Below are 1090674 nucleotides of genomic sequence, written 5' to 3' on the forward strand. Positions count from 1 at the left end.
CCTATACCTTTCATGAATCACTTACCTCACAAAAATCATCGTTACTCGAACTACTGCAATACAGCGAGCGCCAATACTGCCAGCTAAATAAAACATTCTAACTGCTAAAGGCACTAACGACTGATAGGCATAGTTAGCAAATGAAAGATTTTGGTAGAGAACAAACAATGTATTTACCTTAATAGTGTTCAAAAGTTCAAGACATCCAGTCTTATAAATTTCCTTTGTTTGACGGACACATGTCCAGATCGTCCTCCCTCAAAACTCTGCCATTTCTCTCCCTACATCCACCACTGCTGGCGGCTCACCTCCAACTGCACAACGCTACCAGTGTTGCCAACTCTAAAAAACCCGAGTCGCTATATTCAATATCAAAAGTTGCTAGAAAGTCGCTAAAACTGATTTTACTAGGGGTGTACTGAAAATTTCGTGCTGTGAATGGTGAAATAAGCCAGTGGTGGTGGGGGTAATAAAATATTAATAAAAATTGTCTTATACGTAATTGCTATATTGTCTTAATTAAATGACGCATCGCTTGCTACAACATACGTATAAAATACGCTAACGTTTAATTAAACATGTTATCATAATTGACGCAACATATAAATTGTTGTTTCAATCACAGTAGTCAAATATACTAGAAATATACAACTATACTTGTAACAAAAGAAAGCACTTACTCAAACTAGGTTAAAAAATATATACATACCGGTATGTGAGCTATTCATCGTCGTCACTCAGAAGATCGAATAACTCTTCTGTTTCATGCTCTGACAGAACTGTAGTTGATGTAGAGGGTTGAATGTCGCTCAAAAGATGATGTTGCAGTTGGACTGGTTTTGTCGCAAAAGAGTAACTTTTGTTCGTTCCAATAAGCTCCAATACGTCTGACGGTACGTCAAAAGTTGCACAATCTTTATTTTGTTTCTTCAGCTGGTCTCTCAATATGATCAAAGCATTAATTGTCTTTAACGATAATCTGTAACGTTGTTTAGTTTTTATAATGTTTATAGAACTGAATATTCTTTCCACTTCTGCATTTGAATGCGGTAGGCATAGAACAGTCATTGCTAGCTGTGAAATCAAAGAAAAAGTATTCTCCCCTGCGGCATTTTTATACTGCAAAACCTCACTCCAAAATCGAACAGTGTTAGTAGTGTTATTCCACCTAATGAAGTGGATATTATGCCATTCTTGCAGCATACCGTCTATGAAATCGCCACTAAAACCCAATTCTTTGGCTATATCCGCTACAGCATTATTTTTGTTCACTTTTAGTGTTTCTTCAACATTCAACATTGACATTTTTTTCGGGATCGTAACGTTACTTGGCAGTCTTTGTTGAATTTCTTTTATGAGTTTCAGACTAAAATGAATGCATCGCTTCTAAAAATAAACTTCATTTTCTTGAGACAAACTTGACTCAGACAATTTCTGTTAAAACATGAAGCCAAGGTTCGGAATTGCGTACATACATTCGCTTGGAACTGGTGTTGTCAACAAATCAACAGTTAGAAAAAACTATGTTTTGTTGAGAAATACAAGTGTATCTAGTAATTTAGTGGGGTCATAGTCCTCTCCTTCAAAGGCTTTTATTGCTATTTGTACGTCTTTTAAAGCATGTTTAAGGTAAAACATGTAAAGATGATTTTGAGTCGTTACAATAAATCTTATACAAAATGTAGCTTTAGTTCTTCCCACTGCTCCAGAATTCTTCGTATTGCTGGTTCAACTGAAAGCCAACGTGTTGCACAGACCTTCAAAATTTTTAGTGGCTGTTTTCCACAATTTACTGTCTCATAAACCTTTTTATATTCCTCTTGTCTTTTGGGTGAAATGGAGAACCAATTGTAGGTTTCCCGTACAAGAAACTCTATGTTTCTAGGTATGGTATTCACGGAGGCGTGCGAAACTGCAAGCTGAAGAGAGTGACAAATGCAACGGATCAATACCAAATGCTTCAAACAATATTCTCTCTTTAGTTGTTCGAAAAGCCCATTGTTTATTCCAACCATTGCAGAAGCTTTATCTGTGCCAATTCCTACCATATTAGCGACAGGAAGTTTGAGATTTTTCGAAGAATTCACAAGAACAGCAGCCAGATTCCTTGCATCTGCAGTTCCTACTACTGCGAGTTTGAGAAATGCTGATCTAATGGTTTGGTTGTTTACGTTGTAGTACCGTATAACGATACCTAGCATTTTAGATATTGATACATCTGTGGATTCATCTATTAGTACACTGTATTTTTGGTTCCTTATATCTTCAACCAATGATTGTGTAAAGTATGAAGCCAAAACTTCAGTTATAATCTTAGTGCACTTTGTACGATGTAATTGCATGTTTTTAGCGCCCTCGTCAACGGAAAACACCTTCTTGCACAGTATTCCTAAATGATCTACAGCTAAAATAGAACAATGTTCAGCAATAAATAAAGCAAGGGCGCCTTCCGCTCTGCTTGCTATTCTAACTGTAGTTTTCGGAACAATTTTCACAGGTAAGGCGGTTTGTGTTTTTTTTTTAAATCAATTTTTTGTTTATGCTTAATAGTTTTCGAATGCTTCCTAATATCACACAATTTAGCATAAAACTCTGTTGCAAATACTTGACATCTTGCCTTAGATAAGTCTCCAACGACTGGTTTCAGCCACCCATAGAATTCAGGTTCTGCTTTCCACGCATCCCGATATTTTTGAGCGTTCTGCTTCTTCTTCTGCGGTAAATCCATTATGTAAGCCACCACAACATAAGTTTCACCAATTTATAATCACTGAAAATACATTAAAACTCAGGCGAACTAGAGGTTATGAAACAATCTACTCAGTCGGTAACTCGATATCAGTCCTATTGTTCATTGTTTAAAACGTAGTAATGTCTGAGATACCCCCACCGAATTGTTCTTGCGTTGCCACTGTGCATGTGGTAATAGTTTGACTGCGAGTTAACATTTCGAAAAATTAGAGGTTGCTGGACAGAAATGTATTTTATTATACTTAATATTACGTGTGTTTTTTGTCAATTCGAAAAATAAAGGGAGTTCAAAAGTTGAAGAATTATAGATCGAAACGCTATCGACGATAACAGGCTGGTGGGTAATGAATAATGAATTGTTCTATAGTCAAGGTTTTCTTACTCTGTAGGGAATTCCCGCATTCAGGTTTACTAAATGCTGAACAATGCTACATGATGTGCTAAGAACTTAATTTAACTTAGTAAATCTAGAACAAAGTCAGTGTAGTACCCATTCTATTGTTAAAATCTTAGTTTTGTTAATGAAAATACTGGCCCAAAACAGTTTTGATTTGTACTTCAAAAGTCGTCAATACTCCAAAAGTCGCCAGATAAGTCGCTTAATAATTTTTGTCGCTAAAAAGTTTTTTTTTGTCGCTAAGACGAAGGCAAAAGTCGCCATTTCTAGCGACAAAGTCGCTAAATTGGCAACACTAAACGCTACGCACTGTTCATATCCAACTGCCCAACACTACAATAGCGAATATTCCAACAATGCCAACCAGCCACAGATTGCGCACAGCACAGTCATTGTTTTTCATACAGAGCGCTACGTGGTGTTACCAACATAAAAACCTAAACAGCCTACTTACAAGCTGGATGACACCATCGGCTCAGTTTCACGTTTTGAGACAGATGTAGTTGAAAAATAATCCTCAACGACAGCAGAACATCCGTAAATATTCAGAATGTTGAAATCCTGCACACTGACTGCATCATTTCAGGGCGCTTATTCCACTGTGCCGCTACCCTACACATATCACTTCTGGCCTGCAGTACCACTTGGATACAGGACTGTGGTATCACCAAATTCTCCCATTTACATGCCAGTTGTGGTGCGACGTGTTTCAGAGTTAAGTATCGCAATCATAGATCAAGACGAAAATCTTGTAATTTCGACGGTGAAGAAATAATTGTTCTATTACACTCAAGGAGGAGGAGGAGGAGGAGATTAGTGTTTAACGTCCCGTCGACAACGAGGTCATTAGAGACTGAGCGCAAGCTCGGATTAGGGAAGGATGGGGAAGGAAATCGGCCGTGCCCTTTCAAAGGAACTATCCCGGCATTTGCCTGAAGCGAAATCACGGAAAACCGAAATCAGGAGGGCCGGAGACGGGATTGAACCGTCGTCCTCCCGAATGCGAGTCCAGTGTGCTAACCACTGCGCCATCTCGCTCGGTCTACACTCAAGGAAACGTAATGGGCACAGTAATCAGCCAGCATGTTGTGTCTTTTGATAAACCTTTTGCATTTCCTTTATGTTTTCGTCTTCTTTAAAGGCAAAGAGAGAAGATGAAGCGCTAGCCCATCATAGAGCCTATGCCTACCGTCATGTATTTTTTGACTTTCAGTTGTTAAAAAACAGAGGATTTTTTCTGGTACCAGTAGGAGGAAGGAAGGATTCGCGCTCAGCTAGTGAACGAGTGAGAAGCACGCCATTTTTAGCGAGTAATTGTAGCCGCCATTTTGGGGTCGCTATGAATAAGTGAGGAGTATGTATTTCATATGTGCACCGTTTAGAAAAATACAGTATTGTTTTATTAACAGAAAGGTCGTGTGAGTTGTTATTTCATAGTATAATAATTACAAGAACTGAAGCCCACCTGTGTACTTCGGAAAATTACGAAGATCCGATAAGCTTAATGAGAACACGGTCAAGACTTCAAAGGTGAACACGGCGACCAAACGTAGCTTTATAAATAATGGTAAGCACAAATCTACAGCGGAGAAAGAAACTACTTCGCCCTGCAAAATAATATGAACTAATACGAACTTATTTCCAGGCATAGCTCAGCTTATTGTGCTTGTCATTCATGCCGAAAAATTAATCTCATTAATTCAATACATTTTAAAAAGCCACGCATTTTATTATCATCTATTCCATTATTTTATTATATTATAGTCTGAAGAGAAAAAACTGATTCGAAGAGGAAGAAGAACAGGAAACACAGTTCTGTAAAATATACTAGCGTTATTCTCTGTCTGTTCTCATTCGATATTGTGCTGGGTGAAGGAGAAGAAGAAGAAGAAAAAGATGATGATGATGACAATGAGTTACATACTGAGTGCGAGAGAAAAAATTCTCATTGCCCACTCTACAGCTCGCTTCAGATATTATAAGTATAAAGCATTTGGTCAGTTCACAGGATTCCATATCGAGTCCGACACAAAATGGAATCATTTACCTTCTGCCATGCGATAGTCGTCTGTGTACTGAACGAAGACTTGCCGCTGAATCAAGGCAGCAGATAGCTAATGACATCGGTTTAAATAAAAATTGCGCACTTCTTTTGAAAATTTCAGTATCGTTTGAATAACCAAAACTACTGACCATGTGCGCAATTAGGGAACTGCAACGCTAATGAAGGTATATGAATGTCTTGCACTGGTTGGGGAACGACAAATGAACTAAACGATTGAGTTGCTGATGATGAAAGTTCGTTTTCTGCATTCTGCTCTGCACGGTACTTGGATTGACAGAGGATGACTCGAAGATTATTTGAAACGCTCGTCATGCAGTTGTACTTATCCGCAGCAGAGAAGATACTAAATATATTAGCTCGGATAATGCGGACACCAAGTCTAAAATTGCGATCAAAACAATTTATTGGGAAATGCCAAATATACAAGTATTTGAGAAAGACCAAATATCATGAAGGAACATCTTAACAAATGATCTAAGGCTGAGTGTAGCATTGTGTCATTGCGATTTAATTGAACGTGTTGCACCAGAAGTTAGTACACGGACAAGGCAGGATAAACGGAAATGCAACGCTCGAAACAGCATAATTTCAGGTATTCAGACTAACAGGAAATGTGATCGTCAGTAATTGCAGTATGTTTTATACAGTAGACATAGAGTTGAAGGTATCTCTGAATTCACCTAAATATTCAGAAGAGAACTATTCCGTTCGATTTTAGCACAGTGCGTGCTGTGCAAGTGTGTGAAATATAGAGCGAACGCTAAGGAGAAATCCGCTCATGCGTCATACAGAGTTCCAGATATGTCACATACATTTCAACGATTGTTCACAGCGAGATGAAGAAAAAATGTAATCGTGTGTCACTGATATGAGAATTGAAATGCAAACAAAAACACCCTCCCAAAACGTACGGTAGCGTAGTGCCTGGTTATTCATGATTCTGTTATAGATATGATACCCTCAACCAGTTTGGAAACAACACATACCCAAATACTGCAGATTTAATGCTATACGTTTGAAAGGAGTCTCGCTGTTTCTCGGCTGGAAGTGATGTCATGATCATGTGATGGGAAGTGCCGCCATCTTGGATCTTTAGAGATTTTTTTTTTTTTTTAAGAAACATCTTTCAATGTCGAGAGTTCGCTGATAACAACTTCTCGACTCTGGTGGCTGCAGTACCTACTAGTGGCAGAAACCTGAACGACGTTCTGGAGGCCGCATAGATATACTATTACAATGTCACTTGAGGCCAGTCCTCATATTGTGATTTGCCTACATAGACAAAGATAGCAGCAAATTTTTTAAGTAGGAGTATCTGGGTGCGAAATTTAGTGCACAGAGCCGCCATCTGTAGTAGCAACAATGACTGTAATCATTCCGGGTATCAAGTCGAACTGAACTTGGACGACAGATGCGGGTATGTCATTCCACGCTGCCTCAACTTTATGATATTATTCATCAGTTGTAGTGGCTGTGATTGGTGGTATATCAATCTCTGAGCATCAAATGATCAAATGTTTTAAGTGAGAACTTATGTTATAAGCCATTATTTTGATGTTATTTAATTATATTGGAACCAGTTTCGATGACTCAATAGCTCATCTTCAGGCCCTACCTGATTCATTTGGTAGTTGATGGTTGCAGACAGAAGATCGCTTTTACAGTATTCCATAGAAGTCAGTTCATAGATATAGGCCGCTGATGGGACTGTGTATACAATTGTAGTTCACCCCCACAGCGTCAGTTAAGGCCTGAAGATGGTGCAATGAGACACCAAAACTGGTTGCAAATATAATAAAATAACATCAAAATTACGGCTGTAGGTATTTAATTTTTTATGTAAGTGAACGGCTAGAGTCCCTCAGACCATCAACCATAAGGATGGACATACAAAAACTATACAGAGGACTTTCTGGCTAGAGCAAAGTTCAAATCGAGAGATCTCAGAACATCATGGGCACCATGTAGTTCTGCCTTACCTTGTTAGAAGATAATATCATAGAAACCTCAAAAAAAGGATACAGTCACTGGCCAGAAATGCTATGTGAATCAGAGATGATCATTTTGTTTACCGGGTGGACACTCCCCATATCATAGTGGTACGTATTGGACCCATATGAAGACGAAGAATGAAATCTGGCAATCTTCGTTCTCCTCAGAGCCTCCAGTCACCAATACATCTACTGTGATGCTGTATGTGGAACTGGGACTCGTCTAAAAAGACTACATGGAGCACCTCATGTGCCCTGTGTTACTGATGCACCAGTGTGTCTCTCTCTCTGTCACCGCTTCAAGGGAAACAGTATCAATCGTCGCCATTCTGACAGACCATGGTGCACCAGATGTTGTCGCGATGTCCGCTAGGTACTTGTCTTGCTGCAGATCAGCCCATTTCTTGATTCGATATACAGGGTGTTACAAAAAGGTACCGCCAAACTTTCAGGAAACATTCCTCACACACAAATAAAGAACAGATGTTATGTGGACATGTGCCCGTAAACGCTTAATTTCCATGTTAGAGCTCATTTTAGTTTTGTCAGTATGTACTGTACTTTCTCGATTCAACGCCAGTTGGCCCAATTGATGGAAGGTAATGTTGACTTCGGTGCTTGTGCTGAGCATCAAGCACATCAGTACGTAGCATCAACAGGTTAGCGTTCATCACGAACGTGGATTTGCAGTCAGTGTAATGTTTACAAATGCGGAGTTGGCAGATGCCCATTTGATGTATGGATTAACACGGGGCAATAGCCGTGGCGCGGTACGTTTGTATCGAGACAGATTTCCAGAACGAAGGTGTCCCGACAGGAAGACGTTCGAAGCAATTGATCGGCGTCTTAGGGAGCACGGAACATTCCAGCCTATGACTGGCGACTGGGGAAAACCTAGAGCGACGAGGACACCTGCAATGGACGAGGCAATTCTTCGTGCAGTTGACGATAACCCTAATGTCAGTGTCAGAGACGTTGCTGCTGTACAAAGTAACGTTGACCACATCACTGTATGGAGAGTGCTACGGGAGAACCAGTTGCTTCTGCACCATGTACAGCGTGTGCAGGCACTATCAACAGCTGATTGGCCTCCACGAGTACACTTCTGCGAATGGTTCATCCAACAATGTGTCAATCCTCATTTCAGTGCAAATGTTCTCTTTACGGATGAGGCTTCATTCCAACGTGATCAAATTGTACATTTTCACAATCAACATGTGTGGGCTCCTATCCCCATTAACCATGGACCTTGCCGTTGGTGAGGAGGCTTGCGTGCTTCAGCGATACAGATAGCCGTACTTTAGGTACAACCACAACGGAGGGGTATCTGTTGAGAGGCCAGACAAACGTGTGGTTAGTGAAGAGGGGCAGCAGCCTTTTCAGTAGTTGCAAGGGCAACAGTCTGGATGATTGACTGATCTGGCCTTGTAACAATAACCAAAACGGCCTTGCTGTGCTGGTACTGCGAACGGCTGAAAGCAAGCGGGAACTACGGCCGTAATTTTTCCCGAGGACATGCAGCTTTACTGTATGATTAAATGATGATGGCGTCCTCGTGGGTAAAATATTCCGGAGGTAAAATAGTCCCCCATTCGGATCTCCGGGCGGGGACTGCTCAAGAGGATGTCGTTATCAAGAGGAAGAAAACTGGCGTTCTACGGATCGAAGCGTGGAATGTCAGATCCCTTAATCGGGCAGGTAGGTTAGAAAATTTAAAAAGGGAAATGGATAGGTTAAAGTTAGATATAGTGGGAATTAGCGAAGTTCGGTGGCAGGAGGAACAAGGCTTCTGGTCAGGTGACTACAGGGTTATAAACACAAAATCAAATAGTTGTAATGCAGGAGTGGGTTTAATAATGAATAGGAAAATAGGACTGCGGGTAAGCTACTACAAACTGCATAGTGAACGCATTATTGTGGCCAAGATATATACGAAGCCCACACCTACTACAGTATTACAAGTTTATATGCCAACTAGCTCTGCAGATGACGAAGAAATTGAAGAAATGTATGATGAAATATAAGAAATTATTCAGCTAGTGAAGGGTGACGAAAATTTAATAGTCATGGATGACTGGAATTCGGTAGTAGGAAAAGGGAGAGAAGGAAACGTAGTAGGTGAATATGGATTGGGGCTAAGAAATGAAAGAGGAAGCCGTGTGGTAGAATTTTGCACAGAGCACAACTTAATCATAGCTAAGACTTGGTAAACCAAGAATCATGAAAGAAGGTTGTATACATGGAAGAACCCTGGAGATACTAGAAGATATCAGATAGATTATATAATGGTAAGACAGAGATTTAGGAACCAGGTTTTAAATTGTAAGACATTTCCACAGACAGATGTGGACTCTGACCACAATCTATTGGTTATGACCTGTAGATTAAAACTGAAGAAACTGCAAAAAGGTGGGAACTTAAGGAGATGGGACCTGGATAAACCGAAAGAACCAGAGATTGTACAGAGTTTCAGGGAGAGCATAAGGGAACAATTGACAGGAATGGGGGAAAAATACAGTAGAAGAAGAATGGGTAGCTTTGAGGGATGAAGTAGTGAAGGCAGCAGAGGATCAAATAGGTAAAAATACGAGGGCTAGTAGAAATCCTTGGGTAACAGAAGAAATATTGAATTTAATTGATGAAAGGAGAAAATATAAACATGCAGTAAATGAAGCAGGCAAAAAGGAATACAAACGTCTCAAAAATGAGATCGACAGGAAGTGCAAAATCGCCAAGCAGGGATGGCTAGAGGACAAATGTAAGGATGTAGAGGCTTATCTCACTAGAGGTATAATAGATACAGCCTACAGGAAAATTAAAGAGTCCTTTGGAGAAAAGAGAACCACTTGTATGAATATCAAGAGCTCAGATGGAAACCCAGTTCTAAGCAAAGAAGGGAAAGCAGAAAGATGGAAGGAGTATATAGAGGGACTATACAAGGGCGATGTGTTTGAGGACAATATAATGGAAATGGAAGAGGATGTAGATGAAGATGAAATGGTAGATACGATACTGCGTGAAGAGTTTGACAGAGCACTGAAAGACCTGAGTCAAAACAAGGCCCCGGGAGTAGACAACATTCCATTGGAACTACTGGCGGCCTTGGGAGAGCCAGTCCTGACAAAACTCTACCATCTGGTGAGCAAGACGTATGAAACAGGCGAAATACCCTCAGACTTCAAGAAGAATATAATTATTCAAATCCCAAAGAAAGCAGGTGTTGACAGATGTGAAAATTACCGAACAATCAGTTTAATAAGCCACAGCTGCAAAATACTAACACGAATTCTTTACAGACGAATGGAAAAACTAGTAGTAGCTCGTGGATGATCAGTTTGGATTCCGTAGAGATACTGGAACACGAGAGGCAATACTGACCTTACGACTTATCTTAGAAGAAAGATTAAGGAAAGGCAAACCTACGTTTCTAGCATTTGTAGACTTAGAGAAAGCTTTTGACAACGTTAACTGGAATAATTTCTTTCAAATTCTAAAGGTGGCAGGGGTAAAATACAGGGAGTGAAAGGCTATTTACAATTTGTACAGAAACCAGTTGGCAGTTATAAGAGTCGAGGGACATGAAAGGGAAGCAGTTGCTGGGAAGGGAGTAAGACAGGGTTGTAGCCTGTCCCCGATGTTATTCAATCTGTATATTGAGCAAGCAGTAAAGGAAACAAAAGAAGAAATCGGAGTAGGTATTAAAATCCATGGAGAAGAAATAAAAACTTTGAGGTTCGCCGATGACATTGTAATTCTGTCAGAGACAGCAAAGGACTTGGAAGAGCAGTTGAATGGAATGGATAGCGTCTTGAAAGGAGGATATAAGATGAACATCAACAAAAGCAAAACGAGGATAATGGAATGTAGTCGAATCAAGTCGGGTGATGCGGAGGGAATTAGATTAGGAATTGAGACACTTAAAGTAGCAAAGGAGTTTTGCTATTTGGGGAGCAAAATAACTGATGATGGTCGAAGTAGAGAGGATATAAAATGTAGACTGGCAATGGCAAGGAAAGCGTTTCTGAAGAAGAGAAATTTGTTAACATCGAGTATAGATTTAAGTGTCAGGCAGTCATTTCTGAAAGTATTTGTATGGAATGTAGACATGTATGGAAGTGAAACATGGACGGTAAATAGTTTGGACAAGAAGAGAATAGAAGCTTTCGAAATGTGGTGCTACAGAAGAATGCTGAAGATTAGATGGGCAGATCACATAACTAATGAGGAAGTATTGAATAGGACTGGGGAGAAGAGAAATTTGAGGCACAACTTGACCAGAAGACGGGATCGGTTGGTAGGACATGTTCTGAGGCATCAAGGGATCACCAATTTAGTATTGGAGGGCAGCGCGGAGAGTAAAAATCGTAGAGGGGGACCAAGAGATGAATACACTAAGCAGATTCAGAAGGATGTAGGCCGCAGTAGGTACTGGGAGATGAAGAAGCTTGCACAGGATAGAGTAGCATGGAGAGCTGCATCAAACCAGTCTCAGGACTGAAGACCACAAGAACAACATGTGTGGCCTGACGAGAATCCGCACGCAATTGTGCAATCACGTCATCAACACAGATTTTCTGTGAACGTTTGGGCAGGCATTGTTGGTGATGTCTTGATTGGGCCCCATGTTCTTCCACCTACGCTCAATGGAGCACGTTGTCATGATTCCATACGGGATACTCTACCTGTGCTGCTAGAACATGTGCCAACACGTACGACACAACATGTGGTTCATGCACGATGCAGCTCCTGCACATTTCAGTCGAAGCGTTCGTACGCTCCTCAACAACAGATTCGGTGACCGATGGATTGGTAGAGGCGGACCAATTCCATGGCCTCCATGTTCTCCTGACCTCAACCCTCTTGACTTTCATTTATGGGGGGATTTGAAAGCTCTTGTCTACGCAACCCTGGTACCAAATGTAGAGACTCTTCGTGCTCGTATTGTGGACGGCTGTGATACAATACGCCATTCTCCAGGGCTGCATCAGCGCATCAGGGATTCCATGCGACGGAGGGTGGATGCATGTATCCTCGCTAACGGAGGACATTTTGAACATTTCCTGTAACAAAGTGTTTGAAGTCACGCTGGTACGTTCTGGTGCTGTCTGTTTCCATTCCATGATTAATGTGATTTGAAGAGAAGTAATAAAATGAGCTCTAACATGGAAAGTAAGCGTTTCCGGACACGTGTCCACATAACATATTTTCTTTCTTTGTGTGTGAGGAATGTTTCCTGAAAGTTTGACCGTACCTTTTTGTAACACCCTGTATGTGACGTGACTGTAGGATCCCGCACATCTGATTGAACAATATGTCTATCTTCTCAGGCACTAATGGTGTGGAGTCATTAAGATATGCTTTGGCGTGGGCTATAGCACTCCTGAACCCACCAATTCTACACTCCTGGAAATGGAAAAAAGAACACATTGACACCGGTGTGTCAGACCCACCATACTTGCTCCGGACACTGCGAGAGGGCTGTACAAGCAATGATCACACGCACGGCACAGCGGACACACCAGGAACCGCGGTGTTGGCCGTCGAATGGCGCTAGCTGCGCAGCATTTGTGCACCGCCGCCGTCAATGTCAGCCAGTTTGCCGTGGCATACGGAGCTCCATCGCAGTCTTTAACACTGGTAGCATGCCGCGACAGCGTGGACGTGAACCGTATGTGCAGTTGACGGACTTTGAGCGAGGGCGTATAGTGGGCATGCGGGAGGCCGGGTGGACGTACCGCCGAATTGCTCAACACGTGGGGCGTGAGGTCTCCACAGTACATCGATGTTGTCGCCAGTGGTCGGCGGAAGGTGCACGTGCCCGTCGACCTGGGACCGGACCGCAGCGACGCACGGATGCACGCCAAGACCGTAGGATCCTACGCAGTGCCGTAGGGGACCGCACCGCCACTTCCCAGCAAATTAGGGACACTGTTGCTCCTGGGGTATCGGCGAGGACCATTCGCAACCGTCTCCATGAAGCTGGGCTACGGTCCCGCACACCGTTAGGCCGTCTTCCGCTCACGCCCGAACATCGTGCGGCCCGCCTCCAGCGGTGTCGCGACAGGCGTGAATGGAGGGACGAATGGAGACGTGTCGTCTTCAGCGATGAGAGTCGCTTCTGCCTTGGTGCCAATGATGGTCGTATGCGTGTTTGGCGCCGTGCAGGTGAGCGCCACAATCAGGACTGCATACGACCGAGGCACACAGGGCCAACACCCGGCATCATGGTGTGGGGAGCGATCTCCTACACTGGCCGTACACCACTGGTGAACGTCGAGGGGACACTGAATAGTGCACGGTACATCCAAACCGTCATCGAACCCATCGTTCTACCATTCCTAGACCGGCAAGGGAACTTGCTGTTCCAACAGGACAATGCACGTCCGCATGTATCCCGTGCCACCCAACGTGCTCTAGAAGGTGTAAGTCAACTACCCTGGCCAGCAAGATCTCCGGATCTGTCCCCCATTGAGCATGTTTGGGACTGGATGAAGCGTCGTCTCACGCGGTCTGCACGTCCAGCACGAACGCTGGTCCAACTGAGGCGCCAGGTGGAAATGGCATGGCAAGCCGTTCCACAGGACTACATCCAGCATCTCTACGATCGTCTCCATGGGAGAATAGCAGCCTGCATTGCTGCGAAGGGTGGATATACACTGTACTAGTGCCGACATTGTGCATGCTCTGTTGCCTGTGTCTATGTGCCTGTGGTTCTGTCAGTGTGATCATGTGATGTATCTGACCCCAGGAATGTGTCAATAAAGTTTCCCCTTCCTGGGACAATGAATTCACGGTGTTCTTATTTCAATTTCCAGGAGTGTATATTCATATGATAGTCGTGGAAGCTTGACCAATGCGAGCAGCAGTATTGTGCAATGATAAACCACAGTCTCGTTACTCCACAATCCTGCCACTGTCATACTCTGACATGCACAGGTAGATGTTTCTCCTTGTTACATGAGACATGACATTGAACAACAAACATTCAAATGCACAGCGTAATCTTTCCTTACAAATACAATGTCGACGTTGCCGTTCCTACATACTTTGTGAGGGTGCACAGGAATGCGAATCATCTGCATATACAGGCACGTAGTACATTTCACGTCCATTTGACGCTTGTTGGAAGTTGTCTTCATGGTCTTGTAATCTGAATGGATAGCAGTCTGGAACAGTATGTTTCTCTGCAGACAATCTAACGTTAAATTAACGTTACATTAATTCAAAGACATAAAAGGCGGTGCATCATGCAGGAATTATCCTAATGGGACGAAAATTATGGTACAAAAATGAGTCACAGAGAAGAGGGATTGGTGGTCCGTTGGGCTGATGATAGGTTCGTATACTTACGGTTTGGGTTCGATTCCAACTTCTGCCGATGATTTTTGACAGGGAGAGGTCCATTCTATTCTCTTCTGGCTATGCCAAGTGAAGAAGGTATAATGGCATTATGGTCTGAAATTCACATTAAACATGATATTCCTTCTCTACCAAGTAGACGTTAGGTTGAACCACACAATAAAGTCAGGAGTAGCGACATGTAGAAACCCTATCACCAGTCATCTTTCTTAAACTAGCGATTTATTTCTAGTGACGAAGCGAAGGGTATGTAGGGTCACAGGACACTTATTCCATCTTTTATCTGAGCTTCTGTATGTCGATAAAATTGGTTCTGAACTGGAAATACAACTCACACCGCCCTTAACGCGGACTGTGATCCCTTCGTGACAATACAGCTCGACTTCAACTTGTTGCTTGTTCAAAACTGCAGATCCCTCAACATCTCCACATATTGCGCGTGAATGGGTTCGAATCCTGGCCCGGCACTAAAGTTTTCATTACGTGCTATCAATCTCTAGCATGAGAACACCTATCTGCTGGATGATAATAATTTTGATTTTTAATGTATTTTCATTCGTTGTCAACGCTAACGATATCTGACGTTTTTGACTCCCAGTGACACACAGAACTATTTGCGAGCTTACTGTAAGTTCAAGGATGTTATTCCGAGCTGCTGGTGGAGAAAAATTAGGTAGCTGACGTCTCTTTGTGTGTAGTCAACAACGATATGTGTGGGGTTCGATTACCAGTCAGCACTGAACTCTTCGTCATATTATTTCTACTTCAAACATGCTCACATGTCGCTGCTGGTGTAACAAACCCATATTTAACGTTTGTTTTCTCTAGAATATAACAGCGATAGGTGCCATGTTGGCGTCCTGGGAAGGAAAAAAAATTTATGTTTCGTCTCGTCATTTCAGTTAAAACATCTTGTTACTACCGAGAAAATCCGATATGTCACAATTGATTGTGCTTCGATAACAATCCTATTAGGTTCTGGGTTCGAATCCCTGTCCAACACAAAGCCTTGCCTCACGGCATTTCAAGTAAGTTACTTGAGAAGAAGCAATATTTAACATTTCTCGTAGTTCGTTAACAGGGACAATAGATGCTGGGTAGGAATTCGCGTCCGTTAAAAATGTTTACGTTATGAAATTTAAAGTTGATATTTGCTAACTTATACTGCCTAAAATCGAGGTATATCACTCTCTGTATGCCTAGTCAAGAATGACTGTTAGTTCCTGTCAGTCACGAAATCTTTGCTTAGTCTGCATGTCCTGAGTTTGAATCCATATGCAGAACGAGACGGTTCGTCGTGTCATTTGAAGTTCATTCATATTCTCAACTAGTTGCTCGTGAATAACTTCAACTTTTAATGTCATTTTGTGTTGAATAATAAGTACGGTATGTTACTTTGAAGAGGAAATCCTGAATACAACGAATTTACTACGTCCATTACTTATCTGACGTAATAATGAAAGTGGTAACATTTCAGGTATGTCATTTGTTGTAATAAACGTGAGCTGACAAGCCTTAAAGACAGTCTTATCTGTGATGACTTGTTTCCTGATATTTGTAGTATCGTGGTATTACTTTACATCTTGAGTTATTGCGATACGGAACAGTGTTTCCTAGTGGTGACTTCTTGGAACCATTTTCAACAGTCAAGTGACTGTACTGAGGAGCGATTAGAAGACCTGCTAGACAGCTGCGTTATGCGGGTTGCATGCGAATCAGGCGAAATGCAATTCTGGTCGTTCGGATACTTTTGAGCAGGACTGCACATGTACAGACAAGCAATTGACTACAACTTCAAAAAAATTGATGATTTATTCAAGAGAAAGAGCTTCACAAATTGAACATTGGCCGACCTCTGGCCTTTATGCAAGCAGTTATTCGGCTTGATAGAGATGTTGGATATCCTCCTGAGAGACATCGTGCCAAATTCTGTCCAAATGAGATTAGATCGTCAGAAGCCCGAGATGGTTGGATGGCCCTGCCCATTCTCAATTGAGTAGAAATACGGCAACGTTTCTGGACAAAGTAGGGCTTTGCAAGCAAAAAGAGAACCAGCAGAAGCACTCGTCTCGTGTGGGTGGGCATTATCTTGCTCAAATGTAAGCTCACAGTGGCTCACCATGAAGGAGAACAAAACGGGGAGTAGAATATCGCCGATATACCACTGTGCTGTAAGGGTGCCTCAGATCAAATGGGTCCTGCTATGAAATGAAGTGGCACTCTAGACCATCACTCCTGGTTGTTGGGCCATATGGCGGGCGACAGTCAGACTGATATCTCATCACTGCCTGCGGTGTCTCCAGGCTCGTCTTCACTGGTCATCGGGGCTCAGTTCGAAGTGGGTCTCATCACTGGAGACAACTCTACCGCACTCAATGAGATTCCAGGCTGAACAGCCATCGTGGGCTTACATTTCAGCGAAACAATGCCCGCCCACACTCGACGAGAGTTTTTACTGGTTGTCTTTGTGCTTGCCAAACCCAGTCTTGGCCAGCAAGATCGCCAGATCTCTGCTCAGCTGAGAAGATTTGGATCATTAGGCGCACAGCCCTCCAACCATCTTGGAATTTTGACGATCTAATGCTCCAGTTGGACAGAACCTGGCACGATATCCCTCAGGAGGACATCCAACAATTCTATCAAACAATGCCAAGTCAAATAACTGCTTGCAGAATGGCCAGAGGTAGTAAAGGCTCTACTGACTTGCTTAATTTGTGAAGTTCTTTCTCTTGAATAAATCGCCCAGTTTCCTTAAATTATAATCATATGTTTGTCTGTACGCATGCGTCACATCCACCGATTTCGTCCGCATTCAGGTAATTCCTTCCTGATCCGTCTTTCTTTCCTTTTTTTTCTTAGAGTGTAATTACCGCGAAGATTGTAGTCCCACTCAAATAATAAAATCGTTAGCTTACTTAGTTATAATGGCTGATTTCGATACTTTTCCAGGGGTAATGCGCAGGGGGGCTTAAAATCGTTGTCCACCGTCTGCTTTCTCACGGATTTCTTCACAGCCCGTGGCCTAGTCGATGCCAGCATGTTAGCTCATTGTGTTAGGTGTTGGGAGTGGCCACCCTCTGCGTTAACAAAACTGACTCCAGTCGTCATCGACGGAATCTGAAACATTTCATGCGATATTGCACAGGACCTCAGATGACGAACGACGAAGAAAGAAAACGAAAGAAAGAAAAAAAGTGGTTAGCGTTACTGCCACTAGATCACGGGGTCCCGGGTTCGATTCCGAGCCGTGTCAAAGATTTTCTTTGCTCGCGGCGTCCGCAGCCCGTGGTCTTGCGGTAGCGTTCCCTCTTCCTGCGCACGGGGTCCCAGGTTCGATTCCCGGCGGGGTCAACGATTTTCTCTGCCTCGTGATGACTGGGTGTTGTGTGTTCTTCATCATCATTTCATCGTCATTGACTCGCAAGTCGCTGAATTGGCGTCAACTAAAAAGGACTTGCAATACGGCGGCCTCTCGGCCAACAATGCCATACGATCATTTCATTTCATTTGCGCTCGGGGTGAGAGCGTTTGTGTTGTTCCCATCACGCCATCTCATTTTCATCGATTCGCAAGGCGCCAAAGCGGCATCAAATAGAACGACGTTCTTTAACTGGCTAAATAACTCGCAATCATAATGCCCTACCATCACTTTATTTTTTGTCGCGGCTTTAGAATAAATCATGAAAGGAGTTGAATTATTCACCAATATTCATTCTCACCATCTCTTTTACCCAGTCTGGCGCTGACGCTGGTCGATGTGTGTATAAAACAGGCACACTACCAGTATATTGTGTGGAGTGTTGAGATTATTTAACAAATAATGTCGTGAATTTAATTTACATTTGACTTCACACTTCTTACTGAGATCAACCCTCTCACTAAAATGAGCAAAAAAGTTACATTTTGGTGCAGTGTGAATTGGTCGACCTCTGTTTTCGGGTGGCAATATGAAATGAGTTCACAGCGACGCAGTGTTATTTGTATTATCTTGTTTACCAATTCTCACTTATACAGTTTGAGAACCTAAGGGGCACACTCTGAAGCCCAGATAAAAATTTACGATTAACCCATTTCTGCCTAGCGGAACAGATACGTCACGTAACATACTGTTATTGTTTCATACATTTCAGGCACTTCGAATGCCTATTGTTGCCTGGCTCTCAGGTAAGATCAATCCATTGTTGATATTTAGGTGGGTTTCTGGCGGTGGAACACAGAAGAGGACGGTGCCTGGTGCTTCAGTTCCTAAAATCTCTTTCTGTATAAGATGATATTTTGGAGTAATAAGTAAATACTATTTTCTGTCGCAATGTATCACAATTTTTAAAACTTTTGCTTGATTATAATGTTAAAGATGCTGAAATTTATGACACAGGCTAGCCACAAAATTCAGTTCGTTGCTACGGTCCCTACTCCAGTTTTTAATTGTGTGTTGCACACAGACTGAGTTGATAAAAGTCATGGGACAGCGATAGGGACATATACAGATCGTAGTATTTGTACACAAGGTATAAAAAGGCAGTACATTGGCGGAGCTGTCATTTATACTCAGATAATTCATGTGAAAAGGTTTCGATGTGGTTATGGCCGCACAAGGAGAATTAACGGACTCTGAATGTGGAATAGTAGTTGGAGCTAGACACATTCCATTTCGGAAATCATTAGGTAATTCTCTGTTCCGAGACTCACTGTATCAAGAGCGTGCCTGAGAATACTAAATTTCCGTCACCACTTCTCACCAAGGACAAAGCAGTGGAAGAAGGCCTTCACTTAACGACCGAGAGCAGCAGCGTTTGCGTAGGTTGTCAATGCTAACAGACAAGCAAGGCAATGTGATATAACCGTAGATATCAATGTGGGACGTACGAAGAACGCATCCGTTAGGATAGTGCGCCGAAATTTTATGTTAATGGGCTATGGCAGCAGACGAGCGACGCGAGTGCCTGACTATGTCGGTAGGGTCCTAGACGACTGGAAAACCGTAGCCTGGTAAGATAAGTCCCGATTACAGCTGATAAGAGCTGATGGCAGGGTTCGAGTGTGGCTCAGCCCCACAAAGCAATGGGTCCAAGTTGTCAACAAGTCTCTGTGCAAGCTGATGGTGGTCCCATAATGGAATGGACTGGGTCCTCTGGTCCAACTTAACTGTCTATTGACTGGTAAAGATTATGTATTTTCACAGGGGACTTCCAATGACTTGTTGAGTCCATGCCACGCCGAGATGCTGCGCTGCACAGGGTAAAAGAAGGTCCGACATGATATTAGGAGATATACCATCACTTATATCACTTCAGGCAGAACCGTCAATATAATGATTCCTTCTGTCTCAGAACTGATGGTAGGGTTCGAGTGTCACTCAGACCCCACAAAGCCATGGACCCAAGTTTTCAACAAGGCTCTGTTTAGTCGTCCTGGCTGTTCTTAAGAAGGAGGAAGAAGATGCAACACATCTATTTATTGATCCTCCTGAAGCTAATGTGGAGTCGGATGAAGATTCTGGTGAAGAGTGTGGGGGTGGAAAGATAGATAATCTTGGACCAAGGCAATTTCATGCTGGTGCAGAAGCGGTTTTGACCAACAAAGTCATGTTAGGTGATGAACTGCAGACGGACTGCTTTCAGCGTGATACACTAGATGAACCAAAAAAGCTACAGATCTTAAAAATTGTGGTCAGAGTTTGTTGAAGAAAGGATCTGTAAAGTGATGACTATATTTCCTGAGAGTGGTAGTACTAAATACAGAAGCTTGTCTCCAGTTCAGTGCTTTGAACTGTTTTGCAATGATGAACTAATTCAATTTCTCATAATTGAATCAACAGAATATGCTTTGTTCACAAACTGCACAGATCCCAAAATAACACACGAAGAGATACAAGGTTTGCTAGGAATTCTGATTCTATCGGTCAAACATCTTCTGCTTAGCAGAAGATATTACAGGGATTCAGGGTTGGACATGAGAAAAAAATGGTGCACAACACGATGAGAAGAGACAGATTTGAAATAATTCTGACATTCATTCACTCATGTGATAACACAAATCAATGTAAATGATGAACTGTGGAAACTTCGTCCATAAATAGATATGATAAGAAAAGTGTTAACCTTTCAGCCTTAGCAAGATTTGGATTATGATGAGGCATGATAAAGTATTTTGGCGGGCATGGATGCAAACAATTTCTGGAAGGTAAACACATTAGATTTGGGTACAAAGCATGGTAACTAAACACAAACATGGGCTGTCTAGTGGCTGCCAAGTAACTGGTGCACAAAGGAACGAAGTGTACGAGTAAGTACGCGGAAAATGTACTATACCTCTGGTTCAAATGATCAGTTCACTTCCAGAGAAAAGTAAAAATCTTCTCTACAGGTTTCATTTTGATAACCTGTTTACATCACCAACTTCTCACCTAAAAGAACGAGGTTATGGTTCAACTGGGGATATTCGTGAGATTCGTCTGGCAAAAGAATGTCAACTTGTACCCTCTAATACAGTATATAATGTCCAAAAGGAATAAAAGGGAAGACTTTGATTACAAGAGCAGCAAGGAAATTGGAATGATTATCACCAGATGGCTAGATAATCCTGCAGTAACAGTTGCTTAGACCAGCAGTGCCATCAATTCAGTAAGCTCTGTGGGCTGATACTCCAGACAAGAGAAGAAAAGAATCCTTGCATGCCGAGCACATATTATTGGAGAATGCAACAAAATATTGAGAAACCGACCGAACTGATGAAAATATACCGTTATACAGAATGAGTATAATAGGAAAGAATGGCTGTGAGCAATTTCTACGTGGCTACTGGAAGTGTTTGTGCATAAAACTTGGCTTGTTTACAGGAAGATGGGTGTGAATATGCTACTACTGCAGTTTCAGTGTTACATTGTGAAATGTTACCTGACTTCTAGTGCAAAATCTGAGGTCCTGGTCGCCATGCAGGTAATTCATGTCAAGACAGATGGCTGCATGATATTGGATATGACGAGAAAAATCATCTGGTAGCAACGGTGCCACAAGATAAAAGAAAACGGTGCACTACAGAAAACTGCAAAGGAACTCCAAGAACAATGTGCTGCAAATGTGATAATGGTTTGTGCATAGAATGTTTTGTACCGTATCTCAGAAAATGACTGCTATTGCCTAAACGTAATGTAATTGACATGCACTGCATTATTTTATTTATTGCCATTTATTTCACATAAAATGCATGTTCTGCCTCGCGTGACATACACTAGCGGAAAAAATCGCAATACAAAAATTTAGCTAATGTAGGGTAATGAAATTTTGGGAATACCTTTGCCTAGATGACTTATTTAAGTGATAAACATTGCAAGATCACACGATAAAATGTCAAGTGGTGGTGCATGAATAACCGGTATAACTGAGAGAATGTTGAATAGAAGCACTCAAACTTGCGTGCATTGTGTTGACAAGGTGGCGGATGTCAGTTTAAGGGATGGCGTTCCATGCCTGTTGCACTTGGCCAGTCAATAGAGGGAGTGTTAATGCTGTGATTCTTCAGGTTTTGGAGGCGCAAAGACTGTTCCATTAAGTTTCGGGTGTGCAGCCGCAAGAGATCTCCTTCTTCTTCTAATATTTCGGCTGTATAACGTTCATCCATCTTCAGAGTGAGCTGCAAGACTGCCGTCCCTTTATACTCGTGTACCGCGCGACTGCGCATGCGACCACAGATGCAAATGCGCCAGAGAAGTTGGTCGGCGGCAGAGACGTGCATAATGCGCGAGTTGTATCTATGACTCCGCAGTTGATCTGTGCTGGCATATCGATATATCATTGTGAGCTGCACGGTGACTACGTCTTTGCGAGTTTATTACAGCAAGTGCCGGATTCCACGATTTATCAAGACTGAAACCGCTATTACTACTAATTAAATTCGTCGTCAAGCGAATTTCAGTTGCCTCCTCCACTATCAAGTCCCAAAAGGATGATGTAGTTGCCAAAGAAACTCGGCTGATTTCATTAGTAAACTGAAATCATTGAAAATGAACCCGTCTGATATATTAGTTAGTTTTAATGTGGTGGCTATATTTACAAATGTTCCCCTTCCAGAATCTCTACAACTTATTGAAAGAAGTTTTGACAAAGAGATTTCAGCTTTATTTAAACATGTTCTGACCTCCACATATTTCTTATTTAACAACGAATTTTTTGAACAGACGGACGGAGTCGCCGTGGGTAGTCCCTTATCCCCTCTGGTGGCCAATTTATTTATGGAGGACTTCGAGGAGAAGGCGCTTGAATCTGCTGACTTGAAACCCACGGTATTCTGGAGGTATGTTGACGACACCTTTGTAGTTTGGCCCATTGTGAAGACAACTTGCAAGACTTCTTAAGACATCTGAGCTCCCTCCACGATCAAATAAAGTTCACAATGGAAATTGAAAAGGAGGGATGCCTTCCATTCTTGGATGTTTTGGTTCGGCGCAGAGAGGATGGCACTTTAGGACATGAAGTGTATAGGAAGCCGACGCACACCGATCTGTATTTACGTGCAAATTGCTGCCACCATCCTGCCCAGACAATGAGTGTTCTCCGAACTTTGACTCACAGAGCGCATATTGTTTCTGACGAAAGCAGTCTGCAAGATGAACTTTCCCACTTAAAAAGAGTGCTTGAAGACAATGGGTACTCTCCACAACAAATACAGAGGGCACTGAAAATGAAACCGAAAGAGGCCACAAAGAAAGCAGAAGAAGATGAAGAAACCTTTAAATCGATGGCCTTCCTGCCATATGTGGGTAGCCTCTCATTAAAAACAGGACGCATTCTCGGCAGACACAAAGTAAAAGTGATTTTTCGTCCTCCACCCAAGACAGCTGTACTCGTGGGCTCCGTCAAAGATAATTTGCTGCTCCGAAAATCTGGAGTTTACAAAATTCCATGTGAATGTGGCCTTTCTTACATCGGACAAACAACTCGTACTGTCCAAGAAAGATGTACAGAACACCAGAGGTACACACGACTTTTACAACCTAACAAGTCGGCAGCGGCAGAGCACTGTATTGATAATGGTCACAGTATGTTGTATGACAACGTCGAAATTTTGGCAACTACATCATCATAGTATGAAGGCTTTCACGACCGGATGACATATTGTAACGCCGGAAATGCATATACTCCTATTTCCATCTATTGTACTATTATTTTTTTTCCTTATTTTTGTTACCTCAAGATATGACATTTCTGTCTCTTTATATATTGTAATTGTTTTACTGTTTGTATATATATATTTATGCACTCATGTCGATGTATAATTGGTTTGTTTCGTAAATATTATTTGTATTTTTACGCTGGGTCTTGCCTAGGGAAAACTGCTATCGAACGATTACGTCGATAGGTCGTGTGACGAATCAAAGTGTGTAGGATCTTTGGTAGTGTTAACTCTGCCGCGTGGAGCGCGGGCAGAACAGTGAGAGTCTGGCTGGAGTAGCGAGTGGAGCAGGTGTGTTGTGTGACGCTCCCGCGAGTTGCCGCGCTTTCGGGGTTTGGCAGCATGTAATTGCGCTCGACTCGCGATGATAGTTTCTGACATGGTGTCGCGGACGGGAAGCATTAGCTGGCGCACATCAAGAGCCCGTTTCGCCTAGTGACCGTGTCGAGAAGAAGGCGCGCCAACATCCAGCTTCTGCAACAGCGACGGCCGACAATGAGTGACTGTCGCCACCTCCTCGATCGACGGCTTCAAACCTTCAATCAACCAACAAGGAAGACTAAAAGCACGTAAAGTTTCAGAACTGTATGGCAGACCTCAGCTTTTCAAATTGTTCCATTTGCCTCGCAAAATTACAGCAACTTAGCATGAACCTTTGTTGCTCATTGTCCCAATTGCATTGCCAAGCAGGGTCCCTTCCTTTTCCGAAATGAACCCGAGTGTCGTTGAAATTCAAACGCCAGCATTAAAATAATATAATTAGATTTCACTGCTTTAATTTCAAAGTTCTGTAGCTGGCTACAATATTTAGGTTACAAGAGCACAAATTTAGAGTGCGAGTTTTGTTAGCATATTTTAGCTTACCTGTGACTGCAGCTCAGCTTGGTACGTACTAAATTTTACTATTGTTAATAGTTCAGAATCATTTAATTCAAGTTCAAAGTTAAATATCTTGTTTCTAAATTGCGTAGAGTCAAGTTGCTTTTGAAATGATTCTTGAGGTAGTCCAAGACTAACCGTATTTTACTGGATTTCGATGTGCTTCAGAAAGAAAGCTCGCTATTAACTTCAGTCACTAAATTAATTTTCGATTTTCCGGTTTTATTAATTCTTTTGCTAAATTAAGTCAGAGTGTAGCGAAATTTATTACTTCTGACAAACTTTCAGTTTTCACACTACACGTGTCAACCTTCAGTTGCCACGCTTCTAGTGCTAATTATATGTGTAATAACCTTTCTTTTTCAGTTACTATAGTAATTGTCCTTAGGACTGGCGACCGTGATTTCCCCCAAATCTCAAATATCTAATTACCGCTAGTTAATTGTTAACGTAACGGCCGCACATTTACTTTCTTTATTAACTTTACCCCTTTTCAAAATTGATTTCCACCAGTTTCATTTGCATTTTTCCTTTCATTTAGATGTAACCCTTTCCTCCCTCTTTACCGATAGATTAACTTCGGTGACGATTGCTTTTCCCAAATTTCCATTAGGTACACGCGGTTTAATTTCTCACTGTCATTAAGGTCGATAAGTGAGGGGGGAGGTTACACGTGGCGACCTCGTGACAGGACAATCTTCAAATTTGAGGTTGTTCTGGACACGAATTTTGCATTGTGCAAATCTTGTAACAAAGTACTGGTTACGAAATGGTCGATACGTCAGCGAGAATATTAGTGTGAGGAATCCTAATTAGATTTGAGATTTGTTATTTATATTGAAAATTATTAAAATGAGTGAAGGCAACAATTACCAAAATTTGGTAGACTTGGATAAGGAACAATCGGTCGAACAGTGGGGAACGCGCACCGCGGTACCCATTGTTCAGAGGCAGGCGGCTAGCATGAAAGACGCGACCGCCGAAACGCAACAAAGAGCAGAAATGGAATTCCAAACTTTAGAAAATGTTTCGGAATCGGAAGTGAAAATCAAATCTGAATCCCTTGATGACGAATACGGGGGGACAATTAAAGAGGAAGCCTCTACGGAAGTAAAACCGGTAGTTTCCGGGAATTTAACTGATTTATTGAATGTTTTGATTAACGAAATCAAGAGTCAATCGGCCAAGCAAGAAGCTCAGTCTGAAAAAATTGAACGAAAGCTAGACAGTCACAACAAAGCTATTAATGTTGTTAACAACAATGTTGGAGTTGTTAACACAAAAGTTGATAAAATCAAAGAAGATATTGTTGTAATTAATACCGAAATCGGTAATCTTAAACAGGAAATGATAGGCGTTCAGGCTGAAGTTGCGAGCATAAATACTCGTTTTGATTCCGAAATTAGCAGAATCGAGAAAAGTGTAGGAGACGCAGTTGCTCCGATCATCGAGAATAAGGTGACGGAACAAATTCAATTAGTGAGAAAAGAGGATCAACAGAAGGTGGAAACTTTAAAGGCTTTAGTATCCGAAGTAGATACCAAAGTGACGAAGCAGGCTAACACCTGCGAAGAGAAAAAGAGGGAAGTGGAAACGCTTGCGACAACCACTTGCCAAGTGATTACGAGGGTGTCGGAATTAGAAAGGAAACTTGACGAAAAACAGAGCTATGTGCCAATCTGTGCACATAGTTCGGAGTTGTTGACGAAAGAGGAGCGGTTCGACCCCTTGAAAAAAGGCGGTATACACCCGACGGATTTCATTAAAAATTGTGAAAGAGTTTTACCCAGATCATGGACTGATGAGAGAAAAATTAATGCGATTATTGATGTGTTGGCTGGTGATGCCAAGCGTTGGGGCTTAAACCTCAACATTACGAACCTGACTTTTGACGAGTTTAAAAATTTGTTTCTGGCTGAATACTGGTCAGAGCAAAAACAGCAAAGTGTCTGGCGCGAATTTGTCGTATCGAGGCCTTTCGATGCGAATTCGCGCGGTTCGATGAAGGAGTTTTGTGAGGGCTGGATACGCAAGTTGGAATATTTGCGTGATCGCCGCACGGAATCCGAAATAGTCTGGGAACTCTACAGGAAGCTTCCAGATGACACAAAACGCTATGTAGGAAGCAATCACAGGACAATCAATGATTTCCTGGGAAGAGTTGAGGACGAGGACAATTGGCGCAATAATCGCGACAGTGGTAGAGGCCGTGGTAACAACAACGGGTACCACAGCAACCACAACGATAACCATGGGAATAATGCATACCGCAACCATGGCAGCAATAACAATAATGGTTCGGACCGTAATAACAATCGGTACAATGCAAATAATAACAGGACTGACGGAAACCAGTATCACACTAACGTGATACGGGCTTCACAAAATAGTAATAACGCCAGAGGGTGTGATCAGCCGCCTCAGCAGCATCCGGGGAGCGTATCTGCTGGGACGAGACAGGGAAACCATTAGCCGCGCCGGTGAGGGGCCGACCGGGCGTGGAGAAATTTTGGCGGCCCAATAGCAGGAGAAAACCCAGGTGTCGTCGGTATGAAAATTCCGTGTGGAATAATCAACGGCGGGAGAGTGTGCCAGTGTTAAGAGAAAGGAGTGCGCCCACAAGTAGTAGATCAGCTGTATACACGGCAGTAGAAGGTACATTCACTGTCAGTGAGAACAATTTAAGTAGTGTTCTGGAAATCGATTATAAGGTGCCAGCTGTAATACCCACAGCGGAACTGGAGATTGAGTTTAAGAATGATTCGCAATTGTTGAGAGAAGATCAGATGTCGGATAAAACGTCCGTCATCGAGCGAGGGGATGCAGAGAGGGATGAGGTCTGGTTAAGGCAGTTCGGTCGCTTATACGACGAACTAAGAGATTATAGGGGTCTGTATGGGAGAAGTGTTTATGGGGAGCGCGTGCAGTATTTGCCGCGTCTCGTCCCACAGGAAGATAGTATTTGTGAAGTGATTGAAAGTTCTGGCCCTAACCGGCAGACTTTACCAGAAATAGTTGATGTTAATGGGCAGCACGAGCAAGATTCGTCGTGTTTCGTCCCGCAGGAGTTGAATGTTGAAGTAGTAACGGAAAGTTCTGGCCCTAACCGGCAGACTTTACCGAAAGTTGTAATGGTAGAAGTAGCCGACCCATCCGACGCGAACATCCAGTTTAAACATTGCGAGAGTATTAAGGAGAAAGATTACGAAAATTTTAGTGATAGCCGGACACGATTGGTAGAAAACCACGTAGATTACAGTGTGTATGAGGTTAGAGCTGACGTTATACGGTCAGACGATAGCAGTGTGGGTTGCGCAGATCCAGAGGAAGTAATTGCAGATACTACTGGGCACATGTCTCCAGGTAGATTGGCAGATGAGATCAATCTGATTAAAGAGGAATCAACGAAGGTGACAATTAGTGAATTGATAGCAAAGCTACACTCACTAGTTGACGAGTTACAGGAAAAGGTTTCGGTATTGGATGCGAAGCTACAGACTAAGCCTCAGGACAAACGTGTTGAAATTAAGACTGTATGTGAACAGAGGCTGAAAAAGCCGCCAGATAAACCGGATTTAGGATCAAAGCCGGATGGTTTTTTCTGGAATGACCTGGATATAGACGAGGATTTACTGTGGGAAAATAAAGAAACCGTCGAGGACAAGTGTAGACAGATAGTAGTGTCTGTTAATATGCACGACCTACAACTTAACGTGTTGATTGACACCGGTGCAGAATTGAGTGCTGTATCTGGGAAAATATTTGAGTTACTGAAAGACAGACCTGGCATCGTAGTTATGCCAGTAACAGGAGTGAAAATTATCGGTGCTACTGGGAAGGCCAGTAAACCGGTCACAAAACAGATTTTGTCAACTTCGAGATATGTGGGGCACGATTTGAACAAGAGTTTGTCGTCGTGCCAGACTTAACTACGGAAGTAATTATCGGGTTAGATTGGCTATTAAAGTACCGTGCAGTGATTAACTGCGAAAGCAAAACTTTGACATGTGTGTCACTAGATAAAACAATGGTAGTTGGTTTTAATGAGGCAGGAGACGGTGTGCATAGGCAATACCAGCCTATACACATTGTTAACTGGCCGGATGACATTCACGTAGGAATGAGTTTAAACTGCCGTAACATGAGGAATTTCGGCATTGACAAAAGTGTAGAAAGTGAATTGGAAGAGATAATCAAATTTTCTCCACGGATTAACATTAGTATTGGTGTGAAAAAAGATCGTTTGCGAGAAGTAATGAAGCTTAAAGCCGATGCTCGCATACGTCGTCATGACGCTAAAGCGCGTTTTGCTAAGTTTGCAATCGGAGACTTAGTACTTGTAAAAGCTCATGAGAAATCGAGCGAGTTAGAAGATTTAAGGATGTGCCATGTTGCGATGCTTTTGCCTGACCTAGAGATCATTAAAGAACTTGTAATTAACAAGTAATTAATTTTGATTAGACGTTTATCAATTGAAAAATCCAAGCTGCTAATTTAAGTTTTCAGCTGAGTCACAGTAGATTAAGCAACGTAAATATGATTTTGTAACTAGCTGTAAGATTTCATGAATATGTGTTTTACTAGTCATTGCCGATGTACTTAGACGCTGTTTTAAGTTTCAGGCTAGTACATGCGTGTGATGATGGACAGTGTTGAGTTATCCACTGTGATAGTATTAAGGGACTCCTTGAGATTACTCGGGAGTGAGTTTTTCCTAAAGAATTCAGTGAAACGGACGTTCTGGAAACGCCGTCACAAGGGCGAGTGAGATCAAGCGTGCCGCACACGCGGGCGCAACAATACTGGCGAGGCGAGCCGCTGTCGGCTCTTGTGCCGCTGTTGGCTCTTGTGCCGCTGTCGGCATTCTTTGTACTTGCGAGTACGAAAGGCGGAATAGTTTTTCTTCCCGGACAGCTGATGTGAAAGAATTCTGCTGTCAATATTTATGTTTTTTTCGATCTACTGAATATTATTTTCTTGTTTAGCGTTAAGTGGAATCTCATGACGAGATATTAATTATGAAAAGGTTATGTAAAAATGTGTATTCTATGTAATTAATTATTAATTTGCGTATTTTGATCTACCTGTTTTTATGACCATGTACTCTGATTAATTTTGCAAATAGTATTCCATTTCTCATAGTGTTACGAATTTTAATGAATTTGGAATAGCTAAACCATTTTCTATATCTTCTATGAATTTTAATATGTTGTCAACCTGTTTTATTTTGTGCAAGATGACAGAGTGGAATAAGATTAGGAGTGTCCCCACTCAATTATTATGGTCTAAAAATTGATTTATGATTAATTAGACGAATGCCAAATTTTGTTGATGTTTTGAGCACATGCATTTCCGCTGTTTCTTTTTTGGGACATTTTCTGAGTCTGTTTACGTTACACGAACATCCTCAGACAATGTGGGGCACGTGTAACGCCGGAAATGCATATACTCCTATTTCCATCTATTGTACTATTATTTTTTTTCCTTATTTTTGTTACCTCAAGATATGACATTTCTGTCTCTTTATATATTGTAATTGTTTTACTGTTTGTATATATATATTTATGCACTCATGTCGATGTATAATTGGTTTGTTTCGTAAATATTATTTGTATTTTTACGCTGGGTCTTGCCTAGGGAAAACTGCTATCGAACGATTACGTCGATAGGTCGTGTGACGAATCAAAGTGTGTAGGATCTTTGGTAGTGTTAACTCTGCCGCGTGGAGCGCGGGCAGAACAGTGAGAGTCTGGCTGGAGTAGCGAGTGGAGCAGGTGTGTTGTGTGACGCTCCCGCGAGTTGCCGCGCTTTCGGGGTTTGGCAGCATGTAATTGCGCTCGACTCGCGATGATAGTTTCTGACATGGTGTCGCGGACGGGAAGCATTAGCTGGCGCACATCAAGAGCCCGTTTCGCCTAGTGACCGTGTCGAGAAGAAGGCGCGCCAACATCCAGCTTCTGCAACAGCGACGGCCGACAATGAGTGACTGTCGCCACCTCCTCGATCGACGGCTTCAAACCTTCAATCAACCAACAAGGAAGACTAAAAGCACGTAAAGTTTCAGAACTGTATGGCAGACCTCAGCTTTTCAAATTGTTCCATTTGCCTCGCAAAATTACAGCAACTTAGCATGAACCTTTGTTGCTCATTGTCCCAATTGCATTGCCAAGCAGGGTCCCTTCCTTTTCCGAAATGAACCCGAGTGTCGTTGAAATTCAAACGCCAGCATTAAAATAATATAATTAGATTTCACTGCTTTAATTTCAAAGTTCTGTAGCTGGCTACAATATTTAGGTTACACGAGCACAAATTTAGAGTGCGAGTTTTGTTAGCATATTTTAGCTTACCTGTGACTGCAGCTCAGCTTGGTACGTACTAAATTTTACTATTGTTAATAGTTCAGAATCATTTAATTCAAGTTCAAAGTTAAATATCTTGTTTCTAAATTGCGTAGAGTCAAGTTGCTTTTGAAATGATTCTTGAGGTAGTCCAAGACTAACCGTATTTTACTGGATTTCGATGTGCTTCAGAAAGAAAGCTCACTATTAACTTCAGTCACTAAATTAATTTTCGATTTTCCGGTTTTATTAATTCTTTTGCTAAATTAAGTCAGAGTGTAGCGAAATTTATTACTTCTGACAAACTTTCAGTTTTCACACTACACGTGTCAACCTTCAGTTGCCACGCTTCTAGTGCTAATTATATGTGTAATAACCTTTCTTTTTCAGTTACTATAGTAATTGTCCTTAGGACTGGCGACCGTGATTTCCCCCAAATCTCAAATATCTAATTACCGCTAGTTAATTGTTAACGTAACGGCCGCACATTTACTTTCTTTATTAACTTTACCCCTTTTCAAAATTGATTTCCACCAGTTTCATTTGCATTTTTCCTTTCATTTAGATGTAACCCTTTCCTCCCTCTTTACCGATAGATTAACTTCGGTGACGATTGCTTTTCCCAAATTTCCATTAGGTACACGCGGTTTAATTTCTCACTGTCATTAAGGTCGATAAGTGAGGGGGGAGGTTACAATATCTTCTGGTGAACCTTCCGGGATGTAAGGTCGTGGTCCATGAAACTCTTCAGCTCCTAACGTTTCGTCCAGAGCTGCGCTGGACATCTTCAGAGGGGTGTTTCTCCTCCGGTGAGTCTTGCCGACTGACGGGTCGGACGTCTGAGAGCGACTTATGTATCGTAGAAAGTGGGCGTGACCAGAGTCACTTTCTACGATACATAAGTCGCTTTCAGACGTCCGACCCGTCAGTCGGCAAGACTCACCGGAGGAGAAACACCCCTCTGAAGATGTCCAGCGCAGCTCTGGACGAAACGTTAGGAGCTGAAGAGTTTCATGGACCACGACCTTACATCCCGGAAGGTTCACCAGAAGAAACTACATCATCCTTTTGGGACTCAATAGTGAAGGAGGCAATTGAAATTCGCTTGACGACGAATTTAATTAATAGAGATAGTGGTTTCAAACTTGATATATCGTGGAATCCGGCACTTGCTGTAATAAACTCGCAAAGACGTAGTCACAGTGCAGCTCACAATGATACATCGATATGCCAACACAGATCAACTGCGGAGTCATAGATACAACTCGCGCATTATGCACGTCTCTGCCGCCGACCAACGTCTCTGCCGCATTTGCATTTGTGGCCGCATGCGCAGTCGCGCGGTACACGAGTATAAAGGGACGGCAGTCTTGCAGCTCACTCTGAAGATGGATGAACGTTATACAGCCGAAATATTAGAAGAAGAAGGAGATCTCTTGCGACTGCACACCCTAAACTTAATGGAACAGGGTTAATGCTGTTTGCGGATGTCGCTGGACTATGATGGTGTCCCATATGTGCTCCATTCGAGACACATTTGACAAGCGAGCAGGCCAAGGCAACGTGTCGACACTCCGTAGAGCATGTTGGGTTACAACGGCGGTATAAGTGCGAGCGTTATCCTGCCTGAAAACACCCCCTTGAATTTTGTTCGTGAATGGCAGAACAACAGGTCGAATCACCTGATAGACGTACAAATCTGCGGTCAGGATGCGTGGTATAACAACAAGAGTACTACTGCTGTCATACGAAATCGCACCCCAGACCATAACTCCAGGCGTAGGTCCAGGTTGGAGGCCGCCAATTGGCCCCCTTCTAACCGATACACGGCCATCTCTGGCACTGGGACAGACCTTCACCATGCCCTCCAGTCAACTCTCGCTTGACACCACTGAAGTGCAAATGGCGGTGGTTTAGGGCCAGTGGAATGCACGCTACAGGTCTTTTGGCTGTGACCTGCCTTGTAACCGACTTGTAACAGTTCGTTGTGTCACTCTGGTGCCAACTGTCGCTCAAACTGCTGCTGCAGATGCAGTACGATGCTCCAGAGCCGAACACAACGGTCTTCCCTCTTCGTAATGCCGCGTGGCCGTCCGGAGCCCGATTTTCTTGCGGCAACCAACATTCTTTCACAGTGCCTGCATTCCTGCCAAGTCTCTCTGCAATATCGCAGAAGGAACATCCAGCTTCTGGTAGCCCGTTTACACGACGTCGTTCAAACTCAATAATGTGTTGATAATGACGTCTTTGTTGCCTTAACCGTGCAGTAGGCATGTGCGGTATCGTTACGGGGTTAGGCCCGTGGGGACTCCTGTCCCCCCATTTGTGTTTCTTAATTACTCATTGAAATGATTATCAAATGTTCTTTAGTTGCTTTTTCTGTGTTTTAAATGTATAGGGATGAAATTAAAACACAAATTTCAAAAAAAAAAATATTTCAATAATTTATTTCAGAGACAGTTAAAAAATACGGTATCCAAATGAAACAAACACATCCACCTTTTACATTTATGACAGCATTTTCTAGTTGATTTGTCTTCCTGCCTTCCACACTCGCAGTAAGGTCCTTTAGAACCTTCTCTGGAATTCTCTTGTGGCGTAACTGTTGAATTTATGCCAAGTAGAACACGCACACGCCGTCGTAATTCAATGGGAATTTGAGGGACAGCAGATCTGTACTGAATTTGAGGTTTCATTATTTCCTAGGCCAACCTCTGCAGAAACTCCGTTCTTTTCAATGATGTAGATGTTCTAGAGTTTGCTACGTATATGCATAGTGCGTTCATGACAGAAACATTAAGTAAATTATAGAAAACAACCATAGGCCACCTATGAGTGGTTCGCGACACATAATTTTTTTGAATTAGCTGATCAAGTAAATCAACTCCAATCTTTGTCATATTGTAAAAAATTACAATTTCTGGTTTCAGTGAATCTCTTGTATCTTTATCAGTGGTATCATCATGATGTAATGTAGATATAAAGAGAACAGCTTGATTAACTTCAGGACAGTATGAAACTAGAGTGTTATTCTCTTAGAAGCCAAACAACGAAGAATATTGAGGTCTTTGCTTATTAGGTAAAAACTGCTTGGGGATTTCCTTCTTGTTTTTCTGGAGCGTTCCAACGTACATCAGTCCCTTGTCTTCTTATAGCTTCGTAGCCAGTGGTGTACTGCTGAACCAGTTGTCGCCAGTAATGTTACGGTGAGTCCCGCAGACAGGTTCCACTAATCTCATTACTACATCTGTAGGAGAATTACTGTGCTTGAAAGGACCCTCTGGCTGAGTGCTAGCGTAAGTTATATAAGTTGAAAGTATAGGCAGTTTTAGCATCTACCAAAGCAAATGTCTTAATTGCCATATTTGGCGGGCTTTTTAGGAAAATACTGTCTAAATTGGCATTTTCCTCGAAAAGAAAGTAACTGTTTGTCGACAGTCAAATACTCACTTGGAACAAAGTGTTTTGAAAAATTATGAACAACAGTCTCAAAAATGTCTCTAATTGGGGTTGATTTATCAATTTCGTTATGAAGGCTCCTGTCCCTTACGTCAACAAAACGTTAAAATCCCAGAAGAAATTTAAATCTTTTTCCACTCATAGTTAGGTATCAGGATTCTAAGCTGTTTCCTCTAGAGTAATCCCAGAGCATGCTAGTGTTTTTTCTAGAATTTCTTAGGGTTCTTATTAGGTAGAATATACCGAAAAGTGCTCTTATTTCAGTCTCCTCAGTAAGTCTAGCATCTCTGTGTCTCTGAAATTTGCTTTTCAAATTTCTTACACAAATATTTGTGCAGTTAATTACAATTTTGTAAACACTGATGTCTAAGAAAAGATCTAATAACTTATCTTCAGCAAGTATTGCTGATGCTTGCATCTTGTGGCCAGGTAGATGAGTTATTATATTCTATGACCTTGTTCTCACGTTTCCTTTAGGGAAAGACTTAGACCATTTTGTTTTACTGTCTTTCCCAAGATAATAGGAGATACAAGACTTACCGTTCTCATTATCGTATTAATCTGCAAAATTGTTCAGTTTCAGTATCATGATCGCTTTCCATCAGTTGATCAACCTCATTTGAATCAGATTCTTCAGGGTCAAATATGTCATTTTCATCACTCTCCGCATCTTCTTCGAGCCACCTCATTCACACTTCAGTGTCGGAAGACACACCCACTCTTCTTCGGATCTGACATCACTAAACTAATAACATGTTTATGAGTATCAGTTTCTGAAATTACAGAACATGTTGAAAACTGCGTAAGAATCACTTCAGTTAACACAGCTATTTTATTCAGATTAATTAAAATTTTAAATATTGTACTTACAGCGAATTTAGTATGAAAGATGTTAAAAAAAAGGAAAACACCTACCTTAAGAAATTGTTATGTACATAGGAGCGTGGTGGGCGGTTGTACCCCAACTCACTTCAACTTCCTGCTGCTCTCTGTTTAGCTGTCCGACTGACGTTAGCTGTAAACGGATCTTCAACAACGCACTCATTTGAAAGGTACTGAGCGTGGGAACGCTGCAACTTTAAACGTAACGGAAATAATCACAATGGAAAACCGCTGGGAGACAAATATACCCCGCGCGCCCACTCCAGGCATTCTTGCGAACATCAACTCACCACGTCCAATCTTAAAGGAAACTAACGTTCACGACTGTTACAGCATGAATTTGAAGTAAATCTGATTTGCATCCTCATAGTGGCGCAACTAGCGCCGTTCTTATGCGACTGCCGCCGAATTTGAATAGACATCATCTTTCAGATGTAGAAACATGCCTACCAACTTTCGTTTATGTCGCACCTCCTTCTTGGTGCTATGATTTTTTTCCATTAGTGTGTATGTCATGCCTTCTTTTGCTTGAATTATTACTTTTTCGTTTATCTTATTGTGTTATGTTTCTTTGATGACAATAAACAAATAAATATTTATTTGTAAAATTTAGAAGTGAAAATTAATTCAGGCAGAAATGAGTTAACTGGTATTTGAATCTTGGTTTAAGAAGTCAGTATTCTGTTGCATTGTTACATTTCGTATTCAGTCTTAGCTTGCACTCTTCAATGAAAAGAGTTACTTATTATCTTTGCCTGTGTTCTATGACGTTTAAGCGAGCAACCAAAAGAAAAAATATTGTTAAGTGGCTTATTGGTGGTAAGACGATTAACAATATAAGCGAAATAATAGAGTTTTAATTAATTTACATTGTTGTAATTCTAACTGTTGTTTTTTCGGTTTCATGCTAGAACAAATTTGTGTGGATAGTGATTGCTAAGAAATCTGTTTCTGAGGAACTATCCGATACAAAATACGCGCTTGGAGGAGGCGTCTTCTGTCAGAGCTGAACCCATGTTGGAACCAAGTGAATCTTGTTTATTTCCTTAGCTTCTACTTGCTCCCAAAAGCTACTCTTCGAAACTAATTCAAAATTCAGCTTGTAGATTAAGTGAAAATGTCTTGTAGTTAAATACTGTAATCAAAAAAATTTGTTTATTCAATATGAATGTCTGTACATGGTGTTTGAACAAGATGGGCAGGCGAAGCTAGATCATATTTTCCTTTTTTTAGTCCAGTTTATTACCCTAAAATTAATATTCTTTTAGTGACAGATTAAAAAAGGAAGTGATAATTATTAATTTCATGGTGATGTTAGGGATAGTAATTTTTTGCGTCAAATTGTGTTTGTTATAGTGAAGACTGCTAACTAGACAAAGGTGGATTACTTCCATAACAGAGACTTTATATCTAGCCTGCAAGTAGTAGCTGATTGACCTACTTGGGAGCTAGATCCAACGTCTCTGTTATGGAAGTCTGTAGAGCTAATCCGCGTAGGCGAAATTTCAGCAATGTAAATAGCCACAATCAGAGAAATCACAGATAAGCAAGTGGTCTTGTGACAGAAGTAAGACCTGATGGTCAACGAAATTTGCGAGAAGCAGGGCGCATTGGCGTCCTCCAATCAATAATTTGGCAAAATGTGGCCATGCTTAGCGTGAGAAAGGCGCCTCCCTTGTCTAAAATCGTCTTTTTTCAGACAAGAGAGTTTTGGGAGGCCCTGATTGGCTCCTCTGAAGATATGCAAAGTGGCTTCTTGCTCCCCTTGTGTGGGAACCCCGGTCCTGTAACTGGATTGGTTACCAGGCCAACAGAACAGCCAAGAGGAGAGATTCAGTGAGTAGAGAACTGTTCGATAAGTTTGTGCGATCTCCGGGAGGTTTCGTTTTTGCTAATTCAGCTCCGATACTGAGGCTTGGTGGAAAGTGATTGTGATTCTTTCGTCCTCTGTTCCTCTCCTGGTGGAGTACTTCCGGTCTTTCCCTAGTGGGTGAGAGTTGTGGTCTGTGTATTGTGGTGGACTAAGAGCCAGTGGCAGTTTCCAACTGTACTGACAATGGAACTGCATCTCAGACATATCGTGTGTCACGAGGGTGAAATTTGTCATCTAGTGTCGACCGTCTGGTGTTTGACAATTCCAGCAGGCACCGTCGTTCCTGTGAGTCAAATTGGTCTTGGCAGACCAGCGAATGGGTGCACCTGACACTGAAATCTCACGGGATTTCAGGGCTCTGATAGGGAAGTTTCCCGCGCTCTGATAATCAGGACGCCAGACCACGTAGTTTGAAAATTTTCGTGGACGTGTCAGGACATTACAGCTGCTGCTGTGTACCGCTTCTCGCCCACAGTGCGCCGTTTTCTGCTGCCGCCTGAATCGGGGTGAAAGAGTAAAATATTGTTGCACCGGAGTGGAGTTGTTAAATGATATTCACAACTCCTTGTACTCAGGTGAACCGTAGTTTGTGGTATACTTGCTCATAGTTGATTCCATTTGAAAGGAGTTGGGCCTCATAGTGGGTTCATGTAAACAAAGTCACATAGCGTTGTAAAAGAGATTAATTCAGGGGAGAATTTGTATAGCTTCCATCCCAGTGCACGCTTTTCCAACCAAACATCATTCCTTTTCTGATCGTTGTTTGTCATTGTAAGACTTATTAGCTAGTTGTAGTTACAAAGGGGTTAATAAAACTTATCATTATTTTGTAAACTTAAATACGCCACTGTTCTTACTCATACTCCCGCAACTATTCGCTGTTTTTATTTTATTTTGGTGGCCTACGGATACATCAGCAATTCAAGGTTCAATCTTATTAAATAAATTAAATTGTTAATTAATGTGAGTTCTGAAAGTGGCCACAGGCATAGACAGTAAAAGTTCTTTGAGTAAATTCAGTAATTCATACATAAAAATGAAGGGTGTAGCTCACGATTTGAAGCTTATTAAGAACATTATACATTTCTTATGTAAAAATTATAACATTTAGCATCACTCGGACAAATATTTACGATTAAAGGAAGCAACGGCTTGCAAAGCTGCCTATAAAAGTCCATGAAAAATTAATAAACTTTCTGAAACCAGCTTGGTGGAGTTTACAGTAGTCCTTAGTTCATTTAATTTGATGAACTAGAATGCCAAAGCCACCATGAATCAGTTCGTAAATCAATAAACTATGAATGGAAATGTACAGCATAGCAATAGTAACAGAAGCAAGAACAGATGTACTCATTGTTCTGGCAGTGACAATCAAACTTGTCGTACTGAAAGCACAGAAAATACGCAAAACGAGCAGAGGACGCATAATAACACCAATTCATCTGCTAGACATTGACAGGGGTGCCCAGAACACAGGTACAGCATTGGATGCTGAAGAAACAACAGCAAAAACTATCTACATCTACATCTACATACATACTCCGCAATCCACCATACGGTGCGTGGCGGAGGGTACCTCGTACTATAACTAGCATCTTCTCTCCCTATTCCACTCCCAAACAGAACGAGGGAAAAATGACTGCCTATATGCCTCTGTACGAACCCTAATCTCTCTTATCTTATCTTTGTGGACGTTCCGCGAAATGTAAGTTGGCGGCAGTAAAATTGTACTGCAGTCAGCCTCAAACGCTGGTTCTCTGAATTTCCTCAGTAGCGATTCACGAAAAGAACGCCTCCTCTCCTCTAGAGACTCCCACCTGAGTTCCTGAAGCATTTCCGAACACTCTCGTAATGATCAAACCTACCAGTAACAAACTCTCGAGCAGTACTCAAGAATAGGTCGTATTAGTGTGTTATAAGCGGTCTCCTTTACAGATGAACCACATCTTCCCAAAATTCTACCAATGAACCGAAGACGACTATCCGCCTTCCCCACAACTGCCATTACATGCTTGTCCCACTTCATATCGCTCTGCAGTGTTACGCCCAAATATTTAAAACGACACCTTCCTGTACACCACAGCATCATCAGCAAACAGCCGCACATTGCTATCCACCCTATCCAAAGGATCATTTATGTAGATAGAAAACAACAGCGGACCTACCACCCTTCCCTGGGGCACTCCAGATGATACCCTCACCTCTGATGAACACCCACCATCGAGGACAACGTACTGGGTTCTATTACTTAAGAAGTCTTCGAGCCACTCACATACTTGGGAACCAATCCCATATGCTCGTACCTTAGTTAGGAGCTTGCAGTCGGGCACCGTGTCAAACGCTTTCCTGAAGTCAAGGAATATGGCATCCGTCTGATACCCTTCATCCATGCTGATGCATGGATATCGGCCAGTGAATATGTTACTAAAACGCTACTTTATAACAATATCAAAATGGGAGGAACCTCGACAAGTTATCAGAGCCAACTGCGATTCCACATGGACGAATCCCTTGGCCCCAAGCCCCTAAGTGCGGCTTGTGGTTATTACTGAAAAACTTAATTTAAACAGTGGCTGTTTCCCCTGCAGGCAGTGCCTGCTCTCACTAATTGTGTGTATTTGTTGTGTTTAAAAATACTTGAGTATAGAGAGGATTACAGAGAGAGCATTAAATCTGATAGAGTTTTATCGTGAATGGGAATGTTAGTGGGTCCCTACGAACTGCAGTTATAAAAACGAACTGGAAAGATAAACAGCCACTGTTTAAATTAAGTTTTTCAGTAATAACCACAAGCCGCACTTAGTATGTTTTATCGGCTGGTTTCGCTCTTTAATCTAACAGCCAACTTTTGTACTTTAAGCTTTAAATTCCAGAGTTACAGATGATGCTCTTGTTAAATTAAAAAGCGAAACCGGTCAATAAAACGTACTAGTGCGATTTGTGGCTCTCCTGAAACACTTAAATACACACCGTTCTACAGACACAATAAATTGCCCTTGAACCAACGAGAACATTCGACCTGGCTTCTACACTAGGAGAGGGGTCCCAACGCCAACCAACCGCCAACACTTTGATGTTACCGCCAGCAGAACGATTCACAACCAAGGCCAACCGCTTCGTTGGCTCCGATTTGCCGCCCGTAGACACTAAGCAAAAGTCGGTCAACGACGGCTGTCTCTCGTTGGCCTAATATGTACGCGCCTTAAAAGGTGTGGACCAACGGCAGGCGTTTCCACTGTAACACCGACACTCTGCAGCGACGTCGGATGGCTTTCTCGAGCATCGGTTCCTTTCCACAATTTGTTCCTCAAGGCACCCTCTGCAACCCTTCGAAGTCTGTCGGAATATTTTTGTTATACCCCGTATGTAATGTTATTATTGGCTATGTATCGTACACCTTGAATTCTTCTTGTCGTGGGTGTACTACAGCTATCGCCGCATCGCTCATCTCTGTCGCCAGATGCCTCGAACTCACCATTATTCCTCATCCTCTTTTATTCCTCTTCTATGCATCGTTTCCTTTATACACTGTTCTTCCAGGAAGATGTCATGAAAGTGCTCTCTTTGGCCATCTGTTTTCTTACATTCATTTGACATGATCTAACCACCCTAGCTGTCTTTCTTCCATTTTTGCCGTAATACTATAATAGGTCTGCGTCAATTCTCGTATTTCCTCATTTTCTACGTGGTCAAGTCGGGAACTTCGACACGTTCTTCTCAAGTGGTCCATTTCCAAAGCTTTCAGTCTCTTTTTATTTCGTCTTGTGAGTTCCAAACACTCACTTCCATAGCTTGTTACCGGTTCCACGGCGGTTTTGTACAGCTGCATTATAACTTTTAAACTCATTTTTGATTACCTAAGCACGGATTTAATTTTGGATAGCCACCCTTCCTGCCTGATCCGTTGTTGGATATCTCTGTCGCATCTTCCATGACGTGATAGCATATGATCAATGTACTTACACTCTTTACACACTTTAATTTCACGTCTGCCAATGTCCAAGTTACTTCCCCCCACTCAGCAACATCGACAATTAGTCTTCTCAAAATTAATTTTCGGGCTTCACTTTTTTTACTTTTCCAACAACTTCCTAAGCAAGTAAGATATATCCTCTTCATCGTTTGCTGCGACCACCTGATCATTAGCATTTAAAAATGTGTACATACAGTGATTCCCTACTTCGATCCCCATGCACATGCACTTTCTACACCAGAGATCCAGTACCTTCTGTACATACTTCTTAAAGGGCGTGGGAGACAGACAGCACCCTTGTTCCAGTACTTTAGTTACTCTGTAGGTCTCTCTAGAAATTTATGCCCCCCTTTAATGACACATTATGCTGACCTGTAGAGATTTGTGATATTTCTTACATAAAGTTTTGGCAATAAGATCAGATGACTGCTAGGATTCCTTTCGAATCCCTTCTCCATGATCTGTGTTAGGGTAAAGGTGTTTCTACACGCGACCCGCTTCTTCAAAAGCCACATCGTTCCTCCATTTCAGTTATGATCTTCTCTATTCCTGAGTCTAAAATCTTCCTGTACAGCCTGGTAATTGAAGTTGTGACGCTTATGCCATGGCAGTTACTACAAACTTTCTTGCTTCCTTTTCTATGTATGGGGCTTGGACACGCTAAGTTCTAGTCTTGAGGAATTTCCACCCCGTATCACACACAATTATAAAATAACTTGAATTACAACTTGACAATTTCATGTAGTTTGTGCAGTAACGGAGGAAGGCAACGGCAAACAACCTCCATTAGGACCTTCCCTAATACGGCGGTGTGGTACTTCCGCATCGTTCCCCTACGCTCTGTCAAGAAGCATGGGACTTCATCATTACGTGCAGTAAGATCATTTAAACGATTAATTTTAGATGCATACTTCACACTAGACTACCTTCAGGTATTAATGCCTGCTGGCATGCTACAACACCGAAGACCAAATAAAGTAAAATGAAATAAAACATAAGTTTTGAGGAGGAAACAAAAATATTTCAATAAACTGTCTCGCATTTGCAGGTAACTTTGCTATGTTTACTGAAAATATGATATCTGCTGTAAACAAATTAATTTTTAGAAGAAACACTCAGTAAAACTGGTTTAAGAATTTCTGCAGAAAATAGGAAGTTTTAACAAACATTACAAATCCACCGAAATTTCTTAAAATACCTATTCACCAAAAAAAAAAAAACTACTTCACAGATTAAAAAATGTAAATATCTTTGGGAGATAATTCAAGGAGATGGTTTGGAAAAAGCTGCTGTAAAAGAAATGATATGTCAAATGGGAAGAGCCTTTGGTATAACTAAATACATTTACAATAAAAAATGCAAATAGCACTGAAGCCAGACTTTCTGTAAGCATGCGAGCATCTAGGATTAAGCTACGATTTAGATACATTAGGAATACTGTAAAGGCGACTCATTAGGAAAATATTAGGCCCACGAGAATGCTGTGGAAGGTTGGAAACTATGAATGATGAAATTTATCGAAACAGAGAAAACGTATCAGAAGCCACGAGGAAACGAAAACTAGTATTTTTTGGATATTTATATCGAATGCAAGCCAATAGATTGACCAAAAACATGTTAAAATATTTTTGGGACTAAAAGTCAACAACAAATTGGATCCACGTAGTATTAAAGGATTTAGAAAAAAATTACATAAAAGCTGAAGAAACAAATGTCAGAAAAGTGTTTAGGGGAAAAGAACTTAACGTGGAAGGGTTCGAAGGTAAGAGACTGAAATAAACTGGTCTGAGTGGTCAGTAGACAGGAAGAGAAATATAGTGAACAGATGAATGAGAACTTGAAGAAAAGAAAAGAATAACGAATAAGGAATTGAAATTGGTCCTTAGTCCTTAGCTGTCCCGTGCGAGATGAAGAGAAATATGACTATCGTGCCGCGACTAACAGCACAACGAAATAATGGGGACCGTACTAACACTTTTTAGCAAACAGCTTATCGAATATTCGTACAAAGCAGCATCCACAGCAGACGATTCATAGGTAAGTCATTCTTAATCCAGCGAAACAATGCCAGTACTACGCAAGGGAGAGGAACACCACTACTGTACCATGGAAGAACGAAAGGGAGATTAGGGTTTAAAGTCCCGTCGACGACGGGATCTCTAAAGACATGGGGAAAGGATGGGGAAGGGAACTGGCCGTGTCTTTTTTAAACGAGCCCTTGAATTATTAACCTGTTCTGACATCTTTTTTTTAATTATTGCGTCACCTCGCTCGGCGAGAACATCAGAAACAAATCACCTTGTTAGATAAAACACGATTCCAACTACGTTAATAGTGGTATCAAAATGTCCAGCCGTTAGCTCCAACTGTCCTTCCAACAAAAGAGGAATCGCACTAGAGCGGCTTGAGGTACATGACAACTTCCAGTTGTCCTGGCTTCGAAATTCACCCGGATACCGGCGCTGTCGAACATATCAAGGATATAATTTAGGTGTCAGCTCAGAGGTCACAATCTATACCACCTATCACCGGCCATGTGTCAAGACCTCGTATAATTCATAGCACAACGAATTCCAGCTTATTTGATTCTGCAGGCTTAGCATTGTTCACCATAATATACAACTGATCTATACACAGCCCTTAGATTCTACACTTTTTTCCTCGTGTATATTATTCATACAACTACATGGGTTTTTGCCTGCGAAGTTATCCTTCATTACTCTGTTCTCGTAAACATAAGAAACCGATGCAAGTGTTGCGTATGAATGTGGCCTGTCAGCCTTTGACTGTTCGTCAACGGAGGGCGCTGCGGGAGTTGTAGTCCGTGTCTGTGCGTCAGTTATCGCTGTAGTACTATCTGGTTCTCACATATTTGTCTTTCCTGCAGACAAACAGTCTCTGCCCCTACACAAGTGAACTGGCATGGTCCTATATACCGATCCTGCTGAGCAATATAATGGCTCATTGCTTTTTAGAAATACAGTACCAAAAAGAACTTTTTAATGTTCTATATCTATCGCCGAGTAAGTTCTTTATTCTAGAAAAAAGTATTGCCTTTATACACGCTGAAATAATAGTATTTCCGTATTTATGACAAATTGTCGTGTAGGGCGAAGAAGCAAATTTCGGTAAGCCTTTTTTAGTGTAAATGTTTCCGAAAGCTAGATTTGCCGAATAACTGTAAACACAGTTGGAATAACAAATGGAGAAACAAAAAACGGCAGCTTGGACAGCGCGAAGGTTAACAACGGTAATAAAATTGAAGTTTTCCAGCAAAATGTAACAAGGTTGTTCAATAAAAACTGAGCTTCTTATCTCAGTAGTAAGGGCAATGACAAATCTGAAAGTATTTCTACAGATCTACCACGCATACGAGAACATCTTCTAGAAGTCACAGAAACCGTATGGTCAGTCGTGAAGGAAATGTCTCGTCAGCAGCACAAGGTCGAGGATATAATGTTAGCACGTAGTAAAACTGTTCCTCTTACTGATAAATCAGACGTCATTTTCTGAACATAGCTGGTGAATTAAATGAAAACTTAGTTTCTACCGGGAGTCATACAACTCTATTGGAAAATGCCTTTCAGAGACTGATACTTGAAACACTCCTCTGTTATAATGACAAGGGGGAGATGTAGTCAATCTCTAAATCACTGAAGACCAGGAATTGTCATGGATATGACGGAGTACCTAGCAGAGTACTAAAGTACTATCTACATCTACATTTATACTCCGCAAGCCACCCAACGGTGCGTGGCGGAGGGCACTTTACGTGCCACTGTCATTATCTCCCTTTCCTGTTCCAGTCGCGTATGGTTCGCGGGAAGAACGACTGCCGGAAAGCCTCCGTGCGCCCTCGAATCTCTCTAATTTTACATTCGTGATCCGCTCGGGATGTATAAGTAGGGGGAAGCAATATATTCGATACCTCATCCAGAAACGCACCCTCTCGAAACCTGGACAGCAAGCTACACCGCGATGCAGAGCGCCTCTCTTGCAGACTCTGCCACTTGAGTTTGCTAAACATCTCCGTAACGCTATCACGCTTACCAAATAACCCTGCGACGAAACGCGCCGCTCTTCTTTGGATCTTCTCTATCTCCTCTGTCAACCCGACCTGGTACAGATCCCACACTGATGAGCAATACTCAAGTATAGGTCATACTGCACATGTTAGCCTTGTACTTAGCCGTTCTTGTAATTTTTCCTTTAGGAATGGTCAGTTTCCTGGAATAGGCAGTAGTAAAGTCAATTTATGAAAAGGGAAAAAGAGATATTGTAGACAGTTTTAGAACTATTCCTCCCCCATTAGTGTTTGCTTAAGTCAATGGAAAGGCTGTGGATGTAAGCATAATTCATCATTTCACTTCACATAACTTACTGTCAAATGCACAGTTTAGTTTTAGATGTGGTATAACAACTGAAAATTCTACATTATCCTTTCTTTGTGAGGTACTGGATGAATTAAACATAGGTTTAGAACGCTAGGCATCTTTTTTGATTTAACTAAGTCGTTTGATTGTGTTGATCACAAAATATTGCTCCAGAAGTTGGACCATTCTGGAATACAGGGAGTAGTTCACAATTGATTCACCTCTTATTTTAAGGACAGCAAAAGATCATTCTCCATAGCACTCAGAATGGCTATGATGTGGGATCCGAGTGGGGCATGGTTAAAACGGGGGCTGTAAGGTGATTCTAAAATATTTCTGTTTGCTGATGACACCAACTTGGTAGCCATCTTGTTTTGCCATCTGCCTCCTTAAATTCATTTTTTTCTATTTTGACTAAGTACCATCAACGTATATGAGTATAATTTGCATTTCAATAAAAGAGAAAGGTTGGCCTTCGGTCTAAATAATTAGCACCAGATCTAATTTTATGCTTCATTTCCTAATTCATTTTGACCATTCCTAGTTAATACTTTTGTTACAGGGTGAAATCAGTAATTGTTTCGTGACTTAGATTCTATTGTTGACTTATAAACAAATATAAATTCTGTAATAATTATAAACATTTGGAAGAACTGCTACTAGCGTTCTGAAAGTATTTATTTGGCTCTATTCGAAAATATATTAGCAAAGCCAGCCTTTAATTAATTCCAAAGTAATTACCAATTTTGTAAAAAGTACTGCTTGTATAACTACATCTGTTAATTTCATTATTTAAACAAATAATTCGGCCTAATCTTTGTGGTTGAAGGAAATGTTAAAAAGGGGGAATACTTCTATATATTCAGTTAACTGAATGAAGTATGTTTCAATTGTATTTTCTGTAACTTAAACATCGAACAATGTATAGTTTCAGTACCTATAACTGTGAGGCTACAATTATAAAGGCCTAATTTTTGATCCCGAGACAGTCAGTCCACGGCCGATTTTCGGACGAGAAACCTGTTGTATTGGTTAGATCAACAACAATGCATCAACTTAACCGCGAAAGAAGCGTATTACAAATAGGCCGTGTGTTAAAACAATGACAGTGTCTCTTCAATTGTGTCACGCGTACCGTATTATTCTGCAAGAACTGAGAGGTTACATTTTTACTGCTCATAGGTGTTCAATAGTAAACTATTGTAGCAGTATGCTGACGTTTGCCTGCAAACTATTAATGAGTCTTATCAAAAGTTAACCAATAGTGAGCTGGCCATATTAACTGTGTAATATTTGGTGGTTGTGAACAGTGAAAGTAATGAACTATGAAACGCAACTGTGCAACTGTCGGCTACATCATTTACAATGACAGTGTCTCTTCAATTGTGTCACGCGTACCGTATTATTCTGCAAGAACTGAGAGGTTACATTTTTACTGCTCATAGGTGTTCAACAGTAAACTATTGTAACGTTCACCCGCCCCGCCCCCCCCCCCCCCCATTTTTCAGCCAGTATAACAACGCAGAATGTCGATACCGAGGACAATCAACGAAGAACTAAAGCAGGCGAACATCACAGTAGTAAAGGAAGTTGTATGCAACATACACTACCGCTAAATCACAGTAAGACTCAGTTTTTAAAGTTTCTAACACACGATTCAACAAAACCTGATGTTTTAGTTACATAGAATGGGCATATGAGTAGTGAGATTGAACAGTTAAAATTTCTAGGTTTTCAGAGTTAGTAAACTGCAGTGGAAAGCCCATGCTCAGGATCTTGTTCAAAGACTTAATGCTGTCATTTTTCCTTAAATAAGAGACAGTTCGACACGTAAAGTAGTCTACTTTGCTTATTTTCATTCGCTTATGACGTATGGTATTGTATTTTAGGGTAAGTCTTCTCATTCTCAAGGGATATTTTTGACTCAGAAATGGGCGGTTCGGGCAATAAGCCGTATAAGTTCCAAAACCTCTTGTCGACCCCTGTTCATTAGTCTGGGTATTCTGACACTGGCCTCTCAATACATGTATTCTTTAATGTCGTTTTTTGTTAATTAGCAGCATTCACTCAGTTAATACTAGGGAGAAAGCCAATCTAAATTTGGATAGTACTTCCTTGGGTCTTGTGCTGAAAGACGTGCAGTATTCTGCTGCATCCATTTTCAAGAAGCTACCTCAAGAATTCAAAAACCTTAGCAGTAATCCACGCACCTTCAAATACAAACTGAAGAGTTTCTTCATGAGTAACTCCTTCTATTCTGTCGAGGAGTTTCTTGAACAATTAGGCTGACTGCTGTGTTATATTGTGATTGCGTTAATATTAACTTACAGCTTGTCGGGTTTTTAGGATTCATAAACATTTTATTTTTTCTATTATTACTTTTCTGTTGTAATTTCATGTACTGACACGTTCCATGACCATGGAGATTTGCTCCTCAATTTGATCCTAAAGAACAGTGTAAAATAAAAATAAAAATAGAGAGATGCACCAAGACGCATACAAGTTAGTATCACATCACAGTAAGCGTAAGGTGAGAAAAGGGGGAGTGGCCATATGCCCAAAGAGTGGAATAAAGGCCTGCGTCGTCGGCCTCAGTGAACACCGGACTGAACCGATATATTTCAGCTAACCTCAGTAATAGACTTCGATCCATACTACCAGTCCTGACAGTCTGTAGGCCCTAGCAGGAAAAGTGTTAAACTTCATTAAGCGATAAGACTTAGCAGCAATAATTGGAGAGTGATCATGTGAGAATTCCAATATAGTTTTCAACTCCATTCGAGGGTGACTAGAGTTACTAACGTCCAGCTCTTGTTTGACCCCCACAGTAAGATTCCTAACAAGAATAAGACATAGTGCAACAGCAACTGACAACTTATTTCTAAAGCCATATGTCTTTAATGAAATTAATGTGAGCTGCTAATTGAAGGTTTATCCGACAATGATGGTCAAATGGCAGTAATAAAGATTTAACAAAGAAATGTTTAACTATGAAAGAAAAAGAAAAATTTCACAAAATTGTAAATGTTGTAGTCACATTATTCAGAGAGAATTTATAGCATGAAAAATGAGACGATATTTACCAATAACACACAACAGACAGGAAATCCAATTCTTTCTTAAAAATATTCTTATCCATTATGAATCCTATTTTGCTTCACAATGGATCAGAGGCAGGCAACGAAAAAAGCATGCCAAATTCAGAATAACGCAAAATCCCCAAGACTGGCTCAGATTCACGGAAGCTCGAAATTTAGTGCGAACGTCAATGTGAGATGCTTTTAATAGATTCTACAATGAAACATTGTCTCAAAATATGGTAGAAATCCCAAAGAGATTCTGGTCGTATGTAAAGTACACCAGTGGCAAAAAACAGTCAATACCGTCACTGCGCGATAGCGATGGAAATGTTACCGATGATGGTGTCACTAAAGCGGAATTACTAAATACAGTTTTCCTTAATTCCTTCACGATAGAAGACGAAGTAAATATTCCAGAATTCGAAACCAGAACAGCTGTTAGCATGAGTGACATAAAAGTAGATATCTTTTAGGTGTTGCGAAAGAACTCAAATCACTTAAGAAAGGCAAGTCTTCCGGTCTACATGGTATACCAATCAGGTTCCTTTAAAAAATAGCGCCTTTTTTAGCAATCATATTCAACCGCTCACTTGACGAAAGGTCTGTTCCTAAAGACTGGAAAGTAGCACAGGTCACACCAATATTCAAGAAAGGAAATAGGAGTAACCCATTGAATTACAGTCCCATATCACTGACCTCAATTTGCAGTAGGATTCTGGAGCATATACTGTACTCGAACTTATGAATCACCTTGTAGAAAATTACTTACTGATACACAACCAACACGGATTCAGAAGACATCGTTCTTGTGCAACACAGCTAGCTCTTTATTCCCATGAAATGATGAGTGCTGTCGATGAGGGATTTAAGATCGATTCCATATTCCTGGATTTCCGGAAGGCTTTTGATACCATTCCTCACAAGCGACTATTAATGAAGTTGCGTGCATATGGAGTATCGTCTCAGTTGTGTGACTGGATTCGTGATTTCCTCTCAGAGATGTCACAGTTCGTAGTGATAGACGGTAAATCATCGAGTAGAACAGAAGTGATATCTGGCATTCCGCAAGGTAGTGTTATAGGCCCTCTGCTGTTCCTGATTTACATAAATGATCTAGGTGATAATCTGAGCAGCCCTCTTAGATTGTTTGCAGATAACGCTGTATTTTACTGTCCAGTAAAGTCATCATACGATCAATTCCAATTACAAAATGATCTAGAGAGAATTTCTGTATGGTGCGAAAAGTGGCAATTGGCACTAAACAAAGAAAAGTGAGAGGTCATCCACATGGGTACTAAAAGAAATCCGATAAATTTTGGGTATACGATAAATCGCACAAATCTAAAGGCTGTCAATTCGACTAAATACCTAGGAATTACAATTACGAGTAACTTAAATTGGAAAGACCACATGGATAATATTGTGGGGAAGGCGAAACAAAGACTGCGGTTTTTTGGCAAAACACTTAGAAGAGGCGACAAACCCACTAGAAAGACAGCCTACATTACACTTGTCCGTCCTCTTCTGGAATATTGCTGCGCAGAATGGGATTCTTACCAGGTAGGATTGACGGAGGACATCGAAAAAGTGCAAAGAAGGGCAACTCGTGTCGTGTTATCGCGCAATAGGGGTGAGAGTGTCACTGATATAATAACGCGAGTTGAGGTGGCAGTCACTGAAACAAGGGCGGTTTTCCTTGCGGCGAGATCTCTTTACGAAACTTCAATCACCAACTTTCTCTTCCGAATGCGAAAATACTTTGTTGACACCCACTTACGTAGGGAGAAATGATCATCATAAAAAAAGAGAGATCAGAGCTCGAACGGAAAGATTTAGATGTTCCTTTTTCCCACGCGCCATTCGAGACTGGAATGGTAGAGAAGTAGTATGAAAATGGTTCGGTGAACTATCTGCCAGGCATTCATGTGCGAATTGCAGAGTAGCCATGTAGATGTAGATGTAGATTTGACCAAAATATCCTATACTAGGAAGAGAGGGCTTTATTTAAGCCAAAGGACCAGCCCTAATCAAGATCTAAACATGCACTATAAACAGTACTGCAAAATTCTTCAAATTCATCAAAAAGGCAAAAACTATATAATATGCACGACAAATTAAAAATTCCGAAAACAAGACAAAGAGAATCTGGAACATTATCAAGCATGAAATGAAAAAACGTGGCGAGACAAATGATAGTGAACGCATAGGTGACGGTAGCACAAAGATGGGTGATACGAAATTCGAATCATTGGATACTAAATTCTATGAATTCTTCCTGGGAACAAAAAATATCCCTTCGAAAACAGATCCAGTAAACCCAATTACATAGGTAATGCATGCCCCGCCACCCAATATCAATTTTGCCAACTCATAGAGAGATCACTAAAATCATTAAGTCACTAAAAAGTACTAACTCTTCTGACTGTGAACGTATCTCAGAGCACGATAATCATTTTCCGACTTGGTAGCCCCACCCTTGAGTTACCTTTGTGATCAGACGCCGAGAATTTCATGAAAGACTTGAAGTATGCAATAGTACAGCGATATACAAAAGAGGAGATAGCCTACTGAGTTTTAATTATGGACCGATCTCACTCCTTCTTGTGTTTCCAAAATTTATTTAGAAAATAAATTACAACATACTAGTGTCCCATCTTTCTCAAATAACCTGTTAACAACAGCTCGCCTTGTATTCTGCAAAGTATTCTCTTCTGAGAATGCGGAATATGATCTCAAGGACTCATTTATAGCAGAACTTCACAACAAAAATTACACTGTTGGCATTTTCTGTTGTCAAGGTCTTTGACTGAGTATATCATAAAATTCCGCTTGGAAAACTAAAAGGTATGGTATTAAAAGTCTTCCCGTTGCAAGGAAGAAGTCATACCCTAACAAAAGGAAACAGAAGGTCGAATTAGCAAGTGACAGGACAAGAATAAGATTAAATTTAGAGCAGGAAAAAATGAATACAGTGCAACATAGGGCTTGGTACTTAGCCCACGTCTGTTCTATGTATACACAAATAATTTTCTGGGGTTATTGGAAACTTTTATGTTTGTCAATGACACTAGTATGTTGACAAAAGGTCCAAACACATCAACATTCGACACTGTTGTTATGTTTGGCGATGACACAAGTATATTGACGAAAGTTCCAAACTCGTATTTTGCAATTCCAAACAAATAAAATTGACTTCCGTGGCCCAGAAGTAGGGATGAGTAGCTGCACTGGGTGAGGCTCTATATGTGTGGTTCCTGGGCATACAGATGGATAGTAAACTGAGTTGGCATCAACATGTGGATCAGCTAACCAGGAAACCCAGTTCAGATATTTTACACTCAGAAATCTGTCTCGTTGTGTAGGCCTCCAGACGAGATTGCTAGCATACTTCCGCCCAATTCTGTCATATGGCACACTCTTCTGAGGGACAGCTGCTAAGGTGAACAAGCGTTTATTCTACACAAGTGTGGAATAAGAATATTATGTAAGGTTGATCACTGAACATCTTGCAGAAGTCTCTTCAGGGACCTAAGGATAGTTGTACTTACATACCAATAAATACGTGGTGTGTGAGAAAAGTAATGGGACTGCTTTTTTTGTCTACCGAAGTTTTCATTTTTTTGAATCAACAATATTGTCCCCTTCAGAGTGGTTTCCTTTGGTAGCTGTACACCGACGCATTCGTTGTTCCCAGTCTTGGTAGCAGCGTTGAAACGCTTCTGCCGGTAGGGTCTTCAATTTGTTGGCCACATTATTTTGAATGTTCTATAGAGTCCCCAAATGACGTCCTTTTAAGAAATTTTTCAATTTTGGGAAAAGAAAAAAGTCACAAGGCCTCTGATCAGATGAATAGGTGGACTGCAGAACAATAGGAACGCCTTTTGAGGAAAAAAATTCTGTGACAGAAGTGGCCCTGTGACATGGGCCGTTGTCACGATGCAGCATTAACTTGTCTACAATGTTCAACAACAAATTATTTATGGGTGGTACATGTACTGTCAAAAAAGCGAATCGGCATTGTTTTGATCTTTACTTTGTTCGTTCGAGCCTTCTTCGGTCAAGGAGGTCTCATTTTACTGCTTTGTCTCAGTTTGTACTAAAAAATCCAGGCCTCATCACCTATAATCACACGACTGCACCATTTCCAATCCTCTCAAGAAGATCAAGGCATACGTTTCTTCCATTGTCCTTCTGCTCAGTTGTAAGGTTTTTCGGCACCATTTTGGTACAAACCATTTACATGTGCAAAACTTCGATCAAAATTTGAAGTACAGTGGAAGTATTTTAAGTTTAGCACGTCATACATTATCCTTATTGTTGAACGTCGGTCTGATCTCACAAGAGCAAGCACACGTCCGACTTTATCGTTGGCTTTTAAAGTTGAAGGTCTCCCTGAGCGAGGTTCATCTTCAACGTGTTCTCGGCCTTCCAAAAATGATTTGTGCCCGCAAGAAACTTGTGTGCTCCTGCTAAGGAATGGTCCCTATAAATTTGTTTCAACCTTTCAAACTTGATGCCATAGTGTTGCTCTAAATTCCGCTGTCCTATTTTAGTAACACACAACAAAACACAACTTCATTGACGGTGCTCTCACAAATCACGTGATCACTCGCACTGTGCTTCCAGAAGGGATGCACACACCAGTCTCCACATGCAGAACAACACAGCGTTGCCAGATCGCTCACAATGTTGTCAGTCTCATTACTTTTCTCACACACATCGTATACTCACTATTGGTATTTGTGGTTAATAACAAGAGTGAATTTAGGATGAGCTCAACAGTTCAGTACCATAATAGCCGAAGTAATAGTAAAAGGAGTAGTAGCAGTAGTTTATTTATGTGTAGATCTCTTTTATGTGGATATTGGACATGCTTGGTATTGCAATCTGAGAACAACAAAAATAAAGTAATTCACGTACGCTCGTAGTTATAGACTTAAAGACCTAGAATGACGAGGATGGGACAACTAGTCGCCTGTGGGATTATAATAGGAACCATCCCGACATATACCTGAAATAATTTTCGGGAACTGCAGGAAACCTAAATCAAGATGGCTGGATGAAGTCGAAGTAGAAATAATTTCCCTCTGTAGTGTTCAGAATGGAGTTCATATTCTGGTACAAAAGTCTGTAGAAGGTTGCCAGTGGTCATCAAGCAAAAACTGAGCATTCTCAAGTATTTAAAAACAAAATGAACAACTCCTTCTTCAGTTTTTCAGAATACATGGATTCAAGACTGTAAGTCACTTGAAACTCTAATATTTTTTAAAAAATAGATGCCGACCTGGCTGTATACAGACAGGTGTTAGAGGTCTACATAAAGTTACATAAAAGCTTTGTTTGAAGTACGGTATCAGATAATAACAGCAGCTGAACCGTATAGAAGAAGGAACAGTGGCTCTTTCTAAGAACCTGATTTTCTCCTAACTTATGTATAATATATCATATATTTATATTATCGTTGGCTTCTTGTACCGGGTTCTTCGGCCGACGTTTGTTTGATGACGTCAGAAAAATAATCAAACAAACGTCGGCCGAAGAACCCGGAACAAGAAGCCAACACGCAGTTTCTCACAAACTGGTTGGTTCGCGATAGGCGTCCGCTAAAGGGGGCTCGTATACCCCTCCCCGCCCCTGTCTGGAATCTGGAGTACAGAGTTTTTATTCGTATACTGAGTGGATAATCATCTATTCTTGTGTCTGGAGTCCCTCCTTCATGACGGTATTTATGAAACATGATGTGTGAATGCATGGATGGATCAAAGTATCTAATTAGCTTAGGGGATCTTTAAAAATATTTATTATGTGTGGGTACTGCTCCTTACTTACAAATGGAAGTGTACAAAACACTGTAAAATATTTTAATTTAATAACAAAAGATGGTTTGAAAAAAATTCATATTTATGAACCTCCAAGAGAAGCTGATAAAATAAATCCTTATACTCCATGACATTCGACTAAAACGATTATCAGAGGTAATGTTTTGATTGATAGTGAAAAGATGTTGATGGTTCATACATACGACTTTTTTTAAATATTTGCAAACTGTGGGGCATCTCCTTCACAATAACATTTAACACTTTATCCACTTTCAACGATACATGCTACAAACTGATAACAATATCCGACTGCGAAATGAAAGAAACTGTCAAGATGAAATTTCTTGAGTTTATTTTAAAAATTATCTCTGATATTTCCCTAATTCTTACGTCTTTGGATAAATAAGTGACTCTTTCTTACCGTTGTGTGATTCACTTCTATTTGGGCCACAGAGAAGTTATCCGGACAACAATGAATGTAATTTTTTTTTTGCAATGTTACAATTGTAGAGACTATTGTTTTTAGAGCAATACTCATTACGGAAAAATTTTAGTTGAAATGCGTAATTCCTGAGACAGGTGTCTACCAGAACCACAAGTGTGAGCCCCACAATATTCCTACTGCGCAGCTTCGTGGAACGACAACTTTATTTCAACATAATGACTTATTATTCCCTGATGGCGAGAAAATATGTTAACTCGCAAATTTGTTTATCGTCAGATCTATTCATTGACGCGAAGTCCAAAAGTTACTGAACTAGAAGGTATTTATTTTGGCTCATGTTCTCTTTCAGTATTGGGTTACAATCCCCGTATGGTCATCCTGGTCTCGTAAACTGGCATACGGCCGGGAGAGCGGTGTGCTGACTACATGCCCCTCCATATCCGCATCCAGTGACGCCTGTGGGCTGAGGATGAAACGGTGGCCGGTCGGTACGGTTGGGCCTTAATGGCCTGTTCGGGAGGAGTTTCGTTTCGTCTGGTCATCCAGAACCAGATATTTTGTGGTTTCTCTAAACCACATACGGCAAATACTGGGTTGACTCTTTTGTACCGGTAAAGGGCATGTTAATTTCCTTCCCTATCTTCATACCTTCCGAAATTGTGCTCGGTCATAATGACCTCCTCATTGACGAGATGTTGAACTCTACTCTCACTATTCCTTTGTCATTACAGAAAAAATGTGATAAACGCCGAGCTCTTCCGATTTCCAAAAGAAAATGGGAAAATCATACAATCAGGAAAAATTAAATGCATTTCTAAATTTAGATTCAGTCTGTGAATGCCGTTAAAAACAGTCTGTTGCAGAAGTAATAACGAAATACATTTTATAATCAGACTGGTTACATTCTCTCACTTCTGGCGGATAGATTGTGTGTTTCCTCTTAAAGAAATAATTATAACGAAAGACTGTGATTTCGTCTTCTGTGTGGAACAGAAATTATCTAGCTGCGCTCCACCTATTCCAGTTTGTTTTTGAGAAAGTGAGGTGAGCCACCAAAGAGACGAGAACAAATAGGGCATGAGGTACTGACAACGAACTTACTTTCTCTGACTATGCACAAAGTTAGTGTAACTATCCGATTGCATGGGGATTCGATAAGGTACAATGTATTTAGTCCCTGCTGCTTTCCTTCAAGTTGAAGAAATATCTGTCTCCCTGTGCACGAAAAAAGTGTTCGCATGCTTAGGACTTCCGTGCTCGAATTGCATGTAGAGGCAAATTGCAAGGTAAGAAGGCACAAGTTGTATCCACAGCAATTTATGGCTTGTCGCTTCCCACAAGAAAAGTATGGATGTATACAGCTCAAACACGTCGGCTGCTGACTCTGTTCCTAATGTGCTGTCTTTTATGGAGGTAGACTACGCTCTTAGTATGGTACGCTAGTTAGTTAGTCATTTGCATCTTCTGTGGAACATAATTGTGATCATGGTTTCTTTAATTAAGATTTCTATTTTCATGTACTTGCAATGGTTTATACATAAATATTTTCAGTCTCTCTCTCTCTCTCTCTCCCCTTTTCTTAGATCCCTGCTCGCCCCCCCCCCCCCCAATTACGGACAAAAACACAATACTAAAACTTCTTGCCCAATTAAAACTTTGTGCCAGACCGGGTCTCGAATCCGGAACCTTTGCCTTTTGCAGTCGATTGCTCTACCGAATTTCTTTTTAAATCTCATTTTGTTCGGGGTGGACGCCCTGTGACACCCATTCAAGTTCATCGTTGATCCATTCACCCAGTTTTTTTTATTATTATTACAGAGAGCAGCTAACCCTCTGGCCAGACACGCTGAGCTACCGTGTCGGCACCGACTGAGCTACCCAAGCACGACTCGCGACCCCTCCTCACAGTTTTGCTTCGGTCCGTGCTGCCTGCTTACTTGCAGAAGTGATCAATGTATGCAGCAGAACTTCAATGAAGTTTCGTAGGTGGGGAGGAGATACTCGACTCAAATGGCTCTGAACACTATGGGACTTAACATCTGAGGTCATCAGTCCCCTAGAACTTAGAATTACTTAAACCTAACTAACCTAAGGACATCACATACATCCATGCCCGAGGCAGGATTCGAACCTGCGACCGTAGCAGTCGCGCGGTTCCAGTTTCGTAGGTGGGGAGGAGATACTCGACTCAAATGGCTCTGAGCACTATGGGACTTAACATCTGAGGTCATCAGTCCCCTTGAACTTAGAACTACTTAAACCTAACTAACCTAAGGACATCACATACATCCATGCCCGAGGCAGGATTCGAACCTGCGACCGTAGCAGTCGCGCGGTTCCAGACCGAAGCGCCTAGAACCACTCGGCCACCGCGGCCGGCTGGAGGAGATGCTACTCGAAATTTGGGGGAGGGGGCAATGGGTACAAAGTCGTACCTGGATAGCTGAGTCGGTCGAGTATTTGCCCACGAAAGGTAACAGTTCGGAGTTCGATTTCTGGTCCGGCACACAGTTTTAATTTACCAGGGAGATACAAATCAGAGCACACTAAGCTGCAGAGTGAAAATTCATTCTGGGATCTATTAAATTCCTTAAATCACTGGTTTGATGGTAAAAGAATTCTGTTGCTGAATATTTCTCACCTTTCCGAGCCACGAGGCTGAGTGAAGCGTAATGTAAATAAAATCTCCTTCTTGTATTATATTTATGAATGTTACTGTCGCTTTCGAACTATGATTGATGATTGACAGCAGACTTCGTAAACTTGGATGCATGGAGGAGGGGTCAGTTAGTTGCCCATTGTGTGCTGTCATCAGAGTCCTGTGTTTGATAGTGTGTGCTTGGTTTCTCAGATTTATCGCACTTTTTTAACTGAATACTGTACAATACAAGTGTGAATGTTACTATACAGTTAGTTTCTAATGGTATATAGGATATTTCTGTGAATCATCAGCTGATGCCTAATTTTCACCTAAAGGGCCACTTAACAAACATAACAAGTGCACGGACGTCAGCAGTGAAAGACGCATTCGGATGAGGTGCAGCAAGAGCAGGTTGCAAAATAAGAAACTATCCTGTTTCGCAGGATGATTAAGAAAGTCGTGACGATGATGCCTAAGCCGAGAAGATGGAGCCGTGATTCAGACAGTGACCTTGCTCAGCACGAGTGCCGGCCATCACGGGATGTACCGCGTGCCCCATGAGTCGTCGTGTTGCTGCTCTTACAGTACGGCCTATCGCATCGCTGTGCTAATCGCTCTCACAGGGCACGACTGCTTCGTGAGCTCGATGACCGTTTGTCGGAAAGTCACTGGCTGGCACAGTGGGTGGCCAGTGCCCGCCACAAAGAGTGTCTGACGTACTGTTAGTTAAACTGACCAATCAGCCTCGCCTGGAATCGCTATGCACACTTGCTTCAGGTGTCCCACTTTGTTCTGATTCATACGACCTCAGTTAACGACTCACGAGTTGCTGACGCCGTAGTGGGGAAATCAGTCGCTCCGGATGCTAAACCACTGTCTTCCTGTTTCACAAGCCTGCTTTATTTATTCATTTTTGTGCATGCTCTGCCAGCGAAAGAGTTTCAGGTTAAGATAACGTCCTCCTTCAGGCAGCATCTATCGACAGTCGCTGGAAACGAGGACAAGTGAAGGCAGAAATCCACATGTCCAATGGTTGGGAAATTTCACCTTAAAATGGAAGACTGAGCAATTATCGAAATAACAGAAAAGTACCGTCCTAGAGCATAAAATCATTAACTGTAATTGCATAATGACTTGGACAAAATTTTCACTTGGTGTAAAGACTGACAGGCTGTGGAAAGGTGAACCATGTTCCCAGCTGTGAGGCTCGAGAATGTATACCCACTACACTGCTTCCTGAACTGGCCACGTCTAAAGCATCTAAATCGTCTCCTATTAAAGCCGCGATTCGTTACTTTCTGCACATAGATTAAGGGCGGAAGTGGATAGCAGAACTCCGCTTAAATAAGAGTCGACTACAGACTCGATTAAGTACGTATATTTTCATAACGACCCACAAACACCTAGGGAAGAAGCTCACAAATCGAAAAGAGTAAAAAGGCACTGAAATAGTTGACAAAAGTGCCCGTACACAGTTCTCGGTAACTTCAGAAAAACCACACATAAGTATCCAGAGGACACACGAAATAAAACACGTAAATGAGGACTAGAAAGGGAGACGTGGTTTAATGGCGACACACGCAGTAGGACGCGGCAGATTACTTAATCGGTGGCATGGAGGCATGGGCGTACCCAGCGAGGGACAAGGGGGGGGGGGGGGCAGCTGCCCCCCCCCCCCCTAGAAGATATTCGAACTCGTTCGTGTAGACAGCTGCCGTTTTTCTGGACTTGCAAAACGCCTACGACAAGATCTGGCAAGACAACCTCGTACACAAGATGCTTACACAGACCCCTATACCGGATATTTATGTCAAGATCGTGGATGACTTCCTCCGTGGTAGGACTTTCCTAGTGGCTCAACGGGGAATGCGTTCTGGCATTCGCCAGTTGTCGGCAGGCACTCCGCAAGGATCGGTGCTATCTCCCATCCTATTTAATATCTATGTCAATGATATGCCGGTCATCCCCGAGTGCCACCTTGCACAATACGCTGACGACACAGCGCTATACACTACTGGCCGCATTACTGACGCCGTCGTCGCCCGCCTCCAGCGACAGGTGGACGCCACTATCACCTGGTGCCGGACAAACAAAATAGCTCTCAATGCCGCCAAAACTACGGCAGTTTACTTCACGAAACGGCGCCCAGTCCTCCGCCGCAATATCTCGATTGCAGGTGTGCAGGTGCCCTGGTCCCCGACAACCACGTATCTCGGGGTCCAGATGGACCACAAGTTGCTCTTCCACTGTCATGCGGAGTATGTTACCAACAAGGGGCAAAAGCTAACCAGGGCTTTGTACCCGCTATTTCGCAGTAGGGAACTTAACCTGCATACCAAGCTCCGCATTTACCGAACAGTTATCCTGCCTGCCCTCACGTATGGATCTGCTGCATGGGCCACGATTAGTGTCGCCAGGATCCGGACATTGCAGCGCCTGCAGAACAAGGTGCTCAGGTGGAGCCTGCACGCCCCGCCACTCACGAGAATTATCACTCTCCACGAGGAAGCGGATATCGTTCCCCTAAAGACGACCATACGCAACAACGTGCGGCGGCTCTATGAGAAAGTGGATGCCTTTCGAGACACTGTCCATGGGTTACGCCACGTTGGGACCACACTTCCACGCCGCTGGCATCGACATCCGGTTCCCCTAACCATCCTAGAGGAAACGGATTCCGACCATGGCTAACGATAGGTCTGGCACGCCCACCACGAACGCATCCTTTGGCGGGACTAGCCCCCATTCTACGTCCAATACTTTCCAATCATACCTGCCCATGTTAGGCTAAATTTTTCTGCCTGACTCATGTAGTACTGTCACCGTCAGAGGGTGGTACGGGACCTGCTGAATTGCAGTGACGCAGTCACTGCCCTGTGGAAATTTACTGCCTCACCAACACAGTTAGACCGCAATAGACCGGTGATGCTGTATTGTAACATATCACAAAAAAAAGTAGATCCGGGAGTAATTTTTTCGTCTTCGGCACGTTACTGTCGGCAGGAAAGTTTATAGAAATAATAAATTTAGCGATAAGCAATCCGCTCTGCTATTCGCAGGCATGTTACGTCGCCAAGAAACAGCGTACTCACTTGTAGGCAGCAAGGGATCATGACTATGTGAAGTTTCTAACGAACAACATCGTTTCGCCTACCATATTTAAATGTAAAATGCTTTTCTGCTCCTAAACTATTAATTTTTTAGTTACAGCTGACGTTAAGTACAGATTAATAGCAGTTGACGTGCAGGTTATGACAAGCAGTAGATGGCGAGACATTTAGTGCAAGTGATTTATAAAATAATTTTTAGAACGTTCCACAAAACTGGCCATCACCGAAAAAACTATCGGGCACTTCAGTAAAAGCCCCATTAGGGCTGCCTGAAGCCCTTGATCATTTGCATAATTTAATGAGTCCATTTTCTGGATTGTTACTAAGTGACGAAGAAAGATTATTTACCAAGAAATTATCGGCGGCTAGAGTGCTAGTGGAACACACGTTCGGATTTTTGACGAGCAAGTTGCATATTTTCCCAAAGCAAAAGAACTCCTTTAGAACACGAAGACATTGTTATTCAGTGCATCTCCTTCTTTCACAACATATTAATCGATAAAGGTAGACCCAAAATCTCCCTTCAGTTGAGTTTTTACCAGGACATAATCGAAAACAGCGCTTTGAAGCATGCTTTCAGAAGCAAACAGTGGAGCTTCAAGAAGGATGAGGAGCGGAGGAGAGGTGTTCAAAACCTGTCAACTGTCATTATTGCAAATTTACCTCATGAATCGTTTATTGAATACTGTAACTACTGGGGCTATCATTTATTTATTAAAATGATAAAATTTGTACGTAACTCAAATATGATAATATACCAAAGTTTATGCATTTCTTGTCTGTAGTATTTTTGGTAGTTACTTATTTTAATTTTTTGTACTTATACAGTTCATTCCAAGCTCGGCATACCAGACTTCTGTCGTGGCAGTGTTTGTTTTTCTGATCCCACAGCACGGGATGTTGACGTACATATGGGACTTTCGATGTCCATCGCAAGAAATCGCATCCAACGATCGCACGAAACAAAACTCGGAGCTACCGTGCAGCACTGTTCTATATCGCTCTGCTCAGCCCGCAGTCTAAACGGGCACCTCGCTATGCTACTGTTCTTATATTTAAAATGTTTATTGAAAGCAGTTTTTCACTAGTTTACTGTTTTATTTAATAAGAAATGCTGCATGTTTTCTCGGATTGTACAAGTGCATTCTTGTATTTAAAATGTTTATTAAAAGCAGTTTTTCACTGGTTTACTGTTTTATTTAATAAGAAGTGCTGTATGTTGTCTCGAGTCCTTGTTTCCTGAGACTAGTATGACCTGCCCCCCCCCCCCCCAGTTCAGATCCTGGGTACGCCCTTGCATGGAGGTGTCGTTGTCTGCTTGCGACCGTAATTACGAGTTACCATCGTAATTCTGGATATATGATCTTCGCAAGCAGCGAGCAATAAAATCATTAACTGTTTGTTTGACTAACCAGTAAGCTATTATTGGCCCCTCCGGTGGCTGTACCACTCAGTTATGCTGCCTCAATGTGGAGCGTAAACGATAGGACCATGTTGCAAAACGCCACTGGGGATATGGAAATACACTGCTGGCCACCGTAAATGCAACACCAAGAAAGACAAGAGATAGCACAACAAAATTTATCATATATCCAGATAACATGTTGACCAAGTATCAAATGATTACGTTTACAGACGTCTGTGACATGTGGTTCCTGCCAGAATCAGTAGCCAGAGTAGCCGCCATTGTTGGAGATCACCGCTGCCACACGTCTCGGCATTGAGTCAAAGAGACGTTGGATGTGTTCCTGGGGTACAGCAGCCCAAGCAGCTTCCACACGTTGCCAAAGATCATCTGGTGTGGCATCTGGGGATGTAATCTGGGTCACTCGTTGAGCAACCATGGACCACATGTTTTCTATTGGCGAAAGATCCGGAGAGCGAGCCGGCCAGGGAAGCAATTCAATCTAGTTATTGACGAAGAACCTTTGGACAATGCGTGCCACGTGTGGTCGCGCATTATCCTGTTGAAATGTGGCTGTGGCCGAGCCCTGAAGGTAAGGAAGGACAACTGGCTCCAGCGCCTCGGATATGTAGCGCCGGCTATTTAAAGTACCGGCAATGCGTACTAGAGGCGTGCGAGAGTAATATCCAATACCGCCCCATACCATAATACCCGGTGCAAGACCAGTGTGGCGGTGCATAATGCAGCTGTCCAGCATCCTCTCTCCACGGTGTCTCCACACTCGAATCCGACCATCGTGGTGCTGCAGACAGAAGCGTGCCTCGTCAGTAAAGACAACGTCATTCCATTCTGCCGTCCACATCCGTCTGTCATCACACCATTGGCGACGGAGACGTCTGTGGTTCTGCGTCAATGGTAGACGAAGCAATGGACGTCTTGCGGACAGACCACTCTGCTGTAAACGGCGTCGAAAGGTACGCGCAGACACTGGATGATGCGTTACAGACGCAATGTGCTGTGCTATGGTTCGGGATGTCACTGAGCGATCCGTCACTGCCATGCGCACAATTTGCCTATCAGCACGTGCAGTGGTGCACCGAGGTGAATGCGATCGACCACGTCGGTCCGTCGTACCCTCCTGCATCCAACGGTCACATAACCGCATTACAGTGGTTTGGTTTCGTCCAACACGACTAGCGATTTCTCTGTATGATCATCCACAATCTCGGTAAGCCACTATCCTTCCTCTGTCGAACTCGGATACTTGATCAAAAGATGTTCGCTGTTGTCTACGAGGCATAACTGATCGTCTTGTGAAACAACCACAAGGTAAATACACGTGCCGAACGTACACTCGTCGAAATCGCCAAGCGTTAAATGGCGCTATGAGGTGACGCTACAGGCGCGCGTGATGTGCGTCTGCGCTGAAATTCTAATCAGTTGAATATCTCATCGCTGCAAACCCATGGTGTAAATTTCACTTGATTCGAATGCTTCCTTCAGGGTGTTGCATTTACGGTGGCCAGCAGTGTACATATGTATCGAGAATCCCCTCTCGATATGCAGATCGCCCCACTAGAACTCACATGTGTGACAATGAAGTATGCGCAAGGAACCGGAACAGGCGAGTAGCCCTGACAAATAAATTATAGCTCCGGGTCTTGTATCACATTAATAATTGTGGGTGTGAGGGAGAGGACGTACATCAACTGAAATTAAAGTGGAAGTCATTAAAATTATTATTTATTGATTAAGTCTGACTGCATGTAAAACAGGGCAGGACATGAAAATACAGGGTATTTCAAGAAGAATGACCTGATTTGAAAACTCCATATTTTTTTATAAAAACGTACTACAAACGTGGGATGAATTGCAAAATACCCAAAAAATTTTAAAGTTTTAGCTATACTATTATAAATTCTCTGTGTGTCCAACAGCAGCTGCAAGAAAAACATCTATACGACAGCTAAATTCGTCATAAACATTACACGATGTATTTGTTTTTACAAATGTTGTGGAGGGTGTTATACTGTTCTTCACTTCTTCTGTCACGAGGTAAAGGGGAGATGAACACATTTTCCTTCACATATGCACACAAGAAACAATCGCATGGGTTCGTGTCTGGCGATCTTAGAGACCAAGAATGCAGGGCAGTGTCTCGGGGTCAGCGTTGAGGCAGAGTGTCATTGAGAGACTGACGTATGTTGTTGTGCCACTGTGGGGGAGCTCCATGCAGTCAGAAAATGAAGTCGCCGGAGTCCTAGCGAAGTTGTGGAAAAAGCCAATTCTGCAACATTTGAAGATAGCTCACTCCAGTTACTGTGCTTTCCTTAAAAAAGAAGAGACCGCACAATTTTTTACGAGAAACTGCACAAGGAACGTTCACTTTAGATGAGTCTCTTCCATGTTAGGTAATCTGGTGAGGGTCCTGGAGTCCCTATATGCGCATGTTTTGTCGGTTTACTTTATCGCTAACATGAAATGTTGCTTCATCACTGAAAATTAAAGGTGGTAAAAATCTATCGTCTTCTACGTACCATAGCAGAGCATTGAGGAAATCAACCCGTTTCCATTTTTCACCAACCAGAAGAACTTGCACCTATACAAATCTGATTATCTCACAGGCTAGAAATTAGTGTAGGACGAAATCTGAAACCATGCCAGCTAGTTCCCTAATGATACTGCATCGGAAAGGATACCCCATGGAAGAAACACTGCCAATAAACTCGTGAGGTACCTAATTGAATGGAAAATGCTCAAGTGCATAGATCTACATCTAGATCTACATCCGCTAACCACCAAGCGGTGTGTGGCGCAGGGCACAATTCGCCCCAAAGTCATATTCCCCCCCCCCCCCCCCCATTCTGTTCCACTCGTGGACCGCGAGAGGGAAAAACGACTGTCTGAACGCCTCAGTACGAGCTCTTATTTCCCTTGAATAATGATCATTACGCGATTTGAAAGTTGGTGGTAACAATATATGCTCTACATCCTCGGTGAAGATTGGATTTCGATTCCGGAATTTAGTGAGCAGCCCCTTCTGTTTAGAGCGTGTAACCTCCCCACAAAATTTTTAAATGATATTATTATATAGAAATGCTAATGGACATTGCGCTAAGTGTAACCTCTCCACTGAAATTTTTAAAACAGAAATAATAAATGAATGGGAGCCAAGTGTAACCTCCCTAGCAATTAAATTTAATGACAATAAAAGTGAGAATCGCGATCTGACTCAAATATAAATTCTTCACACAAAAAAAATTAAAGTCTACTCAGTGATAAGAAAATCTCAGTGATAACGATAATTCGATTTTACCGAAATATTGGTCTTTGGCCCTGTGCAAAAATCAGAATTAAATTCTTACCTCATTGTAACTGCTAGTCAAATTTCTGCTCTTATTCTTGTGCACGGCTTGGAGGAACTGCATTGCAAATAATAATAATCCTTTTTTTTTTATTATTTAACTGAAAACTGAAACTTTTCTTTAAGGGAAGTGGAACGAAATAGTTACTTCAATTAAATAAAATTTTTACGTAAAATTGCTTTTGAAATCAAAATTATTATTGGGGGCACTTGTTGAAAATTAATTACAATAAATAAACTTTACATTATCCGATGATTATCTTAATTAACAGTATACCTCATTCAGCATCTTGACCAGTGTTGCCGACAGACTACATCACACAACCGCACTGGGCTGCTACTACTGACCGACCGCTCTGCATGACGACCACTAGCGTACTCGACGCAACTGAACAGAGCTACAGACTCGCAACGACTACTGACAGAGTACTCAACTACTGCAACTCGCGTACAGCTCGCAACACTCGCGCGGTCAAGCGCATACTCTCTGGTCAGAGACGCTGCAATGCCTCGCCATCGCTGCTACGTTACATACGTGTTTCATAACACTCCACTGGGGGGGCAAAAATTTGGCAGCGATGGTGAGTCATTTGGACTTGCCAAGCGCGGCAAAATTTTTTTTAAATTAACAAACTTCTACAATTTACAGAATATTTAGATGTAGTACATGAGTTAAATGTTGTGCACACGCACTAAGTACAAAATATATCAGACAAAGACAAAATGTGAGTACAAAACATAGTAACAAATCAGAAAAATGTATATACAAATTATTTGACAGATAACAGAGTGCACACGCACTGAAAAAATTCTTTAGCATATTCAGAACTAATAAACAGACTGGCAGAAAATCGTGTTGATAAGTGACATGAGTGTACTCGCACTGGAGTTGAGAACATATTAGCAATTGACGAAATGTATATACAATTAGTAACAAATGACGTAAGTGCATACGCATTGAAGTATTGAATATACAGAATACTACAAATCATATTGAAAAATGAGAAAAGTGCACAGGCACTGAAGTTCAGTAGAAAACATATTAACACCTAACAGAAGTGCACATGCACTGTATTTCAGAATATATCATTAAAATAAAAAATTTATATACAATATAAAAGACAAGAGTGTACATATACTGTACTTCAGAACAAATCAAAAAAATTTCTTTAGCATTTTCGCAATAAATAAACATAATGGTAAAAATCATGTCGACCAGTGACATAAGTGTATTCGCACTGGAGTTCAGCAAATCTAAAAAAATGTATAACCCATGAACATAAATGATGTTAACCAAAAAAAAAATTATTTTCCTTATGTGACAAGAATTAGGATAGGAAAGGGAAGGATTGCATCATGGTTGTAACACTTTAGATTGCACACAGCTGTTCTGAAAGTCCATATCTTTCCACAGAAGTACAACACCAAGTGACACAACTTGAAGTTCTTTTCCCATCAGAATTTATCAGCGTAGCCAAGACACTGAATTGTCGTAGTAATATTCCATGTTTTCATTTTGGCAGTACATTAGGTACACCAAACAGTGGGACCATAATAACGTCTTCATTGCTCACGGTGGTGGACAGCATGTCGTGTCAACACCACGCTCTTACAAGGCACACCAACGTAGAATTAGTGCAAAACCAAAGATAGTGCTCCATGATCACTAGGATAAACAGGACAAATGGACATTGCAGTAATTCAGGGTAGTTAGCTCATGAGGTGAAGGACATTAAGTCACATAATATTGACAATTACAGTCTTCATTAGTAGTTTGTGGCATTCACAGCCCAGTTATTGAACATTTCTGTACCAAGTATGTAGTATTACAGAAAAATGTTCATGAATTGTTTTACATAGAATCAGTAACCTTCTTTTCCTAGTTACAAAGTATAGCATGGTTAATTAATCATTTGTCATTCCAATAGTATTAATCACTAGCCTTTTCCTAATTACAAAGCATTATTAAACAGTCACATTCCTTTCCAGTTACAAAGTATGGCATCGTTAATTAATTATTTGTCATTCCAATATAGTAAGACTCATTAGCCTTCTTCTAATTACAAAGCATTATTAAACAGTCACATTCATTTCCAATTACAAAGTATGAACATTGAAAACAAGAGCTAATTAATGGCATAATTAATAACAATTCATTGGGTGACATTAATTATTGGCACTCAGTGGCCAGCAAGTATTGAATAGAATAAAACATTGTTCATCATTCAGTATTATTCAGATCATTACGAAGTCATTATTAAAATCAGTTAATTACAGTCATAGCATTAATAATCATGTGCATTATAAGTAGTCTCATTACAATAAACAGTGTTCCTCATTCAGTAGTATTCAGATCATTACAAAGTCATTATTAAAATCAGTTAATTACAGTCATAGCATTAATAATCATGGGCATTATAAGTAGTCCAATTACAATAAACAGTGGCAGTTATTAGCCAGTTACAAAGCATTATTTTATACATATATATTTTTTTTGTCTCATTAAGAAGTCATTACTCAAGTGACATACTATTCAGAGCTAATCAGTATTACTCAGAACTTTCTCAAACTGGTATCACTACTTGGGACTGGTAATACATTTTTTTTTGTTAGCAATGCATTGCGTTGGGATCGATAATTAATTGCTGAGGCATAACACTATTTGTTTTTGACCTATTGCTGCAAATGAGGATAGGTAACGTCATTCGTCATGAGTCAGCTGTAGCTAGATTATGTAACAAGGCAGTATATGTGATCACATTTATAAATGATAAACACAAATGGGTAAAAAAATAAAAATGCAAGTACTAGAACAGGTATAATAAGTAACAGGTTTAGTAAGTATCATGAAAAGCTTCTCCTGAAAAAAAATACAAAATGGATTATTGACCTGAAAGAAGAAACGCATACTATGCTGAAAAGTAGTGAACTTCGAATTAACAGGTAGTGAAATGTGTATAAAAAATGTGTTCCATAGCTGTCCTTTCCAAAACTTTCCGTCATCCTACTATGCAATATAACACCTGCTGTCAAAACAAACTGCAACAAATACTTAAACAACTACATAGCCTAAATACATAACTTCAACATTATCCTCATCTGTAAAGAAAAAAAAAATTCATTATCAATCACTTCATTATCCATATTATCATAACTTCATTATTATCATCACCTGTAAAGAAAAACTTCATTATTCATAATACCATATCCTTCATCATTATTCATCAGCATTCATTATCATCTGCAAAAAAATCTCTTCATTATTCATAACATAACTATTCCTTATCTCTAGCATATTTCATCACTAAAACTAAGATGTGTAGCTCTCTCTGACAGCCTGCATCAATCACCTTGTATTCTGAAAGAAAAAATTAGTTAAGACTGCTATTCTGCGATGAGTATAGTATATTCTTGTTAATGCTTGTTAATCCTGATCCATTTACTCTTCCTCATAAAGTTATTGCATCTTCTTTCGTTTATTCCGTAGGTGAAATTCCCATTTCTGTTGAATTTATTTCTTACACGCATTATTTCTTTCTGAAATTGATGAACAAAGATTAATGTCTTGCATTTAAATCATATACCCACTAAATAATGACTAATTTATGGTGACATAATTAACCCTACAGCATAACATGACAGAAAACGTAATATGTCAAAGACATTGACAGTGTTCAAAGCCAAAATGTGCAGAGAACATCACAATGCAGCAGCAAAATGTAAAACAGTCACGATCTTGAGGTGTCATAGGGCAACAAATGTCAAAGTCAACTGGTGTGTATTATATCTTAACTATCTCACAGTACATACAAACAAAACTGGAGTACAATCATATACACAAAAAACGTGGAAAATGTGCACGGTCTGATGTGTAACGACAAGAAAAGCGACCTGCTAACCTTACCTTGTCGGGCACTTGCCAAGAAAAAATACGATAATCATCAGTAACTAGTCAGGTGAATATAATTGCATTAGTAAATGGCATCATAGTGTGTTGAATCATAAAGTGGTTTCATTCAATAAACGGTTTAATGTTTGAGATATGGTGATTGCCTTTCGATTTTCTGGTTCTCAAAGTTTCGACGTGTACAACATTGGGGTGAGGGATGCTGCGAATCCGATATGGACCTGCGTATAGAAGTTCAAATTTACTGCACTTACCTTTTAATTTGCTGGATAAATAGTGTGTACGTACTAATATTTTCTGTCCAACGTGAAAGTCTCGGCGTCTACAAACCTGTTTTTGCTGTCTTCTCCGGCGCTCTGCGGCACGTTTGATGTTGTTCAGCGCAATGTCAATTATTTCGTGGTGTCTTAGTCGACGACATTTAGGAAAGTTTACTAATTCTTTAATTTTGTTTGGTGGTTCAACGTTTTTCAGTTTAACAGACGGAGATAGCATAGTGGATTCATTTGGAATGGAATTAATTACATCTTGGAATGAGAGTATGTGTGTATCCCAATCAATATGTCTTTTGTGGCAGTATATTCGGCACAGCTTACCAATTTCTTTCATTAACCGTTCACAAGGGTTCGAAGAAGCATGGTACTTGGATATATAGATCGGAGAAATGTTTCTGGCTCGTAACATACGTGTCCATACGCCACATCGAAATTGTGATCCATTATCAGAAATTACTTTCATCACATGCCCTACATGAAATAGAAAATGTTTTACAAATGCTTTCGAAACAGTTTTAGCAGTAGCTTTGCGTAATGGAGTGAAAGTAACAAATTTTGAAGTGAGCTCAACAGCGACAAAGATGTAGCAAAAACCTCTGTTAGTTCTCGGAATTGGACCAAAAATATCTACTGCGGCCATATGTCTTAATTTAACAGGTACAATGGGATATAATGGAGGAATATGTGAAGTGGTGTCTGATTTAGCTTTCTGGCAAATTTTACAAGACGCTAAAACTCGTCGTATACGTTTCTCCATGTTGGTAAAATAACAGTTCTGTCTCAGTATAAGAAAACATTTTCGTGCTCCGTAATGTGCGTAACTTAAATGAGTGTACCAGATTAATTTGTTAACCAGTTCGTCAGGAATGCATAATAACCAATTGTTGCTGTCAGGATGAGAGCGGCGAAACAGAATGTCATTGCGTACAGTGTAATGGTTTCTAATCGTAACATTATTCCTATCCTGCCAAAGGTGTTTAATTTCTTTCCACACATTGTCTTTATTTAGCTCTTGTGCTATGTCCTGTAATGACGATGAAATAAAATTTTCAAATGCTACTTGCTGAATGTACATGACACTGAAATTTGCTTTGCAGAAGTTGGTTGCTACGTCTTGCTGATTGTTGCCCAGAGAACGCGATAGTGCGTCTGCTATAACATTTTGTGTGCCGGGAATGTGGACAATCGTAAAATTAAATTCTTGTAAATATAGTTTCCATCTACTTAACCTGTCGTGAGTGAATTTAGCCGAAAGTAAAAATTGTATCGCTCTGTGGTCTGTGTAGACGGTGGTATGTCTGCTATAAAGAAAGTGCCTAAATCTCGTAAAAGCCCATACAACACATAATGTTTCAAGTTCTGTAACAGAATAATTTCGTTCAGCAGGTGACAGAATGCGGCTTGCAAATGCGATGTTTTTAATTACTGTAGAACCATCTTCTTCAATTTCCTGGAAAATGTGTACGCCTAAAGCGGTGTTGGAACTGTCGGTGGCAATGGAAAAATTTCTGGTAAGATCTGGGTGCGATAACAGTGGAGCATTCAACAAAGCATGCTTCAGGTTCACGAATTCAGAATGTGCTTGCTTATTCCATGACCAAATAGTGTTTTTACCTGTTAATTGGCATAATCTGGGTGTGTCTAAAGCAGAGTGATGAATAAATTTACGAAAAAAGTTAATTAAGCCCAAAAAGCTGCGTAATTGCTTCTTCGTCGTAGGAACAGTAATGTCACGTAGAGCTTGAAGTTTTTCCGGATCGGGTGCAATGCCTTCTGCTGAAATTACGTGTCCAAGAAATTTTATAGAAGTTTTGCCAAAGTGCGATTTACTAAGATTAACTGTAAGTCCTTGTGCACGAAAAGTTTGTAACAGTTGTTCAAGAATCAGATTGTGTTCAGACCAGTTAGCTTCTGCGATAAGAATGTCGTCTACATACGTCGTAATTCTGTCCTTAAGTTCTGTCGGAAGTATTGTGTTCAAACCGCGAATAAAGGCTGCTGAAGAAATAGTTAAGCCGAACGGTAATTTGCAAAATTGATAACAGTCGCCAAAACAAAGAAATGCTGTGTATTTTCTACAATTCGGATGAAGTTGAATTTGCCAAAATCCCGATTTCAAATCTAATGTGGAATAAATAGCTGTACCATGAAATTTCTGTAAAAGTTCCTCTAGTGTCTGTGGTCGATCTGTTTCATTAATAATAATGTCATTAATGTGACGTGAATCAAGTACAATGCGAAGTGAGCCATCTTTTTTCTTAACAATATGTAGCGGGTTTATGTACGGACTAACTGCTGGTTCTATAATTCCTTGATCAAGCATATCCTGCAATTCTTTTTTAACTTGTTCTCTGTGAATATACGGAATAGGATAATGCTTAGCTTTAAATGTATCGTGCTGCTTGACTTGAAATTCATACATAAATCCGGACATAGTACCAGGAACATTGTCAAAAACTGGAGCTTGCTGTAAAAGAACTTCGTGTAATTGCGTTCGTTCGTTGTGTGTAGTTGCACTGCTCTCTTTAACCTTATCAGAAATCATTTGCATTACGTCGTAGTCAACTTCGTCTGGAGTATTATAGTTGTGTACGTACGTATCCGTGAACAATGTGGGATTACAGTCTATGTTACGTGACGCGGAAATGACCTCCGTGCGATTAATTGTTTGCTCTTCCGCAGATAGTGAGTGCTGAAATTCTATAGCAAATTGTATATTTTCATCCTTTAACATTAAATAAGAATTCTGAAAATCAATGACTGCGTCGTGTTGTACCAGAAAATTCGTACCTAAGATAACGTCTGTTGTCAATAAAGGAACAATCCAAAAATTTGAGTGGAAAGTGTGACCTCCAATACAAAATGATAAATGCGTCTGTAATTTAACGTCTACACCTTTACTCGATACTGCTCCTTTCACTTTCGTCTTGCCTAAAGGTAATGTGGGATAAGTATTCTCTTTGTTGCACTCCTTGAAAGTCTCCTCATTTATTACTGATATAGGTGATCCGGAATCGATTACTGCTGAAAGTTACGATGAACCAATTTTAATTTCGATAATAGGATGAGAAATAGTTTTCTGAACAAATGGTCTTTCCTGCAAAAGAGTGTCTCTGATGTCGTCAAAAGTAATTACATTTTCGTGAACAACATTTTGCGTGTCTGAAGTAGTGCTTGTATTATTGGAAGATGCGACTTGTACAGTATCTAGTCAGATTCTATCTGACTTGTTATTATTATTAGGAGGATGTTGTGGCATTTCGACTATTTGAACTGTCCTATTACTTCTTCCAGACGTATTACGCTCTGGATGATACCTACTGTCGGGTTCATTCATGAGAATAGGTTCTTGTGTATAATTTTGCTGTTGGTATGTCCGACTGTTGTTAGATGTACGCTGAAAATTGTTCTCATTATTTTTACGTCTGTCGTAATAGTCATTCCTATACGGTGTATTGCGATAGGAATTGAAATACTGTCTTCTTTGTACGTAGTTGTTTCCTTGCTGCCGTGCGTTACTATTTGTTGGATCTTGGACTATATGCGCACGCGGCGGAACATTAAAGCCTGGTTGACCTTGTGCATTACATTGTTGGTTATGTATTCCAACCGGCTGACTTTCATGCTGTTGTGGTGGAAAATGTCTATTGTTACCAAAATGTGTTTCCTGTTGCTGAAAATTTTGACGATATTGATAATCTGAATTTTGTCTGTGATTTAAGTTCTGGTAGTTGCCGTTCCTAAGGCGTCTGTTACTTTTCCTATTGAAATTACGTCCCTGATCATAATTACCGTAAGTTTGTTGACCTTGGTTATTATACGAAAAGTTTTTGTTTACAAAAGAATAATCAGATTGCTGTACTTCCAAGAGCTGTAAAAGATCTCTGCATGCTGAAATGTTTTCTTTTTGCTGTCCCGTTAGAAGTGACACTCGTAATGACCGTGGTAATTTGGAAATGCATAATTGTATAAGTGCAGATTCACTGTACGGTTCACTTAGGTACTGGTTTTGTTGCACCATGTGCTCAAAAAATTGCGTCACACTGGGAAAATTTGAGTTCTCGTAATTCGGCAAACTAATTAACTGATCTTTAATTCCGCGCTGTGTCGTCTTCGACCAGTACGCTGACAGAAAAGCATTCTGAAATTCCTCTACTGAATAGCATTGCCTCGCGATCGGTCTCATACGAGTTGCCGGGTTCGCCTTCCAAAAAACTGCAAATAAATTCAAGTTTATGTGTTACAGGCCAAGTCGGTGGAAGAGCAAAGCAAAATTGTTGAATCCAATCCAGTGGGTGAATCTGCGTTCTATCGTTTTTAAAAACTTTAAACTTTCTCACTGACAGAAAATGTTTGTAATCGAAATTATCATCTCTGTGTGATGGAACAGGTTCAGGATCGTAAGAGAATCTATTGAACTGTGGTTGATCGGAATCTAAGTCCCGTACTCTCTGTAGATTACCCAAATTATACGCGCTGCGTGAGCCTGACACATGTTCATAAAGTGGCGTCTGTTGTGGTATGTTATTAACTGAAATGTTTTTCATCTCTGTTACTTCTTGTTGTAAATTTGACAACTTCCTACGTAACGTGTTGTTAGATGAATCGATCTCATTAATTGTCTGCTGTAAATTTTGAAATTCAGGTGTTTGGTTAAATGAAACCGGTGCAGTATCGTCTGATTTATTGTCATTAGTATTTTCGATAACATCCATACGACTGGCCAATTCATCACATTTTTCAGTCAGTACTTTAACCTGATCATCGGTTTTAGAATCAGATGCATTAATCTGTTTTTGCAACTTACGCGTAGTTTCGCTCAGTTTTTTAACATCAGCTTTGATGACATCGCAATCCTGTGTTAGTTCTAATTGTTCGAATCTGTCTGTCACTGTTTGAATATTTACTGAGTGTGTATCTGTTTTTGATTTAAGATCAGAAATTTCATGCCGTAATTCCGCGTTCAATTGTTCTATGGTATTAATTTTGTCGGACACTGTAGTAATATTATTGTCTACATACGTCTTCGCCTTCGCGAACATTTTACGTTTGTCCTCTTGTCTTTGTGCAGTGATTGTTTCCATGACTTGTCGTTTTACTTTGTTTTGATCTTGCATAAATTTGCGGAAACGCGTATCACTGTTTTGTATGTGCTGATTAAAGCGCTCGTTAATCTGAGTGTTCTGCTATTCGAATTTCGCGTCTATCTTTGCGTCCATTGTGCGCGAAAGTTCTACCGTCATTGCTTTAAACTCATCCCGTAATTGTGTAGCTTTTTCAGAGCATTGTTTAGCGACTCCGCTGATTTCGTCTCTGAGTGTTTCTGTTGCGGCTGTCTGCATTTCCCTTAATTCTTGCGCAACAGACTTAATTTCTTCGCTATTTTTTTGTGAACAAGCCTCAATTTCCACGCGCAACTGTTCCTTAGTGTCATGGCACTGCGCGGCAACGGCTCTAATTTGTTCACTAAGCTGTCTGGAATTGTCGTCTAATTTTTCATTTTGTTGTCTGAGCTGTTCACTAAGTTGTTTGAAATTCTCTTTAAATTGTTTGTTATCTACACTCTGTTGTTTGACTTGTTCATTAAGTTGTTTGAGATCTTTACTACTGTTGTCTTGTTTTTCGTTCTGTTCGTTCCTAAACTGTAGCATTATTGCTATAAATTGATCCAAAGTAACATTACCTACTCCATTATCTGTGCTGTTTGATTGTGTACCTGGAATTGTCGCGCTTTGTATGACCATTTGGTCATTCTGCAATTTACAAAAAGGATTATCAGTCGGACCTACACTGTCACTCACTATTTCGGAATTAAATAAATCCGTCGTACTTTGTGTATCCTGTTCATTTTCATTAGACAAATTTGTCTGTACGTTACTTGAGTTTTCCAAATCGGCTGTGTTAAGCTCGGCAGCGCTCATTACTATAGACCGCTCCGCGTCATCAATTGTCGTCAAGTTAACAGACGAGACAATTGAGTTCGTTTGTTCCTCATTAAGATAAAAGCCATCATTAGTGGTTGTAATGCACTGATTGTTAGTGAACGCAGGATTGTCATCATTACACTGCGTGTCACATGTTCTATCGGTAAAGTCGTTTGAGCCGGTAATTTCGTTCGTAATACCTCGCGATACACTATTCACAGTCTTTCGCGGCATTTTTACTATAGTCACAATTATTCACAAAACAAATAAGCACAAATCCAAAAAGGCAACAAACAAATACAACAGAGCAACGAATTGCCGTTGACCTGTAGAAAGAAAGTCACAAGTTAATAAAAGCGTTGCGCCAAATCCTAATTATATCTAAGCAAATAAGAGCAGATATCTGACTGTCGCTCAAAAGACTCTCAACGAAATTCGATCCTGGACTGGGTGTCGCCAAGTGTAACCTCCCCACAAAATTTAAAAAAATAATATTATATAGAAATGCTAATGGACATTGAGCTAAGCGTAACCTCTCCACTGAAATTTTAAAGACAGTATTTAATAGAAATGGAGCCAAGAAGCATAACCTCCCTGCAATGAAATATGCTAACAAAGGCAACAAAAATGTGAAATTCGCAATCTGACTCTGGTGTAAGCTCTTCACAAAAAAATTAAAGTCAATTCAGTGACAACATAATCTCACCGATAATGTTAATTCAATTACACCGAAATATCGGTCTTTGGCCCTGTGCAAAAATCAGAATTAAATTCTTACCTCATTGTAACAGCTAGTCAAATTTCTGCTCTTATTCTTGCGCACGGCTTGGAGGAACTGCATTGCAAATAATAATATTCCTTTTTTTTTATTATTTAACTGAAAACTGAAACTTTTCTTTAAGGGAAGTGGAACGAAATAGTTACTTCAATTAAATAAAATTTTTACGTAAAATTGCTTTTGAAATCAAAATTATTATTGGGGGCACTTGTTGAAAATTAATTACAATAAATAAACTTTACATTATCCGATGATTATCTTAATTAACAGTATACCTCATTCAGCATCTTGACCAGTGTTGCCGACAGACTACATCACACAACCGCACTGGGCTGCTACTACTGACCGACCGCTCTGCATGACGACCACTAGCGTACTCGACGCAACTGAACAGAGCTACAGACTCGCAACGACTACTGACAGAGTACTCAACTACTGCAACTCGCGTACAGCTCGCAACACTCGCGCGGTCAAGCGCATACTCTCTGGTCAGAGACGCTGCAATGCCTCGCCATCGCTGCTACGTTACATACGTGTTTCAAGCGTCGTCTATCTGCAAGTGTGTCCCACTTCAACTTTCTATGAGATTTGTAACGCTCTCACGATGGCTAAATGTACCAGTCACGAATCTTGCCGCTCTTCTTTGGACCTTCTCAATCTCTTTAATCGGACCGAACAGGTAAGGGTCCCATACAGACTAACAATACTCTAAGACTGGACGAACTAACGTATTGTAAGCTATTTCCTTTGTTGAAGGACTGCATCGCTTCAGGATTCTACCAATAAATCGCAATCGAGAGTTCGCCTTACACGTTACTTGTGTAATCTGATCATTCCATTTGAGATCATTTCGAATAGGCACACCCAGATACTTGACTGATGTTACCGCTTCCAAAGACGATCATTTATTTTGTACTCATACATTAATGGGGATTTCCACCTTGTTATACGCAGTAGGTTACACTTACTAATATTGAGAGATAACTGCCAGTCATTACACCACGCATTTATTTTCTGCAAATCCTCATTGATTTGTTCACAACTCTCGTGTGATACTTTCCTGTAGACTACAGCATCATCGGCAAACAATCTAAGGCCGCTGTCAATACCATCACCCAGATCGTTTATGTAAATCGTAAAAAGCAGCGGACCTATTACGCTGCCCTGGGGCACACCTGAAGTTACGCCTGTTTCTGTTGAAGTTACCCCGTTCAGGACGACATATTGCTCCCTGTCTGTTAGAAAAATTTCTATCCAACCGCATATGTCATTGGATAGACCGTAAGATCATAATGATTGCATCGATTACGAAATGTGAAGGGGACAAGCAGGCACGAAGGCTAAACAGCAAAGCCATGACCAAGGTACCAAGTCACAATGAGTATTCGATCTAGGTCCGTAGTTATGTGAAGCATAAAAACGGCCTATTCCCACATCAGTGCTACTGACTCGCCTCATTGCTGCGTCAACTTGCACTTGTTATGATGAGTTGGATGGGAGCTGGCGCTGCAGCAGTTGGTGGACTGCAGAAGGTCGTCGCGCATCTCTCGAAAGCCGAATCTACAATGTCCAATCTCGGATGTCGAATGTGGAAGTCATACCAAGCTCCATGTCTGAATGACGCTAAAACTTGCTCTCTACCGCACCTTCGCTCGTGATGTTGCCAGAATTACACTTATTCCAACCTCAAGGACTGTCTCAAACTCGGTCAATGAGAGTTTGTGTCTCTAACGTTTCTCCCCATTACGCAGCATTTTGTTATTGCTCTAGCCAGTGGTATTATTTTTCTTAGGTCAGGCAACTGGTGTAAGACCGATGCTTCAGAAAGTTGCGTGGCGCAGTGGTTAGCACACAGGACTCGCATTCGGGAGGACGACGGTTCAATCCCGCGTCCGGCCATCCTGATTTAGGTTTTCCGTGATTTCCCTAAATCGCTCCAGGCAAATGCCGGGATGGTTCCTTTGAAAGGGCACGGCCGAATTCCTTCCCCGTCCTTCCCTAATCCGATGAGACCGATGACCTCGCTGTTTGGTCTCTTTTCCCAAACAGTCCAATCCAATCAGAAAGTTCCGAGTTCCGATGAATGCCAGAACGCTGTGAAGTTTGCGAACGCTGACCAAACAAAACACGGCCTCATTTTCATGTCAGAACTCCGTAGCCCCAGCAAGGCGTCATCAGACTACAAAGTTGCCCCTTAAGGGGGTAGATACAGTAATCATGGCCAAAAAATCACATTTTTCAAAAATAAACCCATAATATTCGTCATTTCTTTACCTTTACATATGTGAAAATTTCATGAAAATATCTTGATTGGTTGCAGTGTTATTGATTAATATGTATAGAGATGTGCGGGCGACATTGGTAATTTTATGCCCACCTCAGTTGTTTGTGACTTCTAATTTTATGTTCGATACAACTTTCTCATACTTCTGTGACATAGAATGGCACTCTAAATTTCTCATACTTGTTAAGTGATATTTTATCATTGGTTTGGGCCAAAGGAATGACAGTCGACAGTTTTTGTTTCGCATTATTGTATGTGTGGATCGATTTCAAGTATTTTCTACAGAGTGATTTCTGACGTAATTCTTTTTCACTGCCAAATGGGAAAGCGCAAGGCGGTATAGTTCACTATGTAAGGTTTCGAGATAAATTGTGTTACAGAGTATATTTTACTAGAAAAACGTTTTCAGGTATAAATAACAGCGAATGTTTGACAAACAATGGCATCGAAGTCCACATGTAGGCCTATGTAATATACACACATATCGTTGTATCGTCTTTACAGTTCAGCAGTTGGTTGAGGACATAGCAGTATCTAAGAGCAGAATAAATTTTTGCTCATTGTGAGGATGTACGTTTCATTAGCTTAAGACTGACACAGTAAAAAGGGTACTTCCGGTACAAATTAATGTAAGTGCGGTTATAGTATATCATAGGAACATTACCAAAAAAAAAAATTGTTATTTGGCTACTCCAAGCGCCTGTGGCGAGCGAGTTGATTTTCGTCTCGGTTCCGTTTCTTCTCTGGTGGCTCTCTATATGTTGATTAGCGCAGCTGCTGCACGCTCCGCGTTTTCTACTAAAGATTGAGCATTCTTGCCCATAGTTCAGAGCGGTAACGATCCATGTTTCGTTTAACTTGTGTGAAACAAAGTATGGACCCTCAAAAGCTAGAACTCTGATTAAGAATAGCCTTATTTTAATAGAAAACGTGGACTTTGTAACATCTGCACTAACTAATATCCCAACAGTTTCATGGTCTCTTTCACACTGACTACTTTGCCCGCCTTAATTACTTGATTGTCCTCCAGTATTCGCTAAATCCTATTGTGAAATACAACAGAAAGAACACCGTATCCTTTCCGCCTCTTAAGCTGATTACCTAAAACAGAAATAAAGTATCTTAGTGAGGTCTGGACAAACAGTTTTAGATGACAAACTTGGCCAAGGGTTACGCTTTCTCAGCAAGACCAATATGTCGCTACTGACCTTCCAGTGTCTGCCATGGGTTTCGATACGTTTTAAACATCCTCATTTTCAAAATAGCATCTCTAATCCCCTAGCTGTTGGCAAGCTTTCTTACACGAGTGAAATCTGTTCATAACAGCATGGTAGTGTTACACTGTAATCTATGTAATCATCAGTTCTCCAAAATGCACAATAGGAAAAACCAGAACATTCAAATACCAATAGTCATTATCACAGACATATACAAAATACAATCCTCGGAACTTACTGCACTCCAAACTGGGTTCTGGAATTTTGGTGTCACTTGCAGTCTCTCAACGAGATATTCGCGGGGAGGTTTCTCAAAGTACAATCCTCGGAACTTACTGGACTCCAAACTGGGTTCAGGAATTTTGGCGTCACTTGCAGTCTCTCAACGAGATATTCGCTGGGGAGGTTTCTCAAAGCGGTGATATTAATTGTTGGCTAACAAGATATAGTGATTTTGCATACGCAACAGTCGCAACATGGAGGAAACCCCTGTGATAATGGACAGTATCCGTAAATAGCACCATGCAATGCAGCTCATTGGAACTGCTCTTGATTTAACTGAAACGTCACCTTATTGTGGTCAGTCATCAGAACGTTTTCTTTTAATTGGGACTGCATCGGGCCACTGAGCAGCCTGCTCGACGTTGTTGTTCGAAAGTGCTCACCGATCAGACCCAAGCGATCCTCACAACAAAATGTTACGTACAGCAGGAGAAATGATCGTATGAAATATCTCAGAGGGTTTCTGAAATTCTATTGAACAGCAGTTAACGAAGGAAATCGGATAGTATTCGGTCATCCGCCTCCGAACAATCCGCTGTCGGCCTCTCCCATTTTTTCGCTGAAAAACATTTAAAAATACAATATAAATCGAGTTAATGATATGAAGGCAAGATGGTTGTGCTAGTGAAATAATGAACTCGACTGTGTTGAAATAGATAATTATGAATCCAGCAAGATTGCAGTAACTCAACTTACACCTGCTCCGTACAAGCCACCATCAAGGAAAGACAAAATGAAAGACGGAAGACATCTGGAATCGCCTCTTTTTTTTCAGCGGCGTTGCTTTAACTTACGTTATTGATCTGGAAAACTCTTCCAGTGTAAATGTTTATTGGAATTACAGAAGTGTTCACTACTTTACAGATAATAACACATTTTATCAGTGGTTGTATACATGGAAGAAGCCTGGAGGTACTCACAGGTTTCAGATAGATTATATAATGGTAAGACAGAGATTTAGGAACCAGGTTTTAACTTGTACGACATTTCCAGGGGCAAATGTGGTCTCTGACCACAATCTATTGGTTATGAACTGTAGATTAAAACTGAAGAAACTGCAAAACGTTGGGATTTTAAGGAGATGGGACCTGGATAAACTGAAAGAGCCAGAGGGTGTACAGAGTTTCAGGGAGAGCATAAGGGAACAATGGACAGTAGTGGGGGAAAGAAATACAGTGGAAGAAGAATGGGTAGCTTTGAGAGATGAAGTAGTGAAGGCAGCAGAAGATCAAGTAGGTAAAAAGACAAGGGCTAGTAGAAATCCTTGGGTAACAGAAGAAATATTGAATTTAATAGACTAAAGGAGAAAATATAAAAATTTAGTAAATGAAGCAGGCAAAAAGGAATACAAATGTCTCAAAAATGAGATCGACAGGAAGTCCAAAATGGTTAAGCATGGATGACTAGAGGACAAATGTAATGATGCAGAGGCTTATCTCACTAGGGGTAAGATAGATACTGCCTACAGGAAAATTAAAGAGGCCATTGGAGAAAAGAGAACCACTTGTATGAATATCAAGAGCTCAGATGGAAACCCAGTTCTAAGCAAAGAAGGGAAAGCAGAAAGGTGGAAGGAGCATATAGAGGGTCTATACAAAGGCGATGTACTTGAGGGCAATATTATGGAAATGGAAGAGGAAGTAGATGAAGATGAAATGGGAGATACGATACTGCGTGAAGAGTTTGAAACAGCATTGAAAGACCTGAGTCGAAACAAGGCCCCGGGAGTAGACAACACTCCGTTAGAACTACTGACAGCCTTGGGAGAGCCAGTCCTGACAAAACTCTACCATCTGGTGAGCACGATGTATGAGACAGGCGAAATACCCTCAGACTTCAAGAAGAATATAATAATTCCAATCCCAAAGAAAGCAGGTGTTGACAGATGTAAAAATTACCGAACTATCAGTTTAATAACATCTACATCTACATCTACATCTATACTCCGCGAGCCACCTTACGGTGTGTGGCGGAGGGTACTTATTGTACCACTATCTGATCCCCCCTTCCCTGTTCCATTCACGAATTGTGCGTGGGAAGAACGACTGCTTGTAAGTCTCCGTATTTGCTCTAATTTCTCGGATCTTTTCGTTGTGATCATTACGCGAGATATATGTGGGCGGTAGTAATATGTTGCCCATCTCTTCCCGGAATGTGCTCTCTCGCAATTTCGATAATAAACCTCTCCGTATTGCGTAACGCCTTTCTTGAAGTGTCCGCCACTGGAGCTTGTTCAGCATCTCCGTAACACTCTCGCGCTGACTAAATGTCCCCATGACGAATCGCGCTGCTTTTCGCTGCATCATGTCTATCTCTTCTATTAATCCAACCTGGTAAGGGTCCCATACTGATGAGCAATACTCAAGAATCGGACGAACAAGCGTTTTGTAAGCTACTTCTTTCGTCGATGAGTCACATTTTCTTAGAATTCTTCCTATGAATCTCAACCTGGCGCCTGCTTTTCCCACTATTTGTTTTATGTGATCATTCCACTTCAGATCGCTCCGGATAGTAACTCCTAAGTATTTTACGGTCGTTACCGCTTCCAATGATTTACCACCTATGGCATAATCGTACTGGAATGGATTTCTGCCCCTATGTATGCGCATTATATTACATTTATCTACGTTTAGGGAAAGCTGCCAGCTGTCGCACCATGCATTAATCCTCTGCAGGTCCTCCTGGAGTACGTACGAGTCTTCTGATGTTGCTACTTTCTTGTAGACAACCGTGTCATCTGCAAATAGCCTCACGGAGCTACCGATGTTGTCAACTAAGTCATTTATGTATATTGTAAACAATAAAGGTCCTATCACGCTTCCCTGCGGTACTCCCGAAATTACCTCTACATCTGCAGATTTTGAACCGTTAAGAATGACATGTTGTGTTCTTTCTTCTAGGAAATCCTGAATCCAATCACAAACCTGGTCCGATATTCCGTAAGCTCGTATTTTTTTCACTAAACGTAAGTGCGGAACCGTATCAAATGCCTTCCTGAAGTCCAGGAATACGGCATCAATCTGCTCGCCAGTGTCTATGGCACTGTGAATTTCTTGGGCAAATAGGGCGAGCTGAGTTTCACATGATCTCTGTTTGCGGAATCCATGTTGGTTATGATGAAGGAGATTTGTATTATCTAAGAACGTCATAATACGAGAACACAAAACATGTTCCATTATTCTACAACAGATTGACGTAAGCGAAATAGGCCTATAATTATTCGCATCTGATTTATGACCCTTCTTGAAAATGGGAACGACCTGCGCTTTCTTCCAGTCGCTAGGTACTTTACGTTCTTCCAGCGATCTACGATAAATTGCTGATAGAAAGGGGGCAAGTTCTTTAGCATAATCACTGTAGAATCTTAAGGGTATCTCGTCTGGTCCGGATGCTTTTCCGCTACTAAGTGATAGCAGTTGTTTTTCAATTCCGATATCGTTTATTTCAATATTTTCCATTTTGGCGTCCGTGCGACGGCTGAAGTCAGGGACCGTGTTACGATTTTCTGCAGTGAAACAGTTTCGGAACACTGAATTCAGTATTTCTGCCTTTCTTCGGTCGTCCTCTGTTTCGGTGCCATCGTGGTCAACGAGTGACTGAATAGGGGATTTAGATCCGCCTACCGATTTTACATATGACCAAAACTTTTTAGGGTTCTTGTTTAGATTGTTTGCCAATGTTTTATGTTCGAATTCGTTGAATGCTTCTCTCATTGCTCTCTTTACGCTCTTTTTCGCTTCGTTCAGCTTTTCCTTATCAGCTATGATTCGACTACTCTTAAACCTATGATGAAGCTTTCTTTGTTTCCGTAGTACCTTTCGTACATGATTGTTATACCACGGTGGATCTTTCCCCTCGCTTTGGACCTTAGTCGGTACGAACTTATCTAAGGCGTACTGGACGATGTTTCTGAATTTGTTCCATTTTTGTTCCACATCCTCTTCCTCAGAAATGAACGTTTGATGGTGGTCACTCAGATATTCTGCGATTTGTGCCCTATCACTCTTGTTAAGCAAATATATTTTCCTTCCTTTCTTGGCATTTCTTATTACACTTGTAGTCATTGATGCAACCACTGACTTATGATCACTGATACCCTCTTCTACATTCACGGAGTCGAAAAGTTCCGGTCTATTTGTTGCTATGAGGTCTAAAACGTTAGCTTCACGAGTTGGTTCTCTAACTATCTGCTCGAAGTAATTCTCGGACAAGGCAGTCAGGATAATGTCACAAGAGTCTCTGTCCCTGGCTCCAGTTCTGATTGTGTGACTATCCCATTCTATACCTGGTAGATTGAAGTCTCCCCCTATTACAATAGTATGATCACGAAACTTCTTCACGACGTTCTGCAGGTTCTCTCTGAGGCGCTCAACTACTACGGTTGCTGATGCAGGTGGTCTATAGAAGCATCCGACTATCATATCTGACCCACCTTTGATACTTAACTTAACCCAGATTATTTCACATTCGCATTCGCTAATAACTTCACTGGATATTATTGAATTCTTTACTGCTATAAATACTCCTCCACCATTGGCGTTTATCCTATCCTTGCGGTATATATTCCATTCTGTGTCTAGGATTTCGTTACTGTTCATTTCCGGTTTTAACCAACTTTCCGTTCCTAATACTATATGCGCACTATTTCCTTCAATAAGAGATACTAATTCAGGAACCTTGCCCTGGATACTCCTGCAGTTTACCAATATTACGTTAACTTTTCCTGTTTTTGGTCTCTGAGGACGGACGTTCTTTATCAACGATGATAATGTCCTCTCTGGTAAGCCGTCAGGTATTTTATCGTTTCGCCCAAGGGGGGGGGGGGGGTCCCTCTAACCTAAAAAACCCCCGTGTGCACGCCACACGTACTCTGCTACCCTAGTAGCTGCTTCCGGTGTGTAGTGCACGCCTGACCTGTCTAGGGGGGCCCTACAGTTCTCCACCCAATAACGGAGGTCGATGAATTTGCAACCATTATAGTCGCAGAGTCGTCTGAGCCTCTGGTTTAGACCCTCCACACGGCTCCAAACCAGAGGACCGCGATCGACTCTGGGCACTATGCTGCAGATATTAAGCTCAGCTTGCACTCCGCGTGCGATGCTGGTTGTCTTCACCAAATCAGCCAGCCGCCGGAAGGAACCAAGGATGGCCTCAGAACCCAAGCGGCAGGCGTCATTCGTTCCGACATGTGCTACTATCTGCAGCCGGTCACACCCAGTGCGTTCAATAGCTGCCGGAAGGGCCTCCTCCACATTACGGACGAGACCCCCCGGCAAGCACACCGAGTGCACACTGGCATTCTTCCCCGACCTACCCGCTATTTTCCTGAGGGGCTCCATAACCCGCCTAACGTTGGAGCTCCCTATAACTAATAGGCCCGCCCTCTGTGACTGTCGGGACCTTGCCGGAGAATCGGCCACTGGCCCAACAGGCGAGGCATCCTGTGGTGGCTCGGAAACGATGTCATCACCACTAGGAAGCACCCCGTACCTGTTGGAAAGGGGTAAGGCAGCTGCCACGCGGCCAGATCCCACCTTTGCCTTTCGGCCAGGCACGCGCGAGCCCACCACTGTCCGCCATTCACCCTGGAGTGATGGCTGACCGGTAAGATGCTCACTGCCGGAAGACGCAGCGACATCAGGGGTTCCATGTGATTCCAAGGCCACCGAAGTAGGCATAGGTCTCACCACAGTTGCCCCAACGCCACTACGAGCCGACGCCTGCGCCTCGAGCTCGATGAGCCAAACAGACAAAGCCTCCACCTGCCCCCAAAGAGTGGCCAATTCTCCTTGCGTCCGCTCACAACAACCACAGTCCCTACACATGACTATGTTTACCCTACTCTATACGGTGACAAATTCCCAAGATAATCTTCTGATGAGCTACTCTGATAATCAAGAAACACTCACTGAAATACGAGACGCGAAAACTACGCTAGGTTTTCCCAGAAAAACTATTTAAAAGCTAAGCGCAGCAAATAAGTACAAAAACGCTTTATACAAACAGTACTCGCTGCTGCTGGTGCTCTCGCTCTGGCTGTCACAAGACAACTGCTGATTCAAGTGACTAGTGGCTAATGGCCGCGAAACAAACAAAAGACGGTTTTAGGGCGCTTTCTGTTCTAAACGATCAAGAAAACACTAAGAAATCTAACACGAAAACTACGTAAAGTTTTATCAAGAACTGTTAGTTACTATGCAGAGCAGATAAACACAAATAGAATCCCTTCCTTAGTGGATGGTCGTAAACAAAATGCAAAATAAACGCTTTATACAAACAGTACTCGCTGCTGCTGGTGCTCTCGCTCTGGCTGTCACAAGACAACTGCTGATTCAAGTGACTAGTGGCTAACGGCCGCGAAACAAACAAAAGACGGTTTTAGGGCGCTTTCTGTTCTAAACGATCAAGAAAACACTAAGAAATCTAACACGAAAACTACGTATAGTTTTATCAAGAACTGTTAGTTACTATGCAGAGCAGATAAACACAAATAGAATCCCTTCCTTAGTGGAAGGTCGTAAACAAAATGCAAAATAAACGCTTTATACAAACAGTACTCGCTGCTGCTGGTGCTCTCGCTCTGGCTGTCACAAGACAACTGTCACGGATGCAAAATAATAAAGCGAATTCTTTACAGACGAATGGAAAAACTGGTAGAAACCGACCTCGGGGAAGATCAGTTTGGATTCCGTAGAAATGTTGGAACACGTGAGGCAATACTGACCCTACGACTTACCTTAGAATAAAGATTAAGGAAAGGCAAACCTACGTTTCTAGCATTTGTAGACTTAGAGAAAGCTTTTGACAATGTTGACTGGAATACTCTCTTTCAAATTCTGAAGGTGGCAGGGGTAAAACACAGGAAGCGAAAGGCTATTTACAATTTGTACAGAAACCAGATGGCAGTTATAAGAATCGAGGGACATGAAAGGGTAGCAGTGGTTGGGAAGGGAGTGAGACAGGGTTGTAGCCTCTCCCCGATGCTATTCAATCTGTATATTGAGCAATCAATAAAGGAAACAAAAGAAAAGTTCGGAGTAGGTATTAAAATCCATGGAGAGGAAATAAAAACTTTGAGGTTCGCCGATGACATTGTAATTCTGTCAGAGACAGCAAAGGACTTGGAAGAGCAGTTGAACGGAATGGACAGTGTCTTGAAAGGGGAGTATAAGATGAACATCAATAAAAGCAAAACGAGGATAACGAAATGTAGTCGAATTAAGTCGGGTGATGCTGAGGGAATTAGATTAAGAAATTAGACACTTAAAGTAGTAAAGGAGTTTTGATATTTGGGGAGCAAAATAACTGATGATGGTCGAAGTAGAGAGGATATAAAATGTAGACTGGCAATGTCAAGGAAACCGTTTCTGAAGAAGAGAAATTTGTTAACATCGAGTATAGATTTAAGTGTCAGGAAGTCGTTTCTGAAAGTATTTGTATGGTGCGTAGCCATGTATGGAAGTGAAACATGGACGATAAATAGTTTGGACAAGAAGCGGATAGAAGCTTTCGAAATGTGGTGCTACAGAAGAATGCTGAAGATTAGATGGGTGGATCATATAACTAATGAGGAGGTATTGAATAGGATTGGGGAGAAGAGAAATTTGTGGTACAACTTGACTAGAAGAAGGGATCGGTTGGTAGGACATGTTCTGAGGCATCAAGGGCTCTCCAATTTAGTATTGGAGGGCAGAGTGGAGGGTAAAAATCGTAGAGGGAGACCAAGAGATGAATACACTAAGGAGATTCAGAAGGATGTAGGGTGCAGTAGGTACTGGGAGATGGAGAAGCTTGCACAGGATAGAGTAACATGGAGAGCTGCATCAAACCAGTCTCAGGACTGAAGACCACAACAACAACAACATCAGTGGTACTTTACCTGTCAAAAATTTATCACTACGGACATCAATTATATAATAAGAAGATGCTGCAGAATGCGTCGATAAGTAACTGCTATGGTGTCAATTCAGTGCAGCTAACGCTTTAGGAAAGATGAGGTCCAACCGAGAGGGGCGCGTTTACTCACTGGTGCGTTTAATAAATGCGAGAGCGTTACGAAAATACACACTAGACTCCACTGGCAGGGACTGCAAAGAGAAGCTTGTGGTTAAAATTCTGACTACGTATGTTCCCAGAAGAGCCAGACAACATGTTACTTGCTGCCAAATACATCTTGCGGAATGACCAAGGCGAGAAAGCAGATAAATTAGTTTTTTAAACGACATCAAGCACATAGATCACAGAAAGGGAGAGGGACTCTGCCGGGATCAGCCGCACAGTCCTAATAATTAAATGAAAATGAACCAAGCGTAAACTCCCCGCAAAACCCCAATGAGTGTAAATTTCTTGTTGTTTCTTGCCACATTACTTTTCACCTCGGCCTGTTTACTCTGTTGGCTATACATGAGCTTGATACGGAGGACCCTTGATTAAACCAGTTAACTCTAGAATGCCCGAGGCATTCCAGACTGAGGCCACAGCGGCCAGCAAGTAGATTCAGAAGGATGTAGGTTGCAGTAGTTACTCGGAGACGAAGAGACTTGCACAGGATAGGATAGCATGGAGAGATGCATCAAAGCAGCCTTTGGACTGAAAACCTCAACAACAACAACAACGAGTCGTAAAATGTTTTAAATTATTATTTGCACAACAGCAAGGTATATAGTTCATTTACACAGTAAGGTGGAATCAAAGTTTGAATAATGAGTCATAAATTTTTTAAACTGTTCAGTACTTGCTAGTAAACTATAGTTCATTTTAACAGTTTTATCGTTGTTATGTTTTTTTTTTTTTACGTTAGAGAAACGTTCAAGTCGCTACACAATATAATTCGTTGCACTAAGTGCGTGATATACAAGTTTTCAGATCTCGATGTTGGCGCGTGTCGTCGATGATCTGGCAGTAGTCATCTGGCCCCGTCGAATGTTGAGTCCGCAGTCCGCCTGGACAGCGGACGCGCAGTGTGTAGTCTGTTGCGGTGAGTGTGAAGTCAGGAACACAGCATCCGGACCAACTGTAGAAGCTTATCACTGCATCCTGCTGACCTTGGCAGCAGCTCATCCGGAACTGCAAATACGAAAATTTACAAAGCGGCATCAGAATTTCTTTGACATAATGTCCGCTGGAGAGGTTGCACAGATTACATATGGAAGTTAGGACTTTAGACAGTTCAGTACGGAAAGAGGGGAGGGAAGCATAGATGTCAACGTGTGCTGCGCGCGTCAGCCGGTGACAAATGGTTCAAATGGCTCTGAGCACTATGGGACTTAACTGCTCAGGTCATCAGTCCCCTAGAACTTAGAACTACTTAGACCTAACTAACCTAAGGACATCACACACATCCATGCCCGGGGCAGGATTCGAACCTGCGACCGTAGCGGTCGCGCCGTTCCAGACTGTAGCGTCTAGAACCGCTCGGCCACTCCGGCCTCAGCCGGTGACAATGGGGACTCCCGGCCAACAATGCCACAAGATCACTCGGCGCGTAACCCGTCGCCTCTATTGCATGAACAGCAAACCGTGCAAGTCCGTCGATCTGCGATCATTCTCAAACGATTTTAAAGAAACTATTCGGTAATAATTTTCATTCTTGCACATCTTGTAGTTTAATTCGTCAGCTTGTTGCTGAACCGCCTATCATTTCGTTAATGGCCGTAGTTATTGTGATATTTCGATAGTCGGTAAACTACTGCTAGAAAGTCTTAGTTTGCAATGACAAACAGGTATCGCTATGAATTTGTGTTTTGTACGTATTAGGTTACATGTCGCTGCGTATTAAACGTATATAGTATACTGAATTATTCTTTAAACTTGGAAGGATATCGCTGTCTGTTTCCAATCTCGAGAAACTGGAATGCATTTAAAGCGCTCCGCCACAAACTCGCGCATCTGTGAAAAAAAAGTGAAAAATTCATAAATTTTTCGCATCTCACAAATATTCTGAGACATCGAAACAAGATTTCGGCAAATGATATCGCCGAACGACGAGAATGTTTTGCCTTATGTTTAATAGGCGGAACTTTAATATCTAACGCGATATTCAAGCAACTACAGATTTTTTTTCAATGAAATAATGTAATTATTGAGGGCCATCGACTGCTAGTCGGATTTGTAACGACATAAGTGAAGAAGTTAAAAGTTTATTTTTACACTGAGAATTGGCTGTTTTATAAACTATTGGCCTGACTTGCACTCAGTTGTTAGTTTAATAGTACACTATTTCAGGATTCTGTCGCAATTTCAACTGCATTCGAATGTTACTGAGATGAATATTTCTAAAGTGCTGTGTTTTGACAAAAGAAACAGATTTTAACATGGCAACTAGAGAAGTTACTAATTCTTCAATATTTGTCACAGTCTTTCATGAATCAATGTCTCCTCAACTACTTTCTCGCTATGATTCACAACTCATGACCAGTCTTGTCGTGTAACATTAGGGATGGTTTCTTTTGTCAACGTTTCAACCTCAATGAGTGTAAATTTCTTGTTGTTTCTTGCCACATTACTTTTCACCTGGGCCTGTTTACTCTGTTGGCTATACATGAGCTTGATACGGAGGACCCTTGATTAAACCATTCTCTTTACTGTTAGCCAGTTTGTACAGCCCTATAAGTCCCATTAACATCGCATTATACGTGCGACGTTAAAGCATATAACACGAACATTTCTTTGTGACCAGAGCAAAAATATCGGTTTTCCTCTATTGCATTCTTGGAGCTTTATGCATCACAACACTGTGGTATGGCGTTTTTTCCGTTACTGATATCGAATTCCGAGGAATGTTTTGCAGCAGAACATTATCTTCCCAGCCGGTGAACTTGTTCTCGGACGACACTTTTATTGACAATCTTGAATTCAGACGTACTACACTGTTGTTAGTAATGCAGTGCCAACACAAAAACACTGTTTCGCAGTACCTGACGACTACAGACAGCTTCATCGCCAGAAAATACGACTTTCCAACGAGAGCTGACGAACGTTGATGCATCTTATGAGCGGTACTGTTTATTCATGGCGTGGCAACAGGGACGCTTTAGCAGCAGAACCGCTGGTAGCGTAGTAGGGAAAGCCGGCTCGCCATTGGTGTTACCTGGGCAACGGCGTCACGTCGCCCTCCGGTCAGCCAAACCTCAAAAGTTGCAACGGATTTTAAACGCACTATAGTACACTATTAGTGTCACACAAAAATGGTTATCACATCTGTTTGTGGAGTTTTGATGTTGTTGTGGAAGTTCTTTGTAGAAATATCGCACCAGTTGGATCAAGTTCTTGGAATCCCTCACATATTTAAAATTAGTTGCAGCTTTGAACGCGCTGTACATTAGTTTCACTGTTCTGACTGTCTCTATGAAATTATTGACATTATCACTACACAATGGCGGCTGCAAATGTCTGCATTGTCTTGTTGGCCGCAGAAGCGTTTATTTTGCTTTCAAGTTTTCATAACTTTATTTTTAGCAACACCAGACGCAGTTACCCACAGAGGTTTACCAAGCACCGTTGTGTTGTCACTGCGACAGTCTGTCCCGTAAGTCTCGACACATTCGCTGCGCTGCAGCTTTTAATGCATCACACTCGCCGGAAAATTACACTGTCACTTTCGAGTTTGTTCACAAGTCATTGACGTCAGCACTGTTAGATCTTTATATATAGAACACACAGTTTTTCTTAAGACATTTATGACATCTTTTTACATATTAATTCAATTAATTATTGAAAACTAGTGTATGCCGACATTAGCGACATCTGGTGAACTTACAACACAAACATCTTGTGGCTACTGTACGGCAGCTTGTTTTAAACAGTAGTATTACTGACAACAAGACGATGCTGATGCTGATTCCGCATTTAACATTTGACGATGCCACTATGGCTGCAGTACATTAGGACTTTGTCTTTATGAAACAGGTATGCCTCTTCATATTTAAAGCGCACAAATGTAAATTTTGTCAGTACCACTTTTCAGTATGGTCTGTGTATTGTTCTTAAGCTGTATACAGTTTGCGAGTGTATTTATATTTTTCCCATTTTTGCTGCAAATCTGATGATGGTTATTAAAGACCGAAACCGGTAATCTGTTAAACAAAAAGATTGTGCCCATAGACGTAAATGAAAGGAAACTTATTGTATATACGGGCTACTGTGTTTTTTCGCGACGAAGTCCCAGCTTGCGACAATCCGAGCTATTGATCTTGATGTCGATGGGATGTTAAGCACAATCTTCCTTCCTTTCCTTTTATAACAAAAGGAATTAATGTTTCTCCCGTCTAGCTACTTGTGCTGATATTAGGGAAAGAATTAGTGTAAATCTAATCGCACATTTCATAGTACGACCTTGCGCACCGTTACAAGCCCACGCATCAACATGAATACGTTAAATTCCACAACTCCATTAAACTTCACACATGAAAGTTAATGCAAATATAGTAGTAGTCTACCAGCCCCTACTCCTGATGGTGCTGACACCAACAGGTTTAAACACGACGTAACTTATAAATCTCAGTCCCACTTAACATCTATTCGGGTGCGCTGAAAAGTAATGCCTCCGAATTTTTATGTGAAAACTCTTAAATCTTTGTATATAACACAAAGATTATTCACATTCTCCATATTTATTCTTCATGTCTACATACTTGTTTCTCAATATTGTCACCCTGGCGACGAACACACTTCTTCCAGCGAGAGACAAGTTTGTTGACGGAGAAACAACCTCACCTCTGCTTGAACCGCTTCATCATTACCAAAGTGAAGTCTTCGAAGTTTTGGAAACAAATGCAAATCGGGTGTGGCCAAGTCGGGACCCTATGGAAGATGATCGATGACAGTGAAGCCAAGGCGTCGGACTGTTGCAGATGTCACAACAAAAAATGGCTCTGAGCACTATGGGACTCAACTGCTGTGGTCATCAGTCCCCTAGAACTTAGAACTACTTAAACCTAACTAACCTAAGGATATCACACACACCCATGCCCGAGGCAGGATTCGAACCTGCGACCGTAGCAGCAGCGCGGCTCCGGACTGGAGCGCCTAGAACCGCACGGCCACCGCGGCCGGGGCAGATGTCACAGCACTAGTGTGTAGTTGGGCATTGTCATGCTGAAGAAGAGGGTTTCTTTATTTGGACAGACTTTTCGAATTCGAAACTCGACTACAGCACGTCGTTTCTCACGCACCGAAATGCACTGACGGGAAAAAAATTGGACCGCAAAAAGTAATTAATGCAGAGTAATGAAATTTCGGGAATACATTTGTCTAGGTAACAAATTTAAGTGTTTAACATTGCAAGATCACAGGTTAACATAAGAGCGAGATAAGCCATTGCAAAAGTGAAATCCTGGTACATCGATTACCTGTGTAACCACCAAAATGTTGAATGCAAGCATTCAAACGTGCCGCATGTCAGTTGGGGCTTGGAGTTCGGTGCCTGTTGCTCTTGGTCTGTCAATACAGGGACTGTTAATGCTATTTGTGGATGACGCTGTTGTTGTAGTCCGATGATGTTCCATATGCGCTCGACTGGAGACGGATCTGGTAATCGAGCAGCCCAAACCAACACGTCGACACTCTGTAGAGTATACTGGGTTACAATAGCGGTATTTAGGTGAGTGTTATCCTTTTGGAAGACACCCCATGGCATGCTGTTCATGAATGACATCACTACAGGTCGAATCACGAGACTGACGTACAAAGCCGGCCTTTTTGGCCGAGCGGTTCTAGGTGCTTCAGTCCGGAACCGCGCTGCTACTACGATCGCAGGTTCGAATCCTGCCTCGGGCATGGATGTGTGTGATGTCCTTAGGTTAGTTAGGTGTAAGTAGTTCTAAGTTCTAGGGAATTCATGACCTCAGATGTTAAGTCCCATAGAGCTCAGAGCCATTTGAACCGTTTCGAACGTACAAATTTGCAGCCAGGGTGCAGGATAACCACCAGAATGTTCCTGCTTTCATACGAAATCGCACCCCAGATCACGATTCCAGGTGTAGATCCAGTGTGTCTAGCACGCAGACAGGTTGGCTGCAGCCCTCAACTGGCCTATGTCGCCTTAAAGGCGTCTTTGACTAACATCAACATACCACGTCTAATCTCAAAGATAATAACGCTCACGACTATTACAGCGTGTATTATTTAAAACAAACCTCAGTAGCATTCTCATAGTGGAGTTGTTAGCGCCACTCTTATGCGACAGACGTAAAATTCGAACAGACATCATCTAGAAACAACCAACTTTCGTTTACGCCGCACAACTCCTTCTTGGTGTTCAATTTTTTTTCCGTTAGTGTAATTACGTTACACACCGCCGTGTTACACGCTACAATTCGCAGCCCTCTAGCGCCAGACGACTGCAACTATGTAGACACGAAAAATGAAGATGTAGAATGTTAATACGGTTTGCTTAATTTAACGAGATTTAAGACTTGTCGCATTACAAATTCGGTGCCATTACTTTTCAGCACGTCCTCGTAACGCCACATTCCGTCAGAACGAATATACTCACATGCTCATTAGGTTCGAGCGTCTCTCTCGAAAAAATCACATGCTTCCAACTGAGGCTGTGTCCAAAGTTAATTGTTTATAGAGGAGCGGAAAGTGATCAATCCCCTGCGTGTGCTAAAAAGCGTGAACCGCAAAGCCAACCAGAAGGCTCGGGTGGCCGTTGCTCCCGTTTCTTTCTGAACAGAGAGAAGTTTCAGAATGTTCTGCACGGGATTCGACACAGCTAATCAAATGACTCGAGTTTTAAAACCAGCGGGAAGGTTCGCTTATGACATTGAGACTCGCACTCGCCAGCCAGGTTTAAAGAAAACCAAGCCTCCCAGGTAAAGAAAGAAAGGAACTGCCTTAATTTCAGGCTACATCGCTATGTTCCCATTGCATGCAGGTGACTATACTGAGGCATGGTGTATGAAAAGGAATGAGCCTGCTGATTCCAATAAATAAATGGAAAATAAAATATAGTCAAATGCCCAGCAGAATTCCTCCTCCAAGCATCGGCGTGCGACAGAAGAAATAAGAGCGTAAATAGAACTATTAAATAAAACAGTAGTAAGTCAGAAAAATATAAAAGTTATGAAGGGGGTACGAAAACGACGTGTCCCTTTCATCAGCTATTCTTAGCGATATATCGCTCTTACCAACAACGTAACTGTCCAAGGTGATAGCGTGACTTAATTCCTGCCGATTCTTCACGAACCGTCTGTGGGAACAGACACTTTGTAAGAAATTATAATTATACTGCCACCGATGATACATTTGCAGTGCATGTTTAAAATAAAATAATTAACAAATTAGTTATTTATCTTTATACCAACAATGAGTATATTAGACATGTTTCCCGGTATCCAACCTTCGATGAATTGCACCGAGAATACTTCAAAAATCATATCGTTGCGAATGCAAATATGTAATCTGCCTTGCCCTTACTTGCACCTTTTTTAAAAGATGTCACTGTTGGATACCATCATAATTGGAATTGAATTAGACTTTTTGCAAAAATGGGTCAGAAGAAGGAAGCGTAGTTTAAATTGTTCACATGTGTGTGAAATCTTATGGGACTGCTAAGATCATCAGTCCCTAAGCTTACACACTACTTAACCTAAATTATCGTAAGGACAAACGCCCATGCCCGTGGGAGGACTCGAACCTCCAACGGGACCAGCCGCATAGTCCATGACTGCAGCGCCCTAAACCGCTTTTTTTTTTAATCTCATTTTGTTCACTTTTGTTCGTTGCATCTGCTCGGGGCGGACGTCGTAAGACATCCGCTTAAGTTCGTTGTTGATCGATTAGCTCAGTTTTTTTTTTTTTATTACAAAGGGCTGCTAACCCTCTGACCGAACACGCTGAGCTACCGTGCCGGCTAGACCGCTCGGCTAATCCCGCGCGGCAAGGAAGCATGGTTTTCCAGTTGCCTAGGGTCCAACCGATATGGTCAGGAGCCGCCATTAACGACAAATTTCGCTGCACTGTCCTAACGCATATGTTCGTTGTACATCACATATTGATTTCTGCGGTCGTTTCACGCAGTGTTGCCTGTCTGTTAGCACTGACAACTCTAAGCAAACGCCGCCGCTCTCGATCGTCAAGCAGAGACCATCGACCACTGCGTTGTCCATGGTGAGAGGTAAAGCCTGAAATTTATTATTCTCGGCATACTCCTTGACACTGTGAATATCGGGATATTGAATTCCCTAACGATTTCCGAAATGGAATGTCTCTTGCGTCACGCTCCAGTTATCATTTCGCCTTCAGTGTCCGTAAATTCACGCCGTGCCCCCAAAATCAAGTCGGAAACGTTTCCACACGAATCTCCTGAATACAAACGACAGCTCTGCCAAAGCACTGCCCTTCTGTACCTTGTGTACTACCGCCATCTTTATAAGTGTATATCGCTGTACATGACTTTAGTCACCTCAGTGCCTAACAGCAATTGTGAAGTGACTCAGTGTGTTCCTGTGTCGCCTATAACCGAACATGTAGCCTACATGTAGCAACAGTGTAGCGACAAGCGACAGACGTCAATTGTCAAATAATTTTACGCGGACTATAGTGTGAAACGTGTTGTATAGAAATCTCATAGTTGTGTCGCCTCAAGCGGCGCCTTGTGCCTTAAACCGGCCCTGGATGTAAATGTCAACAAGAAGAGAAATTAAGGAGTTTCTCAAATCTACATCTACATCTACATCTACAGTGTGTAAACTTTTAGATGGCAGACCTCTCCCTAGTCCTGAATCGGCAGAAGTCGGTAAACGTCGGGAGGCTTCGGCAGGCACGCAGTTTCGACTGCTGCCAACATTACGTAGCTGACTGTGTTGTACAAGGTAGCCATTGTCGTCTGCTTCGTTATTGTTTTACGCTGTACTGTTCTGCGTGTTTTTATTGTGGAGTTGTGCTAAACATTATCAAAATGAGTGAAGAGGCAGTTGCTGGCCCATCTCGGGAGTCGTCAACAACCCCTACCGGTAGGCGTACGATTAGAAGGAAACCAGTATTACGCAGCGATGCTCGCAAAATTATATTGCGTGTGATTGAACGCTGCGAAAGGGAAAGGGAGCAGAAAAAATTGCTTCACCCCATTTACAAATCTTCAGTGAGAGCTGCTACATACACAGGACAAAGCATGCGTAGCATTGGAAGATTCAAACAGTTTTCCAAGAATCATCCTGACGTATCACCACAAACGCCTGGCAAGAAAAGGTGGGTTTCCATTTCAGATATTTTGTTCGCGATCACTTTGAAGGAGCCCCCTATTTCGTCCGAATTATCTTATATTTCATTTTTCCTTGCTACCGTATTGCTTTGTATGGAAAAACCACTGGTTACTGTATTATTTCCAAACACATTCATATTACTGTACTTTGCAGTAGGATGAATGGTTTGTGAGCGCATAGTAGACATACATACATTCATATATATATATATATATATATATATATATATATATATATATATATATAGATTTTAATGTACATGACGATTTCAGTTACGTTTACGAACAACATTTAAAGCGAGTTTTACTTCCAAGCCTTTCGTCTGCTTTCGTGTAAGCATGACGCGCAATTTGTAGTGCCAGCACTGCAACTGGTAGGCGTGCCTTGTCCCCCCCAACGGCTCCTCTCCCCACGCCAGCCAATGCTTGCTTCCTCCTCTCCCCGCACTGCCCACTCAACTTGGCCGTCTTACAGTAAACACACTGTACGTATATACTCCGTTAGCCACCAAGCGGTGTGTGGCGGAGAGCACTATTCGCTTCAAAGTCATGTTCCCCCCCCCCCCCCCCCCCCCGCCCAACTGTTCCAATCGCGCGAGAGAAAAACGCTGTCTGAACGCCTCAGTACGATCTCTAACTTCCCTTATCTTTGAACGGTGATCATTGCGCGATTTGAAAGTTGATGGTAATAATATGTGCTCTATATCCTCGGCGAAGATCGGATTTTGGAATTTAGTGAGCAGCCCCTTCCGCTTAGCGCGTCGTCTATCTGCAAGTCTATATCTACATCTACATGGTTACTCTGCAATTCACACTTTAAGTGCCTGGGAAGGGGTTCATCGAACCATTTTCATACTACTTCTCTCGAATGGCGTGTCGGAAAAAGGAACACCTAAATGTTTCCATTCGAGCTCTGATTTCTCTTATTACGTAGGTGGGTGTCAACAGAATATTTTCGCATTCGGAAGAGAAAGTTGGTGATTAAAATTTCGTAAATAGATCTCGACGCAAAGAAAACCGCCTTTGTTTCAGTGACTGCCACGCCAACACGCGTATCATATCAGTGACACTCTCACCCCTATTGCGCGATAACACGAAACGAGCTGCCCTTCTTTGAACTTTTTCGATGTCCTCCGTCAATCCTGCCTGGTAAGGATCCCACACCGCGCAGCAATCAGCAGAGGACGGACAAGTGTAATGTAGGCTGTCTCTTTAGTGGGTTTGTCGCATCTTCTAAGTGTTCTGCCAACAAAGCGCAGTCTTTGTTTTGCCTTCCCCCCAATATTATCAATGTGGTCATTCCAATTTAAGTTGCTCGTAATTGTAATTCCTACGTATTTAGTCGAATTGACTGCCCTTAGATCTGTGCGATTTATCGTATACCCAAAATTTATCGGCTTTCTTTTAGTACCCAAGTGGATGACCTCGCACTTTTCTTTGTTTAGTGCCAATTGCCACTTATCCCACCATACAGAAATTCTCTCTAGATCATTTTGTAATTGGAATTGATCTTCTGATGACTTTACTAGACGGTAAATTACAGCGTCATCTGCAAACAATCTACGGGGGCTGCTCAGATTATCACCTAGATCATTTAAGTAAATCAAACTTTCTATGAGATTTGTAACGCTCTCGCGATGGCTAAATGTACCAGTTACGAATCTTGCCGCTCTTCTTCGGACCTTCTCAATCTCTTGAATCAGTCCCTACTGGTAAGGGTCCCATACAGACTAACAGTACTCTAAGACTGGACGAACTAAAGTATTGTAAGCAATTTCCTATGTTGAAGGACTGCATCGTTTCAGGATGCTACCAATAAACCGCAGTCCAGAGTTCGCCTTACCTGTTACTTGTGTAATCTGATCGTTGCATTTGAGATCATTTCGAATTGTCACACCCAGATACTTGTCGGATGTTACCGCTTCCCAAGACTGGGCATTTATTTTGCACTCTTACATGAATGGAGATTTTCGCGTTGTTATACGCAGTAGGTTACACTTACTAATATTGAGAGATAACTGCCAGTCATTACACCACGCACTTATTTTGTGCAAATCCTCATTGACTTGTACACAACTGTCGTGTGATACTACTTTCCTGAAGACTACAGCATCATCGGGAAACAGTCTGATGCCTCTGTCTGAACCATCAACCAGATCGTTTATGTAAATCGTAAAAAGCAGCAGACCTATTACGCTGCCCTGGGGCATACCTGATGTGACGCTTGTTTCTGTTGAAGTCTCCCCATTCAGGACGACATACTGCTCTCTCTCTGTTAGAAAAATTTCTATCCAACCGCATATGTCATCGGATAGACAGTAAGCGCGCATTTTTTGGACCAAGCGACAGTGCGGAACTGAATCGAACGCCTTTCGAAAGTCGAGGAATATGGCATCAACCTGGGAGCCGGTATCTAGAGCCTGTTGCATATCATGCACAAAGAGGGCCAGCTGTGTCTCGCATGACCGCTGTTTCCTAAAACCGTGTTGGTTTCTGCAGATGCGCTTCTCAGAGTCTAGAAAGGTCATTAAGTCTGAACACAAAATATGTTCCATGATTCTACAACAAACCGATGTAATGAAGCACGTTATTTTAGAATGTTGGAGATCAATGCAACTTCGAGAATATGGATATTATGCATGCGCAAACTGACATTTGACACTATATCTTAACTATATCCAATATAAAACAGCGAATGTGATGAAAATTCAGCTGAATTAACAAATAATAACTTCTGCTAATATGTATCTCAGATCGTTGTTCAGATTTATGCAGGCTAGTGTTTCACTACCAGCGAATCGCTGTTCCAACCATTCCATCGACGAATCCAGAATCAGCTTCGCGATTTTCTCCACTCTTCTTCAACAATAGCTAACAGAGGTAATGCAGCCATTTTACGCGCCTCTGTTTTTGTAAAGCAACTGTGTGCTTTGAGAGCCAAATAAATCCGACAACGGTCGCTGTAGAGCGCTGAGGGCGCAAGTCACGTAACCCCTAACTCACGAGGTAACTTCTCGGTAAGGTATACCACAAGGCGGGGTCTGTGGGACCTCTATGTTTAAAACGAGATATGAGGGGCAAATCATGTGAAATGTTTAATTAAAGATATTTAGCATTTATTTCAACGATTATTTAAGTGTTATTGAAATACCTATCGTTGATTTTATTAGACTAAATAAAGCCTGTTATCACACAAAATCACATATTTCTGTGTAGTTTTTAAATAGATCCTAGTACAGATAGACGAAGTTTAAGAGAGCTGAATTATACATTGTGAAACATTATAGTGTCTCTTTAGGAAGTACATTTTCATATAAAACAGAATTCCAGGGATTAAACTTGCACATAAAAATTACCATCGATAGGCACAAAAAGAAAACCTGCAAATTTGACATTCATTGCTGCTATCTATATTTTTCTTTTATCACCATCCAGAAGCCACTTTTTTTCACTAACTCTTTACGTATTTCATTGGAGAAACATGAAGCCTCCCCCCCCCCCCCCCACACACACACAATCGTCTTGCAGTTTTTCTTCTAAATGATCCTCCACTAGCACGACGTCTTTTTGTATATTTCATGATATGTATCGCTGATATCTTCCTCCATCCACCGACTAACGATTTCATCAAACTCAGAATCGTTAAAACTGACAAGTTCCTGCGATTCCATTGTGTGCGGTGCTGAAAAAAACATGTACGTATTTCATGAGGCGCAGTCTAGGAGGCCCCGACACGTGTCAGTAACACATGTCAACAACGAACAAAGAAGACGGTAAGGTAATCCACAACAAAACATCGTAGCTTTGGCAATTTAAGGAGGGTAGTGGGGTTATAGAAGCATTCCGCCAGAACTGACCTTGGAGAGCGACCAATAAAATTAACGCACTGTCAGAAAGTTCTATTCCCGTCATATCACTTGGATGGGTGGCCATCTGGTCTGCCGAGCGCTGTTGGCAGGTGGAGTGCAGCCGTTCTGAGGCAAGCTGAGGAGCTACTTGGTTGAGAAGTAGCGGCTCCGGTCTCGTAAACTGACATAGGCTGGGAGAGCAGTGTGATGACCACATTCTCGTCCGTATCCGCATCCAGTAACGCCTTGGAGGTGAGGATAATACGGTGGCCGTTCGGTACCGTTGGGTCTTCATGGCACATTCGGACGGAGTTCAGTTTCTTACCAGCAGTATCACACATGGCGAGAAGAAAATGGCGCGTCGGCAGCCGCAGTACTATGGGCCACGAAAATGATCTGAGCAGCTCACACGGGCGGTGCTGCAGCGTGAGAAGATGGGGCCAACTGACTCAAGCGCTGGTAGCGGAGTGGCCAGTCGAGAAAGTTGTATTACGTTGTCCGTTCTGTGTCTGTGTCTTCCGCGGAATATCTCCAGATACTGAGAAAATCGACGCAGAATTTTTAATAACGGAGGACAGAAAGGACCCTGCATTTGGGGGAAATAACGACCACCGTTGACCACAGCGACAGAACCAAGAAATACAAGGCATGGCATGGCATTTGCTGCCAATTATTTCTATATTTCGCAGAGCATTCAAGTAGAGAGAAAGAAAATCTGTAGGTATTTCTTTTTAGCTCTTCATTATTATAATAATAATAATACCCTGATACTTAGGATCAGTCGGAATTACGACAGACTTAGTGATTTAGTTTCCCCAAACGTGTTACGCGTTTTTATTTGGATCTTCTTGAGTAAGTTAACCTAGAAGAAGGTATTAGCGACCATAATGTCGTTGTGGCTTCTATGTCAGTGGAAGTTGCAAAAAAAACCAAAGAAATAGCGTAGAGTTTTCTTGTTTGGGAAAGCAAATGAAAGTGTCATTAATGAATATCTTCATAGTTAACTCCAAGCATTCACGACGAGACACAAAGATATTGAGCATCTTTGGTCGGAATTTAAAGGTATTGCCGGCCGCGGTGGTCTAGCGGTTCTAGGCGCTCAGTCCGGAACCGCGCGACTGCTACGGTCGCAGGTTCGAATCCTGCCTCGGGCATGGATGCGTGTGATGTCCTTAGGTTAGTTAGGTTTAAGTAGTTCTAAGTTCTAGGGGACTGATGACCACAGATGTTAAGTCCCATAGTGCTCAGAGCCATTTGAACCATTTTTTAAAGGTATTGTCTACCACGTGCTAGAGAAATATGTGCCTAGCAAAAATATAGGGGAGGGAAAGGGTCCACTTTGGTTCAACAAACATGTTAGGAAGTTACTGAGAAAGCAGAGAATTTTGTAGTCGTTTTAACCGTAGTCATTGCCCCGCTGACCAACAGAAATTATGCGAAATGAAAGCAGCTGTCAAAAGATCAATGAGAGATTCTTTTAACGAATTTGAAAGCAATATTTTACCTGCAGATTCCAAAAATAACCCCAAAAAATTTTCGTCGTGCGTAAAATCTATGAACGCTACAAATAATTCAATACCTTCTCTTGCTGACAGTACGGGTAATGCAACGGACGATGATAAACAGAAGGCCGAAATTCTAAACCTAGCTTTCAAAAACTCTACGGTAGAGGACTGCAGCACCACTCCCCCTTTCAATTATGGAATTAACGCAAGGATGGCTGACATAGTGTTTAATGTACCTGGGATTGTAAAACAGTTAAGATCCTTCATACGCCAGGAAGGCATCTGGCCCGGACGGTATCCCCGTAAGATCTTATGTTGACTATGCTATAAATATAGCACCATTCTTATTCGTTTCGTAATTTCATTGGAATGGAAGACGAGTTTTTTGCGATGCTGTCCACCATCACTGAAAAAGATATTTACCGGCAATTTACGTAATGTCATGGGCCAGTTCATAAATCTAGGGACAGGTATATACGAGTATATTTTAAAGAAACCTTCATAATAGCAAAAACTTCTAGAGCTATACTTGTGTTTACTTTCATAGATTCTGCCCAAAACAAAACAAAAAAAAAAAATGGTTCAAATGGCTCTGAGCACTATGGGACTTAACGTCTGAGGTCATCAGTCGCCTAGAACTTAGAACTAATTAAACCTAACTAGCCTAAGGACATCACACACATCCATGACCGAGGCAGGATTCGAACCTGCGACCGTAGCGGTCGCTCGGCTCCAGACTGTAGCGCCTAGAACCGCACGGCCACTCCGGCCGGCGATTCTGCGCATTTCGGAAACATTCCAGTCATTGGCCTTTGCAACAAGAATTGCAGCAAATCCATTATTTATAAAAAAAAACATCAACTTTTAAGATAATACTTCCATGAAATGAATAAGAAACACCCAGAATCCTTTAGAAAACAAAACGTAAAAAAGTAATTTGAAACATAGAAGTGGCTTGATTAAAAAATAAACTCACAAGAGACGTTTTTTTTTCCACTTAAATCCGAATGAAGCTAGGATTTTGAAAGCGAATTTCCAATTTGATTGTAAGGATGGATGTTTCATTTGTGTCCGCGCATTCAATTCACGTAAAAACGAATTGCACGTGTTACATTTAGCTCGACTTTATACCATCGTATCTCGACAACGGATAAAGATTACCGGATAAAAAAAATTTTGACTTCATCGATTATCTATCTTCGTGCAATATTTTAACCGATTCGTAAAAGCGAAAGAACAGAAGTGGCGCACTTGAAAAACTTCCAGAAAAACGTGTTTTTCGCGCGTAAGATGTAACCAAACATAGATTTTTTTTAAACAGTAAAAACTTAAGTTACACCAAGCCCCGATACACCGGTGGACCAAGTGTGAGCTATTAGTCTCACTCGAGTTCGGAGTTATTTAACGGTGACTTGTTTTTGCACGTAAAATCCGAACGGTTCACATACAAATAGTGCCATTATCTGAGCATTAATTTCAACCCAATTAAAATGTTTTGCAAAAAGGAATTAATCGATTCGCTCAATTTGACTGGGCGTCAGCTCCGGTTCGTCTTTCAAACCTTGCTTAATATACTGCATTATAGCTACAGTAAAACAGATGTTCGAATGGCTGTACAAATGGCCACTTGAACGGGCTAAACCAACAACTTTTCACTACATATTCCTTGCTCAAATACGAACCCAACATCGAGACCCCCACAAACCGCGATTCTATGCGCGGCGTTTCCTTACGTAGGCCTATTTCCTACAGCACTTCCGCGCTGTGACCACACTTGCAAACTCATTCATCAAAACCTATAAACGAACTATTTATGTACCTAATTCAGAGCTGGTACAGCTAGCCAGCAGTGGCTTGGCCAGCTGCAGTTCACACGTAAAAAGAGACGAGCAGAGCAGCAATACAGTTTCGAAAGTCACTTAATTTTGAAGCAGAATGAAGTTAATGCACTGCAAATCTCCCATATTACGCTCCTTAGATGACTAGACGAAAACCGCAACACGTTACCGTTTTTAGCTAACGTACTATTGTAATTAAAAACAAGAATGATGAAAATTCCTGACTTAACAACAGGGCAATTTTTCTGCATAAGCTGTGTGTAACGTAAGAGAGTATTGAAGGATTTCACCGTATTGATGACACTTTGCTCCTTTCTTATCTAAATCCGAGAAATACATTTCAGGAAGTGTCACCTGCTACCGGTACGTTGGTACCAAGCCTATCAGCTGTTGTAGTTTATGCAGGTTAACACAGCTAAATGACAGGTACCAAGATTTAAGGGACAAAATAAACTTGTGCTTTATTCGCACAGCACGTATTAATACATCTGACTACCAAATTATACAGGGCTATTACAAATGATTGAAGCGATTTCGTAAATTCACTGTAGCTCCATTCATTGACATATGGTCACGACACGCTACAGATACGTAGAAAAACTCATAAAGTTTTGTTCGGATGAAGCCGCACTTCAGGTTTCTGCCGCCAGAGCGCTCGAGAGCGCAGTGAGACATAATGGCGACAGGAGCCGAGAAAGCGTATGTCGTGCTTGAAATGCACTCACATCAGTCAGTCATAACAGTGCAACGACACTTCAGGACGACGTTCAACAAAGATCCACCAACTGCTAACTCCATTCGGCGATGGTATGCGCAGTTTAAAGCTTCTGGATGCCTCTGTAAGGGGAAATCAACGGGTCGGCCTGCAGTGAGCGAAGGAACGGTTGAACGCGTGCGGGCAAGTTTCACGCGTAGCCCGCAGAAGTCGACGAATAAAGCAAGCAGGGAGCTATTTTCATCTTTCAACAGGATGGTGCTCCACCGCACTTCCATCATGATGTTCGGCATTTCTTAAACAGGAGATTGGAAAACCGATGGATCGGTCGTGGTGGAGATCATGATCAGCAATTCATGTCATGGCCTCCACGGTCTCCCGACTTAACCCCATGTGATTTCTTTCTGTGGGGTTACGTGTAAGATCCAGTGTTTAAACCTCCTCTACCAAGAAACGTGCCAGAACTGCGAGCTCACATCAACGATGCTTTCAAACTCATTGATGGGGACATGCTGTGCTGAGTGTGGGAGGAACTTGATTATCGGCTTGATGTCCGCCGAATCACTAAAGGGGCACATATCGAACATTTGTGAATCCCTAAAAAAACTTTTTGAGTTTTTGTATGTGTGTGCAAAGCATTGTGAAAATATCACAAATAATAAAGTTATTGTAGAGCTGTGAAATCACTTCAATCATTTGTAGTAACCTTGTATTACGTTGCCCCAACAACAAACACGGAACATGTATATTCCATAGAGTCTAATGCACTCTGCACATCGTATCTTGTGCGCCACTCTGCATGCTGAAAATGTTTGTTCACATATCCACATATCCACTCCCCCTTGAACAAATATTTTTCAGCTGCTCCACGCTATACACACCAGGTTAAACCATAATGTTTCACCAGCTTCTGAAATTTGTCCTTTCTGAGAGGCTTGGTTAGGAGATGAGATAACATTTCTTCCGTGCATAGATAACTGAGAATTATATTCCCCTGTTCCACATGATGTCTTATAAAGTGATGCCTTATGTCAATATGATTGGATCTTACACTGGTGACATTAGTTTTTGCTAGTTTAATAGCTCCCATATTGTCACAAAATACCACAGTTGGCTTCAATGTAGGAGGAGATTCTATTTCACTCATCAGTGTACGGATCCAAAGAGCTTCTTGGATAGTGGAGGACAAGGCCATATATTCAGCTTCTACAGTACTCAAAGCAACAGTTCTTTGTCTCTTACAAGACCATTATATCAATCCTCCCATTAGTCTAAAACAACTTCCAGTGATGGAGTGTCTGCTTTCCATCTCATTTCCCCAGTCTGCATCACTGTATCCTTCCAAATTTATGTTTCCAGTTTTAGAATATTTTAACTTATAATCAGCAGTTCCATTTAAATATCTGAATATTCTCTTTACTGCCATCCAGTGCTTTTCTCTCGGGTCACTACAAAACTTGCTTACTGCATTTGTGGCAAATGCAATGTCTGGTCTGGAAGTGTGTGCTAAGTACAGTAGACTTCCTACAGCTTCCAAATAGGGTACACTTTCCTTACATTTCTTGTCGTCATCAGTTATTAGCAGTTTTGCATTGTTTTCCATAGGAGTAGAAATAGGTTTACAATTTTCCATATTGAACTTTTCTAATATCTTCCTTGTGTACAGAGACTGATCAATCCATAATTCTTCTCTGTTGGTACTTCTTAGAATCTTCATGCCTAAGTATTCATTTCCCCTAAATCATGCATATTAAATCCTGACCATAACTGTTCTTTAAAAAAGTCCATCTGGCTTTCACTTTTGGTTGGAATAGAAAAATCATCTACCCATATGGCCATGATTGCAATTTCTTCATTGCTCCTTTTATGATATATTCTGGGATCTGCCTGTGACTGTAACATGCCTAGTTTTATCAAAACTTTCATGCAAACATTTATTCCAGCAATGGCCACTCTTCTTTAATCCATATATGCCTTTCTTCAAACGCCAAATTCTCCTTTTCCCTTGATAAGGTTGAACGGAATGGACAGTGTCTTGAAAGGAGGATATAAGATGAACATCAACAAAAGCAAAACGAGGATAATGGAATGTAGTCAAATTAAATCGGGTGATGCTGAGGGGATTAGATTAGGAAATGAAACACTTAAAGTAGTAAAGGAGTTTTGCTATTTAGGGAGTAAAATAACTGATCATGGTCGAAGTAGAGAGGATATAAAATGTAGACTGGCAATGGCAAGGAAATCGTTTCTGAAGAAGAGAAATTTGTTAACATCGAGTATAGATTTAAGTGTCAGGAAGTCATTTCTGAAAGTATTTGTATGGAGTGTAGCCATGTATGGAAGTGAAACATGGACGATAACCAGTTTGGACAAGAAGAGAATAGAAGCTTTCGAAATGTGGTGCTACAGAAGAATGCTGAAGGTAAGGTGGGTAGATCACGTAACTAATGAGGAGGTATTGAATAGGATTGAGGAGAAGAGAAGTTTGTGGCACAACTTGACTAGAAGAAGGGATCGGTTGGTAGGACATGTTTTGAGGCATCAAGGGATCACAAATTTAGCATTGGAGGGCAGCGTGGAGGGTAAAAATCGTAGAGGGAGACCAAGAGATCAATACACTAAGCAGATTCAGAAGGATGTAGGTTGCAGTAGGTACTGGGAGATGAAGAAGCTTGCACGGGATAGAGTAGCATGGAGAGCTGCATCAAACCAGTCTCAGGACTGAAGACCACAACAACAAGGTCGCTTAACTTCATCAGGTGGAATCACATATATTTCCTCTTCCAGTCTTCTATTCAGGTAGGCTGTTTTCACATCCATTTGATGAATTAATAAGTCTTCCTTTACAGCCAGAGCTAAAAGGTATCTTAATGATGAATACTTCACCACTGGTGAGAAAGTTTCATTGTAATCTATTCCTTCTTTCTGGGAACATCCTTTAACTACCAATCTGGCTTTGAATTTTGGTATTGTACTCTCAGAAGTTTTCATACTAAACACCCATTTTGTTCTTAGTGGCTTTTTATTTTCAGGCATTCAACCCATTCATATGTATCATTATCCACAAAAGATTGCAGTTCCTTTTCAATAACTTTTTTCCAGTCTTGAGCATTTGAACTTGCTAAAGCTTCATCAACTGTGATTGGTTCATTGTTGATTGTTTGGGCAGCGTACATTTCATACTCTGGATGATCTTTTGGTTTTGCTATACGTGAAGACCGCCTTAAACTGACTTCCTCTGTTGAATTTTCTTCCTCAATTTGATTCTCGGGTAGCACATCAGCTTCCTCTTTATTCTCGTCTTCCTCTGTTTCAGTTTCCATCTCTGTTTCAGCACTATCACACATTATGCTTGGCTGCATTAATGTGTCATTTTGACTACTTTCCTTTATTTTAGGTCTATAATCCTCCAAAAATACTACATCTTTACTGCTCATTATCTTCTTATTCACAGGTTTATAAAATCTGTAGCCTTTTGAATCCTCACAGTAACCAACAAAAATATATTTTTGAGATTTTGCATCCCACTTTCCTCTTAATGGTTTTGGAATCTGAGCCATGGTTTTACATCCAAAGACTTTTAAGTGCTTTAGATCCGGTTTCTTCCCAGTCCATACTTCATAAGGTGTCTTGTGTCTCACAGCTTTGGTAGGTGATCTGTTAATTAAATACACTGCTGGTGACACAGCCTCTGCCCAAAAACACTTAGGTAGTTCAGCTTCGCTTAACATACTTCTTGCCTTTTCTACAATGGTTCTGTTGGCTCGTTCTGCAACTCCATTCTGAGAAGGACTGTAGCGAATGGTAGTCTCATGCCTAATACCCATTCCATTCAACTGTTCCTTAAACCGTCTGTTTACGTATTCTGATCCATTGTCTGATCTAATGATTTTAATTTTCTTCCCAGTCTGTCTTTCGACCATTTTGCAATAAACAACAAACACATCATTCACTTGATCCTTGCTACTTATAAAATAAACATGCATGTATCTAGAAAAATCATCTATGAACGTCAGGAAATAGAAGCTACCTCCTAAGGATTCATTCTCCATAGGTCCACAGAGATCTGAATGTATGAGTGGCAAGACTTCAGTAGATCGGCTCTGACTCGATTTAAATGGCAATCTAGCCTGCTTCCCTTGCAAACACACCTCACATTGAACATTATTCATTCCATAATTTTCCACCCCAGTTACCATATTCTTCAGTAAAGTCATTCTTTTCCTATTCGAATGTTCAAGTCTCCTATGCTATAAGAAACCTTTTGCAGCATAAACAGAGCGATTTCCTGTTTCAACAGTATTTTCAACTGTATACCTCTAACATTACTTGCAGTAGCTACAATGTCACCACAAGAGTCTATCACTTTGGCTGCCTCTATATCTAAGATAACTTTATTACCCTTCTTTACTATTTCGCTTACTGACAACAAATTAGTTGCGATATTCTTTACATAATGTACATCATGAGCAGTAACAATTTCCTTTTCCCCATTCACAAGCAAATTAAGATCCACTTTTCCTGCGAGTTCGCACCTTAACTTAGATCAACTGTGGAAATTCCAATGTCAGTGCTTGACTGAACATCGTACAAACCTGACGGAGCTTTGGTAACGTGCACAGATGCTCCTGAATCTAGAAACCATTCTGTGTGATCGTCACTCGCTTCCTTAAGAGAGTAAAAAACAGAAAATGCCTTACCTTTATCGGTAGTCTTTCTCTCAGGGCTACTAGAATTAACATGCTTCTTTTCTTTTATACTTAACTTTTTGTTACACTTTGAAGCAATATGTCCAATTTTCTGGCATCTGAAACATCTTATTGGCTTCTTCTTCTTGTACTTAGAGTATAAAGCCTACGCTGTTTCTTTTTATGAAGCATCAGAATCTGGTTCATTTTTCACGTCCTGTAGAATCTTTACGTTAACACTATCCGCTGTAATGGATATTCCCGAACTTTCCAAACCCATAATCATTGGCGAATATTTCTCAGGTAGTCCAGCTAACAATAAAGTTCCAATCCATTCATCCGCAATTTCAAAACCAATATTCCTCAGACGATTGGAGACTAAAATTATTTTATTCACATATTCATCGACGCTTTTACACTTATTCAATCTTGTGGTTATCAGCTCACGTAGTAATCCTACTTTTCTGGTTAAACCACCATCTTCACAAGTGTTTTTTAGTTTGTCCCATACCTCCTTTGCTGACGTAGCCTTTTCTATGTGAACATAATTCACTGGATCAATCGATCAAAAGGATTAGTTTTGATTTCGCCTTCCGATCCTTAGTAGCAAAACTTGATTCCGTAGGTGCCAATTTACCGTTTACGACGTCCCATAAGTCATCCAGGTGCAAATCCGCCTCAACGGCAAATTTCCAGGTCGCGTAATTTTCACGCCCTACAAGCCGCTCTATTTGCGGTATTTGTGTTGTACCCATTTTACAGTTATTTTCTTCTTCGTATAGCGTACACCATCCAAGTTTATACGAACTTCCGCACACCTTTTGCGCAAATACACGTCACCTTAAAGCTTATTATTTATTTAATCCTGTACCTGGGCCCATAAACTGTTGTAGTTTATGCAGGTTAACGCAGCTAAATGACAGGTAACACGAATTAAGGTCACAATAAACTTATGCTTTATTCGCACAACACATATTAATACATCTGACTACGAAATTATATTACGTTTCCCCAACAACAAACACGGAACATGTATATTCCATAGAGTCTAATGCACTCTGCACATCATATCTTGTGCGCCACTATGCACGCTGAAAATGTTTGTTCACATACCCCAACATCAACAACAGAATCAACGAACGTTCAGTGAGGGTTTTTTCTCGGCACTTTTAACCGTGTTCCACGCGCGTGTTTCAATACGGAACAGAAAGCAGCTTCAGTCATTTTCATACTGCGCATTAACAGCGCGACAATCAGAGCACAACGCTGTAGAGGCTGTGACTACACGATTTTTGAAACAAAAACTACGTAGCTAAAACGAGAAGAGAAACAGTTATGGCTGTTAATACATTTGAATGTCTTAAAGTTCATTTAACATAACGTAGTAATAAGATATCTAACACATAAGTGGGACCTACTTCCAAGAGCGTAACAACACTTGTGTACGTGTCCTAAGGCTTCAGACTAATCATCACGTTTGTGTTTGTTTATATCAGGTTTATTCTTACGATGAACGGATTATAGTTTTTTTTTTTTTTTTTTTTTTTTTTTTTTATTTTTTTTTTTTTATACCGGCGGCTACGATAGCAGCGCGCCAAGCGGCCAGCAAGTGAAACTTCTGACTACGATATAGTATGAGTGCGAGTACTATTGTTTATACAGAGTATTAACACAGTGGGAAGCGTAGTATGTAGCGCCATAAAAATCTCAAATAACTAAAAAATGACATCACGTTTGTCACTCTCTATTCTCTAAAGACCCTGAGACGTATGAAACGGTAGAATACAAAATGATTTATTTGCGATTCTCTTGTAACGAAGAGATACTTACTCAAGAAAGTCATTTGCCTTTAATAACAAAAAAAATTGCCAGTAAACAATAGAAGGCCCTGAGGCTTGGCAGACAGACGTCCTGTACTATCCAACGACGCGAAGTTTTGTTCGCTACACTTCAACCGAAATCAGTGAATGTAGAACGTAGGAAACCTGTGTTGAATGTAATACCTACGTTATTGAACGTACCAATAACCCATCAAACATGTAGCTGTAGGGGAAACCGCGCTGACGTCATAATAAAGTGCATCGAACGCAAAAATATAACAATTATTTCGTTCATTACACTTAAAACATAAATTATCCTTACGACTCAAGTCACTGTTTTCTCAGTGCTTGGAGCGCTAGTGTCACTCCAGTTCTCAAACGGTAACAACTTTATAGAGTTTCGCGGCACTGTGGCTGTAGCTTACAAGTTAAGCGAGACAGGCCCTTAGGTGTAGGCTTGAGCTGTTGAACTGCAGGTCCCCATTGTGTGGTGGCCGTACACAGTGGCCGGCCGCGGTGGTCTAGTGGTTCTAGGCGCGCAGTCCGGAACCGCGGGACTGCTACGGTCGCAGGTTCGAATCCTGCCTCGGGCATGGATGTGTGTGATGTCCTTAGGTTAGTTAGGTTTAAGTAGTTCTAAGTTCTAGGGGACTGATGACTACAGAAGTTAAGTCCCATAGTGCTCAGAGCCATTTGAACACAGTGGAGCCCACACCACTGTCGACGTCCACTGTATTACCGCGCCATCTGTACAGGAACGGACCTACACTACTGGCCATTAAAATTGCTACACCACGAAGATGACGTGCTACAGACGCGAAATTTAACCGACAGGAAGAAGATGCTGTGATATGCAAATGATTAGCTTTTCAGAGCATTCACACAAGATTGGCGTCGGTGGCGACACCTACAACGTGCTGACGTGAGGAAAGTTTCCAACCGATTTCTCATACACAAACAGCAGTTGACTGCGTTGCCTGGTGAAACATTGTTGTGATGCCTCGTGGAATCAGTGGGTTCAGGATCAGGATGGTAATACGGCCTCGCATCACTAGCAGTCGAGATGACAGGCATCTTATCCGCATGGCTGTAACGAATCGTGCAGCTACGTCTCGATCTCTGAGTCAACAGATGGGGACGTTTGCAAGACAACAACCATCTGCACCAACAGTTCGACGACGTTTGCAGCAGCATGGGCTGTCAGCTCGGGGACTTTGGCTGCGGTTACCCTTGACGCTGCATCACAGACAGGAGCGCCTTCGATGGTGTACTCAACGACGAACCCGGGTGCACGGCCGGCCGCGGTGGCCGTGCGGTTCTAGGCGCTCCAGTCCGGAGCCGCGCTGCTGCTACGGTCGCAGGTTCGAATCCTGCATCGGGCATGGGTGTGTGTGATGTCCTAAGGCTAGTTAGGTTTAAGTAGTTGTAAATTCTAGGGGACTAATGACCACAGCAGTTGAGTCCCATAGTGCTCAGAGCCATTTGAACCATTTGTACCTGGGTGCACGAATGACAAAATGTCATTTTTTCGGATGAATCCAGGTTCTGTTTACAGCATCAGTGTTTGGCGACATCGCGGTGAACGCACATTGGAAGCGTGTATTCGTCATCGCCATATTGGCGTATAACCCGGCGTGATGGTATGGGGTGCCATTGGTTACACGTCTCCGTCACCTCTTGTTCACATTGACGGCACTTTGAACAGTGGACGTTACATTTCAGATGTGTTACGACCCGTGGCTCTACCCTTTATTCGATCCCTGCGAAACCCTACATTTCAGCAGGATAATGCACGACCGCATGTTGCGGGTCCTTTCTGGATACAGAAAATGTTCGGCTGCTGCACTGGCCAGCACATTCTCCAGATCTGTCACCAACTGAAAACGTCTGGTTAATGGTGGCCGAGCAACTGGCTCGTCACAATACGCCAGTCACTACTCTTGATGAACTGTGGTATCGTGTTGAAGCTGCATGGGCAGCTGTACCTGTACACGTCATCCAAGCTCTGTTTGACTAAATGCCCAGGCGTGTCAAGGCTGTTATTGCGGCCAGAGGTGGTTGTTCTGGGTACTGATTTCTCAGGATCTATGCACCCAAATTGCGTGAAAATGTAATCACATGTCAGTTCTAGTATAATATATTTGTCCAATGAATACCCGTTTATCATTTGCGTTTCTTCTTAATGGCCAGTAGTGTAGTTATTTTGTACGTACTATGTCTGCCCTAAAGCATGGGCACCGTGCATACAGGGTGCCACATTGTGACAGACGTCCACAGAATGTTGGGAGCGTTGTGACGAGGTCTCGGGCGTAGCGCTGACCTGCGGCAAGCGGTGAGCAAGCGGCCGTGACACTGGGCGGTGGGCCGCGAGCGCTCTCACGCGTCATCAGCGCTCAAGTAGACCCTGCCGGTAATTGCCGCCGCCCGGCCCGCAGGCTGGGATGCTCTGGGGCGCACTGGCCCGGCCGCCGGCGAGGCTTCATTCACAACAAAACACAAACAGGACGCTGGTTTGATAAGCCCGGTAGAAACAGCAACCAAAATAGTTTTTCCGTATACAACTCACTTTACTTCTCGACAAAGTCTCCTTTGAGTGATATACTGTGTGGTCCTCCAGCACTTTCATCCCATCAGAAGAATAGGTTCTGTCAAACTGCAAGATACTCGTTGACTAACGAAAGTTTCTTCCCAGCAAGTCAAAGTTTCGAGTTAGGGAACAGCTCAAAAATGGTCCAAAAGGCTCCGAGCACGATGGGACTTAACTTCTGAGGTCATCAGTCCCGTAGAACTTAGAACTACTTAAATCTAACTAACCTAAGGACATCACACACATCCATGCCCGAAGCAGGATTCTAAACTGCGATCGTAGCAGTCACGCGGTTACAGACTGAAGAGCCTAAAACCGCTCGGCCACCGCGGCCGGCTGGGGAACAGCAAGAAGTCACTTGGGGCTAAGCCCAATTCGTACACTTTCGCCACTGTCAGCGCTGACGTGTATTATCATGGCATAGAATACTTTCATGCGGGCCAAGCTTGATTCTTTTTTCAGTCAACGTAGGTTTCAAACCATCCGACAATGAAGCATAATAGGCTCCGGTTACGGTTCTGCATTTTTCCAAGGACTCTGCGAGAGTCATTCCTTGGGAATCCCAAAAAACAGTGCCCTTCACCTTACCAGCAGATAAAATGGTCATTGACTTCTAGGGTGCACTTTCACCTGCTTTTGTCCATAGTTTTGATTGCAGTGCGTAATTATGGAACCAGGTTTCATCAACGGTCACAAATCGGCGCAAAAAGTCTTGCAGATTGCAAGTAAACATCGCCAGACATTGTGCTGAAATGTTGTGACGGATGCGCTTTTGGTCGACTGTGAGCAATCGTGGCTCCCACTTCGGACATAGGTTCTTCATAGCCAGTTCTCCCCGCAGGATATTATGCACCCACTCAGTTGAGATGCCTACAGGTGCAGTAGTCTCACCAGTTTTTATTCGGCTGTCTTATGTTACCGTGTCGTGGATTTTGTCAGTGTCTTTCTTTGTGGTGTTCTCTACTGGCTGGCCGGAGTGCGCTTCGTCTTCGATGCTTGTCCGATGACGTTTAAATTCGTTAATCCAAAAGTAAATTGTCTCGAATGATAGTGCAGAGTCCGCGAGTAGTTCATCGAGTTTTGATTTTCAAATGATAATGTTTTAAACAGCACAAAACTCGGGTTTCGCCATTTTCAGTACCACCCGACACACAGACCAATTCAGACGACTGTCAACAATGAATTGTGCACTGTACGTCATTGAAATTCTTTGCAGGAAACTTGGAACAATCAAGCTTACCTACCAGGGAGGCGCAACAAAGATGTTCCATCCTTCCATGGAAATTGGTAGGCGCCGCGTCGCGAACACCACTCAGCGTTAACTCCACTCGCCGCCTAACACGCCCATAGTACACTAGCATATCGAAGATATAGTAACTTGGAGCAAATGCATCTTTATATATGCAGACATATTTCTCAAGGTCACATAAGGAAAGGACAGGTGCTTTATTTCAGATTCTACAATAATGCGTGACATCGCCAACAACTTTAATCTTTGCACAGTTCAGTGCATCTTTAACCCAAACGGACACAGACTCTGATTCATTTACTTTACGACGATTCCCTGTCTTTAAATGCGCGACCGCGTTATTACAGGAGGAAAAGGCGTTCGCTCCTGACAGTTAAAGCTGTTGATAATATTGCTATTAGTACGAGGAACAGTGTAGGTGCACAAGTGATTTTGCATGGCCCTTCAGTGTTTTGTGGATGTGTACTGAATTTTACGTTTACTAACGCAGTCGCTAGTGGACTTTTTAATGGTTGGGTTACTGTCGCTGTAGTACGTGGGGGTAAAGTAGAGAAAAATCAAATGGCTCTAAGCACTATGGGACTTAACATCTGAGGTCATCAGTCCCCTACACTTAGAACTACTTAAACCTAACTAACCTAAGGACATCACACACATCCATGCCCGAGGCAGGATTCGAACCTGCGACCGTAGCAGTCGCGCGGTTCCGGACTGAAGCGCCTAGAGCCGCTCGGTCACAGAAGCCGGCCAAAGTAGAGACTGTAGCAGGCCGGAGACTTTTAACAGTCGAGCAATGCACGTGTAGCAGCTTTGACACAGACTGGTTATGCCGCGTTATTTTAGGAGGAGAAGGCGTTCGCGCCTTGCAGTGTATAAAGCTATTGATAATATAGCTATTACTACGAAGAGCGGAGTAGGTGCGCAAGTTACTCTGCATGGTTCTTCAGTGTTTTGTGGATGCGTACTGAATTTTACACTTACTAATGCCGATGCTAGTGCACATGGTAATGGTCGGGTTACTGCGACTCTAGTACCTGGTGGTAAAGTGGAGACTGTATCAGGGCTGGAGACTTTTAACAGCCGAGAAGTTATTGCTTATAGTGCATTTCAGATATTTGAGGTGTATAAGAGAGATCGTGGAACATCTTACTATGTCTACAATGCCGTTGGTTCTTAGGACAAGGAATCATCGTAAAGTAAATGAATCAGAGCCTGTGTCCGTATGGGTTAAAGGTGCACTGAATTGTGCAAAGATTAAAGTTGTTGGTGACGTCACGCATTATTACAGAAACTGAAATAAAGCACCTGTCATTTCCCTATTTGACCTTGAGAAAATAAAAATATATCACGACAGGTCCTTACGACCTAGGGCGCTGAGAGACAGCGATCTGCGCTTGTTCAGAGTCCCACGTGGGCTTGCCGACCGTTCTGTTTGAGACCCTTCTGCAGGTGCCATAGGTACCGAAGATCTTCCGAAAAAGCAATTTTGCACCTTGGGTTTACCAACTAGAAGCTCCCCTACTGCTGATTTACGCTAGTCGTTCCCCATTAGCAGATGTGTTGGCACTAGGGATGGGCTAAACTGTGACTTCCCGATATAAATGATTTCTGCGAATGCTTTTTTTCGGTAACTGCGATTTTAGTTGCGATTTGTCACAGTTTAAAATCGCAATTCGCGAATTTACAGCTTGTATCCTTCTTCTGTCAACGTTAAAATGCGATGTCTGCGACTTCTGCGATTTATCGCTGTAAACGTTACAAGTTTTACTGTGATTAGCTGCAAACAACAACTAAGCAATATCTGCTAACTGGTATTTCTGGCCAGGTGCACTGCGTCATTGCAACGGCAGTGAAATGTTCTCGCCTGTAAAGAGTGCAAAAAGAATATTTCAACAGTGTGTCATTGAAGTTCAAATGGTTCTGAGCACTATGGGACTTAACATCTGAGGTCATCAGTTCCCTAGAACTTAGAACCACTTAAACCTAACTAACCTAAGGACATCATACACATCCATGCCCGAGGCAGGATTCGAACCTGCGACCGTAGCGGTCGCGCGGTTCCAGACTGTAACGCCTAGAACCGCTCGGCCACCTCGGCCGGCGCCGTCATTGAAGTCATAAGGCAATTTGAAAGGGATGTGAAATATCCTCTGGCTGAATGACGCAAATTCCACTCTCCCCTTGTCAAAGCCGTCTCACATCCCCAAAATTTTCTACCAAGTAGCTATTGATAAACGCTTGCTTCTGTGTTTTGAGGCTGATGATATACAAGTGAAAAGAGCTGGAAGTACGTACCTTCCAGTTAAAAGTTGAGATGGGGAATAGTGTAAGAGCTCTACTTGAAGATACACACAAAATTTATCTATGTATTGCAGTATGGGAAAAAATATCTGTCATGTGAATGCACTACTGTTGAACATTCGCTAAAAGTTTCGTAGTGCCCTTCCCCCTTGCATTTTTCGTAGTTTGTATCCGATATGTGTGTATAACACACATCCCCCGTTAGATCCTTGTCCATTATCTAATACACGTTTTCTGTATTTACCTTGCAGTTTTATTTTTTATGATGAAAAGTGCATTTAAACACTGCGTGCTACGCTCTAGATCAGTCTCTTACCACAACCTTTGTGGTATCGTCCAGATATCGCGGTGCCACACCAACGTCGGCAACGCATATTGATACCACAGACGTTAGCGAGAGGTCACTGCAATCTGCAGCAACGAATGGGAGGCACTCCACAAGACCACGCCTCCATCTCAGCATACCAGCGGCCACACGCTGAAAGTGTAGTGTCAAGCATGAAAGAGGTCAGCCCAGTTTGAGCTACAGCAGTCATCATCATTGTGTAGGACAGTGACAGTTAAAGTTTCTGATGAAATGTGTTGTTGTAAATGGTGCTTTTTCTACTGAAAGGGAACAGCTTGTTAATATGTGTATCAAGTGATGCTTTCACGGTGACTGTTGTGAATTATCAAGCAATCCTTTGGCAAAGAACTGTGTAAAAGTTAAGTAAATCTTTTATTCATTATTGTAATAAAGTGAATAAATATGTCGTGTGTTGTAGTTTGATGAACCTTCTTCCAGAACAAGCAAAGAAACCACAGTTACGGCAGGACGAAAGAAAATATTAACAGGGCTTCTCTATCTGCCACAGCAGCACGCGCTTTGCGTTTCCCTCAGGACCCTATCTGCTTTGTCCCCATTGTTTTCACTGCTACTATTGTTAGACTGTTTGCCCGGAATTCAGGAGCATATCCAAACTGTTTGCTGTGTGTAAACAATTATATAAAAGAAGTTAGTCAGGAAAAGGTTGGGAATGCTACACATTTCAAGAAATTTAAAACTTTTTGTCTAAAATGAAATACGTGTTTGCAATTGTTTGATATTTTTAAGTATCAAAACAGCTTAAAACAGCAGTTTTTGAAGGTTTTTTTCTTAATTTTCAAGAGGAGGACCCCTGGGTTTTCTTTCTCTTCTAGGCAACCGACCACACCCACAAAACTTCATTAATTCGCCCTTGGTCACTACAACCTTTATTTGGCATTCACCAACTCTCGGCCGAATTATCACTTTTCAACCTAACCTAGACGTGGGGCTGTACTACACAACCAAGATTTGAGGGGGGAAAGGGAGGGTTGGGGGGATGTTCAGTATCACACTCTTGCCAAATGTATCAGTGCTACTTCCAGGTAAAACATCAACTGTAAAATTTTTGTCAGAGCAAAGTAACTTCTTGGTTTATTTCTTCATTTCTACATTCATAATGTGAGACACAAGGTTACTTTAACGAAGGGTGAACGTCGATCAACAGGTGGTGTATGGCAGAATCTTAAACGCTACTTTTGGTTGCTACTTGCGACTTCTAATCGTGATTGGAATAGCAGTCAGATTCTGAAAAAAATGCGACTTCTCAAGCATTGTGATTTGTGGCATATGCGGTTTCTGGCCCGCCCCTCTTTGTCAGTCAGTCAGCCAGTGCCCTTACCGACAGCCTACGATTCCATATAGTGTAGTAGCCCTAAGCTACTTGAGAACTATGCACCGTTGACAAATGGAAATAACTACAACAAAGAAAGGGAAGCCGTCTTCTCAAGGGTGATCGTTGCTAACCGGTGCATAGAAAATGTGATGAGTACGGTATACGAACTATAAGTGCGTTAATTACGAATGCAGTAAGTGCCGAGGCAGTTCAAAAATTGCAAATGGCAAAATCATGGCTGAACAGCAACATTACTGGCCGCCAGACGAAGCAGACCTGCAGGTTAAGAAACCAGTGCGTAACTGCAGGAAACGAGTCCACGAAGAAAGGACAGTGCCTGTTTCCCAGGCAGGATCCGGAAGATACAGTTTTAGATTTCGTAGTAAATACTCCAAGTAGTGAGAACTCCAATATTGCACTGTGTAAAACAAGAATGGAAGCTACTGGGATGATCCATATTTATGGTACTAGTTCGGAGATTCAACTGACAATGAGCGAAGATACTTTGCAATTAAAAGAAGGTAACAGTTTTTTTTTCAAAATTGTTGATAGGTCTGTTCCTGACAAAAAAATCATGGTGTTCGGTTGTGAGAAAGCAGAGAAACTCCTGTGTCAAAAAGGAACTGTTCTTGCGGACGTAACATTTGACAGTTCTTCGAAACAATTCAAAAAACTGTACACTATACACGTCGACGTCAGAAGCACAAAAGAAGAGACGAAAGCATTTTCTGTTTTAATTGCGTTGCTCCCAGACAAAATTCAAAATACATATGAAAGACTTTTTTTCTGGATTCAAAAATGAGATGCCTGGGTGGTAACCGAAAACAACAGTTCTAGACTTTGGAATGGCCACATCTAATATTACGAAGGCAGCTTTTCCCGAAAACAACCCTTTCCTGTTGCAGTTTTCACTTCATCCAATGTCTGTGGAAGAAAGAACACGACGTGGGATTAATGGACGAATACAAGGATAGGGAAGAAGTCTGATTCTTTGGCAGCCTGTGTGCTGCAGCGGCAAATATTCGGCCAGACAGTGTTGATGAAGCTGGATGATAATAATGGAGGAAATGTACAATAGAGAAAAGGTAATGAAATTCGCAGACTAATGGTCAATCAATGGTCTGAAAATCATAGTACATCGAACGTATCAACCAGTCACGCACCGCGATTTTGTATACGTGTCTAAAGCAACGCTCCAGTGTTATCGTAGCTCCGTAGACGATTATTGTTTTCGCATGCAGCCGTTTGCACTTCGCAGTTGAAAGTTGCCAACAGCGCTGCCTGCTGTCAGGGAGCTTCTACCGCCAACTCTGCTGGTCACGTGACCCAGTTAGTTCCCTCTAGGGTTGGGATATACGACAATGAGATATCGGAATCAGTTACACGATAGTTATAATCGATATTTTCCCAGACAACATATGGGAATATCGCAATTTTGTAGCGATATAATCGGATAGTATTATAATTATCATCTAACTCATAACAGAGAAAACTCAACTCCAATTTCTTCTTGCTACTGAACACAAGAACGCTACTGACAATATTTTCTTTCAGGTTCTTAGAGAAATTTTAACTCTTGTCTAGTGTGCATTTTTGTAACCTCCTCTCACTCTAAAGTAAGATCGATAGAAATATTTGAAAAGTAATTCTCGGAATTTATTCCGTTTGTGCTGTACGTGGCGTGTAATTAAAGGAAGTGCAGTTATTGTGCGAAGGTAGTCTGAAACTCCGGTAACACTTCAAACATAAAAGCTCTTTATAAGTCTCAACATCCAAAAACTTTGGATCAGGAAAAGGCAGGTGCAGGCCATTGAGCAAACGGAATTGCCCTGTGGAGAGGCCATCAAAATATTGTTCAATAATGTGGAAGTTAAAAAGAGAGAGGAGCTGTAGACACTTAAGACACTTTCCAGAATTATCGATCTATTTATGAATGCTACCCCTGGACGGTTAGGACATAACCCACGCACAATGTGGCAGGAGACATATCTACACAGTTCCAGCCCGTATCAAGATAGTTTGGCATATTTATCTGTTCCAGCAGGAAGACTATTTTCAAAAGGTGATGAAGTGATATCTGCACAAATAAGTAGATGTAGATGTAAATTAAAAGCAGAACATACCAACAAATTAATTCTTTTAAGTTGCTTAGAAAATAAAAGTTTTGGAATTGACAATTTTTTCATTTATTTTATCCGTATTTTTAGTGATTTTGGTTATTTATTTTTTCTGTCTATTTCTTCGTATGCTGTAGTATAACTTTTTCCTGAGATTTCTCTAGTTTTATATAAAAATATGTAATTAAATTTAGTTTTTCCTTAACTTTTTATTGCTTCATAAGACCCACTCCTCACAGTTTTAAATAACACATGCAAACACACATTATAATCTGAATTTGAAAACTAAATTTTTGCCACCGATATACCTAAATATAGATATTTTTCATACTGTTGCTCATCGACATCGATTATTACTAGGCAGTATTCGATTATATTGAATGTCGATAATAATCTTCCATCATCTCGTACCTAGTTCCTTCTGCCGCAGGCTCTGTGATTCGTTTTGTCGAGTAAGCTTTCCCACATTAAAACAGAAAAAGACGAAACAGTAAGACATTGGCCCATCTGCGTACTGATAAGGATCACGCGAATGAAGACAGTCGCTGGATGCGCATGGCAGCTGAGGCCTCCGGCGGACAGGGAGGTGGTGTGCCTGCGAGCGGTTGAGCTGCAGGTTCCAGTGGGGCCGTAGCGACCGTTATTAGGATCGGCAAGGCTCTGGCTGGCTGCCAGACTGAGGAAACCGCGGCAGCCGCTGGTCGTCACCGAAACCAGGCGCCTCACTCAGCGGCGTTGTTTTGTATACACTGATGAGCCAAAACATTATGACTACTGCCTATCTACATCTACATACATACTCCGCAAGCCACCTGACGGTGTGTGGCGGAGGGTACCTTGAGTACCTCTATAGGTTTCCCCTTCTATACCAGTCTCGTATTGTTCGCGGAAAGAAAGATTGTCGGTATGCCTCTGTGTGCGCTCTAATCTCTCTGATTTTATCCTCGTGGTCTCTTCGCGAGATATACGTAGGAGGGAGCAATATACATACTGCCTGACTCTTCGGTGAAGGTATGTTCTCGAAACTTCCAACTCTTGCAGAGTCTTCCACTATCAACTCCGTAACGCTTTCGCGATTACTAAATGCCGGCCGTAGTGGCCGTGCGGTTCTGGGCGCTACAGTCTGGAGTCGAGCGACCGCTACGGTCGCAGGTTCGAATCCTGCCTCGGGCATGGATGTGTGTGATGTCCTTAGGTTAGTTAGGTTTAATTAGTTCCAAGTTCTAGGCGACTGATGACCTCAGACGTTAAGTTGCATAGTGCTCAGAGCCATTTGAACCATTTGATTACTAAATGATCCTGTAACGAAGCGTGCTGCTCTCCGTTGCATCTTCTCTTTTCCTTTGTTTTCGGACTGCATTTCCTTAGGATTCTTCCAATGAATCTCAGTCTGGCATCTGCTTTACCGACGATTAATTTTATATGGTCATTACATTTTAAATCACTCTTAATGCCTACTCCCAGATAATTTATGAAATTAACTGCTTCCAGTTGCTGACTTGCTATATTGTAGCTAAATGATAAAGGATCTTTCTTTCTACGTATTCGCAACACATTACACTTGTCTACATTGAGATTCAATTGCCATTCCCTGCACCATGCGCCAATTCGTTGCAGATCCTCCTGCATTTCATTACAATTTTCCGTTGTTACAACCTCTCGATATACTACAGCATCATCCGCAAAAGCCTCAGTGAACTTCCGATCTTATCCACAAGGTCATTTATATATATTGTGAATAGCAACGGTCCTACGATACTCCTCTCCGGCACACCTGAAATCACTCTTACTTCGGAAGACTTCTCTCCATTGATAATGACATGCTTCGTTCTGTTATCTAGGAACTCTTCCATCCAATCACACAATTGGTCTGATAGTCAATATGCTCTTACTTTGTGCATTAAACGGCTGTGGGGAACTGTATCGAACGCCTTGCGGAAGTCAAGAAACACGGCATCTACCTGGGAACCCGTGTCTGTGGCTCTCTGAGTCTCGTGGACGAATAGCGCGAGCTGGGTTTCACACGACAGTCTACATCTACATCTACATCGATACTCCGCAAGCCACCCAACGGTGTGTGGCGGAGGGCACTTTACGTGCCACTGTCATTACCTCCCTTTCCTGTTCCAGTCGCGTATGGTTCGCGGGAAGAACGACTGTCTGAAAGCCTCCGTGCGCGCTCTAATCTCTCTAATTTTACATTCGTGATCTCCTCGGGAAGTATAAGTAGGGGGAAGCAATATATTCGATACCTCATCCAGAAACGCACCCTCTCGAAACCTGGCGAGCAAGCTACACCGCGATGCAGAGCGCCTCTCTTGCAGAGTCTGCCACTTGAGTTTATTAAACATCTCCGTAACGCTATCACGGTTACCAAATAACCCAGTGACGAAACGCGCCGCTCTTCTTTGGATCTTCTCTATCTCCTCCGTCAACCCGACTTGGTACGGATCCCACACTGATGAGCAATACTCAAGTATAGGTCGAACGAGTGTTTTGTAAGCCACCTCCTTTGTTGATGGACTACATTTTCTAAGCACTCTCCCAATGAATCTCAACCTGGTACCCGCCTTACCAACAATTAGTTTTATATGATCATTCCACTTCAAATCGTTCCGTACGCATACTCCCAGATATTTTACAGAAGTAACTGCTACCAGTGTTTGTTCCGCTATCATATAATCATACAATAAGGGATCCTTCTTTCTATGTATTCGCAATACATTACATTTGTCTATGTTAAGGGTCAGTTGCCACTCCCTGCACCAAGTGCCTATCCGCTGCAGATCTTCCTGTATTTCGCTACAATTTTCTAATGCAGCAACTTCTCTGTATACTACAGCATCATCCGCGAAAAGCCGCATGGAACTTCCGACACTATCTACTAAGTCATTTATATATATTGTGAAAAGCAATGGTCCCATAACACTCCCCTGTGGCACGCCAGAGGTTACTTTAACGTCTGTAGACGTCTCTCCATTGATAACAACATGCTGTGTTCTGTTTGCTAAAAACTCTTCAATCCAGCCACACAGCTGGTCTGATATTCCGTAGGCTCTTACTTTGTTTATCAGGCGACAGTGCGGAACTGTATCGAACGCCTTCCGGAAGTCAAGAAAAATAGCATCTACCTGGGAGCCTGTATCTAATATTTTCTGGGTCTCATGAACAAATAAGGCGAGTTGGGTCTCACACGATCGCTGTTTCCGGAATCCATGTTGATTCCTACATAGTAGATTCTGGGTTTCCAGAAATGACATGATACGCGAGCAAAAAACATGTTCTAAAATTCTACAAGAGATCGACGTAAGAGATATAGGTCTATAGTTTTGCGCATCTGCTCGACGACCCTTCTTGAAGACTGGGACTATCTGTGCTCTTTTCCAATCATTTGGAACCCTCCGTTCCTCTAGAGACTTGCGGTACACGGCTGTTAGAAGGGGGGCAAGTTCTTTCGCGTACTCTGTGTAGAATCGAATTGGTATCCCGTCAGGTCCAGTGGACTTTCCTCTATTGAGTGAGTCCAGTTGCTTTTCTATTCCTTGGACACTTATTTCGATGTCAGCCATTTTTTCGTTTGTGCGAGGATTTAGAGAAGGAACTGCAGTGCGGTCTTCCTCTGTGAAACAGCTTTGGAAAAAGGTGTTTAGTATTTCAGCTTTACGCGTGTCATCCTCTGTTTCAATGCCATCATCATCCCGTAGTGTCTGGATATGCTGTTTCGAGCCACTTACTGATTTAACGTAAGACCAGAACTTCCTAGGATTTTCTGTCAAGTCGACACATAGAATTTTACTTTCGAATTCAATGAACGCTTCACGCATAGCCCTCCTTACGCTAACTTTGACATCGTTTAGCTTCTGTTTGTCTGAGAGGTTTTGGCTGCGTTTAAACTTGGAGTGGAGCTCTCTTTGCTTTCGCAGTAGTTTCCTAACTTTGTTGTTGTACCACGGTGGGTTTTTCCCGTCCCTCACAGTTTTACTCGGCACGTACCTGTCTAAAACGCATTTTACGATTGCCTTGAACTTTTTCCATAAACACTCAACATTGTCATTGTCGGAACAGAAATTTTCGTTTTGATCTGTTAGGTAGTCTGAAATCTGCCTTCTATTACTCTTGCTAAACAGATAAACCTTCCTCCCTTTTTTTATATTCCTATTAACTTCCATATTCAGGGATGCTGCAACGGCCTTATGATCACTGATTCCCTGTTCTGTACATACAGAGTCGAAAAGTTCGGGTCTGTTTGTTATCAGTAGGTCCAATATGTTATCTCCACGAGTCGGTTCTCTGTTTAATTGCTCGAGGTAATTTTCGGATAGTGCACTCAGTATAATGTCACTCGATGCTCTGTCCCTACCACCCGTCCTAAACATCTGAGTGTCCCAGTCTATATCTGGTAAATTGAAATCTCCACCTAAGACTATAACATGCTGAGAAAATTTGTGTGAAATGTATTCCAAATTTTCTCTCAGTTGTTCTGCCACTAATGCTGCTGAGTCGGGAGGTCGGTAAAAGGAGCCAATTATTAACCTAGTTCGGTTGTTTAGTGTAACCTCCACCCATAATAATTCACAGGAACTATCCACTTCTACTTCACTACAGGATAAACTACTACTAACAGCGATGAACACTCCACCACCGGTTGCATGCAATCTATCCTTTCTAAACACCGTCTGTACCTCTGTAAAAATTTCGGCAGAATTTATCTCTGGCTTAAGCCAGCTTTCCGTGCCTATAACGATTTCAGCTTCGGTGCTTTCTATCAGCGCTTGAAGTTCCGGTACTTTACCAACGCAGCTTCGACAGTTGACAATTACAATACCGATTGCTGCTTGGTCCCCGCATGTCCTGACTTTGCCCCGCACCCGTTGAGGCTGTTGCCCTTTCTGTACTTGCCCAAGGCCATCTAACCTAAAAAACCGCCCAGCCCACGCCACACAACCCCTGCTACCCGTGTAGCCGCTTGTTGCGTGTAGTGGACTCCTGACCTATCCAGCGGAACCCGAAACCCCACCACCCTATGGCGCAAGTCGAGGAATCTGCAGCCCACACGGTCGCAGAACCGCCTCAGCCTCTGATTCAGACCCTCCACTCGGCTCTGTACCAAAGGTCCGCAGTCAGTCCTGTCGACGATGCTGCAGATGGTGAGCTCTGCTTTCATCCCGCTAGCGAGACTGGCAGTCTTCACCAAATCAGATAGCCGCCGGAAGCCAGTCTTTTTCGAAACCCATGCTGATTCCTACAGAGTCATCATACTCGAATATAATACCTGTTCCAAAATTCTACAACTGATCGACATTAGAGATATACGTCTATAGTTCTGAACATCTGTTCGACGTCCCATATTGAAAACGGGAATGACCTGTGCCCTTTTCCAATCTTTTGGAACGCTACGCTCTTCTAGAGACCTACGGTACACCGCTGCAAGAAGGGGGGCAAGTTCTTTCGCGTACTCTGTGTAAAATCGAACTGGTATCCCATCAGGTCGCGAGATTGAATGCGCCTTGGTGACGTTGCGGGCTTGTCACACAGTAAGGAAAGAATGTAAGCGGAAGAGAGAAGAATGGTCAGTCATTGTAGTGAAGATACGCTCCACAAATACGGAAATCCACTGATATAAGCGGTTTTGACAGAGGGCATTTTGTGGCGCTCCTGTTGGAAAAGAGAATCTCTGAAACGGCGAAGTCGGTCGTCTGTGTACGTACTACTGTCGAGAGCAACTACGGAAAGCGGTTGGAGGATGGTGGAGTAACGCGTAGGCCTTATGTTACTGGACGTCCACGTCTCATCACAAAACGTAAGAGGTCAGAGGACCCCCACTGTATAATCCAAGATAGGCTGCAACCTGTGGCGGATCTGACATCAGACTACAATGCTGGTGCAGGTACAAGTATTTCGGAGCAGACCGTTCAAAGGCCATTGTTGAACGTGGAGCCCCACATCTCACGACCCATACAGGAAAATTAAAGAGACCTTTGGAGAAAAGAGAACCACTTGTATGAATATCAAGAGCTCAGATGGAAACCCAGTTCTAAACAAAGAAGGGAAAGCAGAAAGGTGGAAGGAGTATATAGAGGGTCTATACAAGGGCGATGTACTTGAGGATAGTAATTTGGAAATGGAAGAGAATGTAGATGAAGATGAAATGGGAGATATGATACTGCGTGAAGAGTTTGACAGAGCACTGAAAGACCTGAGTCGAAACAAGGCCCCGGGAGTAGACAACATTCCATTAGAACTACTGACAGCCTTGGGAGAGCCAGGCCGACAAAAACTCTACCATCTGGTGATGTATAAGACAGGCGAAATACCCTCAGACTTCAAGAGGAATATAAGAATTCCAATCCCAAAGAAAGCAGGCGTTGACATGTGTGAAAATTACCGAACTATCAGTTTAATAAGTCACGGCTGCAAAATAACTAACGCGAATTCTTTACAGACGAATGGAAAAACTGGTAGAAGCCGACCTCGGGGAAGATTAGTTTGGATTCCGTAGAAATATTGGAACACATGAGGCAATACTGACCTTACGACTCACCTTAGAAGAAAAATTAAGGAAAGGCAAACCTACGTTTCTAGCATTTGTAGACTTAGAGAAAGCTTTTGACAATGTTGACTGGAATACTCTCTTTCAAATTCTAAAGGTGGCAGGGGTAAAATACAGGGAGCGAAAGGCTATTTACAATTTGTACAGAAACCAGATGGCAGTGGTTGGGAAGGGAGTGAGACAGGGTTGTAGCCTCTCCCCTATGTTATTCAATCTGTGTATTGAGCAAGCAGTAAAGGAAACAAGAAAAATTCGGAGTAGGTATTAAAATCCATGGAGAAGAAATAAAAACTTTGAGGCTCGCTGATGACATTGTAATTCTGTCAGACACAGCAAAGGACTTGGAAGAGCAGTTGAACGGAATGGACAGTGTCTTGAAAGGAGGATATAAGATGAACATCAACAAAGGCAAAACGAGGGTAATGGAATGTTGTCGGATTAAGTCGGGTGATGCTGAGGGAATTAGATTAGGAAATGAGACACTTAAAGTAGTAAAGGAGTTTCGCTATTTGGGGAGCAAAATAACTGATGATGGTAGAAGCAGAGAGGATATAAAATGTAGACTGGCAATGGCAAGGAAAGCGTTTCTGAAGAAGAGGAATTTGTTAACATCGAGTATAGATTTAAGTGCCAGGAAGTCGTTTCTGAAAGTATTTGTATGGAGTGTAGCCATGTATGGAAGTGAAACATGGACGATAACCAGTTTGGACAGGAAGAGAATAGAAGCTTTCGAAATGTGGTGCTACAGAAGAATGCTGAAGATTAGATGGGTAGATCACATAACTAATGAGGAGGTACTGAATAGGATTGGGGAGAAGAGGAATTTGTGGCACAACTTGACTAGAAGAAGGGATCGGTTGGTAGGACATGTTCTAAGGCATCAAGGGCTCACCACTTTAGTAATGGAGGGCAGAGTGGAGGGTAAAAATCGTAGAGGGAGACCTAGATATGAATACACTAAACAGATACAGAAGGATGTAGGTTGCAGTAGGTACTGGGAGATGAAGAAGCTTGCACAGGATAGAGTAGCATGGAGAGTTGCATCAAACCAGTCTCAGGACTGAAGACCACAACAACAACAACAACAACATCCCTCAGGAGGACAGATGAACAGCAACAAAAGCAAAACGAAGAAAATGGAATGTAGTCGAATTAAATCGGGTGATGCTGAGGGAATTAGATTAGAAAATGAGACAATTAAAGGGATCGGTTGGTAGGACATGTTCTGAGGTATCAAGGGCTCACCAATTTAGTATTGGAGGGCAGCGTGGAGGTTAAAAATCGTATAGGGAGACCAAGAGATGAATACACTAAGCAGATTCAGAAGGATGTAGGTTGCAGTAGGTACTGGGAGATGAAGAAGCTTGCACAGGATAGAGTAGCATGGAGAGCTGCATCAAGCCAGTCTCAGGACTGAAGACCACAACGACATCAACAACGTATTCCTCTGTTGACCAAACGGCATCGTCAGGTACGATTGTAGTGGCACAGCATCACTGAGTTTTTACCGTGGATCAATAGAAACGTATCGGCTGTGGAATGAATCACATTACTTGTTACACCAGGTCGGTGGTTGGATCCTTGCACCAAGTCATCCAGGCGAATGCCTGCACGAAACATGAACTGCGCCACGCTGAGAGCAGAATTATGCAATGGGGTACATTGAGTTGGGCTTCTATGGGACCTATGGTAGTACTCAAAGAGACCATGACAGCAGTAAATCAAGTGAATATTATTGCGGACCATCTGCTTCCCTTCATGGTTGAAGCCTTCTGTAATGGCGGTGACATCTTCCAGCAGGATACCTCTCAGCGACACAAGGTCAGATTCGTGCTGCAGTGGTTTGAGGAGCGTGATAGTGAGCTCATATTGATGTCTTAGTCAACAAATGCACCTGATCTGTACCCGTTGGAACACACATGGGGCGCCAACTGTGTGCCCATAAACCACCGTCCCGTAATTTGCCGTAATTTAGTGACCTGTGAGTGGACGTCTCTTGCTACGAACTTCTGGAAACCTATCGAGGACTTGTAGAATCCATGCCAAGCAGAATCTCTGCTGACTGTGTTTGAAAAGTGGACCAACGAGCTGTTTAACAGGTGGTCATAATGTTTTGGCTCATTGGTGTACGTTTCTGCACACTTGAGGTTTAGTAACAGCTATGGTGCAGTGTTATTGTTACAGATGTAAACAGAATCATGTGAAAGGAGGGCCAGTTACTTTTCATAGGTATGTACAACAAATCTACAATTGTAAATGTTATATTGATATGAGGCACTTTATATGTTGATAAACGTCGAGAAATCGTATTATACAGGGTGTACATAAATTCCGGAACGCTTTCAATTATTTATTGCACAAGAACTAAACATTGTACAAATGTCATACATATTACATTTTGAAGAGAAACTCTGAAAGTTCTTTTGTCACCAAACATTCGATATGCGAACCATGAATGACCCGGGAGACATCAGTACGGTAATCGAATTCTTGCCATACCCGTCCCAGCATGGCATCGTCGACTGTGGCAGTCGCTTCCCGTATTCTCTCCGGGAGCTCTGCTACATTACGTGGTAGAGGCGGTACAAACACCAGATCTTTAATGAAATGATAAGTAAACAAGACCCTACCCTGTCGGCATGCGTTGATATACATCAACGGGGACAGTTGAAAATGTGTGCCCCGACCGGGACTCGAAACCAGGATCTCCTGCTTACATGGCAGACGCTCTATCCATATGAGCCACCGAAGGCACAGAGGACAGTGCGATTGCAGGGATTTATCCCTTGCACGCTCCCCGTGAGACCCACATTCCCAACTTAATGTCCACACACTACATTCGTAGTGCCCCTGCCCATTACACTCATTACTCGCGGCAGACTATCTTACCGAGTCGCGTAAGAGCTCAGGCAATACGTGTGCATCGGCACAGAAGAAGAAGGTCAATGGCCGGTTAGCCTTAACTATATGAAGATGGTATCTGTTCTTTCCGACATGTTGGAAAGAACAGATACCATGCAGCGCTCTAGAATGAAATGTTAATTAAATCAAGAACCTACGCTGCCGACAGAAGATACCATCTTCTTATACATGAAGATCTTTAATGTGTCCCCACCGAAAAAAGTCACACGGAGTGACATCTGGTGATCGGGGTGACCATTTCATGAAACAGCTGTCCCCTTCTGTAGCACGGCCGATCCATCAATGCGGTACCTAACTATCGGCAATTACCAAACTACGTTCTGTCGGCATACATGAAAAAGCTTTCAGGATTTCTCTTCAAAATGGCGTATGTATGATATCTGTACAATGTTTGGTTCTTGTGCAATAAATAATTGAAATTGTTCCCTGACTTTATGTGCATCCTGTAGAGCCTTCTATTATAGAGACAGTCGGCCGCTATGACCGAGCGGTTCTTCGCGCTTCAGTCCGGAACCGCGCTGTTGCTACGGCCACAGGTTCGAATCCTGCCTCAGGCATTGACGTGTGATGTCCTTAGGTTAGTTAGGTTTAAGTAGTTTTTAAGTCTAGGAGACTGATGACCTCAGATGTTAAGTCCCATAGTGCTTAGAGCCATTTGAATCATTATAGATATTGTAAGTATGCTGTTTAGGTTTTCTTATTGGTAACGCCACGTAGCGCTCTGTATGAAAATCACTGGCTGTGCTGTGTGCAGTCTGTGGCTGGTTTGCATTGTTGTCTGCCATTGTAGTGTTGGGCAGCTGGATGTTAATAGCGCGTAGCGTTGCGCAGTTGGAGGCGAGCCGCCAGCATTGGTGGATGTGGGGAAGTGAGATGGCGGATTTTTGTGAATGGATAATCTGGAAGTATGTCCATCAGAACAGTACATTTGTAAGAATGGATGTCATGAACTGCTATATATATTATGATTATTAAGGTAAATACATTGTTTGTTCTCTATTAAAATCTTTCACTTGATAACTATGCCTATCAGTAGTTAGTGCTTTCAGTATTTGAATCTTGTATTTAGCTGGCAGTGGTTCGAGTAACTAAGATTTTTGTGAGGTAAGTGATTTGTGAAACGTATAGGTTAATGTTAGTCAGGGCCATTCTTTTGTAGGGATTATTGCAAGTCAGATTGCGTTGCGCTAAAAATATTGTGTGTCAGTTTAAGCACAGTCATGTATAATTGTTCAAAGGGGACGTTACTAGATAATCTCTGCTATTTTGTGGCCATGTGTTTATGAGAAAAACGCTAAACAAATTTGCGAGTGTGTTTCTGTAAAATGTCAGTCAGTGTATACATACTGGTGCTATGTTCCTGCAGATAAAATTTACACATGACAGTCTGATTAAATCCAATTTATGCAGGTTCTCAAACTCTTTTGTGTGTGTGTGTGTGTGTGTGTGTGTGTGTGTGTGTGTGTGTAAGTATTTCTGCATGAGACAATATCCTTCTCAGTGTCATTGTAACGTAATTAATTAGAATAGATTCGACAGTATGAATCAGCGCAACAGAAAAGTAAAAAAAAAAAATTTTTTTTTGGGTGTCACTTCTTCTATTACTCCAAAATTCGACCACTGATCTCGTATTTTTATTATTTATTTGTTTTATGCGTAGTGTGCAGTTTTACTTTTCTGATGAGATGGTAAAAAGATGTTATAGATATTTTACTTATCTGTAAAAAGCAGAAGGGCAAATAAAAAAAACTGAAAATGATAATGGACAAGCAGGTCGTGCAAATTGCTTACCGTATTTACTGCAAAAATTTCGTAACTGAAAATGCATCGCTTTTTGTGACACTCCGGCTTCGTCTACAGTGCCATTGTAATGTAACTAATTAGAACGCAGTTTCGACAATATGAATAAGTGCAGTAGAAAACGTAAAAAAAATTGTTAGCTATCACTTCTTATCCCGTTATCGAAAAAGCGGAATGTGAGGTAAGTTACTGTGTAGGAAAAGCAGAATACCATTGTTCTTTACATTTTTAAGCCACCTTCAGTTCCTGCCATCAAACTGTTACGAAGTATGTAAAATGCGTATTCACAGTTCCACGGTATTTCTGTAGGCGATCTATCTGTAGCAGCGAAATAATAACAATCAAAATGCGCTAAGCGCTATACGGGCTAAAATGCGCCGTCCCAAAATCACGTGACTTGAGCTGCAGGAGATGTTGCGTACAAAGTTCTTGTACTGCGCATCCGAATGCTCGCTCCGTATAAATTTGTAAGCTATGCTCCAAACTTGTGTGGTAACAGGCAGGCACTCATGAGCAGTGTTTGGTTCTTGTTGTGCCACATGAAAATACACTCGCCAGCGCAGCGATGGGTTCTTTGGTTTGCTCCGGGAGTAGACAGAGCGGAACTTTACTGGGACGAGCATTCCTCTACTCAGCCGTAAGCAGACCATTGATTGCGGCTGCGTGGCGAAGCCCTAGGAGGCGTGGCTACGCGGCCGTTTTTGTTTCGTAGGTGCGGCGTGCAGCAACTATACTCTGTTGCGGCTTCGGAGCGAGGTACCATCCTTGCACTTCTGTTGAAACTTCCAGGTCGAGAAGCCATTGTCGAGTTATAAAACCATTCTACTTCTATGCTCGGCCAACATCTTTGAAGTACATCACAGGACGTACCTCCCACTGTAGATGTTTGTGGTTTCTTCTGTTTCATTTGCGAATGAAGCACAGGAAAATTGACTGTTCAAATGTCTCCGTGCACGCTGTAATTAGTCTAGTCTTGTCTTCGCTATCTCCGCGAGAGGGACATGAAGGGGGATGTAATAGTAGAGAATGAGTAAGACAAGGAAACATGATAAGATGGGGTCCTTGACCATATGGTTCAGTTAGTACCGTGATCTATGGGAAAACCCCCATGCTACTGGAAGGGGTGGAGAGAAGGATCACATGTAAGTGACAGCTAATCTGAGCCCTTAGTTTTGCTTGTCTACATGCAATGAAAGTGAAAATACAAAAATATGCAGTGAAGTAAAGATATACAAGTCACTTAGATACGAAATAAATAGAGAACGCTGGGAAGCTAAAGCAAAATGGCTGCATGAAAAAGTGAAGAAATCGAAAAATAAATGATTGTCGGAACGACTGACTCTGCATACAGGAAAGCTAGAACAACCTCCGATGCATTAAAAGCAAGGGCAGTAACATTGCCAACCGGAGTGGCCGAGCGGTTCTAGGCGCTACAGTTTGGAGTCGCGCGACCGCTACGGTCGCAGGTTCGAATCCTGCCTCGGGCATGGATGTGTGTGATGTCCTTAGGTTAGTTAGGTTTAAGTAGTTCTAAGTTCTAGGGGACTGATGACCTCAGCAGTTAAATCCCATGGTGCTCAGAGCCATTTGAACCATTTGACAGTAACATTAAGGGTGCAATGGGAATTCCACTGCTAAGTGCAGAGAAGAGAGTGGATAGGTGGATGGAGTATGTAAAGCCTCTGGCAGGTAGAGACGAAGAAACAGGAGTCGACAGGGAGGAGATAGGAGATGCAGCATTACAATCAAAATTTAAAAGGGCTTTGAACAACTTAAGATTAAATGAGGCAGAAGGGATAAATAACATTCCATCAGAATGTTTAAAATCACTGGTGGAAGTGGAGACTAAACGACTACTCACATCGATGAGTAGAATATAGGGTATAAGAGTCTGGCGATGAACCATCTGACTTTCGGAAAAACATCATCAACGCAATTCAAAAGATCGTAAGAGACAACCATTGCGAAAATTATCACACAATCGGTGTAACAGCTCATGTATCCAAGCTGCTGACAAGACTAATACACAGAAGAATGGAAAAGAAAACTGAGAATTTGTTAGATAACGATCGGTTTGGTTTTAGGAAAGGTAAAGGCACCATAGAGGCAGTTCTGTCGTTGTAGTTGATTGATAATGGAAGTAAGAATAAAGAAAAATCAAGACGCGTTCATAGGATTTTTCGACCTTGGAAAAGCGTTTGACAATGACAGATGGTGCAAGATGTTCGAAATTCTGAGAAAAGTAGGGGTAATCTCTAGCCAAAGACATAATGTACAATATTTACAAGAACCAAGAGGAACGGTAAGAGTGGAAGACCATGAACGAAGTGCTCGGATTGAAAAGGGTGTAAGACAGAGATGTAGTCTTTCTCCCTTACTGTTCAATCTATACATCGAAGAAGCAATGACGGAAATAAATGAAAGATTCAAGACTGGGATTAAAATTCAGAATGAAAGAATATCTAAGTTGAGATTTGCCGATGACATTACTATCCTGAATAAAAATGTAGATGAATTACAAGATCTGTTGAAAAGAATGAAAGATCTAGTCAGTACAATGTCTGCACTGAGAGTAAACCAGAAAAAGATGAAAGTAATGAAAAGTAGCAGAAATGAGAACAGCAAGAAACTTAACACCAGAATTGTGGATCACGAAGTTGAGGAATTCTACTACCTAAGCAGCAAAATAACAGTTCATGGGCAGAGCAAGGAGGACATAAAAAGCAGACTAGTACTGGCAAAAGGTGCATTCCTGGCTAAGAAAAGTCTACAAGTGTCAAACACACGCCTTAATTCGAGGAAGAAATTTCTGAGAATGTACGTTTGGAGCACAGTACTCTATGGTAGTGAAACATGGACTGTGGGAAAACCGGAACAGAACTGAAGCATTTGAGATTGGTGCTACAGACGAATGTTGAAAATTAGCTGGACTGATAAAGGCAAGGAATGAGGAGATTCTCCGCAGAATCGGCGAGGAAAGGAATATATGGGAAACACAGAAAAGAAGAAAGGACAGGATGACAGGTCATCTTTTAAGCTATCAGGGAATAATTTCCTTGGTACTAGAGGGAGCTGTAGAGGGTAAAAGTTGTAGAGATAGACAGAGATTGGAATACATCTGGTAAATAACTGAGGACGTAGATTGCAATTGCTACTCAGGGCCGAAATGGTTGGCACATGGGAGGTATTCGTGGCGGACCGCATCAAATCAGACTGATGACTTAAAAAAAAGCATCCTTTTCCTGCTGGAAACTTGCTGCTAAATACAGGAAACGTACACTTGTTAACTAAAGCACTGTGTGTATTGCTGAAAATTGTACTTTTTAGAAGTTATTTTACATAGGTTATAAATATTGTTAATCGAAACCTAACCCTAGAACGAACAATAAATGCTCCACAAAATATCAGTGGACATGACAGGGGTTCAATGTCGGCCGTGATGAGATAATACCCCATCTTACCCCACGGTTCTTACAATTTCCTTTTGCTTTTTACAGATTGTCTAAGATGGTACAGCCGTACAAGAGGAAGACTGTTAGAAGCGAATGGAATCCGGAGACAATGAAAAAGGTTATTAAAGCCCTTATTACAAGTGAAATGGGCTGTAACAGAGCAGCTGACTCTTTTCATCTTCCACAAACAGCTCTAGAAAGAAGAGTTAAACTAACTTGTAGGCAAGCCGAAAATCCTGAAAATTTACTGTGCCGAGGCGTGGGACTGTGTATCCAGCTGGAATACCTCCAATTTCAGTCAAGAGCATAGGCCATGTTACAACCGTTTGACCCTGGAGGAAGAGGATTTATAGTTCGAGTGCGTATTAAAAATCGAGGAGAGGTTATTCGGTTTGACATCATATGACCTCAGAAAACATGCCCTTTAGTTGGCAGAGAAGCTGTGTAAAAAGCACACATTTTCTCAAAAGAAAAAAAAAAACAATAACTGCCACAGATTGGTTGATTGAATTCAAACCGAGACACAGATAACTCTCGGATATACAGAGCCCACAGGTGTGCCACGAGCAGCACCGTTCAGTAAGCCGAATGTGACTACACTTCTTCGGTTTGTTAATTCTATTTATTCAAAATGAAATAATTAATTAATAACCAGGCTAAACAACCGGGTGCTGCTCGGCCGCCGGCTGTACGTCTTTCTCTTTCACGTCACTTCGGCAACTTGCGCGTCGGTGAAGATTAGATGAAATGATGAGGACGGCACAAACAGTCAGTTCCCTAGCGAAGAAAATCTCCGATCCAGCCGGGAATAATACCTGGGACCCCGCTATCTAGAAACAGTAACACTGACCACCAGCCCACAAGCTGCAGACTTCTCAAGTTGTTGATACACCCAAATACACTCCTGACAGAATTAATGTGATTAGACTCGTGTAACCATAGCAGCAAAGTATAGGTCAAAAATCCTGTTCCTGAAAGGAGGAAACATGTTGGGATGTTCTTATCTGCTGAAAGAGGCAGCACTATAGCTATAGAAGTATGTATCGTACTGCCATCTGTTATATGCAACATGTAGTTATTTTTCCTCTTTCCCAGTTAATGAATTACAGTCCTGGAGTCAATGAATGACTGTACTGCCGCCTGAGCATTACGTGAATCCCATGTTCTTTTCAGCGACCTAAGGAATTTGTTGATTAGAGCCGAGCAGCTAAGGACAGACCATTTCTTCTGCTTCACGATGAGCATTTTACCCACACCAAAAACGTGGATTTTATCGAGTTTATCAGGGAAAAAGGTGAAGTAACAGTACCAACTATGTCCATTGCGATTAATGGATTTTGAAAGGCTGCAGTTTGGCCTGTCAACCAAGAAGTTTTCAGTGACCATGACTATGCTCTATTTGTGACTACAGACAGACCATTAGCTGTTACAGGTAATGAACCCCAAAGCTGAGGCCGATGCTTTTAACTCATATCTAGCCTGGTGCTGTCTCATATTCACCTCGGCCAGCTCGCTTCAGACTGCTGCTGAATCTAGCTCTTCCCACCAGCATTGTTCAGGCCGATGTTGCATACAAAATACTTCAGACTGCTGCTCCGATCGAGAATCTTCAGCTTATTTCTACACAAATTAATTTCACTCTAGTCGCCGGAAAGAATGTAACATCTTCCAAATGAACAACACCTGAAGACATTCTACCGGCTCCTTTTTTCAGTGGTCTCTATTTGGAAAACAAGAGCAGAAAGCGTGATGAGACAGCAGTCGTGACTCAGTATCCCCACAAACATGATTTGTAAGCAAAAATAAATTTAAAAAGAGGAAAGGAAATGAAGAAAATGGAACAAGATAAAAAACTTGACGAAGGGATTTGTCCAAAATAGGAAACATGAAGACTAAACAAGCGCTGCAAAAGAAGTTGAGTAATAAGAAAATGCAAAGAAACTAACAAAACCGATAGAAAATGTAAGCGTGCAGATTCTTCACCTTCATCAGTATCTTCTGACAAGGCGTATCTTTATTGGAGATACTTATATGGAAAAGACGAGTTCATTACTCTTGTGAAGAAGAAGAAGTTGAAGAAAATGAAGCAGTCCATGTTTGTGGGCTATGCAAAGACTGGCCCCATCATACCCCACTAGCAGCTCGTCTTGCCGGGGTTTCATTAAAAAAGACACTTTTGTACATAACTGAACATATCTAACAGATCTGTTTGTACTTTACTCTAAACTGTAATACTGTACAATTATATCTTAATTTTTCCAAAAACTTCTATGATAATTAATTTTATTATCCCAAACATATGAAGTATCCCGTCTTGTGTCAATTTTCCCCATATTTCGCCACTTAATATTGTTTCTTGTAATTCTGCAAGAAGCCTTTTGTGAGACAGTTGTCAACTATCCTCAAGTGTCTGTCAGGTCAGGTTTCTCAGCATCTCAAAAATCTTCTTCCGTGGGCAAAGCAAATCTGTGCTACTCACTAACATTTCGACCCCATCTGCGTGAGTCATCTTCTGAGATGAAACACAGGTAACCGAGTAGAAAGCTTTGCGTTTGTAAGGGTATTATCAGCTGCATGGGGAGCGGAACTATTCCTCAAGCGCTGCTAAATGCTTATGCGTTTCTCTGATAGGTGACATTCTTCATTCCAAGTAAGCGGCTAACATGTTCCTCTCTTCGTGCAAAGTTTGCATTTACACATCATTTTATTTAACCGTCTGAAAAAAATATTATAGCGCTTTTAATTTCTGTTGAAGCGAATTGGGTAATGCGTCGTGTTGATGAGAACGATAGTCTCATGAAATGTTATGTGGGACCTACACTACGTTCCACACTATAATTTAGCAGTTTATAATTTCTCATAAATTGTAACATATGACATACTACAGTACAGTGTCGTAAACGAGTGTAATATATCCATCGAAGAGCGAAGTTGGCTTCTTTCATCTTAACAATATAGTGGCCAATGCAAATCTGTCACCTTTAGTGGTCAAGTCCAAGACTTCCCAAAATATTTGGAAGTGACTGCTGACAGAACCTTGTCCTACAAGAAACACCTAAAAAACACGGCTGACAGAACCTTGTCCTACAAGAAACACCTAAAAAACACGGCAGCCAAGCTCAGATCTCACAGAAGCTGCGAGGTACCTCGTGGGGAGCAAGAGCTGCTACACTGCGAAGTTCTTCCTTAGGATTGATTCATCCACTCGGCTACCGAATACTGTGCTCCAATGCGGCTTAATAGTTTTCATGCGAGAAAAATCTGTGTTCAGCTAAATTCAGTAACGAGGACAACAAACGGTTGCAACAGATATACTCCTTTTCACTTGTTACCACTTCTAAACCAAATTGCGCCACCAGGTCTTTGAAATCAGAATGCCCTTCTCTAGCTCCCAATTCACTCTGGTGTGCCTGCATCTGAAGTGTGCCGATTAAAATGCAGACAGTCACTTATCACATTGGCAGAACCGCGGCAAGCAGTGGATTTCAACACGGGCAGGAACTGGTCAGAAACTAAGAATGGCATTGGCGCTTATCGACGCCTCTGTTCGTTTGGGATATGTTAAGAATTACACGTTTCGTGTTATTTCGTTTTATGCTTTTCATCTGTACCCCATATTTACTTTTGTAGCTAGTTATTTCCATTCTATCTGTTTATTACTTTTTAAAAAAAAAAAATCATATGTAATTCATAGTATGGCGCTGCATACCGCCGTGCTCGCCTCATCAACGCCGTCTGGTGTTGAAAATTTGTAATCTTGTATAGCAACCAGCAACCTCACATCGGTGTGCTTATGATCGTTATCACTACAACATGTAACTTTTATGTCCATGTGCAACGTGACATTCCAAGGTAAGTGTCTTTTAGCGATTTGTAATAATTTTGATTGCCCAATTATGTTAGTCTTGTAACCCATTTTTATTATATATGTAGCTATGTGTTTTTATTTTATTTTCAACATATAACTGATGATGGTATGGTTCGAAACGCGTAAGATTAGAAAAATAAAGTCAGCTTGCTTCCAGTCAATGACTTATTCCTCAGCGACCTATTCAGCATTTTGCACTTTACACATATGTACAACAGAGGATGACACGCGTAAAAACACTTTTTCCCAAAGCTCTTTCACAGAGGAAGACCGCACTGCAGTTCCTTCTCTAAACCCTCCCACGAACGAAAAAATGGCTGACATCGAAATAAGTGTCCAAGGAACAGAAAAGCAACTGAAATCACTCAACAGAGGGAAGTCCACTGCACCTGACAGGATACCAATTCGATTCTACACAGAGTACGCGAAAGAACTTGCCCCCCTTCTAACAGCCGTGTACGGCAAGTCTCTAGAGGAACGGAAGGTTCCAAATGATTCGAAAAGAGCACAGGTAGTCCTAGTTTTCAAGAAGGGTCGTCGAGCAGATGCACAAAACTATAGGCCTGTATCTCTGACATCGATCTGTTGTAGAATTTTAGAACATGTTTTTCGCTCGCGTATCATGTCATTTCTGGAAACCCAGAATCTACTCTGTAGGAATCAACATGGATTGCGGAAACAGCGATCGTGTGAGACCCAACTCGCTTTATTTGTTCATGAGACCCAGAAAATATTAGATACAGGCTCCCAGGTAGATGCCATTTTCCTTGACTTCCGGAAGGAGTTCGATACAGTTCCGCACTATCGCCTGACAAACAAAGTAAGAGCTTACGGAATATCAGACCAGCTGTGTGGCTGGATTGAAGAGTTTTTAGCAAACAGAACACAACATGTTGTTATCAATGGAGAGACGTCTACAGACGTTAAGCTAACCTCTGGCGTGCCACAGGAGAGTGTTAATGGGACCATTGCTTTTCACAATATATATAAATGACCTAGTAGATAGAGTCGGAAGTTCCATGCGGCTTTTCGCGGATGATGCTGTAGTATACAGAGAAGTTGCAGCATTAGAAAATTGCAGCAAAATGCAGGAAGATCTGCAGCGGATAGGCACTTGGTGCAGGGAGTGGCAACTGACCCTTAACACAGACAAATGTAATGTATTGCGAATACATAGAAAGAAGGATCCTTTATTGTATGATTATATGATAGCGGAACAAACACTGGTAGCAGTTACTTCTGTAAATTATCTGGGAGTAGACTATGTGTACGAAACGATTTGAAGTGGAATGATCATATAAAATTAATTGTTGGTAAGGCGGGTGCCAGGTTGAGAATCATTGGGAGAGTCCTTAGAAAATGTAGTCCATCAACAAAGGAGGTGGCTTACAAAACACTCGTTCGACCTATACTTGAGTTTTGCTCATCAGTGTGGGATCCGTACCAAGTCGGGTTGACAGAGGAGATAGAGAAGATCCAAAGAAGAGCGGCGCGTTTCGTCACAGGGTTATTTGGTAAGCGTGATAGCGTTACGGAGATGTTTAGCAAACTCAAGTGGCAGACTCTGCAAGAGAGGCGCTCTGCATCGCAGTCTAGCTTGCTGTCCAGGTTTCGAGAGGGTGCGTTTCTGGATGAGGTATCCAATATATTGCTTCCCCCTACTTATACTTCCCGAGGAGATCAGGAATGTAAAATTAGAGAGATTCGAGCGCGCACGGAGGCTTTCCGGCAGTCGTTCTTCCCGCGAACCATACGCGACTGGAACAGGAAAGGGAGGTAATGACAGTGGCACGTAAAGTGCCCTCCGCCACACACTGTTGGATGGCTTGCGGAGTATAAATGTAGATGTAGATGTACATGATTGCTCCGCAATTCACAACAAATTGCCTGCCAGAGGGTTCATCAAACCAACTTCAACCTTGTTCTCTACAGTTCCACTCTCGAACAGCGCGCGGGAAAAACAAACACGTAAATCTTTCAATGCGAGTTTTGATTTACTCCATTTTATTATGATATAATTTCTTCCTATGTGGGTGGACGACAACAAAATATTTTCACGCTCTGATGAGGAAGTTGGTGATTGAAATTTCACGAGGAAATCCTGCCGCAAAGAGAAACGCCTTTGTTTTAATGATTGCCACCCCCATTTGCATATCACATGCGTGGCACCCTCTCCATCCTATCTGATATGAATCCCACACCGTACAGCAGTACTCCAGAACAGAGCGGACAACCATAGTGTCAGCAGCCTCTTAGTGGACCTGTTTCATTTTGAAGTCTTCAGCCAATAAATCGCAGTCTGTCGTTTGCTTGTATGATATATCGTATAATCGACATTTAGCGGATTCCTTTTAGTATTTATGTAGATATGACTTCACGGTTTCCATTATTTACAGTCAGTATATATTTAGTTCTATTTATTTTGTAAAATTATACAACTTATGGAACGCAGAATGGAGTCATTTTTTTTTTTTTCAGAGTAACCACAGGTCGGAAATGCACCGTTTTGGACCTACCTACGCCTATAAAACGATAGCCAATCAGCGACAAGCGCGAGGAAGTTTTTGCTCTAGGCGGACATATTTCGCTGTCTCTGCAGTACAGCGTAATGTGGTCCAGCCTAATGTCTTAACAAACTAATGGCACCACAGTGCTTTCACCGAATTTATTTGATAGAATAGTTTTACCCAGTAAATAAAACAGCAAATTCGTATCTAACGCGACCAGCCACAAACAGCTAATTTAATTAGTAACTGATCTCTTTAACATAGCGTGTGTTAGCTGGGGTAAGCCAGGCTAGATACATGCACTTCTGACTTCTGCGCACTATTTGCTAATTAGCTGTTGTTTTATGAACATAAGCCCACAACGGCGCATTTTCGAGCTATGGTTATTTGTAAACTTTTGGTCGATTCGACGCCCCCTATCCTGTTCTGACCTTATTGTCAGGTTGTTTTTTCCACCCTGTACACAATAGATCGTTAAGCACATAAAACAGCTTTCCTGCTATTCTTAGACAAAAGTGCCAGGTCTAAGTATAGTCATAGTGTAATTGACGATCCATAGTAGATCCAACTGCAAGTACTCCTAAATCTAGTAATCTAAATTTGTAGAGCGCTTTTGGCCTTTGGACAACATCCATTTAATTGGCTTCTAATGCCAAGTGGAAAACATTCTTCAATCTTTCCAGTGTGTGATAAGCGTCGTAGCCAAGTTTGGAACTATATGTGAAAGAAGGGAGTCAGAAGTGGCGCTTCGTTTTCCCCCTTTGTTCCGCAGTACAACAGCGAGCCCTGTAACAAGGAAGGTAGAGCACCTCTAAAATGAAGCGAACCTATGCTCCACAATCAACTTCTGGTGGACCTCATTGTCACTGCTTCTAACAGAGATGGTGGTATTTCCTCGTCATTAAGGTGACCATAGTTCTGCTGGAAAAAAATGGGGTTTTCATACCTTTTCTTGGCCAAAGGGTGGGACAACTTTTAATTTCTCGTTAAATATTGCTCTTAATTCTAACTTTTCCTCTTCCTCTGGAAATGTGGCCTTTACTGGTATGAGTAATGGTAATCAAGCTTGTAAACAAAATATACACTGTAAAGAAGAACATTTTAAGCTGTCAGAAGTGTAAGATTCGTAATAAAGTACACTCCTGGAAATTGAAATAAGAACACCGTGAATTCATTGTCCCAGGAAGGGGAAACTTTATTGACACATTCCTGGGGTCAGATACATCACATGATCACACTGACAGAACCACAGGCACATAGACACAGGCAACAGAGCATGCACAATGTCGGCACTAGTACAGTGTATATCCACCTTTCGCAGCAATGCAGGCTGCTATTCTCCCATGGAGACGATCGTAGAGATGCTGGATGTAGTCCTGTGGAACGGCTTGCCATGCCATTTCCACCTGGCGCCTCAGTTGGACCAGCGTTCGTGCTGGACGTGCAGACCGCGTGAGACGACGCTTCATCCAGTCCCAAACATGCTCAATGGGGAACAGATCCGGAGATCTTGCTGGCCAGGGTAGTTGACTTACACCTTCTAGAGCACGTTGGGTGGCACGGGATACATGCGGACGTGCATTGTCCTGTTGGAACAGCAAGTTCCCTTGCCGGTCTAGGAATGGTAGAACGATGGGTTCGATGACGGTTTGGATGTACCGTGCACTATTCAGTGTCCCCTCGACGATCACCAGTGGTGTACGGCCAGTGTAGGAGATCGCTCCCCACACCATGATGCCGGGTGTTGGCCCTGTGTGCCTCGGTCGTATGCAGTCCTGATTGTGGCGCTCACCTGCACGGCGCCAAACACGCATACGACCATCATTGGCACCAAGGCAGAGGCGACTCTCATCGCTGAAGACGACACGTCTCCATTCGTCCCTCCATTCACGCCTGTCGCGACACCACTGGAGGCGGGCTGCACGATGTTGGGGCGTGAGCGGAAGACGGCCTAACGGTGTGCGGGACCGTAGCCCAGCTTCATGGAGACGGTTGCGAATGGTCCTCGCCGATACCCCAGGAGCAACAGTGTCCCTAATTTGCTGGGAAGTGGCGGTGCGGTCCCCTACGGCACTGCGTAGGATCCTACGGTCTTGGCGTGCATCCGTGCGTCGCTGCGGTCCGGTCCCAGGTCGACGGGCACGTGCACCTTCCGCCGACCACTGGCGACAACATCGATGTACTGTGGAGACCTCACGCCCCACGTGTTGAGCAATTCGGCGGTACGTCCACCCGGCCTCCCGCATGCCCACTATACGCCCTCGCTCAAAGTCCGTCAACTGCACATACGGTTCACGTCCACGCTGTCGCGGCATGCTACCAGTGTTAAAGACTGCGATGGAGCTCAGTATGCCACGGCAAACTGGCTGACACTGACGGCGGCGGCGCACAAATGCTGCGCAGCTAGCGCCATTCGACGGCCAACACCGCGGTTCCTGGTGTGTCCACTGTGCCGTGCGTGTGATCATTGCTTGTACAGCCCTCTCGCGGTGTCCGGAGCAAGTATGGTGGGTCTGACACACCGGTGTCAATGTGTTCTTTTTTCCATTTCCAGGAGTGTATGTAGAAAGAAGTAAAAATCATGACAGAAAAAAACACATGGAATTTATGTTCTTGGTAATTCTGTACTGCAGTCACATCTCTTTGAAGATGAAATTCCATTCTGCAGCTCAGGTTAGCCTAATAGGTGTGAACAGTAATCAGTGCAACTGTACTCGAACTTACTGAAGTTGAAACAGCCAGTAAAATACAGCAAACCCTCCTCACAATAACTCTATTCTTCTCATCTGTCCACTGCGACGATAGTAAGCTGAAAACTCTTTGCACTTCACGAAATTGATGCTGATGCCAATGTCAAGCAAAAGCAAAGAAAATCTACTACGAAACGATTATAGCGCTTAATACATTTACGTATCAGGGAGTATACCAACACAAGGTATGTCAATTTCGATAGTTAGTTTATAAAATCTACAGTCAGAAAATGTTTTAACCGGTTTGTAAATTTATGAATGACTGTGCTGATAAACCTCTTACATCATTTGATTTTCAAACAGCTGAGCAGAGCTGAACGTACTCAGACATTTCGCCCTTTACCTATTCTGATCAACACTCAACTGACACACAATATTTTTAGCGCAACGCAATCTGACTTTCAATAGTTCCTACAAAAGAATGGCCCTGACTAACAAGAACCTATACCTTTCATGAATCACTTACCCCACAAAAATCTTCGTTACTCGAACTACTGCAATACAGCGAGCGCCAATACTGCCAGCTAAATAATAGATTCTAACTACTGAAGCCACTAACTAATGATAGGCATAGTTAGCAAATGAAAGATTTTGATAAAGAACAAACAATGTATTTACCTTAATAGTGTTCAAAAGTCATAATATATATATCACTTCATGACATCCAGTCTTACAAATTTACTGTCTCTGATGGACACACGTCCAGATCGTCCGCTCTCAAAACTCCGCCATCTCTCTCCCCACATCCATCACTGCTGGCGGCTCACCTCCAACTGCGCAACGCTACGCGCTGTTCCCATCCAACTGCCCAACACTACAATAGCGAATATGCCAACAATGCCAACCAGCCACAGACTGCACACAGCACAGTCAGTGATTTTCATACAGAGCGCTACGTGGCGTTATCACTATAAAAACCTAAACATCCTACTTACAATTGATACGTATTTTTTTAGTCGGGGTCAATTTTTGAGGCTCAAAATGGGAAAAATCTCGATCAATAGGGACGTATCGTCACCTTACTCGCTATAGACTGAAACCTCGACAAATTAAACTTACCTTCCTTACCTTCACACTTTTTAATAAGTATGTCATCGGGCACTTTGCGTGATATCCGAGTCCCCTGGAGCAGTCCGCACCCCGAGGTAAGACTTAGGTTGGATTGTGTTGACAGTTGCGTAGGCCGAGGTACAGCTTAGGCTGGAAGTTGATAAGTCTAGTTGCTACTTGGTGTAGCCAACTATTGTATTGTCATGAGAGCACGTGTAATCCTTGTTACTGCGCGTGTTGTAGGCATACTGGTTCGATGAGATCATAGGTCAAAGCAAAATCGCGGTATTGGCAAGTTCAAAATCTTCGAAAATTCGTATGAGACTCTAACTGCTAGTGGTCAACGCAGAACAGTTCAGGATACGATGAGCCGTTGTTGGCTTTGGCCCGCAAGCGCTGGGATCATATCGGGGCAGAGGAACTGGGGCGCGGCGGCAGCAGACAGCGGGAGAGATAAGTTCTCGCTGGAGAGGCAGTGAGTACTGCGTGTGTCGACGCAGCTGCTATCGCCCGCTGACTGCAGATAAAATGGGGCCCCGCTTCACGCGGCAGGCAGACACAGCCTTGCAGGGATAAGCCACAGGCGGGGCAGCGTGCTGGTCCCACTTCGCGATTATTTTCCGCCTCGATAGGTCACAAATCCGAATGAGATAACGACTACTCACATCTGCATTGCAAGTAGGATATATCATAGTCAGTATCATTTTTCACTTTCAGGGATTAGTCGTCACGCCTATTCGTCTACATGGTCAGCCATGTTCATGTCGTCTTTTCATGGGTATTCCAAGACTTCTTTTTCCATGGGGTACAAATTTTATGGCTTGTAGAGGTAATCGCCATTCTGATATTTTTTCCGCGTTCTGCTTCCGTTTAACTCTTTATTGATCTCACACCGTTTACTGTCTCAACTTAAGAGTGTTTTCTGATATCTTCAAGGAGCAAGAACACCATAAGGGGAGTAGGACGTCAAACGGGCCGACTTGGAGCAGGAGAGGCACCACAGGACATTTTATTTTCTGCTGTCTATACTTTTACAAATAAATTCATAAAACTTTGTCAGCATGACCAGAAAGGATTCAGGATTCACACTAATAGCAGTGGAAGTGCAAAAACATAACAAAATAAATTTTTTTAGATATGAAATTTCATCATTTTTTTCACTTCCTGTTGGCTGCATTTGTTGCTATAGGTACATTTTTCTTCACAAGTAAGAGAGATTCTTTGATGAATTTTGCACAGAATACAAACCATACTTACAGGTGTATGAAACTCTAAAATTTTCTAAATCTATTAAAAACTGTGGTAAAATATGAGATAATTAACTACAACATTTAATTTTTTTCTAAACATAAAGTTTAAAACGTAACAGCTCATTCATTTTTTCACAAATTAAATAGATTCTAGAGTTCCAGACACCTGTAAATATGGTTTGTATGCTGTGCAAAATTCATGGAACAGTCTCTCTTACTTATGAAGAAAAGTGTACCTATAGCAACAAATGCAGCCAATAGTAAGTGAAAAAATGATGAAATTTCACGTGTAAAAGAAAATTATTTTGTTATGTTTTTGAACTTCCGCTGCTACGAGTGTGAACCCTAAATCCTTCCTGGTCATGCTGACAAAGTTTTATGAATTTACTTGTAATAGTATAGACAGTGGAAATTAAAATGTCCTGTGGTGCCTCTGCTGCTCTAAGTCGGCCCGTTTGAGGTCCTACCCCCGTTAAGTAAACTGTACGCTAATTTTATAAGGAAATAGTGTTTTTAATTTATAAATTCCAGCTGCAATAGTTTTATAAAATCTAAAACTTCTCACATACTTTTTAAAACGTATATTTACAGTGCCACATCTACAAAGGAAATGTTCAAATGTTCTGTCTACTTCTCGATCTTCTACATAACTTAATTGATTTCCGAGATAGTAAAAACAGTTTTTTGTTCTATCATCTTTTTCGCCATAAGGCCCCATTACATTTCTGCATCTACATAGATACACTGCAAGACGTCGTATGATTTATGGTGGAGGGCACCTTTTACCACTACTATTCGTTTCCTTTATTGTTAGACTCGCATATAAAGCGAGGGAAAACGTCTATCCATATGCCTCCGTAAGAGTCCTAACTCCTCTTATCTCGTCTTCGCGTTCCTTTCGCGAAATGTATGTTGACGACACTAGATCCGGTCTGCAATCAGCTGCAAATGGCTGTTCTCTAAATTTTCTCAATATTGTTTCGTGAAAATGGATTTCCAGTTGAGTTGACTAAGGATTTATCGAAGAGACAGTTACTGATCGAACCTACCGATATCAAATTTAGCATCACGCCACTGAATTACTTCAGCTCTTCCTTCAATCGGTCCTCGTGTGGATCCCAAACACTCGAGCAGTGCCCTAGAATGGATGGCACAAGTGTTCTAGATGCGATCTTTTTTTTTTAGATGTGCTGCACTTTCAGAAAATTCTCCCAATAAACCATTCGCCTTCTCCACTACCTTCCTTACGGTCCTTCCATTAAAAAAAAAAAAAAGTATCGCTTTAATATCGTAGTTTATTGGAAAATTATAGGACTGTTTTTCCTACTCATCTCCATTATCTCACATTTTTCTACTTTTACAGCAAGCTGAAATTCGCTACACCAAACAGAAATTCTGTCAAAGTCATCTTGTATCCTTTTACAGTCACTCAACGACGATACATTTTCAAATACTACAGCGCCATCTGCAAATAGTAGCAGATTGCTGCTCACCCTGTCAGATCGTTTACGTATAAAGGGTGGTCCATTGATAGTGACCGGGTCAAATATCTCACGAAATAAGCATCAAACGAAAAAACTACAAAGAACGAAACTCGTCTAGAGAGAAGGGGGAAACCAGATGGCGCTACGGTTGATCCGCTAATGGTGCTGCCATAGTTCAAACGGATATCAGCTGCGTTTTTTAAAATAGAAACCCCATTTTTTACTACATATTCTTGTAGTACGTAAAGAAGTATGAATGTTTTAGTTGGACCATTTTTGTCGCTTTGTGATAGATGGCGCTGTAATAGCCACAAACGTATACGTACGTGGTATCACGTAACATTCCGCTAGTGCGGACGGTATTTGCTTCGTGAAACATTACCCGTGCTAAAATGGACCGTTTACCAATTGCGGAAATGGTCGATATCGTGTTGATGTATGGCTATTGTGATCAAAAGCCCTACGGGCGTGTGCTATGTATGCTGCTCGGTATCCTGGACGACATCATCCAAGTGTCCGGACCGTTCGCCGGATAGTTACTTTATTTAAGGAAACAGGAAGTGTTCAGCCACATGTGAAACGTCAACCACGACTTGCAACAAATGATGATGCCCAAGTAGGTGTTTTAGCTGCTGTCGCGGCTAATCCGCACATCAGTAGCAGACAAATGGCGTGAGAATCGGGAATCTCAAAAACGTCGGTGTTGAGAATGCTACGTCAACATCGATTCCACCCGTACCATATTTCTGTGCGCCAGGAATTGCGTGGCGACGACTTTGAACGTTGTATACAGTTCTGCCACTGGGCACAAGAGAAATTACGGGACGATGACAGATTTTTTGCACGCGTTCTATTTAGCGACGAAGCTTCATTCACCAACAGCGGTAACGTAAACCAGCATAATATGCACTATTGGGCAACGGAAAATCTCCGATAGCTGTGACAAGTGGAACATCAGCAACCTTGGCGGGTTAATGTATGATGCGGCATTATGGGAGGAAGGGTAATTGGCCCCCATGTTATAGATGGCAATCTAAATGGTGCAATGTATGCTGATTTCCTACGTAATGTTCTACCGATGTTACTACAAGATGTTTCACTGCATGACAGAATGGCGATGTACTTCCAACATGATGGATGTCCGGCACATAGCTCGCTTGCGGTGAAGCGATATTGAATAGCATATGTCATGACACGTGGATTGGTCGTCGAAGCTTTCACGTTCACCGGATGTGACGTCCCCGGATTTCTTACTGTGGGGAAAGTTGAAGGATATTTGCTATCGCGATCCACCGACAACGCCTGACAACGTGCGTCAGCGCATTGTCAATGCATGTGCGAACGTTACGGAAGGCGAACTACTCGCTATTGAGAGGAATGTCGTTACACGTATTACCGAATTCATTGAGGTTGACGGACATGGTTTTGAGCATTTATTGCATTAATGTGGTATTTATAGGCAATCACGCTGTAACAGCATGCGTTCTCAGAAATAATAAGTTCACAAAGGTACATGTATCACATTGGAACAACCCAAATAAAATGTTCAAACGTACCTACGTTCTGTATTTTAATTTAAAAAAAACCTACCTGTTACCAACTGTTCGTCTAAAATTGTGAGCCATATGTTTGTGACTGTTCAGCGCCATCTATCACAAAGCGAAGAAAGTGGTGCAACTAAAATATTCATATTTTTTTACGTACTACACGAATATGTAATAAAAAAAATGGGGGTTCCTATTTAAAGAAATGCAGTTGATATCCGTTTGACCTATGGCAGCGCCATCTAGCGGGCCATCCATAGCGCCATCTGGTTTCCCCCTTCAAGCTAGACAAATTTCGTTCTTTCTAGTTTTTTCGTTCGACGCTAATTTCATGTGATATTTGGCCCGGTCACGATCAATGGACCACCTTGTATAAAGAAAAGGAGCTGTTCTATCACACTTGTGCCCTGGGGCACTTGTTACGATACCCTTGTCCCTTATGAACTCTCACTGTGTGAGACAGCTTACTGGGTTCTATTATTTAAGAAGTCTTCGAGCCATTCACGTCCTCTGTTATGCCAGTCCTGCCTGGATATCTGCCCCCCCCCCCCCCAAATTCTATCAGTCCCTCCAGATCCTTGAGCGTCATGCACTCCGCCTCGCCTTCCGTATCCGCCTCCCGTCCCCCACGCGGATCCTCTATGATCTCATTCCTTTCCCCCATCTGCTCCTATTCCTCGAACATATCCGCATCCTCTACACCTCCCGCCGTCTTGAACCCCCTCACCCCCTGGTTGTTCCTCTCCTCTCCCATCCCCGCCCCCTGCCACGTCTTCACCGTTGTGTCCCCCCCTACCCTCCATCTCTACACCCTCCATCTCCTTTCCCGAGGTGGCTTCCGTCAACTCCCCCTCCCGGATGATACCCTCTCTCCTTCCATTTATCCTTCCTATCAACTCTGATCCTCAATCCCCCTCCTTTCCTCTGTCCTTTCCCTGGGCTCCCTCTTCCCCCCCCCCTTCCGTCCTGTTTTTCTCCCCACTAAACCTCTCCCTACCTCCTTTCTCCCCCCCAGTCCTTTTGTATTCCCCTCCTCGGCCTACCCCACTCCCTGTCGCGTCTGCCCCCCACCCCTCTTATGGGTCCTCATCCTCCTTCAGCTCCCTTCCCGGCTCCCCCCTTCGCTTTTACTCTCCTTTCCCCCCTTTTTTGTTTTCCCATCTTCTGTCCAGTTTCCCCCCACCTGCTCTCGACTGTGGTGTCACATTTGCCAACTTTTTAGTGCAGTGTTCCAGTGACTATTCAGTGTTGTTTGTCTTTCTCGTGTTGCGAACAGAAACCATGCTGTCGCTAGGTGTGAATTTTATGTCCTTTGCGAACAGAATCCAGACTGTCGCCGTGTTTTTTTAATTGTCTATTGTTTTCCCTGTCTGCTTCGTATGTATTTTTATTAGCGTCATCATCCCTGTGTTGTTGTTTTAAGTTCCACGATTTCTTTTCGCCTTGTTACTCTCTAAGTCTCCGATTTTATCGCCTGTTTTTTATTATTTGTTCTCTTGATCTTTGTCACAAAATCTGTCGGCTGAAGAGCGGCATACTAAGCTGCTGCCAGCCCGCCCCCTTCGGGGGGGGGGGGGGGGGGGGGGGGGGGAAAGAGCCATTCACGTATCTGGCAACCTATTGCGTATGCTCGGACTTCCGTTAACATTCTGCCGCGGGCCAGCGTATCAAACGCTTTCCGGATATCGGGGAATATGGAATCTGCCTGTAGCCCTTTATCCGAGACTCGCAGGATATCCTGTGAGAAAAGGGCAAGCTGAGTTTAGCACTAACGATGCTTTCTAAATACGCGCTTGTTTGTGAAGGTTTTCTGTCTCTAGGAAATTTACTGTATTCGAAATTAGAATATCTTCAAGTATTCTGCGGCAGAACGATGTTAAGGATTTTGGTCTGTAATTTTACGGGTCCGTTCTTTTACAGGTCTTGTATACAAGAGTCACCTACGCTTTTTTCCAGGTGCTTGGAACTTCCCGCTGGGCGAGAGACTCGCGGCAAATGCAAGCTAAGTAAGGGCTCAACGCCGGCCAGAGTGGCCGAGCGGTTCTAGGCGCTACAGTATAGAACCGCGCGACCGCTACGGTCGCAGGTTCGAATCCTGCCTCGGGCATGGATGTGTTTGATGTCCTTAGGTTAGTTAGGTTTAAGTAGTTCTAAGTTCTAGGGCACTGATGACCTCAGAATTTAAGTCCCTTAGTGCTCAGAGCCATTTGAACCATTTTAAGGGGACAACGCCGAAGAGTAGTTTCCGTAAAACCGAATCGGGGTTTGGCGATTTATTTGTTTTTAGCTCTTTTAGTTCCTTCTCTACGCCAGAGGTGATGATTCCCGTATCCCCCGTAGGGTGTCCGTGCGGCCGTCCAACTATGGTATTTCTGCACGGTCCTACGTGGTCGAGTTCTTAAAGCCAAATTTAAAAATTAATTAATGGAATTACAAAGAGTTAGAGACAAAATTCTTGAAATAGTCCAAATATCAATTGTATAACATTCATTGATTACTACTTCATCTGAGTATTCAGCCATCTGCAGATCAATTATCAATTTAAGTGCACTGTCTAATTGTAACATTAGATAAAGACTCATTGTCATCTACTTAACAATAGCTCATATCTTCAGATCAATAATCAATTAAAGTGCAGTGTGTGATCATAAAATCAGATAAAGACTGAGTGATAATCGAGCTGAAGATGGTCTAGTGGCTAGCGTTGCTGCCTCTGAATCACGGAGTCGCGGGTTCGATTCCCGACCGGGTTGAAGATTTTCTCTGCCCGTGGACTGGATGTTTGTGCTATCTTCGTCATTTCCTTCTAATCATCATCATTCGTGACAGTGGCTAGATTGGACTGTGTAAAAATTGGGACTTTGTACGGGCGCTGATGACCGAGCAGTTGAGCGCCCGACAAACCAAACATCATCGAGCTGAAGATAGCTGAAAAGTCAGCTGAAACTAGGAATCACACTGAATGTTACACAACGGCGACCTGAACAATTGAAAGATTTGGTCTCTAAGAACTTTTTGGCCTCAATAAACATTTTAGATCTCTTGTCTGCTTCCTGACTATGTCAAAAAAATAACCGAAATTTAAACTTTGGTTTCGTTTTGCTGTCTTCTATCGCCACAGCAGACTGGTCGACGAGAACGTGCTACATAAACCTTCGACCCGCTTAGTGATTATATGTTGTGTCAGAATTTTCTCAGATTCTAGGCAAGATCACATACTAAGGTATGACGGTGGAGAAATGGCTCTAAGTACTATGGGAGTTAACATCTGAGGTCATCAGTCCCCTAGACTTAGAACTACTTAAACCTAACTAACCTAAGGACATCACACACGTCCATGCCCGAGGCAGGATTCGAACCTGCGACCATAGCAGCAGCGCGGTTCCGGACTGCAGCGCCTAGAACCGCACGGCCACAAGGCCAGCTATGATGGTGGAAGTGCGTATGTTTCGCCATTGGTTAGTTTCCTATTCTTGCATTCAGTTTCCCTGCGTATGATTACCTTATCAGTTGAGTTATAGTTATTTATTTCTTTTTGGATGTTCATGAAAAACTCCTCAGATTCTTCGTATTATCCTTATTCTGGAGCATAAACGTCTGTGATGGTCAAATGGCTTCTCTTTGTTTTAAATTGCGCGGTCGTAATTCTTTCATTTTTAAATGTATAACAGTCTATTTTTGAGCTCCATTTCTTATCCCTTACTGTAGCTAGGCCGCAGGAGGCTCTCCTTTCTCTTTCGACTCCGTTGCAGATCATCATATATCCTTCAATTTTTCTTGCGCCTTTCAGTTTCTTCTTGGTTTCTGTTAACACGACTGCTGTGGTTTGTGGATATTTAGCCGCCAGTATTTATTACACAACCAAGGACTACTGTAGAAAGAAAATGGCGAGCACCTTTCGTTACGGATGATTAAAGCACTGGTTGTGAGCGAGGCCTTGTTCTAGAAATTTAATTTGGGTTCTCGCATATAACGCTATCTAGTGTTTAGTGATTATCAAATTTGTCTAAGTCCTCAGTGTAGGTCAGTATTTGAAATTACCTGAACATGTCCGAAGCCATTTGTAAAAAACAATACCTTGTCAATTTGAAGCACTTTTACTGTTTGGTGCAACCATGGCCGGGTATCAAAAGAATTAATAATTTGTAAACTATGTGTTTCCTTCTTATAGGCCCATGTGTTAAAACTGTGATAAAAATTATCATTTTGAATTTTTGTTCTCATTTAAACGCTTGGACGGCCGTTGTGGCCCATCGGTTCTAGGCGCTTCTGTCCGGAACCGCGCTGCTGCTACGGTCGCAGGTTCGCATCCTGCCTCGGGCATGGATGTGTGTGATGTCCTTAGGTTAGTTTGGTTTAAGTAGTTCTAAGTCTAGGGGACTGGTGACCGCAGATGTTAAGCCCCATACTGCTCAGAGCCATTTGAACCATTTTTTAAACGCTTTTGCGTTAACTTGCACTTTTTTTTTTTTTTTCAAGATTACTGAGCCGAAATCACTGCCGGAAAATAAACTAGCACACTCATTTAGAGGTTTCCAACTCAATCAAGATTTAAAATATGGTTCAAATGGCTCTGCGCACTATGAGACTTAACATCTGAGGTCATCAGTCCCCCTAGAACTTAGAACTACTTAATCCTAACTAACCTAAGGACATCACACACATCCATGCCCGAGGCAGGATTCGAACCTGCGACAGTAGCGGTCGCGCGGTTCCAGACAGAAGCGCCTAGAACCGCTCGGCCACGGCGGCCGGTCAATCAAGATTTATTGTTGCAAAAGTGCATAAGGAGTACATGAAATCATTACATGTACAGCTCAACAGCACAAGCTGTTCTGAGGTACCAGATATCGATCCATGTTGCGACACCCATATTTGTGTGTGGTGTAGCCCCACGGACGGCAATGCAGGCGCTGACTCTGGTATCCATTCGATCGTATAGATGGCAAATACTGTTCTGGGACACGTTATGCCACTATTGCTCTACCCGTCCACGTAGTTCTGTAAGAGTTATTGCCTGACGAGTCGCAAGAGCCATTCCTCGCCTCATCATATCCTACACGTGCTGGAATGGAGACAAGTCCGGAGATCGTGCTGGCCAAGAAAGTTGCTGCACGACTCTCACAGCGCGATGAGTTTCACGGGTAGTGTGTGGGAGAGCATTATCCTGTTGGAACACATCATGTTCCTATTGCAAAAATGGCAAAAGAAAGGGGCTAACAACATTTTGTACGTACCTAGCGTTGATCAGCTTCCCCTCCAGAAACACCAAAGATGAACGAGAGTTGTAGCTCATCGCACCCCAGACATAAGGCCTGGTGTGGGGAATGTGTGTTGGACTAATACGAGGGGCGTTTGAAAGTCCGTGCAAAGTCCGAGTGATGGCACCACCAGCACGTATCGAGGTCATGTTTAGTTAGTAGCATCTTTGAAAAGAACGCTCACCAAGTTTCAGCCATATTGGCCTATTTCTTTGTGCTTGGCATTCGTGGTGAATCAAAGAAGTCGAGTGATTGTCAAACAATGGACGAAAAAGAATTTCGTATGGTGATTAAACATTACTTTATGAAAGGCAAAACGCGTCAGGAGACTAAATAGAAGCTTGATAAACATTACGGTGACTCGGCTCCTTCGACTGGAACAGTTTATATATAAGTGGTTTAAAGATTTTCGGAGTGGCCATATGGGTACAAGGGATGCTGAACGTTCTGGACGCCCTGTGGTTACGACTCCAAAAATCATTGATAAAATCCATGATATGGTGATGGATGACGGAAGAGTTGCTAGTGCTGTGGGCATCTCGAATAAACGGGTACATAATATTTTGCATAAACATTTGGACACGAGAAAGCTATCCGCAAGATGGGTTCCGTGATTGCTCACGCGTAACCAAAAACAGAATCGTGTGAAGCGTTGCAAGGATGGTTTGCAGCTGTTCAGGAAGAATCCGCAGGACTTCAAGCGTCGTTTCGTCACTGTGGATGAAACATGGATACATTACTGTACTCCTGAGACCAAACAACAATCTAAACAACGGGTTACCAAGGGAGAATCTGCAACAAAAAATGCGAAGAGCATTCCTTCGGCTGGAAAGGTTAAGGCGACTGTCGTTTGGGATTCGCAAGGGCTAATCCTCATCGACTATCTGGAAAAGGGTAAAACTATTACACGTGCATATTATTCATCGTTATTAGACCGTTTGAAAACCGAACTGCAAGAAAACTTCCGGCGATTGGACCGCAAAAAAGTCCTTTTCCATCACGGCAATGCACCAGCACACACCTCAGAAGTTGTGGTCGCAAAATTATTGGTAATAGGATTCCAACTCGTTTCACATCACCCCTATGCTCCAGACTTGGCTCCCTCGGACTGCAATTTGTCCCTCAATTTGAAGAAATGGCTGGTGGGACAAAGATTTTACTCAAACGAGGAGGTGCTTGCAGCAACTAATAGCTATTTTGCAGACTTGGACGATTCCTGTTATTCGGAAGGGATCTACATATTAGAACAAATGTACTAATCTAAAAGGATACTATGTCTAAAATTTAAAAAAAAAATTTACCTCAAACACGTAAGTAGCTTTTATTTTTGTTCGGACGTTTCAAAAGCCCCTCGTACACTCTACGAGACGGCGCTCACCTAGTCTACGTCGTACGCGCCAACGACCATTACTCGCATGCAGGCAGAATCTGCCTTCATCACTGAAGACCACGGCGCGCCATTCCATTTTCCAAGTGATCCTATGACAGTAGCAGTCGAGCCGTGCACGCCGATGCTGTGGCTTGAGTATAAAACATGCTAAACGTGTGCGTGTCCATAGTCCACAGCTAGTAATCGTTTCGCAACAGTTCATGTTGACACGTCTAGCCCTCTTATCTGCGCTAGGTAGCTGTATTATCTGCCACTGCTGCCCCTACAATATGACGATCCTGGGGTGTGACTGTACTGGGTGTGAGGATGTTCACATGACCACTGATACCAGCGTCGTTGCACAACTGACGCAGCACATCCAACCTGTGTAGCAGTTCTCGGTCCTGCCACTCGGAAGGCCACAGTGTGACCCCTTTCAAAATCTCTCAGTTGGCTTTAGGAAGAACGAGTGCATCTCCGTTGCATGGTTGCCTGCTTGCTTCACACGTTTGCATCACACTGAGTCTTTCGGCTGTGAGAACCGCCTGTTAAAGAGTAGACACAGATGGCGCTCTGGTAGCTATCTGGTGGCGGACGACGTTGAAATCATTTCAGTGCACCTGTTTCCCGAGTGGCGTATTCCGTCACCGGACCAAAATCGACGTCGTCTTTCCAGCTGTACTATTTTTTTCCGGCAGTGTATAAAAACTTACGTTGCTCAAAGCTACAGCATGGAAAAGCATTATGAGATCTTTCGGCGTGCGATCTGTAACTCATTTCTGTTGTCGCCTTGTGGCTCTGCGGTTTAAATTTTTACCCTTTGTGTGTATTAGAGTACCTAACCTTAGATGAGTAAAGGGATCGAGCAACGTCTGGGTTACGCTGAAGCTGGTCGTCTTATGTCAAAGCCTGATTATTAACCAAATGCATTTGTTTTCACTTCTTTGAGTAGTGATATAATACTGCGTGTGCTTTCATTGTTTACGGACCTATCAGGCATTGTATTAACTCATGTACTGAATAACTGAAAATTGTTGTGAAACTTGCAAATTCTGTTAATATTGATTGTCTCATTATGAAGATGGCATCTGTTCCCGAAAGAACAGATACCGTTGATCACCGTGAAATGGTAATTAAATCGAAACCCTTGGCTGCCGACAGGTGTTGTTGATATACATCACTGGGGACAGCTGAAAATGTGTGCCCGGACCGGGACTCGAATATCTATTAGGAACACTACGAATGTAGGTTGTGGATAGTTGGGAATGTGAGTCTCACAGGAGGCGTGCAAGGGATAAGTACCTGCAGTCGCACTATCCTCTGTGCCCTCGGTGGCTCAGATGGATAGAGCGTCTGCCATGCAAGTAGGCGATCCCGGGTTCGAGTCCCTGGTCGGGCCACACATTTTCAGCTGTCCCCATTGATGTATATCAGCAACACCTGTCGGCAGCTAAGGGTTTAGATTTAATTATCATTTGATTCTCTCATTGTTTATGGGATTTAAAACTTACATGTGATAAGTTCAGCCGGCCGAGTTGGCCGAGCGGTTCTAGGCGCTACAGTCTGGAACCGCGCGACCGCTACGGTCGCAGGTTCGAATCCTGCCTCGGGCATGGATGTGTGTGATGTCCTTAGGTTAGTTAGGTTTAAGTAGTTCTACGTTCTAGGGGACTGATGACCTCAGAAGTTAAGTCTCATAGTGCTCAGAGCCATTTGAACCATTTTGCTTAGTTCTTTCTGCTACCAGAATAAATGTTGTAATAAAATTTTCTTCTTTCTGAGTATGTTGAGTTCAACATCTTACTTCTCCCAGCTCCATGGTACGTGCTATTTCAATTTCAATTGATGTGGTCCTTCTGCTTTATATTGCTCCTGACAGATACTGCTACAAATTTGAAGGTTGTGACTGATTCCAGTGACAATCCGCCGATGACGTAGTCAAATTTTCTCGTATCTTCTGATGTATTTAAATACAGTGCATTACGTTTATATATTTACTTATGTTTGAAGTCAGATGCCAAGCTTTGCACATGGCACTAATCATCTGCCATTCTCCCGTCACTCCGTAACAGCCTTTTAACTTTGTCACTTCCCTGCACACAACAGCAGTTGGAGTCTCCCTGCTGCGACTAGACCTCTCGCAAGTTCATTACCCAATGTGCGTCGAGTCGATATGAAGATACCAACAAAAAAAAGGCATTTTGCTTTCTCTGTTTCAACAGTGCAATCCAGTTACAACTACGCGATGTGATTTTCGTCAACAGTGCGGCACTGCACCCCCTATAGCAGTGGTTCCCAGCCTGTGATAATTGCCCCCTGAGGGCTAAAACGAAACTTCCTGTAGCGTAAAAACAGGAAGGGTTCGATTACGTCTCAGTCACGAAACTAAATCGTTTAAAAATCAGTATGCTATCTCGCTAGCCTCAGAATTTTTAGATATGTAACTAATTCCAAAATTGTGAGCGTTAACTCTCGACGGACGCGGCGGAGGTTACGGCGAATGTATTTACGAACTCCGTCCGAGAAGTCCTCGCAAGGTCCAATGATATCGACCGACCGCCGTGTCATCCTCAGCCGATAGGTGTCACTGAATGTATTAACAACGTTATTGAAACGTGCGCGCTGTCACCGATGACAATCAGCCGCAGGTTGCAACGTGCTTGGAACGGCACGTCCATTTTTGGCTCCATTGACGAGTAAACCTGCGCAATGGATGTACTTAGATTTTGATCTGCTTTGAGTATGTTATGGTGTAGAGGAAAATAGCACGCATATTTTTTATACGTGCCCATACGGCCCCCCAAGAACCATGGACCTTGCCGTTGGTGGGGAGCCTTGCGTGCCCCAGCGATACAAGTAGCCGTACCGTACGTAGGTGCGACCACAGATGAGGGGTGTCTGTTGAGAGGCCAGACTAACATGTGATTCCTGAAGAGGGACGGCAACCTTTTCAGTAGTTGCAGGGGCAATAGTCTGGATGATTTACTTATCTGGCCTTGTAAAATCAACCAAAACGGCCTTGCTGTGCTGGTACTGCGAACGGCTGAAAGCAAGGGTAAACTACAGCTGTCATTTATACCGAGGGCCTGCAGCTCTACTGTGTTGTATGATCATGGCATCCTCTTGGGTAAAATATTCGGATCTCCAGGCGGGGACTACTCGGGAGGACGTCGTTATCAGGAGAAATAAAACCCACGTTCTACGGATCGGAGCGTAGAATGCCAGATCCCTTAATCGGCAGGTAGGTTAGAAAATTGAAAAAGGGAAATGGATATGTTAAAGTTAGGTATTGTGGGAATTAGTGAAGTTCGGTGGCAGGAAGTACAGGACTTCTGGTCTGGTGAATACAGAGTTATAAATAAAAAATCAAATAGGGGTAATGCAGGAGTAGGTTTAATAATGAATAAAAAACAGGAGCCTGGATAAGCTACAAAGAACAGCATAGTGAACGCATTATTGTAGCCAAGATAGACACGAAGCCCATACCCACCACAGTAGTACAAGTTTACATACCAACTGGCTCTGCAGATGATGAAGAGATTGAAGAATGTATGATGAGATAAAAGAAATTATTCAGATGGTTAAGAGAGACGAGAATTTAATAGTCATGGGGGACTGGAATTCGACAGTAGGAGAAAGAAGAGACGGAAAAGTAGAGGGTGAATATCGACTGGGGGAAAGGAATCAAAGAGAAAACCGCCTGGTAGAATTTTGCATTTAATCATAGCTAATACTAGGTTTAAGAATCATGAATGAAGGTTGTATACGCGGAAGAGACCTGGAGATAACGGAAGGTTTCAGGTTGATTTTATAATGATAAGACACAGATATCGGAACCAGGTTTTAAACTGTAAGACATTTCCAGGGGCATATGCCGATTCTGACCACACCTTGAACTGGAAACAGGTACGAATTTAAGGAGATGGGACCTGGATAAACCATAACCAGAAGTTGCAGAGAGTTTCAGAGGAAGCATTAAGGAACGACTGACAAGGAGAGGAGAAAGGAAAACAGCAGAAGAAGAGTGGGTAGCTTTGAGAGATGAACTAGTGAAGGCAGCAGAGGATAAGTAGGCAAAAAGACGAGGGTTAGTAGAAATCCTTGGCTAACACAAGAGATACTAAATTTAATCGATAAAAGGAGAAAATACAAAAGTGCAGGCGGAAGGGAATACAAACGTCTAAAAATGAGATCGACAGGAAGTGCAAAATGGCTAAGCAGGAATGGCTGGAGGACAAATGTAAGGATGTAGAAGTATATACCACTACGGGTAAGATAGATGCCGCCTACAGGAAAATTCATGAGACCTTTGGAGGAAAGAGAGCCATCTGCATGAATATCAAAAGCTCAGATGGAAAACCAGTCCTAAGCAAAGAAGGGAAAGCTAAAAGATGGAAAGCGTATATAGAGGATCTATATAGTGGAGACGTAGTTGAGGGCAATATTATGGAAATGGAAGAGCACGTAGTTGAAGATGGAATGGGAGATAGGATGCTGCGTGAAAATTTGACAGAGCACTGAAAGGCCTACGTCGAAATTAGGCCCCATTAGAGCTACTGATAGCCTTGGGAAAGCCAGCCATGACAATACTCTTCCATCTGGTGAGCAAGACGTATGAGAGCAGACTTCAAGAAGACTACAATAATGGAAATTCCAAAGAAAGGAGGTGCTAACAGGTGTGAAAATTACCGAACTATCAGTTTAATAAGTCTTGTTTATAAAATACTCACACGAATTCTTTACAGAGGAACGGAAAAACGGGTGGACGCCGACCTCGGGAAAGATCAGTTTGGATTTCGGAAAAGGTAGGAACACGCGAGGCAATACTGACCCTACGACTTCTCATAGAAGATAGGTTAAGGAAAGGCAAACATACGTTTATAACATTTGTCGACTTAGACAAAGTTTTTGACTATGTTGACTGAAATACTCTCGTTCAAATTCTAATGGTGGCAGGAATAAAATACAGGGAGCGAAAGGCTATTTACAGTTTATACAGAAACTAGATGGCAGTTATAAAAGTCCAGGAGCAAGAAAGGGAAGCAGTGGTTGAGAAAGGAGTATGACAGGGTTGTAGCGTATCCCCGATGCTATTCACTCTTTATATTGAGGAAGCAGTAAAGGAAACTCAAGAAAAATTCGGAATAGGAATTAAAATCCTACGATAAGAAATAAAAACTTCGAGGTTTACCGATGACATTGAAATTCTGTCGGAGACAGCAAGGGACTTGGATGAGAAGCTGAACTGCATGGACAGTATTTTGAAACGTGGATATAAGATGAAAATCAACAAACAGTGGTAAAAGAAGTTGCCCCAACTGCAACATTCAGCCACTGCATTACAAATCGCTGTGCTTTGCCAGTGAAAACATTTCCACTTAATTTGTGGTATGTACTCATGCAGGCAGTAAAGATTTGAACCACATCCGAGGTAGTGCAACGGACACAGGATTTCTCGAAGAATTGTGCAAAGAGGTTGGAGCCAATTTCAATGTGTCTTTGTTCCATACACAAGTAGATGGCTGTCACGTGGCAAGGTGTTGCAAAGACCGCTCGACTTTCGACAAGAAATTGATTAGTTTCTGGAAGGATGCGGATGGTAAAGGAGAAAGACTTAACATGGGAAAATAACAGATAACATATTTATTTGCAAAGTGGTTTTCGTTGGATATTTCTTTGTAGAAATAAGACGCTTAACCTAGGTTTCCTAGGAGACGTGGTGAATATTTTCACAGCACAAGATAAGTTGCCAGTTATTCTCAGAGATTTGAGCTTTGTCAACGCAGGGCTGAAATTCAATACGTTTCGATGTTCGCAGAACTGATAGTGATCGTCGACGTCAACAGTACAAAATGATCCTTAACACGTGAAATAACTTACCACGTATCTGTAGAAAAAATTCTATCAGTAGGTATTTTCCTGCAGCGGAGAATCGGCAGGTAAATGCGTGGGTCTTTATGCTGATAGTGATGTTCAAACCGAAGCAGTTTTTCTTGGACTACTTGAGAAAAACACATTGAAAATAGATTTCCGTAAAACAGACCTAGCAACACTTACGAGAAAGAATGGTTACAAGTATCCATTAGTATCAGAAAAAGCCACAAGAATGCTGATTCCATTCGCCAAGCAGATTGTTGCCTGTTGATTATTGCGACTAAGGCGACAAAACAAAAGCAAGAAACCGATTGAATTTGTAACACGATTTACAATGTGGAGTGACCGAGACCAAACCGAATATAAAGAAATTCTTAGAAGGAAGCAGTACCAACTATCTCAGTGACATTCGTTATTTCTTATTTTAATATGGGATGGTTCCGTGATGATGTTACAAACTTTCAGTGGGTAAACGCATCAATATGAGGTGAGAGACCCTGATCCGGAAACGACCGAATAGAAAGTTATAAGTGACAGTCGTTCGGAAGGACGGAAGGAAGACTGGAGTTAATGTTCTGTCGACACCGAGGACATTAGAGACGGAGCACAATCTCGGATTGCGTCAAGGATGGAAACGGAATTCGGAGTGCCCTTTCAAACAAATCATCCCGGCGATTTAGGGAAATCACGGAAAACACAAATCTAGATTGCCGAACGCGGGTTTGAACCCTCTCCCTCCCGAATGCGAGTCCAGTGCGCTAACCACTGCGCCGCCTTGCTCCGTGAAAATCGTTCGGGTATCACTGACTATGGAGCTCTGCAACTGCAAGCTGTTTGCCTTCCATATCTTTGGGAAGAGGTAGCATGGACGCGGGTACTACTCAGGAGGACGTCGTTATCAGTAGAAAGAAAACTGGCGTTCTACGGATCGGAGCGTGGAATGTCAGATCCCTTAATCGGGCAGGTAGGTTAGAAAATTTAAAAAGGGAAATGCATAGGTTAAAGTTAGATATAGTGGGAATTAGTGAAGTTCGGTGGCAGAAGGAACAAGACTTTTCGTCAGGTGAATACAGGGTTATAAATACAAAACCAAATAGGGGTAATGCAGGAGTAGGTTTAATAATGAATAAAAAAATAGGGGTACGGGTGAGCTTCTACAAACAGCATAGTCAACGCATTATTGTGGCCAAGATAGACACGAAGCCCACGTCTACTACAGTAGTACAAGTTTATATGCCAACTAGCTCTGCAGATGACGAAGAAATTGATGAAATGTATGAGGAGATAAAAGAAATTATTCAGGTAGTGAAGGGAGACGAAAATTTAATAGTCATGGGTGACTGGAATTCGAGAGTAGGAAAAGGGAGAGAAGGAAACATAGTAGGTGAATATGGATTGGAGCTAAGATATGAAAGAGGAAGCCGCCTGGTAGAATTTTGCGCAGAACATAACTTAATCATAGCTAACACTTGGTTCAAGAATCATGAAAGTAGGTTGTATACATGGAAGAGCCCTGGAGATACTAAAAGGTATCAGACAGATTATATAATGGTAAGACAGAGATTTAGAAACCAGGTTTTAAACTGTAAGACATTTCCAGGGGCAGATGTGGACTCTGACCACATTCTATTGGTTATGAACTGCAGATTAAAACTGAAGAAAGTACAAAAAGGTGGGAATATAAGGAGATGGGACCTGGATAAACTGAAAGAACCAGAGGTTGTACTGAGTTTCAGGGGGAGCATAAGGGAACAATTGACAGGAATGGGGGAAAGAAATACAGTGGAAGAAGAATGGGTAGCTTTGAGGGATGAAATAATGAAGGCAGCAGAGGATCAAATAGGTAAAAAGACGAGGGCTAGTAGAAACCCTTGGGTAACAGAAGAAATATTGAATTTAATTGATAAAATGCAGTAAATGAAGCAAGCAAAAAGGAATACAAATGTCTCCAAAATGAGATCGACAGGAAGTGCAAAATCTCTAAGCAGGGATGGCTAGAGAACAAATGTAAGGATGTAGAGGCTTATCTCACTAGGGGTAAGATAGACACTGCCTACAGGAAAATCAAAGAGACCTTTGGAGAAAGGAGAACCACTTGCATGAATATCAAGAGCTTTGATGGAAACCCAGTTCTAAGCAAAGAAGGGAAAGCAGAAAGGTGGAAAGAGTACATAGAGGGTCTATGCAAAGGCGATGTAATGGAGGGCAATACTATGGGAAGGGAAGAGGATGTAGATGAAGATGAAATGGGAGATATGATACTGTGTGAAGAGTTTGACAGAGCACTGAAAGACATGAGTCGAAACAAGGCTCCCGGAGTAGACAACATTGCATTAGAACTACTGTCAGCTTTGGGGAGAGCCAGTCCTGACAAAACTCTACCATCTGGTGGCAAGATGTATGAGACAGGCGAAATACCCTCAGACTTCAAGAAGAATATAATAATTCCAAGCCCAAATAAGGCGGGTGTTGACAGATGTGAAAATTACCGAACTATCAGTGTAATAAGTCACAGCTGCAAAATACTAACGCGAATTCTTTACAGACGAATGGAAAAACTGGTAGAAGCCGACCTCGGGGAAGATCACTTTGGATTCCGTAGAAATGTTGGAACACGTGAGTCAATACTGACCCTACGACTTATCTTAGAAGAAAGATTAAGGAAAGGCAAACCTACGTTTCTAGCATTTGTAGACTTAGAGAAAGCTTTTGACAATGTTGATTGGAATAATCTCTTTCAAATTCTGAAGGGGGCGAGGGTAAAATACAGGGAGCGAAAGGCTATTTACAATTTGTACAGAAACCAGATGGCAGTTATAAGAGTCCATGTTCAAACTTTTTTCCGATGTGAACTTCAGTTGGATACTAAATTCTGGTGGGCGTATTGTTCTCTATATAATCTTGTTCAGGGGTGACGGTCTCACGGAGGTTGGGAACCACTGTCCTACGGCGTAAGGGGTGTAGGCCTCGCAGTGCACCATTGCCTCTAAGGTCGCCTCGTCTGATGATATTTGATTTGATTTTTGCGGTGATTTGTGTAAGATTACGACTGCGTGCCCCCTCTCCCCCTCCCCCTCCCGTTCCGCCAACTTGGTTTAATGCGACGTTGCACAGCAACGAATGCCCAACTCCAAAAATACTCGCTACAGTAAGGGACGAGTTGTTGTCTGCATGTTTATACTGCGTCCAGTGGAGGGCACATTAAACATTTGTGGAATGCAAATGCGCACTTTGATCCGAAGTGTAATTGTAAAAAGTACCCCAAGGTTATAAGGGCATGAATGTAAAACCCAATGATTCTTTTCAAAATAAAATCTGTGTTGTCCTAGGCATAAGTTAGAATGTACCCCAAGGTTCTCACTTTATTCATGTTGAAGATAGTTGTTTGAAACTGAATGAATCTTTCTGGAACATCCTGCGTATTGTTTACTAGGCGACGGTGCAGATCTGTATCGTAGGCTCTAGAGGAGTGCGAAGCGAAGGTTTTACAAATGGTTCAAATGGCTCTGAGCACTATGGGACTTAACTTCTGGGGTCATCAGTCTCCTAGAACTTAGAACTAGCCGGCCGGAGTGGCCGAGCGGTTTCAGGCGCTGCAGTATGGAACCGCGCGACCGCTACGGTCGCAGGTTCGAATCCTGCCTCGGGCATGGATGTGTGTGATGTCCGTAGGTTAGTTAGGTTTAAGTAGTTATAGGGGACTCACGACCTCAGAAGTTAAGTCCCATAGTGCTCAGAGCCATTTGAGCCACTTAGAACTACTTAAACCTAACTAACCTAAGGACATCACACACACCCATGCCCGACGCAGGATTCGGACCTGCGACCGTAGCGGTCGCGCGGTTCCAGACAGTAGCGCCTAGAAGGTTTTACAGTCACACATGATATGGAATAAAGATGACCCTTTCATGTAGTTGTTAGTTTCCTTCAAGATGAATGTTGTGGCGCATGTAGATAAGCAGTTATCCTTAAATTTTAAGTGCGTAGAGTTAGCGGGAAATCGCAGAAGAGATTAAACAGAGTGAGCCAGAAGGAAAGGTGCATGCTTTTACAGGTAATAATATTAGCGATTCAGAACAAAAAAACTTCTTGTGGACATATGCCCTCTTCCGATTGGTTTCAGAGATAGAACACATTTAATATCATTTTTTCTTCAATAAATGGGAAACCCCACCATCCAGCGAAAAGGTGTCGCAGTACAAAATGAAACTACAATAAATTTCCGACAAAAAAGATTCAATTCATTTTTTCTCTAGGACTAATAGTTTGCGAGAAGAGAGCGCGAGAATACTGAAAATCTCGCACGACGCGTATGCGCTGTAGCTTAGGTTGCTTTTGTAACCCAGTTTGAGGTAGCTTCCCGAGTTGATAGACCACTAGTGTCCTGAATCATACTATTCGTCTCAATTTCCTCTACACTTCTGTGGCATGTTGTAAACAATGGCACTGTCTGAATAATGCGGAAAATAAATAGCAATATACATTAAATGAGTTCTACCTCGAAACCATTCTGAAAAGGACAGATGTCCATATGAAGTTTTATTTAGTCAGAATCGCTAATACTGTCACCCCTCAAAGCATGTATATTTCCTCCTGACTTATCCTGTATTGTATTTTAAATCAAAGGTGTAAGAATGTTTTAGTGTCAGCCCTGTCTTATGATGTCAAACTCGTAAGTAGGTGGAGAACATTCGAAGACCGGTCTTCGTATGTTCGATCGAGGTCAGGGTGTTGTGCTGGTTCTGTGGAAACGGGTGTAATTTACATCTGAGTGACTGAGTGTCGTAGTACTGAACGGTTATCCCGAGCCTTCTCTCGCCCGCGATCTAAAGACGTCGCAAGGAACCGGTTGAGAGGTCAAGTGGAGGTTGTTAGCGGCGTATAATTTTCGGTCCAGGGCCTGGCTCAGGAGTTCTACTGAACGCAATCAGAGAGCAGGGCTCAAACGAAACAGCGGTACATCAGTTGGGGCTAAATAACTTAATCTCAAGGGTCAGAGCGACTCATAGTCAGACAGTTTCACAGTAAAGGGTTACTGAAACCATAGCAGATTGATCCGGGTCCACCAATAGATGTCTGACGTTCGTCCAAGGGGCAATTACAACTCGTAGCGAAAGAACGCACGTCACACACCATCTGATTGGCGTCGATGACGATAGCAGACGTTGTGTGCGATTTCTAGAAGAAAGAATGTGAAAACATCATAACAGATAAGAAAAGAGGAAGCTAAAGGCACACAGCCTTTGCTAATACTTTTACTTAAGAGAAATCTGAACATTCCTTAGGTATTAAGCCACTAAGCACACTGTCGAAATTTTACTTTCTCGTTTTCCTAAAACTGCGCGCTAAATATTGCTAGATGAGAGACGGGTTAAACTGTAAATTATCGTTCAAATATTGGTTGAAAAAGTGCATCTGATAGCCACTAGCCTGTAGCAAAATCAGTTGGTGAGAAACACGACCTATACTTTGGACATTCCGTTAAGGCATAAACAATCGTAGAGCTTCTTAACTGTGGCCTTGGACATCACATTAAGCTTCACTCAAGTAACTGCTGCGGTAGGTGCTTACTGTCAGGCGTTTAAAATTAAATGTTGAACGCTACCAACATGTTTGCGTTCATGCAGTACGCTGGCGAGTCTAAGACTCCATTTCTTGAATTATACCTAGTAGGCTAAAGCTGTGAGACGTATTTGTGGTCATACATTACGCTGGCAAGACTGCATTTCTCGAATTATGCTAGTAGGCTGAAATTGTGAGACATTACACCGCATTTGTGGCATCGGTAGCCAGTGTGTCAGTGAGCAAATCATGCAAGTCCGAGCAAGGAACGGGCAGTTCCATTACCAATCTTCTGTTGCACATTACGCAGATTCATTAACGGAACCAGAGGCAATTTCTGGATTATTGCAGGGGGTATTAGTACCACTGTTGTTCACTACCTGCGTTAACGAATAAACAGTAGCCTCAATCTTAGCAGGATTCTGGCAAAATGCAATCATCCTAAAAAGGAAATTGCTTAGGAAAACAAGTGCGACAGATCTTACAATGAAACTTCCTGGCAGATTAAAACTGTGTGCCCGACCGAGACTCGAACTCGGGACCTTTGCCTTTCGCGGGCAAGTGCTCTATCAACTTGCCCGCGAAAGGCAAAGGTCCCGAGTTCGAGTCTCGGTCGGGCACACAGTTTTAATCTGCCAGGAAGTTTCATATCAGCGCACACTCCGCTGCAGAGTGAAAATCTCATTCGGGAGATCTTACAATATTCATCAAGTACGTGGAACAAACACCTAATACAGCTAACGGAAAATATTGAATCTATCTGCTAGGCAAAATACTGAAAACAAATTTCTCGTATATAAAAATATGTGAGGGCTTAGATTCACGGGAAGAGTGAAATGAAAGAATAATCCTCGTGACGCAAAAAAAAAAAAAAAAAAAAAAAAAAAAAAATAGCCGTACTGTGAATAAAAAACAGTAACCAAACCAAAGACATATATACGATATTGCAGTGCCTGTGTTATTCTGATTAAGATGCATGCATGTCCAAAGGAACTTTGTATCGTAATATGGTATTTTTCTGCCGATATTGGGCAAGCGACTTTCAAGCACGTCTGGCCAGTATGGGAATATACATAATGGCAGCTGGCACGGTAGCTCAGCGTGTTCCGTCAGAGGGTTTAGTTACCCTCTGTAATAAAAAGCCGGCCGAAGTGGCCGAGCGGTTCTAGGCGCTACAGTCTGGAACCGCGCGACCGCTACGGTCTCAGGTTCGAATCCCGCCTCGGGTATGGATGTGTGTGATGTCCTTAGGTTAGTTAGGTTTAAGTAGTTCTAAGTTCTAGGGGACTGATGACCTCTGAAGTTAAGTCCCATAGTGCTCATTGTCGTCATTCCATTCTACAGCTTCAGGTTGTCCTTATTCGCAATTTCGAATACATTTACTGTAAAACAAAAGCAGTCCGTTTGAAAGTGATCATCCTTGCATATCTGTGAAATCAAGATCTGCTGATGACTAATATTCTGATAAGGATTGGCGCACTGGGAAGGGTGAGTGGTGTGGCTACGAGTCCGTGGTGCCAAGTGAATGCACTGATGACCGAGAAAAAATACGTTACTAACTCCAGATACATATTACGTCGTCAGTAATGTGAGGCAAACACGCCCCACTGTAGCGACCCAGGCCGGCAAAAAGTCGCAGGCGTCGGCTTCTGCGCTGTCACGGAGGAACAGCATCGGCGCCCTGCGCTGCTGACGTCGGGCAGAGCGACGGCCGATGGCGTGACGCTGGGCCACGGCCTTGACGTCATCAGAGCTCCGTGTTGTGCCGCGACAGCGTCCTGCAGCGGCGGACGCCCGCACTACGGCGCCTCAGGCCCAGAGAGGTCCACCTCGCCAGTGAAGGGAGACTGCTGCGCAGGGACACGGCCCTCTGCCCTTTCGCAGCACCTTTTTTTTGTGAGTCATCACTCATCTGACTGGTCTGATGCGGTCCGCCACAAATTCCTCTCCGATGCCATCCTTTTCATCTTAGAGTGGTAATTGCAGCATACGTCCTACTTATTTGCTGGATAAAATGTACATGTAGAGTGACTAGGGCCTCCTGTCAGGTAGACCGTTCGCCGGGTGCAAGTCTTTGTATTTGACGCTTTCGGTGACTTGCGCGTCGATGGGGATGAAATGATGGTTATTAGGACTTTTTTTTTCATTTAAATACTACAGAGTAGCCCACCACCTGGGTTACTAAGGTAGACCGTGTGCTACTTAAGACAAGTGACAAGCCAGGCAGCGTTAGGTCTCATAGCCGTAATGGCTGCTTGCAAGTTAGGTTAGCTTGACAAGCCTCCATTCCGTTACCGTTCCTGCCACGTGGAGGCGGGCCTTTTTCTAATATTTCTGCCCTGGCTGTTGCTCTGTGTGTTGATACACTCTTTGATACAGTGAGTGATGTTTTAAAGCAAAATAATTAGTAAAACCAACATAATTAATTAAGTATAAAGTAAAACAAAACAGAAATAAAATATATACACAAAAAGAAAACAAAGAAAAAGAATTCAAAAACTATACGGTATCTACCAAGAACCAAGTTCTCCCTGATGCAATTTTAGAGTGCAAGGCTATACATGTGCCCCAAAATTAAACTGAACTAGATTTCTCTATATGAGATTATAAATGATGTTAAAATTACACATGAAACATAAGAGCATAATGAATATTAAGATATAATGGTATTGGTAAATTCTTGCATAAACAATCTTAGATGCAGGAAGTATTCAGGTAGCTATGTTTAAACATAGTAAGATTCCTCTATTCAAAATTTAAAAATTAAATTTAAATATGAGATAACATTACAAATCATCAATTGTTAGAGATAAGTGGTTACCAAAGCTAATATAATTAATAAAAAGAATATAATTATACTTAGTATAAAAGAAAATGAGTATAAAAAATGAATTTTTTAAAATACATGGTGTCTCCTAAAACCTGATTCTCACACACGCAATTACTGAGTGTGGAGGCTGTGTATGTGCCTGTAGATTGAACATAACTAGATTTCTCTATATGACATTGTAAATAAGGTTTCAACTTTCACGTGAATAATAAAACAATATGAATATTAACATATAGTAATACAGTTACACCTTTGCAGGCTATTAATCATAACTGATACCAAAGTTATCCCCAACACAAATGAAAATACAAAATTATTCAGATAGCTGAAGGTAATACATGATCAATTCCTCTGTACAAGATTTTATTTGGGACAGTAGATTACTAAAGTAGAAACAATGATAATATATCTTAAAAGCTAGAAGTGTCTATAGTAGACAAATCAAACATTAAGTTTCATAGAAGTCTAAAATGTGATAATTCAGGTGTAAGGTTACTTAAATTGATTACAACTGAGTCCAGTACATGTGGTAAGACATGTGATAAGGTTGTGAGCCAGGAAGGGGAATCTGCATGAATGTCCAATGAAATCTCAGATATTCTGTGAGCTAAAACTGGGAGCCTACATTACATGTGTAATAAAGTACATCATCAGTCGTGTGACACAGTCATTGTAAGTTTGGCCCATCTACATCCATATAGTATTAATCAATATCTATTTCGCTGCCCTTCTACACCTTCTGTCAATATTAATCAGTATCTGTTCTAGTATCTGTGTCAGTTTCGGAGCTTGTGTCTTCCCATGTATTGTGTTGAGGTTCTGTTACTGTCTGTGTTCTTGTTGCCGGCCGGGGTGGCCGTACGGTTCTAGGCGCTTCAGTCTGGAACCGCGTGACCGCTACGGTCGCAGGTTCGAATCCTGCCTCGGGCATGGATGTTTGTGATGTCCTTAGGTTAGTTAGGTTTAAGTAGTTCTAAGTTCTGGGGGACTGATCACCTCAGAAGTTAAGTCCCATAGTGCTCAGAGCCATTTGAACCATTTTTTTGTTCTTGTTCTGGCAGTAGGATGTTGGTTTTTATATATGTCAAGCAGTGTCGTTGACACTGAGTCAGCCAGCCCCTGGTAGCTCAGTGGTCAGCGCGACAGAATGTCAATCCTAAGGGCCCGGGTTCGATTCACGGCCCAGCCGTGAATCGAACCCGGGCCCTTGGGATTGACATTCTGTCGCGCTGACCATTCAGCTACCAGGGGCGGACATTTGCGGGATGCATTACAATCTCTGTCTTCCTCTAGAGATTTTACCCTCTGCAGCTCCCTCTAGTGCCATAGAAGTTAATCCCTGATGTCCTAAGACATATCCTAAGCCCCTTCTTCTTGTCAGTCTTCTCCGTATATTCCATCCACCACCGATTCTGCAGAGAACCTCCTCCTTCCTTACGTTGTCTACCTAATTTTAAACACCGTTCTGTAGCACCACATCTCTCTTGTCTTCCGGTTCCCCCACAGTCCAGGCTTTACTACCATCCAAACGCACGTTCTCGGCAATTTCTTCCTCAAATTAAGGCCTATATTTGATACTAGCAGACTTCTCTTGGCCAGGAATGACCTTTTTGCCAGCACTAGTCTGCTTTTTACGTCCTCCTTGATCCGTCCGTCATGGGTTATTTTGTTTCCTAGATATCAGAATTACTTAACTTCGTCTACTTTGAGATCACCTATTCTGATGTTAGGTTTCTCGCTGTTCCCGTTTCTGCTACTTCTAATTACTTTCTCCTTTTTTCGATATACTCACAATCCATATTCTGTACTCATTAGACTGTTCATTCCATTCAACACATCCTGCAATTCTTCTTCATTTTCACTAAGGATTGCGATGTCATCCACGAATATTATCAGTGATATCATTTCACCCTGAACTTTAATCTCAATCTTGAACCTCTCTTTTATTTCCGTCATTGCTTCTTCTGTGTACAGATCGAAAAGTAGGGGCGAGAGACTACATCCGTGTCTTATTTCGTTCTTGGTCTTCCACTCTTATTGTTCCCTCTTGGTTCTTGTAAATGTTGTATATTACCCACCTTGCCTTATAGCTTACCGGTATTTCCTCAGAATATCGAACACCTTGCACCATTTCATCTTGTCTTTCCCAGATCGACAAACGCTATGATTTTTCTTTAGTCTTGCTTGCTTTCATCGATCAGCTGAAGTATTTTTCTCTTACTAATGGTTTCTTCGCAGTTACCTTCTGCGTACCTATGTTTTTCTCTCCAAATTCTGTGGCTACCTTTCCATTCCTCTTCAGCTGAACTGCCTACTGGTATACTAATATCACAGTTCCTATAGCCTCTGATAATTTAGAGCGTATCTCATCATTCCTTAGTACTTCCATATCCCACCTCTTTGTGAATTGCTTCTTCTTGACTACTCTCTTAAACTTCAGCCTACTCTTCATCATCACTAAATTGTGATCTGAGTCTTTATCTGCTCCTGAGTACGCCTTACAATCCAATATCTGATTTCGGAATCGCTGCCTGACCATGATGTAATCTAAATGGAATCTTCCCTTATCTCCTGTCGTTCTCCAAGTATACCTCCTCCTCATGTGATTCTTGAACAGAGTATTCGCTATTACTAACTGACTTATGGCAGAAATCATTTAGTTTAATCCTTAGATAGCTTTATCGCTACTATCAGTTTGACACTGGCTCTCTTCGAATAGACAAGGACACTATCAAATATGCCTTTAAGGGATGGGACCTGTATTATATTCAGACCAGTGCGCCTACGTGAACCTTTTACTAAAGTTTGAATTAAACGTAAGTATGATATTAATTAAAAATTCTGTACATGGATCAATAACACTCATACTTGTGTAAATATGTACACATTTGTTATTGTTAATTCCCTTCTACACTTTGTCCCGCAGCCACTGTCTAACGCAGAAATTTCGAAACGCCGAACTCTCGATAAATAATTGCGAGATCAAGACCTCTCCATATTTCAGAGTTGTGCCAAATGGAATGGTTGCCCCCTCTGCCAGGACTGTATTTCTCACTAAAAAATGGAGTTGTTGACCTAATTCGCAACTTTAGCTTCTCATTCACAGGTAGCGTTCTTTCAATCACTTAGCTTGGTACCTGGTATCTTGTCACAAACTTCTCTGTCTTCCCTTTTGTAGTATCCGGATTTGACAACATTACCCACTGGCCCACCTTGTAATGAGGTAAGGCCTCCTTATGTTTCACTGTCTCCACTTGCTTTTCCAGTGCCTTGGTGTTTGTTTGCTGAACCTTCTTCAAAACTTGTCTCTTTGTTTTCGGAAATTTCCAGACTATCAGCTCCTGCTCCCTTTCTGGACAATCATATCGAATGGTGGTGGCATCTTCTTACATCTTTGTTACCATACACAATCCCGAATGGTAACAACCCGGTTCTAGTGCGTACCTTCGAATAACACGCACTCACAGCAAAAGATGTATATGTGTTCCAGTCTGTATGCTGGGAATTCATCTTATAACCAAGCATCCTTCTGATTGTCCAGTGAACCCACTCCGCCCTTCTGGTTGACTGAGGATTAATCCTTAATTTTCCCACCTTCAACAACCAACGTAACTTCTTGATCAGATCTGATATGCAGTTTTTTCCTTGATCACTTATTATTGTTTCTGACTCTCAAAACTTCAACACCCATCTAAACACCAATGCTTGCATGACCTTGGCTGCCTGCTGGTCCAGCATCGGCACCATCTCGATATAATGAGAAAAATTATCTGTTCCCTGCTGGCGTTTGTTTGAATGGCCCTAACAGATCCACCCCAATAAAACTAAAAGTTTCCATTGCTTTTCTCAACTTATGCAACAGTATCGATTGCCGACACAAATGCGCATGCTGTGACGTTGTACACAATTTCTGACATACTGATAGACCTCATTCTTCTGTCCTCTCCACCAGTACTTCTCCACCACCCTCCAATTCATCGTTCGACGTCCTCCATGGCTGGATAAAATGTGATCATGCATTTCCCCTAGTACTTCTTCCCTCAGCTTTGGTGGTGCAACCACTTGTGATCCTAACTTTGCCATCCTACACAATAATCCGTCATACATGCTAAACCACTGCTGCTTGCTATCTGCTTACACTCTCCATTGGCATTCTGTGCTGCTTGCGACTTGTTAAGGTCTTGACATAGTGCTTGTACCACTGCTATCTTCCTGCTTAACACGTCTGCATTTCTGTGCTTTTTCCCTGGCTTGTGGATTACTTCATATTCAAATTCACTGGGCCTTAATGCACATCTCGTCAGTCCACTGGACTGGTCCTTCAAACCTAATAGGCACTTCAAAGCAGCATGATCCATCACTGCTTTAAACTTTCTTCTGTGCAGGTAACACCGGAATTATGTTACTCTACACACAAGGCCAAGCATCTCTCTCTCCACCATAGAATAATTTCTCTCTGCTCCGTTAAGTTTTCTTGACACAAACGCAAAAGAATGTACCTTGAACAAAAGATATGTCATCTAGGTACACTAGACATCGACGAGGCTTGCAAGATCCCCTCGCTCCTAAACTGATACTGTTATTACTCATCTTAGCCGCGAGTCCGTAGAGGGTGGTATATGTGACGTACAGTATGACTGGTCAGCATTTCCACCCGGAATTTGCGAGTGTAAGTCGGACCTTCCCTGAGCCGCCGTGGTGGGTCGTGTCGTCGGATTTCCTCCTACCTGTGCGCGGTGCAGCTCTCGTAAATGTCGTCCTGTGCAGATTCTTCATTGGCGCATTGGATGTCTCTGTCGGTGGAAGCTAATTATCTGAAATTGCTGTCGATCAACTTTGGGGTATCTATTTACTCGAAATTAACATTCAGAATGCCGTAATATCACTTTTATTCCTATTAGATCAATAAAGAAACACTCATGTCACAAACTACTGTTACGAGAGCATGGCTACCATCGAACACAACAGGAAGAGCTCTTAACGCCGACTGCCGACTTTGGTGCGCAGTCCGTATCTCTTACTAGTTTCGTCACAGTTCGTGGATTTCCGATCAAGTTCGTACTTACTACGATATGCATTTGTTAATGAACGGGTGTGAATTTTAACGAGGCAAAATTATGATAAATAGATTTAAACATACAGAGGCTGCTCCTAGTATTCGTGTTGTCATAAATGACTTTAATTATTAAATATAAATAAGAAAATCGGTGACTTTGGCGCCAAGATGGCGGTACTTCCCGTCATGTATGTTTCCCAGGCTAACGCTTGTTGCTACGGTCCAGCGCCGAGCCTCACCCCACTACGCGCGAAGTATGGTCGCTTCGTCACCTAGCCAGCCAGCGTGGGAAATACTCTTCGATTCATGGCCGGCTACGGACTACATCACTTCCTAACTATCGTGAATACATCAGTGAGAGACAATAATTTATTAAAACTGGTAAAAATGTCTTCCTCACGTAAGAGGCACCTTACAGGCTTCAGTCCTCGGAACACCCTGTCCAACAGACAATGGAATGTTTCTAGTGCATTCTTGAGGCAAATGACATTTGATATACGGATAATGTCCTCAAGGTGCTGAAAATGGAGTTTTCACTTTATCCTCTGGACTACTTCTAACCGATGGTACTCACTCCTCAAGCCCAGTGTTGAGACGTGCTGGCACTACACTACATTATCAACCGTCGCTGTGATATTTGGAAATGGGTAGGCTTGGCAAATTGCGGTAATCGCAACAGAATCGATATTTCCTTGAACTGTGCATAGACATCTTTGGCACCATTAAAATTCCCCCCTTCTCCTCCCCCCCCCCCCCCCCCCCCCCCCCGCCCCAGGGGTTACTACTCTCTTCTATTACACCGTCGGCCAACTGTTAATAAACTCTTCTAAAATGGGCTGCAGACACCATGTATTCTGTCTGGGCTCCAGTACACTGGAGCTTCGTTCCCTGTCAGAATCCTGTTCTGCGTCACGGATCAAATCCTGAAATTCTAAGAATCCCTCTTCCATCTGTGCTCTTTCTGTCCCTTAGAAGTGCTTCACCTTTTACGAAATGTGGTCTTAGCAGCATCCTGCGCCCTGCTATAGCCTACACCTTCTGTGTAGCAATCCTCCTCCTCTGGAATTTCTAACGTCAGCACCTGTGTGTTCCCTTTAACAGCTTAACCTCCTCATCACCAAAATTATGCACGCTGACGGGTACTACCTTACTTCCGTCCATCTCTTGAACGGATACGATACTTCCCTTCGCTAAATAACATGCTGCATCTAACATATCACTAACTTCCCGTGGAACCACCATAAACACCTACTGGTAAGTCAGGCCCCCACTTTCACCCACTGTGACATGGTGGTGCCACTCCAGACACAGCTCTGTGAATTAAGCCTTAAAGTCGTTGTTCGCGGTTTACATGGATTGCCTTATACAACAGATGCTTCTTGTGACAGATATACATCGATAACAGCTTCCCCTAGCCGGAATGTTTCCCGATTAAGCTCCACCAGACGTCATCGAAGATCAGTTACGTCATCATGCTGATTCAGGAAGTCCTCACTTACATGAGACACCATTTCCACACACTGCTTAAACTTCATTGGCTCTAACGAAAAATTCATCAATATCGATTCCAGTGGTCGTATATCACTGCCCCTACACCATGCAACTTATGGATATCTGACCTCCATCGTAGTGGGGTCAAGAGAAGCAGAGATGCGCAGATATAACATGATGGGTTCCATCGCCTCTTACCCATTAACTCCCTTGAATCTACCGCAACATGCGTCCCCGTGTCCATCAAAACCTTGTACTCTCTGCCGCCTATAACAACCACTATGGCATATTTCGCCTTTGCATTCGTTTCCACTGCATTTTCTTTTACTAGGAACGCGTTTCGGCAGGTCTGTGGTTCCCTCTTAAGTTTAACAAGTGCTTACTACTACCCAGACCACCCCTGTCATTGCTCCTATTCCATTGCTGCTGATCCACACTACCCCTATTGGTATCTCCATTAAAGAGATGGTAATTCATATCACCCATATTACTCCATGGCTGGTGGCATCGTCTTGCAGACGCCCAGTACGCTCACAACTTAAACATGTTATATTTGGTGCAAAAACATTCTCCGATCTCTTAGCCCTGTCGAAACATCAGTCTCCTCGTATTTCAACGCCAGCGTAACTGCCGCATGGAGAACAGTAGGTGCACCAGTACGCACCCTTCTAGACATCTCATGCTAAACCCCTCATTGAGTGCCCTTTGATCCTGTAGTGACACTTTACTTACCTCCTCACTACTCATTAACTCATACGTATGTACATCAAGCTTTCCACTTCAGTCCGCAGAATCCTCCATAACTTCGAGAGGCCTCTTAGAAATACCACTTAACTTTGTCCGACCAACCTCCTGTGTCAGCCAATAATACGAGATCCTCTACGAATGATAACATATCCTCAGACGACCTACCGGAAATGGGAGTAACAAGGTTAATCACATTTGGATCCATGACTAGACGCTGTGATTTCAACATCTCTAGCTCTTGAATGAAATTTTTACTCTACAGCGGAGTGTGCGCTGATATGAAACTTCCTGGCATATTAAAACTGTGTGCTGGACCGAGACTCGAACTCGGGACCTTTGCCTTTCGCGGGCAAGTGTTCTACCAACTGAGCTACCCAAGCACGACTCACGCCCCGTCCTCACAGCTTTAATTCCGCCAGTACCTCGTCTCCTACCTTCCAGACTTCACAGAAGCCCTCATTCGAACCTTGGAGAACTAGCACTCCTGGAAGGAAGAATATCGCGGAGACATGGCTTAGCCACAGCCTAGGGGATGATTCTGGAATGAAATTTTCACTCTACAGCGGAGTGTGCGCTGATATGAAACTTCCTGGCAGATTAAAACTGTGTGCTGGACCGAGACTCGAACTCGGGACCCGAGTTCGAGTCTCGGTCCGGCACACAATCTGCCAGGAAGTTTCATCTCTAGCTCTTCATCCGTTTCCGCTAGTTTATTACTCATGAACATTTTCTTCGCCCTCAAATGCTCCACCTGATTAACCAATAACTGTATAGCTTCGTCATTGGTGACGCCCTGTCTCTCTGACTTCGCCATTGCATCACCCTTACTCATTTTCATGAAATAAGCTATAACACCTTAAGAATGACACCAACATAACACTCCTTACCTACCCTCATTACCACACTTATTTCTCCGTTCGAATCTTGAGGCACTTGGAATCCCTACATTGCCTAGGCTTTCGCTACTGTTAGGCCATATGGCTAGGCTAGTAAAATAAGACAGATTCGGCACAAGGGGCAGAACGCCCAAGTGAATTACATAGCGTGTGTCTCCCAGGCTCTAGCCTCTCATCTCCAGACATATCTTTAAACTGAGGGATATCCACCAGTTCTTCCAGCCTCACAAAAGTAACGGTACGATTATAACGACCCATAACTCTAGACCCCATATTGTCACCACACAAAAAAAAACAACAGTATCACTCAGCCCACAATAGAGATCATAGACTGCGGTTCGGACGACGCCCTGCGGAGGGGTGTCACACCCTCCACTGACATCGATCTTTTGTAGAATTTTAGAAAATGTTTTTTGCTCGCTTGTCATGTTGTTTCTGGACACCCAGAATCTACTCTGTAGGAATCAATATGCATTCCGGAAACAGTGATCGTGTGGGACCCAACTTGCTTTATTTGTTCATGAGACCCAGAAAATATTGGATACAGGCTCCCAGGTAGATGCCATTTTCCTTGACTTCCTGAAGGCGTTCGATACAGTTCCGCACTGTCGCCTGATAAACAAAGTAAGAGCCTACGGAATATCAGACCAGCTGTGTGGCTGGATTGAAGAGTTTTTAGCAAACAGAACACAGCATGTTGTTCTCAATGGAGAGACGTCTACAGACGTTAAAGTAAGCTCTGGCGTGCCACAGGGGAGTGTTATGGGACCATTGCTTTTCATAATATATATAAATGACCTAGCAGATAGTGTCGGAAGTTCCATGCGGCTTTTCGCGGATGATGCTGTACTCTACTGAGACGTTGCAGCATTAGAAAATTGCAACGAAATGCAGGAAGATCTGGAGCGGATAGGCACTTGGTGCAGGGAGTGGCAACTGACCCTTAACATAGACAAATGTAATGTATTGCGAATACATAAAAAGAAGGATCCTTTATTGTATGATTATATGATAGCGGAACAAACATTGGTAGCTGTTACTTCTGTAAAATATCTGGGAGTATGCGTACGGAACGATTTGAAGTGGAATGACCATATAAAATTAATTGTTGGTGAGGCGGGTGCCATACAAAATTAATTGTTGGTAAATCAGATGCCAGGTTGAGATTCATTGGGAGAGTCCTTAGAAAATGTAGTCCATCAACAAAGGGGGTGGCTTGCAAAACACTTGTTCGACCTATAAAAATGGCTCTGAGCACTACGCGACTTAACTTCTGAGGTCATCAGTCGCCTAGTACTTAGAACTAATTAAACCTAACTAACCTAAGGACATCACACACACATCCGTGCCCGAGGCAGGATTCGAACCTGCGACCGCAGCTCGTTCGACCTATACTTGAGTATTGCTCATCCGTGTGGGATCCATGCCAGGTCGGGTTGACAGAGGAGATAGAGAAGATCGAAAGAAGAGCAGCGCGTTTCGTCACAGGGTTATTTGGTAAGCGTGATAGCGTTACGGAGATGTATAGCAAACTCTAGTGGCAGACTCTGCAAGAGAGGCGCTCTGCATCGCGGTGTAGCTTGCTGTCCAGGTTTCGAGAGGGTGCGTTTCTGGATGAGGTATCGAATATTTTGCCTCCTCCTGCTTATACCTCCAGAGGAGATCACGAATGTAAAATTAGAGAGATTCGAACGCGCACGGGGGCTTTCCGGCAGTCGTTCTTCCCGCGATCCATACGCGAGTGGAACAGGAAAGGGAGGTAATGACAGTGGCACGTTAAGCGCCCTCCGCCACACACCGTTGGGTGGCTTGCGGAGTATAAATGTAGATGTAGATGTAGATGTTCACTGCGGCGGCGTCAGCTCTTCTCACCCCTGACACCACTGATTGCTACCGGTGCACTCGATAAGGTGAGTGGTGTGGTTGCGTGCTGGTGCGGTCTAATATACAGGGTGTTACAAAAAGGTGCGGCCAAACTTTCAGGAAACTTTCCTCACACACAAAGAAAGAAAATATGTTATGTGGACATGTGTCCGGAAACGCTTACTTTCCATGTTAGAGCTCATTTTATTACTTCTCTTCAAATCGCATTAATCGTGGAATGGAAACACACAGCAACAAAACGTACCAGCGTGACTTCAAACACTTTGTTACAGAAAATGTTCAAAATGTCCTCCGTTAGCGAGGATACATGCATCCACCCTCCGTCGCATGGAATCCCTGATGCGCTGATGCAGCCCTGGAGAATGGCGTATTGTATCACAGCCGTCCACAATACGAGCAAGAAAAGTCTCTACATTTGGTACCGGGGTTGCGTAGACAAGAGCTTTCAAATGACCCCATAAATGAAAGTCAAGAGGGTTGAGGTCAGGAGAGCGTGGAGACCATGGAACTGGTCCGCCTCTACCATTCCATCGGTCACCGAATCTGCTGTTGAGAAGCGCACGAACACTTCGACTGAAATGTGCAGGAGCTCCATCGTGTATGAACCACATGTTGTGTCGTACTTGTAAAGGCACATGTTCTAGCAGCACAGGTAGAGTATCCCGTAAGAAATCATGAGAACGTGCTCGATTGAGCGTAGGTGGAAGAACATGGGGCCCAATCAAGACATCACCAAGAATACCTGCCCAAACGTTCACAGAAAATCTGTGTTGATGGCGTAATTGCACAATTGCATGCGGATTCTCGTCAGCCCACACATGTTGATTGTGAAAATTTACAATTTGATCACGTTGGAATGAAGCCTCATCCGTAAAGAGAACATTTGCACTGAAATGAGGATTGACACATTGTCAGATGAACCATTCGCATAAGTATACCCGTGGAGGCCAATCAGCTGCTGACAGTGCCTGCACACGCTGTACATGGTACGGAAACAATTGGTTCTCCCGTAGCACTCTCCATACAGTGACGTGGTCAACGTTACCTTGTACAGCAGCAACTTCTCTGACGCTGACATTAGCGTTATCGTGAACTGCACGAAGAATTGCCTCGTCCATTGCAGGTGTCCTCGTCGTTCTAGGTCTTCTCCAGTCGCCAGTCATAGGCTGGAATGTTCCGTGCTCCCTAAGACGCCGATCAATTGCTTCGAACGTCTTCCTGTCGGGACACCTTCATTCTGGAAATCTGTCTCGATACAAGCGTACCGCGCCACGGCTGTTGCCCCGTGCTAATCCATACATCAAATGGGCATCTGCCAACTTCGCATTTGTAAACATTGCACTGACTGCAAAACCACGTTCGTGATGAACCGTAACCTGTTGATGCTACGTACTGATGTGCTTGATGCTAGTACTGTAGAGCAATGAGTCTCATGTCAACACAAGCACCGAAGTCAACACTACCTTCCTACAATTGGGCCAACTGGCGGTGAATCGAGGAAGTACAGTACATACTGACGAAACTAAAATGAGCTCTAACATGGAAATTAAGCGTTTCCGGACACATGTCCACATAACATCTTTTCTTTATTTGTGTGTGAGGAATGTTTCCTGAAAGTTTGGCCGTACCTTTTTGTAACACCCTGTATACACGTGTGACCGAGAAAGAATACTTTATTAACTTCAGATACACATTACGTCATTGGCAATGTGAGGCAGACATGCCCTACTCCAGTAGTCCAGCCGTTGAACGCTTGCAGACGTCGGCGTCCGCCTTGGCGAGTAGGATCAGCGCCAGCGCCCCGTGATGTTGACGTCGGCCAGAGTGATGACCGATGACCTGACAGTGGGCCATGGCCTTGACGTCAGCGGCGCTCCATGATGTTCTGCGACAGTGTCCTGCAGCTGCGGACTCCCGCTCATAGGCAACTCATGCCCAGCGACGTCCACGTCCTAGGTGAAGGAAGACTGCTGTGCGTGGGACACGACCCGCTGCTCTTTGGCAGGAATCTGATGGCAGCAGGTGCGAGCGGGGGGACGGCAACACTGTGGCACACAGAGGCTCAGTGCTGGCAACAGCTGCCCCAACCCAGTCTCGAACCCTTGGCTGCAGCTGGCGATGCCCAGTACTCTCATTGTTCGGCGTGGACGTGGCGTCGTGGTAGTGCTGCTGGACTGCATAAGCCTCTGCCTCAATATCTGCTTCAATTTATGTGGCACTGAGGCACATTTGTCACACTAAAACCCTGCTCTAGGTCACACAGCTCGTAACAGGAGTCTTGCCCTGGTGTGGTGACGTCGTCCTGCCCGCTGTTATTACTGTTGTGCAGTGCAGTTTCCCACTGAGTACAGATAGCCCGTCTCGCAATCCTTCTGCGTACTTGTTATCTGAGTCACATGTCGCCGAACTATGCTTGCCGACCGACAGTGGCTGGACACGACGCTCCACCGCAGCTCCTTACGAATTATTCCAAGTTCTACTAACTACAATTCAATAAGGTGTCAAAAGATACCCATTCCTGTTTTTATTAATTGTTTGATTGGATTTAACCTTAATTCCGAGCTTTAGCAGTATTCTGAATGTGAGATACACCTTTCGTAATAACAGTGGACTTGATGGAGGTATTGTGCTTCCTATCAAGAGCAGGTAGTGCCTCTTATTAGTAATGGTTCAAATGGCTCTGAGAACTATGGGACTTAACTGCCGTGATCATCAGTCCCCTGGAACTTAGAACTACTTAAACCTAACTAACCTAGATCGAACACGATTGTTCTTGAGAAGACATTAAAAATTCGAGCACTCGCTACAGCAGTAGAAAAAAATACTAGGGGAAAAGTTTCCAATAATTCTATAATGCGGTCGGCCAACTGTTGATTACTAAACCTTTCTCAAAGCGGCTGCAGAGACCGTGGTATCCTGTACGGCCTCCAGTACACCGGCTCTTCGTTCCCTACCGGCCGCAGTGGCCGAGCGGCTCTAGGCGCGTCGGTCCGGAACCGCGCGACTGCTACGGTCGCAGGTTCGAATCCTGCTTCGGGCATGGACGTATGTGATGTCCTTAGGTTAGTTAGGTTTAAGTAGTTCTAAGTTCTAGGGGACTGATGACCTCAGATGTTAAGTCCCATAATGCTCAGAGCCATTTGAACCATTTTTTCTCCTTTCCCTGTCGGAATTCTGTGCTGCGTCACGCGTGTTTCATGTAACGGAATTCGCGGAAAGAACAAGCCATGAAATTCTAACAACAGCTCTTCCATCTGTGCTTTCTCTGTTCCTTCCAAATGGTTCACCTTCTCACGAAATGCAGTCTTAGCAGCAAGCTGTCCTGTGACTCTTATTCCGTGCGTTTGGCCTCAAAACTGACTGGTGAACATTCATTCTGCTCAAGCAAATTTTTTGAACACAATGACGAAATCGTATCGGGGGTGGCTAACGAAAAACCAAGTTGCCTTTCCCAAAATTGAAAACAAGTAAATATTTATACACGCCAAATTTAGCCACATAACTGCCGTCATAACTGAATTTAATTACTGCAGGGATTACCTACAACACGAAACGAAAACGACTAAGGATTCGCAATCAAGATGTTTTATTCTAAGTGCGCTCAGAAGCAGCACTTGTTACCACAGCGTCAGACCCCCGACTTACGAACTACTTTCTAAAACTTACCAAGTCCTTCTGCTCTGGTGCAACCTCCCAGAGTGGGAATAGCTGCCACCCAATCGTCACAACATACAACCCAACAGAGCCAAACACTTTGCCCAATCGGGTGAAAGCTGAAAGTGTGACTGATACTGAGCATATCACCAGGTTTCCGAGCAAAATTTCAAACGAGAGTTCAGTGGAAAATGCTATCGTCTGCCTTTGATCTGACTGACCAGTCGCCAGATATACTTTTGAAAAGAGCAGAATAGACTGTCTCCAGTCCGGTCACGCCACGATCCAGCATTGAATGCTAAAATTCAACGGACGTTCTGACGCTTCTGCAATAATAACCAAGAAAAAGATACTGATTCTACGATCCAACGTGCGCTACCCAATTAACAACACATGCGTGCATCAAATGGCTCTGAGCACTATGGGACTTAACATCTGAGGTGATCAGTCCCCAGAACTTAGAACTACTTAAACCTAACTAACCTAAGGACATCAAACACATCCATGCCCGAGGCAGGATTCGAACCTGCGACCGTAGCGGTCGCGCGGTTCCAGACTGTAGCGCCCGTCCGGCATGCGTGCATCACAGAGCTAACCATGATTAACTTACGGTAAGGCGTAACATACGAGATAAAAGGGAATAAAATATTAAATTTGTTTTTGGTGAGTGTTCGGCCTTGAGCGAAACATAATTTTTGTCTTTTGTTATATTTCTCAGACATTTTTCGCTGACGTTTCGATGGTGAGTGTTCATCGGAGGTGAGGGTATCATCTGGAGTGCCCCAGGGAAGCGTGGTAGGTCCGCTGTTGTTTTCTATCTACATAAATGATCTTTTGGATAGGGTGGATAGCAGTGTGCGGCTGTTTGCTGATGATGCTGTGGTGTACGGGAAGGTGTCGTCGTTGAGTGACTGTAGGAGGATACAAGATGACTTGGACAGGACTTGTGATTGGTGTAACGATTGGCAGCTAACTCTAAATATAGATAAATGTAAATTAATGCAGATGAATAGGAAAAAGAATCCTGTAATCTTTTGAATACTCAATTAGTAGTGTAGCGCTTGACACAGTCACGTCGATTAAATATTTGGGCGTAACATTGCAGAGGAATTTTATAAGGGGGCTATGCTCCAGACTGAACGATGAAAGGCATAATCAGTCTTAAATGATGATGATGACGATGATGATGATGATGATATTGCAGAGCGATATGAAGTGGGACAAGCATGTAATGGCAGTTGTGGGGAAGACGGATAGTCGTCTTCGGTTCATTGGTAGAATTTTGGGAAGATGTGGTTCATCTGTAAAGGAGACCGCTTATAAAACACTGATACGACCTATTCTTGAGTACTGCTCGAGCGTTTGGGATCCCTATCAGTTCGGATTGAGGGAGGACATAGAAGCAATTCAGAGGCGGGCTGCTAGATTTGTTACTGGTAGGTTTGATCACCATGCGAGTGTTATGGAAATGCTTCAGGAACTCGGCTGGGAGCCTCTAGAGGAAAGGAGGCGTTCTTTTCGTGAATCGCTACTGAAGAAATTTAGAGAACCGGCATTTGAGGCTGACTGCAGTACATTTTTACTGCCGCCAACTTACATTTCGCGGAAAGACCACAAAGATATGATAAGAGAGATTAGGGCTCGTACAGAAGCATACAGGCAGTCATTTTTCCCTCGTTCTGTTTTGGAGTGGAACAGAGAAAGAAAGATGCTAGTTGTGGTACGAGGTACCCTCCGCCACTCACCGTATGGTTGATTGCGGAGTATGTATGTAGATGTAGATCATCAATGGGCTTTTATTATCGTTCAATAAAACAGGAAAAATGTTCTTTACTACTCCTGCATAAATAAATTTGAGTTTTTAAGACAGTATTTACATAATTGAAAAACAGACGATGTATTCTACTTATACCTCGTTACCACAGGAAATCCAGGAAAACAACGGCATGTGGTAACAAGATATATATACTAAACTTTGTCCGTCTTTCAAATTTGTAAATACTGTCTTAAAAGCTCAAATTTATATGTCTACGAATAGTAAGGAGGTTTTTCCCTGTTCTAAAGAAAGGTAATAAAAGCCCACTGATGATGCTGGAATTTCAACGAAACATGTCAGGGAAATACAACAAAAGATAAAAATTGTGTTTTGCTCAAGGTGGACCCTCTTCAAAAACAAATCTATTCTTAAGCAAACACGGATAGCACAACTTCAACCTCAAGGTGATTATGGGCTTTATTGCGATGTTCCTCTCACAATCCTTTTCCCAGGCATGTTTATCCGATAAGCTAGCAGCCGAAAAACCGTCTGCTGTACTAGGTGAAGGCAGCGTTATTCATTCCAAATAATACTTTCATGGAAGATGGCTGATGTAGACGCAATTCAGTTCGCTCCACTCCGTGCAATGCAACCCATCTAAATTCTCCTTCCCAAGTCACCCACAAACTGGTTAAGGTGTTACTACTAAAGACTGTCGCACTCTTCGATGACAGCCGGCCGGGGTGACCGAACGGTTCTAGGCGCTACAGTCTGGAACCGTGCCACCGCTACGGTCGCAGGTTCGAATCCTGCCTCGGGCATGGATGTGTGTGATGTCCTTTGGTTAGTTAGGTTTAAATAGTTCTAAGTTCTAGGGGACTGATGACCTCAGCAGTTAAGTCCCATAGTGCTCAGATCCATTTGAACCATTTCTTCGTTGGCGGTCCTAATGAAGTCATCCCGAGTGTGAGGGGGGTTTCTACAATGACGCACTGCGACTCAAATGGTTTCAAGCGTATTCCAAGGAGTCTACGTTGATACATACCATAGGCCATTCTACTCAGTTCATTCCTGCCCCTGGAAGAAGATGTTTACTATCTGGACGGGGCTTACTCGAGCGTCACCTTCTTGAAATGCATACGCGTCGTCAAAATATTGACTGCAGGGCTGGATAATAGGTTGCAGGGTCCTGTCCCAAGGCTGTGCATCCTTCAAATTAACTTCGATAACGATGAAAGGCGTCCGACATCCATAACTGATTCCGGTTAGAAACATCGCCGACCCACCTCCTTGCTAAATCCGCGCTGTTACATGCCTGAGACGTGCATTAATCTCTGTCTAGGTAGCTCTAAACTGAGGTGAGAAAAGACATGAAATCCCTCTTAATACCGTGTTGGATCTCCTTTTGCCCAGCGTAGCGCAGCGACTCGACGTGACATTGACTCAACAAGTCGTTGAAAGTTCCCTGCAAAACTATGGAGCCCCGTTGCCTTTATGACCGTTCATAACTGCGAAAGTGTTGACCGTTCATAACTGCGAAAGTGTTGCTGGTACAGCATTTTGTGCACAAGCTGTAAGGGATTCACCACCCTGCTGGAGCAAATGTAATTTCGATGTATTGCTCACGCGCTGCCTGCGACAGAAAATATCTTCGCTGCAATAGAGTCGCAGGTCAGAGCAGTCTCGGCAGCTGCTGCAATCGTTCGCTGCTTCAGAGCAGTTGTCGCTGGTGCAGCGCAGTCCATAGCCATGTATTGTAAGTTAAATTTTATTATTTTTACTGGCATGCACGTAGTTAAGTCACTTGTCTGAGATGTTAATATGAATTCGTTTCTATCTTTTCGTGATTCGTCAGCACCATTGACCCAGATTTGTAATATTCAATTTTTCATATAATGGATTGCAGATCTTTATCAATAATGTAAAGGATGTTCAGAATATAATTTTTACCAGTCTACAAAAAAGGAAGGAATAATTTTGCCTTAAGTCATTACCAGTCCCGATCCAGTCATTTGTTTAAATTTAAATCGTCAGAAATTTTCGCAGACCATAGTCACGTGTTCTTTAGTAATCAGACGACCAGCCGTGCAACTGTGTCAATAAGCAAAGTCAGTTTTTCTAATAATTCATATCTTAGGCAAATGTTGTCCAGTATTAGTAGATAGGACAGCATTGCACTAAGCTGTGCCATTTACGAGCAGATATATAGACGGCGTTATTCGGCGACACCATCATGAGGTAAGAATTTTTCGGTTTATTTCTCATTTCACAGGGCCATGGCGTAGCGCTGCTAACGTCAAAATTTATCAGTTTTCATGAGTTCATATATTAAGAAAAAATTATCATTTTTATTATATTTAACGGGAAGGTTAAACTTGTTTTTTTTCTTCAAGTGTAACCTTCCCGTTAAATATAATAAATATGATAAATTTCTTTTTTTTTTCTTCAAGTGTAACCTTGCCGTTAAATATAATAAAAATGATAAATTTTTTTCTTAATATATTAGCTCATGAAAACTGATAAATTTTGACGTTAGCAGTGCTACGCCATGGCCCTGTGAAATGAGAAATAAACTGAAAAATTCTTACCTCATGATGGTGTCGCCGGATAACGCTGCCTATATATCTGCTCGTGAATGGCACAGCTAAGTGCAATGGTGGCTTATCTACTAATACTGGACAACATTTCCGTGAGATCTGAATTATTAGAAAAACTGACTTTGCTTATTGACACAGCTGCACAGCTGGTCGTCTGATTACTAAAGAACACTGACTACTTAAGTTTAAATAAATGACTAGATCGGGACTGGTAATGACTCAATGCAAAATTATTCCTTCCTTTTTTGTAGATTGGTAAAAATTATATTCTGAAAATCCTTTACATTATTGATAAAGATCTGCAATCCATTATATGAAAAATTGAATATTACAAATCTGGGTCAATGGTGCTGACGAATCACGAAAAGATTGAAACGAATTCATATTAACATCTCAGACAAGTGACTTAACTACGTGCATGCCAGTAAAAATAATAAAATTTAACTTACAATACATGGCTATGGACTGCGCTGCACCAGCGACAACTGCTCTGAAGCAGCGAGCGACTGCAACAACTGCCGAGACTGCTCTGACCTGCGGCTCTATTGCAGCAAAGATATTTTCTGTCGCAAGCAGCGCGTGAGTAATACATCGAAATTAAATTTGCTCCAGCAGGGTGGGTGGACCCCTTCCAAAGCTGACCTTTGGATTATATCCTGTGAATGTACGAAGGGATGTCGGACGATGTGTGTGGCCAAATCAATCGCTCGAACTGTCGACAATGTTCTTCGAATCAATCACGAACAAATGTGGAACGGTTACATGGCGTGTTGCCATCCATAAGTATCCCATCGTTGTTTGAGAAAATGAAGTCCATGAATGGCTGCAAATGACCTTCAGGTAGCTGAATACATCCACATCCAGTCAATGATCTGTTCAGCTGGACCAGAGAACCTAGTCCATTCCGTGTAAACATGGCCCACACCAATATGAAGTCACTACCAGCTTGTACAGTGCGTTGTTGACAACGTGGGTCCATGGATTCGCGCGGTCTGCGCCACGCTCGAACCCTACCATCAGCTCGAACTGAAATCAGGACTCATCCGACCAGTCCATGGTTTCCCAGTCATCTAGGGTCCATTCGATATCGTCATGAGCCCAGTAGAAGCGCTGCAGGCGATATGATGTCGCGTTGTTAGTAAAGGCAGTCGCGTCGGTCGCCTGCTACCATAGCCCATTAATGCCAAATTTCACCGCACTGTCCTCACGAAAACGTTCGTCGTACGTTCCACATTGTTTTCTGCGGTTATTTCCCGCAGTGTTGCTTGTCAGTTAGCACTGACAACTCCACAGAAACGCCGATGCTGTCGGTCGATAAGTGAAGGCCATCGGCCAATGCGTTGTTAATGGTGAGAGGTAATGTCTGAAATTTGGTATTATCAGCACACCCTTGACATTGTGGATCTTGGAATACTGAATTCCATAACGATTTCCGAAACGGAATGTCCCATACGTCTAGCTATCACTACGCGTTCAAAGACTGTTAATTACCGTCATGCGGCCGTAATCATGTCGGGAAATTTTCACATAAATCATCTGAGTACAGATGACGGCTCCGCCAATGCACTGCCCTTTTATACCTTGTGTACGCGGTAGGCCTACTACTTCCATATGTCTATGTGCGTATCGCTGTCCCATCACTTAGTTAGTTACGTGTTCCATTGATCAATAGCACGGAAAAACCGTTATGATGTGGAACGTGTCAAATGCACAAGAAATGCACAAAGGAAACAAGGTTTTTCTTTTTTTACATTATAGTGTTATATCTAAATATTTCTATTATCTATCCCATTCCCTTAAATGGCACAAAATGCATTTGTCATATCTCCAGATTTATTGACTCATATTCAAGAATTCATCTATGGTATAGACGGAGTTGTCAGGGAGGTATGATTTCAATTTGTTTTTGAAACTATTACTGCTGTCTGTCAGACATTTTATTTCATCTGGTAATGTATCAAAAAGTTTTATAGCAGCATATTTTACCCCTTTCTGTGCCAAAGATAGGTTAAGTAAAGGATAGTGTAGGTCGTTCTTTTTTCTGGTATTGTAATCATGAATGTCCCTGTTGATTTTAAATTGGTCCATGTTATTGAGAAAAAACTTCATTACTGAGTAAATGTACTGTGAAGCAGTTGCAAGAATTCGTAACCTATTAAACAGGTGCCTACAAGATGTGCTACTATGAACCCCACACATTATTCTAACTACTTTCTTTTGAGCAGTGATTACCTTTTGCTTAAGTGTTGAGTTGCCCCAGAATATTATTCTATATTGACATCAGAGAGTGGAAGTTAGCTTACTAATTTCTACATCCTCAAAATTGGCAATTATTCTGATGGCAAAAGTTGATGAACCTAGTCGCTTTAGGAGATCCAAAATATGAATTTTCCAATTAAGATTCTCATCCATATGTACAGCCAAAAACTTAGTATGCTCTACCCTGGCTACTGACTTCCTTTGATGTGTTATGTTTATTGAAGGAATTATACTTTTTGCACCTCAGTGTAAGGATGAGCTTGAACTGGAAGTGGCACACCTAAAGAAGCTTGTGGAGACTCTTCCTCGCCAAATTCAGGCTAGAGAAGCCGTTACCCGTTATCACTGTGATGTCTCCTGGGATTGAAAATTTTTTTTGTCCAGCGTGCTTTCGCGCTATAGATCGCAGCTCGTATCAGTCTCAGGCCTTGTGGAAAATAATACGGGGCGTCCTGAAATCTTCCGGCAGCTCTTGCGGGCGCCCAAAGTTTCCTCGCTGATGCAACACGGACCTGGCCGCCCGTCCCTGGCAAGTTTGTCGCGCTGAGCGGAGGAAATCAATGCTCTCCGCGCCGCACCGAGTAAACATAGAAGCTCTGGCCGGTCCCTCGGGCTGGCTGGCTGCCACCGCATAGCGCACGAGTTTCCGCAGACCGACGCCTCCTGCTCGGATGCACACCCGTTACCCGCCACTCTGATTACGCGTCAAAAAGATTCATAGCCTCCATTAGCAGATTCGCGCAGCACATTATACACTACAGTGACAAAAAGTGTGGGACAGAGATATGCACGTATATAGATGGCTGTAGTATCACCTCACAATGTATAAAATGGCAGTGCATTGCCGGAGCTCTCATTTGTACTCGGGTGATTCATGTGAAAAGGTTCCCGACATGATTATGGCCACATGACACCAATTAACGGTCTGTCAACGCGGAATGGCACGAGGGTGAGTCAAATGAAAACCTTAAATTTGTAATAACAAATCGAAATTTCGCGCCGTTATCCTGTAAGTTGGTAAGCGTGCTACAAACAGCGTGCAGAATGGCCTGTAGGTGGCAGCATAGTGCAGATGCACACATACCGTCGCAGTATCAGTATAAAGATGGCCGCCCCACTTGCGACTTGCACCAGGGAAGAACAGCGTTCTGTTATTCGGTTTTTGCGTAGTGAAGGTGTGAAACCTATTGAAATTAATCGATGAATGAGGGTTCAGTACGGTAATGCATGTCTGTCACAGCAGTAAGTCTGCGGATGGAGTAGGAAGTTCGCAAATGGTGTGACTTCTGTGGAAGATGCTCCTCGTCCAGGTCAGTGAAGGAAAACCGCCGAGTGACACTGAATGGCATTGCAGCATGTTAACAGATTAGTCGTGGGTCAGCACACCACATTGATGTGCTCCAGTTCCACAAAGTGTCTGCAAGATGGGTGCCACGGCAGCTGATTCCTGAAATGAGACAGCGACGTGTTGATGCTTGTGAAGAACTTCTTCGGCGATTTGAACGAGAAGGTGATGGCTTCCTTGCAAGAATCGTTACTGGGGACGAAACCTGGGTTCACTTCCACCTACTGGAAACGAAGAGAGTGGACAAGGAATGGCGCCATTCCTCATCACCAAAACCAAAGAAGTTTAGAACAGAATCATCAGCAGGGAAGGTTATGCTGACTCTCTTTTGGGACAAAAAAGGCGTCATTTTGGAACATTACATGCCTAGAGGGACCACTGTCGCCAGTGCATCATACACAGATCTTCTAAAAAATCGTCTGCGACTGGCAATCAAATCGAAGCGACGTGGATTGCTGTCAGCAAGTGTCCTTCTGCAACATGACAATGCAAGGCCCCACATTACCTGTACAACAGTGGCAACAATCACAGACCTGCATTTTGAGTGTCTTGCTCATCCACCATACTCACCAGACCTTGTCGCAAGTGATTTTAATATGTTTGGACCACTCAAAGACTCAATGGGAGGAAAGAAGTTCCGTTCTGATGAAGAGGTGCGCCACCCGGCGCATGAGTGGTTGTGCGAACTATCAATAGAATTTTTTTCTAAAGGAATTTATGCACTTTGTAAGCGCTGGACGACCTGCATTGACTGTGTGGGAGATTATGTTGAAAAGTGATACAGCTTTGTACCGCTTCTGCACAATAAATAATATTTAAAAAAATATTTAAGGTTTTCATTTGACTCACCCTCGTAGCTGGAGTTAGGCGCATGGGACACTGCATTTCGGAAATCGTTGGGGCGTTCAATATTCCGAGATCCACAGTGTCAAGAGTGTGCCGAAAATACTAGATTTGAGGCATTACCTCTAACCACTAACAACTCAGTGCCGACGGCCTTCACTTACCGACCAACAGCAGCGGTGTTTGCGTAGAGTTGTGAGTGCTAAGAGACAAGCAACACTGTGTGAAATACCCACGGAAATCAATGTGGGATGTGCGACGAACGTACCCACTAGGACAGTGCTACGAAATCTGCCATTAATGGACTATGGAAGCAGACGACTTACGCGAATTCCTTTCCTAACAGCATCACATCGCCTGCAGCGCCACTCCTGGGCTCGTGGCTATATCGGTTAGACCCTAGACGACTGGAAAACAGTGGCTTGGTCAGATGAGTCTAGAATTCAGATGGTAAGAGCTGATGGTAGGGATCGAGTGTGGTGTAGACCCCGCGAAGCCATGTACGAAGGGCGTTTGAAAAGTCCGTGCAAAGTCCGAGAGATGGCACCACCGGCGCGTATCGAGGTCATGTTTAGTCAGTAGCATTTTTGGAAAGAACCCACACCACGTTTCAGCCATATTGGTCTATTCCTTTGTGTTTGGCATTCGTGTGAGTCAAGGAAGTCGAGTAACTGTCAAAAAATGGACGAAAAAGATCTTGGTGTGGTGAATAAACATTACTTTATGAGAGGCAATACGCCTCAAGAGAGTAAAGAGAGCCGACAGAAGTGGCCGCGCGGTTCTGGCGCTGCAGTCTGGAACCGCGAGACCGCTACGGTCGCAGGTTCGAATCCTGCCTCGGGCATGGATGTGTGTGATGTCCTTAGGTTAGTTAGGTTTAACTAGTTCTAAGTTCTAGGGGACTAATGACCTCAGCAGTAGAGTCCCATAGTGCTCAGAGCCAATTTTTAGAGTAAAGAGAAGCTTGATAAACATTACGGTGACTGTGCACCTTCGATTAGAACAGTTTATAAGTGGTTTCAAAATTTTCGGAGTGACCATACGGGCACAACTGATGCTGAACATTCTGGACGCCTTGTGGAGGTTACTACTCCAGAAATCATTGATAAAATCCATGATATGGTGATGGATGACAGAAGAGTTAAGGTGTGTGAGATTGTTAGCGCTGTGGGCATCTCGAATGAGCAGGTACATAATATTTTGCATAAACATTTGGACATGAGAAAGCTATCCGCAAGATGGGTTCCGCGATTGCTCACGCTTGACCAAAAATTGAATTGTGTGAAATGTTGCAAGGATTGTTTGCAGCTCTTCAGGAAGAATCCGCAAAACTTTAAGTGTCGTTTCGTCACTGTGGATGAAACATAGATACATTACTATACTCCTGAGACCAAACAACAATCTAAACAATGGGTTACCAAGGGGGAATGTGCACCATAAAAGGCGAAGACCATTCCTTCGACCGGAAAGGTTATGATGACTGTCTTTTGGGATTCACAAGGGATAATCCTCATCGATTATCTGGAAAAGGCTACAACTATTACAGGTGCATATTATTCATCTTTATTGGAACATTTGAAAACCGAGCTGCAAGAAAACGCCGGCGATTGGACCGCAAAAAAGTCCTTTTCCATCACGACAATACACTAACACACACCTCAGCAGTTGTGGTCGCAAAATTAATGGAAATAGGATTCCAACTCGTTTCACATCCCCTCTGTTCTCCAGACTTGGCACCCTCGAACTACTGTTTGCTCCCCAATTTGAAGAAATGGCTGGTGGGACAAAGATTTTATTCAAACGAGGAGGTGATTGCAGCAACTAATAGCTATTTTGCAGACTTGGACAATTCCTATTATTCAGAAGGGATCAACAAATTAGAACAGCGTTGGACGAAGTGTATAAGTCTAAAAGGAGACTATGTCGAAAAATGAAAAAAACGTTTACCCCAAACAGGTGAGTAGTTTTTATTATTGCGCGGACTTTTGAAACGCCCCTCGTATTCAGTTGTCAACAAGGCACTGAACAAACTGGTGGTGCCACCATAATGGTGTAGGCTGTGTTTACATGGGATGGACTCGATCCTCTGATCCAAATGAACCGGTCACTGACTGGAAATGGGTATTTTCAGCTACATTGGAGCCATACATGGACTTAATGTTACCGAACAACGACGGAGTGTTTATGGATGACAATACCCTAAGTCACTGGGCTACAATTGTTCCCGATTGATTTGGAGAACGTTCTGGACAATTCGAGCGAATGATTTGCCACACAGATTGCCCGACATGAATCTCATCGAACATTTATGGGACATAATCGACAGCTCAGTTCGTGCATAAAATTCTGCACCAGCAACATTTTCGCGATTATAGACGGCTAGAGAGGGAATATGACCCAATATTTCTGCAGGGGACTTCCAACGACTTGTTGAGTCCGTGCCATGTCGATTTGCTGCAGTAACCGGAAATAAAGGAGGTCCGACACGATATTAGGAGTATCCCATGACTTTTGTCACCTCAGTGTATGCGCTATGGACTGACTCTCACACACCGCAACAATAAGTACACCATACAAGTAATTAGACACCGCTCATGAAACATTAAGCTCATAGCGTTTAACACTGCCTCTAGCTTTGATAATAGCATCAATTCAATTCAGAAAGTTTCTTCGGGTGTGCCATATTCAGCTGAAGCCACTCATTGATGATTAGATCCTGCACCCCTGCCATATTAGAGGTATGTTGGTTGCTACGTTTCACCCGCTCTTCCATATAGTCCCAGACGTTACCTGCGTGTTTAAACTCGGGCGATTTAACAGAACATCCGAGGTGCGAAGGGATGCTTGAGTGATTGTCAAACTAGGAATCTTTCTGCAGCCCTGCGAACACGGCTGTTGCCATCTGGGAAGACGAGACTGCCAACAGCATCTCTGTCTACATACACAGTCCAGTCAGATTAATGTGATCGCCGCCTTTGTTCGACGTCAACGTGAAATAACGACTTGCAGACGGCAGGTGGAAGAAGTAGCAGTGGAGGGTATTTAAAGCGTGACGGGAAACGCGGAAAATAGTGCTGTTGTTGTCATAATGCGGAAATGGAGCGATTAATCTGACGTCCAAAGGGGTAGGATCACTGGCTTTCAGGGAAAAGGGGGAAACATTTACGAAACGACTAAGTTTGAAAAATGTTCACATGCTACCGTGGTTAAAGTACACCGTGCATGGCAAATTGGTGCTATCCGAAACTGGCGCTGAGGTAACTGTGGTACACCAAAGGCCATAGATGACAGAGGTGAACGAACTTTGCAGAGGTGTGTATGGGCGAATGGAAGCGCAACTGTTGAGCGACTGACCATCCAAATGAACCAACGGACTCCGAACTGTGACTCCTCAACGACAGTTCAACGAACGTTGCTGAGGGCGCCTGGTTAATGCACCCATGCTGACCTGTTCATAGGCAATGAAGGCTTGAACTTGGGCCACAGTGTAAGGGGTTCATTATGTAAGAGGTTTACTGTTCACTGCCTTACTGGAGCAAATGTAATTTCGATGTATTGCTCACATGCTGCCTGCGATATAAAACATCTCTGCTGCAATAGAATCGCAGGTCAGAACAGTGTCGGCAGCAGTAATAATCGCCCGCTCCTACAGAGCGGTCGTAATAGTTAGTTGTGATGGAGCAGTCGCAATAGATCGCTGTTACGGAGAAGTCGTAGTAGTTCACCGCTACCGTACAGTTAGCCATGTAAGAGCAGTAGCAGTCGCCGCTGGTGCAGCGTAGTTCATTGCCATGTAGTGTAAGGTAAACTTTATTATTCCTCATCACCATGCGCGTACTTAAATTTATTGTCCGAGGTGTTAATATGAATTTGTTTAATTCTTTTTGTGGTTTGTCAGCACTAATTAAGTCAGACTTTTAATGTTCAATTTTTTATGTAATGGTTTGCAGGAATGTTTTCAATAATAAGGCTTTTTCAGAACATAATATTTTACCGGTCATTTACTTGAATTTAGTCCGCCCCCGGTAGCTGAATGGTCAGCGTGACGGATTGTTAATCCTCTGGGCCCGGGTTCGATTCTCGGCTGGATCGGAGAATTTTCTCCGCCCAGGGACTGAGTATTGTGCTGTCATCATCATCCTATCATCCTCATCGACTGCAGGTCGCCGAAGTGGCGTCAAATTGAAAGACCGCCACCCGGTGAGCGTCCTGCCCGACAAGGGGGCCCTAGCCATACAATTAAATTAAAAAAAAACTTGAATTTAAATATTTGCAAATTTTCCCAGAGCATAGTCATGTGTTGTTTAATAATCAGAGGGCCAGCTATGCAGCTGTGTCAACAAGTAAAGTCAGTTTTTTTTCTAATAATGCAAATCTCAGACAAATGTTGTTCAGTAGTAGTAGATAGGCCAGCATTGCACTAAGCTGTGCCATTTAGGAGCAGATATATAGACAGCATTATCCGGCGACACCATTGTGAGATAAGAATTTTTCAGTTTATTCAGGTTGATTTCACAGGGCCATGACGTAGCGCTGCTTACGTCCAAAATTTATCAGTTTCAATTCTCAGTCAATTTTGTACTGGAAGTTTTTATATACGGGAAGGTTACAACACTACCGCAACTGGACTCCCACTAAGTGTCCTTTTCAGATGAATCGCGCTTTGTGCTCCTGTGGATAGATGGTCGTAGGCGTGTACGACGAGAAACGTCTGAAAACAAACACCCTGCATGCATTACGGTCTGGGGGATGTTTTCGTGGCATTCCCCGGGTGATCTAGTCATTTTGGGAGGCACAGGGGATCAACTCAATAATGCACCTATCTTTGGCGACTATGTCCATCCCTAAATGCTGTGTGTTTTTCCTCGAAATGATCGCAGCCACCAGCAGGACAATGCGACGTGTCACACAGCCCACAGTGTACGTGCATTGCCCGAAGAGCGCCAGCGTGAGGTAACCGTACTCCCCCTGCCTCGCAAAGGGCCTCCCGGCCAATGATGCCGAACGCTCATTTCCACACCATACTCCCCTGGTCACCAGTCTTCCCGGCTTTAAACCCAGTCGAGAATCTGTGGGACTGTCACGATAAGGCTGTCTGCGCCACAGCCGAGTGCAGCTCGCCACGGCACAGGAGTCGCACGGCTCCACCACCTGCCTGGCTCTCCTCCAGCAGTCTGTGCTGCAAAGTTACTCAGGCATTTGACAAATGGTGGCGTTAATGTGAATGGACTGCGTACATTGACCAGGAAAGTACTTGGGCTCGAACGAACACAAATACACCAAAATCGTGTGAAAAATAATGTAAAGGTCTCTAATTGCACTAGTGATACTCCCGCATCTGCAAAACTCTGCAGTCGTCCGTTAGAGGCCTCTGCGTGTGCCATGCCGCATTGCACACTGACCTGCCGGTACGCCAGTCGGGACCAGTTGGACGGTGCAGTGTGCCTCTGAAGTTGCGTTTTGTGACATTATTTGTGTATTGAAGCGTCAGATGGCTCGGCGATTCGTAATCAATCCTGCTAATGTATTGAGATTGGTTGAGATGAAGTTACGAAGAACCCTTCTTCGTGAAGATGGTATTGGTGTAGAAGACGAATCATTCGCATGTTTTCTGGTATCTATTATAGTGTAGAAATATGAGCATAAGTTAGAAACAGATACTGTTGTAACACTAACACATAATGATGATGATAGGAATGATAAAGACGAACAAATCATTGCAAACGGTAGTGCTACGGCAAGTGCGGGAAGAGGCGATGGAAGCAGTGACAGTGAATACCAACCGTCTCCCAAGAAGAAGGTTAAAGTTGCAAGTATCATCACGGCGTTTGATGACAACACACTGGAGAACATGTACGATGATTATTACGTAAGGGGTTTCGACACATACGACAAGCTTCTGAAAAGATACCCTAAACTGAAGTCTAAAAGCAATATTAAAAACATACTGGATTACGTGGCAAAGAAAAGAGAAGGAAACCCAGTTTTCAAAGGAAATCGTACACTGCTGTTCAAGACCATCAAGGAGCGTGTAATGGCGAAATTCGATGAAGCGCGAGAATCCTGTTCCGCCGTTCATTATTGAAATTTACAACATTGGGCATTGGACGTAGCCAGAAATCTCGGGTGTACAAACTTTACAGCTTCACTACGATTTATTACTAATTTGAAAAAGGAGTTTAGGATAACATCACGCCGTATCACTATGCTCCAAGCACGAAAGGATAAGGATGACGAAGGAGAGCTGATTGAAGGAGCTCAAACGTTTGTTTCTGACGTCAATGAGCATATCACGAGAGAAAACATCGATATTAGTTCTGTATGGGACTGTGATCAGAGTCAGTTCAACTATGAACTTTCTTGTGGCAGAACATATCCATGACAGGGGAGAGAAACACTGCCGCGATGTTGCAATCAGTTAACTGTGCAACACATAGTTACACGATCGATGGTGCTATATCAATGGACGGACGATTGGCAGACAAACTCTATATTTGCTTCCAAGAATCCAGTTGAAAGTTTGGACCCCGCGTGTCAAGGGAAATAGAAACGCGGTGCCCTCCAAATGTCGTCGTCGATGCAAGTGTGAGTGGGAAGATGACGAAACAAGATCTGAAGACGTTTTTTCTGTCAGTTTTGAATCCACATTTGTCGATAAAGTCATTAGTAGTTTGTGACTCCTGGTCTGGACATGAGGATGAACGAGTACTATTGGAAGCATCTGGCGGAGAACATGTAGATTTAAAAATCATTCCGCCTAAAACTACAAAATATGCACAACCTCTGGATGTATATTTCTTCGGGCAATATAAAATATATGCCAAGGGAATAACAGACTTCATTAAACTACATTCCAGTAATATGCAGCCGAAATTGCACGACAGATTCTTTATCATGAATATGCAGTCTGTCATTTACAATCAGTTATCTGCGGGAATATACAGACCAATGCTTCATTACGCGTGGCAGAACGCTGGCTACGATATTGGCGAACCAGTGAACAACTTCAAAAGTGTCATTGACGTGGCGTTCAACACTGATATTATAGAATGTGGAAATACGCCATTCGATCAACTTGCATTTCTTCACGGTGCGTTTTGCAGTCATTCGTATTGGTCGGAGCATTTTATTGACATTCCGCATTTACATTTATAGTTAAGATTGCTGCATTGCGTATGGCGTCTACAATTACATCTACAGTGATATCTAGAGCATGACTGCAGAGTTTTGCAGAAAAACGACACCCACCAGCACATTCAGAGGTACATATTGGTCCAGTAACCAAACTTTCATACAGATCTGTCTGTTCGAGCCCAAGTACTTTCCTGGTGAGACGTGGGACTTACGGAAAGCAGGAAAAGGCGTGGACGGGGCCTAATCAGTTACCGTTGGTTGCACAGTAAACACATACACTTTATTTAAGGAAATAATTTTTTTTAATTAATCTTTTTTTTTTAAATTGACTGCAATACAAGATACACTGACGGCTGAAGATCTTATTAAGAGAGAATTCAAATTATTTGTTGGCTGAAGGCCACGAGCAATAGGAATAATTTAAACAAATATTATTTTTAAACAATTGACACAATCAGACCAAATAAAGAAGGGAGTGGTCCACAGATAGTGCTCCAAGGATCGACCTGAGAAAAAAGGTCCCTATAGCTGTGTAAGTGGTGAGACATACAGCCAAGAGTTATGCTTACCTAACAGGATGGCAGCTCAAACTAGGGACAGTTCAAACGCCGATCAATGCTCTTCCCAAATCCACTTAACGTGTGATAACCAGTACAACAACAGAATAATTCAAGTGAGGATGAAGTAACAGACAGCGCTGCGTCTTCAGAATTTGGTGTTTAAAACATCGAAAGGCAGAAGGAATCACTACAACCATGGTAGACAAAAGAAACGAAAGTCCACACCGCAATCAAGGAGGCTGTCGGAAGGCCGGACAGCATCGGCAAGATGAGGAAAAGTACACTGCCGCAAAAATACGCTAACCTCCAGGGCAGGTAACTGGGGCGTTAGTGGCCACTAGGCAGTAAAATACCGCTTGTTGAACTTCAGCAATAACAACACAAAATTCAAAAACTAATGACAGGCAGTAGAAGACGGCTAATAGATTCTGTCAACTCGACACACTCCACTTGTTGCTGTTCATCCCACGGCGACCTTGCGAGGAGCAACGCTTCAACAAACAGCGTGATCACCAAATAGTGGAGGTTTTACTACTGGATTAATGCTCACTCAATTCAACCTCTTGGGTCCGGTGGACAACGAGGTTGTAGCCCTCGCAACTACAGCCCCTCGATTCGGCAATGCCTGCGTGCCGCCAGCTGTCCCGACATGTCTTCATGCTGCCGGACCTCTCTGCTGCTCCGTCCCAACCGAACTACCGACACACCCGACCCGGAAAACATTTTACGTCCTTCCACAGATAGTACTAGATATAGATAAACGCTGCTGCTGCCCCTCGTGGACAGACAACACTAGCAAACGTAGTGGCGCCAGTAAACAGAAGAAGAAAACGAGACGCCACTAACTCTATTACACATTGCCAACCTACCAACGGCACCAACGTGAGCCGCACACGGCTCATACACACTCCGCAAGATGCCATATGGTACATAACGGAGGGTACTTTGTACCACTACTGGTCATTTCCTTTCCTGTTCTACTCGCAAGTACAGTGAGGGAAAAATGACTGTCTACATGTCTCAAAACAAGCTCTAATTTTTTTGTCTTATCTTTGTCGTCTATACATGAAACGTGCGTCGGCCACAGTAGAGTTATTCTGCTTGATCCTCAAATGCAGGTTGTCTAAGGTTTCTTAGTAGTGTTCCGCAGAAAGAATGTTTCTCCTCTTCGGGGATTTCTATTTGTGTTCACAAAGCAACTCTGAATCACTCATTATCAAACCTACTGGTAACAAATCTAACAGCCTACCTCTGAATTGCTTCGATGTCTTTTTTTTAATCCGATCCGGTGCGGATACCAAACACTAGAGCAATACTCAAGAATGGGTCGCACTAGTGCTCTGTACGTGGTCTCCTTTACAGATGAAGCACAGTTTTCTAAAATTGCCCATTAAACCAAAGTCGACCATTAGAGCTTGCCTACTACCGTCCTTACGCACTTGTTCTATTTCATATCGTTTGCTGTATTACGTTATAAATATGGACAGCACGCTGTTATGGAGGTGGTCATAATGTTTTGACCCATCAGCGTAGCATTTCTAGCTGCGCCCACGAGGCTGTCCATTGGTAATAGGAACGCCAGAACTTGTCACCAGTACGGGGGCAAGGGGACTTCGTTGAGCCTATGGATGATGGAATATTCTTTCTGTAGTCCATCTAAACGGGCTGTGGCTAGGGCTTGCTAAAGAGATAGTGAACTCCCTGCAGTGAGAAGTTTTCAGTGAGTGCTGTAAACGAAGTTATGAAAGCCTGGCAGAGAGCAGCACTTCGTAGAGGAGTTGTTGTTAGCATGGGCAGGAAATGGTCTGCATTCTGCTCCTAATCTAACAGGCTGAAAGGCAAAGATGTCGAAACTGAAGCAGGCCACGCATGAGCGGACTTTTGCGATGGGCCAGCGGATTCTGCAAGACCTGCAGTCCCTACCTGTGCGTTAGTGGAGGCACAACCTTGTGACAGCTATCCGCAGTTCTGGGAACTGCCCATTCGGCCTTTCAGCAGATACGCTCAAGGGTGGATTTCTCGGAAGGCCATCGCTTCGGCGGCCTTTCAGGAGATACACTCGAAGGTGGACTTCTGGGAAGGCCCTCGCTTCAGCCAAGTCCGTGAGTTTATGGCGAGCCGGTGGCTGCCGCGCTACCCCGACAGAGCGGCGCTCTCACATCGGATACCCTGGAACCTTGCTCACGCGATTTTAAAAGAACTCGTCGGTGAAACATACTGGTTTTTGCGTCAGTTACTGCTTTAGATGTCAGCTCCATGATGAAGTGCTAATTTTTGGCATAGTTAGTGTGATAATTTGCGTATTGAGTAACACACGCCTGAAATTCGAGGAGATTGCAATGGGTAACAGAGGTCGCTACGAATTTGTGTTTGTGTATTTTGGACCATATACGAGGGGCGTCTGAAAAGTTCGTGAAAAAATAAAAACTACTTACGTGTTTGGCGTAAACCGTTTTTATTTTTCGACATAGTCTCCTTGTAGACTTATACACTTCGTCCAACGCTGTTCTAATTTGTTGATCCCTTCCGAATAATAGGAATTGCCCAAGTCTGCAAAATAGCTGCAATCACCACCTCGTTTGAATAAAATCTTTGTCCACCAGCCATTTCTTCAAATTGGGGAACAAATAGTAGTCCGAGGGAGCCACGTCTGGAGAATAGGGGGGATGTGAAACGAGTTGGAATCCTATTTCCATTAATTCTGCGACCACATCTGCTGAGGTGTGTGCTGGTGCATTGTCGTGATGGAAAAGGACATTTTTGCGGTCCAATCACCGGCGTGTTTCTTGCAGCTCGGTTTTCAAACGGTCCAATAACCATGAATAATATGCACCTGTAACACATTTACGCTTTTCCAGATAGTCGATGAGGATTGTCCCTTGCGAATCCCAAAAGACACTCGCCATAACGTTTCCGGCCGAAGGAATGGCCTTCGCCTTTTATGGTGCACATTCTCCCTTGGTAACCCATTGTTTAGATTGTTCTTTGGTCTCAGGAGTATAGTAATGTATCCATGTTTCATCCATAGTGGCGAAACGACGCTTAAAGTCCTGCGGATTCTTCCTGAACAGCTGCAAACCATCCTCGCAACACTTCACACGATTCCGTTTTTGGTCAAGCGTGAGCAATCTAGGAACCCATCATGCGGATAGCTTTCTCATGTCCAAATGTTTATGCAAAATATTATGTACTGTATCCGTTCATTCGAGATGCCCACAGCACTAGCAATCTCACGCACCATAAGTCTTACGTCATCCTTCACCATATCATGGATCTCAGCATGACTTGTGCCCATGTGGCCACTCCGAAAATTTTGAAACCAAGGTGCAGAGTCGCCGTAATGTTTATCAAGCTTCTCTTTAGTCTCATGAGGCGTTTTGCCTTTCATAATGTTTAATCACCACACGAAATTCTTTTTCGTCCATTTTTTGACAATCACTCGACTTCCATGATTCACACGAATGCCAAACAAAAAGAAATAGACCAATATGGCTGAAACTTGGTGTGGGTTCTTTCCAAAGATGCTACTTATTAAACATGATCTCGATACGCTCCGATGGTGCCACCTCTCTGACTTTGCACGGACTTTTCAAACGCCCCTCGTACTGCAGCATGGGAAATTTATCTAACCTACTGAAATTTTCTTTAGACTTGGGAGAAGGTCTCTACCTAACACCAATTTCGAGAAAATTGAAATTATACCCCATTCTCATTTCCGATTGCGTGCGCCTGTGATAAGGCTAGAATAAAATACTCATAACACCCCACATATCTCTCAAATGTCTTTTGTAACGAACTTTTTTTAGATACAGAAATCAAGTGAAATTGTAGATATTTTTCATTACAAATCACTGATGACGCTTTATTTTAATGAAACGAAACGACTTGCTGAGAAAAATGTGCATTTTGTTGTAGTTGCAAAAACGGATTTAAAATGCCTTCAGTAATTCCAAAAATAATCTCAGAAAGGTGTAGGTTTGTTGAGAGAAGCGTAGAAAGGGAGGGAGATGTGTTGTCAAACCAACACTACAGTGAGTGTCAATAAAATATTGCTTGTACTATGTTCATTATTGTAGGTTATTACCCAGAACTGTGTCATGTCCATTATTTTGCAGGTATTCCGATTTGTTGTACTATAAAAGGCTGAAATATCCGGCGATTGCCACAATTTTCTTCTTAGCATCGTCCGTTCTTTCTCAGGAAGACATAAACTACTTTCAAAGTGCAGATATGTACTACAATAAATGAAATGACTGTAAAACGTCGCACTCTACTACGTACTTGTGGTGAGACGCAGTTGAAGCTCCTGAAATCCGTCGCCATTCATGGCAATCCTGGGACCGAATAAATCGCAAAAATCTGCCGCTTTACCCCCGCACGTGAACCGACCCGGCATGCGGACAGATCGGTAGACTAGATCCGCCGCGCGGGAGTTGTACTTCAGTTGGAAACGACGGGCCCCAGGTCGGCAAGCCAGATCCGTCAGACACCCACGGAACAGGCCCGCGGTTCTGGAATCCGTGGACGTCTGCTCGTGTGCGGCCAGCTATCAGCCAGCAGCTAACCGAAACTCGTCTCCCCTGGCGCACACTCCAAGTCTTGAAGGGTTGGGGTTTCATAAAATCTTGTAATCGGTTGGCAGCCCTCGTGGCTGTAGGAGGCGAGTTGTGGACCCTGTGGGCCGTAAGTAAAGGTTCAAGAGGGTTGAATGCATGAAGCCGGGAGTGAGTGATCCTCATTGATAAATAAATTTGTTCTGTTAGTACAGAAATGTGTGTTCCTGGTTGTGAGCTTCGCATGTTAGTTAATATAGCGGTTTTGTGGGGCCTTGCTGGTGCTGAGCGTGCAAGTGCTCCGTGGTAAGGGGACACGCAGCGGTACGTGGAGCCGCTAGCTAGCTGGAGGTGGTGTTTAATGAATGATGCGGACTTAGCTATGTCTGACTGAGGGCAATACATTATATTTGTGCCTACGTAAACTTCAAGTATGATGATTTTGCGTATCTGCTTCCCTTTGTGACTTAATCCTGTCTTGTTTTGGGGGAGATTAGTGGCAGGGGTTTCTAGAGACCATCTGAAGAAGGTGTAGTTGCTGTTTGGATTTTACGTTTGTTAATCAAGTGGCAGGGTTCAAAAAATGGTTCAAATGGCTCTGAGCACTATGGGACTCAACTGCTGAGATCATTAGTCCCCTAGAACTTAGAACTAGTTAAACCTAACTAACCTAAGGACATCACAAACATCCATGCCCGAGGCAGGATTCGAACCTGCGACCGTAGCGGTCTCGCGCTTCCAGACAGCAATCAGATATTGGCTAGTACCCCTTCCCACCCCCATTTCCCATCATCAACAATATTTGCGCCCAACTAAGAATGAAAATGAATTTTCTTTGAACACTTTCTTTTTTAAGTGGTGGGAGATAAATGATATTTAGTTTTCGAAGGTGTCTTATTAAACCACGAAATAATGAGTCTGTGAGACGACTGGTACCGCTTAATTCTAACATTTTATTTATATTTTTAGAAAGATGAAGTACTTATCAGTGCATCGTGAGTGTTACCTACAACTCCTCCTCAGAAAAGAAAGCCAAACATCGACACTGATAGTTACTGCCCGCCATCCATGTGGAGCACTTGTTGGTGTCACCGCGGACTGCTAGACTGAGCCTGAAGATGGCGTTGATGCAACGTCGAAACGAGTAGCGAAGTAAATATAAAATCTTAAGTACAGCTGGAGGAATTTCATTTTTAATAAAAATTATACCAGCTGTGTCCCACCTTCATCCAGTTTAAATATGGATGTTCGGAGATGGATAGTACAGGGTGGCAGCTATTGAACTATACGGAAAAAAACGCAAATTGGTTGCAAACTATGGCGTGCACACGTTTTATTCAACATGTAAACGTGACCAGATACTCGGATTTAGGTTATGACATGTTCGATATTCCTGCCATCATTGGCGATGACGTGGCGCAGACGAATAGCGAAATTCTGAGCCGCTGAAGTGGTGGAACATCGATGCTGTCGATAACCTCCTGAATGGCCGTTTTCAGCCCAGTAATGGTTTTGGGGTTATTGCTGTACACTTTGTCTTTAATATAGCCCCACAAAAAGGAGTCGCATGCTTTCAGATCCGGAGAATATAGCGGCCAATCAAGTCCCATACCAGTGGGCTCTGGGTACCCCAGAGCCAGAATGCGATCTCCGAAGTGCTCCTCCAGGACATCAAACACTCTCCTGCTTCAATGAGGTTGAGCTCCATCTTGCATGAACCACATCTTGTCGAAATCAGGGTCACTATGGGTAATGGGGATGAAATCATCTTCCAAAACCTTCATGTTCCGTTCGGTAGTCACCGTGCCATCAAAGAAGGTCGCACCGATTATTCCGTGACTGGACACTGCACACCACAAGGTCACCCGTTGAGGTTGAAGAGACTTCTCGATCGCGAAATGTGGATTCTCAGTCCCAAAAATGTGCCAATTTTGTTTATTGACGAACCCATATAAATGAAAGTGGGCTTCGTCGCTAAACCAAACCATATTCACATCACTGTCCTGTTCGTCAATTCTGTTGACAATGGTGTTGGCGAAACACAACAGCTGTTCCACGGCCCTCGGCCTTAATGGGCGATGGGTTTGAGTTTTGTATGGGAAGAGATGCAGGTCTTCAAAAACAATTTGTCGCAGTATCTCCCGGTTGAAAAAACTATTCCAAATTCAGAAGAACGCAAAATCCCCAAGACTGGCTAAGTTTCACGGAAGCTCGAAATTTACTGCAAACTTCAATGCGGGATACTTTTAATAGTTTCCACAATGAAACATTGTCTCAAAATGTGGTAGAAAATCCAAAGAGATTCTGGTCGTATGTAAAGTACTCCAGAGGCAAAAAACAGGCAATACCGCACTGCGCGACAGAGATGGAAATGTTACCGATGATGGTGCCTCTAAAGCGGAGTTACTAAATTCAGTTTTCCGTAATTCCTTCACGAAAGAAGACGAAGTAAATATTCCAGAATTCGAAACCAGAACAGCTGTTAGCATGAGTGACATAAAAGTAGATATGTTAGGTGTTGCGAAACAACTCAGATCACTTATGAAAGGCAAGTCTTCCGGTCCAGATGGTATACCAATCAGGTTAGTTTCAGAGTATGCAGACACAATAGCGCCTTTCTTAGCAATCATATACAACCGCTCACTTGACGAAAGGTCTGCTCCTAAAGACTGGAAAGTAGCACAGGTCACGCCAATATTCAAGAAGGGAAATAGGAGTAATCCACTGAATTATAGACCCATATCACTGACCTCAATTTGCAGCAGGATTTTGGAGCATATACTGTACTCGAACATTATGAACCACCTTGAAGAAAATAACTTATTGATACATAACCAACACGAATTAAGAAAATATCATTCTTGTGCAACTCAACTCTTTACTCCCATGAAGTAATGAGTGCTGTCGACAATGGATCTCAGATCGATTCCATATTCCTAGATTTCCAGAAGGCTTTTTATATCGTTCCTCACAAGCGACTTTAATCAAAATGCGTGCATATGTAGTATCGTCTTAGTTGTGTGACTGCTTCCTGATTTTCTCTCAGAGAGGTCACAGTTCGTACTGATAGACGGTAAATCATCGAGCAGAACAGAAGTGATTTCTGGCGTTCCGCAAGGTAGTGTCATAGGCCCCTCTGCTTTTCCTGATGTATGTAAATTATCTAGGTGATAATCTGAGCAGCCCCCTTAGACTGTTTGCAGATGACGCTCTAATTTACCATCTAGTAAAATCATCAGACGATCATTTTCAATTACAGCATGATCTAGAGAGAATTTCTGTATGATGCGAAAAGTGGCAATTGGCACTAAACAAAGAAAAGTGCGAGGTCATCCACATGGGTAGTAAAAGAAATCCGATCAATTTTGGGTATACGATAAATCGCACAAATCTAAGGGTTGCCAATTAGACCAAATGCCTAGGAATTACAATTACGAGCAACTTAAATTGGGAAGACCACATATATAATAATGTGGGAAAGGCGAAACAAAGACTACACTTTGTTAGCAGGACACTTAGAAGATGCGACAAATCCACTAAAGAGGCAGCCTACATAACACTTGTCCGTCCTCTGCTGGAAGATTGCTGCGCAGTGTGGGATCCTTACCAGGTAGGATTGACGGAAGACATCGAAAAAGTGCAAAGAAGGGCGGCTCGTTTCGTGTTATCGCGCAATAGGGGTGAGAGTGTTACTGATATGATACGCGAGTTGGGGTGTCAGTCACTGAAACAAAGGCGGTTTTCTTTGCGGCGAGATCTATTTACGAAATTTGAATCACCAACTTTCCTTTCCGAATGCGAAAATATTTTTTTGTCACCCATCTACGTGGGGAGAAATGATCATCATAATAAAATAAGAGAAATCAGAGCTCGAACGGAAAGATTTTGTTGTTCCTTTTTCCCACGCGCCATTCGAGAGTGGAATGGTAGAGCAGTAGTATGAAAATGGTTCGATGAATCCTCTGCCAGGCACTTAAGTGTGAATTGCAGAGTAACCATGTAGATGTAGATTCCCATCTGTTGTGCAGCTCGTCTGATCGATTTCGTAGGGCTGGTTTGAAACAGCGCGTGTCTTCTCCATGTTTTCAGGCGTTTTCACCTTTTTTGGACCACCGACCTTGCCAACAGTCACCACGAAAACTACCCGTTCTCTCAAATCAAATTCTTGATTGTTAGCACACTTGGACCGGTTGTCTTCAGCTTAAATTCGGTCGCAAATTTCCTTTCAGCCAGAGTTGGGCTGTAATTGCTCGCACAGTAGGCCTTCGCAAGCGCTATACGCTCGGGCACGCTGTACCGCGACATTTTCACGTGCAAATGGGCGACAACAACAATGCGTGACAGTCTGGAACCGCGCGACCGCTGCGGTCGCAGGTTCGAATCCTGCCTCGGGCATGGATGTGTGTGATGTCCTTAGGTTAGTTAGGTTTAAGTAGTTCTAAGTTCTTGGGGACTGATGACCACAGAAGTTAAGTCCCATAGTACTCAGAGCCATTTTTGAACAATGCGCGTGCGAATGCCCGTACTAATTCCCATCATACCCCGTGGCCAACGGTGCAGTTTGAACGTCCTAACGCAAACCGCTCAGAAGTTATGACGATGTAATTCTATACCGTTCAATAATTGTCACACTGTAGTTACTTATTACAAAATATGCTTCCTCTGCACCACTCCTCTCCCAAGTGACACTTGCTTCACTCACACCCTGCAACCCCATTTAAAAATCGACCAAGTAAAAGCACTATACCTGTTGCCGTGTGTACCACTGTATTCCTGGACTCCTTACCCCTGAAATGGTAGAAACTGGAAGACTTCATGCTGAATGCTTTGCGTTTGACACCTGCCGCACAGCAATGGAGCAGCCATTATATAATTACTGATATCTTGTGATCTCAATTAGATCGTTTATTGTAGAGAAGTGAATAACGAAGCAGATTCTGGTCCACTATGGGAGCTACATACAACTCGGAGAAGGCATTTTCATGAGATATTTAAGCACATCCATATCTACATCTACGTGATTACTCCGCTATTCACAATAAAGTGGCTGGCAGAGGGTTTAATGAACCACCTTCAAGCTGTCTCTCTACCGTTCCACTCCCGAACGGCGCGCGGGCAAAATGAGCACTTACATTTTTCTGTGCGAGACCTGATTTCTCTTATTTTATCGTGATGATCATTTCTCCCTATGTAGGTGGGTGCCAACAGAATGTTTTCGCAATCGGAGGAGAAAACTGGTGATTGAAATTCCATGAGAAGATCCCGTCGCAACGAAAAACGCCTTTGTTTTAATGATTGCCACTCCAGTTCACGTATCATGTCTGTGACACTATCTCCCCTATTTCGCGATAATACAAAACGAGCTTGAATTTTTTCGATGTCATCCGTCAATTCCACCTGATGCGGATCCGACACCGCATAGCAATACCCCAGAATAGGGCGGACAAGCGTGGTGTAAGCAATCTCTTTAGCAGACCTTTTGCACCTTCTAAGTGTTCTGCCAATGAATCGCAGTCTTTGGTTTGCTCTACCCACAATTATGTATGTGATCGTTCCAATTTAGGATATTTGTAATTGTAATCCCTAAGTATTTAGTTGAATTTACAGCTTAAGATTTGTGTGATTTATCACGTAATTGAAATTTAGCGGATTTCATTTAGTACTCAAGTGAAGAACTTCACACTTTTCTTTATTCAGGATCAATTGCCACTTTTCGCACGATACAGATATCTTATCTATATCATTTTGCAATTCGTTTTGGTCATCTGATGACTTTACAAGACGGTAAATGACAGCATCATCTGCAAACAATCCATTAGGGCTACTCAGACTGTCTCCTATGTCGTTAATATAGGTCAGGAACAATAGACAGCCTATAACACTTCCTTGGGGAACACTGGATGTTACTTCTGTTTTACTCGACGACTTTCTGTCTGTTACTACTTATAGGTATCGATTTTACTGTCACAGATGGGTGCAGTAAGTGGGCTATGTGAGGAACAAGGAAGATGTTCATACATTCATTTCGCAAGCTGTAACCTCCACCACATCGTCCCACGCATTGCTACTAGTATTTGAAATAAAAAATATATTTATTGATAACTTACGTAAAAAGTATTACAGTTTTATGAAACAGTGATGATGATAATTATGATATTTTGAAAATAGTTCAGTTTCGAGACCCAAACACTAGTGAACCCCCTTTTTTTACCCCTTAGAAAATTTCATTTTATCCCTCACGGGTAATTATCCCCAGGCTGGGAACCACTGCCACAGCATGTTAGTTAGCGGTGTAGGAGTATCGACAATTTCAAACATATCTCTCGTGCCAAAGTGAGGCTAGCTTACTGAGACTGATTTAATAGTGTATTAGTGCTGAAGGTTAATCCGGATCCCCCTATAAACGTTTCCAAGTAAATCTGTAGAGCAGTACATCGCATAATCTCTCTTCCGCACCGCACATCGTTTAATGTGCGTGAGTTCTGACCGCGAAGGTCAGGGGACCTCGCGCAATCCAAAGGAAGTTTCGAGGACGAAACGTAAGGCGTATTATAGTCGATGCAGTGTGACGTCATATCTGTGGCGCAGGACTTACTACGAGTTCTCTAGCTAAAGCAGCTGCAGTGCTGGTTCTACATCTGCATCTACATCTACGTTTACATCCACATGGCTACTCCGCAAATTCACCGAGCGAGGTAGCGCAGGGTTAGCACACTGGACTCGCATTCGGGAGGAAGACGGTTCAAACCCGCGTTCAGCCATCCTGATTTAGGTTATCCGTGATTTCCCTAAATCGGCTCGCTGTTTGGTCCCCTCCCCCAAATCAACCAACCAACCAAACATCACACTTAAGTGCCTGGCAGAGGGTTCATCGAACAATAATTCTTTGTTATTCCACTGTCGAACAGCGCGCGGAATTACCGAACACCTGTCTTTCCGTGCGAGCTCTGATTTCCCTTACTTTATTATGGTGATCGTTTCTCCCTGTGTAGGTCGGCGTCAACGAAATATTTTCGCATTCAGAGAAGAAAGTTGGTGATTGAAACTTCGTTAAAAGGCTCTGAGCACTATGGGACTTAACATCTGAGGTCGTCAGTCCCCTAGAACTTAGAACTACTTAAACCTAACTAACCTAAGGACATCACATACATCCATGCCCGAGGCAGGATTCGAACCTGCGACCGTAGCGGTCGCGCGGTTGGAATTTCGTGAGAAAATTTCTCCGCTACAAGAAATGCCTTTGTTTTAATGATGTCCACCCCAAATCTTGTATCACGTGAGTGACACTCTCTCCCCTATTTCTCGATAATACAAAACGTACTGACCTTCTTTGAACTTTCTCGATGTACTCTGTTAATTATATCTGGTAAGGACCGCACATCGCGCAGCAGTATTCCAAATAAGGGCGGACAACCGTAGTGAAGGCAGTCTGTTTAGTAGATTTGTTGCATCTTCTAAGTGTTCTGAAATTGAATTGCAGTTTTTGGTTCGCCTCCCCCAGAACATTTTCTATGTGTTCTTTCCAATCTAAGTTCTTCGTAATTCAAATTCCTAGGTATTTGGTTGAATTTACAGCCTTTAGATTTAATTGATTTGTCGTGTAACCGACGTTTAACGGATTCCTTGTAGCACTCATATGAATATCCTCACGCTTTTCATTATTATTTTTTTATGGTCAACTGACAATTTTCGCACCATACAGATGCAAGTTTCTGGCTCTTACGACAGGACAGCGATCCTGGTGCTGAGTTGCAATGAGTAGCCGATCTCGCCCATAATGCCTTTGAATGTTTCTCGGTCCTGGAACCTACCCCATGTGTTGTTGTTCCGCTCTTCGGTCCAGAGACTGGTTTGATGCAGCTCGCCATGCTACCCTATCCTGTGCAAGTTTCTTCACCTCCAAGTACCTACTGCAACCTACATCCTTCTGAATCTGTTTACTATATTCATTTCTTGGTCTCCCTATATAATTTTTACCCTCCACGCTGCCCTCCAATACTAAATTGGTGATCCCTTGATGCCACAGAATATGTCCTACCAACCGATCCCTTCTTCTAGTCAAGCTGTGCCATAAATTCCCCTTCCCCCAGTTCTATTCAGTACCTCCTCATTAGTTAAGTTGTAACGGGTGGGAGTTTTGATTTTGGCTTATTCTAGAACTGGGAACAACTGTGTAAGGTGAAATGACATTTTTAATGTCGCACTATTTCTCACAAAATTACAGCTTTCACACGGTTTTCAACTCGCCAACACAAAAACAGTGCAACGGATAACACATCTTGCCAACATCAAAAAGGGAAATAATTCTATACACAATAATGTTAAACATTAACTCTCTGAGAGAACATTAATCCTAAGCACAATATTATGAATGGCTAATTGGAAGTTTCTTTACAAAGTTGCTCCTACACATACGTTATGATGTTAGTCAGTACTACGAAAATCGTCCGATTCCGGTTCAAAGTTCGGTACTATTTAGGATGACAATCAAGTCTACGGTGGATCGTTAGTCAAGTGACAAATCTGAGCGCAAGATTACCCAAGGCCGCTCGAGTTTACAGTGGATGCAAGCTTGTGAACCAACAAAGTTTACACCTCTGCACGCGGTATTTACCTTAAGCTGTGATGTGCTGGTGTATGCAAGGCTGTTCTTTCACACTGAAATTCCTAAAAACTAATCTGACCTTGGCTGAACTTTCCAGCATAAACTTTCCCTATGTTTCTCGTTATGCGAGAAAGCATGCACTCAGCCCTAGTCTTATTATGTGGCGATATACAAGCGCTTGGTTGGAGCAGCGAGCATATAATAGTGCCCTCTCAGTTCTCGCAAGAATAATTAATTAATTTGGCTGGTTTGTTTCTCTGAAGTTGGAGCTAAACGTTGCTACAGCTAATTTTTTAGCTGGAGTGCAGCGGCTGTGAAAGCAGTGGCCACACAAGTTTCTTCTCTGTTTCGTACGGAGCGTTAAGCACTTCGTTCTGCACTTGACGCCAATTCAGAGAAGAGTCCACTAAAATTTCTCTCTTGTCCTACTGCTGGCAGAACTGCCTCCCTCGACTTGGGTTCCGTTTTCACGTCACGGCTTTTTTCGACCAATAGGAGCATTCCTTTTATTTTGTAGAAACTCTCTCTACCAATCACAATGTCCCTTCTATCAAATTGCGTCGAAACTTCAGTATTTTTCTCCTTCCTAGTGCGTTTCCGCCAATCGAACGTTTTGTGCCCGTTCTAGACGCCTAAAGTACATTGACTTTTCCGTGTGTCGCATTCGCTGGACGAAAATGGGTCACTCTTTTGTTCATATCCCGTTGGAACTCCAAAACGCTGTTTTCTAAAGCTTCTTCTCTGCCCTTGTGCAGATGCCCCACTACAGGCGGTTATCCAGCTTGAATCACCTGGCCTGGGGTCACTGTCCTCCTTCTTGTCACCCCTTTAAGTGGTTTCCAGAGTAACTCCCACAGTGCGGCTTCCCTACGCCATTGTGGAGCTGGCTTTTCAGAACTAAAAGCGACTCGACTCGCGTTCCCTGTTCTACCTCCTGCTCAAAGACATGCATTGTATAGGAATGATGTGTTAATTACCGTTGATTGACTGTCATCCCTTTTTGCACTACATATTGATAGGCAAATGTTCTCATAACTGCTGATTTACGTTAGGTGTCATCTTCACCTTCTCATTGCAATTTGTAAAGGTATCATGTAAGGTGCGAATCTGACCATTTATTCTGCCACCTTAAAAAGTGATATATCCTTCTAATCTTCAGCATTCTTCTGAAGCACCAAATTACAAAAGCCTCTTTTCTCTTCTTGTCTAAACTATTTATCGTCCATGTTTCACTTCCATAAATGGCTACACTCCACACAAATACTTTCAGAAAAGACTTCCTGACGCTTAAATCTATACTCGGTGTTAACAAATTTCTCTTCTTCAGAAACGCTTTCCTTGGCATAGCCAGTCTACATTTTAGATCCTCTCTACTTCGACCATCATCAATTATTTTGCTCCCCAAATAGCAAAACTCCTTTACTACTTTAAGTGTCTCATTTCCTAATCTAATTCCCTCAGCATCACCTGATCTAATTCGACTACATTCCGTTATCCTCGTTTTGCTTTTGTTGATGTTCATCTTATATCCTAATTTCAGGACACTGTTCATTCCGTTCAAGCAGTATGTGTTGTGGTGTTCACGGCATCCTACACATGGGTTCCTAGTCCAGCTGCTGCTAGTTCCCGACCAATGTTACGGAATGACACAGAATGTTTCAGGGGGTCAATTTCTTTTACTTCGACGGTAGGCACAAATGAGAACTGTTTACGATGTGTTTGGTGCACGATGCGGCGGTCCTCCCTCGTGCTGGACGGGCGTCTTCTATCAGAATGGCCGGCCGGAGTGGCCGAGCGGTTCTAGGCGCTTCAGTCTGGAACCGCGCGACCGCTACGGTCGCAGGTTCGTTCCTGCCTCGGGCATGGATGTGTGTGATGTCCTTAGGTTAGTTAGGTTTAAGTAGTTCTAAGTGACTGATGACCACAGATGTTAAGTCCCATAGTGCCCAGAGCCATTTGAATCAACCGATCAGAATGTAAATGACGAGCACGCGTGGTCTGACGGTCCCTTGTAGTCCAAAATTGGCCACTGTCACATCGGAACGCCCCACAAATCTGGATATTGCACGACTCGACCAGCCGACCGAATAGAGATCCACAATGTGGCTCTTTTCACACTCCACCACGTGCTGTAACGTGGGCTCCACATGAGCACGCAGCATTTCTGTGTCCTCCGCGGCGATCACTCAACATCTGACCCTGTTTACATCCCTTATTTAATCCACCAATCCTGTAATAACACACGATTGTGTTTGCGCATAAGAAATTACATTGATACCTGACCAAGTCTTTTGGGTGCTTTAAATTTCTGTGAGGCACTGTAACTTGGTACCTGTACAGATGGCGCAGTAGGCGAGTGGACAACGTTGACGGTAGGAATTCCGTTGTATAGGTCGCAGCATGATAGGGAATGTGCAGTTCGACAGCTGAAACCTATACACAAATGCATATTTCGCATAACTTGTAAGCTATAGCTAGCGAGTCTTCTAACGAAGATATTAAGATGTTTTGTCAGAACGATCAATATTCGAGAAATATAGACGTTCAAAGTCAATAGTTTCTCCTTATAGAACCGAATAAGAAACACAATGGGCGTTCAATAAGTAATGCAACACGTTTCTTTTCTAAGAGAAGGTTGGTTCGAATACACCATATTATTCCTCATTGTTTTGGCTACAAAATTCTATTTTTCAACATAATCTTTGCTCAGTGCGGTAGCATTACGCCACATTACTGGGAGGGCCTCGCCCACATGGTAGCAGTCTATTAGTCAATGTCGGAGACGACGTCTTGCTGCATCAATAACCACCCCATAGTCCACGTACTACTACCTGTGGAGTGCATCCTTCATTGAGCCAAATACGCTACTGGCCATTAAAATTGCTACACCAATAAGAAATGCAGATGATAAACGGGTATTCACTGGACAAATATATTATACTAGAACTGACATGTGATTACATTTTCACGCAATTTGGGTGCATAGATCCTGACAAATCAGTACCCAGAACAACCACCTCTGGCCGTAATAACGGCCTTGATAGGCCTGGGCATTGAGTCAAAGAGAGTTTGGATGGCGTGTACAGGTACAGCTGCCCATGCAGCTTCAACACCATACCACAGTTCATCAAGAGTAGTGACTGGTGTATCGTGAGGAGCCAGTTGCGCGGCCACCATTGACCAGACGTTTTTAATTGGTGAGAGATTTGGAGAATGTGCTGGCCAGGGCAGCAGTCGAACATTTTCTGTATCCAGAAAGACCCGGACAGGACCTGCAACATGCGGTCGTGCATTATCCTGCTGAAATGTAGGGTTTCTCAGGGATCTAATGAAGGGTAGTGCCACTTGTCGCAATACATCTCAAATGTAACGTCCACTGTTCAAAGTGCCATCAATGTGAACAAGAGGTGACGGAGACGTGTAACCAATGGCACCCCATGCCATCACGCTAGGTGATACTTCAGTATGCCTATGACGAATACATGCTGTAAGTAGGCTGTTTAGGTTTTTTTATTGGTAACGCCACCTCTGTATGAAAATCACTGGCTGTGCTGTGTGCAGTCTGTGGTTGCTTTGCATTGTTGTAATACTCGCCATTGTAGTGTTAGGCAGCTGGCTGTGAACAGCGCGTAGCGTTGCGCAGTTGGAGGTGAGCCGCCAGCAGTGGTGGATGTGGGGAGAGAGATGGCGGAGTTTTGAAATTTGTCATGAACTGCTATATTTATATATGATGATATCAAGGTAAATACATTGTTTGTTCTCTATTAATATCTTTCATTTGCTAACTATCCCTATCAGTAGTTAGTGCCTTCCATAGTTTGAATCTTTTATTTAGCTGGCAGTAGTGGCGCTCGCTGTATTGCAGTAGCTTGAGCAGTGAAGATTTTTGTGAGGTAAGTGATTTGTGAAAGGTATAGTTTAATGTTAGTCAGGGCCATTCTTTTGTAGGGATTTTTGAAAGTCAGATTGCGTTGCGCTAACAAAATATTGTGTGTCAGTTTAAGCACAGTCATGTATAATTGTTCAAAAGGGGACGTTTCATATGTCGACCCTTAGCCTAGGATACCTCACTGGAATCTTATGATTTTTTCTTGTAGTTTGTGTATTTAGTGTAGCTTTTGTTTATTGCTAGCGCGTAATTGTAGAGAGAATCTCCTTTGTAGTTGTAGCCTTTCATTGTTGTACAGTAAAACAGTTGTGGCATGCATATAGATTTGCACCAAGTATTTCGCAGCTACGCTTGCAATTAACTAGATATTATTTTCAGTGCTATGTTAATGTGTTCTCCTATTTTTGCACTTCAAATTGTGCTTTTCTGTGTTATCGTGTGAAATATTGTGACAATTATGGCGTGTGAAAAACGTAACACTAGGCTCCAAACTTAACTGAGAAATAATAGTGACGACGAGCGTAGCTTATCAGCGCCGCAGAGTAATGAATTTACTAATGTTCAAAGTAGTAATTTGGTAACTGTGCACAGGGAAATGGAGCGGGCGTCAAACAATGCCGTGGACGGTGAAACAATTAGTGAAGAGGGAAGCATTATCGATCGATCGGTCGGCAATAGCTCGCTTCAGGAAGCCGAAATGACAGGACACGATCTCGCAAATACTGTAGATTCAGGTTTTGGATCCTCACCGTTTTCTCAAATAAGTCAAGACACATTTTCTGCTTGTCAAAATGTTAATGTTTCCGGTGTAAATTCACTGCCGAAAAGCACTGAGGAACATGTTTCAGACACCAATGCATTGTTATTACAATTAATACAACAAATGGGACAAACACAGCAAAAGCTTCAAAAGTTAGACACAGTGGAACAAAATCTTAAAACGTTAGACACAATGGAACAACACCAGAGACAAACACAGCAACAGTTAGACACAATGGAACAACATCTTCAAAAGTTAGACACCACACTTGAACAAACACGTGAAGATTTAACTACTGAGTTACATAACATTGAATCGAAATGTCAAAAAGTCTGTAATGACGTAAAAACACAAATTTGTGAGCATTTTCAACCTATTTTTTCGCGGCATGAAAATGCATTACAGAATCACGAAGCAGCCATAAAAGAACTGCAAACCATTGTTCATGAAAATCATGAGACCTTGTGGGCTAAAATTGACTCAGTTGCATCTACCGATTCGGTTACGCAACTTGCAAAAACTCAAGAAAACTTAAAGGACACAGTAGATACGATTTCAACACAAATGGACACTCTGAAACTTGGTTCAGAAAAACACACTGAGGAAATAAGTACACTATCGGAGAAAGTAGCCGAACTTTCGGATCAGGTTACTAACTTATCTACAAAGGTAGATGATGATCTGAATGACACAAGACCTGTAGCCTTCACTGACACAGAAGAGTATGAACGAATTAGAAAATTCAAACAGAATCAAAATCAAATCAATACACAACACCAAAGAGAAATCCGGGAAGTACAAGATCAGCTGACTCAGGTAATACAAGAATTACGTATTTCAGAGGCCACTCGCGCTCCAATACGGGAAGAGGGACTTAGAAACACGGAAAAGCCGCAAAATAATAACACAAGACACTTCGGAAATTATGAAAGAAATTGGCAATGTGCACCGAATTTTGAGATGGAGCGGCCGACACGACCTAACAATGACCGATATGCGACTCGCCGACATGATGATTTTGACTATAAGCTGTTCATTACTACACGTAAATTCAAAACATTTAAGAATTCTGGCAACGACATTCATCCACAAGCATGGCTCCATCAATTCTCTCATTGTTTTCCTCCCAACTGGTCGTTAGAACACAGATTAGAATTTATGTGTGGCTACTTGGAGAATGAACCAGCTGTAAGAATGCGATCGGTCATTCATGATTGCCACAGTGAAGGAGAGTTTTACCATGCCTTCCTCTCAGCATATTGGTCTCAAGCTACACAAGACCGTGTAAAACATAGCATCATGAAACACTTTGAACAATCTGAATTTTCCAGTCTTGTGAAATATTTTGAAGACATGTTGCATAAGAATCAGTATCTTTCAAACCCATACAGCGCCTCAGAACTCATCCGCATTTGCTTACTCAAATTGCCTGAACATTTACGACATATTATTTTAGCAGGACGTTGCAAAGACGACATTGAAGCGTTTCAGGGACTGTTACAAGAACTAGAAATTGACACAGACAGTCGCTGGATGCGAAAACAGGAAAACAATCACTACAGGTCGCATACGTCACAATTCCGTGACGACAGAAACAATAACTGGACACGACAAGGCTATTCTTACAACGCAAATCGTGACCAAAACAGACACCACCCATATGACAACCACTGGCAGAGTAATAATAGTTACAGAGAAAGATCGCATTTCCGTAGTAATGAATATGAAAGAGATTACCTTAGAAACAGACAATATGGGAACCAAAACAATTATTATCAAGGGAGACAGAATAACTTCAGACGCAACAGTTCATCGCGCAGTTACGATTCAGGAAGAAATTCTCCACCACATGACCGACAAGAAAGAAATTATGAAATCTACCGACATGACGACAGACGATATGATCGTAACGACAGACCTGAATTGCATCAGAACTGGCGGGATTCAAACAGAGCAGGGCCCTCTCGAGGAGGTGAATTTGTAGAAGTTAGGTCTCCTAATTCCAATAACAGCGCGCGCCAACAAAGAGACAGACAATGACTCACGCCGCAGGCACCCACGTGCGCCGGCTGGCTCAGAGAAAAATAACATAGAAGCTACCCTTGAGAAAAATTCCAGTATTCTTTACCGACGTATACTGCATGATAATTGCTTTGAAGTTGAAACTCTGTGCACTAGGAAGAGTAAAAGATTGTACCACATTTCACATGTAAAACCGTTTATTGAAAAATAATCTGCTTTTTAACTTTGTCATTGCCATAAAACTTTTCACTTTACATTACTAGTATGCTTGTCAGACTTAGAAACTGTTACCATGCAACAATGTTTGAAGTTAAATATCCAATCAAGAACCTAGGGAACATTTTAAACAGAAATTACGAATGCATTGTTATTGTGAAGAGACGACCCAGTGTTATTGTGTGTGTGCATTCTTGCTTGTTAGTTGCACGATTATGGAACGACTATAAGGCTCACATACTTAGAACATTTACCAGTACTGCTAATGAGATTTTAATGCAACATTTTGGTTTACTTGAAAATACATTCTGGATTTAAAGTACTTTCTGTGAGATACCAGATGACACAGTGGTTAGTTTATGTGACAGCTACACGATTTTATCACGACGCTACTAATTAGTGACAATTTACAATGTTGCTTTTGCAGTGTATCTGTTTTATATCTGCACAGTTTTCTGAATTCTTCTAGGAAGAAAAACATGTTTTAGTAGTAACTTTTGTAGTATAGCTACAATGAGACAGGGTTTTCCGTAGCACAATAATACGTTACTGTACAGTACTTTCTTCATCACGCCAATAAGCATAATAACTACGATATCTATACGCAAAGCATTTCACTTTTGTTTATCATGTGGTAAGTCCATTGACTTCTGCAGAACTTAGCTTTCGGGGGACGATAACTATGACACTTCCACAGGGATTATGTTGCGACAAGATGCACAGTTTGGCGCTACAGTACACGCATTTGAGTGATTAATCTTATACTTAAAACACTTATTTTTAAATATTTTTTTAATTACAAAGAAAGTTTTCCGTGATACATTTCATTCCATTGCTGTAATCTGTAACACCTGAGGGTATAATTACAATAATGCTCAGGGGGGTTCACACCTACTTTGTGTACCATGTGTTTGGCAAGCACAAGGAGCCCTAGCTAATGTGGTATTTGCTTATACAACTTTACACATCGGTACCATATTTCTCTAACACACAAATTACACAGCTATCTGATCATGTAACTGAGAGATAAACTTTTTTTATTACATCAGTGACAGATGTTTACGTAATTACACAGTTGGATAACTTCACACTTATGAAATTGTATTTTGTCTGTACTTTGTAAACTGTTCATATTTTTTCGGAATCATTGTGATACTATGAGAGCTTTGAATGATGTATTTGGTAAGGGAGCATGATTTTAAAGTACGTTTGAGGTAGATGACACTAATGAAATGAGCAGAGAATTTTTTTTAGGTTTTGAAATTATTGCAGAAAGCTATGACGATTTTGAGATTTGACTGAGGTGTTATGATGTTATTATTACGACGACGATGTGTATTATGTTGTTGAGGAATGTTTATTATGCTACGTATTTCTCATGATGAAATATTGAAGAAGTGTCGACGAATATGTATATGTATAATGAGGTAAGGAATAATGAGTAGTGTTTAGGGACTCTGATTTGTGAAAAAGGTTGTTGGAAACCAAGAATCGTACTTTAAGAGTTATGAAATGTGTGTATATGAGTGAATGTATCACAATGCTGGCGAAAATTTTTTGGATGCTGTTATATTTATAGGGTTTTGTTTCTACAGATTTGCAACGCTAATTCTTGACCTGTGAAATATTTTTATGTGAGACTGTCACTGTAGCGGAAACTGCTGTCGTAAATATTTCCGTAAGAAAGTTAAGTGACCACCTGCACGTAATGCGTCATGCGTCGCGGGCACCCACCTGGGCAACAGCCGCCCGAAAAAAAAAAAAAAAAAAGCCATTAGCCTTTCAGAGGCGCAGGTGGAGAAAAAAAAAAGGGATAGACCATTGTCCCCGCTACTGACATTTCCTTGTTGAAAGCATACTGTGGAGCTCGTAATTTATGATATTTACTGAAATGCCTAATAAAATGACATGAAATATTTTTACATCTGCACACCTGATTATGACAAGCGTCTTTCTATGAGAGTTAAGAGAATTTCTACTAACTTATGAAATGTCACATGACTACTGAATGATATTTTTATGCTTTGCTTTTCATAGTTGTTTATTTCATTTGATATCTGGTTTCCAGCTGTGTTGCAGCATTGCTTTTATAAAATGAAATGCATTTGCTAATGTGAACACTTTCTGTCAACAGATCTATTAAATAATTATTTTATGATCCACATTCTTTAAAAAAGGAGCACTTGGAAAGGAAAGAACAATAAGAAGGAACTAGTAACAGTAACAAATAATTTTCTTTTCAAGTACATGGTAATATTTCCTTTTACAATCAGTTGTTGTGGTGCACCACTTTAATTTACATAGACATTAAGATGTGAATATACACTTCCCTTATCTGCATTGTTGTTTTTACTGTAATATCTTTTCTGCTTGAGCTTTGTCATGTATAGATATAAGTTTTATATTTTTTATATTTGCTGCTGCTGTTTGCCAGGCATAGTGCTACTGAATTTTAGATTGTGTTACTCTGTTAAGCTAGTTTTACTACTGACTTATTTTTCTTGTTACTGTACATTGGCTCATATTAGTTGTAATGTTGCATTGCTTGGTAATTTATATTTACTGTAGCTTGCTTTGCAATTTTCCATTTTTTTGCATTGCTGTTTGTGTTAATTTGTTATGTGCTGCTGCATTGCCTCGTCCCTTAGTTTAATATCTGAGCTCAGTAGATTTAAGTTAGCTTAAGAGGGGGTACACTATATAAGAACCTAACTATGGAGAATAGGGAAAGAATGCTTTGAAAGTTATATGAAAACGATTTGGGCCCAAATGAGTATTGTACAATCAGAAATAATTACTTTGAAAGAAATATGAACAGAATACAGAAAGCAGGCTTAGATAGGACTTTTTGGGACTAATGATGAACAAAGGGAGATCTCCATGCAAAATACTGCAGTAAAACAAACCCTGTCCTTTCCCTTTTGTGTTATCCCACTATGTGTTTGTGTACCCTTGTGTATTTGTTTTCTTCCTGTCTCTGTGTAATTTCATAGAATTTTTTTCTTCTTTTAATATTAAGCTACATTCACTATGATGAGGAATACTGTTATCCTCAAATATAATTTGCATTAATAATATGTTATTTACTTTGTAAAGATGTTAGACATTATTAATTCTATTCTGTTTAATGATCATGTGTGAAGTTGATGTTTCGAAAGTTATTCTGATCTTTTTGTATGTACTCATGTCATAATTCCTGTAACACTGATGTATATGTCTATTTCTATTCTTTTGTAAAGCCTGTACTACAAATGTTATTTGTATTGTTATGTTTTTTAATGATGTATTCTGTACCTTTGTTATTGTATTCTCATGTTATAAAATTGTAATTGTCACCAGTTCATGATATTATTAACTTGTTAGTTACATTTCACTGCACACGTTTCTGTTGGTCATAGTATATGGACAATATGTGAGAAGTAGGGACTGATAGTGTTTGCACGTGTGTTAATGATTCAGCAAGGGACTGGATAACAGCATTGCTGGTTCTAAGGACAATTTCAAAAACTTTGTGAGTGCACAAGTGGTGATTTATGGACTTGCTATATTGTCCACAAGACTCTTCAGTGGTGATTGTGCACCTGCACAGTCACAACAGATGGCTGCTGGCCATCTCTTCAAGGACTACAGTGGGTCTACATCTTTGATGATCCATCAATACCATTATTTCTACAAGGACTGCAGTGGGTCTGCACCTCTGGTGGTCTACCAATACCGTAATCTCTACCAGGACTACAGTGGGTCTGCTCTGTGACGACCTACCTACCAATATTCTTCAAAACGTCGACTGACTCTGCTGTGGGTTTACTCTGTTGTGGCCCATTACCTGTCTGCATGTCGAGTCAGCACTGTCTTTCTGTTGGAAGGACAACACTACTTCTTCAAGACTGCATGGAAATCCACTACTTCTGTGTGCATTTTCTTTTACTGCTCAGACTTTGAGAAAAACTCTGCATTTTTACTGTGATGAACAATCTGGACTGTCTTTATGGACTGTGAGAAATTTTTAGCTTTTGACCAACATTGTATCAATAAGTGTGTGCATTTGATTGCTTTGTTATTGTAATTATGAAAAATTTTTTTCAAATCTGTATTGGCCACTGCGCAATCCAATTTGTAAAAATTTTTGTGGGGAGCATGGGGGCTATGTAAGTAGGCTGTTTAGGTTTTTTTATTGGTAACGCCACCTCTGTATGAAAATCACTGGCTGTGCTGTGTGCAGTCTGTGGTTGCTTTGCATTGTTGTAATACTCGCCATTGTAGTGTTAGGCAGCTGGCTGTGAACAGCGCGTAGCGTTGCGCAGTTGGAGGTGAGCCGCCAGCAGTGGTGGATGTGGGGAGAGAGATGGCGGAGTTTTGAAATTTGTCATGAACTGCTATATTTATATATGATGATATCAAGGTAAATACATTGTTTGTTCTCTATTAATATCTTTCATTTGCTAACTATCCCTATCAGTAGTTAGTGCCTTCCATAGTTTGAATCTTTTATTTAGCTGGCAGTAGTGGCGCTCGCTGTATTGCAGTAGCTTGAGCAGCGAAGATTTTTGTGAGGTAAGTGATTTGTGAAAGGTATAGTTTAATGTTAGTCAGGGCCATTCTTTTGTAGGGATTTTTGAAAGTCAGATTGCGTTGCGCTAACAAAATATTGTGTGTCAGTTTAAGCACAGTCATGTATAATTGTTCAAAAGGGGACGTTTCAATGCTTTCAATGTGCGTTCACCGCGATGCCGCCAAACATGGATGCGACCATCGTGATGCTGTAAGCAGAACCTGGATTCGTCCGAAAAAATTACGTTTTGCCAGTCGTGCACCCAGGTTCGTCGTTGAGTACACCATCGCAGGCGCTCCTGTCTGTGATGCAGCGTCAAGGGTAACCGCAGCCACGGTCTCCGAACTGATAGTCCATGCTGCTGCAAACGTCATCGAACTGCTGGTGCAGATGGTTGTTGTCTTGCAAACGTCCCCATCTGTTGACTCAGGGGTCGAGACGTGGCTGCACGATCCGTTACAGCCATGAGGATAAGATGCCTGTCATCTCGACTGCTAGTGATACGAGGCCGCTGGGATCCAGCACGGCGTTCCGTATTACCCTCCTGAACCCACCGATTCCATATTCTGCTAACAGTCATTGGATCTCGACCAACGAGAGCAGCAATGTCGCGATACGATAAACCGCAATCGCGATAGGCTACAATCCGACCTTTATCAAAGTCGGAAACGTGATGGTACGCATTTATCCTCCTTACAAGACGCATCACAACAACGTTTCACCAGGCAACGCCGATCAACAGCTGTTTGTGTATGAGAAATCGGTTGGAAACTTTCCTCATGTCAGCACGTTGTTGGTGTCGCCATCGGCGCCAACCTTGTGTGAATGCTCTGAAAAACTAATCATTTGCATATCACCGCATCTTGTTCCTGTTGGTTAAATTTCGCGTCTGTTACACGTCATCTTCATGGTGTAGCAATTTTAATGGCCAGTAGTGTAGATGGAAGCCAGGAGGTGCGGGATCCGGGCTGTTGGTTGGACGAGAAGGAACAGTCCGATGATGTTTTTTGAGCTCCTCTTGAACGCGCAGACTTGTGGAGAAGGAGAAGTTCGTTTGCATTTTTGTGCTGACAAACACATTGAAGTTATTTCGTTAATTTCGTGAGAATAGCACAATACACTTCAGAGTTGGACATCAAGCAGAGTAACTCTTCAGAGGCCCAGAAGACGGTCGCCACGACTTTACCGGTTGAGGGTGCTGCTTTGAACTTTTTCTTCAGAGAATAGGTTGTTTGGCGCCACTCCATGGATTGCCGTTTCCTTTCCGGTTCGAAGTGATGTACCCGTGTTTCATCGCCTGTAACGATGTTCGACAAAAAATTACTACTGTCAGTCTTGTGACGCGTACTCGTAATCCCGCACAGATGGTCCTTCTGTTAGGCGGCGAGGACCCAGCGGGCGCACACGTTTGAACGCCCCACCTGGTGGACGAGTGTGTCAGCACTGTCAACAGAGAGATCCAGTTCTGCTGCGATGTGTTTGACTGTCATCTGTCGATCACATCAAATGAGAGTGTCCGCACATTCCAACAATGCAGGAGTCACAGCTGTGTGCGGCCGACCGGCACGCGGGAGATCGGACATGTTTGTGCGACCTTATTGCAGTGATGACGTACGCCTCGCCCAGCTACTGACTGTGGTTTTGTTCACTGTCACGCATCCACAGACATTCCGCAAGCGCCTGTGAATATCTACAATGCTATCGTTTTCCGGCAAAAGAAACTCAGTGACAGCTGTGAGACCTGGTACCAAGGAAGGCAGGATTGGGTTGCGATTGGGAACGGGGCCGGCATCAATTACTGTTGGTTAGTTTATTTTTCAGTGACGTACACTTTATTTGAGAACAACAAATAATAAAAGGTGACAATAAGTTAAGAAGTGTTCCACGGCTGAAGGCCTGGATAGCAATCTTAAGAAGCAGTTAAACTACTTCAACTTGCAGTTACAGTAATTAAAATTGAAACACGTATGTATTCAGTAGCAGCGATGGCGAGGCATGACAGAATCTCTGACCAGAGAGTTATTTATCGTTGCTAGTCTGCGCTTGACCGCGCGTGAGTGCAGTAGTTGTACGTAGCGAGTCGCGAGAGCATGTAGTTCAGTTGCGAGTTGCACTCAGGCAGTGCTAGGAGTCGTGTGTGAGGAGTCGCCGGGCGTCGACATGGGTGTCTGGTCACGGTTAGGGACGAGGTATATTGTTAAATAAGGTAATGAAGCAGCATTGCGCTCAGCCAATAACATCTGTTAATTGTAATTAATTTGTTCAAGAAATGCCCCAATAATAATTTTGTTTCAAAGCAATCTTTTTAAGAAAAGAATCATTCCAATTGAAACAATATTTCCTATGCGTTTCCTCCCAGAATCAATTTATTAGATTAATTATTGCACAGGGGCTAAGGTCAGCGATGCTGCCCTTCAATTTATCAGATTAATTATTGCACAGGGCCTAAGGTCAGCGATGCTGCCCTTATAAAATTTATCAGGTTGATCTTAACGTTAATTTTGTGGGGACTTAACATTTTTGCACATTTTTATTATCATTGACTTTTATTACTGTGGGAAGCTAACATTTGGCTCTATTTGCATTTTCATTCAACTCATATCATTTAAAAATAATTACGGGGAGGTTACACTTAGCACGATGTCTACTCTCATTTAAATATTTTCTTTTATTTTTGTGGGGAGGTTACAAAATATTTTTAAAAGAACAATCATCAAAATCTCACTGCTAGAATACAATTGTCTAATTAAAATTTTAACACAAGTAACACCCACGGCTGAAGGTCTTAATGACAACAAATTCAAACTATTTCTCGGCTGAAGGCCCCAATAGTAATAATTTAAAAACTTTTTCACGGCTGAAGGCCTGAATAGCAATCTTTTAAGAAGCAGTTAACTTCTTCAACCTGCAATTACAGTAATTAAAATATGTTTAAAAGAACAATCATCAAAATCTCACTGCTAGAATACAATTGTCTAATTAAAATTCTAAGACAAGTAACACTCATGGCTGAAGGCCTTAATGGCAACAAATTCAAACTAAAGTTACCAAATAACCAGCAACCATCCGCGTCTCGTGGTCTTGCGGTAGCGTTCTCGCTTCCCGCGCACGGGGTCCCGGATTCGATTCCCGGCGGGGTCAGGGATTTTCTCTGCTTCGAGGTGACTGGGTGTTGAGTGTCTTTTATCCTCATGCACTCGCAAGTCGCCGTAGTGGCGTTAAAGAACTTGTAGAGCGGCGGCCGAACCGCCCCGCGCGGGGTCTCCCATACGCTCATTATTATCATTACCAGCACCCAGTCGCAAAATCATTTTTTCTTTCTTTTTTCTTTATTTTGCGACTGGTTGCTGGTTATTTGGTAATTTTATGGTTTACGGACGCTGCACAACTTGGGAACCACATGGAGCCCACCATTCAGAAATTCAAACTACTTCTCGGCTGAAGGCTCCAAATATCAATAATTTAAAAACTGTTTCACGGCTGAAGGACTGACTAGCAACCCATTAAGAACCAGTTAAACATCTTCAAACTTGAAAATTACAGATTTTAAAAATTAAAAAAAAACAATCATCAAATCTGATCAAACCAAAGAAACGATGAGACAGGTAGCCAATAGTTGCATTCACTTCACGAGATGGTAACTCAGACTAGCGGCAGTTTAAACGCATGACCAATAATCATTTGTTGAATCTACCTAACTTGAAAATTACAAGCCGGTACCGGCACCCAGCGAGGTGGCGCAGTGGCTAGCACACTGGACTCGCATTCGGGAGGACGACGGTTCAATCCCGCGTCCGGCCATTCTGATTTAGGTCTTCCGTGATTTCCCTAAATCGCTCCAGGCAAATGCCGGGATGGTTCCTTTGAAAGGGCACAGCCTACTTCCTTCCCCATCCTTCCCTAATTTGATGAGACCGATGACCTCGCAGTTTGGTCTCTTCCCCCGAAATCAACCCAACCCGGAACCGGTCAGCACTACGTCTTCAGACGCCGGTGTTTAGAGCACCCGGAAGCAGAAAGGAACCACAACTACCACAGTAGGAAAAAAACGCCACCCGGCCCACAAATCAAGGAAGCTGTCGAACTACACGCCTTACCGGACAGCAGCGGCAAGGCGAGGAAAAGTACAGTGCCGTAACATACAGTAAGCTCCAGGGCAGGTAACTGGGGCGTTAGCGGCCACTGGGCAGGAAAAATACCACTGGTTGAACTTCACAAATAATAACATATAGAATGCAACAATTAATAATAAGAAGTGGAGGAAGGCTAATTAGGTTCGCCTTCCCCAAACGCTCCACTCGCTGCTCTTTGTCTCGACGTCACTGCGAGCAGCAACTCACAAGCAAATGGCGAGATCTCACAATGGTGGAGGTTTCACTTCTTAAATTAAGGTCCACTCAACTTAAACTTCCTGGGTCCGGTTGACAATGAGGTTGTACCCCTCGCGACTACAGCCCTTCCATCCAGCAGTGCATGCGTGCCACCAGTGGTCCCGGCATGTTCTCGCACTGCGCGGACCTGGCTCCTCGTCCATCTCCAACCGAACCGCCGACTCACACGACACCGAAACACCACACGTCGCCCCAAAGCTAGTACCACCGTTACTAGACGTCGATAACCGTCGCTGCTGCCACTAGTGGACAGACAACGCTTGCAAACGGAGTGGCGCCAATGAACACAAGAAGAAGACGACAAGTGTAACTATACCAACTAAACGATGCCAACCTAGCAATGGCACCAACGCGAGCCGCAGCACGGCTCAAGCTGTCTACTTGAACAACATCTCCGTTACTAACGCCATTCTAAAGGCTACATATAGCACTGCAGTCTATCGGAACTTCATGAAACTTTAGGGGCTGAAGCGGATATATGCCACGATGTCCCACAACAAATTCCGCGTTTTACTGTGCTGATAAACCTCATACATTATTTGATTTTCAAACAGCTGAGCAGAACTGAACGTATTCAGACATTTCGCTCTTTGCTTATTCTGATCAACACTAAACTGACACACAATATTTTTAGCGCAACGCAATCTGACTTTTAATAATCCCTACAAAAGACTGGCCCTGACTAACAATTATCTATACCTTCCATGAATCACTTACCTCACAAAAATCTTCATTATTCGAACTATTGCAATACAGCGAGCGCCAATACTGCCAGCTAAATAAAAGATTCTAACTACTGAAGTCACTAACTACTGATAGGCATAGTTAGCAAATGAAAGATTTTGATAGAGAACAAACAATGTATTTACCTTAATAGTGTTCAAAAGTCATAATATATATATCAGTTCATGACATCCAGTCTTACAAATTTACTGTCTCTGATGGACACACGTCCAGATCATCTGCTCTCAAAACTCCGCCATCTCTCTCCCCACATCCACCACTGCTGGCGGCTCACCTCCAACTGCGCAACGCTACACGCTGCTAACAGCCAACTGCCCAACACTACAACAGCAACAACAATGCAAAACAGCCACAGACTGCACACAGCACAGCCAGTGATTTTCATACAGAGCGCTACGTGGCGTTACCAACATAAAAGCCTTAACAGCCTACTTACAAGCAGAGAACACAAGACTGATGCCAGTTAAACGCAGACAGTCAGCAGAGGTTCCCCAGGTTGTACCACTGAGCTTATGTAGTATGTTGTTCCTTGCAGCAACTTTATGAGAAAGCTTGGTGATGTGCTCTAGTAACTACAAATGATAAATGCTGTTTCTGCTTATACATTTATTGCGGATTAAAACCTCTTTAAATATTACAAATGTTTGATATATCAATGACCAACGAACATAAAGAGATACAAATAGATTTCATGACTAATATGATTGATTAATTGCCCAAATCTGCCCCTTTTTATGGCTACGCGATCTAATATAAATAACGCGAGATGAGTGACATCACCTACGTACCAAACACTAGAAGGCACTACTTTCAAAGATGATCTTCAGTGGTGTGCAACCTCAATAGAAATAAAATTTACATGATCACAGCTGTTTAGCTTTATAGCCCTAATAAGCAGAAGCAATTAGCAATATCACCGTGCGTACTGCGTCCGGTGCGTCGGAGTCATGGTTCTGGTACACGTCTGCGACGACGGAAGAACCCCAGCCACAAAATAAAAAAAAAACTCCTCATTCAAACACTAGGACGGCAGTAGACGGTTCTGTGACTAGTATAATCTAATAGTGTCTTCTTCTCTCTGTGTTCTACAGACGAGAAACGCAAACTCCCAGCCATATTGACGGAGTTCAGATAATGTCTCAACGTGAACATAGGCAGAAGAAGCGCTCTCAATCACTGATCACTGCATACTCAACGGCGACTCCCTACCCGGAGGCGAAGTCCAGAATCGTATAAGTTCACAACAGTACTGTGCCTAACTGTTCTAACTATAAAATCTCCTGAGAGCTAAGACAGCAAGTCCGTCTGTACCAACAAAAGCTGAAAATGAGCAACCGTCAAATTCGGGCGCTCAAAACGTAAGACTTCCTCCTTCCACTGCTGGCTTCCCAACAAAGGTCGGCTCCCCTCCCTCGTAACTGCAGAAGGCGAATCATATTCTCGAAACCACGGAATATTCTCCCTCTCTACAGATTCTTCCGAACGCCGACCAACCATATTTTAGTCTTTTGTCGTCCAGTGCAGAAAGTTTGCGAGAAAATGTCTATCCCCATTAATTAGGAATTCATACAATGGTACGCTTCTCAGAGTAAAAATCCACAGAAATAACGCAGCCTGCGTGATTTCCGAAGTAACGCTTCCTTGTTCCTCTCTGCTGCCTCCAAGATTTTCAGAATTTCCGGTTATCCTTCCAGCCCAGCTACAATACCTGCCAGCCGCCACTCTGTTGTGCTTCAGTATCCAGGTGCCGCGACAGTCTGGCTGGGGCTACTTCCTGTGTTGTGCAGGACCAACACACCTGTGCGGGCTTTTCCACGCAGGGCCTTAGTTACGTCTGCCATTTCATTTCCACTGCCGTTCCAACCTCTACTAGTAAAGGCAATCATTCATTACACCGTTTTGATAATAAAGACACTCCATTACCTTTCATGCAATAAGCGTTAACAACTATTTACAAGGTGTACGTCACAATGTCAGTATTCTTTAAATATTCATATACAGGGTGTTACAAAAAGGTACGGCCAAAATTTCACGAAACGTTCCTCACACACAAATAAAGAAAAGATGTTATGTGGACATGTTAGAGCTCATTTTAGTTTCGTCAGTATGTACTGTACTTCCTCGATTCACCGCCAGTTGGCTCAATTGAAGGAAGGTAATGTTGACTTCGGTGCTTGCGTTGAACATGCGACTCATTGCTCTACAGTACTAGCATCAAGTCCATCAGTACGTAGCATCAACAGGTTAGTGTTCATCACGAACGTGGTTTTGCAGTCAGTGCAATGTTTACAAATGCGGAGTTGGCAGATGCCCATTTGATGTATGGATAACTACGGGGCAATAGCCGTGGCGCGGTACATTTGTATCGAGACAGATTTCCAGAACGAAGGTGTCCCGACAGGAAGACGTTCGAAGCAATTGATCGGCGTCTTAGGGAGCGCGGAACATTCCAGCCTATGACTCGTGACTGGGGAAGACCTAGAACGACGAGGACACCTGCAATGGACGAGGCAATTCTTCGTGCAGTTGACGATAACCATAATGTCAGCGTCAGAGAACTTGCTGCTGTACAAGGTAACGTTGACCACGTCACTGTATGGAGAGTGCTACGGGAGAACCAGTTGCTTCAGTACCATGTACAGCGTGTGCAGGCACTATCAGCAACTGATTGGCCTCCACGGGTACACTTCTGCGAATGGTTCATCCAACAATGTGTCAATCCTCATTTCAGTGCAAATGTTCTCCTTACGGCTTCATTCCAACGTGATCAAATTGTAAATTTTCACAATCAATATGTGTGGGCTGACGAGAATCCGCACGCAATTGTGCAATCACGTCATCAACACAGATTTTCTGTGAACGTTTGGGCAGGCATTCTTGGTGATGTCTTGATTGAGCCCCATGTTCTGCCACCTACGCTCAATGAAGCACGTTATCATGATTTCATACGGGATACTCTACCTGTGCTGCTATAACATGTGCCTTTACAAGTACGACGCAACATGTGGTTCATGCACGATGGAGCTTCTGCACATTTCAGCCGAAGTGTTCGTACGCTTCTCAACAACAGATTCGGTGACCGATGGATTGGTAGACGCGGACCAATTCCATGGCCTCCACGCTCTCCTGACCTCAACCCTCTTGACTTTCATTTATGGAGGCATTTGAAAGCTCTTGTCAACGCAACCCCGGTACCAAATGTAGAGACTCTTCGTGCTCGTATTGTGGACGGCTGTGATACAATACGCCATTCTCCAGGGCTGCATCAGCGCATCAGGGATTCCATGCGACGGAGGGTGGATGCTTGTATCCTTGCTAACGGAGGACATTTTGAATATTTCCTGTAACAAAGTGTTTGAAGTCACGCTGGTACGTTTTGTTGCTGTGTGTTTCCATTCCATGATTAATGTGACTTGAAGAGAAGTAATAAAATGAGCTCCAACATGGAAAGTAAGCATTTCCGGACACATGTCCACATAACATATTTTCTCTCTTTGTGTGTGAGGAATGTTTCCTGAAATTTTGGCCGTACCTTTTTGTAACACCCTGTATACAATGTACAACCTATCAAATGATACCTGATTCCGGTTGTAAATTACTGCAAAATATGTAGAGGAGTGCTTGTAAGGTGCAAAATTATAGCCACCTTACAACATAACAGAACAGACAAGTTTCTTTTCAGGACCAACAGGTTCGGCGAGTGCAGATGCTTTTACACTGGTGAGGGAATTTAGTTGATTTTATATTCCACAACTAGTTATCACAGTATCTAAATCAAGTCACAATGTCCTGTGATGACTGGAATAGTGTACTGTAATACGGTATACCACACTTAGACAATTTCACAAGACTGTGGCAAAGCAATGAATTATTTGATCCGTTTGCTTACTTGATGGAGGACTAATATTTCTTAGGATTTTTTAAGTCTTATTCTACTTTGGAATTCACTGGTCACTCTTCGCATTACCCTCCTTACGCTCATTTTGATTGTATTCACCTTCTGATTGTCAATAGGACTTTTGCGTTGCTTAAATTGTGATGACGCTCTCTTTATTTTCATAACAACTTTCTAACGCCGCTATCGGTCCATGGCGAAACTTTCCCATCCCTGTGAAACGTATTGAGTTCGCGTCCGTAGCCGAGCGGTCAGCGCGGCGGATTCGTAGGCGAAGGGACCCGGGATCGATTCCTGACCCGGTCGGAGATTTTTCTCCGCTCAGGGAGTAGCTGTGGTGTTCTCCTTACGTTAGTATCGTCAGAAATGACATTCCACTGTTGAGGTGGCTGTATGGGTACGTTCCGAAAGCCAATCAAAAAAAAAAAGAGGACTTGTCGCTACATTCAGATGTACGAGGCATATGGTGCAATACTTTTAAAAGTTATGGTCATGGACGAGTTCCGCTGGAAAATACAAGAACAAACAGCAAGAGGTTAGCGATGATGCGAGCTATGACACTAGGTAGGGCGCTATAAGGGTTTAGCTAATGCAACCCTAGAGTTAAAACAATGAAACAAGAAGAACCCTAAATTAAAATGGCTGGAGTGGAATATTCGTACTGACTGATACAGGCCTTCGCAACGTTTTCAAGAAAATACGACTTTAAAACCTTCTTATGTTTATTTGTTTATCAGATTCCCTGGCTTCATACGAGCTAAAGCTACATGGCCATGGAACGAGTCGTTACATAGTTTACAGAATACTGATTAGCAGATTTATATACAAAAAAATTAAAGAATTACTAAAACACGGAAACAATTTGCGAAAGAGTACGAACAAATAACACACTGCAGAGAATAATTCTCAGCTACTTCGAGTATCTCATGTACAGAACAGAAGTAGTATGCAACGAGGAAATTTTGAAGCAAGAACGCCATTAACTTAGAGTGGCCGGAGTGCAATACTTACTTGTAGTGACTGATATGGGATTTCCCCACGTTCAGAAAGAAAAATACTGCTTTAAATCCACCCACAAGTTCATTTACTTATCAGACTTAAGGGTCAAAACTACTTGGCCATGGAAGGAGTCAGTTCATAGTTTACACAATGTTGATTAGACAATTATGAATATAAAAATTTAAGAATTAATAAAAGCCGAAGAAATGTGAGAAAATATACAAATACATAACACATTACAAAAAAAATGGCTCTGAGCACTCTGGGACTTAACTGCTGTGGTAATCAGTCCCCTAGAACTACTTAAACCTAACTAACCTAAGGACATCACACACATCCATGCCCGAGGCAGGATTCGAACCTGCGACCGTAGCGGGCACGCGGCTCCAGACTGTAGTGCCTAGAACAGCACGGCCACTCCGGCCGGCTACACATTACAGAGAAAAATTCTCATGTACTGCGAGGAACTCCTTTACAGAACAAGAGGTTTATACAGCAAGAAAACATTTCAACTTAGATTTGAAGACTTGGGGTTTATCAGTAAATTTTTACAGCTCTACCGGAAGTCTGCTGAAAACGAAACTTGCTGAATAGTGCAGACATTTCTATATAGTGTTTAAGGAAGAGTTATCCAAATGCAAATCGCTTTCCGTCTAACGTTCACTGAACAGATGTTACAGCTTCTTCTACAAATGAGTCAGTATTACCATTATGAAGTATATGTTCGAGGCTGACAGAGTTATAATTGTGAGACATCTGAACGACTGACTACACGAAGCTTACGAGCCTTCCGAACGTTCTTTCGCGGCTACGACCATTATTGGCGAGTAGATAGTGTCGGAAGTTCCATGCGGCTTTTCGCGGATGATGCTGTAGTATACAGAGAAGTTGCAGCATTAGAAAATTGCAGCGAAAGGCAGGAAGATCTGCAGCGGATAGGCACTTGGTGCAGGGAGTGGCAACTGACCCTTAACATAGACAAATGTAATGTATTGCGAATACATGGAAAGAAGGATCCTTAATTGTATGATTATATGATAGCGGAACAAACACTGGTAGCAGTTAGTTCTGTAAAATATCTGGGAGTATGCGTACGGAACGATTTGAAGTGGAATGACCATAGCCGGCCGCGGTGGCCGTGCGGTTCTAGGCGCTCCAGTCCGGAGCCGCGCTGCTGCTACGGTCGCGGGTTCGAATCCTGCCTCGGGCATGGGTGTGTGTGATGTCCTTAGGTTAGTTAGGTTTAAGTAGTTCTAAGTTCTAGGGGACTTATGGCCACAGCAGTTGAGTCCCATAGTGCTCAGAGCCATTTGAACCATTTTTTTGGAATGATCATATAAAATTAATTGTTGGTAAGGCGGGTACGAGGTTAAGATTCATTGTGAGAGTTCTTAGAAAATGTAGTACATGAACAAAGGAGGTGGCTTACAAAACACTCTTTCGACCTATACTTGCGTATTGCTCATCAGAGTGGGATCCGTACCAGGTCGGGTTGATGGAGGAGGTAGAGAAAATCCAAAGAAGAGCGGCGCGTTTCGGCACAGGGTTATTTGGTAAGCGTGATAGCGTTACGGAGATGTTTAGCAAACTCAAGTGGCAGACTCTGCAAGAGAAGCGCTCTGTATCGCGGTGTCCAGGTTTCGAAAGGGTGCGTTTCTGGATGAGGTATCGAATATATTGCTTCACCCCACATATACTCCCGAGGAGATCACGAATGTAAAATTAGAGAGATTCGAGCGCGCACGGAGGCTTTCCAGCAGTCGTTCTTCCCGCGAACCATATGCGACTGGAACAGGAAAAGGGAGGTAATGACATTGGCACGTAAAGTGCCCTCCGCCACACACCGTTGGGTGGCTTGCGGAGTATACATGTGGATGTAGAGTACAGAGAGTAGCTCCAGGATGCGGTATCATAGGTGACAACAGAGCATAATTGAGCAAAGTGAACAAATGGTTCAAATGGCTCTGAGCACTATGGGACTTAACATCTGAGTTCATCAGTCCCCTAGAATTTAGAACTACTTAAACCTAACTGACCTAAGGACATCACACACATCCATTCCCGAGGCAGGATGCGAACCTGCGACCGTAACAGTCGCGCGGTTTCGGACTGAAGCGCCTAGAACCGCTCGGCCACCGCGGCCGGCAAAGTGAACAAGCCTTCGCTTTCCAGTGTCGGAGATAGTGGAAATTGTTCTTATAGTGAAGGTAGGAGCATCCAGTTTCTGTAAAAGATGGAATGTGGTACCTACAAGAAAGATTTTCAGCCAAACTCAATCCAAAAAACTTGAAGTGGTCGGCTTCATTGACTGTTTTTCCACTTTATTCCTGGAAGCATTAGGTTGCTACGAATCATTGAACCTACAAGGTGTCCCAGGAGGAATGGTCAGTATTCAGGGATGTGAAGTATTTATCACGAATCTGTCACAGTTGTCGCACACATATTTTTGCGGCTAGTTTCGAATCGACTGGTTCATTCTAAAGCCAGACATACTGACGTTCCAGTGATGGTGCCTGACCTTACTGACAACCATCTAAAATTGGCAATACTAGCTTTACACTGTGGCGTTAGATCAATGTCACAATAAACATATGCTGATTCTGACTTGTATAGTGAGCTTATGTACCCGGTGATCAAAAAGTCAGTATAAATTTGAAAACTAAATAAATCACGGAATAATGTAGATAGAGTGGTACAATTTACATAAATGCTTGGAATGACATGGAGTTTTATTAGAAACAAAAAAATACAAAAGTTCAAAAAATGTCCGACAAATGGCGCTTCATCTGATCAGGATAGCAATAATTAGCATAACAAAATAAGACAAAGCAAAGATGATGTTCTTTACAGGAAATGCTCAATATGTCCACCATCATTCCTCAACAATAGCTGTAGTCGAGGAATAATGTTGTGAACAGCACTGTAAAGCATGTCCGGAGTTATGGTGAGGCATTGGCGTCGGATGTTGTCTTTCACCATCCCTAGAGATGTCGGTCGATCACGATACACTTGCGGCTTCAGGTAACCCCAAAGCCAATAATCGCACGGACGGAGGCCTGGGGACCTGGGAGGCCAAGCATGACGAAAATGGCGGCTGAGCACACGATCATCACCAAACGACGCGCACAGTAGATCTTTCACGCGTCTAGCAATATGGGGTGGAGCGCCATCCTGCATAAACGTCGTACGTTCCAGCAGGTGTTTATCAGCCAGGCTGTGGAAGATGCGATTCTGTAACATATCGGCGTACCTCTCACCCGTCACGGCAGCAGTTACAAAACCAGAATCACGCATTGCCTCGAAGAAAAAAGCCCCGATAACGGTAGATGTGGTAAATGCAACCCATACCGTGACTTTCTCGTCGTGCAATGGAGTTTCCACGACAGTTCTAAGGTTTTCGGTAGCCCAAATTCTGCAGTTGTGGGCGTTGACAGACCCTCGGAGCGTGAAATGAGCTTCGTCGGTCCACAACACGTTACTCAACCAATCGTCATCTTCCACCATCTTTTGAAACGCCCACACTGCAAATGCCCTCCGCCTCACTAAATCGCCAGGTAACAGTTCATGATGCCGATGGATTATGTACGGATACCATCGGGGGGTACGCCTAAATGCCAACCAAACAATAGTGTATGGAATGCCGGTGCGACGTGCGACTGCACGAGCGCTGACTTCCCCGTGCATAGACGAACCCGCTACAGTCTCCATTTCTTCCTGAACTGTCTCAGCAGCATTACGCCTTGTGCCCGGTCGGCCACTACGGGGTCTGTCGTCTAAGCAACCCGTGGCTTCGAACTTCGAAATCATTCTCGCCACAGCTGCATTTGTCAGCGGACCTTTACCCGTTCGAATCCCCTTCCTATGGCGATAGGATCGTAACGCTGAACTAGCACATTCCCCATTCTGATAACACAGCTTCACTAAAAGCGCCTTTTCAGGTAATGTCAACATGCTGCGACTGCTGGCGCATCTGATTCTCTCTCTAATTACAGCTCCTTTTACACACGATTGTCATGCGCAGTCACTGACGTTTTGCTGTCCAGCGCCATCTGTCGGACATTTTGTGAATTTTTTTTGTTCTAATAAAACCCCATGTCATTCCAAGCATGTGTGTCAATTTTTACCTCTCTATCTACCTTATTCCGTGGTTTATTAATTTTTCTAATTTATACTGACTTTTTCATCACCCGTTATATTCCGAAATTTATCTACCGCCACTGTGCGATGCATGTATTGCCAGTTTCAGATGGTTATCATTAAGATCAGATACTTTCAGTGTAGCGACAGTGGGTCTGGCTTGAGAATGAACCAGTCGGTTCGGAAGTTCAAAAATGTTCAAATGTGTGTAAAATCTTATGGGACTTAACTGCTAAGGTCATCAGTCCCTAAGCTTACACACTACCTAACCTAAATTATCCTAAGGACAAACACACACACCCATGCCCGAGGGAGGACTCGAACCTCCGCCGGGACCACCCGCACAGTCCATTACTGCAGCGGCTCGCCTAATCCCGCGCAGGTTCGAAAGTGGTCGTCCAAGTGTATTGTACTGCAACTGTGACAGATTTGTAATAAATTCCTCATGATATGAAAGCGTTGCTAGTCCTACACCAATAGAATGTTGAATTTCATAGTTTTTGGGTATGACAGGAACGATTGTCCGAAGCAAAAGAGCGCAGTAAATATGGGCTCTAAAATGCTTATGTTAAGAGCTATGATAACTTCTGCATCTTCGATACTGTGAAAGAAATCTCTTCTACTGCAAGCTCTTTGTTTCCACAGTTTGAGAGGTGATAGCAAGTAAGCATGGGCTGTAAAAAGTATAGTTAAGAACAATGAGCACTTGTTCAGTAGAAGAAGTTCGTTTCACAGCAGCGAAGATGGACAAGGGCTCATACTTCTTAAGGTGGGCATTTTTGAACCCATGTTTTCCAAACAATTTTGTCTTGTTTTGGTCCTCGCTACTTCCTCCCAAAATATGGAAAGCAAATAGCCTGCAACAGAGGAAATTTGTTTCGCAGCTTCGATGTCGAAGAAGTGCTCAAAGCTCTTAAGGTATGCACTTTAGCTCCCATGTTTACTAGACTTTTTTTGGTTCAAATGGCTCTGAGCACTATGGGACTCAACTGCTGAGGTCATTAGTCCCCTAGAACTTAGAACTAGTTAAACCTAACTAACCTAAGGACATCACAAACATCCATGCCCGAGGCAGGATTCGAACCTGCGACCGTAGCGGTCTTGCGGTTCCAGACTGCAGCGCCTTTAACCGCACGGCCACTTCGGCCGGCAGACTTTTTTTGCTTTGCATGATCGCTTCATGGGTCTCTAGAACAGGGGTTCCCAACAAAATTTTCTCGAGGACCCACTCATCGAGCATGATTGGTACCTTGTCATATCACAGTATCAAGTACCTAAAAAAGCCAAATTAAGAGTATTTTTATACGTTTTCTATTTTTTGTACTTAGAAACAACATTGTCATATTCATTATTGAAAAAATATTGAGCTTAAAATTTTTCAGTTTAGCCATCATTGTTATTGTTAAATTTTTGATTATTGCTCAAAATCTTTGTCTTCAAATCTGGGTGTTTAGGATTTATTTTACAAACACTACTGTTTTAATACAGAATAATGAATATGTAAACAACACGGTCTGTGAAAGCACTGGCAATAAATTAACAATGGCCTATTGTCGTCTGAAATGCGAGTTTCTGTGTAAAGCGACTGTCAATTGTCAGCTGCAAAGAGGCAGCGCGCGCATCTAACGGCATACAGCAGAACTATTTGCCTCTATCTAATTCTAGTTTTGCGCTAGAGTGTGCTAGTGTCAGTTGGCTCTAGGAAGACGCTAGACGCAGAAGTTAGCGTTCGCTAAAGCTTTGCTCATGCAGGAAGCGGCCAAAACAAAAAATCTCTCATCATACGAAATATAGGGTGGCGCACGAAATGTGTTACCAATTGTTTCTTTCACAATTTACGACGCACATTAGATATCCCGCTGGGATCTCTACAGCAGTACCAGCAGAGCTTGGAAAAACAAATGAGTTACGAAATGACGTGTAATTCACGATACTGCCGCTAGGAGACTAGTAAGCAGCAATGGCTGACAATGGAAGACTGCCGACACAACAACGATCGATAATTGTGTTACTTTTTCATGAAACGAAAAGCCTTGTTGCGACTCAGAGGCTTTTTCGACAACAGTTTAACACACGATGGGTCCCTTGCAAGAAGACCATCCACAGGTTGTACCATAAATTTGTACAGGAAGGAACAGTATTGGAAGCGAAGCGACCTCGGCCTAAGCCTGTTTGTTCGCCGGAGAATATTGCAGCGGTACGAGTTGCTGTACAGAGAAGTCTCGGGAAATCGTTAAAAAGGCAGCAGTGCAACTGGGAATATCCAGACGCTCCGTTCAACGCATTCTTAAAAGTGACCTCCATATGTACCCATACAAGATGACCTGTGCACAGAAGCTCACTGAAAAATACAAGCAGCAGAGACTACTGTTTGCTCAGTGGGCGGAGGATAGGGAAGAAACTCTCAACAACGTTTGGTTTTCAGACGAGGTGCATTTTCATTTAGACGGTGTGGTTAACAAACAAAATGTACGCTTTTGGGCCACTGAAAACCCACAAGTGCTTCATAAACGACAACATTATGCTCCGAGGATTCCAGCGTGAGCAGCAATTTCCAGTCACGGACTTACTGCACCCTTTTTCTTTGAAGAAACTGTGAACAGCGAGCGTTATTTGAGCATGCTTCGCAATAGCTTCATTCCACAGCTTCTTGCTACTGCCTTGCCCTTCAACACGCAGTGGTTCATGCAAGATGGAGCAAGGCCACATACTGCAAACACTGTGTTGGAGTTTTTACACGAGCATTTCGACATGCGGATCATTTCACTCAGGTTTCCAGGTCGCTTCAATGAAGGACAAAACTGGCCCCCCAATAGTCCAGACCTCAATCCAAGTGACTTTTTTCTTTGGGAGTACCTAAAGGAAAAAAATTTCCCGAAACGTCCACGTCATTTAATGGAGCTCAGAAGACTTATACCTCAAGCTTGCAGTGAAATTACGGAAGACACGTGCCGTAGGGTAATCACTAACTTCAGTGTTCGTTTGAAGGAAGTTAGGAAAGGAAATGGTGGACATATTGAGCATGTGCTGAGTTAGAACAAATCTCCATGGACGGCTTCCTTTCAGATTGTATTGACAATAAAGTTTATATTCAAAAACAAAATGGTAACACATTTCGTGCGCCATCCTTTATATTTAATATATTTTTTATTCTAATAGCATCTTGCGGACCCCTCTGGCATAGCTCGCGGACCCCTGGGGGTCCGCGGACCACCTGTTGGGAACCACTGGTCTAGAACATTCCTCCTGGGATACCCTGTACACCCATTTGAAGCTTTATGGGTCGCAGATAACCGTAACGGGGTGAGCAGACAGCTGACGGTCGCGTGTGGTGTGACAGCTGCATGCTAACTGGAAGAGTGGGTGCTCTAACCAGGGGCGGACACCGCGCTGGACATTAGCCCGTCACGCAGCCAGTTTGGCGCCGCGCCAGAAGCGCCGCCTCGTCGCTGCGGTCGCGGCGGCGCCTGACGACTGAAACCCAGGCGACAGGCAGCTGTTTGTCGGAACTCGCCGCGGCTGATAGCGGCGCAAGTAGTGCGCAGCGCCCGGAGCCGTGAAGGACGACTGCGCTATGGCTCCGGACGTCCGCCTCACTCGGCACGGACCGTGGCGACGCAAATGTTGTTGTTGTTCTGGACTTCAATCCCGAGACTGGTTTCATGCAGCTCTCCGTGCTACTCTATCCTGTGCAAGCTTCTTCATCTCCCAGTACCTACTGCAACCTACATCCTTCTGAATCTGCTTAGTGTATTCATCTCTTGGTCTCCCTCTACAATTTTTACCCTCCACGCTACCCTCCAATACTAAATTGGTAATCCCTTAATGCCTCAGAACATGTCCTACCAACCGATCCCTTCTTCTAGTCAAGTTGTGCCACAAACTCCTCCCCAATTCTATTCAACAACTCCTCATTAGTTATGTGATCTACCCATCTAATCTTCAGCATTCTTCTGTAGCACCACATTTCGAAAGCTTCTATTCTCTTCTTGTCTAAACTATTTATCGTCCATGTTTCACTTCCATACATGGCTACACTCCATACAAATACTTTCAGAAACGACTTCCTGACACTTAAATCAATACTCGACGTTAACAAATTTCTCTTCTTCAGAAACGCTTTCTTTGCCATTGCCAGTCTACATTTTTATCGCCTCTACTTCGACCATCATGAGTTATTCTGCTCCCCAAATAGCAAAACTCCTTTACTACTTTAAGTGTCTCATTTCCTAATCTAATTCCCTCAGCATCACCAGACTTAATTCGGCTACATTCCATTGTCCTCGTTTTGCTTTTGTTGATGTTCATCTTATATCCTCCTTTCAAGACACTGTCCATTCCATTCAACTGCTCTTCCAAGTCCTTTGCTGTCTCTGACAGAATTACAATGTCATCGGCGAACCTCAAGGTTTTTATTTCTTCTCCGTAGATTTTAATACCTACTCCGAATTTTTCTTTTGTTTCCTTTACTGCTTGCTCAATATACAGATTGAATAACATTGGGGAGAGGCTACAACCCTGTCTCACTCCCTTCCCAACCGCTGCTTCCCTTTCATGCCGCTCGACTCTTATAACTGCCATCTGGTTTCTATACAAATTGTAAATAACCCTTTGCTCCCTGTATTTTACCCCCGCTACCTTTAGAATTTGAAAGAGAGTATTCCAGTCAACATTGTCAAAAGCTTTCTCTAAGTCTACAAATGCTAGGAACGTAGGTTTGCCTTTCCTTAATCTTTCTTCTAAGATAAGTCGTAGTGTCAGTATTGCCTCACGTGTTCCAGTATTTCTACGGAATCCAAACTGATCTTCCCCGAGGTCGGCTTCTACTAGTTTTTCCATTCGTCTGTAAAGAATTCGTGTTAGTATTTTGCAGCTGTGACTTATTAAACTGATAGTTCGGTAATTTTCGCATCTGTCAACACCTGCTTTCTTTGGGATTGGATTTATTATTGACACACAAACATCAAGCGGAATGTTTTCAAATAAAGATTTTACTTCCTGTCTCACAAGGACAGGACCCTAAGTCGAACTGTTAAAGCCGAATGAAAATTATTTAAAATGTGGATAAACACTCGATGACAAAATAAAATGGCGCTGCACGAGGGAATTATCCGAATGGGATGGAAGTCGGTAGATGTTATGTACTAGTGCGGACGAACAAATCAAAACGTCAATGAGGCGCTGGTCAACCTCTAGCCCCTATGCAAGCAGTTATTCGGCTTGGCATTGATTGATAGAGTTGTTGGAAGTTCTCCTGAACGTCCAGCATACGCTAGGTGATCAAAAGTATCCGGACACCCCCAAAAGCCTACGTTTTTCAGATATGAAGATAGTAACTGTTCCAGAAAGAACAGAAACCATTGATGACCGTGCAGCTTCTCTAGAATAAATGTTAACTAATTGAAACCCTCAGCTGCCGACAGGTGTTGTTGATATACCTCCATGGGTACAGCTGAAAATGCGCGACTAGAACCCGGGGTATCCTGCTTACATGACAGACGCTCTATCCACTGAGCTACCGAGGACACAGATGAACAGCGCGACTGCAGGGACTTATCCTTTACACGCCTCCCGTGAGACCCACATTCCCAACTGTCCACAATCTACATACGTAATGTTCCTAATAGATATTTTCCCATCCACTCATTACTCACGCTAACTAAGGCGACGATTCCCGTAAGAGTTCGGGCAACGTGTGCGCATTCGCACAGACGAAGGTCAATGGCCGGGTAGCCTTTAACTATATATGAAGATAGTAACTGTTCCCGAAAGAACAGAAAACGTTGATGACCGTGCAGCTTCTCTAGAATAAATGACAACTAATTGAAACCCTCAGGTGCCGGAAGGTGTTGTTGATATACAGGAATCGTCACCTTAGCTGGCGCGAGTAGTGAGTGGATGGGCAGATATCTATTAGGAACATTACACATGCAGATTGTGGACAGTTGGGAATGTGGGTCTCACGGAAGGCGTGCAAGGGATAAGTCCCTGCAGTCACGCTATTCATCTGAGTCCGCGGCGGCTCAGATGGATAGAGCGTCTGCCATATAAGCAGGATACCCCGGGTTCGAGTCCCAGTCGGAGCACGCATTTTCAGCTGTCCCCATCGAGGTATATCAACAACACCAGTCGGCAGCTAAGGATTTCAATTAGTTATCATTTATTCTAGAGAAGCTGCAAGGTCATCAGTGGTTTCTGTTCTTTTGGAAACAGTTACAATCTTCATATATAGTTAAAGGCTACCGGGTCATTGACCTTTGTCTGTGTGAATGCGCACAGGTTGCCCGAAGTCTTACCGGAATCGTCACCTTAGCTGGCGCGAGTAATGAGTGGATGGACAAATATGTTGTGTGCTGTCCTTAGGTTAGTTAGGTTTACGTAGTTCTAAGTTCTAGGGGACTGATGACCATATATGTTAAGTCCCATAGTGCTCAGAGCCATTTGAACCATTTTTGATGGACAAATACCTTTTAGGAACATCACGTATGTAGATTGTGGACAGTTGGGAATGTGGGTCTCACGGGAGGCATGCAATGCAGTCGCGCTTTTCATCTGTGTTCTCCGTGGCTCAGATGGATAGAGCGTCTGCCATGTAAACAGGATATCCTGGGTTCGAGTCCCAGTTGGGGCACAGATTTTCTGCTCTCTCTATCGAGGTATATTCACCAACACCTGTGGGCAGCTGAGGGTTTCAACTAGTTATCATACGTTTTTCATATTAGGAGCATTGTGCTGTCACCTACTGCCAGGTACTCCATATCAGCGACCTCAGTAGTCGTTAGACATCGTGAGAGAGCAGAATGGGGCGAGCCACAGAACTCACGGACTTCGAACGTGGTCATGTGATTGGGTGTCACTTGTGTCATGCGTCTGCACACGAGATTTCATCACCCCTAAACATACCTATGTCCACTGTTTCCGATGGGATAGTGAAGTGGAAACGTGAAGAGACACGTAGGCAGACATCTACACAGACCATCACACAAGAATTCCTAACTGCACCAGGATCCACTGCAAGTACTTTGACAGTTAGGCGGGAGGCGAGAAAACTTGGATTTCATGGTCGAGCGGCTGTTCATAAGCCACATATCACGCCGCTAAATGCCAAACGATGCCTCGCTTGATGTAAGGTGCGTAAACATTGGACCGTCGAACAGTGGAAAAACATTGTTGATGTAAGGAGCGTAAACATTGGACCGTTGAACAGTGGAAAAACGTTGTGTGGAGGGACGAATCACGGTGCACAATGTGGCGCTTCGATGGCAGGGTGTGGGTATGGCGGATGCCCGGTGAACGTCATCTGCCAGCGTGTGTAGTAGTTGTTGTTGTTGTCTTCAGTCCTGAGACTGGTTTGATGCAGCTCTCCATGCTACTCTATCCTGTGCAAGCTTCTTCATCTCCCAGTGCCTACTGCAACCTACATCCTTCTGAATCTACTTGGTGTATTCATCTCTTGGTCTCCCTCTACGCTGCCCTCCAATACTAAATTGGTGATCCCTTGATGCCTCAGAACATGTCCTACCAACCGATCCCTTCTTCTAGTCGAGTTGTGCCACAAACTTCTCTTCTCCCCAATCCTATTCAACACCTCCTCATTAGTTATGTGATCTACCCATCTAATCTTCAGCATTCTTCTGTAGCACCACATTTCGAAAGCTTCTATTCTCTTCTTGTCTAAACTATTTATCGTCCATGTTTCACTTCCATACATGGCTACACTCCATACAAATACTTTCAGAAACGACTTCCTGACACGTAAATCTATACTCGATGTTAACAAATTTCTCTTCTTCAGAAACGCTTTCCTTCCCATTGCTAGTCTCCAATTTATATCCTCTCTACTTCGACCATCATGAGTTATTTTGCTCCCCAAATAGCAAAACTCCTTTACTACTTTAAGTGTCTCATTTCCTAATTTAATTCCCTCAGCAGCACCCAACTTAATTCGACTACATTCCATTATCCTCGTTTTGCTTTTGTTGATGTTCATCTTATATCGTCCTTTAAAGACACTATCCATTCCGTTCAACTGCTCTTCCAGGTCCTTTGCTGTCTCTGACAGTGCGTGTGTAATGCCAACAGAAAAATCCGGAGGCGGGGGTGTTATGGTATGGTAGTGTTTTTCATGGAGGGGGCTTGGACCCTTTGTTGTTTCGCGTGGCACTATCACACCACAGGCCTACAATGATGCTTTAAGCATCTTCTTGCACAGTGCCTTATTGGCAACTTGGGCTCCCGTGGTTTGTGGAGTCTGTGCAACGCCACTCGCGTCGGTCATCTGCTGCCATAGTCCATCAACGCCAAATTTCGCCGCACCCTCCTGAAGGATACGTTTGTCGTACGTTCAAAATGGTACGAATGGTTCTAAGCACTATGGGACTTAACATCTGAGATCATCAGTCCCCTAGACGTAGAACTACTTAAACATAACTTAATTATGGACATCACACACATCCATGCCCGAGGCAGGATTCGAAACTGCGACCGTAGCAGCAGCGCGGTTCCAGACTGAAGCGCCTAGAACTGGCTTGTCGTACGTCCCACGTTGATTTCTGCGGTTATTTCATGCAGTGTTGCTTGTCTGTTAGCACTGACAACTCTACGCAAACGCCTCTGCTGTCTGTCGTTAAGTGCAGGCCGTCGGCCGTTGCGTTGTCCGTCGTGAGAGCTAATGCCTGAACTTTGGATTTTCGGCATCTTTGATACTGTCGATTTCGGAATACTGAATTTCCTAATGATTCTCGAAATGGAGTGCCCCATGCGTCTAGCTCCAACTGCCATTCCATGTTCAAAGTCTGTTAATTACCCTCGCTTCCCGCGCCCGGGTTTCCCGGGTTCGATTTCCGGCGGGGTCAGGGATTTTCTCTGCCTCGTGATGACTGGGTGTTGTGTGATGTCCTTAGGTTAGTTAGGTTTAAGTAGTTCTAAGTTCTAGGGGACTGATGACCATAAATGTTAAGTCCCATAGTGCTCAGAGCCATTTGAACCATTTTTTTTTGTTAATTACCGTCGTGCGACCATTATCACATCGGAAACCTTTTCACATGAATCACACATCCGCTCTCTCCTCTGCCTTTAACAGTGGAATCCCTCTTGTATTTCTTGCACAAGCCTGACTGCGAATCCCTCTTGTAGTAATGTCTCGAACATTCAGAAACGAATCAATTTGGACTTCCGTTTTGATTCTGTTCCCTTCTTATCACACATTCAATTAAGTGCAAATGATATACGTTTCCACCTAAAACAGAAGGTTTTCCGCGGTGAATATGCAAAATGACAGTCGCTCCGCTGCGTTACTGGCATTCAATTACAGGACCTACTTGCCGGATTGCGTATCGGACTAAGTCTCAAGAATTGGTCACTATGATTTCCAACGAAAGAGTAAAGCAGTCATTCTGTTGCTTGCAGACGTGCACAGTAGCAACTTCTTTGATGATTTAGGAATGATTTCCTCCCGCGTGACTAAATTGTTGTACAAGTCATGGGTTGCTAAAATTATACAGAAAGTCTATTCGAAATCAAAACTGAAATCAGAACAACAGGTGGTACAAAACTGAAAATGAAGTAAGAATAACGCTCTACAATGGAATGTCAATGAGGGCGAAACAAAACCGAAGTTTCTCAACTTATATGGTGTCCGAAATTCGGTTGAAGGTCAGTCTCTCTACTAACTTGTCGCTAAGGCGACTCATTCTCTGCGTTTTAATAGGGGAAACACTTCTGCTGATTAAATAGCTTAGGACTCCCCCCCTTCTCTCCTATCAACACGATATCTCACGATCGGGTTCATGTACGTTCACATTAACCTTACTCTCCGCTAACAATAATTGTCCATTCCCCACTTGGTTTCTGCAGCGAACACATTTCTTCGAGTAATTTTCACACATCTTCTCACGAATTATGATGATGGAATTGCCTCTGTACAGACACAGAGCTGTCCCGCTTACGCATTAAAACTCATTACTCTTTTGAACTTTTGACTGAGAGATACGCCGAAGAACGAAGTTCATTGTTTCGTTTCGCACACTTGGCCAGTCGGGGTTACGTTATTCAATGCTAGGAAAAAGGCATGCGTTGTATAACACTTCAGGCTCTTCGCCAGGGTGATACATACTAATCAGTCACGATATTATCACATACACTTACAGCCGTGAAGGTAAACAGCGTTCATTTAAAAAACGACTACACTGGCAGACTTACATACTCAGCTGGTAATGAACTTTGCAACAACCAGGATTGATGATGCTCTGAGGCGCCATTTCTTTTCACGGCACGACCCATTTGGTTGTCATCCGCGTCCCACTTATAACACAGTGCTATGTGAACGATATTCTACACCCCATTTTGTTGCCCTTCATGCCCAGCCAAACTGGGCTTGCATTTCGGCAAGATAATGCCCGCCCGCACACTGCGACATTTTCCACAGTTTGTCTTCGTCCTTGCCAAACCTGGCCAGCAATGTCGCCAGATCTCTCCTCAATTGAGAACGTTTGGAGTATTACGGGGAGGCCTCTCCAACCAGCTCGCGATTTTGACGACATTACTCGCCAATTGCACAGAATCTGGCACAATATCGCTCAGGAGGACATCATACAACTCTATCAATCAATGCCAAGTGAATACATGTTTTCATTAGGGCTAGAGGTGTGCCAACACTTTATTGACTAATTCAGTTGCCTCTCTTCAATAAATCATCCAGTTTTTCTAACATTGTAATAATTTGTTTGTCTGTGCATGTGCAACACATCTACCGATTTTCCATCATTACTTTTTTTTCTTAGAATGCATATGAGTAGATTATTCAGATTATTTCCCTTTCAGAAATACCATCCAAATGCTCCGTGTAAGAAGGAGACACGTCTAGCAGCATTCGACAGCAGTAGGATCGTAGTTTATCCTCTCCGTAATAATGCTGCACACTTTGAACGGGATTCCACGACTATGAAGCAAGTGTAGTATCGATTGGTTCAGGACGGCACACTCAACGCCCTGCAGGATCTCAGGGCCCCCCTCACATGACTAACACCCGACAGGACAGCCATATTGTTCACGCAGTTGTGCAGAAGCAGTCAATCAAGTAATGAAATGGGCTTGTTTGCAGCAAGCAAGTATCCATACGCTCAGTGCTACGATGACTGGAGCACCATGGACTATCAGCACGACTACCATTGTTGGGCTTACCTTGAGTGGCAGACGAGCGCACAGACGGTGGTGCGCGCAGTGACAACACTGGAACGGGGGTGTTCTCCGGGGATATGCGCACACGGAGACTTGCGAACATCAGAGATTTACGGACACACCTGTCCTCTTGTCTCAACTCTCGGTCCCCTCCTTTGACCCTCGAGCGCTGTGTTAACGGTGCAATGATCGAAACACAACAAGTCACACTACCGGAAAAAATTATTACACCTACAAAGACGATGTCGATTTTGACCCGATAACGGCATATGCCACCTGGAGGATAGTACGTGTACTGATAATGCCAACGATAGCGCAGTGGAATTGCTACAAGAGCACCATCTGTGACTACTCCTCATAGCCAGAAGGCTTATTGTTGTGCAAATTGTGAAGCAAGCAGGCAACCATGTCACAGAGATGTTTCACAGAGGAAGACTGCACTGTAGTTCCTTCTCTAGATTGTCGCACAGATGACAAAATGGTAGATATCGAAATAGACGACAGAGGGATAGAGGAACAATTAAAATCGCTCAAAAGAGGAAAGGCCGCTGGACCTGATGGGATACCAGTTCGATTTTACACAGAGTACGCCATGGAACTTGCCCCCCTTCTTGCAGCGGTGTACCGTAGGTCTCTAGAAGAGCGTAGCGTTCCAAAGGATTGGAAAAGGGCACAGGTCATCCCCGTTTTCAAGAAGGGACGTCGAACAGATGTGCAGAACTATAGACCTATATCTCTTACGTCGATCAGTTGTAGAATTTTGGAACACGTATTATGTTCGAGTATAATGACTTTTCTGGAGACTAGAAATCTACTCTGTAGGAATCAGCATAGGTTTCGAAAAAGACTGTCGTGTAAAACCCAGCTCGCGCTATTCGTCCACGAGGCTCAGAGGGCCATAGACACGGGTTCACAGGTAGATGCCGTGTTTCTTGACTTCCGCAAGGCGTTCGATACAGTTCCCCATAGTTGTTTAATGAACAAAGTAAGAGCATATGGACTATCAGACCAATTGTGTGATTGGATTGAAGAGTTCCTAGATAACAGAACGCAGCATGTCATTCTCAATGGAGAGAAGTCTTCCGAAGTAAGAGTGATTTCAGGAGTGCCGCAGGGGAGTGTCATAGGACCGTTGCTATTCACAATATACATAAAGGACCTTGTGGATGACATCGGAAGTTCACTGAGGCTTTTTGCAGATGATGCTGTGGTGCATCGAGAGGTTGTAACAATGGAAAATTGTACTGAAATGCAGGAGGATCTGCAGCGAATTGACGCATGGTGCAGGGAATGGCAATTGAATCTCAATGTAGACAAGTGTAATGTGCTGCGAATACATAGAAAGATAGATCCCTTATCATTTAGCTACAAAATAGCAGGTCAGCAACTGGAAGCAGTTAATTCCATAAATTATCTGGGAGTAGGCATTAGGAGTGATTTAAAATGGAATGATCATATAAAGTTGATCGTCGGTAAAGCAGATGCCAGACTGAGATTCATTGGAAGAATCCTAAGGAAATGCAATCCGAAAACAAAGGAAGTAGGTTACAGTACGCTTGTTCGCCCACTGCTTGAATACTGCTCAGCAGTATGGGATCCGCACCAGATAGGGTTGATAGAAGAGATAGAGAAGATCCAACGGAGAGCAGCGCGCTTCGTTACAGGATCATTTAGTAATCGCGAAAGCGTTACGGAGATGATAGATAAACTCCAGTGGAAGACTCTGCAGGAGAGACGCTCAGTAGCTCGGTACGGGCTTTTGTTAAAGTTTCGAGAACATGCCTTCACCGAGGAGACAAGCAGTATATCGCTCCCTCCTACGTATATCTCGCGAAGAGACCATGAGGATAAAATCAGAGAGATTAGAGCCCACACAGAAGCATACCGACAATCCTTCTTTCCACGAACAGCCGGCCGCGGTGGTCTCGCGGTTCTAGGCGCGCAGTCCGGAACCGTGCGACCGCTACGGTCGCAGGTTCGAATCCTGCCTCGGGCATGGATGTGTGTGATGTCCTTAGGTTAGTTAGGTTTAAGTAGTTCTAAGTTCTAGGGGACTGATGACCACAGCAGTTGAGTCCCATAGTGCTCAGAGCCATTTGAACCATTATTTTTCCACGAACAATACGAGACTGGAATAGAAGGGAGAACCGATAGAGGTACTCACGGTACCCTCCGCCACACACCGTCAGGTGGCTTGCGGAGTATGGATGTAGATGTAGATGTAGATGCACTCGTGCTTCCTACAGCAAACGAGCAAGTTTGAGAGAGGTCAAATTGTGGCCTTACGAGCGGCGGGATGGTCTTTTCGGAGATTTGCCACACAACTTGGACATGCTGCATGAGCTGTGCAAAGACGCTGGTATCGGCAGTCACGTGAACATTCTCACGTAGCACAGACGCCCACCAGGATCGTCGTATTGTAGGGGCAGCAGTGGCAGATCGCACAGGCACCACTCTCGGGCAAGAGGGCTTCTGAGCCTATACGTGTCAACACGAGCTGTTGTGAACCGGTAATTAGCAGTGGGTCTACACCTCTACCCCGTCTTCCACTCACGCCATAGCATCGGCGTGCACAGCGCGAATGGTGCCGTCGAAGGATCACTTGGAAGATGGAGTGGCACGCCTTGGTCTTCAGCGATGAAAGCAGATTCTGCCTGCACGCAAGGATGGTCGTTTGTGGATACGACGTAGATCTTGTGAGCGCTGTCTCGTAGAATGCATTCTTCCTAGACAAACTGCCCCTACCCCAGGCTTTATGGTCTGGGGTGCGATAAGCTACAACTCTCGTTCACCTTTGGTGTTTCCGGAGGGGACGCTAACCAGCGATCGGTATGTGCAGATTGTTGCTAGACCCATTCTTTTGGCGTTCTTGCAACGGGAAGGTGATGTGTTGTTCCAACAGGATAATCTCGCCCACACACTGCACGTGAAACTCAACGTATTCTGCAAGACGAGCAGCAACTTCCCTGACCAGAACGGTCTCCGGATTTCTCTCCAACCGAGTACGTGTGTGATATGGTGGGACGAGAAGTGACTCGTGTGACTTAACTTCTGAGGTCATCAGTCCTCCTAGAACTTAGAACTACTTAAACCTAACTAACAAAGGACACCACACACATCCATGCCAGAGGCAGGATTCGAACCTGCGGTCGCGCGGTTCCAGACTGGAGTGCCTAGAACCGCACGGCCACTACGGCCGGCGCGACTCGTCAACAATCAACTCTTACAAAACTACGTGAAGTGGTTGAGCGGGCGTTGCATAACGTATCCCAGAGTAGTATTCACCGTCTGTACGATCGGCTGGATGCCATAGTCAGTACAAGCATTGCCGCTCGTGAGTGCTACACCACATACGACTATGAGCGTTTCAGTATGGTTCGATACCAGGTACTTCTGAACCGCTTGTGCTGTTGATCTGTAATTGTAATCATTTGCCGGTCGGTGTGGCCGAGCGGTACTAGGCGCTTCATTCCGGAACCGCGCTTACTGCGCTACGGTCGCAGGTTCGAATCCTGCCTCGGGCACGGATGTGTGTGATGTCCTTAGGTTAGTTAGGTTTAATTGGTTCTGAGTCTAGGGGACTGATGACCTCAGATGTTAAGTCTCATAGTGCTTAGAGCCATTTGAACCATTTAGTAATCATTTCATGCACTCTATATGCACTATTGCAACAATAAATCTGAAGTGAACTGGAAACCTTTAAAAGGGTGTACTAATTTCTTTCCGACGTTAGATACGTGTATTAAATGGAGAATCTCAATAAAAAAATTATGATTTTGTTACGGCGACTCCTCACTCAGAAAATACGAAAAGGTTCTTGCGTTATCAGCGGAGTGAAGCGCAGAGGAACTAACAAGAGCCAGGGACTGTTTTAAAACTAATCTTCAACAAGAGAATAGATTAATAGATTAGAAGAGAGGATAATCATTTTTAGTGAAAGCAAATTAACTGAAAGTTTAGAAACGTCTTCCTACTTTTTTATCGATGGAATATTTAAGAGCTGCGATAAGCATTTTCAACATATCTATATCATAAATGCAGACTTAGGAGACGCGAGTGACGAAACCTACATTTTTCCTGTTGTATTTGCTGTGCTCCCAAATAAGAAGAAAGATACACCTTCGCACGTTTCGTCTGGTTACAAAAGCTGCCTCTTCGTTGTGTCCAAGGAAAGGTGAATATTGATTTTGAGGCAGTTGTGATATCGATACTGCCTCCAATTACACCCGCCCCCCCCCCCCCCCCCCCGCAAGTGAAAAAAAGTCGATTTTACTTCTACCTGAAGAAAGTTTTGTGGGGAAAAGTTAAAGTTCTCGGTGTAACAGAGGCGTAACGTCAGAATGAAGAGTTCGAAGGTTTCACGTCAGCATGTGTGCAGCGCTGGCATTTGTAAAACCGGAAGACACAATTGTCAGATGGTTTGCTATTCATGCACAAGCTGCAACTAATGAAAGACTCTATCAATTTTTGACTAAGTTTCTGAATACCTGGCTACAGAATGAGGACATCTCCATCACAATGTGGAATTGCTACGGAGAAAGACACCGAATGACTAATCCTGGATGGCGCAAGAAAGCAAATAGTATTATTGAAAACCCTCACCATGGAATCAACTTCTTAGTGGAATGCTTGAAGAAGGAAGCTGTTCTCACAAACCGCATTTATACATGAAGAAGGAGATGAATGTTGAAGGGAGAAGGAAGAAGAAGAAACACTTGAACCAGGATGACAGGATTGAGAAAATAGTTATGAATAGACTGGTAACATTAGGTCCTGCTTGAAAGCCATTGCCCACATTCAGAAATTGGACTAAGACGTATTGACAAGTAATATATCAGAAATCTATGAAATCCACCAAGTCCTCGTAACTTATTTTGTTAAAACTATTATTTATGTGGAGAACCATTATCAACGCTAATCCGTAGTTACATTAATAAATAAAGTGTAATATAGCGTAAAAATGATGAAGCCCATTTAGACATATAAAACACACAAAAATCGTAAATTATTGACTTCCGTCTTGGCAATCTACAGCTTGTGAAAGTGTGATGGGAATCAGATTGTAATAGCCATAACAACTAAAAATTTTTCACGCCTCAGAACAGTTTCTCTAAACAGCTTACTGATGAATCTAGCTGACAGTAGCTCGTTCCGCTAGCGCTTATTCATCAAGGAGTGGGATTTGGCCTAGCGAAGATGGTGACCACAAATCTCCTGTAACGACATACAGTAGTTGTAGCAAAATATGGAAACTCCGCTAGAAAGTCATGCTTCAACATAACTGTAGACGCTAACTAAGTCTGCAGGTTGCGCTGTTATATTTGACCATGAACGGCACCTGCACTATACCCTCGATACCTTGCAAATATGAGTCGTCGTCAGGATAGTTTTCTGTGCACTTGTGAATCGGAGCTAAGTGAATGGACAAATTGTTGGTGCTCATATGGTGGTACCCTTCGTAACTAAGGCAGCCGAAGTGTTGTGTTTCAAGCGGTACAAGGAACACACATTTGATGTATCATACATGGCATTAGCGACATTTCCGCACGTACGGAGACAGAGCTCTCGTGAAAGATAAGTAATTTAGGTTGTAATTAATTGTACTTGAGCACTTTTAACTAATTAAGTACGTTCTTTAGTGTACTCTTCAAGCTCACCATCAAAAGTTTTTCTCTTATTGGCGTAGTGTTCTAAAAATGATTCAAATGGCTCTGAGTACTATGGGACTTAACATCTGAGGTCATCAGTCCCCTAGAACTTAGAACTACTTAAACCTAACTAACCTAAGGACATGACACACATCCACGCCCGAGGCAGGATTCGAACCTGCGACCGTAGCGGTCGCGCGGTTCCGGACTGAAGCGCCTAGACTCGCATTCGGGAGGACGACGGTTCAATCCCGCGTTCGGCCATCCTGATTTAGGTTTTCCGTGATTTCCCTAGATCACTTCAGGCAAATGCCGGGATGGTTCCTTCGAAAGGGCACGGCCGATTTCCTTCCCCATCCTTCCCTAATCCGAGCTTGTGCTCCGTCTCTAATGACCTCGTTGTCGACGGGACGTTAAACACTAATCTCCTCCTCCTCCTGAAGCGCCTAGAACCGCTTGGCCACCACGGCCGGCGTAGTGTTCTAGTAATCGCGAAAAGTTCGTTTGTTTACTTACTGCTGCTTAGGCCTAATTTTTTGAGTGTGCATATTTAGCGTTATACCGTAATTGGAAGAGCATTTGCTATAGTTTAACTGATTAAATACGTTCATTAGGGTGCTTTTCAAGCTCACCGTTAAAGGTTTTTCTTGTATTTGTGTATTGTTCCAGTAATCGCGAAAAGTTCGTTTGTTTATATTTCGCGGCTTTGCCTTACTTTCCGAGTGTGCATACTTAGCGTTATATGGTTCAAATGGCTCTGAGCACTATGGGACTCAACTTCTGAGGTCATTAGTCCCCTAGGACTTAGAACTAGTTAAACCTAACGAACCTAAGGACATCACACACAGCCATGCCCGAGGCAGGATTCGAACCTGCGACCGTAGCGGTCTCGCGGTTCCAGACTGCAGCGCCTAGAACCGCACGGCCACTTCGGCCGGCACTTTGCGTTATACCGCAATCTTAAGTGCATTTGGTATTGATTAACTAATTAAATACGTTCATTAGTGTGCTCTTCAAGCTTGCCATTAAAGGTTTTTCTTTTATTTAGGTATTCTTCCACTTATCGCAAAAAGTTCATTTTGGTTACATTCCGCTGTTTAAGCCTAATTTTTGATCGTGCATATTTAGGGTTATAACACAAATTTAAGTGCATTTGGTAATAGTTTACTTACATATTAGTTTCCAAAACATATTTAGCGTCCTTTTGCATATGTATTTAATATATTATCGTTATCACTTAGTAAATCTCTTAACTAATTTCCAAACTACCATCGATACTAAGTGTGTGAGTTGCAGTAGGAAAGTTAGTTCAGGGGTTCTGTGCAGCTGTTGTGACAGGTGGTTTCATTGGGGAAATTGTAGCGGCGTGGGAATTAGGGAAGCAAACGAGACTCTTCCATTATTTTGCAGGGTTTGCTCAAGAGATAGGATTATAGCTGAACAGCAGGAGAAAATTAGAGCCCTTCAGGCTGATTTGGACAGACCGAGGGACGAACTGAAGAGGTTAAGGGGGGAGGAGGGCTAACTGTGGTGGGAAGTGGTAGCTGGGAACAGGGGCCACAGAAAGAGGACAGTGTCTGACAGGTTCCCACTACCACACTTAAGCAAGGAAGAAGGGGGTAAATAATGCTGCCACAAAAGTCTTCGATCACTTACCTAATAGCATCAAAAGTCTGACAGATGGCCATATAGCATTTAAAAGGAAATTAAAAGAATTTCTTAATGGCAACTCCTTCTACTCGTTAGATGAATTTTTGGATATAGTAAGTGGGTAATTTCCCCAACGCCCACCAAAAAAAAAAAAAAATTATAAATATTGAGTGTCATGTAATATTTTGTGTAATGTAATATCTTGTATAGACACCTTTTATTAACCTGACACGTTCCACATCATTACGAAGTGTCGTATTCATGATCTATGGAACAAGTACTAATCTAATCTAATCCAATCTAATCTATCTAATCTACAGAAACGAAGATTTGTACCGCACACAGCGAAAGCGGAAAAAAATCATCCGTTAAGTCACAACGCGGACGAAAGTGTGTGTTTGTTGACTGATCGTGACACTTGGTCTTTGGAAAGGATTGTAACGAAAAATAAGAGGGCGACAGCGGAAAAAGTCATTGCAGAATTGAAAGTCGCACTCGCGAATCCTGTCAGCACCAAAATAACACATAGGGAATTGGAGGGCGAGATGGAATTCCAAAACCACTCCTCGGTGAGGCAAATGCCCGTAACTGGAAAACGTGGTGACGAAGCCATAAAACAGGGCTATGGAGCATGTGTAGAGACTGTTCATGCCGCAGCTGTGTGTCCGGTGAGCTATTATTTCCGCCAACGTGTGAATAGCTTCGCGGAAACGCCGGCGACAGAGCTCAAGGTTGCCGCTGATAAGCTCTTGTAAGACGACAGGCGTTGTAGGGCTTCGGGGACGCAGGAGCCGGTTTGTTATGGACGTGCGTCATGTCTCCAGTGCCAAACATAGACCGCAGCGTGGGTGTCTGTGTGAAACCTGCCCCGCCATTCATTCGTAGAAGGCGGCGTGACGACAAAGCAGGTTTCACACCGCGTGCAGACAAAGTTGAATCCCGAGCGCACTCAAGCGCTTCTGGACTTTCTATGATCACTGCGTGCTAATCGCTGTGCTACTCAAATGTTTCCTGCATTCGCTATGACGTTCCGCCATAGAGTAGAAACGTATATTGAGTGAGCATTCGTAAATACGAACATAATTTTATAGCCTACATAGATTGCGTCCAAAGTCGCATGGCTCCGGTACGACATGTGGCGGTTTTTGTGTATCATCATCATGGACAAATGCTATGAATATGGATGATACAATACTCTATGGTATTCTGCGGTTTGAATTCACTTTTTTTTTAGCAGTTGCATTGATTTGATTTTGTAAATGACACTGACAATATTATACACATGTATAATGCATTATTCATACTGCAACTTCTCCCGGATAATTATTTTGTTCAAATTGCACAAGAATTCCACCTGACGTAGTGTAATAATATTGACTGTAAGCTGTGTTCACATCACTAAAATTACAGATCGTACATCAGAGCTTTTATAATTTTTGTCTTCGATGGATTTAATTATTCTTAGCAAGTTGATCATGAAAGGGAACCACAGAATACCACCCGCACACAACACTGACGTATGCTATCAGAAATATTTTTTTCCGTGATTCGTGCGTAATTTAATTTTCGCCACATACATCGGCAATGAAGTCCTGTTCAACAATAAATACCATCAGCACTGTTCTTACAAAATGCAGTCTGATTAGATTAATTTTTTCTTTTATAACTAGAGTTCAGTGCCACCGGTGCACATTTATTTCTTACACATCGGTATACTGTTTGCAGTTTCAAGCAATTTAAATTTGTCGCTGTGATAAAAGTTAAGATGGCGGCCAACAAAAGACATAGGATTTCCTTTTTAATTAAGATTTTCCTTTGCTCAATAAATAATTAATCATTTAAATTGATGCCACCAAGAACAAATTTATTAAATTGTTTTGCAAATTAGTTTAACACAAACCCATGTTATTTTCAACTAGAAGTACAGACGAAGTTGCTACATAATCGCAACTAATAATGGCTGCGCTTCTTGCAGCTATGATAAAACAATTAATACTAAATTATAATTAAAAGAGGAAGTGAATTTTCAATAATTAATCATAAATAGTTTTAATGCACTTGGCTCTATTTGTTTTTACCAGCAAATGAACATAAAAGTACAATAATTTTACATTAAATGTTTTTCATTCAACAGACCTCAAATCGATTCGCGTCTTTCGTCGGCGACGTACATCAGAAGAAGACGACAAAAGGGTACAAAACAAAAGAAAAGAATGACATAGATTAACAAAGAATGTGAGACATATATTGTCTCTGTTTTACATAATTATCATCTTTTTAATAAATAATTACATAATTGAATGAATATTATCCACACGTTCATATTCCACTCATTATATATATATATATATATATATATATATATATATATATATATATATATCTCGTCGATGTTATAATAAGATTTGCCGTAAGCGCTCTGTAGGCTTTGAATGTAATTACATTTTAGTGCACACAGATCCCACTCAAAACAAGGTTAAATTTTGTACTCACGGTTCATAGCCGTCTTAATCAAGTTTTGAAGAGATAAACGCAAGAGCATTTTTTTCGTCAATGCAAGTGTCGATGCTTAAATACCGCTATTTTGTTGTTGTTGCAGGAAAAAGACAGTCGTCGTTATTTTTTAGATTTTGTACTGCGCTGTATAGTACACTACTGACCATTAAAATGGCTACACTACGAAGATGACGTGCTACAGACGCGAAATTTAACCGACAGGAAGAAGATGCTGTGATATGCAAATGCTTAGCTTTTCAGAGCATTCACACAAGGTTGGCGCCGGTGGCGACACCTACAACGTGCTGACATGAGGAAAGTTTCCAACCGATTTCTCATACACAAACAGCAGCTGACCGGCGTTGCCTGGTGAAACGTTGTTGTGATGCGTCTTTGTAAGGAGGAGAAGTACGTACCATCACGTTTCCGACTTTGATAAAGGTCGGATTGTAACCTATCGCGATTGCGGTTTATCGTATCGCGACATTGTTGCTCGCGTTGGTCGCGATCCAATGACTGTTAGCAGAATATGGAATCGGTGGATTCAGGAGGGTCATACGGAACGCCGTGCTGGATCCCAACGGCCTAGTATCAGTAGCAGTCGAGATGACAGGCATCTTATCAGCATGGCTGTAACGGATCGTGCAGCCACATCGCGATCCCTGAGTCAACAGATGGGGACGTTTGCAAGACAACAACCATCTGCACGAACAGTTCGACGACGTTTGCAGCAGCATGGACTATCAGCTCGGAGCCCATGGCTGCGGTTACCCTTGACGCTGCATCACAGACGGGAGCGCTTGCTATGGCGTACTCAACGACGAACCTGGGTGCACGAATGGCAAAACGTCATTTTTTCAGATGAATCCATATTGGAGTATCAACTGGCGTGATGGTATGGGGTGCTATTGGTCACACGTCTCGGTCACCTCTTGTTCGCATTGACGGCACGTTGAACAGTGGACGTTACATTTCAGATGTCTTACGACCCGTGGCTTTACCCTTCATTCGATCCCTGCGAAACCCTCCATTTCAGCAGGATAATGCACGACCGCATGTTGCAGGTCCTGTACGGGCCTTTCTGGATACAGAAAATGTTCGACTGCTGCCCTGGCCAGTACATTTTCCAGATCTGTCACCAATTGAAAATGTCTGGTCAATGGTGGCCGAGCAACTGGCTCGTCACAATACGGCAGTCACTACTCTTGATGAAGTGTGGTATGGTGTTGCAGCTGCATGGGCAGCTGTACCTGTACACGCCATCCAAACTCTCTTTGACTAAATGCCCAGGCCTATCAAGGCCGTTATTACGGCCAGAGGTTGTTGTTCTGGGTACTGATTTCTCAGTATCTATGCACCCAAATTGCGTGAAAATGTAATCACATGTCATTTCTAGTATAATATATTTGTCCAATGAATACCCGTTTATCATCTGCATTTCTTCTTGGTGTAGCAATTTTAATGGCCAGTAGTGTACTACAGAATCATTTTTTATATATCAAATGCTGCGGCGGCATGGCGAAATGGCTTCCTAGTACGCCAAAGTGTAATTGTCCTGAAAAACTGAAAACTTGTAGCTATGACACACAGCAAATTAGCGACTTATTATGCTTCGAAATATTTTTGAACCAAATTTTTAATTTCTAGTACAATCTCTTTAATCTTTGTTTTTCTGTAGGAAAACTAAAATATCAATTGCACGTTTTAATTCTTCTCAATATAGCTACTACTAGTACAATTTTCTGTTGTAACCATTTTAAAACAAGCATAGTGGCTTGAAGATGTCTATAATGGAAAGGATGTGACAGGCTGTCATATACGATTCTTACCTGTGGTTGAAAATTGCTCGAAATGTGTATATACTCAACACATTGACACACTATCTAACTTATCTAATACTTTTCTCCTAAACATAAGAACGTGTAGTCGCATAAATAATCTGAAGGGCAAGGATGTAGCCAGAATTTTGTCAAAAGTGGGGGAGGACCTTAAAAAGCCCCATGTTTTTAGTTTATTCTGAAAATTCCATAAATAACGATAAATCATTTTATTCGAAAACGGTCTAGGAGTTTTCATCAAGCAGAGATATAATCTTGTTATTAGCAGTGCCGTATTTTCGCAAACCACTAAGAAGCAGTCATTCTGCCCCCATTCTCCAAGGTCATGTGACACTCTTCTTCTATCAGTCTGGACTTGAGCTGAGGAAGTGATCAGGAATGCACGAGCGCTAATTGTTTGGGAAATCGTAATTATTGCCGACAAGGCTTTTGGAATAGAGAGATCTCTGTCCGACAGAGAAGCTAGAATAACTCTGGTGGCGAAAATGCAAAGGATCCGGAATTATTCAGCGTTACACTTCTTCAAATTTCCTCATTTAATTTCCCACACCCGGGTTCCCGTGTTCGATTCCCGGCGGGGTCAGGGATTTTCTCTGCCTCGTGATGGCTGGGTGTTGTGTGATGTCCTTAGGTTAGTTAGGTTTAAGTAGTTCTAAGTTCTAGGGGACTGATGACCATAGATGTTAAGTCCCATAGTGCTCAGAGCCATTTGAACCATTTGAACTTCATTTAATTATGCATTTGTCACTTCTTGCAATGTAAGGAAGATCATTGTCTGTATTGAAAAGACCACTTTCAATGTTACCAGCAGATGGAATCGCCTTCTGGGTCCAAGGATTGCTAGCTCTGTGGCTCAACACGCAGAGCTACCCCGAGTCGGTGGAGAATTTGGGAAAACTGTTTGGTGTACATTGTTGTTAAAATAAAATAAAATGTATCACAACAAAAGATTAAATTCTGACAACGCAAGTTTTTTCTTTAATAATGTGTATTTAGTCTTTTGAAAGTGCATGAATACATGCATATTTTAAGATTTAATTGTGAATGGAACTGCTGGCTTCAGTTATTATAGTATTCAAGAGCCTAAATACATTTTAGATGAAAGGGGGAGGGAGGGATGCAGAGCGCAGTCGGCTCGGACGAGTTCAAGCAGCCCGCCAAATAAAGCCCGCTCTCCGTAAATCCTCCCCCCCCCCCCTCCCCCCTCTTGGTTTAGTATCTGAACTGGTTTTCATAACTGAGCACTGCTCTGGTGACCAGAATGAGTGATATTTTGCAACTCGAGTTATTAATGGTAGAATATTGAAAATATTTTAAAAGAAATGCAACCATCCCCATGTGGGCGATACGAGGCGTGTTTTTTAAGTAAGTAACGTTTTGAAATTAAAAAAAGACGTGCTAAGATATCTCAATAATTTTATTTCTCATGAAAGCCTGTACCTTAATCTACTTTTCTACATAATTCTCGTCAATATTGAGGCACTTGTCATAACGTTGTACCAGTTTTTGAATACCCTCCTCATAGAAGTCTGCCGCCTGACTAGTTAACCACTGCAACACCACTGTTTTGACCTCGCCATCGTCTTGAAGACGCTGACCGCCCAGGTGTTTCTTCAAGTGCACGAGCAGATGGTAGTCACTGGGCGCAAGATCGGGCTGTACGGAGGATGATCTATAGAGTTTCCCATCGAAAAGATGTGACGAGACTTTGGTCTGATTCGCCACATGCGGAGGGGCATTGTCTTGCAGCAAAACGATGTCCTTGCTCAACTTCCATGGACGGTTGCTTTGATTCTTGTGTGACGTAGGCCACCCATGTTTCATCGCCCGTAACAATTTGGCCCAAGAAATCATCACCGTCGTTGTGGTACCGCCCAAGGAAAGTCAATGCACTGTCTAAACGCTTGGTTTTGTGCACACCAGTCAACATTTTCGGTACCCAACATGCGCATTATTTTCGGTAATTCAAGTGCTCGGTCACAGTGCCATACAAAACACTAGGAGGAACATTAGGAAACTCATCCCGCAAGGAGGAAATCGTAAAGCGTCTGTTTTCTCTCACCTGCACCAAACTTTCATTAACGACCGAAGGACGCCCACTCCGTTGTTCATCATGCACATTTGTGCGGCCATCTTTAAATGCTCTCACCGACTTTATTACCATTCAATCACTCATAATGTTTCCTCCGTAAACTGCACAGATCTCACGATGAATATCGATCGCTTTTAGGCCTTTAGCACTAAGAAATCTTGTAACAGCCCGTACTTCACAGTCGGCGGGACTCACGATTATCGGAGGCATCCTAAACACTCAGTACACAACGTAAACAAGGAAGAATCAGACTGTAATGGCGTCAGTGCGTAGATTAAGGTACAGGCTTTCATGTAAAAATAAAATTATTGAGGTATCTTAGCATGTCTTTTTTAATTTTAAAACGGAACTTATTTTAAAAAAACACTCCTCGTATTTTTATTGATAGCGTGATTTTTGGACGATACAGACAGATCCAAGTGTATTTTTATGCACTGATTTTAATTTGATATTATTTGTAATGATGCCCGCCCGGTTAGCCGTGTGGTCTAACGCGGTGTTTTCCGGGCGAGAAGGCGTGCCGGTCCCCGGCACGAATCCGCCCGACGGATTAGTGTCGAGGTCCGGTGTGCCGGCCAGTCTGTGATTGGTTTTTAAGGCGGTTTTCCATCTGCCTTGGCGAATGCAGGCTGGTTCCCCTTATTCCGCCTCAGCTACACTATGTCGGCGATTGCTGCGCAACCACTTTCTCCACGTACGCGTGCACCATCATTAATCTACCAAGCAAACATTGGGGTTACACTCGTCTTGTGTGAGACGTTTCCGACAGGCCGAACCGCACAATAACCCTGGGTTCGGTGTGGGGCGGCGGTGGGGTGAGTGGACTGCTGTTGCCTGTTGTGGGATGACTGCTGTAGCCTGTTGTTGTGGGATTGTAAACCACTGAGGGCTACGGCGGGGACGAAGCCTCTCCGTCGTTTCTAGGTCCCCAGTTCCATACAATACAATACAATTTGTAATGATATTTACCGCTCGGATGCCCTGTAAAATACTGAAACATTCCAACCCCATTGTTCTGTTAGCGTCCAAATACCGACTCCAGAGCTAGCATTAAACTGCTAGAGACAGGTAATTAGGCTGTTTATATTAGTGCGTACATATATTTAATTTATCACAAAGCTGGCGTACGAATCAAAGTCGGTTTTCTTCTTATTTATTGTTGCAAACTTAATGCATAGTTAGATACTATTACAACAGCACACAACAGAAAGACAACAAACTGTAGCACTTACAATAAATTCAACTGTAGGTAATAACTGAACCGATTAACAAAACACAACAGAGCTCTAGCAAGGCCGACAATTAGTCTTGGCTAAAATAGGGGTGGGTGACAGCCGATGGTGCTAGGGATCTGTCGTTGGCGTTGCTCACTACCAATTCAATAATGCGTACCCTTTTATTGTCGTATGATTGAAAATCAAAATTTCTTTTAATTTCACTGCGTGGCAACTAGTCTGTGTTCGGTCACTGGGGGTGTTCGTCCCCTTGGACCCTACTTTGACTATGGCCGGCAGGAGTGGCCGAGCGGTTCTAGGCGCTTCAGTCTAGAACCGCACGATCGCTACGGTCGCATGTTCGAATCCTGCCTCGGGCATGGATGTGTGTGATATCCTTAGGTTAGTTAGGTTTAAGTAGTTCTAAGTTCTAGGGGACTGATGACCTCAGGTGTTAAGTCCCATAGTGCTCAGAGCCATTTGAACCATTTTCACTATGTCCTTGTCAACGGTCAGGGCCGTATTTACGTTAAAGCGAGGTAAGCCCTTGCCAATGGCGCCGGGATGAAAGCAAGGGGCGCCGAAAGACCTTGTGTTTTCGTTAGACATGCTCAGAAGAAAGTAACTGTATTTAATTTGAAAACATGGGAGAGAAGCCAGCAGCACTGTCGCTAGCGTAGCGTTTGGTTCACTGTCGAGTTCGCTTTGAGAGCGACAAGGCTATTTTACAGGACGACATGAGGTTGCACAACCCGTTTCGTGAAACAATTTTCGCGCAAGTGGTTTCGTACATAGGGCGTTCAGTGCACAAGGCAACCAAGACAGAATAAGGAAGTTTTAAGAAAAATAGATGCAAAGTTTTTGCTGGATGTTTGATTGCTGGAAGAAGTTTACACTGTTTTAATGTGCTTGAATGATGGAAGATATTTAGTACCATAAATTCTCATACTGAAGAAGGATAGATTTAACTTAAGTGATATTACATGCTGTGTTGAATGCAAAACTAAAATTTTGTATTGTATTGTATTTGTATCTTCTTCTTTATTCTAGTCTTAAGCTTTCATTAAGATAACAGTAAAGGAAATACATTTCTAGAATATATAATAATAATTTTATTCTCGTGTCTGCTTATAACTGTGGGAACTCCGTGACAATAAACAATATGGCTGGCGGCCGGCTGAGATCAAGCGCGAGAGATCTCCGACAGACAGTGCGGTTAACAGTTTCAACCAGTCCACAGGTTCCACTATTGTACCGGCTTGGTTAAAGTGTGCACTTATGCAGATTGGGGTTCTGTTGTTATACATTCCACATTCAATAGAGCACTACATAAAAACTGCCAATCAGGAAGTTTTGCAATTCACTTTCGTCTGCTTACTCTTCCAAAGGTGAGAAAGCGCTTGTAACAGTGTCACGCGGAAGATTATTGAAAAAATGATGATGTACAGGTGGAATGTATAGCAGTAAATCCTCCATGTCCTTTTTCTTCGCTTTTGCTATTTATCGATGGTTGTAATAAAGACGGCCCTGCTGGGTGTTAGAAAAGTATGTCATGGGATGGCTGGGCTTCTTTCTTAAGCCAGCTTCCTCAAACTGCACATCTGGGTTCGGACTCTGCTTAAATATCAGCGCAAATAGATATTATATTTGATAATGTAACCGCTTGATAGTCAGCCAGTTGATTCCATAACCATCAACCAGTTTTCCCTCCAAGTTTCTGGAGGTTAAGAAATCTGAGAACTTCATTTCAGTGGTATCCAATTTGGGGGACGCTTTTTCTTTACTTATCTAATAGTATCCATCAAATAATTTGGTGGGTAAATGTGCGAATTTTTCCTACTGGCTCTTTCCTCTAAAACAAAATCGCTTTCACTAGGTAAGTAAGATTGTCCTGATACCAAGAATTTGTGATCAATGTTTGAAACTTCACGCTCGGATCTTGACGTACCTTCATGAGAGACAATGACATCTTTATGTTCCTGTTTCGGCCAGTACAAGAGTCTGAATATGAGATTATTTTATTATGTGGAAAGACTACACACCATTACAACCTTACAGATCTCACTCCCATCCTTAACAATTATTTGACGCTAACACCTTTAGGATTTCTGGAATCAACTCTTGCGAGATCTCATCTGACTGAACAAATCCTTGAATGCACGCATTTTGCCGATTGTAACCATATGTTTCCAGAAGAAACGAAATACGTTTTCCCTCTCTTCTTTGACTGTGGCATTGCAACTTGCAGCAGGGAGCGTTATCAGGAATGCTTTTAGCTGGAACTCCCGCGCCGTTCCTAGTAGTATATTCCTGCCCACAGCTCCGCTGCCGTTGCATAATACTGTTTTCCACTTCTCAGGATGTCGAGAACGTCTTCTTCCTCTGCTCTCCGCTCCTCGTTGACCGCAGACATTATGCCATCTGCTGCAGCAACGCCACCTTCCTAGCAGCTGCGTCCTCTCGTGTGTTAAAAGAAAAATGTGCCGATATAACATACAATGACCATGAAAGTACCATAAAATATTGTTATTATAATTTAAGCTCTATAATCCAGTTGTTGTTTGTTAATTCTCACTTGGTAAATTTAAAAAATAATTATTTGCGTGACTGAGCTAGAACGATGATAGCTCAAGGCTGGCTAAGTTTCACGGAAGCTCGAAATTTAGTGCGGACGTCAATGCGAGATGCTTTCAATAGTTTCCACAATGAAAAATTGTCTCAAAATATGGTAGAAAACCCATAGAGATTCTGCTCGTATCTAAAGTACACCAGTGGCAAAAAACAGTCAATACCATCACTGCGCGATAGCAATGCAAATGTTACCGACGATAGTGCCATTAAAGCGGAGTTACTAAGTACAGTTTTCCGTAATTCCTTCACGAAAGACGATGAAGTAAATATTTCAGAATTCGAAACCAGAACAGCTGTTAGCATGAGTGATATAAAAGTAGATATCTTAGGTCTTGCGAAACGAGTAAAACCACTTAAGAAAGGCAAGTCTTCCGGTCCAGACGGTATGCCAGTCAGGTTCGCTTCAGAGTATGCAGACACAGTAGCGCCTTTCTTAGTAATCATGTATAACCGTTCACTTGACGGAAGGTCTGTTCCTAAAGACTGGAAAGTAGCACAGGTCACACCAACATATTCCTAGATTTACAGAAGGCTTTTGATACCGTTCCTCACAAGCGACTATTAATCAAATTGTGTGCATATGGAGTATCGTCTCAGATGTGTGACAGTATTCGTGATTTCCTCTCAGAGAGGTCACAGTCCGTAGTGATAGACGGTAAATCATCGAGTAGAACAGAAGTGATATCTGGCGTTCCGCAGGATAGTGTCATAGGCCCTCTGCTGTTACTGATTTACCTAAATGATCTAGGTGATAACCTGAGCAGCCCCCTTAGGTTGTTTGCAGATGATGCTGTAATTTACCATCTAGTAAAATCATCAGACGATCAATTCCAATTACAAAAAATGGCTCTGAGCACTATGGGACTTAACATCTATGGTCATCAGTCCCCTAGAACTTAGAACTACTTAAACCTAACTAACCTAAGGACGTCACACTACACCCAGTCATCACGAGGCAGAGAAAATCCCTGACCCCGCCGGGAATCGAACCCGGGAACCCGGGCGTGGGATGCGAGAACGCTACCGCACGACCACGAGCTGCGGACTTACAATTACAAATTGATCTAGAGAGAATTTCTGTATGGTGCGAAAAGTGGCAATTGGCACTAAACAAAGAAAAGTGCGAGGTCATCCACATGGGTACTAAAAGAAATCCGATCAATTTTGAGTATACGATAAATCGCACAAATCTAAGGGCTGTCAATTCGAGTAACTACCTAGGAATTACAATTGCGAGCAACTTAAATTGGAAAGACGACATAGATAATATTGTGGGGAAGGCGAAACAACGACTGCGCTTTGTTGGAAGAACACTTAGAAGATGCGGCAAACCCACTAAAGAGACAGTCTACATTACAATTGTCCGTCTTCTGCTGGACTATTGCTGCGCGGTGGGGGATCATTACCAGTTGGATTGACGGAGGACATCGAGAGAGTGCAAAGAAGAGCAGCCCGCTTCGTGTTATCGCGCAATAGGGGTGAGAGTGTCACTTATATGATACGCAAGTTGGGGTGGCAGTCACTGAAACAAAGACGGTTATCTTTGCGGCGAGATCTATTTACGACTTTCCCTTCCTAATGCGAAAATGTTTTGTTGACAGCCACCTCCGTAGGGAGAAATGATCATCATAATAAAATAAGAGAAATCAGAGCTCGAACGGAAAGAATTAGGTGTTCCTTTTTCCCACGCGCCATTCGAGAGTGGAATGGTAGAGAAGTAATATGAAAATGCTTCGATGAACCCTCTGCCAGGCACTTAAATGTGAATTGCAGAGTAGCCATGTAGATGTAGATGTACCGATGATTCGTCTTTATATCTTCGGATGAATCTCTGATAATCATCAGTCCGCGTTAATTAGAGCTCACACACAGACAATACAAACAATAAACATTGTGACAATGAACATGTTCCCAAAAGACTGCTTCCCTTCATGCTCAACAGTGTTGCCAATCCTAGAGCAGTCATTTACAATATCTGGACATAATATTTTTTATGCTCTGTAAGCAGTTTCAAAAACAATATTTAAATTTGGCCTAAGTCCAAAAACGACAAAAAATGGACTCATTCTCTTGTGCTCTGGACGCCCCATACGACTGTAGACACAGTGACACCGGTGTCCACTTCAGTTTCGTCGTTTTGTGAATGCCGGAGCCTCCTCTAAAATGATTGTTTTGGCAGCTGTACGAGTTGTGGCGCGGTTAATGCTTGTCTGCATGAAATCGCTGCACAAAAAAAGTATGAAGGAAGTGTTCTGGTTCGTGATTTTATAAGGAAAAGACGGGAGCTAACTGCTGAAAGAAACTGTTATGGGCATCCACATAAGCTATTTCAGTCACCACAGAATGTCACCATAATAGTTCAATTTTCTTCTAGAGTTAATAACGCAATATGCAAGAAAGATATTGTAAAGCGTGGAGCATCTTCGCCACAGCTGAAAATCAAAGTGCATTTCTTGGCGAGTGCGGAATCTTATTCGTCGCTACAGTATCTATATCCTGCTCCAGAATCAACACTTGCCAAATTTATTCTATTTGTCCGTGATGCCATCTATACCCGGCTTGCAGGATACGTGAAGGTAAAGCTTAACGTGATTTAATTATTTATTATTATTGTGGAAGTCCAAAGAAATACATCTTCATTAAGGAACCCCATTTCAAGTTTATTTAACTTACTTTAATGTGGTGTAATAAGCTGTACAAGGTGATCGCTTCTGACTGCGACTGTTCTTCTTCACCGTCCAGTATTTTCTCAGCAGCAACAACCTGCCTCAAGTGTAAACACTGTTTGTTTTGCCTTTCGGGCAATCAACGCTTCCGGTTAGCGGTAACTAGCGACTGTATTTCCTCCATGATTTCGATGCTGCTCTCTTCTGACAGCTTTCGCATTTGCGCCACGTTTCTCTTGCCAAAGATGGCCATTTCATCCTGTTCCTGAAGCTGTTGTGAAATTCCCCTTAGAACATCAACAGCTTTTTCAACAGGCTGAAAAAGGTCTTTGCTACTCTTCTTCTTCGCTTACAGTTCGACACTGATTGCAAACTGCTGCTGCAGGACTGAGTTCTGTCATTAAATCTGCTTGAGCTTGTAATAGGGAGCTGTGGTCCACTTCTTGTGTCCTCTGAAATCTGCAGATTTTCATCTCCCTAATCTGCTTTATCATCATCCTGAAATGGAGAGAATGAGAGTATTACACATTGAGATTGAACGTGCCTGATCATAATCTGGGATCATTCTAATGACCTGCAATGTTTGGATCAGTAACCTTGATTACTTTTTTACAGGTACCTCAGACTGAAAATGAATTGAAGAACACAAGCCGGCCGAGGTGGCCGAGCGGTTCTAGGCGCTACAGTCTGGAACCACGCGACCGCTTCGGTCGCAGGTTCGAATCCTGCCTCGGGCATGGATATGTGTGATGTCCTTAGGTTACAAAATTGTTAAGGCTTTCGTGGCCACTTGTTGACAAACTCTCTATTGGCTTCTGTCTCGGGTTCTTCGGCCGACGTTCATCTAATGATTTTTCTGACGTTTCGCCAGTACGAGTGGCTGGCATTGTCAAAGCTTCACCCTCCATTGCCGGTGGTGAACTGGAGCCGAGCTCGCGGCCGCAGACTATATGTACCTGGCGCGCCAACGTCCGAGGGCTTCTCCGCGGTCATTTCCGGTGCGGTTCTCCTCTTGTTACCTGCGACGGTTGTTCGCTGCAGTACGGGAAGCTAGGATCCGTTGACCTCTTTCTTGTTCAAACTGTTCGCGTGTTTTTGTATTTCTACAGCTTCTCTGAACAAGCGCGTGTGATAATGCTTCCCTACAGCCAGAACTTCCGTGTCGGCGAATTTTATTACGTGATCGGTCTTCCTAAGACACTTGAACAGCCTCCATGCCAACATAACATTTACCATGGAAGTAGAAAAGGACAAGAAACTGCCATTTCTAGATGTGCTCGTCACAAGTGACGGCGAAACCCTGGGACACAGCGTGTATCGAAAACCGACACACACGGACCGATACCTGCACAAACTGTCAAACCACCACCCGAGCCAGAAAAGAGGCATGATTAGTACGCTCGTAACGAGAGCAGGACGAATATGTGAGCCGCAACACCTCAAACGAGAAATGCAACACCTGGAAACTGTCCTGAGGAGCAATGGGTACTCCACAAATTATATTAGAAGTGTAACAGAGCCAAACACTCGGCGAAGTAAGGAACCAGAAAAAGAAATGTCGGGTGCGGCCTTTCTGCCATACATTTCCAGAGTGACGGACAGAATCGGCCGTATATTGCGCAAACATGGCGTAAAGACGATTTTCAAACCGACAAGGAAGATCAAAGAGTGTCTTAGATCGGCGAAGGAGAAAAGAGACCCACTTGCAATGTCCGGAATATACCGTATACCATGCACATGCGGAAAAGTTTATGTCGGAATGACTGGACGATCCATTAACACCAGGATCAAAGAGCATAAGCGAGATTGCAGGTTGGGGCAGGTGGAGAAATCGGTCGTGGCAGAGCACGCACTGAATGAGACCGACCACGTAATAAAATTCGCCGACACGGAAGTTCTGGCTGTAGAGAAGCACTATCACACGCGCTTGTTCAGAGAAGCTGTGGAAATACAAAAACACGCGAACAGTTTGAACAAGAAAGAGTCTCGCGTCCGTCGGTCGTCGTAATTTAATGTATATATTATTATTGTTATTATTATTTTTTTTGATTGTTGCCGACTTACGTGGTGGGCCTTAATAAAAATGATATTTAAGTTGAACAATGTAATAAACTTTTCATATAAATTTCCTCGGCTAGTCAGTTGACGTTAAAGCAAAAGATCTTTAGTTATTAATTACAATTGCGGCCCACACACGCGCGAGAGTATTTTCTTACCTCCGTTAACCATTGTATTGTAGTCAGAGTCCTGGCTCTGGGTCTCGGCTATGGTACTGAAAATAAGAATCTTAAAGCTAAGTATTTCTGCAACTTCGTGCGGCTGTGGAGAAAAATTAATATTATGCTAATAGCGGGCGAGTTTTCCGCTTCCGCTAATTTTTCATAAGTTAATATCGCCACGTAATGGCGTCGTTGGCTGCATCGGCCGCTGCGATTGTTGAGCTGTAAATTACTTGAATGCAGGTTAATTCAAGGAAGGCGGACATGAAATCGGGATCACCTCTTACAAATTAAAAGTGCACAATAAATATAAAATCAGTATATTATATGCTTAACTCATACAAATATGCTTACATTCGTCAGCACACGCAAGATGTCCCTCTAGACACATTCAAGACAAGCGAAGAAGTAAGGTCGACTAAAAAATTAACAAAAGAGTGTAACTGGGCTTCTCTTTAGATCATTCTGTCATAAATTATTTCTTTGCAATCTAAACCTACACAGAGAAATTATTATTTTACGGCTACATGAAAAAAAAAAATCTCTTACAAATTATGAATGTCTTCTTTATAAATATTGTCTTTTCGTAATATGGCACTGGGGACGCTATATTGCCCCCCGAAATGTTTATGTCATAAAAAATGTTCGTGTTTTTTGACATAAATATTTCCACTTTCATGTCCACAGTATCCACACGCAGATTTTTCTTTCATAGTCTATATATGTCACATCGTATGTTGTAATTACTGAGGTGTGTTGCACACAAAGTGTAATACAGATGAAGTTATCTACATAACAATATAATATACAATTGGTTACGTATGCAGTCATGTACAAAAGGACATAGAATACAACTAGTTTTATTTTGGTTGCTTCTTCTTAGGGTTGCAACTTTTGCAGTGTCCAAAGGTATACAATCACGAGTTCGTCCATAAACTTGAAGTCCCAGGGGTGTCAACTGTTCGCTCCCCATTTGGCGCGGCCGTAGGGAAACCTGGGGAAAACCTCGGCGGAGCGACAGACTAACTGCTTTGGTCACTTTCACTTAATTGTTTCTGGAATGTCATTGGAGTACAGGATGTGCATACAAATATTTTTGTTGCACTATGCAAAAAATGAGGTCATTAAAACAATTGATTGCGGTGTCGTTGATGATCTACGCCGCGACGTTTGGCTCGCGACGGCGTCGGTTGGTGTGTTCGGTGCTCGGCGTTCGCGGCGACTGCGGAGAGGTCAACGCCCGCTCGACGCCAGCGTGTGTCTCGCCGTCGCGAAACGTCAGAATCAGCTGATCGGCTGCACCGTTGGCGATGCGCTTCTGTCTCGGCCGGGCGTGGCGGAGTGGGATGATATCCGCCCCCCGCTCTTGTTGGCAGGAGTCAGCTCTGCTACGCATCTCCGACGTAGTACATGAAACACACACACAACCAACGTAATATTTGTTTCCCGCTTCAGATGGTTACGCTAGTGGGAAAGGAGCATTTATTAGTGCGGCAGTTGTTGTTAAGTTTTCGCCAGTTTCCGAGTGTCAAGCTAGCACTGTCTTGCAGAAAACATGACATGGACCTTCTCCCGTGAATGCAGTTTTGATGCAATACTGTTTCCATTACACGTCAGTTTTTGTCTTGATAAAATTATTTATGTTTTCGCCGCACTCGCAGGCACTGGTGAGTGTCCCAATACGAGCTTAGCACAAACATTCGCCGTTTCTGCGGTCGCTGTTTTGCAACAGTCCACGCATCGCATTCCAATCTCGCATTATTGTGCTCACTGAAACAACAGTCTGTCCCAAAAATATTGACTGTGGGTTCACTTCACGTTAACAGTTCACATTTATAGTAAATTCACAGTTTTTCGTGCGTAATATTGGCGTTTGGCGTCTTCACCGCTGTTGAACGTTCAATACTAGCACTTCACTGTCCATATCACAGTTTCACCTTCACAGTTTTTCACACTGCTTAAAGTAACTGTTTCGATTAGTTCACAAACACTAATGTATTTCATTCAGTCTGAACTGGATTTTGGCTAGTGCTGGATTTTACCAGTCTCTCGCACTAATTATCTCTTTTTATTTTCCACTTAGAGTCGTACTTGCCTTCAGATTTTTTGACTATACAATTGTATTTCCGTCTCATCTGAGGTAAGTCCCCATGTCATGTCTGCCCACTCATTGCGTACTTGCTCTCCAGAGCCAGGCTCGACTTTACAAAACCTTGCCTCTCGCATTATTGTACACATTTTATAATCTAGGCCTAGCGTGCAAGTTCCTAGATTAATGTTAGATTTGTGACTTTTGTTTACACTAAAAATTCGTGCAAATCTCTGCCTTAGCAGATGGCAATATATTTTAACAGTGCTTAGCGGTAGTCGCGTTTATTGATTTGCTTTGTACCTTGTCCACAACACATGAGGTACCTTGGGTGATGTACACCCTGCACTCATGTTGTTTAGTAAATTATGATTGAGCATATTTCAAGATCGGTATAGACATAAATACATGGAACAACATATACATTATAATATTAAATTTTCATAAGTTTCATTACTACTACAGTTCAAAAATATTCATGACACACTAATGAAAAATTCTTTCATCGTTACATGCTATTGAATTTTCTCTTTTTTAAAATTTTTTTTTTTTTAACGTTTTTCAACATGAAATTTTTAACATATTCTTAAACCTACGTTCATTTTTTTTTTTCAAAATGCAATTGTTTAAAAATACTATTATTCCTTAACATCTACAAAATTGAATCGCACTAATCTTGTGTGCCTCATTGTCTTTAAATATTACACTAAAATCTTAACATTTACACACAGAAAAAAATACACTCTAAACTTAACCTACTACACACAAATGTAAACGTTGCTCTACTGAGCGAACTTCTTTAAGTCTTTGTAAGTATTTTTCTTATTTCCTTGGTAACTGCCTCCTTATTTGACCACGGAATGGTGTAGTTTGCGTGACAGAAAGTATCGTGAGGTACCACTTCGATGTTATAGGTGTAGCCCTCGATAACACCGGGTTTTTCCGAAAACACATTCTCATAATCTGTAAGTAGCTGAGTCAATTCGTTTTGTTGTGCTTCAGTCAAATGTTCTGACTCCCTAACTTTCATGGCTATCAGTTTCCTTTTTTCCTCTCTGTCTTCAGTAATAAACTCCTTATAACACGCTTGTCTTGTACTTAAGTCAGAATATAAATTCATTACCTGTATTCCTTCGAATCTCGTTTGAAAGCTCCGGCAATATTTACCGTGCACTTCCCGTGTCCTCAACAACGGCAAAATTACACGTCTATCCTCATTCATAAGGCTTACTTCCCCGCACAAGAGGTCGATTTTTGCGTCCCTCTGGCGTAAAAATTCCATCCCCAGGATGCAAGCAACACCTAATCCCTTAACTACTAGGAACGAGCTTTTCATTGCTTCATTTCCTACCGTAAACTCGACTTGCACCTGGTGCTTTATGATATGAGATTGTGCACCTATTGCACCTGTAACACGACAATTCTTCACTGGCAATACTGGTATTCTATTATTTTGACTCAAGTACTTGTAAAAATTTGCGCTCATGACATTGGTTGACGCACCGGTATCGACTATTATGTGTATTGGTGCTTCATACATATCTGCTTGCAATATAGCCTGCACAACACTTTTGTCGGTTCGGTTACATGTCTGCGGTATGTCTACAAGTTCCTTTTCTATTTTTGTTCCTTCATTGTATCTCAGCATACAAAGTTTATGGCTGTCATCTGTGAATGTGCCCTCACTACACCATCCTGCAGCCAACAACGGAGAGCGTATTGTGGCTGTCTTTAGTTTAACGGATGAGCATTAGTGGGTTGACAGTTGTCTGTCACTTCCACTAACCTCACATTGTGGTTCTGGTTGTTGTTGTTGCTACTGTTGGGTTGGCCGCCCTGCCTCCCCGATGGTGTATTTTGATATTGTGTATGGCTCTGGTTTTGCGGTGGTCGGTTGTAACTTCCTGACATGTTCTGTGATGGACCTGGGTTGGCGTTCCATTGTGGCGCTGTGTTTTGTTGCCACTGTGGTGTCGGTTCGTTACGACCACGCCACTGGTTTCGGTTGTTCCGCCATTGCGGATTGCCGTTACCATTATATCCATTACTCATGCGTCCATCATGATGTCTCTTTCGATTTTCACGATTATAGCCGTTGCCGTTATAACCATTGCCATTGTTTGTGCCTTGATTCTGTTGCCGGTGCTCTTGCCTATTCCCGTTACCATTTGGTACTAAGTTACTACCGTTACTGTGGCTGCTATTGTAATCGGCTTTGTGTTGATTATAGCCTGCATGGTTCCACTTGTTTTCGGTTTTCATATCTTCAATCAATAGGTCAACAGAATCCACTATTTCCATGAATTGTTCTATATCGTATTCCGGCACATTGATGAAATATCTTTTAATTTCACTGGGCAACTTCATTTTTATTAATCTGATTATATCACGATCGGACATTGGCTCGTCCCAGTACCTGGTTTTGTTTATATACTTTTCGAAATATTTGCGTAACGTTCCCATCTTAGGATTGTACATTTCTGGACTGTACAACTCCTTTCGTAGTCTTTCTTGGACGCTATCGGACCAGAATTTTTGCAAGAATGCACCTTCAAACTGTTGCATCGTTAGACATTTTTCGGACACGTCGGTGGCCCACAGTGCCGCGTCACCTTGAATGAAGGAGACCACGAACTGTATTCTTTGTCTTTCCGTCCATGTCCTGGGAAACACATTCCTAAAGCTCTTAATAAATACAACAGGGTGGACATTTCGTTTTTCGCTATTGAAGGGTTGGAATGTCCTGTGTTTTATTACATTGTCCTCTTTTTTGCACGTCTGATTGCTACATTCTGGGACATTCATCACTTCGTGATGTGCGCTGCACGGTATCGCGTGTTGCTCGTGCTCATAATTCGCATTAGGTTGCGGTTGCGCACTCGCACCCTGGCTACCGTCAGCGTTATTATAGTAATCAGTACGCGGAGTCTGATTCATGATCTGTCCGCCACTGTTTACATTGCTTTCCAACGCAGACAATCTCCGCGCGACCTCCTGTTGCCAAGTTGGCAACTCCGCTGTCACACGGGATTTGATCTCTGTTAATTCGGCACGTAGTGCGGCAGCGCTAGCGTCAATATTTACACTCGCGGCCACAGTCGCTTGTTCTACAGCTGTTTTTACGTCGCTTTCAATCTTTGCAGATATCTCGCGATCCTTTACTTCTAGCCATTCATTTAATTCTTTTTCTACTTTTTGAGCTTGCACTTCCAAATATGCATCAATACTTTTCCGTGCATCTATCTCCACATTATCTACGCGGTTGGTTAAAGTCTGGACATTATCTTCAAGCCTAGCCTGCGATATCTGTAATTTTTGCATTTCGCCGGCTAAGCTTTGCACAAGATCGGGTATTTCTTTGCACGCATCCCGCATCTCGGCTAATTCGCTTTGGATACTGTCGAGTTTTGCTTCACTGCGCTGCTCTTGCTCAATGAGCTTTTGCGTCAATTTTTTCTCCTGCTCATGCAGCATCTGAGCCAGTTTTTCGTCTCTTTCCCTATCTCTTTCTTCTAACCTGCGCAGAAATTCTGCAAATGGGTCTGCAATCGGTGAGCATACTGGTGCCCCGCTTAATCTAGCACTCGATTGGCCCCCCTGCCCAGGCAGTGGAGTTGTTACTCTATTCCCATTCTGCTGTGGAGCGTCATTCACCGACCACAGATCCTCGCCCCCCACTCCGGAAATTATGTTATCCGAGGCGGTGGCTTGGGATTCGTTTACGTATTGCAAATGATCCTCACTTTCCATATTAACAGAATTTTGTTCTTCTGGTACGGATGCTTTAGGTTGTCCTATCTTACCCATACTAAATTCACTTTAAGCCACTGACAAATTTTTAACACTGATACACACACGATTAATTATCCCCTCCAAAAATAAACACATAAATACACAAAACGAATAATTATCCCTCCAAAAATAAACACATAAATACACGAAACACCGAAGGTATCTCATGTGCACATGGGTTCGATATTCCGCACAGAGCTACACAGGATGCTTGCACAATAGGCCTTACCTTACTTATTTTTCTTTCTCGCAATCCTTTTTCTTTTCTACACTTTTTCCTCTCCAGATCTCCTCAGGGTGTGGTTTTGTTGTTGTACATGTAAAAGAATTCATACAAGCATTAATATTTTACAACAATTAGACACATACATAATTACATTCATTACAATAGAATCATATTAATCGGGCCCCACGTTGGGCGCCAATCTCGCGTCCGTCGGTCGTCGTAATTTAATGTATATATTATTATTGTTATTATTATTTTTTTTGATTGTTGCCGACTTACGTGGTGGGCCTTAATAAAAATGATATTTAAGTTGAACAATGTAATAAACTTTTCATATAAATTTCCTCGGCTAGTCAGTTGACGTTAAAGCAAAAGATCTTTAGTTATTAATTACAATTGCGGCCCACACACGCGCGAGAGTATTTTCTTACCTCCGTTAACCATTGTATTGTAGTCAGAGTCCTGGCTCTGGGTCTCGGCTATGGTACTGAAAATAAGAATCTTAAAGCTAAGTATTTCTGCAACTTCGTGCGGCTGTGGAGAAAAATTAATATTATGCTAATAGCGGGCGAGTTTTCCGCTTCCGCTAATTTTTCATAAGTTAATATCGCCACGTAATGGCGTCGTTGGCTGCATCGGCCGCTGCGATTGTTGAGCTGTAAATTACTTGAATGCAGGTTAATTCAAGGAAGGCGGACATGAAATCGGGATCACCTCTTACAAATTAAAAGTGCACAATAAATATAAAATCAGTATATTATATGCTTAACTCATACAAATATGCTTACATTCGTCAGCACACGCAAGATGTCCCTCTAGACACATTCAAGACAAGCGAAGAAGTAAGGTCGACTAAAAAATTAACAAAAGAGTGTAACTGGGCTTCTCTTTAGATCATTCTGTCATAAATTATTTCTTTGCAATCTAAACCTACACAGAGAAATTATTATTTTACGGCTACATGAAAAAAAAAAATCTCTTACAAATTATGAATGTCTTCTTTATAAATATTGTCTTTTCGTAATATGGCACTGGGGACGCTATAAGAGGAAAGCCTTAAGGTCAATGGATCCTGGCTTCCCGTACTGCAGCGAACGACCGTCGCAGGTAGCAAGAGGAGAACCGCAACGGAAATGACAGCGGAGAAGCCCTCGGACGTTGGCGCGCCAGGTACATATAGTCTGCGGCCGCGAGCTCGGCTCCAGTTCACCACCGGCAATGGAGGGTGAAGCTTTGACAATGCCAGCCACTCGTGCTGGCGAAACGTCAGAAAAATCATTAGATGAACGTCGGCCGAAGAACCCGAGACAGAAGCCAATAAGCAGTTTGTCCTTAGGTTAGTTAGGTTTAAGTAGTTCTAAGTTCTAGGGGACTGATGACCTCAGAAGTTAAGTCCCATAGTGTTCAGAGCCATTTGAACCATTTTTGAAGAATACAATGAAGAACTTTGAAATTCGATAGAATTTGGTGCAGTAGATGGGAAACATGTTGTGATAAAATATCCTCCAAAAAGTGTTTGAGAATTCCATTATTACAAGAGCACATTTAGCGTTGTTCTTTTGCGCAGACAGTTACTACCGTTTCGCTTACACTTTTATCGATTACGCAGGAAGGGCATCTGATGGCGAAATTTTTGTGAGCAGTATTCTAAAATCAGCAGTAGAGTCCAGAACTCTCGTCCTGCAACAAGATGCAGTTTTAGTTGGCGACGACGTATTTCCGTTAACATCATAATTAATGAAGCCTTTTTCGAAGCATGGTCCACTGTAGTTTCGGACAAAGAATATTCTATTGTAGACTGTCGAAAACTCACCGTGTTGTGGAAAAAGCGTTTGTAATTCTGGTTTCCAAATTTCGGTTTTTTGAAAAGTTAATATCATTTCGCCCACAAACAGCTGACAAAATTATCAGAGCCACATATGTGATTCATAACTGGCAGAGAAAACCAGCTGCCCAGAAATATGTATAAGCATAGCTAGCAGATCAAGATGATAGTAGAGTTTAAAATGGATCTGTACCGTGGCAACATTTTAAAGTTTAAAAATATGTCCACAGTTTGCGAATCTGAGGCTGTGTTATGACGTTTTAAGGAAACGAACATTGGATAACGAATTCAGATTACAGATCAGTGTAGCCTTTTCCCTCCATACACAATTTTCCTTAAGAAAGAACCGGGAAACTCGAACCAGAGCATTTCGGTCTTGCAGATAAGGGATGTTCCACAGTCACATGTTTTGCTTGCCTGCACTTTTCTTAATTCTCATTTGTGTACGTACTACTAACTGAATAAATTATGCTTTGCAGCTCATATATTGTCAAACCATCCATGTTCAGACCACGTAAGAAAGCCTCAAGCGCACAACACTTCGCTGCTTGCTTTTGAAATCAGCACCATTGAAATCCAACAAACACCTATGCAGAGCATAGATATACAAAGAGCGAAAAATTTACTGCGTCCTCCACTTCCTATTTCAGTTTGTTTATGCTCTAGCGACGTGACACCTAACCTCAAAACATTTGCAGCTACTACCACAGAACAACAGTATAATTATGAGAAGTGCAAGGCCTGTGTTAGAACATGGGGTCACAGCAGCGCCCCAAGTGATGTGGAAATGAACTAAATGTAACGTAAACATTGCAGTTTGCATCCCCTGTAGTGTATATAGTAGGTTTTCTATGCTTTTAATGTTACTTTTACCTACTTTCTAAACTTCCGAAGTAACCTTTGTGGACAGAAATTCAAACGTAACTATAGCACACTGCAAAAGAGCAGTGACTTTAACACATCTTTAACACAGTATTAACGGCATTTTATGCAGATTTCCGGAAACTTGCACTATTAACCACTGATGTCTTTTAAAACGTACTTACATCTTAAAAGAAACAAACAAATCGAGATTGAGAGAATAGTATCCCAAACAGGAAATCGAAATGTAATCAGTGAACAGAAAACAAAAATTAATTACTACATTTTTATTTCTTAAAGACACAGTAAAATTTATCTCTGAACTCTCAAATAACTTTAAACAACTTACTCAGTTTCTCCTAAACCACATGAATTCCTTAATTACAGATGGTGTATTTCCCAGTACCAAAAACCCGACTTCCTCATTAATAGATATTTCAGATAAGAACGTGTACTCACCTACTTTAGATTTATTTTGAGAGGGAACAAAAACATTAACGAGGCGCAATCATTCAAAGAATTACCCTGCACCAGTTTCACCTGATCCCCTTCTGATATTATTAGCTACGTAAGGAACACTTGTCAGATATTTGGAAACACACTTCAGTTTATCCTATGCCTAGTGTTATTCATAAAGCCATTTTAGGAAAATGGCTCTCACAAAGAGAAACACTAGCACAGTTCACGTCACATGACAGCCCATAAAAGTTTTTCCACTTCAAAGTAACTCTTGAGGTTGTCTGGGAGACCTGTAGAAATGCTTGTTATTAACTTTCTCCGCTAAATCTACGTAGTATCCAGATGAACGGCCCGTCAATTTCTTGCGCTCAGTATTCTGAAAAACACAAAATTCTTGATCACATTCGCTAGAACAACTATTAACGACACATCAAACTTATTTAAATAAACAAAGGGAAACTATAGAGCTTAATTTGTGATTGAAGATACTACACTTCATTTATACGTGATTACACACATCAAAGAAGGTTTTGCATAACCCCGGTTCCCAGAACTCCTGAAGATAGACGTTGACTGTGGGTACTGTATCACAGACACAGTCCCTTTGATTGTGCAGGAATGTCACTAAATCTGCCTAAAGATGCAATCAACCATGCATGAGCAGCACCTATTAGACGGAGGGGTCCGACAGCCGATCAGTTCCAGTCATTCCACAGGAAGTAGGTACACGGCTCGTGTTGTCGGTAGTTCAACCACGCCTAGACGGCCAATAACGCGGTTCGATCGCGTCCGCATTGTTACTTTGTAAAACAGAGTTACTTGAGATACAGAGAGACAGGAACTGTTCATGACATGCCTCGCTCAGGCAGCCCTAGGGCTACTACTGCAGTGGATGGCCACTATCTACAGATTATGGCTCGGAGGAACCCTGACAGCAACGCCACCATATTAAATAATGCTCTTCGTGCAGCCACAGGACGTCGTGTTACGACTCAAACTTCACTCCCGACGTCCATGGCGACGTCCATCTTTGCAACCACGACACCACGCAGCGCAGTGCAGATGGGTACAACAACATGCCGAATGGACCGCTCAGGATTGGCATCACGTTCTGTTCACCGATGAGTGTCGCATATGCCTTCAACCAGACAATCGTCGGAGACGTGTTTGGAGGCAACACAGTCAGGCTGAACGCCTTAGACACATTGTCCAGCGAGTGCAGCAACGCAGGGGTCCCCTCATATTTTGGGGTGGCATTGTGTGGTGCCAACGTACGCCGTTACAAACTCTTTATTACACTGTGTATTGATAGTTTTCAATGCTCAAAGCACCTCTTACAAGTATAATAGCCATAATTAAAACTTTGTGCTGCTTACATATGAAGATGAACTTTCACTTACAGTATGATTTAGCGAAACGAGAAGTTGGAAAAAAATTAAATATCATAATGAAAAAAAGTTTTTAAATAAATTTATTTATGTGAGTCAGTAACAAAACAGATGCAATTTAAGAAGACGTACAGTAAATTTATTTCTTGAAGGTGAAATCTTGCAGCTGAGCTCCATTTTGTTTATCAGCAGTGATACAAAATGTCCCCGTTTTTATTTCCTTCGCCTTTTACTACATGTGTATGAGTAATTGCGATATTTGTGACTGTTGCTCCAGCGTTTTTCATATTTATCCAAATTATACGTCGAAATTTGTGCTGTCTATTGCAATGTGATAAAAAAATGCGCGCGATGTATAGTGTCCGCCATTAAGTAGGTAGGCTCGGACCAATGAGGAGCCGCGCGGGATTAGCCGAGCGGTCTGAGGCGCTGCAGTCACGGACTGTGCTGGTCCCGGCGGAGGTTCGAGTCCTCCCTCGGGCATGGGTGTATGTGTTTGTCCTTAGGATAAATTAGGTTAAGTAGTGTGTAAACTTAGGGACTGATGACTTTAGGAGTTAAGTCCCATAAGATTTCACACACATTTGAACATTTGAAATAATGAGGCAACAGTAGTGTGCTTTCGTTGGTGGAGTACTTAGACCACGAGTAAATTTTGATTCTGATAGATGCGCTTTGCATGGCATTTGTTTACATATCAGTATTCGTCATACTACTGTATTCCAAAGGCACTGTGCGGCTCCGTTTACTTGTTTGGTGCACGTTAGTAAATGGTTCAAGTCAAAGTGGGTGTAAGATTTTGCTGGTAACAGTTAATTTTTTTTGTTTTGATTACTCCATAATGAACGTACCCGAGATCTTATGTGCATTTCATTAGAAACACATCGGATTTCCTTTACTTTTGCTATATGAGCACAGTCGTTACTATAGGCGTCTCCGCTGGGGGGAAGGGGAGGGACGTCTACGTCCAATCGAAAGTTTTATCATAACCAGTTTCAATTTTTTTTAGTCTTAGTTGACAAAAAATGACACTATTGAACGAATATATCCTAGCTTAACTAATTACACATATTAAAGCTCTTGTGCAGTAATGTTAATGGTTTGCACGATTTACCGTTCGTTTGTTGTGTATTTTTATGAGCTTCCAGCAGGAGCAACTTATTTATTTGCAGATACCTGTGTAGTTTCTAGATTATTTTTGTAATTTCTTGCGTGTTCGAGTGCCTAGTAGGCAGAAGATTTTATTTTAATAACAGTGTAGCGTACCATACTGCTGTTGCTATCGACCCTTGCACCCTATCGACCCTCGGATCGTACAAGCTTTTGTTTATTTTGGTTAGTATAGCTCAGTGTCGTATAGACTGTTGGTGAGAGAGCACTTCGAATTCCTGCTGCTAATGAGCCGAGTACACCGTTCGTTTGTTGTATATTTTTACGAGCTTCAAATGGGAGTGACTGCAGTAATGGATAGGAACTGTGATTGCTGTGTACAGATGCGAGCTGAGTTGGCGACCCTTCGCACACAGCTCCAGGCTGCTTTGGCTTCCGCCACGCAGCTTGAGGCTATTGCCAAGGGGCATCACTGTGGAGGGTCGGATGCAGGGATGCGAGAGACGTCGAACACCTCCCACGTGTCCCCCGTTTGGTCCACTGCTGTGGCCGCCACGGGTACTGCCTGCACTGAGGTTGACCGCTCACCCATACTAGAGTGGGAGATCATTCCACAGCCTGTCTGGTTTGTTTGACGAACAGGTTTCAGGCGTTATCTGTGGCTGACGATGTCTCTGAGCCAGATGCAGTCGTCCAGCCTGTTCCAGAGGAAGCTTCTCAGCCTGCAAGGTCTGGGCGTTCACAGAGGGTGGGTTTGCTGGTAGTTGGGAGCTCCAACGCTAAGCGCGTAATGGGGTCCCTTAGGAACATGGCTGCCAAGGAGGGGAAGGAAGCCAGTGTGCACTCTGTGTGCATACCGGGGAGAGTCATTCCGGATGTGGAAAGGCAGCTTCCGGATGCCATGAAGAGTACAGGGTGTAGACAACTGCAGGTGGCTCATGCCGGTACCAGTGACGTATGTCGCTTTGGATCGGAGGAGATTCTCTTTGGTTTTGGGCGGCTAGCGGAAACGGTATAGATTGCCAGTCTTGCTTGCGAGATTAAGGCGGAGCTCACCATCTGCAGCATCGTCGATAGAACCGACTGTGGTCCTCGGTGCAGAGCCGAGTGGAAGGTCTGAATCAGAGGCTCAGGTGGTTCTGTGACTGTGTAGGCTGCAGATTCCTTGACTTGCGCCATCGGGTGGTTGGTTTCCAGGTTCCGCTTAATAGGTCAGTAGTCCTCTACACACAGGAAACGGCTACACGGGCAGGGGTTGCTGTGAGGAAGGGACTGGGCGGTTTTTAGGTTAAAGGGCCTTCGGGAACCACAAAAGGGCGTCCGTCTAAAAGGGGTCAGGTAAAACACAGTAAGTTAGTTGTACAAGCGATCGGTATCGTAGTAAATTGTCGTAGCTGTTTTGGGAAAGAACCAGCGCTCCAAGCCCTAATAAAAAGCACTGAAGCTCAAATAGTTATAAGCAAAGCCAGAAATAAACTCATCATAATTTTTTTCTAACGATCTATCAGTGTTCAGAGATGACAGATTAAATACAATTGATGGTGGACTATTTATAACTCTCAGAAGTAGTTTGCCTTGTAATGAAATTGAAATAGATAGTTCCTACGAAATAGTTTGGGTAGAGGTTATACTTGACAATCGGACTAAACAGTTAATTAGGTAGTTTTACCGACCCCACCCCCCTCCCCCCGACTCAGAAGATATAGTTGCTGAACAGTTGAAAGAAAACTTGAGTCTCATTTCAAATAGGTACCCCACTCATACAATTATAGTCGGTGGTGTCTTTAATCTACACTTCATATCCTGGAAAAATTATACTTTAAAGCTGGCGGCAGGCATAAAACGTCATCCGAAATTGTACTGAATGCTTTCTCAGAAAATTATTTTAACAATTAGTTCATGAGCTCACTTGAAGAGTAAATGGTTGCGAGATCATACTTGACCTCTTAGCAACAAATAATCCTGGACAAATAGTGAGTATCGTGACGAAACAGGGATTAGCGACCACAAGGCAGTAGGTGGTAGGCTGAATACCGTAACTCCTACAACCATCGAAAAAGAAACGCAAAGTATATCTATTTAAAAAACCCAATAAAAATGCTCTTAACGCCTTTTTAAGAGACTCCTTCTGATCTGATCATGTAAGCGTAGAAAAGGTGTGGAATGATTTCAAAGAGATAGTATCGACAGCAACTGAGAAATATATACCACATAAATTAATAAGTGATGGTACTGATACCCCATGGTACACAAAACGGGCTGTAGCAGAAGCAGCGAAAACAGCATGCCAAATTTAAAAGAACGCAAAATCCCAAAGACTAGCAAATTTTTGCAGAAGTTCGAAATATAGTGCGTACTTCAATGCGAGATGCTTTCAATAATTTCCATAACGAAACTCTGTCTCGAAATGTGGCAGAAAACCCAAAGAGATTGCCGGCCTTGTGGCCGAGCGGTTCTAGGCGCTTCAGTCCGGAACCGCACTGCTGCTACGGTCGCAGGTTCGAATCCTGCCTCGGGCATGGATGTGTGTGATGTCCTTAGGTTAGTTAGGTTTAAGTAGTTCTAAGTTCTAGGGGACTGATGACCTCAGTAGTTAAGTCCCATAGTGCTCAGAGCCATTTGAACCATTTGAACCAAAGAGATTCTGGTCATACATAAAGCACACCAGTGGCAGGACGCAATCAATACCTTCACTGCGAGATAACAACGGTGAATTCACTGATGACAGCGCCACTAAAGCAGAGTTATTAAACACGATTTTCCGAAACTCCTTCACCAAATAAGACGAAGTAAATTTTCCTGAATTCCAGTCAAGAAATCCTCGGTGTCGCAAAGCAGCTTAAATCACTTAATAAAGGCAAGGCTTCTGGTCCAGATTGTATACCAGTCAGGTTCCTCTCAGAGTATGCTGATACAATAGCTCCATATTTAGCAAATATACGCCGCTGCGATTCATCGCGAAATTGTTTCAGTTTATAGAGAGGATGTAATGTCGAGGCAGCATGTGACGAAATGGGTGCGCAATTTCAATTTTGGAAGGATGGATATTCACGATGAAGACAGAACCGGAAGGCCGTCTGTGATTGATGATGTGGTGCAGAAAACTGAAGAACATCTTCTCTCTGATCGCCGTTCGACAATTGACAACCAGCATGCAGCTGGTACGTACATTTAACGAACTGCTGTTCATGAAATCATAACTGATAGACTAAATTATCGCTAGTTGTGTGCGTGATGGGTGCTCAAGATGCTTACCGAGGCACACAAAATAAAGATAGTCAGTGGCGGTCGCCATTTTCTTGCCCGTTTTAAGACTGAAGGCGAAGCTTTTCTCAACTCTTTAGTGACAGGAGGGGAAAGTCGGGCTTATCACCGTACTCCAGAGAGCAAATGACAGTCAATGCACTGGCGCCATACCCATTCTCCTTCAGTCAAAAAATTCAAAACTCAGCAATCCGCGAGGAAAATCATGGTGTCAGTGTTTTGTGACAGGAAAGAGGTTCTGCTCGTTGGTTTTTTGGGAAGTGGTGAGACAATAAATGCTGCTAGATACTGTAAGGCCGTATGGAAACTTCGCAGAACCATAGAAAACAAACGTCGTGGGATGCTGACAACGGGAATCTGTCTCCTTTATGACAACGCGCGTCTGCACACCGCTCATGTAACACGAGAGCTGTTGACTTCGTTTGGTTGAGATTTTCTAAGCCACTCCTCTCACAGCCTCGATCTCGCATCTAGTGACTTATACACTCCTGGAAATGGAAAAAAGAACACATTGACACCGGTGTGTCAGACCCACCATACTTGCTCCGGACACTGCGAGAGGGCTGTACAAGCAATGATCACACGCACGGCACAGCGGACACACCAGGAACCGCGGTGTTGGCCGTCGAATGGCGCTAGCTGCGCAGCATTTGTGCACCGCCGCTGTCAGTGTCAGCCAGTTTGCCGTGGCATACGGAGCTCCACCGCAGTCTTTAACACTGGTAGCATGCCGCGACAGCGTGGACGTGAACCGTATGTGCAGTTGACGGACTTTGAGCGAGGGCGTATAGTGGGCATGCGGGAGGCCGGGTGGACGTACCGCCGAATTGCTCAACACGTGGGGCGTGAGGTCTCCACAGTACATCGATGTTGTCGCCAGTGGTCGGCGGAAGGTGCACGTGCCCGTCGACCTGGGACCGGACCGCAGCGACGCACGGATGCACGCCAAGGCCGTAGGATCCTACGCAGTGCCGTAGGGGACCGCACCGCCACTTCCCAGCAAATTAGGGACACTGTTGCTCCTGGGGTATCGGCGAGGACCATTCGCAACCGTCTCCATGAAGCTGGGCTACGGTCCCGCACACCGTTAGGCCGTTTTCCGCTCACGCCCCAACATCGTGCAGCCCGCCTCCAGTGGTGTCGCGACAGGCGTGAATGGAGGGACGAATGGAGACGTGTCGTCTTCAGCGATGAGAGTCGCTTCTGCCTTGGTGCCAATGATGGTCGTATGCGTGTTTGGCGCCGTGCAGGTGAGCGCCACAATCGGGACTGCATACGACCGAGGCACACAGGGCCAACACCCGGCATCATGGTGTGGGGAGCGATCTCCTACACTGGCCGTACACCACTGGTGATCGTCGAGGGGACACTGAATAGTGCACGGTACATCCAAACCGTCATCGAACCCATCGTTCTACCATTCCTAGACCGGCAAGGGAACTTGCTGTTCCAACAGGACAATGCACGTCCGCATGTATCCCGTGCCACCCAACGTGCTCTAGAAGGTGTAAGTCAACTACCCTGGCCAGCAAGATCTCCGGATCTGTCCCCCATTGAGCATGTTTGGGACTGGATGAAGCGTCGTCTCACGCGGTCTGCACGTCCAGCACGAACACTGGTCCAACTGAGGCGCCAGGTGGAAATGGCATGGCAAGCCGTTCCACAGGACTACATCCAGCATCTCTACGATCGTCTCCATGGGAGAATAGCAGCCTGCATTGCTGCGAAAGGTGGATATACACTGTACTAGTGCCGACATTGTGCATGCTCTGTTGCCTGTGTCTATGTGCCTGTGGTTCTGTCAGTGTGATCATGTGATGTATCTGACCCCAGGAATGTGTCAATAAAGTTTCCCCTTCCTGGGATAATGAATTCACGGTGTTCTTATTTCAATTTCCAGGAGTGTATGTTCACTAAACTGAAGAAACACCTTCGTGGAAAACACTTTTCCGACGACAACGAGGTGAAAATCGAAGTTATGAACTGGCTGAAAAATGCGGCGGAAGACGTCTATGACACAGAAATCAAGAAATTCGTCCTACTGATGACGAAATGGTGATTATGTGGAAAAATAATGCAAGAGCAATTATGCATGTTAATTTTATTAATGCATGTTAATTAATGTTATTAATGCATGTTAATTTTATTAAAGTAAATTCATTTTTGCACTTCAAAAAATTCTTGTAACCTTACTTTCCAGATTAGCCTTGAAGTTACACTCATGTATTTGTGTGAGTTGACTTATTACAATTGTGACTCAGTGATATTGTAGTCATAGGGTATCACATTTCTGCCTTGTATGAAGTGCACGGTATTGCAATGTTGCACTCTTAAAGAAAATGACCAAACTTTGCACCTCTTTGAAATCTTATCAAGATGTGCTGTTAATATTTTCAGCTAGGTCATCAATACACAACATGAACAGAAAACGTTATAATATACTTCCATAGTGCACGGCTGCTGCCATTAGCAATTGCTGCTGTTGTACAGATGCACTGAAATCAAAGAAACTTTCCGAAATATTTAACGACGCACTCATGTACTTGAGTCACGAAGTGTCCCATTTTTCTTAACTGCTGTTTACATTGTGTCTTCGGCTGACTTTGACAGGCAACAGAGACAATCCATTGTGGAGCCATTTGAGTTTCAAGTGAGCCATTCTGCATGCTGAATTAATATCTCATCTTCTTGCTGAAGGCCACTGAAAATTCCGTGCCATACGCTTGTCCATCGACAAACATCGCTCAACTTGTACTTTAAGAACCTCGATGTGTTCCGTTTGTTAAATTCTGGAAATACGGTAGTAACGAGTGTCGATTGAAGATGATCGCACTTACGCTAATACAAGAGCACAAACGTCTTTGCTTAGGTAAAGCGTAAGTTAACTATCTCCAATAGACGTATGCCAGGCGCTGCGTTGGTCAAATCAACCTTCTGTTTGAGTGCAGAATAACCTTAATACTAAGTCTGAAATCTATAATTCTGTTTATGCACTGTGGAAGCACACACTAAACTCTCTTTGTTGGCATTATGATTCTCAGTACTATGAAATTAAGTTATCTACACTGCTGGCCATTAAAATTGCTACACCACAAAGATGACGTGCTATAGAGGCGAAATTTAACCGACAGGAAGAAGATGCTGTGATATGTAAATGATTAGCTATTCAGAGCATTCACACAAGGTTGGCGCCGGTGGCGACACCTACAACGTGCCGACATAAGGAAAGTTTCCAATTGACCGGCGTTGCTTGGTGAAACGTTATTGTGATGCCTCGTGTAAGGAGGAGAAATGGGCACCATCACGTTTCCGACTTGCATAAAGGTCGGATTGTAGCCTATCGCGATTGCGGTTTATCGAATCACGACATTTCTGCTCGCGTTGGTCGAGATCCAATGACTGTTAGGAGAATATGGAATCGGTGGGTTCAGGAGGGTAATACGGAACACCGTGCTGGATCCCAACGGCCTCGTATCACTAGCAGTCGAAATGACAGGCATCTTATCCACATGGCTGTAACGGATCGTGCAGCCACGTCTCGATCCCTGAGTCAACAGATGAGGACGTTTGCAAGACAACAACCATCTGCACAAACAGTTCGACGACGTTTGCAACAGCATGGACTATCAGCTCGGAGACTATGGTCCCAGTTACCCTTGACGCTGCTTCACAGACAGGAGCGCCTACGATGGTGTACTCAACGACGAACCTGGGCAGACGAATGGCAAAACGTCATTTTTTCAAACGAATCCAGGCGCTGTTTACAGCATCATGATGGTCGCATCCGTGTTTGGCGACATGTGTTGAATGCACATTGGAAGCGTGTATTCGTCATCGCCATACTGGCGTATCACCCGGCGTGATGGTATGGAGTGGCATTGGTTACACGTCTCGGTCACCTCTTGTTCACATTGACGGCACTTTGAACAGTGAACGTTGCATTTCAGATGTGTTACGACCCGTGGCTCTACCCCACGACCGCATGTTGCAGGTCCTGTACGGGACTTTATGGATACAGAAAATGTTCGACTGCTGCCCTGGCCAGCACGTTCTCCAGATCTCTCACCAATTGAAAACGTCTGGTCAAAGGTGGCCGAGCAACTGGCTCGTCACAATACGCCAGTGATTACTCTTGATGAACTGTGGTATCGTGTTGAAGCTGCATGGGCAGCTGTACCTGTACGCGCCATCCAAGCTCTGTTTGACCTAATGCCCAGGCGGATCAAGGCCGTTATTACGGCCAGAGGTGGTTGTTCTGGGTACTGATTTCTCAGGATCTATGCACCCAAATTGCGTGAAAATGTAATCACATGTCAGTTCTAGTATAATATATTTGTTTAATGAATACCCGTTTATCACATGCATTTCTCCTTGGTGTAGAATTTTTAATGGCCAGTAGTGTATTTACTCGTTGAATGTTTTAGTGGTTAAAGTTATCATTCGAACACGACCTATCTAGAATAAAGAGGAATCAGAAAACTCGTTCTTAATATTCATTGCATTAAACGGTATGATAATAATGCTCCGCGAGTAATACGGTGCATCATAAAACCAAAAATATGGCTTCGGGTTAATGAAATCAAGTAATTCCTGATTGGTAAGTCGAAAAAGAGATTTCAAATGATAGTGACAAGACTCTTAGAATTGAATGAAATGTTGACAATCCCCAGCTTTCTGCTGTGAGTTGGAGACAGAAGACAGCCCAAGAGAAAGAAATGTCTCTCGTAAGGGCATAGACAGCGCCGAGCAACTGCCAGCCACCGTTTCCGGAAATGTCCCCATCACTGATGTGACTCCCAATAAACCGACTATTGCAATAGAAATGTGCCTTTCGCCACACCATGTCCCTAAAATATCTCATGCGAATAATATAGGAGGGTTGCCCAGAAAGTAATGCATTGCATTTTTTTTCTCAGCCGAAAACAATGTCACGAATGCGAAACGTTACGTAAGTATTATTTGAAGTCTCCTGAGTGAGTGCGCCTAGTTTCCGTGACTCCCGACAGATAGTGTAGCTGCAGGACAGTTTCAGAATGGCATCTGTAGGTGATGTACGTTACAAGCAACATGCCGTCATTGAATTTCTCACTGCAGAGAAAGAACCTGTGGGGAATATTCGCAACGCTTGTGCAAAATCTATGGAGCACGTGCTGTCGACAGAAGTACAGTTAGTCGCCGGGCACGGAGGGTGGGGTCATCAGAAGGCGTTTCGGCGGAGCTCCACGTTTTGCTAATTGGAACTTTGTGGTAAGGTCTTATGGGACCACACTGTTGAGGTCGTCGGTCCCTAAGCTTACACACTATTTAATCTAACTGAAACTAACTTACGCTAAGGACGACACACACACTCATGCCGAAGACTCGAACCTCCGACGGGGGGAGACCACGATTTGTAGCGGTCGGGGAGACCATCCACGGCTGTTACACCTGACAGCCCTGGTCTAGCCCCCTCGGACTTCCACTTGTTTGGGCTATTACAGGATGCCATTCGTGGAGGACATTTTGAGCACGATGAGGAGGTGATTCACACAGTGAAGCACTGGCTCCGCCACCAGGACAGGGATTGGTACTGACAAAGCGCACACGCCCTTGTTTCGCGCAGGAGGAAGGTCATAGAACGGGATGGAGACTACGTGGAAAAATAAGGTGTGTAGATCAAACACCATTCTTTCGTGTGTGTAAGTCTCGTTACGTTCATTTAAGAATTGTTGAAGAAAAAAATGATTGTTGAAGAAAAAAACGCGCTGCATAACTTTCTGGGCAACCCTCATACATCCAGTTAACAAAAAATTACGACGGCTTTTAGGATATAGAGAAAAGAACATATCGCGTCATTCTTTAAGGATGACCAGACAGTAACTTTGTAGGTATATTCATGGGTTGGCTGACTCTCATGATTTGAAATTCGACGACTTAATTCACAAATTAAGAATCCATTACTCTTCTTCTTCATTTCTTTTTGTGGCCTTATTTGTATATCGTGGCGAACCACTTGATTATTATGAAGTTTGAACATTTTGTCAAACATTCTCCAGAGTGCTTCTTTTAACCCAAACAAAGAATGAAAGTAACGAACGTGAACTGATTGCTGCGTTGTAATCTCAATGCGATTTTCATGAGGATAGAAATATTAAGACAACTGATTTATTTACAATAATGTAGAACATACTAAACGCAAAAAGAAATTCGGTGCGAAGACATTGTTGTCGTACTTGCGATATTCAGTTCGAAGACTGGTATGACGCAGCTCTCCATGTTACCATAACCTGTGTAAGCGTCTCCATTACTGCATAACTACTCTCAGCTGTATTCATTTGAAACTGCTTACTGGTGTAGTTAGGCCTTGGCCTCCTTCAACAGCCCTCCCCTCCCGCCACACACCACATACATGCACACACACATACACACACACACTTCTTTCCGATTACCATACTTGAGATTTATTGATGCGTCCTCTGTCCTATCAATCGATCGCTTCTTCTATGCAAGTTGAGCTGTGAGCCGTGTGCAAGCTCCACTCCAGACAAATACCTTCAGAAAGTACTTCCAAACACCCAAAGATATATTCCGTGTAAACAAGTTTGTTTTCTTAAAAACACTTTATTACAATAGCCTGTCTGCATCTTATCGTCCATAGTCTTATTTTGCTGCTTAAATAATAATAGCAATAGCTCATCCACTACTTTCCTAAATCTGATTCCCTCACCATGCTTCAATTAGACTACATTCTAGCACTCTTGTTTTCCTTTTGCATTTCCATTCAGCTGATCTTACAAGTCATCAGCCTTTTCTGATAGAATTACGAGGTACTTTCAAAGAAATAAGCAACACATTTTGGTTTTATTCAGGATTTCAATACTCCATATCATTCCCAACTCTTTTGGTTACAAAACCCTATTTTTTAGCACAATCTCCGTTGAGTGCGACGGCTTTACGTAACCTTACCGGGAGGACTGTAAACCATCATGGTACCACTCCATTGGTCTACGTCAGAGCCACCGTCTCGCTGCATCAACTACCTCCCCATCATTCACGTACTGCTTCCTAGGGAGTGCATCTTTTATTGGGCCAAACAGATGGGAAGGTGCGAAACCCGGGCTGTCGGATGGATGAGGGCAGGTTTGCGCGACTTTGTTATAAGGACGACAGACGCCACCCCAACGACTCACGGTACTTTTCTTCACGGCCAGGTCTAGGCGCCACCTATCGGAACTTCATGAAACTATAGGAATTGAACGGGAACATTCCACGATGGCTCACAACGAATTCTGCATTTTTTTCAACCGAATTTGGCCGAGCAAAAAAGTGTTGCATTAATTATGGAAGCCCCCTCGTAAAATGTCACCTGCGAACCTCGACGTTTATAGTTCTTCGCCCAGAACTTCATTTGTGTTTCCAAATTTCTCTTTATTTTCGTTCACAGCTTACTGAATCGACGGGTTGAATGGCATGTAGCGTAGGCTACTACCCTGACTGACTTCATTCTCAACTGCTGCTTCCCTTTTATGTCCTTCGACTAAGTAATTTAGTTTCTGTAAAGATACCTAGATAAGGTTTCACTGTCTGTATTTTATCCCTACAACCTTCACAAGTTCAAGGAGTGTATTCTAAAAGCTATCTAAAACCTACATACGCTGTAAACCTACGTTTATGTTTCTTTAACCTATCTTCTTAGAACAGTGATAGGCAGGGGCAGTCAGACAACTTTTTCCCCACAAGCGACGTATCATTTGGCGCCTCCCCTACCATCCTCGGACATACGTTGCCTTTCCTAAAGCTCTTGATAAATCCTTTAACAATAAAGCCAGATATACTGGTCGTGGGTTGTTTTATCTTTTAAGGCAGACATTGTTCTGTGATAGAAATAAATTTCCAAATCTTATTCCACTAACAAATGTTAGGAGAAGAACAATTCATTTCCGTTTAAGGTAATTTCTGAGATCTTTAAAAACTTTTAGTGAACAAAATTGTTACTGTGTATACAAAGGATGGATCACAATTAAAGCTACAACTGAGACTTTGAAAGTATGCGATAACGGGAGGAAAAAAATTCCAGTAAATATGGGTACGCAAGCAAGCCGTTTGCGAGACAGCTGCCAATGTGTGGCTGCGAGCCGCCGCTGAGTTCTGTAATGCAGTATTGTCCTAGTTAGTACTAACGTTTTTTAATTATAAACTTTTCGACTACGACCGCCATGTATTTGGGCTCGAGTTCTACCCATGGCCTGCCGAACATTGAGCAACACAGGGATATTTGCTACACATGATGGAGCACTGGCACATTTTAGGCTGATATACCTCGGCCTCCAACGCCCCTAACGTCGGTCCTTCAGATTTTTCTGTCTGGGGTCAACTCTAAAGTGAAGTGTACAGCACTCTTATTGATACTATTGAAGAACTGAAGCACGAAATACACTTCTGGCCATTAAAATTGCTACACCAAGAAGAAATGCAGATGATAAACGGGTATTCATTGGACAAATATACTATACTAGAACTGACATGTGATTACATTTTCACGCAATTTGGGTGCATAGATCCTGAGAAATCAGTACCCAGAATAACCACCTCTGGCCGTAATAACGGCCTTGATCCGCCTGGGCGTTGAATCAAACAGAGCTTGGATGGCGTGTACAGGTACAGCTGCCCATGCAGCTTCAACACGATACCACAGTTCATCAAAAGTAGTGACTGGCGTATTGTGACGAGCCAGTTGCTCGGCCACCATTGACCAGATGTTTCTAATTGGTGAGAGATCTGTAGAATGTGCTGGCTAGGGCAGCAGTCGAACGTTTTCTGTATACTGAAAGGCCCGTACAGGACCTGCAACATGCGGTCGTGCATTATCCTTCTGAAATGTAGGGTTTCGCAGGGATCGAATGAAGGGTAGAGCCACGGGTCGTAACACATCTGAAATGTAACGTCCATTGTTCAAAGTGCCGTCAATGCGACCTAGAGGTGACCGAGACGTGTAACCAATGGCACCCCATACCATCACGCTGGGTGATACGCCAGTATGGCGATGACGAATACGCGCTTCCAATGTGCGTTCACCGCGATGTCGCCAAACACGGATGCGACCATCATGATGGTGTAAACAGAACCTGGATTAATCCGAAAAAATGACGTTATGCCATTCGTGCACCCAGGTTCGCCGTTGAGTACACCATCGAAGGCGCTCCTGTCTGTGAAGCAGCGTCAAGGGTAACCGCAGCCATGGTCCCCGAGCAGATAGCCCATGCTGCTACACACGTCGTCGAACTGTTCGTGCAGATGGTTGTTGTCTTGCAAACGTCCCCATCAGTTGACTCAGGGATCGAGACGTGGCTGCACGATCCGTTACAGCCATGTGGATAAGATACCTGTCATCTCGACTGCTAGTGATGCGAGGCCGTTGGGATCCAGCACGGCTTTCCGTATTACCCTCCTGAACCCACCGATTCCATATTCCGCTAACAGTCATTGGATCTCCACCAACGCGAGCAGCAATGTTTCGATACGACAAACCGCAATCGCGATAGTCTACAATCCGACCTTTATGAAAGTCGGAAACGTGATGGTACGCATTTCTCCTCCTTACACGAGGTATGTCAACAACGTTTCACCAGGCAACGCCGGCCAGCTGCTGTTTGTGTATGAGAAATCGGTTGGAAACTTTCCTCATGTCAGCACGTTGTAGGTGTCGCCACCGGCGCCAGCCTTGTGTGAATCCTCTGAAAAGCTAATCATTTGCATATCACAGCATCTTCTTCCTGTCGGTTAAATTTTGCGTCTGTAGCACGTCATCTTCGTGGTGCAGCAGTTTTAATGGCCAGTAGTGTAGTACAGTTTTGTTCAAATATACGCTATGATTCGGGGGTGTTTGGAAGAATACGTTAAGTCACTACAGAAATGAGGGCAATATTGCATCCAAATGTGAGGATGACACATGGAACACATCTTTTGACAGGATCGAGTGTACAGCAATATGTAACATGTGATGTGCTGAAGTATGAGGAGCAGTCAAATGTAAACCGAACACCCTCCACAACGGGACCATGGAATGGTTCCATTCAAAAGTAATGACCACATGCGGTAAGCCATCTATCCCACTTGGAGAAGAGACGACCAGTTCCTGTTTTGAAGAACACGGTCGGCCGCTGACGGATGCACGACCGCTATCACTCTTGCACTTCCTCGTCCGACGGAAACCGACGTCCATTTGCTTCAGGTCGCCATAGACCTGAAAATCTCACGGTGAAAGATTCGGGGTCTACGGAGGCTGTTGCAGTGGTTCCCAACCCAGTCGTTGAAGAGTAGGCTTCAACCAATCGGCACTATGGGCGCGGGCGTATCGTGCAACAGTATGATTCCGACCGACTGTATTCCGAGGGCCAATGGCAAAGCCAGCAGAGGAAACATCCCACATCTCCCCCAATAAAGAAATCTAGTTCACACAATTTTCGATAAGGTCACGAATACCTTGTTCGACTGCGGCACCCTCTGCTCGTCGAGTTCTTCGAGTGTGGAACCATAATCAGTGTGCTGCGCTATGAAAAAGGTTCGCAGAAACTGCGACGCACCATGAAGTGGAAAGCCTGGTCATACTGTTAGACAGAGGCATCCTGTTAAACGATAACGCCCGCCCCCACAGTGCCAATCCCACGAAGGCTATGATTCAGCAGTTTGGTTCAGAAACACTGAAACATTCTCCGTACAGTCCGGATCCCTCACCGTGTGATTTTCATATCTTTGGTCACCTGGAGAAAGACATGCATGGACGTAGGTTTCAGTCGGACGAGGAAATGCAAGAATGGGTGCAGTTGTGAATCCATCAGCGGCCGATCGCATTCTACGAAACAGGAATTGATCGTCTCGTTTCCCAGTGGGACTGATATCTTAACGCGTGTGATGATTACTTTCGAACGGAACCGTTCCGTGGTCCCGTTGTGGCGGATGTTTGGTTTTCAATTGACTCTCCCTTGTAATTCATACGAGGGTTGGAACTCTAATAGTGGCAACTATTTATTTACAGCTCGTACAAAATAGTCACGTGTTTCAAAGTTTTGCTGAACTTCAGAGTAGTCAGCAGCATTATGTACGAGGGCCGTTCAGAAAGTAACCTCCTGTTGATTTTAAAAAATACACCAAGTTAAATAAAAATATTTTAATATATACATCTTACAACTACATCTTTGCACTATTTTTCTACATAGTCTCCATAGCGATTGAGGCACTTATCGTATGTCTTCACAAGCTTTGAAATTCCTTCTGCATAAAAATCACCCGCTTGTGCCTGGAGCCAGCCTGTGACCGCATCTTTGAGCTCTTCGTCGTCATCAAACCGCTGTGAGCCGAGCCATTTCTTCAAATGCATGAAGAGGTGATAATCACTTGGCGCCAGGTCTGGGCTGTAAGGTGGATGGTTGATAACGTCCCACTTGAAGGACTCAAGAAGGGCCGTTGTTCTGCGAGCAGAGTGAGGACGGGCGTTATCGTGCAAAAAAAACGATACTGGAAGTCAGCATACCACGGCGTTTGTTCTGTATAGCCCGTCGTAACTTTTTTATTGTTTCACAGTACACGTCTTGATTAATGGTCATACCACGTCCCATGAATTCAACCAACAACACCCCTTTGGCATCCCAAAACACCGTTGCCATCAGTTTTCTGGCAGAAAAATCTTGCGAGGCTTTTCTTGGTCTGGTAGGCGAATTTGAATGTGCCGACATCTTTGATTGTTCTTCTGTCTCAGGGTTCACGTACTTAATCCAGGTTTCGTCACCGGTCACGATTCTGTTTAACAATGGTTCTCCTTCGTCCTCATAACATGACAGAAAGTCTAATGCAGAGGCCATTCTTTGAGTTTTGTGGTGGTCGGTAAGAATTTTGGGCACCCATCGTGCACAGAACTTACGGTAACCCAATCTTGCTGTCACTATCTCGTAAAACCAGTAGACAACTCCGACATTGAGAAACGTCGATTTTCACGAACTTTTGCATCAACTGTCTGAACGAGTTCGTCAGTCACCAATGATGGTCTACCACTCCTCTCTTCATCATGAACGTTTTCTCGTCCACTTTTAAACAAACGTACCCATTCACGGACAACTCCTTCACTCATAACTCTTGGTCCGTACACGGCACAAAGCTCACGATGAATAGCTGCTGCAGAATATCCTTTGGCTGTAGAAAACCTTATGACAGCACGCACTTCACATTTGGCGGGGTTTTCTATTGCAGCACACATTTCAAACTGCCACAAAAACTAAACTAGCGCAGGTACGACGTTCACTCGACCACGGCTTGATGCCGACTGACCTGTTGAGTGCGTGAACGCACAGACGGCGTCGCTACTCCCCCCACAACCCGCACTGTGACCAATCGGAGGTTACTTTCTGAACCGCCCTCGTATAACCCGTTGCCAGCGATGTGGATGTCGTAGGATGCGCTTAGCAATGCAAGTTGTGTTGACAGTTCGAGCGGCGCGGTCTGTTACTCGACGAATTTGTAGCACTTCTGAAGCGAATGCCGTGAAGTGTTTCCTTCAGTTTAGAAAATTGAACTTACGAGGGCTTACGTCAGTGGAGTGTAGTAGGTGTTATAGCACTTAGCAGCCCCATCAGTCAAACAAGTCAGTAACAGCTTGCACTGTACGTGCTTGAGCATTGTCTTGCAGACTGATGGTCAGGTCCTGCAGAAAGTGTCATCACTTCTCTCTCTAAGCTGGTCGTAGTTGTGTTCCAAAAATGAACAGCATCGAGACAGAAGTGATAACACTTTCTGCAGGATCTGACAGTCATTTTGCAGGACAATGCTCAAGCACGTACAGTGCAAGCTGTTACTGATCTGTTTGACTGATGGGGCAGCTAAGTGCTACTCTCCTGACTTAAGCCCTCGTAAGTTCAACTCGATTTCTAAACTGAAGGATTTCTAAACTGAAGGAAACACTTCACGCCATTCGCTTCAGAACTGCTACAAATTAGTCGGGCAATAGACCACGCCGCTCGAACTGTCAACACAGCTGGCACTGCTAAGAGTATCCTACGACTTCCGCATCGCTGGCAACGGCTTATACACAATCCCTTGAAGGTCAGTAAAACTTTGAAACACGTATCTATTTTGTACGAGCTGTAAATAAATAGTTGCCACTATTAAAGTTCCAACCCTCGTATTTGGTGCAATACGGCAGACATACGTGTCCGCCTGATGCCAGGGTAGTGGTTTCCGGCGCAGTTACCTAGCTGCTAATCGATCTATTAGGAAATCTGGGGAGGAATTTAAATATTTCCATTTTAAAAAATCGTCGGTGTCGTAATTCAGCAAATGTAGAATTATAAATTAATTGGGTATGTTAGAAAATTCGGCATATTGTCAGCCCTAAATTAACGATAGCCACACCTCGATATGTTCACCCGTCGTGGATATTTTCTTGGCGTTTATTCTTCGCGTCTTCACTCCGTGAAGATTGCTCGCACTTTGCTTGGAAAGAGGGCACTGAATTGACTAAACGTAAGCTGCTTGGTCAGCTGCATGCTGCCTGGAACTGGGACTCTCTTCAAACTGCAGAGCTCAAAAGCGCCCATTTTCAGTGGGCTTCTAATTATTGTGAGCGCCATGAAACCAGGAGAGAAGTTTTGCGATGTCATGAGACTGAAACTGCGTAACTCGTATGCCTGCATCACTCAAAAGCTATAGCAGTTTGGCAATTAGAAGTATTTCAAGTCATACGAGACTTTAAATAGTTCCGTTATGGATTACTTCTTGTCTGCCTGTTTATATCACTTTCCATTTAAGCAAGGTACTACGCATTCTTCCTACTGATGCAACGATCGGAAACTCTATGTGTAACTTTATAGTAAATAAAAAAAATCTCTAAAAGAACAATTAAAAATTAAAGAACAGTAGATTTTAAGAAAAATCCTAGGCTGAAGCTTGTGAATATAAGAGATGGCCAACCAAAAGCTGTACTCAAACACAGACGAAATAACAAGTAATTTAAAATGAGAAAAACATGTTGAAAAACTGAACAAGGCCGTGAGTTTTGTCTTAGAACTAGGGTAACTTGGAAAAATACAACATACTTATTATGTAAAGGCACGTAGCGTATGGTACGATGTTTTCTGGAAATGGAAGTTATACAAAAAAATCATTTTAAATAAAAAATAACAATCAGTTAGGTTAATGAAAAATATTACCACCAGTAAATCACGCAAGAATATTTTTAAAGAATTTAAAAAATTTTGATTCACCATTTTGGAACCAGAAGTAAGAATGATTATCATAGAAAGTACATAGCAAAGTTCATATCAGAAAAGTATGCTGTATGGTTCTAAAACAAATCATTGCATTGCCTGCAAAAATATATAGAGTTAAAAAAACCATTTGGTGTATTTAAAGAAGAATTGAGAAAATTCCAATACCTAACAGAATCTATAGTACTGATGAATACAAGGACTACTCACATTGACACAGGTTTGTCACTTTGTTTAACAATATCTGCAATGTGTTTTGCTATGTATTTCATATTAGCAATATTTCTGTGGTTGCTTCTGTGTTTTGATTGTTTCAATTTAGTACATAGTACACAAACAGCAAATGTCATGAGTATCAGTATTGTGGGGGTTAGAACCTCTGTGCTGTGGAGGCTGTCCTACATGACAGCCATGTTGTGTGGGAGTAGTATCGACCTCCTGCCTTATCAACCTGTTTTGCAGGGCAGCCTATATGTAAGGACAAAAACCGGTTTTCAAACCCCTGACATATAGACTATCCTGCACTATAGGCATATTGTGCAGGTAGTATCAGCCTGCTTTATCGATCTGATTTGCTGGAGCTACAAGTGTGGAGGGTTACGGGTGATCTGAGAGGAGGGAGGTGATTGATAGAGAGGGGGAAGGAGATGGACAGAGAGAGAAGGAGGATGAGATGGACACAGTGCAGGAAGGAGAAGCTGGCCAGAAAGGGAGCTTAAAACATCACTTTCAATTCCATTTATCATTCTAATTTTAATGTGGCAATAAAAATTACTCCAAATATGTCAAAAATGAAGGCAACATACGAAAGTGAAAAAAGAGAAGAAATCTCTTATTCATTATGAATATGGAATACTGAGATTGTAATGAATAAAGGTTTTCAGAATTGACTGCGACCAGTCACAATTAGAAAATCTTTAGAAAGGAAATGGCTTGAACTTCAGTATTATGCGAAAGAGGTAACTGAATGGATGTGATACTGAAATATAGATCCTGGATTGTCCTGAAGAAGGGTACAATGATGCGGTAATGGAAGAGAAAACTGCAAAAATGATTGGTTGAGGATAAGCTAGGGGAACAAGAACATAGGAAGTCATTTATATTTTATTAATGATCTTTCACTTATGTTTGAGAATAAAAAATAAGAAAAAAGTTGTAGATTTTTTAAAAGATCTAAAAAAATTTAATATCTCTGTGAAGTAAAACGTATGTCATGATGGAAGTGACGAATGACCATTAAACTTAATGACGTGGATGGCGTAGATGGCGTACCTGTTAGAAATACCTGTAAACAGAAATGCATATTCTCTCGTTACTTCGTTGCAATATAGTTACAAAACCAGGATATCTAAATCTAGCATAATTCTTAGACTTGAGTAACATTAGAGAGATCGAAAATGTATATACTAAGAAGAGAGAGGGGAAGATGCTGTAGATAGAGTGGTGGAAACTTACGGAAGAGCTCTGATCAACTAATCCAAACCGGTTGTACTTTAGCGCGGAAATTATTGTTTACTACTCACTGAGCTATCATGAGAGGAAGACGTGATTTAATTTTTTCTAATTTTGCCGAGGAAAATTATCGTTGTCCTCGTATTCTACGAAGCAATATTGTGGTTTGTCAGGAATTCAAAAGTGGGGAAGTGATGATCACGCTTTACTGAGTAGAAGGATAGTTCCAAGACAGTTAAAATACCGCGAGCAGCAGTTGTGGAACACGTAACTCATTAGCTGCCTAAAGATGTGCTAGCCATCGTATCCTACACCTGGAAAACCCCGATAAAGTATGAAGGAGCTGTCTGGTCTTGGGCGAAAGTACTTCGATCAAGCTCACGGAGATGGCTGTGACGTAGCTTTTAATTTCCGCTCTTGCAGCCTGTCACAGCCTCCACAGTGATTCCATTTCCTCCTTGTCATGGCTTCTGCTGCCCAGAAAAGGCTTCTCAAGGCCAGAACTGGCCTTCAAGATCGGTTTCCTCTTACTGTCAGAATGGCTGCTCCGTTCTGTGAAACGTTGATAATTGTTACGCGTTCCACAACGCACAAGGGAATGAGTTTCGGAAAGATTAGAGAAATCTAGTTTAAGGCAGGGAGTGAACTCGCATGGCAACCTGGGAACAATGACCACGCCTACAGACGAGCCATTCGAATAGAATCAGTCATAGATATAATATAATAATGTCGTGTGACTAGGGCCTCCCGTCTGGTAGACCATTCGCCAGATGCAAGTCTTTCAATTTGACGCCACTTCGGCGACTTAGGCATCAATGCGGATGAAATGATGATAATTAGGACAACACAACACCCAGTCCCTGAGCGGAGAAAATCTCCGACCCAGCCGGGAATCGAACGCGGGCTCTAAGGATTGACAGTCTGTTGCGCTGACCACTCAGCTACCGGGGGCGGACACAGATATACTAATACTGCGTATGGAAAGGCCATTGTTGCCAAAGCGATTATTATACAAACGCCTCTTCCAGAGTGTAACACTTTATCATTCACGTTATGAAAAGTAAAGATTGGTTGCGAAAACTGCAGATCAATAATATTGAGTCACGGCTCCTCTTAGAAATCAAAGGAATAGCTAGGAAAGCACAATCAGGCAACTGTACAGAGGAAGTGCATCGATAAAACACTTTTTAGCCTCTACCAACGATAATTTCTTGACTATCTAAGTGAGATACATGCCTTTTGTTCTGACGTGGACAAATGAAATTTGACTGTCTTCTAATTTTGTACAGGAAACATATAATAAAACGTATCTGCGCCGGTTCCCGTAGACTGGGAGCAAGCCACAAAAACAGCGGAAAATTGACCACAATGTAACCTCGGCAGCGTTGCCCTTCCAAATGAGTCGTTAGAATCTGTTCCTCAGCATTGTAGTTAATGCAGTCACATAAGACATGGGGATCGCTGTTTCCATGACTTGGCACATTATTTTGTTTTTAACTACGTGGCTGTATGCCTTGTCTTGTCACAGTCGTCAGTTAACCTAACGGAAGGAAGATACCTGCTCTATCTGTTTTCGAATGGTGTAAGCTTGGTTCTGTGTGTTGTTGTATTTTAACTGTTTGTGACTCATGTTTTCTAAGGCAGAGATTAGGGACCAGCCCAACATTGCCTAAACGGATGTGGAGGACCGTCTAAACACTACAATCAGGCTGCAAGGTGTACCACACCGGCGGTTGTTAATCTGGCACATTTCGCTGTATGGCAAGCTACTGCAGACCAGATATAAGATTACTGCAGTAGCCAAATTGGTCGAATGTCATTAACGCATTATATTCTTTACGAACGCGCTGCGGGGCCCCTGATGAATCGGAGACATTTCAGACAAGTTCAGATAATTAAATTGCCATTCTTCTCCTGTTCACAGATTGTGTCAAAAAATTTCTAACCAGAGGTTGGCATCCATGAGGTTACCAAGTCTGAGTCAAGAGTAACGTGTGTCCAGTTGACAAAAAGATTCGCTGTGATCAAAAGTAGCAACAGGTTTATTGGAAGTAAACACCACGTTCCCACCATTGGCTCATTGTTTATTTCATCACTCACTTGAGCACTATCGGCTGATATCGGCGCGTGACTATTATCAAGCGCGTTAAAAATCAGATAGAGTTCTGTCTGCAGTTCACAGGCGTCTGGATAACGTGGTAGCGTAAACGGAACTTTAGTACAAGAAAAGACCCCTTCTGCCATTCCTACTAAGGATATATCCTTGCTGCAGCTATAAGAAGGGTGACAGCGTGCGCATGGAGTAACTTGGCAGGTACCTACGCAGACGGTGGAGTAGGGGAGGGGACAACGGTAATGGTGGGGGGTTCCATTGTGAACGGCCAGCGTTGCGGTAAAGGAGCCATAGTTCAACAGTTCAAGCCCACACAAAAATTCAAATCTCACATAACTTGTAAGATGCAGATAGCGAATTTCCAAACGATCATATTAACAAGTTATGTCAGGACGACCAGTAATTCGACAAATATAGACGTGCAAAGTCAACAATCAATAGTCACATAAACAGAGCGTCATCCAGGGCAACACAAGTCCGACCAAATGCTGCCAGAAGGAAAACTCATAAAAAACAAAGTAGCTTAGTGGACAGCGTCACTTGCTACGATACTGAAACTACGAAATAAAGATCATGTGTCGCTCCAAATTATGTTAGCAATCCACTGACAACCTGTTCACCAATGTTACCTACACGTACTGTTGAAAAAGAAAATCGCAACACCAAAAAGAAGTTGTGTGGAACAAACGGAAGTTGGTAGGCGTGTTTCTATATCTGAAAGATGATATCTAAATAAATTTCACGCCAGGCGCATAACATTTGCGCTAGTAGCGCCACTACCACGATGCAAATCAGATTTGGGGTTGGGCTGGTTGTCTGGGGGAAGAGACCAAACAGCGAGGTCATCGGTCTCATCGGATTAGGGAATGACGGAGAAGGAAGTCGGCCGTGCCCTTTCAAAGGAACCATCGCGGCATTTGCCTGGAGCGATTTAGGGAAATCACGGAAAACCTAAATCAGGATGGCCGGACGCGGGATTGAACCGTCGTCCTCTCGCAAATCAGATTTGCTTTAAATACAAACTGTAACGGTCGTGAGCGTTAGTTGCCTTTGAAATTGGACCTGGTGAGTTGATGTAGGTCAAGAATGTCATTAAGGCGACAAAGATGCCATTATCAACACCTCACTGAGTGTGAACGAGGTCTGCAGTAGGGTCACAAGGAGCTGGTTATTCCTCCTGCGACATTGCAGAAACAGTTGGCAGGAATGTAGCCACTGTACGTGATTGCCGGCAGCGGTGGTCATGAGAAGGTACGGTCGCAAGGAGATGGGGCTCCAGACGGACACGTGGCGTTACTGAAAGGGAAAACCATCATGTTCGGCGTGTGGCTCTAGCGCACCGTACTGCGTCCGCAACAGCAATTTGAGTAGTAGTTGTCACCACAGTGACACAACGAAGTGATACAAATCGGTTACTCCATGGACAGCTCCGAACCAGATGCCCTGTAGCCTGCATTTTACTGGTCCCAACCACGGTCATTTACGAGTTCAGTACTGCCCAGCGAGAGCTCACTGGAGGGTACGGTGGAGATCTGTTGGGTTTTCTGATGAGAACTGGCCCTGCCTCGGTGCCAGTGATGGCCGTGTGTTGGTTAGAAGGAGGCCAATTGAGGACCTGCAACCAACCTGTCTGCTTGCTAGACATCCTGGACCTGCATCATGAGTTATGGTCTGGGGAGCGATTTCGTATGACAGCAGGAGCACTCTCGTGGTTATCTCATGCACCCTGACTGAAAAACTGTATATCAGTCTGGCAAGTCGACCTGTTGTGCTGCCATTCATGAACAGCATTTCAGATGGTGTATTCCAACAGGATAACGCTCGCCCATCTACCGCTGTTGTAACCCAACATGCTCTACTGAGCGTCGACATGTTGCCTTGGTCCGCACGAGCACCGGACTTATCTCCAATCGAGCACATATTGGACTTCATTGGACGACAACTCCATCATCATCCACAAACAGAATTAACCGTCCCTGTACTGACTGACCAAGTGCAGCAAACATGGAACTCCGTTCCACAAACTGATATCCGGCTCCTGTGCAACACAATGCATGCTCGTTTTCATGCTCGCATTCAACATTCTGGCTATTAATGTACCAGCATTTCACATTTGCAATGACTTGTCTTCCGCTTACATTCCCCTGTGATCTTGCAATGTTAATCACTTAAATATGTTACCTAGACAAATGTATTCGCTAAATTTCAGTACCCTACATTGATTATTTTTTGATAATGTGGTGTTTTTTGGTGTCAGTGTACAAAATTTTCTTCATCTTCTACATCTTTCCTGAAGTGGTGAAGCCTTTGGTGTTAACTTATAACTGCGTTTTCCTTCTCCTCCTTTTTTCTTTTTATTGTGTGATTGGAATATCTAGCAGTTCCTGCAACTCATTGAAGCACAATTTTTAATGAGATTTTTTATTCCTTTTTTGCCACTTCCGACATAAATTTAATAACATGCATATAATCACACGTGTCTGATTACGATGACATTTTCCTACACCTATGGTGCGTCCAGACTGTGGTGCAGTGCTATCTAGGGAAGAAATATAAACGAGAATGCTCGAAGTATCATAAAGGCTAACTAGTAACTAGAACTGAAAGAACTGAGTAGCAGATCGGTCGCGGCTTCGTTTGAGAAACCATACCTGCATTCGCCTCAAGTGATTTAGGGAAAACTCAAAAAAACTTTAATCATTTAGGTCTGGCAGGGCTTCCATCTCTGTTGCTCCCAATACGTCTCGTTACTTAATCAACTGCGCCTCCTCTTCCGACGGATGGCTCTCACGGCCACCTAGATGGTCAATAATATTGTGCAATGCTACTGAACTTCTCGCCAGACTCTCTCTCCTCTCAGCGATCACACGCCCTGCAGACCACGCGCTGCATCAACGATCAGCTTCCACCGTCTTCTATCTCTCGCAGCCTTTCTCCCCCCTGTGGAAATCCCTAATGCTGCGGTGTCCTTCTCTATGTCATCTTTCCAGCTTGTACTGGGTCTGCCCAATGGTCTTGTTGACTGAAGAGTTCCTTCAAATGCTTTCTTGGTGCTTCTGTTGTTTTCCATTCTAGCCACATGTCCAGCCCATTGCAGTCTCCTACTTTTTAATTTCTGGATGATAGTGGGGTGCTTCATCAACTGACAAGTTTCACTGTTCTTTCGAATTCTCCATACACCATTCTCCTACACAGATTCTCAGATTTTTCTCATTACTTTTATTTCGAAAACATTCAGTTTTTCTCTTTCATTCTTTGCAAGCGTCCAGCTTTCTGAACCGTACAGTACTATGGAGCAGATGATAATGTTGTATATCTTCATCTTTGTGGTAATTGACAAAGCTTTACTTTTGAGTGGGTTGCTTAATGAGTACAGACACTAAATAATATTGTGGTCCTAAATTTTCGCCACGATAAAGACGCTGTTATAGCGATAATTGCTCTATTTTGTTGCAAGCAGAAAAAAGGTAGATGAAAAACTGGTTCAAGGAACGTCAAAGAATAGCTCTCACAAAAGCCTGCTGAGAGAACTGAAGTTGAACGAAAAAAAATATTATTATCACATTGTTCATGGTGATACTCTAATATGCGATACACAAACTTCTTGGCAGATTAAAACTGTGTATAGGACCGAGACTCGAACTCGGTACCTTTGCCTTTCGGAGAAAGTGCTCTACTGACGAAAGGTCCCGGGTTCGAGTCTCGGTATGGTACACTGCTTAAATCTACCATGAAGTTTCATATCAGCGCACACTCCGGTGCAGAGAGAAATTTCCATTCTGGAAACACACAAAGGCTGTGGCTATGCCATATCTTCGCAATATTCTTTCTTCCAGGAATGTTAGTCTTGCAAGTTTCGCAGAACTTTTATGAAGTTTAGAAGATAGGAGTCGAGGTACTGGCTAGGAGGACGGGTCATGACTCGCGCTTGTGTAGCTGAGTGGTCTGTGAAAGGCCAAGGTACTGAGCTCGAGTTTCGGTGTGGCACACAGCTTAAATTGTCCAGGAAGTGGCAAATCAGCACACACTCCGGTGCATAGCGAGAATTTGATTCTGGATGTAATACGTTACTGGAAATGGTTGTCGCCATGCTTAGACATTCCACCCCCCCCCCCCCCCCCTCACCTACCCCCTCACCACTCTCGCCATGGAATCTAGAGCAAATAGCTTTTGTTCACTGCTAATTTCACATACACTTCTAGAACCGATTTTCCATGATTCCGCTAAACCTTTGAATTTTTTTTGCGACACCTATCAAATTTGCTTCTTATGGCATGATAAGTTTCAAAATTGACCCACTCATTCATATCAAAATGGCTATTTTAAAATCTTGTCGCCCCCCGTCTCCCCCCGTCCCATCCTGGAGAAATTTCTGCAGACACCCAAAACCAATGATCAAAAAAACAACATAGTACATTGAGAAGTGCAATTCCTCCACGTAAGCGCATATTTATTACACTGCGATACCTTGATACTGGCAGTTCTTTTGAAGACTTGAAATTTACAAGTGCAGTTTTACCTCACAGTGTCTGTGACATAGTAATAGAAACATGCCATGCAACAATATCTGCGCTAAAGGACTATACTCAGGTATACCTATAAATGTCGACACGAAGGTGTAACAGAAACAATGGGGGAAGAAAGACGGCGTATTTATCGCGAAGCCCTGTTCGGTAAATTTGGATCATTTGCATTCAAAGAAGAGTGTGAGACATCCTGCCACTGTAGTATATCTCACGTAGGCGTTATGCGAATAAGGTAAGAGAGATTAGGGCATGTACAGAAGCATATAGACAGTTTTTCTCCCTAGCTCATTACGCAAATGGATTAGGAAAAAGAATCAATAATATTTGTAGGATGTAGCCTCCGCCATTTATTGTTCATGCAGTGGCTTGCGGAAATACATAAGAATATATAGACGTAAGTGTACGTTGCACCAGTGTATAGGAGATAAAGTTTTTGATGTTTACTTCGTGTGCGAGTGCAGTAGGTTCTAATTTCATCCTATAGGACAACATCCTGACACAGTGTCCTAATGACGCTAGCAATAGCCATGGACAACATATGCCATTCCATTTTAGTCTATTTTATCAGAATGTACAGCTTAAAAGACGCGGCTGCAGAGGAAGTTTTCACGTCAATTTTTTATTGCTCTTGTATATGCTTTATATTGGTCGCTTTTAGAAGTTCTTGACAGTAATTTTAATGCTGAAGGCTTGACCTTAGAAAAGCGTAAATTCTATTGTTTTTTACACTGCAAATAGGTGACTGCGCCGGCATTTTAACACTGGCTTTTACAACCACTACCTCATAGCCATTATGTAAAAAGTAAAAGAAATGGATTATAAGACGAAAAATCTTTAAATGCGAACATTGTAGGTTAGGCCGGCCGCGGTGGTCTAGCGGTTCTAGGCGCTCAGTCCGGAGCCGCGCGGCTGCTACGGTCGCAGGTTCGAATCCTGCCTCGGGCATGGATGTGTGTGATGTCCTTAGGTTAGTTAGGTTTAAGTAGTTCTAAGTTCTAGGGGACTGATGACCACAGATGTTAAGTCCCATAGTGCTCAGAGCCATTTGAACCATTTTGAACCATTGTAGGTTAGGCTTTATCATGACTATTATTCCATAAAGCGTTTCAGAAGTTTAAACCGCTATCGTCAGGTAGATTTACGAATATGTCAGTTAAAGACATGTAAGCGTCGTGTGTGTGACTTCCAGGTAACCCGTGGCACTGCCTTGTTGCAGAGGGCAACACAATGAAATACTATTTTAAAGGAAGACACACAGCTGCAATGAAATATTTCCACAAAGCCTTGATCCTTCCACAACAACAGTGTTTCTTTTTTTCTGATACTAGGAAGTGACACAAATTCACCTGATGATGGAAGATTCCTTTTCTAAACGTGCAGTGTAAATAAAGTACATTGTACTGGTTACAATAAAGTTCTAGTTTAAATTTTTAAGCCGGCCGGAGTGGTCGAGCGGTTCTAGGCGCTTCAGTCTGGAACCACGCGACCTCTACGGTCGCAGGTTCGAATCCTGCCTCGGGCATGGATGTGTGTGATGTCCTTAAGTTAGTTAGGTTTAAGTAGTTCTAAGTTCTTGGCGACTGATGACGTCAGCTGTCAAGTCCCATAGTACCAAGAGCCATTTGAACCATTTTTTTTTAAATTTTTAAGATGAAGAAAAACAGATGTAATATAAGGGTGATGAAGTGCAATTGAATTAAGTCAGACGACGCGGAAGGATTTGGGTTACGAAATGTGACATTGAAGTAAGAGATGTGTTTTGCTATTTGGGTAGTAAAATAACTGATGACGGTTGAAATAAAGAGGATACAAACTGCCCAGTCGCATTAATATGACCACCTGCCAAATGCCTTAATAATCACCTTTAGCAGCGCGGACCGCTGCAAGATGTGCAAGAAGAATGTCAGTGGGGTCCTGGAAGTTGCGTGGAGCCACTCCGACTCTTGTGCTGTGGCCAGCTGAGCTAGGTTGCTCAATTGGGGATCCCTGGCGCGAACAGCCCGATCGAGGTAGTCCCACACATTCTGGACTGGGTTCAAACCAGGAGAGTTTTCTGGCAATGTGGGTGTGGAAAACTCATCCTGGTGCTCTTCGAACCACGCACGTACCCTGCATGCTGTGTGACACGTTGCATTGTCCTGTTGGTAGGTGCCCTTGTGCTGAGGAAAAACAAACTGCATGTAGGGCTGGATGTGGTCCCCAGGGATAGGTGCGTACTTGTGTTGATTCGCTGTGCCTTCCAGACGACAAACGTACCCAGGGAAGGCCACAAAAAATTCTCTGAATCATAACGCTCCCTCCTTCGGTCTGCACCTTTCCGATGATGGTTGCAGGGCCGCACACGCCATCGGCCGTCTCTCCATTGTAGAAAGCGGCCGGCGTGACCTAGCGGTTCTAGGTCCTTCAGTCTGGAACCGCGCGGCCGCTGCGGTCGCAGGTTCGAATCCTGCCTCGGGTACGGATATGTGTGTGATGTCCTTAGGTTAGTTAGGTTTAAGTAGTTCTAAGTTCTAGGGGACTGATGACGTCAGAAGTTAAGTCCCATAGTTCTCAGCGCCATTTGAACCTGCATCCAACCAATCTTCGGTCTGAAGTACACAGAAACAGCATCAACAATCCCTATGTTTGGTCTGTTGTGTCAGTCTAGTCAAATAAAGTGCACAACTAACAATAATGCATACAATCAGTTAAATTATAACCCACTGTGATTTCAATTTCTCTTCAATGAATGGTATTTTACGCTACAATTAGTACTTGTCACTGCTTTGGATGAACAATAAGAATAAAGGGCTAACTTTGCGGGTTCGGTACCAGGGACACTTCTGTAATTGTTCACTGCGAGACGATTTTATCGAAGAAGAAATGAAGCATAGTGTCTTCGTACTGTAACCCACAAATAACACTACTTAAGCCGTGCGTTGATAATTCACTTGAATTCCAAGACCCGTAGGCTCGCTCTGGCGAACTGTAATAGGACTCTCGTAATGCTTGTCATACTCAACGCAAGGGCTCATGTGACTTGTGCAACACAGTAAACTGGCAGATTAGCAGTAATAGTAGTTGCAGTATTATTCATCTGTTTTGTAGGGAGCACATTGTACTCATGTGGGAGAGATCTAGATGCGCTCATACACAAGGTGTGTTTTATTGGTATTTTTATATATGACCAGACGTGTATGCACTGTGTAACCCTGTAATGTTCTTAAAATTTGTATATACTCTCGGTAGATTTTATGTGTCACCAGACTGTGTATAACCCTGCAGATCCCATAAAATATCTATGTATGATCGTATCTCATTACGTATAGGACCAGACAGATATACATTTTTGTAATTCTGCAGTTCTCATAAAATTTGCATTTGCTTTTCGATATGTCATATATGTAACCAAGCAGATGTGCAATTATGTAGGTCTGCAGCTTCCATAAGTTTTGTATATGTTTACGTGATACAGTAATCTCTAAAATTATGTACAAGCCCTAATGACGTGGTGTTATCACGCACGCAGAGCCTGTTATGACGCGAGCTTTGACGTTCATTGGCGCCTCTTCTGCTAGCGCCATCTCGCGACGCGGCCTGTAATGTCAGAACAAAGCCGGGGTTGCGGTAGTACCTAGCTTGCGCTTGTATGTGATGGAGACACTCAACATTTATAATGTCATCTCTCTTGGACGCCTGTATGCTACTCACCACAATTTTGTAAGGCCTGCGTGTTACAGGCAACTATTAATATCACCATGGTTTGACAGGAATGGGGGAAAGAAATACAGTAGAAGAAGAATGGGTAGCTTTGAGGGATGAAGTAGTGAAGGCAGCAGAGGATCAAGTAGGTAAAAAGACGAGGCCTAATAGAAATCCTTGGGTAACAGAAGAAATACTGAATTTAATTGATGAAAGGAGAAAATATAAAAATGCAGTAAATGAAGCAGGCAAAAAGGAATACAAACGTCTCACAAATGAGATCGACAGGAAGTGCAAAATGTCTAAGCAGGGATGGCTAGAGGACAAATGTAAAGATGTAGAGGCTTATCTCACTAGGGATAAGATAGATACTGCCAACAGGAAAATGAAAGAGACCTTTGGAGATAAGAGAACCAATTGTATGAACATCAAGAGCTCAGATGGAAACACAGTTCTAAGCAAAGAAGGGAAAGCAGAAAGGTGGAAGGAGTATATAGAGGGTCTATACAACGGCGATGTACTTGAGGACAATATTATGAAAATGGAAGAGGATGTAGATGAAAATGAAATGGGAGATACGATACTGCGTGAAGAGTTTGACAGAGCACTGAAAGACCTGAGTCGAAACAAGGCTACCGGAGTAGACAACATTCCATTGGAACTACTGACGGCCTTGGGAGAGCCAGTCCTGACAAAACTCTACCATCTGGTGAGCAAGATGTATGAAACAGGCGAAATACCCTCAGACTTCAAGAAGAGTATAATAATTCCAATCCCAAAGAAAGCAGGCGTTGACAGATGTGAAAATTACCGAACAATCAGTTTAATAAGCCACAGCTGCAAAATACTAACACGAATTCTTTACAGACGAATGGAAAAACTGGTAGAAGCCGACCTCGGGGAAGATCAGTTTGGATTCCGTAGAAATACTGGAACACGTGAGGCAATGCTGACCTTACGACTTACCTTAGAAGGAAAGATTAAGGAAAGGCAAACCTACGTTTCTAGCATTTGTAGACTTAGAGAAAGCTTTTGACAATGTTGACTGGAAATCTCTCTTTCAAATTCTAAAGGTGGCAGGGGTAAAATACAGGGAGCGAAAGGCTATTTACAATTTGTACAGAAACCAGATGGCAGTTATCAGAGTCGAGGGACATGAAAGGGAAGCAGTTGTTGGGAGGGAAGTGAGACAGGGTTGTAGCCTCTCCCCGATAGCTACGGTCGCAGGTTCGAATCCTGCCTCGGGCATGGATGTGTGTGATGTCCTTAGGTTAGTTAGGTTTAAGTAGTTCTAAGTTCTAGGGGACTGATGACCTCAGATGTTAAGTCCCATAGTGCTCAGAGCCATTTCTCCCTATGTAGGTGGGTGTCAACCAAATATTTTCGCATTCGGAAGAGAAAGTTGGTGATTGAAATTTCGTAAATAGATCCCGTCGCAAAGAAAACCGCCATTGTTTCAGTGACTGCCACCCCAACTCGCGTGTCATATCAGTGACACTCTCACCCCTATTGCGCGATAAATCGAAACGAGCTGCCCTTCTTTGCACTTTTTCGATGCCCTCAGTCAATCCTACCTGGTAAGGATCCCGTACCGCGCAGCAATATTCCAGCCGGGGACGGACAAGTGTAATGTAGACTGTCTCTTTAGTGGGTTTGTCGCATCTTCTAAGCGTTCTGCCAACAAAGAGCAATCTTTGTTTCGCCTTTCCCACAATATTATCTATGTCGTCTTTCCAATTTAAGCTGCTGGTAATTGTAATTCCTAGGTATTTAGTCGAATTGACAGCCCTTAGATTTATGCGATTTATCGTATAGCCAAAATTTATCGGATTTATTTTAGTACCTATGTGGATGACCTCGCACTTTTCTTTGTTTAGTGCCAATTGCCACTTTTCACACCATACAGAAATTCTCTCTATATCATTTTGTAATTGGAAATGATCGTCTGATGATTTTACAATACGGTAAATTACAGCGTCATCTGAAAACAATCTAAGGGGGCTGCTGAGATTATCACCTAGATCATTTATATTAATCAGGAACAGCAGAGGGCCTATGGCACTACCTAGCGGAACGCCAGATATAACTTCTGATGATTTACCGTCTGTCACTGCGAACTGTGACCTCTCTGCGAGGAGAGACGATACTCCCTCCATATGCACGCAATTTGATTAATAGTCGCTTGTGAGGAACGGTATCAACAGCCTTCTGGAAATCTGGGAATATAGAATCGATCTGAGATCCCTTGTCGACAGTACTCATTTTTTCTTGGAAATGCACAAGAACGATATTTTTTGAATCCGTGTTGGTTATGTATCAATAAGTCATTTTCTTCAAGGTTGCTCGAATTCTCCAGAATATTCCTCAAACCGATCACAATCAACTGTGGCCTGGTGATATGCAGCATAGTTATTAATAAGAATTCCACTGACGTTTGGGAACATGAAGTCCATGAATGGCAGCAAACGATCTCCAAGCAGCCGAACATTGCCATTTCCAGTCACTGACCATTTCATTTGCACCAGAGGATCCAGTCCATTCCATGTAAACACAGCCTCCTCCAGCATGCACAGTGCCTTGTTGACAACTTGGATCCACGGCTTCGTGGGATCATGCTGTGAGCACTGACGTCTGTCGTCTGTTCCCACAGCCCATTAACGCCACATTTCGCCGCAATGTCCTAACGATACGTTCGTCGTACTTTTCACACTGATTCCTGTGGTTATTTCACAAAGTGTTGCTTGTCTGTTAGCACTGACAACTCCACGCAAACGCCGCTGCTCTCGGTCGTTAAGTGAAGGCTGTCGGTCACTGCGTCGACCGAAGCGAGAAGTAATGTCTGAACTTTGTTGTTCTCGGCACACTCTTGACACTGTGGATCTCAGAATATTGAATTAACTACCGATTTCCAAACTGGACTGTCCCATACGCCTAAATCCGACTACCATTCCGCGTTCAAAGCCTGTTAATTTCCGTCGTGCGGCCTTAATCACATTGAAAGGGTATCCATATGCCTACCTGAGTGTAAATGACAGCTCCGACAGTGCACTGCCCTTTTATACCCGGGTACGCGATACTACCTCCACGTACACCACTGGCCATTAAAATTGCTACACCACGAAGATGACGTGCTACAGACGCGAAATTTAACCGCCAGGAAGAAGATGCTGTGATATGCAAATGATTAGCTTTTAAGAGCATTCGCACAAGGTTGGAGCTGGTGGCGACACCTACAACGCGCTGAGGAAAGTTTCCAACCGATTTCTCACACACAAACAGCAGTTGACCTCCGTTGCCTGGTGAAACGTTGTTGTCATGCCTCGTGTAAGGAGGAGAAATGCGTACCATCACGTTTGCGACTTTGATAAAGGTCGGATTGTAGTATATCGCGATTGCGGTTTACCGTATCGCGACATTGCTCCTCGCGTTGGTCGAGATCCAATGACTGTTAGCAGAATACGGAATGGGTGGGTTCAGGAGGGTAATACGGAACGCCGTGCTGGATCCCAACGGCCTCGTATCACTAGCAGTCGAGATGATAGGCATCTTATCCGCTTGGCTGTAACGGATCGAGCAGCCACGCCTCGATCCCTGAGCCTACAGATGGGGACGCTTACAAGACAACAACCATCTGCACGAACAGTTAGACGACGTTGGCAGCAGCATGGACTATCAGCTCGGAGACCGTGGCTGCGGTTAACCTTGACGCTGCATCACAGACAGGAGCGCCTGCGATGGTGTACTCAACGACGAACCTGGGTGCACGACTGGCAAACGTCATTTTTTCGGATGAATCCAGGTTCTGTTTACAGAATCATGATGGTCGCATCCGTGTTTGGCGACATCGCCGTGAACGCACATTGGAAGCGTGTATTCGTCATCGCCATACTGGCGTATCACCCAGCGTGTCGGTATGGTGTGCCATTGGTTACACGTCTCGGTCACCTCTTGTTCGCATTGACGGCACTTTGAACAGTGGACGTTAAATTTCAGATGTGTTACGAACCGTGGCTCTACCCTTCATTCGATCCCTGCGAAACCCTACATTTCAGCAGGATAATGCACGACCGCATGTTGCAGGTCCTGTATCGGCCTTTCTGGATACAGAAAATATTCGATTGCTGCCCTGGCCAGCACATTCTCCAGATCTCTCACCAATGGAAAACGTCTGGTCAATGGTGGCCGAGCAACTGGCTCGTCACAATACGCCAGTCACTACTCTTGATGAACTGTGGTATCGTGTTGAAGCTGCATGGGCAGCTGTACCTGTACACGACATCCAAGCTCTGTTTGAATCAATGTCCAGGCGTATCAAGGCCATTATTACGGCCAGAGGTGGTTGTTCTGGGTACTGATTTCTCAGGATCTATGCACCCAAATTGCGTGAAAATGTAATCACATGTCAGTTCTAGTATAATATATTTGTCCAATGAATACGCGTTTATCATCTGCATTTCTTGTTGTTGTAGGAATTTTAATGGCCAGTACTGTATATATATTCATATCGATATCCCATGAGTTTTGTCACTTCACTGTATTTTACCAACAGAAAACACTATCAGGACGTCTTTTGTAGAAAATGTAGTTTAATTTTGTTCTAGGAAACATTTTCGCTAGATGCCGCGGTTTTCGAGATATTCAAGAAAAATCTAAAAAGGGATCCTTTACATCCCGCACACCCCTCACAACCCCCAGTTCAGGAATTTTGTTACTTGTTCTTAACGCCCCCCCCCCTCTCCAAACCAATGTACAAAAAATTGCAACTACATGAACCTTCCCCCGATTTTCATTCGCTGACTGGACTAAAGAGCGCTGTCAATGAAACGCGTTACAGCAGAGTACGGATGGCGGTTATCGCTGAAACAACCGGTTTCCGGTTATGGCGGTTTTTTCATTGTCAGTTTAAGATGAATGTTAAAAGCGCTGAAAGTAAGCGGTTTCTCAAATAATCGATCTTCGGTTTTTTGTTCCTATTACTTCCTGTAGTAAACGTTGAAAACGAGCAAAGACTGAGAAAACTTGACTCTCTCAGTTTCTAGATGCTTCGGATCAAAATACTAAATTAAATAAGCAAATGTTGTTATTGTTGTGGTCTTCAGTCCTGAGACTGGTTTGATGCAGCTCTCCATGCTACTCTACCCTGTGCAAGCTTCTTCATCTCCCAGTACCTATTGCAGTCTACATCCTTCTGAATCTGCATAGTGTATTCATCTCTTGGTCTCCCTCTACGATTTTTACCCTCCACGCTGCCCTCCAATACTAAATTGCTGATCCCTTGATGCCTCAGAACATGTCCTACCAACCGATTCCTTCTACTAGTCAAGTTGTGCCACAAACTTCTCTTCTCCCCAATCCTATTCAACACCTCCTCATTAGTTATGTGATCTACCCATCTAATCTTCAGCATTCTTCTGTAGCACCACATTTCGAAAGCTTCTATTCTCTTCTTGTCTAAACTATTTATCGTCCATGTTTCACTTCCATACATGGCTACACTCCATACAAATACTTTCAGAAACGACTTCCTGACACTTAAACCTATACTCGATGTTAACAAATTTCTCTTCTTCAGAAACGCTTTCCTTGCCGTTGCCAGTCTACATTTTATACCCTCTCTACTTCGACCATCATCATTTAGTTTGCTCCCCAAATAACAAAACTCCTTTACTACTTTAAGTGTCTCATTTCCTAATCTAATCCCCTCTGCATCACCCGACTTAATTCAACTACATACCATTATCCTCGTTTTGCTTTTGTTGATGTTCATGTTATATCTTCCGTTGAAGACACTGTCCATTCCGTTCAACTGCTCTTCCAAAAATAAGCAAATACATAGAAAAAAAGTCTGTCCACCGTTCGCCGCTTTCCTCGAGAAGTGATAAGTGGCTGAATATCACAAAAGGTCACCAGTATCCTACCACTGATTCTAATTTTTTGGAACACTGCTCTGAAATATTATAATCGAGGATCATACCACTATTCGTGCATTAGGAATAGTCAGTGCTAAAGCGTTAAAAGTGAGATAGAAGAACGTTGCAAATAAAAGAGCCAGATCAGCTGCTTTCAGTTTTTATTGTAAACTATGAATGGCTTAAGTTACAAGTTTTGTCCTTTTTAGTCAGCCTTGTTATTAAAATAATACTGATCGCTTTTCCCATTTTCTGTAACAGTGCAATACTTCAGAGTACTGAAAATTTTACGTTTAAAATATGCATACTCGTTTTTTTAAAAAGTGGTTTCTTTAAAATAAAAAATAATTTAGTACTTCTAACATTCTGCGTGGTGTCTGTTTGTTCTAAGTCGTGTCTCTCTACCACTTTCGCGCAACGACACTCTGAGCGTGTTTTTTTAGGGAATTGACTAGTTTGAACCTGGGATCTGCTGCTGGTAAGGAGACGCCAAACCACACATGACATGTGGAGTTCAAAAGAGTTCAGTGAGACTAGCGATGATATAATCAAATACTTAATGATTTCAGCGTCAGCTCCACTGTACTCCCTGTAAAAGAATCTTAATACTAACTAAATGTAGTGGAAGGGGTTCAAGGCTTTCCTATTTTTAGTTAGCTGGTAAAATAACATCGAAAAAGCAGTTACGTTTACCATTGGAATTTTTATTCTACTCACAAAACATTGTTTATAAATTGCACTATTGATAAAAGGAAATATTTTAATACAGGATGATAAAAACCAACTGCGTTCAACAAAAATGTGAACGAATGTTCCCTGAATGGGTTTCCAAGTTCTATAATGGATCGATGGATGACCTATGCCATATCACACCTATAATCTAGGTTTAAATTAAGTTTCATAAAAGAGAAAGCTATCAAAATGGTCTACAGTGACCCTCAATTATCTTTAATTACTTATTTAACTTGTCGTAAATTGCAGTGGCTGATGTGGCTTCTCAGTAATTATATAACAGAAAAATCATCGCGTTTCAGATTTTAACTTCAAGTAGCAAATGTGAATACGATGAGCTTCAATTGACGATCGACACTAGTATTACGCAAAAACGGAGGTGAAACAGATGAGACTTCTGCAGTTCTGAGTGAAGCTTTATGCGCTGTTATGCGACATCGCGTGCGTTCATTACCTTGTCGTTGGTTAGGCAGCGTCAGGGGGTGGCAGGTGGCGCAGCTCCACACACCTCGCCGTCTCGGTAGCCACTCTCTCGAACTTCTCTTTACTACAATTTACCGAAGTCAGTTTAAGAAAAAGGTATCTGGCTTTGTTTTCAACTGACCAATCGGGGTCTCAATGTTAACCTTAAGCTCCACCTACAAAAATTCTGTCTATCCAATGAGAAATGTTATACTTTTCGTGGTGGGGCAATGTTTTTAATGTTTGCTACGTAACAGAGACATGTATAGTCTAAAACTTGCAGGTGGTGTGGCCCTTTTAGTGTTATCGTAAGACCTATACTGTTCTTCTGGAGGGCTCTATCTTTTAACATGGACTGGGGGCTGCTCTTGGCGATCGGCCGGTGATGTGGGTGTCCGTCCCTTATCGTAGGGCCTCCTAGCCTACACGATTCTGCTCTCGGCTTCTGTTCTCGTTTCTCCCGTCGGAACTGCGTCTGTTTCACGGTGGGAAGGTATGACATGCATTTAGGCGTTCTTGTGTTAGTCTGTGGTATTCCATTTGCTCACTCGTTGATCGTATTACTTTGGTTAATTTAATGTCAGGATTTATTCGGAGCTATTTGACATACTGCCGGATTTGCTATCATGTCAGGGTTTTCATGGGAGGTGTTGGATTTACCTGACACCTTACACACTGCTGCTATGGCTACCGACATTTCGGCTTTTTTACCCGATTAATAGCAAGGAATAAAACAGCTGTTATAACCGAGTCCAAACTGATACCGATAAATACCGGTTATTCAGAACTAAAATGCCGGTTTCGGTTTGAACTGGTCGGCGCTCCCCATCTGTACAGCAGAATGGCGTGTGTCGGCGCGTGCGGAACCGCCATCTGAGGTGGCGACGCTGTCAGTGCAGCCAGAGCCGCGCGCAGTGTTGCGCCAGGCGGGGACGCGGCCTCGGTCACGCCCGCAACTGTGATAGCCGGCAGCGGCTGCCCGCCCAGCGGGCGAAAAAAAGCACAGCAAAACACACCGCGACCGGCCCCACAACGCGCCACCGCGAGAAAAACCAGGTGCGTACTTACGGCGTGCGTAGACGATCAAACAATTTGCCCAACTCCACGTGGCTGTCAGATTACTTTGGCAGTCTGGTTCTATCTTTGACAAGTTGGAGAGAGATTTTTATTGGCTGCAGATTTGACAAACAAGACTGACCATTTCAGGTGTGCCGCAGGGGAGTGTCGTAGGACCGTTGCTATTCACAATATACATAAATGATAAAATTATGAACAGCCGACCAGTTGCAATGAATAAAGAAATTCTTTACCCAGGTTTCGACAAATATAAAGGTAACCTAAGGGCAATGAACATCATAGCTTACATTAGTTTTTTTTTTCTTTATTGAATTTCTATTTCCCCCGAAGGGGGGCGGGCTGGCAGCCGCTTATTACACTGCTTTGCAGCCTACAGACTTTGTAAAACGTAAGAAGAAGTTAAGAAACAATAAAAGCAGGCGATAAAACGGTGACTTAAATTGTAAAACGGCGGAAAATTGTGGAAAGTTAAAACATAAAGCAAAGGGTTGGCAAAGCGCATAAAATACACAGGAAGCAGACAGGTAACATAGTAGACAGTCAATTAAAAAACATGGCGACAGTCTGGTTTCTGTTCGCAAGAGATATAAAAGCACACCCAGCGACAGTATGATGTCTGTTCGCAACACTTCGGAGAAGCCGCACAACACTGAACACTCACTGTAAACACTGCACTAAAATGTCGGCACAAAGAGGACACACCATAGCCTAGGGCAGATGGGGGGGGGGGGGGGGACCTCGACAGATGAGGGGGAAAACAAGGAGGAAGGAGAGGAAAAAACGAAAGGGGTGGGCGAACCAAAGGAGGGAGAGGACGAAAGGGGTGGGCGAACCAAAGGAGGGAGAGGACTCATAAAGGGGGGGGGGGGCGGCGCGAGAGGGATTGCGAAAAGGCAGAGGAGGGAAATGCAAAAGAACTCGGGGGAGAGAAGGGGGGCAGAGAGAGGGTAGGTGGGGAAAAAAGAGGATGGAAGGTGGACCCCAGGAAAAGGACGGAGGAAAGGAGGGGGGTGAGGATCAGAGTTGATAGGAGGGATAAATGGAGGGAGATAGCTTACATAAGAAAAGTATGAAACTTATAAGCCAAGAATAAATTTTAAGACAAATTAGAGAACTCTTGCATTACAGAAGTATGATTACGACAACTGGTACTTACAATTTTACATTAGTAAGAACTAATGTACCATCGCCGTTTTTACAATTGTCGGCATAGATCAATGTGTCAAAAATAAAATATAGCCCTAGAATTAGGGTTTGTCACGTTAATATAAAATAGCTCATGGATCTTGCAGATCTCACAACCGACTGAGTGTAATCGGCGAATGTAGTTACTCTCAAAACAGGGCAGGTGGCGCTCGTGTTGAGAAACATGTGCCAATTGGCGTACAAAGGCAACGTGTAAATTATCAGTATTAATAACGTCCTTAGGTAGAGTAACAATAAAAAAAAGGAAGCAAATTAACACTCCCTTATAACAGTATGGGAGTATTGGTACAAATAATGTAGTTATACATCAAAAAAGCAGGTGGCGCTTACGCCAAGAAACTTACGGCCAGTGGCATATACACCCAAAATATAAAAAAAATTAGATTATTATATTAGTGAAGCCCACAAACGGTATACATGTCAGAACTTTAAAATTGACAATAATGGCTCTTGTCAAGAACGAATTACGAATACTGGTACACGATCCTGTTAATACACATTCACAGGAGAAACATTTTTTTTTAGAGCCAGGCAAAAATCACACAAGGGCCGATGTAGTAGCAAACATACATCGTGAAAAAACCACCATTACATAAGGGGTAGTGAGCTTAAAGCACTGAAGGTGCATCATAGGAAATAAACCACCACAGTTACCATCATTAATGTTATACCGTAAACAGTACAGGTTTAAAACCTTCGAAAAATTGTCTACAAGCAAGGTTCAACTGGTTGTTCAGTATATTACCGTCCTTGAGCTCAAGATGTTTGAACATTTGTAACTCTTCCCACAGATCTAATCTAAGCTCTTTGTCTTCTCAGTGTAGGATAACAGTGTCTTCTAAATGTTTTGGCGTATGACTGACTATCAGGAGGTTTTCAGCAAAAGTAGAAGTGTGTATATTCGCTCCTTTTTTACCTAATAGGTGTTCTTCATATCTTGTTTTCACAGCTTTGCCTGTTTGACCAATATAATACGAAGGACAGTTGTTACAAGTTAGTTTGTAAACCCCTGAATTGGAAAACCAATCGCCGGCGATCTCTACTGAATGTACAAGATTTCTCTTTAAACTGTTATCTGTAGAGAAGGAGACGTTACAGTTATATTTTTTCATTAGAAGACAATCAATTCTTTTTGATGATCGGCAGGTGATAAAGGAGTAGTTACCATATGGTGAATGGCAGAATGAAAAAAACGCCAGTTTTTGGATGAGTTAAGTCAGCAGAGATGACATTATCTGAATACGTTTCCTTATGGAAAATGTTGAAATTGAAGGAACTATTCCGTATAGAAATTGTTAAATCAAGGAAGTTAAGTTCACCTTTTTCATTCTGAAGTTCTTTTGTGAAGGAAATGTTTTCATGTAAACCATTGAAAGTATTGAAGAGAAGCTCTAACTCATGATCAGTACCTTGTGGATAACATCGGAAGTTCACTGAGGCTTTTTGCGGATGATGCTGTAGTATATCGAGAGGTTGTAACAATGGAAAATTGTACTGACATGCAGCAGGATCTGCAACGAATTGACGCATGGTGCAGGGAATGGCAATTGAATCTCATTGTAGACAAGCGTAATGTGCTGCAAATACATAGAAAGAAGGATCCTTTATCATTTAGCTACAACATAGCAGGTCAGCAACTGGAAGCAGTTAATTTCATACATTATCTGGGAGTAGGCATTAGGAGAGATTTAAAATGGAATGGTTCAAATGGCTCTGAGCACTATGGGACTTAACATCTATGGTCACCAGTCCCCTAGAACTTAGAACTACTTAAACCTAACTAACGTAAGGACAGCACACAACACCCAGTCATCACGAGGCAGAGAAAAAAATGGAATGACCATATAAAATTAATCGTTGGTAAAGCAGATGCCAGACAGATTCATTGGAAGAATCCTAAGGAAATGTAATCCGAAAACAAAGGATGTAGGTTACAGTACACTTGTGCGCCCACTGCTTGAATTTTGCTCACCAGGGTGGGATCCGTACCAGATAGGGTTGATAGAAGAGATAGAGAAGATCCAACAGAGAGCAGCGCGCTTCGTTACAGGATCATTTAGTAATCGCGAAAGCGTTACGGAGATGATAGATAAACTCCAGTGGAAGACTCTGCAGGAGAGACGCTCAGTAGCTCGGTACGGGCTTATGTTGAAGCTTCGAGAACATACCTTTACCGAGGAGTCAAGCAGTATATTGCTCCCTCTTACGTATGTCTCGCGAAGAGACCATGAGGATAAAATCAGAGAGATTAGAGCCCACACAGAGGCATACCGACAATCTTTCTTTCCACGAACAATACGAGACTGGAATAGAAGGGAGAACCGATAGAGGTACTCCAAGTACCCTCCGCCACACACCGTCAGGTGGCTTGCGGAGTATGGATGTAAATGTAGATGTAGATTTACCCTTGCGTTTGTCAGATGAAAACCAATTGTTTGCCGGACTTCCAAGATGACGGACAATACAAATGTCGATGTTTCGCCACGCCTTTTGAGCGAAAAAGAATTTCTGTTACAGTTTATTTCTTTGTATCGTGAGTCTCCAGAATTGTGGAAACTAAGATCAAAGGCTTATATGGATAAAAACGATAGATCACCTGCCATTACCAAAACGGTAGAGGGGAGAATGTTGTACCTTGGAACACTTCTCATACTTGTGCCTCTAGTCAGTCCTATGACAGAATTCATTTTATTATTCCATTTTTAAATGGTGGCATTCACTTTTTATGTCCTCCACACTTTTTCTAAAATTTCAAAAATTGCTCCGGAAAATTAAGGTATTTTTCAAATGTGACTGACGCCATATGCGCAACGTGACACTGCTTCGAAAGTTATGTTAAAGTTGACAAACTTGTTTAACGAACTCGAGGGTACAAAGCAGCAAATTCGACAAACTATTTTGATCGTTTACGGGAGCCTTTAAGGACACGGACATGAAGCATCTCCCAGGCATTTAATTGTGAATTGCAGAGTTATCATGTAGATCAATGAGAGAAGACAGCGAAAACATTCCAAGTTGGTTCTTACTTTGCCAGTACTTTCGAGGAGTGCTCACAAAGTTCTAATTATCACCTCGAGGAAATCCAGCTGCCACCATCAAACTTGGTTAGGGCGACAGTTATTCGCTACGTACTGACCTTTCAACACGATTCATTTTTCCCAACTATGGATGACTTTCCGGCAAACTTGTTTGCAGAAGTCCGTATTTTGGCTGTTCACGAAAATGCTAATTATTGTGAAGGGGGTGACTTATATGCTAAGGGGGGGGGGGGAGTGATTGACTGGGCTCTCTATTTGATTTCTGACTGCTCTATAGTTGGCAGTTTATTTGTTTGACTAAACCTAGGGAGGGTTGTATTTGCATGTGGGACGTTTTTCGATCACTATTCCTAAGGGTGGGGGGGCTGTATTTATAGTTCTGGGGGAGTACTTTTATTCACTATTCCTAATGGTAGGGGGGGGTAGTATTTACAGTGATTGGGTAGGATGTCCATTCACTCTTTCTATGGGGGGGGGGGGAGGTTGTATTTTTGAGTTACTGGAGGCATTCATTCTCACATTCACTCATATGTGCTTGATCTCATTCACTCTCTCTCACTGACGCAGTAGGTCTGGCCATCTGGTTGTCGCTAGCCGATGGACTCTTCATCAGTGGGTTTGATGACTCTCTGGTCTGCTGGTAGAAGACGGTTGCAGACTGTCTTATCCTTATTGTTAGGAGTGGGACCGGCCGCACTAGTGCAAGGTATAGGATGAGTACTGGTCGTGATGGTAGTGACGACGTCGGGTTAATAAGAGGATATAGCTCCTTCAGCCTGGCGTAGCCTTTTCGTCTTATATCCTCGATGTGCGGTTTCCACGTTAAGTACCTGTCCAGTGTTACACCCAGATACTTGGCTGTTGTTGTCCATGGTACTGGGGTTCCTCTTATTTGTATCATCCGGTAGTTTCTTGGTACTGGTCTGCGGCAGGTGGGAATGGCTTGCGTTTTTGTTGCATTGAATGACAGGCGCCATTTTGTTGCCCATCTTACTAGTTCGTCGCAGGTTCTTTACAGTCTTTGCTGTAGGTGGTCTGGGTTTGTACTGCGAGAGTACAATGATGTGTCGTCAGCATATAGGGCGAGGTGTACCCTGTCGATTAGTGGCGTGTCCGCTGTATACATTATATAAAGTGGTAGGCCAAGCACGCTCTCTTGTGGCACGCTTGCGTTCATTCGTCTGATGGTTGACGTTCCGTCTTGTGCTCTCACGTGAAAGGTTCTACCTTCTAGGTAGCTCTTGAGTAGTTCGACGTGTGACACGGGTACCCCCTGCACTAGTAATTTGTACAGGACGCCCTCGTCAAATGCGCGCGATATATCCAGAAATATCCCTGCGTTCTCTGGCGTCCAGGGTTTCTTCTACGTCTCAGCAGCTGGTGTGTCGTTGAGTGGCCGCATCTGAATCCGAATTGGGCGTCTGGTAGTATTCGTTCGTCTTCAACGTGTTGCAGCAGTTTTTTGGAGTATATTCTTTCGAAGATCTTCGAAATTGCGCACTAGGAACTTCGGAGTCAAAATGAGTTTAAGGACTTATGATTCGACCAGCGTTCGTTATTCCTTCGGAGCAGGTAAAACCGCAAATGTGTGTACACTGTTCAGGGGAATTCCAGGGGTTGTTTGGGAGTAGGAGGAGAAAAGTGTACCCAACCCTCAGTAGCAAGTAAAACCACAAATGTCGGGGGTCGCAAGTACTCGCGTTCCCATGTGTCCGGATATCCTTCCACCAACTCAGCATGGACAGTTGCAGCATTGTTACCCTTTAAATGCAAATGATGAAATGCGGCGTGGTACTCCGCTTTGTGGGTAGACTGCGCCATTTTACCTTGACTCCCGTAGCGGTGAGCTACGGTGCCGTGGTGCGTCGACTTCCATGATTAGAGGCATTGCACCTGGAAAAAAAAATGACGACACTTTTTATTTTTCGAAGGAGTAATTTTAACTTTTGATAAATGACAATAATTGTTATTTTCAGAAGGGTGCAGCAGCTGCCTCTTCCTTCTTTACGGGGAGTGAAAAGCTTATGTTTCACTGTGCCCTCGTGACATGCTGCAAACACTTTGATCTGTAAAGTAAATTTGTACGGCAATGTTGATGGGTGAGCGCAGAAAGGGGAGGGGGGAGGGTTGAAGTATCGAAGCCAGCCCCTTTATGATCCCGATGTCGACGGGACGTTAAACCTTACATCTGTTACCACATCTACACTCCGCAAGCAAGTATGGCGGAGGATACTTTGCGTACCAGTTTCACTTCTCCATTTTGCAGTTCCACTCGCGTATGACTCACGACAGAACAACTGCTGATAAGCCGCTGTGTGGGCTCGAATCTCTCTAATTTTATCTTCATGGTCTTTGCACAGATACACGTAGGAACGAGGTACATACAACAGTAGACCGTACTGTGATGCAGGACGGCACTCTTGCAGCGTCTGCCACAGGAATTCACTGAGCATCTCCGTGACGTTTTCGCTTTTAATAAGTGAACCTGTAAGGAAACACACTGCTCTTTTTGGATATTCTCTATTTTCGCTATCAGTCCTATCTGGTATGGGTCCGAGACTAACCAGCAATGTTCAACTATTGGACGACGAATGTTTTGTTGATGGACTTCATTTCATGAAGATTATTCAAACGGATCTCAGTCTGGCATCTGCCCTTCCCGCGATTAATTTCATGTATCCGTTCCAATTCAGCTCGTTCCGTAGCATACTCCTAGATGTTTTTTGGAAGTAACTGCTTCCAGTGATTGTTTTGCAATCCTGTAATTATGCGCTAAAAGCTGTTACTGTCTATGTATTCGCAATACGTTACGTTTTTTATACTGAGGTCAGTTGCCACTCCTTGCATTGTGTCGATCCTCTGTAGTTCTTTCTGCATTTCAATACAATTTTCTGACGTTCCGACTTCTGTGTACAGAACAGTATGAGCCAGCCGAATTTTCTTTTACGTCTCTCCGTTGAGAATGACATGCTGCGTTCTGTTTGGTAGAAACTCTTCAATACAATCACACGGTCTGATATTCCGCACGCTAGTATTTTGTTCATTAGACGGCAGTGCGTAACGGTTTCGAACCCCAGTCTTCCTTTATGAGCCGTCGTTGTGCGCTCCTGAACCACACACTCACAGCCTTTATACTCGTATGAGCAGACCATCGCCAGAGCTGTTGGCAGCGAGATGCGATAATAGCGGCGCTGACGGCGGTGTCCTGAGTTTCGCCAACACCGACTCAAAGGAAGGCCTCGGCGCTTGTTCGTGACGTCACGTCAGCTAGGCACGGCGAACGCCAGGTCTGTTGCAGGCAGAAACGCCTGGGCGCGTTTATCAATATAAATCTCTTATTTTTGGACAAAATGTTTGGTATTATTTTGGATTCTGCAGTTTTATTTAGATGAAAGATTTTCTTACTATCGTAAAGCTACAAATGAAGATCATAGTTTTGTATTACTGAATCCTGTCGAAACAAACGTAGATCAATATGAGAAGATGCTTTGCCCCATTGCAAGCTTCGGAAATTTTACATTCGAGTAACTATATTTACTTGATCCATTTTGTTATCGAAACTTACCCCAACCTCCTTACAATGAACTCGTTTCTTTTATTTATTTATTTTCGTTTGACATCATCACTGGAAATGTGAACTAATTTACATGTGTAAATGTCCAACTGTTGCCAGTCATTAGATTACAGTCGTTTTCACCGAAAGGAATTCTAAACAGGAAACAAAATAGCTTCATACATCGAAAATACTGCTGAGCTTAAACTTTTTTAAACATGCACATTAGAAAAGATAAACATTCCCCTCTTGCAACTGAAAGGAGAAACTTTACAAGATAAATAAATTTTATTTGATAAAACAAGTATCTCTCTTTTGCCTCTGCTTCTGTCCCCAACCCCATCCCCAAACGTGTACAATCGCAAGATATTTCATTAACATTCAGTGCTCCTCACCCCATAGTCAACCAAGACACCTAAAGAAGAGCACCAATATGTTCACAGTTTCTTGTAAAAGCAACCCAGTACAAACGTAACTTCCTCAGATTTATAAATAAGGTAAAGAAGCACGAATTATGTTGCTGCTGGACCATGAAGTTGTTTTTGTATGTCAATCCTTAAAACAGGTGGAAAATTAAGTTCTGGAGTACACTATTTGTTAAGAAGTGTAGTGAATTGCACAATTAATTGATTACAGAAATCTCTCAGAACAATGTGTGTTGGTCAACTACCGCCAATAGTTTCACATTTTCCTGTGTCAAAGAGGGAGACACCACCATTATGAGTGTGCTTGCAACAGCCCTGGCGTTCGCCTTGCCTAGCTGACGTGACGTCACGAACAAGCGCCAAGCTCTCTTCGCTGTCCTGTGGGGGTAACCTATAATTGTTCTCTAAATAACTGTTCTCTGAATTTACTCCACAGCGTTTCGCGAAAACTATGTCGTCTTTCTTCCAAGGATGCCCATTTCAGTTCTGCGAGCATTCATAAGTTGTATAGCTACGATCGTTACCTTTCTAACAGAGTGTCTCAGAATTCGATCGATGCCTGATGTTGTGCCTACTTGATATGGAATCCAGACGCTGCAACAGTAGTCTAGAACTGGACGGACTAGCATCCTGTACAGTAGCATACACCATATCTTTTACAGATGCGCGGTACTTTCACAGAATCCTTCCGTCAATTGTCGGTCTTCTATTCGACTTCCATAGCGTAAGCAATGTTGTGTACTTCTTTGTATACAACAGTAAGGAGAGTTGGGTTACAGTACAGTGCGGCAACTGTCGTTATACGAAAGCTGGACAGGAACAGAAAAGATTAGCGAACAAGTTAACACGAGAAACAGAAGATGTAATTTCCTTGTACTTCTCGAAGTGTATGAAGACGTTACAAATAATACTGTAAGGCCGTGTCCTACGTGAGCGACAGAAGCGAGCGACAGCGCGCGACAACTTCAGGCGACAAAACACAACCGCAGGTGTAGTTACGGAAATGTCCTACGTGAGCGACATCTGTGTCGCTGCCTGTCTCCCGCTGCAACTGGCGAAGTTTGAATTCAAACGTGGTTGAATCTTGTCGCTGCAGCACGCGAGACATAGAGCGACAGCCACGTGTCTTCTCGACAAAGCAGTGGAGCGGGCGCGACGGCAGCTATGAATTACTTAACATCCGATTTTAAGAAAACTATTCGGTGAAAAAATTTGATTCTTCTGCGACCTATAGCTTGATATCCTTAAATGATAAAGGTCAGAATTTATTTTCGTTGTTCGTCATAATTACTGTGCTGCACGCAATTGAGTACATGGCTGTACAAAATTTTTAAGAATTTGCTGAGGTAAAAATCACATTATGTAGACATTCCGTATAGTTCGTTTAAGGCCATACACTATTGCGTATGAAATGTAACCAATATATCTAAATTGTATTTAAAGTTGAGCCCGCAATGATATCTTTTCATTCTTGAGATATTGGTTGTTATATCCTCAGACGGGTCGCTCGCGGCGCGCCCGAACCTTTCCTGCGCTTCGGGAATCAAGTGGTCGTAAAAATCGTCGTATCTCATAAAAGGTTCAAAATATCGAAACGACGAATTTTGGAAATGACAACACGCAGAAAGGACTATTTTATCATATGATTAACACTCGATACGTTTTTGTAAACGGGTGAGCAGAGCGAAAACAAGACTCCCTATAACTTACACCATGAGGTTTTGTCCAAATTTTCATAGTCACATAAAGAGAGAGAAATAGGTTAACGTGGTATCAACGTGACCAGCGTGAGGTCTAGTTTGGCATGAACATACTTAACTGCTTGAAAGTAATCAGGGTAATGAACGGAAACTTAATAAGATGAGGAAAAATTGAAATATTTAACGAAAAGCTGCTGTAAATGTAGTGGTAAAAATGTCATCTGTTCGAGACCTAGCTGTTTTGCACATAAAAAGATACATTGGTGCGGTATTTAAATGTCAAAAAGGCTTCCTTCGAATCAAGTACGTTAAGAAGCCAAACGAGGAGTCAGTAAGATCGTGCTTTCTGAATAAAACTTGAAATTCAAAAATGGAAGAAATCAGTCAAATATTTTATAAAATGATTTGTATAGAAGAAATAAGTAGATCAGAGAAATGTTCTACACGCCTTTGAATGATGCTCGAAATCATGAACAGAAAATGAGGTGCACCAAACGTTTCCCTCATATTTTTTATTTTATACTTTTAGACAAATAATTACGTTACTTTCTTTCCAAAAATTTTGTAAGCTTTGCTTTTACAGACTATTTAGAGTAATCGAAATGCTTGGCCTTAACACTAACTGCTGATGAATTACATTCGCAACATTAAATATCTGTAAAATTTCATGGTTCATTGTAATTTATTAGGAATTAAATGTGTGTGATATACTGGGACAGGCTTGAAGATCAAATTCTTTGGCAAGACCTTAAAAATATACTTAGCGAAACAGTGCAAACAGTATACATAAAACTTAGTATACAGAATCTTAACTGAGTCAGTAAAAATATGAGCACGGCAGAGAATCGAACGCAGGATCTTTAAGAACTTCTTACGCTACACCTACACCAAAGCCAGCAATTGTTCATTGATCATCTGTGTTCTTATGTTTGTATTTAGCGTAGTTAGTCATGTAATAGTCATTCCTCCACATTTATTGGCTGTTAAAAATTCTTCATCGTATAAAAAAGAACTTGTCTGATGATCTTTGTAGTTGACGATACTTATGAAATTCTCCATGGAAATTCCTCCCTTTGTAAATTTCATTCACAGCATTCCTTTTCTCTTTATTTTCTTAAGTAAAATTAGTTCTGTAGCCTTCCTCTCCAGCTACAGTATTCTACAGGTTAGGGACGCCGTTTTACAGAAACAGCTGGTTGGCTGTAAGCAGCCATCTTGTAGCGCGACATGCTCGCTCGCATGCCGGACACCCAAGTTTTCGCCCGATGCTGCTGCTTGTCGCTGGAGTGTCGCGTATCCACAAGTCGCTTGCTGTTGATCGCTTCTGTCGCCTACGTGCGACACGGCCTAAGAAACAGAGTCCAGCTATTACAACAGCAACAACGATGGAGTTGGAGCATCGATTCGGATTCTTCTACTGTACATAACGTCCCAAAACAAAGTGGCTCCAAGCGCGAGTGAACTGGCTGCTTCCGCCAGCCACATTACACTGAAGAGCGAAAGAAACTGCTACACCTGCCTAATGTCGTGTATGGCCCCTGTGTGCACGCAGAGCTGCCACAACATGACGTGGCATGGACTCGACTGATGTGTGAAACAGTGCTGGAGGGAAGTAACACCATGAATCCTGCAGGGCTGTCCATAAATCCGTAAAAGTAGGAGGGGGTGGAGGTCTCTTCTGAACAGCACGTTGCAAGACATCCCAGGTATGCTCAATAATGTTCATGTCTGGAGAGTTTGGTAGCCAGAGGAAGTCTTTAAACTCAGAAGAGCGTTCCTAGAGCCACTCTGTAGCAATTCTGGACGTGTGGGGTGTCGCATTGTCCTGCTGGAATTTCCCAAGTCCGTCGGAATGCACAATGGACAGGAATGGATTCAGGTGATCAGACTCGATGCTTACGTACGTGTCACCTGTCGGAGTCGTATCTAGACGTATGAGGTGTCACATATAACTCCAATTGCACGCGCCCCACGCCATTACAGAGCTTACACCTGCTTGAACAGTCCCCTGGCGATATACAGGGTACATGGATTCATGAGGTTGTCTCCATACGCGTACACGTCCATCCGCTCGATACAATTTGAAGGGAGACTCGCTCGATACAATTTGAAGGGAGACTCCCCCGATAAGGTAAGATGTTTCCAGCCATTAACAGCTCAATGTCGGTGTTGACGGGCCCAGGCGAGGCGTAAATCTTTGTTTCGTGCACTCATCATGGGTAAACAAGTGGCCTTCGGCTCTGAAAGCCCGTATCGATGGTGTTTCGTTGAATGGTTCCCACGCTGACACTTGTTGATGGCCCAGCATTGAAATCTGCAGCAATTTGCGGAAGGGTTGCACTTCTGTGACGTTGAACGACTGTCTTCAGTCGTCGTTGGTCCCGTTCTTGCAGGATCTTTTTCCAGCCGCATCGATGTCGGAGATTTAATGTTTTTCCGGATTTATGATATTCACGGTATACACGTGAAATGGTCGCACGGCAAAATCTTCAATTTATCGCTACCTCGGAGACGCTGTGTCCTATCGCTCGTGCACCGATATAATGCCACGTTCAAACTCACTTAAATCTTGGTAACCTGCCATTGTAGCAGCAGTAACTGATCTAACAACTTCCCCATTTAACTTGTTGTGGTATATACGCGTTGCCGACCGCAGCGCCACATTCTTCTTGTTTCCATATCTCTGCATTTGAATACGCACGCCTATATCACTTTCCTTGGCGCTCCAGTGTATATTGCTGTGGCGGAGGGAGCTCATAATACGGAGCTGCTGGAAGTGTGGCTCAGCGGATGCGCACGACTGGTTTCGCCAGATCCCGCGCGACTGCTATCGGCGTCAAATGGAAACTTGTAATTCCTTTGCTAGGACGCCTGTGGGGTGGTACTGATAAGTGATACCACAGACAACATTTAACATAGGTAACAGTCCCTTCAGCAAACAATCTGATATTGCTTCTGGCCCCATCTAATAAATCCTTTATGCAAGCTCACTGGACAAAACATTAGTCAACCCTTTAAACAATCACACAGCTCACCTTGGGAAACTGCAGAGGGTGCAGAACTGATACCACATCCTCATGTGACTCTCCACCACTGACGGAAGGCACTGCAATGAGGTCGTATGTAGGTGTATCTGTTTGAAATCAGCCAAGTACGAGTTATGGACGTGGCTACGCGACAAACGACAGAAAGGGGCTATTGTGCTTGGACGTGTCCATCATCACATCATGACTGAAGTTACCCGAAGTGTTAGTTTATCAACGTGGGCTGTCTGACATGTCTACAAGTAATGGTGTACCACTCGCTGCTTTGTAAAGAAAAAGATCCCAGTCGACAGGGAGTGGAGATGAGTGTCACGGCTCGTCAAAGACAACTGGTTTCAAGTCCAACAGGAATTGTGGCTCCTAGCGATGGGAACTGCAGGTAATGGGCATTTGGAATCGGGTAAGTAACAAAATGGCCAGTACTCACAGAAATACAGTTGCAAGTCTTCATGTGAACTGATTGTTCCATCCCTGCCTGATAGAACGAGTTAATAATGCAATGATGTCTACAGTACTAATTTGTTTTCTTTTTAATCGGTTTTGGCTTACTAGGACATCATCCAACTATAATTAATTATGGCCTTGTAAAGCAGAAACTGACAGACGAAATAAATTTGCACTGTAAAACATTCAAAATTTTGTGTTTTTCTTTTATAATACATGTCCTTACTAGGCCAGACAACATAGACTCGGGATGGTAGCAGACTATATGCGTATAGTGTAGTACGAAGAAGTGAAATTTTGCCTCTTTTGAAGTGATGCATGGCGTCGATTGCACCGACGTCGCAATGAGGCGTTTAATGTGCAGTGTGTGGAAGACGCAGTTGGGGCCAGTTGTGGTTCTGTTATTTTTGGGATTTTTTTTGTACCATAATTTGCACAATCCTGAGACCTACGTGACTTTGCAGCGCTGAATGCGCCTCCTTGCCTCTTCGTGAAAATGTCGCATGCGCCTAGTGTGCACGAAAAGTCACACAGGTGTAAACGCATCGTTAGAGGGTGCGGTTGGACTAACTTCTTGTCCGATGTTTCTGTTGAGTACGTCGGTGCTTCCTTGAGCAGAGCCAATTTACTTTCGTTTATGGTATGCGTCCAGCAGAATCTACTGGCTTCTATTAGTAAAAACGTTTGTCAAGTGTAAATTTCTAGAAAGCTCTGCTTGGTATAAGAATTAAGTGATAAGAATTGCCAAACTAAGGTGCACTGTACAAAAAAGTCTCTAACAATGTCTTCAACCATTTATAAGGAATTCGTCGCAGACATCATAAGCCTCTGTTTTCATGTTCATCTTTTGCCACCCAAAAGTCTCCCATCACAGGAAAGGATGCACGTCTCTTGCAGTGACGTAACAACGCCGTCATTGGTCAAAGTGGATGAGTAAGAGGTGAAGATCACGATAAAATATATGAGAACCAACCGTATTTATGTGCGTATATTACGGCGACAGTGGAACTCGGTTGATTTGCACCGATGGTCTGGCGCTGTTTTCCTAGTTTGAACCTAGGTCATTCGCTCTAGTTGGTGGTAAATCGACTAAATTTGTTTATGAAGATCGTTGAGATGGTAGAGTACAGAATATCCCACAATGTGCAAACGATTTGCTATTGGGCTTCATCTACGCCTGATTGACTATAACCTTGTCCAGAAAGCAAAGACCGCCGGCCGGAGTGGCCGAGCGGTTAAAGGCGCTACAGTCTGGAGCCGCACGACCGCTACGGTCGCAGGTTCGAATCCTGCCTCGGCCATGGATGTGTGTGATGTCCTTAGGTTAGTTAGGTTTAAGTAGTTCTAAGTTCTAGGGGACTTATGACCACAGCAGTTGAGTCCCATAGTGCTCAGAGTCATTTGAACCAAAGCAAAATGGTTCAAATGGCTCGTAGCGGTCTTGCGGTTCCAGACTGCAGCGCCTTTAACCGCACGGCCACTTCGGCCGGCACCAGAGCAAAGACCACGCCATTATAATAAGGTGGGTTTGCTGGAGCAGGTTGACCACAGCCCTGAACAGAACCACATTTGATTTCTTTGCGATGAAACGGAGCGGCTGTTGCATGTCGTACCAATGCGCCCAAAACTTTCGCAACAACCACTAGTCATTCTTCAGAGAGAGAATGGAAACTACAGCCAACATCGGCGTATTAGAACTTTGTTAACGTAGCCTGATTATTTCCTTCTGATGCAATACTATCCTACGACTAAACTAATATATAATACGTCCATATGATATTTTAAACGCACTTGATTCTTTTGATATTTCTTTAGTATGTTTACCATAATGTGCTATAACAGATCAGGCTTAATCAAATAAACTAATGTGTAGCACTAAAGGATGCAGGTTCCAGTAGCTATTCGGAGATAAACTGGCTTGCACAGGATAGAGCAGCATGGGCAGCGGCATGAAACCAGTCTTCGGACTGAAGAACACAATAAAAACACTAAATTCTCAAATTATGGAGTTTCTCACTGATCAACTACATTTTTGTTACAATCCGTCTAACTGGTGGTCTTCGCTGACTCGTGCTGAATTCGAAAATAAAATCGGTTTTTCGTTATTGGGCTCAGTTTTCTTGTGGCAAGGTGTATTAATAAAATTATTTAAAAACCTTGCATGTGGTTATTCTTCTATTAGTCAGTTCGTTAGTTAGTTAGTTAGAGGATCCACAGACCATTTCAACGACTGTTTTATTGAAATGATGTGGAACGAGTGCGTTTACAGGATATATATATATATATATATATATATATATATATATATATATATATATATATATATACTCCTGGAAATTGAAATAAGAACACCGTGAATTCATTGTCCCAGGAAGGGGAAACTTTATTGACACATTCCTGGGGTCAGATACATCACATGATCACACTGACAGAACCACAGGCACATAGACACTGGCAACAGAGCATGCACAATGTCGGCACTAGTACAGTGTTTATCCACCTTTCGCAGCAATGCAGGCCGCTATTCTCCCATGGAGACGATCGTAGAGATGCTGGATGTAGTCCTGTGGAACGGCTTGCCATGCCATTTCCACCTGGCGCCTCAGTTGGACCAGCGTTCGTGCTGGACGTGCAGACTGCGTGAGACGACGCTTCATCCAGTCCCAAACATGCTCAATGGGGGACAGATCCGGAGATCTTGCTGGCCAGGGTAGTTGACTTACACCTTCTAGAGCACGTTGGGTGGCACGGGATACATGCGGACGTGCATTGTCCTGTTGGAACAGCAAGTTCCCTTGCCGGTCTAGGAATGGTAGAACGATGGGTTCGATGACGGTTTGGATGTACCGTGCACTATTCAGTGTCCCCTCGACGATCACCAGTGGTGTACGGCCAGTGTAGGAGATCGCTCCCCACACCATGATGCCGGGTGTTGGCCCTGTGTGCCTCGGTCGTATGCAGTCCTGATTGTGGCGCTCACCTGCACGGCGCCAAACACGCATACGACCATCATTGGCACCAAGGCAGAAGCGACTCTCATCGCTGAAGCCGACACGTCTCCATTCGTCCCTCCATTCACGCCTGTCGCGACACCACTGGAGGCGGGCTGCACGATGTTGGGGCGTGAGTGGAAGACGGCCTAACGGCGTGCGGGACCGTAGCCCAGCTTCATGGAGACGGTTGCGAATGGTCCTCGCCGATACCCCAGGAGCAACAGTGTCCCTAATTTGCTGGGAAGTGGCGGTGCGGTCCCCTACGGCACTGCGTAGGATCCTACGGTCTTGGCGTGCATCCGTGCGTCGCTGCGGTCCGGTCCCAGGTCGACGGGCACGTGCACCTTCCGCCGACCACTGGCGACAACATCGATGTACTGTGGAGACCTCACGCCCCACGTGTTGAGCAATTCGGCGGTACGTCCACCCGGCCTCCCGCATGCCCACTATACGCCCTCGCTCAAAGTCCGTCAACTGCACATACGGTTCACGTCCACGCTGTCGCGGCATGCTACCAGTGATAAAGACTGCGATGGAGCTCCGTATGCCACGGCAAACTGACTGACACTGACGGCGGCGGTGCACAAATGCTGCGCAGCTAGCGCCATTCGACGGCCAACACGCGGTTCCTGGTGTGTCCGCTGTGCCGTGCGTGTGATCATTGCTTGTACAGCCCTCTCGCAGTGTCCGGAGCAAGTATGATGGGTCTGACACACCGGTGTCAATGTGTTCTTATTTCCATTTCCAGGAGTGTGTATATATATATATATATATATATATATATATATATATATATATATATATATAAATGTTAAGATCAATGAACCTATTTTTTATGCCTACTACACTAGGTACCTTTTTACAGAATATCAGTTTTTAAATAATAATCAGTCCATGGAATAAAAGTTGTACAAAAGAATTGATTTTAGGATGAGTTTAAAACTTGATTTGCTCAGACATTTTACGTTGTTGAGAAAATAATCAAAACGTTTGGTCGCTGTATAATGAACTTTTTGGGATACCGATAGCTTCAATAATGTGTAACAAAGATAATTTTTTCCGCTAGTGTTGCACGTATGGGTATCACTGTTCTCAAACTGTGATGGATTATTTACGACTAATTTCATTAGCGAACATTTGTATTGTGATGGTGCAGTTAAGGTTTCTAACACCTTGAAGAGATGCCTACATGATGACTCAGGTGACCACCACATATTATTCTTACTGCTCGCCTTTGTGCAATCTGAGAGAAGAGTTACCCCAGCAAATCATTTCCTAAGATTTAATTGAGTGGAAATCTGCAAAGTATGTCAGGAGGTTGATTCGTCTGCATCCAAGACTAGCTACTGAACAAAGAGCAAAATATTGGGCATGATAGTTCAGCAAGACAGCAGTAAGCTGTGGAAATCTGCAAAGTATGTCAGGAGGTTGATTCATCTGCATCCAAGACTAGCTACTGAACAAAGAGCAAAATATTGGGCTTGATAGTTCAGCAACACAGCAGTAAGCATCCTACAGCTCCATTTTTCATCACAAAGTACACCCAAAAACTTGCAGTAGCTGGTCTGACAGCATTTGTTATGCAGAACTGATTACAGAGGTTTTTCTTAAAATGAAGGGAGAGCCCATTTCCAGAAAACCACTTAATAATTATTTGAAAAACCTCATAACATCATTAACAATCTGTTCTGCTCCTTTCTCTATAATGTGATTTATTACAACACTAGTATCTTCTGCAAAATTACCAATTTTGCTTGGTGATTGTTAAGTGGAAGGTCATTCACTTATACGAGGAATAGGAGTGGATTCAAAATTGAACCTTGGGGAACTCCCTTTGTGGTTTCTCCTTAGTCACTAAAATTTCTCTCTCTCCAACATTGTTTGAGATATTCAGCACAACTTTTTTTGCATTCTGTAGTTCAGTATGATTTAAATATGTGTGTGTAAAGCCACCGGTTCCATAAAATGTAAATTTTTCTCGGAGAGTAACATGATCTATGTAACCAAATACTTGGGAAAGATAATAAAAATACCAACTGGCCATATTTTATTATTGAAAGGTTATAATATTTTGTGAGTGAATCTATAAATAGCATTCTCAGTCTGGGAGCCCTTTTTGGTACCAAACTGTGATCTGTTAAGTAAACTGTTTCCTCTTAGATATGAGTACATTACTTTTTGGAATGTTTTCGAAAAAGACATCAGTAAAGAAATTAGACGACAATTATATAAGCCTTTCTTGTCAACTGCCTTATAATAAATCTTGTCAACTGTCTTATTATAAAGAGGTTTAACAACAGTTTATTTTAATATGTCTGAAAAAATTCCCTGACAGCTCTTTAGAATTCTTTTTGAAATTAAATCAGCATCATATAAAGTTTTGTTTTTGATTTTTTATAATTATGTTAATTTGGATAAAGAATGCTGGTGCTATTTCTTGTTGCTTAAAGTTTTGTGGCGTGACATTTCTAATATATTCTCTTGCTTCTTCAACTGAGTTACTGAATCCAATTTCGCTGTTACATTAAGAAGTGACTGCTAAAAGCACTTGCTACTTGTGAATTATCATTCACAACATTGTCACTGAGTTTAATTGTTATGGTAATTTGTACACTGCCTGACTGGCCTGTTTTCTGTCTCACAAAATCCCATATAGTTTTAATCTTGTTATTTGCTTTATTAATTTCTGTCAGGAAGTGCATATCAGTATTTTAACGACTATTCTTAACATCTTACAGTACTTTTTTTTGGATGCAAGTAATGTCGTATTGACTTATTCTAGCTTATATAAGGATTTCGATATTCTTCTTACATGTGATTCTAAGCCCTTTAGTTATTCATGGCTTAGTTGTCTTTTTTAATGAACTTTTTGGTCATTTTTCTAGAAAAGTTATTGACACTAATTTACAGGCCAGTCTTCAGGAAGTTACTATAGGTGCTCAGTTGCCAATTACGCCATTGTCCAATTCCAGATGCATCTGGGTGACACACAAATGTCGCCCTTCCACATGGTCAGTGCCGAGCGGCAGCGTTTAAACCCTGGCCCGGCAAGAACATGATCAGCACGGCCAGGCTATTTTATGGTGCCCGCCGTGTGCTGGTTGCCACTGTGAGACCTCCTGACTCGGACACTACGGTGACCAAGCTGCGATCCCCAGACCTGTGCCTGATTGCCCACCACCCGGAAGCCATCACACTGGCGTGACCTCTATGGGGCCGTTTCTCATCACCAAAGTCCACAAGCCACCTGTCGCCACTCTCCAGCCAACGACTCAGCAAGGAAGTAAGGAAGATTGGCTTTAACGTCCCGTCGACATTGAGGTCATTAGAGGCGGAGCACAAGGTCAGATTGTTTCAGGCATTTTATGCTGTACGCAGTTTTGAAAAATCGTATCTCGAGAAAAAGCTGTGTAAAGTTTGGGGAAAACTTTTATACGTGTTGTTATTGTTGTTCTGGTCTTCAGTCCTGAGACTGGTTTGATGCAGCTCTCCATACTACTCTATCCTGTGCAAGCTTCTTCATCTCCCAGTACCTACTGCAGCCTACATCCTTCTGAATCTGCTTAGTGTATTCATCTCTTGGTCTCCATCTACGATTTTTACCCTCCACGCTGCCCTCCAGTACTAAATTGGTGATCCCTTGATGCCTCAGAACATGTCCTACCAACCGATCCATTCTTCTAGTCAAGTTGTGCCACAAACTCCTCTTCTCCGCAATTCTATTTAATACTTCCTCATTAGTTATGTGATCTACCCATCTAAACTTCAGCATTCTTCTGTAGCACCACATTTCGAAAGCTTCTATTCTCTTCTTGTCTAAACTATTTATCGTCCATGTTTCACTTCCATACATGGCTACACTCCATACAAATACTTTCAGAAACGACTTCCTGACACTTAAATCAATACTCAATGTTAACAAATTTCTCTTCTTCAGAAACGCTTTCCTTGCCATTGCCAGTCTACATTTTATATCCTCTCTACTTCGACCGTCATCAGTGTTATACGTGTGATTAGCTCAATTTTCCTAAAGTACATGTTGTCCTGTGTTTTTGATGTCGCTGAATATAAATCTAAAATTAAATTTGCAAAACTCAAAATGACTAACCCAATACGGCGGAACAAAAATTATGTTTTGGTCAATTTTGACCAAAATTTTAACAAAAAAGTATTTTCGATTCTTACATTTAGTCTGCAGTTCCAGGACCGTATACAAACCCTTCCTCTAACTCTATTTGTTCCTGGAGAACAATTCCCTCGTTCTTTTTGGCGAGAGAAGCCGATGTGGCTGAGCTGTACATGCTGCGTTCGGCAGCTTGCACACATTGTTCGCCAGCTTTTTCGGTGAATATGATTGCATGCATACTGCAGTATAAATCATTTTATGAACGTGCGTCACCCCACGACAAGTTTTCTCCCTGAGCCGTGCGTCTCCGGCTGAGGGGGAAGATATCAGCTGTGCCCTTTCAAAGGAACCATCCCAGCATTTGCCTGCAGCGATTTAGGGAAACCAAGAAAAACCTAAATCTGGATGGCCGGACTTGGATCTGGACCGTCGTCCTCCTCAATGCGAGCCAGTGTGCTAACCACTGCGCCACCTCGCTCAGTCAACGGTTCAGAGATAGGGCCCCTGTATACAGGTGGACCGGTCAGCCGACGCGTACGCATAGCTGGCGTTTGCCGTGTGTGGGAGATGGGTAGGGTGGGTTGGACTAGCGGATCTCTACGTACTAGCCTCAAACGCACTTCCAAATTGGCTCTGAGCACTATGGAACTTAACATCTGAGGTCATCAGTCCCCTAGACTTAGGACTACTTAAACCTAACTAACCTAAGGACATCACACTCATCCATGCCCCAGGCAGGATTCGAACCTGCGACCGTAGCAGCAGCGCGGTTCCGGGCTGAAGCGCTTAGAACCGCTCTGCCACAGGGGCCGGCAAACTCGCTTCCAGCCAGGCCACTCTTAGTGCAGGCAGGTACGGTCCGCCAAGCAGTCGCCGATGTCCACACACAGTCGGACGTCTCGGCGAGCGGGTTGGCGGTCGAGTCTACGGACCAGTCGCTGCTGGCTCCCCCATACCGCGCTACAGAGGAGCCACGTGCAGTTCTACGGGCGCCGTTGACGACTCAGCCGCGGCGTGCCTGTGGCTCCAGGGCAACACGTCATCGCCCGAGCAGCACCGTGTCTTCCTTGTCTGCTGCTACAGCGCTGGAATATTACGAAAGAGCGCCGGACCGCGCCACAGAAGAGAGCGGCACGCAGAAGACTGTCCAAGTTGAATAAATTAATAAAGAACTGTTTCTTATTCACCGCTGGTTTACCTGCAGCTCCCCCACAGAACACAGATGTTTTGCAAACAATCTACGAACTCCACAATGCCACAGGGAGACTCTCACACGTCCTGATAAGCGATAACTGTTTTATGCTTCACTCCAGTTTCTCTGCAGCTACTCTGCGCCAATTCAGTACTGAATTTCACTTTACCGTGCAATTCTATATATGCCTCATGCCATAGCACCTTTTTTGATTTATTTTTAAAAAACTGCTTTGTATGAACATGGCTCAGAGCTGTAAGGTGCTACATTGTTTATTTCCATTAATTGTGCACTATGATCAGATAGTCTGCCAACAGTTTGGTACACATCAATTCTTTCAGCCTGAGCACTGTTTATAAAAATGTTATTTGGTGCCAAATTGAGTATGTGGCAAAACACGATGGATGACTTTTTCTTCCAAATGCTGTTTCTACTCCTTTAACCAGGGCACATATTGAAAAAAGATTCAATTAAATGACAAAAAAAAAACATTGGAAGTGGTAACACGGGGCCTGATTTTTTTTGCCAGCAAGGACGTTCGATATTTTGTATTTAACGTCAATGTTATGATGTTTCTAAAACTGTAATATCGATATTGCAACATCAGTGTCAGGGCTCAAAATCAATATTTTATAAATATCGATCGTCATCGAATGCCCCGGATTGGAAGACCTATAATAGGAGGTTCAGTCACCGAACTGTAAAGGGTTTCTTTCTTCGTGTACTTTGGTACCTGTCCTTCGCGAAACGCAAAAGTTGTGTCGTAACTATTCTTGTCTAATGTGATGAGTGCAAGCGTAGTTGTAGTGTTCTGTTTGTGTTGTTGACAGCGTTGAGAGGAAAGCTGGAAGTGGAACAGCGTGCAGGCACGTAATCTACCCTTTTCAGACCAGGTTCTCATTCAAAATGTTCGAAAACTCGATTTTATTGCATTTTTGAAAAGTATATGTGTCTAGAATGTTGGAACGAAAAGGTTTTTTAATCCGTGCGTTACTAAAGTTCTCACAGCCCATTGTTCGAAGCAGTCACGGCCACCGTGAGACGCTCTCAGCCGGAGACGGCCGGCTCGGCTAGAAAACTTCTCGTGGGGTGACGGACGTTCACAAAATGACTGGTACTGCAGTACGCATGCAAACATATTCACCGAAAAAGCTGATGAACAACGTGTGCAGGCTACCGAACGCAGCATGCACAGCTCAGCCAGATCGGGTTCTCTCGCCAAAAAGAACGAGGGAACTGCTCTCCAGAAACAATTAAGAGTTAGAGGAAGGGTTCGTATACGGTCCTGGAATTGAAAACTAAATGTAAGAATCGAAAACACTTTTTTTGTTAAAATTTTGGTCAAAATTGATCAAAACATAATTTTTGTTCCGCCATATTGGGTTAGTTGAGTTTTGCAAATTTAATCTCAGATTTGTGTTCAGCGACATCAAAAATATATGAGAAGATGTAGTTTTATGCAAATTGTACTAATAATACATACAAAAGTTTTCCCCAAACTATAAACAGCTTTTTCTCGAGAAACGATTTTTCAAAACTGCGTGCAACATAAAATAAAAACGGTTCAACCTATTAACTTCTACCTTTGACAACCGAAAACACATTTCTTGGGAGCTTATACCTATAATTTATGAAATTTGTAAGTATTAATTATTTTGTGAAGCCATAAAGAGTAAAGAAAAAAAACAATTATCGAACTCTAAGGTCGAGTTAGCACCATATCGGTAATTTAAGGTTGTTTCATTGTGGTTGGTATAAGCTGCCATAAATTTAATGTAGTATCGACTGATGTTACGCATTTTTTATGTCAGATAACTCCTGATGGGCTACATTGCATGCAGTCTCCGTATTTCAAACTCGCAGACCCTTGATCAAACTATGATTACGGGCTCCATTTTGTTTTTTTTTTTTTTTTTTTTTGTACTGAAAATCTAATATTCAAAGTATGATCAATCGTAATCCACAAGCAGATCCTTAGTAAGTCTTTTCATTGTCTCAAAAAAAAATTACCAAATTTTTCCAATTTTTTTCTCATGTGAATGAGCCGCGGGGCTTCACGTCCTCTTCCGTTTGGCGAATCGCTAGTAGTATGAAATGTGCTCACTCTGAGAGTCTGCATAAAAGTTCAGGAACCTAATTCAGGCGATTAGCGCCAGTTACGACGATTAAGAACCTAACGCTACCACCTCTGCCCCTCTTGCTAGCCAAATACTGGCGGTGAACATTTCAAATGGTTCAAATGGCTCTGACCACTATGGGACTCAACTGCTGAGGTCATCAGTCCCCTAGAACTTAGAACTACTTAAACCTAACTAACCTAAGGACATCACACACATCCATGCCCGAGGCAGGATTCGAACCTGCGACCGTAGCGGTCGCGCGGTTCCAGACTGTAGCGCCTAGAACCGCTCGGCCACTCCGGCCGGCGTGAACATTTCTTCCACCACTAGGATTCGAACCGTAGATCTCTGCGTCCTCCGCACAAACGTGTGTACGTGACCTCAGCTACGGAAGAGTGTAAGGTGGCTTGGAACAGCTGAATCGCCGTTTCATGTTGGAAACTCCGTACTGGCGTCGCTGAAAGCTCCGCCGTGCTACGAGGCAGCACGCAGTGCATCGCATGCTTGGCCGCACAAGGAATTCGCTCTCAAGGACTGCCTGTGAATCAGCGAGGCAACCGCAGAGCACTCTAACGAAATGCTAGCGAGCTGCCGCTTCCTCGCGTGTGCCACAGCAACGCGTCTCACCAGATCGGTACTCGCCGCTGCGTCCGAATATGGACAAGTACTCTGAAAATCGTACGACGGCCGCTCAATAACTAATGCCCCACATTTTTTTTTCTCTGAACATATTTACTGTCAAGAGTCAGAATTTGGTGACAATATACATCAACATGTCTTGTCCACGTTCTGTTTTTCTACGTAGTCTCCATCACGTTCTATGGCCATACGCCAACGTTGTGGAAGAGCATGTATTCCCTGCTGGTAAAAGCTCTTATCCTGTAGGCATAGCCATGTTTTCACTGCATGACTGACACTCCAGAATGAGATTATCACTCTGCAGCGGAGTGTGCGCTGATATGAAAATTTCTGGCAGATTAAAACTGTGTGCCGGACCGAGACTCGAACTCGGGACCTTTGCCTTTCGCGGGCAAGTGCTCTACCATCTGAGCTACCCAAGCACTACTCACGCCCCGTCCTCACAGCTTTACTTCCGCCAGTGACTTGATAAATCGTGAAGTGTTGCCGGATACCTTGAATGCTTGGAACGGCAATGGCGTTGCGGGGCGGTGGAGGCTTCGGATTTCGGCGACCAGTTGTGTCTGAGTTTCCAAAAACTGGTGCAGAAGTCCTTGAAAGAATTGTTGCCTTTCGCGGGCAAGTGCTCTACCATCTGAGCTACCCAAGCACTACTCACGCCCCGTCCTCACAGCTTTACTTCCGCCAGTACCTCGTCTCATACTTTCCAAACTTCACAGAAGCTCTACTGCGAACCTTGCAGAACTAGCATTCCTGAAAGAAAGAATATTGCGGAGACATGGCTTAGCCACAGTCTGGGGAATGTTTCCAGAACGAGGTTTTCACTCTGCAGCTGAGTGGCAGAGCACTTGCCTGCGAAAGGCAAAGGTCCCGAGTTCGAGTCTCGGTCCGGCACACAGTTTTAATCTGCCAGGAAGTTTCATATCAGCGCACACTCCGCTGCAGAGCAAATATCTCATTCTGGAAACATCCCCCAGGGTGTGGCTAAACCATGTCTCCGCATTATATTACATATTCAAAGGTATTTCTGAACAAAGAAACCGTCTAAAATAAAAACTTCAATATAACAAAGTACGATGTTACTGACATGATGGCGGCAGGTGGCGGTGGACGTCAACTGCTAATGCAGCGTTACTCCAGGATACATGGCATAAGCTCCGCCCATCGCATACAGCTTTACATCATTTACAACCAGTCATGTACTTTTTATGTGAGGTATCCTAGACTGAATGGTGTAGTCGAATTTACAATATATATATATATTATATACATGCATATTCACAACATATCCTATCACAATTAATGTAATGTAAAGAAACCAGATAATACACATGATATGATCGTTTTGTGTGTAGACTGTGCCCGCTATGGGCATTAGTATGAAGTCACAGAAACTAGGCGTAGCAGAGATGTCCTTTTTTTTAGCATGGTGCAGCAGAGTCAGCAACTGTAAAATGTAATTATATTAAATTTCAGCCTCCATTTGCATAAGCAAAGAAAATATATGTGTAATTATATTTAAGAGCTCCATAAAGTTTCATATAACTCCACTGGCTGTACTGTCTTCATAAGTTTGTGGTGTTGCACACACTTATTATCCGATAAATACATTACTTTATATGGTCTTCCAACTACGTCAGTAGCTGGCTATGACATACAGTCTACTAGTTTTCTTATGTATTAATTGCTGATCACATACTGTATATCTAACCGTTAACCTGTATGAGACAATTTGCCTCATTATCTTTCGCAGGCGTTAATTCTTAGCTAAGTTCCACACATTTCAGGCATTGTTAACCTTAACTTATGGCCTTTTCTTATTAAAATGTTGCTTTAGGCTTTATAATGTTATTTGCCTCCCATAGAACTGTATTATGGTTTATTTGCCAGTAACATTTCTAGCTGGTGTATCACATAATGTTTATTCATACTTATGTACAGTACACTTTTTACCCGTCAGGGTAGCCGAGAGCGCTAATGCGCTGCTTACTGGACTCGGGTAGGCGCGCCGGCCCCGGATCGAATCCGCCAGGCGGATTAACGACGAGCGCCGGTGTGCCGGCCAGCCTGGATGTGGTTTTTAGGCGGTTTTCCACATCCCGCTAGGTGAATACCGGGCTGGTCCCCACGTTCCGCCTCAGTTACACGCGTTGCAGACATTTGCAACATGTTCGCACTATTTCACGATTTACACTAGAGACAGACAGCTGGGGTATACTGATTCCATCCCAGGGGGTACAGGGTGGCGGTAGGAAGGGCATTTGGCCACCCCTAAAAGTAACCTTGCGAAATCTGTTGTCACCATGCCGACCATGCAATCGCTGCTGGACTCTGGCGTAAGCGAAAGAAAGAAAGAGTGTACAGTACACTTTTTATATGTCTTTTGCCTATTATGGAATGGTAACTTCAGAAACTTAAGGTTTTAACGCCATCAATAGTCCGAACTATTGTAACAAACTATTTTCCATGATAACCTCAGTTAACATTTACTGGTTTTAAGTCTGTATTACTCCGCACCCGCATGCGCGCAGTCACCAGCTAAGCTCGCTGCGTCGCTGCCCGTGTCGCCCAGTTACGACTCAGCGCTCGCGGCTCACCTGTCTGGCCTGTTGGTGTGACCTATCGGCAAAACTTGGGTAGAAGTGACCCAGTATTATGACTATGTACTGTAGTACTAATATTCTAAGTCTGACAAGGCCAATATCTGGCATGTTTTAATTTAATTTTATATTGTGGCATTTCTGAAGAAGGCTACATTATTATAGCCGAAACCTAGGTAAAGTTTCTTTGCTTATGCAACTGGAGGCTGAAATTTAATATAAGAGATGACTGTGTTTGGTTACCATAGCAAAGGCTTGCCGGTATCGATAGTTAGACTCCAGAGAGGCGCACCGCACACACCACGGCAGAGGACGGAACGCCGAGGAGGCAGTCCCTCTCCGATTGGCTTGGAAGTCTTAAAAAGGTTCGAATGGCTCTGAGCACTATGGGACTTAACTTCTGAGGTCATCAGTCCCCTAGAACTTAGAACTACTGAAATATAACTAACCTAAGGACATCACACACATCCATGCCCGAGACAGGATTCGAACCTGCGACCATAGCGGTCTAGCGGTTCCAGACTGTAGCGCCTAGAACCGCTCGGCCACTTCGGCCGGCGCTTGGAAGTCTATCATCGCGTGTACGATCTGTTATCAGCACCATGTTTGGACATTTAAGATCTGTCCTTAGAATTCTGAGGTCGAGTGTTGCAAGATATTGGCGTTCTTTCTTCCAGTTCAGCTTCTATAGTATTGCCACCACCCTCTCCAGCAAATCTAAGAAGCGTCTGATTATTCGTGCTACTCTTTCTTCTCTGAATGCGCATTGTGCAACCCCCTCCCCCCGCCCACCCCTACCCTCGTCCCTCCCTCCCCCGTTGAACTCGAGCAGAATTCCTGTGCCTGCCATAAGGAATCTCTTTCGTAAACGAATTTTAAATTGCTGGAATCGTACCAGTAAAGTGAAATCGAGTGTCCAGTGCTCCTAAGACTGAAACTTTTCACATTCTGACGCTGTCGTAGATGTCGAAGGAGTTGAAAGACCAGCTGAACAGAATGGGTAGTGTATTATGAAAAGAGCTTGTTAGATTGTCATCATTAAAAGTGAAAGAAGTGAGTTGGTATGCCGGCGAATTAAGTCAGGTGATGCCGAGGGAATTAGATTAGGAAATGAGACACGAGCTTGACTATTTGGACAGCAATATTACTAACGGCGGCTGTACCAAAGAGTATATAAAATGCAGACTAGCAATTTCAAGGAAGAATCTCCTGAAAAAGAGGAATACGAGTTGTGATCAAAAAGTAATAGGAATTTTTATTCATAAATATCAGCTTTGTCCCCTTCAACGAAATTTTCCTCTGTGCCAGCGCTTTTTCTAGTCTTGGAAGCACTTCTGGAACTCACTTTTCGTTTTGGTTTTCAGCTTCTTCAGCGATTCTGTTATTATCCCATCAATGGCGGCAGAACTACGTCCTTTCATGGTTCTCTTCAACCTCGGGAATATAAAGAAGTCGCAGAGAGCCATGTGCGGCGCGTACGGTGTCTGAGGCAACATTACGGCTTTTTTCCTAAAATCAGGAACAAGCATTGAGGTGTGAATGGGAGCATTATCGTGAAGGAATGTCCACGAATGGTTTCGCCACAAATCTGGTCGTTTTCTTCGGATTGCTTCATGCAAACGTCGTACAATTTCCAGTTAGTATTCCTTATTGACTGTACGACCATAAGGCAGGACCTCTCTTACTTTCTTTCTTTCACTTACGCCATAGTCCCGCAGTGATCGCAGGGTCGGCGTGGTTACAACGGATTTGGCAGTGTTAGTGTTAGGGATGGCCGGATGCTCTTCCTGCCGCCACCCCGTACCCCCCCCCCCCTCCTCCCCCCAGGACGGAATCAGTGTACCCCAACTGTCTGCGTCTGGTGTAAATCGTGAAATAGCGCTGACGTGTTTCAAATGTCTGCGACGCGTGTAACTGAGGAGGAACTTGGGGACCAGCCCGGTATTCACCTAGCGGGATGTGGAAAACAGCCTAAAAACCACATCTAGGCTGGTCGGCACATCGGCCCTCGTCGTTAATCCGCCAGGCGAATTCGATCCGGGGCCGGCGCGCCCACCCGAGTCCAGGAAGCAGCACGTTAGCGCGCTCGGCTACCCTGGCGGATCCATAAGGCGGGAACCGATGATCCACTATTCCATTGTAATCGAAGGAAACAGTGAGAAGAACCTTCACATGTGATCGAACTTGTAGAATTTTTTCAGGCAGTTTACATTGGGGTGGTTGGGCCTTGGTTTTGATGTCATACGCGTGTACCGATGTTTCGTCATCTGTTGTAACCTTCTTTAGATTAGTTTAGATTAGATTCGGTTTCAGATCCATAGACCCAAAAAATGAGATGATTCTCGTGGGTGTGGAACAAGTAAAATGGTTCAAATGGCTCTGAGCACTGTGGGACTTAACCGCTAAGGCCAACAGTCCCCTAGAACTTAGAACTACTTAAACCTAACTTACCTAAGGACATCACACACATCCATGCCCGAGGCAGGATTAGAACCTGCGACTGTAGCGGTCGCGCGGTTCCAGACTGTAGCGCCTAGAACCGCTCGGCCACCCAGGCCGACGGAACAAGTAAGAAAGTATAACATAAAACATTTGAATGTAGTACTTCCTACCCTGATCATCTGTCAGGAGATTGTCGAAATCGGCAAATACAATGCTATAAACTGGAACAGCTAGATTTACAGAATTAACACGCTGTTAGAATGAACCACTGTTATGCACTATTAATAAATTTATCATACACAGAATAGCTAATCTTGACTGTTGTGACCAAGTGTTGTCAAAACTGAAATCTAACAGGCATTTTTACTTAAGATGGCTTAACAGTCTGTGTTACGATATTCATCTACATAGCAAAAGGAGTTGCTTATCAAAAAGTCTTTCAAACTCTGTTTAAACTATGCTTTATCTGAAACGAAGTTTTTAATGGTTGCTGGCAATTTATTGAAAATGTGTGTTCCTGAATATTGGACCCCTTTTTGGACCAAGGTAAGTGATTTTAGGTCTTTATGTAGATTGTTCCTATTCCTAGTATTGATACTATGTATTGAGCTATTGGTTGGAAATATAGATGAATTACTTGCTACAAAATTTCATTAAGGAATAAATAAACTGAGAAGCAGTGGTTAGAATACAAAGGTCCTTGAACAGGTTTCTACATGATGTTCTTGAATTTACATCACAAATCATTCTTATCACACGCTTTTGCACCCTAAAAACTTTTGCTCCGTTTTAAGAGTTGCCCCAGAATATGATCCCATATGGCAAATTTCATTAAGGAATAAATAAACTGAGAAGCAGTGGTTAGAATACAAAGGTCCTTGAACAGGTTTCTACATGATGTTCTTGAATTTACATCACAAATCATTCTTATCACACGCTTTTGCACCCTAAAAACTTTTGCTCCATTTTAAAAGTTGCCCCAGAATATGATCCCATATGACATAATAGAATGAAAGTAAGCAAAGTATGCAAGTTCTTTTATATTTATATCTCCTACATCTGACATCATTCTTACTGCAAAAAAAGTAAATTTGTTGACTTCATTCAGCAATTCCTGAGCGATGTCTACGCCACGTCGTTTTTGGTCGAAATTCAACAATGTCGGAACAAACTTTGCTGCCACAAGCTTCGTGCCCAAAACACCCGAAAACATCGCCTGGCATGAGCTAAAGGATATGCCGACATCAACAGCAACCTGTCAGATGATGATTCGGCGATTGTCCAGAACCATTTGCTTTACTTGTTCCACATTGTCGTCAGTAACAGATGTGCTAGGGCGTCCAGAGTGGTCGTTTTCCTGAAAGTCTTCTAGACTCTGCTTGACACGTTTATATTACTGATAAACTCTTGTATTGTATTGTTTGTTAACCGGGGATCTAGAAACGGAGAGGCTCCTTCCCCGCCACAGCCGCAGTGGTCCACAACCCCACGACGACTACCGCAGTCCACTGCACCCCTCCGCCGCCCCCACACCGAACCCAGTGTTTTTGTGCGGTTCGGCCCCCGGTGGACCCCTCCCCCCTCCCCCCAGGGAACGTCTCACACCAGACGAGTGTAACCCCTATGTTTGCGTGGTAGATAATGGTGGTGTACGCATACGTGGAGAACTTGTTTGCGCAGCAATCGCAGACATAGTGTAACTGAGGCGGAATAAGGGGAACCAGCCCGCATTCGCCGAGGCAGATGGAAAACCGCCTAAAAACCATCCACAGACTGGCCGGCTCACCGGACCTCCACACAAATACGCCGGGCGGATTCGTGCCGGGGACCGGCGCTCCTTCCCGCCCGGAAAGCCGTGCGTTAGACCGCCAACCGGGCGGGCAACTCTTGTCTTACTCAGGTAGATTTACCAGAAGCCACATTCAACATTTCGAATGCGATGCTGCACTTTATTCCATTTTTCAAGCAAAATTTTATGCAGATTATTTGATCTATCTTTTTCGAGAGTAAAAATTCGCTGAGCTCTCGACACGTTATAATCTTTTCGACTGTCAGCTATAAGCTAAATATTCAAAACAGGTGAAAATGCAAGCACCAACGGCCTTGCCGCAGTGTTAACACCGGTTCCCGTCAGATCACCGAAGTTAAGTGCTGTCGGGCTGGGCTAGCACTTGCATGGGTGACCATCCGATCTGCAGGGCGCTGTTGGCAAGCGGGATGCACTCAGCCCTTGTGAGGCAAACTGAGGAGCTACTTGATTGAGAAGTAGCGGCTCCGGTCTCTGAAACTGACATACGGCCGGGAGAGCGGCGTGCTGACCACATGCCCCTCCATATCCGCACCCAGTGACGCCTATGGGCTGAGGATGACACGGCGGCTGGTCGGTGCCGTTGGGCCTTCATGGCCTGTTCGGGAGGGGTTTAGTTTTTTTTAGAAAATGCTCGCATCCGTCAGGGAGGTGTGTACCAACAAGATAAAAAAATTTAAAATCGGATGTATAAAGCCCGGAAAATTAAAAAAAAATTCCCGTTACTTTTGATCACACTTCTTATGTTGACGTCAAATATAAAATTAAGTGTTAAGAAGTCTTCTCTGAAAGTATTTGCGGAAACTGGAGAATTGCAGGGGAATGAAACGTGGACAATAAACAGAACAGTCAAAAAGAGAACAGAAGTTTTGAAATATTGTTTACAGAAGACTGCAGAAGATCATACGCGCCCATGTCAAAACTGTAGAGCACAAGGACAAAAAAGGAGTTGAAAGCGACTACACGTTAAGTCCAGTCGACGGAAGGAAAGACAGCTAAAAACAGATTCTTGGAGAAAAGTCCATAAAATACGTCATAGAGAAATAGAGGTCCTGACTAAATGTCCTTCGCATATTCCTACGACGGATAAAAAGTAATACCAGGCCGACAGCCCGCGCGTCGTACGCTAAAACGGCAGATAACTCACACAGTAAGCATAAACTGGAATGTAAGTGGTTAAAAAATGGCATTCCGTCAGGAAATGGCGAATCGTCTGCAGAAGATTACATGTGTAGATCGAATAATCAATGTTGTTCTTGTGGTCAGTCCTGAGATTGGTTTGCTGCAGCTCTCCATGCTACTCTATTCTGTGCAATCTTCTTCATCTCACAGTACCTACTGCAACCAACATCCTTCTGAATCTGCTTAGTGTATTCATCTCTTGGTCTCCCTCTACGATTTTTACCCTCCAAGCTGCCCTCCAGTACTAAATTGGTGATCCCTTGATGCCTCAGAACATGTCCTACCAGCCGATCCCTTCTTCTAGTCAAGTTGTGCCACCAACTCCTCTTCTCCTCAATTCTATTCAATACATCATATTAGTTACGTGATCTACCCATCTAATCTTCAGCATTCTTCTGTAGCACCACATTTCGAAAGCTTCTATTCTCTTCTTGTCCAAACTAGTTATCGTCCATGTTTCGCTTCCATACATGGCTACACTCCATACAAATACTTTCAGAAACGACTTCCTGACACTTAAATCTATTCTCGATGTTAACAAATTTCTCTTCTTCAGAAACGCTTTCCTTGCCATTGCCAGTCTACATTTCATATCCTCTCTACTTCGACCATCATCAGTTATTTACTCCCTAAATAGCAAAACTCCTTTACTACTTTAAGTGTCTCATTTCCTAATCTAATTTCCTCAGCATCACCCGACTTTATTCGACAACATTCCATTATCCTCGTTTTGCTTTTGTTGATGTTCATCTTATACCCTCCTTTCAAGACACTGTCCATTCCGTTCAACTGCTCTTCCAAGTCCTTTGCTGTCTCTGACAAAATTACAATGTCATCGGCGAACCTCAAAGTTTTTATTTCTTCTCCAGGGATTTTAATACCTACTCCGAACTTTTCTTTTGTTTCCTTTATTGCTTGCTCAATATACAGATTGAATAGCATCGGGGAGAGGCTACAACCCTGTCTCACTCCTTTCCCAACCACTGCTTCCCTTTCATGTGCCTCGACTCTTATAATTGCCATCTGATTTCTGTACAAATTGTAAATAGCCTTTTGCTCCCTGTATTTTACCCCTGCCACCTTCAGAATTAGAAAAGGAGTATTCCAGTCAACGTTGTCAAAAGCCTTCTCTAAGTCTACAAATGCTAGAAACGTAGGTTTGCCTTTCCTTAATCTTTCTTCTAAGATAAGTCGTAAGGTCAGTATTGCCTCACGTGTTCCAATATTTCTACGGAATCCAAACTGATCACCAAGGTCGGCTTCTACTAGTTTTTCCATTCGTCTGTAAGGAATTCGCGTTAGAATTTTGCAGCTGTGACTTATTAAACTGATAGTTCGGTAATTTTCACATCTGTCAACACCTGCTATCTTTGGGATTGGAATTATTATATTCTTCTTGAAGTCTGCGGGAATTTCGCCTGTCTCATACATCTTGCTCACCAGATGGTAGAGTTTTGTCAGGACTGGCTCTCCCAAGGCTGTCTCTAGTTCTAATGGAATGTTGTCTACTCGCGGGGCCTTGTTTCGACTTAGGTCTTTCAGTGCTCTGTCAAACTCTTCAAGCAGTATCATATCTCCCATTTCATCTCCATCTGCCTCGTCTTCCATTTCCATAATATTGTCCTCAAGAACATTGCCCCTGTATAGACGCTCTATATACTCCTTCCACCTTTCTGCTTTCCCTTCTTTGCTTAGAACTGGGTTTCCATCTGAGCTCTTGATATTCATTCAAGTGGTTCTTTTTTATCCAAAGGTCTCTAAAATTTTCCTGTAGGCAGTATCTATCTTACCCCTAGTGAGATAAGCCTCTACATCCTTACATTTGTCCTCTAGCCATCCCTGCTTAGCAATTTTGCACTTCCTGTCGAGCTCATTTTTGAGACGTTTGTATTCTTTTTTGCCTGCTTCACTTACTGCATTTTTGTATTTTCTCCTTTCATCAATTAAATTCGGTATCTCTTCTGTTACCCTCGTCTTTTTACCTACTTGATCCTCTGCTGCCTTCACTACTTCAACCCTGAGAGTTACCTATTCTTCTTCTGCTGTATTTCTTTCCCCCATTCCTGTCAATTGTTCCCTTATGCTCTCCCTGAAACTCTGTACAACCTCTGGTTCTTTCAGTTTATCCTGGTCCCATCTCCTTAAATTCCCACTTTTTGCAGTTTCTTCAGTTTTAATCTACAGTTCATCACCAATAGATTGTGGTCAAGGTCCACATCTGCCCCTGGAAAAGTCTTACCATTATATAATGTATCTGAAACCTTTGAGTATCTCCAGGGTTCGTCCATGTATACAACCTTCTTTCATGATTCTTGAACCAAGTGTTAGCTATGGTTAAGTTATGCTCTGTGCAAAATTCTACCAGGCGGCTTCCTCTTTCATTTCTTAGCCCCAATCCATATTCACCTACTACGTTTCCTTCTCTTTCTTTTCCTACGGTCGAATTCCAGTCACCCATGACTATTAAATTTTCGTCTACCTTCACTACCTGAATAATTTCTTTTATCTCACCATACATTTCATCAATTTCTTCATCATCTGCAGAGCTAGTTGAGATATAAACTTGTACTACTGTAGTAGGTTTGGACTTCGTGTCTATCTTGGCCACAATAATGCGTTCACTATGCTGTTTGTAGTAGCTTAACCGCACTCCTATTTTTTTTATTCATTATTAAACCTACTCCTGCATTACCCCTATTTGATTTTGTATTTATAACCCTGTATTCACCTGACCAAAAGTCTTGTTCCTCCTTCCCCCCGAACTTCACTAATTCCCACTATATCTAACTTCAACCTATCCATTTCCCTTTTTAAATTTTCTGACCTACCTGCCCAATTAAGGGATCCGACATTCCATGCTCCGACCCGTAGAACGCCAGTTTTCTTTCTCCTGATAACGACATCCTCTTGAGTGGTCCCCGCCCGGAGATCCGAATGGGGGACTATTTTACCTCCGGAATATTTTACCCAAGAGGACGCCATCATCATTTAATCATACAGTAAAGCTACATGCCCTCGGGAAAAATTACAGCTGTAGTTTCCCCTTGCTTTCAGCCGTTCGCAGAACCACAACAGCAAGGCCGTTTTGGTTAGTGTTACAGGGCCAGATCAGTCAATCATCCAAACTGTTGCCCCTGCAACTACTGAAAAGGCTGCTGCCCCTCTTCGGGAACCACACGTTTGTCTGGCCTCTCAACAGATACCCCTCCGTTGTGGTTGCACCTACAGTACGGCTATTTGTATCGCTGAGGCACGCAGGCCTCCCCACCAACGTCAAGGTCCATGGTTCATGGGGGGGTGGGGGGGGGGGGGGGGAATAATCAATGCAGAGAAGTAATTTGTGATGAAAATTAGCTAAACGAAGAGATAGGTTGGTAAGTCACATTATTAGGCATCAAGGAAGACATAATTTCGTAATGAAGTGAAGTCTTGGGCGTAAAAATTGTAGAGTGAGCCAAGGCTTGCATACAGTAAGCAGCTTTAAGTGAATGTAGGTTGCAGTTGTTATCCATGTTCATATTTCTATGCTAATATTATAAATACGAAAGTAACTCTGTCTGTTACGTTTTCACGACTAAACTGCTGAACCGGTTTTGATGAAATTTGATATGGAGATAACTTGAAGGCTGAGGAAGAATATAGGTTACTTTAGAAAGTGACTACTACAATATATTTATTGATTTAAAGAATATAATGCAAATGAGGAAAAACATTTACCGCTTGAAATGCTATTTACTCTTTGGCTTTAGGACTTGAACATATTTGTGAAAATCAATTTATTTTTGATATGTTCTACATAATACGATTCAAAGTAATGAATACAATGCTTAGACAGTCCTGTACGTGTTTAATCCGTACTTCCGTACTAATATCACAATGTGGTCGCATTTAAGCCGCCCAGCTTCTCGTGACTATGTTACCTTCTGACTGTGAGTCGCGCCCTGCTGTACTTGAGCAAGTCGTGCTCCTGTGGGTAACGTTGCTGACTTCCAGTAGTGGGGTACCAGGTTCGATTCCTGTCGAGGTCAGATTTTTTCCGCTCACGACTCAGTGTACGTGTGTCGTCCTCACCGTAATTTTATCATCGTCGACGAGCAAGTCGCTGATGCCGTTCAAATAAAAAGACTTGCACCGAGGTCCTGGGAGGAACTGATAAGACTTCTGTTTTAAATTTGCTTTTAGCCCAAATTCGAAAAAAATGAAAGAGTTGCTGCTGCACTAGCAGCCTCGAGAATACCTTCCATGTTGCTCAACGGTGGCCGAACGGCGCTTTCAGTACTAAAGGTACCGTTGAACTTAGCTCACGACGATATAACTATTCGCAACATCATTAAAAATAACAGCGTGGACAGATGTTGTAGCAATGCAAGCTGTTGGTTTGGGACGAATGTATAATGTCTTGACAGATTCGCCCGCAATAACTGAAGGCACACAGGTAGATTATGAAGTAAATGCATTTTCAAAACGTCAACATTAAGGCAACATGTTAGAAATTTAGTTTTGAAGAAAATATGCGCGTGCAATTGCACAGTAACACAGAATCAGCGCAATATGTGAAATGCTCTTCTCAAAATCGGTGAAGATCGTATTGGTATAGATGCCAATATATCATGATTTCTGTAATATTGTTCATAGTTCATAAAAGTTGGTGAGCAAAGTTTACCCTGAACTGCAAGAATATATGGCAAATAACGAATTGCTGTGTGAAAGGCCAATTGCGGCACCGACTACTGAATGTATAGGACAGCTGAATGAAAAAATTGTATCACAGGTCCAAGGGTATATTGTAGAGTATCTCTCTGTCGACAGTATTATAGGCACTGAAAAACGCATTTCTTACCCTGTAAAGTTCCCTGACTCTTTGAAATAATCAGGAGTGCCTTCCATCAGCTTAGTTTAAAGGTTGATGTTCCAATCCTCTTAATGAGAAATCTTGATGCGACCAGACTGCTTAGCGGTACGCGCTTACAAATTATACATCTGTGCCCAAATATTGTTAGGGCTACTATAATTAGCTATAATTCAGCTAAAGCAGAAAGTTTTTTGATTCCACGAATCTGAATTATACCGGCGGATTTGAATTTCCAGTTTAAGATATTGCAATTCCCGTTAATAATTGTTTTTGCAATGACCATAAATAAAGCCCAAGCCACACACTCAAAGTTTTCGGTGCCGTTTTAGAAAAAAAATATGAGTTTTTTTCGTGAACAACTCTATATGGCGTGATCACGTGTGTCCAGCCCACAACATCAGTACATCCTTGCAAAAGAAGGAATGAGCAAAATTATTGTTTATATAACTACGTTAAGATCTTGAAATAAATGATTGATAAGAAAGAGCTAATTTTGGCAGTTTTTAATATTTTTAACTAACATTCGACAGTCGGCAAAAAACAAAAATAAACTCACTATGTACCTATATACAAGCACTACAATCATCTGTTCGTACACACATACATATCTACACCACTGAATACGCAGATATTTGAAATTACTAACATACTTCCTCACCATAATTCATTGTAAGGGAACTACTGTTATGCGAGCGCAGCCGCCGGTGACACCTACTATATACATATAAAGAAGCTTTCATGTGATGGAGTACTTGAATAGCTGCAACCTTCTTCGGACTGAAAACTACGACATCTGTGGCATAACTTTTACTCAAGAAGAGATTTTGCATTACCAACTTCCCTCCACTTAAAAGTGCGTGCAAACTTTCCTTTTCCTTTTGTACAGACTGAGCATCTGGCCGGAAGATCGGCACCTTCTGCACAACGTCCAGGCAGAAAGGTCCGGTTCAAACTGGTTTCACTCCAGGAGTTCGATCGCTGCATCTAGGACTGGTGTACGTAGCTTCTCATTGCGCAGCTATCTACGGGACTATAAACGGGTTTACGACTGACACATACCGTACTTAATAGTCTCTAATTACAGTTCTGTCGACCTACGTACATATTACGAGTTTCATTTCAGCAAATTGCTTTCTTATAAACTTTATCAGTAATCTATGAGATGCAAATTTCTTTCCTCGACCAATCCTCATCTTCCAAGAAAGCCGAAAGCACTTGTTTACTTCATAGTAAATCGCAACGGACTACACATAATAATGTAATCCAGTAGAACTGCTTAGGTAATAGAGAAATACCACTGGAAAATTAAACATATGAAAGCAGGCAATCGCTGTTAGACGTGTGGAAAATAGGTAGCACATAAAGTGTCCTTAGGCAAGTGGTGAGAGTTGTAATCTTTCCTTGGGGCGGTGTTGCGTACTGCAATACGCGAAGTTGCTGGCAAGCTGTTAATTTCTGTTATCGATTCCGCCCGCTGTCAGCGAGATTATCTCTGCAGACAATTAAAGGGGACCAGGAACCAATTATTCAGATGTCTCAGCGCGTCAGTCATACAACGAAGACAGTTAACGAGGACGCGCTTTTCATTATCACTTAGAATTAGCTATTGTCAGATGCAAAGGCATCAGAACATAGACCAGAAATAATTACCTAGAAGTATTGTGTTTCAACGCTTGGTGGCGGAAGAGAACAACGCTTTGCTGTACTGTCTGGAGACTTGTCCAGAGCAGTCTAGAGCACAGCTGAACACAGTGCATCGGTATATTTTGAAAGGTCTCTGTTGGATTCCTTTCATGTTAATTTCTTAAGTCTGTTGTCATTTACGGCATAAATTCCTCTTCTAAATTTACTGTGGTGTTTCTGACTATCTGGGAGGAGACTGAGCAGTGAAACATGTTACTTGTACGCCTAAACAAGAACATATCTGTCACACTACTACACTTTAAAACACAGTTTATATGTAATTCATGTCACACAGTCTCATACGGAACCTACATCCGCTTTCTTTTATATACTGTATATGATAAGATACTGTCATCCCCCTTCCTTTCTGTGTGAGAGGATGAATGAGCAAATGTATTTCTAGTTGCATGCTTGAGGGTAGCAGACAAGGCTGTCCGCTAGAGAACAGTAGGACCAACGTCGGAACAGGTAGCTACGCTTTCTAAAAGCAAAGAGGTTTCTATTCTTAGTATGATCCTGGCCGTCCCTTGTCATGTTGGTATAGGAAGCTGCCTCTCTGGTCACTTCCGTTTGTATTTGGGAAGCACGCTCGGTAGGAGCGCACAGGTCAGTCTGTCCGTGGCGAGCGTCTGAAGTGGTAAGATCTCCGGCTAAGCGCGTGTCTGCTAAGTCCGTAGGACAATGGATTTCTTAAGTTCAGCCTAACTGAAAATTTAATCACTTTTATTTCAGGTTTAGCTCTAAAATATCTAATGTTATCTTAAATTGCAGCGCAGTGTAATTCTCGTGTGAAGTTCAAATTATTTTCCGGTAGTTGCTTTGTCACTACTTTGTGAGTAAAGTGGAACCACGTGTTGATCAGTAACTGTTTGACCCATCAGGTTAATAGTAAGACGTTAGTAACCAGTTCGAGGTTTTTCTTTTGTAAATTGCTTTTCGATCTAATTTATTTTAATTATCGAAATTATTGTGGAGTTATACGCTTTGTGTAAACCAAGTTGACCACGTGAAGCATGTGGTGTAATCATCAAAGTAGCCCTCAGCTATTCTTTTTGGGAAGATTTCACAGAGAGTTGGTATGAATTTAGTATACCAGTGTGTGGTAATTACATGACGGACTGGATCGTGCTACGAACGTAATTTCTTTGGGTGAAAACTGAATCTGTTGGTTGTGGTTAATTTCCTCTTGCTTATGTTTCAACGTTCTTCGTGTGTTATTTTATGAATGCAGTGTTGTATGCAGTCTCCCAATCTTGGCTCCATATTTTATGTGTTCTGTAAGATTACAATCTCACATTTTCAGTCCTAAATAAGGCACCAGCTCAGTTATAACTCACGTTTAATATGCTGAAATTTCAGTGATCAATCTTAAAATAAATTTCCAAATATAAACTGATTTCTTTCTTTTTATTTAAATTCTCCTTTTATATATATATATATATATATATATATATATATATATATATATATATATATAAAGATTATAATCAATATTAGTCTGATTGGGAATTTGGTAAACCTAGTTACCTGGTGAAACAGTTGCGCAGTAATGCACGGTTAACTTCCCCAGACAGCTCGCAGCTTTTAACCCGCTTTTATTGTCCATCAGTACCGCTCATCATAGCAAATTAAAGTAACAACATTACAATTTGCTCACACAGGAAGTAAAAAGTATAGCTGGATCCACTTAATTGACTTCGAGCTTTGGTCCTCACAAAACGCCTAACCCACTGGTCTCAAGTTTAGAATCCGCCCACCGTGAAAGTTGTTCATTAAACCATCGTCAATGAAATTTAATAATTCAGTAAATTCTGGGATCGAAGAGACGCAAACGTGTCCATCGCACCTGACTGTTCGCTAGAGACTTCAAAGAGGCGGTCGGTACAGTAATTTGTAGAAAACAATGAACCTAATACGTTCAGCGTGGGGTGTCGTATCTCTACGGCAGTCATACGCAGATGGGACAAAGGACACGTTCCTAACTGGCAATGTCGAGCGGACATATAATTCTCTCGCGGGCCAGTTCACAGCACACCAGTACAAGAGGACAAGTGAATTCAGACAGTGCTCGTCGGTTATTCTTGAACCTCCTCGCTCGGTTTATGTTTTTAATTTTAATTTTTTAAGTCTTCAAACTGAACGTATGCAGACTTCTAAATAAATGTTTGATTAAAAAATCTGACAAACTACATTTTTTGGAGCTGCAGAATCAACGCCCATACGTGACCTTGGCAGGGTCTTGAGTACATCGGTCAATTTTTGTATTTACAGTATTGGAGCGCAGCAGTAGTAGTCTCACAAACTCTCTCTTTTTTAATTTCGTATTTTTGTGGAACTGACACGATATGGGAAAAATACCATTACGTGCTACTTTTAGATTATAGCGTAATTTTAATTTCGGTTACAGGTTCTAATGTTCATAACCTCTGTAACGCACATTTAATTTTTGTAGGTGCTCACACGAAGCACGAAGGGAGGTCCCATACCCGCCGTTGCGTCTCAGTAACGAGATGAAAATTATGCCTTTACAGACGTTTAGTCCCTACGAAACTTTTTGTTTGTTATTGCAAAATTGTCCAATCCCTAAGAAACTTTTTGTGTGTTATTGCAAGATTCTGCTCTCTCTCCTTCTTATTCCGCCCCATCCCCCACCTTTTCTCCTCCCCCCCCCCCCCTGTCCCCTAAAAAAACTCACAACAAAGAGCGACAGGAATCAAGTGCTTGGTCAATTCTACCTTCCATAACACATCAACGAAATTGCTCCCTGGAAAGAACAGAAGCATAAAATTTTATATTTTGGAGGCCAGCGCATAGCCTTTAATCGCTTCTTTCAGAGGCAGCGAAGCTTTGAGAGACCCGTATCGTGCATCGTTTAGACAATTTATAACAATAAGCGCAGTTTAGTTAGAGAGATGTTCTGTGATAGACTTCATGACGTGGGGTATCTCATTTTCAGGAAATATATCAAGTGTAGAAGTATGAAAACGGAATTTGGTTGCAATAATTAAAAGTCTGTTGTTTGAAACTCATGAATAATATTTTATTAAAAATAATCTCGATTGCTTTTTATAAATTTCTCCCACCTCTACGGCAGGCTATGAATGCCACGCCGAAAAAACAGTTCTTCTTTTGAAGCGAACCTGTTAGCGCGCCATTTTCGTACATATTCTACATCTACATGATTACTCTGCAATTCACATTTAAGTGCTTGGCAGAGGGTTCATCGAACCACAATCATACTATCTCTCTACCATTCCACTCCCCAACAGCGCGCGGGAAAAACGAACACCTAAACCTTTCTGTTCGAGCTCTGATTTCTCTTACTTTATTTTGATGATCATTCCTACCTATGTAGGTTGGGCTCAACAAAATATTTTCGCATTCGGAAGAGAAAGTTGGTGACTGAAATTTCGTAAATAGATCTCGCCGCGACGAAAAACGTCTTTGCTTTAATGACTTCCATCCCAACTCGCGTATCATATCTGCCACACTCTCTCCCCTATTACCTGATAATACAAAACGAGCTGCCCTTTTTTGCACCCTTTCGATGTCCTCCGTCAATCCCATCTGGCAAGGATCCCACACCGTGCAGCAATATTCTAACAGAGGACGAACGAGTGTAGTGTAAGCTGTTAGTGGACTTGTTGCATCTTCTAAGTGTCTTGCCAATGAAACGCAACCTTTGGCTTGCCTTCTTCACAATATTATCTATGTGGTCTTTCCAACTGAAGTTGCTCGTAATTTTAACTCCCAGGTACTTAGTTGAACTGACAGCCTTGAGAATTGTACTATTTATCGAGTAATCGAATTCCAACGGATTTCTTTTGGAACTCATGTGGATCACCTCACACTTTTCGTTATTTAGCGTCAACTGCCAACTGCCACACCATACAGCAATCTTTTCTAAATCGCTTTGCAACTGATATTGGTCTTCGGATGACCTTACTAGACGGTAAATTACAGCATCATCTGCGAACAACCTAAGAGAACTGCTCAGATTGTCACCCAGGTCATTTATATAGATCAGGAACAGCAGAGGTCCCAGGACGCTTCCCTGGGGAACACCTGATATTACTTCGGTTTTACTCGATGATTTGCCGCCTATTACTACGAACTGTGACCTTCCTGACAGGAAATCACGAATCCAGTCGCACAACTGAGACGATACCCCATAGGCCCGCAGATTTTTTAGAAATCGCTTGTGAGGAACGGTGTCAATAGCTTTCCGGAAATCTAGAAATACGGAATCAACTTGAGATCCCCTGTCGATAGCTGCGTTGCACAAGAACGATGTTTTCTGAAACCATGCTGATTACGTATCAATAGATCGTTCCCTTCGAGGTGATTCATAATGTTTGAAAACAGTATATGCTCCAAAACCCTACTGCAAACCGACGTCAACGATATAGGTCTGTAGTTCGATGGATTACTCCTACTACCCCTCTTAAACACTGGTGCGACGTGCGCAATTTTCCAATCTGTAGGTACAGATCTATCGGTGAGCGAGCGGTTGTATGTGATTGCTAAGTAGGGAGCTATTGTATCAGCGTAATCTGAAAAGAACCTAATCGGTATACAATCTGGACCTGATGACTTCCCCGTATCAAGCGATTTGAGTTGCTTCGCAACCCCTAAGGTATCTACTTCTACGAAACTCATGCTAGCAGCTGTTCGTGTTTCTTTTCATACGAACTGAAGCGTTGTTCAGCGAGAGCGTGTCCCAGTGATGCAAATAGACAACAATCGGACGGAGCCAAGCCGCATGCCCTAGTATTTCCCAACTGAACACCTCGATCGTTTTGATGTGTGTGATGGGGTGTTATAACGGAGCAATATGTCTTTGTGTTGGCTTTTTCCGTATTCCGGTTGTTTTTCACGTAATACTCGATTTAAATCGATCATTTGCTATTGGTAGCGATCAGTGTCAATGATTTCACCAGGTTTTAGCAGCTCATGATAGATGACACCCTTCTGATCCACCCAGACGCAGAACATTGGCTTCTTTCGAAAGCGATTCGGTCTTGCAGTGTATGTCGATGGTTTGACTGGATTCACCCATGATTTACGTTGCTTAGGATTCTCAGAATATATACATTTTTCATCACCTGTCACTATTCGATGGAGAAACGACTTCCTTTTGTCTCTGGCGAGCAGCATTTCACAAGTGAACTTTCGACTTGTTTGCTGTCTTTCATTCGATTTATGCGGAACCCATTTTATCACTTTCTGCACCTTTCCTACTACAGCTTTCAACCGAAGAGAAACGTCCTTCTGCTGCTTCACATTCAATTGTTCGGCGATTTCGTATTGAGTTTGAGCATCATCTTCATCCACTGAGGGCTACAATTCGTTGTCTTCGAACTTATTCGCTGGTTTCTCGCGCTCGTCGTTTCTCAAATCAAAAATCATCACTTTTGAATTTTTTGAACCACTCGAAACACTGTTTTTCCAAGAGCATGTTCACCGAAAGCTTCAACAAACATTCGATGCGATTCTGCAGCAGTTTTCTTCCAATGATAACGGAAAACCAATGCTGTCTGCAAATCGTAGTTCGCGGGCACAAACCTCGATATGTTTAAGGGTTTGAAACAGATGCCGATCTACCGTATCTTCCTTCGTCGTCGGCGTTGTCGTTGTTACCGTGAGACACCGTTATACCAAGAGGAAAGGCGCGTCGATCTTAGAGCATGAGATATGATGACCTTAAGCCATTGACAACACACAATGGTCACGGTAGCACCTGATTCCAGAATAGCTGCAGTAGTTAGGATCTACGAACTATCCCTTCTTGACCAGGTCCCCAAAACTGAACTCGTAACGAGATCCCTTCAAAACAAATTGTCATAACGATCGTCTATAAAGGCTTCGTACAACGAGAAGAAATGTTACAGTTTATGGAATAACAACAGATACGACCAAACTGTCTTGTCTCTTCTGCTTTATTTAACATAACTTCGTTCACAGTTTCATTTCGCATTCACCACTCATTCACCGAAACCCTTTGATGAGCAGTTTTGGTTGCTTGACACCAACAGTCAATGATAATGACACAGCTTTTCTCCTTTTTATAAACTGAAGCCCGCTCTCCGCGATATAATTAAAAAAAAAAAAAACGGTCTCAATACCGCGTCCCTCGTGAGATGCGAATAGACTTACCCCGGAATTGACCGCCCTGTAGGTGTACTGAATTTAATGACCACACGTCGCTATCCGCTATTTCTCGTAACTGAATGTCAATTTGTTAGTCTGATTATACACTGTAGCTATTTAAAATTCGCCCCTATATTTTTCACAACGCACAATTAGCACTTCTTTACTTGTTTTTTTTTTTTCTAAGAGTAAACGGGAAAAAAGACGCCGTATCATCGGCTTAGTCGATATACAGCAAAACACCTTAATATGCCCAATTTTACCTCTTCTTAAAGGATCGTCTACCTTACTCATTAATTTACTACATATTATTTCCAATAACATTAAACAGGTATCGCCGTTATATTTTAATGGTATTCAGAAGCATGTTACTATTATTATGACCGACCAAATCGTAACAAATCGCGCGGCGTGCGTTTTTAACGATAACTTTACGCTATTCAAGTTCCGTTACCGCTATCTTGACTGGCAATGTTACACCGATACATGGAACTTGGGTTACTGTGTGTTGACATTCGTCGTCAGCCGTTACGGGAAACAGATGGCGCCGCAGACGCGGTCTCAAGTAGACTTGGCCACTGTTTCTATGTTTCGATACAGTGTACTGTATCGATACGTGGAACTGCTTCAGTGTTTTGGAACGGCTGTGGTTCACTGTTTCGAAACAATGGTGTATCATTCCGCGCCTGTCTCGGGTAACCGGACCAGATTCGATCTCGAGCCAGACACAGAAACTGTATCGTTGTTTCAAAATAAGGCTGTTTCAGTCCACCTGTGCTTGGAACGGACTAATTGTATCGAAATAGTGATGTTCCTTTCCGCTCTGTGTCGTACGAGGTTCGGGCTCGGCACAGGTACTGAAACAGAACATAACACTTTCAAGAGCGTCGAAATCTTTTTGACAAGCAATAGCATGAAGCTTAAGATATCCGAAAATAAAGCTTCCTTTCTAGCTGACTGTCCTATTACGAAATGGTGTAACATCTGCTTCATAAACACTAACCAAACAATAAAACAACGCATACTATTCACATTCAAAATAATAAATATGTGAAAATCATTCAGTTAAATTACACTTTTTGTATAACATACGCTTCTCTGTTCATGTACAGTAATCATATTAAGAAACGCAAGTAAGCCTACAACATTTTGAATAAAAAAAGGCGTAGAGTGACAGTTATTAGACATATACATAAATTAGATGTAGGTATAATTGTAAGCAATCTGTTTGACGTATCACTGATAGTGTAATGGTGAACGGGAAGGGCTGGGAAGCATGGTGAATTTATAGTAACGGTTCGAAACACCTTGAAAGACAAAATTTTTTTCTGTTACATTTTGTTATTTATTCGAATCATTTGGCGTTATTTGTGAGTCTATAGTCATTGTGTCTATTATCCACAATGATTCTCTTAGTGTGAATGGAAATTAGCAGGATGGGTATATTACCCATCCTAACGGAATGTGAGAATCCCAGTAGCATATCCGTTGTTTCTGCAGTTTGCTCCCACCTCCAGTTCCGTTAGTGGTGGTTCTTCTGTCTTCAGCTATGGCTGTCCTCAGCCAATTGAAAAGTATGAAAGTCACACGACACGAAAGCAGTGCATTTGCTGCAGGAAATACGAAACTGCCAAGACGCCTAAGTGATAGTTTCATACTTTCTGCGATATTATTAGCGCGCTCGCACCTCATTTGTGTTTATATTGACATACTTATACAGTAGACATTCAAGATGATAAAATGTGTAGGTTTATTAGATTACAAAGAAACAAACTGTTTCACTGTATCGAAACATTACATTGTACTGTTTCATTTGTTTCGAAACAGTTACGTGTTTCAGTTTGCCCATCTCTAGTCTCAAGGGAACTACACTGACGACTAGCACCATCTATAGGGAAATTCCGGTTTCATACCTCTATACCTGGTAAACTCATTTTTTATTTATTTACACGGCAGCTAGTGACCATTTACAAGTATGTAATGGTCTGTTTATTTCTCTTTAGGTACTGCTGTAAGATACGCAGAAGTTGCCAACAAGAGACGACGTTAAAGTATATTTAAACAATTTTTTGCTACTTGACAGCCTTTTACTTGTGTGTTTGATCGCTAACCTCGTGTTCTTGTGATTAAATAAAATAAAATGCGCTTGTACGTGTCAAAAAAAACGATAGTCAAGAAAATAAGTGTTTCAAAAGCTCTAATACATCTCTAGTAATCTCTCTTATGCAGTTGACTGTATACTAAATACAGGGTCTCTCTCCTAAGAGTCGTCAACGCTTTTTGTTTGGCGTTTCGGCAGATATTTACATTTCCAGTTTTGCTATGTGTAGCTGGACTCATCCCAAACAAATGCTGCTCATCGCGTCTTTCGCACGACTCTGAGTGTCCACGGGAAGAGTGGGTTTTGCAAGCAAAATGATCTTTAAAGCGGAATTTTACGTGCACACTCCATAGAGCGGCCCCAAATTACTCTAGCGTGATATTCTGTGTTACCGGTATGTATTAAGAGGGACAGTGTAACACGAAGGAAAAATCATTTTGTTTGTAAAATCTACTCTTCCCGTCGACACTTGAAGTCATACGAAAGACGCGATGAACAGTGTTTGTTTGGGATGAGTCCAGCTACACATAGCAAAACTGAAATTGCAAATATTTGCCGAAATACCAGAGAAAATGCGCCTGGCGATCCGTACGAGAGACAACCTGTTGGAGGTTCGAGTCCTCCCTCGTGTTGTTCTTAGCATAAGTTAGTTTAAGTAGTGTGTAAGTCTAGGGATCGATGACCTCAGCAGTTTGGTCCCTTAAGAATTCAGACAACTTGTATTGCAGTTGTATTTTACATCTTTCATTTAGTTAAGCATCGATACAATACAGGGTGATTCAAAAAGAATACCACAACTTTAAAAATGTGTATTTAATGAAAGAAACATAATATAACCTTCTGTTATACATCATTACAAAGAGTATTTAAAAAGGTTTTTTTTCACTCAAAAACAAGTTCAGAGATGTTCAATATGGCCCCCTCCAGACACACGAGCATTATCAACCCGATACTCCAACTCGTTCCACACTCTTTGTAGCATATCAGGCGTAACAGTTTGGATAGCTGCTGTTATTTCTCGTTTCAAATCATCAATGGTGGCTGGGAGAGGTGGCCGAAACACCATATCCTTAACATACCCCCATAAGAAAAAATCGCAGGGGGTAAGATCAGGGCTTCTTGGGGGCCAGTGATGACGTGCTCTGTCACGGGCTGCCTGGCGGCCGATCCATCGCCTCGGGTAGTTGACGTTCAGGTAGTTACGGACAGATAAGTGCCAATGTGGTGGCGCTCCATCCTGCTGAAATATGAATTGTTGTGCTTCTTGTTCGAGCTGAGGGAACAGCCAATTCTCTAACATCTCCAGATACTGTAGTCCAGTTACAGTAGCACCTTCGAAGAAAAAGGGACCAAAAACTTTATTGGCTGAAATGGCGAACAAATGTACAACTAAATGAAACTTTATAGCTCCCTTAATTCGCCGACAGATAGTGCTTAGCTCTGCCTTTTGTCGTTGCAGAGTTTTAAATTCCTAAAGTTGTGGCATTCTTTTTTAATCACCCTGTATATTGTGGAGTTGACCAGCCTGAAAAGTAATGTGCGACGCCTTACTTCACCACATTGTGAGAGGGCATTTTATTTGTAAGAGCGCGTGTAAATAACTGCAGTTCTATCTGTTTATATAGCTGCAATGTTTAGCAGCGACACGCAAAGCGTTCAAGAAACAACGGGGCGCCGGATGCTAATGAATGGAAAACTAGTTAGCGACACGGAGCTTGGCGTGCGGCAGGCGGCGACCCACAGGAAGAGGGACTTCCCGTGTTGATGGCTGGTCCACCGGTCGCGCGCGCTCTAACCGCGAATCCACAGCACAAGCGGCTGCAAACCACTGTGCACTGTAAATGGCAGGGCTCGGGGAATACCCGGCAGAGACAGCGGTGGCACCGAGCTGCAGGTGTGGGTACCCTACACAAAGTGCTCGAGTCAACTCTCCTCCAACCTCTTACACTGAAGCGCCAAAGGAACAGGTATAGGCATGCGTATTCAAATACGGACATATGTAAACAGGCAGGAGGCGACACTGAGGTCGGCAACGCCTATATAAGACAACAAATGTCTGGCGCAGTTCTTAGATCGGTTAATGACAATGGCACGTAAAGTGCCCTCCGCCACACACCGTTGGGTGGCTTGTGGAGTATAAATGTATATGTAGATGTAGATGTACTGCTGCTACAATGGCAGGTTATCAGGCATTAAGTTTGAACGTAGTGTTATAGTCGGCTCACGAGATGGGACACAGCATCTCCGAGGTAGCGATGAAGTGGGGATTTTTCCGTACGATCGTTTCACAAGTGTACAGTGAATATCAGTAATCCGGTAAAACATCAAGTCTCCAACATCCGGTAAAACATCAAATCTCCAACATCGCAGAGGTCGGAAAAACATCCTGAAGAGAATCGTTCAATGTGACAGAAGTGCAACCCTTCCGCAAATTGCTTCAGATTTCAGTGCTGGACCATCAAAAAGTGTCAGCGGGCGAACCATTTAATGAAACATAATCGATATGGGCTTTCGGAGCCGAATTCCACTTGTGTGCCCTTGATGACTGCACGACACAAAGCTTTACGCCTCGCCTGGGCCCGTCAACACCGATATTGGACTGTTGATGACTGGAAATATGTTGCCGTGTCGGACGAGTCTCACTTCAAATTGTATCGAGCGGATGGACGTGTACGGGTGTGGAGACAACCTCATGAATCCTGCACATCAGCAGGGGACTGTTCAAGCAGGTGGAGGCTCTGTAATGGTGTGTTGCGAGTGCAGTTGGAGTGATATGGGACCCCTGATACGTCTCGATACGATTCTGACAGGTGACACGTACGTAAGCATCCTGTCTGACTACCTGCGTCCATTCATATCCATTGTGCTTTCCGACGGACTTGGGCAATTCCAACAGGACAATGGGACACCCCACAAGTCCAGAATTGCTACAGAGTGGCTCTAGGAACGCTCTTCTGACTTTAAACACTGCTGCTGGCCATCAAACTCGCCAGACATGAACATTATTGAGCATATCCGAGATGCCTTGCAACTTGCTGTTCGGAAGAGATCTCCACCCCCTCGTACTCTTACGGATTTATGAACAGCCCTGTAGAATTGATAGTGTCTATTCCCTCCTGCACTACTTCTGACAAGTCGAGTCCATACCTTGTCGTGTTGCGGCACTTCTGCATGCTCCCGGGTGTACCAGTTTCTTTCGGTCTTCAGTGTAATTCACAGAGTCAGCTGAGGGCCGGTGCGGTTATCTCCTATTCCCCACGCAGTGATTGTCCAGCCGCGTTTGTTTGGCGTTCTTACTGTATTGCGATCCATAGTCCCTCGCTTAGCCGTTTTTGCTCTTGCTTTCGATTAACAGAAACCTCAGTACGACTTGAGCAAGTCAGGTACGAGAATTCCGTTTGAAATGTTAACTTTTCGATCAAGTTCGCATCTAATTGGCCTCAAATTTCACCTGTAGCTAATGGTTTGGAGAATATGGTACTTGCATCATGGTGTACCAGCATATCTTGGTGCTGATGTAAGACAACACCTAACGCGTCATTATGATCCAAATGGATCTCCAAGATCAGTTGATCTGAATCTTCTGGATTTCTCTGCCCGTAGTAACCTCAAAAGTGAAGTGAACAACACTTCTGTTGATACAGTTGGTAACCGGACAAGCGAATTTTACATCGTTTCAGAGTTTCGCTAGATGATCCAGCGGTATTTGAAATAACTCGTAGTTCACTGCAAAGGCGAGGGCAGTATTGCATATACGAGAACGAGACGTGGAGCATCTCCTTTAACAAATACGAATTCACCGTAAATTGTAGTATGTAACGTGCTCAAGCAATATATCTTGCTAAGGTAGGCTTTAGGTGAAGTATGAACCCAATTAGAGGACGACATAATCGGAAAAGTTACATTTCACACACTGGTGTAACAAAATGGATTATATTTCGTGCTGAAATCAGTCGCAGTTTGTAACCATACACTGGCAATTATCACGCAAATCGTTCCTTTGTGGACCCGTGTTTATTGGACCGTTTTAGCTTTAACCTTTTTTCTATTACGAACGACCTACAGAAAACAGTTGTAGCTCTCTTGCATGACGCTTTACGCAGCAGTTAAGCAATCACAGTATTAGAATGAAATTTTCACTCTACAGCGGAGTGTGTGCTGATATGAAACTTCCTGGCAGATTAAAACTGTGTGCCGGACCGAGACTCGAACTCGGGACCTTTGCCTTTCGCGGGCAAGTGCTCTACCAACTGAGCTACCCAAGCACGACTCACGCTCCGTCCTCACAGCTTTAATTCCGCCAGTACCTCGTCACCTACCTTCCAAACTTCACAGAAGCTCTCCTGCGAACCTTACAGGATATTTCTAGAATGAAATTTTCACTCTACAGCGGAGTGTGCGCTGATATGAAACTTCCTGGCAGATTAAAACTGTGTGCCCGACCGAGACTCGAACTCGGGACCATTGCCTTTCGCGAGTAAGTGCTCTACCAACTGAGCTACCCAAGCACGATTTACGCCCCGTCCGCACAGCTTTAATTCCGCCAGTACCTCGTCACCTACTTTCCAAACTTCACAGAAGCTCTCCTGCGAACCTTGCAGAACTAGCACTCCTGGAAGAAAGGATATTGCGTAGACATGGCTTAGCCGCAGCCTGAGGGATGTTTCTAGAATGAAATTTTCACCCTACAGAGGAGTGTGCGCTGATATGAAACTTCACAGGAGAGCTTCTGTGAAGTATGGAAGGTAGGAGACGAAGTACTGGCGGAACTAAAGCTGTGAGGACGGGGTGTGAGTTGTGCTTGGGTAGCTCAGTTGGTAGAGCACTTGCCCGCGAAAAGCAAAGGTCCCGAGTTTGAGTCTCGGTCCGGCACACAGTTTTAATCTGCCAGGAAGTTTCATAACAGCGCACACTCCGCTGTTGAGTGAAAATTTCATTCTAGAAACACCTCCCAGGCTGTGGCTAAGCCATGTCTCCGCAATATCCTTTCTTTCAAGAGTGCTAGTTCTGCAAGGTTCGCACACAGTTTTAATCTGCCAGGAAGTTTCAATCACAGTACTGCTCTACAATGACTTTTTACTGTCTCTCGAAAATAAATTACAAATTCCCACACAGGACCCCCCCCCCACCCCACCCCCCACCACGCAGTAGAGCGGCTCTCTCGGAATGTGTGGGTGTTTGAAATGCACTCGTCGCTCTGCCTGGCATGAATTACTCCTGGCTTGGCTGGAGTGGCAATAGCTGCGTTTCCTCTGCTAGCTCCTCTTCTCCTGCACACTGTATGGGTGTAGCAGGTGCCGGTTGTGTCTGCTCCTCTGAACTGCCGCATCATCTGACGTGAGGATATAAACCAGTTTTACTTGTCCGATGGACAGCGTCTGCTGCTTACCGTTACATCTTATGCGTAAGGTATTCTCACCTCGTTGTTAACACTTTGTACGGCCCGTTGTACGGTGGTTGCGAAGGGGGCGCACTGCATCAGACCGTACATTACATGTGATCATGTTTGGAAATCTTTATGGATGAAAATACCGTTATCCCCATGCCGTGATGCTAGAGTTGGGCGTAACATCGCAGTTTGGCTCTGCACTCGTTGAAGCAAATTGATGAATTTGTGGATTCCGTTCCGGGCTGTGCGGAAAAAAACTCTGATGGTAGACGTAAAACATCTCCATATAGCATCTCCATTTCTGAAGCTCCAATGTCCGGTTTACATGCGGCTCGGAGGCCCAATAAAACCAGTGGCAGCGCGAAGGTCAAACTGTATTTATGGCGCATGAGTGTGCTCCTTGATGTCCTGTGCCATCGCTCCACCATCCTGTCGATGAATGGTAACTGATGGTATGATGATGCCGAAATCAGCACAGATTGGATAACTCACGAAACAGGGCTGAGCCAAACTGTCGCCCTTGACCTGTGGTGACGTGTAACGGGCAGCCGAACTGCGCTATCCAAGTTGATAAAAAGGTCCTTGCTACCGTTTCCGCTGATATGCCTGCGATCGGTGCTGCTTCAGCCCATCGAGTATGCAGGCCAAAAGTAGCGATACCCTTCAGGAGGGGGCGGGGGGAGGGGGGGGGGGGCAGTGGTCGTACGGTATCAGTATGTGTGAGACTATTTCTGTTGTCTTTGGAAATTCTCCGATGTGTTTACGCACATGTCTGCCCACCTTGCATTGATGGCACATTCGCACTCCCTCGCCCGTCTGCGGCAATCCCCCTCAATGTTGGGCCTTATGAATCTCTCAGTCATTAGTTCTACACTCGTATTCGCGCCTGGGTGAGCAAAGCTACGCACATTATCAAAAAACATCTTGCGGAGACACTCTGTAAGAAAAGTCTCCGTCTGGCTGGAAAAACGTCACATCAGATCATATCTTCGGCCCCGCTGGCCATATGTGCTTAATTTGCAGTTCCGTAAAGCTGTTTTTCATGACGTTTTAAGTAGCAAGTAAGCAGTCTTACTACTGCTCTAAAAGACTGTTTATTATATATCGACAATAAATCACAACTCTAAGTAGTACAAACAAAGAGTAATCAAAATTTCAAAGGGCATGCATAACATAAAAGCGGTCTCTGTTTATAGTCTTAAACGCTGTATACTGTTTTGAAGCGAGAGTGAGCGGGATCTGTCGCCATCTAAAATAGCCCAAAACATTAGCAGACTGTTATTTACGACTGCTTCTTGTTCATTATTTCTGTCGTATGCACGCAACAACTGTTTTAAATACTAAAAATTACAGTGCCTACATGGACAACATGATGTGAATAAGGCAATTTCGAACGTTTTTCGGTTTTTCAATGCGTATTTGCTCTAGTGATACGACACTTTTGGCCTCGTTGATGTAACTTGTTTTTTGTTCATGTATTTCGAATAACCAGGAAGAGAAGGAAGTGATGCGGAAAGCATGCTTTCGTAATCCATTTAATTCCACTTTTATCTTTTTTTGTCGATAGCAAATGAAGCCGGAACTCTGAAAAAAATGCTTGTTTACTTACTGGTACTGCTTCTTGTTCGTTAAAGTTTCAGCTTTCAGCTCATATACACAACATTTTTAATGTTCACGTTTGCAAGAAGACTTACCTACGCGTTCTTTGCTAGATCATAAACGCGTGCAGCGAGGGACGACTCAAGGCATGCTATCGTATCTAGCGCATGTCAAGAAAGTAAACGATTATTAAAATATCAAAGAAACAGAACTGCATGGAGGTGTACCTCAGTGCAGAATAAGAGCTCTTGTTTAGTATCACTGTAATTTACACAGCTTTGAAATCTTACCTATGATGTCATTCAGTGTGTGACCAATAACAGCAATTTACAGGGTAAAAAAAAAAAAAAGATATAATTTTTTAAACATGTTCCAGCATTCTGCAATACTGTAAACATGTTTAAGGGTGTAGTCTCAAACCCTTAGACCACATAAAATGCATATTTTGCTTTAACATGTATGTAAACCATTTTTTTAGCAATGGTAGCTTAACCTGTATAACATAAAGGCTTACTTTTACAGCAGCAACCTATCTGTTTCTTTTCCCGAAATATTTCTCGCCATTAACTCCGTCAGTTTTTCAGGAATAACCAAACATATCGCAACTGGAATGCATGTGGTGCACTTACCCAGAACTGTCAATACTTTTTACGGTAACAAGAGTAACAGATGTTTATTGGATGCTGTATCCATAGGCAATGACAGAAGAATGTGTTCTCCTTTGTTTACTGTGAGGGTATCGCCCATGAGGCAAAAAAAAGAAGGTTGTTGATTATCTGCTTCATTTCACTTTTGAATTTAATTTTGAGGTTTACAAAGTACATAAATCTATACCATGCTTTGTGATCTAATAATAGTTAGTTTCATGTTCCATGTGTCATTTGCAAGAAAATCGTAATGATATGGAACGAGTCATTCTATATTAACATTTTTTGTTGATATGCCTCCATGTTGATTATTTATTAGTTTTTTTGTATTTTAATTAAGGACAGGTATTTGTGATTACTAACCATCACTATTCTGCGGAATAGATGGAGTTGTCAAAGAGAAACGTTTTCAGTTTAGTTTCAAATTGTAGATTAGATTAGATTAATACTAGTTCCATGGATCATGAATACGATATTTCGTAATGATGTGGAACGAGTCGAATTTTCTAATACATGACATAATTAGGTTAATTTAACAACATACTTAAGTTAATATAACAACTTTATTTTTTTGTTTTTTTTTGTTGTTCTTTATTTCTTATTTTTATTTTTTTTATTTTTTAAATATTTTTTTTTAAATTTATATCTAAAAATTCCTCTATGGAGTAGAAGGAGTTGTCATTCAGAAATTCTTTTAATTTCTTCTTAAATACTTGTTGGTTATCTGTCAGACTTTTGATACTATTTGGTAAGTGACCAAAGACTTTAGTGCCAGTATAATTCACCCCTTTCTGTGCCAAAGTTAGATTTAATCTTGAATAGTGAAGATCATCCTTTCTCCTAGTATTGTAGTTATGCACACTGCTATTACTTTTGAATTGGGTTTGGTTGTTAATAACAAATATCATAAGAGAGTATATATACTGAGAAGCTACTGTGAATATCCCTAGATCCTTAAATAAATGTCTGCAGGATGATCTTGGGTGGACTCCAGCTATTATTCTGATTACACGCTTTTGTGCAATAAATACTTTATTCCTCAGTGATGAATTCCCCCAAAATATGATGCCATATGAAAGCAATGAGTGAAAATAGGCGTAGTAAGCTAATTTACTAAGATGTTTATCACCAAAATTTGCAATGACCCTTATTGCATAAGTAGCTGAACTCAAACGTTTCAGCAGATCATCAATGTGTTTCTTCCAATTTAATCTCTCATCAATGGACACACCTAAAAATTTGGAATATTCTACCTTAGCTATATGCTTCTGATTAAGGTCTATATTTATTAATGGCGTCATACCATTCACTGTACGGAACTGTATGTACTGTGTCTTATCAAAATTCAGTGAGAGTCCGTTTACAAGGAACCACTTAGTAATTTTCTGAAAGACAGTATTGACAATTTCATCAGTTAATTCTTGTTTGTCAGGTGTGATTACTATACTTGTATCATCAGCAAAGAGAACTAACTTTGCCTCTTCATGAATATAGAATGGCAAGTCATTAATATATAATAAGAACAACAAAGGACCCAAGACTGACCCTGGTGGGTAGCTTTGTTATCTGTCAGACATTTAATGTCACTAGGTAAATGATCAAAACTTTTAATTGCAGCACTGTAAACCCTTGTTTGTGCTACAGACAACCTTAGTGTGGCGCAATGAATGTAATTTTTTCTTCTGATATTGCAATTATTTACATCATTGTTCCCGCTGAAGTACAGTGTACTACTTACTACAAACTTCACGTGGAAATAACTATACTGTGAAGTGGATAGATTGCTACTCACACGCCGAGCAGCAACCAGGCATGGCGAAACGAGTGTTCACATATGTTTTCGCCCAAAGCTTTCTTCAGAAAGTAAGCAAAGCACACACTCACATTCATAGTCATACTTACATAACTCTCTCACACACACAGCTGACCGCCCTCTCCGGCTATTCTAGCCAGAATCTTTTTTAAAGAATGAGAAAATGTGAACAATGAATAATCACTGGAGGGAGGAATTTGAGGCATGAGATGCTACACCAACCGTCAGCGCAGTCACGCAGCCGTTTGTTGTGCGGGGACGATCCCGTTGATACAGTGTGGCTCGGATATCGGAGCATTTGCAGTTTGCACGGCAGTGCAAAACACAGGAAACAGTAAACAGCGCAACCATAATTCATGTATGCAAAAGAAAACTTTGCTTGGACGCCACTTACGAATGAAATGTGATTCCTTTAAAGTTTAAATTACGTTCGGCTCGATTAGTACACACATAACGGCACAAGCTGGGATTTTTGATGAAACAACTACGTTTCCACAGAATCAAAGCACCAGATGCTGTTTAGGATACGACCACGAAAGTCGATAGATATCCGCAACGGTCGAAATTAGGCACAGGCTCTAACAAAAGAGTGACATCACGGGGCAGTATCACCGCGGTGAATTATGGAGGTATAAATGGATGAACATATAGTGTTTTGGGCATTGTAAGATGTCGGACGTCGGCTTCAAGTTTGTGACGTAATAAGCACTCTCTTCGCTTTTCACCTCCTTGGGCTATACCCACAGAGTAAACAAATGAGGACACATTCCTCTGTTACTGTCCATGGATACAGCATGCGACAAACATCTAGTCTTGTTACTGGAAAACGTATTCACAGTTCTGGTAAGTCCACGCCGCATACTTTAGTTTTAATAGGCGCCATTTTGAGCACCTCTTTTAGCAATGGCTCACTAGCGCAGATAACATTTGCTTACTCATTTGTTAACTGCATTCTGTAGGTCGCTCGTAATAGCAAAGAGCTTCCAGTAGAAGAGATGTGTTTCACAGCAGCGGTGATACACAAGGGATCATATGTTTTGGGGTCAGGTACGGTTTTTATAGCTTATGTGTTTTCCTTGTTTTGGTCCATACTACTACCTCTAAAAACGTGGAGTACTTTTTTTTAACAGCCTGTATTTTCAGTATCGGTTTCGCTGATAATTATAATACACACTATATAGCTCGCCTTTATTAACCCTGGAAAACGGCTACGGACTGTTACTAATATTAATGAGAGTACACAGAATAGTGTCCGTATTCTATCACATTGTTACGAGTGGAATTCTTATGTTTTTCATGTTCATCTTGAACGACAGTTATCACTGAGGCGGCACGCGCTCAAATAAGCGGCTGAGCCGGCCAGGATGGCCAAGCGGTTCTTGGCGCTTCAGTCCGGAACCGCGCGACTGCTACGGTCGCAGGTTCGAATCCTGCCTCTGGCATGGATGTGTGTGATGTCCTTAAGTTAGTTAGGTTTAAGTAGTTCTAAGTTCTAGGGGACTGCTGACCTCAGATGTTAAGTCCTATAGTGCTCAGAGCCAAATAAGCGGTTGAGCGATTGCAGAAACAAACAACGTCAATGCTGCTGTGAATCGCGTAGCTAAACGGATTAAATTCCGCTGCAACCAGTGATCCTCCCGTGCAACCTATCTGAGCTTTGTACTCAATGATGTAGTCCTGCAGGCGCATTCTCTTTCGTGTTTCCGTGCATTAGCATTTACATTACCTTTTGCCTTTCAGCTAGGTACTCTTTTCATTCCCGCTTACAAGCTCTCTTCTTATAAAAAAAAATAAGAAAATTGTTGTACTTCGCTGAGACAGTACAACAAGCTGAAGATTTTGTAAACGAGTTCATTGTAACAGAAACCAAAACATTGCATTAAAAAAAAAAAAAAGCGTTCAGTGCATAGTGCTGTGGAATGCAGAAAAAACAGCAAATTGGCGCTCAAAGGAAGACGAACAAGACCAAAAATGCAACAGGAGCGTAATATGTAAAAAACTGTCTACGCAACCTGCCACTGATGATGCCTTGCAGAAAATAAAGGCGAAACGTGTATGGCACTAAAATTGTGTTTTATTCAGTTGCTGTCAGACGGTCCATAAGTGAAAATCATCAACATACCGAGTTCATTGTAGTCCATTGCCCTTTGTTCCATAGCTAATAGAGACATAAAATGGCGGCATCAAATTTATACGATCGTTGTAAATGACAGCAATGAGTGATTGTAGTGCTCCACGCGATTTTCAGTAGTTGTCAGATACGGTGCTGAAATTGGAGAGTTTATGTGTAATCGTTATAAGTTTTCAGAAAGGGGCAGATTGTGGTACAGCGCTTTCAGGAATTGTATTGAGCACTTGGGGATTCTTCTGCTGCCATTGGCACGACTCTTTGTTGATGTAATACACTGATGTGACAAAAGTCACGGGTTAGCGGTACGCACATATACAGATACGGTAGTATCGCGTACATACGGTATAAAATAGCAGTGCATTGGCGGAGCAGTCATTTGTATTCAAGTGAGTCATGTGAAAAGGGTTCCGCCGTGATAATGGTCGCACGACGGGAATTAAACTCAGAGCGAGGTATGGTAGCTGGTGCTAAACGCATGGGACATTCGATTTCGGGAATCGTTAACGAATTTAATATTCCGAGATCTGCAGTGTTAGTAGTGTGTCGAGAATACCAAGTTTTCAGGCATTACCTCTCACCACGGTCACCGCAGTGGCCGACGGTCTTCACTTAACGACCGATAGGAGCGATGTTTCCGTTGAGTTGTCAGTGCTATCATAAATGCAACACTGCATGAAATAACCACAGAAATAAATGTGGGACGGACGACGAACGTAACAGTTAGGACAATGGGGCGAAATTTGTCGGTAATGTGCTATGGCAGCAAACAACCGAAGCGACATCGCCTGTGGCACCTTCTGGGCTCGTGACCATAACGTTTGGACCGTAGACGACTTCAAAATCGTGGCCTGACCGGATGAGTCCGATTTCAGTCGTGAGAGCTGATGGTAACGTCGAGTGTGGCGAAGGTCCCACGTGGCCATGAACCCAAGTTGTCAACAAAGCTCTGTGCAAGCTCCTGACGGTTCCATAATGCTCTGGGTTGTGTTTATATGTAATGGACTGAGTCCTCTGGTCCAATTCAACCGACCCTTGACTGTAAATGGTTATTTTCGGCTACTTGGAGACCATTTGCAACCATTAATGGACTTCAGTTATGGATGGCAATAGTGTGGGCTGTCTTTACATGGAATGAACTGGGTCCTCTTCTGAAACTATGGAATTTTTATGGTTGACAATGTGTCATGACACGCGGGCGCAGCTGTTCGCAATTTCTTTGAAGAACATTCTGGACAATTCGAGCGAACGATTTAAAGCCATCCAGATCCCGTAGAACATTTATGGGAGATAATCGAGAAGTCAGTTGGTGGACAATATCCTACACCGTCAGAACTTTCGCAGTTATGGGCGGTTATAGAGCCAGCATGGCTCAGTATTTCTGGGTGGGACTTAGACTTTAATCCATGCCACTTCGAGTTGCTGCACTACGACGGGGAAAAGGATGTCCGACACGATATTAGGAGGTATCCCATGACTTTTGTCACCACAAGGTATACTCAGACTCTACAAACGTCAGCCAATACCAACGAACACACAATCGCTGGATTAGAGGTGATGTCTACTGCACACCGACAGCATCCTTCGTGTATATAGCCGCAACAGACACTTGGTAATTTCAATGCCGGAAAGACATCTAGGGGCGGAAACGTGCTGTGTCTATTCGACATGCACATTCTACGCCGTAATAACACTTCAGAAGGGGAGAGCAGTAGCCACAGTTTGATGTGCTGAAGTACGAGGGTGAGTCAAATGAAAACCTTAAGCCGGCCGGAGTGGCCGAGCGGTTCTAAGCGCTACGGTCTGGAACCGCGCACCGCTACAGTCGCAGATTCGAATCCTGCCTCGGGCATGGATGTGTGTGATGTCCTTAGGTTAGCTAGGTTTAAGTAGTTCTAAGTTTTAGGGGACTGATGACCTCAGAAGTTAAGTCCCGTAGAGCCATTTGAACATTTGAAAACATTAAATTTGTAATAACAAATCTACATTTCGCCTCGTTATCCTGTAAGTTGGTAAGCGTGATACAAACAGCGTGCAGAATGGCCTGTAGGTGGCAGCATAGTGCAGATGCACACATACCGTCGCAGTATCAGTATAAAGATGGCTGCCACGGAAGAACAGCGTTCTGCTATTCGGTTTTTGCGTAGTGAAGGTGTGAAACCTATTGAAATTCATCGACGAATGGAGGTTCAGAACGGTGATGCATGTTTGTCGCAGCAGCAAGTCTACGAATGGAGTAGGAAGTTCGCAAATGGTGTGACTTTAGTGGAAGATGCTCCTCGTCCAGGTCAGGCACAACGAGTTGTGACTCCGCAGAACATTGCAGCAGTTGAAGCCATAGTGAAGGAAAACCGCCGAGTGACACTGAATGACATTGCAGCATGTTTACAGATTAGTCATGGGTGAGCACACTACGCTGTGCATGATGTGCTCCAGTTTCACAAAGTGTCTGCAAGATGGGTGCCACGGCTGGTGACTCCTGAAATGAGAGAGCGACGTGTTGATGCTTGTGAAGAACTTCTTCGGCGCTTTGAACGAGAAGGTGAAGGCTTCCTTGCAAGAATCGTTACTGGGGCGAAACCTGGGTTCACTTCCACCAACCGGAAACGAAGAGAGCGAGCAAGGAATGGCGCCATTCCTCATCACCAAAACCAAAGAAGTTTCGAACAGAACCATCAGCAGGGAAGGTTATGCCCTTTTGGGATGTAAAAGGCGTCATTTTGAAGCATTACATGCCTAGAGGGACCACTGTCACCAGTGCATCATACACAGATCTCGTAAAAAAACATCTGCGGCCTGCAATCAAATCAAAGAGACGTGGATTGCTGTCAGCAGGTGTCCATTTGCAACATGACAATGCAAGGCCACACACTGTCTGTACAACAGTTGCAACAATCACAGACCTGCAATTTGTCTTCCTCATCCACCATACTCACCAGATCTTTCCCCAAGTGATTTCCACATGTTTGGACCACTAAAAGACGCAATGGGAGGAAAGAAGTTCCGTTCTGATTAAGAGGTACGCCACGCGGTGCACGAGTGGTTGCGCGGACTACCAAAAGAATTTTTTTCTAAAAGAATTTATGCACTTTGTAAGCGCTGGAGGACTTGCATTGAGCGTGGGGGAGATTATGTTGAAAAGTGATACAGCCTTGTACCACTTCTGCACAACAAATAATATTTAAAAAAATATTTAAGGTTTTCATTTGACTCACCCTCGTATTTCTTCCTCATTTGTGCAAAGGAATACTGCTTTAGTGAGCAGTGAAAGGCCTGTAAAGATGTGTGACTGACTTGTCAAATGCTTCATAGGCGAAACTGCGCTGTAGTCACTCGAAAATGGTGTATTTTAATCGATTCATTTACTGTCAGTGCGGCGGAATTATCAGTCGGAAAACCCTGTGGCGCCCCGCACCTTGACGTACGCTGTTTGTGCAGTGTGACGCACCGGGATGTTGCTGCAGCAAGACAGTGACTCATTGCCGCTTCAGCCGGCGGTGCGGTGACCAAACCAACACAGATAACGATAAACGGACAGGAAACTAGACTTTTTTCAAATGAGCCTCCATTCTGCCTGGAAGTAGTGTACTGTCTTCAGTATTTCTTACAGCAAGCATTTTTGAGATCACAGACGACGTACACAGCATAATGACGGAAATGTGGTTCGATGGCAGACGATTTCAGCTGCTACGATATGAAGACCGCTATTGTGTCTACGTCATCATTGATGCCCCATAAGCCACAAAACAACCTTCGGTGAAATTAGAAGCAAGAGAGGTAACATTAAGATGGCTACGGGAATTCCATTGTTAAACGCAGAGGAGAGAGCGAATAGGTGGGAATAGTACGTTGAAAGCTTCTATGAGGGGAAGGACACGTCTAATGACGTAACAGGAGAAGAAACATGAGTCGACAGGGAGGAGATAGGAGATCCAGTATCAGAATCAGAATTTAAAAGAGCTTTGGACGACTTAAGATCGAATAAGGTAGAAGAGATGGATAACATTCCATCGGGATTTCTAAAATCATTCGGAGAAGTGGCAACAAAGAGGCTATTTACGCTGCTGTGTAGATTGTATGAGACTGGAAGTATATCATCCGACTTTCGGAAAAACATCATCCACACAATTCCGAAAATTGCATCAGCCGACAAATGCGAGAGTAATCGTACAATCAGCTTAACATCTCATCCATCCAATCTGCTGACAAGAACACTGTACGGAAGAATGGAAAACAAAACTGAGGAAGAGTTAGATGACGATCAGTTCGGCTTAAGGAAACGTGAAGGCACCAGAGAGGCAGTTCTGACGTTGCGGATGATCACGGAAACAAGACTGAAGGAAAATCAAGACCCTTCCGTTGGACTTCTCTACCTGGAAAAAGCGATCGACTATGTAAAATTGTTCAAGATGTTCGACATTTTGAGGAAAATGGGGTAAGCTATGCGGAAACACAGGTGATGTATAATGTTATAAGAACCAAGAGGGAACAGCATGAGGGGAAGACCAAGAACGAAGTGCTCTTATTATAAAGGGTATAAGACAGGGATCTAGTCTTTCGCCCCTGCTGTTCAATCCACACGCCGAAGAAGCAACGACGGGAATAAAAGAAAGGTTCAAGAGTGCGATAAAAATTCAGGATGAAAAGATGTCAACGATAAGGTTTGCTGATGACACTGCAATCCTCAGTGTAAGTGAAGAGAATTAGAGGATTTTTTGAATGGCCAGACTAATGAGTACAGATTATGGATTGAGAGTAAATCGAAGGAAGGCGAAAGTAATGAGAAGTAGCAGAAATGACAACACCGAGAAACTTCACCTCTGAATTGGTGATATCGAAGTACACAATGTTAGGTATCAAAATAATCTATGACGAGGGGCGAAAAGAGGACATAAAAAGCTGACTAGCACTGGCAAAAAAGGGCACTCCTGTCTAAGAGATATGTACTAGTATCAAACATAGGCCTTACTTTGAAGAAGAAATATCTGAGAGTATACGTTTGAAGCACAGCAATGTAAGTAGTGAAACGTGAACTGTGGGAAAATCGGAACAGAAGAGAATTAAAGTATTTGAGAGTTCAGAAGAATGTTGAAAATTAGGTGAACTGGTAAGGTAAGGAATGAGAAGGCTCTTCGTAGAATCGGCGAGGAAAGGAATGTATAGAAAAGACTGACAAGAAGAAGGCACATGTCGACAGGACATCTGTTAAGACATCGCGGAATAACGTCTCCGGTACTAGAGGGAGTGGAAACTGTAGAGGATTACTGAAGCAAGACTGAAGGAAAATGAAGACACTTTCGTAGAACTTGTCTACCTGGAAAAAGCGATCGACAATGTAAAATTGTGCAAGATGTTCGACATTTTGAGGAAAACTGTAGAGGACGGCAGAGACTGGAATATGTGCAGCAAATAATGGAGGACGTAGGTTGCAAGTGCTACTCTGAGACGAATTCCAGCCCAAGAATGTGCTTGTTCGCGATATTTTATCGTTTGTTGTATTAAAGCTCACCCTATCAGTTCACGGTTCAGCGATGCGACTAGTACAGAATGGGTTCGTGAAAAGTTATGAAATAACGTCTCGTTCCCACGAAGGGTCATGCAATATTCCAGCCCAGTCATGTGCTAGTTAGTGATATTTTATCCCAGCCCAGGCATGTGCTAGTTAACATATTTTATCGTTTGTTGTTGACCAGTATGAGGTCATAGCATTCTTTCTGCACTGCATTCTTACCGGCCAAATGAACACGTCAAACAAGCCTCCCTTGAATTTTTCCTGTTTTTTCAACGAATTCGACCCGGCAGAGGCCTCATACAGATGTGAAGTTTTCAAGGTTAGGTCGTATTGGAGTCATATAGCCTGCCTCGTTTGGAAAGACGTTACGCAACCTCGGAAGCTCTCCAGTGAACCACACTCTGGAGTTTACTTTTAGAATTTTAACAATGACGCTACCATTCCACCTCGTGGTGCTCCGATATGCTAAAAAGATCTCACTGACTGGTGGTTCAGCGCCGTCATTTATTCAAACAATGTAGGGGGCTCCCGTCTACTTACGGGAATTACTTCGCTTATGACTGCATTTAGAGAGTAACAACATCACCAGGAAAGTGAGTAAATTTGAAATTGTATTCTTCTTGCGCTCAGTGCTAGCTCTATATATCAGTAAGACGACGTAGGTTCGCCGGCCGGGGTGGCCGAGCGGTTCTAGGCGCTTCAGTCTGGAACCGCGCGACCGCTGCGGTCGCAGGTTCGAATCCTGCCTCGGGCATGGATGTGTGTGATGTCCTTAGGTTAGTTAGGTTTAAGTAGTTCTAAGTTCTAGGGGACTGCTGACCTCAGATGTTAAGTCCCATAGTGCTCAGAGCCATTTGAACCATTTGAACGACGTAGGTTCACACTATGATATTTACGCTGTTTCCGATCCATGAAGAAATGCGCTATCGCTCAACTGCTAAATTATTGTCACCCTTATCAGTACTAATTTATAAGTGCTTAGTGCCAGCTGATTGCTCAGAAACTTGTCCAGGGGATGACACATTAGTGTGTTAGCAACTAAACCACGATCAATCATGAAAGTGTATTATCCAAATGAATGTATATTATGAATGTATATAATGTTCCACGTATTTTATTTTATAAATTAGAATTGTAATATTGTAAATTTTACAGAGGACAAATTATTCTATAATGTGTAAATTTATTGTATATATATATATATATATATATATATATATATATATATATATATATATATATATATCCAAATGAAGGTAGGATTAAGATAATAAATCGCTTTATAATTAACAACTTATTCGACAAACGGAAACTGCTCCAGAGACCTCCAGCAGTGCTCCCATAGTTTGACGCTGTCCAGATATACCAATTAAATCGCAAGAGTTTGGCCAACTTACAACTCGCGGGAACCTACTTCCAAATAAAGTCCGCCTTCTTTATCATAACCTCACATGCCCTCGCTTCCATAAAAAGCTTTACGTAACGTATCCTTAGAAGCCTTGGAAAGGGTATTCGGAGAAGTCAGTACTCCATCCAAATTTATACAGGTAAAGTGACAGTATGAGCGTTAATTATGTGGCGAGAGATTGCCGTAGCTATTGAGAAAGGCGCAATCATTAGCAGGAATTCCGGAAGATATCTGAAACAAATAGCGGGTGTGATATTTCCTATAGTGGCAACCTTAAACGGATCAGTCAGAACATAGCGAGGGATGAAATGTAACAGCCGATTTTTCACATGATTTCGAAAGTAATTTGGATAGCATGATTAACTATTATTTCATTAGGTAGGAACCATATTTGCAATTTCATCGTTTGAGCTGTGCAATGTGATTTTGAACAACTTCATGGCAAAGTATTTGCTAAGAGCATGGCCATCCATTGATAGGAACATGTACTGTAGATTCGTTTCATTGCAGTAGTATTCGTTTACATACATACATCGATCCGAGTAACTGGTCCACCATAGCAGAAGACCGAAGTTGCTGGCGCTCAGTTACGTCAAATGCTCTTCAAAACTTTGAGCTGGAACGTCGAAGAATGGAGAATGACAAACGCCGGAGACGTAAACTCCTCCAGGCTCAGCCACGTCCTCCACCTTCCATCAGCTGTAATGTCTGTGGCCGCCTGTTCCACGCTAGGATTGGATTGCTAAGCCATCAATGACACTTCCACGCCTGAACCGTGACAAAGGAAGTCTCAGAAGAGAAATGATAACTCGGATACGAGTATCAGCCGACGACGACGATTCGTTTACATACAATTGGATAACAAAAGTACCTGTACTGTTCAAAAATGGCTCTGAGCACTATGGGACTCAACTGCTGTGGTCATAAGTCCCCTAGAACTTAGAACTACTTAAACCTAACTAACCTAAGGACAGCACACAACACCCAGCCATCACGAGGCAGAGAAAATCCCTGACCCCGCCGGGAATCGAACCCGGGAACCCGGGCGTGGGAAGCGAGAACGCTACCGCACGACCACGAGATGCGGGCACCTGTACTGTATAATGTTAGAAACCTGTAACAGCTCTGTCATGTGGTGAACTTGCTGTGCTAAGGTTTAACATAACGACGTGAAATTACTTTGTAATTTCTGTAATTCACAATGTGAAGCTGAAATGAGAAAGTAAACGAAGTGCTTATTGAGGCTAATGGATTATATATTTAAATTCCGTCTACACCAAACAGTAATGTACTCATATTTGAAGCAGGAAACATGCTAGGAATATTTGGGATAATATAGTTTCAATGCAGTTAGGAAAAATGTATTCAGCATTGTTTATTCGGATAATTTAATTATTTTTTCGTGAAACCGACAGATATGTATTTGACCTTCCATCCTTTTTCATGTATTTCAATTGAAACCACCGAATGATTAACATTTTCCGCGAATCTGAACTTCTGCGACTGTAATTAACGAAATTACTGCATGTAACAACGTTACGACTGTCAGCGAGTGTATATAAGATCTACGAGAAATCGTGCAAGGAGGCCAATACAATGTGAGATTTTGAAATGTACTATGTGACGTTCAAAATGGTTCAAATGGCTCTAAGCACTATGGGACTTAACATCTGAAGTCATCAGTCCCCTAGACTTAGAACTACTTAAAACTAACTAACCTAAGGACATCACACACATCCATGCCCGAGGCAGGATTCGAACCTGCGACCGTAGCGGTCGCGCGGTTCCAGACTGTAGCGCCTAGAACCGCTCGGCCACTCCGGCCGGCCTATGTGACGTAATATCAAGACAAGAAATGAACAATATTCAGAGTTCTGCATCTGAGTACACCCGAATCATTTTTTGATCTTTCGAGTTCTGGAGGTCCATGGTATTCTGTGACCCGTCATCCCCTAAGAAATTTAAAGGAAGAATCGGCTGCAACGGAGCAACGAAAAGAAGTTAGATTCACGCCATTTTCTTTTAACAGTCTCAGTTACATCCGTCCAATTTCAGTAACTTCTGTTTCAGCTACCTTCTTCAAAATTGATCTTCGTACAGACTTTTACTTTGATTTATTTATTTTTTCGATGTTGCTAACCCCAGCAGAGCGGTTACACCACAGAGACAAACGAGACCTTCACTGCATGGTGAATAATACTTTACTAGTCATTGGCCCGAGGTTTCACGTCGACAAGTCACGAAACTTTCTTATTAGTATTTTGTAGAAAGGTATTCAGTGATTCAATAAGGCTGCAACACCAAACACAGAGCCGTCATTAACTGTAGAGGAGTCTAAATAGTGCGCCCTTGAGTGAGAATCTAACCAGTTTTACTGCCGCCACAGTGGTGTTGGCTGTTGGGTCTCACAAGTTCAACAAATTTTGAGAGCTATTCTCAACTCAGGATGCAGGGCGAATTGATTGTTGATCCTGTGGAGGGAGTGTCCCGGATTCTCCGTCTAAAGTGTTCGTCTTTGTCTCCAAAGAAATACAACCAAAAACCATAACCCTTAAGGGGAATATATGGTACTGGGTATACTGCCATATAAATGATTCCGCGCATTTGCGCTTGCGAATCCCGCCCTCCAAATGACTTAACCGTCAATAGCAGAATTCCAAGCGACGGCACCCAATCAAAAACAAGTTTGAACGCCACTACAAACAAAGCAGACTTCGCTCCCAGCAGACATCTCCTAACGAACTACATGGTGTTAATCTCCGAAAACTCGAGCTCTAAATCCGTTCTTGATGCAGTCTGAATGCCGAGAAGGTTTTATACGAGGTTGCCGCGGCGAACAACTTCAATGTTATACGCAGAAGAGGCTGCAAACATTTTGCAGGAAGTTACATCTGCTAGATATAAGCCACCAGGCGGCTTTCACAACAGATATTTGTTAAGTCTGCATCTCGTCATTCTGTACTTCAATATTTACTCCTGAAATCTTACTACGTTTCATTTGTTCAGACTTTACTTCCAGCTGATACAGAAAAAGGGGGTTAAGAACTGCGATGGATGCTTAAAACATTGTGCATGCTGAATTTGTATTTAATGGGTGACGAAACTAGGTTTTATCTTTTCTGGCCACGAGAATAGCCCGACTGATCTCCACTGGCCCACCGCAAACCTTGACATAGTGCATCAAATTTATCTTTACGATAAAGAAAAAAAAATGGGGATTGGCGCACGGTATAAACTTCGGTTACACAATAAATCAATCAAATCTAAAGGCAGTAAATTCAAGTAAATACCGAGGAGTTACAATTACGAACAACTTAAACTGGAAGGAACACATACAAAATGTTGCGGAGAATGCTAATGAAAGGCTGCGTTTTATTGGTAGGACATTAAGAAAATGTAACGAATTTACTAAAGAGACTGCCTAAACTACGCTTGTCCCTCCTCTTTTAGAATACTGCTGTGCGGTGTGGAATCCTTACCAGATAGGATTGACGCAGTACATCGAAAAACTTCAAAGGACAGCACGTACTGAATTGTATAAATAAGTGATGGTACTGATCTGCCATGGTACACAAAAGAGTCAGATCGCTGTTTCAGAAGCAACGAAAAAAGCATCCCAAATTTAAAAGAACGCAAAATCCCCAAGATTGGCGAAGTTTCGCAGAAGTTCGAAATATAGTGCGTACTTCAATGCGACATGCTTTTAATAATTTCCACAACGAAACTTTGTCTCGGAATCTGGCAGAAAACCCAAAGAGATTCTGGTCATACATAAAGCACACAAGTGGCAAGACGCAATCAATAGCTTCACTGCGTGATAACAACGGTGAAGTCACTGATGACAGTGCCACTAAAGCAGAGTTATTAAACACGGTTTTCCGAAACTCTTCCACCGAAGAAGACGAGGTAAATATTCCTGAATTCCAATCAAGAACAACTGGCAAGATGAGAAACATAGAAGTAGATATCCTCGGTGTAGCTAAGCAGCTTAAATCACTTAATGAAAGCAAGGCTTCCGGACCAGACTGTATACCAGTCAGGTTCCTCTCAGAGTATGCTGATACAATAGCTCCATATTTAGCAATATACAACCGCTCGCTCACAGAAAGATCCGTACCTAAAGACTGGAAAATTGCTCAAGTCACACCAATATCCAAAAAGGGAAGTAGAAGTAATCCGCTGAATCACATACCCATATCACTAACCTCTATTTGCAGTAGGGTTTTGGAACATATACTGTATTCGAACATTATGAATTACCTCGAAGAAAACGATTTATTGACTCATAGTCAGCACGGATTCAGAAAATACCGTTCTTGTGAAACACAACTAGCTTTTTATACTCATGAACTAAGAGTGCTATCGACAGGGGATGTCAAATTAATTCCATATTTTTAGATTTCCAGAAGGCTTTCAACCGCTTCTCACAAGCGTCTTCTAACCAAACTGAGTGACTATGGAATATCGCCTCAGTTGTGCGACTGGATTCTTGGTTTCCTGTCAGATAGGTCACAGTTCGTAGTAATAGACGGAAAGTAATCGAGTAAAACAGAAGTAATATCCGGCGTTCCCCAAAGAAGTGTTATAGGCCCTCTATTGTTTCTGATCTACATTAACCACATAGGAGACAATCTGAGTAGCCCTCTTAGATTGTTTGCAGTGGATGCTCTCATTTAGCGCCTTGTAAAGTCATCAGATGACCGAAATGAATTGCAAAATGATTTAGATAAGATATCTGTATGGAGCGAAAAGTGACAATTGATTCTGAATAAGGAAAAGTGTGAAGTTATTCACATGAGTACTAAAAGAAATCCGCTGAATTTCGATTACGCGATAAGTCAAACAAATCTGAAGGCTGTAAATTCAACTAAATATTTAGGGATTACAATTAAAAAATAACCTAAACTGGAACGATAACACAGATAATATTGTGGGTAGAGCTAGCCAAAGACTGCGATTCATTGGCAGAACAGAAGGAGCAACAGGTCTACCAAAGAGACTGCTTACACGACGCTTGTCCGCCCTATTCTGGAGTACTGCTGTGCGGTGTGGGATCCGCGACAGGTGAGAATGACGAATGACATCGAGAAAGTACAAAGAAGGGCAGCTCGTTTTGTACTATCGCGAAACAGGGGAGATAGTGCCACAGACATGATACGTGAATTGGAGTGACAATCATTAAAACAAAGGCGTTTTTCGTTGCGACGGGATCTTCTCATGAAATTTCAATCATCAGTTTTCTCCTCCGATTAGGAAAACATCCTGATGGCACCCAACTACATAGGGAGAAATGATCAACACGATAAAATAGGAGAAATCAGGGCTCGCACAGAAAAATTTAGGTGCTCGTTTTTCCCGCCTGCCGTTCGAGTGTGGAACGGTAGAGAGACAGCTTGAAGGTGGTTCATTGAACCCTCTGCCAGGCACTTTGTTGTGAATATCAGAGTAATCACGTAGATGTAGATGTAGATCGCGAAATAGGGGAGAGTGTGTCACTGTAATGGTACTGGATTTGGAGCGAGCATCATTACAACAAATGCTTTTTTCGTTGCGGAAGAATCTTATCACGAAATTTCAATCATCTACTTTCTTCTCCGAATGCGAAAATATTTTGTTGACACCGACGTACACAGAGAAACGATCACCATAATAAAAGAAAGGAAATCAGAGCTCTCACGGAAAGATATAGCCGCGCGCTATACGAGATTGGAATAATAGAGAATTGTGCAGGTGGTTTTATAAACCCTCTGCCAGGCTCTTAAATGTGGTTTGCAGAGTATCCATGTAGATGTAGTTTATGGTAGCAAAACCATCGTCCCGATGTTCTTTGAAATCACTGTGAACACAGACGCTTTCTTCAGATTTTGGGCAACTTCTACTCTCAGTTAAACATGATTGGCAATGAAGCTTTTTCAGCAAGATGGGGATTTGCTCGTCTCGTCAGTCGCTGTCTCGTTTTTATCAAGCATTCACAAAAGAGCGAACAGTAAGAAAAGTTTTGAGGGCGTCTCGTCGCTGGGCTTGTCTGCTGATGATTCTTGTCTATGGGTATATTTTAAAGGAAAAGTGTACGGAAATAACCCAAAGCGGTACACGAACAGACGAAAAACACACACCACAATATTTATACAATTGATGTCACCGTTCTGCGTGCCATTTTCAGCATATCTTTGAAACGTCCCCTTAGAAAAATTAATGAATTACTGTGCTGATAAACCCCTTACGTTATTTGATTTTCAAACAGCTGAGCAGAACTGAACGTACTCAGATATTTCGCTCTTTACTTATTCTGATCAACACTAAACTGACACACACTATTTTTAGCGCAACACAATCTGACTTTCAAAAATCCCTACAAAAGAATGGCCCTGACTAACAATAACCTATACCTTTCATGAATCACTTACCTCAGAAAAATCTTCGTTACTCGAACTACTGCAATACAGCGACCGCCACTACTATATATATATATATATATATATATATATATATATATATATATATATATATATATATATATATATATATATATATATATATAAAATAGAGGGAAACATTCCACGTAGGAAAAATATATCTAAAAACAAAGATGATGTGACTTACCAAATGAAAGTGCTGGCAGGTCGACAGACACACAAACGAACACAAACATACACACAAAATTCAAGCTTTCGCAACAAACTGTTGCCTCATCAAGAAAGAGGGAAGGAGAGGGAAAGACGAAAGGATATGGGTTTTAAGGGAGAGGGTAAGGAGTCATTCCAATCCCGGGAGCGGAAAGACTTACCTTAGGGGGAAAAAAGGACGGGTATACACTCGCACACACACACATATCCATCCACACATATACAGACACAAGCAGACATATTTAAAGACAAAGACAAACTCTTTAAATATGTCTGCTTGTGTCTGTATATGTGTGGATGGATATTTGTGTGTGTGCGAGTGTATACCCGTCCTTTTTTCCCCCTAAGGTAAGTCTTTCCGCTCCCGGGATTGGAATGACTCCTTAGCCTCTCCCTTAAAACCCGCATCCTTTCGTCTTTCCCTCTTTCCTGATGAGGCAACAGTTTGTTGCGAAAGCTTGAATTTTGTGTGTATGTTTGTGTGTCTGTCGACTTGCCAGCACTTTCATTTGGTAAGTCACATCATCTTTGTTTTTTCAGAGACACGCTAACTGGTACAAAATCAAAAGTAAAGTTCAGAGGAGAAATTTCAAAATCCTTTGAAATAAAAACAGGCGTGAGGCAAGGTGATGGACTCTCTCCGTTGCTATTTAACTGCGTTCTAGAAAAAGTAATACAAGAGTGGCGCGAACGAAAATTGGAGTTCAAAATTGACCAACCAGTGAAATTAGGACGAACAAATATTCGAATAGACTGTTTGGCCTTTGCAGACGACTTGGTTATTCTAACGCAGGACATCCAAATTGCTCAGAAACAAATAGAAATTTTTAAAGAAACAGCAGAAAGAGTAGGTCTCCAAATCTCATTTGAAAAAACACAGTATATGACTAGCAACAAACTGGCACCCAAACTTTTGGAAACTAAGTATGGAAAAATCAAAAGAGTTTCGCAGTTCAAATATTTAGGTGAAACAATCTCAGAGACTGGTCTAGAAAAAATTGGAAATGAAATTCGTTGTCAAAAGATGGAGACAGCTTTTAGACTTACAAAAGACATCTACAACAAAAAATGTCTCTCGAGGTACTCTAAATTGAGACATTACAACACGGTCATAAAACCAGAGTGCCTTTATGGGGCTGAAACGCTAATTTTAAACAGAAAAAAGGACATTCAAGAAATCCAAAAAAGAGAAAGAAAAGTAATCAGAAAAATTCTAGGTCCAAAATATACTGAAGAAGGAACATACAGGCTAAGAGCAAATAGTGAAATTCAACAATACACCAGCATATATTCGGATATGAAAAAACGCAGATTAAAATTTTATGGGCATATTAAAAGAATGGATGCTACCAGACTAACTAAACAAGTAGTGGAATTCTACGAAAATCGAAGTAAAGCTAAATTTGAGACAATAAAATGGATTGCTGCTATAAAAGAGGACATGAAAGAGGCAGATATAAAACAAGATGAAATTCAAGACAGAAAATTATTTAGGCAAAAAGTTCATGACTGGGTAGTTGGTCAAGCTGAAAAACCAAAGAAAACTGGAACCACATGGTCTGATGAAAGGAAAAGAGCTCATTCCGAGAGAATGAAAACAATTTGGGCAGAGAGAAAGTCTAAAAGAAAATAACTGAATGCCTCGTGATTGTACTTCGCGTGGTCCAGTAGGGCCCAAACGTGAATAATAATAATATATATATATATATATATATATATATATATATATATATTATCACACACGTCCAGATCATCCGCTCACAAAACTCCGCCATTTCTCTCCCCAAACCCACCACTGCTGGCGGCTCACCTCCAACTGCGCAACGCTACGCGCTGTTAACAGCCAACTGCCCAACACTACAATAGCAAATTCCAACAATGCCACCCAGCCACAGACTGCACACAGCACAGCCAGTGATTTTCATACAGAGCGCTACGTGGCGGTGGCGTTACCAATATAAGAATCTAAACAGCCTACTTACATCTTCTAACGATTTTACTGTCGCAATTGTTTTATTTTTAAGAAATCACAGTTTTCGATGAGTAAATGTGTGTGTATTATTGACGAGGGGCTTTTTTTTCTTTTAAATCTCGGATGTACTGTTTAGATACCGCAAAATTAGTACCGTAGTGCAGGGAGCTGACAAGGGGTCACTATATTACAGTGTGCAATTAGTCGTGTACGTTGGCGTAGGGAACACAACTGACGCCCGGGACACGACGCTTTATTGGCGGCCCCCCTCCCCCCTGCTCGGCGCCTGGGGTGCGACACTAACAAGGGAAGCTCCCCATCGCACCCCCCTCAGATTTAGTTATAAGTTGGCATAGTGGATAGGCCTTGAAAAACTGAACACAGATCAGTCGAGAAAACAGGAAGAAGTTGTGTGGAACTATGAAAAAATAAACAAAATATACAAACTGAGTAGTCCATGTGCAAGATAGGCAATACTAAGGACATTGTGAGGTCAGGGGCGCCGTGGTCCCGTGGTTAGCGTGAGCAGCTGCGGAAGTAGAGGTCTTTAGTTCGAATCTTCCCTCGACTGAAAATTTTACTTTCTTTATTTTCGCAAAGTTATGATCTGTCCGTTCGTTCATTGACGTCTCTGTTCACTGTAATAAGTTTAGTGTCTGTGTTTTGCGACCGCACCGAAAAACCGTGCGATTAGTTGACGAAAGGACGTGCCTCTCCAATGGGAACCGAAAACATTTGATCGCAAAGCCATAGGTCAACCGATTCCTCCACAGGAAAACACGTCTGATATATTCTATACGACACTGGTGACAGCATGTGCGTCACATGACAGGAATATGTTGTCGACCCACCTAACTAGTACACTTGGCGAATGGGTAAAAAGATTATTCTACCTTGCCCGATTTAGGTTTTCTTGTGGATGTGATAAACACTCCCAAAAAGTAATGAAAACATAAGAGTTTGTCACACAAACTGAAAATAAAAAGTTAAACTTTTCACTCAAGGGAAGATTTGAACCGAGAACCTCTCGTGCTGCAGCTAGTCACGCTAACCACGGGACCACGGCGCTCCTGAACTTACGTTGTCCTTCATATTGCCTATCTTGCGCACGGACTACTCAGTTTGTACATTTTGCTTATTTTTTCATAGTTCCACACAACTTCCTCCTGTTTTCTCGATCGATTTGTGTTCAGTTTTTCAAGGCCTATCCACTGTGCCAACTTATAACTAAATCTGAGGGGGGCGATGGGGAGGTTCCCTTGTAAGCTTCATTGGCGGCCCCCTTTCGGAAACACAGTAGAACACTATATAGCATTATATTTTCCGGAAAATCTTGTTTCTCTTGGAGACCATTTGGCGCACCTCCGTTGAGTGGTGCCCGGGTCATGGTAGACCCCCTTGGCCACCCCAACCCCCCTCGCTATGCAACTGTTATATATGAAATTACTTGCGTCGTAAGCGTAACTTGGTAACGTGGCCGCGGAACGACCGTATTTCCTCTTCTTGCTGTTACGAAGAGGAGAAAGGAGTGGTTCAAATGACTCTGAGCACTATGCGACTTAACTTCTGGGGTCATCAGTCACCTAGAACTTAGAACTAATTAATCCTAACTAACCTAAGGACGTCACACACATCCATGCCCGAGGCAGGATTCGAACCTGCGACCGTAGCGGTCGCTCGGTTCCAGACTGTAGTAATAACTATAGATACATTCGAACCATAAGGTTTCTAACCCTGAGACAAAGGAGACCATGTTCATACATTGTTTTTGCTTTGGTGTGCAATAACGTATGGAGTGACATTTATTGAACTACATGAAATAAATTTGTCATAACTTCTGAACGGTTTGCGTTAGGATGTTAAAAGTGCACGGTCGGCCGTGGGGCATGTTGGAAATTAGTATGCGTATGCATGGTTTTGTTTAGCGACGAAGCCCAATTTCATTTGGTTGGCTTCGTCAATAAGCGAAATTGGCGTATGTAGGGGACTGAGAATCCTTATTTCGCGATCGAGAAGTCTCTTCATCCTCGACGGGTGATTGTGGTCTGCAGTGTCCAGTGAAACGATGCTGTATTCCTTGAAGGCACGGTGACTACCGAACGGTACGTGAAAGTTTTGGAAGATTATTTCAACCTCTTTATCCAAAGTGACCCTAATTTCGACAAGATGTAGTTCATGCAAGACGGAGCTGGATCTCATCGAAGCAGGAGAATATTTGATGTCGTGGAGGAGCACTTTGGAGATCGCATTCTGAATCTGGGTTACCCAGAGGCCACTGGCATGGGCCCCGATTGGCCGCCATATTCTCCGGATCTGAACACGTGCGACTCGTTTTTGTGGGGCTGTAATAAAGACAAAGTGTACAGCAATAACCCCCAAACAATTGCTGAGCTGATGACAGCCGTTCAGGAAGTCATCGACAGCATCGTTGTTCCGACGCTTCAGCGGGCCATGCAGAATTTCGCTATTCGTCTGCGCCACATCTTCGCCAATGATATCAGGCACATCGAACATGTCATAAGCTAATTCCGAATATCTGTAGTGACGTTTACATGTTGAATAAAGTGTGTACATACCGTAGTTTGTAACTAATTTATGTTTTTTTCATACAGTTCAATAATTGTCACTGTGTATCGGCACGATAACCTAATTTCAATAAAAGGAAATAATTATAATCAATTATTTAGCACGCCGAAGTGTTGGGTGTAATAAGTCTGTGTTACCATTTTTACAGCTTAAATGATTGTAAGAAGATCTATTGTAAAAATACAGGGTGTTTCAAAAATGACCGGTATATTTGAAACGGCAATAAAAACTAAACGAGCAGCGATAGAAATACACCGTTTGTTGCAATATGCTTGGGACAACAGTACATTTTCAGGCGGACAAACTTTCGAAATTACAGTAGTTACAATTTTCAACAACAGATGGCGCTTCAAGTGATGTGAAAGATATAGAAGACAACGCAGTCTGTGGGTGCGCCATTCTGTACGTCGTCTTTCTGCTGTAACCGTGTGCTGTTCACAACGTGCAAGTGTGCTGTAGACAACATGGTTTATTCCTTAGAACAAAGGATTTTTCTGGTGTTGGAATTCCACCGCCTAGAACACAGTGTTGTTGCAACAAGACGAAGTTTTCAACGGAGGTTTAATGTAACCAAAGGACCAAAAAGCGATACAATAAAGGGTCTGTTTGAAAAATTTCAACGGACTGGGAACGTGACGGGTGTACGTGCTGGAAAGGTAGGGCGACCGCGTACGGCAACCACAGAGGGCAACGCGCAGCTAGTGCAGGAGGTGATCCAACAGCGGCCTCGGGTTTCCGTTCGCCGTGTTGCAGCTGCGGTCCAAATGACGCCAACGTCCACGTATCGTCTCATGCGCCAGAGTTTACACCTCTATCCATACAAAATTCAAACGCGGCAACCCCTCAGCGCCGCTACCATTGCTGCACGAGAGACATTCGCTAATGATATAGTGCACAGAATTGATGACGGCGATATGCATGTGGGCAGCATTTGGTTTACTGACGAAGCTGATTTTTACCTGGACGGCTTCGTCAATAAACAGAACTGGCGCATATGGGGAACCGAAAAGCCCCATGTTGCAGTCCCATCGTCCCTGCATCCTCAAAGAGTACTGGTCTGGGCCGCCATTTCTTCCAAAGGAATCATTGGCCCATTTTTCAGATCCGAAACGATTACTGCATCACGCTATCTGGACATTCTTCGTGAATTTGTGGCGGTACAAACTGCCTTAGACGACACTGCGAACACCTCGTGGTTTATGCAAGATGGTGCCCGGCCACATCGCACGGCCGACGTCTTTAATTTCCTGAATGAATATTTCGATGATCGTGTGATTGCTTTGGGCTATCCGAAACATACAGGAGGCGGCGTGGATTGGCCTCCCTATTCGCCAGACATGAACCCCTGTGACTTCTTTCTGTGGGGACACTTGCAAGACCAGGTGTACCGCCAGAATCCAGAAACAATTGAGCAGCTGAAGCAGTACATCTCATCTGCATGAGAAGCCATTCCGCCAGACACGTTGTCAAAGGTTTCGGGTAATTTCATTCAGAGACTACGCCATATTATTGCTACGCATGGTAGATATGTGGAAAATATCGTACTTAGCTCAGCAGATGACGAAGAAATTGAAGAAATGTATGATGAAATAAAAGAAATTATTCAGATTGTGAAGGGAGACGAAAATTTAATAGTCATGGGTGACTGGAATTCGAGTGTAGGAAAAGGGAGAGAAGGAAACATAGTAGGTGAATATGGATTGGGGGACAGAAATGAAAGAGGAAGCCGCCTGGTCGAATTTTGCACAGAGCACAACGTAATCATAACTAACACTTGGTTTAAGAATCATGAAAGAAGGTTGTATACATGGAAGAACCCTGGAGATACTAAAAGGTATCAGATAGATTATATAATGGTAAGACAGAGATTTAGGAACCAGGTTTTAAATTGTAAGACATTTCCAGGGGCAGATGTGGACTCTGACCACAATCTATTGGTTATGACCTGTAGATTAAAACTGAAGAAACTGCAAAAAGGTGGGAATTTAAGGAGATGGGACCTGGATAAACTAAAAGAACCAGAGGTTGTACAGAGATTCAGGGAGAGCATAAGGGAGCAATTGACAGGAATGGGGGAAAGAAATACAGTAGAAGAAGAATGGGTAGCTTTGAGGGATGAAGTAGTGAAGGTAGCAGAGGATCAAGTAGGTAAAAAGACGAGGGCTAGTAGAAATCCTTGGGTAACAGAAGAAATATTGAATTTAATTGATGAAAGGAGAAAATATAAAAATGCAGTAAGTGAAACAGGCAAAAAGGAATACAAACGTCTCAAAAATGAGATCGACAGGAAGCGCAAAATGGCTAAGCAGGGATGGCTAGAGGACAAATGTAAGGATGTAGAGGCCTATCTCACTAGGGGTAAGATAGATACCGCCTACAGGAAAATTAAAGAGACCTTTGGAGATAAGAGAACGACTTGTATGAATATCAAGAGCTCAGATGGAAACCCAGTTCTAAGCAAAGAAGGGAAAGCAGAAAGGTGGAAGGAGTATATAGAGGGTCTATACAAGGGCGATGTACTTGAGGACAATATTATGGAAATGGAAGAGGATGTAGATGAAGATGAAATGGGAGATATGATACTGCGTGAAGAGTTTGACAGAGCACTGAAAGACCTGAGTCGAAACAAGGCCCCCGGAGTAGACAATATTCCATTGGAACTACTGACGGCCGTGTGAGAGCCAGTCCTGGCAAAACTCTACCATCTGGTGAGCAAGATGTATGAAACAGGCGAAATACCCTCAGACTTCAAGAAGAATATAATAATTCCAATCCCAAAGAAAGCAGGTGTTGACAGATGTGAAAATTACCGAACTATCAGCTTAATAAGTCACAGCTGCAAAATACTAACACGAATTCTTTACAGACGAATGGAAAAACTAGTAGAAGCCAACCTCGGGGAAGATCAGTTTAGATTCCGTAGAAACACTGGAACACGTGAGGCAATACTGACCTTACGACTTATCTTAGAAGAAAGATTAAGGAAAGGCAAACCTACGTTTGTAGCATTTGTAGACTTAGAGAAAGCTTTTGACAATGTTGACTGGAATACTCTCTTTCAAATTCTAAAGGTGGCAGGGGCAAAATACAGGGAGCGAAAGGCTATTTACAATTTGTACAGAAACCAGATGGCAGTTATAAGAGTCGAGGGACATGAAAGGGAAGCAGTGGTTGGGAAGGGAGTAAGACAGGGTTGTAGCCTCTCCCCGATGTTGTTCAATCTGTATATTGAGCAAGCAGTAAAGGAAACAAAAGAAAAATTCGGAGTAGGTATTAAAATTCATGGAGAAGAAATAAAAACTTTGAGGTTCGCCGATGACATTGTAATTCTGTCAGAGACAGCAAAGGACTTGGAAGAGCAGTTGAATGGAATGGACAGTGTCTTGAAAGGAGGATATAAGATGAACATCAACAAAAGCAAAACGAGGATAATGGAATGTAGTCTAATTAAGTCAGGTGATGCTGAAGGAATTAGATTAGGAAATGAGGCACTTAAAGTAGTAAAGGAGTTTTGCTATTTGGGGAGCAAAATAACTGATGATGGTCGAAGTAGAGAGGATATAAAATGTAGGCTGGCAATGGCAAGGAAAGCGTTTCTGAAGAAGAGAAATTTGTTAACATCCAGTATTGATTTAAGTGTCAGGAAGTCATTTCTGAAAGTATTTGTATGGAGTGTAGCCATGTATGGAAGTGAAACATGGACGATAAATAGTTTGGACAAGAAGAGAATAGAAGCTTTCGAAATGTGGTGCTACAGAAGAATGCTGAAGATTAGATGGGTAGATCACGTAACTAATGAGGAAGTATTGAATAGGATTGGGGAGAAGAGAAGTTTGTGGCACAACTTGACCAGAAGAAGGGATCGGTTGGTAGGACATGTTCTGAGGCATCAAGGGATCACCAATTTAGTATTGGAGGGCAGCATGGAGGGTAAAAATCGTAGAGGGAGACCAAGAGATGAATACACTAAGCAGATTCAGAAGGATGTAGGTTGCAGTAGGTACTGGGAGATGAAAAAGCTTGCACAGGATAGAGTAGCATGGAGAGCTGTATCAAACCAGTCTCAGGACTGAAGACCACAACAACAACAAACAGAGTTTCCCAGACCGCAGCGCCATCTGTTGTTGAAAATTGTAACTACTGTAATTTCGAAAGTTTGTCTGCCTGAAAATGTACTGTTGTCCCAAGCATATTGCAACAAACGGTGTATTTCTATCGCTGCTCGTTTAGTTTTTATTGCCGTTTCAAATGTACCGGTCATTTTTGAAACACCCTGTAATTAACCATTATGTGTATAAAAGACAGTTACACTCAATACGTTACAATTACACTACACACAGACAAGATATACACTAGAAGGACTCTGATTTCCTAGAAGAGATGCCTCAGTTTGCGAAATCACTTCAGGTATTTTAACTCGATATTTTTAGCTGCTTGATACGTCGACATAAAGAAATGGTAGAGTGAGTCACTGGCAGATTTTGAGTCTTGAATATTTTTACGTTCAATAGCTCTTTTCTTTGCGCTTTGTTCACGCTGCACAATTGAATCTTGTATCAACTTGGAAACATAAAGTTTCTTCACTTTCTTTGGTTATTCTTTGCCACATCGGTGCTCGATTGTTGATGAAATGTCCAAAAACTGTGTCCCGGACACCGTGCGGTAAAGGCGGAAGCAGGCACTGCGCTGCCCTGCACTGTTGTGCGTGCGCCTCTGTTGTCGCTGTTGTATTTACGTCCGCGAGCCACAAAAAACTTCACTGCCCTCCGTCGGCTGTAGAGTTGGGCAACACGATTCTTTTTCCCGATTCGATTCCTACGATTCAATCTCACATTGCGAATCGATTCCTACGATTCGTTCACGATTCTTTCACGATTCATTCTAGTCTGCGATGGCACGATTCTTACGGAATGCAAAAAGTTCTTCATCTTACTCACTGATGGCAGGACATGTCTGAAATTGTCAATGGGGTTAGAATCGAACTGTGTCATGATAAGATATGCCAGAAATAATTTATGAGTAAACATGCATATGACGTTACAAGTGTGAGTCTCGATTTATACGTGTAATGCCTTAATTGATGAAAGGTCACGTTTGATTTGATTGCATCTATTGTTTTATTTCAGTATGCCAGGAAAGAAGAGTCGATTTGTGTGAAAGGTGGTGCAAAATTACGTGGTATGCCAGTTTGGTTGTGTGGCCTGAACGTATCTAACTGCAGACGTCTGTTTTATAGTAACAAAATCTAGCAGTGAGGCAGACGTGGTTTGGCTCATATCATCCTATGTTTTTCTGTGCTAAGATGTCTTTCCAAGTCCACATCACCCTTGTAATTCATAACGCAGCTGACAGCCCTCCCACACAGCAAATTTAGCTTAACTTTCATTTCTACTAAATACAAAGCATAGGTATTTTGCTTTTAATTTGTCTGAGAACTTGTCGCTGTCACTACTATTTACGCGAGAAGACGACATACTTCTAAACAGTAGGATTCAATCGTATACAGTGACATTACTTCACTAAAATTTGATATGAATCTGAACACGATAACATTCGAAAACTCGAACTTGAAATTATTAATTAAAAAGCTTTTGTTTCAAGAAAAACTTAAAAATCAAAATCCGTATCTAAATATACAATTTTATCCAAACTGTTAAAGCCGTTCCCAAGAAACACGAAATTCGCGTTTTTATTTAAAAAATTCGTTTGTGTAAAATCGCGTGCTGTAAGGAAAGACACCTATATACAGATAAACATAAAAACCAAAACCTTAACTACATTCAGTACGTACCAACAAAGTTTTACGAGATGGCATTATAAAAACATGTGAAATAGAGTTTTTACAAATGGAACTATGTAGGATATATGTATTGCAAAATTGGCTTTTTACGAAAGAATGGAACTATGTACGTGAACTCAAAAAGCAAAAACCAGTCTAAATACAAAATTTCATCCAAATCGTTAGGGCCTTTTCGAGATACGCGAAATACAATACATAATCCAAATGCTATTGCTCGTATGTATAGAAGGAGTGTGTGTGTGTGTGTCTTGCATTGCATTTGCAACAAATAAGAGGTACGTATTTATTCATCATACTTGGATTTCTTGATTTTAATCGTGTGTATTGGGAGCTATGTACTCGCTGTATATCGTTTCTGTCATCACTAGTTTGTGTATTACTCGCGCAAACTAAGCGGACGTCGGCGCGGTGGCTGATGGTAGCGATAGTAAATGGGAAATGCCTTTACGCTCATTCCCGTCAGCCACCGCCAAGTGCCAGCTAAGTTTTCACGAGTAATATTACGGCCCACGAACTTCGTTTGTTTGTTCCGAGCTTCCTTTGTTCACACGCATCCTCCACTTGACTGCCATCTGGCGGTCGTAATCATTCAGCACGACTCGGCATGATTTGGAAGTTGCCTTCGAAGCATAGCGTACTAAGAATCGATGAATCGTTGGAACTTGGAATCGTCACGACTCGGAAACACGCAATCGTTCTTACGATTCTTTTGAACGACGATTCGTCCGTATCGCGATTCGATTCTTACGATTCTTTATTTAGAGTCGTTCAAATGAACGATTCATTCACGAATCGCCTCAGCTCTAGTCGGCTGCGTCCCAGTTGCGCCTGGCCTCGCCGTGTACGCCGGAAACGTAACACTGCGACATTTGTCGAGAGAATATGGGCACAATGGCGTTTCGCACGCGTTAAACATTAAAGTGTGCATAAGTTTTCTGCAGAAATGCGTTGAAACGTGGCGGACGAAGCAACTGTAATGGCACTAGCTCAAAATAAGTAAAAGGAACATAACACATGATCGCAAATACAGCAATAAGAGAGCTCCGCTATCATGTGGGGAACGTGTGAACGATAAGAGCGTGGAAGTGAGAGGCGACTGAGACAACGCGTGACTCGGCTTTTATGGGGCGTTCATAGCGGAACTCCGACGACAGCACGTGCTCGTTACTGGCCAGTGTAGTTGTTTTGACTTTTCGATGGAAGTAAAGATAATCCTAAACGTATTTCGTAAGTTTTCCTATTTATTTCGTACTGCAAATGATGAAAAATCAAACGACACGTGTCTAACGATACGTTGCTTTTCAAAATTACACTGCATGATTATAAACAGGCGATAAACTGAAATAATGAGCTTTACTAAGCATTCCGATTGTTTTCATGTAAGTGTCTGTTGGTCAGTAATTTAGAAGTAAAATATTTTATTTTACTGTTGGAGTTGAAGGTATTGGGGAAATCGTAAGATGAGTATTGTTTTACTGGAATATTTTCAACTTGCCACAATTTAAAACTACAGACGTTGACGATTTCAAAGACTAATACTAGAGATTTTCCTGTTTAGAAAGTGCAGACAGAAAACACGGGAAGTATTAATGAGCGCGTTCATTCTTTCTCAATGTTCGAAAATTTCAAACATGATGTTCTATTGTGTTACAGAGATTGTTTGACGTTAATAGTAACTTCATAAACATTAATGATGTTGAAACTTACTGGCAGATTAAAACTGTGTGCCGGGCCGAGACTCGAACTCGGGATCTTCGATTTTCGCGGGCAAATGCTCTACCAACTGAGCTACCCAAGCACGACTCACGCCCCGTTCTCACACTTTACTTCTGCCAGTACCTCGTCTCCTACCTTCCAAACTTTACAGAAGCTCTCCTGCGAACCTGCAGAACTAGCACTCCTGAAAGAAAGGATATTGCGGAGACATGGCTTAGCCACAGCCTGGGGGATGTTTCCAGAATGAGATATTCACTCTGCAGCGGTGTGTGCGCTGATATGAAACTTCCTGGCAGATTACAACTGTGCGCCGGGCCGAGACTCGAACTCGGGACCTTTGCCTTTCGCTGGCAAGTGCACAGTTTTAATCTGCCAGGAAGTTTCATATCAGCGCACACTCCGCTGCAGAGTGAAAATCTCATTCTGGATTAATGATGCTGATTACGCAAAACAAAGCGGTATTGTATTGTATGTTAACGGGGGGGCTAGAAACGACGGAGAGGCACCGTCCCCGCCGCTGCCGCAGCGGTCCACAAACCCACGGCGACTACCGCAGTCCACTTCAACCCTCCGCCGCCCCACACCGAAACACTCTTTCAGGGTTAGTGTGCGGTTCGGCCCCCGGTGGACCCCCCAGGGAACGTCTCACACCAGACGAGTGTAACCCCTATGTTTGCGTGGTAGAGTAATGGTGGTGCACGCGTACGTGGAGAACTTGTTTGCGCAGCTATCGCCGACATAGTGTAGCTGAGGCAGAATAAGGAGAACCAGCTAGCATTAATCGAAACAGATGGAAAACCCCCTAAAAACCATCCACAGACTGGCCGGCTCACCGGACCTCGACACTATTTCGCCGGGAGGATTCGTGCAGGCGCTCCTTCCCTCTCCGGAAAGCCGTGCCTTAGATCGCTCGGCTAACCGAGCTGACAAACAAAGGGGTAGTGGAAAACTTCGGTTTTCAGCTGTGTTTCTCCATTTGTCAGACGGATGATAGTGCTTCGCAAAACCATGATTTCACTATATCTTTTGAAGTCTGTCCATCTTTACCTAGGACGTTAAATCATAATCGAAGGCTCATTTGGGTACTGACACAAACTGCTGAAACAGTAGGTTATAATGAGCTCGAGTAAGTGTTAAAACTGAGGACCGGGAGTACACTTATGTCCAAAATTAAAGCAAGAAACCGAAATTCGTTCTTGTGCAACACAGCTTGCTCTTTATTCCCACGAAGTAACGAGTGCTGTCGACAACGGATCTCTGGTCGATTCCATATTCTTAGATTTCCAGAAGGCTTTTGATACCGTTCCTCACAAGCGACTATTAATCAAATTGCGTGCATATGGAGTATCGTCTCAGTTGTGTGACTGGATTCGCGATTTCCTCTCAGAGAGGTCACAGTTCGTAGTGATAGACAGTAAATCATCGAGTAGAAAAGAAGTGATATCTGTCGTTCTGCAAGGTAGTGTTATAGGCCATCTACTGTTCCTGATTTATATAAATGATCTAGGTGATAATCTGAGCAGCCCCCTTAGATTGTTTGCTGAGGACACTGTAATTTACCGTCTAGTAAAATCAGCAGACGATCAATTCCAATTACAAAATGATCTAGAGAGTATTTTTGTATGGTGTGAAAAGTGGCAATTAGTACTAAACAAAGAAAAGTGCTAGGTCATCCACATGGGTACTAAAAGAAATTCGATAAATTTTGGGCACACGATAAATCGTACAAATCTAAGGGCTGTCAATTCGACTAAATACCTAAGAATTACAAGCAACTTAAATTGCAAAAACCACATAGATAATACTGTGGGGAAGGCGAAACAAAGACTGCGCTTTGTTGGCAGAGCCGGCCGGAGTGGCCGTGCGGTTCTGGGCGCTACAGTCTGGAACCGAACGACTGCTACGGTCGCAGGTTCGAATCCTGCTTTGGGCATGGATGTGTGTGATGTCCTTAGGTTAGTTAGGCTTAATTAGTTCTAAGTTCTAGGCGACTGATGACCTCAGAAGTTAAGTCGCATAGTGCTCAGAGCCATTTGTTGGCCGAACACTTAGAAGATGCTACAAAGCCACTAAAGAGACAGCCTACATTACACTTGTCCGTCCTCTGCTGGAATACTGCTGCGCGGTATGGGATCCTTACCAGGTAGGACTGACAGAGGACATCGAAAAAGTGCAAAGAAGGGCAGCTCGTTTTGTGTTGTCGCGCAATAGGAGTGAGTGTGTCACTGATATGATACGCGAGTTGTGGTGGCAGTCAGTGAAACAAAGGCGGTTTTCTTTGCGGCGAGATCTATTTACGAAATTTCAATCACCAACTTTCTCTTCCGAATGCGTAAATATTTTGTTGACACCCACCTACGCAGGAAGAAATGATCATCATAAAAAAATAAGAGAAATCAGAACTCGAACGGAAAGATTTAGGTGTTCCTTTTTTCCCACGCGCCATTCAAGAGTGGAGTGGTAGAGAAGTAGTATGAAAGTGGTTCGATGAACCCTCTGCCAGGCACTTAAGAGTAAACTGCAGAGTAACCATGCAGATGCAGATGTAGATGTGGCTGCTTATATTGTCAGATTTGTGTGCTGCTGCATAATCTAATAATTCACAGAGAGGGTATCGAACATTGTCGTACAGGGGAAACAACTTACCGACCAATAAATGTGCCATCTAACCTAGCTTCCGCTGAAAGACCAGCGCAAACAGTTGCAAATAATAGCAGTTACACTGTAAAAATAAACTTTTTCAAATAAGTGTTATCTTAGAATGTAACTGGCTTGTTAGTTCAAAATTTGTCCAGGGTGAACGTACTTATGATAGTTTTTGTACTGCTGATCCGGTAATGCAGGGCTGACAGCTATTTTACTAGGGAGCATTGATTATCGACATCTTTATCGCTGCTTACTTAGCCTATTGCTGAGTGTGCTCCAATATAAACACTGCTGTGAGAGTGCTGTACACAATTTCGCTGCAACACAGGAATCGTCGCTCTCGCCATTTTTCACAGCTCCAACTTAACATTTAAACGAGTTCTCCTCGATCGTAGAGTTGTTATCCGCACTGATATATCGGGACCGTCACCGTTACGGACCTTCTTGTCCCGACTTCCCGATTTTACAAAATAATGTTCCGAGATTGGCTCAAGTACTTAAGTAACGCCATCTCTTAGAGCAACATGTAAATGCAGCCTCAGTTTTATGTCAACAAGTTTATGTTGACAACGTCGTCTCACAGATGGCGTTGTATGTTGCATATCCTGTATCGAAGATGCATCTTCTAGATCCGGAGCCATCATTCGAGAAAATACCAGACTTCTCCAGTAGTACAGGGCTCGAACTATTTAAGCAGCTCCACGTGGGTGAGTCGCGCAGTTCTCATTTGAATAGTGAAATGATAAGATGATTCTTTCGTAACGTAATACTAGCTATGTCTGCAAGTTAGTAATGTTAAAATATTTACTGTGGTTATACAGGGCATGGAGTGCATAGTGACGAGTGTAAAGTGTTATTCCCGACTGTTTGCTGTCTAATAAACTTTTCTTATCACAGATTACAAAAATACCTAAGAATGGAAAGAGAGAGTGTCACTTTTCGGATGATTACACAAAAGAGTTGTCTTTTTGTCAAGAATAGGATGTACGGATCAGGTAGCGTTGTGTGAGATTTGTAGGCCGGCCGAAGTGGCCGTGCGGTTAAAGGCGCTGCAGTCTGGAACCGCAAGATCGCTACGGTCGCAGGCTCGAATCCTGCCTCGGGCATGGATGTTTGTGATGTCCTTAGGTTAGTTAGGTTTAACTAGTTCTAAGTTCTAGGGGACTAATGACCTCAGCAGTTGAGTCCCATAGTGCTCAGAGCCATTTGAACCATTTTTTTGTGAGATTTGTAGCTGTTTCATCACAGTAACTCACGGAGGTAAGGCGGATGTGAGGCATCACATTTCTATGAAGAATCATACAAATAGATTCGCGGTAGCATCAAAATCTGTTTCTACATTCGTGATTAAATAAGATACCCAGGAACAATTGCTCGTTGCTGCTGCAGAACTAACAACAGCTTATAAAGTTGCCAAGCATCGCCAGTCCTTCCGTTCCTTGACTGTACCGTAAAACTGAATGTCGCAACGTTTTCGACTCCAAAGTCGCCGCAATATAGTCTACAGCCGGGACCAAAACTTCAGCGATTTTTAAAAATGTTCTCACACCACACTCCGTGTCCGCCCCGGTAGCTGAGTGGTCAGCGTGACAGACTGTCAATCCTAAGGGCCCGGGTTCGATTCCCGGCTGGGTCGGAAATTTTCTCCGCTCAGGGACTGGGTGTTGTGTTGTCCTAATCATCATCATTTCATCCTCATCGACACGCAGGTCGCCGAAGTGGCGTCAAATCGAAAGACCTGCACCAGGCGAACGGTCTACCCGACGGGAGGCCCTAGCCACACGACATTTCCATTTATACCACACTCCGTGTCAGAATGCATCAGACAGTTTTCAAGAAGTTTCATTCTGCGGCATAGGCACCGAGCCATCGAACCACGAAGATTTTTTTCCTATAGTTGTTCAGTACTGGAACTGACGGAATCCAACAGAAGTTGTTGAAGTTTGATTCGCTGAATAAAGAAACATCGGAGACTATTGCAAAGCAAGGTCTAAGCACTATAAGACAAATGCAAAATTCCGTTAGATAAATAAATCTCTTTTTGTAGAGACAATACCCATACCAACTTTGGAGGGCTTTATCGACGCTGCCAGAGGAATTTCTTTCACTAAATTAAAGAAAAACTAGGAAAAAAATGTAGAAGCAATTGGATGCCCTGCCCATATTCTCTGCAATACTACACGAAGCGCTGCTGAAGTCTTAATTGTCGGCATTGAAATAATAGTCATGAAAATATTTAATTATTTTTCAATATAAACGGCAAGGACAGAGAAGCTGAAATAGTTCTGCTTATACGTTGATGTAAATCATCAGACTTTTCTATCTCACTGAAAAACAAGTGGCTGTCGTTAATGCCTGCAGTTGAGAGAATCCTTAAGGTTTGGAATCCATTAAAATAATTTTTTAACGCTGAAGGCAGACCACCTAAAACAATTTCAGATTTTTTCAGCAGTCCTGTTACTGAAATTTACTTGATGTTTCTGCACTAAAACTAGACTCTGAAAAAAAATATAAAAAGCGTGGAGAACAATAGAGTCTCTATAATTGAAATAAGAAATCATTAATCGTCACTCAAAGATGTCTGAATGAAAGGAAGACTGCCAATTTTATTGGCACGCAAACCAAGATGAATTTGAACATATTAAAGAATGAGAATCCTAACGGAGAGATAATTAATTTATTTTTGAAATATGAGGAATAGACAAGGCCTTCCATACCATAGCATTTAATTACTTAGAGAAATGGACTATTTGTTTTAATAAATATCAAGTATTTGATTGGATGACGCTATCTGAAACGCCAGATTGGGTGATGATTGAAAACACAACATTATATACCTCAATAAAAATGATGTAAAGATTTCAGGCGACAATTGTTTTCAGGAACATATGTACGCCGGCTGCTGTGGCCGAGCAGTTCTAGGCACTTCAGTCCGGAACCGCGCTGCTGCTGCGGTCGCAGTTTCGAATCTTGCCTAGGGCATGGATGTGTGTGTCATGTCCTTAGGTTAGTTAGGTTTAAGTAGTTCTAAGTCTAGGGGACTGATGACCTCAGATGTTAAGTCCCATAGTGCTTAGCGCCATTTGAACCGTCTGGACATGTATCTGAAGAGCCTTGTAGTAACTAAGCGTGACTCGAAAGAATGGAAGTCTAAACACTCCATGAAAGAATGTTGGATTTACTTTCCTGAGGAAACCGAAAATACTGAACGCAAATGGCAACTGCTAAAATTATGCTAGTACTTGTTTTCTGTCCCCGCACACGACGCCACGGCGAAAAGAGCATTTCTGCTGATGTCGGCCCAATGGACTGGTGAAAGAAAACGGCTGCTGCCAGAACACTTCTGCCGCCATGTAACTGTGTTCTAAATAAAAGCTAATTATATTAAATAAATATTTTACTTCATTTCTACACTCCCATCTCAGAGTGTCCAAAGAGGTCACAGCTAGGTATAGCAACTCCACTCGTTCCTCTGTTTCGTAAATTGTACACAACGAAGAATTTTTTGGCGAGTTTTTCTAACAATGAGAAATAAACAATCCCTGTCAAAATATTATGGCGCAAGTTCATAGTAATGTAAAGCAAACCAGGGTACAACAGAAAGAGTAATTAAAACTTTTCTATCCATTTGTAATAATATAGGCTCTACGTAACATGTGGTTTAATAAAGCAGAACTAGAACGAATGTATTCTTCAAGTACACACAATTGTATGTCAATAATCTATTATTTAAGCGGTGCGTAGTAATAGGTACAGAAGCCAAAACAATGCTATTCTTTTCATTTCAAAATTTCGGGCGGTTAATTTCCCCCAGTGCGCCTGCTGGTTCCCAAACATCGCGGAGCCTGTGGCATCGCTGTGTGAGATGCATTGATCAGGCACGGTTCCAAGGTTAGTTTCTAGGTGGTATGGTTCATTTTCAAACCCGCCGCAAGTACAACTTCTCGTCACCACTGATTTGGATTTTGTTACATCAGTGCTTAGTACATCGCGTTAGCATAACTTCCACGGAACTGGAGTTCAGAAAAATACATTATTTGAAAATAATTCATCACAAAACTGTGGAAGTACTGAGCGGTTATAATTAGAATGCAGCTACTGACATAGGTCCAGTGTGTACCACAATTATTGTGCAGCAGCGAAACATGGTAGATATGGTAATGCGGTACTGGTTTACTTTGGAAAAAAATTAGTTCCAGTTTTGGCCACCAGGTGCAAATCTGGCGCTGTGCAGCATCTTCTCTACATCTCTGGCGCTCGTATTGAACAAATTGTGTAAGTGCAGGTTAATAATAAAGTGTGTGCCTTTCTCAATTGTTTCACCTTTTCTGCCCACATCCTGTTACTAATTCATTACACACTGAAACATTTCTATACATCTTTCTTGCATTCACATTGCCAGATTTGCACCTGGTGGCAAAAATTAGAACTAATTTCTTTCCCCAGCGTAAATCGGTTCCACATTAATGCATTAGAAAATCTGCCAAGTTTCGCTGCCATACGATAATTACAACCCAGCCGGTCTGGGTGGCCGAGCGGTTCTAGGCGCTACAGTCTGGAACCGCGCGACCGCTACGGTCGCAGGTTCGAATCCTGCCTCGGGCATGGATGTGTGTGATGTCCTTAGGTTGGTTAGGTTTAAGTAGTTCTAAGTTCTAGGGGACTGATGACCTCAGAAGTTAAGTCCCATAGTGCTCAGAGCCAGCCAATTACAGCCCACACTGGATCTCTGTGAGTAGCTGTACTCTAATTATAACCACCTAGTACATTTGTCATGTAAATGATTTGAGAGCTATAGTAGGAATCAACTGTCACAACTCTCGTAAAGTACACGTTATGAAATCAAAATGTGGACTCACAGTATGCGAGCACAGATCGCAGACTAAGGTTATGGGAGTGCGTAAATGCTGTTTCGTTCAATCTTCTCCATCTCCGTTCAGACAGCTGGTCTCTCTGTATTTTTTTCCTTGCTGGAGGCTGTTCTCCTGTCTGTCTTGTCTTACTGAAGTTGTCTCGTTTGTTGTTGGCAGCATGTGTTTTCAATAAGTGACCCGGCGACCTTTCCTGGTTACCACTTTTTTTTCCTTTTTTCCTATGCCGGCCAGGCCGCAAGCCCATCTACGCGAGCTGAACCCTCAGGCAAGCAACTGGAAAGTACACGCCGTAAAACGTAACTCGCACTTAGCAAACTCAGGCTTCGACTGCCAGGGGCACAGCGACCGTTGTAATGAATGCACAGAAAACAGACAGAGGTCGCGTATTATTCGTATATGATTTATTTTGATCGGTTTCCCTCGTCAGGCGCGAGCCACCTCCGATGTTCATTGCGCTAGTGGAAACACTTTACACGCTAACAGAACCGCCCAACCTCGCGCAACTTCGTGTTGACAATGGTACCGAGCGGTCCCTTTAAATAGTCACGTGTTTCCATTAGCTTAATGAATATCTGAGGAGACTCGCCTCAGACGATGGAAACCTGTGGAAAAAAAAAAAAAAAAATAGCACGCAACATCTGGCTATGTTCTGTTCATTGATAAGTCGTAGTTTCCTAGGAAATGGATGACGAGAAGTCTTTGTTGCGGTCTGCGGCCATGATGCACTTATACACTTAATTTTTCTGACTAGATCGCACTTTATATCTGTCGTAAGACAAAAAAGAATAAACATGGGATCCACGTTATTTCATTTATTACTAGAAAGGAGATGTGCTCACAAAATTATGAGAGAGAAACTCAGTATACAGGTATGAAAGATACATACCTATAACTTAAAGAATCAATACAGTCTATTACGTTGAATGGTACAATATCGTACTTAACATAAACACGTACTAGGGATAGCAAGGTCACAGGCGTGAAAGTAAATGCTTCATCCGTCACCACGAGGCGTTCTAAACCCAAGAAAAGCGCAGTCAGCCTTAATAAAAGTATAACAGGTTCGAAATAAGCAAAATACAAGGTACACAAAAAATTTATCTTTCATTTGTTTCCTTATTTCAGTAAACAATGAATGAGACATCCATAACACAGGGTGTTTATAAATGAATATCGGGGTTTTAAAGCTTTATAATATTTATTATAAATGATATGTCAAATGAAAGAGCAACTCAGTTTTACCAAGAACCTTATAAATGTTCAGTGTGTGCACCATTTGTCACACGGCATACATCAAGTCTACAGCCGAGTTCTTCCCAAATGTTGATAAGTGTGTCTTCAGTGATTATAGCAACAGCTGCTTCAATCCGGTTTCTTAATTCAGGGAGGTCTGCTGGTAGCGGAGGCACGTACATACGATCCTTGATGAGACCCCAAAGGAAAAATCGCATGGCGTTAGGTCGGGTGAACGTGGAGGCCATGCAAAGCAAGCCCTGTCACTGGGCCCCTTGGGGCTTATCCAGCGCTTGGGTACAGGGAAGTTCAACCAATCGCGTACTTCACTATGGCAGTGAGGTGGCGCACCATCTTGCTGGAAAATGAAGTTCTCTGGCTCGTCTTCTTCCAACTGAGGGAAGGTAAGAAGTGCCAGTTACAATACGTTCACCAAAAAAGAATGGCCCATAAACTTTCCGCCGGTATACGGTACCAAAAACAGTCACTTTGAACATTTATAAGGTTCTTGGTAAAACTGTATAAGTTGCTCTTTCATTTGACGTATCATTTATAACAGTAAGTTTAATGTAATAAATATGATAAAGCGTTAAAACACCGATATTCATTTACAAACACCCTGTACATTAATGCATACGCATGTTTATAAATCTCGTAAAACTTTAACAAACATGTAGTTACATAACCATTGACAATATGAGAGCCGGCCGGTGTGGCCATGCGGTCTAGGCGCTTCAGTCTGGAACCGCGTGACCGCTCCGGTCGTAGGTTCGAATCCTGTCTCGGGCATGGATGTGTGTGATGTCCTTAGGTTAGTTAGGTTTAAGTAGTTCTAAGTTCTAGGGGACTGATGACCACATATGTTAAGTCCCATAGTGCTCAGAGCCATTTGAACCATTTTTTGAACAATATGAGACAGCTTTATAAAAAAAAAGACATAAAACGTCAAAACAAAATTAGAAGCGAAGGAAGGATGCCAAAGATATAAATGTACCACGTACATGATAAAAAGGAGAGAGTTCACAAAATATTAAAATGACATAAAATGTTAAATAAAGTAAGACTTTAACGTGAAAAAAATCGTGGAACCCGGAAGAAAGTAAAAAGTCAATAGTTAAAATACAGTATCAACGATAAAGGTGTAGGCGAAAGAAAGGAACACAAGAGAAAGTATGTGGGGAAAGTGTTTGATGGAGCAGTCGGACGTCGTAACAAGTCATAAAAATTTATCCAAAAACAAATTCTCACTATAATAAGTCTGCTCATTTACCACCCGTTCTGGTTGTCTTTTTCTGTGTAAACGTATCTCAAGCACCTCTAAATTTTTGAGAACATGATCTTCAGGCGCATTATGTAGAGTTTTAAGGCTTTCTTTACTGGGGTCAAGGTTATGCTCCTCGAAATTTAAATGGTTTCCCAGTGAACCCCTTGGTGTCTCGTAAGTTTGTTCCCTATACCTTGTTCCAAAATTCCCGCCAGTTTGGCCTGTGTAAAATTTATCACAGTCTCTGCAATTCAAATCTGTACACCTCAGACTTCAAAAATTTGTTTTCATTGTTTTTATAGAATGGCGCAATCTGTTGACTATACAGGGTGTTACAAAAAGGTACGGCCAAACTTTCAGGAAACATTCCTCACACACAAATAAAGAAAAGATGTTATGTGGACATGTGTCTGGAAACGCTAATTTCCATGTTAGAGCTCATTTTAGTTTCGTCAGTATGTACTGTACTTCCTCGATTCACCGCCATGATTTCATACGAGATACTATACCTGTGCTGCTAGAACATGTGCCTTTACAAGTACGACACAACATGTGGTTCATGCACGATGGAGCTCCTGCACATTTCAGTCGAAGTGTTCGTACGCTTCTCAACAACAGATTCGGTGACCGATGGGTTGGTACAGGCAGACCAATTCCATGGCCTCCACGCTCTCCTGACCTCACCCCTCTTGACTTTCATTTATGGGGGTATTTGAAAGCTCTTGTCTACGCAACCCTGGTACCAAATGTAGAGACATTTCGTACTCGTATTGCGGACGGCTGTGATACAATACGCCATTCTCCAGGGTTGCATCAGCGCATCAGGGATTCCATGCGACGGAGGGTGGATGTATGTATCCTCACTAACGGAGGACATTTTGAACATTTCCTGTAACAAAGTGTTTGAAGTCACGCTGGTACGTTCTGTTGCTGTGTGTTTCCATTCCATGATTAATGTGGTTTGAAGAGAAGTAATAAAATGAGCTCTAACATGGAAAGTAAGCGTTTCCAGACACATGTCCACATAACATATTTCCTTTCTTTGTGTGTGAGGAATGTTTCCTGAAAGTTTGGCCGTGCCTTTTTGTAACACCCTGTATACCCATAGGTAAGAAACCGAACTTTCAATTGTTTTTAACGGCTTCGCTCACAATGTGGGTCGTTTGACATGGTCCAGCCACATTAATGTGACGACCGCTTACATTCGACGTCAGCGTGCAGTAACCACTCACAGACGGCAGTTGGCAGCACTAGCAGTGGAGGGTATACGAAGCGTGTCGGGGGACGCGGGAAACAGTGCAGTTGTTGTTGTAATACGGATGTCCAAGATCATTCGCTTTCGAGGCATGGGCAGAAGCATTTTCAGAATGGCTAAAACTGTAAACTGTTCGCTTGGCACCGGGGTTATAGTATGCCACGCACGGCATAATGGCGCTACACAAAACCGGCGCCGATGCAACTGTGGTGCAATAGGGGCCATCAATGACAGGAGCGAACGACGGCTGCGGATATGTGTACGGCCGCATACACGTGCAACTGTTCAGCAACTGACGCCCAGATGAACCAAGAGGCTACCAACAGCGTCTCCTCAACGACTGTTCAGCGAACGTTGCTGCTTAGGGGCTTCTGTAGCACGCGCCTGGTTCATGGCACACATGTTGACTGCTATTAATCAGCGACGATGGCTGGAATTTGCAAGCCAGTAGCACAGCTGGACGTCTACTGATGAATCATGTTTAATGCTCCAGCGGACAAACGTCCACTCAAAATCTCTCAAAAGAGGAAAGGCCGCTGGACCTGGTGGGATACCAGTTCGATTTTACACAGAGGACGCGAAGGAACTTGCCCCCTTTCTTGCAGCGGTGTACCGTAGGTCTCTAGAAGAGCGTAGCGTTCCAAAGGATTGGAAAAGGGCACAGGTCATCCCCGTTTTCAAGAAGGGACGTCGAACACATGTGCAGAACTATAGACCTATATCTCTAACGTCGATTAGTTGTAGAATTTTGGAACACGTGTTATGTTCGAGTATAATGACTTTTCTGGAGACTAAAAATCTACTCTGAAGGAATCAGCATGGGTTTCGAAAAAGACGATCGTGTGAAACCCAGCTCGCGTATTCGTCCATAAGACTCAGAGGGCATAGACACGGGTTCCCAGGTGGATGCCGTGTTTCTTGACTTCCGCAAAGCGTTCGATACAGTTCCCCACAGTCGTTTAACGAACAAAGTAAGAGCATAGGGACTATCAGACCATTTGTGTGATTGTAGTGAACAAAACGCAGCATGTCATTCTCAATGGAGAGAAGTCTTCCGAAGTAAGAGTGATTTCAGGTGTGCCGCAGGGGAGTGTCGTTGGATCGTTGCTATTCACAATGTATATAAATGACCTTGTGGATAACATCGGAAGTTCACTGAGGCTTTTGGCGGATGATGCTGTAGTATATCGAGAGGTTGTAACAATGGAAAATTGTAGTGAAATGCAGGAGGATCTGCAACGAATTGACGCATGGTGCAGGTAATGGCAACTGAATCTCAATTTAGACAAGTGTAATGTGCTGCGAATACATAGAAAGAAAGATCCCTTATCATTTAGCTACAATATAGCAGGTCAGCAACTGGAAGCAGTTAATGTCATAAATTATCTGGGAGTAGGCATTAGGAGTGATTTAAAATGGAATGATCATATAAAGTTGATCGTCGGTAAAGCAGATGCCAGACTGAAACTCATTGGAAGAATCCTAAGGAAATGCAATCCGAAAACAAAGGAAGTAGGTTACAGTACGCTTGTTCGCCCGCTGCTTGAATACTGCTCAGCAGTGTGGGATCCGTACCAGATAGGGTTGATAGAAGAGATAGAGAAGATCCAACGGAGAGCAGCGCGCTTCGTTACAGGATCATTTAGTAATCGCGAAAGCGTTACGGAGATGATAGATAAACTGCAGTGGAAGACTCTGCAGGAGAGACGCTCAGTAGCTCGGTACGGGCTTTTGTTGAAGTTTCGAGAACATAACTTCACCGAGGAGTCAAGCAGTATATTGCTCCCTCCTACGTATATCTCGCGAAGAGACCGTTGTTGTTGTTGTTGTGGCCTTCAGTCCTGAGACTGGTTTGATGCAGCTCTCCATGCTACTCTATCCTGTGCAAGCTTCTTCATCTCCCAGTACCTACTGCAACCTACATCCTTCTGAATCTGCTTAGTGTATTGATCTCTTGGCCTCCCTCTACGATTTTTACCCTCCACGCTGCCCTCCAATGCTAAATTTGTGATCCCTTGATGCCTAAAAACATGTCCTACCAACCGATCCCTTCTTCTAGTCAAGTTGTGCCACAAACGTCTCGAAGAGACCATGAGGATAAAATCAGAGAGATCAGAGCCCACGCAGAGGCATACCGACAATCTTTCTTTCCACGAACAATACGAGACTGGAATAGAAGGGAGAACCGATAGAGGTACTCAAGGTACCCTCCGCCAGACACCGTCAGGTGGCTTGCGGAGTATGGATGTAGATGTTGCTGTAGACGTGTTCGGGTTGAACCGTCTGAAAGCAAACATCCTTCAACAATCGTCGGAAGGGCCCAGGCCGGAGGAGGGAGCGTTATAGTCTGCGAAATGTCTGCATTCCGTGGATGATCTCGCCATTCTGGAAAGGACAATGGATCAACACAAGAAGGCATCTACCCTTGATGACCAAGTCAATCACTACATGCAGCTTGTTTTTCTCGGCACGATGGCATCTACCAGCAGGACAATGCAACTTATCACATAGATTTCAGTGTACGTGTGCGGTTCGAAGAGCAACAGAATGAGTTTGCTGTACTCTCCTGACCACGAAACTCTCAGGATTTAAACCCAATCGAGAATCTGTGGGACCATCTCGATTGGGCTGTACGCGCAACGGATCCTCAGCCGAGAAACGTAGCGCAAGTGGCCACAGTACTGGAGTGAGCACGGCTGCATATCCCTGTCGGTATCTTCCGCAACCCCACTGGTTCTACGTCTACATATCTACATACATATTCCACAATCCACCATATGGTGCGTGGCGGAGGGTACCTCGTACCACAACTACCATCTTCTCTCTCTGTTCCACTCCCAAACAGAACGAGGGAAAAATGACAGCCTATATGCCTCTGTACGAGCCCTAATCTCTCTTATCTTGTCATTGTGGTCTTTCCGCGAAATGTAAGTTGGCGGCAGTAAAATTGTACTGCAGTCAGCCTCAAATGCTGGTTCTCTAAATTTCCTCAGTAGCGATTCACGAAAAGAACTCCTCCTTTCCTCCAGAGACTCCCACCCGAGTTCCTGAAGCATTTCCGTAACACTCGCGTGATGATCAAACCTACCAGTAACAAATCTAGCAGCCCGCCTCTGAATTGCTTCTATGTCCTCCCTCAACCCGACCTGATAGGGAACCCAAACGCTCGAGCAGTACTCAAGAATAGGTCGTATTAGTGTTTTATAAGCAGTCTCCTTTACAGATGAACCGCATCTTCCCAAAATTCTACCAATGAACCGAAGACGACTATCCGCCTTCCCCACAACTGCCATTACATGCTTGTCCCACTTCATATCGCTCTGCAATGTTACGCCCAAATATTTAATCGACGTGACTGTGTCAAGCGCTACACTACTAATGGAGTATTCGAACATTACGGGATTCTTTTTCCTATTCATCTGCATTAATTTACATTTATCTATATTTAGAGTTAGCTGCCATTCTTTACACCAATCACAAATCCTGTCCAAGTCATCTTGTATCCTCCTACAGTCACTCAACGACGACACCTTCCCGTACACCACAGCATCATCAGCAAACAGCCGCACATTGCTATCCACCCTATCCAAAAGATCATTTATGTAGATAGAAAAGAACAGCGGATCTACCACACTTCCCTGGGGCACTCCAGATGATACCCTCACCTCCGATGAACACTCACCATCGAGGACAACGTACTGGGTTCTTTTACTTAAGAAGTCTTCGAGCCACTCACATATTTGGGAACCAATTCCATATGCTCGTACCTTAGTTAGGAGTCTGCAGTGGGGCACCGAGTCAAATGCTTTCCGGAAGTCAAGGAATATGGCATCCGTCTTATACCCTTCATCCATGGTTCGCAACATATCATGTGAAAAAGGGCGAGTTGCGTTTCGCAGGAGCGATACTTTCTAAAGCCGGGCTGATGGATGGACAGCAACTTCTCTGTCTCAAGGAAATTCATTATCTCTTCCTGAAGGTGTCGTAGAGGCCTTCATGGTTAAAGGGGGTCATTAGGGCTTTTGACAGTTGGTCACATTATTGTGACTGCACAGATAAAATTCGTTTTGGTCGTTATTTGCGTTTCATGCCTTTCGCTTCTATCTAGAATCTTCCTGTACTTCATCATTACAATTCGTCTTTTAAAACCGTTAGCTATCGATACCTATGTTATTATGCTCAATTCACATTGAATTGCATAATTATCAAGAGACAATTTGAGGAGCCTGTTAGTCATTGACCTAAAAGAAGCCTACTTGTGGCCACTCGGATGACATCAGTAGTGGTTTGTTTACAGAAAATTTCAACGAACAGTGTCCCATCACTTTTCTTTAACAGGACGTCCAACAAGCTGATACTCATCCTTCTCCAACCCGACAGAGAATTTTGTTTTTGGGTACCTCAAGTTAAATTTCTTAGCCACGTCATTAACGTCATCGATGTTGTCCTTACGTAGAATGAGCAAATCATCGCCAAATATGTGATAAGAAATCGTACTCTGAAAAACATCTGAATATAACTGTAAAAAATTGTTTTCCAAGTCATTCACAAAGATGTCGGCTATAGTCCCTGCCAAGCTGTTGCCAATGGCCAAATACATACCCTAAAAATAGGTATTACTGTTAAATTACTACTTCTACTTCTTCCTTTTTTCCTAGGCTAAAAGCCTGTTTTCTTCAGAACGTATCAATCTGCCCTGAGATTATCCCTTCATGTTTTGCTCCGACGGCCAACATTTCTTTTACCAGCTGGTGATTTTTTCTTACGATTTTCACAATCTCCCGTTCATGTATCCTGTCTACGTGTTCGTTCATTTATGCTTTCTCTTATGTACCCACTCATTAATGAAATTCACTTTACAATCTTTTCTGATGCGCTATGGTCGCAGGTTCGAATCCTGCCTCGGGCATGGATGTGTGTGATGTCATTAAGTTAGTTCGGCTTACGTATTTTTAAGTCTAGGGGACTGATGACCTCAGATGATTAGTTCCATAGTGCTCAGAGCCATTTGAACCTTTTCTGATGCTTTCACTTCTTTCTTATCTCTCAGTGTCTTCCCTGTAATCCTTGGCAGAATTTTCATTTCCATGGTTTCCAGAAGTCTCTTCGTTTTTTATGTTTCCGTACTTGTCTCAGCTGTGTATCTCATAACTGGTCTCACTATTGTTTTGTATGTTCTTGCCTTTGCATCTTTTTCTATGTGCTTCTTTTTTATCGTTTAAACACCCTGCCACTTTGTTTGTTTTTGCTACTTTTTCTCTAACTTTCTTTTCGACATTTCCACTGCTGAAAAGATCCGTACCAAGATATTTAAATGCCATTACCTATTGAATAATTTTTCATTCACTTTCAGTTTGCGTCTAATTAGTTCCAGAGATGTTGCCATACATTTGGTTTTTGAATGGATATGCTCGTATTTAGGTTTTTGGCTGCCACATTAAATATATACAGAAGCTTCTGTAGGCTATCTGCTCTGGTTGCCAGCAGAACTGCATCGTCAGCGTAAAATATGATTTTTATTTCTTCGTCTTTCATTCTATAACCACGACCAACCAATACCTCCTTGATCATCTCATCCATGATTATCAAAAAGCAGCGGGCTGAAATGCAGTTCAAATGCCGGAAAATGTCCGACGAGTTCGTGCAGCTCTGCAGTGAAGTCCACAGCGATATGTCAGTCAACGTTCCAGTGCAATTGCAGTGGTGCCAATTGAGTCTATCAATAGATCTGGTTTCACTAGGCATTGCCTGCGCCTCAATAGGTGTGGGAAGCAGAGGCCGGCAAAGGTTATAGGTGACAGTGTAGTGGGTGGTAGTGGGATCACTCATGGGAAAATTCCTGTAGTAGTCAGCTGATAGGTATACCTGCTTAAAGAAAGTTCCTCTAATAAAGGATTCACCTTCAGAGGAGATAAGGTATTCAAGCAGAGAAGGAATTAGCGTATTTCATAGAAATATAAGAGGTATTAGAGATAAAGTTAGTGAACCGCTTGTAGATGGTGACTCTGACATTATTGATATATTGGAGCACCACTTAAATAATTTGTCAATTCAGAGGCTTCCTTTACCAGGATACAGATTAGTTGGCTGTTTTTCAAGGAGTTCTTCGCGGAGTGGGGGAGTGGCCATGTATGTAATAAACAGTATTCCATCTGAGTCCGTAGACGTATCACCGGACTGCACTGAACAGGTATTTGAATGTTGTGTAGGGGCAGTTGAATTTAGTGAAACAAAACTTCCAATTGTTGTTGTTTATAGGTCCCCTAACTCTGACTTCAGAGCTCAAGCTTCTGCTCAAGCTAGAGAGGGTTCTTGGTTCACTTTATAGGTAGTAACAAAAATTAGTTATATGTGGAGACTTATTTAATTTTGTATATGACTGCGCAAGGAAAAGGATGTTGATAGATCTCCTAAATTCGTATGATCTGATGCAGACTGTGTTTTTTTCCAACTAGGGTGCAGGGGAACAGTAGCACAGCCAAAGACAATATTTTTATTCATTCTTCATTACTAGATGGGCATCCTGTTAGTAAAAGGGTGAATGGCCCCTCAGACCATGATGCACAAATTTTAACACTAAAAGGCTTTTGTACTCAAACAAATGTCGCATATAATTATAAACTATGTAGGAAAGCTAATCCAACGGTAATAGCGGAGCAAGAATGGCAGGATGTTTATAGTGCCGATAACATAGGTGAAAAATATAATGCTTTCCTTAACACATTTCTCATGCTCTTTGAGAGTTGCTTTCCATTAGAACGTTCTAAACCGGGTACTAGCAGTAAAAGGCAGCCTGGGTGGCTGACTAGTGGGATAAGGATATCATGTAGAACAAAGTGGGAAATATATCAAAATGTTTGAAGTAGTCACAATTAAGCTACAGTAGCCCATTGCAAACAGGTAAGGTGCTTAAAAAGTTGTTATGAAAGCAAAGAGTATGTGATACGCAAATAGAATATATATTTCACAGGATATAATTAAAACCATATGGTCAGTTGTGGAGGAAGTGTCTGGTCAGCAGCACAAGGTCGACGATATAATGTCAGTTGGTAATAAAAAATATTTCTGTCACTGGTAAGTGAGATATATAGACAGTATTTAACAATTATTTTCAGAGAATTGCTCGTGAATTAAATAAAAACTTAGTTTCTACAGGAAATAATATAACACCCTTGGAAAATGTTAGCTGTGTATTTAGCCATATTTATAATTTTTCCTTTAGGAATCGTCAGTTTCCTGAACCATCAAAGTACTCTGCTGTAAAGCCTCTTTACAAAGGGAGAAAGGGGTAATGTAGACAATTTTAGAGCTGTTTCTGTGCTATGAGTGTTTGCTGAAGTTATTGAAAGGGTTGTGTATGTAAGGTTAACTGATCATTTCATTTCATATAATTTGCTATCAAATGTACAGTTCGGCTTTAGAAATGGTTTAACAACTGAAAATGCTATATTCCCTTTTCTCTGTGAGGTACTGGAAGGATTAAAGAAGAGGTTTCGAACGCTAGGCATATTTTTTGATTTAACTAAGGCTTTTGATTGTGTTGATCACAAAATATTGATCCAGAAGTTGGACCACTATGGAATGTGGGGAGTAGCTCACAATTGGTTCACCTCTTATTCTAACAGACAGCAAAAAGTCATTATTCACAGTGTTGAGAATGGCTGTGATGTGGAGTCTGAGTGGATCACAGTCGAATGGGTAGTGCCTCAGGGATCAGTGTTGGGGCCACTCCTTTTCCCTATTTATATAAGTAATCTGCCCTCTAATATTAGAGATAATTCTAAAATATTTCTGTTAGCTGGTGATAGTAGCTTGGTAGTAAAGGATGTCGTGTGCAACATTGGCTCTGTTTCAAATAGTGCAGTTCATGATATACGTTCATGGCTTGTGGAAAATAAACTTACGCTAAGTCACAATAAGACTCAGATTTTACAGTTTCTAACACAGAATTCAACAAAACCTGTCGTTTTAATTTCTCAGAATGGGCATATGGTTAGTGAAACTGAGCAGTTCAAATTTCTAGGTGTTCAGATAGATAGTAAACTGTTGTGGAAAGCCCACATTCAGGATCTTGTTCAAAGACTTAATGGTGCCATTTTTACTACTCGAACAGTTCCCAAAGTAAGTGAGCGCTCGACACGAAAATTAGCCTATTTTGCTTATTTTCATTCGCTTATGGCATATGGTATTATATTTTGGGGTAACTCTTCCCATTCTCAAAAGATATTTTTGGCTCACAAACGGGCAGTTCAGGCAATAAGTGGTACAGTTCACGAACCTCTTGCCGACACCTATTCACTAGCTTGGGCATTCTGACATTGGCTCTCAGTATAGATATTCTTTACTGTCGTTACTTGTTAACAACATTATCTCATTCCCAAGTATTAGCAGCTTTCACTCACTTAATACTAGGCAGAAATCCAATCTGCAGTTTCTTAACTCTTGTGCAGGAAGGTGTGCATAGTACTGAAGGTACCACAAGAATTCAGAGACCTTAACTGTAAACCACGCGCTTTGAAATCGGAACTGAAGAGTTACCTTATGGGTCACTCCTTCTGTTCTGTCGATGAGTTCCTTGGAAAAATTGTGCTTATTCCAATGTTCTATTGTTGCTTGCGTATACTTACGGCTTGACTTTTTTTGGGGTCATAACCATTTTATTTTATCTGTTATTACTTTTATGTTGTAATTTTATGTACTGACACGTTCCATGATCTTGGAGATTAGCTCCTCAATTTGGTCCTAAGGAACCAGACGTTTAAATAAATAAATAACATAACAAACCCTCGCTCGACTTTGCAGAGCATTGTAAAACAGGATTTATAAGTTCAGCCTTATAAGCTACAAGTGGCTCAACATTTACGATCGGTAGTGTGTAGATGTCATTTCTGCACAACATTATTGGACAGAATTGAGCAGGATCACAAGTTTGTGACGAAATTTGTGGTTTTTGATTGAGGCAAACTATCACCTGAATGGGTCTGCCAGTAAACAAAACTCCCGATATTACTTGGACACAAACCCGCATCTCATTCAGTAAAAGGTCCAGGGTAACTAAAAGGTTGTCGACTGGTGTGCTATTGTACAGTCCATTGGAATCATTGGGGCATATATTTTTGAAGAGAATAGCGGCCGGCCAATATCAGTTCCGAGCCTATGCGGCCATGCAATCCACAGGTGTAAGGACATTGCCATCTGGTTTCAGCAAGGTGAGGCTACAGCTGTTGGTTCCCAGGTGCAAAAATAAAAAAGCCGGACTCGGCGTTTATTTAGCCTCAAATTTTGGCCTAATAGCAAGACTATCTATTTTGAATAAAAACAGAGACAGTTGGGTATTTTCAGTCGTTTCTTAATAATCAAATACAGTCAGTTTTTTACGAGATCCCGAACATGCTTAAAGTAAAAAAAAGGTGTGGGGGGGGGGGGGGGGGGGGGGGAACAGCCTTACAATTTGGCAGTTATGATAGCAACTAAGTGCTTTGTCTTCTTCCCAAGATAATCTTATGTTAAAATAAGCTAAAAGTAATTTATTCGTCCTGCGAAGAAAAACATTTGACACAGCCTTAAGAAGACCATCGGTTGGTATATATATTATAGTGTATAGTGTGTCTCCTTATACTAACTGCTCGATCATACGTCATTAGCTTGGAACGGGCCTTAGTTGTGCGTTCTCTACTTCATCGCTAAAAAGCCTAATGAAAGCCGCATAGGTCGAACTTGAATACAGTTGACCGGACACTACCGTAAATAGCTTGAACCTAGCTAAAACCTCTACGGTCCATAATCCATTGACTGCACTTCGGCGCCACTTATCACATCGATTACTCTCACGATTCGGTGATGTGCCATGGCCGGCTAGATCACCTGATCTTTCATCCCCGGATTTTCTTCTGTGGAGAACTAAGGTTTTCCACTGCTGTTCCACAATACTGGTGAGTTTAAAGCCGTAATCTGGGAAAAGATAGAGGCCAATCCTCTAGAAATGACTGAGAACTTAATGAGGAACTTTTGCGAACGGCTTCAGCAATGCATAGGCAATTATGTAGGCCATTTGTGTAATGTGCTGTTAAAGAAATAAACTTATGATTAGCTTCTCAGCGACTGGAATTTGTGTAGAATAGTTATCTATAGGCTGGTCAGAAACAGTATGGAAAGCTTGTAAGGGTGTTGCAGGGAAGGTTGTGTTGAGAAATAATCGTTAAGAAAAAGATTCTACACATTGCACAATTTCCCAGTTATTTGGCACTGAAATTAGCCAATCATGTCGTCGCACACGCAGATTCAAGCATCCTGCCAGAGACTGTGTAGCTAAATTTGTTTGGTTTCCTTAAACCGAACAAACGAAGCGTTTGCTCATCTAGCTTATGTTTCATCACTTTCGAGAATGGCACATTTTAACTGGCAGCAAGTGGTAACTCACAGACCCACAGATGTCTGTGCATTACCGTATTTTAGCGCTTACAGAGGCTTGCATTTGAGAGCATATCGGTCGGACTGGCTAACTTCGACGTTAAATAACTCGGAAACGGCGCAATATATCGATTTTTTTTCGTAACAATTATCTCTCTGCATAACTTCCCCTGTAGTGGTTCTCAACAAAAAACTTCATATAGACATATGCCCTGCACCGAATGGTTTCCGAGATAGAACACATTTGATTTACATTGTTATTTATTATCTGCGTTATTCAGACACTGGTTTTGTTTACAACGTACCACAGTAATGTAGAGGAAGCTGAGAAGAACAATTTGATGCAGGACATCTTGTGGTCTGTCAAGTTGGAAAACTACCTCAAACTGTCTTACTGAACCTACGTAAGCTACGGCGCATGCGCGTCTCGCGAGATTTTCAATATTCTGGCGCTGTCTTCACGCAAGTTATTAGTCATGGACAAAATAATTAATAGGACTTTTCGTAGGAAATTTAATATAGTTTAATTTTAGATTGTGACACATTTTCGCTGTAGTGTTCCGTTAGCGAGTTATTCAAGAAAATCGTACTAGAGTGATATTAAATGTGCTCTATCTCTGAAAACATTTGAATAGTGCGTGTATCGATATGAAGTTTTTTGCTCAGAATCACTACTACTATCACCCCTCACCTTTTCTCAGAGTAAACCTCATAATAACGAAGCGAAAATGGAACTACACTACTGGCCATTAAAATTGCTACACCACGAAGATGACGTGCTACAGACGCGAAATTAACCGACAGGAAGAAGATGCTGTGATATGCAAATGATTAGCTTTTCAGAACATTCACACAAGGTTGGCGCCGGTGGCGAGACCTACAACGTGCTGACATGAGGAAAGTTTCTAACCGATTTCTCATACACAAACAGCAGTTGACCGGCGTTGCCTGGTGAAACGTCGTTGTGATGCCTCGTGTAAGGAGGAGAAATGCGTACCATCACGTTTCCGACTGATAAAGGTTGGATTGTAGCCTATCGCGATTGCGGTTTATCGTATCGCGCCATTCCTGCTCGCGTTGGTCGAGATCCAATGACTGTTAGCAGAATATGGAATCGGTAGGTACAGGAGGGTAATACGGAACATCGTGCTGGATCCCAATGGCCTTGTATCACTAGCAGTCGAGATGACAGGCATCTTATCCGCATGGCTGTAACGGATCGTGCAGCCACGTCTCGATCCCTAGTCACCAGATAGGGACGTTTGCAAGACAACATCCATCTGCACGAACAGTTTGACGACGTTGGCAGCAGCATGCTCGGAGACCATGGCAGCGGTTACCCTTGACGCTGCATCACAGACAGGATCGCCTGCGATGGTGTACTCAACGACGAACCTGGGTGTACGAATGGCAAAAAGTCATTTTTTCGGATGAATCCAGATTTTGTTTACAGCATCATGATGGTCGCATCTGTGTTTGGCGACATCGCGGTGAACTCACATTGGAAGCGTGTATTCGTCTTCGCCATACTGGCGTATCACCCGGCGTGATGGTATGGGGTGCCATTGGTTACACGTCTCGATCACCTCTTGTTCGCATTGACGGCACTTTGAACAGTGGACGTTAAATTTCAGGTGTGTTACGACCCGTGGCTCTACCCTTCATTCGATCCCTGCGAAACCCTACATTTCAGCAGGATAATGCACGACCGCATGTTGCAGGTCCTGTACGGGCCTTTCTGGATACAGAAAATGTTCGACTGCTGCCCTGGCCAGCACATTCTCCAGATTTCTCACCAATTGAAAACGTCTGGTCAATGGTGGCCGAGCAACTGGCTCGTCACAATACGCCAGTCACTACTCTTGATGAACTGTGGTATCGTGTTGAAGCTGCGTGGACAGCTGTACCTGTACACGCCATCCAAGCTATGTTTCACTCAAAGCCCAGGCGTATCAAGGCCGTTATTACGGCCAGAGGTGGTTGTTCTGGGTACTGATTTCTCATGATCTATGCACCGAAATTGCGTGAAAATGTAATCACATGTCAGTTCTAGTATAATATATTTGTCCAGTGAATACCCGTTTATCATCTGCATTTCTTGTTGGTGTAGCAATTTTAATGGCCGGCAGTGTATTTCCCCTGGGCCACCTTGTATAGACGCTTATATTAAAATGTGGTATGGGGACAGGAGCGTGACTCCTCGACCCTGATGAGGCGTCGCCCCCGGGTCCACGGCTGATACGCATCAGCCGCCTGTGTCGCGCGCGCGTGCCCGGGCAGCGGCGTGGGGAGCGTTGGCAGCAGTGGGCAGGCAGTGCGGCCTTGGGCCGGCGTCAGGCGGAGCTGACTCTGCACGGGACTTCCCCTTCCTCCGCGCCAGTGCCCTTATCGTCGCCCACGTGCTCGGGAGATCAAACACTTGCTCCCAGGCGGAGTAGATTTCCGCGGCCCGGGTGTGTCACAAGGAACTGGGTTGCGCCTCCCTAGCGAGTGACGTGTTAAAGAAAGCTGTACACAGATAAGCACGTCTGAGTAATAAGTACGCGCTTTTTCCACGCGACTTTTGTGGTACAAAATATAGAATCCCTTATAATCCAAGAAGCGAGCAATACTGACCCTACGTTTTATCTTAGATTCTAAGATTAGAATTCGGCAAATCTACGTTTATGGTATTTCACAATTTTAAACATTGGCTCATAGCAGCAACTGTAAATAAATTTTCAATACATAATACATAGTCGAAAGTGGGGTACAGTCTAAAATGGTGCACAATGTAACATTTCAATTTTTGTGTACGTTATCATGTTGGTAGCTTTGTGTTTTATCTTTTTACTATGTACGTTTGTTACCACTTTTTGCCAGCGCACTTCGGAAGCGATTAAAGTTCATACTTGATACGTAGTGAAAAAATATCTTTTGAGGTATGTGAAGTAAATTTTTACCATAAAATAATATTCTCTCTATTATTTATGCCCATGAAAAATGGCTGTAATTCTGAGTATTATGGCTAGTCATGTACGAGCAAATCAAACTGTTGTTGTTGTGGTCTTCAGTCCAGAGACTGGTTTGATGCAGCTCTCCATACTACTCTATCCTGTGCAAGCTTCTTCATCTCCCAGTACGTACTGCAGCCTACATCCTTCTGAATCTGCTTAGTGTATTCATCTCTTGGTCTCCCTCTACGATTTTTACCCTCCACGCTGCCCTCCAGTACTAAATTGGTGATCCCTTGATGTCTCAAAACATGCCCTACCAACTGATCCCTTCTTCTAGTCAAGTTGTGCCACAAACTCCTCCCCAATTCTATTCAATACCTCCTCATCAGTTATGTGATCTACCCATCTAATCTTTAGCATTTTTCAGTAGCACCACATTTCGAAAGCTTCTATTCTCTTCTTGTCTATCTATCGTTCACGTTTCACTTCCATACATGACTACACTCTATACAAATACTTTCAGAAACGACTTCCTGACATTTAAATCTATACTCGATGTTAACAAATTTTTCTTCTTCAGAAACGCTTTCCTTGCCATTGCCAGTCTACCTCTTATATCCTCTCTACTTCGACCATCATCAAAGTGCACTGTGAAAAATTCGTAACGTTTTGCACTTTTTTTTAAAATTACGAAAATATACAAAGCTGCCGTATGGGGTACAGTGTAACAGTTTAACTTGGGGCACATTGTAACACCGTTGCAGTAGTGTAAACTGTGCAATATAAGTCCTAGGGCCACTGATTGTGAGGAAGGCCAAAGTGAGTGACAGGAAGACCTATGTAATACACCAAATGAGGAAGTACCATACCAGGATTTTGTTGGTCCTGATATTTTTCGAGGCTGCCCTAAAAGTGAACAACCAAAGAAACACAAAGAGGGGAATAAGTTGTATTAGAACGGATAAGCCAATTAAAAAAGATGTTTGAAGATCATTTAAGACAGTGTGTGACGATACGCGAAATGACAACTACAACCAACAATAGAAATCCATTTTCCAAAGAAAATGACTCGCATGGAACAATGAAATGCAAAGTGTGTAATCCTTTAGATTAATCAGACAATGGAGATACTAAAGGTCAAAATGAGGGCAAAGAAGAAAGCATTAGCCCAGATGTTTGTGCCAGTTATGTTTTCATAGGACTGCCTGGTAAGAACTCAGACGAGGAATGAAGGTCATGATAGTGACTAGGAAGCGACATATCTCTATAGCGGGACCAAAAATCCAAATGCGTACGTATATTCACTTACAGCTGATACGACATAAATTCTGTGTCAGAAAAGTGTTGCAATGTTTTTTATTAAAATGTTCTGGCCTGTTATTCCACTGTTGGATGAATTTCTTGTTGTTGAGTGTGAACGAAAAATTCACCTGACAATAAAACCCTGGAATATTTTAATAAGTGTGACTTTTACAGCCATGAAAGTTTCCATTTTAGCAGTAGTTTTACGAAAATCTGTTTGCTCGGGTAAAACCAAAAGGCAGCAGGGATACATTTAATTTGACATCAGTCTAAATGTTTTACGTTCAATGAATATTGTAAAGGAATTGAATTTTTTTTCAAGAATTTTTAGTATTAATTTTGTTTAATATGTAATTGTAGCTTGCATTCTGAAGCAGCTGAATAAGTCAGGTTATACCAAATTGAATGTAGTTTTTCGTTCCTCTTACACTTTACCTCAGCATTATTACACTCTGGGGCACACTGACCGTTCACATACATACTTAACATTCTCAATGACTACATCAACTTCAAAACCTCACCGAGCCTGTGAACTTTAAATCATTGTTAAGGGATCCTTACTGAAAAATACATAAAAAGAACAATGTCTTTAAAAATACGTTTCTTAAAATTTTAGAAAATAACTTTTCTGTTACAATGAAAATACATTGAGCAGGTGTCAATACTTCTAAGGGTATCTTTCTTCAGAACGAAACAAATTGTAAAGTAAACATATTATAAAAGAAACATCTAAAGTACTTAATATTTGACACTACTGAAAAGGTGAACTTGGAATAAAAATGGTACTTAATTACATGACGTTAAAATTGTAAATATACATGATGAGCTAAGGAGCTCAAGTCAAACGGTAGAAAATATGGAATAAAGTCCTCCATACAAACAGTAAAAATTGTTACACAGGTACAGCTTGTTACAAGAGCACACATTGGACAGATGGTGTGGCAACTAGTTACAAAATATGGTTTAGAGCGTGCCACTTACGCGATAGTAGCGTGGTAAACGCTCAGCTGTATGAAATACCTAACTGTTACAATAACACATCAAATTAAACTAAACGCCGCCCGAATAGGCCATGAAGGCCCAACGGCACCGATCGGCCGCCGTGTCATCCTCAGCCCACAGGCGTCACTGGATGTGGATATGGAGGGGCATGTGGTCAGCACGACGCTCTCCCGGCCGTATGTCAGTTTACTGGACCGGAGCCGCTACTTCTCAACCAAGTAGCTCCTCAGTTTGCTTCACAAGGGCTGAGTGCGCCCCGTTTGCCAACAGCGCTCTGCAGACAAGATGGTCACCCATCCAAGTGGTTGCTCAGCCCGACAGCGCTTAACTTCGGTGATCTGGTGGGAACCGGTGTTACCCCTGCGGCAAGGCCGTTGGCACAGTTATACATCGGCATGATACATATATCGTTGTTTTAAACAAAATAAATTGTATGTAGCGTAAAAGACAGGATGTGTAAAAGATACAAAACTGATAAAATATATTTATTTTAAAATGACTAAGACAATATGTACCATAAATGAATAAAATGGTTAATCCTAAACACGTTCTGAGAATAAAGAACGTACTGTAGCAGGATTTAATCAAGATGTTACAATATGAAAAAAAAAGTGGGGGGGGGGGGGGGGGGCGGAGAAATGTGCTCTGGATAAAATCTGCAAAACAGACTGTGGTATACCACATTGTACAATCAGTGAGGAAGTAGAGAGTCCATAAAGGAAAGGGGCAAACAACGTTTCCGAAATGGAACTGAACGGAAACATCAACCACAGCACCATTTAGTTGCTACCAGTGGTTTGAAGACGTCGAGGAAGCTTTTGTTTCGCGACTGTAATTGATTAAGATGAGGCCATCGTTACTGACCATATGTCTAAAGATATCAAGTTCTGGCTACGAAGTCTTTCGCGACGTATTTCTTGAATAATAATCTCTCGGTGTACATGCCGCGTCAATTCAGGCGACGACCATAGGGGTAGTGGTCGACAGCTTGGAGTTTTATCCTGAATTGACGCGGCATGTACACCGAGAGATTTTTATTCGATATCAAGTTCTTCCAAGAGAGCAAGTTTCCACCCTTTCTTCTCTTTATGTAGAATCGTCATTTCACTACACCTTTTGGATTGCAATCCTATAATAATAAATGCTCAGCGAAAGTGGAATTACGAACATTAGTCGCATTGCATACGCCAACTCAAGTGCGAGACAGTCGAGCATCCGCTCTATTGCCCTGATAGAATTTCTAAATTTAGAAAAATCTTTTGACAGTGTTGACTGGAATCGACCACGTCAAATTCTGAAGGGTAGCAGGGTTCAAAATGGCTCTGAGCACTATGGGACTTAACTTCTGAGGTCATCAGTCCCATACAACTTAGAACTACTTAAACCTAACTAACCTAAGGACATCACACACACCCATGTCCGAAGCAGGATTCGAACCTGCGACCGTAGCGGTCGCGCGGTTCCAGACTGTAGCGCCTAGAACCGCTCGGCCACCTCGGCCGGCAAGGGTAGCAGGAGATAAAATACAGGAAGCGAACAGTTAGCTACTATTTGTACACAAACCAGACTACAGTCTAAAAATCTGAAGGACATTTAGATGAAGCAGTAGTTTCGAAGGGCGTGTGACATGGTAATAACCTATCACCAATGTAATTCAGCAACCAGTAAAGGAAGCCATTGAGAAAATTTCTTTTCTTTGTTGTTATTTCATCCCAACGCCCCACATGTTTGATGGTCGGGGGTAGTGGGGTGGTGGTGGGGGGGGAGGGTGTCTGCGCGTTACAGTACTCCGCTCTTCAGCCAAGAGTATTCATAAAAGATGCCAAATATGATAGAAAAATAAAAATATGAGGACTGTTTACATTTTAAGTTAAAAGATTAATGGCGGACTACTAAAAGATGGAAAAATATACACAATTTAAAAACAGTGGTGATGAGGTGATATTCTTCCATGAAACAAAGAAAAAAAGCGGGGTAGCACTGCACTTTTACTCAAAACCTGAAGGACCTGCACTGGGTGAAAACGTATTGTGGGAGGAGAGAATATGTTTCATAGAGGTGGCGGGGTAGGGGTCTATTAGGAGGGAGAAATATGGAGATCATAGGTAGAGGTGAAGCAGATGTGGGAATACAGACGGCGGGAAGGACAGAGGGTGATTGAGAAATTTGGGAAGCAAATCTAAACTTAGGGAGAAGAGGTATAAACGTTGAGATTTGCCGACGGCACACTTCAATTGAAAGGAGTGGGCAGTATTTAGAAAGATATTAAAGACGAACATCAACAAAAGTGAGAAAGGGTAACTGGATGAAGTCGAGTTAAATGTCGTGGGAATTAAATCAGAAAATAAAGACACTAAAAATGTAAGACGCGATCAAAAAGATTCCGTTTGAGGGCACTGCTGCAGCGTATATGTAACGTAGCGCCTCGGACGCGAGTATCTAAGACCGACGTACGCAAGGGAATAGCGTGGCATATAGCGTGGCATTCGTGTTTTTCCGACGTGCATGCGGAAACGTGAACAATGGTGACGTTAAACAGTCGCCGTTGAACGTGCTGTCGAATGCTCAGGCATTATCTGACGTGGGCATACGTTTCGTGTGCCTCAATGTGCCATACTAAAGCCCTGAATAAAGAAAGAGCAACAAGCTTTTATATGTGGATTGCCGATAACCGAGCGCTTCGATTGGGCAGTTGAGCATCATTTGGTACAAGGCTGCCAGTTTGGACCCAAGCAGTACATGTGAGTAAGTGGGAAGAATGGTCAATTAGCTGGCCATTAAAATTGCTACACCAAGAAGAAATGCAGATGATTAACGGGTATTCATTGGACAAATATATTATACAAGAACTGACATGTGCTTACATTTTCACGCAATTTGGGTGCATAGATCCTGAGAAATCAGTACCCAGAACAACCACCTCTGGCCGTAATAACGACCTTGACACGCCTGGGCATTATGTCAAACAGAGCTTGTTTGGCGTGTACAGGTACAGCTGCCCATGCAGCTTCAACACGATACCCCAGTTCATCAAGAGTAGTGACTGGCGTATTGTGACGAGGCAGTTGCTCGGCCACCATTGGCCAGGCGTTTTCAATTGGTGAGAGATCGGGAGAATGTGCTGGCCGGAGCAGCAGTCGAACATTTTCTGTATCCAGAAAGGCACGTACAGGACCTGCAACATGCGGTCGTGCATTATCCTGCTGAAATGTAGGGTTTCGCAGGGATCGAATGAAGGGTAGGGCCACGGGTCGTAACACATCTGAAATGTAATGTCCACTGTTCAAAGTGCCGTCAATGCGAACAAGAGGTGACCGAGACGTGTAACCAATGGCACCCCATGCCATCACGCCGGTTGGTACGCCAGTATGGCGATGACGAATACACGCTTCCAATGTGCGTTCACCGCGATGTCGCCAAACACAGATGCGACCATTATGATGCTGTAAACAGAACCTGGATTCGTCCGAAAAAATGACGTTTTGCCATTCGTGCACCCAGGTTCGTCGATGAGTACACCATCGCAGGCGCTCCTGTCTGTGATGCAGCGTCAAGGGTAACCGCTGCCATGGTCTCCGAGCATGCTGCTGCGAACGTCGTCGAACTGTTCGTGCAGATGGATGTTGTCTTGCAAACGTCCCCATATGTTGACTAGGGATCGAGACGTGGCTGCAGCCGTCCGAAGTGGCCGTGCGGTTAAAGGCGCTGCAGTCTGGAACCGCAAGACCGCTACGGTCGCAGGTTCGAATCCTGCCTCGGGCATGGATGTTTGTGATGTCCTTAGGTTAGTTAGGTTTAACTAGTTCTAAGTTCTAGGGGACTAATGACCTCAGCAGTTGAGTCCCATAGTGCTCAGAGCCATTTGAACCATTTTGAACGTGGCTGCACGATCCGTTACAGCCATGCGGATAAGATGCCTGTCATCTCGACTGCTAGTGATACGAGGCCATTGGGATCCAGCACGGCGTTCCGTATTACCCTTCTGAACCGACCGGTTCCATATTCTGCTAACAGCACTGGATCTCGACCAACGCGAGCAACAATGTCGCGATACGAAAAAACCGCAATCGCGATAGGCTACAATCCGACCTTTATCAAAGTCGGAAACGTGATGGTACGCATTTCTCCTCCTTACACAAGGCATCACAACAACGTTTCACCAGGGAACGCCGGTCAACTGCTGTTTCTGTATGAGAAATCGGTTGGAAACTTTCCTCATGTCAGCACGTAGTAGGTGTGAATTTTCTGAAAAGCTAATCATTTGCATATCACAGCATCTTCTTCCTGTAGGTTAAATTTCGCGTCTGTAGCACGTCATCTTCGTGGTGTAGCAGTTTTTGTGGCCAGTAATGTATATAGTGGCGTGTCAAACTTACTGACTCGTTTTATATCAAATTAAGAACGTAAGTGTCAAGTAATCTTTTGTGAAGAGTGCCGCAGTGACGTGCAGTAAACTGCTATTCGATGGCAGAGGGTGGGGCAGGGTTTTTTTTCCGTTTTTGACTGGACGGGATTGCGGAAAGATGCTATATACGGCTGTATCGAAGTAGAAGGAAGGACATTTCCATACGAGTCTGCTAGACTACATGAAATAAAGAAACATATTTCTCATTGTAGATTACTTAACAATGAGCTTAAATATTAGCCCATTATGTAGTACTTGCATTACGTAATCACATACATCGTAATTGATAGCGTACTGGACTCAAAATGCAACGTTTCAAGATCAGTCCTCATTACGAGCAATTCTTTTTACTTTATTTGTAATACAGTTATGTATGAGGTTTAAATTCCGCGTTATATTACATTTTAATATCTATTTTCATTAATTAGCCTCATATAACATTTGATTAGTTTGAGATGAATCACGGGAATGATGTTAAGAAACAGTATTTCATGCTTGATGCAGCTCTTATTCTGAAGAATCTGAGAAGTCATATAACAATTTCCGTCCTTATTTCTCCCAAACAAGTCGTTGAAAACTAAAATTTCCAACTTCCAGTAATGTCAATCGATCATGTTGTAAAGCTGTATGATTTTGCCAAAGAATAAAAACAGGACACTGCTTGGATCTCACGAGAAAATGTAATAGGACCACAACATTACCATATAATGAAAGTTGGTCCTGCTTAAGCATTTTGAAATCATAGTGTTTCAGCATCAGTTATGTAATACTTTAAGGTTCTGCTGCGTCAACTGCGTATTTTATAGACATAGTTTTCCGACTGTTTAAATTAATGATCTCGATGAACTGAAAAACTGCAGTGTGTGAAGCTCTTGGAGGCAAACACGATGACGCCCTGAAGTTCTCCACTAGCTTTAGTAGATCTGAAGATCTGGAGAAGAGACACATGGAAAACAATAGTTGTTCTGTCAACAACAGGAGTTAACACTCAGAATCAACTTTCGAATGAAAAAGATTTCCACTGTGTTTTATTGGGCAGGCTTTCACTAGATGCCTTGGAAAAGCTTTCCGGCATTGTTCAAGTAAATAATCGCATTTCCAGATTCCTTCAGTTCTATAACAATTCTGCGGCTGATTGCTGAGTCGCAATATTTGCGTGCCAGTCGGCATGGCAGTTATCAGACAGAAATGCTCAGTTGCTCACCGGCTACCCAGAACACACGCGTGCTTGTGATGAGTCAGAACGCACCAACGGTGCAGCCCTACCTGTGAGTTCAAATTTAGACACAAGCGCCGTAGATAAGATTTCACAAGAGGAAGAACAGTTTCTGAATTATCTAGCAAGGAAAACAGTTGAACAAGTTAAACAGAAATACGTGTATGTCATGTGTACTGTGTACCACTTTAAGCAGGTGGACAGTTTGAATGACTAGATCAACCAAACTCAGAATTACACGATCGGCGACAACTTGGAATTTTTATCAGAAGCAGTGCTAAACATTATTCAAATGAGAAAAAGTGTCTATGTGAATGGAAAACAAATATTGGAATCGGAATTATCGCTTCAAGTACTGGAGGGAGATGCATGTAAAGCAGCCAAGAAACACCCTTATAGTATTCGGTTTGTCACACTGCCGCAGAGACAGTTGTACATATATTTTTGACAAAAGAGCGTACATTATTTTGAGGAAATATAACCGCCAGACAGAGATGGACTCCACTTACGGTTGCCGTCCGTCCCAGTATATATCGGGGTCGTCACCGTTATGGTCTTTCTTGTCCCGACATCCCGACAAGACCCAATTTTGTCCCGATTTTGCAATACTGTTAAGATCTGGACTGATGAAAGAAATCAACTGCTGCCAGAGACCTTGGAATCAATCTTTCAGTGCCAGTTTAATTACAACTGACTTGCATGGAGTTTTATAAATACGTAAAAGGAAAAAAAAAGACTTGCTGAAAAAGATGAAATCTTCCGACATATATGGTATACCAACTAATTCTGCCGCAACAAGTTCCCTGTAATTGCGTTCTAAATAAAACGTAACTATATTAAACAAATTTTTTACTTTATGTCTACACTCCCACCTCAGAGTGGCGCGATGAGGTCCCAGCTAGGTATGGCAACCCTAACGTCACTGCAAAATGTCACAATAAAATTACAGGAATGAGAAATGCGGTAAGGTTATTTTAAGAGGCAGGCACCAGGCAAATAATTTATTTCATGTATTTTTTTGTTAATTATTTTATGTAAATGCAAAAAGAGCTATAATCTGCAAAACAAACAGAAATATTCAAGACGTTAATACATAAACAGAAGTATGCGTTTGTGTTCCAATACGGTCTGCAATTCACAAACATCTGCGTCACAAACTGAATGGGCATCACATATAATGCTGTTATATCTCGAGCATGTATTACTATTACAGAAAGAAGTTCAAGAAAGCTTTAGCCCTATTGTGCAGGAAATGAAATGCTATGATCTCAGAGACGGACTTATGAAAGTCGTAATTTTATTCACTTTATATTCTTTTTCAAGAAAAAGTGCTGGAAAGAAGAAATGCGAGGAATGCATGGATTAAAGAAAGGAACAATATGACATTGAAGAAAGATACTATAAACCCCGCCAAGAAACGCAATGAACCCTAAGACAAGAGAAAAGGGAATTCTATAACAATATGATCAGAGAAGCAGAGGATGATTTCCAACATCACAGGACAAGGCAGATGTATCAAAATATAAAAAAAAAATCCTTTGGTAAATACAATAAAAGGGAACAGTTTATAAAGGATCAGTATGGGAAAATACTGACCAACAAAAGTGACATACAAAACAGATAGAAGACATACTTTTCACAACTTCTCAACTACAATGACCCACACTCTTACTTTAAATTGGAAGAACCTGATACAATTGATACAGCTGATACAGTTACTACCCTATCAGTAAATGAAATACAGCAAGCAATAAAGAAATTAAAGAATAACAAGGCTTGTGGTGAGGACAAGACATACGCCTAGTTATTAGAGAATGGAGATCCACAACTGGAATTAGAAATACAGGCGTTAATAGAAACAATTTGGGAGACGGAAACCATTCCTGCAGATTGGAAAACTGCAATTGTGTACCCCATATTTAAGAAGAATGATCCACTAGTTTGTGATAACTACAGAGGAATTGCCTTACTGGATGTCACCTACAAAATCTTATCAAGCTGCCTATTAAACAGGCTGATACCAATAACAGAAGAACTGATTGGGAACTACCAATGCGGTTTCCGCAGAAACAGATCCACATTAGATCATTTATTCACCCTAAGACAAGTAACTGAGAAGGCGTGGGAATTTAATGTAGATTTCCACATATTATTCGTAGACTTTAAAAAGGCCTATGATAGTATACACCGACAGACACTCCTAATATAATGAAGGAATTTAAAATACCATCAAAATTAATCAGGTTAGTTAAAATGTGTATCGATGAAACTTTATGCCGCATAAAGACACCGGTAGGAGAAACTGAAGATTTTATGGTGTACACTGGACTGAGACAAAGGGGTTCCCATTTCACGTATTTTACGAGTATTTAACCTTGTCCTAGAGAAGATTGATAGAGAATTTTCTAAAACCATTCCACAAGGGATCCAGCTACAGGATGTGAACATTACAAGACTAGCCTATGCAGATGATGTACCACTAATAAGTAGTTCCAAAAGAGAATTAATCAGAATGATGCAAAATTACTACAAAATTGCTCAGAAAACAGGATTACATGTTAATGAATAAAAGACAGAATACCTGCCCATAAGTAAGAAAACCAGAAAAGATGCACCTCTGACTGTAGATGGATTCAGCTTCAAGACTGTTGACCACTTCAAGTACCTAGGAAGTATTTTTAGTAATAACAACAGAACAGATATAGAAATAGATGCCCGTTTATCAACAGCAAACAAGACACTTTTTAGTTTCATCAAAATTCTAAGAAAAAGATCACTTAGCAGTAACTTCAGAATCCGCTTATGTCAATCGACCATTATACCTGTGATGTTATATGGATGTGGAACATTAATATTTAGAAAGAAAGATGAAGAAAAACTGTTAATATTCGAAAGAAACGTACAAAGGAAAATTTTTGGACCTGTATGCGACGAAAATAACATGGAATGGAGAATAAGAAGAAATGAAGAATTAAGAGGGCTGTACAAACACCGTAACATCGTCGAAGTGCTCAAGAGGAGAAGGTTGAATTGGGCAGGTCATATAGCAAGAATGACAGAGAATAGACTACCTAGAATGGCATTCAGCAGAACACTAGAAGGAACGAGAAGAAGAGGGAGACCCAGAACCAGATGGTGGGATAACATTCGGGAGGACACAATGGGGATGAACAGCAGCAGCAACTGGACAAACAGCGCATTGGACAGGCACAAGTGGAAGAGGCTCATAGAGCAGGCGTATGGTCGGTAACGCCTTTGCCACATGTAAAGTAAAGTAAAGTAAGTTATATTTGCAGCAGAAACCAGAAAACAGTTTAAAACTGTGGTTCATTGTTTCCTTTACACTCTTGGGTGTAACATGCACATACAGTCCCGTTCACTTCCTTATATATGAGAATTAACACTTCTGTCTATAGCGCTGCTGCAGCCGTTTGGGCCCAAGGTAGCGGCTGCCACCGAGTTGGCGGTACTTGCTTTATACAGGGCTTAATGCTATACACGAACACAGCGCGCTCCAGCGGCGGTTGTCGGTTGTATCTGGCTCGCAAATGACACGGGCTACAAAATGGAAGAGCGTAAGATTTCAACGCGAGCTCTATTAAAACGCACATTTCCTCCCTTGTCCATATGCTAGTCATGTTGTTCTGTCCGCAGAATAGAAAAATAAAATCCTCAATATCCATGAACATGTTACGAGGCAAAAAGGACAGTACCATGTCCAGTCAATACAATAGATACATCGACTTATAAAAGTTACATGACAAGTAGTGGGATAAAATTTACAGTAGTTCTCCACATAAGATGGAAATTATTTCTTCATTCTCACTTTTTGTAAAATCCTAAGGTCATTTTTACTTGATCACTGTTCCTACTCAGTAGCAGAATCTTCGCAAGTGTAGTACTAAACTTGAAACTGGAATGTGCAAAATATCTCACCGTAAGTTGTGCAAGCTGTATTGTAGATAAAAGCCCAAGAACAAACCACTTTTCAGAAAGAGTGCACTTATGTTTATATAACATCGAATATAATAAAAATAAAAAGAGAGGTTCGGATCTAGTCAGATGCGAACCAGTCACAAACCGCCAATTACATTACAACGCTGCATCTCTACTCCGCGCACTACACTGACCTTTTATGATCGACGACCGTACTTAAATCTTAACATGTCCTGAAAGCTTTAATCGTTGATATGCTATTAACTGACATTTAATTATATCAAACTGTACCAAGAACAACGCGGTTTTGACGGTTACTCAATATGGCGTTGCCTTAAAACGGCATACTTTCATAATAAGCAAATCACAATAATTCTTTAGCCACCAGTATGACGTAAACTGTCATTTCATTCTAAGAAATCGTACAATTAACGATGGGTTTTCGAGTGATCCTCCATTTGCTGCTGCTGAGAAGCGGCATATGTACTTATGGGCTTTAACAGAAAGCCAATTCAATGTCTCGCGCCTTTGCACTGAAGAGAGATAGCCACATGTGACGTAGGTGGCGTTCTTCCATCTCATTGGTCTACGTTCGAACGCACTTTCAGAGTATCTGGTATGCTAGATTTGCTCTGTACGTTCGGAAAGACTCCCCAACGTGGTTTTTCCGCGCTATGACGTTAGAAACTGGGCAGACCCAACGTTGACGTTCGAATACACGGTCCGTGTGCCGACAGATTTATTACCAAATGCGTCCACACAGAATCAAAGTACTGTTAATCTTTTCTTGGCTACCGAAGAGCAAACAAGGGTAGGCATCCATCGCAGAATGAAGACTGTGCATGAGGCTGCATGTCTGTCGAAAACCACTGTTATGGAATGGTGCGCCAAGAGGTGCTGCTGCTTCGCGGTAACGCAAATGAAATGCAGAGGTCACGTCAACTCAAGTGGGAGGCCCTCGAGCATCCGCTCTATGATATTGAGCTCTCCCCATGCGATTATCACGTCTTCGGTCTCTCAAAAAAGGCTTTGAAATGTCGACGATTACCGCTGGACGAGGGTGTGTAGCAGGCAGTTACGGTCTTCTTCACACAGCTAGACACGGAGTTTTACTAAACGGGTACCTTCAATCTGGAGCGTCGGTGAGGCTCAATGCACACGGCGATTTTGTCTGATTGGGATTCCGAATATAGACTATACGGCCTTCGAACGAAAACTTTTTGATTTCCCCTTATTGTACGAGGGGTGTTTGAAAAGTCCGCCCAAAAAGAAAAACTACTTACGAGTTTGGGGTAAACCTTTTTTATTTTTCGACATAGTCTCCTTTTAGACTTACACAATTCGTCCAACGCTGTTCTAATTTGTTGATCCCTTCTGAATAGTAGGAATTGTCCAAGTCTGCAAAATAGCTATTAGTTGCTGCAATCACCTCCTTGTTTGAACAAAATCTTTGTCCTGCCAGCCATTTCTTCAAATTGGTGAACAAATAGTATTCCAAGGGAGAATAGAGGGGATTTGACACGAGTTGGAATCCTATTTCCATTAATTTTGCGGCAACAAATGCTGAGGTGTGTGCTGGTGCATTGTCGTGATGGAAAAGGACTTTTTTGCGGTCCAATCGCCGGTGTTTTTCTTGCAGCTCGGTTTTCAAACGGTCCAATAACGATGAATAATATGCACCTGTAATAGTTTTAACTTTTCCAGATAGTCGATGAGGATTATCCCTTGCGAATCCCAAAAGACAGTCACCATAACCTTTCAAGCTGAAGGAATGGTCTTCACCTTTTTTGGTGCAGATTCTCCATTGGTAACCCATTGTTTAGATTGTTGTTTGGTCTCAGAAGTACAGTAATGTATCCAGGTTTGATCCACAGTGACGAAACGACGCTCAAAGTCCTGCACATTCTTCCTGAACAGCTGCAAACCTTCTTCGCAACACTTCACACGATTCCGTTTTTGGTTAAGCGTGAGCAGTCGCGGAACCCATCTTGCGGATAGCTTTCTCATGTCCAAATATTTATGCAAAATATTATGTACCCTTTCATTCTAGATGCCCACAGCACTAGCAATCTCACGCGCCTTAACTCTTCTCTCATCCATCACCATATCATGGATTTTGTCAGTGATTTATGGAGTCGTAACCTCCACAGGGCGTCCAGAACATTCTGCATCACTTGTGCCCATATGGCCACTCCGAAAATTTTGAAACCACTTATAAACTGTTCTAATCGAACGTGCAGAGTCACCGCAATGTTTATCAAGCTTCTCATTAGTCTCCAGAGGCGTCTTGCCTTTCATAAAGTAATCTTTAATCACCACACGAAATTCTTTTTCGTCCATTTTTTGACAATCACTCGACTTTCTTAATTCAAACGAATGCCAAACACAAAGAAATTGACCAATATGGCTGAAACTTAGTGTGCGTTCTTTCCAAAGACGCTACTAACTAAACATGACCTCGATACGCGCCGGTAGTGCCATCTCTCGGACATTGCACGGACATTTCAAACGCCCCTCGTAGATCAGTTATGTTATTTGTGCAGCAAAATAAATGACGATGCATGACGTAGAGAGTATATAAAATACAGCAGGGTAAGAGCATTTACGAAAGAGAAGTTTGTTAATCTAAAATCTTTTCTGAAGGTATTTGTCTGGAGTAAGCCTCGTGGACGATAAAACACTTCGAACAAGAAGAGAATAGAAGGAGAATGTCGAAAATGTGAAGAATAAATCGAATAAATAATGAGTAGGTACTCAGACTAATTGGAAAGAAAAGAAGTTGATGGCACAACTTGATTTAAAGGAAGGGATCAATTGAAAGATACATTCTGTGGCATGAAGGATACGTCAGTTTGGCAATGGAGGGAACAGGCAGTCTTTCACTTGAGAAGCGTGGAAGGTGCATAAGCATATTGGTTTTCAAAATCTTAAACATGGCTGCAAAACAGCAACTGTAAATTTTAAAAACATGGCCCACTCCTTCAGAAGAAGATATTTTTAGAAATATCGAAAACTAGGTCGATGGCTAATAAACTTTTGTTTTGCAACTGGTTGTCTGATTTTTAACCTCTTCATATTGGTTTTTAGTTGTAAATTTTATTGCATGTTCTAGTTTCCTGATGTGCTGCGCATCCTAGAGGGTCTCCTCATTATGGATCTATTGGAACGTAATGCGCATCTAATCTGATCTAATGAATACATCTGTCTGTCCGTGTGGTGGGGCAAGATGTGAGTTAGTTTGGCCGGGGGGGTGGGGTGGCAGGTTGCATTAATTCCCCCCCCCCCCCCTGCCTTTCCCACCCAAACCACATCGATGGGTAAGCACGTGCCACATCGTATCAAAGACTCGCAGGAACACTGTAGAACATTAGACTTGGACATTGTCAAGGGAAGAACGACATAGCGTTTGTCCAAAAACTTCCGCTCCCGCGACAAGACGCTAGAAAAGGAGCCAGTTGTTACGAATAAGAACCAGCAACAACGATGGGCTAACAATTCTACACCAGTTTTACTGCTGCCAAACTTCCAACTTGTATGGTTCGTAGTTCTCGCTTTAGATCACAAACGCTCTTGTCTGGACAACAGGGCAGAAATTCCCATCAGAGCAAAATCTTTTCTGTCCAGCCCATCGTTCAACAATTTTCTCGAAGTCCTTCACGGCAGCAAGAACTCGAATCTGGAATAACTTCCCGCCTTATATCAGAGAACTGAATAGCATCTCTAACTTCAGAAGACAGTTGATGACATATCTACTAAAGCAACGATAATGATTGCCACTGTTCCTGTACTCGTTACCCTTGTACATCCATCTTTTCAGTCAGATCTTCCTCGTTTCCCAGCATTCTTAGCTGGTGCAGTCTCTTTAAAACTCCTTACCCCAGAACTCGCTACATCAGAAGACATACATTTTGTACACCTATAAATTCTTGTTGTATCTGCCACTATTATTATTGCCATTACTGCCGTTATTATTAGTATTATTATTATTATTGTTATCACTATACCAGCAGTAGTACAAGTTCTGTCAGTATCAACTTTATTAGTTCATAGTCAATATTGTTTACTCTCGTTGTCACTATTGACACTCAAATCATTTTAATATATTTGTCATATTGTGAGGGGCATTCAGTAAGTAATGTAGCTCTTTTTCTCAAAACAAGTTAGTTTTACTCGGGATTCCAGTACACCATATTGTTCCCCACGCTTTTAGCTTAGCTACGAAACCCTATAATCTCCGTTCAATCCCTCAGTCTAACGGCAGCTTACTCAGAGTGCCTGAGCGCCCGCATAGCACCACTCTACTGGTCGACGTAGGATCCGAGGTCTTGCTCCATCAGTAACCTCTCCATCACCCACCTACTTCTTCCTGCGGTGTGCATCCTTCATTGGCCCAAATATATGGAAGTCGGAAGGTGTGAGATCCAGGCTGTAGGGTGGATGAGGGTGAGCAGTCCAAAGAAGTTTTGTGAGCTTCCCTCGGGTGCGCAGACTTGAGTGAGGCCTTGTGTTGTCATGGAGAAGGAGAAGTTCGTTTGCATCCGTCGATCACCTGAATGAGTGTGTCCGCACGTTCCAACACTGCAGGAGTCACAGCTGTGTGCAGCCGGCCGCACGCGGGAGATCGGTCAGGTTTGCGCGCGACTTCGTTGCGATGATGACAGACGACTCACCCTGATTTTGTTCAGTGCCAGGTCTCAGTAGACATTCCGCAAGCGCCTATAAACATCTCCGATGCTCTGGTTTTCCGCCAAAAGAAACTCAGTAATAGCTCTCAGCTTGGAAGGCACCTCCATTTTGAAGGCTACTTATCTCGCCGCCACCCATCGAAACTTCATGAACGCACAGGGGCTGGAGAGGGAATATTCTCCGATGTCTCGCAACAAATTCTGCATTTTTTCACGCGAAACTGGCCGAGAAAAAATGTGTTGTATTATTTATTCAAAGCCCCTCGTAAAATTGTTCTTTCTTAGGTAACCACGATGTAAAAAATGGTACTATATATGGATACCCGTTGTGAGAGAGGTTCTGATGCCCATAATTAGATAAGGTAAAGTAAATATATAATTAAGACATTAGTAAACATTGGGAGAACGTCATAAAAAAGCTCATATACATGATTTTAGATTGCTAGATAAGATAAAAATAAGCACTTTTTATGTGACAGTAATGTCACTATTGCACCATTCATGAAAGTTTTGACGCTAGTGATGTTCAGATATGGTGTTCATACTGCTCTGTTATGAATATTGTTTCAAGGATGTTGCTGAAAATGTCGTCAGTTAACAGTGATACACAACGGCATCTGAGTATCAATAATTCTCTAACACGTTAAAGAAAATGATGTGTTTCACGAATAATGGCTGCAGCTTCAACCAAATGGGCATCCAGCTCTTCTTCAGTGTCTGTTGGTGTCTCATACATCAAACGTTTCTCTCTCTCTCTCTCTCTCTCTCTCTCTCTCTCTCACCCCCCCATCCCCCCCCTCTTGTCAAAAGTTGTACGCCTGTCACATTCTTGTCGCATAAAAAAGTATTTCTTTTTATCTTCTTCAACAATCTAAAATTTTTATATTTTTTTTTTTTTACATCCTGTATATTGATAAGTATTCTCTGCACAGCACATAATGATCTCCTACAACAGAAACACTACACTTGTACAGATAACAATAACTTAACAGCAAACGAGTAGTATCATACAATAACAACGACTACCCCACATGATGGTAAGATATAGGCAGATCCAAGACACGTACCAAAATATGTATGTATATATACTAATTATGAAATTTCACATATGTCGTTTCATAATGAATAAGAGAATGACGTCCGAAAGCTCGACTTCTGTTTTGGGAAATATTACTGTGTGTGCAGTGCAAGTGATACCATAAATACTTTGAAGCAAATATTTAGTTCTTTGTCTAATAATACCTCAGTTAGAGACTCTTGTGAATCTGTTAGTCGTAAATGTCTATTATACAACGTTGTGCTCCTCTCGTCTTCAGATTCATTAATGGTTCAAATGGCTCTGAGCACTATGGGACTTAACTGTTGTGGTCATTAGTCCCCTAGAACTTAGAACTACTTAAACCCAACTAACCAAAGTACATCACAAACACGAATGCCCGAGACAGGATTCGAACCTGCGACCACAGCGGTCGCGCGGTTCCTGACTGTAGCGCCTAGAACCGCTCGGCCACTCCGGCCGGCCAGATTCATTAACCTTCAAACATCGATTGTATACAAAAGTACAGTTTACAGATAAATGACGATGTTACGTAGAAAAGAAATATCTCCGTATTTTAAATTTATTTCTATTCGAATTCAGCCGTTCGAGCAGTTGAACTTATGAGTCAAAAGCTTTTCGTAAAAGGAAGAATTACTGCATCCTCCTGTTTGCCTTGATACATGGCTTTCGGCATGTAACGTGAGAACAGCGCGATTCAGAGAACAATTTAGATGGTTTATGACCACCTTCCTCAGTTTGTTAATTTTTGGATTATGTTGCTGCCGTGGTCTTCATTCCGAAGACGTGCTTGATGCAGCTCTCCAAGCTGGTCTACCCCGTGCAAACCTTTCATCTCTGCGTAACTGCTGCATCTTCTTTTCAACCTGCTTACTATACTATGCCAATGACTTGCTGCATCAATAATCTCCCCATAATCCACATACTGCTTCCAGCGGCGTGCATTCTACATTGGGAGAAAGGGGGTGGATTTAATGCAAACTGTGCCACCCTCCCCGCTAAACGAACTCACATCTTGCCCCACCACACGGACAGACAGACGTAGATCAGATTAGATGTACTTTATGTTCCAACAGATCCATAATGAGATCCTCCAGGATGAGGAACGTGCCAGGAAGCAGCAACACACAGTAAAAGTGTACAAAGAAAAATCAATATGCTAATGCATCTTCCACAGATTCCAAGTGAAATAATTGTCATTGATGTGGAATAAATAAAAATCTTACAAGGTCACAGCAAACAAGTCACAAAACATGTAAATGTTTAATGCACTGTGGCTCATATGATAAATCTTAAGCTAACACAGCAATGCATCATCAAACAGAAAAATCAGTTTACAACGTTTCTTAAAAATAATCACATTACTGCACTGAGTTTGTACAGAAGTCAAACAGTACGTAATAATCGCGTTATTTGATGTTATTAGCACTGTATACACACCAGTTACTAAGAAATTCATCATTGGAATGGAAGCTGTCCATTAATAAATCTTATAGGCTCCTCTTAAATTGAACATTATCAACAGTTAAAATTTTTATTGCTTCCGCGGAGTTATTGAAAACGTGTGTTCCTCAATAATGGACGCCTTTCTGGACTAAAGTGAGTGGCTTTAAATCTGTGTTTATATCGTTCTTATTCCCAGTACGGATTCCACGAACTGAGTTGTTGGTTTGAAAAAATAATATATTTTTAGTGAGAAATTTCACTAAGGAATAAATAAATCGGGAACCAGTAGTTAGTATCCGTAGTTCTCTAAACACGACTCTGCAGGATGTTCCTAAGTTCACACCACAAATAATTCTTATTACACGATGTTGGTCCATGAAAACCTTAACTTGGGTTGATGAATTACCCCAAAAAATAATCCCATATGACAATGCGGAATGAAAAAAATCGTAGTGTGTTAGCCCTTATATTTTTATACCATCTACGTCTGGTAACATACGCATTGAAAATAGAGATCTGTGTCGGTGCTTCAGCGGTTCTGTGGTACGCTCCTCCCAGATGAATTTGTTGTCAAGCTGTAATCCAACAACGTACTACTATCAATTTCTCCCATGTATCTGTCGTCATATTTTAGGCATATACTGGCGGGAAACTTCTTGCGCGTTCTGAACTCTTTGTAGTGTGGTTTTTCGAAGTTTTCTGAGAAAGAAGAACCATTTATTAATGTTCATGAAAATTTCAGTATTTTTCTTAGACTGTACTTGATTTTCTATTTACTGCAGTATTCATATTACTTGCAAAAAAGGAAGAAACACTTCGCATCTGGTAATGTTACAAATGAAAGTTCGTTGATACACGAGATCTGTTCAAAAAATTCCGGTACATTCGTAATTTCGCACCAATGGTGTGTTGGAGAGAAATGCACACGCGTGTGTAATGTGTAACTGCCGGCAGCTTCATTGTTGTGCGACTGTTAGTTATTGTTCAGTGCTGTATAGAGTAGAACGTTGTGTAGAACAGTTTACAAATTTCGAGATGGCAGAGTTAGAGGAGCAACGCGTCTGCATGACATTTTGCGTGAAACTCAAGAAAAACATTACATACACAGACCAAATGATGCCGGAAGCCTACGGTGACGAGTGCTTAGGCCATACTCGGTGTTACGAGTGGTTCACACGATTTAAAAATGGCCGCACGGACGCCCTTTGACGTCTACCGACAATGCTCATGTCAGGAACGTCAACGAAATTGTGCGTGTATAGCGGTACAGCCTCCCCCAGGACTCATATGAAATGTCCGATACCACCTTTTTTTTAATATGCATCTGGATAGTTATCAGACAATTCAGTGCTTCCTAAGGCGTTATATATATATATATATATATATATATATATATATATATATATATATATAATTCTGTCCTAATTGATAAAAAAACTTGATATTCATTGCAAAGGAGTGTGAAATGTTCTGGAAGGACGTGCGTTGTCGTAATTATCGGTGGATTGTTGTCATTGATAAAATTATGTACATATACTAAATTAATTAATCAAGAAATTGAAGTAATGAGTCCTTAGAAACAAATAACTAGAGACTGCAGAGATGTTAGCATGAAAAATCAATGCTTCTAATTAACAAAATTGTAATCTAAAAGTCCAGTAACCTTAGACCACACTATCTTGAGAAACAGCTTAAAAGTTATTAACAAGCGATGTATTTTCATTTGTTATTTATTTTTATGTCTTCCTCTGTAATTAATATTCTTTTTAATTACATTTCTAATTAACTCTCTAATTGTTTCATCTCACAGTTTTCAATTTCCAGAATTTGAGGTCTTCTTTGTACATTCTATGTATTTAATCGGATAAAGCATGAGCTCTGTACTACCATTACATGTTAGTAACCAAATCCAAACTGTAATTAATTACATAACTAAAAATAATGCGAGACATTATTGTAACTAAAGTTCAGAATGATTTTCTTATGGAAAACTAAAGATATTACTATAAAAGATTGTCATTGAATATTGTATTTTATACCTTATTCGCCTCTAACATCAGTTTCTTTACGCTTTGTAAATTTTAATTGTAACATCAAAATTGTACAAAATTAATAGTGCTTTATTTTGGAAGCTATTGTTAAAATTCTATATAAAGCAATGCAGCGAGGCTGTGAGTTAGTTGTTGAGTTGTTGTTTTGTCAGTTTTGAAGTTACTTTTGGAAGTCAAAGAGATCAGTGAAGTCTGTCCATGCTTTGTTTACATGACGAGTGTGCAGTTCGGATGACAATTAATGTGAATGAAATTTGTGAAGCATGAAAATTTCCCATTAATTCATCAATGGACCAGGCAGAAGAAACTTAAGTAACATTCTACATGAATCGTTACATTTGATGGAGTTGAGCTGGGATCGATGTTTGAAATGTGGAAATATGTTTAACAAGTAACTGTTTCATGTGAATGTATGAAGAATGCTAAACAAATTGTCTTGAAAAAATTTGTGTTATGGACGCACAGAATGAATGGATGTTACCGCAAGGAATGAGTTGGTATGGATAAGAAGGACCAAATTCTCAAACAGCACCATCAATCATCAGATGAGTAACAGTTTATCTTTTTAATTAAATCGTTTCATGAAAGTGACAATCATTTGTGTGAGAAGTTTTATATTTTATAATTTACTATGGCTGATAATGACTATGTGAAAATGAGTGAGAAAAAAGGAGTTAGAAGTAAATCTGTAGAAAACACTTCGGACCTAGGAGCAAGTATCAGTGAACTATTGTCCAATAGTAATCAAAGTGTAGGTCAAAGCTTTGGTGGAGAGAGTTCCAGTGATAATGTCGCCACATGTACTCCAATTGCACAGGGAAGAGTAGGCAGAGATGATTTGTTAATGTTATTAATGCAGCATATGAAAGAAACGAAGGAACAGATGAGAGATATTAGGCAAGAAGCGAAGGAACAGATGGAACAGATTAAGGATATTGGTCAACAGGGTCTACAGTTAAGTCAGCAATTCAGTGAACAAATGGCTGAATTAAAGAATACTGTTACTGAAAATACTAATCAGATTAGGGAAATCCAGGGGGGTTTGGCAGAACTAAGAATTATTGTTGAGACAGGACAGAGTGAACCCAATACTCGTTTAGGAACAGTAGAAGGAAGGTTAGAGATACTAGATACTAATTTCACACAAGAGTTGCTCAAAAACGAGGAGAGATTCGAAAAACTAGATAAATATGTAGAAGTAGAAAATTCTGAACTTAAAGTAGAGGTTGTTCATATTAGGAGACTGTTAGAAGAGAAAGCAGAAGTTTTCAAAAGGAACTCTGAGCTAAAACGTACAGACATTTCCAATCAAATAAATAATGTAGAACTAAAGTATGATGAAAACATAGATTTGTGTAAAAGTAATGTTGTAGATTTAAGTACGAAAGTTGTAGAACTACAAGAGGGTGTAACTCAAAGAAATTTTGTTAGCAATATTAACCGTGTATGGGGTGGAATACCTTTAAAATGCTTTCCAGGAGATGATAAATTGTATCTTGTTGATTTTTTACAGCATTGTCAAGGTAATTTTAGTAATGACATGACAGACAATGTTAAAGTTAAATTTGTTAAGAGAATTTTGGATGGAGAAGCAATCTCATGGGCCAGTCAGAATGTTAATTGTACCATATCATATGATGAATTTGAAAGAAACTTCTTAAATAAGTTTTGGTCAGAATCTGAACAAGCTAGGATTAAGAGTGAGTTTTTGAATGGTCGAATGTACAGGGAAGCTGATGGTAGCTTGAAGTGTTTTTGCGAAAACCAGTTGAGGAAATTAGTACACTTAGACAAACCTTTTGATGAACTAATACAAATGCCTTCTAAAAGGACATTGCTGAAAAGAGTACAGTGGAAGTTGATTTATGGACCAGATGACTCCGTAGATCAGTTCTTGAAGTATGCAGATAAGATGGATAGAGCCTTTGAGAGAAATTAGAGGTTAAGTAATGGCAGATTTGGCAATGAACCATCTGGTGGGGGGGGGGGGGGGGTGGAATCAGAGCAGGAATCAAGGTAGGAGTGACAATGAAAATAATAATAATAATAATAATGGTTACAATAGAAGTGATAATAGATGGATCAACCATAGAAATGGGAATGGAAACAGAGGATATGACAACAGCGAGAGACCTTGGGAGAATAATAGACAGTTGGATAATCATCAACCAAGACCAGGCTATTTAAACTGACGGACGCCTCATTGGGAGCCTGTAAGTTTGGGGCGAGAAATAAGTACCGAAATCATGATAAACACCACCGGCCTAGAGACATCGAAGATAATTACAGAAGACAGAATAATCGAAGATATTGGAGTGGAAATGACAGAACTAATGTAAGAAGAGCACATCAGATCAGCAAATTACAGTTTGACAATAAATTCTGGAAAAGTATGAATGAAAGTGTTGAAAATGGAAGTAATAGCATCTGTAAGAATGTTGAAAAGGTTCCGCTAGAGGAGGAAACTAACTCAAAATCTATATAATCCGGGTGGCAAAGAAGTTTGCTAATAAAATGTTGGTTCTGATGGTAATCTTGATGAGTTTAGATTAAGTAAATTAATGGAGGAAGAATCTATCACTGTTAAGCACTTAAGTGATGATACTTATACTGGTGTACTTGTCAACAATTCTAATGATCATTGTAAAGATGTTGTAGAAGTGCCTAGTACTGGAGATGATATCATGTGTGAGGATGTTGATAGTGAAGGTGACAGTAGTAATGATGAACTAAATTCCGAAATCCGATCTTCACCCAGCATGTAGAGCATATATTATTACCACCAACTTACAAATCACGCAGTTATCACCATTCAAAGATAAGGGAAATAAGAGCTCGTACTGAGGCGTTCAGACAGTCGTTTTTCCCTCGCGCGATCCGCGAGTGGAACAGGGGCGGGGGAAATACGACTTAGGCGCGAATTGTGCCCACCGCCACACACCGCTTGGTGGCTAGCGGAATATACACTCCTGGAAATGGAAAAAAGAACACATTGACACCGGTGTGTCAGACCCACCATACTTGCTCCGGGCACTGCGAGAGGGCTGTACAAGCAATGATCACACGCACGGCACAGCGGACACACGAGGAACCGCGGTGTTGACCGTCGAATGGCGCTAGCTGCGCATCATTTGTGCACCGCCGCCGTCAGTGTCAGCCAGTTTGCCGTGGCATACGGAGCTCCATCGCAGTCTTTAATACTGGTAGCATGCCGCGACAGCGTGGACGTGAACCGTATGTGCAGTTGACAGACTTTGAGCGAGGGCGTATAGTGGGCATGCGGGAGGCTGGGTGGACGTACCGCCGAATTGCTCAACACGTGGGGCGTGAGGTCTCCACAGTACATCGATGTTGTCGCCAGTGGTCGGCGGAAGGTGCACGTGCCCGTCGACCTGGGACCGGACCGCAGCGACGCACGGATGCACGCCAAGACCGTAGGATCCTACGCAGTGCCGTAGGAGACCGCACCGCCACTTCCCAGCAAATTAGGGACACTGTTGCTCCTGGGGTATCGGCGAGGACCATTCGCAACCGTCTGCACGAAGCTGGGCTACGGTCCCGCACACCGTTAGGCCGTCTTCCGCTCACGCCCCAACATCGTGCAGCCCGCCTCCAGTGGTGTCGCGACAGGCGTGAATGGAGGGACGAATGGAGACGTGTCGTCTTCAGCGATGAGAGTCGCTTCTGCCTTGGTGCCAATGATGGTCGTATGCGTGTTTGGCGCCGTGCAGGTGAGCGCCACAATCAGGACTGCATACGACCGAGGCACACAGGGCCAACACCCGGCATCATGGTGTGGGGAGCGATCTCCTACACTGGCCGTACACCACTGGTGATCGTCGAGGGGACACTGAATAGTGCACGGTACTTCCAAACCGTCATCGAACCCATCGTTCTACCATTCCTAGACCGGCAAGGGAACTTGCTGTTCCAACAGGACAATGCACGTCCGCATGTATCCCGTGCCACCCAACGTGCTCTAGAAGATGTAAGTCAACTACCCTGGCCAGCAAGATCTCCGGATCTGTCCCCCATTGAGCATGTTTGGGACTGGATAAAGCGTCGTCTCACGCGGTCTGCACGTCCAGCACGAACGCTGGTCCAACTGAGGCGCCAGGTGGAAATGGCATGGCAAGCCGTTCCACAGGACTACATCCAGCATCTCTACGATCGTCTCCATGGGAGAATAGCAGCCTGCATTGCTGCGAAAGGTGGATATACACTGTACTAGTGCCGACATTGTGCATGCTCTGTTGCCTGTGTCTATGTGCCTGTGGTTCTGTCAGTGTGATCATGTGATGTATCTGACCCCAGGAATGTGTCAATAAAGTTTCTCCTTCCTGGGACAATGAATTCACGATTGTGCATGCTCTGTTGCCTGTGTCTATGTGCCTGTGGTTCTGTCAGTGTGATCATGTGATGTATCTGACCCCAGGAATGTGTCAATAAAGTGTCCCCTTCCTGGGACAATGAATTCACGGTGTTCTTTTTTCAATTTCCAGGAGTGTATATGTAGATGTAGATCTAGAATGGGAGGAAGAACTAGATGGCATGGTGTAGATGGGTATTGCAGGGAAAAAATACTTTAGTAAAAAGCATTACACAGCAGATGTGATTGGAAATGGCGGTAGAAGGTGCTTGGTTTCTTAATGTATGCATTCTATGTCGGATGAAAGGATGATGTAACGTACCAGTACTTTAACAGGATTAAGTCTCTGCACTCAAGAGACATTGTACCGTAATTCACGGTCAGGAGCAGGAGGAATATTAGGAAAAATTGGTATGGATGCGAAGGGAATGCAATAAATCCATCTAAAGCAGAACTGATTGACGTTAAACTGGTGTAACAGCCTGTATTATAGCAATGACCTATACATGATCACTTGCTTATGGATTCGGATGAAACGCGATATTTTTTTTTTTTTTTTTTTTTTTTAACAGAATGGGTATGTGCGACTACCTAACATTTGGCAGAAACCTATACATTTTCCTCCTCTTAAAAGAACCTAGTTTCCAAGCTCTGATTTATGACTATGGAAATGGATTGTTGGAGTCTGATCCTGTGTAAATGCTAACGATACTGAAGTGACTTTTAGTGTTGCATCTTTGGAACATTTTACCGTTACTTACATCGTATAAAATATTACTACAGCACTAATGACACACTCTTTGTGCGCCATACACTTGAATCAACGCCCTAATCGTCGAGAGTAACAACAACGTTCTACTTGTAAGCTGAAGAGCCAAAGAATCTGGTACATCTGCCTAATATCGTGTAAGGCCCCCACAACACGCGGTAGTGCCGCAACACGACGTGACGTGCACTCAACTAACGTCTGAAGTAGTGCTGCAGGGCCGGCAGCGGTGGCCGAGCGGTTCTTGGCGCTTCAGTCCGGAACCACGCTACTGCTACGGTCGCAGGTTCGAATCCAGCCTCGGGCATGGATGTGTGTGGTGTCCTTAGGTTACTTAGGTTTAAGTAGTTCTAATTTCTAGAGGACTAATGACCTCAGATGTTAAGTCCCATAATGCTCAGAGCCATTTGAACAATCTTTCTTTCAGTGCTGGAGGGAATTGACACCATGAACCCTGCAGGGCTGTCCATAAATCCGTAAGAGTACGAGAGGGTGGCGATGTCTTCTGAACAACATGTGGCAAGACATCCCACATATGGTCAATAATGTTCACGTCTGGGGAGATTGGTGGCCAGCGAAAGTGATTAAACTCAGAAGAATATTCCTGGAGTCACTCTGTAGCGATTCTGGACGAGTGGGGGTCGCATTCTCCTTCTGGAATTTCCCAAGTCCGTCGGAATGCACAGTGGACATGAATGGACGCAGGTGATCAAACAGGATGCTTACGCACGTTTCACCTGTCAGAGTCGTATCTAGACATATCAGGAGTCCCATATCACTCCAACTGCACACGCCCCACACCATTACAGAGCTTCCACCAGCTTGAACAGCGCCTGCTGACATGCAGGGTCCATGGATTCATGAGGTTGTCTCCATACCCGTACACGTCCATCCGCTCGATACAATTTGAAACGAGACTCGTCCGACCAGGCAACATGTTTCCAGTCATCAACAGTCCAATGTCGGTGTTGACGGATCTAGGTGAGGTGTAAAGCTTTGTGTCGTGCAGTCATCAAGGGTACACGAGTGGGCCTTCGGCTCTGGAAGCCCATGTCGATGATGTTTCGTTGAATGGTTCGCACGCTGACACGTGTTGATGGCCTAGCACTGAAATCTGCAGCAATTTGCGGAAGAATTGCACTTCTGTCACGTTGAACGATTCTCTTCAACCGTTGTTGGTCCCGTTCTTGCAGGATCTTTACCCTGCCACAGCGATGTCGGAGATTTGATGTTTTACCAGATTCCTGATATTCGCGGTACACTCGTGAAATGGTCGTACGGGAAAATCCCCACTGCCTCGGAGATGCTGTGTCCCTTTGCTCGTGAGGCGACTATAACACCACTTCAAAGTCACTTAAAGCTTGATAACCTGCAATTGTAACAGCAGTAACCGCTCTAACAACTGCGCCAGACACTTGTCATATATAGGCGTTGCCGACCGCAGCGCCATATTGTGCCTGTTTACATGTATCTGTATTTGAATATGCATGCCTATACCAGTCATCTTTGGCGCTTCAGTGTATTTTAAGAGAAGGATAAAGCACAAATGCGTAGAAAGGAGAAGATGGACGCTATACGTGATGTACGATAAGTGAGTGCACAGTGAATTCGTAATGTCAGCCGGAGAACTTATAATGTGATATTTTTGTCATCGAAGTCTTTCATGACAAGCCTACCTTTCCTTTATCCTTTTGGTTTCTGAACATTGCGGGTTCAATGAGTTTCTTGCCACTCGTTTATCATTTCGGCATATATCTCAGAGATAATCTTTTCGCCGACCGAAGTGGCTGAGCGGTTCTAGGCGCTTCAGTCTGGAACCGCGCGACCGCTACAGTCGCAGGTTCGAATCCTGCCCCGGGCATGGATGTGTGTGATGTCCTTAGGTTAGTTAGGTTTAAGTAGTTCTAAGTTCTAGGGGACTGATGACCTCAGAAGTTAAGTCTCATAGTGCTCAGAGCCATTTGAACCATTTGATAATCTTTTCGCGTTGCCATCAAGCTGTAAACAGTGACAAAGTCAGTCAAGGAAACATTACATACGGTGGTCTGTTGTATTTCTGTGTAGCGGTGCCAATGTCGATTCGTCAAACAATTGTCTATAATGAAAGCTTATCCCACACGTATTGTTCATTCAAGACGCCGTACTACCTGTAATTTAGATTTCCAGCCATTGGTTCTTTATCTCAGAAAAGGATAACATAACATTGACCTTAAATGTTTTGACAACATTTATAGTCCCTCACCATTTCAAGTTGAAATTGTTTACAAATGCTTGAAACTACTGATGTCAGAACACAACACATTTTGGACTTGCTTTTGTATTCCGTTAACGCTGAGGTGAGAGGTAGGCAGATTTGTGACAACATTCTTCTGTAACGTAAAAGTTAATATCGACAAATCGTTGTCAATAAACTTTATTGACTAAAAACAACGGTGCGGTTTAATATTTTGTCGCATGAGAATCGTATGGCCCTTCGCAGGCTTATAACGATTCAAAACCTAGTATTTGCTAGAAAAAGTTCACTAGAATGTCGACAGCTGACAAGTTAGGCTTTACAAAGCATATTAAAATCTCACGAAAAACTTAACATTACAACAATGCTTCACAAAGATCCAAAAGAGTGTCCTTGTTACCATGCCAGTATTTTTGCAAAGCTAATCCTAATGGCGGAAATACAATATTTCAAAACAGCTTTGGTAGTAACTACTTACAAGGAATGTATTGTGTGAAACCATGCTTCCTTGGAGATGCTAATCATGAGTCAGCACTTAACGGCCACGAACTTGTTCAGTATTCTGGGCAGAAGCAGCCTTCACCGCTGTGAGCGCTGTTTCTTTGCGTTGCTTTACAGTGGCCGGCGCATTTGGCATTCCTTTTGACGTCATCTAGCACTCGGCTGTCTCGGAGAGGAAAGTACGCCAGCAGAAGTGCTTCCGAAACCCACTCCCCCGAACCCGCGCACCACTGCAGACGGGGTTACTTGTGCAGTTTTCTTCTTTCGCGAGGAGCAATAGTTCTCTGGGGCAGGGAAACACTGCCATTACTAGCGGACTGCTGCAGGATTTCTGACGACTGACAAAGCAAACAAAGTCGTAAATGGATTTCAGTGCGGTGCACTAGATCAGACTGGACGAGAAAGAGGTATCGGAGAGACTGCTCATGTTGATGGAAACATTACAACATTAAGTCATGTGGATGTGTAGTATATCTCTATACCTGAATTTGTACTCAGTCTACATTAAGGATTAGAAGTCCAGAAACTCGTTTCTTTTTCACGATTTACTCTGAATAAATCGCGCGTTAATTAACATTTGCTTTCTAACAATAAGCCATTGATGGAAAATATGCATGGAGCTTTGTGTTATTGTGTTTAGAACTGTCGCGTAGTTTGAAATGAGAAATTTCGCAGAGCTTCGGAGAGATGAATTTGTGGACGTCAAGTTGTTACGAAGACGGCCATGTTATTTATCGGTTCACATGCGCTAACTAATTTGTTCCGAAAAGCCGCGCATAAAAACGGGGCTCTTCCGGGGCTCATATCTGTTGGTGATAGAAGGAGAGAGTCAAGTGTTTTGGATAGGCCTTGAGTTAGGAACCATTTGTATACGCAACAAAAGGATCGTTTTAGAGTCACTATCTCCGTCAAAGTGTGAATGCTACACAGTTCCTCCTGATTAGGCAAATGGAGAAAATCGGTTGGTGCTCTTTGCATTTGATGTGGTCTACGGTGGGCCTAAAGGGGCTTCTGGAGGTACCATTAGTTCAATGGCCAATTTCTTAGAAAACCCAAAAAAAATTCATCATTTCTTTCTTACCAAAACTGAGCCGCCGATTCCAAAACGGGTACGCACAGCAAATGGCTGAAATTTTTAAGACATGTTCCTAAGCTTCCGATCTCAGAGAAACTTGAAAATTTTCATGTTGTCTTTTTTCGTTTCCAAGACACAGCGTTTCAGTGTTACCCACCTTCTATACGTAAAACACAGAATGAAGCGAAATCTAAAGAATAAATTACCGCAGGAAATTGCTAAGTTTTAGCGGTATATTCTCTAGACAAATGTAAGGATGTAGAGGCTTGGCTCACTAGGGGTAAGATAGATACTGCCTACAGGAAAATTAAAGAGACCTTTGGAGAGAAGAGAACCACTTGTATGAGTATCAAGAGCTCAGATGGCAACCCAGTTCTAAGCAAAGAAGGGAAGGCAGAAAGGTGGAAGGAGTATATAGAGGGTTTATACAAGGGCGATGTACTTGAGGACAATATTATGGAAATGGAAGAGGATGTAGATGAAGATGAAATGGGAGATACGATACTGCGTGAAGAATTTGACAGAGCACTGAAAGACCTGAGTCGAAACAAGGCCCCGGGAGTAGACAACATTCCATTAGAACTACTGACGGCCTTGGGAGAGCCAGTCCTGGCAAAACTCTACCATCTGGTGAGCAAGATGTATGAGACGGGTGAAATACCCTCAGACTTCAAGAAGAACATAATAATTCCAATCCCAAAGAAAGCAGGTGTTGACAGATGTGAAAATTACCGAACTATCAGTTTAATAAGTCACAGCTGCAAAATACTAACGCGAATTCTTTACAGACGAATGGAAAAACTGGTAGAAGCGGACCTCGGGGAAGATCAGTTTGGATTCCGTAGAAATGTTGGAACACGTGAGGCAATACTAACCTTACGACTTATCTTAGAAGAAAGATTAAGAAAAGGTAAACCTACGTTTCTAGCATTTGTAGACTTAGAGAAAGCTTTTGACAATGTTGACTGGAATACTCTCTTTCACATTCTAAAGGTGGCAGGGGTAAAATACAGGGAGCGAAAGGCTGTTTACAATTTGTACAGAAACCAGATGGCAGTTATAAGAGTCGAGGGGCATGAAAGGGAAGCAGTGGTTGGGAAAGGAGTGAGACAGGGTTGTAGCCTCTCCCCGATGTTATTCAATCTGTATATTGAGCAAGCAGTAAAGGAAACAAAAGAAAAATTCGGAGTAGGTATTAAAATTCATGGAGAAGAAGTAAAAACTTTGAGGTTCGCCGATGACATTGTAATTCTGTCAGAGACAGCAAAGGACTTGGAAGAGCAGTTGAACGGAATGGACAGTGTCTTGAAAGGAGGATATAAGATGAACATCAATGCTGAGGGAATTAGATTAGGAAATGAGACACTTAAAGTAGTAAAGGAGTTTTGCTATATAGGGAGTAAAATAACTGATGATGGTCGAAGTAGAGAGGATATAAAATGTAGACTGGCAATGGCAAGGAAATCGTTTCTGAAGAAGAGAAATTTGTTAACATCGAGTATAGATTTAAGTGTCAGGAAGTCGTTTCTGAAAGTATTTGTATGGAGTGTTGCCATGTATGGAAGTGAAACATGGACGATAACTAGTATGGACAAGAAGAGAATAGAAGCTTTCGAAATGTGGTGCTACAGAAGAATGCTGAAGATAAGGTTGGTAGATCACATAACTAATGAGGAGGTATTGAATAGGATTGGGGAGAAGAGAAGTTTGTGGCACAACTTGACTAGAAGAAGGGATCAGTTGGTAGGACATGTTTTGAGGCATCAAGGGATCACAAATTTAGCATTGTAGGGCAGCGTGGAGGGTAAAAATCGTAGAGGGAGACCAAGAGATGAATACACTAAGCAGATTCAGAAGGATGTAGGTTGCAGTAGGTACTGGGAGATGAAGAAGCTTGCACAGGATAGAGTAGCATGGAGAGCTGCATCAAACCAGTCTCAGGACTGAAGACCACAACAACAACATTCTCTAGACATTTATCTAGAATTATCATCTTCCCGTTTTCAAAAATCCTTATTCGTTCATGGGCGGATCCTTAGAAAACCCGCAAAATGTGTTTTTTAACCTTTTTGCACAAAACTCGAGCCGTGGATTCCAAGACGGCTACAGACAGTAAATGGCTGACATTTTTACTATATATTCCTAAGATCCCAAACTCGAAAAACCTTGAAAACTTTCTTGATATCTTCGTCCATTTCCTAGATAGAGACATTCAAAGTTATTGTCTCGTGAGCTGTGCCCTAGGGAACCCTACCCTCCCCGAAACAGCGTTTTTTTACTATTTTAGGTACCGAAACCGATCCGTGGATTCCAAGACGGCTATACACAGAAAATGTCTGAAGCTTTTACGGTATAGTCCTAAGATCCCGATCTCGAACAATCGTGAAAATTTTATTGATATCTTCATCCATTTCCAAGATACAGAGGTCCAAACTTACCCTACTTGTACACGTGAAATAAGCACACAAATTCCGGTGCGAGGAGTAATCTAAATAATAAATAACAACAGCAGTTTGCTCAAAATTTAACATTACATTCTTTATTTCTGTTCCTTTATCTAAGAAGGCCCATCTTCCCGTTCAAAATGTTTTATTCGTTATCGACAAACACCCCAGAAGCAAGGTTTTAGGGTAGCAAAACTGACCTGCACATCCCATGCTAAGCGTAGCAAGTGGGAGTACTTGTTACGATATATTCCTAAGATCCTGATCTCCAACAATCTTGAAAATTTATTGAAATCTTTATCCATTTCCAGGATGCAGAAGTTCAAAGTGACCCAACTTGCACACGTAAAATACGGTGCGAGAAGAAAACGTAGTGACGTACCACGGAGAACGTGTCTCCGTTATTTTCATAATGGTTCGGGAAATTTCAGATTGTAGTACCGAAGAGCATGCAAAATTTTTGTGCACGTAATATCCGAGCCGCACATCTCAAGACAATTTTCGGAGCACAAAACAAGTGAATTAGCTCCTGTTTAAAAGACTCTGATTGAAAACGGGGGTACCAGCTGTCTCATTCTACCTTCTTCAGCAACTTCAAAATCTTCCCAAAAATTTTGGTATGCGAATTTATTCGCGCTTTTTTATGCTGAGAGAGAAGGAGACAGTGGCAGTGGGAAAGAGACGAAAAGTAATGTTTACTGGAATACTGTAGACAGTGGTTACGATGTAGAAAGAGCAAAGGAGACTGTGTATGTGTGAGAGAGAGAAAGGGACACAGTGGCGCTGGAACATAGTTGACAGTGGTAGAGCAATAATAGGAAAAGAGTGAAGGAGATAGTGCCAGTGGGAGAGGAATAAAGAGAAGGAGAAACTGGAAGGTGGTGAGAGCCAGTGATAATAAGAGATGGAGTCTATGACAGTGACAACGCGTAAGAGAAAGATAGTGGCAACGAGAAGAGACTGTAGCAGACGGAAGTAATAAATGAGGTAGTAGCTGTAAGAGAGCAAGAGGGAGACAGTACCAGTGGTGGTGGTGGTGGTGGTTGTTGGGATGTTTAAGGGGGACTAAACAGCTAAGGTCATCAGTCCCCCAGTACCAGTGAGAAGAGACAGTAGTAGTAGCACAGAACGAAGGAGACAGTGGCTGTGAGACAGGAAACAGTGACAGAGATACGCAAGGAGATAATGACAACGAATTGGTCTGAATGACTGAGTAAGAATAGGCAAATTAGAGTGGATGGGTGTGAGCGACTTACAGCGATAGACTCGCGGTTGTGAACGTGTTATATAGTAAGGGGACGTTGGGGAATGAGAGGGTAATAAGAAAAACAACTGCTACATATGCAAAAGGCAAATAATGCGAAGTGGCTTAAATCATCCTTGGATTAAGTTGCACCTTACATCTTTGGGATGGACAAGCGGAAGCAACTGTCAAATTTACTTTGTTGGATAAATTGCTGACTGAACTGGAGTGGTATATTCGGAAGTAATTGTGCCAACAACAAACCATTGTTGGTGTTGTTGTTGTGGTCTTCAGTCCAGAGACTGGTTTGATGCAGCTCTCCATGCTACCCTATCCTGTGCAAGCTTCTTCATATCCCAGTACTTACTGCAACCTACATCCTTCTGAATCTGCTTAGAGTATTCATCTCTTGGTCTCCCTCTACGATTTTTACCCTCCACGCTGCCCTCCAATGCTAAATTTGTGATCCCTTGATGCCTCAGAACATGTCCTACTAACCGGTCCCTTCTTTTTGTCAAGTTGTGCCACATACTCCTCTTCTCCCCAATTCTGTTCAATACTTCATCATTAGTTATGTGATCTACCCATCCAATCTTCAGTATTCTTCTATAGCACCACATTTCGAAAGCTTCTATTCTCTTCTTGTCCAAACTATTTATCGTCCATGTTTCACTTCCATACATGGCTACACTCTATACAAATACTTTCAGAAACGACTTCCTCACACTTAAATCTATACTCGATGTTAACAAATTTCTCTTCTTCAGAAACGCTTTCCTTGCAATTGCCAGTCTACATTTTATATCTTCTCTACTTCGACCATCATCAGTTATTTTGCTCCCCAAATAGCAAAACTCCTTTACTACTTTAAGTGTCTCATTTCCTAATCTAATTCCCTCAGCATCACCCGACTTATTTCGACTACATTCCATTATCCTCGTTTTGCTTTTGTTGATGTTCATCTTGTATCCTCCTTTCAAGACACTGTCCATTCCGTTCAACTACTCTTCCAAGTCCTTTGCTGTCTCTGATAGAATTACAATGTCATCGGCGAACCTCAAAGTTTTTATTTCTTCTCCATGGACTTTAATACCTACTCCGAATTTTTCTTTTGTTTCCTTTACTGCTTGCTCAATATACAGATTAAATAACATCGGGGACAGACCTTGTCTCACTCCCTTCCCAACCACTGCTTCCCTTTCATGTCCGTCGACTCTTATAACTGCCATCTGGTTTCTGTACAAATTGTAAATATCCTTTCGCTCCCTGTATTTTACCCCTGCCACCTTCAGAATTTGAAAGAGAGTATTCCAGTCAACATTGTCAAAAGCTTTCTCTAAGTCTACAAATGCTAGAAACGTAGGTTTGCCTTTCCTTAATCTTTCTTCTAAGATAAGTCGTAAGGTCAGTATTGCCTCACGTGTTCCAATATTTCTACGGAATCCAAACTGATCTTCCCCGAGGTTGGCTTCTACCACTTTTTCTATTCGTCTGTAAAGAATTCACGTTAGTATTTTGCAGCTGTGAGTTATTAAACTGATAGTTCGGTAATTTTCACATCTGTCAGCACCTGCTTTCTTTGGGATTGGAATTATTATATTGTTCTTGAAGTCTGAGGGTATATCGCCTGTCTCATACATCTTGCTCACCAGATGGTAGAGTTTTGTCTGGACTGGCTCTCTCAAGGCTGTGAGTAGTTCTAATGAAATGTTGTCTACTCCCGGGGCCTTGTTTCGACTCAGGTCTTTCAGTTCTCTGTCAAACTCTTCACGCAGTACAAATCTACCATTTCATCTTCATCTACATCCTCTTTCACTTCCATAATATTGTCCTCAAGGACATCGCCCTTGTATAGACCCTCTATATACTCCTTCCATCTTTCTGCTTTCCCTTCTTTGCTTAGAACTGGGTTTCCATCTGAGCTCTTGATATTCATACAAGTGGCTCTCTTTTCTCCAAAGGTCTCTTTAATTTTCCTGTAGGCAGTATCTATCTTACCCCTAGTGAGATAAGCCTCTACATCCTTACATTTGTCCTGTAGCCATCCCTGCTTAGCCATTTTGCACTCCCTGTCGATCTCATTTTTGAGACGTCTGTATTCCTTTGTGCCTGCTTCGTTTACTGCATTTTTATATTTTCTCTTTTCATCAATTAAATTCAATATTTCTTCTGTTACCCAAGGAGTTCTACTAGCCCTCGTCTTTTTACGTACTTGATCCTCTGCTGCCTTCACTACTTCATCCCTCAGAGGTACCCATTCTTCTTCTACTGTACTTCTTTCCCCCATTCCTGTCAATTGTTCCCTTATACTCTCCCTGAAACTCTTTCAGTTTATCCAGGTCCCATCTTCTTAAATTCCCACCTTTTTGCAGTTTCTTCAGTTTTAATCTACAGTTCATAAGCAATAGATTGTGGTCAGAGTCCACATGTGCCCCTGGAAATGTCTTACAATTTAAAACCTGGTTCCTAAATCTCTGTCTTACCATTATATAATCTATCTGATACCTTCTAGTATCTCCAGGATTCTTCCATGTATACAACCTTCTTTCATGATTCTTGAACCAAGTGTTAGCTATGATTAAGTTATGCTCTGTGCAAAATTCTACCATTTCTTAGCCCCAATCCATATTCACCTACTATGTTTCCTTCTCTCCCTTTTCCTACTGACGAATTCCAGTCACCCATGACTATTAAATTTTCGTCTCCCTTTACTACCTGAATAATTTCTTTTATCTCATCATACATTTCTTCAATTTCTTCGTCATCTGCAGAGCTAGTTGGCATATAAACTTGTACTACTGTAATAGGCATGGGCTTCGTGTCTATCTTGGCCACAATAATGCGTTCACTATGCTGTTTGTAGTAGCTTACCCGCACTCCTATATTTTTATTCTTTATTAAACCTACTCCTGCATTACCCGTATTTGATTTTGTGTTTATAACCCTGTATTCACCCGACCAAAAGTCTTGTTCCTCCTGCCACCGAACTTCACTAATTCCCACTACATCTAACTTTAACCTATCCATTTCCCTTTTTAAATTTTCTAATCTACCTGCCTGATTAAGGGATCTGACATTCCACGCTCCGATCCGTAGAGCGCCAGTTTTCTTTTTCCTGATAACGACGTCCTCTTGAGTAGTCCCCGCCCGGAGATCCGAATGGGGGACTATTTTACCTCCAGAATATTTTACCCAAGAGGACGCCATCATCATTTATCCACACAGTAAAGCTGCATGCCCTCGGGAAAAATTACAGCCGTAGTTTCCCCTTGCTTTCAGCCATTCGCAGTACCAGCACAGCAAGGCCGCTTTGGTTAATGTTGCAAGGCCAGGTCAGTCAATCATCCAGACTGTTGCATGTGCAACTACTGAAAAGGCTGCTGCCCCTCTTCAGGAACCACACGTTTGTCTGGTCTCTCGACAGATACCCCTCCGCTGTGGTTGCACCTACGGTACGGCCATCTGTATCGCTGAGGCAAGCAAGCCTCCCCACCAACGGGAAGGTCCATGGTTCATGGGGAAGGCTTAAATTAATAATTTCTGTAAAATCGTTTGAGAAAGACTGCAGTATGCATGACTCAGTTTTGTTAGCATAGCAGGTTGGCAACTGGTGTGCCGAAAATGGGCAACAAATGTCACGTTCATTCCAGCTAACTTGCAGCCACGACATGGCGCCGCCATCTGGCTGCTATTGTATGTTGCCTCATTAGATAACAAGGGGAATTTTGTGCACTGGTTCAAGCCAACTCGCACTGGGCCCCCCGTATAGAGAATCCGCTTTTTTTTTGGGTGCACTCTCAAGAGGCCAGCCTATTTAGCTTTTTCTGCTTCTGCACTTTTCTTGTTATACTGATTATGTACAATAAAACTGCTCAAAAATGGCTTGGAAGGGATGTTACCTTGACAGTTGGTTCACAAGCTACAATCTTGCTAGAAATTAAAAAACTGTTATTAGGAAGTGACACAGACAGTTAAGATGTGGATCCGAAATTTGTTCCTGAGAGTGAACAAACCACAGAAAATGAAGTGGGTAACACTGCATGCCAGCACAGATGGGCCTGCTCCACGCTAATGATTCCTACTGTCATCAAGGAATGTTGAACGGATGATGATCTCTTTAGATCATCGAAACCGGCCATTTAAAATGAAAACTGACCTCTTATACACGACCACCACTGTGCTTACTAAATAAACCAATGTCAAGGCCTGACGACTGTCCATTGATGATGATTTGCTCGATTTGATAGCAGAGAGCACAAATACTTACATAGATCACATAAAACTTCTTTATAAAAGTTACCCAAATACTTCAAGAAACTTGAAAATAAAAAATAATAGTTAAATTCATTACTGGGGATTTTGTAATTTCTGACGTTTTTCATGGAGGCAAAACGGATATCAAAGAAATTTGTGATACCTGTGGTACAGTGATAGAAATCTTCCCCCAAAGAATAACATTGCGAAGAAGTTCGTTTTGTTTTGAGATGTTTAGATTAGATAATAGTCACACACGACATGAAAGGAAAAAAATGTAGTAGATTGGTGCCTGTATGTGATGTTGTGGAAGTTATGGATGGATTCGCAGAAAAAGTGTAGAGGAGTGAATACATCAAAATGGATGAGATGTTACTACCCTTTCAGGGGCTGTTTTCATTCAGAGTGTACATTCTTTCAAAACCTTGAAAGTGTGCAATCAAAATACTTATCTTGGCACATGCAGAAACTTACTATGTAAAATATTTGGGAGTATATGAGTGACAATAACTTGCAGGTATATTTCCAAGTGAGCTATACAGTTGATGAGATTGTGCTCAGGTTTGTAGAGCCAGTGAAGGAACCAGGAAGGGATGTTACCTTGACAGTTGGTTCACAAGCTACAATCTTGCTAGAAAACGATAGACCTACATAGACTGAAAGCTTGCATTTATGGGAACATTCTCCAAAAATCAAAGAGGAATTCCTTCTGAATCCTTTCCTAACAAAAATACAGAAAAGCATTCGTTTATTTTCGGATTTAGCAAAACTTTTACATTGATGTCACATGCACCAAAGAAAAATAAATATGTAATCTTGCTGTCAACTAGGTTTGGAATTAATAAAGCCAGCATTGCATAGAGAGCTAACCAGAAGAATCTCCTGAGCAAAATTTCCAAGCTGGCATAGTAGTAGTTGTAGTAGTAGTAGTAGCAGCAGCATTATTCATCTGTAGATCTCTTTTTACAACAATATAGGACATGCGAAAGTATTTACAACTTTAGACCAATTTAAAATAAGCTCATTCGTATACACTTACATATGCTGACATCTAGTTAGAGGCAATCATTAGATTTACTACTGGTACACAATACGTTTTTTACGAATAACCTATTAAATGATGTATTGCCACACTGTTCACTCATATCTCACTATCAATCGCTACACACTATACACACATTGTTCATAACACTTCACTCACTACTCACACAAACACACACACACTGGTGATCTTTGGGCCATTTTCTGTATCACAGCTTCCCATTTGCTATCCTCAAAAACTGAGTCACCATACCTCTATAATGAGTGAGACGTTGAGCTCAGAAAGAGAAGAGGTGTTAGTATTGTGCAATGTATAGCTTGGGGGTAAGTTACTCTAGAAAAGGAAAAAGGAAAGAAAACAACATAGTGTGAAAGTGTTATGTGGAATGCTGGATGTTTTATAATCATTATTATTATTTATTTGTATAACTTTTTTACCAAACCCCTACTCTATTTCATCTAAGTAAACCTTCAATGTATAAAATGTATTGCATAACAGGTACTTTTTAGCTGCCTTTTTAAATAAGATAATTTTTGTAATTTCTTTAATCTCTTTTGGTAGTTTATTGTACAGTTTTATCGTTTGTAGAAAATGCTGTTTTGAGTTTTATGCTTATTTTTATTGGCAAATGTAAGTTTAATCTAGCTCTTGTTCCATGATCATGGACAGTACTGCTTGTGCAGTAGTTACCTATGCTATTTTTGATGTGTACAACTGACTGGTAGATGTATTCACATAGAGCAGTTACAATCCCTGGTGTTTTGAACAGATCTTTACAATTAGCTCGACTACCATTTTTGGTTATGATTCTTATGGCTCTTTTTTGGAGTTTGAAAATTGAATTCGTATTTTGTGCATTTGTTTCCCAAAAAAGAAAGCCGTAGCTAAGAATTGAGTATCCATATGAATAGTATGCAAATAAAAGACACTGCATGTCACACTGGCGATAGGATTCTAAGGGGATAACATGCTGATGACATTCTGTTTGCAAATACCTTTGTGTGTTCACACCACTTCAACTGATAATCAACATTCATTCCTAGAAATTTTGCTTTTGTTTCACAGTCTATAGGGGTACTATCTACATTTAAATTAAGATTGTCATTTTCCCTCTTCAATCTGAAATCATGACATTAGTTTTTTTATGTTCAATGTCACTTTATTGCTTATTGGCCAGTAGTAAACTTCCTAGAGGGCTTCATTTGCTTTCTCTGCTAGGAGTTCTTTTGTTTTCTCAGTGATTATAATATTGCTGTCATCAGCGAAGAGAATTTTTTCACCATGAGTAACAGTACTGGGGAAGTCATTGACGTACATCAGGAATAGTATTGGTGCTAATATGCTACCTTGCGGAACCCCTATATAAATGTATAATGGTTCTGATAAGTGGTTTATTAAATGTTTAGATCTATTTGAAGTATGTGTTATCTCTACTCTTTGTACCCTATCTGCTAGGTATGATAGAAACCAGTCATTGGCTACCCCTTGTGAGGTAACGAGCGAGTTGCGGGGCCGTGGAAATATTCGAGGTTCAGAATTGGCGGCCACTGCTTGGGCTGCGCGGCAGGGCCGAGCTCGTTAGCATCCGCGTGGTGCCTCACAACGGCCGGAGCGCATGGTCCATTGAGCACGTGGCTGGGAATTCCTCGGTGCTGTGCCCTGGGAGGGCCAAAGATGGCGGACTTTGTGAAACCTTAATGGCAGACATTTCACAGTTTGTATAGAAATTAATAGTAGTGAGATGAATCATGATATCTCAAAAAGAAACATGTACATTACTGTTATTTGCACGCCGATTCTGATAGTGCAATCAGATTTTCAATATCTTTATTAGTTTAAAGTTTAGTATCTGACAGTAAATTATTCAAGTAACACTCAGCAACGAATGTCCAAAATATAAACACTTCATCCTATTTTGTCGATCGACATGGCTTTAGAAAGCTATTAGTGTAGACCTAAATTGGTGGGAATTACAGGCATCTAACTTGAATAGTACATGAGTTACTGGAGGTCGAAGTGGCCGATTACTATCGATCGCGTCAGGACATAAGTACTCCACAGTTACACGAAGAAACGATAGCAGTGTGCTTATGAATATATTTATTCATTTATGTCTTTGTTTATATCCGATATATACTATTCATGAAGAAAATGGTTAAATATTTACTGTGTTTTAGAAATCTCAGACCCATTAGGCTACTGGCCTACCTTTTGTTCTGGTCCTTTGACATATGTTTATTTAATTTGTTTACGTATCTAATAATATGTGTTAGAGCGTGTTTATGGTCCAGCCGTAGAAATATTTATTTAATTTCAAGTTATTTAAATGTAAATCCATTATTTCGAATGTGTTTCAATATGTTTGTGCGCGTGCGTTGGCTTCAAGACATGGTGCGAATGCTCTAGCCAATCACAGCGCTCGTGAGTGGGGAGACTGGATTGAAGTTAGTTCTGGAGAGTGCGGCGCCAGGGACGGTCGCACAAGACGGGGGAGTGTTGGACGCGACGAACCGACGGACGCACAGTCGCAGATCAGACTTGGAGAGAGTGGAGCGGTTTGCACGTGGTCGCGGCAGATAGAAATACTTTGGAGTGCCGACTTGTGCACTTGTGAGATTTCCGTGGCTTCTACAGTGAAGACGTAGTGTGTGTTTAGATGTGAATATCTCGCGAGCTGTGTTGTTGCTCATAACTAATTACGTGCTGTAGGAATCTATTGTTTCCCTGTTATTCAACTTATATTTTATTTAACTGCTGGACCATCGACACCAATAAGTGTTTTGCAGAAATATACCGCATTCTCAAAAGTACTTCTACTATCTTACTCATCATTTGAAGTAATTAAGATAGTACCTGCAGATTTTATTTAATTGCAAACTTTCATTTGTAAATTTATATATTACATTCATAATTCGCAATTGCTGAGTAATAGAAACCTTCGACCATTCGATTCATGTGCGTATTCTTATCATATACTGTAGACTCAGCTGTAATTGATCTGTAATGCGGGAACTACATATCCCAGCCGCTAGATAACGAAACCAGCCGAAACCTTTAATACCGCAACTCTGAGTCGGAGCATATGTAGTTGAGGGCCACCTCATTTCATTTCATTATTGTTTGAAAGCCCGCACTCTCTTATTCCTAATACTTCTAATTTATTTAATAGAATCTTGTGGTCAACTGTACCACAGGTCTCAGAAATATCCAAAAATATGCCTGTGATACATTCATCTTTGTCAAGAGCATCAAGTACAACCTTTGTCAATTCTACTATGGCGGACTCCGTATTTTTTTCCACTTCAGAAACTAAACTGTGACTAGCTTTAAAGTTTGTATTTATTCAGGTAATTCATTAATCTGCCCTTCATAATTGCTTCTATTATTTTTGAGAATGATGACAGCCGGGAAATGGGTAGGTAATTTTCTATGTCTTCTGCATTACGTTTCTTAAGCAAAGGTACACTTATTGCCTTTTGTAACTGCTCTGGAAATGTCCCTGATGTGAAGGATTCATTTATTATATTTGTTAAGCGACATTGTATCATCTCTATGCATCGTTTCAGTACACGCATTGGTACTTCATCTAAGCCTACTGACCTTTTTATTTTTTAGTTTTTGAACAGTTTGATTGGCTTCATTCTCTGTGATTGGTAAGGAACATCATTGTATATAGTGCAACATTATTTAAAGGTATTATATACGTTTTGGGGAATTTTTGCGGTAGCTTCTCTGCAATACTTAAAAATGCTCATTTACATAGTTTGCTAAGTGTTGTGGATCATTTATTACCTTATCCCCCTCCCTTACCAGTATGTTATTCTGCTTTTCTTTGCCTCTCCCCAATTTCTTTTTTATAACATCCCAGACTGCTTTGCGTTTATGCTCTGCTTTATATACTATTTAGTCATTAAATGACTTTTTTGCAGCAGTCAGCACCTTCCTATAGATGTTTTTGTATCTATGACAGAAATTTAAGAATTCTGGTTCATTGCGACTCTTTTTCATGGAACTGAGGTATTTAAGTGTTTGGGAGGACTTCTTAATACCTGCTGTTATCCATCTGTTTTTGTGAGATGTTGATACAGAATTGCATACTTTTGGAAATGCCTTTTCAAAGTTCAATTTAAATAATGTAGAGAATTTAGAGAATTTCATATTCACATTGATTTCCTTACACACTTCATCCCAGCTTTGTTTTGCAAGTTCCTCTGAAAAATCTTTTATTTTGATTTCTGATAGATGTCGTTTGTAGGCTTGTAGTTTAGGGAATAATTCGATGCCTGATTTTACTGTTGTTATTTGACAGAGATGGTCTGATAGTCTGAGATCTTTTACAGCTACATCATATTTTTCCCTGTCCATATTTGTGCCCATATGGTCAATTACTGAAGCAGTCATTGTAGTAACCCTTGTTGCACTATTGACCAATAGGGACATAACAAAACCTTGGAGGATATTTATGATGGTGTTGCTGGAGTCATTTATGATGTGTCTCACGCATATTTTTGGATATTTCTAAGGCCTGTGATACAGTTGACCACAAGATGCTATTAAATAAATTAGAAGCATTAGGAGTAAGAGGCATAGCTAATGACTGGTTTCGATCATACCTAGCAGATAGGGTAAAAAGACTAGAGATAACACATACTTCAAATAGATCAAAACATTTAGTGATACACTTATCAGAACCATTATACGTTTATGTAGTGGTCCACAAGATAGCATATTAGGACCAATACTCCTGATATACATCAATGACTTTCCCAGTATTGTTACTCATGGTGAAAAAATTCTCTTCACTGATGACAGCAATATTATAGTCACTGAGAAAACAAGAGAACTCCTAGCAGAGAAAGCAAATTAAACCCTCTAGGAAGTTTACGACTGGCCAATAAGCAAAAAAATGACATTGAACATAAAGAAAACTAAAGCCATGATTTCAGACTGAAGAGGGAAAATGACAATCTTAATTTAGATATACATAGTACGTTTATAGACTGTGTAACAAATGCAAAATTTCTAGGAATGAATGTTGATTCTTAGTTGAAATGATGTGAACACAAAAAAGGTACTTGCAAACAGAATGTCATCAGCATGTTATCCACTTAGAATCCTATCGCCAGTGTGACATACAGTGTCTTTTAGTTACATATTATTCATATGGACACTCAATTCTTAGCTATGGCATTCTTTTTTGGGAAACAAATGCACAAAATGTGAACTCAGTTTTGAAACTCCCTAAAAGAGTCATAAGAATGATAACCAAAAATGGTAGCGAGCTTATTGTAAAGATCTGTTCAAAATGCTAGGGATTTTAACTGCTCCATGTGAATGCATTTACCAGTCAGTTGCACATATCAAAAATAGCATTGGTAATAACTGCACAAACAGTTCTGTCCATGACCATGGAACAAGAGCTAGACTAACCTTACATTTGCCAAGAAAAATAAGCATAACACTCAAAACAGCATTTTCTACAAACGAATAAAACTGTACAATAAATTACCAAAAGAGATAAAAGAAATTGCAAAAATGCTCTTATTTAAAAAGGCAGCTAAAACGTACCTGTTATACAATACATTTTATACTTTGAAGGACTACTTAGATAAAACAGAGTAGGGGTATGGTAAAAAAAAGTTAAACAAATAAATAGTAATAATGATTATAAAATTCCAACATTCCACATAACACTTTCACACTATGTTGTTTTCCTTCCTTTTCCTTTTCTAGAGAAACTTACCCCCAAGCTATACATTGCACGATACTAACACCTCTTCCTCTTTCTGAGCTCAATGTCTCACTCATTATAGAGGTATGGTGACTCAGTTTTTGAGGATAGCAAATGGGAAGTTGTGATACAGAAAAAGGCCCAAAGATCACCAGTGTGTGCGTGTGTTTGTGTGTGTAGTGAGTGAATTGTTATGAAACAATGTGTGTATAGTGTGTAGTGACTGATAGAGACATTTGAGTGAAGAGTGTGGCAATACATTATTAATAGGTTATTTGTAAAAAAAAGTATTGTATACCAGGAGTAATTCTAATGATTGTCTCTATCTAGAAGTCTGTAAATGTATGTGTATACAAATTAGCTAATTTTAATTTGGTCTCAACTTGTACGTACTTTGCCATGCCCTATATCCTTGTAAAAAGAGGACTACAGATGAATAAAGTTACTACTATTACTACTACTAATTTTGGGGAATAAATTTGGACAATATGTTTAAGGAAATGCTTAAATGGGCAGTATGTATCGAGTACACTATGCCTCCATAAATATTCATCTAAATAGTCCTGTAGTGTCAAAATGTGTCGTGTCCTCCTTCCTACAACAGATTTCATGGCTAACCAATAACCTTCTATACTACTGGTACAAGCTTCATTTGAGGAAGATCTGAATTCAGTTTTATGGTTGACGACAAGATACTGAAAACCCCTATTCCCCAAATCCCTATATGAAGAAAAAAACATCGGAAATAACTACAGGACCCTCGACAACATCATTATCAATTAATTTCACCAACACTTTTTTCATTCGAACAGGAAGTACTTTAAAAGCTATGTTATCACATTCTGGACCTGAAATTACACCCCCCCCCCCCCAAACCCATAATCCCACCGCAGACTTCTCCCTGTTGTACTTGGTTTTGCCAAAGTGAGACTCATCGATTTCGACTACAGCACCCTCCCCCCCCTCCCCCAAAGGCCCCATACACTTTATATATTCCCCACAAACGTCCCTACAAAACTAATACCACTCTGAAACGGTATGCTGACTTACAAGACATTCATGCACACACAACCACACAAGATATTTCAAATGTCAACAGTATGTAACTTTTATTATATCCCTCATCGCCAGCTTCGATTTCTCAAACCATGTTCCTCGTGTAATTGAGCGTCACAGTCGATCCTTGCTACACCTCTGTATGAATAAATCGTGAATGCGACGAGCAGACACACTTATCAGGCGCATATATTCGCTGCACTCACGACATCGAACGTAATCATCAAAAAGACCACACATTTGCAAAAATCGAATGGTTGCCGTCATGCCTACGTCAAAAGCCTGCTTTAAGTCTTCCATATTTATGGGGACAGATAATACAAACCTACAAACGAAAAACAAAAAGTAAAAATTCTTCTAAACGAGAAACTATTCTTTCAAATTATCTCAGACTCACTAAGAATGAAATTAAGTAGCGAAGGAATTGGAAAGGACCAATTATTTAAATGAATGTATACGAAATAAATTTCACGCAATGGCTAGCGCTGTTTTTGAACACATTCATTTATTTCAATGTTGCAGTGATGGCGCTTATCCACAGCAGATAACCGATTTATTATCTATGGCTCGAAAATAAAAACAATATCTATGAGTAAACTATGACGTCATTGGTCAAAGCCGACGGATTCTATCCCGTTCTTCAGCGGACCCTCACTCCCTTTAATTTGATGGAACAGCTATCATGCGATTTATTCAGGGTGCATTGGTGTATATTTACTTTACCTTATGTAATTTAGGGAATTATGAGGTTTTATGGGCCAAGTTGTGGCGTAAAAATGGAAGATTAATTATTACTTATAGATAGTTTTAAAATTTATGGTATCTCTTTTATTATTTTACAGAGATATGTCTTCCTTGAAATGAAATTTTGTGATTTTAGAGGCCACTGTTTATTTGCGCTTTAGATTCCGTTGTGCAGGCTTAAGACTCTGATGTATTTCTTGGTGGCTAAAAGGTTATTCTAAATACCATCAATTATAGAGGTAAGGCTTATGCATCTTCCAAGACACGCACACCATTAACGGCCCTTTATCGGATCTTATTGGTACTTTTAAAGTATGTTTTCTGTACTTTAATTTGTTCACTTCGTTTTGTCTGGTTCGAGGTAGCTTTGGTCACTGAGATATATTGACGAAGGGTGTATTTTTTTCTTGTTTTCATTCCTTGTCTGACTGAATAATTTTCTGGCTTCTTAGCATTAGCTACTAAACGTATCTTTTGGAGAGTAACATTACAAGAGGCCTGAGTTATCTTGGCTTTATTTATTTGCGCTTAGACTATGGTATTTTTGTCGACGGCTTTTGCTAATTGTGTTCCTGAAGTTCGGGTCCTTGCATGATTGTAGCGTGTTTGCCGCGAGCGGGAATCCCGTTGGTGTGACACCGTTTCAGGTATGGGCTGGTATCTGGGGCGGCGCCCTGGCCCGTAGTGCGCAAGTTTGTTTATGTCGGCTGTCTGCAGACTGAGTTTTATTAGCCTTTCACACCTAAAGGTTATTGCTTTAACACCTGCCTATGTGTGTAGACGTCATGTATTCAGGTTGTTGTGCGCTTTAAACCCAGTCAGTTATACTTATTGCACTCTGCTAGTGAGCCTTAGTGTATAACCGAGCGCTGAGGCGCAGTGGTTAGCACACTGCACTCGTATTCGGGACGACCAGTTTCAAACCTTCTTCCGGCCATCCTGATTTGGGTTTTACTTGATTTCCCTAAATCGCTTCAGGCAAATGCTGAGGTGGTTACTTTGAAAGGGCACGGCCGGCTTCCTTCCCTATCCTTCCCTTATCCGATGAGACCAATGACCTTGCTGTTTGGTCCCCTCCCCCAGATCAACTAACCAATGTTATTGCGTAAGTTTCCCACGGTTGCGTCATGCCTACAAATTTTCCCTTAATCTGAAGGCTATTTGTAAAGCCCTGATTTTCTTAATTGATGTTTTAACATAACATCATCGTAAGTCATGTAAACATTGTTTCATCTTGAAGAAAATCTGTTCACATTTAGATTATTTGTTAAGGCTATTTGTGTCTATGTATCTTAATGCCAGGATTGTCTCTTGAGGGCTTGGGGAATGTTTTACAGAATTCTTTCATTTAACTGTCATTAAGTACTGACTTGGCTTAAGGACAGAGACAGTTTGATTTTTTAAAATTTCATTATGGTGCTACTGATTTTAATTATTGGCTAATCTTAAGTGGTGAATTCCAGAGCATTTTTAAATTCGCAAGTTTCGTTCATGCATTTTTGAAGTATTATGTTTATTAAAAATAAATATGAATTTGTAAGTGACAAAGTTCTATTTTCCCCGTCCTGTCCTTTGTTCAGGGATATCAACAATTTTTTAAACAAATGTCTGGTAAATTTAAATACTAATAAACAGTAAAAGAATTATTCTGGCACTGCTTTTTAAAATTTATATCTTACTTATTTTGGAACATAAATAAAATGTTGGGGTCTGTCAGACCCAGCCCATCCGTTTGTTTTACTTTTTTGCCTGTCTTTCCCAAGATTCAAGACATTGTTAACAGACAAATGTTTCATAAACTCAACCTTTGGCTAGATATACGAGGTCCACAATCATTATTAAGAAAAGCAATACTGTTCGACGAATAGTCACTCTAGTAGCTTATGTATCTAGGTGTGGTTATGGCTGAAAACGTTAGGACAAGAAGTCGTTACCATTGTTTCCGAGGACAGTCTCAGTTTACATAAGAAAAAAGCCAAAACAAGTTTACTTTCGCTACTGGCCTCCTACTCTAGCATATCGAAATGAATCGAGCATAAATTGGCAGAATTGGATTGTATTCTATCTTGGTTTAATGTAGTAATTTACTCATCAGTTTACCTTCCAATCGGAAAGTGGATGCACTCAGCTACTGTATGTGATTTATAAATTATAGAGTGCAGCAGTCAGTCGTCCTTTTTAGATTTTATTATGCAAATCCAGATTTCGGCTAGTAGCTAGCCATTCTCAATGCGTTTTTTTAATGGATGTAAGTCGCTGTTGTTCGGGCGTGTCACGGTTATGTGAATCTAAACTGTGACTGACGCCCGAACAATGGGACTTACATGCACTGAGAATAAAAAATAGCGCATTGAGAATGGCTAGCTACTAGCCGAAATCTGGATTTGCATAATGAAATCTAAAAAGGACGACTGATTGCTGCACTCTATAATTTATATAGTAATTTACTGCTAATTGATATATGAATAAGTCACGTAATACGTTGGTACAAAGCACAGGCTACATTCTTCTTAATCCGCATTTCCTGCTTTTGTTGTTGTTGTTGTCTTCCGTCTTGAGACTGGTTTGATGCAGCTCTCCATGCTACTCTATCCTGTGCAAGCTTCTTCATCTCCCAGTACTTACTGCAACCTACATCCTTCTGAATCTGCTTAGTGTATTCATCTCTTGGTCTCCCTCCACGCTGCCCTCCAATGCTAAATTTGTGATCCCTTGATGCCTCAAAACATGTCCTACCAACTGATCCCTTCTTCTAGTCAAGTTGTGCCACAAACTTCTCTTCTCCCCAATCCTATTCAATACCTCCTCATTAGTTATGTGATCTACCAACCTTATCTTCAGCATTCTTCTGTAGCACCACATTTCGAAAGCTTCTATTCTCTTCTTGTCCATACTAGTTATCGTCCATGTTTCACTTCCATACATGGCAACACTCCATACAAATACTTTCAGAAACGACTTCCTGACACTTAAATCTATACTCGATGTTAACAAATTTCTCTTCTTCAGAAACGATTTCCTTGCCATTGCCAGTCTACATTTTATATCCTCTCTACTTCGACCATCATCAGTTATTTTACTCCCTGTATAGCAAAACTCCTTTACTACTTTAAGTGTCTCATTTCCTAATCTAATTCCCTCAGCATCACCCGACTTAATTCGACTACATTCCATTATCCTCGTTTCGCTTTTGTTGATGTCCATCTTGTATCCTCCTTTCAAGACACTGTCCATTCCGTTCAACTGCTCTTCCATGTCCTTTGCTATCTGTGACAGAATTACAATGTCATCGGCGAACCTCAACGTTTTTATTTCTTCTCCATGGACTTTAATACCTACTCCGAATTTTTCTTTTGTTTCCTTTACTGCTTGCTCAATATACAGATTGAATAACATCGGGGACAGGCTACAACCCTGTCTCACTCCCTTCCCAACCGCTGCTTCCCTTTCATGCCCCTCGACTCTTATAACTGCCATCTGGTTTCTGTACAAATTGTAAATAGCCTTTCGCTCCCTGTATTTTACCCCTGCCACCTTTAGAATTTGAAAGAGAGTATTCCAGTCAACATTGTCAAAAGCTTTCTCTAAGTCTACAAATGCTAGAGACGTAAGTTTGCCTTTCCTTAATCTTTCTTCTAAGATAAGTAGCAAGGTCAGTATTGCCTGACGTGTTCCAACATTTCTACAGAATCCAAACTGATCTTCCCCAAGGTCGTCTTCTACCAGTTTTTACATTCGTCTGTAAAGAATTCGTGTTAGTATTTTGCATCTGTGACTTATTAAACTGATAGTTCGGTAATTTTCACATCTGTCAACACCTGCTTTCTTTGGGATTGCAATTATTATATTCTTCTTGACGTCTGAGGGTATATCGCCTGTCTCATACATCTTGCTCACCAGCTGGTAGAGTTTCGTCAGGACTGGCTCCCCCAAGGCCGTCAGTAGTTCCAATGGAATGTTGTCTACTCCCGGGGGCTTGTTTCGAGTCAGGTCTTTCAGTGCTCTGTCAAACTCTTCACGCAGTATCGTATCTCCCATTTCATCTTCATCTACATCCTCTTCCATTTCCATAATATTGTCCTCAAGTATATCGCCCTTGTATAGACCCTCTATATACTCCTTCCATCTTTCTGCTTTCCCTTCTTTGCTTAGAACTGGGTTTCCATCTGAGCTCTTGATATTCATACAAGTGGCTCTCTTTTCTCCAAAGGTCTCATTAATTTTCCTGTAGGCAGTATCTATCTTATCCCTAGTGAGATAAGCCTCTACATCCTTACATTTGTCCTCTAGCCATCCCTGCTTAGCCATTTTGCACTTCCTGACGATCTTATTTTTGAGACGTTTGTGTTCCCTTTTGCCTGCTTCATTTAGTGCGTTTTTATATTTTCTCCTTTCATCAATTAAATTCAATATTTCTTCTGTTACCCAAGGATTTCTACTAGCCCTCGCCTTTTTACCTACTTGATCCTCTGCTGCCATCACTACTATATCCCTCAAAGCTACCCAGTCTTCTTCTACTGTATTTCTCTCCCCCATTCGTGTCAGTTGTTACCTTATGCTCTCCCTGAAACTCTGTACAACCTCTGATTTAGTCAGTTTATCCAGGTCCCATCTCCTTAAATTTCCACCTTTTTGCAGTTTCTTCAGTTTTAATCTACAGTTCATTGCTTTCGTTATTACCGCTTTTTGTAGCTTTGCTCATCCTGCACTTGACATTTACTTCTGTGGCCGCATGCACTTTCAAAAATGGCACCGTGCACTATGGCACTTAACTGCTGTGGTCATCAGTCCCCTAGAACTTAGAACTACTTCAACCTAACTAACCTAAGGACATCACAAACACCCATTCCCGAGGCAGGATTCGATCCTGCGACCGCAGCGGTCGCGCCGTTCCAGACTGTAGCGCCTAGAACCACTCGGCTACTCCGGCCGGCGCATGCACTTTCTGCGACCACAATAGCACCTTAGCTAAATGGATGGGAAAGCTACATTCTTCTGTAGTCTCTGAGTGATACAATCTCTTCTGTATCTACACACACACACACACACACACACACACACACACACACACACACACACACTGAAAACAACTGCAAAGTACATGGCAGAGGATACTTCGCATGAATCCACATGTTAGGGTTTCTTCCTGTTATATACGTGTATGGAGCGCGGGAAGAAAAACTGCTTAAATGCCTCTTTGTGTGCTGTATTTAGTCTAATCCTGTCTTCACAACTGTCGCTACCGGAGCAATACATAAGAAGGTCTGATGGGAGAGTGGGATGAAGAGTAAACTGGTTCTTGAAACTGTTTTTCGCGGAATAATTGGCGTCTCTTTCCAAGCGTGTTCCAGTGCCGGTTATTTAACATTTTCGTGACACTTTCCCACGAGTCAAACAACCCTGTGCTCCTCTTCTTTGTATAAGTTAAATATCCCTTCATATTCCCATTTGGCTGGGACCCCACTCACTTGAGAAATATTCTAAGATGTTGTGGTCATAGGATAATACTTTTCTACGAATTGTGAAGTTCACAAATTTAAATTTCTTAATATTAAAAACAAGTTGTCAGTCTTTGAACAACTTTAAAATTTTATTAAATTATGATGATGTTTTTTGCAGCTTTCACATTGTACCTCATTATACACAACTGCATCACCTGCATGTAAGTCTGATGTTACTATTAATAACGTCTGCCAAGTCACAAAGACACAACGTGAAGAAAAAGGGTCCCAAAACACTTCCCTGGTGCACACCTGCAGTTACTTCTACTTCTGTTGATGATTCTCCGTCGAAGATAACGTACTGAATCCTTCCTAACAAGTAAGTGTGTCATATTACAGCTGTTTTCGTTTTTCTGTTTGAAGCCCAAGTAGAATTTGTCTGAACTGAAAACTACCTGGGTGTGACATTCTACTAGAACTTTGAAGAGTAACACTCGATGTGCAGATTCGAATTGGGTTTGGTACGCACTACGTTAGTAGAATATTATATTATATTTCAGATACTGTTATCTTACTGTAATGAAGTGTCTTAACAGGACGATACACTAGTATTCATGCGATCAGGTACGATCTGGAGAATTTTCATTATCTCATCTGGCGAACGCAGTCATTTGACGTCAGCATTTCTGAAACCCTGTGATCTCTTGATTACGGTTGGAAGAGAATTACCTCCTACTTCGTCTTCGGATCAATTAGTAGATAATTGCAGTTTAACCTATTCCAGCATAATACGAACATTTCCGTACTGTAATAAGTTCCAAGCATTTTATATGCATTGTGATTTTAAGAAATTTCTATCAGTGCCAGTACCCATTTCGTTTGCTGTAATGAAATGCAGAAACTACTGTAATCATTTGAAGTTCACATACCGAAATTACCATCTCCCTAAAATACGTGAACCTTACAGACATCTCTTTGTATTGATTTATTGTTGTCAGTATTTAGTATGTGATAATACAAAAAAATCTTTTCATAATGTTTCATCTCCTACTGCGGAAGACATTGTCAGAAGTTATTCAGACACATTTTTTAATTCTTTGATGTTAAATGCATCGGAAAAAGAATCTGCATTTCCACTGACGATGTCTTCCACGCAGGACTGTAGCAAAGCAAACGTGTTTGAAAGAGTACTGGTAGCTGGTATTTTGGCAGACTTGAAGCATCGTTTAGTACTGCTACAGACGTTACGTTATAAGCCTTTTTTCCTTTCCACGAGAGCTTCTTTACGTGTAGCTGAAAAAATTGGTGAGAGTATTTCAAAAGATAAAGCCAAGCAGTGCATGGAGGAGACAGTTTTGAGAAATCCTAGTCAGATTAATTTTCATCTAACAACCCCTCGTGAAATAAGGGAAATCATTGAATCTTAGAAAAATAAATCTTCTGTTGGAGTAGATAACATCTCTACCAAGTTATTAAAACAATGTGGAGCAGTTGCAGCTGATATTCTCAGTCATATCTGTAATGCATCACTAACTCAAAGTATTTTCCCAGGCAGGTTAAAATATGCCCTTGTCATGCCTCTATACAAAAAAGGGGACACCACAGATGTCACTAATTACTGACCAGTATCCTTGCGCACAGCATTTTCAAAACTTGTCGAGAAAGTAATGTACTCAAGTAATGAGATACTTATTAAATCACAGTTAGGATTTCAGAATTGCTGTTTCATTGAGACAGCAATATAAAATTTCACTGCCCACATAACAGAGTCTTTAAATAGTATTATATCACCAACAGGAATTTTCTCTGACTTATCCAAAGCATCTGATTGTGTGAACCATGATACTGTTACAGAAATTACAACTATATGGTATAAATGGAAGAGCATATGAGTGGTTCAACTCATAAGTACAGAACAGGAAGCTTCTTCATATAGTTTAAGTGATTCAATGAAGTTTCCCACTTCATCTAACTGGGGCGAAATTACATTAGATGTTCCACAGAGTTCGACCATGGGTCCTCTTCTGTTCTTGATATATGTGAATGACCTCCCTTCTGATCTGAAACAAGAAGCTCAACTGACACTGTTTGCTGATGATACAAGGATCATTATTAATCCAGTAGAAGAAACTCCAGTGGAAAATGATACAAATAATTTATTTGGAAAAGTTAATGGTTGGTTCTCTGTGAATGGGCTTGTTCTGAACTTTGAAAAAACACAATACTCCAATTTTCTACTGCAAGGAGTACAGTTCCTTCGATAAACATAACACATCAACAGAAGCCAGTAGCCAGGGTAGAGCGTATTACGTTCTTGGGTGTACATATATGTGAGAATCTTAAATGGAAAATTCATGGTTTGGATGTCCTAAAGTGACTAGGTTCAGCAATTTTTGCAACCAGAATAATTGCTAATTTTGAGGTTACAGAAATTAACAAGCTAACATACTTTTCATACTTTCACTCTGATGTCATACAGAATAATATTTTGGGGTAGCTTAACACTTAGCAAAAAGTATTCACTGCTGAAAGAAAGTGGTTAGAATTATGTGTGGCGCACACAGTCGCACATCTTGGAGGTATCTCTTTCACAGGTTAGGAATTCTTACAACACTCTCATAGTACATTTACTCAGTAAAGAAATTTGTTCTTAACAAGATGGACAAGTTCAAAAACAAGTGACATTCTTGGAGAAGAAAGAAAGAAAGACTTACACTATCCTCTACACAAAATATCTTTGGCACAGAAAGGGGTAAAATATGCTACTGTAAAACTTTCTGATAAATTACTAGATGTAATAAAATGTGTGATAGGCAGTAGTAACAGTTTTAAAAATAAATTGAAATCATATCTCCTTGACAACTCCTTCTATACCATAGATGAATTCTTGAATAGGAATAAATAAATCTATAGGTATAATATGTGTTTTGTACCATTTAAGGGGATGGTGTAGGTAATAAAAAATTTTAAGCTTTAAAAAGAGTCATTTGTGCATTTCTTATGCACTTGACACATTCCACATCATAATGGTTACTGTGAGATTGATCAATGGAACACGTAACTAACTAACTAACTAACTACATAATGAATGTATGAGTCAGAAAAAGTGCAGTCTACAATTTCAAAATAAAAACATATTCAGTCAACAGTTACCATATTTTTAAGTGCAGATAGAGGATTTTTTGCAGACAAAACTGATTTTTACTTTTTATAGTGCATATCACACATATCAATTATTCATCTGTGTCATATAAAAAATTGAATATTCCTTCTGATAACAATTCAGTCTTATTTCCTTCATCGAATTTTATATGTATTTCAGTTTCAAGGTAATAACTCAAAAGGATAAGTTGTAGGTTGCTCCAAAAAATGTTGAAGGAAGAAGTAAGGAAGATTAAGGGGTTAACATCCAATCAATGGTAAGATCATTAGAGGTAAAGCACAAAGTGCAAAGGCACCATATCAGTCTTAAGCTATTCAGGGAAATCACAGGAATTCTAAATCAGAATTGTTTGAAGATTTAAATCACTATCGGCCCGAATACGGGGCTAGTGTCTCAGTACTATGCCATCTACCTTGGTAAGAACTGGAAACGGGTGTATTCCAGATTTTTAAATAAAATTTCATTATCTCTTTCAAATATTTCGAAAAATTAATGTAGTATACATGTGATCAGTAACTCTTTGTTTTATACATATTCATATGTTTCAGATAAGAAGAAATTTTTAATAACATTTCGTGTGGAGCATTGAACTTCGGATCTGGCTCATATATGATTATATACATGATGAGGCAGCTAAGACGAGCCACTCAAAATATATCCAGAAAGAATAAACATATATAGGTGTGGTTTTCTCCAAGACATAGTGGGCAATATGGCAAATTTCCTGACGTTCGCAAGTTATTTCTATGGTTTATAGTCGCCGAATAACTACGCCGACTTTTTTTTCTAATGGAGCCATATACTTTTTTTCTGCGGAATTTGAAACAAGCTTCTAAGAGAACTCCAACGATATAAAATGTACGGAATTTCATCGAATAGTATCAAAATAACGGGGCCCCAAACCACTGTCCCGCCGTCAGGCGATGACGTTCCACAAATAGCTGCCATATTATACCAAATGTAAGCAAACATGCAACCCAAGTATGGTTCTTGTGTTTACCTGTGCATCTGAAGCCGATCAGTCTGTTTTCTGCTGTTGTAGCTACCATATAACGTGCTTGTAAACCTACTGAGACATTCACAGTGTACACGACAGTCCAAAAAGTGGATATCATTCATGGCGAATCTCACCAATCTGTTACAACAGCGGTGGCGTTGTATGCTGAAGAGTATCCAGATCGTGCCAAGCACTCACGATATGTCTTTGCAAATATTATAAAAAAGTTCTATAAACTGGAAACGTGGAGAATAAAAGACGCCAAAGGAACAGAAGAAGAACCGACGAAAGAAATGAAACTAACGTTTTAGTGCAGTAACATAGAATACAAACGTCGCCAAGAGGCGCCTCAGAAATAAGAGTGGGACCAACCAAACGAGTGTTCTGCGAACACTACAGTTCATCGCATTTCATCCTCTTCACATTTCACTGCATCTATAGCTTCATGGCAATGACTTCCAAACTTAGTTACAGTTCCCTGAATGTTATCTACGAAAAGTGGTAAGTCATCTGGCATATATATGCAACATTTGTTTAAGGAAGAAGTATCGTTTACAAACTACGTGCTTACCTTTCTGCTTTCCCTTCTTTGCTTAGAACTGGGTTTCCATCTGAGCTCTTGATATTCATGCAAGTGGTTCTCTTTTCTTCAAAGGCCTCTTTAATTTTCCTGTAGGCAGTATCTATCTTACCCCTAGTGATATGCGCCTCTACATCCTTACATTTGTCCTCTAGCCATCCCTGTTTAGGCATTCTGCACTTCCTGACGATCTCATGTTTGAGACGTTTGTATTCCTTTTTGCCTACTTCATTTACTGCATTTTTATATTTTCTCCTTTCATCAATTAAATTCAATATTTCTTCTGTTACCCAAGTATTTCTATTAGCCCTCGTCTTTTTACCTACTTGATCCTCTGCTACCTTCACTATTTCATCTCTCAAAGCTACCCCTTCTTCTTCTACTGTATTTCTTTCCCCATTCTTGTCAATCGTTCCCTAATGCTCTCCCTGAAGCTATCTACAACCTCTGGTTCTTTCAGTTTATCCAGGTCCCATCTCCTCAAGTTCCCACCTTTTTTTGCAGTTTCTTCAGTTTTAATCTACGGTTAATAACCAATAGATTATGGTCAGAGTCCACATCTGCTCCTGGAAATGTCTTGCACTTTAAAACCTGGTTCCTGAATCTCTGTCTTAGCATTATATAATCTATCTGAGACCTTCCAGTGTCTCCAAGCTTCTTCCATGTATACAAACTTCTTTTATGATTCTTAAACCAAGTTTTAGCTATGATTAAGTTATGCTCTGTGCAAAATTCTACCAAGCAGCTTCCTCTTTTATTCCTTAATCCCATTCCATATTCACCTACTACGTTTCCTTCTCTTCCTTTTCCTACTATCAAGTTCCAGTCACCCATGACAATTAAATTTTTGTCTCCCTTCACTATCTGAATAATTTATTTAATCTCATCATATATTTCATCAACCTCTTCGTCATCTGCGGAGCTAGTTGGCATATAAACTTGTACTTCTGTGGTAGGCGTGGGCTTCGTATCTATCTTGGCCACAATAATGCGTTCACTATGCGGCTTGTAGAAGCTTACCCACGTTCCGATTTTCCTATTCATTATTAAACCTACTCCTTCATTACCCATATTTGATTTTGTGTTTATAACCCTGCAGTCACCTGACCAGAAGTCTTGTTCCTGCTACCACCGAACTTCACCAATTCCTACTATATCAAACTTTAACCTATCCATTTCCCTTTTTAAATTTTCTAACCTACCTGCCCGATTAAGGAATCTGACATCCCACGCTTCAATCCGTAGAACGCCAGTTTTCTTTCTCTTGATAACGATGTCCACCTGAGTAGTCCCCGCCCGGAGATCCGAATGGGGGACTATTTTACCTCCAGAATATTTTTACTAAAGAGGACGCCATCATCATTTAACCATACAGTACAGCTGCATGCCTTCGGGAAAAATTACGGCTGTAGTTTCCCCTTGCTTTCAGCCGTTCGCAGTACCAGCACAGCAAGGCCGTTTTGGTTAGTGTTACAAGGCCACATCAGTCAATCATCCAGACTGTTGCCCCTGCAACTATTGAAAAGGCTTCTGCCCCTCTTCAGGAACCACACGTTTTTCTGGCCTCTCAACAGATACCCCTCCGTTGTGGTTGCACCTACGGTACTGCCATCTGTATCGCTGAGGCACGCAAGCCTCCCCACCAACGCCAAGGTCCATGGTACAAGGAGGGGGGGGGGGGGGGACTTACATATAACAAGACTTTATTTGCATTCATATTTAGTTTTTAACATGTGTTGCCAACCTTCCTCAGTTGTTAGTTGAATACCATTTATTTTGTACATAAGAATAACTATTACTCATAGATCTGTAACAGAAATTATTTTGTTTTCTTACCCAAAGAATTAGGTTACACTTATTTGCTTCTTCTTCCTCATTTGAAGAATTAGGGCCCTCAGCTGCTCTGATCTCTGTTTCGCCATCTCACAAATTTATTTAAGAAACAAAATAAAACTAATTTGTAAATGCCAAATAACAACCATTTTTATTAACAGAATATACAGTGCTCCATATTTATGACTAAAACTCAGTTTATCATTCCTGTTTGAACAAATTGACCGTACAATGGGAGATTATAAGAAACTTTGTTTCCCGTGTTACTTAATGTAGTTCACCTAAACAGTCGATCATCAGTACATAAGCTCCAAATGGAAAAAACTGTCATCTTTCCACTATACAATTACTCCAATCTACTAAGGGAGTGATACGTAGGGGTTGTAGTATATACCTAGATTCATAAATCAAAGCTGGTTCTTCGAACTAAGAACACTTTCTCGGGATAGTTTGCCGCTATCTTCAACTGTCTGTCAAGTCAGGTTCTTCAGCATCTTCGTGACACTTTCCCAGGGCTCAGACAAACCTGTGAAAATCCATGCTTCCCTACTCCATATACGTCGGGTACCCCTTGCTAGTTCTATTTGGTATGGGTATCACACACTTGAGCAATATTCTAGGATGAGCTGTACGAGTATTTTGTAAACATCTCCGTTGTAGGTTGATTGCACTTCCCTAATATTCTACAAGTGAACCGATATCTACCAGCTACTTAACCTACTACTGAACCTATGTGATTATTCCATCTCATATGCTTACAAATTGCTATACCCAGGTATTGTTCGATTCCAGTTTAGGCTCATAGATATTGTCGTCGTTGAATACTACCTTTGCTTTTCGTTTTGTGAAGTGATAAATTTTGCATTTCCGAACATTTAAACCAAGCTGCCAATCTTTGCATAACTTTGAAATCTTGTGGAGGTATGACAATATCTATGCAGCTTCATTCAGGTAGTACTTCATTTTAGATAACTGCATTATCTGCATAAAATATGAGGGTAGTGTTAATATTACTTTCAGTGTCATTAATATGCAACACGAACAGCAATTGTCGAAGGCACTTCTATGGTGAACACCTCAACTTACTGCTACGTTTGTCGAAAACTCTCCGTTTCAGATAACACGCTGCGTCCTCCAGACCAGAAAGTCCTCGATCCAGTTAAAAATTTCCTTGATGCTTTTTACCATCGTGCGTTCAATAGAAAGAGTAGATATGTACTGAGTAAAATCCATTCTAGAAATCAGGAAGCACTGCATCTACCTGACTACCTCGATGCATGGCTTTCAGGATGTCAGGCGACAAAAGTCAGTTGGGTTTCACACGGTAGGTGTTTTCGTAATCCATGTTGGTTGATATGGACAAGGTCATTGTGTTAGAGACATATGGGCTTAGATTGTATTCGAAGATTCTGAAATAAAAGGACTGCACTGATAATGGACGACAGTTTTGTCGATCACTTCCGCTACCCTTCTAGTCGACAGTTGTGATCTGTGCTCTTTTCTAATTACTAAACACGGTGTTGTGTTCGAGGTATCTACGGTAGGTTATGGTTAAATCAAGGACTAACTCATTCTCATTTTCGGTGTAGACTCTGCCAGGGATTGCATTGGGTCCTGGAAAAGTGTTCAGTTCTAGTGATTTCAGCTGCTTCTCAGCACCATTGACGATATTATCTGTGTCACACACCTTTGCAGTAATCCGAGACTTAAATAAGGGCAACAGTCGTGGATAATTCTGCATATCATTGTCACTATTGCCAAGTGGAAGATATACACTCATGGAAATGGAAAAAAGAACACATTGACACCGGTGTGTCAGACCCACCATACTTGCTCCGGACACTGCGAGAGGGCTGTACAAGCAATGATCACACGCACGGCACAGCGGACACACCAGGAACCGCGGTGTTGGCCGTCGAATGGCGCTAGCTGCGCAGCATTTGTGCACCGCCGCCGCCAGTGTCAGCCAGTTTGCCGTGGCATACAGAGCTCCATCGCAATCTTTAACACTGGTAGCATGCCGCGACAGCGTGGACGTGAACCGTATGTGCAGTAGACGGACTTTGAGCGAGGGCGTATAGTGGGCATGCGGGAGGCCGGGTGGACGTACCGCCGAATTGCTCAACACGTGGGGCGTGAGGTCTCCACAGTACATCGATGTTGTCGCCAGTGGTCGGCGGAAGGTGCATGTGCCCGTCGACCTGGGACCGGACCGCAGCGACGCACGGATGCACGCCAAGACCGTAGGATCCTACGCAGTGCCGTAGGGGACCGCACCGCCACTTCCCAGCAAATTAGGGACACTGTTGCTCCTGGGGTATCGGCGAGGACCATTCGCAACCGTCTCCATGAAGCTGGGCTACGGTCCCGCACACCGTTAGGCCGTCTTCCGCTCACGCCCCAACATCGTGCAGCCCGCCTCCAGTGGTGTCGCGACAGGCGTGAATGGAGGGACGAATGGAGACGTGTCGTCTTCAGCGATGAGAGTCGCTTCTGCCTTGGTGCCAATGATGGTCGTATGCGTGTTTGGCGCCGTGCAGGTGAGCGCCACAATCAGGACTGCATACGACCGAGGCACACAGGGCCAACACCCGGCATCATGGTGTGGGGAGCGATCTCCTACACTGGCCGTACACCACTGGTGATCGTCGAGGGGACACTGAATAGTGCACGGTACATCCAAACCGTCATCGAACCCATCGTTCTACCATTCCTAGACCGGCAAGGGAACTTGCTGTTCCAACAGGACAATGCACGTCCGCATGTATCCCGTGCCACCCAACGTGCTCTAGAAGGTGTATGTCAACTACCCTGGCCAGCAAGATCTCCGGATCTGTCCCCCATTGAGCATGTTTGGGACTGGATGAAGCGTCGTCTCACGCGGTCTGCACGTCCAGCACGAACGCTGGTCCAACTGAGGCGCCAGGTGGAAATGGCACGGCAAGCCGTTCCACAGGACTACATCCAGCATCTCTACGATCGTCTCCATGGGAGAATAGCAGCCTGCATTGCTGCGAAAGGTGGATATACACTGTACTAGTGCCGACATTGTGCATGCTCTGTTGCCTATGTCTATGTGCCTGTGGTTCTGTCAGTGTGATCATGTGATGTATCTGACCCCAGGAATGTGTCAATAAAGTTTCCCCTTCCTGGGACAATGAATTCACGGTGTTCTTATTTCAATTTCCAGGAGTGTACATTGGCGGAAAAAATCCTAACACCAAAAGTAATTAACGTTGTTGTTGTTGTGGTCTTCAGTCATGATACTGGTTTGATGCAGCTCTCCATGCTACTCTACCCTGTGCAAGCTTCTTCATCTCCCAGTACCTACTGCAACCTACATCCTTCTGAATCTGCTGCTTACTGTATTCATTTGTATTCATCTCTTGGTCTCCCTCTACGATTTTTACCCTCCACGATGCCCTCCAACACTAAGTTGGTGATCCCTTGATGCCTCAGAACATGTCCTACCAACCGATCCCTTCTTCTAGTCAAGTCGTGCCACAAACTACTCCTCTCCACAATTCTGTTCAATACATCCTCATTAGTTATGTGATCTACCCGTCTAATCATCAGCATTCTTCTGTAGCACCACATTTCGAAAGCTTCTATTCTCTTCTTGTCCAAACTATATATCGTCCATGTTTCACTTCCATACATGGCTACACTCCATACAAATACTTTCAGAAACGACTTCCTGACAAATCTATACTCGATGTTAACAAATTTCTCTTCTTCAGAAACGCTTTCCTTGCCATTGCCAGTCTACATTTTATATCCTCTCTGCTTCGACCATCATCAGTTATTTTGCTCCCCAAATAGCAAAACTCCTTTACTACTTTAAGTGTCTCATTTCCTAATCTAATTCCCTCAGTATCACACGACTTAATTTGACTACATTCCATTATCCTCGTTTTGCTTTTGTTGATGTTCATCTTATATCCTCCTTTCAAGACACTGTCCATTCCGTTCGACTGCTCTTCCAAGTCCTTTGCTGTCTCTGACAGAATTACAATGTCATCTGCGAACCTCAAAGTTTTTATTTCTTCTCCATGGATTTTAATACTTACTCCAAATTTTTCTTTTGTTTCCTTTAACGTAGACTAATAACAATAATGGCGTGTGACGTGGGCCTCCCGTCGGGTAGAGCGCTCGCCTGGTGCAAGTCTTTCGATTTGACGCCACGTCGGCGACTTGCGCGTCAATGGGGATGATTAGGACAACGCAACACCCAGTTCCTGACCGGAGAAAATCTCCGACCCCGCCTGGAATCGAACCCGAGCCCTTAGGATTGACAGTCTGTCGCGCTGACCACTCAGCTACCGGGGGCGGACAACGTAGACTACTGAAACTGAGGGACGACATTTGTTTAGGTAACGCATTTAAGTGATAACACTGCAAGATCACAGTTTAACGTAAGCGCGAAATAAGCCATTGCAAATGTGAAGTGCTGGTACATTGATACACGGCGTAACCGCCAAATGTTGAATGCAAGTATAGAAACCTGCATGCTTTATGCTTTACAGGTACGAGATATCAGTTTGTGCGATGTAGTTCCATGCCTGTTGCACTTAGTCGGTCAATAGAGGGACGGTTGTTTGTGGGTGACTCCGGAGTTGTCGTGCGATGATGTTCCATATGTGCTCGATTGGAGACAGGGCTGGTGATCGAGCAGGCCAAGGCAACATTTCGACACTCTGTACAGCATATTGAGTTACAACAGCGGTATGTGGGCGAGCGTTATCCCATTGTAAAACACTTCCTGGAATGCTGTTCATGAAAGGCAGCACAGCAGGTCGAATCACCGGACTGACGTACACTTTTGCAGTCAGGACGCGTGGGATACCCATGAAAGGGCTCCTGCTGTCATACGAAATCGCACCCGAGACCATAATTCCAGTGTAGGTCCAGTGTGTCTAGCATGCAAACAGGTTGGCTGCAGGCCCTCAACGCCTCCTTCTAACCAACAAACGGGCATCACTAGCATCCAGGCAGAACCAGCTTTCATCAGAAAACACAACAGACCTCCATCTTGCCCTCCAATGAGCGCTCCCTTGACACTACTGAAGTCTCAGATGGCGGTGGTTTGGGATCAGTGGAATGGACGCCAGAAGGCGACTGCCTCGAAGGTGCCCTTGAAGTAACCAGTTCCTTCTGTCATTGTGATGCCAACTATTGCTCAAATTGCTGCTGGAGATGCAGTAGGATGCGCCAGAGCCATACCCCGGAAATAATGGTCTGCCCTGTGAGTAGTGCAACGCGGCAGTCCGGCGCCAGGTTTCCTAGCGACATTACACAGTACACTCTCGTGACCACCGCGGCCAACAGACATGTACAGTGGCTACATTCCTGCCAAGTCTTTCTGCAATATCACAGAACGAATATGCAGCTTCTCGTAGCCGTATTACACAATCTTGCTCAAACTAAATGAGGTGTTAAAAATGGAAAGATGTTTGTATCATTCTCACTAACCACTTTTTCGCAATAAAGAACACCGGTAATTGTTTTTTTCCTATCGTACTTCGACGAAACGTGAATAATTCATAGTCATACCAAGAGTGTTTGTCGGTATTTTGCGTGATAGTTTAAACTCCTCCAGGATACATACTGAATGATGAGCTGCTAAGCGCAAGGTTCGAAATTCAAACCTTGTCTGGATCTTAATACTTTGTTTATTTTTTAAAAAATCCTTCGATATTGTTTTTAAACAACTTCATGAATTTTATTCGTTTGAATGTTAATTGTTTGAAATTTCTAGTGGCGACTGAAATCGACCATACAGACCTCTGCAAACTCTTCAAAATTTTGTGCTATGGTTTACTACATTTAATGCTGCACAATAACTGCGTTGAACATCGAAATAAAATTAAGTCATTCATGGGATGAAGGTATCAGTCAAGAAGGTGGGTAAAAATCAAATTTTTGGGCCAAATAGATTTGTGTAATCGAATGATAAAGTGTGTCAAAGCAGTCGGACACCATGTGTCTGCACAGGCGAGAACTGCAGTGATGACAAAATCGTGCACAGCGCGGAATGCGGGGAGCACGTCTCTGTAGCAGCGAAAGGGTTAATGCGGCCGTGGTGGCTTAACTTCATAAACTGCGCGCTCCCCCCTAAACGTAAGTTTGCGAACTATACTATACTATGGCGCTGCTTCTCTTGGCGCGTGCAATTGGCAATGCAGCAATCTCCTGCGTCTGGGCGGGCATGCGCGAGCTGCCAAGATAAAAGAATTGAACTATAACACTCATGACCGTTAAGTCTAGTTTACGACACTAGGTTGCAGGCAACTGAGCTACCGGCCACCGCGCATGCGCCCAGCGCGTTTCAACTCGTCGGTGAAACGAAACGCTTTCAGCGTGTTCTAACTTTGGCAGCACTAGTTGCGTGACTTATGAGGTTACGTGTGTTCGTAGAGTGTAGACAAACAGAAATATGAAGTGGAGAACGGAAAATAATGTTCGCTTTTTGGGTATCTATGCTTTGCATAAGTGTTTGTGGGATATCAGTGATGCTGATTACAAAAATAAGCAACATATTGCTGCCGCTGTGACCGTCATGTGCGATCATAACAAAAATGGTTTGACAGTATCTGAGCTCCAGGGCAAAATTTATTGAGTTAGGAGCACGTATACAACCGAAATAAGAAAAATACAAGCAAGTGTGATTCTAGCTGTGGTAATGCTCTCCTCTACAAGACTAAAATCCATCGTTCGAGTTGGCCAACTCTTTGTTAAGGAATATTGTTGACAGGAGGGAAGGCTATACAAACTCAAGAAGCTGCATTCTTTATTCAATATTCATCTATTTAAAACGTCGCTGCAGTGCTCTCCATTGACATATGTTAGAATTTTGAAATAGTGGCACTGTACAGATCTATCTTCAAGAGAGTACTTTGCAAAAAAAAATTCTCTTCTTAATGCGGCCTGCTTCCAGTAATTATTGTTGCTAATGTTAATAATTATTACCGTTAATGTTAATAATTATTGGTGATAATCAAATACCGTCATCACCAACTAAAACTATATCTTATAGCATGCCGAGTGTTCTCGATTGTAATGCACGCAATGTTGTTGTTGTGGTCTTCAGTCCTGAGACTGGTTTGATGCAGCTCTCCATGGTACTCTATCCTGTGCAAGCTGCTTCATCTCCCAGCACGTACTGCAGCCTACATCCTTCTGAATCTGCTTAGTGTTTTCATCTCTTGGTCTCCTTCTGCGATTTTTATCCTCCACGCTGCCCTCCAATACTAAATTGGTGATCCCTTGATGCCTCAGAACATGTCCTACGAACCGATCCCTTCTCCTAGTCAAGTTGTGCCACAAACTTCTCTTCTCCCCAATTCTATTCAATACCTTCACATTAGTTATGTGATCTACCCATCTAATCTTCAGCATTCTTCTGTAGCACCACATTTCGAAAGCTTCTATTCTCGTCTTGTCCAGACTATTTACCGTCCATGTTTCACTTCCATACATGGCTACACTCCGTACAAATACTTTCAGAAACGACTTCCTAACACTTAAATCTATACTCGATGTTAACAAATTTCTCTTCTTCAGAAACGCTTTCCTTGCCATTGCCAGTCTACATTTTATATCCTCTCTACTTCGACCATCATCAGTTATTTTGCTCCCCAAATAGCAAAACTCGTTTACTACTTTAAGCGCCTCATTTCCTAATCTAATTCCCTCAGCATCACCCGATTTAATTCGACTACATTCCATTATCCTCGTTCTGCTTTTGTTGATGTTCATCTTATACCCTCCTTTCAAGACACTGTCCATTCCGTTCAACTGCTCTTCCAAGTCCTTTGCGGTCTCTGACAGAATTACAATGTCATCGGCGAACCTCAAAGTTTTTATTTCTTCTCCATGGATTTTAATACCTACTCCGACTTTTTCTTTTGTTTCCTTTACTGCTTGCTCAATATACAGATTAAATAACATTGGGGAGAGGCTACAGCTCTGTCTCACTCCCTTCCGAACCACTGCTTCCCTTTCGTGCCCCTCGACTCTTATAACTGCCATCTGGTTTCTGTACAAAATGCACGCAATATGATATGTAATTTCGGTTCTGGCGACATTGCTTCATGTATTACAGTACCTTTATTCCTTATCGCATAATTAACTCTATTTAGAAGTAACATGAACAGTTCTGGTGACATTCTGAGATAATTAGAAGAACTTCTTGGATCTTCCGTTATAAATTATTTCAGCAAGGATGCTGAGCAACCGAGCTGACGTCTTTTCTTCATCCAGTCACCAATCGAAATCTTATTTTTTTTCTTATGCAGCAATTCCACGCAACAAGCGTTAACTCCATCACAACTAATACGACGTGCAACTGCCAAAACTTCAGACACAACTCAGGGACCCACAAAACGACGAAACTGAAGTGTATACTGGTGTCGCTGTGTCTACAGTCATGTTTGAATTCACTTGCGTGCGACGCATTCCACATAACGAGTGGCGTAACTCAATGTCGTCGTGTAAACTAGGCTTTCGAGCGTGTATTTAAAGCAAACCTGATCTGCCCCCTCATAATGACGCTACTAGCGCCACTCTTATGCGGCTGGCGCGAAATTTGAGTAGACATCATGTTTCAGATGTAGAAGCACGCCTATCATCTTTTCTATAAGTGTGTATACTTTAAATCAGTGGTCATCAAACTGCGGGCCTCGGGCATTATGCGGCCCAAATCAGGTATTCGTGCGGCATGCGGATCGCAGCCGTATTTTATAATACAGTGGAAACTCGATTAACCGTCATCTTTGGGATCGCGGTCTTGACGGTTGAGCGAATAGACGGATAACAGAAACACTGTATTCCTCTAAAACATAACCTCAATCAATTACTTTGTGTATAGACACATATCATTCTCACAGTAATATAATAATATTTCGGAGCGAAAACAAATTAAACACGATTGTAATAGCAATTAAAACTATTTATTACATGATAAAAACTTTCGTACAGTAGCTACAAAAGTTGCAAAATACGTAATGTACAGTACTGTACTGTACTATAAACTTACAGGTGAAATAGTTTATCTAGCTTGGAAATAGTCAATTTCTTCTGCCTTCTTGATGTTCGAGCTTTCACCGCGGCAATATCTCGTATTTTTCGGAGCGGTAGTGCCTGCGTTGCATTAGCCTCTTCTTGACTTTCAAACCATTCCATACACTTTAGGCTTTCCCGGCGATCTAGTGACATCTTGGGTTGTTGGGTGTTCTGCCGGATATCAGCGTCGTACTTGCACGATATTTCGGTCACATAGCTCGTAACCTTCATCAGGTGCGACCTGAGACTGCTCCTCGAGTTTTTTTTTTAAAGGAAGGGGCCCCTCCACGCCCACACCAACGTGGTGACCAACACAAAAGTTCTACTGTCACCTCCGTAAACATGTTAGTTTTTGAATCAGGCGTCACAGGATGCAGGCTGTGATGTCCATGCGTCTGGGTAGGATTACTCATTAACATGGTCCACCAGGAGATAGAAGTGTTCGAAAACGATTGAAGGGTAGCGGTTGTAAGGGCAGAGGAAAAAAAGTGCCAAGGCCAGCGCCAAGGGAAAAAAACCTCTGCGACAGTAGGACGGGTAGTAAGGGCAGTAGCGGCTTGCTAGCTGCGACAGAGCATGCAAGGTGAGGGGTGGTTAGCGTGAGGTATCGTGCGACGTTACCTATGTACTGCGTGGTCGTTAGCTGGGTCAGTCCGGTGCTGCGGCTGGGCTCTCCTGTAGTCTCCTGGGCCGGCCGCAGTGGCTTCCTCCCTGTAACATAAAAGTTCGACGCGGCAACGCGTGCGCTGCTGTTAGGCCCTCTGCTGCGCTTGTCGTCAGTGACTTGGTGCAGCTTCATCAGGCTGGCGCAGAACGACGGCGATCGGCTACCGTACAGCGTCCTCCTCTACTGCACGGCGCAGCCCTTCTGCAATGCAGCTGTGAGCTGCTCCGCTTGTCCAGTAATCTGCGCCGCTTCAGCGTCGCAGAGATGCACGCCGTTCGCTCGCGCTTGCGCGATGACGGCTGCCTTTCTGTCTTCTCGGTCCCTAGGGGGCGGCGTCGCCACCGGCTCCGCTGGGGCGGCGGTTGTCTTCTTTGCGCCTCTCACCTGCGGTGCTGCTGGAACAAAAGCTGGGAGAGGCGCGCGAACGTCCTTCTGCGAGGTCGCAGGAGTGTTCGCAGGTACGACTGCACTGAGGCCTTGGGCGAAGACTGCTCGCAGTTGCCTCAAGGCCTCTTCCTTCTCTGCAGCCACGGCGGCTGCGAAGGCAGCCCTCTCCGCCGCCATGACGGCTTTGAGGGCTGCTGTGGCCTCCTTCACGGCGGTGCCGAGTTCGAGGTCACATCTCTTCACGGGAGGGCGAGCTGCGTCCTGGCTGCCCGTTTCCGAGCGGCCGTCCCCGCCCCTGGCAGGTGGATCTGCTGCTGCGCCGTCCCTCAGCTGCACCGGGCTGTTCTGCGCCCTACGCCGTTTCCGACGTCGTCTTCTCTTCTGCTGCTGCGTCGGTGCGGCCGCGGCCGCTTCGCCGCCCCCGGCACGGTTGCGGCTTGAGAAAGCCACACAACCGCGCCACCTGGCGACGTGCGGGCCGCCACACCGGACACAAGTCGGCAGAGCGTTGCTGCCGCGGTCGCAGGCGCGGCTGTCGTGCTCACCTGAGCACTTGACGCACCGCGCCGCGTTGCGGCAATACTTCGCAACATGGCCCTCGCCCTGGCACCTGAAGCACTGGGGCTGAGGGTCCATGGGGGTCGGGAGAGCCTCCGTCGTAACCGGGAAGCCCAGCAACTTCCGCAAGTCGAAGATGTCGCTCCCGCCGACGACCGTTTGCACGGTCACGGCATAGAGCGGCGCCCTCTTCCTGTTTGGTCGGTTGTGCAACCTTGCGGCTGCATTACCAAACCCGGCTCGCAGCAGCCCTTCCCGGACCGCTGCCTCATCACACCACCAAGGTAACCCCCTGAGGAGTGCCTTAGTCGTCTTCATCCTTCCTACGGAAGGTGCCTTCTCACGCGCCGGCGGCGCGTCGACGATGTGGTCGGCCACTGAGTTGTGTGAAGTTAGCACCCCTTTTTCGAGAAAATTACATTTTTTTCACAGTTCTTGATAGATGTAGCATAGTTCTAGAGTTCTTTGTACAAAATTTCAATAGTTCTGCAGAATTTAGCGACGAAAACAACAATAGTCGAAAAAATTTTCGTATCGAAAATGTTCTTTGGCAGTTTCCGCAAAATGTAAATAAGTACAAGAGTTCTGAGCACAATTCTGAACAGAGCTCCAAGAGTTCTTTCGAAAATCCAAGTAACATTTTTTTGTGCAGCTAATAGTTTACGAGATAATTGCATTTTAATGAGAAAATCTTTTCACTTACTGTGAAGTTGGCACCCTTTTTTTCAGAAATATATATTTTTTTCAGAGTTCTTGATAGATATGGCATAGTTCTAGAGTTCTTTGTACAAAATTTCAATAGTTCTGCAGAATTTAGCGACGAAAACAATATTCGAAAAAATTTTCGTATCGAAAACATTCTTCGTCAATTTTCGCAAATTGTAAATAAGTACAACAGTTCTGAGCACAGTTCTGAACAGAACTCCAAGAGTTCTATCGAAAACCCAACTAACATTTTTTTGTGCAGCTAATAGTTTACGAGATAATTGCAATTTAAGGAGAAAATCTTTTCACTTACTGTGAAGTTGGCACCCCTTTTTTCAGAAATGTTTATTATTTTCAGAGTTCTTGATAGATATGCCATAGTTCTAGAGTTCTTTGCACAAAATTTCAATAGTTCTGCAGAATTTAGCGACGAAAACAATATTCGAAAAAATTTTCGTATCGAAAACGTTCTTCGTCAATTTTCGCAAATTGTAAATAAGTACAACAGTTCTGAGCACAGTTCTGAACAGAACTCCAAGAGTTCTATCGAAAACCCAACTAACATTTTTTTGTGCAGCTAATAGTTTACGAGATAATTGCAATTTAAGGAGAAAATCTTTTCACTTACTGTGAAGTTGGCACCCTTTTTTTCAGAAATGTATATTTCTTTCACAGTTCTTGACAGGTATGCCATAGTTCTAGAGTTCTTTGTACAAAATTTGAATAGTTCTGCAGAATTTAACGAAGAAAACAACAATACTCGAAAAAAATTTCGAATAGCAAACATTCGTTATTAATTTTCGCAAAAAGTAAATTCGGACAACAGTTCTGAGGGCAGTTCTGAACAGAACCCCAATAGTTCTATCGAATATCCTAATTACAATTTTTTGTGCAGCTAACACGTTACGAGATAATTGCAATTTAAGGAGGGAACCTCTTCACTTACTGTGAAGTTGGAATCCTTTTCTTCAGAAATATATATTTTTTCAGAGTTCTTGATAGAAATGTCATAGTTCTAGAGTTATTTGTACAAAATTGGAATAGTCCTGCAGAATTTAGCGAGAAAAACAACAATACTCGAAAAATTTTTCTTATCGAATATATTCTTTGTCAATTTTCGCAAAAAGTAAATTCGTACAACAGTTCTGAACAGAACACCAAGAGCTCTATCGAAAATCCTAATAATATCTTTTTGTGACGATGATAGTTTATACGGTAACTGATTTGATGTTAGACCCACTTTCTCCACAGAAAAAGTAAATTCGTTCAACAGTGTTGATGAACAGTTGTGGTTAACACCTCAAGACTTCTATCGATAATCATAATAACATTTTTTGTGGTTACAATAGATTGTATGGTAATTGATTAATTGTGGGGCACTCATACTAAAAAAAAAATTATGTCTGTTCGTATGCTCTGATGTCAGCTCTGGATAGCATTGTAAGAGTTCTATCGAAAATACTAGTAACATATTCTGTGCAGGTAATTGTTTACGTAGTAACTGCCTTTATTAAGGAATGCTTATGAGCATTTCCCGTGAAGTTTGAACCCCCTTTACGATAAATATAAATTTTTTCACAGTTCTTGATTTATATGCATAATAACATTATTTGTGACGATTACATTATATGAGATAATTAATGTGGGACTCACTTTTGTCATGTAAAAGTAATAAATTCGTACAAAAGATCTGATGGCATTTCTTAATACGAACCTAAGAGTTCTACCGACAACTGTAATAACATTTTTTGTGGGGATAACAGTTAATGAGATAATAGCATTTTCGAGAGACCCACTTGGTCTACATTATAATAAATTGGCACAACCCTTTTGCTGACAGTTCTGGATAGCACCGAAAGAGTTCTTGTAAACACCCTCATAACATTTTTATGGTGCCAGTAGATTATGAAATAGATTGTGTGTTCACTCTGCAGTGGGTGTGCGCCGATGTGAAACTTACTGGCAGATAGAAACTGTGTGCCGGACCGGGTCTCTAACCCCAGGCTGTGACGAAAGAATATCGTCACAATATCCTTTCGTCCAGGAGTGCTTCTTCTGCAATTTTCGTAGGACACTTTCTACGAAATTGGGAACGCAGGAGATAAAGTACTGCTGGAAGTACAGCTATGAGTACCATCGTAAATTCTCACTTTTATTTTGGAAAACCGAAAATCGAAAACCCGGATGTATATTCTACTAAATACAAAAAGTCTAAATGTTCAGCACTATACAAATGCCAGTACACCTTCTTAAGACTGACTGTAGTAACTGTAGGTGGAAGCGTGGGATGTGCACGCTTAGATGATTCAAGGAGAGAAGGCTCGTCAGTGCAAAACAAACAGATGGCTGAGAGAGCAGATACATTCACACGCGCCACTAACCAGATGGTGTCACACCTGTCGAGAATCGCACCAAAGGTACAATGAGCTGTGTTGGAGTGCTGATGGCGTGGTTACTATGCAACTTACTTGATGGGCATCAATACACCATTATATTAATGTACAATACTTGAGAAACAATGTCATTCACACACTCCGAGTTCCTTATCACTCAGTACTAGACTAAATTACCGGCCTAGTGATAAGCAGCCTATGTACCTCACCGACTAAACATCTTCGTGTCATAAGAAAAAAAGAGAAAAATACCAAGGGACATAAAATACGAATCCGGATAAACCGGAAATCCGGATTACTGAGGACCAAATAAACGAGGTTCTTATTTACAAATTTCGAACTTCTTATTAACTTTAATACTGTATCCCCTCAACATTATAACACCTCTATCAGTCACGTATTGAATTAGAGTTTAAACATACTACTTAGTTCGTTTGTACGATATATTCAGTAAATATACTTACATTTCTATACATTGTAAAGACTTTTAACTCTCGCTGTAGTGTAACTCATCAAACTTCCACACTTCCTTTCTAACTAGAACAAATGTTTGCAACAATATTAACGACAGCAATTTCAAATTTATTCGTTACACACAGCACATGTTTTTATGTATCCTAGCGTCTGGTGATGTTGCCACGTAACTTTCATCCATGAGGGTCCTGGGCGTATTTTTAGCTGTTAGTGGGTCCTGGATGTCATGAGAGCTCAAAACAATTACTGTTTTACGTAATAAAATTCATCTGGTTCTTCCTGATCCTAAAAGTATACACTTCATGTCTGCCTTTCATTGTTGTATGATTCAGTATCGACGCTAATGCTCTCTTGATGAGATATGAGCCGATTGCTCGTTTTTATCCACTGTGCCCTTTCGTATTTCATTTCAGCGATTAATTTATTTGTTTATCAAAGTAGTAAGTAGTGCAAAGCTAATCCAGAATGTAAACTGCACTTAAATTCTGTTTGAACTGTTTAATAGTCAGTGTCCGCTGTCTGAACGTCAAATTTCAGAGTAATACACTGCGCGTGGTTGCGTTATTTTATAGGAATTTTATTATTGTAAGTGGGAAGTACTAGATAGTGTTGAAGAAATCCAAAGCATATTGTTCGAAGAGCATAATATTATTCGAAATTTACCTGTACCAATAGGTGCAGCCAAAGCAGCATTTGTGATGCTATAATTACCTCATAGATAACGACATTTGTCTATTGTAGTTTTGTATTCCAATCAGAATTTTGAGAGCATCAAGGCCTCATTTCAGCGTGAGAGAGGGGTAAAATCAATAGATGATACTGAATTGAAAGCCTTCATGAGTCTCTTGTTTTTAATTGTTGTTAACAAAAGTAACAGATAAAGCCTGGAAGATCTGTGTGGAACTGATGGTGATGGCTTTGAAAAATTTCACCTCGCAAATGAACATAAAACGTTTCAAATTTATTCTGGAGAGCCTTAGATTTTACAGTCGCGCTATTCGTGATGAAAGGAGACAATTAGACAAGCTAACAGCTATTCGGGAAATATTTACTGTGTTTGTACGCAACTACCACAAATCTTACACCCTTGGAGGAAATGTTACAGTAGACAAGAAGCTGGAAGGATTCTGTGGAAGGTACAGTTTTCGCCAATATGTATCAATCAAAACAAACGAGTATGGATTCTTAAGTGTGGATTCTTAAGTATTTTACCTGTACAATTTGGAAATATACGCTGTGTTGCAACCAGAAGGATTTACCAACTGAGCAATAAACATTTTGATGTTGTTCTGTGACTGTGTAAACCTATATATCAGTCAGGTCGAAATGTGAAAGCGGACAACTGGTTTACTAGTACTGGAATGATAATAGAGCTATGAAGGGAGAATTTTTCTTTTGTTGGCATGATGAAGAAAAACAAGCGTGGGGATTTCTCTAGAGTTTGCTATCAGTAAAAGAAGGGATGCCCACATTTCCTTTTTTGGCTTCCACAAGACTGAACTCTAGTTTCCTCCGTACCTAAAAAGGGGACGTGTGTGATCCAGGCATCACGTTTGCATGAAGATAATTCGATAGATGCTGACATTGTAGATAAACGGAAGCCATCCACCGTAAATTTTAAAATAGCGTTAATTGTGGTATTTTCACAGCCGATAAGCCGAATACTTTGTACAACGCTGCAAGAAACGTGCGCCGCTGGTCAATGGTTGTATTTTTGTAATGATCGGTACCGTTGGAATCTATGCACAAGTGATTTATTGTGGCAACAGTAAGAATTGTATCAGAAGGAAAGGGTTCCTGAATCAGCTATGTTATACAATGTTGTTTTCTTCGCTAAATTCTGCATAACTATTGAAATTTTGTACAGAGAACTCTATAACTACGACTTATCTATTAATAACTCTGAAAAAAAATATATATTTCTGAAAAAAAAGGGTGCCAGCTTCACAGTAGGAGCTCTTATGGGGTTCTTAATTAAGTTGCAATTACTTCTTAAACTATTACCTGCACTAAAAAATTCTACTAGGAATTTCGATAGAACTCTTCACGTGGTGTCCACAACTGTCATCAGAACTGTTGTACGAATATATTTATATTTTCTGTAGAGAAAGTGTGTGTCCCACATTAAATCAATTTATCACAAACTATTGTCACCATAGAAAAATGTTATTAGGATTTTCGATAGAGCTCTTGGGGTTCTTTTCAGAACTGTCCTCAGAACTGTTGTACAAGTTTAATTTTTGCGAAAATTGACAAAAAATGTTTTCGATAGAAACATTTTTTCGAGTATTGTTGTTTTCTTCGCTAAATTCTGCAGAACTATTGAAATTTTGTACAAAGAACTCTAGAACTATGCCATATCTACCAAGAAATCTGAAAAAAGTATACATTTCTGAAAAAAAGGGTGCCAACTTCACAGTAAGTGAAAAGATTTTCTCTTTAAATTGCAATTATCTCGTAAACTATTAGCTGCACAAAAAAATGTTACTTGGGTTTTCGATAGAACTCTTGGCGTTCTGTTCAGAACTGTGCTCAGAACTGTTGTACTTATTTACAATTTGCGAAAATTGAAGAAGATTGTTTTCGATACGAAAATTTTTTCGAATATTGTTTTCGTCGCTAAATTCTGCAGAACTATTGAAATTTTGTACAAAGAACTCTAGAACTACGGCATATCTATCAATAAATCTGAAAAAAGTATATATTTGTGAAAAAAAGGGTGCCAACTTCACAGTAAGTGAAAAGATTTTCTCCTTAAATTGCAATTATCTCGTAAGCTATTAGCTGCACAAAAAAATGTTACTTGGGTTTTCGATAGAACTCTTGGAGTTCTGTTCACAACTGTGCTCAGAACTGTTGTAGTTATTCACAATTTGCGAAAATCGACGAAGAATGTTTTCGATACGAAATTTTTTTCGAATATTGTTTTCGTCGCTAAATTCTGCAGAACTATTGAAATTTTGTACAAAGAACTCTAGAACTATGGCATATCTATCAAGAAATCTGAAAAAAGTATACATTTGTGAAAAAAAGGGTGCCAACTTCACAGTAAGTGAAAAGATTTTCTCTTAAATTGGAATTATCTCGTAAACTATTAGCTGCACAAAAAAATGTTACTTGGATTTTCGAAAGAACTCTTGGAGCTCTTTTCAGAACTGTGCTCAGAACTCTTGTACTTATTTACATTTTGCGGAAATTGTCAGAGAATGTTTTCGATACGAAAATTTTTTCGAGTATTGTTGTTTTCTTCGTTGCATTTTGCAGAACTATTGAAATTTTGTGGAAAGAACTCTAGAACTATGGCACATCTAACAAGAACTGTGAAAAAAATGTATATTTCTCGAAAAAGGGGTGCTAACTTCACACGACTCGGCCACTGCGACCTTGATCGCCCTGTGGTCGGCCACGTCTGCGGCTCGAACGCAGATCAGCGAGTCTGTATCGACAGACTCGTAGACCACCTCGTTCCGAGCGCTGTTCGTCATGGTGTCGAACAGCGCTGTCCACCCGCCTTTGCACTTGACGTACAAAGGTGGGACAGGCCGCGACTCGTCTTCTCGGGAGTTCCTTGCACGGTCGGCAGACTCAGTGAGTGGACCTGGTCCAGTATTTATGCCTATGGCCTTCCCCCTCCACCAACGGCTGCAGGCGCTTCCTCTGTGGTCCGCGCCCATTCCCTGCGACCTGCTGGAGCGTTGCTGCTCCGTTTTCCGTCCGCTGCGGTTCTAGGTGTTTCCTCTGCGGTCCGCGCCCACCAAACCCGCTCCTGGGGGTTACATCTACGGTCTGGGGTACCAAGCGTTCCCCCTGCGGTCCGCGCCCGCTCACCACGACCTGTTGGAGCGTTGCCGCTCCGTTTCTCGTCCGCTGCGGCTCTGGATGTTCCCTCTGCAGTTCGCGCCCACCAGTCCCACTTCTGGGTGTTCCATCTTCGATCTGGTGCGCCTGGCAGTCCGTCAGGAGCTCGTTTTCCATCTCCATGTCTCTGGTTCTTCTGTTTGTGTAGTGTTGCAGCTGGCCCCGTTGCTCCTTTAACAATTCCAGAGCCGGATCCCAGGCTCTGCTTAGCTGGTACCCTGTGTCACGATTCATAAGATCGTCAGCCATTTTAATTTCTATCGATTCTCTTATAACACTGTCCCAAAATCTGGGTGTTTGTGCTAGAATCTTGGTATCCTCATACTTCATGGCATGATCTAGTTCTAGACAGTGTTCAGCAATGGCTTAGTCACCTGTCTTAATCTAGTGTGCCTCTGATGTTCTTTGCATCTGATCTCCACAGTTCTTGTCGTCTGGTCAATGTAGGACATGCCACATTGACAAGGTATATTGTGAATCCCTGGTTTTCGTAACCCCAGGTCGTCTTTGACACTCCCCAGCAGTCCCCCGATCTTGTTGGATGGACAGAAAACACACTTGATATTGTGTTTACGGAGGATCCTACTGATTCTGGCAGAAATAGAGCCAGACTAGGGCAGATATGCCACCTTCTTTGTTTCATCTTGGTCTTCTTCAGGAACCTGTGGTATAGTGGCTGGTTGGAGTGCCCTCTCAATTTATCTGTCCGTGTATCCATTCTTGGAGAAAACTGTTATGAGACGTTCTATATCTATAGGTAGATTCTCTTGGTCTGACAGGGCACGTGCTCTGTGGATCAAAGTCTTCAGAACCCCATTCTTCTGTGCAGGGTGGTGACAGCTGCTGGCCTGCAGGTATAAATCAGTGCGTGTTGGTTTTCGGTACACACTGTGGCCAATTGATCCATCTGCTTTCCTCTGGACTAGTACATCCAGAAATGGCAGCTGGCCATTCTTCTCCAGTTCCATGGTGAACTTGATATTAGGGTGGCATGAGTTAAGATGTTCAAGAAACTCATTGAGCCTGTCCATCCCATGTGGCCAGATCACGAAGGTGTCATCCACATACCTAAAGAAGCATGTGGGTTTAAATGTGGCTGTCTCCAATGCCCTCTCCTCAAAACTCTCCATAAACATGTTGGCAACCACAGGGGACAATGGGCTGCCCATAGCTACACCTTCAGTTTGCTCGTAATATTGGTTTCTGTACAGAAAATACGTGGATGTCAGTGTATGACTGAAGAGGACAAACAGAGCACCGTCAAATTTCTCTGCAATCAGTTCTAGTGAGTCCTTCAGTGGGACCCTGGTGAACAGCGATACCACATCAAAACTAACCATGATGTCCGAATCTGTGATTTGCAGTTGCTTGAGGCGTTGCAGGAAAACTTCTGAGTTGCAGATGTGGTGAATACATTTGCCCACATATGGAGACAGGAGACCTTCCAAGTACTTGGCTGTTGTGTACGTAGGTGCCCCAATAATACTGACAATTGGACGTAGGGGCACGCCCTCCTTGTGTATTTTAGGCAGACCATACAGTCTAGGTGGCACTGGCGCTTTTTCCCATAGTTGTCTGATGATCTTATCGGGCATCCCTGTTACCTTCAAGACAGCATTAGTCTTCTTGGCTACCTTGTCCGTGGGGTCACACCCCAGAATTCTGTATGCAGGGTCCTCCAGAAGTTGGCGTACTTTCTCATCATAATCCACCCGCTGCAAGATGACAGTGGAGTTCCCTTTGTCTGCTGGCAGTACCACAATGCTGTTGTCTTCCCGGAGTTTTTTGAGTGCAAGCCTCTCCTCGGTTGTGATGTTCGATTTCGGCGGCCTGGCCTTGGTGAGGACCCTGCAGGTCTCTCAGCGGACTTTCTCTGCCACATTAGGTGGAAGTGTGGCTGCAACTTGCTCTACTGCACTGATGCGCCACAGGTTAGATGTTGTGGCCAGGGAGCTGTTAACATTCATCTGTACATGGCAGCCTCCTTAACAAGAGAAGATTGGGATTGGGTAGACCGTGCCTCCTGATCTTTAGCTGTGTGTGCTAGAAGGAATGCCTCATCTTGCCAATCTGCAAAGTTTGACCGAATGAGTAAGAAAGCACAGCAGATGGAAGAGACACGCACTGTGACGAATCTCAGTGGCATACAGTTTGATGATACAACCTTAAAGGTACTCAGCAAGGGTCTCAACTTTGCTACGACCCCTAGAAACGTACCCATTTCAGGTTTCGTCAGTGCAGTAGAGCAAGTTGCAGCCACACTTCCACCTAATGTGGCAGAGGAAGTCCGCTGAGAGACCTGCAGGGCCCTCACCAAGGCCAGGCCGCCGAAATCGAACATCACAACCGAGGAGAGGCTTGCACTCTAGAAACTCCGGGACGACAACAGCATTGTGGTACTGCCAGCAGACAAAGGGAACTCCACTGTCATCTTGCAGCAGGTGTATTATGATGAGAAAGTACGCCAACTTCTGGAGGACCCTGCATACAGAATTCTGGGGTGTGACCCCACGGACAAGGTAGCCAAGAAGACTAATGCTCTCTTGAAGGAAACAGGGATGCCCGATAAGATCATCAGACAACTATGGGAAAAAGCGCCAGTGCCACCTAGACTGTATGGTCTGCCTAAAATACACAAGGAGGGCGTGCCCCTACGTCCAATTGTCAGTATTATTGGGGCACCTACGTACACAACAGCCAAGTACTTGAAAGGTCTCCTGTCTCCATATGTGGGCAAATGTATTCACCACATCCGCAACTCAGAAGATTTCCTACAACGCCTCAAGCACCTGCACATCACAGATTCGGACATCATGGTTAGTTTTGATGTGGTATCGCTGTTCACCAGGGTCCCACTGAAGGACTCACTAGAACTGATTGCAGAGAAATTTGACGGTGCTCTGTTTGACCTCTTCAGTCATACACTGACATCCACGTATTTCCGGTACAGAAACCCATATTACGAGCAAACTGAAGGTGTAGCTATGGGCAGCCCACTGTCCCCTGTGGTTGCCAACATGTTTATGGAGAGTTTTGAGGAGAGGGCATTGGAGACAGCCACATTTAAACCCACATGCTTCTTTAGGTATGTGGATGACACCTTCGTGATCTGGCCACATGGGATGGACAGGCTCAATGAGTTTCTTGAACATCTTAACTCATGCCACCCTAATATCAAGTTCACCATGGAACTGGAGAAGAATGGCCAGCTGCCATTTCTGGATGTACTAGTCCAGAGGAAAGCAGATGGATCAATTGTCCACAGTGTGTACCGAAAAGCAACACACACTGATTTATACCTGCAGGCCAGCAGCTGTCACCACCCTGCACAGAAGAATGGGGTTCTGAAGACTTTGGTCCACAGAGCATGTGCCCTGTCAGACCAAGAGAATCTACCTATAGATATAGAACGTCTCAAAACAGTTTTCTCCAAGAATGGATACACGGACAGACAAATTGAGAGGGCACTCCAACCAGCCACTACACCACATGTTCCTGAAGAAGACCAAGATGAAACAAAGAAGGTGGCATATCTGCCCTAGTCTGGCTCTATTTCTGCCAGAATCAGTAGGATCCTCCATAAACATAATATCAAGTGTGTTTTCTGTCCATCCAACAAGATCGGGGGACTGCTGGGGAGTGTCAAAGACAACCTGGGGTTACGAAAACCAGGGATTTACAATATACCTTGTCAATGTGGCATGTCCTACATTGGCCAGACGACAAGAACTGTGGAGATCAGGTGCAAAGAACATCAGAGGCACACTAGATTGAGACAGGTGACTAAGTCAGCCATTGCTGAACACTGTCTAGCACTAGATCATGCCATGAAGTATGAGGATACCAAGATTCTAGCACAAACACCCAGATTTTGGGACAGTGTAATAAGAGAATCGCTAGAAATTAAAATGGCTGACGATCTTATGAACCGTGACACAGGGTACCAGCTAAGCAGAGCCTGGGATCCGGCTCTGGAATTGTTAAAGGAGCAAAGGGGCCAGCTGCAACATTACACAAACAGAAGAACCAGAGACATGGAGATGGAAAACGAGCCCCTGACGGACTGCCAGGTGCACCAGATCGAAGATGGAACACCCAGAAGTGGGACTGGTGGGCGCGGACTGCAGAGGGAACATCCAGAGCCGCAGCGGACGAAAAACGGAGCGGCAACGCTCCAACAGGTCGTGGTGAGCGGGCGCGGACCGCAGGGGGAACGCTTGGTACCCCAGACCGTAGATGAAACCCCCAGGAGCGGGTTTGGTGGGCGCGTACCGCAGAGGGAACACCTAGAACCTCAGCGGACGGAAAACGGAGCAGCAACGCTCCAGCAAGTCGCAGGGAATGGGCGCGGACCACAGAGGAAGCACCTGCAGCCGTTGGTGGAGGGGGAAGGCCATAGGTATAAATACTGGACCAGGTCCACTCGAGGAGCAGTCTCAGGTCGCACCTGATGAAGGTTACGAGCTACGTGACTGGAATATCGTGCAAGTACAACGCTGATATCCGGCAGAACACCCGACAGCCCAAGATGTCATTCCATACACTTGGACAGCATTGTTTCGGCCTCTGAATGGCTAATAGTTTGTTTTTCTTCATGGTTTGAACACTCGTCTGCATCAGCTCCTTCTTCTTCTTCTTTGGTGGCACTTACACTGGCAACAATTTCGTCATCACTCAGAATTTGAAAAGCCCCGTCCACTTTGTCACACTCTAACCACTCTGATACTTCATCTGACGTCAAATTTGTGATGATTTGTAAATTATTGCACAAATTGACCATCTCGTCAACTGTCACAGACTCAGGTTCCTCCAATTCTTCACCTCTAGGTTGAAGCCAAAGTTTATTCCAGCCGTTCTTGAGATTTGACACTGACAAATCACTCCATGCACTGGAAACATTGAAAATGGCATCTTTAATACTGTAAGGCCTCCAAAACTGTTTTACAGATGTTGATTCATCAGATGAGAGCAAACTTTCGATAAATATTTTTCTATAACGAAGTTTCATGTTTTCGATGATTCTCTGATCCATGGTCTGTATAAGTGAAGAGACATGTTATGTTGCGCTTTCGGTGGCAACTTTTTTTCATCCAAATGTGCTGTAACTTGAGGTAGAAATTGTTTGTGAAACCAGTCAGAAAAAATTGATTGATCCATCCAATCACTCTTCTGGGCGAAGTATTGCGCAGGGAGGGCATTCAAATTCAAATTCTTGAATGCACGAGGTTTTCTTGATTTCCCAATCACAAGTAGGAGTAGCCTATGATTGCCGGTCGCATGTGCGCAAACCATAGCAGTGATGCGATCTCTTTGTACTTTGAAACCTAGAGCAGCTTTTTCAGAGAGTGATGCTAATGTCTTTTGTGGTAAAGCCTTCCAATGAAGCCCAGTTTCATCACAATTATAAACGTGCTCCCTAACAAGATTCAATTCAGCCATTTTTTCTTTAAATTGTTCCCGGAACTCAGCAATTACAGAGCTGTCCACGCTGAGTTTTTCTCCACTGATATCAAGTTGGCGAAAGCCATGACGAAATTTAAACTTGTCCAGCCATCCTATACTTGCTTTAAAAGACGAGTCACCATCAAGTTTGTTGTTCATTCCAACAGCCTTGGCTATCATTATAGGCCCTGAAAGTGGAATCCCCTCACTTCTTGCTTGTATAAATTATCGGTACATTGCAGTGTCCAATTTATCATATTTTCCAGGTTTCATTGTCTTTCTTGTTCGCAAATCTCCATCCATGCTCTGCATTGTTGACACATGTTGTTCAATTTGGTCAACATCACGTTTTATATCGTTAACTGTTGTTCTTCCAATACCATAAATCAGCGCTATACTTGTCACAGTTTCGCCCTTTCTTAAGTGTTTTATAATTTCAAGTTTTTGATTAACCCTGCTGTTCTGTTCACTTTTACTTGACATATATACTGTTCGGGTCAATATGACCCGACATATCAAAATGCTTTAGAAACATAAATTTTGGTACAGTTTTAGCTATCGACATTGTTGTTCTATTCCAGTACCTTGTTAGTAATAATAATAATAATAATAATAATAATAATAATGGTAATAATAATAATAATAACAATGCATACAACTTTATTGAGGGATATTTTTCATTTAAATATGCACATAAATTTGAAACAACAGACAGTTTCCATTACAGGCATTCAACTTAGAAAGCACTACAGTTTTTCCATACTTCTATTCTTATTGTTGACAGTTTAGACGTAAGTATTGACATTTTCTAACAACAGACAGTTGTCATTACAGATATTCATCTTAGAGCACACTACAGTACAGAACACACTACAGTTTTTTTATTACATTCCAACATAGAAAGCACTACAACTTTAGAATCCTCTCTTCTTACTGATTGTAGTTTAGGCACAAGTATTCACATAAATTTGAAACAACAGAATTTTCAATACAATCATCTTATAAAATACTACAGTTCTTTTCTTACTGCTTGCACTGTGGACACAAGTAGGTTACATGTTTCTTGCAAATATGTTTACTACATTTTCCACACACCATGTTTGTTTTATTGTCATTACTTGATGGACAGAACTTACAGCGTGCACGTTTTGTAGATTTTCTTGTTGTTACCGATTCTGACACACCACCCACATCATTCGGGTTTTGGATGCTTGTGACCATTCTCAAAGAATCTTCTGTTCTTGGGAAATGCGTTCTTGATGCAATATGTTCTTTTATCAGTGACTTTCCAAGTTCCTCCAAGAATATTCTCCTTCTAGTCAATTTGCTTGCATTCCAATTAGGGTCAACCGAAATCCACAAAACGTATGCATTATAAGCAGAAACATCAAGAATATTGTAGAAAACTATCATTGGCCACCTATTACTTTTTCGTTTGCATGTATATGTACCTAATAACTGATCAAGCGTGTCTACAGCACCTTTGGTTGAATTATAGTCCAAAATCATTTTTGGCTTCTTATCAGCCCTGTCACTGATTTCCGCATCATGGTGGAGAGTGCTCATAAGTACAACATTCTTGTGTCTCTTAGGAATATAATTAACCACAGTAGTGTCATTTGTGAAGTAAAATGAAGAGCTGTGTACCTCCTTGTTGGTCATTTTGTGTGGAAGCTCCGGCTTATTTTTCCGTATAGTTCCCAACATAGTCAATTTCCTTTTCAGAAGCAGCTGCCCCAAATTGTACGACGTAAAAAAGTTGTCACACGTGATATTCTGACCACGTAACTCAGAAGTGAGATCAGATACCACCCTCATTCCCTGATTTCTTTCTGGTGCCGCTCCACTCACCTTTCCTGTATAAATTTGGGCTTTCAGTACGTATGAAGTTTTGCTGTCACACATGGTCCATATTTTGATCCCATATTTTGCCGGTTTACTTGGGATATACTGCTTGAATGGACAGCGACCTCTAAATGCTACTAACTGCTCGTCAACAGTAACATTTTCTCCTGGATTATACAGTTTAGGAAGGACCTCTACCCACTTCTCCCAAATACTACGAATTGCGGCAAGTTTGTCAGTACGTCGTCTTTCCTCTCTAGTAGATTTCTTGTCAAATCGCAGGACACGTGATATCTTACAGAATGTTTCATGAGACATGGTTGCTCGAAATATGTTTCGCCCAGTATCTTTATCCCACAAACTTTTTGTAGACTCCCCATGAGATCGATATACACCCGCTAGGAGTAAGAGTCCTAAGTATGCATGGAAAACAGAACCATCAATATCTGTCCACTGTTCACCATAAACTCGCTGCCCTTCAATATTTGTCATCTCTATTATTTCATTTTGAAGCGCTGTGTGAAATACTGCTTCAAATGAACATTTTACATCAGATATTCTGCTGACTGCATACCTGGTAACTCCTGGGGTACTCTTGATGATGTTCGAAGCTGGTAGGCGACCATGTTGTGCTGGTGGATGCAACTGCCATTCTATATTCCCATTTTTAGAAAGAAAAGTCTCTACACTATTTTGTATGGGCTGTGGACTGTCGTAACTGTCATCGGAACACTCGCTTTCAGATGCATTGCTGATGTGATCTTCAAACTCAGAAAGTGATCCTTCATCTGGTGAGGCATTTACTATTTCTTCCAACTCACGATCATTCAATGGTCTCATCGCCATGGTGTCACAAGTCAAACTGGGCAGAAACAAAGCATTCCAATTATTGAGAACTGCCAATTATTATTTCCTGGGGAAAGCAACAAACAAGCCCATTGTTGTGAACGCATGGAGCTTTAGGTGATTGTTGAGAGTAAGTTGGAATGATGCAGTCACTATTCCCACACAACACAACAAAAATAATTTTCGCCATTTCCAGATTTTAGAAATAAATACGAGTTACACTAAACATATTTGTGTCGGGTCATTATGACCCGAACATTACATATGCAACTATTACAGTTGAAGCCCAAACTTCTTAAACTTTTTTAAAACCTTTTAAAACACATGCTGCTCATCCATTTTCAGACAAAGTCACAAAGTTTCATAAATATATATTGGTATTTACATAATGTAAAATAACGTTCATATTCGTTTCGGGTCATATAGACCCGAACAGAACAGCAGGGTTAAGTCCTAAAACATCACGTTTACGTTTTTCAGACATTTTACCAAGTCACTGTATCACACACACCTGCACTAAATACGGTAGTGTAAAATATTAGTCAATATAGCTTATTCAAGTGGAAAACTAGTAACTCGGCACAGCCCGCTAGATACACTGCGACAATTATAGTCTTCTCGCCACAACTGGAAACCGATCCAGTGGTGACTGTTGACTCACAAGTGAGACAACGACAAGAAAAGGGGGAGATGTGTTATCACGTCAACTGAAGGTCATATTTTATGTACCATACTATGGCGGCCGGGTACATTCACTTCCCACTAAAATAGAGTAAATAAACAAAGCGAACGCGTCATTGCACCTTAGAACATTCTGTTATTACGGTATTATTATGCTGTTACAGCAGTGACGGTTAACAGAAACTGACGGTTTAAGGAGTGACAGTTAATCGAGATTTTACTGTACTGTAATAAGATGCATATACCAACAGCCGAATCCAAAATCGAGAACTAAAGTTAAGAGCTTCTTAGGAGTGTACTTTTCCCGTTCACTTGCCAATAAAGTAATTACAAAAACAGAAATATTTTCAAATGTGCTAAATTTCAGTTGACGTTGGTTAATTTGGCCGTGAGCTAAGTAAAGAAGCTGACCGCCTATCTGAGCGGCAAAGGGGTAAGTAGGGCGGTCAATGCGGGTTTAGAGTATGTGGGAGGGGCAATGTTTTGTTTGTCTCCCAGGACCGGCAACTCACGGATGTGAGCGACTCGTACCGATCAGCTGCTGTGGTATGAATTTCAAATGGAATAACATGGATCAGCAAATACGCATTATACAGACTATCATCTTCAAACGCGATATATATTTGTAGCAAGGAATATGAAATTAATTTAAGACTGTTGTAACACGACGCAGTGAGTAGAAGAAAAATGACGTTCAAAATATTTAGGGCCGTTTCTCATATTGCATAATGCATTTAAATAGAAGTACGATTTGTCGCTGGTTGCTGCCATATACCATTAACAGTTTGTTTGACATGACTGCCACGATCTCCGATGATGTCTTTCCTTGGCAAAATTGCAGTGTATTACTGTTATTAATCAATTAATCATCCGATCACATAGACAACATAACAATTCGTGAGGCAATTATAAGTGTTACAGCTTTGAGGTCGCTGATGGTGGTGGCAATCTGAAACAGAGAACAATCGACAGGAAATGTTCCGAATGGTGTCGACTTTTAACGATAAGTACGCTACTGGCCATTAAAATTGCTACACCACGAAGATGACGTGCTACAGACGCGAAATTTAACCGACAGGAAGAAGATGCTGTGATATGCAAATGATTAGCTTTTCAGAGCATTCACACAAGGTTGGCGCCGGTGGCGACACCTACAACGTGTTGACATGAGGAAAGTTTCCAACCGATTTCTCATACACAAACAGCAGTTGACTGGCGTTGCCTGGTGAAACGTTGTTGTGATGCCTCGTGTAAGGAGGAGAAATGCGTACCATCACGTTTTCGACTTTGATAAAGGTCGGAATGTAGCCTATCGCGATTGCGGTTTATCTTATCGCGACATTGCTGCTCGCGTTGGTCGAGATCCAATGACTGTTAGCAGAATATGGAATCGGTGGGTTCAGGAGGGTAATACGGAACGCCTTGCTGGTTCCCAACGGCCTCGTATCACTAGCAGTCGAGATGACAGGCATCTTATCCGCATGGCTGTAACGGATCGTGCATCCACGCCCTGATCCCTGAGTCAACAGATGGGGACGTTTGCAAGACAACAACCATCTGCACGAACAGTTTGACGACGATTGCAGCAGCATGGACTATCAGCTCGGAAATCATGGCTGCGGTTACCCTTGACGCTGATGGGCAGCTGTACCTGTACACGCCATCCAAGCTTTGCTTGACGCAATGCCCAGGCGTATCAAGGCCGTTATTACGGCCAGAGGTGGTTCTTCTGGGTACTGATTCCTCAGGATCTATGCACCCAAATTGCGTGAAAATGTAATCACATGTCAGTTCTAGTATAATATATTTGTCCAATGAATGCCCGTTTATCATTTGCATTTCTTCTTGGTGTAGCGATGTTAATGGCCAGCAGTGTACTTCAGGACCGGAGCCAATTTAGCGTGTCCTTAGTGTAGCTAGTCTGTTGGGGGCTCGCAACATACTAATTTATCCAGGAGACGGAGTTGCATCACAAACTAACGTATTCGACAACAAACAAACAAAATTTTGAAGTAACAGTGCTTAACATATTGAGACAGAGTATGCACCACAAAATAAGGACAAGCATGAGTTAAACGTTAAAACAACTAGAAGCTGTTCAATATGTGTATGAAAGAGGACGTGTTGTAGAACATTACGTCAAAACTTGGTGGCTCGTTTGCTCTTCTTACGGCAACAGGATGTTTTGTCAAGGTTGCTGGACATTTATTTGCAGCGCGGCGTCGAAGCCGATGAGAACGGGTCTCACAGCATCTCACTGTGGGCATACAGAGCGGGTTTGGTAGGCGAGGATTCTCGATGTGCAGGCAGGTCGTGACTGGTGAGCAGATATTCTGCAGGGATTGGCCTTATGGGCGCAAATTCTCTGGGCGCAGTATCCTTATACACACTCGTTGAGCTTGTTTGCAACGCTCTCGCGCTTACAAAACGCTCCTCTATTCGCTAGATCTCAGTCGCTTCTATTAACAGAATTTGACGGGGGTCCAAGTCTGATACTGAAAGATAGGAATAAAGAGTGCTTTCCAAGCCTTTCCTTAAGACTGTTACGATGGTTCTCTTCTCTTACAATCGGTTTCACATGGTCATTCCACTGCAGGGCGCGCTATCCACTCCCAACTATTTTCCAGTTTTACTCTCCTGGCTTATCGCCAACATCATAATCGAGCAGTAATGGATTTCTTCTCCTATTTATGCACAATACGTAATCTACATTCACGTTCAAGGTCAACTGCCAGTGCCTGCATCTTTCATCGATTCCTTACAGAGCTTTATGAACTGGAATGCAGTTTCCTGGCGTTGAAACAGCATCGTCTGCGAATAGCCTCACGTAGCTTCTGGTAATATCCATTTATATCAACAGTACACAGTACCGGTCTTTATAAAACTACATTGACAAAGATACTCCGCAATCCACCTCTTGGCGCGTGGCTGACGGTACCCCTACTACTACTATACTGTGCTCATCATAATAATAAACCTGCTGTAAACATTATGCCATGTATTCGCGTTTGCTTGAATCTCATTAGATTTTGTTTCACTTGCAGCGGGAGCCAAGCTGTGTCCAGTGCAGTAAAGTACGATCATAAGGACACGTTTTATGCTGTGTTACATGACCATAGATTGAACGATAAAGCGGGTCAACAGCTTTAGCGGCGCAATTAACTGAGCACTGGCCAGGCAGCTGGTCCAACTAACCTGCAATGATGTGAGCAGTTGCAGTTCAGACGCAAAAAGAGACGAGCTGAGAAAGTATATAGCTTCGAAAGTCTTTTAATTTTTAAAGAGAATGAAATAATATTCGGGAAAACTCCACCACCACCGCACGCTTCTTAGGTGACTGACGAAAAGCATAAACTGCTCTCATTGTCACAAAATCCAATAAGATTCATAGTATTCTAATTACAAACAAGAGCGATGAAAATTCCTATTTTAAACACAGGGTAATCTTTGTGAGCGAGCTATGTGTGACGCAAATTCATTGAATCGTAGAATACTGAAACCACAGCAGGTATTAATTACAGTCAGTCGTCTGGTAAGCACCTTCCTTATCCGAATCCGAGAAGTACATTCCAGTTCTGGAACTGTCATCTGCTACGTAGAATAACGAGTCGATCAACAACAGAATCCACGAAGCCATCCTGGTGCCGCGTTTTCTCCTCTTCTTTGATGACGTGCCGTTGTATATTCCGCCAGCGTTCGGCAGTGACATGTGAAAAAGCTGTGTGCCCTAGTTCCAGCATGTGTGGCAGCTTAACAATCTTGTTATTTATCGCGACAAATACCTTAACATTGCTCCAGATCTGTTCTGTTGGGTTCATTTTGTAATGTTACAGTGTAAAGAAAAAAAAAAAAAAAAAAAAACTGCAGCATTTGTATGGTGTGCTCGATGCTGTGAATGTGAAAATGATTGTTTTTCATGTTTCTACGATACTTAACACTATGGACTCTGGTTCGTATGAGACTACATCTATGGTAAAAAACAATGGACATAGTCCAAATAAAGAGTATTTGGTTTTTTATTTTTGTCCTAAAAATTCAATTCTCATCTTTTCTTACTTTTAGCAACCATTGTTAACAATCTTTCATAAACTATCGATAATTAAGAATTTACATTTGAAATGAAAACATAAATTTCGCTTGCAATACGTAATTAGGAACAAGAACATGTGCATTATTAATAAAAAATGATTAATTTTACAATTACGAGATGCAAGTATTTCAAATTGAAGGAAAAAAGTATATATATCCAACTTCTATGAGCCTAGGAACTTAATATTTTTCATCAAATTTAGGGAAATTAAAGTGCAACATTTTTCCCCCCTTTATTCATCAAATATATCACTATCTTTTGTAATAAGTTAGGATATATTGCAGTAAGTTCAACAAGAAAATTCTATGGTTCCAAAATTTTGTATAGTGTGTAAAATCCAGTTTGATATGTTTTCTGAAATTTGAGCAAATGAGACCCTTATAAAAATTTCATTCTAAGAATTCAGAACATTTTTAATGCACGTTCTCCACAAAGACTGAGGGAGATTTATGTACGGCAGTCCGAGCATCACGTTGGCAGAAATGACAATAAAGTATCTGTCTGCCATTTTCCATTTTATTCCATAATTTTAGTCACTGCACATGCATCACTGTCCTGCAAGTGCAGAAGACAACCTGATGCCAAAGCTTCTCATGACCTCCTTATGATACGAATTGACCGCTGTGACTTTGAAGCCATTTTGACTATTTTTCCACTGTGACTGTCTCAAGAAATATGTAAAGGTGTTTTTAAGTTACCGCTACCAGTTACAAACTTTGTCAACTATTGTATTATTTATTTATTTAGGGGCATGTTTCGAGGGTTAAACCTCACCTTCAGGCTAAATGGCATTACAAAAACAACTTGACAATAAGGTCAAACTGATATTACATAGTCTTTTCGTAAATGCTGTGGTCATCTCGTCTTCCACAGGATGACCACAGCATCTACGAAAAGACTATGTAATATCAGTATGACCTTATTGTCAAGTTGTTTTTGTAATTCCATTTAGACTGAAGATGAGGTTTAACCCTCGAAACATATCGCTAAATAAATAAGTAATTCAATAGTTGACAAAGTTTGTGACTGGTAACGGTAATTTAAAAAAACCTTTACGCTGTGACTTTACTGGTCATAACCAGCGAAACCGCACTGTTTTTCTCATTGGATACTAGTTCACGAGACATCTTATAGAGACGCTCTTAGCCGCCGTAGAGAAGTCGATTCTCGCGGCTGGCCCGAAGTCTGACGTAACACCTTACGCTTTCACCGAGAGCGGAGAGAGGTGGGGAATGAAGCTCTTGTGGACAGCGACTGGAGGTATCACCAGAGTTCAGTAGAGCTAGGCTTGTAACTGTGTGCATTGTGCTTCTATACGCTCAATGTTATAGCAGTCCGAACTGATATGGATCTCACACGTTTGAGACGGGTTCCACTTGGAGTTGTACATGAGTTTTACATGCAACCTCTATCGCAGGTTACATCTACGTCTTGCTTCCGTACTCCGCAGGCACCATGAGACCCTTGAAACAAAGTAACTAAATATATATATTTAAGGAACAATAAAATTTTAAAAATTAAAAAACAGTCGCACATATAAAGCGCCGTCCAGCACGGACGCGCCAAGCCGCGCTAAACGGCGCACAGTAGCGCATGTTATAGCAGGATATTTGTACGTAAACAGCTGTGCTACAGTGGACGCGCTTGAGCATCATTAAAAAATGGAAAACGAGAAACGCCACCAAATAGTGCCGCGCACGAATGAATTATTTATTTTGATGTACCGACACTGCGCGCGCGACTTAGACACTATGTGATCAAAAGTATCCGAACACCCCCAAAAACATACGTTTTTCATATTAGGTGCATTGTGCTGCCACCTACTGCCAGGTTCTCCATACCAGCGACCTCAGTAGTCATTAGACATCGCTCGAGAGCAGAATGGCGCGCTCCGCGAAACTCACGGACTTCGAACGTGGTCAAGTGATTGAGTGTCACTTGCGTCGTACGTCCACACTCCTAAACAGCCTTAGATTCACTGTTCCCTGTTTCCGTTGTGATAGTGAAGTGAAAACGTGAAAGGACACGTACATCTCAAAAGCGTACAGGCCGACCTTGTCTGTTGGCTGACAGAGACAGCCGACAGTTGAAGAGCGTCGTAATGTGTAATAGACAGACATCTATCCAGACCATCACACAGGAATTCGAAACTGCTTCAGGATCCTCTGCAAGTACTGTGACAGATAGGCGGGAGATGAGAAAACTTGGATTTCATAGTCGAGCGGCTGCTCATAAGCCACACACCACGCCGGTACATGCTTAACGACGTCTCGTTTGGTGTAAGGAGCGTAAACACTGGACGACTGAACAGTGGAAAAACGTTGTGCGGAGTGAAGAATCACGGTACACAATGTGGCAATCCGATGGCAGGGTGTGGGTACGGCAAATGCCCGGTGAACGTCATCTGCCAGCGTGTGTAGTGCCCACAGCAAAATTCGGAGGCGGTGGTGTTATGATGTGGTCGTGTCTTTCACGGAGGGGGCTTGCTCCCCTTATTGTTTTGCGTGGCACTATCACAGCACGGGCCTACATTGATGTTTTAAGCCCCTTCTTGCTTCCCACTGTTGAAGAGCAATTCGGGGATGGCGATTGCATCTTTCTACACGATCGAGCACCTGCTCATAATGCACAGCATGTGGCGGAGTGGTTACACGACAATAACATCCGTGTAATGGACTGGCCTGCACAGAGTCCTGACCTGAATCCTATAGAACACCTTTGGGATGTTTTGGAACATCGACTTCGTGCCAGGCCCCACCGAGCGACATCGATACCTCTCCTCAGTGCAGCACTCAGTGAAGAATAGGCTGCATTCCCCAGGAAACCTTCCAGCATCTGATTGAACGTAAGCCTGCGAGAGTGGAACCTATCGTCAGGGCTGAGGGTGGGCCAACACCATTTTGAATTCCAGCATTACCGATGGAGGGCGCCACGAACTTGTAAGCCATTTTCAGCCAGGTGTCCGAATACTTTTGATCACATAGTGTATGTTGTTGAACAGAACGGCGCGGTTTGCCGACCACACCGGATGCGCCGCGGTGAACCGCACCTCTTTTGTGGTTTTGCGCTGCGCGGCGCGGCCTTTGTGGACGCGGCTTTATACAAAAAGAACTCCTTGCTCAAACTCAAGAAGTGTGCAACCTTCTTGTCAATTTGACAACTCCACATTCCGCCGCGCCGGACACGCAACAGCACGGATTGAGGTGCGGCCAGTGACATTCGTAGCTAATATTAATGGTTAACTTTTCGCCGTGCACTGACATTGTTTAACCCTAGCATTACCAACGTGAGGGTAGGGAGTTGGGGGGGATGGAGTGACTCAACATTTATATCCTGTATCCACGTCCTTTGACTTTAAATCAAAGCTAATTGCTCATTACTGCATTAACAAGCGTGTGATGATAGAATTTGTTTTAAAATTCATTTATTTGATTTTATTCTCCATGGGTGTTATAAGCTTCCCCCCTCCGCCCTCCACCTACAGGGCTGTTACAAATGATTGAAGCGATTTCATAAATTCACTGTAGTTCCATTCATTGACATATGGTCACGACACACTACAGATACGTAGAAAAACTCATAAAGTTTTGTTCGGCTGAAGCCGCACTTCAAGTTTCTGCCGCCAGAGCGCTCGAGAGCGCAGTGAGACAAAATGGCGACAGGAGCCGAGAAAGCGTATGTCGTGCTTGAAATGCACTCACATCAGTCAGTCATAACAGTGCAACGACACTTCAGGACGACGTTCAACAAAGATCCACCAACTGCTAACTCCATTCGGCGATGGTATGCGCAGTTTAAAGCTTCTGGATGCCTCTGTAAGGGGAAATCAACGGGTCGGCCTGCAGTGAGCGAAGAAACGGTTGAACGCGTGCGGGCAAGTTTCACGCGTAGCCCGCGGAAGTCGACGAATAAAGCAAGCAGGGAACTAAACGTACCACAGCCGACGGTTTGGAAAAACGGAAAAGGCTAAAGCAGAAGCCTTACCGTTTACAATTGCTACAAGCCCTAACACCCGATGACAAAGTCAAATGCTTTGAATTTTCGGCGCGGTTGCAACAGCTCATGGAAGAGGATGCGTTCGGTGCAAAACTTGTTTCCAGTGATGAAGCAACATTTTTTCTAAATGGTGAAGTGAACAGACACGATGTGCGAATCTGGTCGGTAGAGAATCCTCACGCATTTGTGCAGCAAATTCGCAATTCACTAAAAGTTAACGTGTTTTGTACAATCTCACAGTTTAAAGTTTACGGCCCCTTTTTCTTCTGCGAAAAAAACGTTACAGGACACGTGTATCTGGACATGCTGGAAAATTGGCTCATGCCACACCTGGAGACCGACAGCGCCGACTTCATCTTTCAACAGGATGGTGCTCCACCGCACACTTCCATCATTATGTTCAGCATTTCTTAAACAGGAGATTGGAAAACCGATGGATCGGTCGTGGTGGAGATCATGATCAGCAATTCATGTCATGGCCTCCACGCTCTCCCGACTTAACCCCATGCGATTTCTTTTTGTGGGGTTATGTGAAAGATTCAGTGTTTAAACCTCCTCTACCAAGAAACGTGCCAGAACTGCGAGCTCGCATCAACGATGTTTTCGAACTCATTGATGGGGACATGCTGCGCCGAGTGTGGGAGGAACTTGATTATCGGCTTGATGTCTGCCGAATCACTAAAGGGGCACATATCGAACATTTGTGAATGCCTAAAAAAACTTTTTGAGTTTTTGTATGTGTGTGCAAAGCATTGTGAAAATATCTCAAATAATAAAGTTATTGTAGAGCTGTGAAATCGCTTCAATCATTTGTAATAACCCTGTATATTCCCAAGGATAGAGATTTAAGGGGTTTAGACTTTGGTTTTAAATATTTAAAATGAAAACGAACTTTGCATTGTTGTCTTCAAACAAATTTTTATGAAGTTTCTGCTGCTGTTGAACAAGTAACACGAATCGACAACCTTTAAGTTATAGTTCTATTGAAAGAGTGCTTGAAGAAGTCTTGGACGAATCAGATTTAGGTAAAATGAAGTGAATTACGATGTGGAAGAAACTGGAACTGATTCACCGTCTGAGAATGAAGATGAGGTTCAGCCCAACCCACCACATGCTAATGATATCAGCTGTGATAAAGTCATTACCAAAAGTGGACGCGAGTATGTTAAGGAGCCATCTTCAGAGCATCAGCGTTCTGTGCAAAATATAGTGCAGGAAAGAACGGGGCTAAGACAACAAGGAAACATTGAGTCTCCGAAAGAGGCTATAGAGTTCTTGTTTTACACTTCATGTTATGAATATAATAAAACTAAACTCAAATGAAGAGGCTTTTCGACTAGGTAGTCAACACATTGATGAAAATGAGTTATTTTGTTATACGAGGTTCGCCCGGAAAATACGTATAAAAGTTGAATAATGTCTTTATGTTACAAGTTGCAGTCACCGCCAGGTGGGACTACTGCTGTAATCAATCCCATCAACGCTCAGTTCGAGTCAGAGCACTCTGCGTGAAGGTGGGAGTGTGCGGCAGCTTGTAGACAGTTACCCTTCACCTGCCGTCGGCATGGAGCTCTCTCTGATTGAGAAACAACGCGTCAACATCAAGTTTCTTACAAAGCTAGGCAAGAATGGCCGTGAGATTTTTAAGTGTTTGAAACAGGTTTACGGAGACAATTCTCTGAAGGAACCAACCGTGAACAAGTGGTTAAAAAGGTTCCGAGATGGCCGAGAAGAAGTGAACGATGACCCTCGCTCAGGACGCCCGTCGACATCGATTTCCGATGCAAATGTTGAACGAACTCGGGCTTGTGTTCTTAAAGACCGTAGATTGACAGTCAGAATGATTGCTGACGAGCTGTCAATCCCCAAAACAATCGTTCACGAAATCATGACACAAAAACTTGAAATGAAGAAATTGTGTGCGAAAATCGTACCGAAGCTCTTGACGCCAGAACAGAAAGCAAAGAGGGTTGAGTGCTGTGAGGATTGGTTGGAAGCAGAGGAACGAGGGGACTTTCTCAACCAAGTCATCACTGGAGACGGGTCCTGGTTATACGAATTCGATGAGGAGTTCAAATCTCAAAGCAAGGAATGGAAACTAGCAGGAGAACCGAGAACAAAAAAGTCGCGAAAATCAAGGTCCAATGTGAAGACAATGTTGATTGTTTTCCTTGATTCTAGGGACATTGTTCACAAGGAATTTGTCCCTCCCAGCCAGAGAGTGAACGGGAATTTTTGCGTTGAAGTTCTGACACGCCTCAGAGCTCGTGTGGCCCGAGTTCGACCGGAGTTGGCAAAAGGGGGCAGGTGGATCCTTCATCACGACAATGCGCCCGCTCACACGTCGCTCGTTGTGCGCGAGTTTTTGGCCCGAAGCTCAATCACCGTGACAGACCACCCGCCTTATTCACCCGATTTAGCCCCGTGCGACTTTTTCATGTTCCCGAAATGCAAAATGATGCTTCGGGGGCGGCACTTGGGAGATGCGGAAACCATCAAGGCGGAAACGACACGGCAACTGAACAACATCACAACTGAAGACTTTCAGCAATGTTATCAACAGTGGAAACGGCGTTGGCAGAAGTGTATCGCGTCTCAGGGCGAGTACTTTGAAGGAGACTATATTGTAATACCTGAATAATTGTAAGATAAAGTTATTATTCAACTTTTATACGTATTTTCCGGACAAACCTCGTATAGGGTTCAGATCAAGACGATGAGGTATCTGTCCAAGATTTATGGTCTACGCTTCAGGGTCCACAAGTGTACTATTGATCAAAGAGTCGTACCAGAGCTTTCGAACTGACTAAAATATTGAGGTTTGATTATAAGGATTCAAGAGAAATTCGTTGCCGTGTGGCAAGTGTGCTCCTATGAGGGAAATTTTTGAATGCTTGAAATCTTAACTGCCATTGTATTTCATTCTTGGTCTACACATCACAGTGGATGAGATGTTGTCTTTGTTCTGCGGCCGTTGCCCATTCAAGATATTTCTAGAAGAAAAGCCTGGAATGATTTTCACCTCACGCCTGTTGACACCCTGCGGCAGAACTGAAGACACATGCCTGAAGAGCTGAAGACTACAACTGGCCAAAGTGTACACTCATCCATCTTTGCATATACTGATCCTCAGACACAGAGGCTGCTGGTTACTCTAGTCCGTGAGAAAACAAAGCCACTGCTGTTGACGCTTTCGACTTATCACTCAGAAGGGATGATCGGTGAAATACACATTTTAATTACAATGCTCCGTGATGCTGAGACTAGATATGTGAAATGCACGGTATCTAAATGGGCCAATGGATATTGTAAAGAGACTAATAAAATGCATTGATGACTCAGGCCGCAGTGCTACCACGGATCGGTACTGCACTTCCGTGTAACTTGCTGAGACTTTATGGAATGATACACCTATATTAGTTGAACCATTACGCAATGATTTTATGATACACTGTCTTACTTCCCTGATTACGTAAAAGAACGTCAGTTTCTGTTACATAATGCACATTCTTCATTTTCAACTAAAGCGAAGCAACTTATCAGTGTTGTTGCCGGAATTGGTGTCCGTGACCTCGCTCTAGCTTTATCGTGCTCAGAAGCCGCCAGAGTAGCGTGAGCTAAGCCACCTGGGGTCACTCGCCTCTTTACTCTGGTAAGTGGTGGAGCGGGGAATAAGGCATCAGACTCTCAGTCGGAACAAACGGGTTACAAACCGCTTCTGTGCCGCCAGATTCAGCTTCCCTGTTGGTTTTCTGAAGATTTCACTTGAATGCCTGTCTTTGAAAAGTGACAACACGTTTATTTTTTGACCTCGTCCAATTCGAATCAGAGTTTCAGCTCTAATGATCTCCTCGGAGGAAGATTGTTTAACATTAATCTTTCTTCCACATGACCTCACTTTTGAAAAGAGTTAAGGCTTCCGGTCTCCTTCTTTGGTCAGTTTCTCGATTATGCGAATGGTAAAAACTGGAACTTGCTTAGCATTCCAGTGGTGCTTTCAACCCCATCTTGTGGATATGTCGATTTCGCAGTGATATCGGTTTAATGTAGGACGTTCTTTTGTGATTTGGTGAACCCACATGAATTTTCGAAAGCAGAAAGCTTGCTTGCACACTAAACACTGGCAGTAATGCAGTAATATGATCGATAACTGGAACCCGGATGTCACAAGGCCTACGAGAAAGGCAGGCCGCGGCGCGTATGTCACCAAGGTAGTACTGCGCTCGCTCGCTCGCTCAAAGCAGCAGACAAACTACGTTTCTACACCTGTTAACTCGTAACTAGACGTTTCCGTACAAACGAAAACTGAATCTTCTACTGGAATCAGCTATTATGGGCTCTCACTATTATTAGTCCTATAATGATGGGAAGTCCACGGGCCTATTTATAATTTGTGACGGCTGTACTGGCGTACAATAAAATAAAATCATGCTAAAATGATTATCAGTTGCTTAAGGCACCACTTCCAGTGTGTAATGAGTACTGTTAAGCAGAAGACACTAAATGCTATAAACAATCAGTTATACCATTTATATCGAGTACTGATCTTCAATTAAATTTTGCTGTAGTACTGTTAATCAGTAAGACTTCATAATAGCAGATTCCAGTGGAAGATCAGATTCTCGTTAGTACTTACACGCGCAGCTGCGAGTTAACAGGTTTAGAAACGCATTTTGTCTGCTGAGCTGAGCGAGCGAGTTCAGGACTACCTTCGTGACGTACGCGCCGCGGCCTTTCTTTCTCGTGGGCCTCGGGATGTCAGCAGTGACGCAGTTGGCAACCCTAGCTTTCAGACGTACAGCCCAGTGTTTTAGTGATTTTAGGACTAGGATTTTTACGATAGTGCATATACACTGAGGTGAGAAATGTCAAGGAACAACTCCTAATATCGTGTCGGACCTCCTTTTCCCCAGCGTACTGCAGCAACTCGACAAGGCGTGGACTCAACAAGTCGTTGGAAGTCTCTGCAGAAATATTGAGCCTTGCAGCCTCTATAACCGTCCACAACTGCGAAAGTGTTGCCAATGCAGACTTTTGGGCACGAACTGACCTTTCGATTATGTCCCATAAATGTTTGTTGACATTCATGTCGTGCAATCTGGGTAGTCAAATCATTCGCTCGAACTGTCCAGAACGTTCTTCAAACCAACTGCGAACAATTGTACCCCGGTGAAATGTTTGGGAGCATGAACTCCATGAATGACAGCAAATTGTCTCTAAGCAGCCGAACATAATCATGTCCAGTTAATGATCTGTTCAGTTGGACCAGAAGACCCAGTCCATTCCATCACAGCCCACACCATTATGGAGCCATCACGAGCTGGCACACTGCCTTTTTGACAACTAGGGTCCATTGCTCCATGGGATCTTCGCCATACTCGAACTCTAGCATCAGCTGTTACCACCTGAAATCGGGACCCACTCACAATTTTCCAGTCGTCTAAGGTCCAACTGACGCCCAGGAGAGGCTCTGCTAAATGACTTCCTGCAATTTGTTAAATCGTATTTATGCTTATATGGGTATTTCTCTCTGACAGGATGTTTTAGGAAGCAAATGGTCATATTCGTTATATTTGTCATATTTTCACTCCTTCAAGAGTTAAAGAACTTTTCTCCTTCAGTTTCTTTCTTCTGTTTTACATTTATCATTGTTACTCCATGAGCGAGTATTTGCTCCAGACCTTTATCCATTCTGGACCCTGGACAGCGGAAAAGTGTCTGTGTGTGCAGTATAGTTCAGAAAAAATTCCTGAAGTGAAGGAAAGTGTTCAAGTATTATTACTGCAGTTCGTGTCTCAGTATGGTAAGAACATATTTTCGACTAATGGTAAAAGATTGTATTGCAAACTGTGCAATGTAAAAGTAACTGAGGAGAAGTCATTTAAGGTTTAGCAGCACGTGGCAACAGAAAAAGGAAATCGTGAAGTGCAACGGTTTGCAAATGGAAAACACTACAGCAAATGCTCCTACAGAAATCCGGCTAGTCTTTTTCACCATCCTGTGAAGAATTTTGTACAGCTTTCCTTTGTGCTGACATTCCCTTAAGTAACCTGGACCAACAACGATTTCGTTAATTCTGAGAAAAATACTCAGGCAAATCTCTTCCTGATTCCTCCACATTAAGAAAGAACTACATCAGCCGAAGCTACCCAAAAACAATGCAACAAAACGGGCAACGGGTTACAAATAAGAAAGTGTGGGTATCAACTGATGAAACAACAACGTGTGTGAGAAGATATATTGCTAATGACGTTATGGGAAGTTTGGAGGAAGATATTCAGGGCGAAAAGATCCTAATAAACTATGATCATTAAGAGAAAGTTATTTTTTCGATCATTAATATAATTGTTTGAGAGATATTGCCTGCTGCACTCCTCTTCGTAACGGTGAAAGTTGCCGATTCACGAAAAGCATTATATAGTTAAATGGTGCATTTGACTTGTTTAGCTTACACCTTACAGAGAGATGAAGAAGATGTTCGTAGTAAACTCAGTGACGCAGACAAATTTATTGAGTGCCTCAGAAAGATATTTTTGAAAGCCTATTCACGTGGTGCTGCATTTAAGCTGTTAGCTCCAAACATTTCCTTATCATCATCTCCCATTTTGACAATATGGAGGTCCTGGATTAATACCTGCAACTATTACTAACAGAGCTTCAACTTCATGAAAACCATCATTGATTCATTCGATAGCAGTGAAGCCGCTTAAATTAGACTAGCTCAATAATTAATTTCTATTGGTGAAATTCAGGCAAATTTTCTTACTTAGAATCAATCTTTATATTTGTTCCTGCTGCCATAACTGATTTCGAGCAATTAGAATTTCCATTTGTGAAGCAGACAGAACAGGTGAGAAAGAGTGAATAAACTAAAGGTTGTTTGTGGTAAAGTGGAAAAAGAAGTGTCAAAGAAAACGGAAAAAGTGTTGGACAAAGAAGGAAGATTTTGGTAGGTGAAATTTCTCTCTTACTCGTTTATGTTTCGATTCAAATGATAATGTCCATTTTAAATTTGCTCTTCTTGTGTCAGCCGAAGTAGAAAGACGTTTCTCGAAGTACAAGGCTTTTTTGGATGACAACAGGAAACCTTTTTTTGCTGCTGAGATATTCATTGTATATTGCATATCGGAGCTCATAAACTGAAGTCAAAATGAGGATGTTAAAAAAAGTTACGATAACTATGTTTTGATAATGCTAATAAAACGTATACCACAACATCACATTCCATAGTTCAGCTTGCTTCTCATGCGCAGTTTATTCTTAAATAAATAGTTCATTATCATAAACTGGCTCACTAATTTAATTTACAACAGGAATTTTACCTATTTTATTTTCATGTTATTCTGCATATTTTTGTTTTTCAAAGAAATTTTTTCATTGTTAAGATCGCGTTCAAAACTATTTTTCATTCACCAGCTTCGACAGGTAAGACTGTCATCTTCATATCTGTAACATTATACATGTAGATTTACTAGCTCCACCACCATCACTTTTGTTAGGCAGTGAGGAAATGACAGTTATACATTTACATATCTGCAAATACTTCTTTGCTTGTACGTCATATTTCATTGTGCCTTCATTACTCATGCCATGTTAACGTTTTAGTGGAGGATATATTTCACATTCCACGCATGTTTGTCAAAAATAAAATTACAGATAGGTTTATCACAAGTAAAAATAAACAAGAGTTAAAATGCACCTTGTTGAACTTGGCATATCTACATACGTAGCACTTCTTTGATGCTTGCCAGTTGTTAAAATCCGCAATGTATAGTAAAAGTGCACATTTACGCCAATGTTTACATTTACATGACCCGTGAAGCACATCTTGGAACCTTCTCATTCGAAATACACAGTGAAACTAATTGGCACTGACGCACAGATAAGATGCGTAAATAATTGCCGCCACCAGACGGTTATTATGTAGGTATTCTGAAAGCCTAGTCATAGATTCTTTTTCTTTACATATAAAATTACAAAAAAAAAAATTTGATACAAATAATTCTTTAACAGTACAACATTTGACAAGCACCAAAGAATTGGCACAAATGTAGACTTGCCAAGTTCCACAAGGTGCATTTTAGCTATGTATATTTGTATTTGTAACAGACCTGTTTGTAATTTTACTTTTGACAAACATGTGTGGAATGCACTATATACTCTCCACTAAAGTGTTAATATGGCATGAGTAATGAACGCACAATGGAACATGATGTCCAACCAAAAGTCTTTTGCGGGCACGCAAACATATAATCGCCTTTTCCTCATTGTCTAACAAAAATAATGACGGTAGAACTAGTACATCTAAAAGCATAATGTTACAGAACTGAAGATGGCAGTCTCATCTGTCGAAACCAGTGTAATAAACAATAGTTTTGAACCCGTATATAAAAAAAAAATTCTTTGAAGTACATAAAGTTTGCACCTTCTCGTATCTCATCGTGAGAAACCTCAAGTATATTTTGTACATTTTTAGTCAGAAGACCATATTTATTGTGCCTATTGTGGCGATTTTTAGGTCATACGAATCCTAACACTAGTGATTATAATTGTGATCGATGGATTCTGCCCGTACGGTCCAACGGGTTGATGAGTTAATGCGCGTTTCCGTCTATGCCACGTCGACGACGAGATCGTTATAGTCGTAGCACAAACTCGGGTTGGGGAATGGTGGTAAAGGAAATCGGCACTACAGTAAACATGGGTCCGCTAAACAGCTGCCTGTGATGTAGTTGCAAATTTAAGGCCGCGAGCCACCATAAACTATTGTACGAAATATTGTCCTACTTAATACAACTGTATTTGAAATGGAAACTTTTCGATTAAGTCCCTATCTAATCGGGCTCATATTCCACACATGACCTGACTTAATTAGATATATAAAAGACAGTCAAATGAAAACGAGGCAGATGAAAAAAAGCAAGTAAATCGTTTATTATGCATGGAAAAATGTTTACAGTTGTCTGCGGAACTGTGATTGTACCTAGGCGTGCACTTCTTCGTCCAAAGCAAATCGACGACTGCGACTGTCTTTCTTCAGGGCTCGAAAACTTTGAAAATCGCATGGGGAGAGATTGGGATTGTATGGAGGGCTCCCCAGCGAAACTTCTACGGCATAGTCGAAACAACATTGGTAACGCCGGCCGGTGTGGTCGTGCGGTTAACGGCGCTTCAGTCTGGAACCGCGTGACCGCTACGGTCGCAGGTTCGAATCCTGCTTCGGGCATGGATGTGTGTGATGTTCTTAGGTTAGTTAGGTTTAAGTAGTTGTAAGTTCTAGGGGACTGATGACCACAGAAGTTAAGTCCCATAGTGCTCAGAGCCATTTGAGCCATTGGTAACGGGCATTATCCTGCAACATAATGATGCCGTAGGTTAACAGTCCTTGGTATTTGGACTTGATGAAGAGCTTCAATTGGTGCAAAGTATCCACGTAGTGCTGTGCGTTAACTGTGGCGCCCTGTTCCAGAAAGTCAATGAGCAGCAGGCCCTTGCAGTCAAAGACAGAGGTCATTGTGACTTTCCGGGTGCTGGTGGGTACAGCTTTGAACTTTTTTCGGTGGAGATGAACCAACGACCTTCCATTGTTGACACTGATGCTTGCTCTCCGGCTCGGGATGATGACACCTTGATTCGTTTGCCGCGACAATAAGGGACAGGAAACGATGTTCTCTTGATATCGTTCCAGGCGCTGTAGTGATATCGACATTCTGTTCACTCGTCCGTCAAGCCGTGGGGATCCCACTGCGCACAGATTATCTGGAACTTTAGATGCATGGTCATGATACCGTAACTGAGACCCAACGTGATCCGATTGTTTCCACCATCCACCATCGGTCATTTCTGGCGGCAGCATCCACCGCAGCGGTGGCGGAAGGGGTAGTGACACGAAGAGCCTGTCCTGGCCGACTGCTGTCTTTCAATGACACCCGAAATTGTTTATTCCGCGGAAACACACGCCCACGTGACATATTATGGTTCAAATGGCTCTGAGCACTATGGGACTCAACATCTTAGGTCATAAGTCCCCTAGAACTTGGAACTACTTAAACCTAACTAACCTAAGGACATCACACACACCCATGCCCGAGGCAGGATTCGAACCTGCGACCGTAGCAGTCCCGCGGTTCCGGACTGCAGCGCCAGAACCGCTAGACCACCGCGGCCGGCCTGACATACACTCCTGGAAATGGAAAAAAGAACACATTGACACCGGTGTGTCAGACCCACCATACTTGCTCCGGACACTGCAAGAGGACTGTACAAACAATGATCACACGCACGGCACAGCGGACACACCAGGAACCGCGGTGTTGGCCGTCGAATGGCGCTAGCTGCGCAGCATTTGTGCACCGCCGCCGTCAGTGTCAGCCAGTTTGCCGTGGCATACGGAGCTCCATCGCAGTCTTTAACACTGGTAGCATGCCGCGACAGCGTGGACGTGAACCGTATGTGCAGTTGACGGAGTTTGAGCGAGGGCGTATAGTGGGCATGCGGGAGGCCGGGTGGACGTACCGCCGAATTGCTCAACACGTGGGGCGTGAGGTCTCCACAGTACATCGATGTTGTCGCCAGTGGTCGGCGGAAAGTGCACGTGCCCGTCGACCTGGGACCGGACCGCAGCGACGCACGGATGCACGCCAAGACCGTAGGATCCTACGCAGTGCCGTAGGGGACCGCACCGCCACTTCCCAGCAAATTAGGGACACTGTTGCTCCTGGGGTATCGGCGAGGACCATTCGCAACCGTTTCCATGAAGCTGGGCTACGGTCCCGCACACCGTTAGGCCATCTTCCGCTCACGCCCCAACATCGTGCAGCCCGCCTCCAGTGGTGTCGCGACAGGCGTGAATGGAGGGACGAATGGAGACGTGTCGTCTTCAGCGATGAGAGTCGCTTCTGCCTTGGTGCCAATGATGGCCGTACGCGTGTTTGGCGCCGTGCAGGTGAGCGCCACAATCAGGACTGCATACGACCGAGGCACACAGGGCCAACACCCGGCATCATGGTGTGGGGAGCGATCTCCTACACTGGCCGTACACCACTGGTGATCGTCGAGGGGACACTGAATAGTGCACGGTACATCCAAACCGTCATCGAACCCATCGTTCTACCATTCCTAGACCGGCAAGGGAACTTGCTGTTCCAACAGGACAATGCACGTCCGCATGTATCCCGTGCCACCCAACGTGCTCTAGAAGGTGTAAGTCAACTACCCTGGCCAGCAAGATCTCCGGATCTGTCCCCCATTGAGCATGTTTGGGACTGGATGAAGCGTCCTCTCACGTGGTCTGCACGTCCAGCACGAACGCTGGTCCAACTGAGGCGCCAGGTGGAAATGGCATGGCAAGCCGTTCCACAGGACTACATCCAGCATCTCTACGATCGTCTCCATGGGAGAATAGCAGCCTGCATTGCTGCGAAAGGTGGATATACACTGTACTAGTGCCGACATTGTGCATGCTCTGTTGCCTGTGTCTATGTGCCTGTGGTTCTGTCAGTGTGATCATGTGATGTATCTGACCCCAGGAATGTGTCAATAAAGTTTCCCCTTCCTGGGACAATGAATTCACGGTGTTCTTATTTCAATTTCCAGGAGTGTATTATGTTCGCCACACTCGGCAGACATTCGAGCATGCATAACGCAGACAAAAACCGCACTACACCTTCCTGTTCGTCTTTCCTGGCGTCTGTAATGAAGTCAAATGCACACGGGACCCACTGACCTCCCATGTAACAGACAAATGGCTCAGGGGTGAACGTGCACGCTGTTTCTTCCTTATTCCCAATACAGGACTCTTCTGCACATGTACCTACCTGCTTTACCAACGTCCACGCTTTGCTCGTTATACAGTCTATCTCGTTTTCATTTGACTGCCCCTGATACAATACTGCTTAATCGTGTTACACACTAAACTTACGGAGCAGTCGAACATGTTGAGATGTTCCATGTGTCGCTCTCTCATTTGGATGCAATACTGCACTCGTATCTGCAATGATTTACGAATTCTTTCAGTCGGCCGATGTTGGCGAGCGGTTCTAGGCGCTTCAGTCCGGAACCGCGCTGCTGCTACGGTCGCAGGTTCGAATCCTGCCTCGGGCATGGATGTGTGTGATGTCCTTGGGTTAGTTAGGTTTAAGTAATTCTAAGTCTAGTGGACTGATGACCTCAGATGTTAAGTCCCATAGTGCTTAGAGCCACTTGAACCATTTTGAATTCTTTCAGACTCCCCGGTATCATCTTTTTAATCTTGACAAAACTGTACATTTTGCTGCTCCAATTCTTCAACCTATCAGCGGGAGTGCTGTACACAACACTTTGAAATCATCCCAGACAGAGAAATCCAGAGGACTGAGTTCAAGTGATCTTGGAGCTAAAGTACAGTCTATTTGGACCATACTGGCTCGTGAGACGTCGCTTCACATCAGCAGCAAAATGAAGGACGGAATAGTTTAGTTTAACGTCTCGCCGACAGCGCGGTTGTTAGCAGAAGGAGCACAAGCTCGGATTACAAAAGGATGGGAAGGGAAAGCGGCCGTCGCTTTTTCAAATAAATACAGTATTTGCCTGGAGCGATTTAGGTAAATCACAGAAAACCTAAACCTGGGTGGCGCATCGAGGGTTTGAACGTAATCTGGCCGACCGGTTCCAGGCGCTTCAGTCCGGAACCGCGCTGCTGCTGCGGTCGCAGGTTCGAGTCCTGCCTCGGGCATGGATGTGTGTGATGTCCTTAGGTTAGTTAAGTTTAAGTAGTTCTAAGTCTAGGGGACTGATGACCTAAGATGTTAAGTCCCATAGTGCTCAGAGCCATTTGAACCATTTTTGAACGTAATCTTCCAGAATGTGAGTTCAGTGTGAAGAATACTACGCCATCTCGCTCAGTGGCAGCAGAAAAATGTGTCAGTGTCACATCATGCACCTACGATATTCCCCAGCCCATGGATCGTAGGTGAAGCTTGATCACATGTCAGTGTCACATCATGCACCTACGATATTCCCCAGCCCATGTATCGGAGGTGAAGCTTGATCCCAGTTAGATGGGGATTTGATCGAAAAGTTTTAATTTCAAATACATTTGCATTAATCTGCACAATATTTCAAACAGAAGTCAATAATAACCGCTGTAACCTCCCAACAGTAAAAAATTAAATATAATTATAGCATTTGCGTTTAGTGTAACCTCCCCACAAAAATATATATAGTTATATCATTCACATTTAGTGTAACCTACCAATAATACAATGTAACTAACCTCCTAATAAAAATGTGACTCATATATAACCTTTCAATAATTAACTGTGAATTTAAACTGGTAAATTTGGTCGTCAGCAGTGCTGCGTCATGGTCCTGAAAGATTATACTGAATAAATTGAAAATTCTTACCTCAATAAGGTCGCCGGATAACGCGTATATATCTGCTCCTATAAGAAATTTTTCTGGCACTGCCCAGTGCAATGCTGGCCTATAGATTTGTCATGTATAAAAAGAAACAACTGATTTTTCTTTACAATAATCGGGATGACCATGGATTGGAGAAATTAGTAAATTCTTTATATTGAGATGAGTGATCGTCAAAAGTTAATTTTTATAAGAAAGATTATTATTAAGAGATTTTTTTAAAAACATTTACATGGGACTTGATATAACAATAGTACATATGCGCGAGGCTGCTTTCACCTTATATTACAACGCTCAGGCACCGCCATCGCTCCCCACGACCGGCCCAGCCAACTCCATACACCAGACTGCTAGCTACTACTTACTCCTACTGACACACAGTTCCTACTGCAGTCAACACTGCTCTCTGCTCTGAGATTCTCTTATAGCTTACATATCGCAGGCAGTGCGTGAGCAATCCATCGAAATTACATCTGCTCGAGTGGGCTAGCAACAAATTCCATAGTCATGGACCTCTTACACCACACGTTCGCAATAATCTCGCATCTGCTTATTTGTGGAGCCAAGTTTATTGGAACGCTTTTGTCCTACTATCGTATACGTTCGCCCGAGTCACTTGTCACTATTGTCATGAACGTTGTATAGCGGTATTCAAATTGTCATCTCGATTTAAATTCTTACAAGGAGAGGCCGTGACGTTCGGATCGTAGATTTACTTCAAACTTTGCGCACTTTTAGTAGTCCACAGAGACAACGTAATGTGCAAGTAGTAATGCGTACTACCCAGGCAATTTCGAAGAAATCTTGAGGGGTTTTTCACGCATCGAATATACATCGGTGCGTTGTGGCTCTATGGAGCGTTCGAGCTGAATAATCGGTGGATAGCAGAATCACGTCCCGCACATTTTCTGTTTTTTTTTTTAATGTATGTTTTTTCAACACTGCTCATATTCTTTCACATACATGACACTTGAAGGGTAATATAATGAGAAAATACTTTTAAAGCATACTCTGTGATTGTGATTTTTCAAAAAATGCGCATGTATACTAATCGTTCTCGCTATATTAGCAAGGTCTCACCACTACCCAAGTTAACAGCCGATTGGGCCCTGTTTCTGCGTCTGCAGGTTGAAACGTTCAGCTACTAAGCAGTTCTTGGTACCTTACCCGATTGCAGGTATAGGGGATATCGCAAATCACGACACGCACACATGCTCAGGTCAACGTTACGCATTTCCTCGTTTACTTGTTGATAACTAAAGATATGTAATAAGAGAAATGGTTCAAATGGCTCTGAGCACTATGGGACTTAACTTCTGAGGTCATCAGTCCCCTAGGACTTAGGACTTCTTAAACCTAACTAACCAAAGGACATCACACACATCCATGCACCAGGCAGGATTCGAACCTGCGACCATAGCGGTCGCGCGGTTCCAGACTGTAGCGCCTATGTAATAAGATATGTAATAATTAAAATTAATAAACAGCCAGATAACATGGAAATTCAACAAAAGCTCGTCTAAATATAAGTGCTCATTCGTTATATTATCTTTCAAATGTCATAAATATGAAATAAAATGACCAGCGTTGAAAAATATGGTTGAAAAAAAGGATGGATGAGTCGGACTCAATCCTGGGATCCACTGATTACGGAACTTGAACGCTAACCTCGTGCCGAGAGCTACAATGCACCGGTACATATTCGACACGTAAAACTTCTCTTGCGATTTTCTCGAAATTGTGTAAGTAGTACGCCTTACCATTTACACATTATGTTGCCCTAATGGACTTCTAAAAGCGTACAACGTTTGAACTAAATATGTGATCCCAACGTAGTGGCCTCCTGCTGTAAGTAATTTCAGCAAACCATTAAGATAAATACCAGGATGATATCTTTAAAAATGTTTCAAATGGTTCTGAGCACAATGGGACTCAACTGCTGAGGTCATTACTCCCCTAGAACTTAGAACTAGTTAAACCTAACTAACCTAATGACATCACAAACATCCATGCCCGAGGCAGGATTCGAACCTGCGACCGTAGCGGTCTCGCGGTTCCAGGCTGCAGCGCCTTTAACCGCACGGCCACTTCGGCCGGCTATCTTTAAAAGTGCGACATTGTAGTGTAGCGGTAAAGTGCGAACCTCAAAACTAAAGTCGCGGGAATGAATCCCCGGTAGACATAGGAATTTTTCAGTCTGTCTTTACGCTAGCCATCATCTCTCACATATGCCAGGAAAACACGTGGTTCGGATTCCACGTTAAACTGTAGGTCCCCTTCTACCGTAGGATTACTGCGGCAAATTAAGGCGTGGAAGTCATCGAAATGTTGTCCTACTGAAACAATTTGCTAACACGCGGTTCAACATTCTTCTTGACAGACCCCCCCCCCGCCAATTATGCTTTTCGCTTTAAAAGGTCGATTCTTTCTTCCCCCACTCACAACAGAACGTTTACTCAGTCGTTAATGACCTAGATGTTGTCGTGTTATTAAAACTCAGTCCTTCTTCCTGTTCTTTGATAATAAATCCTCGAAATCTAATAAAAAGCCTTCATTTCACCTGCGTCGTAGGACTTCATTTCAAAAATCTTTTCAGGTAGTGGTTATTGAATGCAGTCATCTCCACAGGCATTTATCAACCGCTAAGATTGCACGATATTTGTAGTGGATGCCTCGGAGATGCAACTCGCGCGGAAGGATGTTGTGGTTACGGTGTTTACAAGCCTTCCTATCGCATAAGCTTTACGACACGGAGACAGTTTGAGAGAAGGCGCTCGCATTACGACAAACCATAACATTTCACTTCCTTTCTTTTGCGGCTTAAATGTGGTAAACACACTGTAAGACAAAATAAAAAAGAACCGACGTTCTACGAAGGAATTATCCGAATGGGACGGAAATCGGTGGATGTAACGCACACGTAAAGACAATGCGGCGGCGCGGTTCCTTCCGTCCCTTTACGACGTACTCGACGTACCTGCACCTACCTGTGAACATTAATATATTAATACATATAAATTAATATAAAAAAAGGGAGGAAGGTTTATCTGTTTAGCAAGAGTAATAGAAGGCAGATTTCAGACTACCTAACAGATCAAAACGAAAATTTCTGTTCCGACATTGGCAATGTTGAGTGTTTATGGAAAAAGTTTTAGGCAATCGTAAAATGCGTTTTAGACAGGTACGTGCCGAGTAAAACTGTGAAGGACGGGAAAAACCCACCGTGGTACAACAACAAAATTAGGAAACTACTGCGAAAGCAAAAAGAACTTCACTCCAAGTTTAAACGCAGCCAAAACCTCTCAGACAAACAGAAGCTAAACGATGTCAAAGTTAGCGTAAGGAGGGCTATGCGTGAAGCGTTCGGTGAATTCGAAAGTAAAATTTTATGTACCGACTTGACAGAAAATCCTAGGAAGTTCTGGTCTTACTTTAAATCAGTAAGTGGCTCGAAACAGCATATCCAGACACTCCGGGATGATGATGGCATTGAAACAGAGGATGACACGCGTAAAGCTGAAATACTAAATACCTTTTTCCAAAGCTGTTTCACAAAGGAAGACCGCACTGCAGTTCCTTCTCTAAATCCTCGCACAAACGAAAAAATGGCTGACATCGAAATAAGTGTCCAAGGAATAGAAAAGCAACTGGAATCACTCAATAGAGGAAAGTCCACTGGACCTGACGGGATACCAATTCGATTCTACACAGAGTATGCGAAAGAACTTGCCCCCCTTCTAACAGCCGTGTACCGCAAGTCTCTAGAGGAACGGAGGGTTCCAAATGATTGGAAAAGAGCACAGGTAGTCCCAGTCTTCAAGAAGGGTCGTCGAGCAGATGCGCAAAACTATAGACCTATATCTCTGACGTCGATCTGTTGTAGAATTTTAGAACATGTTTTTTGCTCGAGTATCATGTCGTTTTTGGAAACCCAGAATCTACTATGTAGGAATCAACATGGATTCCGGAAACAGCGATCGTGTGAGACCCAACTCGCTTTATTTGTTCATGAGACCCAGAAAATATTATATACAGGCTCCCAGGTAGATGCTATTTTTGTTGACTTCCGGAAGGCGTTCGATACAGTTCCGCACTGTCGGCTGATAAACAAAGTAAGAGCCTACGGAATATCAGACCAGCTGTGTGGTTGGATTGAAGAGTTTTTAGCAAACAAAACACAGCATGTTGTTATCAATGGAGAGACGTCTACAGACGTTAAAGTAACCTCTGGCGTGTCACAGGGGAGTGTTATGGGACCATTGCTTTTCACAATATTTATAAATGACCTAGTAGATAGTGTCGGAAGTTCCATGCGGCTTTTCGCGGATGATGCTGTAGTATACAGAGAAGTTGCAGCATTAGAAAATTGTAGCGAAATGCAGGAAGATCTGCAGCGGATAGGCACTTGGTGCAGGGAGTGGCAACTGTCCCTTAACATAGACAAATGTAATATATTGCGAATACATAGAAAGAAGGATCCTTTATTGTAGGATTATATGATAGCGGAGCAAACACTGGTAGCAGTTACTTCTGTAAAATATCTGGGAGTATGCGTGCGGAACGATTTGAAGTGGAATGATCACATAAAATTAATTGTTGGTAAGGCGGGTACCAGGTTGAGATTCATTGGGAGAGTGCTTAGAAAATGTAGTCCATCAACAAAGGAGGTGGCATACAAAACACTCGTTCGACCTATACTTGAGTATTGCTCATCAGTGTGGGATCCGTACCAGATCGGTTTGACGGAGGAGATAGAGAAGATCCAAAGAAGAGCGGCGCGTTTCGTCACAGGGTTATTTGGTAACCGTGATAGCGTTACGGAGATGTTTAATAAACTCAAGTGGCAGACTCTGCAAGAGAGGCGCTCTGCATCGCGGTGTAGATTGCTCGCCAGGTTTCGAGAGGGTGCGTTTCTGGATGAGGTATCGAATATATTGCTTCCCCCTACTTATACCTCCCGAGGAGATCACGAATGTAAAATTAGAGAGATTAGAGCGCGCACGGAGGCTTTCAGACAGTCGCTCTTCCCGCGAACCATACGCGACTGGAACAGGAAAGGGAGGTAATGACAGTGGCACGTAAAGTGCCCTCCGTCACACACCGTTGGGTGGCTTGCGGAGTATAAATGTAGATGTAGATGTAGATTGTCTCAGCAGATCATCAGTAGGGAAGTCGAGCGAAACCTACTGTACTTCGACGTGAACCAGACTGCAATTAAAGTCACTAATCTACGTTTCGGGAGAAAGTTTTCACACAAAATGAAAAGTTGGAAATTTTGTCATTAATTAATATATTCTGAAACTTAGTTGAACAAGTATCACTGCCAAGCCCGTGCTAGTCTTAACACAGTCCCTCACAATCCCTTTCACTCACGCTAGCACGTTTATAGTGTTGCATTTCCCGAAAACGTAATAGCTACAAAAATACGGATTGTTTCTGATTGAGAATGCTCGACAAATATTAAGTCTGTAGGTACCTAATGCAGTCACAGTTTTTAGCCACCGACCTGCTCAATACGACACGCGGAATTTATGTCTTTTCTCGTCACAAAATTCACTTAAAAATTCCGAAATTTGTACACACCCATCGGAATAATTATGCCGTCACTTTACAACACTTTTGATGTATGAAACACCGCTAGATCTGGCAACTTACCATTTCCATCGGAACTACTACTACACACGTCCGAACTGTTTCATGGCTAGGCTCCGACTCCTCTCTAGAATACTCTTTAAGTGTTCTCTACCAGCAGAGGAAGGCGCGCGAAGAATATTGCTTTACCATTGGTCAGTTTACTCAACAGCCAATAGCAACATTCTCACGCGTCAGTCTGCGCTTTTCATCAGTAACCAATCGCTAAATAGTAAACCTAACGACTGCACTTTTTACCGACGTAATGATCTAATATGCTGAAGTTTTGTTTATGCATAAAGTTATTTACTATTGTTATTTATACCTGAATTAACTTTCCCTTTGCCATAAACTTTACAAATCTATTCTACAAAAGACTCCTTTTTCCACATCCATACTTCTTCGAAATGTTCCCACACTAAATCCCACTACATAACTCGTTAAACAATTATCTTCATATTAACCTTAAACCACACTCACGCATAATTCATATTGCTAAAACACATTTATAACATTTTACATACACAAAAAGACATAATAACACTTTATGTAAATACTAGAACAGTTTACGCAAAACATTCGATTACTTTAGTACACTCTAGTGGGCAGAACCGAAACTAAATCACAGTCCCTTATCCAATATTGATCTCTATCGGCTGATACATAAACTACGTGCGCGTCCCATCTCGCGTCACCATCTGTCACTATCCAGCTCTGAGACTGAAACGCGTATGTACAGGGCTATTACAAATGATTGAAGCGATTTCATAAATTCACTGTAGCTCCATTCATTGACATATGGTCACGACACACTACAGATACGTAGAAAAATGCATAAAGTTTTGTTCGGCTGAAGCCGCACTTCAGGTTTCTGCCGCCAGAGCGCTCGAGAGCGCAGTGAGACAAAATGGCGACAGGAGCCGAGAAAGCGTATGTCGTGCTTGAAATGCACTCACATCAGTCAGTCATAACAGTGCAACGACACTTCAGGACGAAGTTCAACAAAGATTCACCAACTGCTAACTCCATTCGGCGATGGTATGCGCAGTTTAAAGCTTCTGGATGCCTCTGTAAGGGGAAATCAACGGGTCGGCCTGCAGTGAGCGAAGAAATGGTTGAACGCGTGCGGGCAAGTTTCACGCGTAGCCCGCGGATGTCGACGAATAAAGCAAGCAGGGAGCTATTTTCATCTCTCAACAGGATGGTGCTCCACCGCACTTCCATCATGATATTCGGCATTTCTTAAACAGGAGATTGGAAAACCGATGGATCGGTCGTGGTGGAGATCATGATCAGCAATTCATGTCATGGCCTCCACGCTCTCCTGACTTAACCCCATGCGATTTCTTTCTGTGGGGTTATGTGAAAGATTCAGTGTTTAAACCTCTTCTACCAAGAAACGTGCCAGAACTGCGAGCTCGCATCAACGATGCTTTCGAACTCATTGATGGGGACATGCTGCGCCGAGTGTGGGAGGAACTTGATTATCGGCTTGATGTCTGCCGAATCACTAAAGGGGCACATATCGAACATTTGTGAATGCCTAAAAAAACTTTTTGAGTTTTTGTATGTGTGTGCAAAGCATTGTGAAAATATCTCAAATAATAAAGTTATTGTAGAGCTGTGAAATCGCTTCAATCATTTGTAATAACCCTGTATTTAGTACAGCGATGGCGAGGCATGACAGAATCTCTGACCAGAGAGTTATTTATCGTTGCTAGTCTGCGCTTGACCGCGCGAGAGTTCAGTTGCATGCAGGGAGTCGGCAGTTGAGTTGCGGTCGAGTTGCGAGAGAGTTCAGTTGTACGTAGCGAGTCGCGAGAGCATATAGTAGCGCGCGAGAGACGGAGTTGTGTGTGAGGAGTCGGCGGGCGTCGACATGGGGCTCTGGTCGAGATTCAGGACGAGGTATATTTTTTAAATAAGGTAATGAAGCAGCATTGCGCTCATCTGATAATGTAATGCATCTTAAATGTAATTAATTTGTTCAAGAATCGCCCCAATAATAATTTTGTTTTCAAACCAAGCATTTTAACAAAACAAACATTTTATTGAAAGAAAATTTCCCATGCATTTCCTTAAAGAAAAAATTTACTTAAGTTCAAAGAATTTTTGCGATGCATTTCCTCCAAGCTATGGCGAAAAATAAGAGCAGATGCAATTTTACTGAGGTAAGAACAGGGCCTAACATCGACATTTCGGTCTATTTGCGTTTTCATTGTCACTGAGATTTCATTTTTTATTGAATTGACTTTCATTTTTGTGGGGAGCTTACACATGGCTCAGATTGCTAGTTCTCATTTATTGTCATTAAATTTTGTTTTTGCTGGGAGGTTACACTTAGCACAATTTTCATTGTCAATCAAATTTTTGTCTTTCGAAAAAGATATTGTGGGGAGGTTACAAGACACATCTCCCACTTAACCGCCTCCACGGCAAGATCGGTATACGGCGCTACGCCTCAACAAATAAATGGTTACAATTTCGGAAGACCTGGCTGATTTATTCGAAAGAAAGAGCTTCACAGATTGAGTAAGTCAATAACGTGTTAATCCACATCTGGCCCTTATGCAAGCAGTTATTCGGCCTGGCATTTACTGATAGAGTTGCTGGATCTCCTCCTTAGCGATATTGCGCAAAGCTCTGTCCAACTGGCGCGTTAGAGCTCCAAAATCCCAAAATGGTTGGAGAGCCCTGTCTATAACGCTCCAAACGTTCTCAAAGATCCGGCGACCTTGCTGGTGAAGACAGAATCTGGCAAATACGAAGAGAAGCAATAGAAACTCTCGACGTCTGCGGACGGACATTACTTGCTGAAATGTAAGCCCAGGAGACTTCCCAAGAAGGCCGACAAAACGGGGCATAGTATATCGTCGACGACCCGTTGTGCTGGAATGGAGCTTGGACAACAACCAAAGGGGTCCTCCTATGAAATGAGGTTGTACCATCACCCCAAGCTGTAGGGTCGTATGGCGGGCGACAATCAGGTTGATATCTCACTGATGTCCAGGGCGTCTCCAGACACCTCTTCGCTGGTCATCGGGACTCACGTCAAAGTGGGACTCATCACTGAAGACAATTCCACTCCAGTCAATGAGATTCCAGGCCTAAGACTCGTCTGGAGACGCTCCAGATGGTGGTGGGTTATCAACCTGACTGTCGCCCGCCATATGGCACGACGACCAGAAGTGGTATTCTGGGGTTCCATTCCTTTCCGTAGCAGGACCCCTTTGGTTCTCTTCCGCGGCACCCTTACAGCACAGCGGTACGTCGACGATATTCTAGGACCAGTTTTGTTGCCTTTCATTGCAAGCCACACTGGGATTACAATTCAGCAAGATAATGGCCGCACAAGGCGAGAGTTTCTACTGATTGCCTTCGTGCTTGCCAAACCCTGTCTTGGCAGCAAGCTCGCCGTATCTCCTCCCGATTGAGAACGTTTGTAGTATTAAGGGCAGGGGCTTCCAACCAGCTCCCTTTATAACAAGGGAGAAAGAGATAATGTAGATAATTTTAGACCTGTTTCTATGCCATCAGTGTTTGCAAAAGTTATTGAAAAGGCTGCCTATGTAAGGATAATTGATCATTTTATATCACACGATTTGCTATCAAATGTACAGTTCCGCTTTAGAAGTCGTTTAACAACTGAAAATGTTATATTCTCTTTTCTCTGTGAGGTACTGGATGGGCTAATCAAAATGTTTCAAACCCTTGGCATATTTTTTGATTTAATTAAGGCATTTGATTGTGTTGATCACAAAATATTGCTCCAGAAGTTGGACCATTACGGAATACGGGGTTTAGCTCACAATTGGTTCACCTCTTGCTTTAGCAACAGGCAGGAAAAGGTCATTATTCACAATGCTGATAACGGATGTGATGTGGGGTCTGAGTGGGGTACTGTCAAGAGGAGGGTGCCCCAGGGATCAGTGTTGGGGCCACTCCTGTTCCTTATTTATATAAATGACATGCCCTCTAGTATTATGGGTAACTCTAAAATACTCGTATTTCTGTTTGCTGATGACACTAGCTTGGTAGTAAAGAATGTTGTGTGCAACATTGGTTCGGTTTCAAATAGTGCAGTACATGACCTAAGTTCATGGCTTGTAGAAAATAAACTAACGCTAAATCACAGTAAGACTCAGTTTTTACACTTTCTAACACACAATTCAACAAAAACTGACATTTTAATTTCACAGAACGGGCATATCATTAGTGACACTGAACAGTTCAAATTTCTAGGTGTTCAGATAGATAGTAAGCCAGGGACGGCCACGGCGTGCCAAACTGCACGTGTGTACAGATGTGCTGCACGCGTGCCGTCCACGGCTCGGTCCGCCTCGCCACTACTCGGCTTTCCTCGGTTTTTCGCGGCACTGCTCGGCTTGGCGCGACATTAGCTGTGGGATGCATCTTTTCATCCGCCATAGGGTGCATTAGTTGATTCGTAGTGGCAGCCATGTTTATTCCTCGCTATTTGTTAGCGATTCGTAGGAAGTTTATAAGTACTGTACAGTGGTTGTTGCAATGGAACAAACGCTCACAAAGAGGCGGGGTAGTGACAGAACGTCACGAGCCTTCAGAGCCGAATGGGAATTTGCAATATTTTTTCGAAGAGAAGGATGAAAATTCTCAATGTCTATTATGCAGTCGCATACTCGCCGGGCACCGCAGATTTGCAATACATTGGCATTATAAAAAAAATGGTTCAAATGGCTCTGAGCACTATGGGACTTAACATCTATGGTCATCAGTCCCCTAGAACTTAGAACTACTTAAACCTAACTAACCTAAGGACAGCACACAACACCCAGCCATCACGAGGCAGAGAAAATCCCTGACCCCGCCGGGAATCGAACCCGGGAACCCGGGCGTGGGAAGCGAGAACGCTACCGCACGACCACGAGATGCGGGCATTGGCATTATAACACCACACACAAAGGACTTAATGATTTAGTTGGGTTGATAGATCAAACAAGTTGGCGGAATTAAGAAGACGTAGTGTTATGCAGCGAGACGGACCGAACGCGAGTACCACTTACAAATCTTTGTGTTTCTGATGTTAGTATTTGTACATTTTTGTCGTTAGAATTCGAATTTAGAGTTCACTCAATTTTTGTTTCCTTTTTTTAGCCTGCAACCGAACGTAGCGACCTGTCTTTAAGAGCAAGCTACAAAATAGTGCTAAAAATTGCAAGAGCGAATAAGCCTTTCAGTGATGGTGATTTCATCAAGGAGTGTATTTTTGAGGCGGCGGAACTCTTGACGCCACTGGAAGTAAAGAAGTTTAGTGAAATTGGTCTTTTCAGACAGACAATAGCTCGCCGCATAGCTGGTGTGGCAGCGGATGTCTACAGGCAGTTAATTGATAGTGCCTGCAAGTTTATTGCATTCTCGATTGCTTTGGACGAGTCGACCGACATTTCGGACACAGCACAACTAGCGATTTATGTTGGTGGAGTCGACACAAATTTGCACGTGACGGAAGAACTGTTAGATTTAGTACCAATGAAACACACAACGAGGGGTACCGACTTGCTAAAAGCAGTTGAAGAGGCAGTTGAAGCCGTTGGCCTGAATTGGAAAATGTTAGTTTCATTCACCACGGATGGAGCACCAGCAATTCGAGGTGCTCAAAATGGGCTTGTAGCATTGTTGCGTAAAAAAACTAGGACGATCGACAGAAGATTTGCACGGAAATCATTATTTTGTACACCAAGAAGCTCTTTGTGCTAAGTATGCAAATTTGGAGCACGTGATGAAGTTGGTAGTCACCATAGTACATTTTTTGAAGTCGCATGGCTTAGTACACCGTCAGTTTCAACAGTTTCTCATGGAACTGAACGAAGAGTACGGAGATGTTATTTACCACTGGGAAATACGTTGGTTAAGTCGAGGATCATGCCTCGAAAGATTTTTCAATTTAAGACTCGCTATTGTTGAGTTCCTGAAGGAAAAAGGAAAGGCAGAGCCAAAATTAGAAGATCCGAAATGGATTGCAGACCTCGCCTTTTTAATTGATCTGACTGCACACTTGAACACTCTCAATAAGACTTTGCAAGGTGAGTAGCAGCTTATTTCTGATCTGATGAAAAAAGTGAATGCAGTAAGCTGTCGTCGAAAGCCCACGTTCCGGATCTTGTTCAAAGACTTAATACTGCCATTTTTACTATTCGAACGGTATCAGAAGAAATTAGTCTATTTGGCTTATTTTCGCTTATGTCGTATGGTATTATATTTTGGGGTAACTCTTTCCATTCTGAAAGGATATTTTTGGCTCAGAAACAGGCGGTTCGGGCAGTAAGTGGTGTGAGCTCACGAACCTCTTGTCGACCTCTGTTCACGAGTCTGGGTATTTTGATATTGGTCTCTCAATACGTATTTTCGTTATTGTCGTTTGTTGTTACCAATATTAGTTTATTCCCAAGAATAAACAGCTTTCACTCGGTTAATACTCGGCAGAAATCGAACCTGCATTTGGATCGGACTTCCTTAACTCTTGTGCAAAGAGGTGTGCAGTATACTGCTGCATCCATTTTCAATAAGCTGCCACTCGAATTCAAAAATCTTAGCAGTAATCCACGCGCTTTCAAATCGAAACTGAAGAGTTTCCTCACGGGTCACTCCTTCTATTCTATCGAGGAGTTCCTTGAAAAATTAAGCTGATTCTTATTGTATTGCTGATAGCATTTACTTAAACATATGGGCTAACTTTTTTCAGGTTCATGAACATTTAATTTTTATCTTTTATTACTTTTATGTTGTAATTTCATGTGCTGACGCGTTCCATGACCACGTACCATGACCTTGGAGATTTGCTCCTCAATTTGGTCCTACGGAACTTGACGTGTAAATAAAAAAATAATAAATATTGACGACCTAACGTGCCAGTTGGACAGAATTTGGCACGATATCTCTCAGGAGGACATCCAACACCTTTATTAATCAATGCTAAGCTGATGAACTGTTTGTATAAGAGCCAGAGGCGGGGCAACACGTTATCGACTTGCTCTATTGCTGAAGCTGTTTCTCTAGAATAAACCACCCAATTTTTATCAAACTGTAATCATTTGCTTGTCCGTGCATCTACCGATTTCCATCCCATTCGGGTTTTTCCTTCGTGGTGCGTCGTGTTTTTTTTTTTTTTTTTTTTTTTTTTTTTTTTTTTTTTTTTAAGGGTATATGTAAAGATGAAATGATCAAACGCAGTTTGCGTATTTATTGTGTTGCACGCTGCCTCCATTGCGTTGCAGTTTTAGTGGCCGGCAGTATATGTCTACACGTGCGACTGTGCGCTGGTGCTGTGGACAGGCGGCTGGCGCCGCGGCCGAGAGGAGAGGAGAGGAGAGGAGAAAGTGGCAGAACCAGGACTTGGCACGGCTCGCGCCTGCTTCCTCGCGCGGGTCAAGGAGGCGCCACGCGGTCAACGGTCCGACGGCGATACCAGTCTGTGGTCAGGCTGCCGTAAAGATGGTCGCTTTTATTTCTACTCTTTTCACATTTTTTAGATAACGAGTGTAAAATAGTCCATCACGCTGTAGCAGTAGCGGGTCTGTTCTCAGCAGATGGCGATATTTCTGCGTTTCTCTCATGGAATGAATTGCTTCGTGCCCTTGATCTCGTTGGCGACTGAGCTCCTGTGACCTGAGTTTCAAGCGTATATTACTTTCACGGTTCTGTAATTCGACGTTCAAAAAAATGCCAATGCACATATCTGCTCTATTATATCCTGTGATTTTAATAACGTCGTGGAACCACCCAAAGCTGTTGCAATACATATTTGTTTCCAGACAACTATTGTTGGTCAAGCGACCATTTTCAAGTCTGGCACTAACTTTACATCAAGTTCAAGGAATGGCCGGCCGGAGTGGCCGAGCGGTTCTAGGTGCTTCAGTCTGGAACCGCGCGACCGCTACCGTCGCAGGTTCGAATCCTGCCTCTGGCATGGATGTGTGTGATGTCCTTAGGTTAGTTAGGTTTAAGTAGTTCAAAGTTCTAGGAGACTGATGACCTCAGCAGTTAAGTCCCATAGTGCTCAGAGCCATTTTAACAATTTGATTTTTTTCAAGAAATGTTCCTACGTGTCAAATACATAATTCACTTCAAATACATAAGTTTTCGAAAGTACACACAATTGTATGTCAATAATCTATTATTTAAGCGGTGCTTAGTAATACGTACATAATCCAATACTATTCTTTGCATTTCAAAATTTCGGGCGGTTAATTTCCCCCAGTGCATCTGCATGTTCCCAAACATTGCGGAGCCTGTGGCATCGCTGTATGAGATGCATGGATCAGGCACGATTCCAAGGTTAGTTTCTAGGTAGTACGGTTCACTTTCAAAGGCGCCGCAAGTACAACTTCCCGTCACCACTGCTTTGGACATCACACATTTGTTTAGGAGTTTGATAATGACTATGAAATATATAAAAAGTTTCAATGTATTAATAATTGGTTTACATGAGTGCTTAGTACATCGCTTTAGCATAACTTTCACGGAACTCGAGTTCAGAGAAATACATTATTTGAAAATAATTCATCACAAAACTGTGGAAGTACTGAGTGGTTATAATTAGAATGCAACTACTGACGTAGGTCCAGTGTGTATCATAATTATCGTGTAGCAGCGAAACATGGTAAATGTGGTAACGTGGTACCGGTGTACTTTGGAACCACAACAGTTATGGCCACCAGGTACAAAACTGGCGCTGAGCACCGTCTTCTCGACATCTCTGGCGCTCGTATTGAACAAATTGTGTAAGTGCGAGTTAATAATAAAGCCAACTGTGCCTTTCTCAATTGTTTTACCTTTTCTGCCCACATCCTGTTACTAATCCATTACACACTGAAACATTTCTATACATCTTTCTTGCATTCACGGCGCCGGATTTGCACACGGTGGCAAAAATTAGAACTAATTAATGCATTAGAATATCTGCCAAGTTTCGCTGCCATACGATAATTACAGCCCACACTGGACCTCTGTAGCCGGACGCGGTGACCGAGCGGTTCTAGGCGCTTTAGTCCGGAACCGCGGGACTGCTACGGTCGCAGGTTCGAAACCTGCCTCGGGCATGGATGTGTGTGATGTCCTTAGGTTAGTTAGGTTTAAGTTGTTCTAAGTTCTAGGGGACTGATGACCTCAGCAGTTAAGTCTCATAGTGCTCAGAGCCATTTGAACCATTTGATTTTTTTCAAGGAATGTTCCTACGTGTCAAATACATAATTGACTTCAAATACATAACTGATGAGTGGAAATATCAAACTTTCTAAGTGTCAAATATCTAATTTATCAGGAGACTCAAAAAATAATCTCCCTCTTGTTGTACTGAAAGTGGGATATATATGAGGGGTGTAATGGTTAATAATTGCTGCTTGAATAATTGGGAAAAATTGATTGGAAAGGATAGTTGAAAGAAATTGGACGGTAATTTCTGAATTTATACACAATTCTGGGTGACTTTAACTGATACTAATATCAACAGACCTTCAGTATTAATACATTCAAGGTCAATATTCATAATTTGTATTACATACTGCTTCACATTAATTCCCTTGTGCGTAGTTTTGATTGCAACAATGCCGATGCAGGATCGCACCTCCGCTGCTCGCGAAAAATTCCTCTTGTCTGGTCCGAACCTCCTGATGTAGGATCTCGGCGGCAGGCGAAATGATGAACAGACAGGGACGCACATCTCACATATGCGAATTAATTTAACCTTTCTAATAACTTTTTATAACACTTTTAATGTACGGTTGAGATACACATTTTTTTTAACAACGCTGGTACGACGGATCCAAACATACGTCCGCATATACGGGGTGTTCAAAAAGTCTCTCCGTAGTGCCGAACGATTGTTAGCTGCGCGTGCCGTATACCGCAGTGAATATACCGAAATGAAACTCAGTAGGCCGAGCGGATAAAGGCGCTACAGTCTGGAACCGCACGACCGCTACGGTCGCAGGTTCGAATCCTGCCTCGGGCATGGATGTGTGTGATGTCCTTAGGTTAGTTAGGTTTAAGTAGTTCTAAGTTCTAGGGGACTTATGACCACAGCAGTTGAGTCCCATAGTGCTCAGAGCCAATTGAACCATTTTTTTGAAACTCAGTAAAATAGCTGAGATAAACGAAACAGTGGAATGTTGGGAAGTAACCCAGGCAGGCGAACAGTCATACGGCACGCGCGGCTAACTACCATACGGCACTGCAAAGAAACTTTTTGAGCGCCCTGTAGAAACAAACAGATGAAGATACAGGAATTAATCAACTGAAGAGCGTATTTCTTCTTGTTTTCATGCAGATGTATCAAAACATTATCCTTGCTACAAAACAACTCGTTAATTTACCTTTGCTGTTGTGTATATCCCATTCAGTTTACATATAGCTTACAGTATAAAAAGAAAAGAAGGAAACAATAATATGATTCAACATTGTGCATAACGTATTTTATCGGAAAAAACCAGAATGTGTTCTGATAACACAGAATCATTCTGCTCACCTCATCACTGCAAAAAATGAGAGAAATTGGAAAATAAACGATTTAAACTATCTAGGTGCCATATCAGAAAACTGATTGGTTATAAATGCCAGTAAGAAAGTTCTTGTTTCAAGTGTCATTAATATCGAGACATTACGTTGTACTGGTATTTATGATACTACAAGCACAGAAATACAGCTGTATGTAATAAACATTGACCATTTTTTCCATCTTTTAAATTTTTTGCAAGAGAATAACAAAATTAAATTCAAGAAAAGAATCAGTTTTGACTCCAGTTTCTTACTTACACCGTTTCATTCTTGGGATCAGATATTGCAAAGGTTACCAGAACTTCCTGCACTGGAGGAAATGGTAATGTCATCACCAGGGCTTTCTGTTTTGCAATAGATATGAACTATGATGAACTATGGCATGGTATAAGTCAGCCAACGTCTTTCTTCTTTTGAATAAATTGACATTTTTCCGTTATTCTGTTTCAGAGTAAGAATTTTAATAGTTTTTGAGAGGGTGTGTGTGAGACATCTTAATCATACTGCGTTTGGAAACCTTACGCACCACCATTCGCAACAATGTTTCAACAGCATCTTTAAAATCAAAGTAAAGAATTCAATCCAATGGAATTACATGGAATGGTTTCATAGCTTTAGATGACTCTACAATCTTATGTAAATCTTCCGTAGTAAAGGCCTTGCTTAACCTCTCTTTCGTTCTCTGAAATTGCAAAATCTCTGTCGCAGCTTAACAAGCTGTGCACATTCACCAAAAACTTATACAATGAAGAGCCAAAGAAACTGGTACACCCGCCCAATATCGTGTAGGGCCCCCGCCAGCACGCAGAAGTGCCGCAACACGACGTGACATGGACTCGACTAATGTCTGAAGTAGTGCTGGAGGGAATTGACATCATGAATCCTACAGGGCTGTCCATAAATCCGTAAGAGCACGAGGGGTGCAGATCTCTTCTGAACAATACGTTTCAAGGCGTCCCAGATATGCTCAATAATGTTCTTGTCTGGGGTGTATGGTGGCCAGCCGAAGTGTTTAAACTCAGAAGAGTGTTCCTGGAGCCACTTCGTAGCAATTCTGGACGTGTCGGGTGTCGCATTGTCCTGCTGGAATTCCCTAAGTTCATCGAATGCACAATGGACATGAATGGATGCAGGTAATCAGACAGGATACTTACGTACATGTCACCAGTCAAGAGTCGTATCTAGACGTATCAGGGGCCCGTATCACTCCTACTGTACACGCCCCATACCATTACAGAGCCTCCACCAGCTTCAACAGTCCCCTGGTGGCAAGGTCCTTGGATTCATGAGGTTGTCTCCATACCCATACACGTCCATCTGCTCGATACAATTTGAAACGAGACTCGTTCGACCAGGCAACATGTTTCCACTCTTCAGTAGAGTATTGTCAGTGTTGACGGGCTCAGGTGAGGCGTAATGCTTTGTGTCGTGCAGTCGTCAAAGGTACACGAGTGGGCCTTCGGCTCTGAAAGCCCATATCGACGATGTTTCGTTGAATGGTTCGCACGTTGCCACTTGTTGATGGCCCAGTACTGAAATCTGCAGCAATTTGCGGAAGGGTTGCACTTCTGTCACTCTGAACGATTCTGTTCAGTCGTCGTTGGTCTCGTTCTTGCAGAACCTTTCTCCGGCCACGACGATGTCGGAGATTTAACGTTTTACCGGATTCCTGATATTCACGGTACACTCGTGAAACGGTCGTACAGGAAAATCTCCACTTCATCGGTACCTCGGAGATGCTGTGTCCCATCACTCTTGCGCCGACTAGGACACCACGTTCAAACTCACTTAAATCTTTATAAACTGCCACTGTAGCAGCAGCGACCGATTTAACAACTGGAGCTCCGTATTCTGCCTGTTAACATATCTCTGTAGTTGAATGCGCATGCCTGTACCATTTTGTTTGGCGGTTCAGTGTATAAGTATCGTCTGGGAGAACCACAGCATTAAGGGGCCTAGTTCAAAAACCCTTGGAAATTTACATTTACCAGTATGAGATCATAAATGCAGTCCCACACTAGCATCTGACTGCAACAAAAATGTTGTGACGACTCGGTATCTCTAACTAAACAACTGAACACGAGAACTTTAATTCAAGCAGTTAATGATATTCGTAGCTTCAGACAACGATTTAAAAACTGCACGCTATGCATACTGACTTAAAATAAAATTAGCACACTTTCATATCAGTTCACTCTCTGAAGTAAGCCATTAATCAGTGAATTAACACAAAACAAGGACTACTACTTTACAATTAATTTTTAGTTACTTCTGTTTAAAAAAAAAAGTCAGCAGGTGGGTTGTGTAAACTATCCGATCAAAAGTATCCGGACAGCCCTATGTAGTGCGGAACTGACCACTAGATGTCACGAGAAATGGACCCGCCAGGATAAAAGGAGGCAAGATGTACTGTGTTGTCAGTAGAGAACCAGTAACAGCAGAATAGGTCAGTCGGGAGAGCTCAACGGTTCGAACATGCACTGGTCACTGGATGTCACGTGAGTAATAAATCCATCAGGGACATTCCAACTTTTCTAAAGCTACCCAAGTGGACTGTTGGTGATATAACTGTAATGTGGATACGCGAAGGAACAACTACAGCGAAATCTAGGCAAGACATGCTTCATGTACAGATGGACATGTATCATCGAGCATTGCAGGGGGCGACTGTAAAAAAAAACCACAAGAAATTAGCTGAAGGAATCACTCGTGAGTTCCAAGTGGTATCAGGAGGCCCAATGACTGTGCGTAGGGAGCTAAAAAGATTGGGGTAGATTGGTCGATCAGCTTCTCATCACCCACATTTTTCTGCAGTCAGCGCGAAGCGACGTTCGAGGTGGTGCAGAGAACGACTTCACTGGACAACGTATTACTGAAAACGAGTGATTTGGAGTGCTGATCACGCTATACCCTATGGCAATCCGACGGGTTTGGGTTTGGCGAATACTTGGGGAACGTTACCTACCATCATGCATAGTACCAAAAGTGAAATATGGATCTTCAGAAAACTCTAAATGTGGATGTATACAAATACATTTAACAACATTTTGTACTGTGTACAGTAGACGAATGAAGAAGAAATGAAAAAGACAGATATAGAAGATGGATACAATAATGTAATAAAGACAATGTACAGAGGACACAATTGTAGAATTAGAACACCATTGGGGGAACTCTGAATACTTCGAAATAATACAAGGACTTAAGCAAGGAAGTATTCTATCTTCTACACTTTTTAATGTTGTGATGGAGGGAATGAATAGGGCAATTAAAGATATAGTAAAATAAAAAGACAAAAAGATGATTTTTGCAGATGATATGGTAATATGGGGTGATAAAGAGGTAGATGTACAGTTACAACTTGATGTGTGGAAGGAATAATAAAAAGGTATGGATTAAAAATAAATAAAGATAAGAGTGAAGTAATGGTATTTGGAAGAGAGAAAGGAGAATGGAGAACCCCTCAAAGGGGTAGAACACTTATTTAAGGAGTGAAATATCTAAGGATGGAAGAATAACCAACGAAATTAATAGGAGGTTACAGAAGGGAGGCAATTTCTACCAAACAATAAACCTGATTTGGAATATGAAAGTTTCATAAAAAGCAAAACTCCTTATGTATAAGAATTATTACTTCCCTATTGTCACCTTGGTGGAGAAACATGGTCAATGACAGAAAGGAACTGGAGCAGACTGCAAGCAGAGGAAATGAAATTTCTCAGAGCAGTTAAGGGAAAAACAAGAATGCACAGAGTAAGGAACGTAGAGATTAGAAAGGACCTTAAACAAGAAAGTATGAGAGAAGAAATTGAAAAAAAGAGATTAAGATGGTATGGGCATGTTAAGAGGATGCATGCGCAGAGGTTCCCCAAAATTATGGAAGAACTTAATGTGGTGTCACCGCCAGACACCACACTTGCTAGGTGGTAGCTTTAAATCGGCCGCGGTCCATTAGTACATGTCGGATCCGCGTGTCGCCACTGTGTGATCGCAGACCGAGCGCCACCATAAGGCAGGTCTCGAGAGACGGACTAGCACTCGCCCCAGTTGTACGGACGACTTTGCTAGCGACTACATGGACGAAGCATTGCTCATTAGCCGAGCAGATAGTTAGAATAGCCTTCAGCTAAGTCAATGGCTACGACCTAGCAAGGCGCCATTAGTAACATTGCATGTATCTAAAGAGTCTCACTTGTATCGCCACAATCTCCAGATGTACCAAAAGGATGGATTAAAGTTAAGTATTCCAAAAGCTACATACTTTTCTTTATAGCATTCATTACGTATCCTGTTTCAGACCTCACGCCATCCAGCTTTAGCTTAGCGCGTGCCTTTCGGCTTCCTCTCATTGTGTCTAGGCTGTCTTGTCTAGACACAACACTAAAGATGAATGGAAAAAGACCTGGAGGGCGCCCAAGAACATGGTGGAAAATGGGAGTGAGAATATCTGTGGAAAGAAGAGGTGTGACCTGGCAGCAAGTGGAGGAAGAAAAGTGGTGGAAGGACCGAGCCAAATGGAGAGGACTCGTCAGCACCCAGACCTGGCAGTAGCTGGAGCGGGATCCGGATATAGATAGACAGTAGAAGAACAGTTCGGAGACGACGACTGTTAGTATCAGCATCACAATGGAGCCTGTCATATAGCAGAATGTCTGAGACAATGGTTTGAGGACAGTAACACTCCTGAATCCAATGGAACAGCATTTGGATGAGTTTGAACGTCGACTTCGCTCCTGGCCGCAGCATCCAACATCACTACCTTTTATGATTTCGGCTGCTGACGTTGAATGGGCTGCCATTCATCTGCAGACATTCGGAAACCCCATTGAAAGTATCCCCAGCAGAGTTCATGCAGTCATAAAGGCAAAGGGTGGACACACTTCATATTAAGGTCCACTAACAGGTGTCCGGATAGTTTCGATCAGACAGTGTAGTGCCTCTTGTTCCACCACCGCATCCACATTAGTTTCCCGGGCATTCTATTCTGCAAAATGTGATTCTGAGTGGCGGCTCGGATCTCCTTGCCAGTTGGCATGCAACTTTTTGTTTGTTTTCCAAAAATATTAATTAGAGCCTCTTTTTCCCAGTTGACACCTTCCTCCCATCACTCAGCAGTAGATTCAGTATGTTCGACTGAGCCACGTAATTTAATACTTCAGGGGAGGGGGGATAAAACATGTATGTAATGGGACAATTACAAAATTGTGTAGCAATGTTTGCAAAAAATACAGCCAGTGCTATCATACTTTGCGTTAACTCTCTGCTTTCACAAACAATATTCATTGTCCAAAAAGTTCAGTCAGAACGAGCTACAATGTCGTTGTTAAACTGTCTCGAAATTAAAGCGCTGCCACGCCTGTACATACAATCCTTAATGGGATATGTAGTTAACAATATGGACTAATTTTAAAGCAACCGGCGCGTTCACTTCGTGGACACTAGGTACAAAAACGATCCGGAGACGTTGCTTTACCAATCACACAGGCACGTGTGCACTTCTTCATAGGTTTCTAAAACATTTAAGCGAGATACCTCGGATTTCCGAATCTAAGTTGAAAAGCTTCGTTGTCGTAAAACCTTTCTTATTCTGCAGGATTTCCTCGCTGTACTTTACTGTCTTGTACACTAACATTCTGTGTATTATGCAATCCATTTGAATTGCTTTATTTTTGTTTTCACAGTCTTATTTTATTGTTCATAAATTTTCTTATAAGGTTTCTCCCAACCCAGTGAATTAAATTGCAGTTAATAAATAAAGTCAGATAAAGTAAGCTGCTAAGAGATAGAGTTAGAAGAGAATAACTCCGAATAAAAATTATTTGTAGAAAATTATGAAAGATAAGCAAAGAACGGGAACCTATACACCATCTGAAGTGACCAAACTTTCCAGCTAAAACATATATTTCTCGTAAACCTGAGGTCATCAGGACTAACTGTATATTTCTGTTTGTACGAGGTCGGCCGTCACGTGCAGAGGTGGGGCAAAATGGAAATGAGCGTTGGCGTCATTGGCCGGGAGGCCCCTTGCGGGGCAGGTCCGGCATCTTGGTGCAGGTCTTATTACATTCGACGCCACATTGGGCGACCTGCGCGCCGGATGGGGATGAAATGATGAGGAAGACAGCACAACACCCAGTCCCTGACCGGAGAAAATCTACGACCCAGCCGGGAATCTAACCCGGGCCCCCAGGACGGCAAACCATCACGCTGACCACTCTTTTTTGTTTTTCTTTTTTAACCTCGTTTTGATCGACATTGTTCGTTGCATTTGTTCGGAGCGGACGTCCCATGACACCCGTTCAGGTTCACTGTTGATCCTTTCACTCAGTTTCTTTCTTTTTTTTTTTTTTTTTAATACTGAGGGCAGCTAACCCTCTGACCGGACACGCTGAGCTAACGTGCCGGTGCCACTCAGGTATCGGGGCGGACAGAGGTGGGTTGACTTGTGTATAAGTTACTACGAACGTCAGAGTGAACGGAAGCCAAGATAGACACGGAGGCAACAGCCGGCCGGAGTGGCCGAATGGTTCTAGGCGCTACAGTCTGGAACCGCCCGACCGCTACGGTCGCAGGTTCGAATCCCGCATCGGGCATGGATGTGTGTGATGTCCTTAGGTTAGTTACGTTTAAGTAGTTCGAAGTTCTAGGGGACTGATCACCTCAGAAGTTAAGTCCCATAGTGCTCAGAGCCATTTGAACCATTTGAACGGAGGCAACATCGACCACAGTAGCACAAGTCTTTATATCCACTAGCTACGCAGATGATGACGATAACATGAATGTATGATGAGATAAAAGAAATTATTCACATTTTTAAGAAAGATGAATAAACGAACATTTAATTACCATTGGAGATAAGGATTTGATAGCAGGAAAAGAATAGGAGAAGATTAGCTTGGGTGGGAGGAATGAAGCGGGAACTCGCCTGGTAGAATTTTGCACAGAGCAGTTTTGCATTTGGTTTAAGGATAGTGAGAGAAACTGTGTACGTGGAAGAGACCTGGAGACACAGATGCTACGGTAAGACGTAGGTTTCAAAGTCGTATTTTACGGGGGCGGATGTGGACTCCGAACATATTTGTGGGTTCTGAACTGTAGTTTAAAAAATGTTCAAATGTCTGTGAAATATTATGGGACTTAACTGCTAAGGTCATCAGTCCCTAAGCATACACCCTACTTAACCTAAATTATCCAAAGGACAAACACACACACCCATGCCCGAGGGAGGACTCGAACCTCCGCCGCGATCAGCCGCGCAGTCCATGACTGTAGCGTCGAAGACCGCTCGGCTAATCCCGCGCGGCGAACTGTAGATTAAAACCACAGAAATTGAAGAGAGGTAAGGAATTAAGGAAACCAGATTTTGGTAAGTTGAAAAACCAGAGATTGTTGAGAGTTTCAAATGGAACATTAGACAACAATTGACTGAAACGGGGGTAAGGACACAAAGTAAGCCTTGAGGGATGATAGAGTAAAGGCAGCAGATGATCATTTATTTATTTAGCCTACGGCATTACATATGAATGGCGACTAGCAATTGTGGATTACATATCATCATCATCATCATCATTTAACTGATTATCCCTTTCAGCGTTCAGTCTGGAGCATAGTCCCCGTTATAAAATTCCTCCATGATCCCTTATCCAGTGCTAACATTGGTGCCTCTTCTGATGTTAAGCCTATTACTTCAAAATCATTCTTCACCGAATCCAGATACCTTCTCCTTGATCTACCCCGACTCCTCCTACCCTCTACTGCTGAACCCATGAGTCTCTTGAGTAACCTTGCTTCTCCCATGCGTGTAACATGACCCCACCATCTAAGCCTGTTCGCCCTGACTGCTACATCTATAGAGTTCATTCCCAGTTTTTCTTTGGTTTCCTCATTGTGGACACCCTCCTGTGGACACCCTCCTGCCATTGTTCCCATCTACTAGTACCTGCAATCATCCTAACCACTTTCATATCCATAACCTCAACCTTATTGATAAGGTAACCTGAATCCACCCAGCTTTCGCTCCTACACAACAAAGTTGGTCGAAACATTGAACGGTGCACAGACAACTTAGTCTTGGTACTGACTTCCTTCTTGCAGAAGAGAGTAGATCGTAGGTGAGCGCTCACTGCATTAGCTTTGCTACACCTCGCTTCCAGTTCTTTCACTATGTTGCCATCCTGTGGCAATATGCATCCTAAGTACTTGAAACCGTCCACCTGTTCTAACATTGTTCCTCCTATTTGGCACTCAATCCGTTTATATCTCTTTCCCACTGATATTACTTTCGTTTTGGAGATGCTAATCTTCATACCATAGTCCTTACATTTCTGATCTAGCTCTGAAACATTACTTTGCAAACTTTCAATCGAGTCTGCCATCACAACTAAGTCATCCGCATATGCGAGACTGCTTATTTTGTGTTCACATATCTTAATCTCACCCACCAGGCTATTGTTTTCAACATATGATCCATAAATAATATGAACAACAGTGGAGACAGGTTGCAGCCTTGTCTTACCCCTGAAACTACTCTGAACCATGAACTCAATTTACCGTCAACTCTAACTACTGCCTGACTATTCATGTAAAGACCTTTAATTGCTTGCAAAAGTTTGCCTCCTATTCATAATCTCGTAGAACAGTCAATAACTTCCTCCTAGGAACCCGGTCATATGCCTTTTCTAGATCTATAAAGCATAGATACAGTTCCCTGTTCCACTCGTAACACTTCTCCATTATTTGCCGTAAGCTAAAGATCTGGTCCTGACAACCTCTAAGAGTCCTTAACCCACACTGATTTTCATCCAATTTGTCCTCAACTAATACTCGCACTTTCCTTTCAACAATACCTGAGAAGATTTTACCCACAACGCTGATTAAAGAGATACCTCTTTAGTTGTTACAATCTTTTCTGTTTCCATGTTTAAAGATTGGTGTGATTACTGCTTTCGTCCAGTCTGATGGAACCTGTCCCGACTCCCACGCCATTTCAATTACCTGTGTAGCCATTTAGGACCTGACATTCCACTGTATTTGATGAGTTCCGACTTAATTTCATCCACCCCAGCCGCTTTATTGCACTGCAATCTATTGACCATTTTCTCCACTTCCTGAAATGTGATCCTATTTCTGTCATCATTCCTATCCCATTGTACATCGGAATATGAAACATTACTGATCGTATTTTCACCTACATTGAGCAACTCTTCAAAATATTCCCTCCATCTGCCCAAGGCATCAACAGGATTCACCAGCAGTTTTCCTGACCTGTCGAAAATACTTGTCATTTCCTTCTTACCTCCCTTTCGAAGACTGCTAATTACACTCCAGAATGGCTTTCGAGCAGCTTGATCCAAAGTCGCCAACCTATTTCCAAAGTATTCCCAAGATTTATTCTTGGATGCTGCAATTATCTGATTGGCTTTGTTTCTTTCTTCAACATAAATTTCTCTGTCTACCTGAGTTCTAGTATGTATCCATTTTCGATACGCCTTCTTTTTCCTTTTACAGGCTGCCTTGACTGTGTCATTCCACCAAGCTGTTTGCTTCATCCTACCTTTACACACTACTGATCCAAGACATTCTTTAGCCACTTCTAGTACTGTGTCCCTGTACCGTGTCCATTCCTTTTCCAATGACTGTAACTGACTACATTCAACTAACTGGTACCTTTCTGAGATCACTGTTATGTACTTGTGCCTGATTTCCTTATACTGGAGTTTCTCCACTCTTATCCTCCTACATATGGACCTGACCTCCTGCACTTTCGGCCTCACAATACCAATTTCACTGCAGATTAAATAGTGATCAGTGTCGTCAAAGAATCCCCTGAATACACGTGTGTCCCTCACAGCCTTCCTGAATTCCTGATCTGTTATCATATAGTCAATGACTGAGCTGGTTCCCCTGCCTTCGCAAGTATACTGGTGAATGTTCTTATGTTTTACAAAATTTTACAAAAATATATTAATTTCATAATTTACAATTTAAAAAACAAGTCTATAAATTAATATCGAATTTGTCGATCCATTCGAGGCTGCCTCTGTCACTACAGAGAAATCTTCCAAGTTCCCATGGTAGGCTCTTCTGCTGCAGCTTGTTACAGTGTGATGGATCGTCTGGTGGTCATTTCCACAGCCACACTGAGAAGATGAAGCGCTTCCCCATCGGTAGAGTTCTTCAGCACAGATGCCGTGGCCTGTGCGGATCCGATTGTTTTCCAGGCACGTCGCGTTAGTTCCATACCGGCTGGTCTTGTGTCAGGTCTTTGGAGGGTCTGATGTTCCTCATGGGCAATAGTGTTCCACATTTTTGACCACTTTTTGTTGATACTGAAAGTAGCTGTCTGTAGCGATTCTGCCAGCAGGACAGATGGTTGCCTGGATTTTAATCGGTTCATTCGGAGTGCAGGAACGTCCGAGTGCATTGGAAGCTCGGGGTACTCCTTAAGGAGGGCGATCTGTCTTCGGAGGTCTGGTGGCGAATTGTTGCTTAGAGGTGGTAAGCAGCATAAAGGGGATCAAATTCACAAAGAGACAACGATCAATAGAAATCCATGGACAACGCAAGGGATATTTAATTTAATTGACGAAAGGAGAAGATATAGAAATGTAGCAAATCAAACAGGCGAAAGGGGATACAAGAGGTCCAAAAAATAAGACAGACAGAAAATGAAAATTTTCTTAGTGGAATTAGTTTGAGGGCAACTGTAACGCTGTAGAAGCATACATGACTAGGGAAAAGGTAGATTCGACCAACAGGAAAATTAAAGGGAGCTGTGGGGAAAATAGAAGCACTTGTATGAATATCACAGCTCAAAATACAAGCCACGACTAACAGCGAAGAAGGGAAAGCTGGGAAGTGGAATGGATATATAGGAAGGACGCACAAGGAAAATGAACTTGAAGACATATTAGATGAATATGAGATGGGATGTATTATGCTGCGAGAAGAATTTGGCATGGGACTGAAAGATCTACGAAACAACAGAAGTTTTGAATGTTACAGAAGAATGCCGATGATCATGTGAGTAGGTCGAGTAACTAGTGAGGAGGTAGTGAATCGAACTGAGAATAAAAGAAACTTATGGCACAACTTGAATAAAGGAAGGGATCGGTTGTGGGTCATATCTTTCGGCATCAATGAATCGTCAGTTCGATCGGTGAGATGTAAAAACTGTAGTTCGAGACCAATGGTTGTAGTACGTTCATATCGGTACACACTGTAAGCTAGCGTCGATGCCTTTGGGTGACTAGTTTTCTTGGCGCGCCGAGATAGGGCGGAAACTGCACATGTGCCGGTTTGAAGAAGCTGCATAAGCGCTGTACGGCAGAGGGGCCTGGGAAGTACACGGTGACCCGAAAGTCAGTTAAATTTAAAAATGCATCATTTCACAGAATAATCTAGGTAGAGAGGTAAAACTTAGCACACATGCCTAAAGTGACAAGGGGTTTTATTGAAACCAAAAATGAGTGCAAAAGCCGGTCAGCAGATGGCGCTAGACAGCAACACGTAAGTGACACTGCACGAGAATCGTCTATAAAATGAGCTGTAGTGAAAGGAGTCAGTGACCCTCCAGCAGAAAGCCCATTCCTGCCTCCGCCTCCTGAAACTCCTGTCTGGCTGGACATGGGGGTTACACCCTTCCACCATCCTCCACACCTACAAATCCCTTATCTGTCCTATCCTCTGTAATGCCAGCATTGCCTGGATCTCCGCCCCCCCCCCACCCCCACTTTTACAACGCCCTCCAAATCCTCGATCGCCATGCACTCCACCTTGCCTTCCATATCTGCCTTCCTTCGACCTCGACTCCTGTATGACCTCATTCCCTTCCACTACCTCCTCCTTTTCCTCCAACACCTCCACATCCTTTACACTGACTGCGGGCTTGATCCCCCACCCAACCCCTAGTTTTCTCTTTCCTCTCCACCCCCTATCCAATGCCGCATCTCTATCGCTGTATCCCTCCCTCTCTCCACCTCCACACTCTCCATCCCCTTCATCAGCACCTTTCCATCCCAGATGTTGAACTTCGCTGTGACATCTACCCTCCCTTCCAACTGTAACCTGGTCTTGTTGCCTGCTTTCCCCAGGGCCCCCCTTTTCCTCTCCCTTCCTTCTCCCAGAGTGGATTTTCCTCCTCCCCTCCCCCCCCCCCCCTCCCCGAGTCCCTGCACCGCCTCGTCAACTGTGTCCCTCCCACGTCCTTCCCTCCACAGCCCTCTTCTAAATGTCCCTGCCCATTCCCCCCTCTCCATCACTCCCTCCCTTCTTCCCTTCTCCCTCATCTCCATGCCCCTGGCAGATTCTGTGTTTGTTCATCGTCATCAGTGTGCAATGTCAGTGTTGTGTTTGGTGCTGTTCTCCTGTGCGTCCAGAGCGGTGATTTTAATTTTGTCCTGGACTTGTACATAGTGTTACTGTCATTGATCATTATGTGCTGCGCCGTCAGTCGCTACTTTTCTGCTCCAGCCATATTTCGCCTTGTGTTCTTTTAATTGTCCCAATGTGAGGTTTTTTGTGTGCAATACTTTTTTTAAGATTTTTATCTCCGTTTTACAGTCGCCCTCTTTTTGTCCGTTCTCTTCCATTATGTTCCCCCTTTTTATATTTATGTACGCCACATTTCCCCTTTGTAATTTTAAATGTCTTCTATTGTATAATTAATGTCTTTCGGCTGAAGAGCAGCATATGCTGTTGCCAGCCCGTCCCAGATGGGGCATTGAAATAGAATAAAGAAAAAAAAGGGAGTCAGAAACGTCAGCAGTCGTGGCGTGTTGACTTTACGGCACTGTTGGTGAAGCTTTAGTATCAGAATGCAGCTTTACAATCCTATCGCCATAAGAAGGTTCCGTGACAAGTGTCGCTGTGAAGAAAATGATTGCGAAATTCAAAGCCACGGATGGTTTAGGCGATCGGCCACACACTGGACAACCAGACACAAGTGCTGCTGGAGCTCGGACAGCTCAGGAAGAAATGGACACTGCAGTGGGCTATCTCCAGATGGTGAAGTCAGCGCTCGTGAAGTCGCACGTCGCGCCGGGATTCCAAGCACTATTGTTTGGAGAGCACTAACGCGTACCCTTCAATGCTATCAGTACAAAATCCATCGTCATCGTGAACTGTTAGCCACAGATTTTCTGACGCGTAGAGCATTTGCGCTGTGGACACTTGAAAAAATGGGGGAAGATGACGACTAATTGTCTAATGTGTTGTGGTCAGACGAAGCCATTTCGCACACGGCGGTCTGTCAACATCCACAACTGCAGAATCTGTGCGACCGAAAATCCTAGCCCTCTCATGGGAACCCCATTCCATGACGAGTAAGTCACGGTGTGGGTGCACTTACCACCCCAATCGTGTGCGGACCCTTTTTCTTTGAGGAAATGCGGGGTGCTGCTTTTCAAACTGTCAACGTGATATGTGCGAGGTATGACGATACGTTACAGAATCGCATCCTTCCGAGCGTGGCTGCTAAATACGATACAACTTTCATGCAAGATGGCGCTCCAACCCATATTGCTAAATGTGTGAAGGATCTCTTGCGCATATCGTTTGGTGAGGATCGCATGCTGAGCCGCCACTTCCGTCATGCATGTGATTATTGGTTGTGGAGTTATCTTAAGTCGCAAGTTTACCGCGACCGTCCGACCTCATTAGAGATGCTAAAAGACAACATCCGACAGTAATTTCTCACTGATAAGGTGTACAGTGCTGTTCACAATATTGTCTCTTGATTACAGGTATTGTTGATGTATCACGGCCGAAATGCTAAAGATCTGTTAAAAAAGAACATCGTCTATGCTCAAAATCAATTGTTATGCTACTTATTGCTTTTCTATCATATGAAGCGCCATATGTAGGCCATTTTGTGCACTTTTTTATTCCAATAAAACCATATTCCACTTCAAGCGTCTGTGTCAACTTTTACCTCTCTAGTCAGTACCGTTGGGCCTTCATGGTATGTTCAGGCGGAGTTTAGTTTAGTTTTTAGCTACATTATTCCGTGAAGTATTTAATTTTTAAATGTTAACGGACTTTTAGGTCACACTGTAGATTAGCCATGGAGTCTCCTGGCAACGGCCCACGTACCATGACGAATGACATGTTGTAAAGGTGGCGCGTTTTTCAGTTGGGAGCTGGCCATGTGACTGGTAGCCACATATAAATTTTCCGGTTCTCTTGTGGCGTTTCACTGCTAGTCTGGAACATTTCCGGATCTGATCCTGACACGAAAGTAATTCATCGAGGTGCATCTGCCGTGTGATCGTTTTAACAGTCATCATCATCCTATAACGGAAGTTTCTGATGAGCTTCCGTTTGCAGAGTTACTTCTTAACGGGGCTTAGTTGTACCAAAGCGAATGTGTGGATATATCTTGATAGCTCTCGTGCGAGATCGGCTGCCGCATCATTTACGCGTCGACGGAAGCTGGTTCTGTTTGGTGATAAGAAATCGGGTGCCATCTATTGCGGTACAATATGTTAAATATATATGGTCCCTTTGTTTAATATGCCAATGCAAATAGTAACTCGTAATCTCCTGCTATTTAATATAATATGTAAATATTGCATCCCTGGGTGATATCTTGCCACAGATTTCGTTTTGTTTTGAACTGACTGAGGTGGCCGTTGACTGTGGTAAAGCTTTTTTTATTATGGTGTCTTTTGTGGATATGAAGTGTCACTGGGGTCGAATTTATTTAACGACACCAGCTAAGAGTGAATTTCGCAGGTGTAGTCCCCTAGGTATAAGCTGGTACTCAGTTTAAATCAGTGGGACAGGGACAAAGCGGCTGTGTTGTCAACCGAGTTACTGGAATACTGATATCATAAACGGATTTATGCTGTTGGTTGTGGAAAAGGCGCAACTCTGGTTCCTTCGCTTAAATTATACGTAAGTTCTAAAACGTAATTGTTTCATTATACCTGTCTAAATATGACGGAAAGGCCTATTGAGATCTATGGCGAATGTAAATAATTCTTGTACCAGCAACTGATGAAGTTTTTCAGGATTTACTCTTTAACTTCCTTGTCGGCTATTTGCCGTGCTGAATGAGATTTTCACTCTGCAGCGGAGTGTGCGCTGATATGAAACTTCCTGGCAGATTAAAACTGTATGCTGACCGAGACTCGAACTCGGGACCTGACTGCAATTTAATTAAAACGGGACCTGACTGCAATTTAATTAAAGAGAATTACACCAGACATGTCTCGCTTTTATTTATAAAGCATCTTCCGCGGTTATTCTGCAAATTGGATACAGACTTTTATAAATTTTTGATCGTTTAAGGTTAAAAACTGCGTTTTGTTTATACAGTTGGTCTGCAAGTTACATCCGGTATTTCTTTACATATTCTGCTCCTTCCATCCTTACTAGCAGCGGCTGGCGTCGAAAAGCTTCATTTCACATTTGCACTTGGCAGTTTTTGCCATTATGCAGTATTTCCTGCGCTGCATTATTTACGCATCACTTTCTTAAACTGTTTCTCATTTCGCACTGCCATAGCGTTAATGTCTATTCGTTTGTTTTCATTCAAGTTGTGAACGTTGTCAACCTGCGCAACCACTTTTTTTTGTGTGTGAGTTAGTGAAATTGTCTCGTATGTGGCTAGAGACGTGAGAGGTGTGGGGGTGAGTTGACATTTTTTTTGCAGGGGGGTGGGGGGAAGGGCAAGGATGGGCCTGGACGGTGATTAAAGGGCAGAATCTTGGAGGAGGTGGTAGTGGTAAATGGAGCCTGTGATTATATTAAGTGGTCAATCAGTTTAAAGAGTTTGACTGACCACTTAATATAATATTAAATGTACACATATAACCACAGGATCAATTTACCTCAACCGTCTTCTCCAAGCCCAGCATGCGACGAGATACATGTGCAGGGTTGCCACATGTTTCCCCAAGTGAAATTCCCTGATTTCCAGACAAGTTTTAGCATTTTTCCCTGACAAATTTTGAGATCTCGAGGTAAGTTAACAGGTAAGTTGACAATCTGTCTTTGAAGCTACGGTACAAGTAACAATAGTGCAAACGAGGAAATATTTAAAAAAAAAGCTTGCAATCAGATGGCGTTTCCTGTTGTGAGTGAAAATTGCAAGTACTGACATCAACATCTTTTGTAATGAACTGTTTTTAGATGGAGAAAGCAAGCCAAATGATATATGTTTTTCATTAAGACCACTGATGTTCTTTTATTTCAGTAAAACGAAACACATTTTGTGATAAAAGTGCGCATTTCCTTGGAATTGCTAGACAGATTTAAAATACCTTCACTGATTTCAGAAATAACCTCAGAAAAAAGTAGACCTCTTAACAGAAATGTATAAGGCAGGAAAGAATTGTGTAAACCAACACTGTAGGTGACCGCCAATAAAATATTGGTTCTACTATGTTCGTTATTGTCGGTTATTACCCACTGTGTTATATTTAGGGCCTGGATTTTAATTACCTAAAAAACAGCGAAATATGCAAGCATTTATGACCTAAAACTTACATAAATATGACCTTAAAAAATAAAATATGACTTAATAGAAGTTTATTTAAAGCATTCTTGTTTGTTTATTTAATATTTTATTCACTGTAAAGTAATATAAAATTCACTTCTCAAAATATTGTGAGTATAGTTCTTTCTTTCTGTAGGCTTTGTGGCTAATTTGCACTTATTTTTTGAATGTCTGAATGTTTTATTTTCTAAACACAAAGTACAGTGAAAAGATCATCTATCGAAACAGTAAAACAATGTTTTTATTTCTACATAGTATTTAAAGCGTTTCACATTATTTAATTCCGTATGTCAATCTTCAGTATCTGCAAAGTTGCACTGGATTACAAGGTGTATTTTCAGGTTTTCCATTGTCAAAGATCTACGGTTGTCGCTGAGGATAGTTTTGCACCTGGAAGAGCTCCTCTCCACAAGACGTCACTGGAGCGTATTTGAAGGCAGCCAGGTCACTGGAGTTCAGCTTTGTTTCAGTATCTTCAAATGTTGCAGCATTCTCTGAAAGACTGTCACTAATTTTGCACAGTGTAGAATATCCAGGGTTCCGTTGGAGAACACAATGAAATTTAAGAACCATGTATAAACTTTCTCGTATTCGTATGCGCATGTGCATTCAAGTAAGTTCCCTTGTCTTGCGCATGTGCACAGATAGTGGGTTCGGCACGTAAGTGAGCGACCGTTTGTAGGTGCAGTTTATGGCAGGTCATGACCCATCGAACATAGGCCGGTGTGAGGTGGAGCGTACACCATTAAGTTGTGGTTTTGACTTTGTACATATGTACTTTTGTGTTTTCCTTTTCTTTTTCGTTTATAAATGTATAGCTATGGTGTTCTTTTAATCATTGGCAAAGGTCTTCTTAGGCACTTGTGGGTTTTATTGTTGTTCTGAAGAAGGTGTAGTTATCTACGCCGAAACCTGGGTTAATACTTAACGCTAGGTGCTTTTTTCGCAATCGAGGCGGTTTTTTAGTTTTTTAATACTTTGAAATTTAGTTTTCACTTTGTCAGGCACATGACCACGAGCTCGACCCAACTGAATCTGCAACTGTTGCACAATACTCAGGGCCTCACATAGTTGAGTGCCAACAGCTTCCAGTCGTTTGATAGCTTTTGATATCACTGAAAAATTGGGGTTGATGTATGCCAAGTTTCGAGACGTAAAAACTTCTTTCACAATTTTGATGGCACTTGATTCATCGCTATCAAGCTCACAAAGATTATCTTTATTTGGGTGTAGTTGGTGCAGTAATACTCAGCAGCATTAAGCCAAGAACCCCATCGTGTAAGAACAGGTTTAGGCGGCAGTGGCTTGAAGGCTCTTGTTCCTTGAATTTCTGCACCCGTAGCGGAGCCTTCACATAGATTTTCTTGCCACAGGAAATTAATTTGTACACGTCAGGGTAATTTGATCGCATCTCTTCGGCAACTCTGTGTAACGCATGTGCAAGGCAAGTGGCGTACACCATACTGGGGTTGAGAATCTGAAGCCCTTTGGCCATGTATGAAGCACCATCTGTTACAAGCAGCAAAACGTTGTCTCTTTTCACACCATCCGGCCACAGTAGCTTCAGTGAGTTGTCAAACAAAATAGCAATCGTCGAATTGTTTACTCTATCCAGAGCTTCACACGTTAGTAGGAACATATCTCCAGGGCCATCAACTTTTAGAACACCAACAACAACATTTGCAATATATCGTCCACTAATATCCGTAGTTTCATCTATCGACAGCCAGATATTTTGCTCAGCAATAGTAATTCGTATTTTGTTGAGCACACCATTGTAGCATACGGTTAAATAGTTCTTTCTCAGTGTAGATTCGTCTGGAATTGGATGTGTTGTGTACTTCTCCAAGAACCGTCTGAAGCGTGGATTCTTCAGCTTTTCCAATGGGATGTTGCAGGACACCATCATCTCACAAAAATCTTTGTAGAATGATTGCACAGTTGACGATTGACCTGTCTGTTCAAATAACAGCATGTGCCTGCTGTTATTTTCAGCACATCGTTTCACATAGCTGCTGTGTTTAGCGGTATTACAGTGTTGTTGCACATTAAAGCGCTTTTCAGCACTAACTTTAACTTCACACAGTTTACAAAATAATATTTTCCCATCAGTACTAAAGAACTTCTCTCCAAATTCTCGAAAATATCCTCGCAACTTCACCCTGTCGGAGTATTTTGCTTTAGGCATGTCGAACAAGGCAAAGGCTGTATTCAAACTGGTTACTGGGAACACCTGTGCGACTGCGATGATTATTACAGCAGAAGCCGCCTTTGTTGGGTCTGAGAGCGTATTGACGACTCTGCGCAACAATGTTTTATGTTCGCGAAACGACTGTTGTGGTTCACCTATTTTCTGCTACAGTCCTGAGAAATAAAGCTATGTACTAATTTATCTGTTTATCTTTCATAATAGCACGTTAAATATTGTCTCGTGAGCAACATATTCATTTTCTTATTCGTGTGTCCCGTAAGATACGAGAAAAACGGTATATGCATTTTTGGCAAAAGTTGACGGAAATATGACCTATTATATTAAAAGTTAGCTACAATTGACCTATTACTAAAATTTGTTGAAATATGACTTTATATGCACAATCAAAATACATTTTTCGATACTAAAATGCCTAGAGTTGTGTATAAATTGTTCTAAAATTCACCCTACAGTTCAGAAAAAAATATGACTTGTCATTAAAATCCGGGCCCTATTTATTTTACAGGTATTCTGTGATTTTTCTTTCGAGAAATATATGAGTACATAGCGTACAAACCACCAGCAACTGACATAATTTTCATCTTCTTATTGTCCACACTTTCTAACATATAAACTACTGCCAAAATGTACTAGAACAAATAAAATGTCTATAAAACGCCACACTGTACAACGTACTTCTGGCGAGACAGTCGCAATTTCTGAAATCCATCACCCATGGCCTCTGGCTTGCTGAGGAGTACGACAGTCCTGGGTCCATGGACAAACCATGAAAATCTGCTGCATTACACCACACATAAACAGACCCGGCCTGCGGGCTAATCGGTGAGATTAGATTCAACAGGCAGGGCCTGCACATTAGTGGGAACCGAATGGCTTCCGATCGACAGGCTTCATCCATTAGAGCTACCTGCAGAAGCGGCCTGCGGTTTTGGCTCGTACGGTCAGGTATTCACGGGCCACAGACAGCTAGTTGATGAAATGAGACCACGGTGATCAATATATGCAACAAATAACTTGTTCATATACTCTGAGGATCAATAATAACAAGGATAGGTAGCAACTCACCACGAAGATGATTGCTGAGCCGCAGACAGGTACGTAGAAAAAACAATCACACTCTCACGACTAAATATTCAGCCACAGCATTTGTCAGAAAACGAGAGTACACATACATTCACACAGTCACTCAATCACAACTCAGGCTCACTCGACAGCCGTCTCCGGCTGCTGCATCTACAGTCTCTCAGAATCAGATCCAAACAAACCACTCCTCATGCCTTCCTGGCTCTCGTCGGCAGGTGTTCGGCTAGTGACAAGAAGTGGTGGCAGCACTGACTGCTAGCTGAGGGCAGTGGTTGGAAGGAGAGCAGTAGGAATGAGGGGGTAGGGAAGAGGCGCACGTACTCAGCTGCACCCAGCCAGCGACGATGCATGACACCACAGTAAACAAACCCTTTCATCTACGGAGACAAAAACGAAATTTTTCCAGTTTTTTTTTTCAAATTTCCCTGATGTGTTTGAAATTCCCTGATATTCCCTGATTTTCAGAACCTGTGGCAACCCTGATGCAAAAGAGCTCAAAATTTTTTACAACCCATTATTTAGCCTAGAACTGATCCTGGATGGTCCTCGTGGCATAGTTTGAACATTATTTTGCAGCTATATCAAGTGGGCTGAAAAATGTGTAATTCTATGACTCCCTTTTGACGCACACACACACAAAATCACAGACGCCTCTGAAAGATTCAGAACAACCGCCGGGAACACCTTTAACTGTTCGACTGTCAGCCATCTTGTTTTTACACCTTCAACTGTTCCACCATGTTTGTTTTTACAGCTGGTAAACAGTGAAACAGTGACAGTGGCAACTCAATATATAGTGTTTGAGAGTGATGAAGATGAAGAAAAAGAAAATGTAAGTGAAACATTACGTAAATAGACACACACACACACATTGAATTAAATAATATCAGGCATAGAAATAACAATTTTTCAAATCGTAATTTTGGCTTAAACAATTTATCTACTGTAAGGTATAAGTGGTTGCAGATGACAAACTGTTGAACAAAAGAGTCACTGTAGAAAAACAACACATCAGAAAAACCACATCATGTGGTAAAATGGTATGAACTCATAATTTATGTGTTTTTTTTCAGATATCTGTAATTACGATTTAAAAACTAATAGTTACATGTTTACAAACAGTAAAGAACATTGTTTATCTTTAACAGATGAAAAATAAAAGCCCACTGAAGATGCTGAAACTGCAGTGAAACGTGTTTGGGTTATAAAAACAAAAATTGTGTTTTGCTAAAGGCGGACCCTATGCAAAAAAAATACATATTCTATGACTGAATTTGCGCTTTGGCGCACCCTATACAATTCATGAAGGTCCCAATTCTTCGAGTGGAAGTTTCTGTGACGTTGAAATGTACACCTACTTTCCCTCTCTTGTAGCGTAGAAACTTATCTCTTTTCAGCAGATGCGTTTGAGTCCACAGATGAAGTACGGTTGGACACACCCACGGTACAGAGGTGCGCTTTGTTGAGAGTCTTCCACAGTCGGTTTGCAGTTGTAAAACTGAATGCGATCTCACCAAACCGTAACGAGTTTTCTTCTGTCAAATGGTTCAAATGGCTCTGAGCACTATTGGACTCAACATCTGAGGTCATCAGTCCCCTAGAACTTAGAACTACTTAAACCTAACTAACCTAAGGACATCACACACATCCGTGCCCGAGGCAGGATTCGAACGTGCGACCGTAGCAGCGGCGCGCTTCCGGACTGGAGCGCCTAGAGCCGCTCGGCCACAGCGGCCGGCTTTCTTCTGTCACAAATAGTAAGCCACTCCTGTCATTTAAGTTAAGCAAGCAGATGTAGGTGTCTTTGGGGGTTTGGGGAAGAATGCTGGGCAGGCATATTGCAGCCATGTTTACTTTGTGCTGGGAGCAGACACTGAAATCTGTTCACAAGTGTCCAGGAACAGTCATTTTCAGTAGTTCGATAAGGGTAGCTTGAGGAAGCTACAGATTTAAAAAACCAAAGAAACCAAACTTATACAGTGACCAGTAAAACCATACTACTTCACATCGTTAGTACAACCACAGACAGTCATATTAAGAAAAGCGTAAGGATTCTTTAATGGATAAAATGCCGGTACCTAGATTTCAAGTGTTAGCAAGAGCATTACACAAGTGCATTTGCAACCCTGATTCAAAAAACCATTGAAAAATACGCTCCAAAAAAAAAAAAAAAAAATAAAATAAAATAAAATAAAACATAAGACGCACTATGAAGGAATTAGCCGAATGGAATGGAAATCTGTACATGTGTTGTACATGTACAGACAAACAAATGATTACGATTTCAGAAAAAATGGATGGTTAATTCTAGAGAAAGAGCTTCACAAACTGAGCAAGTCAATAATATATTGTTCCTCCTGGACGGTCATCAATGTTCAGTTCGAAGCGGGACTCACCACTGATATGAAGACAGTTCTACTCCCGTCAGTGAGATCCCAGGACTCGATGACCAGTGAAGACATGTCTGGAAATGCCCAGATAGCGGTAGGATTCCAACCTGAGGGTCACAAAAAAAAAAAAAAGTTTGTGAAATCTTATGGGACTAAACTGCTAAGGTCATCAGTCCCTAAGCTTACACACTACTTAACCTAAATTATCCTAAGGACAAACACACACACCCATGCCCGAGGGAGGACTCGAACCTCCGCCGGGACCAGCCTTACAGTCCACGACGGTCACCCGCCATGAGAAGGTGGTCAGAGTGATGGTCTGGGGTGCTTTTTCTTTCTTAGCAGGTCCTCTTTGATTGCCATCTGTAGCACTCTTACAGCATAGATATTCTACGCCTCATTTTGTTGCCCTTCATGGCAGGCCATCCTCGGCTTCATTTCAGCAAGATTATGCCCGCCCGTACACGCCGAGAGTTTCTAGTGCTTGTCTTCGTGCTTGCCCAGCCCAGCCTTGGCCAGCAAGGTCGCCCAAAATTTCCCTAAATGAGAACATTTGGAGCATTATGTGCAGGTCCCCTCCAACCAAATCGGGATTTTGACGATCTGTTGCGCCAGTTGGAAAGAATCTGGCATGATTTCCCTCAGGAAGACGTTAAACAGCATTATCAATCAATGCAAGCTGAATAAATGCTTGAATAAGGGCCAGAAGTGGACCAATTCGTTATTCATTTGCTTAATTTGTGAAGCTCTTTCTCTTGAATTAATCACTGATTTTTTTCTGAAACTGTAATCATTTGATTGCCTGTACATGTGCAGCACATCTACCGGTTTTCGTTCCATTCGGATAATTCCTTCGTGGTGCGTTGACTTTTTTCTTAGGATGTATATCTGTTGATACTAGGAGGGTAATCCCAAAAGTAGGGTCTCCTATTTTTTTATAAGTACATAGACCTGTTTATTTCTGCACTGGTTTAATCAGTTTACAGCTTGAACATTTAGCTATTTTTCGACATAATCACCATTTCTGTCGATGCATTTTTTTAGACGCTGTGGCAGTTTTTGTATGCCCATGTCATACCAGCTCGCCGCCATGCTGTTCAGAAAGTTCTGAACCTCTTCTTTCACTTCGTCGTCGGAGCTGAATTGCTTTCTGGCCAAATGTTCTTTTAACCTAGGGAACAGTTAATAGTCACTGGGAGCCAAGTCAGGACTATAGGGTGGGTGGGTGATTATTTTCCACTGAAGCTGTTGCAGAATAGCAACTGTTTGCCGAGCGATGTGTGGGCGAGCGTTCTCATGGAGAATGTGTACGCCGTTGCTCAACATTCCTCTCCTCCGGTTCTTAATTGCCCGTTTGAGTTTTTTCAGAGTCTCACAGTACCTGTTAGCATTAATTGTGGTCCCAGTGGGCATAAAGTCGACCAACAATACCCCTTTCCGATTCCAAAAAACGGTTGTCATGACTTTATCGGCAGACTGTGTTTGAATCTCCGCGGCTTTCGCAAAGAAGGATGCCTCCTCTGGCGTGATTGTTACTTGGTCTCAGGTGTAAAGTGGTATGCCCAGGTTTAGTCACCCGTGACAATTGAGTCCAGAAAGTTGTCCTGTTCGGCTGCAAGGCGGTGAAGAAATGTGCGGGAAGCATCAACTCGTTGCCGCATGTGGTCCTCAGTCAGCATGCGTGGCACCCATCTTGCGCACACCTTCCGGTAGTTCAATGTTTCCGTTACAATTCTGTGAGCGGTGCTTCGGGAAACCTCAGGAACCAACGTGCAGAGATCATCCAGGGTGATCCGCCGATCTTCACGCATGCTTTGCTCAACCTTCAACACTGTCTCCTCAGAGATTGACGGTCTTCCGCTCCTCTGTTCGTCATGAATTTCGGTTCGACCAGCTGCAAACTCTCTACACCACCTACGAACATATTTGACATCCACGCACGAATCACCATAAACTTCCGTCAATTGGCGATGGATTTCAAGCGGCGCTGTGCCCTTTGCGTTCAAAAACCGAATAAGTGCGCGCAATTCGCACTTGGCGGTAACATCCGACGGGAGCTCCATTCTCAACGGCTGCCAAGCGAAGACTGAGCGTCAGCGCGGCTTACGAGACCTTACTTTTGGGATTACTCTCGTATAAGAAAGAAAGCGTATTGAGATGGATCTATATGTGGCCAGACGTACTGGATGATTATTTAGCTATTACGTGGCTGAAGGCGGCATTCATACACAAATTAATCACAGTCACGAGTATTTAGATCCTAAATGGTAATTTTAATTTGCTTAATTTCTGATCCGAATCCGCTGAAAGTCACTACATAGTATTGTCGACCAGGGACTATAGCGTCTGAAGTCACTCTCCACGGAAATGAACAGTTTCAAACACTGGGATCTGCCCTACACAATTCACTTGATGTCTTTCCAATGCTGCTGGTTAAAGCTATCTGGATTGGTGAGTTATTTACCAAGTTTCCAGAATGGTGGTAATTACTGACTTGCTCTAGATATCGACATGCTGATCACTGAACCAGATTTTTGTGTAAGTGGTGAAAGATGTCTTCAGCTAAGTACAATGTCACGAAGCATCATGTAATTTTATTTGTTTAAGGTGTGGCGTAGGCTAATTACAGGACAGGTCTCTGTTCTTACAATAAGTGGAACTGGTTACAGTCCTCATCAAAGCAGGAATCGAGGCTTAATTTTCATTCTCCATGGGTTTGCAGTCCCAGCTGAGGTTGTCGTTCCGAAAAACGTACTCTTGTATATCCAGTCCCGTAATTTGTTGGTTTGAAACCTTTATTATAACGCCTAACCTCAAGGCCTCCGACAGCTACCTCCAATACGCATAGTTAGTAAATTGTGGCATTATTGAAACCAACTGCAACTTGGCAACCATTCTTTCTTGCGTGAATAAGCGAACATTCTCGTATTTAGCATCTTCAGAGAGCAAGCGTTAAAAGCACAAGTGTGGTTCTTCCCATGAACAAGGATGCTGAAAAACACGGGTACCTCCTCACTTACCCACGGATGCTGCAAACCTGTTTTAATAATTACCTCCGTTTCCTCGACAGTTCCTAGTACTGTTTGTGCGCAACGGCATAGATGTATATAAAACCGTGTAACTTTTTCCTCGTTGCAGCGTCTCTAAGAACACTGAAGACATAACAGAAGATAAATTCACTTTGCTCTTGAGATCGACACCTTCCCGGACAAATGTAGATGGCGGCTATTTTTTTCATATCAAATACATTCAGAAGTAGGATTTTTTAAACCAAAATATAAACATAATAAAAATATGTACAGAACGAAATAGCTCGGATGGAGAAAACTGACGTCGAAGGAAGAGATCATGGCTGAAACAAACTTGCTTTGAAGAGATCTTTTTTGTAACGTTAGTTAATTAGTTTATTAGTTACGTAGACCATTTGAACGACCTTCTTTTATCGAAACAATATCGAACAAGTCAGTTTACAGGATATGTATACATTATTTGCGTTAAAATTAATGAACATATTATTATTTTTAGTCCTATTGATGCAACAACTTTTTTTTTTTACAGAAGTTACAAAAATACATATGCTAGAAATATAAAAGTTATATAAGTTAAAAAACCTAAACAAAAAATACTGAGCTAAGATATGAATATATCGAGAAGTAAACTGGGTATTATCAAGGAAGAAACGTGTCCATGCAGGAGTCACAGACTTCCAGTGTTATACATATGGACTGTACACGTTTACACCATTTTAGTAAAGTTTTTGCATGTGATTACGTGTCGCCTCTTGAACGTTAGATAACATCTCCTTTGACTTTTTTGTGAGCGCCGTGAGACTGAATGCATCTTTGTGACTGTTGGTTACCATCATACAATATCAAATTACTCGCTGCTATTTATTTGTACGCCCACTGGCAAGGGGTGAGGTTTTCGTAACTGCAATCGCTTTTAAAAAATTGTTAAGAGTAACACTATTGCCATTGAAATTATTATTGGCTCTGAGCACTATAGGACTTAACATCTGAGGTCATCAGTCCCCTAGAACTTAGAACTACTTAAACCTACCTAACCTAAGGACATCACACACATCCAGGCAGGATTCGAACCTGCAACCATAGCGGTCGCACGGTTCCAGACTGGAGCGCCTAGAACCGCTCGGCCACACCGGCAGGCGAAATTATTATTATAATTATAATTTTCATTTTTATTACTGTTATGTTCTTGTTTACGGTTATCCGTTACCGCGTCACATCACGCCCTAGTATCACACTGAATAATGTACGCCGTCTACTAAAGCACGAGGCCCAACCTCGTAAAGATTAGGCCTACTGAGCGATGCCGGATACTCTGAAAATCCCATTTACTGTGTCTCCGTGAATAAGGATGATCAAATGTTTTTTATTCCAGTCTTTGATCACAATATCAATTCTTTTGTCGATGACCGGTTTCAGTCAGTATTGACCATCCTCAGATCTTTTCTATGCCATGTCCTAAAGTGATAAGGCCGTAATATTGTGATCAAAGACTGGAATAAAAAACATTTGACAGTATAATGGGTCACTGTCCATATACGCAACTATGTCGCAGCTGGTGCAATAAGGATGATATTAAAAGTTCCGGTTATTTATATTTCAGGTCAATTCTGGATCCTTCCTTGTCGAAAACTTCAATCATGGAGTCGTAGAATGACCCATATTATTTCAAGGATTTGAGCAATCGTTTTTCAGTGAACAACAAAGTAAGATAAGAATGTCTGGTTTGCTACTGTGCATTTCAAAGATAAGTTTTGATTCTCTTCAACCCCGAAAATGATCTTTCTGTCGAAGTACTGGTTGCATGAATGGTTAAAATTAATTTAATTAGTTCCTTCTCTGAGTTGTTTCACTGAGACGACAGGAAGTGAGACATTGACTTCGTCTAAACACTGGCTGGTTCCGGAATTGTTCTGAAGAATATATCACAGACAGTTCCGTCCTTAGTCGAGGGATATCAAAATGTCCACCGAAGGACACATTCAAGAAGTTAAATGCACGCTCGGGGAAGTTATCTGTTTATTGGCATTTAATATGAAAGCATTGTTCAAACAAAAATCTATTCTTGTACTGCCTAATTTATGAGTGCCCACGTAGATGAAATGCGGTCCTTGGAATTTTCGTGGCGTTTCCTTAAGTTGTTGAAATTGTCCACAACAGATCGGGAGAAACAAAACACATAGCCAGCAGTACAATTTTTGAATGTCTGTACAGCCACATAAACAACTATAAAAGGAGTACCAAGATTCTTAAAAATGTCTTGACATACAGGGTGATTCATAAGGAATATCACATAATTTGTGATGTGACTCTACATGTGAAAATAAACCTAAAACTCCTATAAACATGTGTCCCATTTTCGATAGTTAGGGAAGTGGAGTTGCTTGAAGACTACGCACATCCATGAATGATTATGAAGACGAGTGTAAATACTAATTACCGAAATGCTGTGTAGGCGCTGTGATGGACGGATTAATGGTAGAACAGATGACTGATCCATCCTACAAGAGATGTTCAAAAAGTCCCCCACCTATCTCAAGGCACTTGTCAATTTGTTGAAGGGAGTGTTGTATTGCACATTGAATATCATCTCGGCGGGCTTTAATGCGGGTAACAGTGTCCGTGATGCGAGTGACAAGTTCTTCACGTGTACTTACCTTTGCAGCCTACACATATCCCTTTAACCAGCCCCATAAACAGAAATCTACTGGGGTTAGGTCAGGTGAACTGGCAGACCAGTTAACTGGTCCGCCACAGCCAAGCCACCATTGAGGAAATGTGTTATTCAAATACTTGTCTGATCCATCATGTTGCAGGTGCTTTTGCCGTTGTTGCTGTAATGTAACTCCTGCCAAAAGTGCAGGTAGGTCTCCTATCAGGAAATGTGCATATGCTGTGGCTGTCATGCAATTTGGCAGAAACACAGGCCGTATCACCAGGTCATCAATCACACCACACCGGACGTTCACTGACAACCTAACTTGGAACTTTGTTTCCTAGTACCGAGTGGTTAGCACACTGGACTCGCATTTGGGAGGATGACGGTTCAAACCTGCGTCCGGTCGTCAAGACAGAGGTATCCTGTGATTTCCCTAAATCACTTAAGGTAAATGGCAGGATGGTTCCTTTGAAAGGCCATGGCAGAATTCCTTCTCCATGCATGTTTGAGAGTTGCAAATGTTCGCAATACCACTTCATAATTTTTGGAGGACTGTCTAGTAAGCAGATATACATAGTTACCTAAGTTATGTTTTCCCAAACTTGTTAAAGTTTTCAGCACAGAACTTCTCTCTCTGCTCTAGACAAAGGAACCAAATCTATATTACCATTATTTTTCCATCTTATAGTGTAATTCCGTAAATCTGTTAGTCAAGAATTAACTTTTATTATCAGCCTGTGATAGCATAAAGGTAAACTGTATCAAAAAGCAAATGAATTCTTATTGATCACATAAGTGGGCCAGAGATAAGAGAGAACGAGACCAGGCTGCACTGCTGCTAGGTTTCAAATGACGTCATTGATGACATCACCAAGCGACGTTACTAAATTTCCCCCTACTCTTTCCCCTCTCCTACGACACACAATGGAAATTGTCCTATTGTATAAAATAGTGAGAAATTAAACACCTGACAGGAAATTTTTAAAATAGTGGGAAATTCAAAGTAGCCCAATTTTGCTAAGTGCAAAATGGTAGGAAATTAAAAAATCTAATATGGCAGATCGTGCCCAACAGTTCTAAGAGTAAAACCAGAGGTTTGAAACCTGAGGCCAGCCTCTTCGATGTCAGAATCCAAGCTAGTGTTATAAGGTGGTGAATTTGGCTGTACGAAGCCAGCCTCTATGACATCAGAATCTTAGATTGTGATACTGTATGACAGGCCTGGGCACATGGCGGCAGCATCTACGTTATCAAAATCCGAAATGGCCAACCTGAACAAAAAATGGTTCAAATGGCTCTGAGCACTATGGGACTTAACATCTGTGGTCATCAGTCCCCTAGAACTTAGAACTACTTAAACCTAACTAACCTAAGGACATCACACAACACCCAGTCATCACGAGGCAGAGAAAATCCCTGACCCCGCCGGGAATCGAACCCGGGAACCCGGTCCAACCTGAACATACAAGGTCAGCCTGCACGACTGCCAAGTTACTTTTTCTAAGTACAGAATTCAAAATGGCGCATCTGGGGATGCAGGACCAGCCTGCATGGTCGTCATATCACTTATGCTAAGGTTATGATCCAAGATGGCCACTTGTGAATATCAAAGCTGGCTACTGCATTTTCCCTTGATGTCACTGTGAAACCGAGCTGCTTGTCTTAAGTATAAAATTCAAGAGCTCATTTTAAAATGACGATAATGCAATTTTCCTAGGTTCAAAATGGCAGCCAAACAATTTCCCCGCCTCTATGACATTACAGTTCACTGACACAGCTTGTCTGTTTAAACAATTGCCCCCCCCCCCCCCCAACTGCACATGCCAATTGCGAGAGTCCAGTTGCCACAAGTTTAAGATTGTGCCACGTTAGACATTTGCTGTGTGTGTGTGTGTGTGTGTGTGTGTGTGTGTCTGTCTAATAATAATTGTGTCTTTAGTTAAACAGATGCTGGACTGGCAGAGCCCCTGCTGACCAGATTGCCACTTACTGCACTACCACCTCACGTGAGCAGCCTCTGCTGCATTGAGCCGCTCAGACCTCCACACTAGCAGGGCTAACTGCCGCCAGCACCACGCCACATGAAGCTGTATCACCACCCCGGTTCGCAAAACGCACTTACCATCACGCTGGTGCCTCAATGCCTGAAACAAAGTGCATGATTGGTGATCTTCCTCACTACCACAGACCACACCTGCCCTGAGTTAAAAATTGGGGCGATTTCCAAAATCTAAGACAGTACGTCATTTGTGATGGAGCTGCATTCAGCCCGCCAGTCTTCCAATGTCACTTTCTATGTGTTGTAAGTTAAAATTACGGGGAAATTTAAAACGCAAAAAGCATGCTTATGTTTCAGCTCACACTGAAAAGTTATGAGGTGGCAGCCATTAAAAAACTGCCATTGTTCATATTCTTGTATGCATCCATCATGTTTACACCACTTTTGAGAAGTAAACATAATGATTCTAATTCACAACTTGAATAGTGGCTACCAAAAAACGGTTAAATATAGGTAACGAAAATAATGAAATGTTATGAGAGTAATGGTCTGTGAGCAACATCTAGAGACGGAAAACTCTCAATAGTGTTACGCGCATGATCCCAACAACTCCGAGTGACAAAGACCTGTAGCTTAGATCTGGAGGGCCACAGACAGGATAACATTAACTGATGCAGTCCAATTTCGTGAGTCACAGTGACCTGCCCCAGTGAGATGCCCCAACCCCTTCCTATTCACACTGCTAGACTGTATTGCTGATTGCGTTGGGACTCACCGACCAGTGATCTCTCAGTACCTGCACACCACATTATTATAACTTACTTGAACATATAGCGTGTTTCACATAAAGCGTAGGTCTCTGTAATTAACAAAATGATAGATGGCAGGATTATTTATTGAGATAGATCAATATTAGAAACGTTACTTTTTCTGCGGCGTCATCAACATAGTTTATCGAATTATTTTCCAGAAACTTACAGCAACGAGATACAATATTTGAAATAGAACATTAGTTTTTTCTATCTTGTAGCTGATTTATTTAAACCAGCTGTGTACAAATCACATTTCTACCACGTTTAGTGTGGGAGCAATAAACCTTCGACAGTGTTAGGGGTGGAAGAAGCATACTATAGATAATGCTTGGCTTCTTGGCTGTGTGCAGATGGATGTTCTGGTGAAGGAATATTGATTTAAGTGAGGTGTTTCAATGTGTATTCTTCTTCCTGAATGCACAATGCAATGCGCCTTCCAAACGACCTGCAGGCGAGATGTAATGTTGCAGTGATGCAGATTGACAAACTTCTTTAATGTGCCATTTGAAGTAAGCTGCGGTTGCAGGTTCAGTTACATAAACATGAGTCTTTAGGTATCTCCAAAAAAAGAAATCTGTTGGTGTTAAATCAGGCGACCGTGTGGGCCATTTCTGAGGACCTTGGCGCCCAACCATCTCCCAGGGAATCTGTTGTTCAGGTCTTTCACAACATCTCGCACAGTATGGGCTGGGTGACCATCATCCTTCATCCACATTGGCCTATGATGTCTAGACACACATTTTCAGGGAGAGTACCTAAATTGTAGAATATAAAAGCTCGATACATCTCACCCGACCTGCGAAGCAATGACAACCAATGGTTTCATCCTCAAGGATTCCAAAAATGGTTCAAATGGCTCTGAGCACTATGGGACTTAACATCTATGGTCATCAGTTCCCTAGAACTTAGAACTACTTAAACCTAACTAACCTAAGGACATCACACACATCCATGCCCGAGGCAGGATTCGAACCTGCGACCGTAGCACAAGGATTCCACAGCATACATTAATTGACTGCCTACATTGACTATCGACAAGACATAGCCTCCTAGTATTTTCTGTGTGCCAGTAATGCATATTATGACACTTCACTGCACCATAATTTGTGAAGGTGGTTTCATCAGAGAAACGCTTTATAAGGTGTCCAGAGTGAATCGCACATAGCCCATTCACAGAAATTAACTCTCCAATTGAAATCTTCCCCATGCAGCGCCTGTGTCAGAGATAGGTGGTACAGGTAAAATCTGTGACCATGTACTATACACCACACAGATGTAAGGCTGATATGAGTACTATTGACTGGAGCAATGCGTTGTAAGCTGGCATAGAATCGTGGTATATTGAAGCTAAAACAAACTCCTCCACCTCCTCACTTTTTGTTGGTCTTCATCTATTACTGCTGCGCCTTCTCAAAAGCACTTGTTTCCCAAAGTTGTTGTTCAGCAGCATGTAAGAATGTAATGGCTGCTGGAGTTCTTCGACCAGGATATCTCACAGCACATGCCATGACTGCTTTATTGGCATGAAATCTGTTGGTGTTAAATTAGGCGACCGTGTGGGCCATTTCTGAGGACCTTGGCGCCCAACCATCTTCCAGGGAATCTGTTGTCCAGGTCCTTCACAACATCACGCACAGTATGGGCTGGGTGACCATCATCCTTCATCCACATTGGCCTATGATGTCTAGATAGACATTTTCAGGGAGAGTACCTGAATTGTAGAGCATCAGCAACATGCCAACATACTTGCTGGATGTGTATGCCATGTTTGTTTGATGTCATTATCCGTAGTACACTGAACCCCGTTTGTTTGTGCGGTCTGACCCGCTGTGTATATGGCGGTGTAAGGTGATGGTCGGCATTCTAACCGAGCATGGCACCTAGCAGCACACTGAGGAAGCTTATCGCTCCGTGAAACTGGTGACGTCACATGTCCGCCTGCAGATCGTTTTGGAGGTTGCAATGCGTTGTGCATTCAGGAAGATAGGCACACGTTGAAACACGTCACTGAAATCAACATTTCGCCACCACAACAGCCATCTGTGCACAGCCAAATATTATGTGCAGCTTGTTGCAACCCACCCTAACATTATGAAGGTTTTCAGCTACCAAACAAAACATGATATAAATGTGACTTCACTTATTTCTTCACAGATGGTTTAAATACATAAGCTACATGATAGAAAAAAACTAATGTTCTTTTCATTGCTGTAACTCTATGGAACATAACTCAATAAACTATTTTCATAGCCCTATAGGAAGAGTAATATTTCTTATGTGAACCCATCTCAATAAATATTTCTGTCGCACATTCTTTTGTAAGTTACAGAGGCATACACACTATGTAAGTCCCTTAAGATGCCCTAACACGCTAATCCACTTTGTAGCTACAATCCAAGAAAAATTTGAAGTGTGTGCAGTGACATTTCGGTTTGTTAATGTTTTTGCAATGAAAATTCTCAGAAAAAGCTGTAAAGTGGAAAAATGTGACGTTCATTTCAATAGATTATGCCATATGATTATAATACGAGAGCTGTCTTCCCTTCGCTTTATTTGCAAGTACAACAGTACCAAAATCAACAAATATTGCACAGAAATCAATTACTTTTGTATCTAAATCAGCGGATTTTGCGTCAGACCTGCTCCTCTACTGTCAAACCTGTACAATGTAGAACCAAACGTAATTACTCACGCGGTTTTAATCTGCAAATGACACCTTATGCAACGACATCACAGAACATTTACATCTACGGGTTCACGCCTCACTATGTTTTTACACTGCACATGGTGCACCACACATTTAAATAGGACTTCTAAAACGCTTCTGATTAATGCAGGTGTGGTTCCTTCAACAAGGGCACTTATGGGGAAAGTCTTTTGCTGGCCAAGGTTGCAGAGGGTCATAATGTGTGTGAGATGAGTAGTGTCGTGAGATGATTAGTGAAATAGCCATGCATGTTGACTTGGAGAAATTTTGCAAACCTGCTAGCTTGTGGAACAATGAAATACGCCCAACTGTAGTTACACTTTGAAATATTTCTGAACCTACAGTAGTTAAAGAGTGTGGGGACTGCCAGGACAGAACACAATGCTTCGGGCAGTTTTTACAATTTTGCTGTATATATTGATGTATGTAGAAATTTATTAGAATTTTACTGTAACATTGGGCATTTTATTACAATTTTTCTTTGACATGGAGCATTGTTTTGCAATTTTATTGTAAAAGGAGGCATTTTGCTACAGTTTTGCTACAACATAAGGCATTTTGTTATAATTTTTGCTGTAACAAGGGGCCATTTGTCACAGTTTTATTGTAACATGCGGAAGCAATTAGTTACAATTTTGCTATAACATGAGGGAAATTTGTTACAATTTTGCTGTAACATGAGGGAAATTTGTTACAATTTTACTGTAACATCGAGCTGTTTGTTACAATTTCATTGAAACGTGATGGCAGCGTGTTATAATTCTATTGAAACATCGAGCAATTTGTTACAATTTTACTAAAACATGGGGGACTTTGTCACAATTTAGCCTTAACATTGGGCTATAACATTAATAACTGCATTGGTTCTTCAGTATGCAAGTTCAATACTAGGGGATCAGGTATGACGCAAAATTCATCGATTTCAATACAAAACTTGTTGATTTCACTCCTGTTCCATTCGCAAATAGAGCAATGGAAAAATTACTATGTGTTTCTGTACGAGATTTCATTTCTCTTGCCTTCACAGCCCTTAAGCGAGATGTATGTTCGCGGGAGTAAATCTTTCTGTAGTCTGTCGGAATTGTCAATTCCTCAAACTTTCGCAATAATGTTCCATCGAAAGAGCTCCGCCACACATCTGAATAGCAACAATGTCGTCTTAAGTCAGAGTGCCCTGGTAGAAAGTCCATCACATTACATTCACTTGGCAGTAGATGTAGAAACTGTTGTACAAATTTCTTGTCTTTTCAGCTTTTTCAGATAAGTTTCAATGAAAAAAAAATCATCAGACTGTTATATTATTGTAGTCCTTTTCAAATTTGACAAGGTTATTAGCTACTACACACTCTCAGCTAACTACTCAACGTTCTCAGCTAATTATAAAGAGCAGTAGTATGTGAGGACATTTTAAGCAACAAATACATTTGCGCAAAGGAATAACACTGCAGAGTGCATGCACTGAGAAATAGCCAGACAGCGAGTCCCATAGCCAATGACCACGCCGTCTTGTGGTCTGAATTGGAAAGGTTTGGTGTGCCTTGCTGAGGAAGGCTGCTGTGATACATCAGACTATGTCAGTCCCTGTTATCCTATTGGCGACTTGTCGCGGCCTTAGCCTCTGGGTCTTGAATGCTAGGAGGTGTTGGGATCTTGTGCATGAAACTGTTGATAGTGTTTTTATCTAGAAATGCTGCGCGCAACTAGGTTACAGATCATTACTCTCGTAACATATCATTCTTTTCGTCACATATGTCACGTTTTTCGACGGTCACGGTTAAACTTACATATTACACTACTGGTCATTAAAATTGTTACACCAAGAAGAAATGCAGATGATAAACAGGTATTCATTGGACAAATATATTATACTAGAACTGACATGTGATTACATTTTCACACAATTTGGGTGCATACATCCTGAGAAATCAGTACCCAAAACAACCACCTCTGGCCGTAATAACGGCCATGATACGCCTGGGCATTGAGTCAAACAGAGCTAGGATGGTGTGTACAGATACAGCTGCCCATGCAGCTTCAACACGATACCACAGTTCATCAACAGTAGTGACTGACGTATTGTAACGAGCCAGTTGCTCGGCCACCATTGACCAGACGTTTTCAATTGGTGAGAGATCTGGAGAATGTGCTGGCCAGGGCAGCAGTTGAACATTTTCTGTATCCAGAAAGGCCCGTACAGGACCTGCAACATGCGGTCGTGCATTATCCTGCTGAAATGTAGGGTTTCGCAGGGATCGAATGAAGGGTAGAGCCACGGATCGTAACACATCTGAAATGTAACGTCCACTGTTCAAAGTGCCGTCAGTGCGAACAAGAGGTGACCGAGACGTGTAACCAATGGCACCCCATACCATCACGCCGAGTGATACGCCAGTATGGCAATGACGAATACACGCTTCCAATGTGCGTTTACCGCGATGTCGCCAAACACGGATGCCGCCATCATGATGCTGTAAACAGAACCTGGATTCAACCGAAAAAATGACGTTTTGCCATTCGTGCACCCAGGTTCGTCGTTGATTACACCATCGCAGGCGCTGCTGTCTGTGATGCAGCGTCAAGTCTAACCGCAGCCATGGTCTCCGAGCTGATGGGCCATGCTGCTACAAACGTCGTCGAACTGTTCGTGCAGATGGTTGTTGTCTTTCAAACGTCCCCATCTGTTGACTCAGGGATCGAGACGTGGCTGCACGATCCGTTACAGCCATGCGGATAAGATGCCTGTCATCTCGACTGCTAGTGATACGAGGTCGTTGGGATCCAGCACGGCGTTCCGTATTACCCTCCCGAACCCACCGATTCCATATTCTGTTCACAGTCATTGGATCTCGACCAACGCGAGCACTAATGTCGCGATACGATACACCGAAATCGCGATAGGCTACCATGCGATCTTTATCAAAGTCGGAAACGTGATGGTACGCATTTCTCCTCCTTACACGAGGCATCACAACAACGTTTCACCAGGCAGCGCCGCTCAACTGCTGTTCGCGTATGAGAAATCGGTTGGAAACTTTCCTCATGTCAGCACGTTGTAGGTGTCCTCAACGGCGCCAACCTTGTGTGAATGCTCTGAAAAGCTAATCATTGGCATATCACAGCATCTTTTTCCTGTCGGTTAAATTTCGCGTCTGTAGCTCGTCATCTTCGTGGTGTAGCAATTTTAATGGCCAGTAGTGTAGTATAAAGATGTTTCTTTCTCAAATGTGGTGGTCACATGATGATGCATACAATAATAATGTGTCTCCAGTGAAACTGAGGCTTGTCTATGAAGAAGGACAGCTTGTTTCATATCTGCCACTACTCCTGCATATTATTTTTTTGATGATGAATTTCAAAAACATATTACCTGAACATTCTGCAGTCCAAGTTCTCCCAGAGGACAAAGGTGCTTGAATTTTTGAATTAGCTGCCAGGGTAATTGAAATAACAGCTTTGTGTGGGATCTAAATGTGAGCCATTGGCCACTTTAAACTTAGAATGATTTTGAATTTTTCACTATTTCTCATTGTCGGATGAAGTGTAAGTGTGCCACTTGTATTTCCAAATTTCTCATCACTTTAGCTTAGGACACAGGGATTGTGATCTGAGAGGAGCGGTGAAGTGACTGCATCTCCATGACAAATAACATACCAGTGGCACAAATCGGAACAACTGTCTCAGATTTTTTAATTTGCCACAGTTTGTAACTCACAGCAGATGTGGTCTGTGGTAGAGTGGGAGACTGCCAATTGTGAAAGGGGGGGAGGGAGGGGGGAAGTTGGGGGAGTGACAGCACGGTACGTGCATTTTGCCTTGCCAGGTGGTATCTCTGTTAGCACAATGGTCTACACATCACAGTGAAGTGGGGACTGCTTCTGTGGGGAGGCATCATGGTTAGTTGGTTGGTTTGTTGATGTGGGGGAGGAGACCAAACAAGGTGGTCATTGGACCCATTGGCTTAGGGAAGGATGGGGAAGGAAGTCGGCTGTGCGCTTTCAAAGGAACCATCCTGCCATTTGCCTAAAGCGATTCTCAGAAATCACACAAAACCTAAATCAGGATGCCGGATGCAGGTTTGAACCGTCGTTCTCCCGAATGCGAGTCCAGTGTGCTAACCACTGTGCCATCTCACTCGGTGAGGCAGCATGGGATGGAATGTCGGCAGAGGCAGGGGCTCTCTCATTGTGTCTAAATAAAGATGAAGCTGAAGATAAAGGTGAAATAAAGATGAAGTTGTTCTCACCCCATCTTACTACACACACACACACACACACACACACACACACACACACAAACATATCTATTTAATATGACACTGCCTTAACTTAGGGCAACTGATCTCCCGCCATTGGTATGTGGGGTATTGGGAAATTGTTTAAACAAGCAAGCAGTGCCAGCAAACTGTGATGTCAGATGGATGGGGGAAATTGTTTACATTTAATTTTTTACTTGAGACAACCGGGTTACCACTGTTTTAAACTGTGCTCCTAGATTTTATACTCACAATAAGTGGCCTACTTCCATTTTGACATCAGGTGAAACGCAGTAGCCATCTTGGATTCTTAACTTAGCATTAGTGATGTGGCAACCATGCAAGCTGGAGCCATAACTCTGTCTCCATCCACTTTTATTCTATACTTAGAAAAAGCTGTTTTCGTATGCCTAGATCTGGCATCTTGGATCATGACATCACACAGGCTAGCCTCGTATGGCCTGGTCCGCTATCTCGCATTGCGTTTTGGATTCTGATGTCATAGTGGCTGGTATCAGGTCTACCATCACTGATTGTATACTTAAGATAGTTGAGCTAGATCCGCCATCTTGGATTTTTGAATTTCCCGCCATTTTTACATAGGGGAATTGGCTTGGGGGGGGGGGGGGGGGCGGCTGGCAATGTTACACGGTGAAATTATCGATGATATCATTGGAAATCTGGCAACAGTACAGTCTTACCTCATTCTCTCATAGCCTGCCTACACACTTAACCACATTGCCCCACAATATATTCCCAAAATACGTAGGATGTGCGAATTTTCACAAATTAGGAAGTGTCTATGTCTTCAGGTTAATACAATAAGAATACTTCTAAGTGCAAAAAATGTGGTACTGGGGTTGACTGTTATATATATGTTAACTCCGCTTTTACTCATACACTAAATTATGTAACACAGTGATTCACTCAGTGTGAGTCCATTATTGTCTACAATGATGAGCCAAAAGTTATGGCTACTGCCGACTACGTGACTGAATGCTATCTGGTGGCGTTGCAGACACATGACACAGAAAAGAATGTATATAAACGGAGCGTAGACAAATGGGGAATCATTCTAGCGACGATATTGGCTGCAAGTGGGGAAATACATTGACATAAACGACTTTGACAGATGGCAGATATTTATGGCCCAGCGTCTGGAAACCAGTATCTCGGAAATGGCGAAGTTAGTTGGCAGTTTGCGTACTACTGTTGTGAGCATCTGTACAAAATGGTTGAAAGTGAAACCATGACTAGGCCACAAGGTGCTGGGTGCCCATGCCTCGTCACAAAATTTGGAGTTTTGTGGCTTTCCCGCTATATAAAACAGGATAGGCGGCGATTTGTGGAAACTTCGACATCAGAGTACAACGCTGGTGGATGTGGAAGCGTTTCTGAGTACACTGTTCAGTGTCTATCGTTGAACATGGGGCTGCACAGGAGATGGCCCCTATGTGTTAACATGTTGCCCCAACAATGTCATCGATTATGACTGCAGTTGACATGGAGCATTGCAACTGGACCACAGATAAATGGAAACCTGTCACCTGATTGGATGAATTACGTTTCTTATTAAACATGTGGATCCCACTGTATGTAATATTACGCTACGGAGGAAATGACCTTGGCTTCATTGGGAGCTGTGGTAATAATCGAAGATATCGTGGCAGCGTTGGACTGTTTGAACATTATAGTGGACCACCTGCATCCTTTCATGCTTGCCGGCCGGTGTGGTCGAGCGGTTCTAGGCGCTTCAGTCTGGAACCGCGCGACCGCTACGGTCGCAGGTTCGAATCCTGCCTCGGGCATGGATGTGTATGATGTCCTTAGGTTAGTTAGGTTTAAGTAGTTCTAAGTTCTAGGGGACTGATGACCTCAGATGTTGAGTCCGATAGTGCTCAGAGCCATTTGAACCACTTGACAGAAGAAAACTCGTGGTCGTGCGGTAGCGTTCTCGCTTCCCACGCCCGGGTTCCCGGGTTCGATTCCCGGCGGGGTCAGGGATTTTCTCTGCCTCGTGATGGCTGGGTGTTGTGTGATGTCCTTAGGTTAGTTAGGTTTAAGTAGTTCTAAGTTCTAGGGGACTGATGACCTCCGATGTTAAGTCCCATAGTGCTCAGAGCCATTTGAACCATTAAACTTTCTGGCAGATTAAAACTGTGTGCCGGAGTTCGAGTCTCGGTATGGCACACAGATTTAATGTGCTAGAAAGTTTCGCATCAGCGCACACTCCGCTACAGAGTGAAAATCTCATTCTGGAAACATCCCCCAGGGTGTGGCTAAGCCATGTCTCCGCAATATCCTTCTTCCAGGAGTGCTAGTTCTGCAAGGTTCGCAGAAGAGTTTCTGTGAAGTTTGGAAGGTAGGAGGCGAGGTACTGACAGAATTGAAGCTGTGGGGGCAGGTCATGAGTCATGCTTGGGTAGAGCACTTGCCCGCGCTAGGCAAATGTCCTGAGTTCGAGTCTCGGTGCGGCATACAGTTTTAATCTGCGAGGAAGTTTCTTAAGACTTAAACTGATTGTTGAAAACATGTAGTTCAGCTTCAGATTGTCAAGGCTGTTTACTGTTTACTCGCAAAAGTATAGGAACATTTGAAACTAAGTAATCTTTACAACAGATGATATTTTTGCGAATAGGGAATGGATCATGCTCCACGAAAGTAAAGATTAGCAAAAGCGAGATTAGAGTTTAACGTCCTGTTGACAAATCAAAACAAGAGACAACATATTAGTGCAACTGCAGTCTCGCTGGGTCTCCGACCACACGAGTATGGAATGTAAGCAGCATGGATTATCAGGAATCAAATATAAGCGTGTGTCACAATATAATGTTGTCTACAACTTGATAAGATAAAGAAACTCACGGCCGTGTTTGAATACAGTGCCAGGCAGCTTTCCTGAGAAATAACGTCCTGCCAACCTTTGCGACTGTCAGAGACACTCAGTACGTAAGTAGTGCAACAAATAAACAATACATGGAAATTGCAGTTAAGACTCTGCACTCGTATTCGAGAGGAAATCCCCCTCCAGCCATTTAGGTTTAGCTTTATAGTGATTTCTTCAAATCGTTTAAGGGGGACATGTGAGAAAATACACGCGTACGTACAGGCTGATGTAACTTTTACTGTTTGATAGGTTTTTCACTTTTTTGACAAATAATTTAATAAGGACGTTGCTGGAAACTCTTGGAACACATACTATCACGTGGGGAATATTCTCTCAAAGATTACTTTATTTATGACTTTCAAAATGTAATCTTAGTAATTAATATCAGTCTTAGAGTCCACGCAACATTTTTTTTAAATTTATGTGTGTGATACATAGCAGTTTTTCTTTCACAAAAATTTAAATAAATTTCACAGAATCGCACTTTAAAAAATTTTATACCACAGGAAGTTGTGTTATAGTATGTATAAAGTCTGTAGCAAATTTCATCCTTTTAACTGCAACGCTCAGCAGGAAATGTTCCTTACACTCTGAAAAATGAAAGTCGCAGGAAATGCAGAAAACAAATTCTATTAGCATTTATGCCAGGAACAAGTACCTTAGCGTTGGCCATAAGTATACATTTGGTCTTTTTGCTCTTCGTGTAACTCTTTCCTTGCAGTCAGATCCTCCTGGAGTGACCTTTTGACAATATGCTTCTCTGACATTTCAGAAGGCAATACGCGCATAATCAATCTTCCTCATTAGATTTTTGGTGAAGCAACCAGCATCAAATCCTAGTTTCATAAGGATCCTGATTCATCCAGTGTTACCACCATTGAACACCAGACAAGAATCGTATGAGAAAATTTTAGCATTAGTAGATGAACAGCATGTTGCCTTGAGCATCTGTTCTAAATCAGGTTATTTAAGCTTTCGTTCGGGTTTTGTGTTATTTATTCGTGTGCTCTCTCATAGATTTTTTTTTCATATTGTATCAGTTATTTTTCTTAAAAATATTCTAATCGATATTCTGCAAATTGTGCAGTGCTTTGTTGCTTGATCAAGTCCCTTTGCTTCCTGTGGTCCTAAGGAACCTGATAGATAAATAAAATAAAACTAGCAGCAACTATGCATCTGTTATTGTACTACAACTTATAATAAATACATACAGGACCAAACGCTAAGAAAATAACTAACTCACAGTCAGCAAAACGAAGTTTTTGTTTCGTTACTGTCGCTACTTCACAAGCAAGTCCTGTCTGCTACCCCCCTCCCCGCACTATATAAATAATAAAAGAAAACATACAAAACAGTGTGCATAACCAATGAAGAAACATAACCGAAATGACACTGGTTGGCGCAAGCAGGCGAGCAGGGCTTCCGTCTTTATCAATAATACTAAAAACAGCTCACTAACAATTCACCATCGTCTTCACTATCTCATCGCAGTAAAATCTAGGAAATCTGCTACATTCAGGACCGGTTTTAGGCCACCGTTTGGGGCACCTAGCTGAAAGGGACGCCAGAGACGCAACTTAAGATTTCAATACGGAACGTATCACAATCATCAGTGGCCACTTGCGGCGTCCCTGACGCCCAAATGCAATATTTGTATAATGTGTATATCGAAAATTGACACGGGTGAGAACGTACGATGCAAAAGGGGGGAGAGGCGGAGGAGGGGGAGGGGGGTTGAAATGGTTGGCAAATGATATGTCACTTGTGTGAAAAAATGTTGTTGAACCGGCTCTGGTTAAAGTACTCCTTGATATTTACGTTCAGTTATAAGATACGAAGTAGCAATTAAAAATCTGACGGTAGAATGTGGGTTTTCTTAGAAATCCGGTTGAACACTGCTCACTTTCTTACTAGTTCCAAATTTCACTCGGACGCTGCAAATTTCTCTGTTAGCAATTCAGACACAACATGAGATACGAGGCGGGGAGCAATGTACGATTATCATTCCGGAAAGTTACTGATATCTGACATCTCGTCACAAGGACCATATTATTTATCAGCGATCACCTCGTAATCTTCTCGTAGCCTCTGGTATGCTGCTGTGATTTCCCTCAGTGCGGCCTGTGAAAAATTTTGGACAGGAGTCAGGCAACAGTATTTTCCGAACGCAAGCGCCAGCATTTTTGAGCAAAAGAGCCTAACTTACCAGTCAAAATTTATTCTTGGGACAACATTTAATGGGTTCATGGAAATAAATATGTTCAAATGTGTGTGAGTTCTTAAGGGACCAAACTGCAGAGGTCATCGGTCCCTAGGCTTAAACTCTACTTAAACTGACTTAAACTAACATATGCTACGAACAAAACACACACCCATGCCCCAGGGAGGTCTCGAACCTCCGGCGGGAGAGTCATAGGAATAAGTGTACAAAATTTCATAATTGCAGCCTTCATAGATTCTAAGAAAAAGCTACATAAACTTCAAAAAACATAATTTCAGGAAATGCAATTAAAGTTCAACCTAAAGTATTTTTCCTTATGTCACCTCGTTTCTACTTTCTTTCCTCTACCGGATCTTCAAATGACTTTTCAGCTGCAAAGAGGCGCTGTAAATCTATTTTTCTCAAGATATCTTGAGTGAAATTTCCTATTTTAAAGCTCATTCTCTCTAATACCCTCATCCTCTCTACGTTTCCATAATTAAATACAAGAACTGCATCACAAAGTTCCAATTCTGACACCTCTAGCAGGTGAAAATTTTGCAAAACAAGAATTGTTTCTTCATAAAAAAAAGCAGATGATTTGTAATTGTTGCTAAGACACGAAACAGAGTGACACATAATATATAAAACAGACAGTGTATTTCACAGCCTTCTAGATGTAGCCTGTGCAAGTTTGCTTGAAAGTAACAGAATAATAGTTCGCTGAACTAGTACTGAAGTGTTGCATCATGAAGTGGGCGTGGCAGGAAGGAAGCGTCACACATTTATTTTTCAGGCGCTTCGCATGCAATTTCATCGCTGAAACTTTGGGAAGAGATGGAAAAGAACCACCGTGGTACAACAACCAAGTTAGAAAACTACTACGGAAGCAAAGGGAACTTCACAGCAAACGTAAACGTAGCCAAAGCCTTGCAGACAAACAAAAATTACACGAAGAGCGAAATGTAGTGTGAGGAGGGCTATGCGAGAGGCGTTCACCAAATTCGAAAGTAAAGTTCTATGTACTGACTCGGCAGAAAATCCTAAGAAATTTTGGTCTTATGCCAAAGCGGTAGGTGGATCAAAACAAAACGTCCAGACACTCTGTGACCAAAATGGTACTGAAACAGAGGATGACAGACTAAAGGCCGAAATACTAAATGACTTTTTCCAAAGCTGCTTTACAGAGGAAGACTGCACTGAAATTCCTTCTCTAGATTTTCACACAGAAGACAAAATGGTAGATATCGAAATAGATGACAGAGGGATAGAAAAACAGTTAAAAGGAGGAAAGGCCGCTGGACCTGATGGGATACCAATTCGATTTTACACAGAGTACGCGAAGGAACTTGCCACTCTTCTTGCAGCGGTGTACCGTAGGACTCTAGAAGAGCGTAGCGTTCCAAAAGATTGGAAAAGGGCACAGGTCATCCCTGTTTTCAAGAAGGGACGTCGAACGGATGTGCAGAACTATAGACCTATATCTCTAACGTCGATCAGTTGTAGAATTCTGGAACACGTATTATGTTCGAGTCTAATGACTTTTCTGGAGACTAGGAATCTACTCTGTAGGAATCAGCATGGGTTTCGAAAAAGACGATCGTGTAAAACCCAGCTCGCGCTATTCGTCCACGATACTCAGAGAGCCATAGACACGGGTTCCCAAGTAGATGCCGTGTTTCTTGACTTCCGCAAGGCGTTTGATACAGTCGTTTAATGAACAAAGTAATGGCATGTGGACTATCAGACCAATTGTGTGATTGGATTGAAGAGTTCCTAGATAACAGAACGCAGATTGTCATTCTCAATGGAGAGAAGTCTTCCGAAGTAAGAGTGATTTCGGGTGTGCCGCAGGGGAGTGTCGTAGGACCGTTGCTACTCACAATATATATAAATGACCCTGTGGATAACATCGGAAGTTCACTGAGGCTTTTTGCGGTTGCTGCTGTAGTATATCGAGAAGTTGTAACAATGGAAAATTGTACTGAAATGCAGGAGGATCTGCAACGAATTGACGCGTGGTGCACGGAATGGCAATTGAATCTCAATGTAGACAAGTGTAATGTGCTGCGAATACGTAGAAAGAAAGATCCTTTATCATTTAGCTACAATATAGGGGGTCAGCAACTGGAAGCACTTAATTCCATAAATTATCTGGGAGTAGGCATTAGGAGTGATTTAAAATAGAATAACCATATAAATTTAATCGTCGGTAAAGCAGATGCCTGACTGAGATTCATTGGAAGAATCCTAAGGAAATGCAGTCCGAAAACAAAGGAAGTATGTTACAGTACACTTAATCGCCCACTGTTTGAATACTGCTCACCAGTGTGGGATCCGTACCAGATAGGGTTCATAGAAGAGATAGAAAAGATCCAACGGAGAGCAGCGCGCTTCGTTACAGGATCATTTAGTAATCGCGAAAGCGTCACGGAGATGATAGATAAACTCCAGTGGAAGACTCTGCAAGAGAGCCGCTCAGTAGCTCGGTATTGTCGAAGTTTCGAGAACATACCTGCACCGACGAGTCAAGCCGTATATTGCTCCCTCCTACGTATATCTCGTGAAGAGACCATGAGGATAAAATCAGAGAGATTAGAGCCCACACAGAAGCATACCGACAATCTTTCCTTCCACGAACAATACGAGACTGGAATAGAAGGGAGAACCAATAGAGGTACTCAAGTACCCCCCGCCACACACCGTCAGGTGGCTTGCGGAGTATGGATGTAGATATATAGGGTGTTACAAATAGGTACGGCCAAACTTTCAGGGAACATTCCTCACACGCAAATAAAGAAAAGATGTTATGTGGACATGTGTCCGGAAACGCTTAATTTCCATGTTAGAGCTCATTTTAGTTTCGTCAGTATGTACTGCACTTCCTCGATTCACCGCCAGTTGGCCCAATTGAAGGAAGGTAATGTTGACTTCGGTGCTTGTGTTGACATGCGACTCATTGTTTCACAGTACTAGCATCAAGCACATCAGTAATGGCATCAACAGGTTAGTGTTCATCACGAACGTGGTTTTGCCGTCAATGCAATGTTTACAAATGCGGGGTTGGCAGATGCCCATTTGATGTATGGATTAGCACAGGGCAATAGCCGTGGCACGGTACGTTTGTGTCGAGGCAGATTTCCAGAACGAAGGTGTCCCGACAGGAAGACGTTCTAAGCAATTGATCGGCGTCTTAGGGAGCACGGAACATTCCAGCCTATGACTCACGACTGGGGAAGACACCTGCAATGGACGAGGCAATTCTTCATGCAGCTGACAATTACCCTAATGTCAGCGTCAGAGAAGTTGCTGCTGTACACGGTAACGTTGACCACGTCACTGTATGGAGAGTGCTACGGGAGAACCAGTTGTTTCCGTACCATGTACAGCGTGTGCAGGCACTATCAGCAGCTGATTGGCCTCCACGGGTACACTTCTGTGAATGGTTCATCCAACAATGTGTCAATCCTCATTTCAGTGCAAATGTTCTCTTTACAGATGAGGCTTCATTCCAACGTGATCAAATTGTAAATTTTCACAATCAACATGTGTGGGCTGAAGAGAATCCGCACGCAATTGGGCAATCACGTCATCAACACAGATTTTCTGTGAACGTTTGGGCAGGCATTGTTGGTGATGTCTTGATTGGGCCCCATGTTCTTCCACCTACGCTCAATGGAGCACGTTATCATGATTTCATACGGGATACTCTATCTGTGCTGCTAGAACATGTGCCTTTACAAGTACGACACAACATGTGGTTCATGCACGATGGAGCTCCTGCACATGTCAGTCGAAGTGTTCGTACGCTTCTCAACAACAGATTCGCTGACCGATGCATTGGTAGAGGCGGACCAATTCCATGGCCTCCACGCTCTCCTGACTTCAACCCTCTTGACTTTCATTTATGGGGGCATTTGAAAGCTCTTGTCTACGCAACCCCTTGTGGACGGCTGTGGTGATACAATGCGCCATTCTCCAGGGCTGCATCAGCGCATCAGGGATTCCATGCGACGGAGGGTAGATGCATGTATCCTCGCTAACGGAGGACATTTTGAACATTTCCTGTAACAAAGTGTTTGAAGTCACGCTGGTACGTTCTGTTGCTGTGTGTATCCATTCCATGATTAATGCGATTTGAAGAGAAGTAATAAAATGAGCTCTAACATGGAAAGTAAGCGTTTCCGGACACGTAACACTCTGTAGATGTAGAACTCATTGTCCGTGAGTTAGACTAATAAATACAAAATTAATTGAAAATCGAAATTTTCGGTCAATGCCATGAACGTCCCACTTAACGCAGTTGCTGGAAAACAGATTTGGCAGTATTTAATGGCGTCCAAGACAGTAACAGTTTCTACAAGGGAAACAGACGCAGTTCTTGGCAGACGGAGAGGCCTAGTTTTACTCGGGCTGAAGGCTAGCTGCGGCGAGTTGAGGCGGTCAGCTTGTCCCTGGGAGACTGAGCAGTCCAGCTCTTCACTTCCTCATAGCCGCTGACGTCATGTTGTCGATAGGCGGCCGCTGGGTGCGTGCGAACTGCGAAAGGCCGCACGGGCTCCAGCACGGATTCTCCTGCCAACCTTCTCCGGAAATGTGGGGCTCTGTGCTCAGCAAGGGCGGCGGCTGCTAGGACGTTCAGAACGTCAGGGAAAAAGCTTGCTCGTTTTTAATCGGAATATTAGTTGTGCAGCAGGACCCACGATGATGAGCAGCGTTCTGGAAAAACGTCCCCTAAGTTTTACTGGAGTTGTAAAGATCCATGAACTTAGGAAACAGCCTATTATAATCGAAATGTTGTAATCGACCACAATGAGCTGCAAATCTGGTTCGAAATAGAAAAAAAGAGACCTCGACACTATAGCGAGTGAAACCTTCCGCACCGGTTCAATTATTTGAAGCCACGAGCATCTCCCGAGTGAGAAACCACCATATTAAAAAAAACTGCTAAATTTTATGTGGTGCATACCAGGGAAAAAGTACACACAGAGACCATCTACAGGTCTACACAACTAAGGCAGGTAATTGACATCCCAATAAGACTTAAACACACACAACACGTACACGTATATGCAATTATTCAACATTCTGCCAATGCAAGCACACGGTGTGTCACTCAATACCTCCAGGGACACCAAACAACGACGGCTAAAGCGGAAAGCATTTTACAGAAGAATGTAACAGTTGTGATAAAAGTGAGCTTTTCTATCAAAGCTGCTGTAACTCCAATAGTTAATGGTACTGACATGTTTTATTTGTGTCGGTTGCCTGTTACCGTATTGTACCATTTCATTCTAAATGTGAGTTTTGTCTAGCATTCTACTGTACCATCTATATAACTCGTTCATTTTACATTGTTAGCATTTACCAGATGCAAACTTTCGTTTTTACATAAATATTTCTTACTTTGTAAAACTGTCGAACATCTCTACCATGTACAATGGTTGGATACGTAAAGAAAGGCAAGATCTCATTAACAAAGAAAACTATTTTTTTTCCAGCCCATCAATAAATTCCTGTCTTCTATGTTCTCAACTGTTTATTCCCGTTTAGTGCCCGCATGCTGTCCTACGTTTGCTTTGTTCTTCGTCAGCTAACGACAGCGAACTAAAGGAGTAGTTTCCTTCGTCCGTAGTTCACTTTTTAGCAACCTACGTCCCTTTAACGATAACTCCATGTGACACGTTTACTTGTTCTATTTTCTAAGCCTGTCGACCTCCTTTGTACTTGTTTTTGCACATTCACGTACATTACTGACGTTTTTTCCCACGTATCTGTTTTAATTTCCTTCGAATATGCTATTCCATTACTTCCCTTTAGAAGAACTGTTTTATTAGCTCCTTGTTCATTTTACAGAAAGCGTAGCGTATAAGCTTTACAGTAGGGCTACTCGAGGCAAGTTGCATTATTATTGTGTTGCTGTTATAAATAATTTTTCGTAAGATAAATATCTTCTCCGACAGGTGCATCTTTAGGTCTAAAAAGTATTTCTGTTTTGCAGATCACATGCTGTGTCTATCAAATTTAGCAATGAAAATGTCTAGCAGTAGCGTAAAATATACGACGTAATTTATGGAAAGGTTCTTCCTTGTGAACGAGTGCTTTGAACAAGTCGTAAGGCGCTAATAATCTCTCTCACTGCAGCAATACTTACAGAATAGAAGTTCTGAAACGTGTTTACGTTAGAAAACATTCAAAAAACTTCGAAGAAGGCAAACCATTGTAGGTGTTTTAATTCTGCAAGCACGAAAGTAGAAGGTATACTGTCACAGAACTTCTGACCGATTTTTCTCTATCTTTCTCGATGACGATGAACAACAAAGGAATTTACCCTCTGCAGTGTTATCAGAAGTGTTACATTTTGTTATAAATCCAGCTATTACGTACTTGATTCCTATTTCGCCGCTACAGGAGTACAGATTACAGTAGTACATTCGCCATCACTTTTCATCAGATTCGATTTTTCTACCGCAAGCGACATCTAGCGGTGAAATCCAGAACTGTTTTCAGGCGCACGGTTCCGCGAAGTATCCACAAGGAATTGAAGTCACTCCACAAAAGCAATCGATTAAGTTGGTCTTCAGCCTGCGCCTGACAGTTTCTTTTAATGATTCTAGAATGTACTTGCTAAATAGATCGCCAATCGTTAGGCCTTTACTTTGAATTTTTATTAATGTCCGTAACAGAATGTACGGCAGTACTTTTTCCAGCTTGCATCGTAGAAAAGCTCGAAGCACGGCTGTCTATCACCTATACAGATGTATGCACAGGCCAATGACGTCACTGTACTGGTAAAACACTGCACTCCAGAGCTTTCCAAAATAAGTGTCCCGTAACCTCGGGGTGTAACAAGAGTAGAAAATCCAGAATGTAAAACAAATTAAAAACTTATGATAAAATAATGCAAGACATTCTTCTCTTCGTTCAGTGTAACCGTAGATCACGCACCGATATGAAACGAGTGATTAGTATTTTGAATTCCACTATTTGGTGCATGTAGCTGCCACTAGATATCTCGCTTCTACTTCTGTACCCTAGCGCTCTCGGTTTATGTCTTAAACTCTGCGAGCGGTGGTAGTTGGAGTTGTACACTTTTCCTTCAGACTTCTTCGTGACGTGTGTATTATTTTACTCCTTTCAAAGTGAAATAATTTACAAAAGTCATCAGAAATGGATAAATTTATTGTCACATAGGGACATTTTGCAGTATATGAAATATCAGATGCAGAGCAACAGTCAAGCAATGTGTATGAAATTTCAATACTACAAACCAGTGCCGCCTACTCAGCTTACTTAGAGCGAACCCTGGCTTCTTTTTAATACCATATAGTTTGAAATCGTGTGATTTAGCTGGGGTCCGGAAGTATGATTTTTTTCACAGCCATTTTGACGTTTTCCTGGCATTAAAACATATGTTGATTAAATGACAGGTATTTACATTGAACTAAGATCAAAACTCGCTTCAATATTCCCTGAAAATGTATTATTAGATTGTATTAAAAAGAACAACAAAACAAAGTAAAGCTCTGTTGATGTGTGTTATGAACTCACCAGTATACACATACACAAGATAAAAAAACGCAACTACGAAAAATAAACAACAGACAGTGGTTACTGAAGAAGGCTGATCCAAGTAAAACAGACTTTGATTTATGCAGGATAATCACCAGTCATTCACTTCACAGCTGCAATAAACAATGTGCCAGCGACTGAACTGAGGAAAGGAACAGAGAACTTCTATTCACTGCAGTAGTTTGCTAAGTGTAAGAAATAATGCAATATTACAGTGCATATATACTGTGAAGTCTGTCCTGAGAGTACCTAGCAGAAATATTATTTATATTTTTATTGTGAAAGAAAGAAAGTTATGCGAAAGAAACTGACATGAAGATGATTATTTAAATACATTTTTGCGTCAGAATATCGAAGTTTTAAAAGTGAGCTGATATTAGGGTCTAGTGAAGCACGGGATACAACCCGACCAATGACGTCAGCATTTACCAGAGAAATTTACTCTATGGGTGTTAACAGCTGACAAGTGTGTTCAGAAACAAAAGAATACGAAAGACAAAAAACATGGTTGACATATGTCAAGACAAGTAATTTTTTCACGTTAAGGATATTGCGTGTTTGTATCGTACTATTTCTGTGGAAAATGAAGGGGAAATATTGGTAGCATAGAATACCTCACGTCACATTTCGTTTTCGTCAACATTGTTGTTCAGTTGAACTATATCGGTCAACTGAAGCACGGGATACAAATTTTACATGTGTTGTTTCTTTCGCCTCCGCTACCACTAATAGTCTGTTCTTACGTAGTTAGTAGTACTACCGATGGCAGAAGGAGCTACGTACATAATATTTAATATCCTATACTTCTGTTGACATATATGTATGTACACTGCTAACGAAAACGTGGAAATGGACGTACGTTACATTTGCAACCTGTACCTCAGTTGAACTACGCGAAGAGGCAATAAGACGACACATATAGAATTTGTATCCCGTACTTCACTATGGGGTATTTTTTTTTCTCCTTCGATGCTGATAGTATCGACTGAAGGTTATAGTTTTGATCACAGCAGTGACAATAGTATCCCATTCTTTAGTTGAGCTATATAGCTATACACAACGTTTGTATCCTGCTCTCCAGTTGACATATATAGGGAAATCTCATTAATGTTACAGATGTCGTTCTTTTCGAATAGGTAGTGTCAGTGTAGAGGTCAACTGAAGGACGGGATACAAATTTTAGTTGTGTCGGGCGTTTCGCCTTTAATATAAATAATAATAATAATAATATTTCAGAATTTATTGCCAGAAGGGAAATGCACGAACACAACACCAGGGCTAACGGTAATTTAGACATACCGCGCCACAGATTAGCGAGAACAGGAAATTCCCACAAAGTTAACCCACTCAAAATGTTCAATAAACTGCCAGTTCATGTTCAGTCTATGGATACAAATTCTTTTAAAATAGTGGTACAGCTGGCTGTCAGATCATCCATTCTATGACATTAAAGAATTCTTTGAGATGCCTGAGGAGAATATAAGCATTTAAAAGTTGTCTGTAGTTAAACATATTATTTTGTGCTGTGGTTAATTGTGTGTAATTACAAAGTTTATACTATAAACAATAAAATACCATATTATATTAGATTATAAGATAGCTTGTTGCGTTAACTTTTAAAAGCTATCCTTTGTAATTTGGTACACTGCCATGCTTCAAATGTATTCTATAATGTATCGACAGAAGTTTATTTTATTATTCTGTATGTACTAGTACATCTTGTATGACGAAGCCAATATCATTGTAAAATGATCTACGGTGAATAAAATTCTTGATTCTTGAATATTGCTGGTACAGATTCGAAAAAATCATACTGATATTTGTGCTGGGAAACGAAAGAAGAACGACAGCTCCGAAATTTCTATTACGTACTGGAGTACACGAAAACATACGTAATGGTGTAATTCAACAATGAAATACGTCAAAATAGTCAAATGCAGTAAAAGAAAAAAATGGAAAACTGAACTTACCACACGGGAACTTCATAAAAGAACCAAAGCTCTCCTAGAAAGACATCAACAAGAATCACATAGCCACATACACAAGAAACAAAACATTATGAAAACACACACACACACACACACACACACACACACACACACACACACACACACACACACATATATATACATACACGCACAGACACACACATTCACACCTCCACCCCCCATCCTAATGTGAAATTATCTAACATATTTTGGACGGTACATCTGCCCAAGACGTTTAACAAAACATTTGAATGGGTAATACGTTTGGGGAATACTACGCCCCCATGAATAATTGTCTAAGTGACTTTGAAGTGGGGAAATCCGGCGTTCCCCCTTCCCTACAGGAGATTTTACAGTTGACCAATAACCCTCTATGCTATTTGTGCAAGCCCCTGTGGATTAACTATGAGCCCCTTGTGATTAACTACGAGATGCTGATAACCCCTTTCCCCTAAATCCCTATATGAAGAAAAACCATATGAAATTACAATGGAACCCTCTGCAACGTGATCTTCAATTAAGCTGGCCAAAAGTTCCTTCCTTCGATTGGGTACTACTTTAGAACACTACATCGTCACACTCTTGACCTGAAACTACAGCCCCCATTGTACTTCCTTTTGCCAAAATGGGACTCGTCAATTTCGACCATAACACCCTCCCCCCCCCCCCCCCAGCGGCCCCCTATGTTTCATGTATTCCCCACAAACTACCCTACAAAAAGAGTCCACAACTGTACGCTTAGTCACACGACATTCATGGACACAGCCACACAGGATATCTCAAACACCAACAGTACGTGATTTTCATGTCTCTCAAGGCGAGCTTAGATTTGTTGAACCACGTCGCTCGTCTACTGGACCGATCTTCGCTGCAGCGCCATACTCATGAGTCGTGAGTACGGCGACGAGATGCACTTGTGAGGCGTATATGTTCGCCGCACTAACGACATCGAACATACTCGGTAACCAGACCACACGTTTGTAAAAAACAAATCGTGGCCAACATGTCTACGCCCATACCCTCTCAAATCATCCAGGTTCATCGGAACAGATAAACCCATACCTACAAACGAAAATGAGATACTAAAAATTGTCCTAAAATAAGAAACCAGTAGTCCAAATTACCTCAATATCACTAAGAATGAAATTAAGTACCGAATGAATTGCAAACATCCAATTATTTAAACAAATGCACAGGAAGAATATTTTGAGCAATATGTAGCGATATCTTTTAAAATCACATTCACTTATTTTAGTGTACAATGATGGCGCTTATCTGGAACACAGAACTGTTTTTTAATCTATAGCTGAAAGTGAAGACATTATTATCTATGAGTAATGTATGACGTGATTGGTCAAAGCAGACGGGTTGTGTCCCCTGCTTCACTAGACCATTATATTGTAGAAGCATATCATAGAAATAAAATCTCAGATTATTATATCTGCATTCGAAGTACTACTGCATCCAGAAATCATTTCTCTAATGAGATGCGCAAGGCCACATCCAAACCTTTATTCTTTTGTGCTTTCCTCGCCAGATATTACAGCCATTAAAATGAAACGTCGTACACGCATATAAGTTGTTTTAAACTGTATTACGTACATTACGTGAGTAAGTCTGAGTAAATTATTTTTCAAAAACTTGATTCTGAAGTGAAAACAATTGTACCAAAATAATGTCAGTGCTGATTACATTTTGCCTTACCTGTGTATAAATTGGATCAAATTGTTCTTCATATAGTTCGAGTTATCTAGTGAAATAGAACTACGCAATAATACACTTTTTTATTTCAGCTTTTTTCACAGACACATTTATTTTTATTTTAGAGAGTTGGCGACACTGTACAGCACACAATCTGTGTATTAGTGATGGGCTAAACTGCGATTTTCCGATATCAGTGATTTCTGTGAATGCTACTTTTCAGTATCTGTTATTCTTAACTGTGATTTGTCGCAGTTAAGAGTCGCAGTTAAGGAACCTAAGTCGCGTATCCCTCCGCCACTGCTACTTCCGCGATTTCTGCGACTTCTGCTACTTCCGCGATTTCTGCTACTTCTGTGACTTCTGCTACTTCTGCGACGTACCACCGTATGAAAAAGTTACATCTGTCCACACAGAAAATTGCATCTCAACAAACCTGTCATTGGTAAGTATGTTTTATGTTTATTCTTCCGTTGGCTTTAATTTTGTATTAAAGAAACAACTGTGAAAATATTAATAGTCTAATTAATATGTAAGTAGCCGCACAGTACCGTAATAGTTCGTGTTTAGAAAGTGAATTCTAACATATTGTTATGTTCATAGGTACCTGAACTACATTTCAGTCACTCAGTAAAGTGATAATTCAAAATATCATTGTCAACAGATCTAAAGAAATTGCCAGTCTTTAGACCGTTTTCGTCAGACGACAGGTTAGTTTCTAAGCGTTTTGATGGACTTAATTACTTCAGTGAGATCGTTCTTGCGAATGTGATATAGCAAATATTAGCAAATGTGATATAGCAAATATTAGCAATCTACTCTGTCAATTATATTGCTAGTAATTAGTGACAGCAAAAATTCTTTAATAATCCTTGTGTTTTTGCAGACGCAGTTCTGACTGATTACTGGTTGCTGTACATATCTATCCACATCAAGGCTGTTGAGAGACACTCGTGAAGATTCAAGACAGCTCTTAGAGGATTTGCAGTTTAAAAGTGAAATAATTATGAAATAAGTGTGTGACTGATTAAAGTGTTTTATTGAAGTTGTTGTGCGATTTTAAAGGAATAATAAATGTTAAATACATTGAGTGAATAATAAAAATCTCATTTTCCACATGTTAAGCCATCCTATACCCGTAATTTTCCGCCACTTATTTATTGGTAAACACTTGTTGGAGAGTGACATGCCACCCCCCCCCCCCTTTCTCCACAATCTTGGTGTGACACTCACTGACCTGTAACATATCCCGAAGTCTACAATATGCATTATGCATTTTGAGGCTGTTGATATGAAAGTGGGAAGTACAGATCTTCCAGTTAAATCAGGAATAGCTTAAGTGCATTACTTGAAAGTGACACAGGAAAAGCTTACTTATGTAGGTGGTAGTAGTGTCGGCAAAAAGTTCTTGTGTGTGAAGTTGCCATGTAGAACACCAGGTGTAAAACTTTTCTCCCGAGTCTTGAACTGTGTCGGAACAAAAGTGAGGCATTCATATGACTGTTTTCATTTCTCTACACTTATACAGATGTCTTAGTTCTGCTGTGTTAACATTGCAAAGTCCTGTAGGCATGTGGAGTATTAACCAAAACTGTCATATTGGAAGCAGAATCAAACACATTTGTTACGTTACTTGATACTTTCAGGAGAAAAAGGCAATGTTGCTTCTTATTAATATAATACATTCAGAGTCACAGCAGTATTTGACCAACCATAACTGATGCTGAATGTGCATGTCGTCATATAATATGAAGGGCTTATTTCAATAGTGGTACAAGTCCATTACCTACACTTTTCTGTCTATAATGCTTCTGAAATTAGTGATCCAAACAAACATAAATAAAGGTTCATCTCTAGCAAGAAGCCATATGCTTGAATATTTCTGGTATCTCAACTGCAGATTTTTCAGCACTCATTTAACTTTACGACTCTATATCTCAAAATTAACAAAAATGGACTTGTACCACTATTGAAATAAGCCCTTCATATGCACACACAGCACATCGATCTCGTGAGGCACAAGGCTCTCATAACGAAGTACATACGTCGGTCAACAGATGACACTAGGAAAAGTATGTTAACTGCGCTTTTTAGTTGCTACTTGCGACTCTTAGTTGCGATTTGTCACAGAAATCGCAGTTTGACTCTGTAGCGAATCGCGTAGTATGAACTTTGCTCAACAGATGGCAGTGCTAACTGCGCTTTTTAGTTGCTACTTGCGACTCTTAGTTGCGACTTGTCACGGAAATCGCAGTTAGATTCCATAGCGTACCGCAGAGATGGACGTAGTACGAACTTTGACCCACAGATGGCACTGTTAACCGCGCTTTCTAGTTGCTACTTGCGACTCTTAGTTGCGACTTGTCACGGAAATCGCAGTTAGACTCCTTAGCGTACCGCAGAGATGGACGTAGTACAAACTTTGGCCAACAGATGCCACTGTTAACCGCGCTTTTTAGTTGCTACTTGCGACTCTTAGTTGCGACTTGTCACGGAAATCGCAGTTAGACTCCATAGCGTACCGCAGAGATGGACGTAGTACGAACTTCGGCCAACAGATGCCACTGTTAACCGCGCTTTTTAGTTGCTACTTGCGACTCTTAGTTGCGACTTGTCACTGAAATCGCAGAAAGCAGTGCTAAATTCGACCAATAGATGGCTCACGTCTTTCAATGTGAAATACTACTTGCGACTGCTAACTGTGACTGAAATCGCAGTTAGATTCTGTAAAGTTGCTACTGTGATATCTGTGACTTCTCAGTCACTGTGATTTCTAACAGATACGCGATTTCCTGCCCACCACTACTGTGTATAAACGCCAAGATGCTTTGACAAGAACACAATAGTGAGGCTGTATAATGAAAAGTTAGGAATGGGATTCACGTGTTGTGGTGATGAAGGATGTTCTCTGGTGGAGAGTGTTATATTGGGAAGAAAACTTTGAAATGCAAGCGGGTGGTACTGAATCTTAGTATCTATGTCGAAGGACCGAATACATTTCTGTGCCATATTTCAACAAAACATAAACATTTAGAAGAAAAAAAGTTTCAACTATTTGAAAGAAATTCTGAGACAGAAAAATCAGCAGAATTCTTTGTTCACTAAGAAATTTAAGAGTTGTGGTAAAGCTCAAGAAGATGGTTATCTTGTTGCTGAGATTGCTGCAAAAAAACACGCTTCCGGGTGTGCAGTTCAGTATCTGTATAGAAAGCAATCATTCCAGCTTGCTGTGCTACAGTGAAAACAATGTTTGACACTTAGTATGAATGTAATATGAAAAAAATTCGATTGGCTGATAATACAGTTGGAAAACGTATTCAGGATATATCTGAAAACATTGAAACAAATTTAATGTTTGCAATTCATTTCGATGAATCCACCGATGTAAGTGGCCTCTCTCAGGTTGTTTCCTTCACGTGTTGTTTCTTGATGAAGGAAACACAGTTGAACAGTATCTCTGTTGTAAGGAAATTTCCTTTACTGCCAAAGGTAAAGACGTTTTTATAATAATAAATGGATACACGGAGACAATTGATTGTGAAAGAACTGTGACGGCTTATGCACAGATGGTGCCCTTTCAATGACAGGTTCCATAAAAGAATTAATCACAATGGTGTAGTTATCTGTGCAAGAAAACGAAACAGAGTTTGTGGATGAATTTGAAGACGACCTCTGGAGCACAAAGCTAGTTTTCCTTTCTCATTTATTTCATACAATCAGGAATACAAATGATAGTCTAAAGGAGAACGGTGCAAATCTCCTTATCTTCACATACAAAATTTCGACCTTTGAGATAAAATCGAGGTATGGTTGAAAAAACAAAAGACAACAATTTTGAAATATTTCCATTGATATCCAAATGTGCAGTTAGTTAAAAAATACAACCACTGATTCACGACCATTTAGTGCAATTGGAAGAGAGTTGAACAGATATTCTCAACACTAGATACAAACCACTTTGACTTGATAAGAAATCGTTTTGCTCTTTTCAGCACTTGTGAACCTGAACATGTTGAAGAGGAGGAACTGGCAGTCTTGGAGAACAACTCACTTGAAAACTTAGGTATTTATGCAACTTCTGGGTTTATATTGAGCAAGATTACCCACACCTAAGTAAAAGAGCATTCATTGCTTTTCTGCAGTTTTCTACAACATTCGTGTGACAGTTCATTTTCTATTACAACTAATATAAAAACAGTGAATTCTGAGCTAGTAATAGAAAGATTAGCAGTGCTCATCGAGCCAACATGAGTCATTTAATTCTTAAGAGTATTGAAAAGTCTTTTATCTGTGAAAAGGTATTTAATGGGCTGTACAATGATCAGCCAGAACATTATGACCACAAACCTACTAATCGGCATGTTCATCTTTAGCATGAATAACAGTGGCGACGCATCCTTTCATGGAAGAAATGAGGCCATGCTAACTCTCTGAAGGGAGCTGGTACCACATCAGCACGTACAAGTCACATAATTGCCGTTAATTCCGTGGAGGGAGGCGATGAGCTCTGACACCACATTCAGTAACATTCCAGATATGTTTGATCGGGTTCAGATCTGTCGTGTTGGGGAGGGGGAGGGGGGGGGGGAAGACCATCAATCGAAACTCGCCACTGTGTTCCTCGAACCACTCCATCACACTCCTTGCCTTGTGACATGCCGCAATATCATGCTGAAATCTGCCATTGCCATCAGGAAACATAATCGTCGTGGAGGGGCGCACGTGGTCTCCAGCCACTGTACCCCATGGCTGTCATGGTGTCTTGCACAAGTTTCATTGAGACCATGAATCCTGACGTGAATTTTTCCAAGAGCATAATGGAGCCACTGCCAGCTTGTTTCCATCCCACAGCACAGGTGTCAAGGAACTGTTTTCTTGGAAGACAACGGATTCGTGCCCTCCCATTGGCATAATGAACAAGTTATTGGGACTCATCACACCATGGAATGCTCTGCCACTGCCAGTGCCGATGGTCACCTGTCCATTTCAGTCGTAGTTACCGATGTCGCGGTGTTGACATTGGCACATGTATGGGTCATCGGCTGCAGAGGCCCGGTGTTAAGAGTGTTCGATGTACTGTGTGTTCAGACACACTCGTACTCTACACAGCATTAAAGTCTGATGTTCGTTCTGCCACAGATTGCTGCCTGTCTTGTTTTACCAGTCTGCCTAGCCTACAGCGTCCAGTATCTGTAATGAGGGTGGCCACCCAACCCGATGATGTCGGGACATGGTTTCACTACATGTTGAAACACTCACCACACCACTCCTCGAACACCAGACAAGTCGCGCAGTTTCTGAAATGCTCGTGCCGAGCCTCTGGCAGTCATCTTAGATAGATCATGCACCTTCCCCATTCTACACACAGACAACACGCTCACTGATACTATATGAACCATATATGTGTGTGTGTGTCTGACTAGCAGTCATTCCTCACCAGGTGATGGTAGGTTAGATTAGATTAGATTAGTACTTGTTCCATAGATCATGAATATGACACTTCGTACTGATGTGGAACGTGTCAGGTTAATAAAAGGTTTCTATATAAGATATTACATTACACAAAATATTACATGACACTCAATTTTTTTTTTTTTTTTTGTAGGGGTTGGGAAATTACCCACTTACTATATCCAAAAATTCGTCTAATGAGTAGAAGGAGTTTCCATTAAGAAATTCTTTTAATTTCCTTTTAAATGCTCTATGGCTATCTGTCAGACTTTGGATGCTATTAGGTAAGTGACCAAGACTTTTGTGGCAGCATAATTTACCCCCTTCTGAGCTAAAGTTAGATTTAACCTTGAGTAGTGCAGATCATCCTTTCTCCTAGTGTTGTAGCCATGTACACTACTATTACTTTTGAATTCGTTCGGATTGTTAGCTTCAAATTTCATAAGTGAATATATATATTGTGAGGCTACAGTGAAGATTTCTAGCTCTTTAAATAAGTGTTTGCAGGATGATCTTCAATGAGCTCCAGCAACTATTCTGATTACACGCTTTTGTTGCGATGAACACTCTTTTACTCAATGATGAGTTACGCCAGAATATGATGCCATTACGAAAGCAGAGATTGAAAATAGCCATGGTAAGCTAATTTACTCAGACGTATATCGCCAAAATTTGCAATGACCCTAATAGCATAAGTAGCTGAACTCAAACATTTCAGCAGATCCTCAGTGTGTTTTTTCCAGTTCAACCCCTCATCAATGCATACACCTAGAAATTTTGAATATTCTACCTTAGCTACCGATTTCTGATCGAAGTCTACATTTATTAATGGTGTCATTCCATTTACTGTGTGGAACTGTATATACTGTGTTTTGTCAAAGTTTAGTGAGAGCCCATTTGCAGAGAACCACTTAATGATTTTCTGAAAAACATCATTTACAATTTCACCAGTTAATTCTTGACTGTTGGGTCTGATAGCTATACTTGTATCATCGCAAAAAGTACCAGCTTTGCATCCTTGTGAATATAGAATGGCAAGTCATTAATATATATTAAAGACAGCAGAGGACCCAAGACCGCACCTTGCGGCACCCCATACTTGATTGTTCCCCAGTTTGTAGGCTTTTATAATATTTAAGAACTTTTCTCTGTGAGGACTACGGCTCAGAAAATCAGTATTAAAATCTCCGCACAATACCCACTGTTTTCCCCAGTTATCTTAAATTTGCACAAAGCAAGATCCAGGTATTTTGACCAAAAAAAAAAAAAACTGCCTATATTTTGCTTGAGATCTGTGCACACATAAAACAATGGTTGTTTCAGGACACTAACTCAACAGCTGAGATTTCAAAGTCTCTTTTACAAACCCTAGTTTGCATACAGAGGCTATAACATTACAATATACATTTCCCGACAATATTATGAAAAGGATATAGTGGAGACGTTGAGTCACAGACAGGCACAACAAAAAGACTGCTAAACAAATAAGCTTTCTGCCAAAAAGGCACTCTTCTGAACTGGACACAATGCACATAGGCATTTATGCAAATGCAACTTACACACACATGAACACTGTCTCTGGCTGCTGAGGCCAGACTATGAGCAGTGGCACATGATCGAAGAAGCAATCTGGGTGGTGAGGTAAGGCGAAGGCTGGGGCGGGGAGTGGGAGGGATAGCAGGGTAGGGGTGAGGGACAGTAAAGTGCCACTGGTGGTAGCAATCAGGGATGAGGTGAGGAGAGCCTAGGGCAGCTAGATGCAGTCAGGAGGAGGTTAGATAGAGGGTGTGTGTATGTGTGTGTTGGGGGGGGGGGGGGGGGGGGGGGGAGGGGAGCATAGGTGCAGGGAGCAGTAAAAGGAGAGAAGTGAAAAGACTGTGGATACAATGGTGAAATAGAAGGCTGTGTATTTCTGGAGTGGGAACAGGAAAATGTACCGGTTCCACCTGCTTTTATTTCTTCGTTTGTTGTCCTCGGTGTCGACGTACTGGCTGAAATATGGGTTGTAATTTGGTCACTGACTTCTGTAAATAATGTAGACGACAGATGCACAGTTGCGTTTCACTGTCTTTTACTTTCACTTCCCCCCCCCCCCCCCCCCCCCCCCCCCCCCCATATACACATTTATCACATTTATATGGCCAGTGCATTGCTACATCTACAAGCAGTAAAACCTAATCACAAAGTTCACAGTGCTTGAAGAATAACCATTGTTTAACACTTTTTCCACAGTTAATTTGAAGCATTGTTGTTGTTCTAATCAGCACAGGTTACTTGTCTGAAACTCGGCCGTGGACTGGCTGTCTCGTGACCAAAAATCAGGCCCTCATATATCATCACAATAATAGGTACTGAAACTACACATTGTTCAGAGTTAAATTTACAGAAATTACAATTAAAACTTAACTCATTAAATTAACTGAATACATCAAAAAATTGGTTCTTTTTAACAGTTTCTTCTACTCTAAGTGTAAAGCCGAATTATGTGTCAAAATTATGAAATTAACAAACATAAGTATGCAAACAATACTTTTGACAAAACTGGAAATTACTTTGGAATTAATTAAGGGCTGGCTTTGCTAACATGTTTTCAAATAGAGCCAAATAAATACTTAAAGAATTGCTATTGTTTTGTCTCCCAAATGTTTATAGTTGTTACAGAACTTATATTTGTTTGTAAGTCAACAATAGAATTTAAGTTACGGATTTCAACCTATTATGAAAGATACTAACTACAAATAGTCAAAATAAATTAGAAAATCAATTACATACATAAAATTAAACACAAAATTAGATCTGGTGTAATTGTCTTTTAAAACTGAGGGCCAGTCTTTCTCCCATATGAAAATGCAGATTATATTCACATATGCTAATGGTAAATAATTAAAAGTAACAAAACCAAATTTAAGGAGTCAGGTGGCAAACAAAGGGGAATTAAAATTATCCCAGCTTTCTTTGTCCCAAAAGGTGAGTGAAGGACAATGATTAATAAAGTTTGATCCTGGGAAGGTTATGAGCACATAGGATATATTTCAGGGAGAGTTCCCACGTGGGCAATTCAGAAATGCTGGTGCTGGTAGGAAGGATCCAGATGGCTTAGGTTGCAAAGCAGTCACTGAAATAAAGAACACTGTATTGGGCAGCAAGCTCAGGAAATGGGTGGTCCACCAGTTTCTTGGCCATAGTTTTTCGGTGGCCAGTAATGTGGACAGACAGATTGTTGGTTGCCACAAACATGTAGAATGCAGCACAGTGGTTGCAGCTTACATGACTGGTTTTGACAGATAACCCTGCCTTTGATGGGATAGGTAATTCTTTTGGTTGGACTGGAGTAGGAGGTGGTTGGAGGGTCTATGGGACAGGCTTTTTGGCCTAGGTCTATTACTGGAGTATGAGCCATGAGGCAAGGGATTGGGAGTAGTGATTGAGTGGTTATGGATGAGGATATTGTGTAAGTTTGTTGGGCAGCAGAATACCACTGTGGGAGGAGTCGGCAGGGTAGTTGTTAGGAAACTCCTCATTTCATGGCATGACGAGAGGTAATCGAAACCCTGATGGAAAAGTGGTTCAGTTGCTACAGTCCTGGTTGGTACTGAGACATGAGGGGAATGCTCCTCTGTGGCCAGGCAATGGGGCAGGAGGTGCTGGGTAGCTAGGCATGGGGGGTTACGATGTTTTCATCCATTGCCCATGGTGTGGGCTATGTACAGCCATAAACTTTGAGTGTGGCTCACTAACATCAATAGGGGGTGGCCATACACCATCGCTCTTTAGCCCAACAACACAACATAATGATGTACTAAAGCCTTATATCAGCAGTGAGACATTAGTGAATAATTTAATAAAAGATGTACTGACATGGGATCAGTTGGCCGAAATGGTGAAGAACAATAATGCTGATTGAAACAGATTGATTTTATGTTTTATATAAACCACTTTTACTTATATTTTAGAGAAGCACAACATACACAAATTGTGGCACAAACAAATAACTTATTGAATAACTGAAGAGTGCCTATCACGAGTGCAAATTTTGATATTACTTTGTGCAGATGTGCTGCATATGTTAAACTGCAATGTACAAGTCCCAGTACATGGAAATAACATTTGCAGCATACACACCACCTGTAGCATTACCAGCTCCAGATTAAATACCTCACCAACACTCCAGATGCAAGCCGACAGATGAAAGATCACAAGTACTGCCCCACACATTTATTTAAGGGATTGGTCGCATGACCATTCCTCCATTCAATGTAGATACTTTCATCCTGACCACCATTCATAATTTTCATAACAATTTTGTAATTGATGTATGTTTACCTAAACATGTTATTAATAATTTGATAATCAAGTCTTTGAATGGGCTAATGACCAAAATGATTTTACATGAAATAAATGCCCATGTTAGTCTTTGTAGTGCTGAAGATTAGAATAAGTTATCACTCCCACTTTTTTCACATATACACATACCTACTGTAGTTTCTGTACTTGCACAATTTGGTGCAACTGGATTCTTGTGTCAGAGGCAGTCCACACTCATCAGTATACAGACAAGCAGTGCTGTGCCACCCATCGCCAGTATATATTTTACCCATCACTCCCCAGTGATCAGACTATAGAAATCCTTCCCTGGTTCACCATATGTTCACTGTGGTTAGATTTCAAGTGAGCCTTATCAAGACAACAATATAAATGCTTAAATATATATTAAAACAGCTGGATGTTCCAGCAACATCTACTCCAGTCAAAATCAGCCCCAGCATAAGGTGACTGGTATCCATAGATTTTTGACACAACTTTTGTGACTGTATTGTATCTCTGAGGTCTCCATGATATTATCTTCCAACAAGATAATGCAAGACTACATGTTGTCCCCACTGACCTGACCTACCTAGATTCAGTGGGCAGTCAACTGTTTCCTTGGCCACTATGTTCTCCACATCTATAACCCACTGAAAAAATCTGATCATGGGTTACCAAGAGATTGAAACATCATGCCACCACTTGCCAGATACTACAAAATTGATGAACTCTGGCATCGAACTGAAGCAGCATGAAGTAGTGTATTTGCAACTACCATCCACACTCAGCTTGAGTTGATGCCCAGCTGAGCTAGAGCAGTTGTTGCTGCCTGTGTGGCTGTACTGTACACAAAAGCTCACATCCTGTATACTACAAAATCACCTATACTTTACACGTGTATTCTTCCTATTACACTGCATATGTAAAACCAAGAAAGATGCAGTGGTTAGCACTCTGGATTTCCATTTGGAAGGACAATGCTTCAAATCCCAGCCCAGCCCTCCAGATTTAGGTTTCCCATGATTTCCATAAATGGCTCCAGGAAAAAGTGGAATGATTCCTTTGAAAAGTTTCCTTCCTCATCCTTTAATAATCTGAGCTCCTACTCCATCTCTTATTACTGTGCTGTTGACAGGACAATAAGCTGTAATTGTCCTTCTTCTGTTTTTTTGTACATGTTAATTAAGTACAGTTTGCTAAATGCTATCGTTCTTGATCTTGCAATTTTAGTGGCCAGCAGTGCAATTCTGTGAATGTTCTGGAATCACAAGAACATAAAAAGATCCTGAAAATAATGTAAACTTTGTCAAAATACATTTTTGAACTTGGTACCTGAAAACAGATTCAAAAGACTGCAATTAAAATTATGTTATGCGTTACAATTTAGAAATTTAGTATTATCAGTTTCAGTAATGTTTGATATGAGACCTGAGTTTCTCCCAGTGTATACAATGTTCAAATAATTTGGTTTGCGTAAGCCAGGTGTCGACCATATTCCTTGCAGTTGTGGCATGTCGTATATTGATCAGATTATCAGGACTCTGGAGGACAAGTGTACTGAGCATAAGCATCATATATGATTACCACAGATGAGAAAATCTGCCATGGCAGAACATTGTCTTGGCAATGGCCATTCTGTGGAATATAATTATGGCAAGTTGAAAAGGAGAGAGTGGGAGGGAGAGACAGAATTCCATGCAGAATTTAAACGTCTCTATCTATCATGTTGCTTGATAATTTAATTTCGACAGTTTCCTTAATAACACTATCCCAAAAGCTGGAAGTGCATGCCAGAATATATATATATATATATATATATATATATATATATATATATATATATATATATATATATATATATATATATACACACATGCATATGATAAACCCCTTCCCTCAAAATATCTCTCCTTCATACCTCCTCTATCTTACCACAGTTGATGTGTCACTGGTCTCACTTGTACTAAAATTGCAGTACATGCGAGGTGGCTATTTGCTTACACCACCCTGAGTGGAATGCAAAAGTTCTAATAAATGTTCTTGAACCTCCAGTCTTCTATAGTTGTCCGTTGCTCAGAAAACAGCATGTACGTCATGAATCTGTTATCTTGGGGCTGTAAGAAATTCTTAGTGAGGAACAGTTGTTTTAGAAATAATTAAATTTCCAATTAGTTTGTTTATATTGGATGCCAGTCACTTTATATTGGCAGAACATGAGAAAGTGCACAATTACGTTCTACTTTAGAGTCACAAATAATTTCTGTTCTTTAACAAATTAATGTACTCAGTATTTCCATTATTACAGCTCTCACATGTACAAACTAGACATTGCTTATAAAGTCTTGACACTGACTGCAGCAGACAACATGTCTGTCCTCTGAGACTGCTGAACCAGCTCTGATCTTACAGCCGAACCACTTGGCCTGCCATCCAAGCCAGGTACAATTCAAAGATCACCGAAGTGCTTCATGTGCTTTTTTGTTTGGCAGTTGTTTATTCTTCTGCTGGTTATTACTGCTTGTGAACTAATAGAATGATAGCGCACTGTTGAGTGATGCTTCAGTTTGAAATGCAAGTGAAGGTGCTATTTAGTTTGTCTAATATTAATAATAGAAGATTTGGTGCATGACTTCCAAATGCAGCAGCCAATAACGTAGAAGGACCACAATCTAGGCAGTCTTTCCCATGATACCCATACTGAATAAACCATCTGCATTGGTACCTCACACCACATTATGCCATCTTGCCACTTCTGCCTTCTCAACTGCTCTAAGAAGAGCTTTTTGTACCTGAATATGATGGCTGCAAAGCCAGAAATGTTACATAATGACACAGAGATTCTGGTATGCACTTCCAGCTTTTAGGATAGTGTTATTAAGGAAACTGTTGAAATTAAATTAGCAAGCAATGTGATAAATAGAGATGTTTGAATTCTGCATGGAATCCAATTCTCTCCCCTGTCATAAAACAGAGGGACAGAGTTAATGCTACCTTACCGTTGGTTATTAATTTCACTATTGATAACTTCTGACATGAGTCATGTTTGGTTTATGTTGGTGCTAGCAAAGGACTTGGAAGAGCAGTTGAATGGAATGGACAGTGTATTGAAAGGAGGATATAAGATGAACATCAACAAAAGCAAAACGAGGATAATGGAATGTAGTCAAATTAAGTCGGGTGATACTGCGGGAATTAGATTAGGAAATGAGACACTTAAAGTAGTTAAGGAATTTTGCTATTTGGGGAGCAAAATAACTGATGATGGTCGAAGTAGAGAGGATATAAAATGTAGACTGGCAATGGCAAGGAAAGTGTTTCTGAAGAAGAGGAATTTGTTAACATCGAGGTTAGATTTAAGTGTCAGGAAGTCATTTCTGGAAGTATTTGTAGCCATGTATGGAAGTGAAACATGGATGATAATTAGTTTGGACAAGAAGAGAATAGAAGCTTTCGAAATGTGGTGCTACTGAAGAATAAGATTAGATGGGTGGATCACATAACTAATGAGGAGGTACTGAATAGGATTGGGGAGAAGAGGAGTTTGTGGCACAACTTGACTAGAAGAAGGGATCAGTTGGTAGGACATGTTCTGAGGCATCAAGAGATCACCAATTTAGTATTGGAGGGCAGCGTGGAGGGTAAAAATCATAGAGAGAGACCAAGAGATGAATACACTAAGCAGATTCAGAAGGATGTAGGCTGCAGTAGGTACTGGGAGATGAAGAAGCTTGCACAGGATAGAGTAGTGTGGAGAGCTGCATCAAACCAGTCTCAGGACTGAACAACAGTGTTTATAGTGTGTGTGACTGTTATCTTTCCAGAGTTACTCTGGAAATTGAGGATTTAAATTTCCTCTGCACAGCATTTAGTTGCTGCAGTTATGCCTTGAAAATGGCAAGGTGCACTCCTGTTGAAATATCAGAAATTGTTGATGATGCCAGCTGGCCGCATTCCAATAAGTTATTTGGAAATGTTCAATATATTGTAAAACACATTCATAAACTATTGAATTGGAGAAGGCTAGAGTTGGAAAGAGACCACTCCAGTCACCACAGCAAATGGAGTATCTCAGTGTGTCAACTGACTAGAAAATATCCAACTCTTGTACTGGTTGACATTGTGAGCGTTGAGTTCATAATGGGCAACATATTTGAATGTAGCAAGATTGTAACTAATATAGAAACTGAGCTTTCAAATGGCACCATATCAATGGTATACCACGAATGTCTTCATTCAAGGAACCGATGTGGGTAACAATGTGTTGATGGCAGACTTGATGGTGACTATTACATATTGTAGTTGCAGGTAGGTGGGCCACAGAGCAACAAAAACCACTCACTGTGTCACTGATTGGTAGTAACAAATGTTAAACACCCACTTTATCTCCAGCCTCTTCCTCACTAAGGGACAAAGGAAGCATTAAACTCCACGTGCTGTTACGGCGTAAAGTCAGCATTGGCATGCCAGTTGGGAATGACAAGGAAGAGAAGGCTGTGAGAAGAGGTCAGCCAATCGCACACTGACTGCCCTCTCTCCAGGATGACAATGCTACAGCAGCGGCCCCTAGGTGAAGAGAACGTAAGTGCCAGCCCGGCTGGTGGCAGCACTTCAATAGCAACTTCAGCATTAGTCATTTCGTTAGCTGACACATTACAGCCACTTCATTAGTTATCTCTATATAGCACAGTCTGAGATCAGCAGGTACTGCAGTTTGGTTGATAGACTATTGTTAGTAGCAGTCACTAGGACCAGAAGTGTTACTTGCCTACTCTGAAGAAGACTGATTATTTTGTGTGTCGCCATTTGCTTGCGACACATCTGTGTAATTGCGCTTGTGGATGATCATGTATGAAGAACTACAAGAATTCTCAGACCAAAGTTAAGTAATTGTTATAATAAAATTCATTAATATGAGTTGTTTGATTGTTTGCCTAGTGAACCGAGTATGCAGGACCCCTAGACACAACATGTGCAATGCTCATTGAGCATCACATATCACAGAGATTAGAATGAACATAGAAAATCCACAATTTGATGGAAGAAACATGGATAAAGGACCTCTAAACTGACAGGTCATATCATGATATACACAGCCTCAAAAATGAGAAGTGAAGTACCCAGAAGAAATGCTTGGATGTCAATGTAACTGTGAACATGTAAAAACCAACAGGCATGTAAATGATTAGAGCAGCAATACTCTTGTGGCAAATGGAATGGCCACCAGAATTGCATTAGCATTGTTCACTTTTAGCATTGTTACCAGGCCTGGTAGGGTATATAAGAGGCATGAACAGAGTCAGATGCTGAGTGATCACTGTTAGGAACAAGGAGATGGCACATTCCTGTGTGAAATGGTGTTGTGAGCACCTGACAGAGTTTGAAAGGGACCTTATTTTGAGTCTCCATTTGCCTGGCTAGTTGAATTGTATAATATCCAGATTTGTGGGTCATTTGCACATGACAATGGCTTTTGTTGGACCTCATGGGAATGCGAGGGCAGACATATTCATTGTCAAGGTTGCTGCCAACCATGTCTGACCCCCACAAGAGAGGACTGTCATATCATGCACTAAGCTCATTGTAACCATTTCACACCTTGGCCTACCATCCAAGAACAAGTAATGGACTCCCTGCAACATTCTGTGTCATCCCACAACATTGATCAGAGACTAGTGGCATCTGGATTAGGAAATTACCCTCTCACATGTCGGCTGCTATTAAGACAACACAAATGGCTGTGTTTGGAGTGGTGCAGTGACCAACAAACGGCTGTGTTTGGAGTGGTGCAGTGACCAGGGTGCATGGACTACTAATGAATGGTGTCACATTATATTCAGCAATGAACTGTGGATCTGCACTGCCCTGGATGACCATTGTCAGTGACTATGGTGGTGACCAGTGGAGAAATCCCATTCTTCCAATATTTCTGAGAGGCACAGTGATGTTACTTCTGGTATCATGGTGTGGGGAGCCATCGGGTTTGATTCCAGGTCATGGCTGGTAGTGGTTTAGGGAACTTCAACAGCACAGCTGTATGTTACAGACATTCTGCATCCTCTTGTGTTATTACTCATGCAACAGTATTGTGGTGCCATTTTTCACCAGAACAATACTCATCCACACATGAGATGTGTCTGTATTAACCATCTGTGTGATGTTGAGGTACTCTTGTAGCCAGCAAGATCCCTAGACCTATCCCACATTGAACATGGCATGCGTGGATGTGTGGAAGCAGCTCGGACATCAACTCACTCCTAGTGCCAGTATCCGGGATGTCAAGGATCTGTCACAGTAGTTGTGGGCCAGCTTGCCTCAGGAGAGGATGCAATGGATTTATGATGCTTTCCCAATCAAATCAGTGCAAGCATCCAGGCCAGAAGGGCCACAATGTCATAATGATTCATAGGTTTATACTGCCAAGTCCCTTATAAATTTGACTTGATTATGTAATCTCTGGAGTAACAACACATGCTGTATCAACCTGTGAAGTTTTTTTTGTTTCCTTCTTCCATTTTGGGTACTTCACTTTTTTTTTAAATACTGGTTAAATGTGGTCAACTGGAACCTCAATGACAAGTATGCCTGGCCTCCAGTTTCCATGCAGTCTAACATAGGGCAACTGTCACATCCATATGCACCACAAATCTTGATATTGCACAATTTGACCAACCAGTCAAGTGGAGACCTACAATGAGGCCCCTTTAACACTCTGCCAGGTGCTAATAATGCTGTCTCTCATGAGTACATGGCATTTTGGTGTCTTCCACAGGATTGTGCACAGCTGGTACCAACAATATTGCAAGAAACAAGGCACAAAATTGTTTAGCAAGCTTGAAAAATTCTTAGAAATTAATAAATCTCACAATGCTACCTCATAGGTATGCCCCGACATACAACAAAATGATATGAAAAATGAACATTAAAATAAAACATGTGTGCTTTGTTTGGAAAATGCAAACTAGTGGATATAAGTAAACTGGAGACATGCTTACATATCAAACATGGGATGCATTTAATTTTCAAAGGCAAAAATATTTTGTCTAATGACATAAGCAAATTTATCACAGAAAAAAATAACGTAAACAAAATTCTCAATCACAAAAGCAACAGTAAAGTATAGGAAATTAACGCATAGCAGGTGATTGTGTTACACTGGGAAATAAAGCTTAACTAACTTATGAAAATGTTCAGTATATAATGAATAAAGAAGAGCTGTTGGGACATATATCAAAATGAAACTAAGCCGCATTTCTTCATAGTGAGTGAACTGGGTTGCAAGGAAAATGAATCACATGGAAACAGGCTAAACAAGTACAAGCTCATAAAGTTATTCTGTAGAAAGGCACATAAAGGTGATGAGACTACATTAAATAGTTTTTTAAAAAGTATACTACTCCAAAAAAGTATAGAGATTCCTTGACTAACCTTAAAGCTCAGAAAAATACATATCAAATAAGCACCTCCTGCTGTGTTAGTAAAACAGCCTGGGAAATAATGTATAAAGAGTGTCGAAATCAGCAATATTGTGAACACAGCAGCTTAATAACATTAAAAAAATAATGAAATAATAAGTGACCCAAAAGAAATGTGCGATAAATTTGTATTAAAGTTCAGTACAATTGGCACAAGTGAAATACAGGTCTGAGCACTCAATTTCAATGTTAAAAACACTATCCATTTATTTTCATCCATGACATTACTGAGAGGAACCTTCTAGCAATCATCTCAAAACTTCAAGCTAAAGTGTCTTGAAACTGGAATGACATTCCATCTAAGCTGCTAAAGGAATACGGAAGAGAATTAATGAATCTATTGAAACATCTTAAAAACACCTCCCTCTGCCGTGAAGAGTTGCCAAACCTCTTGAAACTCTTTGAAATTGTACAAGTGTTTAAGAAGGGATTAAATATGGATGCAAAAGCTATAGCCCAATATTATTAATGTCGGAACTTGGAAAACTGCTAGAGAAAGTAATATTAAATGAAGCTGAAGCATATTTCATCAAACATAATATCTTGAACAGTTGTGGAAAAGGAAAATTTACTACAGCAGCAGCAAAAACTTTTCTACATGAAATATTAAACAAGCTGGATAAAGGAGACAAGGTAACAGGCACCACCAGGCTTTTTTCTGGATGTGAGTAAAGCTTTTGATACTATGAATCATACATTTTACTGCATAAATTAGATGAATATATGATGAGAGGAGTAGCCTTAGTACTACTTACTTCATTTTTAAAAGACAGGAGACAGTGTGTAAGGTAATGTATAAAAGAAATGAACTGTTGCAGACAACTAAGTCAACCTATAGGACACTTCACTGTGACATGCCTCAAAGAAGTATATTAAGGACCTTTCCTGTTCTTTTTGTGTATTAGTGATTTAACTGAATCTCAAAATTCCTATGTTGTAAGCTATATGGAAGACACATCCTTTGTCTGCTGTTGTAGTGATATACAAACTGTTGCCAACAGTAACAAAATCAGTTACAATATTCTGTCAACTTACCTTACTGCAAATACGCTACTTGTAAACAAAGAGAACACAATGGCAATGCAATTCCTGCTCAGCTATAATTTAAATATAAATGTTAATCCATTTACACCTCCAATTGCACTTAGTTGCACAAAAAACACTAATGTTTGATTGTTATATGGAGGAACATCTGTCACAGAAGGATCATACAGTTCATATTTGTGAAAAAGTCAGTACCATACAAATAAGTGTTTACTGAAAAGTGTCTCAGCTTCCGTCACAATCTTGTCATCACAAGACTGAAGTGGATGGGTGCAAGACAAAAACATCACCATATTTGGTGAAGAAGCAAGCTCTAGTGACATCACAACCAGCAGCACAGTTATATAATGGCGAGGCCATGATGCATGGCAGTCATTTACTACTTGACAATGACTGAGGAGAGCTCAGTCAGAAGCTCATGGGATTTTAACCCTTGATGTGGCTGGAAGCCCAAAAAGCTTTTATTAATACTTGCTTCCAGTTTTTGAACCTGGATTTGGGAAACTTTTGATGTTAGTTAATGCATAAGTGTTTATATTTAACGCTTTTACAAAATGCTTCACAAGCCACAATTTTATATCTAATACCAGAAGAAAACTGTGCTTCTCTCTATTAGTGTTTTATTCACAACATGTTTCATTCCAGAAGTTAATAACTCTTTCTCCAGTTAATATTTTTGTGAATAGTAAATGTCTCTAATGTGGCTATCCTTCTTGCATGGGAAAGAAGAGTTTTGGCTCCAGCCAGATTGGGCTCGTAATACTACGGCAATAACTTTAAAGTCAGTAATAACTTGCTACTGATATCTCACACAGTCTACTCCTACAATTACATGTATCTTATACTGATTGCCACCCACAAAGGAGTTGATCCACATGTTGATGAAAATTATGGACTAGCCAGTCTAACGTCAGGATCAGTAAGATGATGGAAAGGCTAATAGCTAACCTACAATACACAACATACAACACAACACAATGGCTTAGGGAAACTCATCATGGATTTACAGAAACACATTTTTCTCAATCACATCTTGTAGGGTTTGCTCAGGACAGAGCAGACACATTTTAAGGAAAAGTGTACCATTGAGCAGCTGACCACCCAGATGAACCAAGGGGCTATTGACAGTGTCTCCTGAATGACTGTTCAGTGAACATTGCCATATATGGGCCTCCGCAGCAGGCACCTGCTTCATGCACTTATGCTGACTGCTGTTCATTGCCAACAAAAGCTACAATTTGCATGCCAATACTGGAAATACACATCCACTTAATGGTAACAGGTGTCCTTTCTAGATGAATCACGTTTTATGCTCAATCAGATAAATGCCCATTGGTATGTATGGCATGAAATCTCTGAAAGCAAGCACCCTGCAACAATTGTCAATAGGAACCGGGCTGGAGGGCATCCTCTGGGTAATCTCATCATTCTGGAAGGCTCAATGGATCAACACAAGTATGCATCTATCCTTGGTGACCATATTCACCTGTACAAGTAGTTTGTGTTTCCTTGGCAGAATGGCATGTATCAACAGGACACTGCAACATGTCGCACAGCTCGCAGAGTACATGCTTGGTTTGAAGCGCTCCAGGTAGGGTTTACCACACTCCCCTGGCCACCAAACTCCCAAGATTTAAACGCAATTGAGATTCCATGGGACCACTTTGACTGGGCTGTTTGCGCCGTGAATCCCCAGTCAAGAAATCTAGCACAACTGGCCATGGTATTGGAGTTGGCATGGCTCCACATGCCTGTCAGTACCTTATAAAACATCACTGACTCTCTTCCTGCAAATCTCGTAGTGGTCTGTACTGCTAAAGGTTGTTATTCAGGCTGTTAACAAGTTATCACATTAATGTGATGGAGAGTGTAGTATGTTGCTACTACTTGGCAAAGTAAGGTAAGTACCTTACAGTCGACACTGGGATAGTATTCTTTCATGTAGAACTGATTAGCAATAAGATTTTTTTCTGTCAACTGCCTTATAACATTGCCTGAACTATAAAAGAATCATTTGAAATTTTGGAAAGTATGTGTCATTATTTGTAACCACTTTTAAAGGATTCTGATGTCATTACTTGTATCCCCTCTGACAGAATTGTATATTCTTACTGATGTCCACCCAATTGCTAGAGAATTATACATCATTCTCTATAACTGCTTGAGGTAATTTTATGCCATTGTCTATAATTTCTTGGTATGCAACTTTGAGGAAACTAGAGATGGGCAAACTCATTCATCCTCGGGAACTAGTTTACTGGAGTTAGCTCTTCTTTGGGAACCATTCATTTTTACTCGTTTACTATTCATATGTGCATGGTTAATGGTGGTTATGAAAAATTGAAAATTAGTAGCATAGGTGACTGAAGATGTAAGGTGCCAAGAGGGGGTACTTGCTTCCCCTCTGGAGTAGGGTTTTTATTCATTACAGAATTCTCACACACTTTTAGAAGTAATTTTCATGATTCTGCAAAACCTCTCATTTAGAGAACTGTAGTTTTATGTGGCTGATCACAGTGAAGTAATATAAGGTGATGCACAAAAAACTAGCCCCGAGTACAAATTCCCTGCCAATTACACATGATTTGTTGAGCAGAATAAATAAACATGTAATAATTAGGCAGTAAAGAAATAACAGATAAACTAATGCAAACAACAACTTCGAAACAATAGATGACAATTTGTGGGTGACAGCTAGCAGTCTAGTACCTGGGGTCAATTTTTTGTGCACCGCCCTGTACCACTGAAATAATATTGTAGAAGTTATAATATTCTCTTTACAAAATGTTAAACCAGACACTCGATTATGGAGTGTAGGCTTCCATAACAATGAACATGCTGTTTTACCTTGGAGTATAAAAAAAGACTGAAAATGGCCACTTGTGTGTGTCGTGCCGACTTCCTTTGCATGTGTAATAACAAAAAAACTTGCCTTTTTGTAAGTATGTCTTCTGCTGTTTATCAAAATATTGAAGTAAGCTGATATGCTGTTTTGCTACCTGAAAAGATGTATGTATTACATACCATGCAATTTTTATGTAATTTACATGATTACAAAATACATTTTAATTACTGGTCATGGATGCTGAATAGAATACAAAATGAATCAGAAGTCCAGAGTTTTAAAAAAGGTTTGAAACAGATTAGAATGGGCATGTGCATCAAACAAAATGAACAACAACTCGATACTGAACTAACTAGGAGCAGTCAGCAGTGGAACTGCAACGAGTGGCCTTGCGAAGAAGTACGAGTCCGGCCCAGGAAGACTGAGACACACAGGAATCGCACCGAGGCAGGAATGCGACTGGCCAACCTGCTGTTGCGGGAATGAGACTGACTGTTTCCCATTCCCAGGATCTACAAGTAGAAAGCCATGACCAAAGTGAACTATGAAAGACCATTCCTTAGAATTCGTTCCTCACTCCTTCCCTTCATCTTGATGAACTGTTCCTTTGGAACCATTAGTTCACAAGCGACCCATCTCTAGAGGAAGTAGAAGGTTATTAGTACCCTCTGCTTATTGACTCACTCAATGAATAACAAATGGAGCACATTCCATTGCAGTGTGTATTAAAAGGAGATTTTCTTGTCCTTATTTATGCCACCCGGAGAGATTTCCATGTTGTTACCTGTATCCCCTTTTTGAGGGATTTTCTTGTCGTTGCCTCTACCCCTTTAAGAGGATTTCGTGTTGTTACCTATATCTTACCTTTAAGAGAATTACATGTTGTTACCTGCATCACCCTCTTGAGGGAATTAACTGTACAGGTCATTACATATATCTGTATATCCATCAACAACCCCCACACCCCACCTCCCACTCCCCACCCTTTTCAGTGATTTTCATGTCTGTACCTATATCCCCTTCAGAGAATTTTGCATCATTAACTGTGCCCCTCCTGGGAATGGATTACGTGCCATTATTTATACTCCCTTAAAGGGATTATCTGGGATTATTTATACATTGAGTGCAAAGTTTCTGGTTAACAAATGCAGCACATCAGTGGTTATTTACTCCTCAGCAGATTCCTTTCTTGGTGTAATTTATGCATTAAAACTTTTGTGCAATTGTGAGTTATACATTTGTTTTTCTTATCAGGCAATTTTATGTTCTCCTACAAAAATATGTCTCCCATAGAGGGAGCGTAATTTGATTTATCATCACATGTTTTGTACATCAATAAACACAATGCAGTAGAATGAAAAGGTTAAAAAAACCATGTCAGAAATAATAGGAACAAACTAACAAAAAGCTTGAAGTAATATGTGATGGGATAATGAGAACAAGAATTATCTTTGACATGTATTTCATACTTTTGCCCTATACACTATTAAGGGGTAGAAAAATTCAACATGTTAAAAAAGTTGTAAACTCTACATATACATCTACATCTATACTCTACAAACCATCATGAGGTGCATGGTAGAGGGTATGTCCTACTGTATCAGTTATTAGGGTTTCTTCATGTTCCACTCACATATGGAGCACAGAAAGAATGATTGTTTGAATGCCTCTGTGCAAGCAGTAATTATTATAATCTTATCCTCATGATCCCTATGTGAGCAATAAATAGGGTGTTGTAATTTATTCCTAGAGTAATCATTTAAAGCTGGTTCTCGAAACTTTGTTAATAGGTTTTCTCAGGATGGTTTACATCCATCTTCAAGAGACTTCCAGTTCAGTTCCTTCAGTATCTCTATGACTCTGTCCCATGGATTAAACAAACCTGTGATGATTCGTGTTGCCCTTCTCTGTATCCTGTCCATATCCAAAAACGAAGAAAATGAATGGATCAGAAGTTTCAGTACCTAGATGCTCAGATGATTCTGTTTCTTCACCAAACAGAGATAACTCAATGGTTACATGTACTGCAGAAGAAGAAAAGGCAGCATTTCCACTCTGTGAACCTACAGCAACACCACTTGTGCACCTGCCTACATGCAGTTCGTCAAAAATATCACTGCCAGCAGAAACACCAGCTGCAACAGCAGTACAACCCCTGGAGCCTACAGCAACAGCAATCTTATCCCCACCTGCAAGCAAGTCAATAGCTTCATCATCTCCAAGGGAATTGACAGCATCAGCTCAAGGTAAATCAACAAGCAAGTCATCAGTTTCATCATCTTCAGTAAAGAAGGAAGCATCTACTGAAGAAAAATCGACATCATCACAGAGAACAGGAGGTAAACGTAAAGTTGTGTGTCCTCCTCATCTGAAGGATTTTTTAACCACAGGCACGAGAAAGAAGAAACCACCAAAATAGGTAATAATCCAAACAACTTCTCCATTTTTCATCAAAACATAAGGGGAATAAGAAGCAAACTAGATCAATTAGAAGTTAACATAAATAACAAAAACTTTATGAACAATGCTCAGATCTTATGTTTCTTAGAACACCATATTACAGAAGGAATTGCAATGTTACATATAGACAGTTATAGCCTTGCCACCTACTACTGTAGAGATAGCATGAGAAAAGGTGGAGTAGTAATTTTCATTAAGAATAATTTAACTTTTAGATCTGTAGATGTAAGGAAATATTGCAGTGACCAACAGTTTGAAGTGTGTGCAATAGAAGTGACATTAAACAGTTCCAAATTAATAGTAGTTACAGTGTACAGGGCACCAGGAACCAATTTCACAGTCTTTATGGTTCAGTTAGAATTGTTACTATCAACCTTATTTTCTAAAAATAATGACATTATCTTACTTGGGGACTTTAATGTCAACTTCGCAATGGAATGCAACAACAAAGTAGAGCTCCAGAATTTGCTGAGTTCCTACAATCTTACATCAGTGGTTGACTTTCCTACTAGGATCACACCTGACTGTCAATCTCTGATAGACAATATATTTTTAGATGTAAATTTATACCAGAACTTCACTGTCACTGCAATAGTAAATGGCATATCAGACCATGATGGACAGCTCCTCACTCTACATGACTACAGACCTGTCAAGAAAGCAGTCCCATCCTGGAAGGCAATCAGACTTATGAACAAAGAGACCCTGGAATTTTTTAACCATAAGCTGCAGCATGAAGATTGGAATTCAGTTCGCAGAGTAGATGATGTTGATACAAAGTTCAACATATTCATAAATGAATTCCTATCCCACTTTGAAGAAGCTTTTCCTAAAAAGTTTGTTAGGAACAATATTTCCTCGTCCTTAAAGAAGCCATGGATCACAAAGGGTATTCGAGTGTCATGTAAATATAAGAGAGAACTTTATGTTGCAACCAGAGGGTCAAGGGACAGAGAATTAATCAGCCATTATAACATGTATTGTAAAATCGTAAAGAAAGTTATTCAGACATCAAAAGCACTGTATTATGTAAAAGAAATTGATAACTCCAATAATAAAATGAAGACTGTCTGGCAAATAGTTAACAATGAGACAGGGAACAATAAAAAAAGAGCTGTAGAAAACTTCATAATCAAACATGAAGGGAATCTTGTGCAAAATCCTGAGATCATAGCTGAAATCTTTAATAAACACTTCCTGTCAGTGTCTGAGCAAATTGGCTGCAAGGGTTCTGTGAATGATGCCCTGACCTTTTTGCGAAATGCTTTCCCTAACAAAATCATCCAAATGCATATTAGACCTGTTACAGTATCAGAAATTGGAAGAACAATTGCCTCCATGAAAACCAAGAACTCCTGTGGAGTAGACAATATTTCTAGCAAATTGTTAAAGCAGTGTTGTACTTCTGTAAGCAATATACTGTGTCATATTTTCAATGCCTCTTTGCAGCAAGGAATTGTTCCTGATAGACTAAAGTATGCTATCGTGAAGCCTCTCTTTAAGAAAGGGGAGAAAACTGATGTTAAAAATTTCAGACCAATATCTCTCCTGACTGTGTTTTCAAAGGTACTAGAAAAGCTCATGTATTCTAGAATTTTAGAACACCTACATAAATTCAATATTCTCAGCAAACATCAGTTTGGTTTCCGGAAAGGTCTGTCAACTGAACAAGCAATATATGCTTTTATAGATAAGGTTTTGGAATCTCTAAATGAGAAAATGGTGACAACAGGGTTATTTTGTGATTTATGTAAAGCCTTTGACACTGTGAACCACCAAATACTGTTACTGAAGGCAGACCATCTAGGAATAAGTGGTGTAGCAAATAACTGGCTTCAGTCATACCTGACAGAGAGGAAACAGAAAGTAGTCTTAGATAAGTCAGACAATTTGTGTGGTGGAATGATTTCATCGGAATGGAGAGACATAAATTGTGGAGTTCCACAGGGCTCTATTCTTGGTCCTTTACTGTTCCTGTTATTTATAAATGATTTACCTTATTCTTCAATGATTCAGTGCAATTTTACCATCTTTGCAGATGATACTAACATAATGGTTAATGGTCTTAAATGTGAAAATGTTCAAGAGTCTGTTAATACTATTCTTATAGATTTAATGAAATGGTTTACTGCAAATGGTCTTTCACTTAGCCTGAGTAAGACTAATTATATTCAGTTCACCCCAACTGCCAAAACTGAGGAAGAAATGACTGTTAAATATGCCACACAGGTCATAGAAAGAGTGGAAGTAACAAAGTTTCTAGGCGTGAAGATTGACTGTAGAGTAAACTGGTCCTATCACATTTTAGATCTTTACAAGAGACTCAGCTCTTCAGTTTTTGCAATGCGAATCATCTCTGTCAGTGCAAACTTAAGCATTAAAAAAGCTGCATACTATGGTTACTTCCATTCTTTGATGGCATATGGAATTATTTTCTGGGGAAATCAACCTCTTGCAAAGAAAATATTCATTGCTCAGAAGCATGTTGTAAGAGTGATGTCTGGTGTAGATCCTAGATGCAGCTGCAGAAGCCTATTCCGGAATCTGGGAATTCTTACAACTACTTCTCAATATATATACTCACTTATGTGTTTCATAAGTAAAAACACTGATTTATACAAATGTAACAGTGAATACCATCAGTATAACACAAGGAGGAAACATGATTTCCACACTGAAGGTAAAAATTTGAAGATTGTGCAGAAGGGTGTACAGTCCTCTGGTATAAAGATATTTAATGCTCTTCCTCCAGAAATCAAATGTGAAATTGCCAACAAATCTACATTTAAAGAGCTTCTGAGGCAATTTCTTTTAGCCATGTCATTTTACAGTTTGGAAGAGTTTATGAAACACAGTGAGAAACGGCCTTAAAATAAGATGTATTATCATATAAATTGAACATTAAGCTGAACATTCTTGTCACATATGTAACTCTTTTAGTGTTAACTGCTTATATTTAACAGTCTGGGTTATATGACCTTTTCAGGTTTAATTTACTTTGTTTTATACCTGTAATCTGTAGGTCTAAGGATTCTCATTCCATTATATTGTGTTATGGATCATTGTAGTGGTTAAGTAACTTTATATTTTTTACCTGTAAACATAGTGTACAAGTACTTGTCATTGACAATGTAAAAATTGACACACACTACATCCATGTGAAATTGTCACAGTTGGATCCATGGTGTAAGAAATAAATAAATAAATAAATAAATAAATCCCTCGTCAATCCTATCTGGTATGGGTCCCACACACTTGAGCAGTATTCTAGAACTGGTCACCTGAGTGGTCTGTTAGCAATCTCCAGTGTAGACTGACTGCATTTCCCCAGTATTCTACCAATAAACCAATGTCATCCACCTGCTTTACCCATGATTGAACCTATGTAATCATTCCATTTCAATCCCCACAAAGAGTTACACCCAGGTATTTGTATGAGTTGACTAATTCCAACAGTGACTCATTGATATTATGGTCTTGAATGCTATGTTTTTTGTTTCATGAAGTGCACAATTTTACATTTCTGAACATTTAGAGCAAGTTTCCAGTCTCTGCGCCACACTGAAATCTTATCAAGATCTGACTGAACATTTATGCAGCTTCTTTCAGGCAGTGCTTCATTGTAGATAAATGCATCATCTGCAAAAATCCCAATTTTATTATTGATATTATCTGCAGGTCATTAATACACAACATGGACAGCAATGGTCCCAACACACTTCCCTATGGCACACCGGAAGTTACTTGTACATCTGATTATGACTCTCCAGCCAAGATAACATGCTGTGTCCTCCCTACCAAAAAGTCCTCAATCCAGTCACAAATTTCACTTGATGCCCAATATGATCATACTTTTGACAATAAGTGTAGGTGTGGTACTGATTAAAATGCTTTTCAGAAGTCAAGAAATACAGCAGCTACCTAGTTGCCTTGAACCAAAGCTTTCAGTAAGTCATGTGAGAAACGTGGGAGTTGGGTTTCACATGATAGATATTCTTGAAATCTTTGCTGGTTGGCATTGAGGAGGTCATTCGTAAAGGAACATTTGAAAATTGAGTTAAGCATTTCAGCTTTTGCTTTTCCACCCTCAGTTTCAGTTCCTGTCTCATTCACTAGGGACTGGACACTACTTTGGTGCTACTAATAGACTTCACGTATGATCAGAAGTTCTTTGGATTCTGTGGAAGATCACTTGACAATATTTGGCTATGGTACTCATGGAAAGGATCATGCACATCTCTCTTAACAGCCAGTTGAATTTAATTTAGTATCTTTCTATTTATAGCCCTACTCTTGGTTTTGCATCTATTATGCAGCAATCTCCATTTCTTTAAAAGTTTCTTTACAGTGACTGTATATGATAAAGGTTCCCTTCCATTATGAACTGTTCTACTGGGTACATATCTGTCATGTGCAGAGTCAACTATTCTTTTGAATTTGAGCCCCTGCTGAAAGTTTCAAGTTCCTCAATGAGATGTGGCACTACTGATTTTTTATCTGGTTTGCTGAACATGTGTATCTTTCTCCTTGGTTTAGTTGTCCTTTGTACTTTGGTAATCATGGTTGCCACAACTGCACTATGGTCACTGATATGAGTTTTGATGTGGACATCCTCAAAGAGGTCAGGTCTATTTGTTGCCATTAAATCCTATATATTTCCATCAGGAGTGAGGTTCCTAACTATCTGCTCTAGGTAGTTTTCAGAAAAGGCATTTAGTAAAGTTTCACATGATGTCTTGTCATGCCCACCTCTCACAAAACTGTAATTTTCCCAATTAATTGTTGGATGCCTAAAGTCTCCACTGATGGTTACAGTATGATTTGGGAACTTACTTAAAGTGAAACAAGGTTTTCTTTAAACCTTTTGGTTACATCAGGAGATGAGTCTGGTGGGCAATAGAAGGATCCAATTATTATTTTATGCCAACCCCTGATACTGAGTCTTGCCCTAACAGTCTCACATACAGCTTAAATTTCTATTTTGGTGGATTTGTGTTTCATGTCTACTGCAACAAATACACCATCTCCATTTTCCATTTGCCTGTCCTTTTGATATACCATTAAATTTTCCCCAAAAATCTCAGTTTGAAGTTTCACCCAGCTTTCTGAACCTAGTATTGTATGAGCTTCACTGTTTTTCGTGAGAGCTTCAAACTCTGGCTTTTTGTTGTGAGTAGTTCAGCAGTTTACCATTAGGATTTTAATTCTCTCACCTATGGGAGGCATTTCTTTTGACATTACACTGATACTTCTTGGTGTCCTACAGATATCATTATCTGGATTGGATGGAGAGTCACCTAAACTAAAAAACTCTTCTGTGCACCCTATACACAGTCAGTAGCAGCCCCTGAGGTGTAGTGCACACCTGACCTATTTAGAGGGATCCTACAGTTCTCAGCCCTATGGGTCAAGTCCAGGAAGACACATCCTAGCTTGTCACGAAACTTTCAAAGTCTCTGCTTCAGTCCTTCCACTCAACTCAGAACCATAGGGCCATGATCAGTTTTGGGGACAATGCTACAAATTGTGAGTTTTGTTGAAACTCCACACACAAGGTTGGCCTTCTCCACCTTCTCTGCCAGTCATTGGAAAGAACCAACAATGAATTTGGAACACAGATGACAGGCATCATTTGTCCCAATGTGCACCAAAATCTGCAGTTGGTTGCACCCTGTTCCCTCAATAGCTGCTGGAACAGCCTCCGCAGCATATTAAATGAGGACCCCAGGCATACACATTGAGTACACCTGGTGCCCTTTCCTGTCCCTTGGTACCATTTCCCTAAGGGATACCAACATTCACTGTATGTATGAACTGCTGGTGATTAATAGACCCCAACCCTTTTTCGTTTGCCTACTCCTAACACTGGACAAAACAGGTTTCCCCAAAACAGGCGAAGTTAGTCCCACTAGCTCAGTTTCAGTTTCAGTGAAAGACAGTAACTCAAACTTGTTGGTTATGGGGTCAGTAGAACACGCTGAGTCCTCCCTCTTCCTCATCCATCCTCCGCCACACACCGTTGGGTGGCTTGCGGAGTATCAATGTAGATGTAGATACAGGTCACCTAGATCTACCACTGACATGCTTCTCACAGTTAAGTGGATGGGTAATAACAGATCTTGCACTTTCTGCAGAGGAGACAGGATTGACAAAAGAGGATATTACTTGAGGCATCTCTGGTACAGGTATCAAAGGTACACAACTCTCAGGAGCTCTTCCAACATACTGATTTGCAGAAGCTGGCAGTAGTTAGGGCAGCAGCTGCTTATGAATGTCAGCCAACTCACCCCATGCTTGAGAACACCATTCACAGGGGGCTGCATTTTGGCTGGTGCAATGTATTTCAAGGCAGTGAAAAAATAACTTTAAATTAAACCCATTGATCATCTTTTAATCTATGAAGCTAAAGTTGCTAATTCCCTATAAGAATTGAAGCATAGACACAAAATGAGATTTCTATTGAGGTGATCCAAAAACCTGTGGTAAAATCACTAGTTTCCTAAAATGTTTTGATGTTAATTGTAGTTGTTAGCAAACTCAAAAACAGAGTTAATTTATGATAAATGCAGATAATATGTAGGGCTACTCCTCTGTAAACTCTTGGGAAAGGTGTCAGTGATTTTTCAGATGATATATGCTGTTTATCATGTAGTAATTTTCATTTCCTCTTGTACCGTGTTTGTGTATACCTTTATTTAGGAGGTGTTTATCACTTGACCTTACCGCCATTATGCTTTGGTATATGTACAGTGAATATACAGTCATAATATTATAGTGTACAAAAGCTTGCCTACAGGTCTGTCTTGGTGGTATTTTTGCAATGCATCTCACTACCCTTTTCTGAATTGTGAATATTCTTTTTAGGTAGCCAGCTTGTGCACTTCCCCATACATGAACTGAATAAGACAAATGTGGGAAGACAAGTCCATAATACATTGATCTGAGGACTTTATCATCCACAGTCTTAGCTGTTTTATGCATGATGAAGATCTGTTTGTTTACCTTTTTGCACAGTGCATCTATGTGCTCCCCCCATCCCAAATGTTTGTCTATTATAGTTCCTAAAAATTTGTGCTGGTTACTTCTTTAATAGTCTTTCCATTTACATTAACATTTATATTATAATTTTCACTATGCTTGGTCTGAAATACTACATTCATTGTTTTAGACTGATTCATAAACAGGTTGTTTTGTGTTAAATATTTATTTGCATTTTCGATAGTCAGGAGAGCTTCCTTCTCAAGCTCCTCCTTTGTGTCAGCTGTGCAAATGATTGTTGTGTCATCAGCATACATTATAAGTTTCTGATTTATATAGCTAGGGAAGTCATTTAAGTAGAGTATAAATAGTATTGGCCCAAGCACAGACCCTAGAGGCACACCGTGTTTAACTGTTTGTAATTCTGATCTGTAGTTTGTTATATTTCCCCCACTAGTATGTCTGATTTCTGTGCATGTTCTCTCATACTGCAGTTTACCAGGTGGGTGATTATTTTAACTAATTCCTTATTACATTTTTTAATCACGATTCTACTCAAACCATCCCATCCAGATGAGAACTTATTCTTTAAGTTATTTATTATCCTGCCTATTTCTTTTTCACTTACTTGTTTGAATTCAAAAGGTGGCTCTACGAAGGGGCAGAGCTTTACCTCACTACTCACAATTGTGTTATTAATTGGACTAACAGCTGCAGATATAAAGTATTTATTGAAAACATTGCAGACTTTATTAGGATCCTTAATTGTGTTTCCTTCATGTCTTATATTTACAATTTCAGTTTCTGGCTTCAGTGTGGCTTTGCGAAATTGATTTACAATTCTCCATGAGGTCTTGGCTATATTGTCTGATTGAGCTATTTCACTGCTGTATATCTGTTTTCTTAGATTTGAAAGCTCTTTCTTAAAGATTTTCTTGGCTTCGTTGTACTTGGCCTTGAAAACCTGCAGGTTTGTTGACTTGTGTAACACATCCAGGTCCTGGATGTTTTGCCGGAGTTTTATCATATTTGCTGGAAGTATCAGTCTGTTGGTTTTTGCACTTTGGTTATGGGTGAACACTCTTTGTATTTTTTTAACAGGGCAGCATCTGTCAAAGTGTCTTAGCATAGTATCATAGAATTTGGCCCATTTGTTTTCAGATCCTTCAGTCTGGTAAACATGATCCCAGTCCTCTATAGCTAATTTATTTCTTAGGCCAAGGATGTTACCCTCTCTTAGGATTCTTTTACTTTCGATAACTTTTGTCATTTTTGGGATGCTTGTGTTTACATACTCTACAAGTTGGCATTTGTGGTCAGAGTAGTGAAAATCGATATTCCAGCACCTAACACTGTCTTTAATATGTTTACATAGTATAACGTAATCAATTCTGCTAGATGTGGACTTCGTTACCCTGGTATCACTATTTACTACATTTATGAGATTATATGGGTTAAGAGTATCTATTAACCTCATATTACACAAACTGGAAGATTTTGCCTCAATATTCAGATCACCAAGTACAGTTAGGTCACTGGGACCACAACGTCCCACTACTCTACTAAATATGTCTATGAAGCTAACTACATCAGCCTTTGGTGGATGATAAATCCCAATAACGTTATGTTTTCTCATAACCTCTCTACACTCTTTGGTGTGGACTTCAATGCCTGTCACTTCAATCAAGCCTTCTTTGTTGTACTGGTCTGGATAGTTTATTTTCTTGTACTCGAGATTCTCACTAATGTAAACTGCCACACCACCACCCTTATGTTGCTGTCTACAATAACTATTTGCTAAGGAGTAGCCCTCTAGTTTACAGTAAATAATTTCATCAGATTTTAATCCATGCTCAGTTAACACTACTATATGAGGTGACTATTCATTTGCAAAAACCTGTAATATATTAAGCTTACTTCTAAGGTACTGTGTGTTTAGGTGCATGAGCCTTAGTGGTATTTTTAACTGGTCACTCTGATCATCTTCCTTTAAAATGCACTGAGTTGGTTCACTTACATAAGTTCTGGATCCAGGCATTAAAAGTGTTCCTGTTCTTTGGCGATCTTGCATTTCTCAATCTACTACCCAACCTGGCTTCTGTCTGTCTAGTTGTCAAGGTAGCTGTAGAGGTGCCTTCTTGCTCTGTACAGTCCGGGGAGTTGCTGAACTGCCTGGTCTTGCAGTAACTGGAGTTGTATACTCCACCACATTTGGTTGAGTAAGTGATGCTGAAGAGTCTGCAGTTGATGCCACACCTTCTGTTGTTTTAACTAGCTGGCTTGGCAAGTTGTTTTTACCCAGTCCTGGGAATTTTTTAGTTGCTTTACTTTCCCACAAAAACATGTCACTTTGAACTCTGGGTTTTATTGGTCTTGAGGATCTTCTAGGAGCACAATGTGTTTCTGGACTTTTGAATATCCTGTTGCTGCAGACTGATCTTCCTACTACATTTTTCATTACTGTCCTCTTGACAACATTGTGGTTGATTTCTGGTACTGTAATTTTTTTTGCTGTGGTATTATTTGCTCAGTTCCATCTGGATCCTTCCACTCAAGTGATATTGCAGGCTTTAGTTGATTTTTTGGAGAGATGACTGCAAGTAAAGTTTTGGCCATTCCTTCCTTGCCATTAGCATTTAGGTGTAGTCCGTGAGAAGTGTACCAGTCTCTGTTCTCAGGGACTGTTAAAAACTGAGTGTTTTGGAAAGATTTCACTATTTTGGCTATTTTCCTATTTGTTCGCCTGGTTTCATTGTTCACACAAGACCAGTTTTCAAGATCATATCTATGGGGTATCCGTACTATGATTACATTTGTGTGCTGAAGCTTAATTAATGCTGATGTTATAGCATTTAATACCTTGTCTGCTTCATTTTTGGCTACATCATTTGTGCCACCCCAGATTATAACTGTGTCATTCATTGTGAGATTCTGTAAGTTGTTACAGCTTTCAGGTATTGAAGTTAGTGGTGCACCTGGTATAACATTTCCTTGGATTACGAAATTATTATGACTTTGATGCATTAAGTTAGCTGCAACTGATCGCCCATGGCTGTCTGCAAACACTGTTATTCTTTTTTTGTGTTTAGGTGAGCTTTTTATGTTACTGCTGTGTCTGTTGTACGAATGTTTCTTGCTACTTATGCTGTTTTTTTGAACTATGAAGTTTTTATTTACCTCAATGCTTTGTTGTTCACAATTTTCATCTTTTTGTAGCACATAAAACCTGTTCCTTGTCGTAATGGAACGAGTTGGAGCAGACCCCACTACAAGTACTCATCATATTGCATGTGAAATAGGCACAGCACATGCTAGCATGTTGCAAGTACTGCACAAGCAACAATTACAGCCATATCACCCACAATGAGTTCATTCAATGCTTGTGACTGACTTTGCACCGACGATAACATTGTGTCAATGGTTGCTACAACAATGGATTGATTGACCTGATTTCCTCCAGATTGTGCTGTTTACTGACTTGGCCTCATTTGATCATGATGGTATTCTGAACAGCAATAATAGCCATGTGTGGGATGAGGAAAACCCTCATGCTGTAGTAGAGTCACACCATCAAGTATGTTTTGCTATGAATACCTGGGCTGGCATTGTAGGCAACAGTCTCATTGGGCCATATCTTCTACCTGGCCATCTGAATGGTCACCTGTACTTGAGGTTCATACAAAGAGTTCTACCTGAGTGATGGAAAACATACCCTTGGCTGTTCATGACAGGATGTGGACACAACATGACAGCGCACCACCTCACTGCAATGCCAATGTCCGCAACCATCCCAGTGCTGTATTTTGTGGTTGCTGGATTGGAAGGGGAGGTCCTATTCCATAGCCTGCAAAGTCACCTGACGAATCCCCTTGATTACTTCCTATGGGGATATCTAAAGTCATTTGTGTGTGAGACTCCAGTGGATACAGAGCTGGAATTAGTTGCTAGAATTGTAGCTGCTTGAGACATGCTTTGAAACACACCAGGGATATTTGTCAGGGTGCATTAGAACCATGTTTGCCAGTGTCATGCTTGCATTGAGGTTGATGAGAATCAGTTTCAGTACTTTTCATAAGATACGACATAAATGGTATGTTCATTGTGTCAATAATGGTATTTGCAGTTAAGTACAACTAATGTAAATAAAAAAGTACACAGTAATGTGATTTTATTCCTATTATCTCCTTAAGCTGGCTTCTCTGACCCCATGTTCTCTACCTCAAATTGTTCAGTGGAGCATCCTCTATGTCTTGTCAAATTTTTGCATGCTCTTACAGAAACACTGTGTAAAAAAGTTTCAGTATCTTACAAATACAGGGTGTCTCAAATCTTTTGGGTGAAATTTAAGTAGGTGATAGTGGGTAGACAACTGATTATATTAAGATAGGGGAATTAGTGTTTGGAAATGCATATTTGTTGTTTTATGGACATGCATGGAATGCACCACATAACAAACATGTAGCTCATAGTAATTGTTCAAAGTGACGACTGCAAGTGTCAAAGCACACATGCCAATGGCTCATGAAGTTTTGCCTCATTCTCTTGAAGAGTAGTGTCTGTTGTACCAGGAGACAGGCAGCTTGGACCTTAGCAATCAGGTCTTCATCCACTTCTATGGGGTTTCATACACCAATTCCTTGATGTAACCCCAGAGGAAAAAGTCCAAAAATGTGAGATCCAGCGGTCATGCTAGCCATGAGACAGGATCTCTGCTCTCAACCCAACAATGAGGATACATGTTGTTCAGGTGTTCACAGGCATTAACATCAATTTGGGTCATGTAATGTCAGTTGAAACAACACTCTTTCATGGACAACAAAGGGTACAGTCTCCAAGAACTGTGGTAGAAAATCTAGCAGGAACACCACACAACATGGACCAGTCAAGTGGGAAGGCAGCAAATAGGGTCCTATGAGGTGATAAGTGATCTTGGGCAAAGCCCACCCATACATTGACAGAGAATCATTGCTAGTGGCCATCGATGAGGGTACTGTGGGGATTGTCCTCACTTAAGTCATGTCTGATGCGGCTGTTGAAAACACCATCACGGGTGAATGAGACCTTATCTGTGAACAATACAAACTGTACAAAGTTCAGCACTACAGCATTGTGATGGGTAATCCATTGACAGAAGTGAATTCAGGGCTCACAGCCCATTGGTTCAACTATTTGCACAAGTTCTTTATGACAGGGGTGTAATACCTGTTTCCACCAGTGCTCTCCACAATATATCCTTTGAAGTGTGTATTTCCCAAGCAAGTTGACAGGTGCTTATTGCTGGGTGGTTGGCCACACAATCCAGCACCATCTCCTCAAAGTCTGGTGTTTGGACATGTCTTTGACAGGAACCTTGGCAAGCTATCTGTGGTGTGAATGACCTTGTCTCTCACAAGTTGCTATCCACACAGTATCTGTACATTTGTGCTGAACTATTGGCCACATTCTGGTGCACCATACATTAAATGCATGTCTGCCAACTCCTGTAATGAGCAACGTTCCATCTTTATCTATGCATCACACAATGTACACAGTAACACATCTCACTGCGGATGACATCACAAGCTATGTGATGCAATGGAGAACTGATTCCAGGGATAGTGATATCCATGCAACAGAAATTAATGTGCCAGTGTGGTTCATGCAGTTGTCACATGACACACATGCTATGAGCTAAGTTATGTACAGCATATTTGTTTGGTGGTCAATGGTTTACACTGTTTATCACTCGCTACCTGTTCCAGTGTACATCAGACCTGGGATCTTTGCAGGAGTGCAGCAGAACTGCATGCGCCATTGCAACGCATGCACTCAGACCGGCAGTCATTGCTTTGAACAATTACTATAAGCTACATTGTTGTTATGTGGTTGCTTTGAACTATTACTATAAGCTACATTGTTGTTATGTGGTATATGTCCATCACATAATAAATGTGCATTTCTATCGTTTGGTCACCCATCTCAGTATAATTGGTTGTGGACCCATTACCACCTGTTTCAATTTAACCCAAAAGGCTTGAGACACCCCGTATATCAAAGCCTGATGCTATTTGCTTTACCCATTAGTTAGGTTTTCACTAAGTATTCTCTACATGGAAAGCAACATTTGACTCACACATGAAGATCTGCCAGAGAAATAGTATCCTGATAACATGATCTGTATTGTTGTAAGGGCCTTTCATTGTGAAGACCACAAAGTGTTTATGGGAATAACCAGAGCAAAATGGTTTAATAATAATGGCACTTTGTGAGAATGGAGTTTCACTTCCATAACAGAATGTAGAGTCTCACAAAATACTATAAAAAGAGAATATAAAGTCCTGTTGGGAGAGGTCTTCTGAATTCTGTGATCATAATAAAAGATTGATATAAGCTTATCTGTTCGAAACATTACCAAAGCAATAGCTGAACATGACTACAGCCTATGAACAGTGACCAATTAAAGTACTACTCTTTAACTTTTATAAAACTCAATACTGTGTACTTTTAATCAAATAAAAATTACCTATTGGCACCAGATCATTGACCTTAATGATTATGACCTAGATATAGCCTCAGAGTCCAGAGATACAGAGAAAAAGACAAAGGGTCAGAGCATCACAAGCCTAAATGTTCTCTGGAATATAGAGTAGGATTGAACGAAAGAATTACCAGAAATGTATTCTCTTTTTTTTTCTTTACACAGAAATTAGAGTGCCATTTTGAAGCCCTGTTTCATTTAGCATATCAGATATCAAATAATGCATACACATTACAAACTGCTACTCTCAAGTTATCCCAAAGACCATAAATGTAACATATTGCATGGTGTGTCTACATTTTCTGGCGTGCACCGCAGCTGTAGCGGTTATAAAGCTAAGTACTGACAAACTTATTTGTGCACTGTTATACAGTTATTAAATTTAATAGTTTTCACTGGTGTTTTGTGCTGTTTGTGGTGAAATAACGATTTAATGAACTTTTGGAATCATTCGCTCACTGTGTTTTTTAGAGTTTTCTGTGCATTGAAATCGTTTAGTAAATTTTGTGCTTTAGTTTTCAACTGATGTTTCTTATTCTTTGTAGTGAAATATTTCAGTAAAATTTTCATCCAGTGTTTTAACATCATTTAGTGTTCCAGTGGCCATTTGAATTTTTTGGTTTTAGCTAATAATTTTGTGAAGTTTTGTTGGTATTGGAATTAGCTGTGGTGTAGTAGTATTAATACAAGTAGTTGCTTTCTTAGTTGGCAGAGAATTTTGAGACCATTATTGTTAGTTCTATAAATAGGTATACTGGTGTAACTGACTTTGGTAATGTAGACATATAGTTTTTTCAGTAACTGTAAAGTTTTACCATGAGTGAGAAGTGTGAGCTCTGTCGCAGGTTTGCGAGTAGTGGGTTACGGTGTGGGATTTGTTCAAGGTATTTTCATTGGGTGGAATGCAGTGGGGAAGCCAGTGGTCATTTTAGTGAGATCCTCTCCTGAGAATGCAGAATCTGTAGTAGAAATAAGTTGATAGAGGAGCAGGAGTGTAAGATCTGTGCCCTTCAGGTGCAGTTACAACCCACAAAGGAGGAACTAGGTAGGGTGAGGAGGGTGAAGGGTGGTGGGGAATGGGAACTGGCAGTTGGCAAGAAGGCAGCTAGGAAGAGGAGAAGAGGTATTCAGACAGTTTTACTTTGTGTATATGCAATAGATTTGACCAACTGTCAGAGTTGAGTGGAGAGGAGCCTCTTGTAGCTGTAGATGTAGGGAACATGCAGCAGTCCTCAGCAATTAGGAAGCCTAGGTTAATTGCAAAGTCTAGTAGAAAGAAGAATGTTCAGCTGGTAGGTAGTTCTTACAGTAGAGGTGTGGGCCAGCATTTGCAGGAAGTGTTGGGGAGTGCGTACCAGGTCACCAGGATTGTGAAGCCTAGTGCAGGGTTGGCTCAAGTGACTGACAGCATAGGGGAGATATGTAGGAATTTTGTGAGGGAGGATCAGGTAGCGATAGTGGGTGAAGCAGGGAACAGTCTTGATAGGGACGGGGAATATGATGTAGATGGTGACCTGGTAAAGATAGCTACTCGAACCCGTGGCACTAATGTGCATTTCATGCAACTGTTTCAGCATCGTGATCGGCCTCACCTTAATGCAGCGTTAATGTGGGGCTGGGGAGGGCACTGATGGTGGAGGGCATGGGTCACATCTCAGTGGTGCCAGTTGGGTCTATCAGTAGATTGGGTTTCATGAGGCACGGCCTGCACCTCAATAGGTATGGGAAGGGGAGGCTGGCAAAACTTATAGGTGACAGTGTAGTGGGTGGTGGTGGTGGTGGGGTCACTCATGGAAAAATTCCTGTAGTAGTTGGCATTAGAGCTGCACCTTTTTTAGATTGAAGTCAGCTGATAGGTACACCTGCTTAAAGGAAGTCCCTCTAACTAAGGGCTCACCTTCTGAGGATGTAATGTTTCCAAGTAGAGAAGGAATTAGCATATTTCATCAAAGTATAAGAGGTATTAGAGATAAAGTTAGTGAACTGCTTATAGATGTTGTCTCTGAAATTATTGGTATATCAGAGCACCACTTAAATAAATTGACAATTCAGAGGCTTCCTTTACCAGGATACAAAAAATGGTTCAAATGGCTCTGAGCACTATGGGACTTAACATCTGTGGTCATCAGTCCCCTAGAACGTAGAACTACTTAAGCCTAACTAACCTAAGGACATCACACACATCCATGCCCGAGGCAGGATTCGAACCTGCTACCGCAGCGGTCACGCGGTTCCAGACTGAAGCGCCTAGAACCGCACGGCCACACCGGCCAGCTACCAAGATACAGATTAGCTAGCTGTTTCTCAAGGAGTTCCTTACCAGTTGGGGGAGTGGCTATGTATGTAAAAAACAGTATCCCATTTGAATCCATAGACGTATCACGACATTGCACTGAACAGATATTTTAATGTTGTGCAGGGGCAGTTGAATTTAGTGAAACTAAACTTCTATTCATTGTTGTTTATAAGTCCCCTAACTCTGACTTCAGAGCATTTCTGCTCAAGCCAGAGATGGTTCTTGATGTACTTTGTAGGAAGTACCAGAAATTAGTTATATGTGGTGACTTCAGTATAAAATTTGTATTTGATGGTGCAAGAAAAAGGATGTTGGTAGATCTCCCAAATTCATATGATCTGGTACAGACTGCATTTTTTCCAACTAAGGTGCAGGGGAACAGTAGCAAAGCCATAAACAATATTTTTATTCATTCTTCATTATTAGATGGGCATTCTGTTAGTAAAAAAGTGAATGGCCTTTCACACAATAATGCACAAATTTTAACACTAAAAGGCTTTTGTACTCAAACCAGTGTCATATTTAACTACAAACCATGCATGAAAGTTAATCCAACAGCAACAGAGAGTTTTTTTAAATCTTGTCAAGGAACAAGAGGGGCAGAATGATTATAGTGCCGATAACATAGACAATAAATACAATGCTTTCCTTAACACATTTCTCAAGCTCTTTGAGAGTTGCTTTCCATTAGAACAGTCTAAATGGGGTATTATCAGTAATAGGCAGCCTGGGGGGGGGGGGGGGGGGGGGCTGACTAGTGGGATAAGGATATCTTGTAGAACAAAGCGGGAATTATATCAAAATGTTAGAAGCAGTCACAATCAACCTGCATTAGCCCATTACAGACAGGACTGTAAGATGCTTAAAAATGTTATTAAGAAGGCAAAGAGTATGTGGTGTGCAAATAAAATAGCTAATTCACAGGATAATATTAAAACCATATGGTCAGTTGTGAAGGTAGTGTCTGGTCAGCAGCAGATGGTCGGTGATATACAGTCAGTTTGCAGTAAAAATATTTCTGTTACTGATAAATCAGATATATGTACACTATTTAACAATCATTTTCTGAGCATTGCTGGTGAATTAAATAATGATTTAGTTTGTAAAGTAAATCATATAACTTTCTTGTCAAATGCCTTTCCAAGACTGATGTCTGTAATACTCCTCTGTGATACAGACAAGAGGGAGATTGAGTCAGCAATTAAATCACTGAAGACTAAGGTCTCTTATGGTTATGATGGAGTGTCTAGTATAATATTAAAGTACTGTGCTGCACATGTTAGCCCTGTATTTAGCCATATTTGTACTTTTTCCTTTAGGAATTGTCAGTTTCCTGAGCGATTTAAGTACTCAGTAGTAAAGCCACTTTATAAAAAGGGAAAAGGGATAATGTAGATAATTTTAGACCTATTTCTATGCCATCTGTGTTTGCAAAAGTTATTGAAAAGGCTATGTACGTAAGGATAATTGATCATTTTATAGCAAATGATTTGCTATCAAATGTACAGTTCTGCTTTAGAAGTTTTTTAACAACTGAAAATGCTATATTCTCTTTTCTCTGTGAGGTACTGGATGTGCTGAACAAAAGGTTTCGAACACTTGGTGTAGTTTTTTATTTAACTAAGGCATTTGATTGTGTTAATCACAAAATATTGCTCCAAAAGTTGGACCATTACAGAATACAGGGAGTAGCTCACAATTGGTTCACCTCTTAATTTAGCAACAGGCAGTAAAAGATCATTATTCACAATGTTGATAATGGCTGTGATGTGGGATCTGGGTGGGGTACTGTCAAGTGGGGGGGAGGGGGGGGGGCAGGGATCAGTGTTGGGGCCACTCCTGTTCCTTATTTATATAAATGATAAGCCCTCTAACTCTAAAATATTTCTGCTTGCTGATGACACTAGCTTGATAGTAAAGGATGTTGTGTGCAACATTGGCTCGATTTCAAATAGTGCAGTACATGACCTAAGTTCATGGCCTGCAGAAAATAAACTAACACTAAATCACAGTAAGACTCAGTTTTTACAGTTTCTAACACACGATTCAACAAAACCTGACGTTTTAATTTCACAGAACAGGCATATGATTAGTGAATCTGAACAGTTCAAATTTCTAGGTGTTCAGATAGATAGTGAGCGGTTATGGAAAGCCCATGTTCAGGATCATGTTCAAAGACTTAATGCTGCCATTTTTGCTATTCGAAGGGTATCAGAAGTGTGTGATCATTCAACACGAAAATTAGTCTACTCTACTTATTTTCATTCGCTTATGTCGTATGGTATTATAATTTGGGGTAACTCTTCCCATTCTAAAAGGATATTTTTGGCTCAGAAACAGGCAATAAGTGGTGTAAGTTCACTAACCTCTTGTTGACCCATGTTCATGGGTCTGGGTATTGGGTATTTTGACATTGGCCTCTCAATATATATATTCCTTACTGTCAGTTCTTGTTAACAATATTAGCTTATTCCATGACTGCCCCAGAAGAAGCAGACAAAAGGTTTTTTAATAAAGTCCCCAAAATCATTAAAAAAAAGCAGACCTAAAATGTTTTAAAAATCATTTGAAACTATATCTCACAGAGAAATGTATATACAGTTTGAGTGAATACTAAGATCGTGTTTAATATGTTATATCATTACTTAAATGTACATTTAAAAATTATCATGTATGTTGTTTGAATTTGTGTGTACATATAATGTGAAACATGTAATACCTTTGTATGATTATGGACTATTTCTGTTTAATCCTTTGTTTCATTTATATATAATGAAATCAAGTTTGATGTTAATAGCCTATTGTATGACACACCCAATACTCTCAGCTGAATTTTCAGCTGGAGTCCATGGGCAAAGAATAAATAAATAAATAAATAAATATAGATACGACAAGCATGCCCTGAAAGAGCAAGGTCTAGAGACCTCTTTTTGGGCCCTCTTGGGATGAAGCTGTTGGTATCTGATCTGTAAGATCAACAAACATCACTATCCTCTGACTCACCAGTAATGTATCCATAAGGGACAGAACTTGTGGCAGAGGATGGAAAGGCTATCCATCTTTGGGGCTGTCATCTTTGTGCCTTAGGTCTCGACATCATTGTGTCTCTTATTTTCCTCTTTTTGATGTCGCTTCTATCCTCTCCTCTTTCCACACTTAGTAACCCTCATCATGAGACCCTTCTTTTCTCTCTCAGTTTCATTTCCAATTTATTTACGTATTTATTTATTTTTTCCAAATCAGGCAGGATTGCAAGTGTGCTAATAGAAAATTGTACCTGGTAACACATGATTACAGCATTACACAGCACTTAAAGTTCTTTTTTTCCCTCGATATAAAATGACTAATTAGTATCACAATTTGCTGTGAAATGCAGTGCATTGTCAGTTTAATGATGCTAGTGATACTACATTGACGAGGGGCAGATTAGAAAAGGTCCTACTAATGTACTTCATGACATACTAACATTAGTATCATATCAAATATAATTTTGTGCTTTAATGACAACTATAGTCAACATCTGTTTTTTGGTAACCCAATATTTTTTATAATGAATACCTCATTGGTACTAAATACAGTACTAACAGAATAAGATGCCTGTAAATCAGTTCAAATAATTACTGACTAAGTTGGTGTAAAGGAGTACTTTAGAACATAGACCAGAGGTAAACCCTATGAATTTTTAAACATTATAATATATGTGCTATGGAAGAAAATGGGGTAGGAGCACCAAGGAAGGAGGACCTACACCAGTGCTGAGGGAAGGTTGATGTAATGCATGTGGGACACCATTCTGTGAAACAAATGTATGTCTGTGTAGGAGATACTTTTGCAAGCAAGGTGATGTTGTTAATAGTATCCACAAAGGGTAGAATACTAAGTATTTTGAGACTCTGGTATTATATAAAAGGGGAAACTTACCAGAGTTGTAATAGATTACTCAAAATAATTAAGAAAAAATTATTGAAATTAAATAAGGTGTTCATGTTTGTTTGCTTCAAATAATGAAGATTTAGAAGAGAAAAGAATATATAAAAAATTGAATAGATAAAAAATCTACGCACCAATCGACAGCCGAACACACACATAAAAGAAGTCCGTAATTGGAAAGCTTTCGGAGCCAGCAGCTCCTTCTTCAGGCAGAAGGGTTGAAGGGGAATAAAGAAGGGTGAAGGAAATAACTGGAGAGGTCTAGGAAAAGGGGTAGATTTCGGGAAAGTCACCCAAAACTGCAGGTTAGGGGAGAATTACTGTATGGGATGTGAAGGAAAGACTGATTGTTGGGGACTGCATCAGATGAGATTGTGTGTATAAGTGTTGAATGTAGAGGAACTTGTGTTAAGAACACATTGTGTGCACATAAACAATATACTTACTTGCAAATGAAACTGCATGCCTATTGTATTGTTGTACTAAGAGAAGTAGTGAGATGGCTAGGACAGAGAAGCAGAGAGCCTTGGGCGTGCTGATAAGTAATGCCTCAAAATTTTTTATGTGGAAATCCTTAATGCTTTTTAAATAAAACAAATGTCATTAACATTATACATCTTTATTCTTCATGTGCCCATATTTATTTCTCAACATAGTCACCTTGGTGATGAATATACAGGGTGTTACAAAAAGGTACAGCCAAACTTTCAGGAAACATTCCTCACACACAAATAAAGAAAAGATGTTATGTGGACATGTGTCCGGAAACGCTTAATTTCCATGTTAGAGCTCATTTTAGTTTCGTCAGTATGTACTGCATTTCCTCGATTCACTGCCAGTTGGCCCAATTGAAGGAAGGTAATGTTGACTTCGGTGCTTGTGTTGACATGCGACTCATTGTTCTACAGTACTAGCATCAAGCACATCAGTAGTAGCATCAACAGGTTAGTGTTCATCACGAACGTGGTTTTGCCGTCAGTGCAAAGTTTACAATTGTGGAGTTGGCAGATGCCCATTTGATGCATGGATTAGCACGGGGCAATTAGCCATGGCGCGGTACGTTTGTATCAAGACAGATTTCCAGAACGAAGGTGTCCCGACGGGAAGACATTCTAAGCAATTGATTGGCGTCTTAGGGAGCACGGAACATTCCAGCCTATGACTCACGACTGGGGAAGACCTAGAACGATGAGGACACGTGCAATGGACAAGGCAATTCTTCATGCAGCTGACGATAACCCTAATGTCAGCATCAGAGAAGTTGCTGCTGTACAAGGTAACGTTGACCACATCACTGTATGGAGAGTGCTACGGGAGAACCAGTTGTTTCCATACCACGTACAGCGTGTGCAGGTACTATCAGCAGCTGATTGGCCTCCACGGGTACATTTCTGCGAATGGTTCATCCAACAATGTGTCAATCCTCATTTCAGTGCAAATTTTCTCTTTATGGATGAGGCTTCATTCCAACATGATCAAATTGTAAATTATCACAATCAACATGTGTGGGCTGATGAGGATCCGCACGCAATTGTGCAATCACATCATCAACACAGATTTTCTGTGAACGTTTGGGCAGGCATTGTTGGTGATGTCTTGATTGGGCCCCATGTTCTTCCACCTACGCTCAATGGAGCACGTTGGCATGATTTCATTCGGGATACTTTACCTGTGCTGCTAGAACATGTGCCTTTACAAGTACGACACAACGTGTGGTTCATGCACGATGGAGCTCCTGCACATTTCAGTCGAAGTGTTCGTACACTTCTCAACAACAGATTCAGTGACTGATGGATTGGTAGAGGCGGACCAATTCCATGGCCTCCACGCTCTCCTGACTTCAACCCTCTTGACTTTTATTTATGGGGGCATTTGAAAGCTCTTGTCTACGCAACCCCGGTACCAAATGTAGAGACTCTTCATGCTCATATTGTGGATGGCTGTGATACAATATGCCATTCTCCAGGGCTGCATCAGCGCATCAGGGATTCCATGTGATGGAGGGTGGATGCATGTATCCTCGCTAACGGAGGACATTTTGAACATTTCCTGTAACAAAGTGTTTGAAGTCACGCTGGTACATTCTGTTGCTGTGTGTTTCCATTCCATGATTAATGTGATTTGAAGAGAAGTAATAAAATGAGCTCTAACATGGAAAGTAAGCGTTTCTGGACACATGTCCACATAACATATTTTCTTTCTTTGTGTGTGAGGAATGTTTCCTGAAAGTTTGGCCGTACCTTTTAGTGACACCCTGTATAGGGTGATTCAAAAAGAATACCACAACCTTGAAAATCTGTATTTAATCAAAGAAACTTGATGGAACCTTGGGTAATTAATCAATAAGAAGAGTACTTAACAAAGCTTTTTGCAGTAGAAAATGAGTTCATAAATGTTCAATACTACCCCCTCCAGACATTCAAGTGATATCAACCTGATACTCACTCATTCCACATTCTCTGTAGCATCTCTGGCATAACAGTTTGGAAGGCTGCAGTTATTCCTTCTTTTAATTCTTCAATATTAGCCGGTAGCACTGGTTGAAGCACCATATCTTTAATGCACCCCCATAGAAAAAAATTTCAGGGGCTTGTTGGAGGCCAGTGATGGAGGGTGCTGACATGAGCTGCCTGGTGATTGATCCATTGTTGTGAATACCTTATGTTCAAACAGGCACAGATATATAAGTGCCAATGGGGTGGTGCCCATCCTACACGAATATGAAATGATGTGCTTCTTTATTGAGTTGCGGGAATAGCCAGTTCTGCAACATTTTCAGATAGGTTTGCCCAGTTATAGTTGCATCTTCACAGATAAAAGGACCAAAAAATTTATTGGCTGAAGTGCCACAGAAAATCATCTCCTTAGGTGAATCATGTTCATGCTGAATTGTTTCCTGTGGATTCTCAGTGTCCCATATATGGACATTGTGCTAACTGACTTTCACTGCTGTGTGAAATGTTGCATCATTGTTAAACACTAGCTTCAAAATGAACGTGTCATCTACTTCCATTTGCTCAAAGACAAACTTGCAGAACTCAATTCTTTTTACCTTATCAGCTACAGAAAGGGCTTGAACCAAACGTAGATAAAAAGGTTTCATTACTAACCTTTACCTTATGACTCTCCAAATGGTCGGTTTCAGAATTTGCAGCTCTCTGCTAGCTCAGAGGGTCAATTTTCCTGGACTGCAAGCAAATGTTTCCTGAATGCAGCCACCATTTTCTTCACTCAAGTGTGGCCATCCAAAACTTTTCCATTTGCACAAACACCCTTTCTTTGTGAATGTTTTGTTGTAATGTATGATACATAACCTATTAGGAAGCTGAACACTATACTTGGTTTGAAATTCATGCTGAACAACTGTTGTTGATTCTCTTCTGTCATACTTGATAACACAAAAACCTTTTTGTTGAGTAGTTGCCATAATTACACTGACAAAAGAAATGAAGGTTACTTGCTCAACAGCACAGCTAGTGCCCAAATGAGCAACCAAATGAAACTTCAGAGCTTGCTTCAAGTGATGACAGACAGTGCATAGCTCTTCTTTCCTTCTCTGCAGAATTCTTGATTTTCAAAGTTGTGATATTCTGTTTGAATCAGCCTGCATTTTTTCCAGTGAGAGAACAGTTTATTGATGTTGTCACTGTAGAATGTTTGACTTTGTCACAACTGGACATCTGCTTGCACTGCTTCATCACTATCAAAGTGAACCCCCCAAAGGCACTCTTTAAGTTTTGGAAACAGAAGAAAATCAGATGGGGCGAAGTTGGGAGCGAATGGAGGATGATTGATGACAGTGAATGCCAGGTGTTGGGCTGTTGCAGATGTCACAGCACTTGCATGAGTTCTGGAATCATCATGCTGAAGGACAGTCTGATCCATGAGTGGATGAACTCTTAGAATTTGAAACATGATTAAAGCACTCTGTTTCTCATGCACCAGAATAGTTACATTACATTCTACCATGTTACATGCAAAACTTGGAGCACTCTAGCAGCAGAGAGCTGCAAATATGTAGACATGAAGCATACAGATGTAGATGTAAATAAAATTTGTTATATTTCAGAAACTTTCAGAGTTTTCACATAAAAATTTGGAGGCATTACTTTTCAGCATGCCCTCATATATTATTAAAATGAAAATGTTGACTTTTATAAGGTGGTGGTAGTCATGGTTAAGAGTAAAGGCAAGCTAAATAGTATTTAGCAGTAAAATCTTAAGACAAAATCCAAACTTTGAGGGTCAAGCAAATCTGTGACCATACATGCTGTCCTTTTTTTATATGTTCAAATATCCTCTGTTAGTTGTACATGATGTGGATCCCACACACCTGAGCAAACTGTAGGATAGGCCACATAACTATTTTGTAAACAATCTCTCTTGTTGACTGAGCTAACTAAATGGAAGTCTGTCATTCCCTTTGCCTATGACTGAGCCTATGTGATGTGAAGTTTGTTGAGCGTCTTCATAATGCTCCTGTGCTGACTAAATGATCCCTTGATGAAACTTGCTGCTCTTCATGGGATATTCTCTATCTCTTCTAACAGTCCCATCTGGTAGGGATCCAAGATGGATGAACAATACTCAAGCCACTTCCTTCGTGGATGAGTTACATTTCCTTAAGATTCTTCCTATGAATCATGAGTCTCGCATCTGCTTTTCTCACTAATTGTTTTATATGGTCATTCCACTTAAGCTCACTCCAGATAGTTGCTCCTAGATATTTTGTGGCACTGGTTTGCCATCAATGGTGTAGCTATAAAGTAGTGAATTTCCTTTCCTATGCATTTTATTTATTTATTTATTTACACGTCAAGTTCCATAGGACCAAATCGAGGAGCAAATCTCCAAGGTCATGGAATGTGTCAGTACATGAAATTACAACATAAAAGTAATAACAGATAAAAATAAATGTTCATGAACCCAAAAAAAGTCAATCCATAAGTTTAAGTAAATGCAATCAACAATATAATAAGAATCAGCTTAATTTTTCAAGAAACTCCTCGACAGAATAGAAGGAGTAATCCATGAGGAAACTCTTCAGTTTCAATTTGAAAGGGAGCGGATTACTGCTAAGATTTTTGAATTCGAGTGGTAGCTTATTGAAAATGGATGCAGCAGTATACAGCACACCTTTTTGCACAAGAGTTGAGGAAGACCAATCCAAATGCAGGTTTGATTTCCACCAAGTATTAACTGAGTGAAAGCAGCTTATTCTTCGGAATAAGCTAATATTGTTAACAAGAACTGACAGTAAGGAATATATATATTGAGAGGCCAATGTCAAAATACCCAATACCCAGACCCATGAACATGGGTCAACAAGAGGTTAGTGAACTTACACCACTTATTGCCTGTTTCTGAGCCAAAAATATCCTTTTAGAATGGGAAGAGTTACCCCAAATTATAATACCATACGACATAAGCGAATGAAAATAAGTAGAGTAGACTAATTTTCGTGTTGAATGATCACACACTTCTGATACCCTTCGAATAGCAAAAATGGCAGCATTAAGTCTTTGAACATGATCCTGAACATGGGCTTTTCATAACCGCTCACTATCTATCTGAACACCTAGAAATTTGAACTGTTCAGATTCACTAATCATATGCCTGTTCTGTGAAATTAAAACGTCAGATTTTGTTGAATCGTGTGTTAGAAACTGTAAAAACTGAGTCTTACTGTGATTTAGGGTTAGTTTATTTTCTACAGGCCATGAACTTAGGTCATGTACTGCACTATTTGAAATCGAGCCAATGTTGCACACAACATCCTTTACTATCAAGCTAGTGTCATCAGCAAGCAGAAATATTTTAGAGTTAGAGGGCTTATCATTTATATAAATAAGGAACAGGAGTGGCCCCAACACTGATCCCTGCCCCCCCCCCCCCCTCCCCCCCACTTGACAGTACCCCACCCAGATCCCACATCACAGCCATTATCAACATTGTGAATAATGATCTTTTGCTGCCTGTTGCTAAAGTAAGAGGTGAACCAATTGTGAGCTACTCCCTGTATTCTGTAATGGTCCAACTTTTGGAGCAATATTTTGTGATTAACACAATCAAATGCCTTAGTTAAATAAAAAACTACACCAAGTGTTCGAAACCTTTTGTTTAGCACATCCAGTACCTCACAGAGAAAAGAGAATATAGCATTTTCAGTTGTTAAAAAACTTCTAAAGCAGAACTGTACATTTGATAGCAAATCATTTGCTATAAAATGATCAATTATCCTTACGTACATAGCCTTTTCAATAACTTTTGCAAACACAGATGGCATAGAAATAGGTCTAAAATTATCTACATTATCCCATTTCCCTTTTTATAAAGTGGCTTTACTACTGAGTACTTAAATCGCTCAGGAAACTGACAATTCCTAAAGGAAAAAGTACAAATATGGCTAAATACAGGGCTAACATGTGCAGCACAGTACTTTAATATTATACTAGACACTCCATCATAACCATAAGAGACCTTAGTCTTCAGTGATTTAATTGCTGACTCAATCTCCCTCTTGTCTGTATCACAGAGGAGTATTACAGACATCAGTCTTGGAAAGGCATTTGACAAGAAAGTTATATGATTTACTTTACAAACTAAATTTTTATTTAATTCACCAGCAATGCTCAGAAAATGATTGTTAAATGGTGTACATATATCTGATTTATCAGTAACAGAAATATTTTTACTGCAAACTGACTGTATATCACCGACCATCTGCTGCTGACCAGACACTACCTTCACAACTGACCATATGGTTTTAATATTATCCTGTGAATTAGCTATTTTATTTGCACACCACATACTCTTTGCCTTCCTAATAACATTTTTAAGCATCTTACAGTCCTGTCTGTAATGGGCTACTGCAGGTTGATTGTGACTGCTTCTAACATTTTGATATAATTCCCGCTTTGTTCTACAAGATATCCTTATCCCACTAGTCAGCCCCCCCCCCCCCCCCCCCAGGCTGCCTATTACTGATAATACCCCATTTAGACTGTTCTAATGGAAAGCAACTCTCAAAGAGCATGAGAAATGTGTTAAGGAAAGCATTGTATTTATTGTCTATGTTATCGGCACTATAATCATTCTGCCCCTCTTGTTCCTTGACAAGATTTAAAAAAACTCTCTGTTGCTGTTGGATTAACTTTCATACATGGTTTGTAGTTAAATATGACATTGGTTTGAGTACAAAAGCCTTTTAGTGTTAAAATTTGTGCATTATTGTGTGAAAGGCCATTCACTTTTTTACTAACAGAATGCCCATCTAATAATGAAGAATGAATAAAAATATTGTCTATGGCTTTGCTACTGTTCCCCTGCACCTTAGTTGGAAAAAATGCAGTCTGTACCAGATCATATGAATTTGGGAGATCTACCAACATCCTTTTTCTTGCACCATCAAATACAAATTTTATACTGAAGTCACCACATATAACTAATTTCTGGTACTTCCTACAAAGTACATCAAGAACCATCTCTAGCTTGAGCAGAAATGCTCTGAAGTCAGAGTTAGGGGACTTATAAACAACAATGAATAGAAGTTTAGTTTCACTAAATTCAACTGCCCCTGCACAACATTAAAATATCTGTTCAGTGCAATGTCGTGATACGTCTATGGATTCAAATGGGATACTGTTTTTTACATACATAGCCACTCCCCCAACTGGTAAGGAACTCCTTGAGAAACAGCTAGCTAATCTGTATCTTGGTAGCTGGCCGGTGTGGCCGTGCGGTTCTAGGCGCTTCAGTCTGGAACCGCGTGACCGCTTCGGTAGCAGGTTCGAATCCTGCCTCGGGCATGGATGTGTGTGATGTCCTTAGGTTAGTTAGGCTTAAGTAGTTCTACGTTCTAGGGGACTGATGACCACAGATGTTAAGTCCCATAGTGCTCAGAGCCATTTGAACCATTTTTTGTATCCTGGTAAAGGAAGCCTCTGAATTGTCAATTTATTTAAGTGGTGCTCTGATATACCAATAATTTCAGAGACAACATCTATAAGCAGTTCACTAACTTTATCTCTAATACCTCTTATACTTTGATGAAATATGCTAATTCCTTCTCTACTTGGAAACATTACATCCTCAGAAGGTGAGCCCTTAGTTAGAGGGACTTCCTTTAAGCAGGTGTACCTATCAGCTGACTTCAATCTAAAAAAGGTGCAGCTCTAATGCCAACTACTACAGGAATTTTTCCATGAGTGACCCCACCACCACCACCACCCACTACACTGTCACCTATAAGTTTTGCCAGCCTCCCCTTCCCATACCTATTGAGGTGCAGGCCGTGCCTCATGAAACCCAATCTACTGATAGACCCAACTGGCACCACTGAGATGTGACCCATGCCCTCCACCATCAGTGCCCTCCCCAGCCCCACATTAACGCTGCATTAAGGTGAGGCCGATCACGATGCTGAAACAGTTGCATGAAATGCACATTAGTGCCACGGGTTCGAGTAGCTATCTTTACCAGGTCACCATCTACATCATATTCCCCGTCCCTATCAAGACTGTTCCCTGCTTCACCCACTATCGCTACCTGATCCTCCCTCATAAAATTCCTACATATCTCCCCTATGCTGTCAGTCACTTGAGCCAACCCTGCACTAGGCTTCACAATCCTGGTGACCTGGTACGCACTCCCCAACACTTCCTGCAAATGCTGGCCCACACCTCTACTGTAAGAACTACCTACCAGCTGAACATTCTTCTTTCTACTAGACTTTGCAATTAACCTAGGCTTCCTAATTGCTGAGGACTGCTGCATGTTCCCTACATCTACAGCTACAAGAGGCTCCTCTCCACTCAACTCTGACAGTTGGTCAAATCTATTGCATATACACAAAGTAAAACTGTCTGAATACCTCTTCTCCTCTTCCTAGCTGCCTTCTTGCCAACTGCCAGTTCCCATTCCCCACCACCCTTCACCCTCCTCACCCTACCTAGTTCCTCCTTTGTGGGTTGTAACTGCACCTGAAGGGCACAGATCTTACACTCCTGCTCCTCTATCAACTTATTTCTACTACAGATTCTGCATTCTCAGGAGAGGATCTCACTAAAATGACCACTGGCTTCCCCACTGCATTCCACCCAATGAAAATACCTTGAACAAATCCCACACCGTAACCCACTACTCGCAAACCTGCGACAGAGCTCACACTTCTCACTCATGGTAAAACTTTACAGTTACTGAAAAAACTATATGTCTACATTACCAAAGTCAGTTACACCAGTATACCTATTTATAGAACTAACAATAATGGTCTCAAAATTCTCTGCCAACTAAGAAAGCAACTACTTGTATTAATACTACTACACCACAGCTAATTCCAATACCAACAAAACTTCACAAAATTATTAGCTAAAACCAAAAAATTCAAATGGCCACTGGAACACTAAATGATGTTAAAACACTGGATGAAAATTTTACTGAAATATTTCACTACAAAGAATAAGAAACATCAGTTGAAAACTAAAGCACAAAATTTACTAAACGATTTCAATGCACAGAAAACTCTAAAAAACACAGTGAGCGAATGATTCCAAAAGTTCATTAAATCGTTATTTCACCACAAACAGCACAAAACACCAGTGAAAACTATTAAATTTAATAACTGTATAACAGTGCACAAATAAGTTTGTCAGTACTTAGCTTTATAACCGCTACAGCTGCGGTGCACGCCAGAAAATGTAGACACACCATGCAATATGTTACATTTATGGTCTTTGGGATAACTTGAGAGTAGCAGTTTGTAATGTGTATGCATTATTTGATATCTGATATGCTAAATGAAACAGGGCTTCAAAATGGCACTCTAATTTCTGTGTAAAGAAAAAAAAAGAGAATACATTTCTGGTAATTCTTTCGTTCAATCCTACTCTATATTCCAGAGAACATTTAGGCTTGTGATGCTCTGACCCTTTGTCTTTTTCTCTGTATCTCTGGACTCTGAGGCTATATCTAGGTCATAATCATTAAGGTCAATGATCTGGTGCCAATAGGTAATTTTTATTTGATTAAAAGTACACAGTATTGAGTTTTATAAAAGTTAAAGAGTAGTACTTTAATTGGTCACTGTTCATAGGCTGTAGTCATGTTCAGCTATTGCTTTGGTAATGTTTCGAACAGATAAGCTTATATCAATCTTTTATTATGATCACAGAATTCAGAAGACCTCTCCCAACAGGACTTTATATTCTCTTTTTATAGTATTTTGTGAGACTCTACATTCTGTTATGGAAGTGAAACTCCATTCTCACAAAGTGCCATTATTATTAAACCATTTTGCTCTGGTTATTCCCATAAACACTTTGTGGTCTTCACAATGAAAGGCCCTTACAACAATACAGATCATGTTATCAGGATACTATTTCTCTGGCAGATCTTCATGTGTGAGTCAAATGTTGCTTTCCATGTAGAGAATACTTAGTGAAAACCTAACTAATGGATAAAGCAAATAGCATCAGGCTTTGATATACGGGGTGTCTCAAGCCTTTTGGGTTAAATTGAAACAGGTGGTAATGGGTCCACAACCAATTATACTGAGATGGGTGACCAAACGATAGAAATGCACATTTATTATGTGATGGACATATACCACATAACAACAATGTAGCTTATAGTAATAGTTCAAAGCAACCACATAACAACAATGTAGCTTATAGTAATTGTTCAAAGCAATGACTGCCGGTCTGAGTGCATGCGTTGCAATGGCGCATGCAGTTCTGCTGCACTCCTGCAAAGATCCCAGGTCTGATGTACACTGGAACAGGTAGCGAGTGATAAACAGTGTAAACCATTGACCACCAAACAAATATGCTGTACATAACTTAGCTCATAGCATGTGTGTCATGTGACAACTGCATGAACCACACTGGCACATTAATTTCTGTTGCATGGATATCACTATCCCTGGAATCAGTTCTCCATTGCATCACATAGCTTGTGATGTCATCCGCAGTGAGATGTGTTACTATGTACATTGTGTGATGCATAGATAAAGATGGAACGTTGCTCATTACAGGAGTTGGCAGACATGCATTTAATGTATGGTGCACCAGAATGTGGCCAATAGTTCAGCACAAATGTACAGATACTGTGTGGATAGCAACTTGTGAGAGACAAGGTCATTCACACCACAGATAGCTTGCCAAGGTTCCTGTCAAAGACATGTCCAAACACCAGACTTTGAGGAGATGGTGCTGGATTGTGTGGCCAACCACCCAGCAATAAGCACCTGTCAACTTGCTTGGGAAATACACACTTCAAAGGATATATTGTGGAGAGCACTGGTGGAAACAGGTATTACACCCCTGTCATAAAGAACTTGTGCAAATAGTTGAACCAATGGGCTGTGAGCCCTGAATTCACTTCTGTCAATGGATTACCCATCACAATGCTGTAGTGCTGAACTTTGTACAGTTTGTATTGTTCACAGATAAGGTCTCATTCACCCGTGATGGTGTTTTCAACAGCCGCATCAGACATGACTTAAGTGAGGACAATCCCCACAGTACCCTCATCGATGGCCACTAGCAATGATTCTCTGTCAATGTATGGGTGGGCTTTGCCCAAGATCACTTATCACCTCATAGGACCCTATTTGCTGCCTTCCCACTTGACTGGTCCATGTTGTGTGGTGTTCCTGCTAGATTTTCTACCACAGTTCTTGGAGACTGTACCCTTTGTTGTCCATGAAAGAGTGTTGTTTCAACTGACATTACATGACCCAAATTGATGTTAATGCCTGTGAACACCTGAACAACATGTATCCTCATTGTTGGGTTGAGAGCAGAGATCCTGTCTCATGGCTAGCATGACCGCTGGATCTCACATTTTTGGACTTTTTCCTCTGGGGTTACATCAAGGAATTGGTGTATGAAACCCCATAGAAGTGGATGAAGACCTGATTGCTAAGGTCCAAGCTGCCTGTCTCCTGGTACAACAGACACTACTCTTCAAGAGAATGAGGCAAAACTTCATGAGCCATTGGCATGTGTGCTTTGACACTTGCAGTCGTCACTTTGAACAATTACTATGAGCTACATGTTTGTTATGTGGTGCATTCCATGCATGTCCATAAAACAACAAATATGCATTTCCAAACACTAATTCCCCTATCTTAATATAATCAGTTGTCTACCCACTATCACCTACTTAAATTTCACCCAAAAGATTTGAGACACCCTGTATTTGTAAGATACTGAAACTTTTTTACACAGTGTTTCTGTAAGAGCATGCAAAAATTTGACAAGACATAGAGGATGCTCCACTGAACAATTTGAGGTAGAGAACATGGGGTCAGAGAAGCCAGCTTAAGGAGATAATAGGAATAAAATCACATTACTGTGTACTTTTTTATTTACATTAGTTGTACTTAACTGCAAATACCATTATTGACACAATGAACATACCATTTATGTCGTATCTTATGAAAAGTACTGAAACTGATTCTCATCAACCTCAATGCAAGCATGACACTGGCAAACATGGTTCTAATGCACCCTGACAAATATCCCTGGTGTGTTTCAAAGCATGTCTCAAGCAGCTACAATTCTAGCAACTAATTCCAGCTCTGTATCCACTGGAGTCTCACACACAAATGACTTTAGATATCCCCATAGGAAGTAATCAAGGGGATTCGTCAGGTGACTTTGCAGGCTATGGAATAGGACCTCCCCTTCCAATCCAGCAACCACAAAATACAGCACTGGGATGGTTGCGGACATTGGCATTGCAGTGAGGTGGTGCGCTGTCATGTTGTGTCCACATCCTGTCATGAACAGCCAAGGGTATGTTTTCCATCACTCAGGTAGAACTCTTTGTATGAACCTCAAGTACAGGTGACCATTCAGATGGCCAGGTAGAAGATATGGCCCAATGAGACTGTTGCCTACAATGCCAGCCCAGGTATTCATAGCAAAACATACTTGATGGTGTGACTCTACTACAGCATGAGGGTTTTCCTCATCCCACACATGGCTATTATTGCTGTTCAGAATACCATCATGATCAAATGAGGCCAAGTCAGTAAACAGCACAATCTGGAGGAAATCAGGTCAATCAATCCATTGTTGTAGCAACCATTGACACAATGTTATCGTCGGTGCAAAGTCAGTCACAAGCATTGAATGAACTCATTGTGGGTGATATGGCTGTAATTGTTGCTTGTGCAGTACTTGCAACATGCTAGCATGTGCTGTGCCTATTTCACATGCAATATGATGAGTACTTGTAGTGGGGTCTGCTCCAACTCGTTCCATTACGACAAGGAACAGGTTTAATGTGCTACAAAAAGATGAAAATTGTGAACAACAAAGCATTGAGGTAAATAAAAACTTCATAGTTCAAAAAACAGCATAAGTAGCAAGAAACATTCGTACAACAGACACAGCAGTAACATAAAAAGCTCACCTAAACACAAAAAAAGAATAACAGTGTTTGCAGACAGCCATGGGCGATCAGTTGCAGCTAACTTAATGCATGAAAGTCATAATAATTTCGTAATCCAAGGAAATGTTATACCAGGTGCACCATTAAATTCAATACCTGAAAGCTGTAACAACTTACAGAATCTCACAATGAATGACACAGTTATAATCTGGGGTGGCACAAATGATGTAGCCAAAAACGAAGCAGACAAGGTATTAAATGCTATAACATCAGCATTAATTAAGCTTCAGCACACAAATGTAATCATAGTACGGATACCCCATAGATATGATCTTGAAAACTGGTCTTGTGTGATCAATGAAACCAGGCGAACAAATAGGAAAATAGCCAAAATAGTGAAATCTTTCCAAAACACTCAGTTTTTAACAGTCCCTGAGAACAGAGACTGGTACACTTCTCACGGACTACACCTAAATGCTAATGGCAAGGAAGAAATGGCCAAACTTTACTTGCAGTCATCTCTCCAAAAAATCAACTAAAGCCTGCAATATCACTTGAGTGGAAGGATCCAGATGGAACTGAGCAAATAATACCACAGCAAAAAAAATTACAGTACCAGAAATCAACCACAATGTTGTCAAGAGGACAGAAGCTGTGGCATCAACTGCAGACTCTTCAGCATCACTTACTCAACCAAATGTGGTGGAGTATACAACTCCAGTTACTGCAAGACCAGGCAGTTCAGCAACTCCCCGGACTGTACGGAGCAAGAAGGCACCTCTACAGCTACCTTGACAACTAGACAGACAGAAGCCAGGTTGGGTAGTAGATTGAGAAATGCAAGATCGCCAAAGAACAGGAACACTTTTAATGCCTGGATCCAGAACTTATGTAAGTGAACCAACTCAGTGCATTTTAAAGGAAGATGATCAGAGTGACCAGTTAAAAATACCACTAAGGCTCATGCACCTAAACACACAGTACCTTAGAAGTAAGCTTAATATATTACAGGTTTTTGCAAATGAATAGTCACCTCATATAGTAGTGTTAACTGAGCATGGATTAAAATCTGATGAAATTATTTACTGTAAACTAGAGGGCTACTCCTTAGCAAATAGTTATTGTAGACAGCAACATAAGGGTGGTGGTGTGGCAGTTTACATTAGTGAGAATCTCGAGTACAAGAAAATAAACTATCCAGACCAGTACAACAAAGAAGGCTTGATTGAAGTGACAGGCATTGAAGTCCACACCAAAGAGTGTAGAGAGGTTATGAGAAAACATAACGTTATTGGGATTTATCATCCACCAAAGGCTGATGTAGTTAGCTTCATAGACATATTTAGTAGAGTAGTGGGACGTTGTGGTCCCAGTGACCTAACTGTACTTGGTGATCTGAATATTGAGGCAAAATCTTCCAGTTTGTGTAATATGAGGTTAATAGATACTCTTAACCCATATAATCTCATAAATGTAGTAAATAGTGATACCAGGGTAACGAAGTCCACATCTAGCAGAATTGATTACGTTATACTATGTAAACATATTAAAGACAGTGTTAGGTGCTGGAATATCGATTTTCACTACTCTGACCACAAATGCCAACTTGTAGAGTATGTAAACACAAGCATCCCAAAAATGACAAAAGTTATCGAAAGTAAAAGAATCCTAAGAGAGGGTAACATCCTTGGCCTAAGAAATAAATTAGCTATAGAGGACTGGGATCATGTTTACCAGACTGAAGGATCTGAAAACAAATGGGCCAAATTCTATGATACTATGCTAAGACACTTTGACAGATGCTGCCCTGTTAAAAAAATACAAAGAGTGTTCACCCATAACCAAAGTGCAAAAACCAACAGACTGATACTTCCAGCAAATATGATAAAACTCCGGCAAAACATCCAGGACCTGGATGTGTTACACAAGTCAACAAACCTGCAGGTTTTCAAGGCCAAGTACAACGAAGCCAAGAAAATCTTTAAGAAAGAGCTTTCAAATCTAAGAAAACAGGTATACAGCAGTGAAATAGCTCAATCAGACAATATAGCCAAGACCTCATGGAGAATTGTAAATCAATTTCGCAAAGCCACACTGAAGCCAGAAACTGAAATTGTAAATATAAGACATGAAGGAAACACAATTAAGGATCGTAATAAAGTCTGCAATGTTTTCAATAAATACTTTATATCTGCAGCTGTTAGTCCAATTAATAACACAATTGTGAGTAGTGAGGTAAAGCTCTGCCCCTTTGAAGAGCCACCTTTTGAATTCAAACAAGTAAGTGAAAAAGAAATAGGCAGGATAATAAATAACCTAAAGAATAAGTTCTCATCTGGATGGGATGGTTTGAGTAGAATCGTGATTAAAAAATGTAATAAGGAATTAGTTAAAATAATCACCCACCTGGTAAACTGCAGTATGAGAGAACATACATTTCCAAATGTATTGAAATGGAGCACAGTTAAACCAGTGCATGAAAAAGGATCCAAGGAAGAGGTTTCAAATTTCAGGCCCATATCATTAATACCTGTCTTCAGCAAAGTATTTGAAATTGTGCTGCTGACACAACTTAGTGACTATTTCTTGAAAAATAAGTTCCTAACAGAGACACAACATGGATTCCGAAAAGATCATAGTACTATCACAGCAATTACGGAATTTCTTCACAAGATGTATGGTGCCCTTGATTAAGGAATGCAAACAGCTGGCATATTTCTAGACCTTACTAAAGCCTTTGACTCAGTAAACCATGAGTTACTTGAGTCATACAATGTAAATGCTACATCCATGCAATTGCTGGCTACATATTTATTTAACCGCAAGCAGTGTACAAAGCTGACTTACAAAATCAATAATCAGATCATTAATTTCCAGCCCAAGTATGAGACAGTCACACAAGGTGTACCCCAGGGCTCAATTTTGGGCCCCTTCCTTTTCCTAGTGTACATAAATGAGATAGAGCAACCTTTCAACTCTCAATTGGTAACCTATGCAGACGATACCTCACTGATATTTCTTGGTAAACAAAATGATGAGTTAACGTTGGTAGCAACTGAGGGACTACGTCAAATAACTACTTATTTCCAAGATCAAGGTTTGAAAGTTAATATCAGTAAATCTCAGTTATTGCCATTTAAACTTACAAACTCACACCAAACCTCTATCAGTAACATAGGTGGAATTGAAGTAGTGGACACAGAAGGCTGCAGATTTCTAGGTATTCACCTAGATGAAAATCTAGGATGGTAGATTAGATTAAATTAGATTAGATTAGATTAATACTAGTTTCATGGATCATGAATACGATATTTCGTAATGGGTAAACCATATCAAATTTTTATGCAATAAAATCAGCAGTTCAATATATCTAATCAGCCAGTTATCAAAAGTAGTCCCACATCAGACATAAAAACAATTAATTATGGAACCATTTTTGAACAGATTAATTACGGGATAGAGATATGGGGTTGTGCTGCCGACATACACATGAACAGAATATTAACCCTACAGAAAAGAGCAATCAGAATTATCCATGGATTAGGGTACAGAGATTCATGCAGGGAAATCTTTGTTCATCATAAATACCTCACAGTCTACTCACTGTATCTTTACAAATTAATTATATTTTTTGTGACACATCAAAACAGAGCAACAAAGTGCTCTGATATGCATGCCTATAATACAAGAAATAAAGACTGGTACTACAGACAAAGAACAAAATTAAAAACAACAAAAATGGCTCTGAGCACTATGGGACTTAACTTCTGTGGTCATCAGTCCCCTAGAACTTAGAACTACTTAAATCTAACTAACCTAAGGAGATCACACACATCCATGCCCGAGGCAGGATTCGAACCTGCGACCGCAGCAGTCCCGCGGTTCCGGACTGTGCGCCCAGAACCACTAGACCACCGCGGCCGGCTAAAAACAACAGACCATAGTCCATGCATTAGTGGTCAAATATGGTACAACAGATAACCAAGCTCTATAAGGTGCCACAAAGGGAACTTATTCAAAGTGAAACTGAAATATTTCTTGATTGACAAATGTTTATATTCTTTAAGTGAATATTAATATTAAACTAAAATAAATGATATATATATATATATGTTAGTTATAATAGAGGGAAACATTCCACGTAGGAAAAATATATCTAAAAACAAAGATGATGTGACTTACCAAATGAAAGTGCTGGCAGGTCGACAGACACACAAACAAACACAAACATACACACAAAATTCAAGCTTCGCAACAAACTGTTGCCTCATCAGGAAAGAGGGAAGGAGAGGGAAAGACGAAAGGATGTGGGTTTTAAGGGAGAGGGTAAGGAGTCATTCCAATCCCGGGAGCGGAAAGACTTACCTTAGGGGGGAAAAAGGACGGATATACACTCGCACACACGAGTGTATACCCGTCCTTTTTTCCCCCTAAGGTAAGTCTTTCCGCTCCCGGGATTGGAATGACTCCTTACCCTCTCCCTTAAAACCCACATCCTTTCGTCTTTCCCTCTCCTTCCCTCTTTCCTGATGAGGCAACAGTTTGTTGCGAAAGCTTGAATTTTGTGTGTTTGTGTTTGTTTGTGTTTGTGTTTGTTTGTGTGTCTGTCGACCTGCCAGCACTTTCATTTGGTAAGTCACATCATCTTTGGTTTTTATATATATATATATATATATATATATATATATATATATATATATATATATATATTGTGTGTCTATCGACCTGCCAGCGCTTTTGTTCAGTAAGTCACCTCATCTTTGTTTTTTTATATATAATTTTTCCCACGTGGAATGTTTCCTTCCATTATATTGATATCATATATATATATATATATATATATATATATATATATATATATATATATATATACACAGGGTGATTCAAAAAGAATACCACAACTTTAAAAATGTGTATTTAATGAAAGAAACATAATATAACTTTCTGTTATACATAATTACAAAGAGTATTTAAAAAGGTTTTTTTTCACTCAAAAACAAGTTCAGAGATGTTCAATATGGCCCCCTCCAGACACTCGAGCAATATCAACCCGATACTCCAACTCGTTCCACACTCCCTGTGGCATATCAGGCGTAACAGTTTGGATAGCTGCTGTTATTTCTCGTTTCAAATCATCAATGGTGGCTGGGAGAGGTGGCCGAAACACCATATCCTTAACATACCCCATAAGAAAAAATCGCAGGGGGTAAGATCAGGGCTTCTTGAAGGCCAGTGGTGAAGTGCTCTGTCACGGGCTGCCTGGCGGCCGATCCATCGCCGACATTGCTTGAACCAATTTCAGACGATAAGGTTTCATAACCAACCTTTTTTGTAGGACTCTCCATACAGTTGATTGTGGAATTTGCAGCTCTCTGCTAGCTCTGTGAGTCGATTTTCCTGGGCTGCGAACAAATGCTTGCTGGATGCGTGCTACATTTTCATCACTCGTTCTCGGCTGTCCAGAACTTTTCCCTTTGCACAAACACCCATTCTCGGTAAACTGTTTATACCAACATTTAACACACCACCTATCAGGAGGTTTAACACCATACTTCGTTCAAAATGCACGCTGAACAACTGTCGTCGATTCACTTCTGCCGTACTCAATAACACAAAAAGCTTTCTGTTGAGCGGTCGCCATCTTAGCATCAACTGACGCTGACGCCTAGTCAACAGCGCCTCAACCGAACAAATGTACAACTAAATGAAACTTTATAGCTCCCTTAATTCGCCGACAGATAGTGCTTAGCTCTGCCTTTTGTCGTTGCAGAGTTTTAAATTCCTAAAGTTGTGGTATTCTTTTTGAATCACCCTGTATATATATCTAAAAACACAGATGATGTGACTTACCGAACGGAAGTGCTGGCAGGTCAATAGACACACAAAAAAGCACAAACATACACACAAAAGTTGAAGATGTATACACACAAAATTCAAGCTTTCGCAACAAACTGTTGCCTCATCAGGAAAGAGGGAAGGAGAGGGAAAGACGAAAGGATGTGGGTTTTAAGGGAGAGGGTAAGGAGTCATTCCAATCCCGGGAGCAGAAAGACTTACCTCAGGGGGAAAAAAAGCACAGGTATACACTCGCACACACACACACACACACACACATATCCATCCGCACATACCAAGACACAAGCATATATATATATATATATATATATATATATATATATATATATATATATATATATATATATATATATGCCCCCTACACAACCTTTCGCCTGACTCCATCAACCTACTGACCACACCGACACCCCGCACCCCTACCTTCTACCCTCTTCCTAAAATTCACAAACCCAATCATCCCGGCCACCCCATTGTAGCTGGTTACCAAGCCCCCACAGAACGTATCTCTGCCTATGTAGATCAACACCTTCAACCCATTACGTGCAGTCTCTCATCCTTCATCAAAGACACTAACCACTTCCTCGAACGCCTGGAATCCTTACCCAATCTGTTAACCCCGGAAACCATCCTTGTAACCATTGATGCCACTTCCTTATACACAAATATTCCACGTGTCCAGGGCCTTGCTGCGATGGAGCACTTCCTTTCACGCCGATCACCTGCCACCCGACCTAAAACCTCTTTCCTCATTACCTTAGCCAGCTGCATCCTGACCCACAACTTCTTCACTTTCGGAGGCCAGACATACCAACAATTAAAGGGAACAGCCATGGGTACCAGGGTGGCCCCCTTGTACGCCAACCTATTCATGGGTCGCTTAAAGGAAGCCTTCTTGGTTACCCAGGTCTGCCAACCCAAAGTTTGGTACAGATTTATTGATAAAATCTTCATGATCTGGACTCACATCGAAGAAGAACTCCAGAATTTCCTCTCCAACCTCAACTCCTTTGGTTCCATCAGATTCACCTGGTCCTACTCCAAATCCCATGCCACTTTCGTTGACGTTGACCTCCATTTGTCCAATGGCCAGCTTCACATGTCCGTCCACATCAAACCCACCAACAAGCAACAGTACCTCCATTATGACAGCTGCCACACATTCCACATCAAACGGTCCCTTCCCTACAGGCTAGGTCTTTGTGGCAAACGAATCTGCTCCAGTCCGGAATCCCTGAACCATTACACCAACAACCTGAAAACAGCTTTCGCATCCCACAACTACCCTCCCGACCTGGTACAGAAGCAAATAACCAGAGCCACTTCCTCATCCCCTCAAACCCAGAACCTCCCACAGAAGAACCCCAAAAGTGCCCCACTTGTGACAGGATACTATCCAGGACTGGATCAGACTCTGAATGTGGCTCTCCAGCAGGGATACGACTTCCTCAAATCCTGCCCTGAAATGAGATCCATCCTTCATGAAATCCTCCCCACTCCACCAAGAGTGTCTTTCCACTGTCCACCTAACCTTCGTAACCTCTTAGTTCATCCCTATGAAATCCCCAAATCACCTTCCCTACCCTCTGGCTCCTATCCTTGCAACCGCCCCCGGTGTAAAACCTGTCCCATGCACCCTCCCACCACCACCTACTCCAGTCCTGTAACCTGGAAGGTGTACACGATCAAAGGCAGAGCTGTGTGTGAAAGCACCCACGTGATTTACCAACTGACCTGCCTACACTGTGAAGCTTTCTATGTGGGAATGACCAGCAACAAACTGTCCATTCGCATGAATGGACACAGGCAGACAGTGTTTGTTGGTAATGAGGATCACCCTGTGGCTAAACATGCCTTGGTGCATGGCCAGTACATCTTGGCACAGTGTTACACCATCCGGGTTATCTGGATACTTCCCACTAACACCAACCTGTCAGAACTACGGAGATGGGAACTTGCTCTTCAGTATATCCTCTCTTCTCGTTATCCACCAGGCCTCAACCTCCACTAATTTCAAGTTGCCGCCGCTCATACCTCACCTGTCTTTCAACAACATCTTTGCCTCTGTACTTCTGCCTCGACTGATCTCTGCCCAAACTCCTTGCCTTTACAAATGTCTGCTTGTGTCTGTGTATGTGCGGATGGATATGTGTGTGTGTGCGAGTGTATATCTGTCCTTTTTTTCCCCCTAAGGTAAGTCTTTCCACTCCCAGGATTGGAATGACTCCTTACCCTCTCCCTTAAAACCCACATCCTTTCGTCTTTCCCTCTCCTTCCCCCTCTCCTGATGAAGCAACCGTTGGTTGCGAAAGCTTGAATTTTGTGTGTATGTTTGTGTTTGTTTGTGTGTCTATCAACCTGCCAGCGCTTTCATTTGGTAAGTCACATCATCTTTGTTTTTAGATATATTTGTCCCACGTGGAATGTTTCCCTATATATATATATAAACACAGATGATGTGACTTACCGAACGAAAGTGCTGGCAGGTCGATAGACACACAAACAAACACAAACATACACATGAAATTCAAGCTTTCGCAACAAACTGTTGCCTCATCAGGAAAGAGGGAAAGACGAAAGGATGTGGGTTTTAAGGGAGAGGTTAAGGAGTCAATTTTCGTTGATCAAGAGAAATAAACACTCTTCATGGCGGACAATGCCTGTTAGCAAATTATTCCCTGTGCAGCCTTTCAGCAGTGGAAGCACTGCAATGTACTTCCCCATACACAAGGAGCATGTCAGTGAGTTCTAGAAACTGTACCAATACTGCTCCATCTTATTGTAGTGCAAGTCTCTGAATAGCCCTGAGTAATAAATGGGTCTGTCATAGATTCAGAACACGTTCTGTTGTGGGACAATGTAAATTTAACACAACAGAGTCACCTTATGCACAAGTAAAGTAAACAAAACCTGCATCATGACTTCCTAATAATCAGGCTTGTCCTCCTTGTTTCCTTGCAGGAAATAAAGAATGTACATGTAAATAAACAGCACAGCATGTGTAAATGTGTACACATGTTAGTGGTAAAAAAGCTGGAAAACAGTAATGTTAGACAGAGCAGTTGACAAATTTACTTCCATTTCACCTTAAGCAAGCTTCTCCGACCCCAGGTTCCCTACCTCAAAATGTTCAATGGAGCATTCTCTATCTCCCACTGCATTTTTGCATGCTCTTATGGAAACAACTTGTAGAAAATATTTTTATGAAGTACTTGTGTGGACCATACTGATTAAGTGTGCGGGATCAATATGAAAACGGACTGACAAGGAACACTAAGTGTGTACAACTACCAGCTGTACACTAGTTATAACTCTGACTGACCTGCAGGAGTGTGTAATGGAAATGCTGAAAAATAACAGTGAGCAGGTACTAACAGAAAGGTACTGAATGTACTTTGAAAAAGTCTTCGTTGTCTTCTTCTTCTTTTTCTTCAGCCTTGCCTTGTCCTGTTCCACTACAGTGTCAATGGGTTGAAGCAATGTTAGTAAAGGTAATAAGTTAAATAGTAATTGGAGTCAGTGATGGTGGCCCAGGATGGTAACTAGGGCACATACTGTAGTCAGACAGCCACCAGTCAGTGACCTCAAGCTGTGTGGACTTCTACTACTAATGCATCACACCCATCTGTGTAACAAAATAAGGCTGGTCACTTTTGGATAAACTGCAGCTCAACCCTCTGCCAACTGTGACAGCAAGTCAACACTCTCACATAATTCAGTGTGACACACTAATGCCACACCTCCTACAAAGTCAGTGAGTTCCACAACTCCTACAAAGTCAGTGAGTTGTAGTAGTATTTAAGCTCACCTGAACCAGTCGATCAGCATTTGGCCAGTGTGTGTCAATAGGAGCTGTCACTGTAATCTGCTGGTGCCAGGTCACAAATGAGGAACCTCTGTCTGTCTGCCCAGCCTGGGCAGCCAACAAAGCCAGCTGCTCAGTGCTGCCCAAAGCCATGAGCGGTGTTTGACCACTGCTGTCAGCTCAGTGCCTGCATACCAGATACACCAACTCAGTATCGCCTCCTGAGAAGCACTTGTTCACCATACTCTGTGCTGCCTTGCCTTCTGCTAGTACACCAGACTATTACATGAAGAAGAAAATGCACTGTAATGTCTGTATGAGTTGGGAGTTACAGGGTGGAGTCCAAACTATATAAATGAATAAAGATGTTATAGAGAAGTTATTGTATCCTCACCAGGATCTTCTTCTGCTGCACAAGTCCATCCCATCTTTGGCAGAGAACCATGCCAAAATGCAGTGAACCCTTCACATTTCCCATAACATTAGTGACAGTGGGTGGCTGGATGCCCTTTCTGATGACACACCTTTTCCTCTGGGACAGAATTCTTGTACCCTATCTGCCTGTGTCTAGAGTCAAGCACAACTTCAAGTGCGAGATTGTTTTCTAAATGGTTGTGCATCATGGTGTCTGAAGCAGGGATGTGGGAACCGGCCTTGTATTTATATAGTTGGAAGTGGGAATCTACCCAGATGCCGTGTCCAGGCTGCCCAACCACTGACCCTCACTGTTAATGCACAGGGCAAATCCAGTCTTAGGTTGGTGCACCTCCCCAAACCCTGGAAGAAGTGAATTAACACCCTCAGCCATCTGGGTGGTTCTGGAAAAAGTACTTGGAAAATTCTGAGAATGGAATGAAAACTACAAATATTTGTCAACCTCCTAGGTATCACTGCTATAGAGTCCATGAAGAGTATTAACAGGATACACAGACACATACAAGCAATTATTCTCTCCAAAATACATCTGAGAAAGGAATGGGAAATATTCTAACATATGGCATACTAAAAAAATAATCTCTGCTGGACATTGCACAGTTATTCACAAAGTGAATATCTAAAAGCAATTACGAAATTTGCACCAAACAGCAAGAATCAAACCATGTGGCTTATGTGAAGTGTTGTGCATATACATTTTAAAACTTGGAGCTGGTTTTCTATGTTCAAATGTTGTACAGAGTAATAGATGTTTGAGATGTATAAGTGATGTGACATAAATAAAAAATGTATCAAAGAGCTATAAAAAAAAGTGAAACAGAACACACTTTTGTTACAAATCATGCTCAGCTGGGATTGAGCCCATTATGAGCACACGAAATATTGTATTACATCAAGTAAATATAATCATATTGATAAAAAAATATAGGAACACACAATTTTACTTATTTATTTGGTTTCAATGTATAAGACAAATGTTTTTGTATGTTGATCAATGATAAAACATGAGATTTGTAATGACAGATGCAACACATTCATACAGCAAATGTCTCCAACCTGGATACTTGCAGTCTACTTTGTATCTACTCTTTGTCCTGGTTCTCAGAATGAGGACAGTTGGCACCCAATTATTCACATGTCAGTATTTGTTAAGACAGTTCACTGATGGGTGTTCAGACTCAAAGCATGCTTATTGCAGTTATAAAATCAGCATCACAAGGTATGTTTTGAAGTTCTTTGTTTGCAATTTGAGCCAGTTCCTTTTCAACAACATCTGCCACTTTATCCTGAGAATGTTTTGTAAGCCATGTTGCTATACGTGACAGGAGCCAATTAAAAGGACCTAAGCCTGTCAGCTTCAAATTTATTCCCTCCAAACGTTGTACATCCAGTTCTTGTAGGACCACATCACACCCTTTTGGATCATCATCTCTTTTACTAAATGATATATTCAGCAGTACCTGAAAAAAAGGAACATAACTGTCATAAACAGTTTCTTCAAATTCTTACCAGCTGCTGTTCTACAAGATACACATGTTTTGATTTTTGTTTGTAATAGAGATTTTAAAAATGTTTTGTTACAAAAGATGCATATTGGCTAACCATTTTCTCTCTGAAATGAGTGTAAGAAGAAAAATCCTACTATTATGCATTTAAACATATTTTAATTTCATGTTCAGAAATATGCACGGCATATATGCAGTACAACTGACTTAAATGTCTACTTCATAAAAATAAATACTATGACATAGAAGTCTGTATTAACATTGTTAGCAACAGTTTACAAGTTTGTTATTTCTACTCCATTAGATGGGTATGTTTTTACTTCAGTTATACCAAGTAAGAAAAGTTATGTAATATTTGCATACACAAAGATGTATTTATCAATAACTGTGTATGTTTTATGGGTATGATGTGAATTTGTATTATTCATTCATTCATTGTGTTTTTAGGGTTCCATCATAAAGGAGAACGTTTAGGGATGTGAATAGAGCCAAGAATATATTTAATAAGTGAAGCAGTTGTTACTAATGTTAAGCTCGTATAAATTGTTTGAACTCACCTGAGCTAATCTTAAGCTAATAGAAGTTAACAGAAAAGCCCCCATTTTGAAAAAAATACAACATTATGAAAAGGATAGATTGCTACTCACCGTATAGAGGAGAACTTGCGTCACAGACAACCACAACGAAAAGACTGTTATACATATGAGCTTTCAGCCAATAGGCCTTCTTCTAATGTAGAAAATGCACACACATTCATGCAAGCACAATTCACACACACCTGACTACTGTCCCTGGTCACTGAGACCACAGCGAAAATGATCTGCTAGCACCAGGAGTAGACATTAATAACAGTCATACACTAAATGAAACATTCTAGGTACAATTTCTTGGGGTCCAGACGGATAACAAATGAAAACAAAATCAACACTTACAGAAACTAATTAAGAAACTAGTGTGTAGACTGTACCTGAAACAACAGTAAATATAATATCTACAAAGCACAATTGAATAGCAAGAATATTGTTAAAGTAGATAATAACATATTCTGGAGAAACCTTGTTAAGGATCTTGGAATCCTTATGATATTTTTCACTACATTTACTGATTAATGATTTTTTTCATTGACACTAAAAATCATTTTCAACTGAACTGCAATGTATTCGACTGCTCTACAAAGCATGAAAATATTTTTCATGTACACTTTGGCTTCTTGTCTAAGATTCAGAGTGGTGTTATGTACTTCAGTACAAAGCTATTCAACAAGTTTCTGTCTATTTTTTTTATCAGTGTTCTGACTGGTTTGATGCAGCCCAGCAGCCCACCACAAATTCCTCTCCTGTGCTAACCTCTTCATCTCAGAATAGCACTTGCAACCTACGTCCTCAATCATTTGCTGGTTGTACTCCAATCTCTGTCCTCCTCCACAGTTTTTCCCTCTACAGCTCCCTCTAGTACCATGGAAGTCATCCCCACATGTCTTAATAGATGTCCTATCATCCTGTCCCTTCTCCTTATCAGTGTTTTCCACATGTTTCCTTCCTCTCCGATTATGTGCAGAACCTCCTCATTCCTTACCTTGTCAGTCCACCCAATTTTCAACATTCATCTGTAGCATCACATCTCAAATGGTTTGATTCTCTTCTGTTCCAGTTTTCCCACAGTCCATGTTTTACTACCATACAATGCTGTACTCCAGACGTACATTCTCAGAAATTTCTTCCTCAAATTAAGGCTGATATTTGATATTAGTAGACTTCTCTTGGCCAGGAATTCCCTTTTCACCATTGCTAGTCTGCTTTTGATGTCCTTCTTGTTCAATCTGTCATTGGTTATTTTGCTGCCTAGGTAGCAAAATTCCCTAACTTCATCTACTTCATGACCATAAATCCTGATGTTAAGTTTCTCGCTGTTCTCATTTCTGTTACTTCTCATTACCATCGTCTTTCTTCAATTTACACTCAATCCATACTCTGTACTCATTAGACTGTTCATTCCGATCAGCAGATCATATAATCTTTCTTCACTTTCACTCAGGATGGCAGTGTCATCAGTGAATTGTATCACTGATATTCTTTCACCTTGAATTTTAATTCCACTCTTGAACCTTCCTTTTATTTCTGTCATTGCTTCCTCAATGTACAGATTGAACAGTAGGGGTGAAAGGCAACATTTTTGTCTTACACCCTTTATAATACCAGCATTTTGTTCTTGGTCATCCACTCTTATTATTCCATCTCAGCTGTTGTACATACTGTATATGACTCATCTCTCCCTGTAGCTTACTCCTACTTTTTTCAGAATTTTGAACATCTTGCACCATTTTAGATTATCAAACACTTTTTCCAGGTTGACAAATCCTATGAATGTGTCTTGATTTTTGTTTAGCCTTGCTTCCAGTATTAACCGCAAATGCCTCTCTCAGCCAAACTGATCATCATCTAGCACATCCTCAATTTTCTTTTCCATTCTTCTGTATATTATCCTTGTAAGCAACTTGGATGCATGAGCTGTTAAGCTGATTCTGCAGCAATTCTCACACTTGTTGGCTCTTGCTGTCTTCGGAACTGTGTGGATGATGTTTCTCCAAAATTATGATGGTATATTGTGAGCCTCATACATTGGAATGTTTATCTATCCTTCTGCCTCTCTAAGTGCAACTAAGGGGGTGGAAATATTTTTCAAAATAGAAGCTTTCTTTCTAATTTATACGATCAAGTTTCTCAGCATGAATAGCATTAAGCAGTATACTGATAGTTTATTATTAATACTGTATACAGATTGCTTCTGTGGTTTGCTTATCTTTTTTTTAATGAATTACTTGAAGCAGTCCATGGCCTTGAATGTTGTTGTACATGATTGCAACTGTGGAACACAATGAATGAATGAATGAACGAATGAATGTTGTTTATTTGTTTAGTGCTTTTGTGCATTATTTCATCTGTAGAAATCATTGAACCATTAGGCCACATGATTAAATGCTGAATTTTGACATCAAAGAAACATGTACAAGCATCACACAACAGATTTGGCAGCCCACAGGTGTAACAGTACAACAATCCTGTTTCCGTACTCAACATGAAGCTTTACATTTGTCAAAGCTCTGTGTGTGGTCTGTTTGTCATCCTGTGATAATGTCACATTTTGTGATTCATTTCCTCATTCATCACTGGTCTGCTTCTCTTTGTTCCATGTCTTTTGAACATACTTCACTGTGTCTGAAGTACTATAATAATAATAATAATAATAATAATAATAATAATAATAATAATAATAGTAATAATAATAATAATAATAATAATAACATGGATGATCTAAAACTACTGGCAGCAACAAATCAACAACTCAACCAATTACTAAAGATAACAGAAGGATTCAGTAATGATATAAGTATGGCTTTTGGAACAGACAAATGTAAGAAAAATAGCATAGTCAAGGGAAAACACACTAAACAAGAAGATTACATATTGGATAACCACAGCGACTGCATAGAAGCGATGGAAAAAATGGATGCCTATAAATATCTAGGATACAGACAAAAAATAGGAATAGATAATACAAATATTAAAGAAGAGCTAAAAGAAAAATATAGACAAAGACTAACAAAAATACTGAAAACAGAATTGACAGCAAGAAACAAGACAAAAGCTATAAATACTTATGCCATACCAATATTGACCTACTCATTTGGAGTAGTGAAATGGAGTAACACAGACCTAGAAGCACTCAATACACTTACACGATCACAATGCCACAAATATAGAATACATCACATACATTCAGCAACAGAAAGATTCACATTAAGCAGAAAGGAAGGAGGAAGGGGATTTATCGACATAAAAAACCTACATTATGGACAGGTAGACAATTTAAGAAAATTCTTTCTAGAACGAGCAGAAACAAGCAAAATACACAAGGCAATCACTCATATAAATACATCGGCTACACCACTGCAATTTCATAACCACTTCTACAACCCTTTAGATCACATAACATCAACAGATACGAAGAAAGTAAATTGGAAAAAGAAAACACTTCATGGCAAGCACCCGTATCATCTAACACAGCCACACATCGATCAAGACGCATCCAACACATGGCTAAGAAAAGGCAATATATACAGTGAGACAGAAGGATTCATGATTGCAATACAGGATCAAACAATAAACACCAGGTATTACAGCAAGCATATTATTAAAGATCCCAATACCACTACGGATAAATGCAGACTTTGTAAACAACAAATAGAAACAGTAGATCACATCACAAGCGGATGTACAATACTAGCAAATACAGAATACCCCAGAAGACATGACAATGTCGCAAAAATAATACATCAACAGCTTGCCTTACAACATAAACTTTTAAAACAACACGTTCCTACATACAAGTATACACCACAAAATATACTGGAGAATGATGAATACAAATTATACTGGAACAGAACCATTATAACAGATAAAACAACGCCACATAACAAACCTGACATCATACTCACCAATAAAAAGAAGAAATTAACACAACTAATCGAAATATCCATACCCAATACAACAAATATACAAAAGAAAACAGGAGAAAAAATTGAAAAATACATCCAACTGGCTGAGGAAGTCAAAGACATGTGGCATCAGGATAAAGTTGACATCATACCAATTATACTATCAACTACAGGAGTCATACCACACAATATCCACCAGTACATCAATGCAATACAGCTACATCCAAACATATATATACAACTACAGAAATCCGTAATTATTGATACATGTTCAATTACCCGAAAGTTCCTAAATGCAATATAACACATACCGTACAGTTAAAAGGAAGTGACGCTTGATCAAGGTCCGCGTCACTCCATTTTTAACCGGACTTAACGTCTGAGAAAGTGAAGATAATAATAATAAACATTCAAGGGGACCAAACATTTACAAATTTCCAAACATCATAATTTGGCCATATTTCACCCTCCATTGTACATGGGGGATGCTGATCTTTCATTTAGTGATTGTAGGTGATGACAATACACAACAGTCAACTGTTTTCTACAGTATTTTACACACGGCATTACAGGCAGAAACAGAATGGACTATGCTGATTATTATTATCACATAAATATATGCTCTGTCTTCAGTGTTTTCCAAGATACAGCTGTTTGCATGTGTAATAGAATGAAAATAGTGCAACTGAGAGTAAATTAACAGTTTTTCAACTGTTGTTTTTTATTCTTGATTTCCATCTAAAATATTATTGAAAAAGCCTAAAACAATTCTTAGCACTTCTACAGTTTAAGTAGACAGGAAGTTCCAGTGGCTTTAAACAGAATCTTTATATGCTTAGTGGCTTGTGCATGCAACACATAATAAATGATGTTTAATTACTGATTTAATCAAAGTGTAGCGCTCTATACTATGAGAGCTGCTAAATAGGTAATGCAACATACTTTTTTTTTGAAAGCAGGTTGGTTTTATTCAGGATTCCAATACACCATATTATTTACCACTCTTTTGGCTACAAAATCCTGGTTTTCTACATAATCTATGTTCAATGTGACGCCCTTACGCCACCTTACTGGGAGGGATTGTATGCCTGCATGGTACCGTTCTACTGGTTGACGTCAGAGCCAATGTCTTGCTGCATCAATAACCTCTCCATCATCCGTGTATTGCTTCCTGTGGGGTGCATCCTTCATTGGGTCAAACAGATCGAAGTCCAAAGGTGAGAGATCCAGGCTATAGGGGGGGAAGAGGAAGAACAGCCCAAAGAAACTTTGATGAGCTCCTCTCAGGTGTCCAGATTTGTGTGAGGTTTTTCATTGAGTAGTTTCTTCAGTTTCCTGAGGGTAACACAGTACACCTCAGAATTGATTGTTACACCATGATGAAGGAAATCGAACAGAATAGCCCTTCCAGAGTCCCAGAAGACCATCATCATGACTTTACCAGCTGAGAATGCAGATTTGAACTTTTTGTTTGGAGGAGAGGGTGGTGTGGCACCACTCCATGGAGTGCCATTTTGTCTCTGGTTTTAAGAGATAAATGGAATTGTCGTGTGACTAGGGCCTCCCATCGGGTAGACTGTTCGCCGGGTGCAAGTCTTTCGATTTGACGCCACTTCGGCAACTTGTGCGTCGTTGGTGATGAAAATGATGATGATTAGGACAACACCTCACCCAGTCTCCGAGTGGAGAAAATTTCCGACCCAGCCGGGAATCGAATCCGGGCCCTTAGGATTGCCATTCTGTCGCACTGACCACTCAGCTACTGGGGGCGGACATTTGAAGTGATGAACCAATGTTTCATTGCCTGTGATGATGTTGAACAGAAAATTGACACGATCAACCTTGTAATACTTAAGCAATTGTACACAGGTGGTCCTTCATTGTCCTTTACGTCTTCTGTTCGATGGTGGGGAACCCAAAGGGCACACATCTTTGAGTACCTCAACTGGTAGATGAGTGTGTTAGCACTATCAACAGAGACATCCAGTTGAGCAACAAAATGTTTGATTGTGATCTGTTGATCACCTTGAATGTGAGTGTCCACATGTTCCAGTATTGCAGGAGTCATAGCTGTGTGCAGCTGGCCGGCTCATGGGAGATCAAACAGGTTTGCGCGACCTTGTTGCAATGATGACAGACCTCTCACCCAACAACTCACGTGCTTTTGATCACTGCCAGGTCTCTGTAGAAATTCTGCAAGTGCCCATGACTATCTGCGATTCTCTGGTTTTCTGCAAAAAGAAACTCAGAAACTCAGTGACAGCTCTCTGCTTGAAGTGCACCTCCATTACAGATGCCATTTTGAAGGCTACATATATCGTCACCACCTATTGGAACTTCATTAAGTTACAGGGGCTGAAGCGATGTCTCACAATGAAATCCGCATTACGTCAACCGAAACTGACCAAGAAAAAAAATGTATTGCATTTCTCATTGGCTCATTGAATGCCCCATGTACATTTTTTGATGGGGTACGTTATTGATAAGTTATTGGCGTTGCTTTGCGAGCAAATAACGAAGCGACAGTTGTTTATTGAACTAATCTCAATTGTTATCTCCCGCGCAACATGAAAAACACAAGGCTGTGAGGCAATAATGTTTCCCCGCTCTTGTAGTACTTATTCCCCCTTCAATCACACGTGTTTATAGGATCTTTCTGCAATTATCTTAATTAGTTTTCCGGAGTAATCACACCGTTAAGCAAGGAGGATGCTGTTAAAGCTGTCGCTTTGTTGGAAGATGATCTCAGCATGCATTACATTCCACGGATAGATACAGTGAAACTGCAGATCATTCAAGGAAGCCAGGATCAGACCCGAGAGGAGCAACATAGGGAAGAGCACTTCTTACACCTTCAAATTCACTGCAACCGTCGTACCACTGCTGTTGAAGCACAAAGTCGACTCTACCATATTCGAGGGCTCAGTGTTGGTAAAGAACCGTTTGAAGAAGACTGGAAGGAGCTAATCTTCAGTCCAGAAGACCTGCTACAGGCTCAGAACTCGCCAGAGAGCTGACTACGTTCGTCAAGGGGATATCGCGGCTGGAGATTGCAATGACGAGAGCAAGTGTTGTTCGCCAATGAGTCGCAATTTGTCCAGCGATGACCCAAGGGTAGAGAAATGTTCTGTAGAAGGCCTGGGAAAGGTATTGCCTTTGCACATTTTCCTCCAGGACACTTTTTCATGATGGTTCTTTGATGGTGTGGGCAGGAATCAGTATGACTGTAAGGAGTGGAGTTTGGGAGCCTTATAGAATACAGTATCGGTATTTGGAGGAATTCCTTTTGCAGCGTGTTGCACCTTTCGGTCCATTTATTGGTGATGATTTTACACCAGTGTACGTCAATGCCTGCCCATGTGTTGCAAGAATAGTAGAAGAGTCGTTGGATGAAGAGAACATTCATGCTTTGGCCTGGCCTGCTCAAAGCCTTGATTTGAATCCTATTTAGCATGCATTGGAACGGCTAGGAAGAAGGGCCCATCGGCACTATTCAGATATCCCACAGGACCTATGGGAAGAAATACTGAAAAAATGAGAAAGTTTGCTTAAGAGATTATCGCATCATTAATCAGGAGCATACTTGATAGTCTGGATGCTGTCATTGCTGCAAGGAGAAGTAATACATCTTTTGAAGACGTGAAGAGAGGTATATGAAGTGTGAAGTGAAGAAAATCGAAACAGATCAGATTATCTTCATGAGCTTCACCAAAATTTGCTTGAAGTGTGAATCCATTCGTGTTACTTCCACACCTCTGGCTTAATTTGTTTATATTAGGCTTTTTTTCATTGTTAGACATGTAAATTTATTGGTGCCACAATATTTTATCATTAAATTGCAGATTAGTGTCATAAAAATGACCAGAATTAAAAGATAGTATTGAAAATATATTTTACTTCAGACGTTGAAATGATACATTTTTCACACCGGTCAGCGTATGTCTCTTGATAAGCCACAAAAATATCACGTTTTTAGCATTAGGAATTTTTGCAACAAACTTGTCCAGTTTGAAAATGTCAGTCTATTCTTGGATCAGAAAGATGTTTAGGCCACAGCTAAAAATACTTTATGATAAAATATCCAGAAAAAGAAAACATGTGATAAATTTACTGTAGACGTATGTTCTAAAGTAATAATAGTCACACTTTGACTGTTTTCTATGTCGTTGATAAGTTCTCCGGTAGAGGAAAATACTGTGTGTCAGTTCCATATGCCCCAATAAACAGTATGCTGTATATACAAAAATAATTCATATATTTTATTGTGAACATGATCTAGTCATGTAAATGTAACTAACTAGCTGGTCAGTTCTAAATTGGAAAAGAAGAAAAATCCGTTTAGAAGTGAAGCACTCACAGCTAGAAGTCTATGAATTCACGTCTCTCAATATGAAGGAATCACTGTACATCACTTCGTAAAGTTGCATGGGAGAGCAATCTTCCATCACTTCCCTCAACTGCTTGTGGATGATTAGATTAAGTTTAGATACTTTGTTTTACCCATCACAAACAATATTTTTTTGAACTACTGCAACTGTACCAATAAGGATTTAAATACTAATGTACTGCACCAGTTTGGTTTCCTCATGCGTAGCGCGACGCGTTTCAGGAATTTATTCTCATTTTTAAGTGGCTTGGGAGTTTACAGTAGTATTGTACGTGAAGTGTGCATGCGTCTTATTCTGCTTCTCTCGCACTGCAATCGCTTTGTAATTATCTTTAGCTATTGTGCCGCCTCCATTGCACAGAAATTCACACACAAGCACAGACTATCATTCAAAACTGTTTCATCGATCTCAGATCATTCAAGTATCATTTGCGTGTGACTGATGTTAGAAAGAGAGCTCCGCCATTAAACCTCACACCTCACATTAATCCCATCATCAGTTTTTTAAAATTACTATGTATTTGTATACTTATTATACCCACCAGGTTCAGTCTGTCATGGAAGAACATCTACCCTAACAGTTTTTGATACGCTGGGATCCTCTAGCCGGTTTTGGAAATATCGAATTCACACACTCGAAATGTGACATTTATTTAGAAACTGGAATGTTCCATCTAGGTAAAGACAGACTTTACCTGTAATAACTCAAAACATGTGGTGTCCTAATGTGACCTTGACAGAAGTCAACGCTTCCCAGGAATAGAACGATGAATTCCCTGCAAGGACAGCACCGAGAGCGAAACGTGTAATTTCTGGGGGCAGTTTGTTCCGGCAGGGTGACAGTAATTAGCAGATCGGAGAGCGCTCGTGTGGCACGTGATCACAGGCTTGCGGCCTGCACGCAGCTGCCAGAAGGCTACGGCACTAGCTAGCTGCCGCTGCGCGGGGCAGAGGACTGCATGAAAGCAAGGCTGCGCTCAGGCTCGCTTTAGGAAGAACACACGATAATGCTCACCATGAATCTTCTCGTGGTCATTAACCCTAGCAATATTTTCCATAAGGCCTTCTAAGCGGGGGTGGGGTAATTCATGCTCACCACAAGGAAATTAAAAAAAAACCTTATTAAGGACGTCCTTTTTAATTGGGTTCTGATGTATATGTAGGGTCCTGAAAAGATCTTTTAGCGCAATCTTAGCAGTACCAACGCAAATTCTGTAATGTCAACATAGAGAGGAGCGGTACGTTTCGGCCACAAGAAAAAAATAAAAAATAAATAAATAAAAATAAAAAGGAGTTCGTCAATTGCCGTTGAGTTTTATTCTCAACATACAGAACCTGAAAACATAAAATTTGACATTTCTTGCGAAAAGTAACATTTACTGCTACACTTTAAATTTTTGGGTTACGTTTTACCGAAAAATTGAAAACAATTACGGAGTCTGGCATAAGAAATCACTAAAAACAATTTTTTTCAAAATTTTAAAATATAAATAATGGCTAGATTACAACATTTTCAGAACGTGGGCATAAAGTAAACGCGATACTTCGCTTCGCTAAGTTAATTACTTTCCATTGTTCAGTTGTCTGTGGCGTCCGAAACGTTTGACAAGTACACTGTTGTTGTTGTGGTCTTCAGTCCTGAGACTGGTTTGATGCAGCTCTCCATGCTACTCTATCCTGTGCAAGCTTCTTCATCTCCCAGTACCTACTGCAGCCTACATCCTTCTGAATCTACTTAGTGTATTCATCTCTTGGTCTCCCTGTATGATTTTTACCCTCCACGCTGCCCTTCAGTACCAAATTGGTGATCCCTTGATGCCTCAGAACATGTCCTACCAACCGATCCCTTCTTCTAGTCAAGTCGTGCCACAAACTCCTCCCCAATTCTATTCAATACCTCCTCATCAGTTATGTGAGCTACCCATCTAATCTTCAGCATTCTTCTGTAGCACCACATTTCGAAAGCTTCTATTCTCTTCTTGTCTAAACTATTTATCGTCCATGTTTCACTTTCATACATGGCTACACTCCATACAAATACTTTCAGAAACGACTTCCTGACACTTAAATCTATACTCGATGTTAACATATTTATCTTCTTCAGAAACGCATTCCTTGCCATTGCCAGTCTACATTTTATATCCTCTCTACTTCAACCATCATGAGTTATTTTGCTCCCCAAATAGCAAAACTGCTTTACTACTTTAAGTGTCTCATTTCCTAATCTAATTCCCTCAGCATTACACGATTTAATTCGACTACATTCCATTATCCTCGCTTTGCTTTTGTTGATGTTCATCTTATACCCTCATTTCAAGACACTCTCCATTCCGTTCAACTGCCCTTCCAAGTCCTCTGCTGTCTCTGACAGAATCACAATGTCATCGGCAAACCTCAAAGTTTTTATTTCTTCTTCATGGATTTTAATACCTACTCCGAATTGTCAACCTCTAAATCTACAAATGGTAAAAGTGTACATCTGCCTTTCTTCAGAATAACTTCTAAGATATGTCTCAGGGCCAGTCTTGCCTCGCAACTGCCCTCATTTCTCCAGAACCCAAATTGAACTTTCGGAAGGTCGACTGCTACCAGTTTTTCCATTCTTCTGTAAATAATCTGTGTCAGTATTTTGCAACCATGACTTATTAAATTGATTTCAGTAATATTCACACCTGTCAGCACTTGCCTTTTCCGAAATGGAATTTTTACGTTCTTCTTCAAATCTGTGGGCATTTCGCCTGCCTGATATAATAGGGGGTGCCCAAAAAAACGGAATTATTTTTTAAAAGCTATATATTTTCAAATTGTTTACAAAGCAAACTTATGCCCTTCAAAATACTCTCCATTACACCCGATACATTTGTTTCATTGGTGCTTCCACTGTTTGAAACATATTTTGCAGCCATCTTTAGAAATGGCTGACAGCTCCTCCTTCGCTTTTTTCTTAACTTCCTCAGTGTTGTCAAATCGGTGTCTGTTCATGCCTCTTTCAATGGTACAAACAAGAAAAAGTCGCACGGAGCCAGGTCAGGCGAGTAAGGTGCGTGGGGCGGCGGAACTGTGCCATTTTTAGCCAAAAACTGTCTAACAGACATGGCTTTGTGTGGGAATGCATTGTCTTGATAGAAGAATCAGTCTCCTGTTTGCCACCAATCGGATCTTTTTTGACGAAGACTGTTGCATAATCTTCTCAAAACTTCTGACAGTTGATCACTTGTCTCAAAATTTCACAGCTGGATGTTCTTCACTTATATTTGCCATCATAAAAATTGAAACAAGAACAAAACAGCACTAACAAAAACAATCACTGCAGATGAGCACACAAGCCAGGACGACAACACAGACAGCACTGAGCTGGCAATGAGTTGCACTGTACACACCTAGCGGCAAAAATGCGTACTACACAAGCTACGCCCACAGCAATGTTATTCCAATTTTCTTTTGGGTATCCTCTCGTACCTTGCATAGCAAGTGGAGTTGTTTTGTCATGGCTCTCGCAATGATCTCAACAAACAAAACAATTAATCTCAGTAAGTTAATTAGTTACCTAAATACATGTTCCATAGATCATTTAAACGATTATTTTATCGAAATGATGTGGAACGAGCCAGTTTACAGAATATGTATAAATGATTACAGTTAACATTAACGAATGCATTATCATTTTATTTCTACTCATACAACAACACTTGAAAACAAGAATTCTCTTTTTGTTCTTTTTACTGGCTACCATTTTTAAGTAGAAATTCGTCAATGGAATAAAGGTTGTCCAGCAGAAATGATTTTAAATTAGATTAAAACTTGCTTCGCTAAGTGTCAGACATTTTAAGTGACTTGGCAAATGATGAAAATTTTTTATTGCTACGTATTGAACTCAAGTCTCACCACTGACAGCTGACAGCTTTAACAATGGGTAATATTTTCTTCTCATTTGTGATGCATTATCAATGACGAATTTCTTTAGCGAAAATGTGTATTGTGATGGCATAGTTAAAATGCCTAGTCCTTGAGGAGGTACCTACATGATGTCTGTGGGTGAACATCAAATGTTATTCTTACTGCTCTCTTTTGTGCAATCAGTACTTTCTTTGTAAGTGATGAGTTACCCCAGAAAATTATTCCATACTACATTACTGAGTGGAAATATGCAAAATATGTCAGGAAGGTGATACATTTGTTTCGAAGACTAGCAATGACTTAATTGTTTGAGAAGCTCAGTAATATGCTTCTTCCAGTTCAAGTTTTCATCAATATCTACACCCAAAAATTTGGACATTCTACCCTATTTACTGACTCCTGCTAACGTGCTACATCAATTGTTGGTATGACTCTATTTGCTGTACAGAAGTGGAGGTAATATGGTTTTTTTCAAATTTTAGGAAGTGACTATTTTCAGAGATTGACTTAATAATTCTTTCTGTCTAGTGTGATTTATTATAACACTAGTATCATCTGCAAAAAGTATCTGTTTTGCTTGTTGGATGGTAAGTGGAAGATCGTTGACACATATAAGGTATAGAAGTGGACCCACAGTTGAACCCTGTGGGACCCCCTTTGTGATTTTTTGCCTCAATAATTAAAATTTTCCACCTTTCCAACGTTGTCTGAATTATTCACACAACCTTCTTTGTCAAGTATGATTCAAACCAGGTGTGTGTAAAACCATCAATTCTATAAAACTTAAGGTTTTATAACAAGAGAAACGCCCCGTCGCATCCCTTCAAATTTAGTGGTACGATGTCTCAGTGGATAGCCTGTCAAAAACTGAACACAGATCAAGCATGAAAACAGGAAGACGGTGTACTGAACTGTGAAAATAGAAACAAAATGGAGACAGTCAACGGCCCAAGCTCAAGTTGTGTAACATCGAGCGGATTTGAATAGCGTCATCTTTGTTATGTGGTCACAGTGTTGGACTGCGAAGGGGGAGATCCGTTTTCAAATCTCCATTGTGCCCCATTTTTTCACACAATTATGAACTGTCCCTCCAATGATTGACGTGTCTGTTCGCCGTATTCAAGTTCGTGTCTGTATCATGGTGTAATGTCCATTTGCAACAACGCGCTGTAAGGAAGGGAGCTCGAGACGTACGTGCCTCCTAGTTGTTCTAGACAAATACCACATGTTATGACTCTTGCGTTCGGATTTGGAGGTTTTGACTCTTGAATTCCTTTGTTGTAACATAGTTCACACCCGTTTATTTGTTGCTTTCGTTTCTGTGAGAGGTCTATGTGGCATTTCGCTTGCTCTCCCTGTTCATCACATTTATTTGCGACGGTACTATATTCTCACCACACGTTTCATGTTCTGCAACCAGGGTACAGTATGATAATTGCCAAGACTACTGAAGGAGAAAATGGTTCAAATGGCACTGAGCACTATGGGACTTAACTTCAGAGATCATCAGTCCCCTAGAACTTAGAACTACTTAAACCTAACTAACCTAAGGACACCACACACATCCATGCCCGAGGCAGGATTCGAACCTGCGACCGTAGCGGTCCCGCGGTTCCAGACTGTAGAGCCTAGAACTGAAGGAGAACAGACACGTCAGTGATCGGACGAAAAGTTTATAATTTCGTGGAAAAAAAAATAAATGGGGCACGAGGGAGATTGGAACACGGATCTCCAGCTTTGCCGTCCAACACTACGACCACAGAATCACGACCCCGTGATTCTTCCGAATCGCTCGTTGTTGCGGGTCGTGAGCATGGATCTATCACTGTTTCTATTTTGGTTCTTTTTTCACACTTCAGTACACCTTTTTCCTGTTTTCATGATTGATCTGTGTTCAGTTTTTGGCGAGCTATGCACTGGGCCATTTTACCACTAAATCTAAGTGGGGTACGATGGGGAATTTCCCTTGTAAAAGAGTATCACGATCTACACAGTCGAAGACCATGGAGAGGTCACAGTAGATATCAGCTGGCGATATATTGTTATTTAAGGCTTGTACTGGTTGATGAGTGAATGTACAGCGTTCACAAGTAAGCCGCCGGTGTGGCGTGCACTAGAGAAGCTGTGAGCCGGAGTGAATGTGAGGTGTCTAGACAGGGAGCGGGTACTCACGGAGTTCTCGTCGATGTCGGCGAGCAGGCGGCCCGACACGGTGGGCAGGGCGCGCACGTCGGCCACGTACCTCTCGAAGCCGACCGTCAGCTCCTCCAGGCCCAGGCTGGTCGCCACAGAAACCGAGCGCAGGTCCCACGGCTCACCGTCTGTCCAGACACAATCAATTCCTTCATCACCACCTACTGCGTGTTCTGAAGCCCGGTAAGTTAAAGCTGTGTGCTGGATCTGGAACAGAACTCGGAACCTTACCTTCGGGGCAAAGCTCTCACTGAACGTGCTTGCCATGCAAGACTCACGACCCGCCCCCACAGCTTCACTCCTGCCAGCATATCCCATCCTTAATAATTCCTTTGTTTCCATGTGCCACCAGGATTTGTACATTACTGGCCATTAAAATTGCTACACCACGAAGATGACGTGCTACAGACGCGAAATTCAACCGACAGGAAGAAGATGCTGTGATATGCAAATGATTAGCTTTTCAGAGAATCCACACAGGGTTGGCGCCGGTGGCGACACCTACAACGTGCTGACATGAGGAAAGTTTCCAACCAATTTCTCATACACAAACAGCAGTAGACCGGCGTTGCCTGGTGAAACGTAGTTGTGATGCCTCGTGTAAGGAGTAGAAATGCGTACCATCACGTTTCCGACTTTGATAAAGGTCGGATTGTGGCCTATCGCGATTGCGGTTTATCGTATCGCGACATTGCTGCTCGCGTTGGTCGAGATCCAATGACTGTTTGCAGAATATGGAATCGGTGGGTTCAGGAAGGTAATACGGAACGCCCGGCTGGATCCCAACGGCCTCGTGTCACTAGCAGTCGAGATGACAGGCATCTTATCCGCATGGCTGTAATGGATCATGCAGCCACGTCTCGATCCCTGAGTCAACAGGTGGGGACGTTTGCAAAACAACAACCATCTGCACGAACAGTTCGACGACGTTTGCAGCAGCACGGACTATCAGCTCGGAGGCCGTGACTGGTGTTACCCTTAAACGCTGCATCACAGACACGAGCGCCTGCGATGGTGTACTCGACGACGAACCTGGGTGCACGAATGGCAAAACGTCATTTTTTTGGATGAATACAGGTTCTGTTTACAGCATCATGATAATCACATCCGTGTTTGGTGACGTCGCGGTGAACGCACATTGGAAGTGTGTATTCGTCATCGCCATACTGGCGTATCACCCGACGAGATGGTATGGCATGCCATTGGTTACACGTCTCGGTCACCTCTTGTTCGCATTGACGGCACTTTGAACAGTGGACGTTACATTTCAGACGTGTTACGACCCATGACTCAACCCTTCATTCTATCCCTGCGAAACCCTACATTTCAGCAAGATAATGCACGACCGCATGTTGCGGGTCCTATACGGGCCTTTCTGGATACAGGAAATATTCGACTGCTGCCCTGGCCAGCACATTCCCCAGATCTCTCACCAACTGAAAATGTCTGGTCAATGGTGGCCGAGCAACTAGCTCGTCACAATACGCCAGTAACTACTCTTGATGAACTGTGTTATCGCTTTGAAGCTGCATGGGCAGCTGTACCTGTACAAGCCATCCAAGCTCTGTTTGACTCAATGCCCAGGCGTATCGAGGTCGTTATTACGCCCAGAGGAGGTTGTACTGGGTTCTGACTTCTCAGGATCTATGCACCCAAATTGCGTGAAAATGTAATCACATGTCAGTTCTAGTATAATATATTTGTCCAATGAATACCCGTTTATCATCTGCATTTCTTCTTGGTGTAGCAATTTTAATGGCCAGTAGTCTATAATCTGACGCATTCGCAAATTGTACACAGGTTGGATCACACACATTCAAAACCCAGCTGCGGTATTATAATATGCTGACGTCACTTAACTCAGACCTCGCCCTCCTTCCTTCCGTTTTTTTCCCATTCCCCCGCGTCCCATATGGGCTCCGGGTAGGGTATCAGTGGTACAGCCAACCCACTCTTCATCCAGTTGAAAATAAAAATTAAATGAGACGGAAAAAGAAGAAACAGAAAGGTGGTTTATTACAGTGAATTTAAAACGTTTTAGATGTGAAAATTAAATGGAAGTTTCTATGTACAGGGTGTTCCACAATTCATGTAACACACTTCTAGAGGTTGTAGAGGCACTTAGTAGACTCAAGTTTTACATAAGAACCCATGTGCGGGAACATCATCCAAGAACGTTACAGATCGTCAAAGTTATGGGTGCCGGCGCCTGTAAACGTACGTGTACAGCACTCCGTCTTCAGGCCACAAGTGGCCCATCGGGACCGTCCGACAGGCGTGTCATCCTGCGTATAGGAGGGGCGTGTGGTCAGCACACCGCTCTTCCGGTCGTTATGATGGTTTTCTTTGACCGGAGCCGGTACTATTCGGTCGAGTAGCTCCTCAATTGGCATCACGAGGCTGAGTGCACCCCGAAAAATGGCAACAGCGCATGGCGGCCCGGATGGTCACCCATCCAAGTGCCGGCCACGCCCGACAGCGCTTAACTGCGGTGATCTGACGAGAACCGATGTATCCACTGCGGCAATGCTGTGGCCGAACGTATACAGGGTGAACATAAATAAAACCAACAAACTGCAGCGGCGGATTCACGACTGGTAATGGAGGGTCCTGTGATCATGTCTCCGGAAACGCACCGTCGCCACCGTAGATGGCGCTGACGAATGAACGCTCCTCTGACCACGTGTAGATTAGATTAGATTAGATTAGATTAATACTAGTTCCATGGATCATGAATACGATATTTCGTAATGATGTGGAACGAGTCGAATTTTCTAATACATGACATAATTAGGTTAATTTAACAACATACTTAAGTTAATATAACAACTTTATTTTTTTGTGTTTTTTGTTTTTATTTATTTTTTATTTTTTTAATTTTTTAAATATTTTTTTCTTTTTTTTCTTAATTTATATATAAAAATTCCTCTATGGAGTAGAAGGAGTTGTCATTCAGAAATTCTTTTAATTTCTTCTTAAATACTTGTTGGTTATCTGTCAGACTTTTGATACTATTTGGTAAGTGACCAAAGACTTTAGTGCCAGTATAATTCACCCCTTTCTGTGCCAAAGTTAGATTTAATCTTGAATAGTGAAGATCATCCTTTCTCCTAGTATTGTAGTTATGCACACTGCTATTACTTTTGAATTGGGTTTGGTTGTTAATAACAAATTTCATAAGAGAGTATATATACTGAGAAGCTACTGTGAATATCCCTAGATCCTTAAATAAATGTCTGCAGGATGATCTTGGGTGGACTCCAGCTATTATTCTGATTACACGCTTTTGTGCAATAAATACTTTATTCCTCAGTGATGAATTCCCCCAAAATATGATGCCATATGAAAGCAATGAGTGAAAATAGGCGTAGTAAGCTAATTTACTAAGATGTTTATCACCAAAATTTGCAATGACCCTTATTGCATAAGTAGCTGAACTCAAGCGTTTCAGCAGATCATCAATGTGTTTCTTCCAATTTAATCTCTCATCAATGGACATACCTAAAAATTTGGAATATTCTACCTTAGCTATATGCTTCTGATTAAGGTCTATATTTATTAATGGCGTCATACCATTCCCTGTACGGAACTGTATGTACTGTGTCTTATCAAAATTCAGTGAGAATCCGTTTACAAGGAACCACTTAGTAATTTTCTGAAAGACAGTATTGACAATTTCATCAGTTAATTCTTGTTTCTCAAGTGTGATTACTATACTTGTATCATCAGCAAAGAGAACTAACTTTGCCTCTTCATGAATATAGAATGGCAAGTCATTACTATATAATAAGAACAACAAAGGACCCAAGACTGACCCTTGTGGAACCCCATTCTTGATAGTTCCCCAGTTTGAAGAATGTGCTGATCTTTGCATGTTACGAGAACTACTTATTTCAACTTTCTGCACTCTTCCAGTTAGGTACGAATTAAACCATTTGTGCACTGTCCCACTCATGCCACAATACTTGAGCTTGTCTAGCAGAATTTCATGATTTACACAATCAAAAGCCTTTGAGAGATCACAAAAAAATCCCAATGGGTGGTGTTCGGTTATTCAGATCATTCAAAATTTGACTGGTGAAAGCATATATGGCATTTTCTGTTGAAAAACCTTTCTGGAAACCAAACTGACATTTTGTTAGTACTTCGTTTTTACAGATATGTGAAGCTACTCTTGAATACATTACTTTCTCAAAAATTTTGGATAAAGCTGTTAGAAGGGGGATTGGACGGTAATTGTCGACATCAGATCTATCCCCCTTTTTATGCAAAGGTATAACAATAGCATATTTCAGTCTATCAGGGAAAATGCCCTGTTCCAGAGAGCTATTACACAGGTGGCTGAGAATCTTACTTATCTGTTGAGAACAAGCTTTTAGTATTTTGCTGGAAATGCCATCAATTCCATGTGAGTTTTTGCTTTTAAGCAAGTTTATTATTTTCGTAATTTCAGAGGGAGAAGTGGGTGAGATTTCAATTGTATCAAATTGCATAGGTATGGCCTCTTCCATTAACAGCCTAGCATCTTCTAATGAACACTTGGATCATACTATATCCACAACATTTAGAAAATGATTATTAAAAATATTTTCAACTTCTGACTTTTTGTTCGTAAAGTTTTCATTCAATTTGATGGTAATGCTGTCTTCCTCTGCTCTTGGTTGACCTGTTTCTCTTTTAATAATATTCCAAATTGTTTTAATTTTATTATCATAGTTGCTGATTTCAGACATGATACACATACTCCTGGATTTTTTAATAACTTTTCTTAATATAACACAGTAGTTTTTATAATTTTTGATAGTTTCTGGGTCACTACTCTTTCTTGCTGTCAGATACATTTCCCTTTTCCGGTTACAAGATATTTTTATACCCTTAGTAAGCCATGGTTTGTTACAAGGTTTCTTACGAGTATATTTAACTATTTTCTTGGGGAAGCAGTTTTCAAATGCATTTACAAAAATGTCATGAAATACATTATATTTTAAATTGGCATCAGGTTCACGGTACACCTCATCCCAGTCTAACTGCTGTAGGCTTTCCCTGAAATTTGCAATTGTTAAATCGTTGACTGAACGTACTGCTTTGGAGGACTGTTTAGTATTGCTGAATGGAGCTATGTCATATATTGTAACTAGCTGTGCACCATGATCAGAAAGACCATTCTCAACAGGCTGAGCATTTATCTGGTTAAACTTATCTTGGTCTATAAAGAAGTTATCTATCAGTGAGCTGCTATCCTTTACCACCCGAGTAGGAAAGTCAATAACGCGTGTCAAATTGAAAGAACCGAGTAATACTTCAAGGTCAAAAATGACCTCTTTCAGAGAATCTACATTGAAGTCCCCACAAATAATAATTTGCTTCCCCCTGTCTGACAGATAGCACAACAAGGAGTCCAAATTTTTCAGAAATAGATGAAAATTTCCTGATGGGGACCTATATACAGTTACAATTATAAATGTGCCTTTATTTAATTTAAGCTCACAGGCACATGCTTCTATATGTTTCTCTACACAAAACTTTTTTGTTTCTATACTTTTTGCACAATGATAACTTTTGACATATATGGCAACTCCTCCTTTCTCCATATTTTCTCTCATTACATGTGCAGAGAGCTTATATCCACTTACATTTACCTTATCCATATCAGTAACAATGTGATGCTCAGACAGGCATAGTATATCTATTTCATTCTCAGCTTCTAAATCTTCTAAACAAACCAGAAGCTCATCTACTTTATTCTTTAAACTCCCAATATTTTGACGAAATATACTTACATTATTTTTAATTATACTTTTATGAGAACCTTTCCTTATTCTAACATTTGCAGTACTCTCCTGTCTGAGTTTCTCATTGTGCTTAGGCCTAGTTCCTATACCAGTGGTCACATGGTGTTCAGAGAGGCAGATTATGTCAACTGGGTTGGGTGACTTTAATTCATCAATGCAATTACCTAGGACTGAGATACAACTTGGTGGAGATAAAATTTCTGGTGATTGGTGAAAATTTATAATTGATAGCTGTGATTGGTGATCAAATGTGCTAGAATTGTGCTGTTTAATTTCTTTCCTAAACTGGAGATTTGTTTCAATCCTGACCTCTCGTAGAACTTGACATCTTTCTGTCTTACCTATCCTAAAAAAGGTGCTGCTTCAACACCTGTAACCACTGGTATTTTACCATTCATGGCAGTGCCTCCCCACCTTAAATTTCCTGCTATTACCCCAGCCAGTTTCCCCTTCCCTTTCCTGTTGAGATGTAGGCCGTTCCTGGTATAGTCCCACCTACTGAGATAATCAACAGGAACCACACCAATATGAGCCCCCGCACCCGACCCAAGCAGCTGTTCCAACTCCAAATTCTGTGTTCCTTGTGTGTTGCAGGCTGTGTGATTGATGCAGCGTACTGTAAGCAGCAGAAGGGTTAGGTATTCATGTCGAGAACAAGCCGAGATGGTCGGTCAAGCAGACGGAAACGGTCAACGAAGAGCGCGGCTATACCAAAACAAGTATCCCTACAGACACAAACCACATCACACAGCATTTAAAGCCCTTTTTGGGCGTCTGTGTGATCACGGAGCCTTCCAGACAGACGAACGTGCAGGGAGACGGCGGACTGTGAGTACACCAGATTTGGAGGACCGCGTTCTACAGGGTATCGAGACGAACCGTAGTACGAACTCCAGGCAAGTGGCCCGCCAACATTGGTGTAAGCCGAAGTGCGGCATTCCACGATGCGACCATTGAACGCGTCCATTGCGTCCCATGGAGGCCACTTTGAACTTCTGTTGTGAATTGGATGCAATGCAGCTCTGTACTGTGTTCTGGGACGATTTGTTGTCATTGCGCCTACACCGTCCATTTCTGGACAAATTTCCGTAAGATCGTTTTTCCTCCGTTTCCAGTCAGTTCGATTTCCTGCGAACAGGGTCATTCCGTGATGATGTTACAAACTTCCAACGATGGTGGTGAAGGACGACTCTATCAATCTGAGGCAAGGGTCCCTGGTTCGGAAACGAACGAGGCGTAAGTCATAAGCGAAAAGTCATTTTGATACCTCTAACAGCTGAATACATGCAGCGGTACTGTTGTTACTAAAAGTGTGGAATGCAACTTTCAGGGGAGGTAGAATGGCCCAAAACAAGAAAAATATCCAGTAAACGTGTGCTCTAAAATGCATACCTGAAGAGCTATGATAGCTTGTTCATCTTCGCTAAAGTGAAAAACAACTCATTTATTAAATAATAATTACTCATAGTTAGAGCCTATGCCTACTAGACATTTTTTCTTGTTTTGGTCCATACTACCACCTCTGAAAGACGCGTACCCTACAGTTTTAGCAACAACAGTACCGGTACAAATGTTCCACTGTCAGAGGTATCAGAACGGTTTTCGCTTATGACTTTCGACTCGTTCATTTCCGGTACAGGGACCCGTACTTTAAATTGAAACATTTATTCTTTTACATCGTCCCTGAAAGTCTGTGACCTCGTCGTCGAATCACCCCGTACATACACTACTGGCCATTAAAATTGCTATACCAAGAATAAATGCAGATGATGAAAGGGTATTCATTGGACAAGTATATTATACTAGAACTGACATGTGATTACATTTTCACGCAATTTGGGTGCATAGATCCTGAGAAATCAGTACCCAGAACAACCACCTCTCGCCGTAATAACGTCCTTGATAGCCTGGGCATTGGGTCAAACAGAGCTTGGATGGCTTGTACAGGTACAGCTGCCCATGCAGCTTCAACACGATGCCACAGTTCATCAAGAGTAGTGACTGGCGTATTATGACGAGCCAGTTGCTCGGCCACCATTGACCAGACGTTTTCAATTGGTGAGAGATTTGGAGAATATGCTGGCCAGGGCAGCAGTCGAACATTTTCTGTATCCAGAAAGGCCCATACAGGACCTGCAACAGGCGGTCGTGCATTATCCTGCTGAAATGTAGGGTTTCGCAGGGATCGAATGAAGGGTAGAGCCACGGGTCGTAAAACATCTGAAATGTAACGTCCACTGCTCAAAGTGCCGTCAGTGCGAACAAGAGGTGACCGAGACGTGTAACCAATGGCGCCCCATATACATAACGCTGGGTGATACCCCAGTATGGCGATGACGAATACACGCTTCCAATGACCGTTCACCGCGATGTCGCCAAACACGGATGCGACTATCATGATGCTGTAAACCGAACGTGGATTCATCCGAAAAAATGACGTTTTGCCATTCCTGCACTTAGGTTCGTCGTTGAGTACACCATCGCAGGCGCTCCTGTCTGTGATGCAGCGTCAAGGGTAACCGCAGCCATGGTCTCCGAGCTGATAGTCCATGCTGCTGCAAACGTCGTCGAACTTTTCGTGCGGATAGTTGTTGTTTTGCAAACTTCCCCATCTGTTGACTCAGAGATCGAGACGTGGCTGCACGATCCGTTACAGCCATGCGGATAAGACGAGGCCGTTGGGATCCAGCACGGCGTTCCGTATTACCCTCCTGAACCCACCGATTCCATATTCTGCTACCAGTCATTGGATCTCGACCAACACGAGCAGCAATGTCGCGATACGATAAACCGCAATCGCGATATACTACAATCCGACCTTTATCAAAGTCTACTCCTTACACGAGGCATCACAACAACGTTTCACCAGGCAACGCCGGTCAACTGCTGTTTTTGTATGAGAAATCGGTTGGAAACTTTCCTCATGTCAGCACGTTGTAGGTGTCGCCACCGGCGCCAACCTTGTGTGGATGCTCTGAAAAGCTAATCATTTGCATATCACAGCATCTTCTTCCTGTCGGTTAAATTTCGCGTCTGCAGCACGTCATCTTCGTGGTGTAGCAATTTTAATGGCCAGTAGTGTACATACATTTACAGGCCCCGGAGCCTATGACATTGTAGCGTTGGATGACGTTTCCGGATATGGGTTCCAATTCAAAATGTTATGTATCCACTCCCCACCACAGGTCCTAGAAATTTGCTACGGGAACATCCGAGTACCTTGTATATACAGTGTGTCCATAATTAAAGTTTCAGTTTCAAAACGTTGTACAAAGAGAACCACCGCTCAGAATGACATCAAATTTGAACAGCGTATTATTGACGCAATGAGAAACGTCATGGAATAAAAAAAAAACGAAAATTTGACTAATAGTTGGTGCTGTAAGCGTCTGAATATGCACACCAACAAGTCGCGCTTGGCACACGGCTGTTCCTCAGTTTGCGTCCGAGAGTCCTACCATGACTATCTACGTGGAGGATAGCGTGCTGCTGGTAAAGCTCTTTTACAAGAATGGTGACTGTGCGGCAGGAGCCCTGCAGAAGTTCTGGACACTCAAGGGTATGAAAAAAGTCTGTTTGCTAAGGATATGGAGCAAATGATTGCAAAATTCGAAAAGAGAGATTCTTTTGAAGTGCAGTGTGACAGAAGGAGGAAATCAGTTGATCCGACGTCTATCGAAGGTATGGCCACAGCATTGCAAGAGGGGTGGAGCGGTGGTGTGCAAACATACAGCGCACGGGGAATTGTCCGAACGTTTGGCACGCTTGCGAGCACAATGTATAAAATGCTACGAAGCGTTTAGCATTGCTATCCATACAAAACCACCCATGTTCAGGAGTTGCTTCCTTGCCTGCGCGGAAGTGGACAAAGAATGGCCATGGACATTCTGTGGACAGACGAAGCACATTTCCATCCCCAATGACATGGCCGTAAGCAGAACTGCAGAATATGGGCAACGGAAAATCCGCACGCACATCAACCAGTACCAGTTTATTCTGCAAAGGTGACCTTGCGGTGCGGGTTGACGGCATCGTGTATCGAAGGGCCGTGATGTTTCTAGGAGATGAGTTGTGCGGGTGCTGTTACCTGTACCGTCACCTGTAAACGCTATCAGAGTGTTTTTCGCACCAACGTCGTTACGAACCTTCAGCATTTTTCATTTGCCTACAGCCTGGCCGCCCAGATCACCTGATCTTAGTCCATGTGATTTCTGGCTGGCCGGCCGGAGTGGCAGAGCGTTTTTAGGCGCTACAGTCTGGAAACGCGCGACCGCTACGGTCGCAGGTTCGAATCCTGCCTCGGGCATGGATGTGTGTGATGTCCTTAGGTTAGTTAGGTTTAAGTAGTTCTAAGTTCTAGGTGACTGATGACCTCAGAAGTTAAGTCCCATAGTGCTTGGAGCCATTTGAACCATTTTGAATTTCTGGCTGTAGGGTTATCTGGAATATGTTGTGTTCAGTGCTTCATTATGAACGTAGCTGAGCTGAAGGCATTCACTGCGCAACGCATTCTGAACGTGACGCCCGAAACACTCCGTTCTGTTGTGGAACATTCTGCTTCTCGATTTCAACTTGTGGAAGAAAATGGTGGACAGCACATTGAACATGTCTTGCGCCAGTCTCATGACAGCTAGAAACCGATGTCATTTTGCATTTTTTGCGGTTTTTGGCCTCAGGGCAATTAAAAATAGACTTTTCCTCTCCGATGTGTAGTGTAGTGTGCAACTCAAACCTTAGCCGTCGTTTTGCGGTTCATTGTCATTTTAAGATGCATACAGCCCAATCTATTGGTACAATTTTCATTAAATTTTTGGTTTTTCCATGACGTTTCTCCCTGCTTCAGTAATATGCTGCTCGAATTTCACGGCATTTTGAGCAGTGGTTCCCTTTCTGCAGCGTTATGAAACTGGTTCTTTCATTATGAGCACACAATAAATTGTTTTGTCTTATTGTATTTATATGATCTTGCCTTTGAGTTTAACCAGACATACAACATGAATACTAAAATGTACGCTTCTGTGCATTAGCGCTTTCTTCCTCCCACCTTTTCAGTTGTTCACTGTTTTATGAGTTACCGTGCGTGGATGGGAATAACTGTTTCAATAGAAGTTGGTAGAAGACGTATGACGTCGAACCGACGTGCCTTCGTTTCTGGTATGTACCAACTTTAGCTTTAAATCGTGTGTGCAAAGAGTATCTTCATCGAATGTATCAACAAATCCGAGCCATTTCAAATTTAGTTAGATAGGCAATACCATTACAGTGAACTCTAATTCCGTTGTTATGTCTGCTTTCGTTTACGATTGCGCAGTTGCGCTGAACACAGTGCACGTTCGCTATAGTCGACATAATCGTCTTGAGAGATGCAGCAGCTGTATAGATATTTAAGATAATTCTCATTTATTCTTCCCTCTCAGCTGCACATTTTTAGTTAGATTGCGTGTTTCGATCACTCTGAATTATCTTCAGATCTAAGCAGCAGCGTCAGCAACCCGTCTTGTCTACTCAGAATCAAAGTACTCTGAAATGTGGTTCTGAGTAGACGAAACGGGTTGCTGACGCTGCTACTTAGATCTCAAGATAATCATGAGTGATCTAAACAGGTAATCTAATTAAAAATGTGCAACTGAGAAGGAACAATAAATGGAAATTACCCTAAATACACTGCATACTGTGTGTGAAATCTTATGGGACTTAATTGCTAAGGTCATCAGTCCCTAAGCTTACACACTACGTAACCTAAATTATCCTAAGGACAAACACACGCACCCATGCCCGAGGGAGGACTCGTACCTCCGCCGGGACCAGCCGCACAGTCCATGACTGCAGCGCCCCAGACCGCTCGGCCAATCCCGCGCGGCTACACTGCATACTGTTGTTTGCGAATTGTAGTTGACTAGGTTGGCTATGCTGTAAAAGCTGTCAGCACTGACGGAGACCATTCAACTTTTATCGCAACATCTGCAGCCATGGGCCTCCGTGCCGTGACACATCCTAGAGTGGACAATTAATACTATGCACATTGTAATGATTACTACACTCATGCTCATAAACTAGGAATAATTGCAGATTGTGGTGCCAAACAACGTGGCACTACACAAAACTGGCACTAATAGCATAGGCACATAGGGAACACACACGACCCAGATCTGTAAGTCCACGGTATTGGTGATAAGTTGAGAAAACCGTCCAGAAACACATGTGCTACAAAACGCCACTGTTTACTGCGCATGTGCCCCGACATCAATATGGGATATGATTACCATGCACACGTACACAGGCCGCACAACGGGTTGGCATACTCTGGATCAGGTAGTCGAGCAGCTGCTGGGGTAAAGCCTCCCTTTCTTGCACCAGCGCCTGTCGGAACTCCTGAAGTGTCGTAGGGGTTCGAAGACGTGCAGCGATACGTCGACCGAGAGCATCCCAGACGTGCTCGATGGGGTTTAGGTCTGGAGAACAGGCAAGCGACTCCATTCGCCTGATATCTTCTGTTTCAAGGTACTCCTCCACGATGGCAGTTCGGTGGGGCCGTGCGTTATCATCCATCACGAGGAAGGTAGAACCAACTGCACCTCCGAAAAGGCGGACATACTGGTGCAAAATGACGTCCCGATACACCTGACCTGTTACAGTTCCTCTGTTAAAGACATGCAGGGGTGTACGTGCACCAATCATAATCCCACTCCACACCATCAAACCACGATCTCGATACAGGTCCCTTTCAAGGACATTAAGGGGTTGGTATCTGGTTCCTGGTTCACTCCAGATGAAAACCCGGCGAGAATCACTGTACAGACTATACCTGGACTTGTCCGTGAACATAACCTGGGTCCACTGTTCCACTGACCATGTACTGTGTACTTGACACCAGGCTTTACGGGCTCTCCTGTGACCAGGAATCAGAGGAACGCACCTTGCAGGTCTCTGGGCGAATAAACCATGTCTGTTCAGTCGTCTGTAGACTGTTCCAGTGGCTGCGGTGAGGTCCCATGCAAGGCTACCTGCAGTACTCCGTGGCCGTCTGCGGGCACTGATGGTGAGATATCGGTCTTCTTGTGGTGTCGTACACTGTGGACGTCCCATACTGTAGCGCCTGGATACGTTTCCTGTCTGCTGGAATCGTTGCCATAATCGGGAGATCACACTTTGTGCCACACGGAGGGCCCGTGCTACGACCTGCTGTGTTTGACCAGCCTCCAGTCGCCCTAGTATTCTAACACTCGTAATGTCATCAATATGTGTTCTTTGAGCCATTTTCAGCACACAGTCACCATTGGCACCTCTGAAAATGTCTGCACACTTACTCGCTGCACCAACACACTTCTGCGTATGTGGACTGCTGCCAGCGCCACCGTGGGTCGACCGCAGGTCAAATGCACTGTATGGTCATACCCCGAGGTGATTTAAGCCCGCAAACCGCCCACCAGAGCGTTGTTTCACCATGTATCAGCATTATCCTTAATTTATGAGCATGAGTGTATGTTGTTGTTTTAGTCTTCAGTCCTGAGACTGGTTTGATGCAGCTCTGCATGGTGCTCTATCCTGTGCAAGCTTCTTCATCTCCCAGTACCTACTGCAACCTACATCCTTCAGAATCTGCTTAGTGTATTCATCTTTTGGTCACCCTCTACGATTTTTACCCCCCACGCTGCCCTCCAATACTAAATTGGTGATCCCTTGATGCCTCAGAACATGTCCTACCAACAGATCCCTTCTTCTAATCAAGTAGTGCCAAAAAATTCTCTTCTCCCCAATCTTATTCAATACCTCCTCATTAGTTATGTGATCTACCCATCTAATCTTCAGCATTCTTCTGTAGCACCACATTTCGAAAGCTTCTATTCTCTTCTTGTCCAAACTATTTATCGTCCATGTTTCACTTCCATACATGGCTGCACTCCATACAAATATTTTCAGAAACGACTTCGTGACACTTAAATCTATACTCGATGTTAACAAATTTCTCTTCTTCAGAAACGCTTTCCTTGCCACTGCCAGTTTACATTTTATATCCTCTCTACTTCGACCATCACAGTTATTTTGCACCCCAAATAGCAAAACTCCTTTACTACTTTAAGTGTCTCATTTCCTAATCTAATTCCCGCAGCATCACCCGATTTAATTCGACTACATTCCAATATCCTCGTTTTGCTTTTGTTGATGTTCATCTCATATCCTCCTTTCAAGACACTATCCCTTCCGTTCAACTGCTCTTCCAAATCCTTTGCTGTCTATGACAGAATTACAATGTCATCGGCGAAACTCGAAGTTTCTTTTCTTCTCCATGGATTTTATAACCTACTCCGAATTTTTCTTTTGTTTCCTTCATTGCTTGCTCAATATACAGATTGAATAACATCGTGGATAGGCTACAACCCTGTCTCACTCCCTTCCCAACCACTGCTTCCCTTTTCTGCCCCTCGACTCTTATAACTGCCATCCGGTTTCTGTACAAATTGTAAATAGGTTTTCGCTCCCTGTATTTTACCTCTGCCACCTTTAGAATTTGAAAGAGAGTATTCCAGTCAACATTGTCAAATGTTTTCTCTAAGTCTACAAATGCTGGAAACGTAGGTTTGCCTTTCCTTAATCTAGCTTCTAAGATAAGTCGTAGGGTCAGTATTGCCTCACGTGTTCCAAGATTTCTACGGAATCCAAACTGATCTTCCCCGAGGTTGGCTTCAACCAGTTTTTCCATTCGTCTGTAAAGAATTCGCGTTAGTATTCTGCAGCCGTGACTTGTGGAACTGACCGGTAATTTTCGCATCTGTGAACACCTGCTTTCTTTGGGATTGGAATTATTATATTCTTCATGAAGTCTGAGGGTATTTCGCCTGTCACACATCTTCCTCACCAGATGGTAGAGTTTTGTCAGGACTGGCTCTCCCAAGGCTGTCAGTAGTTCTAATGGAATGTTGTCTACTCCGGGGGCCTTGTTTCGACTCAGGTCTTTCAGTGCTCTGTCAAACTCTTCACGCAGTATCATATCTCCAATTTCATCTTCATCTACATCCTCCTCCATTTCCATAATATTGTTCTCAAGTACATCGCCCTTGTATAAACCCTGTATATACTCCTTCCACATTTCTGCTTTCCCTTCTTTGCTTAGAACTGGGTTTCCATCAAAGCTCTTGATATTCATGCAAGTGGTTCTCCTTTCTCCAAAGGTCTCTTTAATTTTCCTGTAGGCAGTATCTATCTTACCCCTAGTGAGATAAGCCTCTACATCCTTACATTTGTCCTCTAGCCATCCCTGCTTAGCCATTTTGCACTTCCTGGCTATCTCATATTTGAGGCGTTTGTATTCCTTTTTGCCAGCTTCATTTACTGCATTTTTATATTTTCTCCTTTCATCAATTAAATTCAATATTTCTTCTGTTACCTAAGGGTTTCTACTAGCCCTCGTCTTTTTACCTATTTGATCCTCTAGTGCCTTCACTATTTCATCCCTCAAAGCTACACATTCTTCTTCTACTGTATTTCTTTCCCCCATTCCTGTCAATTGTTCCCTTATGCTCTCCCTGAAACTCTGTACAACCTCTGGTACAGTCAGTTTATTCAGCTCCCATCACCTTAAATTCCCACCTTTTTGCAGTTTCTTCAGTTTTAATCTACAGTTCATAACCAATAGTTTATGGTCAGAGTCCACATCTGCCCCTGGAAATGTCTTACAGTTTAAAACCTGGTTCCTAAATCTCTGGCTTACCACTATATAATCTATCTGATACCTTTTAGCATTACCCGACGTAATTCGACTACAATCCATTATCCTCGTTTTGCTTTTGTTGATGTTCATCTTATATCCTCCTTTCAAGACACTATCCATTCCGTTCAACTGCTCTTCCAAGTCCTTTGCTGTCTCTGACAGAATTACAATGTCATCGGCGAACCTCAAAGTTTTTATTTCTTCTCCATGGATTTTAATACCTACTCCGAATTTTTCTTTTGTTTCCTTCACTGATTGCTCAATATACAGATTGAATAACATCGTGGATAGGCTACAACCCTGTCTCACTCCCTTCCCAGCCACTGCTTCCCTTTCGTGTCCCTCGACTCTTGTAACTGCCATCTGGTTTCTGTACAAATTGTAAATAGCCTTTCGCTCCCTCTATCAGAATTTGAAAGAGAGTATTCCAGTGAACATTGTCAAAAGCTTTCTCTAAGTCTACAAATGCTAGAAACGTAGGTTTGCCTTTCCTTAATCTATATTCTAAGATAAGACGTAGGGTCAGTATTGCCTAACATGTTCCAATATTTGTACGGAATCCTAACTGATCTCCCCCGAGGCCGGCTTCTACCAGTTTTTCCATTCGTCTGTAAAGAATTTGCGTTAGTATTTTGCAGCCGTCACTTATTAAACTGATGGTTCGGTAATTTTCACATCTGTCAACACCTGCTTTCTTTGGGATTGGAATTATTATATTCTTCTTTAAGTCTGAGGGTATTTCGCCTGTCTCATACATCTTGCTCACCAGATGGTAGAGTTTTGTCAGGACTGGCTCTCCCAAGGCTGTCAGTAGTTCTAATGGAATTTTGCCTACTCCCGGGGCCCTGTTTCGACTCAGGTCTTTCAGTGCTCTGTCAAACTCTTCACGCAGTATCTTATCTCCCATTTCGTCTTCATCTACAGCCTCTTCCATTTCCATACTACTGTCGTCAAGTACATCGCCCTTGTATAAACCCTCTATATACTCCTTCCACCTTTCTGCCTTCCCTTATTTGCTTCGAACTGGGTTTCCATCTGAGCTCGTGATATTCATACAAGTGGTTCTCTTCTCTCCAAAGGTCTGTTTAACTTTCCTGTAGGCAGTATCTATCTTACCCCTAGTGAGATAAGCCTCTACATCCTTACATTTGTCCTCTAGCCATCCCTGCTTAGCCATTTTGCACTTCCTGTCGATCTCATTTTTGAGACGTTTGTACGTATTCCTTTTTGCCTACTTCATTTACTGCATTTTTATATTTTCTCCTTTCATCAATTAAATTCAATATTTCTTCTGTTACCCAAGGATTTATATTAGCCCTCGTCTTTTTACCTACTTGATCGTCTGCTGCCTTCACTACTTCATCCCTCAGAGCTACCCATTCTTCTTCTACTGTATTTCTTTCCCCCATTCCTGTCAATTGTTCCCTTCTGCTCTCCCTGAAACTCTCTATAACCTCTGGTTTAGTCAGTTTATCCAGGTCCCATCTCCTTAAATTAGCACCTTTTTATAGTTTCTCTAAGTCTACAAATGCTAGAAACGTAGGTTTGCCTTTCCTTAATCTAGCTTCTAAGATAAGTCGTAGGGTCAGTATTGCCTCACGCGTTCCAACATTTCTACGGAATTTAAACTGATCTTCCCCGAGGTCGGCTTCTACCATTTTTTCCATTCGTCTGTAAAGAATTCACGTTAGTATTTTGCATCCGTGACTTACTAAACTGACAGTTCGGCAATTTTCGCATCTGTCAACACCTGCTTTCTTTGGGATTGGAATTATTAAATTCTTCTTAATGTCTGAGGGTATTTCGCCTGTCACACATCTTCCTCACCAGATGGTAGAGTTTTGTCAGGAGTGGCTCTCCAAAGGCCGTCAGTAGTTCTAATGGAATGTTGTCTATTCCCGGGGCCTTGTTTCGATTCAGGTCTTTCAGTGCTCTGTCAAACTCTTCACGCAGTATGATATCTCCCATTTCATCTTCACCTACGGCCTCTTCCATTTCCATAATATTGTCCTGAGTGTATATTACTTTTATTTTCGTTTCCAATAGAAAATTGGCAAAATGAACACCCAAGCAACGCCCGGTTTGTCAGCTAGTAGATAAATAAAATCGTGAGTGTATGGAGAAGGTAAGGAGAATGAGCTGCTCACCTGGAGGCCGCCGGCCGCGGTCCAGTCGGACGTCTCCGACTCGGTGTACGGTGGTGAGTCGCCGCACCCAGCCGTCGTCGCCGCGGAAGAAGCCGCGTAGCGTGCCCACCCCCAGCGAGCGCGAGAACGTCCGCTCCAGCGGCGGGATCTTCACCTGCCGGACAGCCGCCACCTCGTTACGTCACGCCTACTCTTCTGCCTAAACAGTACTAGAGTACAGCGACTTTACAAAGCCATGAGACAGCAATATGCAAACACAGATGGCGTTACTATCGCGTACACTGATATGGCTGCGTAAGCAGAAGAAACTAACGATCAAGGTCCGAAAACAATTTATTGGACTGTTCCATTAACCAAAAGAAATTCTCCAAGTATAACACCAACACAAAACAATGATCCGTCTTCGAATCACAACTAGATACAAGAATAAGATAGAAAGCAACTGAAATAATTTCCTACTAGTCTCCGCCAGAGACTTTTCCGATATACCAAGCCTAATCCAGAGATCAGCGAGAAGATCCAAGCCGGGCTGCCGGGGCGGCAGCTATCCAAGTCTGTTGGCGGTCGATGTGCAGACGCAGACGCACATGACAGGGGTTTGGACCCTGTGCTGGGAGTGAAGTCTTAGCGCCTCTGGGGCGCTTCTCTTTCTTGCATGGTGTGGTGGTGTGGAGATGACATGGTGGTTATTGTTTTTGATTTGACTTTTGTGCTGTGTGTTTTTTTTAACAAAGTTGAAGAATAGTCAGAGGGATAGTAGAAGAGGCAGGAAAACGAACGGCCCAATTGACTGGCCGGCGTGGTATTTAAATGAAAGCTGACAGGACAGTCGAAGAGACAGTAGGAGTGTGAGGAAATTGAACGGCGCATTGGCTAAAAGACAGATTAAAGGCGAGGAGGAGGGACAGTAGGAGCTAAATGAAAGCGAAAGGCCATTATCCTGGCCTCTTCTTCGTGGCGGCGTCGGTGATGGCGGTGGCAGACAATCTTGAGGCGTTGGAGTGGGAGGGGGGAAAGAGAAAGAAGTCAGAGAGTGACAGATGGAGAAGTGAAAGAGGATCGGCCTGTCCGGATTAGGCCAACGTTGGGGGATGCGGGGGTGGTGTGTTTGGGGGGGGGGGCTGAATGGCATGACGTGGTGTGGAGATGGGTCGATGATGTGAGAAAGAGTAATTGATACGAAATGAGGTGGCTAGTGAATGTGGAGTCATGGGGGGCGGAAGAGAAGGTCAGGCCATCGAGTGGTGGCCAGACGGTGGACACGGGTGCCCAGGGAAAGGGTTAAAGGATTGGGAGAGCGGCGGGTTTGCTGGTAAAAGGAAGTGGCAGCGGAGAGGATGCGGGATTGAAGGAGAGGCACCTCGGTCAGGATGTGGAGTTCTTGGGTAGGGAAGTGGAAGGGGAGGCGGAGAGCACGCCGGAGAGCCCGGTTCTGGACAGTTTGGAGTCGGCGGAGGTGGGTGGGGGCAGCATTGCCCCACACCACCGTCACATATTCAAGGATAGGACGAACAAGGGGGGTGTACAGTCTGACAGCAAGGTGTGTAGGGAGTGAAGATGTGGGATTGATGAGGGGGTAGAGCTGGCATAGTCGCCCTATCGTCTTTCGACGCATGTCATCGATGTGGGGGCGCCACGTGCGGTGCTGGTCCAGGGTAACGCCCAAGTACTTTGCAGTACGAGTAAGAGTCCAAGGGACTGGGGTACCGAGGACCAACACCTGCGGGAGCCGAGTAGGAATATGGCGTCGGCAGATGATGCGGTCGATTTGCGGCCGAGCGCCGGCCTTTATAGCGCTTCGGCGGATGAGTATCTCGGAACTATTTTCCATCAGGTGGTTTGACGTGTGAAAATAGTTCCGGGATCTGCAACGACCTCTTCCTTACGTTTATGTGGACCGGTAGTGGCCCCTGGTGACCGCTGGTGTCTTTGCTGTGGTGTTGTTGTTGTCGTTGTTGCTGTGGCCGTTCAACAATATTGCCTGTCGGTTATGTAGTGCTTCGGTGTGCCCGCGACGCGGGCAACGCGCGGCTACAGGCTGTCAGTTTGGTTGCTGATACTCTAGGCGCCGTGATGTCTGGTGGAGAAGGCCACAGCATACACGAAGTATAGAAGGGCAGTCCGTTGGTGGAGCTGTCACTTGTAACCAGCTGATTCATGTGAAAAGCTGTCCGATGTGATTACAGCCGCACGACGGGAATTAAGACTTAGAACGTGAACGTGGACTCGTCCGTGAACATAACTGTAGGAATCAGCATGGGTTTCGAAAAAGGCGATCGTGTGAAATCCAGATCGCGCTATCCGTACACGAGACTCAGAGGGGCATAGACACGGGTTCACAGGTAGATGCCGTGTTTCTTGACTTCCTCAAGGCGTTCGATACAGTTCCCCACAGTCGTTTAATGAACAAAGCAAGAGCATATGGACTATCAGACCAATTGTGTGATTGGATTGAAGAGTTCCTAGTTAACAGAGCGCAGCATATCATTCTCAACGGAGAGAAGTCTTCCGAAGTAAGAGTGATTTCAGGTGTGCCGCAGGGGAGTGTCGTAGGACCTTGTGGATAACATCGGAAGTTCACTGAGGCTTTTTGCGGATGATGCTGTGGTATATCGAGAGGTTGTAAGAATGGGAAATTGTACTGAAATGCAGGAGGATCTGCAGCGAATTGGCGCATGGTGCAGGGAATGGCAATTGAATCTCAATGTAGACAAGTGTAATGTGCTGCGAATACATAGAAAGAAAGATCCCTTATTATTTAGCTACAATATAGCAGGTCAGCAACTGGAAGCAGTTAATTCCATAAATTGTCTGGGAGTAGGCATTAGGAGTGATTTAAAATGGAATGACCATATAATATTAATCGTCAGTAAAGCAGGTGCCAGACTGAGATTCATTGGATGAATCCTAAGGAAATGCAATCCGAAAACAAAGGAAGTAGGTTACAGTAGACTTGTTCGCCCACTGCTTGAATACTGCTCACCAGTGTGGGATCCGTACCAGATAGGGTTGATAGAAGAGATAGAGAAGATCCAACGGAGAGCAGGGCGCTTCGTTACAGGATCATTTAGTAATCGCCAAAGTGTTACACTCAGTATCTCGGTACGGGCTTTTGTTGAAGTTTCGAGAACATACCTTCACCGAGGTGTCAAGCAGTATATTGCTCCCTCCTACGCATATCTCGCGAAGAGACCATGAGAATAATATCAGAGGTGGCTTGCGGAGTATGGATGTAGATGGTAGTTCTTGCCAGACGCATGGGACATTCCATTTCGGAAATCGTTAGGGAATTAAGTATTCCGAGATCCACAGAACCAAGAATGTGCCGAGAATACCAAATTTCAGACATTACCTCTCAGCACGAACGCCACACTGATCGACGACCTTCACTTAACGGCCGAGAGCAGCGGCGTTTGTGTAGAGTTGTCGGTGCTAACAGACAAGCAACACTGCGTGAAATAACCGCAGAAATCAATGTACGACAACCGTATGCATTAGGACCGTGCGGTGAAATCTGGCGCTAACGGGCTATGGCAGCAGACGCTCGACGCGCCTGCACGGCATCACCTGCAGCGCCTGTCCTGGGCTCGTGACCGTGTCGGTTGGACCCTAGATGAACGGAAAACCGCCGGCCGCTGTGAGCGAGCGGTTCTAGGCGCTTCAGTCCGGAACTGCGCTGCTGCTACGGTCACAGGTTGGAATCCTGCCTCGGGCATGTATGTGTGTGATGTCCTTAGGTTAGTTAGGTTTAAGTAGTTCTAAGTCTAGGGGACTGATGACCTCAGATGTTAAGTCCCATAGTGCTTAGGGCCATTTGAACCATTTTGAATTTGAACGGAAAACCTTGGTGTTGACAGATTAGACTCGATTTTAGTTGCTAAGAGCTGACGGTAGGGTCTGAGTGTGGCAGAGACACTACGAAGCCATTGGTCCGAGTTGTCAACAAGGCAAGACACTGTGCAAGCTGTTGGTGGCTCCATAATGGTTTGGCGTGTGTTTACGTGGAATGGACTGTGTCGTGTAGTCCAACTGAACCGATAGTTGGCTGGAAATGGTTATGTTCGGCTACTTGAAGACCATCTGCAGCCAGTCACGGACTTCATGTTCCCAAACAACTATGGAATGGTCACTGGGCCATAATTTTTCGCGATTAGTTTGAAGAACAATTTGAGTGGATTATTTGGCCACCCAGATCGACTGACATGACTCCCATCGAAAATTTATGGGACGTATTCGAGAGGTCAGTTCGTGCACAAACTCATGCACCAGCAAAACTTTCGCAGTTATGGACAACTATAGACGCAGAATGGCTCAGTATTTCTGTAACGGACTCCCAACGACTTGTTGTGTCTACGGCACGTCGGGTTGTTGCACTACGCCTGTCAAAAAGAGGTCCGACACGATATTTGGAGGTATCCCATGACTGTTCTCACTGCGGTGTATAGAGGCAGTATCACGTCTGCGGATACCAAGGCTCGAGCGAGTGTGAGCCAATACCTTTAACTTCACTTGGGCGAAACCGGACGGTGGGATCCCTGGCAACAGAGCAATCGACTGCTTAACCAAGGGACATTCAATGACAGGGCCTACCACCTGAACTGCAATACCAGTTTCAGAATGGCAGCGTGAACTAAATAGACTCATAATAACAAACAGTCAATGGGAATGGGAGGAAACAACAAGACACAAAAGTCAAGAAACAAGGATTAACTCACCCATTGGCTCCCTATTCCACAAAATCCCGAACACTTTCAACATCTAGGCACCTCGCCTCTGCAATATCCGATTAAAATTTCACCACGGGTATTTCTGTAAACGTTTTAACAGGCTGCAAATTGTCTTGTATCCAGATTAGATTAGATTAGATTAGTTTTTTGTTCCATAGATCCGTGCTGAGGAGATCCTCGTGAATGTGGAACATGTCAATTTTTTTTAAAGCTGAAATAACAATACTAATAGTATGAGTATATACAATGCATCATTTGTTTCTATTAAAAAATTCGTCAATGGTGTAGAAGGAGTTGGCCACTAGTAAGTCTTTCAGGCTCCTTTTAAACTGATCTTTATTTGTAACTAAATTTTTTATGTTTGCTGGCAGATTATTGAAGATGAGTGTTCCTGCGTAGTGGACCCCCTTTTGAACTAAAGTAAGTGCTTTTAAGTCCTTGTGCAAATCATTTTTGTTCCTGGTATTGTATGTATGAACTGAGCTGTTTGTTGGAAAAAGAGATACGGGAATGACAGCCAGGTCTTACGAGTTAATAACAGAGGAAGGCTTCACGAGGCACGCAGTCAGTATTGAGCACCAGAGCACGACAACAGGGTTACATAGAATGTCAAATGCTTCAAGTCACGTAAAAGAAGGAAATGTCTTCAGCTGGTGACGCCATAAAGACGCCAACTGCGCTTGAAAAGCCACACTGTTAACTGTAAATATCAATTCAGAGAGGGCGTAAGAGAGGAATAAGGGGCAGAGCCTCTGGAAGAGCCACATATACGTCAAGAAGAGCCTATAGCAGGTTCATGGCGCGAATTTACAACAGACGCCTCGCTCCATCCACTCATTTTCTGAAAAGCAGTTCACAATTAGAACCAATGAGATGGCGAGGACTCTTCATCGTTAAGTCAAGTAATGGACTGGCGGTGGCGAAGGCAAAATCGATTAAAACTCAGATGCACATGCTCCGAAGGCAGAGCCACGGCAGTTGGAGCAGAAAGAGGTAGAGGATAGATAGGACAGGCAGGCCCTAGTGGAACTGGAGAGAGAGCAGTACTGGCAGAAACAGCCCAAGTTAGTAGCCAAGCAGGACTGAGCAGAATTATCTTCGGAACAGCGGATGAAGCTCTGTCTGGATAGCAGAGGACTCCTGCGTGTCTTGTGTGTGCATACAGTTAAAACGGACAGGTTCTTTTAACAGATGGAACGTGCTTAGTTACCGCCACCGTCTTTCGTGGATACAGTTCATTTAGATCAAATGTATACTAGGTTGAGGCTATTTTCTAAATAAAATCATAAGTTGTAAAACACTCACAGTGTTCGTCATTCAGTACCAATTCCAATCCTTATCTTTTGCAATAAGGTAGTTTTAAAAACATTGTCAGGTCAAGACTCCCTCTCACTTATACCAACCGACTGTTTCTCCTTCTCCTCAAACCCTGTCACCATATTCCAACTATAGCGTTTGGGAGGCGACAGAAAAAGTTTAACTGGTGCCTGGTGTCGGGTAGAAAAACAAAACATTAAATAGGGTGTACTAAGGTTTCTGTAATGATTGTGGCATATAACAGAAAGATCTCGCAGCTTTCAGCCAGATAGAAATTCACAGTACGACAACAGAGTGTGACTTGGAGTCATAGCAGGAGACAGGGCAATGTAGGGCGACGACAGAGCGAAGTTCCGATAGCCGCCACGGGCGACGCCATCCACGGGCGAGCCGCAAGGAGCAGAGCAGCGCATCCAGGGATATCAGACCAAGTGTCGAACTTCTGCAGGTCCTCCTGGATTTCACTACGATTTTCTAATGTTGTGACTTCTCTACATATAACAGCATCATCCACAAACAGCCTCTAGGCAACTAGGTCAACTACTTACACTACTGCCCATTAAAATTGCTACACCACGAAGATGACGTGCTACAGACGTGAAATTTAACCGGCAGGAAGAAGATGCTGTGATATGCAAATGTTTAGCTTTTCAGAGCATTCATACAAGGTTGGCGCCCGGTGGCGACACCTACAACGTGCTGACATGAGGAAAGTTTCCAACCAATTTCTCATACACAAACAGCAGTTGACCGGCTGGTGAAACGTTTTTGTGATGCCTCGTGTAAGTAGGAGAAATGCGTACCATCACGTTTCCGACTTTGATAAAGGTCGGATTGTAGCCTATCGCGATTTCGGTTTATCGTATCGCGACATTGCTGCTCGCGTTGGTCGAGATCAAATGACTGTTAGCAGTATATGGAATCGGTGGGTTCAGGAGGGTAATACGGAACGTCGTGCTGGATCCCAAAGGCCTCGTATCACTAGCAGTCGAGATGACAGGCATCTTATCCGCATGGCTGTAACGGGTCGTGCAGCTACGTCTCGATCCCTGAGTCAACAGATGGGGACGTTTGCAAGACAACAATCATCTGCACGAACAGTTCGACGATGTTTGCAGCAGCATGGGTTATCAGCTCGGAGACTATGGCTGCGGTTACCCTTGACGCTGCATCACAGACGGGAGCGCCTGTGATGGTATACTCAACGACGAACCCGGGTGCACGAATGGCAAAATGTCATTTTTTCCGATGAATCCAGGTTCTGTTTACAGCATCATGATGGTCGCATCCGTGTTTAGCGACATCGCGGTGAACGCACATTGGAAGTGTATATTCGTCATCGCCATACTGGCGTATCACCCGGCGTGACGGTATGGGGTGCCATTGGTTACACGTCTCGGTCACCTCTTGTTCGCATTGACGGCATTTTGAACAGTGGACGTTACATTTCAGACGTGTTATGACCCGTTGCTCTACCCTTCATTCTATCCCTGCGAAACCCTACATTTCAGCAGAATAATGCACGAACGCATGTTGCAGGTCCTATACGGGCCTTTTTGGATACACAAAATGTTCGACTGCTGCCGTGGCCAGCACATTCTCCGGATCTCTCACCAATTGAAAACGTCTGGTCAATGGTGGCCGAGCAACTGGCTCGTCACAATACGCCAGTCACTACTTTTGGTGAACTGTGTTATCGCTTTGAAGCTGCATGGGCAGCTGTACCTGTACACGCCATCCAAGCTCAGTTTGACTCAATGCCTAGCCGCAACAAGGCCGTTATTACCGCCAGAGGTGGTTGTTCTGGCTACTGATTTCTCAGGATCTGTGCACCCAAACTGCGTGAAAACGTAATCACATGTCAGTTCTAGTATAATATATTTGTCCAATGAATACCTGTTTATCATCTGAATTTCTTCTTGGTGTAGCAATTTTAATGCCAGTAGTGTACGTATATTGTGAACAGTAACGATCATCTGACGCTCCCTTGGAACAGGCCCGTAGTTACTTTTACATTAAAAATTTTTTCTCTGTTAAAAATGACATTGCGAATTCTATTGGAAAGTATGTCTTCAATTTAATCACTAAACTGGTCTGATATTCCATGCGCTCGCATTTTGTTCGTTAGGTGAGGATGCGGGATTTCATCAAACACCTTCCAGAAGTCAAGGAAGAAGGCATAAATCTGGTCTCCAGTATCTACTGCCTTCGGAGTCTCGTGGACGGACCGAACGATCCGTGCTTCATACGGTCGCTGTTTTCGGAGCCCATGTTGATTCAAATAGAGGAGATTTTTGGCCTCCAGAAATGTCATAATACAGAAGCATAAAACAACTTCCAAAATTCTACAACTGACGGACGTAGTTTTGCGCCTCTGTTCGACGACCCTTCTTGAGAGTGGGAATAACCCACGTATTTTTCCAATCATTTGGATCTCCTCGTTACTGCACTGACTTACGACAGACTGCAGTTAGAAGCGGAGCAAATTATTTCTCACTTTCTGTGTAGAATCATAAATGTATCTCAATAGCTCCATCGCGTTTATTCTGTTGAACAATTATAGTTCATTTTCTATACCAGGAAACCAAACGCAAATGTGTGTAATTATAGCCCAGCACCCAATTTGATGGGCTATGTCTCTTGGGGGTAGAGCTATTTACTTGTTCAGTACCGGCAGGCACCGTCCATTGTACAAAAAGACATATCATGTCTGGGAACCGCCAAAGACAATCTATGGTGCGTTTCTTTGAAATCTTGTAACAAATTACAGGGGTGGAATAAAATCAGCGATAAACTGGGAGGAGATAAGAACTTCAGGCAAACACTAACTGCTTCCACTATTGGCGGAATAAGCTGTTACATCTGATCAATGGCACAAAAACAGACGAAAACTGGTGGTCATAAACGTAAGTAATTGTGGTCGTGTTGGCTCTCGCTTTATATCATCATCGCATAAGATAGTCACAACTACTATGCAAGTTTTGCGAACGCTGCCACGTATAAGCGTACGAATCACACTGCAGTTAGTAGACGATTATTAAGTGTATTGGTAATGTATCCACAAAAGGAACGAACATGTGTCTTGTGGACAGAAATGTTTAGGAGGAGAGGTGTGGCTGGCAGATGAGCTCGTAAGCGAAAAAGTTTCTTTGCTCTTGGCTTAACCATAGCTGGGAGAAGAGTTGAGTAATGGCTTCCTAGTGGCTGACATCATCACGTTTCCTCAGATCAGTCTTATTCCACTAGAGCGGACCAGTCGGCCTTGATGTTTCACACAATCCCGTAGGTCTATCGCTCCTTGCACATAGTTCACAACTGATTCAGACGTCATTTCGCTGTCCTCAAAGAGGAAAGTTACTGTTCACTGTCCCATCAGCGATCTTGGTTATTAACAAGCGAAGTGCTTACTCATTGGACTATTGCACGGGAGGAAATTTTCCGTGTGCTTATTAGTGAGACTATGCTGTCAATGGCCTGAGTTAATGTATTAAAAATACTGAAAACACAAATCAGGTTGACCGAACGGTTAATTAACAAGCTTCCTCCAGAATAATAATTCAGTGCATTAATCAATGTTGCGCGTCTCTGACCCTACACTTGATATGACAGTGTCTCTATCATACTACATCCTTGATTAAAAGTGGGGTGAAGGGTGAAAGAACCATTATGAATGGTCATAAAAAGTACAGAATCAACCTCGGTCGTTACTGAAGTGATATACCAGGTGCTTACAAGCAAGCTATGTACATCGCAGGACGTTGAAACATCGTAGGTATGTTCATTAATCGGAGCGTTCGAGGAGTATGCTGAAAAAATAATAGTTCCACTTTCTGCCACCCAGTGAAAATATGACGCTGTAAGCAATCAGAATAAGAAACGTTTCTTGTTTTGAAGTCAGTATGTTGTTTGTCAAATGTCCACGTGTGTTGATTTCTTTCGTGAAGTGACTGTTGGTGTAAAACGTTGTAAAGGTTGACGTTCTGTGTACGAAACGCAATGGCTATTGAGAAGGAAGCCCGTGCACTGTTGATAAAGTTGTTTTATTATAACGGCAGGAATATCAGCGGTGCATTGCGTGAATATCTCTGACAGACCGAGCGATGTGGCGCAGTGGCTAGCACACTGGACTCGCATTCGGGAGGACGACGGTTCAATCCCGCGTCCGGCCATCCTGATTTAGGTTTTCTGTGATTTCCCTAAGTCGCTCCAGGCAAATGCCGGGATGTCTCCTTTGAAAGGGCACGGCCGACTTCCTTCCCCGTCCTTCCCTAATCCTATGAGACCGATGACCTCGCTGTCTGGTCTCCTTCCCCAAACAACCGAAACCCAATCTCCGACAGAAACAGTTGCAAAGAAACCAATTGTCAATAAATGGGCTAAACAATATGATCAAGAAAACTGAAGAAACACGTGAATTATGTGGTGCAGCAGGGAGATGGAGGCCGCCCATTACCACGTCAGTTACTGACGAAACTGCTGTAGCTATAGCCTACCATGCAGCAGATTTCTCAAATTCTGTAGTCAGTGCTCGAGCTGTGTAACGGGAATTGTCTCTCCTCTGGACAACAAGTAAAGAATTTTTTGCGGCGCATTTTACACTAGTGTCCCTACAAGATTCAGATTGTGCACGACATGAGGTCCCAAGATAGGCTACCACGCCATGACTTTGCCGTTCGTTTTTTGGCACGCGTGGAAATGGATACATGTGGGCGGGATATATTCTTTGGACAAACGAGGCACATTTTGCACTGCACGATGTCGTGAATGCACAGAACTGTCGCATATGGGTTTCCACTGCGCCACATGTTCGGGCCTGTTAGATGTACAATGATATCTGCACTTTATAAGGACCTCCTTGTGCAATATGTGATTCCAGCTTTGCAAGAACGCAACTGTGCCGACACCACTATTTTCATGCAAGATGGGGCGACACCACATGTTGCTTACCAATAGAAAAATTTGCTTCGAGAAATCTCTAGGCAATTTCAAGAAGTGTGTCCTTCCAGATCCCCTGATATAAATCCAGTAGATTTTTGGTTGTGAGGGGTCTCTGAAAGATAGTATCTGTCAGTGGTGTATTCGGGCTCTTCCTGATCTGAAGGATACCATACGACAACGTATTACTCTCATTGCATCAGATATGCTGCGAGCAACTGTCGACAGTGCTCTGTTATGAATGCAGCATGTTGCTGAGTCGGGAGATCATACTGAACACATTGCTGTAACTTGTGACTATCTCCTAATAAACGTGCCAGAACCATCGCTATCGTATGTTTCATCGTTCCTCCCATTTTCCTGCAGCCACACCACATTTCGACTGCTTACAGCGCCATTTTTTCACCTGATGGCACTTAGTAGAACTGTTATCTCTTTCGGCACAACCCACCGACTAATGAACGTACCTGAGATGTTTTCGCGTCCTGCGACGTATATAGCCCGCAGTGCAGCACTCGCAACACCGTCTGATGATAACCGCCGCCGGAGTGGCCGTGCGGTTCTCTGCGCTCCAGTCTGGAACCGCGTGACCGCTACGGTCGCAGGTTCGAATCCTGCCTCGGGCATGGATGTGTGTGATGTCCTTAGGTTAGTTAGGTTTAAGTAGTTCTAAGTTCTAGGGGACTGATGACTACAGCAGTTAAGTCCCATAGTGCTCAGAGCCATTTGAACCATTTTTTTTTAATATTATAACCACCGGTATGAGTATGCTGATGTTTTCTCGTCTGTTTACACTCCAGACATATCCTTCAGAAATATGATGACTAAACATCTCTTCAAGTACAGTGTCAACGAAACTCTGTTACATTACATTGCGCAGTTAGTACAGCCTGAAACAGTTGCGTATGGCAATGCGGAAATAAAACATGGAAATGTATTTGTTACTAAGGAAGCTCAACACTACGATACTTCGCAAAATTCTATGAGAATATAACGCCCAAACTCGTTCGATGGAAAAACAGTACTAAATGTCAACAAATTGTGTGTCAACATACGCTGATAGTCTCTAAGAACAGAGACAGTTTTAGCTGAGGAAGTTATAATTCGTGCGTATTTGGGTAAAATGAATGATGTCAAAACAGTAGAACAGGTTTTCCAGAAATCTCACTTAGTCAAGGAGTTTTCTTTGTTACGTGGAACTGGTATCCATTCGTTGAAAATGGAGATACCTGAAGCGTTAAAATGTGTTTCGCCAGAGATGAAACTCACCTCCGGAGCCGAGTACAGTAGCACACTGCATTATACGACGTAGATGCACCCAGCTAAAACTTCGGGGTTGAAGAAATTTTCATCATTGTTGGATGCTTGCATTGTTTCCAACTCTCATTGGCTGAGTATGGGACTGAGTTTGACTTTGGTGACGAGGAACGTCGATTGGACCTAAAGGGAATTCATGCACGAATTATTTAGATTTAAATTCGAGCAAATAGACAGCATTGCAGTATTCAGTCCACTGCGTGTTCGTGGAAGTCTATCACGTTACTTGTTCTGAATCCAGGCAATGTTTATGCACTATTGTCCATGTGACTGCTGAATTAGCCAAGTGCCCTAGGTGCTGTTTAGCAGATACGTAACACAGAGGATGCCAACACGCTGATTACTCCAGGTGTGTTTTGTAATTGGTATAAATGAATACGTAATGCAGGGAGATCCTGTATCACATGCATGCAGTTCAGTAAGTGACCGCCCCGATAGCTGAGTGGTCACCGTGACGGATTGCCGTCATACGGGCCCGGGTTTAATTCCCGGATGGGTCGGAGATTTTCTCCGCTCACGGACTGGGTGTTATGTGGTCTTCCTCGTAATTTCATCCCCATCCGGGGCGCAGGTCGCCCAATGTGGCGTCGAATGTAATAAGCGGCCGGACCTGCCCCGCAAGGGGCCTCCCGGCTTATGACGCCAAACGGCTCATTTCAATTTCCAGTACAGTAAGTAAAAAAAGATGCGTGTTCTATTTATCTCTCACATTTACGCAGTACTGCAAAGGGAACTGTACTTTAACACAGCTTTCGGCAGTCGTACTGCAAAAATTGGCACTTGCTTCCTCATGAAATGGAATAGTTTGGTGTGATACGTAACAGTGATGACGTCACGCCTAGTACTGGACAGCAGAGTGGCAATCTCTTGCAATATTCAGAAAGTTGGCTCATTTGATCGTGGCCAGATTCGGGTAACAGCGAAGTACTATAATCATCAAACTGTTGTTGAATTGGTGGCAGACCACAGCCGCAGGCCGCAGTGCCCGAGCGGTTCTAGGCGCTTCAGTCTGGAACCGCGCTATCGCTACGGTCGCAGGTTCGAATCCTGCCCCGATCATGGATGTGTGTGATGTCCTTAGGTTACTTAGGTTTAAGTAGTCAGTTCTAGGGGACTGACGACCTCAAATGTTAAGTCCCATAGTGCTCAGAGCCAATTGAACCATTTTTGAACCACAGCCTGACTGGTCACTGACAAGGTTCAAAAATGGTTCAAATGGCTCTGAGCACTATGGGACTCAACATCTTAGGTCATAAGTCCCCTAGAACTTAGAACTACTTAAACCTCACTAACCTACGGACATCACACACACCCATGCCCGAGGCAGGATTCGAACCTGCGACCGTAGCAGTCCCGGACTGCAGCGCCAGAACCGCTAGACCACCGCGGCCGGCCACTGACAAGGTAACAACAACTTCTGAGCTACTATTCTATTCACAGTTCTTTCCTTGGTGTGGGGTAATATCACTTCTGATAACTGCATGTTGTAAGTCAAAGAGATTACCATAAACCATCTGTCTTCGGATAGCCGCAAACAACTGTAGGTCTATATCACCGACGTCAATCCGTGGTAGACTTATGGAGCATGTTTTAAGCTCAGGCAGTGTGACGAATTCAGAGAACATAACCCGCCTTTATAAAACTCAATATCGATTCCGTAACAGCTTGTGAAGCACAGCTGTCTTTGTTCGTCCATGGAATGCAGAACTTTCTAGACAGTTAGTTACGCGTTCCACAGATCATTTGAACGATTCGTTTATCGAACTGTAGTGGAACGAGCCAGTTTACTGGATATGTGCGCATAATTAGTGTTGACATTAATGAACACACTATTATTTTATTCCTAGCCATTCAATTACACTTAACAACAATTTTTTTGTTTACTGGCTGCCTGTTTTTAAGTAGAAATTCGTCAGTGGAATAGGAGTTGTACAGGAGAAGTGAAAAAGACAACTTCATTGATAAAGTGTCCTTGAATTCCGGAAGGCATTCGACAGAATTTCGCACTGTTGTTTACTTACTTACTTACTTTCGCTTACACCATAGTCCCGCAGCGATTGCAGGGTCGGCGTGGTTACAACGGATTTGGCAAGGTTAGTTTTTAGGGGTGGCCGGATACCCTTCCTGCCGCCACCACGTACCCCCCAGGGATGGAATCAGTGTACCCCAGCTGTGTGCGCCTAGTGTAAATCGTGAAATAGTGCGAATGTGTTTCAAATGTCTGCGACGCGTGTAACTGAGGCGGAACGTGGGGACCAGCCCGGTATTAAACTAGCGGGATGTGGAAAACCGCCGAAAAACCACACCGGCCCTCGTCGTTAATCCGCCGGGCGGATTCGATCCGTGGCCGGCGCGCCTACCCGAGTCCAGGAAGCAGCGCGTTAACGCTCTCGGCTACCCTGGTGGGTCAATGTCGCACTGTTGTTTAATGAACAAAATATGGGCTTACTGAGTACCGGACCAGATTTGTGGCTGGATTCATCACTTTCTAGCAGACACAACAAGCTTTTCTTAGCGAGACGAATGTAAAAGTAATTTCGGATGTACCCCAACGATGTGTGAGAGGGTCGTTACTATTTACAACATACACGGTGATTCTTATTAACGTTAAAAACCTGCGAAACGACGTAGATGCCGCTCAGACAAGTAATTTAATATAGAACACAAGGGGCCGCAAATGTCGGGAAATACTCCAGAAGCGGATGACAGATGATGTACATGTGACGTCACCAAATGACGTACCTCACTGCACGTGCAGCGGTTAGGCTTGTCGATATCAGCCTCGCCGGTAGGGGGCAGTGTTACAAGTCGCTCCGCTAGGATACTCTATTTTCGTTCTTATATTATCCGATGTGATACGTTGTGCTCGCTGTAGTGGTAATACAAGACTGCCATGAATCGCTTTACATTCACGTAAACTGAGTAGCCTAGAGCAGCGATGTGTAGCACTGTCACTTACCAGTGAGAGTACGATCGAGCGGCCCATTGCATTCATCTCCAAGACTCAACGATAGCCAGGTTGAGAAAGAGACATTTGCCATTATCTTCAGCCTCAAAAACATTGATGATTACATATATGATAGGAAATTCACATTGCTGACAGACCATAAGCTGTTGTTAGCCCTTTTCATGGCTTCGGCATCCATCTCCATCAAGACTACTCGCCGCCTACAGCGATGGGCACTATTTTTATCAGCTTATAATTATGACATCCAATTCCATTCTTCGGCACACCATGCTAATGCTGATCTTCTGTCCCAGTTACCAATAGGTTTGCACCCAGAATTTGAGGGGGACCCAGAAGTATATTTCTACTTAGGCAACGAGGCAGAAGCAGCAGTAGTCAGCCTCCCACTGGACACGACGCTGGTGGCCAACCATTCCACAGACGACCAAGTCATCAGGGGACCCCATCGTTTGAATCAGCCGAGATGGCCCCTCGATCAAAGACACATCAAGAACCAGAAAATCCAGGTATACTGGCACAGGAGACATGAACTATCAACCCTCCATGGCGTGCTACTCTTACAGGGTGAGATCTAAAGCGCCGGTGTGGTTAGTCCTACGTCACTACAGCAATTCGTGCTGGCCCTAGTCCATAGAGGGGGGAGGGGGGGAGTGGGCAGGGGGGGGGGGGGTGTGGCAGAAGGGCACTAGGGGATGTTCTAGTGTAATATATTTGTCCAATGAATACCCGTTTATCATCTGCATTTCTTCTTGATGTAGCAATTTTAAAGGCCGGTAGTGTAATAATGAAACACACAACAGGAAGCGACAAAAGTGGCTCTGAGCACTATGGGACTTAACTTCTGAGGTCATCAGTCCTCTAGAACTTAGAACTAATTGAACCTAACTAACCTAAGGACACCACACACATCTATGGCCGAGGCAGGATTCGAACCTGCGACCGTAGTGGTCACGCGGTTCCAGACTGTAGTGCCTAGAACCGCTCGGCCACCATGGCTGGCAATGATAAAAAATCGAGAAAGTAAGCAGTGAGCCTATAAAAGAATTTCGTGTTGTATAAGCAAAATATGAAGAGTAATACGAATTATAAAATGTGAATGGCAGTGAGAACAAGATTAGTAAAATATAAACAACAATAAAATGGTCATTAGCAAAATAGTAATCGAATGTGGAGGTCAAGATTTTAAACATGGCTGCAGCAGCAACTGTTAAAATTCTTCACAATAAAGGATGGCAGCCAAAAACAGTTGCAGGATAGAATCTTTTTATTAAAATTCTTGACCAAGGTTTCGGTACATATAAATATACCTTCATCAGAAGTACATTTCCTGAATAGAAAGACACATTCATTAGAAAAGCCATATCAACGAAAGTGAGAAACAGAAGTTTAAATAACGGTGAAATTGCTAAAGTAATACAGGCACACAATCTTTAGTACTTACTAAAATTACATCATGCACTGGAGAATAATGAAACAATTATGCCAAAAGGCGTCGTCAGTAATTAAAATATCATCTCCATTTGTACGACATGTGTAATGGGTACAGGATCAAAGTGAACAGTTTAACAATGTTCCTTCGCCTATGAACTGTTGAGACACGAGTGTGGAGGCACTAAGGTAGATTGTTTCGCCGAGAGAGGGCACTTGCATGTGCCAGACTCGCGCATATTACAATCCATAAATACATACATACACAACCTTTAATAATTTTGATGCGCTTATGTATGTATTTATGGATTGTAATATGCGCGAGTCTGGCACATGCAAGTGCCCTCTCTCGGCGAAACAATCTACCTTAGTGCCTCCACACTCGTGTCTCAACAGTTCATAGGCGAAGTAACATTGTTAAACTGTTCACTTTGATCCTGTACCCATTACACATGTCGTACAAATGGAGATGATATTTTAATTACTGACGACGCCTTTTGGCATAATTGTTTCATTATTCTCCAGTGCATGATGTAATTTTAGTAAGTACTAAAGATTGTGTGCCTGTATTACTTTAGCAATTTCACCGTTATTTAAACTTCTGTTTCTCACTTTCGTTGATATGGCTTTTCTAATGAATGTGTCTTTCTATTCAGGAAATGTACTTCTGATGAAGGTATATTTATATGTACCGAAACCTTGGTCAAGAATTTTAATAAAAAAATTCTATCCTGCAACTGTTTTTGGCTGCCATCCTTTATTGTGAAGAATGTGGAGGTCTTAAGATAAATGAATAAAAAGAAATAGCAAAAACTAAGGAAATGAGGAGTGGGAGAACAGAGAGTGTAGGGAAAATAGGAGGGGAAGAAGGGAGGGGGATAAGGGATTATACGAGTATGTTGTAAATTTGGGGGGGGGGGGAGGGGGGCGAAGATGGGACGGGGAAACAATAGGAAACCGCTAGAACTGAAAAAAAATTTAAAAATAAAACAGTTTGGAGGACAAACGTAAGGGAACACGAAAACACAGTGAAAGAGGAGGGGGGGGGGGGGGGGGGGGAGCGGTGCAAGTGCGCGAGAGATGCGAAAAACAAACATAGAATAAATCTGAAACTAAATCGAGTAAACTTTGGCAAAACTGACTTCATGGTATCATAGTAGATTTAGATTTTACTGACCAGATGACCTACGAGGTTTCGTTACTTTGAGCTCCTCCAAGAGGGTCAATTCGAAATTGGAATATGATGATGTGCTAAGAGTGCGAAACGCTTGATTAATCAATAAATATTGCAGCAGAGACTGTCTTTATCATAGTAGATTTAGATTTTACTGACCAGATGGCCTACGAAGTTTCGTTACTTTGAGCTCCTCCAAGAGGGTCAATTCGAAATTGGAATCTGATGATGTGCTAAGAGTGCGAAACGCTTGATTAATCAATAAATATTGCAGCAGAGACTGTCTTTTATTTGGAATTACCCAACACGTTTTCGCGAAAATTTCATCTTCTTTCTTCCAAGGATTCCCACTTAAATTCCATGAGCATATCTGTTACACTGTTGTGTTGGTTATACTGACCTGTCAGGATTCTAGCAGCGCGGTTTTTAATTTTTTCTGTGTCCACTATCACGTCTGCTTGATAAGGACTCAAAACACTGGACCACTACTCTAGAAGCAGTGCACCGTCCCAGAGTCCTTCCTCAATTCTAAGCGTTCCATTCACCTTCCGTAATAATGATTTTGGCGATCTTCCCATTTCACATCAGTTTTAGTGTGATCCCCCTAAATACTGATGTTATAGTGGAAGTGGAAGTTTAGGGAAAGTACACCTTCCCTAGTGGATGTACACCACCACTAAAATGATCAGTGAGAGCTTACCATAAGCTGAAAAAAAAAAAAAAAAATCCACTAGTGAAGGTGTAACATTGCTGCTCCCGGGTTATTAACAATGGTACCACGCATCAGCATGAGTGTAACTGTTGTCAGCTCGTTATCGTTGTTATACAGCAGTGCAGTTATGGTTAACAACAGTGTAGTTACGGTTTACAGTAGTGCAGCTGTGGTTGATAGTATTGTAGTTACGGTTCACACCAGTGCAGCTAAGATTGAACCAGTGTTCTACGAACGTCTTAGAGAGGAACAGGGAAATCTCAGTTATAATTCTGTCTTCATGAACAGAGAAAAGTACGAGTCACTTATCAGCAAGGCTAAATCACTAAAATGTGGACGAAAGAGGGACGGCAACGACTACAAGTTTTTGAAGAGATGTGAAGTGCTGGAAGTGAATGGAGTAACCAAATTAATACAACCTGTACCTGAAAAAGGTAAGATTAAATACTATGTTTATGATGAAGAACTGTATGATATTCTGCATGACGCTCATGTAATGACTGGCCACGGTGGACGTGACCGAATGATGAAAAGCTTGAAGTCAAAGATCTGTAATAGAACGTACAGAGATGTCAAAATTTATCTTAGTTTGTGTGAGCAAAAAAGTCAGAAAAAAGGAATAGTAGTGAGCCAATGCTGTTCAAGGGGCTTAATTACAGATGTCAAGTTGATCTCATCGACTTCCAATCGCAATCAGATGGAGTTTACAAATTCGTAATGGTTTATCAGGACCACCTCATTTAATTCGTTGTTCTCAAGCCACTGAAGTCCGAACCAGCTGAAGAGGTATGCGATAATATTATTGACATTTTTATGTTGTTAGGCGCTGCCTCAGTATTACAGTCTGACAGTGGTAGAGAGTTCGTTAGCAAAATAATGAGCAGGTTAACTCAACTATGGCTCAATTTTAATATTGCTCATGGTAAACCTAGACACAGTCAGAGCCAAGGCAGCGTAGAGCGACCGAATCAAGACATAGAAAATATGCTAACTATATGGATGCAGGAGCACAACACCGCGGTGTGAAGCCGTGCATTAAGATTTGTGCAGCTAATGAAGAATAGCGCTGTACATTTTGGAATTAAAAGATCTCCATACGAAGCGATGTTTGGCTGCCCTCCTATACGTGGTTTGTCTTCAACAAGTTTGCCTCCTGAAGCATTGATGGACATTCATTCTGAGGATGACCCTGAAAGTATAATTACTCAAGTGATAGTTAGCAGTGAGATAGGGACTGAACCGTTGAAGGATAATGAACACAGTAAATCTCCATTGCAAGAGGATAACATACCAATAGGAACAGAGGTTGAGAACAGAGAAAAGAAAGTATTCCTGATACAATAATGATTACTGCCCGACTGATTTAGACGAGTCAACTCGTGCTATCAAAAAACACAGAACTGAAGCGTACAAGTGCTTGGAAGAAAAAGCGCAAGGAATGCGGCAGTGTTCAGATTGTTGCTTTACAACAGTGGGAAAGGGCTGTTCTGTGAAAGTTCCAGTTCCAGACTTCGACAGGGAAAGAGGAGATGCTAGGTCGATCTTGGCTGTAGTCCTCGAGACAACGGCCGATGGCTTCTATCGGATCGGAACGAGAGCTGGTGTGCTGAGCCAGCTATACGCACGGTAATAAATTGTTTGTTTTTAAATGATTATGGGAGGGACGATACGATATGCCACAGCGGCTACAACTTCAACATTTTGTTTCATGTCCCAGTTCAGTACTTGTCCTCTACGAATAATCTCAAAGGAAGAAGTTCCAGCAGAGAAAACTGTTGCCCTGGGGACAGTTGTGACGTCTCAGCCAATGGGAAGCGGCCAGGGACTCTTCAAATGCAACTGGCAGCAAAAATATCAGACTCTGAGATTCTTTTGCACAAAGAAAAATGTATTGTGCGGATCAAAGTGCCATGGTGCACTTCCTCGCTGCAATACATGAATTTTATATAATATGACTATGTTTTCAAACTACAGGTGATAAATGCAACTTTCGAAGAACGATTGTTTAGATATTACAGCCATGGTTCACATTCCTTACCTCTTGGCATTGAAGGTACACCTTCACTAGGTATAGTGAACTATCCCTAGTCAATCTGTATTGTTTGACAGAACTGAAATCAGTAATGCACTTTGACGAAATGGGCCAGTGAAGGTGCACTATCATCAGTGATGCTATACTTTCAATGAAATTTCCACTTCCACTATAACACTGATATTATGTGTTCATCTAACCCTGGTCTGACCGACACCGCCTCGTATGTTGTCGAGAAGAGTGGACCAGCTCTGACCGATTTCCGTTGTGGTTAAAAATGGTTCAAATGGCTCTGAGCACTATGGGACTTAACATCTGAGGTCATCAGTCCCCTAGAACTTAGAACTACTTAAACCAAACTAACCTAAGGACATCACACACATCCATGCTCGGGACAGGATTCGAACCTGCGACCGTAGCGGTCGCGCGGTTCCAGACTGAAGCGCCTAGAACCGCTCGGTCACTCCGGCCGGCTCCGTTGTAGTGGACTACTGTGTAACAGTCGTAGTTTAGGAAATCATCCTTCGAAACTATTCATGCCACACGACAGTTGGGAATCTTCATAGCCCCTCAAATGTAGGAAATTTTTCAACCGTACTTGCAGTCTGTCTATACTTGACTGTCACATGGGCAAATATAATCATTAAAAAGAATTTTGAGACCTACGATAGCTAAATAGCCAATATATAATCCTGAGTGATGCGCTGGAGTGTAGTCGTGATGAAAAACCATCTGCTGGAAGTCCACGTCACACGTTTGGTCTTACATTCTCAGGACCAAAACGGCCTTATAATGTCTTCGGGTGGTGGTATAGCATACTCTGGTACTCCCACATTTGTTTTCGGCTTAAAACACCTTGAGATTCATTGACTGAGAAAGAAGGTCGCACTGTGCCCACAGCATCCTGAGGCTGAAGTGCTCCTCAGAATCTCTCTGAACGTTATCATTTCAGTTGTAACTCACCACACATTTAGTCCAATACCATTGCACAAAAAGAGCCTATCACTGGTTAAACCTTTCATAAATAGTCCATTATTAGTAATCGTGTAAGCCCCAAAAGAGAAACGTCACCACTTTTCCCGCCGACATATGAGTCTTCGTATTTTATTTTTTTGCAATTTCGCTATCGTCAACAAGTTGTTTTGGCTGCAGCTTCGTGTCTGAAGTGTAATGGTGGATCTGTGTTTCATCTAGTCTCATAACGACGCCAGTGTATTTCACTAAACAGTAACGTTTCCAAACACGATTTCCATATGTCCTTCCACGAACACTTCTTGCATCGAGGTACAATAAGGGGAGATGACGCTACAGACTCACGCTGTACATCGCTTTGAAGCCGGAGCATCCATATCGGATGTCCCAGAACATTAGCAGACTACTGTTCATGATTGCTTCTTGGTCTTAATTTCTGTCTTGTGAATGCAACAGTTGTTTTAAACAGTAAATGTTATAGTACTTTCGTGACTAACAAAGCGTCGGGAAGGAGCTTAAAGACGTTTCTCTCATCTTAAACGCATATTTGATCTAACAATATGACGCATTTGACCTCGTTAATGTAACTATAGTAACGCATATGATGTTTCAATAATAGGTAAGCTCTCCCAGAAAATAAAAACAAGAATTTCTGGGAATCAATTTGTGGAACAAACAACATCTACAGCAACTGTATAGGACACAAAATCAACAAAGTATGGAGTCATACCATACGTAGGTTCAACTTCATATACAATTTCCAATTTGTTCAAAAAGAAGAATGTCAAAATCGGTTTTTTTCACTAATATGAGGTATGTCCCTAAAGTAAGTTCTGTTTGGTTACATAAAACAAACGTGTACAGATACAGAAAAAGTACTTATTGTACAAAAATCTGCAACTGTTAAACTACTTTTCTGCATAGCTTCTGAAATTTTGTAGGCACTTGGCATAGCATGGCACAAGTTTTCCTAAGCCTTCTTCATAGAAGGTTGCCACCTGTTTATTCAAACAAGTGGTAACATGTTCTTTCAGCTCGTCATCATCGTTGAAGTGTTGACGACCAAGGACAGATTTTAGATGTAAGAAGAGATGAAAGTCGCTAGGAGTGAGGTCCGGGCTGTATGGAGGATGATCAAAAGCGTCCCAGTGAAATTCCTGTAAGAGTAATTTAGTCACTTCGTCGTGTGATGTTGGGCATTATCGTGAAAAAAAAAACACCTTTTGACAGTAGTAATCCTCGGCGCTTGTTCTGTATTGCGCGGCGCAATTTCTTAATGGTATCGCAGTAACCATGTACATTGATTGTTTGGCCTCGTGGTAAGAAATCAATCAGCAAAATGCCTTTTCTGTCCCAAAAATCGGTGAACATGACTTTTCGAGGTGTCAAGATTTGCTTAGGCTTAACCTTCGTTGGGGATGAAGTGTGTCTCCATTCCACTGATTGCCGTTTTGTTTCAGGGGTGTCGTATGATACCCAACTTTCATCCCCCGTGACTACCCGAGAAAGAAAACCATCGCCTTCTTCATTGTAGCGTGTCAAGACTGAAATGCACTGCCCATCCGTTGTTTTTTGTGTTGTTCAGTAAGAATTTTGGGTACCCAACGTGAGTGAAGTTTTCGAAATTTCAGTTTTTCAGTAACAATTCCATGAATTAGTGATCGTGAGATTTGCAGAACTTCCATAGCAAGGGCACTAAGTGTAAATTTACGTTTGTGCTTAATCTTCTCTTCAAGTGTGTGAACCAGTTCATCAGCAACCACAGTCGGGCGTCCATTTCGTTCTTCATCGTGCACTTGATAACGTCCTTCATTGGACAGCCTGATCCATCTACTAACCATTAAATCACTCATAGCATTTTGTCCGTAAACCTCGCAGATTTGCATAGGCTTTGGTTTAACTTTCTTTGCATTTAGAAAACGAATCACAGATCTGATTTCACACGCGGCGGCATTTTCCATTACGGTTGATATATAAAGAAGCACAACAAAGCACACGTCGGCAGCAGCGATCTGAAAATGGCGTACATGTCTTCTCCTTGAGTCAGAGTAACTGCCGCGCATGCTCGGAACTGCGATCGTAGCGCTGCCGCGGATAGAAATAGAAACGGAACTTACTTTGTGGATGACGTTCGTAATAAACTTCAAATAGAGAGCTGTACACAGACTTCCACGAATTAGTATCCCCAAAAAAGGTCAGGAATCTATAAAATGAGCTGTAATAATTGCCCCAAATTCTACACTGACCAAATAGGTAAAACTTTTGAGAGAAAGTATGAGAAACACTTCAGTGTCCTACGACTGAATAACTTACACATATCTGTTTTTACCACCCATCTTGCGCAAAATAATCATGTAGTAGACAATACAGAAAACAACCTTCAGATCTTACACTTAACAGATAAGGGTGGCACAATGACTCTTCTAGTGTAGACTGAGATTAATATATTCTGAATTAACAGAGTCATCCAACACCTCCTTTCTAATTAATTTCCAAGAAATATTCTCTCCGTTTAAACCAACATAATATTCCCACTAACGTGTATCCACAGGACATGTGGCCTGTAATTGAAGAAGTATCATGATGATCTCTCCATTGGCAAAAGATTCCGGCATAGTCTCCCATTCGGATCTCCGGGAGGGGACTGCCAAGGGGGAGGTTACCATGAGAAAAAGATTGAATAATCAACGAAAGGATAACGTTCTACGAGTCGGGGCGTGGAATGTCAGAAGCTTGAACGTGGTAGGAAAACTAGAAAATCTGAAAAGGGAAATGCAGAGGCTCAATCTAGATATAGTTGGGGTCAGTGAAGTGAAGTGGAAGGAAGACAAGGATTTCTGGTCAGATGAGTATCGGGTAATTTCAACAGCAGCAGAAAATGGTATAACAGGTGTAGGATTCGTTATGAATAGGAAGGTGGGGCAGAGGATGTGTTACTGTGAACAGTTCAGTGACCGGGTTGTTCTAATCAGAATCGACAGCAGACCAACACCGACAACGATAGTTCAGGTATACATGCCGACGTCGCAAGCTGAAGATGAACAGATAGAGAAAGTGTATGAGGATATTGAAAGGGTAATGCAGTATGTAAAGGGGGACGAAAATCTAATAGTCATGGGCGACTGGAATGCAGTTGTAGGGGAAGGAGTAGAAGAAAAGGTTACAGGAGAATATGGGCTTGGGACAAGGAATGAACGAGGAGAAAGACTAATTGAGTTCTGTAACAAGTTTCAGCTAGTAATAGCGAATACCCTGTTCAAGAATCACAAGAGGAGGAGGTATACTTGGAAAAGGCCGGGAGATACGGGAGGATTTCAATTAGATTACATCATGGTCAGACAGAGATTCCGAAATCAGATACTGGATTGTAAGGCGTACCCAGGAGCAGATATAGACTCAGATCACAATATAATAGTGATGAAGAGTAGGCTGAAGTTCAAGACATTAGTCAGGGAGAATCAATACGCAAAGAAGTGGGATACGGAAGTACTAAGGAATGACGAGATACGTTTGAAGTTCTCTAACGCTATAGATACAGCAATAAGGAATAGCGCAGTAGGCAGTACAGTTGAAGAGGAATGGACATCTCTAAAAAGGGCCATCACAAAAGTTGGGAAGGAAAACATAGGTACAAAGAAGGTAGCTGCGAAGAAACCATGGGTAACAGAAGAAATACTTCAGTTGATTGATGAAAGGAGGAAGTGCAAACATGTTCCGGGAAAATCAGGAATACAGAAATACAAGTCGCTGAGGAATGAAATAAATAGGAAGTGCAGGGAAGCTAAGACGAAATGGCTGCAGGAAAAATGTGAAGACATCGAAAAAGATATGATTGTCGGAAGGACAGACTCAGCATACAGGAAAGTCAAAACAACCTTTGGTGACATTAAAAGCAACGGTGGTAACATTATGAGTGCAACGGCAATTCCACTGTTAAATGCAGAGGAGAGAGCAGATAGGTGGAAAGAATACATTGAAAGCCTCTATGAGGGTGAAGATTTGTCTGATGTAATAGAAGAAGGAACAGGAGTCGACTTAGAAGAGATAGGGGATCCAGTATTAGAATCGGAATTTAAAAGAGCTTTGGAGGACTTACGGTCAAATAAGGCAGAAGGGATAGATAATATTCCATCAGAATTTCTAAAATCATTGGGGGAAGTGGCAACAAAACGACTATTCACGTTGGTGTGTGGAATATATGAGTCTGGCGACATACCATCTGACTTTCGGAAAAGCATCATCCACACAATTCCGAAGACGGCAAGAGCTGACAAGTGCGAGAATTATCGCACAATCAGCTTAACAGCTCATGCATCGAAGCTGCTTACAAGAATAATATACAGAAGAATGGAAAAGAAAATTGAGAATGCGCTAGGTGACGATCAGTTTGGCTTTAGGAAAAGTAAAGGGACGAGAGAGGCAATTCTGACGTTAAACGGCTAATAATGGAAGCAAGGCTAAAGAAAAATCAAGACACTTTCATAGGATTTGTCGACCTGGAAAAAGCGTTCGACAATATAAAATGGTGCAAGCTGTTCGAGATTCTGAAAAAGTAGGGGTAAGCTATAGGGACAGACGGGTCATATACAATATGTACAACAACCAAGAGGGAATAATAAGAGTGGACGATCAAGAACGAAGTGCTCGTATTAAGAAGGGTGTAAGACAAGGCTGTAGCCTTTCGCCCCTACTCTTCAATCTGTACATCGAGGAAGCAATGATGGAAATAAAAGAAAGGTTCAGGAGTGGAATTAAAATACGAGGTGAAAGGATATCAATGATACGATTCGCTGTTGACATTGCTATCCTGAGTGAAAGTGAAGAAGAATTAAATGATCTGCTGAACGGAATGAACAGTCTAATGAGTACACAGTATGGTTTGAGAGTAAATCGGAGAAAGACGAAGGTAATGAGAAGTAGTAGAAATGAGAACAGCGAGAAACTTAACATCAGGATTGATGGTCACGAAGTCAATGAAGTTAAGGAATTCTGCTACCTAGGCAGTAAAATAACCAATGACGGACGGAGCAAGGAGGACATCAAAAGCAGACTCGCTATGGCAAAAAAGGCATTTCTGGCCAAGAGAAGTCTACTAATATCAAATACCGGCCTTAATTTGAGGAAGAAATTTCTGAGGATGTACGTCTGGAGTACAGCATTGTATGGCAGTGAAACATGGACGGTGGGAAAACCGGAACAGAAGAGAATCGAAGCATTTGAGATGTGGTGCTATAGACGAATGTTGAAAATTATGTGGACTGATAAGGTAAGGAATGAGGAGGTTCTACGCAGAATCAGAGAGGAAAGGAATATGTGGAAAACACTGATAAGGAGAAGGGACAGGATGATAGGACATCTGCTAAGACATGAGGGAATGACTTCCATGGTACTAGAGGGAGCTGTAGAGGGCAAAAACTGTAGAGGAAGACAGAGATTGGAATACGTCAAGCAAATAATTGAGGACGTAGGTTGCAAGTGCTACTCTGAGATGAAGAGGTTAGCACAGGAAAGGAATTCGTGGCGGGCCGCATCAAACCAGTCAGTAGACTGATGACAAAAAAAAAAAAAAAAAAAAAAAAAAAAAAAAAAAAAAAAAAAATTCCAACAGCCCAAGGTAGCTGTAGTACTTTTAAAACTTGGTTTACAAAAATATTTTTCCCAGCTTGTATGAATGTTTGAAATTTAGCTTTATCACAGTAACAGAAAACTTAGTGTGCTTACGTACTGTTCACCGTGTTTGGTATTGCTTGTATAGAACCTTTGCATGTCTAATCTTAACCATTCAATATAATGCCTTATTAGAAAGCATTATAAATAATTTTCTTTTCTTTTAGATTTTTCAACTTATTTTACTGCACTAGCAAAGACATATTTTACTGCACCCACACACTCTCACAGCATCGGTAACGTAACATCTTTACCACTGTAACATCTTTAAAAATATTATTTATGGCCGGCCATGGTGGCCGAGCGGTTCTAGGCGCTACAGTCTGGAACCGCGCGACCGCTACAGTCTAGGGTCGAATCCTGCCTCGGGCATGGATGTGTGTGATGTCCTTAGGTTAGTTAGGCTTAAGTAGTTCTAAGTTCTAGGAGACTGATGACCTCAGAAGTTAAGTCCCATAGTGCTCAGAGCCATTATTTTATTATTAATGTTACTCATGTGAAGCTGGGCCACGTTTTGTAAATGTATATACTGTGTACTGTCATTAAACAGAGAATGATGTGATGTAAAGAGTTTTCCAGTGGACTGAGCAGCACTCACATAGTTCACGTCCACAACTGTGTTCATTTTAAAATCCATAACAAAAACGCAGGACCGATCTCGTCATACAGAACGTAAGTTTTCATCACATTCCAAGTTTTAATAATTTCAAATCTTTTCATGAGTGTTTTGATAGAGGTCTAAATAACTAAATCTCTAGTAAATTTACCAAATTGTGAACAAAAAATTTTCGATCTCTACCAGTTCGAGAGGAAAAAAAAAAAAAGCAATGGATTTGTAAGAAGTCATGGTTTGATTCTTATACGCTTTTTATAATCATAGTTGTGGCTAGTTGCTGTTCCATTTATAAACCTTTTGGTAGAAATAGACTAGACTTATCACTGCACCTTTGTATGAACAATTTGTGACTACTTTGCTTGGAGCCTTGCAATGTTAAAGGCTTTCTAGCACCATTTGTAACCGTTACGAGCTGGAGGTCTGCTTTAGTCGGCACGCGTGGCCTTGACCCCGTTGTGCCGAAGCAGAGACAGGGCGGATGAAGCCACTATAGCGGGCCCTGATCCGCACCGCCGTGACAAGCCAAGTGCTGTGTGTAGTGGGCAGGCGTGTGCATGGTCACTCACTGCATTCCTGACGTCACTCTGCCATGTGGACTGCTGGATAAGGAGCCATCTCACAGGGTAAGAGTTCAGGTACAGGCTGCATTTTTTTAACTTCATACAAGTAAACAACTGCATTAAGCATAAGAAAGCATGACATCTTTGCTATTAAATGAGTGCTTTGTTAAGCAGAACTGGCCACTTTCAAGCATACGCTCATTTTCAGGTGCACATTTCGATGTGAACATCGTTGTACTTGAATATCAAAAATCACATGCTCTGCACGGCTACATTTGGCGTGTTCTTTCTGTTATACACTGTCCGATCACAAGTATATGGACATCTATTACTACACTACTGGCCATTAAAGTTGTTACACCACGAAGATGACGTGCTACAGACGCGAAATTTAACCGACAGGAAGAAAATGCTGTGATATGCAAATGATTAGCTTTTCATAGCAAAGGTTGGCGCCGGTGGCGACACCTACAACCTGCTGACACGAGGAAAGTTTCCAACCGATCTCTCATATACAAACAGCAGTTGACCGGCGTTGCCTGGTGAAACGTTGTTGTGATGCCTCGTGTAAGGAGGAGAAATGCGAACCATCACGTTTCCGACTTCGATAAAGGTCGGATTGTAGCCCATCGCAATTGCGGTTTATCGGATCGCGACATTGCTGCTCGTGTTGGTCGAGATCCAATGACTGTTAGCAGAATATGGGTGGGTTCAGGAGGGTAATACGGAACGCCGTGCTGGATCCCAACGGCCTCGTATCACTAGCAATCGAGATAACTGGCATCTTATCCGCATGGCTGTAACGGATCGTGTAGCCACGTCTCGATCCCTCAGTGAACAGATGGGGACATTTACAAGACAACAATCATCTGCACGAACAGTTCGACGACGTTTGCAGCAGCATGGCCTATCAGCTCGGAGACCACGGCTGCGGTTACCCTTGACCTAACTTCACAGACAGGAGCGCCTGCGATGGTGTACTCAACGACGAACCTGGGTGCACGAATGGCAAAAAATCATTTTTTCGGATGAATCCACGTTCTGTTTGCAGCATCATGATGGTCGCATCCGTGTTTGGCGAATCGCGGTGAACGCACATTGGAAGCGTGTATTCGTCATCGCCATACTGGCGTATTACCCCGCGTGATGGTATGGGGTGCCATTGGTTACACGTCTCGGTCACCTCTTGTTCGAATTGACGGGACTTTGAACAGTGGACGTTACATTTCAGACGTGTTACGACCCGTGGCTCTACCCTTCATTCGATCCCTGCGAAACCCTACATTTCAGCAGGATAATGCAGGTCCTGTACGGGCCTTTTTGGATACAGAAACTGTTCGATTGCTGCCCTGGCCAGCACATTCTCCAGATCTCTCACCAGTTGAAAACGTCTGGTCAATGGTGGCCGAGCAACTGGCTCGTCACAATACGCCAGTCACTACTCTTGATGTACTGTGGTATCGTGTTGAAGCTGCATGGGCAGCTGTACCTGTACAAGCCATCCAAGCCCTGTTTGCCCCAATGCCCAGACGTATCAATGCCGTTATTACGGCCAGAGGTGGTTGTTCTGGGTACTGATTTCTCAGGATCTATGCACCCAAACTGCATGAAAATGCAATCACATGTCTGTTCTAGTATAATATATTTGTCCAATGAATACCCGTTTATCATCTGCATTTCTTCTTGGTGTAGCAATTTTAATGACCAGTAGTATAGCTTGTAATATGGGGTGTGTCCAAGCTTTGCCTTTATGACGGCCTGAACTCTGTTGGGGATACTTTCATTGATGTGTCTGAATGTCTGTCGGGGAATGGCGACCCATTCTCCGTCAAGTCCTGAAACCAAAGAAGGTAATGATGTTTGACGTTAAGTTCTGGTCCGAAGTCGACATTCTGACTCATCACTAAGGTGTTCCATTGTGTTCAGATCGGAGTTCTGAGGAAGCCAGTTTATTTCAGGAACGTTATTGTGCACAAACCACTGCCTCACAGATATGGCCTTAAGATGGGTGCGTATGGAGGCGTTTCTGATTTAGATTGCTTGGTGGTTCGTTGGCAAGATCGCATATAAGACGACTTGCAAAACATGATGAAACCTATTTACAAGTCAAGGACAAAATTATGTCTCCCAGTTCTGGTGATATGCAAAAAGACACCATTCTGCAACATCGGTAGTATGCTGCATCGCATCTCATTTACCTATTGCGAAGAGTATCATTAATAAAAAATGGTTCAAATGGCTCTGAGCACTATGGGACTTAACATCTGAGGTTATCAGTTCCCTAGAACTTAGAACTACTTCAATCTAACTAACCTAAGGACATCACACACATCCAAGCCCGAGACAGGATTCGAACCTGCGATCGTATAGGTCGCGCGGTTCCAGACTGAAGCGCCTAGAACCGCTCATTTAATGTATTTTATCGCTACTGAAATTGTGTTATTACCATTACTCAACGATGGTAGTTATCTCAACTGACATTTAATGATGCTGATAGGACAATAACTGCGTGTATTGCAGAACCTTTGTGGCATAAAAAAAATCATTCATCAATCGATAGTAGAATAGTAATCAAAGAATTTCTCAATTTACTGTAGTGAAAATATAAAGGCTAGTACCATTCACTTAATGTATTTTATCGCTACTGAAGTTGTGTTAATACCATTACTCAACGATGGTAGTTACCTCAACTGACATTTAATGATGCTGAGAAGACAATAACTGCGTGTATAGCAGAACCTTTGTGGCATAAAAAAATCATTCATCAATCGATAGCAGAAAAGTAATAAAAGAATTTCTCAATTTACTGTAGTGAAAATATAAAAATGAAACTATTCTGTCGAGAGAGTACATGCGGCAGTAAGGTATATTTCATAATAACGGTACCAGCTTAAACACTGTTGTAAATATTTGTTATGTATTGTTGTTTTTCTGACATATTCCACATCCTGGAGGACCTCCTCACTACGGATCAATGGGAATGAAAGTAAATCTAATCTAATCTAATCTGAAACACAAGAGACTCCTGAAGTTGAGGGACACCAAGAACTACGACGTCGTCGAACATACCTTAAGGTAGTTGTTACGTAAGCCATTTCAGTAACGTAAAGCTGTGGCCAAATTTACAAAAATTATCACTCGTGTTTAATTAGAGAGAGTACTACAGTAAATTACACAACAGTTTTAACTGGATGGACGAAAGTCTGCAGATTAACAGAGCGTGGATGCTACGGTTACACCAAACTGCTGTTGGCCCACGTAAACAAGAGGAAACAGAAGAAAGGCTAACAGTCGAATTGCGACCCTGTACAATGTCCCTATCTCGCAACGGAAGCTAAAGGCTGCTGCAGATCATGGTCAGTACTGTTTCACACTGATAGTAGCTACCGATAGCGACAGACTGCAGATCCTGAAAGACATTCGCCGATTGAAAAGCCGATAATATTTTGTTGGGCGGATGACTTAGTTGTGATGACAGATTCGATTGAAAGTTTGCAAAGTAATATTTCAGATCTACATCAGAAATATAAGGACTATGGTATGAAGATTAGCATCCCCAAAACGAAAGTAATGTCAGTGGCAAAGAGATATAAACGGATTGAGTGCCATATAGGAGGAACAAAGTTAGAACAAGTGGACGGTTTCAAGTACTTACGATGCATATTCTCACAGGATGGCAACGTAGTGAAAGAACTGGAAGCGAGGTGTAGCAAAGCTAATGCAGTGAGCGCTCAGCTACGATCTACTCTCTTCTACAAGAAGGAAGTCAGTACCAAGACTAAGTTATCTGTCCACCGTTCAATCTTTCGACCAACTTTGTTGTATGGGAGCGAAAGCTGGGTGGATTCAGGCTACCTTATCAATAAGGTTGAGGTTACGGATATGGTAGTAGCTAGGATGATTGCAGGTACTAGTAGATGGGAACAATGGCAGGAGGGTGTCCACAATGAGGAAATCAAAGAAAAACTGGGAATGAACTCTATAGATGTAGTAGTCAGGGCGAACAGGCTCAGATGGTGGGGTCATGTTACATGCATGGTAGAAGCAAGGTTACCCAAGAGACTCATGGGTTCAGCAGTAGAGGGTAGGAGGAGTCGGGGTAGACCAAGGAGAAGGTACCTGGATTCGGTTAAGAATGATTTTGAAGTAATAGGCTTAACATCAGAAGAGGCACCAATGTTAGCAATGAATAGGGGATCATGGAGGAATCTTATAAGGGAGACTATGCTCCAGACTGAACACAGAAAGGCATAATCAGTCTTAAATTATGACGATGATGATGAAAAATTCAATTATCCTTGTATCTGTAAGAAGTTCAAGTAGCCATTACCGAACTTGCTGATTATAGATTGGGAATCGCATCCGGACCCTGGCCTTCACCGGCTACTGCTCTTGCCCATCCAGGAATCCAAATAATCATACCTGCTATGCCCTGACCCGGACGGATAGTATTACACAATTTGACACCTTGAGCGCTTCCAAACCGATACTCCAGTGTTTTCGTACCAGTGAAATACACTCCTGGAAATTGAAATAAGAACACCGTGAATTCATTGTCCCAGGAAGGGGAAACTTTATTGACACATTCCTGGGGTCTGATACATCACATGATCACACTGACAGAACCACAGGCACATAGACACAGGCAACAGAGCATGCACAATGTCGGCACTAGTACAGTGTATATCCACCTTTCGCAGCAATGCAGGCTGCTATTCTCCCATGGAGACGATCGTAGAGATGCTGGATGTAGTCCTGTGGAACGGCTTGCCATGCCATTTCCACCAAGCGCCTCAGTTGGACCAGCGTTCGTGCAGGACGTGCAGACCGCGTGAGACGACGCTTCATCTAGTCCCAAACATGCTCAATGGGGGACAGATCCGGAGATCTTGCTGGCCAGGGTAGTTGACTTACACCTTCTAGAGCACGTTGGGTGGCACGGGATACATGCGGACGTGCATTGTCCTGTTGGAACAGCAAGTTCCCTTGCCGGTCTAGGAATGGTAGAACGATGGGTTCGATGACGGTTTGGATGTACCGTGCACTATTCAGTGTCCCCTCGACGATCACCAGTGGTGTACGGCCAGTGTAGGAGATCGCTCCCCACACTATGATGCCGGGTGTTGGCCCTGTGTGCCTCGGTCGTATGCAGTCCTGATTGTGGCGCTCACCTGCACGGTGCCAAACACGCATACGACCATCATTGGCACCAAGGCAGAAGCAACTCTCATCGCTGAAGACGACACGTCTCCATTCGTCCCTTCATTCACGCCTGTCGCGACACCACTGGAGGCGGGCTGCACGATGTTGGGGCGTGAGCGGAAGACGGCCTAACGGTGTGCGGGACCGTAGCCCAGCTTCATGGAGACGGTTGCGAATGGTCCTCGCCGATACCCCAGGAGCAACAGTGTCCCTAATTTGCTGGGAAGTGGCGGTGCGGTCCCCTACGGCACTGCGTAGGATCCTACAGTCTTGGCGTGCATCCGTGCGTCGCTGCGGTCCGGTCCCAGGTCGACGGGCACGTGCACCTTCCGCCGACCACTGGCGACAACATCGATGTACTGTGGAGACCTCACGCCCCACGTGTTGAGCAATTCGGCGGTACGTCCACCCGGCCTCCCGCATGCCCACTATACGCCCTCGCTCAAAGTCCGTCAACTGCACATACGGTTCACGTCCACGCTGTCGCGGCGTGCTACCAGTGTTAAAGACTGCGATGGAGCTCCGTATGCCACGGCAAACTGGCTGACACTGACGGCGGCGGTGCACAAATGCTGCGCAGCTAGCGCCATTCGACGGCCAACACCGCTGTTCCTGGTGTGTCCGCTGTGCCGTGCGTGTGATCATTGCTTGTACAGCCCTCTCGCAGTGTCCGGAGCAAGTATGGTGGGTCTGACACACCGGTGTCAATGTGTTCTTTTTTCCATTTCCAGGAGTGTATATTGATTAACATATTTCATCCTTATACGAGATTATCTTTAGTACAGAAAAGGCTATTTCAGTGGATAAACAAAGGTGAGAGTACATGATGACAGTCTGTTATTCTAACAGTACTGTATCTCTTCAGGTGGAAAGAGCAACACAGAAGCCGGCCCCTGTGGCCGAGCGGTTCTAGGCGCTTCAGTCCGTAACAGCGCTGCTGCTACGGTCGCAGGTTCGAAACCTGCCTCGGGCATGGATGTGTGTAATGTCCTTAGGTTAGTTAGGTTTAAGTAGTTCTAAGTCTAGGGGACTGATGACCTCAGATATTAAGTCCCATAGTGCTTAGAGCCATTTGAACCATTTGAAGCAACACAGAATGGCCTGACGACGTAACACGTGCAGGTTCTTGCCATCTTTCAAACTTTGTGAAAGGTCCAAACATTGCTATTGTAACAAATCATTATGTCTCGATGTCAAAGACTCAACTGTACTGTAGAAAGTATATCTCTTGTGGGTATTCAGCTATCTGTGCAATTATCGTTGTTCTGTTGTTTTAAAATGCAAACGCGACGTACAGTTCACGCTTGTTTTGCTTCCTGTAAGAGCTTCCAGAAGAGAAGGCTCTGCAACTAAATGCTTTAAAAATGCATTATATTTTATCTTAAGTAATGTAATCAGCGCTACGCCCCACTAATCCGAAAACTTTTATGTATTTTCACCCTGTCAATTTGTTCGAAGTGACTGTTTTGGTGACTTCACGATCGAGCGCCATTGTTTCAAAATTTCAACGTACAGCATTCGAGCCTGCAGTTTACAACGTTAACTAAGTCCGACCAATAACATAAGACGCGGTTTTGTGTCAGCAAACGTTTCCGCACTTCGTCAACGACTTATGCGCCTGATGTTTCAGTTTCATAAAGATGGTAGATATTTAATCAAGTCAAGATGTTAGACGAAGCAGGAGTATTCAAATAATTAATATTAAATTTACATTTTCATGATTTTAGTGTTCTCTTGCTGTCGACAAAGTGATGCGACCTTGTTTCGTCAACATTTTACTTCTGATTCTAATGGTTCAAATGGCTCTGGGCACTATGGGACTTAACATCTGAGGTCATCAGTCCCCTAGACTTAGAACTACTTAAACCTAACTAACCTAAGGACATCGCACACATCCATGCCCGAGGCAGGATTCGAACCCGCGACCGTAGCAGCAGCGCGGCTCCGGACTGAAGCACCTAGAACCGCTCGGTCACAACGGCCGGCACTTATGATTCTGAAACATTAAAAAAAAAAACACACACACACACACACACCAGTCGGAAGAAGGCATCATTACAGTATGAGGGTATGGGAAAATAATACCCGCAGATCAGAAAGACAGTTGGCTGTGTCACAACGAGCGTCGACAAGATGGATTCAGGAAAACAATATGGCTAGAAGAACAGCCATTGATCCTTCCAGAACCGCTGCACCACGAGAATATGGTGGGGTCGTTCGACTGATTCCAATGCATAGACGGATGACAACAGCTGTAATCCCGGCAGACATCAGAGGCAGAGTGCCACCACGAATACTCAGTTCTAGCTTACTGGCAGATGGGTTGAGATCTCAAGCTGCAATACATTGTTTGCCGCTGACACCATACCACAGATAAAGATTGCGTGGTGCGGAGCGAGAGTCAGTTGGGAGATTGAGTGGCAATCTGTGGCGTTAAGCGGTGATTCCCGCTCGTGTTTGTGGCTGTCAGCTCCACGTCAACGTTTTCTGCAGAGTATCTGGCAAAAAGTCACGGGGAGCAGCGATTCCATGGTTCTATACCTCTCAAATTTCTGGAATCATGGTATTGCAAGCTATATGAAATAAAAACAGAACTGATTTGTTGATTTTTTTAAGGGAGGGGGGGCTGAACACTCGCCAGTAGTGGCAAGAATGGTAAATCCGATTGTCTTATCATTCGTGACCAGAGTACTCAATGGTGTTTTTCAGCAAGATAATGCTAGACCACACATTTCAGCTCAAATGGCAAATGCCTCGAATAATGTACGTACGGATCCTGAGTAGTGTCCCAGGTCCCCTGATATATCACTCATAGACCATGTCTGCGGTGCGAGAGAGAAACTTATACCTTCATTCAAGCCTCCAGCCAGTAATCTTCACGATGTGACACAGCATTTGTTTCAGGTATTACAAGGAATTGCTGAAGATGACAAAAAGAATGCAAGAGTGTATTCGTGCCCGAGGCGGTGACATCTCATACTGATGCTGATGATGGATATCATTTCTGAGTAGAATGAACGTTTATTCACTTACTGTCCATTGAGTGACGAACATAACAAAATTCGATAAAGTGTCGGAATGATGCTTCACTGTGTAACACCTTCCATTTCCGTCATTATAGACGACTGATCTATTTCAGGCATTCACCACTATTAACAACGTGTAACTGACTTACCGTCATGGATTTATCAAATGAAATGAGATTTGGTAAAGTGAAGGTAGTAGGAAAACACGAGCGATGTGTGGTTCATAAACGCACTAGTTCAAATGAACCATTCCTGGAAAGGAACTGTCCAGAGTAGTCTTTCTTTTAGTGAACTATCGTTCTTTTGATCCTCGCCTCCTCTACCTTCTGGAAGTTAGACTGCGCATCCATAAATCTCCTCTCTCTTGATGCTGAGTACGCCCCACTCTCTTGACTGAGCGATAGTAATTCTGAACTCATAACGGTGAACTGCGTGAATTCTACTGATTAGAAAACTGGCCTGCCGGAGTGGCCGAGCGGTTCTAGGCGCTTCAGTCTGGAACCGCGCAACCGCTACGGTCGCAGGTTCGAATCCTGCCTCGGGCATGGATGTGTGTGATGTCCTTAGGTTAGTTAGGTTTAAGTAGTTCTAAGTTCTAGGGGACTGATGACCTCCCATAGTGCTCAGAGCCATTTGAACCAATTTTTTATTATAAAACTGAAACTGTTCTGTTAGTTCCGAACTGTGTGAACTGCACCGGATCGAATGATCAAAACTCTTCCGTTAGTTCACTTAGTTCAGTTCAATCTCCTATTCTCACCTCCCCTCCCTTGGCCCTCACTGTACCCCTTTAACGCAGTTGCTGTTAGGTCGTACAGGTTGGCGGTAGCTGCATGTGTGACAATGAGAATAACTTAATCTTTACTGCTTCCCACTACCCAGGTTTCCAAGTAAAGGCCTATGTTAAAATTAAAAGCGCTCAGTCCTTTCTGACAAAAAGGAAAGTTCTTAGAAATATGCATGCTAGGTTTGTTCCCAAACGCCATTCAATATTTGTAGGAAATAAAATTTTACTTTCTAATCTGTTAGTTTAAGGGCTTTTCCAAGTGCTCTTATTTACCAGTACTTTATTATTAAAAATGAACTACGTAGTTATTTCAGTATGAAGAACTATCTGAAAAGGAATGGTTCCATAAGAAGCACTAATTAGCCCATTTCTAGAAAACACAGAAGAAATTTGAATACAATGGGTAACTCTTAGCAAAGCAAACAGAAAAGAAATGAAGAATAGTACGTGGGAAAATAGGACATACTACTTTCCTTATGACCAAAACTGAAGAAGAGACACCGCTACGCTCGCAGGTTCGAATCCTGCCTCGGGCATGGATGTGTGTGATGTTCTTATGTTAGTTAGGTTAAAGTAGTTCTAAGTTCTAGGGGACTGATGACCTTAGATGTTAAGTCCCCTAGTGCTCAGAGCCATTTGAACCATTTTTCAGGAAGAGACAGCAGAAAGAGAGAAAGAAGGAACTCTGTTGTCTACGAAGCAAGAATTTAAGGAGAGTAGAGTGAGAATCACATCAGATGCAATCTCATACATACGAAGAATGATTCCTTCGACAAAAGACCTTCGTTGGTATAAAATGTAGACGTCTTATTAGGGAAAACTTTACTGAAACAGCTCTTTTGAAACACAGCATTCAATGGAAGTGACAGATAAAGCCGGAGAAGAAGTAAATGCAACAGTTTGAAATGTGGTCCTATAGATGAGTGTTAAATGTGAATTGGAAAGATAAACACGAAGTGGAGGTTTGTACGGAATAACAGACAAGAGCAGGAGTCCATGAAAGGGACGCGTTAGGTAGGATCTGCTAAGGCATGTACTATAAGAGCTACCAGTTTGGCTCTGGAAGATGCAAAAAATGCTTTATTTTTAGGGGCGTGCAAAGCCTATACCCTGACTTTCATCGCACTGCTAAATGTCCATCCCACATGTTTTATAATAAGAGCACATACTGCAAATGCTCTAATTTACGGCTCATTGTATGATACTAGTGGCTCTATATGACCCTTTAGCATCCAAATTAAAATTCTTCAATAAAAAGCGAGCTACATCGTAGTTCACTCGTTGTATCATCTCTTCATTGGGACTGTAGTGTATTTGTATTCTGTAAATTTCTATGAAACTGCGTTTCTAGGAGAGTGTTGGGAAAAGTGTTAAAATAAGAAAGATTTAACTTTACAAAAATCACTACAGAAAGCATTAAATTACCTTCCTTTTGTGACTGATCGTCTCTCGATTCCATTTCTACATATGTTCACTTGTCCTCTACTTTTGTAAAAATAACCGGCAGAGAAACAAAATAACAAATGTTTCTTGCTGCGTGCTCCTAAGCCACCATTAAGTAACAATCTGTGTCCAGCAAAAGAGCGAAGCAGCACCGCAATGAGTGTCTACAATAAAGAGACTTGTGAATATTTTATGGAACGTTAAGTACACCGTAAAGTAAGACCCACTTTTATGGTAGTCACAGCCAATCGTGCTTTGAGGACCTTTCATTTTCTTAGCGTACGAGTGTGGTAATAACACAGTATCATCAATAAGTAGAATATCTGCAGAATAAAACGATCACTCTTCAACGAATGGGTTATGTTTTCCTTTCATACTCGCATTCGGTGGCACAGTATCGAACTTATTACGGACTGTGAATTGTAGTCACGTTGGAGATTCTGATCCATAAGTACATCATTAATGACATTAAACATCGAATTGCCTTTTACACCATCACATTAATATTGTCTTCCGCTGTCCGAAATAATTTGCCGGACGCATGGCAACGCTAGTAGGCCGAATTTAAGAGTAATAAATTACGAGAACATCACAATGACTTTTTTTGCTTGGCTCTAGTATTGTTCATACTCTTTTTATGTCCCTTTGGTAGATCCCAGTACATATCTTACATTATTATATGATCTTGAACAGTTTTGACTCGCTCTTGATATACTTTGACTCACAAAAAGAAAGAGCAGCAGAACAATATAACACTTTACACACGAATCACTTCAGAAATGAATACTTTCAAAAATTCAAGGGTAGTTGTTCAGTATCTCCTAACTGTCCAGGGCTTAAAGACAAATACTGAAAGACCTGATGTGATCTATATTGTGATAAAAAGTTAGAGGGCGTGGCATAAGAAGGCATACCGGAGGGAGAGTTATTGCTTAACTGCAGTAGCAGACTAATGTTCTGCGTCATGCGACAGCAAACCGGCTGTCGGATTCCTCGCACTCTTCGATGGATTCTCTGAAATGCGGAAGAGACCGTTCAGCCAATCCCTAGAACCCCGAACGAGTACAACAGATGACATGTCAGCGTCATATCGTTACAGCTCCTTCCTATGAAGTTACCGGGAATAAGTAGGTAACGGACATGAATCACTCCTTTTCTTTTCCCAGATTTCGTTTTGTTCGTTGCTGTTTTCCACGTATCTAGAGACACAGCACGAATTTTGCTGTTAGTAATTATTCGATGCACGAGGATGAAGCGACAGTTATCCGCTAGACGAACAGGTATCATGGAAGGTGTTTCTATTTCGTATAGTACCTAAGAAGTTCTTCATACTTGGGCATACTCATTATTACTGAATGGTTTTTGACGCGGTGCAGAGATCAGAATAGTCAAGACACGATTGTTTGTGTTGTCACATGAGAGGATATGCCTTTGCTAATCAATACTTGCATAATGTCAGTATAAACGGTAACACTTCAGTTTTACTTGTTTTTGAGAAACGGAAAATATTTCATCTGCTTCTTATTTTTGATTTCTAATAAGGTAGTAAGTCCGTTTTGGTAGTTGCATGGTGAGTGACTGCCACAAAGAGAATACTTGTTCGATTCTCGATGCCATCAGGATTTTTTCATTGGTGGGAGTGCGGGAACTGAGTGCACGCTGCAGTTTGAGGGCAACTGAGAAGCCACTTGAGTAACAATTGATATCTACAAAGTCACAAGACTGAGAACCTGCTGGGAAAGTTACGTGCTGACTATACATCACTCCATTTTTAATCATCAATCAATTTTTCGTATCTTGTGCTAATCTTTTAATCTCTGTGCAGCTACTGCACTCAACGTATACCGTAATCCATTCTGGCCAGCTAGTGTGGCCGAGCTGTTCCCAGGCGCTTCAGTCTGGAACCACGCGACCGCTACGGTCACAGGTTCGAATCCTGCCTCGAACATTGATGTGTGTGATGTCCTTAGGTTAGTTAGGTTTAAGTAGTTCTAAGTTCTAGGGGACTGATGACCTCAGATGCTAAGTCCCATAGTGCTCAGAGCCATTTGAACCATTTGAATCCACTCTGTGTGACTGATATTTTTTTCCAACTGCTGCAACAAATTAATCATTCCTGGACGCCGTAGTAGATGTCCCGTTAGTCTGTCACTTCTTATTGTAAGAGTTTTCCATAGACGTTTTTTCTTGTCCCTTCGCGCTGCATCCAAATTACAAATTGGCAGAGATTGACACGGCAACCGATCATTAGCTCGTGATCTTCAGCTCTTGAAGATGGACATAGGTTTAGTTTTAATATCGACAGTGAGAAAGCTAATATGTAATGTCCGTGGGAATTAGAGGAAGCTGAATACATGTGACTCGTAAGCACACTATATCATGAAATAGTACCTGAAGTTGACGTGCAGCTAAGTCAAGAAAGCCTCAGATAACTTAGCCTAACTCATGTTTGCGCGTTCTTCAACAATTAGCAATTCATGTGTCGGTATGATTCATTTCAAAAAAGGAAATACCTGAAATGCATCCGCGACCACTAAAAACTGTTACGAACAATATTATCCAAAGAGCTTACTAAATTTTAATTCATTGCATTATTTTAAAGCATGTTTCGACTTCTGTCATCATCAGACCCAAACTTAGAACTTTTGAGACAAAGTCTTGTTATTCTCATAACCTAAACGACGCAATTCATCGAGTAAAATCGAAATGCTATCTGAAATTTCCGTAGGAAGTGTTTAGGCCCTCTGCTCCTAATCGATCTAAACGATTTAGGAGACAATCTGAGCAGCTCTCTTAGATTGTTTGCAGATGATGTTGTCATTTACTGCCTATTAAAGACATCAGAAGATAGGAACCAACTGCAAAATTATTTAGACAAGATGCTCGTATAGATATGGTGACAACTGACCCTAAATAACTCAAAGTGTGAGGTCATCCACAAAAATACGAAAAGAAATCCATTAAATTTCGATTACGCAATAAGTCATACAAATCACAAAGCTGTCAATTCAACTTAATACCTAGAGATTACAATCACTAACAACTTAAGCTGGAACAATGACATAGATAATATTATGGGGTAGGCGAACCAAAGACTACGTCTCACTGGCAGAACACTAAGAAGATGCAACGAATCCACTAAAGAGACTGCCTACACTACGCTTCTCCGTCCTCTGCTAGAATACTGCTGCGCGGTACGGAATCCTTATCCTGTAGGATTGATGAATGACGTCGAAGAAGTTCAAATAAGGAAAGCTCATTTTGTACTATCACGAAAGAGGAGTGAGAGTTCCTCGGATATGATAAGCGAGTTGGGGTGGAAATCGTTGAAACAAAGCCGTTTTTCTCCGAAACGAGATGTTTTCACGAAATTTCAATGGTCAACTTTGTCATCCCGAATGCGAAAATATTTTGCTAACGTCCACCTATACAGCTAGAAATGATCGTCGTAATAAAATAAGAAAAATTAGAGCTCGCACGGAAAGGTTTCGGTGTTCATTTCTATCACACGCTGTTTGAGAGTGGAACCATAGAGATACAGTGGGAAAGTTGTTCTATGAGCCCTCTGCTAGGCATCAAAGTATGAATTACAGCTCTGATGACCTCGATGTCGACGGGAGGTTAAACCCAATTTCCCAGTCAATTACATAGTAATCAGATCGAGGAGATGCAGATGTACGTCGGTGACGAACGTCTGGGTATCACATTTACAACGAATTCGTGCCCCGTGGGAACAGAAATTTGTTTTTGTGAACATGGTGCACGAATTCGTTTTAAATGTGATATCCACACACAGGGGAATGATTCACTGTTCTGTGAATTTTAAATATGATGACCCATACATTATCGACGCTGGCAACTATGTCGTGACTATTATTACAGAATACAGAAAAAATGGTTTTAACCTTCTGAAAATACAAATTCCTGTGCCAGTGTGATGCAAAAATTATGCTAGAGCGGTGCATCCTTAAGACCTCTTGTGACGTCTATAAGATTGAAGTTCAATATCATTTCCAACTATTGTTTTGAAATTTTATTATAATGAAACTCTATTTACAGCGAGAGTTGGAAGCATATTAGGCAGGAAATTATTTCCAAGAAAAGAGAGAGTTCTTACAGTTTAGAAATCTATACGTTTCATCGAAATTTACACTGGGGTATACGGTGGGCTGGGTTCGTGTTGAAATGCATATATGCTTCCCAATGGCGAAAAATTACTTACGTAAAGTTACACAGACTGGCCGATTACAGAAGCAGTCCCACAAACTGAGGTTTCTCGGGGATGCTCGCAAGGGCGACTGGTTGCCTTTTCCTTTCGTACGAAGGTGAAATCTAATCTCGGCCAGCAGGCAACAAGCACTGCTGGCTCAGACACGGACCATGTCCGGTGGCAGTCGGGGCTCTGCGCAATAGGGAAACTTCCTCACCTCGGCGGAGCCCAGACAAGACTTACCAATTCCTTCACATTTCGGCGCAAGGCCGTTTCTTCCAGCCTCCTTCGAACCACATGTGCCCGTTTGATTGCATTTACTACTCTATTAAACATCTCAACAACAACCGATATCGCTTATACGCTAGCTGATCTACAGTATCCAGATAGCCCCGTATTTCAGCAGAGGCATGGCAGCCAGTATAAAGGGAGGCAGAAAGTATTGTGTTGTCGGTAGAAAAAGAGCAACTGCAGGATGGGTCGGTGAGAACAGCTCAGTGACTTCGAATATGGAGCGGTCAGTGGAAGTCACCTAGGTAACAAAACCATCAGGGACATTTCTAGACGTCTAAAGCTGCCCAAATCGATGTGAGGTGATTGTTAGTTAGTTGGCTGCATGTTCCATTGATCAATCGCACGGTACGGTGGCCGTTATGATGTGGAACGGGTCAAGTCACAAGAAATGCACATATGAAACAAGATATATATGTATTTTTTTTAATTATGAATTTGGCCAGCTATGGACCGCATACAACTTAAGACTTATGGTGTTTCTTTTTCTTCCGTTCTTCCCAGTACTTCTTCATTTTCTCGCCAACTGCTCGTCTCTGCTCGTCTGTCCACACTCTCGTGGGTCGAGGTTTTGGCGCATCTTCTTCATAGTTTGCGTTTTCTATAAGTAGCCTAAAGTTATTCCTGTCACGTATTATTTCTTCTGTAACACCTATTTTGTTGGCGTCTTTCTTTACTGCTTCTATCCATCCTACGGTGTTTTTCAGCTTACTAACGTAATTAAAAATTTTCTTTGTAATTCGTGTTTCTTCCATTCTTTTTAAATGTCCATAAAATTTTAGCCGTCTCTTCCTCATTGTATCTGTGATCTTTTCTGTATTTTTGTATAGGTCTTCATTTCTCCTTTTAATCCACCTGTTTTCCTTGTTTTTCTCAGGACCTAGAATTTTTCTTAATATTTTTCTCTCTCTTTTTTCTAGTTCTCTTAATTCGCCTTTCTTATTCAATGTTAGGCACTCTGATCCATATGTTGCTTGTGTCCTAATAACTGAATTATAATGTTTAATCTTTGCTTGTATGGATATTGATTTTTTATTGTAGTAGTTTTGTGTTAATTTATATGCAAATTCCAACTTTTTTATTCTTTCTTTATTTGTTGTGTTATCCAGTCCATTGGTTTGGATCCACTCCCCCAGGTATTTGAATCTATCAACTCTTTTAATTTTTCCATACTTTGTTTTCATAAACTTTTCTGTATTATGTTTGTGTTCTATATACTCGGTTTTTTCGTAGGATATTTTTAGCCCAGTCTTTTCAGCAATCTCGTGTAACATATCAAGCATAACTGTTGCGTCTGTTCGGTTTTCAGTTATCAATGCCATATCATCCGCAAAGGCTAAACATTTTACTTCAAATTTGTTCTTTCCTTGGCCCATGCTTATACCCTTTGTGCCTCTGTTTTTTAATGTGTTTTCCCATGTTTTTACTACTTTATCTAAAACCAAGTTAAAGAGAATTGGGGACAGTCCGTCACCTTGTCGAACTCCTGTTTTGATTTTGAATGGTTCAGAAATGTCGCCTTGAAACTTAATTCTTGATGTTGTATCTGTGAGCGTTTGTTCAACAAGTCTTCTGGTGTTTTCATCTATCCCTAATTCATAAAGTATCTGGAATAGTGTTTGTCTGTCAACTGAGTCGTAGGCCTTCTTGGAGTCTACGAAAGTAACTACTGTATTTTTATTTTGTATAGCTCTCACTCTCAAAATTGTTTTTAAATTAAGAATCTGTTCTGCACATGATCTACCTTTTCTAAATCGATGTGAGGTGATTGTTAGTTAGTTAGTTAGTTAGTTGGTTGCATGTTCCATTGATCAATCACACGGTACGGTGGCCGTTATGATGTGGAATGGGTCAAGTCACAAGAAATGCACATATGAAACAAGATATATATATATATATATATATATATATATATATATATATATATATAGTGTTAAGGATTAATATTTCTATTATTTACCCCATTACCTTAAATGGCACAAAATGCATATACTATATTTATAGATTTATTTACTCCTATTCAAGAATTCATCTGTGGTATAGAAGGAGTTGTCAAGGAGATATGACTTCAATTTACTTTTGAAGCTATTACTGCTACCTGTCAGACATTTTATTTCATCCGGTAATTTGTCAAAAATTTTTATAGCAGCATATTTTACCCCTTTCTGTGCTAAAGATAGGTTGAGTAAAGGATAATGTAAGTCTTTCTTTTTTCCGGTATTATAAGCATCAATGTCACTGTCGTTTATAAACAGGTCCATGTTGTTGAGAACAAATTATATCAGTGAGTAAATGTACTGTGAGGCTGTTGTAAGAATTCCCAATCTTTTAAAAAGATGCCTACAAGATGTGCGACTATGAGCCCCACACATTATTCTAACCACTTTCTTTTGAGCAGTGAATACTTTTTGTCTAAATGTTGAGTTACCCCAAAATATTATTCTGTATGACATCAGAGAGTGAAAGTATGCAACGTATGTTAGCTTACTTGTTCCTATATCCTCAAAATTGGCAATTATTCTGATTGCAAAAGTTGCTGAACCTGGTCGCTTTAGAAGATCCAAAATATGAATTTTCCAATTAAGATTCTCATCTATGTCTACACCCAAAAAATTAGTATGCTCTACCCTGTCTACTAACTTCTGTTGATGTGTTATATTTATTGAAGGAACAGTACTTTTCGCAGCAGAAAATTGGATGTACTGTGTTTTTTCAAAGTTTAGAGGAAGCCCATTTGCAGAAAACCAGTTAATGACTTTTCCAAAGACCTTATTTGTATCATTTTCAATTGGAATTTCTTTTACCGGATTAATAATGATGCTTGTATCATCAGCAAACAGTGTCAGTTCAGCTTCGTGTTTCAGATAGGAAGGGAGGTCGTTCACATATATCAAGAACAGAATGGACCCTCGATTGAACCCCGTGGAACACCTAATGTAATTTCACCACAGTTAGATGAAGTGGCAAACTTACTTAAACCACTTGACCCATATAAGGAAACTTTTTGCTTCCTGTTCTGTAGGTATGACTTAAACCACTCATATTCTATTCCATTTTTACCATAGAACTGTAATTTCTGTAACATGTCATGGTTCACACAATCAAATGCTTTGGACAAGTCACAGAAAATTCCTGTTGGTGACATTTTACTATTTAAGGACTCTCTAATGTGGACAGTGAAATTGTACACTACTGGCCATTAAAATAGCTACACCAATATGAAATGCGAGTATTCATTGGACAAATATATTGTACTAGAAATGACATGTGATTACATTTTCACGCAGTCCGGGTGCATAGATCCTGAGAAATCAGTACCCAGAACAATCACCTCTGGCCGTAATAACGGCCTTGATACGCCTGGGCATTGAGTCAAACAGAGCTCGGATGGCTTGTACAGGTACAGCTGCCCATGCGGCTTCAACACGGTACACAGTTCATCAAGAGTAGCGACTGGCGTATTGTGGCGAGCCAGTTGCTCGGCCACCATTCGCCAGACGTTTTAGTTGGTGAGAGGTCTGGAGAATGTGCTGGCCAGGGCAGCAGTCGAACATTTTCTGTATCCAGAAAGGCCCGTATAGGACCTGCAACATGCGGTCGTGCATTATCCTGCTGAAATGTAGGGTTTCGCAGGGATCGGATGAAGGGTAGAGCCACGGATCGTAACACATCTGAAATGTAACGTCCACTGTTCAAAGTGCCGTCAATGCGAACAAGAAGTGACCGAGACGTGTACCCAGTGGCACCCCATACCATTACGCCGGGTGTTACGCCAGTATGGCGATGACGAATACATGCTTCCAATGTGCGTTCACCGCGATGTCGCCAAACACGGATGCGATCATCATGATGCTGTAAACAGAACCTGGATTCATCCGAAAAAATGACGATTTTCCATTCGTGCACCCAGGTTCGTCGTTGAGTACACCATCACAGGCGCTCCTGTCTGTAATGCAGCGTCAAGGGTAACCGCAGCCACGGTCTCAGAGCTGATAGGCCATGCTGCTGCAAACGTCGTCGAACTGTTCGTGCAGATGGTTGTTGTCTTGCAACCTTCCCCATCTGTTGACTCAGGGATCGAGACGTGGTTGCACGATCCGTTACAGCCATGCGGATAAGATGCCTTTCATCTCGACTGCTAGTGATACGAGGTCGTTGGGATCCAGCACGGGGTTCCGTATTACACTCCTGAACCCACCGATTCCATATTCTGCTAACAGTCATGTCGACCAACGCGAGAAGCAATGTCGCGATACGGTAAACTGCAATCGCGATAGGCTACAATCCGACCTTTATCAAAGTCGGAAACGTAATGGTACGCATTTCTCCTCCTTACACGAGGCATCACAACTACGTTTCACCAGGCAACGCCGGTCAACTGCTGTTTGTGTATGAGAAATCGGTTGGAAACTCACCTCATGTCAGCACGTTGTAGGTGTCGCCACCGGCGCCAACCTTGTGTGAATGCTCTGAAAAGCTAATCATTTGCATATCACAGCATCTTCTTCCTGTCGGTTACGTTTCGCGTCTGTAGCACGTCATCTTCGAGGTGTAGCAATTTTAATGGCCAGTAGTGTATATTGCTGTCTTAGTGGAACAGCATTTCTGAAGTGGAAAAACGAAGGAACAACCCCAAGTTAACCAAGACGAGACAGACATTGTGTTCTGACTAACAGGAACAGTCGAGTGTTTTTGGGGGTAGTTCTAAAACATGGAATGAAACCAGTGTGAGGAATCACTCGGAGTCCAACTAGCACAATGCCTGTGCGTAGGGAGTTACAAAGAATGGGGTACGCTGGTCGAGCAGCTCTTCATAAGCTATACATTTCTGCAGACCATGTTAAACGACACTTGGGGTGGATAAAGAGAGACGCTGCTGCAGTCTGGTTGACTCGAGACGAGAGGTTTGGAGTGATGAATCACGCCATACCCTGTGGCAGTCCGATGGCAAGACTTGCGTTTTGCGAACGGCTGGAGTATGTTACCGCAGACCGTATGTAGTGCAGCAGTGAAGTACGCATTAGATGGTCTTACGGTATGGGGTTATTTTTCGTGGTTATGGTGTGGCCCTTTGATTGCGCTTAACAAAACGAAAAATGCGGACATTTTGCAGCATTGCGTACTGCTTACAGTACGAGAGCAGTTCGGAGTCGATGATTGTATCAGCAAGACAATGGAACCTGTCGTAAAGCAGCATGTTTGTCAACCGCATTCTTTGGGAACCGGTTTTTAAACAGTTCCTAAAACGAACTGTGCGAGAGGCGTTCAATGAATTCGAAAGTAAAGTTCTATGCACTGACTTGGCAGAAAATCCTAAGAAATTTTAGTCTTATGTCAAAGCGGTAGGTGGATCAAAACAAAATGTCCAGACACTATGTGACCAAAATGGTACTGAAACAGAGGATGACAAACTAAAGGGCGAAATACTAAATGTCTTTTTCCAAAGCTGTTTCACAGAGGAAGACTGCACTGTAGTTCCTTCTCTAGATTGTCGCACAGATGATAAAATGGTAGATATCGAAATAGATGACAGAGGGATAGAAAAACAATTAAAAAGAGGAAAGGCCGCTGGACCTGATGGGATACCAGTTCGATTTTACACAGAGTACTCGAAGGAACTTGCCCCCCCTTCTTGCAGCGGTGTACCGTAGGTCTCTAGAAGAGCGTAGCGTTCCAAAGGATTGGAAAAAGGCACAGGTCATCCCCGTTTTCAAGAAGGGACGTCGAACAGATGTGCAGAACTACAGACCTATATCTCTAACGTCGATCAGTTGTAGAATTTTGGAACACGTATTATGTTCGAGTATAATGACTTTTCTGGAGACTAGAAATCTACTCTGTAGGAATCAGCATGGGTTTCGAAAAAGACGATCGTGTGAAACCCAGCTCGCGCTGTTCGTCCACGAGACTCAGAAGGCCATAGACACGGGTCCCCAGGTAGATGCCGTGTTTCTTGACTTCTGCAGGGCGTTCGATACAGTTCCACACAGTCGTTTAATGAACAAAGTAAGAGCATATGGACTATCAGACCAATTGTGTGATTGTATTGAAGAGTTCCTAGATAACAGAACGCACCATGTCATTCTCAATGGAGAGAAGTCTTCCGAAGTAAGAGTGATTTCAGGTGTGCCGCAGGGAAGTGTCGTAGGACCGTTGCTATTCACAATATATATAAATGTCCTTGCGGAGATCATTGGAAGTTCACTGAGGCTTTTTGCGGATGATGCTGTAGTATATCGAGAGGGTGTAACAATGGAAAATTGTACTGAAATGCAGGAGGATCTGCAACGAACTGACGCATGGTGCAGTGAATGCAATTGAATCTCAATGTAGACAAGTGTAATGTGCTGCGAATACATAGAAATAAAGATCCTTTATCATTTATCTACAATATAGCAGGTCAGCAACTGGAAGCAGTTAATTCCATAAATTATCTGCGGGTAGGCATTAGGAGTAATTTAAAATGTATTGACCATAAGGAAGTAGGTTACAGTACACTTGTTCACCCACTGCTTGAATACTGCTCACCGGTGTGGGGTCCGTACCAGATAGGGTTGATAGAAGAGATAGAGAAGATCCAACGGAGAGCGGCGCGCTTCTTTACAGGATCATTTAGTAATAGCGAAAGCGTTACAGAGATGATAGGTAAACTCCAGTGGAAGACTCTGCAAGAGAGACGCTCAGTAGCTCGGTACGGGCTTTTGTTGAAGTTTTGAGAACATACCTTCTCCTCCTACGTTTTATCTCGCGAAGAGACCATGAGGATAAAATCAGAGAGATTAGAGCCCACACAGAGGCATATCGACAATCTTTCTTTCCACGAACAATACGACACTGGAATAGAAGGGAGAACCGTTAAAGGTACTCAAGGTACCCTCTGCCACACACCGTCAGGTGGCTTGCCGAGTATGGATGTAGATGTAGATGTAGAACAGTGACTTGCTCTTTTTGAACCACAATGAAGAAGGCATTACACGTTTCCACGAGATGTAGGAGTGCTCCTGATTGTGAAGCCTTATAAGTTTGGAGGAGGCTACCTGTTTCCGAGGAGCAAACATTTTAAGCATACTGTTATTCGCTCGTTGACACAACTCTGTTACTAAACGTCCTGTTGCTTTCGTAGCACCTTTCAACTGAATCTCTCTCTCGTTTTCCTAGTCTCATATAGCAAGTCGCAAACATCACTGACTCAGGAACGGACCATGTCCAGCTGCATCCTGACGTCTATGCTATAGCAAAGCTTCCGCAGTTTGGCAGAGGCAGACAACTGTATTACAAGTGACTCCCAATGTATTACAATAATGATTGTGTGCGATTTTCTCCTGTTGATCGTGCCGTTACTACCAGTCCAATAACCTCTAAAGATTGAACAGTTTAAGCGCGCTTTGATTATCATTTCAGTGTTATCACATTAATTAATTAAGTGAACTTCTTGTTTCTATTTGAGGGTTTCATCTAATATCACTGTTTATTTTAGCCGCTCCACGATTCCCACTTAACTTTGTAATCTCCTCGTCTATCCGTAATATTTATTAGACGCTTGATCGTAAGTCCAGTGATGAAGCGAGAGGGTAAGGTTAATCATTGCCCCAAGTACTGGAGGAAGCTGATATCCGTGAGCCACGAACAGGGGAGGAAGCTGTCACCCCAGGGCTCAGTTTATTAAGGTCAGGCAGCGCCTGGAGAGCTTTGTTACAGAAGGCGGTGGCATACAGTTCCGGATCACCAGTCTCCTGATTTACATTTCTGTCCCATAAGTTGTTATGGAGCAAGGGTATGTGTCACTCTGGAGACAGTATATAGGACGCTGGTGCGACCTATTCTTGAGTGCTGCTCGAGTGTTTGATAACCGTGCTAGGTCGGATTGAAGGAAGGCATCGAAGCAGTTCAGTGGTGGGCTGCTAAATTTGTTATCAGTAGGTTCATGCAACACGTAAGTGTTACGAAGTTGCTTTGCGAACTCGTACGGGAATCCCTGGAGTGAAGGCGACGTTTCTTTCGAGAAACACCACTGAGAAAATTTAGAGAATCGACAGTTTTAGCTGATTCCCGAACGATTGTACTGCCGCCAACATACAAAATAAGAGAATTAGGGCTCATACGGAGACATAAAGACAATCGTTTTTTCCTCGTTCTATTTGCGACTGTAACAGGAAAGGAAATGACTAGTAGTGGTACAGAGTACACTCTGCCACGCTCCGTATGGTAGATTGAGGAGTATCGATGCAGAAACACACACTAACATATCCAAAGGTGCTCCAGTTGCACATGTGGTAGGCGACCTCTTCGTGGTAGGGGCGGATAGACAACTAACTGTGTTACCCTGGGGGGCATGGCGGGTGCACGGTATGCAGGCGCTATAAATGGAATGCGCGAGCAAAACGAACGAACTTATGAGACAACCAAATACTTCCCTGAAAAGTACTGTAAAATACCGCACGACCGATATGTGGTGTCACCGCAAGGCACCACACTTGCTAGGTTGTAGGCTGCAAATTGGCCGCGGTCCGTCAGTACACATCGGACCTGTGAGTCGCCACTATCGACGCTAGCAGACCGAGCGCCGCCACTCGGCTGATCTTAGGAGACAAGCTAGCGCACTGGCCAGTTCTACAGCCGACTTTAACCCTGTGGCGCATAGTGTTCACTACAGTAGACAGCTGTTAATGGTCGCTTCTTTGGCATTTTCAATCAGTCCTGAGGCTGCAAATGCACACAGTTCACTGCAGTGGACACTCCCTATTGGTGTTGAGTCCTGCATGCATTTGCAGCCTCATGATTGATTAAAAACGCCAGAGAACTGACCATTAAAGTCCGCCGCCTTGATCCCCCTCACCCCCTGGTGTCTCCCTTCCTCTCCACTCCCAACCAGTTGCCGCGCCTTTACCGTTGTGTCCCTCCCTCTCTCCATCTCCACACCCTCCATCTCCTTTCCCAACACAACTTCCACCGTCTATCACTCCTGGATGATGAGCTTCGCCCTGACATCTACCCTTCCTACCAACTCTAACCCCCTCTTCCTGCCTCCTCCTCAGGGCTCCCTCTCCTCCCCTCCCTCCTTCTGAGCGGATTTCCCCTCCTACTCCCCCTCCATCTCTTGTGCCTTCTTTCAGTGTCTCTGCGCTCCTTCCTGCCCTGTCTTCCCTTTTCCTCTCCCGCCCCATGTGTCTCCTGCCTCTTCGTGAACCCACGGTTGCCCCTCCTCTCTTCATCCCGCCACTTCCCCAGCTGCCCCATGCTCTCCCCTCCTTTTCCATTCTCTCTGACCTTTCCCTCGGCAGGTCCCACCTGGTAGTTTTATTCTTCGTCGTGTGTGCTCCAAGTGGGTTTTAAGTGTGTTGTTTCGGAGTGTTTTTAATACTGTGGCCAACTTTTAACCTGTGCATGCGCATCCAGTGTCTTCTCTGTGTTTTAAGAATCGCCAACTGTGTTTTTTAACTTTCTGGTGACTTTTTTAACTGTCCCCAATGAACGTGTACATGTCAGTGTATTTTTACCTCCATTTTCTCCCCTTCCTCTGTTTTATGTTCCCCTTTTTTACCTCCTTATGTATGTATTATTTTATTCTTGTTTTAGTTGTCATGTCACTCGGCTGAAGAGCGGCGGATTGTCCTGCTGACAGCCCTCGCCTGCCCATATGGGGCAGGGGAATGAAATCACAATAAAGAAAAAAACAAAAAAAAAAGACCATTAAAAGTTGTCCACTGCAGTGAAATTCATGCACCACAGGGTTAATAGGAATGGTTCACTTGTTATAGCTTCAGAGATCTGATTTGCAGAGACGCTAGTTAGCAAAGCCTTCAGCTAAGTCAGTAGCTACGACCTAGCCAGGCGCCACATACAGTTTATGCATTGACAATTGACCTATATGTGTGAAGCAATCAGAATTGTAAAGAAGTATTCGCAGTTCAGTCTACAACTGCACTTGTAAATATTATTGTTCACCGCTGATGCTGAATTAAAGCTGAGTATTTAATTGTATTCCTGTCTACTAACTTTCTAATCACCTAAGATGTTCCTGATACATCCCTCAAGTATAGTTCATTCATCCTCACGTCAGCCTACGTGATCAACGCGTGCAGTTAATGGCCACCCCTCGTGATCAGACTAAGAGTCAAATTGCGTGACTCAGCCGGGTCACCGTTTTTCCATGAGGCCCATAGTTCCGCTTCATACATAACACGATACTCTTACGAAATTACAGAGCTGCGTACAAGATTGGGTTATACGGCCTTTGTAGGTATTCAGTTGAATTTTGTTCGACGCTTTTTTGGTCGAGTGAACAACTATCCACCAGCATAGAGTGAAGCAGATAGACACTATGAAGCTTATTGAGGTACCGCGGGTGGAATGATCTGTTAGAAGTGCGAAGAACGAACTCGCCTCACCGTTTGTTGTTGTGGCCAGCACGTTGTCTAGATCTCTTACCCATTGCAAACATCTTGTCATGGGTTGCAGAGATACTGGTACGGCATGAGTCACCTTTTAATACGATTGACGAACTATGGCAGAGACTTGAAGCAGTATGGAATAATGTGCTCGTATCTGTCATCCAACCTTAGTTCGACTCGTTGTCCAGCCGTGATAGAGCCGCTGTTGCTGCCAGAAGTGACAGCTGTGTGTACTAAATTTCTCATTATCACCTTCAAATTTAATATTGTTCTTCCTACTGCACTGTTATACACAATAAGTAAAATCTTGTAGTTTCAATGGCCAGCAGCGTAGTTCCTAAACAATGTTTGCAGTCTCATTTGTTTTGTTTGACACATTGTGTTCCCTACGTATGCCGTCTAAAAGGATAACAAAGGCGTAAATAGCAGCTTCGTATACTTATACTTCCGTGAAAACGGAAAAGTTTGTACACCCCAATATACGGGGTGAATCAAATGTAACTGTACACATTTCGATGGTGTAATATGTGCATCAAAATAAGAGTAAAATGTTAAATAAAATTTTGTCTGAAATTGTCTTATTTCCGAGTTATGATGCGTAATGCCATTTTTGGTAGGCATTACTCATGGGCCAGTGCAGGCTTTTGGCCTATCGTATTCGCTTGTTTCGTAGTATTCTCTACAGTACTAGGCTGATTTTCGCATGAAATGCTTTTGTTTAATTGACGTCGATACGGTCCGTTGTATTCTGTGGCGCTGTTGTAGTGGTGCGGTACCAGATGTACTACGTACACTGATTATGTCGGCAGTCCATAGAGTGCAGTCGTTGTGTACAGCACTAAGGCGTATTCAAACGGTGAATAGGCGGATCTACGCCTTCTTTACGGCGTAGCAGGAGGCAATGCACGATCAGCAGGACGACAGCGTATGGAACTGTTTACAAACATATAGTACAAAATCGTCAGACTTTTACAGCTGAGGAGAGACGTTTAAGGGAATACGGCATTTGTGGCGAGCCACAGGTAGGTCGGCCTCGAGTGGATGGAATAGGTGTTGAGAACATCCTAGAAATGGTAGGTGAAGCCGCCGTATTAGTGCTACTGTTGGGGTTCCTCAAATAAAATTTAGGGTGCCTGTTTCGGAGACAGCAATTTCACCCATTTCGCCTGCAGAATATACAGGAACACATACCTGTAGACAACTCTAACGTCAGAATTTCTGTCAGTGCCATGTTGCTGATACACTGTTCGGTCGTCGGTTACTGTTTACGGATAAGAGCTTCTTTGGCCATGCGGGTATCATGAACACTCGCATGAGAATACTCAAGCAACTATAGTACGACGATATCAAAATCGTTTTGCAGTGAACATTTGGTGTGATATTGTGGACATTCAGTTACTCGTGCCGAATGTTATTACACAACGCCTGACTCACAGAGTGTATCGACAGTTTTTGGAACATGAAATGGGTTTTGCCGGCCGGAGTGGCCGAGCGGTTCTAGGCGCGTCAGTCTGCAACCGCGCGACCGCTACGGTGGCAGGTTCTAATCCTGCCTCGGGCATGGATGTGTGTGATGTCCATAGGTTAGTTAGGTTTAAGTAGTTCTAAGTTCTAGGGGACTGATGACTTCAGAAGTTGAGTCCCATAGTGCTCAGAGCCATTTGAACCATTTTTTTTGAGACTGTTAGTGAGAGCACTTCGAGTTCCTGCTGCTAACAAGCCGAGTACACCGTTCATTTTGAAACGTCCCCTTAGAAAAATTTATGAATGCTGAACTGATAAACCCCTTACGTTATTTGATTTTCTAACAGATGAGGAAAACTGAACGTACTCAGACATTTCACTCTTTACTTATTCTGATCAACACTAAACTGACACACAATACTTTTAGCGCAACGCAATCTGACTTTCAATAATCCCTACAAAAGAATGGCCCTGACTAACAATAGCCTATATCTTTCATTAATCACTTACCTCACAAAAATCTTCGTTACTTGAACTACTGCAATACAGCGAGCGCCACTACTGCCAGCCAAATAAAAGATTCTAACTACTGAAGGCACTAACTACTGATAGGCATAGTCAGCAAATGAAGGATTCTGACAGAGAACAAACAATGTATTTATCTTAATAGTGTTCAAAATTCATAATATATATATCAGTTCATGACATCCAGTCTTACAAATTTAGTGTCTCTGATGGACACACGTCCAGATCATCCGCTCTCAAAACTCTGCGATCTCTCTCCCTACATCCACCATTGCTGGCGGCTCACCTCCAACTGCGCAACGCTACGCGCTGTTCACACCCGACTGCCCAACACTACAATAGCGAATATTCCAACAATGCCAACCAGCCACAGACTTCACACAGCACAGTCAGTGATTTTCATATAGAGCGCTACGTGGCGTTACCAACATAAAAACCTAAACAGCCTACTGACAATTTGTAGTATGTTTTTACGAGCTTCAAACGGGAGAGACTGCAGTAATGGATAGGAACTGTGACTGCCGTGTACAGATGCGAGCCTGCTTTGGCTTCCGTCACACAGCTTCAGGCTGCTGCCAAGGGGCATCACTGTGGGGGGTCGGACGTGGGGATGCGAGAGACTTAGAGCATGTCCAACGTGTCCCCCGTTTGGTCTGCTGCTGTGCCTGCCCCGGATACTGCCTGCACTGAGGTTGACCCCTCACCCGTGGTCGAGTGGGAGATCATTCCAAAGTCTGGCAGGCAGCGAAAAACTTCCTGAGAGGCCAATCGTATAGCCTCCCCGGTTCGTTTGACGAACAGATTTCGGGCGTTATCTGTGGCTGACGATGTCTCAGAGCCAGATGCAGTCGTCCACCCTGTCCAGGGGAAACTTCTCGGCCCGCAAGGTCTGGGAGTTCACAGAGGGTGGGTTCTCTGGTAGTTGGGAGTTCCAACGTTAGGCGCGTAATGCGGCCCCTTTGGAACATGGCTGCCAAAGTGGGAAAGGAAGCCAGTGTGCACTCGGTGTGCATACCGGGGGCAGTCATGACGGATGTGGAAAGGCTGCTTCCGCATGCCATGAGGAGTACAGGGTGCAGCCAACTGCAGGTGGTGGCTCATGTCGGTACTAATGACGTATGTCGCTTTGGGTCGGAGGAGATTGTCTCTGGTTTTGGGCGGCTAGCGGAAATGGTAAAGACTGCCAGTCTTGCTTCCGAGATTAAGGCGGAGCTCACCATTTGCAGCATCAACTGACTGTGGTCCTTTGGTACAGCGCCGAGTGGAGGGTCTGAATCAGAGGCTCAGGTGGTTCTGTGACCGTGTGGGCTGCAGATTCATTGACTTGGGCCATCGGGTGGTGGGTTTCTGGATTCCGCCTAATAGGTCAGGAGTCCACTACACACAGGAAGCGGTTACACGGGTAGCGGGGGCTGTGTGGAAGGGACTGACCGGTTTTTTAGGCCATAGAGCTTCAGGGAACCACAGAAAGGACGTCTGTCTAAAAGAGGGCAGGTAAAACACAGTAAGTTACTTGTAGAAACGATCGGTATTGTAGCTGTAAATTGTCGTAGCTGTGTTGGGAATGAACCAGAGCTCCAAGCCCTAATAGAAAGCACTGAAGCTCAAATAGTTATAGGTACAGAAAGCTGGCTAAAGCCGGAAATAAGTTCAGCAGAAATTTTTTCAAACGATCTAACAGTTTTCAGAAAGGTGGTGGAGTATTTATTGCTGTCAGAAATAGTTTGCCTTGTAGTGAAATTGAAATAGATAGTTCTTGCGAAATAGTATGGGTAGAGGTTATACTTGACAATCGGACTAAACTATCTATTGGGTCGTTTTACCGACCCCCGACTCAGAAGATATAGTTGCTAAACAGTTCAAAGAAAACTTGAGTGTCATTTCAAGTAGGTACCCCACTTATACAATTAAGGTCGGTGGTGACTTTAATCTACCCTCGGTATGCTGGAAAAATTATAAGTTTAAAGCCGGACGCAGGCATAAAAGTCATCCGAAACTGTTCTGAATGCTTTCTCAGAAAATTATTTTCCACAATTAGTTCATGAGCCCACTCGAAGCGTAAATGGTTGCGAAAGCATACTTGACTTCTTAGCAACAAATAATCCTGGACAAATAGTGACTATCGTGACGAATACAGGAATTAGCGACTACAAAGCAGTAGCTGCTAGGCTGAATACCGTAACTCCTACAACCATCAAAAAGAAACGCAAAGTATATCTATTTAAAAAAGCCGATAAAAATGCTCTTAACTCCTTTTTAAGAGACAGTCTGCACTCCTTATGATCTGATCATGTAAGGGCAGAAAAATCGTGAAATGATTTCAAAGAGATAGTATCGACAGTAATTGAGAGATATATACCACATAAATTAATAAGTGATGGTACTGAGCCTCCATAGTACACTAAACGGGTCATATCGCTGTTGCAAAAGTAGCGAAAGAAGCATGCCAAATTTAAAAGAACGCAAAATCCCCAAGACTGGCAAAGTTTCGCAGAAGTTCGAAATATAGCGCGTACTTCAATGAGTGATGCTTTTAATAATTTCCACAACGAAACACTGTCTCGAAATTTGGCAGAAAACCCAAAGAGATTTGGTCATACATAATGCACATCAATGGCAAGACGCAATCAATACCTTCACCGCGCGATAACAACGGTGAAGTCACTGATGACAGTGTCACTAAAGCAGAGTTATTACACACGATTTTCCAACACTTCAACAATGAAGACGAAGTAAATATTCCTGAAATCCATCAAGAACAACTGCCAAGATGAAAAACATAGAAGTAGATATCCTCGGTGTCGCAAAGCAGCTTAAATCACTTAATAAAAGCAAGGCTTCAGGCCAGGCTGTATACCAGTCAGGTTCCTCTCAGAGTATGCTGATACGATAGCCCCATATTTGGTAGCAGTTATGTACAACCGCTCGCTCACAGAAAGATCCGTACCTAAAGACTGGAAAATTACCCAAGTCACACCAATACCCAAAAAGGGAAGTAGGAGTAATCCGTTGAATTACAGGTCCATATCACTAACGTCGATTTGCAGTAGGGTTTTCGAACATTATGAAGTACCTCGAAGAAAACGATTTATTGTCATATGGTCAGCACGAATTTAAAAAATATCGTTCTAGCGAAACACAACTAGCCCTTTACCTTTACTTATTGATTCCATATTTTTATATTTCCAGAAGGCTTTTGACACCGTTCCTCACAAGCGTCTTCTAACCAAACTGCGTGCCTATGGAATATCGCCTCAGCTGTGCGACTGCATTCGTGATTTCCTGTCAGAAGGGTCACAGTTGGTAGTAATAGACGGAAAGTCATCGAGTACAACAGAAATAATATCCAGCGTTCCCCAAGGAAGTGTTATAGGCCCTTTATTGTTCCTGGTCTATATTAATGACATAGGAGACAATCTCAGTACCCGTCTTAGATTATTTGCAGACGATGCTGTCATTTATCGTCTTGTAAAGTCATCAGATGACCAAAACGAATTGCAAAATGATTTAGATAAGATATCTGTATGGAGCGAAAAGTGGCAATTGACCCTGAATAAAGAAAAGTGTGAGTTATTCACATGAGTACTAAAAGAAATCTGCTAAATTTCGATTACGCGATAACTCACGCAAATATGAAGGCTGTAAATTCAACTAAATACTTAGGGATTACAATTAAAAATACCCTAAATTGGAACGATCATATAGATAATGTTGTGGGTAGAGCCAACCAAATATTGCGATTTATTGGCAGAACACTTAGAAGGTGCAACAGATCTACTAAAAAGACTGCGTGCACAACGCTTGTCCGCCCTATTCTGGAGTATTACTGCGCGGTGTGGGATCCGCATCAGATGGGACTGACGGGTGACACCGAAAATATACAAAGAAAGGCAGCTCGTTTTGTATTATCGCGAAGTAGGGGAGATAGTGCCACAGACGTGATACGTGAATTAGAGTGGCTATCATTAAAATAAAGACGTATTTCGTTGCGACGGGGTTTTCTCATGAAATTTCAATCACCAATTTTTTCTCCAATTGCGATAACATTCTGTTGGCACCCACCTACATAGGGAGAAATGATCATCACGATAAAATAAGAAGCCAGGGCTCGCACAGAAAAATTTAAATGCTCGTTTTTCCCGCTCGCCGCTCGAGAGTGGAACGGTAGAGAGACAGTTTTAAAGTGGTTCATTGGACCCTCTGCCAGGCACTATATTGTGAATAGCAGAGTAATCGCGTAGATGCAATATTTTACGCTTATTTTGATACATACATTACTCCTACGACGTATGCTCAGTTACTTTTGAATCGCCCTTTATATCTTTATTTTTGAGCGCCCCTTCGACGGTAGGGTAACTAGAGACAGATTTATTCCGTTCTGATGCACTGATGTCTAATTTGAAGGACGAACTACTTTTTACTTTCTCCTCTAATGTTGCATATCTGAGCAATTTATAAAGACATAAGAATGTAAGTGAATTTCCTTGTAGTTGATATTGGAAATGCAAAGTAAGTGAAAAAACGACATATACTTAAGTTGAGCATAAATTTGTTACAAAGATTCTCTAGTGAAATACCACAAGCTCAAAAGGAGGATGCGCTGTAAATGAAACTTACCATATGAATACAGAAATGAATTGCATGAAAATTCCAAGTATTTACGTAAATGAAAATAATTTGCAAAGTGTAAGTGTTAGATTGACTACGAAATTTGTTCACTTTTTTATTCACGAAGTCTGTTGGTAAATTATCTTATATCTGTATCTTACATTAACATTCCTGCTCTGTGGGTATTCTGCCCTCTATAACATTCACGTTGAAATTATAGACGACTATCAACTACGTTTTACAATGCCTAGAGCGCATGCGATATTTTCATGTGAAACATTTTTACATTGTATTGTAAAAGGGTAGAAGTATTACTATCACTGAAGTGCTTGCTCAGATATTGTAATATGGCAATACATTTAAAATTGTTTCGGAAATAAAACGCAATGTACTATCAGTATTCGTAAAGATAATGATTAAATAATACAAAATCGTCATTCAAGACACAACTAAACGCGTGTGTCACTCTTTTATTACCAAAGAAAACATTTGTACTTGCGCGTGGGCAGAAAGTAAGGGAATAAGGTGTTTCAGTGCCCTGGCACTTTTCAAGAGTTTTCTGCGTTACAGTTGTGCAACAATGAATATGGAATGTACCTTAACGTTTCCTGTCTGACTGCTGCGTCTACAGAAACAAGTGCTGTTGTCATAAAACATCTGCTGAGATAACTCTGTTGACCCCAACCACAATATTTACTTTCTCAGTTTGTGGTTCGGGTGCTTTAGCAAGAAAACGTGTTCCTAGCGCAGTTGTCTTAAAAGCGCATAATCGAAGTTTAGATGGATATTTCTACACTGGGCTATATGCGTGCTCCTCGCAGCGATTGGCCATTAAGTTTATACTTCTGTTGATAAGGAAATGTGCTTTGGTTACTGGTGTTCCGATCACAATTCAGGCACGAAAACTCGTATTTCCACGTGGCACACTTTCGAGAGGTAAAACAATGAACGGTACTTTACAGATCAGTAATTATTTATACCCCAACAAAGCGAATTGTTTGCCTGATAATGAATGGCTGAAGTGCGGAATGTCGAGCGGTGGAGGGAAACAGACGAAAGTTTTTATACACGTCCTCTGAATAAACTTAAAGAGGGCATAGGGCAAGGTGTTGTTGACCTCTGGTGAATCACAAATCATTCGCTTGTAGAACTATTGTGAAGCGAATGATAGTGTAATAAACTGGAATAAAACATCCTTCACATTTTTTCCTTCGCAAAATGGAATATACGTATTCATGATCCTTAATTGCTGCATCATTTAACCAGAGGCGGCCCTACACCTACACCTACATCTACATGCATACTCTGCAAGTCTCAGTATGGTGCATGGCGGAAGGTACCCTGTACCACTGCTAGTCATTTTCTTTCCTGTCCCACTAGCAAATAAGGGAAGAAAAAAAGACTATCTATATGGTTCCGTAAAAGTCATAATTTCTCTTATCATATCCTCGTGGGCCTCAAGTGAATTGTACATTGGCGAAAGTAGAGTATTTTTGCAGTCAACTTCAAATGACAGTTCTCTAAAGTTTCTCAATGGCGTTTCACGAAAAGGAAGTCGTGTTCCCTCCAGAGACCCCTGTTTGAGCTCACGTAGCATCTCCGTAATACTCGCCTATTGCTCGAACTTACCGGTAAGTAATCTAGAAGCACGCCTCTGAACTGCTTCGATGTCTTCCTTTGATCCGACCTGGCAGGGATCACAGAGACTCGAGTAGTACGCAAGGTCGGGTCGCACTAGAGTTCTACACGCGGTCTCCTTTACAGCTGAACCACACTTCTCTAGAATTCTCCCAATAAACTGAAGTCGACTACTTGCCTCACATGCTTGTTCCATTCCATATCGCTTTGTAGCGTTATTCTCAGATATTTAAACGACCTGACATAGTCAACTGGACGCTACTAATGCTGTATCAGAACATTACTGTTTTGTTTTTCCTACTCATTCGCTTTAACTTATATTTTTCTACATTTAGAGTTAGCTTCTATTCATCACACCAACTAGAAACTTTGTCGAAGTCATTTTGTATCCTCCTACAGTCACTCGACGACGACATCCTCCCATACGCCACAGCGTCATCAGCAAACAGCCCTTCCCTGGCGTACTCCTGGCGTTACTCTTGTCTCTGATAAACATCATCATCGAGGACAGAGTATTGGGAACAATTGCTTAGGAAGTCTTCAGATCACTCACATATCTGGGAACCTATTCCTTATGCTCGTATCTTTGTTAACAGCGTGCAGTGGGGCCTTAGGCTACGTAAAATAGTTCGAATACGAAGCAGATAAATGTTTGGGAGAAGAGGGAAACAAAAATTACGCCTCCTTACAAAACGCGTGGTCAGGCTAGTATTTCTGGACATTAATTACATTGTCTGCTTGACGGTCCGTTACGGATAGTAAATCCGCTAACTGCCACTTCTGAGGATTTACAGGTGTAAGTAATGGAAGGTACAAAGGTATTTCCGGCCGGATTAAAGATACCGTTTTTCTGAACAAAATTTCGAAGTAGCAACGGTTATATTAATCTTCACAGAGACTGGCACAGGATATGTCTAAAGACCTTCGCTCACAGCTCCTAAGAAGCAAGGATGGATCAGTCGATATTATCGCCAGCAAAATATTAGTCGCCCCCTTAATACATCAGCAAAGGCCTTGCCGCAGTGGATACACCGGTTCCCGGCAGATCACCGAAGTTTAGCGCTGTAGGGCGTGGCCGGCACTTGGATGGGTGACCATCCGGGCCGCCATGCGCTGTTGCCAGTTTTCGGGGTGCACTCAGCCTCGTCATGCCAACCGAGGAGCTACTCGACCGAATAGTAACGGCTCCGGTCACAGAAAACCTCATAGCGACTGGGAGAGCAGTGTGCTGACCACACGCCGCACCTATCCGCATCCTCATCTGAGGATGACACGGCGGTCGGAGGGTCCCGATGGGCCACTTGTGGCCTGAAGACGGCGTGCTTTTTTAATACATCACACCGGTAGCTTTGGAGCGCTGCAGATAGTGTAGAACTGAACCAGACAGTCACCTGACCGTCCACCGATGATGTTAGTTATGGCTGTAGATTGTATGGAATTAGCTCAGCCCAGTAACATGGCCTGGCGTGTAGAAGTGACAGAAATGGGCTGTCATGTTTTTGTGCATGAACACAGCGTGAATAAAGTTGCGTGATTGGTTGGTGTATCAATGCGGATTCAGTTCGTGGGCTAGTGGTTACCGCCATTGCCTCTAAATCGCGGGCTCCCAGGTTCACGGCCGAGTCAGAAATTTTTTTTATGCTCGGGAGACTGGGTGTTTGTGTAGACCTCATCATTCATCACATCTTTGTCGACGTGTAAGTCGCAGAACGTGTGTCAAATAGAAAGACTTGCACCAGGCGCCCGAACAATGGCAGACGTAGCCTCGTGGCCAGTAATGGCATATGATCTTTTTGACGCTAACAGAAGGATTCGTTTACTACTTGCAGCAAGGTAAGGAGGCGTAAGAACGTACTAATCGGCAGAGATTGGAAGCGAGAGTCGCACCCTGTCAGTGACAAACAGTTGCAAACTCGACAGGGATTGTTGCTGTCTGTGACTGCAGGTCCGTCTCAAGCAGTTTCCTAGCGAGCGCTGCTAAGGTAGCTGCATGGGATGAACATCTGGAGTCCGACACCTCACAAAAGGCCATTGCTTACAGTGGCATAAAAAACACAGAAATTGGGTATTAGCTGACTAGAGGCGCAATTTTGCCTCTTGTCGAATGATGCAAGGCGTCGAGTGTATCGACGATCCAACGTAAATGTCGTGTGAGTAGGGCCTCCCGTCGGGTAGACCGTTCGCTGGGTGCAAGTCTTTTGAATTAACGCCATTTCGGTGACTTGCGCGTCGATGGGGATGAAATAATGTTGAGTATGACAACACAACACCCAGTCCCTGAGCGGAGAAAATCTCCGATCCAGCCGTGAATCGAACCTGGGCCCTTAGGATTGACATTCTATCGCGCTGACCACTCTGCTACCGGGGGTGGACGACGATCCAATGAAGAGTTTAACCCGCAGTGTGGTTTGATGTAGTTTAGGCTGGAAATATGATGTGATCTTTTTCAGGTGTTTTTCGCACTGTGCTTTGGGCCCACTCATTCACGTTGCTGTGGGAATGAACGAGGGTGTTTATTTCAACATTCTCGGTGACCGAATGTTGTCCTTTCTTCTATATCTTCAAGAGGAGTAATCCTCGAAAACGACCATAGCCGTCTTCACAAAGCTGCACGTCCACTTTCCTCACTGGACGAATCCTCATGTATTCTATTCCACGTCAACTGACCCGCTAAATCACGTGATCTTAATCCGATAGAAATACAAAAGAAACCGAACTAATGTTTTGGTGGGCGGAGCTTTTGTACTATCACGTATTCCCTCTAAGGCGCATAGAGCCCACATTACAGATCCAGCAAGCCGAGTGCTATAGCTGAAGGAGGTCAGTACTAGTTTCGGCAGAGTTTATAGTGAAAAGTGTTTAGTGTGAACATCGGTTTTGCAATGGCTGATTTTCGTGAACAGCCTACAACGGTGAAAATCTGATTTTTGCTCGGAAAAAGTGGAATAGAAACTCTTAAACTGTTAAAACCGGCGTACAAGAACGATGCTGTGGGGAAAATTCAAGTGTCTGAGTGGTTTTCCCGTTTAAAACTGGTTAAATGTCAGTTGACGACAAACTTCGTTGTGGCCCTCCTTCCACGTCCCGAACACACAAAGATGTTCAAAACATTTATGCAGTCATCAACGAAGATCGATGACGGACAATTGAAGAAATTATGGAGCTGTCAGGAGAGACTTCGAGTTTAGTGCAGTGCACCGTGACAGAAGATTTGGGAATGAAAAGAATGGCTCTCGAATTCGTGACCCGACTGCTGACAGCTCAACAAAAAACAAGGTCCTGTGGAAGAACGTTGTGCTTTGCAAGAAGACACCCGAAATGATGACAAATTTTTTTCAAAAATTGTTGCAGGTGACGAAACTTGGTGCTATGCTTACGATTGTGGATCAAAAGCAACAATCTAGTCAATAGAAAACTTCAGTTTCTCCTCGCAACAAGAAAGCACGCCAGGTGACATAAAACATTAAAACAATGCTGATTTGTTTTTTTCGACGTGAGAGGAGTCGCCCTTTCGGAGTTTGTTGCACAGGGTAAGGCTTTCTGCTTGGAAGTTTTGAAAAGACTGCGAAACTGTACCGGCCGCTGTGACCGAACGGTTCTAGGCGCTTCAGTCCGGAACCGCGCTGCTGCTACGGTCGCAGATTCCATTCCTGCCTCGGGCGTGGATGTGTGTTATGTCCTTAGGTTAGTTAGGTTTAAGTAGTTCTAAGTCTAGGGGACTGATGACCTCAGATGTTAAGTCCCATAGTGCTTAGAGCCATTTGAACTTTTTTTATTTTTTTTATTTTTATTTATTTTTTTTTTTTTTTTTGCGAGACTACTGTGTGCGGCGGAAGCGATATGATTTGTGGCAGTCGGGTGACTGGATTTTCCATCATGACAATGCCCCTGCTCACACAGTCCTGGTGGTGTGACAGTTCTTGACCTGTTCCTCAAACTCCCATTCTCACCCGATCTTGTCCCGCGCGGCATTTTTTGTTTGTTTTTTGTTTGCTAGAATGAAAAGCGAAATGAAAGGCAAGCGTTTTGCTGATGTTTCTAAGGTGAAGAAGAAACGACGGAGGTGCTGTTAAGCGTCACAAAATTTGAATTTAAATCATGTTTTGAAAAATGGAATAAAAGATTAGACAAGTGTATTAGTGCAAGTGGAGAGTAGTTTGAAGGGGATTGAAGGCTTGTGTTTAAAATGTGAATAAATAAGTTAAAAAATAAGTTCGGTTTCTTTTAGTATCTCCTCATATCTAGGATTGTTTCGAACAGCACGTGAATCGTAGCGACCAATATCCCTGAAATTTGGTATCCCTATGGGGTTTAGTCAAATGATTCAAATGGCTCTGAGCACTATGGGACTTAACATCTGAGGTCATCAGTCCCCTAGAACTTGTTGTTGTTGTGGTCTTCAGTCCAGAGACTGGTTTGATGCAACTCTCCATGCTACTGTATCCTGTGCAAGTTTCTTCATCTCCCAGTAGCTACTGCAACCTACCTCCTTCTGAATCTGTTTAGTGTATTCATCTCTTGGTCTCCCTCTACGATTTTTACCCTCCGTGCTGCCCTCCAATACTAAATTGATCCCTTGATGCCTCAGCATATGTCCTCCCAATCCATCCCTTCTTCTAGTCAAGTTGTGCCACAAACTCCTCTTCTCCCCAGTTCTATTCAGTACCTCCTCATTAGTTATATGATCTACCCATCTAATCTTCAGCGTCCTTCTGTAGCACCACATTTCGAAAGCTTCTATTCTCTTTTTGTCTAAACTATTTATCGTCCACGTTTCACTTCCATACATGGCTACACTCCATACAAATACATTCAGAAACGACTTCCTGACACTTAAATCTATACTCGATGTTAACAAATTTCTCTTCTTCAGAAACGCTTTCCTTGCCTTTGCCAGTCTACATTTTATATCCTCCCTACTTCGACAATCATTAGTTATTTTGCTCCCCAAATAGCAAAACTCATTTACTACTTTAAGCGTCTCATTTCCTAATCTAATACCCTCAGCATCACCCGATTGAATTCGACTACATTCCTTTATCCTCGCTTTGCTTTTGGTGATGTTCATCTTATATCCTCCTTTCAAGACACTGTCTATTCCGTTCAGTTGCTCTTCCAGGTGCTTTGCTGTCTCTGACATAATTACAATGTCATCGACGAACCTCAAAGTTTTAATTTCTTCTCCATGGATTTTAATTCTTACTCCGAATTTTTCTATTGTTTCCTTTACTGCTGGCTCAATATACAGATTGAATAACATCGGGGATAGGCTACAACGCTGTCTCACTCCCTTCCTAAACACTGCTTCCCTTTCATGCCCCTCGACTCTTATGACTGACATCTGGTTCCTGTACAAAATGTAAATGGTCTTTCGCTCTCTATATTTTACCCCTGCCACCTTCCGAATTTGAAAGAGAGTATTCCAGTCAACATTGTCAAAAGCTTTCTCTAAGTCTACAAATGCTAGAAACGTAGGTTTGCCTTTCCTTAATCTATTTTCTAAGATAAGTCGTAGGGTCAGTACTGCATCGCGTGTTCCAACATTTCTACGGAATCCAAACTGATCTTCCCCGAGGTCGGCTTCTACCAGTTTTTCCATTCGTCTGTACAGAATTAGTGTTAGTATTTTGCAGCCGTGGCTTATTAAACTGATAGTTCGGTAATTTTCACATCTGTCAACCCCTTCTTTCTTTGGGATTGCAATTATTATATTCTTCTTCAAGTCTGAGGGTAATTCGCGTGTCTCATACATCTTGCTGACCAGCACTAATAGTTAGATTGATTCTCAAGAATACATTGTATATAACGTTCAGGAGGTAGTAAATGAAACCAAAGAAAAATTTGGAGAAGGAATTAAAGTTTGGCGAGAAGAAATAAAACTTTGAGGTTTCCCGATGATATTATAATTCTGTCAGAGACAGCAAAGGACTTGGAAGAACAGTTGAACGGAATGGAAAGTGTCTTGAAAGGACGCTATAATATGAACATCAACAAAAGCGAAAGAAGGAAAAAGGGAATGTATTCGAATTAAATCAGGTGATGCTGAGGGAATTGCATTAGAAAACGAACCACTTAATGCAGTAGATAAGTTCTGGTATCTGGGCAGCAAAATAACTGGTGATGGCCGAAGTAGAGAGGATATAAAATGTAGACTGGCAATGGCAAGAAATGCGTTTCTGAAGAAGAGAAATTTAAATTTTTTAACATCGAATATAGAGTTAAATGACAGGAAGTCGTTTCTGAAAGTATTTGTATGGAGTGCAGCCATGTATGAAAGTGAAACACGGACGATAAAGAGTTAAGACGAGAAGAGAACAGAAACTTTTGAAATGTGGTGTTACAGAAGATTAGATGGATAGTTCACGTAACTATTGAGGAGGTAATGAATAGAATTGGGGAGAAGAGGAGTTTGTGGCACAACTTGACTAGAAGAAGGGATCGGTTGGTAGTACATGTTATGAGGCATCAAGGGATCACCAAATTTGTATTGGAAGGCAGCGTGGTGGGTAAAAATCGTAGAGGGAGAACAAGAGATGAATACACTAAGCAAGTTCAGATGAATGTAGGTTGCAGTAGGTACTGGGAGATGAAGAAGCTTGCACTGAAGGCAACAACAACAAACTGACGTCTTTTCGCCGTGCATGACAAAGATAGAGAAACTCAACTGGCAGTGACCATTAATCTTTCTGCTGCTGGTACAGCTCTCCTAAAAGAGGTGTCATTTTTGGGAAATTTTAGGGCCTACACAATTCAGTGACAGTTCGAAATGTGTATCTTCCATTCGGGAAAAATTTACGAAATAGCCCTTATTCCACGTCAGCTTTAAGGTGATACACTAGTTTTACCGCACCATTCTGCTCCCTACTTTTTAAAAGAGCGGTCGCCCCAAGCGATGTTTCTTTTTCTTTTTCTGATGATCATCTCCTTGCACTAAAACATATGCAGCAGATGCGGCGACTGCTAAATCCTCTTCTTCCCTCATAATATCGGCAGGTGAAATTGTAATTATAAAGCTAGTTTATAACAAAAATGAAATGGGAGCAAAGTCGGCAAGTTATCAGAGCCAACTGCGATTCCACATGGCGAATCCCTTCGCCCCAAGCCGTTCGTTTGTGTGGGTGAGAAGCCGAACGCCAATACATTGGTGACCAACGTTCGGCCGAATACCATAACAGAAATGGAGAGAAAAGAAATTCGTGGCACAACCTGACTAGAAGAAGGAATCGGTTGATAGGACAAATTTTGAGACAACCGATTTAGTATTGGAAGTCAGTGTGGTGGTGGTGGTGGAGGAGGATGGGAGGGAAGTCGTAGAAGTAGACCAAGTGATGAATACAGTTAGCAAATTCAGAAGGATGTAGGTTACAGTAGTTACTCAGAGACGAAGAGGCTTGCACAGGAGGAAGTTGCATGGAGAGCTGCATCACACAAGTCATTGGACTGAAGACCACAACAAAAACGCCGGCCGGGGTGGCCGAGCGGTTCTAGGCGCTTCAGTCTGGGACTGCGTGAACGCTACGGTCGCAGGTTTGAATCCTGCCTCGGGCATGGATGTATGTGATGTCCTTAGCTTAGTTAGGTTTAAGTAGTTCTAAGTTCTAGGGGACTGATGACCTCAGAAGTTAAGTCCCATAGTGCTCAGAGCCATTTGAACCACAACAAAAACATCACAAAGCAGGCTGAGTCGATGATGCCAGAGTCTCAGTTTCTCTAAAAGATTGTTTGGTAAGGTTCTACAGACTTATCGGTTAATTTACATGCCCATTATAGTACAAAATCGATTATTAAGGGGGGTAGGACGTCAAACGGGCCGACTTGGAGCAGGAGAGGCACCACAGGACATTTTATTTTCCACTGTCTATATTTTTACAAATAAATTCATAAAACTTTGTCAGCATGACCAGGAAGGATTCAGGATTCACAATCATAGCAGTGGAAGTGCAAAAACATAACAAAATAATTTTTTTTAGATATGAAATTTCATCATTTTTTTGACTTACTGTTGGCTGCATTTGTTGCTATAGGTACAGTTTTCTTCGCAAGTAAGAGAGATTCTTTGTTGAATTTTGCACAGCATACAAACCATACTTACAGGTGTATGAAACTCTAGAATTTTCTAAATCTATTAAAAACTGTGGTAAAAATTGAGATAATTAACTACAAAATTTGATTATTTTCTAAACATAAAGTTTAAAACGTAACAGCTCATTCATTTTTTCATAAATTAAATAGATTCTAGAGTTTCAGACACCTGTAAATATGGTTTGAATGCTGTGCAAAATTCATCGAACAGTCTCTCTTACTTATGAAGAAAAGGGTACCTATAGCAACAAATGCAGCCAATAGTAAGTGGAAAAATGATGAAATTTCACATGTAAAAAAAATTATTTTGTTATGTTTTTGAACTTCCGCTGCTACGAGTGTGAATCCTGAATCCTTCCTGGTAATGCTGACAAAGTTTTATGAATTTACTTGTAAAAGTATAGACAGTGGAAATTAAAATGTCCTGTGGTGCCTCTCCTGCTCCAAGTCGGTCCGTTTGACGTCCTACCCCTCTTAACGCATTCTTTCACGGTGTAATTTTGGCTGGCGATGCTCACCTGGTCGAGGCCGCGGTCCTCCAGGGACTGTCGCGCTATGATGAGGAACACGTCGACGATGTCGTTGAGGCTCCTGACCGGCAGGTCTTCGTCGTCCTCGCTCTGGTCCTCACTGCGCTTGACTCGCAGCCGCGACAGCGCCGACCGCCAGCCACCGCCGCTCTGCTGGGGAGCAGACCCGGCGAGCACCTCCTTCATCTTGCGCAGCGTCTCGTTCAGCGCGGCACCCAGCGACTGCTCGAACTCCTCGCTGCCCACCTCTGGGCCGAGTTTGCTAGCATTCCTCCCCGGTGCAGGTGTCTGCTCGCCCATCTCTCCTTCGAAGCTTTCCGCGTCAGATTCCTGCACACTTTTGTTGTAATTTCCTCCGTCCAGATAAATACCAGTGCCTTCTTCCCAGTTGGTGACCCTCTCACCAAAATGGGCGTCTTCGAAATTTGGATCATCTGTGAATTCGTCGACAGGTGATCCGTTCTTGCCAACAGCAATTGGTGGCTGCTGTTCGTCATGCTCATACGTATCTGATGGACTGACAATGAAGTTCCATAGGCTGTCGTCCGTAACTTCGTCATTCCACCCACTGACAGCGTTTAGTTCTCGAGGAGGAGCGTATTCTCCATCTGGGCTAACTCGTGACGTAGGCTGTCTGTGTGTTACTGATACAGAGTCGCTGCGTCCAGAGCCGACAGTTTCGTGCCGCGAGGTGGAGTCACTCGGATCGTGGAGGGTGGTAGTGGAGTGCCCGTCCACGGGAGAGCCGTCGACTTCGTCGTAACCGTGCAACACCGGCGAGGCAGCCGAAGTGGCCAGCAGCAGTAGCAACACCGACAAGGGAGCGCTCGACGCCATGGCCAGCGGTCTTCTGCAGAAGGCGGCCGAGTGCAGCCGCCAGCACGCTGGAGGCGACTGTGAGCGCCCGCGCCAGCTGGTGGCTGTGGTGGTGACGGCGGCAAGGCCACGCATCTACTGGTGCGTCATCGACCCGGCGCGGCTGCGCGGCCACGCTCGCTCGCTCACCTTGCGTGTGTGTGTGCGGCTATGCTGCGAGCAGACCAGCTCGCGAAACCCCACGACGACCGCCGCCCGTTCCGGTATCGGTCCGCCGCTGTTACCCTATTACACATACAAATCGTGAGTCAGCAGTCTGACAGAGGCCGCACTGGTTCTGTTTCGATTACACAACAGCGCTGGCTGCTCCGAGGCATTCTCTAATCCGCGTCCTCGCTAGCGGATACTGCGCGAGTGAACGGCCCGGCCGCGCTGTCTCGTGAGTCAGTGGGCGGACCCGTCGGAGTCGAGTGCACCCTTCCCCGCTTCCGGATGACTAACGGTCTGATCGACAGGTTCAGGGCACTCGACAGCACCGATTAAAGGTCGGTTCACGTAGGCGCAGAACAAAGGGAAAGAAAGGGGGGGGTACCTTTCTGCATACCCCCCCCCCCCCCCGCCACCCCCGCAAAAAAAACATGTTTCAAAATTTCGCAGGTAACTTTAGTAGAATAAAGTATCATGAAATCTAAGCTTACCAAAGTGGTAAGGAATTCCAGAAATTGTAAGCTATATTTAATATAGGAACAACCGCCTACAGTCACTATCGTGATTTTAATTCAATGCACAATGCATTTCGAGTCCTTGAGGCTCATCTTTAGGGGCTTTGACAGTCTACATTGACTATTTTTCCAGATGTAGGTTAATTCTACTCCTGGCGTCCGCCCCCGGTAGCTGAGTGTCAGAGGGCCGATTGGCCTCTGAAATAAAAAATTGAGTGGAAGGATGAACAAACGAACTTGAACGGATGTCATGTGACGTCCGCAACGACCAAACACAACGATCAACAACGAACAAAATGAAAAAAAAAAAGTGGTCAGCGCGACAGAATGTCAATCCTAAGGGCCCGGGTTCGATTCCTGGCTGGGTCGGAGATTTTCTTCGCTTAGGGAGTGGGTGTTGTGTTGTCCTAATCATCATCATTTCATCCTCATCGCAAGCCGCAGAAGTGGCGTCAAAGCGAAAGACTTGCACCCGGCAAACGGTCTACCCGACGGGAGGCTCTAGTCACACGGCAATTACATTTTTTCTGCTCCTGGCAAGATTACAATGGTGTTACATTGTGGGCACATTGTGAACATAAATTTTTTACGAAACCAATAGAAATCGAAAAATAACTTACGATCTTAGTGGTGGATACAGGTTTTCTGAAGCGCAGTATGATAAAACGTGTTCATGTACATACATACAATTTTCGTTCTACATCACATTTTGTAGACACAAGTCACAATCAAATAATTTCAAATAAAAAAAAGTTGCATTCCTATGAATACAAAAGTGTTATTATTTAAAGAAGAAGCAAAGCCATTATATTATAAGTTATACATGATATCATTTACAAAACAAATATTAGTGAATGTGTCAAACGTGGATTATGTTATCAAATAGTTGCACTATTAAATGTTCCATCTCTACATTTGAAATTCTTTGACTTGTTTTTACGAACTGTGCTGTTCAATGAATACTATATATGTACATAAACATGTTTACTCATACTGTACTTCATAATGTGGCCGAGCGGTCCTAGCCGCTTCAGTCTGGAACCGCGCGACCCCTACGGTCGCGGGTTCGAATCCTGCCTCAGGCATGGAGGTGTGTGATGTCCGTAGGTTAGTTAGGTTTAAGTAGTTCTAAGTTCTAGGTGACTGATGACCTCATATGTTAAGTCCCATAGTGCTCAGAGCCATTTGAACCATTTTTTGTACTTCAAAAACCATGTATCCATCATTGAAGACAGTAAGTTATTTTTCAATTTGTATGAGTCTTGTAACCTTATATTCACAATGTACCCCCTTTGTAATATACCACTGTATTATTACCACAGAATTAACCTAAATCTGGAAAAATAATCGATGTGGGCTGTCAAAGCACCTGAAGATGTGCCCCCAGGAATCGAAACGCATCGTGCATTGAAGTAAAATCACAATTGTAGTTGAAGGCGGTTGTTCTTTATTTTACGGAAGTAATACATTCACGGAAGAAACACTGTCAGAAACGGATAAAACATTAAATATTTTTTAAATTGCTTTCGTAAGGGCCTGCCCATATTGACAGACTTGCGGTCTGGCGGTAACATGGTAGCCTGTTCAAAGAGCACATGCACACACTGAGCATACCTGCCGTCAACTACAAATCCTACACAGTTTGGAGTCAACAGGTGGAACAGATGAACTACAGGCAGTCGACTGTCGAGTAATGGAAGACAGAGAGGGAAGGGACTTAAAAAAAAAAAAAAACTAGCTGGAAGACTGACTTTCCGAGCGTTAGGAGAAAAGACTGAAAGAAATAGCATTCACTTCGTTTACAGACCCGCAAAGCCAAAGTCTGCAGACATGTGTTCACAGATGTAGTGCTCAGTGAAACACGTAGACTTGTGCGTGCTCATTTCGATTTTAGATGGCAAATTATGATGTTGTTGAAGTCGTGAAAGTTTGTAGGCACTACACTTTTTAAATTGATCGTGTTAACTGATTCTTTCTGTGCTTCTTGGTAGAACAACATACATTCTCGAAACAAAATGATGTACATTTACAGACAAACAAATGATTACAGTTTTAGAAAAATTGGGTAATTTATTCAAGAGGAAGAGCTTTACAAATTGAGCAAGTCAATAACTCCTTGGTCCATCTCTGGCACTGATGCAGGCACTTATTCTGCTTGGGATATTGTGCCAAATTATGTCCAATTAGCGTGTTAGATCGTCAAAAACCCAAGCTGGTTGGCGGGTCTTGCCCGTAATGCTCCGAACGTTTTCGATTGGGGAGAGATTCGGCTACCTTTCTGACCAAGGTGTGGTTTAGAAAGCACGAAAACAAGCAGTAGAACCTCTCGCCGTGTGCGGGCGGGCGTTGTCTTGTTGAAACATGCCCAATATGGCTCACCGTGAAGGGCAAGAAAATTGGCATAAAAATATTGTCGAGTTGCGGCTGTGCTGTAAGAGTGCCTCGAATGACGACCAAAGGGGTTCTGCTGTGAAAGGAAGTGAACCCTGGACTATCACCCCTGGTTGTCCGGCAATATGGCGAGGAACTTTCAGGGCCGGCCACTGTGGCCGAGCGGTTCTAGGCGCTTCAGTCCGGAACTGCGCTGCTGCTACGGTCGCAGGTTCGAATCCTGCCTCAGGCAGGGATGTGTGTGATGTCCTTACGTTAGTTAGGTTTAAGTAGTTCTAAGTCTAGGGGACTGATGACCTCAGATGTTAAGTCCCATAGGGCTTAGAGCCTTTTGAACGTTCAGGATGGTGTTCCATCGCTGTCCATCGGAGCTCAGTTCGAAGCAGGGCACATCACTGAAAATAATTCTGCTACATTCAGCGTTATCCCAGGCCGACGACGTGTCTGGACCGGAGAGCGGTGGACTCCAACGTGCCTATCGTCCGCCATATGGCGCGACAACCAGGAGTGACGGTCTGGCGCGCAATTTCTTTTCATAGTAAGGCCCCTCTGTTTGTCATCTGCGCACCTATATAGCGCAGCAGTACCTCGACGATGTTTTACGCACTGTTTTGTTGCCCTTTATGGCGAGCTATCTTGGGCTTACATTTCAGCAAGATAATACCCTCCTGCACACGGCGAGTGTTTCTATGCTTATCTTCGTGCTTCCCAAACCCTACATTGCAAGGTCGCCGAAATCTCTCTCCAACCAAAAACGTTTGGAGCATTATGGGCAGGACCCACCAAGCAGCTCGATATTTTGACGATATAATGCATCATTTGGACAGAATTTCCGCGATATCCCTCAGGAGAAGGTCAAACAATTCTGTCAACGAATGCTAAGCGGAATAATTGCTTGCATAAGGGCTAAAGGTGGACCAACGCATTACTGACTTGTTCAGTTTGTAAAGTTCTTTCTCCCTCTTGAAAAAATGAGCCAATTTTTCTGAAACTGTATTCATTTGTTTGTCTGTGCACGTACCTCCCATCCAATAATTTCCGTCCCATTCGGATTATTCCTTCGCGGTGCGTAGCTTTTTTGTGTAACTGTAATTTATGAAGAAAAACACAATATTGTATATATTGTACAGTATTAATTTACTTTGCTAAATGCTTTTAGGCTTACAAGGTCATCAGCAGACTTCAACCAACTGTCGTCGTCAAAGAAATTACAACATTTGCAAACAATATTGGGATAGATGTTATTCATCTAGACTGAGGCATGAACACACAGAAAATGCTATGCTTTTTATTGCAGAGGAATGTAATTAAAACGTTAAAAAGTTGAACAGTAAATAAATATTAAGAGAGCAAACCAGGAAAAACATTAATACCAAACTCGAAAAACGAAGCCTACGAAACAATTTAAATTAAATTAATAACAAAAAATAATAAAATTAGCACTTGACAAGAATATTAAAGAATGACTTGAAGGGGTGTTACAAATAGAACGGGATACATGAATAGAGTAAAAGGCAGAATTGTCAATTGTAACAACGGAATAAATGGGGTACGTGGGCAATCATAATAAAATAAATACAAACAGGAAAATGGAGGAATAGAAAAGAACAGGAAGTGTGGGAAGCATCCGGAAAACTGTGAGGATTAAGCGAAGTTTAGAAGTTGGGAAGTACTGAGTTATGTATGGTCGTTTAATATTAAATCAAAACTGTGCTCCAGATGTTTGTTGATTACCCTGGTTCCAACAATTTGAGTTTTGGGCCATTGTTCGCTTAGAGAAGGACAAGGGGCTGTGGGTGGTAGCTTTGGCTTTCGCTCAGTACATGCTCAGCAAATATGGAGTCATAATTCTGCGACCTCCAGCTGCGTACATTATATTTGCTATTGAAAATACGCTGTGCTGTGGTGTGCCTCACGTACTAGGAAATCCTATATTTGCAGAATTTGAGTGTTTTCGCTACACTGTGTGATACTTGTCCTAGGTACGGCACTGTACATCACTTGCTGCAGACAGTGGAAGGAGCAGCAGGGGCAGGATACACGAGGGGTAATAATTTTCGACGTCGTTTCCTATGCAAGGATTGTACCCATTGCTTGAGATACTACATTTTATAATGTCTAACTGCACCTGAAAATCTTTGGACTTCGGAAGAGATATGAGACGATTCACCACTGACTTAAGCATATTTGTGTGTTACTGGGTATTGCGTGCAAGAACATATTGCTCTGTCTGAAGTTGTAGGTTTCCTATAAATTTTGAAACAATGTGTTTGTGTTCTGATCTCAATGGTTAGACGTAAGAATTAGAATTATGCAGGAATTAATATTATCACTATTTTGTAAGACTGTAACAGTGATTACTAACTTCTCACCCCTTATCTTTTTTTCCAAATACAAGCACTAGCCTGGGACACAATTTGGTTGAGATTGAGACCTATGAAACGAATCTATGAACACCTTCTTCCTCACGTAGCCACTTACTACACACAAGCATTATGTTCTGTGCCACGCATTTATGACAGGAAAATTGATACATATCAGCATATCACATATGCTTTTATATCTCATCAAAATGCCTTCTCCGAGTTGTAAGTAGTTCCCGCAGTGGACCACAAACTGCTTCATTATTCATTTGGCAACAGATAAGCCATCTAATCGACGGAACAACACAACAGTAACTAATGATTACTAAATTTCTGGAGGGCATACACAGTGTTATTATTTTTATTATTATTATTAGTAGTAGTAGTAGGGGTAGCAGTGCCCAGACATAATGCATTGGCAGAATAAGGTCTTCCAATCTTTGCCAGTTCAGAAGTAATGAGTCCAGTAATGAAGTAATTTACTAACAGTAAGTGTAGCAGCGCATTTTAATTCGGTTGCTTTTGTCGGGAGAGGGGGGGGGGGGGGGGGTAGTAAGAGTTGTTAGTGAGAGAAGTGGTGCAGTGGAAGCATTCTTTGTAACAAGTCTCTATACTCAATGTGGATAGTTAGCGTTCTTTTCTGTAGAGGAGTTACAAGTACTGCACTGCTAAGTGGTTCATCATTCTAGGAAAAAGAAAAGGTTATTAGAACTGAGAAGAACCATTTGTTCATCATACGATAAAAAACCATTATTCTAAACATAAAAGTGTTCAAACAAAGCTCTTTTTCTTTCTAAAAGTTAGTTATACACTAATGTTGCCGACGTTGGAGGTGGGGGGAACTTTCTCACAGGTGACTGCACTCAGCGGCCTCAGAAAGGTTGAGAAGCACTGGTTTAAGTTATGAAAAAACATGTTGCGCTGTCTTGTAATATGTCCACATTCTCGCATGTAGTCGAGTTTTTATCGTTACACTAAAACACCTTAATTGTTTATTCTTCTTATTGTTAAAATCTTCCCGTCAAAGGGACATATTTGGGTTACAGCCAAAATGGAAACATTGATCATACATTGTTAAAATGGAGTTGGACGGTCCGACATCAAAATCAACAATATGAAACCAAGTGTTTTTTAAACAGCTGTGCATTAACATTGGTCACTAAGTAAGCTGTTACGTCACAGCTATTTACAGTACAGCCAACCTATTGCAGTTTAATAATGTATGACCAGGTTGTAACTAAAAGCCCAACATGTCTATACAATTGTACGTCTTGATCGTTATATATATATTCACCTTAATGCTTTTCGGCCACAGCCATAATCAGAATCACATTAACAATCTCGGTACACTCTATCTCGCCAGTTCACAGTTCACATGTTCACTTGTACCCTGACTAGTACAGGTGTACACAGGAACTGGGGACATTTGGGGACACACACTTTACCGAGATCTCCATGTGACAAACCCTAAAGCTTTGTGTGTGGGCCGAGGTACGTCGGCGGTCGGGGATGAGGTGGTAATAACCTGTGACGGCAAAGAGCTGAACCCGGATCCACGCCTGGATTCACACTGGACATTGACGGAAATGGAGGTGACATTACCGTCACGTGGAGGTGTGTTCACGCTAGACGAAACGCCAACAAAACGGCACTTCACTTAGGTCAGTACTGTACTGTTAAAGAAAGGTTATGAGAGTCCATCCGTGATACGGAAATTGGAATATCATATACGAAACAAACTAGCAGTGATAAAGTTTAGTAATGGCTGTAGCAAAATTCATAACGGATATTCTTAACAGAGTAGTTATGCCAAACTGCCGAGGACTAGAACTGTACGAAAAGTTTTTTGAATGACGATAATCTGCCGCGCTGATTTTCGTAATTTGGATTATAATCACCAGCTGAAAAATACGCCTTTCGGAGCACAAAAAAGGCGAAAATGTTGCTCTTTGAAAGAGTCTGACAGAAAAGTGGGAAACCAGCTGCTTCAACCCACACTTCACGTTTCTCACCAAAAATGTTGGCAAACGGACATATTCGCGCTCTTTTAACAGAGATTATTCTAAATTCCTTTAATCTATTCTCTGTTTGTAGGTAAGCCTTAAACCTCAGCATGCCTTTCACACTGCCACTATCTACCCTGATCAGCCAGAACATTATGACCACCGACCCACTATCTATATAAACCCGTCCAAGCCATATCAGCGTCATCTGGCGAGGAGCGATTGCTAATCAGACACACGCACGATGCGTGTAGTATCAGTGAGAGTGCTGTCCGTGTGTAGAATGGGGAAGGCGCGCGATCTACCTGAACTTGACCGAGGGGAGGTTGTGATGGCCCGGAGGCTAGGCTCGAGGATTTTGGAAACTGCACGATATGACGGTTGTTGGAGGAGTGTGGTGGTGAGTGGCGAACCAAGGTGAAACCACGTCTAGACGTCGTGGGTTTGGGCGACCATTCCTCATTACAGACGGCTAACGTCGTAGGCTGGGCAGACTAAGACAGGCGGCAAACTGTGACGGAACTACACAACTGGCCATTAAAATTGCTACACCAAGAAGAAATGCAGATAATAAACGGGTATTCATTGGACAAATATATTATACTAGAACTTACATGTGATTACATTTTCACGCAATTTCGGTGCATTGTTCCTGAGAAATCAGTACCCAGAACAACCACCTCTGGCCATAATAACGGCCTTGATACGCCTGGGCATTGAATCAAACAGAGCTTAGATGGCGTGTACAGTTACAGCTGCCCATGCAGCTTCAACACGATACCACAGTTCATCAAGAGTAGTGACTGGCGTATTGTGACGAGCCAGTTGCTCGGCCACCATTGGCCAGATGTTTTCAATTGGTGACAGATCTGGAGAATGTGCTGGCGAGGGCAGCAGTCGAATATTTTCTGTATCCAGAAAGGCCCGTACAGGACCTGCAACATGCGGTCGTGCATTATCCTGCTGAAATGTAGGGTGACCGAGGTGACCGAGACGTGTAACCAGTGGCACCCCATACCATAACACCGGGTGATGCGTCAGTATGGCGATGACGAATACACGCTTCCAATGTGCGTTCACCGCGATGTCGCCAAACATGGATGCGACCATCATGATGCTGTAAACAGAACCTGGATTCATCCGGAAAAATGACGTTTCGCCATTCGTGCACCCGGGTTCGTCGTTGAGTACACCATCGCAGGCGCTCCTGTCTGTGATGCAGGGTCAAGGGTAACCGCAGCCATGGTCTCCGAGCTGATAGTCCATGCTGCTGCAAACGTCGTCGAACTGTTCGTGCAGATGGTTGTCTTGCAAACGTCCCCATCTGCTGACTCAGGGATCGAGACGTGGCTGCACGATCTGTTACAGACATGCGGATAAGATGCCTATCATTTCGACTGCTAGTGATTCGAGGCCGTTGGGATCCAGCACGTCGTTCCGTATTACCCTCCTGAACCCACCGATTCCAAATTCTGCAAACAGTCATTGGATCTCGACCAACGCGAGCAGAAATGTCGCGATACGATAAACCGCAATCGCGATAGGCTACAATCCGACCTTTATCAAAGTCGGAACGTGGAGGTACGCATTTCTCCTCCTTACACGAGACATCACAACGACGTTTCACCAGGCAACGCCGGTCAACTGCTGTTTGTGTATGAGAAATCGGTTGTAAACTTTCCTGACGTCCGCACGTTGTTGGTGTCGCCACCGGCGCCAACCTTGTGTGTATGCTCTGAGAAGCTAATCATTTTCATATCATAGCATCTTCTTCCCGTCGGTTAAATTTCGCGTCTGTAGCACGTCATCTTCGTGGTGTAGCAATTTTAATGGCCAGTAGTGTAACTTTAGGCCTTAATTCCGGGCATAGCACAAATGTGTCTAAATACACAGTGCATCGAACACTCCTAAGAATGGGCCTCCTCAGCCGATGACCCATGCATATGCCAATGTTAACACCACGACATTGACAACTACGACTGAAATAGGCACATGACCATCAGCACCAGATGTTGGCGCAGTGGCAGAGCATTGCATGGTCTGCTGAATCTTCATCATGCCGATTGAAGGGCGCGAACCTGTACTCCTTGCACCTGTACTGCGGAACAGTGACAAGCTGATGGTGTTTCCATTATGCTCTGCGGAACATTCATGTGGGCATTAATGGGTCTAGTGGAGCTCCTGCAAGGCACCATGACGGCCAAGGAATATAAAAAAAAATGGTTCAAATGGCTCTGAGCACTATGGGACGTAACATCTGTGCTCATCAGTCCCATAGAACTTAGAACTACTTAAACCTAACTAACCTAAGGACATCACACACATCCATGCCCGAGGCAGGATTCGAACCTGCGACCGTGGCAGTCCCGCGGTTCCGGACTGAGTGCCTAGGACCGCTAGATCACCGCGGCCGGCCAAGGAATATCGTACACTGGTTGCGTTTCACGTACACCCCTTCATGACGATCATGTTTCTCGACGGGAGTGGCATTTTTCAGCAAGACAATGCGCTATGTCACGAGGCAAGGAGTGTGAAGGAGCGAGATCCAATTGATGTGCCGTTCCCTCAACTCGCCAAATCTGAACCCGATCGATGGACGTGATTGAATGTTGCGTCAGAACTCGTCAGCTCCCTCCCCGGAACTTACGGGAATAAAGTGAATTGTGATTGCAGATGTGGTGCCAACACCCTCCAGCGACCTACGAATGCCACATTGCTTCCATGACACTAAACGTCGCTTCAGTTATCCGTGCTGTTCAGTGGGTGATTATTATGCTCTGGCTGATCACTGTACGTATTTCACTCTCCCACTGTCTCCTTTTTCTTCAATTGATGTACAGTATGTCCCACTGCCACTGTCTGCTCTCTTACTTACACTGTCTTCTTTTGTCCCGCTTTCCCACTGCCACTGTTTCTACCATACCACAACTCAAAATTTCTGGTGGTTCAACTTATTTTTCCCCTATACCCAGTCTTTAAAATCTCCGTCCAGAATGGGCCCTGCCCACCACCTACGTGTTAAAGTTCGTCGATGTGGAAGCGTCCAGTCCTCCAGAGACTGCTATTTTTCATTTCCAATGTCTCCTCTCTCTTTCGGTCCCACTGTCTCTATCTCCACCAATCTCTCGTTCTTTTTTACAGCCACTGTTTCTAATTAAGCTTCAGGATCTCCACTCTATCTTTGGCTCCTACTATGATTGTCTTCAGTCATCTCTCTTACTCTTTCACTACCACGTTTTCTCTCCCATCATCATTGTCTCCTCACTGTTCCACGGTCACTGTCTCTGCTACTCTCTTTCAGCGCAAAGGAGTGCAAAAATGCTCACGTGCCAAAATTTTTGGTGAGGTAGGCGGAATGAGGATTGAGGCAGCTGGCTCCTCAATTTTCTGTCAAAGTCTTTTAAATAGGATCACATTCGCATATTTTGTGCTGCCACAGGATTATTTTTCCGCTAGTTCTCTTCTTTTCCCCCTACAGCAGAGGGGGCTACTTATTTAAAATGAATTCTATAGGCCAGTAAAGTTCTGACAGTTTATGTACATAACTGGACATATTTATACACTATGACACATATAAATAACAAATAAGTTAGCATGATACACTGAAGAGTCAAAGAAAGTGGTACACCTGCCTAATATCGTGTAGGGCCCCCACGAGCAAGGAGAAGTACCGCAACACGACGTAGCATGGACGCGACTAATGTCGGAAGTAGTGTCGGAGGGAAGGAGATCTCTTCTGAACAACACCTTGTGAGACATCCCAGATATGCTCTCTAATGTTCATGTCTGGGGAGTTTGGTGGCCAGCGGCAGTGTTTAAACTCAGAAGAGTGTTCCTGAAGCCACTCTGTAGCAATTCTGGACGTGTGGGGTGTCGCATTGTCCTCCTGGACTTGCCCACGTCCGTCGGAATGCACAATGGACATGAATGGACGCAGGTCGTCAAACAGGATGCTGACGCACATTACACCTGTCAGAGTCGTATCTAGACATATCAGGGGGTCCCATATCACTCCAACGGCACACGCCCCACACCGTTTCACAGCCTCCACCAGTTTTAACAGTCCCCTGGTGAGATGCAGAGTTCATGAATTCATGAGATTGTCTCCAAACCCGCACACGTCCATCCGCTCCATACAATTTGAAACTAGACTCGCCCTACAGGCAACATTTTCAAGTCATGAACAGTTCAATGTCGGTGTTGAAGGGACCAGGCGAGGCGTAAAGCTTTGTGTCGTGCAGTCATTAAGGGTACGCGAGTGTGCCTTCGGCTCCAAAAGCCCATATCGATGATGTTTTGTTGAATGGTTCGCACGCCAACATTTGTTGATGGCCCAGCATTGAAATCTGCTGCAATTTGCAGAAGGGTTGCACTTCTGTAACGTTGAACGGTTCTTCTCAGTCGTCTTTGGTCCCGTTCTTGCAGGCTCTTTTTCTGGGCACAGTGATGTCGGAGATTTGATGTTTTACCTGATTCCGTACGGGAAAATCCCTACTTCATCGCTACCTAGGAGATGCTGTGTCCCACTGTTCATGCGCCGACGATGAGAGCACGTTCAGACTCACTTATATTGTGATAACCTATCATTGTAGCAGCAGTAACCGGTCTAACAACTGCGCCGGACTTTTGTTGTCTTATGTAAGTGTTGCCGATCGCAGCGACGTGTTCTGCCTGTTTACATATCTCTGTATTTGAATACTCATCCCTATACCGGTTGCTTTGGCGCTTGAATGTATAAGGTTAACATAAAGTCTTTTGCTTTAGATTTTTTTGGAAGCTTTTCCTCGTCGGTCTCAATTCATCGCAAATACCCGACTTGTGATTTGTATCTTAAAAGAGTATAAATGCTATTGCCTCTCATTATACAGAGACAGGGCGTCATAATGTTTTATTACTGAAAAAATGCCTCCTAAAAAAACACAGTTGTGTGGCCTCAAAATCCTTGCAATGATCCTTGAACCCTTACCATGTGTTCACTGCGTCAGGTATAACTACATTTGCTCTTCAGACCGGATGTTACGTGCATAAGTACGATGAATATGAACCTGTGGATTTCCGTAACGGCTAATGATATTGAAAAACGTTTCAAGGTTCCCTAAGAACATCACTTTAAGAACATATGGTAAAAATTTCGGTGTTGTGCCAGGTTACAGAATTGGAGAAGTGGCCATCCCCACAACTGGTACTTTTCGCACTCAACAACCGGGCGCTTGAACAAATTGTGTTTTCATAAGCCGCCGAAGGTCCAACCTAGACGACACCCAGTACTAAAGAGCCCTCCGACTTACCCAATTTGCCTCGGCTGGAGGAAGTGTGCAACGTTTTAATTTTGACTCTGTACTGTAGAATAGCTACAGTACGCCCGTTCTTCCGGTAGGTAAACAAGTGGTCAAAGGCTATCTTAAATGCTCGACCCCTTATCTCTGTGATCAATAGAACCCGAGTTATGTTACCCCGAAAAACCAAATTTTTGCGCACAGCTTTTTGGAACATACTGGCACCGTGCACTGTCGTGCACGGACCGATTTTGTTCTGCCTCTTTTTTACAACTAAACATTTCCTGGTGCATGGTACGAGGGCTGCCCACAAAGTAATGCACGGCATTTGTTTTCTTCAACAATTCTTTATTGGACATAAAGAGAATTACACACACGAAAGAATGGTATTTTATCTACGCACCCTATTGTTTCATGTATTCTCCATTCCCTTCTATGGCGTTCCTCCAGCTCTAAACAAGGACGGGTATGCCCTGTCGGTACCAATCCTTGTCCTGGTGGCGGAGACAGTGCTCCACTGTACGAATAACCTCCTCATCATCCTCAAAATGTCTTCCATGAATGGCATCCTTTTATGGCCCAAACAAGTGGAAGTCCGGAGGGGCTAGGGCAGTGCTGTAGGGTGGATGGGGTAACACTGTCCAACCCTGTTTTGAGATGTGTTCAGCAGTCCTCAGACTTGTGTGGGACCGAGCGTTATCGTGTTGCAGCAAAACATCTCCTGGGTTGCTGTGGTGCCGAAATCGCCGGAAGCGCTTCTTGAGTTTTGTTCATGCGTTGACATATGTTTCTGAATTAATGGTACCGCCTTTGGCGTCATATCAATGAGAACCACACCTTCACAGTCCAAGATCACGGTGATCATTACCTTACAAGCGGAAGCAGTTGCTTTGAAATTTTTTCTTCTGTGGGGAGTGGGAATGGCGCCATTCCATCGACTGGTGAACCCAGGTTTCATCACATGTCACAATCCGGAACAAGAAGGCCTCCCCCTCAGCTTAAAAAGTTGCAAAAAATCAAGACAAACGTTTTTTCTGGGTGTCATCCACCGTTAGCCTCCGTGGGACCCATCTTGCACACACTTTTGAATGTCCAAGAGTGCGGATAACTGCACCCACACTTCCTTTGTTGACTGACAGAAGCAACGCCAACTGCCGAGTAGTAATCATCCGTCCTCGCGGATGACAACATCAGTTCATTGCAACATGTAAGGTGTGACAGCAATGGATGGTCTCCCCGACCGCTGCAAATCGTGGAGCTCCGCCGAACTGCCTTCTAATGGCCTCACCCTCCGTGTCAAGTGACTAACTGTACTTATGTCGACAGCGGATGCTCCATAGATTTTGCACAAGCGTTTGTGAATATTCCTCACAGCTTCTTTCTCTGCAGTGAGAAATTCAATGACGGCACGTTGCTTGTAACGTACATCACCTACAGATGCCATTCTGAAACTGTCCTGCAGCTACACTATCTGTCGGTAGTGACGGAAACTTGGCGTGCTCACTCAGGAGACTTGAACTAATACATACGTAACGTTTCGCATTCGTGGCATTGTTTTCGGCTGAGAAAAAAAATGCGGCGCGTTACTTTCTGGGCAGTCCTCGTATAACCCGTCAAACGGACACATTTGGGTTAAAGCCAAATGTAAACGTTGATCATACACTGTTAACATGCAGTTTGACGGTCGGACCTCAAAATAAACAATATGAAAGCAAGTGTTTCTTGAACAGCTGTGAAGTAACATTCGTCACTGAGTCAGCTGTTACGCCACAGCTATTCAAGAAACACTTGGTTTCATGTTTATATTCCAGTCCAGCTGTATTTTAACAAAGTATGGTCAAGTGAAACTGTAACACGAACATGTCCATATTATTGTCCGTCTTGATCGCTATTTTTGAAAAGATACACCTTAACGCACTGGAAGATGGAGACAGCCGGGACTGGACATCAATGCAAAAGACAAAACAAAAGAATATCCCAGTGCAAATTACCACAGCCTGTACAGCAGATTATCATTCAAAAAATATTTTATCTATGGACCCCGTTGGAAGTAAAATATGAATAGGAAATGTGTCGTCTAGGCATCCCAAAATATCCACATTTATTTGCTAGAGAAAATATATACAGTACATACTTATATATCAAACGATATTTAGAAGGCAATACATAGGGCCTCCTTGCTTTATAAACTGCATTTTTTTCTTTCTAGGTCTTAAAGAACGTCAACAAACTGTGGTTTTCTCCTACTACAGACTTGACTTTTTCACTGTTAAAAACGCCGTTTAATGAAAATTGTTATCAATTTCTGTTCTTATTTATGCACAATATAGTCTATTTCTTTTTTCATATGTCTTAAAACTTAAATCAATTTTTGCTTTTAAATGTCTGCCCTGTTTTGTAAAAGAACTCTCATTGGAAAAACATCTAAGTCGTCATGGAACATTTGCAGTGTGTCACGGAACCAAAGCTAACAATAAAATAAAGACTAAGAAGTCACTAAAGCACGTTTCGAGCTTTCACCCATCTTCAGTTAGCGTACTACATATTTAGGTCGTCGGTCAGTACATAGTTAAAGCGTATTAGTTTAAATAAAAATGCATAACAAAGTGGCTGGTTGCTATATTTATTAAAATAATCCAGAGCTTGATTTCAGTTGTTTCGGAACGACATATGTAACCTTTAAAAAATCTCCACAAGAATATCATAAATGCTGTGAAAAAAAAGTGATTATGTTGAGATTACGATACCATGTGTTTACTTTCACTACTCATGCATGAACTACGTGACTATGCGTCAGACTACATAATCAACATGTCGAATATGACATAATATCTTTGATCAAATTTTGAACCGTATGTGAAATAGGCAGTTTCCAGTATGCGAATTTTATGCATCGAACAAATTACATAAATTGCACAAACGAAAAAATATTTGTCGCAAAGTAATCAAAGGTAATAACGTAAAATAAATTTTAGCTATACACACAAGAGGAAAGTACGATACGCTGCTACGAATATGTTATTATCAGGAGAAAGTCGAAGCGCTTGCTGCAGTACATTAACAGTTTCGAAACATATTTTAGATAATGTCATTATCTACGTTAGCTATGCTGGCAACGGAAGAGAAATGTCACGAGCAGATGACATAGGAATCCTTAAAACCAGGTATTTAGTTGCGAATAAATGTTGCCAACCATTGGATAAATAAATAGTCATTCTAAGTCTAGTTACGGGCTATTCGGCCTCCTGTGCTCGCAAAATTTGTCGAAGTGCTTCTTTGCTGTTTTTGTCGAATGGCCCTTTCTGACAGCATCGATCCTAAGAGGTTATACGCAGCTACAACGTCCATCAGGTTTCAAGGCAGTAGGATCAATACTGTAACTTTCTAGTACTTTGCACTGGACAACGAACCTATAGGATTCAGTAATGTTTTAAGACCTATAGCTACAATTCATTCGTAATATTTCTAATTAATTAAAATTGTGTTAGAACCTTGAGAACATCATTGAAACTCTTCTTCAGTGTAGTTACTCTCAAATGTATCGAATTAATGGTTGTTCCTTATTTAGTTTCTACAGCGTCTTAAGCGCTAAGTTTTTTCCACACCTCATTAATGACGGATAATCCGTCATAGCTTTGGCCGCAACATTGGGTCACACTTAGACCCTTTGGTTCCATAGATTCAGTTAATTGTTTTTCGAGTCCTAAGGCAGTAGGCTCCTTAATTATATGGTGATAATTTCCCGCCTATCCTCTTAAGAGTAAATAACAAACCACGACGTGACGGAATTCTCAACAATACAAAGTTTCCAGAAGAGTCCCACGCTATTGCTGAGCATCAGTACGAGAGCAACATGAATGTTTCTTTTCCAGTGACAGCAAAGACTTAAGAATACCGAGGCTTGCAGGAAGAGCACGGAGCAACGGTACCATTGAGAAGGTAAGCTCTCAACAAACGTAAGAATTTTCCCAATCCGTAGCACCTACAACACAGGTATCATACGATTTCCTATTTCTACGCTGAAAGGATGACAGTAAAGATAATTAATTCAGGATGATTGTAGAGATAAAGGATTCGTTACTATGCTAGCAGCATCTGTCGAAGCAATAACGAAACTGAAATCATTCCTCGCCAGTTTTTGTGCTCTGATATCTTACAAATGGACAAGATGCAAAGGTAACGAATAAAACAGTTAATTTCACACAATCATGGAAACTTATATACTATTCACAGTGCTGCCTGATGATTATTTCACAGTGATGTCTGAGGATTTATTTGTTGAATTCCAAGAATTTCGGTACTGAATTGTTATGTTGTTTTAAGATTTCCGGTATGATCTATTTTTTTAGGTTTGAAATATACTTATTGAAATTAAGGGATAAGATTTATCCCAATCAACTAATACAACGTGTATACAATAACTGGCATTTTTATACACAGCTAAAGCATAATAATTTGTCTCAACTGGTGGAAAAGATGAAAAGCAAGACTTGTTCTGCACCACCCTTGGCCGGCCGGAGTGGCCGTGCGGTTCTAGGCGCTACAGTCTGGAGCCGAGCGACCGCTCCGGTCGCAGGTTCGAATCCTGCCTCGGGCATGGATGTGTGTGATGTCCTTAGGTTAGTTAGGTTTAATTAGTTCTAAGTTCTAGGCGACTGATGACCTCAGAAATTAAGTCGCATAGTGCTCAGAGCCATTTGAACCATTTTTTGCACCACCCTTGTACCTTGCATAACATATATTTTTTTGAACTGGAAGATTTTTCACAAGATATTTTTTTTTTTTTGGCGATCCGAAATCGCTGTGTAATGGAGATGAACCTTTATTCTTATTACAGTTTTGTAGAGTTCACTGTGTCTCCAGTTGTGAACAGTCCAGTGTGGGCTGTGTACAGCTCAGCATGTCTACACGTCTCGAAGGAACATTTCGGATGCGTAACGCTCCGCAGCTTCCACATACGATACATAAGTTGACAACTACGCTAGTGCTGCCAGAAGCGGAGAAAATCAACACCACTTGAAAGATATTCATTTGTCTTCGAGCGCTGCCAACGTCAAACTGCTCCTGGACTCGAAGTATTACGAAAGGCTTGTGTTTACTAGCAAGTAACTTATGTAAGCACTTGCTGAGGTGTTTATATTAGAATGAAATCTTACTCAAGTATGCTTGTCAAGTCACCGGCGCAAGTATATTTCACGAACATTTTGCAAGTACTTGTTGCAGAAGTGCAGTAATTCTTAAAAATCTAAACAGTCTTCACTTGTTGCGTTATTATTAATTAATAAACATCGTAACGAAACACAAATATTAAAAAATGCGAAAAATGTTATAGGAGTACATATTGATGTTACCAAGAAACACTATTCAGTAAATTAAAATCGGAACATGTCACTTAGATTAAAGACTATGACCAACATATGCAAATTTCGAACATCTCTTGTATAATCAAATACCGACCGAATAACAGGAAAGAAAAATGCGGCGCAGTATCTCACCAAGAGACTGCCCTTTAATTAGTCTTCGATTTTTGCAAGCAGTACTTACTACTTTTACCAAAAATGTAATTCATTTATGTTTACGGTAACATTACAAAAAAAATCAGCTAAAATTTAAAGACGTTTATATCGCCATTCTGCTTTCCCTTCCAGTGAAACAAATTGATTGGTAAACTCATTTCGCACTTCTTTTACTGGTGGTGCCAATTATATGTGTTTGAGGGGTCCAATGGTACATTTTTTTCGGCTCATCTGTCTTTTTCCCACTCTCATTTTCGACACTGACATTTTCGCATCGGGAACACACACAATCTCGGTAGGTTTGAAAAAAATGTTCACATAATGACAAATTTGGCAAGTAATTGCAGTAAGATGTAAGAAACTAGAAGAATTTTCATCCTACAGCGGAGTGTGCGCTGATTTGAAACTTCATGACAAATTAAAACTGTGTGCCAGACCGGGGCTCGAACTGGGATTTCTTGAAATTGACGAAACTACGGGATAACGACGGAGAGGGGGGGGGGGGGGTGTTTGCAGACATGGCAGTTACTATATTGCACCCAATTCTATGATTGCACGATAATACGCCATACCACAACAGGAAGTTCGTCAGAATGCCGAATAAATATGATTCCAGGTTTAAGATGTTAGAGTGGTTGCGAGACAGGCAAATAAACTGCAACGACTCAATGAGGGAGACTTTAAATGTTGTTTAAAAACGAAAACAAACCAGCCGTGAAATCACTGAGAGCAGAAGCCAAAAAACAGTCCGTTCACTGCCCTACTACCGCGATATAAATCCTATAGAATTGACATGGGCCAAAATAAAACAACATTTCAGGGAGAACAATGTCACTGGCGACAAGCCGAAGGAAATATTGCAGAATTTGTTAATACTGCCTTCCTTTCCTTTCAGTTACTGCACAGGACTGGCAGGTAAGAGCAGCAGCTGGAGCAAGAGTATTGGGCATGAGATGGAATAATGGGAATGATTATCGATTAAGTTATCATCAGTACTACGCACTCAAGTTATGGTGATGCTGCTGATGATGATCTTGAATCAAACAGAAATTACAGTGATCTGCAGTGAACATCATTTTGACAATTGTAATATACCTAATATACAAAGACTTAATGAAAACTCCGATTCCCTGACATCGTGTAGTACAATACCTCTCTTTAAAATGATTGGTATTGTGGTGATTCGTGAATTTCATAAAAATGACACTAAATTGAAGTCTAATTAGCAGACACTATTACAAAATAAAACAAACGACGATGTATTTTAACAAACTGTGGCATTCATTATAGTAATGGGAAAGACTTGAATTAGTGAAAATGGTAGGAATAAAATATACGGTATTAATCACCAATTGTAATTATTCAAATAATTGGACTTTTACAAATGCAGTTTACTCATTCAAGAAGTTATCCTGTCGCTTGCAAATGAAGGCACATATTGTAAAACGTAAATTTAAGATGAAAGCTGTAAAGAACATTCCGTCTTAATGATTTTATTAATTAAAATCGTATTGTTGTAACCAGATATACGCCTAATTATAAAATTCTAGGCATGTGTTACAAATTCTGTCAATCAAAACCTGTTTCGTTTTATCCTCTTAGTTTCAATTACTATTAGGAATGCGAGTCGTTGTATAATTAGCGTGTATTAATTAATTTTGTGAAGTTCATTATTGTACTCATATTTAGATGGAATTTTCACATTTAAAAACATTTGTGCATTATACATTTCACATATTATTCAATTTTGTAATTTTAGACGTATTATTCTGTGTAATCAGAACATCTTAGCTTTGGAACTTTTAATTGTAAATACGATTAAAATATGTTGTCATTATTAAGTAATAATGGTCCAAGTGAACATCCATTGTTTAGAATATATAAATAGGGAAGCAGCGAACTTTTGCATGACTCACGAAACTATCCCAACAAATTGGAAAACCAGCAGAGCTATAATAATCCCCAAACCCGACAAACCAAGGACTGACCCCCGTTCATACAGACCAATATCACTACTAGACGTAATAGGAAAAACATATGAACGGATACTGACAGACAGGATACGGAAATACACAGATGACAAAGGACTAATCCCCCCTATACAGGCAGGCTTTCGACAGAAGCACTCCACCAACGACCCCCTACTGAGACTGACTGACAGCATAGCGAAAGGGTTTAACAAAGGACGCTGCACGCTCGCTGTACTCCTGGACATCGAGCGCGCCTTTGACAAATTATGGCACAACGGACTGCTTTACAAATTAACAGAAATAGGAATCCCAACGAAAATGACAAGAATTATAAAAGCTTACTTAACCGACAGAACCTGCATAGTACATGTAGAAAAAGAAAAATCCGAAGCCTTTACCCCACAAGCAGGGGTACCCCAAGGCGGAATATTATCGCCCCTACTCTACACGTTATATACAGCCGACATACCCACTGTCAGGACACAAACCGAAACCGTAGGACTGGTTGCAGACGATACAGCTTACTGGTGCACCGAACTAAGAACAAACACTGTACAACGAAAGACGAACGACTACCTTACACGACTAGAGCAATGGATGACCAAGTGGCGAATTCGGCCCAATCCCAACAAAACACGGACAGTTCTTTTCAAACACAGACATCTGATCAAAAAACGACAACAAGACGACAACGACATCCGACTAAGACTATGGAACACGCCACTCACACTGGCCAACTCAGCCAGATACCTAGGAGTATATTTAGACCGACACCTGAACTGGAAAACGCACCTAAATCACCTTCTGAACAAAACACGACTACGACAAAACTTAATAAGACAGGTTCAAGGACGCTTCCACGGCTGCAGCGACGAAACAGCCCTACATACATATAAAACATTCATAAGACCAATACTCGAATACGCAGTCGCCCCACTCGGGGGAATACAGGCCCACGTAGCGGAAAAACTATACAAAACGGAAAGGAGGTTAATACGCAGCATCACCAAGCTACCCCCTACAACGCCCAGCAACGAAGTATATACGAGCTCTGGTATAGAACCACTCCAAACCAGAATGACCAAACTGAGGGCGAGATATGGAAATCACATAATCCACAACAGACCGGACATGGAGGACATTCTCACCATAAACGCAAGAGAAAACAGAAAACCGAAATACAAATACATTCCCCCATCACGCACAATAGCCCAAAACACAGCCAAACCATTCCCTGACCTCATCCCTATCCTACTACCCTTAACCGCAGGTACAACAACACCAACTCACCTCGACGAAAGAACAACAGAATAACCACAAACACACTCACAACCGCGCGCGCGCGCACACACACACACACACACACACACACACACTCAAAACAATCCACCACAGGAAACACAAACAATCCAAACAACACCAAACAGCGCTCACCCCCTCTCAGGGAAAGGAAAAGAAGAAACAGGATAAATAATGTATTACATACACCTATTTGTTATGTATCCCTCAAATTAAACTATGTATATGCATATATACACCTGTAAAGCCAGCTACGCTCGTAATCTGTAACAGACACAGACTAACTATATATATACATGCATCAACTCCACACACCACATTATCAACCACACACATAAGAACAAGACATGTACCTAACTAAATCATCCAATAAATTCCCATAATGTTAACATAAATTTACATACTATATGTCTTTTATACCCCATTTATTTTGTATTCTACGTATCTATGCTCCTTCATTGCTAACATACCTGATTAACTTATCCTCATTCATCTACACTTATCTTCATCTCTCGTAAACTTAAATTGCATCATGTTAACAAAATTGTTTATGTTACTTTCATCACCTTTTCTTTTACTGTAAATTTAAATTTTTAATTTTTATTATGTTTTAAATTTTATTATGTTTTAAATTTTAATATATTAATATACTTGTTTATAATGTTTCCATTCTGCTAAAAACCTGCAATAACAAAATTGTCAACAAATCATAAAAATGCACTTGCAGGAAAAATAAATTGTACAAAATAAAAATAACCATGTAAAAACCCCACGGCTGAAAAGGGACGCCAGCATGCCCTCAAACAGCCCGCCCTCCTCCATCAGAGGAGCGAAAAAAAAAAATAAAAAAAAAAAAAAAAAAAAAAAGAAGCTGCTGGGATGGGCAGTAAAAAAAAAAAGCTGCTGGGACGGGCAGTTTGAGCTGATATCGCGAAGTGTGACCTGTGTTAGTTACTTGAATATTATTTCACACAGATTTAAAGTTGTGAGAAAGTACTTTTCTTGATTTGTGAACAGTCAGTTGTTTTACGAAGACATACTGTACAACTCGGCCTCTTTGCAATGTGTCATGATGGATTTGATCAGCTGTTACGAACGGAAGAATAAATGTTTAAAAACTGGAACCGATCACTTTCACTGTAAACCACACACTTCATGAAGATCCAGGCAATATACGAATATTTCAGTTATGTGGAGAAAACTTTCGTATTAACCTTCTACGTACGATTCTAGATAACATCAGACGACATGCACTTTTGATAAGTCAGTTCTTCTGTCTTCGAAGTTTTGAGAATTACCTTACCGACGAGTAGATAATAATTAAGTCGAAGTGTTAAACAATTCTTTCAGGCAAAGTTAATTAGACTTTGTAAATATTACTGCTGTGCTGTGTTTAATAAATGCAATGTGCAAATAGATTCCAAAAATCGGTTTTTGACTTTCGATTCATAGTGTCGTAAGTTGTACATTCATTTTTCATTATTTGCGATTTATGAATAGTACGTAAGTTGTAGGTAAGATTCTCGAACATGAATATGTCGACAAATTAGGTGATTTCCGATCCGACGGAAGTGTCACTTAAGCGGGCAATATTTCCGCGAGTACTGCCTTTGATTTTTGTGTTAAGCGCAAAACGCGGGTAGTGGTGGCAGCACGATGCTGTCTTCTCTTCACCGCTCTTCTCCCCTTGGCAGCCTAATGCGGGGGGCACGGCTGTTCCCGACAGCCACCGCGCCAATCATCAACTTATCGTGGGCAAACAATACTTGATAACTGACGTTATTTTAAACAACACCTTTCAGCTGCGTACAAATTATTTATTATTCGACTGGTATTGAGGATTATTCCATCATTATTCCGCAAACAGAGATCCTGCGCCACTCAGCTTGCTCTCTGTTCCTCCATGAGATTCACAGCGCAGTGGACAACGGCGCTCAGGCTGATGCCGTGTTCCTTGATTTCAGTAAGGCATTTGAAACCGTCCCACATTGCCGTTTAGTGAAAAAAAAATACGAGCTTACCGGGTATCGGAGCAGACCTGTGATTGCATTCAAGACTTTCTTGCAGATAGAACTCAACATGTCACTCTTAACGGAGCTAAATCGTCATATGTAAATGTAATATCCTGAGTACCACAGGGAAGTGTGATAGGACCGTTGCTGTTCACTATATACACTACTGGCCATTAAAATTGCTACACCAAGAAAAATGCAGATGATAAGCGGGTATTCATTGGACAAATATATTGTACTGGAACTGACATGTGATTACATTTTCACGCAATTTGGGTGCATAGATCCTGAGAAATAAGTACCCAGAACAACCACCTCTCGCCGTCATAACGGCATTGATACGCCTGGGCATTGAGTCAAGCAGAGCTTGGATGGCTTGTACAGGTACAGCTGCCCATGCAGCTTCAACACGATACCACAGTTCATCAACAGTAGTGACTGGCGTATTGTGACGAGCCAGTTGCTCGGCCACCATTGACCAGACGTTTGCAGTTGGCGAGAGATCTGGAGAATGTGCTGGCCACGGCAACAGTCGAACATTTTCTGTATCCAGAAAGGCCCGTACAGGACCTGCAACATGCGGTCGTGCATTATCCTGCTGAAATGTAGGGTTTCGCAGGGATCGAATGAAGAGTAGAGCTACAGGTCGTAACGCATCTAAAATGTAGCTCCACTGTTCAAAGTGCCGTCAATGCGAACAAGAGGTGACGGAGACGTGTTGGTTCAAATGGCTCTGAGCACTATGGGACTTAACATCTATGGTCATCAGTCCCCTAGAACTTAGAACTACTTAAACCTAACTAACCTAAGGACATCACACAACACCCAGCCATCACGAGGCAGAGAAAATACCTGACCCCGCCGGGAATCGAACCCGGGAACCCGGGCGTGGGAAGCGAGAACGCTACCGCACGACCACGAGATGCGGGCGACGGAGACGTGTAACCAATGGCACCCCATACCATCACGCCAGGTGATACGCCAGTATGGCGATGACGAATACACGCCTCCAATGTGCGTTCACCGCGATGACGCCAAATACGTATGCGACCATCACGATGCTGTAAACAGAACCTAGATTCATCCGAAAAAATGACGTTTTGCCATTCGTGCATCCAGGTTCGTCGTTGAGTACACCATCGTAGGCGCTCCTGTCTGCGATGCAGCGTCAAGGGTAACCGCAGCCATGGTCTACGAGTTGATAGTCCATGCTGCTGCAAACGTCGTCGAACTGTTCGTGCAGATGGTTGTTGTCTTGCAAACGTCCCCATCTGTTCACTCAGGGATCGAGACGTGGGTGCACGATCCGTTACAGCCATGCGGATAAGATGCCTGTCATCTCGACTCCTGGTAATACGAGGCCGTTGGGATCCAGCACGGCGTTCCGTATTACCCTCCTCAACCCACTGATTCCATATTCTGCTAACAGTCATTGGATCTCGACCAACGCGAGCAGCAATGTCGCGATACGATGAACCGCAATCGCGATAGGCTACAATCCGGCCTTTATCAAAGTCGGAAACGTAATGGTACACTTTTTTCCTCCTTACACGAGGCATCACAACAACGTTTCGCCATGCAACGCCGGTCAGCTGCTGTTTGTGTATGAGAAATCGGTTAGAAACTTTCCTCACGTCAGCACGCTGTAGGTGTCGCCACCGGCGCCAACCTAGTGTGAATGCTCTGAAAAGCTAATCATTTGCATATCACAGCATCTTCTTCCTGTCGCTTAAATTTCGCGTCTGTAGCACATCATCTTCGTGGTGTAGCAATTTTAATTGCCAGTAGTGTATATAAATGATTTAGTAGAAAGCGTCGGATGCTCTTTAAGGCTATTAGAAGATGATGCAGTTGTTTATACTAAAGTAGCAACGCCAGAAGGTAGTAAGGAATTGCAGAACGACCTGCAGAGAACTGATAAATGGTGCAGACTCTTGCAGTTGACCCTGAACGTAAATAAATGTAACATATTGCGCATATATAGGAAATGAAATCCACCACTGTACAGCTACACTATTGATGACAAACAGCTGGAGACAGCGTCTGCTGTAAAATATCTAGGTGTAACCATCCAGAGCGACCTTAAGTAGAATGACCATATAAAACAGATAGTGGGAAAAGCAGACACAAGACTCAGATTCATCGGAAGAATCTTATGGAAATGTAACTCATGCACGAAGGAAGTGTCTTATAAAGCGCTTGTTCGCCTGATTCTTGAGTACTGTTCATCTATCTGGGATCCCTATCAGGTAGGGCTGATAGAGGAAATAGAGAATATCCAACGAAGAATGGAGCGATTCGACACTGGATCGTTTAGCTGGCGACAGAGCGTTACAGAGATGCTAAACAAAGTCCACTGGCAAACGTTACAAGAGAGACGTTCTGCATCACGGAGGCATTTACTATTGAAATTTCGGGACAGCACTTTTCAGGAGAAGTCAAACAACATAATACTTGCCCCCACATATATCTCGCATATTGACCACGAGGAGAAAATTCGAGAAATTAGAGCCAGTATAGTGGCTTACCGACAATTACTCTTCCCACGCACTATTCGCGAGTGGAACAGGATTGGAGGGATCAGATAGTGGTACCGAAAATACCCTCCACCACACACCTTTAGGTGGCTTGCGGAGTATGATGTAGATGTAGATTAGGAACCTTTCACTTACATCTAAGTTTACATCACGTTAACGTCTGGCGGCAGTTGGCGTTACTTCATCAGGGGGGGAAATCATGTAAATACATGGTAACTGCCGGCCTGTGTGGCCGAACGGTTCTAGGCGCTTCAGTCTGGAACCGCGCGACTGCTACGGTCGCAGGTTCGAATCCTGCCTCGGGTAAGGATGTGTGTGATGTCATTAGGTTAGTTAGGTTTAAATAGTTCCAAGTTCTAGGGGACTGATGACCTCAGATGTTAAGACACATAGTGCTCAGAGCCATTTGAACCATTTTGCACTTCGGAAGATTACTTTCATGAGCATGATACTAGTTACAAAACATAAACACTCTTCACACTTGAGTAACACAAAGACGGCTTAACCAGGCACTTTGATAGACTGATGAATCGCCTTCAACGGTGTCACATGTTCTTCTTAGTCCAAGAGACACTCGGGGGAATTTTAAATGCTTTGATTAAGGAAAGTGGAGTATAGCCTAGTGATAAGGAACTGTTCAGCACTTAAATTCCAAGTATTTTCGAAATCTAGAAAACGAAAATTTTATTCATCACCGGGATTTCACGTTATTTTAGTGCTCGGCGGGTGTATGAAAACCGGATTGTTCAGGCTAATGTAGGTGCACTGATTGCTGGCGTTACAAACTTATGTTGTATAAGAACTCCTAGATTGGCTCAAAGAAACATTACTGAACAATGGGAACGTCAGCTGTGTGGTTTAAAAACTTGTAGCTCTCTGTTGCAAACTGTTTCAGTCTTTTTGCATCAGAACATGTGTTAATCAGTTTTAAACTATCATTTTTATAAGTTTCTTTATCTGTGCTAATCGACTTTGGGGTGCCACAGAAATTTTCCCAAGAGATTCTGAAATTGCCAGTTTTAATGTTCCATGAGCCTGAAAACGTGTCGAGCCCCAACAACTAAATTTGGCAATAAGTACAAAAAACTTTCTGTTTCTCGACCGACTGATGCTTATCCTCTAAGTATTTTAAGGTGAATAACTCTTATAGCTAAACGATTAGCATATTTCAATTTTATATGTGACATTCATATTTTCATATTTTTTGGTTCATGATCTGAAACTATTTCCTCTCATAATTAAATCCACTGTATTCAAAGAGCTATGACATGATGTTCGAAAATATTTACAACAAATATTCATATTCACATAATTTCGCCCTGAAACTGAAAATTAGGTATCAGAACGATTGAGACTTGAAATAAAACTAACACTAATAGTATTAGTTAACATCGCGTCCCTCAAATCACATGACGTCGATTTCATCGTGCTCCCAGCTCTAGCAAGAGATACAAATTAATTTTCCGTGTCGCTGTTAAGTTGCGCAGCTGTTATAAACATATCCTGTGCCCCAATATCCTGAACAGAGGCCTTAAATTCAGACGTGAACTTCTCAAACTTACGTCACAACGTATCTCCCTACCTCTGTCTAGCTACACACACACACACACACACACACACACACACACACACACACACACTCACACACACGCACACACTACCTCTTTTGTATTCTTTTCTGACACGTCTGGCTATGCAAATGACCCAGAGCTAAACACGTATTCTTCCTAAAACACCTTCGCGCGTTGCTTGATATGGAACATCGCCCTGATACAGAGCACAGACACGTGATATTACTGTCCTAACATACCTAGTGATACGTAGAAAACAGGTGCCTATTGTTAGTCTCTCATGCATGACGAAGTTTTCAGTGTTCAGTTCTACTTTTGGTTAGTTGGTATGTCACCATGCTCCTTGCACAACAAAACTGTAAACCAGGTTTTTGATATTATCGTAATTCGTGGCAGTGTGCCTCGATTTAAGCTCTAGAAGGAAGAAAGATTACAGGTTAACGACAACCGACAACGTGGTGCTCATTGGAGAAGAAACACAGGTCGGATTGGCGATGTTTGGGTAATCGACTATGCCCTTTCATAAGAGCCATTGCGGCTTTGGAGTTAAGGTAAATCAAGGCTCACATTCAGTTTATAATACAAAATGAGTTACCAGTCAATTAAATTTGTTTGGTAATTTACAAAACAGATACACTCCACAATATTTAGCAATACAATGTGATCCAGCATTTGTCTGCAGATTGGTGGTAGAATCCATGGTTGTCGAGCGTGCCTAATTTGTTTATGATTGGGCTCATTGTTGTAACTAGTAGATACGTTATTTCGAAAATATAATAAGAGTAGTCCCAAACATTTGGTGAAGTCCGGAACAGTACTGTGTGACAGCGTTATATTGTAAATCGCCTGTGATAGTTGCAGACAAGGAATCTACTAATTTTCGGTACATGGCAGATGCAGCAACATAGAACCTAACTTAAGATACTCAAAGGTATTCTGGTCTCCTGAAGATGGGATTAGGGTTCAAATGGCTCTGAGCACTATGGGACTCAACATCTTAGGTCATAAGTCCCCTAGAACTTAGAACTACTGAAACCTAACTAACTTAAGGACATCACACACACCCATGCCCGAGGCAGGATTCGAACCTGCGACCGTAGCAGTCCCGCGGGTCCGGACTGCAGCGCCAGAACCGCACGGCCACCGCGGCCGGCTGGGATTAGGGACGAAGATGTTGTAAGATATGAAAATATAAAGCGACACACAAGAAATCTGCTGCTTAAGGTGTCGAGATATCATTCTAACTAACCGTATTCCGCAGGTACACTCAAATTCTCCTTCTCAGAACACTATGCAACAATCTGTAATGCTATTTGGTTGTCTTTCAGAGTAAGTATTTGGCTCAAAATAACAGTTATTGATTTAGAATGTCGAACGGTGATGACGCGAAAAGCATAACAAACGTACGACGGTCATTCGAAGAGTGAATTGCGACACGCAAACATAAAAACCTCGCATGTGTTACATCATCAATGGTGCTTTCGTACACGTAAGTATCTTCGAGTGCTTGAATACAGAAATGTTTCCATTGTTGGAAAGTCACACACTTACCGTAGCGTGGGATCGCTTTTTGTATTGCCTCTTCAGCCAAATTTAATGCTTGTTACGACAACGATTTTATGCCGCATTGCTCGTAAAATGTCTGTAAACGCGCAATTTTTGTCGCTGTGAAGCGTTTGTTCCCTCCACTCTCTGCACGAAACATTTCCAGGATGCCCGTCAGTTTTCCTATTCATCACAGACTTGGTCACATATTGAACTGAATATGTGATTGCCTGAATAGAAGCTACAAATAATTCATTCACATGCCGCCCCTTTGCTGTAAGTGTCACCAATTTTCGACGAACGTCTGATGCGCTGTATACTTTGACCCAGCTCCCGAAACCCCCACGTATACGTAAGACGTGTAACACACAGAACACAGAATTCATACTATCGGTCTTCCACTGAAGGTAGCATCAGATGTTGGCCTGCCTTCCAATTTTAATTAGTTACCATGTTAAAAAAAAAATGGTTCAAATGGCTCTGAGCACTATGTGACTTAACATCTGAGGTCATCAGCACTATGGGACTTAACATCTATGGGACTTAACATCTTAGGTCATCAGTCCCCTAGAACTTAGAACTACTTAAACCTAACTAACCTAAGGACATCACACACATCCATGCCCGAAGCAGGATTCGAACCTGCGACCGTAGCGGTCGCGCGGTTCCAGACTGAAGCGTCTAGAACCGCTCGGCCACCCGCGGTCGGCCGAAGTGCATAAATTAGGAAAAGTATCAACTGGCATAAAGAGAGCAAACCTTAGTAAATAGGTTCGGCTATTCAGGGTCATCATACGGTGTGTACGTGTATGTGTGTGTGTGTGTGTGTGTGTGTGTGTGTGTGAGAGAGAGAGAGAGAGAGAGAGAGAGAGAGAGAGAGAGTGAGTGAGTGAGTGGGTGTCTCCTGCGTGTTTGTCAGTTTTCCGTCAGCTGTAGTCATGCTTGTGTTGCTCATTTGCACTTACGGAACAAATTTTGTCTTCTCGTAACTGTATCTGTTTTACACTGTTTACGGAAAACACAAGTACCATTTTTACCAAAAGTTTGGCAACTATATACGGTACTCTTTCTAGCAAGAAATCCGATTCCTAAACAAGACTTTTAAAAGAATACTATAATATTATTTGGAACAGGTACAATATGTGCTCATTGCTAAAAGTATTTTTTATCAAACAACAACGCTCAAGAAGTGATGTACAAAATCGCACTTCGTTACCGGCCATCTGTACAGGCTGTGCGTCGCACGTTTAAACGATACGCGCCAACTATGAATAATCTCTGCGATGCGCCACACTGGTTAAGGCACTCCACTCGTATTTGCGGAAGCGACGTTGGAGTCCAGTTTTCTCCTGGTTTACTTGATGTCGGTACAGTTTCATGACAACAAAAGGACCGATTACTATCTCTATCTTGTTGCACTACCTCTGTAGAAGTCTTCCAACTTTTCTTTGTTCCTTTCTTTGAACTATAATTAGTTCTTCCTTGAGTATTTCGTATGATATCCATGAACCATGGACCTTGCCGTTGGTGGGGAGGCTTGCGTGCCTCAGCGATACAGATAGCCGTACCGTAGGTGCAACCACAACGGAGGGGTATCTGTTGAGAGGCCAGACAAACGTGTGGTTCCTGAAGAGGGGCAGCAGCCTTTTCAGTAGTTGCAAGGGCAACAGTCTGGATGATTGACTGATCTGGCCTTGTAACAATAACCAAAACGGCCTTGCTGTGCTGGTACTGCGAACGGCTGAAAGCAAGGGGAAACTACAGCCGTAATTTTTCCCGAGGGCACGCAGCTTTACTATATGATTACATGATGATGGCGTCCTCTTGGGTAAAATATTCCGGAGGTAAAATAGTCCCCCATTCGGATCTCCGGGCGGGGACTACTCAAGAGGATGTCGTTATCAGGAGAAAGAAAACTGGCGTTCTACGGATCGGAGCGTGGAATGTCAGATCCCTTAATCGGGCAGGTAGGTTAGAAAAATTAAAAAGGGAAATGGATAGGTTGAAGTTAGATATAGTGGGAATTAGTGAAGTTCGGTGGCAGGAGGAACAAGACTTCTGGTCAGGTGACTACAGGGTTATAAACACAAAATCAAATAGGGGTAATGCAGGAGTAGGTTTAATAATGAATAGGAAAATAGGAATGCGGGTAAGCTACTACAAACAGCATAGTGAACGCATTATTGTGGCCAAGATAGACACGAAGCCCACACCTACTACAGTAGTACAAGTTTATATGCCAACTAGCTCTGCAGATGACGAAGAAATTGAAGAAATGTATGACGCGATAAAAGAAATTATTCAGGTAGTGAAGGGAGACGAAAATTTAATAGTCATGGGTGACTGGAATTCGTCAGTGGGAAAAGGGAGAGAAGGAAACATAGTAGGTGAATATGGATTGGGGGACAGAAATGAAAGAGGAAGCCGCCTGGTAGAATTTTGCACAGAGCACAACATAATCATAGCTAACACTTGGTTTAAGAATCATGAAAGAAGGCTGTATACATGGAAGAATCCTGGAGATACTAAAAGGTATCAGATAGATTATATAATGGTAAGACAGAGATTTAGGAACCAGGTTTTAAATTGTAAGACATTTCCAGGGGCAGATGTGGACTCTGACCACAATCTATTGGTTATGACCTGTAGATTAAAACTGAAGAAACGGCAAAAAGGTGGGAATTTAAGGAGATGGGACCTGGATAAACTAAAAGAACCAGAGGTTGTACAGAGATTCAGGGAGAGCATAAGGGAGCAATTGACAGGAATGGGGGAAAGAAATACAGTAGAAGAAGAATGGGTAGCTTTGAGGGATGAAGTAGTGAAGGCAGCAGAGGATCAAGTAGGAAAAAAGACGAGGGCTAGTAGAAATCCTTGGGTAACAGAAGAAATACTGAATTTAATTGATGAAAGGAGAAAATATAAAAATGCAGTAAGTGAAACAGGCAAAAAGGAATACAAACGTCTCAAAAATGAGATCGACAGGAAGTGCAAAATGGCTAAGCAGGGATGGCTAGAGGACAAATGTAAGGATGTAGAGGCCTATCTCACTAGGGGTAAGATAGATACCGCCTACAGGAAAATTAAAGAGACCTTTGGAGATAAGAGAACGACTTGTATGAATATCAAGAGCTCAGATGGAAACCCAGTTCTAAGCAAAGAAGGGAAAGCAGAAAGGTGGAAGGAGTATATAGAGGGTCTATACAAGGGCGATGTATTTGAGGACAATATTATGGAAATGGAAGAGGATGTAGATGAAGGTGAAATGGGAGATATGATGCTGCGTGAAGAGTTTGACAGAGCACTGAAAGACCTGAGTCGAAACAAGGCCCCCGGAGTAGACAATATTCCATTGGAACTACTGACGGCCGTGGGAGAGCCAGTCCTGACAAAACTCTACCATCTGGTGAGCAAGATGTATGAAACAAGCGAAATACCCTCAGACTTCAAGAAGAATATAATAATTCCAATCCCAAAGAAAGCAGGTGTTGACAGATGTGAAAATTACCGAACTATCAGCTTAATAAGTCACAGCTGCAAAATACTAACACGAATTCTTTACAGACGAATGGAAAAACTAGTAGAAGCCAACCTCGGGGAAGATCAGTTTGAATTCCGTAGAAACACTGGAACACGTGAGGCAATACTGACCTTACGACTTATCTTAGAAGAAAGATTAAGGAATGGCAAACCTACGTTTCTAGCATTTGTAGACTTAGAGAAAGCTTTTGACAATGTTGACTGGAATACTCTCTTTAAAATTCTGAAGGTGGCAGGGGTAAAATAGAGGGAGCGAAAGGCTATTTACAATTTGTACAGAAACCAGATGGCAGTTATAAGAGTCGAGGGGTATGAAAGGGAAGCAGTGGTTGGGAAGGGAGTAAGACAGGGTTGTAGCCTCTCCCCGTTGTTATTCAATCTGTATATTGAGCAAGCAGTAAAGGAAACAAAAGAAAAATTAGGAGTAGGTATTAAAATTCATGCAGAAGAAATAAAAACTTTGAGGTTCGCCGATGACATTGTAATTCTGTCAGAGACAGCAAAGGACTTGGAAGAGCAGTTGAATGGAATGGACAGTGTCTTGAAAGGAGGATATAAGATGAACATCAACAAAAGCAAAACAAGGATAATGGAATGTAGTCTAATTAAGTCGGGTGATGCTGAGGGAATTAGATTAGGAAATGAGGCACTTAAAGTAGTTAAGGAGTTTTGCTATTTGGGGAGCAAAATAACTGATGATGGTCGAAGTAGAGAGGATATAAAATGTAGGCTGGCAATGGCAAGGAAAGCGTTTCTGAAGAAGAGAAATTTGTTAACATCCAGTATTGATTTAAGTGTCAGGAAGTCATTTCTGAATGTATTCGTATGGAGTGTAGCCATGTATGGAAGTGAAACATGGACGATAAATAGTTTGGACAAGAATAGAATAGAAGCTTTCGAAATGTGGTGCTACAGAAGAATGCTGAAGATTAGACGGGTAGATCACATAACTAATGAGGAAGTACTGAATAGGATTGGGGAGAAGAGAAGTTTGTGGCACAACTTGACCAGAAGAAGGGATCGGTTGGTAGGACATGTTCTGAGGCATCAAGGGATCACTAGTAGAAGCCACCCTCGGGGAAGATCAGTTTGGATTCCGAAAAACGGGAACTGATGAACGTTGGAAGATGTACTCCAACTATACCGTGAAAGCATGCTTTCAGATTTTCAAGGACTGTCATCAACTGAAGAATCTAGGAAAATACTGCAAGCCCCTACTGTAGTGGGACGAAATTGAAGCGTCAACCATGCACCAGTCAGCCCAGTTTGCAGATGAATATAAGTTTAATTTAGTTTTGTTTATGTATTTTTGTAATATTTGTAATGGTTGTGAAGTGTCTAAAGTTTTGTATTTTTTTTTAATGTTTCATGTACGGAGAGGGCGGCGCAACGAACGGAGACAGCATCTTCGTTGCCGGGACCGGAGAGAAAATTGCTGGCCACTATACGTCGCGTGTCGACAGCCAAAGAGCGACAGAAGATTCTGAAACCGATTTGTTGCGTCGTGCTTCTAAAAATTGAAAATGAATAATTTGTAATGTTTTGTACAACAATGACGTCGTAGAGAGTTTAATCTTATTGATACTGTTAGTTTTGTCTTGTCAAGGCTCAGGTTCACGTCTATATGTAGGAAGATAATAAACTAGTGGATGCTATTAAAGTTGAAATACGTGTTCCGAGGATTTATTTATGAAGAATTATGTGAATGAATTAATAATATATTTGACAAGATGATTGAATTTTGACAGCGTTCATCGCGACTTTGAATCTCAAAAAGTTTATTCAATGTGGTTCTATTATCGATTAAATCTGATAACGTGTATCAATATAAATTCTGAGGAGAAACAAACGACGTCTAAAATTGAAAAAGTTTACGCAAACCAATTGGCCCGAGTGACGTAATTCTGTGCATACGACTCAAATGATGTTTTACAGTTTCGTTCAAGAACCATTCTGAGGCAATTTAAAAAGAATATAAATAATTTTGAAGTGGGTTGTAACTGACGTAGGTGACGAAGTCTGCACATGGTCATATGTCAAAAGAAAATCAATTAAACAAATCTATACGTCGTTACACTGCACTATGTATAGCTCCTGAAGGGGTCGCGAAGACAACATTAGACTAATTACAGAGTACACTGAGCGTTTTAAGCAATGATTGGAGTACAATGACAAGTACCCTCTACCATGCACCTCACTAGAGTGTTATATGGACGTAAATGTAGATCTAAATCGACAGTACCAAACGTCCTTATGTGCTACAGGAATTGCCCAGAGACTAAGTTCCGATCGCTCGTGGAATGGAAACCACAGTGAAAATCAAAAATGTTTTAGTTACAACTGTTAGCTACACCTTCCAGCTACTTCTCTACACAGTCGCCACTCCTACTTAGACATTTGCCGAAGCACTGCATCAACTTTCCAGTACCCTCGTCATAGAAAGCAGCCGTCTGCGCGTTCCACCACTTATCCACACTGGTCTGGAACTCGTAGTCTGTGCCAAAGTGTTGTCTTCAAAGCCAGTGGTTCATGCGAGCAGAGATGAAAATCAAAGGGAGCATAGGTGATCAAACATCTCCCATTGAAAACGCTGCAGGAGTGTCTTCATTGCCTTGCAGTGTGCGGCCGAGAACTGTCATGAAGAAGGGAATGCATGGCAGTTATGTTGCGTGGGCTGCATGACATCAGGCGAAGTCTCTCAGCAGGCCCTCATAGGCACTAGTTTCTAGGCATCTACATGCTCATTGTGGTTGCAGAACTGAAAGGAGCGACGTGACACGATCGGCAGGCATACTAGAGACACTGCTCCACACATATGTGCAAAGCTTCAGTGGACTTTTACTGTGGTTTCCGCAACGCGACCGATGGGAATTTACTTTCTGGCCACCCCTCGTAAAAGCTGTGAATATGATTGGAGTTAATCGAGATTGTGGCTAAATACCAATAAATAAATAGCTTCTGTAGCCAAGATCACTACCACATGGTAGTGGGTTGCTATTAGATTTTGCAGTATTCGAATACCGGTGTTTGACTGCAAAGGGGAGCCTACTCTCCTGGTCATCAGAGTTTGCACCAACGTCTTGGTTTAAATCAAATGCTAACTAAAAGCTGCAATTATAACATGTATTTTGATCAGTGAAGCACATCGAGCGAGATTGTGGCACAGTGAACACCCAGGACTCGCTGTAGGAAGGAGCAGGTTCAAATCTCGGGATAGCAATCCTGGTTTAGATTTATCCTGATTTCTGTGCTCCATATGTAGCATATACCGAGGTGGTTCCTTTAGAGAAAGAAAGCCGATTTCCTTTTTCTATTTAAGTTTGAAGTCTGTCTCTAATGACCTCGTCGCCGATTTAAACTGTACTCTAATTTCGTTATTTACTGAAAGGCTATGCGTACAGTCCCCGTCTGTTTTAAAGGTTTATTTAAAGATTGCACCTCATTATGAATTAATGTTTCTCTTATTAAACCCTTGTTAATAAAGGAACCGCGATAAGTAGGATACGTTTAGTGAATTGATTGTCATTTCAAGTGTTTGAGGTTTTACGTTTGTACATTAGTTAGAAAATTCTAGATATAGTTATCCAATTACAGGCATATTAGTATTTATTCACAGAACTCTAGACTTATCGTTGTTTAGGGTTACACTCTGACACGCCATCGTTACAGAACTGTGTATTTAACAGAAACAACTTGAAATACACAAAACTGTATCTCCACCTAGGTCAACAATGACAACATATCATGTTTAAAAAGGGGTCAGATAATTTTTCATTTGAAGTGTAACATTACACATGGAATTCATTTAATTTTTTTATTCAGTACAATCATCATCTTTCTAGTCACGAGTTTATAAAGTAATATGACCCAGTCGATAGTGCTAGCAACCATCTTCAGATCATAAAAAGTCGTTACAGAGTGTAACAAGTCACATGTTGTACAATCAAGTACTGAGTCATCAGAACTTTTCAATGACTCAGTAATCGATTGTACAATATGTGACGAGTTACACCCTGTAATGATATCTTATGATCTGAAGATGATTGCTAGCACGATCAAAACCGGTCGTATTATATTGTTAACTTCCGATCAATACAAATAAAGGCAATTTTGAAAATTAAGCTTGCTTTTCCACGTTCTTGACCACGTCAACCCTTATATATTTTTGAATCACTTTGTAACTTTTCCTTGAGAGGGAAAACGTTTTAGTTTTTCGTTGTAGACGAACACCTCTTCCAGTCAATACATGGAGTTAGTTCGTTTTCATCGTACCTCTCGGGATAAAAATATTTTTTGTATACGGATAAGCGTGACGATGCAATGTATGCAGGTATTTTTGTTTTGTTATTTCTCTGTTCACTGAGCGATTTTCCCAGCTGAAATTGCACGAACAACCGGAAACGGAAACCTGCGCACGCATACAACGAACGAGTATAAAGTTATAAGCGAAAATTGTGCCGATATCTCTGACGTTGGACCCGTTCTGCTACAAGCTCATTGCTCTCCTATTTTGTGAGGAGGTACCATGTCCATTGTCCATTAAACATGGTCTCTGCATACCTTAACAGCTAAGAGCACTTGTTCATCTTGCTACTGCGAAATAGCTCTGTTCTACTGAATAAGTACCCACATCTCTTAAAGTATGTATTTTAGAGTCCATATGTACGGGATCTTTTTTCTTCTTTTAGTATGTACTATCTTCTCCCAATTTATGGAAAGCAAAGGGCAGACAGTAGAAGAGATCCACTGTAAGAGATTTCAGAACGTTTTTCGCTTATAACTTTCGACTTGGTCGTTTCCTGATTAGGGTTCTCTTTTTCTCAAAGGTTCGATAATATGGGGTATCAAGTAAATTTGTGAGTGGATTGAGGACTTTTTGATAGGGAAAACGCAACGTGTCTCGGATTGAGAGTCATGATCAAATGTAGAAGTAACTTCGGTATGTCCCAGGGAAAAGCTTTGGTACCTTTGCTGTTCATGTTGTGTACTAATGACCTAGGGGACAATATTAATAGTAACCTCCGACTTTTTGCAGATGATGCCGTTATCTATGATGACGTTTTGTCTGAAAGAAGGTGCATAAATATTCAGTCACATCTTGATCTGACTTCAAAGTGGCGCATAGATTGGCAACTTGCTTTAAATGGTCAGAAACGTAAAACTGTGCACTTAACAAAACGAAAAAGCTAGTATCCTATGACTACAATATATCAATGAGTCACTGTTGGAATCGACCAGTTCATACAAATACTTGGGTGTAACACTTTGTATGAATATGAAATAGAATGATCACAGGCTCAGTTGTGGGTAAAGCAGGTGGTAGAATTCGGTTCGTTGGTAGAATACTGCGGAAGATCTACAAAGGCAGTCTACAAAAGAAATTGCTAACAAATCACTCGTACAATCCTTTGTGGAATATTGCTCAAGTGTGTGGCACCCATACCAAACAGGACTAACAGATGATACTGAACACATAAAGAGAAGGACAGCACAAATGGTCACAGGTTTGTTTGACGCATGGGAGAGTGTTGCCGAGATGCTGAAGAAACTGAACTGGCAGACTGTTGAAGGCAGGCGTAAACTAACCCGAGAAGGTCTGCTAACAAAGCTCCAAGAACCAGCTTTAAATGGTGACTCCAGGAATATACTACAACCTCCTACGTGGCGCTTCCGTAGGAATCGTGAAGACAAGATCACAAAAATCACAGTACGCGCAGAGACATTCACACAATCGTTCTTCCGTCGCGCCATGCGTGAATGGAACGGGAAGAAGTCCTAATAAGTGGTACATTGAAACGTACCCTCTGGTTTGCAGAGTATAGATGTAAATGTGGATGTAGAAATTGGTACATTTACTCTTCTGCTTTAACCCTGAAATTATGTCACATCACCAAGGAATCACCCAGTATAGCGCAAGTAAACGAACTTCGCCTAAAGCCATATTCCCAAAGGCGTTGTGGATCAGGGAGTGAATTACTATTAAAATTTCGAGAGAGTACGTTTGTAAAAGAGTCAGTATATTTATTGCTAACTCCTACGTATATTTCGCGAAAAGACCGTGAACCGGCGCAAAACTATAGGCCTATATCTCTAACATCGATCTGTTGTAGAATTTTAAAACATATTTTTTGCTCGCGTATCATGTCATTTCTGGAAACCCAGAATCTACTCTGTAGGAATCAACATGGATTCAGGAATCAGCGATCGTGTGAGACCCAACTCGCTTTATTTGTTATTGAGACCCAGAAAATACTAGATACAGGCTCCTAGGCAGATGCCGTTTTCATTGACTTCCGGAAGGCGTTCGATACAGTTCCACACTGCCGCCTGATAAACAAAGTAAGAGACCAGCTGTGTGGCTGGATTGAAGACTTTTTAGCAAACAGAACACAGCATGTTGTTCTCAATGGAGAGACGTCTACAGACGTTAAAGTAACCTCTGGCGTGCCACAGGGGAGTGTTGTGGGACCATTGCTTTTCACAATATATATAAATGACCTAGTAGATAGTGTCGGAAGTTCCATGCGGCTTTTCGCAGATGATGCTGTAGTATACAGAGAAGTAGCAGCATTAGAAAATTGCAGCGAAATGCAGGAAGATCTGCAGCGGATAGGCACTTGGTGCAAGGAGTGGCAACTGACCCTTAACATAGACAAATGAAATGTATTGCGGATACATAGAAAGAAGGATCCTTTATTGTATGATTATATGATAGCGGAACAAACACTGGTAGCAGTTACGTCTGTAAAATATCTGGGAGTATGCGTGCGGAACGATTTGAAGTGGAATGATCATATAAAATTAATTGTTGGTAAGACGGGTACCAGGTTGAGATTCATTGGGAGAGTCCTTAGAAAATGTAGTCCATCAACAAAGGAAGTGGCTTACAAAACACTCGTTCGACCTATACTTGAGTATTGCTCATCAGTGTGGGATCCGTACCAAAATCAAATGGCTCTGAGCACTATGGGACTTAACATCTGAGGTCATCAGTCCCCTAGAACTTAGAACTACTTAAACCTAACTAACCTAAGGACATCACACACATGCATGCCCGAGGCAGGATTCGAGCCTGCGACCGTAGCGGTCGCGCGGTTCCAGACTGAAGCGCCTAGAACCGACGATCCGTACCAGGTCGGTCTGACAGAGGAGATAGAGAAGATCCAAAGAAGAGCGGCGCGTTTCGTCACAGGGTTATTTGGTAAGCGTGATAGCGTTACGGAGATGTTTAGCAAACTCAAGTGGCAGACTCTGCAAGAGAGGCGCTCTGCATCGCGGTGTAGCTTGCTGTCAAGGTTTCGAGAGGGTGCGTTTATGGATGAGGTATCGAATATATTGCTTCCCCCATACTTATACCTCCCGAGGAGATCACGAATGTAAAATTAGAGAGATTCGAGCGCGCACGGAGGCTTTCCGGCAGTCGTTCTTCCCGCGAACCATACGCGACTGGAAAAGGAAAGTGTTACACCCAAGTATTTGTATGAGCTGGTCGATTCCAACTGTGACTCATTGATATATTGTAGCCATTGGATACTACACTTACTCGTTTTGTGAAGTGCACAGTTTTACATTACTGACCATTTAAAGCAAGTTGCCAATCTATGCGCCACTTTGAAGTCATATCAAGATGTGACTGCATATTTAAGGACCTTCCTTCAGACTAAACTTCATCACAGAAAACGGTAGCATCTGCAAAAAGTCTGTGGTTAATATTAATATTGTCCTCTAGGTCATTAATACACACCGTGAACAGCAAGGGTCCCAAAGCATTTCCCTGAAGTTACTTCTACATCTGACAATGACGCTCCACTCGAGACACGCTGCGTTCTCCCTATCAAAAAGTCCTCAATCCACTCACAAATTTACCCATATTATCGAACTTTTGACAAAAGGAGAACCCTGATCCGGAAACGACCAAGTCGAAAGTTGTAAGCGAAAAACGTTCTGAAACCTCTGACAGTGGATCTCTTCTACTGCATGCCCTTTGCTTTCCATAAATTGGAAGAAGATACTACGTACTAAAACAAGAAAAAAGATCAGTACATACGGGCTCTAAAATACGTACTTTAAGAGCTGTGGGCACTTGTTCAGTAGAATAGAGGTAATGACATTGGCACGTAAAGTGCCTTCCGCCACACACCGTTGGGTGGCTTGCGGAGTATAAAGGTAGATGTAGATGTAGAACTCAAGGGTTAGAGAGATTCTAGCTCCCACATAGGCCTATCAAGAACAAGAAACGGGGAAGTTACGTTGGTAATCAAAATACCCTCAGCCAAACGTTTAAAGGTGCATTGCGAATTGTAGACTTGGCAGCAGCAGTACTAGAAGCGCTTCGTGAGTAAATAAGTGACTAACTATTATGTTTGTTGTGCTTCAGTGATACCCAAAAATTAAGGCATATCCAAGCGACGGGTGGCACGAACACGATAGTGCAATAACACGGTGAGTGCGGGCGGCAGGAGATACTTGCGCGGCCGTGCGGATGTCGTGTGTGAGCGGCGAGGCGTCGCGCGGCGTTTAGCGCTCTGGCGTGGCAGCCACCCGGGCCAGCGAAAGCGGCCTTGCGCAACACTGTACGTTGCTGTGGGCGGACCAACCCGCTTCCGCAGCGCAACGCGGCAGAGCGAACCGGAACGCGGCCTGCGGACGCCGGCTGAAACAATGCGCTGCAGCTAGCGACACGCGATCCTCCCGTCACGAGCCGGTCATCTCGATTTAGGGGCCCTTCAGGCGTAGCTGCTTAGCAGTGCTGCCGAAAGCAAGATGTGTCAGAGGCTTTGGGACGAACACTTTGCTACACTACTGGCCATTAAAATTGCTACACCGAGAAGAAATGCAGATGATAAACGGGTATTCATTGGACAAATATATTATACTAGAACCGACATTTTCACGCAATTTGGGTGCATAATTCCTGAGAAATCAGTACCCAGAACAACCACCTCTGGCCGTAATAACGGCCTTGATACGCCTGGGCATTGAGTCAAACAGAGCTTGGATGGCGTGCACAGGTACAGCTGCCCATGCAGCTTCAACACGTTATCACAGTAGTGACTGGCGTATTGTGACGAGCCAGTTGCTCGGCCACCATTGAACAGACGTTTTCAATTGGTGAGAGCTCTGAAGAATGTGCTGGCAAGGGCAGCAGTCGAACATTTTCTGTATCCGGAAAGTCCCGTACAGGACCTGCAACATGCGGTCGTGCATTATCCTGCTGAAATGTAGGCTTTCGCAGGGATCGAATGAAGGGTAGAGCAACGGGTCGTAACACATACGAAATATAACGTCCACTGTTCAAAGTGCCGTCAATGCGAACAAGAGACGTGTAACCAATGGCACCCCATACCATCACGCCTGGTGATACGCCAGTATGGCGATGACGAATACGCGCTTCCAATGCGCGTTCACCGCGATCTCGCCAAACACGGATGCGGCCAGCATGATGCTGTAAACAGAACCTGGATTCATCCGAAAAAATGACGTTTTGCCATTCGTGCACCCAAGTTCGTCGTTGAGTACATCATCGCAGGCGCTACTGTCTGTGATGCAGCGTCAAGGGTAACCGCAGCAGTGGTCTCCGAGCTGATAGTCCATGCCGCTGCAAACGTCGTCGAACTGTTCGTGCAGTTGTTTGTTGTCTTGCAAACGTCCACATCTGTTGACTCAGGGATCGAGAAGTGGCTGCGCGATCCGTTACAGCCACGTGTATAAGATGCCTGTTATCTCGACTGCTAGTGATACGAGGCCGTTGGGATCCAGCACGGCGTTCCGTATTACCCTCCAGAACCCACCGGTACCACATTCCGCTAACAGTCATTGGATCTCGACCAATGCGAGCAGCACTGTCGCGATACGATAAACCGCAATCGCGATAGGCTACAATGCGACCTTTATCCAAGTCGGAAACGTGATGGTACGCATTTCCTTCTTACACGAGGCATCACAACAATGTTTCACCAGGCAACGCCAGCCACTGCTGTTTGCGTATGTGAAATCGATTGGAAACTTTTGTCATGTCAGCACGTTGTAGGTGTCGCCACCGGCGCCAACCTTGTGTGAATGCTCTGAAAAGCTAATTATTTGCATATCACAGCATCTTCTTCCTGTCGGTTAAATATCGCGTCTGTAGCACGTCATCTTCGTGGTGTAGCAATTTTAATGTAGTGCTATTTCGTAATGCCCAACTGCATTGGATGAGCTTGACCTCATAACTGTTTAGTGTGCTGTTTATTAGTCGCGGGAAAATTTTTGTGAATAGCTGTGGGAGTAGCGTTATTTTCCAAATAAATTAACTTTCACACAAGATGAACTGTGTGAAGTATGGGGAATGTGGGATTAATTTCTCGAATCAGTGAGCATTTGAATCTCACTCAAAACTTAAGCACAAAGCGAAAATAGAGTACAGTTGTGGTGTTAGCAAGTGCTTCACGGAAAAGAAGGTACATGAAAATAGTGATGAAAAAACGAGGTAATTGGATGTAATTTGTCCACTGTGTAATTACAAACATCGTGCGCAGGTGTTTCTTAAAGATATGTAGGTGTCTCTTAAAGATCTCATGGCCAGTCATCAGTCCCGCCATGAGTTTAATCTGTCTCCTGTGTAATCCCAAGAATACAGAACTTCTCTTGAAACATAGCTTCGGCATCATTAGCTTGCCATGTTTCTGTTTTTTGGTTCTTAGTCCATTATTCAGCGTGCTGCCTCCTAATCCAGCTATCTAGTTTTGTTGTTACCATCGCCTTAGTGACGGTTAAAACAGGTTCTGGTGTAACAAATGGAGTCATCGTACTTGTCCTGGCCAGCCTGACAACTTGCTCAATGCCATTAATTCCTGAGTTAGTAGGGACCCACAGCAGGTTTGCTCCCCCTTAGCCTCACAGGGGCCTCATGGCATTCTGCAACGATCTTTGATCTCATTGTGGGCGCTGATAGAGATTTCAGAGCTGCTTGGCTGTCTGAATGAATCTAGACGCCACCTACGCAAATACTCCTCCGTGCTCTGACAGCTGATATTTACGCCTGGAAGATCGTGGTCAGCATCCCTGCTCTCTCTGGACTAGGCTGGACCTCGTTTACCCCAGCCACAGGACCTTCGTATGTTTGCGATCCATCGCTAAACAGACTATGTTGTAGTTCATTCTTCCACTGCCTCTTCTTCCAGTTATTATCTTGAAAGGTTTACTGAATCAGTCGGAAGCTACTGTATAGTCAGCTGACATTTCCTCGACCATTCCTATATTTACCACATTCACTGCACTGTATCGGAATCTCGATTTCCTAAAGGTTTCCAGTTATTTCCAGTGTTTAACCTGTATGCACCTGCTGCTGCCTCTATTGTAACCCAAAGGTACAGTGGGAAAGTGTCCAGCATGGTGTCCATTTCTACACCTACATCTACATGATTACTCTGCTTGGCAGAGGGTTCATCGAACCACAATCATACTATCTCCCTACCATTTCACTCCCGAACAGCGCGCGGGAAAAACGAACGCCTAAACCTTTCTGTTCGAGCTCTGATTCCTCTTATTTTATTTTGATGATCATTCCTACCTATGTAGCTTGGGCTCAACAAAATGTTTTCGCATTCGGAAGAGAAAGTTGGTGACTGAAATTTCGTAAATAGATCTCGCCGCGACGAAAAACGCCTTTGCTCTAATGACTTCCATCCCAACTCGCGTATCATATCTGCCACACTCTCTCCCCTATTACGTGATAATACAAAACGAGCTGCCCTTTCGACGTCCTTCGTCAATCCCACCTGGTAAGGATCCCACACCGCGCAGCAATATTCTAACAGAGGAGGAGGAGGATATTAGTGTTTAACGTCCCGTCGACAACGAGGTCATTAGGGACGGAGCGAAAGCTCGGGTGAGGGAAGGATGGGGAAGGAAATCGGCCGTGCCCTTTCAAAGGAACCATCCCGGCATTTGCCTGAAGCGATTTAGGGAAATCACGGAAAACCTAAATCAGGATGGCCGGAGACGGGATTGAACCGTCGTCCTCCCGAATGCGAGTCCAGTGTGCTAACCACTGCGCCACCTCGCTCGGTAATATTCTAACAGAGGACGGACGAGTGTTGTGTAAACTGTCTCTTTAGTGGACTTGTTGCATCTTCTAAGTGTCCTGCTAATGAAACGCAACCTTTGGTTCGCCTTCTCCACAATATTATCTATATGGTCTTTCCAACTGAAGTTGTTCGTAATTTTAACACCCAGGTACTTAGTTGAATTGACAGTCTTGAGAATTGTACTATTTATCGAGTAATCAAATTCCAACGGCTTTCTTTTGAAACTCATATGGATCACCTCACACTTTTCGTTATTTAGCGTCAACTGCCACCTGCCACACCATACAGCAATCTTTTCTAAATAGATTTGCAACTGATACTGGCCTTCGGATGACCTTACTAGACGATAAATTACAGCATCATCTGCGAACAACCTAAGAGAACTGCTCAGATTGTCACCCAGGTCATTTATATAGATCAGGAACAGCAGAGGTCCCAGGACGCTTCCGTGGGGAACACCTGATATCACTTCAGTTTTACTCGATGATTTTCGGTCTATTACTACGAACTGCGACCTTCCTGACAGGAAATCACGAATCCAGTCGTACAACTGAGACGATACCCCATAGGCCCGCAGCTTGATTAGAAGTCGCTTGTGAGGAACGGTGTCAAAAGCTTTCCGGAAATCTAGAAATACGGAATCAACTTGAGCTCCCCTGTCGATAGCGGCCATTACTTCGTGCGTATAAAGAGCTAGCTGCGTTGCACAAGAACGATGTTTTCTGAAACCATGCTGATTACGTATCAATAGATCGTTCCCTTCCAGGTGATTCATAATGTTGGAATACAGTATATGCGCCAAAACCCTACTGCAAACCGACGTCAATGATATAGGTCTGTAGTTCGATGGATTACTTCTACTACCCTTCTTAAACACTGGTGCGACCTGCGCAATTTTCCAATCTGTAGGTACAGATCTATCGGTGAGCGAGCGGTTGTATGTGATTGTTAAGTAGGGAGCTATTGTATCAGCGTAATCTGAAAGGAACCTAATCGGTTTACAATCTGGACCTGAAGACTTGCCCGTATCAAGCGATTTGAGTTGCTTCGCAACCCCTAAGGTATCTACTTCTAAGAAACTCATGCTAGCAGCTGTTCGTGTTTTAAATTCTGGAATATTCCATTCGTCTTCCCTGGTGAAGGAATTTCGAAAACTGCGCTCAATAACTCCGCTTTAGCGGCACAGTCGTCGGTAACAGTACCATCAGCACTGCGCAGCGGAGGTATTGACTGCGTCTTGCCGCTTGTGTACTTTACATACGACCAGAATTTCTTCGGATTTTCTACCAAATTTCGAGACAATGTTTCGTTGTGGAACCTATTAAAGGCATCTCGCATTGAAGTCCGTGCCAAATTTCGCGCGTCTGTAAATTTTAGCCAATCTTCGGGATTTCGCGTTCTTCTGAACTTCGCATGCTTTTTCCGTTGCCTCCGCAACAGCGTTCGGACCTGTTTTGTGTACCATGGGGGATCAGTCCCATCTCTTACCAATTTATGAGGTATGAATCTCTCAATTGCTGTTGCTACTATATCTCTGAATTTGAGCCACATCTCGTCTACATTTGCATAGTCAGTTCGGAAGGAATGGAGATTGTCTCTTAGGAAGGCTTCCATTCCAGCAGTGGATGTGCTGCCAGATCCCCCTGTTACGGCTAAGCAGGGCAATCTCTGCACCTTGCTAAGCTCGACAGCAGCCACCCTCTGTTGTTCTTTATTCTTGCGAACTGCAACCCCACAACTTAGAATAGCTCTTATATAGTGGTATACCTCCAGTACACATTCCTGGCACTTAGATCCCAGTTTTTAGCACAGGCTCTTCTAGTGCACATATGAACATCTTTTGCCTTGGAACAAGCACACATCAAAACAAGTTTTGCATCACCCCTGTTCCCAGAACTCTTGAAGATGGAAGTTTACTGTGGATATCGTTTCACAGACACAGCCCCTTTGACTGAAACGAAATGAAATGAAATGATCGTATGGCATTGTTGGCCGGGAGGCCCCATTCGGGGGAGTTCGGCCGGCGTATTGCAAGTCCTTTTTAGCTGACTCCACTTCGGTGACTTGCGAATCAATGATGATGAAAATTATGATAGACACACAACACCCAGACCCCTGCCGGGAATCTAAGCCGGGCACCTGCGTGGTAGGCGGTAATGCTACCGCTACGCTACGGAGGCGCAGTAAACCCGCCCAAAGATGTAAACTACCATGCATGAGCGGCGCCTATTAGTCGGAGGGGGTCCTACAGCTGGTCAGTTCCAGTCATTCTACTAGGAAAGAGGTACATGGCTCGAGTAGTCTGTATTTCAACCATGCCTAGACGGTCAATACTGCGATTCGATCGCGTCCGCATTGTTACTTTGTGCCAGAAAGCGCTCTCACCAAGGGAAGTGTCCAGACGTCTCGGAGTGAACCAAAGCGATGTTGTTTGGACAAGGAGGAGACACAGAGAGGCAGGAACTGTCGATGACACGCCTCGCTCAAGACACCCAAGGGCTACTACTTCAGTGGGTGACTGCTTTCTGTGGATTATGGCTCGGAGGAACCATGAGAGCAACGCCACCATGTTAAATGATGCCTTTCGTGCAGCCACAGGACGTCGTGTTACCACTGAAACTGTGCGCAATAGGCTGCATGATGCGCAACGTCACTCCCGACGTCCATGGCAAGGTCCATCTTTGCAACCACGACACCATGCAGCGCGGTACAGATGGTCCCAACATGCCTCATGGACCGCTCAGGATTAGCATCAGTTTCTTTTCATCGATGGTGTCGCATATGCCTTCAACCAGACAATCGTCGGAAACGCGTTTGGAGGCAACCCGGTAAGGCCGAACGCCTTAGACACACTGTTCAGCGAATGCAGCAAGGTGGAGGTTCCCTGATGTTTTGGGATGGCACTATGTGTGGCCGACGTACGCCGCTGGTGGTATTTAACGGCTGTAAGATACGTGAATGCCATCCTCCGACCGATAGTGCAACCACATCGGCAGCTTATTGGCGAGCATTCGTCTTCATGGACGACAATTCGCGCTCCTATCGTGCGCATCTTGTGAATGACTTCCTTCAGGACAACGACATCGCTCGAATAGTGAGGCCGGCATGTTCACCACACGTGAACTCTATCGAACATGCCTGGTATGGACTGAAAAGGACTGTTTATGGACGACATGACCCACCAACCACTCTGAGGGATCTAAGCCGAATCGGCGTTGAGGAGTGTGACAATCTGGTCCAACAGTGCCTGGATGAATTTGTGAAAAGTATGCCACGACGAATACAGGCATGCATCAATGCAAGAGGAACGTGCTACTGGGTATTAGGGGTACACGTGTGTACAGCAATCTGGAACACCACCTCTGATGGTCTCGCTAATGGTGGTACAACATGCAATGTGTGGTTTCATGAGAAATAAAAAGGGCGGAAATGACGTGTATGTTGATCTCGATTCCAATTTTCTGTACGGGTTCTGGAACTCTCGGAACCGAAGTGATGCAAAACTTTTTTTATGTGTGTATATTCTTTATGTGTTTGGTCCAAGATAGTTTCCTGTGCATGGTTACCCCTACATACTTCAGCGCCCCCTCTGTTAGTAGAATTTCGTTGAAAAACTTGAGATTCCGTGTCCTGGATATGCTTCTTCTTGAGCAGTGCTACAACAGTTTTCTTGGGTCTACCCCTTAGATCCTGTTTCCTGCACCAGTTTACACAATGACCAATGCATATTGTGCCATTTTTCTAACTGTACTAGCATATTTGCCAAGTATTACTATGAATAAATCGTCTGCTTACCCTTGGCAAAAGTAATCTCTAGTATTTAACTCTTCGATGAGTTCGATCAACGCTACGCTATAGTGGGGTTCGTCAGCATTTTCTCATTCAATAGGGTAGCGTCTACCTTTCGTTTACTCACCGTGGTCTTAATCCATCTACGTATTGTAGTCTTAATTCCATGCTCTTTTACAGCTCTAACAATGGATTCGAACGTCGTATTGTAAAAGCTGCTTCGATGTCCTCGGAGATGCAGAAAACAATTTCCTTAAAGCTTAGTGCTTTTCCCATCTTCTGTTTCACCTAATTTGCCTGGCTGGTATGCATTTTTGTTTACATGTAGAGGAAACTCAGTTAAATTCCTTATTTCGCACATGTCCGGACTGCTGTTAGTGGACACTGAGATAGGATGTGTCTAGCCTTCGCATTCCTGACGGCTTTATTTCTTCTGGGGAAAATTTCATGAGTTCTCTGGATGTCTGTGGAGGAACAACAGCACATTTTTCCTGACTAGCCGAACCAGACAAAGGACGCTAGGGTCTGGAGCGAGGTCGACGTTCTAGCTCATCACAAAGGTGTTCCATTGGGCGCAGGTCGGCACTCTGTGGAGACCAGTCCATTTCAGGAATGTTTTATCCACAAACCATTGCCTCGCATATGCTACTTTATGACAGGATGCACTCTCCTGCTGATACAAACTACAGTGCACAATACCATGGAAGATGTTCATATATTTCCGCATTTAGCGCTATCTTAAACTAACTATGGGGCGCTCACACTAGCCACGAAAAACGGCCCCATAGCGCAATATCGCCTCCTCCGTGTCTTACAGTTGACACCAGACAAGATGGTATTTGCCAAATTCATAATCTTTCCATCGGATTGCCACAGGTATCGCGCGATCGACAGCTCCATCGGACTGCCACAGGTGTTGCTTGATCCACAGCTCCAGATCACTCCTTTGCTACATCCTTTGTCCAGTGGCTTCGCTCTTAACGCCACCTCAAGCGTCGTTGCGGAAATGTGTGGCTTCACTGTGTGACACATACGTCACATGTACTGATTTCCGCCCCATTCGAATAATTCCTTAGTGGTGACTCGTTTTTTTTTTCTTCTTTTTTTCTTTTTGTGTATGTCCGCCCTCTGGGGTGCTAAGCTTGCATGCTGTTGAGTATAGACCTCCTGAACCCATTGATTCCATACCTGCTTGACAGTCGTAGGGTCCTGACAATTGCGAGAAGCAATGTCTCAGAACGGTAAACTGCAGTCTCAGTAGGCCACGGCCTGACACTGTCGGACTCCGACATGTGGTGGTAGATGTCTACGCTTCTTACACGAGACGGAACACGATCTGCTCAAAAACGAACAACAACTGTAAAATGCGAATTCTCAGTGAAAAAACCATATACAAGGTGAGTCAGGAGGAAAGGCACGTGCTTTCAGGGATGACAGCCTTAGTGATCAGGGGTGACAGCCTTAGCGATTCTCCAAAAAAAAAAAAAAAAAAAAAATGTATACGAACATGTATCATGTTCTTAACGTTTCCGAGGAAACTAATGAAAAGTGCGTGGAACAGAACAGATGCATATGATAGTAAATGAAACATTGTGATCTACCTTTTTTTCTTAGTTGTGTACAATTCCTTAAAAGATATGTACACCATATCCACCTTCAACTGCAATGCGTTTTGCAGCTCTCGTAGACAGCTGTTGTGTTGCTGATCTGGACACATTCGTACGGTTCTTTGCTTGAGCACACAAATGTAAAATACGAACAAGAAGTTCCTCCTTTGTGTCCACTCTGCGCTTGTAGACTTCGCTCTTAAGCCAACCCCACAAACAGTAATCTAATGGAGTAAGATCCGGTGACATCGGTGGCCGAGAAACGACTCCACGGCGGCAGATCCCACGTCCAGGATATGTTTCATTGAGGTACTGTGTCACTGACCGTTCGGAATGTGCAGGAGCCCAGTCGCGCTGAAAGTACATACGACGTCGTATTGTCAAAGGAATATCTTCCAAGTTTTCAGGTAACACATTTTGAAGGAAATCAAGATACCTTACTCCATTAAGATTGTTATCTAAAACAACTAGACCGACGAGTTTGTCAGTAACAAACCGCAACATACATTCACTGAGAAACGTCGGTGAAAATTTGTTTAATGGAGTAGCACGCAAGTTTTCATCTGCCCACGAGGGACAGCTGCGCCTGCTATTTACGCCATTGCAGGTAAATGTTGACTAATCAATGAACAGAATACATGGAATATAGTGTTCATTGGCAGTGACCCATTGACAGAATTCATTTTGTTTGGCATCGTCTCCTGCATGAAGATATTGCTCAAATACTGTACGCATCACCTGTGTTTGTGGAATACCAACATGTGCAGCAATTCTTCTAGAGCTGGTAGTTGGGCTGCGTTCTACAGTTCTCAACATCCCTGAAATTTTGTTGGATGGGACATTCAGATATAACACGAACGCTGGGAAAGGTACCATGCTAACGCAATTTGTCAAACACTCTGGCAAATACCCAGCTATCCGGAACTCTGTGATTAAGAAATCGTCGATCATATTCGTGAACAGCGGTTCTGGACTTCTCATTGCAAAATCTGTAGACACAGATCGTGTCAGCATACTCTGCGAGTGTGAAGACCTGTGGCATTTTCACTATACTGACCCATACTGTTTTGACTGTACACGTAACAAACTGTAGTGTACTGGTGGAACTACTGCATCACACAGACGTGAGGTAAACACCGTGTATAGTTTCAAGACTCGTCACCCCACCGTGCGCATTGAAATGGAAAATGTTCATTTGAAATTTTTTGTTCAGAATCAACAAAACTATCACTCTTTGAAGCATATACCTTTCCTTCTGACTCATTCCGTACACAGTGCGGTTGATATAGGAATTCGAATCTTATTTTATTGTGAACCAAAGCTCATAAACTTATTTTTACATAAGGTTACGAAGTTCTCTATATTTTTATTTTATGTTATTTTTTTACTTGCATCACAAGTGCACCTTTGACACTCTATACATCTAGGAGCAACCACAACGGAGGGGTATCTGTTGAGAGGCCAGACAAACGTGTGGTTCCTGAAGAGGGGCAGCAGCCTTTTCAGTAGTTGCAGGGGCAACAGTCTGGATGATTGACTGATGTGGCCCTGTAACACTAACCAAAACGGCTATGCTGTTGTGGTACTGCGAACGGCTGAAAGCAGGGGGAAACTACAGCCGTAATTTTTCTCGAAGGCATGCGCTTTACTGTATGATTAAATGATGATGTATGATTAAATGATGATGGCGTCCTCTTGGGTAAAATATTCCGGAGGTAAATTAGTCCTCCATTCGGATCTCCGGGCGGGGACTACTCAAGAGAACGTCGTTATCAGGAGAAAGAAAACTGGCTTTCTATGGATCGGAGCGTGGAATGTCCGATCCCTTAATCGGGCAGGTAGGTTAGAAAATTTAAAAAGGGAAATGGATAGGTTAAAGTTATATATAGAGGGAATTAGTGAAGTTCGGTGGCAGGAGGAACAAGACTTTTGGTCAGGTGAATACAGGGTTATAAATACAAAATCAAATAATGGTAATGCAGGAGTAGGTTTAATAATGAATAAAAAAATAGGTGTGCGGGTAAGCTACTACAAGCAGCATAGTGAACGCATTATTGTGGCCAAGATAGACACGAAGCCCACGCCTACTACCGTAGTACAAGTTTATATGCCAACTAGCTCTGCAGATGATGAAGAAATTGATGAAATATATGATGAGATAAAAGAAATTATTCAGGTAGTGAAGGGAGACGAAAATTTAATTGTCATGGGTGACTCGAATTCAACAGTAGGAAAAGGAAGAGAAGGAAACGTAATGTAGTAGGTGAATATGGATTGGGACTAAGAAATGAAAGAGGAAGCCGCCTGGTAGAATTTTGCACAGAGCATAACTTAATCATAGCTAACACTTGGTTCAAGAATCATGAAAGAAGGTTGTATACATGGAAGAACCCTGGAGATACTAGAAGGTTTCAGATAGATTATATAATGGCAAGACAGAGATTTAGGAACCAGATTTTAAATTGTAAGACATTTCCAGGGGCAGATGTGGACTCTGACCAGAATCTATTGGTTATGAACTGTAGATTAAAACTGAAGAAACAGCAAAAAGGTGGGAATTTAAGGAGAAGTGACCTGGATAAACTGAAAGAACCAGAGGTTGTAGAGAGTTTCAGGGAGAGCATAAGGGAACAATTGACAGGAATGAGGGAAAGAAATACGGTAGAAGAAGAATGGGTAGCTTTGAGGAATGAAATAGTGAAGGCAGCAGAGGATCAAGTAGGTAAAAAGACGAGGGATAGTAGAAATCCTTGGGTAACAGAAGAGATACAGAATTAAATTGATGAAAGGAGGAAATACAGAAATGCAGTAAGTGGAGTAGACAAAAAGGAATACAAACGTCTCAAAAATGAGATCGACAGGAAGTGCAAAATGGCTAAGCACGGATGGCTAGAGGACAAATGTAAGGATGTAGAGGCTTATCTCACTAGGGGTAAGATAGATACTGCCTACAGGAAAATTAAAGAGACCTTTGGAGAAAAGAGAGCCACTTGCATGAATATCAAGAGCTCACATGGAAACCCAGTTCTAAGTAAAGAAGGGAAAGCAGAAAGGTGGAAGGAGTATATAGAGGGCCTATACAGGGGCGATGTTCTTGAGGACAATATTATGGAAATGGAAGAGGAGGTAGATGAAGATGAAATGGGAGATATGATACTGCGTGAAGAGATTGACAGAGCAATGAAAGTTCTAAGTCGAAACAAGGCCCCGGGAGTAGACAACATTCCATTAGAACTACTGACAGTCTTGGGAGAGCCAGTCCTGACAAAACTCATCCATCTGGTGAGCAAGATGTGTGAGACAGGCGAAATTCCCTCAGACTTCAAGAAGAATATAATAATTCCAATCCCAATGAAAGCAGTTGTTGACAGATGTGAAAATTACCGAACTATCAGTTTAATAAGTGACAGCTGCAAAATACTAACGCGAATTCTTTACAGACGAGTGGAAAAACTGGTAGAAGCTGACCTCGGGGAAGATCGGTTTGGATTCCGTAGAAATGTTGGAACAGGTGAGAAAGCTTTTGACAATGTTGACTGGAATACTCTCTTTCAAATTCTGAAGGTGGCAGGGCTAAAATACAGGGAGCGAAAGGCTATTTACAATTTGTACAGAAACCAGATGGCAGTTATAAGAGGCGAGGGACATGAAAGGGAAGCAGCGGTTGGGAAGGGAGTGAGACAGGGTTGTAGCCTCTCCCCAATGCTATTCAGTCTGTATATTGAGCACGCAGTAAAGGAAACAAAAGAACATTTCGGAGTAGGTATTAAAATCCATGGAGAAGAAATAAAAACTTTGAGGTTCGCCGATGACATTATAATTATGTCAGAGACAGCAAAGGACTTGGAAGAGCAGTTGAACGGAATGGACAGTGTCTTGAAAGGAGGGTATAAGATGAATATAAAACAAAAGCAAAACGAGGATAATGGAATGTAGTCGAATTAAGTCGGGTGATGCTGAGGGAATTAGATTAGGAAATGAGACACTTAAAGTAGTAAAGGAGTTTTGCTATTTGGGGAGCAAAATAACTGATGATGGTCGAAGTAGAGAGGATACAAAATGTAGACTGGCAATGGCAAGGAAAGCGTTTCTGAAGAAGAGAAATTTGTTAACATCGAGTATAGATTTAAGTGTCAGGAAGTCATTTCTGAAAGTATTTGTATGGAGTGTAGCCATGTATGGAAGTGAAACATGGGCGATAAATGGTTTGGTCAAGAAGAGAATAGAAGCTTTCGGAATGTGGTGCTACAGAAGAATGCTGAAGATTAGATGGGTAGATAACATAACTAATGAGGAGGTATAGAATAGAATTGGGGAGAAGAGGAGTTTGTGGCACAACTTGACTAGAAGAAGGGATCGGTTGGTAGGACATGTTCTGAGGAATCAAGAGATCACCAATTTAGTACTGGAGGGCAGCAGGGAGGGTAAAAATCGTAGAGGGAGAACAAGAGATGAATACACTAAGCAGATTCAGAAGGATGTAGGTTGCAGTAGGTACTGGGAGATAAGAAGCTTGCACAGGTTAGAGTAGCATGGAGAGCTGCATCAAACCAGTCTCAGGACTGAAGACCGCAACAACAACAACAACAACAACATCTACGCAATGATCCATCTCTTCTCACGCACGCCCTTACATCTCAGTGGCGATGTCTAGGGACATGTTGCCTCAGTTGCAGAATACTCGTTGGTATATTTAATAAAAACCCTCATCAAGAAATCTGACGGTGTCAGGTCTGGTGAATGTGGTGGCCGAAGCAAGAGGATCGGATGAAGCATCTTATGACTGGGTCGCGTCCGATCCGTCATTGTGCCAGTTGTTGGTTTAACAACGCTCTGACGCCATGTTGTGGTGTGAGGTTCATTCAGTTTTCTGCTGCCTCTTATAGTCGATTTCTTAGAGCTACAGACGTGATTGTCCCATATTCGATTTACTGTCCCGGCAAGCGGGGTGCACTCAGCTCTAGTGAGGCCAATTGAGGATCTACTTGATTGAGAAGTAGCGACACCATCACGAAAACTGACAACGGTCGGGAGAGCGGTGTGCTGACCACATGCCCCTCCGGATCCGCATCCGGTACGCCTTCGGGCTGAGGATGACACGGCAGCCGGTCGGTACTGCTGGCCCTTCAAGGCCTTGTCGGACGATGTTTTGTTTTGTTTATTCTTTACTGCAATTTCTGGTGAATTATGCACTTGTGTATTTTTACTGCTAACAGCTAATGTCAGTCTACATGAAGACATAGAACCCTTTGCTTTGATCAAGAAAAGTTGCCAATTATTCAGAACATTATCTATAAATAGCCAGCAAACACAAGAAGTATGGTCAGTTTAAGAGGAGCCTGAGCGAGTTATTGGCGGCCAACGCCTTCTAGTCCACGAATTTATTATCAAAGTTAATTGGTCAAAACATTATTAACAATATCCGAATTGTGAGTTCTTTGCAGTGGTATATTTGGCACATCTTAGGTACAGGAACGTTATCAATATGAATTAATACTGTTAACTCTTTTCTTTTGTTGGATCTTACCTAAAATAACATAAGGAATAGTTGTTAGTTTATTGTAATCAACAGGATTTGTTTCATATACTTTAATCACAACTATATTATTAATTTGTAAGTTAAAATCCGTTCCAGCTTTCTTACTTGAACCACATAAGTGAGGCCCACTTCATTTGGGATTTGTTAAATGAACTTTAACATCAGTTCTTCAGTGACATATGTGCTTTGTATTTTGTCTCTCTGACATATTGCACATTACTGATGCTCTCCTGGGTATGGCTCTATCGAATAATTAATGGAACTGATCTACTGTCGTAGTATCGGACGTGTGAGAATGTTATAGTAGTAACGTTTATACACTTCCACGCACGTCTCTGAGAAATACAGTACTGGCCATTAAAATTGCTACACCAAGAAGAAATGCAGATGATAAACGGGTATTCATTGGACAAATATATTATACTAGAACTGACATGTGATTACATTTTCACGCAGTTTGGGTGCATAGATCCTGAGAAATCAGCACCCAGAACAACCACCTCTGGCCGTAATAACGGCCTTGATACGCCTGGTCATTGAGTCAAGCAGAGCTTGGATGGCGTGTACAGGTACAGCTGCCCATGCAGCTTCGACACGATACCACAGTTCAAGAGTAGTGACTGGCGTATTGTGACGAGCCAGTTGCTCGGCCACCATTGACCAGAGGTTTTCAATTGGTGAGAGATGTGGAGAATGTGCAGGCCAGGGAAGCAGTCGAACATTTTCTGTGTCCAGAAAGGCCCGTGGAGGACCTGCAACATGCGGTCGTGCATTATCCTGCTGAAATGTAGGCTTTCGCAGGGATCGAATGGAGGGTAGAGTCAATGGTCGTAACACATCTGAAATGTAACGTCCACTGTTCAAAGTGCCGTCAACGCGAACAAGAGGTGACCGAGACGTGTAGCCAATGGCACCCCATACGATCACGCTGGGTGATACGCCAGTATGGCGATGACGAATACACGCTTCCAATGTGCGTTCACCGCGATGTCGCCAAACACGAATGCGACCATCATCATGCTGTACACAGAACCTGGATTCATCCGAAAAAATGACGTTTTGCCATTCGTGCATCCAGGTTCGTCGTTGAGTACACCATCGCAGGCGGTCCTGTCTGTGATGCAGCGACAAGGGTAACTATATAACGGTCTCCGAGCTGATAGTCCATGCTGCTGCAAACGACGTCGAACTGTTCGTGCAGATGGTTGTTGTCTGGCAAACGTCCCCATCTGTTGACTCAGGGATCGAGACGTGGCTGCACGATCCGTTACAGCGATGCGGATAAGATGCCTGTCATCTCGACTGCTAGTGATACGAGACCGTTGGGATCCAACATGGAGTTCCGTATTACCCTCCTGAACCCACCGATTCCAACTTCTGCTATCACTCACTGGATCTCGACCAACGCGAGCAGCAATGTCGAGATACGATAAACCGCAATCGCGATAGGCTACAATCCGACCTTTATCAAAGTCGGAAACGTGATGGTACGCATCTCTCCTCCTTACACGAGGCATCACAACAACGTTTCACCAGGCAACGCCGGTCAACTGGTGTTTGTGTATGAGTAATCGGTTGGAAACTTTCCTCATGTGAGCACGTTGTAGGTGTTGGCACCGGCGCCAACCTTGTGTAAATGCTCTGAAAAGCTAATCACTTGCATGTCTCAGCATCTTCTTCCTGTCGATTAAATTTCGCGTCTGTAGTACGTCATCTTCGCGGTGTAGCAATTTTAATGGCCAGTAGTCTACTATCAGTGTGCGAGAGGAAATTTGAGCAGAAATTTCAACAGTGAACTAGACTGCTATTTCATGAATAACATTAGAGTGCCGGAAGAGATGCAGCGGAAACAGATGAATGTTGCATGTTTCGAAACGTAGCTCGCTTTTACTGCAAAGGCTGTTATGTGACGATAGCTGTAGTAGTTTCAATAAACGAAAAAATTCATTTTTTCGATGAGGCCACGTCAAACAGTAGCTAGTTGAAAATTAAAGAAGCATACTTTTGGTACGGCTGCGAAATGGTAATTAGTATTTTTTTTTTTTGCCTGTCTATAAGAATGTTTTCAAGTCAAGGAACTTTATTAGGAGGCTTACATAAGGGACTACATTGAGCAGCATTCATAGACAATGCGGAAGAACAAGACGGCTGTGGTCGCAGCCGATGACCATGAGCAACGAGCATCGCGCGAATAACCGAGCACTGAGTCATTCAGGCCTTGGATCGTGATTTTCTCACATGCACGATTCATAGAAGGCGACGATGAGTGAACTGAGGACTTATGTTTGCAATTAATTATCAGTATTATTACAATGAGTATTATTACATCTGTCGAAAGAGAGCTCTTGCTAAACTATGAGAATCAGTTGTGTACAGTCAGGTTATTTACATGTGCATGAAGCGTTTCATTCTGTGCTTTACCTTCTGTCACGTGTAGAAGTTATACTGAGGTGACAGTAGTCATGAGATACCTCCTAATGTCGTGTCGGCCTCCTTTTCCCAGGCGTAGTGAATTAGCTCGACGTTGCATGGATTCAGTAAGTCGTTGGAAATCCCCTGCAGAAACATTGACCCATTCTCCCTCTACAGCCATCCATAACTGCGAAAATGTTGCCAGCGCAGGGTTTTGTGAACAAACTGACCTCTCGATTACGTTCCATAAATGTTTGATATTACTAATGTCGGGCGATCTGGGTGGCCAAATGGTTCAAATGGCTCTGAGCACTATGGGACTCAACTGCTGTGGTCATCAGTCCCCTAGAACTCAGAACTACTTAAACCTAACTAACCTAAAGACATCACACACATCCATGCCCGAGGCAGGATTCGAACCTGCGACCGGAACAGTCGCGCGGTTCCGGACTGAAGTGCCTAGAACCGCTCGGTCAGCGCGGCCGGCTGGCCCAATGGCATGACGCATTGTCATGCATAACATGAAGTCTATGAATGGCTGCAAATGGTCTCCAAGTGGCCGAACATGACCACTTTCAGTCAATGATCGGTCCAATTGGGTCAGAGGACCTAGTGCATTACGTGTAAACACAGCCCATAACATTATGGAGTCACCACCAGCTTGTACAGTGCCTTGTTGAGAATTTGGGTCCATGGCTGCACCGGGTTTGCGCCACATGCGAACCCTACCATCATCTCTTATCGACTAAAATCGGAACTCATCTGACCAGGCGACGATTTTTCCAGTCGTATAGTGTCCAACCGATTTGGTCACGTGCCCAGGAGACGAGCTGCAGGCCATGTCGTGCTGTTAGCAAAGGCACCTGCGTCGATTGTCTGTTACCATAGCCCAGAGGCTCCCAAACTTTTTTTTGTCACGCCCCCCTTCTGCCGAAAAGAAAACTTCCGTGCCCCCCCTCCTAATAAAATATAGAGATTTTTTTATTAATTATCAAGAAACTATTGAAAAATTTGTGATGGTGAAGTCATGTAACATGGTGGGCTGTTAATGCATCGAGTCGCAGTTATTACGTCATCCGTCTAGTCTAGTGATTATAAGCCACTCCTAAAGTACAGAAAGTCCTTGGTAAACAGGGAAAAATATTTGCTACCTTTGCAGATTAGTGGATGCGGACCATTATTTTAAGTTGAGTGTAGCTTATTACTTTCACTCATTATCAAAACTAGTCACTCAGTCACGGTGTTAATGAACATAACTGATTTGTACGCCCATAGCGCTCCCCATTGTCATTGCGCATAGGTTGGCATTTATGTCAACGACGACAGTTACCGAACGGCGACAAAGGCCCAGTTCCTAGAACCAGACAAAAAATAAAAAATAAGTTTTACGAAATAATTTTGCATACTACACAGAACTTTAAAAAATATGAATAAAACAACTTCCTTGCCTTGATTACATTCCCTTGCTGCACACCATTTCTTCACCAGTATACAATTTTAGGACTACTCTTCGCTTGCCATATCTAGGATAAAGTTTCGCTGTGTCTTCATCCAGAAGAAATACTACTATTAGTTGAAATAACATACCACACGTAACATTAGAATCCATAAGTATCACACGCAGATTCTCTATGTTTATTTTATGTTGTTTCTTCGAAATAGTTTTTTATAATTTTACATTATTACCTACATGTAAGGATAGTTAGGAGGAAAATAACACGTTCTCTTATAATGTGACGTATTTATTATAAAAATATTATTTCCACACACATATGGCGAGAAACAAACAAATAAATCAATGTCAAGGATGAGCTTGCATGTTTTTTACAAGATTTTGAATTCTTGGCTGAATAGAAGAAACTGCGCAACGTAAATCATTGGCAATACTGAGTTTGCTTCTAAGCTTATTTCTTATCGCCACTACCGCTGAAAATGCTCTTTCGCACAAGTGAGTGCTTGAAAATGGTCAATACAGTTTCAGTGCTTGTTCTGCTGTGCTGGGATGCACCGTGAGATATTTCACCCAAAATAAAGGCTTATCCATCTTCTGAAAGTCATACTTCGCTGCAGAATCATTTTTAATTTCTAAGACTTCCTCTTGTAGTCTGTCTGGCAACACATCCACGTCAACGTGAAATGGATCCCTTGCTAACCTATAATAAATTTTATCATCACAACTGTTAGGGAAGTATCGTTCGAATTTATCAATGAGGTGCTGCAAATGGTTCGATATTTTGCTCTTAGTATTAGTATCCTTAAAATCGTTTTGAAATCGGGCTAAATTTTACGCTTACGTAGTTGCAACTTATCAGTAAATGCTTGGATGGCATCCCGATGACAAATTGTGTTTGACTCTCCACCTTGTAATTTCAAATTCAATGTGTTTAAGGATTCGAAAATATCTGACAGATAAGCCAATGCAACATGAACACCGGGCTTTCTAAATTCCACATACAATTCAGTTTGTTATTTTCCAAAAACTGCATCACTTCGTCTCGAAGTTCAAATAATCTTCCTAGCATATTTCCTTTTGAGAGCCAGCGTACTTCTGTTTGAAATAAAAGTGTTTTATACTCTGCTCCCAAGTCTTCACAAAGAGCCGTAAATAACCTGGAAGTTGACGCACTCTTTGTAATATGATTCACGATTTTGATGCACAGTTTCAAGACATCACTGAGTTCCTTTGGAAATATCTTAGCAGTCAATGCTTGACGGTGTATTACACAGTGGATAGCAGTAACACTAGGTTTTTTTCTCTGACCATCTGCAGAAATCCTGAGCGACATCCAAGCATTGATGCGGCACCGTCTGTGCATACGCCTATCAGTTTTTGCCATGATAACTCATTTTTACAGAAGAATTCAGAGACGGCTGCCATTATATGAATTCCTTTTGAAGTTGTCTTTAACTCTGTAGAAAACAGCAACTCTTCTTTAATTGCTTCATTTTCTATATAGCGAACGAAAGCTAGCAGTTGGCAACAATTCGCAACGTCGGTACTCTCGTCTAACTGTATTGCGGAAAACTGCGATTGTTTGACGGCCGTAACTAATTGATTTTGTATGTCTTCGGCCATATCATCAATCCGACATTTCACAGTATTGTCAGAAAGCGGTATTTGTAAAAGTTTTGCCGGCGGCTGGTGGCCGAGCGGTTCTAGGCGCTTCAGTCTGGAACCGCGCGACCGCTACGGTCGCAGGTTCGAATCCTGCCTCGGGCATAGATGTGTGTGATGTCCTTAGGTTAGTTAGGTTTAAGTAGTTCTAAGTTCTAGGGGACCGATGACCTGAGATGTTAAGTCCCATAGTGCTCAGAGCCATTTGAACCATTTGTAAAAGTTTTTGTTTACTTTCTGACCCAAGAACAATATCAGCAGCTTTCAACAAACAGGGTTTGACTTCGGATAATATGACTTTTCTTGGTTCTTGAAATAAGTAGCTATAACTCATACGAGGCTTCCAGTCTCTTTTCTGATGTCTGAGCGAAGGATCCAGCAGTGTCCAACTTCATTCGTTTCAAATTATCACATTTTGCAGCAAAAAATTCCGTCGGTTTCTCTTTCAATGCAACATGCTTTGCCCACAAATGGCGTTCCAGACGAGAAGGTTTCATGGAATCATTGCTCAACACCTCATAGCAAATAGCACATTGCGGCTCGGTCAACACCATTTTTTTGTATAGAAGCAAAACCGTATTTGATATAATCATGATTATATTTACGTTTTTTCACGACACTCATGGTGAAGTAAAAAGAAAACTAGAAGTTAACAGTATAATTTCGCACTAACACTGATTTTACTGAGGCACAACTGTGAAAGATTCAAAGCGATTTGAGCAAAATCCAATACATCAGATGTGTGAACAACTGCAAGCAACCAATTGAAATAAAGGAACGCTACTGTCTGTCGTCTGTCGGCACCTCAGATGACTGCCTGTGAGGAGTGGGGTGAAGAACGGGGAAGCCCAGCCGCAGCGCAGGTAGTCAGTGCACTGTCTGTCTGCGACCTGGTAGCCGAGCAAAAAAATGGTTCAAATGGCTCTGAGCACTATGGGACTCAACTTCTGAGGTCATTAGTCCCCTAGAACTTAGAACTGCTTAAACTTAACTAACCGAAGGACATCACACACATCCATGTCCGAGGCAGGATTCGAACCTGCGACCGCTACAGACTGCAGCGGTGGCCGAGCAGGACTCTTGCTGGGAGAAACGGACTTTTCCCGGATTAGGGCGGAAACAGCCCACAGGCACCCTAAGAATTTGCTACCTGTTCTGCGGTGCTGTTCTGAGCAGTGCAGCGTGGGGTTTTATGCGAAAATCGTTTTCGCGCCCCTATCTTTCGTTACTTATAAACGAAACGTTATAAGTTTTGAGACAACATCAATGAATTCGTTGTCAAATTTCACAGTAATTAAGTAATGTCATGGATACACCTTATACATCGCTGGCAACTGTGCACAGTGCCAAGCAGTTATCTCTGTACTCGTACCAAAAGAAGCCATGGTCGCAGCAAAGAGCGTACACTAATTTGAAACGAAATTATGCCGTATTTCAAAAAGGCAGAATAAAAATAAGTTTTGTCAGATAAGTAATCCGAATGAAAGAGCTGTAGTACTGACTGTTCGAAAAAAAAAAACAATAGCCTCACTAACGGACTTCATTGTCTACCTAGCTGGGTTATGTTTCATTGTTAGCAGTCACGACAATGTTCACAGAACGGCGTGAAGTACTCTGCTCAGAACGAACACTTGTATAAGTTTCGCATTCAAAAAATGGTTCAAATGGCTCTGAGCACTATGGGACTCAACTGCTGAGGTCATTAGTCCCCTAGAACTTAGAACTAGTTAAACCTAACTAACCTAAGGACATCACAAACATCCATGCCCGAGGCAGGATTCGAACCTGCGACCGTAACGGTCTTGCGGTTCCAGACTGCAGCGCCTTTAACCGCACGGCCACTTCGGCCGGCTGTTTCGCATTCACGTCGTGCACATTTTTCTGGTGACAAAGGGCATAACCCTGGCGTCCAAATTACGAACCCGCCAGTTCATTTGAAGCGTATACAGTCTATTAAAGTCATTGTAATCGCATCACATGTGGATCCGCGGGTTGACAGGGTAATAAAACGGCGTTTTTGCAATTACACAATATAAGTGATTATTACTCTGATGAACATAGCCTACGACGGCTAAAAGTTATAACTTGATTACGTCAATACATGTGTACAAATGTACGGAATAGTTAATACCTGGCTTTTCTCTTTTCCAATTGTCAGAAGTAAGTTGTTTACAAATCTGATATATTAGAATTAATGCATATCGCCTTCGTAATTTTGAGAGTTTCTGTGTGTGACATTCTAAACGTGATCTTCAAAATCTGTATGTTCTAGGATAGGTTATTGAGATAGGATTACGGGAAGTGGGACGCCAAACGATTGCATTTAGCACCATAATCTATGATTAATACCTGCACATTCATTTTTATTAAAATATCGATATTAAAAAGAAATATTAGGTTTATACCGCTAACTCCACCCGCGCACCCCTTGCAACGTCATCACGCCCCCCCAGGGGGGGCGCCCCCCAGTTTGGGAACCTCTGGGCATGGCCCATGAACACCAAATTTCGCCGCACTGTCGTAACGGATACGTTCTTCGTACGTCCTGCCTTGTTTTCTGCGGTTATTTCACGTAGTGTTGCTTGTCTGTTAGCACTGACAACCCTACGCCAACGCCGCTGCTCTCAGTCATTAAGTGAAGGCTGTCGGCCACTGCTTTGTCCATGATGCGAGGTTATGACTGAAATTTGGTATTCGCGGCACATTCTTGACACTGTGGATCTTGGAATGTTGAATTCCCTGACGATTTCCGAAATGAAATGTCCCATATGTGTAGCTTAAACTCATATTCCGCATTTAAAGTCTGTTAATTCCTGTCGTGCGGCCATAAAACACATCGGAAACCTTTTCAGGAATCATCTGAGTTCAAATGACGGCTCCGCCTGTGCACTGTCCTTTTGTACATTGTGTACCTGGTACCTCCGCCATCTGTATATATGCATATCACTAACCCATGTCTTTTGTCACCTCGATGTATTTTCTGCTGATTGTTATCATTCTTGGCGTGACTGTCACTCTTTTGTTGCGCCTATCCCGCGGTGAAACGTTTATGAATACCAATAGATGGGCTATAACATATCAATAAACGGTGCACTGATTTGTTCTACGTAACTGCTGACTGATTTGAAATTCGATTCTGTATTTTTTACGCGAGGTAGAAACAGAGTATGGCTCTGAGCACTATGGGACTCAACTTCTAAGGTCATCAGTCCCCTAGAACGTAGAACTACTTAAACCTAAGTAACCTAACGACATCACACATATCCATGCCCGAGGCAGGATTCGAACCTGCGACCGTAGCGGTCGCGCGGCTCCGGACTGTAGCGCCTAGAATCGCTCGGCCACTCCGGCTGGCGAAACAGAGTATATGCGCGTAATCACATGTAAGTGTGTTTGCATCTCGAGGATCATATTATCTTGTTGTGTTGAATACATTTCGTCTTGGTGAGTTCATGTAACAAACGGCGCCACAAATTTTTTTGCTCCTAGCCATTCGAGGCAGTAACATGGTAGTAATGTGCAACCTGACATAGTTTTAGATATCAGTAGCAAGTGGTACGATTCACACATTTATTTAAAATGTAATGTGTGTAAGGATATCAAAGTCGTTTCGACTGCGATCCATTTTCCACGCAAGTGGCCGTTAATACTGTGGTAAAATCTTGGTTTGGCTCACAATTTGGGCTGTTTCTGCAGGAGGTATGCAAAGTAACTACAAATTATTGGCTTCTTTCATCAGGAACAAAGAAATGGCTCTGAGCACTATGTGACTTTACTTCTGAGGTCATCAGTCGCCTAGAACTTAGAACTACCTAAACCTAACTAACCTAAGGACACCACACACATCCATGCCCTAGGCAGGAGTCGAACATGCGACCATAGCGGTCGCGCGGTTCCAGCATCAGGCACAATAAGCATGAAAAGTGAATATAAATATGTGATTTCATCACCATCTAAAAGCGGGAAGCCGTAAGTTTGTATGCCGAACTTGGTGGGAATCGATATGAGTCCCATGTTTAGCATGGCAGACAACCATAATGCAGTCAGACTGTCGGCAAGCTCTCTCATGCAGAATTGTGATAGTTGTTTCAAGTTTTCGAATATATTTCTAGCTTAGTATCGAAGCTGGTCTCTGCCACACTATCGTCTTTGACTGCTACGATCAGTTGTTGCCTATTGATGTTCTTGTAGCCCAAAACCGGTTAACGAGAAGTATAAACAACGGCTGTTTTTGTTTTTCATTCATAGCGACCTTGCTGCCGGAGACGCTGCTAGTGAGTCACGGATGCGCAGAGTCGGCTATCGGTGTTTACGCTTTCTGTTTGAGCAGCCAACATCTTAAAGGCGCAGTCGCTGCACACTCAAGAGAGACATGCAGTGCGTCTCGGTCCGGTGACGCAACGTAAATTATGCGGCATCTCTGCGTTTTCAAGTACAAGCTCACAGAGCTCATAGTTCATGAGAACGGCAAGAAAGCGGTTGAAGTACGTTTATGTAATTTTAGATAGTCATTTTCGTTGTTTATGATTACGGTACGTTCTTGGTAAAATAGTCGAGCAACTGCTCCAGAATTCTGAAATGTACGTAATAATATAGGCAACGGGCGTGAGGGCAAGTTACACATATCAACATACGATGAACTAGTGAGTGATACGACATTACTTAACGTTATCTACAAGATGAGGTTTGCCGTATCTGAGAGGGCGTAGAGCACGGGTCTGAAACTTAACCCATCTAAAACGCAGACAGTCTTAGTCACCTACAAAAGACTTATTGCCATGCACCTCAGAGAATCTCTTCCACCCTTGATTCTAGACGCCATAGAAATAACCTTTACCTCTTATGCAAAGAACTTGGGATTAATTATGGACCACCGGCCGAGGTCGCCGAGCGGTTCTAGGCGCTACAGTCTGGAACCGCGCGACCGCTACGTTCACAGGTTTGAATCCTGCCTCGGGCATGGATGTGTGTGATGTCCTTAGGTTAGTTAGGTTTAACTAGTTCTAAGTTCTAGGGGACTGATGACCTCAGATGTTAAGTCCCATAGTGCTCAGAGCCATCTGAACCATTTTTTTCCCATAGTGCTCAGAGCCATTTGAACCATTAATTATGAACCATCATTTAGACTGGACTGAAAGCACAACTGCAGTCTGTAAGAAAGTGTCAGCGTCACTTCTTTCACTACATAAATATATTTAAAAAAAGTATCTGAGTTTAAAAAGAAGTTAGTAGAATCACTAATACTCCTCTTGACTATGATGGTGATATTCTTCAAGGACTTTAATACGGAAATACACTCAGGCTAGAACTGGCGATGAATGCTTGCGTATGATATATTTGTGACGTACACTATTTCAACAACATCACTTCTGCTTACGAATAATTACCACGGCTGCATGCCGATAAGCGTAGATACTTCCGTACTCTACGTCTGCTCTATCACCTTGCACTCCATTTTATTTAGCTTCATCTGTTTCGTTATTACCTTTACAGCACAGCATAAATACTCATTCTCAACAAAGTGAATCCTTTCTCTGGCATCAAACAACACAGTCATGTTTTCTAAATCATTAGGAACCCGACTTCGGAATAATCTCCCTCAAAATAGCAGAGGTATTAAATTCCTTCCAAACTTCAAAAGACAGTTAATGGCCCACCTTTCTATCGCAATAGCTATCTCTCCCATATACTAGACTGCAGCTCACTCTCGTCAATCCCCCCTCCTCTACAACTTTTCCCTCTCCTGTATGGGCAGGTTTTTTTTAATTTCAATTCTGTTCTTTCGTAACAGCCACTGTCACTGTCATTTCAATGTTCTCCTCTTTCTTTATTCCTTCCGCTTCTATAAAACAAAACATGTATTCAAATTTGCTGCAGTAATCTGTAGCATTCTTAAAGCCCTTTACTATTATTATTTTTATTATTATTATCGTCAATTATTATATTCAGTGTCATTATTATTGTTAGTTATTATTACCATTTATAGTGTCCATTATTATTATTATTATTATTATAGTCCTGTAAATGTTTCTGTAATATCTTCGGTATGTGCTGTTTCCGTCGTATGTGAGAGTAGGCCTTAAGACCCTCATCTCCTCAGGCTAAATAAGCGATAAATAAATCAATAAATGGTTAACAACCTTTAGCTATGACTGGATCAACATAAATACACTACTGACCACTAAAACTGCAAACCTACGAAGAGGCATGCAAGAAACGTAAAATTGGCATGAAATGTATTTAAATGCCTGAATTGGGAATGATAGACATTACACTAGAACCGTGCAGAGGTTGTGGTATACGAGGTTGGAATAACAGAATTATTATGAAGGTGGTTCGATGAACCCTCTGCCAGGCACTTCCGTGTGATTTGCAGAGTATCCGTGTACATGTAGATGTAGGAATAATGCCGTAAATATTATGTATATTCCAGAATGAGATTTTCACTCTGCGGCGGAGTGTGCGCTGATATGAAACGTCCTGGCAGATTAGAACTGTGTGTCGGACCGAGACTCGAACTCGGGACCTTTGCATTTCGCGGGCAAGTGCTCTACCAACTGAGCTACCCAAGCACGAATCACGCCCCTCCTCACAGCTTTACTTCTGCCAGTACCTCGTCTCCTACCTTCCAAACTTTGCAGAAGCTCTCCTGCGAACCTTGTAGAACTAGCACTGCTGAAAGAAAGGATATTGCGGAGACAAGGCTTAGCCACAGCCATTTGCCCGCGAAAGGCAAAGGTCCCGAGTTCGAGTCTCGGTCCGGCACACAGTTTTAATCTGCCACACTCCGCTGCAGAGTGAAACTCTCATTCTGGAAATATCCCCCAGCTGTGGCTAAGCCATGTCTCCGCAATATCCTTTCTTTCAGGAGTGCTAGTTCTGCAAGGTTCGCAGGAAAGCTTCTGTAAAGTTTGGAAGGTAGGAGACGAGGTACTGGCAGAAGCTGTGAAGACGGGGCGTGAGTCGTGATTGGGTAGCTCAGTTGATGGAGCACTTGCCCGCGAAAGGCAAAGGTCCCGAGTTCGAGTCTCGGTCCGGCACACAGTTTTAATCTGCCAGGAAGTTTCATTATGTATATTTCCGTATATAAGGAAAGAGTGCGTTGCAGGTTTGCTGATCAGAAATCGCATCTGAATGCTACTTGTTTGTGAGAAGATCATCTTGTGCCACAGCACATGTTGCAGTTCGAAAAAATGGTTCAAATGGCTCTAAGCACTATGGGACTTAACATCTGAGGTCATGAGTCCCCTAGACTTAGAACTACTTAAACCTAACTAACCTAAGGACGTCACACACATCCATGCCCCAGGCAGGATTCGAACCTGCGACCGTAGCAGCAGCGCGTTTCCGGACTGAAGCGCCTAGAACCGCTCTGTCACACCGGCCGGCGTTGCAGTTCGAGGGCAATAGAATCGCTGCCTATCGAGACTGTTGTTGGTCATTGCACAATAGTGCCGCTCATGTTTATCGGTATCCAATGGCCATCATGCGAGTATGGTTCCGATGGCTTCAGGACGGTCTTATTCAAGGCCACGCCGGAGCTCAATGGTCCCACTTGACTAGAACACAAGAGGGCGGAAATATTGTTCACTCGGCTGTGCAGGATCGTATAACACGCCACGGATCTTGGGCCAGGGGGCACGATTGCAGTAAGACACGTATCCACACGGACAATGCGACATTTGGAGCACCACGGGCTGTCGACACGGTGACTTTTGTTGAGACTTCAGTTCTTGTGAGAGCCGTGAGAGAGGCTCGCCGACGGTGAAGCACCCGACGAGAAGCCTCGACTCATGAGAAGCACGACATCGTCTTTTCATACGAGTACCGCTTTTGTGTACAACATCAAATGGACATATCTGTACATGGAGACTCGAGTGAGAGTGAACTTCACCAGACTACATATGTTATACAGTAGTCATATCGGACCAATACCTGGTGTGGGTACATAACACCATCGCCTCGGTTTTCATACCCGGTAATTTAGACAGCAGCCGTTACATTTCTGGTATATTAAGGCTGATGGCTGGACCCTGTCTTAGAGGCTTGTGTGAGTTTCTTTTACAGCCGGATTCTGCAATTTAGTGCAAGATGGGTTGGAAAGATATCCGTTATGCAGTGAGAAAAACATATTGGACAAGAAATCTTGGGGAGATGACATTCTGAATTATACGTCCAGGAGTCAGTTGAAGAAAAGGTAGAATATCTGCCCTACAATTTCTAACCAATAGTAATTTTCATTCGTCGTGCTTGCAGTTCGTAGTGGTCTGCTCTAGATCGCTGATGAAAGCAGCTAAACACCGCATATTGACGTCTCTTATTCGTGTCTTACAAGGCTCAACAATCTACACTGAAACATAGCGCTAACTTAACGCATATATGACTTTCCAAGTGAAAGTCAGTTTCATAATGAGAAAATAGTGTTTAGAGCAGCTCTGAGAATCCCCCATCACCGTTCTGGGCGAGTGATGTTTCCCATTGCCTTTCGTGAACCTATTATGAAGTCTCAAGAGTGTATCTCTGGATGGCCCTGATGATTTGTATAGAGTCGTGTCAATTTTGCATTGTTATGGATGAACGGAATGGAGAGGGTGAAAGCCGGTGCCGCACGTAGGCTGATCTTTTCGAATAGCACTCAGGAGAGAGATTAAATCGACAGAGCGACGTATCATTTCCACCTCCATTGTGAAGCGAATACTGGGTGGACTGAAATCAGATATTCTAAAAATCTTTTCAAATTCTCACTTCCACGAGCCCAAACAACAATAAGCAGACGATTCTGCGGAAACATGATGTGAAATTTGTTTTTAGATCGCTGTCCAAGATTAGAGCCTCAAAGGGTTTGTAAAGGAAGATCTTGGTTTGCGTAAGGCGGATATCTAACGAATGTCTTCCAGCTGTGCCATGTCATACACTGGTCAGACCAGCAGCATCGTGGAGAACCGGTGTATTGAGCATAACCGTCACACGCGCTTACAACAGCCAACCAAATCTGCTATTGCTGAACATTGCCTTGGTACCAGTCACCCTGTGTAATGTAACACGGAGATTCTGGCTTGCACTTATAGCTACTGAAATAGTGTCATGAAATTAAATTATCAAGAAGCCTTATAAACTTAGCTTTTTTGTTTTTGTTTAAATTCTGCTCGGAATCCTGCTCTCTCCCTCGTCAAACGACAGAGGGACAGAGTTAATTCTACCTCGCCTGTTGGTATTTAATGCTCTCTATCGATAATTTCAGACAGAGGCCACCTTTGGCTGTGCGGTAGCGCTAGCGTTTAAGGCGAGTGTGTTGTTTTTCGGCAAATCCCCAGCATACCGAGGTTTTAAATTTCCTTGCACAACGCTTTCTCGTTATATTTGTGCCTTGAAAATGGCTTGGTGTGCGCTTGTCAAAACATCGGCTGTTGGTGGAGGTCACTGGCTGCATTCACGTAAGTTGTTTGAACATTATATATGCCGGGAGAAACTCAAGTGTCAGAAGCATGTTCAATCAAGTTAACACAGGAGACATCAATGGACACTCCATTTGGTTGATTTCTGCGTTCTGGAGGGAGGCGTTCACATTGGCAAGCTGTGCTCGTCTATCATCGTCTTGAAAATGGATTTACCGCCGAAATATTGACTGTTTGATTTTACATTAGGTTGGTGTATAATGTCCTGATGCTGCAGAGTCCTAAGACCACTCTGGATTGTGTGAGGGTGCCGAACAAGATACCCGCCCAAAAGATGACCAATGCCTCTAGATGCTGAACACGTGGGACTACACGCCCGAGGTGTTCAACTGGGACCTGGCCACCTCTACCTCATCTACAATAATCGTCAGGCGTCACACAAATCTTGCTCTGTTCGGTGAAGAGATCTCGATGCTATTTATCTAAGTGCCATTAGCGGTGTTGAGTTGCCCACCTTTTTCCTGCAGCACAAAGCTCGGTAGTTTGTACTGTAGTTCGTATTGGACGCCTGAAGGCCAAATCGATCGTGTGGAGATGGCTTCGTTTTGTAACAGTATTTTTGCTGATCCTACGTGCCATAAAGTGTCGACAGCGGTCATCAGCTGGTGTCATTGGCCATGGGCGACCACTAAGAAGTAGGTTTTCGTGTTTTGTGTCTCACCATTCTGGCTGAATTTGTTATTTTATTTATTTATTATTTACCCTTCAGATACCTAGTACTCTACAATAGTCCATACTTTTTGCCTATTATAGTATTTCTACACTCACTATGAGTTCAACAATAACGACTATGAAGTTAAAAAAAAAGAAAAAAGTGTGGTTATACGAGGTGTTTTGGTAAGTCTGGAAAATTTCCATGGTAGAACTGAACATTTCAGTTGCACCTTCGTGGTTGGTAAGCTTGATTATTCCAAGGATCGTATAAAGAACTTCAACAATGTACAGCGTACATTCTTTGTTGACAGCCGTCTGAATTGATCAGTGAGTCGACTGAGATTGAAAATTGAGTTATTAAACATTTTCATATGAAGGGATGGACTGTAGCACAAATCGAAACAGGACTGGATGAAGTTCACGCAGACTCTGCATCATCACTGAAGACAATTTACTTTTGGATTAATGAACTAAACGTGCTCGGACAAGCACCGCAGACGAGGCACATCCAGTTGAGGTCACAACAAAGGAAACCGTTGACAAAATCCAAGATATGGTAATGCAAGACCGCCGAATAAATTGACACGCAAAAAACTGGTATTTCACTGGAATAATGCACCATCCCACACGGCAGCCACAACAATGGTGAAAGAGAATGAACAGGGCTTTCGATTGGTTCCTCATCCACCTTATTCATCAGACTTAGCCCCAAATAACTTCTCCCTCTTCCCTAACTCGAACTTTGGCTTCCTTGTCAACGAGTGTTTAGCAGAGTCTGACAGAACGTATTTTTCCGATTGGATGCAAAAGCTAGAGGATCGCTGGACGAACTGTATAACCCACGAAGAAGTAAAGTGAGTTCTTTACGAAACAAGCTTTTATTCTTGCTTGTTTGTTCAAAAATGGCTCTGAGCACTGAGGTCATCAATCCCCTAGAACTTAGAACTAGTTAAACCTAACTAACCTAAGGACATTACACACACACCCATGTTAGAGCTAGGATTCGAACCTGCGACCGTAGCGGTCGCGCGGTTCCAGACTGAAGCGCCTAGAACCCTTGCTTGTTTGTCCAAGAAACGTGTTTTATTTCATTTATTCTTCCTGCCGATGCTATTTTTAATTCTCTTTATCCTGGGTTCGATCAGTGAGTGTTGTTGAATTATTGTGTGGGTATTTGAAAACTAACGTAGCGCAGAGGCAGAAAAAGGAATGAGCCGTAAAAGCACGGGGCGAGAAAGCTGGCTGGGAGTTTCAGTTCCAACGAATCTGTCACCCCCCCCCCCCCCCCCCCCCCCGGTTAATATTTCATTAGAAGAACCGTTCGCTGATCAAGGTCGTTCTAGATACGACAGAGAAAGGAACAGGCCACAAGGATCTGGATGTACTGTGTAAGCTGTCTATTCTTTGAAGAAAGATAACCGAATATGTCAGTTCTGGGATTTATCGTTTTCAATTGCGTTCACTTTACCTCAGTTATGACAGGGACGAGTTTTATGTTGCTATCACGTTTCACAGAGATTTTTGGATTTAACAAGGTTTTCACAGGCTCCCGGTTCCGCTTTACGCAGTGCTACTTCCCTGCTCTTCACAAGGGTTGAGCTGTAGTGAACGTTAATTAATAGGAAAGCATGTTTTCCGTACGTATCTGGGAGGAATGCGAGGGAGTGATATTTTTCCATTATCACTAACGATTACCCTAGTTTCTCCCCAAATGAGTGCATCTATGAATCTGAAACCATACCTTGTTAAGAGACCACTCAGAATTGTTGTAATGCTCTGACTGTGAGTGTAAAATTGCATATTGAAGTAGTTAGCTTCGTCTTAAGAAATAAAAGGGCATCATTGTACGACGGCGTACTAAAACGTATTGCCTCCAAACTTTTTATGCGAAAAAAATTAAAGCTTTTTTAAATAAAACAAACGTTATTAACATTCTACATCTTTATTCTATCTGTCTATATATTTGCAGCCCATCTGCCGCTACAGGACTCCGAATTGTAGCTTGTAACAGACGGTGTGTAAAGTAACTAAATCGGTGCGTGAGAAACAGCGCACTGTAAATGAGTTTCGCTTTAAAGAGTTTGTCCACACATGAAATATCCTCTCCTTCCGCACATAAGTCCAGACCACACACATGCGCTGCGACATCTGCAACATTCTGATCCCTTGGGTCACTGTCATCGATCATCCTCCAGACAATCACGAATTGATCCAATGCGATTTTCATATGTTTCCTGAATTTAAAGAACTCAAACGGAGACTTCGGTTTCATAGTGATGAAGCGGTGCAAGCAGAGGTGAGGTTGTGGCTGCGCCAACAAAGTCAAACATTCTATAGTGACGGTATCTCGCTGGGAGAAATGTGTCCGTCGACGGAGTGGCAGTATTGAGAAATAAATATGTATAAATGAAGAATAAAGATGTAGAATGTTAATAACGTTTGTTTTATTTAAAAATCTCTAAGAGTTTTCACATAAATTCGGAGGCATTGCTTTTCAGCATGCCCTCGTAAAGTACTGAAGCATCTCCCCATTTATGCAAAGAGATCCAGAGTATTGCCAAGAATGTCAACGCACCTCAGCTTGCATAATGACAAAGAGTAGGAGAATTCGTTCAGTACTGAATCTCATCGGAATAGGTCGTGCACGACAGTGCACGGTACCAATATGTTCCAAAAAGCCGTGCGCGATAATATAGTTTTTCAGGCGGTTATATCTCGAGTTCTATTGATCACAGAGATTAGGAGTCGAATGTTTTGGGTAGCCCTTAGCCTGGCTACCATTTCTATACATGTCGGAATAACAGGCATACTGTACCTATCCTAAAGTAAAGGGTCAAAATTTAAACATTACACACTTGCGCCAGCCCACGCAAATTGAGCAAATTGGCTGGTTCTTTTCCATTAGGTGTGGTCTAGGGTGGGCCTTAGACGTCTTATACAATCATCATTTGTTATGTCAACGCACCTCAACTTGCATAATGACAAAGAGTAGGAGATTTTTGGGTACCAATTCTAAGGATGGCCACTTCTATAATTTCTGTTCTGGCAAATAGTCGCTATTTTTACCAAGTATTCTTAAACGATTTTCTCTGGGAGAATAGAAATTTTTTTCGATATCATTATACGTTACCGAGATCCAGAGGTTCAAAGTTACCGTACTTATGCAGAAAACCGCAAAAACAGGTTCTAGCGTTTTTTGGGACCATGGGCAGCAATTATTAAATTATGCGCAACGTATCAGAATGCTACTTGCGCTCCCCCAAGTCGCTTTCAATACCTATATTCCTTACTGGGCCGTGATCCGGTTATTTCTTCCTAATCACTAAAGCAACAGGCAAGAAAGCTGACTTGGAGGAGGTAAGCAAAAGGAAAGTGAGATAATTAACTAGAAGTGGCATACTTTCATTTCAGCGCCCTTCTGCCAAGATAATAAATACAGAACACATAGGCAATTTTCGCTTTCGCTATTATAATGTACGACCACAAAAAACTGTCTCTTCAACCGTTGTTTCATCTGAGATTCTTCACAGTCACTCAGTGGCAGATCGGTCCGTTAATTCGCTGCCGGCACTTTGAGCGTTGCGGAGGACATCATGGAGGAACCTGAAATATTCATCCACTTCAATTCAAACAGCAGTCTTTCTCTGCACATTCACTTCCTGTGCTTCATGTTTGCAGGCCACCTAGGACCCGGCCCCAGAGCGCGTTGTGATATTCATGTCGACCGCCGCTGCAGGAACACGCGTCGGCTGTCTCTCAGATTCTGAGTCCGCAGACGCAGACCGGTACTTCAGCAGTGCTGTTGTTGCAGTGATGCAAGAGAAGCTAAATACGTAGTTTAAATGAAGAAGTGGTTCCTATGCAGGTTTGGACACAGCGTCAGCAGTGTTGCCGAGGATCTACCAGGTTGACTCATGGGGCAGGATTTCCTTACTCTCTGGTGTTCCATACTGAGACAGCTGTTGCCACTGAGCACTAGCCACGCCCACATACCGAGGGCATTCCCTGATACTAGTGCACTCTGCAGTGCCTTCTTCTCTGCAGGAACGGTCGTTTCCTTGTTTCGTTCCTTCTGATTTGATGCCAGTAAGCGGCGTATGGACTTCTGCAGAAATTGTATCAGCCCTGTTGAGGGGTTCAGTGTTGGAATCCGACTCTTTCCCTTTGATATTTAGAAAGAACTTGTAGGAACAAGCGTTGCTGACAGAGAGGGGGGATCCGTATTACTATTTTTTTCGATTTCGTGGCCTGCACACCTGTGCGATTCTGAACTGAAATTCAACCAGTGCATAACTGGTAGCAGCCTGTGAGACTAGACACTGAACGATAACCCACTACAGCAGTTAAAATAACCTCTTGATACAATCGTTTTGTTGGTATTGGCAACTTATAATCGCCCCTGACCAAGTTTAATATTTTTTTCAATAATTTTGTGCCCAGTTCATCCATTTTTTACAAATGTTGAAACTGAATCGCTCGTCCAAAAAAGACGGCTAAATATCTATTGCTTTTTATGGGAATATTTAAGTCGCGTCAGTGGATCTGCTAACAGGGGGCCTCTTAAGAAAGTATATGTAGTTTTCTATCATTATCGGCGCTATGTGTTTAGATGCACGGTTTCTTGTTAAAGTTACTGGCTCGTCTGTCCCTATCCTAATACCAGACTGATGAGGACTGATTCCACACAAAAGTCTTCACCCTACAAACAACTATGTAGCAAATTGTCCAACACTTTCCATAAAATGTCTTCAAAAAGTCATGTTTGTCGTTTTCAGTGTTGTTGGAGCCGGCCGGTGTGGCCGAGCGGTTCTAGGCGCGACAGTCTGGGACCGCGCGACCGCTACGGTCGCAGGTTCGGATCCTGCCTCGGGCATGAATGTGTTTGATGTCCTTAGGTTAGTTAGGTTTAAGTAGTTCTAAGTTCTAGGGCACTGACGACCTCAGATGTTAAGTCCCATACTGCTCAGAGCCATTTGAATCATTTGTTGTTGGTATTAAGCGCTGTTGCGGGCACAAGTTGGTCAGCTGACAGAAGTATGGTCTAATCTGCATATGAAGAGTCTATATAACATTCGAGGCAACGCCATCTACACCCTATGATTTGTTTCTGTTTATTTCAGTATTTCTTCTTAGACTTTCTCCTCCGCCAGTTGACGAACTACTCGAAGACTATGGAACATTTTTTTTTTTTTTTTTTTGTGTTGTATGTGCGGGAGTGTCAGCATCTTCGACATCATCTGCGAACAGCTTACCCATTAATAACTGACGTTACAATTTCTTAATTACATTCTATCCTCGTTGATTGAAGTCGACAGCTTACACTGTGATTTTACTTTTTGATGAACTGTTTTGTATGGCTTGTCTCAAGCATCAAGACATAGATTCAGTAACACAAACTGCTTGCAGCTATCCATTCTTACTTGTCGCAAGATTGGAAATTCTGGAAATTTGTGGTAAGGTTCTATGGGACCAAACTGCTGAGGTCATTGGTCCTAACGCTTACACACTAATTAATGTAACTTAAACTAACGTAACACGACACCACACACCCATGCCCGAGGGAGGACTCGAACCTCCGACGGGGTTAGCCGCGCCAACCACGGCAAGGTGCCTTAAACCTCGCAGCTACCCCGCGCGGCTCGCAAGCTTGGCTTCTGGTTCTTGCACAGTTCCAGTCTGTGAGCTCGATCTTCCACGGTGGGGTTTCTCTGATGAAATCTTGTTCCTCTTCTAACCTGTGTTCTTAATCTTTGGAGGCTCCATTTCATAGAATTCGTCTGCTTGGTCGAGTAAGCCTGACTGCAGATATTGCTAGTTATATTGCTACTGGCATTACTCTGACTAGGTGTTTTGCTTTTCTGTCTATATTATCACGTATAACTATGGGTTACAGACAGAGAATTGTATTCCGAAATTGGTTCCAACAAGCCTTCTTCATGTTACAGTGTCTAGTTTAATCTTTATCCCCTCCCCCATGGTCTTATATGCATCATTTCAATCTGAAAAGTACGCTTTTGTGGTCACTTCTTGTGACGCCTCCCTTTACTGCCCAGAGTGCGATCACTTCAGCCGCACGTTGTTTACTTATTGTGCTGTCTACGTTTGATTTTGCCCCGACTCTGCTGCCATACGTGGGCGGATTGCCGTCTTTATTCACAGCCCCTACGTCAGGCTAAATTATGGCTTCCTTCAGTAGTAAGCCTCTTCCATGTTGCACCACACTGTGCCTTGATGGGGACTTCGCGGTTACGTCCATTTCATGGATTAGAGGTTTATACATTATTATTGGTTACTTGAGTTCGTTTCTGTTCCAAAATGGCGAACTAGCCAGTTACAGTAGCATCTACATCTTATACAAATACACTCCGCAAGCCACCGTATGGTGCATGGCAGAGGGTACCTTGCACCACTACTAGTCATTTCGTTTCCTGTTGGAAATAGAGCGAGGGAAAGACAAATATCTACACTCCTGGAAATGGAAAAAAGAACACATTGACACCGGTGTGTCAGACCCACCATACTTGCTCCGGACACTGCGAGAGGGCTGTACAAGCAATGATCACACGCACGGCACAGCGGACACACCAGGAACCGCGGTGTTGGCCGTCGAATGGCGCTAGCTGCGCAGCATTTGTGCACCGCCGCCGTCAGTGTCAGCCAGTTTGCCGTGGCATACGGAGCTCCATCGCAGTCTTTAACACTGGTAGCATGCCGCGACAGCGTGGACGTGAACCGTATGTGCAGTTGACGGACTTTGAGCGAGGGCGTATAGTGGGCATGCGGGAGGCCGGGTGGACGTTCCGCCGAATTGCTCAACACGTGGGGCGTGAGGTCTCCACAGTACATCGATGTTGTCGCCAGTGGTCGGCGGAAGGTGCACGTGCCCGTCGACCTGGGACCGGACCGCAGCGACGCACGGATGCACGCCAAGACCGTAGGATCCTACGCAGTGCCGTAGGGGACCGCACCGCCACATCCCAGCAAATTAGGGACACTGTTGCTCCTGGGGTATCGGCGAGGACCATTCGCAACCGTCTCCATGAAGCTGGGCTACGGTCCCGCACACCGTTAGGCCGTCTTCCGCTCACGCCCCAACATCGTGCAGCCCGCCTCCAGTGGTGTCGCGACAGGCGTGAATGGAGGGACGAATGGAGACGTGTCGTCTTCAGCGATGAGAGTCGCTTCTGCCTTGGTGCCAATGATGGTCGTATGCGTGTTTGGCGCCGTGCAGGTGAGCGCCACAATCAGGACTGCATACGACCGAGGCACACAGGGCCAACACCCGGCATCATGGTGTGGGGAGCGATCTCCTACACTGGCCGTACACCACTGGTGATCGTCGAGGGGACACTGAACAGTGCACGGTACATCCAAACCGTCATCGAACCCATCGTTCTACCATTCCTAGACCGGCAAGGGGACTTGCTGTTCCAACAGGACAATGCACGTCCGCATGTATCCCGTGCCACCCAACGTGCTCTAGAAGGTGTAAGTCAACTACCCTGGCCAGCAAGATCTCCGGATCTGTCCCCCATTGAGCATGTTTGGGACTGGATGAAGCGTCGTCTCACGCGGTCTGCACGTCCAGTACGAACGCTGGTCCAACTGAGGCGCCAGGTGGAAATGGCATGGCAAGCCGTTCCACAGGACTACATCCAGCATCTCTACGATCGTCTCCATGGGAGAATAGCAGCCTGCATTGCTGCGAAAGGTGGATATACACTGTACTAGTGCCGACATTGTGCATGCTCTGTTGCCTGTGTCTATGTGCCTGTGGTTCTGTCAGTGTGATCATGTGATGTATCTGACCCCAGGAATGTGTCAATAAAGTTTCCCCTTCCTGGGACAATGAATTCACGGTGTTCTTATTTCAATTTCCAGGAGTGTATATGCCTCCAAATGAGCCCTAATTTATCTTATATGAGTGGTACATACGCGAAATATAGTTGCGGCCTTGGGTCGTACTACACTCATCTTCAAACGCCGGGTCTGTCAATTTCCTTAATTGCGTTTCGCGAAAGGAACGTCGTCTTCCCTACGGAGATTCCTATTTGAGTGCGCCGCGCGAGGTAGCCGTGCGGTCTGTGGCGCCTTGTCACGATTCGCGCGGCTTCCACCGGTCGGAGGTTCGAGTCCTCCCTCGGGCATGGGCGTGTGTGTTGTCCTTAGCGTAAATTAAAGTTAGATTAAGTAATGTGTCAGTTTAGGGACCGATGACTTCAGCAGTTTGGTCCTATAGAACATACCACAAATTTCAAATTTTTTTTTTTTCCCATTTGAGTGCACGAAACATCTCCATAATACTCGTGTGTTGATACAACCTGCTGATAACAAGTCTAGCAACATGCCCTCCAATTGCTTCGATGTATTCCTTAATTCAGACCTGGTGTGAATCCCAAATACTCCAGTAGTACCCAAGAATGGTTTACACAAGTATTGTACACGCGGTCCGAAGTCGACCATTCGCCTTGCCAACTGCAATCCTTACATGCGCGTTCCATTACATATCGCTTTGCAGCGTTACGCCTAGACATTTATTCGATGTGACCGTGACAGCAACAAACTACTAATGCTGTATTCGAACATAGCGCGTTTTTTCGGTAAAAATCTTTCTATAGCGAAAATCGCATAAATATATAATTATTTTAGACAACTGGTTTGGAGAGGATTGGTGTCATCTTCTGGTCTTCAAAAATTATTATCACAAAAACTGTTCATTGTGAGCTGGAGGCTGATGGCAAGTTGTCGCATTAGTGGATAAAATGTAGCATGTTTTTCCCCTATTCTTCTGTACTGACTTTCATTTTTCTACATATAAAGCATGCAGCCTTTCATCAAACCAGCTAGAAATTTTGTCTAAGACGTGTTGTACCGCCTACAGTCACTCAACGAAGACACTTCCGCACACTCAAGTGTCATCAGCAGACAGTCCGAGATAGCTGCTCACTCTCACCGTCAGATCATTTATGTCTATAAAGAACAAGAGCAGTCCTATCTCACTTGCCTGGGACGATCGTAACATATACTTTTTTCTGATGAACTCTCGCCATCGAGGACAATGTACTAGTTTCTATTACTTATGAAGTCTTGGAGCCACTCACTTATCTCGGAACCTAATGAGTATGCCAGGACCTTCGTTCATAGCCTCCAGTGGGGCACCATGTCAAACACTTTCCGGAAATCCAGGAATATGGAGTCTGTCTGTTGCCCTTCATCGATGATTCGCAGGATATGTGTGAGAAGAGCAAGATGAGTTTCAGACGAGCGTTAGTTTCTAAATCAGTGATAATATGTGGACAGAAGATTTTTCCGTTTCAAGGGAATTTATTATACTCGAACTCAGAATGTGTTCTAGAATTTTGCAGCAAACCGATGTTAAGTACACTACTGGCCATTAAAATTGCTACACCAAGAAGAAATGCAGATGAGAAACGGGTATTCATTGGACAAATACATTATACTAGAACTGACATGTGATTACATTTTCACGCAATTTGGGTGCATAGATCCTGAGAAATCAGTACCCAGAACAACCACCTCTGGCCGTAATAACGGCCTTGATACGCCTGGACATTGAGTCAAACAGAGCTTGGATGGCGTGTACAGGTACAGCTGCCCATGCCGCTTCAACACGATACCACAGTTCATCAAGAGTAGTGACTGGCGTATTGTGACGAGCCAGTTGCTCGGCCACCATTGACCAGACGTTTTCAGTTGGTGAGAGATCTGGAGAATGTGCTGGCCACGGCAGCAGTCGAACATTTTCTGTATCCAGAAAGGCCCGTACAGGACCTGCAACATGCGGTCGTGCATTATCCTGCTGAAATGTAGGGTTTCGCAGAGATCGAACGAAGGGTAGAGCCACGGGGCGTAATACGTTTGAAATGTAACGTCCACTATTCAAAGTGCCGTCAGTGCGAACAAGAGGTGACCGAGACGTGTAACCAATGGCACCCCATACGATCACGCCGGGTGATACGCCAGTATGGCGATGACGAATACACGCTTCCAATGTGCGTTCACCGCGACATCGCCAAACACGGATCGACCATCATGATGCTGTAAACACCTGGATTCATCCAAAAAATGACGTTTTGCTATTCGTGCACCCAGGTTCGTCGTTGAGTACACCTTCGCAGGCGTTCCTGTCTGTGATGCACCGTCAAGGCTAACCGCAGCCATGGCCTCCGAGCTGATAGTCCATGCTGCTGCAAACGTCGTCGAACTGTTCGTGCAGATGGTTGTTGTCTTGCAAACGTCCCGATCTGTTGACTCGGAGATCGAGACGTGGCCGCACGATCCGTTACAGCCATGCGGATAACATGCCTGTCATCTCGACTGCTAGTGATACGAGGCCGTTGGGATCCAGCACGGCGTTCCGTATTACCCTCCTAAACCCACGGATTCCATATTCTGCTAACAGTCATCGGATCTCGACCAACGCGAGCACTAATGTCGCGATACGATAAACCGCAATCGCGATAGGCTACCATGCGACCTTTATCAAAGTCGGAAAAGTGATGGTACGCATTTCTCCTCCTTACACGAGGCATCACAACAACGTTTCACCAGGCAACGCCGGTCAACTGCTGTTTGTGTATGAGAAATCGGTTGGAAATCTTCCTCATGTCAGCACGTTGTACGTGTCGCTGCAGGCGCCAACCTTGTGTGAATACTTTGAAAGGCTAATCATTTGCATATCACAGCATCTTCTTCCTGTCGGTTAAATTTCGCGTCTATAGTACGTAATCTTCGTGGTGTAGCAATTTTAATGGCCAGTAGTGTATATTGGTCTGTAATTTTACAGGTCTGTTGTTTTACTCTTCTTATATGTAGGAGTCACCTGCACGTGTCCCTATTCGCTTCGTAATTCGCACTGGGCGAGAGATTTGCTACAAATGAAAGCTAAATATGGGGCCAATGCGGAAGAGTACTCTTTGTAAAACCGAACTGGGATTCCATCAGGACGTCGCGACTCATTTCCACTCTTTCAGCATAGTATGTTATGCCCATTTTACTTAATTCTGTTCTCAGTCTCTGATTCTCTCGTCCTAATTCTTGTAATTTGCATGTGGAAATATCCACTTAGCAATGCGTTTCTTAAACCGAGCTAGGTGCCGCAGTGGCTAGCACACTGGACTCGCATTAGGGATGGCGACGGTTCAATCCCGCGACCGGCCATCCTGATTTAGGTTTTCCGTGGTTTCCCTAAATCGTTCCTGGCAAATGCCGGGATGATTCCTTTGAAAGGGCACGGCCGACTTCTTTCCCCATCCTTCCCTAATCCGATGAGACCGATGACCTCGCTGTTTGGTCTCTTCCTCCAAATAACCCAACCCCAATGTGTTTCTTTAGCTCTTCGGCTTTGGCTAACTTTTTCGTCTCAACGGATTCATTCCTGCGAGCTCGGTAACGTCCTCGAGTATGTCACACCCATGGACCATGCTAATTTCTCTTTGTTCCCGTCTGACGCTGTCAGCATGCAGCTGCTGACTGCTCTGGAGGACACGAGTTCGGCGGGCAGCATTCTTTGATAGCAACACTTCTTGCCTTAAAGCGACAGATAGCGGACATCCAAAGCTTGGAGCAGCTCTTCGAGGCACGTGGATAGACTAAACGAAACATCACTGGTTGTAGCCTACGCAGGCCGGTTTCTGCCCCTCCCCCAGACTGGTGACAAGAGTGCACGCTTACCGAACTGCGCTAACCTAAGGACATCACACACATCCTTGCCCAGGGCAGGATTCGAACCCGCGACCGTAGCAGTCGCGCGGTTCCAGATTGAAGCGCCTAGAACCGCTCGGTCACAAGACCGGCTACATAGGTAGCCGGCTGCATCAGTATAGGACTGAACGTAAGGTAGCAGTGTACACAGGATAATCCCGGTGGTTTACTTGTTCTGTACTGAAGAGGCGAGTCCTATGCCACGAAGTACAGGACAGTCAATAGTTGCAAATCTAACTTCATAACTAGACTCCTCTGCTCTTTGTATACACTAGGTATTCTTTCTTTCCTTGCTTAATTTCCTTCCATTGTTTAACTGGAAGTTGAGTTTGACTGCCAGAAGAAGAAGCTGAGAAGTATTTTTCTTGCTCACACTCTTTACTAAGATAGGATGATCCTTCAGTGTCCCAGCATTGCACTATTTTGGTAATGGTTTTGTCTATATAGATGGATACAGCTTTAGGAGAGCGGCAGTTAATACATTGCATCACATCGTGTTCGATGGTATACCATGACCGCAGTGTGTATTTTAGCGTGCTCAAGGGCGGTAAGTCCCAATTACTGTTACGTGAACTTCCGCTGTTCTGCGAAAAACTGCAGAGGCCTTATAATTGTCTCTTTCCTTAGGTCACAAAGGACAGAGAACCTCATATTTTGGAAATTCCATTTGTTATGCTATAGAAATGACAAGTATACGTGTGTTACTCGCGTCACCCAAACCGAACGGAAACGACAACAGTATGAAAAATGTAAATTTTAAATAATCATTTTAAGCTAACAAAAAATTCGTTCATTGGTGCCAACGAGAACGTAGCGGTTAAAACTTAACAAGTCACACTCAGTTATGCGAGGTGGCATAAAAATCTGCTTCCATGTCAGTTGTGCCAGAGTAGTGGGGTGAATGAGCAAGAATCAGCGATTTGCGTCCGTAAGCCTGCAGTAGAAACGATCTGGTAATCTTTTGGGCTTACACATAGCTCTGATGAATCACAGCATCAGAGACAACGCCCGAAAAGCGTGTGATCCACTGTAAGGGTAGCACCAGACTTTCTGATCAAACGATCTCGAACTAGGAATCGGACTACCTTTTTTAAATGAAAGCAGTATGAACGAATACTGTATTTATTAAATTTGTAGTGCATGCCAAGTCCAGTTGTTGGGATCCACTCGCGCTGTTTATTCTTTATCACAGTTCCCTTTTATTCTGAAGTACGCCAAATCACTAGTTTATAATTAACAAAAAATAAGCTTCTAGTAATACTGTCACGACAATAACGCTTTTAAACACTTCACTGACTGTATTTCAGTACTGTGGTGAAATTTTTTAAAAAAATGGCTCTGAGCACTATGGGACTTAACATCTATGGTCGTCAGTCCCCTAGAACTTAGAACCGCTTAAACCTAACTAACCTAAGGACATCACACGACACCCAGTCATCACGAGGCAGAGAAAACCCCTGATCCCGCCGGGAATCGAACCCGGGAACCCGGGCGCGGGAAGCGAGAACGCTATCGCACGACCACGAGCTGCGGACGGTGAAGTTCACTAATTCTGCTCTTTTCCTTAGAAATGTATTACTTTCCTTAACTCAAAAGTTCGTGCAGGCATCATCTCTCAATCTCTCCGTTTTAATACAAGGGGCATTCAATAAGTAATGCAACGCATGTTTTCTCAAAGCAGGTTGTTTGTATTCAGGATTCCAATACATCATATTATTCCCCACTCTTTTAATACACCATATTGTTTCTCGCTCTTTTGGCTACAACACCCTATTTTTCAACACATGATACATGGCGGTTCACGCGAATGCCCGTAGTCACCAAGCGCTACTGGACATTATCGAAACAGCTCGGAAGTGCCCAGTTTAAAAAAAAGTACGTGCAACCCTGGCACAAACACTGAAGAAGTCAACCTACCCAGCCAAGAATGAAGTGTTTACAGAGACTAGTAGGAACACAGCCGACAGAGCACATAGCTTTCGACAGCATCCAAAATGTATTAAACAGAAAGGATGTCAAGTCAGGTGTTCGTGAGATTTGGCAGCAATTGTGGGAGAATGAAATGGGGAGGGATGTATTAGCTTCATCGTAATGTTAAAAGTGAACAGATACATTCACGTGAACTGCGAAAAAGGTTACAGTGTCGTTTGTCCTTGATGGGCAATGGGGAAGGTAAGGTGTATCAGCAGTTCCGTTTCTGTCGTTGTAAACACCCCCACCACTTGCGATAATACAATCAGCAGCTAATCTGTAGCTCTCAGGTACCTGAGATCCACCGCCTCGGATGCCTCCTTACAAGAAACAAAAAGTACCGAGACTCACTAGTCTAGTCATCCTCTTTCCGCGCTGCGAGCATCTAGTAAGTGTTCCTGCGCCCAGGTTAACCTATGTGTACAGTGACCTTCGAATAACAATGGCTCTTGCGAACCGTTCTTTCGCAACTATGCTATTAAATGTAAACTCCACGAGCCACCTAGCGGTGTGTGGTGGAGGATACTCCTGCTATCAATATTACGTCTTCCCTTTCCGTTTCTATTCACGAATGGTGCGTGATGGGAGCAATTCTCGACTGTTTCCGTACATGGTCTAATTTTACTATAATTTTCATTTTGCGAGATGTATATGGGAGTAGGTGGTATGTTTCCTGCTTTTTCTCGGAGCGTCCACTTATGGAATTTCAACAGTAAACCACTCCGTAATGTACAACGACTGCCTTTAGCGTCTCCCACTGGAGTCTAATGTGCAGATCCTTGAATCTCTCATTCTGAAATAAACTAAATATTCTGTCTTCTTCGGATCTTCTCTGTCCCCTGCATTAATCCTAGCTTGTTAGTAACATTACTCCTTTACGATGCATTCGTGGAGTAATTACATTTTGTTAGCGTTATTCCAGTGTATCTTAGTCTGGCGCTGCTTTCAGACAACAACTTTTACGTGTTAAATGAAATACTAATTTTTGCAAGGTTGCACTTTGTTGAACAATTTTTTAAATCTTCACGATGGCCTTGTCATTTCCAAGTTTTCAACCACCCACACGAGTATACGATTAGGTACGCTGTCTTAGTAGATTTTCTGTAGTATATCTAAGACGTTCCGAGCTTGTGGCTAGTTCCACATACATCTGAATGACAGAGGGGCACTAAACCATTGCCACAACTTGGAAGGAAGAAAAGAAGGAACAAATAGTACGTCATTAGAGGCGGAGTTTATAGTGATGGAATTTTGATTTAATAGAGATTACATTTGTTGTTGTTGTTGTGGTCTTCAGTTCTGAGAGTGGTTTGATGCAGCTCTCCATGCTACTCTATCCTGTGCAAGCTTCTTCATCTCCCAGTACCTACTGCAGCCTACATCCTTCTGAATCTGTTTACTGTATTCATCTCTTGGTCTCCCTCTACGATTTTTACCCTCCACGCTGCCCTCCAATACTAAATTGGTGATCCCTCGATGTCTCAGAATATGCCCTACCAACCGATCCCTTCTTCTAGTCAAGTTGTGCCATAAGCTCCTTTTCTACCCAATTCTATTCAATACCTCCTCATTAGTTATGTGATCTACCCATCTAATCTTCAGCATTCTTCTGTAGCACCACATTTCGAAAGCTTCTATTCTCTTCTTGTCCAAACTATTTGTCGTCCACGTTTCACTTCCATACATAGCTACACTCCATACAAATACTTTCAGAAACGACTTCCTGACATTAAAATATATGCTCGATGTTAACAAATTTTTCTTCTTCAGAAACACTTTCCTTGTCATTGCCAGTCTACATTTTATATCCTCTCTAGTTCGACCATCAACAGTTATTTTGCTCCCCAAATAGCAAAACTCCTTTACTACTTTAAGTGTCTCATTTCATAACCTAATTCCCTCAGCATCACCCGAGCTAATTCGACTACATTCCATTATCCTCGTTTTGCTTTTGTTGATGTTCATCTTATACGCTCCTTTCAAGACACTGTCCATTCCGTGCAAATGCTCTTCCAAGTCCTTTGCTGTCTCTGACAGAATTACAATGTCATCGGCGAACCTCAAAGTTTTTATTTCCTCTCCATAGATTTTAATACCTACTCCTAACTATTCTTTTGCTTCCTTTATTGCTTGCTCAATTTACAGATTGAATAGCATCGGGGAGAGGCTGCAACCATGTCTCACTCCCTTCCCAACCACTGCTTCCCTTTCATGTCCCTCGACTCTTATAACTGCCATCTGGTTTCTGTACAAATAGTAAATAGCCTTTCGCTCCCTGCATTTTACTCCTGCCACCTTCAGAATTTGAAAGAGAGTATTCCAGCATTGTCAATAGCTTTCTCTAAGTCTACAAATGCTAGAAACGTAGGGTTGCCTTTCCTTAATCTTTCTTCTAAGATAAGTCGTAGGGTCAGTATTGCCTCACGTGTTCCAACATTTCTACGGAATCCAAACTGATCTTCCCCCATTCCTGTCAATTGTTCCCCTATGCTCTCCCTGAAACTCTGTACAACTTCTGGTTCTTTCAGTTTATCCAGGTCCCATCTCCTTATAATCCCACCTTTTTGCAGTTTCTTCAGGTTTAATCTACAGTTCATAACCAATAAATTGTGGTCAGAGTCCACATCTGCCTCTGGAAATGTCTTACAATTTAAAACCTGGTTCCTAAATCTCTGTCTTACCATTATATAATCTATCTGATATCTATTAGTATCGCCAGGTTTCTTCCATGTATACAACCTTCTTTCATGATTCTTAAACCAAGTGTTAGCTATGATTAAGTTATGCGCTGTGCAAAATCTACCAGGCGGCTTCCTCTTTCATTTCTTAGCTCCAATCCATATTCACCTACTATGTTTCCTTCTCTCCCTTTTCCTACTCTTGAATTCCAGTTACCCATGACTATTAAATTTTCGTCTCCCTTCACTTCCTGAATAATTTCTTTTATCTCACCATACATTTCATCAATTTCTTCGTCATCTGCATAGCTAGTTGGCATATAAACTTGTAGTACTGTAGTAGGCGTGGGCTTCGTGTCTATCTTGGCCACAATAATGCGTTCACTATGCTGCTTGTAGTAGCTTACCCGCACACCTATTTTTTTATTCATTATTAAACCTACTCCTGCATTACCACTATTTGATTTTGTATTTATAAACCTGTATTCACCTGACCAAAAGTCTTGTTCCTCCTGCCACCGAACTTCACTAATTCCCACTATATCTAACTTTAACCTATCCATTTCCCTTATTAAATTTTCTATAATTACATTTATTAATTATAATCCATTTGAAATTCAGTGAGGTATTTGCGGAATAGTAACAAATTAAGGTATTGGACGCGTCAGCTGCAGAAATGAGGGTTACCAGGTGTCCCGATTTGGATGGGATTGTCTCGATGATCCTACTGAAAACTCGTCTCTCGATTAATCTTCCACAGGACAATATTTCAGAAAATACAGCCTCTTCACTGTGCGAGTGTTTAAATCAAGAGGCAGGCTTATAAACGTAACTGAAATTAAAAATTCCGCTATTAGTCCTAAGGGAGATGAGTTGACAAAATTGCATCCAACAGCCGTTACACCGAATCGTTTAGTTGCGAGTCAGATGTCGATCTAAATAATTCATTGTTATTACTGGGTGTTTTGTGGCTCGCGAAGCATTTATGCAAAGCATTTCATCGTCAGACAACGAAACTCAGAAAGTGCCAATCCCAAAAAAAGATGCAAAGTTGAAATTTCAAACGAAGCTGAATAATGAATACTTTGATGTTTACTAATTGTAGAGTACACTGAGGTGTCAAACTTCATGGAATAGCCATATGCACATATACGGGTGACGCTAGTATCGCGTGCACGAGGTTTCCGACCTGATTATACTCCACAACGGGAATTAACAGACTCTGAACGCGAAATGGTAGTTGGAGCTGGACGCGTGAGACACTCCATTTCGAAAATCTTAGGGAATTCAGTATCCCGATATCCATATTGTCAAGAGTATGTCGAGAATACCAAATTTCACGCTTTATGTCTTACAACGGACGACGCAGTGGCTGACGGGCTTCATTTAACGACTGAGAGTAGCGGGGTTAGTGTGGAGTTGTCAGTGCTAACAGACAAGCAACATTGCTTGAAATAACCGCAGAAATCAATGTCAGACGTGGGATAGTGCCGGGAAATCTGGTGTTAATGGGCTATGGCAGCGGACGACCGATGCGAGTACGTTTGCTAACAGTACATCGCCTGCAGCGCGTCTCCTGGACTCGTGACCATATCGGTTGGATCCTAGACGACTGGAAAGCCGTGACCTGGTCATATGAATCTCGATTACAATGGCTAAGAACTTATGGTAAGGTCCGAGTGTGGCACAGACCCCAGGAAGCCATGGACCCGAGTTGTTAACAAGGCACTGTGCAGGCCGGTGGTAGCTCCATAATGGTGTAGGCTATGTTTACACGTAATAGACTAGGTCCTCTGCTCCAAATGAATCGATCATTGACTGGAAATGGTTATGTTCGACTACCTGGAGACTATTTGCAGCTATTCACGGACTTCATGTTCCCAAACAACGATGGAAATTTCATGGATGACAATGCGCCATGTCGCTGAGGCACAGTTGCTCGCGATTGATTTGAAGAACATTCTGGACAATTAGAGAGAATGATTTGGCCACCCAGACCACCCTACATGAATCCCATCCAATATTTATGGGTCATAATAGAGAGGTCAGTTCGTGCACCAAGTCCTGAACCGGCAACAATTTCGCAATTATGGACGTCTGCAGAGGCAGCATGGCTCAATATTTCTCAGCGGACTTCCAATGACTTGCTGAATCCATGCCACGTCAAGCCGCTGCACTACGTCGTCCAAAAGGAGGAAAGACACGATATTACGAGGTATCCCATGACTTTTGTCACTTCAGTGTATACACTAATGTGCCAGAAATTACGCTTAAAACTATGTTAGTTCATCTTTCGAGCGCAATACAATGTCAGTTCCATATGGCGTGGATTTAATAACTTCTTGGTAGGTTTTATGCAGTATGTGGCGCCAGATGTCTACCACAGTTCACTCAAATCCCCGTAAATTACGAGTCGGTGGTTTGTGGACACGGAAATGGCATGTGAGAGAGTCCCAGTCCGGCAAATTAAGTGACCAAGACGTCAACGCCAGTTGACTATCACGCTTCCCAAACCACTTTAGCACGATTCTAGCCTTGTGACACGGATAGTCACCCTGCTGAAAGATGCCATCGCCGTCGGGAATCAAGCACGAAGGGATGCAGGTGGTCCACACGTAGCCTGCAGTTATTATGGTGCCTTCGGTTGCGACGACAGGGTCCGTGGAAATCCAGATGAATGTTCCCTGTACCATAATATTGCCTCCGACGGCCTGGGTTCGTGGATTGGTGCATGTTTGGAGCAGCTGTTTGCCTGGCTGACAGTGTATCCTAACACGACCATCGGTTGATCTAACAAGGAACGTGATTCATACGACCAGGTGACACATTCCCATTGACCCACAGTCCAATGGTTCATGGCCACTGGAATAGTAATTCACGATGTCGTCGGCTCAACATGAGCACACTTACGGATCAGTCGTGCGCTGCGAAACCCCATGTTCAAGAATGTGCACTGAACATTGTGTTGCTACGATACATGTGTGTCAGCACAAGCATTATATTCCACATCTACATCTACATCTATACTCCGCAAGCCACCCAACGATGTGTGGCGGAGGGCACTTTACCTGCCACTGCCATTACCTCCCATTCCTGTTCCACTCGCGTATGGTTCGCGGGAAGAATGACTGCCGGAAAGCCTCCGTGCACGCTCGAATCATTCTAATTTTACATTCGTGATCTCCTCGGGAGGTATAAGTAGGGGGAAGCAATATATACGATACCTCATCCAGAAACGCACCCTCTCGAAACCTGGACAGCAAGCTACACCGCGATGTAGGGCGCCTCCCTTGCAGAGTCTGCCACTTGAGTTTGCTAAACATCTCCGTAAAGCTATCACGCTTACCAAATAACGGTGTGACGAAACGCGCCGCTCTTCTTCGGATCTTCTCTATCTCCTCTGTCAACCCGACCTGATGAGCAATACTCAAGTATAGGTCGAACGAATGTTCTGTAAGCCACCTGCTTTGTTGATGAACTACATTTTCTAAGGACTCTCCCATTGAATCTCAACCTGGCACCCGCCTTACCAACAATTAATTTTATATGATCATTCCACTTCAAATCGTTCCGTACGCATACTCCCAGATATTTTACAGAAGTAACTGCTACCAGTGTTTGTTCCGTTATTATATAACCATACAATAAAGGATCCTTCTTTCTATGTATTCGCAATACATTACATTTGTCTATGTTAAGTATCAGTTGCCACTCCCTGCACCAAGTGCCTATCCGCTGCAGATCTTCCTGCATTTCGCTGCAATTTTCTAATGCTTCAACTTCTCTGTATACTACAGCATCATCCGTGAAAAGCCGCATGGAACTTCCGACACTATCTACTAGGTCATTTATATATATTGTGTCTGGCACCGATCACCGCCTATTCTGCTTTATGGAGAGGATAAACCTCCGACATCCACGCCCTGCGATGAAGCGTGGACGCCTAATCCTCTTCTTGCCTTCTCGTGATTTCACCATCCTTCATCGACTTTCTAGAAAAGTAACAGTAAGACGCAAACAGCCGACCGCCTTCGCGGTTCCGAGAAGCTCATATCCTGGCGTCAGACCATAGCAACAATCTGCACATTGTAAAAGTCGCTTTTATGTGAGGATTTACCCATTTGCGAAAAGCCTCATTCCCCATTCCTCTCGGTCCCGCTTGTGTAATAGATTGGTGCATCAATTCGTAGCGTTTTTCCATAAGTTTAATAAAAGCAACAGGTACGCACAACAGGGAGTTTAGTCATCAATAATATATTCTCCTCCACTATTTACAACAGTCTGCCAACGCCGGGGTAATTTTTCGATTCCGCGGCTGTAAAAATCACGGCGAAGAACTCGTCGATCCATGTTCTTTCAAGGTTTTTCGATAGAGAAGGAAAAGATGAAAATCTGAGGGCGCAAGATCAGGAGAATAACGTGTCGTTATTCTTGGACTGCGTCTCAGTTGTTGACAATAAATACCAATAGGGACGATTATATCTCAGGGAAGCAGTTTGCAGTACACCACACCATCGCTGCCCTACCAGTTGCAAAACATTATCTTTTGTGGATGTGCACAGGTCTTTGTGCGGGGACTTGCTGCTTTGATTGGGCTCAACCATTCCTTTCTTTTCTTATATTAGTCCAAACACACCATTTCTCGTGATCAGTAACGATGCTGGATAGGGATGGTCACTGCTGTTTACGAGCCAATTGATGACGAGTAAGCAGAGATGCAGATATGGGCATTGTGATTTTGGCTTAGAGCCTGTGGTACCCGTACAAACGATTTTTGAACCCTCCTGTTTGCATGCAATTGCCGCACGATAGTGGAATGATCACAGTTCATCGCATTTGCCAGTTCTCGATTACACTGACGTGGATCATTGTGGATTAATGCGTTTAAACGATCTTCATCAAAGCCTGAAGGTCTTCCTAAACGTGGAGAGTCACTAATGTTAAAACGATCCTCCTTAAAACGAGAAAACCATTTTCTTGCCGTGCTGCGTCCAATGGCATTACCCTCACACACGGGGACAATGTTTCTGGCTGCCTCCGCTTCCGCCACACCTCTTTTGAACTCAAACGAAAGAATACATCGGAAATGTTCCGACTTCTCCACTTGACACTGCTCCATTTTATAGCATCCACAACTCCACTCACTATCTCCAAATGACAATATATAAACTCAAACAGCAACAGTGAAGTACAAATAAACAATCGAAATCGATAAATAAACCCACAGCAACCGAAATACCAACATGCAAAACAAAAACACTTCGACTTATGCACCAACCCAACCTTTCCTTACTGCGTCACGTACCCTTTGTTCAGGTTAGAAGTGCCAGGTATGTAGTTTCATTTACTCAAGTCATGAGCATACACATAAGATTCTATGAATTTACTATTTCAGGTAGGTAAATAAAAGGAATTTATAGATGTACACACACACAAAACAGAAATCAAACAGTATTTGCCCAAAACGAGCAACTGCTACAGAATTTTCTTGTGCCTTGAAGAACTACTACTCGCTGCAAGAATCAATGCAGGATGAGCACTGTCAAACATCACTCGTTGTCAATGCTTGTGGTGTCACCGCCAGACACCACACTTGCTAGGTGGTAGCTTTAAATCGGCCGCGGTCCATTTAGTACATGTCGGACCCGCGTGTCGCCACTATGTGATCGCAGACCGAGCGCCACCACAAGGCAGGTCTCGAGATACGGACGAGCACTCGCCCCAGTTGTACGACGACTTTGTTAGCGACTACACTGACGAAGCCTTTCTCTCATTTGCCGAGAGACAGTTAGAATAGCCTTCAGCTAAGTCCATGGCTACGACCTAGCAAGGCGCCATTAACCATTTTAAGATAGAGTCTCACTTGTATCATCAAGGAATGCTGTATACAAAGGACGAATTAAAAGTTAAGTATAATAGCAGCTACGTATTTTTCTTGCTACCATTCATTACGTATCCTGTTTCAGACCTCTATCTAGCCTACGTGAGATTACGCGTGCCTTTCGGCTACTTCAGTGTGGCGTAGCTGTCTTGTTACGCCACAACAATGCTTCTCCAGATTCGCATACTGATGGGCTTTGTCAGACTTCCCATTTCATTAGGTTGTCTTCGGATTAGCGAACGCCAGTGATCTCCTTGTCGTCCAGTACAAGTTGTGTGCATGTCCATGAGAGGGAGTAACTCATTTTCTACGACTTTCTTCCTTTCGGAAATTTTGGCTACTTGCCGGCATATGTCAGGCCATGTCTGCCAAGCAGTACAATTTATGAATATCAGTTGGTTACAGTTATCCAGTAACCAGACTTGCAGCTTCATTAAGATCTACGTCTACTTCTTTGGTGTGGGCGGATTTATATCACACTGGGCAGGCATACTCACCAGCCAAGAAACAGAAAGCCATAGCACTCAGTTAATATGGTTCTGAGCACTATCGGACTTAACATCAGTGGTCATCAGTCCCCTAGAACTTAGAACTACTTAAACTTAACTAACCTAAGGACATCACACACATCCATGCCCTAGGCAGGATTCGAACCTGCGACCGTAGCGGTCACGCGGTTCCAGACTGAAGCGCCTAGAACCGCACGGCCACACCGGCCGGCACTCAGTTAATACCAACAGGTGCCCGGATGGTGTCGTTTCGGGCTGACACCTTATGTTTGGATTAAGGCAATGCCGCCAGTAACTGAGGTATCTCTCTAAGAGAACCCCACAGTACTTGGGTGTAAGACAATGCTGCAGCTCCATGCCTTCAAAACACATTGTTTTCTTCCTGCCTTTATGTTTCGCAAGTGGAAAACGTAGAAGTCGAGTTTTGTGCGGGTTTGACTTCAGCTATTTCTTGTTATAGTAATCAGAAAACGTTCGCCAAGCTCTTGTCAGCATATGCTTTGTTTCTTCATAGGATCTGTCTCTGCTGTCAAAGCAATATATACTAAACAGACTACACCACAAACATTTTTTTAAAAAAGTATTTTGCACCACAGCTGTTAACTTAGGTTATCCTTTTCAAATCATTGTCCCAAAATATTGGGTCGGTACGTAGCGTTTCTCCATAAGTTTAATAAACGCAATAGACACATACAACAGAGACTTTAGCGGTCAATAATATATTCTTCTTCACTATTTACAACAGCCTGCCAACGCTAGAGTAACTTTTCGATTCCTCGATTATAGAAATCACATGGGTTTCGAGGCGAAGGATTCGTCCAGCCAAGTTCGGAGAACATAATCGACCGGAAAGGAAGTTCCTCGAAGGTTGTTCGACAGAGACTAGAAAGGTGAAAATCTGAGGGCGCAAGATCAGATTAATAATGTGGGCGTGGAATGACTTCCCAACTTATCGCCTGTATAGTGATTTTTGTCAGTCTAACAGAAGGCGAGCGGGCCTTATCGTGGAGTGGCGTCACTTCACGAAGTCTTCCTGGTCATTCTACTTGGCTTGCTTCCGAAATACGTCTCAGTTGTTGACAATAAATGTGTGCAGCGCTGGTTACACCTTGGCGAACCAATTCGTAGTACACCAGACCATTGCTGTTCCATCAGATGCATAGCATTATCTTTTGTGGTTGCGCACAGGTCTTTGTATGAGGAGTTGCTGCTTTGTTTGGGTTCAGCCATTCCTTTCTTTTCCTTGCATGACTATTCAGACGCCATTTTTTGTCACCATTACCGACACAGGATGGAAATATTCGTTGTTGTTCACGAGCTAATCAATGACGAGCAAGCAGAAGTGCACTTGTGACCACCCGCTGATGTTTGTGAATTTGGCTTAGAGCATGTGTTGGCCATACAACCGATTTTTGAACTTCAAGCATTGCATCCAAATGTCGCACAATGGTGGAATGATCGCAGTTCATCACATTTGCCACTCTCGAGTACATCGACGTGGATCATTGTGGATTAATGCGTTTGAACGATCTTCATCGAACCCCGAAAGTCTTCCTGAACGTGGAGCAAAACGATCCTCCTTAAAATGACAAAAGCATTTTCTTGCCGTGCATTATCAAAATACATGACGCAAATGTTTTCGGCTGCCTCCGCTAATGTCCGCCCTCTACTGAACTCAAACAGAAAAGTATGTAGGAAATGCTGCGATTTCTCGACATGGCACTCTATCCTCTACCGTCCACACCTTCACTCTCTATTTCTAGATGCCAAAAGGACAAGGTGGAAACTCAAATAGAAACAGTAAAATACAAATGAAAAATGAGAATCGATAAATAAACCCGTAGCAACTAGAATACGAACACGCAAAACAAGAATACTACGAACTTAAGCACCAACAGAACAATAATTTCTTCCATCACTAGTAATGGAATAAGAAAATGATACTGTGTACATTATGAATTAAAACCTCTCAGGGTCGTTACCAGTGCTTTTAGGTGGTGTTAAAGAGAGCTCAACGGAATTTTGGCAGACCGACTATGACAGGAGTGCTTAAGTAATGTCGTAACCACATTGGTGTGAGACTTGTGGCGGTCGGCAGCATTCTTGGGCGGCGAGTTTTGTGTGCCTCGTTGAGCAGCTGGAGCCGCAGCGGGCGTCTGGGATTCATTCCAATACCAGTCACTGCACTCAGAAGCGAAGTATTGCTACCTCAAAGTGTCTCCTCGAAGTCTCCTACCTGAAGACGAACAGTCAAGTGGCTATTTTCGAGTCTCGTAGGAAAATGTTTCTCTTTCCTCGCGTTCTGCAAAGATCTCTTTGAGCGGCGCTATGTCTCGAGTTGGACAGCTCAAGTTTCTGTTCTCAAGATAAAATGATTTTACAATTCTTTTCTGGTCTCACACACACCGTAATAAGACTACACAAGAACGTCAATATAGCCGTGCGCAGTGGCCGCGCGGTTTGAGGGGCCATGTCGCGGATTGCGCGGCCCCTCCCGCCGGAGGTCCGAGTCCTCCCTCAGGCATGGGTGTGTTTGTTGTTCTTAGCATAAGTTAGTTTAAGTAGTGTGGAAGTCTAGGGACCGATGACCTCAACAGTTTGGTCCCTTAGGAATTCACACACAAGAACGTCAATAAAGATTCTTTTGGAAGTTGTGAGTTCTCCGATGCTAGTCTTCTCTGTCTTAGCGAAGCGGCTTTACATCTGCAAATGTCTGCCGACACTCCAGCTTGACAATGTGCATTGGGTCCATGTCGGTCAATCTATATTCAGGTATACAGCACAACAGAAGCTAGGGAAAGCCCTGTGCGATTTTTCTCGGCCTCTGGCTCCACAGGCCACCGTGTCTGGGGTGGCAGACCTCTCGTCCATTCACTGAATGTCTTTTGGGTGCCTACCTGTCAGTGTCTGGACAGACAGGCATTCCGCCTCTGTCATTTGTAGTTGGGGGCCGCTGGGCGTCTCGTCTCGTTGTGTATTACAAAATCAGTTTGTAATTGGGGAGAGATGAGAGAGTAATCGGCAGTGTTAATTTCAAAGCAAACCCCCCTGGACTTCTCTTAAACTATGTAGAACAGCCACGGAAATTTGTGCTATGGTCCTCCCCATTCGCACGCCAGGTTCCTCATCACCACTCCACCTCGTTTGGTAACATCATATAATGTGAATTCATTATTTAAAAGCACAGTAACGTAGATATATACTGTGATGTAGGGGTAATTTTCTGTACGTCAGACTCTCTCACGAGAACAGCGCAAAATTATAGAACAGCTGTCATAACACAGTGAAAACGTGCTTAATTCATTAAATAAAAAATTGCAGGCAACTGGTATATTTTGTGATCTGTCAAAGGCATTTGACTGTGTAAACCACAATATCCTTTTAAGCAAATTAGAATATTATAGTATAACAGGAAATGCTGCAAAATGGTTCAAATCTTATATCTCTGGCAGGAAACAAAGGATCTTATTAGGAAAGAGACATGTATCAAGCTATCAGGCATCATCCAACTGGGAACTAATTACATGTGGGGTCCCACAAGGTTCCATTTTAGGGCCCTTACTTTTTCTTGTGTATATCAATGACCTTTCATCAGTAACATTACCAGATGCCAAGTTCGTTTTATTTGACGATGATACAAACATTGCAATAAATAGCAAATCAAGTGAGGTCTTAGAAATATCAGCTAATAAAATATTTGTGGACATTAATCACTGCTTCCTAGCCAATTCTTTGTGACTAAACTTTGAAAAAACACACTACATGCAGTTCAGAACTTGTAAGGGGTGTCCCATGGGTGCCTGACATACGTCAACAAACAGATAGACGAAGTGGACAGTGTTAAATTCTTGGGATTACAGCTTGATAATAAATTCAACTGGGAGGAGCATACCACAGAACTGCTGAAGTGTCTTAACAAATCTCTATTTGCAATGCGAATTGTGTCGGACATAGGGGATATAAAAATGAAAAAGCTGGCATACTATGCTTACTTTCATTCCATAATGTCATATGGGACTATTTTTTTGGGGTAATTCGTCAAGCCAAGCTAAAGTTTTCCGGGCACAAAAATGTGCAGTAAGAGTTACATGTGGTGTGAACTCAAGAGCATCCTGCAGAAGCCTATTTAGGGAACTAGGGATACTAACTACTGCTTCCCAATGTATTTATTCTTTAATGAAATTTGGCATTAAAATATATCACTTTTTCAAACCAACAACTCAATTCATGGAATCAATACTAGAAGTAAGAATAATCTTCACAAGGATTTAAAGTCACTTAGTCTTGTACAAAAAGGTGTGCATTATTCAGGAACACACATTTTCAATAACTTGCCGGCAGCCATAAAAAGCTTAACAACCAATGAAATTCAGTTTAAGAGAAGTTTAAAGGATTTATTGGTGGCCAACTCCTTCTACTCCATTGATGAATTTCTCAGTAGAGCTAACTTATTTGTATATATATATATAAAAGTACAATGCACAATTTCAGTGCAGTAATGTGTTCATTGCAAATAAGTGTGTGTGTGTGTGTGTGTGTGTGTGTGTGTGTGTGTGTAAGTACAATCTAACTTCTGCACCATTTCAGTGCAGTAATGTGTTCATTGTAAATAAGTATTAAAGTAGTTGTATTACACGTTTATTACCATATAAATAAATAAAAAACTTTTTTATTTTAAATTCGGTGCATTAGTATTTGTAAAACGATCCTTTCATATAGCGTTCATAAAAAAATGACGATCATTCCACTTGGGACCTGTGGAATGGTACATTAGCTTATTTGTTTGAGTTGTAAATATCTGTCATGTATTGTTGTTTTTCTGACATGTTCTACATCCTGGAGGACCTCCTCACTACGGATCAATTGGAATGAAAGTAAATCTAATCTAATCTACTCTAAACAGTACATAATGAATCATATTATTTTTTCTTTCTTTGTTCTTTTCCTTTTATACATGTAAGCTATATATACACAAAGCCAAAGGTAAAGTAACGAGTTGTTTGGTGGCATAGATAATTTTTTTGATACAAAACAGAGAAGAGATACGCTCTTCAGTTGATTAATTTCTGTATCTTAGCAGGCGGACATATGATTTGATCCGTCATACCAGTATTGTTTAAAAATGTGTATTTCAAGCAAACTTACATTAAAGGTATCATAAAAAGTTACTAGGAAAGTAAAGTTGTATTCATATATTCGCATCGACCACACCTGTCTATTCATAATTTCGCCCGCGTCGAGAATCCTGCATCAGAAGGTTCGGAGCAGGCAAAAGGAATTTGCACGAGTAGCGGAGGAGCAGTCCTGCATCGGCCTTATTAAAATCATGACTACGCACAATGGAATTAATGTGAAGAAGTACGTTACTTAAATGATGAATATTGATCTTAAAAGTATTGACATTGAAGGTCTGTTGGTGTTAGTACCAGTTAAAGTTCATCATGGATGAAACTTTCTGGCAGATTAAAACTGTGTGCCCGACCGAGACTCGAACTCGGGACGCGAGTTCCCGAGTTCGAGTCTCGGTCGGGCACACAGTTTTAATCTGCCAGAAAGTTTCATATCAGCGCACACTCCGCTGCAGAGTGGAAATCTCATTCTGGAAACATCCCCCAGGCTGTGGCTAAGCCATGTCTCCGCAATATCCTTTCTGTCAGGAGTGCAAGTTCTGCAAGGTTCGCAGGAGAGCTTCTGTAAAGTTTGGAAGGTAGGAGACGAGGTACTGGCAGAAGTAAAGCTGTGAGTACCGGGCGTGAGTTGTGCTTCGGTAGCTCAGTTGGTGGAGCACTTGCCCGCGAAAGGCAAAGGTCCCGAGTTCGAGTCTCGGTCGGGCACACAGTTTTAATCTGCCAGAAAGTTTCATATCAGCGCACACTCCGCTGCAGAGTGGAAATCTCATTCTGGTTCATCATGGATGTTTTTACCTACCAGCTTCTTTCAGTTACTCTTTCCGATTATTTTTTTAGTTATTCAAGCAGTAACTATTAATCTGTTTCCATTAGTTATCCGCCCACCTATATGCTGCTATTCAAGTAGCAGGGCCTTGCGCTGTCATAGCGCTGAGTGACAACGGCAGTGGGTACCGTTCTTGAGAATAAGACAAACAAATGTGACTTGGCCAAACAAAACATAAAAGCAACTACAAAAAAAAGGCGAAGGGACCTTTTGGTAACAGACTTTATTTAAGAAATATGATTTAAATAAATGAAATATGATTTAAATAAAACCAAGTAACCTAACCTACATCGCAACCAACACTTGAGGAAGGTTCACAATTACCCAGTTCTTAAGAAAAATGTTAACCATCAAGTTTACACCTTTCTGCCATTTAAAAGCAACAATTTTTTTCCAAAAAAATGTTCCAGCCATTTAAGAGAAAACCTTTTTAGGGGCAGGCTACATATACATTCAAGGTAAGCTTCAAATTATGTGTGACTGCTTTAAAATATTAAAGTCTACATAATGTCACCGTATTTAACAAAATCTTACAACTTCTTTCAGTTAAAGAACAAAAAAACTGTCAAAATCTTAATGATTTAAAAAAGGGAGGAAAACATCATTTGAGAGCCCCGGCCAAGGTACTCCTTCAAGCTAAGCTTTCAACTATCTATAATCCTTTACGCAACTCTTGAAACGGTGAGCCGTCTGCCGACTGGCCGTCCCTCGGTTGTCGCAGGTGTGGGCGTCCTTCCACCCCGTCAGGCCGCCGTCGTCTTCTACAGGGCGTGGCCCTCACGCTGGCAAAACTAGAACACACTGAGGCGTGTGTTAACGGTGTTTTCAATAAACACACACGGGAGAGAAATACAAGTCTGGTGTGAAACAGCACAGTGCCTCTGTAAAACCACAATCAATATGGAAATGCCAAGCTGCCAAGGGCTCAAAGGCAACCGGTAGAAACCTAGATCCGCAACCTGACGCAGCCGTTTCGAACCAGAACATCATAGAGATGTTACGGAAACCCAGAACGACTCAAGAAGTGGCCGACAGATGCAAAGGTTAAACCAAGCAGTCGCCCAACTTAGGTCAACTCGGAGGAGGCAGCAACTTACACAGTCCACGGTTGGAGTTAATGATACACACCCATTATCCCGAACATGTTGGGAAGTATCCACATACAACACCGGTTGGTCCTTCAGATTAACTGGATAAACATAACAAAACCGCCAGCAAGGCGACACTCTCCAGTAGTTTTCTTCCAGGGACACACGTAAGCAAACAGCTAAACCATAATCAAGTTTATAACTAGGACCAAAATTCGTATCCTGGATCACAGCACTAAGGCCACTTCAACAAATAACGGAAGTTAAAGAGGGTCACTAAGAACTGCAAACGCGACTAGGGTGGGCGATGATCCCCTTGCACCAGACGCGAACAGCTGTGGTCCTCTCGCTCTGAAAAACGATGGGGCCATCTCCTGTCTGTACTGACGGAAGCGTCGTAACTCCTTCGGCTAGAGCTGTTTCGCCTGACTTCTGCACCGATCGCTCCGTCCGACATACTACCGATCGCGCCCTCTCGCGGCCACTGTCGCTGAAATCGAGCTGCTGCTGCGAGACGAGTGCCTTCAACCGAACAAGAACATCTCAAAAGCGAAGAAACAAAAGACAGGTAGACCCGGGAATTCGAAGGAAGATGATCCGCACGGCTCAAAATCCTTAGTTCAAAATGGTTCAAATGGCTCTCAGCACTATGCGACTTAGCTTCTGAGGTCATCAGAATCAATTAAACCTAACTAACCTAAGGACAACACACACATCCATGCCCGAGGTAGGATTCGAACCTGCGACCGTAGCGGTCGCTCGGTTCCAGGCTGTAGCGCCTAGAACTGCACGGCCACTCCGGCTGTCATTTTTTTAGTCAAGTCTCTGTAGGTAATCTGTATAACAATCTAAAGCGTAATCCACCTCATGGTCCACAGAACATGCACTGCTAGCAGTTAAAACTACAACACCAGGAATGATATCAAATACAAATGCAAAAAAGAGGTCAACGATTCATCTTGAAGGAATTATCCGAATGGGATGGTAATCACTAGATGTGATGTAATGTGCAGACCAACAAATTATTACATTTTCAGAAAAGCTGAACAATTTATTCAGTATAGAGAGCTTCATAAATTGAGAAGTCAATAACGAGTTCGTGCACCCTTTTTCCTTATGCAAGCAGCTTTTGGACTTGCCATTGATGGACAGGGTTGTTGGATGTCCTCCTGAGGGATCTAGTGCAAATTCTGTCCAATTGGCGTGTTAGGTAACCTAAATCCCAAGATGGTTGAACAGCGCTGCCCGTAATGCTCCAAACGTTCTAAACTGGGGGAGATCCAGCGACCTTGCTGCAGATGATAGTCAGAGAGATGCTGCTATAAAAATAAAAGGCAGCCATCACTTCTGATTGTCAGGCCGTATGGCGGACGACAGTTAGGTTGGTATCCCAATACTGCCTGGGGTGACTCCAGACTCGTCTTCACTGGTTCAAAATGGTTCAAATGGCTCTGAGCACTATGGGACTTAACTTCTGAGGTCAGCAGTCCCCTAGAACTTAGAACTACTTAAACCTAACTAACCTAAGGACATCACACACATCCATGCCCGAGGCAGGGATCGAACCTGCAACTGTAGCGGTCGCGCGGCTCCAGACTATAGCGCCTAGAACCGCTCGGCCACTCCCGCCGGCTTCACTGGTCATCGGAGCTCAGTTCCAAGCGGGACTCCTCACTGAAGAGAATTCTACCACAGTCAATGTGATTATAGGCCAAAGACGTGTCTAGAGACGCACCGGACAGTGGTGGGCTACCAACCTGACTGTCGCCCATCATACGTCCAAACAACCAGGAATCACTGTCTGGGGTGCCATTTTATTTCATGGCAGGACCCCTTTGACTATCACCTGCGGAGGCCCTACAGCGGAGCGATACCTCGACGATATTATATGCCTCGTTTTGTTGCCCTTCATGGCAGGCCATCCTGGGCTTACATTTCAGCAAAGTAATGCCCACCCACATGTGGCGAGAATTCTACTGTTTCCCACTGTGCTTGCCAAATCCAACCTTGGCTAGCAACGTCGCTAGATCTCTTCCCACTTCAGAACGTTTGGAGTATTACGGGCAGGGTGCCCCAACCATCTCAGGGTTTGGACGATCTAACGCGCCAATTGGTCAGAATTTGGCACGATATCACTCAGGAGGACATCCAACAACTCTATCAATCAATGCCAAGTCGAACAGCTGCTTGAATCAGGGCTAGAGATGGACCAACGCGTTATTGACTTGCTCAGTTTATGAATCTCTTCCTCTTGAATAAATCATTCCTCTTTTCTCAAATTGTAACCATTTTTTGTCTGTACATGTATATCACATCTTCCAGTTTCCGTCCCATTCGGATAAATCTTTTGTGGTGCCTCGTTTTTTGCTTGTCCCAATGTGTAAATAAATTTTACTTATTGTGCGTATACTTACATTTGAGGAATACAGGATTAAATTTGTAGGTGAGTTAAGGGTATACGCGGTACGAAACTTAGTACACAAAACTGCCACCCCTTGAACAACAATGACTCCAACCTGACTGGCTATCGAGTTGACCAGAGCTTGGATTAACGCTGCTTTACCTTTATGCCACAGTTAGATGTTATTCACTCTTGGAAACCCATGGCCAGAGGTTTTCAATGGGTGAGAGATCTTGAGGAGTTGCAGATGAGTATAACGGTGAACATATTCTGCATGGAGTTACGTCAGGACAGCATGGAGAACTATGGGTTCTGCGCTGTCTTTTTGAAAAATGTTCTGAAGATATCACCATTTGCAGACACAAGGTACATGAGGTAGTTGTACGATTATACATCGTCGAGCGAACACTGTAAGTCAGTCTCATCTGGCGCTAGACGCGTGGGAACGTTGAGATACTGCACGGCGTTGAGTACGGTCCTTCTAATGTCATCAGTTACACCTTCGCAGGACATCCCAGAAACTCTGAGAGCTGCAGCAGTAATACTGTGAAATAATAAATTGCAGTCTTGATAGCCCGTGATCCTTTCTCTGTCGGATTCTGATAAGTACTAGTGGATCTTTCTTCTTCTTACATCTAACACAACACATTTTCTCACAAAAAAATCCATTGCAACTGTGAAATGCTGACACATTAATAACTGGTGTAACCATCAGAATGTCGAATGAATACATGCAAACTGCGTGCATTGTGTTATACAAGTTCTGGATGTCAGATCATAGGATAATGTCTCATGCCTGTTGCACTTGGTCGGTCAATACAGGGACGGTTAATGCTGGTTGTGGATAACACTGGAGTTGCCGTTCGATGATGTCCCATACGTGCTCAATTCGAGACAGATCTCTGATCGAGGAGGCCAAGGCAACATGGCGACATCCTGTAGAGCACTCTAGGTTGCAACAGCGATATGTGGGTGAGCGTTACCCACTGAAAAACACTCCCTGTAATGCTGTTCATGAATGGCAGCACTACAGGTCGAATCACCAGATTAACGTACAAATTTGCAGTGAGTTTGCGTGGGACAATCACGAGAATGCTCCTGCTGTCATAGCAAATCGCACCTCAGACCACCTTCTCTAAATCCTCGCACAAACGAAAAAATGGCTGACATCGAAATAAGTGTCCAAGGAATAGAAAAGCAACTGGAATCACTCAATAGAGCAAAGTCCACTGGACCTGACGGGATACCAATTCGATTCTACACAGAGTACGCGAAAGAACTTGCCCCCCTTCTAACAGCCGTGTACCGCAAGTCTCTAGAGGAACGGAGGGTTCCAAATGATTGGAAAAGAGCACAGATAGTCCCAGTCTTCAAGAAGGGTCGTCGAGCAGATGCGCAAAACTATAGACCTATATCTCTTACGTCGATCTCTTGTAGAATTTTAGAACATGTTTTTTGCTCGCGTATCATGTCATTTCTGGAAACCCAGAATCTGCTATGTAGGAATCAACATGGATTCCGGAAACAGCGATCGTGTGAGACCCAACTCGCCTTATTTGTTCATGACACCCAGAAAATATTAGATACAGGCTCCCAGGTAGATGCTATTTTTCTTGACTTCCGGAAGGCGTTCGATACAGTTCCGCACTGTCGCCTGATAAACAAAGTAAGAGCCTACGGAATATCAGACCAGCTGTGTGGCTGGATTGAAGAGTTTTTAGCAAACAGAACACAGCATGTTGTTATCAACGGAGAGACGTCTACAGACGTTAAAGTAACCTCTGGCGTGCCACAGGGGAGTGTTATGGGACCATTGCTTTTCACAATATATATAAATGACTTAGTAGATAGTGTCGGAAGTTCCATGCGGCTTTTCGCGGATGATGCTGTAGTATACAGAGAAGTTGCTGCATTAGAAAATTGTAGCGAAATACAGGAAGATCTGCAGCGGATAGGCACTTGGTGCAGGGAGTGGCAACTGACCCTTAACATAGACAAATGTAATGTATTGCGAATACATAGAAAGAAGGATCCTTTATTGTATGATTATATGATAGCGGAACAAACACTGGTAGCAGTTACTTCTGTAAAATATCTGGGAGTATGCGTACGGAACGATTTGAAGTGGAAAGATCATATAAAATTAATTGTTGGTAAGGCGGGTACCAGGTTGAGATTCATTGGGAGAGTGCTTAGAAAATGTAGTCCATCAACAAAGGAGGTGGCTTACAAAACACTCGTTCGACCTATACTTGAGTATTGCTCATCAGTGTGGGATCCGTACCAGGTCGGGTTGACGGAGGAGATAGAGAAGATCCAAAGAAGAGCGGCGCGTTTCGTCACCGGGTTATTTGGTAACCGTGATAGCGTTACGGAGATGTTTAATAAACTCAAGTGGCAGACTCTGCAAGAGAGGCGCTCTGCATCGCGGTGTAGCTTGCTCGCCAGGTTTCGAGAGGGTGCGTTTCTGGATGAGGTATCGAATATATTGCTTCCCCCTACTTATACTTCCCGAGGAGATCACGAATGTAAAATTAGAGAGATTAGAGCGCGCACGGAGGCTTTCAGGCAGTCGTTCTTCCCGCGAACCATACGCGACTGGAACAGGAAAGGGAGGTAATGACAGTGGCACGTAAAGTGCCCTCCGCCACACACCGTTGGGTGGCTTGCGGAGTATCAATGTAGATGTAGATGTAGAACTCCAGATGTAGGTCCAGTGTGTCTAACACGTAGACAGGTTGGTTGCAGGCCTTCAACTGGTCTCCTTCTAACCAACACACGGCCGTCACTGTCACCGAGGCAGAAGACCCAGCTTTCATCAGAAAACGCAAAGATGTCCATCCAACCCTCCAACGAGCTCTCGCATGACACCACAGAAATCTCAAATGGCAGTGGTTTGGGGTCAGTGGAATGTACGCTACGTGGCGTCTATTTCGGCACTGTCCTGGAAGTAACCGATTTGTAACAGTTCGTTGTGTCACTGTGATGGGAACTGCTGCTAAAATTGCTGCCGCAGGTGCAGTACTTTGCGCCAGAGCCGTACGCCGAATGCTCTTCGCTCTGCGTAGTGCCACGTGGCCGTCCAGAGCCCCGTCTTCTTGCGACCGTACATTCTAGTGACCACCACTGCCAGCAATCATGTATACTGGCTATATTCCTGTCAAATTTTTCTGCGGTATCGCAGAAGGAACATTCAGCTTCTCGTAACCTTATTACACGATCTCGTTCAATCTCAGTGAGTGATGCAGTGATTAGTACACTGGACTCTCATTCAGGAGGACGACGGCCCGAACCTGCTTCTGGCCATCCAGATTTAGATTTTCCATGATTTACCTAAATCGCTCCAGGCAAATGCCGGGATGTTTTCTTTGAAAGGGCACGGCCGATTTCCTTCCCCATCCTTAACAATCTCCGACCCTGCACCCCGTTTCTAACGACCGCCATATCGATGCGACGTTACACCCTGTCTTCCTTCCTCCTTCCTTCAAACTCGGTGAGACGTTGATGATCGCGTCTTTGTCGCCTTAAGGGGTTTTTTTGGCTAACAATCACGTCCAGTCTCAAAGGTAATTAACGCCCACGACCGTTACAGCGTCTGTTTAAAGCAAACTTCAGTTGATACTCATACTGGCGCTATTAGCGACATTTTTATACCATTGTCGCTAAATTTTAATAGACATCGTCTTTCAGATATACGAGTAGAAGCACGCCTACCAACTTTCGTTTACGTCGCACAACTCCTTCTTGCTGTTGCGAAAGTTTTTTTTCCGTTCATGTATTTTGTGTCGTGTTAAAATTCTAATCATTTGTGTGTGCAAAAATTTAGTAAAAGTCTTGCCAATTTCTATGCTGATGAGAGCGCCCTTAACGCCTGACTCACGAAATCAAGAGACTAACTGGTATGGCTTTCAGACTGTTCCTCGAGCTCCTGCGACTGTGTTAGAGCAAATTCTAGTTGTAACACGGAATGGCAAAATGACATTTTGACATTGGTCATTGGCTGGGTCGGCGAGGGAGGGAGCTGCTGCCACGGAAAGTGCCACTCAGCCATTGTAGGGTCTCAGGAATGAAGACGTTACACTAAATGAACACGCAAAGTCTTCCATAAATTTCTTTACGCCATTTCATTGCTAGTGAGATACCTGTTACGTAACTGTGCTTCAATTTTGGACTCTTCGGACAACATCATACGTGTGATATGTAAAGCGTTAACAAAAAACAACAGGATCATTGCGTTGTCCATTCCAAGACGATAGATTACAAAGAACCAGCACTCATCCTTTTACTCAAGATGTCTTTCATGGGATCTCCTAGCATGTCTGGTTGTCTTGAATTACAGTTGTCTTCATCGCCAAGACTATTGTTTGGAACAAACACATTTTAGGATCAATCTCACTTAAATCACATCACCATTTCCACATTCAACCTTCAGATGAATATGTAACTGACGAAGGGGAAAATGACACTGTCCAGCGGTACAGAAAATAGGGGACACTGGGACCCTGTTCCTGTTGCAGTCTTACTATTCGGCGAGTAACGGTTCTCCTTGAGCTGACAGTTTTATAGACCGCATTTTTCTCTGCGTGTAGCACTGATCCCGTCATTAAATGTCGGCAGACATGATGATCTGGCAATTACGGCGCCCCATTTGCATGCGCGATATTTCACATATGGGCAAGAAAGTTCACTACCAATGAAGAAAAGAATCTCCTCATACGAGACAGGGATAGTGACCGTATATACATTAAAATGAGTTCACGTCTAGATCACAAAATAATTGCTTTGTAATCTGAATATAAATTACATTTCAAAAGTTAGCAGTGCTTCGTAAAAGACTGTTATGACCGCACCTCGTTGTCGACAGGACGTTGACACTAATCTTCCTTCTTCGTTTGATACTAATTCGCTACGTCGCGTGTGGAACAAGATACAGGTGTCGATAGGAGTGCCCCAGAGAAGTGCCGTAGCACTGCTCCTGTTCTCTACATACTGTACGTGAACGATCAGAAGAATAGCGTGAGCACCAGCCTGCGACTGCTTGCTGATGACGCTGAAGGGTACGGGAAACTGTCGTCGTTGGATGGCTTCAGGGGGGATAGAGAATGACTTACACTACTGGCCATTAAAATTGCTACACCACGAAGATGACGTGCTACAGACGCGAAATTTAACCGACAGGAAGAAGATGCTGTGATATGCAAATGATTAGCTTTTCAGAGCATTCACACAAGGTTGGCGCCGGTGGCGACACCTACAACATGCTCACATGAGGAAAGTTTCCAACCGATTTCTCATACACAAACACCAGTTCACCGGTGTTGCCTGGTGAAACGTTGTTGTGATGCCTCGGGTAAGGAGGAGAGATGCGTTTCCGACTTTGATAAAGATCGGGTTGTAGCCTATCGCGATTGCGGTTTATCGTATCGCGACATTGCTGCTCACGTTCATCGGGATCCAATAACTGTTAGCAGAATATGGAATCGGTGGGTTCAGGAGGGTAATACGGAACGCCGTGCTGGATCCCAAAGGCCTCGTACCACTAGCAGTCGAGATGACAGGCATCTTATCCGCATGGCTGTAACGGATCGTGCAGCCACGTCTCGATCCCTGAGTCAACAGATGGGGACGTTTGCAAGACAACAACCATCTGCACGATCAGTTCGACGACGTCTGCAGCACCATGGACTATCAGCTCGGAGACCATGGCTGCGGTTACTCTTGACGCTACATCACAGACAGGAGCAACTGCGATGGTGTGCTCGACGACGACCCTGAGTGCACGTATGGCAAAACGTCATTTTTTCACATGAATCCAGGTTCTGTTTACAGCATCATGGTAGTCGCATCCGTGTTTGGCGACATCGCGGTAAACGCACATTGGAGGTGCGTATTCGTCATCGCCATGCTGGCGTATCACCCGGCGTGATGGTATGGGGTGCCAATGGTTACACGTCTCGGTCATCTCTTGTTCGCATTGACGGCACTTTGTACAGTGGACGTTACATTTCAGATGTGTTACGACCCGTGGCTCTACCCTTCATTCGATCCCTGCGAAACCTTACATTTCAGCGGGATAACGCACGACCGCATGTTTCAGGTCTTGTACGGGTCTTTCTGGACACAGAAAATGTTCGACTGCTCCCTGGCCAGCACATTCTCCAGATCTCTCACCAATTGAAAACGTCTGGTCAATGGTGGCCGAGCAACTGGCTTGTCACAATACGCCAGTCACTACTCTTGATGAACTGTGGTTATCGTGTTGAAGCTGCATGAGCAACTGTACCTGTACACGCCATCCAAGCTCTGTTTGACTCAATGTCCAGGGGTATCAAGGCCGTTATTACGGCCAGAGGTGGTTGTTCTGGGTACTGATTTCTCAGGATCTCTGCACCCAAATTGTGTGAAAATGTAATCACATGTCAGTTCTAGTATAATATATTTGCCAATGAATACCCGTTTATCATCTGCATTTCTTCTTGGTGTATCAATTTTAATGGCCAGTAGTGTAGATAGAATTTCTATTTGGAATAATGAATGGCAGCTTTTTCTAATCTTAGAAAAAGATAAGTTAATGCAGATGATTAGAAATTTATCGTGTAATGTTCGAACAGAGTATTAATAGTTCGTAGTCTGATAATTGCGTCGATTAAATATCGCGTTGTAAAGCGGTATCAAGCGGAACGAGCACATAAAGACGGAAGTAGGGAAGGCGAATATTCGACTTCGGTTTATTGGAAGATTTCTAGAATTCTAGAACTGGGAGAATTCTTTCTCCAGTATACCACCTGTTGAACAGTAGTGTGACACATTCTTGCGTACTGCTCGAGTGTTTGGAATACCTGTCAGGTCGGGTTAAGGGAAACATCGTAGGAATTCAGAGACGTGCTGCCAGATTTGTTACATATAGATTCCATCAGCATGAGAGTGTTACGTGAATTCCCCATGAACTCAAATGGAAATCCCTGGAGCGAAGAAGACTGCTTTTTTTTTTCGAAACATTGTTTTTACGACTTAGTGCAGAACGATCCTAGGGCCACCAACATCCATCTTGTGTAAGGACCGCGAATACAAGGTGAGAGAAAACAGATACGAGTAGACAGTCGTTCTTCCATCGCTCCAATTGCGAGTATAACACGAAAGTGAATGATTAACAGTGGCACAAGGTACCCTCCGCCATGCATCATATGGTGGCTTGAGGATAGCGTTGCAGATGTAGATGATTAGACTGATATGCAGAATCACCAAGAGGAAAGGCGTTGAACACTTGCAATAAAACCCTTCTGAGATTGTCAGTGTGATTAGAAAAATTCGGAATACTACGTGAGAAACACAGTCATGATTAGTAAAACTGTGAAACTTGAGCTTCGCCTGGCGTATGGAAATTGAATTAACTTTACCTGTTGAGAAATCGACGGTTGTCTAAGGCGTTAGCCGGCTGCATTCCCATAAGTTATTTGAACATTAGTAAAACTTTTTAAATTATTAGCAATATCCCTTAAACTTCTCCCTAGCGTATTTAGTTTTCTTTCTTTAGACTGTCAAGGAACTGTCGTCGGGAAGTTAAGGCCTAATCTTGATTCCTTCCTTACAATCCTTAGTACTGCCCTCTATTCGGCGATTGTTGACAATTAACGAATGTACTATGGTTTGTAGAGACTTACAGCGTTGTCACTCCACTTATCGGAATTAATCTTCCACTCTGCGATGGAGTGTACGCTGTTTTGAAACTTCATGACAAATTAAATATTGCGAGCAAACCGTTATCACCTGTCGTGGCGAAATTGTACATGGAACACTTTGAAGTAAAGGCACTATAAACGGCCAAGTTCACAACATATTTCTGTCGGAACGTGGACGACACATTTCTTGCGTGGCCACATGGAACGGAAAAGCTTGAAGAGTTCCTTCAACACTTAAACGCTGTCCATAGTAATGTAAAATCACGATGGAACTTCAAATAGAGGGCCAACCATGTTTCCTCGACGTTTTAGTTAAGAGAAGAACAGATGGATCTTTGAGTCACAGTGTATATAGGAAACCTAGGCACACTGAATTCCGTCTCCACGCCTCGAGCCACCACCATCCATCACAGAGAAATTCGATGTTAAAGACTCTGGTCCATAGAGCTTGAACACTTTCAGACAAGGCGACGTATTAACAACACCTACGAATAGTTTTCCGAAGGAATGGGTATTCAGATCGTTAAACTGAAAGGGAGAATCAGTCAAAACCATGGCGCCTGAGAAAGAGGTTAACACGGAGACCGAGGAAGAGAAGCCAAAAGTCGCTTATCTACGTTATGCAGACACAGTATTCGGAAAGGTCGGTAGACTCCTTCGGAAACATGGCATCCAGAGTATTTCATTCTCTTAAGATAAGATAAAAGTATACTTTGAAATATTTAGACGACCGACGTTCTCTCCGAAAGCCGTATCTGTATCGCTTTCCATAAGAATTTTGCATGTCCTACGCGGGGCAGGCTATAAGAACAGTCTAGGAGAGACGAAAGGAACATCTGCAACACACCCGACTAAAATAATCGAGTAAATCAGCTCTCGCCAAGCACTGTCTCGAATATAAATATAAACTGAAATACGATTAGTCCAGTATCGTGGTGCAAACGCCATGTTTTTGGGACAGCGTAATTAACGAGTGTATCGAAACAAAATGGTTCAAATGGCTCTGAGCGCTATGGGACTTAACATCTATGGTCATCAGTCCCCTAGAACTTAGAACTACTTAAACCTAAGTAACCTAAGGACATCACACAACACCCAGTCATCACGATATATCGAAACAATTATATCGGAAAAGCTAAAGAGCAGGAACATAGGTTTCAATTTAAACCAAGCATGGGATCAGGCACTCAATTTATAAAAATCTCGCCGGCCACCACATCCACCAGGGTTGAAAAGCGCTGAGGGAATTTTCCGTTTAACCGAATATCTGTGCGATCCGTGAAAAACAACAGAGTATGAAAGGCCGTAGTGGGCGTCTGGAGTCGAACTTGACTACAAAAAGCTGCATGAGGTCAACAATCGTTTACAGTCTTGTTGGAGCCATGGCTGGGAGAACACATAACAATAAAACTCGCAGCATCTGAAGAAGTCTGCTGTGTCGATCGTAAAAATATTGCGCCTGAAACCGAAACAACACCTCGGTAGAATAGGAAGAAGACCATGAATTAGGTCAAAACTGCATGATGGAACAGGACTCGAACCCAAAAATTTGCCATTCATGGACAATGCTCTTACCAACAGAGCTATTCAGGCACGAATCACCACCCCGCTTCACAGCTTCATTTCTGCTAGTTCCTCTCTCCTACTTCCATTGGTTCTTCATAACCCGTCATATTGTTGGAAATTGTTCTCATAGACGTAGCCATTTCCGTATTAAAATGGTAATACACAAAGATGGAGACAGAAAAAAAAAACATTTGTCCTGATTCACAATTAGTCCGACACAAAAGCCATAGAAGAGTAAATACATGAGTAGTACATCGAGAAATCACGTGATCGGAAGAGTTCTTCTATAACTGGAATTAAGTAACGGATTTTCAAATAAGAGACCAGTGCTGATTTATACATTCCTATCCGTAATGAAGAGCGAATATCTGGAAGAAAAAAAGTTGGACGAAATGTTTTCGCTAATCCGTTCAGAATACAATTTTGACTGTCAGTCAGCTTTGTTAATGGATTGTTAATCAAATTTATGGGTGCTTTGCTTAAGAGAAAGAAAATGGAATTCTGTCGAAAGATACAAAGTACTGATTCATATTTTTATCGCTGAAACTGTGTATTCATAGTGTCCAGCGATGATTTATTATGGGAAGTTTCCCAAGCACATATGCATGCAGCATAGCCTAGTGGTATTTATGGAAGGATGATCACCCATGGCATTCGCTTCAGTACACCATGATAGCACACACTTTTCCAGTTTTGAGATGTTTCTATTATCTTTATTTCGCAATTCAACCCAGCAAATAGGGGTACAGTCAAAATGCTTTCACATATTCTCAGTCTTGTCACACTTCCAGTTTAAACTTTGCTATAAGAACTCCTTATTGATTCATTAAACAGTTAAATAAGACTAAACAACATGGGTTGTTCTGAGAGAGTCAGTACTCCAAAAATATGACGTAGATCTACTTCATTCGTTATTTGCTGCAAGCACCAATTGTCAGCAAGCGTCAGTGCCTCGCCTGCTAGTACACAGGAAAATACTAAGAACAAGTACACTTTATGCTCACCATTAGTAAAAATAGAGAACACTGAGGTCGTCGTGAACAGCTGTAGTAGAACTCACAGCTTTTCTCTGTCTTTGCACATAGCAGCATGTCGAAATTTAGAGCCGTCTCATGCAAAATGTGGATTTAATTGTAGTGAGGCAGATTCATTTAAAAAAAACTATTTCTTTTTCATCTGTGGGTAGTGTAAGGGCAATAAAAAGACAACACACTGACAATGCCAGAACGATAGCGGAACTTCTGGATGAGAGCAAATAAACTAGTGTTTTGCATTAAGACAGTCTTCACATTCAAAATAAAACTTGGCGCACCGGTCGAATGTAACTATAAATTAAATCTTAGGGGAACTGTGTCTGTCTCAGTGTTAGACTGTAGAGGGTTTAAAGACTTCCTTATTAGCTCAAAATCCCACAAACACTGGCCTTGAAACACTGTACAAGAACTCACTGTACAAGAACTTTTTAGTAGTGTAAGGCATACTATATACAGACAGATCGAGTAGTTATTTGAAGATATAATTCACTAAATTCTTGTTTTCTCCACAGATATTATTACCATTTGCATGTGTTATACGTGTTAATTTATTTATAGCTCGAAAGGAATGTGAGAAGAAGTTTCAGAACAAACAGTTGATGAACCTGGTACTGCTGGGAATACAAGCCAGATGTCAACCGTGGAAAAATGGAAAGGAGCGTTTTGCGTCATTGGCCGGGAGGCCCCTTGCGGGGCAGGTTTGGCCGCCTTGGTGCAGGTCTTTTATTACATTCGACGCCACATTGGGCGACCTGCGCGCCGGATGGGGATGAAATGATGAGGAAGACAGCACAACACCCAGTCCCTGAGCGGAGAAAATCCCCGACCCAGCCGGGAATCGATCCCGGGCACGTAAGACGGTAATCTGACACGCTGACTACTCAGCTATCGGGGCGAACATGTCAACCATGAGCCGTGATCAATAGAAGTCACGCTGAGTAACTTGCCTGGACAGTATAAGAAACGGAGAAATCAGAGGGAGCGATGTCACACAGAGAAATCGGCAAAGGAAGACGTGGACAGCCATGGCGAATAACGCAGACAGGGGAAAGTTGTCTGGGTGCTGTCGCTAGTGCGCTTCAAGCGAGAACGTAACCAATACCACTTGGAGCCAGAAACTTGGGAAAATAATCATAAATCTGCAGAGATATACTTATCTTTTGATTACCTCTGTTTCTTTCCTGTTTAAATGCAAAACTACGACGAACAATCGGAATACTTAAAGAAATGGAGCTCTTTTCCGTTCGCTGTACAAAGAAGTAAGCAAGTATCTGTAATGTAAAAAAATGAAAAGGAAAAGAAAGAGGATATAAGAAACTTTATGGAGCTCTCTTACCTTGCAATCACAATGCGTTATTGATTTAGCGAAGTCAGTCTATTTTTAACTATGCAGAGAGCAGGAACCTATGCATCTTCGACGTACAAAAGTTAAACTCAGATTACTGTGATATTTAGGTCTTGATGGAAAGCACACTTGACGCAGTTTGCTAGTATCGCAGTTTTATTATTAGCACCAATGTAACATTGTCCAAGTACCAGTTTAGCAGATACAATGTCACGTGACTGGAAGCCGTACATTATCAACCATGAGACATCATAGACTTGTTGTTATCTAGTAGTGCAGTCGCACTTAAGTAATGACTTATCAAATGATTATTCATTTACATGCAGAGTCCACAACTGAGAGTATCGGCAGTTAATTCCAAATAAAGAAGACATATTTAACTAAATGATTAATTTACTCACGTATCGTGTTCCATAAATACCATCGTAAAGGAATGACGAAGAGACTTCAGGCATGTGTGGCGACTCATATTAAGCATTATGTGACAGAAGCAGCCGCTGCAGACTACTTGTCTAGGGTATATTAATAATAAACTGTCACTGGCGTCAGTCTACTTACATTAACGATTATGGGAATAATTCTAGGTTACTTTTACTATCTATACAAAGTACACGACTCAATGTTTATAATTATATCTATAGGCCTTCTGCTATTCTCAATACACACAAACGATTTAGTAGACCATACGAGTAGTTCACTTAGATTGTCTACAGATGGCGCTGCCCTTTATCGTCTAATAAAGCTGCCAGCTCAAAACGGATAAAATGATATAGACAAGAAATCTGCTGGAGAGACTGCCTACACTGTGCTCATTCGTTTTCCTCTGGAGTATTGCTGTGCGTTATGGGATCCTTACTAGAGAGGATTGACGGAGGACATGGAAAAACTCCAAAGAAGGGCAGCTCGTTTTGTATTATTACCAAATAGGAGAAAGAGGGTCACGGATATGATAAACGAGTTGTGTTGGTAATCATTAAAACTAAGGCTTTTTCGTTGCGGCGAGATCTTTTTACGAAATTACAATTATCAACTTTATCCTTCGAATGCCAAACTACTTTGTTGATTTCATTCTATATAGGAGAGAGGAACGGTGGAGAATCTTCTGCCAAAGACTTAAGTGTGAACCAAAGAGTATCTGTATGTACATATTTGCAGAAAAACATCTATTTTGAAAAAAGCCCACAGTTGTTCCCGTTACACTAGTCAGTTGCTGTTTCGTCTAATCCTTCAACCTAAGCATTTGTGTAATTTTACATAAAGCGGTTTTAATTGCTATATATACATTAATAAACGACTAAACCTATCCACTATCGGTCTGCATTAGTCGACATGTGTAGCTTACTTTCTGAAGTGCATAAGTATTTTTTATTTGATTTTGGGTAAATACATACTACAGAAAAGGTATGAGAGGCTAGTGAATGTGCAAATGGAATTTTTTATGTTTATACAAAATCGATTACGAGTGTACTGCACCTTCTTTATTCCTTTACCTAGTAGCAGGTTTCCTGACTAACAGCTTCCAGGGACGACAAAACTTTTGATTTTCAGTATTGCGTATACTTATTGACCGAATTTAAAAATTTCAAATGCTCCCAGAATCTAGTCATTACGACGTACAATCCTACGTTGAAGGTTTGTCGCAATATATCAAGCATTAAAGTTATAAGCTTCGTATGTGTCTCAAGACAGAGTAACTCACGGCGCACAAATTCCCCAGAGTATATTCGTTCAGTATTAGGGAATGAGAGCAAACTTTAAAGCAGTTTTATAGATAGGGCTGGGGTTACTCATATTTTTTTCTAAGTGGCGCTTCACACTATACTGTACGCAACTCATAACTTATAGACACACTAACAACTACTAGGAGAATTGCTTTTTATTCTACAACTATTTTATTCTACAATTAATTTCGGTCTTTCAAATCATCTTCAGGTACGAAAACATCACAACAGAGAATATGGGTTCATATAAAGTTTTCCTAAAAATCTTATTTAAACAAAAACCTCGCACTGGATATCTTTAAATGTGGGACATCAGCTGCTCATATACGATTGACAATGCCACAGTTTTGCTACTCTTTGTAACTGCCACCTTAACTTATACAGTTGGAAAGCCATGTCCGTCACTCGTCATATTAAAACGTAGAAAGCTCGTGAGGAGTGGCAGAACATAATTCGCCTGTAAGATCTCGCGTCCGTCGGCCGTCGTAATTTAATATATTGTTATTGTTATTATTATTTTTTGATTGTTGCCGACTTACGTGGTGGGCCTTAATAAAAATGATATTTCATTTAATTTTGATTTTACGATTAAACGCTTTCCTTAAGTTCTCCTTTTTAACAATATTAATCTCAAATTATTTGTTACGTTAATGAATGTTAGACTCGCAGAATCTTAACACATGAGCATATAAGTTGAACATTGGAATAAACCTTTCATATTAATTTCCTCGGCTAGTCAGTTCACTTTAAAGCAAAAGATCTTTAGTTATTAATTACAATTGCGGCCCACACACGCGCGAGAGCATTTTTTCTTACCTCCGTTAACCATTGTATTGTAGTCAGAGTCCTGGCTCTGGCTCTCGGCTATGGTACTGAAAATAAGAATCTTAAAGCTAAGTATTTTCTGCAACGTCGGGCGGCTGTGGAGAAAAATTAATATTATGTTAACAGCGGGCGAGTTTTCCGCTTCCGCTAATTTTTCATAAGTTAATATCGCCACGTAATGGCGTCGTTGGCTCCATAGGCCGCTGCGATGGTTGAACTGTAAATTACTTGAATGCAGGTTAATTCAAGGAAGGCGGACATGAAATCGGGATCACCTCTTACAAATTAAAAGTGCACAATAATATTAAATCAGTATATTATATGCTTAACTCATACAAACATGCTTACATTTGCCAGCACTCGCAAGATGTCCGTCTGTACATCATCAAGACAAGTGAAGAAGTGAAGTCGACTAAAAAAATTAACAAAAGAGCGTATCTTGTCGTCTCTTTAGATCATTTTGTCATAAATTACTACTTTGCATTGCATTTCCTTGCATTTCTCGACAGAGAAATTATTGTTTTACGGCTACATGATAAAAATATATTATTCAATTTTTAAATCTCTCTTCTTTATAAATACTGTTTTTTAAGTCTTTTCGTAATATAGCACTGGGGACGCTATATTGCCCCCCGAAATGTTTATGTCATAAAATATGTTCGTGTTTTTTGACATAAATATTTCCTCTTTCATGTACACAGTATCCACACGCAGATTTTTCTTTCACAGTTTACATATGTCACATCGTATGTTGTAATTACTGAGGTGTGTTGCACACAAAGTGTAATACAGATGAAGTTATCTACATAACAATATAATATACAATTGGTTACGTATACAGTCATGTACAAAAGGACATAGAATACAATTAATTTCATTTTGGCTGCTTCTTTTTAGGGTTGCAACTTTTGCAGTGTTCAAAGGTATACAACCACGAGTTAGTCTATAAACTTGAAGTCCCAGGGGTGTCAACTGTTCGCTCCCCAATTGGCGCGGCCGTAGGGAAACCTTGGGAAAACCTCGGCGGAGCGACAGACTAATTGCTTTGATCACTTTCACTTAAATGTTTCTGGGATGTCATTGGAGTACAGGATGTGCATACATTACAAATATTTTTTTGTTGCACTATGCAAAGAAATGAGGTCATTATAACAATTGATTGCGGTGTCGTTGATGATCTACGCCGCGACGTTTAGCTCGCGACGGCGTCGGTTGGTGTGTTCGGTGCTCGGCGTTCGTGGCGGCTGCGGAGAGGTCAACGCTCACTCGACGCCAGCGTGTCTCTCGCCGTTGCGGAACGTCAGAATCAGCTGATCGGCTGCACGATTGGCGATGCGCTTCTGTCTCGCCCGGGCGTGGCGGAGTGGGATGATATTCGCCCCCCGCGCTTGTTGGCAGGAGTCAGCTCTGCTACGCATCTCCGACGTAGTACATGGAAATGTCGTGTGGCTAGGGCCTCCCGTCGGGTAGACCGTTCGCCTGGTGCAGGTCTTTCGATTTGACGCCACTTCGGCGACCTGCGCGTCGATGGGGATGAAATGATGATGATTAGGACAACACAACACCCAGTCCCTGAGCGGAGAAAATTTCCGACCCAGCCGGGAATCGAACCCGGGCCCTTAGGATTGACAGTCTGTCACGCTGACCACTCAGCTACCAGGGCGGACACGTAGTACATGAAACATACACACAACCAACGTAATATTTGTTTCCCGCTGCAGATGGTTACGCTAGTGGGAAAGAAGCATTTATTAGTGTGGCAGTTGTTAAGTTTTCGCCAGTTTCCGAGTGTCAAGCTAGCACTGTGTTGCAGAATACATGACATGGATCTTCTCCCGTGAATGAAGTTTTGCTGCGCCACTGTTTCCATTACACGTCAGTTTTTGTCTTGATAAAATTATTTATGTTTTCGCCGCACTCGTAGGCACTGGTGAGAGTCCCAGTACGAGCTTAGCACAAACATTCGCCGTTTCTGCGGTCGCTGTTTTGCAACAGTCCACGCATCGCATTCCAATCTCACATTATTGTGCTCACTGAAACTACAGTCTGTCCCAAAAATATTGACTGTGGGTTCACTTCACGTTAACAGTTTACATTTATAAGCAAATTCACAGTTTTTCGTGCGTAATATTGGCGTTTGGCGTCCTTACCGCTGTTGAACGTTCAATACTAGCACTTCACTGTCCGTATCACAGTTTCACCTTCACAGTTTTTCACACTGCTTGAAGTAACTGTTTCGATTAGTTCACAAACACTAATGTATTTCATTCAGTCTGAACTGGATTTTGGCTCGTGCTGTATTTTACCAGTCTCTCGCACTAATTATCTCTTTTCATTTTCCACTTAGAGTGGTACTTGCCTTCAGATTTTTTGACTATACAATTGTATTTCCGTCTCATCTGAGGTAAGTCCCCATGTCATGTCTGCCCACTCATTGCGTACTTGCCCTCCAGAGCCAGGCTCGACTTTACAAAACTTTGCCTCTCGCATTATTGTACACGTTTTATAATCTAGGCCTAGCGTGCAAGTTCCTAGATTAATGTTAGATTTGTGACTTTTGTTTACACTACAAATTCGTGCAAATCTCTGCCTTAGCAGATGGCAATATATTTTAACAGTGCTTAGCGGTAGTCGCGTTTACTGATTTGCTTTGTACCTTGTCCACAACACATGAGGTACCTTGGGTGATGTACACCCTGCACTGATATTGTTAAGTAAATTATGATTGAGCATATTTCAAGATCGGTATAGACATAAATACGTGGAACAACATATACACTATAATATTGGATTTCATAAGTTGCATTACTACTACAGTTCAAAAATATTCATGACACACTAATGAAAAATTCTTTCATCATTACATGCTGTTGAATTTTTTTAAAAATATTTTTCAAAGCCTTTTTAAACATGAAATCTGTAAAATATTCTTAAACCTACGTTCATTTTTTTTTCTTTCAAAATGCAATTGCTTAAAAATACTGTTATTCCTTAACATCTACAAAATTGAATCGCACTAATCTTGTGTGCCTCATTGTCTTTAAATGTTACACTAAAATATGAACATTTACACACAGAGAAAAATACAAACTTAACCTATTATTCACATATGTAAAAGGTGCTCTACTGCGCTAACTTCTTTAAGTCTTTGTAAGTATTTTTTCTTGTTTCCTTCGTAATTGCTTCCTCCTTTGACCACGGGATGGTGTAGTTTGCGTGACAGAAAGTATCGTGAGGTACCACTTCGATGTTATAGGTGTAGCCCTCGATAGCACCAGGTTTTTTCGAAAACACATTCTCATAATCTGTAAGTAGCTGAGTCAATTCGTTTTGTTGTGCTTCAGTCAAATGTTCTGACTCCCTGACTTTCATGGCTATCAGTTTCCTTTTTTCCTCTTTGTCTTCAGTAATAAATTCTTTATAATATGCTTGTCTTGTACTTAAGTCAGAATATAAATTCATTACCTGTATTCCTTCGAATCTCGACTGAAAGTTCCGGCAATATTTACCGTGCACTTCCCGTGTCCTCAACAATGGCAAAACTACACGTCTACCCTCATTCATAAGGCTTACTTCCCCGCACAAGAGGTCGATTTTTGCGTCCCTCTGGCGTAAAAATTCTATCCCCAGGGTGCAAGCAACACCTAATCGTTTAACTACTAGGAACGAGCTTTTCATTGCTTCATTTCCTACCGTTAACTCGACTTGCACCTGGTGCTTTATGATATGAGATTGTGCACCTATTGCACCTGTAACACGACAATTCTTCGCTGGCAATACGGGTATTCTATTATTTTGACTCAAGTACTTGTAAAAATTTGCACTCATGACATTGGTTGACGCACCGGTATCGACTATTATCTGTATTGGTGCTCCGTACATATCTGCTTGCAATATAGCCTGCACAACACTTTTGTCGGTTCGGTTACATTTCTGCGGTATATCTACAAGTTCCTTTTCTATTTTTATTCCCTCATTGTATCTCAGCATACAAAGTTTATGACTGTCATTCGTGAATGTGCTCTCACTACACCATCCTGCAGCCGACAACGGAGAGCGTATTGTGGCTGTCTTTAGTTTAACGGATGAGCATTAGTGGGTTGACAGTTGTCTGTCACTTCCACTAACCTCACATTGTGGTTCTGGTTGTTGTTGTTGCTACTGTTGGGTTGGGCGCCCTGCCTCGCCGATGGCGTATTTTGATATTGTGTATGGGTCTGGTTTTGCGGTGGTCGGTTGTAACTTCCTGACATGCTCCGTCATGGACCTGGGTTGGCGTTCCATTGTGGCGCTGTGTTTTGTTGCCACTGTGGTGTCGGTTCGTTACGGCCACGCCACTGGTTTCGGTTATTCTGCCATTGCGGATTGCCGTTACCATTATATCCATTACTCATGCGTCCATCATGATGTCTCTTTCGATTTTGACGATTATAACCGTTGCCGTTATAACCATTGCCATTGTTTGTGCCTCGATTCTGTTGCCGGTGCTCTTGCCTATTTCCGTTACCATTTGGTACTAAATTACTACCGTTGCTGTGGCTGCTATTGTAATCGGCTTTTTGTTGATTACAGCCTGCATGGTTCCACTTGTTTTCGGTTTTCATATCTTCGATCAATAAGTCAACAGAATCCACTATTTCCATGAATTGTTCTATATCGTATTCTGGCACATTGATGAAATATCTTTTAATTTCACTGGGCAACTTCATTTTTATTGGTTCAAATGGTTCAAATGGCTCTGAGCACTATGGGACTTAACATCTATGGTCATCAGTTCCCTAGAACTTAGAACTACTTAAACCTAACTAACCTAAGGACAGCACACAACACCCAGCCATCACGAGGCAGAGAAAATCCCTGACCCCACCGGGAATCGAACCCGGGAACCCAGGTGTGGGAAGCGAGAACGCTACCGCACGACCACGAGATGCGGGCTAATTTTTAGTAATCTGATTATATCACGATCGGACATTGGCTCGTGCCAGTACCTGGTTTTGTTTATATACTTTTCGAAATATTTGCGTAACGCTCCCATCTTAGGATTGTACATTTCTGGACTGTACAACTCCTTTCGTAGTCTTTCTTGGACGCTATCGGACCAGAATTTTTGCAAGAATGCACCTTCAAACTGTTGCATCGTTAGACTTTTTCGGACACGTCGGTGGCCCACAGTGCCGCGTCACCTTGAATAAAGGAGACCACGAACTGTATTCTTTGTCTTTCCGTCCATGTCCTGGGAAACATATTCCTGAAGCTCTTAATAAATACAACAGGGTGGACATTTCGTTTTTCGCTATCGAAGGGTTGGAATGTCCTGTGTTTTATTACATTGTCCTCCTTTTTGCACATCTGATTGCTACATTCTGTGACATTCATTACTTCGTGATGTGCGCTGCACGGTATTGCATGTTGTTCGTGCTCATAATTCGGATTAGGTTGCGGTTGCGCACTCGCACCCTGCCTACCGTCAGCGTTATTATAGTAATCAGTACGCGGAGTCGGATTCATGATCTGTCCGCCACTGTTTACATTGCTTTCCAAAGCAGACAGTCTCCGCGCGACCTCCTGTTGCCAATTTGGCAACTGCGCTGTCACACGGGACTTGATCTAATTCGACATGTAGTGCGGCAGCGCTAGCGTCAATATTTACACTCGCGGCCGCTGTCGCTTGTTCTACAGCTGCTTTTACGTCGCTTTCAATCTTTGCAGATATCTCGCGATCCTTTATTTCTAGCCATTCAATTAATTCTTTTTCGACTTTTTGAGCTTGCACTTCCAAATATGCGTCAATACTTTTCCGTGCATCTATCTCCACATTATCCACGCGGTTGGTTAAAGTCTTCAAGCCTAGCCTGCGATATCTGTAATTTTTGCATCTCGCCGGCTAAGCTTTGCACAAGATCGGGGATCTCTTTGCAAGCGTCCCGCTTCTCGGCAAGTTCGCTTTGGATACTATCTAGTTTCGCTTCACTGCGCTGCTCTTGCTCATTGAGATTTTGTATTAATTTTTTCTCCTGCTCATGCAGCATCTGAGCCAGTTTTTCGTCTCTTTCCCTATCTCTTTCTTCGAGCCTACGCAGAAATTCAGCAAAAGGGTCTGCAATCGGTGAGCGTACTGATGCCCCGCTTAATCTAGCACTCGATTGGCCCCCCTGCCCAGGCAGTGGAGTTGTTACTCTATTCCCTTTTTGCTGTGGAGCGTCATTCACCGTCCACAGATCCTCGCCCCCCGCTCCGGAAATTATGTTATCCGAGGCGGTGGCTTGGGATTCGTTTGCGTATTACAAATGACCCTCACTTTCCATATTAACAAAATTTTGTTCGTCTGGTACGGATGCTTTAGCTTGTCCTATCTTACCCATAATAAATTCACTTTAAGCCACTGACAAATCTTTAACACTGATACACACACGAATAATTATCCCCTCCAAAAATAAACACATAAATACACAAAACGAATAATCATCCCCTCCAAAAATAAACACATAAACACACAAAACACCGAAGGTATCTCATGTGCACATGGGTTCGATATTCCGCACAGAGCTACACAGGATGCTTGCACAATAGGCCTTACCTTACTTATTTTTCTTTCTCGCAATCCTTTTTCTTTTCTACACTTTTTCTTCTCCAGATCTCCTCAGGGTGTGGTTTTGTTGTTGTACATGTAAAAGAATTCATATAAGCATTAATATTTTACAACAATTAGACACATACATAATTACATTCATTACAATGGAGTCAGATTTAGTAAATTTCATATTTTCTTTGATCGGGCCCCAAAGTTGAGGCGCCAATCTCGCGTCCGTCCCCGTCGTAATTTAATATATTGTTATTGTTATTATTATTTTTTGATTTTTGCCGACTGTCGTGGGCCTTAATAAAAATGATATTTCATTTAATTTTGATTTTACGATTAAATGATTTCCTTAAGTTCTCCTTTTTAACAATATTAATCTCAAATTATTTGTTACGTCAATGAATGTTAGACTCGCAGAATCTTAACACATGAGCATATAAGTTGAACATTGGAATAAACCTTTCATATTAATTTCCTCGGCTAGTCAGTTCACTTTAAAGCAAAAGATCTTTAGTTATTAATTACAATTGCGGCCCACACACGCGCGAGACCATTTTTTCTTACCTCCGTTAACCATTATATTGCAGTCGGAGTCCTGTCTCTGGCTCTCGGCTATGGTACTGAAAATAAGAATCTTAAAGCTAAGTATTTTCTGCAACGTCGGGCGGCTGTGGAGAAAAATTAATATTATGTTAATAGCGGGCGAGTTTTCCGCTTCCGCTAATTTTTCGTAAGTTAATATCGCCACGTAATGGCGTCGTTGGCTGCATCGGCCGCTGCGATTGTTGAGCTGTAAATTACTTGAATGCAGGTTGATTCAAGGAAGGCGGACATGAAACTGGGATCACCTCTTACAAATTAAAAGTGCACAATAATATTAAATCAGTATATTATATGCTTAACTCATACAAATATGCTTACATTTGCCAGCACTCGCAAGATGTCCGTCTGTACATCATGAAGACAAGTGAAGAAGTGAAGTCGACTAAAAAAATTAACAAAAGAGCGTATCTTGTCGTCTCTTTAGATCATTTTGTCATAAATTATTTCTTTGCATTGCATTTCCTTGCATTTCTCGACAGAGAAATTATTGTTTTACGGCTACATGATAAAAATATATTATTCAATTTTTAAATGTTTCTTCTTTATAAATACTGTTTTTTAAGTCTTTTCGTAATATAGCACTGGGGACGCTATAAAGAGCAGGCTAGATGACATGTCTTGTTTAGTTGTTGGTGTAGAAGTGAGTATTGGTAGTCATAACTGGCATATGATGGTCACAGAAACAGAAAATTTCCTTGATCGATGGGTTCTGGACGAACTTGCCGCGAAATATTGAACTACGAACATCATTTTGCAAATGTACCGTACCTGAATCGATGCTTCCTGCAAGAGAGCACGGCTCACGATCCGTTCAGTTCCCAGAGACTGAAGCAAGCCTCCGGGCACGAGGCAGATTCTACGCGCTGTCGCCTGCACAGCACCCCTCCCCCAGTCTGTTGCTGCAACAGACTGAGGTGCTGTCCGCATACAATCTACTCACGTCAGTACCAGTCAGTTTCAAACTAGCTCTGTGCTAGCTGTAACTCTGATATTTCAACATGACAGAGCGACATGTCCGCACGCATCTAATGACCTTCGTGGTGTACCCTATGCAGTCACTGCACAAGTTCTTTTCCCGTCTTCCGTACAGCAGCGAATCGGCGTGTCAATGCTGTAATGATATGTCGGTAGCAAGTGCAAATACACTGTCTTAGTGAAAGTATACGGAACCATATCGGTTGCCATTAACACAGCGTGTGCCCACTCTTCGCCTTTATGACTGCTTGAACGCTGCTGAGGACAGTTTCAATTAGCTGTGTCCGTGGCTGTCTAGGAAAGGCAGCCAGTACTTCCCCAAGAGCCGAAACGATAGAAGTTAGTGTTGTTGGATGCTGTGGCCTGGAGCGCAGTCGACGTTTTAACATATTTCAAATGTGCTCCAGTGGGTTCAGGCTGGGACCAAGGCCAGTGCATTTTAGGAATGTTGTTGTTGTTGTTGTGGTCTTCAGTCCTGAGACTGGTTTGATGCAGCTCTCCATACTACTCTATCCTGTGCAAGCTTCTTCATCTCCCAGTACCTACTGCAGCCTACATCCTTCTGAATCTGCTTACTGTATTCATCTCTTGGTCTCCCTCTACGATTTTTAGCCTCCACGCTGCCCTCCAATACTAAATTGGTGATCCGTTCATGCCTCAGAACATGTCCTACCAACCGATCCCTTCTTCTAGTCAAGTTGTGCCGCAAGCTCATTTTTTCCCCAATTCTATTCAATATCTCCTCATTAGTTATGTGATCTACCCATCTAATCTTCAGCATTCTTCTGTAGCACCACATTTCGAAAGCTTCTATTCTCATCTTGTCCAAACTATTTATCGTCCACGTTTCACTTCCATACATGGCTACAATCCATACAAATACTTTCAGAAGCGACTTCCTGACATTTAAATCTATACTCGATGTTAACAAATTTTTCTTCTTCAGAAACGCTTTCCTTGCCATTGCCAGTCTACATTTTATATCCTCTCTACTTCGACCATCATCAGTTATTTTGCTCCCCAAATAGCAAAACTCCTTTACTACTTTAAGTGTCTCATTTCCTAATCTAATTCCCTCAGCATCACCCGACTTAATTCGACTACATTCCATTACCCTCGTTTTGATTTAGTTGATGTTCATCTTATACCCTCCTATCAAGACACTGTCCATTCCGTTCAACTGCTCTTCCAAGTCCCTTGTTGTCTCTGACAGATTTACAATGTTATCGCCGAACCTCAAAGTTTGAATTTCTTCTCCATGGCTTTTAATACCTACTCCGAACTTTTCTTTTGCTTCCTTTATTGCTTGCTCAATTTACAGATTGAATGGCATTGGGGAGAGGCTACAACCCTTTCTCACTCCCTTCCCAACCACTGCTTCCCTTTCATACCCCTCGACTCTTACAACTGCCATCTGGTTTCTGTACAAATTGTAAATAGCCTTTCGCTCCCTATATTTTACCCCTGCCACCTTTAGAATTTGAAAGAGAGTATTCCAATCAACATTGTCAAACGCTTTCTCTAAGTCTACAAATGCTAGAAATGTAGATTTGTCTTTCCTCAATCTATTTTCTAAGATAAGTCGTAGGGTCAGTATTGCCTCACGTGTTCCAACATTTCTACGGAATCCAAACTAATCTTCTCCGAGGTCGGCTTCTATCAATTTTTCCATTCGTTTGTAAAGAATTCACGTTAGTATTTTGCAGCCGTGACTTATTAAACTGATAGTTCGGTAATTTTCACATCTGCCGACACCTGCTTTCTTTGGAATTGGAATTATTATATTCTTCTTGAAGTCTGAGGGTATTTCGCCTGTCTCGTACATCTTGCTCACCAAATGGTAGAGTTTTGTCAGGACTGGCTCTCCCAAGGCTGTCAGTAGTTCTAATGGAATATTGTCTACTCCGGGGGGTTGTTTCGGCTTAGGTCTTTCAGTGCTCTGTCAGACTCTTCACGCAGTATCATATCTCCCATTTCAACTTCATCTACCTCCTCTTCCATTTCCATAATATTGTCCTCAAGTACATCGCCCTTGTATAGACCCTCTATATACTCCTTCCACCTTTCTGCTTTCCCTTCTTTGCTTAGAACTGGTTTTCCATCTGAGCTCTTGATATTCATGCAAGTGGTTCTCTTTTCTCCAAAGGTCTCTTTAATTTTCCTGTAGGCAGTATCTATCTTACCCCTAGTGAGATAAGCCTCTACATCCTTACATTTGTCCTCTAGCCATCCCTGCTTAGCCATTTTGCACTTCTTGTCGATCTCATTTCTGAAATGTTTGTATTCCTTTTTGCCTGCTTCATTTACTGCATTTTTATATTTTCTCCTTTCATCAATTAAATTCAATATTTCTTGTGTTACCCAAGGATTTCTACTAGCCCTCTTCTTTTTACCTATTTTATCCTCTGCTGCCTTCACTATTTCATCCCTCAAAGCTACCGAGTCTTCTTCTACTGTATTTCTTTCCCCCATTCCTGTCAGTTCTTCCCTTATGCTCTCCCTGAAACACTGTACAACCTCTGGTTCTTTCAGTTTATCCAGGTCACATCTCCTTAAATTCCCTCCTTTTGCAGTTTCTTCAGATTTAATCTACAGTTCATAAGCAATAGATTGTGGTCAGAGTCCACTCTGCTCCTGGAAATGTCTTACAATTTAAAATCTGGTTCCTAAATCTCTGTCTTACCATTATATAATCTATCTGATACCTTTTAGTATCTCCAGGGCTCTTCCATGTATACAACCTTCTTTCATGATACTTGAACCAAGTATTAACTGTGATTAAGTTATGCTCTGCGCAAAATTCTACTAGGCGGCTTCCTCTTTCATTTCTTAGCCCCAATCCATATTCACCAACTATGTTTCCTTCTCTCCCTTTTCCTACCCTCGCATTCCTGTCACCGATGACTATTAAATTTTCGTCTCCCTTCACTACCCGAATAATTTCTTTTATCTCATCATACATTTCATCAATTTCTTCGTCATCTGCAGAGCTAGTTGGCGTATAAACTTGTACTACTGTGGTAGGCGTGAGCTTCGTGTCTATCTTGGCCACAATAATGCGTTCACTATGCTGTTTGTAGTAGCTTACCCGCACTCCTATTTTTTATTCATTATTAAATGTACTCCTGCATTACCCCTATTTGATTTTGTATTTATAACCCTGTATTCACCTGACCAAAAGTCTTGTTCCTCCTGCCACCGAACTTCACCAATTCCCACTATATCTAACTTTAACCTATCCATTTCCCTTTTTAAATTTTCTAACCTACCTGCCCGAGGGATCTGACATTCCACGCTCCGATCCGTATAACGCCAGTTTTCTTTCTCCTGATAACGACGTCCTCTTGAGTAGTCCCCGCCCGGAGATCCGAATGGGGGACTATTTTACCTCCGGAATATTTTACCTAAGAGGACGCCATCATCATTTAGTCATACAGTAAAGCTGCATGCCCTCGGGAAGAATTACGGCTGTAGTTTCCCCTTGCTTTCAGCCGTTCGCAGTACCAGAACAGCAAGGCCATTTTGGTTAGTGTTACAAGGCCAGATCAGTAAATCATCCAGACTGTTGCCCCTGCAACTACTGAAAAGGCTACTGCCCCTCTTCAGGAACCACACGTTTGTCTGGCCTCTCAACAGATACCCCTCCGTTGTGGTTGGATCTACGGTACGGCTATCTGTATCGTTGAGGCACGCAAGCCTCCCCACCAACGGCAAGGTCCATGGTTCAGGGGGGGAATGTTATTGTCCACATACCATTGCTTCCCTGATGCTGCTTTATGACAGGGCGTATTTTCATGCTGATAAAGTTATCGTCTCCATACTGTTCCTCCGCTGTACGAAGCACACAATGCCGTAAAATGTGTTCCCATCATTCGGCATTAAACGTTTCTTAAACGCAATGAGAGGACTGCACCATAACCACGAAAAACATCCCTGTACTGTACCATCACCTCCTCTGTACTTCATTGGTAGCATTACATTTCCGAACATTAGCCAAACTCAAACCCTCCCAACGGATTACCATAGGTTACGTCCGCCTACTTACCTGGGTGGTAAGGTGCTTGCCTCCTGTGCAACGGGCCCGGGTTCGATTCCCTGCCGAGTTGGAGATTTTCTCCGCTTCTGGGCTGGGTCTCGTGTTTTCATCACTGGGGCGCAAGTCGCCCAATTAGGATATTTTGTGAGCAGAGGTCTGCTTTTTAAGGTCGGATGCGAAACCCTCACCTTTCGTCGTAGTCGTGGAGGTCTTGGACTAGTCCACGTACGTTACCGAGCAGTGGCTATTTACGTAAGCACGATGATAAAGATGTGGACACGCCACCGGACAAGTCTGACGGGCACCTTGATTGACGAACTGGCTCCACCTTCTCCTTCGGAACCGGTAGTAGTGTCTAACATCTCACTATCGCTTGCCCATATGCGAACCTTTTTTGTGGAAAACAGTTATGTACATATGGAACTACCGACTACCATGACGGCAACGGCACGTGATATATATCGAATCTTGACTCGACGACGGCCGAATAATGCCGTAGAGCGCCTCCAACCAACAGTTACGTGGTCAATGGTATGGCGCGCACTGTGGTATCAGGTGGTAAATGGGAAATACGTGACTCGTTCCAAGTTGCATACAATTCATATGGCGGATGAGCCGCTGTGTCCACAGTGCAATGTTATGGACACAGAGGAACATCGCCTGATATGCAGGCCTTCGGCGGATGTGTGGTGTTTGGTCCAAAAATGATGGTCTTCCTCCTTCGGGTGGTGCCGCAAGAAATAGAACAATGGATACTACTTCTCCCAGTTATGACCTATTATCCCCGAACAAAGACAAACTCAGTGACTTGGATTCGAGGTTTGACTGTGCTTTATCTTTTCCGAGACGGCAGTCAGAATGTACTCGACTTTTGGGCCTTACTACAAGAACATCACTTACAGCTTATGAGACATCCGAGATATCGAACATATTACGCTAAATTTTTAGGGAGTGCCTTGCTTGATCCCCCACCCAGTTGGGTTGTCCCGGGTAGGAGAATGTAATTATTGCCTATAAGTTTTCAGAACAAGAAAGGACCAGGACAGTGGAGAGGATCCACCACCACACGTGAAGGCGTACCCGGCACCAACGCGAGGTACAACAGGATTAGCGAGGAACGCGCCCAAGAAGAGGAACGTGGTCCGTTATTGTTTTGTACTGACAGAAGCAAGATATTTTTTCACTATTATGTAAAAAAGGTCCACTTATTTACGTTTCCCAGAAATATTTTATTTTATGAAGGTCATTGCCTTATATATAAAAAACTGATAGAAGCAAAAAAAAACCAAATAAAATAAAAATAAAAAATGTCTTTGCCTCGGGTTCGATCCTTACTGTCGTCCCATGTACAATTTTTGTATCGCTCTCCTGTTCATTTTTGGGAAATGAAACGAAGTATACGTTTGGTGACACCTTCTCTGGCGTGAAGCTTTAATTTGCCTGCGTAACGGCCTGATTGGTTAACTTCATTGCTAATTAACTCGGAAACTGTTCATAGTATCGAATTTTTTCCGTAACATTTATTTCTGAGCACAGCCCAACCTGCAAAAAAATAAAAAATCTGGTGTCGACCGAAATAATGTTGTTGCCCAACAACATAAAGTGTCTGGCAGGTAGCAGATCAGGTTTTAAATCTAGCTTAAAATCATTTCTTTTGGACAACTCCTTCTATTCCATGGACGAGTTTCTGTTTCAGAACTGGTAAAAAAAATTGTATCTTTAAATGTAGTTGCATGTATAGAACTAAAAATTTCAGTAGTATTAATATTAGCACTATTCATGTGTGTGTATATATCTTGTAATCTGACTTGTTCCACTTCATATCGATAAAGAAATAGTGAAAATGATCTACGGAACGTGACATAACTAAACTAAATAAGACTTGCATGGCGACCGAACTTCCCCGAACGGGGCCTTCCGGCCAACGATGCCACACTCTGATTTCCATTTTTTTTTTTTTTTTACCCTAGGTTACAGCGTGATTCCACACCCCAAATTACTCGTTCCCAATCAACTGCTTTCTAGTGGCATTGCTTTGTACATCACTTCAAGCGTCACTGAACACTGATTAACAGATATGGACGGGTGGTTAGATGTAGAAAACAGCCAAAATTGCGAAGTTCAGTTCTTTTTATTTAACAGATGACCGGTCTCGGGTATCAGAATCCATTGTCATCAGTTTCGCAATTTTGGCTGTTTTCTACATCAAACTAGTTAACACATTTTGCTGTCCTGTTATTAACTCAGCATGCTGGAAATCTAGAAACGTATGGCTTACGATGAGTTGTCCTACCTGGACTGCGGGTAGCACCTCGAAACTCACGAGTTATTGCTTCTGCCGATTTTATGCGACTTTTTTACGACCAACCTTGGCGTTTTTCGACAATTCTTGTCCGCCAGTACGTGAGGTCTATCTGGTCTTGGTTTGGATTCACTTCAGAATCACATCACCAACAGTCGACACGGGCAGCTTCGGAAGGGTTGGAATGTCGCTAATGGATTTGTTCTTCAGGTGACATCTAATGACTGGTCCACGTTCCAGGTCACTGAGCTTTCATGACCAACCCATTCGCCTGTTACTGATTCTCCACTGACAACACAATACTCCTCGCCTCTCTTCATATTGGCGCTTCCGCCTTACATAGAGGTGTCCGGATACTTTTGATCAGATAGTGTACAGTGCTGAACGCAGTACGAGATGCGGGTCAACATACGACAGTTTCTGGTAGATGATCCTCCTTCTTACACGTGGTATGACAGGATCTTCGCACAACAACCGGCATTCAAGCACGGTTTATAAATGAGAACTCTGTTGTGTTGTGGTTATATTTGCACTGAAATGATCATTTGCATATCCATGTACACATCACAATTCTTGCCAAGCTGACACTTGTTCCAGTCAGCCGCAATTGTAACGGCCAGCACTGTGGATGTCGAGACCTATCTGGTTCCCAGATGTTTATTTCTGTAAAGTCAATATGACCAATATTTGTAGATTTCTGGGCTACGCAAGTTGGTGAAAGTCTTCATGCATATTTCGAACTAGTCGTATAGACAGCGCGCGTATGTCTTTCAAGGTGTCATAGCCGTTTGTGAACAAGTGCAGTAGTGTCAAAATACTCAGCTCACATTAAGGTGGTGATAACTAGACATTCTGTACTTTCTCTTGCTTCAACCAGACATCAAGATTCACACAAGTAAAGGACGTAAGGACGTCTCTCGCCGTACACCATGCACTCGAGCCTGCACTTTTGTATACGATGCGCAATTGGTCGGCAACATCATGTACCGGAAACCAAACACACAGAGTCATACAAAGCGAAATTATCAATCAGTCGACGCGTTTCTCGCGAGTTACAGTTCAGAAACAACTTGTAGTTCAGATTAACTAACAATTTATGGACATGGAATGTGATTTGATTGTCTATACTGGTAATGAATCCGTAAAACTGTTGTCTGTGTTTGTCTGTCTGAAAATGTTTTCCCATAACAACTAGACGAATTTTCATGGTTTTCACAGGTAACATGAGTATAGCTTGGGACACCACAAAGGCATTATTTTATAAAAACCTGGTGATGGAAAAAAGATAATGTGATTTTGAGTTTTATCTAAACCTGTGGTATCTGTCTGTCTGTATGTCGGCCTGCCTGAACACACTAATCTCTTTCATGGGGTTTTTCACATGTGAGTTGGGGATCATTGCTTCGGGCACCGTACAGGCTTTATTTCATTAAAATTGAATCATTAAAAAAAGTTATTGTTATTGTAAGTTTCATCCATACTAATATTATAAACGCAAAAGTAACTCTGTCACGTTTTCGCGACTAACCTTCTGAACGTATATGGATTAAATTTCGTATGGAGATAGCTTGGACCCTGAGGAAGATCAATGGGTACTTCAGAAAGCGTGTAGTACAAGACACTTATTGATTTGAAGAATATTTGGAAAAAAATATTAGGGGAAAAAAATTTGCTCTTTCAAAAGCTGTTTATTCTTTGACTTTTGATCAACATATATCATAAATTTCCCCTCCCCCTTCGCCCCCCCCACCACCACCCCTGAACCATGGACCTTGCCGTTGGTGGGGAGGCTGGCGTGCCTCAGCGATACACATAGCCTTACCGTAGGTGCAACCACAACGGAGGGGTATCTGTTGAGAGGCCAGACAAACATGTGGTTCCTGAAGAGGGGAGCAACCTTTTCAGTAGTTGCAGGGGCAACAGTCTGGATGATTGACTGATCTGGCCTTGTAACACTAACCAAAACGGCCTTGCTATGTTGGTACTGTGAACGGATGAAACAAGGGGAAACTACGGCCGTAATTTTTCCCGAGGGCATGCAGCTTTACTGTATGGTTAAATGATGATAGCGTCCTCTTGGTAAAATATTCCGGAGGTAAAATAGTCCCCCATTCGGATCTCCGGGCGGGGACTACTCAGGAGGACGTCGTTATCAAGAGAAAGAGAACTGGCGTTCTACGGGTCGGAGCGTGGAATGTCAGATCCCTTAATCGGGCAGGTAAGTTAGAAAATTTAAAAAGGGAAATGAATAGGTTAAAGATAGATATAGTGGGAATTAGTGAAGTTCGGTGGCAGGAGAAACAAGTTTTTTGGTTAGGTGAATACAGGGTTATACATACAAAATCAAATAGGGCTAATGCAGGAGTGGGTTTAATCATGAATAAAAGAATAGGAATGCGGGTAAGCTACATGGAAGAAGCCTGGAGGTACTGAAAGGTCTCAGATAGATTATATAATGGTAATAAAGAGATTTAGGAACCAGGTTTTAAATTGTAAGACATTTGCATGGACAGATCTAGACTCTGACCACAGTCTGTTGGTTATGAACTGTAGATTAAAACTGAAGAAAATTCAAAAAGGTGGGAATTTAAGGACATGGGACCTGGATAAACTGAAACAACCAGAGGTTGTACAGTGTTTCAGGGAGAGCATAAGGGAAGAACTGACAGGAATGGGGGAAAGATATACAGTAGAAGAAGACTGGGTAGCTTTGAGGGATCAAATAGGTAAAAAGACGAGGACTAGTAGAAATCCTTGGGTAACAGATGAAATATTGAATTTAATTGATGAAAGGAGAAAATATAAAAATGCAGTAAATGAAGCAGGCAAAAAGGAATACAAACGTCTCAAAAATGAGATCGACAGGAAGTGCAAAATGGCTAAGTAGGGATGGCTAGAGGACAAATGTAAGGATGTAGAGGCGTATATGACTAGGGTTAAGATAGATACTGCCTACAGGAAAATTAAAGAGATCTTTGGAGAAAAGAGAATCACTTGCATGAATATCAAGAGCTCAGATGGAAACACAGTTCTAAGCAAAGAAGGGAAAGCAGATAGGTGGAAGGAGTATGTAGAGGGTCTGTATAAGGGCGATGTACTTGAGGACAATATTATGGAAATGGAAGAGGATGTAGATGAAGATGAAATGGGAGATATGATACTGCGTGAAGAGTTTGACAGAGTATTGAAAGACCTAAGTCGGAACAAGGCCCTGGGAGGAGACAACATTCTATTAGAACTACTGATAGCCTTGGGAGAGCCAGCCCTGACAAAACTCTACCATCTGGTGAGCAAGATGTATGAGACTGCGAAATACCCTCAGACTTCAAGAAGAATATTATAATTCCAATCCCAAAGAAAGCAGGTGTTGACAGATGTGAAAATTACCGAACTATCAGTTTAATATCCCACGGCTGCTAAATACTAACAAGAATTCTTTGCAGACGATTGGAAAAACTGGTAGAAGCCGACCTCGTGGAAGATCAGTTTGGATTCCGTGGAAATATTGGAACACGTGAGGCACTATGACCGTATCCATGGAGAAGAAATAAAAACTTTGAGGTTCGCCGATGACATTGTAATTCCGTCAGAGACAGCTAAGGACCTGGAAGAGCAGCTGACCGGAATGGACAGTGTCTTGAAAGGAGGATATAAGATGAACATCAACAAAAGCAAAACGAGGAGAATGGAATGTAGTCGAATTAAATCGGGAGATGCTGCGGGAATTAGATTAGGAAATGAGACGCTTAAAGTAGTAAATGAGTTTTGCTATTTGGGGAGCAAAATAACTGATGATGGTCGAAGTAGAGAGGATATAAAATGTAGACTGGCAATGGCAAGGAAAGCATTTTTGAAGAAGAGAAATTTGTTAACATCGAGTATAGATTTAAATGTCAGGAAGTCGTTTCTGAAAGTATTTGTATGGAGTGTAGCCATGTATGGAAGTGAAACAAGAACGATAAATAGTTTGGACAAGAAGAGAATAGAAGCTTTCGAAATGTGGTGCTACAGAAAAATGCTGAAGAGTAGATGGGTAGATCACATAACTAATGAGGAGGTATTGAATAGAATTGGAGAGAAGAGAAATTTGTGGCAGAACTTGACTAGAAGAAGGGATCGGTTGGTAGGACATGTTCTGAGGCATGAAGGGATCACCAATTTAGTACTGGAGGGCAGCGTGGAGGGTAAATATCGTAGAGGGAGACCAAGAGATGAATACACTAAACAGATTCAGAAGGATGTAGGTTGCAGTAGGTACTGGGAGACGAAGAAGCTTGCACAGGATAGAGTAGCATGGAGAACTGCATCAAACCAGTCTCTGGACTGAAGACCACAACAACAACAACAACGTAGTACAAGCCACTTATTGATTTGAAGAATATTAGGAAAAAAATATCAGGGAAAAAAATTTACTCTTTGAAAAGCCGTTTATTCGTTTGACTTTTGATCTACATATATTATATCTGTGAAAATGCTTTTATTCGTTCAAAATAATGAATACAACGCTTATACAATCTTCATTGTGTTTAATCCATACTTTCACACTATTTGTTGCAGAGTATACACGTTGCATGGTGTACAGCTACTTCAATAGCACGGTGCATAGCTGCACTCTCTTACCTATGCCCCTCTGTACGCACTGCTCGACAGGGACGCTGAGCACGCTGACGCATGGTCCGCTGGTACAGCTAGCGCTGGGGGGGTGGGGGGAGGGAGGGGATGGGGAGGGATAGAGGGGACGCACATCACATCACGAGCTACGCTTACCCAAACAAGACAGCCACACGATGGCAACGGATGTTATTGCACGTACAGCCAGTTTACTTTCGCACCATCACTCATAATTACGAAACTACTGACATGCGAGCGCAGCCACGGGTAACAGCCAGTTGTAAATAAACAGTGAGAGACTCTTCATCTACATCTACATCTACATTCATATTCCGCAAGCCACCCAGCGGTGTGTGGCGGAGGGCACTTTACGTGCCACTGTCATTACCTCCCTTTTCTGTTCCAGTCGCGTATGGATCGCGGGAAGAACGACTGCCGGAAAGTCTCCGTGCGCGCTCGAATCTCTCTAATTTTACATTCGTGATCTCCTCGGGAGGTATAAGTATGAGGAAGCAATATATTCGATACCTCATCCATAAACGCACCCTCTCGAAACCTTGACAGCAAGCGCGATGCAGAGCGCCTCTCTTGCAGAGTCCTGCCACTTGAGTTTGCTACACGTATCCGTAACGCTATCACGCTCACCAAATAACCCTTTGACGAAACGCGCCGCTCTTCTTTGGATCCTCTGTATCTCCTCTGTCAACCCGACCTGATACGGATCGCCGGTTCTAGGCGCTTCAGTCTGGAACCGCGCGACCGCTACGGTCGCAGGCTCGAATCCTGCCTCGGGCATGCATGTGTGTGATGTCCTTAGGTTAGTTAGGTTTAAGTAATTCTAAGTTCTAGGGGACTGATGACCTCAGATGTTAAGTGCCATAGTGCTCAGAGTCATTTGATTTTGGTACGGATCCCACACTGATGAGCAATACTCAAGTATAGGTCGAACGAGTGTTTTGTAAGCCACTTCCTTTGTTGATGGACTACATTTTCTAAAGACTCTCCCAATGAATCTCAACCTGGCACCGTCCTTACCAACAATTAATTTTATATGATCAATCCACTTCAAATCGTTTCGCACGCATACTCCCAGATATTTTACAGAAGTAACTGCTACCAGTGTCTGTTCCGCTATCATATAACCACACAATAAAAGATCCTTCTTTCTATGTATTCGCAATACATTTCATTTGTCTATGTTAAGGGTCAGTTGCCACTCCCTGCACCAAGTGCCTATCCGCTGTAGATCCTCCTGCATTTCGCTACAATTTTCTAATGCTGCAACTTCTCTGTATACTACGGCATCATCCGCGAAAAGCCGCATGGAACTTCCTACACTATCTACTTGGTCATTTATATATATTGTGAAAAGCAATGGTCCCATAACACTCCCCTGTGGCACGCCAGAGGTTACTTTAACGTCTGTAGACGTCTCTCCATTGATAACAACATGCTGTGTTCTGTTTGCTAAAAACTCTTCAATCCAGCCACACAGCTGGTCTGATATTCCGTAGGCTCTTACTCTTGTGCGAGAAGCAAATTATACGCAGTGTGTATTGTTTCAGCACAACAAGCGTCATATCATTGGGAATCAAAATACATAGTTTGTAGTGGTCCGCAAGCTAAGCTTGTAATCACAGAAGTTACGAAATGTTTATTTCTTGAAGTTAATTATATAGGACAAATTAACGTACGAGACTGAAACAGCACATGTACTATGAAATTAACGTATAACTGGACAACACCTGTGCAAAGACACGCAGTTGTGTAACACGACACGTCAAGTTTCACTGGAGTAACGTCGAAAACGCAAATTCAGAGTAATATTTTCTTTGAGTCACAAGTTTTAAATTAATTAATCGTGGCCTGAAAAATTGTATTTTTCTCTTTCAAATCTATCGCACTTTCGAAGAACCTAGTACACACTTACATAGCTGTTTCTCGAGCACTTTAAAACTAATGTTTTCAACACTTTCCTTTGTAATGCTTCAGTGGGTCACTTTTCTTCTGTCAGTAGTTGTACTTGAGGCAGGTACTAGTACAACCCACCTTTAGAAATTCAAACTCTAAGTGTGTTCTGTTTGAAATCGGTCGCTAGTCGCAATACCACAATTATTTATTTCGTACTTTGACCAATTAGTTACCCGTTTTTTCTGTTGTGCGACTTTCCTGTTTTAGCAAAGATCGAGATGGTGATAAAACTCATTATCTCCCTATCTTTACATCATTACCATACGTGTTTTCCATTGAGAAAAGCTAGGTAAACTATAATTAACTGCTAGAATGATAAAATCAGTTATTGATTGTTCGTGGAAAGTAACAGTCAGCATGCCTTTTACTAAAATATTCATGAAAATGCTACTGAAATTTGTAGCTCTTGTAGTTCGATCTTAACTACACTTGAACGAACAAAGGTTTAACTGTCACGTTAAATCTGCAAAGTCGCCTATGATTTAATCCTCGTTTACTGCTTAACTTTCAAGGAATCGTAAAAAAATCCATAAGATTTTTAAATGTCATCTTGTAAATCCATAATTCAGCTTCAAAATTATAAAAAATTGTCTTAACCAATAATATGAATTGTATCAATCGCATAACCATTACGGTAGCATGATTTATTTTAGAGATTGGAGTTCGTTATTGCAGTGCTTTCCTAAGATCCCGTCACTATTGCTATGCTGTTCGCATGGCGTGTCCTATAAACATCTGCAGTCTTTAAACTTCTCCAGTGGCTCTGTCAATCAGTGATTCGTCCCCCCAAGCACTCTGTCATGGTAGCCATGCACTACTTTGTCATCTTTACAAATTGCTGGAAAGACTGATTTTGAATCGCCTATCACCTGCAATTGACCCCTCATTTATCCCTCAGCAATCTGGATTTCGTCCAGGTAAAAGCTGTACTGGACAATTGCTAAATCTCACACAGTTTATGGAAGATGGCTTTGAAGCTCGGAAGGTGACAGGATTGGCATTTGTCGACGTATCAGCGGGTATGATACGGTCAATCACCAGCTACTACTAGTTAACCAAAGATTTAGGTCTAACCAGACTCATCGCCTCCCTTCTGCAGAATAGCAGGTTCTTCGTCGACTTTCAAGGACAGCGTAGTCAATGGAGACTACAGAAGAATGGTCTCCCGCAAGTAAGTATTTTGGCTGCAATTCTGTTTAATATACACACGAACCACCAACCTATAGCCCCAAATACCATGAGCTTCTTATATGCTGACGACCTCGCTCTAGCCACACAGAGCACAGATTTTGAATCAGTGGAGAACAACCTCACGAATGCCCTTGAAGATCTGTCCAGATACTACAACACAAATCAACTTAAACCAAACCCTTCAAAGACCCAAGTGTGTGCTTTTCATCTGAGAAACAAGGAAGCCACTCGCAAGTTGAAAACAGTATAGTCGGGGGTTGAATTGCAATACTACCAGACTCCAAAATACCTAGGAGTGACACCTGATAGACCTCTCACTTTCAAAAAGCACTGCATGAAATGAAAGTCGAAAGTCTCCACCAGGAACAATCTCCTACGGAAACTGGCCGCATCACAATGGGATAGTCAACCTGAAACAACCCGAACATCTGCAATGGCACTGTGCTATTCTGCAGCAGAGTGTGCCTGTCCTGTTTGGTATAATTCAGCTCATGCCAAACAGGTGGATGTAGCTCTCAACGGAACCTGCAGAATTATAACAGGTTGCTTGACACCCACTCCAGTCGAATGGCTTTACCACCTCGCACCACCACCTGTTCGAAGAGAGATAGCTGCGAACAAGGAAAGAAAGGCAGTGGAACAGGAAATTATCCTCTGTATAGGCATGACCCGCATTCGCAACGACTGAAGTCAGGGAAGAGTTTTCTTAGGACATCAAAGGAACTTAGAACTACTGCTGAAAAAGCTAGGTTACGACTATGAAGGGCTACACCCTACCTTCCCCCTGGTTGGAAAAGAGTTGTTGAAGCTTTACCTCCAGGCCATGACGGGGAATGGACAACTTGGAAGTCCCTGAGTAGACTGAGATCCGGAGTTGGAAGGTCAAAAGTTAACCTGGCAAAATGGGAATACACTGATCCAAATGATATTCGGTGTGACTGTGGAGAAGAATAGGAAGTCCGGCACATGGTTCGATGTCGATTGTCTCCAGTCTCCTGCTCAGAAGATGATCTTCAACAACAAACAGAAAATGCACTGGAGTGCCCAAGTTTTAGTCAAAAGTAATTTAATCACAACTGTGTAAAATGTGTGTACATGTACCTGTATGTTTCTGACACGAGAATAATAATAATATTCGAGTAGTTCACACACGGAAGCAGAACAACTAGAAAGGAGTCCACAGACTACCATGCGTCAAAACCAGCTGTTTCATACGAAACAAAAACGAAAATTAAGCAGAATAGGAGCAACATATTTACATTGCAATTCAAAGAGTGCAATACACATAAGAAGGTCGTAATCATGAACATAATTTCCACTTGTTAACAGCCACAGGGTCGAAATTTCACAACTGGGTTTTACAAATAAATACGCTTTACTATCAGATCCACCTATAAAGCATAAATGAAGAATAGTATTGGTTAAAAACAGCCTTGGTTGCAATTTTAGTTTTTTTATTTTTCAACGACGCGTTTAGCCTTATTTAGGCATCTTCAGGTTATCTTACTTAATTTGGTATTTCTTAGAAGAATCCTTTAGTCAGTGTAGCCAAAGGGCATCGTCGAATATATCAGAAAAGTTTTTACTGAGTTTAACGAAGGCGATGTTGGCCTGATGTATTCGACGATGCCCGTTGGCTATACTGACTAAAGGATTCTTCTAAGAAATACCAAATTAAGATAACCTGAAGATGCCTAAATAAGGCGAAACGCGTCGTTGAAAAATAAAAAACTAAAATTGCAACCAAGACTGTTTTTAATCAATACTGTTAAGCACTGGTTTGCTGTATGCCACATATGGATTGGAAGATTTTTTTTTTTTTTTTTTTTTACTTTATTGTTATTTTAAAACCTGTACAACTCAGGTAGGCTGGCAGGATTGGAAGAATTTCTAAATGAATAACATCATCTAGACTCGCATTTCGCATAGCAAGAACAAAGATTATCGCGCCATATTTTCCGGAATTCGAAGTTCACTGCCACGCCAATCGGAGCGCTGCTGTCCGTCTCCGTTTCCGATTCATAACACGTGTCTTGCGTTTCTGAATTTTGTTGTTCCTGAATTTTGTTGTTCCGTAACGTGCCTCTTGCAGAATTGTTTACAGCCTCGCCGCTGGGGCTGACTCGCGTGCGCAGCACAGCGTGCGTACGCTAGCTGCTGCTGACTGCCAAGACGACTGAAACCTTTACCAACATCATGGTTCATGTTAGTGGGCCTTTTAACTACCTTGACCGTCTCTCGTATCTTTCTCTTAATGTTAAGTGGTTTCTTGGCAAGCACAAGAACCCACTCAGACTCTACATGTTTCCCCACATTCGTTTTGGTTTTCTTGCATCGGGGGTTTATGATGTTGTTCGAGTCGCATCTGACGCTCGTGCTCTTTAACACGTGCTGCGATAGGTCGCTTCGTTTCTCCGAGGCAAATTACTTCGCCACTCGAAGCTGACTTTATCAACTCCACCGAGCGAGGTGGCGCAGTGGTTAGACACTGGACTCGCATTCGGGAGGACGACGGTTCAATCCCGCGTCCGGCCATCCTGATTTAGGTTTTCCGTGATTTCCCTAAATCATTCCAGGCAAACGATGGGATGGTTCCTCTGAAAGGGCACGGCCGACTTCCTTCCCTAATCCGATGAGACCGATGACCACGCTGTCTGGTCTCCTTCCCCGAACAACCAACCAACCAACCAACCATCATCAACTCCCTACGTGTGCTACATGTCGCCTGTATCTTTGTTTGATCCCAGCAGGGATCTAGTTTTATTGGTGCTACAACAGAGGGATTTAATGCCCAATCGGCAAATAATTTTCCCTTCAAGATTTCCACGCTATGTACCACCACTACCCACGGTAGAAAAGCTCTGTTTTACATACGCTGACTAAGAGGATTGATCGAAACTGCTATACGAACAATGTAAGGTACTGCGAACTGAGATCTACTGATACTTCGTTACAAAAGGCCAGCCTGTAGCAGCTCCTCAGATTCATAATTCCAGTGAATAGATTTAAACTTATCTTGTGGTCGTTGGTTTGTCAAGATTGCAGGTCCACGGATTCATGTTTCAGGTAATTTTGTGGTCGAAAAACATCCAAAAACTGTTTGGTTATTATCATTAGGCACAAAACAATGACATATTGCTCAACTTCAAAATGGCGTAGCCAGAGTTGCCTCGACGCTATTAAAGAGGATCGAATCATCTGAAACTATTAGTCTCGCCACTCTGCTAGTAACTGGCCTACGTTGCAGAAAACTCTCCAGAAGTGCTCACAACTGACCACATACAGCTGGGGTTGCTTCTTTTGTTATGGTGGCTTGTGACACCATGCTTATGGTGTAAGCCAAGGCCTATGTCAGAATTACGACATGTCTTATTATTTGTATAATTTCTAATGGCACTGATGGATGATTTTCAGTGTAATTCAGTGGCTCAAAATATATTTTGGTGACTCAAAAACCGCCCGTTATTTTTGCATCAAGTCATGTTTATACGAGGGAAAGTCAAAAAGTAAAGGGGCGTTTGAGAAAAGGAATATTTATTCTATTGATAGAAAACTAAAACATACATTATTTTTCTATATAACCTCCCTGCACTTCAACGCACTGTGTCTAGCGTTTCACAAGTTTTTTGATTCTGTCGGAAAATAAGTTTTTCGGTTGCATCTGTAACCAATTTTCCGCCACATCAATGACTTGTGCATCGGTTGCAGATGTTCTTCCCCTGAGCGCTTCCTTCAATATTCCAAACATATGGAAATCGTTTCCAGCCAGGTCTGGGCTGTATGGCAGGTCTTCCAGCAATTCGGATCCCAACTCTTTATTGCTTCGGCCGTCCGTTTGGCAGAAAGTGATCGAGCGTTATCTTGTTGGAGGATGAAATCTTTTCGCAGTTTTCCGCGACGTTTGTATCTGATTGCAGATTTCCGTTTAGTTTGCAACACATCACAATAGTTGTCACTGTTCACAATTTCGCCTCTTGGGGTGAAATGAACGGCTACCACACCTTCACTGTCCCAGAATAGTGTTAGCGTAATCTTACCAGCTGCCGATTGACGGTTAAATTTCCTAACTTCCGGTGATCATGGGTGTTTCCAAACCATGCCTGCAGCATTACTTTCCGGTTCGTGATGATGCACCCACGTCTCATCTACAATAACGATTTGCTGTAAAAATACATCGCTCTCGCCATGATAACTGGCCAAATGTTTACTAGAGATGTCCATCCTTTGCGACTTATGCGGTGCTCACAATTCTTTCGGTACCCACCTTGCCCACACTTTCCGAAAATTTAACCTGTCTTGTAAGATGGAATACGCTGAGCCATAACTGATATATAAAGTAATGGCGATTTCGTTCATTGTGATTCGTCTGTTTTCCGTCACCATATCCTCCCAAATTGTCCCTAGTTGTTGAATCGATGGCCTGCCCGATCTTTCCTCGTCACATAGAGAAATTCTTCCCTGTTTGAAGCGCTCTGTCCATTCGAAGATCTTGCTTCACGATAAACAGCTGTCACCATAATGCGCTTGCACTCGACGAATAATTTCCGCAGGTTTAACACCGTCCGCAAACAAAAAATGAATCACCGCCCTCATATCCCCCTTGGTGCAGATTGACAATGGAACTGCCATGTTTCACGGTCTGCTACAATACGACGACTATCGCGGGAATGAGTGACTTTTTCTATAGAATTGATGCAGACGACAATACTTCAGTCCTGGATACTAGCCGGCCGGGGTGACCGAGCGGTTCTAGGCGCTACAGTCTGGAACCGCCGACCGCTACGGTCGCAGGTTCGAATCCTGCCTCGGGCATGGATGTGTGTGATGTCCTTCGGTTAGTTAGGTTTAAGTAGTTCTAAGTTCTAGGGGACTGGTGACGTCTGAAGTTAAGTCCCATAGCGCTCAGAGCCATTTGAACCATTTGAATCTGGATACTAGCAGTGTAACTAAGCCCTACGGCGAGAAATTTCAGAAGTCCCTTTGTGTTTTGACTTCTCCTCATAATACAGGGTGATTCAAAAAGGATACCACAACTTTAAAAATGTGTATTTAATGAAAGAAACATAATATAACCTTCTGTTATACATCATTACAAAGAGTATTTAAAAAGGTTTTTTTTTCACTCAAAAACAAGTTCAGAGATGTTCAATATGGCCCCCTCCAGACACTCGAGCAATATCAACCCGATATTCCAACTCGTTCCACACTCTCTGTAGCATATCAGGCGTAACAGTTTGGATAGCTGCTGTTATTTCTCGTTTCAAATCATCAATGGTGGCTGGGAGAGGTGGCCGAAACACCATATCCTTAACATACCCCCATAAGAAAAAATCGCAGGGGGTAAGATCAGGGCTTCTTGGAGGCCAGTGATGAAGTGCTCTGTCACGGGCTGCCTGGCGGCCGATCCATCGCCGCGGGTAGTTGACGTTCAGGTAGTTACGGACAGATAAGTGCCAATGTGGTGGCGCTCCATCCTGCTGAAATTGTGGAATTTACAGGTCTCTGCTAGCTCTGCGAGTCGATTTTCCTGGGCTGCGAACAAATGCTTGCTGGATGCGTGCTACATTTTCATCACTCGTTCTCGGCCGTCCAGAACTTTTCCCTTTGCACAAACACCCATTCTCTGTAAACTGTTTATACCAACGTTTAATACACCACCTATCAGGAGGTTTAACACCATACTTCGTTCGAAATGCACGCTGAACAACTTTCTTCGATTCACTTCTGCCGTACTCAATAGCACAAAAAGCTTTCTGTTGAGCGGTCGCCATCTTAGCATCAACTGACGCTGACGCCTAGTCAACAGCGCCTCAAGCGAACAGATGTACAACTAAATGAAACTTTATAGCTCCCTTAATTCGCCGACAGATAGTGCTTAGCTCTGCCTTTTGTCGTTGCAGAGTTTTAAATTCCTAAAGTTGTGGTATTCTTTTTGAATCACCCTGTATATTGATTGAAGCAGACTGACATTGAGTAGAAGGATTAAAGAAAAGGAAAAATCACTAAAAAAATGTAAAAGTCAAAATTAAACAGAATGTGGTTTATATATTAAAGAGTTCATCATAGATTACAAATCTGGACTTGGATTTTTTCAGGGCAAAATCTGCTGTGAGACAGCGATACAGTAGTACTGTCTCTGTCATGTGTTGTTAGTCAGTAATTACACTTTTTTATATAAAAAAATTTTTTCTTCCCGTAAATTTGTAATTATGTTATAGACCACTTTAAATGTCTAAATTCTGATGAAAACACTCTTAGAAGTGCTGAAACCTGGTAAATAAGACTAAAAAGTTGTAACCGAGGGCTCATTTGTTTCAATTTTAATTTTTTTCTGTGTTTTAATCTCTATATACAAAACGCAATTCCTGACTGGCTGACTCCCAGCCCAAACCGCTAAGGACAGAAACTTGAAATTTGGACAATGTGTGGATCTTGTACCGCAGGCCTCGTTTACGAAGGGATTTTTCTAAATTCTAACCCTAGGGGGTTCATATAGGGATGAAGGGTGTTTTTGAAAAATGTCGCTATTAAGGCAATTTTGAAGCTAGGCCTACGAAAATTAGTATTTGATTTCTCGGTCATAAGTAAAGAAATACGTGTTTCAGTATTTTTGGAAATTTAACACTAGTGGGGGGGGGGGGGGGGGTTAAATATTGGGCGAAAGTTTTTTTCTAAAAATATGTTGTTGTAAAAGAACTACTAAAGTATTTTTAAAGCTACGTCTATGGGCATTGGTATTTGACTTTTCGGTTACAAATGAAAAAAAAAAACGTGTTGCAGTGTTTTTGGAAATGAAATCCCTAAGAGTGCGAAATAGGGGACGATATTTTTTACGAAAATATTTTATTATGAAAGCATTTTTAAAGCTAAGCTAATGAAAATTTAAGTTTGGCTTCTCAGCTGGAAATAAAGAAATACGTGTTCTACCGTTTTTTAAAATTCAACCCCTATGAGGATGAAACGGAGGATGAAAGTTTTTGTGAAAATATTTCATTCCGCAAGTATTTTTGAAGCTAAATCTATGAAAATTTGAATTTGTCTTCTCTGTTAGAAATGAAACATACACATCTCACTGTTTTTGGAAATTCAACCACTAATGGGGTGAAGTAGGGGGTGAAACTTTTTATGAAAATATTTCATTGCTAAAGAATTTTTAAACCTAAATCTTTGAAAATTGGTGTTTGCCTCCTCTGTTACAGATGAACAAATATGTGTTTCACAGTTTTTGGAAGTTCATCCCCTAAGGGTGCGAAATAGGACCAGGCTCATTCACTAGCTCATCATCGCCCAGTTCAAACCACCAAGGATAGAAATTTGAGAAGTTTGCAGAGGCTGTGGATCCTAAACTAAAGGCATCGTTTAATAAGGGATTGTCCGAAATGCCACTCCTAAGGGGATGAAATAGGGGATTAAAGGCTTTTTGTCGCCATCAAGGGAATATTTATTTATTTATTTATTTATTTATTTATGCATTTATTTTACCTGGCAAGATTAGGGCCTTCAGGCCCTCTCTTACACCTAACCAGGCATACTCAGATTCAACAAATTTCAGTGTCTACAGAAAATTAGGACATATAACATGTTATACAGTATTAATGTTAAAGAAAAAAATAGAGATTATAAAAGTAGTACAATGATAATTATAACAATCAAAAAATAATTATAACAATCAAGAATAATAAAAATAATAATAATAATGATAATAATAATAATAATAATGACTATGTATATGAAAGTAAACATATTTTTCTTATATGAGTGTCAGTCCTATTTCTAGTTGGGAATTTTCTCGTTATATTTTTGCAGCTTGTAAGTTATTCTCATCAAGCAGAGACATAAGAGGATGGAATGGGGTGAAAGAGATATAGAAGAGGTAGATAGGTTAGAGGAAGAGAAATAGAATGGTAAAATTCGAAGCTATGATGGAGAGGAGAAAGAAAAAGATGAGGGGGGGGGGGGCACAACAATGGTGGCTATACCGTCCCTAATATGTAAGTCTTAAGTTCCCTCTTGAATGTTGAATGGTTTTGGATAAGACGCAGATCACAGGGGAGCGCGTTCCATAGTCGTATGGCTGAGATGGAGAATGACACGGAGAAAGATTTTGTGTTATGTAAAGGTACAGCCAAGATGCTAGACGTATCCGATCTGGTATTGCGGTTGTGGAATGATGATAGGTGTTTAATGTGAGAAGATAAGTATTGGGGGCACCAGTGGCTAAGAAATCGATGAAGTAAGCACATCGTGTGGAGATCGCGTGCCTTATGTGGGCGTATCCAACCTAGCTGGGAGTATGAAGGACTGATATGATCGTACAACCGTATGTTGCATACGTATCTAACACAAGCATTCATCACTAGCTCGAGGCATCTCGAATTTTCATTATTTGTGCCATGTTGAACTACATCACAGTAGTAAAGATTAGGCAAGACTAGTGTTTGGACTAATTTTTGTTTAACATGGGATGGAAATATTTTTCTAAACTTTTGAATTGCATGTAGGGAGGAGAGCGATTTCCGGCAAGCTGTGACTGTTTGTTCTTCCCAGTTTAGGTGTTCATCCAAGATTATTCCAAGGTCTTTTACTGTTTTTTGGTATGGTAGTTGGGTACCATTGAGGAGTATTTGAGGGACTGTTTCGCGAAAGTACCGACTGATTAACTTTGGATGAGATATAAGTATGACCTGGGATTTCTTGGGGTTTAGTTTCAGACCTAGGTTCTGTGCCCATCGAGAAACAGAGCAAAGATCTGCGTTCATACTCGCTACTGCGTCAGCAATGTTCTTGGGGCTTGCACTTATGTACAGTTGGATGTCGTCGGCATATAGATGGTAGTTGCAGGAGTGAATCACTGAAGAAATATCATTGATGTACAGTGAGAAGAGTAATGGACCAAGGACGGAGCCTTGGGGAACTCCAGAGCGCACGTTTTTCCATGATGACTTTTCCGATCCACAAATGACTTGTTGACTTCTGTTTTTGAGGTAGCTGTCGAACCAGTGTATTGCGCTGTTTGAGAAATTCAACTGCTTCATTTTAATTAGTAATATATCAAAGTCAACTGTATCAAAAGCCTTGCTAAAGTCAAGCAGTGTTAGGATGGTAGCTTCACGTCTGTCCATAGCATGTTTAATGTCATCAGTTACTTTGATTAATGCAGTTGCTGTACTATGGTGCTTTCGAAAACCTGACTGATATTTGTCGTGGATGTTATGAGTTTTGAGGTAATCTGTCAGCTGTTCATGGACGATGTGTTCTAGGGCTTTAGATATTGCAGGAAGTATGCTGATCGGCCTGTAGTCACCTGGCGACTTAGGGTTGTCAGTCTTGGGTATAGGTTGAATTAAGCTGGAAGTACGGTAAATGGTATTTGGTTTCTCAATCAGAAAAAAAAGGAATGTTTCAGCGTTTTTGGAAATTCAACCACTAAGAAGGTGAACTTCTGGGTGAAACTTTTTTCGAAAATACGTAATTACTAAAGGATTACTAAAGGATTTTTAAGGCTACGTTTGTGTCATTTGGTATTTGACTTTTCGATTAGAAATTAAAAAAGAAAATACATGGTTCATTGTTTCTGGAACGTCAACCACTAATTGGCGAAAATTTTTAAGAAAATACTTCGTTACATTAAAAAAAATTTTAAAGCTAAATTTATGAAATATTGGTATTTCACCTCTCGGTTAGACATAAAGATGGGATGGAAATTGCTAAGAAAATATCTCCACTAGAACGCAAAAGGCACAGTTAACAAAAACTTCGGACTCCGGCTACCAGAATCGCTTTTTGATCAGAAGTACATTCAGAAAAGACAATGCTTACATGGCCGTAATTAGCGTGAAAGGCTTAGAAGGTGTTACAATTTGTGAACATAAAAATTCGTTTAAATAAAAACAAAAAAATCTCTGCAGGCCATACAGCCTACGCGAGCGAAGTAGCGGGCGCTAAGCTATTTGATTAATATTAATTAAAATACCATATTTTGGATGAAAACAGTTACCTGTGTCGAGATATTTCAATCTATTACATCGCTTGTTTGACTCCATAAAAAGTATCGAAATGTAGGTGGAGCTGTGTTCCCATATCAGGCTTTGATGGATTACTAGGCGCCAAACCTATAAAGTGACTGTGGTTAATACGTGGCCTCAGTTAATGTTTGTACTGCTAGGGATTGTTTGTAAAAGAGAAACGAAATACAAAAAATTGAACCGCAGGAAGAAAGAACTTAATGTAAGATCGCTATGGAAAAACACGAATATTTTCAAGTAATTTCATGCAGCAGCCCAAAGTGTCTTTCTTGTCGCATCAGAGCCAGCTTTGTTTACGCGAGAAGTTGGTTTATGATGAACAAAATGCCTTCCTTCTGAAGTAAACGAGTATACAAATAGATATATGAAGCGCAAAAAAAGTGGAGAGTCCAACAGGTTATGTCACAGTACCACTTTCAGTGCTAACGGATAGGCAACGAAATCATCAACAAAATCAAATACACAAATAACAAAAGAAGGACTATACGCCCCTTCGTGAAGTCACAGAAATTCTCCACATATACCTGGTAGCACAAAAAATTGCCGTGGTTGAAATATGAATTGCCTGCCATTTTACGCAGAAGCCAGTTACATTACAGGGTAAACTTGAAAAATTATGAGTAGATTATTTCGTATTTGTTGATGATATACTTATCTTAAGAACCAACCTCGAGTCAGCAATCAAAATGCTTAATCGCTTGAAGAATGTATCTCAGAGAATTAATCTATATTTTTCCTGTGACAAAGTTAAATATGTGATACATCTCGAAGACGGGCCAAAATGGTTAACAGTGACTATAAAAGGATTGAAAAGGCAATAAATTTAAATACCTAGATGAGATGATGAATGGAAAACAGGCTGTAAAAGGAAGTAAAATTATATTGGAATCTTAAAGTAATTCTATCGTCTGACGAAAAGCTTATACAGCAAGAAGTGACTTGTCATTGGAGCTGTGTTAACACTGTAGCAGGTTTGACGATCCAGAAACGTTTTATACGTCACAGACTTACACTATGAGCAGAGACTAGCCAGACAGTTGATAGAGGGCGACCACAGAATAAAGAAAAAGCATTTGGGCATTAGATGGGTTGAAAGACTGTTGTGAATAACATCCAATGAAGAGTTGTGCACGAAGGCAGAAGCAATAATATCATCAATTAGAAAAGGAAGGTTGCTGCTCTTTGGTCACAGATACACAGCTGAACATCAGGATTGCAACGCCAATGTGTCTTACAGTGTATTATATGCTTTATGTGCAAATCATTAGAAGTAACACCACCCATATTTCGTATAAAAGGAAAGATAATGCAGCTGACTCCTCACTGAGAAATACCATTTGAATGATGGTTTTTGTAAGAAGACTATGTTATGCCCCGTGTAAGTAGAAAGAACGTTTATCTGCGCGTGTCGAAATTAGACAGCGGCAAGTCAGTGGTCTATCGAGGTGGCGATTTATCATTCTCTGATTTTTTCTGTTCACGTCGCTCGGAATTTACTAGCGTATGGCAATACAAACTGAACTGTAACTTACAAACATACATACAAGAATTGCATAATTTTTGCAAAATAAATAGAACTGAAAGACTAAATCTACAAATTAACATTTAAATTTTCAGTTCATTCTAGGGCTGCCTCCATTCCTTCAAGGAAATCTTTGGATTTGTAGGGTAAACTCGCCCGCTACAGCTTGTTACAGTGTGTTTGACGGTCTGACGTTCATTGCCACAGTCACCTTCAGAAGATAAACCCTTTCCCCACCGGTGGCGGATTACTGCACAGATGCTGTAGCATGTACGAATCCTGTTAATTGTTTTCCAAGCACGTCGTGTTAATTCCATGCCAGCTGTTCTCGTACCATACGAAGGTCTGATATTCCTCATGGGCATTATTTTTCCACGTTTCAAACCACTTCTTGCTCGTGTAGAAATTCACTGCTTACAGCAATTCTGCCACTATCGTAGGTGACTGCCTGGATTTTAATCAGCTCGATTTAAGTGCAGGCACGTCAGACTGGATTAATAGCTGAGGAATTTCGACTAAATTTTTTATATTCCTTTAAAAGGGCGAGAGATTGCAGGGCTTTCTCACATCTGATTCGGTGTAGGGGATACGATCTATGGCGATTTGACTTCATACATTGTGATGAAATGGTGGGCAGCAGGTTGTGGTCTTGTTTGCGTGCTCTAGGGAAAGACAGACGGTAAGCTTTACCTGTGTTCAAACGAACAGGGCGCCGACTTAAAAGACTGCAGTAAAAGCACGGCGTTGGTTCGGCGACAAAGCGCGTTTTTTCTGGAGAACGGTGAGGAGACATTTCTAGACGGCCTCGTGCAGCGGTGGCATTGTGCAAAACACTTTAGCTTGGCAAGACAAAGGGCAGATGTACAGGTATACGGCCTAGCGTCGAAAAGTCGCCGACAGCGCATTGTAGGCCTTGTTAGGGAGCAAACCGCCAAAAGAAATGTAGACGTTCTGCAAATGTCTGAGGGACAGGGAAAATGGCGTCCAGACGTCCAGACTCTGTTTCAAAACATGTTTTGTCAATGCGAGTTTATGGCCGTTCTTTGCAAACTTTGAAATGGACGCAACAGGGGAGATAACAAGCTCTTTATGTAGGGCTGTGCTTCCACCCTGTATTGTGTTACAAAAGACATGGCAAACATGTGGGAAAGAGGCCACGAAGCTGAATTTTTCTCCGTTTTCTGCTGATTAACTTTAAAGTCTCTGATTGGTCAAATCGGTTTGCAGTGCAAAGACCATTCTCCGAGCTTAGAATGTTGGGCTCCAGCTCGTGATTGGCTTGTGCAAAATTGGGGGAAGTCAAAAAAGAGGAGCGTGCTTTTGGAACTGAGCTGAGGAGGAAACGGGGAGAAAGAAAGAATGCACTCTTGTACAAGTCTGCTTATATCATCACGGTCACAATGAGTGATGCGTGCATGTAGCTTAATTATTTGTCTTGAATCGGCTATCGAAGCATTTGATGTATTCTGACATGCACAGTCGTGGCACAGAGTCAAATTGGTTTGGCAGACCAGCAAACGGGTCCACCTGCACACTGGAATCCATCGGGGTTTCAGAGGCTCTTAGGGAAGTACCTGCGTTCTAAATTATCCAAATGCGAGACTATGTACTTGCTTTTTTCTGGAACGCGCGTTTAATAACAGATTGCCGCCGTCCATGACTTCAGTCGCCGAACGCATCGTGGTGTGTCGCCTTGACCAGTAGGATGGTAAAGTACTCGCTGCTGCGACGTAGGGCTATAATATCTATTTCTCATCACCCTGTTCTTTCGAACCATATTTTTCCTTTCTTTTTTTTTTGTTTTGTTTGTGTGGTAGAATATAGATGCTTGGTGGTGGCGTAGTTTGATGCCATAACCAGGATTCACGTTTATGAAGTGCGATAGAGTGAGTAGTGTTCTGGTTAGTGTCGTGTGTTAATCCCCAGAATATCACTTTGTCCACCATATATCCCATTTTAGTAAGGCTTTTGTTAAATAAACATTTTTTGTATGATGTTTCTCTAATAATTTTATTGTCTTGTCATGTTTAAGATCAATAAACCGATTGTGAATTAGACTACAACTTCTCCCTGAGTTCTGATTAACAGTTCCTTCGCATTTTTTATGGCAGTCTAGATCAGAAACATAAGAGTAGCTAGGTGTCCACTGCGTGGATCTTTACTTCATTAACAATAATCATCTTTCAAGGGCGTTCAGTCTTCGAAGCCCTTGTGGCGCAATGTGACTTAGAATTGGTAACTAGTAAAAAGGGCTAGATCAGTTGCAACCTGTTATTGTCGTCGTTGCTGTGTTTTACTGAACATCGATTTTTGACACATATGAGCTATTAAGCCGTACTGGAGCACAGTATTCGGCAGCAGAGTAACGAGACCTAAGGAAGAATATTGTACTTCGTAGCTCTTGCACCTATGAGGAACCAGTGAAGCTTCTGCATGATGTTATTGCACGATCTCATCTTTGCTGCGGTGTTTTCTATGTGTTTCTTGTATGACAAAGTTCTGTCAAGAGCTACACCTAGATATTTTGGGGAGTATTGACGGTGGAGGACTTGACCATTAAAGGAACACGTGGCAGTGATTCAAGAGACACACATAGATACCGATGAGAGCCTGTACTCAAGAGGACGTAGAGCTGGTTACGAAGTGCTGGAAGCTAGATATCATCATATCTATGACTGGGCCATAATGCGAATATGTATTCGAGAGGTTCAGGAGGGCCATATTCAAAGCGGAGGGCCATATTCAAAGCCCCCCCCCCCCCTCCCATGAACCATGGAACTTGCCGTTGGTGGGGAGGCTTGCGTGCCTCAGCAATACAGATGGCCGTACCGTAGGTGCAACCACAACGGAGGGGTATCTGTTGAGAGGCCAGACAAACGTGTGGTTCCTGAAGAGGGGCAGCAGCCTCTTCAGTAGTTGCAAGGGCAACAGTCTGGATTATTGACTGATCTGGCCTTGTAACAATAACCAAAACGGCCTTGCTGTGCTGGTACTGCGAACGGCTGAAAGCAAGGGGAAACTACAGCCGTAATTTTTCCTGAGGGCATGCAGCTTTACTGTATGGTTAAATGATGATGGCGTCCTCTTGGGTAAAATATTTCCGGAGGTAAAATCGTCCCCCATTCGGATCTCAAGAGGACGTCATTATCAGGAAAAAGAAAACTGGCGTTCTACGGATCGGAGCGTGGAATGTCAGATTCCTTAATCGGGCAGGTAGGTTAGAAAATTTAAAAAGGGAAATGGATAGGTTAAAGTTAGATATAGTGGGAATTAGTGAAGTTCGGTGGCAGGAGGAACAATACTTTTGGTCAGGTGAATACAGGGCTATAAATACAAATGCAGGAGTAGGTTTAATAATGAATAAAAAAATAGAAGTCCAGGTAAGCTACTACAAACAGCATAGTGAACGCATTATTGTGGCCAAGGTAGACACGAAGCCCACGCCTACTACAGTAGTACAAGTTTATAAGCCAACTAGCTCTGCAGATGATGAAGAAATTGATGAAATGTAAGATGAGATAAAAGAAATTATTCACGTAGTGAAGGGAGACGAAAATTTAATAGTCATGGGTGACTGGAATTCGAGAGTAGGAAAAGGGAGAGAAGGAAACATAGTTGGTGAATCTGGATTGGGGGTAAGAAATGAAAGAGGAAGCCGCCTAGTAGAATTTTGCGCAGAGCACATCTTAATCATAGTTAATACTTGGTTCAAGTATCATGAAAGAAGGTTGTATACATGGAAGAATCCTGGAGATACTAGAAGGTATCAGATAGATTATATAATGGTAAGACAGATATTTAGGAACCAAGTTTTAAATTGTAAGACATTTCCAGGGGCAGATGTGGACTCTGACCACAATCTGTTGGTTATGAACTGTACATTAAAACTGAAGAAACTGCAAAAAAGTGGGAATTTAAGGAGATGGGACCTGGATAAACTGACTAAACCAGAAGTTGTACAGAGTTTCAGGGAGAGCGTAAGAGACCAATTGACAAGAAAGGAAGAAAGAAGTACAGTAGAAGAAGAATTGGTATCTCTGAGGGATGAAGTATCAGTTTAATAAGTCACAGCTGCAAAATACTAACGCGAATTCTTTACAGACGAATGGAAAAACTGGTAGAAGCCGACCTCGGGAAAGATCAGTTTGGATTCCATAGAAGTGTTGGGACACGTGAAGCAATACTGACCCTACGACTTATCTTAGAAGCTAGATTAAGGAAAGGCAAACCTACGTTTCCAGCATTTGTAAACTTAGAGAAAACATTTGACAATGTTGACTGGAATACTCTCCTTCAAATTCTAAAGGTGGCAGGGGAAAAATACAGGGAGCGAAAACCTATTTACAATTTGTACAGAAACCAGATGGCAGTTATAAGAGTCGAGGGGCACGAAAGGGAAGCAGTAGTTGGGAAGGGAGTGAGAAAGGGTTGTAGCCTGTCCCCAATGTTATTCAATCTGTATATTGAACAAGCAGTAAAGGAAACAAAAGAAAAATTCGGAGTAGGCATTAAAATCCATGGAGAAGAAATAAAAACTTTGAGGTTCGCCGATGACATTGTAATTCTGTCAGAGACAGCAAAGGACTTGGAAGAGCAGTTGAACGGAATGGACAGTGTCTTGAAAGGAGGATATAATATGAACATCAACAAAAGCAAAACGAGGATAATGGAATGTAGTCGAATTAAGTCGGGTGATGCTGAGGGAATTAGATTAGGAAATGAGACACTTAAAGTAGTAAAGGAGTTTTGCTATTTGGGGAGCAAAATAACTGATGATGGTCGAAGTAGAGAAGATATAAAATGTAGACTGGAATTGGCAAGGAAAGCGTTTCTGAAGAAGAGAAATTTGTTAACATCGAGTATAGATTTAAGTGTCAGAAAGTCGTTTCTGAAAGTATTTGTATGGAGTGTAGCTATGTATGGAAGTGAAACATGGACGATAAACAGTTTGGACAAGTAGAGAATAGAAGCTTTCGAAATGTGGTGCTACAGAAGAATGCTGAAGATTAGATGGGTAGATCACATAACTAATGATGAAGTATTGAATATATTTGAGGAGAAGAGGAGTTTGTGGCACAACTTGACAAAAAGAAGAGACCGGTTAGCAGGACATGTTCTGAGGCATCAAGGGACCACAAATTTAGCATTGGAGGGCATCGTAGAGGGTAAAAATTGTAGAGGGAGACCAAGAGATGAATACACTAAGGAGATTCAGAAGGATGTAGGTTGCAGTAGGTACTGGGAGATGAAGAAGCTTGCACAGGATAGAGTAGCATGGAGAGCTGCATCATACCAGTCTCAGGACTGAAGACCACAACATCAACAACAACAACAACAACAAATTCAAAGCCAAGCACCAACACATTGTTCGCCCAACTCTGCATGATTGTGCAGCCATGCAACTACTTTCAGCCATAACATGAGTTTGCTTGCAGTAAGACAAGTATCCACGATGTCTGGACTCCACAGACTGTCGGCTGGGCGACTCTTGACGCAGCAGCAGAGAGGTGCGTGCTGACAGTAGAGCAGCACCATATAATCTTTTTGCACGAATCCCAGATCTTTGTACAGCATCACGAGAGGTGTATCCCTGTGTAGGGGCTCCGAGGAGAACGAAAATTGCACGCTGCATTCGTTAGCCTCGTATGAGTCAGCAGCAGGCGTAATGGTATGAGAAGTCACTGGGTACACAACCGATAACTTCTGGTTCTACTCTACAGATGAATATCTTAACAGAGACTGCTGAGCCAGCTTAAGTAAAAAATGTCTGTTAGATTTCAGTTTTGGCAGCACTTGGTCACAACAGTCAAGATTAGGTATTTAGTGTGTGGTAAATTTATTAATAGCACATAAAAATGTTTCATTCTGACAGCGTGTTAATTGTGTAAATATTATCTGTTCCAGTTTACCGCTCTGTATTCACCTATTTCGACAATCTCCTGACAAATGGTCAGGGTAGTAAGTAGAGCACCATACAGAATGCTGTGGCAAGGATCTGTCAGGCTGTAGCATCCCAGCTATTACAGGACTGCAGATTTTTGCAGTAAGTTTGTTACGTTATGGCAAGCTGTTTTGGAAGCCTGCAGTATAGTAGCGTTCGGTGGCGACTGGCATGTGGCTTGCCGTATGCGTCAAAGTCCCGCCTGTTCTAAAGCGGACCATGAGAATGCTCACTGTGGTGCGTACTAAAATCACTTATTCACCTCACCTAAGAAACTAAATAACTACGTTAAATATTAGCTGTTTTGTTCCAAATTTGGTACATGAAAGATTAATCCCATTGGCTGTTAGTTTTGATCAACCAATGAAAGTAAAGTCTTTCTCACGCGTTGGGATGAGTTATATGCCCTGAAAGCAACGGCATTCAGTCAGTCGTGGACTAGGTGCCGGACGAGGAGGTCATGTTAGACGTGTCCGAAAAAGTTATTTGTAAAATGAAGAAGTGACTGTTATTTCGCGTTCGGTTTATATCGCCGTGCAACCAGATGTATTTACGGACAATTTTGCGAAGTTTGGGAGATTTTGGAGAGTTTGTTGTATAGAAAACCACGTGTGAAACTGTCGGCCTTTGTGATGAATTCAGCCTGGTGTGTTCAGTATGCATTTACAGAACATTTTTGGCGAGCATCTTCATTTCAAGAATCCACTTAAAAGGACCGAGTGTGAAACTCATTTCGAAGCAAAGTATTGACTATATTAGTCTCGTAATATTTCGGGTTAGACTTAATGCTTTTCTAGCTGTCTAGCGTGTGATACAAGCTGCATGAACTAGTAGTGGATGTGCTATCGACGTAAATGTGGGCTTGTTGACACCATAACTATAAGACAATAAAAAACATTAGTATCGATAAGCGGGCATTTTCAATGAAGGAATGAAGCATCCATTTTTGCCCATTAGTACTAGAGATTTACAGGTCTATTTTGTTACCTGAGTTACGCGGACTTTGCAATCGTAAGTATGGACGATGGTTTTTGCCAACGCTGCTTTTAACATCGTCTACATAGTACTATAGAAAGCAGAGTAACGGGTGGTGAACGAACGCTACACTGAGGTAGGTGAACATTATTTTTGCAGCTTGCTTCACAAAGGCAATCGAACAATCGTACAACCGCTCCACCGCAAGAAGTTCGAAGGTGCTAATGAGACATTGTTATCAGAATACACAAACATTTATTGATCACAGGTACACAGTTGCCTCCCTTGGCAGCTGCCAGCAGTGCAGTGGGCAGAAGCGCGCTTGCTACATCAGTACGCACTAGACTTGGCCACTGTTTCTATGTTTCGATACAGTGTATCGATACGTGGAACTGTTTCAGTGTTTCGGAACGGCTGTGAATCACTGTTTCGAAACAGTGGTGTTTCATTCCGCCCCTGTCTCGGATAACCGGACCAGATTCGATCTTGAGCCAGACACAGAAACTGTATCGTTGTTTCAAAATAAGGCTGTTTCAGTCCACCTGTGGTTGGAACGGACTAATTGTATCGAAACAGTGATAGGGGCCAGTCTGGCAGCGATGTTGTAAATATTCTGTGTAAACCTGTACTTTGTTTCTGTGTACTTTTCGGGCTGTATTCTGCCTCCGGGGGACACAACACCGGGGCAGGACGGAACGGCAGCCGGGTACTAGGAGATTGCACGGTCTGCCTGAAGGAGGGTGACAGCGGTCTGCAGCAGGTCCAGGATGGGCAACGTTCGCTTCTCACCTGGCGTACCAGAGTCCTTGCAAGGTGTACACTGCAGGAGGCACGGCGGTGCTGCAGCAGCGCCAGAGACGGCGGTGGGTGTTGCCATCCAGCAAGCACAACTAGCGGCAAGTTGCGGCACAGCATCTAGGGGGGTGCGGGTTCGAATCTGGGCCTGTCATGGGAGCATCGGCGGCCGAGGGCCATGGGCGACCAGTACATCCACGTTCATCCCATAGTCAGACAGAGCAGGCCAAACGGGGCAGAGGGCGGTGAGGACCAGGGACTGTAGAAGCCTCCGGAATCACAGGCAGCTACGCGGCGCAGGATGCAATACCTCGTCAGGTGGCGACCGGGCTGAGCCTTCCAGCTGAGCGACCTTGATGACAACTGCAGCAGCGTTGGTGTACCAGGCGCTGCGGAGCTGGCTGGACTCGTGGAACAGCGCGCGGGTGGCGCGCTGACGTTACGCTTCTGTAAACCAGCTGAATAAAGGGATACTTCCGAATACTGCTGTGTCACTCTGCACTGCCGCCGCTGACGCTGTTGAACTTGCTCGGCTTCCTGACGAAATACAGCGCGGTGGGTCCCAGCTTCAGTTCGGCCATCTGGAGTCCTGGGTTCGACCATCGACGGCCTGCAACACATTGCTTTCAGACCTGGACTCTGGGTACGCCAGTCCATTTCAGGAATGTTATTGTGTACAAATCATTGCCCCACATACGCTGCTTTATGAGAGGGTGTATTGTCATATTGATGCAATCATTGACTCCGAACTGTTCCTCTACTGTACAGAGTCCACAGTGTTGTAAAATGTGTTTGAATCGTTTTCATTTAGTGTTTTCTTAAGCACAGTAAGGGAACCACACCCTAACCATGAACAACACCCCCATCCGTAAAACGTCCTCCTCTCTCCTCTATATTTCATTGGTGGCAATATACGTTATGGCAGCTAGCATTCTCCAGACATTCATCAAGTCCAAACCGTTCTGTTGGAATGCCACAAGATACAGCGTGATTCACCTGTTCACATCACTTGTTTCCAGTCATGCACTGTTCGGTGCCCTCACTCTTTACACCACCTCAAGCATCGCTTAGTGTTGACTACAGAAATGTACGGCTTGTGGGGAGCTGCTCGACCATCGCACAGTCACTGTGCTAGCTGGACTACTGGCATCATTTTGGTGTGATTCCATCCACTGATTTCATGCGATATTTTTTTACGACGACCTTCCGCAAAGAACGATGGTCCCTGTCCATCATTATATGAGGTCAGCCTGATCCTGGTTTAGTTGCGGCTGTACCCTCGCGCTTCGACTTCAAATATCACCAACAGTCACTTAACTCTTCTGACCGACCCATTAAGCTGATACTGTTTCCCTACCGACAACAATAATATTTCCCGCCTTCTTTTATATTGGCGGGTCCGTATCTCGTAACATCTACCGGTCAATTAGGCTACATTTGGGTGTCCGGATACTTTTGACCAGATAGTGTACAAGCACTTAAATGTGAATTGCAGAGTAGTCATGTAGATGTAGATGGATAACAACGAACTTAGTAAGAGAATCTCCGACTACTATATACGAGGGTTATTCGGAAAGTAAGGAGCGATCGATCGCGAAATGGAAACCACAGTAAAAATAAATGTCGTGGGACTACGGCCTCCCGTCGGGTAGACTGTTCGCCTGGTGTAAGTCTTTCGATTTGACGCCACTTCGGCGCGTCGATGCGGATGAAATGATGATGATTAGGACAACACAACACCCAGTCCAGACCCGGCCGGAAATCGAACCCGGGGCCTTAGGATTGACATTCTGTCGCGCTGATCACTCAGCTACCGGGGGCGGACAAAACCACAGTGAAAATCCGATGAAGTTTTGCACAGGTGTTGGGCAGTGTGTCTAGTTCGCCTGTCGATCGCGTTACGTCGTTATTTTTAGTTCTGAGCACACAGGGAGCACATAAAGATACCTAGAACAATAATGTCTCCCGCCAAGTACAAGGGCCTATTGAGAAATTTCGCCTGAAGCTATGCAGCCACCATTACATAACTGTCGTGCGTTTTCTTCTTCAAGACCATTCTCAACCTCATTCTGCAGGGGCAATGAAGATGCTCCTGCGTCGCTTTCAATTGGAAATGTTTGATTACCCACAATACAGCCCGTAATTGTCTCCCTCTGAGTTTCATGTCTGCTCACATGAAACGCTGGCTATGACGACAACAATTTGGCACAGGCAGCGAGCTGTAGGCCAGCGTAGAGAATTGGCGGAAAGCGCTGGCGGCTGCCTTATATAACGAGGGTATTGGAAAGCTGGTACAACGCTACGACAAACGTCTAAGTCGGATCGACGACTATGAAGATATGTAGCTAGAAGTTGTATCTAACTGTTGCAAATAAAACAATTTTGATTTTCACTGTGGTTTCCATTTCGCGACCTATCGTTCCTTACTTTCCGAACAGCCCTCGTAATTCTGGAAAATAAAACAAGACCAGGATGATCTGAGCAACGACAAGTGATCTGAAAACATTTGATATCACATAAAACAATATGGGAAAATATATAAATGCAGACAGTACAGAACTCTAGTGTTTCACAATGTAACAAGAACCTACAATACGGAGGGAGCCTTTGTCAGGGGAAAATTTGCCGAGAGGCTCAAGGGATATTTAATAGGATGTAACAGCCACTAAGAGAACGACAGATACAAGGAAAATTACTTTCTTGTTAATGCGTGTCTAGACTACATACGTACTTCACAAGGCACTATAAAGTGCGTGTCAGAGGCCACATTGTACTACTGTACTTCTGATCATTCCGTTTTCCTCTGCATTTGCAAATGGAGCGGGGCTAAATTCTAATGTAAAAAAAAAAAAAAAAAAAAAAACGAAATGTGAATATGAAAATATCCCTAAAATTGAGCTGTAAATAGTAATTTTGAACTAACTTGAGAATCAGAAATTCTAATGGGCACAAGTGTTCTTCCGATGGAAAGGTGCACCAATAGTGCCGGAAATTACAAACAACAACGTGAAAAATACATAATACTGAACGTTCCCTCATCCCTCATAAAAAAGAGTCACTAAAACTAAATATTTGGCCAAAAATAAACGGAATAACAAATGCCTTCTGACTTCTTCTCAACTTGGAGAATGTAGAGGACATTCAGATGCAATCATTTGTCTGTGGGTATAAATCTGGACCTGTACTGAATGAGCAAGGACTGTAACGCAATATTTTCACTGTTCTGAACTGGCTGACGAACGCCGACCTGTTGAAGGACGGGCGTTTTTCTACAATTACCTCTTCTCCTTGTAATCGCAAAAGTATCTGTAGCAGATGTTTTTCTGATATAAGGATGCTTAATGTTCTTGTTTACTGTATAGGGCGACGAAAGATGCGGACAGCTGGTGCTTGAGACGGAACCCGACTGTTTTTTAAGATCGGAACCGATGTTGAGTCACGCCACAAATGTTAGCTGAGACGACATTCGCTGCTTCCTAGCTGTGACTAATGCGCGCGCCGCTCTCTAGATATGTACGGGGTGACATTTCTTGCATTCCAGAGGTTACTGACTTTATATTCGGTCGCTGAGCTTACGTAAACGGTATTGGGAACATTCCGCCTCCTGTGTCATCCACAGATGTCTCGACACTCATGGATGACGCACGAACCGAAATTCTGAACTCCGATTTCAAATGTTCCTTTACCAAGGAGAATGGAAGACTGCTGTCCCAGTTCAGTTCTCGCATCACATCAGAAATAAGTGATACAGTTGTTGGTGTCAGCGCATTGAGAAATAACTGAAATTATTAAAACTGAACAACTCTTAAGAGCTCAGTGGAATCCTCTCAGATTCTATGCAGAATTTGCAGCTGAGTTCATCACAGTTTTAATCACTCCGTACGTCCCTCCAACAAAAAACTGTGCCCGGAAGGCCGGCCGAGGTGGCCGAGCGGTTCTAGGCGCTACAGTCTGGAACCGCGCGACCGCTCCGGTCGCAGGTTCGAATCCTGCCTCGGGCATGGATGTGTGTGATGTCCTTAGGTTAGTTCGGTTAAAGTAGTTCTAAGTTCTAGGGGACTGATGACCTCAGAAGTTAAGTCCCATAGTGCTCAGAGCCATTTGAACCATTTTTTGTGCCCGGAAATTGGAAGACTACAGATAAACATCCACTTACAAGGAAGGTACCAGAAATGATCCATAATAATTCCGTCCACTATCTTTGACATCCAGCTGTTTCGAATCTTAACACTCTGCCGTCCGGCGACACCACAGTTGTGTCGTGTGCATAGTATCGCTGTGGCCGGCGACACCACAGCGGTGTCGTGTGCATGGTATCGCTCAATGACCGGCGACACCATAGTTGTGTCGTGAGCGTAGTATCATGCAGTGCCCGGTGACAGCACTTTAGTATCTTTTGCATTCAGTTGCTGTTTTGTTGCGGTACCGGTAACAATAAGTTACACACTTCAACAAGTTTTTTGTTTTTATACTTTAATGAAATTTGTCAATTTAAATGGAGTTTCATTAAAGAATAAAAGTAAATAATCAGTTACCTTTTTTAAATTTGTTTCTTTTAGTTAATTAATTTGCCTTCTGTCTGTACGTACGAACGAACTTTGTTGTAGAACCTCTCATTTACGTGTGGTAATAAAAAATTCATTTACACGGAACTAAGTACATTTAAAATTACGTGAACTCATATTAACTGATTAAGAATATTTAGTTGAGAATTAAATCCTTTACATAATTCGGCCTTGGCACACATTTTCTAAATGCAGTGGTTTTTTTTTTTAAATATTTACTGAATTCTTTCCCGGCGTTAGCTATGGAACACAAGACTGTCTCTATTAGCAGAAAACGGTTAAATATTGCCAAGCCGACGTTTAATTATCACTGATAAAACACACATCCCTATACATTTAAGTTATTTGAAAGAACCAAAATTGTTAAATTTCAACATTAACTATCCGCCTATGAATGCACAAATGTGAACTAATTTAAAATCCGTAAGTCTCAGGATCGCTGTAAAAGAAGAACATTTTCTTAATTCACTGCTAATTTTTATCTGTTCCCGATTTACGGGTTTGGTTAATTTTTCTTAGCGGAACAATTTTTTAAACGTGCCGCCGCTGCAAATCGATCGGTCGCGGCACAGCCCAGCAACACCGCTAAAAATGCTGAAAATTCTTTAAAGAAATATTATAGATGACATGGGCAAGCTAATTTACATTAATAATACACACTTTTGATAAATTATAATATATTTAAACCACAACAAATATTCAACTCACATTAGTTTGTAATTTCTCCTCTAATGGCGGCTAAATCTAGCTACAGACAAAAGACGTCTACCCATTCATAAAATGCTTCGTCACAGCTTGCTATCGCTTTCAGCTCTAAAGGAGGATGACCAAAGAATACTCAGTACGTGGTGCTTTTATACTACTGCTGACTATTAACATCTCTTTGTAATCATATAACATTATTTTCGTCTGTGGCTGAATTTTACATTTTTGTTATCGCAGATATTGACACATTTCGCAATTATATTATGAATATAGAAATATTACCATCCTAAATACAGAAAGAATATTACTACAGAAAATATTACAATAATAATGAATGTCCTTTACACAAAATTCAATAATATTTTTTGTTAAATAATTACAGTATTTACAAATTGCTTTATAGCGGCGTATATGGTACAATTAAATTTTAGTTTATTAACAGTGTGAGTTTGCCAGGGAGCGTTACAATACGTACTTGTGCCCTTTCATCATGGCAGACGAAAGAGACGATAAGATTATTTATGATGAATGCGCGGAGCAAAACTTGGATGTTGCCACTACATCGCTTACGTCTCATCATGATCCGGTTGACAGACTTTCCGGTCACGTAAAGCAACACCAACTAACAGGTCCACGTATTTCCAAAACCAATAAACGAGAACGAAGAAAATGGCATGTAACAAAAACAAAAAAAGAACAATTTAATGTGCAGTTGTGGAGTTGTGTTACATCTTGGAGACTGTTTTGCTGCATATCGTATGAAAGAGGAATATTAAGTACCAAAGACAATGCCAATAAACAAATAGATGAAAAAAAACAAATTTTGTATTTATTTACGCATGTATATCTTCGAAATTTAATGAAAAACAGGGTTGAGAACTTATGAGAACTAACGACGAGATTAGTAAAACGTAACGTAACGTAACGCCAGGATTACGCCAAGGAGATGGGCTATCACCTGTCCTCTTCAACCTGACACTTGAGAAGGTAATGCGGGATTTCAACAAAGAAAACATCAAGGGCATTCAAATTGGTAATGAACACATTACATATCTGGCTTATGCGGACGACATTGCACTATTAGCATGCACACAAGAAGATCTGAAGAGAAGTATCCAGACCTTGGAGTTATTGGCAGCTAGGATCGGTCTACAAATTAGCTCTGAAAAGACAGAGTATGTGACCGTAGGAAGAAAGATCCAGAACTCTCAAGATTTAATTGTGAACAACACCAGGTATAACCATGTGAAAGAGTTCAAATACCTTGGACCATTTTTTACAGAAGTAACATCAACTGAAGCAGAGATAAAAGCACGACTGCAGGCGGGAAACAGATGCTATCACTCTCTAGACCCTATATTAAAATGTAGAAGTGTCTCGCAACAACTAAAGCTACGGTTGTATAAGACATTAATAATGCCAGTAGTACTTTATGGTTCTCAAACCTGGAGCACTCGAAAACAAGACCTTAAGCGACTGTTAACATTTGAAAGGAAAGTCCTCAGGAAAACATTTGGACCAGTCAGAGATCAGACTACTGGAGAGTGGAAAAGACGCCATAACACTGAATTGGAAGAGCTGTACAAGGAGCCTAACATCTTGGGAGTGATGAGAAGCAAAAGACTGCAATGGGCTGGACATGTTGTTAGAATGGAGGCAACAAGATGGCCCAAAATCACAATGGACTGGATCCCGTCAGGCAGCAGACCAATGGGAAGACCTAGAAAGAGGTGGATCGATGGAGTGAGAGAAGATCTGTTGCAGCTGGGGGTCACGGGAAACTGGAGACAGACAGCAGAAGACAGAGACGGATGGAGAGCTCTAACTGTGGTGGCGCGCGGTCCTCTGGGCCTGATCGCGTGAAGAAGAAGAAGAAGAACAATTTATAATCTCCAGATAATGTCAAGAACGGCCGGCGACAAGCCAAGTAATCCGAATTAGCGCTGCCGGAGCCACGTGAATAAATTTGTACGAGGCGTGCGGACGGCAAAGTGTTAAAACATATTCTAAACTCAAACATAATACGGTACCTCGAACAGATTGACCACCTCCATACCAACCACTGTGGATTGCGCAGTATCGGTCACGTGAAACTACCTCTCCCTTTTTTTGCACGACGTCCTGAAAGCATGGATCAAGCCGACACAGTATTTCTCGTCTTCCGAAACGCATTTGACTCTGTATTATACCAATGATTATTAACGAAAATATGATCATATGAGGTATCGAACGAAATTTTTGAATGGCTTGAGGATTTCTTGGTCGGGAGGGCTTAGCGTGTTACCTTGGATGACAGATGTAGAAGTAACTTAAGGCGTGCCCCAGGACAATGCGTTGAGTCCTTTGCTGCTCACGTATATTAAAGACCTGACAGACCATGTTAATAGTAACCTTAGATTTTTTTGCAGCTGTCGCAGTTATGTATAATGAATCATTATCTAAAATGTTACGCAGATATTCAGTCGCTCTTGATAACATTTCGAACTGGTGTAAACATTGGCAGCTTGCTTTAAATCTTTAGAAAGGTAAAATTGTATATTTCACAAAACTAACAAAAACATTGCTGAGTCATAGTTGGAATCAGCCCACTCCTAAAAACACCAGGGTGTAACAGTTTGTAGAGATATTTACATCTAAATCTATATTCCGCATGCCATTTCTCGGTGTGCGTAAAGTAATGACCTGATAGGCTCAGTGGTAGGTGAAGCAGGTGGTAGACTTCGGTTCATTGGTAGGATACTGCGAAAAAGCAATGAGTATGCAAAGAAGATTGCTTGAAAAATTCTCACGCGACCAATCGTAGATTATGCACGAACTCATTTATGCAGTCATTCTTCCCGCGATCCATGTGCGAATGGGGCAGGAAGAAGCTCTAAGTAATAAAAGAGGAAATACGCTTTTCCATACACTTCAGAGTGGTTCGCAAAGTGTAGATACAATGGTACACGTAGATGCTCCTTTTGGTGTACGTCGTATTCGTCTTGCGCACCAATATCTGTGGGAAACTGGAGCGATTTGCATAGTAAATAGAACACACACTCCTTAAATTGGTAGATCTTTATTTTTTTTAGTTATTTCGTAAATAAACAGAATTTCTCCTCTTCATTTCCTCAGGCCATGTACTGAAAGGTGTTTCTTGTTTTTGGAGCGCACTTTTCTGATGCAAGGCATTAATGCCTACTCTGTAAGTATCTATTTGTATCCAGAATGAGATTTTCACTCTGTAGCGGAGTGTGCGCTGATATGAAACTTCCTGGCAGATATAAACTGTGTCCGGACCGAGACTCGAACTCGGGACCTTTGCCTTTCGCGGGCAAGTGCTCTCCCAACTGAGCTACCCAAGCACGACTTACACCCCGTCCTCACAGCTTTACTTCTGCCAGTACCTCGTCTCCTACCTTCCAGGAGAGCTTCTGTAAAGTTTGGACTATGACTTGAACTGTTTACAGCTGAACATTCCCTGTGCGATCGCAGAAAATATGCAAATTTATGTAACCGTGGAGGTGTCATGAATTTTTAATTGTTCAAAAATTTTCCTACATGATTCCTTATTTGAAACCCTTTTGATTTCCTCATTTTTCGAGTGTAAATTGTTGTATTGCTAAATGGCTACTCCCTCAGAAAGTACACGGTAAAATAAAAAAGCTACACGTGTTTTAACCGTCAGTTCGTCACATTGTTTCCACATTATAACAGCCCCAAAGAATTATTAAGGAATAACCAAATTTATTGCACCTATCGTTCAGTCGCTTCACATGTTATGGTCTAACATGTTCAATAAAGTCATATTCCTAGAAATAACGTGTAAGAAATTTTTCCAGTTCTACGTATTCCTAACTCCAGCATTCTACGGTTTGGCTTTTTTGTGTCTATAAATATCACATTTCATTCCAATGTGGGGATACGCTGCAGATACACATTTTTAAAGATTGATGAAACTACACAAGAAAGCAGTGATTGCCAATACGACAAATCTACAAAAATTCATTTAGAAAATGAAATATGCTGACTGTTCCTACACTATATGTATTTGAAACAGTCAGCACACAAAAATAAATTGTGCACCTTTGTTGACGAGTAACATAAAGAATTATAATACAAATGTAGAAATGGTTATCGCATACAACTAACTGACGTGATTCGGTAAAACCTGGTCGCTTTTCCATCACAAATTCCCAATCAGCATAAAAAACCATAGAGAGAACATCAGTATTCAGAAATAAATTAAAATGTCATTTAAGAGCACTGTGTCCATACAATATTAAATTAAAAGGAGTATACAGATGCTAGACATTAAACCTTCATAGCAAAATTACGAAGTACAGTAATCAAAGTATGTAACAACGTATCATCAGTTTTCTTTCTGTGTGAGAATATTTTCCGCTATTTTTTTATGTTGTGTGCCCTGTGAAGAAACCAAGACACTGAAAAATGGCTCTGAGCACTATGGGACTTAACATCTGAGATCATCAGTCCCCTAGAACTTAGAACTACTTAAACCTAACGTGCGTTTCTTTTTTTTGTCATTTTTGCGTTTCTTTTCTTTTTTTTCTTTAAATATTTGAATCTTTTATTTTTTCTTATTTTTATAAATTTTTAAATTTCTTATTTTGTTTCCAAAAGTTTTATTCTTGCTTATTTATTCACTTTTTCTTTGTATTATATGTAAGTTTTGTTAAACTAAATGTTCTATTTTGCAGTAATTTGATTTAATTATCAAGTGATTTTGGATTTAGCAATTGATTTAGTATCGGCATAATTCGTGCCAGCAGCCGCGGTTATACGATTGATACAAGTGAATATTATTGGTTAAAACAGTTATTTATATTTTTAGGGTTAAAATATAAATTTGTAAGGTGAAATGTTAAAATTTATTTATAGCTCTTTTTATGAATCTGTGAAATTTGAATAATAAACTAGGATTAGATGCCCTATTATTTTAAATGTTAATTATATTTACCAGGGTACTATTAGTTAAGGTCTTTAAATCCAAAGAATTTGGCGGTATCTCATTCCATTCAGAGGAACCTACCCCCTGATTGATAATACACGATTTACTCTACTTAATTTATTTGTTTGTATATCACAGTTATCAGAGAATCTTTTTAGAGTTATAATTCTCAAGATTTATAATTATAAAGTATTTCAGGTCAAGGTGCAGCTTATAATTAAGAGGAGGTGGGTTACAATAGATTTTTGTTTATAACGGATTTGATGGTGAAATACTATTAATGAAGGTGGATTTGATAGTAATTTAATTTATTTAATTTAACTGATATTGGCTCTGAGGTGTGTACACATCGCCCGTCGCTCTCATTATTGATTATTCTATTTTATTATTTTAATTTAGCTTCAATTTAGATGAGATAAGTCGTAACATAGTAGATGTACTGGAAAGTGTATCTAGGAAGAGTTTCAAGATATAACTTATTAGTAAAGTGTTTCATATTGTAAAGTGTAAAGTGTTTCATAGCCCCGGGAGTAGACAACATTCCATTAGAACTACTGATGGCCTTGGGAGAGCCAGTCATGACAAAACTCTACCATCTGGTGAGCAAGATGTATGAGACAGGCGAAATACCCACAGACTTCAAGAAGAATATAATAATTCCAATCCCAAAGAAAGCAGGTGTTGACAGATGTGAAAATTACCGAACTATCAGTTTAATGAGTCACAGCTGCAAAATACTAACGCGAATTCTTTACAGACGAATGGAAAAACTAGTAGAAGCGGACCTCGGGGAAGATCAGTTTGGATTCCGTAGAAATGTTGGAACACGTGAGGCAATACTAACCTTACGACTTATCTTAGAAGAAAGATTAAGAAAAGGCAAACCTACGTTTCTAGCATTTGTAGACTTAGAGAAAGCTTTTGACAACGTTAACTGGAATACTCTCTTTCAAATTCTGAAGGTGGCAGGGGTAAAATACAGGGAGTGAAAGGCTATTTACAATTTGTACAGAAACCAGATGGCAGTTATAAGAGTCGAGGGGCATGAAAGGGAAGCAGTGGTTGGGAAAGGAGTGAGACAGGGTTGTAGCCTCTCCCCGATGTTATTCAATCTGTATATTGAGCAAGCAGTAAAGGAAACAAAAGAAAAATTCGGAGTAGGTATTAAAATTCATGGAGAAGAAGTAAAAACTTTGAGGTTTGCCGATGACATTGTAATTCTGTCAGAGACAGCAAAGGACTTGGAAGAGCAGTTGAACGGAATGGACAGTGTCTTGAAAGGAGGATATAAGATGAACATCAACAAAAGCAAAACGAGGATAATGGAATGTAGTCAAATTAAATCGGGTGATGCTGAGGGGATTAGATTAGGTAATGAGACACTTAAAGTAGTAAAGGAGTTTTGCTATTTGGGGAGCAAAATAACTGATGATGGTCGAAGTAGAGAGGATATAAAATGTAGACTGGCAATGGCAAGGAAATCGTTTCTGAAGAAGAGAAATTTGCTAACATCGAGTATAGATTTAATTGTCAGGAAGTCGTTTCTGAAAGTATTTGTATGGAGTGTAGCCATGTATGGAAGTGAAACATGGACGATAACCAGTTTGGACAAGAAGAGAATAGAAGCTTTCGAAATGTGGTGCTACAGAAGAATGCTGAAGATAAGGTGGGTAGATCACGTAACTAATGAGGAGGTATTGAATAGGATTGGGGAGAAGAGAAGTTTGTGGCACAACTTGACTAGAAGAAGGGATCGGTTGGTAGGACATGTTTTGAGGCATCAAGGGATCACAAATTTAGCATTGGAGGGCAGCGTGGAGGGTAAAAATCGTAGAGGGAGACCAAGAGATCAATACACTAAGCAGATTCAGAAGGATGTAGGTTGCAGTAGGTACTGGGAGATGAAGAAGCTTGCACAGGATAGAGTAGCATGGAGAGCTGCATCAAACCAGTCTCAGGACTGAAGACCACAACAACAACAACAAAGTGTTTCATTTACACTGAAAATTTTTCTGTGCAAATCAGGATATCTTGATTATTTATTTTATTATATTTATTTTTTGTTTATTTAATTATTTAATAAAAATAATTTTGTCGAATTTTGTCTTAGTATATTTTGTAGAATTGATTTTTTATATTATAGTTTATTGGTAATGTAATTGTTTTATGAAATATTATTTTAAATTTTTAAAAGTAGATTTTATTTATTGTACCTTTTGTATCAGGGTTTATCAAAATTTTAGTATTTACTTTACTTGTCTCGATTTGGGTTGATTTATAAATAATTTATAGTTAATGTATCATAATTATTATTAAATTATTTATAGAAATGAGATGTTAATCGTTTCCCAAGATATCTAGTTTCTTAAGAAAAAATTTAATTTTTTGAAGTTAATTGTTTTTATTTAATTTTTTAGGTATAAATATTAACTTATTTATTCTTTAAGGGATAAGCTTTGAAGTTAATAACCTATAATTTGTTTTATAAAATATAATAGTAAGCTTTAATCCAGCTATCTCTAAGATTATGTTTTGGTTCATTATTTTTATTTTTGATTTTATAATTATTTTAGGTTTTTTATTAAGATTATAAATTTAATTTTGAAATTTTTGTAATAATGATAGAATTAGTATATTTATTTGTATACAATTTTTACCTTGTTAATTTATTATAAGGAACTAGGCAAAATTGATTTCCGCCTGTTTATCAAAAACATGTCCTCTAGAAAATACTTTGAGGTCTGGCCTGCTCACTGAGCAGATTTTTAAAGAGCTGCGTATTTTGACCGTGCAAAGGTAGCATAATCATTAGTCTCTTAATTAGTGGCTGGAATGAATGGCTTGACGAGAAATCAACTGTCTCTTAATAAATTTTTGAATTTAACTTTTGAGTCAAAAGGCTTAAATTTTTCTTTAGGACGAGAAGACCCTATAGAGCTTAACATTTTATTTTTATATAGTTTTTTGTTTGTCTTTCTATATTTAATGATGATGTTTTGTTGGGGTGACATGAAGAATAAATAAACTCTTCATTATTATATCATTTATTTATGTTTGTTGTTTTGATCCATAATTTATGATCATAAGTTTAAGTTACCTTAGGGATAACAGCGTAATTGTTTTTGAGAGCTCATATCGACAAAGCAGATTGCGACCTCGATGTTGAATTAAGAAAAATTTTGGGTGCAGTAGCCCAGTAATTAGGTCTGTTCGACCTTTAAATTCTTACATGATCTGAGTTCAGACCGGCGTGAGCCAGGTCGGTTTCTATCCTAAGATTATTAATTCATATTAGTACGAAAGGACCATATGGTTGAAATATTTTTTATTTTATTGATTAATACTAATTAAATTACTATTTTGACAGATTAATGTGTTGAATTTAGAATTCATTTATGTAGATTTTTTTCTACAAATAGTATTGATACTTTATGATTTATTTATGTTTATTTTGAATTTTCTTTTATTAGTTATTTGTGTTTTAATTAGTGTTGCTTTTTTAACTTTATTAGAGCGTAAGGTTTTAGGTTATATTCAAATTCGAAAGGGTCCAAATAAAGTAGGTTTTGTTGGAATTCCTCAACCCTTTAGTGATGCTATCAAGTTAATTTGTAAGGAGCAGCCAATTCCTATTATATCTAATTATTTACTTTATTACTTTTCTCCTGTTTTTAATTTAATAATTTCCTTGGCTGTTTGAGTGATTTTCCCCTACTTAACTTATATATGTTCTTTTTCTTATGGATTTTTGTTTTTTTTTATGCTGTACTAGATTAGGTGTTTATACTGTTATAATTGCTGGTTGGTCTTCTAATTCAAATTATTCTTTACTAGGTTCTCTTCGTTCTGTTGCTCAAACAATTTCATATGAAGTTAGTTTGGCTTTAATTTTATTATCTTTAATTATTTTAATTGGTAGTTTTAACATATTTGCTTTTATAAATTATCAGCTTTATTGTTGATTTATTATTATTTCTTTTCCTTTAGCTTTAGCTTGTTTTGCTTCTTGTTTAGCTGAAACTAACCGTACTCCTTTTGACTTTGCCGAGGGTGAATCTGAGTTAGTTTCAGGTTTTAATATTGAATATGGTGCAGGAGGTTTTACTTTAATTTTTTTAGCTGAGTATACTAGAATTGTTTTTATAAGAATGTTATTAGCTTTAATTTTTTTAGGTGGTGATTTTTATTCTTTTATATTTTTTATTAAGCTTGCTGTTATGTCCTTTGGTTTTATTTGAGTTCGTGGCACATTACCACGTTTTCCTTACGATAAGTTAATGTACCTAAGGACATCATACACATCCATGCTCGAGGCAGGATTCGAACCTGCGACCGTAGCGGTCGCGCGGTTCCAGACTGAAGCGCCTAGAACCGCTCGGCCACACCGGCCGGCCAAGACACTGAAGGCAGCAGAAAGGAAGTCCAAGCTAAGTGTTGAGAATACAGAAATAAAGGAGAGTTTTAAAGGAAAACTTTCTTGTGTGGTGTACTAGTGCTGATTCTCTTCAAATTGGTATTTCCACTTTATATAAAATTGCTTTATATGTCGTACAAGCATAACTTTTTGTATAATTTTATTTTATGTGTAAGGTAATGAGCTGTTGATGTTGGTTATCAGTACCCATATTTGTCAACAAAGTCATTTGTCACCTCAGTTTTTCTCTTTTTTTCTGCATAAACTTGTGTATAGTGTCATTGTAAAAGATGATCCATAGACAAATAAACTACTGCTACTATTACTACTCGCTTGCTAATCGACAGCTCCTGCTATAATAAGCTTTCGCGTTACATTTGTGCGCCTGACACGTCGGCAACCCATTAAACAGTACTGTCTTCCATGTTAACTGATGCTAGACGTTAGTAATGGGCTTCTACTAAGCTGATGTTGATGTTCCGTCTTTTCAAGTTTGTGCGTGTCAGTCACGCTGATATTGCGTACAAGTATTAATAACATTCAGCGTTATTGAATGCCTCATTGCCACGCGCTACTATGAGACACAAACGCGTTTCGAATGTTGGTGGCATAGCAGTTGATTTTTTAGTAGTTCGGACCTTTTAAGGATCGAGGCCTTACAATTTTGCAACACTCTCACGTCGACGACCGAAAGATACGAAAGATAACACATCTGCATGATTACACTGCAGTTCACACTTAGATGATTGACAGAACGTTCATAGAACTATTTCCAGACTATTTTTAGATCGTTCCATTCCAGAGTAGTATATGGGAAAAATGAACAACTAATTTTTTCCGTGAAAGTTCTTATTTCTTTTACTTTATTGCGATGCTCATTTATCTCTGGTTGGATGGAAGCCAGCGAAATATTTTGGCTTGCGGAAGAGAAAGTTGGTGGTTGAAATTTCCTGAGAATCTCGCCGCAGTGAAAATCATCTCTCTTTTAATGATTGCCACTCCAACTCGCTTATCATATCTGCGACATTCTCTCACCTATTTCGCGATTATACAAAACGAACTATCATTCTTTGAACTTTTCCGATGTCCTCCGTCAATCCTATCTGATTCGGGTCTGACGCCGCGCAGCAGTACGTCAGAAGAGAACAGACAAGCGTAGTGCAGGCAGTCTGTCTAGGAGACCTGTTGCATCTTCTAAGTGAGCTGCCAGTAAAATACAGTCTTTGGTCTAACTTATCAACAAAATTTTCTCTGTGGTGGTTCAGATTTAACTTGTTCGTAGTTGTAATTCCTAGGAAATTTAGTTGATCTATAATCTTTAAATTGGTATTGTTTATCGTAGCCTATAACGGAAATTCAGAGGAATCTTTTTCGTTCTCAACTGGAAGACCTCACACTTTTTATTGTTTACTGTCAATTGCCACTTTTGGCACCATGTAGATATCTTGTCTAGCTCATTTTGTAATTCGTTTTGATCTTCTGATAACTTTACTAGACGGTAAACGACGGCATCATCTGCAAACAGTCTAGAGAGATCTTCTAACTCGTTTATACACCGAGAAACAGCAGAGGACTTTGGACAAGTCCATATATCTCTACAGTTTCACTAGATGACTTCCCTCCGATTTACATGAACTGTGACCTTTCCGACAAGAAATCCTGAATCCAGTTTCACAACTGAGAAGATACTCAGTATGCATACAATTTGATTAGGAGCTTCATGTGAGAAACGGTGCGAAAATTTTTCTGGAAATCAAGAAATATGGAATCAAGTTGAGAACCCCTGTCGACAGAACGCATTACTTAATGTGAATGAGAACATTTTTTGAATCCATGTTGATTGTTTGCCAATATATCGTTTTCTTCCAGGTATTTCATAATACTGGAACACAGTATATGTTCCAAAATCCTGCTGCAAATCAATATCAATGATATGGGTCTGTAACTCAGTCGCTTATTTCTATTTTCTAGCTCGTGCATTAGTCTGCATTGCTAAAATGGAGATATTTCATCAACATACTCCAAAGGAAATGTAATGGATATAAATCTCGAACGGAAGACATACCTCAATTAAGTGACTTAAATTGTTATGCTACATCGAGGGTACCTACTTCGAAGTACTCGCTTTGGTAGGTATACCTGATTCCAATTTATGAATATTTACTGCATCTTCTTTGGTCAAGTAATTTCGAAAAGCTGTGTTTAGTTAATCCTGTAGTGGCACTGTCATCGGTAACATTAACGTTGCCATCACGCAGTGAAGGTATTGATTGAGTCTTGGCGCTACTACACTTCACATACGAGTAGAATCTCTTTGTATTTTCTGTTAGATTTAAAGAGTTTCTTTGTGGAAACTATTAAATTCATCCTACACTGAAGTTCACGCTATTTTTTGAACATATGAAGACATCCGTCAAGCTTGGAATACTATGTTAAATCCGACATGATTTCTTTTTCCTTTCTTCTGCTACAGTGTCTGGACTCGATTTGTTAATACTGAGGCATCTATTCCATCTCGTGTTAATTTAGTTGGTATAAAACCCTCAATTGTTGCCAACACTATTTCTTTGAATTTAAGACACATTTGGTCGTTTTTCAGTATGGAAGGAATGGAGACTGTCTCTTAGGAAGGTGCCGATCATCTTTTATCTGCTTTTTTAAACAGATATATTTTGCGCTTATTTTTGGTGAACTTGGATTGGTCACTAATTCCTGTATCCGTCACGACGCTCAGGAGTTTTTGGTGCTAAAGTGTCTTATATGTGCGGTAGCGTTCTCGCTTCCCACGCCCAGGTTCCCGGGTTCGATTCCCGGCGGGGTCAGGGATTTTCTCTGCCTCGTGATGGCTGGGTGTTGTGTGCTGTCCTTAGGTTAGTTAGGTTTAAGTAGTTCTAAGTTCTAGGGGACTGATGACCATAGATGTTAAGTCCCATAGTGCTCAGAGCCATTTGAACCATTTTTTTGTCTTATATGTTATTGAAATCATCTTCAAAATGGTTCAAATGGCTCTGAGCACTATGGGACTCAACTGCTGAGGTCATTAGTCCCCTAGAACTTAGAACTAGTTAAACCTAACTAACCTAAGGACATCACAAACATCCATGCCCGAGGCAGGATTCGAACCTGCGACCGTAGCGGTCTTGCGGTTCCAGACTGCAGCGCCTTTAACCGCACGGCCACTTCGGCCGGCGAAATCATCTTCACTTTGTGTGGGTTCCTACACCAATTAATCAAAATAATTTTCCGAGAAAAGTAGTGATATAAGCCAAAATTCTTACAGTACTTGGGAGAATGAAAGGGAAAACGCCATTCTTCTACAAGCCAGAGTGCTGACTGACATATACAAAATGCAGTTGGCTTCTTCCTCACACTGAGGAAGATCCCCAATTACAATGAAATGTGCACCCTTAGCTGCTTGCAGGCGTTGACATACGTCAACGGGGACAGATGAAAATGTGTGCCCCGACCGGGACTCGAACCCGGGTCTCCTGCTTACATGGCAGACGCTCTATCCACCTGAGCAACCGAGGACACAGAGGATAGCGCGACTGCAGGGATTTATTTCTGGCACGCCTCTCCTGAAACCCACATTCTCAACGTATTGTCCCGCACTACATTCGCAGTGCCCCCGCCCATTATACTCATTACTCGCGGCGCGTTTCCGATTCCCGTAAGAGTTAGGGCTCTGTTTGTGCATTCGCACAGAAGAAGAAGATGGTCAAGTGGTCGGTGAGCCTTAACTATATATATAATAAGATGGTATCTGTTCTTTCGGACATCTTAGTATACAGGGTGAGTCACCTTACGTTACCGCTGGATATATTTCGTAAACCACATCAAATACTGACGAACCGATTCCACAGACCGAACGTGAGGAGAGGGGCTAGTGTAATTGTTTAATACAAACCATACAAAAATGCACGGAAGTATGTTTTTTAACACAAACCTACGTTTTTTTAAATGGAACCACGTTAGTTTTGTTAGCACATCTGAACATATAAACAAATACGTAATCAGTGCCGTTTGTTGCATTGTAAAATGTTAATTACATCCGGAGATATTGTAACCTAAAGTTGACGCTTGAAACCTCCGACGTTCAGTTGCATGTTGTAACAAACACGGGCCACGGTTGGCGAGCAGCATCTGCAGGGACATGTTGACGACGACGACCGTGTTTACGAGTGTGGCTGTAGTGCACTGTTGTGGTTTGGTCTAGCTGTCGCAGTGTCCGCATGTAGCGCTTGCTGCTATTGTTGTTATTCTGCATTCGTCTCCGCATGCAGACCAACTGTAGTACACCGTGTTACCAGACGTCTGTGATAGTGTAGGGTTGTAGGAACTGTGACCATGGTGTATTCGAACCCTGAAAAGGCGGAGATGATACTCATCTATGGCGAGTGTCGACGAAATGCAGCTGAAGTCTGCAGGGTGTATGCAGAACGGTACCCGGACAGAGAGTATCCAACGTGCCGCACATTGCAAAACATCTACCGCCAACTGTATGCAACAGGTATGGTCGTAGCACGCAAACGGGTCCGTAACAGGCCCGTCACAGGAGAAGCGGGTGCAGTTGGTGTGTAAGCTGCTGTTGCCATGAACCCTCACATAAGTACACGGGACATTGCGAGAGCCGGTGGACTGAGTCAAAGTAGTGTCATGCGCATACTGCATCGCCACCGCTTTCACCCGTTTCATGTGTCGCTACATCAGCAATTACATGGTGATGACTTTAATCATGGAGTGCAATTCTGTCAATGGGCATTAACAGAGAATGCGTTGCAGTTCTACCTGTTTACCGATGAAGCGGGTTTCACAAACCACGGGGCAGTGAATCTACGGAACATGCATTACTGGTCCGTGGACAATCCTCGCTGGCTCAGACAGGTAGAGCGACCGTGGACTGTAAATGTATGGTGCGGAATCATTGGCGACCACCTCATTGATCCTCACTTCATTGCAGGGGCCCAAACAGCTGCAACATACATCGCGTTTCTACAGAATGACCTGCCAACGTTGCTCGAAAATGTCCCACTGGAAACGTGTCGACGTATGTGGTATCAGCATGATGGTGCACCTGCACATTCCGCAATTAACACTAGGCTGACCCTTGACAGGATGTTCGATGGGCGTTTCATAGGACGTGGAGGACGCATAAATTGGCCAGCCCGTTCTCCTGATCTTACACCTCTGGACTTCTTTCTGTGGGGTACGTTAAAGGAGAATGTGTACCGTGATGTGCCTACAACCCCAGATGATATGAAACAACGTATTGTGGCAGCCTGCGGCGACATTACACCAGATGTACTGCGGCGTGTACGACATTCATTACGCCAGAGATTGCAATTGTGTGCAGCAAATGATGGCCACCACATTGAACATCTATTGGCCTGACACGTCGGGACACACTCTATTCCACTCCGTAATTGAAAACGGAAACCACGTGTGTACGTGTACCTCACCCCTCATGGTAATGTACATGTGCGTCAGTGAAAAAGACCAATAAAAAGGTGTTAGCATTTGGACGTGATGTGCTGTTCCAGTCTCTTCTGTACCTAAGATCCATCACCGTTCCCTTTGGATCCCTACGTAATTCGGTGCTCTCTGATACACACGATCGAACAGCGGAGGAGTGGTACTCAAGCGTCAACTTTAGGCTACAATATCTCTGGATGTAATTAACATTTTACAATGCAACAAACGGCACTGATTACGTATTTGTTTATATGTTCAGATGTGCTAACAAAACTAACAGGGTTCCATTTAAAAAAAACGTAGGTTAAAAAACATACTTCCGTGCATTTTTTATGGTTTGTATTAACCAATTACACTAGCCCCTCTCCTCACGTTCGGTCTGTGGAATCGATTCGTCAGTATTTGATGTGGTTTACGAAATATATCCAGCGGTAATGTTAGGTGACCCACCCTGTATATAGAAGATCCCCAAGATTGGCGATCTTTTACAGAAGCTCGAAATTTAGCGCGGACTTCAATGTGAGATGCTTATAACAGTTTCCACACTGAAACTTTGTCTCGAAACCTGGCAGGAAATCCAAAGCGATTCTGGTAGTATGGGAAGTATGTTAGCGGCAAGAAATAATCAATGCCTTCTCTGCACGATAGCAATGGAAATACTATCGACGACAGTGCTGCTAAAGCAGAGTTACTAAACACAGCCTTCCGAAATGCCTTCACAAAGGAAGACGAAGTAAATATTCCAGAATTCGAATCGAGAACAGCTGCCAACATGAGTAACGTAGAAGTAAATATTCTCGAAGTAGTGAAGCAACTTAATTACTTAATAAATGCAAGTCTTCTGGTGCAGACTGTATACCAATTAGGTTCCTTTCGGAGTATGCTGATGCATTAGCTCCATACTTAACAATCATACAACCGTTCGCTCGACGAAAGATCCGTACCCAAAGACTGGAAAGTTGCAAAGGTCACACCAGTATTCAAGAAAGGTAGTAGGAGTAATTCACTAAATTACAGGCCCATATCGTTAACATCGATATGCAGCAGGATTTTAGAACATATATTGTGTTCGAACATAATGAATTACGTCGGAGAAAACGGTCTATTGACACACAGTCAACATGGGTTTAGAAAACATCGTTTTTGTGAAACACAACTAGTCCTTTAATCACATGAAGTGATGAGTGCTATTGACAAGGGATTTCAGATCGATTCCGTATTTCTGGATTTCGGGAAGGCTTTTGACACTGTATCACACAAGCGGCTCATAGTGAAATTGCGTTCTTATGGAATATCGTCTCAGCTATGTGACTGGATCTGTGATTTCCTGTCAGAGAGGTCACAGTTCGTGGTAATTGACGGAAAGTCATCGAGTAAAACAGAAGTGATTTCAGGCGTTCCCCAATGCAGTGTTATATGCCCTTTGCTGTTCCTTATCTATATAAACGATTTGGGAGACAATCTGAGCAGCCGTCTTCGGTTGTTTAAAGATGATGCTGTCGTTTATCGTCTAATAAAGTCATCAGAAGATGAAAACAAACTGCAAACGACTTAGAAGAAATATCGCAATGGTGCGAAAAGTGGCAGTTGACCTTAAATAATGAAAAGTGTGAGGTCATCCACATGAGTGCTAAAAGGAACTCGTTAAACTTCGGGTACACAATAAATCAGTCTAATCTAAAAGCTGTAAATTCAACTACATACCTAGGTATTAGAATTACGAACACCTTAAATTGGAAGGAACACATAGAAAATGTTGTGGGGAAGGCAAACCAAAGACTGCGTTTTATTGGCAGGACACTTAGAAAATGAAACAGGCCTACTAAGGAGATTGACTACACTACGCTAGTGCGTCCTCTTTTAGAATACTGTTGCGCGGTGTGGGATGCTTACCAGATAGGACTGACTGAGTACATCGAAAAAGTTCAAAGAAATGCAGCACGTTTTGTATTATCGCGAAATATGGGAGAGAGTGTCACAGAAATGATACAGGATTTGGGATGGACATAATTAAAAGTGAGGCGTTTTTCGTTGCGTCGGAATCTTCTCACGAAATTCCAATCACCAACTTTCTCCTCCGAATGCGAAAATATTTTGTTGACACCAACTTACATAGGGAGGAACGATCACCAAGATAAAATAAGGGAAATTAGAGCTCGTACGGAAAGATATAGGTGTTCATTCTTCCCGCGCGCTATGCGAGATTGGAATAACAGAGAATTGTTCATATGGTTCAAATGGCTCTAAGCACTATGGGACTTAACTTCTAAGGTCACCAGTCCCCTAGAACTTAGAACTACTTAAACCTAACTAACCTAAGGACATCACACACACCCATGGCCGAGGCAGGATTCGAACCTGCGACCGAAGCGGTCGCGCTGTCCCAGACTGTAGCGCCTGGAACCGCTCGGCCACCCCGGCCGGCCAGAGAATTGTGAAGGTGGTTCGATGAACCCTCTGCAGGCACTTAAATGTGATTTGCAGAGTATCCATGTAGATGTAGATGTAGATGAGGTGACGGAAGTCGTGGGACAGCGATGCGCACGTATACAGATGGCAGGTGTCGTGTGCGCGGGGTATAAAAAGGAGTGCATTGGCGGAGTTGTTATTCGTACTCAGGTGATTCATGTGAAAAGGTTTCCGATGTAATTACGGCTGCACGACGGGAATTAAGAGACTTTGAACGCGGAATGGCAGTTGGAGTTAGACGTATGGGGTTTTCCGTTTCGGAAATCGTTAAAGAATTCAGTATTCCGAGACCCACAATGTCAAGACTGTGCCGAGAATACCAAATTTCAGGCGTTCCCTCTCACTACGGACAACGCAATGGCTGACGTCGTTAACTTAAGTACCAAGGACAGTGGTGTTTACTTAGAGTTGTTAGTGCTAACGGACCAGCAACACTGTGTGAAATAACCGCAGAAATCAACGTGGGACGTGCGACCAACGTATCCATTAGGACAATGCGGCTAGATTACCTTTGATGGGCTATGGCAGCAGACGACCCATGCCAGTGGCTTTGCTAACAGCAAGACATCGTGACCATACTGGGTGGATCCTAGACGACTAGAAAACGATGACTACCAATTTTAATTGGTAAGAGCCGATGGTAGGATTCGAGTCTGGTGCAGACCAAACGAAGCCATGGACCCAAGTTGTCAAGGCACTGTGCAAGCTGGTCGGGTGACGAGGGCCTCCCGTCGGGTAGACCGTTCTCGAAGTAGTGAAGCAACTTAATTACTTAATAAATGCAAGTCTTCTGGTGCAGACTGTATACCAATTAGGTTCCTTTCGGAGTATGCTGATGCATTAGCTCCATACTTAACGATCATATACAAACGTTCGCTCGACGAAAGATCCGTACCCAAAGACTGGAAAGTTGCAAAGGTCACACCAGTATTCAAGAAAGGTAGTAGGAGTAATCCTTCTTTCGATTTGACGCCACTTCGGCGACTTGCACATCGATGGGGATGAAAGGATGATGACAACACAACACTCAGTCCCTGAGCGGAGAAAATCTCCGATCCAGCCGGGAATCGAACCCGGGCCCTTAGTATTGACATTCTGTCTCACTGACCACTCAGCTACTGGAGCGGACTGCAAGCTGGTGGTGGCTCCTTACTGATGTGGGCTGTGTTTACACGGAATGGAATGGGCCCTACAGTCCAACTGAACGGGTCATTGACTGGAAATGGTTATGTTCGGGCTTCATGGAGACCATTTGCAGCCATTCATGGACTTCATGTTCCCAAACAACAATGGAATTTGTGTGGATGATACAATTGTTGGCAACTGGTTTGAAGAACATTCTGGACAATTCGAGCGAGTGATTTGCCACCCAAATCACCTGACATGAATTCCATCGAACATTCATAGGACATAATCGAGAGGTACATTCATCCACAAAATGCTGCACCAGCATTACTTTCGCAATTATGGATGGCTATAGAGGCAGCATTGCTCAGTATTTATGTAGGGGATTTACAATGACTTGTTGAGTCCATGTCATGTCGAATTACTGCACTACGCTGGGAAAAAGGAGATTCGACGCGATATTATGGGGTATTCCAAGACTTCTGTCGCCTCAGTCTAAATTCTTGAGCACTTTTCTTCTTCAGAGAAGTACACTGAAACACAAAGTCTGATGCTGTAGCATTACTAGCTTGAATGCTATCCTAGGTGTATCCATCAGAAATGACATAAGTTTACATAGAACACGCCGCGCGGGACTAGCCGAGCGGTCTTAGGCGCTGCAGTCATGGACTGTGTGGCTGGTCCTGGCGGAGGTTCGAATCCTCCCTCGGGCATGGATGTGTGTGTTTGTCCTTAGGATAATTTAGGTTAAATTGTGTGTAAGATTAGGGACTGATGACTTTAGCAGTTAAGTCCCATAACATTCCACACACATTTTTTTTTACATATAACAGGAGGAGAAAGAGAGGCAGAAACATATGACAGGAGCGAAAGGGCAGCTTCGAGAGGCAAGCGTGTACAGAACAGAGTGCCACGAAACACAAAAGAGAAAGTGCTGGTTGAGGTGGGTCATGAATAAGAAAGAATGACTCACGATAAAACATAAAATCAACATGACATACATACAGCTAAATAAACAGAACATCATTTAAGCATGAGAGAAAATGGTCCAAGGAAAATAATAAAGATCATTGATAACAATAAATATTCATAGCCGAACAGGCAGAATGTCTAATTACCGTGCTGAGGATATAAGATCGGTCCCTTGTATTTTCACGGTTTTTTTCTTGGTGTCATGACTGAAAAAGGATGTACTCAGCCTCACGAGCAAAACGGAAAAATTGCTTGAAGGAGAAATAGTGACTAGTTTTCAAGCTTTTGTATCTGCTCAGGCGTGACAACGGCACAGACCGTCATTGTCAGCACAAAATATTACTATACTAACTGACGTTCGCTCGGTTACAAGCACGGGGAGTTGAACACGAAAGAGAATTAAACTCGTCTGCGAGTAATTCTACATGGCAGCAGAGAGTCCAAACGCCACTAGAGACAAGCACAGAGCGTACACAACATGAAAAGAGTGAGCGACAGAACAAACTAAGCACATAGAAAACAGAGCACGGTGTGAGGTAAAGACCAGTCCGAGGTAGTTGCTTCCCATGTAAGATCTGTCAGGCCAGACCTATTGTCACTGGCAGGTAAACAACTGAATCAATGGCTCTGTCCACACAATGCTTCGTGTATGCCCCCTGTAATGGCATTCTGCCCTATTCCATTGTGATACCTATGTCAGTTCATCTGTCTCCATCTCGATTTCCGCTGGCATGGATACTAAATCCCTCCTCTCTGGAAAGGGCACTTAGGGCCAAAAGTGGCCAGGCTTATGCCATGGCCTGCAGCGCAAACCTGCAGAGGACATAAGATTTTCTGGTGGTGGACTGATCATGGAAGGAGACAATGCTAATGTAGCGAGAGGGTCAGAAGATTGTGGAGGCTTATCTGCCGGCATCAGGCACGGACAAGGCCTCATCCACTGGCTGCTGGGGAAAGGAGATTGCCACGTCAAATTTTATAGCCTTCATATCCGTAGTTGCAGGAGCTGTCTCCGCCGTCACCCTATTCCATAGTCAGAGATAGCATGGTACAGGGTATGGTGGAGGCTGCAACAGGTGAACACGCTACTGCAATTGGAGTCCCACTGGAACAAAGCAGCAACTGAACTTGATGGTTCCAACAGGTCGCAGGCACAAATTATTGTAATCATGGGTCAGATGCTCCCAACCAACAATCATCACAAACAAATGTCGGATATTGTGTCCACCATGACACTCGGCAGCCACCCCTGCTTCCAGCTGAAAGAACGACAGCACCACAAGGGAAACGTGATGGGCTTTTGGGGCTTGCATCTCAGGGTGCAATAGATCCCAAAGACTCCATTACTGCATTCATGCAAACATTCCGCTAGATTGCATCCACTAACTGGCATCACCTGCTAGACGGTAAGAAAACTAGACGGTGCATTGTCATGAGACAAGGCAGACATGGACTTTTTCATTTGGGATATGAAGGTTTACACAGATTGTTCCACCTCCAAGTTAGAAGATAGGTGAAATGGGATGGTAGTCTGATACTGGATACCATTCCGAATGCAAAAATTTGCAAACCCCTACAACACGAATTTCCGACCATTATCGAAGACAAGGGTCTGCGGAGAGCTCTCAATAGCAAAAATGACCGAGAATAGTTGGTTGGTTGATTGGCTGATTTGAGGGGTGGGACCAAACAGCGAGGTGATCGGTCCCATAGGATTAGAGAAGGAAGGGGAAAGAAGGTGGCAGTGTCCTTTCATGGAACCATCACAGCATTTACCTGAAGTGATTCAGGGAAATATCATGGAAAACTTAAATCAGGATGACTGGGCCCGTGTTTGAATCGTCGGCCTCCCAAAAGCGAGTCCAGTGTGCCGACCACTGCGCCACTTTGCTCGGTCCAAGAACAGTTGCAGTGGACATTTTGGAGGACTGTTTGACCACATACAGGAAATCTGACAATTCATTGACCACCAAAATCACATGACTTCCAAAAAAGGGCCCACCCTTTCCCAAGAATGCTCCGGAACTGGTCTAGGGGAAAACTGATGTGGCAGCACAGTCTGGTTTTGTGCACAGGCTGCACAAGCCTTCACAACAGGTTCAGTTCGAGATCAGTCGCCATCCAGTAGACATGACACTACACCGAAGCCTTCATGTGGGACATATCCCATGGCGATGCATGTACGCAACGATGCAGCGCCAGAAGGACGACCACTCGACAGCTTTGTTCCTTCATGGCCAGCATAAGGATCCGCTGGATAATGCTAAGCCGATCCTGCAGAAGAAACACACACTATACGGAATCTGCTAGAAAAGGAGCATGCTTGGGTTATCCTGCCTGGACTGCTGAAAAGATTTTCCAGAAAAGCAGGTCATCGTTTGTGGCAGCCACCATCTCCTGCGCTGCCAATGGCAAATCCAGCAATGTTTGCAGCAAAGTATCGTCCAGTCCGAAATTTACAGCCTCCTGCTGACAACCTCAAGAGTGCATCTGCACTAAAGTGCGGGGACCGGTAACAAATGTCATGAGAAAGAGGGCCCATTTATGCAACCAGCAGGCAGTCTGATCTGGTAGCTCAGATTTAGGGCCGAATAAGGAATCCAGGGCCATGAGGTTGGTAATGAGTAGGTACTTGGCTCCATACAAAGAGATGAAATTTATAATGAATGGTAGTCAGCTTTTCCTTTCCACCTGCGAGTAGTTAAATTGCATTTTTGGTGCATAAGTTGTGGGCTGGGTGGTACCATTTGGGTTCCCATGTGACAGAACTGCGCCAGTGCATTATTGGAACGTATTGTGGCTGTAGTTAGTGGTTTATCTGGTGTAATGAAAGCTAAACAGGGAACTGAGCAGAAAAACTGCTTAAGTGACTGAAAAACCCTTGACATTCAGCAGATCACACGAAATTTTATGCCCCTTTTAGCGAAGCTAGTTTCAGGGGATACCGAACGTGTGTAGTCTGGAGAATCAACTTAGCATAACAAGAAATCTCGCCCAACAAGGACAGGAACTCCTTCGGATTATTGGGCACTGGCAGGTTGATAATGGCTTTGATGTGCTTGTCCTTAGGGATGAAGTCATCTTTGCTATGCACATGTCCCAAAAAATGCTCCTTTGGAGGGGGGGGGGGGCTATATTTTTCTGGTTCAGAGTGAAGGCCATTCACCAGAAGGCATTGGAAAACCGCCTGCAGATTTCGTAAGTATTTCTCTTGGATGGAGCCCATGACCCAGATCCCAGATATCATCGAGATAGTTTACATAATAGGGAACGCTCTGAATCAGCTGTTCCAAATATCGTTGAGAAATTTCTAGTGAAGACAAAATTTCAAAGGCCAAGCGATTAAATTGGTAGAGCCCAAAGTGAGTGTTGAGCACTAAGAAATTCCGAGAAGCCGCTCCCAACACCAACTATAGGTATACATCACACAAGTCGATGCATGAAAAATACTGGCCCTCTTACAACTTCGCCGCAGCTCCTCCAGCAACAGAATTGGATACAGATCCACGACACTTTGCATGTTGACAATCTGTTAAAAATCGGCACAAAGGCACACAGCGCCATCTGGCTTCTGAATTACCACCAAAGAGATGGCCCACTGGCTCTACAAAATAGAGAGAAACGACGCTGATGTCCTGCCAAGGCTGCAACTCGGCCTGCACTTTTCGCACATGGCGAAGGGAATGGGGTGAGAGCGATAAAACTGAGGTATTGCCGACTGCTTAAAGGTGACGTGTGCCTCGAAATTTTCTGCCCAAACCATGCAGGGTGTTCTCAAACAGCTGGCTGTACGGCCATAGTAAAGAATCCAAGCCTTCGAAGGACACTGCTGAGACACTAAATATACTTTTTCGGCTATATGGAAACCAAAAATATAAAAGGCGTCTCACGCAATAATATTTTGCACCAACAGTGAATTAACCACCAACAACAGAAGTTGCTGTTCCGCATTTTTACAACATGCGGAGTCATAGAATTGTCCCCTCACAGGAGTACACAGCTTACTATAAGGCACAACTTGACATAGTAGCCGTTGCAACGCAGAGCAGCTTAAGAGGCTATATGTATCTAACAAGTTATTAGGCTGATCGTTGTTGCTGTGTCTGAACTCGACCAGTCACCATCCACAGCGAACGTAAGCAGAATACTCTGGGCGTCGTTTGTGGGGCATCGGAGACAGCCTCTGAGTCAAGGCAAAACACTGGGTGCCTTCGACGACCGTCCCGCAGCTCACCGGGTGTCACAAACCATTGCCAAATGGCCTACCTTGTGGCGTGTCCCATACATGGCGTCTACATGTGGGACATCGCTTAGAATATGCCCCAAATGACAATCGGGACAGGACGGCCGATTTGCCTATTGATCAGAAACAGCTGCGAAAAGAGAGTGATGCTGAGAATCCGAAAAACGCCGCGAGCAGAGATTACAACACTGTGACTGACTTGAAACCGCCAAGCCCGTTACAGGCGAAGATGAGCAGCGCCTTGACGTGACTGCATTCGAACCGTCCACGGCGTCAGCACAGAGCTGCTTAGCGGAAGGAAAGGCCACCTGGCTCAAGGTGTCCAAAATTAATGCAACAAACCGCCATTTTCCCGTCTTGTGACTAATTCACGATATAATCATACAAACTGTCAATAGATGTCCACACGATCGTGTTCTGCAAGGAAGATGGCATTTCGGTCATTGGAAAACCATGCCAACCATGACGTCAGGGCACCTATCAAACGGTGTAGTGTTTGTCGGGTAGTCCCACATTCACAATTGCCGTATACACAGTGCATTATGGCGCAGAGAAGACGCCAAAGGAAGAATGGAAGCAAGTCAGTCGCAAACTCGTGTGGCTCGATGGCTTAACGTGAACCGTTCTGTTGTTTTTCGGATGTGGCGATAGTTTATAGAGACCGAAACTGTATCCCAAAGACCAGGGTAGGACCGACCATGTGTGACATCAGAAAGAGAGGACCATTCTTTGGCCTTAAGGGCACATTGGTACTGCCTTAGTACTACGCAGCAACTGGTATCTGATGTCGCACCATCCACTGGACGTGCTGTATTAAGGCAAACGGTGTAGAGAAGCCTTCGATGGTGTGGCCTTTATTGTTGGAGACCTGCCGTACGCGTGCCTCACAGAAGGGAGCGTCTAGGGTGTAGTCGTCAACATGCCACCTAGATTGTCGAACAGTGGCCAATTTTCTCTTCAAAGATGAGTCCCGATTTCGTCTGGAGAGTTATTCTCGACGGATTCACATCTGAAGGCAATGTGGAACACGATTTCGAGACCCGAACATTGTGGAAAGAGACCGATATCGAGGAGGATCGCTAATGGTGTGGGCAGGGATTGTGTTAACCACTCGAACACCTTTCATGAAATTGTTTGGCTGAATCGGAAAGACTTATTGCTGTCAGGTATCGTGACGAGGTCTTGGGACCTCATGTATGGCTTTTACTATGGGCTGTGCGCCAAGGCTCCCTACTGGTGGGCGACAATGCTCGACCTCATGGGGCACGAGTGGTTAATGTTTTCTTGGAAACGAAAGATATGCATGCATGGCACGGCCTGCTCGCTCTCCCGGTTTCAATCCCATGGAGCATGTCTGGGATGCATTCGGGAGCAGGATGCGTCACGTCAATATCCACTAACCACTCTCGAAGACTTGCAAGCAGCTCCGCAGGAAGAATGGGCGTTATTGCCTCAACATGACGTTGATGACGTTATTCACAGTATATTTCCCCGTTGTCAGGCCTGCATTGCTACCAGAGGTGGTCGCACCCCATAGTGAGCACATTAACCAGTTGTCGGATTGTGTGTGCAAATCTGATAAGTTGGAAGAAACGAAGAACTTTTTTTCTACTGTTACACATGTTGCAGTTGTTTACGTTCTGTGTTCTTTTTATGGTTTCTACTTTGTAATCGCCTGTTTATACTGTTTTGTGGCAAAATAAACGCAAACTTGCAAAATTTTCCGTTTGCTGCTTTAACTTTGGACACCAGCGTAGGGAAAGGAGGCAGGCCAGTGCAATAAGAACTGACGGAGGTAATTCTCACACCTCTCCATAGACTCACCAAAGCTGGTAAGTGGCATTAGGGGCGGTTAAGGAGAAGGCTTCTCTGCAAGTGCCTGGCTCGCCACCAGCGCAATGGACATACGGCGCAATTCCTTACTCTGCTGAAGCAGTTCCAGCACCTGCTCCTGCTGTAGCTTTTTTGCTGCTTCTGGAGGGACAACTGCTCCTGACAGCATTGTAAAAATGCAGATTCCATGGTGATAACCGTTTAACATTATGAAAAAGAAGAGTATCACGTACATACATAATGTCCTACATGACCCCTTTTGTATTTGCACATCTGTGACAACACCACGTTTATCACAGTCAGCACAAAATATGATTATGTTAACTGCTAGTGGCTCGTTTACGCGCCCAGAAAGCTGAACACAGGAAGAAGGAATGAAACTGGGGGAGGGACAGGGGGCTCTACACATACAATGCTTCATGCACGCACTCCAACGACGGTGCTCTGCTCTATTCCACAGAAGGAAGGAAGCAAAACGGTTGTAACGTCCTGTCGACATCGAGGTCATTAAAGATGGAGCATAAGCTTGGGTTATTTCAAGGATGGGGAAGGAAACTGGCTGTGCTGTTTCAAAGGAAGCGTCTCTGCATTTGCCTCGAGCTTATTCCACTGTGACCCCATGCCAGCTCATCTGCATCCTTCTTGGTATCTACTTGTAGGAATACTAAACAATCCAATGTTAATTAACAGGAGAGAGGTGTGCAGTTCTCGTACCATTCCATTTCTGCTGTGGCGGCTGTACCGCAGAAACACATGAATGGTGGAACAGCATTCACAGCCGACACAAGCTAATCGTGCCCGGCATTCACTGGCCTGTGTGTCTAGATTTACCATTACACCAAATTTTGGCAATGGTGTGACATGCACCAACCCACACGAGAGAAGGCAGACAGTCTGTGAGAGCTGAACAATGTAACTTGACACACGCCTCCAATCTTCCTCGCTGCAGACTGCAGGGGTTGAGTTAACATGATTCCCCCCACAAATATGTGTGCAAAGTTTTGGTCATTGGTTCATTTTGAACTGTCTCATCCATCCGTGAAAGACGTGATGATCCGCAGGTTGTGCCAGAAACCGACCATTTGGAGATGTGACCTTTGTTTCACGTGGTTCGCACAACATGTGCAACATGCTTATCACTGGAGTGTGTACCCTCTAGGATTGATGATTGAGGTGTACCTCCACCGCAGCATGCCAGTATGGACATTAAAGATAAAGAGTTTGGTTCGCAACATCTAAAGAGGTGTGGCACAATAAATGTATGTCTAAGAAAACAACCTTCATCAGTTCCTGTCACATTCTCATCAACAAGCCTCTTCCTTGGTTGGACATAGTTCATTGGTGCGGCAGTAAAGCCTGTTCACTGCACATCTAGGACCATAAGCAGCGATAACACATGTCCCTGCTTCACTGGTGATCTGAAGCTGACACTTTGTGACGAACGTTCGTTGGTACGAGTGACGAGGAACCACAAGTGGACTGGTGCTTATGCTCCTGCATCTGAACTGTTTTTGTAGAGACAAACTATCGACTTTTTTGGGCAGACAGACACTTTTTTTGCTTTTTGTGTGTGTGCTTCGCTCGTGAACCTTCTAGTGGTTTTTGCGGTATTTTGTTCTTGTGTGTTGTGTTATTTGCATTGCCTATATTCCCCTTGAACGAGAACTTGACTCTAAACCAAGATGGCTAAATTAGAAGAACTTATAAATGACTAAAGAAGATCAGCCCATGTGTAACCATAGGCTGGAGAGTGAGTTACAGGCATGCTCTGCACATGTGGACTCTGCGGCAGCTTATGACACCATTCCTCCCCCTCCGTAGTGGCACACGCCTCCCACACCCTTTGCCATGGATGCGCCAGCTAGTTCACAACTTGGTCATACAGGTGGCAGTCCTCACCACACGGGTCTGATGGTTGGCACATTAACGGGCAGTGGGCAACAGGCACCATAGTGACAGCAGATCCAGCCACCACCATACTGGTTCATGCAACTGGCCATGCAGCTCCAATTGTTCCACTGATAGCAGAGCAGCCACTGAGTGACCTCTGCTGGTACCACGCAAGCTTCGGCAATGAAGCGACAAAGTGTCATTCTTCCTGGACACACTGAAACCCCAGCTGCAGCCGGGCACAGATGCACCTGGTTGAAATTCAGTATCCGTGCGTTTCTGCTTAGCAAAACGGGCAGGCAGTGTGAGGTATCTCATTGACATGGGTTCTCACTGCTCGATATTCCACTGTTCTATGCTAGGAAACTGCAGGCGGGCTGAGCACTCTGCCTCACTGTGGTGAACAATTTGGCCATTAAAACGTATGGTACACACAACCACAATTTAGAACTCAGACTATGTCGAACGTTTTCATGGACATTTACTGTGGCTGATAACAATGAACCAATCCTGGGGGCGAACTTTCTTGGTCACTACAGGCTGCAAACCGACAATGCAAACAGCCAGCTCATTGATGTGACAACAGATTTGAAGATAGTGAGACAGCGCTGGCAGGCTGCCTTCCTCAGCATAAAACCTGTTAAGTGCCGAGGACCGTAGGGTGACATTCTGGAAAAATTTCCTGAACTCACCCACCCGGCTGGCACATCAAAGGACATCAAGCATTCAATGGCGCACCTTATAATAACTATGCCCAGCCCACCCTCACTGTGCCGCCCACATCAACTCGTGGTGGCGAAGGCTAAGCTCGAGGCCATGCCATGGCAATGTGTCGTTCGGCCATCAGGCAGCCCATGGTTGACAGCATTGCATTTAGTTCCAAAAAAAGAAAATTCGTGACTCCTGTGTGGAGACTATCACGCCGTTAATTCACGAATGGTGCCAGATAGATGTCCTGTACCGTACCTTCAAGATTTTGGTCGCGCCTTGGAGGGCTTTGTCATATTTAGTAAGATCGATTCCTCAAAGGCATGCACACAAATACCAGTGGCACCCAAAGACATTCAGAAGACAGCTATCGTCACGCCCTTTCTGCTTTTCGAAAGTCTGTTTATGACGTTCGGTCTTCGGAATGCTGCCCAGATCTGGCAGCAGATGCTGGATGGCATCTTGCGAAGCTTCCCATGTTGTTTCGCATACCTCGACGACGTCCTAATGTTCTCTAAGTCGACCAAGCTCCACCACAGACACCTAACAACCGTCTTTCAGTGACTGAGTGAAGCCAGAATATTTATCAACGCAGTGAAGTGCGCATTCGGTGTGATGGAAATCTCGTTCCTTGGCCATTTAATCACCTCCACCAGATCGACGCCACTACCAGACAACGAAGAGGCGAATATGAACACGCTGCATCCACAAGCGCACATAGAATTACACTTTTACCTCGGCATGTTGAACTTTTATCGCCGCCACCTGTCCAACGCTGCTGCCCTGCAAGAACTTATGACTAAGGCACTACGCAGTCCCAGCTCGAAAGGTAAGACTCCCGTAGATTGGACAGATGCACTGGAACAGAACTTCATAGAGTCAAAACGGAATCTCGCAGAAGTGACGCTGCTCGCACACCCACTACATGACAAGTATTTAGCCATAGTTGTAGAAGCCAGCCAGACCGCCACTGGCGCAGTGCTACAACAGCATGTCGGCAGGAGCTGGCAGCTGCTCAGTTTTTTCTCAAAGAAGCTATAGGAATCGCAGTGCCCTTGAAGCACTTATGGCGGGACATTGCTTGTATAATACATGTTGTTGTTGTGGTCTTCAGTCCAGAGACTGGTTTGATGCAGCTCTCCATGCTACTCTATCCTGTGCAAGGTTTTTCATCTCCCAGTACCTACTGCAACCTACATCCTTCTGAATTTGCTAAGTGTATTCATCTCTTGGTCTCCCTCTGCGATTTTTACCCCACACGCTGCCCTCCAATACTAAACTGGTGATCCCTTGATGCCTCAGAATATGCCACTGCTGCAAAATACCAACACTAATTCTTTACAGACGAATGGAAAATCAGGTAGAAGCCGACCTCGGGGAAGATCAGTTTGGATTCCGTAGAAATATTGGAACACGTGAGGCAATACTGACCCTACGACTTATCTTAGAAAATAGATTAAGGAAAGACAAACCTACGTTTCTAGCACTTGTAGACTTAGAGAAAGCTTTTAACAATGTTGACTGGAATATTCTCTTTCAAATTCTGAAGGTGGCAGGGGTAAAATACAGGGAGCGAAAGGCTATTTACAATTTGTACAGAAACCAGATAGCAGTGGTGTGAAAGGGAAGCAGTGGTTGGGAAGGGAGTGAGACAGGGTTGTAGCCTCTCCCCGATGTTATTCAGTCTGTATATTGAGCAAGCAATAAAGGAAACAAAAGAAAAATTCGGAGTAAGTATTAAAATCCATGGAGAAGAAATAAAAACTTTGAGGTTCGCCGATGACATTGTAATTCTGTCAGAGACAGGAAAGGACTTGGAAGAGCAGTTGAGCGGAATGGACAGTGTCTTTAAAGGAGGATATAAGATGAAGCCGGCCGAAGTGGCCGTGCGGTTAAAGGCGCTGCAGTCTGGAACCGCAAGACCGCTACGGTAGCAGGTTCGAATCCTGCTTCGGGCATGGATGTTTGTGATGTCCTTAGGTTAGATAAGTTTAACTAGTTCTAAGTTCTAGGGGACTAATGACCTCAGCAGTTGAGTCCCATAGTGCTCAGAGCCATTTGAACCATTTGATGTAAGATGAACATCAACAAAAGCAAAACGAGGATAATGGAATGTAGTCGAATTAAGTTGGGTGATGCTGAGGGAATTAGATTAGGAAATGAGACACTGAAAGTAGTAAAGGAGTTTTGCTATTTGGGGAGCAAAATAACTGATGATGGTCGAAGTAGAGAAGATATAAAATGTAGACTGCCAATGGCAAAGAAAGCGTTTGTGAAGAAGTGAAATTTGTCAACATCGAGTATAGATTTAAGTCTCAGGAAATTGTTTCTGAAAGTATTTGTATGGAGTGTAGCCATGTATGGAAGTGAAACATGGACGATAAATAGTTTGGACAAGAAGAGAATAGAAGCTTTCGAAATGTGGTGCTACAGAAGAATGCTGAAGATTAGATGGGTAGATCACATAACTAATGAGGAGGTATTGAATAGAATTAGGCCGGCCGAAGTGGCCGTGCGGTTAAAGGCGCTGCAGTCTGGAACCGCAAGACCGCTACGGTCGCAGGTTCGAATCCTGCCTCGGGCATGGATGTTTATGATGTCCTTAGGTTTAAGTAGTTCTAAGTTCTAGGGGACTGATGACCACAGCAGTTAAGTCCCATAGTGCTCAGAGCCATTTGAACCATTTTTTGAATAGAATTAGAGAGAAGAGAAATTTGTGGTATACATGGTGGTGAAATACTTCTGCTGTCGGTGGAAGCCCGATAGTTTCTCATTTTCACCATCCATAAGCCGATAACTCACGTGTTTCGTAGCAGTCAGTCCCAAGCACAGGCGCCATGGGGCCTGAGGGGGCCTGAGTCCCCTCAAAAATTCGTTTGTCGGGGGGGGGGGGGGGGGGGGACAAGCCCACCAATAATTTAAGAAAATTATTAGTTATACAGGGCGTTTCAAAAAGAAAGAGCAGATTTCAAACATTTATTTCTCAAAAACTACAAATGATAGAAACACAATTCAAACGTTTCTTGTCAGAGAAAGGTTCAAAGTTTTTCAATGGTCCGCGCAGAAGTTCCATGCAAATCCGCAGTGGCGCTGGCGTTTGTTTGTAGGAAAATGGCGACGACACCACAGGAACGATCATTTTGTGTGCTGCAATTTGCAAAGTTAGAGTCCATTGTTGGTGTGCAACGTGCATTCCGCCGTCAATTCAACAAACAGCCGCCTCGTCATAAGCAAATTTATGAGTGGCATCACAGATTCGTAGAAGATGGTTGCATCTGCAAGCGAAAAAGCACGGGTCGTCCACGCACATCGGATGAAAATGTCGAGCGTGTCCGTGCAGCTTACGAAAGGAGCCCTAGAAAATCCACGACACGGGCAAGTCACGAACTAAACATGTCTAAAACAACGGTATGGCGCGTTCTGAGTAAGCGTCTGCACATGAAGCCGTACAAACTGCAGTTATTGCAAGCATTGCGTCCTGACGACCACAACAAAAGGTTCGAATTTTCAACTGCAATTCTACAGGACATGGAAGAGGACAATTTTGCCGAACGATTAATTTTTTCAGATGAATCAACGTTTCACATTTCTGGTAAAGTTAATCGGCATAACGTACGAATTTGGGCGAGTGAAACTCCGAGGGACGTTATTCAACATGAAAGAGACTCACCAAAGGTTAACGTCTTTTGTGCAATTTCGGTAAACAAAGTTTATGGACCTTTCTTTTTCATGGAGAAAACTATCACAGGAACCATTTACCTGGACATGTTAGAAAACTGGCTATTTCCTCAACTTCAGGAAGATTCAAATCACTTCATCTTCATGCAAGATGGCGCCCCACCACACTTCTCTGAACCTGTACGACGGTACCTAAATAACACAATTCCAGGACGGTGGATTGGAAGAGCAGGAGCACAAGATCAATGTCATCGTCTGTGGCCTCCCAGGTCACCAGACCTTACTCCCTGCGATTTTTATTTGTGGGGGTACATAAAGGACTGTGTTTATGTCCCACCTATGCCCGATACTCTTCAAGAGGTACGACATCGAATTGTTGCGGCCGTGAATTCGGTAACTAAAGACCAGTTGCGTCGTGTGTGGCAAGAAATGAGATACCGGTTTGATATTTGTCGTGTAACAAATGGTGCTCATATTGAGGTACAGTTTTGATATTTGTTGTGTAACATTTGGTACTCATATTGAGTGAAGGACCGTTGGAATTGTGTTTCTATCATTTGTAGTTTTTGAGAAATAAATGTTTGAAATCTGCTCTTTCTTTTTGAAACGCCCTGTATTATGCTTTGTAAAATCACAAAATTATGTTGGAATTTTTTATTTTCATTGTTTGACGATAGTTACCTTTTAAAATACATTCAGTGATGAGTTAAATCAAATAATTATTACGGTAGTAAGCAGGTTAACTGAAAAAAATGGCTCAAATGGCTCTGAGATCATCAGTCCCCTAGAACTTACAACTACTTAAACCTAACTAACCTAAGGACGTCACACACATCCATGCCCAAGGCAGGATTCGAACCTGCGACCGTAGCGGTCGCGCGGTTCCGGACTGAAGCGCCTAGAACCGCTCGGCCACGGCCGACCGGCTTCACTGAAAACGAGTGGTGTGAATCATGATAGTGTTACAGTGCTGCGGACATACTTTGAACTTGTCCCGGTGCGCAAACCTATGGGTAAAGTCTGGCGCCGGCGGACTAGCGCTGTGGCCGCGGCGACATCGAAAGGACTGGAGAGAAGCGCCTGGAACCCTCCGCCTCGCATCGCCTTGGCACTTCCAGACATTACGACGCCGCGGCTATATGAAGCCCACCCCGCTGTCGCAGTCATTCAGTGTGGATAGTTTCATTCAGTGCATGATGCAGGCGTATTTAGTGTTCCGACTTCAGTATTTAGTGGACTATTTTATATGACTATATTTTATTTGTTTTCTTTAGTCTCTTAGCGTATTGTGAATTAAGTTTGCGATGGATAAATTTTTTACCAAAAAGGCGCGCTTGGAAGCTGATGATACTGCAAGTCAACCTCCAACAATTATTGTGTCGTCAATTGTTTTGTCGTCTTCAGGCGAGAACCGTTCACAGCCGAAACCTGGACAGCCCGGTAAAGGAAGATCATTTCAGAAGTCTTGGTTGATCAAATATACATGGCTAGAATATGAAGCATCCTATTACAATTATCTTCAAAAAATGAAGATGCATTTACTTCCGTAGGGTTTTCTAACTAGAAAAAGGCTTTGGAAAAATTCCGTCTTCATGAAAATTCGTTTACACATAAAGAAGGTGTTCTGAAACTAAATTCTATCACTAACTGAAGTGTGGCCTCCCAACTGAATGAACAATTAGATAGTGATATGCAGAAAGGCCGTTTAGCTCTTGAGACAATTTTTACTATCGTGCAATTCCTATGCTGACAAGGACTAGCAATTAGAGGGCACGAAGATGTAAACTCAAATTTTTTTCAATTGTTGGAACTCCAAAAGAATGACATACTTAAGTTTAAAGATTGGTTAGGGCGTTCGGGATATAAGTGGACGTCCCACGATATTCAAAACGAGATCATTGACCTACTAGGAAAGTCTGTGTTGAGAAAGGTATTGGCTTGAATCAAGAAGACTGAACATTTTACTATTATGGTTGACGAAACAAGTGATTCTTTGACTCACGAACAAGTGTCATTTTGTATTCGTATTGCTAACGATTCGTTGCTCATCAATGAAGACTTTATTGGCTTATACGAGACCCCCAACACTGAATCACAAACTCTGTTTAGTATTTTAAAAGACGTTTTTGCTCATCTTGATTTGTCAATGGATAACTTAAGAGGACAGTGCTACAATGGTGCCTCAAATATGAGAGGTAATAAAAAAGTTAGTTTTGGTTATACAACAAAAAGTACGTTATGTGCATTACACTGCTCACAGTTTGGACTTGGCAGTTGTAGGCAGTCTCCGCAATCTTACGTCTATGAGGGATATTGTGGCTTTAGCCAAGGACTTAATAAACACCGTAAGGGAATCCAACAAAAGGATGGCACTTTTCAGAAGCATACTCTGTGAGAGCGCCAATGACCAAGCTGGTCTATACCCCTTTGGCCGACTCAGTGGACTATGTGAGCTTCTAGTATCTTGAGAATATTGAAAAACTTTGAAGAACTTCTAGAGTTTTTTGAAACATTTTCTGCAGAGGACAAAACAGAAGCAGGTTACAAATGTGTAGGCTACCTTGAGTCAATGTTAAAATTCAAGACTTATTTCTTTTTATGTCTTCATTACCGTGCAATGATCCCAGTAGAGGATGTCAATGAAAAAATTCAATGCCCTCATCTAAGTGTCGCTGATCTGGAAAAAATATATGAGGACTTGACTTGTATATTGAATGGAAGGCATGATAGTTTTGAACACTTTTGTGAATTGTGTTTAAAAGAAAAACCTTCACAAGTTGATGATCCTTTGCTTCCTATCAAATTATGCCAAAGAAGTATGGAAACAATGAAGCCAGTCCACCGCACACTTTCAAAACCTCAAAGGAATGCTACAAAGCTATTTACATTGATGTTTGTGAAACGGTGCAATCTTGCATTACTGAGCAGTTTGCTTCACCTGGACTCACACAGGTCATTACAGTTGAACAAGAGTGCTTGCTTTTAGTAAACAGAGGTGAAACAAATTTGGATAAATCAACTGAGTGTTTCAAAAATGACCTAGACATTGAGAGACTGCACTTACACTTGAATATGTTAGCCGATATCGCTAATAAAAAACGGCTGGTCTTAAAAAAACATGCGTGATGTAAGAAAGTACATTACACAAGAGTCTGCAGTTGGAGAAATGTTATGTGAAGTAGTGAAGTGCATTAAGCTTCTCCAAGTAGTTCCAATCATGACAGCAATAGCAGAACAGTGATTTAGCGACCTTAGACGTGTGAAGTCATATCTCCGATCAACAATGGGACAGAAGCAATTAAACAACTTGGCTGTTCTTTAAGCCCACCGAGATGTTTTGGATGAATCGGATATCTGACCAGTCATCAACGACTTCATATTCAGTAATCCAGTCACACGGTCGACATTTGCATCTTTCTAAAGACACTCTAGCCCTAATAATGGCATTTAGAGCAACATTAAAAATCTTTAAGAAATAGAGAATTAAATACATACCGGTACATATTGTTAAATTTTCAGTTTTGAAATATTAGTACTAGTTTAGTACTGTATTACTATAGTACTGTATTAGTTATTTTCAAATACTTACATATTTTTCGGGTGTAAGACCCAATTAAAATCCGCTAGTTACCTACATTTTGACTGAAAGTATTAGGCATACTGTATTAACTTCATTAACCGTATTAAAGCATTAAATCAGAGATATTGTTTTTATTTAATGAACCCTAAGACTTATTCAAAGTAAGCTTAAATTAGCTATTTCACTTATTAATCAAAGTGCTATTACTGTGCGACAGCAATATTTTTTGTTTTATTCTTTTAGCGATAATTTAGGATTTATTTGAATATGATTTCAGTCTTTTCGGAGCTATATATTCGCTGCTCTGTAATAGTCTATAAGCATGATTATTACTGTAAATTATATTAGCTTTTTACAAAAATACTGTGTGTGTCTATGTTTTGTTTCTTTTTTCAAAGCCAAAAAATGTGCCAGGCTTGTCGCGTTCCCGGGATGTCAAGCTATCGAGAGACGAGTTTTCGAGGTTCTAATGTTGATCATATGGCTCTAAAATACTTAAAAAAATCTTAAAACTCACTATTTTTCGGCCTGGGCTTCGGAAGGAGAGCCGTGAATGGGTGTGCACATGAACAGCTTGCCAGCATGCCAAAGTTGAGAGGCACACCCACACACTCATAGGTGCCTTTCGCAGTGCGACACATAGATATACACATGTCCACACGGACCTCGTCAGCCTGCTCCCTCTCTCCCAAGGCAAGTGGTGCCTACTAACTATAGCAAACCACATCACTCACTGGCCAGAGGCAACACTCATCATGGACATCACTGCCAAGACCATTGCCACCACCTTTGTTGACATGCTTTGGATGCCTCAGTCACTGACAACAGACTGTGGCCGCCAACTGACTGCGTGTTGTTCATGTACGTTGCAAGATTGGGTGGTGTCTGATTACACAGAACCAAAAGCTACCATTCTGTGTCGAATGCCATGGTCAAACAGTTCCGTGGGACTCTGAAAGCCACCCTCATGTACAACGCCACTGCTTGGATGAAGGCACTTCCACTTGTGCTGCTGGGCCTGTGAGTAACACTGAAGGAGGAGATCAATGCATCACCTGCTAACCTCATTTACAAGCAAACTCCTGCAATTGCAGGTGATTTTGTAGAGGAAATACCACTCCCACATGACACCATGGCCCTCACCCTGCCAGAACATCTGAGCATGCATGTTGGCGGCCACAGTCTGTTGTCAGTGACTGAGGCATCCAAAGCATGTCAACAAAGGTGGTGGCAATGGTCTTGGCAGTGATGTCCATGATGAGTGTTGCCTCTGGCCAGTGAGTGATGTGGTTTGCTATAGTTAGTAGGCACCACTTGCCTTGGGAGAGAGGGAGCAGGCTGACGAGGTCCATGTGGACATGTGTAAATCTATGTGTCGCACTGCGAAAGGCACCTATGAGTGTGTGAGTGTGCCTCTCAACCTTGGCATGCTGGCAAACTGTTCATGTGCACACCCATTCACGGCTCTCCTTCCGAAGCCCAGGCCGAAAAATAGTGAGTTTTACATTTTTTTTAAGTATTTTAGAGCCATATGATCAACATTAGAGCACATGCATCAATGTGGCACAGCACTGTGAAAGTATTCATGCACTCCAACCTGTAGTGCTGCATGCACTTCATGTTGTGTACCACTGCAGTACAGTCGCCACTTCACCTGACCTACTCTGGACTGCACTATATGATTGCTCACAGAGGAAAAACAGTGGACATTGAGTGCAACAGGAAGCCATCTAGAGTTTCAGTTGACTGTGTCAAGCTAGATTATGTCTTGACTGCTCCAGCAGCCACCCACTTCTTCAACCCAATGGAAGATCTGACAATGTACAACACTCCCTCAGCCAGGGATCAGACAGTGCCCTCAGCCATAGCTGCCAGCGACACATAGCTGCAGCCAGCTGTCATCACGCCATCAAGAGCACCTCCCACCACCTCACCCAGGCAGCCAGCTCTGCCTCCTGGACTGCGCCCTCCACAGTTGCACAGGTCACCCCCAGTGGACAACATCATGCATGCCAGCCACCACATCTGCTTCAAACACCCATGCAGCATCATCAAAACGCCAGCTGCTCAATGCAGCAAGCATGTGCCCCAGCCATCATATATCATTAGCATCTGGCACCCCCCAGCCACCGTCTGCTGTAGAGACCTTGTCTTCAACTGTTCCCATCTGCATCCAGTATTTCCAGCCGAGCTCTGGACACTACCTCCCATATCAACGGTTGCTTGTTCGTCAGAGATCCTGGACTTGCACTCGCATTCCTGTGCTTCCACCACACTGGGTGTTGAGGCCAGATTGACATCTGCCTCAGTTTTGTTACTTGCGTTCATGTCGAGCTATGGACATTGCCCTCCATGCTGCTGGGCTTGTGTGTTGCAGCTCTGGGACTTATATCCAAGTCACTGGGACACCATACATGGCAAAGTTTGAACTTAAAATGCAATCTCCGTATCTCCACTGTCTTGAGTGTTGAGGCTAGATTGAGCGGTGTGCCTTGCTTCCATGACTGAGTACTCAGTGAACTTGTGGGACAGTGCAACTCATGAACCTTGCATTTGTCTTTTGGATGTCATTCTGAACAATTCAAATAGTGAACTTCATTCTGTTGTAGTGTATTAGCTGTAGCAGTGATGAACACTCTGTGTCATTGTTAAACTGTCAGTGCATCAGCCTTCAAGACGTCTTTCCAAGTGACTCACAGCCACATGCCTATGTCGTGCATTGCTGCGGACAGTTCATAGCCAGCACCAGCTGCCAGTGCTGTCACTAGCTGACTGCAGGGGGACATGCCCATCATATGCTCGCCAGCCCCACAAGCTGATGTCATGGGTTGTTGCCCTTTCACCGCTAACTGACCCACTGCCATCATGCTCACACTGACATCACCATGCAGTATGCATACTCTAAACACACATGTGCCACAGACTGATGAATGTGCTTTCTTGCAGCTATGGAGTTCTGCTCTCCAATGGGGGATCTATGTGGTGGTGTATTGCAGAAACTTGTGAACGGTGGAAATATGGTCACAGCCAATACAAGCAAACAGTACCATCATTTGTCAGCCTGCACGCACAGATTTAACAGTATGCCAAATTTTGGCAACAGTGCAATGTGCACTGGCCTGCACAAGATGAGGCAGGCAGTCAGTGCAAGCTGGACAACACAACCTGACACACGCCTCCGATCTTACTCACTGCGGAATGCATGGGTTGAGTTAACACAACTCCCCACAAACACATAAGCGAAGTTTTGCACATCTGTTCATCTCACAGTGTCTTTCACCCACCCACAAAAGATTCTATGCTCTTTGGGCCATGCCATAAACTGAATGTTTGGAGATGTGATCTTTGTTTCTCATGGTTCATTTGGTCACGCAACATGCTTATCACCAGAGTGCGCACTCTCTGGGATCGGTGATCGAGCCATACCTCCAGTGCAATGTGCCAGTATGGAAATTTAAGATAAGAGTTTGGTTGTAACATCTAGTGAGGTATGGCAAAAGAAATGTATACCACTAACAAAAGAACTCTCATCATTTCCCATCAACAAGCCTCTTCCTTGGACATAGTGCATGGGTGTGGCAGTAAAACTGATTCTCTGCATGTCTAGGACCATAAGTGGTGATAACACACGTCCACACTTCACTGTCATCTAGTGATATCTATGCACAGAATTAAGCAGCAACTACTAATCACTGCACACTGCCTTGAACCTGGTTTCAGAGCTTGTAATAGTATAATTAAAGGAAGGATAGGAAGAGGAGTGAATTATGAGAAAATTAATAAAACTCGGAAGAAGAAGTTGATTGGAAAGCAGCAGAAAAATAAGGATGTTTTACCCACATAAAATGTTGCACAATGCATCAGAGTTCTTGTTGATGCAGCTGGTCTCGAAGGTTTTTCTACCTGTGAGGAGTTAAAGGTGTCAGTCACAGCATTAGTGCAGGAAGCTGTGGGTCATTGCATGGGACACATCTTACATGTAATTCATTCCATGATTTATGTCCCAAGCTAAATGGTGTATGAAACATGTAGTATGTGGAATCAGTAGTATTATACCACTTTGAAAGACATGCAACAGACTTGGCCTTTAGCAATGTTGAATAATAATCAGAGGACTGGCAGATTTACTGAAGTTGTTCAACATCTGGGTGCTAATGCATAATAACAAACAAAAATGTGACTGGCTGAAATAGGAAGTGTCAGTACAAGTGAAAGAGACATTGTAATTTGTTTGTGAATCAGGTTAATAGGAGCTTTTGTATAACCAAAGATCTTTGAAAGATCTCAACATGTTTGAGCAAGGTGCTTGTCACTGCATATGCAATATTATCAGGTGCTATGGCTATAAGTAAGGACTTTTTGTGAGCAAAGGATGGTAGCTACCATAGATGAAGTACTTTTAATGATTTCTTTGTTTACTGTGTACAGAACTGTGTAAGTAGTCAAAAATCCATACAACTCTGAAGTCATTGTTATTTTGTCTCCTTTTTTACTTCTAGAAAGATACCATAAATTATGTGTTAACTAAGAAAGTTGAAAAACGGCAAATCTTGGGAAAGATGACAATATAATTGGTCTCCCAAACATGTACAGGTCTTCAATAAAAGGAATTTCGGAGATTAAGTCATTGTCTTACAAGGTACTATGAATAAAATATTGTGTTGTTTCTAATAACATAAGACAGTAATATATTAGGTAGTCAATCATGAGTGGTCTAGTATTGTTTGTTATGACTGGATTAGATCTATGTAGTTGGGTGGAATAAAAATTTGAGCAGAACTTTGTTTCTGATAAATATTCATTAAAAGAGAAGAGAAAGTGTTTCCCAGCCTATCCTTTAGTGATGATAGTAAGCCACTTTGTGGTCTGTTGCAGAGGGTATTTCTGGTGCAATTATCTTTCTCCAATTTCTTGCTCATTCGCGAATAGCATATGGGAAAAATAATTGTCAGTAAAGCGCTGTATGACATATAATTTCTCTAATTTTCTCATTGTGATAATTTTGTGAGATGTATGTGGGAGAAAACAATGTGTCTCATCTCTTCTTGGAAAGTGAACTCTCAAAATTTCAACAGCAAACTTCTCTGTGAAGTACAATGTCTCTTTTGTAGCTTCTGGCTCTGGAGTTTCTTGAGCTTCTCCATAACACTCTCCTGCTGAATAAACAATCCTGAGATGACATGTGCTGCTGTTCATCTGGTCTTCTCTGTCTCTTCTATTAATTCTACTTGGTAACTATATGTTTAAGACTTTGACTTCACATTTCATTTCTGAACTATTGTCATTCAGTGAAAAAATTTTCAGCGTTTGTGGCAGTTTTTGCAATGTCTAATTTATGGTGGAACGATGTAATATGACATTTTGTGTAAAAGTGAAGAAAATTTTTGAAGGTACTGCATTAAGTTAAACCAGTAACAGTATTAGTGATGGCAATGGTAGGTTTATTCATCCATGGACCACTTTTAGAAAGATACTGGACATCTCACAGGATAAAAGTTTAATAACAAAAAAAAAAAAAAAATGCTGTAGTTGATATATATATATATGATTTTACATAGTAACATGTGTAGTCTGACAAGAATGGGACAGACAGTGAGCCATGGCCTTGCAGTAGAAACCATTCAGGTTTTTGGCTGAAGTAGCTTAGGGAAAGTATGGAAAAGCTAAATAAGGACGGCCAGATGACAACTGCAGCCACCACTTTCCTGAATAAAAGGCCAATCTGTTTAAATCAGCGCAATCTTATTTGGTTTGTCCCCAGTGTACAGCACTGTCTTGACTGAGATTCTTGTAAAAAAATTATTTAATAATGTAAAAGTGAGTGCCACATTATCCCTTCAGTTCTCACCACCAATCATTGCACACACTATTCATGCAATACACACACACATTGTTTCATAACATAACACTGCACACACTATCAGCTGGTATCAGAACCATGACAACATTGTTTGGTTTTCATTTTGTGCTCAACAACTTCTGAATTGATATTATCCATTTAAAGTGAAAGAAATGTTTTATTATTATTTACTACAGTTAGATTTTTTGCCAAACCCCTATTCTGTGTTATCTAAATGGTCCTTTACTGCATAGAATGTATTGCTAGTCAGCGCTTTTTAATAGGTTTCTAAAAATAAGCTTGTCTTTTAACTCTCTGTAATCTCTTAGTGCAATTTCTTGTACAATTTTGGCACTTGACAGAAAATTCTTTTTTATGTTTCATGATTATTCTTTCTTGGCAAATGTAAATTCAGTCTAAATCTTGATCTGTGGTCATGGACAGAGCTGTCTGTGTAGTCAAACTCAAGCTTTTCATGTACATAACTGATTGGCAAATGTACATATGGGGTGTTCAAAAAGCCTCTCCTCAGTGCCGTATGATTGTTAGCTGTGCGTGCCGTATGACTGTTCGCCTGCCTGGGTTACTTCCCTTCAAGTGGACTCTCCCAACATTCCACTGTTTCGTTTATCTCAGACAGCGCCAGTAGTCTCGTTGGTGTGTGTCGTTACATGTTGATGTGAACATTTAAGTTTAGTTGAGTTCCTTTGTTCATTTCTTTCGTTTTTGTCACTGTTAAAATGCTAACCATTGAAGAACGTGTGTTTCTAGTTGAACGAGTGTTCAAAGCTGGTGGTAAATACACAGTTTCAGTTCATCAAACATTTAATTCTGTTTTCTCAGAGACAACACTCCCACATCACGATGCTGTGCTAGATTTGATTAACAAATTTCGAAGTTCAGTTTGTCTTAGGATAAACTACTTAATATTTCCGATAAAATGTCCATGATTCTCAACAAGTCAGTAAGAAAACTCGCCCAGGAAATAGATGTTTGTGTCGGAATGGCCCATACTGCTGTAAGGAAAAAATTAGAACTTTTCCTATACAAAGTTACAGTCGTGCAAGAACTGAAAAATGCTGATGATGGCAAGAGACTGCATTATTGTCAATGGTTCAAAAATTTTGTTCAACAAAATGGAAGGGATATTCTTAATGAAACGTTTTTCACTGTTGAGGAATGGTTTCGTTTATCCGGGTACATGAACTCGCAAAATTCTCATATGTGGAGTACTGCAAAATCATTGTGTATTGGTGAGGAACCACTTCAGTCTGTGAAAATAGGAGTTTGGATTGCAATTTCTAGACGTTGAATTGTGGGTCCCACATTTTTCAATTAAACAATAAATGCACAACCATACTGCAGTGATATTCTGTACCCACTCATAGGAGAACTTGTGTTAATTGAAATACTGAATGGTTATTTTCAACAAGATGATGCAACTGCACATACAGATTGCTTTTCAATGTCACTGCTTGCCAATGTTTTTGGTGATTGCATAATTTCACAGGGACTTTGGCCACCTGACTTTTTCTTCTGGAGTGCAGCGAAAGCAACTGTCTATAAAAACCATCCAAAATCCATTGATGAATCGAAAACTGCAATATCCACTTTCACTGCTTCTGTTACAGAAGAAATGTTACAGCTTGTGTTTGGAAACATGATTAGATTAATTGAATTGTGTATTCAACAACAGGGGGACACTTTCAACATTTAATGTGAAAAGTTGTAAGTAAAAATCGATATTCAATAAATTAATAACTTGTATTTCACTGAGTTTCATTTCAGTTTATTCACTGCAGCATATGGCATGCACAGCTAACAGTCATATGGCACTGCAGAGAGACTTCTTGAACACTCCATAACTGGTGTGATTAAAACTGCCATTGTTTTGAACAGACCTTTTCAATGAGATCAGTTACTACTTTTAGCTATTGTTCTTATGGCCATTGGTAGAAAACTGTGTTCATATTTTGTGCATCTGACCCACAGAATTAAGTGCACATATGAATAATATGTAACTAATGGCTCTGATTGTTACACAGTACTCTGAGGAAGTAACATGCTGATGACATTTTGTTTGTATCTTTGCATGTTTACATCACTTCTACAGAGAATCAATACTCATTCATCGAAATTTTGTTTGTTATGTAGTCTGTATGGGTACCATCTACATTGTAACAGTCATGTTTCCTCTTCAAACTGAAGTTAAAGGCATTTGTTTCTTTAAGTTCAATTTAACTTTATTGTAAATCAAACAATGGAAAGTCCAGAATAGAATATCAAGCAACATGAAAAATGCACACACAAGCACAACTCTCATATATGTGGCCACTGTCATCTCCAGGCTCCAAGGATGTAGACAGAAAAATGAACATTTCTAGAATTTTTTTTCATTGTGCCTGACTGCAACTCAATGCCTTGTAATCTTACCCTCCCACACATATCTTGTAATCTTACCCTTCCACACATCACCAGTAAATTTTTAGTCTCTTCATTAGTTTCAAAAACTTTGAGAGGTGTATGATATACAAAGAAACCTTTTTTACTTATCTTCATTTTCTCATTGTTGGGTGCAGTACATCTAGGGGTAGATTCTTGAGGCTCAAATTCTTTAACTTTGCTGGTTCCAGTTGACACAATAATGTCTTACTCTTGAACTTTATTTTTTGTCACATTCTTTGAATATCACACCATCTTTACAATTTCCACTTCTATAATATCACAAATTACATTGTTAGTGCCAGATATAAAAACATTATTGTTTCCATCAGAGGCATGCGCACTACTACTCTACTCATTCTGTGGTACTAACAATATTCCAGACAGTTTACAAAACAAAAGAGTTTACAAACTTTCTCGACAAATGAAGAATCTTCAACAAGTTATATCATTATTTTATAAATGAGCCCAGAAATGAATTTAATAATTAGCATCAGATTGTATAAATAATAATAGGAATTTCAAGTCTGCCAAATATTTTATAATTCCAAATATTTCTAGGAGTTGGTACATATCAATTGTAACAAATTAATTTCTTTTGCAGCCTGAAATATAATGCATTGTACACAAAATCATATGAAATTCATTTAGTTAAACAGCTGAGATAATGTTCACCTAACAAGAATCAAAAGTATACTTGGTATCAACTATTTCTATAAAAAAAAGGTAATGCTAGAGGAGGCTGTCCCATTACAATATCCCCCTCACAAAATTTGGAAACAGGGTGTTTATAATGTTTTGTGATAGACTATAAGGTTTGCCAAATGTTGTACAAAGTGATTCCAAAAGATAGAATACAGATGTATAGAAGTATCAGATACATAACATATTACAAAAAACATAAGAAAAATATCTACTATATAAGACATAATCTATACATATATCAAGATATGGTATTCAGAGTTTCAGATCTATGGAACATACTGTCACAAGACAAATAATACAAGGTCAAAACTACAACATTACAACACTAAACTATAGAATTAAATACAGAGACAAGATAAATTACTAGAATTACAAATTGTAAGCTTACATCCATACATTCAAATCTTCAAAATCTTCAAGAGAGAAGAGAAAGATTTCAGAGCCTAAATGTACAACGAGTGAGTTGACTCGAAAAACTCACAACAGTGGGTACGGACCACAAGAATATACTCAATCATGAGTAGGAAAATAGTACAAAATAAACCAGCCATGTAAACCAGAGTATTTAAGGATATGTTGATTAACGAAAGAGCAAAATAATGGCAAAATACTGGGGCCTAAGTTTACAATGTAGGGACTGACCCATGAATCTAATCCACACTGGGTAAAAACCAGCACAAATGTTTCAACACAACAAAATGAATAAAGTTCATAATCATAGCAATACGTTGAATCATATGCAAAGAGTAATTGTAAAAAGTATCTAGCCTCAATCATTGGTTGTATGCTCTCCTTGACCACACTCATACACACAAATGATGACACACTCCAATAGCTTGAGAACCAAAATCAGTGTATGAAAGCAGATATGTATACATCTTAATATATTGTCTATAGTAGTGCACACTATATGCCAGTTGTCCATACAACGAACCTACAAACATAAAGACCTAGAAGATTCATTTACAAATGATAAGAAATACATACTGATTTACAGTCACATAATGTATTGGAAAGTCAATCCCCCTACTTGAAAAAAACATGCATTTATGCAGAATAACACTGTCTTTAGCAGTCTTGGCTAGTAATTCACAAATATCAGGCACAATACAGATGTAGCTAACAGATGCTTGAGTACATTACCCAGCACCTATGATCTCTTGTAGGTCGACTGGTCTAGCTTGGTACAGCCATACAGCAGTATGGGGACTGGACCCACCCACATGTTTCAGTTTCCTCCCTAGAGTTCTCAGCACACTCTTCAACAGATAAGTAACTTCCTGTCTAGCATTCACAGCAAATCATGAAACTCTGTTTTGTGTGCTAAATATGCTACTCAATACCTTCTTCGCATCACACAAGATATGTTCTCCCTATTCATTTTGCAAAGTCAGTTATATGGGATTTATGTCAGATGCAATTAAAAAGTGTTCATACATGAAACATTAATGAACAGAGTTACATCCAATAAAGAAATTATGGACATTGTCCCATTTCAAAATTGCAAAAGGATCTACTCAGTCTCATGGCATATACATATCAAACCCTAAAGTACATATTTATTACAGAACAAAAGTGTATAGTGTATCATAGATTTTAACTTAGTCAATAGATAAGACAGAACTTTACAAATCACATCATCTTACATACTAAATTCCAGACAAACAAAACACAATTATATAGTTTTATGAATCTACAAATAGATTTAAACTCAACCAATGGATAAGATAGAACTCTAGAAATCACATCATCTTACATACTAAATTCATGAACTGGAAAAAGAACAAACAAAAATTAGATACTTATGGATCATGTCTGTATGCTTTCAGTTTAGTGATACTGCATAATCCTAACAACTACTTAGATTTAGGATACACAAACCTGTATGCATTAGGATGTGGATTTTCAAGAAATCAATTGTCCAATACAAATATCAAAAAACTTCTTTATCTCAGATGTCAACACTTTAGATTTCTCTTTGGCTTTCACCAACACAAGATCTCTAACTGAAATTTAGAAAATTTGCCTTAACCATCATGTCTCTGCTTTCTCCTATCTCCCTGCTTTTTCATCATCTCCCTGATACACTCTTCCCTCTCTTGCAGTGGCAGAATTTTACATAGAGGACACTCAACATACTCAGAAATAAAGTTAGCTGGTCTGTGATTAAACATGATTTCAAATGGTAAAAAATATGTTGAAGAATGTTGTAAATTGTTCATAATATCCTCAAAATCACTGACATAATCTATCCAGCTGGTGTGATTCTTATTACAAGTTCTAAACATTCTTCCAATCTCTCTCATATATCTTTCTGCAGGGTTAATCGAAGGATGGTACACCAAGGTTAGAATATGCCTTAATTTTGCATGATCAACAAAATCTTTCCAAGCTTGTGATGTAAAGTGAGAAGCATTATGAGATAAAACCGTTTTAGGAATAACCACCTTTCTTACCCAACATGCTCTTAATCAATTTCCAATTCTGATCATGATTTTGATACCTGCAGATATTTTCTGCAAATTTTCAAGGTCTTTTTTTCCTCTTTCACACCTCTCAAGTAGATAATCTTAAACTCTTCCTCTCCTTCTCCAAAACTGTTGGATGATTCACTCCCTAAAGGTAGCCTAGACAAAGCATCAGCAACAATATTGTCTGTGCCCTTAATGAATCTGATTTCATAATTGAATGGCTGTGAAAACAAGGCCCAATGAGTAATTCTATTATGGTACAGCTTACACACCTGAAGAGAACACAATGCTTTGTGAGCAATATAGATAATGACTTTGTGACCTAGTAAATAATTTTTGAATTTGTTGAATGCCAAGTGTACAGCCAAAAGTTCTTTCTGAGTTACAGTGCCTGTCTTTTCATGTTTCTGCAATACTCTACTAGCAAATGCAAGAGATCTGTGCTCAATAACACAATTAACTTCAACCACCTGAAATCAATGAGCTCCCAAAATAACATCACTGCTGTCTGTCATAATACAACAATGAAGAGACAAATCCAGCCTGAACAATATCTGACTTTGACACAACTGTCATTTCATCTCATTCCAATCCCAAATGGTATTCTTCTTCAAACGGTAACACATGCATGGAGCATTCAAAGCTTGGCTGCTACAAAATTTTCTATAAAATCTCATTAACCCAAAGAATGATTTAAGCAGTTTTTTGTTGCAAGGAGTTGGAAAATTAGTAATAGCATCAAGTTTCTCTATAACAATTGCAATTGCTGTTTCAGATATTACGTGTTCTAAAAATTTAACTCATTCCACAACAAATTTACATACCTGTTTTCAAACCTCTTGCCTCCTGATTCTAATTTTGAAAACACATCTCTTAACAGATCTAAATGTTGTTCCCAAGTTTTTTCAGTGACCAGAATGTCATCAACGAACACAATTAATTGTGAACTCATTTCACTTCCCAAGACAGAATCCAGAGCTCTTATGAATTCAGCTACTGGTACATTTAGCTCAAATAGCACCACACAGTACAGAAAACACTTACCTCCATACAAAAATGCAGAATACTTTCTAGAATTAATTTCAAGTGGGATCTGGTGAAATCCAGAGGTCAAGTCCAAACTACTCAAGTATTTTACTTAATCGTATTTGTGTAACAGCTCGTCCATGTTCTCAGGGTGGTCATTCCCAATGATAAGAAATTTATTAAGATGTCTAGAGTCCAAAACATTTCTCACTCCACCATTTCTCTTACTTACCACAACTAAGGGATTGTTGTAAGGACTCCTACTTCTCTCAATTACACCCCATATTGCCATTTCCTGAATTTCTTTCTCTATATCTTTCCTTTTTGAAAATGGTATATTATACAGTTTGAGAAAGAAAGGTTGATAATCTCTAAGGTAAAGTATGCACTGGTAGCCTTTCACTTTCCCTGGTTTTTCACTAAACACAATCTATATCATCACTAAACACCTGGAACTCATCTTGGTTCACAATGTTTTGCAAATAGTTACATTTCACACAGCTTAAAATATAGAAATTAGTTTTGACATAAGTATTACTTTTAGGTTCCAAAATAAACAATTCTTTAGCATTCCATCCAAAACAAGTCCCAACTTTCACTACTCAATCCATGCTGAGAATTATATTTTCTTCCAGACTAGGGATCTCTAAGCATCCATGCTCAAAGGTTTTGTCTTCTGTACTAGATGTTGAAAGTACCTACTATACTTGATCTTGCCTCTAAATCGGGCTACCTGTATCAGTCAAACAGTTCCCTTCCCACTGATCAATCTTAATCTTAATGTAAGGACATCCAAAATCTGAATCATCATCTCTGCTATTAGACACTTCATGCAAAAGATCATGTTCAATTTCATCAAATGCTACATGTACACTGTCTTTGCAGGGTTTTATCAACTTTGCTGGTATCACAGCATTACTTTGGTTACTCATGCAAGTAAAGATTGAAAAAAAATTTACATTAGTTAGCAAACTGTTTTCAACATTTAAAATTTTTTGATCTAAACTATTAAAGTTCTGTTCCATTTTTTTCCTCTATGGCCTTCTGTTGAACTCTGACACCATTAACATTCCTTGTCTGTTGTGCAGATTCACTTACTAGCTCATTTTCCAAAACAATAAATTTACTTTCTAAGACATCAAATTTTCCATTCCACTTTTTAATCCATTTGACAACCCATTTTTTAGCCCCGAAATCTGATTACTAAGCTGATCTATTTAGTATTGTACCCTGTCCATAATACTATTGTCTTCAGTTTCCAGGTCATTTAATTGTCCTTGTAGTGACGTAAATTTTTCTGTTAACTGATCATTAACTGCACTAAATTTGCTATTGTTATTTGTTTTTATTTCAGTTAACTGTCCACCTACTTAGCTGGGTGGTAGCGTGCTCGTCTCCCATGCAAGTGGGCCTGAGTTTGATTCCCGGTCGGGTTTGGGATTTTCTCCGCTTATGGACTGGGTGTTGTGTTGGCTTCATCAGCATTTCATCCTCATCACCAGCATGCAAGTTGCCCAATGTGGCATCGAATAAAGTGAGACTTGCACTTGGTAGCCGAACTTCTTCGAATAGGGGCCTCCCAGCCAACGATGCCATACCCCCATTTCAGTTCATTTCTCTTAACTCATCATTAACTGCACTAAATTTGCTATTGTTATCTGTTTTTACTTCAGTTAACTGATCATTAACTGCACTAAATTTTGTATTGTTATCTGTCTTCATTTCATTTAATTTTGCCATAATCAACTGTAAAATATAAGTTTTAACTGTTACTTTGCTAACTACACTTTCACTTGGTTCAAACATGTCCTGCCTGGGTCCTATGGCTTTCACTTCAGCACCACTACCCTTGTCTCCATTCATTTTCCTAGAAATAAAAAAATAATAATAATTTCACAAATAGTTTGTACTTATCTTTTTTCTTATTAATGTCCTTGTCATGGTTCTAAAGTCCTCTTTCAATTGATCCGATCTGTCATTGTTAATATTATCTTGTCACTGTTGATACAACTTTGTTGGGTAGCTCTCGGTCTTTGACTGATTGGAAATCTGTTTGTATACATACAAACTGCAAATGACAAAAATCACTGTCCTTTCTTCTTCTGCAACAAACAAAACTTTGTTATCTGTCAACTGATTTCAGATGAGCCCCCAGTTGCAATCTTACCCTCCCACACATCACCAGTAAATTTATAGTCACTTCATTAGTTTCAAAAGCTTTGAGAGGTGTAAGATATACAAAAAACCTTTTTTACTTATCTTCATTTTCTCGTTGTTGGCTGCAGTATGTCTAGGGATAGATTCTTGAGATTGAAATTTCTTTAACTTTGTGGGTTCCAGTTGACATAATAATGTTTGAAGGTTTGCCTGTCTTACTCTTGAATTTTATTATTTTGTCAGATTCTTTCAATATCACATCATCTTTACAATTTGCACATCTATAACACCACAAATTACATTGTTATTGCCAGATATAAAAACACATCCATTTACATCAGAAGAATGTACTGTGGTACTAACAATATTCCAAAGAGTTTATAAAACGAAAGAGTTTATAACCTTTCTTGACAAAAGAAGGATCTTCAACAAGTTATATCATTATTTTATAAATGAGTCTAGAAATAAATTTAATAATTAGCATCATATTGCAAAAATAATAATAGGAATTTCAAGTCTGCCAGATATTTCATAATTCCAAATATTTCTAAGAGTTGGTACATATCGATTGTAACAAATTAATTTCTTTTTATACATTTTAGCCTGAAATATAATGCATTGTACAAAAACATCATATGAAATTCATTTAGTTAAACAGCTGAGAAAATGTTCGCCTATACAAGAATCGAAAGTGTACCTGGTATTGAATATATCTATTAAAAAAAGGTAATGCTAATGGAGGCTGTCCCATTACAGCCTCCTCTATGTGGTGAGTAACTTCATTGCTTACTAACTATTTGTAAATATCACTGAAGGTTTCATTTGCTTTCCCTGCAAAGAGTTCACTTGTTTTCTTAGTTAGTATAATGTTGCTGTCATCGTCAAAGAGGACTTTTCCCCATGGCTAATGCTAATGAGAATGTTGTTGATGTATATCAAGAACCATATTGGTCCCAATATGCCACCACAAGGACCATATAATTTGTTTATGGTAAGTGCCTTGCTAAAAGTTAAGCCATACTGCATATGAGTTTGTGTTACCTCTACCCTTTGGATTCTATCTTCTAGGTATGAGTGGAACCACTTATTAGCTCCACCTCTTATTCCTAATGATTCAAGCTTATTCAATAGAATCTTATATTCAGCAGTATCAGAAGGCTTATGCAGACCTGATGGGTAAAATCAAATAATGAAAAGTCCCGGATGAGTCATTTACAGGTACAATGAAAAGACTGCTGAAATACTGAGATTTTGGACAAAGTCTTTCTCCTGTGGTAGAAAACACTCGCACAGTCACACATGCACAGCTCATACACAAATGGCCACTGTCTCAGGATGCTAGAGCCCAATGGTGACTGTGTCTGATGGAGCAGCAATCTGCTGAGGTGGGAGGTGGGGGTAAAGAGGTGACATGAGGTGGGGAGGTGGATGCTAGTGCTGTATAGCGCAGTGTGCAGTAACTCGATGGGAAGGGGGTAGCGCTGTTAGGTGCAGTGGTGGGACGCTGTGGTGGAGTGGGAGTAGGGGAGGGGACAGGTAGGTGGGAGATAGGGGCTAGTGGAGGTATAGGATGGGGGGTGGGGGTGGGAGTGAAAGATTACAGGAATTAAAGATATGTTGCAGGGAGATTTCCCACCTGCACAGTTCAGGAAAGCCGGTGTTGGTAGAAAGAATCCATATAGCATGGGCTGAGAAGCAGTCAGGGAGACCAGGAAGGAGGAAGTAGGTTTAGAGTCAGTTGGATGTTGGAAAAGATAGTGTTCAATAGTGGCAAAGCCATGGGCATTGGGGATGTTAGTGTAGAGGGACGTGGCATCAATGATAATGAGCAGGACGCTGGGTGTTAAAGAAACAGGTACTGTGGATATTCAGTGGAGAAAATCATTAGTGTCTTTTATATTTGAGGGAAAGTTATGTGTAATAGGATTTAAGTGTTGGTCCATTAGAGCAGAGATTCTCTTTGTGGAGGCACAGTAACCAACCACAATGGAGAATCATGGGTGGTGCATGTGAGTTGTTTTTCTGTGAATGTGTATGTGATTTTTACTGCAGAAGAAGGACTTTATTCAAAAGTTTAGTATTTCAGCAGCCTTTTTCATTGTGCCTTTCTGCAAGTCAGTGTTTCATTTACCATATATGGTGAGTAGCAATCTATCCTTTCTATAACTATTGTTATACAGGTCTGAGACACACATCCTTGTGAATTCTGCTATGGCTGATTCTGAACATCTGTCACTTCAGCACGCACACCGAGATTCTCTTAGAAGGTAGTACTTACTCAAGTAATTCATTACTTGTCTTTCATAACTGATTCTATTACTCAAAAGTGCTTCATTCCATCAAGTAGTGAGACTTGAAAATAAAAGTTAATCTCAGTCTCTCAGCTGAAGGATGGTGCTATGACTCAAAATTATCTTTGAAAACTAAATATGATATTAAGAAATTGGTGGATAGGGTGCTGTATACCATGAGCAGTGAAATTAGTCAAATTGTTCAGAATGTACTTCAAACCAATTATGACAGTTGTGGCCTGATGACATGGGACATTGTCATCCATAAAATTCCATCGTTGTTTGGGAACTTGCAGTCCATGAATGGGTGCAAATTTTCTCCAAGTAGTCCACCTGCTTAGCTGTCTACCATGCAGCGGGCCCCGGTTTGATTCATGGCTAGGTTGGCGATTTTCTCTGCACATGGACTGGGGGTTTTGTTGTCATCATTCTTCATCTTCATCACCGGCATGCGAGTCACCCAATGTGGTGTTGACTGAAATAAGACTTGCAACTTGGCAGCCGAACTTCCCCAAATGGGGACAATACCACATGATTATTTCATTTTCATTTCTCCAAGTAGCCGAACATAGCCATATCCAGCCAATGATCAGATCATTTAGACCAGAGGACCCAGTCCATTCCATGTCAACAAAGCCCATACTATTATGGAGCCACCAACAGCTTGCACAGTGCCTTGTTGACAACTTGAACCCATGGCTTCATGGGGTCTGCATAACACTCAAACATGAAAATCAGTTCTTACCAACTGAACTCAGGTTTCGTCTGACCTGGCCACAGTTCTCCAGTCATCTAGGGTCAAACTGTTGTGGTCACAAGCACAGAAGGTGTGCTACAGGTGATGTCGTGCTGTTAACAAAGGCGCTCACATTGGTTGTCTGCTGCCACATAACATTAACACCAAATTTTGCTGCACTGTCCTAATGCATACATTTGTCATAAATTCCACAGTGATTTATGTGGTTATTTCATGCAGTGTTATTTATCTGTTAATACTGACAACTCTATGCAAATACTGCTGCTGTCAGTCATTAAGTGAAGTCTGTCAGCCACTATCTTGTCTGTGGTGAGAGGTAATACCTGAAATTTTGTATTCTTGGCACACTGTTGACACTACTGATCTCAGAATACTGAATTCCCTAATGATTTCTGAAATGAAATGTCCCATACATCTAGCTCCAACTAACATTATTCTGTGTTCAAAGCCTATTGATTCTCACTGTGCAGCCATAATCACACCATTTCACATGAATCAGTTGATTACTTTACCAATGCACTGCCATTTTGTACCTTATGTACGCAATACCACTGCCACCTGTGTATGTACATCTTACTGTCTAATGATTTTTGTCACCTCATTGTATTTGCCACAGTGAAATTCTCTCTGAGTATTACGGAACATGGTGCAATTGCCAATGACATTTGGGTTTTAGACATAACAGTTTGCAGTGACTAAGCTTAAAACCAATAGTCAAACTGTATTTGAACATGGTGCTCAAATGTTGACATCAAAAAGTACAGGTCACATAGATAAAGATTATACAGGAAAAGAACTGTCTCACATAATCATAAATAATGAACTAATACAGAGTTTTGAGAGAAATTTCAGGAAGAATACTGGGGAGAAATTTATTAAGCAGACAGTCTAGATGAAAATTTTAACTCTTTCTTAAACAAACTCCTTCTTTTAAGTCTTATTGTGCCCAAAACACTCAAGAGTAAAACTGAGCAGAAGCTTGGATAGGTAATGGATTACTCCTGGGAATAAAGTATCTTATCTTAGCAAAAGAAGACAAGCTGTGGTCAAGAGTTGAAACTGCATTTCTATTACTGCGCTAAAATCTTCCTGTTTGTTATTAAAAATGTAAAACACATGCACTATGCTCAAAAAATTAAAAAAAAAACATGAATAATGCAGAAAGAATAACCAAAGACTCATTCTCAATTCTTAACCACATTCTGACAGGTATCAACCAAATATGTTTTGAGGTAGCTGTTCAAATCCTTGGCTATGAGACCATTTTGCTCAAACTGCAAACTTAAAAACTGCAAAGAAAAAACCAAAAATGTTTAGTTACTGAAGTGTGTATTCTATACAAAAAAAGATGTGAATTCATAGTGCATATGACCAGACAGTCATCTAACCAAAAGCAGAGCTCTGCATTCTGGCCCTCATGGGCCAATCAGGATCAACCACCCACCGTGGTGTCATTGGATCTGGTATGGAAGCATGTGGGGCATGTACAAAAAAAGAGTGGGAGCTCAGCTGAGAAAATTATGTAAAGACTTCAGTGGAAAAAACTATCAGATGGAAAACACGTAGGTGGTCCAGGTCATCTTACAAAAAGTGAAATTGATTCTTTGACTCCGTATTATAGACCAGCAAAAGGAGAAATGTAGGAGATTTGGAGAACGTGAGACAAGCTGTTTGGGCATCATGGTCTCACAGAGAGCCAACAAATGAAACCCCACAGCATGGTTTGTGTCCAGAAGGAGAAGATTCATGGTGCAAGTACTGGTTGAGCAATGCTGCAGGCATACAATATACCCAAAAGCATTCCTTACCACTTGCTGTAACGGAGGCAATTAGGCCTACATTTAGGGATCTGGCAAATAAAAATGTACTTAGAAAATGTTTGCATGGTCTCTCACAGAACGGAAATGAAAGCTTCAACAGCTGCATATGGGAGAGAACACCCAAAACTGTATTTGTTGAGCTCACAGTGGTGAAGACTGGCATAATCGCTGCAATAATAACATTCAATGATGGTGCAATTTCAAGGATCAATGTTATGAAGAAATTGAACATACAGATCTGGAGGAATATGGCTTCAGCTCTAACTGCTATTGATAAGTGGCAGGTAACCAAAGCAGAGACAGCTGCAGAAGCTGCTACCAAGGAGTCAAGCATAAAGAAAAGAATGAAGAGAAAGAGTATGGAGGATAAGGAAACAGGAGGAAACTGCAGTATGCAGCTGGAATGTTCTAAACGATCATAGTGGTAAGTTAATGAATCTGTAAATCTTCTTTTCCAAATTACTGAATACTTGAATTTTCATCATTCAGGTACACTTCTTTCCTAAATAACTGAAGTTAAACTTTCAAAAATTGGTACAGACATTGAGAATGACCTCCCCTACTTCCCTTGCCTACTATTTCCTGAAAAATTTATAACATGCTGATGAGGCCGGTGATATTTGAGCTATATTTTTAAATGTTTTTGTTGTAGTAAAACAAATTACTCGTCTTTTTCACAGATCACTGGAGGCATATGACACTTATTTGATCGTTGTGTGTACTCTGACTCTTTTTCCAAGTTGTGCAGTCAGTGGTTCCAAAGAAAATGGTACAGCAGTGAAATAGTGTTCCATTTTTACACTATTATAAATATTGTTGTCAGTATCAAAATATAATAAATAAATCAATGATTTTTTGGAAAATGCTTTGACTAATGACCCTAATTGTGTGTAAGAATTTTGAGCTATCTGTCACTTATAGATCAGTTGCACTAGGAAGGTGAAAATAATGCTAAAAATGCAGCCCGTTCAGGGGCATGTTAAAACTGATATTTTACAGTTGATTATGGCAAAATTAAAGGAAATGAAGACAGATAACAATACAAAATTTAATGCAGTTAATGATCAGTTAACTGAAGTAAAAACAGATAACAATAGCAAATTTAGTGCAGTTAATGATCAGTTAAGTGAAATGAGTGTATGGCATTGTTGGCCGGGAGGTCCCTATTCAAAAAAGTTCGGCTACCAAGTGCAAGTCTCATTTCATTCAATGCCACATTGGGCAAATTGCGTGCTGGTGATGAGGATGAAATGCTGATGAAGGCAACACAACACCCAGTCCATTAGCGGAGAAAGTATGGTCTTTTCCAAATGTAATTCTGACCAAAAAGTGATTCTAATAGCTGCAGTCCAAAATTTCTGTTACTCAAGCCTTTTGCGTTCTTGCAGAGATATTTCCATAGAAACTTTCAGGGGTGGTTCTAGAAGTCAGTCCAGGGGGGAGGCTAATGGCCGGGGGGGGATATCGCTTAACAAAAGGAGAGCTGGGGACCTCCACCGACAAATTGGTAAAATTTGGTGTTGCTTGAAGTAGTTTTTGGGAACTGTTTTGGGGTTCAGGGTAAAAACGTGTCCACAGAAGGTGTGTGTCAGGGAAAATAATACCCAGATGTCAGCGATTTTGAAGTTTTTGTCTGGGGTCAGTAATTTAAGTGTTGGTAGAGATGCCCGACATATTTAGCTTTCTTGATTATTGTAAGTGGTACCCATACATTAATATACATCCAGTGTATATTAATAAATAATAAAATGCCCATCTTAAGTTAAATGATATTTATTGGCTTAGATAGTAAGCTATTTGTCAATCTTATTCTTTTGTTAAAATGTTTTTGAAATACATCGCAACCTATATTGCTAAATAAATATTAAAAAAATGATTGAATCTGTTGAAGTAATATATTCGCTGACTCCTGAAGTCATTTTATCCAATGTAATATGATACTCCATTGAAGGGGGGAGGGCTATATTTTCTTCAAAATATTCATCCCGTATCACTAAATTCCGAAATCCAATCTTCACTGAGGATGTAGAGCATATATTATTACCACCAACTTTCAAATTACGTAATGATCATCATTCAAAGATAAGGGAAATAAGAACTCGTACTGAGGCGTTCAGACAGTCACTTTTCCCTTGCGCAATCTGCGAGTGGAACAGAGAGGGGGAAATATGACTTTGGCGTGAATTGTGCCCTCCGCCACACACCGCTTGGTGGCTAGCAGAGTATATATGTAGATGTAGATGTGGATATTGCACTCCCTTAGGAGTTAGATTTCTGGAAACACTGAAACTCGTATTTTTTTTTTATTTGTAAACGAGAAGTCAAGTACCAGTTGTCATAAATGTAGCCTTAAAAATCCTTTATTTGTTCTTTAGTAATCATTTATTTTCAAAAAAACTTTCACTCACTATTTTATCCCCTTAATGGGTGAATTTCCAAAAATGCTCAAATGTGTATTTTTTTATATTCTGACTGAGAAACCAAATACCAGTTTTCGTAGTTCTAGCTTCAAATTTATTTTTATTTTATTTTATTTGGTATGCATATTCTATGGATCCGTACATGCGAGTTATTCGTCTGGATGTGGAATGTGTCAATACAATTGTACAAATACAATTAACGCTAAAGAATAGTAATATAATACAATGATATAGATATTAACAAGTATCACTTTTTCTCATTTACAAGCTGTCATTTAACTAGTATAGCAATTCACACTATAACATTATAACTGTAACATTAACATAATATTGTATCATCCATCTAATAACTAAGAGACTAAATACATCTATTATTAATGGAGTGCATTATTTCTGGAAAAGAATTCATCTTCGGAATACAGTGGATGGTCAAGTAGGTATTTTTTTAACGTACCTTTGAATAGCAGCATACTTTACTCCCTTCTGTACAAGTGATAAATTTTTCAGTTTGACATGTAGATCATCTTTACCTCTAGTATTGTAGTTATGGTATGAACAATTTGTTTCATACTGAGCATAGTCCTTATTAACAACATTCATCAGAGAGTATATGTACTGACATGTTGTAGTCAGTATGCCTAACTGTGTGAAAAGTTTTCTACATGAGGTTCGTGGAGGAACCCCACACATGATTCTGACTGTTCTCTTCTGAGTAGTGTTTTTTTTTTTTTTTTTTTTTTTTTTTTTTTTGAGGCTGGTGAATTGTCCCAGAAGATTATTCCATAACTCATTAATGAGTGAAAGTATACAAAGTAAGCTGATTTTAAAATGTTGATGTCTCCAAGATGAGTAATGATTGTTAAAGCAAAAGTTGCTGATGAAAGTCTTTTTAGAGTAAGAGACACATGCAGTTCCCAGTTGAGCCTATTGTCAATGTGAACCCCTAGGAATTTAGTGGAGTGCACCTGTTCTAGTTTCTGGTTGTCATGGGCAATTACTATATTCCTGGAGTTTTACTTTTTGTGTGGAACCGTATAAAATTAGTTTTTTTTAATATTAACTGAAAGAGAATTAATTGAAAACCAGGCTGTAACTTCTCTGAGTTTATCATTAACATCAGTCTCCAGATCAGCAGTAGACTTACCATATACTACTATGCTTGTATCATCATCAAACATTGTGAATTCACAATTTTTACTAATGGACAGGGGTAAATCATTAACATATATTAAAAACAGCAAGACTCCAAAGACAGATCCCTGGGGAACTCCATGCTGTATTTTGCCCCATTCAGAATCCACCAGATTATAAGATCCTTTGTTGCAGCCATTTAGAACCACCTTTTGTTTCCAGTCTTCAAGATATGATTTTAGCTAGTTACCTATAAGCCCTTTCATTCCTTAATGATAGGCCCTCTCCAAGAGTATCTTGTGGTTTACATAATCAAAGGCCTTGGAAAGATCACAGAAGACACTAACTGGTGACTTCTTACTATTAATAGACTCCAAGACATCATTTGTGAGTGAGTATATGGCATGCTCTGTGGAAACCCCTTTTTGAAAACCAAACTGTCTATGGCTAATAAAATTAAGTTGATCAAGATGTGCCACAACCCTATTATACACTGCCTTTTCAAGAACCTTTGAAAACGTTGTTAAGAGAGAGACAGGATGATAATTTTTGACATCTGCAGTATCGCCAGACTTGAAAAGAGGTCTCACAATGGCATATTTCATTCTCTCTGGACAAGTCTCTCATAAAGAGATGTGTTGCAAATGTGAGCAAGTACTACACTTACATCATTACTGCAGGCTTTCAACAGTTTACTAGAGATGTTATCTATACCTGAAGATCCTTTACTTTTCAATGAGTGAATTATATTTTTTTATTTCATTAACAGTTATGGGTGGTACATTTATATCATTAAAATTTTGTGGGAGGTTAAGTTTCAGAATATCTGCAGCTTGCCTTAGGTCACCACTGCAACCTATTTGAGAAGTGACAGTTAGAAAGTGGTTGTTAAATGTGTCTCCTAACTGATTACTATCAGTTATTTCCAAATTGTTAATTTTTAGGACAGCAGTTTTTACATTGTCAGATGGTGCAGTACCTGTTTCCCTCTTTATTACATTCGAAATCGTTCTGATTTTATTATTTGAACAATTAATTTCAGATTCTATGCACATACTTTTAGATTTTTTAAAATTCCCTTCATTGCAACATACTTTCGAAAAGCTTTTCTTGTCCTATTTCACCCCCTTAGGAGTGCCATTTCAGACAGTCGCTTCTTAAATGATCGTACAGTAAAGATCCAGACATTCTCTAAATTTCATATTTCTAACCCTAGCGGTTTGGGCAGGGCGATGATGAGCCAGTCAGTCATCCAGTCAGTTACAACATTTCCTTTTATGTACAGAGATTTTGCACACTTTGCAAGTACAATAAGGCTTCATATCAAATATTTCCACATCTAAATTGCCTGTATTACTTATTAAAACACACCAGCTCATTTGCTGGCATTACTCAATTAACTTGTATGTTAATAAGTGACTGTAGTTCGATCTTTGTACCACACATTAAATACAGAAAATTATTGTTGCAAAAACAACCACTTGAACATGCCTACAGGTCTAACTTACAGCTTAAAAGACGCAATGAATTGCCAATGTTTCTCTCACATCTATAACTCGTCTCTAATACCGTACCTAAATTCCTATGACAGTTTTCAACCACAATGGAGCTTCAAATTTAATGTTTCTGCACCTAAAGTGTCTGTATAACTTATTAAAATACACGCGTCTCACTTATTGGCAACATTAAATTCATCTAGAGCACTTCTGAAAATCTACCTTACAATCTAAAATACACCAAGAATTAGCAAAGTAAACAAATTCCAACATCACAAAAAGCAGTTCATAATACATCTTGGAATGTATTTAGCATAGCTATATGACCAAAATACCTACAACCAGCATGATAATAAACATTGTCATCTTCTACTCATAGTGGATAAATGTATTCCGTTTGTAATTTATCTTATAATGTTGCTGTCTCATTAAAGTAAGCATTACTGAGAGAGGAAATACTATATAATTGGGAGATGGAGGATTTAAATTATCTGGCTTCTTTCCTGTAAGTAATCTGAATGTTTATTTGAATATTGTATACCCTGGGAGAAACTCAGGTCTCATGTTGTTTACCTTTACAGGGAGGAAATGTATTGTTGCTAGCAGAGACTGGATAAACTTGACAGGCAGTAGGGTAAGACTGCGATGAGCATTGTCGTTTTTGTTGAGGTGTTGTGATCAAATATTGTTCCAACATTTGCCAAAGTTGGGCACCATATTAATTCTCTTTCTACCAGTCACATCAAACAAAGTTCTGGCCTAGCTGTTATTTGGAATGTACCCATTACAATGGTTGACAGTTGGATTCCTTTTAGAAGGAATTGTTTTGGCTTCATCTAATGACTGTTTCTCAGCTTTTTCTTGGGAATGGATGGACGTTGCTTCATCATCGCAGACTGACTGAGAATTTTATTCTGTAAATTGTCCAGCATTTGGCGAAGTTTGGATGTTCCCAAGACTTAGTGTCTAATAGTATATCTTGACATTCTATGATAAATCGCATGGAGGAAGCTTTTGAAGACACTGCTTTTTGCATGCTAGAGAAAGGTTAAATTTTGCACCAAAGTCCAGGCATTTCCCAGTGATTGATTTAATTAGTTGTTGCAGAGGAGGCATCAATGGGAGCACCCCCCCCCCCCCCCTCCCTCTCCCTTGAGAGTAATACAGTAGCAACTGAGAGGGCTGTTTTATGTTGACTTAAGAGTTGATCTGGCTGTTGTTGTTTTACCTGTGGACAAGGGCAATGCTACAGTTGTTTTGGACAAGCAGGATTATGTTCAAAAGATGCAGTGTTTTTACTGTCTGATTCAGCATATCACAGGATCAGTACCGACCCCAAAAAAAGTGTTGAGAGAAAGACTATGTCTTCTTAAGAAAAGTTCCTTGTCGCAGAAGACTATTAAGAGTCTTAATTTTTATTGCGCTGTTCTGCCTAGGTTATATGGGACTCTGAAGGTCCACAATGAAGGGGTTCCTCTTAGACCAATTACGAGTAGCATTGGTGCCCTGACATATCATGTTGCAAAACACCTTGCTACACAAGCCCACTAGAAGGTCAGTGTCAACATCACATTAAGAACTCCATGAATTTCTTACGTCAGTTGAAGGAAATACGTCTGACTGACCCCAATGTTCTAGTAAGTTTTGTTGTGGTCTCTCTTCAATCGCATTCCACTGTCTGATTCTTTATAGTTGATTGAGTGTTGAATTAACGAACCTGTTTTGACATTTGTTGACTTCCACTTAATTGTTATTCAGTAACTAGTACTATGGGAAGACAGATGGAGTTGCAATAGAAAATCTGTTGTCACCTACTATTGCCAATTTGTTTATGGAAAACATTGAGGAATGTGTCTTGGAGTCTGAGCCTTTGGAAGATGGACGTTTTTGCAGATATCTAGACGAAACTTTTGTTCACAGTAATGATGGAATCTCAAGAAATCATTTAATAATTTGTGCCACAGCCAGGACTTTTTAAAAATTTAATCTCATTTTGTTCATTATTGTTCATTGCATCTGTTCGGGGCGGACGTCGCAAGACACCCATTTCAGTTTGTCGTTGATCCATTAACTCAGTTTTTTTTATTACAGAGGGCAGCTAACCCTCTAACTGAACATGCTGAGTTACCGTGCTGGTGGTACTTGAACCCAGGTCTGCTTGCTTGCTAGGCAGGACCATTAAACAACCACAGCACTATGGCTAACAGTGCTGCACAGGCTAACCAACTCAATTCCCTCCCATACACAAACTTCAATTCATATCTTCAGCTTATTTCCCCTTCTTAGACTGTCACTACTGCTGAGGCTCTCTGGCCTTGGAATATCATCTCAGTCTTGGATGTAAAGGGGAAATCCTGTATCTCAGGTGTAGGTGATCTATAGATCTTATAAATAGAATTTCCTCAAGACATTTGAGTCTCATATTCTTCTACGGTAATGATGAAATCTGAAGAAATTAATTAAAATTTGTGTCACAGCCAGAACTTGAACCGAAGTTTCGTTGGTTGGTAGAAACGAGTACTAACTATTACACCAGCACAGTACTATGGCTAATATTGCTGCAGGGATTACCCAAGTCCAATGCCCTCCCAGTCATGCCACAAGTTTAATTCATTCCTTCAGATTCCATCTTTATCGTAGATAAATATGAGATTCAAATATCTCGAGGAAAATCTATAAGATACTTTTGATGTTTGGACTCATGGCAGTGATAATTTGAACAACTTTTTAAAATGCTTGAATTCAATCCACCCATATATTAGTTTCACGATGGCTGCCTTCCCTTCCTGGATGTGTTGGTTGGGAGGAGGGCTGGTGGCATATTACGACATGCCAGTTACAGGAAACCTATGCTCGTTGACTTCTGTCTATGTGCTGATAGTTGTCACCAGCCAGTTAAGCTTGAATAGGTACTTCATACGGAGGTTCACAGGACCCATGTCATCTTGGTCCCTGAGAGTTTGTTAGCTGAATTAACCTAAATTGAGGTCACCTTTTGTCAGAATGCTTGTAGTGAAAGACAAATTGGATGTGTATTGTGCTATTGACCTACCATGCGCTGGATGAGTGGTGATAATTCTGAGGTAGCATTAAAGCATATGACCTCTTTGTATTATGCAGGAAGCGTGTCCAACAAAACTGGTCGTATTTTTTGGAAATTTGATGTGAAATAGGTTTTTCAACAATCATTTAAGATTAGGATCCTCTTAGGTTCCACAAAGCATGCTCTTGGTTTGCATAAGATTGGTATCCACTCTATCTTACAGTTTTGGCAGGTCATATATTGGTCAGACTATTAGGACTGTGGTGGATCTATGTACTGATCATAAGCGTCAAACATCCTTACAACAGCTGAGCAAATCCACTATTTCATAACATTGCCTTGGCACTGGTCATCTTGTGCACCAACCTAGGTGGTGCAGTGGTTAGCACACTGGACTCGCATTTGGGAGGATGATGGTTCAATCCCGCATCTGGCCATCCAGATTTAGGTTTTCTGTGATTTCCCTAAATCGCTCCAGGTAATTGCCAGGATGATTCCTTTGAAAGTGAGATGTTGTTTGGTGACTGGTATCTTCTTTCTACAACACAGCTGCACTCATGTATTAACAGGGTTCTTTATTTACTTAAACAGGAAGCTACTTAACTTTAAGAGCCCATGTGTTGTGGTACAAGCTCCTCACCAATAGTTCACGTTAGCCTCACCATTGGTGAAGTCCAAGTCCCGCTATGCGATGAATGACAGACGCTAAACTACAATGCGAGTTAGTGCACCAGTGACTGAGTGATTGTGCTAATGTCTGAGACAGACTGACTGACTGAGACTATATCTAACTGAGACCTCTGGTCAGCAGTCTAAATACTAGCAGTCGAGAGGGCATTGTCGGCGTGTTTCTTGTGAGTCTGTCTTTGGCCTCTCCCCTGATATGCGCGCTTGATCCAGCGCCTACTATCGGTGTTCTTGCTATATCTTTGCTGACCGGTGTACTGGTAACAGCTTACATTAGCACATTCTTCCCCCCCCCTCAAAATGCCACTCCGTTGACATGGAGGGAGGATGTGAATGACAATGGGCAGGGAGGCAGGACGTTGGACATAGAGATGAGCGAGGAGCTGTGACTCTGGAGGACAGCATACTCCCTGCCATCTGGCTTCTGAGGCAACAGGAACAAACTCTAGAAAACTGCTGCCAGGGCACATGATCAGGCCTGAGGGCATGTCCTGAGGTGATGACTGTGACGGCAATGGTGACGATGACAGCTGATCCAGGTCCATCAGGTTGGTGAGTGGGGACGCCACAGGCAAGGGTGCATCGTCCATCCACTCCTCCTGGGGTGCCCTGGTGGCACCAGCTGGCAGCTGCGAAGGTCCTGTGGTCCCTTGAGGCCTTGAATCTGGGGGAAGAAAAGAAGCAGTATCAAAGGGCAAATGACACACACGAATTTAGTTCTGGTGGTGACGTTGCAAACCATCGGGACCTGCAATTGGTTACATGAAGAGACAATGTATTTTGGATCACGCCTCTTTCCCAACGCCCATAGTTGCCATAATCCCTGAAAAGAACAAGATCACACAGCGCGAAGCAATATTTGCAGGACATTGGCGGCACTGGATGCTCCGGTGGGTGTAGCAAGTGCAGCAACATCCAATGGCAGTGGCCATGCAGAAATTCCAGCGGTGATGGTCTGTCTCATGGTGGAAGCGATAGGAGGCGAGAAAGAGTTGGAGTGCTTGTTTCCATGTGTGGGTGGTGTGGGGCTTGGCCATCTGTTGCTTAAAAGTGCATATGAAGAGATCTGCTTCTCTGTTGGACTAGGGGTGAAATGGAGCACTTGTTAGATGACGAATGTCATTTTGTTCACAAAACTGTTCACAACCACGTGAAGTGAACTGTGGTCCATTGTCTGATACAAATACTTCTGGCAAACCTTCGATGCAAAACATGGAGGACAACGCTTGAATGGTGCTACATGATGTGGCAGAACCTATAGGCATCACAAATGGGAATTTGCTAAAAGAGTCCACCACTATGAGCCAACTAGTGTTCCAAAATCGTCCTGCAAAGTCTGTGTGCATTTGTTGTCATGTCGATTGAGTCTTAGGCCAAGCTGCAAATATCTGTGGTGAAGTGAATTGGTTTTCTGTGCATGCGTGACAGTGTGATGTCATCTGTTCAATGTGGTGTCCATGCCCTGCCAAGTACAGTGTCGGCGCACTGACTGTTTAGTGCTAACAATTCCCCAATGTCCTTGGTGGAGTAATCACAACATATCCTTTTGCAATTCTTTGGGAATAAGCAAATGCAATTATCCACTGTAATTCTGAATTAGAATCACACCCTGCTGAATTGTAATGTTATGCTGATGTGCAAAATATCAGTGCACAGCTGTGTTCTGAATACTGTTCAATGAACAAGGCCAAGACAAGCGAATGTAATGCAACAAAATCTTGAGATCTGGGTCTGCTTCCATAGCCTGTGCAATTTGTCTGTAGTAAAAGGGAAAAGTTTCCAGCAATTCAGAGTCCTGCACATCGATTTGGCAACAAGACGTGGCAGATGCCTGAAAACCAGAGTCTGGGCCAAACTAGAAAGCGAGTTAGAGTGCCAGTGACTGAGGGACTGTGCTAGTGACTGAGACTGACTGACAGACTATGGACTGACTGAGCCCTCTGGTCAGTGGGGGCAATCTAAATACTTGCAGTCAGGGGGGCATTGGTGGCATGTTGCCTGAGAGTCTGTCTTTGGCCTCTCTCCTGATATGTGCATTTGATCCATCGACAACTATCGATCTTGTTGCTACATCTTTGCTGACCAGTGTGCTAGCGACAGCTTATGCCAGCACAGAAGATAGTTATTTAATAGCTGAAATTTAGATCTGCAATAAAAATAAAGATTGCATTTTAAACTGATTGCTGAATTCTATTCCCCTTTTTTTTTTAAATATACTACAGCGCTGCACACAACTGTTCTGATGAAATCAAACTTAGTCAAAATTCTGCCTAGCTGTGCATCTGCAACATACTAAAAACATGAGAACATTAGGTTGAGGCTTGCTAATACCATCAAGCATATCATATTTAATAATCTATGTAGTGCAACGAAAGTGACACCAAGATTCAACAGTAAGTTTAGGAGCGAACAAATTTTTAAAGCGTAAACAAAAATGTGAGGCTGTGATTATGAGAAGTGAAATTAGGCAGTTGTTCATAAAAAGAAAGTGATTGATTATGAGTTGTATAGATTACACTTCAAGCTAGCAGATCTTGTAACTCCTTAAATCTTTGATTTGGTGTTTGGTGTTATAAGAGACAATGTTGACAAAATAGGTAATGAAACAAGACTTATATGTGATAGGTAAAGCTTAAAGTTAACGGGTCAGACTTCAGGTTTTAACACAGATGGTGAACGGAAGTTTAGTTCTTATTCAAGAGTGGTATATATGGCAAACGTTACGTTTAATAAACAGGACGAAGTTATCTTAAGCAAACGTTTTGAATATATTTTGAGTATTAAGATAAGTTGTAAAGCCATTAAAGGTACTGTAGTGATTTGAAATATGGTAAGATTAAGAAAGTAGGATTGCAATGGATGTAATCAAAATTATTAATAGTGATTCTAACAGATCCTCTGTAATAATAGACCAGTAATGATAAAGCAAGTACAGATAGGGTCAACAGAAAAGTAATGATAAGGTGGCAATGTTACTAAGATGGGCTAAGGAACTCAGTGGTCATAGTGGGGGAATACAGAACTAAGAATAAAAAGTATTTCAATGAAAATAGTATGAAAAGGATCGATAAGGATGTAGCCTCCAAAAAAAAAAAAAAAAACTGAGTGAAAAGTTGCATATAGAGAACTATTTTCACCTAGAGAAATACGGCATCTTAAGGTAATGAATCCATGCACACCTACACCCAGGACACAGCTTAATATCCGTAAGGAAAATATGCCTATGAGACTGATCACTGATAGAAGAGGTGTTCCTTTCAGTAAAGTTGCCAAGAAACATCTCAATTTTTTTAAGGAAACATTTTCACTACAGTACAGTATTCAGTCAAAATTTAGTTGTGAATTGGCCAATAAAATTTAAAATATACCAATATCGATAGGCATGAAATTTGTGTCCTTGGACATAGCAAATTCATACGCTAGTACACCAAGTAAACGCATCACTGAAGTTATTAGGAAGAATCTAAATGACCAGAACAGGCTTTCTAGATATGAAATTAATGAGTTCATCGATTTGTTATCGCCAATCCTGACGTATACCACATTAAATTTAATGATGAAATATACCTCCAAAACAATGGACTTAGCATGGGAAGCTACATTTCAGGTCTACAAGCGATTTTTTTATCAGTTACCTCGAAAATGAGGTTTTCATTGAAAATCCTATCAAAGATAGTATGCTGCTTCAGATATATTGATGATACTCTTTTGTTAGTGGAAGATAATGATGGTGTTATTAATGGAATCATCTCAAACTCAATGATTTACACAATACAATCAAATCTACAAGTGAAATGAAAATCAATTGTTCTATTAATTTTTTAGTTCAGGTATGACAATGGAACTGCAAAAAGGTGGGAATTTGAGGAGATGGGACCCGGATAAACTGAAAGAACCGGAGGTTGTAGAGAGTTTCAGGAAGAGCACAAAGGAACAATTGACAAGAATGAGGGAAAGAAATACATTAGAAGAAGAATGGATAGCTTTGAGGGATGAATTGGTGAAGGCAGCAGAGGATCAAGTAGGTAAAAAGACGAGGGCTAGTAGAAATCCTTGGGTGACAGAAGAAATACTGAATTTAATTGATGAAAGGAGAAAATATAAAAATGCAGTAAATGAAGCAGGCAAAAAGGAATACAAACGTCTCAAAAATGAGATTGACAGGAAGTGCAAAGTGGCTAAGCAGGCATGCTTAGAGGGCAAATGTAAGGATGTAGAGGCTTACCTCACTAGGGGTAAGATAGATACTGCCTACAGGAAAATTAAAGAGACGTTTGGAGAAAAGAGAACCACTTGTATGAATATCAAGGGCTCAGATGTAAACCCAGTTCTAAGCAAAGAAGGGAAAGCAGAAAGGTGGAAGGTGTATATAGAGGGACTATACAAGGGCGATGTTCTTGAGGACAATATTATGATATTATGGAAATCGAAGAGGATGTAGATGAAGATGAAATGGGAGATATGATACTGCGTGAAGAATTTGATAGAGCACTGAAAGACCTAAGTCAAAACAAGGCCCCGGGAGTAGACAACATTCCATTAGAACTACTGACAGCCTTGGGAGAGCCAGTCCTGACAAAACTCTACCATGTGGTGAGCAGAATGTATGAGAGAGGCGAAATACCCTCAGACTTCAAGAAGAATATAATAATTCCAATCCCAAAGAAAGCAGGTGTTGACAGATGTGAAAATGTCAGTTTAATAAGTCACGGCTGCAAAATACTAACGCGAATTCTGTACAGAAGAATGGAAAAACTGGTAGAAGCCGACCTCGGGGAAGATCAGTTTGGATTCCATAGAAATATGGGAACATGTGAAGCAATACTGACCCTATGAATTATCTTAGAAGCTAGATTAAGAAAAGGCAAACCTACGTTTCTAGCATTTGTAGGCTTGGAGAAAGCTTTTGACAATCTTGAATGGAATAAACTCTTTCAAATTCTGAAGGTGGCAGGGGTAAAATACAGGGAGTGAAAGGCTATTTGCAATTTGTACAGAAACCAGATGGCAGTTATAAGAGTCGAGGGACATGAACAGGAAGCAGTGGTTGGGAAGGGAGTGAGAAAGGGTTGTAGCCTCTCCCCGATGCTATTCAATCTGTATATTGAGCAAGCAATAAAGGAAACAAAAGAAAAATTCAGAGTAGGTATTAAAGTCCATGGAGAAGAAATAAAAACTTTAATGTTCGCCGATGACATTGTAATTCTGTCAGAGACAGGAAAGGACTTGGAAAAGCTGTTGAACGGAATTGACAGTGTCTTGAAGGGAGGATATAAGATGAACATCAACAAAGGCAAAACGAGGATAATGCAATGTAGTCGAATTAAGTCGGGCGATGCTGAGGGAATTAGATTAGGAAATGAGACACTTAAAGTAGTAAATGAGTTTTGCTATTTGGGGAGCAAAGTAACTGATGATGGTCGAAGTAGAGAGGATATAAAATGTAGACTGGCAATGGCAAGGAAAGCGTTTCTGAAGAAGAAAAATTTGTTAACATCAAGCATAGATTTAAATGTCAGGAAGTCGTTTCTAAAAGTATTTGTATGGAGTGTAGCCATATATGGAAGTGAAACATGGACGATAAATAGTTTGGACAAGAAAAGAATAGAAGCCTTTGAAATGTTGTGCTACAGAAGAATGCTGAAGATTAGATGGGTAGATCACGTAACTAATGAGGAAGTATTGAATAGAATTGGGGAGAAGAGGAGTTTGTGGCACAACTTGACAAGAAGAAGGGATCGGTTGGTAGGACATGTTCTGAGGCATCAAGGGATCACCAATTTAGTATTGGAGGGCAGCGTGGAGGGTAAAAATCGTAGAGGGAGACCAAGAGATGAATACACTAAACAGATTCAGAAGGATGTAGGCTGCAGTACGTATTGGGAGATGAAGAAGCTTGCACAGGATAGAGTAGCATGGAGAGCTGCATCAAACCAGCCTCAGGACTGAAGACCACAACAACAACAACATGAAAATGGAAAACATTATTTTGGGGTCTTCAGGAACAATATTTACTCTGATGCTATCATAAATTATCATTCAAACCATCCAAACCAGAACAAAAATGTCTTTTTTTTTAATTATCCAATTATTTGCCTATTCAAGCTCCCAGACTTACACTCTGAGCGAGAAATAGAGCTAGATTCCCCTAAACTCATTGCTAAAGTGAATGAATGTCCTCTAAATTGTATAAATAAAATTTATAGTAAATTTGGAACTAAATACTAAATAGATGTAAGACCTGGTGCTAGCAATAAATTGGAAGACAGCAACAATAGATACATTTGTTTGCCATACTATGGCAAAATTAATAGAGTAGTATCAGTTTTTAGGAACCATTGTTTCATTCTCAACTACAATAACCTTGGACATATTTTAATTAACGCTGTTGTCAGAAGAAGTATTTATCACTGATCAGGTATCTATAAAACTATGTGTTCAGACTCTGACACATGTTCCCTGAGGAAGACAGGAAGAAGACCAGAATTTAGGTTTAGTGAACATGTGGCATTGGATAGGCGTGGTATAGTTGAAAAATATAACTTCACTGCCAACCTAACTGAGAGTGGAGATAATATTCCGTCCTTGCAGTCATATGTGAAATTGTTTCATAGAGCGGAGAAAGGCAGATTTATGGACATCTTCCAGAAAATCGAGATTTTATACTATCTGACGTCATTTAGTATCCACCTGCTCAATGAACATTTGTTCACGAGGAGCATCCATTTTTGGGAGCTTTTCGATGGCCACCTTCTGTGGCCAAAAGACATGACGACCCAGGAGGGAAGTAGTATGGCTAACAGTTCTTACCCTCATATGACAACACTTAGCAATTCACCACTGAGAACAAAAAAAGGTGTTATTACCTGTGGTTGTTGGTCTTCTTCTAATTTTTTGCTGCTCTCTTGACTGTTAACGTTTTTAGTGTCAATTTCACCCAATGCATTTCAGTTCATCTTCTAGTAGTTAAAGTATAAACGAAACTGTATATATCTTTTTTCCCTAAAGCTAAGACACCGGCGCCAACCTTGTGTGAATGCTCTGAAAAGCTAATTATTTGCATATCACAGCATCTTCTTCCTGTCGGTTAAATTTCGCGTCTGTAGCACGTCATCTTCGTGTCTTCGTGGTGTAGCAATTTTAATGGCCAGTGGTGTAGATTTTTCCATGTTGGCAAATCAGATGTTTGAGCTGAATTTACCAATAATATTAGAGGCAGAAAATGTCAAAGCACCTTAAACTGCCATTTCACATGCCAGCAGACCCGACAGTCCGGCACGCTTCAGAAAGTTTCCCGTATTTTTAGCTTGGTGCGGTTGTCAGTACAGCCAGATTCCTTCGATAACCATCGAAATCGTTCGGCCTTGCGCCTCGTCAGTAATAATTATCTGCCTCCCTGTGCGATTATATTACAGAAATTTAGCTATCAAAGTAGAGCTGACTGACGGTGTGATGTTACAGATTATTTTCAACCCACAGGAGGCACCAGAAACTGAGTGACTAAGAAGAAACGCCTACAACTCTCATCTCTTGGGCTGCAGCTGCAGAAGCCTTAAACACTTCTCCAAAATTCGCCGAAAGTAGCCGACAATACAACGGTTCTGAAGTAATGAATTTGCGGATCATACAAATTGTTTTCTGTCAAAAAAAAAAAAAAGAGGTCAATCCAAGAAACAAGTTAGCATTTCTACAATGTTCCAGATGACCCAGAAGAAAAATTCAAATACACCGTCAGTGGTACATCCCAGTCTAACATACTCCACGCTCTCGACAATGTCAGATACCTGTGTTATTCCTAAAGACAGTGATTTCAATGAAACAGCACTAAATTCTTGGTAACAGTTTTGATTAAACAGCGTGTTTTTTATCTTTTCAAAACAATAGTGCTTATTGCATTTCATAACTGGCGTATAAAAAGTGATATACTGAACTTTTCTAAACCTTTGAATTTATGCTGGTTTACTAGAGCAGTGTCCGCAGCTCGTGGTCTCGCGGTAGCGTTCTCACTTCCCGAGCATGGGGTCCCGGCTTCGATTCCCGGCGGGGTCAGGGTTTTCACTTGCCCCGAGGTGACTGGATGTTGTGTCGTCTTCCTCGTTATCATTCATCCCCACTACGGTCGGAGGAAGGCAACGGCAAACCGCCTCTATTAGGACCTTCCCTACTACGGCAGTGCGGGTCTCCCGCCTCGTTACCCTACGCTCTGTCAAGAAGCATTTGACTAGAGCAGTACAGTAACTGACTTTTAATTCACTTCTGTTTTTACGGAAAAATAAGATACTTTTAATTTTTCTAATACTGTGATGCCTCCTGTTGTTTTTTAATAAAATGATCTTGTTTCTCTGGCATATTTGATAATCCGCCGTTGATAGATCCCCGAAGATGCTGATTATCAAGGTCATACTGTATTTGAGTAACAATGCAAGCACGTATCTTTCTTCTGAGCCAGAATTTTTAGTACAGTTTATCTGCACTTATTACCTTGGAGTATAAGTTAATTTAGGATAACTCATCAGAGAAAATCTGGTTGCCCTGACGATAATGGTTACCTCTTTGAAGCATGGAAACTGCTGGATGACCGGTGCGCTTGCTATCTCTTTAAAAGATCTTCCAGGAAGTGCGAACGGAGAGTGCTGTGTGATACGTTGTTCACCGATAGGTAGGTCCAACGTCTCCTCTGGAGTGTCCTACTTACGGTTGCAGCTGGTGTATAAATGGATAATGCGGCACGCTTTAAAGGTTGGGCCAGAGCCTTCATATCGATTCCCAGGGATGACTGCCCGCTACTTTCGGCCTGTTGTCTGAGCTTGACCAGTTACCCTTAGCTGCTGCTGAAGCTTGAGATGTGACGAGAGAGAATGTGAGAAATTCTCTAAAATGTTACTTCTGGTCGCAGTGGTAGAAATGAGTGTGTTGCTCACGTAGTGAAATCCTCAGTCAAGTGACTTGTCAACCGTTCCTCAGAGATTAAACCGTAAAAGTACGGAAAAGTATGCAAGGACCAAAGCGTTGTAACAGTTTGAACGGATATGAACGGAATGCAGGGAGAAAATACACAAGATATGAAATTTAATGCATCATCCGCATTGCAAGAAATAGTTGTAGACGAGAATTGCCTAATAACGTTTCTCAGTAGTAGTAGCTATGCGTGACATGACAGTACAGTACTGTAACTAGGTAGCCACAATTTTGTTGTTATTGTTTTATCCGGCCACTGTTCTTCCTCAGCTGTTGGAATGATTCCTTAGACGAAGTCATGGCTGAACTCCTGACATGTCGTTCTCGAATCTAAATGTACAGGTATTGTACCTAGGTAGCCACAATTTTGTTCTTGTTGTTGTTTTCTCTGGCCACTGTTCTTCCTCACCTCTTGGAATGATTCCTTAGACGAAGTCATGGCTGAACTCCTTACACGTCCTTCTCGAATCTAAATTAGTGCTCCATATCTAATAAGCTGGATGTCGATAGGACCATAAGCACTAAATTTCCTTTATTCGACAGGTACACTCTCAACTAACTTTCCCTGAAAAGTGGAAAATAGTTTCGGAGACTTCTGCTGTATTAACTCTATTGTTAATACATAATTATTGCAAGGCCTGCGAAATTAGTTAAATACTTAAAACAAAATCAATGGACATCCTTCAAGATTAATTCCCTCTTACTCATTAGTTTTAATTTATATCACTGGCGGAACACAAGGAGTTCTTGGTGTAAGCGCTACCAAATTATTTGATAATTATTTTGTTCGATACAGAAAAAACATTTTTTGTGAGAATGCCAAAAGCTTAAACACAAAAAATTGGTATAATCTAAGAAAAATCAGACAAAACTCCTTCTTTCGCATGAAATTGTTACAAGTGCTTGCTGGAAAGTAATGCCTCCAAATTTTTTATTCTGTTCTAAACATTGCGTATTACTTGGTTGACCTTCCCGTTTCGCTGACGCAAGTTGCACCCCTCTGCCGCTAGAGGGCTCCGGATTGTAGCATGTGACATGGCGGCGTGTCCGCCACATTGATCCCCCTCACCCCCTGGTGTCTCCCTTCCTCTCCACCCCCAACCCGTTGCCGCACCTTTACCGTTGTGTCCCACCCTCTCTCCATCTCCACACCCTCCGCCTCCTTTCCCAACGCAACTTCCTCCATCTACCCCTCCTGGATGATGAGCTTCGCCCTGACATCTACCCTCCCTACCAACTCTAACCCTATCTTCCTGCCTCCTCTTCAGGGCTCCGTCTTCTCCCCCTCCCTTCTCCTGAGTTGCTTTCCCCTCCTACTCCCCCTCCCTCTCTTCTGCTCCCTTTCACTGTCTCTGCACTCCCTCCTGCCTTGTCTTCCCTCTTCATGTCCTGCCCCACCAGTCTTCTGCCTCTTAGTGTACCCGCTGACACCCCTACTCTCTTCATCCCGCCGCCTCCCCTGCTGCTCCTTGCTCTCCCCTCCTTTTCCATCCTCTCCGGCCTCTCCCTCGGCAGGTCCCACCTGGCAGTTTTATTCTTCATCGTGTGTGCTCCAAGTGGGTTTTAAGTGTGTTGCTCTTGAGTGTTTTTAATACTGTGGCCGACTTTTAACCTGTGAATGTGCATTCAGTGTCTTCATTGGGTTTAAAAATCGCCAACTGTGTTTTTTAACTTTAAGATGACTTTTTTAATTGCCCCCCATGAACGTCTCCATGTCAGTGTATTTTTACCTCCATTATCTCCCCTTACTCTGTTTTATGTTCCACTTTTTTATAGCCTTATGTATGTAACATTTTATTCTTGTCTTAGTTGTCATATCACTCGGCTGAAGAGCGGCGGATTGTGCCACTGAAAGCCCTCCCCTGCCCATATGGGGCAGGGGAATGAAATTACAATAAAGGAAAAAAAAGTCACTTTGATAGTGATGAAGCGGTAGAAGCAGAGGGGAGGTTGTGGCTCCATCAACAAAAACAAACGTTCTACAGTGACGCTGTCAACAACAGGTCTCTCATTGGGAGAAATGTGTTCATCATCAGGGTGTTGAGAAATAAATATGGAGACATGAAGAATAAAGATGTAGAATGTTAATACGGTCTGTTTTATTTAAAAATCTGAGACGGTTTTCATGTAAAAGATTCGGAGGCATTACTTTCAGTGCACCCTCATAGAACGCAGTGCAGTCAGACTGAAACAACAAAGCCATAAGATTATGTTGCACATTGTTGGCATAGAGTTTGATTTAATTTTTGCTGAGATGGATTCCTATGTGTTGGGGAGTCAGCTACCGTTGTTTGAGCTGAAATTTTCCAAGGACTGTGACATTTCCGATCTAGTATATTTTGCCATTTTTATTTTATTCTCACTATAAAAGTCCTTTACTGCACTATGAGACAAGGAAGCGCCGTTATATTGACGCCACACATTTACAATAGCGTCTCCTGAGGCATACAGTGACGCTTATACAGGGCAGTCCGAACAGTCTGCCGGCCGGTGTGGCCATGCGGTTCTAGGCGCTTCAGTCTGGAACCGCGTGACCGCTATGGTCACAGGTACGAATCCTGCCTCAGGCATGGATGTGTGTGATGTGCTTAGGTTAGTTAGGTTGAAGTAGTTTTATGTTCTAGGGGACTGATGACCACAGATGTTAAGCCCCATAGTGCTCAGAGCCATTTGAACCATTTGAGCCGAACAGTCTGAAAAGCTTAGAACAGTGATGCAGGCTAGGTTATGCTGAAAAATACTTTTTAAGAAAAAAATCGACCTGTTGATCCGTTTCCGAGTTAATTAGCCTTGAAGTTAGCCAATGAGGACGTTGTGCGTGCAAATTCAAGTGGCCCGCCAAAAACAATTAGTGTCAGCTGTTCACATAGCGTAGACCAGGGGTTCCCAACAAAATTTTCTCGAGGACCCCCTCATCGAGCATGATGGGTACCTTGTCATATCACAGTATCAAGTACCTAAAATGCCAAATTAAGAGTCTTTTTATACGTTTTCTATTTTTGATACTTACAAAAAACATTGACATATTCATTATTGAAAAAATATTGAGCTTAAAACTTTTTCAATTTAGCCCTCATTGTTATTGTTAAATTTTTGATTATTGCTCAAAATCTTTGTCTTCAAATCTGGGTGTTTAGTATAACAAACTCCTTAAAAAAAATAAAAATTGAGTATGAACTGGCAATGGCAGGAAAAAATTAAAACTGAGTGTATTGGTTTTTAAGTATACTACACTTGAGATTGCATTTCCAAGTAATCAGAGTTATATTTTCTAATTGTTCCGGTAAGCACAGGTTGCCCGAGCTCTTACGGGAATCGTCTCCTTAGTGGCGCGAGTAATGAGTGGATGGTCAATATCTATTAGGAATACTACGAATGTAGACTGTGGACAGTCGGGAATGTGGGTCTCACGGGAAGCGTGCTAGGGATAAGTCCCTGCAGTCGCGCTATTCATCTGTGTCCTCGGTGGCTCAGATGGATAGAGAGTCTGCCATGTAAGCAGGAGATCCCGCGTTCGAGTCCCGGTTGGGGCACACATTTTCAGCTGTCCTCATTGAGGTAAAACAACAACAACACCTGTCGTCAGCTGAAGGCTTCGATTAATTATCATTTACAAAGTACATTGATAATCAGAGATAAAAAGACAGGGTAGGTGGTGCCGAAATTGGGGGAACTGCAAGCACACCAAAGTTGACATGGGGAAGGGAGAGGGAGAACATATTTATTATTAAGGCACTGAGGTTACGAATGCTGAAGTTGGAATAATGTTAATCAAGATTCTATAAACCGTTTCAACATGTCCATCACACATGAAATTAAAAGCTGTTCATTATAAAGTCGCCTTTGAAGTTATTCAGTTTACTCGAACTCTGAATCGCTAAACTATCGGAGAGAGAGATTCCGTACTCGTGTTGTCGCTTCCTGAGCACATCAGAGACTTTGGCTGGTAAAGTGAAGGTATATGTCTGTAGGCGGTGCTTTGGAGATGTAGTGAGCTGACAGGTGTGACACTCGCACGGAGATCTGTGTGGTAGCGTTCCCTATTCAGTGTAATACAAACAATCCTTATTTCTGTTTCCACCTTTGCACTGATCACTTGCTGTTTTCTTGCTTTGCAGAGATTGTCAGAGCTTCTCTGCCTCGTGATGACTGGGTGTTGTGTTGTGTGCTGTCCTTAGGCTAGTTAGATTTAAGTAGTTCTAAGTTCTAGGGGACTGATGACCATAGATGTGAAGTCCCATAGTGCTCAGAGCCATTTTTTTGATTGTCAGAGCTGGCTTACGTATGCTGTGTATTGAGCCGATGTTACGTTCATTCATGCGGCGCAAACTACGAGGATTATAGCGAGGTCGCGGCCAGCACGTGTAGCTTGGTATATTATTTTTTCTTTGACACGCTTTCAGGTCTATAGACGCACATTCAGTCGTGTGCAGAGTTAGCTTCCGTTCTTCAAAGAGAATCTTATTCCATGTTCGCGGCACAGTACTGGCATTTCGGATGCATTTTGGTGAGGTTAGCATACAGGTTGTGTTACATTCCCTCTGATTTAACGTTGTTCAAAGTATTGTAGTGTGTATGGAGTATTATTCCGATTTTCATAATCGTGGACATGTATACCACGTGTTTGTACTGCTTATTGTGTTGCTTACTAATCATTAGGAATGTCTTTAAGTTCTCTCAGTCATTTATGAAGTCAGTACAATTTTTGAATTGCGAACACGTGCTCGTATGTTCATATCCGAGGCACTACTTAATATGAACGCGAACTTTTATACACATTTTGCTTTCAGCGGAATTACTAGTCAAAGCAAAAGCAACTGACTGCCATCAGCAGAAATATTTTGAATCCTGCGCATGCTTTTACAGCCTGTAACATACGTTGACATTACCATGACCTGTATTTTACGTTCCTTCTGGACAGACGTTAACTTACAATGTGAAGTTGTACAGCCTCCTTTCCCCTACACTTTTTACGTTCTATAGCTCCCTTCTAGTGCCATGGAAGCTGTTCTCTGATGTCTTAGCAGATGTCCTGTCATTCTCTCCCTTCTTCTTGTCAGTGTTTTCCATATATTCCTTTGCTCGCCGATTCTGTGGAGAAGCGGTATAAGGAAATATAATACATAACACAATAGTCACAAAGCGTTAATAACTAATAAGTCAAAATTCTATATAAAAGGGGAACGTTTTCAGAACATTTTACTGAAGTCGTATATTTGATCTACTCATTTAGTTCAAAGAGAAGGGAAGGAGTCTTTCAAAGTGTGGGATGTACAATAACAAGCAGTGAATACATGTTCTCTTTTTCTACATCCTTTGCCATTAACGTATATTATCTAAGAAACAGAGAGAAAAGTACGCCATCCGTCAGCAAACAGTGCAAACTCTCTTGTGTGTGTTTTTCACAAGTTTCACTGATTACGTTACTATCTCTAAGGCAGACAGAAGTCCAGTCCAGTATTTGCCCAAAATGATATGGCACACAAACAGTTGGAGCACCTGCGAGTCAGTAAAGATAACATACTGCGTCGACTACAAGCACCCAAAGAGGTCTGTGTTTCACATTATCGTGAAACGAAATATTAAACTCCTTCACAGTTGCTAAGGAATGGCTGACACTTGCTAAGGAACAACTGCCAATTGCTATGGAACATTCGACAAGTGCTGCGGAACACCCGACAATGATAATAAAAGGAAATGTAGAGGACGGAATGTATCACCTGCAGCGATGCCTGTGCATGAACGCTCTATATGCATTCGACAGTTAATACGGTACTGTGTTTGACGAGAGTTGTTGAGGAACCGATTATTGCGACATTCGTGTGGTATGGCATCATATCTGACAGACAGCGTTTGAGAGGTTACGATCGTGGACAAGCAGATCGACGGCTCGAAGACGGTCAAAGTGCCGCTACTGTGGCCAAAGCAATAGGTGTGGCCAAAGATGTCATCTCGCGATTCAAAAAGGCCGCTGAAGGTGGAAGTACTATGCGAAAGCATTCCGGTGGTCTTAGATGGATCACCACACTGCAAGAGGATCGATACTTAACCCTAATGACGAAAGAAAATCTCACTCCTAGGCAGATCACTGAATACCTTGCAACCGCTGCCTGTACACATTTCTCTGCCAGAAACATTTCGCGGCGATTGAATCAGGATGATCTGTACTTTCGGAAGCCTGCTAAATGCATCCCACTTGAACAACGCCATTACATCCACGTCCACACCCTGCAAACAACCGTGAGGTGCATGGCAGAATGTACGTCCATTGTACTAGTTATTGGGTTTCTTCCTGTTCCATTCACGTATGGAGCGCGGGAAGAATGATTGTTTGAATAACTCTGTGTGCCTGTGCAGCAGTTATTCTAATCTTACCCTCACGATCCCTATGTGGGATTGTAAGATATTACTAGAGTCATCATTTAAAGCCGGTTCTTTAATCTCTGTTAATAGACGTTCTCGGGATAGTTTACGTCTACCTTCAAGAGTCTTCCAGTTCAGTTCCTTCAGTGTCACTGTGACACTGCTATGGGTCAGACAAATCTGTGACCATTCGTGCTGCCATTCTCTGTATACGTTCAATATCTCCTGTTAGTTCTATTTTGTATGGATCTCGTACACTCGATCAGTATTCTAGAACCGGTCGCACGAGTGATATGTGAGCAGTCTTCTTTGTGGACTAATCGCACTTCGCCAATATTCTAACAATTAACCGAACCTACCATCTGCTTTACCCACAACCGAACCTATGTGATCATTCATTTCATATTCCTACAAAGTGTTACACCCAGGTATTTGTTGAGTTGGCCGATTCCAACTGATTGATATTATAGTCAGAGGATACCAAGTTTTTCCGTTTTGTGAAGTGCACAATTTTACATTTCTGCACATTTAAACGGAGTTGAAGATCTTCACATCACTTTGAAATCTTATCAAGATCTGACTGAATATTTATGCAGTTTCGTTCAGACATTAATTCGTCACAGATAACTGCATCATCTGCAAAAGTCATGCATACAACATGAAAAAGTAAGGGTCCCAACACACTTCCCCCAGGGACACCTCAAGTTACTTCTACATCTGACGATTACTCTCCATCCAAGACGTCATGCTGCAAAAGTCCTCTATTCAGTCACAAACTTCTCTTGATAACCCAGGTATCATGTATAGGGAGCATGTTGCTTAGGGTCTAGAGTGATGTTCTCTTACGAATCCCGCTTCGTTGTGCAAAGTCATTCTGACCACTAGTTACTGTGTATATAAAGGGGAACACGTTACATATCACAAAAAGTTCATGAAAGCCATCAGAATGGCCTTGGCGTGATGCACAATGACCGAAAATCACTGCACATCTTTGCGCGAGGTACCATTACGGCACATCGGTAATGCAGAGTATTCTTGATCACGGCTGTCTGTTTAGGGGTGCGGTAAGCCCAAGTTTTCAGTTAATGGATGACAGTGCCCCACCCACACAGCTACGCTGAAGTGTCGGATCCACTGGAAAGTGAAGATGTTGAACTTATCACATGGCCTGCGTACTCCCCGGACCTAAACCCTATATACTAAAGAGCGTGTCTGGAATGCTCTTAGCGGATGTGTTTCTCAACTAACACCCTCTCCCCGAACTGAGTAAGAAGTGAAAATCGCCTTGACAGTTCGGTAACCAGCATGGATAACAAGTGCAAACTGTCATTAGTGCCCTAGGAGAGCATATTCTTTACTGTGAGGCCGATGTCGACCTTTATGTTGGGAGTCTGACTTGGGTCAAACATGAAAGTTGTTTATGTCTATTATCCTGCTTTCCCATGTGGTGAAATCTGTACCATTTCTCGTTATCAATATACCACTTCACCTCTATTACGTATGTAGTATGTGTTCCATATCATCTGTCAACGCCTGTGTTTATCCCTGTCCAACAATGCTGTTCCCTAGTAACAGTCAAGCAATGTAGCAACCATTGTGCCAGTGTTGGCAATTTAGCGATTCTGTCGCTAGAAATGGCGACTTTTGCCTTCGTCTTAGCGACTTATCTGGCGACTTTTGGAGTACTGACGACTTTTGAAGTACAAATCAAAACTATTTTGGGCCAATATTTTCATTAACAAAACTAAGATTTTAACTATAGAATTGGTACTACACTGACTTTGTTCTAGATTTACTAAGTTAAATTAAGTTCTTAGCAGATCATGTAGCATTGTTCAGCATTTAGTAAACCTGAATGTGGGAACTGGCTACAGACTAAGAAAACCTTGACTATAGAACATTTCATTACCCACTAGCCTGTTATCGTCGATAGCGTATCGATCTATAATTCTTCAACTTTTGAACTCCCTTTATTTTTTGAATTGACAAAAAACATACGCAATATTAAGTATAATGAAATACATTTCTGTCCAGCAACCTCTAATTTCCCTAAATGTTAACTAGCAGTCAAATTATTACCACATGCACAGTGGTAACGCAAGAACAATTCGGTGGTGGTTGTTGTTGTTGTTGTTGTGGTCTTCAGTCCTGAGACTGGTTTGATGCAGCTCTCCATGCTACTCTATCCTGTGCAAGCTTTTTCATCTCCCAGTACCTACTGCAACCTACATCCTTCTGAATCTGCTTAGTGTATTCATCTCTTGGTCTCCCTCTACGATTTTTACCCTCCACGCTGCCCTCCAATACTAAATTGGTGATCCCTTGATGCCTCAGAACATGTCCTACCAACCGATCCCTTCTTCTGGTCAAGTTGTGCCACAAACTTCTCTTCTCCCCAATCCTATTCAATACTTCCTCATTAGTTACGTGATCTACCCATCTAATCTTCAGCATTCTTCTGTAGCACCACATTTCGAAAGCTTCTATTCTCTTCTTGTCCAAACTATTTATCGTCCATGTTTCACTTCCATACATGGCTACACTCCATACGAATACTTTCAGAAATGACTTCCTGACACTTAAATCAATACTGGATGTTAACAAATTTCTCTTCTTCAGAAACGCTTTCCTTGCCATTGCCAGCCTACATTTTATATCCTCTCTACTTCGACCATCATCAGTTATTTTGCTCCCCAAATAGCAAAACTCCTTTACTACTTTAAGTGCCTCATTTCCTAATCTAATTCCCTCAGCATCACCCGACTTAATTAGACTACATTCCATTATCCCTGTTTTGCTTTTGTTGATGTTCATCTTATATCCTCCTTTCAACACACTGTCCATTCCATTCAACTGCTCTTCCAAGTCCTTTGCTGTCTCTGACAGAATTACAATGTCATCGGCGAACCTCAAGGTTTTTATTTCTTCTCCATGAATTTTAATACCTACTCCGAATTTTTCTTTTGTTTCCTTTACTGCTTGCTCAATATACAGATTGAACAACATCGGGGAGAGGCTACAACCCTGTCTTACTCCCTTCCCAACCACTGCTTCCCTTTCATGTCCCTCGACTCTTATAACTGCCATCTGGTTTCTGTACAAATTGTAAATTGCCTTTCGCTCCCTGTATTTTACCCCTGCCACCTTTAGAATTTGAAAGAGAGTATTCCAGTCAACATTGTCAAAAGCTTTCTCTAAGTCTACAAATGCTAGAAACGTAGGTTTGCCTTTCCTTAATCTTTCTTCTAAGATAAGTCGTAAGGTCAGTATTGCCTCACGTGTTCCAGTGTTTCTACGGAATCCAAACTGATCTTCCCCGAGGTTGGCTTCTACTAGTTTTTCCATTCGTCTGTAAAGAATTCGTGTTAGTATTTTGCAGCTGTGACTTATTAAACTGATAGTTTGGTAATTTTCACATCTGTCAACACCTGCTTTCTTTGGGATTGGAATTATTATATTCTTCTTGAAGTCTGAGGGTATTTCGCCTGTTTCATACATCTTGCTCACCAGATGGTAGAGTTTTGTCAGGACTGGCTCTCCCATGGCCGTCAGTAGTTCCAATGGAATATTGTCTACTCCGGGGGCCTTGTTCCGACTCAGGTCTTTCAGTGCTCTGTCAAACTCTTCACGCAGTATCGTATCTCCCATTTCATCTTCATCTACATCCTGTTCCATTTCCATAATATTGTCCTCAAGTACATCGCCCTTGTATAGACCCTCTATATACTCCTTCCACCTTTCTGCTTTCCCTTCTTTGCTTAGAACTGGGTTTCCATCTGAGCTCTTGATATTCATACAAGTCGTTCTCTTATCTCCAAAGGTCTCTTTAATTTTCCTGTAGGCGGTATCTATCTTACCCCTAGTGAGATAGGCCTCTACATCCTTACATTTGTCCTCTAGCCATCCCTGCTTAGCCATTTTGCACTTCCTGTCGATCTCATTTTTGAGACGTTTGTATTCCTTTTTGCCTGTTTCACTTACTGCATTTTTATATTTTCTCCTTTCATCAATTAAATTCAATATTTCTTCTGTTACCCAAGGATTTCTACTAGCCCTCGTCTTTTTACCTACTTGATCCTCTGCTGCCTTCACTACTTCATCCCTCAAAGCTACCCATTCTTCTTCTACTGTATTTATTTCCCCCATTCCTGTCAATTGCTCCCTTATGCTCTCCCTGAATCTCTGTACAACCTCTGGTTCTTTTAGTTTATCCAGGTCCCATCTCCTTAAATTCCCACCTTTTTGCAGTTTCTTCAGTTTTAATCTACAGGTCATAACCAATAGATTGTGGTCAGAGTCCACATCTGCCCCTGGAAATGTCGGTGGTGGTATCGCAGACATTATTACGTTTTAAACAATGAACAATAGGACTGATATCGAGTTACCGAGTGAGTAGATTGTTTCGTGACCTCTAGTTCGCCTGAGTGTTAATGTATTTTCAGTGATTATAAACTGGTGAAACTTATGTTGTGGGAGCTTACATAATGGATTTACCACAGAAGAAGAAGCAGTACGCTCAAAAATATCGGGACGCGTGGGAAGCAAAACCTGAATTCAATGGGTGGCTGAAACCAGTCGTTGGAGACTTATCCAAGGCAAGATGTCCAGAATGTGCAACAGAGTTTTATGCTAAATTGTGTGATATTACAAAGCATTCGAAAACTATTAAGCATAAACAAAAAATTGATTAAAAAAAAAACACAAACGACCTTACCTGTGAAAATTGTTCCGAAAACTACAGTTAGAATAGCAAGCAGAGCGGAAGGCGCCCTTTCTTTATTTATTGCTGAACATTGTTCCATTTTAGCTGTAGATCATTTAGGAATACTGTGCAAGAAGGTGTTTTCCGGTGATGAGGGCGCTAAAAACATGCAATTACATCGTACAAAGTGCACTAATCTTATAACTGAAGATTTGGCTCCATATTTTACACAATCATTGGTTGAAGATATAGGTAACCAAAAATACAGTGTACTAATAGATGAATCCACAGATGTATCAATATCTAAAATGCTAGGTATCGTTATGCGGTCCTATAGTGTAAACAACGAAACCATTAGATCAGCGTTTCTCAAACTCGCTGGAGTAGATACTGCAGATGCAAGAAATCTGGCTGCTTTTCTTGTGAATTCTTTGAAAGTTCTCAAACTTCCAATCGCTAATATGGTAGGAATTGGCACAGATAATGCTTCTGCAATGGTTGGAATAAACAACGGGCTTTTCGAACAACTCAAGAGAGAATATGGTTTGAAGCATTTGGTATTGATCCGTTGCGTTTGTCACTCTCTTCAGCTTACAGTTTCGCACGCCTCAGTGAATCCATACCTAGAAACATAGAGTTTCTTGTACGGGAAACCTACAATTGGTTCTCCATTTCACCCAAAAGACAAGAGGAATTAAAAAGGTTTATGAGACAATAAATTGTGGAAAACAGCCACTCAAAATTTTGAAGGTCTGTGCAACACGTTGGCTTTCAATTGAACCAGCAATACGAAGAATTCTGGAGCAGTGGGAAGAACTAACGCAACATTTTTCACTTGCCATGGTTCAAGACAATTGTTACACTGCCGATCTTTTGTACAAGATGTATTGTGACTACTCAAATCATCTTTACATGTTTTACCTTAAACGTGCTTTAAAAGACGTACAAATAGCAATAAAAGCAATTGAAGGAGAAGACAATGACCCCACTAAATTACTAGATACACTTGTATTTCTCACGCAGTCACTCGGACAAAACATAGTTTTTCCAACTGTTGATTTGTTGACTACACCAGTTCCAAGCGAGTGTATGTACGGAAATCTGAACCTTGGCTTCATGTCGCATGGACGTACTGAAATCTGGGTTTAGCGCTCTTTCTGCTACCATCTTAATGCAATTTGTGATCACACATTTTTCTAAACTTGTGTTCACACAGTGTTCCTTGTGTGCAAATTTCAATAACCTTTGTAGAAAGCCGGCCGCGGTGGCCAAGCGGTTCTAGGCGCTTCAGTCCGGAACCGCGCGACTACTACGGTCGCAGGTTCGAATCCTGCGTCGGGCATGGATGTTTGTGATGTCCTTAGGTTAGTTAGGTTTAAGTAGCTCTAAGTTCTAGGGGACTGATGACCTCAGATGTTAAGTCCCATAGTGCTCAGAGCCATTTGAACCCCTCCAGGGTACCTCTGGCCAATCAGACTCAGATTCCTCCCCTTCCCATACTCGGGGGGAGGGTTGGGAATATATCTGAACTTCACATAAACAACTTCCAAGTCCGGTAGCAACAGTGTTCAGCTTAAAGCTAAACATCACTGCCCTTCTTCTTATGGCCATCAACAACAGTGTTTTACGTCACTTGGCCCCACGCTAAGAGCTTTTGTGAGTGGAGACAGCTACTGAATCACTTAACCAGTGTAAACCTACTGCCTTTGCTGTACTCATGGGGAAGTATCAAACTTTCTGCGTCTGCTAAGATGTGACTTTTTTTGACCATCATCTACTGTGAGCCTTACAGCAGTGTCTAAGCGGAGGATAGAGTTGTCTGTTACTTCTCTTAAGTGAAAATTCTCCTTTGGAACAGCTCCCCAGAGCGTCTGCAGTTCACAGGGCTCTAGTGTTACTGTTGACCTCCACTAAGCTAAATGCTACCACTTTTACCTGTTCTCTGCATTGCGTCTCCGATTCCCTATCTTGGAATGCCCTTGCTCGCTTCCAGCAGTCTTAAACTTAACGATGTGCAAGTCATAACATCAATCATTATGTGACAGTGGAGGGGTGCATGGTGCATGGAGTTGGGGTGTCCTACACAGAGTAGTTACATGATGATATCATAGTCTTGGTGCAATTGTCCAAGTGCGATGATGTCAGAATACCAGGAATGCTGAAACTGATGTAAGTGAAGTACAGGGTGTCCACGAAGTCTGGGTACATAGAAAATTCTAATAAATATTCTACATTCCACAAATATTAATAAATAAATAATAAAATAAATTCTAATAATTCTAATAAATTTTGTTTTCTTGCAGATTCAATGATGGCTCTGTTTAAAGAAGAACGAGTGGAGTTGGTACTCTCAAGTGGATGAGAAGAATGGTCATATCACAAAAATGCGGAAAAATTTAACCTTCGACACCCTTTTCATCAAACTGCCGGTGGGAAAGTAATTACCAAGTTTAAAGAAACAAGCAGTGTTGGACAAACCCCATTCCAGCTGACCAGAGACTTCAGACGAAACGCAAGAGGTTTACGCTCGTCTAAAGAAATTGCTCCATTGGACATCAATGGAATTGGGTGTTCCAAAGTTTCATCTGTACAAGTTACAGATATTGCATCACTTAAATGAAGATGTCTCTGATATGTGCATGCAGGTGTGTGAACGGTTTGCAGACAAATTAGGTGAAAGTATAAGTTTCACTAATGACTGCGTATTGTTCAGTGATGGAGTTGCGTTTTATGTCAATGGTGAAGTGAACAGACATAATCTTCGATACTAGTCTCAAAGCAATTCACAATGGATGAGTCCACCTAAATGGCAGGGCTGCCAAAAGATGATGGTATGGCATGGTTTGTGGACCTTTCTTCTTTAATGAACATGTGATGGGTGAGACTTATCTGAACATGCTGAGAGACAAATTGTTGCCTCACATTGAACGTTTGAGTACGGGGCTTCCAAACTGGTTTCAGAAGGGTGGGGTCCCTGCCCATTTTGTTGCAGCCATCAGAGATTGAGTGAATGACAGTTTTCCTCGCTGGATTGGAAGAAGATGTCATGCTGAGTAGTCCCCTTGTTCGCCAGACCTTTGCCCGCTTGATTTTTTTTTCTGGATTTTGCTGAAAGTGGAAGTTTAATTGATGAAGATTACAAATTTAAACTACCTGGCAGAATACATTACAAGTCAGTGTGCTAAAATTGAAGCAATTCAGATCTATTCCATCGAGTTCACCTTAAACTTGCACAGCGCATCAAATTATGCATTGAAACCACAGAGATCATGTTGAAAATATTATTTATAAGCATTGAAGCTACCATAATGTGCTTTAGTATTATTTATTAGTATTTCCTATGTATCCAGACTTTATGGACACCCTGTATATCAAGCACAGTTGCCTGAGCACCGGATGTGGCGTCACCAGTTCCTGGAATTTGGCCCAGAACCGGCAGTGATCCTCTACTGTCGTACTTTAAGCGAATTTTAAGTAACGTTCGTTGTTTTTTTTTTTTGCGTGGCAGTAGTGACGCCCATGGTGCAGCGCTTTCTCAGACCTACGACTTCGGCGTTCCTATAAAGCTTGCTCGCTGTTCTGCAAACGGGCTCTCCACAGCTCTTGATTCCGCACCTGCCGTCCCGCCGTCTAAATATATCTCGCTGGGAGGCGCCGTGGGTGCGTACAAAACGTTGCGATAATTTTGTCTTGCCGATTCTTTTTGTAAGTTTTACAAAGGGAATAATTTTTGTTTATGTACTGAAGAATGAGGTAATGTCCTCTCTATAAATAATGCAGCAAACTTAGTCGCTCTCAGTCCGATAACCGAAGTATTTACTAACAGATCTAATAAGCGGAAGGATTGTTCAAAATCTTGTGCTGCTGCAATGTAAATTAGCTATCAGACACGCAGGGAGTGACTTGGCTTTCACAGGCACAGCAGTAATTTACCTCAGAGCCTTGCGACTACATATCGTAACTTACTTGTCATAAGCCACATATTGACATACCCCGCCATTAATTGCGGAGGGATGGATAAGCTACGGACGCTGTATAATGAATAGCTTATGAAAGCTGTAGATGGGTGTTTTGCTGATCTGCCAGAACCGCAATTCAGGGATGGAATCTGCTCAACGGCAAAGGATAATGTGCATAAAAGCTGGCAACGACGAGACGTAAGTGCGTTTTTAACGTGATACATACAACTTTCTGTACTCAGGCTAAGAGGTTTATGCATCGCCCTCGTAGAAAAATGCCAGATTGGACACTTACCTATCGCTGTACACATTGAAACGCTGAATTAATGCATCGTAAGCTGTTCTGGAGAATGAAAAACCTATTTCGGATGGCAGTTCACATGCTAATACCAAATTTAGCACATCATTATGTTTCATTTTGACCTAAGGCACCATCTGTAACTGAAACACCTAAAAGATGTTTGCGTGTTTTCAAGTTTTCATTATTTGTACATTCCGTTTCTGAGACGGACGGTAAAGGCGCATTTGCCTATAATGATCTGATAAAGGGACTATATTCTACACACAGAGAGACCAATGCGCCAAACCACCAATATTAATTTGGCGCCTGCAACCGACCCAATCTTCCCCCACCCCTCTGCCTTGAATGCTGATGTTTTCCACATGTTAAACTTCACAAGCAGATAATAAGTGGTGAACGGTGTAGCCAACACAATCAACGTTAATATCGTGCTCAGTTTTATTATCTCGCGACATGACAGGAGGGGAGTTGAAAATTAGTTGACAACAAGATCAGTAAAGACAAAGTACAAACGTAGTTAACGAGGATGGAAGAAGGAAGCGACATTGGCCTCTTCAGGGAGTCATCAGTGCATTGGTCTCTATATACGAACTAGTTGACCTGTAACAATAATTCGCACTCTTCCTGATCACTCACCAATAGACAATATAGTATTGGAGAAATAAGTAAATGGAAGTACTGGTTAATAAAAGATTTTATGTTTTGGGCAGTAGTATCAAATATTAGTTTCATTGTAAAAAATCAACATGTGCAGTATGGTATATTGTAAAACATATCAGAATCAGGTATTGTCGTTGTCAGATTAATATTATTTTTAAAGATATTTTACTTTACAAAGCTTTTTTGAAAATAATGTTACCAGTTATGATGTAATCATCGTTTACTTTTTCGTTGTACTGTGTCTTTAGCACAAAAATAAATATCACTAAATGTGCGAACTCATGAAAAAGCCACGTGTAACTTCCATGTGAAAAACAGGTTCTGATATATACAATACTACCTTTTGAAGTATTTTACCTTATGCTTTAGTAATGGAAATAGTGGAGGCTATTTTTATTGAGAATTGTTCTCTTATCATTTGGAAACGCGTGGTTAGATCAGAAGGTGTGAGGTTAATGCGGGGTATGAGCAGTTTTATCGGAGTCAGTGAATTTAGCAGTGATGATGTACTCGCCCACATGGGTTACCACTAATCTTACAACATGGATTAGTGTCAGATTAGCGTTAAGATATTGGAAATGGAAACGCCGCGTGGCTAGGGCCTCCCGACGGGTAGACCGTTCGCCTGGTGCATGTCTTTCGAGTTGACGCCACTTCTGCGACTTGCGTGTCGATGAGGCTGAAATGATGATGATGAAGACAACACAACACCCAGTCCCTGTTCAGAGAAAATCTCTGACCCAGCTGGGAATCGAACCCGGGCCGTTAGGTATGACATTCCACCGCGCTGACCACTCAGCTGCCAGGGGCGGACGTTAAGATGTTAACACAATAAATGTGTTTTCCTTTAAAAGCAATTGATGAGGTGGTAAACTTGAAGGATTGAAAGAATGCAAAAATTCTATGAGATACTATTTAACGTTGTTTATTTGTTCTAACTGGCCAGAATCAGAATCAGGGTAAACCATTGCCTCTCCAGGTAACAAGCTGGAAACTACATATTCGTTAACTACTGTACAATTATCATTTTTAGGGCATAGAAACGCCGTTGAATAAAACTGTGAAACATTTTGTTCATTGATTTTTGTGGCATTGAATATGGTGGTAACAAAACTATTGTAATTACAATAATTACGAATTTTTATGCATATTAATGATACTGAGATTAGGAGAATCGTAGTGTGAAGTTGCAAATGCTGTAAAGTAATGAGGAATTAAGTTATAAAAATAAGTATGTAGATTAATGGTACTTAGGTTGGGAGAAGTGCAACGTAACGTTCCAAACGCTGTAAAGCAATGACGAATTAAAAGCTGAATAAAGGAAGTTATAAATTAAGTTATAAAAGTAAACGGTACTTATCTGTGATTGTAGTCGTTGATGTAATTAAGTTCATTTGCGTAGTATAGATCGCTTGCTTAAAGAAAGTAAACAATTCCAAGCGCTGTTGTCCATAATAGTAAAATTGGATTGTCAATAGATGGCGTTACCCAATATCTTTACATCGACGTGTATGAGTTAAATCACGTACAGACTACACTTGCGTAAATAATCTAAACAACTGTAATAGCTGCCGGGCATATCAGTTAAACATGTTGTCAATAGATGCCACCCTCTACACTGGATTTATAAAAATGTCTTCAAAATAAAGTTTTTATCGAAAACAGTAACTATAAACTAATTGTGTATTTTTCATCATTAGTGGTGAACAACATCTTGAAAATGGTGTCCCAATCATTAATTTTGACCAACAAATATGGGAGATAGGGCGTACCTACAAAAAACACAATTGAGAAATAATATATGTGATTACAGAAAACTTAAATCAGAATCCGCGAACTAAGATTCGATCTTTCTCCCTCTAAAAACGAATCCACTTCACCACCTGGTACAACGTCTATGGATACTGATGTGTCATCTGTCATCACATGTTTTCCAGACGTGTCACACTTGATGTTCATAAGATACGTACTTTGTTAGCGACGATCTAACATTTGTACTCGCAGGGAGCACAAAATCACAATTTTGGTCTTATTTAAATAGTGCATTTCAAAAGATGAATGTTTTCAGCTCTCACGCTACATCATCCTTTGTTTATGAAGGTAGCTCTGTTCGTATGGAATTTATAATAATTCAACTCTGCCACTCGTTATTTATATAACCATTCTCAATTCAGATCCCTTCTACCCATCCTTTTGCTTTATCCCGACTTATTTGGTTCATTCCACCTTTCTTTTAGCATTTGTCCGAAGGTTCACCATCAAATACAGACAGATGTTGAGCCCAGAACAGTCAAGTATCTCAACAGCTTTCTTCCCAAGAGAATCCATGACTTTTTGACTCCACTGTGCGGATAGCCATATAGCGTAAGAGTATATTAATTTTTTCTCACGTCGCAATACCATTTTTAGTTCTAACTTTCGTTGCAATATATTTAATTGCTGATGACGTCCTGTTATCTCATTTAGAGCGTGTATTTCTCTACAACCTTGACAAGACATCCTGCACCACAACATAACAGGAAGCAGGATGTTCTATGACATTGCTTACAGCCTGTTTTGAATGTACGTCTCTCTCCCTCTCTCTTCTCTCTCCATCCTCTCTGTCTCTCGTCATATTATGTAGTGATTGTGATGAAATCGCATATTTATTATTTTAATTTCGTTTTATGGCAAAATGAATAAATATAAGTTATGTTGACTTCTCGTAGAGTACTTGGGGAAAACTGATTCCAGAAAAAGCCACTTTCTACCACTGTTTCAGTAATTACTGATATTTATAATTTTGGCGACCGATGTTTCCCGTTATCAGCCCATTGCCTAGCGTTCATTTGGACTGGCTTTAAAAAAAAATGAAAAGTAATTAATTCACAACCATCAAAAGAATTGGTTGCTATTAATACACATACATAATAATGCACACACAATCAAAGAATACAAAAATGCACAGAAACTTTCTGGCTCATTAAAATTGTGTGCCAGACCGTGACTGAAACTCAGGACCTTTGCCTTTTATAGGAAGGTGCACTACCAACTGAGCTATCCAACCACGACTCAGAACCTGTCCTCACAGCTTTACTTCCGCCAGTACGTTATTTCCTGTAAGGAAATGTCGTGAATCATTCTTGGGTAGCTGAGTCGGTAGAGCACTTGCTCATGAAAGGCAAAGTTCCCGAGTTCGAATCTCCGTCTGGTACACAGTTTTAATCTGCCAGTAAGTTTCATATCAGAGGACATTTCTTTGCACTATGTAAGTTTCAGCCTGGACTAAAATACACTGCCTGACAAAAACGGAGTACCGAAAATACATGATTAGAGGTCAATTTAACTTCATACATGTACATACCAGCATGACTCGAACTGCAGTTCTCTGTGACAGACAGAACGACCACCAGAGTGTATTAGTGCTGTTTGCCTGCTTGTATCTTAGCAGGACAGAAGGGAAGTTTCTGGTACAGGTAGACATAGGGCGACGAATCACTTCCATTGAGCACCCTCTCCAAAACACCTTGACAGGCGTTGCGAAAAGTTGCAAGACCTCAGTAACCCACAGTCAAGTTATCAATACTGGCTTGTGCTATAATAACACCGCAACTAATAAGCAGTAATCAAAATATCCACTGGTGTACTGCCAGTCTACAGTGTCCAACGGGCAACTGTTAGTGCTGTTGAACAGGTTGCAGCTCGACTTCCGCCTGAATCAGCTGAGGAAATATGTCGTGAAGCTTGTCGTGCGTTGACGAAATCCAAGCCGATGAAGTCAAATATCACCAGTATAGAGAGGGCGGCCATTCGTGATCTGAGGGAGCGCTCTGAAATTGTTGTCTTACCGGCTGACAAAGGCAATGCTACAGTTGTTGTCTCCCATAAGGACTACACTGATAAGATGCAGAGCCTGCTAAATGACGATTCCTACCGGAAGGTCAGCGTTGACCCTACAAAGAAGGTGGAGAACAAGACGAGGTCGCTTCTCAAGGACGCAGATTTACCGGAGGGTGACGCTAAGAAATTGTTACCCCAAGGTCCGGTACCGCCTAGACTATATGGACTCCCGAAGGTTCACAAAGAGGGGGTACCATTACGCCCCATTGTCAGCAACATCAGGGCACCTACATATTGCCGGCCGCGGTGGCCGCGCTGTTCTAGGCGCTGCAGTCCGGAACTGCGGGACTACTACGGTCGCAGGTTCGAATCCTGCCTCGGGCATGGATGTGTGTGATGTCCTTAGGTTAGTTAGGTTTAAGTAGTTCTAAGTTCTGGGGGACTGATGACCTACGATGTTAAGTCCCATAGTGCTCAGAGCCATTTGAACATTTGAACCTACATATTTGTTGGCCAAATACCTGACGGGAATATTAAGTCCTTACGTGGGTAAATGCCCTCATCACATCTGTAAATTCCGTGGATTTTGTTAAACGCCTTGATAGCTTCAGGTTGGATGAGTCACATATCATGGTGAGTTTACTACATTACGAGAGCGTTTACTACATTAAGAATACACAAAAAATTTTCTTAGAAACCTCCATTCCCATTTGGACTGGCTTTAAAAAATGTTTAAATTCTATATAAATGTGGCGAGCTGGACGTTGCATCCCTAGCTACAGAACAGTCATTTGCTGAGTTTGAAACTGATGGAATGCCTACAGTTAATGGGCACTCATTTGCCAAAATTGTAAACTTTAAGTTCTGTACAGAAACTGCGCAAGAATGTGTAAGAGAAGAACTACACACAAGAAGATATGGAGCGCTTTAATAGTAGTGTCACGGGGGGGAGGGGGGGGGGGGGGGGGGGGAACGAGACGTAAAATCAAAATCCCTGAATGCTCTCATGTAGAACAACTGCAGAAAGGAACAGAGCTAATTGTTGAAGCCGTAAACCAGGTATTTTATAAGAAAAAATAAGATTCGCGAACATACCATCTCTGTACTTGTCAACTTACTGACTGAAGAAAGAAATATCTGATGCAGATATGGATTTAAGTTATTAAAATTACATTAAAAAAAACAAAGAAAGAGTTGTTTCCTGTCTGTAAATGTATATGCAAAATCAATAAAAGTTTTTGTACGAGGATTTTTGTTGCTATTCGTTACCCTGTCAAAAATCCTAAATTTCTCCTATATACGATGGTCTGCATGTATGTCTTTTGGATCAGGAAAGTGGGTAGTTGTGTGTCCTTGGAAAGTTAGTTGAAACTAGGAAGTTGAAAGCCTAGTGAACTCCATTTCTTACCTCTATGAAGAGCCCTACACACAGTTGAGTTATAAAGGATGATGAGGGAGGAACTCAACTCCTTTAGTAGGCACCCTCGTCATGGGCCAAGATAACTTGTTCTATGCATGGTGGCATCGACGCGTATAAGGCGCTAATGGCGTCCCGTGGTAAAATCGTCGATACTGCATTCATCTGGTTCTAAAGTTTGTGATGTTACAAAATAGAAGTGATGTTGCTATTCAATGGAAAGTTGGAAATTGAGATTTAACTAACTGTTTTATCAATCACAATTGGCGTAAGAATCATGGATTGACCATTGTCATAAAATATTGCATTATGAGATGTGAATAGTTTTTACTTGCGGTTTCGCGTGGCTTGAGGCAGTCACAACTAGCGTGCTATTGATTAAGAAGTTGCGTTATCGTCTTTCTAATTACTTCATGATCGTAGATACGATCATACCCGGTTGTGAAGTTATTGTTATGACAAAAAAAATTTCCTAAGGGACCAGAAAGTTCTTAAGGGCGCAAAAACAACTGTAACATCACACAAAAGAGAAATTCAATATTAAAGCTGATGCAAGAAGACGATAAAACAGTTTTCTTTTTATCAATGTAACACGCACATTGGACTGCTGATCTTGGAGTCTGTAATATTAGCAAAATGCATAATTAAAATGAAAATAATACTGAGGAGATAATAGAAATGAGCACTGCTAAATGATTCAGTATTCCCAGAACAAATATTTATTATAACTAAAACATATATCGTACCTTAAGCTTAATACAACAATGACGGTAGATTTTTATGTCCGTATCATGTCCACTGAGCGCCCTTTTATATAGCCATTGTCTTCTTTGAGTCACTCGTGCGTCGTCACGGTAAGTTATAACAGTTCTTTACACTTCACTCAAACTTAAACATAACACGTTTTTATACATTTAGTAAAAAATTAGATCAGACTGCCACAGATCTGCGTCCGTCTCACTTGAGAAAAACAGTACAAGTCTTTTTAGCGCTCAAGGCTTCATTTGTTCTCCAGCGAACAAAATAGTGAAGGATCGCATATCCATCCGTACTTTTCTGTTTATATTGCCGCCCAAAGACGACGAATTACATTATCTAGAAAATTCCACCGTCGCCATGCGACGCCTTATTATATATTAATCATTCTTTATAAACAAGTATTTGCCTTCTGGCTGAATTTGCTGTTTTAATTAAGCCAAAAATAGCGAATATCACATTGCCTCCCATGAGGAGAGAGGGAATGCCGAAGGATTACCTCGATCCTCATGTCCTCATGAGATATTCGTGATTTTTGGTGTGACATTTACATAACGTTACTGGCGTACAAAGTACATAAATTGAAATCACATTTATAAACATATATCAGATATTTATCATTTTTCAAAATAAAGTTTTTCATTCTTTGTTCATCAGTCACTTCATTCCATAATACCAAGATTAACATTTATGTGCATATTTAAGTTTGGTCCATATTTGCTTATAACAATAAGTGAACGTTCATTTCGCACTTCAGGGGATAGAATTCAGGAATTACTTTCTCTTGAGCTTAACAACTAATACATGAGTACAGTGAGTGCTTATTTTCACTAAACTAGAGTGGACAATGTTCGAGCATCTGTTGACTCCTTGTGGTTCAATTACAGTTTAATAACGTAGCACTACACTTCGTGATGCTTTCACTTTCTGTGTTAGCTGTCTACGGCGTTCATTATGCAGTACATCTGTCCTTTCCACTGTGGTGCCAGGAATTCAAGTGGCTTCCCGGGTTTTTATTTACAATATGAAACAGAAGAAGTGGAAAATTATTAGTATGACTTACAAGCTACTGGATACATTTGTTAAGGATCGGGACTGGTCTGGAGTTTAGGGTCTTCCTATAGTGCACATTCATTTTCTTTGTCCATCAAGAGACAGGATTATAATTCATTTTAGCAGTGTTCAGGAGTGCCGGTATTAATGGCTTTAAGGCCTGAATAATCTAACAATCTACTTCTCACTCATCTTAACTTCAACTCAAGAAAATTGCTTAATTTACATATGAAAATGTAGTCACACAAGTGTACAAATGTCTTTCCTCCAGTATGTACGATTGAAGTCATGGCGGTTAGCAGTTAAAAGTTTGGATTGTTTCGTCACCCACACGTCAGCCACTCACAGCGGCTGCACAGTGTTGCGTGAGCTCCAATACTTAGTATCCGTTCGCGCTCAGGCTGTAACAGAGCTGGTGGTCGTCGAGTGCTCCCTTTTTTTTTGTGAACTTCGTATCACACGAGTGCATCGATGCAAACACCTCGCGCGCGTTTTCCATCGGACGAGCCAGACACTGAAGTTGCCTCCATACTTCTCTGTCAACTGCCTCCCATGAGGCTCACAGGTAAGTGACGACGAATGTTTTAGCTGTCGCTGCACTTAGAACAACACTGAACTTTGCGTTGCACCTGTTGTCGTAGCCTTGACTTCTTTTTTACACTTGCAGTACAACACTACCACTAGTATACAGTGAACAGTTATTTTTATTATGCACGTCGCACTTTAGTGTGCATCTTCACACAGCATTCGTGCTTAGTTCCTTCGCCGATAGAGTTCATTTAGAAAACAACCAATTTTGCAGGTTTCCTCCATTGGTACAGAAAGACTTATATTCTACTATTTACAAAAGATCACTTACGAGCTAATATTTACAATTAATGGTCACTCCTTTTGTTAAGTCCAGTGAACAACTGCTTTATGAATGGACTCTTTATATCTCAAGATTTGCTTTCACTAGTGAACCTAAAAATATTCTTTCAAACTTTCTTTTAAGTGCTCATCTCCTCATTATGAAAACTACAGGTTTCGCAACATTCGTTGCATTTATTCTTTAGTGCACCCAAGATCATTTTCTACTGCCACGCAGCATATCTACTACTTAACGAGTACACATTTAACGCTGAATCTTTTTTTTTTCTTTTTGTGCTTTCCTTTGTGCTTGCCAAATTTTTTTTTATATTTGAGGGCAGACTGGATAACAATAGTTCTCCCTCTTCGCTTCATGTACTCAGCAATCGTTCTCTGTTAAAAAAAATAGGGTAACGCGTGTCTACTATTTTTTTGCATGAATGGAATTACCGACAGTTCACTGGGTTTACGCAACCGGTCCATAACAAACATTACCAAAGCTAGCGAAGTTCATCACGCTACGTGTCTCATTTCTCATAAGCACTGCTTTGCTTCGAAGCACACGTGCCTTTTACAAGTCGACCCTTGGTCTGGGTTAATGAACCAGGATCAAAAGGAACGGGCACAAGGAAAATGGATTTCATAAGAGGAGTGTCTTAGGAGACATTTTTGCAATAAAATCTGCACGTAAATAAAATTATCATAATAAACATAGGCACATATATAAATTTCAACCTCTTTCATTACAGCATGCTTTGCTACTTCTACGTCTTACTCAGGTTATAGTCAATATTAAGTTTAAATATCACTGCATTGCTTGTTCTTTAGATTAGCCTTCAATTAGGGTATTGAATGGTCGCTAGATTACACTACAGATCTTCTGAAGATCTTTACTTGGACTTATTTATGATACAGGGGGCTTGCTGTGTGGTTATTTAGTACCTTGATTCTACTGAAATCAATTCGTCAGCTAACATTCCCCATATACTCTTTATATTGGGCTCAGATCACAGGGAAATAGTTTACTTTCATAGCAATTAATGGCCTCGTGGAGTACTTACGCTACATTATTGATGCTTCATGGTTTGCCTCTATTTGTACTGTATTTCACCTAACTTAGTTTACTACAGCTTATTGTCTCCTTGCGTGAACACATGTGGGTTACCACTTGTTTTTCCATTTAACAGCACGCTTTAACTGAACTTTAAGCTATTTCTTCTACTCCTGTCCACTGTCTGGACTGTTTGACCATGTACCTTTTTTTTTAAGCAGGTAATTTGGGCTTTTACTACAGAACTTCAAGTACTTACATTACTAAAAATAAATCTATAAATATTCTTGTACCTTGAGAGAAGTGCTTATTTACGCATCCTCCTCCATTTCTCACCTTTACATATTTTATTTAGCTCCGGGCAATCACCTCGCAAGCACTTTTTTTTTCTTAATACTAACTTAAAATTAAATTGAAATTCTTGGTGCAACCTCAATTTCCTGCTTCAGCTTGTTGAAGAAATATCAGTTCATGTCCATCACTATAAACAATTTTTCCATACATAGCATTTAATACTTAAAGATGACATGTAGTAGCCGTTACCATGTAGGCAGTGCGCTGTTCAACACAATACTTATCATTAACAGTTCACACAAGGGAATTTCCAGTACGCAAGAGGCAGGGAACCGAAACAGATTCTATCTGCAGTTGAGGCTGTGTCTGTAAACTAACTCTTTGTTTCAATGGAGCAGTCGCTCCCGATATGGAGCAGCCCTGAATCGGCAATGATAAAACTTTTGAAACAGAAGACATCTGTCTGAAGAGACATGATGACATCACATTGATGTTTGCTCCTGTATCAACAATGGCTGTGACAGGAATGTTAGTAATAGAAATCTTAATCGAAGCCTGGACCTGTTCATCATAAATGTCATTAATGTCTTGAGCTTCTAGGTCAGGTGCAAGGTCATCTCGTAAGTCGGTCTCATGGTCGTACCGTATCGCATTAACATACTCAGAATCAGAGTATTCGTTAGTACCCCCACTGGAACCGGCAGCGACCTCTAGGAGGCTGAAAGGTGCTGCCTCTAATTTTCCGCAGGATGTTTAACCTGTTTGTCATTCATGGCCTTAAGTGTTTGTTCCGTTTCATATTGGTGCTGGTTATGTGGTACAAATGCCGGTGTAAAGGGGTCAAATCCACTGGGTGCATTCACCTGTGAATAGAATACTTGAGAAGGCTGATGTCGCCCGATCTTTTGGTTGCCGGCAAAACCATTTCCTTGTGAAGGAAAGTTCGCATTTGGTACCGTTTGAAAATTGTTCCGCGGTCCTCTATTTTGTGAAAAGTTGTTCTGGTGTGCTGGGTGGCCTCCGCCTTGCCCATGCCACTTGCTATTTTTCGACCTATAACTTTGATTGTACACTGGCCCATTTGAAAAATTACCAATCGTTTGTGGAGAATTTCCATACTGCTCAGGCGCAGAATTAAAGGGTGGGTTTCCGTACTGATGTTGTACCTGGTGGTTGTAAATTGGGTGGTATCTCTGCTGATTACTGTAATTGGTTTTCTGCTTCCGTTTAAAGTTATTGCCGTTTGCGTTTTGATAACCGCTGGCAGGTTGGTAACAGCGGTCGCAGTAGCTCGCTCTCTCCTTGGGCGCATTGTTGTCCGCGTGCGATGCATTCTGCTGGCTGCCAGGGAAGAATTTGCCGCTGCCAACCTTGGAGCGCACATCCTCACTAATTAAATCTAAGGAATCCAGCACAGAAAGGAATACATCCGTGCCTTCTTCGGACACATTTACTAATTTCTCTCTAATAGACACAGGGAGTTTGCTTTTGAGAATCATAATTACGTCCTTGGAAGAAATCGGAGAATCCCAGAATTTAATTTTTGCTAGATACTTCTCAAAGTATCGCCGGAGACTTCCATGCTTCTCATTGAAAATTTCCGCACCATACACCTCCTTCCTTAATCTTTGCTGTACCCCATTACTCCAAAATTTTGCCAAGAACATTTTCTCAAACTCTTCATAATTCCTACACGTGTCTACCATTTCCGTTCCCCATAATGCTGCATCACCAGAAATAAAGCCAGTGACGAACTGAATACGCTGTCTGTCTGTCCAGCTCCTGGGAAATATGCCGGAAAAATTCTTTAGGAACACGATGGGGTGTATTTCTCGCTTCTGCGGATGAAAAACAGGAAAAGTGCGATGCTTAATCACACTTTCCTCTTGCATTAAACTCACAATTGTGGGCGGATCATTTAGTTTCCCTACTCGGGACTCAACAGGACTGTTGTTTTGCATGTAATAAGGCGGTGAACGATAAGGAGTTGACTGACATTCGTCACCGTCTAAAGAGTTGTTCCCTATAGTTTGCGTATGTGTGTGCGGATTTTCTACCCAGTTTCTCAGCATTCTGACTTCGTCCACTACTTGCTGCTTCCACTCGGGAAGATCCCGTGTAAGTGTCCTCCGAATCTGTCCCAATTCAGAAACTACTGTGTCTCCCGACTTACCAGGAGCAGCTAAGATTTCATAAGTTACATCCTTGACGGTCTCCCTAAGCTCCTCCCTGACCTTCTTTTCGATAAAAATATCTTTACCCTTTATCCATTCACTGTAGTGTTCCGACAATGCCTCCGCGTGTGCTTTCACGGTGCTCTTAACCTGTTCTTCGATATTGATTGGGTCTATCTGCCTCGACAGATCCTCTACTACACCTTCAATGTCAGATACTGCATTTCTAACTGAGTTTATTTCTCTGGTAGCTGCCTGAATTTTTGTGTTTAATGTTCCAGATACTTCAGCTATTTCACTTTTCACCTATTTCTGCATTTTCTGAATTTGATCACTGATCTTAGTTTGCACCTCACCCAAATGGGTATTTAATTCAGCCGTAATTTCTTTATGCAGATCTGTTTTGATTGTGCCTAGCTCTGTTTTTAATGATTCGCTTACAGCATCTAGTCGGGCGTTAACAGTCTCATTTTGTGTTTTTATAGTCTCATTTTGTGTTTTTATATTCTCATTTACTGCGTCAAACTGTTGTTTCAGCATTTCCATTAACGCACCGAGGTCATTTGTAGCTGCAGCGGGACGAGTTTGGACTTTAGGGTCACTTTCCCCTGTTACAGACATGGTTAGTTCAGTTTCCACACGGGAACCTACCGTTCGCGATCGTAAAGGGTATGGAATACTATTAACGTCTTCACTCCCGTCTCCTGTTGTCACCTGTCTCTGTTTACTATCTGCCATTTCCGTCAGTAAATCAGGTGCTACGCAAGGCTTTCGTCGTTTGTCAGTGACGTGGTGAGTCTGCTAAGAGCACCGCTCTCGCGTGAGCAACAAATGAAATTCTATCTGGCAAGAAGACAAGATGGAACCTAAACGTTTCAGACAAATGAATGAAGATGCTCTTCACTGCAAATTGCGCACACTATCCACCATGTTGAAAATGTAATACAGCTATACTAACAATGGAGAAAAATAATTTCTGTAATCAGACTACGAAGAATTTTACTTTGAAAGATAAAATAAAGCAGATTTTCTATAGCGGGAAGGAGATAGAAAGGATGTGGATCGACTTGGAAAAGCAACGTTGCTACTGAAGCACTACACTGCGTATGCAAAATTCTGACTTACTTTTTGATGGCTTGATTACCGCTATGTTGTCTCAGCAAATTCACATCTCTTTTCTTTTCTTTTCTCTCGGTAATTAAACTGCGTTATCGACCAGCGTATTTTCTGTCATTCTCACAGAGAGATGATGTGTACATGAAACGACAGAACATATATTAACACAAGCACATAGAAAATTTTCCAAGAATTTGAACTAATTTTTGGTCAAGTCCCTGTTCGGGCGCCAAGTGTGATGTTACAAAATAGAAGTGATGTTGCTATTCAATGGAAAGTTGGAAATTGAGATTTAACTAACTGTTTTATCAATCACAATTGGCGTAAGAATCATGGATTGACCATTGTCATAAAACATTGCATTATGAGATGTGAATAGTTTTTACTTGCGGTTTCGCGTGGCTTGAGGCAGTCACAACTAGCGTGCTATTGATTAAGAAGTTGCGTTATCGTCTTTCTAATTACTTCATGATCGTAGATACGATCATACCCGGTTGTGAAGTTATTGTTATGACAAAAAAAATTTCCTAAGGGACCAGAAAGTTCTTAAGGGCGCAAAAACAACTGTAACATCACACAAAAGAGAAATTCAATATTAAAGCTGATGCAAGAAGACGATAAAACAGTTTTCTTTTTATCAATGTAACACGCACATTGGACTGCTGATCTTGGAGTCTGTAATATTAGCAAAATGCATAATTAAAATGAAAATAATACTGAGGAGATAATAGAAATGAGCACTGCTAAATGATTCAGTATTCCCAGAACAAATATTTATTATAACTAAAACATATATCGTACCTTAAGCTTAATACTACAATGACGGTAGATTTTTATGTCCGTATCATGTCCACTGAGCGCTCTTTTATATAGCCATTGTCTTCTTTGAGTCACTCGTGCGTCGTCACGGTAAGTTATAACAGTTCTTTACACTTCACTCAAACTTAAACATAACACGTTTTTATACATTTAGTAAAAAATTAGATCAGACTGCCACAGATCTGCGTCCGTCTCACTTGAGAAAAACAGTACAAGTCTTTTTAGCGCTCAAGGCTTCATTTGTTCTCCAGCGAACAAAATAGTGAAGGATCGCATATCCATCCGTACTTTTCTGTTTATATTGCCGCCCAAAGACGACGAATTACATTATCTAGAAAATGCGACGCCTTATTATATATTAATCATTCTTTATAAACAAGTATTTGCCTTCTGGCTGAATTTGCTGTTTTAATTAAGCCAAAAATAGCGAATATCACAAGTTCCTCTGTGGTAGTTGGCACTGGGTCTCAACACTGCACCTGTCGTTTTACCATATGCCACACATTTTCGATTGTCGACAAATCTGGTGATCTGGCTGGCCAGGGCAAAACGCTGAAATCCTGTGACACCAAGAAGTCATGTGTTTGTGCAGCAACATGTAGTCGTGCATTGCCTTGCTGAAAAATGGCGTCTGGGATGTTGTGCTGAAAGGGTATGGCTATGGGTCGCAAGATGTTATTCACGTAGGTCACACTAGTCACAGTGCCATGGACACACACAAGCTGTGATTTGTGGTTGTACCCATTAGCACCCAGCACCACAAGGCCTTGAGTTGGCGCTGTAAGTCTTGTGCGAAAGCAGTCACTGTGATGCCACTCCCCCTGTCTGTGGCGAACCAAAACGTGGCCATCATTTTCAAACAGAGCCAGGAATACTATCTGATGCCATTCCTGTCGCCAGTGACGTCGTTCCATACACCATTGGCGTCTAGAATGTTTCTGCACATCCGTCAAAGGTAGGCTGGGAAGTGGACGATATGCACATGACCTGTGCCCTGATAAACGGCGACGGACTGTCACCCCTGATAGCGTACGATGTGTTACACTACCTGACTGTTGCGCCAGATCCGAGGAGGACGCAGATTTGTCGTGCAATGCCATTCTGATGAGGTGTCGATCTTCTCGGGGGATGATGTGGGCGGTGCGACCTGGCCTATCTCGTCGTGTACTACGGCCTTCCTTGAACCATTCTGCACACACCCGTTGCACTGCCGAAACACTTCGCCAGATACGAGAAGCAAGTTCCCGGATGGATGCATCACATTCTCTCATGCCAATAATGCGCCCTCTTTCAGACTCACTGATTTCAGGGTACGGTTCTCGCATAAATCTGCGAAGCATCCTGCACGTCTGCTCGTGTAACACAGATCCATTACCTTCAATTTATAGCTATAATGAAAGCGGCAAGCATGTTTTACCGATAGGTGGTGTTGCGCCGCGATATCGATGTTGACCTTGAACATGAGGGCCAACATGGTCCAAATGCTAATCATTTCCTCACAACATATTAATGTACATGTCCTGTGGATATGAGCATTTTTCTCAAGTTGTTTAAGATGTTCTGTCTTTTTTTATGAACATGCGTGTATATCCAAAGAAACTTTTATCCCTTAACACTTCTTTAGAGGTCAAATATAAATTTTCATCTATTTAGCTTCAAACATTTTCTAATATAACGGAATATTTCCATAAAAATTGTCATACCCTATTTCACCCCCTTAGGCACTGAATTTCCAAAACAGTGAAATACGTATTTTTTTCTAACCAAGAAGACGAATACAAGTTTTCTTACATTTAGCTTAAGAATGCTTTCATAATGAACTATTTTCATAAATATTTTCATCCCCCATTTCGCCCCTTTTGGGGTGGAATTTCTAAAAAGACTGGAACACGTTATGTTTTATTTCTAATCGAGGAGCCAAATACAGATTTTCATAGATTTATCTTCGAAAATGCCCCCATAATGAAATATTTCCGTAAAAGCTTTCATTCCCTATTTCCCCGCCTTAGGGTTTGAATTTTCAAAAAACAGTGAAACACGTATTTTTTATTTCTAAACGAGAAGACAAATACAATTTTTCATAGGCGTAGTTTCAAAAATCGTTTAGTAGTTCTTTAATAATGATTTGTTTTCAAAAAGAACTTTCATCATCTATTTCACTCCCATAGGGGTTAAATTTCCAAAATTGATGAAACACTTATTTCTTTATTACTGACTTAGAAACCAAACATCAATTCTCATAGTTCTAGCTTCAAAATTGCATTAATAGTTACATATTTTCAGAAAAACGTTTCATCACATATTTCACCCCATTGGGGGTGGAATTTCGAAGAAATCATTCTTAAGCGAGGCCCGCAGTATAAGATCATCACCCTCTCCAAATTTCGAGTTTCTGTTCTAAGTGATCTGAGATGGGCGATGATGACTCAGTCAGTCCACTCTCAGGCCACTTGGAACACTCCTGTCAGTCTCTGTCATGGGCCTTCTGCTTCTTATATTTTCTTGTTCGGTAAAGAGATCATTGTGAAGGACAAGTAGATGCCACATACTCCTGTAAGACAAGGTAATCAGCACCTGACAGAGTTCGAAAGGGGACTCACTGTGAGCGTCCATTTAGCCAGTTGGTAGAATTGTCCTACATCCAGGTTAGTGGGGCATTCGGATGTTACAAATGCCCGATGTTGGACTACATGGGAAAACGAGGGCAGGCATGCTCGCCATTGAGGCACCGATCGACAACATCTGACCACCACAAAGTAGGATTGGTATATTGTGCACCAAACACATCGTAACCCCTTCACATCTGTGGCTACCATCCGAGAACAAGTAATGGACCACACGCGACATACAGTGTCATTCTGCACCATTGGTCATAGACTAGAATTACTGTCCCATGTGTAGGCTGCCATTAACACCGCAACACGAGCGGCTGTATCTGGAGTGGTACCTTGAATGGAAAGCACGGACCTATGATGAATGGCATCACACTGTGTTCAACAATGAGCCATGATACTCCAGCTGACTGTCATTTTCGAGTATGATGGTGACCTTAGTAAAGGTCCCATTTTTCCAATGTTTTGGAAGATCACAGAAGTGGTACAGTGCGCGCAGAATGTGTGTCCACTAGATGCACAGATGGTACGTCACGTTTTGGGAGAGCTGCAGTGGTGGGGGTTATGGGCAGGTGCTGTACGGGAAATGCCAAGCGCTGGAGGGGGAGCCCCATTCTAAACTGAAGCCCTCGCTCACATTTTCTGTAAACAATAAATCGGGCCCTCCACCCACACAGTGGCATGGTGGCCAATCAAAAAAACCTACCCTCTGCTTGGGTTAGTATCTAAAAAGAATTTCGCTGAAAATGCTGCGATTTATTTTCACCTGGCTTGTTAAGCATTTGTAACTTCCAGAGAAGCATCATAAGTGGCGCATTTTGAGTAAAACCTACACATTTCTCTATTTGACATGTAAGAATTTGCTTCTTTTGCGAAAACACAACGGAGTCTTTTGCAACTGCATCTGCTCAACATGTTAGTGAGGTGAGACTGTGTAAGTCTCACCTCACTAACATGTTGAACAGATGCAGTTGCAAAAGAATTCTGAAAAAGCGGTTTATTAAGTGAGGAACTGAGGAAAAGTAAGGTCAGAAGCTTATGAAAAAGCGCATTCTCGGTACAAAATAAACGTTTAATGCCTTCTCGTAAGTTGTTTCCAAACCCATAGCATTTCTCGTTTCACCAGCTATCGACGGCCCTTAATAACTGCGTTCTTTCATCGATAAAGTCTGTACTCAGTGGAGTAACACGATAGATAATGAAATTTTGCGTAATAGAGATGTTGCAAGATACTCTCCTCTTTGCATAGTATTATTTGCCAAAATCTCATTTCGATATCTCAAACCGTTTATGAAATATAAGGAATGTTGTGGATAATTCACTCTGGCTGTTTCACTATGGCGGCGCAGTCGCAAATGAGTGTGCTGTGTCAGAACCATTTTCTCGAGATTGGTGACAGATAGAGACCTCTAGCCAAGTCTAAAGAAAAATTCAACATGTTAGCTAAATTTCGTACGCAGCAACATATTATGTAATACGCATCAAACGCAAAATCATAGTGACCTCTATTTTTCATTACAAACTTTTTCGAATTTCGCTCTGTGTCTTAATTCCATGTAAATATCACAATAAATATGACCATTAACGAAATGATGCGCACGCCTTCATGAACCTCACATATAAAGCTATAAATAAAGCAAAAATGATTTTTTTTCACCACATAGTTTCTGTAACATCGTTTGAGAAAGACTGCAGAGTATGCGCCTCGATTCTGTCGTCAACGACCGGCCGTTAGGTTTCAGACACTGTCGGCCTCCGCTTCTGAGCAAACAAATGAACTCTCCCAGCGCTTTGGACGAAAATTGGTCAATGCACACTGGCCACGATATCTTGCGCAGGCTATACGTATAGCGCCATGGTGTGGGGAGCCATCAGGTATGACTTCAGGTCATGGCTCATACTAACTGAGGGAACAGTGATGCCGCAATGATACGTCATAGGCGTTCTGCGTCCTTATGTGTTACCGCTCGTGCGACAGTCTCATGATGCCATTTTTCAACAGAACAATGTTTCTCCATACGTGGCATGTGTGTCTACGAACTGTCTGCTTCATGGTGAGGTAGTCCCATGGCCAACAACACTCCAGACCTGTTCCCAACAGAACATGCGTGGGACCAGTATGGGCATCAACCCTGTCCCAGTACCAGTATCAAGGTTATAAATGAGCGCTTACTACAGTTGTGTGCCAGCTTGCCTCAGGAGGCGATACAACGGCTTTATGATACCCTTTCCAATTGAATCAGTGTATGCATCCAGGCCAGAAGACTGGTAATAGCAAGGAAAGCGTTTGTGAAGAAGAAAAATTTGTTAACATTGAGTATAGATTTAAGTGTCAGGAAGTCGTTTCTCAAAGTATTTGTATGGAGTGTAGCCATGTATGGAAGTGAAACATGGACGATAAATAGTTTGGACAAGAAGAGAATAGAAGCTTTCGAAATGTGGTGCTACAGAAGAATGCTGAAGATTAGATGGGTAGATCACATAACTAATGAGGAGGTATTGAAAACCTTAAAGTTTTTATTTCTTCTCCATGGATTTTAATACCTAGTCCGATTTTTTTTCCTTTACTACTTACTCAATATACAGATTGAATAATATCGGGGAGAGGCTACAACCCTGTCTCACTCCCTTCCCAACCACCGTTTCCCTTTCATATCCCTCGACTCTTATAACTGCCATCTGGTTTCTGTACAAATTGTAAATAGCCTTTAGATCCCTGTATTTTATCCCTACCACCTTCAGAATTTGAAAGAGAGTATTCCAGTCAACATTGTCAAAAGCTTTCTCTAAGTCTACCAATGCTAGAAACGTAGGTTTCCATTTTCTTATTACAGTATCTAATATAAGTCGTAGGGTCAGTATTACCTCGCGTGTTCTAATATTTCTACGGAATCCAAACTGATCTTCCCCGAGGCCGACATCTACCAGTTTTTCCATTCGTCTGTAAAGAATTTGCGTTAGTATTTTGCAGCCGTGGCTTATTAAACTGATAGTTCGCTAATTTTCACATCTGTCAACACCTGCTTTCTTGGGGATTGGAGTTATTATATACTTCTTGAAGTCTGAGGGTATTTCGCCTGTATCATACCTTTTGCTCACAAGATGGTAGAGTTTTGTCAGGACTGGCTCTCCCAAGGCTGTCAGTAGTTCTAATTGAATGTTGTCTACTCCCGGGGCCTTGTTTCGACTTAGGTCTTTCAGTGCTCTGTCAAACTCTTCACGCAGTATCATATCTCCCATTTCATCTTCATCTACATCCTCTTCCATTTCCATAATATAGGCCTCAAGTACATCGCCCTTGTATAGATTCTCTATATACTCCTTCCACCTTTCTGCTTTCCCTTCATTGCTTAGAACTGGGTTTCCATCTGAGCGCTTGACATTCATACAAGTGGTTCTCTTTTCTCCAAAGATCTCTTTAATTTTCCTGTAGGCATTATCTATCTTACCCCTAGTGATATAAGCCTCTACATCCTTACATTTGTCCTCTAGCCATGCCTGTTTAGCCATTTTGCACTTCCTGTCGATCTCACTTTTGAGACGTTTGTACTCCTTTTTGCTTGCGTTATTTACTGCATTTTTAATTTTCTTCTTTCATCAATTAAATTCAGTATTTCTTCTTTTACCCAAGGATTTGTACTAGCCTTCGTCATTTTACCTACTTGATCCTCTGCTGCTTTCAATACTTCATCCCTGAAAGCTACCCATTCTTCTTCTACTGTATTTCTTTCCCCCATTCTTATCAATTGTTTCGTAATGCTCTCCCTGAAACTCTGTACAATCTCTGGTTTAGTCAGTTTATCCAGGTCCCATCTTCTTAAATTCCCACCTTTTTGCAGTTTCTTCAGTTTTAATCTACAGTTCAAAAGCAACAGATTGTGGTCAGAGTCCTCTTTCATTTCTTACCCCAAATCCATATTCACCTACTACGTTTCCTTCTCTCCCTTTTCCTACTATCGAATTCCAGTCACCCATGACTAATAAATTTTCGTCTCCCTTCACTATCTGAATAATTTTTTTTATCTCATCATACATTTCTTCAGTTTCTTCGTCATCTGCAGAGCTAGTTGGCATATAAGCTTGTACTACTGTAGTAGGCGTGGGCTTCGTGTCTATCTTGGCCACAATAATGCGTTCACTATGCTGTTTGTAGTAGCTTACCCGCACTCCTATTTTTTTATTCATTATTAAATCTACTCCTGCATTACCCCTATTTGATTTTGTATTTATAATCCTGTATTCACCTGACCAAAAGTCTTGTTCCTCCTGCCACCGAACTTCGCTAATTCCTACTATTTATCTAACTTAAACCTATCCATTTCCCTTTTTAAATTTTCTAACCTACCTGCCCGATGAAGGGATCTGACAGTCCACGCTCCGATTCGTAGAATACCAGTTTTCTTTCTCCTGATAACGACGTCCTCTTGAGTAGTCCCCGACCGGAGATCCGAATGGGGAACTGTTTTACCTCTGGAATATTTTACCCAAGAGGACGCCATCATCATTTAACCATACAGTAAAGCTGCATGCCCTCCGGGAAAATTACGGCTGTTGTTTCCCCTTGCTTTCAGCCGTTCACAGTACCAGCACAGCAAGGCCGTTTTGGTTAGTGTTACAGGAACCACATGTTTGTCTGGCCTCTCAATAGATACCCCTCCGTTGTGGTTGCACCTACGGTACGGCTATCTGTATCGCTGAGGCACGCAAGCCTGTGTGAAACCTGTCTCCCACATCCATGCCGACTTTCATTTTATGATATACCATGTGCTGGCATTCCCAGTGGGTTCCACTGTTGTTGAATAAGACCTGCAGACCATGAAAACAATAATAGTTAATAATGATTACCAGCCTACTGTTATTGGCAGCATTCTTCAGAAGAATCTAAAAAATCAGGCTAAAATAGTATTGCATCCTCCAACAGGACACCAAACATTTACCAGCAAAAATTGTATACTACCATTTTTTGGTAGATTGACTATTTTGAAGAAGAAGACATATTTATTGACCCACAATACAACAAAGACAGTAAGCTAAAATTAGTTTATTCGCAAAGACAAATAGTCCCCAATACTTAAAAGAGGAGTCTATAAGATCAGTGTGGCTACACAAAAAAACGGATACATCACTGTGTACCAGATTTGTAGAACAACAGCACAGAAGCTGGAAGATACACATAATAGACGACGTTTTGCGCAGTATTGTTTGGAAACCTGCCAAAGTTACTTAGAAGATGTACAAATACTGCTATCTGGGCACAATTGACGAGATTATCTCTTACTGGTTCACTGGAAATTATGAGACACCACAAGAATCATCCACAACAGCTACTGAATAAGCAAACAGGTCTGAATACTCTCCACTGATACTGCCTAACCAAATTGCACCACACTGTTGAACCATACGCAACTGTTACGAGACTGAGTACCCAACCCATCTTTATTAAGTTACGCGCGATTATAGATGTATTTACCAATACTACGTGCCTCCCCTTTCCCGCCTCCCCCCCCCCCTCCCACCGGCCCATGAACCACGGACCTTGCTACTACTGGGGTGGCTTGCGTGCCTCAGCGATACAGATACCCATATCGTAGGTGCAACCACAACGGAGGGGTTTTTGTTGAGAGCCTAGACAACCGTGTGTTTCCTGAAGAGGGACAGTAGCCTACTCAGTAGTTGCAGGGACAACATTCTGGATGATTGACTGATTTGTCCTTGTAACACCACCAAAAAGGCTTTGCTGTTTTCGAACTGCGAACGGCTGAAAGCAACATGAAACTACAGCCACAATTTTTCCAGATGGCATATGTCTCTACTGTATGGTTAAATGACGATGGCGTCCTCAGTCCTCTTTGGTAAAATATCTCAGCGGTAAAATAGCCCCCTTTCGCATCTCCAGGCAGTGACTACTCAGGGGAATGTCAGATCCTTTGATTGGACAGATAGGTTAGAAAATTTAAAAAGGGAAATGAATCGGGTGAAGTTAGATATAGTGGGAATTAGTGAAGTTCGGTGGCAGGAGGAACTGGACTTCGGTCAGGCGAATACAGAGTTATAAATAAAAAATCAAATAGGAGTAATGCAGGAGTAGGTTTAATAATGGATGACAAAATAGGAATGATGATGGTCGAAGTAGAGAGGATATAAAATGTAGACTGGCAATAGCAAGGAAAGCGTTTCTGAAGAAGAGAAATTTGTTAACGTCGAGTATAGATTTAAGTATCAGGATGTCGTTTCTGAAAGTATTTGTATGGAGTGTAGCCGTGTGTGGAAGTGAAACATGGACGATAAATAGCTTGGATAAGAAGAGAATGGAAGCTTTCGAAATGTGGTGCTACAGAAGAATGCTGAAGATTAGATGGGTAGATCACATAACTAATGAGGAGGTATTGAACAGAACTGGGGAGAAGAGGACTTTGCGGCACAGCTTGACTATAAGAAGGGATCGGTTGGTAGGACATGTTGTGAGGCATCAGGGGATCACCAATTTAGTATTGGAGGGCAGCGTGGAGGGTAAAAATCGTAGAGGGAGACCAAGAGATGAATGCACTAAACAGTTTCAGAAGGATGTAGGTTGCAGTAAGTACTTGGATATGAAGCAGCTTGCACAGGATAGAGTAGCATAGAGAGCTGCATCAAACCAGTCTCAGGACTGAAGACCACAACAACAACAACAACAACAATAGATCTCTTAGTCCTAGCGCACAAGTTTGCGTGAACTGAGTCTCTCAATAACGTAAGTAGATTTTCCAGGTCCAAGAGGAATCTTTGCTAATAAAATTATGAAGTCTTAGCTGAATTCGCGGGCCGGTGTAGCCGAGCGTTTCTAGACGCTTCAGTCTGGAACCGCGCGACTGCTACGGTCGCAGGTTCGAATCCTGCATCAGGCATGAATGTGTCTGATATCTTTAGGTTAGTTAGGTTTAAGTAGTTCTAATTTCTAGGGGACTGATGACCTCTGATGTTATGTCCCATAGTGCTCAGAGCCGTTTGAACCATTTTTTCTTAGCTGAATCCAGTAAATTTCAGGGCCGTAACTGGCACTACCAACGTAAGTTATGTACTGCTTTTGTGATAAACATAGTTCCCAGAATATAACTCGGAAGTACGTCTTCCTACCACATTAAAATTGCGTGGTCTTCTACAGTAAAGACGAACCAGACAGCTTTTTTAACATTACGATAAACCAGAGTTAAGTACTGTTACGGTTTAGTGCGACTTAAGAGTAATCGGGCGTGTCGTTTAGAGGCAACTATTCGGAAACAATTACGTGAGCAGCTGTGGGTGTTACGCCACCGGATAGGCAGTAGGCCAGTGAGGGAGTGTGATTCACCTCCGTATAATGTTTACATGGATATGATAAACTGCGGCACTGATTAGATAGATGCTTTCTGCATACTGGCTTTCGGTCACTCCTAGCCTGACGCCGGTTCGACGGCTGGTGTGTGATTTTTTACTTTATCAAGCAGATTCTGGTTCTGTATCATCATTCTGAATGGATCTCCTCTAAGATCTTTACATCACTGAAAAATTTGTTGGGCTATCGGAATTCGAATCCGTGACGTCTGCTCAGTAGGCAGTACCTAGTGCTGACCAGTAGACCACGGAAGCGACTGTACAAATATTTTCAGGCACATCATGTTGTTATATCTACCATGTTGTAATGGAGCAACAAAAGAGGTAATGATAAAAACATCTAAGACGTTAGGCCGGTACTCCTTTTCTACCTTCTTTAGTGCTCGTCGTTTCGATCCCACTGCTGGGATACTCTTCAAGAATCCATTGATGACCGTGTATGACGGAATGCGTTCTAAAAACTCAGAAGATTTTTAAAATCAATGTCAATGGTCACGAAAGCCTACACACTTACGTAGTATTAGAGGTGTTGATCTTTGAGATGATCGACAAGCAGTGGATGAACAAAGACAGTCTCACAGAATAGGCGCGACTGCCCTTTATAGCTCTTGCTTGGAAGTAGACGCGAATCCAGGAAATGGCGCAGGGGAGAGCTATGGGGGAGGGGAGAGAGATCGTGATTATTACAATGTTTCAATCAAATCAGAAAACGGTATCAGAAAATCCTCAGTTTTCAAGAAGGGACTAACATTCATTATCTTCATCTAATGAGGAATAATGCCACATTTGTTGCTTCTTTCTTAAGAAATCTTTCCTGAGAAGTCGTTTTCGCAAAAAGGGCCTGCTTTAACTCGCATAGCCGGCAACGGCCTTGCCACATTGGATACACCGGTTCCCGTCAGATCACCGAAGTTCAGCGCTGTCGGGCGTGTCCGGCACTTGGTTGGGTGACCATCCGGGCCGCCACGCGCTGTTGCCATTTTTCGGAGTGCACTCAGCCTCGTGATACCAATTGAGGATCTACTCGACCGAATAGTAGCGGCTCCGGTCCAAGAAACCCATCGTAATGACCAGGAGAGCAGTGTGCTGACCACACGCCCGTCCTCTCCACATCCTTAGCTGAGGATGACACGGCGGTCGGATGGTCCCGATGGGCTACTTGTGGCCTGAAGACGGAGTGCTTTTAAGTCACATAGGCGCATAATGTAAGTACAATTCGAATATCCACGGCTAGATTTTTCTTGAAGGCATCGCTGTAGCGTACCTTAAAACTAAAATAAAAGGAGCCATTTTGACAGCAGCGTGTTTCAAAGCCCTTGTGTCAATTCTGTTTGATTCCGTAAAAAATGATTTTATAGTTTTTAGAAGTGAATATTCGTTTGAAAATACAGTAATCTTCTACATATACAAGATGTTGGGAAATTTCCGTTACAAACTTCTAGGATTTGTAGATGATGATGTTTGGTTTGTGGGGCGCTCAACTGCGTGGTATTCAGCGCCGTACAAAGTCCCAGTTTTTACAAAGTCCAATTTTTACGCAATCCAATCTAGCCACTGTCACGAATGATGATGATGATGATGATGATGATGATGATGATGAAATGACGAGGACAACACAAACACCCAGTTCCAGGATTTGTAGAGGAGAGTGAATAGATAATATTTTGAATAGGAACCCGCGTCCGAAATCGTACAGTTTCCGTTCGACGACGGTTGCTGTTTAGATGTTTAGCTCACCCACTTCGGCACTGAGGAACTGAATTAGGCTTGAAGCAGTACAAGTATTAGGTAACAATTCGAAAGGAAACATAACCAAACATCCGTTTATCACTTAAGTACATTTGTCTGTGATAACGCTTGAACATTACGTGTTTACATTATTCCAAAACAAAATAAACCAAGAGTCTGTAGGTACAGAACTGTACTGATGCAACACAATAGCGGCTAGATGTGGCGACCACCAACGTTGTTACAGACATTGTACCTACGAAGCGTGTTCTGGTACACACTCTCCTTCCACACCTTGTGTCTCTTCACTTTCTGATGTTGGTGTTTTTGATGTCGTCTCAGTCCAGAGACTGGTTTGATGCAGCTCTCCATGTTACTCTATCCTGTGCAAGCTTCTTCATCTCCAAGTACCTACTGCAACATACATCCTTCTGAATCTGCTTAGTGTATTCATCTCTTGGTCTCCCTCTACGATTTTTACCCTCCTCGCTGCCCTCCAATAATAAATTGGTGATCCCTTGATGCCTCAGAACATGTCCTACCAACCGATCCCTCCTTCAAGTCAAGTGTGCCACAAATTTCTCTTCTCCCCAATTCTATTCAATACCACTTCATTAGTTACGTGATATAAATTTCTCTTCTTCAGATACGCTTTCCTTGCCATTGCCAGTCTACTTCGAACATCATTAGTTATTCTGCTCCCCAAAAAAACTCATTTACTACTTTAAGTGTCTCATTTCCTAATCTAATTCCCTCAGCACCACCAGACTTAACTCGACTACATTCCATTATTCTCCTTTTGTTTTTGGTGATGTTCATCTTATATCCTCCTTTCAAGATACTGTCCATTCCGTCCAACTGCTCTTCAAGGTCCTTTGCTGTCTCTGACAGAATTACAATGTCATCGGCGAACCTCAAAGTTTTTATTTCTTCTCCATAGATTTTAATTCCTACACCGAATTTTTCTCTTGTTTCCTTTACTGCTTGCTCAATATACAGATTGAATAATATCGGGGATAGGCTACAACCCTGTCTCACTCCCTTCCCAACCACTGCTTCCCTTTCATGTCCCTCGACTCATTTAACTGCCATCTGGTTTCTGTACAAATTGTAAATACCCTTTCGATCCCTGTATTTTACCCCTGCCACCTTTAGAATTTGAAAGAGTATTCCAGTCAACATTTTCAAAAGCTTTCTCTAAGTCTACAAACCCTAGGAATCTAGCTTTGCCTCTCCTTAATCTATCTTCTAAGATAAGTCGTAGGGTCAGTATTGCCTCACGTGTTCCAACATTTCTACGGAATCCAAACTGATCTTCCCCGAGGTCGGCTTCTACCACTTTTTCCATTCCTCTGTAAGGAATTCGCATTAGTATTTTGCAGCCGCGACTTATTAAACTGATAGTTCGGTAATTTTCACATCTGTCAACACCTGCTTTCTTTGGGATTAGAATTATTATATACTTCTTGAAAATTGAGGGTATTTCGCCTGTCTCATACATCTTGCTCACCAGATGGTAGAGTTTTGTCAGGGCTGGTTCTCCCAAGGCTGTCAGTAGTTCTAATTGAATGTTGTCTACTCCCGGGGCCTTGTTTCAACAAAGGTCTTTCAGTGCTCTGTCAAACTCTTCACACAGTATCACAGCTCCCATTTCATCTTCATCTACATCCTCCTCCATTTCCGTAATATTGTCCTCAAGTACATTGCCCTTGTATAGACCCTCTCTATACTGCTTCCACCTTTCTGCTCTGAGCGCTATGGGACTTAAGGGGAGCCAGAGGTGCCTATGCTGCCCATGTTAAAATCACTAAGTTTGAGGAACATTTATGAATAAACTACCAAATAGAAAAATTTGAATTTCTTTTTACATATAGAGTGATTTAGTATTGCAGTTATGACAGAGAGATTTTGGAGCATCTTTTCTAGTTTCCTTCCAATTATTTTTTTATTAATGACCCAAATTTTTTACAAATAATTGCTTTATAATTAAACTGATATGAAACTACTGAACATATTGCCAAATGGCTGTGTTACAATGTACGTTTGACCACTAGGAGTGCTGTATAAAAATTTCATCTCTCTAGCTTGAGTGGTTTTTGAGAAAATGTTCCTTGTATTCGAAAAATTCTAATTTACGGGAAATGGCTATCAAAGTTTCTCAATACATTCCTGCACTATAGGATGGATTATCAGGGTCTTCTTCTTCATCCTCTTCTTTCTTCATTTCTGGCCTGTTGTTCCATCATACTTCATATGCCTTTTTCTTCTTTCTGCTCCTCTTATCCTTTCTCTGTCAATATTTCTTAGTGCTCGTACAGTGTTCACCCCAGCTGTAAATCCTAATGCCTTCAGAACTTCACACTTCACACTGTTCCCTTGGTTGTAGGTTGCTATTGCATCATAAATGCCAAAGTGTAGTGTTTTTAAGCTTACAAACACCCTTTTAGGAATCACTTTCCAAATCAAATTGTTTACGCTCTCATTAGGATTCTGCGTCTTTCCATGTAGACATTTGTGTAACAATTCTGGCTGTGCTAAGTCATGAAAAATTGGTTTTATTGCATTTATCACAGCTGCTGGCAAACCATGTTTGTGATCATAGTCCTTTTTTGCATTATATTTGCACCAGGAATCTTTTGGGCACAGGCTGTGTTGAGGGTATTCATTGGAAGAGGCAGTATGAAGGAACAATGCCCACACTGCTCTTCACATGTCACTAACATTACTAGTATTTTGCCTTATAGCATACCCATAGTATCTCTGTAGACGTTCAATCACCTCATCAGTAAGCCTGCCTCTCCCTCCTATTGTCTTTCCATCACTGAGCTTACTTGAACCCAAAGTTTGTTTGAACCTTCGAAGCCGTACACCCATACGCTTTTGCACATGCCCAATGCATTCCAACTTTTCAACTACAAATTCATTTCCATATGGTTTCAGTTCCTCTATAGTCTTGAAACCTTTGGAGTCACCATCCCCAAGGTAGTATTTGTACCTAACGTTGTATCTGGGAACTGAACGTTCAAAAATTTGTTTCACTCCATCCACTTCCATTGCTCCACTTGATCCACTAAAATTTGCCTCACAGGTTCCACTGTGCTCTCCTTTGATTTTATTTTTGCACCTACAATGTTTTGATAATATTGCAACATCTATCACTTTTGCACTATCACCACAAGTAGCAGTTACAACCCCATTCAGGGATTTATGACCCCTCTTTTGCCAGGAACCATCTAATGCCACTACCAAATCCCTAGAACCACCGTTCATTTCTACAGATTCCTCTACTGCTTCCTTCATGGTTTTCAAAGCTACATCTTCAACAGAGGATCCTACCAGTTCACAGTAGTACCGAAATTTGCTTGGAGGCGATGGCAAGTTCATAATACCACAAAACAGTTTACCAGCAGCAGACCCTTTTCCAATGGATCGAAGACCATACACAAGTCGAACATTCACATCAAACACTCTAGATCGTCCATTTTCACCAAAGAGACTGGCATGTGAATTGTAGAAAGTCACTTCATACTTGCAACATGCACAGATTATCTTCATCTCACAAGCTAAACCAAAGTGCTTTGTTATCTCTAATCCCACTCCTACACTTGAACACATTTTGCACAGAACACTTTCTTTCAGCACAGAAGATAATAATCCACTATTCAGTACTTCGTTAATATCATCGCTGTCACTAACATATTCACGAAATCTGTCACTTCCACCAGTCAGCTTCTTGCTAGAAGATGTCACAGGGCTATGGCCGGCCATGTGTTGCTTAGCAGAAGAACGCACTGTTTCAGTAATTATAGTATCGCAACTTGGTATTAGTGTTAATTTTCTTTTCCCTACGTTCTTCCTCTTCTTATATACACGGTTACTAAAACGTGGCATCGTAACCAGAACAACGCTTTACACAAGAAGTATAAGCCAACCCTTGCACACTCGCTGTTTGCGTAACGTAAGGCGCTGTATGCGTAACAGGCAGAGAAAATCCCAAGCAGTTCGCCAGGAAGTCACGAGAGGGTGTTAGATGCATTCAGCGGCCGCCCATTTCCTCTGCAGGCGTGGGGCAAAATGGTAATAACTGCACTTCTAGGGCGAGTAGGATAATAATTCAAAGTTTACATTAAAGAGGAATATTCCAATTAATTTTCGGTAGCAAAAAAAAAAGAAAATCGTAATTTTTTGGATTTGACCACCTCCGGCTCCCCTTAACATCTGTGGTCATCAGTCCCCTAGAACTTAGAACTACTTAAACCTAACTAACCTAAGGACATCACACGACACCCAGTCATCACGAGGCAGAGAAAATCCCTTACCCCGCCGGGAATCGAACCCGGGAACCCGGGCGCGGGAAGCGAGAACGATACCGCACGACCACGAACTGCGGACCACGTTGCTGCATTCCCTTCTTTGCTTAGAACTGGAATTCCATCTGAGCTCTTGATATTCATATAATTGGTTCTCTTTTCTCCAAAGATCTCTTTAATTTTCGTGTAGGCAGTACCTATCTTACCCCTAGTGATATACACCTCTACATCCTTACATTTGTCCTCTAGCAACCCCTGCTTAGCCATTTTGCACTGCCTGCCAATCTCATTTTTGAGACGTTTGTATCACTTTTTGCCTGCTTCATTTACTGTATTTTCATATTTCCTCCTTTCATCAGTTAAATTCAGTATTTCTTCTTTTACCCAAGGATTTCTTCTACCCATTTTACCTACTTGATCCTCTGCTGCCTTCACTATTTCATCCCTCAAAGCTACCCATTCTTCTTCTGCTGTATTTCTTTCCCCCATTCTTGTCAATCGTTCCGTAATGCTCTCCCTGAAACTCTCCACAACGTCTGGTTATGTCAGTTAATCCAGGCCCCATCTCCTTAAATTCCCATCATTTTGCAGTTTCTTCAGTTTTATTCTACAGTTGACAACCGATAGTTTGTGGTCAGAGTCCAAATCTGCCCCTGGAAACGCCTTACAATTTAAAACCTTGTTCCTAAGTCTCTGTCTTACCATTACATAATCTATCTGAAACCTTCCAGTATCTCCAGACCTCTTCCATGTATACACCATTCTTTCATGATTCTTGAACCCAGCGTTAGCTGTGATTAAGTTATGCTCCGTGCAAAATTCTACCAGGCGGCTTCCTCTTGCAGTTCTTACCCCCATTCCATATTCACCTACTACGTTTCCTTCTCTTCCTTTTACTACTATCGAATTCCAGTCCCCATGACTATTAAATTTTCGTCTCCCTTCACTATCTGAATAATTTCTTTTATCTCATCATACATTTCATCAATCTCTTCGACATCTGCGGAGCTAGTTGGCATATAAACATGTATTACTGTACAGTAGTACAATAGTTTCTAATGTACCGACCAGAAATCGTGCCAGCAGACCTTCCTCAGTCTCTACAGACGTCTCATAAATTAACTCTGCAAATGACCCCCAATAATTAGTCCAAAGGAGTTTATTACGGCGATCGCGGCGGCCATACTGTCGGATCACCTCGGCCTCTCCATCTTTCACCACATCGTCTGTTGAGAAGTCTCCGAAGCGCACGCGAGAAGTGAGGTGGTGCACCATCATGCTGAAACCTCATTTCCTGACGGACCTTCAGTCGCACAGCTCCCAAGGGCGGGTCGAATACGTTATGTAGGAAGGTCAAGTATGCACGACCAGTTAGCTTGAGCGGATGGGGGTATGGCCGTCCAGCAGCAAGGCAGACGTCAAGTGACTTCAAGTGACCGTCTGACGTAGTACACGTCTTCCTGTCTACCCTGTTGCACACCAGGACAAGCAACTCTTTCCCTCAGCAGACGTGGACGCGTTGCACATCTGAACTGGAACCGTCGTAGAACGGAAATGGTACGTTTCCGGCCGTGGGTTCCTACTCAGAACATTATGTACTCACTCCACTCTGTAAACCCTAAAAGTCTGTAATGGAAATTTCCAAATACCCTGTACACTGTTGTGCTAGGCTTGAAGAGATGCATTGACTGCAGTGGAAATTGTGTACATAAAATAACACAGCCAGCTCTACAAACCACCTTTGTACTACCCTTTGGATTTGTATGACAACGGTAACAAGTGACAGTCTAAGAAAAGTCTCTCTGACGAGAAAGCAAACATGAAAAATTTCATTCCTGCTGCAAGCTAAATTCATAGCGGACAAATTACTACTTCAATACGCTTCTCATGGCGTATTTGTTGACAGAACAGCCCACAGGAACACTGCCGGTACTCGGATTCCAATGTTGGACACAGAGAACCGTCAGTGCACCCATCGACTGTTCTGTCTACTACTTCAAAGTTTTTTCTTTTCTTTTTCAAATACATCTGTAAGAAAGTATGCATTTCATTCCTTTGGAAAGATGTCGTGAGTGTGCCGAATAGGTTTTTGATCCAATCACGCAGCTGTCTCGTTGGTGTAGTGCACTTTGGTCATTTTACAAACAACTCGCATAGGGGTTGTATGTGTGTGTGCGTGTCTGTGTATGTGTGTGTGTGTGTGTGTGTGTGTAAAAAGGGTTGAAGACTCGAAAGAAGTTAATTAATACGTTTCATCTGAGTTTCGTAACATAATGTGTCATTTGTGAAACCAGTCGTTTGTTCTTGGCATATCCCCCAAATGGATGAATTAAGCTGAGGTTAAGCCATTGTATAAGAAAGGAGATAAAGAAAAACCGAAAAATTATCGTCCAGTTTCAGTTTTGTGGGATTCACGAAAATTATAGAGAATGTTTCGTAACAATATCACTACAAAATACACAGCGGTATTGTCAGAACCACATTTTTGATTTCTAAAGGACTAATGTATTCATATCGTTATTTACCTACACAGCGACAATCTACTTAATTCATTAGACAGCGAATTACAGGCTATTGGTATATTCTGTGATCTGTCCAAGGGGCTTGACTGTGTAAATCACAATACCTAAAGTGAATTACACTGTCTGACAAAAGAAGTGCAGCGCTCAAAAGACATGGTCGGAAATCAGTGTAACTCCGCACACATACACAACCTTATCAGGTATGCAAATGAAGTTGCAGTTCTCAGTGACAGGCAGAATGGCCACCAGAGAGCATTAGTGCTGTTCCTGTTTGATGTTGTTACCGAGTCTGGTAGGGTATATAATGGACGTGAATCGGGTCAGATGTTGCATCATCACTATGAAGGACATACAGCGCCGCGTACTCCGATGACACAGCGTTATCGCCACCTAACAGAGTTTGAAAGAGGCCTCATTGTGCGGGTCTATTTGGTAAGCTGATCGAATTGTGCGATTTCCGAATTGTAGGGCATTCGTATGTGAGAGTGATCCGATGCTGGTCTGCACGGGAGCGTATGAACGTGAGGGCAGTCCATTTAGCGAAAATCCTCTCGTTCCAATATTCTTTCCTCCACCTGCACTGTTCTATGCGATCTCGCATGATCATCCATAAAAATGAAGTCAGGGCTGACTGCTACCATGAAAAGATGCGCTGGGGAAGGAGTGCAGTGTCACAACAACGTTCGTCAGTGAATGTACCATATTCGAAGAAATGGAGGTTAGTACGCCCCACCCTGCAGTATTACGCCTCCCTTCACCATATCACCTGGACCATCGAAACCGTCATGGTCGACAATGCTGGACGTACCCTCATACGGTGAGAGGTGGGGAACGTGTTTCTGTACGTGATCATTTTGGTGATCTAGCTGTTACGATGTAGGGACGCATAATGTTTCATGGGTGAACTGGCCTCCAAATCCTTGAACACGGTACACTCAACAGACATCTTTAGTGTTATACTCTACTCATTTCGCATCTGCGTCTTTTCAGGCGTGCACTCGTCTCACTTCATTTTTATAGCTGACAGTGCGCGACCGCATCGAACGGCGCACGTCGAGGAGGTCTTGAATGAACTGTCCTGCCCGTTCCCCCGAATTAAATCCCATCGATTAAGTTGTGATATTCCTGGCTGTGGCCGCCGTTATTTTATTTTGCTAGAAGCTGGCCTTGATGCAGCTTGATACATGTGAAGTAGCATATGATACAAAAGTGGTTCAAAAATGGCTCTGAGCACTATGGGGCTTAACTTCTGAGGTCACCAGTCCCCTAGAACTTAGAACTACTTAAACCTAACTAACCTAAGGACATCACGCACATCCATGCCAGAGGCAGGATTCGAACCTGCGACCGTACCGGTCGCGCTAAGGACATCACACACATCCATGCCCGAGGCAGGATTCGAACCTGCGACCGTAGCGGTCGCGCGCTTCCAGACTGTAGCGCCTAGAACCGCTCGGCCACTCCGGCCGGCTACAAAAGTGGAATGAGGTACAAGCAACAGATGGTACCAGTCCCGTGCGAGAGTCCGCCAGCTGTACTGAACTTGCTTCTGACTGATCGGCACCCAGGCGCTATAATGCCTACATTCTCTTATTAATAATTTATATACCGGGTAATGAAAAAGTAAGTATAAATTTGAAAATTGAATAAATCACGGAATAATGTAGATAGAGAGGTACAAATTGACACACATGCTTGGAATGACATGGGGTTTTATTGGAACCAAAAAATATAAACGTTCAAAAAATGTTCGACAGATGGCGCTTCATCTGATCAGAATAGCAATAATTAACATAACAAAGTAAGACAAAGCAAAGATGATGTTCTTTACAGGAAAGGCTCAATATGTCCATCATCATTCCTCAACAATAGCTGTAGTCGAGGAATAATGTTGTGAACAGCACTGTAAAGCATGCCCGGAGTTATGGTGAGGCATTGGTGTCGGATATTGTCTTTCAGCATCCCTAGAGATGTCTGTCGATCACGATACACTTGCGACTTCAGGTAGTCCCAAAGCCAATAATCGCACGGACTGAGGTCTGGGGACCTGGGAGGCCAAGCATGACGAAAGTGGCGGCTCAGCACACGCTCATCACCAAACGACGCGCGCAAGAGATCTTTCACGGGTCTAGCAATATGGGGTGGAACGCCATCCTGCATTTTGGTTCTAATAAAACCCCATGTCATTCCAAGCATGTGTGTCAATTTTTACCTCTCTATCTACATTATCCCGTGGTTTATTAAGTTTTCAAATTTATACTGGCTTTTTGATCACCAGGTACTTTTCATTGTATTTAACCGTTTTCAGTATGACAATCTCTCATGGTCACCGTACGAGTCTACCGATTTTGTTTATTAAATTTCACTCGTTTTGAGAAACATAAGAGTAACGAAATTGCAACCTAAGTGCTTCGAACACCCTCGGGTCGCTTTGGCGCGCCAGGGAGATGAAGTACTTCGGCTGCGCTAGTCACTCTGTCTCGGGCGTTCTAGAGCAGAGATCGGCAACAGTCGGACCGCGGAAGGTCGAACCTCGGACCGCCAAATATTTTTAAATACAGTCCGACGTCCAAGTAAGTATCCCGGCACCTCGTTCGCACTAGGCTAGTAATTTAGTCGAGTACTGAGTAATTTAGTAACTAAACGTGTCTGAAAAACAAAAACTTAGTCGAGCAGATTAGCATACCATTTAGTCGAGTCGATCCATTTCATTCTATTTTTCTCGGCGAGTAGCGCCTCCCACCACGCGTCACTGCTCACTCGTTCATTTGTTACACAAGGGCGAACCTGTCGTTTTAGTGGACGGTCGGTCTTTACTTCGTGTCGTCAATCGCACGCAGGCCGCAGAGCAATTATTCATTTGTTTTACAATTTGTCGTGTGAAAAACCTTTTCTTACATACATACCTACACTAATAATGGGTCCTGAAAAGCGAAAGTGGACACTGAAAATACGATATTTTTGACTGAATGGACTGAGCAATATTGTTTTACGCTGCCTGATAGGCCTCAAGCGGTTCCAGTTTGCTTAATATGTAATAAAACTGTCGCTGTTATTAAAAGTGGCAATTTAAAGCGACACTATGAAACAACTCATCAGCATTTCCATAAAAACTTTCCTCTTGGCAGTGAAGCTCGTAAAGAAAAACTACAGGTAATATAATTCTATTACATAATGTATAAATGTGATATGTTTAACAGCGTTGTAAACTTATCACGATAAAACTTAAATTTAAATTACAGGAATATCTCACTTCACACGAAAAAAGCACGAAATTGCCGGTTCGCTGCGTGAGTGAGCAAGAAAAATCAGCAGAAGCATCGTTACGTGTGTGCTGGACACTTAGTAAACACCAAAACCATTTTCAGTTTCTGAAATAATGAAAGAATGTATGTTGGAAATAGCCTCGGCACTTTTTGAAGAAAAAAAGGATGTTGTCGCTGCAATTCAAAGTATTTCAATGTCGGCAAGTAGTAATACAAGAAGAACGGAAATTTTAGCTACTGAGATTAAAAGCACTCTGCATGAACTTTTGGAAAAGGCACCATGCTACGCCATTGCACTTGACGAATCATGTGACATTGTTGATGATGAACAAGTATCTATTTTCGTGAGATTTTTCGACATTGAAAATAAGATATTCAGGGAAGAATTGCTCGTAATATTGCCTTTGAAACGTAACACTCGAGGAGAAGATTTATTCAAAGCTGTTGACGAATATATTATTAATTCCAACATTCGTTATGATAAAATAGTGTCGCTTTCAACTGACGGCACCCCAGCGATGATTGGCAAAGAAAAAGGTGTAGCAAAGGAAATCAGGGATCAGAATCCAGGTCTAATATCGTATCAGTGTGTAATTCATCAGACTGCCCTTTATGGAAAACTCAGTGCTACACTGAAAGAAGTAATGGACGTCTTGGTGCAGTTGATTAATTTTATGAGATCTCATTCTTCTCTTCAACAGCGAATGGTCAAGAAGTTTCTTCCAGAATGTGATTTAGCGTCTTCTGACTTCTTGCAATACAACAATGTTCGCTGGTTAAGTAAAGGTCAAGTTGATGAACGTTTCTGGCTAATAAAGGAAGAAGTAACTTCCTTCTTGCAAATCTTGGATACGCAGGGAGCAAAGAAGCACTTAGAGTTCATAACAAACGAGCGCAATATGCTAGCTGTGGCGTTTCTGAAGTATATTCTGAAATATTTCAATGCGCGCAACATAGAGTTACAAGAGAATGGGAAATTGATATGTGATCTGACACAAAGCGTGTCTGCTTTTCGTCGTAAGCTGGATATTTTTGAAAAAGATATTGCAAGGCACGAATTTATTCATTTCCCAACAATTCTTGAGTAAAAAAAAGAGAACTCTGAAGAAGACATTGCAGTGTTTGTAAGATATCTGTCCAATCTAACGGACGAATTTGCTACAAGATTTCAATTGGAAAGCTGTCTCGATTCCTAAACTTTCCTTATGAAGTTGATGCATCGGCAGAATGGACTGATGTGTCTGCTAAGTTGTTCAGCGTTTCAAAGTCTTCACTTCAAGTGGAGGTAATCGACTTGCAAAAAGATATTTCTTTGCAAATGTATAAAACTGTATCCACTGAAGAATTTTGGGGTAAACACGTTTCAGAAAAATATAAAAATTGTGAGAAAGTAGCTATCAATCTGGCCACTATGTTTGGTTCGACATATATACGCAAATCGTCGTTCTCGAAAATGAATTTTTCGAAAAATCCATATCGGTCAAGGTTGACGACCGGCCACCTCGAAGACATACTTCGCATTTGCTGTACCCCACGTCCACCGAACTTTAAAAAACTGGCTCAAGACCGTCGATGTAATTTCTCACATTGAATATATTACAATATTAACTGAGAACTACTTGTTTTACTTGGTTTACCATTTTTTGGAAACTGATTCGACTTGAAAACAAAATAAAAAACAGTACCTTTTAATTATTAGTTTTTTTCGGACCTCCATAAAAAATTTTACACCGAATCCGGACCCCACTGAAAACTACTTGCCGACCCCTGTTTTAGAGCAACGGACGCGTAACTATGTTTCGGTCGTTAAGAAGCAACGGACATGTCGTACTCTATATCGGAAGTTGTCAGAAAAGTTACCGTACAATTAAGAAAGCTATGTCTAGTGTTGTAAAACACAGTGTAAAATTATTTAACATATAACCAAACAGGATACATTAATGAGAGGTGTCGCCTATCATCATTGCAGTACTACAGATCTTGCCCTCTGCAGATACAGAGACTAACCTCGGCAAGTGGCATCCCATAAAAAGCACAATCACAGGTTCGAGATGACAACATTGCAGCCTCCGTCGAAGAAGATCCCACGACTGACGAGCTGTCTTCTGCGCTGGGGACACAGCTTTAAAAGACGACAGGTTGGTGGAAAGAACGATTAGGGACTCTTATTGAAGCTCTCCAGATCTCTCCAGCTTCCTGATCTGACTTCCAAAGGACACACATGATGTGTTTGATGCATTGGGGAGACTCACCGCAGCACGTCCACATTCAACGACGACCATCCATTCAGCAGTTGTGAACTGCACTGGTGGAGGAATGGAAAGCTCGATCAAAAGAGCTTTCTGCCAGCTTTGTGGCCTGAATGGGTACACTCCAGAGCATGCATCGCCGTCCGTGGTGTTCACACGCCGCGCCCTTTGTAATGTCCAGGAGACCATCGTGAATCGCGATGTCTTCAGTATAATTATTGTCTTTGAATAAGAGTATCGTTTCTGTTCGTCTCATTGTGTATTTCAGTCACCTTCGGTACTACAGCGCAGCAGTACTTTCTATGCATGGTCCAAGTTTAATCGCGCTATGTTACTTGGTGGTGACGTATCATTCGAAAGTTACTTTCGTCCTTCAGTTTTGCACTCCAGTACATACTGACAGCAGGGAACCTCTTCCACGAACGAAATATCTGAATTTTGCATGCAGTGGCTGTACAGAGGGCTTCATCAACATATTGATGGTAGATTTTATGTTTCTAGAGGAACTTCACAATCTTAAAGGTGTAGCCAGAAAGATCACCAAATCTCTGAAGTACACTCATGTTCCCAGTGCAATCCTCGAAGTGAAGAGGAAATAGAGATACGGTACCGGTACATCCAAGGACATAGCTAGGATTTTTGTCAAAAAGGGGAGGGGGGAGGGTCCGAATTCTTAAAAAAGACATCAAAGAGGCTCATGTCTTCCATTCTATTTCGAAAACACATTTATTTATTTATTAATCTTATGTACACGATTTGCTTTCGGTAGGCCTTCATGCAGATAGTATTTGGTCTATAAAATTAAGCAAGAAAGTATATATATATATATATATATATATATATATATATATATATATATAGTTCAAATGGCTCTGAGCACTATGGGACTTAACATCTGAGGTCATCAGTCCCCTAGACTTAGAACTACTTAAACTTAACTAACCTAAGGACATCACACACATCCATGCCCGAGGCAGGATTCGAAACTGCGACCGTCGCAGCAATGCGGTTCCGGACTGAAGCGCCTAGAACCGCTCGGCCACAACGGCCGGCCATACGGCAAGGGTGCCCCCTCTCTACCATCTTGTATGCCATTGCCATGAATTTCAATTGATCCATGACAATATGGTTGTACAGCTTTGATGCTGATAGACTCCTCTACGATTTACAACATACGTTGCTGTTTATAAACTCCAAGACAAAAAGAACAAAACAGAAAAAAACACGCACTTCGAAGAAATTACCATAATGGGACAGAAATCGGTAGGCGTGATGTACAGAAATCGGTAGGCGTGATGTACATGTTTAGGGAAACAAATGATCACAATTTGAGAAAAATTGGATGACTTAGTCAGGAGAAAGAGCTTCACAAGTCGAACAAGCCAATAACGCGTTGGTGCACTCTGGCCCATATACAAGCAGTCGTTCGGCTTGGCATTGACTGATAGAGTTGATGGATGTCCTCCTGAGATTGACTATCAAATTCTATCCAACTGGTGCGTTAGATCGTCAAAATCCCGAAATTGTTGGAGGGCCCTGTCCATAATGCTTCATACATTCTCAATTGGGGAGAGACCCTGCGACCTTGCTGCCCAAAATAGGGTCTGCCAAGCACGAAGTCAAGCAGTAGAAACTCTCGCCGTACGCGGGCGGGCCTTATCTTGTTGAAATGTAATCTGAGGATGACTTGCCACCAAGGGTAACAAAACGGGGCTGTAAGGGTGCCGCGGCTGACAGTCAAAGCGATCAAGCTTTGAAAAAAAAAAAAAAAAATTAGCACACCAGGCAATGACTCCCGTTTGTCGGCCTTCCGCTCTCCACAAACCCCTCTCCATATTTCTTGGGTGACCAGACTGGGCGATATTTTGCCATTTGTGATACTGATGATTGAAGTTTGAGCAATTTTTTTTAATGCAACTACCGTCGTTTGGATGATATTTTTGTAGATCAATGCGATTTTTGGGCGACACAAACAAATCCAGATGTGTTTTTATGTACTGAATGTAATTTAATGTTATGTTTAATTATGTTCAACGCTCCTCGTAGTGTGAAATACTGAAATATTGCGACTCCATTGTTCTACCAGTCTCCAAATAACAACTCTAGTGCCAACATTAACTCCTATAGATAAGTAATTAGATTATCATAATAATGCGTACATACTTTTAACTTATCATAAAGCTGGTGGTTGTAACAAATCGGTTTTCCTCTCTCTTCTTGTTATTAACTTATCCATAGTTAAAAATCATCAGAATAGCACACGGCACAAAAACAATAAACAAAAGCACTTACATTAAATTCAATTGCAAGTAAGAACTTAGCAGGTTATCATAACAACAACTGAACTCAAGTAAGTTCAAATGGTTCAAATGGCTCTGAGCACTATGGGACTTAACCTCTGAGGTCATCAGTCCCCTAGAACTTAGAACTACTTAAACCTAACTAACCTAAGGACATCACACACATCCATGCCCGAGGCAGGATTTGAACCTGCTGCCGTAGCGGTCGCGCGGTTCCAGACTGTTGCGCCTAGAACCCCTCGGCCACTCCGGCCGGCTGAACTCAAATAAGGCCAACAATGTTCAATATCTGGTCTAGGCTAAATGCTATCGTAATAAATCGATATCTAAAATCTGTGGACGGCCTTGTTGTCTATCGATAGCGAGTACAACTTCTCAACGTATAATAGAAAATCAGAATACATAAGAGACAGTCAAAAAATTTCCGTTCCAATAACGTACAGTCCAGTATAGCTATGCCGCTTAGGCAGAATCGCTATGGGCATTGTGACAATCATTCCAATCTTTCACAAAGTTAAAGACACCCCTTTGATAATACGTAGAGCTGTGTGAAGAAATTCGTTACCGCCAGCTGGACATCCTCGCCTGACATCAATCGCCGGTCTTCCAAGGCCTTTTTTAAGGGACTGAAAGCGTTATGAGCGCATGGGGCGAGATCAGGATTACAGGACAGGTGCTCGAATGTGTCCCACTTGAGTTGCCGTAACTTCGGCGTTGCAACATTTCTGATATGGGGACATGCGTTAACACGAAGCAGCAGCATCGCTCGTCCGACAGTTCCATTTTCGACAGGTATATTACGCCACACACGTTCTACATTCTCCGATGGATTTTTACCAGTATTTGTCCTTTGGAATCCAAGAAAAGAATATCAACATGTTGATTCTGTTCGGTCACATTTGGTAATATCTTTGTCATAGTTATTTACCGCAAGCACGTCGGAAAGACATGAATGCCACATTGATCCCTCGTCCAAATGTCGTTGCTTATATACCGGCATCAAACAGAAACCTTTTGATCGCCCCTTATACACTATTGGTCATTAAAATTGCTACACCAACAAGAAATGCAAGTGATAAACTGGTATTCATTGGACAATTATATTATACTAGAGCTGACATGTGATTACATTTTCACTCAATTTGGGTGCATAGATCCTGAGAAATCAGTACCCAGAACAACCACCTCTGGCCGTAATAACGGCCTTGATACGCCTGAGTCAAACAGAGCTTGGATGGCGTGTACAGGTACAGCTGCCCATGCAGCTTCAACACGATACCACAGTTCATCCAGAGTAGTGACTGGCGTATTGTGACGAGCCAGTTGCTCGGCCACCATTGACCAGACGTTTTCAGTTGGTGAGAGATCTGGAGAATGTACTGGCCAGTGCAGCAGTCGAACATTTCCTGTATCCAGAAAGGCACGTACAGGACGTGCAACATGCGGTCGTGCATTATCCTGCTGAAATGTAGGGTTTTGCAGGGATCGAATGAAAGGTAGAGCCACGGGTCGTAACACATCTGAAATGTAACGTCCACTGTTCAAAGTGCCGTCAGTGCGAACAAAAGGTGACCGAGACGTGTAACCAGTGGCACCCCGTACCATCACGCCGGATGATACACCAATATGGCGATGACGAATACACGCTTCCAATGTGCGTCACCGCGATGTCGCCAAACACGGATGCGACCATCATGATGTTGTAAACAGAACCTGGATTCATCTGAAAAAATGACTTTTTGCCATTTGTGCACCCAAGTACGCCGTTGAGTACACCATCGTAGGCACTCCCTGGAACCGCGCGACCGCTACGGTCGCAGGTTCGAATCCTGCCTCGGGCATGGATGTGTGTGTCGTCCTTAGGTTAGTTAGGTTTAAGTAGTTCTAAGTTACAGGGGACTAATGACCTCAGATGTTTAGTCCCATAGTGCTCAGAGCCATTTTTGCAGGCGCTCCTGTCTGTGATGCAGCGTCAAGGGTAACCGCAGCCACGGTCTCCGAGCTGATAGTCCATGCTGCTGCAAACGTCGTCGAACTGTTCGTGCAGAGGGTTGTTGTCTTGCAAACGTCTCCATCAGTTGACTCAGAGATCGAAACGTGGCTGCGCAATCCGTTACAGCCATGCGGATAAGATGCCTGTCATCTCGACTGCTAGTGATACGAAGCCGTTGGGATCCAGCAAGGCGTTCCGTATTACACTCCCGAACCCACCGATTCCATATTCAGCTAACAGTCATTGGATCTCGACCAACGCGAGCAGCAATGTCGCGATACGATAAACCGCAATCGCGATAGGCTACAATCCGACCTTTATCAAAGTCGGAAACGTGATGGTACGAATTTCTCCTCCTTACACGAGGCATCACAACAACGTTTCACCAGGCAACGCCGGTCAACTGCTGTTTGTGTATGAGAAATCGGTTGGAAACTTTCCTCATGTCAGCACGTTGAAGGTGTCACCACCGGCGCCAACCTTGTGTGAATGCTCTGAAAAGCTAATCATTTGCATATGACAGCATCTTCTTCCTGTCGGTTAAATTTCGTGTCTGTAGCACATCATCTTCGTGCTGTAGCTATTTTAACAGCCAGTAATGTATATGCTGGCCGCCAGGCACATTTTCTCTGGTGTTTTGATAATATTTCCAATTTCATTTTTGCATCGTGTAGCTGGTGTCAGACCAAAAAAATCTTGCTCGTCGCATCTTTCATTCGACGCCCAGCGACGACGGGATAAGTCGGTTTGTTCCCCGTTTCAAACAAAATTGTTTTTACATCGGAATATTACGTCCCCATTCGGTAGGGCCTTACCGTATTAATTTAGTGCGATGTTCGTTTTACCGATATGTATTAAAAGAAACAGTAAAACACGAAGAATAATCAGTACTCCGGGAGCGACTGAGCAACGTGCTTCTGCATGGAGGTAAAAGTCAGTGGGGGCCAGGGCAGTACTGTCGCTGGTGGAGTACTCACTCCTCGTGGTTTACTGTCTCTGTTAAGACACTACTGGCCATTAGAATTGCTACACCACGAAGATGAGGCCTCGTATCACTAGCAGTCGAGATGACAGGCATCTTATCCGCATCGCTGTACGGATCGTGCAACCACGCCTCGATCCCCGAGTCAACACATGGGGACGTTTGGAAGACAACAACCATCTGCACGAACAGTTCGACGACGTTTACAGCAGCATGGACTGTCAGCTCGGAGACCGTGGCTGCGGTGACCCTTGACGCTCATCACAAACAGGAGCGCCTGTTTGTCTCGCGTCTCGGTCACCTCTTGTTCGCATTGACTGCACTTTGAACAGTGGACGTTACATTTCAGATGTGTTACAACCCGTGGCTCTACCCTTCGTTCGATCCCTGCGAAACCCTACATTTCAGCAGGATAATGCACGACCGCATGTTGCAGGTGCTGTACGGGCCTTTCTGGATACAGAAAATGTTCGACTGCTGCCCTGGCCAGCACATTCTCCAATTGAAAACGTCTGGTCAATGGTGGGCGAGAAACTGGCTCGTCACAATACGCCAGTCATTACTCTGGATGAACTGTGGTATCGTGTTGAAGCTGCATGGGCAGCTGTACCTGTACACGCCATCCAAGCTCTGTTTGACTCAATGCCCAGGCGTATGAAGGCCGTTATTACGGCCAGAGGTGGTTGTTCTGGGTACTGATTTCTCAGGATCTATGCACCCAAATTGCGTGAAAATGTAATCACATGTCAGTTATAGTATATTTGTGTAATGAATACCAGTTTATCATCTGCATTTCTTCTTGGTGTAGCAATTTTAATGGCCAGTAGTGTACGTATTGGAAAAACGAATGTGCCACTAGAATAATTTGGACCGCTCTAACGAATGGGCATGTAAAATTGCACCTTAATTTTTGTTTTCAACGGGTAACAAACCGTCGCTTCCCATCCGGCACTGGACGTCGCATTAAAGACGTGATGAGCAGCATTTGTTGTGGCTGACTGACTCCAGCTACAGTTTGCAAACACACACACACAAACACTTAGTAACTCATTATCGTTGGACAGGAATAATAATAATAATAAATAAGTTGTCACAACAATTTTCGATCACGTACCCAAGAATCTTAATTCATGGAGAGCAAAGTTAATCTTAATGACAAACTGAAAATGCTTTTTCTCAAGAAATTCTCTTACTTACAAGGGAACCTCCCCATTGCACCCCCCCTCAGATTTAGTTATAAGTTAGCACAGTGTATAGGCCTTCGAAAACTGAACACAGTTGAATCGAGAAAACAGGAAGAAGTTGTGTGGAACTATGAAAAAAATAAGAAAATATACAAACTGAGTAGTCCATGATCAAGATGGCAACATCAAGGATAGTGTCAGCTCAGGAGTGTCGTGGTCCCGTGGTTAGCGTGAGCAGCTGTGGAACGAGAGGTCCTTGGTTAAGTCTTCGCTCGAGTGAAAAGTTGACATTCTTTATTTTCGCAATTTGATCTGTTCGTTCGTTCATTGACACCTCTGTTCCAAAATTCCAGGACATGTTCAGATTTGCTAGGACATATGCAGAATTTGACGGTCTACACACGGAAAAATTTGAAAACGTTATAAACATGAGTTTTGACAGAGCACAGGGAAAACTGTGCGACTGTGAAACCGTTGCTTTCATTCGTTGCAGTTTATGTGACAAACTCTTATGTTTTCATCACTTTTTTGGGAGTGATCATCACATACACAAGTAAAACCTAAATCGGGCAAGGTAGAAGAATCTTTTTACACATTCGCCAGGTGTACAAGTTAGGTGGGTCGACAACATATTCCTGTCATGTGACGCACATGCCGTCACCAGTGTAGTATACAATATATCATACGTGTTTTACTGTGGAGGAATCGGTTGACCTATGACCTTGCGATCAAATGTTTTTGGTTCCCATTGGAGAGGCACGACCTTTCGTCTACTAATCGCACGGTTTTGCGGTACGGTCGCAAAACACAGACACTAAACTTATTACAGTGAACAGAGACGTCAATGAACGAACGGACAGATCATAACTTTGCGAAAATAAAGAAAGCAGACTTTTGACTCGAGGGAAAACTTGAACCAAGGACCTCTCGTTCCTCAGCTGCTCACGCCAACCACGGGACCACGGCGCTCCTGAGCTCACATTATCCTTGATGTTGCCTATCTTACGCATGGACTACTCATTTTATATATTTTGCTTATTTTTTTCATAGTTCCTCACAACTTCTTCCTGTTTTCTCGATGGATCTGTGCTCAGTTTTTCAAGGCCTGTCCACGGTGCCGACTTATAACTAAATCTGAGGGGGGTGCGATGGGGAGGTTCCCTTGTTAGGTATTTTTCATTTATTCTCTCGTGAAGGTGTAGAGCACGCTATGTGAAAGAATAAAATAGTTATCGCTTTTACTAAACAGATTATTTTCGTTATTGCATATGCTCATTCACAAATTGACAGCATGTGCCTGTGAATAAAACTGAGTTACTTTAAGTATTTGGTTAACTAACTCGTTTTACATAATTAAAACTGTCGTGCAAATTATTCACGGAAGATGTGATAAACTGTTCCCGCGCAGCTCTCGCAATAAATTCCGTTCGTACTGTGTATTCTGATACATCTTACTTTATATCAACAAAACTGTTTTATTTCTTATTAGACCATCAGGCGCAAGCTAAATTCTTCGAATCAGAGCTGCATTAACCCACTGGGCCAAATATTAACAAACGTTTATTGGATGATAATGAGTGACCAGCACGGACAGAGATCAAAGAGGACAGAGAATTCTATATATATCTTTGTGTACAAACAATCCCTCTGGTCATGCCATCGTTGAGTCAGTTTCTCCAACCGCAGTGTGAGCTCAGAACTGATACTTAGCTTCTGCAGTGGGGTGTGATTTGCATCCAACTGCATTGATACGTGCAGTTTCACAGATGTAGCTAATGGTGAAAATTTTGTTGCAAAAAAAGCGGAAAATGACAGTATGCTAAACTGTATAAAACGGACGGAACATACTTCTGGAGGCTGGAGGCCTATATCCACATGAGAGCAGTCTCATTAGTAAACACTTTTTTCAACTGGCACTTCGGTTTTCTGAACTGCTACTGAGATCGGTAATGGTAGACAACTATTTAGCTTGAACTTGAGTTTTGTTTAGCCTTCTCTTAAAATCATCGTGATACTATTTTCATGGAAGTCCATTTGTGTGTTGTTAGAAATGAAGTTCTCCTCCACTTTGCATCCAAGTTAAAGATATTAGGATGTTGCTAGCGTAGCCTACTAATAAAATTTGACATCTGCCCTGAGATTAATAGTAAATTAGCAACTTTTGTTTTGTTGTCACTAAGGGGATGTGCATTGGACATATACACATCACTGCTATTTGCTACAATTCAATAATTGCAGTTACTGACGCCGCCTACGTGCGATACTGTTCGGCTAATCTGGAGCTAAAATCGGCGTCCCTACGCATCACGGGGAAAGAATTCCACGTTAGACCTCGGGCAGCCGCGCATGCGCAGTGAAAGTGTTTCCATAACCTCGCCAGCCAGTTGGCGTCAGTTTGGCGTCGCGCAGCCGAACGAGTGGTCGCTGTAAGTACCACAGCTCCTCCGCTTGAATGCATTTTCTCACTTTACAGAACTGCGTAGAGGACTGGATCGCTTAGAGTGCATAGTATGCTAGTTTCAGAAGTGCTTGACATACATGGCTATCGTATTGTGTGAAGTTTACTAATGTATGTTGTTGACGAGTTCTGAGTGACAGTAGGCCGGCTTTATCACAGTAAACGGAAATTGCCGGCTGGTGTAGCCTAGCGGTTCTAGGCGCTTCAGCCTGGAACCACGCGACGGCTACGGTCGCAGGTTCGAATCCTGCCTCGGGCATGGATGTGTGTGATGTCCTAAGGTTAGTTAGGTTTAAGTAGTTCTAAGTTCTAGGGGACTGATGACCTCAGAAGTTAAACCCATAGTGCTCAGAGCCATTTTGAAACGGAAATTATATACAGAACTAAAAAAAGACGAGAAACAGAGTACAGTTACTATGCATTTTGTCCATGTTCCTAAGCTTTGAAAAACGCAAGGAGAAACGTATAAACAGCTTAGTATTAGAACATTGGTATTTTTTCGGAATGTAGGGGGTTCTGACTACTTTCTGGCCGTGCTGAGATAGACTTCCACTAAGTTTCTTATTATAGATACGCACTACACACACATATTTGAGCTTCAGATCAGTTTCATTTCGACAGCTCCACAGTCATTTTGTGTACTGTCTAACAAAATAGAGCTAGTTGTATATTTGCAATGGTTTCTCTGTGGAAATCTGGAGAAGCTGAAGGGATAGTGGGTATTTCTCTCTGTTTGATCGTGATCATTTTTAATTCTAACAATGTTGCAGTTTGTCGTGTGTGTTGAACAATATTTGTTGCACAAACAGTTAATGTTCATGGAGTAAACCATGCTCAGTGCAGATAGCTCTTGCTGGGTAGGCCCTACATACACAATGTACCTGTTTCAAGATTTATTGCGGGCATTGGCGCTCACACTAAAATAAACAACATATTGTGTCACGTATATGCTATGCTAGCAGTGAATCCGAAGTTCTGGAGAGACTGACTTCATAAGTTGCACATAGCTGTTTAATGTTCTTCGTCCAGCAGTCAGCTGTATGTTTCTGGCTTTTATTTAGTGAAGTAGAAACTACTGCAGCACAGGTTTCAGTGTTCGATGCAAAATCTTGGAATAATTTCAGTAGTGTCCAGTTCTATGTGGGGAAAGAGAATAATTAGAAACTGTAAGTTTCTATTATTTCCTAGTTAGTTACCATCGAATGTTGCAGGCATGGCCTAATGGAGAAGCCATCTGCACATAACAGAAAGATCACTAACCGGATGCATTTTAGTTTTGACCATCGCAATCCAGTAAAACATCTTTAAATTGTGCTCCAAAACTCCATGGTTTTATGGAATTTGACTGGGCTCGATGTGTAGTAGTTACTGTCATACCACCGTTTAAAATTAAAGTTAGCAAAATGTATTGACAACATACTTTTTACCAAAAAATTTATGGAACAGAAAGTGAAAGTTACTAATTTATGCTAGTCAATTTAGAAACCCACAGTGTGTGTAATTTGCTTGAGTAACAATGAAATATGGACGCGAGATTTGTACTAATTATGCACTTCAGGAAAATGGCTGATAGGAGTTGCAGAACTGTCAAAAGTAGCAAGACGGTGTACAGCTGTGGACCGATATTCAACAGTTTCGCGTCGCTACCAATCTTACAGCAGCATACAATGCAGCAGACGTTGGCATTGTTATCGCTGTACTGAGATTTGTCTCATTGAGTCGCGTTTACTTTTTGTACAGATGCAGATGAATTGCTAAACTCAGTGCTGTCCGTAACGAAGTCAGGTTAGCTTGACAGTGAGGCTATCAGTGCCAGTCGTGTACCTCCGATTTGTTTCAATTTAGCCAACTGTCATCAGACGCTGTGCCGAGTGTCTTTAAGGGCTGCTCTAATAATGCGCTATAAAGTCTGCCGAAGAAACTAGTTGCAGCAGAATGAAGTACGGGAGTGGCCATTAAAATTGCAACGCGAAGGCGGCATTCAACAAACATTGCTGTCAAGTGTCCTACATACAATGTAAGAATAAGTAAAGGATTAGCATTTGAACCCAACGACATCAAGTAGACGGGAGTGAGATAAACTACTTTCTGTACATAAGGGACGATTACACAGCCGATTTATAATTCACTAATCACTTTTCAGTGTTGGGTGTTGTAAGAAGGTAGTATAATGTCTCAAGTAAGGAGAGAAGTCTACCAGGTTGTGTCAGAATTTGACAACGACCACATCGTGGCTTGCCGAGATCGTGATTTATCATTACTGCTCACATTGATCAGTAGGCCACAACTCATACAAATATGAAATCGATGAGCTCAGGAGTGTTACACTTTTGGCCATTAAAATTGCTACACCAAGAAGAAATGCAGATGATAAACGGGTATGCATCGGACAAATATATTATGCTAGAACTGACATGTGATTACATTTTCACGCAATTTGGTTGAATAGATCCTGAGAAATCAGTACCCAGAACAACCAACTCTGGCCGTAATAACGGCCTTGATATGCCTGGGCATTGAATCAAACAGAGCTTGGATGGCGTGTTCAGGTACAGCTGCCCATGCAGCTTCAACACGATACCACAGTTCATCCAGAGTAGTGACTGGGGTATTGTGACGAGCCAGTTGCTTGGCCACCATTGACCAGACGTTTTCAGTTGGTGAGAGATCTGGAGAATGTGCTGGCCGGGGCAGCAGTCGAACATTTTCTGTATCCAGAAAGGCACGTACAGGACCTGCAACATGCGGTCGTGCATTATCCTGCTGAAATGTAGGGTTTCACAGGGATCGAACGAAGGGTAGAGCCACGGGTCGTAACACATCTGAAATGTAACGTCCACTGTTCAAAGTGCCGTCAGTGCGAACAAGAGGTGACCGAGACGTGTAACCAATGGCACCCCATACCATCACGCCGGGTGATACGCCAGTATGGCGATGACGAATACTCGCTTCCAAAGTGCGTTCACCGTGATGTCGCCAAATATGGATGCAGACATCATGATGCTGTAAACAGAACCTGTATTCCTCCAAAAAAATGACGTTTTGCCATTCGTACACTCAGGTTCGTCGTTGAGTACACCATTGCAGGCGGTACTGTCTGTGATGCAGCGTCAAGGGTAACCGCAGCCATATTATGCGAGCTGATAGTCCATGCTGCTGCAAACGTCGTCGAACTGTTCGTGCAGATGGTTGTTGTCTTGCAAACGTCCCCATCTGTCGACTCAGGGATCGAGACGTGGCTGCACGATCCGTTAGAGCGATGCGGATAAGATGCCTGTCATCTCGACTGCTAGTGATACGAGGCCGTTGGGATCCAGCACGGCGTTCCGTATTACCCTCCTGAACCCACAGATTCCATATTCTGCTGAAAGTGATTGGATCTCGACCAACGCGAGCAGCAATGTCGCGATACGATAAACCGCAATCGCGATAGGCTACAATCCGACCTTTATCAAAGTCGGAAACGTGATGGTACGCATTTCTCCTCCTTACACGAGGCATCACAACAACGTTTCACCAGGCAACGCCGGTCAACTGGTGTTTGTGTATGAGAAATCGGTTGGAAACTTTCCTCATGCCAGGTGTCGTCACCGGCTCCAACCTTGTGTGAATGCTCTAAAAACCTAATTATTTTCATATCACAGCATCATCTTCCTGTCGGTTAAATTTCGCGTCTGTAGCACGTCATCTTCGTGGTGTAGCAGTTTTAATGGCCAGTAGTGTGTATTCAACACGATACAGGAACTTAATGACCCGAAGCGACTATATTATTCCTGGCTTCTTCACTGTCGACCAGATCAGTATAGTACATTCGATACGGTAATTGTGGATTGTTTTCGAATGTCTTTTCGCCCTTCACACGCACCGACTGGAGTAGCACTACACGTAGGCCTCACCTCTGCATTTCACTCACCACCAAACACAAGCCAACACACTGTTCCACAGAAGACCGAAAACACACATAAACACTCGATATCGTACAAGAATACTGAAAATTTAACTGGCCCTGGCCTCCTGCACTATTAACAGTGCAATTGGCAACAAAGCTAGGTAGTGGGCGACACACAGCACTTAGCGCCTGTTGCCTGCCAGCAGTAGGTATGGCTTTGAGGTATCTAGTTTCGTGATAGTCACTAGCACCCGAAAGGATACGTACTGTTCACGCGGCCATGCAGGATCGTACAGCCTCATCATGTACCTTGAGTCAGAAGTTTGTGTAGTTTGCAATAAGACAAGAATCCACCCAGGGAGTGCGACGACATATGGAGCACTACTGATTGTCAACACAGCCACCACTGTTGCAGATTATCCTGCCGCAGCGATAGGGAGAAATGCGAACAACGACAAAAATGGACACGTGAGTAGTAATCCGAAAACAAAGGAAGTAGGTTACAGTACGCTTGTTCGCCCGCTGCTTGAATACCGCTCAGCAGTGTGGGATCCGTACCAGATAGGGTTGATAGAAAAGATAGAGAAGATCCAATGGAGAGCAGCGCGCTTCGTTACAGGATCATTTAGTAATCGCGAAAGCGTTACGGAGTTGATAGATAAACTCCAATGGAAGACTCTGCAGGAGAGACGCTCAGTAGCTCGGTACGGTCTTTTGTTGAAGTTTCGAGAACATACTTTCACTGAAGAGTCAAGCAGTATATTGCTCCCTCCTACGTATATCTCGCGAAGAGACCATGAGGATAAAATCAGAGAGATTAGAGCCCACACAGAGGCATACCGACGATCCTTCTTTCTACGAACAGTACGAGACTGGAATAGAAGGGAGAACCGATAGAGGTACTCAAGGTATCCTCCGCCACACACCGTCAGGTGGCTTGCGGAGTATGGATGTAGGTGTAGATGTAACAGTCATCTAAAAAGACTTCATTGTCGTCATTTCTTATATTTTCCGACATTGCTTCTACATTAGTGGAGATGCGGTTCGTTTTATGCAACTAAATGAAAGGTTTTTTTACTGTACTATACACATTTCAATTATTTTTATTTGTCAAGCTTCTTCAGTAGGCAAACATTGTGTTACGAAAAATTCTTACCTAACAACAACAAAATAACAACAAAGTGTAATATAGTAAAAATCTGTTATTATTATGCAACACAATTATTATACCCAAAAGAAACGTGTATTACAGGCCACTGAGCATGCTTCACGAGTAAAACAAAAGCAAAACGCGTATGGCACAATACAAACAGCCTTTCATTTAGTAGTATTAATTATATGAACCACCTTTCCCAGGCTATGCTATACTTGCACAAAAAGAAAAAGTTCGTTATTTGCTGCGCTTCCAGGTGTTACAATTTTAACGATCAATAGTGTATAATGAACTGACATTGATGCAAAATATAACCCTGTGGAATCGATTTAAGCATTTCTAAGAGATTATCGTGATCTATACAGTCAACTACTTTCGATAAATTACAAAAGTAAAAAGTGTTAGAATGTTGTTCAACAAGGTTTATAATATTTGGCGAGAAAATAAAGTAACTCTTTTCGAAACCAAACTGTGATATAACGTGTATATTAATTTACTTTGAGTACATTAATTTCTCAAAGTATCTGGAAAAAAAATTCGTAAGGAAACTGAATGATAATTCATCAGGTTGATAGTAGTTACAAAATTTTCAAGCAGTGCCACATTTTAATTCATCTGTGAAGTCTTTCGATACTAACTCATAAAGTTAGAACAGCTCTTTAGAACTGCATTCAGAATTTTTGAGAAATTTCAAAATATTATTACTTTCAGAGTTTACTATTGCTAGTTATTTTACTTAATTATATGTTGATGGAATGACGTTTTCAGTTTATACCCTTGTTTCTTACTTTGCACTATTTGACCATATTTTTTCTCTCTGTTTGTAAGATAATTAAAAATACGTATCAACCTGTATAATAATTCACAGTATAATTATTTTGTTTAATGGTGATACTACCTTGTATATTGTCTTGTTCTCTTGCCTCTTAATTCCATGTTGCTGTAAATATGTTATCAACCTTATTAATTTCTTAATTGATTGTTTCTGCACCTTTCAATAACATTTTGAACATACACTATGTGATGAAAAGTATCCGGATACCCCAGAAAACATACGTTTTTCATAGTAGGCGCATTACACTGCCAACTACTGCCAGGTACTCCATATCAGCGACCTCAGTTGTCTTTAGACATCGTGAGAGAGCTGAATGGGTGCACCGCGAAACTCACGGACTTTGAACGTGCTCAGGTGATAGGATGTCACTAGTGTCATATGTCTGTACGTGAGGTTTCCACACTCCTAAACATCCCTAGGTCCACTGTTTCTGGTGTGATAGTGAACTGGTAACGTGAAGGGACACGTACAGTACAAAAGCATACAGGCCGACGTCGTCTGTTCACCGACAGTTGAAGGGGTCGTAACGTGTAATATGCAGACACCCATCCAGACCATCACACGGGAATTCCAAACTGAATAACGGTCCACTGCAAGTACTATGACAGTTAGGCAGGCGGTGAGAAAACTTGAATTTCATGGTCGAGCGGCTGCTCATATGCCACACATCACGCCGGTAAATGCCAAACACCGCCTCGCTTGGTGTAAGGAGCGGAAACGTTGGACGATTCAACCGTGGAAAAACGTTGTGTGAGTGACAAATCACGGTACACGAAGTGGCGGTCCGATGGAAGGGTGTGGGTATGGTGAATGCCCGGTGAACGTCACCTTCCAGCGTGTGTAGTGCCAACAGTAAAATCCGGAGGCGGTGGTGTTATGGTGTGGCCGTGTTTTTCATGGACGGGGCTTGCACTCCATGTTGTTTTGCGTGGCACTATCACAGCACAGGCCTACATTCATGTTTTAAGCACCTACTTGCTTCCCACTGTTGAAGAGCAATTCGGGGATGGGGACTGCATCTTTCAACATGACCGAGCACCTGTTCGTAATGCACGGCTTGTGGCGGAGTGGTTACATGACAATAACATCCCTGTAATGGACTGGGCTGCACAGAGTCCTGACCTGAATCCTATAGAACAGCTTTGGGATGTTTTGGAACGTCGACTTCGTGCCACGTCTCACCGACCGACATGGATACCTCTCCTCAGTGCAGCACTCCATGAATGGGGTTGCTATTCCCCAAGAACGCTTCCAGCACATGACTGAACGTATGCCTGCGAGAATAGAAGCTGTCATCAATTCCAGTATTACCGATGGAGGGCGCTACGAACTTGTAAGTCATTGTCAGGCAGGTGTCCAGATACTGCTGATCACACAGTGTATAACACCGTTTTCTTGTTTTCTGTTTACTTTTCATTCTTTTAGTTATCAAGGAGTTTTGTGTTTTCAATGGAGCTCTTCGACAACGTTTTAGCAAAGCTATTTTCGTTAATATTGATACAAAGTGATAAGTAAATACATGGAATTTCATGTTAACACCATATCAGTTATAAACAGCATCCCATTCTACCACTCGTGAATAACTTTTTCAAAATTTTTCTTAGTTTTATAAATTTTTTGTATCCAAATGCCCATAACTGTAAAATGCTCTATATTTCATTGATCAGCTGTCTATAGCACTTATTTGCAGTCCAATATGCTGATCTTTGAATACAGCACCAGTTCCAGCAACTCAGTTACCTGTAGACTGACTCACCCTTCCAATTTTCCTGTCAAGTTCATCAAAGAACAAGCAATTGAACCATATTGCGCAATGTAACTGTTTCACTAGTGTAAAAAAATAGAGGTGAATAGCTGTCATTGTGGAAAGACAAAATATGACAAACACTGTAAACAGTCGTCAGTACTTCCCTATAAACTAGACTCATGAAATTTCACCAATACCGTGGACTTACAGATCTGTGTCGTGTGTGTTCCCTAGTCGTGTGTGTTCCCTAGTGCTTATGCTACTAGCGCCAGTTTTGTGTAGTGCCACGTTGTGTGGCACCACATTCTGCAATTATCCTTAATTTATGAGAATGAGTGTAGTTTGTTGAAAAACATATGTCATGGACTTCAGAATGGGATAAAGTGAGGAGAAGAAGTTATTTAGAGGGCAGGATGGATTTTAGTATTATTATGAGAATAGAGCAGCAGGTAAGAAAGAGGAGAAATTTTGGTGGTGGAAGTGCTATGATTTGGGCAGCCTTCTGTGCTATAGATGTCACGCATTCCTTGTCTTAACAATAGAATGAGATGTTAGAAACAGAACTGGTTAGAATGCTTGAGGATCTAGGGGACGAAATTCTGATGTTTTAACAAGATAATGCATCTGTGTATAGATCTGCTAGAACCAAAAAGTGGCTTGAAGATAAAGATATCGATGTCTTGCCCTGGCCTCCAAGTAGCCCGTATTTGAACCCCGTGGTAAACCTTTGTGGAATACTTGCAATGCACATTTATCTCAATGGAAGGTAATTTTAGGCCGTATGTGAGCTGAAAAGGGCGATACGAAAAGATAGGCGGCAATTTCGCTGCAAGAACTACAAACCCTAACAAAATCAATACTGAAGAGAATTTTTGATGTAATAGGGAAGAACAGACGTTGCCAAAAGTACTAACAATACAATAATACAACAGGACAGTAAGTGCTGTTATACCAATTTCCACCCAGAAAACGCAAACGCCTTAATTTGTTGCGCGTATAATGAAAGAAACTTCGCAATTACGTCATGATTGTTTGTGTTTCATGTGTACCTACTACTTTCACAGTAAATTAGCTACATGTATGCTTCAGACACTGTGGTACTACTTTCGTGAAACCTTGCCACTGTACCGATTTCCGCTACTGTACATAACAGGAGACATCGCAATGCTAATAGATCTGATCAAAGACCACTCCTTTGAATATAGGAAGAGTTAGAAGCTATAAAATTGCCGTTTTGATTGTTCATCGAACAACGGAGCACAGCTTATCTTGGATATACTCTACACACACACACACACACACACACACACAGTACCCCAGCCATGCCCTTGCCCGTCGCACGGCGTTGGGAACCCATTGTCACGTTCACAGGTACCAGCGCAGCGGCTAGTTATACGGACATTGCCATTTAATACACTTGTTTTTGTATCCCGCCTGGAAGGCGGCGCGTGGGTCTGCTCCTGTAAATTGAAGGGTAGGCCGAATGTAGGAAGCGAGTAGGAGCAGGAAAAGGTAAAAATCTCTCGGTACTGCTCTTAGAAATGGTTT

General features: G+C 42.2%; 1 protein-coding gene, 1 long non-coding RNA gene, 1 other non-coding gene and 1 pseudogene across 3 annotated transcripts; 1 reads left to right on the top strand and 3 right to left on the bottom strand.

Annotated features, from left to right (window-relative positions):
* Positions 1-88927: 88927 nt before the first annotated feature.
* Positions 88928-604914, bottom strand: LOC124596482. The gene is made up of 4 exons (XR_006978305.1): positions 604848-604914; positions 598328-598381; positions 329556-329622; positions 88928-89108 (listed from the first exon to the last, which is right to left on the bottom strand). It is a non-coding gene; the product is annotated as an uncharacterized LOC124596482 (long non-coding RNA).
* Positions 604915-677446: 72532 nt separating this feature from the next.
* Positions 677447-782457, bottom strand: LOC124595217. The gene is made up of 4 exons (XM_047133861.1): positions 781249-782457; positions 710639-710792; positions 692970-693118; positions 677447-677973 (listed from the first exon to the last, which is right to left on the bottom strand). The coding sequence occupies exons 1-4, from the start codon at positions 782209-782211 to the stop codon at positions 677692-677694; spliced, it is 1548 nt and encodes a 515-aa protein (XP_046989817.1). The 5' UTR covers positions 782212-782457; the 3' UTR covers positions 677447-677691.
* A 167447-nt stretch (positions 782458-949904) lies between these two features.
* Positions 949905-949978, bottom strand: Trnas-cga. Its single transcript has one exon. It is a non-coding gene; the product is annotated as a tRNA-Ser (tRNA).
* Positions 949979-1059371: 109393 nt separating this feature from the next.
* On the top strand, positions 1059372-1059489 carry LOC124597172 (annotated as a pseudogene).
* The last annotated feature ends 31185 nt before the right edge of the window (positions 1059490-1090674 follow it).

The sequence above is a fragment of the Schistocerca americana genome, chromosome 2 (assembly GCF_021461395.2).
Source record: "Schistocerca americana isolate TAMUIC-IGC-003095 chromosome 2, iqSchAmer2.1, whole genome shotgun sequence".
NCBI classification, from domain to species: domain Eukaryota; kingdom Metazoa; phylum Arthropoda; class Insecta; order Orthoptera; family Acrididae; genus Schistocerca; species Schistocerca americana.

Bases quoted from the DNA above. Each gene is read 5' to 3' on its own strand.
- LOC124595217 (XM_047133861.1), bottom strand. From the start codon at position 782,211: ATGCGTGGCCTTGCCGCCGTCACCACCACAGCCACCAGCTGGCGCGGG. The intron at 693,119-710,638 runs GTGAGCAGCTCA...GTGTCTGGACAG, and splicing joins CCGCGGCCGGCGGCCTCCAG to ACGGTGAGCCGTGGGACCTG. The intron at 677,974-692,969 runs GTGAGTACCCGC...CCTTTTTTTCAG, and splicing joins CCGACATCGACGAGAACTCC to GTACTGCTGAATATATCATT.